Source organism: Tamandua tetradactyla, chromosome 2 (genome assembly GCF_023851605.1).
Source record: "Tamandua tetradactyla isolate mTamTet1 chromosome 2, mTamTet1.pri, whole genome shotgun sequence".
In the NCBI taxonomy this organism is placed as follows: domain Eukaryota; kingdom Metazoa; phylum Chordata; class Mammalia; order Pilosa; family Myrmecophagidae; genus Tamandua; species Tamandua tetradactyla.
Window position 1 is genome coordinate 216,479,561 of NC_135328.1, and position 1,153,433 is coordinate 217,632,993.

The window sequence follows — 1,153,433 nt, forward strand, 5'->3', positions numbered from 1 at the left end:
AAGCTTAGCCCACCTATAAGTATGCCTAAGAGTCACCTCTGGAGGATCTCTTCTGTTGCTCAGATGTGGTCTCACTCTAAGACTAACTCTGCAAGTGAAATCACATGGGACATGACATCAGGAGTTGAAAGTCTCCCTGGCAGTGTGGGAGATGACTCCCAGGGTTGAGCCCAGCCCTGGCACCATGGGATCAACAATGCCATCTTGACCAAAAGGGGGGAAAGAGGTATAACTAATGAAGTATCAGTGGCTGAGAGAGTTCAAATAGAGTCCAGAGACTGCTCTGAAATCACTGTTATGCAAGCTTCAGTTAGGCATTGCTACCTATCATAACTTACTAAACCCCAAGCAAAACCATTCCAGCCAATCCTAAAGAACACCTAGGGCATTATATAAGATTCCACAAGGGTTTCATGCACTAGAATAACTTTCCAGAAACTTACAGCCTCCAAATGGGTCCCCAGACTAAGTCCTGAAATGCAGAAGGCCTAGCCTCTCCAGAACATTGGCTAGTTTCATCTCCCTACCCCCATATTATTGACAGCCCCTTCCCCAACATGAAAAAGTTAGAATGGCCATAGCCCAAATACCCCTAAGGAGTGGAACAGAAAGACAAAGGTGATGGTGGAATTATTCAGAGATGGTAGGATTTAACAAACGCATATGATTGCTGAATCATTAAATTGATATTTCTTTTAGTCTCCAGTATCTTAGAGCAGCTAGAAGTAAAAACCTAAAATTGTGGAATTGCAACCCATACCAAACTCTGAAATCTGTTCTACAGCTAATTGTTGTACTGTGCTTTGAAATTATTGGGGTTTTTTGTATATATGTTATTTTTCACACACACAAAAATCTATTGTGATGATAAATATATATATTTTTCTATCCACCTATGTTCTGGAGAAGCAAGAAGGAAAAATCTGAGATGATGGTATGGTAGCCCATGACAAACTCTGGGACTTGTCCTGTAACTATTTGTTGAAGAGTGTTTTGAAAACCATTGCTTTTTTCTTTCTTGATTTTGTATATATGTTATATTATATGATTTTTTTTAAAGTTTATATAAAAGTGGAAAAATTATGTTCGACATATATTCCTACGAAAAAATTAAAAATCTAATAAAAAGTTACAGATAGTAAAAAGTGCTCCAGGGAAAATAAAGCAGGGAAGACAGATAGAGCATGTCAGAGTGGGGGTGCAAACGTCACAGGAGCTGACTGGAGAGGTGTCTGAAGTAGGTCTCACGGGTTGGGAAAGACATGGCAGTTGCTGATGAGAAGGTCCTGTAGAAAAGGGGGCTTCTTCCAGTCACGTGACCACAGGAATGTTTGTGCTACAACCGCCTTGCAATCCTTGCTAAATTAGCCTGGAAAACAAGCTTAAATGTAGAGGACGCACATACCAGCTGGTACATTTACAGTGAAGGACACAGAGAGGCAACCAGACTGGAAGAGAGATGTAGATTTGCCTTAAAAGGCCATTTGTTGGGGGAAAGTGCATTTGTAGGTTATTTTCACTTAGATCATGTTTTGGAGATGGGGGAGATGCTCCTGGAGATTACGGGGAGTTAAAGACCCTCGGTTGGGGCCCCTCCGGAAGGTATGTCCAAAAGCTGCAGAGAAATCAATACCTTTCCTTCCTATTCAATTTCCCAACCCGCGAAGTGCTGGGAGGAATGTCTCAAGAAAAAGTGGGAAAGGGGCACATCCTCAGAGCAACCAAGGCTCCAGGCATCCCCTGCCATTCTTTCATTTCAAAACAAGTCAAGGAGATGCTGAGTACAATAAGTTTTACAACTTGCTCCACTTGCTTTCACTGACATGATATTTGGAACATAAATGCTGTGTAAATTGCTGATTAAAGGAGAAAAACCTTGTCCAAACAGCATGCCAGTGTCAATGCTTGTATATCACGGATGCTTAGCTAATGTTGCCTCGGGCAGCTTGCTGAGTCTCTAACCGTTTTCATTCCCTGGTCTCAGGGGGAAGCCTTGGCAGATCCAGCTGAGCCTCAGGAAGGCCTGGGGGTCTATTGTGATCCCTACAACATGCCCACTGGGAAGGGGGATTTGGGTGCCTGTGCTGGGTCTGCTTCTCCCTCAGAATCTCACAGGTGCCTGTGGATTCCTGAAGGAGGTAATACCACAGCCCAGCATTGCCAAACAAGGACAAGGTGAGGAATCTGAGACTCCGAAGGTGGCCTGGAGGGAGCTAGAAAATTAAGTCCCACATCCCTGATGCACTTCATGTATTCCACAAAAGTTCATCAAGCACCAGCTTCCTGTTAGACTAAAGCGGTGAATATGAAGGGTCCCAGCCTGGGGCTCTCAGTCTGATGTCAGAGGGACAGCTGTGGGGTGTGGCACTACAGTCTGGGGGTATCTGGCAGTATAGAATCTGGGACGATAAGGAAGAGGTAGTTGGTTTCTAACTGTAACCTCCTCCAAACAACTTGGGGACCATCTAAAGACCACCGTGAAGGCGGTGGTTGATGTTTTCTGTTGTTTATCTGTCATTGAAGAGGATCTGCATCCCAGGTGGAAGGAGCCCACAAACAGAAACACAGATAGTTGGTTCCTCTCCCCATACATGTCTCCTGACCCTAAGGAACTCCACAAGGAATGACAGAGAGCACATGGGGTCAGGGCCAACGTGCTTCTTTGTCCTTGATTCTCAGGCTGGGATTTCACATCTCCAGGTATCATATTCCTGGGTTAAATGAAACCAGTCATCTCATCCCATATCTGTCTGTCAACTCTTTCCATGAAGTTAAAGACACATGTATTAATGCCACAAATTCCTTGACTTTGTAGTGTGTTTCTTACTTTCCAATCCATGCTTTGGGTTTGAGAATTGAAATCATCTACCCACATGCTCAACCTGGACACTGAAAACAGGAACCACACCTGTCTAAGCTAAGGACACTTTGTGTCTCTCTGTCTTCCTTGGCATGACTTTATTCTCCTGGAGTCTCCTGCTCAGGCAATGGCTGGATTGTTCATTAGGGAACTTCTAAAAGACCCATCAACTCTTAAGCAGAAAGCATCAACAGACAGTTTGCATCCTAAAATTTTTCAATCCCTTGTCTCAATATCTCTTGTCTTGCTGTTTCCACCAATTCTGGGTTGTTGTTTCATGACACTTACCAAACCAAATCAAGACACCCTCTTAAGCTCCAATTCTCAATAAATTCTGATCTTACTTTTGTCTTGTCAAGCTCTGTCTTACCAACAGGTTGTGTTGTGATATTTGGGGAACCAGCTTTCAACAGTTTCTTCCTGTGCCAGCCTTCTGATTTAAGTACAGTAGGTGTCCACCCCATCCCCACCCCATTTAACGAATGAGAAAACTGAGGTATGGGAAGTCACAAGTGTGCTCCCAGCGAGGCCAGGACCACAGCCCCATCTCAGGGCTCATCCCTTGACGACCAGTTCCCAGAAAGTCAAGTTGTCAAGCTGAGGGTGGCTCAAAAGGCCAGAATCCAGGTACCCATGGCCCCCACAGAGTTCTGTAGAAACCAGACACATGGGGAACACAGGTGGAAATGTCACTCAGGTGGATCACCCAAGAGCTGTGTTAGTTCACCTGGGCACAGGCAGGAGCATCTGGTGGGGATGAGGATGGGAGTGGTTCCCATCGTGGGAAATCAAGGCACAGGCATGCAGAGCAGATGCTCATACAAGACTGTGCAGAATGTTCCTCTCGGCCCCACGTACAGCAATGCCCCAAAGCAGGAACCAAACCGGGTAAGTAGCTCTAATCACGAGTAGACCAGAAACATCAAGCTGGATGATTTCTATTGTCCCATGAAAACGAAAGGCTTAGGACCACACACAAGCTCCAGGATGAATCCCAGTTTTTAATGACTATGACTGCCAAGTGTAGGGGCAGGCGTGGAGTCAAGAGAAAACCGAGACTATAATTCTATTTTTAGAAGGTCCAAAAACGTGGCCACTAAATTATATATTATTTAGGGATACAAGCATATGGAATAAAACTTGGAAGAAAAGCAAGAGAACAATAAACATAATTCAGGAGAGCGGGCACCTGGGAGGGCAGCAAGGGCAGATGGAAGCGGACTGGGCTCAGGGGATTTGTAGAAAGGGCCACGTCCCTCAGCTGGGTGGTGGTACCCCACTGGGGCAGCTCAGACAGGCTGGTTCTTAAGTATGTGTCCCGTGCTACACCCGCATCAGTGAGTTTTGTCTTTAACAGTTTTTCATCCCAGAACTTCATTTTATGTACATTTTATGTACTTGGCATTAGATCTTGTAAAAACTGAACTAAAAAATTCCTAAAGCCTCATTCAGGAAGTCGGCTCTGCTGCCAGTTCAGGACCCTAGACCACAGGCAAAGGTCAAACGCACAGAAGGTCACTAGGCAGCAGAAGACAAAGCCTGGAGCCCCGAGTGAAAACCCCACAAAGGGCTGCCGGTCCCCCCCGCTGGCCACACAGCGGCCCGCCCCCTGCTCCTCCCTCCTGCCCTCGCTGGGGAAGGAATCCCTCTAAGGCAGGAAAACGCTCAGTACCTGGGGCTGGAGGAATCCAGAAGGAGATGAGTGGTCCAGATGCCAAGTTATAAGGACCATTTGTTTGTTGTTTGATTTTATTATGAAAATAATAGTGGGGGTGCCTAGGGGACTTGTCCACTATTCCACCCCGTAAATACCATTTTCCAGGCTTAGCTGTATTTCATTGAAAACACTCATTTGTTTTCAAGATGACAGGTTAGAGACGTTTAATGACATGAAAAGATGTTCGAGATATATTTTTAAGTGGGGGGGGGGGGGAAGCAAGCTACTCAACAGTATATACGTAATAATCCTATTTGTAAAAAAATAATAATAATAACTATATAATTGTTAGATTTAAAGAAGGCCTGGAGACAGACTGACCACAGGCGAAGGAATTTATTCAGGCCATGGCAAGGTGGGGGTGTGAAGTCAGAGACTTCAGGAGAGCAAATTAGAGGATCTTTCTACCTGAGGGCTTGAGAGGGGTGAAAAGTTAACGCCCCGCAGCCGTGCAGGGCTGTAATTGCTGGAGGGCGGACGCAGCTGTGGAGGGTGGGTCCAGGAGCAGCTGCAGAACTGCCGTGGGAATATCCCCTAGGGGCTAGTCACATCGTGGGGAAAGGAGTCTTACCTGCAATAATATACAAGCATAGAAAAAAATGAGTATCACCCAGCAATGCCACCCCAGAACATATACTCAAAAGAAACGAAACGTACAAAACCTTGTACGCAAACGTTTATAGCACAACTATTCAGAACAGTCAAAAAGTGGAAACAACTCAAGATTTCATCAGCAGATGAACGGATAAACAAAATGTGATATATCCATGCAGGGGCTATCTATTATTCAGCAATAAAATAAAATGAGCTTCTGATACATGCTGCAACGTGATGAATCTTGAAGATATTATGTGGCAAGAAAAAAACCAGACGCTAAAGGCCATACATTTTATGATTCCAAATATATGGAATGTCCAGAATAGGCAAATTTATAGAGACAGAAAACAGATTAGTGGGTGACAAGGCTGGGTCGGGTAGAGGGAAATGGAACTTGACCGCTAGTGAGTAGAGCATTTCTTTTAGGGGGACAAAAATATTCAAAAATTGGTTATGGGGATGACTGCACAATCTTGTAAATATACTAAAAACAGAATTGTACACTATAAATGGGTGAATAGCACGGTATGTGGATTATACCTCAATAAAGGGCCGTTTTTTTTTTAAAGACAAGATGGATACACTCCAAATTGTTTATAGGATTATTTGTGGCATTGTGAATGGGTTTTATTTACTTCTTTTTTTACATTTCTGCGTTTTCTAAAATTTGGACTACTTTTGTAAAAGGAAAAGGGTTGTTTTGTTTTTTGTAAAGATTATACTTGCCAGTGGTCATATATATTAGTGCTCTGCTTTTCCCTTTTGCTCCAAACTCGGTTCAAAAAACTTTAGGCTTTTAGAAAACAAAGGGAATTTTTTTTCATGTAATGCCAGCCAATAAATACTTATTAAGGTTCTACTCAGTCCTAATAGATACTCTATTTGCCACGAATTCTCATTTCCACTTATCATAAGATTCACAATCCACCTCCATTGTAGTTTGAGAACTGAAGGGCACAAATACATTTTCCTTATCAAACCATCATCTGCAGGTACCGCCTTAAAGACACAGATTTACATGGGCAGGCACCGGGAAACGAACCCGGGTCCTCTGGCATGGCAGGCAAGCATTCTTTCCTGCTGAGCCACCGTGGCCCAAAGACACAGATTTAAAGGCTTAATGGCTTGATGGTTGTCAGTTGAGTCTGAGATTTACACGACATTACATAGCTGACTGGAGAAGTGCACCCATGGGCTCAAAGTTGCCCACAGATGATGACCTGTTAAATTGGTTGCGCTTGGGTTTTTTTTTTCTTTTAAATGTAGATGACAGTCTATTTCCTACGGTATCTGTTTGCATTTTCAAACTCATCTCAATTAACAAGCAAAAGAATCCTCCAGCCTGCGAAAATCAAAGCTGTCCTGCGGAGACAGAACTCCTGGCTTCCTTGGGCCAAATGAAAAGTAAACCTCAAATTCCTGCATCTTCCTTACCACCCTCCCCCCACTCCACCCCCACTTCCTCCGCTTGGGATGCTAGAGAGGCCAAGGGATAACCCTACGAAAAGAAGTTCCATTTAGTCAACGATCAAAGAAATACAGTCATGAATAGCCAAAACAATTTTTAAAAGGAAAAAATTGGAGGAGTCACACTTCTGCATTTCAAAATTACTACAAAGCTACGGTGATCATATCAGAGGGGGCACTGGCCTAGGAGTAGGCAAATGTACTTATGCAAAGAACTGAAATTCCAGAAATAGACCCACGCATCAGTGGTAAAGTGACTATCCAAATATTTACTTATTGTATGACTTCCACCGCAGAGTGTAAAGCACCCCGTGAGAACACAGCAAAAACACTTTGTCTTTTGCCCTGTTTACTCCCCAGCATATAGTACAGTAGGCACTCAATAAATATCTGTTGAATAAATGTGTGAACTTTGACTCTCAGAGGGATAGCAACTTAAGCTAAGACTTCCTAGCATGCATCGTGTTTCAACACAGATCTGAAACCAGAGGCCTTGCGGCTTCAGTTATGACATTAATTTTGCATCATAGTGCTGTATAAGTGGAAGGTTTTAAATAAATGTTGCTGCATACGGAGCTTTGCAGCTTTAGCTCAAGCAGAAAGTAAACAAAAAGAAGACACTGTCTCCCCTACTGACATCCAAGGACACCCCCGAGCTCTATGTGAGCGTCCCAGAACGTACATTTTTTTTCCATTGGAGGGAGCCCCAAATTCCAACTCAGAAAGGTTAAAACTGCCAGTGTGGGTAGGAATGGATATTTCCTGTCCCTTTTCACTAGCCTCCCCACGCACATTTCTCATAGAAAAGTGCCCCAAGGCCCTACCCCAGTTAGGGTGGTAGGGGGCGGCGCGGCTGGCTGGGGACGTGACCCCCGCCCCTCCCGCCCACAAGGGGCCGAGCCGGGCTCCCGCTTTGTTTTTCCGGAGAGTAAAATCCCAGGATCAAAGAGGTTCTGCTGAAGGGGAGGGTACCGGGAGCGGGAGGGAGCCACGTTCCTTTGACTTTGAAGGAGCTTCACAAGAAAGGGCCGGGGGCGGGCGCGACCCCGTGAGGGCACCCCCCGCAGTGGGTCCCCGGAGCCAAGGGGAGCAGCCGGGGCCTCCTCCCCGGTCCCGAGCTTAACCTGGAAAGCTGCGATCTTGGGAAGCACAGTGACGCTTTGAGGAATGTATAGAAAAGTAAAATAACTGCACTCGCGCCGGTGACACAGAAGAGCGAACACCGGGGTACCCAGGGCGCCCTCTGGGGCGCAGACCCCTTCCGGTATGTGACCGCAATAGAGCCCGTCGCTACGGAGAACGCGCGCCGCCTGCATTGGCCACGCTTTCAGGCATCCCTTGGGCTTCCTGGGGCTCCTGCCCAGATTAAGAAACTGCTTTCCGGTCAATTGGACTTCCTCTATGGACTCCTGCCATGAATGAGAATAAATAAACTCCCAATGTAAAAAGCACTGGCAAAGATAAATCCTGAAACCCAGAGGGACCAGCCTCTCCAAGATGATCAATTCATTCCATCCCCCCATCCTTTCGTGTGGACACTTCCTCTCAACATGAAAAAGCCAGAACAGCCATTGCCCAAAGATCCCTAGACATTGCGAGAAGGATAAAAGGAGGAGGAGGTGTAAAGAGAAAATAGGTTTTAACAAACGAGTGTGGCTGCTGAACCACTATATTAATATTCCTTCTAGCCTCGGGTGTTTGGAAACAGCTAGAAGGAAAAAGTTGAAAAAGCTGAATCTTAACAGACTCTGGGATCTGTTCTGTAACTGCTTGTTGACGTGTGCTTTGTAAACGATTGCTTTTTCTTCCTTTTTTTTGTATATATATGTTATATTTTTACAGTTAAAAAAAAAAGTCCTGGCAAGAGAAAAGGCAGGCGAGCTGGGTCTGCAGTCCCAGCAGTAGGAGAAAGAGCTCCCGTCTGGGGGGAGCCCTGGGACAGCCTTAGGATGGGGACAGGAAAGGGTCCTTGGCGCAGGAGGGACCCTTCGGGCTGGTTGTCTCCCCCTGGGCACTGCCATCGCTGGGCTAGGACTGGTCCAAACAGAGCAGGCTGTGGCTGGGAGGTGACAGAAGCATCTTTGTCTTTGCTGAACTCCCGGGTCCAAAAATCTCTTCGTGATGATTGGAATAAGAGGTGGGAGCTGGGATGCTGGTTGCCAGCTTTTATTTTTAATCTCGGGGTTTCACAAATGATCTTAAAGCTATTTTTAAAATCTCAAACTGAAACTAAATTATATATATATTTTACAAATGTACATAGCAGCTTTATTCATAATGGCCAAAATGTGGAAACAACCCAGATGTCCTTCAAAGGGTGGTTAAATAAACTGTGGAACAGCCATGCCATGGAATACTATTTAGCAATAAAAAAGAATTATTGACACAGGAAACAACTTGGAGAAATCTCAAGAGAGCGATGCTGAGTGAAAAAGAACAGTCTGTAAAGGTTATATATTACATGATTTCACTTACCTAATATCCTTGAAATGACAAGCAGAGAACAGTTTAGTGGATTCCAAAGGTTTAGTATGGCAGGAGAGAGGAGGAGATGTGCCCATAAAGTCAATATGGGGGATAATTGTGGTGATGGAATTCTTCTGATTCTTGACTATATCAATTTTGCAAGATATTACCATTGGAGGAAACTGAGTAAAAGGTACGAGGAATCTCTGTATTAACTCTTAAAACTGCATGTGACTCTACAATGACCTCAAAATAAAAAGTTTAATAAAAAATATAGGACTCCCAGTTAAACGTGATTTTCAGTTAAATAGCAAATCATTTTTAGTACAAGTATATCCCAAATATTGCTCGTGACGTACTTAAACTCATTGTTTATCTGAAATTCAAATTTAACTAGGAGTCCTTTAAATTTAACTGGGAGCCCTTTAAATTTAAATTTATCTGGCAACCCTACTCTTGGGTTTAGCCTACCAAGTCAAAGTATTTATTATAAAAATAAAACGACATTTATAGGTTGGCTGAGAGAAAATGTGCCCTGATCCCAGAAGCCTCTGAATCCTCAAACTCGGCAGCTGGTACCTCCTGTGACTCACAACAAACGTGTGACTGCCACTACCACTAGTGAGAAAAGACAGGGTATAAAATCCTTCCCTTTTCACACTGGAGTGAAAATTATCCAGGTAATCTCCGTTTCCCAATTTCACAGTTAAAATGTCTATCCCATCCAAAAATGATCATGAAAAAATAACAAACAGAATAATCAGGAAGCATTTTCTAGAAACAGTTTAGGGTCTCCAATGTAATCAAATCATACTGTAAAACACACTTAAGAGAAAAAAACAATAAAGCATAACAAACACACTATCATAATAATTAAAATTTTCTGGTCACAGTAAAAATATAAAATGAAAATATAGTTCTGAAACTCTGACAAGGATCATTTATTTAATACTGTACCATTCCCAGTGCACAGAGCTTAAGAAGGGCCTAAAACGAGCAATTTGGCTTATTTATTTACTTACTTTTTATTGAGGAAACTGAAACTAAATTAATTTCAATTCATTTAAATATATATATATATACATACGGAAAGCCCTTTTGATAGAGAGGGAGCATGTGCCACCTTCCAACCTCAACGTTCCCAGCCTCTCCCTGGAGATTTCCCAAGGATGGGAACCCAGTGTCCTTTGGAAATGATCCATCTGATATTTCACTTACACCGAGCTGCTGTCACCTCCCTAGGATTCGTCTCTGTACTCATTATCCTCACCACGGGAGTCACAGAAACAAGCCACATAATCCTTTAAAAACTGGAATCTGGCTCTCAGGTTCCCTTTCATCACCTCTCCTTCTTGGGGCTTGGTCATCCGGTGTCCCCCACCTCCTGCCCTTTCCTGGAGGGATCCGTGCAGGATTGATACTCAGAACTTAGCACCCCTTCCCTGGGCGTGCAATTCTTCTTTTAGTTTCCTAGGCTGCTCAAGGAAATCCCATGGAATGGGCTGGCTCAAACAATGGGAATTTATTACCTCATGGTTTTGATACTAAAAGTCCAAATCAAAGCATCATCAAGACAAGGCTTTCTCCCCAAAGACCGTGGCCTTGGGTGACTGGCTGCCGGCATCCCTGGCTCCTCGGTCCCATGATAAGGCACATGGCAGCCCCCCTGGTCTCTCCCGTCTCTTCTGGGGTCCGTCCCTGTCCAACCTCTTGCTTTCTGTAGTTTTTTCCCCCTCTGTCTGAATTTCACTCCACTTAGAAAGGACTCAAGTAATAGGATTCAGACCCATTCTGATTGAGGTGGGCCACACCTTCTTAATTGAAGTAACCTCAACAAAAGGTCCTATCTACAACGGGTTCACATCCATAGAAATGGATTAAATTTAAAACCATGCTTTTGTGGGGTACACACAGCTCCAAACCACCACACAGCTTGAGTGTGAATAGGACTGGAATCAGGCAGAGGCAAGTGAGGCATATGCCAGGGACACAAAATTCAAGGGACATCAAAAACCTCAATAATTGAGAGAAGTCACACTTTAATACAATGTTTGCAGAACTCAGAATTAATGTTAAAAATTCATGATAATCAAAACGTCAAACATTTAAATAAAAGGACCCATAATATTGGACCCCAACACAAAAGGAAAGATGTGTGCCCCAATACCTGATTGTACATGTTTTTTTTTAAGTTTCGTTTTTCCAGGACATAAAGTGGTTGAAACAATATCTAAAATTTTTTAATAATTATTTTTTAATATTTTAAAAATCTACTCTAATATGCTCAATATTATTCTGACCAATCACACCCCTCCCCCGCACCACCTAGGGTATAGTAAGTATCCAAGCAGGGACCACTGCATACATAGAAAAGGAAGCCACCTGCAACGACCACCATTCCCATCACAGGCATCTTTGTTATTTTAAAATATTTGTATTTTTAGTGTTAACTGTATTGGCTCCTAAAATGGAAGCAAAATGTCCCAAGGAGCAAGTATCTTTTTCTAAACCTCACATAAGTGCCCTGTTCCTAAGGCTTTTTCCCTCCCACCTGGGCTCTTTCTCCCTTTATCACTTGGTGCTTTCTAGTCTTGATTTTATATATATATATATATATATCGATTTTATTGCACTCAACTTTCTGCAAGAAGCCTCAGATTCTTTTTGGAGGTAGATGGGGTATAAATAAATAATTGAGTGTTTTGCCCAAATCCAGTCTATCAGCAAAAACTGCTTTGCTTTCAACTACAGTTGATTCTCATTATTTGAGGCAGTTAGGATTTCAAAAGTCTACTGAATTAGCAAATACTGTACCGTTGTCTCTAGGAGACACACAGGTTAGGTTGCCATGAGCCTCTGCTCACAACATTTTCATCAACCAGTAAATACATAATTTTGTTTTGTGTACGTTGCTGTTAAAAGACGTCCTATTTAATACGTATTGTTGATTCATGAGCACTGAGTTCACAGCCAGCAGCACTATAACCTGGGCCTGAAAACAGTTTATGTAACACACCACTTCTTTGTAAGGCACGTCACAGCCTTCTGGTGCTGAGGGACACTTGACAGCACATCAGCGCTACACTGGAGGGCCATTTTAAACAACAGAACCACCAAAACATAAAGCACACAAAATGTGGAAAATGTGGCACTAAAAATACTGCAAATAAAGGATTCCTGGAACAAGAAGGCAGAACGTTGCCTTGCTCAGCCCCAGCTGGAAAGGTACGTGATGGGAGACTCAAATTTTTCACCATCTGCTCATGTCTGTGAATGAGCCTGAAAGTGCAGTGAATATTGATTTGGGTGACAAATAAATTTTAATGAGCAGTGAATTTGCAAATACAGAATCTACAAATAATGAGGATCAAGTATTGTGCCGTTTTGAATCTTTATGCAGCCCAGAAAAGACTGTCCTTTTAATCATTTTTGTGGGGGTAGAACTGTGGTTGGGTGGGACCTTTTGATTAGGTTGTTTCCGTGGAGACGTGGCCCAGCCCATTCAAGGTGGGTCTTAATCCCCTTGCTGGGGTCCTTATGAGAGGATAAAACACAGAAACATCAAGAGACAGGGGGTTAGAGAGAAAATGCCCTAGTTGAAACAAGCAAGGACCCACAGGAGCTGAGAGGGAAAGCCATTGAAACGAGAACCAGGGGAGAAGGAGCAGCAGACATCACCACGTGCCTTCCCATATGACACAGGAACGCTGGATGCCAACAGTCCACTGTGACGTGCCCCTGCCGGGCAGAGGTCTGGAGTCCAGGCCCCTCCTTAGCCACCTTTGATGTTGATCCTTGGCCCTGCCAGCTGCATTCAGAGGGCAAAAGCCCGCTTAGGCTAAGAAGTCCTTCCGAAGGGGCTCTGGGCCTGGCCAGCGCTCAGAAGGCCCTCAAAAGGGGGCAGTTGATCTGCAGGCCCCTGCCTGACCTGATTAGTCCAAATTCTGAACCAGCCATTCACTAGTGGAGCTGCCCCGCCTGCCCTTGCTGAGCTGAAACACTGGGCAGGCAGTCGCCCGGCTCCCCAGGACAAGGCAATGGCCCCTCACCGAGCCCCTTCTGACCCGCTGTGAATCTACCCAATGGCTCTTCAGGTCAGTCTGCATTTTCCTTCCAGCCACATGCTGGGCTGAAATCTATTCTCCCCTTGCATTTTCCTGACCAGATGGAGAAAACAGAAGAAGGGAAAAAAAAAGAGATTAGAGAATTCCAATGCAGGAGGTCTAAGAACCTCACATCAAGGAAACTGTCAGGGGTTGGGGAAAATTAGGGTTTCTCCCCCTTTGTTTAGGAAAGGCAGAAAATGTCATCTTGAGTGTGGGACTGGGGACATTTTGTCATAGGAACACAATACAATGTATCTAACTCTCTGATCTGTGCAAGTAGCTTTATCCTTCCAGCTACAAGTTTGTTCTTGAAAGAATACAGATATGAAGGCCATATGATGATGTTTCTCAAATCCTGAAGCTGCTGCAGATGAATTCTATTTTGGGTTGTATTCAAGGGGAAGCTGTTCAAATTAAGGGAAGGCTCCTTGGACTCCATTCAGTTTTGCAGCCTCTTACCCACATCTTTCATCTTAGAGGAACAGGAGGCTGAACGGTTGGGGCTAAGTCTGCCTCGGCTGGTCCCCCAGCACCTCCACCCTCCAACTGCAGACTTAGCAAGCCAGGCAACCTCTCTGAGCTTTGAAAAGTGGAGATGATCAGAGTGGAATCCGGTCATGAACTCGGTGAAGGGATGTAATGGCTAATGCACATATGAGCCTCTGCTCGCTGGATGCCTGCTTCTTGTGTTCCCCATCCCTCTGCACCTCTGTTGCCAGGCTTCCTTACTTTCATCTCCTCCCTGGGGCACTGTGCTCCCCATCTGTCTCCCTAAATGTACACTGGGTTTCTAGGGTAGGTTTGGCCAGTCCCTGATTCCCACAGTTGACTGGTGAAGTCAGCCTTGAAGAAGGCACGGGAGGAGGCTGAGGATGGCAGAAAGCCCTAATATGTACTTCAAAACCACCTACGGTTGAGTATTGACAGCAGTCTACAGAGAGAAAACATGGGCTTCTTTTTTAAGTGAAGGACTTGAAAGGGTGTCAGATTAAGAATGCAAGGAGATTTAATTCCTTAAAAAAAAAAAAAAAAGAAAAAGAGAAGAACCGAATTTGATTTTATTTTACCAAACTGAATCAGAACGCATACATACAGAGGTATAAACACTTTAGATAAGAAAGCTGAGATGTGTACATCCTACCACCCAGCAATTTCACATCCAGGTGTGCTTCCTAGAAACTCTTGCACATTTGCTCAGCTATAACAAAGTTCATAGCAGCATTGTTTATATTAGCAAGGATAATAACTGCAACCAACCTAAAGGTACATTGACAGGAGCATATGTGACCTTTACGCAGAGGAATGCCATATAGCACTGAAAATGAGCCGTCCACAGCTACACTGATGGATCTCACCAACATCAAGGTGAACAACAACAACAACAAAAAAAACAGTAGAAAAAGGCTTCCAACAGTAAAATTCTATCAAGTTTCTATCAAGTTCAAAAATTATTTTAAACCCTAAATAAAACTAAGGCCAAGGAGGAACAGATACCCAAGGGACTTGAATGAAATTGCAGATGTTCCATTTCTTAAACAGGTAGCGGGTACATAAATGTTCAGGTATTTTATCATATAAATCGTATACAGTCTTTGATACGTTTTTAATATTTAAGGATAAGCAAACAAACACAAAAACCCTCTATCTGTTATGAGGGTTCATCTGCCGCCATTAGCTGAGGACCTCCTGCAGGCCCCTCATCATACCGTAAAGTTTCCCATCTGCCTGGACACCCACCTTCAGAACAGCTGTATCACTTTTTCAGTAGACCAGTGTTGCACAAAACACAGATGAAATCAGTAATCCAGGTGTGTTGTCAATTGCTGGAGATTCACTTTCCCTTAAACCTCGTGTCCTTTAGATGGCCTTCAAGCACCACCTGCAAGGCTTCGCCAGGTGGTCTGCTCATAATACCTTGGACACTTCCTCCCCATCAGGTCCATGCCCCTGTGCTGCCCTGCAGGCAAAGATTAGCCCCATGGCCTATTAACAGAGCATCAGGAACCATGAAGATGGACAGGACATTTTGGCAGCCTGTGGATTTTTAGAGATTTGAGGGCATCTCCACTAATCATTAATGTTTCAGCTACAATTTGAGGTCGAAGTGCTAGCTCAGAGCACGGGGGTGGCTTCCAAGAATCTTGCAACAGCAGCTGTCTCATGTCATGATGCACTACATTTGATTTCCTGCTAGATGCACTGGTTCTGGCCAGAGAACTATTTTAAGAGCCATGTCTATCGTTATCTCTTTAACAATTCTAATGTAAAATTAAAGGGATTGTTTGGCATCCTTTCAGGACCACACCTTAAAATTGCTCTGAAAATAAAAGCTTTAAGGGTCTGATTTCCTTGGCGTTCTTACAAGGCTTGAGAGACGTTCGCTGTTGATTTAGCTGCTGAGTCATGGGGCTGGGATATTGGTTTTAAGCAGCCAGAAATGGCAGTGTACAGTTGGTGAAATCATAACCTCTGCTTGCAAAATCCATATCAATCTTTACTGAAATAGTTTACGATTTCCCTGTTTCTTTTCTTTTTTTTTCCTGAATTCAATCATAAAGTTCTTGCTTAGTTGTTGGAAAACAAATACGTGGACTCAGGAGGCCTTCTTAACCCTGTGCTTTGGAAACCTAAGCCAGCAGCTTGGGGGCAAAAAAAAGCTAATCATAAGAAATAAAGTAAATTATTTATTTAATATCTTTATGCACGGCAGTGTGTTAAATATAAAGACCATGCTGTTTTAGATCTCAGACTTAGAAATCAGGAGGGAGGGCCGTTAAGTAAATACAAAAATAAATGTATCGGAAAATAAAGCGATCATCTCAGGCCTTCTTTGGGGAGGCGCGTGTGTGTCTGTGTGTGCGCGAGTTGATTTTAAATGGACTATCCGTTTTTTTCTTGATCAGAAAATCAAAACCATTCCGCCCACCTCTTCTTGGTTTTCTTTTGCTAGACCAACGGGAATTACTACCTGCTTCGAGCAGTCCCCTCAGGGGGTATGTGAAATTCCATCCCTAAAGTCAGTCTTTGCTGTAGTTCAGGAGAACCTAGGCAGATCTCATCAGGGCCTACAAAGAGTAAAGGTGTGTGTGTGAAGTCTTCTGTCCTCAATGAAACAACACGAGAGAAGAATGAAATCCGCGCGGGGTGCACGCGGGCGTGCGGCACGCCGGAAGCGTGAGCTACAATGAAAAGTGAATCTGTCCTTCGGCTCCGTGCGTGGGATCCTCCACGCCCGCCCGACGCCGCGAGGTGAAGGAAACCCAGGTCACCTTGGCGGCGGCGCGCGCGTGGGGCCCGGCCGGAGCGCAGCGCGCAGGCGCGGACGAGCGCACGTGGACGCGGGCACGCGGCGCTGCGGCTCCCCCACCCCCTCCTCGCAGGCCCCCTCCCCACCCCAGGGTCGCGGCCGCTCAACGTCTCCACGCCGCCGGGGGCTCTCGGGCACCGCGCTCCGGGCCGGGCCGGGCAAGGGGGCGCCGCGAAGGTCATCAGCAAGGGCGTGCGGCGGCGCGGCTACGCCGAGTGCGTGCGGGACTCGGAGTACGTGCCGGAGCCCTCAGCCCTCATGCCCGCCGCCCCGCCCCGCCCCGCCCCGGCGCCACAGACCCCCGCCCCCCTTAGGGGCCCCGGCGGGAGGCGGAAAGGGAGGGCCGCGGAGGTCGGGGGCCCTTCTTGGGGTTTGAGTCTCCCGAGTCCCCAGCCTAGGCCCAAGTCCCCAGGCCTCCCGACCCCCTTCCCCCCTTTCTCAGCCTCAGCGCAGGCCATAGTCCCGCCCCTCTCCCCGAGGAGGGGGCAGAGGGCACGATTGACGGAGCACTTGGCCAATGGCGAGGCGGCGCGTAGGGGGCAGGCCCGGGAAGGCGGGAAGTGGGCGGAGCTCCGGGCTGGCAGGAAGTCGGGGCGGCGGCGGGGAGAGGACCCCGGGCAGTCGGCGCGTGCAGATCTCGCCTGCTGACCCTGCTGCGGTGTTTGCAGCCCTCTCGGCTTCTCCCTCGGCATCGTCCCTCGTTCACGAGACCCGGCGGCCAGGTAAGGACCCCGGGGAAGGCCGCGGGCGAGCGCTCGGCAGGTGGAGCGTGGGTTTCTTCGCCAGGTCCCCTCCGCGGCGTGCCCGTGGGCGCGGGCGTGGACCGGAGGGCTGGACGGTTCCCGGGCAGGCGAGAGGTGCGGGCCGACGCGTGAAGATGAGTTGCTTGGAGGGTCGGGGGAGAACAGGCGACCGTCTAGTCCAGCGGGCTGGGGAGGAAAGGGAGCCTCTCTGTCAGGAGCCAAGTAAAGGGGTTAGTTAGAGGGGAGAAATGCAGGCTTCGCCAGGATTTTTAATTAAATAATTAAAGCCAGGCCCTGCCTAAAACGGGGGAGGGGTCTGGGAAACAGATGACCCGCTAGCTGCGGCCCCCTCCCCCACCAGCAGCCTCTGTCCCCCGCTGGTGGCTCCCGGCCTGTAGGTCAGCGGCGTGCTGTCCAGCCCATCGCTGCTCCGAAATCAGACAGCTCGTGTAGCTTAAGAGGGTACTTTTTTTTTTTACAGTAATTGATTTTCTTCTGTCGAAAGAAGCCCCCATTTTTAAGAATCCCTGCCTACCTAGGATAAATCCCACTTGATCATGGTGCATAATTATTATTTTTTTTTTTTAATTTTTTAAGAAGTTATAGGTTTGCAGAAAAATCCTGCAGAGCTGCCATCTGTAGCCCCAGTCAGTAACACCAAGAAGGGGCTTCTTTATTTTTTATTTATTTATTTATTTTTAATCAAAGGGCCGAAGAGCCGTTGAGTCATTGAGGAACCGGCCAGGAGACTCTGCCTAAGTCAGGCAGGATCTGCTTCCCACCTCTCTGCCGGCCACCCCCACTCCGGTACTGGCTGACATAAAAAGGAAGTATTTTGAAAACGCTTCCTGTTGGCTTCTCCCCGGCCATGTGGTCGCCTGGTTGCCTTGCCTCAGGCCCCTCGGGACCCCTCCTCCCCGTTAAGTTCAAACCAAGCCCCGTGAAGAGCGATCCTGGGAGGCGGTGTAATCAGATCAACCCTCTCCCAGTCTGTGCTCCCTAAAGTTTCATTACTTTTAAAAAATAGCTATCTACCAATTTTTTTTGTGGGGTGCTTGGGCACAGCAGGCGAGCATTCTACAGTTAGCTATCAAATTTAAAGACACACTTGAGTTGATTATGTTTTATGTCACTAAATGAAACGAAAAATTAGACCTTAGATCTGTGTGCTGTGCCACTGTGTTAAGGATGTATTTAAAAGTATGATTAAAATCTACAGTAGCAAAGGAAATTAGTAGTTGCCTGGGAATGGACTGCAAACCATTAAAGCTGTATAGTTTGTCAAAACTCATCAAACTACACACTTGAAGTGGGTGCACTTTATGGTATGTGAATTATTTCTGAAAGTTGGTTTAAAACAATATGTTTTAACAAATGGGCCTTTTTGGAAGCCAGTGGATAAAAGCTAGATGCCTTTTAATTGACTAATGAATAAACTCCATTATTACATAGAAAGGAAAGCCACAGAAGTGAGTTCAGTGTCTAATTTTGAAACTCAAAATTAAAAAATAAAGATAGGATGCCATGTGCTGCTTCAGAACATTCCAGAGAAGATGTTGGAGGGTAGCCGAGGGAAATAATGGTTTCTGAATGCTAATTTATTTCCTCTCATTCACTTAAATGTCATAACTTGCTGAATTACTTTTTTCTTTGGAGACCCCCTGGGGAAAAAAGTGAGAAAACGGCTTTCTTTGGGCACTTGCTGCAAATCTCTGTTTTTTTTTTTCTTTTAGGTGTTATTTCTCTCAGAATGTTGTAGCAGAAGATAGAATTTTCTATTTACAAATCCCAATAGTTTATAATTAGGTTTTTTTTATTATTATTTTTTTATTAATTAAAGAAAAAAGAAATTAACACAACATTTAGAAATCATTCCATTCTACATATGCAATCAGTAATTCTTAACATCATCACATAGATGGATGATCATCATTTCTTAGTACATTTGCATCAATTTAGGAAAAGAACTAGCAAAACAACAGAAAAAGATATAGAATGTTAATATAGAGAAAAAATAATAATAATAATTTTAAAAGACACAAACATACAAACAAACAAAAAAACTATAGCTCAGATGCAGCTTCATTCAGTGTTTTAAAATAATTACATTACAATTAGGTATTATTGTGCTGTCCATTTTTGAGTTTTTGTATCTAGTCCTGTTGCACAGTAATTAGGTTTTTTAAATGGGCAAAATGGCCTTCGGAAGAAAGGGCCGTGTGTCCCACTACAGGCCGAATGCTGCGGCATTCAAGAGCCCCCAAGCCTGTCACTTCTGAGCTCCAAGCTCAGAATTTCTAACTGAATATCTAACTGCTCCCAACTGAACAGCCTGCTGCTACTTCAAACATAATGAATTAAAAAATTAAGATGAAATTCACAGAACCTAAAATGAGAGACTTTTGAAGTAAACGTTCGGTGGCGTTTAGTACAAGTACAATATCTATCCAAGTCCAAGTGTCAAATTTTTCAATTCACACTATTCAGACACATAAACCAGAGTTTCTCCTGTCCTCTCTGCCCCCTTTCTTCTGCCGTGTCCTAGATGGTTTCTGTTCAGCCTTCATGTCCAGCCTTTGCCTTCAGGGCTTGACTAAGTCCCTTTCTGTTGCCATGGCAACCTTGTTAACTAACGACAACCCGGTTTAGAAGTCCTTCCTTCAGTCGTGCTGCATGCTGTCACCACCCTTGTCTTTCTGTTTGGATTTGGTTTCTCCTTGGCACCCCGATCTTTATGCTTTCTCTGCTCTGGTTAGAGGATGACACCTTACATGGGGTTTAAGGTCTTTTGAAGCTGGGGCCAACCTATTTTTAGAATCAGTTCCCACTGCTTTTCAGCAGACTTATTTTCCACTCCAGCCGGTCTTCATACGCCCCATACTGAGTCCAGGACAGATTCCTTCTAGTCCAGGCAGACTTGCACGTCATCTGTCAATGAACGAGTCGAGGGAACGTTACGGTTTATGGAAAATATAAACTGTATTTTCCCCACAGAAGTTCATCATGTCTATTCTCAAGATCATCGCCAGAGAGATCTTTGACTCTCGTGGAAATCCCACCGTCGAGGTTGATCTCTTCACCTCAAAAGGTATGTGCCGTCCGTGTTTCTGTTGTTCTATCTACCACATTCCTTTTTGAAAACCTTGTTAAAATGGTAGACCTTAAGCAAAAAAATAAGTGCTGATAAAAAACTTTCCTTTTCCATCTAACGTGCTGGTACGTTGTGGTTTCTGCCATGAGTGGGAGTTTGTAAGACGTGGAGCCCTTGACTGGCTGCTGCTTGGTATTTAAACAGAGCCCACGTTGGCCCCTGGGCCCCTGAAGCAGGGAGAGAAGTTGAGACCTTGCTCCTAAAAGGTCCCATCACTGGTCAGTTGCTTCACACTTGTGCCCAAGTAAGCAGATATGCTGTGACAAAATGATCTCCTTTGATAAGGACAGAGATGAGGGAAATCTGAACAAGTGTAAATATAACACAGCACTCTTAACCTTTATTTCCAGAAATCAGTCTTAGGCCAAGGCCAAGAAGCAGAGACAATTTTTACTTTTGGGTATTGGGAAAACCACAGACTCACTCATAATTTTGCTGACTGAGAAAAGAAGAGGATGGAGACTGTTAAAATCTCCTCCCCTTTTTATTACTTTTAAGAAGAAAATTGGGTCCCTGTGTAGCTCTGTGTTGTCTCAGCCGTTTTAAATTGGGCATGGTGGGTGAGGGTGGAAAGGAGCTGCAGGAGAAATCACCCAGGCCTGCCCGTCAGAGCTGAGTCACAGTGAGTCACAAGCCTCCAGCCCGTCCTGCTGTCCCTTCCCTATTCTAGAGGGATCCTAAACTTTATGGGCACTGTGCGTCCGCCAGGCTGTTGTGCCCCTGGCTGCAGCTGCAGCGAGCACACCCAGCATACGCCTCACGGCTAGTATTGGAGGTTCTCATAGGGTGCTGCTTAGTCAGAGGGTGGAACTCTTCGCTTGGAAATTAGTAGAACTTTAAACAAAAGCCTGAAGCTAAAAGGTTTTGGGGAGGCGATCACAGTTAAATTAAATATTTTATTTGAAACAGTTTAAATCACTAAAATTAGCAGTATTTTAAAATTCAACTTAATGGAACTTCCTCTTGTCTGTCTTGATCCTCTTTAAAAACTTGAAGTGATGGGATGCTTAAGCTCTTTCATCACATCTTCGCCAGCCCCATGCCTGATGGGAACATGACAAGCTGGTGCATGTTTCAGGAAGAATGTCCCACGTAACACATACAGTCACTGCATGATGGCATGGGTGCACGAGCGGGTCACCTAACTGAAATGCCTGGTTGGCTTCTTTCCCTGCCCATTCACCTTCACATCCCCACACTCACCAGTTGTTCACATAGCTGAGCTGGAGGAAATTCCTTGCAATTTAGAGTAGGCTGCCCAAACTTCAACTCCCTTAAACCTGTCTGTAACCAGAGCACTGCAGCACCTTTCTCAGTCTCACCTGTCCTTGTGCCTTCTCCAAGGGTCACCATTTTTATGGTCCACATTTATAGGTTTAGCCTGATGGCTGGTTTCTGCATAACTGCATGATTTACTGTTTCCCAGTGTTATTAAACTTTACTTTTTTTATTGTCTTTATTCCTTTTCCCCTTACCCTATCCTGTTTTCAGTCTTCTTATTGTGTGGGGAACCCCCAAAATAACATTTCACACTGTCCCAGTTGAAGGAAATGAGCTGCAGAGACGTGTTTAGGACTGGAAACTTTTAGTACATGTGGTGTAGACACATTCAGGACTGGAAAACTGGCAGTCTCGTTTTTGTTTTTATTTTTAAAACATTTATATTGTGAAGTACAGCATGTGTGCAGAAAACTGATCAATTCCAAGATACAGTTTTCAAGTAGTTAATAGAGCAAATTTCGAAGTATAATATGGGTTATGGTTCCACAATTTCAGGTATTTCCTTCTAGCTATTCTGATACACTAGAGACTTAATGAGAAATATCAATATTGTGATTAAGTAGTCATACTCATTTGTTAAGTACTATCTTCTCTGTTATAACTCCTCCCTCTCATTTGAACCTTTTCCCATTCTTCAGGGGTATTTGGGCAATGAACCTTCTTTTTCCTGTTGAAAAGGGATATCGACATTATGGAGTAATGGAATGCAACTAGTTGCTGTTCTTGGAGAGACTGGTGCCTCTGGGTTACAAGGCTTTTCTGGCAAAGGAACAAGCTGGAGGTTTTAAATTTCTAAAAAATAAACTTGTGAAAATTTTATAGACCCTGACAGCGTAGGTATTTTAGGGTTTTTAGGAATGCTCTTGGTTGGGGTTTGGCAGACTGGCAATTTGCAATATCTAGCTGAAATTTGCATGTGAGTAGCCTCCAAAATAGCCTCTTGACTCTGTTTAAAGTCTCTTAGCCACAGATACCCTTTTTTATTACATTTCTTTTCCCCCTTTTGGTCACAAGGCCACTGTCAGTCCCACGATGTGGCAGTCTCATTTCAAAGGTCTTTCAGGGTGACCTGGAACCTCACATTCTGAACTGACTGTCCCAGCCACACGTAGTTATTAGTCCCTTGAAATGTGCTATGTCCAGGTTAAGATGTGCTGTAGCTATAAAATATACATTGAATTTTGAAGATAATGTATCTTCAAATTGAAAAATGCAATGAAAAGTGTCTCATAATATGTGTTGAAAGGTAATATTTTAGATGAATTGGGTTAAATACAGTAATTTCCCCTGTTCGTTTTAAAACTTAGCTGTTGGAAGCACTACTCTGGCATGGCTGGCCTCGTAAATCCCCCCAGTGGCTCTCGTATTTCTGTTCAGCGGCACTACTCAAGTGGCCAACGGGCTGGGCCAGATGCAAGCACCAGCTGTGAGCTTGCTAGGGATGCAGACTCCCAGGCCACGTGTGTCAGGGTCTGCGTTTTAACAAGAACCTCAGTGACATGTCCAACAGTCTAGTTTGGAAAGCGCTGCTCTTGAAGCATTTTCTCTAAGCTAGAGAAATTCATCAGCTTTGTAAGGTGGTCTGCATTGAGAAAGCAGAATGAGAAACACGGCAAAGGCTGAACAAACAGATGGCGAACATTTGAGTCCCCTGTTTGGTAGAAGGAAGTGAGGGTGTTTCCTAAGGGTGGAACCATGTGTGAGTGGGCGAGGGACAGGCGTGCACTAGAGCTGACTTTCCTTCTCCTCCTCCCCATCCAGGGCTCTTCAGAGCTGCTGTGCCCAGTGGTGCCTCCACTGGTATCTATGAGGCCCTCGAGCTCCGGGACAACGACAAGACACGCTACATGGGGAAAGGTAGAGGCGCCCACAGTCCACCTCCACGGCGGCAGTGCAACGTACTCCATGCCTCCTGCCCGTTCTCCTGGCCTTCCCCGGCCCGCGTCCCTCTCAGGGTGTGGGTGGGGGCTGTTCCTTGGTCCAAAAGGGCGGTGGAGAGCACGGGCGCCAGCACACAAGCGAGCCGGGAAAGTTGGCTGAACGTGTCCAGCGTTCTGAGCCGCTCACCTCAGGGCTGAGGAGCTCATACTGTCGCAGTGTGTCTCCACTCGCCTTCGTGTTGGCTTCACGATCAGACCAGCAACCTAAGAATGAGAGGAGGTCCTGCAGCTAATACTCAAGAAAGGCCCTCCCTCCCCACCCCCCGGGGGTCCATGGGTGTTCAGACCATCAGCCCTCTTGGAGGATCTAGTCTGAAAGTAAAGTAACTAAGGAGGGTCTCAGGAATGGCCACCCATGGATCTGTCCATTTGGTTTGATCTTTCTGTGGACCGCTTCCCAGAAGCAGTACTCTGACAAAGCTGGCCTCTTCCTATATTCTAATTGACTCTTTCGTGTGTTTGCAATTTTCACCTTTCTCTAGATAGAGCCTGTATGTCTGAAATACAGAAAAGCAGACAGGGCTGGAGCTGCTTTCCCGATGGGGCACTGTCACTCCCAGGGGGAGAAAATTGGTTCTTAATAGGCAGAGGCAAAATATCTTACATGTAATGTGCCTGTGGGAGCGAGTACGAAGAAAGTTTGAAAAGGCTGGGGGAGAGGTTGGCAGTGCTAAAGAGTGAGGAACACTGGGCTGGGGTCAGTGTGTATGTGCACGGAAGGCGACGGAAGAAGAGCACCCAGGTGTGGGCTCGCCCCTCCTGCAGCGTGTGTAACCGGACGCTGTCTCAGTGGGACCATGCTGTGCCTTGGTTGTGATCCGTGCTCGGGAAATAACTCTTATCAAGGGTTGAACTCGTGGTCCCCGAACTATTCGCCCCTGCCGTCCTGTTACCTTTCTTTCTCTCCCTTAGTCTCCTTCCTAACCAGTTCTCTTCTGAGTCTTTCTTTTTTTCTCCTGTCAATCTCGGCTGGTCAGGTGTCTCCAGGCCTGTTAAGTATATTAGTGAGTTCCTGGCACCAGCCTTGTGCACCCAGGTAATGCCTTGGGCATCGTGCAGCCCTGCAGCTGGGGCTTCCAGTGCATGGTCCTGCAAACTAACCTTCCTCTAGACACTGTGAGGTGGTTGCTCTGTGCTTGGCTCTAACCCTTTGGGGTCCTTGGTAAGAGCGCTCAGACTGGGCCAGAAAAGTCCTCGATTCTGGAGGGAAGAGGGGATGGGGATTGTAGGAGGGGTCCCTGGAAGTCTGCTGGTGGGCTTCTGCATATCTAGGTTAACTTCTCAGTTCTCTCCAGCAATGCTGCTCAAGCCTTGTTATTTAATTCATGTCAGTAATTTGATTTGATTGTTCCTTCTAGGTGTCTCAAAGGCTGTTGAGCACATCAATAAAACTATTGCGCCTGCCCTGGTTAGCAAGGTAGGAGCCTTCCTGGTAACCCTGTAGACCAGTGCCGTCCCAGCATCGCCCAGCTCAGTGGGCTTTCTCCTTTACTGAAGAGCTTATTCTGAGAGCTAAAGAAGTCGATGGGATTCCCTGACAAATGCATGAGAACAACCTCACCTTTCCTAACCCACCCTCTGCCTGCATGTCCAGGTCTAATAATGCATGGAGTCGGGTTGGGGTCAGGGAGGCTGTCTCAGAGCCCCGAGTCACACCTCCCACCATCTTGCCCTTTGGGAAATTAAGAGTGAAAAGGTTTTAAGCACAAACCTCTTAAGGGAGATGGAGTTAAGTATCCAGGGTGACTGATTCTCAGTCTTGATGAGCTGTAGAGTTATTTACTGTATTCTTACTGACTTTTAAAAAGTCTTAATTGGACCATCAGCATGTCAAACAATTAAAAGTGAAGCTGGTGTCCTTGAAGTAGGGCTGGGAGACCTGCCAACCCTCCCTGCTTAGCGGTTTTTAGGGCCGCCATTATTCCCTTTGGCCCCACCCTCCGTCGCTCCTGTGGCGCTTCCCCAGAGGGGACCAATTCTAAAACCCTTGCTTAGAGAAGCTCACTCAGGTTCCAGTCACAGCACATCCTCCACCTCTGTGTTCATATCTGGTTCCGCCACCTCCTGGAGTCACTGATGGTGGATGAGAGCCTCAGCCCTCCCCTCCCCGGCTTATCTTACCCTGGCCTGGAGCTGTGTGATTGACCCCGGCCCCAGTCGTCTCCAGGACAGATTCTTCCTTAGCCACAAGCCCTCTCAGCCATCCTCCTGGGGCTGGTGCACACTGCTGCCTTGTGCCGCTGGACCTTACACGCGTGACTAGTGGAGTGAGTTGGTTCCCCTTGCCTTTTTTTCCCCTTGGGGCAACAGACTTCACCGCAACTCTTGGTGAGGCTTGGCCTCTGGAGTCACCTACTCTGGTGACTGCTTACCCTTTCCAGTGATTCCTTATCAAAAAGGCAAAGACACCAAATTGTTAACATGGGACAGTAGGGGTTATGGAGCATTTTCTTTACACATTTTCATTTTTCTGTAAAACAGTATATAAAAAATAAGGCAGTGTTAGGATTAGATTATAAAATTCTAAAAGTAATGCTTATTTTTATTTAAAAATTCACTTTTTGAGCCTGTTTTCAAGACTGATAACACCAGTGTTATAGTCTCACCAAAAATACTCATTTTTATCAGTCATCAAACACTGCTAATTGATTTTTGACCACTTGGAAAAATCACATCTTCCATCAGAGATGAAGGTTTGCTGTCATTAAGGACGGCCGAGAAAGTCAGTGGCATTGCCTGTTGTGAGAGGTACAGCTTATGTTTATTGCCACAGAAGTCACATTACTTAGGGGAATGTTTTATCTAGGATGTGCCACAAGTTTTGTTTTCTTATAGGGAAACTTTGGACTCCCACCTTAAACTAATCTCCTTTGTGACCGAAGGAGCATTTCATCCATATAATTTTGTGGTTGGCTTCCTGGTACTGGAACAAATGCCTGATACCATCACAGCAGATAAAGGCAGTTTTCCCTTTTTTGTCTGTAAAACAGTCATATACCCAGAGCTGACTTTGACCTCCCAAAGATGACAGTTTTCTAGATTTCAGGACAGATGTGCAAAGGTTATGCATGGAGTGACTGTTTCCCTCCCAAGAAGCTTATCTTCTCTCTCCCTTGCAGAAACTGAACGTCGTGGAACAGGAGAAGATTGACAAACTGATGATAGAGATGGACGGAACTGAAAATAAATGTGAGTGACCTGAGAGGGGGGTTTGCCAGGGAAGACTCTCCTGAAGGCTTTTAAAAAATTAATTTAGGAAGAGGATATGTATTCCTTAGAGGTGAACTAAATGGCAGCCTGTGGACATCAGTTCCTTTGCTTTACCTTAACAAATCACGTTTTTTAATGTCAGGAACATAACCAAGTGACAGCAGCATGTCTGTGGGGTTACGCAAAACAAGTTTACTCTTTGTACCAGCCAGTTTCTGGAACGTGTGATAGTTCCATTGACCATATGGCTTTCCTGGAGGAGTTAAAAACAGGCTGGGCTCAAGCGGAATCCTGTTGCATTTGTGATTTGAACAACGAAAGTGAAATATATGAAGAGAGGAAAGGTTCAGAATAGAATCAAAGAGTAGTGCCACTTATGGGAGGAAAGGCTGACAAGAGAAAGGATGGTATGTATGTAACATCTGAATTTGACTCTCCAATTCTATTCTAGCAAAATTTGGTGCAAACGCCATTCTGGGTGTGTCACTTGCTGTCTGCAAGGCAGGAGCTGCGGAGAAGGGGGTCCCCCTGTACCGTCACATTGCTGACCTGGCTGGCAATTCGGAAGTCATCCTGCCAGTTCCCGTGAGTTGCTTATTGTAACTTTAAAGTGAAGAAGAGTGGGAGATGTTAGGGGGAACCTGAGACCTCCTGGGCCTTCCTTTCTTTAATGTAGCACTCACCCAGCTCAGTAGTAAAAAGTGGGCTCTGGAGGGCCCGGCCTGAAACAGGTCTCCTGTCCTTCTGAAAGAGCCCAGAGGTTAGCAGGTGACTTGACTTACCCAGACCCCAGGCCCTTCTTTGGTCATGGGGAATGATGAGCATCAGGGGACCCATGAGCTTGCCAGCACCAGCCGAGATAATGGCCGATGCTCAGAGCAGTGAGCACTTATGATGATTATTACAGCTGTCAAGAGAGACTTGGGGGATGCCTACTGGCCACACCTGGGTTCACCGGCACACCTGTGACAACTTGGGACCTGGGGCCTGGCTGTTGAGTGGGGCTCTGGTGACCGGGCTGTATCTCCTCCTCTGCTCCCCAGGCTTTCAATGTAATCAACGGAGGCTCTCACGCGGGGAATAAGCTTGCCATGCAGGAGTTCATGATCCTCCCAGTCGGCGCAGCCAACTTCCGGGAGGCCATGCGCATCGGGGCGGAGGTTTACCACAACCTGAAGAACGTCATCAAGGAGAAGTACGGGAAGGACGCCACCAACGTGGGGGACGAAGGCGGGTTCGCGCCTAACATCCTGGAGAATAAGGAAGGTACTGTTCTAGCTGGGGTCCCCGCGTCCTGCCAGCCTGTGGCTCTGTCGACCACTCTGTGGGTGCTTCTTCCACAAGACACTGCAAACAGGAACGTGGGGAGTGCAGTGGGAGCCTTGGCTTCATTTTAAACAGTAATGGATTTGGCTTCTGAACAGCCTGATTTGTTTAAACTGGGCGGGTTGGTGTATAGAGAGGTGATTTATTCCTCTCGCCATTCCTGCTTCACCTTGAGAAAGGGAGAGTTTTGAGATCTGCTCAGTAAAGAGAGATAGAGGTTTGGGCTGTGACCGGTAACTGTTTTGGTTAATTCAACTACAGCAGCACTTACGCAGGCTTTTGTTTTGCTTTGTTTCCCTTTGAAACCTTAAGCATAGAGTTAAATGTGAGAGTTGAGTAGAAAGGATAGAAAGTCATGGGGCAGTAATTCACTGCTGAGGTTTTTGTTTCAGAAAAAAAAGTGCTCAAGTGTATTTGTTGCTCTAAAGGGCAACTAGTGAAAGAAAGAAAACCTCTGTCCTCTAGGGGTCAACCGTAAGGAATTGGCCCATGGAAATACTTTCTCGTGGTTCGGCCCCTGGCTTGGGACACTGCGGTCTGGAACAGGAGGCAGGTGACAGGAAGACAGTCCCCATGGGCTGGGCCCTCGCCGACCAAGGTGTCCGTTCTTGGGTCCCGGCCTCAGCTCTCATTAGAACAGCTGGTCCCAGTTGGTCACAGATGGTGTCCTGCCCAGCACAGCTGTTCTCAGGTGCTAAATTGGAGCAACTTGTCAGCCAGGAAACCTTTCCCACTTGGTGTTGCCCGAGGGCCATGAATAGTACTTTCTTGCCTCAGAGGAGAAAATACTGCTTGGAGTTTTGTCAGAACTGCTGGTTTTGACAAAAGGATGATGCCGGACCATCTCTTGTTCTTCCTGTCAGTACTCCACCTGGCAGCCAGGAAAGGGAACTCTTCTCCTTACTACCTGTTTCTAAACTTGTGGCCGCCATGTCTTTACAGCCCTGGAGCTGCTCAAGAACGCCATCGGGAAGGCTGGTTACAGCGACAAGGTTGTGATCGGCATGGACGTTGCCGCCTCCGAGTTCTTCAGGTCTGGGAAGTATGACCTGGACTTTAAGTCTCCTGACGACCCCAGCAGGTACATCTCACCGGACAAACTGGCAGACCTGTACAAGTCCTTCATCAAGGACTACCCAGGTGAGTGCTGCAGAGGCGCCCACCCTTTCCCAGGCCCTGACTTCGGTCTGCACCCTCTGCCTTCCGTGGGAGAGTTTCTGAGGAGTCTCAGGGTTGTTTTCTAGGTGTCAGCACTAGCGTTATGGGGCACGTTGTTGACAGAGCGCCTGCACCTTTTGGTCACTGCTGCAGCCTAGTGGGATGCAGTCTTAGCTCCGCCGTGTGGGGGTGGAACCAGGCCTTGAGAAGCGCGGCCAGTCCCCAGCTGCCCTGACTGCTGTTGCTGAGAGCTGGGTGCTGTGCCTGTGTCAGCGCTCTCAGAGGGACTGTCCCTGCCATTTCGTGAAAGAGCAAATGGAGGCACAGAACATTTTAATACCTTGCCTGACGTATGCTAAATAACTTGGTCCAAGTGTAGCTGATGCTCGGGGCTTCACGCTGCTGAGTTTATAGCTCTCCACATTCTCTCCGGTGCAGAACTCACAACCACCCCGGAGAGCCACGTGTCTCCTGTAACAAAGGCGAGGGTCACAGCCCCACGGGTGCCTTTTGTGCTGTATAGCAGAGTGGGTCTCTAGGGTGCTGTTGTCCAGGGAGAGGAGTCCCGCAGGCAAGGGGGTGAGCCCCTCTGGGCTCTGGTGTTCCTCAGGCCTGAGGGCCGCGCTGATGACACGCGGCTCTCCCTCCAGTGGTGTCTATTGAAGACCCCTTCGACCAGGATGACTGGGAAGCTTGGAAGAATTTCACAGCCAGTGCCGGAATCCAGGTGGTGGGGGATGATCTCACGGTGACCAACCCGAAGCGAATTGCCAAGGCCGTGAGTGAGAAGTCCTGCAACTGCCTCCTGCTCAAAGTGAACCAGATCGGCTCGGTCACCGAGTCCCTTCAGGCGTAAGTCCTGCTCGGAAGAGCTGTTGTCCCCACACCAGAGAGTGTGAATGCACACGAGGTTGGCAGGTATGGGGAGGTCCTGCCGACGCGGGCCCAGAGAGCCCTGGGCTGGCAGGGGCGTTGTGGGGTTGAGCGCCAGGCTTTCAGAGTGACCAGCAGCACCCGGGGGCCCAGCTGCGAGGGAAGACAGGCCCACTTTTACTGGGGAATGTCATTTTCTGAGTGAGTTCTGTGGCCTCATCTGTCAGGCCAGGCTGTCTTCTCAAGGGAGACTGCCCCCACCTTTTAAAACTAGACTAGATCTACAACTACCTTGCTTTGAAATATATTGCTTTTTTGTATGTATGGTATTTTTCACACACACAAAAACTTCTAGCCTCCAGTGTTTTGAAGCAGCTAGAAGGAAAACTCTGGAATAGTGGAGTGGTAGCCCATAACAAATTGAAATCCGTTCTGTAACTACTTGTTGAAGTGTACTTTGAAAATCATTGCTTTTTCCTTCTTTTCTCTGTATATATGTTATAATTAACAATTTAAAAAAAGTTTTTGTTTTTTAAAGAAACAGGGCTGGAGGGCTGAGAAGGTCCTCAGAGGAGGGGTGACTTGTGGCCTGGCCCTTCCCAGCAGTTTTCCCCGAGCCCAGGCGGGTTAGCTGCTGTTGCCTGCCCTGGCTTTGGCTCTCAGCCACTCCCAGGCCTTCCCCACCTGGTGTGCAGCGGCTGCAGGGGGCTTCTCGGGCCTCCATGTCAACAGCCTGGGTCCAGGTCCTTGGTACAAGAAGCTGCTGTCTGTGGCCATGCAGTCATTTGGGCTTGTCCTGCTTCCAGGTGCAAGCTGGCCCAGTCCAACGGGTGGGGCGTCATGGTGTCTCATCGCTCCGGAGAGACCGAAGACACCTTCATCGCCGACCTGGTGGTGGGGCTCTGCACTGGGCAGGTAAAGTGCTGCTTGGTGTCCCTGTGTCTCCTCTCAACCTCCTGGGAAAACAAGCCAGTGTAGCTGGAGGTGGGCCTTCAGCTCCGTCAAGCACTTGGAGGTGGGGGTTGTGCTTGTCTATCCTCTCTCCTTGCTCACCCCCACCCCCACCCCTGCCCAAAAGATTCTGAGTCCATTCTACTAAAAATGTGACCGTTTGTCCTTGCAGATCAAGACAGGTGCACCTTGCCGATCTGAGCGCTTGGCCAAGTACAACCAGCTCCTCAGGTAAAGAGACCCACTTGGTAATGTGGGACCTTAAGTTCAGCTGGGGCAGGTGGGGGTGCCTGGTCCAGCTCCCCAAACCTCCCTAAACCTCCTGCAGGGCAGGGCGGCCTCTGTGCTGCACCATGCTGCCACCTCCTGGTGGGAGAGATGAAAGGGGGCCCCTTGGAACAGTTTAACCATTAACCCTCAGAGCCAGAAGAAGCTTAGTGGGTGTCAAGCAGCGCTCTTGTTTTGTGGATAGAGAAGCTTGCCAAAGAGCTGACGCCAGGGTCTACCCTGCTGGGTGCTGGGAGTGTCCTCCCCCTTTCCCTTCTGGGGTGTCCTCGGGAAGCCCCCAGACACAGTAGACACGCCCTGTGTTAGCTGCTTTTCAAGTCTTTCAGGGAAAAGTAACATCCATTTTTTTTTTAGTTCTCCTACCTTGCCCGTCCTTTTAAACTCTTCTGGGAGTTTTCAGGCATACAAAAAGAAGAAACAGAATGAATCCTTTGTATCTGGAGATGCCAGTTACCAGCATTCCTTCATTGTTTATCTTTATGCCCTCTGGTCTTTTTTTTTTTTTTTGCGGGAGAATTTTTAACTAAATTTCTAGGCAGCTCGTGCTTTTACCTGCAAGTGCTCAGTGTGTATCTTTTCACGTGAAGACTCACCTGGCCACCCCACCTTCCCAGTGCCCAGGATTAGCAGTAATTCTGTAATGCTGACACCACATCAGTTCAGTCCCCCATTGTCTCAAAATGCTCTTGGGACCCAACCATGCATCACATCTTTTTACTCCAGTGAAAAACTCTCCGAGAACTTCCAGTCCTGACATTTCCTGTTTTGTCCTTCAGAAACGTTGGGAGCGGGGGGCACTGTTGGGTGACAGGTTGCAGGGTGAATTGGGTGTGGAGACTGAGAGCTGCTCTGTCCTTGGCAGCTCAGAGACCAGGTGTGGGGGGACAAACTGCAGAGTTCTGGGTTCACTGCTTCTAGGGCGGGGTTGGCCAAGCCTCTGACCAGGGATGTGGACAGGAGAAACCTACTGTGTTGAGATTTGACTGCTCTCTTTTTTTTCTCCCCCTTCCCTTCATCTATCTGCTTCCCAAGAATTGAAGAGGAGCTGGGCAACAAGGCCAAGTTTGCAGGCAGGCAGTTCCGAAACCCCCTAGCCAAGTAAGGGCTGGGCCAATGAGTCCTGCACCCTTCTCACTAGTGAGCTAATTACCCTCCCCCCACCATGTGACACAGGCAGCTGAGGCTTCTCACGGGCGCCTCTGGTTACCTCCCCCTCCCGCCCCGTGGGGTTCTCACTGCTTCCTTAGAACCACTGCAGAAGCCAACCCTGACCGTCTGGAACCTGTTGGAAACCCTGGCTTTGTAGTCATGTCATTGGCCCAAATTGTCATCTTACTCACTTGCTTCCCATTGGGTGTCTGGGCCGTGTGCGCGCGCAGTGTCCTCCCGAGCCCTCCACAAGTAGGCCCCTGGGATTTCGCGTGCAAAATAAAAAGCTTCAGTAACCGTAACATACTGTGTGTGCTTGTCTGTAGTAATAGTCACTGCCAGGAGTCCTTCCGTCTATATCAGTTGTGGTCATGTGGCATTGCAGGAGGGAGCCCACCTGCCAGTCCTGGAGGCTTTGTGTTATGACAAGAATCTTTGGATAAGTCCCTGGAGGGTTAGTTTAAGCAGAAGATGAAGGGTTTATATGGGGGTGGGGCTTGTCAGCAGAGGTTGGTTCAGAACACAGAGGGTCTGAGCTGGCAGCAGGGCCTAGCTTCAGATTCTTAACATCTTCTTTGGGAGAAAGCAATGCAGTGCCACTACAGATTATCTCAAGGAGTGTGGCCCGGTGACCATAGAATTGCCCAAACAAGAGGGGTAAGGGAATAGAGGTGCTGCCTGGGCTAGAAGAGGTCTCCTGTGCCAAAGCAAGTGTATGAAAGGCTGAGGAGAATGTGACTGGGGAGGTGGAAAGGTGCCTTGGAACCCTGATTAAATTCAGTTCCTCTCTCCCACTAGCTCAGGGATAAATGCTCAGGGTCTACATGGTCACTCAGTTGAGTAGCACAGTTACAGACCTTGCATGGCAGGGGGCACAGTTTGAAGAATGCCGAGCATCGGGTGTGAGGCCATCCTTTGATTTAAAAGCAAGAGGTAAAATATTATGGTTACTATCTGCCCCTTAAAAGTTTTTCTCCTCCCTGATGTAATTCAATTTAAATCTCTTGAATTGTTTTGCCTATAATATGGTTTAGGAACCATAAGGTCCTGTTGTGAACATTCTTGTTCATTGTTGCTTATGTCCTGGGATTTTGTTTTGTTCTTAGAGAGATGTGGATTTACAGAAAAATGTAGAAAAGAGAGCCCATGTACCACCCTATTAATACTTTCTATCGATGTGGCACATTTGTTAACAATTGAAGAATATATTACTATAACTGTACTGTTATTGTCTATGGTTAGGCATTCACTGTTTAATCAAAGAAGCAGAACCAGTAAAATTATGTTTGAATGCCCTTATGATTAAGAGATTTATCTTAAGAGGTTGGCTTGTGTGACTAGAGGTTGCCTAAGCAAGTCTGGTATCCATGGGGTACCCAGTCAAGGGAATATGACAAGCAGCAGGATGGAATTCCCCAGGCAGAGCAAAGCTGTCTGGGATGGAATTTATTCTCTTGGGGGAAACCTCAGCCCTGCTTTTAAGACTTTCCAACTGATTCAGTCAGGCCCACCATGGTTATCCAGGATAATCCCTTTGTTTGAAGTCAGCTGATGAGTGGCTTTAATTACATCTGCAAAAGAGCTTCACAGTAATACCAAGATGAGTATATGACTAACGGGACTATAATCAAATTGACATCATAAAGCCTTCATTGTCTACGTCTTGTCAGCTTTTGGTACCCATACACTTTGCCTTAGACCATGCTTTAATCTCAAAAAAACAGTATCAAGGTCTTGCTTTGATTTAACATGATACAACTATCCCATGTATAACAACACACACACTAACCCTTTCCTGGGTTTAATGATTTTCTATCTGAAAATTGATTCTAATGTGGGCCTGGCATTTTAAACATACTTTGGACTACAAATCTGTTTTTTTTTAAATTTTTTTTATTAATTAAAAAAATTAACAGAACATTAAGATACCATTCCATTCTACATATACAATCAGTAATCAATATCATCACATAGTTGCATATTCTTCATTTCTTAGAACATTTGCATCGATTTAGAAAAAGAAATAAAAAGACAACAGAAAAAGAAAGAAAACGATAACAAAAAAAAAGATTATACATACCATACCCCTTACCCCTCGCTTTCATTTACCACTAGCATTTCAAACTGATTATTTTAACATTTGTTCCCCCTATTATTTATTTTTATTCCATATGTTCTACTCTTCTGTTGATATAGTAGCTAAAAGGAGCATCAGACACAAGGTTTTCACAATCACAGAGTCTCATTGTGAAAGCTATATCATTGTTCAATCATCATCAAGAAACATGGCTACTGGAACACAGCACTGCATTTTCAGGCAATTCCCTCCAGCCTCTCCACTACATCTTGAACAACAAGGTGATATCTACTTAATGTGTAAGAATAACCTGCAGGATAACCTCTCAACTCTGTTTGGAATCTCTCAGCCATTGACACTTAGTCTCTTCACTCTTCCCCCTTTTGGTTGAGAAGGTTCTCTCAATGCCTTGATGTTAATTCTCAGCTCATTCTAGGGTTTTCCTCAGTCCCTTGATGCTGAGTCTCAACTTATTCCAAGATCTATGTTCCACGTTGCCAGGAAGGTCCACACCACTGGGAGTCATGTCCCACGCAGAGAGGGGGAGGGTGGTGAGACGGCTCGTTGGGTTGGCTGGAGAGAGAGGCCACATCTGAGCAACAAAAGAGGCTCTCTTGGGGGTGACTCTTAGGCCTAAATTTTAAGTAGACTTGACCTATCCTTTGTTGGGTTAAGTTTCATATGAACAAACCCCAAGACTGGGGGCTCAGCCTGTAGCTTTAGTAATCCACACTGCTTGTGAGAATATCAAGAATTCGACTTGGGGAAGTTGAATTTCTCCCCGCTCTCACCATTCCCCGAAGGGGCTTGCAAATACTTTTCCACTCACTGATCAAATCACTCTGGGATTCATCGGGGCATTACTCTGGACAAACCAACAAAATCTCATGTCCTACCTGAGATTCCAAGTACTTATGACGTTCAAACTATCTACATAAGTTATATTAGGAAATGCTCTAGTCAAAATACAAATTTTGTAACAAACATTTTTTTCTTTAGTCTCACACATAAGGTGACATTTTAAAATATTAATTACCATCTATTTTCAGCACCCTGCAATAATGACATTCCTTTGTTGTTTCTCATGCAAAAACATTTTTAAAATTTGTACATTGTACATTTCACTATTATTGTACACTCTAGGCATTCCTAGATTATACCATCTCGATCTTTAACATCTGTCTTTCTGCAAATTTGTTTTTTAAACAGCTTTGTTGGCACATTAATAATCCAGGCTTTCTATGTCTTCTATCCTTTAATAAAAAAACTAACTTTGTTATTGTAAATGCTTTTCCATGTTACATGCATTTCTCATCTGTAGTGTCTTCCATTCTCCGAATTCCTGGACCTCTGACAGAACAAAAATCAGTTGGTGAAAGCCTTCCCCTGAGGCCAGGAACAAGATAAGGATGCCTGCTTTCACTGCTCCTATTCAACATTGTATTGGAAATCCTGGCCAGAGCAATTAAGCAAGAAAAAAAATAAAAGGCATCCAAATTGAAATGCCTCATGACATGATCCTATATGAGAAAATCCCGAAGAACCCACAAAGAAACTAGAACCAATAAATGAATCTAGCAGAGCTGCAGGCTGCAAGGTTGTACTCCAAAATCAGTTTTGTCTCTATGTGCCAAATGGAAAATTAAAAACGGAAATTTTTAATGGAAATTAAAAAAACAATTTCATTCACAGTATCTTGTGAAAGAATAAAATACCCAGGAATAAATTTAAACAAGGAAATGAAGGATTATACATGGAAAACTATAAAGCATTGCTGAAAGAAATAAAAGGCAAGACATCCCATGTTCACAGGTAGGAAGATTTAATATTAATGTGATGTCAATATTACCCAAAGCAGTCGATCCACAGACTCAATATAATACCTACAAAAATCCCAGCAGCCTTTTTTTGCAGGAATGGAAAAGTTGATCCTCAAATTTATGTGGGATCACAAGGGGCCCTAAATAGCCAAATCAGTTTTGCAAAGGAAGAAGAAAATTAGAGGAATCCCATTTCCTGATTTCAAAACTACAAAGCCAAAGTATTCAAATCAGTGTGGTGTTGGCCTTAAGAAAGACATACAGACCGATGGAATGGAATCAAGAGTTCAGAAATAAACCCACACATCCATGGCCAACTGATTTTTGACATGCATGCCAAATCCACTCAGTGGGGAAAGAACAATCTCTTCAACAAATAATGTTGGGAAAACTGGATATCCAGTTGCAAAGAGTGCTGTTGGGCCTCTACCTCACACCACATACAAAAATGAACTTGAAATGGATCAAAGACCTAAAGGTAAGGGCAGAAACCATAAAACTAGAAGAAAATATGGGGGTGGAGATGGGGGAACCTTCCTAACTTTGGATTTGGTATTGATTTCTTAGATGACACCAAAAGTATGAGCCAGAAAAAATAGATAAATTGACTTTGTCAAAATTAAAAACTAGTACTTCAAAGGACACTATTAAACAAATTCAGAGAACCCACAGAATGGAGGGAAAAATTGCAAACCATATATCTAACTAAGGATTTAATGTTCAAAATATATAAAGAACTGTTCAAATTCAACAATAAAAAAACAGCCCCCTCCCCCCCCAAAATGGGCAAAGGACTTTAGTATAGACATTTCTCTAAAGAAAATATATGAATGGCAGAAAAACACATGAAAAGATGCTCAACATCTTTTGGGTCACCAGGGAAATGCTAGTCAAAACCACAGTGAGATACCACCTCAAGTTCATTAGGATTCGTTAAAATGGCTATTATTTAAAAAACAGAATATAATAAGTGTTGGTGAGGATGTGGAGAAAAAGGAACACTCACTGTTGTTGGTGGCACTGTAGAGGGGTATACAGCCACTGTTGGAAATCAGTTTGGCGGTTCCTCAGAAAATTGAAAATAGAATTACCATGCGGCCCAGTAGTCCCATGGTAACTCCTTGGTATAAACTCAAAAGCAGGAACTCGAACAGATCCTTTCACACCAATGATCTTAGTGGCATTATTCACAACAGCCAAAAAGTGGAAGCAACCCAACTGTCCATCAGTGGATGAATGAATACAGAAAATGGGGTATATCCATGCAGTGGAATATTATTCAGCCGTCAAAAGGAATGAAGTTCTGATATATGCTACAACATGGATGAATCTTAGAAACATTATATTGAGTGAAATAAGCCATACACAAAAGGACAAATATGGTATCATCTTGTTTAAATGAATTATTTAGAAGAAGCAAACTTCACAGGGACAGATGGCAGTTCATAGGTTACCAGAGGCCGGGGTGAGGGGGCAGGGCAGGATGAGGGAGTTTTAGCTTCGTGGTGATAGTAACACAAGTTAATGTTTGAAGTGATGAAAAAGTAGGGTTAATGGATATCAGTGATGGTAGCACAATATTGTAAATATTATTAATATTACTGAGTTGTACCCTTGAATGTAGTTAAAATGAGAAATTTCGTGCTATGTATTTGTTGCTTCAGTAGAAATTTAAAATGAAATATATATATATCAGTTGAAAGTTTGAAGCAGGGGTTCTCAAACTTGGCCATACACCAACATTAGAATCTCCTGGGCAGATTTTTAAACTCGCATTGCCCAGGCCTCACTCCAAATCAATTAAATCAGAATCTCTTGGGTTGGTCCCCCCAAATCAGTATTTATTAAAGCCCCGCTGCTGACTCCATTAAGCAGCTGAGCTTGAGAACTGAATGAATTGGAGGGTTGTGTGGCCCAGGCAGGGCTAGAATGCCAGGTTTTCAAGAAGACAGTGGGAAGCAGCCAGGCTGCCCTGGAAAGACCCCAAGCCCTGCTAATTTTCTTTTTTAGGAATGCATCTGGCAGCTGAATGCTGTCCACGCAGTCCCCAGAGCTGCTCCGTGTCGCAAGGAGGGGCCTGCTGCTTGGCTGTGAGTTCAGGCTGGAGCCCGTGGCTGGTGGATGCAGCCAGGTCTGCTTTCCTTCTGAAAGCAGCAGGGAGCTGCATGCCTGTCTCAGCTCGCCCCAACTGCAGGCAGAGCCGTGTAGTGGCCAAGAGCACAACAGACCACCTGGGTTCGAATTCCCACCCTCCCACTTACCAGCTGGGCTTCGGTTTCTCCATCTCTAAAACTGGGAACGTAATATGATAGCACTGCTTCATATTTTTGTTTTTGTTTTAGTTAGAGAATTTGTAGGTTTACAGAAGAATCATGCAGAAAACACAGTTTCCATATACTCCCTTGCATTAGTGTGGTACATTTGTTACAAATGATGAAAGAACATTATTATAATTATCCTATTAACTGTAGTCCATGGTTTACATTAGGGTTCGCTGTTTTGTGTTGTAGTCCGATGGGCTTTTTTGTTTGTTATTCTGTAACATATACAACATAAATAGAGCCTTTAAACCACGTTCAAGCATATAATTCAAGCTGTTAGTTATGATGGCAACCGTGTGCTCCCATCACCACTATCTGGTACCAAAACTGTATAATTTAAGCACTAACGCCCCATTCCCTACCCCCACGTCAGGCCGCAGTAATCTGTTTTCCACTTTGCTGACTATGAATTTGCATATTCTAATTATTTCCTATCAGTGTCATCAGACAATATCCGTCCTTTTATGTCTGGTTTATTTCATGCGACAGGATGTCTTCGGGTTCTCCCATGCTGACACATGACCTAGCAGGGGCTCCTTCGGCTGGACCACCCCCAGTGGTTACCGGTGGGCACTTGTGTTAGCACCCTAGCCCAGGCTCCGGAACTGAGTGGAGTGGAGTAAATCCAGATTCAGGTGCTGGCGAGAGGCAGCCGGGGACCAGGGAAAGGAAGGGTGGCAGCCAGAGCACACAGAGCCCCTGTGGTCCTGGTAAAACGCTGCCAGGTCCCAGCTCTTCCACTGGGCTGCCACGAGCTGCCCATGCCCGTCTCCTTCCCCTCTCTGCGGATCAGCTTTATTGAGGTGTCATTTACATTCCGTCAAAGGCACCCATTTTAAATATGCAGTCCGATGTATTTTAACAAATATTTACCCCTATGTAACCAGCACCCCAATGTTGACGTAGAACAAGTCCCCTTGTGTCCCTTCCCAGTTTATCCCCATCCCACCCCGGACCCCAGGCATCCTGCAGTGTTTTTTTTTTTAATTCCAATTAGTTGCCAACATTTTTTAAAAACCTGACTTCATGAAACAAATTCCAATTTCCAGGTCCTAAAGGATGGGAAAATGGACAATCTGTATTCCCGTATTCCTAGAAGGTGACAAATGCTGTTTACATCTGATTGATGGCAGCTGCGCCCTCCAATTTGCCGCAGGCCCACCTGGCTGCTTCCCTTGGGCACACACCTGCCTGGGCTGTGGACGCAGCCCCTGGTGTCTGGGCTGCAGGCTGACAGCTTCCCAGTTCTTTCCTTTTCTATAAAAATCCTCTATCCCCAAGGAATCCATGTGAGTCCAGGCCCCCTAGGGCTTCTCTGCCATCCATAACTGGTCTCCCAGCGCCTTGGAGAAGCAAGGACTCCCCACCCCAGCCTTGAACCCTGCAGCTCAGCTAGTCCCAGAACAGGTGGACGGGCCCCACCTGTAACTTCATTGCCCAGTTTGGCAGGGGTCCTGGGGGCCAGCCTGCCCGGGGCTTCTCCCAGCCAGTCTTGGTGCCAAGTGTGGGGCTTTGCAATCAGGACTGTGTCCACTGGGACCAGGGAAGAGGGCAGACGTGTTTGCACGCGCAACTTCAGACAGTAATTAAACCCAGGCGGCCCAGGGGTGAGAAGGAAGCACATTAATTCAGGAGTAATTAAAAACCCTCTAGCGGCCGCCAACCCCCGGTCACCACTGCTGAGCTGGCTCTGGCTGATGACAGTCACCGTCGGGCTCCCACTGCGGCCCCTACACTGCCACGGGGACTGCTGGTTTAGGGGGCTAAGGAGTAGCAACTTGCCCAGAGACTCAGTCCTTCCCCAGCTGGGTGTGTAGTCACCTGCAAAAGGACACTCCGAGCGCTCCTGCTGACAGACCGAAGTGTGAGTTCTGGTGTTTGTACCTGGAAAAAACAACCTCCAAAGCAATACCAGCTGATGGCTTGCCAGCCGCACCCCGCCGGCCCCCACCCCCCGCCCCACCAGCAATCAGGAAAGCAGCATCGGGCTCTCCAGGGGGAAGAGGCCACCCCCCCACCCCCCAGTGACTCTGATCCAACTGAGAGCAAGAAGGTCCTTCCCCAAAAGGCCATGGGCACCTCCTTCCAGAGGCAGGGGCCTGCAAACTCCCTTTCCTCAGGGGCTGAAGCTGCCTTCTGCAGGTCCCAGCTAAAATTGACTTTAAAAGAAGGAGCGAAGAGATTCAGAGAGAGCAGAGCAGAACGACATAGCCACGAGAAGCAGAGTCCACCAGCCAGCGACATTTGGAGATGAAGAAAGAAAACGCCTCCAGGGGAGCTTCATGAAACCAGAAGCCAGAAGAAGAAGCAGCTAGCAGATGACGCCGTGTTCGCCATGTGCCCTTCCAGATGAGAGAGGAACCCTGACCGTGTTCATTATGTGCCTTTCCAGATGAGAGAGAAACTCTGTTCGCCATGTGCCCTTCCACTTGAGAAAGAAACTCTGAACATCAGCCTTTTTGAACCAAGGTATCTTTTTTCCCTGGATGCCTTAGACTGGACATTTCTACAGATTTGCTTTAATTGGGACATTTTCTCGGCTTTAGAACTGTAAACCAGCAACTTATTAAATTCCTCATTTTAAAAGCCAAAAAAAAATAGGAGTGCGCAGGCTATTTGGGTTTGACTCTGGCTCTGGCCACCATGCTGGGGAGGGCCGGGAAGGAAGGTTCCCGCTGACCTGCTCTGCAGCCTGGGCATATTTGCACTGTGGACAGCCGGGCTCTGAAGCTTCAGGAAACTCTCAAGGCAAGAGGCATGGGGGTGTCTTAGTCTCCTGGGTGGGCTCTAACAAAGTACCAGAAACTGAGTGGCTTGAAACAGAAATGTATTCTGTCATAGTTCTGGGGGCCGGAAGTCCAAAACAAAGAGGTCACAGTGCCCCGCTGCCTCTGAAGTCGGTAACGGAGACTCTTTCCTTGCCCCTCTCAGGGCTTCTGGGGCGGCCAGCAGCCTAGCTTTCTGCCTCCGCCATCACACACCCTTCTTCTCTCATGTCTGCCCCAGGTCCAGATTTCCCTCTTTTAAGGACACCAGTCACATTGGGCCGGGTCCCACCCTATCCTAGTTTGGCCTCATCTCAACCAATCAAATCTTCAAAAACCCTATTTCCAAAGACAGTCATAACCACAGGATCAGGGCTTAGGACTTGAACATGTCTTTTGGGGGTATTATAGTTGGCCAGCTGCTGGAATACAACACATCAGAGATGGATTGGCTTTCAATAAAAGGGGATTTATCTAATTAATGCGAAGTTCTTCAGAGGGAAGGCAGCTAACTTTCATCTGAGGTTCTTTCTTACGTGGGGAGGCACAGGGCAATCTCTTCTGGCCTTCTCTCCAGGCCTCTGGGTTCCAACAACTTTCCCCAGGGTGATTCCTTTCTGCATCTCCAAAAGCCTGGGCTGAGCTGCTTGGGTTGTGCTACGTGGAGCTCTCTCATTTAAGCACCAGCCAATTCAGTCACACATTACTCATTGCAGCAGGCACACCTCCTAGCCAACTGCAGATGTAATGAGCAACAGATGAGGTTCACATGCCATTGGCTCATGTCCACAGCAACAGAACAAGGCACCTTCACCTGGTCAAGTTGACACCTGAACCTAACTACCACAGGGGGACATAATTCAACCCATACAAAGGTGCTGCTGTCTCCCTGAAATATCACATGCACACACATTTTACCCTGTACCCCCCCTCCAAACCCTACCCCAGTACGGCATGCAATCTCCCTACCTTGTTTGATTTTTCTTCAAAGCACTTAACACCACCTGAAATGATGTTCCTGCTTTTTACTATTCTTCATTAGAAAGTGAGTGCCATGAGGGTGGGACTCAATTCTGCAGGTTATCCTGACACATAGAGGTGCCCCAGGAATGAATGCGCCAAAGGGCGAGCCCCCCATCTACCCTGGGTGCCTGTGGTGCCACACAGCAGGTGCATAGGGACCCTGCTGGGAGGGCCTTGAGCTTTGCAATGATTCTTAAGTGTTGGTGCTTAAGGTGAAGGAGAGTGAACCTTTATTTTTTTTAATTGATATATCTTCACGTACCATACAGTCCATCCAAAGTATACAATCAGTGGCTCACAATATCATCATATAGCCATGTATTCATCACCATGATCATTTTCAGAACCTTTGTATCACTCCAGAAAAAGAAATAAAAAGAAAAAAGAAAAAAACCTCTATATCCCATACCTTACCCCTCCCTCTCATTGACTACTAGTATTTCAGTCTACCCAACTTTTTACCCTTTATCCCCCTATTATGTATTTACTTATTGTCCTTATTTTTCTGCTTATCTGTCCATACCCTGGATAAAGGGAGCGTCAACCACATGGTTTTCACAATCATATTGTAAAAGCTCTATCGTTATATAATCATCTTCAAGTATCAAAGCTACTGGCATACAGTTCTACAGCTTCAGGTACTTGAAGGGGGAGCCTTTTAAACAATTGCAAAAATGAATTTTTAAAGGGTGATGTTTGAAAAAAAAAAAAGGGTTGTGTTTGAAGCCCAAAGGCCTAGCTCTCAGAGGTAGTGAACTGAATGAAGGAGGAGCAAAAGCCTGAAGAGTAGGGCGAACCCAGCCTCCCACCTTTACAAAAGGTGGATCTGGAGGTCATGAGGAGGTAGTGCCCTGGGGACGCCAAGTCAGTTCTTGGCGGCTCCCAGTCTGGACTGCCCTGAACTGTGAGGCTGGGAAGGCTGGCCTGGGGCTGCTGGGGCCCTGCGGACCTGGGGAGGCTAGAGTCTTCCCAGACCAGGAGAACCTGGTCAGCACAAACAAGGACAGGAACAATTAGAGGGCAGGCCACGGCGGCTCAGTGGCAGAGTTCTCACCTGCCATGCTGGGAGACCTGGCCCAGCGCCTGCCCATGTAATTAAAAAATAATAATAGTAACGATTAGCGACACAATGACAACCAAATGCAATGCATGAACCTGGGCTGGACCTAATCACAGAGGAGAAAGGGCCCAAAAGGACATTTTGGGGACACATGAAAAAATTCTCATATAGACTGTAAGGTTTATATCAATGTTAAATTTCTTGAACTCAGTAACCATTAAGGTGGTTACATAAGTGAATATCCTGTTCTTAAGAAATGTACGTGGAGGCATTATGCATTCAAGGACATTGATATACACAACCTATTCTCAAGTAGATATAGATAAACAGTTCGATAGGTGATATAGACTGATACAGATAGAGGTAGATGATAGATACACAATAGACGGATAATAGAGCAAATATGATCAACTGTTGAAATTGGTGGCTCTTGGTATCTGGGTATGTTGACATTCTCTGTAAGGCCAAAGTCAGGGCCAAGGTCAGAGGTGGGCTGTGGCAAGAGAGGCCCCAGGTAGGGACGTCTCGCTCGGCGGGTCCTGGCTTGGCCAGACACCCCTCCTGGCCACCGCTTGATTGGGCAATAGGACAGCTGGTGGTCTGGGGACCAGGGCTTGCAGGAGCCCCCCTTTCGCAGCCAGGGGGCACTGTGTGCTCTACCCCGAGCCTTGTGGCCGGCTGTGCCTGGTCAGTTCTGCCCGGGCTTCCTGTCCAGCTCCAAAACAGCCGCTGGCGCGGGTTTGCCATCCCACTGCCTGTTCCCCGGGGTGCTCGGGGGCCGGGGCGGGAGCCAACCCAGAGATCCTGGCACAGCTTGGTCAGGCGAACGGAGCTGTCACTGGGCAAAGGGAATTCCTGGACAAGGAGTCCTTAGTACCCTCTCTCCTTGTTACCCACAGGCGCTGCAGAGAGGCAGGGTGGACCTTGCCACCAGAGGCAGCCCAGCATCGGGGGGATGGGTGCAAGGATCCCCGGCGGTTTTGATTTCTGGGCCTTTTAGGAAGCACCTCCCTCCCTCAATTTTCTTGCATGCTGAGGACGCTTGTTCAGTCTTTCAAGGAACAATGGAAAAGAAAGGGAAACAGATGCAAAAGAGGGAACCCCATGCCCCCTGCCCTCGTGTGCGCCCGGTGTTTCTGCCCTCCCCATGCTTTCTGTGCTGCCCCTGACACCAAACCCTGAGGTCTAGAGCTGTGAGTCTCATCTCTCTGCCCCCAGGCTCCTGTGGAAATAATGTCATGTGGCAGGTGCTAAGCTACAACCCCGGCCCTTCCCTCAGCACAGCTGTGTTTGGCGTTGCCAGCCACATGCCAGAAAAACAAACACGGGCCGGGACTGGTACTTCCTGGGAGCAGCTGGTGTGTGCTCTGGAAACGAGTCAAGCTGAGGCAGTGACCTCGTAAGTTCACAAGGCCAGGTGCAGCTGCTCGAAGAAACCAGAGTTCCATGCAAAAGAGGAGATTGGGAGGGCCACTGTGGGCAAACCGGTTGAGATTTTCCCACGGGCACCTGTACTGGTCCCTGTCACCACCTGAGTTCCTGTTTCCAGGGGTACTCTGGGGAGGGGTCTCTTGGCCTTGCAGTTGGGCCCTGCCCTGGTGCTATTCTCTGTTCTATCCCATCCCATTCAGGGAGAATCAGTGAGTCAAGAAAGAGCAGGGCTCCTGAACACCTGTGACGTCTCGGCGCTATGTACCCCAGAGAAACATGCTCTTAGTCCATTCCTGTGCGTGTGAACTTCAGATGAGGTTATTTCCATTAAGGTGTGGCCCAACTGAATCAAGATGGGTCTTAATCCTATTACTGAAGGCTTTAAGGAAGACCACACACAGAGAGAAAGCCAGAGAGAGCTTTCTGAGAGAGCAGCCAGAAGCTGAAAGTTAATGGAACCCAGAAGAGAAAGGAGAAGCCAGGAGAGGCAGCCACGTGCATGATCATGCAACAGAAAAGCAAGGGCCAAGGATCGCCAGCAGCCAGCCCAGAATGCCACAGTCTTCTGGGAGAAAGTATTGCCATGAAGACGCTTTGATTTTGGACTCCTCCTAGCCTCAAAACCGAGAGCCAATAAATTCCTTTAAAAAAATTTTTTTTATTAATTAAAAAATTAACAATAAACAAAAACTTTAACATATTCCATTCCACATATATAATCAGTAATTCTTAATATCATCTAAATTCCCATTTTTTAAAACCAACTCATTGCATGGTATTTGTGTTAAAACAGCAACCACGAAGTGAAAACACCTGATCTTTGGGCCAACCCCGTAGGAGGAAAGACAGTCAGAGTTAGGAGTAGGGCGTTATCAGAACTTTACCTCTTTTTTCTTGGTCTGTTCTTTCCCTGCTTTTATGGAATATTTGGCCTCCTCTATCCACCAATATCAAATCATTCTAGTCAGCAGCCAGAGAAAAGGGGCTAAAGAATTTGGCAGAAAGATCCTGTGATGTTAAAAGGCACATGTAAATCTCTGGCAAGGGCTGCTATATCAGCACGGGAGAAATAATCCTGGAGCAGATACGGAGACAAAGTCTGGAAAACAGAGCTTTTTACTGACTCTTGTCTGACCTCATGGGAGAAAGTGTAAGTGGGAGCTCTCAGCATGGGTGGGCCCCTCCTCCTGAAAGAAGGCAACTCTATCAGTAATAGATCACTTTGACGAACACAGCACTGATGTGTCTATTCTCAAGTGACCCCTATAAAAGGTCCCCAGAAATATAGAGACAGTACAGAAATTCACTACCAACCTCAACTGTTTGAGTCCCTCCCAATTTTATACATATCTATGTGGATGTCCTTTGTCCGGACCAATCCCTTCAAAATAACAGTGGTTACTCTGCATTTACTAATTTTTGCAACAATCTAAATCCCATTCACAGGGCAGGAGTGTGGCAGGTACTTTGTAGGACTTTATGTTGGCCTATGAGGTTTGCAGAGCAAAACGCCTCAAGGAACCAAACCCAGGCATGGGGAGTGATGTGTCATCAGACAGTACTTGAGATCCCTGGATGTGGTTCTTGCCAAAAACAATTTCTGTCACACATTAACTTGCAGCAGAGCAGACAGACATGCTCCCTGCCTTGATTTCCTTTTCCTCATAAGGGATTTTTTTTTTTATCCTCGATACCATTAGGAAATATTTGTGGGATAACAAAAAATAACATATGTGCAAGATACATAGTTTACAAAGTTTTACATAAGAGTATCTATCCATGGTTCTGCCTCCTTTGAGACGATAGATGGAAGTCTTATCTCTAATTATCTGCTTCCTAGAAGGATGAAGAACCAACGGGGTGACTGGAAATGATGCAGAAGGAAATGCATGGAAAGCATCCTGGGCACTAGGTGGTTGCCAGACTCCCTAGAGCTAATTTGAGCCAAAGGAGAAGACAGCAGCAAAACAGTACCTGCTTATTCATCTGTTCCCCCTTCATTCTTTAGTTATTGGGCACCAATTCTGTGCCAGGACCTTGTCAGGGGCCAGATCTTAAAGGTGGCACAGCTTTAGAGAGGAGAGGTCAGCTGTGGCTATGTCACTGTGGAGTAGGAGCCCCAGGGAAGACCAGAATGGGGTCTTGGGGCATGAGGGACCAGGGCTGATGGCAGTGGTGTCAGCAGAGGGCATGGTTTTGGGGTCCATGTGATTCAGGATCTTGTACCTGACAATAGTGATGACCAATTCAAAGTGACTTGAACATAAAAGGAGATTTTTTGGTGTATGCCTTCAGGCTCTCTGGGGTCCAGAGGCTGAAACAATGTCATCAGGATGCAGTCTCTCTCCCACTCAGCTCTGCTGTCCTCTATTTTGGTTTTACCCCAGGCAGCTGCTACAGGCTTGGTGGACCCCAACATCTCCCTAGATTAGCTTAGCGGTCCTCGCTCCCTACCCCCAAATTGTCCCGGTAAAAATCCCGAAACTCACTCTCATTGGCTGATATTGGGTTATGTGCTGGTCCTTAAACCAGTGGCCAAGGTTCACTGTGACCAAGAGGATGAAATCACTGATTGTCTAGGTCTGGGTCACATGTGTGTCCCTGGATTCTGGGGACAGGTTAGCCACAGCTAACAATATGGACCGAGATTGGGAAAGGGGCGTTCCCTGAAGGAAAAACAGGCTGTTACTACTAGAAAAAAAGTTAACGATGAAAGGCAGGCACAGCCATCAGAGGCCTCCTCTGTCAGAGTTGGGATTCTTGCCACCCACTAATTGTGTGTCTTTGGCCAGGTCACTTTACTTACGTAAGACTCAGCTGGAAACAAAATTATGTTTTGGTCTTAATGACCCTTTTCTTTATAGGAACACAAAGGGATGTGAGGTGTCATGGGTTTCTACTGTATTTGAAGCTTCATTTAGAACAGATTACAAGGTGATTTATTAAGAATTTAACTGCTTTGGCCCTTGTACACAGAGACTGAAGAAGAAGGATGGAAACCAAGCATTCTGGCAATGATAAACTCTCGGGGTTTGCATTCCCTTTTGAGCATGGGGCTCCAGGAGAGAGGAATAGTACAAGAGCACAGGCAGGTGCAGGGGGCCATGTGAAGTCCTGGCTTGTCTTAGTTTGTGTTGGAGCCACAAGTTCTCCCTCTAGGACCTCGGAGTAGTTGGCACTGAAGGCCAGTGACAGTTCAGCACCTCCATTTGACCCTCTGTCCTTGCTGCATTGGTGTGAGTGAACGGGTCCGTACATTTTTTTTGGGGGGGGGGGGGCAGCATCTGGACAAAGTGGCATGTTGATTTGAGGGACCCAATCACAGCTGAGGCCCAAGCACAGCTCTTTCCCTTGGTACTCTGAGTTCTTGCATGCTAGCCTGTGTGTAGTTGTTAGCTGAGCAGTTTATGGATGACCTTCCTCTAGCAACCTCTGCCAGCCATCCAGCTGGTTTCACTTATGTTCCAACAGAGCTGGGGGTATGACTCCTTGCACTTTCCTGGGGACGCAAAGCTGGTTTGCTTAAAGCAATGAAAAATGTCCCATGTCCCTCCCACCACCCTTCTTAACCTCGCCCTTTTCTTCCTGGCAATACTTACAGGAGGGTTGCTTAGCCATTAGATTTAGTTTGGTTTCTTACAGAGCTTTAGACTCAAATTCTAAAAAGTGATCTTTCGTGCTGAGTCATGAGTCATGAGTTTCCTAGCTGCTAAAACAAATACCAATGTAATAGTTGGCTTAAACAGTGGGAATTTATTGGCTCATGTTGCTGAGACTAGGAGGAGTCAAAAATCAAGACATCATCAAGGTGATGTGTTCTCCCAGAAGACTGTGGTCTTCTGGGGCTGGCTTCCAGTGAGCCCTGGCTCTTGGCTTTCCTGTCACATGGGGATGCACATGGTGGCCTCACCTTTTGCTTCTGAGTTGACTTCCAATTTCTGGCTGCTTCCTCTGGGTTTCTCTCTGTGGTCTTTCCTGTAAGACCTTCGGTAACAGGATTAAGACCCATTCTGATTCATTTGGGCCACACCTGAACCAAAGCGACCTCATCAAAAGGTTCTATTAATAAGGGTTCACACACAGGAATTGTGGAGTGAGTTTCTATGTGGTCTGTCTTGGGAATACAGGCGCAGGCACAATAGAAACTTTTAGCAACAGACCACTTTACTACCTACACAGTACAAAGGGTCCGGAAGAGCAGAGGAACAGATCCCATCACAGCTGGTCTCCCAGGGATTGGTGGATAGCAGCTTCACATGCCCTCCTTTGTGTTGGAGAGGACAGATGCCTGTACTGCCTGAGAGTGGGTATTCGTACTCAAGTGAAAGGGGCCCTGATACTGGGCAAAAAGCATGTATCAAGCAACCTTTGCCCAGATTTCCTGCCTTCAAGAGCAGCTGAGGCTGCTGTTCCCAGTTTGGGGTTCAAGGCATAGTCAGGCCATTCCATTAGACTTAACATCTCTCTTGGATGTTATGGAAACATATTGAAACGTCCACATACAAAGAAAAGGAGGGGGAAGGCAAGGTCTGGGAGACAGTGACTGAGCATATCCATGACTTCCCCAGCAGGATGGATGAAGTTTAAAAACATGTTTTTCTGGGGTATACAGCTCAAGCCACCATTGTCTGACCCCTGGACCCCCAAAAGACATGCTCTTTCCACATACAAAATATATTCCTTCCATCATAACATCCTGAAAGCATTAAATCATTTCAGTAACAATGCTAAGTACAATGTCTCATCAAAATCAGTTATGGGTGTGGTCTGTCCTTTGTCTGAGGATCTGTGAAATCTAGAAAACAAGTTATTTGCTTCCAATAAACAATGGAGGGACAGGCATAGAATAAACATTCCCATTTTAGAACGGAAAAATTGGAAGGAAAAGGGGTCACAGCATCCAAACTATTCGGAAACCTAGCAGGGCATTAGATTTCAGGGTCTGAGAATCAGCTATAGATCAATGTTTTGTCCTCCAAAAAGGACAGCCCCGCCCTCTCTGAGCATTGAGAAGGGCAACCCCACCCCTTCCAAGCACTAGTGCAGTGGCCATGCCCTCACTGAACACTGAGGTGAAGACCCCATCCTCTCCAAGCATTAGGATGGTGGCTAGTCTTTCTGGGAAAGCCAGGACCCATTAGGATGGTGGCTAGTCTTTCTGGGAAAGCCAGGACACATTAGGATGGTGGCTAGTCTTTCTGGGAAAGCCAGGACACATTAGGATGGTGGCTAGTCTTTCTGAGAAAGGCCTCTTTGAGCATTGGGGTGGTGGTACTCTACCTGAACAAAAGGGGGCAATGCCTGCCTCCACGGAGTGTCAGGACAGATGGCCTGCCCCCTGCAAACATAGGGGTGAACCTACCCTTTCCACATACATGGGTGGACCCGCTCTCTTGGCCCAAGGAAATCTTTTGATCCAGACCTCAGTCCATGATTCTGTCCTTGAAATCATTCTTCCTTCAATTCATCCCTTCTCTTTTCCTTTCAGTTCAAGCTGGTAGTGGTTCTGTTCACAAAAATTTCATAAAAATCTTGTTGGCTCTGTGTGCAATTCACAGGGATCCAAACCATCAGACAGAAGGATTTTCCATAAATCTTTCCTGGAAAACTGCACATCCAATCCTAATTTCCATTAAAATGGCTGACTGGATCCAAGCTGAGTTAAATCCTCATAGGTGCCCACTTCTCCAGGGACTCACTTTCTGGGGGCTCAAGGAGGTCTCTAATGGAGCAGCTTCTGGTTTTGTCTCAGAGCACACTCTCTAGGTAGGCTCAGATTTTCCCAAACGCTCAATTCCTGATTTCTTGATGCTGAGAATTCAGTTCTCAGCTTATCCCTTTCCTCTCACATTTTACCATACACTGCAAGGAGAAGCCAGGCTGTGCCTTCTTCCCTTAACTTAAAAATTTCCTTGGCTAAATATCAAAGTTCATCATGTAAAAGTACTACTTTTAATCTGACCTCAGAATATAATTTTGCAAAGTTCTCTACCACTTTATAACAAGGGTCACCTTTCTTCCAGTTTCTAGTAATACATTCATCATTTCCTTCTAATACCTCATTGGAAGTACCTTTAGTGTCCATATTCCGACCAACATTCTCATCAAAGCAAACTGGGCTTTTTCTATCAAGCACCTCACAATTCTCTTGCCTCTACGCATTGTCCAATTACAAAGCCATTTCCACATTTTAGGTATTTGTAATAGTAGCACCCCACTTTCTTGTACCAAAAACTGTTTCCATTTCCTGGCTACTAAAACAAATACCAGGAGATGCAAGGGTGGTTCAGTGATAGAATTCTCACCTGCCATGCAAGAGACCTGGGTTTGATTCCCAGACCATGCACTTCCTAAAAAGAAACAAACAAAAATTCAACAAATGGTGTTGCAATAACAGGATACTCACGTGGAAAAAGAATGAAATATGACCCCCATACAGCATACCCCCGCAAAAAAAATTACAAGAAATACCATGTAATGGATTGGCCTACAGAATGGGAATTTATTGGTTCATGGTTCTGTTTTGTTTTTTGCATGGGCAGGCTCTGGGAATCAAACACGGGTCTCCAGTACAGCAGAAGAGAATTCTGCCAGTGAGCCACCACTACCCGCCTGGTTTGTGGTTTTGAGGTTAGGAGGAGCCTAAAATCAAAGTGGCTTTTCTCTCATGTGTTGTGGTAGCTTGAAGCTACCCCAAAAAGATGTCTTACTAAAGTTAATCCATTCCTGTCGATGTGAACCCTTGTAAGTAAGATCTTTTGTTGAGTTTACTTCAGTTAAGGTGTGGCCCAAATCAATCAGATGGTCTTAATCTATTACTGTAGCTCTTTATAGGTAGGATGAAATTCAGACAGAGAGAAAGCCAGGACAAGCAGCCAGAAGCTGAAAGAGAAAGGAGAAGCCAGGAGCAGTCGCCATGTGCAAAAGCCAAGGGCCAAGGATCACTGGCAGTCAGCCCCTGAGTGCCTCTTGGGAAGAAAGCATTTGCCCTGAAGATGACTTGGTTTGCACTTCTCCTAGACTCAAAACTATGAACCAGTAAATTCCCATTGTTTAATTCAACCCATTGCATGGTATTTGCTTTGGCAACAAAGAAATTAAAACACATGGCAATGCACATCGCAGTTCTCCCTTCTCCTCCAGGTTCTGTTGACTTTCCATTGCTGGTTGTTCTTGTGGGTTTCTCTCTCTGAAGCTTTCTCTATAAAGTCTCCAGTAATAGGATTAAGACCCATCCGGATTCAGGTGAGCCACACCTTAACTAAAGTAACCTCACCAACAGGTTATATTTACAAGGGTTCACACCCACAGGAATGGATTAAGTTTGAGAACATGTTTTTCTGGAGTACACAGCTCCAATCCACCACAGTAATATTAACCATTTTTCAATAAAATAAAATTTAAAAACTGACCATCTTTTATGGATTGAATCATGTTCTCCACAAAGACATGTTCAAGTCCTAATCCCCAATTCTGTAGATGAGAACTCTATTTATAAATAGGACCTTTGAAGACATCATTAATCAAGAGGTGGCCCACATGAATCAGGGTGGGTCTTAGGGCAATTTAACTGGAGTCTTTATAAGTAGAGGAAATTTGGATACGGGAGGATGCAGGTGGAGAGACGTCATGAGATGGAGGCAGACGTTGGGTTATGGATTGCCAGAGAGTCACCACCACAATGCTATAGATTTCAGAGAAAGCCCGGCCCTGCCGACACCTTGAATTTGGACCACGAGACAATAAATTCTGCTGTTTAAGCCCACCAGTCTGCGGTGCTCTGTTGCACAGCCCTGACAAATGAAGACACCATCCTTCTCTTTCCTGGCAGTGAGAGGGTCCTCCCTCCGCTGAGCTCTCTATGTTGGTTCCTGGAACACATCCCATGAGAAGATGCGCCCCTCAGCCCCTCCGACTCTTGGTTGTTGTAGTCATCTTCACAGACTTCCACATGCTGCCTCCTACCAGCCCTCACTATCTGAGTCATCAGCCCACGGAGGGGGTGGGGTGGGTAGGGAGGTGAGCCACAGCTGCTCCATCCCAGTAACATCAATGTGTGACCTTCAGAGCTGGGACCCTGGGGTTGGGGGCCCATTAGAGCAACCAGGATGCCTTACATTAGTTCAGATCTTCGCCGGGCAAAAAGGCCATTGTATTACTCTTCCCTACTTATCCCCTGGTTATCATGAGTTCCCATCCTTCTTGCTTCTTTTTCATGGAGGATTGGACTGAAGGAATTGTATATAGAAGATAGGAGAGAGGAGATGGGTTAAGGTCAGGTTCTCTCTAGCATTGCTCTGGGGGGACCTGACTCATCCATGAGTTATAAAGCAAGGTAATATCTCGAACTATCAATATTTTTGTTTCCCACACACACACACACTTCCTCTGGGACTCCTCTCCCTAATAAGAAGCATCTACATTGCTTCAAAAGTAAAACTACAGGAAAAATGTAAAGGTCAAGAAGCAATCAGTATCCACTGTTTTTGTGACTCAACAGGAAAAAGCAGCATTTATGTCACACAGGGAGAAGTAGAAAGAGAATAAGGGAAGAAGAAATTACCTTCCACTTGTGTGCTGTTTGAAAGGATGTATAGACCCTAGAAAAGCCATGTTTTAATCAAAATCCCATTTTGTAAAGGCAGAATGATCCCTATTCAATACTGTTATGTTTGAATCTGTAATTAGATCATCCCCCTGGAGATGTAACCCAGTCAAGAGTGGTTGTTAAACTGGATTAGGGGAGATGTGTCTCCACCCATGTAGGTGGGTCTTGATTGGTTTACTGGAGTCCTATAAAAGAGGAAACATTTTGGAGAAGGGGAGATTCAGAGAGAGCAGAGCAGAACGACACAGTCACGAGAAGCAGAGTCCAGCCAGCGACCTTTGGAGATGAAGAAGGAAAATGCTTCCCAGGGAGCTTCATGAAACAGAAAGCCAGGAGAGAAGAAGCTAGCAGAGGATGCCGTGTTTGCCATGTGCCCTTCCAGATGAGAGAGGAACCCTGACCGTGTTCACCACGTGCCTTCTCACCTGAGAGAGAAACCCTGAACTTCATTGGCCTTCTTGAACCAAGTTATCTTTCCCTGATTGCATTTGACTGGACATTTCCATAGATTTGTTTTAATTGAGACTTTTTCTCAGCCTTAGAACTCTAAACTAGCAACTTATTAAATCCCCCTTTTTAGAAGTGATTTCATTTCTGGTATATCGCATTCTGGCAGCTAGCAAACTAGAACAACCTGTGTTGAAGGCTAAGGGAGTTTCCTGGGCTGGGGCAGGAGAGGAAGAATGGGGCTGGGGCACCTGGGAAAAGGTCAATTAGGCCACTTTCAATTCGTTTCATTATGAACACAAAATACTTTATTAAGAAAAATATCTTTCCCTATTTTTCCATTTCCTCCTTTTTTATACGAAGACTTTTTCTGGTGGGCATTAATAACAGGGAGATACAATTTAGATGACTGATTTCTGAGATTTATAATGAGGGGAAAATGATTTAAATATCAAGTTATCTGGCTGAAAGGCATAAGAAAAGATGGTCAACCTCACTGGCTATTAGGGAAATACAAATCAAAACCACAGTGATATCATTTGACATCCACTAGAATGGCCATTATCAAAAAAACAGAAAACGACAAGTGGTGGAGAGGATGTGGAGAAAGAGGCACACTTATCCACTATGGGATAGAGGGAAAAGGGCTATGGGTACTTGTTTTAGTTTGCTAGCTGCCGGAATGCAATATACCAGAAACAGAATGGTTTTTAAAAAGGGGAATTTAATAAGTTGCTAGTTTACAGTTCTAAGGCTGAGAAAATGTTCCAATTAAAGCAAGTCTACAGAAATGTCCAATCAAAGGCATCCAGGGATTAGTTCAAGAAGGCTGACTGTTCTAGTTTGCTAGCTGCTGGAATGCAATATACCAGAAACGGAATGGCTTTTAAAGGGGGAATTTCATGAGTTGCTAGTTTATAGTTCCAAGGCCTAGAAAATGTCCCAATTAAAACAAGTCTATGGAAATGTCCAATCAAAGGCATCCAGGGAAAGATACCTTGGTTCAAGAAGGCCAATGAAGTTCAGGGTTTCTCTCTCAAATGAGAAGGCACATGGTAAACACAGTCAGGGCTTCTCTCTCAGCTGGAAGGGCACGTGGCGAACATGGCGCCGTCATCTGCTAGCTTTCTCTCCTGGCTTCCGGTTTCATAAAGCTCCCCCGTAGGTGTTTTCCTTCTTCATCTCCAAAAGTCGCTGGCTGGTGGACTCTCTGCTTTGTGGTGCTGCTCTCTCTGAATCTCTCATTCTCCAAAATGTTTCCTCTTTTATAGGACTTCAGAAACTAATCAAGACCCACTCAAATGGGTGGAGACATGTCATCCCCTAATCCAGTTTAACAACCATTCTTAACTAAATCACATCAACCAGGGAGATGATCTCATTACAGTTTCAAATATACAGTATTGAATAGAGATTATTCTACTTTAAAGAAATGGGATTTATATTAAAACATGGCTTTTCTTAGGGGGCATACTTCCTTTCAAACCAGCACACCGATGAAGTTCAGGGTTTCTCTCTCATCTGAGAAGGCACATGGTGAACACAGTCATAGTTTCTCCCTCATCTGGAAAGGCACATGGTGAACATAGTCAGGGTTCCTCTCTCGTCTGGAAGGGCACATGGCAAACATGGTGTCATCTGATAGCTTCTTCTCTCCTGGCTTCCTGTTTCATGAAGCTTCCCAGGAGGATTTTCCTTCTTCATCTCCAAAGGTCACTGGCTGGCTGGACTCTGCTTCTCGTGGCTATGTCGTTCTGCTCTGCTGTCTCTGAATCTTCTTTTTTCATTCTCCAGAAACTTATCAAGACCTACCCAAATGGGTGGAGACATATATCATCGCCTAATCCAGCTTAACAACCACTTTTGATTAAATCACATCTCCAGGGAGATGATCGGATTACAGTTTCAAACATACAGTATTGAATAGGGATTATCTGCATTTACAAAATGGGATTTAGATTAAAACATGGCTTTTCTAGGGGACATACATTCTTTCAAACTAGCACATTCAACCCTCTGGACCCTAAAAAAGACATGCTTTCCCCATATACAAAATATATTCATTCAATAACAATATCAGAGAACCTTAAACCATTGCAGTAGCAATATACATGAAATACAAAGTTAGAAACGTACAAACTCCTATCAAAGTTAGTTACAGGCATGGTGTGTTCTATGGCAAAATTATCCTCTGGATTTGGACCTTTGAAAACTCATAACAAGTTATTTGCTGCCAACATACAAAGGAAGAACAGTCATGGGATACATAAACGAATTTCCATAGGGAAGAAAGAAAGAAGGGGACACTGGACCCACACAGTTTCGAAAACCTGCAGGGCAAAGTCCATTAGATTTCAAAGTCTGAGAGTCATTCATCCTTGGGGCTTTAGAAAGCTGCAGCTCCACCCTTTCCAAGGTCCTATGCAGAGGCCTGCTTCTCTCCGAATACAACCTTGGGGGACACTGGGGAGACTACCTTTTTCTCGGCTCCACCCTCTCCAAGCCTTGGGTCTTGCACCCAGGCTCTCTGCCATCTCTGGGGCACACGCTCAACCCCTCCATATGGTGGCAGCCAGGCTCTCCCCAAACCCCAAGGAATGTACTTCACTCTTTCCAAGGCCTGAGGTGGCATGACTCTTCCATTGCAATGAGGTTGAAGGCCCAGCCTCTGCTTTTGGGGCAAACTCACCTTATCCATGGGCTTGGGTGGGTCCACTCTCCTGGCCCGAGGCTTCTTGACTTTAGACCTCAACTTACATGGTTTTGCCTCTGAAATTATTTTTCCTCTAATGTGTCCCTTCTCTGAACCCTCCAGTCTAGATGGCAGCAGCTCTGTTTATACAGATCCCAAAGCACTCTCATCGGCTTTCTATGCAGTACAGTTGGATCATGTCCATCTGACTAAAGGAGTTTCCACAAATCCTTCCTGGATAACTCCATGTCCGAACTTAACTTTCTCTGAAATGGCTGGCTGGTTCCACATTTGGTTAAAGCTTCACATGGGGCACTTTTCTCTGGGGTCTCCCTTTCTGGAGGCCCAGAATTTTCTAGAACTTCAATTTCTGGTTTCTTTGTACCCAAGAGTTCCATCCTCAGCTTATCTCTTTCCTGCCACATTTCACTATAAGCTGCGAGGAGAAACCAGGCTACGCTTTCCACATTCAATTTGGAAATCTCTTCTGCTAAATATCCAAGTTCATGGCTTTTAAAATCTGCCTTCTAGCCAAAGCCACTAGTCAATTTTGCTAGATTATCTGCTATTTTAAAACAAGGATCACTTTCCTTCCAGTTTGCAATAACACGTGACTCATTTCTGTCTAAGGCCTCGTCAGAGGTTTCTTTAGAGTCCACATTTCTACCAACAGTCTCTTCAAAGCATTCTAGGCCTTCTCTATCAAGGTTCTCACAACTCTTTCAGAAACTTGCCCTTATCCATTTAAAAAGCTGTTCCAACATGTTTAGTATTTGCAAACAGCAGCAGCACCCCACTCTTGGTACCAAGTTGTATTAGTTAGGGTTCTCTAGAGAAATAGAATCAATAGGAAACACTCGCAAATATAAAATTTATAGAAGTGTCTCATGTAACCGTGGGAATGCAGAGTCCAAAATCTGCGGGGCAGGTTGTGAAGCTGACGATTCCAATGGAGGGTCTAGACGAACTCCACAGGAGAGGCTCACTGGCCAAAGCAGGAAGAGAGCCTGTTTCTTCTGAATCCTCCTTAAAAGGCTTCCCATGATTAGATTAAGCATTACTCATTGTAGAAGATACTCCCCTTGGCTGATTACAAATGGAATCAGCTGTGGAGGTAGCTGACATGATCATGATTTGATTCTATGAAATGTCCATCACAACAGACAGGCCAGCACTTGCCCAACCAGACAAACAGGTACCATCACTTGGCCAAGTTGGCACATGAACCTGACCATGACGGTACTTACGAAACCAGAAGGAAAGATAGAGGATAAAGACTTGAGACAGTGTAACTTAGGAATGCCTAAAGTGGGCAATGATGGTAATTAAATGTGTAGCTATACAAACGTTTTTGCATGAGGGAGAACAAATGAATGTCCACATTGCAAGGGGTTAAAAATGGGATGGGAGAAAGGAAAAAATACAATCAATGCAAGCTAGGGTCTATAGTTACCAGTCACGTTGTTAATACGCTTCCACTGAATATAACAAAGACATTGTGCCAAAAGTAAATGTCAACAAGTGGGGGATATGGGGGGGGGTTTGTTATTGATTCTTGCTGACGAAAAGAAAATGTTCTCATATAGACTGTGGTGATGAAGGCATGGCTACGTGATTATATCAGGAACCATTAATTTTTTACTCAGATTGGATTGTATGTGTGAATAAAACTGTTCAAAAGTGAAAAAAAAATCAATTTATCAGGTTACAAAAGTGACCTCTATATTACCAAGTGACAGTATGAGGCCCTCTAGAAGGAGATGGGTTATGGATTGAATTCTGTACCCCGAAAAAGACATATTCTTAATCTTAATCCATGCATCCTGTTGGGTGTGAATCCATTTGCAAGTAGGGCTGCTTGAAGTTGTGTGGTCAGTTAAGGTGTGGGACTTACTGAATCAGGGTGGGTTGGTGGGTTTTAATTAATATTACTAGAGTCTGTATAAAGAGCCAGAAGTCAGAGAAAAATGCAAGAGGAGGTAAAGGCCATCGCCATGTGATGGGGGGGTGCAGAGATGAAAGCCAAGGAACCCCAGGGATTGCAGCAGGCCAGCACCAACATGCTGCAGACTTGGGGGAGAAGGCATGGCTTTGTTGATGTCCCTAAAACTGTGAGTCAATAAATGCTTGTTGTTTAAGCCAACCCCACGTGTGGTATTTGTCATAGCAGCCTGGCAGACAAAGACAGCGCTGTTTGACTTTCAGGCAGAGGGTGGCGAGTAGCAATACCCTGTGGTGGGAGCAGGGCAGGGGTGGCTCAGTAACAACCTTGAGGCCAACGGGGCTGAAGCAAAATGGGTCAAGGGTAGAATAGTGGGGAATTAATTTGGAGGAAAATCACATAGGATGTTTGTTGGTCCCTGGCAAAGTCTCTGGGTTTGCTCTGAAGGAGATGGCAGCTGGTGGATTGGTTCAAGGGGGAGGAAAGCAAAACCTAACTTTAAGTTTTAAAATGATCACTGAGGATGAGCCGTGAGAGGGAGAGGTGAGTTGTGAGAAAGTGAGTGGCACCAGCAGGTGAGAGGTGATGGCATTTTGGACCAGGGCAGTAGCAATGGAGGTGGTTAGAAGTGGTCAGACCTGGGATCTATCTGGCAGGTAGAGCCAGTGGATTGGGTGTGCAAAAGATGGGGACCAAGGATGATTGTGAAGTTCTTGGAAGGATGGAGTTGCCATCAACAGAGATGGGGAGCCCTGTGTAATCTGAGGGAGGGAAGTTTGGTCTTATACCTGATAAGGTTACAGACATCCATTAGATGTCCATGTAGGCATTTAGACTATGGGCCTGGAGATTGGGGAAGAGATCTGGGCTGGAGATACATTTGGGAGTTGTCAGCATCGTGAGCAAAGACCGGGTGTGCAGTGAGTGCAGAGAAAAGAGGAAGCTGAGGTCTGAGCCAACACTTGGAGGTTGGAAGACTGAAAAGGTAAGCACTTACTTTTTTCCATCTCTTTAAATAGCTCTTTGTGTTGTATTTGGTGCTATAAGTAATTGAAGATTTATTTCGTGTATAGTGAGAAGTGAGGTTATACAGGGATTCCCGCCCCCTCCTCCCAGGCCCCCCCACGGGTGGTCTCAGTAGATAGCTACTTTATCTGGAGGAACCCTTCCTGATCTGATCCCCTGCTTGATCAATATTCGTTAACCTTCTGCCATGCTTTCACGTCCTCACATGCAAAATGGCAGTACTAGACTGATGTAATTCAAGGTGACCTATACAAATCTGTTCTCAGAAATCATAGCTTACTTAACAACCTCAAAGGAATATTATGAAATTAATGAAATGTAAAATATTAGGGAGGCTTGCTAAATTCAAAGTGATACAGAACTCCCAGGACAAAATCTTGCATAGGAAGGGAACAAATATTTGTGTGATGGCTTAATCATTATGCCTAACTTTGATATTCTGATTCATTAATAAATGAAAAAGCTTAAATTCTAATTTCATGTATAAATGAGAGAATAACTTTGTTGTTTTCAATGAAAATCGCTTTATGTTCATCGACAAGGGATAGGTTGACAGAGGGTCTTCCAGCCAGAATCTCAAAGACCTGGCTATCATGCCCCCTAGTGAAGGGAACAGCCCTATAAATATTAAATGCATTTTAATCTTTAGAATAATTTATTTGCATTTATATAATCCCTTTGGAACTTTTATGCTTTCAATTACTTTCATTAGAAACATAAAATATTTTACTATGACATCTTTTAATAATTTTTCCATTTCTTCACCTTTCCTTTTTTATATCAACACATATTAATGTACATCAATGGCAAGGAGATGCAATTTAGATTACTGGTTTCTCAGATTTCTAATGAAGGCAAAGTGATTTTAAAAATCAGTTTACCACGTGACAAATGTATATCACATTTATTTTGACAAGATGGTAATCATTTGATGTCAAGAAATGCTGACAGGTATCTGGTTTAAGTAGCAAAGTATTTGTAATCAAAAGACTCCATACCCTTAATCAGCTCTTTGTAGACAAATAACAGTGACACGAAGGTATTTGTGAAATTATTTGTAAATTAGCCAAGTTAAGAATCAGCCAAATTATCCTATAAAGACTTTAACCTTTTAGATGAGCACAATTAAATAATGAACTGTAAAATATAGTTGGACATAATACATGGATGTATAGTGATCCTAATAATGTAGAGTTTTAATAGTCTTGGCATCCATCAAGAAACCTATAACTTCTATGACATTGAGAAGAGACTGTTTTGGACTCAGACCAAAATAACTTAATTAAACTGTAATATTTTACCAGCTAAAAATGAACTACATTTTATTGTTCCAAGTTATAAACAGAATACCTAAGGATGGATCTTGGGGAGTATGCAATTAAATCCCACTGGGTGGGGGGGACTTCCATTGGCAGTGTCAGCATTTGTGAATTTGAGGTGAACAAATACACCTCTAAGAAGATACAATTCCTTTCTCATAAGTGGACATTCTATCTTTATATTATAACACAAAATATACATAAATGCTCAACGAGTTATTTCAAACATTGATTCAACTGAAGTTTTTTTTTGAAGTTTTTTTTATTGTTCTTTTATGTTGCGTAGTTTTAGTGTTTTGAAGAGAATTCAGTCTGCTAATTTTCTCTACTCAGACTCCTCCAAAAATAATGTGATTTTGGAGGAGCAGTTGATTAATCAACATGAACATGCAAAGACAAATAACTTAAGAATCTGGCTATCATGAAATTGAATTTTAGATAGTTGGAGGAATAAAAAGAGCAGATTTTATTTTTCTCAAATATAATTTTTTTTCTTTTTTACTATGTTAGTCCTAATGGGAAAAAAAGATCTTACTTTAATTTCCTGGAGCTGAATTTGGTGGCTCAAGATCCAGCCAATATATATTCAAGTGCAAAAATATTTAGTATTTTTATTGTCATATACATAGGGGTCATATTTATATGAACATTTTCTCCTTTTAGGCCAAAGTGAGAGACTGAAAAGATGAACAATGTCTGTCCATGGTTGCATGGCCTCCCCGCTCCTCCACCCCCGAGTTATTCTTCTTTGAAGGCCATTGATGGCTAAAGGTAGAGGCCATTCTTGGCACGACTTTTAAAGGACTGGCTGTTTCGTGCACATCTGTTTTCATGTCATGAGACAGGGAAGGACAGGCTCCAGGCTGGTCCCCGTCCCCGCGCCTGTGGGGAGCAGCAGCTCTGCAGAAGGGCTCAGGCCTTGGGCAGAGAACGGGGAAGCCAAAAGCAGCACAATTTCAAAGCCCACACACAGAACTCTAGAGGGCAAGCTGCTAAGGTGCCATTCCTTGGACCACATCACCCTTAGAACAGTGGTTCATACCCTTTTGAGTCATGGACCCCATTTGAAAACTTGGTAAGAGCTGTGGCTCCTCCTCCCTGCAAAAAATGTGTGTTTGTCAGGTTCTCACGCACATGTGCGTGCACACACAAACACACACACACACACCACACTCCTATGTTTTCTTCATACAATTTTGGAGGGCTTCGTGGGTACCCTGGGACCCCCTGGGATCAGATTAACAACCTTTGTCTTAGAAGTTTGGGAAAAGAGGTTATTCTATTCTCATAAAATTTGAACGACTCTCTATAAATCACTTTTAAAAATAAATGCATGCTGGGGGTGCTAGGGTAGTTCAGTGGTAGAATTCTTGCCTGCCATGCCGGAGACCCGGGTTCGATTCCCGGTCCATGTACTTCCCAAACAAACAAACAACAATTCACCAAATGGTTACGCAATATTGGGACACTCACATGGAAAAATAATGAAATGTAACCCTGCCATACAGCTTACAAATAAATAAATAAACAAGTGAGTGCTGTGTACAAGGTAGTTAAAGGACACTGAGTGACATAACGAAGTCTCAAGTAGTAACTGATCTTGAGTAACCAGCTTGCTCACACCAGCTGCTTGTCTCTTCCCTTCTCCTAAACATTCCTTCTGTGGCTCTGGGATTCTTGGAACTCCCTACAAGAGAGTCAAAAAGCAGGCTAGTTGCTCCATGACTGGGGGGCCCACTTTCCCCCACTGGGCCTCAGTTTCCTCACCTGTGAAAGGAGGGATTTGCAGATGCTTATACTTGCAGATATTTGTATATCTTCAGAATCAAAATATCAGTTGAAAATAAGCATCAGCTCCATCCAGAGCTGATCAGAAGCACTGATACTGAAACCTTTTTCTTGGGGATTGAAGGTGGATGAAAATTTTCTCAATGTTGAACAGAGGTGTATTTTAAAGAGGTGTTTGCTAATCTGGATCTCAAATCCCATTAAATTCAGATTTGACAATATGAGGTCCTATGCAAAGCAAATGGAACCTTTGTTTACTGGGTAAAGGGCACTTGTCACTTCTCTAATGTTGCTGAGCTTATCTCTGCTGGTGAAAAATTCTTTGTAAATTGAGTGCCAGGGATTTGTCTAAAAACATATGGAAGAGAAAGATAAAGTGCCTTTTTTTTTTTTTGTAATATTATAAGGATCCTGCCTCTACTATTTACTTTCTTGAGTATTAAAATCTTTTTTCATTAACAAGTATGGAAAAAAATAGACAAATAGACTTTGGAAATGTTCTTTCATATTTGCTTCAGATTTTTTTTAAAGAAATAAAGTATACAACTATAGCTAAAGCTCTTCTCATGTAGCATTTGTGCCACGTGCCCTAGAAGGAACCTATTCTATAGTTGACTTGACTAATTTTGTTTTTAAATAATAACCTTTATTTTTGGAGCAGTTTTAGGTTTACAGAAAAATTATATGGAAAGTAGAAAAGTTCCTATATACTTCCTCCCTCCCCATACATAGTTTTCCCTATTATTAACATCTTGCATTAGTGTGGTACTTTTGTTATAATTATAAACCAATATTGACAAATTAGCAGTAATTAAAGTCCATAGTTTATATTAGGGTTCATCCTTTGAGTTTACAATTCTATGGGTTTTGATAAATCTGTAATGTCAAGTATCCATCAGCACAGTATCATACAGAGCAGTTGTGTTGCCCTATAAGTGCCATGTGCTCTACCTCATCATCCCTTTCCTCCACCACACCCCCAACCCAATGGTGACCACTGATCTTTAATGGTCTGATTTCTTTCACTTAACAAGAGGATTCCTTTTTTTTTTTAATCCTGATTCAACATTGTAGGGTGAAACTTTTGATTTGATTATCTCCACAGAGACATGGCATGCCCAATTGTGGGTGTGACCTTTTGATTAGATAGAGATCTGATGCCACCCATTCAAGATGAGTCATGATTAGTTTACTACAGTCCTTTAAAAGCAGAAACATTTTGGAGAAACCTCAGATGCAGATGCTTGGAGAACAGCTGCTTCAGAGCTGACAGAGACACCAGATATTTGGAGATGCTTGGAGTGCCGACAGAGAAAACAGAAGCTTAGAATGGGCAGAACCCAGCAGATGTCACCATGTGCCTTCCCATGAGATGCTTAGCAAGCCAGAACCCAGAGCTGTGTCCTGGAGGAACTAAGTGAAAGCCCACAGATGTTTAGAAAGGAAACCCCTGCATCAGAAGCTGGAAGCAATGGAACCAGGAACAAGGACCAGCAGATGCCAGTCACATGCCTTCCCAGATGATAGAGGGGTTCCAGACAGCATCAGCCTTTCTTGAGTGAAGAAAACCTTTTGTTGGTGCCTTAATTTGGACACTTTCACAGCCTTAGAGCTGTAAACCTGTAACATAATAAACTCCCTTTATAAAAGCCATTCCATTTCTGGTATACTGCATTCCAGCAGCTTTAGCAAACTAAAGCTGGCACTGGCACTCAAGGAAATCTCTGTCATGTCACTAGCTGGAAACAAACTTAAGGAACAGACAGCCAGAGACTAAATACAAAAGTTAACCCATTAAAAAGTATAATGTATAGTTTGCAAGAAAAGATTACAAGTCTTACAAAACAAATAAACAAGAAATGATGGCCCATCCAAAGAACAGTGAAGAGGCCCAGACTTTGGATAAAAAAGGTTTTTTTTTTTTTTTGCATATTCATCATCATGATCATTTCTTAGAACACTTGCATCAATTCAGAAAAAGAAATAAAAAGACAACAGAAAAAGAAATAAAATGAAAACAGAAAAAAAAATTATACATACCATACCCCTTACCCCTCCCTCTCATTGATCGCTAGCATTTCAAACTAAATTTATTTTAACATTTGTTCCCCCTATTATTTATTTTCATTTCATATGTTCTACTCATCTGTTGACAAGGTAGATAAAAAGAGCATCAGACACAAGGTTTTCACAATCACACAGTCACACTGTGAAAGCTATATCATTATACAATCGTCATTCAGAAACATGGCTACTGGAACACAGCTCTACGTTTTCAGGCAGTTTCCTCCAGCCTCTCCATTACATCTTGAATAACAAGGTGATATCTACTTAATGCATAAGAATAACCTCCAGTATAACCTCTTGACTCTGTTTGGAATCTCTCAGCCATTGACACTTTACTTTGTCTCATTTCACTCTTCCCCCTTTTGGTCAAGAAGGTTTTCTCAATCCCTTGATGCTGAGTCTCAGCTCATTCTAGGGTTTTTCTCAATCCTTTGATGCTGAGTCTTAGCTCATTCTAGGATTTCTGTCCCACGTTGCTAGGGAGGTCCACACCCCTGGGAGTCATGTCTCACGTAGACAGGCGGAGGGTGGTGAGTTTGCTTGTTGTGTTGGCTGGAGAGAGAGGTCATATATGAGCAACAAAAGAGGTTCTCTTGGGGGTGACTCTTAGGCCTAATTTTAAGTAGGCTTGACTTATCCTTTGTGGGGTTAAGTTTCATATGAACAAACCCCAAGACTGGGGGCTCAGCCTATAGCTTTGGTTGTCCACACTGCTTGTGAGAATATCAAGAATTCAACTTGGGGAGGTTGAATTTCCCCCCGTTCTCACCATTCCCTGAAGGGGACTTTGCAAATACTTTTTTATTCACTGATCAAATCCCTCTGGTGTTTATTGGGGCATCACTCTGGACAAAGCAACAAAATCTCATGTCCTACTCAAGGTTCCATGTACTTATGGTGTTCAATTAAGCTATCTACATAAGTTATATTAAGAAATACACTAGTCAAAATATAAATTTGGACAAGGGCTTTTTAAAAAAACAATCTTCAATATGCTCAAAAAGATAAAGGGAAACACAGAGAAAGAACTAAAAGATATCCATGCATTGGAGAAGGTACAATGTGAGAACCTCAATAAAGAGATAGCAATTTTAAAAATGAATCAAACAGAAATACTGGGGTTGAAGACCACAATTAATGAAATAACAAATTCCCTACAAGGTTTTAACAGAAGATTGGAACTGGCAGAAGACAGAATCAGTGAACTCAAAAACAAGCTACTTGAAATGATTCATAAGGAAAATCATGAAAAAAAAAGTGGAAAGAGCCTAAGAGACCCATATGGATACCATCAAGCATACTGATAGAGATAGAAAGTCCCAAAAGGAAAAGAAAGAGAGAAAGGGGCAGAAGGAATATTCAAAGAACTAATGGCAGAAAATGTCCCCAATTTAATGCAAGACATGAATACACACATTTAAGAATCCTAAGAAGCCCCAAACAGGGTAAACTTGAAAAGAACCATACCTAGAAAATAGTAGCCAAACTGTTGAATGCCAAGGTCAAGAAAAGAGTTTTGAAAGCTGCAAAAGAAAAGCAATATGTTGCATACAAGGGAGTCCCGATACAATTAAGTACCTTTTTCTCATTGGAAAATATGGAGGCAAGACAGCAGTGAGACAAAATATTTAAAGAGCTGAAAGAAAATAATTGCCAACCATGAATTTTATACATCTGGCAAGACTATCTTTCAAAAATGAGGGAGAGATTAAAACATTCCCAGATTTAAAAAAAAATTGAGGGGGTTCTTCACTACAAGACCTTCTAAGTAATAGCTAAAGGAAGTTCTTCAGACTGAAAGGAAAGGACACTAGGCATTGGATCAAAGCGGCAAGAAGAAATAAAAACCTCCACTAGGGTAACTCTCCACAACCTACAACCTTCAGATGTGTCCCTGGACCAGCTGAGTCCTGAAATGCAGAGGGGCAAGCCTTTTCAGTACATCAAATAGTTCCATCCCCCTAGCCCATATTATCAATAGCCACCTCCAACAATTAAAAAAAAGAAAAAGAAAAAAGGAAGACATATGGATAAATGTCAGTATAGTAGTATTATATTTTTTGGTATGTAACTCCTTACATTTTAATTCTTACAGGTTCTAAAAGGAAAATGCATAAAAAATAATGATAAATCTATGGTTTGGGACATAAAATGTTTAAAGATATAATTTGTAACAAGTACAACAAAAAGGTGGGGGATGGAGGTGTAGAGGAACAGTGTTCATGTATGCTATTAAAATCAAGTTGTTATCAAATCAAGCATGCATGTTATAGATTTAGGATGTTAAACTTAAGCCTCAGGTAACCATAAAGAAAATACGTCGAAAATATACACAGAAGGAAATGAGAAGGTACTCAAAATGGTACACCACAAAAAAAATCAAATGAGTAGGAAAGTAAGCATTCACTGAAGAATTGAGGGACAAAACAGCATTACAATTATAAAGAACAAATAGCAAAATGGCAGAAGAAAGTCCTGTATTATCAGTAATGGAATGTAAATGGATTAAACTCTCCAGTCAAAAGGCAGAGATTGGGAGAATGGATTTAAAAAAGCATGACATAACTATATACTGGTTACAAGAAGCTCACCTTAAATTCAACAACAGAAGTAAGTTGAGAGTAAAAACTTACTTTCATGCACAGAAACCAAAAGGTAGCAAAGATAGCTATACCAATATAAAATAGACTTGTAGTAAAAAAAAAAATTATAATGAACAAAGAAGGCCACTACATACTGATAAAGGAGTCAATCCAATAAGATGATGTGACAATTATAAATACACATGCACCTAATGGCAGAGCCCCAAAATATATAAAGCAAATATCAATAAATTTGAAAGAAATAATTGATGACTCTACATTAATAGTAGGAGACTACAATATACCATTTTCAATAATGGATAGAATATTTAGACAGAAGATCAATAAAGAAATAAAAGACTTGAATGATACTATAAACCAACTAAATGAATGGACATATGTAGATCACTTTTGTTTACCTGGGAATGTCTTCACCCAAAAGCAGCAGAATACACATTCTTCTCTAGCACAAGGATAATTTTCCAGGATAGACAACATGTTAGGTCACAAAACAAGGCTCCGTAAATTTAAAAATGTTGAAATCATACAATATATCTTTCCAGTTTACAATGGAATGAAGCTAAAAATCAATAACAAAGGGGTGTTGGGTGTTAGTGATTGAATTGTGTCCCCTACAAAAGGTATGGTCAGGTTCCAATTCTTGGTCCTGTGAACACTTTGTAAATAGGACCTTTGCAGATATTATTAGTTTGGTGTGCCCAAATTGAATGAGGGTAGGCATTAATCCAATAAGGTTGAAGTCTTTATAAGCAAAGGAAACTGAATGTGGAAGGAACCGTGGGGAGCAGCCAAAAGCTGGATGTTAACAAAACTGGAAGAGAAATGAGGTCACCACAATGTACATTGCCATGTGATGGAAAAGCCAGTGAATCCCAAAGATTGTCAACCATCCAGAAGATACTGGCTCCCAGAGGAAGTAATCCTTCTAGTCTTTGAAATCAGGAGCCAATAAATTCTTTTGTTAAGCAAATCCATTGAACAGTATTTGTATTAACAGGCGAGAAACAAAAAGAGAGGGAGAACTGGAAAATTCATAAGTGTGGTAGTCAGGTTCAGGTGTCAACTTGGCCAGATGAAGGTGCCTAATTCTATTGCTGTGGACAGTAGCCAATAGCATGTGAACCTCATCTGTAGTCGGCTAGGAGGCGTGCTTGCTGCAATGAATGATGTTTGATTTAATTGGCTGGAAGCTTAAATGAGAGAGCTCAATGTAGCACAGCCCAAGCAGCTCAGCATACCTCATCTCAGCACTCAACCCAGGCTTTTGGAGATGCAGAGAGGAATCAACCTGGGGAAAGTTATTGGGACCCAGAGGCCTGGAGAGAAGGCCAGCAGAGATCGCCCTGTGCCTTCCCATGTAAGAAAGAACCTCAGTTGAAAGTTAGCTGCCTTTCCTCTGAAGAACTATACATTATCTAAATAAAACCCCTTTTATTGAAAGCCAATCCATCTCTGGCTTGTTGCATTCTGGCAGCTAGCAAACTAGAACAGTCAGTATGCAGAAATTAAACAGTACACTTTTAGCCAATGTGTCAAAGAAGAAATCGCAATGAAAATTAGAAAACACCTTGAGCAAATGAAAATTAAAAACAGAACATACCAAAACTAATGGAATGCAACAAAAGCAGTGCTGAGAGGGAAATTTATAGCTCTAAATGCTTACATTAGAAAAAGAAGAAAGCTCTCAAATCAGGGACTTAGCCTCACAACTGGAGGATCTAGAAAATGAAGGGCAAACTAAACCCAAAGTGAACAGAAGGAAGGAAATTAAGACTAGAGTGGAGATAAATGAAATAGACAACTAAAAGACAATAGTGAGAACCAATGAAACCTAAAGCTGGCTCTTTGAAAAGATCAATAAAATAACAAACATATAGCTAGACTGACAAAGGAAAAAAAAAGAGAGGACATAACCAAAATCAGAAATGAAAAGGGGGCCATTGCTACTGAATATTATGAACAACTGTACACCAAAAAATTAGATAACCTAGATGAAATGGACAAATTCCTAGAAACACACAAACTACTTACACTAATTCAAGGAGAAACAGATCTCAACAGACCAATAACAAGTAAAGAGATTGAATCAGCAATCAAAAACTTCAACTTCCCAACAAAGAAAATCCCAGGTCCAGATCATTCCACCTGTGAATTTTACTAAACATTCCAAGAATTAACACTAATCCTGCTCAAACTCTTCCAAACACCTGAAAAGGAGGGAAAACTCCCTAACTCATTCTATGAGGCCAACATCACCATCATACCAAAGGCAGATAAAGTTAACATAAGAAAAGAAAATTACAGACCAACATCTCTTATTAACATAGATGCAAAAATTCTCCACAAAATACCAGCAAACTGAATCCAACAGCACATTAAAAGAATTATACACCATGATCAAGTGGGGAGCTATCCCAGGCATGTAAGGATGTTTCAACAAAAGAAAATCAATTAATTTAATATACCACATTCATAGAATGATGTGGAAAGACCCACATGATCCTCTCAATTATTGGAAAAAAGGTATTTGACAAAATTCACAACTCTTCTTGATAAAAACACTTAGAAAACTAGGAATAGAAGGAAACTTCGTCAACATGATAAAGGGCATATATGAAAATCCCACAGATAACATCATACTAAATGATGAAAGACTCTAGGCTTTCCTTCTAGGATCAGAAACAAGACTGAGATGCCCACCGTCATCACTGTTATTCCACATTGCACTGGCAGTTCTAGCCAGAACAATTCCACAAACAAACAAAAAAATAGAAATAAGTCATCCAAATTGGAAGGGCAAAACTTGCCCTATTTGTAGATGATATAGTTCTTTATATAGAAAAATCCTTAAAATTTCATAACAAAGCTACTAGACCTAATAAACAAATTCAGCATAGTGGCAGGGTACAAGATCAACATGCAAAAAATCATTAGTGTTTCTATACATTAGTAATGAACGATCTGAAAAGGAAATCAAGAAAAAGTTCCATTTACAATAGCAACTGAAAAGAATAAAATATTTAGGAATAAATTTTACCAGGGATGTAAATGACCTGCAGACAGAAACTACAAAACATTGCTAAAACAAATCAAAGAAGACTTAAATAAAGTAATGGACATTCAAGTTCATGGATTGGAAGAGTAAATATTGCTAAGATGTCAATTCTACTCATAGTGATTTACAGATTCAAGGTAGTCCCAATAAAAATTCCAACAGCATTTTTTTTTTTTTTTTTGCTGAAATGGGAAAGCAATCATCAAATTTACATGAAAGGTAAGGGACTCAAACAGCCAAACCACCTTGAAAAAAAAGAATGAAGTTGGTGAACCCACACTTCTCAACTTTAAAATTTATTACAATGCTACAGAAATCAAAATAACATGGTAGAATGTTTGCCTTCCATGCGGAGACCTGGGTTTGATTCCTGGACCATTCACCCCCCTCCCCCCCCAAAAAACCAACGAAACAAAAAAACAACAACATGGTACCAGCACAAGGACTGATATATAGACCAATGGAATAAAATTGAGAGTTCAGAAATAAACCCTCACATGTATGGCCAACTGATTTTTGACAAGGAGGCCAATTCCACTCCATAGGGACAGAATAATCTCTTCAACAAACAGTGCTGAGAAATCTGGGTATTCATATGCAAAAGAATGAACATGGACCCCTATCTCATATCATATATAAAAATTATCTCAGAGTGGATCCAAACTATAAAGCTCCTAGAAGAAAATATGTCAAGAAACATCTTTAGGACCTTGTGCTATGCAAAAGCTTATATATCAAAAGCACAAGCAACAAAAGAAAAAATAGATAAATGAGATTCATCACATTAAAAACTTTTGATTAACACTACTGAACTACATATAGGAATGTGGTTAAAAGGGAGAAACTTTGGATCATATATATGTAACTAGAATAAAAATTAAAAGAAAAATCCTAGCACTGTACAACACAGTGAACCCTACTGTAAATGATGGAGAATAGTTAATAAACAATTACAATAATTTTCTTTCATGAATTATAACACATGTATCACACTAATGCAAAGTGCTAATAATAGGGTGGTATATGAGTACTCTGTATTTTATATATTTTATGCATGATATTTTTATAAACCTACAACTTCTCTACCAAAAAACATTAATAAAAAATAATAGGCTAGCAGATGGCTGAGATGGGCTGGTCCCCCCCCCAAAAAAATATCTATCAAACAATATAAGTATGATGGAAGCACACCCTTGTGAATGTAGGTCACAGCATTGAATTATATATCTGAATGTGGTTTAAAGGGACATTTCAGGTTGTATGTATGTTATTAGAATAAAAAATTAAAAAAAAAAAACTTAAGACTGTACACCCCAAACAATGAACTCTATTGTAAATGATGGACTATATTTAATAGTACAGTTATAAAAATGTTCCTTCTTGAATTTTAACAAATGTACCACACCAATTCAAGGGGTTAATTAGAGAGTGGTGTATGGGAACTCTTGATTTTATGCATGATTTTTCTGAAAACCTACAACTTCTGTATCTAAAAAGGCATTAAAATAAAAAGGTAGCTGGGGGTGGTGTGGAGTGAAATATTTTGTACATCGAAGCACTGCATCATGAAAGTAAAAAGTCAACCTATAGGATGGGAGAAAGCATTTGGAAACCGCACGTCTGATAGGGATTTAATATCCAGAATATATAAAGAAATCCTGCAACCAAACAACAGAAAAGACAAACAACCCCATTAAAAATGAGTAAGAGACTCTAGTAGAGCTTCCTCTAAAGAAATTATACAAATGGCCCATAAGCACAGGAAAGGAAGGACATGTAAATCAAGACCACTATGAGATACCATTTCACACCCATTAGAATGGCTACCATTTAAACAAAACAAAAAACCCAGAAAATAAACACGTGTTGGAGAGGATGTGAAGGAATAGGAATACATATTCATTGTTGGTGTGAATGTAAAATGGTGCAACCACTGTGGAAAACATTTTGGCGGTTCCTCAGAAAGTTAAGTATAGAATTACCATAGGACCTGGCAACTCCACTTCTAGGTATATACCCAAGAGAATTTAGAGCAGTGACTCATCTGCACACTGATGTTCATAGTGGTATTATTTGCAATTGCCACAATTAGAAGAAACCCAAGTAACCGTCAACAGATGAATGGATAAATAAGATGTGGATGCAATGTGATATTATTCAGCCATAAAAAGGAATAACGCTCTGATACACGAGACAGTATGGATAAGCCATGAAGACATCATGTTGAGTGAAATAAGTCAGAACCAAATGGACAAATACTGTCTGAGCTCACTGATGTAAAATAATTATAATAAGCAAATTCAGAGTCAGAAACTAGAATAAAGGGCTGGAGTGGGGTCGGGAATGAGGAATTATTGCTTAATTGGTGCAAAATTTCTGTTTCTAGTGATGGAAAAGTTTTGGTTGGAACATGGTGTTGGGTAGCACAATACTGTGAATGCACTTAACCACACTGGATTATATATTTACATGTGACTAAAAGGGGAAGTTTTAGATTATACATTTATATGCTACTAGCAGAAAAAAATTTTAAATCTATAGGACTATACAACACAGATAATGAGCCCTAATGTAAATTATGGGCTGTAGTTAATAGTATAATTATAAGGTTCTTTCATCAGTTGTAACACAGGTACTACACTAATGCAAATTGTTTAATAACAAGGAAAATTAAGTGAGTGTAAGGGGGTTTGATGGTTAGATTCATGGGTCAATTTGGCCATAAGGCTAAACTTCTCCACCACGTATATAAGCTTCAAAAGAGCAAGCCTCAAGATCAAGGGCTTGGCCTATTGATTTGGGTGTCCCTAATGTTTGACACAGTATCAGGGGTTCCTCCAGTGATAAAACTTTAATAGTTTGATATTTTTTCTCCCATCCCTCAAGGGACTTTGAGGCGCCACTTTTTTGTTGCTATTGCTGTTTTCGTTTTTAATTTTTTTATCGTATGGTATAATATATATACAAAGCAGAGAAATAAAAAAGCAGTAGTTTTCAAAGCACTCTTCGACGAAAGTTACAGGACAGATCCCAGAGTTTGTCATGGGCTACCATACCATTTAAGGCTAGAAGGCTTAAATATTTTTTTTTATCATCACAATCGACTTTTTTTCTTCTTTTTTTTTTTTTGTGAAAAATAACATATATACTAAAAAGCTATAAATTTCAAAGCACAGCACCACAGTTAGTTGTAGAACATATTTCAGAGTTTGACGTGGATTACAATCCCACAATTTCAGGTTTTTACTTTTAGCAGCTCTAAAATACTGGAGACTAAAAGAGATATCAATTTAATGATTCAGCATTCATATTCATTTGTTAAATCCTATCTTCTCTGTATAACTCCACCATTCTCTTTGATCGTTCCATCCTTCTCTTTAGGGGTGTTTGGGCTATGGCCATTTTAAATTTTTCATATTGGAAGGGTCTGTCACTAATACGGGGTAGGGAGATGGAACTATCTGATGTTCTGGAGAGACTGGCAGCCTTGTTTCTTGAATATAATTGTATGCAAATATAACATTTACAATGTGACTGTGCGGTTGTGAAAATCTTTTGTCTGATGCTTGCTTTATCTAGGGTATGGACAGATGAGTAAAAAATATGGATTAAGAATATATAAACTGGGCCGCGGTGGCTCAGCGGGCAAAGTGCTTGCCTGCTATGCCGGAGGACCTCGGTTCGATTCCCGGCCCCAGCCCATGTAACAAAAACGGAGAAACAGAATACAATAAAACAAGAAAATGTTTAAAAGATGTTTCCCTTTCTTCCTTCCTTCCTTCCTTCTATCCTTCCTTCCTTCTCTCTAAAAAAAAAAAAAAAAAAAAAAAAAAGAATATATAAACAAATAATGGGGGAATCAAAGGTTAAAATATATTGGGTAGATGGAAATGCAAGTGGTCAATGAGAGAGAGGGGTAAGGGGTATTGGATGTATGAGTTTTTCTTTTTTCTTTTTATTTCTTTTTCCGGAGTGATGCAAATGTTCTAAGAAACCATCATGGTGATGAATATACAACTATGTGATTATATTGTGAGCCACTGATTGTATACCATGTATGGAATGTTTGTATGTTAAGAATGTTTGTGTTTGTACGTTGTTTTGTCAATAAAAATTTTTTTTAAAAAAAGAACGTGTTTGTATGTTATTTATCAATCAAAATTAAAAAACATTTTATGGGAATAAAGCTGAATCTTAGCAACTAAGCATTTATTTTTTTATTTTAATTATTTTAGTTATTTTTTATAATTACCTTTTCCATGGACATTTGGCTTTTCTTATAGAGGAAGTACAAAAGAAAGAGCAGTCCCCAAGTTATAGAACCTTCGTTTTCTCTGGGTCAGTGGGAATTCTACCTGAATGACCCCTAAAATGCACCCCCTGCCTCCTGCAAAAAGCCTTCTGACCAACCTCCAAAAGAGTCCCATAGTTTTTAAAACGATAGCATATCCTCGCTACACCCAGGGAAAGTAAGGAAAAAGTCAAGAAAAAGTAGGATGAATATTGCTTTACACCGAAACCATCTAACCTAGAAATCTGGGACTCCAGTTTTAATGCCCGAGTGAAAGAAATTGCCTAGAGCTTGTGAACAGGGAGAGGTGTGACAAAATGACTTTATTCTAGACATAAAGATTTCATTTATATCAATTTCCACAAATTAAGGAAATGAATTTCAGTCTCTCTACTTAATAAAATGGAGGAATTAAAAAAACTAGTAAAAGCAACATAGATCCTCATAGATCCTGGCAATGAGAAGTAAAGACATATAAATTGGCACATCCCTAGAATGAGGTACTATGATAGACAAAATCAAAGGTTGTAGTCATAGGGTCATGTTTTACAAAACCTCGCAGAATTTTTTCAAAACTTATTTTAGGAGCCTGTGTTACTATACTAAAGAAAATACACTCACAAACCCAATGTAGAAAACTGAGAGTATGGATTAAAGAGTCAAATGTGAAATGAAAAACTAAAGAAACTTTAGAATAAAATATGTAAGTAGTTGTTGAACAAGACCCCAAAATGCACACAGTGTTCAAGGACACAGTGTTCGAGTTTGACTAAAATCAAATTAAATATTTCTTATGAAAACTTTTATCATAGTAAGTGAAAGCCACAGATTGGAAAAAGATCACTGTCGTTTCCATAACCATGAAAGAACTAGTGATCAGAATACATAAGGAAAGCTTGCAAATCTCTAAGAGAAAGGCAAATAACCAAACAGAAAAGTGAGCAAAGGATAAGAGCAGACAATCCACAGAAGATTAGTAAGTCCAATAAACATGAAAAGATACTCATCCTACTCCTGCCTTAATTCTCGACAGTTTCGATATACACACCAACGCTTCATCTCATAACCTAGGTTCATAGATCCTTGAACTTCTCTCCTCCAAACCTTAGTCTCTACCTTTTCCCCCTAACCTCATGTTACCCAAAACTGCAAGCCCTATCCAATTTCACTGTCATGCATCCCATCCTTCAACCCTCCTTCTTTCAGCTATGTAGTTACTCCTCTTGTATCTTGACTCCAATACTGTTTTAGTTTGCATGGCTGCCAAAGTGCAATATATCAGAAATGGGTTGGCTTTTTAACACTGGGAATTTATTAGTTTTCAAGCTTACAGTTCTGAGATTGTGAAAATGTCCAAATCAAGGCATCATCAAGATGATATCTTCTCCCTGAAGACAGCCTGCCAACGTCTTTTCTTCCTCCTGGGTTTTGTTTGAATTTCATTTTCTTATAAAGGACTCCAGTAAAAGGATTAAGACCCACCTTGAATGAGGTGGGTCACATCTAAAGATCCTACTCACCAAAAGATCCTACTGACAATGGGTCCACACCCACAGGAATGGATTAACTTTGAGAACATGCTTTCCTGGGGTACATACAGCTTCCAACCATCACAAATATTTTGACCCCATTGGGATCAAACCTACCACCTTTTCACTGTTCCGCCTTGATATCCTTGTTCCGCCTTGATATCCTCTTTCCTCTTCCTCCCTGTTCATATTCCATAGTCAGTCATCGTATGCTTTCCCTTGCATACTCTCCTCTTCTCACTTCCTGATATATAAAGCCACAACCCTGGTGATAATTCCAACTCCCTGCCTATGGGCACCTGCACCTATTCAGCTAAGTGAAGTTAAAATCACACCAACTTTAAATACATAACCACAAACCTCAGGTGGATCCTCAATGCCTTTGGCAACCATACAACACTTACGCAGGTTAATTTATTAATTTCCCAGCCAATTATTTCACATACTCTCCTTTCTCTTCAGACCTCTAACTTCTGCCCCTGCCCCCATCCACTCTCAGCCAATCGCTTTCTTTCCTAGTTCACTGAGAATACTGATGCAAACAGCAGAGAAATTCTATCTCTAAACCCTACACTCTGGCTTCCTATCTGTTGTTATACATGAACCATCTCTGCTCCTATCTGAACCCCAGCCATCCGCCTGGGTCCTTGATCCTGTTTCCTCTCAAGGATTTCACTCAGCAATTCTCTTCTTTCTCTACTACATCAAGTTTTTGCTCTTTGATAAAAAATCATTCTCAATAGAATACAAATAAGTTGTTTTTTCTTCATCAAATAAATTTTTCTCTTTCCCCTTAATTCTTTTCTTGATGATATTTTACACATTAGCTACTACCCCATTTCTTTTCTTCCGTTTATAGCCAAAGACCTACGTTTGCTGTCTCCAATTCCTCTTTTCCTATTCTCTTTTAAATCCCTCCCCATCTCAATTTTGACTCCACTTCTCCACCCAAAGTTTTCTTTCAAGGTTTCCAGTGAACACCATTGCTATGAGTAAAAACCAATTCTGAAGCTGCCACTATCTCGATGTCTTGGCAGCATTTGGTACAATTGATCACTGCCTCTTCCTTTACGTGCTCTTTACTTGGCTCCCAGGAAAGTATATCCTCACTTGTGACTCCTTCTCAGTCTCTCTCTCTCTCTCTCTTTTTAATTAGAAAAATTGTAGGTTACAGAAAAGTCATGCAGAAAATTCAGAGTTCCCATATACCCCCTGTATTAGTCAAGGCTCTCTAGGGAAAAAGAATCAACAGGAAATATCTGTGAATATGAGATTTTGTAAAAGTGTCCCACCCAACTGTGGGGATGCACAAGTTCAAATTCCGTAGGGCAGGCCACGGACCGGCAACAACGAGGAAGGTCGATGAATTCCCAGGAGACGCTGGCTGGCTGAAGTAGAGACAAAAGTTCTCTCTTCTGACAGCTGAAATTGCCACCTTCCCTTAAAGGCTTCAACTGACTGGATTATCTCATTGCGGAAGATACTCCCCTTAGTGGATTGTTGATGCAATCAGCTCACTTGATCTTAGGGTTTGCCCCCATGAAACTTAACCCTGCAAAGGATAGGCTAAGCCTACTTAAAATTAGGCCTAATAGTCACCCCCAGAGAACCTCTTTTGTTGCTCAGATGTGGCCTCTCTCTCTCAGCCAACACGACAAGCAAACTCACTGTCCTTCCCCTCTCTACATGGGACATGACTCCCAGGGGTGTGGACCTTCCTGGCAATGTCGGACAGAAATTCTAGAATGATCTGGGACTCAGCACCAAGGGATTGAGAAAACCTTCTTGATCAAAAGGGGGAAGAGAGAAATGAGACAAGATAGTGTCAATGGCTGAGAGATTCCAAACAGAATCGAGAAGTTATCCTGTAGGTTATTCTTACACATTATATAGATATCACCTTTTTAGTTAAGGTGTAATAGAGAGGCTGGAGGGAACTGCCTGAAAATGTAGAGCTGTGTTCCAGTAGCCATGTTTCTTGAAGATGATTGTATAACAATATAGCTTTCACAATGTGACTGTGTGATTGTGAAAACCTTATGGACAGATGAGTAAAACATATGGATTAAAAATAAATAATAGGGGGAACAAATATTAAAATAAATTTAGTAGATTGAAATGCTAGTGATCAAAGAAAGGGAGGGGAAAGGAGTATGCTATGTATGAATTTTTTTCTGTTTTCTTTTTATTTCTTTTTCTGAATTGATGCAAATGTTCTACGAAATGATCATGATGATGAACATACAACTATGTGATAAAAAGAATGTTCATATTGTATGCTGTTTTTATTAATAAAAATTAAAAAAAAGAGAGAGAAATGAGACAAAATAAAGTGTCAGTGGCTGAGAGATTTCAAACAGAGTCGAGAGGTTATCCTGGAGGTTATTCTTACACATTATATAGATATCCCCTTTATAGTTTATGGTGTATTAGAGTGGCTTGAAGAAAGTGCCTAAAACTGTTGAGCTATGTTCCAGTACCCATGTTTCTTGAAGATGATTGTATAATGATTTAGCTTTTGCAATGTGATTGGGTGATTTTGAAAACCTTGTGTCTGATGCTCCTTTCACTTTTTTTTTTTTTTTTGCATGGGCAGGCACCAGGAAACAAACTTTGGTCTCCAGCATGGCAGGTGAGAACTCTGCCTGCTGAGCCACCATGTCCCGCCCCTGATGCTCCTTTTATCTACGGTACAGCCAGATAAGTTAGAAATATGGATAAAAAATGAACAAATAACAGGGGGAACAAAGGTTAAAATTAATTAAGTAGATTGAAATACTAGTGGTCAATGAAAGGAAGTGGTAAGGGTATGGTATGTATGAATTTTTTCTTTTTTCTCCCTTTTTCTGGAGAGATGCAAATGTTCAAAAAAATGATCAGGGTGATGAATACACAACTATGTGATGATATTGTGAGTCATTCATTGTAACCATGTCAAGAATGTTCGTATGTCAAGAATGATTACATGTCAAGAATGTTGGTATGTTGGTTCATTGTTTATAATAAAAATATTAAAAAAAGAAAGTGAATGTAACAGAGTTTATTCTGGGAGTTTGAGTATTAGAAGGAGACATTTGGGGTTGAGGGAACTGTTACGTGGATGTTTGAGATGAATGTGCCTCGGGCACTGGTCTCAGTTTCCCAGGGCTGCCGTATGGTACCCGAGCACCACACACTGGGGTGCTTTAAACAACAGCAATTTACTTTCTCCCAGTTCTGGAGGCCTGAAGCCTGAAATCAGGGTGTCGGCAGGGCCAGGCTCCCCCGAGACCTATAGGGGAGGCTCTTTCCTTGCCTCTTCCCTCTTCTGACTGTGCTTCAGGCCACATGGTATTCTCCTTTCTGGGTATGTTTCAAGATCTGTCCAAATTTCCTCTTATAAGGACGCCAGTCATATTGAATTAAGGGCCCATCCTACTGTGGAATGACCCAATTTAGCTTAACGAATTCCATTTGTAATGACCCTATTTCCAAATAACGCCACATTTATAGCTATGTGTATGTGTGGGGAGGGGAGGGAGGAGGTGAGGACTTCACCCCATGTTTTTTTTTTACGAGGGGACAAAACTCAGCCCTAACAGTGTTGAATGAAAAGGAGGAAAGCATCCAAGATGTGTGTCTGAGACATGCTTGGCACAGCGATGGCGGCTTAGGTGGCAGAGGGCAGACTCTGCAGTTTCTTCTAGAATAGAGTTACCTGCCTGTCTGCTGTGCTTGTAAAAGGGAGCACTTTGGTGTTTACCTGCCACATCAATGCTATAAGTTTAAACTCTGGGTCCCCAAATTAAAAATTTAGAATCTAAAATATATTATCAAATATAAAGGAAAATGAAAACCAAAAATAAAATATATTCTTTTTGGTGAGGAGGGTCCTCCTTTCTAGGGGGACCTTCTGTGAGCAATAGGAGTCTTGTTTGTTCACCATTTAGACAATGTAAGTTTTGTGGATAATTTTTTAACTCCCCATTTCTATGCTCTTACTATCCCTAGAAAGCGACACCTTTCCTCCAAGTTAAACTTAATTTACCAAGACATGGGGAAGAAATGCTTATCTTGAAATGCAGCTTTCCTCTGGGTGGGATTCACTAGCTCTTCGGAATTGCTTGCTTAGCAGCGGACAGCTGTTTACAGCAGGAGCAGTGTGAGAGCACGCCTGTCTCAGGAAAACGGCAGGAAGACTGAGGGAGGGGGGCTGCTAATTAGCAAAGTTGGAATTGAGCCAGGCCAATGAACATCAGCATCTCCTCCCCTCCATTCTTTCAGGAAGCCCTTTGAGACTCTGAAAACCACAGGTGTTCAGGAGACAGATGTAGGGTTGAGATCCTTTCCCAAAGGCGTCAGTGCCTTGGCCTTGGCTGAGTGCGCCTCCAAGGGAAGACCGTCCACGCCGCGGAATCATGGGTGTGGATTTGAGCATGCTCCAGGAATCTCCAATCCTGCAGATTCGCCTGTGTGTTGGTAAGCGACCCACTCCCCCACTGGGTGAAATAAGACACACCAGAGTCTGGAGAGTGATCTTGAGGACCTTAATTGCTGCCCATGATCAGACACGTCCAAGCAAAGGAAATATTTTTCTCATTTGATCCTTTCTTGGAATGCCTGTTCAGCTCTGATGTGTGTTTTTGCACATGCAGGATAATTGCCCTCTGTAATACATCCAGTAATCACTGATTTCTCTATTCCAGTACAGGGCAAGGACTTCCAAAGTCTACCAGTTGTTACCGCCCTGGCCCGAGGGAAAAGCCTGGTGAGGGAGCAATTCCTGATTTACAAATTATGAAGTACAAATCTATGATGGGTCAATGCAAGCTGAGTGCTGGCAGAGCCCCCAGCTGGGAATCGTAGGCTGGAAAAGTAGTTGGAGCTCCTTATTGGCTTGGATTTGCAATCCAAGAATTTGAAAGTCAATTTCAAAGAAAATGCACAGAAACAAGCTTCAGCCTGTTGCAAGGCTTGCTAGAGCACTCTAGTTCTGCTTAAGGCATTTTAGGGGAAAATAATCTATTTGTTCTAAAGCTTGAGTATTTCTGGTGAATTATTGAGGCTAGTTACTAGCCCTATGTCCAAAATAGCTTGAATCCTTATTTTTTATGTGTAAAAATTATACAAATTTCTTGATATGAAAAGAAAAAGAAACAAACAGAACCAAGCTGAAGTCTAAGGTCAGTTTCCTTTCTCTTCTGTACTCTCCATGCCACACCTAATGGATTCATGGTGAGCAGTTTGGTGTATGTTTCTTGACATTTTGGGAGCATATGTGAATTTATCCTTTTTTTCTTTTTACACAAATAGAATTATACTTTACATCATTGTTCTATGATTTGCTGTTTTTATTTAACTCTGAATCGTGGCTGTAATTTTAGATCAATTCAGACTTACCTTATTCATTTTCAAGGCTGTAAGGAATCCCATTATATTTTTGTACCACATTTTATTGAAACATTCTTCATTGATGGACATTTAGGTTTTTCCAGGTTTTCACTATTGTATATATTGTTGCAAGAGTTTTGAATACATCTTTGTATACTTGTGCAAGATGATTTATAGAACGGCTATCTAGCAGTAGACTTGCTGGGTCAAAGGGTATGGACAGTAAACATTTGATAGATAATGCCAAATACAGTCTAAAAAACGGCCCAATTACATTCTTATTGACAGTACATTCGAGTTCCTGTTTTCCCACATCCTTATCAATACTGGATATCAAGAAGTAAAAACAAATTAGAGATGATTTTAATTAGCATTTATTTCATTATGGCCATACCATATGTTTATTGAACATATTTTTCATATATTTTGTCCATTTCTCTGTTGATTTTTTTCTTACAAGTTGTTTGTAAGAACTTTCACGAGTTGTTTGTATTAAAGATGTTAGTTCTTTATTACAGGTATTGAAAATATTTTCTCCTGGTTTGCTTGTTCCTTGTATTGTTGTGTTTTGTGTCATACAGAGATGCAAAATATTTGCGCAGTAAAATTTACTGATGTTTTTCCTTTATGGCTTATAGGTTTCCTGTCATGCTTGCAAAGAGCTTTCTGATTCCATGGTTTGAAAAACATTTAGTGTTCTTCTGATACTCGTATAATTTCATCAAAAAAGTTAATCATAAAATATCTGACATACAGGGTGGGCCATGGTGGCTCAGCAGGCAGAGTTCTCGTCTGTCATGCTGGAGACTTGGGTTTGATTCCCAGTGCCTGCTCATGCAAAATAAATAAATAAATCGGACATACAAAATACACGTCATCTGACATGCATATGACATATGCATAATGTATATGTAGGTTACAGAGGACATTAAAAAATAAATGCAGGCAAATGTGACACACAACCCAAGAAATAGAATTTTCATTTTTACATTAAAAAAATCCACCTGTAATTTGCTTTTTTTTTCTGTGTTGCTTTTGTTTTTCTATATAGCTATTAGTATCAGATTGTCACAACATTATCTATTGAATAATCCCTCTTTTCCACTGACTTCTTTTTTTTTTTTGCATGGGCAGGCACTCGGAATCCAACCCGGGTCTCTGGCATGGCAGGCGAGAATTCTGCCACTGAGCCACCATAGCTCTGCCCTCCACTGACTTCTTTTAGTCTTTTTTTTTTTTTTTGTATGCGCTATGGCAGGGGTCACATTTTATTCTTTTTCTGTGTGAGTATCCTGTTATTGTAGTACCATTTGTTGAACTTTTTTTATGGTTTGTTAGTATAAAACAACTGTCTAATTTTTTAAAACTTTTAAAATTGTATTATATAACATATGTACAAAGCAAAGAAAGAAATAAGCAATAGTTTTCTAAGTACTCTTTAACAAACAGTTACAGGACAGATCCCAGAGTTTGTCATGGGCTACCATATGAGCCTCTCAGACTTTTCCTTCTAGCTGTTCTAGAATACAGGAGGGAGAAGGAATAAATATTTTTTTATCATCACAATCAACTTTTTTTCCTTTTTTGTGAAAAATAACATACATACAAAAAAGCAATAAATTTCAAAGCACAGCACCACAATTAGTTGTAGAACAGATTTCAGAGTTTGACATAGGCGACAATTCTGGTTTTAAGTTTTTACTTCTTGTTGCTCTAAGATACTGCAGACTAAAAGATATATCAATTTAATGATTCAGCAATCATATTCATTTGTTAAATCCTATCTTCTCTGTATAACTCCACCATAATTTTTTTTATCTTTCTATCCCTCTCTTTAGGGGTATTTGGGCTATGGCCATTCTAACTTTTTCATGTTGGAAGGGACTGTCAATAATATGGGGTAGGGAGATGAAACTAGCTGATGTTCTGGAGAGGCTGGGCCCTCGTTTCAGGACCCATCTGGAAGTTGTAGATTTCTGGAAAGTTACTCTAGTGCATGGGACCTTTGTAGACTCTTATATATTGCCCTAGGTGTTCTTTAGGATTGGCTGAAATGATTTTGCTTGGGGTTTGGCAGGTTATGATAGGTAGCAATGTCTAACTCAAGCTTGTGTAAGAGCAACGTCCAGAGTAATCCTTCGGCTCTATTTTAACTCTGCCACTGATATTTCATTAGTTACACTTCTTTTCTGCCGCTGATAGCTTCAGCCGGGCCGCGCGACCGGTACACTGGGTGGGTTTGGGGCGAGCTCGCAGGGAATTAACCTGGGTAAGCTGAAGCCGGCGCCTATCCCCTGCCGGCGGTCACGCGAATGATGTCCTCACACAGGCCGAATGTGGGTTCAAGCGTTTATTGTTACAGCCGGGATGGGTCACCCGGGGAACCCGAGAGGTGGGACATGGGACAACGTGCAGGCTGCACGACGACCCCGCGAAGACCCGGGGCTGAGGGAGCGCTGGGCTTAAGTACACTCGGGGGAGAGGCGGGGTTAAGGGCTCACACGTCAAGTGGAGGCAGCCACTCACACAAGCTTAGCGGCAGTTGCTAGGCAGAAGGGTATGTTTCGGGGATAGGGAAGTATAGAGAATAACAGGAAGGCCTGTTGTTTTGTGGTGGGCTATGGAAATGGGCGGTTTACGACAAGAGGGGGAAGGGGGGAACAGTGAGCTAGGTTACAGATATGGGGGGCAGAGAGTGAACCTAGAGAGGGAGAGAAACATTAAAAAATTTTAAGCATGGCTAGGCTCCAGTCCCTGAGAAATATGCCACACTTTTCCCCATTTTGATCAGGATGGAATTGTTGATCCCACGGTGCCAGGGACGGACTCATCCCTGGGAGACATCTCCCACGCCACCAGGGAGACTTTCACTCCTGGATGTCATGTCCCATGTCAGGTGGAGGGCAATGATTTCAGTTGCAGGGTTGGCCTTAGAGAGAGAAAGGCCACATCTGAGCAACAAAAGAGTTTCTCCAGAAGTAACTCTTAGGCATACCTATAGTAAGGCTAAGCTTCTCTGCTACCTATATAAGCTTCACAAGAGTAAGCCTCAAGATCAAGGGCTTGGCCTATTGATTTGGGTGTCCCTAAAGTCTGACACAGTATCAGGGGATTCCCCAATGGTAAAGTTTAATAGTTCCATATTTTTCTCCCATCCCTCAAGGGACTTTGCCAATACTTTTTGATTATCTGCTTAATATTTTCTTGGATGTATACAGGTACTACATTTGTTGAATTTTTGTTTGTTTTTCTGTTTTTGTTGTTTGCTTCTTTTGTTTATTTTTGGGAAGTGAATGTGCCAGGAATCAAACCTGGGTCTCTAGCAGGGCAGACGAGAATTCTACCACTGAACTACCCTTGCACCCTCCATCCACTGAATTCTTTTAAAAATGATATTAAATTTCTAATGTGACTTCTCTTATTTGTGCTACACAAAATAAGATAATTTCTTACCCATGGCAAGATATATAAAGAAACTAACAAAAGTCTCAAATGTTCCTTCTTGATGATTTCAGAGTCAATGACCAAAATAATCCCCATTTCTAAAGCTTGCTGTAAAGAGAATAAGGAAACATTTTCTAATTTCACAGGGGAAAAAAAACCACTAGATATCTGACCTCTTTAACCGTAAACAAATTATCTAACTTGTTTCCCTAATTTCCTGACCTTTAAAATGGAGATAATAATAATAATACACTTCATTGGCTGTTGTGAGGTCTAAGTGGGCTGAAAATGTAATGCGCTAAGTGTGGTGCTTGAGATGTAGTAAGTGTTCAATCAATGGTTAAATAATTGTTCTTATGATGATTGTTATTGTTATTACACTACCAGCTTCTACAACCTTGGAAGGAAGCTCCTACTGCCTGGCTTTATGGCTGAGCCGCATTCTTACCTGGGATTATTATAGATAAATAGATTTAGTGTGCTACATGTATGGTCCTGATACTACAACATTATGCTTTGCAAATCTGTGGAATTTCAAGACTCCTCTTATTTTCATACATAAATGAAAATGATGCCAATCCCCAATACTGCAGATGTTGTTTTTAATCTTGAGAGCCTCTCTCCTCCATGCTGAATGGCAGAGCTATATCCACAGGCATCCTCTTAGAATAGTGTCCATTCACCCAGCACAGAGCTGAACCTTTATTAGGAATAACGCTTCTGTAAATGTAGATTTTGATGGAAAGTGAAGCCATTTAACTAATGCAATTTACAACTCACTATATCCAAACTGATGTCAGAGTTCCGCTCATACCTTGAAAGTAGTTTATTGAATTTAGCATGTTGTGAAATTCAGTTCTTATATGATAAGATACATAGGGAGCTATTAATTAGTTCCCCCATTTCATTGCTAAAGAATCGTAGCAGAGGATTTTTCTTGCTGCAAGTTACTCAGAGGTCTAACAGCCAGACTGTTTGTTTTTAGATCTCTAAACTCACAGTCCAAAAATACCTGCTCGTCCAAATCATTCTTAAAAGAAGCTTTTGAATGTGGAAATGATAATCTGAATAGATATTCCAAAAATAAAATTATCATTTTTATTTGAAATAGAGAAGTGGATTATTTTGAGCTACTGCTCTATCAATTATTTCATTATACACAGCTCTTAACTCCTTTAGGAAGAGTGCATGGTTTAAAGACCAAGGCACCAATAAGCATTTACAGTATATTAATAAACCAACAATACGTTGATGATTCACCCTGGATTCATGCCAGTATCTGTGCATGAACTCCACAAACATGATATGCATTTCAAAAACTGCTAATCATAATTAAAATCAACCAACCCTTCAATCCTAGAAATTATATAGAATATAAGCACTTGGCCTATTTCCTCCCTTTCTCCTCCCCAACGGAATCGTAGACCTGTAATTATCAGTCTTTTTGGAAGTGGGACGCAATATTATATTCTTCAAAGAAAAAAAGGTGATGCTTGGCTTTTTTTTTTTTTTTTTTGTAGATTTTTTCAAATTTACAGCATAGATAGAGTTCTCCACTGCGCTCTCTTTAAAATCCCTCCTTTATTCCTTGGTGAGACTTTTCAGATTTTCCTACTTCATTATTATTTTCAGATAAGCAATTTTGCTTTTCTCTTTCTTCATTAATATTTCATCAAATATTTATTTTTAAAATGTCATAGCTACGCATCGCATCAGAATTTCGAAAGCGTCCTTAACTACACGGCTCCCCAGGGTTAGGAGTCGCGACTTAGGTGACCGAAAAGGCAAATTGTGACCATGGCCCAAAACAAGAGCAACTTGACTCTCGACAGCCCTGCCCCCTCGGAGTGGCCCGCTCTGGGCCGCCCGCGCGGGCCGGGGGTCTCCGGGGTGCCTGGGGAAGGCGCAGCCGGCGGCTCTGGCCGGCAGCCAGGGCGACCCGCAGGCTCGGCCTCTCCTCCTCCCTCTCTTCGGCTCATTTTATTAAAAAGGTAAAAAAAAAAAAAAAAGAAAAAGAAAAAGAAAAAAAAAAGGACACAAAAGTCCCTCCCCCTTTGCCCAGCCTCCACCCCCGATTGGCTCGGCCCCCCAACAGGTCACGCCGGGATGCGCCAATGGGGAGGTATGATACTGCGAGGTGGGCCGGGCCCGAGCGGGGAGTGGGCGGCCGGTCGGCGCAGTAGCTCCGCCGCAAGTCAGCCACCATCGCCGAGGCGCCGCTGCTCCCACAGACGCTCGCGAGCCGCCCCCCGCGCTCCCAGCCTCCTCTTCCTCTCGCACGGCCTGACACGCTCGCCTCGCTCGGCTCCCCGTCCCCGCCTCCTCCTTCCATCCCTCCATTCCCGGCTTTTGCGCCCCACATTGTCTCCGCCTGATTTTCTCTCCCAGTTGAGGAAAAAAAATCACCATCATCCTCAGGGAGCCCCCGCGCCCTCAGAAAAACAAAACCAGACATGCTCCTGGGCTGCTGTTTCTGAGGTATCTGCCCGACCGAGGAGAAGGAGGGACCCTAGTTCAGAGCCGCATTAAAGGTCACGGGAGGGACGCCCCTGCAGCCCCGCGTCCCCGTCCCAGCGGGCCGGCCCCTTCTCGGCCCTGAGCCCGGCGGCCCCGCAGCTCTCCTCGCGGGCCTCCCGCCCCGCGCGGTCCACTTCCCGAGCGGCTGGGCCACAAACACATCTCTATTGATGGTGTAGCGCATTAGGGGAAGGTAAGTCTCCAACTTGCCTGCGCCGTGTGGTGTGGTTTATTTTTTCCGTCCCTCATCCTGGCTATGTGTTGTTGGGCGGGGAAAGAGGGTCGGTCGTGAAATCACTCGTCCACTGTGAGCCTGAAAGAATAGGGCGAAGAACCAACTGAAGTCGAGGGGACCGCGGCGAGGGCTGGGAAGGGGGTTGGGTTTGGGGCAATAAAAAAGGGCCAGGGGCTCTCCCGGGCCGGTAACTGTCCAACTTGCCCTCTGACCCCGGTTCTTTGCGTCTTGTTCAAGCTCTCGTTGTACTTGCCTGAGGTTAAATTATTTTATTGTGTGGGCTAAATTATTGGCTGAACTGTGGGAGGTAAGGAAGTCAGGGATTGAAACTAAATTTCTTGGATGTTTGTGGATTCGGGGGTCTTGGGGGAGGACTACTTTTAGACTATCATTTGCACATTATGGGAAGAGTCCTCTTTGTATTCTAAATCTCTAGTTCTCTGCTCCATGTGATTACAAAATTAGGAAACCAAAAACCAGTTGCTGCCGTCTAGAATTCTTACTATCTAGCTTTAAGTTCTGCTCTCTGAAGGCTTCTTCTTTTTTTTTCTTTTTTTATTCAGGTTAAGGAAAGAAGTAGTTTTACATAGAATTGTGTGTGTCTGTGTGTGTGTGTGTGTGTGTGTGTGTGTGTGTATAGAGAGAGAGTATTGCAGGTTTCCTTTGAAACTGGTTGCTTGAGAAGTTGCTGAAAGGAAAACAAAATGATTCATTGTTGAATTGTCATTTGCCTCTGCTGCTTTTCCAGGGTTTGCTTACAATTTCTCTGGATTACAGACTTCCAACATTGATTTAAGCAAAATATGTCCTTGAGAGACTGGGTGCCTTAAATGTTTCAGTATGTGGTGCTATTTTAAGGAACATTTAGAAAGTAGGTTTGTATGAATCCTGAAATAGCTTTCTCCAAAGCAATTTTTTTAGCACAAAAAGTAAAAGGAAACTTAGTGAATTGCAAAACAGATATTTTAATGTAACACAAATTAATGCATCCTCTGTTTAGATTTGAAAGAGTTTTAGTAATTGCTCTACATTTAAAGAGAGACCTTTTTGTTTGGTGTACACTGGTTTCTTCAGGCTTAGTCTGTTGGGGGAGGGGAGAGAGGATGGCTCTATACAATAATAAAATCGTCTTTGGTTAGGTATTTCCTCCCGTGGATTTCCTTGCTGAGTTAATTCCACTTTAAATTATAAAGCAGTTTTGATTTTGGTGGCCGGGGCTGGGTGGAAAACGGGCTTCCAGTTCTCCCTGTTATTGAGGTCGAAGGGAAAAGAGACAAGCACACACACACACACACACACACACACAGACACACACATACAATACCAGGCTGAGGGCTCATTGTTCTTCTGTACACACATTCATTCTCTCTCTCCCATATTTGGGACTAGGTTTGCACAGACAAACACAGCTCTTTTTGGGAGGGAGAGGAGAGAAGATGGGGGGAGGGTGCTTTTCTTTCTCAGCTTTTTTTCACCCATCTCATGCCTGGCTTTTTTTTACAACCTTGCAAGAGCTGCAGAAGAGTACATTAGAAACTAAAACGCACTCGGAAAACGTCTTTAGAGACTCCTCTTTTACACCTTCCTTTCTTTCCTTTGCAGCCCTGGTTTCTGCTGTTCTGTCTTTTTCTATATGTAAAGGTAAAACCCCACCTTCTGTGTTGTCGCCTTTCATTTAGCTTTCATTGCTTTTCTATTCTTCATTGCACTAGACTTTGTTGGAGGCAGTGATTTGTTCACTTGACTGTTACTGTAGTCAGTGTGACCAGTGTCATCTTTTCTAGGTAGAAATAGACTGTTGCAGTTATCCGGGGAGTTAAGATTATCAAGACATATTTGAGGTTACTCTATGGCAAAATGATGTGTGCATGTGTTTTGAGTTAGTAGTTTGATGGTAAGATATGCTGCCTATTGAGTTGTCATTGTTGGGTTTTGTTTTGCAAATATTTATAAGAAAATGTCTGTTTTTCTGTTTTGGGGGCTAGTGTAGAGGATCCTTTGATAACCAGACAGGGTTTAATGGATGTCTCTTTATGATTTTCTTTTGAACACACTTGTAATGCCTTTCTGCAAATGCCACTTCCCTGAGCTGCTAGTACAGATGCACTTTGACAGGCACAGTTGCATCAAGGCTTTATTATATTATTGACTGTGTCCTGACAATTTGTTCAGTTGTCAGAAGTATTTACACATTGTGACTCATTTGAATTGATACTCTTCCATGTTTAATGAGAAATATAGTTTGTCTTGAAATATTAAACAAAATAAGGGGAGTTGTTGTCATTTGAGGTGTTGGAAACCGAACATGCACAAGCAGTGTTTAAAAAGAGGTTTTAGTATCATTTGTAAACAGTAAATAGACCCACACAATATAAAAGAAAATCCTAGCACTGGACAGAGAAATTTTCCTCAGAGATTTAACCCGGAAGAGGTGGGCGTGGGATGAGGTCGAGGTGCAGAAATCTCATTAAAATAAGCAGTTTTGCGTACATAATATTGGTGCATTGTAATACTGTTGTTTTCAATAGTCCTGAAAAAGTGTAAATAAAATTAAGTTTGATAGGATGACTTAATCTATGTATTAATGTATTTTTCTTTTTTTTAATAACATTGGAGGCGAGAGAAAATGTGAAATGAGTGTGTACAACAGATGTAACATAGAAGAGGTCCATATTCTTGCTTAGAGCCTTCTAAATCAAGCTGCAGTTTCATAGATAATCTGCTGGATAAACACCTAGGAGGATTTCATACTAACCCATCTCATTTGTCTTTATGAAGTGAACTGTTTGAGGGGGTGGGATTTGCAGTGGTAAGGAGAACTCTGTAGGATAAACATCTGTTTTAGATGGGCTACTCCTAGGAATGTGATTTCAGATTACCTTTGTTTTCACAATTTAAAGTGTTATCTTTAAGGTTGTATATCTTTTACAGTGAAGTGTGAACAGTTTGAACAATTATTTATTCAGTGAAATAAAGTCAGGTAATTTCTTTATGTGTGTTTTTTAAAAAAATTTTATTGATAAAACAACGTACAAGCACATACATTCTTTAACATGCAAACATCTCATACATGGTGTACAGTCAGTGGCTCACAATATCATCACATAATTGTAAATTCATCACCATGATCATTTTTTAGAACATTTGCATCACTCCAGAAAAAGAAATAAAAAGAAAAAAGTAAAAACTGATACATACTATACCCCTTACCCCTCCCTCTCATTAACCCACTAGTATGTCCATCTATCCAATATATGTATATTTTTTAAATTTGAACATTTGTTCCCCCTATTGTTTATTTATTTTTAATCTATATGTTTTAGAGCCAGGTAATTTCAGTCCACTATATCCTCTGCCAGTGTTTCGTTGCAGGGAAACTAGAGTGACTGCGAACAAATTCAGAGCAAAAACGTAATTCAAATCAAGGAATAAAATACATCTGTTAGTTTTCAATTTTAATTTGTTGGTCAGTCAGAAACATTTTTAAAAAGTGGGACAGGACTGTCAGGTCTGGCAATAATTGTACATAATATTGAACTGAAATATGCAAGTTGCTGTAAACCCAGTCCCCATACATATACACACAGGATACTCTTTTAAAAAGCTGTGTGTGTTGAATATTATTATGAATTTAGTAGGTACCCATTGCTTTTAAAATTAATTTTGAATCTTTAACATCTTGTTCAAATCTCAGTAATCATAAAAACATTCAAACAGTAAAATAAGTTGAATATAGCAATTTCTTTGGGAAATAGTATGCTTTCCTACACACTACTTTTGGCGACCTCTTTTGCAGTTGAGTTAAAGGTTAAGATAGCAGAAAATTCAGGTAAACTGTTTAAGTGAGTCCTTAGTGAAACTGAGCTGTGAACTTTATTACACACACATGTATACACCTTGAAACAATACTTTAGTGACTTACATAATTTCTGACAGAGTTGTGCTTCAGTTAATTCTAGGGTTTTTCAACAACCAGCATTTCTTCTTGAATCATATTTAAGTGATTGTTAATTATTGTTATCCTGATAATTATTCCTAAGTTGTAACTTTGCTTGTTCTGTTTAAGTTCGATTTTGGTGAGCCTTTTAACTTTTGCTTGGCTTCTTTTTTTTTTAAATGTGAAGTCTTATATTTTATTCACCACTCAGGCAGTTTGAAATTGCCATCTCCTCCCATTAATTCCAAGGTGATGTAGAATTGGTGATAAATTTAATCTGCTTAATTTCTTAAATGTCACGTTACAGACCACCATCACCAAAAAGAAAATACAAAGCCATTTATCTATTGAAGAAAACTGAGGTCATATCATGTGATGTCTCTTGTCGACCCCATATTTGCTAGGTGGTTTCAGTGCAACCTCTGTAAAAGGAGAGTCTTCCTGTGTAAGTAGTTAAGTCATTCCAGTACAGATTCTTCTCAAGAAAGCTCTGCCGGCCAGTACCATACTGGTCCTCTTATTGGTACCCCTTCTAGGTATTTGGTGCACTGACCAGCTGTCAGCTGGTACTAACCTGGGGGCTTATTGTTAGGAGCCCTCTGATTAGGATTCCTGATACTATTTTTTTTAAGAACTGCTGTTCCAGAGACATCCACCTTAAACAATGAGATCCCCAAATGTGCATTCCTCCTCACTGGCGAGGCTGTAATATGTGCCCTTCTCATCTTTATAGGTGCTAGTGATGATCCTCATCCAGCCTCTATCGCCTCATGGTTTGCCCCATGAATTCTGTACAGTCCAGTACTCGGTCCCATTGCTGACACACCAACCAGACACAGACTACATGGCTTACTTATGAAGGACTTCTCTTTGTATTCATATAAATGCCATCAGTGTATTTATCCAGCTTTTCTGTTGCCATTGTACCACAGCTGATAGGGCCATTCGTGTAGATTTCTACCATCATCTTCTCCCTCCTGGAGAGGGCCCCATAGTTGCCCCCTTTCCAGAGGTTGTAAAGAGGGTGTGACATGGCACATTTTGAATTTGGTGCATGTCCCACACTGGTTGAACTTGTCACACACCTAGTCCTTGGCCTGGTAGTTGTTGTAGGTTTCATCGGGATGCCATAGAGGTGGGTGTACTCCCACACCCCCAGTTGTTGCCCCCCTTGCAGAAGCTGGCGCTGCCACAGTTGATGATGTTCTACATGGACAGCAGGGCAGAAGGCCATGATCCCTTCCTCTTGATGTTGATTCCATCTGCCATGGTGCTGGTGCGGGTGCTGCTGTGGGCCCAGCAGGGGCTGCAGTACTAGGGGATGTAATTGACACCGTTCATGTTGCACCAGTTCCAGCTCTTGGGCAGTTCCGACAGGGACATACGGGGTCGGGGATAGGTCCTCAGTCATAGGGTGACCCCAACAGCTCTAGGAGACCAGAGCAGTCTCAGAATGTGAAGGGGGCAGGGAGCTCCCAAAATGAGGGAGACAGAGGGTCTCCCAAAGGCCCGGGGGTGTGTGGCTGGCCCCAGGGACCTTGCTTTCTGAAGAGGGTGACTTGTCCAACCCTGCCTGTGAAAGAGTAGTGATTCCCCCCAAAATGAAGAGGCTGGATCTGACCCTCCAAAGTCAAGAGCAGCAGATGCCTTGGTTCCTTCAACCCCAAGGAGGCAGGGTCCCCAAAAAGGTGGGAACACAAGAGCTTGGAATGGGGCCAGCCCGCCCTTTCCCTTGCCCTCCCACCCTGCTGGGGCCCACCTGTGCCCCAGCCAGCCGCAACCTTGACTTCTTTTTTTTAAAACTTTTTTTGTTGTATAACATATATACGAAATAAGGAAATAAAAAAGCAGTAGGTTTCAAAGTACTCTTTAAAAAGTGGTTACAGGGTAGATCCCAGAGTTTTGTCATGGGCTGTCATATGATCCTCTCATATTTTTCCTTCTAGCTGCTCCAAAATATAGGAGGCTAGAGGGCTTAAATATTTTATCATCACAATGTACTTTTTTTTCCTTCTTTTTTTGTGAACATAACGTATATACAAAAAAGCTATAAATTTCCAAGCACAACACCACAATTAGTTGTAGAACATATTTCAGACTTTGTCATGGGTTACAATTTCAAAATTTTAGGTTTTTAAAACCTTTTCTAGCTGCTCTAAAATACTGGAGATTAAAAGAGATGTCAATCTAATGATTCAGCATTCATATTCATTTGTTAAGTCCTATCTTCCATGTATAATTCCACCATCATCTTTGATCTTTCCATACCTCTCATTGGGGTTGTTTGGGCTATGGCAATTCTAAATTTTTGCTACTGGAAGGTTCTATCACTAATATGGGGTAGGAAGATGGAACTATCTGATATTCTGGAGAGGCTGGGCTATGTTTCAGGAATTATCTGGACCAGGGACCCATCTGGAGGTTGTAGGTTTGTTTCTGGCAACTTACTCTAGTGCCTGGAACTCTTGTGGAATCTTATTAATTGCCCTAGGTGTTCTTTAGGATTGGCTGGAATGGTCCTGGTTGGGGGTTGGCAGGTTATGATATGTAGCAAGGTCTACCTGAAGCTTGCGTAAGAGCAACCTCCAGAGTAGCCTCTCGACTCTATTTGAACTCTCTCTGCCACTGATGCTTTATTAATTATGCTTCTTTTCCCCCATTTGATCAAGTTGTAATTGTTGATCCCACGGTGCCAGGTCTGGATTCATCCCTGGGAGTCCTCTCCCACGTCACCAGGGAGACTTTTACCGCTGGATGTCATTTCCCACATAGAGGGGAGGGCAATGATTTCACTTGCACAGTTGGTCTTAGAGAGACTGAGTCCACATCTGAGCAACAACAGAGGTCCTCCAGAAGTAACTCTTAGGAATGCCTATAGGTAGTCTAAGCTTCTATACTACCTGCATAAGCTTCACAGGAGTAAGGCTTATGATCAAGGGCATGGCCTATTGATTTGGTGTCCCTAAAGTTTGACACAGTATCAGGCGATTCCCTGATGGTAAGGATTAATAGTTCCATAGTCTTTCCCCTCCTCCCTCAGGGGACTTTGCTAGTACTTTTTGATTATCTGGTTAACATTCTCTAGGATGTTTCCAGGAATTACAATAATCTATACAGGATTAAAGGACCTCTTTCTCATTCTGTGCTCTGTGTTTCAGTTGTTCAAATGAGTTATACAGATAGGTTGAATTAGAGTATTCACTACAGAAGATTTCATTTCCAGATCAAGTAAACCTTTCTTCCATTGGTGTCAAAGAGTATGTGTGATTCTAAAATATAGACACTGTCTTCCTTACCCTGTGTGCTGAATTACTTTAACCCCAATCTGTTCATTTGGCTTCATTCTTATCTCTAAATATCAGGTTATATATCTATATATATAAAACAGCCTCTCAGAATCAGAAATAATAATCATCACTCCAGACTTAATGTGTCTGCTCTAAAAGCTTATAATCTAGACCCTTGTTTTCTTATAAGCATTTTTTAAAGGTGACAGTACCATTGTTGTTTTTTTGTTTCTGGCTTATTTTGTCTCACTGAATGTCCCACGTGTTCATTCACATCATTGCATGCCTCACTACATTGTTCCTTTTTGTAACTGCACAGCCTTCATTCATAAGTATACACTATCATTCGCCATTCTACTTCTCTGTCAGTGCATCCTTCAGCCACCTGCATTCATCAGGCATCATGTAGAGGGCCCAAAGTCCACAGTACATCAACATTCTCAATTTTAGATAATGTCATTGTTCCCAAGAGACAGAAAACCAATAAACACACCCCAAATAGGAAATCTAAACCTCCTCTTAACTCTTGTCCCTCATCCCATTATTTACTTCTGCTGTTGCTGTGGTAGTGCTGATGGTTTCCTTTTGAACATAGCTCATAGCGTGCAATAGCAGTTTTCCCCCTGTACCCTGGACTTAAACACTGTTTATACAAGAATTATATCTTTGAAGTAATTCTTACAAGAATTCATTCATATTTCTAGTGTGAGTCAGTGGGACACGTAGGTCTTTACAGCCCCTTTCAATCTTGTTCATCTTCAATATGGTAATATTACTTCTAGACCCACTAGAGAGTCACCTTTGCTTCTGTCTATTCCCTTACACTGGAGTTCAACCTCATTAGCTAACGGTTCACCCATCTCTACCTTCTTTGTATCTCTAAGTCCCCTTTATTCTGTATTATAAGTCTCTGATTATATCTTTATGCTGGTCATAAAAGTGGAATCATACAGTATCTGTCCTTTTGTATCTGGCTAATTTCATTCAGCATTATGTCCTCAAGGCTCATCCATCTTGTCATGTACTTCAGGACATCATTTTGTCTTACTGCTGCATGGTATAAACTTGACTTCTTTTTAAACAAATTCTAGTGTTTTTTAAAATAATGAGAAGTGAACATTTACATATATGTTTTAAATTGTTAAGATTGCTTAAACCATTCCTGGTCCATGCACTTCCCCCAAAACAAAAAACAAACAAAAAACAAATAAAAATTCAACAAATGGTGCTGCAATAATGGGATGCTCACATGGAAAAATAATGAAATGTGACCCCACTCTGCAGCATACAAAAGTAAATAAATAAAAAAATAAAAGGATTGCTTAAACCATTTTAATGTATTTGGAGTTTTGGTTGGGATTGCAAATTTGTATAACTTATTGGTGTGTCAGGTAATGTAAGATGTAGTACGTGTCCATGCATTAGGTAAGTAGGCCATATTATATTAGGTAGTACTCCTAATATAGGAGATCTTTTGGGTTAGGCCCTGTTTCTGCCAGTATAAAACTGTTGTTTTGAACTGGCAAAATATACCAATATATCAACAGCCATAAGCAATGTGTTCATAAATTTTTCTCCTTGTATTGTTAAACTACAAAATGATGGGTTGATGTCCAATTCACAGGCTACTTGGTATTCGAGGAATTCTCATAACTTTTTTGCCCTGGGTTTTTGCTTCAGAAGTTGAAGTCATGGGACATCCTCAGTTTTAAAGTAGCTATAGTAATGACTTGTAAGGGCTTTAGTTAGGCTTCCAAGCCACCTCAAGTATTAGTAAAATATGCAACAGAAATTTAAACCTTAAAATCAGACCTCTCGAAAGAACAAGAACACCAGATTTAGCTGGGCCTCATGGAGACTGGAGTGTTATTAGGGATATAGATTCTGCCCAGCTTTAGCGACCAGATTCCCTGTGGCCTTAACAGCTGCAGGGATTTGTTGAGCCATACCCTAATGCCAGAGCTCTGTGTGGTTATTTAGACTGTGTTGCATAAAGGCACCACATCTAAAGGGGACTGTGTTTACATTGTGGGCCTAGTCTAACCTGAAAGAAAATGTATGCGCAAGCAAAGCAAGCAGTGTCTCTAGACAGAGTTCTATAATGGCAGGTACGAACCCCCTGCCAGACCCCACTCCAACATACATGGCCACCCACGCACATGTTCAGGACATGCGTGTACACATTCATTGACATATATATGTGCCCATCAGGCTCCCAGAGGTCTGATTCCTGTCCCCCATACTACTAGTAGGGGTGGGGAGCAGAGAAGTGGGGTGGTTGTGGCACTCACCGTGTATGAGGTGAACGTGGTTTGGTGTCTGGGGGAAGTGTGAGTAGGCAAGAATATGGGCACCTGTGTGCATAAATCCAGAGATGCTGCCTGGGAAGGCTTTGGAAACCTGACCCTCCCTGGGTGGTACCACGCTAGGCCTGGGAGGCAGATTAACTAAAGAGCAGCGTTATTGCTTCCTGATGGGATGCATAAGCTCTGGCCACCAGTTTAAAAAGAAGTTTGATATATGAAAACATCATTCAGGTGAGTTTAAACTGAAACTTCTTATTAAATCCCCAGCCCCCACATTCTTCTTCCTTTATGCAAGGGTCACCGAAATGTGACTAAAGTGGACAGTAGTCCACAATCCTGCTCTTCTCTGGAAGAGTCACCACATAAATTTGTTCAGGCTGGGTAATAAATATACTAACTTAAATTTTTTTACTGAAGAAAGATGTGCTTTTCTGGTATAAAGGCACTAAACACCAGTGCTGACCCACCTTGTTCTTTACTATTAACTTAGCTGTTTCATCTGTGTTTCTTTGCATCTTTATGCTTCTGCTTCCACTTGCACTACTAAGAGCTCATTGTATCTTTAATTAAAATTTCTCTAGTGAGAAGATCTGATAGGTCATTTGTTATTTGCACCATCGAACAGTTTATATTGCTTTAAGAAACTGTACATTCTTTTTTTTAACTTTTTTATTAAAAAAATTAACAAACAAAACATTAAGATATCATTCCATTCTACATATACAATCAGCAATTCTTAATATCATCACATAGTTGCATATTCATCATTTCTTAGAACATTTGCATCGATTTAGAAAAAGAAATAAAAATACAACAGAAAAAGAAATAAAACGATAACAGAGAAAAAAAATTATACATACCATACTCCTTACCCCTCGCTTTCATTTACCACTAGCATTTCAAACTAAATTTATTTTAACATTTGTTCCCCCTATTATTTATTTTTATTCCATATGTTCTACTCTTCTGTTGATATAGTAGCTAAAAGGAGCATCAGACACAAGGTTTTCATATTCACAGAGTCTCATTGTGAAAGTTATATCATTGTTCAGTCATCATCAAGAAACATGACTACTGGAATACAGCTCTACATTTTCAGGCATTTCCCTCCAGCCTCTCGTACATCTTGAACAACAAGGTGATATCTACTTAATGCATAAGAATAACCTCCAGGATAACCTCTCAACTCTGTTTGGAATCTCTCAGCCATTGACACTTAGTCTCATTTCACTCTTCCCCCTTTGGTCGAGAAGGTTCTCTCAATCCCTTGATGTTAATTCTCAGCTCATTCTAGGGTTTTTCTCAGTCCCTTGATGCTGAGTCTCAGCTCATTCCAGGATCTCTGTCCCACATTGCCAGGAAGGTCCACACCCCTGGGAGTCATGTCCCACGCAGAGAGGGGAAGGGTGGTGAGACTGCTCGTTGTGTTGGCTGGAGAGAGAGGCCACATCTGAGCAACAAAAGAGGCTCTCTTGGGGGTGACTCTTAGGCCTAAATTTTAAGTAGACCTGACCTATCCTTTGTGGGGTTAAGTTTCATATGAACAAACCCCAAGACTGGGGGCTCAGCCTATAGCTTTGGTTGTCCACACTGCTTGTGAGAATATCAAGAATTCAACTTGGGGAAGTTGAATTTCTCCCCACTCTCACCATTCCCCTAAGGGGGCTTGCAAATACTTTTCCAGTCACTGATCAAATCACTCTGGGATTCATCGGGGCATCACTCTGGACAAACCAACAAAATCCCATGTCCTACCTGAGATTCCAAGTACTTATGACATTCAGTCAAACTATCTACATGAGTTATATTAGGATATGCTCTAGTCAAAATCTAAATTTTGTAATAAATAAACATTTTTTGCTTTAGTCTCACACATAAGGTGACATATTAAAGTATTAATTATCATCTATTTTCAGCACCCTGCAATAATGACATTCCTTTGTTCTTCCTCATGCAAAAACATTTTTAAAATTTGTACATTGTACATTTCATATTGTTATACGCTCTAGGCCTTCCTAGATTATACCATCTCGATCCTTACCATCCATCCTTCCTCCTGATCCCACCTATGCCCCAGCCCTCCTCCCTCTATCACTCTCATATGCAGCTTCATTTAGTGTTTTAACATAATTACATTACAGTTAGGTAGTATTGTGCTGTCCATTTCTGAGTTTTTATATTCAGTCCTGTTGCACAATCTGTATCCCTTCAGCTTCAATTACCCAATATCTCACCCTATTTCTATCTCCTGATGGTCTCTGTTACCAAGGAAATATTCCAAGTTTATTTACTAATGTCAGTTCATATCAGTGAGACCATACAGTATTTGTCCTTTTGTTTCGTTTCTGGATAATCACACTCAGCATAATGGCCTTAAGGTCCATTCATGTTGTTACGTACTTCATAACTTTATTCTTACAGCTGCATAATATTCCATCTTATGTAAATGTCACAGTTTGTTTAGCCAACTGTCTGTTGATGGACATTTTGGCTGTTTCCATCTCTTGGTAATTGTTAATAATGCTGCTATAAACATTGGTGTGTAAATGTCCGTTTGTGTCCTTGGCCTCGTGTCCTTTGAGTAGAGACAACATATAGATGGGTCCTGTTTTTTAATCCATTCTGCCACACTATGTCTTTTGATTGGAGAGTTTAATCCATTAACATTCAATTTTATTACTGCATGGGTAGTAGTTTCTTCTATTTTGCCTTCTGGATTTTATATGTCATATCTAATTTTCCTTCTTTTTACCTTTACTCATAGTCTTCCTTTCTACATTCTTCTTCACACCTCTCTCCTGTCTTTGTATCTGTCTCTAGTGTTCCCTTTAGTATTTCTTGCAGAGCTGGTCTCTTGGTCACAAATTCTCTCAGTGATTTTTTTTTTTGTCTGAAAATGTTTTCATTTCTCCCTCATTTTTGAAGGACAATTTTGCTGGATATACAATTCTTGGTTGGCAGTTTTTCTCTTTTAATAATTTAAATATATTATCCCACTGTCTTCTCGCCTCCATGGTTTCTGCTGAGAGATCTGCGCATAGTCTTCTTGGGCTTCCCTTGTATGTGATGGTTTGCTTTTCTCTTGCTGCTTTCAAGATCCTCTCTTTCTATTTGACCTCTGACATTCTGATTATTAAATGTCTTGGAGTATGTCTATTTGGATCTATTCTCTTTGGGGTATGCTGCGCTTCTTGGATCTGTAATTTTAAGTCTTTCCTAAGAGTTGGGAAATTTTCAGTGATAATTTCCTCCATTAGTTTTTCTCCTCCTTTTCCCTTCTCTTCTCCTTCTGGGACACCCACAACACGTATATTCGTGTGCTTCATATTGTCTTTCAATTCCCTGAGTCCCTGCTCATATTTTTCCATTTTTTTCACTATAGTTTTTGTTTCTTGTTGGATTTCAGATGTTCCGTCCTCCAGTTTTGAAATCCTATGTTCTGTCTCTTGAAATCTACCATTGTAGGCTTCCATTGTTTTTTTCATCTCTTCTACTGTGTCTTTCATTCCCATAAGTTCTGTGATTTGTTTTTTCAGACTTTCAGTTTTTTCTTTTTGTTCTTTCCTTGCCTTAATTCATTGATTTGGTTTTTGATGAGGTTTTCCATGTCAGTTCGTACATTCTGAATTAATTGTTTCAGCTCCTGTATGTCATTTGAATTGTTGGTTTGTTCCTTTGAATGGGCCATATCTTCAATTTTCCTAGTGTGATTTGTTATTTTTTGCTGGTGTCTAGGCATTTAAATACCTTAACTAGTTTATTCTGGAGATTGCTTTCACTTTTTTTATCTGGGGTTTTCTTGCTGGATGAATTTGTTGCCTATCGATTCTTTGACATTCTGTTTAGCTTTATCTGGACCTTTAGCTTAAGTTTTGTTTAACAGAGGAGAATTTTTCAGTTCTTTTTTTCTTGTTTCTTGCCCTGCTTGTGTGGTGCCCCCCACCCCCCGCACACACTTAGAAGAGTCTACTTAGATATTATATACCCCAGCCAGATTTTCCCAGACCAAACTGTCCTCCTATCAGGAGGAAAGAGTCACCTGCATTGGTTTTACCTGAGGATGAGACCCAGCAGGTTGAAAGACTTTCCTGTGAAGTCTCTGGACCTTGTTTTTCTTATCCTACCCTGTGTGTGGCGCTTGTCTGACTGCAGGTCCCACCAGCATAAGATGATGCGGTACCTTTAACTTTGGCTGGGAGTTTGTTGGAGACAGAGGAGAGGTTGTAGGCTGGTTTTAATGGCTTCAAATTACCAAGCCCTGGTGTCTGAATTCCTTGATGGAGGGATTCCACCTGAGTTGGGCTTCACGCCTCCCCTGGGGAAGGCACAGGCTCCAGATAAGCCCCCAAAAGAGCTCACTTCTGCCTATGCCTGGGGCAGTTGCAGCCTGAAAAGTCCTGCAGCTGTATCCAGAGGCGGCAGTCAAGCCTTTGTAGATACACAGCCACAAAAACCTCTGTTTCCTTCTTTTTTTTTTTTCCCCCTTTTTCTGTCAGTTCTGCCCCCTTGGCGCCGGGGCAAAAATGAGCAACTTCCACTTTGATCAGGTTCACCTAAGCTGGGGTCCTATTTTTAGTAGTCAGAATTTGTTAATTAGTTCCACAATTGGGGTTTGATTGTGCCCAGTCCCTGCTGCTGGTAAAGTCCTTTCCTTTCCCCCTGGGAAGCGGCCTGTGGGGGAGGGGCACTGGCTGCTGCAGCTTTGGGAACTCACGGTTTGGGGGGTTCTCACAGCCGGTCCAGCTGGTCCAGACTGGGGTACGCTGTGTGTCTGGTCACTGACGTGGCCCCAGGAGCTGTTCTGTACTGTTTCTGGTTATTTAGTAGTTGTTCTGGAGGATGAACTAAAACACGCAAGTTGTTAAGCCGCCATCTTGACCCGGAAGTCTCTGAAACTTTACATTCTTAACTGCTAGTTATAATCCCTTGTTTAGGTGAAATCATTTTATTGGATTTGTCTTTTTCTCCTCTATTTTCTGTTAGTCTACTCATCTGCCTATCTACCTGCCTATGCACATCAGTGTTCCCAAACTATTCATAGAATAATTGTATTGCAAGTATTTTGCATGTTCTGAGGTCAGATGAGTTAGAATGCACATTAACACCTTGAGGGCTCAGAAATGTCCTTATAGTTTAGACATGCAAGGTTTTTTTTTCTTTCAAAGAATACCTATGACCTTCTTGAGGTAGACTAATCTGTATAACGCGGTTTTGAAAAGCACATGTAAAATTAATCCTTTCTTAACGTAATAGTTTGTTCTTTTTCTTCTTTGTAATGAAGAAGTTAGGTTCTTCTTCAGAAAAATGCTTTGTAACTCTACTATTTTTCCTGAAGCAGCTCTTGTACTCCAGTACTTCAAATGGTACAAGATTACTGCTTTTTCCACCTTTTACATATGTCATTCTGGAATCATCATTGATTCTTGTATCTATCAGTCGAGTATATATTTCTTTTTTACCCCACTCCAGTAGCTCTGTTCTTATTCAGGGTTTGAGTACTTCATTTTTGAATAACTACAGTCAAATGTATAAACACTGCCAAGAATCTTTCATCAAATAATAAACAAAAACAAGTATTTACTCTGTGCAGTGCACTGGGCTAAGCCTTACAGGAATATAAAGATAAGCAGGGCAGCTTTTTACAAGATTATTCTCTATTCCAGCTAGTAGTATACATATAACTGTTAGAAGAGTCTTTTAGAGACACAGACTACCATGGGGTTGTATTTTTTATTCAGTGCTGTGTAACAGATTACCCCAAAACTTAGTGACTTAATATAGCAAACATTATCTCACAGTTTCTGTGGGTCAGGGGTTTGGGAGTGGCTTAGCTGGGTGGTTCTGGCTCAGGGTCTCTCATGAGGTTGCAGTCAGAATGTTATCCAGGGCTCAGTCATCTGTAGGCTTGACTGGAGCTGGAGAATCTGCTTCCAAGATGGTATAGTCACATGGCTGCTGAGGGCAGAAGTCCTCAGTTCCAAACTGGCCATTGGCAGGAGGCATTAGTTCCTTGCCATGTAGACTTTTCCAAATGGTTATTTGAGTGACTTTGCAGCTTGGCATTTGGCTTCCCCAGGAACAAAGGGTCATAGAGTGAGTGAGTGGCAAAAAGCTCAAGAAGGAAAGCCTTGATGCTCTTTATGATCTAGTTTCAGAAGTCACACACCATTACTTCCACCATATTCTGTTTGTCAAAATGAAGTTGTTAAGTCCAGCCTGAATTCAAAAGAAGGAAACTTAGGCTCTATCTCTTGAAGGAGTGCCAAAGTAATTGTGGACTTATTTTAAAGCTACACAGGTTGAAAGGAGAGAGAGCAGATTAGAAAAAAACTTTCTCCTTGATTGGTTGTCATCAGGCAGTCCTTTATTTTGACTGGAGGGGTAGTTACTGGTTCTTAGAGGAGAGTGACATGATCAGAACCGCACATTATTTAGCTTTTCTTCTTCCTTTGTTGATCTGTCACTTATTTCCTACCTTCTTCCTGTTATTACATTAGACCATAATCTTTTCCAGTTAAAACTGTGCTTAGGACACCTTGCCTTAAGCTATTTTGGGTTGGCCACTCCTGTTTCCAGTCAGTGTACCTTTTCTTCAGCCTTTTAACCTTCTTGCTCACTTTGTGACTTGTCTTACAAATGAACACATATCTTGTGTTACTGTCTATTAGTTGCACTGCTATCTCAGTGTTATGGTTGTCTATTAAACTGTAAACTCCTTGAACATGGAGTTTTACTGTAACAATACCAGTATGTGTGCTTGGAATTAATGGATTCTGAAAAGCATAAATTTAATTGAATCTAAAATACCATTGGTTTTAAGATTCCCCATTATTTTATGTACTGCTGAGAAAGAGAAATTCTGCCAGTTACACTTTATAAGACTCATCTCACTTCCAATGATGTACAGATTTACGATTGTACATCTTAGAATCATTGAAATATGATTGCTCTGTTTCAGAAGTGTTTTTCTCCCATAGGAACATGTTTAGACAAAAGCTGTGTTTTGCCTAAGGATTTAGCATAAAAAAATGTTAGCTGTGGGGTGGTGCAATGGTGGCTCAGTGGCAGAATTCTTGCCTTCTATGCCGGAGACCTGGGTTGGATTCCTGGTGCCTGCCCATGCAGAATACATGCTAACAGTGCCATAAAAACAAAAATGCTACCCTAAACGTATAATCACTATAGTTAAATTATGTTCTGGTTCCCACAGAGTAGGTATAATCATAATGTATTTTGATTTGTCATATATACATTGTACATATAATGCACAAAATGCTTTTTTTTTTTGTATTGCATCGTCATTTTGACCTTTTAAATAGTGGTGTTCCTCAGTGTTCTGTCCAGTAACTTCTTTCTCAGCACCATTCTCCAGGGTAACTTCATTACCATGGCTTCCTTTAACACCTATTTTCTTCCAGCCTCCAAATTTACAAATACAGTCTTGTTCCCTCTCCTGAGATCTAGACCCACGCTGCCCTCTGCTTCCTAGCCATTGCTACTTGGATGTTGTTTGGACACTGAGCCTCAGACTGTGTATGTGGTAGTTAGATTCAGGTGTTAACTTGGCTAGGTGAAGGTGCCTAGTTCTGTTGCTGTGGACATGAGCCAATGGCATGTGAACCTTATCTATTCCTGATTACATCTGCAGTTGGCTAAGAGGCATGCCTGCTGCAATGAATGATGTTTGATTTAATTGACTGATGCTTAAATGAGAGTGCTCACTATAGCACAGCCCAAGCAGCTCAGCATACCTCATTTCAGCACTCCCAGCTCAGCTCAGGCCTTTGGAGATGCAGAAAGGAATCACCCCAGGGAAAGTTGTTGGAACCCAGAGACCTGGAAAGAAGGCCAGCAGAGATTGCCCTGTGCCTTCCTATGTAAGAAAGAATCTCAGTTGTAAGTTAGCTACCTTTCATCTGAAGAACTATATGTTAACTAAATAAATCCTCTTTTATTGAAAGCCAGTCCATCTCTGGTGTGTTGCATTCCGGCAGCTAGCAAACTAGAACAATTACATATAACATTGTGTTATTGTAACAAAGTAGTTAAGAGCTCTGCCCAGTACTCAGCCTGATGCTTGCTAACTCTGTGATTTTAGACAAAATTACTTAAACTGTTCTGTGTCTAGTTTCATTTTCTGTAAAATGGAGATGATAATAGTAGTTACCTCAGAAATTTGTTATGAGGACCAAAGTAATCAATACATATAAAGTACTTAAAATGTGCCTGGCAAATACTAAGTGTTTGATGAGTTTTAGTCTGTTTTTGTCATTATTACTGTTACTTGTGTCATCCAGAAATCTAGCCTTCCACATGTGTTCCCTTTCTTTGTTGTCTACATCATTCAGCAATTGAGACATTTGTAGGAGCTGTGTATCAATTCTAGAAATTTCCAATAAGTTCTCTCTAAGGTATAAACTCTAATATTTTCCTTTCCCTTTAATATAGAAAATGCTACAAAAACAGTGCATCATTCCAAGTGAATGGCATAGACCAGAGAGTAATGGTGGTCTTAATAAATAATCAGAATGTCATGATGTAGCTGTGCCTTTTCAGGGTGATGTTCCTGAAGGAGACTTATATAAGTAGAACAATGGCAAGTAGGGAATTCAGAGTACTACTTTATTTTTTTTATCAGGCTTTTGCCAAAATACAAGTACAAAGCAACTAATAAACTGGGTTGGAGCATGTGCATAAACTTAAGACCTGGGTAGAGGATCTTCTTCTCTCCTAAATCTCACTGTTCTACACAGAATCCAAACCTTTGTCTTTTAGAGTAAGTGTGAGAGAAATGATAGAGAGCAAGATATATATAATGTGCTACTTAAATCCATGGTGAATCTTCTTACTTATAAAGAGGGTCCAATCAGTATTTTGGACTGTAACTCAATGAGATTAGGATTCCTTCTTAGAGAGATTCAAGAGGGCAGGAGATGGAGAAAGAGTATGACATCTTGTTGGTCTAGCTTTGTCTCTCTGGTGGTCTTGGTTTAATGGCCTGTGAGGAATAACTAAAAACATTTGGTTCTCTCTCTAGTAGCCCTATATTCTGACTTTTTTTGGGGGGTGGGGATGGGACCTGGGAGGAACTGCAAAGTAATTTTCAAATTTAAGGATAAGGTTACTCTGAGGATGAAATTAAGAAATAATAATATGATAAATAGGATTTGCCATATGGGAAAGTGGCCCACCATTAGTGATGGTTGCTGTGGTGTTTCGGAATCAGCCTATTTCCGAAACATAGGCTGATTCTAATTTTGGCGTGTGGGATGTAATCTTTGGAAAATATGGTTATATATGATTGTGTTAGCAGAGCAAAGCTAGAGGCCAACCATATTATATTCAGTCTGAAGCAAGCATATGACAACAGAAGGATTCAAGCTGGAAAAGATGATTCCAGAATATTGCACTCAGGTTATACACCCTTGGCTACATTGCTGGCTTGTCAAATTCAGGAGGGAAAAAGGCCATGTTGACTTTGGTCATGTCAGTGTATCTTGCACCTAGCATGTGAGTAATGCGGGTAGGTGTGCATTTGTCTAATGAATGAATAATATTATGTAATATTGTCAAGATATATGATAAAGGAGATTTGGCTTAATATGCTGACCCCAAGGCATACTTCGGAAGCTGTTTAAAAATATATATTTTTTTATTGACAAATCTTCACACACATGTAGTCCATACACAGTGTACAGTCAATGGCTCACAGTATCATCGCATAGTTCAATATTTATCACCATGATCATTTTTAGAACATTTTCATCACTCCAGAAAAAGAAATAAAAGAGAAAAGAAGAAAACTCATACATCACATATTCCTTACCCCTCCCTCTCATTGATCTTTAGTATTTCAGTCCACCCAGTTTATTCTACCCTTTATCCCCCTTGTTATTTATTTTTTATCCATATTTTTTATGCCCATACCCTGGATAAAAGGAGCATCAAACACAAGGCTTTCATGATCACCCAGTCATATTGTAAAAGTTACATCATGATACAGTTGTCTTCAAGAGTCAAGGCTACTGGAAAACAACTCAGCAGTTTCAAGTACTTCCCTCCAGCCACTCCAATACATCATAAACTAAAAAGGGATATCTATTTAAAGCATAAGAATAACCTTCAGGATATTTGAACTCAACTCTATTTGAAATCTCTCAGCCACTGAAACTTTATTTTGTTTCATTTTTCTCTTCCCTTTTTGGTCAGGAAAGCTTCCTCAATCCCTGGATCCCAGCTCATCCCTGGAAGTTCTGTTCCACATTGCCAGGGAGATTTACACCCCTGGGAGTCATGTTCCACGTGGTGGTGGGGAGGGCAGTGTGTTCACCTGTTGAATTGGCTTAGAGAGAGAGGCTACATCTGAGTAACAAAAGAGGTTCTTTGGGGTGACTCAGGCCTAATTTGAGGTAGGCTTAGCCTATCCATTTCAGGAATAAGTTTCATAGGGGCAAACCCGAAGATTGAGGGCTCGTCCTATTGATTTGGTTGTACCCACTGCTTGTGACAGTATCAGAAATTCTTTAAATGGGGAACTTGAATATTTCCTCCTTTCTCCCCATTCCCCCAAGGGGACTTTGCAAATACTTCTTTATTCACTGCCCATATTACTCTGGAATATATTGGGATGTCACACTAACCTGGACAAGCCAACAAGATCTCATGCTATATTCAAGATTCCAACTACTTATGGTGTTCAACTAAACTGACCATACAACTTAAATTAGGTAACGTGTACCCAAGATATTAATTTTGCACGAACTAAACATCTTTCTCGTTGCTCTCACACAGAGGTTGAAATTTTAAAATATGGATAATATCATCCTTTACCCTGCATTCTGATCTACCCCGTCTTACGCGTTTAACTTCATTCATATCTTTAGTCAAAGTGTGATCCCTTTTCAACTTTTTAAGCAGTTCCTGTAGTGGGTATTGCTGACTTTCATAGCTTCAGAGCTCTAAGTCTTAGGTGTCACATAAATACCTGAAGTTTCTGGGAACGACTAAACAAGGAAGCTGATTTTTTGACAAATTATTTTTTAAATTTATTTTAACATTTATTCCCCCTATTATTTATTTTTATTCCATATGTTCTACTCTTTTGTTGATATGGTAGATAAAAGGAGTATCAGACACAAGGTTTTCACATTCACAGAGTCTCATTGTGAAAGCTATACCATTGTTCAGTCATCATCAAGAAACATGGCTACTGGAACACAGCACTACATTTTCAGGCAATTCCCTCCAGCCTCTCCACTACATCTTGAACAACAAGGTGATATCTACTTAATGCGTAAGAATAACCTCCAGGATAACCTCTCGACTCTGTTTGGAATCTCTCAGCCATTGACACTTTGCCTCATTTTACTCTTCCGCCTTTTGGGAGAGAAGGTTCTCTCAGTCCCTTGATGTTAATTCTCAGCTCATTCTAGGGTTTTTCTCAGTCCTTTGATGCTGAGTCTCAGCTCATTCCAGGATCTTTGTCCCACGTTGCCAGGAAGGTCCACACCCCTGGGTGTCATATCCCACGCAGAGATGGGGAGGGTGGTGAGACTGCTCATCATATTGGCTGGAGAGAGAGGCCACATCTGAGCAACAAAAGAGGCTCTCTTGGGGGTGACTCGTAGGCCTAAATTTTAAGTAGACTTGACCTGTCTTTTGTGGGGTTAAGTTTCATGTGAACACACCCCAAGACTGGGGGCTCAGCCTGTAGCTTTGGTAGTCCATACTGCTTGTGAGAATATCAAGAATTCGACTTGGGGAAGTTGAATTTCTCCCCACTCTCACCATTCCCCGAAGGGGGCTTGCAAATACTTTTCCACTCACTGATCAAATCACTCTGGGATTTATCGGGTCATCATTCTGGACAAACCAACAAAATCTCATGTCCTACCCAATATTCCAAGTACTTATGACGTTCAATAGAACTATCTATACGTTATTATTAGGAAATGCTCTAGTCAAATTATAAATTTTGTAACAAATAAACATTTTTTTTGCTTTAGCCTCACACATAAGGTGACATTTTAGAATATTAATTATCATCTATTTTCAGCACCCTGCAATAATGACATTCCTTTGTTCTTCCTCATGCCAAAACATTTTTAAAATTTTGTTCATTGTACATTTCATTATTGTTATACACTCTAGGAATTCCCAGATTATACCATCTCAATCTTTAACATCTCTCTTTCTTTCTGATTTCATTTATGCCCCCAGCCCTCCTCCCTCTGTCATTCTCACATGCAGCTTCATTTAGTGTTTTAACATAATTGTATTACAGTTAGGTAGTATTGTGCTGTCCATTTCTGGGTTTTTGTATCTAGTCCTGTTGCACAGTCTGTATCCCTTCAGCTCCAATTACCCAGTATCTTACCCTATTTCTATCTGTTGGTGATCTCTGTTACCAATGACATATTCCAAGTTTATTCACTAATGTCAGTTCCTATCAGTGAGACCATACAGTATTTGTCCTTTAGTTTTTGGCTAGTTTCTCTCAGCATAATATTCTCAAGGTCCATCCATGTTGTTACATACTTCGTAAGTTTGTTCTGTCTTAAAGCTGCATAATATTCCATCATATGTATATACCACAGTTTGTTTAGCCACTCGTCAGTTGATGAACATTTTGGCTGTTTCCATCTCTTTGCAATTGTAAATAATGGTGCTATAAACATTGGTGTGCAAGTGTCCGTTTGTGTCTTTGCCCTTAAGTTCTCTGAGTAGATACCTAGCGGTGGTATTGTTGGGTCATATGGCAATTCTATATTCAGCTTTTTGAGGAACCGCCAAACTGCCTTCCACAGCGGTTGCACCATTTGACATTCCCACCAACAGTAGATAAGTGTGCCTCTTTCTCCACATCCTCTCCAGCACTTGTCATTTTCTGTTTTGTTGGTAATGGCCATTGTGGGTGTGAGATGATATCTCATTGTGGTTTTGATTTGCATTTCTCCAATGGCCAGGGACGTTGAGCATCTCTTCATGTGCCTTTTGGCCATTTGTATTTCCTCTTCTGATAGGTGTCTGTTCAAGTCTTTTTCCCATTTTGTAATTGGGTTGGCTGTCTTTTTGTTGTTGAGTTGAACAATCTCTTTATAAATTCTGGATACTAGACCTTTATCTGATATGTCGTTTCCAAATATTGTCTCCCATTGTGTAGGCTGTCTTTTTTACTTTCCTGATGAAGTTCTTTGATGCACAAAAATGTTTAATTTTGAGGAGTTCCCATTTCTTTCTTTCTTCAGTGCTCTTGCTTTAGGTGTAAGGTCTATAAAACCACCTCCAATTATAAGATTTATAAGATATCTCCCTACATTTTCCTCTAACTGTTTTATGGTCTTAGACCTAATGTTTAGGTCTTTGATCCATTTTGAGTTAACTTTTGTATAGGATGTGAGTTATGGGTCCTCTTTCATTCTTTTGCATATGGATATCCAGTTCTCTAGGCACCATTTATTTATTTATTTATTTTTATTAATTAACGGAAATAAGAAAAAAAAGAAATTAACCCAACATTTAGAAATCATACCATTCTACATATGCAATCAGTAATTCTTAACATCATCACATAGATGCATGATCATTATTTCTTAGTACATTTGCATCGATTTAGAAGAACTAGCAACACAACAGAAAAAGATATAGAATGTTAATATAGAGAAAAAAATAAAAGTAATAATAATAGTAAAAACAAACAAAAAAAACACACACAAAAAACAACCAGACAGACAAAAACAAACAAAAAACAAAACAACAACAACAACAAAAAAAAAACCTATAGCTCAGATGCAGCTTCATTCAGTGTTTTAACATGATTACTTTACAATTAGGTATTATTGTGTTGTCCATTTTAGAGTTTTTGTATCTAGTCCTGCTGCACAGTCTGTATCCCTTCAGCTCCAGTTATCCATTATCTTACCCTGTTTCTAACTCCTGCTGGACTATGTTACCAATGACATATTCCAAGTTTATTCTCGAATGTCGGTTCACATCAGTGGGACCATACAGTATTTGTCTTTTAGTTTTTGGCTAGACTCACTCAGCATAATGTTCTCTAGGTCCATCCATGTTATTACATGCTTCATAAGTTTATCCTGTCTTAAAGCTGCATAATATTCCATCGTATGTATATACTACAGTTTGTTTAGCCACTCGTCTGTTGATGGACATTTTGGCTGTTTCCATCTCTTTGCAATTGTAAATAACGCTGCTATGAACATTGGTGTGCAAATGTCCGTTTGTGTCTTTGCCCTTAAGTCCTTTGAGTAGATTCCCAGCAATGGTATTGCTGGGTCGTATGGCAATTCTATATTCAGCTTTTTGAGGAACCGCCAAACTGCCTTCCACAGTGGTTGCACCATTTGACATTCCCACCAACAGTGGATAAGTGTGCCTCTTTCTCCACATCCTCTCCAGCACTTGCCATTTTCTGTTTTGTTGATAATGGCCATTCTGGTGGGTGTGAGATGATATCTCCTTGTGGTTTTGATTTGCATTTCTCTAATGGCCAGGGACATTGAGCATCTCTTCATGTGCCTTTTGGCCATTTGTATTTCCTCTTCTGATAGGTGTCTGTTCAAGTCTTTTTCCCATTTTGTAATTGGGTTGGCTGTCTTTTTGTTGTTGAGTTGAACAATCTCTTTATAAATTCTGGATACTAGACCTTTATCTGATATGTCGTTTCCAAATATTGTCTCCCATTGTGTAGGCTGTCTTTCTACTTTCTTGATGAAGTTCATTGATGCACAAAAGTGTTTAATTTTGAGGAGCTCCTATTTATTTATTTCCTTCTTCAGTGCTCTTGCTTTAGGTTTAAGGTCCATAAAACGGCCTCCAATTGTAAGTTTCATAAGATATCTCCCAACATTTTCCTCTAACTGTTTTATGGTCTTAGACCTAATGTTTAGATCTTTAATCCATTTTGAGTTAACTTTTGTATAGGGTGTGAGATATGGGTCCTCTTTCATTCTTTTGCATATGGATATCCAGTTCTCTAGGCACCATTTATTGAAGAGACTGTTCTGTCCCAGGTCAGTGGGCTTGACTGCCTTATCAAAGATCAAATGTCCATAGATGAGAGGGTCTATATCTGAGCACTCTATTCGATTCCATTGGTCGATATATCTATCTTTATGCCAATACCATGCTGTTTTGACCACTGTGGCTTCATAATATGCCTTAAAGTCAGGCAGCGCGAGACCTCCAGCTTCGTTTTTTTTCCTCAAGATGTTTTTAGCAATTCGGGGCACCCTGCCCTTCCAGATAAATTTGCTTATTGGTTTTTCTGTTTCTGAAAAGTAAGTTGTTGGGATTTTGATTGGTATTGCATTGAATCTGTAAATCAGTTTAGGTAGAATTGACATCTTAATTATATTTAGTCTTCCAATCCATGAATATGGTATGCCCTTGCATCTATTTAGGTCTTCTGTGATTTCTTTTAACAGTTTCTTGTAGTTTTCTTTGTACAGATGTTTTGTCTCTTTAGTTAAATTTATTCCTATGTATTTTATTCTTTTAGTTGCAATTGTAAATGGAATTCATTTCTTGATTTCCCCCGCAGCTTGTTCATTACTAGTGTATAGAAACACTACAGATTTTTGAATGTTGATCTTGTAACCTGCCACTTTGCTGTATTCGTTTATTAACTCTAGTAGTTTTGCTGTGGATTTTTCAGGGTTTTCGACATATAGTATCATATCATCTGTAAACAGTGAGAGTTTTACTTCTTCCTTTCCAATTTTGATGCCTTGTATTTCTTTTTCTTGTCTAATTGCTCTGGCTAGAACTTCCAACACAATGTTGAATAAAGTGATGATGGTGGACATCCTTGTCTTGTTCCTGATCTTAGGGGGAAAGTTTTCAGTTTTTCCCCATTGAGGACGATATTAGCTGTGGGTTTTTCATATATTCCCTTTATCATTTTAAGGAAATTCCCTTGTGTTCCTATCCTTTGAAGTGTTTTCAACAGGAAAGAATGTTGAATTTTGTCAAATGCCTTCTCTGCATCAATTGAGATGATCATATGATTTTTCTGCTCTGATTTGTTGATATGGTGTGTTACATTAATTGATTTTCTTATGTTGAGCCATCCTTGCATACCTGGGATGAATCCTACTTGGTCATGATGTATAATTCTTTTAATGTGTTGCTGGATTCGATTTGCTAGAAGTTTGTTGAGGAATTTGCATCTGTATTCATTAGAGAGATTCGTCTGTAGGTTTTTTTTTTTTTTATATCTTTGGTTTTGGTATGAGGGTGATGTTGGCTTCATAGAATGAATTAGGTAGCTTTCCCTCCACTTCAGTTTTTTTGAAGAGTTTGAGCAGGGTTGGTACTAATTCTTTGTGGAATGTTTGGTAGAATTCACATGTGGAGCTGTCTGGAGATATTTACTGATTTCTCTTGTAATTTCTTCCTTGATCCACTGGTTGTTTAAGAGTGTGTTGTTGAGCCTCCACATATTTGTGAATTTTCTGGTCCTCTGCCTATTATTGATTTCCAACTTCATTCCTTTATGATCTGAGAAAGTGTTGTGTGTGATTTCAATCTTTTTAAATTTGTTGAGACTTGCTTTGTGACCCAGCATATGGTCTATCTTTGAGAATGATCCATGAGCACTTGAGAAAAAGGCGTATCCTACTGTTGTGGGGTGTAATGTCCTATAAATGCCTATTAAGTCTAGCTCATTTATTATAATATTCACATTCTCTGTTTCTTTATTGATCCTCTGTCTAGATGTTCTGTCCATTGATGAGAGTGGGGAGTTGAAGTCTCCAACTATTGTGGTAGATGTGTCTATTTCCCTTTTCAGTGTTCGCAGTGTTTGTCTCACATATTTTGGAGCATTCTGGTTCGGTGCATAAATATTTATGATTGTTATGTCTTCTTGTTTAATTGTTCCTTTTATTAGTAGATAGTGTCCTTCTTTGTCTCTTTTAACTGTTTTACATTTGAAGTCTAATTTGTTGGATATTAGTTTAGCTACTCCTGCTCTTTTCTAGTTGTTATTTGCCTGGAATATCTTTCCCCAACTTTTCACTTTCAACCTGTGTTTATCTTTGGGTCTAAGATGTGTTTCCTGTAGACAGCATATACATGTGTCCTGTTTTTTAATCCATTCTGCCAGTCTATGTCTTTTGATTGGGGAGTTCAATCCATTAACATTTAGTGTCATTACTGTGTGGGTAGTACTTTCTTCTACCATTTTGCCTTTTGTATTTATATGTCATATCTAATTTTCCTTTTTTCTACATTCTTCTCCACACCTCTCTCTTCTGTCTTTTCGTATCTGTCTCTAGTGCTCCCTTTAATATTTCTTGCAGAGCTTGTCTCTTGGTCACAAATTCTCTCAGTGATTTGTTATCTGAAAATGTTATCTGAAAATGTTTTTAATTTCTCCCTCATTTTGAAGGAAAGTTTTGCTGGATATAGAATTCTTGGTTGGCAGTTTTTCTCTTTTAGTAATTTAAATATATCATCTCACTGTCTTCTCGCCTCCATGGTTTCTGCTGAGAAATCTACACATAGTCTTATTGGGTTTCCCTTGTATGTCATGGATTGCTTTTCTCTTGCTGTTTTCAAGATCCTCTCTTTCTCTTTGACCTGTGACATTTTGACTAGTAAGTATCTTGGAGAACGTCTGTTTGGACGTATTCTCTTTGGGGTGCGCTGCACTTCTTGGATCTGTCATTTTAGGTCTCATAAGTTTTGGGAAATTTTCAGTGATAATTTCTTCCATTAGTTTTTCTCCTCTTTTTCCCTTCTCTTCTCCTTCTGGGACACCCACAGCACGTATATTTGTGTGCTTCTTATTATCATTCAATTCCCTAAGCCCTTGCTCATAGTTTTCCATTCTTTTCCCTATGGTTTCTGTTTCTTTTTGGATTTTAGATGTTCCATCCTCCAGTTCACTAAGCCTAACCTCTGTCTCTTGAAATCTACCATTGTAGGTTTCCATTGTTTTTTTCATCTTGTCTACTGTACCTTTCATTCCCATAAATTCTGTGATTTGTTTTTTCAGACTTTCCATTTCTTCTTTTTGTTCATTCCTCCTTCATGTCCTCCCTCAATTCATTGATTTGGTTTTTGATGATGTTTTCCATGTCTGTTCGTATATTCTGAATTAATTGTTTCTGCTCCTGTATCTCATTTGAACTATTGGTTTGTTCCTTTGACTGGGCCATATCTTCAATTTTCCTGGTGTGATTTGTTATTTTTCCTGGTGTCTAGACATTTAATTACCTTAATTAGTTTATTCTGGTGATTGTTTTCACTTATCTTACCTAGGGTTTTCTTGCTAGATGAGTTTGTTGTCGATCTGTTCTTTGACCTTCATTTCAGCTTTTTCTGAATTTTATTTAACAGAGGATAGTTTTTCAGTTCCATTTTTCTTGTTTCTTGTCCTGCTTGTAAGGTGCCTTTTCCGTCCCCACCGTTAGGAGGGTCTATATAGGTAATATAGACTCCAGCCAGGTTTTCCCAGACTAAACTGGATTCCTGTCAGGGGGAAGGAGTCACGTTCGTCAGTTTTCCCTGAGCGTGAGACCCAGCAGGTTGAAAGACTTTCCTGTGAAGTCTCTGGGCTCTGTTTTTCTTATCCTGCCCAGTATGTGGCGCTTGTTTGCCTGTGGGTCCCACCAGCAAAAGATGTTGTTGCACCTTTAAGTTTGGAAGGCTCTCCCTGCTGGGGGTGTGGTGGACCCTGTGGTTTCTGTTTCTTGTAGGAGAGGTTGTAGGCTGGTTTTAATGGCTTCAAATTGCTGAGCCCTGGGTTCTGAATTCCTGAGAGAGGGATTCCACCTTAGTTGGGCTTCGCCCCTCCCCTGGGGAAGGCACAGGCGGGAGACAGCCCTGAAAGCAGTCCGTTTCTGCCTATGCCTGTGGCAGTTGCAGCCTGTGTAGTCCCGCCGCTGAATCCAGAGGCAGCCAAGCCTCCATAGAGACGGCCACGAAAACCTCCGTTTCGTCCCCTTTCCTGTTTTTCGGTTAGCCCAATAAACGACCTCTGCCTTGACCAGGTTCTCCTGGTTGGGAGCCTATTTTTAGTAGTCAGAATTTGTTAATTAATGCCAGAATTGGTGTTTGGTTGGACTCAGTCCCTGCTACTGTTAGAGTGTCTTTCCTTTCCCTCTGGGAAGCTGCCTGTCGGGGAGGGGTGCTGGGCGCCGGCCACCGTGGCTTCGGGAACTCACTGTTCTGGGGAGACTTGCAGCCGGTCCAGCTGGTCCAGACTGGGGTATGTTGTGTGTTTGGTCACTGTTGTGGCTCCGGGAGGTGTTCTGTACTGTTTTTGGTTATTTAGTAGTTGTTCTGGAGGACGAAGTAAAACGTGCACCTTGCTAAGCCGCCATCTTGCCCCCTCCTCCTTTTGACAAGTTTTTGATAATAACATTTTTATATCTCAAAATATAGTTTGAAAAAAACCATTTTAGAGTTGTTTAATTCTTTGAATAATCAAAAATGAGTTTTAATTTTAATCCTAGTAAGTTTAAAATACATACTAAAAATAGTTTAATGGATTGGTACTTAATACATATGGTACTCTTTCTGTATAATTTTGCCTTATTTTAGGTAGGATTAGGCTCAGCAGTGAGTGGCAGGAACCCAGCATAACAGTGGCTTGAAAAAGATAGTAGTTTACTTTCTTTTGTGTAAATTAGGTTATCCTGAGGTGGTGTGATACTCAGCTTTCACTTCCTTCAACGTGTACCTTTTTGTTTTTGGTCAGGGTAGCTTCTGCAGTTCTAGCCATCAGTTCTGCTTTCTTACCAGCAGGAATGGGGAAAGGTGGGCACATTCCCATCCTCTGAGGATACTTCCCAGAAGTTGCACATATCAGTCCTGTTTATGTCCCTTCAATTATAGCTGAATCACAGGGTGATAGATAGCTGCAAGGAAAGCTAGAAAATGTAGTTTTTCCTGGAGATGGCTGTGTACCTAGTCAGAGAGCAGGAATTCTATTATTTTGAAAGAAGGAAAATAATCAGTATTGCAGTACATCTGGCAATCTGTGGTATAAATTTCAAAGGATAATTTATTAGCACATTTGCTAATTTGTCCTTCAATATTGTTTCTCAGAATACCATATAACTACAATGAATTCAAAATTCAGTATAGAATTTTCACTAAGCTTTTTCTTGATGAGTGGTAGCTTCAAATTTTAATCACTAGGTAAATATTTTAATAATACAAATTAATTTCCTTTTGATTTGAATATTCTGATCTTAATAGCATATCTGTCCTGTATATTTTCTTCATGTGATTCATTATTATAGGAATATTTACTGAAATTTCCTGTTTTTATACATTAAGCATACATATGATTAAAGACTTCTTAGAAACATTTAATTCTTTCAATTTGTAAACTAGTAAATTGTGCAAATACCTTGTTGCTATTATTCTGATATTGAGAAAATGCTGTTTTAAAAAATATTTTATTAATATTCCTTAAGAAATTTATAGAACATTTGTATGCTTTAATGCTTCATTTGTTATGCCTTAGCACCTTTATTTTCTTAGCTTAGTAAGAATTTTAGGGTCTTCATGGAATCCTTAAGCAATTTTGACACTATAAAAATCTTTAATAACTTGGATTTGAAAGAACCTGTAATTTTCCCAGTAATAAACAATGTCTTTTCTTCTCAGGTAGACTTTTAGTTTTGCAAGTTAAAGCACAGTTGTATGATATAATTGTCATAAGTAAATTTACTTTAAATGTTATTTATAAATTATTTCTGTTAATGTAACCCCAAAGTTATGAATGTCTTATAAAGTTATAGTGTCCAAGGATTTCATAAAATCCTGTATTAAGAAATTGGTCATGGCAGTTGCCATTTTACAAAGGCACTTGTCAGGGGTACAGAGAGGGAGGCATTCTTACCTTTTATACTCTTACATATTTTATCATATATAACATTACCTAATTAAAGTAAATATATAGTAAAAGCCTGTGAGTTTTAATTTTTAGAGGCTTGCCATTATCTTTTTATTATATACTTTCATGAAATGTAAATTTGATTTTTGTTTTAAATAGGGCTTACAAAATGACCAAGACACAGATTGTACCCTTGATGAATTTTCTTACTAGTAGTACTGGTAAGACATGTACACAACTGAATATTAAGTAGAAGGAAGTGGTCAGTTCCTCAAGAGATGATGGTACTGTGGAATAAGAAAGCAAATTAGACTCTCCGGCTGGGGGCATTTGGGAAGATTTGTTTAGGGAGTGGTTCTTAATCTGTATTTTGAAGGATTGGCAGGATTTGGACATGTAGTAAATTGCTAAGAGGATTTTAGGTAGGAAATTGCATGGAGCAAAGGCATAGAGGCTGGAAAGTGTGGGAAATGGTGAGTTTTATTTTATTCTTCTATGATGAGGATAATTAATTGTATTTCAATCCCCCCCGTTTTTTTAGTTTAATTTTTAAAATTTTTTCTGTAGCAGATATAGGCAGACATAGTTCTTTAGACTCAGACAATTTATATTGGAAACTGTTGCTGTGAGCTGTTTAAGCCAAATCGTAAGAGCAGTTTGGAGGAGTCCTTCAGACTTATTGTCAAAGGAAAACCAGCTGGTTTGGCTGGTCTAATAGAGCACTGGAAAGACAGGTGGGGTCTTAGCATGGGGAGATTTAATACCAGGGTAAGACTTTATTTGATAGCTTCATACTTTCAAATTAAACACTACTTATAATATGAAAATTCTATGCATATATAAACACATGTGCACGCTATCCATAGTATCCTGAATTTGGTTTTGTTATTTAATATATCAAGCACCTATTTTTCAAATCAATACCTGTAATTATGTCTCATGTTTTTTCTTGAGATGTTTGCATATTAAGATATTGTGTGGATGATACATACTTTAATTTCTTAATTTCATAATAATGGACACTTAAATTCGTTAATTTTTTTAATATACTATGTTTTTGCTCTACTTTTGTACATGTATGTCTTTAGGATGAATTCTTAGAAGTGGAATTGCACAATCAATGAATATATGCATTTTAGCTTTGAAAGCTGTCAACAAATTGCACTCTAAGATGTGCCGGGTGTATAAGGTTTTGATTTGCTTCTCTTCTCACTAACTCTGGATGTTATGAAATCTGATAGGTGAAAAATTGTAGTATTATTTTAATTTGTATTTCTTTGATTATGAGTGAAGTTGAGGTTTTTTTAATATCAGAATTAAAACACTTTTTGTGAACTCTCAATAATTTTATATAGAATATTTCCTTCTGAGTATGATTTATTTTTTATTTGAAACATTTTTAATAGTTTTTGAGATATATAATTTGCATACCATAAGATTTACCCTTTTAAAGTATACAATTTAGTTATTTTAAAATTGAGTGGTAGCCATTGCTTTATTATTTGAGGTAAATAACAATTAGATTGAGGACCAGGTCTTTTCTTTCGCTCTAAAATAATCAGCACATTAGGCCCAAAATATAAAATGGGAAAGTGCAACTTTTCCTGTTGTTTTTCAAGTCTGTAGACCTCTCTTACCTGAGAGTGCACTTAGGCGATCTGGGTTCTGAAATGGAATGATGCATGACAACTGCTTTGGAATCTCAGTGCTTTGGGACGCAGTTTCTTTTAAATAACTTGTAGTTGAAACTGATTTCCAACTGCTACATATGATACAAATTTTCAGTTTTTTTCTTCAAGTGCTTTAAACTTGAAATGAGAAGTGGAAAGGCTTTTGAGGTAAAAATATTTTTAAAATTTAGTAAATGTTTTAAGTTAGTAAGTTAGTTTTTTTTAGAAGCGTGATTGAACTCCTTTGTAGTTACTTTTGGTTGTTTTTTTATTTCAGAGATTCCTTAATAATTCTAATAGAGTGTGTATATGTGTGTGATGAGGATAAGTTGTGTCACTTGAAGAACCTCAATGATCTGGCCTATGCATGTTTCTGTTTTGATTAACACAGATAGTTTAGTGTGGAGAAAACCGAACCAGTAATTTGTTTGACTGGTATTGGTGAGTAAACTATTTTTGTCCTCTGGCATTGGTTCCCATCTAAGAGGGTCCTCTGGCAGCTCCTGTCAATTGGCCAATGACAGTTTACAGAATGGCAGCTCCTGTTACAGACTAAGTTTGGGACCCTCATATGTATTGTTGTGCCACTTGGGAAAAGATGCCAGCAGAAGCCGGTAGTAGATGATTTTATATTGATTTTGTTAGAACCAAATGTATCATCCCCTTTCCTTTTGATTTTATAAAGTAATATTAAGACATTTTGTTTTCTATTTTTTTCTTAATAAAGGATCCTGCATTTTAACCCCCTCATCTTCCATTATTTTTCCATATTTTTATGCTGTTTGTTTGGAAAATTATTTTTTGTTTGGTTTTAGTCATTTAAATTAAAATATCTCTTTTCCCTCTTGACATTCCTTTTCTTGTTTCCATTTTTTTCACGTCTTTGAGTTTATTCCTACCTTAATGTCCTTATGTTTTTGCTTTGTAGTTTTGATTAAAGTGGATTTTTTCTTGGGCTTTTAATTAGATTTTCTTGTCCTTTAGATCTTTGTAGGGAGTTACAAGATGATGCTGACAGACACTTGGGTCAGTGGCATGATTACTTAGAATGAGACTAATGTGAACATTATGTGACTCTAATACAGCATTTAGCTTAGCATATGGATGTTTCCTTTTCCACTGGTAGGCTGTTTACTGACTTAGAGGCATTTTCCTAAAAAATAAAATAAAATTCTTATGTAATATGTGTATTCAAGTCAAGGTGAGATATGAGCACTGGGTGACTTGTAGGGTAATGGTGTATATAACTCCAGAAACTATTTTGGTAAGACATGTAATGCTGATTTGATTGGAAAGAATAACGGGGTCTTTTAAGCAGACTGTGCATATATTGTATAATTCATGTGTTTTCTTGCTTCACTAAAATTTACTTAACCATTATAGCCTATAGCATTATACTTAAGTTTGATATGCCTCCTAGTGAGTGTGAGAAGACTTGAATTCTGGTCCAACCTTTACCATGGACTTTAAGTATGAGTAAGTACCCTTCTTCCTTAGCTTTCATATGGGGACAGTCATATAAAAACTGAAATGATATGGAAAAAATAGTTGTGGAAATAACTTTGAAGATATAAAAATACTCTACAAATCTGAAATATTTTATCCTATTCTTAATAAGGAACTTAGTGCTATAGCAGCCCCTCCACCCTTACTTGATCTAAAGCAATATTTATCCTTTCTAATGTTGTATAGAAAAAGCCATCCTTTTCTTTACACATTTCATATATATGCAGATGTTTGTTCTGAACATTTTTATGCAGATATTACTTAAATAGTGCTTACCAATTTTTAGGTATGGTAGAGAACTCTTGTTTTGTTCTTAGGTGTTCTAGTTTGCAAACTGCTGGAATGGGATATACCAGAAATGGATTGACTTTTAAGAAGAGGAATTTATCAAGTTGCAAGTTTACATGTTCCAAGGTTGTAAAAATGTCCAAATAAAGCAAGGCTATAGAAATGTCCAATCTAAGGCATCCAGGGAAAGGCATCCAGGAAGGCCAGTGACCTTTAGGGTTTCTTTCTCATCTGGAGAGATACTTGGTGAACGTGGCAATGTCTGCTAGCTTTCTCTCCAGGCTTCTCATTTAATGACGCTCCCTGGGGGCATTTTCCTTCTTCATCTCCAAAGATCTCTGGCTCTGTGGGCTCTAAAGCCTTTTCCAAAATAGTTCCCTCTTAAAGAGCTCCAGTAAGCAACCCCACTTTGAATTGCTGGAAGCACAGCTCCATGGAAACCATCTAATCAAAAGTTACCACCCACAATTGGGTGGGTCACATCTCCATGGGAACAGTCAAAAAGCTCCCACCCAGCAATTTTGAATGGCGATTAAAGGCCGTGGCTTTTCTGGGATATACCAGAGATTCAAACCAGCACAGGTTTTTTTCCTTTAAAACTTTTAAATTTTATGACAAAAGACATCAAAAAGGCATTTTGTGAGAGTGAATATTGCCTTGCTTTTTTCTTCTCTTTTAATAAAATCAGCAATTTTCAATCCTAGAAATCTGTTAAAACATTGTTCATGGAAAAATATACTGGGAATGGTATAGATAGGTGGTTGTTTGAGTTAGGAGTGGGATCAGGTAGCGATTTTTCTTACCTCCTCAGTCACAAACCCAGGACCCTTTATTCTAAAAATATAGAAAATGCTGAAGTTAGCTTGTAGCCCCTGAAATGATTTAAGATGCCTTCTCTTTCCCACCTCCAGCTTATTTTATTCTAAAAATTCAGGAAGGAAGCTCTGAAGTGTTTTTGTTTTCTAGGAATCAAAGATTAATTTGTGACAAAAACAGTTGATAATGGGTCCTCTTTTTTAGAAACACACAGCACAAACTCTTTTGAATGGGGGGGGGGAATTTCTTTGATTAAGTGACTTTCCATAACGTACTCATAAAATTTGTTTTCTTATATTTGGTTTGGATAGTTGGGTGTAGTTTCTCTTAAAAATCAAGTTCTATAAGAAATTGCTATATTTTCATCACTCCCCTAGAGAAATACTGGTACTGACAAATTCTTTGCATCTCCACTGTCTGGTTTGCTTAGATCTTGCCCTTCTTGTAGTTTGTTAGAATGTCAGATTATCAGCCTTGCTAATATGGGGCTGTCTTGGAAATCCAAGGCGTCTTTTGAGCGTTATCGAAAGACTGTAGAAATGGAAATTTTAAGGTTGCAAAATGTTGCATAGTACCACAAGCTGTTGATGATTTAAATCACTGTGGTGATTTATGATCCTTGGAAATTTAAGCCTTTGAATATAGCTGCCATCAAGGTGGGTCTCAGCCCCATTTATGCATCTCTCCACAGTGATTCACCCTAAGTTCCCAGTATAAAAATAGACTTGTGCTTCTTTGATGCCGTTCTCCCTTGCCTGCCTTTCACAGCTTCTTTAAACCTTCTTAAAGTTGAGAAAAAAATACTTGTTTGTAAGACAGCACTAAAAAGAAACTAACATCTGGGGGAAATGACAGAGAATTGAATGTTGCTGGTGTACCATGGAGAGGGGCATTTACCTATTGAGGTCATCTGTAACACTTGTTTCATTTAGAAAACTCTCATGACACTGAGATGGCATAGCGATATTTTTTAGATTTGATTCCATTTTAGACATGGTGACAATCATTTATCTTCTTTTAGGTGGTGATGAACTATATGTGTACTTTTAACACTGTGTCAGATCACTGTGGGATCCACATACAAAGTTGATTGGTAGAGGACCTTAGCCTCCTTGCTCATGGTGTTAGACTCAAAAAGGGAATGTGGCCATTTGATGTAATTATGGCAGAAGACATGTTTGTATTACATTGAATTAGAGGTCAATATTTGAAATTTTCTGTTTCAGTGGATATTATAAGAGGGTTCTGTAAAAATAATGGATTCCTATGAAATTAGCCAAATAAATAGTTAACATATTTCAGAGATGTATTAAATCTGCTGTATTTGAGACTGCCTAGTTTCTGTTATGAATTACTGAACTGACCTTTGTGTTTACATGCATAGAAAAAGTTACACACTCAGCATACTTTGAATTATAAACTTAATGGGTTACGAAGAGATATCATGGACTTCATTAAGTGAAGAAGGCACCCTTCTAATTTCTCTTACTTGGTGAAGCTTTTCCTTTTCTGTTAATGATAAATTCTGTGAGATGATTGTTCTAGGATTTTAAAGATGATATACTGTATTTGTCCTTAAACAGTTTCTGTCAAGGTTTTTTTTTAATATGTAAATACTACATATTACTACATATTTTGTTTTGGTCGATTTTTAGAGAATTATAGGCCTGAAAGTAATGTCTTTTTTTTTTTCTCAAATACAGTATACACTCTTTTCTTTTCCTATGGTTCTAGTGGGTACCCAGAGTTGTGTGTTTAATTTGCAAAAAAGAGTTTTCAGAAGACCCATTCTTCCCATGTACCTATACTAATTGTGAAAAACAAAGCACAGTCCTGTTTTTCTGCAAGTTTAAACTAGGTGATTTAACAAGTGAAACTTGAAACTATTGTTATAGAAATGATCTGGAATATCAGTCTACATCTCCTGTGAGACATACTCATCTAAATCTTCTTTTCTTTGGGCAGTGGCCATTATAAGGGAGTAACTAAGTGATAACACTGGGTTTGTCCACTCAGTAATTAAAAAAAATTTTTTTTTTTTGCTGTGGTAACATATATACAGCATAAAATTTTCCATTTCCACCACTTTCAAGTATGCAAATAGGTGATATTAATTAAATTTATGATGTTATGCTCCCATCACCACTATCAATTACCAAAATTTTTCTGTCCCCCCAAACAGAAACTACACTTATTAAGCATTAACTTCCCATTCCCCCTCCCCAATGCCCTAGGTAATCTTTACCTACTTTCTGTTTTTATGAATTTGTGTAATCTAGTTATTTCATATTAGTGGAATCATACAATATCTGTCTTTTTCTGTTTGGCTTATTTTATTCAACATGATATCTTCAAGGTTCATCCACATTGTAGCATGTATCAAAACTTCAGGCAATAATTTTTTTTGGTGTCCCTTGTGAGGCACTGTGGATACAAAGATGAGTAAGACATGTCCCTGCCCTACCATAGTTTGTGACCAAAACAGGGTAACGTACTTGATTAAACAGACTTGCCTTTTTGTTCCTAGGCAAGATCTATAATATAAGTAGATACATCATGTTATGTGTTAGCCCAGAGAGTGTGAGACATACATATCCCCGGACATTGGTGTAGCACTTAAGGAGTTAAAACAACAGACAGACGTCCTTACTTGTTAATCAACAGATAGTTTATTTAAAGTCCAACTTTAGGTAGCTAGCTACATTTATTGTGGATTTGTAGCCTGATGTAACTTGGGTGGAATAAATGTGTAGAGTTTCTAGGGAGTAGAGTAAATCTTCCTCTTGGAAGAAATTGGTCACCCTAATCCTGTATTATACGGACATGAAATACCTTTCTATATTTCTGTTGACTTTTAAGAACATTCTTTTAGAGCTTATGTAGAAATAATTTTGCTCAGTTTTCCTGAGCCCCTTCTTTGGAAAAATAATTATTTCCAAATTAAAAGGAGAGAGCCCTACACCAGAAGGATTTAACTTTGTCCTTGAGTGTTTCCACTGCTTTGTGAACTTGTGAACATTTTTTTTGTGCATACATGATACAAATAAAGTGCTGATCTGATTAACATTTTTCTTCTTTTTAGGGGGTTGTGGTGGTGCAAGATTTAGTCTTTGAATTCATTCTCCTTGCCAAACTTCCTCCCTAAGTGACAAGTAGTGTTTGACCTTTTTTCTTTCTGGAAAATGGCTTACTTAGTTTTCAGAAAAAATTAAGTTATCTCTGTGTGCAGGATTTAAAACATTTAAAATTAAATTCATTAGCATGTTCTTTTTAACAACATAAAAGTTACAGTGGGGTTTTATTAATTAAACTCTAAGCTGTTAGTCATACCTAATACCTCCTTATTTCTGTTACTGGTGTTAAATCCATTCATTAACCCAATAGATTTATTGCATTACTTATATGGATTATGATGTATTATTTACCAAATAATACAGAAGGTGCTGGACAGACTTGCAGTAGGTGATGTTTGACCACGTTAGGAATGAATATCTTTTTTCTTTTGTTTAGTTTTTTTGAAGGGAGGGTCCTTTAATTATCTTGTAATATCAATATATATGCTTCTTCCTATTCAAAAGAGCGATTTAGACCAGTTCTAATCTTGGTGCTTAACCCTGTCATTACAGAGAGAAACAGTTGGCACTGAACGCTGCTTTGCTTAATTTTCTGCCCAGGATCTGTCAGCCAGCCAGCAGATATTGAGTGTGTTTTCTAAGTTTGATGTTGACAGAAATTGGGATATGGAATAAATAAAAGTTACCATATTTAGTCTCACAACTTAGGAGGCAGGGCCTCCAAGAGTACAACATTTAGAGATTTTAGAACAAAAGTGGGATATAACCAAATATTTAATCATTTCACATAAAAAATAACTATAAGCAGAATTCAAATTAACTAGAGGCTATTGTGGTTAAAGAAATCGACTAAGGATTCATAAAGAAGATGAGTGGACCCTTGAAGAATTGATACTGCTTGAATAGGCGACTGGGAGAGTAGGTTAGGATAGTCTAAGCATGAGTCAGCCTGAGGCAAGGAAGAGATTGCTAGGTAGGGGGTCAGGTAGAGAGCCTAGTTGGCTTAGAGAATCTGTAGGGAGCGAGAGACTGAGAGTTGTTAGATAGATCCAGTGATAGAAGCTTGGAATGCTGAGCACAGAGAGTTACTGCTGGGTTTTGAAAGGAATCCGGGGAAAGGTAATAAAGTAGTAAGGCAGCTGTGACTGTGGAGGTAAGTTTGCCTTAGGACTTTTGGTCCTAAATTTGTGACGTGGGCATAAGAAGTGCTCTGGGCTGTCCTTGTAAAGAGTGCTCTGCATGCTAGTGTGGTGTGTTAAATATACTTTCTGATTCTGACCCTTCTGGATTGACTGAAGGAAGGAGGAACAGGCACAGGATCAAATGGACTTTTTGAAACCTCAGCAGTTGTTAAAGGATCACTGAGTGCTTTTATTCAGTATCATATTTTATAAAAAAATAAATTTTACCAAAAAATGCTTCCACTCAAATATAGACATTATTTTGTGTTTTTTTAATAATCATAAATCATAATGTATATATGGTTCAGTCCCATCTCTTCTCTTGCTGTTCACCCCAAACACTCACTTTGTTTTCTACCTGTCTCTTTTCTCCCATTTTCTTCTGTCTCTTTCCTTCTTCCCTTCTTCCTACCTCTTTTTTCTTCAGGTCTCCCTTTAGCATAAGTTCACTTTTGTTAAAACTTTCACTAAAGCTTTTCTTCAGGCAGGGTCAGATTGCGTGCAGTGTTCTTCCCTGGCCCCTGCACAGCCCCATGACATCTCTTACTACACTGTCTTGCCAGCTCACTCGACTGGCCTCTGCTGCCCTCTGAGCTCAAAATGTACAGGGACAAGTCTCGTTTGCTATTGAGTCCACATCTGCCAGGGGATATCAGGCAGTGCTGTGTGGTCTGTAAATATTTGTGCAGTGCAAATGTTCGACTTTTTTGTGGTCATAATTATAGTTTTAAACTTATCTTCTTAACACTTTTCTGCTTCTTGGCCTCGTTATTATTATTATTATGGTTGTGTTATATTATTTAATATACGATTCCTTATTTCCCTCTTATGGGGCTTTTAGTTTTACAAAAAACTTTCTATTTTGAAATAATCTCGAACTTATAGGACAGTTGCAGAAATAATACAAACCCCATACAGATAACTCCAGAATACCCCTATCCTTCCATATACCCAGATCTACCATTTAATGGGGATTCCAGATACTCAGATTCACCTTTTATTTTGCCACCTTTGCCATATCATTATATCGATGTATCTATTTTCTGAACATTTGAGGCCAGGTTGCATACATCATATTCCTTGAACGCATGATACTTCCATGTACATTTGCAGTGAACAGAGAATTCACTTACGCAGCCACCTTAAGTGCAGTTATGAAATTCAAGAATTTTAACATTGAATTAAAGGTTATATTCTATATTCCAATTTTTCTTATGTCCCCGTTATGTCCTTTTGAGCTTATTCTCCTCCATTCTTAGATCTCATCCACTGTCATGCATTGCATTTAATTGTCATTATCTCTTTAGATTATCTTCCCTTTTTTTAAAATTGTGGAAATATTTATACAGTTTAAATCTTTCCATCTTAACCTGTCTCAAGCACTCCATGCAGTCAGATTAATCACATACATGATGTTGCAGTACCCTCATTATTATTCATCACTAGAATTTTCCCTTCACCCCAAACAGAAACCCTATACTCATTTTGCATTACTTCCCATTGCTTCTGTCCCCCCAGTAACCTGAAATCTACTTTCTGTCTGAGTTTGCATATTCACTGGTATTTTCCTTATGGTTACAATGTAACCATAAATCTACTTTCCGTCTCTGAGTTTGCATATTCACTGTTATTTTCTTTATGGTTACAATGGGGCTTAAATTTAACATCCTGGCCGCCCACCGTGGCTCAGTGGCAGAGTTCTTGCCTGCCATGCCCGAGACCCGAGTTTGATTCCTGGTGCCTGCCCATGCAAAAAAAAAAAAAAAAAAAAAAAAAAATTTAACATCCTTAATTTCTAGCAGTCTGGTTTACTTTAGTAGCAGCTTAACTTCAATAGTATACATAGACTATGTTCTTTTACCCATCTGTTCCCCCACCTTTATGTAGCTTTTGTCATAATATATATAAAATTATGTATTTATATGTTATGAATTCCAAACCATTGATTTATCATTACATTTTATGCATTTGCCTTTTAGATGCTGTGGGAAGTAAAAAGTGGAGTTACAAATAAAAATATATTAGTATTATTATACTGGTATTTATACTTACCTGTCTTATATTTACTGTAGACCTTTGTTTCTTCATGTGGCTTTAGTCAATTTTCTAGTTGCTTTCCTTTTAACCTTCAGAACTTCCTTTAGCATCTCTTTCAGGGCTAGTCTAGCGGTGAATTCCCTCAGCTTTTTTTTATCTGGGAATGTCAAAATTCCTCATTCATTTTTGAAAGAAAGGTTTACCAATGCAGAATTCTATATGTTTGCCAATATAAATATAGTTGGCAATTTTTGCTTTCAGCACTCTAAATATGTTATCCTACTGCCTTACTTCTGTTCTCGTTTCAGATTAAGCAAAACATAATGAGGCAACTGTGATGCTTAAACAAGGGAACAGACACTGATGGGGGTATATGGGAGGTACTGTGTGATGGTTAGGTTCTGGTGTCAGCTTGGCCAAATGATTATGCCAGTTGTTTGGTCAGGCAAGCACTGGCCTGACCATTGCTGCAAGGTATTTTGTGGCTGGCTGATTAAATCATCAGCCAGTTAATTGCACCTATGGCCAATTACATTTGTGATGAACTAAGTAAGGCGAGCCTCCCACATTGAGATAATCCAATCAGTTGAAGGCTTTAAGGGAGAAGAGAGACTCTTTCACTGCTTCTTCAGCCAGCGAGCCTCTCCTCTGGAGTTCGTCCAGATCCTTCATTAGAGCCACTTCACAGCCTGCCCTAAGGATTTTCAACTCTCATTCCCACAGTTGCATGAGACACCTTTATAAACCTCATATTTATGGATCTCTTCTGTTGGTTCTGTTTTTCTAGTGAACGCTGAGTAACACATACTGTTTTAAGTAGGGTATTTTGGGAAGGTTTGTCTGAGGAAGTGATGTTTTAGCAAGGCATTGAACAGAGTAAGGATTTAGCCATGGAAGATCTGGGAATAGAGTATTCCAGGCAGAAGGAACACTAAGTGTAAAGGTTGCAAGGTGGATGCATGTTGGTATGGTCAAAGGACTGCAGAATAGCTTGAGGAGAGCAGGAGGAGGTGAGGTCTGAATGAGGCAGGGACTTAGTTGGATGGTCTTGGCAAACCCTGGCCGTGCCTCTTCCTTTTATTATAAATGTGATGTGATGTCATTTGAGGATTTTGATTAGGGCTGCAGGATCTGATTTCCTTTTTAAAAAGCCCCCTTCTGGCTGCTGTGAAAAAGTTAGACTGGTGACGGAGTGGAAGTGGGTAGACCAACTAGTTACGAGGCTACTGCAGTAGAGGTGAGAGATGATAGGGCTTGGGTTAGCATAGTAACTGAAGAGTTGGTGAGAAGTGGCTAGGTTTGAGATTTGGTGAAAAGACGTATCCTGAGAGCTGAAAGTCTTACCCTAGTTAAAAAACAGCTCAGCGCAAACTGATGTTGAACATTAGTAGCATTCAAAATGCCTTTCTTAAAGAATTCGATAGGTTCCTTATCCTTGAAATTCCTGAACTGGTGAAGTGGGGAAAGGCACTGGGAAAGGCAGGGACTGGGGCTTCTTCCTTTATTAATCCATTTGCTTATGGAACCGGAAACAATAGATGAGCAAATTCTCTTTGGTAGTGGTCACTTTTGTAACATAAAAGGTTTATCTGAAGAATATATGCTTAGATGAATAATATGCTGAATTCTGTTTAGTGTGATTATGTTAAACTAGTCCTGTTTAGTGTTAACTGTGAAATACGTTGCAGCAAAATAAGGAATGCAATAGGTACCTTTCTGCTGTTACCAAAATCCGTTAGCTAAGTTTTGCTGTGCTTGAATGCCTTTCATTGTTACGCTTTGTGGTTCATACTTAAGCTGTAGATGTAAATGACAGCCATTTGACAACAGTTCCTCAAGGCCTTACACAGAATAATGTATTTTGAGTAGACATCTGTTTACTGCATAGTAATGATAGATGCTAGACAGATTATGGTTTGCTTTGGTTCACCTCCCCTACTTTGGATAGTATTTTGGCTAGGAAGAGAAAAGTATATGGTGATGTTCTTGAGCTTTGTAAAAACTACAATGACTATGTGAGTGCTTCGCTCTGATGGCAACTTTTTTTTCTTTTAATTGCTTTAGCTATAGAGAAATGTTTGCTCAGCCCAAGTACATCCTTTAGTGTACACGGTCCTGTGAAAAGTGGTTGAAAGTACTTCTCAAGTCACTGGAGAGTTTCTTTTTCAAAATTTGGTTCTGGAGAGTCTCTTTTTCAAAATTTGGTTTTGGGATTGTGAAATTTAAACTTATATCTGCTGTTTGCAAGATAATAAGTAATGGTGTTGGGTTTTTTTTTTTTTTTCCCTTTTTTCTTAAGGTATGTTCTTTAGCATATACTTTAATAATCCTGTTTTCTCTAGCCATTCAAGATTTAGAACAAAGATCTAGAAACCTGTTATGGGTAACAGGTCCCTTTGTTAATCTGATGAAAACTGGATTCTCTTCCCAGAAAAAGATGTGCACACATTTATTTAGCAGATACATTTAGCATATATTTATTGAACAGCCACCATCTGCCAGGCATAGTTACTGATACTTAGGACACACCAGCAAACAAAATAGAAAACAAACTAACCAGCTTGCCCCTGTGGAGCTTATATTCTAGTGCTAAGCAATAAGCATAATAAACAAGAGCATTGTATAATAGGTTACAGTGTGATAAGTGCTATGGGAAAAATAGAATAAGTAAGGAAGTTTGAGAGAAGGGAAAGAATGATGTGGTTGCAGTTTAAATAGGGGAGTCATTTTAGGTCTCCTGGAATGATATTTGAGCAGAAGCTTAAAGATGGTGAGAAGTTGGTTATGTGAAGTTCTGGGGTTTGAGCATTCGAGTGCAAAGATCCTAAAGGGGAGCAAGGAGGACAATGATTAGAGAAGAATGAGCAAGAGAAGAGTAGTAAATTAGTTTCCTAGGGCTGCTGTAACAAGTTACCGTGAACTTGGTGGCTTAAAACAAGACATTTGTCTCTCTAAATTGTGAAGACCAGAAGTCTGAAATCAGGGTGTTGGCAGGGTTGATTACCTCTGGAGCCTGTGAGGTAAATCTGTCCCAAGCCTTTCCTCTAGCTTCTGATGGCTGCCAGCAGTCCTTTGTGTTCCTTGGTATGTAGGTATGTCCCTCCAATCTGCCTGTCTTCGCATTTGTCTCTGTCTCTGTCTCATCTTCCTTTGCCTCACTTTTTTTTAAAAATTTTTTTATTGTATAAAATAATATATATACAAAGCAAAGAAAGAAAAAAGCAATAGTTTTGAAAGCACTCTTCAACAAGTAGTTACAGGACAGATCCCATAGTTTGTCATGGGCCACCATACCTTCATCTCAGATTTTTCCTTCTAGTTACTCCAGAATATAGGTCCCTTTGCCTCACTCTTATAAGGGTCACTCTTGTAAGGGTAATGTCATAGGATTTAGGCTATAGCTTAATTCCAGGATGATGCCATCTCAAGATACTTAATTGAATCTGCTAAGATCCTTTTTTCAAATAAGGCACATTCACAGTTACCACTTAGGTTAGGACTTAGACATATCTTTTTGGTGGCCACCACTCAGCTCTCAACCACTATACTGACTCCCAAGATGGAAACAAAGTGTAGTGTAGACTCTCCTTCGCAGTAGCTGCCAGACTCACTTCTCAGACTTTCATCCTTCTAGAAGCTACTGCCGCTTGGTTGTGATGCCGCGTGGAAGCCGAAGCCGTACCTCATACATGGCCCCTCCGGCCAGCCAGGCGCCTCAGATGAGAGCTGCGCCCAGGCCAGGGTCTGATGGTCCAGATGGCAACCACTGCAGCTGGCGTGGCTGTGGGCTCTGCTGTTGGGCATACTCTGGGTCATGCCATCACTGGGGGCCTTGGTGCTGGGAGCAATGCTGAACCCTCAAGTCCTGACATCACTTACCAGAAGCCTCAGGGAGCCCAGCCAGCAAACCAGAAGCAGCAGGAGTATGGCTCTTGCCTCTTTGAGATCAAGCAGTTTTTGGAGTGTGCCCAGAACCAGCCTGATGCTAAGCTTTGTGAGGGTTTCAGTGAGGTACTGAAGCAGTGCAGAATTGCAAATGGATTAATGTAATCTGAAGTTGAAAATGAAGAAATGGAAAATCTAATCTAATGACCAAGTTAATTTAGCATAAGACTGTAATTGATAGTGAGAGTATAAAGTGTAAAACCACCAGTTAAACCCCTCTATCAGTAGCTTCTTTGCTTCAGAATCACAAAAGGAGAGGGTGTTCTCAAAGAAGAATTCACTGAGATGTGTTGAGTTGGGGCTGGACACATGTTTGTGTTACCTCCTTAAACCAGCTGCTGTAATGTTATTATCTGTGACTAATTAGAATAAAATGATTTTCTTCCAAGGTATGGTGTCTTTTAAGTGAAAGGTCATCAATTGGATAAGGTATATGAATGCATACTGAAAATAATCGTTTCACAAATTTGTAATGTCTTTGAAACTCATTTAGTCTACTGTCATTGGATGTTAAATTAGCATCCACCCAGAGGATCTGACAGAGCTCCCTGAGGAACTTTTGTAGAGAAATAGTTGTATAAGGGATGGCTCAGTAGCAAACATGCTGCTCATTAAAAAGGATCCAGGGGTTTCAGGACTTTGGGAACCAGCAGGAACAGAAAACTTTATTTAGAATGCTAGGTGTTTGTAATCAAGTGGCTCATAAGTGGAAGGTGGGATTAGACCCCATTACATGGGTGGGTTCCCTGTAGCCAGGCCAGGACTACATATTACTGCTTCCCTGTATTTAATTGGATGGAAATAAAAATTATTCTCTGAATCAAAAAAAAAAAAAAGTAGTGTGTAGTTGTGAAGTAGGGGGGTGGGGTGGAGAATAGACCACTGGTGCCCTTTGGGGCTCCTTTTAAGGAACTTGACTTAAATTGAAATGGGGAGGTATTTAAAATGGATCACAATAACTGTTGTATTACCAATTTACTGGGGTGACAGGGTAGAAATAGAGAGACCTTGAGGCTGTTGTAAAAATATCCATAAGAGAAATGATGGTGGCTTATACCAGTATCGTGGTAGTTTAGAGACTGGTGAGAAGTTTTTGGCTTCTGGATGTATTTTGAAGGTAGAACCAACAATATTTTCTGATAAATTTCAGTGTAGGGTAGGAGTGTGTAAGAGAGGAGTCAAGATAATTCCAACAGTTGTAGGCTGAGCACTGGAAAAATGGGGTTGCCATCAGCTGACATAAGAAGGCTGCTATTAGTACAGGGTTCTGGGGAGGATTGAAAGTTTAGTTTTTGGACATAAAGAATTTAGGCTAAGTAAGAGACAGCCAAGTGGAGATGTCAAGTAGACAGTTAGATATGAGTCTGGAATTTCCTGTGAAACCTGTTGTGAGTCCTTAGCAAAGTGTGCTAATTAAAGCTGGGAAATTGGAAGAGATCACCAAAGAAATATAGAGAAGAGAAAAGGTCTGAGAACTAAGCTCTGAGACATTAAAAGTTCTGAGAGAAGAACTGTCAGGCAGTGGAAATTGAAAAGAGATCAGGAAAAAAGGAGGAAAACCAAGAGACTTAAAGGTTCTTTAGGTATCCTGGAAGCCAAGTGAGAAAAATGTATCAAGCAGGAGAAGGAGATGAACTGTGTCAAACCTGCTAAATAAGATCAGAAGAGGAATGAGAATTGATCATTGAATTTAGCAATATGGAGGTCAGAGGTGATTTTGACAAGGTTAATTTCATTGGAGTGGGTCAGGAGCCTTACTGGAGTGGGTTTAAGAAAGAATAGAAGGAAAATTTGAGAAAGTGAATATAGCTTCCATTTTGAGGTTATTTGCTGTAAAGGGGAATAGAGAAATACGATTGTAGAATGGAAATTTAATGAAGTTTTTTTTTATATAGTAGAAATAACAGCGTAGAAGTATTGCAGTATCTTCACATTTTATATACTTTCAAGGGATTCATGGGCCCCTGAATCCCTCTGTGAATGTGAAATTTAAAACCCCTAGCTTCTAGTTCTTCAGCAAAACCATGGTGTAATAATTTCACTACCCACCTTGCGATTTCTCAGTATATTTAGAGGTAGTGATCACATGGCATGGTAATTGATCACAAGGGATGAAAATTCCTAAGTGTGCTCAATTGTTTTTATAAGGGATAGGCCTTGGTACAAATCACTTGCCTTACATTTCTTTTTTTTAAGATTTTCTTCCATTTTTTTAAACTTTTTTTTTATTGTGAAATACTACGTATACAAAAAAGCAATAAATTTTCAAGTATATTTTAACAGGTAGTTATAGAACAGATTTTAAAATTTGATATGGGTTACAATTCCACAATTTTTTGTTTTTTTTCTTCTAGCTTCTCCAAGATACTAGAGACCAACAGAAATATCAATATGATGATTTAGCAGTCATACTCATTTGTTAAATCCTATCTTCTCTGTTACACCCCTCCTCTTTAAATAACATATATACATAAAAGCAATAAAATTCAAAGTACATCACAACAGTTAGTTGTAGAACAGATTTCAGAGTTTAGTATGGTTTACAGTTTCACAATTTTAGATTTTTATTTCTAGCATCTCTAAGGTACTGGAGGCTAAAAGAAATATTAGTGTAACGATTCAGCATTCATACTCATTTGTTAAACCTGACCTCTGTGTAACCACCAACACTTTGATCTTTCTCCTACTCTTTAAGGGTATTTGGGTTATGACCTTTCTAACTTTTTCATGCTGAAAGAGGCTGTCGACAGGGGAATGAAACTAGTTGATATGCTGGAACGGCTGGCCCCTCTGCATTTCAGAACCTATCTGGTCCAGGGACCCATCTGGAGGTTGTAGGTTTTGGAGAATTACCCTAGTGCATGAACCTTGGTAGAATTTTATGTAATGCCCTAGGTATTCTTTAGGATTAGCAGGAATGGTTATAGTTGGGGGTTGGCATGTTATAATAGGTAGCAATGTCTAGATGAAACAAGCATAAGAGTGACTTCCAGTATGGCCTCTGAACTCTACTTCAGTAGAGCTCAATAGAGTTCATCAGCCACTGATACTTTATTTGTTACACTTCTTTTCCCCCTTTTGGTCAGGATCGCATTGTTGATCCCACAGTGCCAGGGCCAGGCTCATCCCTGGGGGTCATCTCCCTTGCTGCCAGGGAGACTTTCATCCCTGGATGTCATGTCCCATGTTGGGTGGAGGGCAGTGATTTCACTTGAAGAGTTGGGCTTTGAGAGAGAAAGGCCCCATCTGAGCAACAAAAGAGATCCTCTGGAGGTGACTCTTGGGCATACCTATAGGTAGGCTAAGCTTCTCAGCTACCTACATAAACTTCACAAGAGCAAGCATCAAGATCAAGGGCTTGGCATATTGATTGGGGTATCCCTAATGTTCGGCACAGTATCTGGGGTTTCCCCTGTGATAAAGTTTAATAGTTCCATAATTTTTCTCCTATCCCTCAAGGATAGGACGTGTGTTCAGTCATTTATAAGGGATAGGCCTTGGTACAAATCACTTGCCTTACATTTCTCTTTTTAAGATTTTCTTCTGAAAGTCATTTATCCTTTGGCTTTAGAAGGTGGCAGCCCCACCCTTTCCAAGGGCCTATGCAGTGGCCCGCCTCTTTTCAAATCAACCTCAGGGGACACTGAGGAGACCACCTTTTTCTCGGCTCCACTCTCTCCAGGCATCAAGGCCACCCCTGGGCTATCTGCTATTTCCGGGGCACATACTCAACCCCTCCATGTGGTGGCAGCCAGGCTCTCCACTGTCCCCCACGGAGCATGCTGTACCTTCTCCAAGGCCTGAGGCTTCACGACTCTTCTACTGCGATGAGGTGGGAAACTCATCCTCGCCCTTCAAGGTAAACTCACCCTCTCCATGTGTATAGGTGGGTCCACTCTCCTGGCCAAGGTTTCTTGGCTTCAGACCCGAGCTTCCATGGTTCTCACTCTTCAAACTCCAATTTTTCCCTTTTGTGTCCACCTTTGTCCAGGTTGGCAGTGGTTCCGTTTACACCAACAGTCTCTTCAAGCACTCCAGGACTTCTCCATCATTCTCTTCACAGTTCCTCCAAAATCTTCCCCCTAGCCATCTAAAAAACCGTTCCAACATATCTGATATTTGCAAACTGCAGCAGTACCCCACTCTCCAGTACCAAGATGTATTAGTTAGGGTTCTCTAGAGAAACAGAATGAACAGGGAACACTTGCAAATATAAAATTTATAAAAGTGTCTCACATGACCGCGGAAACGCAGAGTCCAAAATCCACAGGGCAGGCTGTGAAACCAGTGATTCCTATGGAGGGTCTGGACATACTCCACAGGAGAGACTTGCCGGCTGAAGCAGAAAGAGAGCCTGTCTCTTCTGAATCCTCCTTAAAAGGCTTCCAGTGATTAGATTGAGCATCAGTCAATGCAGAACACACGCCCCTTGGCTGATTACAAATAGAATCAGCTGTGGATGTAGTTGATGTGATCATGATCTAATTCTCTGAAATGGCCTCATTGCAACAGACAGGCCAGCACTTGCCCAACCAGATAGATAGGTACCACCACTTGCCAAGTTGACACATGAAGCTGACCATGACAAACTCATATTAAGAGACTCAGTATATTGAGTCTCCTAGAGAAAAGTTGAGGCTTTCTCTATATCATTTCTCCATCCAAATCATCCCGATCACTTTAAATATACCTTTGAATGTGTTATTCCTCTGACTGTGATGGCTTCTTGCTTGGTTTTTAAGTCTTTGATTTGAACCTTTGGCACTGGCCTTATTTCCCTTTCTTCTCTATCATGTCCCTAATTGTGTGATTCTCTTTCTGTAGGATTCTCATCTTGGAATGCTGCCTTTGTTTAGCCAGTTTTTGTCACCTTGGGTGGACAGTCCTATGTCTTCATGCAGCCTGCCCAGATCTTACCTCATTGTCAAGGTTCAGCTTTCCCAGCCATAGACAATAAACTGTTCTCTAAATTTTATTTTGTGTTAATTTGTCTGCCCTCCAGTGTCTAGGTCGTTATTGGCCCTGCATGGTCTTGCCTGAATTCTTTGAATGAGGCTACACAATCTCTTGCCTCCTCCTTGTGTCTCTTTTATATTTCACAGACTTTTTTGTGGCATTTTCATGTGCAAAGTTGTAAGCATGATCTATGAGAAATTCTTTATTTATTTATTTATTTATTTTATTTAAATTTTTTTTATTAATTAAAAAAAATTAACAAAACATTTAGAAATCATTCCATTCTACATGTACAATCAGTAATTCTTAATATCATCACATAGTTGCATATTCATCATTTCTTAGTACATTTGCATCGATTTAGAAAAAGAAATAAAAAGACAACAGAATAAGAATTAAAACGATAATAGAGAGAAAAAAAAAACCTATACCTCACATGCAGCTTCATTCAATGTTTTAACATAATTGCATTACAATTAGGTAGTATTGTGCTGTCCATTTCTGAGTTTTTATATTCAGTCCTGTTGCACAGTCTGTATCCCTTCAGCTCCAATTACCTCTTCTCTTTTTTTTTTTTTTTTAATTAACGGAAAAAATGAAATTAACCCAACATTTAGAAATCATACCATTCTACATATGCAATCAGTAATTCTTAACATCATCACATAGATGCATGATCATCGTTTCTTAGTACATTTGCATTGGTTTAGAAGAACTAGCAACACAACAGAAAAAGATATAGAATGTTAATATAGAGAAAAAAATAAAAGTAATAATAGTAAAAACAAAACAAAACAAAAACCTATAGCTCAGATGCAGCTTCATTCAGTGTTTTAACATGATTACTTTACAATTAGGTATTATTGTGCTGTCCATTTTTGAGTTTTTGTATCTAGTCCTGTTGCACAGTCTGTATCCCTTCAGCTCCAATTGCCCATCATCTTACCCTGTTTCTACCTCCTGCTGGACTCTGTTACCAATGACATATTCCAAATTTATTCTCGAATGTCCGTTCACATCAGTGGGACCATATAGTATTTGTCCTTTAGTTTTTGGCTAGACTCACTCAGCATAATGTTCTCTAGGTCCATCCATGTTATTACATGCTTCATAAGTTTATCTTGTCTTAAAGCTGCATAATATTCCATCGTATGTATGTACCACAGTTTGTTTAGCCATTCTTCTGTTGATGGAGATTTCGGCTGTTTCCATCTCTTTGCAATTGTAAATAACGCTGCTATAAACATTGGTGTGCAAATGTCCGTTTGTGTCTTTGCCCTTAAGTCCTTTGAGTAGATTCCCAGCAATGGTATTGCTGGGTCATATGGCAATTCTATATTCAGCTTTTTGAGGAACCGCCAAACTGTCTTCCACAGTGGTTGCACCATTTGACATTCCCACCAACAGTGGATAAGTGTGCCTCTTTCTCCACATCCTCTCCAGCACTTGTCATTTTCTGTTTTGTTGATAATGGCCATTCTGGTGGGTGTGAGATGATATCTCCTTGTGGTTTTGATTTGCATTTCTCTAATGGCCAGGGACATTGAGCATCTCTTCATGTGCCTTTTGGCCATTTGTATTTCCTCTTCTGATAGGTGTCTGTTCAAGTCTTTTCCCCATTTTGTAATTGGGTTGGCTGTCTTTTTGTTGTTGAGTTGAACAATCTCTTTATAAATTCTGGATACTAGACCTTTATCTGATATGTCATTTCCAAATATTGTCTCCCATTGTGTAGGCTGTCTTTCTACTTTCTTGATGAAGTTCTTTGATGCACAAAAGTGTTTAATTTTGAGGAGCTCCCATTTATTTATTTCCTTCTTCAGTGCTCTTGCTTTAGGTTTAAGGTCCATAAAACCACCTCCAATTGTAAGATTCATAAGATATCTCCCTACATTTTCCTCTGTTTTATGGTCTTAGACCTAATGTTTAGATCTTTGATCCATTTTGAGTTAACTTTTGTATAGGGTGTGAGACATGGGTCTTCTTTCATTCTTTTGCATATGGATAGCCAGTTCTCTAGGCACCATTTATTGAAGAGACTGTTCTGTCCCAGGTGAGTTGGCTTGACTGCCTTATCAAAGATCAAATGTCCATAGATGAGCGGGTCTATATCTGAGCACTCTATTCGATTCCATTGGTCGATCTATCTATCTTTATGCCAATTCCATGCTGTTTTGACCACTGTGGCTTCATAATATGCCTTAAAGTCAGGCAGCACGAGACCTCCAGCTTCGGTTTTTTTCCTCAAGATGTTTTTAGCAATTCGGGGCACCCTGCCCTTCCAGATAAATTTGCTTATTGGTTTTTCTATTTCTGAAAAATAAGTTGTTGGGATTTTGATTGGTATTGCATTGAATCTGTAAATCAACTTAGGTAGAATTGACATCTTAATTATATTTAGTCTTCCAATCCATGAACACGGTATGCCCTTGCATCTATTTAGGTCTTCTGTGATTTCTTTGAACAGTTTTTTGTAGTTTTCTTTATATAGGTTTTTTGTCTCTTTAGTTAAATTTATTCCTATGTATTTTATTCTTTTAGTTGCAATTGTAAATGGGATTCGTTTCTTGATTTCCCCCTCCGCTTGTTCATTGCTAGTGTATAGAAATGCTACAGATTTTTGAATGTTGATCTTGTAACCTGCTACTTTGCTGTGCTCATTTATTAGCTATAGTAGTTTTGTTGTGGATTTTTCCCGGTTTTCGTTTGCAAACAGTGATAGTTTTACTTCTTCCTTTCCTATTTTGATGCCCTATGAGAAATTCTTGGTGTTAGTGAACTTTAATTTGGAAAATAGTAGAGTGGCAGTTTATATAGAAGAAAATGCTCAGAAATATAAATTGGATGCCACCACCATCCAACATTTCTATTTATCCTTTGTATTTTCCCAAATTCTTTCAGAGCCATTGTTCACTTTGATTTCAAAACAATCTTATGAAATATGTAGGGGAAAAAGTAGTATGCATGAGCATACTGGAACCCAGGTAGGTCATTTACCCCTCAAGACAAATCAAATTCGGGATGGAACTGGGATAAAAATCCAATTTTCTTAATGCTTAGATTAATGTTTTTTTTTTAAAATACATGAATGAGTTGTATTAAAAAGTTTAAATATTTCCATGCTGTTATAAAATTTTCATTATTATTATAATGAATGCACAGTGTTTTATAATTATTTTTCTTTTTTTACTATTGTAACACTGCATGAATCTTTTTTTTTTAATTTAACAAATATTTTTTGAATGTTTACCATGTGTTAGACACTGCCCAGTGTTCTAGACACTGGGGATGCATAATGAATAATAATAATAATAATAATATAATAATAATAATAATAATAATAAAAGTCATGGCTCTTAGAGCTTATGTTCTAACAGATAAGTGTCTTCTGATATTAGAAATAAAAATGTTCAGTAATTGCATTTTTAAACATCAACCAATTTTCTTTTAAACTACATATCAAAAATAGGAAGTTTTCTACTGTATTTATTTCGTTTGGTTAAAATGTATAGTTTTTGACCACTCACACACAAGTGCTGTCAAAAATTAAAGTGAATGGAGACTCTGAAAGAAAGTTTTAACTATTAACAGGTTTTGATAATTAAAAAAATTAATTAATTGCTTTTTTCCACTAAATGGTTTTATGATTTTTTGGCATGGCTGAGAAATTTTTCATTCAATTTATTGTTAAATTTAACTGATAAGATCATATTAAAATCCAATTTCAGGTTTTGAAGTTGGATAAAAATTTATCACCTTGTTTCCCATGATTTTCTCTTCTTACTGTTTCATTCCTAGAAATTCTTTAGGCACTTGGCAATATCTAATAAAACTAGATGACGTAGGTGAATAGTAGTAGATGAGATCTGATCTGCTTTCAGATGCCCAGTTTGAACTTTCACTCAGAATGAAGTGTGCCCGTATTTAGTATCAAAGAAACATTCCTTTAAAAACGTTATAGGCAAATCTAAGATTGAAAGAAATGTAAAATCAGATGGCCTGTTAAAATTATGCATTAAGAAACAGCTCCCTGTAGCTGAATGCAGTCTGTGCAAGGCTGTCACATTGAGAATTATTTTAATATTTTAACTCCTGTTTAATAGTGTATATATTAAATAAATTTATATAATGGCTCATACTTGGGTTGAGTCAGTTCTTGCTGTTTGCTTAGTGTGGTGAACTTAAGGAAATATTGGAGAAAGAGGAATGACCTAGCCATGTACTCCCATTAATTATTCTTCTTTGAGGTAGGTCTTTGTAATAATTTCCAGGTAAGGATATGGAAGCTGAGCGAGGTTAATTTGTTCAAAGTTTCACCACTAGTAATATTAGATTTGGGGTTGAAATGCAAGTCTGTGAAGCTCTTTTTTCTATCACACCGTTACACACATTTCCTTAAAAGTATGCCGTATTTTGTTTTCAAGGTAACCAGTCTAAAAATACTATTTTTCTTTTATTTCATTTAGAAAATAAAATTCTCTTTCTTTTATTTTCTCACTTTATCCATATTTTCCTTCAAGAAGTGCTAAAACTTGAACCTAAGGTGAGTCCTTCTCATTTCCTTTCATAGTTAGCTCCACTATTACATTTTAATGGTGTAAAACAAAGGAAAAGCATTGGGTGACACTTGATAGTATGTGTTTTCGATTAAGGGCAAGGAGAAAATCTGGATTCTCAGATAATCCAATACTTCCAGGAATTGAAACAGCCATATGACTTACTGTTTTAAGTAGGTTGCAAATGTAAATGTTAGTACATAAAATATTAATAACTTTATTGCTCCACTTAATATGCATTCATAGATCATAGGTAGTATTGGCTTCATTCAGAATAAGTAGTTCTAATTTTTAATTTTGTTGTTATTTAGTTTATTTTTTCATAATTTTTTTTATTTTTTAAATATCAAAAAACACAAAGCAAATGCAGACGTTCCTATTTTGATCATTCCATTCAACATATATAATCAGTAATTCACAATATCATCACATAGTTGCTTATTCATCATCATAAACATTTCTTGGAACATTTGCATCTATTCAGAAAAAGAAATAAAGCAAAAACAGAGAAAAAAAATTTATGCATACCATACCCCTTACCCATCCCTTTCATTGATCACTAGCGTTTCAAACTAAATTTAACACTTGTTCCCCCTATTATTTACTTTTATTCCATATGTTCTACTTGTCTGTTGACAAGGTAGATAAAAGGATCATCAGACACAAGGTTTTCACAATCACACAGTTACATTGTGAAAGTTATATCATTATTCAATCATCATCAAGAAACGTGGCTACTGGAACACAGTTCTACATTTTCAGCCAGTTCCGTCCAGCCTCTCCATTACATCTTGAATAACAAGGTGATATCTACTTAATGTGTAAGAATAACCTCCAGGATAACCTCTCAACTCTGTTTGGAATCTCTCAGCCATTGACACTTTATCTCATTTCACTCTTCCCCCTTTTGGTCGAGAAGATTTTCTCAATCCCTTGATGCTGAGTCTGAGCGTATTCTAGGGTTTTTCTCTACCCTTGATGCTGAGTCTCAGCTCATTCTAGGATTTCTGTCCTGCATTGCCAGGAAGGTCTACACCCCTGGAAGTCATGTCCCACATAGACGGGGGGAGGGTGGTGAATTTGCTTGTTGTATTGGCTGGAGAGAGAGGCCACATGTGAGCAACAAAAGAGGCTCTCTTGGAGGTGACTCTTAGGCCTAATTTTAAGTAGGCTTGACCTGTCCTTTGTTGGGTTAAGTTTCATATGAACAAACCCCAAGACTGGAGGCTCAACCTATAGCTTTGGTTGTCCACACCGCTTGTGAGAATATCAAGAATTCAACTTAGGAAGGTTGAATTTCTCCCTGTTCTCACCATTCCCCCAAGGGGACGTTAGAAATACTTTTCCAGTCACTGATCAAATCACTCTGGGATTCATTGGGGCATCACTCTGGATAACCAGCAAAATCACATGTCCTACCCAAGGTTCTAAGTACTTATGGTGTTCAATCTATCTATCTAAATAAGTTATATTAGGAAAAGTACGAGTTAAAATATAAATTTTGTACCAAATAAACATTTTTTGCTTTAGTCTCACACGTAAGTTTGAAATTTTAAAATATTGATTACCATCTATTTTCAGCACTCTGCAGTAATGACATTCCTTGTGTTCTTCCTCATGCAAAAACATTTTTTAAATTTGTACATTTAGTCACTATTATTATACACTCTAGGCATTCCTAGATTATACCATGTCAGTCTTTACCATCTTTCCTTCTGATTTCATTTATGCCCCCAGCCCTCCTCCCTCTATCCTCACATTCAGCTTCATTCAGTGTTTTAACATAATTGTATTACAGTTAGGTAGTATTGTGCTGTCCATTTATGAGTTTTTATATTCAGTCCTGATGCACAATCTGTATCCCTTCAGCTCCATTACCCAATATCTTACCCTATTTCTATCTCCTAATGGTCTCTGTTACCAACGAAATATTCCAAGTTTATTCACTAATGCCAGTTCATATCCGTGAGACCATACAGTATTTGTCCTTTTGTTTTTGGCTAATCTCACTCAGCATAATGTCCTCAAGGTCCATCCATGTTGTTACATATTTTATAACTTTATTCTGTTTTACAGCTGCATAATATTCACCATATGTATATACCACAGTTTGTTTAGCTGCTCGTCTGTTGATGGACATTTTGGCTGTTTCCATCTCTTGGTAATTGTAAATAATGCTGCTATAAATATTGGTGTGCAAATGTACGTTTGTGTGCTTGCCCTTATGTCCTTTGAGTAGATACCGAGCAATGATATTGCTGGGTCATATGGCAATTCTGTATTCAGCTTTTTGAGGAAACACCAAACTGCCTTCCACAGCGGTTGCACCATTTGACATTCCCACCAACAGTGGATAAGTGTGCCTCTTTCTCCACATCCTGTCCAGCACTTGTCATTTTGTGTTTTATTGATAATGTACATTCTGGTGGGTGTGAGATAATATCTCATTGTGGTTTTGATTTGCATTTCTCCAATGGCCAGGAAAGTTGAGCATCTCTTCATGTGCCTTTTGGCCATTTGCATTTCTTCTTCTGAGAAGTGTCTGTTCAAGTCTTTTTCCCATTTTGTAATTGGATTGGCTGTCTTTTTGTTGTTGAGTTGAACAATCTCTTTATAAATTCTGGACACTAGACCTTTATTTGATATGTTGTTTCCAAATATTGTCTCCCATTGTGTAGGCTGTCTTTTTACTTTCTTTTTTTTTTTTTTTAATTTTTTTTATTAATCAAAAAAAAGAAAAGAAATTAACACAACATTTAGAAATCATTCCATTCTACACATGCACTCCGTAATTCTTAGTATCATCACATAGATGTATGATCATCATTTCTTAGTACATTTGCATCGATTTAGGAAAAGAACTAGCAAAACAGTAGAAAAAGATATAGAATGCTAATACAGAGAAGAGAATTAAAATAATAATACTAATAAAAAATATATATATAAAAAGGAAAAAGAAAAAAAATAAAAACAAAAGATACAAACACACAAACAAACAAAAAACCATATTTCAGGTGCAGCTTCATTCAGTGTTCCAACCTAGTTACATTACACTTAGGTATTATTGTGCTGTCCATTTTTGAGTTTTTGTATCTAGTCCTGTTGCACAGTCTGTATCCCTTCAGCTCCAATTACCCATTATCTTACCCTGTTTCTAACTCCTGCTGGTCTCTGTTACCAATGATATATTCCAAGCTGATTCTCGAATGTCGGTTCACATCAGTGGGACCATACAGTATTTGTCCTTTAGTTTTGGGCTAGACTCACTCAGCATAATGTTCTCTAGGTCCATCCATGTTGTTACATGCTTCATAAGTTTAGTCTGTTTTAAAGCTGCTTAATATTCCATCGTAGGTATATGCCAGTTTGTTTAGCCACTCGTCTGTTGATGGACATTTTGGCTGTTTCCATCTCTTTGCAATTGTAGAGAATGCTGCTATAAACACTGGTGTGCAAATGTCCGTCTGTGTCTTTGCCCTTAAGTCCTTTGAGTAGATACCTAGCAGTGGTATTGCTGGGTCGTAATCCATTCTGCCATTCTATGTCTTTTGATTGGGAAATTCAGTCCATTAACTTTTAGTGTTATTACTGTTAGGATAATATTTTCCTCTACCATTTTGGCTTTTGTATTATATATATCATATCTGATTTTCCTTCTTTCTACACTTTACTCCATACCTCTCTCTTCTGTCTTTTCGTATCTGACTCTAGTGCTCCCTTTAGTATTTCTTGCAGAGCTGGTCTCTTGGTCACAAATTCTCTCAGTGACTTTTTGTCTATAAATGTTTTAATTTCTCCTTCATTTTTGAAGGACAATTTTGCTGGATATAGGAGTCTTGGTTGGCAGTTTTTCTCTTTTAGTAATTTAAATATATCATCCCACTGTCTTCTAGCTTCCATGGTTTCTGCTGAGAAATCTACACATAGTCTTATTGGGTTTCCCTTGTATGTGACAGATTGTTTTTCTCTTGCTGCTTTCAAGATCCTCTCTTTCTCTTTGACCTCTGACATTCTAACTAGTAAATGTCTTGGAGAACGCCTATTTGGGTCTATTCTCTTTGGGGTGCGCTGCACTTCTTGGATCTGTAATTTTAGGTCTTTCGTAAGAGTTGGGAAATTTTCAGTGATAATTTCTTCCATTAGTTTTTCTCCTCCTTTTCCCTTCTCTTCTCCTTCTGGGACACCCACAACACGTATATTTGTGCGCTTCATATTGTCATTCAGTTCCCTGATTCCCTGCTCAAGTTTTTCCATTCTTTTCCCTATAGTTTCTGTTTCTTTTTGGAATTCAGATGTTCCATCCTCCAGTTCACTAATTTTAGCTTCTGTCTCTTTAGATCTACCATTGTAGGTATCCATTGTTTTTTCCATTTTTCTTCCTTGTCCTTCACTCCCATAAGTTCTGTGATTTGTTTTGTCAGATTTTCTATTTCTTCTTTTTGTTCAGCCCATGTCTTCTTCATGTCCTCCCTCAATTTATTGATTTGGTTTTTGAAGAGTTTTTCCATTTCTGTTCGTATATTCAGCATTAGTTGTCTCAGCTCCTGTATCTCATTTGAACTATTGGTTTGTTCCTTTGACTGGGCCATATCTTCAATTTTCCGAGCGTCATCCATTATTTTCTGCTGGTGTCTGGGCATTTGATCAGATTTCCCTGGGTGTGGGACCCAGCTGGTTGAAAGGTTTTTCTGTGGAATCTCTGGGCTCTGTTTTTCTTTTCCTGCCCAGTAGGTGGCGCTCGTGGCGGTCGTCTGTCTGCGGGGCAGTCGGCCCGGAAAACCGCGCGTGGAGGCTGGGGTCGCTGGCCGCTGCGGCTTGGGGGAGTGCCGGTCCAAATTGCCCAGCTGGCCCGAGATGCCAAGCCTGACGGGAGGGCCCTGCAGACCGGGGAGCCACGTGCGTGGAGGGGACCCCAGTCGCCAGCCGCCCCGGCCAGGAAAACGTGCGCCCCTCGGGTATCTCACCGCAGTGGATTCTCCCTGCCCGTTCAGCCGTTCCAGAATGGGGTACGCTGTCTTTTTGGTCTCTGTCGTGACTCCGGGAGCTGTTTCGTATTGTTTCTCTTTCTTTAGTTATTTTTCTGGAGGAGGAACTAAGACCCGCGCGTCTTACTAAGCCGCCATCTTCTCCGGAACTCTTTTTACTTTCTTGATGAAGTTCTTTGATGCACAAAAATGTTTAATTTTGAGGAGTTCCCATTTATTTCTTCCTTTCTTCAGTACTCTTGCTTTGGGTGTAAGGTCTATAAAACCACCTCCAAGTATAAGATTTAAAGATATTTCCCTACATTTTCTTTTAACAGTTTTATGATCTTAGACCTAATGTTTATGTCTGATCCATTTTGAGTTAACTTTTGTATAGGGTATGAGATATGGGTCCTCTTTCATTCTTTTGCATATGGATATCCAGTTCTCTAGGCATCACTTATTGAAGAGACTGTTCTGTCCCAGGTGAATTGGCTTGACTGCCTTATCAAAGATCAATTGTCCATAGATGAGAGGGTCTATATCTGAGCACTCTATTCGATTCCATTGGTCAGTATATCTATCTTTATGCCAGTACTATGCTGTTTTGACCACTGTAGCTTCATAATATGCCTTTAAGTCAAGTAGCATGAGACCTCCGAATTCATTTTTATTTTCAGGATACTTTTTTTTTTTTTTTTTTTTTTTTAAAGAGAGAGGGAGGAAAGGAAGGAAAGAGAGAGAAGGAAGGAAGGGAGGAAGAAAGGGAAACATTTTTAAACATTTTCTTGTTTTATTATATTTTGTTTGTTTGTTTGTTTTTTACATGGGCTGGGGCCGGGAATCGAACCGGGGTCCTCCGGCACGGCAGGCAAGCACTCTTGCCCGCTGAGCCACCGCGGCCCGCCCTTTCAGGATACTTTTAACTATTCGGTGTACCCTGGCCTTCCAGATAAATTTTGTTATTGGTTTTTCTATTTCTGAAAAATAAGTTGTTGGGATTTTGGTTGGTATTGCATTGAATCTGTAAATCATTTTAGGTAGAATTGACATCTTAACTATATTTAGTCTTCCAGTCTATGAACACGGTATGCCCTTCCATCTGTTTAGGTCTTCTGTGATTTCTTTTAATAATTTCTTGTAGTTTTCTTTGTATAGGTCTGTTGTCTCTTTAGTTAAATTTATTCCTAAATATTTTATTCTTTTGATTGCAATTGTAACTGGAATTCATTTCTTGATTTACCCCTCAGATTGTTTCTTACTAGTGTCTAGAAACACGACAAATTTTCGAGTGTTGTCTTGTAACCTGCCGCTTTACTGTACTCATTTATTAGCTCTAGTAGTTTTCCTGTGGATTTTTTGGGGTTTTCGACATATAGTATATCATCTGCAAACAGTGAGAGTTTTACTTCTTCCTTTCCAATTTTGATGCCTTGTATTTCTTTTTCTTGTCTAATTGCTCTGGCTAGAATTTCCAACACAGTGTTGGATCACAGTGGTGTTAGTGGACCTTCTTGTCTTGTTCCTGACCTTAGGGGGAAAGTTTTCAGTTTTTCCCCATTGAGGATGATATTAGCTGTGGGTTTTTCATATATTCCCTCTATCATTTTAAGGAAGTTCCCTTGTATTCCTATCTTTTGAAGTGTTTTCAACAGGAAAGGATGTTGAATCTTGTCAAATGCCTTCTCTGCATCAATTGAGATGATCATGTGATTTTTCTGCTTTGATTTGTTGATATGGTGTATTAACATTAATTGATTTTCTTATGTTGAACCATCCTTGCATACCTGGGATGAATCCTACTTGGTCATGATGTATAATTCTTTTAATGTGTTGCTGGATTCAATTTGCTAGAATTTTGTTGAGGATTTTTGCATCTATATTCATTAGAGAGATTGGTCTGTAGTTTTCTTTTTTTGTAATATCTTTGTCTGGCTTTGGTATGAGGGTGATGTTGGCTCCATAGAATGAGTTAGGTAGCTTTCCCTCCTTCAACTTTTTTGAAGATTTTGAGCAGGATTGGTATTAATTCTTTCTGAAATGTTTGGTAGAATTCAAATGTGAAGCTGTCTGGTCCTGGACTTTTCTTTTTGGGGAACTTCTTAATGACTGTTTCAGTTTCTTTACTTGCCATTGGTTTGTTGAGGTCCTCAATTTCTTCTTGAGTCAAAATTGATTTTTCATGCCTTTCTAGGAAGTTGTACATTTCATCTACATTGTTGTATTTATTAGCATAAAGTTGTTCATAGTATCCTGTCATTACTTCCTTTATTTCTGTGGGGTCAGTGGTTATGTCTCATCTTCCATTTCTGATCTTATTTATTTGCATCTTCTTTCTTCTTCTTTTTGTCAGTCTTGCTAAGGGTCCATCAATCTTATTGATTTTCTCATAAAACCAGCTTCTGATTTTATTGATTTTCTCAGTTGTTTTCATGGTCTCAATTTCATTTATTTCTGTTCTAATCTTCATTATTTCTGTCCTTTTGCTTGCTTTGGGGTTTGTTTGCTATTCCTTCTCTACTTCTTCCAAGTGGACAGTTAATTCCACGATTTTTGCCCTCTCTTCTCCTTTGGTATAAACATTTAGGGCAATAAATTTCCCTCTTAGAATTGCCTTTGCCGTGTCCCATAAGTTTTGATATGTTGTGTTTTCATTTTCATTTACCTTGAGATACTTACTGATTTCTCTTGTAATTTCTTCCTTGACCCACTGGTTGTTTAAGAGTGTGTTGTTGAGCCTCTACATATTTGTGAATTTTCTGGCACTCTACCTATTATTGATTTCCAGCTTCATTCCTTTATGATGTGAGTAAGTGTTGTGTATGATTTCAATCTTTTTAAATTTGTTGAGACTTGCTTTGTGACCCAGCATATGGTCTATCTTTGAGAATGATCCATGAGCACTTGAGAAAAAGGTGTATCCTGCTGTTGTGGGGTGTAATGTTATAAATGTCTGCTAAGTCTAGCTCATTTATTGTAATATTCAAATTCTCTGTTTCTTTATTGATCCTCTGTCTAGATGTTCTGTTTCATTGATGAGAGTGGGGAATTAAGTCTCCAGCTATTATGGTAGATGTGTCTGTTTCTCTTTTCCGTATTTGCCACATGTATTTTGGAGCATTCTGGTTCGGTGCATAAATATTTATGATATGTCTTCGTGCTGAATTTTAGTACCCTTCTTTGTCTCTTTTAACTGTTTTGCATTAGAAGTCTAATTTGTTGGATATTGGTATAGCTACTCCTGCTGTTTTCTGATATTTGTATGAAATATCTTTCCCAACCTTTCACTTTTTACCTATGTTTATCTTTGGGTCTAAGATGTGTTTCCTGTAGACAGCATATCCATGGGTCCTGTTTTTAAATCCATTCTGCCAGTCTATGTCTTTTGATTGGGGAGTTTAATCCATTAACATTTAGTATTGTTACTGCATGGGTAGTAGTACTTCTACCATTTTGTCTTTAGGATTTTATATGTCATATCTAGTTTTCCTTCTTTTTACCTTTACTCATAGTGTTCCTTTCTGCACTCTTCTCCACACCTCTCTCTTCTGTCTTTTCATATCTGTCTCCAGTGCTCCCTTTAGTATTTCTTGCAGAGCTGGTCTCTTGGTCATAAATTCTCTAGTGATTTTTTTTGTCTGAAAATGTCTTAATTTCTCCCTCATTTTTGAAGGACGATTTTGGTGGATATGGAATTCTTTGTTGGTAGTTTTTCTCTTTTAGTAATTAAACATATCCATCCCACTGTCTTCTCGTCTCCATGGTTTCTGCTGGGAAATCTACGTGTGGTCTTATTGGGCTTCCCTTGTAGATGATGTATTGCTTTTCTCTTGCTGCTTTCAAGATTCTCTCTTTCTCTTTGACCTCTGACATTCTAATTATTAAGTGTTTTGGAGTATGTCTGTTTGGATCTGTTTTCTTTGGGGTGTGCTGTACCTCTTGGATCTGTAATTTTAAGTCTTTCATAAGAGTTGGGAAATTTTCAGTGATAATTTCCTCCATTAGTTTTTCTTCTCCTTTTCCCTTCTCTTCTCCTTCTGGGACACCCACAACACATATATTCATGCGCTTCATATTGTCATTCAATTCCCTGAGTCCCTGCTCATATTTTTCCATTTTTTTCCCTATATTTTCTTTTTCTTGTTGGATTTCAGATGTTCCATCCTCCAGTTCACTATCCTATCTTTTGCCTCTAGAAATCTACCATTGTAGGCTTCCATTATTTTTTTCATCTCTTCTGCTGTTACTTTCATTCCCATAAGTTCTGTGATTTGTTTTTTCAGACTTTCAGTTTTTTCTTTTTGTTCATTCCTTGCCTTCTTTATATCCTCCCTCCATTCATTGATCTGGTTTTTGATGAGGTTTTCCATGTCTGTTTGTATATTCTGAATTAATTGTTTCAGCTCCTGTGTCATTTGAATTGTTGGTTTGTTCCTTTGACTGGGCCGTATCTTCAATTTTCCTAGTGTGATTTGTTTTTTTTTTGCTGGCTTCTAGGCATTCAGTTACCTTAATTAGTTTATTCTGGAGATTGCTTTCAGTTTTTTTACCTAGGGTTTTCTTGCTGGATGACTTCATTGTCTATCTGTTGTTTGACATTCAGTTCAGCTTTTTCTGGACCTCTGGCTTAGGTTTTGTTTAACAGAGGAGAATTTTTCAGTTCCTGTTTTCTTGTTTCTTGCCCTGCCTGTATGGTACCTCCCCCCCCCCCCGCCCCCACCCGTAGGAGAGTCTGCGTAGGTATCATAGACCCCAGCTGGATTTTCCCAGGCCACAATGGCCTCCTATCAGGAGGAAAGAGTCACCTGTGTTGGTTTTCCCTGAGGGTGAGACCCAGCAGGTTGAAAGATTTTCCTGTGAAGTGTCTGGAATGTGCTTTTCTTTTCCTGCCCAGTATGTGGCGCCTGTGTGCCTGCAGGTCCCACCAGCATAAGATGATGTGGTGCCTTTAACTTCGGCAGACTCTCCCTGCTGGAGGCGTGGTGGAGACAGAGGAGAGGTTGTAGGATGGTTTTAATGGCTTCAAATTACCAAGCCCTGGTGTCTGAATTCCTTGAGGGAGGGATTCCACCTGAGTTGGGCTTCACCCCTCCCCTGGGGAAGGCACAGGTTCCAGACAAGCCCTGAAACGAGCTTCTTTCTGCCTGTGCCTGGGGCAGTTACAGCCTGAGAAGTCCTGTCGCTGTATCCAAAGGCAGTCAAGCCTTTGTAGAAACACAGCCTCAAAAACCTGTTTTTTTTTTGTTTGTTTGTTTCTTTTTCTGTCAGCCCTGCCCCTTGGTGCTGGGGCAAAAATGAGCGACCTCCACTTTGACCAGGTTCACCTGAGCTGGGGGCCTATTTTTAGTAGTCAGAATTTGTTAATTAATTCCACAACTGGGGTTTGGTTGAGCTCAGTCCCTGCTGCTGATAAAGTCCCTTTTCTTTCCCCTCTGGGAAGCAGCCTGTGGGGGAGGGGCGCTGGCTGCTGCAGCTTTGGGAACTCTTGGTTCTGGGGGGGCTCGCAGCCCGTCCAGCTGGTCCAGACTGGGGCACGCTGTGTGTCTGATCACTGACGTGGCCCCAGGAGCTGTTTAGTACTGTTTCTGGTTATTTAGTAGTTGTTCTGGGGGACGAACTGAAACGTGCACATTGCTAAGCTGCCATCTTGGCCAATTTTGTTCTTATTTTAACATTTAGTGAAAGAGAAAGTGTTTAAAGGGAAGCTCAAATATTGATGGCTTTTTAACGGAAGGAAGAGGAAAACTCATTTTTAAAAATCTAACAAATTGTGCATTACATCCTTTAAATAGAATGAGATAAACTTTGGTGGGGAAGAAAGTACCTCATAATTTCAGGTGAATGAAAAAATTTAGAAAGTCCTTAAAAAGTGAAATCATTTTAGAAAGTTTCTATAAGAAAAAGGTCATGAAGAGAGAAAGAATGTATCATTGTATTATGAATGATAAGCAGATGCTAAGAAGTTTGGGATTATTACAGTTGGTGTGAAAACTGTACCCATGTGATGTTTGCTTAAATCATATGTTGAAATCAGTAAATTAATAACCATGCTTTCAATGTAAAGATCTCTAAGTTAAGCAAACGTTTAGCTTTGGTTTGAGAGTCATTGTGGCATGATGGTTAAGACCACAGACTTCGAAGTCAGCTCTCACACATGGTGGCTTTGTATTAATGATAACATTTACTTGACTTCTTTGGGCTTTGGTTTTCTCATGTATGAAATGGGAATAATATTAGCAGCTACGTCAGAGGGTTGTTGTGAGAATTAGATGAATTAGTATACACAAAGCACAAGTGATGAACACCCAGCATGTGTGTTTCACATGAACAATTAAGAGATGAGTATTGTGGGAAGACCTATGAGAATTAGGTAGAGAAGTCATGTTATTGAATTCTGCTGCTAGGATAATGGAATAACTTTGAGGAGATGAAGGTTGGATCATTTACGAGTTAAAATGTATGCCAATGGCTGAGCAGTTCTGTGATTAGCTCTTTGAAAGGAGAAGGTAAAGCAGACTCCTGGCTTTTAGATGGGTCTTCTTTTGTTGCTGTCACCCTGGATTATGGCAGGATCTGAGGGAGAAGGAAGACAGAGTCAGTAAATAAACTTTTAGGATTTTTTTTTTTTTATGGCTTAACAGGACTTTATTGGTTTGTAATTTAGAGGCTAAAAGGCTTGCTTCTTTTTGAGGTTTGAGGCATTCTGGCTGGCCAGCAGTCCTTGGTTTGTTGGCTTTCCTGTCACATGGCAATATCCTTTCCTTTTTCTTCCTGTTCCTACTGACTTCCAACTTCTGGCTCCTGCTCCCTCCCCCATGTGCTGTTATGTTATTCACTTGTGTTGTTATGGCCACACACATTGACATTTATAATATTAACCTTATATCTTAATTTGAATTAGCACATTTAGAGTCCTCAGTGACCACAGGTGATTGGTGTCTACTATATTGGACAGTGCAGATCTACGTTTTCTCTCACTCTGGCTTCTCATTTCTTCCTCTTATAAGGTATTCAGGATTATTTTTAATAACTGTGCAGTGTTCTGTAATATTAATTTTCTTAGTTTACTAATCAAATCCAAATATGTTTAAACATTTCTGATATCTGCTTTTTTCCTCAACAGGTTGTGTATTATATCTTTAAATTATGGTTAATAATGGTTGCATAGTGTTTTGGTGCATGATAAGTCAAATCAACAGTAGTGAAGGGTCTTTTAACCATTGATCTTAGTGACACATCATTTATAGAAGCCAAATCAACTGTGCTGTTATGGCCATACACATTAACATTTATAATAATACTAACAGATGTAATATAAATTTCCATGAATTTTTTTCTTAATTTTTTTTAAATACCAAAAAACACCAAACAAATGCAAACATTCTTAACTGTTAATTATTCCATTCTCCCTGTATAATCAGTAATTCACAATATCATCACATAGTTGCATATTCATCATCATGGTCATTTCTTGGAACATTTGCATCTATTCAGAAAAAGAAATAAAAAGAAAAACAGAAAAAAATTCATACCTACCATACCCCTTGCCCCTCCCTTTCATTGATTTTTAGAGATTGTTGTGTTTTATTTTTGGCAGAAGTTGACCATATCAACTGGGTCTTTATGCCATTTCCTGGACCAAGAAGATTTATGTTGAAGGTAGTGGGTGCTTAAGAATTTGGGATTTATTTTGCCATGTTTATAGGAAGATTTCCTCATTTGCCTTTCTTCAGTGAAAAAGAGTTAACCATCAAGGACTCTTTTTTTCCCCCTTAATTAACCATTAAAAGCCGAATTGGGCATTTAAGTGTTATGAAAATCATTACAATAACACATAAATTTCCTTGCTTTATCTTGTGTGATATCCTTGGGGATAGTGCATGTTTTTTGCAGAATATGCTGATGGAAAATGTTTACACAGAAAATGAGCTTGTAGTGTGAACACACTGAAATAACTAATTTATCATCCCTAAAATAAATCTCACTCTCTGCAGCATCCAAGGACTCCTAAAAGCTTATTCTAAATATAAATTGGGCTTAAAAGACTTACTTTTTTTCACATGACTTCTTCCAAGTACTTTTCTGAAATATTTTTTCGTTTATTTGTTAACTTACTTGTTGTTTGCATATGCTGTTCCCCCTCAAGCCAGAAAGTGAGCCACAGTCTCAGTCATCACTGCATCTCCAGTGCCCAGTTTATAAACATTCTTAAATTGAATTGTATTAGATCTGTTTTCAATCCATTCACTGACTAAAGAATTGATTTCTTTAGGAGAGTAACTTGCCAGATAACACATACATAAAATGAAATGAAGTAAAGAGGTTTTATCAGGGGTGTTCTGTTGCTATATAAAGATAATAGTCTGAGAGTCCTCCTTTTTCCTAAATAGCATTTTTCATTCCAAATTGCCTAGGTAAAAACTTCAGCACAATTTTGACCATCTCAACCTTTGCATGCTTTTAAAAGTCTTAATGCTCAATTGTAGCTCTTATTCTGTTGCTATTTTGATGTACCTAGAATAGCAGGTGCCATGGAAATACAATGTGAGCCTTAAATATAAGCCACATATGTAATTTAAAATTTTGTCATAACCACATTTAAAAAGTTAAAAAGAAATAGATGAAATTAATTTTAATAATATTTTATTTAACCTATTATGTCCAAAATATTTCAACATGCAAGTAATATAAAAATTATTGAAATCTTTTTACATTCTTGATTTCATACTAGGTATTTGAAATCCTGTGTGTATTTAACCTTGTATCTTAATTTAAATTAGCACATTTTGAGTCTTCAGTGACCACATGTGATTGGTGTCTACTCTATTGGATGGTGTAGGTCTAGGAGATCATAAAAACAAAACCATGAGCCAGAATGCTAAAGTTTAGGTGAGGGCGAAGATATCTATTTTATAGTCTTTCTTAGGATAGCTTTAATAGTTTTAATTTTTTTCCTTAGGTTATTGACATAGAAAGATTTATATGATGATAGGAAGTTATTGCTGCAGACTGGGATTTAGACATTGAATTGGTGAACAATTTAACCAGAATAATAGTATTTTAGAATTTAAAAAATTCAGGAACCCCAAAGTTTGGTTATATCTAGTTCTTCTTTCAAAGTGTTTAAAAAAAAAAAAAGCAAAGAATAGTGGATGTAGAGGCTCTGACTAGAGCTGTAATATTTTAATTGTTTTAGGGGAAAAAAGATCTGAAGCTTATATGGCAAAATGTTGAACATATATCTGGATGGTGGGCACATGGCATTCTTTATATTATTTTCTAATACTTGTTTCTATGTTTTGAATATATCATGAAGAAATGTGAAGAGTTAAAAAACTTAACAGAAGTGAAATGTGAATGAGAACATTATTTGATGTATTAAAAATCTGGAGGTGATAACCATGCTTTTACTTTTCCATATTGACAATAAATATTCTTTCTTTTACCTGCAGTTAATATGAACTGCAGAAAAATAGCAACCCATTTTCAGTAACTGCTTTTCTTTGGATGAGACTTATGAAAGATGTACTGTCTGGATTTAATATAATTTCACATTGTGACTATAATATTCAAAGAATGGGATATATTGTAGAATTTGTGTCTTAGACATATGTTTGATTTGTAGATCTTTAATTTGAGAGACCAGGTTGTAGAGACATTTTTGGAGTTTAACATTTTCAAACCCTTTTTTTTTTTTTTTTTGGTAACTCAATCAACAAAGTTCTTTATTTTTAATTTATTCAATATTGTATTAAAGATACAGACCAGATGTCCACTTTTTCAGTGGAATACGTTTTTTTCCTTTTCTTTTTTCTTTAACGAAGTACATTTCTTTTCCTTAGAAATAATTGATTTTTCCTGCTGAGTTATACAAGGTCAAAAATATAGATTTTATCAAAGCAAGATTTGTGATCTTACTCCTTTCCTTGATGGAATCCTGACTTTACTTGGTAAAATTTCATTTGGAATGATACTTCAAGAGGATAAGTTATAACAGAGTGAATAACAAAATTTTTGAAGTAGTTGCAAATTTCACTCAATATAGAAAAAATTTATGTCTGCAAATATGCTTTCATTCAACAAATATTTGTTAGTTACTGGTATATATTTCCACAAATATTAAAATAGTTGAAGCCTCTACTTTCATAGAATTTATAGAGATAATAGCTGTTTGCATTTTGGTGTCTTTTCCTCCAGTCTCTTTCCAGCAATAGGTATTAGAAAATTGGGATCATATTATTAAAATAATGTTGTATATCTTAAGCAGCATTTGTAGCATAAATAATTTCTCACAATGTTAAAGTCTTTGAAAAACATCTTTTAAAGGGTTTCCTACTATTATCTTTCTTTTTTCTGATTACAAAAGTAATATATGCTGTGCCCTTCTGGGGTACATATGTACACCAGAAAAACCATGTCCTTTAATCCTCATTCAGTATTCCTGGGTGGAATCTTTTTTATTGTTTCCATGGAGATGTGACCCACCCAGTTGTGGGCAGAAACATTTGATTAAATGGTTTCCTTGGAGATGTGTCTCCACCCATTTAAGATGGGGGTTACTTATGGAGCCTTTTAAGAGGGAACCATTTTGCAAAAAGCTTAAGAGCAGCCAGAGACCTCTGGAGATGAAGAAGTTAAGTGCCCCTGGGAGAGCCTCATGAAACAGGAAGCTGGGAGAGAAAGCTAGCAGGTGTTTCCGTGTGCCTTTCCAGCTAAGAAAGAAACTCCGAACTTCGATGGCCTTTCTTGAGTGAAGGTAACATCTTGTTAGTGCCTTAATTTGGACATTTTCATGACTTTACAACTGTGAACTTGCAACTTAATAAATTCCCCTTTTAAAAAGCCATTCCATTTCTGGTATATCACATTCTGGCAGCTTACTAACTAGAACAGAATTTTCCTAACTAATATATATGCTAAATATAAACATTTATATAAAGCAAAAATGTATAATTTAGCAAATAAAATTCCCTAATAATTCTGACCTCCAAAATGATAGATGTTAATAGTTTAGTGTGCATGCTCTCTAACTTTTTCTATAAAAAGCATATATATACTATACACGTTTTCATTCTTTTTTTTTTAAGTTTACAAAAATGTGTTTTCTTCTCTGTACTGTACTATAACTTACTTTTTTCATTATCCACATATTTTGGGCATTTTTTCTTATCAGTAACTGCGCAGTCTATCTCATTTTTAATGATCACATGGTATTCCATAGTAAAGTTTATTAGAGTAATAATTTAGCCAGTGTCCTAATGATTGATGTTTGGGTTGTGTCCAGTTTTTTGCTGTTATGAGTGGTGCTGTAGTTAATGTCCTTGTCAGTATCTTTACATAAGACTTTGAATATTTTTGTTGGATAAATTCCTAAATATAGAGTTACTGAGTCAAAACTTAGGCCATTTAAATTTTAATATAAATAACTGAATTAGCCTTCAAAAAGATTGTACCAGTTTACATTCCTGCAGACAATACAGTAGCCAGACGTCTTTTAAATACAGCATTTATTGTGCTTACAGCATGTCAGTACTGTTCTGCGTCACTGTTATCCTCCCCACATCCTTCATGAAGTAGAGACTGTTATTTCCTTGGATGGGGAAATTGAGGACACTGCATAGTAAGTGCTAAGGTTGCATGTAAACTGAGGTAGCCATTTCCAAAACCTGTAGTATTGATTACTAGGTGACATTTCCTCTTAGATCTAAGTTTCACCAAAATGTTTAGTTTTACAACAATGTTGTAAATGTAGTTTTGTGTTCTTGAGAAAATAAAGCCTTAATTATCCATAATGTATTGGGAGTGCCTTTCCAGTTAATTTTAGTTTTTTTTATTGTATAAATATCATATATACAAAGCAAAGAAAGAAAAAAGCAATAGTTTTTAAAGAACTCTTTAACAAGTGGTTAGAGGACAGATCCCAGAGTTCGTTATGGGCTACCATACCATCATCTAAGATTTTTCCTTCTAGCTGCTCCAGAATATAGGAGGCTAGAAGGCATAAATATGTTATTATCACAATCGACTTTTTTTTTCTTTTTTGTGAACAGTGTTTTTGGTTGGAGTTTGGCAAGTTATGATAGGTAGCAATATCTAACTGAAGCTTGCATAAGAGTGACCTCTAGAGTAGCTTTTCGATTCTATTTGAACTCTCTCTGCCACTGATACTTTATTAGTTACACTTTCCCCCCTTTTGGTCAGGTTGGAATTGTTGATTCCACAGTGCCAGGGACGTTGTTCATCCCTGGGAGTCTTTCACTCCTGGATGTCATGTCCTCTTTAGTGGGGAAGACAGTGATTTACTTTCAGAGTTGGGCATAGAGAGAGTGAGACCACATCTGAACAACGAAAGAGGTCCTCCAGAATCACTCTTAGGCTTACCTACAGGTAGGCTAAACTTTGCTATCTATATAAGCTTCACAAGAGTAAGCCTCAAGATCAGGGGCTTGACCTATTGATTTGAGTGTCCCTAATGTTTGACACAGTGTCAGTAGATATCCTGAAAGTAAAGTTTTATAGTTCCACAGTGAATAAAAAAGTATTTGCAAAGTTACCTTGGGGAATAGTGGGAAAAGGGGAAAAGTCAACTTCCCTAAGTGGAGAATTCTTGATACTCTCACAAGTAGTGGGGACAACCAGAGTGTGGGGTAGCTGATGGCTGGTTAGCTGATGGCTGCGGGTAAGCGGCCGTACTGAGTCAGTCACACAGACACAGAGCACACAGCACACGACTCAGGAGACCACCCTCAGGGGAAAATGGAAGGCGTCTGCTTTATTCAGGAAGTGCACAGACTTATATAGGCTGGGAAGCATGCAGGGACACGTCGGGCTGGGATTGGTGGTTGTTGTTGCTAGGCTGGAGGGCAGATTTCCGGGATTGGTCACCGTTGTTGCTAGGGCGAAGGGCAGATTTCAGGTCAGCCATTTCGTGTTGCCTTGCATCAGCCACGGCAGCCATGTTAGCAATATTGTATGGCTTCTCCAACACAGAGCAATAGGCTGAGCACCCAATCTTGGGGTTTGTTCATATGAAACTTAGTCCCGCAGACATAGACTAAGCCTACTTAAAATTAGGCCTAAGAGTCACCCCCAAGAGAACCTCTTTTGTTGCTCAAATGTGGCCTCTCAGCCAACAGGACAAGCAAACTCACTGCCCTCCCCCTCTCTACATGGAACATGACTTCTAGGGGTGTGGACCTTCCTGGCAACATGGGGCAGAAATTCTAGAATGAGCTGGGACTCAGCACCAAGGGGTTGAGAAAACCTTCTTAACCAAGAGGAAGGAAGAGAGAAATGAGACAAAATAAAGTGTCAATGGCTGAGAGATTCCAAACAGAGTCAAGAGGTTATCCTGGAGGTTATTCTTACGCATTAAATAGATATCACCCAGTTATTCAAGATGTAATGGAGAGGCTGAGGGAAGTACCTGAAAATGTAGAGCTGTGTTCTAGTAGCCATGTTTCTTGAAGGTGATTGTATGATACAGCTTTCGCAATGTGACTGTGTGATTGTGAAAACTTTGTGTCTGATGCTTCTTTTATGTACCTTATGGACATATGAGTAAAACATTGGGATTAAAAATAATTAAACAATAGGGGGAACAAATGTTAATATTGAAATTCTAGTGATCAGTGAAAAGGAAGGGTAAAGGGTATGGTATGTATGACTTTTTTTCTGTTTTCTTTTTATTTCTTTTTCTGAATTGATGCAAATGTTCTAAGAAATGATCATGATGATGAATATATAACTGTGATGAAAAAAGAATGTTCATATTGTATGTTGATTTTATTAATAAAAATTAGAAAAAAGTTTAATAGTTTCGTATTTTTTCTTCCATCCCTCAAGGACCTTGCCAATACTTTTTGATTATCTGCTTAGTGTATTCTAGGATGTATCTAGGCATTACCTTAAGCTATACAGGATTAAAGCCTGTCATTCTTATTGTGGACTCTCTGTGTTTCAGTTGTTCAAATGAGCTCTCCAGACAGGTTGAGTTAGATTATGTGCTACAGAAAATTTAGGTTCTGGACAAAATTTCTTCTTTTGGTCTCAAAGAATAGATGTGGTTCTAAAATATAGACAGTGTCTTCCTTATCCCTGGCTTCCAGAACTATTTCAGCCAATCCTAAAAAACACCTAGGACAATATATAAGATTCTACAAAATTTCCATGCAGTAGGGTAACTTTCCCAGAAACCTACAACATACAGATGGGTCCCTGGACCAGATAAGTCCTGAAACCTGGGGGACCCAGCCTCTCCAGAACATCAGCTAGTTCCATCTCCCTACTCCATATTACTTATAACCCCTTCCAACATGAAAAAGTTAGAATGACCATAGCTCAAATACCCCTAAAGAGTGGGATAGAGGGATCAAGGGTGTGGAGATGTACAGAGAGGGTAGGGTTTAACTAACAAATATGATTGCTGAATCATTAAATGGTTATTTCTTTTAGTCTCCAGTATCTTAGAGCAGCTAGAAGTAAAAACCTACAGTTGTGGAATTGTAACCCATGCCGAACTCTAAAATCTTTTCTACAATTAGTTGTTGAAATGTGCTTTGAAATTTATTGCTTTTGATTTTTTCACAAAAAAGGAAAAAAACTGATTGTGATGATAAATGCACAGCTAATATGATGATATTGTGAACCATTGAAGGTACACATTGATGATTACATTGTATGTGAATACATAATATATCAATTTAAAAAAGTATACTTAATAGCACTCAGTTGGCTCATAAAAGCATATATTTAATGAACTAGTAACAAAATTAGTGGAAGGGAGGCAGAGAAACTTTGTTTTATAAGAACTAGAATCGAGGGGTTCCATAATCATCTGGCATCCATTTGATGTTGTACCTATGGTTAGAAATGTACATGATAGGAACTCTGGGCATCTTTTGGATTCTTTGCTTAAGGTTACAGTCAACTGTGACCACAATATAACACTTGGCTTGAGTTACTCTGTGTACTAAGCAGTCATCTGCATAGATTCTTTTGTGCGAGCATGGTAGCTGTTCAAATTTTGGATCCTTAGCAATCCTTTGAGCCACTAGATACTTTTGTCCCAGTTTCTCATTTTTCAGCCATTATACAGTCAGTTATACAAATAATACGCTTGATGTAACAAACTGTCCATCATTGACTGCAATAAATCCAATTTGGCTTTAATGGAAAAGTTGATAAAGTTGGTATTGACCAGGATGTGGTAAGATGGACCCAGCTGTGTATTATATTGGAAAAATAAGCAAGGAGTGTATTGGGCCACTTTTGTCTCCTTGAGTGCTCTGGGATCTTTCTTTTCAAGTTTTAATCTGCACCTTTTCTTTAAGCATCTGATTGCTGAGACTAAGCATTTGCTTCATGGTTGCATACTTCCTTGTTTTCTTGTGTGTCCTCATGTTCCATGCCACACTCTCGTTCTTATTTCTGAAATCACCAGTGGTATGGCCCTTTTACATCATCCTCAAGGTACATTCATTTTTATTGCTGAGTAATAGTCCATTCATTGTATGGAAATACCACATTTTATTATCCATTCATTTTTTGATGGACATTTGGGTTTCAATTCCCTGGCTATTATAAATAATGTAACTTTGAACATTCATGTACAAGTTTTTGTGTGGATGTGTATTTTCAATTCTGTTAGGTATATATACTGAGGAGTGGAATTACTGGGTCATATGGTGAATCTTGGTTAAGTTTTTGAGGAACTGCCAAACGTTTTCCTAAAGTGGCTGCACGACTTTACAATCCTACCAGCAATGTATAGAGGTTCTAGTTTCTTCACATTCTTACCAACTCTTGTTATTTGTCTTTTTGATGATAGTGATCCTGGTGGATATGAAGTGATTTCCATCTCATTGTTGTTTTGATTTGTTGAGTATCTTTTTTTGTGTGTGTGCTTATTAGTGCTTTGCTGTCTTCTTTGGTGCCTTTTGATCTTAAAAAAAAATAAAATCTAATTGTATTAGTTCCCCTAGGTAACACCTTCCAGTAGTTCCTGTAAATTGGAACATTTTTCTCTTCCACTTTGCCTTGCAGTACTGATTTATTTAATTCTTTGGGCCTCAGTTTAGATGTAATTTCCTTCAGGAAACCATCTCTGGTCCATTCCCTACCACCTCATTACTAGCACTTAAACTGGGATTGTTTATCTAGGCTTACTTCCCTAGCCAGGTAGTAAGCTTTCTCAGCAGGGTTTGTGTCTGACTGAATGACTGAATAATTGGATGTGTAGCAGTTCTTTTGTTTTTTAACATTAAACATTTTATTTATTTATTTTCAATGTTGTCTTGGAATTTTAATTGGATCTGAGCCAGTATTTCATAATTTTTGTGCATGCTTTGCTTCCTCTCATGTTTTTACAGATAACGCTAGGGTTAGATTGTGCTGAGAGTGATTGCTTTTGCCATTCAGGGCACGGAGTGCTCCCAGAGACAAGGTTTAGGTTCTGGAAAACCTCTAATCGCTTTCACTTCTGCCGATTGAGTATGGATACAGAAAGTGCAGATGCATCCTGCCTTGGGGGTGCTCCTTGACCTTGAGGCAGAGAGATAAAACGTACTACAGACAGAGTTGACGAGAGGCATGTGGGGCTTTGAGTAACAACAGTCTCCTAGGACTGGTGCACCACAGATGGTGACAGTTCTGTTTGACCTGAGATATCTTTTTGCATGGGAATAAATATTCAGACAACTGGTGCCCTAGTTCTGGCTCTAGTTCTTGAACTATAGACTAGATATTCATTTTTAACATCATATGGAAAATTTGGTCATAAAGATAAATTTTTTTCTCCTTCTAGTTTTTAAGAGGGAACTCTTATTTCTGAACTGTAAAGTGGATCACAGTTTGCTTTTAGTGTTGTTCAGACCAGTTAACACAGAATCTGAATTTATTTCTATGATTTTGGCTTTACAGAGGTAAATATTACCATTCTCATCGGGGTTTCTAAATCTACTGCGGTTTGCAGATAGGAAATTTCACAGATTCGTATGTTTCCCTTTCTTAGCTCACTTTGCTTAACTTATTTTACACCTTTGCCCAAGGGTGTAATTTTACGTGGAGGACACATAATTAATTTTCCATGATCCCATGTTGTTCAGGCATTTTAAACCTGTAGTCTTCATTTATGTGGCTTAGTTTCTCCATAAGCCATGTCACTAGGACTTTGCCACAAGGAGGAAAAGAGGAATTTCTTATGGAGAGACATCTGAATATTTGGAAAAGAGGTTTTGGGTAAATGAGGGGGTTGTTTTAAATGCAGTAGTCATTGCGATTCCTTTAGTGCATTTTCACAAGAAAGCCCTCTTGAAGCTTTATCTAAAAGCACCAAAATGAGGCCCCTTGTAGTGATGGTTCCTGACCTCAGTGCATGGTAGGATTGATTCTGCTTGAACTAGCTGACTAATGCTACCTTTTTTTTCAGTCTTCAAGTAAAATAAGCACCTTTCCTGGCTATTTTAGAAACTAAATAAGAAATTTTAAAGAGCTGGTTCCATGGGAATTACAGGTTTCCATACGTTTGTTTATTAATACCTTATAGAGGGTTGTTGTATGAATCAGTAGGATAATGTATGAAAATAATTGAGGCTGGTACTTGGAACATAGTGCTAAACAATTGCTGGCTCCATAGCTTCTGATCCTAAAGTATTATGCTGCTCTCCTTTGAAATCTTAGGCTAAATTTATACAAATTCTGTTCTTTATTTTCACTCAGCATAACCAAGACAAGCTTGATTTTCACAAAGAATTAGTATTAATAGAGTATAAAAATACAGAAAGCCATAGAAGCAGTTGGGCACCTAGTTCCCAAAACCCGGTACAACTTTAGGTTACCAGTTCCTGGGCTTCCTGCTTCCCTCTCCCATGACCTCTGGACCTCCACATTGTGACTACCTACTTATTTCCACATTGTGAGTGTGCTCTCTCTCATACCTCTATCATGCACTCACCAAATACACCATAACAGAACTTTCCTACTGACCCAGTTTCTTTTTCATTCAACTTGGGTTTTGTTCCTCATCTTATCCAAGACTGACTTTTCTGGTCTGTGGTGATTTAAATGATTTATATCATTTGAGTATAGATGATTTATAAATGATCATCTAGTTGCTGTTGGTTTAGGTCTATGCTCTAGTTTGCTAGCTGCTGGAATGTAATATACCAGAAATGAAAGTCTTTTAAAAAGGAGAATTTAATAAGTTGTAAGTTAACAGTTTTTAAGCCAAGAAAATGTCCCAATTAAAACAAGTCTATAGAAATGTCCAGTCAGAGGCATCCAGGGAAAGGTACCATGGTTCAAGAAGGCCGATGAAGTTCAGGGTTTCTCTCTCAAGTGCGAAGGCACATGGCGAACACAGTCAGGGTTTCTCTCTTGGCTGGAAGAATACATGGTGAGCACGGCGTCATCTCCTGGCTTCCGGTTTCACGAAGCTCCCCAGGTGACATTTTCCTTCTTCATCTCCAAAGGTTGCTGGCTGGTGGACTTTCTGCTTCTCGTGGCTATGTCATTCTTCTCTGTTCTCTCTGATCTCCTACAAAATGTGTCCTCTTTTATAGGATTCCAGTCTGAATGGGTGGAGACATATCTCCACCTGATCCAGTTTATCAGCCATTCTTGAATGAGTCACATCTCCAGGGACATGATCTAATTAATGTTTCAAACATAGGGTACTGAATAGAGTTTAGAAGAAATGGCTGCCTTTACAAAATGGGATTAGGATTAAAACATCGCTTTTCTAGGGTACATACATCCTTTCAAGCCTGCACAGTCTATTTACTGGTTGATAATTTATTTAAAATCATTTCTCAGATAAATCCTTCTCATTCTATATGGCAATTTGACCTTGATAAAATAAAAGTTACACCATGTATAATAGTATACTAATCATCAATAAATATGTATATCTAATAAGAATCGTGGTACATGTGTTAGCAGGAAGATTGTGCCTCATATTTAAATGTTGTAAAGTCCTGAGTTCTTTATGATTGTCTTGCACTGAGCCTGATGGGAGTATAATTGCACATAAGCAGCAATCATAGTAGTAGAGTGACTTAGTAAGTTATTGGGATAGCATTGGCAATCCAGTTCTCCAAATGGTAGGATAAAGATTTTACATTTTCCATTCTAGTTTTGCTTTCCTTATCTTAAGAAAAAATTGCTTTAAAAATTTTAACTCTTCTGTAAACTAACTGCAAAAGTCTTTCATCTTCCTTTTAGAACACAGTGTGTCTACAAACAACGGCAGAAGGGGCCATGGCTTATTTTTAGTTGGGATCTTTTGAGCTTTTCATTTTAATTGGTGAAAATGTTTTTCATCCTTGACCTTTTCAAGGGATGATGCTTCTTTCTAGGTTATGTCTGAGGAATTCTGAGGTGGAGAACTTGCTTTAATAATTTTCTCACATAATAGGATTCTGTATTTAAATTAATGTTTCAGAAAGAGGTAATAATTGATAGTAAAAATACTAATTTTTCATTTTTCTGAGGAAATAAATAACTTTCCTGTGATTTAATAGTTCTAATTGCTTTCTTTGACAATTTCTTCTGTATATCTTCCTACACAGTACCTCAGAAGTTGAGGTGAGAGAATGATCCCATTTTGTGTCCTTATAGGAGTATTAAGTATTCGACATCTTTAGGATGGAGAATATGGGTATCTTTGAATAGAATTAGTATGTTTGCTATTTTAGTTTAATTAATACTTCAGAATGAAAAAAAAGCTGAAGTCCAATTAAAGAAAAAATATTAGAGAAGTATATTCTCTCAGATCTCTTAACCTACCTACAAAATTTGATCTGCTGTAGGGAGAGTTGAGAAAAAGAATACATAAACCAGCAACAATGAGCTTATTGTGTTTTCCTTCCCATTGTCTTACTTTTGTTCCTCTGATAAGATTATGTAAAAATCTGTTAAATCTTGGTCATACTTGACTGAGCATCACATTTAGTATTAGATTAATGATATATAAGAGAATATGATTTTGAAAGGCCATGTAGGTGTGTCGTTCATTGACTTAGATGTACGTGGAGGATGAGAGCGCTACAGTGATATACGTCCAGTGTTAAAGTTTAGAAAAAATGGATTATTTAGTGAAGAAGAAATTGAGCAATTACTTGCTAACTAGGGTAAGTTCATATAGGACAGGGGTCATTGGAAATAAATTTTGCTTAATAAGAAAAGGGAGTTGTTTACTTTGTGGTATATGCCAGTTTTTGACACCTTTGTTTTAGTGTGCATTTTTTTGGTTGTTGAATGGCAGGTATCTTCATTACCTTTCACCTTCATTAATGGCATTGGAAGCAGTGAGAAATAATAAGTAGCTTTCTGTCGAGGGAATAATTTTCAAAATTTTATGCCTGCTAAAACAAAAGAGATTATTTTCAGTGCCAAAATAATACAACTGCCCATTTTCTTCCTAATGTTAAAATGATCCTGATCTACAAAGAGAACTTTCAAAAAGATACAGCAAAGCAGACTAATACTTTAGGAAGAGCATTACCAGTAATAAAAAGTACAGAATTATGGTAGTTTGCATTAATTTTAACAACTTTTTTTTTAACAGCTTCTGAGTCAAGCTGAAAAAAGATAAGCAGAAATAATGGTTTTCATTTTGATTGTATTGAATTTATTATGTGGAGTGCTATCTTCCTTTCAGATGCAGAATCAAGATTTAGGTCCTATTTTTTTTTTTGAAGGGAAGGAAAATGATTTTATTAAATCAGTTCATAGGGGAAAAAACAAAGGAAACAAAAAACATTTGATATCCACTCGCTACAATAAATCCACGCAGCTACCTAGCTGAGGTGGTACTTCTATTCTTTTTTTTTTTTTAATTTAAAAAATATATATATAACAACAGACAGACTCAAACATTCTGAACAAATGATCATTCCATTCTACATATATAATCAGTAATTCACAATATCATCACATAGTTGCATATTCATCATCATGATCATTTCTTAGAACATTTGCATGAATTCAGAAAAAGAAATAAAAAGAAAACAAAATTCATATATGTCATGCCCCTTACCCCCTCTCTTTCATTGATCACTAGCATTTCAGTCTACTAAATTTACTTTAACATTTGTTCCCCCTATTGTTTATTTTTATGCCATATGTTTTACTTGTCTGTTGATAAGGTAGATAAAAGGAGCATCAGACACAAGGTCTTCATAACCACACAGTCACATTGTGAAAGCTCTATCATTATACAATCATCTTTAAGAAACATGGCTACTGGAACACAGCTCTGCATTTTCAGACACTTTCCTCCAGCCTCTCCATTACATCTTGACAAAGTAGGTGATATCAGTTTAATGCAGTAAGTATAACCTCCAGGATAACCTCTTGACTCTGTTTGGAATCTCTCAGCCACTGACACTTTACTTTGTCTCATTTCCTTCTTCCCACTTTTGGTCAAGAAGGTTTTCTCAATCCCTTAATGCTGAGTCCCAGCTCATTCTAGGATTTCTGCCCTATGTTGCCAGGAAGGTCCACACCTCTGGGAGTCATGTCCCATGTAGAGAGAGGGAGGGCAGTGAGTTTGCTTGTCATATTGACTGAGAGAGAGAGGTCACATCTGAGCAAAAGAAGAGGTTCTCTTGGGGGTGACTCTTAGGCCTAATTTTAAGTAGGTTTGACTTATCCTGTGTGGGTTCAAGCTTCACATGAACAAACCCCAAGATTGGGGACTCAGCCTGTTACTTTGGTTGTTCCCTCTGCTTGTGAGAATATCAAGAATTCTCTACTTGGGGAAGTTGAATTTTCCCCCTTTCTCACCATCCCCCTAAGGGGACTTTGCAAATACTTTTAACTTACTGTTCAAATCACTCTGGGATTTATTGGAGCATCACTCTGGACAAACCTACAAAATCTTATACCCTACTCAAGTTTTCGTGTATTTACAGTGTTCAATTAAGCTGTCCACATAAGTTATATTAGGAACTGCACTAGTCAAAATGTAAATTTCGTATTGGGTCCTTTTTTGTTTGAGTATGGGTGATGCCAATTTTTTATCTCAGCAGAACAAAAAAAAAATCTGTTCACTGAAATAATTCAAAATAATATAGTAAAAAATGGAATAATCTGAGTATAGCAGACTAGATTGTAGTTATTTCAGTTACAAGTGGTCTTCTGCCTTTTTAAAAATATTTTTATCAATAAAACAACATACTAACGCAAATATTCCTTTTTTAAAAAATATTTTTATTGACGAAACAAAACATACAAACATGAACATTCTTAAACTATGAACATTCCATACTTGGTGTACAGTCGATGGCTCACAATATCATCACATAGTTGTATATTCATCACCATAATCATTTCTCAGAACATTTGCATCATCCAGAAAAAGAAATAAAAAGAAAAAAGAAAAATGTCATACATACCATAACCCTTACCCCTCCCTCTCATTGATCGCTAGTATATATCTACCCAATATATTTTAACCTTTGTTCTCCCCTATTTTTTTCCCTATACCTGTTATTATTCCCTTCATTGATCACTAGTATTTCAATCCTCAGTTTATTTTAACACTTGTTCCTCTATTATTTGTTTGTTTTTTAATCCATATTTTTTAACCCATCTGTCCATACTGCAGATAAAAGGAGCATCAGCCACAAAGTAGTCACAATCACACAGTCACATTGCAAAAGCTATAGTATTATACAATCATCTTCAAGAAATATGGCTACTGGAACACAGCTCTGCATTTTCAGGCACTTCCCTCTAGCCATTCTAATATATCTTAAACTAAAAGCGGGGTATCTATATAATGTGTAAGAATAACCTCCAGTATAACCTCTCGACTCTGTTTGAAACCTCTCAACCACTGATACTTTATTTTGTCCCATTTCTCTCTTCTCCCTTTTGGTTGAGAAGGTTTTCCTCAATCCTTTGATGCCGAGTCCCAGCTCATTCTAGGATTTCTGTCCCACATTGCCAGGGAGGGTCACACCCCTGGGTGTCCTGTCCCATCTAGAGAACTGGAGGGCAGTGAGTTTGCTTGCTCTGTTGGTTGAGAGAGAGATAGGCCACATGTGAGCAACAAAAGAGGTACTCTGGGAGAGACTGTTAGGCCTAATTTTAAACAGGCTTTGCCTATCCTTTGAGAGGATAAATTTCATATGAGCAAACCCCAAGATTGTGGGCTTGGCCCGCATTGGTTTAGTTGTCCCCACTGCTTGTGAGAATATCAGGAATTCTCCAAATAGGGAAGTTGAATTTCCCCTCCTTTCTCACTGTTCCCCCAAGGGGACTTTGCAAATACTTCTTTGTTCACTGTTCCAGTCACTCTGGGATTTATCGTGGCATCACACTAATCTGTACAAACGTATAAAATCTCATGCCCTATTCAAGGTTCCATGTACTAATAGTATTCAATTAAACTGTCAGTATAACTTATATTAGGAAATGCACTAGTCAAAATAAAAGTTTTTACCAAATAAACATTTTTTGCTTTAGTGTCACACATAAAGTTTTAAAATGTGAATGACCATGTATTTTCAACACCCAGCAATATTGACTATCCTTTGTTCTTCCTCATGGAAAAGCATTTTTTCTTTTCTTTTCTTTTCTTTTTTTTTTACATTTAGTCACTATCGTTGTACACTCTAGGCATTCCTAGATTATACCATTCTAGTCTTTATTGTCTGTCTTTCCTTCTGGTTTCATATGTACCCTGTGCTGGTTTGAAATGATGTATGTATTCTAGAAAAGCCATGTTTTAATCCTAATCCCATTTTGTAAAGGCAGCCATTTCTTCTAATCCCTATTCAGTATTATACATTTGAAACATTAATTACATCACCTCCCTGGAGATTTGATTTAATCAAGAGTGGTTGTTAAGCTGGATTAGGTAGAGGGATGTCTCCACCCGTTTAGGTCTTAATTAGTTTCTGAAGTCCCATAAAAGAGGAAACATTTTGTAGAATGAGAGATTCAGGAGAGCAGAGAAGAACGACATAGCCACAAGAAGCAGAGAGCCTACAAGCCAGTGACCTTTGGAGATGAAGAAGGAAAATGCCTCCCGAGGAGCTTCATGACACTGGAAGCCAGGAGAGAAAGCTAGCAGATGACGCCGTGTTCGCCATGTACCCTTCCAGCTGAGAGAGAAACTGTGACTGTGTTTGTCATGTGCCTTGTCACTTGAGAGAGAAACCCTGAACTTCATCGGCCTTCTTGAACCAAGGTATCTTTTCCTGGATTCCTTTGATTGGACATTTCTATAGACGTTGTAATTGGGACATTTTCCAGGCCTTAGAACTGTAAACTAGCAACTTATTAAATTACCCTTTTAAAAGCCATTCTGTTTCTGGTATATTGCATTCTGGCAGCTAGCAAACTAGAACATGCCCCCTCCCTCTAACATTATCTCATTCAGCTTTATTCATTGTACTTACATTATTGTGCCACAATCAGCTAGTATTCTGTTATCCGTTTCTGTATTTTTACAGTTAGTCCTGTTGCACAGTCTGTATTGTTTCAGCTCCAATTACCTAATCTTTACCCTATTTCTATCTCCTGATGGTCTCTGTTCTTAACTGAAATTCTCCAAGTTCCTTTACTCATATTACTTCATATCAATGAGACCATACAGTATTTGTCCTTTTCTTTCTGACTAATCTCACTCAGCATAATGTCCTCAAGGTCATCCATGTTGTTACATGCTTCATAACTTTATTGTATCTTACAGCTGCATAACATTTCATCGTATGTATATGCCACAGCTTGTTTAGCCACTTATCTGTTGATGGACATTTGGGCTGTTTCCATCTCTTGGTAATTGTAAATAATGCTGCTATAAACATTGGTGTGCAAATGTCCGCTTGTGTCCTTGCCCTCATGTCCTCTGAATAGATAACCTCGCAGTGGTATTATTGGATCATATGGCAATTCTATACTTAGTTTCCTGAGGAACCACCAGCTTGCCTTCCACAGCGGTTGTACTATTTTACATTCCCACTAACAGTGGATAAGTGTGCCTCTTTCTCCACATCCTCTCCAGCACTTGTTGTTTTCTGTTTTATTCATAATGGCCATTCTGATTGGTGAGAGATGATATTTCATTGTGGTTTTGATTCGCATTTCCCTCATAGCCAGAGAAGTTGAGCATCTTTTCATGTGCCTTTTAGCCGTTTGTATTTCCTCTTCTGAGAAGTGTCTGTTCATGTCTTTTGCCCATTTTGTAAATGGGTTATTTGTCTTTTTGTTTTTGAGTTGAAGAACTCTTTATATAGTCTAGATACTAGACCCTTATCTGATATGTCATTTGCAAATATTGTCTCCGATTGTGTAAGGTGCCTTTTAACTTTGACAGAATTCTTTGATGCACGAAAGTGTTTAATTTTGAGGAGTTCCTGTTTATCTATTTTTTTCTTCAGTGCTTGTGCTAGGAGTGTAAGATCTAGGAAACCGCCTCCTATTACAAGTTTTATAAGATATTTCACTACATTTTCTTCGAAAAGTTTCATGGTTTTAGCTCTAATGTTTTCATCTTTGATCCATTTTGAGTTAATTTTTGTATAGGGTTTGAGATATGGATCATCTTTCATTCTTTTGCATGTGATATCTTTTTCTCCAGGCACCATTTACTGAGGAGACTGTTTTGTCCCAGGTGAGTTGCCTTGACTGCCTTATCAAAGATCAGTTGCCCATAGATGAGAGGGTCTATATCTGAACATTTTAATCTGTTCCATTGGTTAGTATATCTTTATGCCAGTTCCATGCTGTTTTGACCACTGTAGCTTCGGAATATGCCTTAAAGTCAGGTAGTGTAAGACCTTCAACTTCATTTTTCTTTCTCAAGATATTTTTAGTAATTTGGTACACCTTGCCATTCCAGATAAATTTGGCTATTGTGTTTTCTGTTTCTGCAAAGTAAGTTTTTGGGATTTTAATTGGTATTGCATTGAATCTATAAATCAGTTTAGGTAGAATTGACATCCGTACTACATTTAGTCTTCCAATCCATGAACACGGTATGCCCTTCCATTAATTTAGTTCTTCTGTGATTTCTTTTAGCATTTTCTTGTAGTTTTCTTTGTATCGTCCTTTGTACCCTTAGTTAAATTTATTCCTAAATATTTTATTATTATTTTGGTTACAATTGTAAATGGAATTTTTTTCTTGATTTCCCCCTCAGATTGCTCATTACTGGTGTATAGAAACACTACAGGGTGTTTGAGTGTTGATGTTGTAACCTGCCACTTTGCTGTTCTCATTTATTAGCTCTAGTAGTTTTGCTGTGAATTTTTGGGGACATACAGTATCATATCATCTGTAAACAGTGAAAGTTTTACTTCTTCCTTTCCAGTTTTGATGCCTTGTATTTCTTTTTCTTGTCTAATTGCCCTGGCTAGAACTTTCAACACAGTGTTGAATAACAGTGGTGACAGTGCACATTCTTGTCTTGTTCCTGATCTTAGCGGGAAAGCTTTCAGTCTTCCCCCATTGAGGATGATGTTAGATATGGGTTTTTTTTATATATTCCCTTTATCATGTTGAGTAAGTTCCCTTCTATTCCTGCCCTTTGAAGTGTATCAACAAGAAAGAATGTTGAATTTTGTCAAATGCCTTTTCTGATCAGTCAAGATAATCCTGTGGTATTTTTTGCTTTGATTTGTTGATACGATGTAATACATTAATTGATTTTGTTATGTGGAACCATCCTTGCATACCTGTGGTGAATCCAACTTGGTCCTGGTGTGTAATTCTTTTAATGTGCTGCTGGATCCGATTTGCAAGAATTTTTTGAGGATTTTTTGCATCTATGTTCATTAGAGAGATTGGTCTGTAATTTTCTTTTCTTGTAGTATCTTTGTCTGGCTTTGATGTGAGGGTGATGTTGGCTTCATAGAATAGTTAGGTAGCCTTCCCTCCTCCTTAGTTTTTTTGAAGAGTTTGAGCAGGATTGGTACTAATTCTTTCTTGAATGTTTGGTTGAATTTACATGTGATGCCATCTGGTCCTGGAGTTTTGTTTTTGGGGAGTTTCTTTATGACTGATTCAATTTCTTTACTTATGATTGGTTTGTTGAGGTCGTTTATTTCTTCTTGAGTCAATGTTGGTTGTTCATTCCTTTCTTGGAAATTGTCCATTTCATCTCCATTGTCTTGTTTATTAGCATAAAGTTGTTCATAGTATCCTCTCATCCCTTCCTTTATTTCTTTGGGGTCAGTGATTATGTCTCCTTTTCCATTTCTGACTTTATTTATTTGCAACCTCTCTCCTTGTTTTTGCCAACCTTGCTAATGGACCCTCAGCAGTCCATTTCCCTCTTAGCACTGCCTTGCTGCATACCATAAATTTTGATATGTTGTGTTTTCATTTTCATTTGCCTTGAGATATATACTGATTTCTCTCGTAGTTTCTTCCTTGACCCACTTGTTGTTTAGGAGTGTGTTGTTGAGCCTCCATGTATTTGTGAATTTTCTTGCCCTTTACCTATTATTGATTTCCAACTTCATTCCTTTATGATCTGAGAAAGTGTTTTGCATGATTTCAATCTTTTTAAATTTATTGAGACTTGCACTGTGACCCAGTGTGTGGTCTATCCTTGAGAATGATCCACGAGCACTTGAGAAAAAGGTGTATCCTGCTGTTGTGGGGTGTAATGTTCTATAAATGTCTGTTGAGTCTAGTTTATTTATTGTATTATTCAAATTCTCTGTTTCTTTATTGATCCTCTGTCTAGATATTCTGTCCATTGATTAGAGTGTGGAATTGAAGTCTCCAACTATTATGATAGGTGTGTTTATTTCTCTTTTCAGTGTTTGCCTCATATATTTTGGAACATTCTGGCTTGGTGCATAAATATTTATGATTGTTATGTCTTCTTGATTGTTATGTCTTCTTGTTGAATTGTTCCTTTTATTAATATTTAGTGTCCTTCTTTGTCTCTTTTACCATTTGAAGTCTAATTTGCTGGCTACTAGTATAGCTACTCCTGCTCTTTTCTGATTGTTGTTTGCTTGAAATATCTTTTCCCAACCTTTCACTTTCAACCTATGTTTGTCCTTAGGTCTAAAATGTGTCTCCTGTGGACAGCGTATAGATGGGTCCTGTTTTTTAATCCATTTTGCCAGTCTATGTCTTTTGATTGGGAAGTTTAATCCATTAACATTTAGTGTTATTACTGTAAGGGCAGTACTTCTATCATTTTGCCTTTCGGATTTTATATGTCACATCTAATTTTTTCCTTTTCTTACCTTTACTGATAGTTTTCATTTCTACACTCTTCTCCAAACATCTCTCTCCTGTTTTTTCCTATCTGTCTCTAGTGCTCCTTTTAGTATTTCTTGCAGAGCTGGTCTCTTGGTCACAAATTCTGTCAGTGATTTTTCATCTTAAAATGTTTTAATTTCCCCCTCATTTTTGAGGGACAGTTTTGCTGGATATAGAATTCTTTTTCTCTTTTAGAATCTTAAATATATCATGCCACTATCTTTTGGCCTCCATGATTTTTTGCTGAGAAATTGTGTCTTATTGGGCTTCCCTTGTATGTGATGGATTGTTTTTCTCTTACTGCTTTCCAAATTCTCTTTTTCTCCTTGACATGTAACATTCTGATTAGTAAGTGTCTTGGAGTATGTCTTTTTGGATCTATTCTGTTTGGGGTGTGCTGCACTTCTTGAATCTGTAATTTTAAGTCTTTCATAGGAGTTGGGAAATTTTCAGTGATAATTTCCTCCATCAGTCTTTTTCCTCCTTTTCCCTTTTGTTCTCCTCTGGGACACCCACAACATGTATTTTCATGCGCTTCATGTTGTCATTCAGTTCTCTTAGTCCCTGCTCATGTTTTTTCCATTCTTTTCCCTATATTTTCTTTTGGTTGTCGGATTTCAGATGTCCCGTCCTCCAGTCGCTTATACTTTCTTCTTCCTCTTGAAATCTAATGTTGTAGCTTTCCATTGTTTTTTTTTTTTTATCTCTTCTGCTGTGTCTTTGATTCCCTTAAGTTCTGTGATTTGTTTTTTCAGACTTCTGATTTCTTCTTTTTGTTTGCCATTGCATTCTTATATCCTGCCTCAGTTTGTTGATTTAATTTTTTATGAGATTTTTCATGTCTCTTGGAACATCCTGAATTAATTTCAACTCCTGCTTGTTCCTTTGCCTGGGCCATATCTTCAGTTTTCCTAGCATGACTCTTATATTTTGCTGGCATCTAGGCATTTAATTTCCTTATTTTATTCTGGAGACTGTTTTCACTCTTTTGCCTAGAATTTTCTTTGTGAGTGGCTTTGTTCTCTGTCTGTTCTTTGACATTCATAGTTCAGCTCATTCTAATCCTCTAGTATAGATTTTGTTTAATGGATCAGAATTTTTCAGTTCTTGTTTTCTTATTTCTTTCCCTGTGTGTATGGAGCCTTTTTTTTTTTCTCCTTTGGAGGGTCTGCTTACATATTTTAGATGCCAGTCAGATTTTCCCAGACCAGACTCGCCTCCTCTCAGGAGGAAAGAGTCACCTGCATCAGTTTTTCCTGAGGGTGAGACCCAGCAGGTAGACAAACTTTACTATGAAGCCTCTGGACTCTGTGTTTTTCCTGTCTTGCCCAGTATGTGGCGCTTGTCTACCTGCGGGCCCCACCAGCAAAAAGAGATGCAGTGCCTTTAATTTTAGCAGAGTCTGCCTGCTGAGGGCGTGGTTGAGATAGAGGAGAGGTTTTAAGATGGCTTTATTTGCTTCAGTTTTCCAGTCCTTGGGGTCTGTATTCCTTGAAGGAGGGATTCCACCTGAACCCCACCCCTTTCCTGGGAAAGGCACAGCCTCCAGGGAATTAACTCCTTTCACCTGACCAACCTCTTTGTCTCTCAGATGAGCTTAATTTCCGGGCTTGCCTGGGGCAGTTGGAACCTGAGGAGCCTTGCAGTTGTATCTAGGGAGCAGTTAAGCAGTAGAAACAAAGCAAAAAAAAAAAAAAAATCCTTTTTGGAGCAGGACCCCCATTCCCTGGTTTGCCAAACAAGAGCTTAAGTTGGTCTGTTACTATATATATCTCCAGGTCCTATGTGCCCCCTCTTTTATTTAGGGTCCAGACCTTTTCGAGTATTTTGTGCTATCCGGTCCAAAAAATGTCTGTTTTTTTCCCCCGGTCACCCCTGCCACCTCTGCGCCTTGGCAAAAGTAGTAATTTTTGCTTTTTTTCGAAGTTTATCTGGGGGCCTATTTTTAGTAGTCAGAATCTGTTAATTCCACAATTAGAGCTTGGTTGAACTCAGCCCCTTGCTGCTAGTCAAGTCTCTTTCCTTTCCCCTCTGGGAACCAGCCTGTGGTGAAGGGGCACCGGCCTCTCTGGTTTAGGGGACTCACAGTTCTGGGTGCGATCGTAGCTGATCAGGCTTGTCCAGACTGGTGCACGCTGTGTGTCCGGTCACTTTATGTGACCTCAGCAGTTGTTCTGTAATGTTCCTGGTCATTTACTAGCTGCTCCAGAGGATGAACTAAATTCTACACCTCACTAAAATGCCATCTTGGAACGTCACTCTTCTGCCTTCTTTTTATAACAAATTTTCGGAGATGATGTAATTCTGCTTTGTAAAATTGTTGCTTATTGTGCCAGTTTGAAATTGTTTTGTACCTCAAAAAAGCCATGTTCTTTAATCCTGATTCAATATTGTAGGGTGATTACTGATTGCATATGTAGAATGGAATGATTTCTAAATGTTGTGTTAGTTAATTTTTTTTTAATTAATAAAAAAAATATTGTAGGGTGAGATCTCTTGATTAGGTTGTTTCAGTGGAGATGTGACACCCAGTTTTGGGTGTGACCTTTTGATTAGGTTATTTCTATGGAGATATGGCACACTTAATTGTGGATGTAACCTTTGATTAGATGGAGATGTGACTCCTTTCATTCAAGGTGGGTCATAATTAGTTTACTAGAGTCCTTAAAAGGGGGAAACATTTTGGGGAAAGTTCAGAGCTGACATTGAAAGGGACGTTTGGAGATGCAGAAAGACAATGACCCCCAGGGAGTCTGAGTCCAGAAGCTAAAGGACCAGAAGATGTGAGCCACGTGCCTTCCCAGCTGCCAGAGATGTTCTGGACCCATTGACCTTTTTTGAGTCAAGGTATCTTTCCTTGGATGCCTTAGTTTGAACATTTTTAAGGTCTTAGAACTGTAAAATTGTACCTTAATAAATCCCCTTTGTAAAAACCTTTTCATTTCTAGTATAAGCATTCTAGCAGCCTTTAGTAAACTAAAACACTTATGAACATTATGCTTGTTCCTTGTCCTATAAAATTGATAATTTGGTTCTTTCCCCTTTATAATATCTTGTTCTAGTAGTCTGCCACAGATTTGGGGTTCTACATTTAAAAAGATGTGTTATAAATTCATTCTAAGAATGTAGTTAATATTTGCTGCCTAGAAAGTCTTTTTTTTCCTCTTCAGGTTGTTAGTTAAATTGTTCGCTTTTTTATTGTTGCATTCCTGTACCAACTCATCACTTGGTGTACTGTTCATACTTCACCTTCTACAGCCTTTCCTCATGTGGGTTGCCCAAGGAGCCAATGAGGCTTAAGCTACAGGGACCCGCACTGGGACCCTTGTGAGGGTCCCTCAGAATTATATAAAACATTTTTCTTAGTAAGGGTCCCCCATGTTGTATGAATATAAGATCCCAAACTTGCCGTTTCTAAAATAAGTATTATCTGTTGATGTTAAAGGAGAGGAAAAACAAAGGTAAATGTAGTTAGCTTTGTGTTTTAGATAAAAAAAGATATAAATATAGTATTGAATGGGTTCCTGTGTGATGTCACATTTATCATTATAACCATCAGCAGTGCACCAGATATTTTGACTGTATTTAGCTTCAAATTAAATTAAGCCTATCTAGTGGCCTCCAGAGTCCATCTGTGCTGCTGCTGAAGGTAGCACTGGAGATGGCTGCCTTTTATGTCCGTTACCACTTTTGGTTACTCTTTCCCTCTTGCCATATTTAGGCTTTGAAATTACTAATGCAAAAGGCAAATTTTGAATTAAATTGAAATTTGTTTTCTGTAAATCTGTAGTACTAAATGAAGAAGCTTGCGTTTTCTTTTCCTTCCGGTATGTTATCAGACAAAGGCATTGGATTCTTTTTGCCCAGTGTGCTCAGTGACCAATTCCTGAGACACTGAGATTTCAAAAAAGAGTTTATTGCTAGACACGAAGCGGGAGATCACATGGCCTATTGGCCCTAAGATCTGTCTCCCCGAAGTACTATGCAGTACTTCTGATAGTTTTATAGTGTCAAAAGATGGGCATGTTTTAGGATAATGTGCACAATAGCCCCAAATCATATTATTGGGGGTGATCCAGTGATTGAGCATATGCAGATTGATTACATGCTTAGTCATAGAATATTTGTAAGAAAATGGCAGCCTTAATATGATGATGGGCTGATTTTTATTATCATAATGAGGTATAGGTGACTTATAAGTTGAAGTCTAAGCTATTGCACATGTCAGGTGGGCCCATTTTGGTTAGATCCAGCTTCGGTTCTCAAGATAGTTTAGGAATTGAAGTGGGTTAGTTCTGGGCTGACCAAAGGCCCTTTACTAATAAATATTAGGAGCTGTCTTTAGTGATCACAAGACTCAAGTTGAAAAATTGGATAAAATGGGTACAAGTGATACTCAAGTCACAAGGTTTTTACAATTGGAAGGACACAAGACAAAGGTTGTATGATCATTATTAGAGATCAAGGCAGTTGGATTATAGTCTAAATGATTTCAGATATTTCCCTCTTTCTACTCCAATATACCAGAAAGCAAAAAGGATATCTATCTGTTAATTCAATAATCATAATCACCCCTCAAATACTAATTTGTTGGTTACAAGTAGGTAGTCAGTTTTTATTTTTTGCTTACCTATAAACAATTTAGATACGTATGACTAGTCAGGGATTTACTGAGGCCCGAAGCCTAGAGAGAGGGAAACTATTGTATGAAAATGGCAGTTCAACACATAGAAGCTTTTTCTATATCTCCTACTAATCATGGAAAAAACAGTTAACATTGATTTTGCCATATAAACACATCAAGACCTGCAAATCCTAGTATTTTTATTTATGCTCAGACAGACAAGTATTAAAACCACTCAAATCTTTATAAGTATTTAAATAAATGCACCTTTACTTTCTTTGATTCCTACGATAAACAGAGAATGCGTGGATTATTTCCCCATGAGTGAACATAAAACATACATCTGCTGTGTTGTGAAGATCATTAAGATGGCAGACCTTGCAGATCAGTTTCCTCCCACACATGCTCTCTCTCTCACCTAGAAAATCGTTTAGACATCTCTGAAATTAGACCTGTAAAGTGTGTGTTAAGGCCAGCAGAAATATCATGAAAATTTATTATAATGTTGCTTTTTAATGTTCTAAATGTCCTCTGTTTAAATTAAATTCCTTTGTATTAACCTTTTTCATATGCTATCTTATACCAGACTGTAGAATTGCCTGATTTGACTTTTTAATGTAACTGTAATGAATCTTCAGGGAAGCCAAATGATTGAACATGGGTCCTCTCCAACTCCATTGTAAAATATTCAGTCGGCATTGTCGACGTTGCTGATTAAAAAAGAGGTGGGGGAGAAAAATGAGAAAAAAAAAGAAAACCCTAAAGTATATTAAGGCTTAAAACCAAACATATTCTCTCAGGGATTTCAAACTTTACTGACATCAGGATGTGCAACAATATCTTGATTAAATATGTTCAAGAATACCTTAATAAAAACATCAAGTTATTGGAGATAAAGACGCATTGGATAGCCAGAATTAGGGCATGTGATTACTTCAGTTTTAAAACATCTATTCTGAAAAATCACTTGGAAAAAAATAGACCATTTGTACCAGCAGACAAATTACTCCGTGTGTTATGCTTGAGTACCCAGCAGAGTAAAATATTTACTAACCAATAAGACAGCATCTATGTAGGCCAGAGCCCAAATGTTTGATGGTGGTCTTTCAAATATGTGTTCCTTATAAACATGTGGTCCTATTTAACAACCGGGAAGTCAAGAGATAGGCTTTTCCATGGTATGTTGTAATTCATTTGTCCTAGGTATTTATAATTGTACAATATATTGTGTTTGGCTTATCAGTGTGTAAGAAATTGCACATCAGAGTTTAATAGTTAAGGATTTATTAGTTAGAACTGAATGTTATAATGAGCCAGATGCTGCAGCATTGAAATAGCCATTGTCATTAGCATTTTTAAATGGAAGAGGATTGAATTTAAATTTGCAGTGCCTTGACTTTGATGAGTTAACAGTTTAAGATCTTTTAAAATCCAGCAAGTAAAAGGTAAATTTCCTTTATTTCACTGAGAGACAACAGCACCCACACTGAAATATTAGATAGGGAAGTGAAGTAAAACCTTCTGACTTTTTAAAATACAGAATTCTGTTTTTGAAAATTTAAAATCCTCTTAAAATGCTTGCAAAAAGAAATGATTTAAAAAATGTGTGGAATGTGAAGATTTAATTTTACTTTTGATTGTAAAAGATAGAAATCACTAAACTGGAAGAGGCAGTGGTGAATGGGAATGGGATTGTGTATTTTGATTGTTTTCTTTTATCACAGGGAAACATTTTAAATAATAGCTTGAATGGTTAGATGAAGCATCCAAAGGATACTCCCAGGAGAGGAAGATTATACTGGAGAGGGATCTCTCTATGAATCATTTACGTTAACCTTTTACTGAAGCACAGCTTACATTTTTAATGAAGGATGATTGCATTTCATAAATAAACCTTTACGAATTAAAATAATATTGATCCTTCCTCATTTAGACCTATTAAATTAAAATGCTATACATCTCTTTCTAATAGCTCAGGACAGATTATTATATTTTAACAATATATGCACATTTTAATGATTTCCAGTCAAAAGTTTCTTTAAATAGGACTTTGAGTAAAATATTTTTAGAATTTACAACTGTCTGTGGAAACAATCTTCAAAAGTTACAAGATGGTTTAAAGTTTGACACTTTTATGTTATTTTCAACATAAATTGTTTCTGGTTAGTTTTATTTATTTCTTTTGATCATCTTATTTTCCTACAAAGGAAATAGGCTTATTACATTGAAACTTAATGTAGCATAGGAAATGGGATTGGCTAGGTATCAAGAAACCTGGGTCCGTTTAAAATTTTATGACTGGGACAATCCATGTTATCTGTCAGTATGGTAGTGTTCTTACTTTTAAAATATATCCTTCTGTAAAATAAAATGTGTTATTTTCAAAATTTCTGAATTAACACTTTCCAGTTCTTTCTCATTTTAATAGTACCTTCTCTAAACCTGAATTTCTCTTGTAGGGATCATGGGAAACATAACTTTAGTGCTGTCTGTAGCTCATAGGATTAGATGATGATACTGATAGTGTTCCTTTCCTTTCCTTTTTTTTTTTTTTAATGAAAAGGTTCTTAAGCTAAGATTTAGTACAATAATATAAAACTAGTTGCAAAGGAAATGCTTTTCTTAGGTAGAAGGATTGGAAGTACTCAGCCTCATGACTGAATTTTTTTTTGAAAGGCAGCGCAATGTGTAGTAGATAAGAGCATATACTCAGAAGGCAGAATATTGTCTTCATTATCATAGGTTATTTTATTTGGAAATAAAATAACTACACTATTTTTTATAAGTTTTTCTTTTTTAATATTACATCTGATTAGGCTGAGTTCTCATGATTGTTCTTTAAAGTGCTGGGATGTTAATTTTTGATGCAGTGCTTTGAGAGACCTGCTGCTGGGCAAAACTCCCAGTACAGGGAGTGTGACTTCCATAGATACTGGGTAAGATAATTATTTGTTTTTGTTTTTTACTTTTTCATGGTGTCTGAGGAGAGGATACTATATACTATAAGAAATCAAAGAATATAATTCTAGTTGAACCCATAGTAGTTTATTAAACAGTCTCCTTCACCCCCAATATATCTGTCTGATGATCTTTTTTTGTCTGGAGAAGTATTCCAGAAGAGTTTGCATAATTAGGAAATGGAAAAAGTTTGGTTTGGGGATCCTCCCATCTTCTTTTATATGATCTTTGTACTTCCTCCCCTTGCACAAAAACCAACCCTTTTGGTGCCTGTAGCTTGTTGCCTCATAGTTGTGCTACCCCTCAGGTGCTTTAGCAGTTCTTTACTACTGACTTCTGCTTCTAACGACTGAAGACTTTTGACACTCAGTGTTCCTGCTCTTGAGTGTTCATGCTTTCAGTCATCTGATCGAACCATTTTACATTAAGGTGTTTTACCCATAATTTTTCCAGAAATTGTTTGCATTTGTTTGTTTATTTATTTATTTTTATTTTTGCGTGCTGTGTGGCGCGGTCACAGTTCATTATTTTTCCATGTGAATATCCTGTTACTGCAGCACCATTTGTTGAATCTTTGTTTTTCTTTTGCCTGCTTGTTTGTTTTTCAGAAAATGCATGGACTGGGAATCGAACCCAGGTCTCCCACATGACAGGCGAGAATTCTACCACTGACCTACCCTTGCACCCCTGCTTGCGTTTTTAAAAAAGGCACATGTAAATCATAAGTGGCCTTTATTGCATGCCACCTATGCAATAAATGTGCCAGGCACTGTCCCAAACTTCTTTACATTATGTTAAGGAAATTTATCTTTGCAAAACACTATGAAGTAGATACTATTATCTCTCCATTTTACCAATGAGAGAATCAAAGCAGAGATAGTAATTGAAACAGAGTTACACCTAGAGCAGGGAGTCAGATCCTGGTAGTCAGTGTTCAAAGCCCAAGTGCTGAATCACTATGTGGAACTACGTCTCTGTTGATGTATGGATTCCCACTTGGTAGGGTTCCAGATAGTCCTGATTGGAAGTTGGCAAGGCAGGTGTAGACATTTTTGCCTTCAGGCCGACCAGCCTTGCCTCAAGATCAGCTTTCTCACAATTTGCCTGCTTTTCCTGGTTTCTTTCTTGCCTGTTCTTTTAAATGTGTGGTTAAGAGTATTGGTTCTGCAGATAGGGGTGGGTTTAAATCCTGACTTTGTGTAATTTTGAGCAAGATACTTAATTTCTCCAAGTCATAGTTAACCTATCTTTAAAATGAGGATAACACTAATAAATACCTACTCCTTAATACCTATGTAGAAAAGAGCAAATGAGGTAAAAAAAGTACTTGGCTCAATTCCTGGCATGTAATTGTTTTCCCAGTGGCTCCACTGGCAGGGTGGACAGAGATGGGGCTGGTAAGGATTTCTGAACAGGGACTGCTTGGATAAATGTTTTCTAGTGTTAATGAGATATTGTCCTGATGGGCAACAGAGAAACACCTGTTTCAGGAAGTGTGCCTCAGACATGTTAAATACTTTGAAACAGCTTGTATTGGAGACAGTCGAGGTTAATAATTGCTTTTGAAATGAAATGTTCAGTGATATAGTAGTTTGAAGCTGTAAAAGACAGACTGTGACTGAAAATCTCATTAACTTGAAAGTTTTCCATAGCTGATAAATAGTAGAGATTAATTTCAGAGCGAATTTTAAGAAGGCAGATGGATTTTGCATATAGAAATATGTATTTATTTAAAATCATAGAAGGTGGTTCAGAATATGAAAGAAAAATTATTTTTATGTGATGATAGCACCAGTTTTTCTGGTTTCAAGTCAAATATTTAAAGTCTTTGCCAGAAATCTTAAAATTGCAATATAACGTTTGAGTGGGAAAGCACCTATTTAGCTAAAGCAATTTTGTAAACTATGTCTATTGTAAGAGTCAAGTGCTTGAATATTATTTTTTCTAATTAATTAATTGTAAAAAAGGGAATCTATAAAAAAGGCAAGATTTAACTTCTTAGGTTGTGTTAAAATCAGAGCTAATATTTGTGACACCATTTTGTTTCATTTACTAGGTGGTATTTAAAAACCTGATCAGTTGAGATCTTAAAATCCTAATTGTTCAGAATTCTCAAATATACAGTAAGATTGTTCTTTGACAGTGAATATCTCTATTTTCCCTGCTAATGTAACTATTGATTTAAAAAGTTTTTAAATTGTATAATATAACAGATATAGAAAGAAAAAAAAGAAAGAAAAAAGCAATAGTTTTCAAAGCTCTCTTTAACAAGTAGTTACAGGACAGATCCCAGAGTTTGTCATGGGCTGCCATACCATCATCTCAGATTTTTTCTTCTAGCTGCTCCAGAACACTGGAGGCTAGAAGGAATAAATACTTTTTATCATCACAAGTGACTTTTTTTGTGTGAAAAATGGCATATATACAAAAAAGCAATAAGTTTCAAAGCACAGTGCAACACTTAGCTGTAGAACAAATTTCAGCATTTGGTATGGGTTCCACAATTTTATGTTTTTACTTCTAGCTGCTCTAAGATACTGTAGGCTAAAAGAAATATAATGATTTAGCAGTCATACTCATTTGTTAAACCTTCCCTTCTCTGTATAACTCATGATCAATTTTGATCTTTCTCCCACTGTTTAAGGGTATTTGGGCTATGTCCATTCTAACTTTTTCATGTTGGAAGGGGCTGTCAGTAGTATGGGGTAGAGAAATGGAACTAGCTAATGTTCTGAAGAGACTGGCCCCTCTAGGTTTCAGGACTTATCTGGTCTAGGGACCCATCTGGAAGTTGTAGGTTTCTGGAAAATTACCCTAGTGCATGGAATCTTTGTAGAATCTTATATATTGCCCTAGGTTTTCTTTAGGATTGACTGGAATGGTTTTGGTTGGGGTTTGGCAAGTTATGATAGGTAAGCAATGTCTATCTAAAACAAGCATAAGAGCAATCTCCATATTAGCCTCCCAACTCTATTTGAAATCTCTTTGCTACTGATTCCTTATTTGTTACACTTCTTTCCCCCTTTTTGGTCAGGATAGCATTGTTGATCCCGTGGTGCCAGGGCCAGACTCATCCCTGGGAGTCATGTCCCTATGCCAACTTTCACCCCTGGATGTCATACCTCGTGTAGGGAGGAGGACAGTAATTTCACTTTCATAGTTGGGTTTAGAGAGAGTGAGGCCACAACTGAGCAGTAGAGGAGGTCCTTTAGACGTCACTCTCAGGCATGCCTATAGGTAGGCTAAGCTTCTCCGCTACTTACATAAGCTTCATAAGAGCAAGCCTCAAGATCAAGGGCTTGGCCTGCTGATTTGGGTGTCACTAATATTTGACACATTATAAGGGGTTTCCCTGGTGGTAAAGTTTAATAGTTCCATTACTCCCAAAAAAATTAAAATAAAAATAAAAAAGTATCCCCTATCCCTTATCCCCTTCTACTCTTTATTTATTTTTTGTCTTTATTTTTTTACTCATCTGTCCATACACTGGATAAAGGTTGTGCCAACTGCAAAGTTTTCACAATCACCTGGACACACTGTAAAAGCTCTGTAGTTAAACAATCATCTTCAAGATTCAAGACTGTTGGATTACAATTCAACAGTTTCAGGTATTTCATTCTACTATTCTAAAACACTAAAACTAAAGAGGGATATCTATATAATGCATAAGAATAACCTCCAGAATGACTTCTTGACTCTGTTTGAAATCTCTCAGCCACTGAAACTTGATTTTTTAAATTTCTCTTTCACCTTGTGGTCAAGAAGTCTTACCTACCTGATGCCAGCTATGTTGAGGCTCATACCTTGGAGTCATGTCTCATGTTGCCAGGGAGATTGACATTGCTGGGAATCACGTCCCATTTAGGAGTTGGCTTAGAGAGAGGCCACATCTGAGCAACAAAAGAAGTTCTCTGGAGTTGACTTTTAGGCATAATTATAAGTAGAATTAGCTTTTCCTTTGCAGGAATAAGTTTCATAAGGGCATGCCCCAAGATTGAGGCTTGGCCTATTAAATTGGTTGTCCCTAATGCTTGAGAGAATATTGAGAATTCCTTAGGTGGGAAAGTTTAATATTTCTATATTTTCCCTGGTACTTCAAAGGGTCTTTGCAAATGCTTTTTTTATTCTCTGCCCAAATTACTTTGGGATGTATTGGGGCATCATACTAACCTGTACAAACCAACAAGATTTCATTCCCTATTCAAGGTTCCATGTAATCATATTGTCCAAATAAACTGGCTGTACAAGTTAAATTCAATAGTGTGCTACAGAAAATACAGATTTTGTACCAATTAAACATCTCTTCCTTTGTTCTCATGCAGAATTGAAGTTTTAAAACACAGTCAAGATCATCCTTTACTCTTCAGTCTGATTTACCTTAGTCCTAAAGAGATCTGTTTTATTCATGTCTCTAAAAGTCTCACCTTCTTTTCAGCTATTTAAACAGTTGCTGTATGGGGTAATACTGACTTTCATAGTTGCAGAACTCTAGCTGTGAGTCTCAGGTGATGCACAGATTCCTGAAGTTCCAGGATCTCAGAATTTGGAAATGACCATTGCAACTTTTTAGATGTGGTTGCTGTAAGAGTTTACAGTCTAGGAACCTTTACAATACACCTTCTGCTGTTATTCTGTGTTCCCAGATACAGTTCTTAAAGTTTGCAGATTATAATTAGTCCGTATTAGTGAGATATTATAATGTTTGTCTTTTTGTTTTTGGGTTATTTTACTCAACACACTATCCTCAAGGTCTGTTCACCTAGTTGCATGTCTCATAACTACATTCCTTCTTGCAGCAGCTCAATATTCCATTGTATCTATACAGCATAGTTTGCCCTTTTATTAATCAGTTGATGTACCCTTAGGCCACCTCCATCCATTACAAATTGTGAATACTTCCACTGTAAATACCATTATGCAAACGTATATTCCTGTCTCTTCAGCCTTTTTTTTTTAAGCTTTTTTTGTGTATAATTTAGCGCGCGTGCACATACACACACACACACACATATACACACAAAGCAAAGGAAGAAAAAAGCAATAGTTTTCATAGCACTCTTCAATGAGTAGTTATAGGACAGGTCTCAGAGTTTGTCATGGGCTACCATACCATCCTCTCAGATTTTCCCGTCTAGCTGCTCCAAATATACGAGGCTGGAAGGCATAAATGTCTTTTTATCATCACAATTGGCTTTTTTCCCCCCTTTTTTTGTGAAAAATAACGTGTACAAAAAAAGCAATAAATTTCAAAGTATAGCACCACAATTAGTTGTAGAACAGATTTCAGAGTTTGGCATGAGTTACAAGTCCATGATTTTAGGTTTTTACTTCTAGCTGCCCTAAGATACTGGAGACTAAAGAAGATGTCTATTTGATGATTCAAAAGTCATATTCATTTGTTAAATCCTGTCTTTTATGTATAACTCCACTAACACTTTTGATCTTTCTGTCCTCTCTTTAGGGATGTTTGGCTATGGCCGTTCTAAGTTTTTCATATTGGAATGGGCTGTCAGTAATATAGGGTAGGGAGATGGAGTTAGGTGATGTTCTGGAGAGGCTGGGCCTTCTAGGTTTCAGGACTTATCTGGTCCAGGGACTGATCTGGAGGTTGTAGGTTTCTAGAAATTTACTCTAGTGCATGGAACCCTTGTTGAATCTTGTATTTTGCCCTGGGTGTTCTTGAGGATTGGCGGGAATGGTCCTGGTTGGGGTTTGGCAGGTTATAGTAGGTAGCAGTTGTCTAACTGAAGCTTGCGTAAGAGCTACCTCCAGCATAGCCTCTCGACTCTATTTGAAGTCTCTCTGCTATTGATACTTCTTTCCCCTTTTGGTCAAGACGGAATTGTTGATACCATGGTGTCAGGGCCGGTCTCGTCCCTGGGATTCATCTCCCGCACCACGAAGGAGACTTTTACCCCCGACTGTCATGTCCCACATAGGGGGCAGGGCAATTGCTCTAGTTTGCTAGCTGCTGGAATGCAAAACACCAGAGACGGATTGGCTTTCAATAAAAGGGGATTTATTTAGTTAATGTATAGTTCTTCAGAGGAAAGGCAACTAACTTTCAACTGAGGTTCTTTCTTACATGAGAAGGCATAGGGTGATCTCTGCTGGCCCTCTCTCCAGGCCTCTGGGTTCCAACAGCTTTTCCCAGGGTGATTCCTTTCTGCATCTCCAAAGGCCTGGGCTGAGCTAGGAGTGCTGAGATGAGATATGCTGAGCTGCTTGGGCTGTGCTACGTTGAGCGCTCTCATTTAAGCACCAGCCAATTAAATCAAACATCATTCATTGCAGCAGGCACACCTCCTAGCCAACTGCAGATGTAATCAGCAACAGATCAGCTTCATATACTATTGGTTCATGTCTACAGTAACAGAACTAGACACCTTCACTTAGCCAAGTTGACACTTGAATCTAACTACCACAGCAGTGATTTCACTTTCATAGTTGGGCTTAGAGAGAATGAGACCACATCTGAGCAACAATAGAGGTCTTCCAGAAGTAACTCTTACAACCTGGGTATTTAATCCTGACATAATTTGCTAATGTTTGACCCGTTGGACATGTTCCTTCTCCAAAAATTAGGTAATCCTTCATGGGGCTGTTGATGTTAATCATTATTATTATTACTATCAATATCTTTTATGCCTATAATGTGCCAGATATAGTGACCTCTTCTAGTTTGCTAACTGCCAGAATACAAAATACCAGAAGTGGAATGGCTTTAAAAGAGAAATTTAGGGCAGGCTACAATGGCTCAGCAGACAGAGTTCTTGCCTGTCATGCCAGAGACCTGGGTTCAATTACTGGTGCTTGCCCATGTTAAAAGAAAAAAGTGGGGGGGGGGTCATTTAATAAGCAATTCCACCTTCAATGGGTGGAGACATACCTCCATGGAAATCATGTAATCAAAAATTACCACCCATAATTGAGTGGGTCACAATGATTCCACCTACCCCAAGTCTCCTGGGGCCCTCCCTCTCTGGTATGATGACAGCACTCCATATGGGAGCCCCCTCCATGATGCTGGTGACGGGCCCTTCTCCTCCTGGGAATATGCCAGTGGGACCTGCTCCTGGAATGAGGCCACCCATGGGAGGCCACAAGCCAGTGATGCTTGGACCCCCAATGATGAGACCTTCTGCCCTCCTGTGATGGTGCCCACTCAGGCAGGAAGGACCTGACCAGACAGATAAGGATAGGGAGCCTTTTTGAATCAGTTGTATATTACCTGTTTCATCAGAATTACTATTATCATCAGAAAGTATGGTGCTGTGACTTTGGGTATTTTCTAACAGCATGACAAGGAAGACTTGTTCCCCCTTTCTTGATATCAAAGAGAGCAATAGTTTTAGAGGGGAGTAGTGGGACAAAAAAAAGAAGGTAGTTTTCATTTGTATTATGAAATGTGAAAATAAACTTGTCAACTCTTATAGTTAAAAAAAAGAATAACTGGACATGCTGAGGTATCAGTATTAGTAAGTACTGTATCAGTAGATGGGGGAAATGAAAGTAATTAAAATGACCTGGGATGAAGTGTCAAGAATGGTCGTATATATCTCAAAAGATTATTGGGCATTGTGGCGGTTGGCTCAGTGGCAGAATTCTTGCCTGCCATGCTGGAGACCTGGGTTTGAGTCCTAGTGCCTGCCATGTAAAAAAAAAAAAAAAAAATAGTATTCATTGACCTACTTTAGTGGAGTGGGATAAATTGCCTCAACAGAGCTGTCAATGTCAAAGAAAAGTCAGTTTGTTCTTATATATGATTTCTGTTGTTTTGTTTTCTTGGGTCAAGGGGATTTTAATGTTTTCCATTCTAGGTTATGGGTATTTTTCTCCATTAAGCTGCAATTTGCGCACAACCAGATATTTAATGTCTTTTGAGACCATTCATATATTTTATTTCTTTTGTCTTTTACCACAAAATTCAGTATAACTGTGCACACTATGTCTCATTATTTCTTAACTGACTCAGTAATACATCTACCTTTGTTTCTTATTTTACTTTATTTTTGCTTCACCAAAATCTGAAGATGACCTGATTAAAAAAAAAAACTGAATTACTTAGATCAGTTCTGTATTTCTTCTGTTTTAATGGCCAAATGACAGACGCAGTTCTTTAATTTTCTCCATCAAGAGTTAACGTGATTCAGAATTTGCCCATCAGTCACATTGCTATGTCAGAATTTTTAGGTAGTGAGAGAGTTTCAAGAACACAACTGCAATGTCTTACTGTAGTAACTGTGAAGGATTATACTAGCCAAAGGATTATATCTAGAGAAGATTCTTTACAAGCAAATGTAAAACCAAAATCTATCTGTAGTTCATTTGGACCTCCTAAAGTTCGAAAGGTGTGCTCATATATGTGTTAATTCCTTTTAAGTAATTTACATTTTCCACAGCAGGATTTTCTCTGTTGCTACAGTAGGACATAGAATTCTTTGCTTTTGCTAAAATGCATTTGAACGGTTACTCGAGTGCAGCCTTAGTGATATTTGGGTGCAGTTTGTGTAGCACTTAAATTCTGTGAAGGCTTTCAGGCTTAAGTTGAATTAGATATTAACTCTTAAATATATGTCCACTCCCACTTGTAAAGCTTTTCATTTCACAACCTCAATTTTAAGATCAATTTCTAGGATTCTGTTTTCATTCATTCAGCCAATTTTTATTGAGTACCTCCTGTATTCCACTCAAGCCAGAACATCCCTTTATTCATGGAGCTTACATAGTGGGATAAAACAGAAAATAAATAAATAAAGACTTGTAGATTGTGGTAAATGCTTTGGATTACAATACAACAGGAAAGGAGGAAAGGGAATTCCAGGATTTAGCTGAGGAAGTGGGAACTGAGTGGTTGGGGAAGTAGGCATTTGACAAAGTGAGGGAGTCATGGATATGTCTGAGGAAGAACCATTCTTGGTAGAGAGAATAGCCCCGAGGCTTATTTTGAGTTTCATTTTATTGCTTGGTTTTCCTTGATTAGAATATAGGTATATGTATGAAGGAACTTTATGGAAAATGAAATACACAACAGATAAAATAAAAACAGTAAAAGGATTTCTGAGGAAAAAAAACACATGAACATATTAGGTACTTTAATTTTTTTCTTGACTTTTGACTAGTATTAAAAATATTTGCATGTGGCGTGTATACATGTGTATCCCTGTGTGAAAGTTTTACCATGGCAGCCCAAGTACTTACATTGCAGGATGTTCTTAGAGAGGTGGTAGTTAGTAATTCTAGCTCGGCAGTCAGCCTGTGTTCATTAAGCTTCTGGTTATTAGCTCAGTACTCTGCTGGGTGTTACGGAGGACAGAAAATATTAGGTATTATCTGATCAGATTGGCCAGATTATTGTTAGTAAATTAAACCAGCATATTTGAATGGAGCAGTATTGGATTAGCAGTCAGAAGATATGTAAGTTTTAGTTCTAGTTCTATTTTGTGATCTTGAGAGGCATATAAAATTATTGGTTAAAAACGTGCCCACTATTGCCCATTTTCCAGGGCTTTAATCCAGGCTCCACCACTTATTAACTCTGTCACCTTGCGTTTTATTCCAAAGCTGGTATTTTCTATTCTTTTCCCTGTTATCCCAAAAGATTTAGCATACTATTTAATTTCTCATACCTTTTGACCTTGAGAACCCAGGAAATAAAAGCCTAGAATTATTTTATTAAATTATTTAGAGGAGTATGTGGTTTATAGAATAGGGCCTTAGACCTTTTGGAAGGAAACTCTATAATGCTGTTTGTCATGAGTATTCCCTCTACCTCCACCCCCTTTTATATATTTGAGTGAATATGCATTGATAAAAGATTATTTAAATGTCCACTACCTCCACCCCCTTTTATGTATTTGAGTGAATATGCGTTGATAAAAGATTATTTAAATGTCCGTTGTAAAAAGCCACCGGGATATTCAGTGTTGTATTAATAATGAGATGCTTAGGAGCCTCTTTATGCACTAAAATCCAGTGATTTCTGTGAATGTGTCATAGCGCTGTGATGTCCATATGCTTGTGTACTGTTAGTCTTGTATTAAGAACTTCTTACTCTTAGTAGAGGTCATAAAGTATTTCTGATCCAATTTGGAAATAAGTTTTATTTGATGCTGTATACAAAAAAGAACATATATGTATTATGTATGTTTTCTTTAGATGATTGATGCTTTATTTTCAGTTATGTAAAGAACTCATTATGTAAAGAACTGCTGTACATTTTAAAATCTTTTTTTGAAAAAATTGTCTGAATATATTTACACACATTTAAGTTATATAATACGTTCATTAGCAAGTTATGTCTTGAGGAACCGGCATTATGGCAAAAGGGAAAGATAAATGAAACAAAATAAAGTTTCAGTGGCTAAGAGATTTCAAACAGACTCTGGAGGTTATTCTTATACATTATATAGCAGTCCCTTTTAGTTTATGGTGTTTAGGGATGGCTTAGAGAAAAGTATCTGAAACTGTTGAAGTGTTTTCCAGTAGCTTTGATTCTTGAAGATGATTGTGTAACTATATAGCTTTTATAGTGTGACCATGTGATTGTAAAAACCTTGTGGCTGATGTTCTCTTTATCTAGGGTATGGTTAGATGAGTAAAAACATAAGGACAAAAAGTAAATAAATAATAGGGGTGCAGGATAAGAAGTAAAAAAAAAATTGGGAAAATTGCAATACCTAGTGGTCAATGAGGGGGAGGGCTAAGGAGTATGGGATGTATGGGGTTTTTCTTTTTTCTTTTTATTTCTTTTTCTGAAGTGATGCAAATGTTCTGATAATGATCATGGTGATGAATGCACAGCTATGTGATGATATTGTGAGCCATTGATTTTATGCTTTGGATGGACTGGTGTGTAAATATATCTCAATTGAAAAAAAAAAAAAGATTCTCCCAAAGCGGCAGAGTAACTTTACATACCAATTCAGCTATCCAGGTTTTGCTCCATATAGCTGTGAACAAATTCCTGGTGACTAAGGGAGAGATTTCCCTTTCTGCTTTTTTATGTGTCAGAAAGGGTCTAGTTTTGATTTCAGATGGGTTCATAGTGCTTGAGAAGACTGTTTGCATTGCATAATCATTCTGGAAATATGGTTAGTTAAACAAGTTACTGAAAATGAATATGATGTATTGATTTTTCTGCTGAGGGAAGTACGGTGTTCTTTGGAATGTTCTGTTGTAATATTTGATTTTCATTATTGGGTGTAAATAATCTGAATCCTTTGATTATTGGGTGTGAGTAATCTGAATCCTTTGATATACATGCTCCATTAAGATGACACTGTTCACCTTGAAAACTAACAATCTTTTTGCTTATCTTTAGTGCAATATAATAATACAAATTCATATTACCAACTGGTTAAATTAGTTTTTTTCTTCAAGGAATAACATTTTGTATTTTACTTTGTCTTAGTTGTTAATCATGGAACGAAGACATTTTCTCATCCTTAGAATGCATCTGTACTCATCAACATGTCAAATATAATGTTAAAGCCACAATCTTTGCTTTTTTATGCTGTTAACGTCATAAAGTCTTTCCCCCCTTCATTCATCATTCATTAGTTTAATTGTTATTTACCGAATATTTACTTGGTTCGAGACACCTTGTTAAGTGTTTAAAATTCAGTGATGAAAAATGTATTTTTCTTGCCCTCATAGAGGTAAAAAATATGGGAGATACAGACAACAGGAAATTATAGAAATATGTGATATGTTATAACTGTGGAAGAAGAGGGTTTTATTGGGAGCCCATAATGGGGATATCTGACTTGGAGTTAGATACATTTAAGGTGAGAGAAGAATGATGAAGAGTCAACTGCAAAGTGAGCGTGGCAGTGTGGAAAGGAAGGGAGGGCATTCTGGGCACAGGAAACCTGTATGTGCAGTGGCAAAACAGAACAACAAAAAGCAAGCAAGCAAATAAAGAAATAGCATGGAAAAGGACATACGATAAATTCCAGATGTCTGGATTATAAATTGAGGAGGGTCTATGCAAGGAACTTTCAAAGCTGTTAAGAATTTTGGATTATATCCTAAGGACACTTGAGAAATCCCTGAAAATTTTATTTATTTTTCAGTGTTTCTGTGGGGTGTGGAACCCTGGAACCTTAGAGCTTCTTATTCACCATCTCACTGGCATCCTTTTTTCAAAAAACATTTCTTTTTTATTGTGGTAAAATATGCATAACATAAATTTTACCATTTTATCTGTTTTTGTGTTTACAATTCATTTGGATTAAGTACGTTCTCGGTGTTGCATAATCATCACCACTGACTGTTTCCAGAATGTTTTCATCATCCTAAATAGAAATTTCATATCCTTTAGGCAATAACCTCATTCTCTCCACTCAGTTCTAGATAACCACTGTTCTACCTACTGACCCAGTGAATTTTCTTTAGGTGTAGATGACTCATTGAAGTGCACTCGTGGAATATATGTCCTTTTGTGCCTGGTTTATTTCATTCAACTTCCAGGTTCCATCATGTTGATGCTTGTATCAGAACTTCATTGTATAGCTGAATAATATTCCATGGTATTTCCATGGTATGAGTATGCCATATTTTGTTTATCCATTTATCTGTTGATGTACATTTGCGTTGCATCTACCTTTTGGCTGGAGTGAATAATTCTGCTTTTAATATTGGCGTAAATTATTTGTTAAAGTCCCTGCTTTCAAATCTTTATATATCTAGAAGTGGAATTACTTGGTCATATGGTAATTCTGTATTTAAAGTTTTGAGGATCTACCATATTGATTCTCACAGCTGCACCTTGTTATATTCCCACCAGCAGTGCTTGAGAATTTTCTTTGTTTCATAACCTCACTAGCACTTGTTATATTCTGTTTATTTGAAATAGCCATCTTGGTGTGAAATGACATCTCATTATGGTTTTGACGTACATTTCGTAATGATTAAGAATGTCGGGCATGTTTTCATGATACAAATGTTGACCATTTGTATAACTTCTTTGGAGAAATGCCTATTCTTATCCTTTGCCCATTTGAGTATCTTTTTGTTGTTGAGTTGTAGGAATTCTCTATGTATTATGGACATTAAACCCTTATCAGATACGGACTTCCAAATATTTCCTCCTATTCCATAGGCTGACTTTTCACTTTCTTAATAATATCATTTGATGTACAAAAGTTTTAAATTTTGATTAAGTCCAAATTTTATTTTTTCTTTTCTTGCTCATTCTTCGGGTTTCATATTTAAGAATCCATTGCCAAATATAAAGTGTTGACGATTTACCCATTTTCTTCCAAGAGTTTTATGGTTTTAATGCTTATACTTAGGTCATTGATCATTTTGAATTAATTTTTGTATATGGTGAGATATATGGGTCCAGTTTCATTCTTTTGCATGTGGATATAGTTATCCCAATGCTATTTGTAAGAGACGTGACTGAAGGGTTTTAAGCAGTGGATTGCTGGGATTTGATTTGCTGTTAGAAAGATCACTGTGTTTGCAGTTGAATCAGAAAAGAATGTGACAATACTTGTAAGAGATGCTGTGGGCTTGGGCTGGGGCAGTCATAGGGATGGAGAGAAGTGGATGGATTCATGAAATACTAAGGAGGTTAAAATTACAGGATTTGTGTTTGAATCATCAGAGATACTTCTAGATAATGGGTAACTGGTAGGTGATGGTGCTTATAACAGTTATCAATAATTTATTGCCTATCCGCTCCAAATTTTTACCCTTCTCTGCCTGCTATGTGAAAATGTTATAGACCCTTTAAATACTTCTCTTCTTCTAGCTTTCCCAGTAGAGGGCACTCTAGAGACATTGTAGGTCAAAAGAGCTTTACCTGCTAATTCCAGTATACTTCCTGGGAGGGAGGCCCTTGAAGCATGTGCCACTTACACAGCTCTCATAGGCCTGTAGCTTCTCCTGAACCCCCCCCTCCCCAGCATTTTCTAGCAGAGTGCCTCCATAACACACCTCCCACAAAGAGCTTTTCTGACACACTAGAGGGTAAATTTCCATCAAGTTCTGTTGGGCGATCCCTTTCCAGCATGAGTTGGGGGCCAGCCTAAGGACCCAGCTTTTCCATGGGTCACCAAGCAGAGGAAGGATTGAGGAAATGCCTGAGTTTCCTTGTGTCATCCATGGATGTGGTGGAGTGGGGAGGAGGAGGAAGGAGCCTTATTGGCAGGTGAAGGAGAAAATCCTCTGGTCAGCCTTACTTTGTGCTGGTCTGGGAAGGAGTGAAGTGGTCTCTGGGCCAGACTGCTCCATTTTGGAGGAAGGAGTTCACAACCACTGCCACTCTGAGGGCTGGAGTTTAGGAACTGGAGTATGAGGGATGGGGCTCTCTGTGATCACTGCTTAAAAACCTTATGGTTGGCCTCTTATCACAATTTGTAGCTTCGGAGTCCATCTGAAGAGGTATTCTGTACCTCCCCTTAACCAGCTGTGGATGGGTCCCTGGAGTGGGGCTGGTTTGGGAAGACCCCTGTATCAGGGTCAGGAAGGGTTAGACCATCTGCTATCTTTTTGTCCAGAGGGATAGGTGGGGAGCTCAAGAGTGAGTAAGCCCTGCATTACTTCTTCCCCTTTTCTCACCTGTGTCAGGGCTAGCATAACTGTGGCTAGTGGTGTCTGTACTCTGCCAGCCTCAGGGCCCCGGTTGAAGTGGAGGTGGTTGGATGAGAGACCCCAGCTTCAATTCCAGTCCACCAGGGAGGATTTAATTTGGAGATGAAGCTTAAAGCTCCTTTTCTGTTCTTATTCTAAATAAATACTTTTGAATAATATTGGAATTATTTTAAAAGAGGGTTCTAAAACTGAATAAGGTTCAGGCCCCATAGATCCTGACTCTGCCCCTCCTGCGTTGAAGGAGCTCATGTCAGACGCCCAAGTACCAGGGAGCCTGGACCACGGCCCACGCTCTTGTGGAAAGAGGGATAAGGTTGTGAAGCCCCAACTACCAAGGGAATTTGAGCTAGGGGGTGAGGATAGGGACCTGGCAAAATCGAAGGGGCCAGGAGTAGCAGGGGCTACCCTCACAAAACCCAGGTCCTCAGTCTGGATTTCAGCCCTCAAAGATTGGGAAACTCTTCCTTGGGTTATATGTCTCAGCCCTAGGGGTGGTGATGAAAATATCTTATATAACATCATATTTGCTATTATTTATTATATTGTATTGAGTACTTTGATGGGTGATAGGGACAGAAGGATAACTAGGACTGTAGGCTTCACTCAAAGGAGAGAGGGAGAAGAAAAAGACTCATTATATAATTCAGTGAGGGCTAGGTTTCACAGAAAGACATGAGGAAAAGTTTTCCAGAGATTTTGCCTCAAGGATCCTGATCAGGAGTCTTAGGGAAGGTAATGACTGAGCTGGATCTTGGAGGGTGGGTTTTTTTTTTGTTTTTGTTTTTTTAAACATAACAACATACAAACACGAACATTCTTACCATGTGATCATTCCATTCTTGGTATATAATCAATAGCTCACAATATCATCATATAGTTGTATATTCATCACCATAATCATTTCTTAGAACATTTGCATCAATTCAGGAAAAGAAATTTTAAAAAAAAGTAAGAAAAAAACTAATACATATCATACCCATTACCCACCCCTCTTATTGACTGCTAGTATTTCCATCTACCCAATATATTTTAGCCTTTGTTTCCCCTATTTTTTTCTATACCCCTTACCACTCCCTTTCATTGATCACTAGCATTTCAATCTACTAAATTTACTTTAACATCTCTTTCCCCATTATTTATTTTTAATCTATATGTTTTACTCATCTGTCCATGCCCTAGATAAAAGGAGCATCAGACACAAGGTTTTCACAATCACATAGTCACATTGTGAAATCTATGTCAGATCTTCAAGAAACATGTTTACTGGAACACAGCTCTACAGTTTCAGGCACTCTACAGTTTCTCACCACGTAGTCATGGCTCACCCCTTGAGTAGCGATGGGGCGATAACAGAGGTATGGATAAATTGGACAAACACTTGGAATAGATGCCCACTCCTTATCTCTGTGTTCTCATTTCTAGATTTATTGCTTTAATGGCTTAAAAAAATATCTGCAGAACTGTTGCTAGTTAACAGCAATCTAAAACTATTTAAAACTTTATTTAGTGCTATCATTTTTCTTAAGTTTTCATTGAAATTGAGCTTTGCATGTGGTAGGTTGAGTGAGTTACTGTCATTAGTGCTACTTTGTTTCACCCTCAGGACTGCTGTGTTCCTTGGATGTTGATAAATCTCAGAACTAGTTCAAGTTTACGTGAGTTGTCTTCAACTTGCAATTCTTTTTGAAGAGTTCAACAACCTTAGAAATGAAAATTCTTCAAAATGATGTTACTGTTCTTCCAACCCATATATTTTGGGATTTAGGAAATAAAAGTGTAATTAACTTTTGATTTCTTGGAAGAAAAAATGCAGTGCTTCAGTTGTAAATCTCCCTGCTTTCTTTCCTGTTACTGGAATGCTCTTTCCTCTTTCTTTTTTTCTGGTTGGCAAACTCCTACACTTCTTTGAATCCCTAGCTCAATTGTCAATTTTCTGTGAAGTCTTTTCCTTTTTTGGGGGGAGGGGGAGGAGATCAAACCCTGGTCTTACCATCAGCATTCTACCACTTGAACCACTTTTCCTTTGGTTTTTCCAAAGCACTGTCCTAAAATAAGCCTGCTGTGATGCTGATAGGCTTTCACTAAGACCCTCAGGTTGCAGAAAAAGAAAACAATCATTCATTTACATTTTTTATCTTAATATATTTAGTCTGGTTGAGGATGGCCCTTGGCTGGATTGGCACTATAATCCAGAAAGTCTCCTAAGGCTCTACTTTTGAATCTTTAGAGGAATGATGAATTTATTCTCTCAAGGAGGATTAGAGGAGTAATCATTGATCAGCCCCTGCTGCCCCCCTGCGAAAGTAGAGTGAAAACAGCCTTTATCGGCTGGGACTTCTTAGAATTATACAGGAAGGAAACTAAGAAGAAAGATATCAAACTGTTATCCCCTACAGGCTTTGTTTTAGTTTTTTCCCCTTCTTCTATTAGATGTAACGGTACCTATAGGAAACTCTTTGTTTTTGGTGAAGACCAAGTGTTTATGTAAAAGTGCTACGAGACCTAAGAAAATAAGACATTTGGGGCAATTTTACTTGAATATACCTTGGGTAAAATGGCAAAAGGTGTGATTCTGTGAATAAATATAAATGTTGAACAACTGAATCCTTTTGATAATTGTCTCTTCTGTTTGTTTGGGTTACAAACCAAGGACAAGAGCCATGTCCAGATTATTATATTTTTGGAATTTTTTTTTTTTTTTTTACTGTTTTGAAGGTTGTTTAAATATTTCATATTAGGAATTTTTTAAAAAGGTGAGAGAAAAACAGTATGTTCACTTAAGAACAAAGTATGAATTTGGTAGTTCACTGAAGAACAAAGTATAAATTTGGTAGTTCACTTAAGAACAAAGTATAAATTTGGTAGTTTACATTCAGGAATATACAAAGAATTATACATTTTACTATATTTGTTTTTATACTATATTTACTACATTATCTATGATCATATAGCTATCCATCTCTGTATTTCTATCCATCCCTCTATTTCTGTATAAAGATTTTCTTTGCAGCATTTTATATTATGGCAAAAGATTGCAAATAGCTTAGCGGACTGGTTAAGTAAATGTGGTATGCCACACAGTGAAATTATGTGCAATTAAAAACAATGAGGCACTTTGTACACATTGACATGGAACAATTTTGAAGATAAATTATGTAAAACAAAGCGGAGTATGGAAGAATAAAGTATACTACTTTTTAGATAAGAAGAAAGTTATTTATTCATGTATACTGTATATACATAAAATACCTCCAGATAGCTTAATTAAGAAGTTGATAAAGGTATTGTGGACTGGCAACCCCCTATATATCACAAATTTTAATAACTACTGAGTGCTTATATTAATTACTGAAAATTCTAAGTGTCACTGAAACTTTCAGGATGCAGGATATCAAAATTAAGGGTTAAAGAGCACGAATTACAGCTAGACAGCTAACATTTGAATTCCTGTTCTGGTGTTTACATGCAGTATGAATTTTACTATTATTTAAGGATAATAATAATACTTACAGAGCTATGAGGCAGGTTAAGTTAAGATAGTCCATGTGAAGTGCCTAAAATAAGCCCAGTGCCTGGCATACAGTGCTTGACACTCAATAAATATTAGGTATTATCAAGAAACATGTAGTTTTGTGCTTTTATTTTTTCAGTAATTAAAAATTGAAGTATTTTCTATGGGCATTTATATGGGAATCATATGTAGAAGGATAATCAGAGAATGCTGTATAAAGACAGGACCTTTGAAAAACTTTGGAAGGATGAGTGAGAAATAAATAAAGGAAGTTCATACCAACTGGACAAATTCCCTCTTATAAGGCCCAAAAATATGAGACATTGTGGGCAGTTTTGAAAACTGATAGTTCATTGTGGCTAGAACCAATCTAACTTATAAGAGTAGGAATGACAGATGATGATAATAGTTAACATTGATTGAGCACTTAGGTAAGGCCCTGTTCTAGTGTTCATGTTTTGATTTGCTAAATCCTTACAGTAACCATGATATTGATACTGTTTTCATCTTCATTCTACAGATGAGGAGCCTAAAGCTTTGAGGTTAACTAATTTATCCCAGAAATCATACAGGGTAAACCCAGGTTCTTATGCACCCGTTATGCTGCCTGATGTGAGACTAGTAGGTAGGAATAGGGCAGACCTTGAACAATTGTGCCTGGATTTGTTTCCATAATTTATGGACACCATGATGAAAGTCTTGCTCCCTCTTTTCTTTCCTTCTCCTTCCACTCCATAGCTTTTATGTCCTAATAGAATTGTCAGTGAACTGTGATACTTTGAGAATAGTGATCTTGTTTTTTAGTGAATATGGAAATATTTTTAGGGCGTCTCTATTAGAATAAAGGCAGGCGTCAACAACACGACCCTATTTTTTGCTTGTTTTATATTAAGCACGTATAATTTTTTATTGATGTATAACAAATTACCCCAAAACTTAGTGGTTTAAAACATTTAGCATTTATTATCTCAGGTAGGTTTTTTGGAACTTGGGAGCACCTTGGTTTGGTGGTTCTGGTTTGGTGTCTCTTCTGAAGACTTGAATGGAGCTGAAGGATCCAGTTCCAAGATGGCCAAGTCATGTGGCCATCTGTGCTGGCTGTTGGCTGGAGGCCTTGGTTCCTTGCCACATGGTCTTACTTCTCCATAAGACTGTTTGAATGGCAACTGGCTTTTTGGGAAAGGTTTCCAAGAAGGTGCAAGGTTGGAGCTTTACTATCTTTTGTGACCTAGCCTTGCAAGTCACACATTGTGATTTCTATAATATCTTATTGTGACAGAACCATACAAAAGTTTAAATACCATGAGGTGGCGATCATTGGGGGCCATCTTGGATATTGGCTGTCACAGCTCCCATAACATTTAAAACTGGAAGAAGCCCTGGCCCAGTAGTTCTCTAAACGTATGGAACGTGAACCAGCATCGTCACTTGGTAACTTCTTAAAAATGCAAATTATTGGCCATAATGGGTCAAAACTATGGGGGTGGCATCCAACAAGCTCTCTCAAGCATGCTTTCTCTGACTCACTCTTTCTTGACTTTGTTTTACAACAGTTTTATATTTAAAGAAAAATTAAACAGACATTATAGTGTATATATAGTCCCACCCTCCATGGTTGTCCCTATTGGCATCTTGCTTTAGTGTGGTACATTTGTTACTATTAATGAACTAAGATTGGTATGTTATTATTAACTAAAGTTTTTGGTATACATTAAGGTTCACTCTTTGTATAGTACTGTGGATTTTATCAAATGTGTAAAAGTCATTATCTATCATTATAATATCACACAGAATAGTTTCGCTGCCCGAAAAATCCTCTCCCTAAAAATCCTCTGTGCTTCACCCATTCATTTCTCTCCCTCTCCTCCCCTAATCTTTGGCATCCTGTTTCTATAGTTTTGTCTTTTCCATAATGACATGTTGTTAGAATTATATAGTATGTAACCTTTTCAGACTGGCTTCTTTCACTTAGCAATGATAGGCATTTTAAGGGGGTTCTTCCTTTTTTTTTCTTGGTAGCTTATTGCTTTTAATCACTGATTGACATTTCATTGTATTGGTGTACCAGTTTATCCATTCAGCCATTAAAGGACATTTTGGTTGCTTCTGTTTATTGGTGATTATGAATAAAGCTGCTATGAAAATTTGTGTGCAGGTTTATATGTCCATAGATTAAAAATTTTTTCATTGTGAAATATATATGCAAAAAAGCAATGATTTCTAAATACATTGTAACAAGTACTTATTGAACAGATTTTGAAGTTTGATATGGGTTGCAGTTCTACAATTTCATGTTTTTCCTTTTGTTTTTTAAACTTTTTTATTAATTAAAAAAATTAACAAACAAAACATTTAGATATCATTCCATTCGACATATACAATCAGTAATTCTTAATATCATCACATAGTTGCATTTCATCATTTCTTAGTACATTTGCATCGATTTAGAAAAAGAAATAAAGACAACAGAAAAAGAAATAAAATGAAAATAGAGAAAAAAGACTATACATACCATACCCCTTACCCCTCGCTTTCATTTACCACTAGCATTTCAAACTAAATTTATTTTAACATTTGTTCCCCCTATTATTTATTTTTATTCCATATGTTCTACTCTTCTGTTGATATAGTAGTTAAAAGGAGCATCAGACATGCGGTTTTCACATTCACAGAGTCTCATTGTGAAAGCTATATCATTGTTCAATCATCATCAAGAAACATGGCTACTGGAACACAGCACTGCATTTTCAGGCAATTCCCTCCAGCCTCTCCAGTACATCTTGAATAACAAGGTGATATCTACTTAATGCGTAAGAATAAACTCTAGGATAACCTCTGAACTCTGTTTGGAATCTCTCAGCCATTGACACTTAGTCTCATTTCACTCTTCCCCCTTTTGGTTGAGAAGATTCTCTCAATCCCTTTTGATGTTAATTCTCAGCTCATTCTAGGGTTTTTATCAGTCCCTTGATGCTGAGTCTCAACTCATTCCAGGATCTCTGTCCCATGTTGCCAGGAAGGTCCACACCCCTGGGAGTCATGTCCCACGCAGAGAGGGGGAGGGTGGTGAGACTGCTCGTCATGTTGGCTGGAGAGAGAGGCCACATCTGAGCAACAGAAGAGACTGTCTTGGGGGTGACTCTTTGGCCCAGATTTTAAGTAGACTTGACCTATCCTTTGTGGGGTTACGTTTCATATGAACAAACCCCCAAGACTGGGGCCTCAGCCTATAGCTTTGGCTGTCCACACTGCTTGTGAGAATATCAAGAATTCAACTTGGGGAAGTTGAATTTCTCCCCACTCTCACCATTCCCCGAAGAGGGCTTGCAAAACTTTTCCAATCACTGATCAAATCATTCTGGGATTCATTGGGGGATCACTCTGGACAAACCAACAAAATCTCATGTGCTACCTGAGATTCCAAGTACTTATGACATTCAATCAAACTATCTACATGAGTTATATTAGGAAATGCTCTAGTCAAAATCTAAATTTTGTAACAAATAAACATTTTTTGCTTTAGTCTCACACATAAGGTGACATATTAAAGTAGTAATTATCATCTATTTTCAGCACCCTGCAATGACATTCCTATGTTCCTTCTCATGCCAAAACATTTTTAAAATTTGTGCATTGTACATTTCGCTATTATTATACACTCTAGGCATTCCTAGATTATACCATCTCGATCTTTAACATCTATCTTTCTTTCTGATTTCATTTATGTCCCCAGCCCTCCTCCCTCTATCATTCTCACATGCAGCTTCATTCAGTGTTTTAACATAATTACATTACAGTTAGGTAGTATTGTGTTGTCCATTTCTGAGTTTTTGTATCCAGTCCTGTTGCACAGTCTGTATCCCTTCAGCTCCAGTTACCCACTATCTTACCCTATTTCTATCTCCTGATGGTCTCTGTTACCAATGACATATTCCAAGTTTATTCACTAATGTCAGTTCATATCAGTGAGACCATACAGTATTTGTCCTTTAGTTTTTGGCTAGTCTCACTCAGCATAATGTTCTCAAGGTCCATCCATGTTGTTACATACTTCATAAGTTTATTCTGTCTTAAAGCTGCATAATATTCCATCATATGTATATACCACAGTTTGTTTAGCCACTCGCCTGTTGATGGACATTTTGGCTCTTTCCATCTCCTTGTAATTGTAAATAATGCTGCTATAAACATTGGTGTGCAAATGTCCGTTTGTGTCTTTGCCTTTAAGTCCTCTGAGTAGATACCTAGCAATGGGATTGCTGGGTCATATGGCAATTCTATATTCATATTTTTGAGGAACCGCCAAACTGCCTTCCACAGTGGTTGCACCATTTGACATTGCCACCAACAGTGAATAAGTGTGCCTCTTTCTCCACATCCTCTCCAGCACTTGTCATTTTCTGTTTTGTTGATAATGGCCATTCTGGTGGGTGTGAGATGGTATCTCATTGTGGTTTTGATTTGCATTTCTCTAATGGCCAGGGACATTGAGCATCTCTTCATGTGCCTTTTGGCCATTTGTATTTCCTCTTCTGAGAAGTGTCTGTTCAAGTCTTTTTCCCATTTTGTAATTGGGTTGGCTGTCTTTTTGTTGTTGAGTAGAACAATCTCCTTATAAATTCTGGATACTAGACCTTTATCTGATATGTCGTTTCCAAATATTGTCTCCCATTGTGTAGGCTGTCTTTCTACTTTCTTGATAAAGTTCTTTGATGCACAAAAGTGTTTAATTTTGAGGAACTCCCATTTCTTTCTTTCTTTCTTCAGTGCTCTTGCTTTAGATGTAAGGTCCATAAAACCGCCTCCAATTATAAGATTTTTAAGATATCTCCTTACATTTTCCTCTAACCGTTTTATGGTCGTAGACCTAATGTTTAGATCTTTGATCCATTTTGAGTTAACTTTTGTATAGGGTGTGAGATACGGGTCCTCTTTCATTTTTTGCATATGGATATCCAGTTCTCTAGGCACCGTTTATTGAAGAGACTGTTCTGTCCCAGGTGAGTGGGCTTGACTGCCTTATCAAAGATCAAATGTCCATAGATGAGAGGGTCTATATCTAAGCACTCTATTCCATTCCATTGGTTGATATATCTATCTTTATGCCAGTACCATGCTGTTTTGACCACTGTGGCTTCATAATATGCCTTAAAGTCAGGCAGTGTGAGACCTCCAGCTTGGTTTTTTTTCCTCAAGATACTTTTAGCAATTCGGGGCACCCTGCCCTTCCAGATAAATTTGCTTATTGGTTTTTCTGTTTCTGAAAAGTAAGTTGTTGGGATTTTGATTGGTATTGCATTGAATCTGTAAATCAATTTAGGTAGAATTGACATCTTAGCTATATTTGGTCTTCCAGTCCATGCATATGGTATGCCCTTCCATCTATTTAGGTCTTCTGTGATTTCTTTTAACAGTTTCTTGTAGTTTTCTTTGTATAGGTCTTTTGTCTCTTTAGTTAAATTTATTCCTAAGTATTTTATTCTTTTAGTTGCAATTCTAAATGGAATTAGTTTCTTGATTTCCCCCTCAGCTTGTTCATTACTAGGGTATAGAAACACTACAGATTTTTGAATGTTGATCTTGTAACCTGCCACTTTGCTGTACTCGTTTATTAGCTCTAGTAGTTTTGCTGTGGATTTTTCAGGGTTTTTGACATTTAGTATCATATCATCTGCAAACAGTGATAGTTTTACTTCTTCTTTTCCAATTTTCATGCCTTGTCTTTCTTTTTCTTGTCTAATTGCTCTGGCTAGAACTTCCAACATGATGTTGAATAACAGTGGTGATAGTGGACATCCTTGTCTTGTTCCTGATCTTAGGGGGAAAGTTTTCAATTTTTCCCCATTGAGGATGATATTAGCTGTGGGTTTTTCATATATTCCCTCTATCATTTTAAGGAAGTTCCCTTGTATTCCTATCTTTTGAAGTGTTTCCAACACTCAATTGAGATGATCATGTGATTTTTCTGCTTTGATTTGTTGATATGGTGTATTACATTAATTGATTTTCTTATGTTGAACCTTCCTTGCATTCCTGGGATGAATCCTACTTGGTCATGATGTATAATTCTTTTAATGTGTTGCTGGATTCGATTTGCTAGAAGTTTGTTGAGGATTTTTGCATCTATATTCATTAGAGAGATTGGTCTGTAGTTTTCTTTTTTTGTAATATCTTTGCCTGGTTTTGGTATGAGGGTGATGTTGGCTTCATAGAATGAATTAGGTAGCTTTCCCTCACTTCAATTTTTTTGAAGAGTTTGAGCAGGGTTGGTACTAATTCTTTCTGGACTGTTTGGTAGAATTCACATGTGAAGCCATCTGTTCCTGGACTTTTCTTTTGGGGAAGCTTTTGAATGACTGATTCAATTTCTTTACTTGTGATTGGTTTGTTGAGGTCATCTATTTCTTCTTAAGTCAAATTTGGTTGTTCATGCCTTTCTAGGAACTTGTCCATTTCATCTACACTGTCGTATTTATTAGCATGAAGTTGTTCATAGTATCCCGTTATTACCTCCTTTATTTCTGTGAGGTCAGTGGTTATGTCTCCTCTTCCATTTCTGATCTTATTTATTTGTGTCCTCTCTCTTCTTCTTTTTGTCAATCTTGCTAAGGACCCATCAATCTTATTGATTTTCTCATAGAACCAACTTCTGGTTTTATTGATTTTCTCAATTGTTTTCGTGTTCTCAATTTCATTTATTTTTGTTCTAATCTTTGTTATTTCTTTCCTTTTGCTTACTTTGGGGTTAGTTTGCTGTTCTTTCTCCAGTTCTTCCAAGTGAACAGTTAATTCCCAAATTTTTGCCCTTTCTTCTTTTTTGATATAGGCATTTAGGGCCATAAATTTCCCTCTTAGCACTGCCTTTGCTGTGTCCCATAAGTTTTGATATGTTGTGTTTTCATTTTCATTAGCCTTGAGATATTTACTAATTTCTCTTGTAATTTCTTCCTTGACCCACTGGTTGTTTAAGAGTGTGTTGTTGAGCCTCCACGTATTTGTGAATTTTCTGGCACTCTGCCTATTATTGATTTCCAACTTCATTCCTTTATGATCTGAGAAAGTGTGTGTATGATTTCAATCTTTTTAAATTTGTTGAGACTTGCTTTGTGACCCAGCATATGGTCTATCTTTGAGAATGATCCATGAGCACTTGAGAAAAAGGTGTATCCTGCTGTTGTGGTGTGTAATGTCCTATAAATGTCTGTTAAGTCTAGCTCATTTATGGTCATATTCAAAATCTCTGTTTCTTTATTGATCCTCTGTCTAGATGTTCTGTCCATCGATGAGAGTGGGGAATTGAAGTCTCCAACTATTATGGTAGATGTGTCTATTTCCTTTTTCAGTATTTGCAGTGTTTGCCTCATGTATTTTGGGGCATTCTGGTTCGGTGCATAAATATTTATGTTTGTTATGTCTTCTTGTTGAATTGTTCCTTTTATTAATAGATAGTATCCTTCTTTATCTCTTTTAACTGTTTTACATTTGAAGTCTAATTTGTTGGATATTGGTATAGCTACTCCTGCTCTTTTCTGGTTGTTATTTGCCTGGAATATCTTTTCCCAACCTTTCACTTTCAGCCTATGTTTATCTTTGGGTCTAAGATGTGTTTCCTGTCAACAGCATATACATGGGTCCTGTTTTTTAATCCATTTTGCCAGTCTATGTCTTTTGATTGGAAAGTTCAGTCCATTAACGTTCAGTGTTATTGCTGTGTGGGTAGTACTTTCCTCTACCATTTTGCCTTTTGTATTTTTTATGTCATATCTAATTTTCCTTCTTTCTACACTCTTCTCCACACCTCTCTCTTCTGTCTTTTCGTATCTGTCTCTAATGTTCCCTTTAGTATTTCTTGCAGAGCTGGTCTCTTGGTCACAAATTCTCTCAGTGACTTTTTTTCTGAAAATATTTTAATTTCTCCCTCATTTTTGAAGGACAATTTTGCTGGATATAGAATTCTTGGTTGGCAGTTTTTCTCTTTTAGTAATTTAAATATATCATCCCACTCTCTTCTTGCCTCCATGGTTTCTGCTGAGAAATCTACATATAATCTTATTGGGTTTCCCTTGTATGTGATGGATTGCTGTTCTCTTGCTGCTTTCAAGATCCTCTCTTTCTCTTTGACCTCTGACATTCTGACTAGTAAGTGTCTTGGAGAACGTCTATTTGGATCTATTCTCTTTGGGGTGCGCTGCACTTCTTGGATCTGTCATTTTAGGTCTTTCATAAGAGTTGGGAAATTTTCAGTGATAATTTCTTCCATTAGTTTTTCTCCTCCTTTTCCCTTTTCTTCTCCTTCTGGGACACCCACAACACGTATATTTGTGCGCTTCATATTATCATTCAGTTCCCTGAGTCCTTGCTCATATTTTTCCATTCTTTTCCCTATAGTTTCTGTTTCTTTTTGGATTTCAGATGTTCCATCCTCCAGTTCACTAATCCTAACCTCTGTCTCTTGAAATCTACCATTGTAGGTTTCCATTGTTTTTTTCATCTCGTCTACTGTACGTTTCATTCCCATAAGTTCTGTGATTTGTTTTTTCAGACTTTCCATTTCTTCTTTTTGTTCATTCCTTGCCTTCTTCATATCCTCCCTCAATTCATTGATTTGGTTTTTGATGAGGTTTTCCATTTCTGTTCGTATATTCTGAATTAATTGTTTCAGCTCCTATATCTCATTTGAACTATTGGTTCGTTCCTTTGACTGGGCCATATCTTCAATTTTCCTGGTGTGATTTGTTATTTTTTGCTGGCGTCTAGACATTTAATTACCTTAATTAGTTTATTCTGGAGATTGCTTTCACTTATCTTACCTAGGGTTTTCTTGCTAGATGAGTTTGTTGTATATCTGTTCTTTGACCTTCAGTTCAGCTTTTTCTGGGCCTCTAGGTTAAGTTTTGTTTAACAGAGGGTAATTTTTCAGTTCTTGTTTTCTTGTTTCTTGTTCTGTTTGTAAGATCTTTTTCCCTTCTCCAGGCGGAGGTCGCTTATTGGGCTAACTGAAAAAGAGGAAAGGGGACGAAACAGGTTTTTGTGGCTGTTTCTACGGAGGCTTGGCTGCCCCTGGATTCAGCGCTGGAACTACTCGGGCTGCAACTGCCCCAAGAATAGGTAGAAACAGACTGCTTTCAGGGCTATCACCCACGTGTGCCTTCCCCAGGGGAGGGGTGAAGCCCAACTTAGGTGGAATCCCTCTCTCAAGGAATTCAGACACCAGAGCTCGGCAATTTGAAGCCATTAAAACCAGCCTACAACCACTCCTCTTATCTCCACCACGCCCCCAGCAGGGTGAGCCTTCCAAAGTTAAAGGAGCCATAACATCTTTGCTGGTGGGACCCGCAGACAAACAAGCACCACATACTGGGCAGGATAAGAAAAACAGAGCCCAGAGACTTCACAAGAAAGTCTTTCAACCTGCTGGGTCTACCCTCAGGGAAAACTGACGCAGGTGACTCCTTCCCCCTGATAGGAGGCCAGTTTAGTCTGGGAAAACCCGGCTGGAGTCTGTAATACCTATGTAACTTGTCTTTCTCCTTTGTTCTTTCTCCCAGTCTTTCGGGATGTTTGTGCTAAGCCCATTATAACTTTTTCATGTGAAAAGGAGTGTCAATAATATAGGATAAAGGATAAAACTAGTTGATGTTCTTGGAGAGGCTGGCCCTTCTGGATTTCAGGACTTTTCTGCTCTAGGAACTATCTGGAGGTTTGTAGATTACTTGAAAGTAAATGTAGTATGTGAAATTTGTAGAATCTCAGTTAGCGCCTAGGTGTTCTTTAAGGATAGTGGGAATGATGTTGGTTAGAGTTTGGCAAACCATGACGATTAGCAATATTTAGCTGAAGCTTGCATAAGAATTGCCTTCAGAATAGCCTCTTGACTCTATTAGCCACTGAAACCGTATTTTCTTACATTTCTTTTCCCATTTTGGTCAAGAAGGCATTTTTCAATCCCACGGTGCCAGGACAGACTCATCCCTGGAAGTCCTGTTCCATATTGAGACGGAAACTTTCACCTTTGGATGTCATGTTCCAAGTAGGAAAGAGGGTAATGATTTTCCTTGTAGAATTAGGCTTAAAGAGAGAGGTGTCTGAGCAATGAAAGAGGTTTTCTAGAAGTAACTCCTAGGCATAATTATAGGTAGGCTTAGCTTCTCTGCTATTGAAATAAGTTTCATAAGAGCAAGCCTCAAGATCAAGGGTTTGGCCTCCTGACTTGGGGAGTCCCTAATATAGAGTTTGTTTTGTTTTTTTAAAAACTCAGTGTGACATTAATCTGGGAGCACAGTTGTTGGAGTGTATAGTGAAATATACTTTTGTATGGATGTTGTGAAAATTCCCAGACTTTCAACTTATGCATTCCCATAAGTCTCGGATGAATGAGACTTCTTGATCTGCACCTTTTCAGCATTTGGTTAGTGTTAAGTTTAGAGATGTTTAGCCATTCTAATAGATGTGTGGTGGCATCTCATTGTTGAATTTGTATTTCCCTAATGACAAGAGATTTGAATATCTTTTCGTATGTTTATTTGCCACCTGTATATCTTTTTTGATGAAGTGCCTGTCAGGATATTTTGTCCATTTTTAATTGGCTTGTTTGCTTTCTAATTGTTTTTAAGAGTTCTTTGTATGCCTTGGATACAAATTCTTTATTAGATATATGTTTTGCAGATACTCTCTCCTAGTCTGTGTCTTTTCGTTCTTTTAACAGTGTCTTTTTACAGAGCAGTAGTTTTTATTTTCAATTTCAATAAGTTCACCTTTCCAATTTTTCTTTCTATGGATCTTACTTTTGGTGTTTATATCTTAAAACTTAACACCCAACCCAGGGTCACCTAGACTTTTTTATGTATTATCTTCTAGAATTTTTATAGTTTTGTGTTTTATATTTAGCTCTGTGATCTACTTTCTTTTCTTTTCTTTCTTTTTTTTTTTTTTTTGCATGAGCAGGCACCGGGAATCAAACCTGGGTCTCCAGCATGGCAGGTGAGAACTCTGCCTGCTGAGCCACCATGGCCTACCCTGTCGATTTATTTTTGAATGTTGAACCAGCCTAGCATACCTGGAATAAATTCCACTTGGTTGTGATACATAGTTCTTTTTAAATATTGTTGGATTTCATTTACTAGTAGTTTGTTGAAGATTTTTGTATCCATGTTCATGAGAGCTGTTAGTCTGTGGCTTTCATTTCTTGTATTGTCTTTATCTGGTTTTGATATTTTTGGTAATTGCAGACCTCATAGAAGGAGTTAGGAAGTGTCCCCTCTGCCACTATATATGTGTCATTGCTATCAGTATCATTTCATCCTTAAATGTTTGGTAACAATTACTAAAATCCATCTGTGCCTGGTGCTTTCTATTTAGAAAAGGTGGTTATTTATTGTTTAATTTCTTTAATAGATAACTGGCCTATTCTGATTGTCTGTTTCTTTGTGTTAGTTTTTGTAGTTTGTGTTTTTAAAGAAAATGGTTGATTTCATATGTTATCAAAGTTATGGGAAGAGAATTGTTGATATTCCATTATCATCCTTTCAGTATTCATGGGATCAGTGGTGATGGATCCCTCTTTCAGTTTTGATAGTGGTACTTTATGTTTTCTCTCTCTCTGTTTTTCTGTTTATCCTGGCTAAGAGTTTATTGATTTTATTGCTCTTTGAAAGAACCAGTTTTTGTCTTTGTTGAGGATTTTCTTTATTGATTTCCTATTTTTTCAGTTTCATTGATTTCTGCTCTAATTTTATTTCTTTTTGCTTGCTTTAGGTTTATGTTGTTTTTTTTCTAAAATGGAGGCTTAGATTATTGAATTTGGATCTTTCTTCTCTTCTAATTTATTAATACAGTATTATAAACTTCCCTCTATGCACTACTTTCACTGCATCCCACAGATTGTTTTTAAATTCTTGATTTCAGGAATTTATTTTATTTTATATTACTATAACTGCCTACAGTTTTTTTTTTTTTAGTTGTATATATAAGGAAGGCTAAGAGACCTCGAATAACCAAAGAAATCCTAAAAAATAAGAATGAACTGGGAGGTCTGTCACTTTCTGACTTTAAAGCATAAAGCCACAGTGGTCAAAACAGCATGGTGCTGGCACAGAGGACTGACCAGTGGAAAAGAATCAAGAGTACAGATATTGACCACCAGATTTATAGATGAGATCTTCAGTAAGGCCTCCAAATCCACATTCAGGGCAGAATAGTCTTTTCAATAGATGTGAATGAAAAAACTGGATTTCAATAGCCCAAAGAATGAAAGAGGACCCCTACCTTACATCCTATACAAAAATTAATTCAAAATGGATCAAAGACCTAAACGTAAGAGCCAGTACCATAAAACTCCTTGAAAAAAAATGTAGGGAAACACTTTCACGAACTAATAATAGGAAGTATCTTCTTAAACTTTACACCTAAAGATTTCTTGTTTGACCTAGGTGTTGTAGAGAAATGTGTTGTATAATCTCCAAATGTTTTGATATTTTCCACCTGTCTTTTTGTTATGGATTTCAAGTTTAATTCCATTGTGGCCTGAGAGCATGTATGATCTCTATCTTTTAAAATTTGTTAAGATGTGTTTTATGGCCCAGAATGTGGTATATGTTTGGTTTATATTCCATGTGAGCTTGAGAAGAATGTGTGCATTCTGCTTTTGTGTGTATTCTGCTTTTATTGGATGAAGTGTTTATAAATGTCAGTTAGATTCAGTTGATTGATGGTGTTACTCATTTCAGCTATATCCTCAGTGATTTTTAGCCTGCTGGATCTGTCAGTTACTGACAGACGAATGTTGAGGTCTTCTAATAGTTGATTTGTTTGTTTCTTCATGCCTTTTGTCAGTTTTTGCCTCATGTATTTTGATGGTCTCTAATGCACAAGTATTTGCATTAAAGATTATTATGTCTTCTTGGAGAATAGAACATTTTAATTGTGAAACATAACATATATACGAAAAAGCAGTAAATTTCAATGTACATTGTAACAAGTAGTTATAGAACAGATTTCAGAGTTTGTTATGGGTTACAATTCTACAATTTTACGTTTTTCCTTTTAACTGCTCCAAGACACTGGAGACTAAAAGAAATATTGATATAATGATTCAGCAGTCATACTCATTTGTTAAATCCTATCTTCTCTGTTATAACTCCTCCTCCTCCTTTGGTATTTCTCTCAATCTTTAGGGGTATTTGGACTCTGTTCATTCTAACTTTTTCATGTTGGAAAGGGCTGTCTGTTATTAATATGGGATGATAGGGGAATGGAACTAATTGTTAAACTGGAGAGGCTCACCCCTCTGAATTTTAGGGCTTAACTGGCCTAGGAACCCATCTGAAGGGTATAGGTTTATGGAAAGTAATCATAGTGCATGAAATGAAAGTAAATTTTTTTTTTTAGCTTTTATAATGTTAGATTTTTCTTTGTAGCTCTTATTGGTGCCAAATGTTGCTTTTTTTCCTCACTAGGATGGAAGCTCCTTAAGAATAATTTTGTTTTCTGCTATGTGCCAGGTACCTAGAAAAATACCTGCTCCATAGTGGGTATTCCTTAAATATTTAATGAATTGGTTTCACTAACTTATATCTGGAAAACAGTATAAAGTACATGTTTAATAGTCTGGATTATGTTTAGAAATGTGATTCTAGGGTTTGATTTAAGATATGAGCAATATCTGGTTTTTACTGATTACTGATCTTCTTTCAATTAGTGGCTATTGAGCTGTCAGTTATTTTTTTAAGCATTTTTTTTTTCATGGGCAGGCACTGGGAATCAAACCTGGGTCTCCGGTATGGCAGACGAGAACTCTGTCTGCTGAGACACTATGGCCCGCCCTAAACATTTTTTTTTTACTGTTGAATATAACATATGTACAAAGAAAAGAAAGAAAAAGCAGTGATTTTCAAAGTATTCTCAACCGGTAGTTAAAGAACAGATTTCAGAGTGTGTTACGGGTTATCATTCCACTATTTCACATTTTTCCTTGTAGCTGCTCCAAAACACTGGAGACTAGAAGAAATATATATTTTTTCTTTTTTTTCGTGAAAAATAACAAATATACACAAAAGCAATTAATTTCAAAGCACGTTGCAGCAGTGAGTTGTAGAACAGATTTCAGAGTTTGGTATGGGTTACAATTTCACAATTTTAGGTTTTTAACTTCTGGCTGCTCAAAGATACCGGAGACCAAAATACGTATCAATATAATAATTCAGCAGTCATACTTGTTTGTTAAAACCTGCCTTCTCTGTATAATTCCACCATCACCTTTGATCTTTCTCCTACTCTTTAGGGGTATTTTTCATGTTGGAAGTAGCTCTCGAAAATATGGGATAGGGGGATGGTTCTAGTTGGTGTTCTACAGTGTCTTTTAAATTCTTGTATTTAGGTCATCCACGTTTCCATTGTTGATATTGATAATGTTGGCTTACCATGTTTGTAATTGTTTTCTGTTCATTGCCCTTGTTTGTCGTCCCACCTCCTGCCCCCATCTTCCTTTCTTTTTTCCTACCTGTTCTGGTTTAATAGAACATTTTGTATGATATGATTTTCTCTCCTATTAGTATTTCAATTATACTTTTTTGTTTTTTTGACTGATTGCCCTAGAGTTTGCAATATACATTTACAACAAATCTAAGCCCACTTTCAAATAACTTTATACTGCTTCAGGGATGGTGCATTTATTCGACATTTATCTGTCAAATAAAAAGCAAATCAAGACTTGCTAAGGAGAGACTTTATTTTAAAGGATCATTGCAGAGGGGGATAGGGGTGATTATAATATAGGGAGTGACTATATAGGGAGAATGTTCTTGACAGTAAGATAAGCGAGCATCTCACGAGTTAGGTGAAAGGGTATTTCTTTTATAGAGAGGAAAGAGCTGGGTATAGAGAAGTGGGCTGAATGGTTGTCATGATTAGAAAATAGATTTGTAAATATTTTATGCTGAAGTGGTCTATTTTCTGGGAGGTGCCCTTAAAGTTCAGAGGTCTGGAGGAAGTAGAGGAGCTTAAACAAATGATGCTTTTCTTCTGGGTTATTTCACAGTTTTCTCTTTGTTTCTGGTTTTCTGCAGTTTGAATATAAAATGCCTCGGTGTAATTATGAAAGTGTTTATTCATAGTTGGTGTTCTCTGAGTTTCCTGGATCCATAGTTTGGTGTGTCATTAATTTTGGCAAATTCTCAGCTTCAAATTGTTACTTCAAATATTTCTTCTGCTCTTTTTTCTCTTCTCTTTCTGGGATTTCCATTACGTGTATGTTATACCTTTTGTAGTCATCTCCTAGTTATTGAATATTTTGTTCTAATTTTTTTACATCCTTTATTATTCTCTGCATTTCTGTTTGGGAGTTTCTCTTGACATAGCTTCAAGTGTACTGATTCTTTGCTCAGCCATGTTCAGTTTATTGATGAACCTATCAAACGCATTTGTCATTTCTGTTACTTTATTTCATTTCTAGCATTTCATTTTGATTCTTTTTTAGAGTTTCCATCTCTCTGCTTACATTACCCATCTCTTCTTACATTACCCATCTACTTTTTCCATTAGAGCCATTACATTTTTTTTTTGAGCCCCATTACATTTTATTCTTAATTATTTTAAATCCCTGTCTCTTTCCAGGAGCTGAGCTACGTGTAATTTTTGCTGTATCTGTAGGTACCAGAGGCTTCCATTTCCTCTAGTTTTCTTTTGTCTCCCCCTTCCCTTCCCTGTTGTCCATTAATTTCCTAAGAAGTCCTTAAAATAGAGCCATTTTACAGCTCTTTACACTGTTGTTATGCTTGAGCTCTGTTGAATTGGTGGTAAACTGGTGGGGATGGGCAAGTGTTCTATAATCTTATTAAATCTTATTAAACTTCAAATTTTTAGTGACCCTAATCTCTGGGCTATTACCTTCAAAAATATTTCTCCGATTCCCCCCTTCCCCACCCCTCTTCTTACCTTATATGAGCTAGAGGTCTAGATGGGAGCTGGAATCGACTAACTGTCCTTTCCTCAGGTCATGTAAGGCTCTGACAAAGTAGTTTCCCTTAGAGGATAGGCCTTTGAAGGCATTGGCTCTGAGCTGTTTAAAAATGGCTACTTTTAGCAATAGACAAAGCTCTCGGTATTGGGGTTTGTTTATATGAAACTTATCCCTGCAAAGGATAGGCTAAGTCTACTTAAAATTAGGCCTAAGAGTCAACCCCAAGAGAATCTCTTTTGTTGCTCAGATGTGGCCTCTTTTTCTCAGCCAACACGGCAAGCAAACTAACTGCCCTCCCCCTCTCTACATGGGACATGATTCCCAGGGGTGTAAACTTCCCTGGCAACATGGGACAGAAATCCTAGAATGAGCTGTAACTCAGCATCAAGGGGTTGAGAAAACTTCTCGACCAAAAGGTGGAAGAGAGAAATGAGACAGTGTCAGTGACAGAGATTCCAAACAGAGTGGAGAGGTTATCCTGGAGGTTATTCTTATGCGTTAAATAGGTATCACCTTTTTAGTTAAGGTGTAATGGAGAGGCTGGGGGGAAGTGCCTGAATATGTAGAGCTGTGTTCCAGTAGACATGTTTCTTAAAGATGACTGTATAATGATATAGCTTTCACAATGTGACTTTGTGATTGTGAAAACCTTGTACTGTTGCTCATTTTATCTATGGTATGGACAGATGAGTAAAGCATATGGATTAAAAATAAATAATAGGGGGAACAAATGTTAAAATAAATTTATTAGATTGAAATGCTAGTGATCTAATCTAGGAAGGGGTAAGGAGTATAGAAAAAAATAGGGGAAACAAAGACTAAAATATATTCGGTAGAAGGAAATACTAGCAGTCAGTGAGAGGGAGAGGTAAGGGATATGGTATGTATGAGTTTTTTTCTCTTTATTTCTTCTAAATTGATGCAAATGTTCTAAGAAATGATCATGGTGATGAATGTTAAAAAAAAAAAAAAGAATCAGTGACTTCAAACGAAAATCAAACAAATAAGAGAAGGTTATTTTTGCCTTCCCCTTTCCTAAAACTGTGGGATATTTTTCTCTGTTGTTTGCATGAGAACGTGTGGGGCTCCTGGAGGTAAAATCTAGTTAGTGGGATGATGTTAATGATGATGGGCCTGAACTCTCCTGAAATTGGGTCTTTTTTAACTCTCAGGCTAGTCTGTATTTAGCCTTCAGGATTGTATTGAAATTACCACTTAAGTTTTTCCACCAGTTGCTTTTGCCAGCAACTTCTGTTTCATGTAAGCAGATCATAGCTGCGATTTTTTTCTGTATCTTCAGATTTCAGGATCATGGTTTGTCCTGTCCCCCCACTTCTCTGATGGGTCTAAGAAAAGTCTTTGATTTTCTTCAGCTTTTTCCTTGCCCTGAGGAAAGGATAGATGACTTGCAAAAACTCCTTTGCATCTTGGAACTCATGCTGAGAAAATCCAGTGTTCTACAGTTTTTAACAAATCCCTCCAAGTGATTGTGATGCATGCTAAAGATTGAGAACCACTGATCCATTTTACAAATGATGATGTTAAAGACCAAAGAGGGGATGTGGCTTTCCTAAGATTATGTAATGAGAGTAAGAACCTAAACTGTAATCTGGGTTCCTTGCCTAAATCATCTTAGCATTGCTTTTTGTACTTCTATATGGGTGTTTTCAAAGGGCTCATTAGCATTTCATATTGTAGGTTGTGGAGAGTATATTTTAATGCGTTGTGATTTAAATCTGTGCTAATTACTCCAAATTCATTCTGGGATCTGGTTATATTCATATGTCTTGTTGTAGCTAATCTTGAGCCCACTTGAAATGTTCTCTTTTGCATAAATAGTAAACTCTTAGGTGTGAGCTCTTAAGATAATACCTCTGTGAGTAAAATTGTATGTAATGTAGAAATGTTATTTTCCCCATTCTTTTTCTAAACTTTTTTTTTTAATTGTGAAATACATATGTATAAGGAAAAAGTGCAATAATTTTCAAAGTATACTTCAATAAGTAGTTACAGAACAAATTTCACAGTTATGGGTTACCATTCCAGTATTTCAGATTTTTCCTTTTAGCTGCTCCAAAATACTGGAGGCCAGAAAAAATATCAATATAGTGATTCAGCAGTCACACTTGTTTATTAAATCCTACCTTCTCTGATATAGCTCCTTCTTCTCCTTTGATCCTTGTCCTAATTTATAGAGATCTTTAGGCAATGCCTGTTCTGACTTTTTCCATGTTGAGAAGGGGTATTAATACTAAAGAATAAGGGGATGTAATTCATTGATAGTCTCAGAGAGACTAGTCCCTCTGGGTTTCAGGATTTATTTGGCCTAGGATCCTTCTGGAAATTATTGGTTCCAGGAAAGCAAACCTAGTACATGAAATTTTTATAGTCTTGGCTCAAGCTTAGGTGTTCCTTTTATAAAGAATATGCTTACTGAGATAGCTTCACTTACTAAACAGTCTATCCAAAGTACATAATCAGTAGCTGAAAATATCATTACATAGTTGTAGATTCATTACCATGATCATTTTTAGAACATTTGCATTACTCCAGAAAAAGAAATAAAAAGAAAAAAGAAAGACCCCATATATCTCATGCCCCTTACCCCCTCCCCTCCATTGATCACTCGTATTGCAATCTACCCAATTTTTTTTTCACCCCTTCTCCCCCCATTATTATTATTATTATTATTTGGGGGCACATGGTCCAGGAATCAAACCTGGGTCTCCTGTATGAAAGGCGAGCATTCTACTACTGAACCACCTGTGCACCCCACTCCCCTATCCCAGATGGGAAAATTAAATAGTTCCATTTTTTTTTTCCTTTGGCCCCTCAAGGGACTCTACCAATACTTTTTTATTTTTTTAGGCATAAATATTTTTTTATCATCACAATCAACTTTTTTTCTTTTGTGTGTGTGAAAAATAACATATATACACAAAAGCAATAAATTTCAAAACACAGCACCACAATTAGTTGTAGAACATATTTCAGAGTTTGGCATGGGTTGCAATTCCACAATTTTTTTTTTTCACTTCTAGCTGCTCTGAAATACTGGAGACTAAAAGATATCAATTTAATGATTCAGCAATCATATTCATTTGTTAAATTCTATCTTCTCTGTACCAATACTTTTTAATTATCAGCCCACTGTGGTATGAGATGTATCCTGGTATTACATTAAGCTATACAGAATTACAAGGCCTTGTTCCCATTCTAGACTCCAAGAGTTTGGGTTGTTTAAATGAACTATCCAGACAGGTTTATTTACATTATGTGCTAATAGAATATTTACTATGTGTTACAGAAAATAATAACCTCTCTGCCTTTGGTCTTACACAGTAGGTGAAGTTCTAGAGTACATATACTATCATCTTTTACCCTGTATTTTGATTTACCTTAGACCCAACCAGATTGGCTCCATTTTTATCTCTAGTTGACATCTGATCTCTTTTTTTCAGTTACTTTAACTGTTATTGTGTGTAGCTATGTAGAGTTTCAGGGCTGCCACACTCCATTTCTGGGTCTTAGGTGTTACAGAGTTACACCTAAATGTTCCCCTGCATTTAAATTCAACCTCATTGAGTAGTCTTTCTTGTCTCTAATTTCTGTTACCTCAGTGTCTGCTATATTCTACAGTGTAACCTCTGAGATTACCTTTATGAGAGTTATAACAGCAAAATCTTAAGTTTGTCCTTTTGTGTCTGACTTACTTCATTCAGCATTATGTCCTGGAGTTTATCCATATTGTCTTATGCTTTGTGACCTCATTTTGTCTTATTGCTGCATAATATTCCATTGTATATATACCCGCATTTGGTTTATCTCCTTGTCTGTTGATGGGCACTTGGATTGTTTCCATCTTTTGGCAATTGTGAATAGTACTGCTATGAACATTGGTGTTTAAATATTTGTGTCACTGCTTTCAGCTCTTCTGGGTATATACCAAGTATTGGTATTGCCGGTTCATAGGGCAGCTCCATATTTTGTTTTCTGAGGAATCACCGAACTATTTTGCAAAGTGGCTGCATTATTATACATTCTTACCAACAGTGAATAAGTGTCCCAGTTTCTCTGCATCCTCTCCAACATTTGTAGTTTTGTGTTTGTTTAGTAGCAGCCATTCTTATAGATATGAGGTGATAACTCATTGTCATCTTGATTTGCATTTTCCTTATAGACAATGAAAGTGAACATCTCTTCATGTGCTTTTTAGCTACCTGTATTTGCTCTTCAGAAAAGCATCTATTCATATCCTCTCCCCATTTTATAATTGGGTGGTTCTTTTGTTGTTGAGCTGTAAAATTACTTATAGTACACAGGATATCAAACCTTTATCTGATATGTGGTTTCCAAAAATTTTCTCCTATTGAACTGGCTGCCTCTTCACCTTTTTGACAAAGTTCTTTCCTGTGCAGAACCCCTTGATTTTAAGGAGTTCCCAGTTACCTGTTTTTTCTTTTGCTGCTTGTGTTTTAGGTGTAAAGTGCAAGAAGCTACCTCTTAGTGCTACATTTAGAAGATGTTTCCCTACATTTTCTACTAGAAGCTTTATGGTGCTGGTACTTGCATTTAGTTCTTTAATCCATTTTGAATTAATTTTTGCATTGGGTGTAAGGTAGGGGTCGTCTTTCATTCTTTGGGTATTGATATCAAATTGTCGTATTCCGACACATTTGTGCCAGTAACATGCTGTTTTGACCAGTGTAGCTTTTTGGGGGTACATTTTAAAATTAATTTTTTAATTAAAAAAAAAACAAGAAAGAAACACAAACATTCTTAACGTATGTTCATTCTGTTATACATTTATAAGCAGTAATTCACAATATCATCACATAGTTGCATATTCATCATCATGATCATTTCTTAGAACATTTATGTCGATTCAGAAAAAGTAATAAAAGACAACAGAAAATAAAATGAAAACAAAGAAAAAATTATACATACCATACCCATTACCCCTCTCTTTCATTGATCACTAGCGTTTAAACTAAATTTATTTTAACATTTGTTTCCCCCTGCTATTTATTTTTATTCCATATGTTCTACTCATCTGTTGACAAGGTAGATAAAAGGAGCATCAGACACAAGGTTTTCACAATCACACAGTCACATTGTGAAAGCTATATCATTATTCAATCATCATCAAGAAACATAGCTCCTGGAACACAGCTCTGCATTTTCAGGCAGTTCACTCCAGTCTCTCCATTACATCTTGAATAACAAGGTGATATCTACTTAATGTGTAAGAATAACCTCCAGGATAGCCTCTCGACTCTATTTGGAATCTCTCAGCCATTGACACTTTGTCTCATTTCACTCTTCCCCCTTTTAGTTGAGAAGGTTTTCTCAATCCCTTGATGCTGAGTCTCAGCTCATTCTAGGATTTCTGTACCATGTTGCCAGGAAGGTCCACACCCCTGGGAGTCATGTCCCATGTAGACGGGGGAGGGTGGTGAGTTTGCTTGTTGTGTCAGCTGACAGAGAGAGACCACATTGAGAACAAAAGAGGTTCTCTCAGGGGTGACTCTTAGGCCTAATTTTAAGTAGGCTTGGCCTATCCTTTGTGGGGTTATGTTTCATTGAACAAACTCCAAGACTGGGGGCTCAGCCTATACCTTTGGTTGTCCCCACACTTCACCTTGGGGAGGTTGAATTTTCCCCTGTTCTCAGCATTCCCCAAAGGGGACTTTGCAAATACTTTTGCACTCACTGATCAAATCACTCTGGGATTCTTCGGGGCATCACTAGACAAACCAACAAAATCTCATGTCCTACCCAGGTTCCATGTACCTTCGTTGTTCAACCAACGATCTACAAGTTATATTAGGAGATGTACTAGTCAAAATATAAATTTTGTACCAAATAAACGTTTTTTGTTTTAGTCTCACATGTAAGTTGAAATTTTAAAATATTAATTTCCATCTATTTTCAGCACACTGCAGCAATGACATTCCTTTGTTCTTCCTCATGCAAAAACATTTTTAAATTTGTACATTTAGTCATTATCATTATACACTCTGGTATTCCTAGATTATACCATCTCAATCTTTATCGTCTGTCTTTCTTTGTGATTTCATTTATGTCCCCAGCCCTCCTCCCTCTATCATTCTCACATTCAGCTTCATTCAGTGTTTTAACATAATTATATTACAGTTAGGTAGTATTGTGCTGCCCATTTCTGAGTTTTTATATTCAGTCCTGTTGCACAATCTGTATCCCTTCAGCTCCAGTTAGTCAATCTCTTACCCTATTTCTATGTCCTGATGGTCTCTGTTACCAATGAAATATTCCAAATTTATTCACTAATATCAGTTCGTATCAGTGAGACCATACACTATTTGTCCTTTTGTTTTTGGCTAATCACACTCAGCATATTGTCCTTAAGGTCCATCCATGTTGTTGTATACTTCATAAGTCTATTCTGTCTTACAGCTGCATAATATTCCATCGTATGTATATTCCAGTTTGTTTAGCCACCCATCTTTTGATGGACATTTTGGCTGTTTCCATCTCTTGGTAATTGTTAATAATGCTGCTGTAAACATTGGTGTGCAAATGTCCGTTTGTGTCCTTGCTCTCTTGTCCTTTGCGTAGAGATAGCATATAGATGGGTCTTGTTTTTTAATCCATTCTGCCAGTCTATGTCTTTTGATTGGGGAGTTTAATCCATTAACATTTAGTGTTATTTCTGTACGGGTAGTACTTTCTTCTCCCATTTTGCCTTTTGGATTTTATCTGTCATATCTAATTTTCCTTCTTTTTACCTTTACTCATAGTCTTCCTTTCTACACCCTTCTCCACACCTCTCTCTTCTGTCTTTCGTATCTGTCTCTAGTGCTCTCTTTAGTATTTCTTACAGAGCTGGTCTCTTGGTCACAGATTCTCTCAGAGATTTTTTTGTCTGAAAATGTTTTAATTTCTCCCTCATTTTTGAAGGACAGTTTTACTGGATATAGAGTTCTTGGTTGGCAGTTTTTCTCTTTTAATAATTTAAATATATCATCCCACTCTCTTCTTGCCTCTGTGGTTTCTCTGAGAAATCTACGCATAGTCTCATTGGGCTTCCCTTGTAGGTGATGCATTGCTTTTCTCTTGCTGCTTTCAGGATCCTCTCTTTCTCTTTGACCTCTGACATTCTGATTAGTGTCTTGGAGTACGTCTGTTTGTATCTGTTCTCTATGGGGTACGCTGCACTTCTTGGATCTGTAATTTTAAGTCTTTCATAAGAGTTGGGAAATTTTCAGTGATAATTTCCTCCATTAGTTTTTCTCCTCCTTTTCCCTTCTCTTCTCCTTCTGGGACACCCGCAACACGTATATTTGTGCGCTTCATATTGTCATTCAATTCCCTGAGTCCCTGCTCGTATTTTTCCATTTTTTTCCCTGTATTTTCTTTTTTGTTGTTGGATTTCAGATGTTCCATTCTCCAGTTCACTAATCCTATGTTCTGCCTCTCGAAATCTACCATTGTAGGTTTCCGTTGTTTTTTCATCTCTTCTACTGTGCCTTTCATTTCCATAAGTTCTGTGATTTGTGTTTTCAGACTTTCAGTTTCTTCTTTTTGTTCATTCCTTGCCTTCTTCATATCCTTCCTCAATTCATTGATCTGGTTTTTGATGAGTCTGTTCGTATATTCTGAATTAATTGTTTCAGCTCCTGTATCTCATTTGAATTGTTGGTTTGTTCCTTTGACTGGGCCTTGTCTTCAATTTTCCTAGTGTGATTTGTTATTTTTTGCTGGCATCTAGGCATTCAGTTACCTTAATTAGTTTATTCTGGAGATTGCTTTCCCTTCTTTTACCTAGGGTTTTCTCGCTGGATGAATTTGTTGTCTATCTGTTCTTTGACATTCAGTTCAGCTTTATCTGGACCTCTAGCTTAAGTTTTGTTTAATAGAGGAGAATTTTTCAGTTCTTGTTTCTTGCCCTGCGTGTATGGTACCTCCCCTCCCCCCCTCTTAGGAGGGTCTACATAGATATTGTAGACCCCAGCAGGATTTTCCCAGACCAAACTGACCTCCTGTCAGAAGAAAAGAGTCACCTGCGTCGGTTTTCCCTGAGGGTGAGACCCAGCAGGTTGGAAGATTTTCCTGTGAAGTCTCTTGACTCTGCTTTTCTTATCCTGCCCAGTATGTGGTGCCTGTCTGCCTGCAGACAGATGCGGTACCTTTAACTTCGGCAGACTCTCCCTGCTAGGGATGTGGTGGAGACAGAGGAGAGGTTGTAGGCTGGTTTTAATGGCTTCAAATTACCAAGCCCTGGTGTCTGAATTCCTTGAGGGAGGGATTCCACCTGAGTTGAGCTTCACCCCTCCCCTGGCGAAGGCCCAGGCTCCAGACAAGCCCTCAAATAAGCTTGCTTCTGCCTATGCCTGGGGTAGTTGCAGCCTGAGAAGTCCTGCCTCTGAATCCAGAGGCAGTCAAGCCTTTGTAGAAACACAGCCACAAAAACCTCTGTTTCTTTTTCCATCAGCTCGGCCCCTTGACGCTGGGGCAAAAATGAGTGACACCCCCCCCCCAGCTTTGACTAGGTTCACCTGAGCCTGGAGCCTATAGTTTAGTAGTCTGAATTTGTTAATTAATTCCACAATTGGCGTTTGATTGGGCTCAGCCCCTGCTGGTGGTAAAGTCCCTTTCCTTTCCCCTCTGGGAAGCAGCCTGTCGGGGGAGGGGCGCCGGCCACCTGGGCTTGGGGAACTCTCAGTTCTGGGGGGGCTTTCAGCCAGTCCAGCTGGTCCAGACTAGGGTACGCTGTGTGTCTGGTCACTGATGTGGCCCCAGGAGGTGTTCTGTAGTGTTTCTGGTTCTTTAGAGTTGTTCTGGAGGACGAACTAAAACGCGCACATTGCTAATCCACCATCTTGGTTCAGAAGTCTTTATGTTAAGCCTTAAAGTCAGGAAGTGTTAGTCCTCCCACTTTACTCTTCTTTATTAGGATATCTTAACTATTTGGGTCTCTCCCTTCCAAATAAACTTAATAGCTAGTTTTTCCACATCTTCAAAGTAGATTGTTGGGATTTATAAAGAAACAAAACACCCCTTAGCAATAGTATATATAGAAGATACCCCATTGTATATTGGGGATGACTTCAGACTGATTCCCCAAGAAGAGAGAGAAATCAAAATAAATACAAAATAAAAGTAAGTATTAAAAAATTTATATATAGATAAAAATAAAAATATTAATAGTAAAGTACAGAAATATATGAAAAACAACAACTCGGCAGATAGGGAGTTTGCCAGTCTGTGCTTACCACTTCACCCCAGCAGGTAGTGCCCCTGAGGCATCTGCTCCCCTCAGGCCTGCCCCTCCCTAACTGCAGCAGCTGGCTAGGAAGGTGACTTGTCAGGCAGGACAGCTGATCCTGACACATAGAACGGGTGTTCATAGTGCTCACAGTGATCCAACTTCCGGTGCCTGATGGGACACTGGGTCTGATTGATCTCAGTGCCCAGGAGCATGACTTTTCTTAGTATACGGCTCTGTGTGCCTCTGGGTTCCCCATGGGTGCTGCCATTTGTGGAGTCGCACAGGGAGCTGTCCCTAGCTAGCTGCTGGGGCAGGTTGGATTGGAGGGATGGCTCATTTCCTTGGATCTGCACTTATGAGTGCACCACCACCTGCTTCCAGTGGGTGTCAGAGTCGATCATCCCCACCCTTCTCTAGCTCTCCCAATCCCCCCTCCTCTCTCCTCACTAAGAAATATTGAAGACCCTCTTCAATCATTTACCCCTCATGGGACTGCAGTTCTAGTCATTTTTCCCCTATCCACTATCTTGTTCTATGGAGTAGAGGTGAGTCCAGCCTACCCTGCTCAGCTGTCCTCCCCATTCTTTTTTTTTTTTTTTTTTAATTTTAATGCAATTTTATTGATACATGTTCACATATCATGTAACTATCCAAAGTGTATAGTCAGTAGTTCACAGTATCATCATTTATGATCACAATATACTTTTTTTTTCTTTTTTGTGAAAAAAGCCCACTGTAACACCCATTCTTTATAGGAGTTTGAAAACATGCCTAAGATAGATCCTAGTGTTCTTTATTCAGTGTTTTGGAAAGCCTGATGTGGACCACCCATGGGATGAATTAGCTGCATCTTGATTCTTCTGTACTCTGAGGTCCCATCATTTCATTTCCTTAATTTTTAGAGTAGAGTCGATATTAGCTGTGATTCCCTTTCTACTCTCCATGCTAAGCCTTCCTCCCCACGTCATGCTCTTGTATATGACATCCTTTAAATTTGGAAATGACTGGGAATATTTGTTCTCAAAGAGAGGTTGACAAACTTTTTCTTTATAGAATGGCCGGATAGTCAATATTTTTAGGCTTTCTGGGCCATATTATCTTTGTTGTGATTACCCAACTCTGCCAATAGCAGGAGAGCAGCCAGCCATAGATAATATGTAAACCAATGGGTATGGCTGTGTCAAAAAAAAAAAAACCTGTTATCTACAAAAACAGGCTGTGAGCATTTATACCGTGGGCCTTAGGGAAGCTCCTTTCTAGATCCTATTTTGCTATGTCCTGAAGATCACTTTTGTTTGGTTGCTTTTAAAAGTAATGATAGATGTTTGGATGTGGAATGTTGTGTCTTAGTTTTGTTTTTTGTTTGTTGAGACATGCTGTTTTAGTGTTGAAGGAATATAGATTTTTTTTTCTGTAAACAAAGTTGGAGTAGGGGTGGTTAATTTATGGTCTCATGTGTGTCTAGATTAAAATAAATAAGAGAAAAAACCCAGCTCTGATCGTTTTATTATAATAACTGAGGCAAGTTATATTCCTGATTGGTATAAGGTAGACAGTGTCTTCTAATTAGTTTTCAAATATAAACAATAAAAAAATTCAAGTTATGGTATTGAATACCTGTAGAGTTATTAGGTTAAAGGGATTATTTAAATTTATTTTGAGTCCTTAACAGGTTGTTTATTCCAATGCCTAGTAAAAATGGAATTCTAGTGTTTGTTCTTTGCAGCTACCACTACGATACTTTTAAATACCTGATTGCACAGCAGGAGCAAGGTGGACCAGAGAACTGCTGGGAACTGAGAGAAAAGATGAAAGCTACAGTAATAGTTTCTGGGCAGCCTAGCTCCCTTGGTACCTGAGATTTGTTATGTGTGGTCAAGTGTACAAACCTGGATTTTTTTCCTAGAAACTCCTGGCCACATGGGTTAATATATGCTACTAAATGCTCTCTGTTTTAGAGATCTATGCAATTTTTTCGAACTATTCAGAACTTTTTTTTTAGAAATGCGAATTAAATAGTAGGATTATATTGAATGGAAGTATATGATGGGAGGAAAATAATTTTCTAGGTAGAAGACCTTAGTTTTGGCACTCTACCCTGCAACCACCCATATGGGAAGCCAGTTACCATGCATGATCTTAATTAATCTAATCTGTAAAATGAAGATAACATTTCTCTTGACAAATTTGTAGATAGGAAAATTAAAGTGTCTTTTAAGACTTTAAAAAATAAGCAAATTAGAAGGTGCTGTTTTGGGTGCTTTCATTTGGGGAGGTTCTGCTGACCTTTAATAATGGTGGGTAATTGAAGTATTTAGAAGTTTTAGTACCACTAAGATGTCAGTCTGTAATATTAGAATACTGAAAGCTTGCTTAAATTAGATGGGCTTTATGATAAAAGTATTTCAAGCTAAGAAGAATATGAGTAAGAGACTCTAGAGGGCACTGTAACTCTGCAAATTCATTCTTTTCCTAGAACCTAAGGTTTTGCTTTGAGAAAAATATTCCAGGTATTCTGAAATCATTCCCTTCCACATGGCATCCCAGTTTCGTAGAAATTTGAATTTTGGAAGGAACTGTTTGGTTCGTCTTGGAAAAGTTATTTAAATAACATCATAATTATTTGATACTGGGGAATATCTTTGTTGGTTTTAAACATATTGGCTTGGAAAAAATAGAATTTGCTTATTGATTCACCTAAATTGAATTGTGTTTGTGTTTCAAGCATCTGTGGAAAGTGAAGCAAAAGGAATGTTACATATTGTGTTTTTTCACATCTTTTTGGTGGGAAGTAAATTAATACTTAATTAGAGAGTTCAAACAAATGGGGAGAGTTTAACTTACTGTAGTGGAAAGGTTGTAACCAGATCCATTAATGGTGATTGACTGCATTGATTTTGAACGTTCCAAACTTTTCACATGTTCCCATTAGCAAAGCCCAAAGTATAGTATGCCAAACACTTCTTCCTCTAATTTTTTAAACTTCAGGAAAATTCAATATGTTTTTTACTCATTTACACGTAAGTCATCAAATGTGACTTGGAAAGAACTGTTTTGAAATCTGAGGAACTTCGAGAACCTTTAAATGTCTCTACCTTAAAAGCAGAAAGTGGGGATTAGAAAGGTCCAAGTTAGTGAATATCATAGAATTTTAGGTTTATTTTAAGATTTTAAACTATTAATGTTGAATTTGGGAAACAGAATTTTTGGAACTATATTTTCTTTTGTTATTCCAGTGTGGGAAATGGGTACAGCCAATGATTAGCTACGACATTTAACCTTGAGATTTTGAGCTTTAGTCTAATTTTGGCCTATTAGAATGAACTCAAGCTTAATTTTTCATGGTATCCCTGATTTTCTTTAATTGATCTAGGTATTCAAGTTTGCTGTTTTATGTTTGAAAGGAATGTGTTAAAACACTTTGAAGTTTTTGGATGAAAGATCTTATATGAGTGCAAGTAGTGCATATTTAAGAAATATGTATTATGGGAAGTCTGTTCCTGATGTGTGTTCACATTGGTTTATGGAAACCAACCAAAGTGAACAAAGTGAATGAATGATATCTTTTTGTTTTGTCTAGTTATTTAAGTGAGTTGCACACACACACACACACACACACACACACACACACACACACGGATGAAATAGTTATTTTTACCTAGCTGCAGCTATTTCTGCTTTGGAAAGAAACAGATCAGGATTTTTTTTTTTAAGTGAATGTTTCATTTTTAGGTGATGTTAAAACTAAAGGGCATGGGGGACAGGAATGAGTATTGGGTGTTAGCTTTGATTACTGGGTAGCCTAGCCTCTCGCTCCACCTTTGTGTACATAAATGCTTTTTCTCCATTCTTACAGAAGAGAATAATATATTTCATGCACACAAATAGATACTTTCTACAAAACATATCAGAACTTTCACATGAAATTATGTGCTTTTAAAATTTGTACAGAATTGGTGTGGTGTGTGAATGTTCTTTTTTTCTTTCTTTCAAAGAAAAAATATATGAAATTAACTAGAGAGAGTCTGATTTTTTTGAGAAGCAGCTCCAGGGTTGAGTAGTTGTTCATACCATATCTAGAAATATAAGGTAAAGATTTTTAAGGAAATATAATTTGTGGAGAGAACAATGAACTACATGGTTTTACAAAGGACTGGGAGGTAGGTGCTTGTTAATTCTCAAATTCGAAATTAACAAATTCAAATTAAAAATTTTTTTTATAGGTAATGATATAGAAAGTATTAGGTGTTGTTTTCTTTCCAATTACATTGGCCAGGTTTCCTGGTATTTTGAAATATATGATTAAAATTGTTAGATTTAAATACCATTTAAATTTATTTAATTCATTCCATTCAATTTATTTTTCATACTTTTAAAAACTTCCTCATGTATAACAACACCTCATCCCAGCCATTAGGAGAAACTTTTAGATTAGCATTGTTAGGGTTACTATTTCTCCCTCAACAGAACCCAAAATGGCATGCCATTTTGTTAATTTTGTTGTTTGGGTTGGTTTGCTTGTTGGTGGCAGTAGCTCCTTTTGCTTTAGACAACAGATTTTCTCAAGTTCTGATTATAAAATATCTCCAATTGTGTGTCTAAATAAGTTCTTGTTTTATACAGGCACACACCTTTAGATGTTACTTAAGAGAAGTACATGTTCTGGTTTTATGGCAGTTTCAGAGCTAAGATAATTCATGTAACAAATGTCAGCTTATCAACACTAGCAGAAATTTTCAGTTCCAGATGTGTCCATTAGACATGTGTTCAGTAATTATATTACTATTGGTCATGTTGCTATCCATTGCTCCTTAATAACATGTGTTGTAACTCTCTCAAAATAGAGAGAAAGGGGTTCAGCAAGGTTTTCTGTAAAGAGCCAGATAATAAATATTTTACGTTTTCTGGGTCATACAGTCACTATTGCAACCCTCAACCCTGCATTTTGAATTTGAATTTCATATACTTTGGTATGTGTCACAAAATACTACTCTTCTGATTTTTTCCCAGCCATTTAAAAATATAAAATCATTCTTCACTTGTGGGTTTTGATTCATGGGCAATATTTTGCCAACCTTGAGCAGAAAGGCCAAAGAAGGCAGCACATAGAAGTGTGGTGACTTAGGATAACTTTAATTTTTACAACTGCCTGTCCAAGGCTCTTTTTGTTACTATCAAAAAATTAGAAATAAGTATTTCTTAATGTGATAGATAATATAATTTATGTAATTTGTAATGATAACTTAAAGGCCTAGTGATAGAATACTTTTGCCAGATAGAAGATTAAAACTGATTTTCTTTGTCACATATTAAATGTAGAACATTGCTGAGGGCTGTGGAAGAAAATCTTTGATTTACAAGTTGGTGAAAGGCTAGAATACTCAGGAACTGTATAAGATTTGCTTAAGTTTACTATATAAGATTTAAGCAAATGTTTCTTAAGGGAAAGAACTGCCTTCAAGGTTATTTCATTGAGTTAGTTCTATTTTGGTATATTCTCTCTCTCTCCACTTAATGATTTGTGTAATGTAATGATGGTAATTCAGAACTGGAAGGTAGGTTGTCTCTAATTTTGATACTTAGTAGTTCAGATTTTTATCTGAAATTCTGAAAGAGCCAAGTTGTCTTCTGTTGAGGTAGGATTACTTTCCTTCTCCTTAAAGTTAAAAATATAGCCTGTTTGTATGCTTTTTTTAATACCATATATTTCACAGCAGGTATCTTTTATTCTACTTAACTTTATGAGCAGTTGCTTAATTGAAGAGCTGTTACTTCTGTTGATCCATGCTATGATGAAATCAGTGTACACAGCACAGTCTGAATTAATAGGGCTCAAGCTCATTAGGCCATGGAAATGGTTTAATCAACAGTGAATCCTTTAAAGACCTTCTCACATAGAATCCTAAAACAGATTCAAGGGGAAAAAAAAGGTTAGTGCTTAAAAATATTTTTGCTTCAAAGTACTCTTCCTTTTTAGTCTCTTTGAATAATTTATGGGGTTGCTCCTAAATTTTATTTAGGGGGTAACCTACATGTATACAGTTTAAATTGAATCACAGCCATTCAGAATTTAACTACTAATCTCTTCTTGGTTAGAATCTTTTCAGACACTCAAAGATGCTTTGCTTATCCATTCTCTTTTCTATCCTGAGGGTATATTCATGCTCAGTTATTAGATTTTCTTCCTGTTGTTTCTCTGCAGTTTCATTCTCTTTCTGTGAAGTATTCAGGATTTGATAGCTGTGTAAATACTGATCAACATTGCCTGTTACGTACCCTCACTTTTCTCTAATGAAAGTTCTAACTGAATTATGCTGTGGATAGTTTGTGACGTGCAGGTAAAGGGTCAAAAGGGAAAAGCTATAGTCAAAGGTCAGTTGAATATCCCTGTGAGATAGCTTTTTAAAAACCTTTTTTTGTTATTAAATATAACATCTGTACAAAGAAAAGAAAGAAAAAGCAATTGTTTTCAATGTACACTTCAACGAAAAGTCACAGAACAGGTTTCAGGGTTTGCTATGGTAACCATTCCACTATTTCAGATTTTTCCTTCTAGCTACTCCAAAACACTGGAGGCTGGAAGAAAATTTTTTTCCTCTTTTTTGTGAAAAATAACATACATACAGAAGAGCAATGCATTTCAAAGCACGTTGCAGCAATTAGTTGTAGAACAGATTTCAGAGTTTGGTATGGGTTGCAGTTCCACAATTTTAGGTTTTTACTTCCAGCTACTCTAAGATGCTGGAGACTAAAAGAAGTACCAAACAGTGATTCAACAACCATACTCATTTGTTAAACGCTACCTTTTCTGTATAATTCTGTATTAGTTAGGGTTCTCTAGAGAAACAGAATCAACAGGGAACACTCGCAAATATAAAATTTATAAAAGTGTCTCATGTGACGGTGGGAATACAGAGTCCAGAATCCACACGGCAGTTTGTGAATCTGATGATTCCAATGGAGGGTCTGGATGAACTCCATAAGAGAGGCTCGCCAGCCGAAGGAGAGAGAGAATCTGTCTCTTCTGAATCTTCCTTAAAAGGCTTCTAGTGATTACATTAAACATCACTCATTGCAGAAGACATTCCCCTTTGGCTGATTACAAATGGAATCAGCTGTGGATGCAGCAGACATGATCATGATTTAATTCTATGAGATGTCCTCATCACAACAGACAGGCCAGTACTTGCCCAACCAGACAAACAGATACCGCCACTTGGCCAAGTTGACACATGAACCTGGCCATGACAAATTCCATCATCACCTTTGATCTTTCTCCCCCCTTTTAGGGATATTTGGGCTATGCCCATTCTAACTTTCTCATGTTGGAAGGGGCTGGTCAAAAATATGGGATAGGGGGATGGAGCTAGATGATGTTCTGGAGAGGCCGGTCCCTCTGAATTTCAGGACTTATCTGGTCCAGTGGCCCATCTGGAGGTTGTAAGTTTCTAGAACCTTTGTAGAATCTTATATAATGTCCTAGGTGTTCTTCAGGATTGGCTGGAATGGTTTTGGTTGGGGTTTGGCAAGTTATGGTAGGTAACATTGTTTAACTGAAGCTTATGTGAGAGTGACCTACAGTGTAGCCTCTAGAACTATTTGAACTCTCCCATCCACTGATACCTTACTTGTTACACTTCTTTCTCCCCCTTTTGATAAGGATGGTATTGTTGATCCTACAGTGCCAGGGCCAGACTCATCCTAGAGTCATCTCTTTACCGCCAAGGAGACTTTCAACCCTTAGATGTCATGTCCCATGTAGGAGGGAGGGCAGTGATTTCACTTGCAGAGTTGGGCTTGGAGAGAGTGAGGCCACAATCTGAGCAATGAAAGAGGTCCTCCAGAAGTAACTCTTAGGCATACCTATAGATAGGCTAAACTTCTCCGTTACCTACATAAGCTTCACAAAAGCAAGCCTCAAGATCAAGGGCTTGGCATATTGATGTGGGTATCCCTAATGTTTGGCACAGTATAAGGGACTTCCCCAGTGGTAAAGTTCAGTAGTTCCGTATTTTTTCTCCCATCCCTCAAGGGACTTTGCTATTACTTTTTTTTTCCATTTTGCACAGCATTTATTACTGTCTCTATCCTCTCCCCCAAGACCACCCCATTGTTTTTTTTTTTAAACTTTTTATTGTATATTATAACATGTATACACAATGCAAAGAAATAAAACAGCAATAGTTTTCAAAGCACTCTTCAACAAATGGTTACAGGACAGATCCCAGAGTTTGTCATGGGCTACCATACAATCCTCTCATATTTTTCCTCCTAGTTGCTCTAGTATATAGGAGCCTCAAGGGCTTAAATACTTCATCATCACAATTGTTCTTGTTTGCTAACTGCTGGAATGCAATATACCAGAAATGGAATGGTTTTTAAAAAGGGAAATTTAATAAGTTGCTAGTTTACAGTTCTGAGGCCGAGAAAATGTCCCAATTGGAACAAGTCTATAGTAATATCCAATCAAAGGCATCCATCTAGGGAAAGATACCTTGGTTCAGGAAGGCCGATGAAGTTCAGGGCTTCTCTCTCAGCTGGAAGGGCACACAGCGAACACGGTGTCATCTGCTAGCTTTCTCTCCTGGCTTCTGGTCTCATGAAGCTCCCTGGAAGGTGTTTTCCTTCTTCATCTCCAAAGGTCGCTGGCTCGTGGACTCTCTACTTTGTGGTGCTGCAGCATTCTCTGCTCTCTCTGAATCTCCAGCTTTCTCCAAAATGTTTCCTCTTTTATAGGACTCCAGAAACTTATCAAGACCCACCCAAAATGCGTGGAGACATGTTGTCACCTAATCCAGTTTAACAGCCACTCTTGATTAAATCACATCTCCAGGGAGATGATCTGATTACAGTTTCAAACATACAGTATTGAATAGGGATTATTCTGCCTTTATGAAATGGGATTTAGATTAAAACTTGCTTTTCTAGGGGACATATATCCTTTCAAACCAGCACAATAATCGACTTTTTTTTTTCCTGAAAAATAACATAAATACAAAAAAGCTATAAATTTCCAAGCATAGCACCACAATTAGTTGTAGAACATATTTAAGACTTTGACATGGGTTACAGTTTCACAATTTTAGGTTTTTACTTCTAGCTGCTCTAAGATACTGGAGCCTAAAAGAGATCAATTTAATGATTCAGCTTTCATATTCATTTGTTAAGTCCTGTATTCTATGTATAATTCCACCATTATCTTTGATCTTTCCATACCTCTGTTTAAGGTTGTATGTGCTTTGGCAATTCTAAATTTTTGATATTGGAAGAGTCTGTCACTACTATGGGATAGGGAGATGAAACTATCTGATGTTCTGGAGAGGTTGGGCAAAGTTTCAGGACTTATCTGGACCAGGAACCCATCTGGAGGTTGTAGGTTTCTGGAAAGTTACTCTAGTGTCTGGAACCCTTGTGGAATTTTATATATTGCCATAGGTGTTCTTTAGGATTGGCTGGAATGGTCATGGTTGAGGGTTGGCAGCTTATGATAGGTAGCAAGGTCCACCTGAAGCTTGTGTAAGAGCAACCTCCATAGTAGCTTCCCGACTCTGTTTGAACTATTTGTGTTTCCTCTTAAGTTACTGTTTGTATTGTGATTCCCCCCCCCCCCCCCCCCCCGTTTCTAACAGGTTATGTTAGTATTTAGAAAAGCAACTGCATTTTTAAAGTTGTGTAAGTTACATTACTAAACTCTAATGCTTTTTCAAAATTTATTTTTTTAGACTTTCCCAGATAGGCAGTTGTGTCATCTATAAATAATGTCTCATCCCTGTGTGTTTTAACTTTTTCTTTTCTTACTGCAATGCAATGTTAAATAAAAGTGGCAATAGTGTACTTTCTTGACTTATTCATGATACCTCTAATATTTCACCATTCGTAATTATTTTGGGTATTTATTGGTTTGGAGTGTATTATTTATATCATGTTAAGGAAATAATGTATTTTTTATGAAGAATTTTATCACTTGCCTTTTTGGTAAGGCTTCCTTAAACATAAATATATTGACTTGTATGGAGCTCTTAGCTGAATTAAAGATGGGGTTTTGAATATTTCCTGAGGGAGAAGGTCCCCAATTAGTCAATTCTCTGGTTGCTGCAGCTGTGTTATTTAATTCCATAACAAGTTAAACTCATGTTAACATCTTCTCTTGATCTTGATTGTAATGGAATCTCTGAGGAAGGATGGAATGACTCTCTAGGAGTTTATTTGGGTGAAGTTGGCCAAATCCTTCCAAATCTGATAGGTCTATAAAATTTTAACAAAAGCTAGCCAAATTCTCTGATATGGGACTATTGTTGTGACCCATAATCAAGGGTTTCCAGTACTAACTGGTCTCCTGGACCCTTCACAATCAAGTCAGTACCTAGAGGCTTGGGGAATGAGAGGAGGACTGTCCTTTTCCTGGGGCCATTGTGACCACCATGGCTCCTAACCATGGGAACATTTGGCACAAACTGTCCTGATTCCCCCAAATTTTATTTCATTCCACTGTGGGCATGGGCACATTTATGTAAGTATATAGTGATTGAGTGAGAAGCCACTCATGGCTCAGTCTTGTGCGCACCCATTTCCTGAAGCAAGTACATCTGGCTATGCCTGTTTATAAATGTTTATGTTCATGATGAAGAATTGCATTGAGAAACACTTGCCCTGCTCATTGGCTTTGTGTAAGAAGGAAGGAAGGAAGAGAATAAATTTTAGCAAGTATCCCATTTGATAAACTTTCTTTTCTAGTAGAGAGTATTCCCTACAATTGTAGGATTTTGGATTTTGTTTTCTTTTGTATGTTGTAGTTCAGTTGTAATAAACTATAGGCTGTGAGCCAGATAAATGTGCAAATGTGTGGGAACCCTTACCATTTGCATTTTTGGCAGGAACTTGTCACTGAGAATAGCAAGTATGAAATGATCACTTTTGAAAGAATTTATGATTTGCATACTGAGTTGTAGAATTTGTTTCCTTTCAATCAATCTCAAGAATAGTGGATGAGAAAGTTGTATGTCAGTTTTCTTTTTGATTTCCACTTAAATTGAGATTTTCTGTTAACATGCATTGTGTTTAGTCAGTTAACGCATAAAAAAATGCCTTATAACTGACATAGTGCAGTATAAATGTAGAGTTAAAAATAATAAGGGGTGGACCATGGTGGCTCAGCAGTTAGAGTTCTCGCCTGCCATTCCGGAGACCTGGGTTTGATTCCTGGTGCCAGCCTATGTTAAAAAAAAATAAAAAAATAAGGGTTCCAGTTTGTTGTCTAATGGTTGTTGGTGCATGAGGCCTTCTGGTGTAATGGAAACAGCACTCAGTTCAGTTGAAATTTAGTTCTGCCTCTTGTCACTGGCTTTGTCTTTCCGAACTTCCATTTTTTCATCTTTTAAGTGAGAAGATTGAATCTGCTTTATATGATCTTAAGTCCTTATCTCACTTAGGAATTCACTTTTTCTTTAGGCATTTACACCAAATCTAATCTTATAGTAGCCTTATAATCATACCTTGTTTGGGAAAGTTTAGTTTGGAATAACATGTTATGACATGGAGTAAACTATTCTCTCGCGAGGTCAGGTGATTTTTAAAAGTTGCTTAGATAATTTCAATTTCCTACCCTTTTTCTACCCATCCAGTTTTTCTGCCCATCTAGTTTTTCTTCCACTCTTTTTCTCTATCAGTTGTCCCCAAAGCTTTCCACCATGAATTTAGTAAGGGAAAACATCAATAGGAATGATCTCACTCATCCAACAAACATTTTTCTTTTGAAACTAAACTTCTCTAAAACAGAATGGCACTCAGTTTTTCAACTTTTTATCATTCTCAATTCTTTGCTATTATAAAAATAGTAGTGCAATGGAAAATAAAGATTCTTTAGTTCTTGAGAATAATTTTGAGAAAGCAAAGGTACCCTTTTTTTTGAGGGTACAAATGGAGTTAGCTTTGAGAAAGAGTGGGATAATTTCTTCCTCAGAGATGGAAAGGAATAAAGAGTGAAAATGTGAAGAAATGTGAGGCGAGCAGGAGTTTGTGAAATGTTTTTGTCTTTTAAAGTAAGATAAGAGGTGAAAATCAATAGGAGAGTGAGAAAAGTGAGGTGGTGTGTGGAAGTTAGGTAAGAAGGCAGATTAGAAAGGACTTGGAAATAGACAGTGAGAAAATAGGATAGTCAGCTAGAGATGAGTGAAGAGGCCTGCAAAGACTTCAGAAAGGCTCATCTAAGATTTGATTGAATGATTTTGGAATAACAGCGGTTGATGTACTTTTTTTTTTTTTTTTTACTATTTTTTAGCAGCATTCTAGTTTGGGAGCATGAGTGGAGAAAATAGATTTTAGGATTTGTCTAGAATTGGGCTTAGGCAGACCAATGCCACAGAAAGAGAAGGAGATGAAACAATTGATTGCCCTGGGGAGACTATTACAGAAATATTCGATATTTCCAGACCTTTGCTGGATATGGAGTCAATTTAGGCCATTAGTGGGTGTGATGGCAGAAAAAGAGTAAGGAGTTGGCTGTCAGTAGGTGTAACTGGGAAAGTGTCCTGCATATGGGATGGATCTCAAAAAACAAGGGCTGTTGAGACTTAAGGGCTTAGAATCTGTCTACCTCTTGTCCTTTCCCTCTTAGCTGCACACTCTTGGCTAATTATGTCTTGCAGCGTGCCCCTTCTGTCATCTCTGTCGTGAGCCCTAGAGAAAGCCTTTAGGAGTAATTTTATCTTCCCCACACCACTCCCTCTCTTTGACCCATGCTAGATTTGACACTTCCTTTTTTGGAGGTGGGGGTGGATTACTTCCTTTCCTTCAGTCTTTTCTTATTCCTGTCTTTCCACCTCAGGAAGTTTAATTTCCATCCTTTCTGTTTTTACTTTCAGTTCTTTCTTGTTTGCCTCTAAAATATATTTATTTCAAAAAATTAAACTGATTATGGCTGGTTACGTATACAGAGTGGAGCCAGTGATACCTTCACTAAGCAAAGAGAAAGCTGTACATTTTAAAAGTAAAAGCAAATATTGTATAAAACCTCTGCATAGCTCTTGAAAATACCAAGACTCATTTAAACCCTCTGCAGGTATCACCTTCTTCATCAGTTACATCTGTTTTTGCCATAACTACCAATATTCAAATGAAATAGAAAATTATTCCTAGTTATTGAAATTTTTAAATAGATAATTAGCAATATTGTTTCTATAATTTGTCATTGGAAACTTGTCAGTCTCTTAATAGATTTAGTGTATTTGTGACCTAGCCTGGAAATGTAACTATAATTTTAAAAATTGTGTTTGTTTTTTTTTTTGAAATGGGTATTTTAAATAATCCATGCATGAACTTCTAGGATATACTGATGTTATAATTGGGAACAGCCTGTATTTTATAAGTCACATGTAAAAACTAGTCATTTTTTACTTCCTTCTCTGATATACCCCCATATTTAATCATTATCTAGTCCTTTGATTCTGCCTCTTAAATATCTCTTGATCATCTTCACTACTATATACAATCAACTCAAGGCCTCCATAATCTCTTTGCTTAGAATACAGGTTGGCTAATTTCTTCTCAGTCTTTCAGTCAGTTAATTGTCCCTAGGGCTTTTAGACTATTTTAAGCCTGGCTCTAGGTGTTGTACTTAGCCCAGCATAACACTTGTCACACATGACTACCTTACTTGTTTAATTAAGGAGGTATGGTATTGTGCAGTGGTGTGCAACTGTGATTGCACATTTGAATCACCTGCGGAGCTTTCTGTGTACTGTTGGCCCCTATCCTTTGATCCAGGCAGTACATTTCTAAAAAGCTCTCCAGCTATGCACTGTGTAGCTATGATAGAAAGATTCAGGTTCAATTCTGGCTCTACCACTTTATTATATTCAGCAGATATTTGTGGAAATACTGTATACCAGGCACTGTGCCAGGTATTAGGGGTATGGACAGGGAATGAGACAGGACATATGTACCTTGTGATGCCCACAACTTAGTGCTTCCACCAGAGCATTGTTTCTTCCACCAGTAATTTACTGTATACACCGTCATTATTTTACTCCTTCTGTACATACCATGGCACTGCTATTTAATATTAAAAAAAAAATTACTCAAAGTGAAATATAGAGCAATTTATAATTATTTAATAATGAGTGACTGTTTGGCTCCATGTTACTGATAGTAAGACAGAGATGAGGGTTTTACATTAATAAAATGATTTGTAGTTTTGAGTTTTGATATTAGTTAGCACTTAGAGTTTCACTTCATGTGTTTAAGCAGTCAGAAAAGATAGCATATTTGCTAGATTATAATTGAAATTTCTAATACAGGCCAGCTGCCCTTCCAGCCGGAGAAAACCAGGAATGAGGCAAGAATCCAAGTTGCCAGTTCCTATTGGCCCAAGTGAGGTGCTTGCCTTCAGCCACACTTTAATTCTCACCCCAGGAGAAGAGCTTTTAAGAAACTATTGGTTGAACTATTGCCTTCCAATCCATCCCTTTTCAAATCACAGGACCTTCTGCTAAGGCCTACAGGGAAGTCCAAGGACCGTGTTGAAGCGTCTAGGAAAAACATACTCATTCCATTGCTCGTAGCTGTAGAATAACAGTGTTAACTGTCCAAGTTAGTACAGGTCAGGGTTCTCTAGGGAAACAGAACCAACAGGAATTATCTGTAAATATGAGATTTTATAAAAGTGTCACACACAACTGTGGGAATACACGAGTCGAAATTCTGTGGGGCAGGCCGCAAGCTGGTAATTCTAGTGAATTCTCTAGGAGAGGCTGTCTGTCTGAAGTAGAGATAAATGTTGTCTTTTCTCATTGCTGAAGTGGTCACCTCTTCTTTATAAGCCTTCAACTGATTGGATTAAATGTCTCTCATTGTGGAAGATGCTCCCCTTAGATGATCATAGATGTAATCAGCCATAGATGCAATCAGCTGACTGATTGAAGTCCACAAAATGTCCATGCAGTAATGGTAAGGCCAGTGCTTGCTTGACCAGACAACTGGGCACCATCATCACCTGGCCAAATTAACATATGAACCTAACCATTACAGACAGCATAGGGCATTGGTATTCAAAGTGGGATGCTCCTTTTCCGAGGAGCAGTATGTGTAAGATGAAATATTGAAGCTTCTGTGTCAAAATTTTAGTAGGGCCTGGTTATACTTTATACACAATTATATATATTTTGCATGTGCACACCTGGAAATGTACTACTCTTTGGTTTACACAGTTAAAGAAACACCCCTATAATAACCTGTGACCTTATCTCCTATTATTCATGCCTTCCCAGTCCCTACCCCTTTATTCTATTCTAGCCCCTCTGGCCTTCTTGCTGTTTACTTAACAAACTGAGCATGCTCAGAGCCTTTGCCCTTTAGCCCTTGTGGTTCCTCTGCTTTGAATGATTTTCCCGAGATTTACTTTAACAAAGACGAAGTGAGTCAAAAGCATAAAGGGTTTGCTTAAATGTCATTTCTCAGTGAGCCCTACTTTGAGCCCAATTTAAATCTGCAGCTGGGGCCCTACCCGTAATCTAATTTTTCCGAAGCACTTACTTCCTTTGGCCATGTTGTGTAACGTATTTGTTATATCTGCTGGTTATTGTTTATTTCCTTCTGCTGAATGTAAGCTCCATGAGGCCAGAAATCGGTTTCTACTTCGTTCACAGGTGTATCCAAATGTTTAGAACAGTTCCTGTTCAATACATTTTTGTTGAATGAATAAAATATTTGGTACATAGAGGGCTCAGTAGTTATTTTTTAATGTATACATCCATTTTTAAGTAGATTTGAAGATACGAAAGTGAAAAAAATGTTCCCCATGCCCTGAAGGGGCTTCATGCAGCAGTGGAGACCAAATTGTGAGAAGATAATTTTGAATTGTGACCACTGTTGCAGGAGTTTTATGTGGATGGCAGAAAGTTGGCATTGAGGAAATGATGAACTCTCTGTGAGTGGTTGTATACCCAGTGAACATTTAAATGAATTGTTTTGGGAAAAAAATGGCAGTTTTTAATTTATTAAGTACTTTTAATATTCCAGAGAAAATAGAAATGAGGAAAGTTATTTTCATTTCAGTACTTGCGACTATATGAACTGTCTTTGATAAGACATATGCCTCCTCTAACTTGATTAAACTGGATAGAAAATCTCCATCATTTGTTTCTGTGTTAATGTTCTATAAATTGGTGTTATTTAAATAATTTCTTTAGTTATGCTATGTGCTGGTTTGAAAGAATGTATGCACCCTAGAAAAGCCATGTTTTAATCCTAATCCTATTTTGTAAAAGCATCTGTTTCTTCTAATCCCTATTCAGTATTGTATATTTGAAACTTTAATTAGATCATCTCTTTGGATATGTGATTTAATCAAGAGTGGTTTTTAAATTGAATTAGGTAGAGCTTTGTCTCCACTCATTTGGGTGGGTCTTGATTTGTTTACTGGAATCCTATAAAAGAGGAAACATTTCGGAGAAGTAGAGATTCAGAAAGAGCAGAGAAGAACGACATAACCACGGAAAGCAGAGAGCCCACAAGCCAGCAACCTTTGGAGATGAAGAAGGAAAATACCTCCTGGGGAACTTCATGAAACAGGAAGCCAGGAGAAGAAACTAGCAGATGATGCCGTGTTTGCCATGTACCCTTCCAGATGAGAGAGGAACCCTGACTGTGTTCATCATGTGCCTTTCCAGATGAGAGAGAAACTCTATGTTCACCATGTGCCCATCCACTTGAGAGAGAAACCCTGAACTTTGTCAGCCTTCTTGAACCAAGGTATCTTTCCCTGGATGCCTTAGATTGGACATTTCTGTTGACTTGTTTAATTGGGACGTTTTCTCGGCTGTAAACTAGCAGCTTATTAAATTCCCCTTTTAAAAGCCATTCTGTTTCTGGTATATTGCATTCTGGCAGCTAACAAACTAGAACATGCTATATTAAATATATACCAGGGTGCCTAGTGGAAATATGCCTGTGTTCTCTTCCCTCTCTTCTTTTTTTTTTTTTTGTGTGTGTGTATGTGTGTGCCTCTAATATTCTTTGAGTCTCTTTGGATATTTAATAATATTTTAAGAATGTAAAGGGGAAATAAAAAGAATGATTTAGTGATGGATTACTTCATTTAATAAAAAATTTCAGCCAGAATGCATAGATGGACAGTAGCATTTTGACATTGCCTGGCCCTGTGCAGTTCTACTGTACCCTCTCAGTGGGAGTGAATGGTGAAGGACAGAGTCAAGGCAGAGAGGGAGTTTGTAGTGGAGACAGGCATTGTCTGTCATGATAGACACTGTGCAGGCTAGAGCCAACTGAGCATCTGCCCAGACATACTCCTCCTCCTTTCATATAAATAATGCAGCAGGGGTGGTTACAATAATGAAAAGCAAAATGCTAATTTCGCTGCTTCCCTTTGCCTCCACTTTTTATTTTTAATTTTTACAGTGATGTGCTGTGTAGATAAGTAATGAATTACTAACCTCACTGATGGAGCGATTTAGGCCTTGGTTGATTGTTTTAATCAGGTTCTCATAATGAATCCATGAAAGAGTCTGTGATTACCTTACTTACAGTACCTAACATACACTGTATACTTCCTGTAAGTCAGGCATTATTTGAACTATTTTATTTCATCTTTCTGGTAACCTTATATAGTAGCAACTATTATTAATTACATTTTACAGATGAGCATATGGCGGCTTGCCCAAGGTTACAAAGTTAGTAAATTATAAGATTTAACCCCACCCATCTGACTCTAGAGCTGGAGCCCCTTAGCCCGCTTGGCTAAATTTCCCAGGGACTGGGGAGCTTATTTAGAGCTAGGAATGAAATGATACCATCTGCTCCTAAGGAACCAGATGAGGAGAACATTCCACACCACTTAAAATGATCTGGAAAATCAAAGACTAAACCACGTTATGGGTAAAAACGGAAAGTTTTATCTCCAGAACTAAAAAAATAAAAAATTCACCTGACAAGTGCCTTGTTTAAGGACAGAGATAATTGAGTTTTATCTTTGCACCATTTTTTTCCCCTCCTCGAAATAATACATTTCTGCCTTTGCTCGTCTATTTTGATTTTAATTGTCTTTAGGCACTGCCTCAGGCTGGTGGGTACTACATAAGTAGCAAGGGGAGTGTCTGATTCTCATCTGACATTGTTTTTTGTTTTTTTTTTATCTTTTTTCAATTTTATTAATTAAAAAAAATACAAGACACAAACATTCCCAACACATACACTCAGCAATTCACAATATCATCACATAGTTGCATATTCATCATCATGATCATTTCCCAGAACATTAGCATCAATTCAGAAAATGAAAAAAAAAAACAGCAGAAAAATATAACAAACAGAAAAAAAAAATTTTACAGGCCATACCCCTTACTGATCCCTTTCATTGATCACTAGCATTTCAAACTAAATCTATTTTAACATTTGTTCCCCCTATTATTTATTTTTATTCCATATGTTCCTCTCTTCTGTTGACCAAATAGATAAAAGGAGCATCAGACACAAGGTTTTCACAATCACACAGTCACATTATGAAAGCTGTATCATTATACAATCATCATCAAGAAACATGGCTACTGGAACACAGCTGTACATTTTCAGGCAGTTCCCTCTAGCCTCTCCCTTACATCTTGGATAACAAGGTGATATCTACTTAATGCATAAGAATAACCTCCAGGATAACCTCTCAACTCTGTTTGGAATCTCTCAGCCATTGACACTTTACTTTGTCTCATTTCACTCTTCCCCCTTTTGGTCGAGAAGGTTTTCTCAATCCCTTGATGCTGGGTCTCAGCTCATTCTGGGATTTCTGTCCCACGCTGCCAGGAAGATCCACACCCCTGGGACTCATGTCCCACATAGACAGAGGGAGGGTGGTGAGTCTGCTTGCTGTGTTGGCTGGAGAGAGAGGCCACATCTGAGCAACAAAAGAGGTTCTCTTGGGGGTGACTCTTAGGCTTAATTTTAAGTAGGCTTGACCTATCCCCTGTGGGGTTAAGTTTCATATGAACAAACCCCAAGACTGGGGGCTTAGCCTATAGCTTTGGTTGTCCACACTGCTTGTGAGAATATCAAGAATTCAACTTGGGGAAGTTGAGTTTTCCCCCGTTCTCACCATTCCCCGAAGGGGACTTTGCAAATACTTTTCCACTCACTGATCAAATCACTTTGGGATTCATCAGGGCATCACCTGGACAAACCAACAAAATCTCATGTCCTATACAAAGTTCCATGTACTTAAGGTGTTCAATCAACTATCTACGTAAGTTATATTAGGAGATGCACTAGTCAAAGTATAGTTGTACCAAAGAAACATTTTTTGCTTTAGTCTCACACATTAGTTGAAATTTTTAAATATTAAGTACCATCTGTTTTCAGCACACTGCAGTAATGACACTCTTTTGTTCTTCCTCATGCAAAAACATTTTTTAAATTTGTACATTTAGTCACTATCATTATACACTCAAGGCATTCCTAGATTACAGCATCTCAATCTTTATCATCTATCTTTCTTTGTGACTCATTTATGCCCCAGCCCTCCTCCCTCTATCATTCTCATATGCAGCTTCATTCAGTGTTTTAACATAATTGTATTACAGTTAGGTAATATTGTGCTGTCCATTTCTGAGTTTTGATATTCAGTCCTGTTGCACAATCTGTATCCCTTCAGCTCCAATTAATTACCCAATATCTTACCCTATTTCTATCTCCTGATGGTCTCTGTTACCAAGGAAATATTCCAAGTTTATTCACTAATGTCAGTTCATATCAGTGAGACCATACAGTATTTGTCCTTTTGTTTCTGGCTAATCACACTCAGCATAATGTCCTTAAGGTCCATTCATGTTGTTACATACTTCATAACTTTATTCTTTCTTAGAGCTGCATAATATTCCATCTTATGTAAATGTCACAGTTTGTTTAGCCAGCTATCTGTTGATGGACATTTTGGCTGTTTCCATCTCTTGGTAATTGTTAATAATGCTGCTATAAACATTGGTGTGTAAATGTCCATTTGTGTCCTTGGCCTCGTGTCCTTTGAGTAGAGACAGCATATAGATGGGTCCTGTTTTTTAATCCATTCTGCCAGACTATGTCTTTTGATTGGAGAGTTTAATCCATTAGCATTCAGTGTTATTACTGCATGGGTAGTACTTTCTTCTACTATTTTACCTTCTGGGTTTTATGTGTCATATCTAATTTTCCTTCTTTTTTACCTTTGCTCATAGTCTTCCTTTCTACACTCTTCTCCACACCTCTCTCTTCTGTCTTGGTACCTGTCTCTAGTCTTCCCTTTAGTATTTCTTGCAGAGCTGGTCTCTTGGTCACAAATTAGTTCAGTGATTTTTTGTCTGAAAATGTTTTAATTTCTCCCTCATTTTTGAAGGACAATTTTGCTGGATATAGAATTCTTGGTTGGCAGTTTTTCTCTTTTAATAATTTAAATATATTATCCCACTGTCTTCTCGCCTCCATGGTTTCTGCTGAGAGATCTGCGCATAGTCTTCTTGGGCTTCCCTTGTATGTGATGGACTGCTTTTCTCTTGCTGCTTTCGAGATCCTCTCTTTCTCTTTGACCTCTGACATTCTGATTATTAAATGTCTTGGAGTATGTCTATTTGAATCTATTCTCTTTGGGGTATGCTGCGCTTCTTGGATCTGTAATTTTAAGTCTTTCCTAAGAGTTGGGAAATTTTCAGTGATAATTTCCTCCATTAGTTTTTCTCCTCCTTTTCCCTTCTCTTCTCCTTCTCGGACACCCACAACACGTATATTCGTGTGCTTCATATTGTCTTTCAATTCCCTGAGTCCCTGCTCATATTTTTCCATTTTTTTCCCTATAGTTTCTGTTTCTTGTCGGATTTTGGATGTTCCGTCCTCCCGTTCAGAAATCCTATATTCTGTCTCTCGAAATCTACCATTGTAGGTTTCCATTGTTTTTTTCATCTCTTCTACTGTGTCTTTCATTCCCATAAGTTCTGTGATTTGTTTTTTCAGACTTTCAGTTTCCTCTTTTTGTTCTTTCCTTGCCTTCTTTATATCCTCCCTCAATTCTTTGATTTGGTTTTTGTTGAGGTTTTCCATGTCAGTTCGTACATTCTGAATTAATTGTTTCAGCTCCTGTATGTCATTTGAATTGTTGGTTTGTTCCTTTGACTGGGCCATATCTTCAATTTTCCTAGTGTGATTTGTTTTTTTTTGCTGGCGTCTAGGCATTTAATTACCTTAATTAGTTTATTCTGGAGATTGCTTTCACTTCTTTCACCTAGGGTTTTCTTGCTGGGTGAATTTGTTATCTATCTGTTCTTTGACATTCCATTCAACTTTATCTGGACCTTTAGCTTAAGTTTTGTTTAACAGAGGAGAATTTTTCAGTTCTTGTTTTCTTGTTTCTTGCCCTGCTTGTGTGGTGCCTTTCCCCCCCACACACACTTAGGAGGGTCCACTTAGATATTATAGACCCCAGCCAGATTTTCCCAGACCAAACTGGCCTCCTATCAGGAGGAAAGAGTCACCTGCGTCGGTTTTCCCCGAGGGTGAGACCCAGCAGGTTGACAGACTTTCCTGTGAAGTCTCTGGGTTCTGTTTTTCTTATCCTGCCCTGTGTGTGGCGCTTGTCTGCCTGCAGGTCCCACCAGCATAAGATGATGCGGTACCTTTAACTTTGGCAGACTCTCCCTGCTGGGGGCATGGTGGAGACAGATGAGAGGTTGCAGGCTGGTTTCAATGGCTTCAAATTACCAAGCCCTGCTGTCTGAATTCCTTGATGAAGGGATTCCACCTGGGTGTGGCTTCACCCCTCTCCTGGGGAAGGCACAAGCTCCAGATAAGCCCGCAAAAGAGCTCACTTCTGCCTATGCTGGGGCAGTTGCAGCCTGAAAAGTCCTGCCGCTGTATCCAGAGGCAGTCAAGTCTTTGTAGATACACAGCCACAAAAACCTCTGTTTCCTCCTTTTTTTTCCCCCCTTTTTCTGTCAGTCCTGCCTTCTTGGCGCCGGGGCAAAAATGAACAACCTCCACTTTGATCAGGTTCACCTAAGCTGGGGGCCTATTTTTAGTAGTCAGAATTTGTTAATTAGTTCCACAGTTGGCATTTGATTGTGCCCAGTCCCTGCTGCAGGTAAAGTCCTTTCCTTTCCCCTCTGGGAAGCAGCCTGTGGGGGAGGGGCGCTGGCCACCACAGCTTTGGGAACTCATGGTCCTGGGGGGTGCTCTCAGCCTGTCCAGCTGGTCCAGACTGGGGTACGCTGTGTGTCTGTTCACTATGGTGGCTCTGGGAGTTGTTCCGTACTGTTTCTGTTTATTTAGTAGTTGTTCTGGAGGACGAACAAAAATGCGCACATTGTTAAGCTGCCATCTTTACCGGGAAGCTCCTGACATTGTTTTTAATGTATTTTTTTTTAACTTAAAAAGCTTTATTTTTAGAGCAGTTAGGTCTTCAGAAAAATTGCACAGAAAAGCATAGAGAGTTCCCTCCCCACCCACCCCTACCCCCACCCCCACAGTTTTCCCTGCTCTTGACATCCTGCATTAGTGTGATATATTCATTATAATTGATGGACCAATATTGATACATTGTTATTAGCTAAACTCTACGGCTTATGTTAGGGTTCAAACCTTGGATTATAAATTCCTTGAGTATTAACAAATGCATAATATCACGTATCTACCTTTGCAGTAGCATATGAAATAGTTTCATGACATCTATTAAAGAAAATCTATAAAATTCTAGAAATCTAACAGTGTTAGAATATGTAATTGTATCTAACAGTGTTAGAATATATAATTGTAACAGTTTATACAAAAGGCTCAATAATATTCCCTAAGGTAAATTCACTGTTTTCTTTCTTTCGTGCACATTTCCCTGAGCAAAGAAATTGAAGATATAACAAGGATATTATTGGTAAAACAGACGTTTCTTACATGATATTGCATGCACTTATGGCCTTGTGTGCTAACCACTATTAAGTGTATTTACTATTGGAACTCGAAATACAGACTGATTATCGATTAGCCAGTTTTTCTTGTATTGCTGTCTTATAAATAGGTTATTTTTAGTTTAAATTTTTGCTGAAAGCCCTTTCCCAATTCTTGACTCTTAGATCACGACTTGCAGTACATATGTCAGTATTGCCATGGATGCTACAACACACACATTGTTGGCATAGTGGCAGTTTCTCTGTATTATTGGACCCTTTTTATAACTTATAATGCTGAAAGTGGGATCCATTTTGGTCTTCTAATGGAAATCTCTAGTGAGTATACATCTCCTTTCAAAATTTATCCTAGTAGCTCTTGGTGGTCATCGTGAAATTATTCATCTGAAATTTAACAAAAATTGCACATGAAATAAGTATGCCAGTATTTTGTTTTGTCACTCCCCTGACCGTACCTATGTGTGAGTCATTTAATACTTTCAAAGTGTAACCTTTAAAGTGTTTTTCCACATCTTAATTTCCACATTTGGTTTTAACATCTAGAAGCAAATTTTCTTTCATGAGAAATTGCTTACCAAGCTTTAATTTAGGTCTTCTTAGGAAATTATTAATGAACTTGTGAAGTGTATAAGAATACTTTTTATTGACAAAATTGTGGTGTTAAAATTCAGCAGTATTCTTAATCATAAGCATTGTGTTTGAGAAGTACTGAAAGATACCGCTGTTAATCTAATGATTAGCTTGTAATTTTGCCTCTAACTAGTATTTGAAAACATCCTGGACTTCCTTTTATCTATCTTATTTTCAAAAAAAAAAAAAAAAAGACTGCTTTAGCTGATTATGGAACTTAACTGAATAAACAATTAAGTAAAATGCTAAAAATTGCTTTAAACTTCCTGTTAAGTTGTTTGAAGCAGGATGATATGTTTGTACTTTTGCTTTATAGCTTTAACTTTAATAGCTGTTACTTCAGTTAGTAGAAAATCTGGCAGTTAGACATACTAAAATTATAGTGATTGAGCTTGGTTGTTAAATCACTTATTTTTTATTTCTTGAATTGGGTTGTTGTATCACTTATTTTCCTATTTCTTGTGATTGTTTCTATGGTTTTTCACTCTCTTTTTATTTGATATTAATATTATGGAGTGGCTAAATTTCAAGAGGCTTGCCAGCATGTGGCAAAATGAGGTGCAACCTGTCCTGTGAAGAAAAATGAGTATCATTTCTGATGCTTGAAATGATTGACTGCTTCTTCTGTATAACACTAGAGTTTTTCTTCTTTCTTTAAATTCTAAAATTTAGCAACCCTCTTCTCCAGGTGACCAAAGCACTCCATAAAATGCTAATAGTGTGTGTCAATGAATTTTTCAAAAGCAGCAATGAAGGTCTTTCTGCAATCTTTTTGTTATTTTTAAATTTTATTTATGTCATATATGTGCATGGACTTAAAAAATCAATTGGTGCTTTTTTAAAAAATAATGGTTTCTTGTTTCATTGTTTCCATCCTTGAGTGTTACTTTCCAGAGGTAAACAGTTTTAACTTTTGAAGCCATTCTTTTGTTTTTTATCTCAAGAATGTGCATGTATTTATCTCAAGAATGTTCATGAATTCAAGAATGTGCATGTATTTTTATTTTCTATTTTAGACTTTATTTGTGGACTTCATCCAATGATAGATGAGGAGTTATCCTTTTTTATATCACCTGCCTTCTCCTTCAATGTTTTCCCCATGTAGTTAATCATGGTTTGTGGTTAAATTAATATTGACTGTTTATATTAATGTGGCAGTTTATAATGTCATAGCCAAGCCACATCTTTTATTATGACTTATTTTCCTTACTTTTTCAACGTCTTTGGTTTCCTTCTTGGAGTAAATAATTGTCTCTATGTTTGTTTGCTTAGTTTTGTATGGTTCCTATCTCTAAATCAGCTTCACATTCTTCAGCAGAACTATATGAAACTGCTCTCAATGTTGTGGTAAAATATCAGTAATCTATTAATCACTCTTGGTAGTTTCCTTCCTGGAAGCAATTGTCTTGAGTTAATTCTGGACCTGCCACTTACCTGTTGGAGTAAGTCTTCTTTCTCATGTCGCTCTGGGTATCCATCCTCTCAGCCTCTGTCTTTGCTAGAGGTCATTTTTCATGGATTCTTGTTTGGGATCCTCTTTAATTTGTGGTGTAACTTCCTGAGAAAGGTTCCTTGGGAAGAAAATTTGAGGCTGTGCATGTCTGGGAATGTCTTTATTTTTCAGTCATATTTGATTCCAAGTTTGGCTAGGTATAGAATTTTAGGTCGGACACTATTTTTCCTAAAAACTTATGAACCTAATTTATAGTGTACACTAAACTATAAACCAGTAGGAGCTTTTAGGATTAGCTGTTATTAGAACAATGCCTTCTGAAAGATAAGAACACCTACTTGGTTGCTGGAATGTCGTTTTTCTTCCCTATGTTAAAGAAAATGAAATCTCTTGAAGGAATATTGAGAGGAAAACTAAAATAGTATCATACAGTGGTTGGCTTATTGGGAATTTATTGGCTCACGGTTTTGAGGGTAAAAGAAGTCTAAAATTGAGGTATCAGCAAAGTAATGTTTTTTCCCTAAAGACAACGGCATTTTGAGTTTGGCTGTTGGTGACTCTTGGTCCTTGACTTTACTGTCACATGGCAAAGTATTGGCAGTATCTTCTCATTTTCTCCTCTGGATACTGGATTCTGTTGAGTTAACTTGCGGCTGCTCCCTGGGCCTTTCTTTCAATATATGAGAATTTCATTCTATTTACAGTGGGTCCATACCCATCAGAATGTGGACCAAGACCGAGAACATGTTTAATCTGGGGCATACATTCAATACACCATATAAACACTATAAATTTTAAAGACAACTATATGACTGTAAATAAAAGTCATTTGGATTTGCTTCTCTTCTTGACACACTTTGGGTTAAAAAACACACTTTTGTGGTATTTGTCTTTTAGAGCACTTTATTTTGATGTTATGATTTTCCAAATAGTACTTAGAAGCCAAATGGATTTTAAATTGATGTGATATCTGTATTATAATGTTTGGACTTTTTGACTTGAAGTTTTCATAATTTAGCATGCAAAATGGAGTCCACAAATGATAAAGCCATTATTTTAATTGCCTATGTAAGCAAATGATAAATAGGTTAAGAATAGAATCATCAAATTGAATTTTTTGAAATAAAATTGTTACCTTTAATGTTAAATATGATAGAAATTTATTTTGTACTCTAGCAGAATTTTAAATTATGTTTAAAAATATTCTTAAAAGCAAAAATCAACCATTTTGTTGGGGACAAATTTATTTTTGTTTTTCTGCATTGATTTGGTTAATAAGACTTTGCATTCAAGAGTTAGATTGTCATTCTAACATTTGATTGTAATGATTGATATTAGTATAATGATTTTAAATGAGGTAGTCAATAGAAAACATATGTAAAGTGGCCAGAATCAATTCTTAATCCAATTGCTAATTGTTGCTAGGAGGCTGTTTAGCATTGGTTACTATGGCTTTTCTTTTGCTTTTATAAATTATCACAAAAGATAAACTGTTCCTCCTTCTACACTTTTAACACACACTAAATTAGCCTCTATTTAATGGTGAAGGGAATCTTAGAAGATTTATAATTCGTATTTTATAACAATTTTTTAACGCAATTTTCTTTCTTAATTGTTTGGACATCTCCTTGGCTGCGCCCTCAGTGCCTGCATGAATCTTTGGCTGGAAAGAATAGACTCCAGTTTTCCATAACACCTAACTGCACACTGCAACCATAAAGCCTCTGACTGTTAAAACAAACATTTCCTCAACCTTATAGCACTGACTTCCTGTTTTTAAAGCTTTTCTGACTTTCCTGAGAAAAAGACCAATATAGCTATTGTAACATCCGGTGGTTATTATCATTAAAAAGGCACATATAAGAAAACTGTTGAATTTTTCTAAAGCCCTTGAGTGTAAAAGTGATTAATGCACCAAAAAATGTAAATAGCACTGAGTTCATGTGTGATCTTTGGTAAGCCTCCAAGGTAATAGAACCAGGTTAGCTTTTTTGCATCTCTTCTGCTACAACGGGAATGTCAGAAAAATCTCACATTAAAAGACCTACCCTATTCTGGGAAGATTGTAAAGGAGGCATTTGGCAGTCATTTCCTTTTACTTGTGAGACATGCTTTACATTATAATCGTTTGAACATACCACAGAGCCTGCTTTAGGGCTGTCATATTTGTCATTGTAGAGTTAGCTTGTTGTGAAGATTGGAGGGGATGGTCAGTGTTTAGATTTTATGGTTAGAACTAGTTAGTAGATGTGAACATTAGAAGTTAACCCATGTCTTCTTTTGTACTAAGTTGTGTTTCCTGTAGCCCAGATATTTGCTTTTTCTAGTCAGTTAAAATCCAGAATGTATGTTCAGCATTTGTCTTCATGACAACCTCACTTACTCTCTAGTCCCTTTTCCCCAAAGAAAAGATACACACCCTGTGTTGGAAATTGTGCTTTTGATTTTTGTTTAGCCAGTGTATTCTGTGTTTTTTTTTATGGACCCTAGAAGAGGGAATGAGATCTTGTTATTCTGTACAGGTTAATGCAATAATACCCTAATACATCCCAGAGTTTTTTCATCAGAAAATTAAAAATTATTTGCAAAATCCCCTTGAGGGACTGGGTAAAATGTAGAAATATTTAACTTCCCTACCTGGGGAATTCCTGTTATTTCTCAAGCATTAGGGACTCCCAATTTAATAAGTCAAACCCTTGATCTTGGGCCTGCCCTTATGAAACTTCTTCTTGCAAAGGAAAAATTAAGCCTTCTCATAATTATGCCTAAGAGAACCTCTATTGTTGCTCAGATGTGGTATCTCTCTCTCTCTCTCTAAGCCAACTTTGCTGATAAAATCACTACTCCTAGGTGGGCCATGGTAGCTCAGCAGGCAAAGTTCTCGCCTGCCATGCTGGAGACCTGGGTTCAATTCCTGGTGCCTGCCCCTGTAAAAAAAAAATATCACTACCCTTCCCCCTCCCTTGAGACAAGACTCCCTGGCAACATGGGACCTGACTCTCAAGGGTAAGCCTGGACCTGGTATCACGCAATTAAGAATGATTTCTTTTTTTTTTTTTTTTTTAAATTTTTTTTATTAATCAAAAAAAAGAAAAGAAATTAACACAACATTTAGAAATCATTCCATTCTACAAATGCACTCAGTAATTCTTAGTATCATCACATAGATGTATGATCATCATTTCTTAGTACATTTGCATCGATTTAGGAAAAGAACTAGCAAAACAGCAGAAAAAGATATAGAATGTAAATATAGAGAAGAGAATTAAAATAATAATACTAATAAAATATATATATATATAAAAAGGAAAAAAAAAAACAAAAGATACAAACACACAAACAAAAAAACATATTTCAGGTGCAGCTTCATTCAGTGTTCCAACCTAGTTACATTACACTTAGGTATTATTGTGCTGTCCATTTTTGAGTTTTTGTATCTAGTCCTGTTGCACAGTCTGTATCCCTTCAGCTCCAATTACCCATTATCTTACCCTGTTTCTAACTCCTGCTGGTCTCTGTTACCAATGATATATTCCAAGCTGATTCTCGAATGTCGGTTCACATCAGTGGGACCTTACAGTATTTGTCCTTTAGTTTTGGGCTAGACTCACTCAGCATAATGTTCTCTAGGTCCATCCATGTTACTACATGCTTCATAAGTTTAGTCTGTCTTAAAGCTGCATAATATTCCATCGTAGGTATATGCCACAGTTTGTTTAGCCACTTGTCTGTTGATGAACATTTTGGCTGTTTCCATCTCTTTGCAATTGTAGATAATGCTGCTATAAACACTGGTATGTTTTTGCCCTTTTGTCTTTGCCCTTAAGTCCTTTGAGTAGATACCTAGCAGTGGTATTGCTGGGTCGTAATCCATTCTGCCATTCTATGTCTTTTGATTGGGAAATTCAGTCCATTAACTTTTAGTATTATTACTGTTTGGATAATATTTTCCTCTACCATTTTGGCTTTTGTATTATATATACCATATCTGATTTTCCTTCTTTCTACACTTTACTCCATACCTCTCTCTTCTGTCTTTTCGTATCTGACTCTAGTGCTCCCTTTAGTATTTCTTGCAGAGCTGGTCTCTTGGTCACAAATTCTCTCAGTGACTTTTTGTCTATAAATGTTTTAATTTCTCCTTCATTTTTGAAGGACAATTTTGCTGGATATAGGAGTCTTGGTTGGCAGTTTTTCTCTTTTAGTAATTTAAATATATCATCCCACTGTCTTCTAGCTTCCATGGTTTCTGCTGAGAAATCTACACATAGTCTTATTGGGTTTCCCTTGTATGTGACAGATTGTTTTTCTCTTGCTGCTTTCAAGATCCTCTCTTTCTCTTTGACCTCTGACATTCTAACTAGTAAGTGTCTTGGAGAATGCCTATTTGGGTCTATTCTCTTTGGGGTGCGCTGCACTTCTTGGATCTGTAATTTAGGTCTTTCATAAGAGTTGGGAAATTTTCAGTGATAATTTCTTCCATTAGTTTTTCTCCTCCTTTTCCCTTCTCTTCTCCTTCTGGGACACCCACAACACGTATATTTGTGCGCTTCATATTGTCATTCAGTTCCCTGATCCCCTGCTCAAGTTTTTCCATTCTTTTCCCTATAGTTTCTGTTTCTTTTTGGAATTCAGATGTTCCATCCTCCAGTTCACTAATTGTAGCTTCTGTCTCTTTAGATCTACCATTGTAGGTATCCATTGTTTTTTCCATTTTTCTTCCTTGTCCTTCACTCCCATAAGTTCTGTGATTTGTTTTGTCAGATTTTCTATTTCTTCTTTTTGTTCAGCCCATGTCTTCTTCATGTCCTCCCTCAATTTATTGATTTGGTTTTTGAAGAGTTTTTCCATTTCTGATCGTATATTCAGCATTAGTTGTCTCAGCTCCTGTATCTCATTTGAACTATTGGTTTGTTCCTTTGACTGGGCCATATCTTCAATTTTCCGAGCGTCATCCATTATTTTCTGCTGGTGTCTGGGCATTTGATCAGATTTCCCTGGGTGTGGGACCCAGCTGGTTGAAAGGTTTTTCTGTGAAATCTCTGGGCTCTGTTTTTCTTTTCCTGCCCAGTAGGTGGCGCTCCTGGCGCTCGTCTGTCTGCACGGCAGTCGGCCCGGGAAACCGCGCGTGGAGGCGGGAGTCGCTGGCCGCTGCGGCTTGGGAGAGTGCCGGTCCTAATTGCCCAGCTGGCCCGAATCGCCAAGCATGACGGGAGGGCCCCGCTATCCAATGTTCCCAGTCAGACCAGGGAGCCACGTTCGTGGAGGGGACCCCAGTCGCCAGCCGCCCCGGCCGGGAAAACGCGCGCCCCTCGGGTATCTCACCGCAGCAGATTTTCCCTGCCCGTTCAGCTGTTCCAGAATGGGGTACGCTGTCTTTTTCGTCTCTGTCGTGACTCCAGGAGCTGTTTCGTATTGTTTCTGTTTCTTTAGTTGCTTTTCTGGAGGAGGAACTAAGACCCGCGCGTCTTACTAAGCCGCCATCTTCTCCGGACTGTATTCTGTGTTTTAGGGCATATTTTGAACTAGATTCTTCTGAAGTAAAACCACATTGTTCTGTAGAGAAGTGATAGGTTTTCAGATAGAAATTTACTGGATCACTAGTGCTATCTGTGATGTTGAACCTGCCACATCATACTCATTTAGTTTTTCAAAATATCTAAATTTGTATTTGTCCTGAAATAGATGTGTGTGGTTAAAAAAAAAATTTAGTTTCCTGGAGTCGTATTATCAAAAAAAACATACTTTGGGATAAAAAAATAAAAGGCAAAGCAATGTTTTAGATTTGTATGCATTATTTTAGTTGTATAGATATCTAGTTGCCTAATATTTTGAATTCTTGGTATAATAGTTCCACTTGGGCTATTGAATTATCTTACAAAGCTTCCTTCCAGTAAACTTGGCTGAATCTCCTCAGTTATTTTGTCGTATATTGTATTGTCAACTCAGAATACCTGAGGGGCCTCATTCTAAACATCCCATCAGGGTCTGGAGTCTCCAAACTCCTTCTACAAAACTCTGATTTTTAAATTTTATTTTATTTTTTTCATTAATTTTAAAAATTAACAAAAATATTAGCATATCATTCCATTCTACATATACAATCAGCAGTTCTCAATATCATCATATAGTTGCATATTCATCATTTCTTAGAACATTTGCATCGATTTAGAAAAAGAAATAAAAAGACAACAGAAAAAGAAATAAAACGATAACAAAAAAAGATTATACATACCATACCCCTTACCCCTCGCTTTCATTTACCACTAGCATTTCAAACTAAATTTATTTTAACATTTGTTCCCCCTATTATTTATTTTTATTCCATATGTTCTACTCTTCTGTTGATATAGTAGCTAAAAGGAGCATCAGACACAAGGTTTTCACAATCACAGAGTCTCATTGTGAAAGCTATATCATTGTTCAATCATCATCAAGAAACATGGCTACTGGAACACAGCTCTACATTTTCAGGCAGTTCCCTCCACCCTCTCTACTACATCTTGAATAACAAGGTGATATCTACTTAATGCGTAAGAAAAACCTCCAGGATAACCTCTTGACTCTGTTTGGAATCTCTCAGCCATTGACACCTTGTCTCATTTCACTCTTCCCCCTTTTGGTCGAGAAAGTTCTCTCAATCTCTTGATGTTAATTCTCAGCTCATTCTAGTGTTTTCCTCAGTCCCTTGATGCTGAGTCTCAACTCATTCCAGGATCTCTGTCCCATGTTGCCGGGAAGGTCCACACCCCTGGGACTCAATGTTCCACACAGAGATGGGGAGGGTGGTGAGACTGCTCGTCATGTTGGCTGGAGAGAGAGGCCACATCTGAGCAACAAAAGAGGCTGTCTTGGGGGTGACTCTTTGGCCTAGATGTTGAGTAGACTTGACCTATCCTTTGTGGGGTTACGTTTCATATGAACAAACCCCAAGACTGGGGCCTCAGCCTATAGCTTTGGTTGTCCACACTGCTTGTGAGAATATCAAGAATTCGACTTGGGGAAGTTGAATTTCTCTCCGTTCTCACCATTCCCTGAAGGGGGCTTTGCAAATACTTTTCCACTCATTGATTGAATCACTCTGGGATTCATTGGGGCATCACTCTGGACAAACCAACAAAATCTCATGTCCTACCTGAGATTCCAAGTACTTACGGTGCAAAACTCTGATTTTTAACCCTTAATATTTTCCAGGTGAGAAATCTCTCTTAACTGTATTTTTGCCCTTTCAAAGTATCGTTTTACTGGAACTCAATTATTATAATCTGACATTTCTAGTGAGTTCTGAAATAGAGATGAAAATGTGTTTAAGGTTTAAAGCAGTTTCATCTTAGGTAAGGTTTCTTTCTCTCTCTCTTTTTCCCTCTCCTGCCCCTTTCTACCCCTACTCTTTCAGTGCCTTTAAGTCTTATTTCACCTCCTGTGTCCATGAGGGGGTTGCACACTAAAAAATCTAAAATCTCCAGTGACCTCTGATGGGCTTTTTATGTAAGGACTTTTGCTTTTAAGTGCTTTTTAGTGCTTGCTTCTCCTGTCCCTGTAAAAGTAAGATTTGATGCTGCAAGTTGTATTATTTTCTATCATTAATACCAGTTTGAATACCTCTTAGCAGTTTATTACTCTTAGATATATGTTTAAGATGTCAAACAAAATTCATATGGTTGTAATTAGTCGAACAAAATTCATGGTTGTAATTAGTGCCTAACCTTGTTGTACTTTCATATTTAATTTTGAAGCATATGCTGTTTATAGTTTTACAAAAGGTTATATTGGCCTTATTTTTGAATCTGATGTTATTTCTAGTTATTTTTCAAGAGTATATATTATGTGGATTTCAACAGTCTGCATTTAGGTTGAAATTAACTCAGGTTTCATTGCTTAATATAAAAGAGTAAATATTTTAAGATTCTGTCACCAAAGGGAATAAAAACTCACTTCTACCCTAATACAATATTTGTCTAATTATTGTAATATATATGTTCATTGTTCTCCATGTATGTCTTTTTCTGTGGATGAAATTATTATTACCAGCCTAATTGACTTTAAGATTTTATCTTTTTGTCCTTTGGCACTTTACCTACAAAAAAAACAAGTGTTAGCAGACCATTAAATGTTGACTGAATAGAAATTGATATGACAAACAAATGGATAGGCAATTAGGAAAGTTATTTTCTTAATTCGTATTAGTATAAGTGACCTTGATTTGCATTTAAGATTTGTGGAACTATGGATTACAAGTTTAATGATAACTGACTATTACTAAAATAAAATACAAGAAATCATTCAATAGTGATAAAAGCCAAGAAATATTTTGGTATACTTTATGTTACCTCTGCTGGGTCTGATTTCATCCACATTTTAGGATATACATTATGATTTTTTTTAAGAAAGAAAAGGCCTTCTATTAATACTTAAACCAGGGCAACCAGAGTATCTTGGGATTGTGTTGTGGAAACCAGGACATGTGAAAAAAAGAGTATTTTGATTGTTTTAGGATGATTTGAGAATGTCTGTGGACTACCTTTGTGGTGGAACCCAGAGAACATTTGAAAATGTGAGCCTGTTGGAAGCAAAGCTCAGGGCTGGAAAAATAAAATTTTGGAATCAGTTGCACAGAAGCTTGAGAGCTTCCAGTGTGATAAAAAAGAGGCTAGACATTGATCACCTGTATTTAAGAGGAGTTATTGAAAGAAAATAGCGAATGGACAGAAACGTAAATGGAGGGTTAGTAATCCAAAATCTTATAAGCAACCAGAGGGAGAATGTGGGGAGGGCATGCATACTGTTTGTAAAAATGTAAATTGGTCTAGTGTTTTGAAGGGTAACTTGACTGCGTCTCTCTAACCGAAAAGTGCATAATCCGTTGAACTAGACATTCCTACAATATTTATAGAAATAGTCACATATATGCATAAATACACATAAGAAGTTTGGTGCAACAATGTTTATAAGAGCAAAAAATATATAACAGCCTCAATTAGGATCTTGCTAATTATGGTATTCCCACAGCGTAGAAGTCTGTGCAGCTATAAAAAGGAATTAAGGAATTAGATGTTAGTGGTCTGCTATAAAACAGGAGAAGCAAGTTGTCATATAGCATGAGTAGTAGGATTTCATTTTTATGAATTAAAAATCAACAGAATGAACACCCGCACAAATGAACGAACATGTTCTTATGTATGTGTGTATGTTTGCATATGTGTATTCTAGAAGAAAGTATGGATAGATTGATACATTTTAATATATTGTGGAATTGTTTGGATTTTCTATAGAGACACACATAACTAAATAATAATAATTAACATTTTAATAATAAAGATCCAGAAGGGCTTCAAAAAGAAGTATATATTTTTCTTTTTCATTTAGAAAATTCTAGAATTTTTGTTGTGACATTTTGGTGAGTTGGTACAGGGAAAGAAGCAGATGGATTGCTTAAAGTTATAACTCCATATTCCATGTAGTTATATAAAACCTCCCCACCTTAGCATATAATGCAAATAAAGCTAACCAGTACTATTATTTATTCTTTAGTTTTCTTTTGCCATTTTGACGCTGGGGTGAGTTATTTTGACACTTGGGGTAAGTTACTTGACCTGAGTGATGGTACTAGATAATGGCATAGGAAGAAATATTGATTGTCTCAACTTGGTAGTTGTAATTTTGGCAGATCTCAGTAGTTATTATTATTGGATGAATGCTACTGTTTAAACTGTCATGTAAAAATGTACACCCCTCTTCCTTTAGTGTCTTGAGAAGTGATCCAGAACTGCCATGTTTAGATGATGTGGTTTTGGAAGAGTCCTCCTTGCTGTGATAGAAACAGAGTGGTGGAGAGTAAACTCAAAGTCGTTTTTTGTTGTTAAGTGTCTGGAAAAACCCGCGCCCCATTCAACTAGTGCTGTGATTACACTTTACATTTCCCCCGTGTACTGTTCCTGGTCATAGCTTTAATGTTAGTTTAACCAGACTTTCTGTTTAATTATAACTGTTAGGGTAAAGTCAGATGTCAGCTCACTTGGCTGCATGCTTAGGCCTGTAGAATATGGAGTGCTTTGCTTCTAACCGCATCTGTTGTCTGGTCTCATTATCTGTTAATGGTACTCAACTTGACAGGGTTGTTTTGATAAATGAAGGGTGTTATGAAACCAGGAGCTGGAATTTATGTGGAATGGAGTTGAGGATAAAAGGAAGCAGTGACAAAGACAAGGGGAGAAAGATCAAGAGGCATCCAAGCATTGCTCCTGGAATGCTCATGATAATGAAGCTTAATATCTTTGTAGGGGAGAAGATAAATTAGTATTTTTTCATTTAGCTCAATTATTCTTTTACTATTTCATATGTTCATTAAAAAAATCTGAGAACTTCTGAGAAATTGTTGGTCTTGTTTTCAAGGCTCCCCTTTCTCTTCTATAGTTTTCTTATTTACAAATTCACACTAACGCAGTTCAAATAAAACTCTACTTCCTTCGAAGAGTTGCAGGGGTAGGCGGGGGTGGGGGTGGGGTGTTTGGCAATTTCAGGATGGTCTTTCTCCATTGACTGGGAGTCCAGAGGTCAAAAGAGCTCTTGTGCAGGTTTCCATGTGAGGGGAATAGAGGTATTTTATTTAGAGAGGGAAAAGCTGGAAATAAAAAGTTAAGTGTAAAAGGAGATGAGGATTATCCCCCCCCCACCCTAACAGCAAGGATTTTCTATTACATTTGTATTTGGAGAAACTTTGAAGACAGACTAGTGTACAATATGCTTTCAGATTTTAATGTTGTTTATAGTTTATATTGCTGTATGTATGTACAAGGTTTAATAAACTATCTACATTACCTGCTGCTGTTTGCACATTGTGTAAATGCCAGGTAAGTAGGAAGAGCTTAAATAAATTAACAATAACTTCTGTTCCTCATAACTCTTTAAAAAAAGAGTATAGCTTGTGAGTAGGATCCTGGCTAGGATCCTGAATTACTGCCCGGCATTTATTTACATGTCTATAAAGTAAAAATCTTCCTTTTACCAGAATATTTAAATTTTTTTTTAATATGAAACCAAAACAACAACAAAATGAACATTCTTAACATACAGACATTCCGTGCATGGTGTAAATCAGTGTCTCATAGTATCATCACATAGTAGTATATTCATCACCATGATCATTTTTTTAGAACATCTGCATCACTCCAGAAAAAGAAATAAAAAGAAAAAAGGAAAAACTCATGCATATCATACCTGTTACCCCTCCCTCACATTGACCACTAGTATTTCCATCTACTTAATGTATTTTAACCTTTGTTCCCCCTATTTTTTTCTGTACGTATGCTTTACCACTCCCTTTCATTGTTCACTAGTATTTCAATCTACTCAATTTAACATTTGTTCCCTCTATTTATTTATTTTTAATCCATAATTTTTACTCATCTGTCAATATTGTAGATAAAAGGAGCATCAGACACAAGGTTTTAACATTCAGAGTCACATTGTGAAAGCTATTACCATTATACATTCATCTTAAAGAAACATGGCTACTCATTTTACTAGACTTTAGAAGTAAATTAAAGATAGGCTATTTATTTGCATATATGCAGTTTATTTGAGAGAGGCTTCTTTGTGCCAAGAACTGTGCAGAGAATACAAAGATGAGTATAACAGGGCTGTTGTCCTGAATTCACTTGTTCATTCCACAGATTTAGGTGTTTTAAACCCAGTATTTGATGATGAACAAATGTATACAACCTTTTCCAACGAACTTACTGTTTTGAGGGGACTATGGGCATTAATCAGGAAATCACAGCAGTGAATTACAGACTGAGATGAATGCTTTTAAGGAAAGGAACACAGTGCTGTGAGACCTTATAACAAATGAACGTGACCTAGAATGGGGCCTCAGGGGAGGCTTCTCTGAAGAACTGATACTTGATCTGAGATCTGATGGAGTGGGCTTTATGTGTGTGTGGCGGGGGTGGGGAGTGTGGGAAGGAGGAGTGGGAGGAACGTGGAGGCAGCAAAATTATTTCTACTATAGTGGGAATAAGCAGTGAGTGCTGGAGGCCTGTGGTAGAAATCAGGGTAACTGAAAGATGGGGGAGGGGTGCATGTGATTAACAGAGAGTGCAAGACAAGAATGAAAGAATATGTTGTAAGAGAATTACAAGCAAAATGTTGTTAACGCAATTAGAAACCCTGAGACCCGAGGTACATTGTGAATTCAGACCAGAGCAGTTTGGTTATTCTCATCAGCCTTTTCCAACTCATTGTAAAGCAGCACTTTTTAAATTGTCTGCAGGAAAAACAAAATCCTCTTCAGGCTGTGCCATGACTGGATATCGCTGGTTAGAAAATCGGAAGTGTATCCAAATACAGGGCTAGGCTTTGGAATTTATTTCATCCCTGATATATGGAGTGATTTTCAGAGCCACTTGGTTTCATAAAACAGATTTTCAGGATGCAGTATGGTCTCATTGAGAAATGGTGTTTAGTGGAGCTTATAGCAAAGCTGGACTTTCAGTATAGACCACCTCCAATTTGTATCGATTATAGAAGCCTTTCAGGGTGGCAAAGGCCTTCTGTACTTCATCAGCTCTGATTCACAGTACATGTGCTGTGTTAGTAGTTTTTAGGTATATATTTCTATCTTTTGTAAGATAACTTGATTTTTCTTTAAAAAATCAGAATGATCTTTAAAGAGCAAAATGTTTATGTCATTTTGGTTATCTGTGCCAGCAAGGGAGGACTTCCCTGGGTTCTCACCAATTCCCCCTCTACTGCCATTCCCCACCCCTTCTCCAGTTCTTGTTGAGAGACTTTGGGCAAGTCACTTAATGTGTCTCAGTCTCAGCTGCCTATTGGTAAGGGGGTACCTGATAATTCAGCAACTTTATGGGATCTTGGAAGGTCTACTTAACATTTATAAAGCTATCTGAAAGTTCCATGAATCTTCCTGGAAAGTGAAAGATGTAATATTAAAGATACTAGAAGAGATCATTTAAATTTTGTGCTTGTACTTTCCAATTTGGGTCGACACTGAGTGACAATACTTTGAATTCCTATTCTGTACGGATATGTATTTTAAAATTCCTGTAGAGTGTGTTATTTAATAGGACAAACTACCGTGGTTAACACTCGAGAATGAATACGTGGTAGCCATATAGCTTAAATTGTAATAAATTTCAGCAAAGATATGTTTTGCCAGACTTCATTGGGGATGGGGAAGAAAGTAATTTGAAATCAACAATTTGGTAATTCTGTTTCAATGCACATAAAAATTTAATTCATCAGGGAGTCTGGAATCTGGTAGCCTGTGTAGTATATGTTTATTTAAAACCACTTGGTATGGAATGTGCATTTGTTTTATTTCGTTTTATTAGATAAATTTCAGTTAAGCCCAGTTTAAACTATGCCTTGTTTTGCAGATGGATCTTTATTTTCTGGTGGAAACGGGATTGATTTTAAAACAAATGTCTTACACAGAATTTTTAAATTGTAAAGAAAATTGGGTTCAGAAATGTTTGACACTGAAGAATGCTTCTTTCTCTTGCGCATCTTTGAAACAAATGTTCAGCGAGTCTCATTGTTGGTTATTTTGTCTCCACTTGTTAGACGTCAGATATGGTTGGGATTAATATTCCTGGTAGAAACAGCGGCAGCTTTAGGATGTGTGAACTGCTGATCACTCACGGGGATGCGCTGCTTCTTAATATCTTGCTTGCAGATGCATTTTCTAGCTGACCACGCTATTAAGAGCTGCCATCGATCACTCAGCCTCCCGATTCCGGCTTTCGGGAGGGGAGGGAAGCTTGGGGAGAACGGAGGCTGGCCAAGGAAGGAGATAAAATTGCAGCTGGCTTTGTACGCGCACGGGTGCGCGCGCTTGTGTTCACAAGTTCACGCGCAGAGAGGGCCGGGCTCCAGCCCGGGTTTTGCCGGCCGCCGTCGCCGTCGCAGGGAGGCTGCTCTTTCTCTCCGGGCGTCTGGGTCACAGGCATGTGGCGGTGTCGGCCCCTCCGCCCTGGCTGAAGGAGTGGGAGTAGAGCGCGGCGGCCGCGGGTAGCAGGCGCGGGCAGAAGCGGCCGCACCCCCCCGCAGCCGCGCGCCAGGTCCCGCGCGGCCACCGCCTTCCGGAGCCGCTGAGCCGTGAGAGATGCGCCCGCGCCGCGCTGTCCTGCCACCGCCGGGGCCTCCTTTTGTTTAGCAAGTGCGTTTCACTCTGGGAACCCTGGCCGGCCCGCGCGTCCCGTCCCTGCCCGCGGGGCCCGGAGTTTGCTGGGGCTCTACGCGACCACGAACCTCTCCCCTTGGTGGGCGCCGGAGAAAGAGGAGGAGGACCTGGCCAGTGGGGACAGCCCCCGCCACCGACCAGCCTTAGGCAAGTGGCGAGGAGAACGCGGTCGGCTGCTTGATGCTGCGAGGAGGGTGCAAGGCGTGGACTGGGAAGTTGGTTAGGTGTGGGCGCAGGGGCTTTCGGAGCGGGGTGTGCCTGCAGTGTTCACGCTAACCCTAGAAAGATGAACTTGGGCATTTTTAAGAATGATAATGGCTTTCCAGGAATAAGGAGTCGGTATATTTTGTGTTCATTGCATTTTTGCTAGTCTTACTAGTTTTTTAATTGCTGTAACTCTGGAATCTCAGTTTAATAAACTGAAGAGGAAACATTTTGGGGGTAGAGAAAGCACTATTTAAAAATATATGTGCATACACATGTTTTTTTTCTTCTCCGAAAGGAAAGTTAGTGAAGATGAACAATGTATATAATACAAAAGTCGCTGTCTCATCAAGAAGTGTATTGCTTACTGTGGAGTAAATGTAAATTAGAAGTGTATAATGAGTCTGATAGATTTGATTATAACGTGATTCTGAACTACTTAAGTGACAAATATAATTGACTTGATGGACCAAGATACTGTGTTTTTTCTTTTCGGGCAGTGTAGTTAAAATGCAGGCACAGTCTTTTGAGTATTGCTTTAAGTTTAAATTATTTTGGTGTAAGGTGATGGCTTACCCGCAGAACTCCTTGTTTAGTCAAGTCGGGTTTTCTGTTGAAGGGACTGGGAGACCTGCTTGACCACTTTCTCCTTACTTAGAAAGAAATGCATGTAGTAGGTTACTTTGTTTTACTCTCAGCTTTTAAGCCCCTCTCCTGGTGCACATGTGCCACTGCTCCATTGGGCATTGTTTAGCTGGAGGCCTTGTCTCAACCATATGGAGAAATGTTTTAATGGTTTGTGAATGAAGGCGGCAGTCAAAGGAGATGAATTTTTGTCTTTGAAATCCTGTGTTTGCTTTAAGATCAAGATACTGAGTAAATGTGGAGGACGGAGTTGACAAAGTCCTTAAAACCTGCGCAGAATTACTGTATCGATTCTGACTTTTTTTTTTAATGCTGAGAACTCCAAATTTGAAGTTGATATGATTAAAACTCTGCAAACGACAACAGTATCTCATATAAGCCAGTTGATCTGTGGGCATTTACTTCCAGACATACAACTAACTGTATATTTTTATGTGTGTTAGGTTTGGGTTCTAAGAAGCAATTGGTTTTCTGAATATTTACATTGTCTAGTAAAATAACACGACAGACATTTTAGATGTTTCAACTTCAAAATAATGCAGGAGTGGGAGTTAGGAGCTTGTACCCCCTCCCCCATTCTAATTTAGCAGTTTAAAGATCTCTGAGATCAGTGAAAGGTGGTTTTGAGTCCAGAGCACTTGAATGATCATTGTATTCTGCCAAGCCCTGGTGCTTGGCAGGCTGTTTGAAATGTTATTTGATCTGTTGTATGATAGAATTGACTAAGATTGTCCCCTTCCCCTGGCTTGTTGAAAGTGATCAAGGACAATATATGTAAAAACTTAACCTACATTCATTCATTCTAAGCAGGGTTCCAGAAAAAGGCTGTTTAGTTTGTTTTGTGTTTTTTGCATTTATGAATTGAGGGGAGAGCTGACGTAATGTAGCAGTACCACTTCCTTTGTGTGTTTTTATAGCTTATAGGATATGTTCTAGTCTACATGGCTGTGATCGTATCTGAATTATTTCTGAAATGCTTGAATGCGTATAGATGTATGTGTATACATATACATTTATGTATATATCTATCTATCTATAAGCCCAGGTACCTTCAGTTATGTGCCAAGATATTTTTTACCTTGTAGGTTTAGGGAGGAAAGAGTGTAATGTGATGGTTAACTCCCTCAACTTGTCAGTGAGGTTCACTGAATTGCCTGTGACTAAAGCAGACTAGCTTTTCATTTTAATTAGTGCAACTGTGTACAGCTGTTTGGTCAGAATGCATTGGCTGTTCCTGCAGGGTCGCTTTATCTATTACATTGGAGGTTTTATGGACTTGGCTGGCTGTGTTTCTTAATCCCTCTCCTACCACTGTGCTTGCTTCAGAGCAAATGACAGAACAAGAGAGGCTTTTGTTTACTCATGTAATAGTTTACTTGTGAGAGATTTATTTTTGGTTTTGAGGAAATTGGTAAACCATGTAATTAATAGGTATTGCACTTAACATGCTTTTCCAAAGTTCAGAGGGTTTTGTTTGCTTTTGTGTGTATAGTCTTGAGGAACCATCTGTTTTATAATGACATAGGAAGCGGTTATATATTTTTAAAGGCTCTTTGTTTACTATGCTAGGATTAGTTTGTTAAGCTCAAAACAAAAAGAAATGTTAGCATCATCCAAGATAACATGGCTAGAATGAGTGTTTCCCTCTTGTCTCTAGCAGAGGGACTGAGAGAACCACTGACTTAACAGCGATTTGGCCATAGACTGGATGATAAATTGAAGGGTTTAAGAGATGTTTGCCCTGGTGCATGTGTGGCCAGCTTTAAATTTTTGTGTTTTTGGCTCCAAGTTATCAGATAGTTTTTATCTTAAGATTGAATAGATTTGAAACTTTGAATATTGGCCTGTAACAAAGCAAGCTCATCAGACTGTAAAATGGATTGTGACGTGAATGATACATTTCCTCAATGGTTCACTCTCCTTACTGTCTGCTTTCTTATTGTAGAGAAACTGTCCAGAGCTGTTACCACTGCCAGAGGCTTCTAAGACCTTTTTAAAAAGGGAACAAGGCGGTATGATGGTGGCTTAGTGGCAGAATTCTCGCCTGCCATGCCAGAGACCTGGGTTCGATTCCCCGTGCCTGCCCATGCAAAAAGATAAAAAAAGAGAGGAAAAAAGGAGTAAAAGTCATAAAAGCAAAATTGATTGAAATTTGTTTAAACTTAAACTAATTTGATGCCTTTTCGAGAGGTACACTTTGGATGGGTTGGTGGAAGGGGTGTGTGGGGCAGAGTGGTGTGTTGTTAGGGGGTGGTGGAGCGGATTGATGCTGTTGGGAGAGAAAGGCAGCTGGCTCAGGTTGAAATAGTCTTTTTTGTTTATTTTAAAGAGGTGGATTCTTCTTAAAATGACTTGGAATGAGGAAAAACTGCTACATTTTCTGGAAAATGCTAGTTTCAATGTAACATAAAGAAAATGGTTTTGCTAATTAAAAGAAATGAAAGCATTTAGATTGGCAGCAGAGACTTAAAATCTGAGGGAAAAATAGAAAGCATCCTGGATTCAAACAGGTTGTTTAAAACGTTCATATATATATATCTTTTATTTTTTTTTTAAATAGAGACCATATTTTCCCATTCTAAATATTAATGGCTTTTAGGGTCTTAGACTTGCCCTGCAAATCTATTTAATCTGTGATACAGTTGACATACACACACACACACACACACACATATATATATGTAATGAAAATCAGTAAGACAATAACGTTGACATTTAACTACCAAGAAAAATCAGCATACACCTACTTGTTTTTAAACACTATCACTTGGAACCATGCTGATGAAATTAATCAGTGCATTCAGTATAGCTTGCTGCTTAATAGTGAGCTTGCTTGAGTTCTAGTCTTAGTTCTATTCCTTACTCGCTCTGACATCTCTTTTGTGATTGTTTCTTCCAAGTGAGGTGGGGGAAATGCTTGCCCTGTCTCAGAAGGTAATGCTTACCCTGTCTCATGGTACTTACATTCCAATGGAGGAAGAAAGTAAAAGAGCGTGAAGATTCGTGAAGCTTCAAAAGACAACTTCTGGGCATTTCAGTGATTTAAAAAAATTTAACATGGGAAGTTTTACAAAACTCTTTAAGCCATTATTTTTCACTTCCTTGATAAAAAATTTATTTTTTCACACTACTTTAGTAAGATTTATTAGCCATTGTTAATAGTTTTGGCTTACAGAATAGAGAAGGGGTAAGAAAATTTTTCTGGAGAAAAAAAGCAAAAACCGAAACAGAACAGAATTTAAAGAGTGACATGAATTTAAATGCCCAACAGTAGTAGGATAACATTTTAATCATGGCTCATCCATCAAAGGAAATATTATGCAGCCACTGGAAATTATCATGTTAAAATTATCATGATGTAAATATAAAGCTAAGTGGAAAAAACTGTAGATGTCATACTATGCAGCCTGATTCCAGGCTACATATCCATATTTACTTGCACAGGCTCAGGAAAAAGATTAGAAAGAGAATTTTTTCTTATGAAATTAGTTTAGTAATTCAACGAATACCTATTGATAGTCTTTTTTTTTGTTAATGTTTTTTAAAAAGCCATTGTAGGTTTATAGGAAGATTATGTAGGAAGTACAGGAGTTCCCATTACCTCCCCCCACCCCATTTTCCCTATAATATTTTGCGTTAGTGTGGAACCTGTGATGCAGTTGATGAAACAATATTATTATAAGATTAGCTTCCATAGTCCGTGGTGTACATTAGGGTTTGCCCTTGGTGTTGTACAGCTCTGTGGTTTTTTTAAGGTTTTTATTGTGGTAGCATATATACAACCTAAAATTAATCATTTTAGGCTTTTCAAATATCATTTAGTGATACTAATTACAATGTGGTGTTGCCATCACCAGGATCCATTACCCAAACTTTTCCATCACCCCAAACAAAAACTTTGTACCAATTAAGTGTTAACTCCTGGTTAACTTGTATTCTGATTTCTGACAATAAATTTGTGTAGTCTTAATTAATTCATATAAGTGAGATCATGCAATATTTGTCTTTTTGTGTCTGGATTATTTCATTCAACATGATCACATCTTTAAAGTTGAGCCGGACCTGGGAATATGGAAATAAACAAGACAGATATTGTACCTATTCTTATAGATAGGAGTAGGAGTACCACAAATACATATATAAGAGGAGCAGCAGGAACAGGATTTGAGAGAAAAAGGTCTGAAAGTTACTGCAATAAAAAGGGATGAAAGGAGAGAAGGGGATAAAAGGAGAAGATGGCTTGTCACTAGAGTTACTTGTTGTGCTAGGTTCTAACCTACAGAGTGAGAACAAAAAAGCACTATTGAATAAACACTGTTTATTTAATTAGGAGTCAGTGGAATCTCTGAGAATTTGATGAGAGCAGAGTAGCCTAGGAGGTGAAAGATGGCCAGGGATGTGTAGAAGCTAGTTTGCAAATGGTAAGAAAATGGTGAGTTTGTAGCTGGGAGAGGCTGCAGGGTTAATGGCAGTGGCATTCTGTAGCAAGGATTTTATAATCAGTCTGTCAGCTATGTTCATAGTTTTATAATAAGATGAGGTAGTGAATATGAATCACTTTTGGGGTAAAAATAAAGTTAATATTAGGGTATCAATTAGAAGTTACCTCTGAAGATTTTTTTTTTTTAAGAATATGGAAGGTATATAGGACATCCTTTATAAAATTATAGTATTTCTGCCACGAAAAATTTGGAAAAATCGTTGAGTTCTAAAGACAAATAATTGGATCTGTGTTTTTCATGTCTTATTTCCACAAAGTATATTAACTTTTATAGTTGTTTTTTTAAAGGTTTATATGTAACTGTTGAACTTCAAATAGAAACAAAATAGAGTCAGTGTACTATGCATTTGTAAAATTGCTTAATTCAAAAATCTCCAGATGGTGTGGGCTGCTGTGTTCACAGCTGTATTCACTGCTAGCTCACCAGATTATCTACTAATAGTTTAAAAATAGCTGGTTAGAAACAGTGGTGTATTCAGGTCTCTGCTGATTTTAAACCTCAATGGCAGTAGTGACTTGCATACCTTCTAGAAAAATGCCAATTCGAATTACTTTATTTTGCATTGCTTTCAGGATTTCTTAGTTGGGACAATTTATGTTTTCCACAAACAACCAGAATGCTTACATACAGAAGCAGACAACTAGGTTCTTTTCATGTTATGTTCTGTCAGGAATACAATTAGAGAAAGGCTATTGATTTGACTTGCCTTTTAAAAATGTTTTTGTTGTTTTACTCACTGACATTTTATCATTTTAAACATTTAAAAATATTAAATATATGTAGTTGACACCTTAACGCTTACTATGTATAGTGAGCCTTCTGTAACTGTATTTTTTGGCATTACCCAATAACAAAAACAAGACAAAAGCTTGTCAATACCATTCTCCGTTCTATATGCTTTTGTTTCTGTTACAAATATTTAATAAGATTTTTAGAATGATTTGAATTACGAAACCTTAATTTGTTTTTACAACGTATGCTACTGCATATTTGCTTAATAAAACGAGCAGTGTATATTAAATATAAAACATAGGGAAACAGTTTGAAACATTATCCATGAATTTTAAAAATGTGTGTTTTGGGGGGTATATGGGCATTTATTTATTTGTTAACAGACTAAAATTATATAGAAAAACCTATAATTTGATTGTACATTTTGAACAATTATTTTGTTTTAGTTGTTTAGTTCTTACTGTGTTGTCTTTGTATTCTGATCATTAGGAAAATTATACAGAAGAGTTTTCATCCTATGTGTTTATTCTTTAACCACCTACCTTCACAATTTCTTTTCTTTCATAGGCTATGCTCTTTTCACAGAACATACTCTTTTATTGAATAGGTAAGAGGGATTGTTCAGTATTGTAACTTTCACCTTTCTCAACCAGGTAATAGCAGTGATAATAAAATGTTAGATGTTCATGGAAGAAACTGTAGCAATTAATATTCGCTCTTAAGTGTTTGTGGGCTTAGGAACAGTTTGAATTTTCATCTTTGAATGGAAAATGTTCTGGTTTGAAAGAATGTATGTACCTTAGAAAAGCCACGTTTTGGCCCTAATCCCATTTTGCAAAGGGTGGCTGTTTCTTCTGGTCCCTATTCAGTACTGTATGTTTGAATCTGTAATTAGATCATCTCCCTGGAGATGTGACTCAATCAAGAGTGGTTGTTGGGTTGGATTTAGGTGGAGACCTGTCTCTACCCATTCAGGTGGGTCTTGATTAGTTTACTGGACTCCTCCTATAAAAGAGGAAACGTTTTGGAGAAAGCTGGAGATTCAGAGAGAGCAGAGAATGCTGCAGCACCACTAAGCAGAGACTCCACCAGCTAGTGCTTTGGAGATGAAGAAGGAAAATGCCCCCGTGGAGCTTCATGAAACAGGAAGCCAGGAGAGGAAACTAGCAGATGATGCTGTGTTCGCCATGTGCACTTTCAGCTGAGACAGAAACCCTGACTGTGTTCACCATGTGCCTTCTCACTTGAGAGAGAAACCCTGAACTTCATCGGCCTTCTTGAACCAAGGTATCCTTCCCTGGATGCCTTTGGTTGGACATTTCTATAGACTTGTTTTAGTTGGGACATTTTCTCGGTTTTCGAACTGTAAACTAGCAACTAATTAAATTCCCCCTTTTAAAAGCCATTCCGTTTCTGGTATATTGTATTCCGGCAGCTAGCACCCACTATAGAAAAGAACAACAGAGTGTTGGAAATTCAATGACTAAATCAGTCTGGCTTTTTTGGGGGAAAGTTTGCCTCAGTTTTTCCAACAGGCTTAAGTTGATTGCATAAACATTTATTAAACGACAAGTAATATTTTATTATATGTGGCCATTTTAATTTTTTTATAACTACTCATTTCTGGTGTCAGCTGTGTTGCAATTTTGATTTTCCCTGTCATTTGCCATAGAGTGGGAGAAATGAGGACCATAAATTTTATGTATTACATGTGCCTCATCATCTATCCCATAGGAGAGGGCATAAAGATATAAATTTAAAAGGAATAATAAAATCCAATTAGACTAAAGAAAATTTTAGACATAATTCTGGTGCAGTAATGTAATGTTATAGTTCATGTGAAATATAGTAGTATTAATTTTTCAGTGGTTTTATGTAAATTTTATTTTCTCTCAGTTTCCCTATGTTCATTTAATAAAAGATTTCATTTTGTAAAGGAATGGAGGGTTCCTTTGAATTTTTAGAAATATACTTATTCTGCCAAGATCCTTATTTTCTAGATATTTATAGATATGTATTAATTAATTTATTGAGGAGCCATTTATTGAATGATCAGGGCACTCAGAAATGAGGAAGACTTGATCTTAGCCTGAGTGCTTATTGTGTATATAATAATTACAGCAGTGAATATCCAAGGGCATAGAATGCACCAGATGTGGTGCACTTTGAAAACAAGGTTAGATCTACTTCCCAGCTGTATCTCTTTAGAGCATCTTGATTCTGCATTTATCTAGTACTAGTTAACACCTTCCTTACTACCACTGCTCTATACCCACCCAAACCCTGGTTTATGAAGAGGATTTGGATATGCTTTCCTAATACTTAGGCAATTCAGTAATTATTCTGTCATGGGTTCTTAACTTTACTTTTTATCAGGGCCTCCTTTGAATATTGATGCAAGCTATGTTCCCACTCCCCAGAATAGAGTTTGTGAACATTTGGGCTCATACCTACAATACACAGTTGTGGGTGGTTGGTTTGTGGGATCCCTGAAGCCTATCCATGGATTTCTTGTTAAGGCTCCCTGTTCTCGTAGGTCTTAAAGCTACTTTTCAGTTACCAGCAAGGTTTGCATTTCTTATTTTGAACAGAGTTGCTTTACTTGAATTGTATTGGTCTGAGGCCATTGCTCTATATGGAGCCTTGTGGAAAGTACTGTTGAGTGTATTGAGTGGTTTGTAAAGGGATTCTAAGGTTGCTGTTTTCCAGGTTGGACTGCTGTCTATAAGGCTCCAGAGGAGAAACTTTTATTACGTTTTATTACCAAAAGAGAGCTGACCTTTTGAGCATGTAGTTTGCTTTTAACTTATGATTTTAGAATTATGTAACTGATCACATTTCCTTTGAACTAACAAAACATATGAAATAAACTTAGATGTATGCAATTATGTTTATATAGCACCTTACTCATAGTTTCGCCTTCTTCATTCCTTTTCCTCCAGTTATTTTCCTTTGTCCCAAGGAAAAGAGAACAATGTGGAGTAGTTGAGTCAGGCTTTGCATCAGACTAGGTGTGTGACTTGAGGAGACATTTCACCCTGGGTGCCCAGGGTCTTTTCTGCAAATGATTCCAAATTCTTGTGGTAGCTGTGAGGGCAAAATGGATAGCTTTTAGAGTAGTACCCAGTACAGACAAAAGCTGAATAAATCTTTTTTTAAAAAACATTTGTATTGTAAAATATAACATATATACAAGGCAAAGAAAGAAAAAAGCATTAATTTTCAAACACATTTCAACAAGTAGTTACAGAACAGATCCCAGAGTTTGTCATGGGCTACCATTCCATCATCTCAGATTTTTCCTTCTATCTGCTTCAAAACACTGGAAGCTAGAAGAAATATTAATATAGTGAATCAGCAGCCATACTCATTTGTTAAATCCCAATTTCTTTGGTATACCTCCTTCTTCTACTTTAATCCTTCTCCCATTCTATAGGGTTCTTGGGTAATGCCTGGTCTGACTTTTTCATATTGAGAAGGGGTGTCCACACTGAATGATAGTAATTAACTGATAGTCCGGGAGAGGCTGATGTCTCTGGGTTGCAGGATTTATCTGACCTTGTATGTTCCAGGAAGGCAAACCTAGTGCTAGAAATCTTTATAGAATGTCAGTTTGAGCCCCAGGTGTTCTTAAGAGACAGCAGGAGTGCTTTTGATTAGGGCTCAGAAAACCATGACACTTATTACTGTCTAACTGAGGCTTCCATAAGAGCAGCCTCCAGAATAACCTCTAGACTCCATTTGATCTCTCTTGGCCACTGATGCCTTGTTTTGGTCAGGAAAACATTATTGATCCCGCAGTGCCAGAGTCAGACTTACGACTTAGAGTCACACCCTGTGTTTTCAGAGACATTTTCACTCCTGAATGGCTTGTATTTTGCAGTGGGGAGGGCAATGATTATCCTTGCATAATTGGGCTTAGAGAGGCCACATCTGAGCAAAAAAAGAGGCTTCCCAGAAGCAACTCTTTTTTAAAAAAAAATTTTATTAATGAAACCAATCAACATATAATATGAACATTTTTTATCACATAGTTGTATATTCATCATCATGATCATCACTTAGAACATTTGCATCAATTCAGGAAAAGAAATAAAAAGAAAAGAAAACAAAAAAATCATACATACCATACCCCTTACTGTTCCCTTTCATTGAGCACTAGCATTTCAATCTACTAAATTTATTTTAACATTTGTTCCCCCTATTATTCATTTATTTTTGATCCATATGTTTTACTCATCTGACCATAAAGCAAATAAAAGAAGCACCAGACACAGGGTTTTCACAATCACACAGTCACATTGTGAAAGCTGTGTCGTTATGCAATCATCTTCAAGAAACATGGCTACTGAAACACAGCTCTACATTTTCAGGCACTTGCCTCCAGCCTCTCTGTTAGGCCTTAATTAAAAAGGTGATATCTATTTAATGCATAAGAATAAACTCCAGGGTAACCCCTTGACTCTGTTTGGAGTCTCTCAGCCATTGACACTTTATTTTGTCTCATTTTGCTCTTCTCCCTTTTGGTCAAGAAGGTTTTCTGAATCCCTTGATGCTGAGTCCCAGCTCATTCTAGGATTTCTGTCCCACATTGCCAGGAAGGTCCACACCCCTGGAAGTCATGTCCCACATAGAGAGGGGGAGGACAGTGAGTTTGCTTGTCGTGTTGGCTGAGAGAGAGAGGCCACATCTGAGCAACAAAAGAGGTTCTCTGGGGGTTGACTCTTAGGCCTAATTTTAAGTAGGCTTAGCCTGTTCTTTACAGTGTTAAGTTTCATATGAGCAGACCCCAAGATTGGGGGCTCAAGCTGAATAAATCTTAGTTGTTATTATCCCAGTTCCCTCATCTGTTTTAAATTTTATTTTATATGGTACGTATCTCAATAAGCTGTATTGACCCTTTTATTAAGTAAATAATTAAAAAAAAATCTCTCTGTTTTAAATAAAGGTTTATTTTCTATATAAAGACAGTCATTAAAGAAATTATTGAGGAGAGTAAATTTTGTATAAGCAGAGTAGAAGATGACCAGTAGATTAATAGGGAGAGCTTTTGGAGAGTGAAGTGGTGATTATGCTTCTGTTTGCAGAAGGCTTTACAAATACCTAACAGCCCTCACTAAGCTCATATTTGGTCCTCACAAAGCAGACTACAGTAGTACAACTGTAGGTCCCTGGTTTCCTAACTGGCTCTGAAAGAGTTAATAGACAACTGCAGGTCCCTGGTTTCCTATCCAACTCTAAAACAGTTAATAAACAACTGCAAATCCTTAGTCTCTTATCTAGCTCCAAAGGAATTGATATAAACTGCAAACTTCATGAGATAAAAAATTTCCCTAAAGCCCTGAAATCTCCCCAAATCATCAAAACATCCCCAAATCATAAAAACTTATAAAGTCATGGGCTCAAAGCAAACTCTTAGTTAATATAACAAAAAGTCTTTGGTCATAAAAATTGTTAAACATCTGCCCAGAAATAAATTTTGTTATGTATCAGGGGGCCACAGAGTGTCAGTAGTTTTCTCTTCCTGAAACAATGCAAACCATGTAAGAACCTGGTTAATACAAACCATGTAAAGCCCTGGTGTTCAAAGGTTGCTATGGAAACCTACCACCAGTAAAACTTTCCTATAAAGCAAGCTAACTCATTCCACTCAGTGCGTGTTTCTCCCTTGAACACATCCGTGTTAACTTCTTTGTATTCTCCCTCCCTCTCTCTCTAATAAACTTTATTTCTTATTCCTACTGAACTTACCATTATGTGAATTCTTTCAACAAAGAGATCCCGAACCTAACAGAGCTCAACTGGCATTATTGCCAGCAGGGCACTGGTTACATATTTCCACCACTACCTTTTTTAAAATGCAATTTTATAGAGATATACTATACATTCATTTATATACTCATCCAAATTGTACACTCAGTGGTTCACAGTATCATCATAGAGCTGTGCATTCATCATCACAATTGATTTTTGAACATTTTTGTTACTCAAAAAAAAAAAAGAATAAAAAAGAATAGAAGTAAAGAAGAGCATCAAAATATCCCATATCCAACCTCTTTTATTTATTAGTTTTTGTCTTCTTTTTTTTAAAAATTCAACTCTCCATACATTGGATAAAGGAAGGAGTGTCAGTCACAAAATTCTTGCAGTTAAACGGTTATACCTTAAAAACTCTATGGTTTTTTATGGTTATTCAGTCATCACCACTACCTTTTGAAGGAGGCAGAACACTTGCCAGCTTCTCTGGTTATAAAATGAGAGAACCAAGTCTAGAGAAGTTAAAATTGACTTGCCCATGTTCATATTTTGCACCTGGGAAATGGCTACGCTTCTTGGAAGCTGTATTTTCTGACATCTATCCATTGTTCCATCCATGAACACCTTAATTTTGTCAGTTCATTCTTCTTATCCCTTTGGTTAGAAGAACATAATGTTTATTTCTAATCTTTGTGAGGATATAATTTTCAGGGTGGAGAAATGTCCCATTTCTTACATTTTGACATGGAAGCTAAAACTTCCGTGGTGAAATTGTTGAATTTATCTTTCCTGTCTTGGGGGAAAAAATCAGAACTATAAATTCTTCGGCCTGCTGGTTAGATTTGAAGTATAAAATTTCTGTGAAGTAGCATAACTAACTCTAATAAATATGATATCACCTGAATTAGTATTTCAGACGTTTTATCTTTTATCTTTGGTCCTGTTATTGATTTGCCATTTAGTTTTGCTGATGAGTATCTATATGATGGAATGTAGGGATTATTTGTAACTTTTTACAGTCAACCGATTGCTTTTCATTTTGGTCAAGGTGATTTGAGTATGTCTTTGTCAAAGGGATGAAACAGGAATATAAACTTTAAGCGTATAAACGGAAAAAAAAACACCAAACAAAACAAAATCCCAAAACCTAACCTAAGTTCTAATCTTTAATATGAAAGAGTTCCAGAACTCTACAGAGTTTGTATTTATAAGCTATCAAAAGAAATGTATTTGCTGCTTCTCCTATTGAAATTTTATTTTATTTTTTTTACATGGGCAGGGAATTGAACCTGGGTTATCTGGCATCACAGGCAAGCATTCCTGCCTGCTGAGCCACCGTGGCCTGCCCTCCTATTGAAATTTTAACAGAGTCTGAAAAGAAAAATCAGGTTTTGCTTCCTGATAATAAAAACTATTCCTTTGAAATTAAGAACTTGGAATAGATTTTTTAAAGAAGATTTATTGAGGTAGATTTCCCATACTCTACAACTCACCCATTTAAAGTGTGCAGGCCAATGGTTTTTGCTATATTCACAGACTTGTACAAAACAATACCACAAAATAATTAGGAGTAGATTTTTATATTGAAGTTCCTGTTGATTTAATTGAATGTTCCTAAATAATATTTTATATGTACACTTAGACTTTTATGAATAATAATATGATAAAACTTCCCCATTACAATGTAGTAATTGTCTTAAGGCATTCAAAACCCAGTATAATATAAGGGAACTAACTTCAACCCAAGGTTATTAAATCCTTCAGAGACAGATGACTCCTTCAAGGTATAATAAAGCAGTTACGAATATGGTATGAACATGGGATGTAATCTCTTTCAACATATCACATGGAGAAATTGCAGCTTTCCCAGAGCATTGCTTTTACATTTTACGTACTCGAAATATATTCAGCACTTGCAATTTTAAGCAGTTTGTATTAAATGATTTATGTTGAGCATTTACAGGAGAATGCCTGGACACTGTAGGCAGACTTGTTATGTGGAAAAGGTAGTACTGATTTATTTTATTTGGAGCCAGTAAACTAGCAGAACAATCCTGTTTAGCCTAATTTATGAGGTAGTGTTGTAAAGGGAATCAGTTTGTGACCAAACCATACCAAGACAGCCTAGTTGATTAGTGAAAAAGTTGGTTGATATTTGGGAGGTGGGGGGAAAAAGTCATTTTAATATTGGTGAATCATGGTAAGAACTTTAGAATCCTATTCATCTGTGGGTCCCCCTTCCCATTTGATTTTGCTTTGTTTTAAGGTGAAGAAACTGAGGCAAAGGACGATAGCTAGAGCCCAATTTCTGATTGAGGGGTTGTGCTGATTTGAATCTGTGGTGGACTCCAGAAAAGCCGTCATTTAATCCTCATTCAGTATTGCTGGCTGGTAACATTTTGATTGATCTTATGGAGATGTGACCTTCCCAATTGTGGTGTTAAGTTTTGATCATATAGCTTACATGGAGTTGTGACTCCACCCATTAATCCTTTAAAAGAGGAAACATTTTAGAGAGAGTCCCTTTTTTAGAGTCAGGAGAAAGCCACAGCAGAGCTAAGCAGAGCCACAAGGCTGAGAGAACCACAGAATCCACCAGCCAGCAACCTTTGGAGATGAAGGAGAACGCCCCCATGGAAGCTTCATGAAACAAGAAGCTGGGAGAAAAAGTTAGCAGACTGTCGCCATGTTCCCCATGTGCTTGGGAAGAAACACTGAACCCATCGGCCTTTCTTAAGTGAAGGTAACCTCTTCTTGGGTGCCTTAATTTGGACATTTTTATAGTCTTGCTTTAATTGGGACACTTCCTTGGCCTTAAAACTATAAACAAGCAACTTATTAAATTCCCCTTTTTAAAAGCCATTCTGTTTCTGGCATATTGCATTCTGGCAGCTAGCAAACTAGAACAGGGGTCTTTGGTCTTCAAACCAATGTTCACTTTTTCACATCTAGCATTAAGTAGTTTTATTTCCTACTTGTGAATCTGTTGCCTTCCTGAGACTAAGATTTTTTATTGTTTTTTAGATTCAGTTTAAAGCATGCAAGGAATCATTGTCATTTCTAGTAAAGACCTGGTTGAAAAACCTTATTGAGGCTGAAGTACTTGTGAAATATGTCATTACTTGATTGTCTGATTTTTATTCTAGGGTGTAGTACTAGAGGCAGTATTTTTCCTTAAATAATTATTACATGTTTTACAGTTCTGGGTATAGTCAGTGAATTAACATAGTTATTTTTATTTTGTAGATAACATTACTTTTCACTATTCATACATTGAAAGGCTTTGACCATATTGTCAGTACATAGCGGACATTTTGCCTTGAAAGAAACTAGGAAATCATACCGTATGTAACAATACATGGTCACCAATCATTTTGAGAGTTTATTGTGGGTAATAACAATAAAAGTGGACCTTGGGGCGGGCCGCGGTGGCTCAGCGGGCAAGAGTGCTTGCCTGCCATGCTGGAGGACCCCGGTTCGATTCCCGGCCCCAGCCCATGTAAAAAACAAACAAACAAACAAAATATAATAAAAACAAGAAAATGTTTAAAGATGTTTCCCTTTCTTCCTTCCTTCCTTCCTTCCATCCTTCCTTCCTTCTCTCTGTCTTTCCTTCCCTTCCTCCCTCTAAAAAAAAAAAAAAAAAAGTGGACCTTGGAACTGTTCACTTAAAAACAACTAAAAGTAACCACCCACTTCGTATAATGTTTTCATAGCACCTCAGGACAGAAACTGGTTGTGTAGCTTAAGAAGCACATTCATAGGCTGTACTGTTGATAGCAAGATTTCTATTGAAATGTGTAGAATTTATTGTATCATGTTCCATAAAGGGTATAAAGCAAGTGAGGTGCAATTTATTTGCAATTATTAGTTATGATATTATGAAAAATATAGAACCCTGCTCTTTTGTAATATGCGTATACATATACATATAGTAGAAGGAAAAGAACAAGTCCCCATTTCACGCATGAATACACAGACCTAATCTCAAGAAATAACAGATTCACAGTACAGGGAAAGTGCCTGGGGGTGAGGAATGCAAAAATCCTTGTCACTTATCTAAAGTAGGCTAAAATTCAGAGTAAAGGAGACCTAAGATCAAAATAAGCTCTAAATCTCGTTAGGGGCTGTTCTTTGTGTGGTTATGCTGAAATGGTAATAGAATATATAAAATTCTTTTTGACATGCAGTTTATTGAGCTTAAGTGCCTACTTCTCAAACCTGAAGTATAGTATGAAATTGTTACCTCATTTGACCCAATATCAAAATAAAAAATATTAGAATATAAAAGAAACTGTTTCAGTTTCTTCTCTCATTCTTATCCTGCTTCCTTAATGCTGCCATTAAAAATCCCAGCGAGGACTGCATTTCTTTATCTTTACTGGCATCCATGGTGATTATATGCATATTTCAAATCATTTCTGTCTGTGCTACTTTGGAGTATTAAGGATAAATTTCATTTTATTATTTTATTTAATAGACGACCTATGATGTAGAACTTAAAGAAAAGTGTTGCCCAACCTCAGATTTTGTCAAGATATTTAATGGCACATTTTAATCTGGGGCCAGAGTTAGGCCGTATGATTTTAATTTCATCTCACATTGTGTATTTACAGGGGAAGTAGAATAATATATAGAGAATGATTAAGCTAAGCAAACATTTGCACTTTTGCCACAGTGTTTAGTAGTTCTAATGTCAAATATTTACCATAAAAATTAAAAGCTTAAATAAACTGAAGATCGAGCTTTTAAGATGAACAGGTAGAAGATAAGACTTCCAAAACATTTTCAAAGCACTTGACAAAATATTAGAAGACTCCCTGGTTACTATAAATAATTTAGTATATCAACAGCAGTCCTGTAATTTATTTCTTTTATATAAAATCCATGTATCGTATGGTTTGGAAGCGCCTCTGCTGCTCACATAAGAGCTGTTTGATAAGAGTATAGTTTATTGTAGATTATTGCTCTCTTCTTAGCTCCCCATCCCCCACTCCCCCAATATCTTTTTCTTTCTGGGTGGTTTTTCTTACCTTTGTTGTAAGTTAGAAGAAACAATCATTTTAAAAGCCCAGGAAATTAGTTTCTAAGGTCTCCCACCCCTATCCCACTTAGCATTACTTATAATTGTTTTAAGGAAGAATTTTCAAATTTTTTTTTTCTTTTGTTTTATGTTCTTTTCTGCTTCTCTGGCTCCCCACCCATGTGGTTGAGCCACTGGAAATTTTGACCTGCATTTAATTTAGCATTTGTAGAAAACACATGATGATGTTTTCTTAACATGTAATCCTGCAGGATTGACCTGTATTATTGGAAAGCAATTTTCTTCTGCTTTTGTTTACCTGTCTCCTTTTTCTGGATTATAGTATACTCAGTTTGCAATTCCTCATCTGAGGTGGGTGTGAACAGTGTAAGGGGTGCTTTCTTATTTCTAAATTGTTAAAATTTTTCAAAGGGGGGACTATTGAAGAGTCCTATTAAGTCCTCAGTGGGGACTAAGGTGATGTAATTCTTTTCCTTTTATCCTGACTGAATAATTTCTTTTCTTCTAAGGATCCATTAAATATAGATGTTATATTTCACAGCCTCTCTTTCCTTTTTTTTCACCTTGAAGCTCATAATTCTGATTATCTTGCCTCAAGATCTAAGAGTTTCTTTTTCCTACTCTTCCTCCATCCTCCTCTTTACCTCCTCTCTCTTTTCCCCGTCCATGTGACTTTATGTTCTTGTTATTGAATAGCTCCTTCCTATTCCTGTCAAAGTCCTTCTGGAAACATTTTCTGTGGTATCCTTTGCATTCAAACTGGAATTACCTAGGGAGAATTTGCATTATAGAACACTGCCCTACTTTTGCTTGCGTTCTTAGATTTGAAAGCTCTTCCAGTGGAAGGGAATAGTTATGTTTTGGTCCTTTCCTGTGGCAGAGATTATTGGCAACTGAAACTTGCAGGTCCAGAGAAATGCAACTCATGCATACATTCATGCTCCCACTCCCTTCCCCACTTCTTGTAAGAAATAAGAGCCAAAAAGTTAGAATGGTAGTTGCTGAACAAGTTTATCTGCCTTTCCCCATGTTGCTCCAAGTCTGTATGGAAATAGTATTGGTGTGATGTGACCACCATTCTTCCAAGCCAGTAAATTGCTTGCCATATGTCCCTAAGATAATTCTCCACCCTCACCATACATCACACAGAATACAGGTCTTCCCTGAATGTTGTTTTCAAGCCAGAACTGCATTGTTGCACTGTAGAAAAAAATTTGTTTCAAGTTTTAGAGAGGAATTTTGTAAATTATCCCTGCCCCAAATCATGAATCTCCTTGCCTCTCTTTCTGTATCTAAGAAGCCTGTGTAAGTGGCAGGTAAAACTAGCGAAGTGCTCAGGGAAGGCTTTGAGATATTTCAATCACTCTTGAGAAATAACTGATAGAAAACGTGCTCCTAAAAGTCCCAGTTTTGTAGAAAACCAGAACTTTTGTGTGATAAAGAGATAACTTATCAACTTTGCAGAAATTGGGGTTTTGTTTTTATTATGAAGAAAAAACATGCAACCTCCTACAAACCCATACAACAATCGCATAGAAATGTTAAAATCCTCTGAGCGGGGATAGACTCGTGATTTTAACTAGACTGTCATTACGTACTGCCAGAGTCTTAGACCATGATTTTAGAATGATGACAAAATATGTTGAGTTTGTCAGAGGAGATCAGGATGAAAAGGAAGAGTACTGACAGCGTAAGATAATGGAACCTGTGATTTTTAAACTTGAAAGAGGTGACTGTGTATAAAAGGCATAATGGGGAAAACAAATATTTTTTTGCTCTTTTTTTCCTCAGGTCAGATTTCATACATTGCTGAAAGAATGGAAGATTAAAGCCTTAGATTGCTATAGTACCCTCTCACCCTATTTTTCCTAAGAATTGTAATCTTTTGTCTTTGTGAGCATCAAAGATGAGGTCCCTGAGTTCATGTTTATGCATTTTCTCATTCTTGAAGCTATTAGAGTTGATTAAAAGGGAGTGGCTTGTTTATGACATTAGAAAAATGGATTCTTAATATTTTACTGACCACATGTGGTTGTTGAGTGCTTGAAATGTGGCTAGGGTGACTGAGGAACTGCTTTTTTTTTTAATGCAATTTTATTGATATATATTAAATAGTCACATACCATAAAATCATCCAGTGTACAGTTAGTTGTTCACAGTATCGTCACATAGCTGTGCAGTTCATCATCACAAAAAATTTTTGAACATTTTAATTATGCCAAAAAATTAAAATAAGGATAAAAACAATCCCCACTCTTAGCTCCTCCAATTATATACCTTAGCAGCAGGGTTGCAGGATTATATGGCAACCTTACCCTAGCCTCCTGTGGAAGTACCACACTGCCCTCTGGAGAGGCTGTGCCTCTCAGCTTCCCTGCCAACAATGAATAGGGACGACTCTTTCTCCACATTTTCTCTAGCACTTGTTTCTGTTCTTTTTTAAAAAAAATTATTTTTAATGATACATCTTAACATACAAGCAGTCCATACATGGTATACAATCAGTGGCTGACAGTATCATCACATAGTTGTATATTCATCACCATGATCATTTTTTTTTAGAACATTTGCATCACTCCAGAAAAAGAAAGAAAAAGAAAAAACTCATACGTACCATACCCCTTATCCTTCCCTTTCATTGACTACTAGTATTTCCATCTACCCAATTTATTTTAACCTTTGTCCCCCCATTTAAAAAAAAAATGCTTATTTTTTATCCACATTTTTCATTCATCTATCCGTACCCTAGATAAAAGGAACATCAGATGGAAGGTTTTCATAATCACACATTCATTTTTAAAGCTATATTGTTCCACAGTCATATTCAAGTATCAAGGTTATTGGAACACAACTCAACAGTTTGAGGTACTTCTCCGCTAGCCACTCCAAAACACCATAAACTAAAAAGAGATATCAATATAATGGGTAAGATTAAGCTCCAGGATAACCTCTCCACTCTGTTTGAAATCTCTCAGCCACTGAAACTTCATTTTGTCTCATTTCTTTCTTCTCCTTTTTGGTCGAAAAGGCTTTCTTAGTCCCTTGATGCTGGGTCCCAGCTATCCCAGGATTTCTGCCCCTCATTGCCAGGGAAAGTTACACCCCTGGGAGTCATGTCCCACTGAGGTGAGGGGTGGAGGTGGGGAGGGAAATGAGTTCCCTTTCCACATTGGCTTAGAGAGGGAGGTTTCTCTGTTCATTTTTGAAGAGTTTTATTCACACATCATACAGTCCAACCTAAGAAATAGCCATACCTTTGCCACCATAATCTAAATGAAGACATTTCCTTTTCTTTTGGGGAAGAATCCATACCCCTTTCCCATATCCCCGGCTTGTGGACATAATACCTTTGTCACATTCAATGGAAGCAAATTACAATGTTACTGTTGACCATAGACCCTAGCTTGAATTGATTGTATTTTTTTCCTGTTTACCGTCCCATTTTCAACACCTTGCAATGTTAGACATTCATTTGTTCTCCCCCATGCAAAAACGTTTTTGTATTTGTACATTTAATCACCTTCATTATCCACTCTAGACATTCCTAAGTTATACTGTCTCAGCCTTTATCCAGTATCTTTTGTTCTTGTGTCATATGCGCCACCAGCCCTTCTCCCCCAACCACATTCGCATTCAGCTTCATTCAGTGTACTTACATTATTGTGCTACAATCAGGTAATATTATGCTATCCATTTTTGAAGTTTTACAATCAGTCCTGTTGTGCAACCTGTATTCCTTCAGCACCAAATGCCCAATCTCTACCCTCTATCTCCTGTTAACCTCTGTTCTTAACTTTAACTCTCCAAGTTCACTCATTAATGTTAGCGCGTATTAGTGAGACTGTACACTATTTGTCCCTTTGTTTCAGCTAATTTCACTCAGCATAATGTCCTCAAGGTTCGTATATGTTGTTACATGCTTCATGACTTCATTTTGTCTTATAGCTGCGTAATATTCTGTCATATGTAAATACCACAGCTTGTTTAACCACTTGTCTGTTCATGGATATTTGGGCTGTGTTCTAGTTTGCCAGCTGCCAGAATGCAATATACTTGAAACAGAATAACTTTTTAAAAGGGGGATTTATTAAGTTGCTAATTTACAGTTCTAAGGCCATGAAAATATCCCAATTAAAGCAAGTCTATAAAAATGTCCAAATTGAGTCACCAACAGGAAGTTACCTTCACTCAAGAAAGGCTGATGAAGTTCAGGGTTTCTCTCTTCACTAGAAAGGCACATGGTGAACATGGCGATATCTCCTAGTTTACTCTCTAGGCCTCTTGCTCCACAAAGCTCCCCGGGGGGTGGGATGGGGGGCTGCTCTCCTTCTTAATCTCCAAAGGTCTCTGGCGGTGTAAGCTCTCTGCCTCATGGCTCTGCTATTATGGCTAGCTCCTTGTTCTCAAGCTTTCTCCAAAATGTTTCCTCCTTTAAAGGATTCTAGTAAAGTAATCAAGATCCACCTGGAATGAGAGTCACATTTACTTCTATTCAAGAGTTCATACCCACAATTGGGCGAGCCACAGCTCCACGGAGATAACCTAATCAAGTTTCCAACATAGAGTGCTGAATAGGGTTTAAGAGAAGTGGTCGCTCCCACAAGATTCAATTAGGATTAAGGTATGGCTTTTCTAGGGTGTACAAATCCTTTCAAACCAGCACAGGCTGTTTCCATCTTTTGGCAGCCATAAATAATGCTGCTATAAACATCGGCATGCAAATGTGTTTGTGTTCTTGCCTTCAATTCCTCTGAATATGTGCCTAGTAATGGGTTTTCCAAATTATGTGGCAATTCTATACTTACCTTCCTGAGGAACTGCCAAACTGCCTTCCAAGTGGTTGCATCATTTTATGTCCCCATCAATAGTGGGTAAGCATGCCTCTTTCTCACATCATATCTAGCACTTGTCATTTTCTTTTTTTTTTTGATATGGCCATTCTAGTGGGTGTGGGATAATATCTTGCTGTTTTTTTTTTTTTTTCTCATTTGCATTTCTCTAATAGCTGGTGAAGTTGAACATCTTTTCATGTGCCTTTTAGCTATTTGTATTTCTTCTTCTGAAAAGTGCCTGTTCATGTCTTTCGCCCATTTTTTAATTGGGTTGTTTCTCTTTTTGTTGTTGAGTTATAGAATCTCTTTATAGATTTTCCAAGGATTTTAAACCCTTATCTGATATGTGGTTTTTGGATGTTGTCTCCTGTTGCATAGGCTGCCTTTTTACTTTCCTGACAAAGTTCTTTGACATGCAAAAGTGTTTAATTTTGAGAAGCTGCCATTTATCTATTTCTTTTTTCATTGCTCATGCTTTGAATGTAAAGTCTAAGGAACCACCTCCTATCATAAGCTTTATAAGATACTTCACTACATTTTCTTTTTTTAAATAACTTTTTATTTTCAAATAATTTCAAACTTACAAGACAGTTGCAAAAATAATTAAAAAAAACCCTTTCAGAGAACTCCAACATACCCTGATACCCAGATGCACCAACTTTTAACATTTTGCCACATTTCCATATCATTCTATCTATTCATCCATCCACACATCTTGTATAATCTATCAGTTTATCTAATTTCTAAACATGCTTTTTGAACCCTTAATACGTCCATGTATTTTTCCTACAAATAAGGACATTCACTTATGTAACCAACTTAAGTACAATTATCAAGTTCAGAAAATTTAATATTGCTATAAAAGTCCATATTCCAGTTTTTTCATGTTCTAATAATGTCCTTTTTAAAAAAAAATTTTTTTAATTGAGAAATGTCTATACATTTACAGTCCAACCATGTTATACAATCAAAGGCTCACAATATCATCAGTAGTTTTGTATTCTTCACCATGATCATTTTTAGAACATTTGCATCACTCCAGAAAAACAAATGAAAATGAAAAGAAACAACAAATACACCCCATACCCCTTATCCTTCCCTGTCATTGAAAGATTGGTTGTTTTAGTCTACCCAGTTTTTACCCTTTATCTCCTCCTATTAGAATGATTAGAGAGAAATACTCAAAAGTGTTGAACTGTGTTTCAGTAGCTTTGATTTTTGAAGATGATTGTATAACAGTACGGCTTTTACAGTGTAACTGTGTGATTGTGAAAACCTTGTGTTTGTGGCTCCTTTTATCCAGCGTATGAATGGACAAGTCAAAAACATGGATAATGAATAAATAATATGGGGGGTAAGGGGTAAAATAAATTGTATAGATTGAAATACTAATGGTCAGTGAGAGGGAGTGTTAAGGGGTATAGTATGTATGAGTTTTTTGGTGTGTGTGTGCTTGGTAAAATTCATATGTGAAGCCATCTGGTCTTTGACTTTTCTTTTTTGGGAGCTTTTTTTTTCTTTCTATGAATTTTGTTTTTTAATTAAACATAAGATACAAACATTCTTACCATATTCCATTCTTATATCATCACATGGTTATATATTTGTCATCATGATCATTTCTTAGAACATTGCATTAATTCAGAAAAAGGAAATAAAAAAATTTGTACATACTATACCCCTTACCCCTCCCTTTCATTGATCACTAGCATTTCATTTAGTATTTCTGCTAACTTTAACATTTGTTTCCCCTATTATTTACTTTTAATCCATATGTTTTACCTGTCTCTCGATAAGGTAATGAGGTAGATAAAAGCATCAGACACAAAGTTTTCACAATCACGCATTCGCATTGCGAAAGCTGTATCATTATACAATCATCTCAAAGAAACATGGCTAGGGAACACAGCTCTGCATTTTCAGGCAGTTCCCTCCAGCCTCTCCATTACACCTTAACTAAAAAGGTAATGTCTATTTAATGCATAAGAATAAACTCCAGGATAACCTCTCGACTCTGTTTGGAATCTCTCAGCCATTGACACTTTATTTTGTCTCATTTCGCTCTTCCCCTTTTGGTCTAAAACGTTTTCTCAATCCCTTGATGCTGAGTCCCAGCTCATTCTAGGATTTCTGTCCCACATTGCCAGGAAGGTCCACACCCCTGGAAGTCATGTCCCACGTAGAGAGGGGGAGGACAGTGAGTTTGCTTGTTGTGTTGGCTGAGAGAGAGAGGCCACATCTGAGCAACAAAAGAGGTTCTCTGGGGGTTGACTCTTAGGCCTAATTTTAAGTAGACTTAGCCTGTCCTTTGCAGGGTTAAGTTTCATATGAACAAACCCCAAGATTGGGGGCTGAGCCTTTTGCTTTGGTTAGTCCCCACTGCTTGTGAGAAATTAAGAATTGTCCACTTGCGGAAGTTGGATTTTCCCACTTTCTCACCATTCCCCCAAGGGGACTTTGCAAATACTTTTTTGTACACTGTTCAAATCACTCTGGGATTTATCTTATCAGGGCATCACTCTGGACAACCCTACAAAATCTCATGCCCTACTCAAGGTTTCATGTTCTGTGGTGTTCAGTTAAGCTGTCCACATAAGTTATATTAGGAAATGCAGTAGTCAAAGTATAAATAGTGTACCAAATAAACATTTTTTGCTTTAGTCTCACACATAAGTTAAAGTTTTAAAGTATTAATTACCACCTATTTTCAACACCCTGCAGTATTGACATTCCTTTGTTCTTCCTCATGCAAAAACATTTTTAAATTTGTACATTTAGTCACTATCATTATATGCTGTAGGCATTGATTGGGAGCTTCTTGATGACTGATTCAGTCTGTTTACTTGTGATTGGTTTGAGGTCATCTATTTCTTCTAGAGTCAGTGTGAGTTGTTCATGCCTTTCTAGGAAGTTAACTGTTTCATCTGCTTAAAAATCTCTTCTTTACTATTGGCCACTTCTGTGGGTTTTCCTTGGGGACACCAGTTGCCCTTTTATTATTACTACCTTTTCCATAGATCTCTAAAATTTTATAAAAGTTTAGAAATCCTTCCCACCTTTTCTATATTATGTCATTTGTTTAAAAGATATCAAAAGTGACTGACAGAAGGGACGCAGGTCATATCCAGCTAGTTAAAAAATTACCAGTTGCTGACAATAGTACACATGTATGTAGGTAGTTAGTAATATCAGTTGTTTTGCAAATTACAAGGTAAAGCAGAGAGGAGAGCAAAAAAGGGGATCTATATTTCCCCCATGTCCCATGGATTTGATCCAATTAACCAGAAGTATCAGGTTTCGATTGAAAGCTTTTGAGAAAAAGTTCATCTGTTTGCCAAAATGCAAAGATATCTTTTGAAAGTATTAATTATAACCCTATGCTCCATTTACATTTCAACGTTCTAGTTTCTAATTTGAATTTGTAAGTTGCTTTTGGAATATATGCTCTCTAGTGTTGAATATTGTCTTGCTTGCATTTTCCTAGGTAGAGCTGTTTAATATATGTTTACATTTGGCCATAACCTGAGCTTCTAATATTGGTTTTGGAGTGTGTGCTGAGTGTTTTGTTTTTTGGTTTAATATTTCCTTGACAACAGTATTGAGGAAGTTTATAAAGGGAACTTGAGTTTGACATTTGGGATACATACTTCTTTTTCCTTGATTATTACTCTCTTGTCTTTTTATTTTGTAGTATGTGAAATGAAACTTAGAAAAAATAGCTGTGTAGTATTAATTAAGCCTGCCAACACACATGATCTCTTGGTTGTTGTAGAAAGATCTACTTGCTTGCCAAAGAAATGTATCTTCTGCCTCATTCAACTCTACTCAGTGTTATCATAGTTTTTGTTCATGGGTATGATCCTCTTCTCATTTACTTTCAAATTAAAAAAAAAAAAAAAGCTTGGTAAGGCTCTAAAAATTTAGCTGTATTCTCCTGAAAAAAAACAAAACGCTGTAATTTTTTCCCCCTATATATAGAGAACTCACAGTTTAGTCTTATTCAAAGCAAAGAAAAAAGAAACTTTTGATCATACTAGAAGAAACTCAGATGTAGGATTGGAATCTCTACTCAAATTACACATGCCGTGAGGACAGTATTGTGCTGATACTATTGATTTGCTGCTGCATTTGTCTGATTTTAACAGAGCAGTGTAATTAGTATTTGGAATGATCCTTTACAGTGTTACAGTGTCAGGCACAAGGCTTCACTTCTTTTCACACCACTCGTTCTTTTTGTGAACCTGGACTTTCTCTTCTTTAGTAAAGTTGTTTTTGATATTGAAGGTCTTGGAAGTCTCCTCAGGAGTTCTCCCTTAGATCATATTGGCAACAGTCTTGAATGCAATATCAAGCAAACCATTGATTCTCTTAAGCAGTTTGCAGCCAGAATAAGTTCAAAAAGTGTTCCCTAGTCAACTTTCAGAAATTCTTGGTCCCAAACAGGAATATCATCTGTTTGGTTTTCTTTGTTCTCATCATCCTCAGGAGGAGGACTGTCATCTTTGTGATGGGTGCACCACTGAATGACTTTTTTAAGTATTGCTGCATTAACATTTGGTAGAGGAACTGGGTCATCATCTCCTCCATCAGCCATTCCCAGATCTTCTAATCTGGTCTTGATAGTCACATATTGTTTGGCAATGTTCGTATGAACTTCAAATATCCCTCCATCAGAACTCTTCAACTTAGTTGAAGGCCTGGTGTTTTATCTCAAAGAGATGGCGGGCGGAAGACTGAGGAGAGCTGGACAGTGTAAGTACAATAAGAAGGAAAAGTCGGAGCACAAGTCCACTCAGTAATAATTTGTTTTTTTTTTTGTTTTGTTTTTTTTTATTAATTAAAAAAAGAATTAACAAAACAATTAGAAATCATTCCAATCTACATGTACAATCAGTAATTCTTAATAACATCACATAGTTGCATATTCATCATTTCTTAGTACATTTGCATCGATTTAGAAAAAGAAATAAAAAGACAACAGAATAAGAATTAAAACAATAATAGAAAGAAAAAAAAACAAAAAAAACAAAAACAAAAAACCTATACCTCACATGCAGCTTCATTCAGTGTTTTAACATAATTGCATTACAATTGGGTAGTATTGTGCTGTCCATTTCTGAGTTTTTATATCCAGTCCCGTTGTACAGTCTGTATCCCTTCAGCTCCAATTATCCCTTCTCTTTTTTTTTTTTTTTTTAATTAACGGAAAAAAAGAAATTAACCCAACATTTAGAGATCATACCATTCTACACGTGCAATCATTAATTCTTAACATCATCACATAGATGCATGATCATCATTTCTTAGTACATTTGCATTGGTTTAGAAGAACTAGCAACATAACCGAAAAAGATATAGAATGTTAATATAGAGAAAAAAATAAAAGTAATAATAGTAAAATCAAAACAAAACAAAACAAAAACCTATAGCTCAGATGCAGCTTCATTCAGTGTTTTAACATGATTACTTTACAATTAGGTATTATTGTGCTGTCCATTTTTGAGTTTTTGTATCTAGTCCTGTTGCACAGTCTGAATCCCTTCAGCTTCAATTACCCATTGTCTTACCCTGTTTCTAACTCCTGCTGAACTCTGTTACCAATGACATATTTCAAGTTTATTCTCGAATGTCCGTTCACATCAGTGGGACCATACAGTATTTGTCCTTTAGTTTTTGGCTGGATTCACTCAGCATAATATTCTCTAGGTCCATCCATGTTATTACATGGTTCATAAGTTTATCTTGTCTTAAAGCTGCATAATATTCCATCGTATGTATATACCACAGTTTGTTTAGCCACTCTTCTGTTGATGGAGATTTTGGCTGTTTCCATCTCTTTGCAATTGTAAATAATGCTGCTGTAAACATTGGTGTGCAAATGTCCGTTTGTGTCTTTGCCCTTAAGTCCTTTGAGTAGATACCTAGCAATGGTATTGCTGGGTCGTATGGCAATTCTATATTCAGCTTTTTGAGGAACCGCCAAACTGCCTTCCACAGTGGTTGCACCCTTTGACATTCCCACCAACAGTGGATAAGTGTGCCTCTTTCTCCGCATCCTCTCCAGCACTTGTCATTTTCTGTTTTGTTGATAATGGCCATTCTGGTGGGTGTGAGATGATATCTCATTGTGGTTTTGATTTGCATTTCTCTAATGGCCAGGGACATTGAGCATCTCTTCATGTGCCTCTTGGCCATCCGTATTTCCTCTTCTGAGAGGTGTCTGTTCAAGTCTTTTTCCCATTTTGTAATTGGGTTGGCTGTCTTTTTGTTGTTGAGATGAACAATCTCTTTATAAATTCTGGATACTAGACCTTTATCTGATATATCATTTCCAAATATTGTCTCCCTTTGTGAAGGCTGTCTTTCTACTTTCTTGATGAAGTTCTTTGATGCACAAAAGTGTTTAATTTTGAGGAGTTCCCATTTATTTATTTCCTTCTTCAGTGCTCTTGCTTTAGGTTTAAGGTCCATAAAACCGCCTCCAGTTGTAAGATCCATAAGATATCTCCCAACATTTTCCTCTAACTGTTTTATGGTCTTAGACCTAATGTTTAGATCTTTGATCCATTTTGAGTTAACTTTTGTATAGGGTGTGAGAGATGGGTCTTCTTTCATTCTTTTGCATATGGATATCCAGTTCTCTAGGCACCATTTATTGAAGAGACTGCTCTGTCCCAGGTGAGTTGGTTTGACTGCCTTATCAGAGATCAAATGTCCATAGATGAGCGGGTCTATATCTGAGCACTCTATTCGATTCCATTGGTCGATCTATCTATCTTTATGCCAATACCATGCTGTTTTGACCACTGTGGCTTCATAATATGCCTTAAAGTCAGGCAGCGCGAGACCTCCAGCTTCGTTTTTTTTCCTCAAGATGTTTTTAGCAATTCGGGGCACCCTGCCCTTCCAGATAAATTTGCTTATTGGTTTTTCTATTTCTGAAAAATAAGTTGTTGGGATTTTGATTGGTATTGCATTGAATCTGTAAATCAATTTAGGTAGGATTGACATCTTAACTATATTTAGTCTTCCAATCCATGAACACGGTATGCCCTTCCATCTATTTAGGTCTTCTGTGATTTCTTTTAGCAGTTTTTTGTAGTTTTCTTTATATAGGTTTTTTGTCTCTTTAGTTAAATTTATTCCTAGGTATTTTATTCTTTTAGTTGCAATTGTAAATGGGATTCGTTTCTTGATTTCCCCCTCAGCTTGTTCATTACTAGTGTATAGAAATGCCACAGATTTTTGAATGTTGATCTTGTAACCTGCTACTTTGCTGTACTCATTTATTAGCTCTAGTAGTTTAGTTGTGGATTTTTCCGGGTTTTCGACGTATAGTATCATATCGTCTGCAAACAGTGATAGTTTTACTTCTTCCTTTCCAATTTTGATGCCTTGTATTTCTTTTTCAATAATTTGTTTTTAATGATAGTGTTCAAGTCTGTGAATCAAAAGGTTCTCTTTTAGCCTAGTGCTAGTTACAGGGTTGGGCTAATAGTTTAAAAGTGTCAAGATGAGGCCTCTTTAGGCCACTGATCTATGGAAAAAGTTGCAACTTTGCCATGTTATTTAAGAAAAGTTTGTGTTTTAAATTGTGATTTAACCTTGGTATGTTTTAATATAAAAATATTTATAGCATTAAACTTCCCCTTCGCATTCTTTAAAGGAAGGCAGTTTAGTTTTTCTTATTTTGGCACTTATTTTTTGGAGTCCTTTGTTTTACACATTAATAGTTTTGTTAGTAATTACTTTCTTTCCAAGATCTTGACAGATACATGCTTTAGAGAAGAGCTGTATTTATGTTTGAAACCCGGGATGTTACTTGCTGAATGGGACTAGGGCAAATGATCTGTGATGGGATGGCAGAGGGAAGAGGATGGTGTACTCCTCTAAAGCTTGCCATAGTAAACAAATTAAGTTCCTATATAATGATAGGCACTATTTTGTTCTTAAATGTGTGGCTGCTTCCCTTTTTGAAAGAGTGGAAGTGAATATTTATTTCCCTCACTGTATTTTACTGTATTTCCTCATTGCAGTTCTTCCCTATGATTGAGTTTATTATAGTTATTGCTGATATGAATTCAAGTTTTTTTTGTGTGTGTGAATGGAATTTGTATTTTACCCTGAGCAACTGATAATAGGTTATATGAGTGTGTATAGGCACCTGATAGAATGGTACTGACATAGTCTTAAGAGTTGTTTTATTTTGAGAGAGGACTCTTTGAAAACTGCAGAGATACAGTGGGGTTGACATATTGGGACCAGAAACTGGGTAGACCTGAGACCGAATAACCAGAGAGAACTTTTTTGGGAGCTTTCCAACACCTGTGGTGGGATAGATGACACTCTAGATGACTCTGCTCTCCCCAGCTTCCTTTCATAGTTTCATTCTTTTCACTTGTAGTGTATTTTCTTATTTTCATGTTCCAAAGTAGAAAATATCTGCTTGGCTTAGTAGTGTCTACAGGTTTGCCAGTTGTGCTTTTTGCTGTATGTTTCATATATCACATGGCTGCTTTGGCTGTCTTGGGTGTACTGTTCCTAGTCATGAAGAGAACTTCATTGCTCAGGAAAACAACAGAGCTACCCTATTGCAGGTAGATAACAAGAGCTAGATCATTGCACGTAAGAATCCTTGTTTAGAAATCTGCACTTTATTGGGCAATGACTCCCCACTTCCCCTTTTAAAATGGCTTTTCCTAGACTGAACGTTGTCCTTTTGTCCCATCAAATACAGGGAATCTAAATAGTCAACAGCCAGTTGTAGAACTGTGCTTGCACTAACAAGATTACCTGGAATCAGTGTTTCCTACCTTTGCACATTGTACCAGATGGGATAATGACTTTTGTAGTGCATACTGGGGTAATCTGGAAATATTTTGGGTGTGTTTATATGAGGCTTTTTGAAAAATTAATTCCATATTCTCTAATATTGTAAGATAGAAAATATAATGAAGAAAGAGAAATAAATACTGGATTAATATAAACTGTTCAAATAAAATGACTTCAGAACTTCTAATGGAAATTTTGCTTCCATGAACCAGGCATTTTCATACCACATTTTAGATGTGAAATGACTACATATAATTTCTGATGAAGAATTTTTGATGAAGATTTATTTAAATTCTTAAAGATAACCATTAATCAAAAATTTGTTCATGTAGAAGGAAGTGGGGTAACAAGTGGAAGAATTATTGCATTTTTTCCCTAGTTTCTAGAAACATCGTTGTCATTAATCAGAATTTGGTAATTTGATATGTTTAAATTGTGTTTCAAGAGTATTATTATTATTCTTTAAATGTAGCAGCCTTTTTTTTTTTTTTCTTTCATTGACCAATGCCACCTTAAATTTCTTGTGGTAATTCACATAGTTTTTGAGTCCAGTTAAACTTTTTAATATCAACTATTTAAAAATAATAAACTTTTGTGAAGTGTATGTAGAAGTTTCTCTATTCAACTTAACAGTTCTTTAGATTTCAGATGTTGGCACTGACCAGAACTCACTAGGGAACTTTTTTTTTTTTTTTTGCATGGGCAGGCACTCGGAATCGAACCTTGGTCCCTGGCAGTTGAGAGCTCTGCCACTGAGCCACCATGGCCCACACTTCCTAGGGAACCTTTTAAAATCTCATTTTGAATTCATACACTTAGTCACTATGTGGGTAACCCCCCCCCCCCTTTCATGGGAACCCTTCAGTTTTGGTGTAGTTCATTCAAGCCCTCAAGAATGTTAGTTAAAGGAGGTTATTTTTTTTAATCTAACAACTCTTTTTTATTAATTTGCAAGGTAAGAGTCTTTCAAACAGATTTTTTAAAACAATTTTTTATTAATTAAAAAAATTACAAGAAGGAAACACAAACATCCATAATATATGCTCATTCCATTCTACATATATAATCAGTAATTCACAATATCATCACATAGTTGCAAATTCATCATCATGATCATTTCTTAGAACATTTGCATCAATTCAGAAGAGGAAATAGAGGACAACAGAAAAATAAAACAAAAACAGAAAAAGAAAAAAAGAATTTTACATACCATATCCTTTACCCCTCCCTTGCATTGATCGCTAGAATTTCAAACTGAATTAATTTTAACATTTGTTCCCCCTATTATTTAGTTTTATTCCATATGTTCTACTCATCTGTCGACAAGGTAGATAAAAGGAGCATCAGAAACAAGGTTTTCACAATCACACAGTCACATTGTGAAAGCTATATCATTATTCAATCATCCCCAAGAAACATGGCTACTGGAACACAGCTCTACATTTTCAGGCAATTCCCTCCAGCCTTTCCATTACATCTTGAATAACAAGGTGATATCTACTTAGTGTGTATGAATAACCTCCAGGATAACCTCTCGACTCTGTTTGGAATCTCTCAGCCATTGACACTTTGTCTCATTTCACTCTTTCCCCTTTTGTTCGAGAAGATTTTCTCAATCCCTTGATACTGAGTCTCAGCTCATTCTAGGATTTCTGTCCCATGTTGCCAGGAAGGTCTACACCCCTTGGAGTCATGTCCCACATGACTAAGTAGACAGGGGGAGAGTGGTGAGTTTGCTTATTGTATTGGCTGGAGACAGAGGCCACATTGAGCAACAAAAGAGGTTCTCTTGGGGGTGACTCTTAGGCCTAATTTTAAGTAGGCTTGACCTGTCCTTTGTGGGGTTAAGTTTCATGTGAACAAACCCCAAGACTGGGGGTGAAGCCTGTCGCTTTGGTTGTCTGCACTGCTTGTGAGACTATCAGTAATTCAACTTGGGGAGCTTGAATTTTCCCCCATTCTCACCATTGCCCAAAGGGGACTTTGCAAATACATTTTCACGCACTGATCAAATCACTCTGGGATTCATCGGGGCATCACTCTGGAGAAACCAATAAAATTCAATGTCCTACCCAAGGTTTCATGTACTTATGTTGTTCAACCAACTATCTATAAGTTATATTAGGAGATGCACTAGTCAAAGTATAAATTTTGTACCAAATAGACATTTTTTGATTTAGTCTTAAGCAGAAGTTAAAATTTTTAAATATTAATTACCATCTATTTTCAGCACCCTGCAGTAATGACATTCCTTTGTTCTTCCTCATGCAAAAACGTTTTTAAATTTGTACATTTAGTCATTATCATTATACACTCTAGGTATTCCTAGATTATACCATCTCAGTCTTTGTGATTTCATTTATGCCCCCAGCCCTCCTCCCTCTATCATTCTCACATTCAGCTTCATTCAGTGTTTTAACATAATTGTATTGCAGTTAGGTAATATTGTGCTGTCCATATCTGAGTTTTTATATTCAGTCCTGTTGCACAATCTGTATCCCTTCAGCTGCAGTTACCCAGTATCTTACCCTGTTTCTGTCTCCTGATGGTCTCTGTTACCAAAGAAATATTCCAAGTTTATTCACTAATGTCAGTTCATATCAGTGAGACCATATAGTATTTGTCCTTTTGTTTTTGGCTAATCATACTCAGCATAATGTCCTTAAGGTCCATCATGTTGTTATATACTTCATAAGTTTATTCTATCTTACAGCTGCATAATATTCCATCGTATGTATATGCCACAGTTTGTTTAGCCACCCGTCCGTTGATGGACATTTTGACTGTTTCCATCTTTTGGTAATTGTTAATAATGCTGCTTTAAACATTGGCGTGCAAATGTCCATTTGTGTTCTTGCTCTCATGTCCTTTGAGTAGAGATAGCATATAGATGGGTCTTGTTTTTTAATCCATTCTGCCAGTCTATGTCTTTTGATTGGGGAGTTTCATCCATTAACATTTAGTGTTATTACTGCACGGGTCGTACTTTCTTCTACCATTTTGCCTTTTGGATTTTATCTGTCATATCTAATTTTCCTTTTTTTTTTTTTACCTTTACTCATAGTCTTCCTTTCTACACTGTTCTCCACACCTCTCTCTTCTGTCTTTGCATATCTGTCTCTAGTGCTCCCTTTAGTATTTCTTGCAGAGCTGGTCTCTTGACCAGAAATTCTCTCAGTGATATTTTGTCTGAAAATGTTTTAATTTCTCCCTCATTTTTGAAGGACAATTTTGCTGGATATAGAATTCTTGGTTGGCAGTTTTTCTCTTTTAATAATTTAAATATATCATCCCATGTCTTCTTGCCTCCATGGTTTTTGCTGAGAAAGCTACACATAGTCTTATCAGCCCCCCCCCTTGTATGTGATGGATTGCTTTTCTCTTGCTGCTTTCAAGATTCTCTCTCTCTTTTTGACCTCTGACATTCTGGTTAGTAAATGTCTTGGAGTGCGTGTATTTGGATCTATTCTCTTTGGGGTACACTGCATTTCTTGGATCTGTAATTTTAAGTCTTTCATAAGAGTTGGGAAATTTTCAGTGATAATTTCCTCCATTAGTTTTTCTCCTCCTTTTCCCTTCTCTTCTCCTTCTAGGACACCCACAACATGTATATTCGTGCACTTCATATTGTCTTTCAGTTCCCTGAGTCCCTGCTCACGTTTTTCCTTTTTTTCCCTATATTTTCTTTTTCTTGCGAGATTTCAGATGTTCCATCCTCCAGTTCAGAAGTCCTATGTTCTGTCTCTCGAAATTTACCATTGTAGGTTCCTATTGTTTTTTTCATGTCTTCTACCGTGCCTTTCATTACCATAAGTTCTGTGATTTGTTTTTTCAGACTTTCAGTTTCTTCTTTTTGTTCATTCCTTGCCTTCTTCATATCCTCCCTCAATTCATTGATTTGATTTTTGATGAGGATTTCCATGTCTGTTCATATATTCTGAATTAAATGTTTCAGCTCCTGTATCTCATTTGAATTGTTGGTTTGTTCCTTTGACTGGGCCATATCTTCAGTTTTCCTAGTGTGATTTGTTATTTTTTGCTGGTGTCTAGGTATTTAATTACCTTAATTAGTTTGTTTTGGAGATTGCTTGCACTTCTTTTACCTAGGATTTTCTTGCTGGTTGAATTTGTTGTCTATCTGTTCTTTGTCATTCAGTTCAGTTCTGTCTGGACCTCTAGCTTAAGTTTTGTTTAACAGAGAATTTTTCAGTTCTTGTTTTCTTGTTTCTTGCCCTGATGTTGGTGCCTTTTTCCCCCCACACTTAGGAAGTCTACTTAAATATTATAAACCGCAGGCAGATTTTCCCAGACCAAACTGGCCTCCTATCAGGAGGAAAGAGTCACTTGCGTTGGTTTTCCCTGAGGGTGAGACCCAGCAGGTGGAAAGACTTTCCTGTGAAGTCTCTGGACTCTGCTTTTCTTATCCTGCCCAGTATGTGGTACTTGTCTGCCTGCAGGTCCCACCAGCAAAGAGATGTGGTACCTTTAACTTTGGCTGGGTGCATGGTGGAGACAGAGGAGAGGTTGTAGGCTGGTTTTAATGGCTTCAAAGTACCAAGCCCTGGTGTCTGAATTCCTTGAGAGAGGGATTCCACCTGAGTTTGGCTTCACCCCTCCCCTGGGGAAGGCCCAGGCTCCAGACAATCCCTGAAAGGAGCTTATTTCTTCCTATGCCTGGGGCAGTTGCAGCCTGAGGAGCCCTGCTGCTGGATCCAAAGGCAGTCAAGCCTTTGTAGAAACACAGCCACAAAAACCTCTGTTTCCTTTTTTTTTTTTTCTTTTTCTGTCAGCCCTGCCCCCTTTGCTGGGGCAAAAATGAGCAACCTCCGCTTTGACCAGGTTAACCTGAGCTGGGGGCCTATTTTTAGTAGTCAGAATTTGTTAGTTAATGCCACAATTGGTGTTTTGTTGGGCTCAGCCCCTGCTACTGGTAAAGTCCCTCTCCTTTCCTCTCTGGGAAGCAGCCTGTCGGGGAGGGGCGCCAGTCACCGGGGCTTGGGGAGCTCACAGTTCTAGGGGGGCTTGCAGCCAGTCCAGCTGGTCCAGACAAGGGTATGCTGTGTGTCTGGTCACTGACATGGCCCCAGGAGCTGTTCTGTTATTTAGTAGTTTAGTAGTACTGTTTCTGGTTATTTAGTAGTTTTTCTGGAGGACCAACTAAAATGCGCACATTGTTAAGCCGCCATCTTGGCCCGGAAGTTCAGACAGATTTTTTATTTTTAGCCTTGAAACACTTGACAAAAGCCTTCATTTGTACAGGCATTTCCTATTTCTCTTTCAAACAGCAGGGGGAGGCATACCCATTCTTATGTCTCCTCCTAAAGCAGAAACCCACCAGGACTGTAGCAGCTTGGATTATATTAGATGCAGTACTTGACAACATCATTAATAAGGAATTAGTCCACAGGTAAGGTTTACATTTGTAGAGGGTTTGCTTCAAAGTATTCTGTTGTCACTTTGAATGTTGAATCTTCAGTCATTTGATAGCACCTAGTCTCTTGTTTTTCTGAGCTCCCTGTATGCTGGGAGTTTCTTTTTTGATTTGTATCCTTCGTAGATTAGTTTATTAAGCAGTTGGAATGCAATGTACCAGAAATGGAACAGCTTTTAAAAAGGGGATTTAATAAGTTACAAGTTTACAGTTGTAGTGCTGAGTAAATTCCAAACTGAGGCACCAAGGATAGGTTACCTTCACCCAAGAAAGTCTGATGCTCTCTGTAACACCTTTGTCAGCTGGGAAGGCACATGGCTGACGTCTATTAAAGCCCTGTTCCTGGGCTCCATTGCTTTCAGCCTCTGTTTCTGTGAGAGGCCCTCATTTGGTGTCTGTGGGTCTTCACTTAGCTCCTCCGGTAATGGGTTCTGGCTTGCTTATCATCTCATGGCAGTATCTGCTGGGCCCTGAATGTCCAAACATCTGAATCTCATTTTGGTTCTGTCTGCTCTGAAGCAGCTGTTCTCCAAGCATCTGCATTTGCTCTGAACTTTCTTCAAAATATTTCTTCTTTTAAAGGACTACAGTAAAGTAATAAAGACCCACCTTGAATGGGTAGTCAATTCTCCATGTAATCAAAAGTTCACGCCCACAGGTGGGCGTGTAATATCTCCATGGAGGTAATTTATTTAAAAGGGTTTCCACTCTACAATAATTGAATCAGGATTAAAGGACATGGCTTTTCTGGGGTATATGCCTTTTATATTTTTGCTTGAATTTCTACTAGGTACCTCAAATTTAGCATGTTCACGACAGAATTCCCAGTTTTCCTTCCCATTCCAGTGTCAGTAGATAACAGCTTTCTGTTCTTCTAATTGTTGAGGCCCAAACTTTGGCGTCTTGACTCTTCTTTTTCTCACACTACATGCAGTCTGTCAGCAAATTTTGGATGGCTCTACTTTCAGAGTGTGTCCACATATTGATCACTTCTTAACAACTGCACTGCCACTGTCTTGCCTAAATTAATAGTTTCCTAACCCTACAGGAGATAGAGGGCATCTATTAAAGTGTAACTTAGATCATTAACTCTCTATGCATAACCCTGCAGAGGTTTTTCTCTTATTCTAATAAATGTCAAAAGCCCCTCAGCTATTTCTCAGACTTTACTTCAGCTTTCTTTTTTACCTTTAGCTTCAGCCACCTCAGTCTTTTGCTTTGCTTTAAAACCTCCAGTTCAGGGAGGTTTCTGCTTCAGGTCTTTGTACTTGTTTCGCTCTCTGCCTTGATCCTCCCCCCACCCCACCCCCATCACCCCCCAGATAATCACATGACTTGCTCCCTTCCTTTACATCTCTGTTCAAATGACCCTTTATTAGTGATTTAGGGATCACCTTAAATAACATCCATCCCCTTCATCCAGCTTAATTTTACTTCCAAGTACTTATCTCCATTTATACTAGGTGTTTATTTTGTTGTCTATACTCTCCCCCACTGGACTGTAAGCTCTCTCCATGTGTTCTCCTTGGATGTGTGTACACCTCTTACAACGGTCCTCGACACCTAATAAGTAGGTGCTCAGTAAATATTTGCTCAATGAATGAAGGAATTGACAGAGACTCTGTTCTGGAGATGGATGTTTACTTGATGATCAGTGGCACAGTAACAACATTTAAGTGTTGTTGTCCAGGCTCTAGGATTTGTGTTTGCAGGCCCTCCCCTTCACTTCCCTCGTCACTAACTAGCTGTTGTCATCTGGAATTGAGTAGTTCTGATGGCTCTTCTCCTCTTCTCTTTGAATGACATCAGGTTAGCAGATGACAGGGCAATACATTTGGTCAGCCTAGAGATTACATCCAGCTGGAATAGCTCAGACACAGAAAATGGCAAATTGAGTTTTGGCCAGGACTTCTGCTTTTAGTCAGAGCTACTTTGCCTTTCGCTCTGAGACTTACATTCTGGGTTTTTAGAAGGACTGCTCCAGGGAATTTTATGGTTCCATTTTTACCTTGTTATAATTTGTACCAACGGATTAGAAGTGCATTATGAGTGCTTTTGATTTTTTTTCATATGTATGTGAAGTATAATTATATTAAATTAGGTGTAAAATTCACTCTGTCATTTCCTTTCATCAAATGCTGAGAGTTTATTGTGAGGTTGTAAATTACTTTGAATCTTAGAACTCTCCAAACTGAAAGAAACTCTAGCTTACCAACTTTTGAACATGTTGTGTTTAGTGGTAATAAGCCTGACCAAGAATTTTTGCATATTAATGATTGAGGTCCAATCTCAGTATTACATGAAGTAAAATTAATCCCTCTACTTATTTAAACTATACTTTTGCAGTTTTAAAAGGTGATTTTTCTGAAATGTGGAGTTAGAGCTCATCCTTCTGAACTTTTATAGCCAGATGCTTCTTCTTTTGGGCTGTAGCAAAGCCTAAGTTTTTTCTTATTGTAACGTTGCTGCATGTGTGTTTTTTTAAAAACAGCTTTATTGAGCTATAGTTCACCTTCTGTATAATTCACCCATTTCAGATGTACAGTTTAATGGCTTTTATTGTATTCATAGATTTGTGCAGGCATTGCCACAGTCAATTTTAAAACATTTCATTGTCCCCAAAGAAGCCCTGTAGGCCTTAGCCATTAACTTGCCAAACCATCCACGCCCTCTAGCCCTAGCAACTACTAGCCCTACTTTCTGTTTCTATGGATTTGCTTGTTTTGAACATTTAATAAATTGTGTCATATAATATGTGGTCTTTGTTACTGCCTTTTTTTTTTTACTTTGCTTAAGTGGTTTCCAGATTCATCCACATAGTAGCATATGGCAGAACTTCCTTTGTTTTTATTGCTGAGTAATATTCCATTATATGGTGCTACCACATTTTGTTTATCCATCTGCTTGGCTTTTGTTTTTTGTTTTTTTTTGCATAGGCAGGCATCGGAAATCAAACCTGGATCTCTGGCATGACAGTTGAGAATTCTGCCACTGAGCCACCATTGCACTGCACCATCTGCTTGGCTTTTATTTTCTCTTTTCCACTCCTGGTTTTGTCTTTACTGCCATGCGTTGGGAAAGTGAATTTAGGAACTCTTTCCTCTTTTCAGATCAGGGATTTGATTTCACAGGCATTGTTTCCCTCACCTTTGTTTGGCATTATGGGCACCAGGTTTTCCTTTTCCTCATTTGACAGCAGAAGCCTCCAAGACATAACAGGTCACCCTTGCCAGGAAGCACCAAGATTTTTGGGGTATTTACTTCTGCTTTCATAATCCAGGTTCCAACATGTGTGTAATTACTGTTTTGGGCACTGCTTTAAATTGGTTCAATTTATTTTCAGAGAACAAACTTTACATGGCATATTACAGTTTTTGTAATAGTTTTAGGTTTATGGATTCCATATTAGCTAAGCATAATTTCAAATCACTACAAATGCTTAACCTTTTGAAATAGCCACAGTAGACAAATAACTGTTTATTTAAAGCAGTGGTTCTAAGCAAGGGATGATTTGCTCCCCAAGGAATGTTTGGCAATATCTGGAGGTGCTTTTGTTTGTCTTGGTTGGGGTAGTAGGTTGTTCTACTGGAAAATACATGGGTAGAAGCCAAGGATGCTGCTAAACATCCTGAATTGCTGAGGAGAGCCCCCACAACAGAGAATTAATTATCTGACCCAGAATGTCAATCATATCCCAATGGAGAAGTCCTGGTTTTAGAGGTAACAAGCTGTATGTTTCCCTTAACCCACTGAGTAGAAGAGACACAACTCTAGCAATGGGCAAGGTAAAAATTATGCGTATAATTGGTAAAAACTTTACTGTTAACAGTATAGTAAAGTATGTGCTTATGTGAATGGGTTTGCGTGTTATTTGAATAAAAGGAGGATTTTAAATTTTTATGGGAAACCTCCTGGGCACCTTACCTTGTCTTTGGGATTTTCTTACTTCTACTTCGAATAATAAAGCTTATTATATCTCATTTGCTATTTAATTTTAATTGAGTTATTAATTGTAACCTGAAGTTTTGCTTTTCTGGGTAATTTTTCCATTCTTTGCAGTGGTCCTATCTTTTATTATTTTAAAAAATATTTTTATTGACAAATCTTCACACACATACAGTCCAAATATGTTGTACAATCATGATGGGTGACTTCTAGGCATAATTTTAAGTAGGCTTAGTCTATCCATTGTAGAAATAAGTTTCAGAGGGGCAAACCCTAAGATCCCGAGCTCACCTTACTGATTTCGTTGTCCCCAACGCTTGCGAAAGTATCAGGAATTCTCCAAATGGGGAAGTTCCTTTTTTCCCCCCATTCTCCCAGGGGAACTTTGCAATAGTTCTTTATTCATTGCCCAGGTTACTCTGGAATATATCGGGGCATCACACTAACCTGATAACCTGGACAGCCCAACAAGATCTCATGCCCTATTCAAGATTCCATGTACCTTAACAGTGTTCAACCAACATACAAGTTAAATTAGGTAATGCGCTACCCAAAATATAAATATTGGATAATAAACATCTCTCCGTTTGGTCTCACACAGAAGTTGATGTTTTAAAATATGGACCATTTCATCTTTTACCCTGTATTCTGATCTACCCCAATCTATCCAGATCAGCTTCATTCATATCTCTAGTTGAAGTCTGATCTCCTTTTCAACTTTTTAAACAGTTCGTTCCTGTGTGGAGTACTGCAGACTTTCATAGCTTCAGAGCTCTGAGTCTCAGATGTCACATAAATACCTGAAGTTTCTGGAAACAATCAGGTTGTATACAAACAGTTCAGTGTCTCAGAATTTAGAAATAACAGTTACAGTTCCTAAATATATGTGATTGCTGTAAGAGCTTACAATCTAGGACCCTTTACAATAGTCCCCAGTTGTGATAACCCATACTCTGGACTCTTGTTCACCAAGTTTTTGTATTATAGTTAGTCCATATGATTGAGTCATGATAATATTTGTCTTTTTGTTTCTGACATTTCATTCAACTTCTAGTCCTTAAGGTTCATTCTCCTAGTTGCATGTGTCACAACTTCATTCCTTCTTGTGGCAGCTCAGTAGTCTGTTTTATGTATACAGCACAGTTCCTTCCTCCATGTCTCAGTTGTACCCTTAGGCCGTACCCTTAGGTCACCTCTGTCCATTGTTAGTCAGAAACACTGCCACCATAAACACCAGTATGCAAATGTCCACTCAGTTCCTCCAGGTATATACTGAGCAATGGGGTTGCAGGATCATATGGCAGCCCTACCCCTATCCTTCTGTGGAACCACCACACTGCCGTCCAAAGGTCTGCACATCTCAGTTTCCCTACGACAGTGAATAGGTATTTCGCTTGCTCTGCATTTTCTCTATCACTTGTTTCTCACTGTTCATTTGAAACAGTTTTATTCGCATATCACGCAGTCTAACCTAAATAAATAGACATGCCTTTGCCACCAAAATCTTCATGAAAACATTCTCTTTTCTTTCACAAAGAATCAACGCTTCCCCCCCCCCCCCCCCCCCCGTGTTTGTTGACATTTACTTTTGGCATAATGCCTTTGTTACATTCAGTGGAAGCATATTACAATCTTACTATTGACTATAGACTCTAGCCTTCGTTGATTGTATTTTTTCCTGGCTACCATCCCATTTTCAACACCTTACAATGTTGACATTTGTTCTCCCTCATGCAAAAACATTTTTATATCTGTACATTTATTCACCATCATTGTCCACTTTAGGCATTCCAAAGTTATACCGTTTCAGTCTTTATCCTCTATCTTTCCTTCTGATTTCATAGGTGCCCCCAGCCCTCCTCCCTCTATCATACTCACATTCAGCTTCATTCAGCGTGCTTATATTATTGTGCTACAATCCAGTCGTATTGTGCTACCCATTTCTGAACTTTTACAGTCAGTCCTGTTGCACAGTCTGTATTCCTTTAGCACAAAATGCCTGATCTCTATCCTGTTTCTATCTCCTGATTGCCTGTGTTCTTAATGTGAACTCTCCAAGTTCACTTGTTAATGTTAGTTCATATTAGTGAGACCATACACTATTTGTCCTTTTCTTTTTGGCTAATTTCAGCATAAAAATGTCTTACTCATTAAATTATATTAATAACTTTTGTATGTGTTATCTTTTCCTTACTTGTTTTAAGCTATGCTTCATAACTGTTTAATTAAAATTATTTTAAAGGATTCTTACTCTTTTGGTAAAAGCACCAGTTTTTCTTTTTTTCTCAAGTATTTGTTTTTAGAAGAATTATCTTTCCCTCTCACCCCCTTTACCTGATTACCTGTCTGGCAGTCTGCCAGTATGTTCAATATTAATACCTTCACCCTATCGCCAATACCTGATTGTCTTCTGGTAAAGAAAATATCGTTGGAATTGCAGTTTGTTTCAAGTATCGGATACCCCAACTGATGTCAAGAGAGTCAGGAGTAAAGTGGTAACTACATAGAAACGGGTATTTACTGGGAACCCAAGAATCACGTTTCATATTCTTTAGCCATTTTTCAAGTCTTTCTTTGCCATGCAGAGGAAACGGGTAAAAACTTGGCTTCTGATCTTTATTGTTTCATTCCTGGCAATTCTTACAGCAAATTGCCATGCAGTAGTGGGTATCGCTTAGCTCAGGTGAAGCCCTGGGAAAGAGGGGTTCTGCAAGAGATGCAGTCCAGCCCTTCTTGTGTTTTGTTAATATGTCTTTTTAGAGGAAATTAAGAACCCATTTCTGATGAAGGGGGATTTCATTCTGTGCCTCTTTTCGATACCATAAAGGTTTCTCTCAGCTCTGGTCAGTGCATCCCATGGCAGTTATTTAGGTTCCTCTGATATGCCATATGTTTGGGGAGTGAGTATATAAACTTCTAGGAGAAATGATTGAGTTTAAGTATTTATTAAACCCAAATGTAGAGAAACGTGTGAGGGCACATGTAGACTGAATTCAGAGACTTAAACAAGTCCTTTGCCTAGATGGTCAGATTTGTTCAAGTGGAGGAACTTCACAGCCCATTTATTTTATTATTATTTTTTTTTATTTTCAGGGCTCAGCAACAGCTCCCAGCTGCCCTCGGTGGAGCCTGCTTCAAAATCCACCTTATTTTCCTATTCAACACACTCTTTTTTTTTTTTTTTTTTTTATGATCCATAAGCACATACAAACACATTCTTACTATATGATCATTCCGTCCTTTATATAATCAGTAACTCACAATATCATCACGTAGTTGTATATTCATCATCATGATCATTTCTTAGAACATTTGCATCAATTCAGAAAAAGAAATAAAAAGAAAATAGAAAAAAATTCATACATACCCCTTACCCCACCCTTTCATTGATCACTAGCATTTCAATCTACTAAATTTATTTTAACATTTGTTCCCCCGTTACTTATTTGTAATCCATGTGTTTTACTTATCTATCGATAAGGTAGATAAAAGGAGCATCGGACACAAGGTTTTCACAATTACACAGTCACATTGTGTAAACTATATGATTATACAATCATCTTCAAGACAACCCATTTATTTTTACATAGAAAAACTATTCTCAATGTAACACCAGTTTCAGAGTTAAAAACAGTCTTACCTTTGCATGAGTTTAAAGATCAGCTGCCTATATATTTTACTGTTGCCTCTCAGTGATTCTCTGGCATATTTGAGATATTCTTCACAGCCTGTCGCTGTTTACAAGAATGCCTGATTTCTTATCCAGTGAGTACAAGTGTTAGAGTGACATTGCCCTTTTCAGAGCAAGAGTCATTACATTTTCTTTCTTGGTCATGTTGATATGAAAGGGAATAAGAAAAATGATTTCCTTTGAAAAACAAGTTACCCAGCTGAATAGTGTTGCTTTGGTTTTCTGTTGCCTGCAGCTGCTACTCTTGGAGGCAAGACCCAGCAGAGTTGGCAGTCCAGTTAATTCTTCCACACAGGACCATCTGGTTTTGTTTCTAAAGGAGGATTGAAGCATTTATTTAGACACAGTAAATGCAGAAATGGCAAAGGCAGAAGTAATTAAGGTGCTTTGGTTCCTGATTTAGGCTTTCAGAGATAGTAGATTTGAAAGTAAGCTTGTTTGGATGGTGCTAAAAACTCTTGATGAAAAATAGCTCCTACTGCCAGACAAGGTGAATGTTACCAAAATGCAATTTTATCTCAAGAGCCTTCATCTCAACAGTACCCTGTTGCTTAACCTATTGTAATGATTAGCTTAGCTTTTTTTTTTTTTTTAAGTTTTTAAATTGTTTAAAAAATAAAATTTGGTGTAGAGTGTGGGCTCTCAAGGACACTTATGGACATTTGCACACCAGTGTTTGTAGCCAGCATTATTTGTGATTGTCAAGAGATGGATAAATGTCCATCAATGGATGAGTGGCTAAACAAGCTGTGGTATATACATACAATGGAATATTATGCAGATATAAGACCGAATAAAGTCATGAAGCATATAACAATGTGGATGGACCTTGAGGACATCATACTGAGTGAAATTAGCCAGAAAAAAAAGGACAAATACTGTATGGTCTCACAAATATGCACTGACATTAATAAGTGAATTTCAAGAATTGAAGTTAATACAGGTTATCAGGAGATAGAAATAGGATAGAGATTGGGCTGTTGGTACTAAAGGAGAACAGATTGTGCATCAGGACTGATTGTAAAAATTCAGGAATGAACAGCACAATACTACCTGATTGTAGCACAATACTATAAGTACACTGAATGAAGCTGAATGTGAATATGATAGAGGAAGAAGGACTGGGGACATGTATGAAACTAGAAAGAAAGATAGAGGATAAAGACTGACACGGTATTGAGGTAGTTCATAAGAGTGGCCCCAGTATCATTGCCATATTCCTTACTAAAATGGCTTTATGAATTTGTGTACTCTCAAGAATGTGTAAAAACATGGCTTTCTGAAAGAGGTAGTGAAACAGAACGTCTGCTGCATCTGCCAGGCAAACCCAGGCCTGCCTACATTCCAGACAGGAGAAATCAGCTACAAACTGGAGCTTTTATAACACCATCCCTGTCTGTTCCCATAGTAACTCCTGCCCTGCTTGCTTTCCTATATAATCTAGAGACAAAGGGTATTTGGGGCTCAGACTTTGGACAGTAGTCCTCTGAGCCTGCTGGCAGTGAAAAGCTTGTCCAGTTCTCAGAGGCTCTAGTGCTTTCTTGTGTGGTGTTTGGCATTCTTCCTTACTTCAGTATAATTTAGGAATGCCTAAAGTGGACAATGATGGTGATTAAATATACAAATTAAAAAAATGTTTTTGTGTGCTCATTTTGGCAGCATATACACTAAAGTTGGAATGATACAGAGAAGATTAGCATGGCCCCTGCACAAGGATGACACGCAAATTTGTTACGAGTTCTATATTAAAAAAAAAAGTTTTTGCATGAGGTAGAACAAATGTCAGTATTGCATAGTGTTGAAAGCATGGTATATGGGAAAAAGTACAGTCAATGTAAGCTAGGGTCTATAGTCAACAGTAACATTGTAATATACTTCCACGGATTGTAACAAAGGCATTATGCCAAAACTAAATGTCAGCAGGTGAGGGGGTTGGGAAAGGGGTATGGATTCTGTGTGGAAGAAAAGAAAATGTCTTCAAATAGAGTGTGGAGGTGAAGGCATGTCTGTACGTTTAGGCTGGACTACATGGTATGTGAATAAAACCCTTTAAAAATGAACAGAGAGAAACATCCTAGAGAGAAATACGGAGTGAGAGATGTACCTTTTCACTGAGGGTAGAGAAATGAGAGGTCTAGCCCCTTGAAGACAGTGTGGTGGTTCCATAGGAGGCTGGGTGTGGGTATGCCATATGATCCAGAAACCCAGTTGCTCAGTATACACCTGGAGGAACTGCGTGTGAGGACAGGAATGGACATTTGCACACTGGTGTTTATAGTGGCAGTGTTCCTGATCTGCAGTGAATGGAGGTGGCCTAAGGGTACAAGGATTGAAGAACTGAAAGGGAAACTATGGTGCCTACATATAATGGCTGCAAGAAGAATGAAGTTGTGAGGCATGCAATTAGGTGAGTGAACCTGAAGAACTGTATGTTGAATGAAATGTCAGAAACAAAAAGACAAATACCACCATGCCTCAATCATATGGAATAACTAATACAGAAGTTTGGTGAACTGAAGTCAAGAGCATGGGTTATTGGTTGGGGCTTATTGTAAAGGGTCTTAGATTGTAAGCTCTTACAGCAGTCACATATATTCAAAAGGTGTAACTGTTAATTCTAAATTCTTAGGTACTGAGCTGTTTGTATATAACATGGTCTTTGAAACTTTGGGTACTTATATGACACCTGAGACTCAGAGCTCTGAACCTGTGAAAGTCTGCAGTACCCCATACAGGAACTGTTTAAAAAGTTGAAAAAGGTACCAGACTTCAACTGGAGATATAAATGAAGCTGATATGGATAGCACTAAAGTATACTAGAAGACTGGGTAAAAGATAATAGGGTCTGTATTTTAAAGCCTCAACTTCTGGGTGAGACTAAGGGATGAGATGTTTGTTTGGTGTGTAATTTGTATTTTGGGTAGTACATTTTTAATTTCATGGTCAGTTTAGTTGAACACCATCAGTACATGGAATCTTGAATACAGCTCGAGATCCTGTTGGTTTGTTCAGGTGTATGATTACCCGATAAATTCCGGAACGATTTGGGCAGTGAATAAAGAAGTATTTGTGGGGTGCCCTTGGGGGAATGGGGATAAGGGGGAGGTGTTTAACTTCCCCACTTGGAGAATTTCTGATATTCTTGCAAGCAGTGGGGACAACCATATCAGTAGGCTTAGCCCTTGATCTTGGGGTTTGCCCCTATGAAACCTATGAAACTTATTCCTGAAAAGGATAGGCCAAGCCTACTTAAAATTATGCTTAAGAGTCACCCCCAGAGAACCTCTTTTGTTGCTCAGATGTGGCCTCTCTCTCTAAGTCAACTCAGCATGTGAACTCACTGCCTTCTCTCCTACATGGAGAGTCTCCTACATGACTCCCAGGGGTGTAAATCTCCCTGGCAATGTGGGACAGAAAGCCCTGGGATAAGCGAAGACCCAGCATCAAGAGATTGAGAAAGCCTTCTTGACCAAAGGGGGAAAGAGAGAAATGAGAAAAAATAAAGTTTCGGTGGCTGAGAGATTTCAAACAGAGTTGAGAGGTTATCCTGGAGGTTATTCTTATGCGTTATATATATATATATATCCCTTATTAATTTATGTTGTGTTGGATTGTCTAGAGGGAATTAACCTGAAACTGTTGAGCTGTGTTCCAGAAGCCTGGATTCCTGAAGATGATTGTTTAATGATGTAACATTTACTTTGCGTGACTGTGTGATTGTGAGAACCTTTTGTCTGATGCTCCTCATATTCAGTTATGGACAGATGAGTAAAACAAAGGGATATAAATGAATAAATAATGGGGGGAGGGGTAAAATAAATTGGGTAGATGGAAGCACTAGTGGTCAGTGAGAGGGCGCTGTAAGGTGTATGGTATATATGAGTTTTTGAGTTTTTTCTTTTTCTGGAGTGATGCAAATGTTCTACAAAATGATCATGGTGATGAATACACAACTATGTGATGATATTGTGAGCCAATGATTGTGACCATGTATAGAAAATATGTGTGTGAAGATTTTTCTCAAAAATATATAAATAAATTAAAAAGAATGTGGGCTCTGAAGTTAGCTGCCTAGGTTCTGACTCTTGGTGTAATGCATAGCTGTGTGTCCTTGATCAGTTTACTTAGTCTTTCTGCACACTTTTGCATTGGTAAAGTGTGCGTAGCAATAGTATCTACTGAATAGGGTTATACTTAGACTGACCATATGACCTGGTGTACAGACTTTTATCCTTTATAATTATTAATCATGCTTCCTTTCATTCTCAGATATGTCCTAGTTCGTCTGGTAAATCATATGTGTCATACTTGGTATAGTGAAAAGTAAATGAGTTAACTTGTGCAAAATTCTTAGTGTGTGTTAACTGCTCAGTGAGTTTTAACTACCTTGTTTTAAAATCTTCCATCATCTGTTCTGTCTTTTCTACTTAAACTTACTTTCTGCTGCTTTTCCCTGTCTCTGCCATCAAGTAGGCTATTTAATCTAAGCTCTTTTTAATGAACTACTTCTCACCTGGAATTTTTTTTATTCCCTCTTGATTAGTCCAGCTTATGTGTGAGAAGAAACAAAGGGAGAAAATAGAATTTATTTATCTTCTTTACGTATCAAGCAGTGAATTAGGACCTGAGAATATAACAGAGGGCAAAAACAGTCAATGGTCAATGTCCTCACACAGTTTCTAGCTTGGAGGCAGAGACAGATATTAATCACACAAATATATGTAAAATTACAATTGTGCAAAGTGCTCTGAAGGGGATTTGACCTAGTCATACTGAACAAGAAAGGATCTCCTTAGAAACCTACTGTTGAGCTGTGACTTGAAGGGAAGAGTAGGAGATACCTAGGCCAGAAGAGAACTTCTCAAACAGAGCAAAGGTCGTGAACAAAGGGCTCAGTAGGGGGGAGAGAGGTATGCTCAAGGACCTGAAGAAAGTAGTGTGGTTGGGTTTAGAACTCAGGAGAGTGGTATGAGATGAGACCAGGTGGTAAAAAGATAAGCGCTAGGCTATAGAAAGGTAAAGGCTTTATAACATTTCTAGTAAGGCTTAGGTTTTAATCTAGCAAAGGAGGGAGGTAACACAAATATTTCAAGGTGGGGATTGACATAATCAATAAGAACCCTTCTGAAAAGATCATCCTGGCTACAGAGGAGAAAGAAAATTGTAGAGGTTCAAAGATTTGAAGAAACCATTCAAGAAGCCAATTGAAGTGGTCCAGGAAAGCCATACTAATGTAGTGTGAACTAAGATTGTGGTGTGGCTGGTATTAGGAAATGAATTAATTTGAGAGAAATTTATAAGGTAACAATGACAGGATTTGTTGATAGGATATGGGATGAGAGAGGAAAAGTGCTAAAGATGCTGCTAGGTGTCCAGTTTATGTTAGAGGATGGATGGTGCACCAGTCACCAAAAGACTGTCTAGAGGATGACTAATTTGGGGCAGAGTATGTGTTTGATTTGATCGTGTTATGGTGCTTTTGTGATGTCCGAGAGGAGACCTCAGTAGGCAATTGTCACATGAATCTGAAGCTAAAAGAAAGGTCTGGTAGATACGTACAGTTATGGGTACATGGACCTGAGGACTAATGGGCAGGTATGAGGTTGAGTAGGTAGAAAGTAAAGGGGGAGAAAAGAGGAGGTTGGACAGGTTGACACTGTAGAGAAAGTGGAGGAATACTTAGACCTATAGGAGGACCATGTCAGAAAAGCCAAAGTAAAAGGGTCTTAGCAGAAGGAGGGTGTGTGATCAACCCTGCCAGATGATGCTTAATGTTATATGATAAGAATACGAGAACTGTAGTGAATTTCAGAGAGGAAATTACTATGGTGAAGTAGATGTGATAGACCTGGTGCTTGTCTTCGTGGACTTTGCAGTTAGTGGAGAACTGGAACAAGATAGCAATCAATAGCAATTGTAGGGTCAATGAGGGCCAGTTTACAGGTAGAATGGGGCACAATGAGAGAGGGTCCACTTCGGGTGGGTGGGTGAGTTTTCCTGGAGTTGAGAATGTACATGTCTGAGACCCTGAGGAGAAGGAGAGGTTAGGTAAGCAAGGGTGGGGAGGGAAGATTGTTCAGGAAAGGTGGGCCCCAAGAACTGAAGAAGGTGGTGAGAGCAGGAGGGCACAGGCAGGAGCAGTAGAGGAAACTGGAGAGGAGGAATGATAGCCAGGATGTAAAGGACGTAAAGGTCTCTGTAGTCTTTCAAAAGAAGTGATGGGCATGCAGTTGTATACTTAAAAGGGTTAATTGTATGATATTTAAATGATACCTCAATAAAACATCTACAAGAAAAAAGTGGTGGGTTATCAAATATACTGGCTGGCTGCATTGGAGGACAAATTGGAAGAAAGGCAAAAAACAAATTTGTAGTAACAGTTTTGAGGCAGTTGTGTTAATCTGTTTGAGAGATGGTGGGGGCTTGAAATGAACAGGTTATGATTCAGTTAGAGCAGTGGATGACTACATTCAGAATTTGCTAGGTCGAAAAGATGAGCAAAAGGCCTGGTGTGTGCTCGGATTTTGACAAACATAAATATTTGAGGAAGAATTCATTGGACTTTCTGCCTTTATTTGGTGTGAGAGTCGGATCTTACGAAGAGTCTGGCTTGTGCAACTGAGATGATTATAACTCAGGGATTGAGAATTTAGTGGGAGGACTAAGTTTCATGAGAAAGCAAGTTTTACAGGATCCAAGAGGAGATAATCTAGAATTTTTACTTTATTTGTAGTTAATATTTTGAATTTTTACTTTATTTGTAGTTAATATGACAGGCTTTCCCCAGACTAGATAAGTTTCTTCTTCTTCTTTTTTTTTTTTTTACTATCTTTTTATCTCATAGCACAATACAGTATTGAGTATACAATAGATAAGTTATGACTGATTTAAATATATGTTATTTCTGGTTTACAGTGGTAAAGTACTTTGCTATGTTATTCCTAGTTACAGTGGTAAAGTATTTTGCCATTTAAAGTGCCTTTACATATGCTGTACTTATCACAGTAGCTCTGTGAAGTAGCCAGACAGTGTCCCCATTTTATCCACATTTCACAATAACTCAGAAGTAAAGTGATTTGCCCTAGGCAGTGCCAAGAACTCAGATCTTGACTTCTAAAAGGGTCAGTATTCCTGCAGTTCTGTCAGTGAAGTCAGGCTTGTTGGACAACAGTGAGAGGAATATGTATTTGGTTGTGAGTCTGGGAGTACTCCTTTTGGAAATGTACGCTTTGTAAGTATTTTTTTTTTTGAGTATTTTCTCTACCCAAGCATGAATAATAAATGTTTTGCAAATTTAAACATTTTTATTTTAAAAATGAAAGAAAAAAATAAAGGACAGACCATAGTGGTTCAGTGGCAGAGTTCTCATCTGCCATGCCAGAGACCCGGGTTCAGTTTCTGGTGCCTGCCCATTTAAAAAAAAAATGCATTCACATTTTCTTGAGGATTTCATTCAGTTTCATGGCTTTAAAACCCAAATTAAAAACTAAATTCTTTATCTCCAGGCTGTAACTCTCCCCCTGACCTGCCTATTCAAAATCTCTAATGTTTTTTATTGGGTTCTGAAACTTAACATGATCATACCTGAGCTTCTGATATTCTTCCCAAAATTCAGATAATTGTAATTTTATCTGTCCAGTTGTTCAGGCCAAAAGCCCGCTGGCCATTTTTTAATTCTTTCACTCACACTTCATCTCTGAGTTTATTAGCACATCCTATTTAGCTCTTGTCTTAAAAGTATAAAAAAAAAATAATGGAGGGTGGTGCAAGAGTGGCTTAGTGGCAGAATTTTCACCTGCCATGCCAGAGACCCGGGTTTGATTCCCAGTGCCTGCCCATGCCAAAATAATGATGATGATGATGATGATGATAATGATAATAATAATAATAATAATAATAATAATAATAATAATAATAATAGAGTGATGCAGATGTTCTAAAAAGTAATCATGGTGATGAATACACAACTATGTGATGATATTGTGATCCATTGATTGTACACCATGTATGGAATGTATGTGTGTGAAGATTTATCAATAAAAATGTATTTTTTAATTAAAAATATATATAAAAAATCAGTCTACTTCTACCACCCCAGTCTATCCCAACTACCTTCAACTCTTGCCTGGATTATTGCAATAAACTCCTTCACCAGACTTCCTACTACAGCCTCTATATCCATTCAGGGTTTTCTTGATGACCAGAGTAATCAGAAACCACATTGTGTCTTTCTCTGCTACTCAGTTCCCTACAGTGGGTGGAGTGCCACCTGCTACTTCTTGTCACTCCATGTCATTCAGGTAAAAAAAGGCCAAAGTCCATATACTGGTCTATAAGGCCTGACAGTATCCAGTCCTTCCTCTGCTGCTCTTTAACCTCTCTGAACTTATTGTGGCCCCCTCTCCCTCTTCCTTGAGTTTATCCAGTGCTCCTGAACTCCTGTATTTTGAATGTGCCTTACTCTCTCTTACTTTTAGATTTTAAAACACTTGTGGTTCCCTCTGCTTGCAATGCTCTCCTTCATTTGTCCTGTGTCTTCAGGGTTTCTTTTCTAATGCTGTTTTTCAAGGTCATTAACACCTTAGTGAAGCCTTTCTTGACCATTATGTTAAAAAATTATAATCTATTCCCACTCCCAGTCCCCATTTAAGATCTTGACCATTTGTATATGATAAGGAAGGCAGCCACTTACATTCCTTTGCATGTGTCTGTTTAGTTTACCAGCATCATTTGTTAAAGAGACTCTTCTTTCAGTGGACTTGGCACCCTTGTCAAAAACCAATTGTCTGAGGATGTGGCGGTTTATTTCTGCACTCCCAACTTGACTCTCTGGGTCTAATATGTCCATGTCCTAGTATCATACTGTTTTGATTACTATAGTTTTCTAAAAAGCTTTAAAATTGTGAAGTGTGAGTCCTACAGATTTGTTCTTTTTCAAGACACTTTTGGCTCTTTGGGGCCCCTTACCTGTCCATATGAATTTGATTATTGGCTTTCCCAATTCTGTAAATAAGGCTGTTGGAATTTTTATTATTTCTTTTATTTTTTTAAAGGAAAAAAATAAAGCATTAGAAAACATTAGTGAGGAAGACTAGACCTGGGACTTTGGAAAAACGATCTTCAGTATACTCAAAGCATATACAAAATAGATCAAAGACCTAAATATAAGAGCCAGAACTTTAGAAAAATATATAGGAAAACATCTTTAGGAACTTGTTTTAGGCAGGAATTTCTTAGACTTTCACCAAAAGCACAAACAACAAAAGAAAGAACAGATAGATACATTGGCTTTGTCAAGCTTAAAAATTCAAAACTTGTGTCCAAAAGACTTATCAATAAAATGAAAAGACAGCCAGCAAAATGGGAGAAAATATTTGCAAAAAACCGTATATCTGATAAGGGTTTACTATCCAGAATATGTAAAGAACTCCTTTGGCTCAACAACAAAAAAAGATGAACAACCAGTCTAAAAGTGGGCAAATTTGATTCTTGAAGATCATTGTATAAAGAAAGATATAACTTATACAGTGTGGCTGTGATTGTGAAAACCTAGTGTCTGCTTATTTTATCCAGGATATGAACAGATGAGTAAAATGTATGGATAAAAAAATAAATGAACAATACGGGGAATAAGGAGTAAAATAAATTAGGTAGGTGGAAATACTAGTGGTCAATGAGAGAGAGAGGTAAAGATGTGTGGTATATATGAGTTTTTTCTTTTTATTTCTTTTTCTGGAGTGATGCAAATGTTCTAAAAATGATAATGGTGATAAAAATACAACTATGTATGATATTATGAGCCATTGATTGTACTTCATGTGTGAACTGTGTATGTGTGTGAAGATTTGTCAATAAAAATATTAAAAAGCAATAAAAATGGGCAAAGGATTTGAGTAGACAGTTCTCTAAAGAAGATATACAAATGGCCAATAAACACATGAAAAGATGCTCAACATTAGCTGTTAGGGAAATAATGAAATAATTTCAAACTTATAGGACAGTTGGAAAAATAATACAAACTGCATACAGAGAGGACTCCCAACATATCCCTATACCTCTAAAACTTAGTTCTACCACATTTGCCGAATCATTCTGCCAATCCATCCACTTATCTGTATCTATCCATCTGTCTTTCAGTCTGTTTTCTGAACATTTGAGAGTTGGTTGTATATGCCATGCTCCTTGAACACATAATATTTCCATAGACATTTCCTAAGAAAAAAGGATATTTAGTTATGTAATTACCTTGAGCACATTTCTCAGGTTTAAGTGCATCAATGTTTTTCTTAGGTCCCGGTGATGTCCTTTTGAGCCTTAACATGCTGTTTTTAGATCCTGTCCAGAATCACACATTGCATTTGCCATTGTCTTTCTAGGTTCTCATTCTTTTTTTTTCATTGTGGGAAAATACATACAACATAAACTTTTCCATCTCAACCATTCTAAAGTATAGCATTCAGTGAGATTAATCACATTCAGTGTTTTATCTTCACCACCTTCTATTATTAGAACTTTCCCATTACCCCAAAAAGAAACCCTATACATATTATTATATATTATTCATTAATTCCTTATTGCCCCTGTCCCCCGTCTTTGTAACCTGTACTCTGCTTTCCCTGTGAGTTTGCATATTATCTAATATTTTCTTTGTAGTTACTGTAGAGCTTTAATTTAACTTCCTAAATCTCTAACAGTCTTATTTGCTGTATCATCAGTCTAACTTCAGTAGCATACGCAAACTGTACCCCTCTATTCCCTACCTTTGCGTGTAGTTCTTGTCACAAATTGCATACTTACACATTCTGAGTCTAGAACCACTGATTTATCATTACAGTTTTTGGTTTTTTTGCATTTGCTTTTTAGATTTTATAGGAAGTAAAAAGTAGAGTTAAAAACCAAAACTACTTTAGGTCTTTTTTTCTTGTGGCTTCAATCCATTTTCTGGTGTCCTTCCCTTTCTCCCCCCACAGGAGGTCCTTTAACATTTCTTGTGGTGCCATTCAAATGCTGATGAACTCCCTCAGCTTTCATTCATCTGCGAATATTGAACTTGCTTCCTCATTTTCAAGAGACAGTTTTGCCAGGTACAGAATTTTTAGTTAGGGATTTTTAGTTTTCAATACTTTAAATGTTTTGTCCCACTGTATTCTTGCTTTCATGGTCTCTGATGAGAAATCGGCATTTGCAGTCTTACAGAGTTTCCCTTGTATGTGGCATGTTGCTTCTCTCTTCTGACTTTAATTCTCTCTTTACCTTTGGCATTTGACAGTTAGATTATAATATATTGCATTGTGGGTCTTTTTAGATTTATCCAGTTTGAAGTTCATTGTGTTACTGGACAAAGCCTGTGGATTCTTTTGCCCAATGTGCTCATTAATCAATTCCTGAGACACTGGGGTTTCAAAGAGAGAAGGAGTTTATTACTAGGCGCGTAGTAAGAGAGCCTTCCCAAAACCTGTTTCCCTGAGTTTAGGGGGTTTAAGGTTTTTAAGGAATAGGGACCAGAATGGGGAACACAGGCTGGCTCAGTGCCAAGCCAATGAGGGGTGGGGATGTGGGCCAGCAAGGGCGCCAAGGAAGCCTAACATTTTTAAGTGGCCTTTTTCTTGCATTGGCACTTGCCCTATTACTGCAATCCTTTATATGTTTTCTAGAGCTTCGAGAAAGCAATTTTTGCTGATTCTTACTAGTTGTTGAACATTTCTCAGCCTGCGCTCTTGATCAGGGCAGGACCTTTGTTTGCTTTTTAAAGTATCTTTTGTGGTATTTCCTGCTTCACTGGATTAAACACGGATTGGCAGAGACATTTTTCAAAACTGTTTATTTTCTTATCAGAAAAATATGTCCCTTTTGGAAGCCAAGGATACAGAGTGAGTGTGTTTCCTGCATCTTTTTGTGTGAATTAGCAGCCTGGCTCTGTGCCGTGTAGTATAACAAGGTAGCCATGCAGAACTGGTGGCTCTGGCAGTACAGGTAGCAACAGGGTTATAGTCAGGTCAGATAGGTTTTCGCTTTGTGAGGACTGCTTTCAAATCCTGGCCTTGCCCTGAGAACTGTGAGGCCTTTTCCCAATAGTCTCATCCCAGTTTCAGTTTTGCAGTGTGTTGTAAAGTGGGGGTAATGACCCGTGTCTGATTTACTTCATTATGTTGTTAGAAGCAAAATAATGACAGGGAGCTGCTTTGTAAAACCTATGTTGCTACAAAGACATTGTTGTATAGTGTATTTTATAGATTATTTGTAGGCTTTAGAAGAGACAAAACCCCTTTTCAGTGCCATCTGGTTAGTTTCTGGATCCTCTTGCTCCAGTGCCCTATCGTTGGTATGTAATGGTCAGTGTATAATGAGATTCGGAAAATTGGATTAGTAGGGTAATTGCAAAGGACTGATCTTTATTCTGGAGCCAATGTAAATGTTTACTGGGTTGAAAAAATTTTTTCAATCTGTATGCCTTTTATTTATTTTCTTTGCCTTATTGCACCGGCTAGAACTTCAAGAACAATGTCGAATAGAAATTGTGAGAGCAAACATCTTCTTTTTTGCTATTATTAGGGGGGAGCATTTAATTTTTCATCATTATTATATATGATGTTAGTTATAGCTTTTTCAGATGATTTTTATTATATTAAGTAAGTTCCCTTCTTTCTTTGCTGAGTTTTAAAAAAATAAGTGGTGGTTTAATTTTGTCCTGCTTTTTTTGCATCTACTGAAATGATTCATAATGGTTTTCTATTTTAGTCTGTTGACATATTGAATTATATTGATTACTTTTTTCCAAGTGAACATTATTCTAAGTTTTAATTTAAAAATTAAATTTTTTGAGGCAAAGTGGTCTAAATGGGAGCAAAAACTGACTTTCTTATGAAGTAAACTAGGTAAAAATTAAGAATAGGTGCAAAAGATGGATTCCATAAATAAGTCTCTCTTTCCTATCCTTTTTATTTAAAAAGTAGTTTCCCCTTTATTAATCCCTTGCATTAGTATGGCAATGTTATAACAACATTATTATAATTGTATTATTACCAGTAGCTGTTTGTTTTTAAGCTGTGCATTTATTGTCACAATCAACTTTTTTTTTTCTTTTTTATGAAAATAACATACTCATTTGTTAAACCCTACCTTCTCTGTATAACTCCACCATCACCTTTGATTTTTCTCCCACTCTTTAGGGATATTTGGGTTATGCCCAATTTGACTTTTTCATGTTGGAAAGCACAGCTGTTGATAATATGGGATAAAGAGATGGAACCAGTTGATATTCTGGAGAGGTTGGCCCTTCTGCATTTCAGGTCTTATCTAGTGTGGGACCCATCTGGAGGTGTAGGTTCCTGAAAAGTTACCCTGGTGCATAGAACTTTTGTAGACTCTTATATATTGTACTGAGTGTTCTTTAGGATTGTGAGGAATTGTTTTATTTGAGGGTTGGCAAGCTATTGGTAGGTCGCAATGTCTCACTGAAGCTTGCATAAGAGTGACATCCAGAATAGCCTCTCGAGTCTATTTGGACTCTCTCAACCACTGATACCTTATTTGTTACACTTCTTTTCCTCCTTTTGGTTAGGGTGGCATTGTTGATCCCACGCCGCCAGGGAGACTTTCAGCCCTGTATGTCATGTCCCACATAGGAAGGGATACTTGGTTGAATTTTGTCTTGGATTGTCAGAGTTCTTAGTTATCTGAAAGTTGTCCATTTATATAGTCTCCTGGATTTCATTTTGTGGATGTCTTCTCTTTTCTTTCCTGAATTTTTATTTCTTGCTTACTCTTGGCAAAAACAACTCTACCTCCATAAGGAGTAATGTTAAATGTACCATTTCAACTTAATGTTTAAAATAACATTTTTACACAATTTTCTGGATATCATATTGTTCTAGGGAGAATGATCTTTTCTTCAACTTATCAGAAGTGTTTTTTCCTGAACTGCAACTGAGAGCAGGTATTTACCCTAAGTTCCTTATTCTTCATAGACTCCCAGTTGACCTTGATATGTTTTACATTTCGATTGTTATCTGGATTGTTATCTGACATTTTTCTTTCTTACATGATGGATTTGTTCATGCTCTAAATTTAAGCCTAGAGGAAAAAGTCATTTATCTTTTTGTGCATTTTCATTTGCTAATGTAGTGGCCTGCAAGGATTTGGGAGTTGATTATTATCTGTTCAGCAGATGTACATCAAGGAAAACTTTTGTAGGCCCTGGAATAATTTTTCCTGTTCTTGAAATAAGTTTAGAAAATTGAAATCCTTTCTGGAAACATATATCCTTTGGAGATGGAAGTAAGCTAGGCTTGTGCCGTATGCTTTCAGTGAAACTTTCTGTGTTTGCTTATAGGTTGTCAGCATTATCATTCATCTGCCTACCTCACAGAGTTTGTTGTCTATATTTATATTTTCTGTAAATGTCTAGGGATTTTTAATGTCCTTATGGGAAGATCTTTTCTGGAATCAGGTTTGACTTAAAAGCTTTGGAGAGAGTTTATGATAATTTTTATGATTTTGGTATGTATCAAATTTGAGGCATATAATTGGAAAACAAAATGATTTGTTTGCTATCTAAAGGCAATCAATTTTTTGTTTGTTTGCATGCATTCTTTCCTATCTGTCCCATTAACATGAGAAACAGATGGTTGTCAAATTATTTTCTGCCTTTTGCATTGCGGACCAGGACCATGAGTTTACCCTCTTTGTTTCTTTAGTTCCTAACACTGAGTATTTATAAAGTATTTAGTAGAGATTGTTGATTGAATACAGTGAGATATTGGGAAGATGATAGAAAAACTGCAAATGGGAAATGATTGGTTATTATGACTGTTCCAAAACTGATTTATTAACAAAGCAAGTTTTTTCTCTATTAAAATTTTATAAGAATTAGGTTGGATTGGAGTTTGAGATTCAGTTTTCTGATGGTAATCTCTTAAAAAGTTGAGATTTTCCTGTTGTGTTTAGTTCTGTGGAGGAACTTATTAGGGAAGCTTTTAACAGTGGAAATTTAGAAGAATGTAAAAAATATGTAATTGTTAAACTTTGGTGCATCTGGTTGTCTGGGTGAGTGGAGAGTATGTTGGAGTTCTGTGTGTGGATTTTGTTTTATTTTTGCAACTGTCCTATTAAACTTATTTTTTTTTCTTACTTTGTCCTATTAAAATTTAAAATAAAAGTTTAAACAAACCATGCCAAAAAGCCCACCTAGTATTTTTCAAAGATGAAAGGTTGTTCTGGAAGCTATTATGTTTTGTTAAAGCAGAAACATTATATATCTCTAGAGAAACCACTTTTATTTGAAAATAACTAAGATGGTAGACTTAGATGATATGTAAAATGTAATTGAAGGCAAAAGAATCTTGCTTTGATGTTGTCACTTTCATTTGAGTTAAATCTTATGTTTTTTTCTTTTCCTTGAGAGGAGTTTTGAGAGTTGGAACAGTCTTCAGCTGGAAGTTTGATGTAGGTGGAATGCATGAGTCGTATGATATTGCATTTGCGACATCCTGAGACATTTTCAGAGGCTGACCAGATTATTTTGTTTTTCAGGTGGAAATAATTTTTATTACAGGTTCTTTCCTCTTTAAATTAATATTGTGGGTTATGAAGTTCCTTTTGTATAGGTGTACATATTATATGTTGTCCACCAGAGTACGATATAGTACTCTATATGTTAATGTTAAACATAGAATGTTAAACCAAAATCAATTTCTCTCTCTCTTTTCTGTCCTAAATAGCATTTTTGAAACGTTAGGGTTGTTGGAGTGGTTGGATTTTCCCTGGGATTGAGTGAGAAATTCAGAAGACTGAAGCCCAGGCTTACTGTCTACCTTTCACGGAGGCCTAGCCGTGAGAGGACAGAAGAAGGCACGTGGCGAATCATGACAGCTGACAAAGACAAAGACAAAGACAAAGAGAAGGACAGAGACCGAGATCGGGACCGAGAAAGAGATAAAAGAGACAAAGCAAGAGAGAGTGAGAATTCAAGACCTCGCCGCAGCTGTACCTTGGAAGGAGGAGCCAAAAATTATGCCGAGAGTGATCACAGTGAAGATGAGGACAATGACAACAATAGTGCCACCACCACAGAGGAGTCCACGAAGAAGAACAAAAAGAAACCACCAAAAAAAAAATCCCGTTATGAAAGGACAGATACTGGCGAGATAACGTCCTATATTACTGAGGATGATGTTGTCTATAGACCAGGAGGTAAGACGGGGCATTACATTTCGGGCTTTACCATGTTTGTGGTTGAAAAATGGGATCTACATTTAAATGAAACAAATACGTCTTTTACATGTGACAAAAGGAAGCTTGGAGCTCAGAGCCTAGAATGCAGTTTGGTGTGGGAAAACTTGACGTTGTAAATACTTGGTCCATGCTTAGTCAGTTGGGTTGTGCTTACCTTATCTAGGTCTTCTGTCCTGGTTTTGCGTTTTTCAGTTCTACCCTTGTTTTCTCATGCTGCTTATTCTCTCATTTGCCATCTGCTTAGTGATTTTAATCTTTTCAGCTTCATCCTTGTTTTTTATCTTCTACCACAAAACAGGTTGTGGTGACCCTGCAAAATGAAATACATGATGGTGACAGGATTTGTGGAAATGAAAATTTATATTGTAGAATTGACAAGAAGCATTTTAATTAGCCTTCACACCAGTTTATTGCTCTTGTTAACCTTCTTTTCCGAAATATTGAGCTTTAACCTCTCTAATCAGTGGTAATAGTTGAAGCCAACTTCCCTGCTTGATTTTCCAGAAATTGTAATATGGCCATGTTGAGGTTTATAGGATTACTGAAAAAGAGACAGAGTAATCTTTCAGATGAGATGCTGGTAACAGATCACTCAAACCTGTTGGATACTGGAAAAGCTCTCCCTTTTAACTTAATGTATTGTGTATTAAGATGTTTTTCTTACAGAAACCAGTACAACTAGCTAAAATCAGTTTGTTCCGATTACTTATGTTGCTTAGGAGTAACATGTAATTTCATATGAGATATAATTAACAGATTATAAGCAGCACAGTTTGCTGCTTTCCTAGGATGGGAGATAAAAGAGACTATGCTAATTTATACCATTAATCAGGTACATTCATTTTACTGAGAAGTGCTGTCACTATTCTGAACATCACATAAAGTTATGGATTATTTCCCCATGTAGATGTTAGTTGAGAATTTCAAAAGATGTTCAGAAGGGTGGGCAATGGTGGCTCAGTGGCATAGTTCTCATCTGCCATGCCGGAGACCCGGGTTTGATTCCCAGTGCCTGCCATTGTTAAAAATAAGTATATATTCAGTATTAAAATTTTTACAAATTGGTATTCACAAGTCTTGTATTATATCATATCAACTATAATTTTTCCTGTGACTCTCTCATTTACCCTAGATATATCCTTCACAATTTCTGAGGAGATACTTATGTGGTATAATCAAAGTTAATATTTTAGAGAAGTTAGAGCTCTGCTATAGAGATTTAGTAATGTGTAGATTGCAGTACTATCAGTATTTATCTTTGACTTAGACTTAGATAGTAAAAATGAATTTCTTAATAACTGAAGAATCTCTAATATAGAATTACCAAACTGCTTGTAATCTGTCCATTTAGTTCTTGATCATGAGAAAGGAAAGGAATGTGTTAATTCCTTTAGGTATAGATTATTTGATAATAATTTAAAAACAAGGAAAGAAAGATGTAGTTGTCATTCCTATCTCTGTAAATATAGCAGTTTAGTAAAAATATCAGTGGCTAATGTGATCACTTGGATTATTGCCGAAAACCAGCTAGCTGCCTTGTACAGTATTAAGCAGCAGTCTTTCTTAAAGTGTATCATATGGAACATCACTCCTAATAAATGACAATAGGGATTCTTCTTCCAGGAGTTTGTAGTGAAGAATGTGGGGGGAATGCACATATTCTCCCCCTCTGAAAATTCCTTCAGTTAAGCAAACCTTGTTAACATTAGAACTTATTGTTTTTCCCATTTATGTGACAGTAGCACCCTAAATCTGCTATCTGAATAAAACAGAGCAAAGCACAGTTTGATAAGCATTGCACATTCATTTTGTACTGCCTATAGAATAATAGAAAATCCTGTTTATATTCTCTCATATGAACTGATATTTCCATTTCAGAAGAATGTGTGGAGGAAGATTGCTAAGAGTTTATTCATAAAACAGTAAGTTCCTAATAAAGTTTGTTTATTTATTGTGAAGAATAACATATATACAGAAAAGCGATAAATTTCAAAGCACACCACAGTGATTAGTTATAGAACAGATTTCAAAGTTTGGTATGGGTTATAGTTCTACAATTTTAGGTTTTTCCTTTTGGCTGCTCTAAGACACTGGAGGCTAAAAGAAATATTAATAAAATGACTCAGGAGTCATACGCATTTGTTAAGTCCTATCTTCTCTTTTATATCTCCACGTTCTCTTTTGATCTTTTTTTTTTTAATTATTTTTTATTGGTATGTTATATATTCACATACCATGTAATGATCCGAAGTATACAGTCAATGATTCACGATATCATCATACAATATCGTCATACAGCTGTGCATTTATCATCACAGTCAACTCGTTTTTTACTTTTTGTGAAAAATAACATATATACAAAGAAGCAGTAAATTTCAAAGCATAAGGCAACAATTAGTTTTCAGAGTTTAACATAGGTTGCAATGCCACAAGTTTGGGTTTTTACTTCTAGCAGCTCTAAGATACTGGAGGCTAAAAGAAATATCAGTATGACGATTCAGGAATCATACTTGTTTGTTAAACCTTACCTTCTCTGTATAACTTCATCATTACCATCTTTCCCCTACTCTTTAGGGGTATTTGGACTATGTCCATTCTAACTTCTTCACTTTGGAAGGAAGGGGCTGTTGATAATATGGGATGGGGGATGGAACTAGTTGATGTTCTGGAGAGGCCGGCCTCTCTGCATTTCGGAACATCTCTCGTCCAGGGACCCATCTGAAGGGTGTATGTTTCTGGAAAGTTACAGTAGTGCATGGCCACTCTTATGCTTACTTCAGTTAGACATTGCTACTTGTAACTTGCCAAGCCCCAACCAAAACCATTGGCCTGTCACAGTATTCTGGTTTCTACTACAATATGTATAGTGTGTATGTCATAATACATGTTGAATGAGTAAGTCTCTAAAAGCCTCTGAAAACATTACTAATTAATGACGTGGAAGTTAGAGTACTTCTGAAATTCCAGCTTGAATCATTCATTTCCCAATGACTGATATATTCCTTAAACAAACCAAGAAAAAATATTGTATTTTGCCCTTGTATCTAATCTGACTTCTATGTTTTCTGTTAACCCTTACTCTACTTTTGAGATGACTGTCCAAGTATTAAATTAAGTGATTATAACGAGTTGTGTGCAGTCATAGTTCTCGTATAGACTTCTTTAGCATGGGTTATTGATTTCTAAATTCTTCTGTGGTTAGCATATTAATTTTTTGGATTTTCATTTGGATGATATGAAGTTTGATTCTTTCATTCCTGATCTAGGAATAGGTCAAAAAATTAAATGAAATTACTGGGAGTTTTCTTTTCCTTCATTTTGACATACGAGTGTTGCTTGCTGTTAGTATACAGTAACATGTTCTTTATAAATTACCTGTTAAGGTGATTCTCTATTTCATGTATTGTTGTAGCAACTGATACTTTTTCCTCTGACTCTTGTTTACTCTAGATATGTTCCCAGAATAACAGAAATCTTTTGCCATATACATGAGGAGAAAGAAAAAAATCAAGTCTGGATTTTCAAGTCTATTAGATCTGTATCCCTTTTATTTTTTGTGAACTAGGTGTAGAAATCAAGTTTACATAAAGATAATTTTTTTGGGGGTGGTGGTGCATGGTCTGTGAATCGAACCTGGGTCTCCCACATGGAAGGTGAGCATTCTACCACTGAACTACTCATGCACCCAAAGATACATTTTTGTATATAAAAAACAAAGAACTTTTGAGTTTGTGGTTTATGGCATATTAGGGAGAAATAACCCCTCCTCTCTGTTTTCTCAATATTGTTAGGAATTGGGGACTTGAACTGAAAAATAACTTGGATATTAGAATCGGTTAAACAGTAAACACTAAGTGTTAAAATTTGTTGATTCAAGTGGAAATTAAGCTTGAAAAACTCCAAGCTAAGCCAAATGAAATCTGGAGATCTATTTTGAAACAAAATGGAATATTTTTTTTTTCTAAAAGTAGACACAAATGTAATGTTGAGTAAATGAAACCAGACACAAAAGGATATAATACTGCATGATTACATTTATTTAAAGCTAAAAATTAGATAAGACAAATCCTTATTGTTTCAAGTTAGCATGGGGTTTATGGACACTGGTGCTTGGAGGAAGGCCTTTAGGGAACCTCATGAGTTCTGGCTATGGCTTTTTTTTTTTTTTCTTCATTGGCAGGCACCAGGAACCAAACCCAGGTCTCTGGCATGCAGGCGAGAACTCTGCCATTGAGCCACTGTTCCCTGCCCTCTGGTCATGTTTTGTCTTTCGATGATGGTTCTGGTTTGCTCACTTTGTGAAGATTTATCATATACTTTTTTGTATGTATGTTGTACTTAAGTGAAAAATTTACTTAAATAGAAAAGTAAAGTTAATATTATAGTATTTTCTTAAGGGATAATCTTCCTTTAATTCAAGATCCTATTTAAGAAAAGTGAGTCACCAGTGTTTTAACATCCTAACATTTGGCTACTGGTTCTTTGCTGAGGTGTTGGGCTATAATACTTAAGCAGTTGAATTTGGTTTTAAACTCTTGATTCTCTGAATCACGGCAAGTTTATTTAAGATAGTCACTCAGACACACAAAGATTCCCATGCCCAAGTAAAGCAAAACATTGACATTTGGTGTTCTGGGACATAAATTTTTTGGCAGGTAAAGCTCATTTAAATTTAAGTTTTTATCTATGTTTCTTATATTTAGAAGAATTTGACATATATGTGATGTGTTATTAAATGTATCTTGAGACATTCATATTTTGGGGCAAGGATGAAGTTTTTCTGATTATTGCAAGGATATTTTCCATAGCAAGAATTGTGAATTCTACCATAAAGGCACTTTTTGGGCAACCTTCAGTGATGGTGGTTTGACGCCTATTACAAGCTCATTTGCATTTAATAGGCTTAATATTAATCTGCTCAGAGTCTTTCAATAGATTTCTGTTGCCTGTAGTATCAAGTCCAAAATCTTTGCTTGGCACATTCGATCTTCTGTGATCTGAAATTGTGTATGTATGTGTGCGTTTATATTTATTTAATTTTTTTAAAAAGAGATGTTGCAGGGTAGTGCAATGTAAAAAAAAATGGAGCGAGAGAGAGATGTTGTGGAACAATCATGAATTAAATACAGGATTCCCATATGCCACCAACACCTTCCATTGTTTGTTACAATTTATGATAGCACATTTTAATAATTGTACTATTAACCAAAGTCTGTGGTTTAACTAGGATTCATTGTCTATGTAGTATAGTTCCATGGCCTTTTCTTAAAAATCTTTATTTTGTAACCATATCTAACATTTCCCATTTAATTACATTCAGATGTGTGTTTCATTACTGTTAATTGCATTTGTAATGTGATACCATTACTAAAACATTCCCATCATGGTAGATAGGAACCATGTACTTTTTTTTTTTATGCTTTATGGTGGGGGTCTCATTTCATTCTTTTTCCTTGTGAGTATTCCATTATTGTAGCACCATTTGATGAATTTTTGTTTGTTTGTTTGCTTGTTTATTTTGTTTTGGGGAAGTACATGGGCTGGAAATTGAACCTGGGTCTCCTGTATGGCAAGAATTCTACCACTGAACTATTCTTGCATCCCCCAGAACCCTGTGCATTTTAAAGCCTTAGCTTCTCATTCCTTATCCCCACACTGTTCCCTCATAACCTATAATGTAGATTCTGACTCTGTGAGTTAGCTTTCTCTAATTGTTTCAAAACAGTGAGATCACTGCCCTTTTGTGCCTGGCTTTTTTCACTCAACATGATGTCTTCAGTGTTTATGCATGTTTCATGTGTCAGGATTTCTTTCCTTTTTACAGCTGAATATTCCATTGTATGTATATAATATATTTTGTTTATCCAGTCATCAGTTGATGAATACTTGGGTTGTTTCCATCTTTTAGCAATTGTGAATAATGCTTCCATTAACATCAGTGTGCAAATGTTTGAGTCCCTGTTTTCAGTTGTTTGGGGTATATACTTACTTGTGGGATAGCTGAATCGTATTTGCATTTCCCTGATGGTTAATGAGATTGAGCATCTTTTCATGTACTTTCTGCCCATTTGTGTATCTTCTTGGGGGAGATGGCTGTTCAGATCTTTTGTCCATTTTTAAATTGGGTTGTTTGTCTTTTCATTGTTTATTTCTTTATATATATTAGATATTAGTCCTTTATTGGATATGTGATTTTCAAATATTTTCTCTTTGTATAGATTTTCATTTTACTTTAATGATAAAATCCTTTGATGAACAGAAGTTTTTAATTTTGATGAAGTGCCATTTATCTTTTTTTTTTCTTTTGTTTCAAGTACTTTGGGTATAAAATCAAAGAAACTATTCCCTAACACAAGGTCCTGAAGATGCTTCCTTATGTGTTCTTCTAGGAGTTTGATAGTTCTAGCTCTTATATTTAGGTTTTTGATCCATTTTGAGCTGATTTTTGTATATGGTGTGAAGTACAGGCTCTCCTTTTTCTTCCTTTCTTTTTTTTTCTCACAAATTTAGATCCAGTTTTCCTAGCACCATTTGTTGAATGCACTATTCTTTTCTCAATTTAGTAATCTTTGCCACTATTATAGTCAGGGTAGGGAAACAGAACCGACAGAAGATATATGTAAATAGGAGTCTCTATAAAGTGTCCCATGCAACCATATGGATGCACAAGTCCAAACTCTGCAGGGCAGGCCTTGAGCAGCCAACTCCTATGAAGATCTATAAATTTCCCAGGAGAGGCTGGCAGGCTGAAGCAGAGAGGGAAACATTCTCTTCTCTTTTCTGACTCTTCCTGTTAAACCTCTGACTGATTAAATTAAAATTTCACTCATTGCAGAAGATACCCCCACCTTAGCTGACCTCGGGTATAATCAGCCATAGATGAAATCCATGTGCTAATGATTTATACCCACAGCAGCAAAACAGCTGGGCACTATCATCTGGGCAAGTTGACAACTGAACCTAATTATCAAAGCCACCTTATCAAAAATCAGTTGGTGGGTTGATTTCTGAGCTCTTGATTCTATTCCATTGGTGTGTATGTCTGTTCTTGTGCCAGCACCATGCCAGTACCATGCTGTTTTGATTCATGAGGCTTTGAAATAAGTTTCAAGATCAGGAAGTGTGAGAATCCTCCAACTCATTCTACTTTTTCAAGATGGCTTTAGCTATTTGGGGCCCCTTATCCTTCCATATGAATTTTATGGTTGGCCCTCCCGTTTCTTCAAAGAAGGCTGTTAGAATTTTTATTAGGATTATGTTGTATCTGTAAATTGCTTTGGGTGAAATTGACATCTTAATAATACTGAGTCTTCTAATTCATGAACATGGAATGTCCGTCCATTTATTAAAGTCTTTGATTTCTTTTAGCAAATGTTTTATGTTTTTCTGTGTACAAGTCCTTTATCCCCTTGGCTAGATTTATTCCTGGATATTTGATTTTTTTAGTTGCGATTGTAAATGGCATTTAAAAAAAATCTTCTTCTGAGTGTTCACTTACTATTGTATAGAGACACTTGATTTTGGGATGTTGATCTACCCTGTCACATTTCCAAATTCATTTATTAGCCCTAGGAGCTTTGTTGTGGATTTTTCACTATTTTCAGTATATAGGATCATATCATTTGCAAATACAGAAAGTTTTACTTCTTCCTTTACAATTTGGATGGCTTTTATTTATTTTTCTTGCCTAATTGCTCTGGCTGAAACTTCCAGTATAATGTTAAATAACAGTGGTGACAGTGGGCATCACATCCTTTTATTGTTCCTGGCCTTAGTTGTTCATTGTTTAGTAGGATGTTAACACTGGGCTTTTCATATATGCCTTTTATCATGTTGAAGAAGTTTCCTTCTATTCCTAGTATTTGAAGTGTTTTTATCAAGAAAGGGTCCCATATTTTGTCAGAATGCTTTTTCTGAATTGGGATGATCATTTTTTTTTTAAACTTCATTCTTTTAAGTGTATTTATTTGTGCAATCATCGGTAGACCTTACTGTTAGTGGGAGGCAGCAGTGAGACAGGAAGAGCTTTCTTACTAGGTAAACTTGAGTTTGAGCAACTGCTTTAGCACTTGTGGTTGGTATCCTTGGAACAGTTAATGTTTCTGAGCTACAGTTTCTCATCAATAAAATGGAAAAATTTATGTAGTTTAATTACGTTGTAGCATACTATTAATTGTAGGTTATGTTAATTAGGTTTTAACGTACTGTTTCTATTGAATTTTTAATTTGAGATCATCTTTTTCTAAGCCCCAAAAAATGATTGCCTAGTATTCAAATTCCGCTTCTGTAAATAAGAATTCTTTGGCACATTAAAAATTATTGCGTTACGTTATCTCTGTGAAGTTAGGTGAAACAAGAGAAAATGAAATTCTAAAATAATTCTAACCATAGATGAAGGTAATGGGAATATGAAGAATAATTAACCATGTGTTTTTAGATTTCACAATGGTGGGATTATTAAGCATAGTTTCAGCATGTACCCTAGCCAGTTGCAGCTTTCTTTTTGACCTCAGCTTGACATCCTTTTGGAGTCTTTTAGACATACAGCATCTCACGTTCTGCTCCACATCTACTGAATTAGAATCTGCATTTTCATAAGAATTCATATAATTTAAATATACATTAAAGTTTAAGAATCACTGATGTACATCATTGCTTCCCAGTCTTTTTCAAGTCAAGGCACAACTAGAAAATCAGTTCATTGCCTTAAGGGCTGAGAGGAACAGGGTATCTCAGCACACCTGTCATGCATTTGGGAAAGATTGGTTAGGAAGGTCTGCCTCTAATTTAGGCAGCTCAAACATCTTTTTTAAAGGGAAAGAAAGATAAGATCTCATGGCTTAGGTTTTGAAGTGAAATGCAATACGTACAGTTCAAGAGGAACAGAGGTGGCTTCAGAACTAAATTCTTACCAGTCACCTGGAAACGATTTAATTCTTCTAAAAAAAAATAAGTATCTGATTACAGAAGGAACCATGAACCTGAGTGCAGATAGACATGAGAGAGTGAGGGAACTATAACTGTAAGTAAAACTACCCAGCATTTTTTAAGCACTTGGTATTTTCCAGTACTGGGCTTGCTTTACATGTATTGTTTTTAAAACTTAAAAATATCCCAGTATAACTTAGCCATTGTTTCTCATACAGAAATGAGGAAAGGAGCCATACCAGTAGTTTGTAAAAGTGAGAAAAACTTCTAAGAATTGGTGAAGGCCAAGAATGATCGGACATGTGAAATACCGAAGATCATAGTAAAAACAAGCTACTGAAGAAAAAGAAGTGCTGTACTCACTTCTTGGAAAATAAAAATATCATTACCTTGCTCTTTTTTTTGTTTTTTAACTTTTTTTATTAATTAAAAAAAAAACAAAAAAAACATTAAGATATCATTCCATTCTACATATACAATCAGTAATTCTTAATATCATAACATAGTTGCATATTCATCATTTCTTAGAACATTTGCATCGATTTAGAAAGAGAAATAAAAAGACAACAGAAAAAGAAATAAAACGATAACAGAGAAAAAAAAAGATTATACATACCATACCCCTTACCCCTCACCTTCATTTACCACTAGCATTTCAAACTAAATTTATTTCAACATTTGTTCCCCTTATTATTTATTTATTTATTTTATTAATTAAAAAAAAAGATTAGCTAATACAACATTTAGAAATTATTCCATTCTACATATGCAATCAGTAATTCTTAATATCATCACATGGATGTATGATCATCATTTCTTAGTACATTTGCATCGATTTAGAAAAATAGCAAGACAACAGAAAAAGAAATAAAATGATAATATAGAGAAAAAAATAAAAAATATACATATGAAAAAAACACACAAACAAACAAAAAAACTATAGCTCAGATGCAGCTTCATTCAGTGTTTTAACATAATTACATTACAATTAGGTAGTATTGTGCCATCCATTTTTGAGTTTTTGTATCTAGTCCTGTTGCACAGTCTGTATCCCTTCAGCTCCAATTACCCATTATCTTACCCTGTTTCTAATTCCTGCTGGACTCTGTTACCAATGACATATTCCAAGTTTATTCTCGAATGTCGGTTCACATCAGTGGGACCGTACAGTATTTGTCCTTTAGTTTTTGGCTAGACTCACTCAGCATAATGTTCTCTAGGTCCATCCATGTTATTACATGCTTCATAAGTTTATTCTGTCTTAAAGCTGCATAATATTCCTTTGTATGTATATATCACAGTTTGTTTAGCCACTCGTCTGTTGATGGACATTTTGGCTGTTTCCATCTCTTTGCAATTGTAAATAATGCTGCTATAAACATTGGTGTGCAAATGTTCGTTTGTGTCTTTGCCCTTAAGTCCTCTGAGTAGACACCTAGCAATGGTATTGCTGGGTCGTATGGCAATTCTATATTCAATTTTTTGAGGAACCGCCAAACTGCCTTCCACAGTGGTTGCACCATTTGACATTCCCACCAGCAGTGGATAAGTGTGCCTCTTTCTTCGCATCCTCTCCAGCACTTGTCATTTTTTGTTTTGTTGATAATGGCCATTCTGGTGGGTGTGAGATGATATCTCCTTGTGGTTTTGATTTGCATTTCTCTAATGGCCAGGGACATTGAGCATTTCTTCATGTGCCTTTTGGCCGTTTGTATTTCCTCTTCTGAGAGGTGTCTGTTCAAGTCTTTTTCCCATTTTGTAATTGGATATTACCTTGCTCTTTAACTCTTTTTTTTTTTTGGAATTTATTTTTATTTTTTTGTTGTGAAAAATAACATGTATGTAAAACAGCAATAAATCAAAGCACACCATAACAATTAGTTATAGAGCAAATTTCAGTGTTTGGTATAGGCTATATTTCCATAATTTTAGGTTTTTCCTTCTGACTGCTCCAAGGCACTAGAGACTAAAAAGCGTATCAACATAATGATTCAGCAGTCATACTCATTTTTTAAATCTCATCTTCTCTGTTATAACTCCACCTGCTCCTTTGATCTTTCTCCAAATATTTAGGAGTATTTGGGATATGCCCGTTCTAATTTTTTCATGTTGGAAAGGGCTCTCGATAAGGGAATTGGCCTAGTTGATGTCTAGAGAAGCTGGCCCCTCTGGGTTTCAGCATTTATCTGGCCTAGGAACCTATCTGAAGGTTGTAGGTTCATCAAAGTCATCGTACTACATGGAACCTTTGTAGAATCTCAGAGCCCTAGGTGTTCTTTAGGGTTGATAGGAATGGTTTTGATTGGGGCTTGGAAAACCATGATAAATAGCAATATCTAGCTGATGCTTGCATAAGAGTAGCCTCTCAACTCTACTTGAAGTCTCTCAGCCACTGATACCTTATTTGTTACATTTCTTTTCCCCTTTTTGATCAGGAAGGCATTGTTGATCTCATAGTGCCAGGGCCAAACTCCTTGGGAATCATATCACATATTGCCAGGGAGACTTTCATCCCTGAATGTCATGTCCCATGTAACAGGGAGGGTAATGATTTTTCTTGCACAGTTGAGCATAAGAGAGGCCACATCTGAGCAACAGAAGAGGCCCTCTGGAAGTGACTTGTAGGCATAACTGCAGGTAGGTTTAGCTTTTCCACCTACATAAATAAGCTTCACAAGAGTAAGCATCAAGTTGAAGGGCTTGACCTATTGACTTAAAAGTCCCTAATGTTTGAGACTGTATAATGGGTTTCTCTGGTGGTAAAATTAATTAAAATTAATTATATCTTACCTGCTTTCAAAAGCGGTTTCTTTCTTACATGCTAGATATATTCCAGAATGATGTTTAAGAAAATGAATGCGTAACAGCTATGTAAGTAACAGGAAAGTAAGCTAGAGGAGTGGGAAAGAGGTCATTTGTAGTAGATTAGAATATTCAAGCTAATACCAGTAACTAGATTTGAATCATTAATTCACCAGCTGAAAGAGAAATACATAGTAAAATACATGAAATATATAATAAGAGGGAGTGTATATTATACATTGAAAGGTTTTTTAATTCAATTTGGGAAACACCATATTACGTGAAAAGATAGTTTGTTGTTGGGTGAACTCACTGGGAGTAGTAGGGGAGGAAGAGTTGCAGCTGGAGAAAAACCTCTGAAATGTACCTTTCATTAGGGCAGTTCTGGTTTTTTAATACCAGGAACTACTGAACATTCCTTCTGGATGTTACCACTGGAATAGGTATCCTTCATGATTCTCCTGTGCTTGCTGTCACATAGCTCAAGAGTTTCGGGTCCAGAAGAGGAAATTTAGTTGGTCAAGCTTGAATCATATGTTTGTGGATTTATTGCTGCTTCTTAAGAATGCATGTGAGATATATGACCCTAGATGGTGGTTTAGTGAGAAGTTGGATTTAGTTCATCAACAAGAGCAGCTAGTAAATAGCCAGGAATTCCTGGGGCCACACCAGTGACTGGATACACAGCATAGTCCAGTCTGGATGAGTTGGACCGGCTATGAGACTAACCAGAACCATGAGTACCAGAAGCCGCAGAAGCCAGCACTCCTCCCCTGCAGGCTGCTTCCCAGAGGGAAAAGGAAAGAGATTTTATTAGCAGTGAGGGCTGAGTGCAACCAAGCTCCAATTGTGGAATTAATTAACAAATTCTGATTACTAAAAATAGACCCCTAACCCAGCTGAACCTCGAATAAAAGCTTGGTTAGCTTGTTTTTGCCCCACTGCAGAGGGGGCAGGGCTGATGGAAAAAGGAAAGAAACAAAACAAAACAAAGTGAAACCGGAGGTTTATTGGATCAGACAGCACAAAATACTTGAAAGGGTCTGGGTCCTGAAGGAAAAGAGGGAATACATAGGACCTGGAGATACACAGAGCAGTGTATCAGCTTAAAACTCTTGATTGGCAAACCTGAGGAACAGTGGTCCTGCTCTGAAAAGGATTTTTTTTCTTCTCTCTTTTGTGGCTGTGTTTCTACAGCTTGATTGGTCTTTAGATACAGCTGCAGGGCTTCTCAGGTTCCAACTGCCCCAGGCATGGGCAGAATAAAGCTTATTTGAGAGTTTGTCTGGAGGCTGTACCTTCCCCAGGAGAGGGGTGGGGCCCAGCTAAGGTGGAATTCCTCCCTCAAGGAATTCAGACCCCAGGGTCCGGAAAACTGAAGTGATTAAAGCCAGCCTACAATCTCTCCTCTGCTTCAAACATGCCTCCAGCAGAGAGAGTCTGCTGAAGGTAAAGGTACCACATCCCCTTATGCTGGTGGGACCCGCAGGCAGACAAAGTATGTGACATACCAGACAGGATAGGAAAAACAGAGTCCAGAGGCTCCATGGGAAAGTCTTTCAACCTGCTGAGTCTCACGCTCAAGTAAAACTGGTACAAATGACTCTTTTCTTCTGAGATGAAGCCAGTTTGGTATGGAAATATCTGGCTGGAGTCTGTAATACATAAGTGGACCCTCCTAAGGGGGAAAAAAGGGCTCCATACAAGCAGGGCAAGAACCAAGAAAACAAGAACTGAAAAATTTTTATCTGTTACGCAAAACCTAAGCTAGAGGTCTAGGATAAGCTGAACTGAATGTCAAAGAACAAATAGGTAACGAAGTCATCCAGCAAGAAAATCCCAGGTAAAAAAAGTGAAAACAGTCTCCATAATAAACTAATTAAGGAAATTAAATGCCTAGACACCAGCAAAAAATAACTAATCATACTAGGAAAATTGAAGATATGACCCAGTCAAAGGAACAAACCATCAATTCAAATAACATACACGAATGGAAACAATTAATTCAGAATATTTGAACAGACATGGAAAACCTCATCAAAAATCAAATCAGTGAATTGAGGAAGGTTATAAAGAAGGCAAGGAACAAGCAAAAAGGAGAAATTGAAAGTCTGCAAAAACAAATCACAGAATTTAGGGGAATGAAAGGCATAGAAGAAGAGATGGAAAAAACAATGGAAACCTACAGTGTCAGATTTCAGGAAGCAGAAGATAGGATTAGTGAGCTGGAGGATGGGACATCTGAAATCTGACAAGCAAAAGAAAATAGAGGGAAAAGAATGGGAAAATATGAGCAGGGACTCGGGGAGTTGAATGACAACAGGAAGCGCACAAATATATGTGTTGTGAGTGTTCCAGAAGGCAAAGATAAGGGAAAACGAGGAGAAAAACTAATGGAAGAAATAATTACTGAAAATTTCCCAACTCTTATGAAAGACTTAAAATTACAAATTCAAGAAGTGCAGCATACCCCAAACAGAATAGATCCAAATAGATGATCGCCAAAACACTTACTAATCAGGATGTCAAGGAGAAAGAGAGAATCTTGAAAGCAGCAAGAGAAAAACAACCCATCACCTACAAGGGAAGCCCAATAAGACTATGCATCGATTTCTCAGCAGAAACCATGGAGGTGAGAAGACAGTGGTATGATATATTTAAGATACTAAAAGAGAAAAACTGCCAACCAAGAATTCTATATCCAGCAAAATTGTCCTTCAAAACTGAGGGGGAAATTAAAACATTTTCCAACAAAATAATCACTGAGAGAATTTTTGACCAAGAGACCAGCTCTGCAAGAAATACTAAAGGGAGCACTAGAGACAGGTAGGAAAAGACAGGAGAGAGAGGTGTGGAGAACAGTATAGAAATGAAGACTATCAGTAAAAGTAAAAAGAAGAAAAATTAGATATGACATATAAAATCCAAAAGGCAAAATGATAGAATAAAGTACTGCTTGTACAGTAATAACTCTAAATGTTAGCGGATTAAACTCACCAATCAAAAGACATAGATTGAAAGAATGGATTTAAAAATGGGACCCATCTATATGCTGTCTACAAGAGACGTTTCGTAGACACTAGGATAAATGTTAGATTGAAAGTGGAAGGTTGGGAAAAAGATATTTCATGCAAACAGCAATCAGAAAAGAGCACGATTAGTTATACTAATATCCAGCAAATTAGACTTCAAATGTAAAACAGTTAAAAGCGACAAAGAAGGACACTATATATTAATAAAAGGAAAAATTTAACTAGAAGACATAACAGTCATAAATATTTATACACAGAGCCAGAGTGCTCCAACACACATGAGGCAAATACTGAAAAGAGAAATAGACACATGTACCATAATAATTGGAGACTTCAATTCCCCCTCTCATCTATGAATAGAACATCTAGACAGAGGATCAATAAAGAAACGGAGAATTTGAAGAATACAATAAACCAGCTAGACTTAACAGACATTTGTAGAATATTTCTACCCCACAACAGCAGGATACTCCTTTTTCTTAAGTGCTCATGGATCATTCTCAAGGATAGACCATATGCTGGGTCACAAAGCAAGTCTCAATAAATTTAAAAAGTTTGGAAACATACAAAACACTTTCTCAAATCATAAAGGAATGAAGTTGGAAATCAGTAACAGGCAGAGTGCCAGAAAATTCACAAATGTATGGAGGCTCAATAACACACTCTTAAGCAAGCACTGGATCAAGGTTAGAGATTATAAGAGAAATCAGTGAATATCTTGAGGCAAATGAAAATGAAAGCACAACATATCAAAATGTTTTCGGATGCAGTAAAGGCAGTGCTGAGGGAAATTTATTGCCATAAATGCTTGTATCAAAAATGAAGAAAGGGCAAAAATGGAGGAATTAACTGCCCACTTCTAAGAACTAGAGAAAGAACACCAAACTAACTCCAAAGCAAGAGAAAGGAAAGAAATAACAAAGGTTAGGGCAGAAATAAATGAAAATGAGAACATGGAAACAGTCGAGAAAATCAGCAAAACCAGAAATTGGTTCTATGAGAAAATCGATAAGATTGATGGACCCTTAATGAGGTTGACAAAAAGAAGAAGAGAGGATGCAAATAAATAAAAGGAGAAATGGAAGAGGAGGCGTAAACACTGACCCTACAGAAATATAGGAGGGGGTGAGAGGATACTATGCACAGCTTTATGCTAATGAACTAGACAATGTATATGAAATGGACAACTTCCTAGATAGGTATGAACAACCAACTTTGATTCGAAAAGAAATAGACGACCTCAACAAACAAATCACAAGTAAAGAAATTGAATTAGTCATTAAGAAGCTACCAAAAAAGAAAAGTCCAGGATCAGATGGTTTCACATGTAAATTCTGCCAAACATTCAAGAAAGAATTAGTACCAGTCTTGCTCAAACTCTTCAAAAAAATTGAAGAGGAGGGAAGGCTACTTAACTCATTCTATGGAGCCAACATCACCCTCATACCAACACCAGACAAAGATATTAGAAGAAAAGAAAACTACACACCAATCTCTCTAGTGAGAATAGATGCAGAAATCCTCAACAAAATTCTAGCAAATCAAATCCAACACCACATTAAAAAAATTATATACCGTGACCAAGTAGGATTCATCCCAAGTATGCAAGCATGGTTCAACATAAGAAAATCAATTAATGTAATATACCATATCAACAAATCAAAGTAGAAAAACCACATGATCATCTGTCTATCTTGATTGATGCAGAAAAGGCATCTGATAAAATTCAATATCCTTTTTGTTGAAAACACTTCAAAGAATAGGAATAGAAGGGAACTTCCTCAACATGATAAAGGGGGAATATATGAAAAACCCAAAGCTGACATCATCCTCACTGGGGAAAAACTGCAAACTTTCCCCCTAAGATGATGAACAAGAACAAAGAATGTCCACTATCACTATTGTTGTTCAACATTGTGTTGGAAGTTCTAGCCAGAGCAGTTAAACGAGAAAAAAGAAATACGAGGCATCAAAATTGGAAAGGAAGAAGTAAAACTCTCTGTTTGCAGAATATATGATACTATTTATATCAAAAACCCCGAAAAATCCACAGCAAAACTACCAGAGCTAATCAATGAGTACAGCAAAGTGGCAGGTTACAACATCAACACTCAAAAATCTGTAGTGTTTCTATACACTAGTAATGAGTAATCTGAGGGGAAAATCAAGAAAAAGTTCCATTTAGAGTTTCAACCTAAAGAATAAAATACTTAGGAATAAATTTAAGGATAAAAAAGACGTCTAAAGAGAACACTATAAGAAATTGCTAAAAGAAATTACAGAAGACTTAAATAAATGAAAGGACATACTGTATTCACGCGTTGAAAGATTTAATATAGTTAAGATGTCAATTCTACCTAAATTGATTTACAGATTCAATGCAATACCAATCAAAATCCCAACAACTTACTTTTCAGAAATAGAAAAACCAATAACCAAATTTATCTGAAGGGCAGGGTGCCCCGAATAGCTAAATATATCCTGAGGAAGAAAAATGATGTCGAAGGCCTCACACTACCTAACTTTAAGACGTATTATGAAACTACACTTGTCAAAACAGCATGGTACTGGCATAAAGATAGATATACTGCCCAATGGAATGGAATGGATTGTTCAGATGTAGACCCAATCATTCATGGACAATTGACCTTTGATAAGTAAGTCAGGCAAACTCACCTGGGACAGAACAGTCTCTTCAATAAATAGTGCCTAGAGAATTGGACATCTACATGCAGAAGAATGAAAGAGGATTCATATCTCACACCCTATACAAAAATTAACTCAAAATGCACCAAAGACCTAAATATTAGTTCTACGACCGTAAAACTTTTAGAGGAAAATGTAGGAAGATATCTTATAAATCTTATAATAGGAGGTGGTTTCCTAGACCTTACACCCAAAGCACGAGCATTGAAGAAAGAAAGAAAGAAACAAATGGGAATTCCTCAAAATTAAACGCTTTTGTGCATTGAATAACTTTATCAGGAAAGTAAAAAGGTAGCCTACACAATGGGAGACAATATTTGGAAATGGTATATCACGTAAAGGTCTAGTATCCAGAATATATAAAGAGATTGTTCAGTTCAACAACAAAAAGACAAACAACCCAATTATAAAATGGGCAAAAGACATGAACAGACACTTCACAGAAGAGGAAATACAATTGGCCAAAAGGCACATGAAAAGATGCTCAACTTCCCTGGCCATTAGGGAAATGCAAATCAAAACCACGATGAGATATCATCTCACACCCACCAGAATGGTCATTATCAATAAAACAGAAAATGACAAGTGCTGGAGAGGATGTGGAGAAAGAGGCACACTTATCCACTGTTGGTGGGAATGTCAGATGGTATAACTGCTGTGAAAGGAAATTTGTTGGTTCTTCAGCAAGCTAAGTATAGAATTGCCATATGATCCAGCAATACCATTGCTAGATATGTACTCAGAGGCCATGAGGTCAAGGACACAAGTGGACATTTGCACACCAATGTTTATAGCAGCATTATTTACAATTGCCAAGAGATGGAAACAGTTCAGATGTCCATCGACAGATTAGTGGTTGAACAAGCTGTGGTATATACATACGATGCAATATTATTCAGGTGTAAGACAAAATGAAGACATGAACGATGTAACAGCATGGAAGGTCTTTGAGGACATTATGCTGAGTGAGATTAGCCAGAAAGAAAAGGACAAATACTGTATGGTCTCACTAATATGAAGTAACATGAGTGAAGGAACTTGGAGAATTTCAGTTAAGAACAGAGACCATCAGGAGATAGAAATAGGTAGATGTTTGGTAATTGGAACTGAAAGAATACAGACTGTCCAACATTATCGATTGTAAAAATTCAGAAATGGATAGCACAATACTACCTAACTATAATACAATAGTGTTAGTACACTGAATGAAGCTGAGTGTGAGAATGATAGGGCAAAAAGGGCTGGGGGCACTAATGAAATCAGAAGGAAAGATAAATGATAAAGACTAAGATGATGCCTAGAGTGTATAATGTTTGTGACTAAATGTACAAATTTAAAAATGTTTTTGTATGAGGAAGAACAAAAGAATGTCAATATTGTAGGATGTTAAAAATAGATGGTAATTCATATTTTAAAACTTTAATTCATGGGTAAAACTAAAAATGTTTTTTTGGTACAAAATTTATAATTTCACTAGTGTATTTCCTAATAAAACTTGTGTGGACCGTCTAATTGAACACCATAAGTACATACATCCTTGAGTAGTGCATGAGATTTTCTAGGTTTATCCAGAGTGATGCCCCAATAAATCTCAGAGGGATTTGAACAGTGAATAAAAAAGTATTTACAGTGTCCCTTTAGGGAATTAGTGAGAAAGGGGGAAAATTCAAATTCCCCAAGTGGAGAATTCTTGATATACTCATAAGCAGTGGGGACAAGGAAGGCAATAGGGTGAGCCCCCGATCTTGGGGTTTGTTCATATGAAACTTAACCCCACAAAAGATAGTCTAAGCCTACTTAAAATTACGCTTGAGAGTCAAGCCCAAGAGAACCTCTTTTGTTGCTCAGATGTGGCCTCTTGCACTCAGCTAACAGGACAAGCAAACTCGCTGCCCTCCCCCTCTCTACATGGGACATGACTTCCAGGGGTATGGACCTTCCTGGCAACGTGGAACAGAAATCCTAGAGTGAATGGGGACTCAGCAGCAAGGGATTGAGAAAGCCTTCTCGACCAAAAAGGGAAAGAGAGAAATGAGACAAAATAAAGTGTCAATGGCTGAGAGATTCCAAACAGAGTCGATAGGTTATCTTGTAGGTTATTCTTATGGATTAAATAGCTATCGCCTTTTTAGTTAAGGTATAACAGGGATGCTGGAGGGAAGTGCCTGAAAATGTAGAGTTGTGTTCCGGTAGCCATGTTTCTTGAAGATGATTGTATAATGATACAGCTTTTGCAGTGTGACTGTGTGATTGTGAAAACCTTGTGTATGATGCTTCTTTTATTTACCTTATCAAGAGATAAGTAAAACATATGGATTAAAAACAAATAAATACTAGGGAGAACAAATGTTAAAATAAATTTCGTAGATTGAATGGTAGTGATCAATGTAAGGGGGGTTAGGGGCATGATATGTATGAATTTTTTCTGTTTTCTTTTAATTTCTTTTTCTGAATTGATGCAAATGTTCTAAGAAATGATCATGATGATGAATATACAGCTATGGTGATATTGTGAATTACTGATTATATATGTAGAATGGTATGATCATATGTTAAGAATGTTTGTGTTGTCATATTTTTAAAAAATTTAAAAATCAATCAATGAAAAAAGATTGAAATAAAAAAGAAAAAAACATGATAAAGCTTCTGAAGTTAATAAATGAGTTTAGCAATGTGGAGGTACAAGGTGAACTTGCAAAAATCGGTACTGTTTCTAAACTCTAGTGATGAGCTATCCAAGGAGGAAATGAAGAAAAAAATTCCATTTACAATAACAACTAAAAGGATCACATACCTCGCAATAATTTTAACCCAGGTTCAGAAAACAACAAAAACATTGCTAGAAGAAATCAAAGAACACCGAAATAAATGGAATGACATTCTTTGTTCATTGACTGGAAGGTGAAATGTTAAGATGTCCATTCTACCCAGGTTGGTTACAGATTCAATGCAATAGCAATGAAAATTCCAACAGTATACTTTGCAGAGGTGGAAAAGCTAATTGTCAGATTTATTTGGAAGGATAAGGGCCTCAAATAGCAAAGAATCTTGAAGAAGTTGGAGGACTCCCACTTCCTGACGTTAAAGCATATTATCAAGTAATGGTGGTTAAAACAGCACGATACCAGCAAAGAATACAGATCAGTGAGATCAAGTGGAGAGTTCAAAAATAGACCTCAGGTCAATGGTCGATTGATTTTTGACAAAGATGCCAATTTCATTCAGCAGGTACAGAGCAGGCTCTTCAGTAAATGGTGCTGAGAGAGCTGAATATCTATATTGATAATAGTGAAGAAGGATCCTCATTTCACACCCTATACAAAACAACTCAATGTCTTTCAAAGACCTAAATATAAAAGCCAGTACCATAAAACTCCTCGAAAAAAAATGTAGGTTAGCATTTTCACGATCTTTTTATAGGTGGTAGTTTCTTAGACCTTATACCCAGAGCATAGGCAGGCAGTGAAAGAAAAAAAATAGGTAAATAGAACCACCACAAAACTGAGAATTTCTGAGTTTCAAAAGACTTTGTGAGATGGGTGACAAGACAGCTGACTCAATGGGAGGAAATATTTGCAAACCATGTTATCTAATAAGGGTTTGATATCCAAAGTATTTAAAGAAATCCAACAACTAAACAATGAAAAACAACCCAATGACAATATGGGCAAAAAGCATGAATAGACATTTTTCAAAGAGGAAACAGAAATAGCCAAAAAGCACAATAAAAGATGCTCATTTTTGCTAAGGGTAAGGGAAAAATGCAAACCATAATGAGATATTCCGTACCTGCTAGAATGACCACGATTAAATAAACAGGGAGTTGTTTGTTGGAGATGATGTGGAGAAAAAGGAACATTTAAATTCATTGCTGGTGGTAGTGTATAGTGGTGCATCCACTGTGGAAAATGGTTTGGCAGTTCCCCAGGAAGCTAAATATAGAGTTGTCATATGATCCTGTTATCCTATCACTAGGTATATACTGTGAAGATCAGAAAGCAGGGGCTCAAACAGAAATTTGCACAACTGATGTCCATTAATTATTCATGGTTGACCACATTTGGAAACCATCCAAGTGTCCATCAATTGATGAACGGGTAAATAAAATGTGGTATATATACGAGCTAATATTATTCAGCAGATAAGAAGGAGTGAAGTCCTGTAGCATGCAGCAACATGGATGAATCTTGAGGACGTTATATTGAATGAAACAAGTCAGACACAAAAAGACAAACATAACATGATCTCACTAATATGAATTAATTATAATATGTAAACTCATAGAGGTGAAACGTAGACCATAGGTTCCCAGAGGTAAAATGAGGCTAGAGAATGGGGAGTGGATGCTTCATATGTGTAGCTTTTTTTAAGTAGATTGAATTGGAATGTTTAGAAATTGATGTGATGGTAGCATATTATTGTGAGTGCAGTTAACAGCAGTTAATTATGTATGTGATTGTAGTTTAAAGGGGATGCATGTCACTAGAACAAAGCTAGAGGATAAAGCATAGGACTATATAAAGTAGTACCCTTGTGGTAGACCATGACTGTGACTGATACAAAAATACATATATATAAAACTTCTTTCATAAACTAGAAGAAATGTATATCATGTAACAAAGGAGTTAATGATAGAGTGGTATATGGGAAAAATGCATCTCTTACAACTTATGCACTTATATTTAACAGCACTATCTTCACATAGTTTCTTCAACAGTAACTTCCATACCAGTGCTTAGGGGTCAGTATTACTGGTGGATAAAGCATATGTGATATTTTCAACTGTTTTCCTTTTTATTTTTTATTTTTTGAGTCATGAATATGTTCCAAAATTATTTTGGTGATGAATGCAGATTATACTGTGAGCCACTGATTATATACTTTGTGTAGATAGTACGGTGTGTGACTGTATCTCAATAAAACTACATTTAAAATGACTTCCGGAAAAGAGGGCGGCTTAGTAAGATGCGCAGGTCTTAGTTCCTCCTCCAGAACAGCTACTAAAGAAATAGAAACGGTACAGAACAGCTCCCGGAGCCACGGCAGAGACCAGAAAGACACCGTAACCCATTCTGGAACGGCTGAACCGGCAGGGAGAATCCGCTGCGGTGAGTTCACCGAGGGGCGCGCGCTTCCCCGGGACGGCTGGCGGCCGGAGTCCCTCCCTCCTTCCTTCCCCGGCCAGCTGGGAGAATTGGACAGGCGGTCTCCTCAAGCCGCGGCGGCTGGCGCCCCCCCCCACGTGTGGCCCCCCAGACTGGCTGGGAGAATTGGATCGGAGGTCCCCCAAGCTGCGGAGACCGGTGACCGGGGTCCCTTCCACACACGTGGCTTCCCGGTCTGGCTGGGAACGTTGGATAGGCACTCTCCCAAGCCACGGCGGCTGGCGCCCCCCCCACACACTTGGCGTCCCGGGCCGGCTGGGCGATTTGGACCCGCACTCCCTCAAGCTGCGGAGGCAGGCAACCCTCCCCACGCGTGGATTCCTGGGCCGGCTGGGAGATTCGGATCGGCACTCCCCCAAGCCGCTTCGGCTGGTGACCCTCCCCCACAGCGAGAGTTTTCCAAAGTTAAAGGAGCCACAGCATCTTTTACTGGTGGGACCCTCAGACAGATGAGTGCCACGAGCGCCACCTACTGGGCAGGATAAGAAAAACAAGGCCCAGAGATTTCACAGAAAAATCTTTCAACCTGCTGGATTCCACACCCAGGGAAATCTGATCAAATGCCCAGACTCCAGCAGAAAATAAAGGATCACGCTCGGAAAATTGAAGATATGGCCCAGTCAAAGGAACAAACCAATAGTTCAAATGAAATACAGGAGCTGTGACAACTAATGCTGAATATACGAACAGAAATGGAAAACCTCTTCAAAAACCAAATCAATAAATTGAGGGAGGATATGAAGAAGACATGGGCTGAACATAAAGAAGAAATAGAAAATCTGAAAAAAACAAATTACAGAGCTTATAGAATTGAAGGACAAAGTAGAAAAGATGGAAAAAACAATGGATACCTACAATGGTAGATTTAATGAGACAGAAGCTAGAATTAGTGAACTGGAGGATGGAACATCTGAATTCCAAAAAGAAACAGAAACTATATGGAAAAGAATGGAAAAATTTGAGCAGGGGATCAGGGAACTGAATGACAATATGAAGCGCACAAGTATACGTGTTGTGGGCGTCCCAGAAGGAGAAGAGAAGGGAAAAGGAGGAGAAAAACTAATGGAAGAAATTATCACTGAAAATTTCCCAACTCCTATGAAAGACCTGAAATTACAGATCCAAGAAGTACAGCACACGCCAAAGAGAATACACCCAAATAGGTGTTCTCCAAGACACTTACTAGTTAGAATGTCAGAGGTCAAAGAGAAAGAGAGGACCTTGAAAGCAGCAAGAGAAAAACAATCCATCACATACAAGGGAAACCCAATAAGACTATGTGTAGATTTCTCAGCAGAAACCATGGAAGATAGAAGACAGTGGGATGACATATTTAAATTACTAAAAGAGAAAAACTGCCAACCAAGACTCTATATCCAGCAAAATTGTCCTTCAAAAATGAGGGAAAAATTAAAACATTTTCAGACAAAAAGTCACTGAGAGAATTTGTGACCAATAGACCAGCTCTGCAAGAAATGCTAAAGGGAGCACTAGAGTCAGAAGCGAAAAGACAGAAGAGAGAGGTATGGAGAAGAGTGTAGAAAGAAGGAAAATCAGATATGATATATATAATACAAAAGGCAAAATGGTAGAGGAAAATATTATCCAAACAGTAATAACACTAAATGTTAATGGAATGAATTGCCCAATCAAAAGACAAAGACTGGCAGAATGGATTAAAAAACAGGATCCTTCTATATGCTGTCTACAGGAAACATATCTTAGACCCAAAGATAAACATAGGTTGAAAGTGAAAGGTTGGGAAAAGATATTTCATGCAAATAATAACCACAAAAGAGGAGGAGTAGCTATACTAATATCCAACAAATTAGACTTCAAATGTAAAACAGTTAAAAGAGACAAAGAAGGACACTATCTACTAATAAAAGGAACAATTAAACAAGAAGACATAACAATCATAAATATTTATGCACCGAACCAGAATGCCCCAAAATACGTGAGGAATACACTGCAAACACTGAAAAGGGAAATAGACACATTTACCATAATAGTTGGAGACTTCAGTTCGCCACTCTCATCAATGGATAGAACATCTAGACAGAGGATCAATAAAGAAACAGAGAATTTGAATATTACAAGAAATGAGCTAGACTTAATAGACATTTATAGGACATTACATCCCACAACAGCAGGATACACCTTTTTCTCAAGTGCTCATGGATCATTCTCAAAGATATACCATATGCTGGGTCACAAAGCAAGTCTTAACAAACTTAAAAAGATTGAAATCATACACAACACTTTCTCGGATCATAAAGGAATGAAGTTGGAAATCAATAATAGGCAGAGTGCCAGAAAATTCACAAATACGTGGAGGCTCAACAACACACTGTTAAACAACCAGTGGGTCACGGAAGAAATTGCAAGAGAGGTTAGTAAATGTCTTGAGGCGAATAAAAACGAAAACACAACATATCAAAACCTATGGGATGCAGCAAAGGCAGTGCTTAGAGGGAAATTTGTTGCCCTAAATGCCTATATCAGAAAAAAAGAAAAGGCAAAAATTCAGGAAGAACTGGAGAAAGAACAGCAAACTAACCCCAAAGCAAGCAAAAGGAAAGAAATCACAAAGATTAGAGCAGAAATAAATGAAATTGAAAACATGAAAACAATAGAGAAAATCAATAAGACCAGAAGTTGGTTCTATGAGAAAATCAATAAGATTGATGGGCCTTTAGCAAGATTGACAAAAAGAAGAAGAGAGAGGATGCAAATAAATAAGATCAGAAATGGAAGAGGAGACATAACCACTGACCTCACAGAAATAAAGGAGGTAATAACAGGATACTATGAACAACTTTACGCTAATAAATACAACAATTTAGATGAAATGGACGGGTTCCTGGAAAGGCATGAACAACCAGCTTTGACTCAAGAAGAAATAGATGACCTCAACAAACCAATCACAAGTAAAGAAATTGAATCAGTCATTCAAAAGCTTCCGAAAAAGAAAAGTCCAGGACCAGATGGCTTCACATGTGAATTCTACCAGATATTCCAGAAAGAATTAGTACCAACTCTGCTCAAACTCTTCCAAAAAATTGAAGAGGAGGGAAAGCTACCTAATTCATTCTATGAAGCCAACATCACCCTCATACCAAAACCAGGCAAAGATATTACAAAAAAAGAAAACTACAGACCAATCTCTCTAATGAATATAGATGCAAAAATCCTCAACAAAATTCTAGCAAATCGAATCCAGCAACACATTAAAAGAATTATACATCATGACCAAGTAGGATTCATCCCAGGAATGCAAGGATGCTTCAACATAAGAAAATCAATTAATGTAATACACCATATCAACAAATCAAAGCAGAAAAGTCACATGATCATCTCAATTGATGCGGAGAAGGCATTTGACAAGACTCAACATCCTTTCCTGTTGGAAACACTTCAAAAGATAGGAATACAAAGGAACTTCCTTAAAATGATAGAGGGAATATATGAAAAACCCACAGCTAATATCATCCTCAATGGGGAAAAATTGAAAACCTTCCCCCTAAGATCAGGAACAAGACAAGGATGTCCACTATCACCACTGTTATTCAACATCGTGTTGGAAGTTCTAGCCAGAGCAATTAGACAAGAAAAAGAAATACAAGGCATCAAAATTGGAAAGGAAGAAGTAAAACTCTCACTGTTTGCAGAAGATATGATACTAAATGTCGAAAACCCTGAAAAATCCACAGCAAAACTGCTAGAGCTAATAAATGAGTACAGCAAAGTGACAGGTTACAAGATCAACATTCAAAAATCTGTAGTGTTTCTATACACTAGTAATGAACAATCTGAGGGAAAAATCAAGAAATGAATTCCATTTGCAATTGCAACTAAAAGAATAAAATACTTAGGAATAAATTTAACTAAAGAGACAAAAGACCTATACAAAGAAAACTACAAAAAACTGTTAAAAGAAATCACAGAAGACCTAAAGAGATGGAAGGGCATACCGTGTTCATGAATTGGAAGACTAAATATAATTAAGATGTCAATTCTACCTAAGTTGATTTACAGATTCAATGCAATACCAATCAAAATCCCAACAACTTATTTTTCAGAAATAGAAAAACTAATAAGTAATTTTATCTGGAAGGGCAGTGTGCCCTGAATTGCTAAAAGTATCTTGAGGAAAAACAACGACGCTGGAGGTCTCACGCTGCCGGACTTTAAAGCATATTATGAAGCCACAGTGGTCAAAACAGCCTGGTACTGGCATAAAGATAGATATATCGACCAATGGAATGGAATAGAGTGCTCAGATATAGACCCGCTCATCTATGGACATTTGATCTTTGATAAGGCAGTCAAGCCAATTCACCTGGGACAGAACAGTCTCTTCAATAAATGGTGCCTAGAGAACTGGATATGCATATGCAAAAGAATGAAAGAGGACCCGTATCTCACACCCTATACAAAAGTTAACTCAAAATGGATCAAAGATCTAAACATTAGGTCTAAGACCATAAAACAGTTAGAGGAAAATGTAGGGAGATATCTTATGAAACTTACAATTGGAAGCGGTTTTATGGACCTTAAACCTAAAGCAAGAGCACTGAAGAAAGAAAGAAATAAATGGGAGCTTCTTAAAATTAATTTTGAGGAGTTTAATTTTGTGCATCAAAGAACTTCCTCAAGAAAGTAGAAAGACAGCCCACACAATGGGAGACAATATTTAGAAACGACATATCAGATAAAGGTCTAGTATCCAGAATTTATAAGGAGATTGTTCAACTCAACAACAAAAAGACAGCCAACCCAATTACAAAATGGGAAAAAGACTTTAACAGACACCTATCAGAAGAGGAAATAGAAATGGCCAAAAAGCACATGAAGAGATGCTCAATGTCCCTGGCCATTAGAGAAATGCAAATCAAAACCACAATGAGATATCATCTCACACCCACCAGAATGGCCATTATCAACAAAACAGAAAATGACAAGTGCTGGAGAGGATGCGGAGAAAGAGGCACACTTATCCACTGTTGGTGGGAATGTCAAATGGTGCAACCACTGTGGAAGGCAGTTTGGCGGTTCCTCAAAAAACTGAATATAGAATTGCCATACGACCCAGCAATACCATTGCTAGGTATCTACTCAAAGGACTTAAGGGCATAGACACAAATGGACATTTGCACACCAATGTTTATAGCAGCATTATTTACAATTGCAAAGAGATGGAAACAGCCAAAATGTCCATCAACAGATGAGTGGCTAAACAAACTGTGGTATATACATACGATGGAATATTATGCAGCTTTAAGACAGAATAAACTTATGAAGCATGTAATAACATGGATGGACCTAGAGAACATTATGCTGAGTGAGTCTAGCCAAAAACTAAAGAACAAATACTTATGGTCCCACTGATGTGAACCGACACTCGAGAATAAACTTGGAATATGTCATTGGTAACACAGACCAGCAGGAGTTAGAAACAGGGTAACATAATGTGTAATTGGAGCTGAAGGGATACAGACTGTACAACAGGACTAGATACAAAAACTCAAAAATGGACAGCACAATACTACCTAATTGTAATGTAATTATGTTAATACACTGAATGAAGCTGCATCTGAGCTATAGTTTTTTTTGTTTGTTTCTTTGTTTGTTTGTCTTTTGTTTTTTTTCTTTTTCCTTTTTTATATATATTTTTATTTTTTATTATTATTATTTTTATTTTTTTCTCTATATTAACATTCTATATCTTTTTCTGTTGTTTTGCTAGTTCTTTTCCTAAATCAATGCAAATGTGCTAAGAAATGATGATCATACATCTATGTGATGATTTTAAGAATTACTGATTGCATATGTAGAATGGAATGATTTCTAAATGTTGTGTTAATTTCTTTTTTTTTTAATTAATAAAATAAAATACTACATTTAAAAAAGGAAATGTATTCCAAAACTGTATGTTCTAAAACAAGTATAAATGTACTTTAAGTGGCTGTTTAGAAATCACTCTTTTGTTTTGTTTTGTTTTGTTTGTTTCTGTCTTTAGATTTAAACTGACCCATGATTAAAAATCACTCTTGGTAGTTGGCAAGAGTATGTCAGATGATAATTCTTCTAAGTCATTTTTATTAGCACCTAATAGTTCAATGAAATTCAGAGATGTTAACGTTCTGATGAACTAAATCTCAAATTTATGGCTCCACACTTCAACCTTTTAGCCTTTTGGCTTTCTCTGCCCATTGTTCTGAGTTCAACATTTTTTTGGCCCCTATTAGGACCATTGATCCAACTGCCTTTCATAGTTCCTTACCCCTTTGTCCTCACACCTGGTTGCAACATTTCTGTCAATAATTTAATGATTGCCTTTTTCCTGTTCCCATTTCCCTGTCTTTGATCTCCCTGCTGGTCTGCTCCAGGAGTGCAGTTACCTTTTTCCTTTTAGTTCATCCATGTACTTCATGTACGGAGAAAAGTATTTAGGAAGTAATAGGCACTTATTCATTCCACAAATATTAACTTGGGCAGAGTTAGCAAAGATTGACATTGTTTTAGATTTGTGTGTCTTAGTTGACTTCTCTTGAATAACATTGTCTTAGAGGTGCTTCTCTTAGGAGTTTGGCAGTAATCATATGTGCAGAGCCACTAATAAGCCTCTTTTTTAGGAATCCTCAAGGCTGATATTTATATGCAGAAAGACTATTCAGAAGCTTACTTTGGTTTAAGAATTTTCTGTTCAATTTGTAAAATTCATGTTAAAAAAAGAAAGCGGGTCTTCCTTAAAGTTCAATTTACAAATCTTATGCCATTTATAAGTTAAGTTAAACAGTGACTTTTAAAGGGTTTTCAAATTATAAGTGGTCCTGCTTAAAATTCAGTTAATTAAATATCGCCAACATTTAATGTGCCTTTTACAATTTAACATTTGTTATTTATTTTTTAGGCGCATATTAATGCAAAACCTCCCTAAGTATTTAACTCTGTATAAATTGAGTAATTTAGATCTATAAATGAAATGGACCTAAAGAAATTCTCTTAGATGTTTTAGTGTTTTGTATAAACTTTGCTTTTTATTTTAACCATTGGTTTGAATTAGTTAAAGAATGGCAGTGTAGCGTAATCTAATTCTACCAGTTTTCTTAGAGTTACCTGGGGCAGGGCTGTCCTCTCTTCCTTGACTTCATCAGCACAGTGGGACCATCAGCACAGTAGGGCTAAGATTACTAGTACCTACCTCATGGGCTACGATGGGAGACAAATGAGTATTCAATAAAAAGAAGCATGCAGGGTTTAGAAAGGGCCAGGTGTATAAATAAAGTGCTAGGTGGATGTTACTATTAACAAGATTTTTGTTCTAACTGTCCTAATTTTGTAAACTACAACACATTAAAATATCAAATATATCCTGATTTCTTCTGCCAAATGTTAATACATACATTTTTGGTCCAGGTGCTGGGAATTGAATCCAGGGTCACAAGCCCAATCATGACTCTACCACTGAGCTATACTCCTTAAATATATACTTTTGATTCTCTTTAATCTTTCTATACTTCATTCTAACCTTCTCAGGAATAAAAGATGCCTATCAATTTTAAAAAAGATAACCTCAATTAATTGGGATGGTAGTTACTTAATTCTTAGTCCTACTAGGTTTAAAAAATATGTGCTACTAAAGGAAGATATTTAAAGACACTAAGTCTCTACTTTCAAAACCCCCAAAGAGATGACCTCTTTGACCTTACACGTTATCTAATTTTTTAGTCACTAAAGTTTGTAACTCTCATAGGTTGCTTGCTTGATATATATATATTTTATTTATTAATTAAAGAAAATTTAACAACAAACGAACTAAAACACATGATCATTCTGTTCTACACATATAATCAGTAATTCAGAATATCATCACATAGTTGTATATTCATCATTTCTTAGAACATTTGCATCAATTCAGAAAAAGAAATAAAAAGACAACAGAAAAAGAAATAAAATGAAAACAGAAAAAAAAAAGATCATACATACCATACCCATTACCCCTCGCTTTCATTGATCACTAGCATTTCAAACTAAATTTATTTTAACATTTGTTCCCCCTATTATTTATTTTTATTCCATATGTTCTACTCGTCTGTTGACAAGGTCGATAAAAGGAGCTTCAGACACAAGGTTTTCACCATCACACATTCACATTGTGAAAACTATATCATTATTTAATCATCTTCAAGAAACATGGCTATTGGAACACAGCTCTCAGACAGTTCCCTCCAGCCTCTCCATTACATCTTGAATAGCAACGTGATATCTACTTAATGTGTAAGAATAATCTCCAGGATAACCTCTCGAATCTGTTGGATTCTCTCAATAATTGACACTTTATTTATTCTCATTTCACTCTTCCCCCTTTTGGTCGGGAAGGTTTTCTCAATCCCTTGATGCTGAGTCTCAGCTCATTCTAGGGTTTTTCTCAATCCCTTCATTCTGAGTCTCAGCTCATTCTAGGATATCTGTCCCATGTTGCCAGGAAGGTCCACACTCCTGGGAGTCATGTCCCACGTAGGCAGGGGGAGGGTGGTGAGTTTGTTGTGTTGGCTGGAGAGAGAGGCCACATCTGAGTAACAAAAGAGGTTCTCTCAGAGGTGACTCTTACGCCTAATTTTAAGTAGGCTTGACCTATTCTTTGTTGGGTTAAGTTTCATGTGAACAAACCCCAAGACTGGGGGCTCAGCCTATAGCTTTGGTTGTCCCCACTACTTGAGAGAATATCAATAATTCAACTTGGGGAGGTTGAATTTTCCCCTGTTCTCACCATTTCCCGAAGGGGATGCTGGAAATACTTTTCCACTCATTGATCAAATCATTCTGGGATTCATCAGGGCATCACTCTGGACAAACCAACAAAATCTCATGTCCTACCCAAGGTTCCATGTACTTACGTTGTTCAGCCAGTTATCTACATAAGTTATATTAGGAGATGCACTTGTCAAAATATAAATTTTGTACCAAATAAACATTTTTGCTTTAGTCTCACACATCAGTTGAAATTTTAAAATATTAATTGCCATCTATTCTCAGCACCCTGCAGTAATTACATTCATTTGTTCTTCCTCATGCAAAAGCATTTTTAAAATTTGTACATTTAGTCACTATCATTATACACTCTCGGCATTCCTAGGTTATACCATCTCAATCTTTATTGTCTATCTTTCTTTCTGATTTCATTTATGCCCCCAGTCCTCCTCCCTCTGTCATTCTCAATTCAGCTTCATTCAGTGTTCTAACATAATTGTATTATAGTTAGGTAGTATTGTGCTGTCCATTTCTGAGTTTTTGTATCCAGTCCTGTTGCACAGTCTGTATCCCTTCAGCTCCAGTTACCCAATATCATACCCTATTTCTGTCTCCTGATGGTCTCTGTTAGCAACGAAACATTCCAAGTTTATTCACTAATGTCAGTTCACATCAGTGAGACCATACAGTATTTGTCCTTTTATTTTTGGCTATCTCACTCAGCATAATGTCCGTAGGGTCCATCCATGTTGTTACATATGCCATAACTTTATTCTGTCTTACAACTGCATAATATTCCATTATATGTATATACCACAGTTTGTTTAGCCACCCATCTGTTGATGGACATTTGGGCTGTTTCCATCTCTTTGCAATTGTAAATAATGCCGCTGTAAACATTGGTGTGCAAATGTCCGTTTGTGTCCTTGCCCTCATGTCCTTTGAGGTGATACCTAGCAATGGTATTGCCGAGTCATACGGCAATTGTATATTCAGCTTTTTGAGGAACTGCTGAACTGCCTTCCACAGCGGTTGTACCATTTGACGTTCCCACCAACAGTGGATAAGTGTGCCTCTTTCTCCACATCCTGTCTAGCACTTATCATTTTCTGTTTTATTGATAATGTACATTCTGGTGGGTGTGAGATGATACCTCATTGTGGTTTTGATTTGCGTTTCTCTAATGGCCAGGAAAGTTGAGCATCTGTTCGTGTGTCTTTTGGCCATTTGTATTTCCTCTTCTGAGAAGTGTCTGTTCAAGTATTTTGCCCATTTTGTAATTGGATTGGCTGTCTTTTTGTTGTTGAGTTGAACAATCTCTTTATAAGTTCTGGATACTAGACCTTTATGATATGTTGTTTCCAAATATTGTCTCCCATTGTGCAGGCTGTCTTTTTACTTTCTTGATGAAGTTCTTTGATACGCAAAAGTGTTTAATTTTGAGGAGTTCCCATTTATTAATTTCTTTCTTTAGCGTTCTTGCATTGGGTGTAAGGTCTATAAAACAGCTTCCAAGTATAAGATTTATAAGATATTTCCCTACATTTTCTTCTAACAGTTTTATGATCTTAGATCTAATCTTTAGGTCTTTGATCCATTTTGAGTTAACTTTTGTATAGGGTGTGAGATGTGGGTTCTCTTTCATTCTTTTGCTTATGGATATTGAGTTCTCTAGGCAGCATTTATTGAAGAGACTGTTCTGTCCCAGTGAGTTGGCTTGACTGCCTTTTGAAAGACCAATTATCCATAGATGAGAGGGTCTATATCTGAACACTCTATTTGATTCCATTGGTCAATGTATCTGTTTTTATGCTAGTACCATGCTGTTTTGACCACTATAGCTTCATAATATGCCTTAAATTCAGGTGATGTGAAACCTCCGACTTCATTTTTTTTTTTTTTTTCAGGTTACTTTTAGTTATTCAGGGCACCCTGCCCTTCCAGATAAGTTTGGTTATTCGCTTTTCTATTTCTCAAAATTAAGTTCTTGGGATTTTAGTTGGTATTGCATTGAATTTGTAAAGCAATTTAGGAAGAATTGACATCTGAACTATAGTTAGTCTTCCAATCCGTGAACATGGTATGCCCTTCCATCTATTTAGGTCTCCTGTGATTTCTTTTAACAATTCCTTTTAGTTTTCTTTTCATAGGTCTTTTGTCTCTTTAGTTCAATTTATTCCTAAATATTTTATTCTTTTTGTTGCAATTATAAATGGAATTCATGTCTTGATTTCCCCCTCAGATTGCTCATTACTAATATGTAGAAACTCTACAGATTTTTGAATGTTGAACTTGTAACCTGCCACTTTGCAGTACTCATTTAGTAGCTCTACCAGTTTTACTCTGGATTTTTCGGGTTTTTCGACATATATCATCTGCAAACAGTGATAGTTTTACTTCTTCCTTTCCAATTTTGATGCCTTGTATTTCTTTTTCTTGTCTAATTGCTCTGGCTAGGACTTCCAACGCAATGTTGAATAAGAATGGTGATAGTGGACATCCTTGTCTTCTTCTTGTTCTTAGGGGGAAAGTTTTCAGTTTTTCCCTATGAAGGATGATACTAGTTGTGGGTTTTTCATATATTCCCTTTATCATTTTAAGGAAGTTCCCTTCTATTCTTATCCTTTGACGTGTTTTCAACAGGAAAGATGTTTAATTTTGTCAAATGCCTTTTCTGCATCAATTGAGATGATCATGTGATTTTTCTGCTTTGATTTGTTGATATGGTATATTACATTAATTGATTTTCTTACACTAAACCATCCTTGCATACCTGAGATGTATCCTACTTGGTCATGATGTATAATTGCTTTAATGTGTTGCTGGATTCGATTTGCTAGAATTTTGTTAGGGATTTTTGCATCATATTCATTAGAGAGATTGGGCTGTGGTTTTATTTTTTGTAATAAGTTTGGCTTTGGTATGAAGGTAATGTTGGCTTCGTAGAATGAGTTAGGTAGCTTTCCCTCCAGTTCAGTTTTTTTGAAGAGTTTGAGCAGGGTTGGTACTAATTCTTTCTGGAATGTTTGGTAGAATTCACATGTGAAGTCATTTGATCCTGGACTTTTCTTTTGGGGGAGCTTCTTAATAACTGATTCAAGTTCTTTACTTGTGATTGGTTTGTTGAAGTTGTCTATTTCTTCTTGAGTCAAAGTTGGTTGTTCATGCCTTTCTATTAAGTTGTCCATTTCATCTACATTGTTGTATTTATTAGCATAAAGTTGTTCATAGTATCCTGTCATTATTACTCCGTTTATTTCTGTGGGGTCAGTGATTATGTCTCCTCTTTCATTTCTTATCTTTTTTATTTGCATTCTCTCTTTTCTTGTTTTTGTCAGTCTTGTTAAGGGTTCATCAGTCTTATTGATTTTCTCATAAAACCAGCTTCTGATTTTATTGATTTTCTCAATTGTTTTCATGTTCTGAATTTCATTTATTTCTTTCCTTTTGCTTACTTTGGGTTTGGTTTGCTGTTCTTTCTCTGCTTCTTCCAAGTGAAGAGGTAATTCCTTAATTTTTGCCCTTTCTTCTTTCTTGATATAGGCATTTAAGGCAATAAATTTCCCTTTTAGCACTGCCTTTGCTGTGTCCTGTATGTTTTGATATGTTGTATTTTCAGTTTCATTTGCTTCGAGATATTTACTGATTTCTCTTGTAATTTCTGCCTTGACCCACTGGTTGTTTAAGAGTATGTTGTTGAGCCTCCATATATGTTGATTTTCTGGCGCTCTGCCTATTATTAATTTCCAACTTCATTCCTTTATGATCTGAGAAAGTGTCATGTATGATTTCAATCTTTTAAATTTGTTGAGACTTGCCTTATGACCCAGCATATGGTCTATCCTTGAGAATGAACCATGAGTACTTGAGAAAAAGGTGTATCCTCCTGCTGTGGGGTGTAATGTCCTATAAATGTCCGTTAAGTCTTGCTCATTTATTGTATTATTCAAATTCTCTGTTTCTTTATTGATTCTCTGTCTAGATGTTCTGTCCATTGATGAGAGTGGTGAAATCTCCAACTATTGTGGTAGATGTGTCTGTTCCCCTTTTCAGTGTTTTTGGTGTTTGCAGCATGTATTTTGCAACATTCTGGTTTGGTGCATAAATATTTATGATAGGTATGTCTTCATTCTAATTTGTTCCTTTTGTTAATACATAGTTTCCTTCTTTGTTGCTTTTAACTGTTTTACATTTGAAGTCTAATTTGTTGGATATTAGTGTAACTGCTCCTGCTCTTTTCTGATTGTTATTTGCATAAAATATCTTTACCAAACCTTTCACTTTCAACCTGTGTTTATCCTTTAGTCTAGCATGTGTTTCCTGTAGGCAGCATATAGATGGGTCCTGTTTTTTAATCTGTTCTGCTAGTCTGTGTCTTTTGATTGGGGAGTTTAATCCATTAACATTTAGTGTTGTCGTATGGGTCGTACTTTCTTCTACCGTTTTGCCTTCTGTATTTTATATGTCATATCTGATTTTCCTTGTTTTTATCTTCACTCATAGTCTTCCTTTCTACTCTCTTCTTCACACCTCTCCTGTCTTTTCCTATCTGTCTCTAGTTTTTAGTGTTTCTTGCAGAGGTGGTCTCTTGGCCACAAATTCTCTCAGTGATTTTTTGTCTGAAAATGTTTTAATTTCCCCCACATTTTTGAAGAACAATTTTGCTGGTTATAGAATTCTAAGTTGGCAGTTTTTCTCTTTTAATAATTTAAATATATCATCCCACTCTCTTCTCACCTCCATGGTTTTCTCTGAGAAATCTCCGCGTAGTCTCATTGGGCTTCCCTTGTAGGTGACGGATTGTTTCTATCTTGCTGCTTTCAAGATCCTCTCTCTTTCTCTTTGACCTCTGTCATTCTGATTAGTAAATGTCTTGGAGTAGCTCTATTTAGATCTATTCTCTTTGGGGTACACTGCACTTCTTGGATCTGTAATTTTAAATCTTTCATAAGAGTTGGGAAATTTTCAGTATTAATTTCCTCCATTAGTTTTTCTCCTCCTTTTCCCTTCTCTTCTTCTCAGGCACCTACAAGATGTATATTCGTGTGCTTCATATTGTCCTTCAATTCCCTGAGTCCTTGCTCATATTTTTCCCTTTATTTTCTTTTTCTTGTTGGGTTTCAGATGTTCCATCCTCCAGTTCACTAATCCTATGTTCTGCCTCTCGAAATCTTCCATTGTTGGTTTCCATTGGTTTTTTTCATCTCCTACTGTGCCTATAAGTTCTGTGATTTGTTTTTTCAGACTTTCAATTTCTTCCTTTTGTTCCACCTGAGTTTGGCTTCACCCCTCCCTTGGGGAAGGCCCAGGCTCCAGACAAGCCCTCATACAAGCTTGTTTCTGCCTATTCCTGGGGCCATTGCAGCCTGAGAAGTCCTGGCGCTGTATCCAAAGGCCATGAAGCCTTTGTAGAAACATAGCTACAAAAACCTCTGCTTTGTCCAGGTTAACCTGAGCTGTGGGCCTATTTTTCGTAGTCAGAATTTGTTCATTAATTCCGGAATTGGGGGTTGGTTGGGCACAGCCGCTGCTGCTGGTCAAGTACCTTTCTTTTCTCCTCTGGGAAGAACCTATGGGGTAGGAGTTCTGGCTCCTGCGCCTTGGGAAACTCACAGTTATGGGGAGTCTCCCAGCTGGTGCAGGTGGTCCACACTGGGTTACGCTGTGTGTCCGGTCTCTGACGTGGCCCCAGGAGTTGTTCTGTAGTGTTTCTGGTTATTTAGTAGTTGTTCTGGAGGACGAACTTTAAAGTGCACATTGCTAAGCCGCTATCTTTACCCGAGTCCTCATTATGGAGGATTTTAAGGGAGTAACCTCTAGTAGAACTTGTTGTTTAAACAATCAGTAAAGAAGTACTTATATTGCATATTGTTTTTTCTTATCTAGTTATAATTTTTTCAGTACAATTCATTTTCCTTGTAATCTTGTGTATTTTATTTTATGCATTTGAGAACTTTTTTTTTTTTTGCTTTTTTGGGTAATTTGTATGCGAGTTTCACCAGATTGCTAAAACCATCCATGGCACAAAAATATTAGGCACTCTTACATTAATAATTATAAGCTGTATTTTAAGTAGTACTATGTCTTTAGACTTTAGTTGTTGCCATATATTTTCAGTTATAAACAAAGTTGATGATCTTTTATGAATTCATATGTGCTCACTTTACTTTGCAGGTGAATTGCTGAATTTCTGGAATTTTACATATTTTTAAAATGGATGCCATTATTCTTATTTCTAACTGTTTCTTTGTGCATCATAGGACTTTGGAATCTGCAAGTGACTGAATTTATGGCTTTGAAATTAGAGAAGCATTGTCTTAGGTAGAGGGTGACTTCAGTTTTGAATGGTAAATACTCAACTAGTTGAATGGAATTGCCAACATAATTGTTGGCCTCTTTTCCATCCCAATTTAATTGTGTGAAAGGGAGAAGATGAAAAAGTTGTAACAACAGAGAGGATGACTTCTTCCCAGGATGAAATAGAATATGGAGTGTGTTCAGAGAGCTTCATAGTGCATGGATTCTTGTTATCTTTAACTTTTGTAAGTAATAATGTTCCAGAAAGTTTGTTTTTTTATCAGTCATCCCAATTTTTTGTGGGAGAAGTTGCCACACAATCCCATTTAAGTCCTGAAACCAGCCCTAACCGAAGTGTAAATAGAAAGGGGGAATCTCAATGGTACTAATGAGCACCAGCAACCTGGACCCCACACAAAAAATGTATCTTTAGGGGTAGATTCTTAATCTTATTGAAAGTAATAATTCATCATTTCTGATCAAACTGTTTTAGTCGTTCTAAATCAAGATTGCTCTCCCCCTCTTCCTCTTTTTTTTTTTTTTTGTTAAATGTACTTGCTAGGTTGTATGCTACTAGATTTCTTATTTTAAAAAATTAGAATATTTTCCCCAAATCAGCATGCTTAATGTCTCCCTGTTCATGTATATAATTTTAGTATTTGTCACTGTTTTAAAAATAATTCAAGGATAAATTTGAGGATAATGACTCCCAATATGCGATATACCAGAACTGGAATGGCTTTTAAAATGGGGAATTTAGTAATTATAAGTTTACAGTTCAAAGCCTGTGGAAATGTCCAAAGTAAGGCATCAAGGGAAAGATACCTTATTAATTCAAGGAAGGCTGATTCATATGTAACACCTCCGTCTGTTGGGAAGACATACTGGTCCCTTGCCTGATCCCTTGCTCCTGGGCTCCGTGTTTTCAGCCTCTGTTTCTTTGTGGGTTCCTCAGTATTCTTCTCCAGCACTGACTTTCATGTTTTGGCTTCCCTTAGCTCTCTCTCTCCACATTTTGACTTGCTTAACATCTCATAGTGATGTCTGTTGGACTCCAAACATCTTCATATGTCTATATCTCTGTTCTCCAGATGTCGGCATTTGTGTCAGCTCTGCTCTGAAGTTTCTGTCATCTCTTAGGGATCTGTCATTTCTGTCTTTTATCCAAAATGCCTCCCCCCCACCTTTTTTTGAATTTATTTATTAATTAAAAAACTAAGAAACAAAATAAAACATCAACATACATAATCAGTAATTCACAATATCATCACTTAGTTGCATATTCATCATTTCTTAGAACATTTGCACAAAATGCCTCCCCTTTTAAAGACCCTAATAATATAATCAAGACCTACATATAATGGGTGAGTCATATCTTCATCTAATAAAACGATTACTCCCACAATTGAATGCATCACATCTCCATGGAGATAATCTAATAAAAAATTTCCTACCTAGTGTTTGATCAGGATTAAAACATGGTTTTTCTGGGGCACATTATATTTTCAAACCAGAACAGTGGCCCAGAATGCTGAATTGTGAATCAGGAGATGTGAATTCTTGTCCTGGCTATTTAGGTACAGTAGAAGGTTTTGTTATTCCATTGTTTGTCCATCGAGTGCTCCACCTCCATTCAGAACATTTTCCTTCAGACTAGCAGAAGGATAACCAGGACAGGGCCTCACCTTTTAAAGATTCAGGTCTCAGAAGTTGAAATGCTGTGTCTGTTTATAATCTCATGACCAGAATTTAGTTACACGACCAAACGAACTGTAAAGGAGGCTGGGAAATGTCTTTCTTTTGAGAAGCCATGTGACCAGCTGCATATCAGATGTTCTGATTTTTAAGAAGAAGGGGAGAATATCTCACTCAACTGGCAGTCTCTGTTGCAGAGACTGAAAATCAAGTACAGTTAAAATGATTGAAGACATGAAGTTAATTGTTTCTGTGTCTAGCTCTTATTTGATTGTGAACTTGTCAAGGGAAGGATGATATTTTTATTCATCTCAGTATCTCTTGCTGTTAGCTCAGACATAGGTGATGTCTGATAAGTTTGTGTTTTAAATGTTTTATGAATTTATGATTCTGTTCCTTGTAGAATGTTTTCTTTTCACTTTTTGTCTTTAATGTCATCTTCAGAAGAGTTACCTATTACCATTTTTGTTTAAACAGAGAAGTCTTAAATTTTTTTCCATAGTTCTGATTCGTTTTGTCTAAGCAGATGTTCAAAACATGCTTTTTCCAGGGTACAAATTACAAAAGAAGCATGCTGAAGCAAAACTCTCATTAAGTCTTACTGTGGGCCAGAGCAGCTGTACACATTTGTTGGAGTGTGTTGAGTACAGTTTTCTATAGAAAGCATCCTTAAGCTTGTATTGTCCAAACAATAGATTGAATCTCTCTCTCTCTCTCTCTTTTTTTTTTTTTTTTAGGACACGAGGCATTTACATTCTTTAAATACTACTACCTTTCTCAAATCTGTATTAATTTTTATTGTAAATCTGACAGGTGCATGACACCTAACCTTCTGTCTGCTCAGCCAATGAAATACTCTTCAGCCTGAGGGTGTTGTGTATTTTATAAAGCAAAATTGCTATCTGTAGAATCCTAAGGAGACAGATGGTTGGAAATCACTGTTAGGGTGGAATTCCCCACCTCAAATATTAACTGAATACTTATCAAAAATGACATTTATAATTCATGATGGGTTAGAACATCTTTAATGAAAAATCTAGACCTCTTTCACACATGTGAAAATTTTTAGTCTTTGATTTCAGTTACAAAAGAAACTAGTGACCAAACAACAAATGTAACAAATCCAAATGAAGAGCAAAAATAAATGATTTAAGGAGAGAAGAAAATATGGGTAGAATAAGAGAGTTGAGAGTTAGGGAACAGGTTTCATTTCCCTTTCCAAGTTTATGTGAATTAAAGCAAATGATTAAATTTGCAGCCCACTGAAACTATAACAGGCTTTTGAGCAAGCTAGTAGAATGTGATGGGGTATGTATGTTCATTGTGAGCTATAGTATTAAGTAGTGTTGTATCAGTCAGCCGGTAAAATAAGAACCTTATCTTCTATGCCTGTAACTTTGTGGAAGGTGTGTTTTCGGAAATGGGATTTAATAAATAGGATTCTGTTTGTGAGCTCCCATTCTATGGGGAGAAATTTTGCCCAGCCAAGTAAAGTTTTATGTCAGTAATGACAGTAAATGGATAAAAACCAAGTAAATAGAACTGAATATAAGCTGGTGGCATTTGAAGTGACATTAAGGGACATGGAGAACTTGATTTAGGTCCTGGATGTTGGACAGCATTTAGGTTGATCTAAGTAGGGGGAAAGTATGAACAAAGCAATAGAGTCGAGCATGATTGGAATGTGGTGATAGGAAAATGAGAAACACACTGAGCAGGTGTAGAGTATTCAAACTGAGAAGAGGAATGAAAATGAAAGTAGTATCTTGAGTGTCGTTCTCCCCCCCCCCCCCCCCCCCCCCCCTTATTTGCCAGTAGGATTTGTGTAAACTTCAGTCTCTCAGTCTGTGACCTGGGTTGTTACAGTTTTGGGGCAGGAAATTCTGGGTGTTGACCTTATTAAAGTATTATGTGGGAAATTTATTTTAAAGTGCTTCTTTGCATACCTGTCTTTTTCTCCTTTAAGCATGTTTACATAGCTGTGTAGATGCTTAAGTGAAAGGCTTGTTATGCAAGAAGAAAGTTCACTCGAATTGTTTTGTTGTTTGGTAAGTAAAACTCAGAAATTCTGTTTAATTTCTGTTAAGTAGGATATCAGTTTCAAAAGCAATTCAGTATACATTAATGTGTGTCATGTGCCTTGTTTGAATATCTCAATCCATATGATATGCCTAACCTACTTTAAAAAGTCATTGTGACTGATTTGAAATATATGAGAAAATCATCCAAAAGTAAAAATAGTGATATGGCAAGGCAGAAAATTATAATCTTCAGTTTTGCTAATTGAAAAAAAATAAAGCAGTACCATCACCTATAATAATAGAACATCTCTCTGTGCAGCTGATTTTGTTCTGCTGTCTTTAGTTATATTTAAGTCCTAAGTCTTTCTGGAAAGTTGATTATAAATATTTGAAGGGAAGGAAATGTTAAGTGTATATATTCATTAGCCTTATAAGGAAGGCTTACATGATACAGAGGCCTAGAAAGTATAGAAAAAAATAATTGGTATGGGGCAGTGCAATGGTGGTGCAGTGGCAGAAATCTCTCCTGCCATGCAGAGATCTGGGTTCTATTCCCAGAGCATGCCCATGCCAAAATAATAATAATAATAATAATAATTGGTGTGGGAAATTTTGTGGCTTGATGCTTGAACTGTGAAAAAGTTGCTTGTATAAAATTGAGAACTGCAGACTACAATTAGCTGCCATTAATTTCATTGAACAGGAATGTGTTCCATTTCCTGTACAGTGAGGAGCCAAATTTGAATGAGTTTAAATACATGAAGTCTTAATTATACTGACAGGCCATTAAACAGGTAGCAGAAAACTTGTAAAGAAAATGGATTCACTGTGAACCCAGTTTATAATAAAATCATTTGCCAAATAAGAATTATAGTCTAGGCATTGTGAATAGTCGTCTGTTTCAAGTGATCATTGCAGATTGTTTGAGCCATTTATTGTAAAACCTAGGCTCCCAGTGCATTATTTTCTGAAAAGAGGCAAGCAGTGTTGCTTGAAAATCTGCTCTGCATGATGTGACAGCCGATCAGATGAGCTGTTTGTTTGTTGTCAGCCATTATGGGTGAGAAGAGCCTTCCCATCAGCCTACCTGTGACTGATTATTTTTCTAGTGAATACTGTTCTTAGAAGTGTTTGGATTTGCTCCCCTTTGGTTTCTTAAATATACATTATTCCAACCAGGTTCTAGTTATAATCTTTGAGTTAAGGGTCTGTCAGCATTTAATTTAATAGTAGTGATCCTCTGCTTCATAGGGATTTGATAGCAGAACTGTTTTTTGTTTTGTTTTGTTTTAAGAAGATAAAATTCACTAAGTGAGGGGTGGGGCTGTTAGCTGCACTTTTAAGCTTTAGACAGGAAAGTTGAGTAGGATGGCAAAAGGGTAGAAAGACCTGAGAGCAGCTTAGAAATGCCCTTCCCTTATCTAAGACAGTAAAATGCTTTGCTTCTTAGGTTAGATGACCCTTGCTAATTTTTAAAGTAGATTTTTCCTTGGATTACCTGCATTCTCTTTTGGCACATAAACTGCACAAATACAGTAACTGTAACTATAATTTTAAGATTATAGTTTGGGTGTTTGGGATGTTAAACTGGCTAGGATGTTTTTCATAATAGAGATTCTATATGGGTTGCAAATAGCGGGTGTTAGGAAATGTTTTCAGAATAAAATGTGATGATGAAAATGCTTAGAATGTTCTTTGCTTAAGTAACGTAAGTGTCACACCATGAATAATATTTTGCATCTCAGTATAACTAATAAAATTGTTGCTGATGGCAGGATGATCTTGCTTCCTCTTGTTTTACACCGTTCTCAAGTCCATGAAGCTTATCATTGATTTGGGAAGGGGGTTGTGCTGCATAGTTAGTCCAAATATCAGTATCCCTTCTTAAAGTTAGAAAGGTACTTGTCTTAGTTCATTGTTTTGATTCTTTTGATGCATTCAACGATTTCCTAACCCCTGGAGGAGAAAAGAGAAATGTGTGAAATTTAAACAAATCCCTTTAGTTTGACTTGTCCTCCCCACCCCTACCATGAGGATATCTTTCTTACACAGAATTTAGATTATTTAAAAGGATGTTACTGGCAAATTTTGCTAACAGTTTTCAAGGCCAAGCATGGGTTTCTACAGACAGGATTAGGGTAAGGTTTCACTTAATAAGGTGCTGTTTTCCCAGTTGTTTCCTTTCCCTTTTAAATTCTCTACTATTCCCAAGCAATGAGAGCATCCGTTCTCGTGAAAGCATCCAGCAGAAAACTAAGAGTAGGCAACCTGCAATTGAGTTATTTCTTGAAGAAGTGTTGACTAGAAATGCAGCATTCTTTTTATCTTGATAGAGCATAGCAACTTTCTTGTCAGGTTCCTATATATTTTTCTGCTTTTATAACATCTTTCTTGAATTCATTTGAGTGCTTACTATGTAGGCTGGAGAATATCATTTAGAATTGTAATGGGGTGACCACTTTACAAATGGGGAGACTATTAAAGAGCGGACTGGTTGGATGCTGCGCATGTGCCACTGCCTCTAGGCATTTGGGGGTCAGGATTCCAGTGTGTTTCTAACGCACACACCCTTTCTTTGCGTCGGAAATTTGGAAACATACTTTTTCATTAGTGGACTTTTTATTCTGCAATGTTATACCAACCTACTTTTATCTCTTTGAATGGTTTAAAACATTGGTAGAGGAATGTAAGTGAAATGGAAAACTGAATATCACAGCAGTCCTGAGGGTAGCTTTCCATGTCGCTACTGTGTCCTGGTTGTTGTTAAAACTTCCCCATATCTCTGGGGAATTTGCTTGTGAGAATTTTTGTTCGTATGTACTTTTTACAAGTGAGGTTTTTTTTTTATTAGAAATTGCTGTGTATTAGGAAATTAAAATGGCGTGCCCTGCTTTGTGAAGGGGCTAGATGGTATTTCAAAGGTTAAAGAGGGAAACGCAATAATGGGGAAGTAGATTCCTTAAAGAGCAAAGCAGTGGCCGAATGTTGCTTTTGTGTTGTGAACACAAGCTCTGATGCTCAGGCCAACAGCGCTGCTTGCTCAAAGAGGGGGTGAAGTGGGTGTCCACTGTGCGTGAGGAGCCTGTCAGGAAAGATGCTGACAGGTTTTTTGTGTTTTATGATGACAAACTAATGCTGCAGGCTGTGATCTTTTTACCCTTGAGAGGAATGTGTTCTTGCTCTGTTGACATCAACCTGCTGATTTGCTGAGGGTGGAAAAACCAGAGGGGGATTTCTTTTGCCTTGAGATTCTGCCTTTACTTTTTGGCCAGCTTCCTTCCTGAGCTTAGTAAATGTTCTGTTGTTTGTAGATAGCACAATAGATTCTTGGACTCAAATCTATATGGCTGTGAGAAACAGCCAGAAATGCCCCCATCTAGTATTCTTTTCCAAATCATAGATTTTATTCCTTCCTGTTCTCAAGGATTAGGCAGAGGCTAGGTGTTAGAGAAAAAGTCTAAACCTAGGGTGATGATTTCAATTTCCAGATATCCTTAGTGAAGAACAAATTAGTTATCAGGAGTTGTTTAGAATAGTTTATATTGATGGTAGTAGCCTCATTCATTTTTCTGGCCCATTTCAGGCATGCTGAATTTAAGATTTTATATATTTATATGCCCCGTCTGGTAAATATGTTTTCAATATGGGCAATTCTGAAAGTGTGCATTATATACTTAATGGATCACATCAGCTTTGCTGAGTTCTTTTAGAACTCCTAGTTCTAATAAAAAAAGAGAAGGTTCTTTTTCTTTAAAAAAAAAAAAAAAGTGCCAGCAGTGTTCATGCTGGCCATGAGAGATTCTTAGGTTGAGGATCATTGATCCAACAAAGTAAAACCAATTTTATAATCAACTTCAGACAGCCTGTGCACTGTGTGAAATTGTGTGAAAGTCTCTACAAATTATTTTGACTTTAAAAGATTACTGGGCATATATATATCACAACTGAGGTTTAACATTGTTCTTAACTCACGTTCTTATCTTTTCCTTTTTGAATGAATGACTTTATTTTTGTGCTAAATAAAACAATTATATAGAGTTATTTTTGTAAATAGCTTTAATTAATTACACAAGGGAGAAACAACTATTTGGCCATAGCCTTGTTTTGAAAATCATTAAGAGTGAAAAAACTCTTTTTCTGTGAGACTTGAACTCCAAATTGTTTGTCAGATTGTGTTCTCTTTTAGCTGGATCACCCTACTTTTGGCAGGAGCATTGTAAAGAAAAGTTTGACGCTACAATAGTTTTTCATGCTTTTATTTTACAATAAATCAGAAAAGCCAAATCAAAACAATATATTTTTTCCCCATTCATTCCTATGACAAATTTGACATGATTGGAAATTTGTAATTCATATTACCCCTGATCTTAGTCATTCTTTGTTGGAGACTATATAAAGTAACCTCTTTAATTTGTCACTTAATTTTTCAGTGAGCTTATCAGACGTTTTCAAAAATAAGTTTCTCAATACTGATAGTTCAAAATCACTTGATACTACCTACTGTAGCTTGTTTTACACATTACTAGTCTTGTTTGTTGGGGGCTCATGTATTAATTCATAGCTCTGGGATTGGTTTGGGTTGTCATGGTAACTTTTTTTTTTGATTATATAATATAGCATATACAAAGCACAGAAATAAAAAAGCAGTAGCTTTCAGAGCACTCTTCAACAAATAGTTACAGGACAGATCCCAGAGTTTGTCATGGGTTACCATACTATCCCCTCAGATTTTTCCTTCTAGCTGTTCCAGCATATAGGAGGCTAGAAGGCATAAACATTTTTTTATTATAACAATCGACTTTTTTCCTTTTTTTGTGAAAAAATAAGATATATACAAAAAAGCAATAAATTTCAAAGCATGGCACCACAATTAGTTGTAGAATGTATTTGACATGGGTTACAATTCCACAATTTTATGTTTTTATTTTTAGCTTCTCTAAGATACTGGAGACTAAAAGAGATATCAAAAAATATGTAGCCCCCCCCCCCCCCCAAAAAAAATATGGAAAGTTTCACGAATTTGCGCATTGTCCTTGAGCAGGGGCCATACTAATCTTCTCTGTATTGTTCCAATTTTGGTATATATGCTGCTGAAGGGCGTATCATGGTACCTTTTTTAAAAGAAAAAAGTGGCTTTTAAAAATTTAGTTAATAAGTAACTATAGTAGTTTCATAATTCAGGTGTGAGGGTCTGCTCTTAAACTTCGTGTCCCTTGTGTTAGCTTTCAGCAGGCCAGGCGTGAGGTGGCTTCTGTTAAGACTTCTGAGTGATGTTTAGATGAATGGGATGTCTGTGGCTGCCCTTGACATACCAAGATACTCTTTTCCTCCCTTCTCTAATAGTTACTTTCTAGTATATTTACAGATCACCATTTTCCTGTAGTTAGAAATGAGAGAGCATAGATTTTCTCTCCTGTTTCTGGCAAGTTTTTTTTTATATCCAAGTTAATAGATGCTTTATGTCTCAGAATAGGAAGAGTCAGGAATAACAATGATTCTGTTGATTATGAAAAGTGTATATAAAGCTCTTCTTCGTGTAAAAGAACAAAGCTGTACCTAGTCCTTATTCTCTAAGCATCTATCATTTGATTGACTTCTGTCTTATTTTACAAGCACTAATGCCAGATGCTGTCCTCCTGGGTGCAGCAAATGCAGAAAGAAGCTGTGCACAAGGAACCTCATAATTTGGCCCCTAAGATTGATAGTAATGTAGACAACACAGACCTTCTGACAGCCAGACAGCAACTGAACAAACCAGGAAATATAAATTGTTAGTTTTATGTAAAGGAAGGGAGGTCTTGCCATTTTTTACAGAGGAACCATGAGAATTTACTGCCTCTAGAGCTAATTCATAATAGGAATGGTATGATCAGAAGTTGGTGAAATGAAGGAGTAAAGAGAGTTTGGCATGGAGCAGGGTAGGGTACGTTGGTGTGTCTTTTGGAGAATGCAGTCGGAGAGAATGTGGTATGGTGGGACCAGGCTCTTGAATGCAGCAAATTTTCTGTCAGATGACAGCTTTGAAAGTCATTTGTTAGGAAGTGATCTATTTTGAATCCGGTGAATAGTAGCTAGACAATGATGGTGTTATATGATGAGATGCGAAAAATATGGCTTTCTTTAAGAGGTACTAGGGAAAAGAGGGCTAATAGATTTTACATTCAGGTTCAGGTTGAGGGAAGATGAATAAATAATTGATGGCTAGTGATTGGAAGTACTCATAGTAGGTATGACCAGGATTGGAACACAAAAATTAAGAAACCAGTCTCAGAGGCCACTGGTGCCGTGCTTCCATCCCTTCCAAGGGCTCACCCTCTGCTTTGGGGCCTGAGGGATCCACATTGGGTTCTCAGGGAAGGCCAAGCACTGTGTTTATGGTCCGGAGGCTCGGATAGGACTCTTTAGAGTGCCAGATCTGATGGGGCCTGTCGCTTGCACAGCCGTAATGTGGAGGACAGCCTTCTGCAGGCCTTCCTGAGAAGGTGCCCCGTCGCATGGAGAGCAGTTTCAGTGGGGTGGCTGGCTGGTGTGTGGCAAGATCACCATGGATTGTATATTAAAGACCAGGAAGTCTCGACAGGCAGTGCCCATGACTTTTCTAAGAAGCCTCATTCTCTCTTCTGGGAGGATCGGAATAGGATAGGCTGAGTACCCCTGTTCCAAAGAAAAATGACCGAGGCTGCAGTTCCAGCAGAGGATCTTCTGTGCTATTTAGGGAGATCCTGGATGAGAAAGTGGAGAAATTGGAACAGAGAGAATGGGGTGAGTGTGCCTGGTTGTGACCCCACTGGGACGAGCTCCGATATGCAGAGAAGGGTGGACCTGAAGGAGTGGAGTGCCCCTACACTCCAGCCTACCCCTGCAGCTAGCTTGGGGGATCTTCCCTCACAACTCTGCAGCTGATAGCTGCCGTGGGGGACCCTGAAGCCAGCAGACTTGTTTTCCCTGCACACAGAGACCATTTATCCAGTACACAGTGCCTGCTCCTGACCCCTGAGACAGACTGCTGTGGGCGCCTGTTTTTCCTTTTTTGGCGGAGACTGAGGGGCCTTCCGAAGGCACCTTCCTTGCGAAGGAGGGTGGCTTACAGAGTGGAGCAGTCTGGCAACTGGCCGGCAAAAGAGACTTGTTGAGTTCGGATACCACTCCTAATTTCCCCACGGCGATCTGGAGACCTCAGGCGTACAGTGACTGAGAGGTGGTGATGATGAAGCATGCCAGACATATTTGGATTGACTGTGGGCAGGAGCAGTTGAGATACCCAGCCACCCAGCTCAAAGTCATTCCAAGTAGAAGCCCTGAGGCCCATCAGGCCCATGAGCAGAGTCTCTAGCAAGGAGCACATTGCTCATCCCTGAGCCCCAGGGTTAGCGGCTTTCACTGAGGACTGAGACCAACAGCCCTGGCTGGAATTGTACTGGGTCTCCATCCTGCTCGGCAGGCTGTTGCAGTCATAGACATGAAGGAAAGAGGTGGCTCTGAAACCCATACCAACCTTTTAAATCCGTTCTATAAGTACTTGTTAAAAGTGTACTTGGAAATGTATTGCTTTTTTTGTATATATGGTATATTTCACAATAAAAAAAATTAAACAAAAACAAACCAAGCGTCATTCTAAAAATTTTGTGTTGGAGCTGCAGTTTTTATTCTGGAGAATTGGTTTCTTGCTAGTTTTTCTTGAAATAGTCCACTAGATGAATGACTCACAGCCACTCCCCCTTTGCTCCTGGCTTTTAAAGTGTATGAGAAATGAAGCAGTAGAGGAGTCTACTTGTGTTTCTAAGCACCTGAGTTACTCTAAGGTGTATTCGTTCTTAAGGATCCTGAGGAAAGATAATATGAATGGCATTTTAAATGTGGGTATTATGACCACTCTCCCTAGAAGATATGATTGACTCTGCAGTCAGTGGTCTTTACTTCTCAGTAAATGATGGATACGTTTTCCTGGCCTTAACATTATGGTGATCTTGGGTTGTAATTTAGAGAGCTTTTCTACCTCTTTATAAAGCCACTGCTTTCCTTAAAATTGTTTTTTATTTTAATGTATCTTAACAGACCATTTATAAGAGCAATCTTTTAGATGCCAGTTGTTGAGAGCAACAAAAATAATTATTCAACCACTGCCTCGTCAAATGTAATTTCACTAAGCACTTTTCTTCCCTAAGGAAATGCAATTTGATTTTCTTTATTCCAGCTCTGATTGGCCACCTTGATTTCTTCACAGTTAGAAAAGAAAATATATTTAAATTAAATTTAATAGCAAGCTATCCACAAGACATTAAATCAGTTTTCTTTTTTTTTCTTAGTTAATGTGGAAAGGTTATTGTAGTGGCATGTTCAAGCTTTTCTTCTTTGCATATTTCATCACAAAATATTTATTGAAAACAAAATAGCACTTGATAAAACTGTTTTTCTTTGTGAAGACACAGGGTATCTATCTGAATATGATATTCAAGATTATGCCTTATTTTGTAACACTGAGCAAGGAATTTCCCTTTATGTAAGTTTCCTCATGTGAATATGAATAATCCCATGTGATTCTTTCCCCTCCCCCCTTCTTTAGGGACTGAAAAAATTGATACTTATCAAGTTCTTTAAATTATCAGAAAAATGATCAAAAAGGCTTGTTTTCTTATAGCATAAAGTTACTTGTAATTTAATATCAACTTGAAAAAATTTACTTATAAAAGATATGTGCTTTGTCATTTGTGTATGCAGTGGCTTTATGGGCCCTGTTTGTCCTCTTACAAAAAATACCATTATTTTAAAATTTCTTTTTCTTTTAAAGACTGTGTGTATATCGAAAGTCGGAGGCCAAACACACCGTATTTCATCTGTAGCATTCAAGACTTCAAGCTGGTAAGCATTTTTTTTAATGCTGTTGATTGTATTCTGTACTTTTTCTTTTCCCAGTTGTATTCGCTGTCTACTTTGATTGCTGTCCATCACTGTTGATGTGATAACCAACCAGTTCAATAACGTGGCTACGAGTTATATTATTTAAGTTTTCTAACACCGTTATAATGCTTGTATTGTAAATAATGTTTCTGAAGTTTTTACTCCTTTAGTAGCTGTTTTGACAACTAATTTCACTGGTTCTCTTGAGTTTCTGAAGTAGAATGTTTTATTCTCAGCCATTGTTAAGAGCCTGAAGTAAAGTAAATTTAGGAATTGACACTGAGGAGAAAAAATATTTATAAATGAGCCAAAGACTCATTGTAGGTGTGAACTGTAATTTCTTAGATATTTTGACAGGTATGGAGTATATATTGAATCTTTTGAGTTTCTGTGGGGTGGAGGTTGGAGGAAGAAAGTCTGGCTTGGCGATGCTATAGCTACTGTACTTTGCTCATCAGAAAGTTTTCCCATATACATAAATGTTAGTATCTGTCACCCATTATGAACTCTGTTTTAAATCAGTGGTTCCCACACCTTGGGCTTTAGATCATTGAATGTCGGTAGAGGTTTGGCAAAGGTCTGCAAATAAACATGCTCAGTTTTAAATTAATGTACCCTGCATATGTTTGTACAACTATTTTTCACATGTATGAATATGCTGTTGATGATTTTAAAAGTTCAATAATTTAAGAGCAATATGAAGCTAATATTATCATTTATTATGTATGAGTGTATTTCCTCAAGCAGTTGATATATGAAATACTATCATGACTATCTTTTGGAGATCTTTAGAGACATTTTGATGTTAAAAAGTGATCCTTCTACTTGAAAGATATGAACCACTGTTCTACATTCTTAGGTGTAATGAAGTCCTAATTCTTTATAGATGTTTATTGGTATCTCTGAAGTGCCCTTACTTCTAAAACCCTTTCTAACTTCTGACAGTATTTGTGTTCTGGCCCATATTATATGAGGTGTTTCAGTTTAAAGAAAAATGTAGTCTAAAAAGATCTTTAACTCTGCATTTCCTTTGTTTCTTTTAATGCCTCCAAACATCCAATTAATATATTCTAGAATAGCTTGTTAAAAAAGTGCATGTCATTTGTTTTCCTCTATTAAAGTTATTTTAATAAACTTTTAAAAAGAGGAAGTCAAATATGCTTTTCACTTCTAACATTTATTTATTCTTGGTAGACTGGTTGTTTTGCAAGGTGACCTTGCAGTTTACTCATGTCACATCTAAAACTTTCTGTTCAGTTATGTCAGTATGAATTTTCACCATATTTAGAGGTCTTTGTTATTTATTATATGTTTCCTTTCAAAGATGCTTTTAACGATACTGCACTGACATCTGAAAATTGGTGTGGTGGCCTTGTTTCCTAACGAGTTTTTATTTTGGTAGTGGCTGCTGTTACTGCTCTTTTCCCTGCTCATTGTTTTGGGTGGGATTTCTTTACCAAATCTAAAACCTAGGCACATAAAAAACTTATAGCTATGAAATAAAATTGCAAACATTTTTCTTTTACCTACTGGATTCTGAGCCCCTTTTGTACTATTTTTGTACGTTACCAGATGCTTTCATGTTTGAACAGCATCTCTTATGAAATACTGATTACAGTGTGATAGTGCCATTCTGTGCAGAGGTTCCTGCTGAGTTACAGTAATTGCTCAGGGTATTAACTGCAATAAAAGCTAAAGCTTCTGTCGTCAGTATTAGTCTACTATACACATTAAAGCTGTCTGCAAAAACTGTGGAAAGTAGGTTACACTATGTTTAAATACCTTCTATATCACACACTGCCATTTTTTCAGTTGTTCTATAAGAACAGCAGAGATGATGAAATATTTGCTCTTAAAAGGAGCATAGTTATTCTCTGGATACTTGCTTTCTTCTTTTTTGGTTCTCTGTACTGTGTATGGGAAGATAACCAAAAAGATGAGAACAGTAATACATTTTCCCCCCCTCCAGCTTACCTATACTCAAAGGGAAAGGATACGCAGAAGGAAGTATGCTTAGTTTGTCTGCAAGATTAAAAAAACCCAGGAGTTAGAGTTGGTTTTGCCCACAGCAAATAACATGGCAAGTCGAGCAATAAAAAACAAAAAGCCCAGTAGCTTTGAAATGTTGATTAGTTACTTTATCTTTTTAGCTATCATAAAATAAAAAGTTAGTTTAGGGTTATAACTGAGAGATATGTTTCTTTGCTCACCCTGTAAATTACAATTAATCATTTTACAAGTGAGTTTTTTGGGTATAAGGAATGTTTTAGGACTTTAAAAAGAATTGGATGAATGCCCTTTATGTACATATTAAGTAAGATTATAATGTTAAATACAATACAAGTAGTGGATTGGATGGTGGGACTAAGGCATCTAGTACCAGTCACCAATTCGAGCATAATGCCAATTCATTGAACTGAGGATCCTGGGCAACATTTCATGAACTGGTCCTGTTCTAGTTTGCTAGCTGCCAGAATACGATATACCAGAAACAGAATGGCTTTTAAAAAGGGGAATTTCATAAGCTGCTTGTTTACAGTTCTAAGTAAGGCCAAGAAAATGTCCCAGTTAAAGCACATCTATAAAAATGTCCAAGCTAAGGCATCCAGGAGGAGATACCTTGGTTCCAAAAGGCTGATGACATGATGTTCAGCGATTTTTTTCTCAGCTGGAAGTCACATGGCGAACATGATGGCATCTGCTAGCTTTCTCTCCAGGCCTCTTGCTTCATGAAGCTCCCTGGAGGGTGTTTTCCTTCTTTATCTCCAAAGTTCACTAGCTTGTAGAAGGACGTGGTTCTGTGGCTCTCCCCTTATTCTCAAAAGGAACTCTTTCCAAACTGTCTCCTCTTTTATAGGATTCCAGTAAATTAATCAAGACCAACGTAGAATGGGTAGAGACACGTCTCCATTTAATCAAGTTTTATATCCATGATCAATTGAGTCACATCTCTGTGGAGATAACCTAATCAAGTTTCCGCCCTATAGTGTGAATAGGGATTAGAAGAAACCGTTGTTTTCACACGATTGGTTAGGATTAAAGATGGCTCTTCTAGGGTACATAAATCCTTTCATACCAGCACAAGTCCTATCTGAGATCAGGAGAAAGGTCCTTGGATTTTATGAGGGGACCTGAATATTGTCATCTAGGCTTCACTACTCCAACCTTTTAGAGTTTGAGTCTAGTGATTATAGAATATAGCCAACTGTATGTCCTGGTTTATGTGTGTTGTCCTGCCAAACTATTAAATATGCCTCTGTTTTGATGATAGTTTATATAGCCATTTTTGCCTATGGGAATGGGATCTAGGGTTTCTGGTTTATGAACACTTAACCTTCAAAACACATCAAGCCACTACCATCCCACACAGATATATTTAGAACACAACGTTTCATGGAGGTAGGTAGAAGCTGTTCTATTGCAAAGTAATTAAGTTCCTAACTAAGCTAAATTTTTAAAAAGGTAACATTTTAAGGTATGTAAATTATGTGTTCTATTAGGAAGTTTTCATTTGTTTACATTTATTTACAAACTGGGAGATCTGGATTTGTTTGAATACAACGACAAAAGTATCTCTGAAACAAATAAAAGCAACGACTGGAGTGAGAGGTATGGTGAAATTACAGACATTGTTTGCTTAGAAGCATGACGAGGAAACATCAGTTAAATAAGGCAGCTTTGCACCTTGTAAATTAGCTGGCAAAATATTCAGCACTCTGAGAGAATTATAAGATGACATGGCAGTCTATCTTTCTAGGTTTGCTAGAAAAGAATAGGTGAGACAAATTTCTTAGAATTTGGAATCATGGAACTGAGAGACTGAGGCAGTTTGCAAAGGATGAAAACTGAAGAGACTGAGGCAGTTTGCAAAGGATGAAAACTGAAAGAATGAATCAAGAATTGCCTCAGCGTAGTGGGCTGGGGCAGCCATAAAGAAGTCCTAGGCAAACTGACATTATAGGTTGAAGAATCAGGAAAAGCAGAAAAATGGAGCACCTGGGCAGAGAGCAGTAAAAGGGCTGAAGGGAATGGAAGCGAATGCACAGCCATCCTTTCCTTGAGTTCTTCTGAGGCCTGCTTCACTATACGCTTATTCCCCTTCGTGTCTTCAGTTATCCTGTTGTTTCTTCTCAGTAAAGGCCACTGAAGGGTTTAATCTAGTATAACATCTTGAGCCCTTTCTTCTCTTGCTGTTCCATAGCTTTTCTGTGTCACTGTGTGACCTAGTCTGTTTTGAGAACTTTGCTCCTGAATGAGTAGGTATCATCAGGGAGCCTTAAAATCCCTGAGGGCAATTAGGAATGTTTTTGGGTATAATAAATGCCTTCGACAGGCATTTATTAAAAACCTCTTTGTGTTTTCTGTTGAACTCAGTGCCATTAAGGGGAACAGAAGAAAGTGTAAGATATAATTCCTTCCCTCAGTGATTTTACATTCTAATTGGACAGACTACTTGTAGCATTTTTCTTGGCCATCATCCCCTTTGGAGAACACTTTGAAGAGGATTGGTGTGGAGGAAGTCAATCCGCTCTGTCCTAAAAGGAAGATTTCTTACTTAAAACAATAAAATTGCATTTTTTTTTTACAGAAATTTCAGGCCTTAAGAGTATTATAACAATAATTTGCTATCTAGAAATATCTGTGGCATCTGAGAATATTAAGATCACTAAGATTAATAATTTCCATTTACTATAACACTGAGGAGCTCCTTGTCTGATTCTAATAGTAGTAGTTCCACCTAGTTCTTTATTTGTAGATAAATAATCTAAAGCCATTTATTCTACAAGGGCTCTCTGTGTGGACTGCTAGTGAGTTACTATCACTATGCAATAGAAGAAAGTATGGTTTTGGTCCAGCTATTATTTAACCAAACGAGTTTCCAGAAAGTATATGTGATTATTACAAATATTATTCCATATAAGTATCAGTGATTCATTTTGGTTGCTGTTTGGTTTATTAAAAGTGGGGAAATTTCCTTAAAAATAAATCTGGTCTAGGGCAGTGCAACGGTGGCTTAGTGGCAGAATTCTTTCCTGCCATGCCAGAGACCTGGGTTCGATTCTCGGCGCCTGCCCGTGCCAAAAAATAAAAAATAAAAATCAGTTAATCATTCAAATTGGTCTAGAGCATCTTTAGAACCTGAAATTAGTCGTTTGGGAAAAATTGGTGTTTTTGGTTGATTTTTACCTGGACTCAAGGTATTGTTATGTCTTTGTATGGATGAGCTTGCTGTGCTATTGTGTCATCAGTGTCTCTCCCAGCACTCATTCTAAGTGCCAGTTCTGAAGTGGAATAGCTAAGAATGTATCCCATGAATTACCTTAGAGAAGGTATGTCTACATTATTGCAGTGAATGTGGGGGCCAAATTTTTTTGGATTTAATACCACATCCTTCTCTTTGTTCCATTGTCAGAAATGAGCAGCTACGGGGAATAACATTTGAAATTTTTTTTCTGTACCTTTTCTCTCTCCTTAACCCATAATCTATATCCAGAAGCTGACCATCACCCATCAGTTTTTATTCTTGTCCTTCCCTGATAGTATGTCAGAAGAAGGGCTACAGAGAATTAGCTTTGGCTTATCTTCCACCTACCATTAAAAGCAATGAGAAACTGTTTTTTCCTTCTTTAAAATGAAAACTTATTGAGGATAGGTAGGTATATACACTCTCTACACAAACTGAGTTAATGGTCAGATTTATGCCTTATCCACCATAATTATTTAATCCCAGCTTTGCTGTTGTGACCACTGGGCACAAAATATATGGTGTATGGGCATTGTTTTTATATTAGGCTAATCAAAGCATGATTTGTTAAATCTTGTATTAAAAGCATTGGGGCTGAGGGAGATAAGGAAATCCACATTAATTTGAATTTGGCTTATTCAGAATTTGGGATATGTTATTCTCAACTAAGATGAGACACTATAGAGTGCACAGGTTGAGAACTTGGATTTTGTCATAAGGTTTTCTGAGTTCACATCCCTGTTCAGTAATTAGTTATCTTGCGTGGCCTTGGGCAAGGCACTTTAACCTTTTTAACATCACTTTCTTTGCCTCTGAATTTGGGGTTTAAATCATTAACCTCAACAGTTAAGCTTGAAAAAAAATCAAGCCTACAAAGTGTGTAACCCAGTGCTCAAACCATAGGATGGTAATGATGATTTTGATAAGTTTTAAACTTTGTAGGTCAGAACCCATGTTTTAGTTTTATTCATCAATATATATTGTATATTTAGAACACATTGTTTGGCCCATATAAGATCTACAAAATATATTTATTATTATTGGATGAAGTAATGTTTCAGTGGAAAAAATTCACTGGATTATGTTTTAAAAAACTTTTAACAGTAGTTGTCTGCTTCAGTGTATTCATTAACTACAAATAAATCTTAGGACTATTAAATTAGCCAGAGAGATGTGCTAACTTACCTTTGATAATATAATATTTTATGTTTTTAAATAATAGAACTCCATTCCTTTTTGAATACTTCAAAAGTTACTTACTTTTTTCAGCACATTTAAATAAATATAGCCAAAGTCGTATAAAATTTTTTTAGTGTAATTCTGTTTTGAATTTTCTGAATGACTTACCTTTAACAAAGATAAATGAGAGTTTAGACATCCCAGAGAACACCAACTGTTGACGAGAAACACCATAACCATTGATGATTTATTTCTGTGTGAAACAGTAGTCTCGTCTGCTGTTTGCCCCTTCACAGTCTCTCAAGTTAGGCTTACTGAATTGAGTTCTGTATAGTTCTTTCTTCCCTTTACCCTCTTAATTCTTTCCCTCATAAGGTCAGTCCTGCCCAGGACTTCAGTTATGGTGTGGAATAACAAAGTGAAAACTTTAATGTTTGTTTTTAAATGTTTTTTGGTTTGTAGAATGAGGACTTAAGTATTACATAAAAACATAATTGAATGTACAGCTGAGATAATTCTTTATAAGGAGTTATTTCTGTAAGTTTGGTTGTTTTCCTCTGTTAGGAGCATATCAGCATTATAGTGCTTTTCATATATGGTTGATTTCTAATCAAGAAGTGGTATGCATTACTGATTTAATGCAAGAATATTCTTCTGGAGGCCATGCCACCCACCCCCCTTTAAATAAAGACAGCCATTGCTATCTATAAGCATTTTAATAGGTGGCGATAGAGCATTAAGTTTATTTTGTTGTTTAATTTCTTAGGATTAAATTTCCTTTTTACATGTACATTTGAAGTTTATAATTTTATTCAGTCCTTTAAAAGGCAAGAGTAGGGTGAAATCCCTTAGCCCTAAGTTTGATGTGATGTTGTTAGGTATCATTCCCTTCTCTGCCCTAGAAATGGAGTAATGATACTGACTTTTTCTTTTTTTTTTTTGACCATTGCTTCCTTTCTGTCTTATGTGATGTCAGTTTATAAGTGGAGGAGTTGGTATCCTCATTAATAGAAATCAGAATGAGGCCTTGGGAATAAATTCTCTCAGAGCATTTTATTGGCCACATTTATTCACCTTCTTGGCAGTCTGTTTCTACTCATGGCTGACAGTCATGATAGCACTGTGGGATTTAAAGTTTTAATGGTTCACAATTACTGTGAAGTTAGTTAATTTATTTTAGTCTAATTTGATTGGATTTTAGGACTCTATTTAAGAAATCACTCAAAAGAAGTCTTAATTATATTTATTTACATAAAATATTCATCTACAGTTTATTTACTAAAACTGTTCTCTATATGAGAAATTTTTTCAATGCAGAAAACTGAGCGTTCTAATTTTTTTCTAAGGAGTTTTAAAAAAGAAAGTTTGAGGCAATTTGATATTTTGCAGAGATCTGCCATGCAAGAATGTTAGTGAAGTTGTCTCATTCAAATTTGATTCCTTAGTACTGGAAATTTGTCATTTGTATGTATATGTGGATGTTTGTGTTAAAAACCCAACACCAACTCAAAATAGTTCAAGAAAAACCCACCAGAAGAACTTAAAGAAAATGAAGGAATCGGAGATACTGTCAAAATATTTTCTGATTCATAAGAACAATGACATGCTTTGTAATGATGCCTTTTAAAATTATTTTAAAAATTACTTGAACTATTTACATTTTAAAAATAATGTCAAGGTGCTTAGAAATGCTTTACTAGGTGTTTTTATTTTAAAACTCTTGGTTTGAGTGAATGTTTAAAAATTTGAGTGGGCTGATTAATTAAATTATTTCAAGAGATTAACCAGAAATTCATTTTTATTTTAATGCTTGTCATTAAAAAGATTGAGTATACTGTACATTCCAGTACACAGTTGAATCTTTGATTTGGAATTTGCAGTGCTGGAAGAAGGAGAGAGATGTGTAGTAGTGACAGTTATGGCTCTGAACACTTATTACCATATACTGTCACTGAAGCTGTGGGAGTCAGAAATTGACTATACAGAAAACTTCCCATATAGACCGATGTACTCTAGAAAGTGATCTTTAGAGAAAGAAAAAAGAAAACAACTATGATAAAGATATTGCCAATATTAGTTTTTTTTGTGTGTGGGGGGGTGTCTTTATTTTTGGCCCTAAAAAAATAAATTCCCAATCAAATTTTGACTTAATCGGGCATATCAGATCTTTAGTGTACATATGGTTCTTAGGAAGTGGACCCCTTAAAAATGAATTAATATTGAAATATTTGCTTACCTGTAATTTTTAAATAACTTTAAGAACAGAGATTATGTAAGTATTTAGATTTTATGGTCATTTTAGTTTTTTAAAATCACATGAAATTGGATTGGTGAGGTTTTTAAAAAATGTGTCATTCTAGAATAGTTGAACGCGAACTTATTTGAACTTTAATCTTGTGGCATCTTTTGTCATAAGGACTGTGCTGGCTTTTAGTAGTTGCTCTCTAATCTTTGGTTTGCTGGTATTAAAGTTTTCAAGGGTTCTTTTTTTTAATAAGACATGTGATACTTGGTGTTTTTTTGTTTGTTTTTTTACCCCTAAAAGAAATAGTATCTTTCTTGACTTCGTACTCTGTCATGTTCATTATACTTACTTTGTAGGCACTGTGAGAAAATTAAATCACATTAGTCCAGTTCGTTCACTTGTGGTTCATTTTACAGTTGTGTTTATCCAACACCATTGACTTTTTGCTTTTATTATAAACAAAGCATGCCACTATTTCTGTGCTTTGGCGTTGTGTCACAATTTAACTTGGTTATTTTGAGGGGCACACACCATACTGCTTTATGATAGGACCCAGATTAAAGTGTGGACTCAGAAGGGTTGCATGTTTGTTCACACTGAAATAAGGAAATGGTTTTGATTAATGCAGAAAGGTTAATGTTAGTGGTAGAATGTATTATTAGTTACCTGAGATTTCAGAGGCCATCTGTTAAAGGATTTTTGCAGATACCTATTTGTGTGCTGAGTGCCCCTAATAACCAGGGTATGAGGTGGCATTGGGCACTTTAACTTAAAACTTTTTTCTTTTTTTAGGTCCACAACTCCCAGGCCTGTTGCAGATCTCCAACTCCTGCTTTGTGTGACCCCCCAGCATGCTCTCTGCCGGTGGCATCACAGCCACCACAACATCTTTCTGAAGCCGGGAGAGGGCCTGTAGGGGTAAGGAGAATCCCGTTTTTAAAAGCTATCAATATTTTATATCCCATAGGGTATAAAATAGGAATATTACCTCCCTCCCCAGAGTCCCTTTTAAAATGTGCTGTATTGTATGTGTTTTTAAAGGAGTAACAAGTACATACTTGCACAAAGGAAGGAAAATACGGGACTTGCCTTACCCCTCTAGGACAGTTCCAGAAGTTAGTGGGGTTTGGTGGTAGGGAATTTTTGGCACCAGCAGAGAGCATGCTGGGCTGCTGCAAGGAGCAGGAGCTGGCAATCAGCAGCGAGTATGGATGTTGGCAACTGAAATGGGGGGAAAAAGGGGGTAAGTTTGAGTCCAAGTGTGGAATGTTCATTTCCCCAGACTCATGGAATATTCATTTCTCCAGACTCATATGGACTATGGCCCATGAATCTAAACTGTTTTGGGTGATGTCCTTTCAGGTGATGTTTTATAGAGTATTGTTCAGAAAATAGCAAGGCTTTTCTGTAATTCTTGATATAAAATAAACATTTCAAAAGCCTTAGATTGGGGTATAGACATATTTCTCACAGCTGTATTCTAAGTCCTCTGTTACTTGGTGATAAGGTAGGAGGTATGAGATTCAGCAAGATGAACTGACTTGAATGCTCTACCCCTTAGAACACAGAAACATGTGTCTGGTGTTGGTGATTCGTAATATGGGCTGTTTAGTATATTTCATTTTTTATGACAGCTCTGTATGCCTTTTATGAAATACACTTGCCTTCCTTTCCTTTCTTTAGGAAGATTTAATGGTAAAGTTTCCTGAAAGATACATATTTACTGTGTACCTAACACTGCCAATAATTACTAAAGAAGTTTAAAACCTGTCCCTTTCTTGTTGTATGTACTCTGGTTGTGGGGTTCAAACTTGTACTCAGGAGCAATTTAGAAAATAATGCAAGATAATAGCCATACCCCTCCAAATGTGTTTAAAATACAAAATACTGTCAATAGCTAGTGAATTGTTATATTGCAGTGTAGAATGTTAATATTTTGGAACTAAGAAAAGAAAATGCTTCAGATGGGCTGTAGCAGTTGGGACGTTTTGTGACAGTAGGCTTTGACGAATTGGGTATGTTTTTGACATATCGGTAAGATGTGAATTGGCCGAGTGGAGGAGCTTTCCAGGTGTACGTGTCTACCTGTCCTGTAAGCATCCTAGGCTGTGAGCTTGGCAAGTTGTGAGAAGATGACCTGTAGGATGGCAATGAAGAGCACAGGTCAGTGGATCTTGGGAGACAGAAGTGAAGTAAAGTGGGGCCAGATCAGAGAGGATTATAAAGGTTAGACAAGTAAAGATTTCATATGGATATAAGAAGTTTGTAGGTGTGTATTTCCTTTCTACCCCATCCGTCACCCCCAAGCAAACTTGCAAACCACTGCTTATGAATGAATATTCACTGAAAACATTATGCAGTGTGGAATGGGAAAAGACTGGGAAAAGTCTAGATAGCAGGTTAGGACCACCATACAAGTATAAGATGAAGAGGACCAAGATCATGAAGATGAAATATTAATAATTATAGCAGAATCAGGAATGATTGTAACAACAATAATACCATGTTTAGATAGTTATGTCTCTGTATTTATCAAGGATTAGACCATTAAAAAGGTTCATGGTGTGGAAGTCTTTAAATTCTTGAAATACCATTTACAATGGAAGATAAAAACCAGGGCAGGCGATTAAAAAGTCTAGTTTCAGTACCTGGAGAGGTAGATTGATATCTTAAGGGGCAAATAGCAGAATACCAACTCTAATAGTGCTACCTGCTTCTAAAGTTTTAGCTTTTAATGGGAACAAGTTACCAACTTGTTTCTCTGTATGTATCAAAGAAATTGGTTTTATCTTTCAGGTTGATATTTTCTTCCTTTATTCTCTAATCTAGTCGGTATGAATGTCATTGTTAGGCTGTTTCCTTTACCTCAAACCCACTAAGCAGGATTTACTACATGGATTTTAAATTTTACCCATAATAGCGTTGATTTTTTTTTTTTTTAGTAAACTTTATATTAGCATTAGTGATGACCAGTATTTATTTTTTTAACAGTAAAAATATTTGGGTTCCATTGTATATGAGTTTGAAAGGATTCTACAGTAAGATGATGAATCTTCTTTCAGTCAAGATCATGCTGCATAAAGCTAACTTTATTGATAGTTCTTCAAAGACACTTTGTACTGCTAGAATCATTTTAGCTTATCTGAATCAAATCCAGTTGGCACAGACCCCCATGTGTATCACTCTCATAAATCCTCCTGACACACAGATCTAATACAGTGTAATGAGAGAGCTGCTAGGGGGGAAATTGATTTCAGGGTTGCAGACAATATCATTAATGCATCTTGCCATGTTATACCAGATGCCTTCCTTAATGAACTATTTTTGTTAATTTAGTTTTCAATAGTATTGCACTGATTGCATCATAATTTAGCTTTCTTTGTATTTTCAGGTATGTATTTGTGGTCTGTTTCTGTACCAGTAATGGCATACATTCATAAGATTAAATTTTGAATTTTAACTTATCTGTTCATTTTATTTATTTATTTATTTTTACCTGTTCATTTAAAAAAATATCTTTGGGAAGGTATCATTTTTACTTATTACTGGGAATCTGTTGGCTTGGATATTTTCTAGCTCACTGGTGGTGTGGGGGGTGGTAAGAGGCATAGAAAATATTGCCCAGATTCGGCCTAGACTGGGCACCATCAGGTTGTTTAATGCAAACTTCATGGCAGTATACCAGCAGCTATCCAAAACAGCAGAGATGTAACCATTTAAAGGGACTTAAAACACTGATTTATTTCTGTTGTAAAGGCTGTGGCTCTGCTGCTGGCTCTGGTGCTCCTTGTCGCTCTGTCTGTACTCCTCCTCACTGGGAAGTCAAGGGCTAGTTGGTGGTAGTTAGTTGCTTAGGGTTTTGTGTCTTTTTGTATGTTATAAGATTGTATAAGACCTCTGTTGAGTGGCTAACACACATAAATCAGACAGTACTATAGTAGGGGATTGAGCTACTTTACTTCAGTAACTTTTTTTTTAACCACTAGTTTTATTTTTGGTACATTATCCTTTATGAAACATTTTTTTTTTCTCTTGTTTCCGTGTTTAACAGACAAATTAATTAACCTTTTGTAACCCCTTAGTTTTTTCGCTTGTTGAATGAGTATTTGTTGTATCACTACCTTACCTCAGAGGGTTATTGCGAAGATTAAATGAAATAATTTATTAAATTGTTTAGCCCAATACTTAGCATGTAGTAATTATTCATTAAGCATAATCTATTATTATTGCATAAGACTTGAATTATACAAACATTGGTTTTAAATAATTTGTTAGGTTTCTAAACATTCTTAATGCAGTTCATAGGCCCCTAGGTAGTCTCTGAGTTTAAGAGAGTCTGTGAACTTCCTGAAATGGTTTGCAAAGTCCTATATATGTATGCATTTTTCTGGGGAAGAGCTATAATTTTCAGCCAGGGATGTTAATCAATAAAGGTTTTGAATACTTTTAAAAATTATTTAAATTTAAATTAAAAACTGCTCTGTAAAGAATTTGAGTTATTTTGTTTTTATTGTCTCTGCAGTAAGTTATTGAAAACCCAATCAGCTAGCTGTTTATTAAGTCAGCTAATGTGGAACATTAGTTTGTGTTTATGCATACTACTTCTTCTAACTCATTTAATCTCCACAAAAATCTGTGATGTTTATTCCATTTTGTTGAAGAGAGAACCTTAGATCCACATTTGCATTTGCCTTAACAAGGGTGTGAACCTTGCCTTTGTTAAGCAGTAGGACTAAGGTTTAAATCAAGGGAACCTACTCTGATTTTAGATAATCTTCATTGTTCTCATGGTTGTACTGCTTGGGTGGTCCCTGCAGTGGCACCTACCCTTATCTCCGCTTTCCTAGGGAGCTTCATGAGCTAACAGGTTCCTCATTCACTTTACAGAGTAGATAATGTCTTCTGCCGCTGAGAGTCTTGCTGGCTGGCCCTTTCCCTGAGTAAACTGGCATTTGGTGTCCCCCCACCCCCCTTTTTAAAAAACTTTTAGTGTAGTAACAAATATATGACTCAGAATTTCCCATTTTAACCACGTCCACATATACAATTCAGTAATATTTTTACGTTGACTATATTGTGCTCTGATAACCCAGTCTGTTACCCCTACTTTTTCATCACCTCAAATAGAAGCTCTTCACCTGGAGAACACGTTTTAAGTGTCAGTTAATTTAGTTTTCCTGCTTAATGTCCTTTTATTTTGTTTAAAAAAATACATGATCACCAGCTACTATGAACTCCCATTTTATTCATCGTAACAACATTTTCGTACACTTGAAAAGTAATTTCCTGTACTGCTCTTCTTTGTTTTTTATTTGTCTGCTTGCTTTTTGTGTCCTCACGTAAATCTTCCTGCATTTAAGAATTTGGACTTCTTATTTCCCTTGGAGTAAGTCTGTTCCACCAACGTAAACCAGCTGCAGAGATTGCCTTCCCCACAAGTCCATGCTTAGTGAGGGATGGTGCTAGGCTCAGAAGCCTGGACTCGGGTCTCAGCTCAGTGCTCTTCCCACTACTCCATGCTACCTTCCTTGACCAGTGAGCTAGCCCATATTCTTGGTACTCATTAGATACCAAGAATGCTTTGCATAATGTCCAGTTAAAACTTTTGTGACTGTGTCTCAAACCATTATTAAAACAGTATTTTTTTTCTCACAGAATACACCTTTTGCTATTAAATATTCTAAATAATAGTACTCTTCGTACTTGGAACTTCTGTACCATTTAGAATAATTAAAAGCAAGAAAATTTATTTTAAAATGATATGTCAGAAGTTAGGCTATTTCTTAACAACTTGTTACAGAAGAAGATTTCTAATCAGGTTGCTTCTTTAGCTCTTCAGGAGTTTCTGAGAATACAGTGCTTTATCAGTATTTACTTTGGGCTTTCTAACTGACACCGAGATATGCCAGAAATAACCATTGAGAGTTATCATGACAGATAATGCCTGCCCTTTATATTTGATTGTAGTGAAAGGTGGAAGAATTGCTAATCCAAATGCTGAAATTAATCTAACTAATCTAAATAAAAGATGATTAATAGATATTGAATTTTAATATAGTGAATTTAAGAAATTCTTAAAACATCCTGCCTACCTCCATTGGAAAGCCCCACACTAGCATTAGTGAGCCCATCCCCTGCTGCCAACGTCGATTCTTTTACCTGGAACAGTTGTTTCTATACTTTTCTCTCCCTTGAAAGCTAATTGTCAACAACTTTTTATTATTAAGGCTGTCTTTCCACCATATTCATCTACTCCTTTTTTTCCAAAAGGGGGCATCAGTCCACATTTTCAGAAAACATCTTAATAATTCTTTTATAATAATTAATAATTTTATAACTGTGATTTAGGCAGTCTTTTTGTTAACAAAGATCTATATGGTCCTTTTAAAGCTTTTATTGAGCTTCCTCTTCTTTCAGGGGTAGTGCATTGCCCTTTATTACTCACAGGTAATATTCTGTCTTTCAGTCCTGCCTTCATCAGCATGCTTCATAATGTTTGATTGAAAAATATATAAGCAAATATGTGGACCTTCCAGGTTTTACAAGTTCACCAGAATTAGTTTTACAAAATATAAATTGCCAAGGACATTTAAGTCCCTGAAAGTTGAGATTGTTGTTTTATTTTAGCCTAACTTTGTTTTGTGGTCCTAAAGGTTTTTAGTGTTACCTCCCTGGCTTTAGGACATTATAGTTCTTACAGAGACGATGTCTGTTTAAAACATCAGAGTTTTGAAAGGAAGAGGAGATGACAGTCTTTGCGATGGTTACCAAAGTTTTGTTAGGAACTAGAGGGAAGTTTAATTAAACTAAATTTGATCAAAGCTTTTTCATAGTGGAAATGATTATGCTTCAGGCCTGAAAGTTATTTTCTGTTATTTTTGATCTCATACGGTACAAATTAGATAGGATGTTGGGTAGTTGTCATTTTTTCCCTTCTTTAAAATGAGTGCATGTTTCCCCCTTTCACCCAGAATGTATTCTCTTCTTGAATATGAGAATAGAAAATCTTAGATTTTTAGACTATGCATAGCTTTTATATCCATTTTCAGGAACTAGTACCATGGTTTCAAGAAACTTGCTGTCTCAAAGGAAGAGAAGTTTGCCTATTTCCAACCTTTTTTGTAGAGTTACTTTGTTGTTTTTTCCCTCTTATCCCATTGAAACGTATATAATGTATATATGGTGGAAGGAAAAAGGCCTATTTGTCAGCTTTATTACTTAATGCCTAAAGTAATCAAAAGGTTTGCAAAAAAAAAGGAATTGCTCTATTTTTTATTTGTGAATTTTGCATTTAAATAAAGATTTAATTGTTCTCCTGGATATTCCCAATTTTTATTCCTTAGTAATTAAAAAAAATGTGTTTTGGTACTTATCCTACCTAAATTTCAGTAATAATGTTTGTCTCTTTCCGCTTAATTACTTGAAAGTAGATTGGAAAATTTTTTTAATTTAGAGTCTATTATGATTTTTTCAAAGTAAGGCCAGGTATATATTTTAAAGCAGTCAGAATTATAATGAAAATTTAGGTTGATTAATTAAGATTGGTAAAATCACATCACCCATTCCTGGGCACACTGAATAGGCCACTTGGGGCCATGATTGCATCAGATTTTGTAGGACAAAGACTAGACATAACTTTTCCTTTATCTTGATTCTTGGAAAGACATCTTGGCATAGCCAAGACAGCAGATACTGCTGAATTACCTTGTCTCCGATTCCAATCATATTAAATTGTGTTTTATTGGGAGGTAGCTGGATATTGACTTCACCTATATAATTATTACTTAGTAAGCTGCTGGAATGTGATATACCAATACTGGAATGCCTTTTAAAAAGGGGAATTTAATAAGTTACAGGTTTACAGTTCTAAGGCAATGAAAACATCCAAATTAAGGCACCAACAAGATTCAGGGAATGTCCATGGGTCAGGAACACTCTGCCAGCTGGGTAATCACGTGGCTGGCATCTTTTGGTCCCTTGCTCCTGGGATCCATGCTTTCAGCCTCTGTTCCTGTGGGGGTTCCTCACTTTGCTTCTTTAGGGCTGGCTTTCATCTCTTGGCTTCCCTTGGCTCTATCCAGGTTCTGGCTTGATTAACATCTCATGGTGGTGTCTACTGGGCTCCAAGCATCTCCAAACATCTGTGTGTCTGTTCTCTGAAGCAGCTGTTCTCCAGGCATCTGCATCTGCTCTCTCTGTCTGCTCTGAGGCTTCTATCCTTTCTGGTTCTCTCGAAAATGTTTCCCTTTAAAGGATCCCAGTAAACTAATTAAATTAAAATCCACCAGGAAAGGGTGGAGTCACATCTCTAGCTAATCAAAAGATCACACCCGCAGTTGGGCATGTCACATCTCCATGGAGATAACCTATTCAGAGGTTTCTGTCCTATAGTATTGAATTAGGATTAAAAGAAACAGCTGTCTCCACAAGATTAAATCAGGAATAAAACATGGCTTTTCTGAGGTATGTAATACTTGCAAACCAGTGCAATAATGTAGAAGTGTATAGTATTTAATACTTATGACAAGTTTATATCCTGTCTCCAATTTTATGGATCAATTTAATGCCTATTTAAAATAAGTGGAAAGGCATTTATCTATGATGCTTTTAAAAAGAATAGCAGATTTTACTTACTGAAATTAATTAAGATATAATTATGTTGGCTGATGATATTAAAAGGAAGTCTGTGGGAAAAAAATCTTAGATTTTCTGTGACAATTTCGTGTTGATTAGTTAGAATTACAGAACTGTTCACCAGGTACATTTGTTACAGGATGAAGGTTGTTGATTCTTTTGCCTGACTGCTCAATAACCAATTTCTGAGACACTGGGGTTTCAAAGAGAGAAAGTTTATTATTAGGTGCGTTGTAGAAGAGCAGATGGCCCAGCGGCTCAGATCTGTCTCCCTGAACTGCAGAAATTCAGATAGTTTTATTAGAAAAAATATGGGCAGGATGATGTAATTAGGGTTGATCTGATTATTGAGCATGTGCAGATTGAGTACATCCTTAGTCACAGAATATATGAAAGAAAATGGCAGAATGAAGTATAGGTGACTTGTAGGATAAAGTCTAAACTGCTTTGCCTGTCCAGTGGGGGTCCACTTTGGTTAGATTCAACCTCAGTCATCAAGGTAACTTTGGACTTGGGGTGGGTTAGTTCTGGGCGGACCCAAGCCCCTTCATTAACAAACGTTAGAGACTATCTTTAGTGATTACAAGACTCTAAAGTTGAAAAACTGGATAAATGAAGGTTAATCACAAGGTATTTATAATCAAAGAGGCAGATGATAAGGGCTGTACAACCATTAAGAGATTAGAGATTTCAGGTACTTCCCTCTGTCTACTCCAATACACTAGAAAGCAAAAAGGAATATGTATATAATGATTCTGTAATCAAAAGCATCCCTTAGATTATCGGTTACACATGGGGTGCCAGACACCTTTCTTGAGCCTTTTTAGTCATTAAATGTAAGGAAAACCTCAGTTCAGAGCTTCATGCTTTTTGGAACCCTGACAGAACTCTGTTCCACAGTTTGGCACAAAAATGAGTGTTCCGTTCATAATCGAAAAGAATTTAGAAGTTGTGTATAACCAGTTTTTTGGACTTCACGATGATTTTCTCCATAAGCATAAATAGGTATCCCGGCAAGTCCATAATTGAATTTGAGTTTATAATGTGGCAAAATACAGAAAAACCCTGACTTCTATTTCCCCATTTACATATGTATAGACAGCTTCCTTCCTTTGGATAATTGGAAATTTCTCTTGTCTTTACCTCTTAGTTGTTATGACCTAGGATCCCCTCCACCCCTCTCATAAAAGATTGAAAACCCACAGCCCTCTCTCCTCTGAGGAGATGGCAGGTGATACCTCTCTACCATCTCCTTCAGAGGCCTAGTTTCAGGTATTTTTGGTGTCTCATTCTTTTCCACTTTTTGTCCCTACTTCCAGCTCACACACTCATCTTAGACATTCTTTTTGGGTTTCTTTTTTAGCTTTTTATTTGAAAATAATTTGAGACTTACAGATAAGTTAAAAGAATAATACAAAGAGCTATCCCTTGCATATCCTTCCCCTAGATTCACTTTTTTTTTTTTTTTTTTTACATGGGCAGGCACCAGGAATCGAACCTGAGTCCTTGGGCATGGCAGGCAAGCACTCTTACCTGCTGAGTCACCATGGCCTGCCCAGATTCACCTATTTTAACATTTGTTACATTTGTTTTATTCTCTGTATGTGTATATATTTGGATATTATTAATTTTTTTCTGAATTAAGAGTAAAATGCAAACATGTTACCCCTTTACCCCTAAATACTTGTGTGTATTTTATGTAAGAACAGGGACTTTTTATATAGCTATCATTTACTTATCAAAATCAGGAAATTTAATGGTGACACAATACTGACCTAATCTACAGACATTCACATTTTGCCTTAAGTGCCAGTAAAGCCCTCTTTAGCAATTTGTTTTTCTGGCTTAAGATCCATTGCAGGGGTGGTGCAACGGTGGCACAGTGGCAGAATTCTCACCTGTCCTGCTGGAGGCCTGGAATTGATTCCTGGAGCCTGCTCATGCCAAAAAAGAAAGATACATTGAAGGATCACACTTATATCTAGTTTTCAAGTTATACAGTCTCCTTTTACCTGGAAGTTTCTCAGCATTTCTTTGATTTTCATGACATTGACATTCTTTAAGGGAATATAAACTAGTTTTTTTCCTCCTTTTCCTCTCTTTTTCTTTCTTTGTGGTTTGTCTGCTGTTTTCTTATGATTAAATTTAGATTTTGTATTTATGGGGCAATCATGGTGTTGTGTCCTAAGTGCATTACATTAGACGGCATATGATGTCAGTGTGTCATAATATTGGTGATATTAACTTGCTTAGGGAAGGTATTACTTGCTTAGGGAGGGTGTTGGCCAGATGTCTCCACTATAAAGTTACTGTGTTTCCTTTTTGTAAGTAATGAATAATTTGAAGGGAGAAACTTTGGGAACCTGTAAATACCTGCTCTTCATCAAACTTTACTTAGCATCTGTTGATTATTTTTGACTGATGTACTATGGCGATTGCAAAATGTTGCTTATTTTTTAACCCAAACTAAACTGCTTCTGTCTTTGAAAAATAGATCAGAATCACCTACCATTAATTCAAAGGTGAGATTTTTGTCTTTGTCTGCTGAGTTAAGTGAAACAAAATAGAAGAGAACCTTTGAACCGTCAAGGTGTTTCTCATCATTAGCACGAAATTCTGATTTTCTGTAGGAAAGAGGAAAAAACTGTGATGGCGTTTTGTTCCATTTTTTTAGGTTCAGGAGGAAAGAACCATTGATTAGAAGTAATAATAGTTAGTGGAGGTGGTAAAACACACATACACACTTTCTCATTGTTGAAATCATGGTGTTGGTTTGAATCATGTTAGCAACATTTACGAATTATGGGATCAAGTTACTTAATTTCTTTGAGTCTCAGATTCTTCAGCTGTGAAACCAGAGTACTGATTCAGAAGTTTTGGAGAGAGGCTCAGGAGATTTTTTCTAAAAAAAAAAAAAAAAATGTATTTATCTATCTATCTATGTATATACAATATTATATATTATAATATATGAATTATGAAATATATATATATGTATATATATAATGAAAACGCTCCCCAGGAGATTCTGATGTGTGAATGGAAATGTTCTAAATGCAGACCTAGTTATATTCTTTACAGGATGTAGAACTTTGATGGGGTTCCAAGACCTCTTGTGTTTCTCAAATCTAAGTATCATATGGAATTCAGCATTTTTTTGCATGGTTCTCCTCTATTACTTAATTTTAATTTCCTACCTCCCCCAACACACAAATTACTTATAATTTTTATGCTTATAATCCTACTATAGCTATACAAGATCATCTTTAAATTAATTTCACACCTAACTACAAAAGCAATTGTTTTGGTTTGCTAAAGCTGTTGGAATGCAGTATACCAGAAATGGATTAGCTTTTGCAATGGGGATTTATTAGTTTATAGATTTACAATACTTAGGCCATGAAAATATCCAGACTAAGGCATCACAAGGAAGATGCCTTCTCTGAAAAAGGCTGTTGGCATCTAGGATTCCTCTGCCTTTGGAAATGCACATCACCTGCATCTGCTGGTCCTTCACTCCTGCGTTCCCATGCTTTCGGCTTCTGATTTCTCTCTGAGTGCCTCTAGGTCCTCTCTTAGCACTTCCAGGGCCTTTCTCTCTCCAAATGTCTCTGTCTTTTATCCTCTCAAAAAAGTCTCCAGTAAAGGATTAAGTCCCACCCTGAATGGGCTGGGTCACATCTCATTTGAAACAACCTGATCAAAAGGTCCCACCCACAATAGGTCTGCCCCCACATGGATGGATTAAAAGAACATGGCCTTTTCTGGGGTACATAACAGCACACTGATCGAATTCTAAGTACCAACATTGATTTAGTAAGATTGGTGATGATGTTTTGATGAAATAAAAAACCTATTTGTGACATAAATTTGTTACTTATTGTGGGGGTCCATGTTATTTGGGAAGGCAAGTTGATGTCTAGCATAGGAGTCTAAAGGGTTCCTTGATTACTCAGTTTTTTATTGCTCTTCCTTATTTTTTTCCCCTAAGTATTATTGGAGTTCTTAGGGTTTTGTGTAGCCTATAAAACCTTATATATTATATACATGTGCATGTTAAATTTTCAGCTAACAAAGCATGAGGCTGCTTTATGTCTTCATTTATTTTATGTCTAGTCTACAATGTTAATTGTTGGCCTTTTGATTCTTTATCAGAGAGATGTTTACTGTTCTTTTAAAATAGAAAAGTGGTTGGTTGCCACACAGTGCACAGTAGGAACATGTTGTGAGTTGTGAGGCTGCTGCCCTTAATTGCAGCTTCTTGACAGGGAAGATTCTTCTTAAAGCAGATTGGAATGGAGCATGCTGTTGTACTGCCACAGGGCCTTGTGACAATTTATAGTTTGGATGGAAAGGTGGAAGGACCTAAAAGGGCAGCAGTAAAATGTCCTAGGTTCTCCGTAATAGATGATGTATGTCTGGTGACCTTGGCCATTGTATTAGTCAGGTTTCTCTAGAGAACAGAATCAACAGGAAATATTCATAAATATAAAATTTATAAAATGTCTCACATAACCGTGGGAATGTAGAGTCCAAAATCTGTAGGGCAGGCTGTGAAGCTGATGATTCTGAGTGTCTGGATGAACGCCACAGGAGAGGCTTGCTGGCCAAAGTAGAAAGAGAACCTGTCTCTTCTGAATCCTTCTTCAAAGGTTTCTGGTGATTAGATTAAGCATCATCATTAGAGAGAAACGCCCCTTGGCTGATTCAAATAGGATCAGCTGTGGATGTAACTGATGTGATCATGATTTAATTCTATGAAATGTCCTCATAGCAAAAGACAGAGAGCACTTGCCTAACCAGACAAACAGGTACCACCACCTGGCCAAGTTGACACATGAACGTGACCATAACAGCCATGAAGGATTGTGGTACCTTGATCCAAAGGAATTGGAAAGAATGCACTGAAATAAAATCTGAAGGCAAATTAGAAACAGAAATGGGTGCCTGCATCTCCCATCCCAGGCACTTGTTGGTGGGCGGGGCCAAATTGCCCACAGCAGCCAAGTGGAAATCTAGTGACATCAGTGGGGTTTTAGAGTAGTGTAACTAGAGTACAAAGCATTCTGTCAGGGATAAGGAGCAGTTTAAGTTGTGCTTGAGTAAGAATTTACTGGCTTGTTTTCACTCTTAAAAAAAAATTGGATTGAGTAGTTTGCTAGTATTTAGAGATACAGGGATATTTTTAAATTAGAATTACTGCCAAATTTAATATTCTGTTATTTTACCCTGAAAGTTGGAGGACTTTTCTGACCTTCCCGTGTTACAGTGGGGAAAATAGTGGTTGATTATAAATACTCCTCCCTGAGTTTTCCTTTTGTTAGTAGCATCTTCTTGGATAGATTAAAAATATCCACAGATGTTCAGGGATTGGCACATTACCATTACATATGTGACTGAGCATAAATCTGCTCTTGAGATATTGAGATTTGTTAACAAGATAGAATGCACAAAGATATTTGATGCATGGTTAAATTATTTTTTAAAACTAAGTTGCAAATGATAATTGACAGATATGTTTAATCTCCAGAACTTGAAATGCTGCATTATTACTATAGGATAAATAGGGAAGACACATTCATGACCCAGGGAATCTTTAGAGTTGGATGTGGAATGACAAAGAATCCAAGGTGACAGTTTAAGGATTGCATGGCAGGAAAGGATCTGTGATTAAATTCCCAGATGTTGTCAAGAGCTGTATGGCTGAAGATAACACTCTGTCCTACTGAAAACAAGAATCAATACTCACTCCTTGATGGACTAAATTATTAAAAAGAGACCTTCTTACAATGTTTCATTATCTGGGATTTGCCTCAGCTGGTGGTTTCTCTGCAGCATAGGAAGATTTGCTGGGCATTTTGTATTACAGTTGTTTAGTCTGCCTCTGAATTTCTTAGGATAATTCCCTTTCATTTTACATTGTCCTTGAATAGATTTACTATTTGCTTTTGCCTAAGTGGCTTTGTATTTTCTGGAGTTATTAAACAGAGAATGGAGCACATATACTTCTATTTTTTAACTTTGCTGTTTTTTGTTTACTCAGTCTTTTGTAGTTGTGGACAGATGATTAACAGATTACTTTATAATAGCCTTAGCAAACACCAGATGCATTTGGTATATTACGTCAACCTGACATATTGATCAATATAGTCTGAGCTTTATATTCTTCCCTTATGAAGAAAAGTATGCAAGAAGTTGGGCTTTGTTTTAAAGTTTTTAATCTGGGGGTTGCTTTGTTCGGTGGCTGGTAGGATTTTAGCCTACAGATTGACAAAGAAAGCAATCCCATTTTGCCAGCCTCAGGGAGGGAGAAAAGAAACTACCACTGTGCTGTTTCAGTGCTGGTAGCCTAACTTGACTGGGTATTATATGAAGGCTAGGGAAGTAAAAGCCTTTGTAGATGATCCTTTCCCATTATCTACCAGGCTGGGAGAAGTTATGCAGGACGCATTGTCATGTGGAAGCATAATTGGACTTGTCAGTTGGACCGGCATGCAATTGAAATCTTCTAGTTGAAGTTTGAAGGCTTCTGCCTTCCTACCGAGTCTGTATGGGGAGAGAGAAGACTCTCTGTCAATGTTTCAAATTGGTGATGTGCTAAATTTATAGGCTTTGGGTAGACTTGGAGTATTTATGAAAGGATTATTATTATTGTTATTATAGATTCCATTTTAGGAAGAGCATGGTGATCTGGACACAGCCATGTTAAGAGATGCTGTCTCTGTAGCCGAATCATGAGGCGAGGCTAAGGAACAGTGTAAAATCAAATTTCGTTTCCCTGGAAAAATGATCAGATTTTAAAATCTTTTTCTCTATTGTGTGTGGGAAAAGAGAGTTGAAAACGAAAACACATTAATGAAGAAAAGGCAGAGAGAGGGTCTTTGAAAATGTTGTGGCTGATTTCCAGTAATAAAAGCTAAACGTGGTTTACATGCATGGAATCTAGCCATGGTGGGGGCACACCTGTCACAGAGGTTCTGGTGCTAGAGAAGGGAACCCCACCCCAGGTTGCATTGTGAAAAAAATCGATGGAAGATTGTGCTACTTCTGCATATTACATTCTTCCCTTCTCCATCCTCAGCTCCAGGATTCCTTCTGTAGGCAGCCTCATGCAGATAATTATTTTCCCTTATGTGCTTCATTTCTGCTTAACCCATTCTTTTGTTGTGCTGCTTTTTGCAGAGTATTGTGAATTGTTTGTTTCCTATATCCCCTGCCAGATTCACAGCTCCTATATTCCTGTCTCTGGTCCATTTTGGTTGAATGAATAGGTATAGGACACAGGTTTTGGTATTTCTAGGAGCAAAAGAGAGGTGGCCTTGCAGCAGGCTGATTCATTGTACATTTTACTCCCAGTGGGGAAGTCTTTAGAGTACAAATTAGTATCCTGTCACTAATTTGGTAAACACAATTTAAGTTTTTCAGTTTGTTTTATTAAGTTGTCTTGACAGCAGTTGGAATTCTGAAAGTAGGAGACATTGATAGTTTATGTTTTGGGAATAAAGGCAGAAGGGCTGAGACTGAGACAACCTTTGGTCTTATTTCCTGTTTGGATGAAATAACACCTTCCTGCTGTTTGTTGAGGACATGTAATTTTCCTCACAGTGACCACTGAGTACCAAACAGTTAATTGAGCAGATATGGGTTCTTCTGGAAGCTGGACTGGAAAGCTGTCAACAAGATTGACCATTAAAGAAAAAAATCCAGTGAAATATTTCATTTAAAAAATTACAGTGAGGGTGGGCCACGGTGCTCAGCAAACAGAGCTCTTGCCTGCCATGCCCGAGACCTGGGTTCGATTTCCGATGCATACCCATGCAAAAAAGAAAGAAAAAATTACAGTGACACTCCCTTGCTTTATAGTAATGAGTATAGTCCACATCAAATCATGTGCCCCCATGTACACTTTAAAATGTACTGTGGCTCAGAATCTGAATGGGAGCCTGTGCTATAGACATGATTTGTTTCTCATGACATAACCATGTGACTGTTTTCTCTAGCTACAGTGGGGTAAATTCCTTTGTATCTAAATCTTTTAGTCATGGAATTTTAGCACACTGATTTTTACTCTCACTGTTTTCAAATCTTATGTTTGTTTCTATATTGTCCACTAGTAGAGAGATATTCCTGGCAAGAACTCATTCTCACTAATAATGATCCTTGAGGGTTTTTACGATAAGTTTATATTCTAGGAGGAATTAAATGTGTGTTTTCTACTTGGTTTTTCTTTGGCAGTATGAAAATTTAAAAAATTAAATATGCATTATAAAATACATTGAATTTATTTCCTAATACTTCTTAAGTGTGTTTTGTGTTAATGAATGTAGCAGTAAAATATTCAGGATAGCAGAGGAGCCTTTTCTAGAGTTTGTTGATGATGAAATAAAATGTTTGGTACCCACATAGGCAAAGAAAGTTTGCTCAAAGAAAAATTAGCCCCCAGCCACAGCCACAGTTGGTAGGGTTAACCCTAACCCTTACCTGTGGTTTTCAATAACATGCCTTTGTGTGCACAAGGGCATCTTAGGATGTGAGTTGGGGAGGCTCCATGCCAACCTGATTCATCATTGAAAGAACAGTGCTTAATTCATTTGATTGACAGTGGTTTACAGAAGCCTTACTTCTTTGAAAGGGTAGTATATTGTTATTTTAAATTGTTTGGATAATGCTATAATTGTAATAATAATGCTGTTTGTACCCAGTGTTTCAGGTTTTGAGACTACAATTTGAGGATTTGTGTCATTGTCTAATATAATATGTATTATTTGCTCTTCAGTTGCTGTATTCCTGGCTAAATTATTATAAAATTTGTCCGTGATTTCTGCCCCTCCATCTCTCTTCATACATGCTTTGTTGCCACTCTAAATGCAGTCCACATTCACTGTGCCCATTAAATCTGATCTTTGTCTTGACTAGGTAACTGTGGTAGTTTGTTATATTTTTTCTACCCAGTGACATGCACACTTTGTGTTATGTGTGGTGAGTACACATCCTTGATCATTTCCATTGTATTTTGTGTATGCTCTTGACAAACTGAGGGGTATATTCTTCTTGTGGAAAGAGATCCAGCTGGTTTCTGTTTTTAATTTAGTACTTCCTAGCTTGTGTATTTTAGGCAAGCTATTTAATCTTTTAGGACATTAGTTTCTCTATCTGTCAAATCTGGATAATACTTACATCGCTTATACCACAGAGTTAGTCTCATGAAAATAAAGAGAGGTTATAATATAGTGCTTTGAAAATTTTACAGTGGTGTACAAAGGTAGGAACATCAGTTATCAGGATTGGATGTATGTAATAAAAATCCAGATAACAGTGGCTTAAGGTAAATGTCTCATATGAAACAAGTTTGCTATCCCAGGTTGATAGGATGACATGGTCCTTATGTATCTGGTCTCTCCTGTCTGCTCCATGTTCTTAGTGCTTAGCTTTCATTCTCAGTGTCAGCTCATGGGCACAGACGGCCATTGTAGCTTCAACCATAAGTCCATGTTCTAGGCCACTCCTATTCAAATTGTGGCCCATGAACTGTATTTATTACCAGTCTACCATGAGATAAGTACAGAAACTGAAATATGTGTCTGCGAAAGATTGGGGGCTGATTGGGAGGGTGGGAATGAGTCCTCTGGCACAGATAGTTTGAGAATCATTGTTCTAGAAAGCTGAAAGGAGGAAGACATATAGGCAAAAGCTGATTTAGGCTTGGTCCAGAGTTTTTCCATTAGCCCTCCTTACAAGTTCTTTTTTACATCTCTTGTCTTTGGTTTCTGGGCTGCTATGACAGATTCCACACAGTGGGTTGGCTTTAATCAAAGGGATTTATTGGCTCATGGTTTTGAGGCTAGGAGGAGTATGAAATTGAGGTGTCAACAAGTCAGTGCTTTTTCCCAGTGTCTCTAACTTTCTGGTATTGGTTGCTGGTGATCCTTGGGATTACTTGACTTGTATCCCTGCTTGCAGCACAATGGTATTGTGCTCTCCTTTCTTTTAGGTTCTGTTGACTTCCAGCTCCTATCTCTTCCTGGTGATTTTTCCTGACTCTAGCTTTTACTTTCTTTCCCTTTATAAGGTCTCCAGTAATCTGGATAATACCCAACCTCATTCTTTTGGGTCACACCTTATTTCATTTAATTTTTTTGCTTGGGCAGGCATCAGGAATTGAACCTGGATCTCCGGCATGGCAGATGAGAACTCTGCTTCTGAGCCACCGTTGCCTGTCCTGACACACCTTAATTTTAAATAGCATGTTCAAGAGATCCTATTTATTATATCCCACAGCAATGTGATTAAGATTGAGTATGTTTAAATTGGGGTATATAATTCAATCTTCCACCTACCCTCCTTCAAGGAAGACTGAAAAGTTGTGTTTGTGGCCATGCTCCAGTAATGTGAGAGCTCTGTGATTAAGGAAAAGGGGGAGAATAAAACTGAGGCAGTTGGCAGTCTCTGCCATAGGTGGACAAGTGTGAAACCAGTCAGTGCCCATTAAGCACATCAGATCCACAAAAGCAGCCTGGTCCCTGGGTTGTAATGACCTGAGGGGCTGTAGCCCTTTCTGGGCATTAGGATAAGTACCATATATCTGAAATAGAAAATATTCTAAGAACACCAAAAGCAGAGTAGAATGATGTAAGAAATCAGCTGGTTATCATTTCTAGAAGAGAAACACTTTCAACAGATTTTAAATTTTTAAATTTTCATAACTTAGAACTAAGTTTGTGAATTGAATTACGGTTTACTTAAACCATGGATTATCCTCACATAGATATGATTAAGTTTGTTTCTCCTGTGTTGAACTGTTTACAGGGATGATTTTAGAAAGGTGGTAACTTACTGGTTTTGAATTGGCTTGAGCCTCTTTAGTATGTTGTATACAACTGCATACAGGGCCTAAGTTGTAGGGTGGTTTTTAAAGTTAAGTTCATATGAATTAAATGCCTTGTGATTTAATCTAAGTTTGTTTGTGTTTTCCATTCTTTGTTTCATTGTCCTTTTTCATTGAGAAGGGAAGGTACTGTAAAATGTCTTCACTCTGAATACAGTACTTTACATTGACATTACAGTAATTTTTCCTACTGTATAAAAGTTCTTGTTTCTTTCATGTGTGTTAAAGCCAATGTGCATTAAACTCTTAAATTATTGTAGCCATTGGTATTGGGCACTTTTAGAGGAAGGTATTTTGAAGGAGTGATAGCTGCAGATACCTTTAAGAGAAAAATCAAGATCCTTAACTCTTGGTATACTAATGTTTTGCTAATGTACAGGACATCAAGAAATGTCTTAAAAGTGGCTATGAAGCAGTGTATTTGCTGTAGTAGGTGTACATTGTGGAGGAGGTACAAAATGCTGTAGCTCCAGTGCCTGGAACAGTGTTTAGTAGGAGCTTAACAAGTATTTTTTGGATGAAAAAATATGAATAAGATATGGCCCCTGTACTCAGTGGTTTGAGATTTGAGTAGGAGAGATAAGGCATGCATGTCAGGGCCCACCACACACTCTGCACAGACTGGGGTGTTGCTTAGAGAAGTGTGAGAATGGTTTCCCAGTGTGGAACTTGCCCTAACATGGTAGTCTTTGAGCTGGAACTTAAAAGGTTGGAAGGATTTTCACTGGTGAACAGAAAACCTTTTTGGGTAAAGGAGAATATTAGAGTTAGCTTGTCTTTGTAAAGGGAATGTTGGAAGATAGATCTGGAATGGCATGTTGAAGTTTGAAAGCCGTGCTGTGAAACTAGATTTTATTTGTTGGTCACTAGTGACCCACTGGTGTTTTTTTTTTAAGCAGAGGAGCACATACTCCAAACTGTGCTTTAAAAAGGTGTGTTAGTTTGCCAGGTGCTGGAATGCAGTATACCAGAACTAGAATGGTTTTTAAAAAGGGTAATTTAATAAGTTACAAGTTTACAGTTCTAAGCCTATAGAATTGTCCAAACTAAGGCATCCAGGGAAAAATACCTTAATTCAAGGAAGGTAGATGGGTCAGGATGGGTCAGGAACACCTCTGTCAGCTGGTAGTCACGTGGCTGATGTCTGCTGATCCCATGCTTCTGGGCTGCATTTCTTTCAGTTTCTGTCCAAAGTGTCCTCACTTTGCTTCTCCAGGTTTGGCTTTCATCCCTTGGCTTCCCTTGGCTCTCTCCAGGTTCTCTGGCTTGCTTAACATGTCATGGTGATGTCTGCTAAGCTCCAAGTATCTCCAAATGTCCATGTTTCTCTTCTCCAAGTGTCGGCATCTGTGCCTACTCTGGGCCCTGTCAACTCTGTTGTTTCTAATTTTTCCAAAATATTTCCTCTTTTGAAAAGGATTCCAGTGAACTAATGAAGACCCACCTGGATGGGTGGAGTCACATCTCCATTTATTCAAAAGTCCACACCACAATTGGCTATGCCACATCTCTATGGAGGTAATCTAATTAAAAGTTCCATAGCATAATATTGAATCAGGGTTAAGAGAAATGGCTGCCCCCAAAAGATTGGATTAGGCTTAAAACATGGCTTTCTTGGGAATATAATATTTTCAAACAGACAGAAAAGATTAGATTAGAGATGGAAGAAAATAACCTACCTAAATAATACATATGAATCAAAACAAGAGCCTGGTCCAGGATGCTATTAGTGAGAGTTGAGGGTCAAAGGAGAAACTTAAAAACTTAACTTTATGGACCAACATTGATTTGCTCTGCAGTAAAGAAAAACAGGACCCTGTGCCATTGGATTTATATTCTAAATTTGTAACAGTTGTAAACCAGTGAAATAAATGAAGGTAGATAAATGCACTGAGAATGGAAGATAGTGTTCCTTGTAAGGGCAAGTAGAAAGTATTCTGCTTTTGCAGATTACAGGTGGAACCTCAGTGATGTTAAGTAATTTGCCTAAATTCATATAGATTACTGAGAGCCAGATTTTGAGCCTAGATTTCTAATTTTAAACCTGTACATTTTTCTGAGCTGTATTCTTAATCCACGGGTGTCATTCTGATTAATACAGACTGTCTGGATTAATTGAAATTGTTTGTTATGTGCTAAGCAACGATCCCTTTTATAAACTCCTGTGGCAGTTCCACTAGATTTCTTATAGTGTGTCTCTCTTTTCTTACATACGTTTTTTAATACAGTAATTTTGGTTTGGATGCTGTGATGTCTTTTAAGTAGAAACCGTGTTTTAGTTTGTAAGCTGCTGGAATGCTATATACCAGAAATGGAATGGCTTTTAAAAAGAGGAATTTATTAAGTTGCAAGTTTACAGTTCTAAGGCTGTGAAAATGTCCAAGTGAAGGCATCCATTGAAACCTTGGTTCAAGAAGGCTGATGATGTTCAGGATTTCTCAGGTGGAAAGGCACATGGTGATGTTTGCTAGCTTTCTCTCCTTGTTTCCCACTGAAGTGTTTTCCTTCTGCACCAAAGGTCTCTGGCTGCATGGGCTTTGTTAGTTCTGGTGGCTCTAAAGCTTTTTCCAAAATGGTTCCCTTTAAAGGGCTCCAGTAAGAACCCCACCTTGAATGGATGGGAACATACCTCCATGGAAACCATCTAGCCAAAAGTTATCACCCACGTTGGGTGAGTCATATCTCCACGGAAACAATCAGAAAAGTCCCACCCAGAAGTATTCAGTGTACCTAACGCATCTACTTTATCTGGTCTCCAGCTGAAATCCGTGTAAGGCATGAAGTTCACCTTTCTCCTGAAATGACTTGTCCTTTAGGTGTGTCTGTGTTAGTTAGATTCAGTTATCACCTTAACCAGGTGAGCATACCTAATCTTGTTGCTGTGGACATAAGCCAATGGTACGTGAACTTCATCTGTTGCTGATTACATCTGCAGTCGGCTAGGAGGCGTGCCTGCTGCAAAGAGTGACGTTTGACTTAATTGGCTGGTGCTTAAAGGAGAGAGCCCAACGTAGCACAGCCTAAGTAGCTCCGCATTCCTCATCTCAGCATTTGCAGCTCAGCCCAGGCCTTTGGAGATGTAGAAAGAAGTCACCCTGGGGAAAGTTGTTGGAACCCAGGGGCCTGGAGAGAAGACCAGCAGAGACCATCCTGTGCCTTCCACGTAAGAAAGAACCTCAGTGGAAAGTTTGCTGCCTTTCCTCTGAAGAACTAACAAAATAAATCCCCTTTTATTAAAAGCCAGTCCGTCTCTGGTGTGTTGCATTCCGGCAGCTAGCAGACTAGAACAGTGTCCCTTCTCCTGAGTTTCTTTCTCTTGTTACTAAGAGCTTTAGCTGGTGCCTTTTCTGTGCAGAATAGGTGAGGTATGTTATTATTGTTTTTTGTTTGTTTTTTTTTTTAATTTTTATTTGTAAAGCACAGATACAAACAACCGCACAAAGCATATATGTGTTACTTTGTCAATTATAACATGTAACCACCTCCCAGGTCAAGAAATGCAAGAAATGGGACTTTACCAGCCATCTCAGAGCTCTTCCACAATGACAGATCCCTTCTTCCCTACAAAATTATCCCCTGTCCTGACTTTTATAGTAATCATTCCTTTATATTCCTTTATATGTTTATACCCAAGTGTGGATTCCTAGACACAATATTGTCTTGCCCATGATACATCTCTTACGTTTCTTATGAGCTACATATTGTTCCTCTCTGTCCCTTTATTTTTTTAATACTTTTGAAAAACTAAGCCATTTGGCCTGGAGAGTTTCCCAGAATTTGAATTTTACGATTGCACGGCACAGTTAAAGATATTTTCTCTCTCCTCTGTGTTTCCTGCATACTGGTACCTAGATCTAGAGGTTTGTTCAAACTCAGGTCTTAGCCCTTTGGGCATAATTACAGGTGCTTTAATATACTTTTATCAGGAGTCATAATGCCTGGGTTTTGCTCTTTTTTTTTTGATGTGACTAGGCTAAATCCATTAATTCCTTGGGAGTTGCAAGATTGTTATATTCTATTATTTTCATTTATTAGCAGGAATAATTTTATATAGCAGTGCTTCCTGCTATCTATTCTTTGATTACCCACTTGTACAGTTAAGAAAGGAAAGGCAGAATAAAGACCTAATTTTTCCCCTTGTTCTCCTAGTTTTCAAATAGTACAGTGGTACCCTGTTATCCTCAGATGACCGATGTATTAATAAATAATATATCGTTATGAACTCAACATATTTGATGGGTTTCATTTAATTGCAGTTCTTATCCTTATGTAGCTCAGATTGCTCCATTGTTGACTAGCATGAACCTCTTTAAGCTGGCTCCTGAGTCCTTTTGACATGAACCTAGTAATCTTTGATAGTTTCTAGGACATCTCTATGTCAGGAAGTTCTGTCCTCATCTTGTGCATTTCCTGTAACAAATATAGAATTCATATTTCTTCTCGAGTCCCTGATATCTTTTAGTGGAAAATAATATTTCAGGAATACATTCTGGGCCGTTTGCATCTCATTGCTACTTTGTTGGTCATTGTTTTTAGCATTTTGATTTATATATTAATTGCGGTTTGGCCCAACCGCTAAACTATTGGGGACCCTCTACTCCTCAGCTTCTCACTGCTTGCTAGACGACACTGCCGCACGCAGAAAAGGGGCTGGAGCCGGGGGTCTGGGTCCAAGGGGCACGCGCAGGAGACCTCGCTGCGGGTCTAAAGGACTGGAGGCCGAGTCAATTAAGGCATGAAGCGAGGTAGCTTTATTGTTGGTAGATGCTTATGCCAGGGCCGCCAGAAGCTAAAGACCACGAGGCTTGAGGAGCCCTGGATTATATACAGTTTGAGGAGAGGTGGAGTTAGGGCGTGGCCTCCAGGGGAGGGTAGCCAATCACACAGGGAGGACGGATGAGTGACTGTGACCATAGAGATGCTGTTCCTGAGTATACCCGTAGCAGAGGATGTTGGGTAGGTGGAGGACTAAGGAGAAGGCCAATAGGGTTAGAGAGACAAGGCTGCATCATCACTAGTCGCTGGTGAGGCTTGTAATTCAGAGGCTTAGAAGAACCGGCCGTGCCAAAATGGCGAGGGAGGGAGAGAAAGAGACTAAGCCACCAGGCCAAGAATAAAATTATGCCACAATTAATTACGTGAAAATACATTTCTTTGATTTCGTTGGTCCGGGCTAGGAAATATACCGTATAAATCATACTGATAGACTGATAGTTCTAATTCAGTTTCTGGATTATGGGATTTTTACTTAACTTCATCTATATTCCAACTATATCTCCTTACAGAGATTCTGAGTTTTCAAGGACAGAAACAGTAAAAAAAAAAGTTTTGTTTGCATATGCTCTCCTTGTTCTCCCCCGTGTTTTAAATGATGCAACTATGGCTACATTGCCAAATTATATGAGCCATTACATATTACAGTCTCTCCTTTCTAACCCTCATTTAGTCTTAATTCTTCAAGTAACTGTGTATTTCTGTTCACCACCAGTGCTTATATGGATGCCTCTCTAGTAATTTTGTTTGTCTGAAATTTATTCTCTAGTTGATTCTTGAGAAAGGAACACTATTCCCTGACTCTTGAATATTTTTAACAGATTGTCTGTTCTCTTATACTTGAAGGTCAGTTTTGCTGGCTCATGTTTTCTTTCCTTAAGTGCCATTGCTGCCAAAGTCTGTTGACATCAACTTTTCTTTCTCTTATAATTCACATATTCTTTTTGTCTAGATGTTTGAAGTATTTTTTTCTTTAAGTCCAGTAATTTTAGTAGAATAAGTGTTGATGTTGGTGTTCTGGATCAGTATATTAAAGTATACATTGTACTCCTGAAGTTTGTAGTTTCAAAACTTTATTTCCTGAATTGTTTTAGTATTCTCTTCTTTCAGTTTGGTTTTCTTTTTCAGGAGCTCTTGCCTATCTTTATGGGTTAATATCTCCTGATCTTTTAAGATCTTTTTGACTTCACAAGTTTTCTTGTTTTCACTTTGTCATTCTCTTAAGGCATTGTCAGCTGTGTTTATTCAATTTTCTGTTCCTCCTAGTTTAGTAAGATAGTTCAAATCTGAATTTTCCTGTTTCTAATTTATGTTGCTCTCTGTGTTATATCATATATTTAATAATTTTTTTTAACTTTTTTTGAAAGCTGTGATCAGTTTTGATGTGCCTTTTTTTGTTTTTTGTTTTTTTTGGATGGGCAGGCATCAGAAATTGAACCCGGGTCTCCTGAATGGCAGGCGAGAATTCTGCCATTGAGCCACCACCCTGCTCTGCTTTTTGAATGTATTTTTTTGGTGTACGTTCATTGTCTGTAGGGATGTTATGTCATTCTGCTCTTTATTCTCTCTCTTTTTTTAATAGTAACACTATATGAAATTCAAGCCTCAATACTTTTTTTTTTTTTTTTTTTACATGTCCTTGCTTTGTTCCTGGTCGTGAAAGAACACATTAACTCTTTCACTCTTAAATATAATGTTGTTAGTAGGGTTTTTTTGTAGCTACTCTTTATCAAGTTAAAAATGTTCCCCAATATTTCTATTTTTCTGAGATATTTTGTTGTGAATGTGTGTTGAAAGTATTCAACGTCCACTGATGCAGATGTGTGATTTTTTTTTTCTTCAGTCATTAATAATGGTGGGTTACAGTTGTTGATTTTTGAATATTAAACCACCCTTTCATCCCTGGAGTTATATTTGCTAAAACTTCATTAAGGACTTTTACGTCCATATTCATGAGAGATACTGATCTGTAGTTTTCTTTTTTGGTACACTCTCTGGTAATTAGGATAATACTAACTTCATGAAATGGCTTGTTGATCTTCTGTTCCTGAGGCCCTTATCCAGTCTGCCTTCTCTGTTTCTTTCAGAGTCTTAAGTTTGTTTTACATAATGTCCAGGGCTTTTAGTTGTATTTAGAGGAAGTACTAAAGAAAAGTATATCTGCTCAAGCTTGCTGGAAGTGGAAGTCTGCTAAGAGTTTTTCCCTCCTAAATTCCATTCCATGATAATTATTTGAAGTTTTTCTCGCTCAGTCAAGATAATGCTGCTTTGCTTATCTTTATCTTAGAGTATTACTACTTTACTTATTTAATTTTCTGAACTTTTAGAAGGTGTGACTCAGAGTAGTTTTTTTTTTCTTTTAACTTCTCAGAGCTCCCTCCTGTATTGTTTTCAAGTAGTGTTAAAAAATATGGTGGAGGCTGTGCCATGATGGCTTAGTGGCAGACTTCTTAGCTGAAGACTCGGGTTGGGTTCCTAGAGCCTATCCATGCAGGGAAAATAAATGTGGCTTGCTTGCTGTGATTTCCTTAACTATGTTCCCTGCCTTTGCAGTCATCTAGTTCTTCTTTTACCTTCATTCTGTTGTCTCTCTTCCATTCTATTTATATTCCATTCCCTGTAGTTTCCCCTCTGTATGGGGCCCTGTCCCAGAAGTGAACTGTGGTGGGCCAGTTGTTTAGAGTTCACATGTGGCTAGGGTGTTGCAGACCCTTACCTTTGTCTCTGTGAGCTCATCTGTTATCAGCATGGTCAAAACCCATTCTCCTCCTGACTTTAGGGATATCAGATAACCCATTGCTTCTTTGTTTTCACCTTTGCAGACACTGCTAACCACGGGTTTTATAGTTAGCGGTTTATACCCTACCACCTGCTTGTATTTTGGGGTTTGTCTTATTACTTAATTTTGTTGTGTTGTCAGCAAGAATTTGGTTTGACTGTGTAGTTGTATGTGGAGATTACAAAGATCCATAAACTTGGCTGCCTTTGATGCCGTCTTCCGAGAATTCCTGCCATCCTCAGAATGTCAGTCACTTGAATTCTTAAGTCTTGACCTGCTGTCCATCCTGGCTACCATCATTTGTGTATAAACCCTGAGGGAGGAATAGATATAGACAAGACCAAGCAAAGGAACATTTTGATTACTTAGTTTTGTCTGCTAACCCCATTGAGCTTCTTTACTTAACAGTCCACCCATGTCAAACAAACACATCCTCAATTTTTTTTCCTGGCCAGGTTCAGGAATACAGGAAGCTTTCCTAGTCTTGTCTTCCTAAATTTGTACCCAGATTAGTTTGAAATCTCACCACTAATGTGAGACTACGCTGCTCCTTCAAATCTCCCCCACCCCTCCATCCTTACAAAGTAAATGTCTGAGGGGGTTGACAACTGTTTTCTCTGTTGGTGGGACTGTATCTCTTATGAGGTAACTACCTGTTAAATTTTCAAGAAAATTGTACTTTGAGCCAAAGAAACAACCAAGTTGGGTGTGTGTATGTTGTGGGGAAAGGGTTGCTTGTGGAGATTTGAGGAAATGTGTTGCCTTTTTATGAGAATATTTCTGATGTATAAATTTATCTGATGTAGTATATCAATGGGCAATTAGCTAATAGCTAAAATTTTACGTTTCACAAATATAAACATTAGCCATTACAGGTTTCACAACAGTTTGTTTGTATGTATACATATGTAAATATATATTTATGGACTATAATTGCATAATTCAAAGAAGAAAAAAATCACAAAATGTAGAGCCAAAATGGATCCTCAAAATGAATCAATGTTGCTATATATTTTATGTAGGTATAAAGTATGTTAACAGTTGGAAATGATACTTTCCAGCATTGGTATTACCATACAAAGTGAGATTAAAATGTCTATGATACCATGGACTAAGGTATACCTTTTATTTTTTTTTAATTCAAAATTAAGTGAAGCACACATATACTGTCATATTATGTTCAGTGGGCAAAGGAAAGTCTTTTCAACAACCAGTTGAAACAACTGCATAGGCATAAGGAAAAAACAAAACACAGCCATACTCTATACTATTCACAAAAATTAATTTTGGGGTCATTGACCTAAATATGAGCTCAGAACCAAAAAGCTACTGGAGGAACACAGGAGAAAATCTTTTCAACCTTGATGTAAGTGGAGATTTTTTAAAGAAGACACAGAAAGTACTAGCCATAAAAGGAAAAAAAAAAAAAAAGAGAGAGAGAGAGGCATTCTTCAAGACGCTGTTAAGAAAATGAATAGAAAGAGCACAGGTTGTAAGAAAATATTTGCAATGCTACATGTACTTGAGAAAGGAATCCAGAACATGTCAGGAAAATTCTTGCAACTCAACAAGAAGGCAATCAATTCAGAAAAATATATACACTTCACAAAAAAAGATACATGAATAAGCTGATAAACCCCTGAAAAAGTGTTCATTATCTTTAGTCATGGGGAAATGTAAATTGAAACTATGATAAAATTCCACTTAACCACTAGAATGGCTACAGGGAAAAGACTGTTAACCTTGAATGTCAGCAGTAGTAACTCTTACACATTGCTGGTAGGAATGAAAATGGTATAACCACTTGAACAGTTTGATGCTTTCTTAAAAAGTTAAATATAAATCTACACTGAATAATAGGACAGAAATCAGAAGAGTGGTTCCTTCTAAGATTGTAGTGTAGTTTAACTGAAAAGTGCTTGAGAGAACTTTCTGGAGTGGCAGAAATGTTTTGAGTTTGGGTTATAAAAGGATGTACACCTTTATGAAAACTGATGAGGACGATACAACTAAAATCTCAGCATTTTCCTGTATTTTATATCTCAATTTTTAAAATCCAGCATAGATCAGAAGACATTTTATACAGTTTAATGTGTAAATCTTACAATGCTATTTCTTAAGTTTCTGTTTTTGAATTTAATCCAAATCTAGTTGTATATATTCTTAAATGTTATTATATAATACATTGGAGTAGGACTTAAATGAAAGGTTTTACATTTGTTTTACTCACAGTCTTACTCGTTTTTACTTTAGTGCATGAGTTTAGTTCCAATGGAATGGTTATATGGTAAATATGATTTATTTGGTTGTGCCATGAACTATTTTGATCACCTCATTTGTTATTCATGATTTTTCCCCTAGTTGGTTATATATTTAATAATAGCTTATAATAATGAAATTCTATTTTCATGTAACCTTACCTGCTATTATCCCCACAAGGAATCTGTTTCACATAGGGTCCTTTGATGGAATGTTGAACTTCAAAGTGAAGATTAGGCCAAATTACTTGACATCATCTAACTTGTCAATTTTGGAAATATACCTCTGTTTCACTACCTATGTTTGGTTAGTTTTTAACATCCTTTATCTTGTTTTATTATAGTTACTGGCTCCCACAAGACAACCTAGTTTGAATTCCCTCTGTATCTTTTTTTTATATCCTAGCTGCTTTTTGGATGTTGATATAAAATTCACTGGTGTTTGACAAGTACATTATTGATAAATTTTTATATTTATCATACAGCCCATTTTATGAATGTGTCATTTTTATTAGAAGGAAATTGAAAATTATATCTAGATAATATTGTTTTACGTGTTGATTGGAAAGACTTTATTTTATGGAGAGCTCCTGAGGTAATATTTTATGCACAATGCATTTTTGTTGACTGCTTTGTAGAAGATCACACAAAAATGCTCTTAAGAGTCTGTTCAAATATATTTACAAGAAAATTTCATGACATTGTTTACTTTGCCAGATGCTAGGGGTTAGGAACTTATAAAGTGATCTGCCTGGCACATTTCCCTTTTGCTGTTTTATACCTGCCTCCCTCAGGGAAAATGCAGCATGAATGCAGCCAGAATTTTAGAAGTCAGTGAATTTCTGCTGTGTGAGAAGCTTTCATTTTGTTGATATTTGAATATAAGATGATAATTTTGATGAAATAATTAAAATATGATTCTGCCTGCATTTTTTTTCTTCAAATATACTTCCGGTCACCTTTCTTACCTCATTTGTGGCTCTTTCATTTCTCTATAGGGGTACAGGGTTAGTTCAGTGGTAGAATTCTTGTCTGCCATGTGGGAGATCTGGGTTCGATTCCCGATACGTGCACTCACCCCCCCCCAAACAAACAAGCAAACAGGAATTCAACAAATGATGCTGCAATAATGGGGTACTCACATGGAAAAATAATGAAATGCGACCCTGCCATACAGCATACCAAAAAAAAAAGGAATGTAATTTCTGTATGATATAAGATGTAGACTACATATTGGAATATCATGACTGTATGAACTGAAAATATATTATAGACTCTGTTTGTAATACTTTTGGGAAAAGGGGCCAAGAAGGGCAGCCTTGGTATTTTCTGCTTCTAATCATAGAGCATATAAGAGAGATTTATTATTTCTTTGTCTCTATTAAATAATGTAGGCACAATAATGAATTTTTACAGAATAACTGAATCTGGGTTAGTCATGTCGTAGACTGAGAGATTTACACATAATATACACAAATAAAAAACATTAAATGGAATACTTTTGTTTAGAAACCATGATTTAATGTAAATTACTAGTTTATTTAGCATTAGCTTTTAGAAGCCAACATGTCTTTAATGAATTGTCTAGGGATAATCTACCCTTAGCATGATTTGGTAAAGGATTTGGACCTTGTATTGATAGGATAACACTAAAGCAATGTTCCTCTTACTCAGGTGGTATAACAAATGGGCTTAGGAGCTGGCTTTAGTTAATATGCAGGAGCTTAGATCTGTTTTTCATTGGGTTAGGGCCAGGTGAAGGTGCTATAATTTCATGTCATAAGTAGTCTCTTTAGAGTAGGACCAATCAGTGTTTTGTTGCTTGGATAATTATATCATATCGCCATTCAATTACTCATTTCCTTTTAGTTGAATATCTGCTATGAGCAAGGCACTGTTTTAGTTATTGGCAATAAATGGGAACAAAAGCAGTGATATCACTGCCCTTGTGGTGGGTGACCACAAGATTCATGTATGCAGATACATACAGTAAATAAAAAGTATAGGCAGGTGGTGCTAAGTAGTAGTTCTTAAACTGGGAACCTTTGAACGTTCATTTTATTTAATAGTCTGAGTGACATGCACATTTTCTCCAGAGAGAAGGTCTTAGCAAAGGTTAAGAACTTTTGTTCTAGAGCCTGATTTGAGGTGTAGTTACCCAATATTGATTTCTATATAAATGCAAAGAGTACTGCCTTCTATAAATTCCCCAGGCAATTGATTCCACTATCTTCTCTTTTGTGTGTTCAGATTAAATTTTCTTTGGCATTGTTTCATTTTATGTCTCAATAATTATTTACTGCCAATTAGAACTCTTGACAGTTTCTCTTGTTAGCTTATCTGACATAACATTGATGGTTAGCGCTAGAAAATTATTTCCTACAATTCCCTCTTTGGTCTTACCTTCAAATTATAGAATATGGCAATATTGTTAATAGGTAAGTGGTGGCTGTATTATCTGTTAATTGCTGAGAGTCAGCTATCAAAGTTTTCTTTTGACACTAAAAGCTTTTCTGAACGTAGAGGATTAGGGATAAGGAAGTTATCTTTAGAACATATCTTGATTTATGTTCTAAAGATCACCATTTGATGGTGGAAGGCGGTGGTAGAGCTAGAATGTCTATTTCTAAGAAACTGTGAGATTGAGTATGCACTAATCTTGGTGGCTGTGCATAAATACCAGTAATGCAGTTGCCAGCACAGATAGACAGTGGAGCATGGAGGGAGGATCATAGCTTTGGGGCTCTAAGCAAGAACTGCAGACAAGGTTTCTTTGTTCTTAAAACCTGGAAAGTTAATAGATGAGGAAGCAGAAGAGCTCCCTCATTTCTGTGGGACACTTTCTGAAAACAACAAGAACTCTTTATGGATTAATATAACTTTGATTCTTTTTTAATAGGCTTGACAGAAGTTCCCTTTTTATGTGTATTTATTTTTCTTAAAGGGTCTTTACCTATTTTGTATTTTAGCACAAGGGGCAGATGTCTTCATCTCTGAGCTGGGCAAACTTTACCACATGTCTTGCCTTTTGAATGTTTTTTTCAACTTGGGTAGCTCTCTTTGTTAAAAGGCCCGACCCCCTTAGTGAGATGTTCTGGAAAGGCGGATCCCTTGATATTTGAAAGGTGAGAAATCCATTTAAACCATGTATAGCTTCCAGCAGGCCCACTGCTGGGTTCTGCTTGTTTTAATGTAAGTGATACATGCTGTGGCTGGTTGTGTTCAGTAATTGGATATGGACTAATAAGTGACATTTCATGGTGAATGTAAGGGTGCTGTAGATGGTACTCAGTTTCAGTGTTATCTGCCTTTAGGTTTAAAGGTAAAAATCACAATGGAATTTAATTATCAGAGCATATATTCAACGATTAGTTCAGTGCATTTGTAATAACCACAGTTGTTAGATAACTATTTGTTTTTTGTGTGTGACACTGAATGCATGTGATTTATAATGCCTGTGTGTGCAGTGCATCAATAGATATGCTAATAAGGCTGTGTGTAAGGAGGACTACCATCAGTACTTTGTCAGCAGCTTGCTGCCAAATATTCTTCTTGGAAAAATGTAATCTGTAATCAAAGAGGAGTTTGTGGAAATAACAAAGAAAAAATGTTATGATAAAAAATAGCCCTCGTTGCTTTCTTTCAAGGAAGATTTCAAATACTTCTTATTACTGACATCTTTCCTCTTTTAAGTGTGTTACAGTCTCCAAGGTCTATCACAGGACTTGTTAATGCTATATTTTCATTTCAGGACTGCTTTATAAGGTAGCATTGAGTAGAATACCTTTATACCCAATAAGGGTCACTAAATTCCATATCTAAAGGGCTGTATGCCTCTTTAAATTGTATAAAAATGTGACTGTTTTCTAGGTAGGCTTATCTGTATAAACACTCATGTCTAGAGGGCAAAGGAATATATGGCTTTTGTCTACAAGCAATTGAGAACATATGGCTGCTTCATATTTATTTGCCTTAATATTCTTAGAAGTTTGAAGTATAGAAGATAGATAGCCTGACTTTGGCAAGGACAGCAGTAATTAAATAGGCTCGTTCCTATTCAGTTCTATTCTCTAACAGCATGGTTGGTACATGCTTTCACTTTGTCAGACACCATCTATCTTCTGCTGGAAAGCAGAAAGGAAACTGCAGAAATGTACCAGGGTGGAAAGAAAGAAGAGAGAAAAGCAGATTTATGACATAAACCAAACAATCTGTGATTTAAAAAAAGAAGAAGCTGTTTTTAAATATGTAATTCATTCGGTTCAAAAGTCAAAAAATTTTAAAAGATACATTGAAAAGTCCAGTTAAATTATGCACACCATTCTGCACCTTGCTTTACGTGTTGATCCTTGCATAACAATACATAGAATGTTTCTTTTTTCCCTTACCTTTTAAAAAGTATACCTGTTTGGATACCTATGATGTGAATGTTTCATAATTTATTAAATTAGTCCTTGCTTAATGGACATTTGGTTATTGAAGTGAGTAAACTTGTTTATGTTATTTTGTATACATAAAATGCCAATATAGTTTTAGGGTACATTGCCATAAATGGTACTGCTGGGGGAAAAAAGGGTATATATTTTTGTGATTATGAAAGAAATTGCCAAATTGCCTCCTTTAGAGTTGTACCGATTTATACTTATGTAAAAAGTGCATGAGAATTTGTTTCCCCATAACCTGTCCAAGCAGAAGAGTTATCAACTTGGATTTTTGCCAGTCTGAACAGTATCTGATTGGTACAATCTAATTTACATTTTTCTCATCATAGTTTCATTTTTCACATTTCAATCTTTGGGCTGTTTATTTGGAATTAATTTTGGTATAAATTGTGAGATGTGGATATAATTTCTTTTCATGACTTCTTAGTGATCTCAACACAGTTTTTAAAATAGTTCTTCTTTCTCCACTAGTTTGAATTGCCATCTTTATCATGGAATTAGTCCTGAAAGAAATTTTCAGTTGTCAGTAAAATGCTTTTATCCTTAAAATTACATGTCACTTTCTTCTGTATTTTCATACCCAACTTTAAGTCTAATTATTTACATATTCCAGAGGATTGAAATCATATGGAACGTGTCTGACCGAAGTGGAGCTAGTTAGGAATCAGAAACAAAAAGATAACCTGGAAACTCTATACATGTGTGAAATTAAGCAGTATACTTCTAAATAGTCTTGGGGGTCAAATAAAAAATCAGAGCTGAAATTAGAATATATTTTGCAACAAATAGTTAATGAAAAGATGACATATCACAGTTGTGGGATAAAGCTAAAGCTTTGCTTAGAGATAGATTTTTAGCCTTAAAAAATATATGAGAGGGCGGGCAGTGGTGACACTGTGGCAGAGTTCTCGCCTGCCATACCGGAGCCTGGGTTTGATTCCTGGTGCCTGCCTGTGCAATCAGTCACTCAATCAATCAGTCAGTCAGTCAATGAGAAAAGAAACAAGACTGAAACATTCAATAATCTAAATATTTATAACAAGAAATTTTTTTTTAAAGCTACAACTTGAACTCAAAGAAAAGGAATAATGAAGATAAGAGCACAGATTAAAGAATTAATAAATTTAAAAGTATTAATAAAGCCAAAAGTTGCTCCATTAATAGATAAACCCCTATTAAGACTCATAAAGGAAAAAGAAAAAGGCAACAAGTTACCAATATGAAGTATAAACAAAGGTCAACACTGCTGTAGATTCTATAGACATTAAAAAGATAATAAGAGGACACTGTGAACAACTTTGTACTAGTACACTTGAAAATTTCATGGTAGCACCAAACATTGAGTAACTTTAAGTAATTTGAAAAGTGCCTTAGACAGACTTGCACAAAGAAACAGGGATAGGAATGCTCATAGCAAGGTTTATTTTAATAGTGAAAAACTGGAAGCGACCCATATGTCTTTCAGCAGGAAATTTTATGAACACATGATAATCAAGGTAATTTGTATTATTTAAAATGAATGAACTAATAACATGGCTGAATCAGTCCATCTGTCTATCTCTGTGAAGTAAAAGCATAAAGAGCTGCATGGGAAAGAAAAACAGTAAATTCAAGGTATAGTAGTTTCCTCTTGGGGAAGAAGAGTGATTCTGTTAAGGAGGGGGTGTCCTTCCAGTTTCGGTAAGGGTTCATTCCTTACAATGTGTTTAGTACATAGTTACATTATTTTAATTCTTTTTTTCTATCCTGGAGATTGTTCTTTTTTTATTTTTTTAAATTAATTTTTAAATTAAAAAAATATATATAACAACAAGCAGACACAAATATTCTTAACATGATCATTCTGTTGTACAAACATAATCAGTAATTCACATCATCACATAGTTGCGTATTCATCATCATGATCATTTCTTAGAACGTTTGCATGAATTCAGAAAAAGAAATAAAAAAAAGACAACAGAAAAAAATTCATGCATACCATATCCCTTACCCCTCCCTTTCATTGATCACTAGCATTTCAATCTACTAAATTTATTTTAACATTTGTTCCCCCTATTATTTATTTATTTATTTATTTATTTATTTATTTATTTATTTTTTTTTAAAGGAAAGACAGAGAGAAGGAAGGAAGGATAGAAGGAAGGAAGGAAGGAAGAAAGGGAAACATTTTTAAACATTTTCTTGTTTTATTGTATTCTGTTTCTCCGTTTTTGTTACATGGGCTGGGGCCGGGAATCGAACCGAGGTCCTCCGGCATAGCAGGCAAGCACTTTGCCCGCTGAGCCACCGCGGCCCGCCCCCTATTATTTATTTTTAATTCTTTTTTGCATGTAAAATTTTCTTGATAATTTTTTTGTGTGAAAAATAACATATTCAAAACAAATTTCAAAGTACACCGCAACGATTAGTTGTAGAACAGAATCCAGAGTTTGCTATGGATTACAATTCCAGTATTTCTGGTTTTGCATTCTAGCTGCTCCAAGACACTAGAGACTAAAAGAAATATCAGTATGATGAATCAGCAGTCATACTCATTTGTTCAATCCTATCTTCTCGGTTATAGCTCCACCTTCTCCTTTGATCTTTCTCCCATTCTTTAGAGGTATTTGGACTATGCGCATTCTAATTTTTTCATGTTGGAAAGGGCTCAGTAATATAAGATGGGGGATGGGACTAGATATTCTGGAGAGGCTGGCCTGTCTGGATTTCGGGATTTATCTGGCCTAGGAACCCATCTAGAGGTTGTAGGTTTCTGAAAATAAATCCTATAGTGCATGGAACTTTGTAGAATCTCAGAAAGAGCTCTGGATGTTCTTAAGGGTTGGCAGGAATGGTTTTGGTTGGGATTTGGCAAACCATGGTAAATAGCAATATCTAGCTGAACCTTGGGTAAGAGTAGCCTCCAGAATAGCCTCTTGACTCTTTTTTAACTCTCTCAGCCACTGATTGGTACCTTATTTGTTACAATTCTTTCCCCCCTTTTGACCAGGAAGTCATGTTGATCCCACTGTGCCAGGGCCAGGGTCATCCCTGGGAGTCATCATCATGATAAGTTTTTTAAAAGAAAAATAATAAAATTAGAAAACAAAGGTTAGAGGAGCATTAGGGAATTGTCATGAATAAGTTCAACTTTTGCTGAGAGAAGTTATAGGCATGCACAGGTTAGGGTTTTGTGTTGTCCTTATTTTGGTAGAGAAATTGGGGTATAGATTAATCAAGGTTTTTTGATTCTTCTGTCTTGATGAAGCAGTCAAGTCACAATATACCTTTCCCTGGATATCCTCATGTATTTGGGGGGGAAATCTGGTAATTTTAAGGAAAATAATACACGTAGAGATTAGATAGCGTAAATAAATGTTACTTATCTAGCTTGCGCAGTTACTAAATGACAGATTTGGTTTGTCTTGACTCTTTTTTTAAGCACTTGCTTTTATCTGACTTTTTTTGTGGTCTGTCCTTCCATTCAAATGTAAGCTCTACCTGGACTGGGCCTTTATTTGTTTATTTCCCCTGCTGTATCGTCAGTATCTATCTCTAAAGCTATGTCTGAGTCCTAACCATATGTTCAATAAAAATTTGTTATTTAATTTGAGGAAAATAATTAGAAATTATTTCTGCTTATTTATTTTCATTATTATTGCTATTATTACTGTATCTTTTACTTTATGTTCTAAGGATGTGAAGTTCAGGAGACCATATTAAATCTGAGAAATTTTATCTAGCGAATTATTTGGTTTTAAAGAGCATGGGGCAGTTGCTCCATAGTGGTCTTTGGTGTAGGTAGAAGTGTTAATAGCTAACTGCGAGAATTGTTTTTCACCACATTCACTTCTTTTTTGGATTAAAATGCAGAAAGGAACTTAGAATGTTGTTTTCCTAGAAGTAACTGGGACTTAGCAGATTTGTCAATTCTAAAAGAAGTTCATCTTTGTGTGATATTAGAAAAGTTCCCTGTATTGATTTTGGTGGTGGTTAAACATCTGAAATGTTTCAAAATTAGCGAAACTGTAAATAGGTAAATTTTATTGTGTGTAAATTATAACCTTTTATTTTAAAAATAAAAGACACAGAGCGGTGGAACGGTGGCTCAGTATCAGAATATTTGCCTGCCGTACCAGAGACTTGGGTTCGATTTCCAGTGCCTGCCCATACAAATAAATAAATAAATAAATAAATAAATAAATAAATAAATACCCAACAATAAAAACCTCAAAAGATAAAATGTTTTTCTGAAAAGGATAGAGAACACAGGATTTAGAAGAAAAAGGCTGTATTTCAAAAGATATTAACATTTATCTATTTTGGTATTGCTGCTGGAACATGATGGATTATCTTTTTTGACAAAAAGTATCCAATTTAAAAATGAATCCTAGCTGGAGTGATAATGCTGTTTGCTTTTCTTTTTCTTTTTCTTTTTCAAACAGCATTTTCACAGCTCTACTCACACTTGACTGAATACACTGATCGATTATCTGGGGATTACTAAACTTCTCATTTCCGGCTTTCCATTTTTCCTCTTCAGCCGGCCAATGGGCCTTTGTTATCTGGCTGTGGACTGAGATAAGCTATCAAGGGGTGTTTGTATTAGAAAAATGGTTGATCTTGGAACAGTTATAAATACACTGACAAGTATTAACGATTAGGGTCTTTGTTTTGGTTTAAATTAAAGAAGAGAAAAAAATAAAGACATTTTAAAGAGACAGACCAAAAAAAAAAAAGATAAAATTAAAAAGATAGACTGTTTATATAAATTGATAAGGGAAAATGTAATTTTTAGAGTTCTTAAAAGTACAAATACTGGGCGGGCCGCGGTGGCTCAGTGGGCAAGAGTGCTTGCCTGCCGTGCCGGAGGACCCCGGTTCGATTCCCGGCCCCAGCCCATGTAAAAAACAAACAAACAAACAAAATATAATAAAACAAGAAAATGTTTAAAAATGTTTCCCTTTCTTCCTCCCTTCCTTCCTTCTCTGTCTTTCCTTCCTTTCCTCCCTCTCTCTTTAAAAAAAAAAAAAAAAAAAAAAAAAAGTACAAATACTTATTCAGTTCTAAAAGCCTTTGTACTACTAAAAGTTATTTTATTTTACTATATTACCAGCGTTTCAGATTTGCAGTTTATTTTAAAAAGCAGCAGTACACAGAGGGAGGGAGAGAAGAGAGATTGCTAGATTCACATGCATAGATATATTCATCTTTATAAAAGATAACTCAGTTTAGTATTTTAGGTTAAATGTCTTTGTTTCTTAAGAGTTGATTTTGCCAGCTTTTTCCATTAGGAAGTGGTACCATTTTTGAAAGAGCCACAAAGTTTGCTGTAATTACAGATTGCTGAATAAAGTTTTTTTCTGCATTCTTTCAGCTAAATAGTACTAAAAGAAAAACTTTCCATGCATTTTAGGATTGCACAGCTTTATTGAGCGATTCATGAATCAGGCAACATCCCATACAGAAAATAGAGAGAATCACTCCCAATAGGATGGGTTGGAGGTGGGATGAAAAGGAGAAGCTCATATGGGGTACTGTGGGAGCAAGTGAGGCAGTGTTTTGATTGGTTGACATTAAGTTAATTAAGGGGCAGGTGGTTGCTTAGGAATGAAGTTAGCAGTTGATAATTAATGAAGATCTGGCTGTGTTTAAATTTGGTCTTCTGGGCTAGTGGGCCATTTATAGGAAACAGAAACTTGCCATGGGGCTTAGCACAGGTGCCTCCATGTTGGGCCTACTAGATTTTATTTATGAATAGATTCACCGTTGTTTTAAAGTATGCCTTTTTAGTATAGTCCAATAGTACTTCTTTGAATCAAGCTTTAAATATTTATTGATAGCATGATTTCAAATTTTATAAATACCTTATTTTAGAAATTTTATATTTATATTTTATACCTTATTTTGTGCATCCCCACCCCAATCCTCCCTCTAGACCCATAGAGATTTGTGTGACCAAATCATTTGAAATGAGAGGCTGCTTATCTAGATTTTCTTCCCTTTCTTGCTCACTTTAACTTCTTGCTCACTTAGAACATCTGATTGCCTAAATAATAAAAAGTATTATCTATCTATCTATCTATCTACCTACCTACCTACCATCTACCTACCTACCTACCTATGTACCTATCTATCTATCTAATCTAGCTAATCTATCTTTTTGTTTTGCATGGGCAGGCCCCGGAAATCTAACCTGGGTCTCCAGCTCTGCAGGCAAGAATTCTAGTCACTGAGCCACTATTGCACTGCCATATTATTTGTTAATACTGTTCACTTTTAAATGAATTTGAACTTTAAAATCTCCAGTCATAATTCTGTCCAGGAATGTCTCCATTGTTTTAATCCTGCCAAAGCCAGAGAGGGTGGGGGAGCATTAGCATCACTGGCTGCTCTTGACTTTACCCCTAGAGTAGCAGTTTTAAATGTAAGACCCTAGGGTCTATGGGGGTCTTACAGTTTTCATAAGAATACCAAGACGAAGACATCAACTTTTCTTTTTCACACTTATTCTCTCATGAGTGTGCAGTTGAGTTTTCCAGAGGCTAAAATGGTGTGATATGTCTCATTAGGTTTCCTAAGCCACACGTAAGAGATTTACAAAGGTATATAAGTGTTTTGTTTCTTTAATTGTTTTGTTTTTTAAATTATATTTATTATGTTAACATGATTAAGTGGGTTTATTATTATTTGTAAGTGAATCAATAAATCTTTAAATTTTTTCTTATTTTTATTTTCTAATAGTTAATATTGACGATGTAAACAATACATCCACATAAACAAAAGCTCTTTAAAGTCAGTAAATTTTTAAGAGTGTAAGGAATCCTAAGACTAGAATGTTTGAAAGCCTTCTATAAAAGCATTTGTTAACTCAAGTGAAATTGTCTCAAGATGTTTGGCATTAGTTTTGTTGTTGTTGTTTTTAATTAATTTGTTTTTTATTTATGATACATAACTACATACAAACACAAACATTCTTATCATTTGATCATTCTGTTCGTGTTATATAATCAATAACTCACACTGTCATCACATGGTTGTATATTCATCCTCATGATCATTTCTTAGACCATCTGGATCAATTCAGAAAAAGCTATAAAAAGAAAACAGAAAAAAATTCATGCATCCTATACCCCTAACCCCTCCCCTTCACTGATCACCAGCATTTCAATCTACTAAATTTATTTTAACATTTGTTCCCCCTATTATTTATTTATTTTTAATCCGTATGTTTTACTTGTCTGTTGTTAAGGTAGACAAAAGGAGCATCAGACACAAGGTTCTCACAACCACACAGTCACACTGTGACAGCCATATCATCATACAGTTACTTTCAAGAAACATGGCCACCAGGGGGGACATTCAGGCAGTTCCCTCCAGCCTTTCTATTACACCTTAACAGAGCAGGTGATATCTATTTAATGTGTAAGAATAACCTCCAGGATAACCTCTCGACTCTGTTTGGAATCTCTCAGCCATTGATACTTTATTTTGTCTCATTTCTCTTTTCCCCCTTTCGGTCGAGAAGATTTTCTCAATCCCTTGATGCTGAGTCCCACCTAATTCTAGGATTTCTCTCCTGCTTTGCCAGGAAGGTCCACACCCCTGGGAGTCATGTCCCACGTAGAGAGGGTCGGAGCAGTGAGTTTGCTTGTCATGTTGGCTGAGAGAGAGAGGCCACATCTGAGCAACAAAAGAGATTCTCTTGGGGGTCACTCTTAGGCCTAATTTTAAGTAGGCTTAGCCTATCCTTTGCGGGGTTAAGTTTCATATGAACAAACCCCAAGATTGAAGGCTCGGACTATTGTTTTGGCTGTCCCCACTGCCTGTGAGAATATCAAGAATTCTCCACTTGGGGAAGTTGAATTTTCCCCCTTTCTCACCATTCCCCTTAGGGGACTCTACAAATACTTCCCTATTCATTGTTTAAATTGCTCTGGGATTTATCTGGGCATCACTCTGTACAAACCTACAAAATCTCATGCCTACGCAAGGTTCCAAGTACTATGGTGTTCGATTAAGCTGTCCATATAAATTATAATAGGAAATGTACTAGTCAAAATATAAATTTTGTACCAGCATTTTTTGCTTGTCTCTCACATATGTTAAAGTTTTAAAATATTAATTATCATCTATTTCCAACACCCTGCAGTAATGACATTCCTTTGTTCTTCCTCATGCAGAAATATTTTTAAATTTGCATGTTTAGTCACTATCATTACACACTCTAGGCATCCCTAGATTATACCATATCAGTCTTTATTGTCTATCTTTCTTTCTGATTTCATTTGTGCCCCCAGGCCGCCTCCCTCTATCATTTTCACATTCAGCTTCATTCAGTGTTCTAACATTATTGTATTAGTTAGGTACTATTGTGCTATCCATTTCTGAATTTTTACAATCAGTCCTGTTGCACAATCTGTATCCTTTCAGCTCCAATCACACAATATCTACCCTATTTCTATCTCCTGATGGTCTCTGTTACCAACTGAAATTCTCCAAGTTCATTTGCTAATGTCAGTTCATATCAATGAAACCATGCAGTATTTGTCCTTTTGTTTTTTGCTGATCTCACTCAGCATAATGTCCTCAGGGTCCTTCCATGTTGTTACATACTTCATAACTTTATTCTGTTTTACAAGCTGCATAATATTCCACTGTATGTATATACCACAGCTTGCTTAGCCACTTGTCTGTTGATGGACATTTGGACTATTTCCATCTCTTGACAATTGTAAATAATGCTGCTTTTATAAACATTGGTGTGCAAATGTCTCTTTTTGTTCTTGCCCTCATGTCCTCTGAGTAGATACCTAGCAATGGTATTGCCGGGTCATATGGCAGTTCTATACTTAGCTTCCTGAGGAACTGCCATACTGCCTTCTACAGAGATTGTACCATTTGACATTCCAGCACCAGTGAATAAGTGTGCCTCTTTCTCCACATCCTCTCTAGCACTAGTCATTTTCTGTTGTATTGATAATGGCCATTCTGGTGGGTGTGAGATGATATCTCATTGTGGTTTTGATTATTAGCATTTCCCTAATAGCCAGGGAAGTTGAGCCTCTTTTCATGTGCCTTTTGGCCATTTGTGTTTCCTCTTCTGAGAAGTGTCTGTTCATGTCTTTTGCCCATTTTGTAATTGGATTGTCTGTCTTTTTGTTGTTGAGTTGAATAGTCTCTTTATATATTCTGGATACTAGACCTTTATCTGATACATTATTTCCAAATATTGTCTCCCATTGTGTAGACTCTCTTTTTACTTTCTTGATGAAGATCTTTGATGCACAAAAGTGTTTAATTTTGAGGCGTTCCCATTTATTTATTTATTTCTTCAATGCTCATGCTTTGGGTATAAGGTCCAGGAAACCACCTCCTATTATGAGATTGATATTTCCCTGCATTTTCTTCTAACGGTGTGGTTTTGTGGTCTTAGATCCAATGTTTAGGTCTTTGATTCATTTTGAGTTAATTTTTATATTGAGTATGAGATATGGATCCTCTTTCATTCTTTTGCATATGGATATCCAGTTTTCTAGGCACCATTTATTGAAGAGACTGTTCTGTCCCAGGTGAGTTCACTTGACTGCCTTATCAAAGATCAATTGTCCATAGATGAGAGAGTCTGTATCTAAACACTCTATTTGATTCTGTTGGTCAGTATATCTATATGCCAGTACCATGCTGTTTTGATCACTGTAGCTTCATAATATGCCTTAAAGTCAGGTAGCGTGAGCCCTCCAACTTCGTTTTTCTTTCTCAGGATATTTTTAGCTATTTGGGCCACACTGCCCCTTGGCATTAATTTTTAATAGCAAAATTTCTGTGACAGATCTTTAATCATAAGTTAGTGATTTTTATTTTTATAAAAATGTGATGATTTAAATTGAATTTGAGAAGCTTCTGGAAAATTTCAGTAACCTACAGCCCAGATTTTCCTTCCATTTCTTTAACTTCCTGTTGAACACTTTGGCATCTTCCCCTAGAATTTACATGTGGTAGAGCTCTGTAACTCTTGCTACATCATTTATCCTTTAAAACCAATAAATCTGCCACTACTTGCACCACCACTGTCATCACCAAACAACAACCAAAACTATTGTAAAGGTGTTAAAATTTTGTATATTTAGGCTTGATTTTGTGGTTTAAAGAAATCAGTGGAATGTTTAAAGTTTTATGAAGGATCATGTAGGATTTGGCAATTTCTTACTGTGTTATGGACTCTTACTTTCTCTTTCTTTAATGGAGGAAATCCTTCGGGCCAAAGAGAAAGTTTCCAGTTACATATTTATCTGACATAATCATAGTTGTTGTAAAGATTATTGGCTTTTAGAAAGGGACTCATTTTGGGTTTAAACAGCCAAGTTTGGTATCCAAGTATATAGAAGCTTAATTTATCTCTGTTAAATTCTGTTTTGCTAACTTGGTTCTTCAGTCCAAACTCAGGAGACCTTTTGAAGTCCCATTTCTGAAACTGATGTTTTTGTCAGGATGACATACATCGTGGGATCATATGAGAAGTTACAGGAATAGTCTATTTTGGTATATTGGTACCTATGATAAGTTCTTCTATAAATATATATAACTTATCTGTGTATGTGATATAACTTGTTATTAGGTATAGAAGGACAAGGATAGCCATGGTTACCTAGTAACCCAGCCTCCTGTTTTACAGAACTACCAAGAGGGTAGGAATTTTCCCAAGGCTGTACCTGTGCTCAGTTTTTTTTATCTCTCCATTGCACACAATTAGAGGATTCACTCATTATCTCAGCATTCTTATCATAATAAGTTTTTACTTCATATACATAAAGTTATTGATAGATGATTAAGGATTTATGCACCATTTTTGCCCTACCAGAATATTCAGATTGACTTTTGTCCTGATTAAATTGTAGACATAATTAAATCATGGGAAAAGGTTTCTTTTAACAAACAAGATACCATCAAGATGGAGTGATTTTAAAAAGTTTTGATCATTGAAGCCTGTTTCAGCACATTTTAATGGCATCATCTTTGTTATTTAACCAGTCATTTGCATATCATGGTTGTAAACACTATAAAAAAGCATCTGCCCTCTCAGAGTTTTACCTTTATGTTTCACCATTTTATAAAAGGCGATTTAAATTTGCTCTTACATAGACCTATATGCTGATGCAATCTCTTGTAGACAGTATTCAGGATTGAGTGCCACTCCTAGGTTTCGAGAATGAGTTTATAATCTTCATGCTAGTGCATGAAGGCAATAAACAGCTTAATCAAATGGATGTGTTCTGTTTCTGTGCTTTTTGTTGTTGTTTAAATTTTTTATTCCTATGTTTTTCCCCCTGCCTATTTATCTTTATAGGATTCATTGTGCTAGTTCTGAGCAGATCCCTGGGGAGTTCCAGTTTTATGTCCATTTGAAAATGCCAACAAATATTAAGTAGTTGAACAGGATCTGTGTCTCATTTATTTTGTTTAAGGAATATTTAAAGCTCGAATGATATGGGCACCAGAAAGAAGATATGACATGTACCAACACGATTGTAGCTCCTCCACAAGTCAGTTCAGTCAGCATTGGACAGGGGATGTCAGGGATAACTCCTGAAGGGGATCGATCCTTTCAGGCCCACTTGCACACATACATATACTTAGGAAAATTGAAGAAGGGTGTTTCAGGACAAAACAAGACTGGTTACTTTGTTTATTCATTGACGGTAGGAAATTTGCGTATTTTCACTCTGCTGTCCGCCTGCGCTAAATAAAAGGAAGCAAGCCAAATGTTTAGTCAATTTCTAAGTAAGTACATTGGGGAAATAAGTACATGATAGTGTGATTATTTGTAGGAGATAATCAGAGCCCTTTCTTCTCTGAGGACTGTGGAGTCAGTGTTCAAGTCTTTTTCCATGATCTCTTGGTCCCCTTGCCAGAGTAGAACTCTGGGATAGGCAGACTTTAATAGCCTGAACCCTGGTGGCGCTTTTGTTTTCCTATAATCTTTCAAGACATTTTAAGCTGTAATGACTATATAGATATTAGATATATAAAACGTTTTTAGTGGCTTATGTTAGGGTAGAATAGTGGCTTGACATTTTCCAGATGCTTCCTACCTGATTGCATTTTGATTGATCTCAGTCCTAATGTTTATCCACAAAATTGGCTAAATATGATCTGACTGACAGGGAAAGCTTATCTTTAGATTTGTTTGGACTTTGCCCATAGTACTATGCCTAGAGTTAATTATCTTTCCCCTCTGAAGAATAGTGATCTGTGACTCCATTGTCTCTTCCTACCTCCCCAACCCCTACTGCTCCACCCTTGAGTCAGGAATGATTGAAGCCAGTAAACTGCATCCCCAAGGTCTTAGTGTGAGGGCAGTATACCCAGCCGGGCATTGCTCTGTATGTGTGTAAATGAACTCAGCAGAATTGAAATGCCACTTAAAATGACTGATGCAGTACACTTGAGGGAAGACTGTAATATCTCTGGAAGACACATTTTTCTCCTGTCTGTACACTAGCAATTAAGTTTGTGTAGATATATCTGAAGTATAAAACCATGCCCCTGATATCCTTGTAACTTTTAACTTTAGTATCACCATGTTGTGGAAACACGCATGAAAAAGTTTTTCAAAATGTATCTTCTTCAGCCATACTGTATATACAAATGTTAGCCACTCCTGCTTCACGAATTTCTGAAAAAATTTGTTGGCTACTTTGGCTTATAAAAGAAAAGTTTTGGTCTTACTCAATCTAGAACTGAATCTGTATCTTTCATTATCTGTAGTTTGTACTCCCAGTAACTAAGCAGTTAAAATTGTGAAGGGAATTCCCCTGTTACCTCTAGCAGGTTATTTTAACTTTGCAAAGCTGTTTATTTGACTTGTCCATCTTTATATCCTGGTCAGGTTGTCTTTGGCCTTGATTCTTCTGTCACATTTGATAGCAGAGTGGAGGGGCTGGAGCAGCCTGCTCCGGAGGTCTTTGGGGGCTCTGATGGTATCTGCCAAGGGCTAGAAGGTGATTGATGGGTCAGAGAAGGTATTTGCTTATTCTATAGGTTAATGTAAAGTTTTGCTCACTTTCTTGCTTGCAGACTTCCATATTGTGTAAAGGAATCCCTGCACTTGTCTTATTGGTTATTTATGAACTTTCCTCCCAAGCCTGCTGTCATTATTACTGTTTTCTTTTTTTTTTTTTTTTTTTAAGAGAGAGGGAGGAAAGGAAGGAAAGACAGAGAAGGAAGGAAGGATGGAAGGAAGGAAGGGAGGAAGAAAGGGAAACATTTTTAAACATTTTCTTGTTTTATTATATTTTGTTTGTTTGTTTGTTTTTTTACATGGGCTGGGGCCGGGAATCGAACCGGGGTCCTCCGGCACGGCAGGCAAGCACTCTTGCCCGCTGAGCCACCGCGGCCCGCCTATTACTGTTTTCTTATGATTGTGATAAAACACTGTTCAGGGGATAAAATTAAGACTGGTCTTGCAAAAAAACTCAAGTTGGAAAAAAAAAGATCCCAGACTTCCTGGAAGATGGCGGCTTAGTAAGACGCGCGGATCTTAGTTTCTTCTCCAGGACACCTACTAGGGGAGTAGAAACGATACAGAAAGCGCCCAAAGCCACAACAGAGATAAAAAAGACAGCGTACCCCATCCTGGAACGGCTGGCTGGCTGAGAGAAGCAGCTCGGGTGAGATCGGCGAGGCACGCGGGCCTTACCGGGCGGGGTGGCAAGCCGCCGGAGTTACTCCCTTCCCCCTTCCCGGGCCGGCTGGGAGAATTGGAGAGGCGGTCCCCTGAAACAAAGAGGGCTGGCGCCCACACCACGCACAGCCCCCGGACCAACTGAGAGAATTGGATCGGAAACCCCCAGGCCGCGGAGAACGGTGACGGGTGGGGGAGGCCCCTTCCAAACCCGTGACTCCCGGGGAACGTGCACTCTCTCGGGCGGGCCGCTGCCGCTGGCGCCCTCCCGCCACGCTTGTTGCCCAGGGCCGACTAGGAAATTCGGACGGGCTCTTTCCCTGGCTGCGGCGACCAGCAACCCTCCCTGCGTTCGGACCCCGGGCCGGCTCAAGCCGTTTCGGCTAGCGAACCCCCAGGACTAGTGAACCCCCAGGACGGCGAGAGTTTTCCAAAGTTTAAGGTCCCACAGCACCTTTTACTGGTGGGACCCGCAGACAAACAGGTGCCACGAGCGCCACCTACTGGGCAGGATAAGAAAAACAGAACCCAGAGATTTCACAGAAAAATATTACAACCTAGCTGAGTCCAACACCAAGAGAAATCTGAATAAATGCCCAGACGCCAGCAGCAGAAGATAACTGTCCACGCTCAAAAGATTGAGAATATGGCTCAGTCAAAGGAACAAACCAATAGCTCAAATGAGACACAAGAGCTGAGACAACTAATGCTGAATATACGAACAGAAATGGAAAACCTCTTCAAAAATGAAATCGATAAATTGAGGGAGGACATGAAGAGGACATGGGCTGAACATAAAGAAGAAATAGAAAAACTGAAAAAACAAATCGCAGAACTTATGGAAGTGAAGGATAAAGTAGCAAACATAGAAAAAATAATGGATAGCTACAATGATAGATTTAAAGAGACAGAAGATAGAATTAGTGATTTGGAGGATGGAACATCTGAATTCCAAAAAGAAACAGAAACTATAGGGAAAAGAATGGAAAAATTTGAACAGGGTATCAGGGAACTCAAGGACAATATGAACCGCACAAATATACGTGTTGTGGGTGTCCCAGAAGGAGAAGAGAAGGGAAAAGGAGGAGAAAAACTAATGGAAGAAATTATCACTGAAAATTTCCCAACTCTTATGAAAGACCTAAAATTACAGATCCAAGAAGTGCAGCGCACCCCAAAGAGATTAGACCCAAATAGGCGTTCTCCAAGACACTTACTAGTTAGAATGTCAGAGGTCAAAGAGAAAGAGAAGATCTTGAAAGCAGCAAGAGAAAAACAATCCATTACATACAAGGGAAACCCAATAAGATTTTGTGTAGATTTCTCAGCAGAAACCATGGAAGCTAGAAGACAGTGGGATGATATATTTAAAATACTAAAAGAGAAAAACTGCCAACCAAGACTCCTATATCCAGCAAAATTATCCTTCAAAAATGAGGGAGAAATTAAAACATTCTCAGACAAAAAGTCACTGAAAGAATTTGTGACCAAGAGACCAGCTCTGCAAGAAATACTAAAGGGAGCACTAGAGTCAGATACAAAAAGACAGAAGAGAGAGATATGGAAAAGAGTGTAGAAAGAAGGAAAATCAGATATGATATATATAATACAAAAGGCAAAATGGTAGAGGAAAATATTATCCAAACAGTAATAACACTAAATGTCAATGGACTGAATTCCCCAGTCAAAAGACATAGATTGGCAGAATGGATTAAAAAACAGGATCCTTCGATATGCTGTCTACAGGAAACACATCTTAGACCCAAAGATAAACATAGGTTGAAAGTGAAAGGTTGGGAAAAGATATTTCATGCAAATAACAACCAGAAAAGAGCAGGAGTGGCTATACTAATATCCAACAAGTTAGACTTCAAATGTAAAACAGTTAAAAGAGACAAAGAAGGACACTATATACTAATAAAAGGAACAATTAAACAAGAAGACATAACAATCATAAATATTTACGCACCGAATCAGAATGCCCCAAAATACGTGAGGAATATACTGCAAACACTGAAAAGGGAAATAGACTCATATACCATAATAGTTGGAGACTTCAACTCACCACTCTCATCAAGGGACAGAACATCTAGACAGAGGATCAACAAAGAAATAGAGAATCTGAATATTACTATAAATGAACTAGACTTAATAGACATTTATAGGACATTACATCCCACAACAGCAGGATACACCTTTTTCTCAAGTGCTCATGGATCATTCTCAAAGATAGACCATATGCTGGGTCACAAAGCAAGTCTCAACAAATTTAAAAAGATTGAAATCTTACACAACACTTTCTCGGACCATAAAGGAATGATGTTGGAAATCAATAATAGGCAGAGTGCCAGAAAATTCACAAATACGTGGAGGCTCAACAACACACTCCTAAACAACGACTGGGTCAAAGAAGAAATTGCAAGGGAAATTAGCAAATACCTCGAGGCGAATGAAAATGAAAACACAACATATCAAAACTTATGGGACGCAGCAAAGGCAGTGCTAAGAGGGAAATTTATTGCTCTAAATGCCTATATCAGAAAAGAAGAAAAGGCAAAAATTCAGGAATTAACTATCCATTTGGAAGAACTGGAGAAAGAACAGCAAGCTAACCCCAAAGCAAGCAAAAGGAAAGAAATAACAAAGATTAGAGCACAAATAAATGAAATTGAAAACATGAAAACAATAGAGAATATCAATAAGGCCAGAAGTTGGTTCTATGAGAAAATCAATAAGATTGATGGGCCCTTAGCAAGATTGACAAAAAGAAGAAGAGAGAGGATGCAAATAAATAAGATCAGAAATGGAAGAGGAGACATAACTACTGACCTCACAGAAATAAAGGAGGTAATAACAGGATACTATGAACAACTTTACGCTAATAAATACAACAATTTAGAGGAAATGGACGGGTTCCTGGAAAGACATGAACAACCAACTTTGACTCAAGAAGACATAGATGACCTCAACAAACCAATCACAAGTAAAGAAATTGAATTAGTCATTCAAAAGCTTCCTAAAAAGAAAAGTCCAGGACCAGATGGCTTCACATGTGAATTCTACCAAACGTTCCAGAAAGAATTAGTACCAATTCTTTTCAAACTCTTCAAAAAAATCGAAGTGGAGGGAAAACTACCTAATTCATTCTATAAAGCCAACATCACCCTCATACCAAAACCAGGCAAAGATATTACAAAAAAAGAAAACTACAGACCAATCTCTCTAATGAATACAGATGCAAAAATCCTCAATAAAATTCTAGCAAATCGTATCCAACAGCACATTAAAAGAATTATACATCATGACCAAGTAGGATTCATCCCAGGTATGCAAGGATGGTTCAACATAAGAAAATCAATTAATGTAATACACCATATCAACAAATCAAAGCAGAAAAATCACATGATCATCTCAATTGATGCAGAGAAGGCATTCGACAAGATTCAACATCCTTTCCTGTTGAAAACACTTCAAAAGATAGGAATACAAGGGAACTTCCTTAAAATGATAGAGGGAATATATGATAAACCCACAGCTAATATCATCCTCAATGGGGAAAAATTGAAAACTTTCCCCCTAAGATCAGGAACAAGACAAGGATGTCCACTATCACCACTATTATTCAACATTGTGTTGGAGGTTCTAGCCAGAGCAATTAGACAAGAAAAAGAAATACAAGGCATCAAAATTGGAAAGGAAGAAGTAAAACTATCACTGTTTGCAGACGATATGATACTATACGTCGAAAACCCGGAAAAATCCACAACAAAACTACTAGAGCTAATAAATGAGTACAGCAAAGTAGCAGGTTACAAGATCAACATTCAAAAATCTGTAGCATTTCTATACACTAGTAATGAACAAGCTGAGGGGGAAATCAAGAAGCGAATCCCATTTACAATTGCAACTAAAAGAATAAAATACCTAGGAATAAATTTAACTAAAGAGACAAAAAACCTATATAAAGAAAACTACAAAAAACTGCTAAAAGAAATCACAGAAGACCTAAATAGATGGAAGGGCATACCATGTTCATGGATTGGAAGACTAAATATAGTTAAGATGTCAATCCTACCTAAATTGATTTACAGATTCAATGCAATACCAATCAAAATCCCAACAACTTATTTTTCAGAAATAGAAAAACCAATAAGCAAATTTATCTGGAAGGGCAGGGTGCCCCGAATTGCTAAAAACATCTTGAGGAAAAAAAACGAAGCTGGAGGTCTCGCGCTGCCTGACTTTAAGGCATATTATGAAGCCACAGTGGTCAAAACAGCATGGTATTGGCATAAAGATAGATATATCGACCAATGGAATCGAATAGAGTGCTCAGATATAGACCCTCTCATCTATGGACATTTGATCTTTGATAAGGCAGTCAAGCCAACTCACCTGGGACAGAACAGTCTCTTCAATAAATGGTGCCTAGAGAACTGGATATCCATATGCAAAAGAATGAAAGAAGACCCATCTCTCACACCCTATACAAAAGTTAACTCAAAATGGATCAAAGATCTAAACATTAGGTCTAAGACCATAAAACAGTTAGAGGAAAATGTTGGGAGATATCTTATGGATCTTACAACTGGAGGCGGTTTTATGGACCTTAAACCTAAAGCAAGAGCACTGAAGAAGGAAATAAATAAATGGGAACTCCTCAAAATTAAACACTTTTGTGCATCAAAGAACTTCATCAAGAAAGTAGAAAGACAGCCTTCACAATGGGAGACAATATTTGGAAATGACATATCAGATAAAGGTCTAGTATCCAGAATTTATAAAGAGATTGTTCATCTCAACAACAAAAAGACAGCCAACCCAATTACAAAATGGGAAAAAGACTTGAACAGACACCTCTCAGAAGAGGAAATACGGATGGCCAAGAGGCACATGAAGAGATGCTCAATGTCCCTGGCCATTAGAGAAATGCAAATCAAAACCACAATGAGATATCATCTCACACCCACCAGAATGGCCATTATCAACAAAACAGAAAATGACAAGTGCTGGAGAGGATGCGGAGAAAGAGGCACACTTATCCACTGTTGGTGGGAATGTCAAAGGGTGCAACCACTGTGGAAGGCAGTTTGGCGGTTCCTCAAAAAGCTGAATATAGAACTGCCATACGACCCAGCAATACCATTGCTAGGTATCTACTCAAAGGACTTAAGGGCAAAGACACAAACGAACATTTGCACACCAATGTTTATAGCAGCATTATTTACAATTGCAAAGAGATGGAAACAGCCAAAATCTCCATCAACAGAAGAGTGGCTAAACAAACTGTGGTATATACATACGATGGAATATTATGCAGCTTTAAGACAAGATAAACTTATGAACCATGTAATAACATGGATGGACCTAGAGAATATTATGCTGAGTGAATCCAGCCAAAAACTAAAGGACAAATACTGTATGGTCCCACTGATGTGAACGGACATTCGAGAATAAACTTGAAATATGTCATTGGTAATAGAGTTCAGCAGGAGTTAGAAACAGGGTAAGACAATGGGTAATTGAAGCTGAAGGGATACGGACTGTGCAACAGGACTAGATACAAAAACTCAAAAATGGACAGCACAATAATACCTAATTGTAAAGTAATCATGTTAAAACACTGAATGAAGCTGCATCTGAGCTATAGGTTTTTGTTTTGTTTTGTGTTGTTTTGTTTTGATTTTACTATTATTACTTTTATTTTTTTCTCTATATTAACATTCTATATCTTTTTCGGTTATGTTGCTAGTTCTTCTAAACCAATGCAAATGTACTAAGAAATGATGATCATGCATCTATGTGATGATGTTAAGAATTAATGATTGCATGTGTAGAATGGTATGATCTCTAAATGTTGGGTTAATTTCTTTTTTTCCGTTAATTAAAAAAAAAAAAAAAAAAGAGAAGGGATAATTGGAGATGAAGGGATACAGACTGTACAACGGGACTGGATATAAAAACTCAGAAATGGACAGCACAATACTACCCAATTGTAATGCAATTATGTTAAAACACTGAATGAAGCTGCATGTGAGGTATAGGTTTTTTGTTTTTGTTTTTTTTTGTTTTTTTTCTTTCTATTATTGTTCTAATTCTTATTCTGTTGTCTTTTTATTTCTTTTTCTAAATCGATGCAAATGTACTAAGAAATGATGAATATGCAACTATGTGATGTTATTAAGAATTACTGATTGTACATGTAGATTGGAATGATTTCTAATTGTTTTGTTAATTCTTTTTTTAATTAATAAAAAAAAAAGAAAAAAAAAAAACTCAAGTTGGAGGTGGGCATTTAACAAAAAGTATTCTGTTAATACTCATAAAAAGTCTCTAGAAAGGGAAGCTTACTCCTTGACCTTGGGTTGGGTTTTTTTTAAATATTTTTATTGAGATATCTTCACATCCCATAATGTCCATCCAAAGTATATGATCAGTGGTTCACAGTATCATCACATAGTTCTATATGTATCACCATGATAATTTTTAGAACATTTGTATCACTCCAGAAGGAGAAGACAAAAGAAAAAAATCCATACATCCCATACCCCTAATCTCTCCCTCTCATTGACCACTAGTATTGTAATCTACCCCAATTTTTTTTTTTACCCCGTATCTCCTACCCCCCCATTATTTACTGATTTTTGTCCATATTTTTTTATTCATCTGTCCATACCCTGGATAAAAGGAGCATCAGATACAAGACTTTCACAATCACACTATGAAAGCTATATAGTTATATAGTTGTCTTCCAGAATTAAGGCTACTGGAATACAGTTCAGTGGTTTCACATACTTCCTTCTAGCCACTGTCATATGCCATAAATTGAAAAGGAATATCTATATAATGCATAGAATAACCTCCAGGATAACCTCTTGACTCTGTTTGAAACTTCTTAGCCACTGAAATTTATTCTGTCTTATTTCTCATTCTCCCCCTTTTTGGCTTTTGGTTTTAATTTGCGTTTATATTTAGGATGGTTGAGTTGTGTGGTGTTGATGAGGTGAGCACTGTTACCTGTAAACAGCAGCCGCCTGTTTGGCTTTCCAACATTGCCTTCCTTTTTCTCAAATCTACCCTTGTCAGTTATCTAATACTGAATGTTAATTTCTGGCTTTTTAATTCATTAATTCACAAAACTGTTTTCTTACATTAAAGGCTCTCCAGAAATCTCTTCTCTTTTCTGATCCCATACACCTACCATTAGGCTGTTTGTCTTTTTTTCTGAACCCAGCTGGGGGTACAAGCTTTGTCAAACTCTATTAAATTTCTCATTTTTTAAAATTTACACACATCTTTCATTTCTGAAGAAACCTAAGCCGGCTATATGGACGAGTGGACGAATTCATCATTTAACCCAGAAATAGCTCCTCCCTTTTAGCTCAGAGACACTTATGTGAAATCTTGCTGTTAGTGGATGTATGTGTTTGGTGGTTTTCTCTTAGCCCTGGTACTGTCCCCCACCCCCCAAGCTTTCTTATATCCTCGGTCAATCTTCCTAGTCCTTTATTATTCTCCTTTTGGTACACTGATGATTCTTACATTTATGCGTTTTGTTTTAACCATCATTTCCCTGAGATCCAATTCAAAATTTTCTATCTTTTTTTGCATTTGCTCTTTTGTATGTTCGATTTCAGTTGTCCTATCCTCTAGTTTGCTTATTCTTTCCTCTGCCTCTTCAGCTCTGCTGGTGTGTATCTTTAGTATATTTTTTATTTGGTCTATAGCATCTTTAATTTCTGTGATTTCTGCTCTGTTTTTCTATTTTTTCTTTCAAATTCCTCTTTATGTTCTTCTGGTATCTTCTAGATCTCCTTTATGTCATTAGCCATCCCACTGATTTTATTTAGTAGAGTTACATGAACATCTTTGATTAGTTGTTCCAAAGTCTCTGTCTCCTTCTGTGTTTTAATTTGGTCATTAGGCTGGGCTATGCTGTCTGCATCTTCATATGCTCAGTGCTCTTCTGTTTCCTTTGAGCCATGTAAGTATCTTGATAGGGTTACTTTGGAAGTTGATTTTCTTCAGTAGTGTAAAGCTTTGTGTTTGTGGGGTGGGTGTGGAGCAGGATGTGGAGTGTAGGGCAGGGTACAACAGTGCAGTGACAGGTTGTGGTGCAGGTGTAGGCACACGTTGGGGACACAGTGCTGGTGCCTATGAGTGTGGTGTGCAGATTGTGGAGGTGCGGTGCAGGGGCTGTGGGGGAGGGGTGCAGCCCAGGCAGGCCTTGGAGCACGGGAGCAGGGTATGTCGTGGGGGACAGAGATTGGGCCTGGTGGGAGGCAGATTGGCAGGGAGGAGCTGTGTGGATGCACAGGGTCTGCTCTGCGGGCAGGATGTGGGTGGGCTTGTGGAATATGGAGGTCATGGGTATCTGGGTGTGGGGTATGGGACACAGAGTTTGGGGCCCAGGGAGAGCAGGTATGGGTGTGTACTTGCACAGGGGGAGGGGTCCACAGGGATTGGGATATGGATGCGTGATTGTGCAGGGACAGGGCACAGGTTGCATGGGATTGTGGGAAGTGGGTCAGGGATGAGTGATGTTGGGTGAGTCAGGCCCTGGTGCAGGGGGGTTGGGGTTAGATGAGGGACAGAGCAAGGGTGGATGCGTTGTGTAGGGTGGGGGTTATATGGCACAGATACATACTTGAGCACCTGCCTGGGTTGGGGCAAGAGTGTGTACCTGTTCAGGGCAGTGGGGATGGGGTACAGGGGTCAAGAGTTTGGTGCACAGATGCATGGGTGCTCGTCAGGGAGGATGTGTCTGTGTGCATGCGCCAGATTGTTGGGGTCAGACACTGAATGAAGTATGTGTATGCAGATCTCAGGGGGTGCGGTGCAGGATTATATTACTATACAGGCTGGAGGTGGGTGTTATCTGGGGCCTGAAGGTGAGTGCCTGCAGCCTGGATGCACAAGTGACAGGGAGGTGAAGTTGGGGGTCAAAGGGCTGGTGCTGGTGTACAGGTCTGTAGAGGGGCAAGGTGAGACTGCTTTTGCACAGGAGAGGTGAATTCAGCTGGGGCAGCCACACAACAGGTTGGAGATGTGGGGAGGAATGCACAGAGTGGGGAGGGCGGGAGATGGGGTTCAGGTGTGTTGGGTGTGGGGTGGGTTGTGGGGCGGGGCAGTACGTGTGAGTGTTGCATGTTTAACGTGGTTTGGCTTACTTCCTAGTCCCCGTCTCCCTGTCTTGTGCACTTCTAAGGGCTCCAGGCTTTAGTTTGGAAAGGGATAGATTAGGCTATTTGTACTAGCTGGATTGTGTCCTGTTCTCTGCATCTCAGTTCTTCAGCTTTTGCAACCAGGACCTCCATATGTGGCGTAGAAGACCCTTTCACGTCACTTACACGCTGGAATCACTGTCCCAGTTGTTTTTCTGTCACTTCTCTAGCTGTTCCTTGGAGCAGGGGTAAACATGAGCTATCCTATTAAACCGTCTTCCCAAAGCCCCCCAATCTTTAAAAAAGAGAAAGAGAAAATGGTGGGAAATTATTTACTGTTTAGTGGGCCCCTCTTCTCTGTATTCAGAAATCTATTAGGGGGCTTTCATGTAGGTAGCTACTCACCACTTTTCTTTTCATTCAGTATTCTATTTAACATGTTATTTATAACACTTTGGCTCTTATGCAACCATACATTTATATCTAGTAAAAAATGAGGCATATTTGTTAGAAATACTTGACATGTTTCTAGAATTATGGCAGAAGTTAAGGTACTCTCCCCACATTGCAATATGGGTTTTTTTGTTTGTTTGTGTTTTGATTGTATTGCTTTTAGTAGCATGATTTTGAATCTGAGAAAAGCAATACCTAAAGAGAACCACTTTTTGACTTTTCTCTTCATCTATGAAAGAATGAATGGTACTAATATCCATCATTTATTGAGAGCTAGTCCACTCTACTTACATTAGTTTATTTAATCCACACAACCTATTGAGGTGGAGACTATTATCTTTTTCCTATTTTGTATGTGAGAATTGAGGCTTAGAGAAGTTTAAGTAATTCGTGCATGGTCACACAACTTAGAAAATTGCAAACTCGGGATTTAAACCCAGAGACTTGGAATTAAATCAATCTCTAAGTTTCTTTTTGGTTTTGTTTTCTATGATTTTGAGCAAAAGTCTTTAACTGCTGTGTAGTAGGGAGGAAGATAAAGATTTTCTGTTGTTAATGTCTGTGGAGCACTTGAATGTCTTTGGTGGATTTGGGAGTGTTTACTGGGAGAGGGAATGTTGTCAATTCCCTTGAATTGTTCCTTAACAGTGATCAGCTAATAACTCAAGATGCACCTTTGTTTCCCCTCTAGAAGATGACATTTAAAGCTTTAAACTTCTTTAGGATAGTAATGTTAGCCAGTGCTGTTGTGTTGATAATTAGAAATCATGAGCTTTTCCTGCCCCCCCCGTTTTATCTGTCCAGTTTTGTCAATCTAGACATAAACACATAATAATTGAAAGAGACCATAGAAATCTCATCTATCCACTTTTCAGATGGTTAAATAACTTGCCTAGAAGGTCAACTAGTGGTTTCAGATGTGACTAAAACACTAGATTATCTTAGCTAGTATCCTCAATAACAACAGACTGCCTTCCTTTACAGATACTTAATCTTTAAGCTCCTGGCCTATTTAGGAAGTTTGTATTATTATGACTGCTTTAATGTATTCAAAACTTTTGCTTTGGGGCAGGCGATGGTATGGTGGCACAGTGGCAGAGTTCTCATGCTGGAGATCCGGGTTCGATTCCTGGTGCCTGTCCATGCAAGAAATAAAACAAAAGAAAAACAAGAAAGCACTTTTGCTTTGAATTTTATCTATGGAATTGATTCCGGAGGCTTTTTTAATGCAATACTGCCATTCCCTGGTTAATGTATGGTACTGCATAAAGAATCCAGTAATCCTTTAAATACCTTGGCAGTCTATTAGGAGTCATAAATCTGAACATCTAAGTACAGATAAACCAGAGCAGTATTTTGCATGTGTGTAATAATCAATAAGGGCACCTGGGTTAGAGAACACAGATACTATACTTCAAAAAGTTGCCCGAGTCCCTGGCTTGATGCTGAAAAGTAGACATCGTACGATTTCTGGTTAGTGCATCTAAAAGGTGTATCTCTTGCCGTTCAGGTATTCTGACATCTTATGTGCTGCAGAAACACATAGAAGTATATATTTTAGGACATTGTTGCTGGGACTGCTAGTAGAATTCCTATGGGCTCCAGCAAGTTAACTTTTTACTGTGTGCTTGAGACAGCCAGTGTAGCACAGTGAGTACTGTCATCTCTCAAAAGAAAACATGTTCTGATAAAGAAATAGCTTCTACAATTCTCAGCTAAGTTCTTGAAAGTTTTCTGTGACATAATAGCTGTAATTACTTACTTACAGAGAAAATGATCCATATGTTTGAGTACTTACTCGGTTCCAGATTTTTTGTGTGTGTGGAGGAAACTCATACTTTTTAAAAAGTAGTTTTATTGAGATATATTCATACACCATACAGTCTATTCAAAGTACATAATCAGTGTCTCTCAGGAAAATGACAGTAATGCCATCTTCCCCACAATCGATTTTAGAATATCTTCTTTTTTCACTCCAAGAAGAAAATTTCCATATCCCTTATAACCCCCGTTACTGACTATTAGCATTGATGTGATGGTAACTTTGTTACAGTTGATGACAGATGTGTTTAAGTTTTTAAATTCTTCCAGTTATCCTTTTAGGCAAGTTTCATTTTTCCCTTTTTATAGAAAAAGATCCTAAGGCTCAGAGAACCTTAGTCACTTGCCCAGAGTTACCTAGCTCACAGGTGGCAGAGATGGGTTTTGAATGCCAGGCCTTTCCATATTCTTTTCAGTAGCCTGTTGTCCCTATAGTGTAGTGCTCGAATCAGATTATACTTTTTTTTTTCCTTTTTTTTCTTTATTGCATAGGCACCGGGAATCAAACCTGGGTCTCCAGCATGGCAAGTGAGAGCTCTGCCTGCTGAGCCATCAGGGCCCACCCCAAATTTTATTTGATTTTCACTTTTGGCAGTCTTTTCCCATAGGGGACAAGTGGTGATGTTTGGAAACATTTTTTGCTTGTTAAGAACTGGAAGGTGGGGTTTGCTGCTGACATCTAGTGAGTCAAGGCCAGAGATGGTGCTGAACATCCTACCGTATACAGGATAGCCCCCACAGCACAGAATGATCTGAGTCAAATACAATGTGTATTAAACAGTGTATTTTGTTTGTGTCTGTCCCTGAGTAACGCAGGGTCTCCTCCTTTCCTTGCTATGTGTATTTCTTTCCTTGAGAGCATTCTGTTGTGGCCCTGCTGTTTATCAGGAAAGAAATTATAGCCTTCTAGCTACTTTCTCATGCACTGTTCTTTTTTTTTTTTTAGTATCTCATTGTCTGTCTGCATATTCTCAGAAGTGGAGTTAAAAGATCACAGTTGTCCCTTAAGCTCCCTAAAGGCCGAATTATAGGTTCTTCTCAGTACTGTCTCAGTATATTTTCCTGCGCTGCATGCCGCTGGACCTGTGGGTCTCTGGATGTCTTATACTTTGTCTATCTTTACGTCTTTGAAAGTCTCCTCCTTTGCCTAGAAAGATTCTATTGAAATATTTCCCATTTTTCTTTTCAAATCCTATGTCACATCTTACCTCCTTCATATAAGCCCTAGCTGTAAGCATATTTGCTCTTTTGTCTAAACTCCTACACAAAACATTTGTTCTATTTATTTAATATACTGGTTTGTCCTCCTTTCCCCACCTGCAGTATAAACCATTGTAAATTATTTTTTGTTAAAATTTGTATTATAATTATAAAATTGCAAAATGGATAAAAAATAGAGTACCATTCATGTAGGATTTTTCTTTGTACATGATCAGTTTCCTTCAAACCAGTAATGATACCCTATTTTTGTAGGCCTGTCTTATTTGACAGTTATTGCAAAAGTAAGAATCTTAATGTTTGTGACATTTGTTTGTACATTTGAGTTCAATTAAAAACTATGGTAGTTGCTTTCTTTTCTTTCTGGTTCTTTAAATGGATTAAGTTTTTCGTTAAGACTTGGCAAGGGTATTTTGCTCCTTTCTCGCCTTTTAGTGAAGATTGTATTTAAGACCTCTCATTAAAGCAGGATGTGTCCTCCTTCATTAACAAAGATTTTTACATATTTTAGTAGTTAGCCATCTCCTTTATAAATATGAGGGATTTAAAAAAATTTTAGTTCTCATCCTTTTGTGACCTTTGATGTGAAGGTAGAGGCTGCTGAGAGGAGTGGTATGGCATTTACCTTGAGGTAATCTGTTGAGCCCCCCATCTGAGTTGGAAAGTATTTTATGAAGCCTTGGGGAACTTTAGAGCCTTGCCACATTGAACCATTTCATAATTAGGTACACAGAGATGATATAAATCAGAGTGGTAGCGTCATAGCCTGCAAATGGAAAAGCAATATTTGATCCCTTCCATCTTTGAATGTACTGGAACCAGAGGTAACTTTTAGGGGCTAAAATGGTTAAGTGTCCCATGAACAGGTAATCTCAGAATTCTTCATTCGCAAATGTTTATGTACACATGTTTTAAACTCTGGAGATTCAAAGATACCTAAGGCAGGGACTTTCCTCTAGGACTCAGAATACCGTCCTCACCACCATAGTTTACTATGCTTAGTTTGTCACAGTAGCAATAACTGCAAAGTTCTGTGGCATTAAAATGGAAGAAGACTCTAATTCACTGTGGATAAGCAACAAACCTTGGAGAGGAGGTGACTTTGTGCCAGGCCTTAGTGGGTAAGTTCTTTCTAGCTTATAGATCTTAATGAACAATAGGAATAACGGATAGTGTATTAATACAGTTTATATACTTACCAAAATGATTAAGATAGAGGAGAATGTATTCAGATAAGACTATGGAGTTAATGTTAAATTAAAGAATACGAGTGAATCACGTCAGTTATTCACACTGGGGAAATGAACAGATTCAAATTTGGTGCACTTTGTTTCCTGAAATAAGCAACTTTGAGTGGCAGGATCAGAGGGATGCTATAGCTTGGATTTTTACTTTAATAAAATTTGTCCATGTAATTAATTTATGTATTATTGTGATCCTAGTGGTAATTATATGTCTCCCTCTCTTCCTATCCACCTCTTTCCAGGGGCTTTTGATCATGGGTATGGTATGTACCTGTGGGCACCTAAAATCCTTTTCCTAATGCTGTTAGATTTTTCTTTTCAGAGTAAGAGGGACCATCTGCTCATGAACGTCAAATGGTACTACCGTCAATCTGAAGTTCCAGATTCTGTGTATCAGCATTTGGTTCAGGATCGACATAATGAAAATGGTAAATATTCCCTTCTGGTCTGACTCATACACTTTCTTAGTTTGGGGCAAAAACAGGTATTCATTAAATGAAGATAAACCACTATGATAAATTTTCTCTGACAAAGCTTTTTATAATGAGGACATTTCTAGCCTGTTCATTCAGTTTTCCTTCCCTGAGTTCTTTCCTTATTTTTACTTTGACATGATTGCTTCTGGACATGCATTGATAGTGCCTTCCCTTAACTTGATTTAGAGATGGGTCTTCTATGGGAATAACAGTAATTTCACTTTTCATCCCATTTTTATTCATCTAAATGGCAAACACATAACCTTTTAAACTCTGTAGGTTTGTATTTTATTTCTTTCTTTCCTTTTCAGTAATCTGAGAAAACTGAAGTGCCTCAGTTTTTTAGGTTGTGAACTTCAGCTTTCAAAGTAAATCTCTCTGAATTATGTTTTAGGAATTCAGCTTCAGAACAACTGGAAAGTCATTCAGAACAACTGATTTTTTTTTCTCGCTCTGTCATTGTAGTTTCTACTCACTAACTTTATTAACACACATTCTGCTTATACAGATGTATAACTTACTCCTTTTAGTGAACTCTTGAGAGGTACTAGGCCTCGGTTGTTACCTCCTAATGATATGAGTTGGGTTTGGTGTAGTCCCTTGTTCCAGATGAGGAAATGGAGACTTAGAGAGAGAGGCTCTGGGATTTGTCGAGACTACACATCTTCTAAATAGCAGTACTAGAGCTGGGCTCAAGCTCTGTCTGGCCTGGGTGCCTGTTCACTTTTCACTCTCCTGCAGTGCTTTTGGTGCAACGTACCAGTAGTCAAGTTTTTTTTCCTTCCTCAAAACCATCAAAAATTCTGTTAAAGCAGTTAAATTACTGCTTTAATTTAGCATTTTTAATATGGAATAATAATTTGGTTATTCTCTTTAATTGAAGCTGTGCTTTTACAGTTCTACAATATTTAATAATAGAATAAAAGGTAGAACCACAAAATATTTTAGTAGCCAACAAGCTGTGAAAATGTGATAGTTATTTCTTCTCTTTACTTCTTATTTCTTTTTGTTTAATGCATTTCTGCAAATTGGTTTAGATCCTGTTAGAATTCTGTTTTAAGGGACCTTTATGGGTCAGAAGATACTGTTGGGAGATAAGTTATAAAACGTATCATTTTATTTTTTTGGCATTCAAACCACAATATATGATTACAGTTAAGAAGTAATGGTATGTTTTAAAACTGATGTATCCCACACTCAACATACTCATCTTTTTCTTCTCTATTTCTCTTCTTTTAAGCGTAGAGTATAAAACACACCCTATAAGATGTTTTATCACTTGAAAGCAAAATATCCCCTTTATTCCTGTTATTCCTGTTAACGCCATTCCTCTTTTCTGTTTTGCACACTTGTTTATTGTGCTTTCTTTAGTGGGATGTATATACCTAAAAGAAAACTTGCAAAATTTTCCTTTGTTGTTTTAGCGAACTCAATTTTAATTTCTTCTTCATTAATTAATTGTTTTTTGACAGACTCTGGAAGAGAACTTGTCATTACTGATCCAGTTATCAAGAACCGAGAGCTCTTCATTTCTGATTATGTTGACACTTACCATGCTGCTGCTCTTAGGTAAGTCAGAGGCATGGTCTTTTGTGTGAAGAAGTCATTGAATGTGGGAGGTAAATAGTCTAATCCCTCTAGATCTCTTCTAATAGCCATTATATTAATCAGCCTGTTCTTACTGTCTGAGGTATGTGAACACTCCAGAGTTACCTCTGGATTTTGGGATTTCAGAAGTTGCCTGTATTTTAACTAATCTGTGTGGGCTTTAATACCCTTTCTATGTTATTTTGTCTTTATTTCCTGGTATTGTTTGTTGAAGTTTATAAGATGATGTGTTATGGTCTGCAATTTATTCTCTAAAGAGTCAGCTACTACCACCAGAAGAGAGAGGTGAAGAACTGGATGAAGCAATTCTGGCAACATGTAAATAATCAAGAATTTAGGCAGAGTTTTTGGGGATTTTTGTTAAATTATTCTTTCAGTTTTCTGAATATATGACAGATTTTCTACCCCAAAGCCTTAGGATGGGGTGGGAAGAATAATATACTGAAGATTTTATTCTGAAGTAAAACATAACATTACAACTTTTTTAATGTCTTAGGTAATTATGCCCCAAAGTAGTAGCACCATGACTACTTCTTACCAGCCAGCATTTTCTGCCCTTCTCAAAAAAAAAAAAAACAAACACCATTACATTCTGGCTGTTTTTTTGTGAATAAGTGGGACACTTTGGGCCTCTTAGTTGCTAGGGTTAGTAAGACAACTGATGTTCTTCCTGTGTTAATGAATATAGTTTTTAAAACATACATGTACCATCAATGAAATAATTTCACTATTACAGTGCTCAGAAAGATATTCAGCAAAGACATCTGGAATCTCTTGTGCAAGCCTACATAACTAAAGTCAGTTATCCGAGGCAAATTAGTAGTAATTTTTACTGTAAGGCAGGTTTTGGCAAACTCTTTGGGCCAAATAATAAATATTTTCAGCACCATAGGCTGTACCATCTTTGTTGCAGTTATCCAACACAGTATGCATTTGTTGATGGATTCCTATTTCCCTGCTTTTCATGCTGGTGTGGTGTGATTCTTACTGTTGCTTGCTTAGTAACCTGGCCTTGTTCCCAGCAGCAGTGTGTTTACTAGGAAAGTAGCTCTGCATTACCTATAAAATCACTTCTGATATTAACACAATTGAATGGCAGTACCCCAGGAATCTTTATTTAGTCCTTTTGTCTTTATCCAAACCAGATTACTTTAATTTAAAAATATTTGTTGGTGGTAGGGGCAGGATTAAGCTATAGCTTTTTCTTCCATCTTTCCCTTTTACTTTATGCGCCGAAACATAAACCAGTACTGCCAAAAATAAATTCAGTTTTGAGAAAGAGACAAATAATATAGTCCATATGCACACATGAAAGGGGGTCAAACAGATATAATGAAAAAAATGGAGGGCAAAAAAAAAGATTAGAAAAGACTAAATAATGTTAGTGTTTAGCACCATTCTTCTAAAAGATCAGAGGGCTCAGTTACAGGAATTCATTGTTGCTCACTGTGATTCCGAGGGGACTCTTGCCCGTTTCATTCATTTAGAAGGAAACTGATATATTTCTCTTTCAAGCTGGAGAGTTGGGCTAAGGAGGAGGAGAGAGTGCTTTGTCCTGTAACCTACCGTGAATCAAAAGGAAAATTAAATGTGCCTGTTGCTTATTGTGTCTAAGTTGTGAGAGTGTAGCATTTTCCTATCAAAACCAAGTTTATCCCCAGAAGAGACAGTGGGGCCTTCACAGTTGTGGAAATCTGCGTTAAGCTCCAATATTATTGCTTTGCTGCTATTTTTTTATTTTATTTTTTTAAATACCAAAAAACACCAAACAAACGTCAACATTCCTATTTTGATCATTCTGTTCTACATATATAATCAGTAATTCACAATATCATCACATAGTTGCATATTCATCATCATGATCATTTCTTGGAACATTTGCATCTATTCAGACAAATAAAACGAAAACTGAAAAAAATTTATACGTACCATACCCCTTACCCCTCCCTTTCATTGACTAGCATTTCAAACTAAATTTATTTTAACGTTTGTTCCCCCTATTATTTGTTTTTATTCCATGTGTTCTACTCATCTGTTGACAAGGTAGATAAAAGGAGCATCAGACACAAGGTTTTCACAATCACACAGTCACATTGTGAAAGCTCTATCATTATACAATCGTCTTCAAGAAACATGGCTACTAGAACACAGCTCTACATTTTCAGGCAGTTCCCTCCAGCTTCTCCACTACATCTTGAATAACAAGGTGATATCTACTTAATGTGTAAGAATAACCTCCAGGATAAACTCTTGACTCTGGAATCTCACAGCCATTGACAGTGTCTCATTTCACTCTTCCCCCTTTTGGTCGAGAAGGTTCTCTCAATCCCTTGATGTTAATTCTCAGCTTATTCTAGGGTTTTTATCAGTCCCTTGATGCTGAGTCTCAGCTCATTCCAGGATTTCTGTCCCACGTTACCAGGAAGGTCCACACCCCTGGGTTTGCTGCTATTTTTAAATCCTTGCCTTGTTTCTTCCTCATCCCTACTTTTCAAACCAAGTTTCTACAATTGCTTATTTTTTTAATTTCATTGCATTTATCAGTATAACTATTTGGTAAAGTTAGTAGCATTGATAGAGAATTTTTCAATTCTTCTTTTTCTGAGTTAATTATTTTTGGCTGATGCAGTGATAAAATAGAAAGAGTACTGGATTGACATTAGACACTTCATTGTGCATCCTGGCTCTACTACATATCTTTAAATTTGTTAACCTTTGAACCCTTCTTTAATAGGGTTATTCAAGATCACATGACAGAACCTACATCAGTAAGATAAGGTATAGAAAAGTGCTTTGCAAAAGTGTCTTGCATTTAGTGCTGAGTCATACTTAGTATCAGAGTAGTTCTTTCTTTGTTCATTGAATTTGAATTAAGTTCTTAAAAATGCAAAAGAAGAAGAGAAAAAGTGAAATTAAGTTTAATTCTGAGCTTAGTTTTTGACAGTATGATTACTCAGTATCCACCCATTTTATTTCTTTGTGGACTATTGAATTGGGTGGATGGGTTATTGGGGTACTCAGATTACTTCTGGTATGGGGAGAAAAGTTTAGCTCAGGGAGCCATTTATTAAGTGCTCTGAGAGTTAGCAAATATACCTGGAATTTGCAATTTGTTAGCTATGTTATTTGTTCCCTAGAGTGGAGGGTAATGCTTTATTGATGATAAAACCACCTAGAGTTAATGCTTTGTGGCTGGACTGAGAACATACAATGTAAGCAGACGTGTTCGAGTTTAGTACACTCGTAACAGATTATTATCGAATATTTATTGTGGGCTTGAATCTGTGGAGGGCAACACATGAAATCATAAAAGCCTTGATCAAATAATCACTTGGATATAAAATATCCTAGGGTAAGTCAGGTTACCAGCTATCATCTTACCTAGTAATTCATATTATAGGAAGATGTTTTAAGTGAATTTCCTGGAAGGCCAGGGCCAGGAAGCCATGATTTAGCTTTTCAGAACTTTCCATCCTGACTTACTTGATATCCTTACCTTGTTACAGGTAGTTAGAATCGTATGTGTGTTAGGGAAACATGTTAATTACATCTGTGTACAATTCCCCAAACATTCCTTAGTGTTTAAAATATGCCTTAATTCCTACCAGTTCCCTAAAGAGTTTATTGATGCTTCATAGATCTTACTTTTGTGGCTTAAGAGTCATTTCTTGGTTCTAATCTATAATTGTTTATATATGTGAAATAACTTTGACTTACAGCATTTTTGTTTTGCTTATACATGGTTAGTATTTCATTGGGTACATGTCAATTCATTTATTTATTTGGTCATCATTTAACACATTATTGAGCTACTAGCAGGTAAAGGGCTCTGTATTAAACTGCTAGGAACACCTACTTGGATAAGATACCTTGTCTGCCCTCGAATACGACATAGGCCCTTTTCGTTAGCTTTTTATTTGGAGCTTACTTTTTTTTGCATGGGCAGGCTCCAGGAATCAAACCCGGGTCCCCGCATGGCAGACAAAAATTCTGCCGTTATTGGTATAATACCATTGGACTAAAAAACACTAACTGAATTTCACTTACATCCTTTTTTTGTTCCCAGTTTCCATTTGGGATCCCACATTACATTTAGTTGTGATTTCTCTTTGATCTCCTGCAATGTTTAACACTTTCTCAGTATTTTAACTTGTCTGTCATGACCTTGACACTTTTAAAGATTATTGATCAATTATTTTGCCAAATGTCTCACATTTTAGGCTTGCCTGGTGTTTCCACATGATTGGATTGAAGTTATGCATTTGGGGCAAGAATACCACAGAAATTATGTAACGATGAGTACTTAATATCAGGTTCATGATGTTGACATGTCTTATTTCTGGTGATGTTGACCATGACCTCTTGGTTAAAACTGTTTCTTCCATGTTTCTCCACTGTAAAGTATCTTTTCTCCCATAGTTATTCATTAATTATGGAGAGATTAAGTTGAGATTATGCAAAATTGTGTTTCACTGACTAATTTTAGCTTTAGCTTCCCTCAGTGGATCTCATCTGCAACAGTTGTATCCTTGGTGCTTACCTACTGGGAATTTTATCTAATATTTTCATTTGTGTTGTTCTAATTGCTCCGGCTTTGGCCATTAGGAGAAAGTTCAGGTGGGTTTAACCTCTTTTGACCAGGCTCCACCTTTTTTTTTTTTTAGCACTTATTGTTGGGCTCTACAAATTGCTGTAGGCTCATCTTGTATTTTCCCTGCCTTATCCCTGGAATCAGCCATTCTTCAAGGAGACTTGGCTTCTTTTAATGAAAAGTGGTGTTTAAAAACTGTGATGGTTACGTACACATGTCAGCTTGGCAAGGTGGTGCCCGGTTGACTGGTAAGAAGCAGAGCCTTAATCATCACTGCATGGAGATTTCATGACTTGTTAATAAACCAGAAGGCTGGTTTATTAAATCATCAATTAGCTGATTGCATCTGCGGCTGATTACATCTACAGTCAATTGGGCAATGAGAAAATCATATTAGTTGAAGACTTTTATGGGAGAAGAGAGATTGTTCTTCTTCAACCAGTTAGCCTCTCCTAGAGAGTTCACAGTGACCTTCATCAGAGGTAGCGGTCTGCCCTATGGAGTTTGGACTCATGCATCCCCACAGTTGCATGAGACACTTTTATAAAATCTCATATTTACAGATATCTTTGGTTGATTCTGTTTCTCTAGAGAACCCTTACTAATACAGAAACCAAGATCTGGATATTAGATGTGGTTGTTACTACTGGATATATATTTGTATACACATACACTAACCTAAGTTATATGAACATCTCTCTGTCGTTTTTTTGTCTATCAAAAACAGTGAGGTAATACTGATAACTCAGATTCCAGTGTAACACCACAAGGTTCATTTTATTCTTCCCCTACCCTTATTTGTAATTTTTTCTCCAACAGTGAGAAATTAAATTCTAATTGTTTAAAATATATTGTTTTTGTTTGTTCAGTTCTAGAATATACGAATATTAGTTTCAGAATTTGTAACCCATATCCTTTTGAGAAATACTTTTATCAGTTGTATTTTTGTCTTTTGTGGTATTTAGGCAAGATACTGTTTTCTAAATTCCTGTTCTTTGACACACCCCCTAAGTATGATTGCTTATTTGCTAGCGTTTTGTATTCCATTTCTGATTCTTCCTTTGTCGATTATGACCTCTTTATTTTTGAGATTTCTGAGGCTTTGTGGAGTGTTGCTGTGACTCTGAGGGTCAGAGCTATACAGAAGATATTCTCTTCAACCTTACTATCATGTTCTTCCCATTTCCCCATGTTCCCTCCTCTCACCTACCCGCCTCTTATAGGAAACTGACCATTTGACTTCCTGGTTTAGCCTTCCTGTACATTCTTTTCACACATGAGCAAATACAGGTATATTTTTCTAATAACCTTCCTATTTTATGTGAAGCGTAGCATATTGCGCTTTGGTACTTTGCTTATTAACTTACTGGTTATGTTTTAGAATTGTTCCATATTAATTCTCCAGATCCCAGCGGAATCTTCTTCATTGTTTTATATAGCTACATTATACTCTGTTGTGTAGATGTATCATAATTTATTCAACTACCCTCTCGTTTATGGATATTTAGATAGTTTCTAGGATGTTAGAGTTATAAATCATGCTGTGATGACTATCCTTGTGCATATGTATTTTCCTATTATTGGGTGTGTGTTTTCAGGGTGTGGGAGTAAGATTGCTGGAGTAAAAGGTTTATGTGTTTGTAGTTTGTTAGCTATTGTCAGATTTCCCTTCAGAAGGCACATGTCAATTTGCATTACCTCCAACAATGTATGAGACTGCCTGTTTCCCCAGTAGAATATATTCTTATTTAATTTTTGCCAATCTGACAGGTGAGAAATGGTGTTTCAGGGTTATTTTAATTTATTTTGCTAACATTGAGTGAGTTTGAGCAGTCTTTCATTTGTTCAAGGGACATTATTGTGTCTCTCTTTGTAAATTGTCCTTTCCCCATTTTTCTGTTGGGTTTTTATCTTTTCCTCTCTCTTTCTGAAAGTTTTTTTTTATCATGTAAGACTTTTTTTACTTTTCTTTATCAATCTTTCTGTCATTGCCTCTGGATTTTAAGTCATAATAAAAGGTTTTGCCCTATAGGACATCTTAAGAGGAACTCTGCCCACTTGATCCTTTATTACTTCAGTGAGTTAAATGCCATATTTATCACATACTATTTTCCATGTGTATTTTGGGACTAATTCTGAGCTTTCTGTTCCCTTTTTTGGGTCTGTTTGCCTATATATATGTCAGTACCACATTTCTAATTATAGAGACTTCATACTAAGTTTTAATATCTGATGAAGCTAGTTCTCTCCCCTTTTCAGTTGTTTTTCCAAGTGAACCTAAGTATTAGCTGTTAACCTTAGTACTGACTTTTCCACAGAACCTTTGGTATTTTTATTAACTGTTAATGTTCCATAAAATAGTTTGTTGATATTTTTGTTGGAATTGCAGTGAATTTATAAATTAGCCTATGGAGACATTACAGGTTGAGTATTTCTGTCCAGTAACAGGGATGTTTTCCCACGTGTTCAAGTTAGCGTTTGTGTCTTTCAGGAGTGTTCTGAAATTCTTACCAGTTTTGTAGACTTTTATTTTTACATTCAAATTATAAATGTAAATTTAAAACCTGAAAGTTTAAAATTTCCTAACAACTCCTGGATCTAAGAGGACATACGAGCTGAAATTTTTAAGGAATTTTTTTAAATGACAGTAAAAATACTGTATAGTAGAATACTGTATAGCATGCCTTTAAATCAGTGATCAAAGGAAAATTAATTGTGCTAAATACATCAATAAAATGAAAAAATAAAATTAAGTGGATTAAATACCCAACTCAAAGTAGAAAAGGAACAACAAATGAAAAAAAGCACAAAGAAGGTAATAAGAGACATAGAAGAAGCTAATGATGAGAAAAAATATTAGCTGTAGTTAATCAAAATCTATTTTTTAAATTCTACCACCACATTAAAAAAAAAAAACACATTATGATCAAGTGGAATTTATTCCAGGAATGTGAGGTTGGTTAAATATTAGAGACTCTCTATTAATATTATATACCGTATCAATAAATCTAAGTGGAAAAACATAATATTATCTCTGTGAAAGTCTTGACAAAAATCAGCACCTGTTAATGATTTTTCTAAAAACCCTTAAGAAAATAAGAGTTGAGAAGCACATTCTTTTTTTGATAAATAGAAACATTTAATAATTAATAAATAACACAGAATGCATATAATCAGCAAAATACTCAGATAATTAAAGTTACATTTTAAAAAGCAATATTTGATTATGTAAAATTTAATGTAGGAGAAGTAGCATAACTGAACTTAAGAATCCATAGGAACAAAATTTTTTATTTAATAAAAGGTACAAAGCACAATGTCCAAAATGCAGGAATATTTAAAAATTTCTGTAAAAAGAGAAGCACATTTTCAGACAGATACAGTAAGTTATTTAAAAAGAAAGCTGTCTCAGACTACAGAAAGATTCTTGATGCCATACCTAGGTTATCTATGTCCCCAAATGATGACATTTATGCTAACTTAGGCAAATCCTTATACCTTAATGGGTATATAATGTGAGCACACCAATCAAAGTCAGTGACCACACTGCTTAAATGGCAATAATTTAAAGCTGTTGGATTTTTAAAAAATTTGTTTATTAATTAAAAAAAAAGAAACAAAATAAAACAGCATACATAATCAGTAATTCACAATATCATCACCTAGTTGCATATTCATCATTTCTTAGAACATTTGCATTAATTCAGAAAAAGAAATAAAACGAACACAGGAAAGAAAAAAAAAGATTATACCTATCATACCCCTTACCCCTTGCCTTCATTGATCACTAGCATTTCAAACTAAATTTATTTTAACATTTGTTCCCCGTATTATTTATTTTTATTTCATATGTTCTACTCATCTGTTGACAAGGTAGATAAAAGGAGCATCAGACACAAGGTTTTCACAATCACACAGTCACATTGTTACAGCTGTATCATTATTCAGTCATCCTCAAGAAACATGGCTACTGGAACACAGCTCTGCATTTTCAGGCAGTTCCCTCCAGCCTCTCCATTACATCTTGAATAACAAGATGATATCTACTTGATGCATAAGAATAACCTCCAGGATAACCTCTCGACTCTGTTTGGAATCTCTCAGCCACTGACACTTTGTCTCATTTCCCTCTTCCCCCTTTTGGTCGAGAAGGTTTTCTCAATCCCTTGATGCTAGGTCTCAGCTCATTCTAGGGTTTTTCTTAATCCCTTGATGCTGCGTCTCCGCTCATCCCAAGATCTCTGTCCCATGTTGCCGGGAAGGCCCACACCCCTGGGAGTCATGTCCCACGTACAGAGGGGTAGGGTGGTGAGACTGCTCGTTGTGTTGCCTGGAGAGAGGGGCCACATCTGAGCAACAAAAGAGGCTCTCTTGGGGGTGACTCATAGGCCTAAATTTTAAGTAGACTTGACCTATCCTTTGTGGGGTTAAGTTTCATATGAACAAACCCCAAGACTGGGCGCTCTGCCTATAGCTTTGGTTGTCCACACTGTTTGTGAGAATATCAAGAATTCAACTTGGGGAAGTTGAATTTCTCCCCGTTCTCACCACTCCCCGAAGGGGGCTTTGCAGGTACTTTTCCACTCACTGATCAAATAACTCTGGGATTCATTGGGGCATCACTCTGGACAAACCAACAAAATCTCATGTCCTACCTGAGATTCCAAGTACTTATGGCGTTCAGTCAAACTAACTACACAAGTTATATTAGGAAATGCAGTAGTCAAAATATAAATTTTGTAACAAATAAACATTTTTTGCTTTAGTCTCACACAGAAGGTGACATTTTAAAATATTAATTACCATCTATTTTCAGTACCCTGCAATAATGACATTCCTTTGTTCTTCCTCATGCAAAAACATTTTTTAAATTATACCTTGTACATTTCACTATTATTATACACTCTAGGCATCCCTAGATTATACCATCTCAATCTTTAACATCTATCTTTCTGATTTCAATATGTCCCCAGCCCTCCTCCCTCTATCATTCTCACATGCAGCTTCATTCAGTGTTTAAACATAATTATATTACAGTTAGGTAGTATTGTGCTGTCCATTTCTGAATTTTTGTATCCAGTCCTGTTGCACAGTCTGTATCCCTTCAGCTCCAATTGCCCATTATCTTACCCTATTTCTATCTCCTGATGGTCTCTGTTACAAACAAAATATTCCAAGTTTATTCACTAATGTCAGTTCATATCAGTGAGACCATACAGTATTTGTCCTTTAGTTTTGGCTACTCTCACTCAGCATAATGTTCTCAAGGTCCATCCATGTTGGAAGTTATGAACATACTTCATAAGTTTATTCTGTCTTTTTTTTAAACATGGGCAGGCACTGGGAAATCGAACCTGGGTCCTCTGGCATGGCAGGCAAGCATTCTTGCCTGCTGAGCCACCATGGCCCGCCCTATTCTGTCTTCAAGTTGCATAATATTCCATCATATGTATGTACCACAGTTTGTTTAGCCACTCCTCTGTTGATGGACATTTTGGCTGCTTCCATCTCCTGGCAATTGTAAATAATGCTGGATAAACATTGGTGTGCAAATGTCCGTTTGTGTCTTTGCCCTTAAGTCCTCTGAGTAGATACCTAGCAATGGTATTGCTGGGTCATATGGCAATTCTATATTCAGCTTTTTGAGGAACCGCCAAACTGCCTTCCACAGTCGTTGCACCATTTGACATTCCCACCAACAGTGAATAAGTGTGCCTCTTTCTCCACATTCTCTTCAGCACTTCTCATTTTCTGTTTTGTTGATAATGGCCATTCAGGTGGGTGTGAGATGATATCTCATTGAGGTTTTGATTTGCATTTCTCTAATGGCCAGGGACATTGAGGATCTCTTCATGTGCTTTTTGGCCATTTGTATTTCCTCTTCTGAGAAGTGTCTGTTCAACTCTTTTTCCCATTTTGTAATTGGATTGGCTGTCTTTTTGTTGCTGAGTTGAACAATCTCTTTATAAATTCTGGATACTAGACCTTTATCTGATATGTCGTTTCCAAATATTGTCTCCCATTGTGTAGGCTGTCTTTCTACTTTCTTGATGAAGTTCTTTGATGCACAAAAGTGTTTAATTTTGAGGAGCTCCCATTTATTTATTTATTTCTTCAGTGCTCTTGCTTTAGGTATAAGGTCTATAAAATCACCTCCAATTATAAGATTTATAAGATATTTCCCTACATTTTCCTCTAACTGTTTTGTGGTCTTAGACCTGATGTTTAGATCTTTGATCCACTTAGAGTTAACTTTTGTATAGGGTGTGAGATATGGGTCCTCTTTCATTCTTTTGCATATGGATATCCAGTTCTCTAGGCACCATTTATTGAAGAGACTGTTCTGTCCCAGGTGAGTTGGCTTGACTGCCTTATCAAAGATCAAATGTCCATAGATGAGAGGGTCTATATCTGAACACTCTATTCCATTCCGTTGGTCAATATATCTGTGTTTATGCCAGTACCATGCTGTTTTGACCACTGTGGCTTCATAATATGCCTTAAAGTCAGGGAGCGTGAGACCTCCAGCTTCATTTTTTTTGCCTCAAGATACTTTTAGCAGTTCAGGGCACCCTGCCCTTCCAGATAAATTTGCTTATTGGTTTTTCTATTTCTGAAAAGTAAGTTGTTGGGATTTTGATTGGTATTGCGTTGAATCTGTGAATCAATTTAGGTATAATTGACATCTTAACTATATTTAGTCTTCTAATCCATGAACACGGTATGCCCTTCCATCTATTTAGGTCTTCTGTGGTTTCTTTTAACAGTTCCTTGTAGTTTTCTTTGTATAGGTCTTTTGTCTCTTTAGTTAAATTTATTCCTAAGTATTTTATTCTTTTAGTTGCAATTGTAAATGGAATTCGTTTCTTGATTTTTCCCTCAGATTGTTCATTACTAGTGTATAGAAACACTACAGATTTTTGAATGTTGATCTTGTAACCTGCCACTTTGCTGTACTCATTTATTAGCTCTAGTAGTTTTGCTGTGGATTTTTCAGGGTTTTCGACATTTAGTATCATATCTTCTGCAAACAGTGAGAGTTTTACTTCTTCCTTTCCAATTTTGATGCCTTGTATTTCTTTTTCTTGTCTAATTGCTCTGGCTAGAACCTCCAACACGATGTTGAATAACAGTGGTGATAGTGGACATCCTTGTCTTGTTCCTGATCTTAGGGGGAAAGTTTTCAGTTTTTCCCCATTGAGGACGATATTAGCTGTGGGTTTTTCATATATTCCCTTTATCATTTTAAGGAAGTTCCCTTCTATTCGTATCATTTGAAGTGTTTTCAACAGGAAAGGATGTTGAATTTTGTCAAATGCCTTCTCTGCATCAAATGAGATGATCTTGTGATTCTTCTTCTTTGATTTGTTGATATGCTGTATTACAGTAATTGATTTTCTTATGTTGAACTATCCTTGCATACCTGGGATGAATCCTACTTGGTCATGATGTATAATTCTTTTAATGTGTTGCTGGATTCGATTTGCTAGAATTTTGTTGAGGATTTTTGCATCTATATTCATTAGAGAGATTGGTCTGTAGTTTTCTTTTTTTGTAATATCTTTGCCTGGTTTTGGTATGAGGGTGATGCTGGCTTCATAGAATGAATTATGTAGCTTTCCCTCCACTTCAGTTTTTTTGGAGAGTTTGAGCAGGATTGGTACTAATTCTTTCTGGAATGTTTGGTAGAATTCACATGTGAAGCCGTCTGGTCCTGGACTTTTCTTTTTCGGAAGCTTTTGAATGACTGATTCAATTTCTTTACTTGTGATTGGTTTGTTGAGGTCATCTATTTCTTCTTGAGTCAAAGTTGGTTGTTCATGCTTTTCTATTAAGTTGTTCATTTCATTTACATTGATGTATTTATTAGCATAAAGTTGTTCATAGTATCCTGTCATTACTCTCTTTATTTCTGTGGGGTCAGTGATTATGTCTCCTCTTCCATTTTTGATATTATTTATTTGCATTCTCTCTCTCCTTGTTTTTGTCAGTCTTGTTAAGGGTCCATCAATCTTACTGATTTTCTCATAAAACCAGCTTCTGATTTTATTGATTTTCTCAATTGTTTTCATGTTCTCAATTTCATTTATTTCTGTTCTAATCTTCATTATTTCTTTCCTTTTGCTCACTTTGGGTTTAGTTTGCTGTTCTTTCTCTGCTTCTTCCAAGTGAAGAGGTAATTTCTTAATTTTTGCCCTTTCTTCTTTCTTGATATAGGCATTTAAGGCAATAAATTTCCCTTTTAGCACTGCCTTTGCTGCATCCTATAAGTTTTGATATGTTGTGTTTTCCTTTTCATTTGCCCCGAGATATTTACTGATTTCTCTTGTAATTTCTTCCTTGACCTACTCGTTGTTTAAGAGTGTGTTGTTCAGCCTCTACATATTTGTGAATTTTCTGGCGCTTTGCCTATTATTGATTTCCAACTTCATTCCCTTATGATCTGAGAAAGTGTTTTGTATGATTTCAATCTTTTTAAATTTGTTGAGGCTTGCTTTGTGACCCAGCATATGGTCTATCTTTGAGAATGATCCATGAGCACTTGAGAAAAAGGTGTATCCTGCTGTTGTGGGTGTAATGTCCTATAAATGTCTGTTAAGTCTAGCTCATTTCTTGTAATATTCAAATTCTCTGTTTCTTTATTGATCCTCTGTCTAGATGTTCTGTCCATTGATGAGGGTGGGGAATTGAAGTCTCCAACTATTATTGTAGATGTGTCTATTTCCCTTTTCAGTGTTTGCAGTGTTTGCCTCATGTATTTTGGGGCTTTCTGGTTCTGTGCATAAATATTTATGATTGTTATGTCTTCATGTTGAATTATTCCTTTTATTAGTACATACTATCCTTTGTCTCTTTTAATTGTTTTAAATTTGAAGTCTAATATGTTGAATATTAGTATAGCTACTCCTGCTCTTTTCTGGTTGTTATTTGCAGGAAATATCTTTTCCCAGCCTTTCACTTTCAACCTATGTTTATCTTTGGGTCTAAGATATGTTTCCTGTAGACAGTATGTAGAAGGATCTTGTTTTTTTTAATCCATTCTGCCAGTCTGTGTCTTTTGATTGGGGAGTTCAATCCATTTACATTTAGTGTTATTACTGTTTGGGTAGTACTTTCCTCTACCATTTTGCCTTTTGTATTTTGTATGTCATATGTAGTTTTCCTTCTTTCTACACTCTTCTCCATACCTCTCTCTCTGTCTTTTCGTTTCTGTCTCTAGTGCTCCCTTTAGTATTTCTTGCAGAGCTGGTCTCTTGGTCACAAATTCTCTCAGTGACTTTTTGTCTGAAAATGTTTTAATTTCTCCCTCATTTTTGAAGGACAATTTTGCTGGATATAGCATTCTTGATTGGCAGTTTTTCTCTTTTAGTAATTTAAATATATCATCCCACTGTCTTCTCGCCTCTATGGTTTCTGCTGAGAAATCTACACATAGTCGTATTGGGTTTCCCTTGTGGATTGCTTTTCTCTTGCTGCTTTCAAGATCCTCTCTTTCTCCTTGAGCTCTGACATTCTGACTAGTAAGTGTGTTGAAGAACATCTGTTTGAATCTATTCTCTTTTGGGTGCTCTGCACTTCTTGTATCTGTCATTTTAGTTCTTTCATAAGAGTTGGAAAATTTTCAGTGATAATTTCTGCCATTAGTTTTTCTCTTCCTTTTTCCTTCTCTTCTCCTTCCGGGACCCCCACAACACGTATATTTGTGTGCTTCATATTATCATTCAGTTCCTTGAGTCCCTGCTCATATTTTTCCATTTTTTTTCCTATAGTTTCTGTATCTTGTTGGATTTTAGATGTTCCATCCTCCAGTTTACTAATTCTAACCTCTGTCTCTTGAAATCTACCATTGTAGGTTTCCATTGTTTTTTTTTTCATCTCTTCTACTGTATCTTTCATCTCCATAAGTTCCGTGATTTGTTTTTGCAGACTTTCCATTTCTTCTTTTTTTTCGTTCCTTGCCTTCTTCATATCTTCCCTGAATTCATTGATTTGGTTTTCCATGTCTGTTCGTATATTCTGAATTAATTGTTTCAGCTCTTCTGTCTCATTTGAACTGGTTTGTTCCTTTGACTGGGCCATATTTTCAATTTTCCTAGTGTGATTTGTTATTTTTTGCTGGAGTTTAGACATTTAATTACCTTAATTAGTTTATTCTGGTGATTGCTTTCACTTCTCTTACCTAGGGTTTTCATGCTAGATGAATTTGTTTTCTATCTGTTCTTTGACCTTCAGTTCAGCTTTTTCTGGACCTCTAGCTTAGGTTTGTTTAACGGAGAATAATTTTTCAGTTCTTGTTTTCTTGTTTCTTGCCCTGCTTGTATGGTGCCTTTTCCCTCCCCACCCTTAGGAGGATCTACGTAGGTATTATAGACTCGACCTGGGTTTTCATGGACTAAACTGGCCTCCTGTCAGGGGCAAGGAGTCACCTGCGTCAGTTTTCCCTGAGGTTGAGACCCAGCAGGTTAAAACACTTTCCTGTGAAGTCTCTGGGCTCTGTTTTTCTTATCCTGCCCAGTATGTGGCGCGTCTGCCTGTGGGTCGCACCAGCAAAAGATGTTGCTGCACTTTTAACTTGGAAACACTCTTCCTGCTGGGGACTTGTTGGAGAGGGAGGAGAGGTTGTAGGCTGGTTTTAATGGCTTCAAATTGCCAAGCCCTGTGGTCTGAATTCTTTGAGGGAGGGATTCCACCTGAGTTGGGCTCCACCCCTCTCCTGGGGAAGGCACAGGTGGGAGACAGCCCTGAAAACAGCCCGTTTCTGCCTATGCCTGGGGCAGTTGCAGCCTGAGAAATCCCGCCGCTGAATCCAGAGGCTGCCAAGTCTCTGTAGAGACACAGCCACTAAAGCCTCTGTTTCCTCCCCTTTCCTCTTTTTCCATGAGCCCAATGAGCGACCTCTGCCTTGACCAGGTTTAGAGTCTCTTTCCTTTTCCTCTAGGGAGCCGCCTGTGGGAAAGGGGTGCTGGACGCCGGCCGCCACAGCTTGGGGAACTCACGGTTTTGCGGAGGCTTGCAGCCAGTCCAGCTGGTCCAGACTGGGGTACTCTGTGTGTTTGGTCACTGACGTGGCTCCGGGAGCTGTTCGGAACTGTATTTAGTAGTTGTTCTGGGGGACAAACTAAAACGCGCACATTGCTAAGCCGCCGTCTTGGTCCCTGCCCCCCAAAGCTGTTGGATTTTATCTAGTGGTAGGGTTCTTGTTAGGGGGACTATTCTAAAATATAATAAAAACTTGAGAAATACTTCTAACTGAAGGCACAAAAGTGGCTGAATTACAAAAGTTTAATGAAATGAGAATTGCTTACTTCCCTGACCATGGCTCGTGTAAAACTAAGGAAAAGCACAATCAGATATAGATTCCAACAGATCACATGCTTATAAATGTGTAAGATAAAGCACAACTTATTCCTACAAGATACTTAAAGTACCTCACAATTCACATGGATACAGTACTAACTTTCTTCCCTGTTTTGGTCACACTTTCCTATTTTCCTAAGAAGATCATTTCCTTTGTTTGGCTAAATGATAAATACTAGTTTATAATAGGAATGGGAACATCTACTATTCTACATCTAAAATTCTGCTGAATTAAAAAATAATAATTCTTTCTTAGGAGTGGTTTCTAGACGCCTATGGGCCACCCCTCTATATTTCTAAGTAAAGGTTAATTTATCTGACATATTATATTTCAGGGCAATTTATAGATTGCAGGAATGCCATTGCTAGTCTCTGGAAAACTGAACTGGAAGTTCATACATGCCACCAAGTTTGCTTGCACATGGTTTACTCTGCCTCTTTGCTCTCTCAGAACCAGCTCCAGGTAGATTTTCTGCCTTAGACTTTCTTCCATCACAGCTCTCCTCACAAATTTGGCTTGTGGAATCCATACATGCTCAGATGCGACCTCCTGGCTGGTATTACTGCATAGTTGGATGATCTTTTCCTTGAGCTCCTTCAGTGAGATTTCTAAGGGTTTGGATTTTTTGACTGTACAGCAAGGAAATTTTTCCCATTTTCCATCTCCAATATCATTTTCCACTCCTCTTTCTTTTGGTTTCTCTGTAGTTGGTTCCTCTCCCTTTTTGGATTTCTTATAGAGGCTTGATTTTTCTTTCTTTCTCAACAATTTTGTTTTGTTTCTCTGCCTCTTTTCTCTTACATCTTTCTTCTTCTCTTCTTTTTTTCTGTTCTTGCAAACATTTCTTTTCTATCTCCCTCCTCCTTCCTTCTCTTCTCGAATTCTCTGCTTTTATAATTTTCTATTTTTAATATATTCCAGAAGAGGTGTGGTGCTTCTAGCAGTGAGTTCTCTTGTCTTTGCCTCAATCTCTCCCAGAAGAGTTTCAGGATTAGCACAAGTTTTCTTTTCTTCTAGGCAGTTAAGTTTCTAAAAACTTACTGTATTCTGGATTATCTTCATTGCTTCCGGCTTTAATATCTTTTTTCTTTAGCTTCTTTTTGGATTTCTTTTGGAAAGGAGCAAATTCTACTACTGCAGGATATTCTAGGCCTTTACTGTCAATGAAGATATATTCATCAAAATGATCTCTAAAAAGAAGGACATCATCAGGATTTCTAAAATTAATGTATGCTCTTGAGTAGAGATGAGGATAAAGACAAAGGTCGGCAGTACAGAATTCAATATAATCGTGTGCAGGAAGTGGATGTAGCTACTTCTCCAACTGCTCCTTGGCGAAGTTGGGTGGAAGCCACTGGATGACCACCTTGTTTCGACTCGCCCTCTTCTCCTCGCGCGATTTTCCCGCGCCGCCCCACCATCCCCACAGCCGAAGGCGGAGGGTGGCGTCTCGGCCTGCAGCGGTGGTGACTCTCGGCGGAACTGAATCTCTGTCGCGGGTCCCCGACGTGGGGGCAAGTACCGGTGGCTTCTCCGTTCCCCTGGAGCTCCGAGCAGCAGCAGCTGCCCCGGAGCCTCCGGCACCACCGGCCACCTCTTTCTCCGATTGCATCTCACATTCACTTCCGAGCCGCCCCCTCCTCCCCCCAACTGAGAAATATATTCTTAATATGATAAATGGTATATATACCTTAGCCCTAAAGCTAGTATCCTATTTAATGGAGAACCACTAGCATTGCCATTGAAATTAGAAACAAGGATGCGTTATACTTCCACATTGTACGACCCAGTGCAATTAGAGGCATAAGAAAGAGTAAAAGAAGCTTTCTCTTTTTGTAGATAATAGATTGTGTGCCTGGAAAATCTCAGAGAATCAATTATAAAACAACGCAACAATGAAATAATTCAATGCAGTAACAGGATATAAAATTAACGTGAAAATCGGGCAGTGCAGTGGTGGCTCAGTGGTAGAATTTTCTCGACTGCCATGCCAGAGACCCAGGTTCAATTCCCGGTGTCTGCCCATGCAAAATGAACAAACAAAATTAATGTGAAAATCATATGTACAATCAGTAGCTAGATGACATAATGCTAGAGAAAATTCCATTTACTATAGCTTTGTAGTAAGTTATCAGATCATGTGCTTCAGTTTCTACTGCTTTTGGCTTTCTCTAAATCGATTTTTCCCTCCCCAGTGGACATTGGCAATGTCTGGAGGCATTTTTGATTGTCATAACAGTGTGTGTGTGTGTGTGTGTGTGTGTGTGTGTGTGTGTGTGTGTGTGTGTGTGTGTGTAAGTGTAATGCTACTGGATGGTCAGGGAAGCTACTAAATGTTGTCCAATACACAGGATCAATCAGTTCCTTAAAGAAAGGAATCATTTGGTCTGGAATGTTAATAGTACTGAGAAAAGAAACCCTGCCCTAAGCTGGTTTCCAGTGCCTGTGTTTGAGTTAAGAAACATTCAGAATTGAGGCTTACTAGGCTTCTGTATCTTTAATTAATACATTAAACACTCAAGTTTAAGGTGATATAGACTAACATTTATTATTATCATTTTCTTTTTAGTAATGGATAACAATGGATACTGTTTTATGTAGCAGTGAATGTACAAAGTTTTATAGACTTGTTTTATTTGATCTTAATAGACTTAGGGGTATTATTATCCCTGTTTAATAGATAAAGGAACCTACCTCTTTCTTTTGGATTCCAGTTACATATATCTCAGAGGATGGGTAAATCAGCTGCAGAGCGAAAGTTTTGTTACTTTTTAAAAGTGCTTTTACATTCTTTTTAGTTTCCAGAAGCTCATTTTAGTTTGGTTAAATACTGAAGGGATAGGTCTTGGGCCTAGAAAGCTGATACCTAGTCTCTTTTTTCCTTTGATTAGATCTTATTACTCCAAATCAGTGCTTCCAGTATAACTTTAAGTGATGATAGAAATGTTCTCTAAATTCTACTGTCCAATATAGTAGCCACAAGCCACATGCGGCTATTTACATTTGAATTTAGGATAAAATTTAAAATTCAGTTCTCCCCAGTTGCACCAACCATGTGTTAAGCACTCGGTAGCCCTGGATTATCTTCTGATTTCTGCCTTCCAAAGGGATTTAAATAAAATCAGCAGCATTGTTATTTAATTTAAAATGTAGAAATGGTCTGAAGCCCATCTTAGCTTTTGCCTGTTATTGCAGCTTTAGTTAGTTACTTAAGCTGTTGGGAAAAAAGAAGACGTTGTTTTTAATTTCTTGGTAGAAAGTGAATGAATGTTAACCACCTTATAACCTTCAGTCAATTCCTGCCACTTTAACACCTTGCCTGCTACCTGGTGTGCGTGTTGTTAACGTGCACACTCACGTTATCCTTCTGTAAATGGAAAATCTGCTCAAGCAGTGGGAAATCACGTCTCTGGAAGCATTTTTACATGTGCTATTGATGTGAGCAGTGGCTTTTGCCTTTGGTTTCCACTTGGCACTAAAGTTACTTGCTCTGACTGCTGAGGGAGCTTGAGTTCTAAATAACCCTGCGTCCTTGGGAGCGTTGGAAATTCTTCTGTCACCCATGTATATGTTTTTGTCTGTAGCGGGAAGGTGGGCACTACTACATAGTGTTATATTTCTGGCATTTACATTTGGTATTGGAATACGTGGAAACACTGTTTTAGGAGTTCTGTGGTATTTTAGAGTTTTTAACTAGATATGGTTTAACTTTTATTGGTAGGTGGAGCTGGAAACCGTACTGCACTTTATTGCAATATTCTTGTGGAAAAGTGTTTTCCGACGTAGATCATTTAATGTTGCCTGAAATTTTTGAAACTTTTTTATACATGGAAGTCCATGTATCTCTCCATTTATCTACCTATCTATTTATCTAAATTAAAATTTCCCTGAAAAACAGTTCCAGATCAGATTATTTCTTGCTTGTTAAAAAGAAGAAAAATATTTATGGGCCAGAAGCTGAATGCTAAAGAAATATCAAATGATAACAGTTTTTCGTTTTTTATACTTTCTGCCTTATCTCCAGGTAGGAGGAAGAAAAAGCCCATTTTGTTTTGATGACTTAGAAGAATTTTAGACTAAATTTTTAAAAGGCTATTTAATTATGGTTTCGCTTTTTTCCTTTCATTTCTAGTAATTTTAATATCTTTTTCATCATATTTCTGCCCACTGCCACCCATTTATCTTCTTGGTTTAATTAATTTTACTCTGTGACTAAAATGGTGAGATAAAAGATGTTAAGTTATAAAGTTGTATAGTAAAACAGTAATGGGCATGGGAATTATCTTAACACTTTTGGGGGCTGCCCATTTTCTGATAGGTTACCAAGCAGTGGTTTGTTAGCTGTATTGTACATGCACTTTAGAGGAGCATGGAGTTATTTACTTGCTTCCCCCCATCCCTCCTCCTCCCATAGTATTTTAGTTTACAAAGAATTGAAGATATTACTAATTTTTGTTGTTGTTCATTTTCAGAGGGAAGTGTAACATCTCCCATTTTTCCGACATATTTGCTGCTAGAGAGTTTAAAGCCCGAGTGGATTCATTTTTCTACATATTAGGCTACAACCCTGAGACAAGGTAAGTGAGTCACTTGGGCCCACTTAGAGTTCCTTTGTTTTTCTCACTTGTGTATGTGCCTGCGTATGTGCATGTGTAAGCATCTAGACACTTTCTCTCCTTTCTTCTTGTCTCTGTCTCTGTCACTCTGTCTTTTCTCTATATCTGTCTCTCACTCAACTCTTAAACAGTTACTGTAGAGCTAGTAATATAATGCTCACCTTTTTTGGATACCTCTAAGAGTACTTTTTTTTTTTCAAGTTAAGCTTGAGCTTTTATGTTCTTTTTCAAAAATATGCTGTGGTCCAATAGCAAAGAAGCTGGTTGGTGGTAATATTTCAAAAGCATCTTATATTTTGAAATGTTTGTTTTGATGTATGCATTTATTGATGCCCTTATCATATCTTCCCGTTGTGCAGATGAAGTGTAGAGTCTTGAACTTGGATTTTTATGTAGGTACAATGGAGCCTACTTATTTAACTACATGATAAATAGTGGTCATATTGTACATATTAAGTTGAATTAGTGTATTGGCAAAATAGCTCTTGTGTTGTAAATGTTCAGGTCTCAGGTTCATAACAACTGACAAAATTTATTTTTGTTAATTTTGGTTATACATCTGTTTTTACTGAATGGTTAATTTAAAATGATAGATAACTTACCTCTGTAAGCTAGAGAGGCATACAAGTTTCTGTCTCATTTTTCATTATGTATTGCTGGAAATCATCCAAGGTGATACTTCCCATCAGTTTTGTTTTAAACATTTGTTAGGTATGCAAAAGAAGAGTATTATTTGTCTCCAGTTTGACAAAAAGTAGAACAAAGACATGCGAATAATGTTACATTTACAGTATCTGCATCCTGAATCACTTCTGTTAGTGCCTTGACCTTTCTAGTCACCATTTGTTCACTTCTACTCTTGGGTTCCCTGTATCCAAGTTGTTCCTGATAAATTATAACTGCTTAAGGAATGTGAGATGAATTAAATTGAACAAATATCTGAGTGTATATTTGTCTGTACAGTTTGAGACAGATCTCAAGCTTCACATAGTTATAGGCCAGTTGTAAAACATTTGCAATAGCAGAGCCAGTGACGACTCAGAAATTGAACCCAAAGTTGTGTGTGGCCTACTGTTTTAGCTCATTGTTCTCACTCTGGGAGCCTCTTTATGTTAAGTGTCAGGTTGGGTATGTAGTTCCAACAGCTACTCAAATTAATGAGAATAGGGAGAGTGTGTGATTTAAAAGAGGATAGAAAAACAGTTTTCTGGACATTTGCACACCAGTGTTTATAGCAGCATTATTTACAATTACTAAGAGATGGAAATAGCCAAAATGTCCATCAACAGATGAGTGGCTAAACAAGCTGTGGAATATACATACGATGGAGTATTATGCAGCTGTAAGACAGAATATAGTTATGAAGCATGTAACAACACTGATGGACCTTAAGGACATTATGCTGAATGAGATTAGCCAGAAACAAAAGGACAAGTACTGTATGGTCTCACTGATATGAACTAATATTAGTGAATGAACTTGGAGTATTTCAGTTAAGAACAAAGACCATAGGAGATAGAAATAGGGTAGATAGTGGGTAATTGGAGCTAAAGGGATACAGATTGTGCAATGGAACTGATTGGAAAAATTCAGAGATGGATAGTACAATACTACCTAACTGTAATACAATAATATTAGAACACTGAATGAAGCTGAATATGAGAATGATAGAGGGTGGAGGCCTAGGGGCACAAATGAAATCAGAAAGAAAGACGATGAAGACTGAGATTGTATAATCTAGGCATGCCTAGAGAGTATAATGATAGTGACTAAATGTACAAATTTAAAAATGTTTTTGCATGAGGAAGAATAAAGGAATGTCAGTACTGCAGGGTGTTGAAAATAAATGGTAATTCATATTTTAAAACTTTAACTTTTATGTGAGACTAAAGCAAAAAAATGTTTGGTACAAAATTTATACTTTGACTAGTGCATTTCCTAATATAATTTATGTGGACAGCTTAATTGAACACCCATAAGTACACGGAAATTTGAGTAGGGCATGAGATTTTGTAGATTTGTCCAGAGTGATGCCCTGATAAATCCCAGAGTGATTTGAACAGTGGATAAAAGTATTTGCAAGGTCCTCTTGGGGGAATGGTGAGAAAGGGGGAAAATTCATCTTCTCCAAGTGAACAATTCCTGATATTCTCACAAGCAATGGGGACAACCAAAGCAATAGGCTGAGCCCTCAATCTTAGGGTTTGTTCATATGAAACTTAACCCCGCAAAGGATAGGCTAAGCCTACTTAAATTAGGCCTAAGAGTCACCCCCAAGAGAACCTCTTATGTTGCTCAGATGTGGCCTCTCTCTGTCAGCCAACATGACAAGCAAACTCACTGCCCTCCCCGTCACTATGTGGGACATGACTCCCAGGGGTGTGAACCTTCCTGGCAATGTGGGACAGAAATCCTAGACTGAGCTGGGAGTCAGCATCAAGGAATTGAGAAAACCTTCTCGACCAAAAGGGGAAAGAGCGAAATGAGACAAAATAAAGTGTCAGTGGCTGAGAGATTCCAAACAGAGTTGAGAGATTATCCTGGAGGTTGTTCTTACGCATTATATAGATAATCACCTTTTGAAGGTGTAATGGAGAGGCTGAAGGGAAGTGCCTGAAAATGTAGAGCTGTATTCCAGTAGCCATGTTTCTTGAAGATGATTGTATAATGATATAGCTTTCACAGTGTGACTGTGTGATTGTGAAAACCTTGTATGTGTTGCTCCTTTTATCTGCCTTATAGGCAGACGAGTAAAACATATGAATTAAAAATAAATAAATAATGGGGGAACAAAGGTCGAAGTAATTTTAGTAGATTGAAATGCTGGTAATCGGTGAGGGGTAGGGGTAGGGGGTATGGTATATACAGATTTTTTTCATTTTATTTCTTTTTCTGGATTGATACAAATGTTCTGAGAGGTGATCATGATAATGAATGCACAACTATGTGATGATATTGTGAGTTATTGATTATATACCAAGAATGGAATGACTGTATAGTATGAATGAAAAATTAAAAAAAAAAACAGTTTTCATTTTCTTCATCTAGTTTATGTACAATGTGATCCTTGGAATGTTCAGAGTGCATAACCGTGCAGAATTTACCTTTTTCCCTCTTTCTTTCAAGTTTGGAGGGAATGGAGCTGAGTAAATGGGCTGGTTTTTGGTATGGTTCTTCCCATTTTAATGTGTAAGACTAGTATATGATCATGACTGCTTAGTGCTGTATGCTGCCACTTAGTACCCTGAGACACTTAAGTAAAATATAAGTTAACTTAGGAAACAAGCAAACTGACTTTCTGAGATCAATTTCTAAGATATTGCATAGGTCAATATAAGAACACAGGAAGTTAAGAAGTGGTGATTTGTGATTATTCATTTTGACAACCATTCCCTTCCCTTAACATAATGCAGGAACTTTACTCTGAGCAATTGAAAGTGAAACCTAAGATGGAATTCGTTTTTTCCTCCTAGCAAATTTTCTGACAACAGTTGAAAGTTGATTCATGTATTTTTCCATACTTTACTTAGCGTATCACCCAGCACTAAAAGCTTGAAGCTTGTTTTTTCGTATTTATTTGCATAGATCCTTTTTAAACCCTGGTGCTGGACAACTTTTTTATTTTCTCAGCATAACCTGGTCATTATTTTTTTGAATGTTGTGTTTAGTCAAGGTCCTGGTTGCCCAGAACTTTTTGGTTCTGCAGGTACTACTATTTTACTGAACATATGTATGAAAGTAGGAAGCACACTTTTCTATAATCTTCGGTTGATTGTCTTAAGAATTTAAAGGAAGAGGGTTTCTTAGTATTTGGCATAGAATTACTTTGGTATTATTAGGTCTAAGTTTATATTTTATTCATTTTTTTTTACATAGAGAACTGATCATGAGTAGTAGCAAGCATTCACAAAAATACAGATCCACAATTGCTTTCAATTCTGAAATCTGAAAAAAAAAAAAATTATGTTAAGTTTGGAACTCATTTAGTGGCCAAACCTGACCTGAACTGATGTGAGGCTATTTGTTTTCTTTTTTTTTTTTTCTTTTTCTTTTTCTTTTTCTTTTTACATGGACAGGCACCGGCAATCAAACCCGGGTCTCTGTCATGGCAGGTAAGAGCTCTGCCTGTTGAGCCTCCGTGGCCTGCCCTATTTGTTTTCTTAATTGAGTTCCCTTTGCATGACTTTGAACACTTTTTACTGCTAAAACAATAATGTGATAGAATATGGGTTATTTCAGATACTGTTGGGCTATAAAATATTATAGTCACTGTAATATTTTTCTAAAATCCAAATAATTCAGAATTCTATAGAACTTCTGTCCCTCATGATTGTGGGTCTGTAAAAGTGATAGTCATGGCATTTAAGGAACAAAACTTATCTGGGCAAAAATTAGTTCAGGCAGATACTTCTTGCTATACACAGGACACAAACTACAAGGGGCTGACACAGAGGTTTGAATCTAATGTGGGTCTAAACTTTGAGCCCATAGGAATTGAGCTGTGCGTTTGGAAGTTTATTTTGGCATTTTTGCTCTCAGGGAGGGTTAACTTTTACTATGTGAACAAGATCCATTCCAAATTTACTTGTCCTGTCAGGATAATCTGCAAGATAATGTTATGTGCTTTCATTTATTTGAAGAGTCTGATCCAAAATCTGCATAGAAACTTAATAAAGTCAGTGAATTTCAGCTCAGATGACTTAACATATATAACCAATTAGACTGTACATTCGTTTAACCCAAGCACCAGTGTCCTCTGTTGAATTAAAATAAGTGGGCCTTAGCTTGTAGAAAGAATTGAGCATAGGGGCATGACTAAGTACATCCCTTTGCTATCTATCCTTTGTTGCTTTTGTATTGTCTGATACCTCATTGCCATTTAATCTGTCTACTTGGTTCTTTTGTAAGAACCACTATCTGGAAAGACAGAGCATACTGGGCTCTACTGTTATGCTGCCACTTCATCTTTGTGGGTTTTTGGTCCATGGGTAAGGCATAAAGCACTTCCTGGACTCTGTTTCCATTTCGGTAAAATGGAAATGGTAAAAGCTATTAAAAATTTTTTTTTTAAGAAAATGTTGGAATGTCAAGGCCCCCCTCCCTAAATCCTGTAAAAATGTTATTTGCAGAAGCAAAACATAAAACTGTTTCCCAAGATGTCTTGATCTTCTACCAGGTAGCCCACCTAACTATCTGGTTGACTGTGTTAACAAATGGAAATGTTAGTAGTGTGGATTCTTTGCTTGAAATTTTGATTAACAGTTTTTGAAATGATACATTTGCTAAGCAGATAAGATAGCTTCTTCATTGACCATAACGAAACGGATCCAACAGTGTTCAATGAATAAAGAAGTGGTATTCATGTGAAACGTGACCTTTCTATGGGCAGAATATTTCAGTGAAAAATCTGAAGGATCTAAATGGGAAAATATATATTTTTTGAGAAGTGGGTTTGGGCTTTTTATCACAAAATGTACCTGTCTCCTATATAGCAATTAGAGTTTGCTGAATTCTTGGTTGTTCCTTCTCCACTTTCCATCCCCTACCTCAGCAAATTTAGTATATTGGACAGTGCCTTTTAAAAATGATACTCCTGACCCCTTCTACATCTATACCCTTTCATTGCTCCCGTTCTCCTTACTTTCCTGTCTCAGGCCATTGAGTTACTGGAGGAAGAAAATAAGGGTAAGTGGAATCCTAGTAAGAATAAAATATTTAATAGTGGTCATTTGAGAGGAGATGGCTTTATCTTCTTTAAATGATTAAGCATTAATTTTCCTGGGGACTAGTTCATTTGCTTCCCCTTGCCAAAAGAATAGTATAATAGTTTTCAGGCTTCTAAAGGAACAGTGAAGAAAGCTTATTGTTTAAAATGTAAAATTTTGTATTGATGTATTGAGAATCTGTCTCTCTGTATGTCTGTCTGTCTCTCTTAGAGCTATGGGATATGGGTGTGTATATGTATCCATTAGTTCCTATGAAATTCTCCTATTTATTCCATTTCTACAGGGTTCCTTCTAATTCTTTCCCTTAGTTTGTAATTCTTTTCTTTAACAGTGAGAAATCTTTTCCATTATCCTTAATCTCTTCCTCCTCCTATTACTGTCCTTGCTTGCTCCCTCACATGGATGCACTTTGACCTCTGTGCCTGGACATCCTCCTACAGGGAAGCCCTCTTCACCCAGCTTGAACTCTGATACTCCATAAGTGAAATTCTTTTTCACCCCACTTATGGACTCCAGCTTCCCAGGCTGGCTGCCGTCTTATGTTGATGCTCTTTACGTTAGTTTGGAAGCTGCAATATACCAGAAACAGAATGGCTTTTAAAATGGGAAATTTAGTAAGGTTACAAGTTTACAATTCTAAATTGTCCGTCCAGGAAAAGATACCTTAATTCAAGAAAGGCTGATGGATCAGGAACACCTCTGTCAGTTGGATAGTCACATGGCTAGATCTGCTGATCCCTTGCTCTTGGGCTCTGATGCCTTCAGCCTGTCTGTTGGGGTTCCTCACTTTGCTTCTGTGGAACTGGCTTTCATCTCTTAGCTTCCCTTGGTTCTCTCCAGGTTCTGGCTTGCTTAACATCTCATGGTGGTGTCTACTGGGCTCCAAGCATCTCCAAAATCCCTATCTCTATTCTCCACATGTCCACATCTATGTCAGCTCTGCTATGAAGTTTTTGTGGACTCTGAGGTTTCTGTGGTTTCTGACTCTTGCCAAAATGTTTCCCCTTTTAAAGGAGTCCAGTAAGCTAATCAAGATCCACCTGGAGTGGGTGGAGCCACATCTCTATCTAATCAAAGGTCACACCCACAGTTGGATGTTTCGCGTCTCTGTGGAGATGATCTGATTAAAAGTTTCCAGGGCGGGCCATGGTGCTCAGCAGGTAAGAATGCTTGCCTGCCATGCCCGAGGACTCAGGTTCGATTCCCGGTGCCTGCCCATGTATTAAAAAAAAAAAAAAAGTTTCCACCAACAGTATCGAGTTAGGATTAAAATATGGCTTTTCTGGTACACATAATACTTTCAAACCGACACACTCTTCTTACCTCTCTCGGGCTTTTTGCACCCCTGCCTCCCATGGGTATCTTCATCATCCTGCCTGAACTTTGATATTTTGTGCTATGTCAGCCTACTACCTATACACCCTTCTAATGCCACTCAGGCTCTGAAACCACATGTGAAGCTGCCATCACGTATGGACACTCTTCTTCCTCTCCTTCCTATCTGACTCCTCATGCTTTTCCCTCCCACCATCCTTGTACCTAAGTCAGTCCCTTATACTGTCTCTAGGATTGAATTGTTCAAGAAGGGAACATGGGGATAAGGTGAAAGGTAATCTTATTTAACTCTCAAAGTGTCCCTGTGTTTAATGCTGTTATTATTCCAATTTTGAAAATATGTAATATTAGGCTTGGAGAAATCCAGAATTTGCCCATGATTGCGCAACTGGCAGGGGCAAGGCTAGAGTTCAATCTCTGATCTTACTCCAGAGGACATGCTTTTTCACTTGTTATTTCATAGACATTCAATATAACTAAAATAGTCAAATTTAGTACATCCAAACCAGTTTTAAGATTTTCAGAACCAGGCTTTCGTAGACTTAGCATTTAATACTTTTGAGTATGAGCATTTAACGCTTTTGAGTATGACCTTGAGGAATCAAATTTGTATGTGTAAAAGGTACATATGTTAAATTTATAATAGCCTGGTATACGGTTATGAATATCCCATAATTTATTCTTACCATTGGACATTTAGGGTTTGCCTAAATTTTTGGGTGTTGTAAATAAATTGTGATAATCTGTTTTACGTAAATCTTTATTCTTCAGCTGAAAAGTTGACAACTTAGAACGCCTTTATTTCAGTTAGTTTGGTTTTGAGATATTTCAAAATTCACTTCTGTTTTCGTGAAATCACGTTTTTTGCTCACCACAGCTCGTGATTGTTGCATAGCTTTTAAGGATGAGCAGTTAGAATTGGAAGTATTTTTGTTTGCTTTTCCTCTGCCATTCATATCTGAACTCTCATACATTTACCTCATATGGCAAATATAGGAGACAGTTGAGAGAGAGTACATGTATATTTGGAAGCAGTCTACGAAAGTTTTAAGAACTTTAATATATTAAGACAGTGAGATTTGATAATTTCAAAAACATCTTGCCAGAAAACATCTACAAATGTCAACTAAAATATAATAAAGCAGCTTTTAAATATAGAGCTGAACTTGTAAGAATTAAGAGAAACTCTAAACTGAAACAGCTGATTCTGCAGCAGCCCATGGTGAGGGGATTGGGTTGGCTTCTGGTCTCATGGTGAGGGGATTGGGTTGGCTCAGAGAAATCCAGAGAAAGAAAGAAAGAAAGAAAGGGTCTTTGGCTTTAACCTCCTGGTACTAGAGGTGTTACATTAATATGAAGGGTTAAAGTGTTGAACTGAGCATCTTATCGAAAGTCATGACCATCAGAGGGCTATTTCCTTGGTAAAAGGGTAAACTGGATAATTTTTCCCTAACTAAAAGGAAGTGACTGGGAAATCGGTCTGTCAGGGTTAGGGGGTCTAGGCCCAAAATAAAGATAAGGAAGAGAGAGGATTCCCTTTACAATTCATAACTTTGGGCCTTCTCCCCATAACAATTGGAGTTTGACTTTACACTCTTGGAAAATATGAGAACTTCTGCATGAGACGATAACAAAAAAAGGGGGTTGAGATCCCAGAACACCTGTAAAATTTCTTTGGTGGGACACACCCTCAGTCAAGACCCCTCAGGATCACCCCAGATAAAAAATACCGGTGAATGCTCAGCTCACAGTAAAAAATCCATATACCATCAACTCAAATCAGATAAAACAAATGGCAGGGTAACATACCTAAAAACTTTAAATACTGAAACTGTCAGAACAGTACTATATAAAGCACTTAAAATATGACTTTTCTTTCCCTCATGTAAACAAGGGAAGCTATCTTAGGCTAATTTGATGGCTCCACAATCATCAGTCCTTGTCTCTGCTATCTTTACCTGTAACTTTTATCTTGTGGCTCACAGTGGCACTTGATTGTCCCTCATCACATCCAGATTTTAGCCTGGAAGAAACAGAAAGAGAGTGAAAAAGGACATACATACCTTCTCTCTTTAAAGACAGTTTTTGTAATTTGCATAGGTTACTTCCTTTTCATCTCATTAGACTAAAAAGAGGGGGGAAACTGGACTGAACACTTTATATGTGAATTCTACCAATATTCCAGAGAACAGAAAAAGATGGTAGGTTCACTGAGTCATTTTAAGAAGATAGTAAAACTTTCATGGCCAAACTATATAAAGATATTATGAAAAAGTAAAATTTATAGATTGTTCTGTTACCAGATTTTGGCTTCGTAGGTTCTTGGCCATGCTGCGAGAAAGAATTTAAGGGCACCGCCCAAAGAGTAATGAGAAAATTTATTGAGGACATGCAGACACACTCTCTCACAAAGACAGGGTAGGAAGGCATAAGGCCATAGACAGTGTGGGCCATTTGCCTTTGTAGATTAGCTTTACTTTCCCCTCCTCCCCCTTCCTTGTTAGTAGATACAGTGCATTTGTGTTGTTTCCACCCTTCTCAGTAGATGACTCACTCAGATGGGGGGTCCTTTGTTTTCATATGGGTCCCACTGTGCCCTCTGTTTGCTCTAAGTGGATAACCCCAGGCAGATTGTCCAGGAAGAACAACCTGCCTGGGGCTAACTAATAAAGTATCAGAGGCAGAGAGAGTTCAAATAGAGTTGAGAGGCTACTCGAGAGGTTGCTGTTAGGCGAGCTTCAAGTTAACCTGCCAACCTCCAACGAAGACCATTCCAGCCAATCCGCAAGAACACCTAGGGCAATATATAAGATTCCACAAGGATTCCATGAACTAGAGTAGCTTTCCAGAAACCTATAACCTCCAGATGGGTCCCTGGTCCAGATAAGTCCTGAAACCTAGCCCAGCCTCTCCAAAACATCAAATAGTTCCATCTCCCTAGCCCATATTAGTGACAGACCCTTCAAATATCAAAAATATAGAACTTCCATAGCCCAAACAACCCTAAAGAAAGGTATGGCAAGAGAATATCATTAGTGCGGGGTGCTGAAAATAGATGGTAATTAATATTTTGAATTTTCAACTTATGTGTGAGACTAAAGCAAAAAATGTTTATTTCGTACAAAATTTATATTTTGACTTGTGTATTTCCTAATATAACTTATGTAAATAGCTTGGTTGAACAACATAAGTACATGGGACCTTGGGTAAGACATGAGATTTTGTTGGTTTGTCCAGAGTGATGCCCCAGTGAATCCCAGAATGATTTGATCAGTGAGCAGAAAAGTATTTGAAAAGTCCCCTTTGGGGAATGGTGAGAACAGGGGAAAATTCAACCTCCCCAAGTTGAATTCTTGATATTCTCACAAGCAGTGTGGACAACTAAAGCTATAGGCTGAGCCCCCAGTCTTTGGGTTTGTTCATATGAAACTTAACCCCACAAAGGATAGGCCTACTTAAAATTAGGCCTAAGTGTCACCCCTAAGAGAACCTCTTTTGTTGCTCAGATGTGGCCTCTCTCTCCAGCCAACACAACAAGCAAACTCACCATCCTCCCCCTGTCTACGTGGGACATGACTCCCAGGGGTGTGGACCTTCCTGGCACCGTGGGACTGAAATCCGAGCATGAACTCGGACTCAGCATCAAGGGATTGAGAGAACCTTCTCAACCAAAAGGGGGAAGAGTGAAATGAGACAAAGTGTCAATGGCTGGAGATTCCAAACAGAGTCCAGAGGTTATCCTGGAGGGTATTCTTATGCATTAAGTAGATAACACCTTGTTATCTAAGAGGAAATGGAGAGGCTGGAGGGAACTGCCTGAAAATGTAGAGCTGTATTCCAGTAGCCATGTTTCTTGAAGATGATTGTATAATGTGTAGCTTTCACAGTGTGACTGTGTGATTGTGAAAACCTTGTGTCTTATGCTCCTTTTATCTACCTTGTCAACAGATGAGTAGAACATACGGAATAAAAATAAATAATAGGGGGAACAAATGCTAAAATAAATTTAGTTTGAAATGCTAGTGATCAATGAAAGGGAGGAGTGAGGGGTATGGTGTATATGAGTTTTTCTTTTCTGTTTTCACTTTATTTTTTCTGTTGTCTTTTTGTTTCTTTTTCTGAATTGAGGCAAATGTTCTGAGAAATGATCAGGATGATGAATCTGCAGCTATGTGATGATATTGTGAATTACTGATTATATATGTAGAATGGAATGATCACATATTGGAAATGTTTGTGTTTCTTTCTGTAATTTTTTTTAATTAATAAAAAATTAAAAAAAAGAAAGGTGTGGCAAGATCAAAGGTGATAGTAAAATTATGCAGTGAAGATAGGACTTTAATGCTGAATCATTAAATTGATATCTGTTTTAGTCTCCAGTATTTTAGAGCAGCTAGAAGTAAAAACCTAATATTGTGAAATAGAAACTCATGTCAAAGTCTGAAATATGTTCTACAACTAATTGTGGTACTGTGTTTTTGAAATGTATAGCTTTTTTGTATATATATATTATTTTTCACACACAAAAAAAGGAAAAAAGGTGATTGTAATGAAAAAAAAATTTAAGCCCTCTAGCTTCCTATATTCTGGAGTAGCTAGAAGGAAAAGTATGAAAGGATCGTATGGTAGCCTGTGACAAACTCTGGGTGGGATCTATCCTGTAACCACTTGTTGAAGAGTACTTTGGGAACTATTGCTTTTTTATTTCTTTGCTTTGTATATATGTTATATTGTACAATAAAAAAAGTTAATAATTTTAAAAATGTCCAATCTAAGGCTTCCAAGGAAAGACACCTTGGTTCAGGAAGGCCGGTGATGTTCAGGGTTTCTCTCTTAGCTGGGAAGGTACATGACAAAACCTGTAGCTTTCTTTTCAGTGGCTTTCCAGGGTCTCTGTCCGTTTCTGTCAGTTTTGGTGTCTCTGGTCGTTCTGAGCGTTTCCCAAAATGGTTCCCTCTTAATGGGCTCCAGTAAGCAACCCTGCCTTGAATGGATGGAGACTATCTCGATGGAAACTATCAGAAAGGTCATACCCAACAATACTGAATGAGGATAAAGAGCATGGCTCTTCTGGGGTATATAGTAGCTTCAAACTGGCATACCATGTGACAGAGGAGCAGAATCAGAAAGTGTCACCTTGAATTGCACATTTTCATGGCCTCAGAACTGTAACTTTGTAAGCTAATAAATTCCTCCCCCCCCCCCTTTTTTTCAAAGAATGCATGTGAGAGAAGGACATGTAGGCACTGTGGCAAGAAAAGAGGGATGAGAGATGAGAGGCCCTGACACTGTGGAGCATCTACTTTCATAGATATTTGTTCCTTTTATAATTTTTATTGACTATTTTACTGCCCTTCCTGTTTCCCTTATCTGTGGAAGGACAACTTTTGGCAATTAATGAATAAAGCTGCTATAAACACTCATGTGCAGGTTTTTGTGTGAACGTAAGTTTTTGCTACCTTTGGTCAAAACCTAGGGGCATGTTTCCTGACTCATATAGGTAGGCCTATGCTTTGCTTTATAAGAAACAGCCATACCATCTTTTGTAAAAAATTTCCAAATCGAGAAAGAGCTAGAAGATGGCGGCTTAGTAAGGCACTTCGTCTTAGTTCCTCCTCCAGAACAACTACTGAAGAACTAGAAACAGTACAGAACAGCTCCTGGAGCCACGACAGAGACCAGACACACAGTGTACCCCATTCTGGAATGGCTGGACCGGCTAAGAGACTCCGCTGCGGTGAGGTCCCCGAGAGGCGCGCGCTTCCCCGGGCCGCGGTGGCTGGCGGCCGGAGACCCTCCCTCCTTCCCGGGCCGGCTGGGAGCTTCGGTTTGGCGGTTCCCCAAGCCGTGGTGGCCGGCGCCCCTCCCCCACGTGCGGTTTCCCAGGCCAGCTGGGAGCCTCGGATTGGCGGTTCCCCAAGCCGCGGTGGCCGGCAACCGGAGCCCCTCCCACACACTCAGCTTCCCGGGCCGGCTGGGAGCCTCGGATCGGCAGTTCCCCAAGCCGCGGCGGCCGGCGACCGGAGCCCTTCCCACACACGTGGCTTCCCGGGCCGGCTGGGAGCCTCGGATCGGCGGTTCCCCAAGCCGCGGTGACCGGAGCCCCTCCCACACACGTGGCTTCCTGGGCCAGCTGGGAACCTCGGATCGGCGGTTTCCCAAGCCGCGGCGGCCGGCAACCAGAGCCCCTCCTACACACTCGGCTTCCCGGCCGGCTGGGAACCTAGGATCAGCAGTTCCCCAAGCCGCGGCGGCCGGCAACTGTAGCCCCTCCCGTGCCGCAGCTTCCCGGGCCGGCTGGGAGCCTCGGCTCGGCGGTTCCCCAAGCCGCGGCGGCCCTCCCACACGTGGCTTCCCAGGCCGGCTGGGAGCCTCAGATCGGCGGTTCCCCAAGCCGCGGCTACCGGAGCCCCTCCCACAAACGTGGCTTCCCGGGCCGGCTGGGAGACTCGGATCTGTGGTCCCCCAACCCACGGTGGCCGGTGCCCCTCCCCCACAGGTGACTTCCCGGAGGGAAAGGAAAGAGTCTCCAACAGTAGTAGCGACTGAATCCAACCTAACACCAATAATGGCATTAATGAACAACTTCTGACTACTAAAAATAGGCCCTCAGCTCAGGTGAAACTGATCAAGGTGGAAGTCGCTGATTGGGCTAACTGAAAAAGAGGAAAGGGGGCAAAACAGAGCCTTCTGCGGCTGTTTCTACGGAGGCTTGGTTGCCTCTGGGCTCAGCGCTGGGATTACACAGTTGCAACTGCACCGAACACAGAAAGAGGCTGCTTTCAGGGCTCTCTACCACCTAAACCTTCCCTGCAGGAGGGGTGAAACACACTCAGGTGGAATCCCTATCTCAAGGAATTCAGATCCCAGGACTTCACAATTTGAAGCCATTAAAACCAACCTACAACCTTTCCTCTGTCTCCACCACACACCCAGCAGCGAGAGTCTTCCAAAGTTAAAGGAGCCACAACATCTTTTGATGGTGGGACCCGCAGACAGACAAGCACCACATACTGGGCAGGATAAGAAAAACAGAGCCCAGAGACTTCACAGGAAAGTCTTTAAACCTGCTGGGTCCCACACTCAGGGAAATCTGATTAAATGCCCAGAAACCAGCAAAAAATAACATATCACACCAGGAAAATTGAAGATATGGCACAGTCAAAGGAACAAACCAATAGCTCAAATGAGATACATGAGCTGAGAAAACTAATTCTGAATATACGAACAGAAATGGAAAACCTCTTCAAAAACCAAATCAATAAATTGAGGAAGGACACGAAGAAGGCATGGGATGAACAAAAAGAAGAAATGGAAAGTCTGAAAAAACAAATTACAGAACTTACGGGAATGAAAGATACAGTTGAAGAGATAAAAAACAATGGAAACCTACAATGGTAGATTTAAAGAGACAGAGGCTAGAATTAGTGAACTGGAGGATGGAACATCTGAAATTCAAAAAGAAACAGAAACTATAGGGAAAAGAATGGAAAAATTTCAGCAGGGGCTCAGGGAACTGAATGATAATATGAAGCGCACAGATATACGTGTTGTGGGTGTCCCGGAAGGAGAAGAGAAGGGAAAAGGAGGAGAAAAACTAATGGAAGATATTATCACTGAAAATTTCCCAACTCTTATGAAAGACCTAAAATTACAGATCCAAGAAGTGCAGCACACCCAAAGAGAATAGACCCAAATAGGCGTTCTCCAAGACACTTACTAGTTAGAATGTCAGAGGTCAAAGAGAAAGAGAGGATCTTGAAAGCAGCAAGAGAAAAACAATCCATCACATACAAGGGAAACCCAATAAGACTATGTGTAGATTTCTCAGCAGAAACCATGGAGGCTAGAAGACAGTGGGATGATATATTTAAATTACTAAAAGAGAAAAACTGCCAACCAAGACTTCTATATCCAGTAAAATTGTCCTTCAAAAATGGGGGAGAAATTAAAGCATTTTGAGACAAAAAGTCACTGAGAGAATTTGTGACCAAGAGACCAGCTCTGCAAGAAATACTAAAGGGAGCACTAGAGTCAGATACGAAAAGACAGAAGAGAAAGGTATGGAGAAGAGTGTAGAAAGAAGGAAAATCAGATATGATATATATAATACAAAAGACAAAATGGTAGAGGAAAGTACCAAACAGTAATAACACTAAATGTTAATGGACTGAATTCCCCAATCAAAAGACATAGACTGGCAGAATGGATTAAAAACAGGATCCTTCTATATGCTGTCTACAGGAAACACATCTTAGACCCAAAGATAAACATAGGTTGAAAGTGAAAGGTTGGGAAAAGATATTTCATGCAAATAATAACCAGAAAAGAGGAGGAGTAGCTATACTAATATCCAACAAATTAGACTTCAAATGTATAACAGTTAAAAGAGGCAAAGAAGGGTACTATCTACTAATAAAAGGAACAATTAAACAAGAAGACATAACAATCATAAATATTTACTCACCAAATCAGAATGCCCCAAAATACGTGAGGAATACACTGCAAACACTGAAAAGGGAAATAGACACATCTACCATAATAGTTGGAGACTTCAATTCCCCACTCTCATCAACGGACAGAACATCTAGACAGAGGATCAATAAAAAAACAGAGAATTTGAATATTACAATAAATGAGCTAGACTTAACAGACATTTATAGGACATTACACCCCACAACAGCAGGATACACCTTTTTCTCAAGTGCTCATGGATCATTCTCAAAGATAGACCATATGCTGGGTCACAAAGCAAGTCTCAACAAATTTTAAAAGATTGAAATCATACAAAACACTTTCTCAGATCATAAGGGAATGAAGTTGGAAATCAATAATAGGCAGAGTGCCAGAAAATTCACAAATATGTGGAGGCTCAACAACACACTCTTCAACAACCAGTGGGTCAAGGAAGAAATTACAAGAGAAATTAGTAAATATCTCGAGGCGAATGAAAATGAAAACACAACATATCAAAACCTGTGGGATGCAGCAAAGGCAGTGCTAAGAGGGAAATTTATTGCCCTAAATGCCTATATCAGAAGAGAAGAAAAGGCAAAAATTCAGGAATTAACTGTCCACTTGGAAGAACTGGAGAAAGAACAGCAAACTAACCCCAAAGCAAGCAAAAGGAAAGAAATCACAAAGATTAGAGCAGAAATAAATGAAATTGAGAACGTGAAAACAATAGAGAAAATCAATAAGACCAGAAGTTGGTTCTATGAGAAAATCAATAAGATTGATGGGCCCTTAGCAAGATTTACAAAAAGAAGAAGAGAGAGAACGCAAATAAATAAGATCAGAAATGGAAGAGGATACATAACTACTGACCTCACAGAAATAAAGGAGGTAATAACAGGATACTATGAACAACTTTACGCTAATAAATACAACAATGTAGATTAAATGGACAAGTTCCTAGAAAGGCATGAACAACCAACTTTGACTCAAGAAGAAATAGGTGACCGCAACAAACCAATCACAAGTAAAGAAATTGAATCAGTCATTCAAAAGCTTCCCAAAAAGAAAAGTCCAGGACCAGACGGCTTCACATGTGAATTCTACCAAGCATTCCGAAAGAATTAGTACCAACTCTGCTCAAACTCTTCAAAAAAATTGAAGAGGAGGGAAAGCTACCTAATTCATTCTATGAAGCCAGCATCACCCTCATACCAAAACCAGGCAAAGATATTACAAAAAAAGAAAACTACAGACCAATCTCTCTAATGAATATAGATGCAAAAATCCTCAACAAACTTCTAGCAAATCGAATCCAGCAACACATTAAAAGAATTATACATCATGACCAAGTAGGATTCATCCCAGGTATGCAAGGATGGTTCAACATAAGAAAATCAATTAATGTAATACACCATATCAACAAATCAAAGCAGAAAAATCACATGATCATCTCCATTGATGCAGAGAAGGCATTTGACAAGATTCAACATCCTTTCCTGTTGTAAACACTTCAAATATAGGAATACAAGAGAACTTCCTTAAAATGATAGAGGGAATATATGAAAAACCCACAGCTAATATCCTCAATGGGGAAAAATTGAAAACTTTCCCCCTAAGATCAGGAACAAGACAAGGATGTCCATTATCACTACTATTATTCAACATTGTGTTGGAGGTTCTAGCCAGAGCAATTAGACAAGTAAAAGAAATACAAGGCATCAAAATTGGAAAGGAAGAAGTAAAACTATCACTGTTTGCAGATGATATGATACTATACGTAGAAAACCCTGAAAAATCCACAGCTAAACTACTAGAGCTAATAAATGAGTACAGCAAAGTAGCAGGTCACAAGATCAACATTCAAAAATCTGTAGTGTTTCTATACCCTAGTAATGAACAAGCTGAGGGGGAAATCAAGAAACGAATTCTATTTACAATTTCAACTAAAAGAATAAAATACCTAGGAATAAATTTAACTAAAGAGACAAAAGACCTATACAAAGAAAACTACAAAAAGCTGTTAAAAGAAATCACAGAAGACCTAAATAGATGGAAGGGCATACCGTGTTCATGGATTGGAAGACAAAATATAATTAAGATATCAATCCTACCTAAATTGATTTACAGATTCAATGCAATACCAATCAAAATCTCAACAATTTATTTTTCAGAAACAGAAAAACCAATAAGCAAATTGGCATAAAGATATATATATCAACCAATGGAATCGAATAGAGTGCTCAGATATAGACCCTCTCATCTATGGACATTTGATCTTTGATAAGGCAGTCAAGCCAACTCACCTGGGACAGAACAGTCTCTTCAATAAATGGTGCCTAGAGAACTGGATATCCATAAGTAAAAGAATGAAAGAAGACCCGTATCTCGTATCTCAAAAATTAACTCAAAATGGATCAAAGATCTAAACATTAGGTCTAAGACCATAAAACAGTTAGAGGAAAATGTAGGGAGATATCTTACGAATCTTACAACTGGAGGCAGTTTTATGGACCTTAAACCTAAAGCAAGAGCACTGAAGAAAGAAATAAATAAATGGGAGCTCCTCAAAATTAAACACTTTTGTGCATCAAAGAACTTCATCAAGAAAGTAGAAAGACAGCCTACACATGGGAGACAATATTTGGAAACGACATATCAGATAAAGGTCTAGTATCCAGAATTTATAAAGAGATTGTTCAACTCAACAACAAAAAGACAGCCAACCCAATTACAAAATGGGATAAAGACTTGAACAGACACCTACCAGAAGAAGAAATACGGATGGCCAAGAGGCACATGAAGAGATGCTCAATGTCCCTGGCCATTAGAGAAATGCAAATCAAAACCACAATGAGATATCATCTCACACCCACCAGAATGGCCATTATCAACAAAACAGAAAATGACAAGTGCTGGAGAGGATGCGGAGAAAGAGGCACACTTATCCACTGTTGGTGGGAATCTCAAATGGTGCAACCACTGTGGAAGGCAGTTTGGCGGTTCCTCAAAATGCTGAGTATAGAATTGCCATATGACCCAGCAATACCATTGCTAGGTATCTACTCAGAGGACTTAAAGGCAAAGACACAAATGGACATTTGCACACCAGTGTTTATAGCAGCGTTATTTACAATTGCAAAGAGATGGAAACAGCCAAAATGTCCATCAACAGGCGAGTGGCTAAACAAACTGTGGTATATACATACGATGGAATGTTATGCAGCTTTAAGACAGAATAAACTTATGAAGCATGTAATAATATGGATGGACCTAGAGAACATTATGCTGAGTGAGACTAGCCACAAACTAAAGGACAAATACTGTATGGTCCCACTGATGTGAACTGACATTCGAGAATAAACTTGGAATATGTCATTGGTTACAGAGACCATCAGGAGTTAGAAATAGGGTAAGATATTGGGTAATTGGAGCTGAAGGGATACAGACTGTGCAACAGGACTGGATACAAAATCTCAAAAATGGACAGCACAATACTACCTAATTGTAATGTAATTATGTTAAAACACTGAATGAAGCTGCATCTGAGCTATAGTTTTGTTTTGTTTTTTATATATATATTTTTTGTATTTTTTATTTTCATTTTTTCTCTATATTATCATTTTATTTCCTTTTCTGTTGCCTTGCTCTTTCTTTTTCTAAATCGATGCAAATGTACTAAGAAATGATGATCATACATCTATGTGATGATATTAAGAATTACTGATTGAATATGTAGAATGGAATGATTTCTAAATGTCGTGTTAGTTAATTTTTTTTAATTAATAAAAAAAAAATTGCCAAACCATCTTCTAAAGTGGCTAAACCATTTTTCATTCCCACTAGCAATAAGTGAGAATTTTTTTTTTTTTTTAAGTGAGAATTTTTGTTGTACCACTTCATGGTCTGCATTTGATATTGTCAGTCTTTTGGATTTTAGCCATTCTAATAAGTGTATAGTGGTGTGTCATGTTTGTCTTAATTGGCATTTCCCTAATGAGATATGATATTGAGTGTCTTTTCATTTCATTTGTCTTCTGTGTAACTTTCTTGTTTGGTGAGGTGTCTTTTCAGCTCTGCCCATTTTTCATTCAGGTTGTTTGTTTTCTTGTTATGTTTTAAATGTTCTTTGTGCATTTTGGATACAAGTTCTTAGATGTCTGTTTTGCAAATATTTTCTCCCAGTTTGTGGTTTTTCTCTTCATTCTTTTAACAGTGTCTTTACCAGAACAGAAGTTTTAAATTTTAATGATGTCCAACTGATCGAGGATGTTTTTTTTTGTCAGTTTTGCTTTAATTTTCTTTTTTGTAAATAAAGCATTTTAAATATTTTTCTATTTCTGGTACGTAGAACACTACAAAATCAAACCTCAGAAACTTCCATTTTACAGCTCTTGTTTTTTCCCTTGTCAGGCTGTAAGGACCCAGCACCTAGGCCCTGTCCCCTCCTCCATTTTGAGAACAGGTCACATAGCTACCTACATGACTGGGACAGACATTAGAGGTCAAGAAATGTAAAACCTCTCTCCCCTAATAATCAAATCTCACGAGAGTCTGCTGAAACTCCATTGTAACCAAGTCTTAATGAGACTGTTAAACTTTATGAGTTGTTCCTAGGCATTCCTCTTTCTCTTTACTTTGGGCAGAGTGCAGACTTTCATTTCCCAACTGGCTGCCTTTGGGAAAGTCTTCCTCCTGACTGTACGCTCCTAGTTAAATTCACGGATAGTCTTCTGTCTATTGTGTTCTTTGTTCTTGGGGTTGTGTTGGCTGGAACATTTGGCGAGCCAGCCAAGAGACCAAAGAACTGCTGGCTGTGGAGAGCATGGGTCTGGGGAAGGAGGTCTCTGTGGGGGTAATCCCGGATTGGTGTTCTTCCTTGTTCACCCGCTTGCTTGACCATGCTGCAGGTTGTTGGCCATTGTGTGCAGTGCAGCCAGCTATGGCCGCCCATCTCAAGGAAGACAAATGTAGAAGCTGTTGCAGTGGACTATTTCAGAAAGAAATCAGCACATTTGGAGGATGCATTGAATAAGGGACTGCCTTGTAGATAAGAGTTTAGAGATATTAGCATGGCAGTATACTAAAGTAAAAGGTTGTGTTCTGACTTCCCCTGAGTGGGACCTGTAGATACTTACCTGATAATGGAAAGGAGAAGAAAAGAAATTTGAGAGGCATACACCTTTGTATCCCACATTTCCAAAGCTTGCCTCTTGACTACGAGAAATTAACACTCAGTTCTTTAGTATTCCTTAAATAGAGCCAGTTAACCCATTTGCGCTCTCACTTGGGAAGGAGCACTAAGGATTTTCTTCAACTCTCATGAAGTTATTCACATAGCCTCACCATCTGCCATGAACTCGTAGGAATGGATTTGGCTAAAGGGAAACATGTAATTCTATTTTATGTTGATGATGTCATGTTAACCACTAACTATTTTCCAGAACTAGGGAAAAAAACCTCAGACTTGTTGCTATTTCATTTTAACAGTCGGGGATGGAGTATTGATCATGATGGACTGCATTGCCTTGGGTGCCCTGTCAAATTTTTGATATTGTGTGGTTGAAAAAGGCAAAATTTATTCTTTTTATAGTAATTGGTGAGATACTGTAATAGTTAGGCTTAGGTGTCATGTTGACCAGGTGATGGTGCCCAGTTCTGTTGCTGTGGACTTTAGTCATCAGCATGTGAAATTCATCTGTGGCTGATTATATCTGCAGTCGGCTAAGGCAAGTGGCTTCTGCAATGAGTTGCATTTAATTTGATCAGCTGGATGCTTAAAAGGAAATTTCAGAAGAAAAAGAAGCTCAGAACCAGACATTTGGAGATGCAGAAGGGAAGTACCCCAAAGAAGGCCATTTGAACCCAGAAGCCAAGAGGGAAGGCCAACAGGTGTCGCTGTGTGCCTTCCCATGTGACAAGAGAAACCTAGAGAAAAGCCAGCTGCCTTTCCTCCAAAGAACTGTAAATTTGTAACTAAATAAATCCTCTTTATAAAAGCCATTCATTTCTGATGTATTATATAACTGCTGCATTAGCAAACTAAAATAGTACAGGGTTTTCCTATGTTGCACATGTCAAAACACCTAATGGTTTTCTTGGGATTGTTGGGATATTGGAAACCTTTTCCATTCTTCTGTCAACCAAACTGTTAAAACCTGTGCATGTTTTGATTAGGAAAAGCTATCCCTGGAATAGCCTCCCAGCAGGCTGCCTTTAAAAAAGCCAAATGGATCAATACACTGGCTCAGACTTTGTGGGGGGTGGACATAGATATGCCTTGTGAATTAGATATGGTCAGTACCAGTACTGGCTTTGGGCTATGCTTGTGGCAGAGGCAACAGGCAAAATAAGTTAAAAGAGCTGAATGGCAGTGCAGTCCCTTAGGAAAACAACTGTATGCTGCCTATAATGCCTTACTACAAGTTATAAAATTAACTCAGAAATGTCCTATGAAATTAAGAACCGCCATCCCTATGCATGGGTATATACAGGACCCTTCACTAAGCCTCACTCTGGTACTGCACATTTGAGCACATTAATGAAATGGAAAGCTTATCTGATACAGCACAGCATTTTGAACAACAGCCCCATAAGTGCAAAAATGCATGATATCCTGAGACCAGGGACAGTATCCTCACCAGACAACCGCTGAAGGAAGCCGTGGATGCCTACCCCTCCTTTCCACTGTGATGTTCAAGAATATATCATGTTGGCAGCAAGCAGATATTCTGAGACGAGTTTCCGATGTGGAAGAACATTTGCCCCTCCCTGATGATCCTCCTGAGGTGTAGCTGTCTCTGTACCCACCATTGATGGATGTGGCAGTATAATTAAGTCTGCCTGGTATACTGATGGATCAGCACATGGGCAGCTTGTCTCCTGGATGGCAGTAGCCGTGCAAGCTAGTATGAACACTCTATGGTCGGAATCTGGACTAAGCAAAGCACCCAGTGGGTTGAATTAAGGGATGTGTGGGTGGTCATTGTTCACGAACCAGAAGATGCGTTAACTATTTGTGCTGACAGTTGGGTAATGTATGGGGACCTGACAATGTGGATGGGCATGTGGAAATAAGAGCAGTGGATTGTGATTGGCTGCCCCTTATGGGGAAAAGAGATATGAGAAGACATCTGGACTACCTGTCACAATCAAAAGGTAACTGTTTCATGTCTCTGCCTTTAACATTGATTCTTTACCTGGCAGTATTGAAGCAGCTACTTGAGCAAAAAATTTGTAGCCTCGTTGCATGAGGCTGTTGAATGGTTGCATAAAAAGACAAGACACCAAGGATACCACACTCTATGGAGACTGGCACAGCAACTCCAGCTGCCCATAACCAGACTGCAATTGAAGGAAGTCATGCATGCCTACCCCTCCTGTCTGCTGTGATGCACAAGAATGCTTTATATCAGCTGTGAGCAGATTCCAATCACCACTTGGCAGGTAGATTATACTTTGACCCCTTTCCTTATCTGGAAGTGCAAAATATACTTTTTTAGCCATAGATATGAGCACTGGACTGATGTTGGCTTTCCCAGAAGGGAAACTAACCAGAGAGCTACAGTACTTAGCTTAGAAAAGCTCAGTGCGTTCTTTGGAGTCTCCACACATGTGGACTATGATGGGGACCCCCTTTATAGGACAACTAACCCAAGCCTGAGCTACTGAATATGACATCTTATACACATTTCATTTGCTTGTAACCCTACAGCAGCTGGGTTAATTGAAACGATGAATGGGCTTTTAATAGAGCAATTAAAAGGTAATAAGCAGTCTCTGCAGCAGGGTGGGCATGCTATATGTATCTGGCCCTCACCAGCCTCAGTTCATGGCCCCAAGCATCTGCTCCTGCCCTGCTGATGGTAGGGCCCATGCAGGCACTATAAATTCAGGTAAAAGGACCAGCAAGACTACAGCCAAAATGAGGTAATGAATGTAACTTGCTCTTGCCTGTGCCACAAGTATTTGAAATTGGGGAAAATAAGGTTGATTGGCTGTGATCCTGGCCAATGCAGCTGTGCTGGTTGGAATTCTTAGGTCCCTTGGGTATTGGGCTTGTGCAAAATTTAAATATTAGACCACAATTTATACACAGAATACCTGAACTTATATATGTAACTCACCCAGGACCCCCCATACCCCAAGGCACAGTATGTATGTCTCTCTGGATATTTATTGTGCCCAGGCTAACTGTGGATTTGACCCCAAGTAAACTCACTGTAATTGCAGAAGAGAAAAGCATGGTATCTGTATATGGATGGAAATTTAGCTTGTATTCTCTTTGTCGTTAACTTCGTAGCAAATACCTTTCTGCAATAGGTTTCTGAAGTAAACTGCATGTACAGTAGATCTCACTGTTAATTGTGCACTGAACTGGCACTGTTGCTTGTTACCAGCCTTCCTTGGACGGTGACCCCTGTGAATTGCACTCTTTAGAATACCCTACTGGCCTGGCAGAATTCAGCATATCAGAAACATCTGGAAGAGAATGTTCTTAGGACTGAAATTACTGGTTTATCAGTAGTCTCACTTTGTGTAGTTATCTCTGTGTAGGAAACTCCTAATGTTCTGCTGTCTCTTATAATGTTAATGCAATGTCTGTTTTCTGGTCAATGTAGTCTGTTGTGTGGGTTGAATTATAAGTACCCAGGGCCTGGACCCCACCCCCACCTCCTTTTTGAGAGCAAGTCACAGCCACCTACATGACTGGGACAGACTTTAAAGATCAAAGAATGTAAACCTCCCTTCTCCTAATAACCTGATCTCATGAGAGTCAGCTGAAACTTCATTATAACCAAGTCTCATGAAACTGTTAAACTTTATAAGCCATTCTTGGACACACCTCTCTCTCTTTTTCTCTCTCAGTTTTGGTTTTCGGCTTCAGATTTGCTAGCTGCCAGAATGCAACATACCAGAAAAGGAATGTGGTTTTTAAAAATGGGAATTTAAAGAAGTTGCTAGTTACAGTTCTAAGGCCAAGAAAATGTCCCAATTAAAGCAAGTCTATAAAAATGTCCAAATTAAGGCATCCAGGAAAGAGATACCTGGTTCAAATAGGCCAATGAAGTTCAGGGTTTCTTTCTCCATTGGAAAGTCATGTGGCAAATGTGGCAACGTCGACTAGCTTCCTCTCCAGGCCTCTTGCTTCATGAAATTCCCTGGTGGTGTTCTCTTTCTTCACCTCCAGAGGTTGCTGGCTGGTGGACTCTGTGGTTCTCTCATCATTCTGTTCATTCTGTTGTGGTTCTGTAACTCTCTCCTCATTCTCAAAATGTCTCCTCTTTTATAGGATTCCAAATCAAGACCCACGTAAAATGAGTGGGGACACATCTCCATCTAATCAAGTTTAGTACCCACAGTTGATTAAGTCACATCTCCGTGGAGATAACCTAATCAAGTTTCCAGCTTATAGTGCTGAATAAGGATTAGAAGAAACCATTGCTTCCACAAGATTGATTAGGATCAAAACGTGGCTTTTCTAGGGTACTTAAGTCCTTTCAGACTGGCACAGGTTCATCTCCCAACTGACTACCATTGGGAAAATCTTCCTTCTGTCTGTAAGCCCTTAATTAAACTGAGGGGTAATCTTCTGTCTAGTGTGTTCTTTGATCTCAGGGTTGTGCTGGACTGGAACATAGACATAAATCTCAGCTTGCAAAAATTAAGGTTTATTTTTAATTTTGGAAAGAATCCATTAGTTTAATATTAAAGGTATATTCATTTCACTTTTCATCTCTCCTTTAAGCAATTCTGAAGTATCCCTTATCTGTTGTTAACTAGATTCAAATTTTATTTACAAAAAACAAAAAAGACTTAATAATTTTGTTGTAGCCTTTATATAAAAGGTAGATTATAACCAGTACCCAGTTAAGGGATCAACATGAGAAGAAAGGAAAGGCTAGGATCCAGAGATAAATCCAGTGTCCGGGGATCTTCTGGGAAGACCCTAGCAGTATGCCACAGGTGGAAGCGCTAGGGCAACTCAACTGTGTTGGTTTCTGTGCATATCCTGGCAGAAGTGCAGGCTGTAGGTTAGTGAAATGTGGTAAGTAAAATGTGGTGTCAGGATGAGGTCCAGGGTGGCTATCAGCCTCAGTGTTCAAGAGGACATGGAGGAAACAGGTCATGGAAACTTTAAGTGCTGAATAGAGTACCAGCATATACAATTATCCTTTCCACATGACAGCTTTCCCATTGTGTTTTCAATATATCATAGGTTGGTATAAGAAATTAAATGGGAATTTGGAGGCAGTTTTGCAGAAGCTGAAGATGACATGAAGGTCAGCACATGACATAGAAAAAGTTTAGAACCTCAGAAATGCATAAAATACATGTATAATATTGAATAATATCAACTTATTTTTATTTTAATACCATAAATATACATAATTTCTTTTTTAAAGTTAAAATAAAAAGTTTAAAGTTTACAAAAAGAACGTGAAAGCTACCAGATGACACAAAGGCTAAGAATGTAGAGATATCTTAAAAAGTTTAGGAACTCATAAATGCATAAAATGTATATACTGTTAGGTATAATATTACCTGTACAATATGTGTTCTACTGTTTAGTAACATAAATGAGCAGCTACCCATTATTTTTTTTTGATTTGTTGTAAAAGAAATACCATTCTATGCACTGGCTTGGGGATGCCAAGCATGTTTATGGCAATTTCTCAGATGACATCTTCTGGTGATCTCACAGTGATCTTTGCACTTTGAGTTTGTATCTTGTGTCATTTAAATGCCATAAACTCTCTTAAAATCATGATCCCACCACCCAAATCAATAGGCCAAGCCCTTGATCTTGAGGCTTGCTCTTGTGAAGCTTATGTAGATAGTGGAGAAGCTTAGCCTATAGGGGTGCCTAAGAATGACTTCCTAGAGGACCTCTTTTCTTGCTCAAATGTGGCCTCACTCTCTCTAAACCCAACTCTGCAAGTGAAATCATTGCCCCCCCTACCCCCAACGTGGGACATGACATCCTAGGGTGAAACTCCCCAGCAGTGTGGGAGATGACTCCCAGGATGAGTCCGGTCCTGCCATTGTGGGATCAACAGTTCTATCCTGACTAAAAGGGAAAAAAGAAATGTCATTAATAAAGTATCAGTGTTAGACTGATCATTTTAAACATGTATAGCTGGTATAAATCTCAGACCATAAATTAAGAGTTGAAAGAAATAATGATTAGTTTTTTCTTTTATTATTATTAATTTTCCTTTAGGAAAACTTATAGGTAAACGAAACAATCCTGAATAAAATGCAGGGTTTCCACATACCACCCATCACAAACACCCTTATTCGTATAAAATATTTGTTACAATTGAAGATAGCACATTTTTATTATTGTACTATTAAAGTTCGTGGTTTAAGGTTCACCATATGTATTGTAGTTATATGGAGTTTTAAAAAAATTAATTCTGTTATTGTATATACCATCTAATATTTCCTCTTCCAATCATACTCAGTTATATTATTTTAGTGCTATTAATTGCATTCATAATGTTGTGCTATCATCACCACCATACATTCCCAAAACATTCCCATCATTCCAAATAGGAACCCTGTACATTTTAAGCCTTAACTTCTCAATTCCCTATCCCTGCCCTGTTTTGTGGCAACCTATATTCTAGTTTCTGACTCTGAGTTTTCTTATTCTGATGTTTCAAATCAATGATATCATAAAATATTTGTCCTTATGTGTCTAGCTTATTTCACTCATCATAATGTCTTCAGGGTTCATCCATGTTGTTGCATGTATTGGGACTTCATTCCATTTTACAGCCGAATAATAGTCCATTGTGTATGTGTGTGTGTATGTGTATGTGTATACACACACCATGTTTTGTTTATCCATTCATCAGCTGATGGACACTCAGGTTGTTTCCATCTTTTGGCAGTTGTGAACAATGCCACTATGAGTATCAGTGTGCAAATATCTGTTCAAGCCTGTACTTTCAATTCTTGTGGTAAATATATAGTTTATACCAAAATATATGGATCATATGGTGGTTCTATATTTAGCTTTCTGGCAGCTCAGCAAACTACCTTCCACAGCAACTGCAGCATTTTATATTACCACCAGCGATGAATGAATGTTCTTATTTCTCTACATTCTCTCCAACACGTTATTTTCTGGTTTTTTGTTTTTTTTTTAATAGTAGCCTTTCTAATGGGCTTGAAATGGTATCTCATGGTTTTGATTTGCATTTCCCTGATGATTAATGATGTTGAATATCTTTTCATTTGCTTTCTGGTCATTTGTATATTTTCTTTGGCGAAATATTTGTTCAAGTCTTTTGCCCATTAAAAATTTTGCTTGTTTAAAAAAAAAAAAAAGATAAAGTATCAGTGGCTGAGAGAGTTCAGATAGAGTCCAGAGGCTAATCTGGAGGTTGCTTTTATGCAAGCTTCAGCTAGCCATTGCTCCCTATCATGACCTGCCAAACCCCACCCAGGACCATTCCAGCCAGTCCTAAAGAACACCTAGGGCAAAATATAAGATTCCACAAGGGTTCCATGCACTAGAGTCACTTTCCAGAAACCTACAACCTCCAGATGACTCCCTGGACCAGATAAATCCTGATACCTGGATGGCCCAGTCTCTCCAGAACATCAGCTAGTTCCATCTCCCTACCCCATATAATTGACAGACTCTTCCAACATGAAAAAATTAGAGTTTGGGCCACAGCCCAAATACCCCTAAAGAGAGGGATACAAAGATCAAAGGTGATGGTGGCGTTATACAAAGAAGATAGGATTTAACAAATGAACATGATTGCTGAATCACTGAATTCATATCTCTTTTAGTTCCAGTATCTTAGAGCAGCTGTATGTAAAAACCTAAAATTATATGGAATTGTAACCCATGCCAAACTTTGAAATCTGTTCTCCAACCAATTTGTGGTGCTGTGCTTTGAAATGTATTGCTTTTATGTATATATGTTATTTTTCACAAAAAAGGAAAAAAAGTCAATTGTGATATTAAAAAATATTTATTCCTTCTAGCCTCCTATATTCTGGAGCAGCTAGACAGAAAAATCTAAAATGATGGTATAGTAGTCCATGACAAACTTTGGGATCTGCCCGGTAACAGTTTTTGAAGAGTGCTTTGAAAACTATTGCTTTTTTGTTTCCTTGCTTTGTATATATGTTATATTATACAACAGAAAAGTTTAAAAAAAATAAGAAAAAGAAACCAACTCAGGAGAGAGGGGCCAGCAGACATTGCCATGTGCCTCCCCATATGACAGAGAAACCCCTGACAAGATAGGCCTTTCTTAAGTGAAGAAATCCTCTTGTTGGTACCTTAATTTGAGCATTTCACAGCCTTAGAACTGTAAATTTGTAACCTAATAAATTCCCTTTTTAAAAGCCAAAAAAAAAAAAAATCATGGTCCCAAGCATAGTGTTCTAGTGGTTCAGAAAGTACTTCCATGAAACAGGAAAGTGATGAACTTGAAAGAAGAAAACATAAAAGAATGTTAGACATGCTTCTTCAGGCAAAATGGCTGCCTGGTTGGCCACCATTATCATGTTAATGAGTCTTCTATAAGGCATATCAAGAAAAGAGAGGAAGGAAAATTTTCCTGTTGCTGCAACTGTACCAAAACCTCCAAAACATTTGCATAAACCAGTGCTGATAGAACTGCCATATTGGGGGGGGGGGGGCACAGACATCAGATGACATGCACCAGTCAAGAAGAGTAATGGTCACCAGATTTTAAAGCCACAAGGGATAGTGTAATTCTGCACTTTTGTGCCAGTGTTGTAGGGTTCATAGTAAAGTTAGCCATGCTTGATAAATTTGATAACCCTCGAGCTCTGAAAGGAAAGAGCAAGTACCAGCTATTTCATTAAAAAAAAAAAATTTCCTATTTCATTTTATTTCTTTTGTGTGCAGTATTTTTACTTAATATTGACCTACATATAGCCTATAACCAAATACCTAAATAAAATTTTACAATAAGATACTATAAACAACCCAGAAAAGAAAAAGAAAAAAAAAATTCAGACGTCTTTTCTGCTGCAAAAGGACAGCCAATAAATTTTATGTCGATTTTCCAAATTGCAGGAGCTCTGTTCCCCCAAGCCCCTGCAATGTCTTAGGGGGTAACTGTACTCAGGTAATATAAGGTAAGACTTGGTCAATGCAAACAGAGCTCCATTTCTAGAATTTGAATTTATGGTCCGAAAAGTGGCCCAGTGGCTCACTTAATTACCAAGCCACTAAGCTTCAGAGCTCTTTGATTTTCTCTGACTAGGAGCAGGACTGGACTGATCTGTATTCTGAGGTTAGATTGATTTGAAGCTAAATGTTAATGTGACTCCAGTTTGGGATATTAGAGCACAATGGAAACAGGTAGCCAGACAGATTACTGTCTGCTCTGTAGCTTCTCCTAGAAATAAATGGTCTGGAGAAACTGTACAGGTAGATTTTGTTTTTGTTTTACATATTTTTAAACTTTTAGTTTGGAATTATATACACACACATATACAACTTAAAAACAGTTATGATCATACAAAGAACTCATCTATTTTTTTACCCACATTCACCAATTGTTAATATTTTGTCATGTTTACTTTTATTTTTATTGATTTTGTTTTTACAGTTCTGCTTTAATATCTCTTTTTGCCATATTACTCTCTATATTTGCTGTCTTTACATCATTATTTTCCTTTCCTGAACCGTTTGGTAATGAATTACAAACATGAACCATCTTTGCACCTAAATATTTCATTGTGTAATTCCCCCAGACAAGAACATTCTCTGCATAAGCATGGTATGAAGAACTGTAATGATGATAAATAGTGTATAGTTGAGTTTAGTCCATATTCAGATTTTGCGGGTTTTCCCAATAGTGGCTGCTTTGGTTTGCTTAAGCTGCCGAAATGTAATATATCAGAAGTGGGTTGGGTTTTAACAATGGAAATTCATTAACTTGCAATTTACAGTTCTGAGGCCATGAAAATGTCCAGTTAAGGTATCAACAAGATGATACTTGGACTCTGAAGAAAGGCTTCCAGCATCTGGGACACTTCTATCAAATGGGAAGGCATACAGCCGGCATCTGCTGGTCCTTCACTCCTGGGTTCCATCGCTTTCAGCTTCTGAGTCCAGTGGCTTTCTCCTCAGTATCTGTTGGGTCCTCTCTTAGCATCTCTGGGGCTTCTCTCCCTTTGTGAACTCTTTGTGTGGATATCTGTCTCTGTGTTTCTCCCGAGCTCTCTCTGGGTGTTTCTTTGCCTTTTCTCCTTTCATAAAGGACTCCAGTAAAGGATTAAGACCCACCTTGAATTGGGTGGGTCACATCTCAGTTGAAACATCCTATCAAAAAGTCCTGCCAAAAATAGGTCTCTGTACCTACAAGAATGGATTTAAAAAGAGCATGGCCTTCCCCTGGGTACATAACAGCTTCAGACCAGCACAGTCGTCTTCATAGCAATTTTTCCCTACAATCGTGTATTGCATTTAGTTGTCATCTCTTCAGAATCCTTTGTGTTTCTTAATTTTTTATTATATTTCTTAGTCTTTTTTTGTTTTCTTGCCATTAACATTTTTGAAGACTATGACCAGTTTTGCCAGTGTTCCTTAATTTTCGTTTGTTCGCTGTTTACTCATGATTAATTCAGGCTACGTAATTTTTGTTAGTAAATGTGCCCTTTCAATGCATCGGATTTTTTTTTTAAGGTGCAAAATAAAGAGTTGGGTAGTCCTGATAAAAGCGATTTTGATACTGTCCTTGTCTTCAGGAGACTAAAATTGAAGTGAGGCAGCCCTTACAAAGCCATAACAAGTTGTGATGTGTTAGGGATAGCAAGAGGAGTCGAATGTGCTTTGAGGTTTCCAGGAGGAGGGATGTCACTTTCAGTAAGGAAATTGTTGGTTTTGGGGTGCAGTGGGTAAAATGTCTAAGGGAGAGAGTGTGAAAGAGAAGAGGTGTCGTGAGTGACCGTAGTATGTGCTGCCATTGAGGAGTGGTAGGAAAAAGATGAGTCTTTGCCAAAGCAGCATTTGTAGAACAACTTTGAGATTACAGTGTCAGGCAAGATGAAGAGGATTTTAAAGTAGGGTGAAGTCATTACTGAGATACAGTATTGCAGAGAAAAGGCCATTAAATTTTGGTATCTTGCTGTTCTTGTCATCTAGTGGAACCCATATCATAATTCGCATTTCCTGACTTGCTAGTACAATAACCATTTTTTATACTGTGTTCCATGTAGCAGTTCCCATGACTTTTCAGAGTAATAATGGATTCATAAACTTGTCATCTTACTTTGTTTTTCCAAGTGAATAGTTTCCATGTCAGAGAGGTTTTTGTTTGTTTTTTACTGCATCTTTGAGAGGGAATACTTTGGTGGTTCTATTCCTGTTATTTGGTACTAGGTTTTAAACTTTTGCTTTTGTTTTTAGAAACTTCTTTTTTCTGGGCTGTTTCCTTGTCTTAACAGTTCTGGAAAACATGTTGTCTTAGACAGCAAGAAGGGAAAACTTTGTTCGAACCTGTTGCTACTTGTTAAAACTTAAATGTATTTGGCCTTTCTTGTGTTTTGTAAATTTCATTTTCAGCAGGATATGAATTTTTTATTTTATTTGTAGTCTTAGAATGTAGTAAACAAGTACTAAGGGACTGGAATAGCTTCAGAATTTTCTTAGGAATCTTGAGGATACTTGAGTATTCTTTAAACAGATTTTAATTCCTTCACACTTCATTGCATCTTTCGCAAAGTTGGCAGTGCCCTTTCCTATCCTATTTTGTTCTTTATTATTTTGCAGAGATTCATCATTTCTTCTTTCTTTTTAAATTGTAGCTAAATAATAATCTATAAAATTTTCTCTTAGGTCACAAATGGAAACTAAGCCTACAGATCCAGAAGTAGAGTTTCTTGTGTGGCTTACAGCCCAGTTTGCCTTTTGTTGAATATGGTGGGGGTGGGTGGGTAGGGGGGTAGGGTGAGAGGGCATAAAATGTATTTTAAAGGTTTTATCAGAAAAAATCTTGGTTGGCAAATGAACACCCCACCAGGCTAAGTAAGACTGGGTGGTGTGGCTTAGTTTGCAGGGCTTTAGAAATCTTTTCCGATTAAGTTTTAAATGAATTTATCTTCCTGGGTAATATTATAAAGAGTTACCTAGGATTTTAATCAGGAGACCTCAAAATTAACGTTCAGGTGCTCAGTAATTTGTGGCAGGGTATCCTGAATGCTTGATTTAAACCTCCCTGCCTTGTCATTGTTAAAACCCAGACATACCTGATTGGGTTAGTATTATTTTAGGAAATAGGTTTTATTTATTATTTGGAAGATTGTAGAATTTCTTATTTAAAGAAGATCCCCATTGATCCCTTTGCATAAAATACAGTGGTCTATATATATACCCCACATGCTATACCTTCTATACTGTTTGCACCTATTTGACAATACCAATCTCCCCATAGCTTTGCTGCCAGGATTGTTTGTGTGTTTTTTTTGCCAAATTTTTAATGTTTTCAGAAAGAAATTTTCAGATTTGTCCCCCCTTAAGTAACTACTAATATGATTTTAAATGTGCTGCAGTATTTCTGTTAATCTTGTGTAGTCATTCATATCTGTTCTTTTGATTAAATTCTTTCTTGGAGATCTTGCTGTTTAAAACCACCATTTATTACAAAACAAACAGAACAAAATCCCAAGCATTTGCTTGTTTTCTTTGCAGAGCAGGGCTTTTAACTCTCGGTGGCTGGACTTGCCGTGTTTCCTGATGTTGGCTGTCTCGGATCCCCTTTCTAAGGCCCCACTTCCCTGCACACTAGCTTGGTATGCAGGGAGAAGCTGCAGAGTCTGTTGGCTGGGTTTTATTTACGGAAACAGCAGGGTTGAGATTGATTGCGTTGAGAGACAGTGTATGGATGAGAGAGGGTCACAGCACATGCTCAGTCCTGTCAGTGTGAGGGGGAAGTTTCTGCGTTCTACGTGAAGGCTTAGGTCATAGCACAAGCTCAGTGAAAGCTCTGTGAGGTCTCTCAGAACTGCATGTGCCTCCATTTTGAGTTGTTAGAGTAGAAAAGGGCAGAGTTTTTACAGTAAGTAGAGGTTCAGGAATACAGCTAGAATCACCAGAGCCTCTGTTAGTCATGGATGATCCATTCAGCCCCTGCAGGTAGGCTATCTTCTCGGTCCTCACCGAAACAGTGATGGCTTCTGCTGCTCTTTTTCACTTCTGAAAATGTTTATGAATCATTTCATCTTTCATAGTGCATGTTCCTGAGAACCTTTAATTCAGCCTTGGCTGGCCATGTTGGTGGTGCTGTGAAGCATGAAAGCAGTGCTAAGAGAATGGAATCTAATTGGAGACACATTAAGCAAATATAGAAAGAACTGTTTTGTGGCCCTCTCTGACCCTGTCCTCTTCCCCCTTTTCCTCACTTCTCCCTCTCCTGGTATAGTTTTAACCTGAGTTATGCTGGGTGCATGTTGCGGAGCTGGTTTGCCTTCAAGGATCTGCAGAGCAGACCTGCAGGCTGCCCGGTTGTCTGTGTGACTGGTAGGGAATGACTGGGCCCATGAGCTACTCTGTTTGGATGTTTTAGGAAGAGTGGTAGGTGGGCAGCTATTGGTTGCTTTAAAGGTGGGTGGAACTTGTTTTGACTGAGAGCCTGTTTGTCAGAGCAAATTATAATTTTCATGATATTTTTCTAAAGTCCGGATATGAAAGAGTGTGCATGTTTTGACATATGCAGAGAACAGTTTTGACTTAAGCTGCAACAGCATCACCTTGAAATAAAATTTTATTTTTTTTCAATGAAAGCTTACTGTCTGTTGCTTCTAAAGAAAGCAATCTTCTCTTCCTTTTGGAGCTTATAGAAAATTTTCTGACCATTTTTTGAAACTGTTTCCTACTGACATTTGTATTAGAGGTTAAGGTTCCAGGTTTTTTGTTTTTTTGTGAGATTTGTTTTTTCATTAGCAGAGAATGATTTTTGTTACTTGTGCATATTTTGTTGTGTAGTTTATGAATTCTGTAGATAAGGAGTAAAAAAGGGTAGTTGATGCTTGAGAAGGTAGAGGCATTGACATGGCCAGCTTTTGTGCCCACTGCATGATAGCCCTGATACGAGTCTTTTCCACTGAGGAAAAGTTGTGCTTTTGTTGGTCAGGCTTGCAGAGAGGGGCCCAGACAGATGGCTTTCACCATGGTTAACTCAGGGAGCCAGTCAGAACAAACAGATTTAGGACATGTTGAGTTCTTACCTAAGTAGATGGTATGTGAAGTTTTTGAATTATATTAGTTTCTCTTTTTTTCTTTCCCCTCCCCTTTTTTCTTTTGATAAAGGCTGAAAAAAAATCTTTGAAGTGATACTTAAGTTCTATGCATTGGGAAGATGGAAGAAAACATGTGATATAGAAGAAATGCAACCGAAAACTTTCATTGGAGAGGGAAAAAATTTACTGTGTTGATGATACAAGGAGAAATTTTTCTTATAAGCTTCTAGTTGTATAATATAATTATGGAGCTGTGCATAATGAACTCTTATCAGAGGAGGCCCCTGATTTTGGTGGAAACCTTTTTAGCATGGGTAATGTTGATGAATTCCATTCACTGCAAATATTGGTAAAGTATATAATATGGCTTCTAGCAGATTCAGTTTAATGATTGTGATCCAGAAGAAGCGTTACACAAGGAGAATTTAAGATTCGTACATTTATTGTTTGTTTTAACTTATTTTTCCAATCATTTGAGATTTCTTCTGTTGATGAGTATATTTATTTGAACATTGCATTTGGAAATTTGGACAGATATCTTCTGTATCCCATTCCATGCAATTGTTACTTCTGAAACTTGTCTTAATTTACTCTAGTTCAAAGCACCATTTGTTCTTCCTTTTGCTTCTCTCTTTTAAATCTAGAATTATCCTTTCAGTAGACTAGAGGAACTGGATCCTGCAGCACTTAAACCAGTGCTTCTCAAAGTGTGGAACTCGAGTTTCAGACCCCAGGGAAAAAGCCGGGGTTAGGAGAATACTTGTTGGGAAGACACCTGTGGAGCTTCCTTTCCGTTCTAGGGTCTTTAATAATTATTATACTTTTTTTACATTCAGCACAAATAAAATATGAACCATAGCATGGAATTTCTGTCAGAGCAGTAAGCTGTATAGATGAGCCATCTCTGGTTCAGGTTCCTCCTGCTTGTTTGGTTGGCCTGGCCTAGCTTGGCCTAATAGAAATCTGGGTTTACAGAGTTGATTGTTGTCACCTGTTTTGATAGCGAGGGCTTATACTTACTAACAGTGATTTGTGGGCACTCTTTGTTAAAGTTTGCTGTTTCAAATCCAATAAAGTAACGCTAGAGCTGTGTCTTGCGTTGTATGCATTTGTTCTATATTTTCCTGTCCTGGGAAAATATTTTTAGAAGGTTATTTGCTGACTAACTATCTCCTATTTTCGGGCTTCTATACTTCTCCGGTGCTGGAGCGGGTGAAGGGACAACAAATGGGAAGAAGTGCTGTTGGTTGGTGAAGGTACCACCTAGGCTCAATGTAGCTTAGATATAAAAAAAATACGAGTTGGTATCATTTTTGCTTATTGCTCCCCTCCTGTTATGCTTTAGAAGATCAGGAAATGTTAATAAATAAAGGAAATTTATGTTTCAAAAATTTTTGTAAAGGTAAAAGTTCAGAAAATTATTATCCTGTATTAGTTTTTTCTTGTTATTTTATTTGAATCTTGAATCAGAACCAGAGATCAGACCTTATATTTAAAATGTTCTGTTTCAGCATAAATTCTGCAGCTTGTTAATGGTCAAAATCTGGAATGAACTTGGTTGTGTTTAATTTTTTTTTTAATTTTTGTTCTGGTAACATATATACAATAATACATTTCCAATTTTAGCCACTTTAATTAGTTTCACAGTGTTTTGTTATCCTCAACATCATTGATTAACAAGACTTTTCCAGCACCCCAAACAATTTCCTGCACCCATTAAGCAGTAACTCCCCATTCTGGATCCCCATTCCCACACCTGGTACCCTGTAATCTTCTTTCTGTCTGTCTGAATTTGCATGCATTATTTGGCTCTGTTTGTATTTCACACTTCATTATTAACCTGCTTATAACAAAGCTCTGCTTTTGACAGCTTCCTGAACTCTTAACTATGGTGTGCTAGCTTATGAATTGGAAGACTGTGGTGCACCTAAGACCTGAGGTTAACTGCGTCTGTGATTCTCCAGTTGTTCATTGTTCCTGATCCTTTTTCCTTCAAATTTGTTTCTCCTTTTCCATTTTACTTTTTGGTCATTACTGAGCATTTCTAGAAAAGCTATAGAACAAATAAATGTCAGACAGGGTGAGAAAGATAGATATTACTGATTAAATGAAGATTTGAAATTGTGTGCATTCAAGGTTCTCCTCCTAAATAAGCACAGGTAATTGATAATCATCTGTAATTAGGAGTTTCTGATACGAGAGGATACAGGTGCTTGGACCGAAATTACAACAAGTCTGATCTTATATACTCTGTGATTCTTTGGGATAATTAGACATTATTTCTATCAAAGTTTTTTATTTATTTATTTTTAATTTTTTGCATAGGCAGTCACTGGGAATCAAACCCAGGTCTCCAGCATGGCAGGCGAGAACTCTGCCTGCTGAGCCATCGTGGCCCACCCTCTATCAAAGTTGTTTGAACTGTGTATTTGTGATTATTTGACTGTCTTCCCTGTTGGACTTTGAGCTCCTGGGGCAGGAGCCATATCTTATACCCTCAGTTCCCAGGCTGTATGTCCAGGAAATGAACCTTTGTCATAAATATGTTGAATAAATGATTGGCCTCTTTGGCAAGAGAAAAGGCAAGATTTGGAGCCAGATGGTACGGTTCAAATTCCACCTAATAAGTGACATTGGACTAGTTTCTTCCCTCCTCTGAATCTCAGTTTTCTCCTGAGTCATGTGGAGATAGATAGTACTTCTCACAGTTGTTAAGATTAGATGAAAACACTATGAAGATGCTTGGTACATAATTTTTCAATACATGATTGCTAGTACTTCCCAGACCAAATCTACCATCTCATGGAGTTATGAGCACCTGAGTGACGTGTAGTTTTTATTGTATAGATCTGTTGAATTAAGGCAGAGTTAGAAATTGTTTTAGGGATTGTTTTGTGGCCAACATGTCTAACTACCATTTACTTATGTTCCTCCTTTTTTTGTACTTTTGGACTGTTTATATTTTTCTTTACATTTCTTGAAATATTTTCTTTTCTCTTCAAGAAGCTCTGCTTCTATATCTTGTAACGTCGTATGGCGTGTTCAGCATTAGACATTTTTTTTCTTTCTTTCTCCACTGGAGTTATGCACATTTGGGCAGAAGTGCATGTATATGCTAGTGTTAATGCCTGTCTTTGCCTTCTCCTCCTCTTCCTCCCCTCCCATATTTACACCACTGCAGAGAAGAGTTGTGAAGCCATGTTCATATTTTTATTGCATTTTTCAGAGACTTTTCAAGTGTGAATAAAGGGAACAAAGAAACTTTTAGAGATGCAGTATAAATGTGCTTCCTTAGTACAGAGTCCATTTGGGGTTGCTCCATTCCTTTTTGTTATGTAGTTCAATTTCAGTGTTCAGAAAGCTAGTCTAATTTTTGTCACATGTTTGGCTTAATCTTCAAAGATTGCTGCTTTCTAAATTGTTTTCATTTGTGGTAGGTTTTTTTTTAAAGGTTTGTTTACTAAAGTTTCGTATATTTATGCATCGGCTTTGAGTTAGAATGTGACTCTTAAAGTCATTTCCATCTCGGCAGCAGGCAGTAACAGCAAAGCCCATAAGGAGCATGATGTGAAATACAATTGCATGTTAGTGCCACATGTATTATATGTCACTACCTAATGGAAGAGAAGATAAGTAAGACATTTAGACAGTGGTACAAGGTAATGGTAACACTTTGAAACTAGGTGCTTCTCTCCTGTTGTTTTAAAAAATTTTACCCATTTTTTCCCTGAAATTACATGTTGTGTGTGGAAGCGATATTTACTACTTCTTAATGTCAGCCGTAGAAATTCTTAATATTCCTCAGCCAATACCTAAATTTTTAGTTCTGAACTGAGATTATGTTTAGGAGAGCTACTTCTGTGGACTCCTTCTCTGTAACTATCTGTGACTTCTTGAAAGAGTCCCTGTATCTCCTCAGGCCTCAGTTTCTTTTTTTAAGCTTGAAAATTGGATCAGATGGCTTCTTAGGAACTTTCCATCAGAGAACATTTAGAATTTTGTGGACAAGATCCTGGACTGACCTTTGTATTTGTGTATGAAGTTGGAACATTAACACTTTCAGTTGTTGACTGATTCTTTGTCCTTTGGTTGTCTTGAATAAATGCTGAAGTTCATTCTTGCTGGCAATTTATCAAGCCTCTTTTCAGATCAATATACTCGAGCTATATTCTTCTGTCACAGGTGACTTAGGTATTTAATTTTGCAGCAAAACCCTTAGTTGCTCTCTATAGCTAATTAATAATTGAGTTAGAATATTGGATTCGTTTATTCATTTAAAATATATTTAGTGCCAGTAGGCTCTGGGATATGGTTGTGAGCCAAAAACAGACTTAGTTTGCTATACCTAGTTGGCATATGGCATATCACATGGTGCTTTCACTCTAGAGGGCAAGACGCCCATTGAAGGAAATAATTACATGAAATAATGTAAAATCATGACTGTGATAAAGACTGAAGGAGAAGTAGGTGGTATTATGAGAATATACAGTAGGGGGATTAGCTCCTGGTTACACTTACTGCCCAGTGCTTAGAGCTAATAATAGTAACTCTGCAACAGGCACTCTTGCCTCATTCTTTCCAGAGGTCATCTTTTTATTCCTATACTTACCCCTGCATCTAGAAACTTCATTTTAAAGATGAAGAAACTAAGCCTAAGAGAAATTAATTCATGTCTCCCAAATCGTTCTTAGAGCTAATAAGACCTTGCTACTATAATTTTAATCCAGGTTTATTTTGCACTGAAGTCTGCGCTCTTTTTCATCCGTGTGTGCATCTCTACTCAAGTGTACATAACGGCTCTTCCTTCCTTATATCGGGGTGCCTAAGTCCAGGGACATCCTAATTGGAAGCAGAAATCAAAGTAATTTTACTCAAATACAGGGAAATTTTTTGTATGATAAAATGAATGGAAATATATTTTGAAATAGAATACAAAATTTGCATGAGTTTTTAAGATACTATGCCAGGCTTTGAAGAAATTTCAAGCCTCCTAAAGAGTGCTTTGGAAGCATGTGTTCATGCTGGAAAATTTTGAGAAACCCCACTATGTTGTCCTAGTCTTCTTTCTTGTCAGCCTTATTTTCAGTCCTGCCTCGCATGCCTTCTCAAAAGAAGTGATTCTGATGAAATGTGTTTTGAGTTTCTAAAACTTTTGATATATTTGGTTCTGGACCCACCAGCTTCCTGTGGTTTCCTTCTGTATGTGAGCTAGTAAGTAGAATTTCTAGTCTTCTTTCTGTTGATGTCATATCAGTCTTCCTGCTCAACTTAACACCCTTTGGAAAAGGTAACAATTATCTATAGTCCAAGCAGTAAGATCTGAGGGGATGGGAAAGGGGAAGATTGCACAATGATCTCATCCACACATGACACCAGCCACAGAGCAGTAATGTCTAACTCATGAGTTGTCAATCTGAGTGCTTTGGGAGTGGGCCACAAGCTACTCCGCTGTTATGTCCGTATCTGCTAGCTTGGGAAAGGAGCCAGTTGTGGGTTGTTTAGACTAGCTTATGATGGGAAGTCATGCCAGCTCCTTGTAAAAGCCCTCCCTTCCTTCCAGCTCTTGCCCTAAGTTGTTTCTTGGCAAGACTGTCTGATCATCCCCTTTGCCCTATGTCTTTGTCCTTTTCCTTCCATGGCAATTCACATCCTTTTCTTAAGCGATCAGCATGATCTCATAGCAATATATTTGGGTGTCCTGAGTAAACATTAGGTGGACTGTGGCCTTCCTGGCACCTTCCCTTCTCTTGGGGTCGAAAAGTGCTTTTGTCAGGTTCCTGGGAAAGCCCATGTGGCAAGGCAGTTTCCAGCCACCATTCTCCTCCCCAGGAGCCCTTCCTGTATCTGTTTGGTGGCCTTCTCATCTTCCTTGCATAGATACTTCTCCCTTTTTGATATTCAGCTGCAGGCGTCCTGCTCCTTTCTGTCCAGTCCCTGTTTACTTCTTAGACTAAATTGTTTCCATGGTAACAGGTTACTTTTCAAAGGGAACATCTTGTCATTTTATTTAACCACTGCAGCTGAAGAGGACTGAAATATTAAATTGTAGTTGCTATGGATACTGCTTTGTTGCATCCATTTCTTTTGTATCAGATTTCTCATGACTTTTTTTTTTAAATACTCAAGGAATAAACGTAATGACTTACAGCTATTGTAATATAGCTTCTGGGGATGTTTTTTCAGATAGGAGAGCAAAGGTTTGTAGTATAATGGGGACTGAACCTCAGCTGTTTTTTAAAAGCATGTATTCTTTACTTTAGTTGCACAGAGAAATTTTGCTGTTTAGGGTAGTGATGAGTCTTACTTTTTTGTGTGGTATGATCACAATATAAAGGTGTGTCCAGAATGATGAACCCATACCAAAGATTCTTGGTAAACATAGGGACAAAAGAGATATATGACTTAGAGTTAATTCTTTGAATTTCATTTTTAATTCTCTGGCATTATTTTCCTTCTTGTTCATCTGTCTACAATATATTCTAGGGAAATCTGTTTGTCATTTAGTCAGCTCTTCTCATCTCTGAACTTCTTTCTTAACCCCCATTCTGTTTGTAGTATATCACTCAGCTAACCTCTTCTTTGACTTTTTAAAAAAACATTTCATTTTTAAATGATTGTAGATTCACAGGAGGTTGCAGGGGACTACAGAGAGGTCCCACGTACCCTTTCTTTACTCACTATCCTGCAATGGTTACATCCAAGAAATTGCCATTGTGTGTGTATAGTTGTATGCCATTTTTATCACGTGTGTAGCTCTGTATACTCACCACTGCAATCAAGATACAGAATTACTCCATCATTACAAAGAGATCCTTCCTGCTACCCCTTTGGAGTCAAAGCCACTCCTACTCCCACCGCTCCCCATCTCTAACCCCTGGCAACTATAATCTGTTCTCTATCACTATGATATTATGTTTGGAGAATGTTATATAAATTGGCCTTTAATTTTTATAGGTTTTCTTTATGGTTTACTCTTTGAATGTGATTTTCAAACTTTTTTTTTTTTTTTTTTTTTTTTTAGCATGGGCAGTCTCAATTTTCAAACTTCTAAAAACTCTTTTTTGGATTAATCTCTCTTACCTTGATCCTTGAAATGAATATATAACTGAAATAGAGTAAAGGAAACAGATTCTCTTACTGATTCTGCTTAATTAATTCTGTAGTTTTGGTTTAGTCACTTAATAGCTCTGCCATATGGGACTGTGGTTGGGAGCAAGTCAGCTAAACTTGAGGTCGAATTCTTTTTTTCCACTTGTTAACTGTTATCTTGGGCAATTGTATAACTATTTTTGTTTTATTTTCCTCATCTGTAACGGTAGGGGTTATAATAGCACCTTCTTGTATGGTTGTCTATAAGATTAGATAAGAAAATGTATGAAAATTGCTTGGTGGGCTATATCTGGTACATAGTAAATGTTCAGTGTATATATTAGTTGCATTATTAATGTTACAAATGGTATTATTATTGTCTACAGAATAGAGATAGCACTTCATAGGGTTGTCATGGGAATAATGAAAAATATACATGCCTGGTATGGAAACACTCGGTGACCTCAGTATTACTATTTTCTTTATGTTTGTTACAATACCTGGATTTAAGGTAATAAACACAAAAACCCTGTTCTAGTTTGCTACCTGCCGGAATGCAGTATATCAGAAATGGAATGGCTTTTAAAAAGGGAAATTTAATAAGTTAGTAATTTACAGTTCTGAGGCCGGGAAAGTGTCACAATTACAACAAGTCTATAGAAATGTCCAATCTAAGACATCCAGGGAAAGATACCTTGGTTCAGGAAGGTCGATGAAGTTCAGAGTTTCTTTCTCAAGTGAGAAGGCTCGTGGTGAACACAGTCACAGTTTCTCTCTCATTCGGAAAGGCTCATGGCAAGCACAGCGTCATCTGCTCTTTCTCTCCTGGCTTTCTGTTTCATGAACCTCCCCAGGAGGCATTTTCCTTCTTCATCTCCAAAGTGCTGGCTGATGGACTCTCTGCTTCATGGTGCTGCAGCATTCTCTGCTCTCTCTGAATCTCCTTTCCTCTTTTATAGGACTTCAGAAACTTATCAGGACCCACCCAAATGGGTGGAGACATGTCATCACCTAATCCGGCTTAACAGCCACTCTTGATTAAATCACAACCCCAGAAAGATAATCTAATTACAGATTCAAACATACAGTATTGAATAGGGATTATTCTGCCTTTATGAAATGGGATTTTGATTAAAACATGGCTTTTCTAGGGGACATACATCCTTTCAAACCAGCACAAACCCTGAGGCAAGGGTTAAAGATATAAACATATGTGTCCTATATTATCCTGGGATATGTCTTCCACTTTTAGTTTCTTATTTCATAGAATAGTATTCTTCATCTGCCTTGGCTGGGGATTTATGCTGTCTTAATCAACGGCCACCTGGGCTTTGCCTGGATCTACTGTATTCATTAAGCAGCATGCTACATCCCACAGGAACCTTTAGTGGCTATGTTGTTTTGAACACAGGATAAAATGAAAGCTAAATTTTTGTGAATATCGCTATTAATGCTTTCATTAGTATCAAAACATGAATTAAAAGATTTGAAACATATTCGTTTCCCAGAGCCTGCCCATGCCAAAGGAAAAAAAAAAGTGTAATACATAGAAATGAATACTACTGTAGTAGTGTTCTAATACTACTACTGTAGTATTCTACAGTAATACTACTAGAGAACAGATGGTAAGTATTCAAATGTCAGCTGCTGTTGTTAATAGTTGAAGGGTAAACGCAGCATCATCTTGACTAGGAATCTTTTGAATTTTAGACTCCAATATTTCCTAAAGTTAAAAATGTATCAGAATGAGTGGTTTTCAAAGTGTGGTCTTTAGACCCATTATTAAATTTATCAGTTCTAAGTCTGTGACTTCATGTCTTTTTAATATGCTGTGTGACAAAATGGGAAGTGACATAAAGGACCTTTGCCATGGACCAAAGGACAGTGACTGCTTGAGGAAAGACCCTTGTTATAGTGGTTTGAGTTAGAAGTTGAAAGGTACTTTTTCATAGAAAACTTCAGCTGACAGACAAACTGTCGTCATTCAGACTTGGGAATTTAGTAGGCATTTTCTTAAAAATTGTTGAAGTGAGCCTGTCATTTCATGGAAAACAATTGAGAGTATTTGTCAATGTGTTTTAATTTGTGCCCTCATATAAAAATTAGAATTTTGAAAATCTTATACCCACCAGTCTGAGCTTAACAGCTTCCCTATACTTAAAAACTTTTCCTATGAAATAGGTAGTGATATTTATGAATGTGACTTTAAAAAAAATTATGTAATGAGCTGTGTCAATATTTGGAAAATCTACATAATTTGGTGAACCAGTATTTTCCAAATGACCAGTGCATGATGTTACAAGATCATGCCTGGGCTGAAGAGTCATTAAAAGGGCAAGACAGACCAGTGGATTTTAATGCAACAGAGCACAAAAAGTTCATTAGTAAGGTTTTAGATTCTACATTGGAACAACCATTCTGAAACTTTCACTTGTTGAGTGTTGATGTGATATCACAAAGAATGTCCATAATTATCAGAAAAGGATATTAAAATATTCTCCTCTTTTCCAGTTACTTATGTTTGTAAGACTAGATTTTTCTCCTATACTTTAACCAATAAAACAAATTGTGACAGATTGAATGCATAAACAGATAGAAGAATCCATCTGTCATTCTGTTAAGTCAGGCATTAAAGAGATTCACAAAAATGTAAAATATTGCCTCTGTTTTTTTTGTTTGTTTAAATAGTTATTCATAAAAATATTTTGTATGTGTTAACCTGAAATGAGTTTATTGTTATTTATCTTAAATCAACAAAGTACTTTAAAATTTCTCGTAAGCACAAACTCCTTGAGATACTCAATAATTTTTGTAAAGGGGTCCTGGGACCAAGAACTGAGAATTGCTGAGTTGAGTAAGAAGAAAATTGTAGCAATTTCATGTGATTATTAAGAGTGTTTTTTTTTTTTACCAGTTGTTTATATTGTATTGAAATCATACTTTCTGATATTTTTATCAAGTTTTGCTTCTTAATGGTCTGGAAATACTCATGCAGCCACGAAACTCTTTATTAATCCTAAGTACATAGATTATGTCAGGCAGATAGTGTATTAGATTCTGGAGTTTACAGAAGATGTATTAAAACTCAGTACTGTACTTTAGGAGCTTATAGTCCTAGAATGGATGGAGGTCAGAGATGAGCAAATTAGGGTAGCATGTTGTTACAGTTTGCTAGCTGCTGGAATGCAACACACCAGAGATGGATTGGCTTTTAATAAAAGGGGATTTATTTTGTTGGTTCTTCAGAGAAAAGGCAGCTAACTTTCCACTGAGGCTCTTTCTTACGTGGAAGGCACAGGATGGTCTCTGCTGGTCTTTTCTCCAGGCCCCTGGGTTCCAACAACTTTCCCCCGGGTGACTTCTTCCTGCAGCTCCAAAGGCCTGGGCTGAGCTGCTAGTGCTGTGATGAGGAATGCCAAGCTGCTTAGGCTGTGCTACATTGCGTTCTCTCATTTAAGCACCAGTCAATTAAGTCAAACGTCACTCATTGCAGCAGACACGCCTCCTAGCTGACTGCAGATGTAGTTAGCAACAGTTGAGGTTCATGTACCATTGGCTTATGTCCACAGCAACAAGGCTAGGTATGCTCACCTGGCCAAGTTGACAACTGAATCTAACTAACACGTGTCATCTTGAAATAGTGAAGTATGAACTACAAAAAGTACATTTAAGGAGGGGAGTATGTGGGGATAGGGAAAGAACATTTAATGTCGAGTTTGATGATGTCAGAAGCGGGAAGGATTATTATTGCTCCAAGGACTCCAGATAGGGCTGGACACTGGCAATATCCCGTGAAAAAGCCTACTTCTTCCATCTTTAGTTCATATTCAGATAGTTTTCCTATAGGATGTGTCCAGTTCTCTATAATGGGGTGTTTGCTGTCTATCTCTTTTTATCTTAGACCTAAAAAAAAATTTCTATTTATTCTCTGTTTGATAGTTCCTGGTATGGTAAGCTAATGCCATTGTTTACTCACCTCAGACCCTAATCCTTACTTTTACTAATACTTTTACTGAAAGAAGTGATTTTTAAATAAACTTTTAAGAGGGTTCTTTGCTTTACATATGTTTTGGGTTTTGTAGCCTCCTTACCTTATTAATATCCTTCATTGATGTAAACTTAAAGAAAGACACAATTGCCAATTTAGGCTCTTAAGATACCCCAAATATAGTTTAATTTGCAGCCCATACACTACCCCCCACACACACACATACAGAAAAGATACTCCAACATACTTGTTCTAGTTTGCTAGCTGCTGGAATGCAATATACCAGAAACGGAACGGCTTTTAAAAAGGGGAATTTAATGATTTGCTAGTTTACAGTTCTAAGGCCAAGAAAATGTCCCAATTACAACAAGTCTATAGAAATGTCCAATCAAAGGCATCTAGGGAAAGATACCTTGGTTCAAGAAGGCCGAAGAAGTTCAGGGTTTCTCTCTCAAGTGAGAAGGCACATGGCGAACACAGTCAGGGCTTCTCTCTCAGCTGGAAGGGCACATGGCGAATACGGTGTCATCTGCTAGCTTCTTCTCCTGGCTTCCTGTTTCATGAAGCTCCCTGGGAGGCGTCTTCCTTCTTTATCTCCAAAGGTCACTGGCTGATGGACTCTCTGCTTCATAGTGTCACTCTCTCTGAATCTCTCATTCTCCTTTTATAGGACTTCAGAAACTAATCAAGACCCACTCAAATGGGTGGAGATATGTCATCCCCTAATCCAGTTTAACAACCATTCTTAACTAAATCACATCAACCAGGGAGATGATCTCATTACAGTTTCAAATATACAGTATTGAATAGGGATTATTCTACCTTTATGAAATGGGATTTAAATTAAAACATGGCTTTTTTAGGGGGCATACTTCCTTTCAAACCAGCACAATACTGTTTTGTCTCACTTGTGTTATTATTAGCAGTATTAATACTAACTTCTTTTTGGAAATAAATGGGATATAAGTAGTTCTATTTAACAAGGTATTGGGGTATTTTATTACTATGGCACATTATTTTTTGAACTAAATGTGGTGATAGAATTAGCTTATTAAAATAAAGATGAACTGGGAATATTGGTTCTGAAATTGTCAAGAGCTAGCTGTATATGTAGCAGTTGTTAGGGAAATGGTCTCATAACTAACTGCTTAAGGAACCCTGGAATATAACATACAACCTATAGAAGAACCTGAAAATTAAGCTCTAGGCAAGTTTACCTGAAGAGCTGTGGCTGAAGCTTTCTGAGATAATACTTTTTTGGCTAGACTTACTTGTAGACAAGAAAGCATTTGGAAAGTATTTAGAAACAAAAGATGGAGCTTTTGGCAACTTGTTTTGCTCATGACTGGTTAGAGAACAGAAAGAGACAGGTTGGAAGGGAAATTTAGTGGTAACACAAACTGCTTGTTTTTCTTAAAGAAACACTCATGATTTAAAAACCCTCCTGGCTGATTTAATCTAAATCCTCTATATATGTCCTAAAACAGCTTCTTCTGATTCCTACATAAGTTTTCTGAACAATTATCTTCTAGCTTCTTACTTTCAACCTGCCAGTCCCAAATTAAAGAATGTAGATGACTTGTATTTTAAAATCTAATCTTCCTGCAAGCTTTGTCCTACAACCGGCACTCCTTATAGCCTATCACCTCTTCGTTCTGTATGGTTTTATCTCCACTTGGAAAGTCCTCATTTTTGTTTTTCCCTGTTGTTGTACTGATTGTCTTCTTCAGAATTCTGTTTAGAAGTTAGCAGCTTCAGAGAGTGTTTGCTTTTGAAGCCCACTTTAATTTGAGCACTCCCCTTAGCATTTATTTCTCCTGAGATTTTTTATGACTCTTCTTTTGGTGTTTTAGGGGTGGGTGCTACTTCCCTACATAGAGGGATTGTAAGCATCTTCATATATGTATGTATGTATGCATGTTTGTTTACATTATCTTTTTTCAAATTAAAGAAGCTATGGTTTTACAGAAAAATCATGTATAAAATAGAGTTTCCATATACCACCCTATTAACACCTTGTGCTAGTGTGGTACATTTGTTTACAATTTATGAAAGAACATTTTTATAATTTGTACTATTAACTATAGTCCATTGTTTACAATAGGATTCACAATTTTTCTTGTACAAACCTGTGTATTTTGTTTTGTTTTAAAGTTTTTATGCTAGTAACATATATGCAATCTGAAATTTCCTTTTAACTACATTGGGATTGTAAGCCTCTTACAGCCTGGATCCAGGTTTTTTCTTTTTGTTATTCTTCTTTCTTCCTTTGTCATATCTTTTCCTCTCTTTTCAAATTTCATTTTATTAATTAGACCTTTTCTGACTGTTCTGTATAAATGACTGCAAAAATTTTCATCATTTACCGTCTATTTAATTCCTTAGTACTTTTTATTATCTGACTGTTTCTTTGTTTACAGCCCCTACCACCAACCCTCATTGAAATATAAGTTCCAAGAAAGCAGGGTACCCTGAAATGTTTGGAATAGAAAAAACATTTGATTGAGATTGTACTACAGGAATGTGTGTCTCTATGAGCTGTCATAGGAAGGTACTAGAGACAGGAAACTACAGAAATCAGGTTTTCAGAAGGAAAAAAATTTTAGAAAAGTGTGCATATAAAGGTATATGAGTAAGACACCATAAGAAATAGTGATGAAGTTAAGTCTTCCTGAATTATCCCTCATTTATTTGCAATGAATTATTCTTATTGAAGAATGTGTGGATATATATATCAGAACAGGTTTGTGCTAACGAAATCTGTTCTTTTCATGACAGGAGGCTGAACAGTACCCAGGGGGAAATTCGAGTTGGTCCTAGCCATCAGGTAAAGCAAGTTTTAGTAGCTTCTTTAATAGGTTTTTATTTCTTATTATTCTGTTTACCCTTTATTATATTGAACTGCGTCTTTGCTATAGGGAATATTGTATCAATGTAGAGATTTCTTTTTTCAGGTCACCACATACTTTTTAAAAAATATGTTTTTATTGATAGAGCTTAACATAGAAACATGCAATTGTTCTTCTTCTTCTTCTTTTTTTAACATGGACAGGCACCGGGTAAAGAACCTGGGTCTCTGGCCTGGCAGACAAGAACTCTGTCTGCTGAGTCACCATCATACCACCCAACCATTCTTAGCATACACATATTTCATAGTGCAGTCAAGGGCTCACAATATCATCACGTAGCACCATGGCATATGGTGTATTCACAGCACCATGGTAGGTTTTTTTTTTTGGACATTTGTATCACTCCAGAAAAAGAAAGAAAAAAGAAAAAACTCATACATACCAAATCCCTTTTCCCCTTGCTCTCATTGACCACTAGTATTTCCATGTACCCAATTTATTTTAACCTTTGTCCCCCCCATTATTTTTTCATTTTATCCATTTTTTTACTCATCTGTTCATATCCTAGATGAAAGCATCAGGCACAAGGTTTTCACAGTCATACAGTCACATTGTAAAAGCTGTATCATTATACAATCATCTTCAAGAAACAAGGCTACTGGAACACAGCTCTAGAGTTTCAGGTACTTCCCTCCAGCCACTCCAGTACATCATAAACTAAGAAGGGATGTCTATATATTCAGGACCTGGCCTATTTATTTGGTTGTCCCTACTGCTTGCGAGAGTATCAGAAATTCTCCGATTGGGAAAGTTGAATATTTCCCCCTTTCTCCCCATTCCCCCAAAGGGACTTTGCAAATACTTCTTTATTCACTGCCCACATCATTCTGGGATTTATCTGGACATCACACTAACCTGCACAAACCAACAAAATCTCATGCCCTATTTAAGATTCCATGTACTTAAGGGGTTCAGCTAAACTGGCCATACAGGTTAGATTAGGAAATGCACTATCCAAAATATAAATTTTGCAACAAATAAACATCTTTCTCTTTAGTCCCACACAGAAGTTGAAGTTTTAAAATATGGATATTATCCTTTACCCAGTCTTCTACCTTAGTCCTGCCCAGAACTGCTTCATTCATATCTCTCCTTGATGTCTGCTCACTTTTTCAACTTTTTAAACAGTTTCTCTGTGTGGTACTGCTGATTTTCATAGCTTCAGAACTCTAATGAGTCTCAGGTGTCACATAAATACCTGACGTTTCTGGGAAAGACCATGTTATATACAAACAGCTCAGTATTGCAGAATTTAGAATTAATAGTTACACTTCCTGAATATATGTGACTGCTGTAAGAGCTTACAATCTAGGATCCCTACAATAAGCCCCAAACTGATAGCCCATGCTCTTGATTTCAGTTCACCAAGTTTTTATATTACGATATTGAGGCCTGATAATATTTGTCTTTTTGTTCCTGACGTTTCATTCAACATATAGCTTCTAAGGTTCATTCATCTAGTTGTATGCCTCACAACTTCATTCCTTCTTTTGGCAGCTCAGTAGTTCAGTTTCTTTATACACCGCAGTTCCCGCTTCCATTTCTCAGTCGTTGTACCCTTAGGCCACCTCCATCCATTGTGAATCAGAAGCACTGCCACCATAAATACCAGTATGCAAATGTCCACTCATGTCCCCACACTCAGTTCTTCCAGGTATATAGTGAGCAGTGGGGTTGAAGGATCATATGGTAACCCCATCCCTATCCTCCTGTAGAATCTCCACACTGCCCTCCAAGGGTCTGCACCTCTCATTTCCCTACCAACAACAAGTACATCTCTTTCTCCGTTTTCTCTGGCACTTGTTTCTCTCTGTTTCATCACATACTTATATTTTAAAATTTTAACAACAGCTTTTCTTCAAAAGAGTTGAGATGGTTGAGATCATTTTTGGTTGGAAGCCTGTTATACTGTGACCTGTGCCTCTCATGTTTTATTCAGTCGGCTAGGACTCCATCCCCACGTCTGTCATTACGTTTTTTGATCTGTCAGTTAGGATGTTTCAGACTGGCAGAAACAGAAAACTGGCTCACAACATCTTTACTGTCTCAGTGATATTGATCAGTATGTCTATGGCAGGCTGAATCAGGGCTCTGCTGTCCTCTCTACGATTCTCTTGGGACTCAGTTGTCCTCCATGGGTTCGCTTCATTCTTAGGCTAGTAGCTAAATTTTACTGATGCTAAAATGCTCTTTTCCCCCTCACATTTTATTATCTCTGAAGTCAAACTTGTGCATTCTGTGGTATGATTATAATTTAATTGGCAGGATTTCTCATTTCTTAAAGGCACATAATACAATGAATGAAATACAGCAAGTGTTCAGAGGAAGCAAGAAATCTTCCTTTTCTTCCCCTTAGGAGCAAGGAAAATTTTTGCAGAAGTTCCTCAGAATCATCACACTTTTCATTGGCATGAATTGGACAGGCCATGTGTTCCTTTTTAAGCCCTGAGGAAAATGTGTTTATCATGACCGACCATTGACCATATGAGCACCATATGGCCCGCTCATACTAGAGAACTGAGATATGGGCAGCAGAGATACTGGCAACTCCATGTCAGAACCTGTAGGTTTTAGTTGTCTCTAGATTTTAAGCATTTATTATATGTCAGTTTCCCAGTTTTCATTCACTTTTTATAGAACCCACTTTAACCCTGTAATGAGAAAGAAAAGGTGACTATTAAAGCCAAACCACTGAAACCACCAGAGGCGTATCATTTCTAGAAGATATTTCTCATCTCAGAACAAGGATTATAATTGATAAAGGCATAAAGAAGGTGCCCTGAATGTCTTCCTTGTTCAGGTTTACCCTTTCCTTGTGCAAGTGTCAGAAAGCACGCCATACCTGAAAGAGAATAAACACTCGCCCGATTGTGGAGAAGAAAATAATTTATTCACGATTTTGCAAGTACGGGCGCCTAGCCAAAAAATGATGGCCGGCGCACCAAACAATAGAATGCCACAGGTATTTATATCCTAGGCTTAGCACGCAGGCCCCTCCCTGTTTCTCCACTGATTGGATACTCCAAAGGTTACAGCCTATCCGGATAGTCTAACTAATTCAAATTTCCCATGGAAGTTTCGTGCTTTTGATTATACTTTACATTTCGGTGACCCTGGCCATTACGTATTTAAATTCGTTTCTACCTATTTGGCACCAATTCTAGGCTTATGTCAGAGGCCCTCTCCTTCCCTTCCTGCAAGACCAATTTGAGCTGTCCTGCAGCCCTTTCCTGCACCATCTTGTGAGAGAGCTAAACTTAATTTTCTCACACAAGGGATTGCATATGCTGTGCTTTTAAGCCTCTGGACACTGTACTTACCTGATGTCACGTGAACACATTTTTTCTCTACCCTCTCTTGCACCATGATATCCCTTGCATTTTCCCCCCTCAGTGTGTTTTCTGTGTCTTGAGATCTTTGTACTACATTTTTATTTTACAGATTCCCCCCTCCCATAACAGAAAAAGCAGTTCTAAGTAAAAGATGCTTAAACTCTTAGAAAGGAAGCGTTCATTATGTCTTGCTTTTTGAATTTTTTCATTTAAAATTAGGTATTTATATTGTATCAAAATTTATATATGTTTTACATGCTTTATTTTATTTATTTTTTTTCTTTTGGTGCATGGTTCAGGAATTGAATCCTGGTCTCCCACATGGAAGTTCTACCATTAAACTACCCATGCACACTTACAAGCTTTATTTTTGTAAAAAGAATTGGACTTTTTTCCTTTAATGAATTGGTAACATTTACCGTCTTAAAATTGTTAACTTTATAATTAGAGAAAATTTTCCTATAAAAGCAGGGGAAAAGATAGTACAGTAAACCCCCATATCCTCATTATTCAGCTTTCACAATATCTAATTAATTTCATTTTTTAATTAATTAATACACATACGCATCCATTATTTTGAAACGAATGTCAAATATATCAGTTTAGTTGTAAATATTCCAAAGAGCAGAGCTCATCTAAAATAACACAACTACGATATATCAAACCTAATAAAAATGAGCAATTTCTTAATATTTATATGTCCGCTTATGTCTTAATTTCCCAGAGAGTCTCATAATTCTTTTATACTCCAAGGCATTATCTAAATACTGCATTTGCAGTTGTTTGATATCTCTTTTTTTTAACCTCCGAATTTTTTTTTTTATGAACAATGATACCGATATACATTTTTTTTTAAACTTCTGGTGATCGTTTTTTTTAAAATTTATTTATTTATTAATTAAAAAACATTAAGAACCAACAAACATAAACATTAACATATCATTCTGTTCTACATATATAATCAGTAATTTTCAAAATCATCACACAGTTGCATATACATCATTTCTTAGAACGTTTACATCAATTCAGAAAAAGAAATAAAAAGACAACAAAAAAGAAATGAAACAATAAAAGAAGAAAAAAGATTATACATACCATACCCCTTACCCCTCACTTTCATTTATCACTAGCATTTCAAACTAAATTTATTTTAACATTTGTTCCCCCTATTATTTATTTTTATTCCATATGTTCTACTCGTCTGTTGACATGGTAGATAAAAGAAGCATCAGACACAAGGTTTTCACAATCACACAGTCACATTGGGGAAGCTGTATCATTATTCAATCATCATAAAGAAACATGACTACTGGAACTCAGCTCTGCATTTCAGGCAGTTCCCTCCAGCCTCTCCACTACATCTTGAGTAACAAGGTGATATCTACTTAATGCGTATGAATAACCTCCAGAATAACCTGTCGACTCTGTCTGGAATCTAAGCTATTTACACTTTGTCTCATTTCAGTCTTCCCCATTTCGGTTGAGAAGGTTTTCTCAATCCCTTGATGCTGAGTCTCAGCTCATTCCAGGATGTCTGTCCCACGTTGCCAGGAAAGTCTACACCCCTGAGAGTCATGTCCCATGTAGACAAGGGGAGGGTGGTGAGTTTGCTTGTTGTGTTGGCTGGAGAGAGAGGCCACATCTGAGCGACAAAAGAGGATCTCTTGGGGGTGACTCTTAGGCCTAAATTTTAAGTAGACTTGACCTATCCTTTGGGGGGCGTTAAGTTTCATATGAACAAACCCCAAGACTGGGGGCTCAGCCTATCGCTTTGGTTGTCCACCTGCTTGTGAGAATATCAAGAATTCAACTTGGGGAAATTGAATTTCTCCCCGTTCTCACCATTCCCCAAAGGGGACTTTGCAAATACTTTTCCACTCACTGATGAATCACTCTGAGATTCGTCGGGGCATCACTCTGGACAAACCAACAAAATCTCATGTCCTACCTGAGATTCCAAGTACTTATGGTGTTCAATCAAACTATCTACATAAGTTATATTAGGAGAGGCACTAGTCAAAATATAAATTTTGTACCAAATAAACATTTTTTGCTTTAGTCTCACACATAAGGGGAGATTTTAAAATGTTAATTACCATCTGTTTTCGGCACCCTGCAGTAATGACATTCTTTGTTCTTCCTCATGCAAAACATTTTTAAAATTTGTACATTTAGTCACTATTATTATACACTCTAGACATTCCTAGATTATATCATCTCAATCTTTAATGTCTATCTTTCTTTCTGATTTCATTTATGCCCCCAGCCCTCCTTCCTCTATTGTTCTCACATTCAGGTTCATTCAGTGTTTTAACATAATTGTATTACAGTTAGGTAGTATTGTGCTGTCCATTTCTGAGTTTTTATATTCAGTCCTGTTGCACAATCTGTATCCCTTCAGCTCCAGTTACCCAATATCTTACCCTGTTTCTATCTCCTGATGGTCTCTGTTACCAACAAAATGTTCCAAGTTTATTCGCTAATGTCAGTTCATATCAGTGAAACCATACAGTATTTATCCTTTTGTTTTTGGCTAATCTCACTCAGCATAATGTCCTCAAGGTCCATCCATGTTGTTACATACTTCATAACTTTTATCGTCCTACAGCTGCATAATATTCCATTGTTTGTATAAGCCACAGTTTGTTTAGCCACTGTTCTGTTGATGGACAATTTGACTGTTTCCATCTTTTCGCAATTGTAAATAATGCTGCTATAAACATTGGTGTGCAAATGTCCGTTTGTGTCTTTGCCCTTATGTACTTTGAGTAGATACATGGCAATGGTATTGCCGGGTCCTATGGCAATTCTATATTCAGCTTTTTGAGGAACCACCAAACGGCCTTCCACAGCGGTTGCACCATTGACATTCCCACCAACAGTGGATGTGTGCCTCTTTCTCCACATCCTCTCCAGCACTTGTCATTTTCTGTTTTGTTGATAATGGCCATTCTGGTGGGTGTGAGATGATATCTCATTGTGGCTTTCATTTGTTTTTCTCTAATGGCCAGGGACGTTGAGCATCTCTTCATGTGCCTTTTGGCCATTTGTATTTCCTCTTCTGAGAAGTGTCTGTTCAACTCTTTTTCCCATTTTGTAATTGGATTGGCTGTCTTTTTGTGGCTGAGTTGAACAATCTCTTTATAAATTCTGGATACTAGACCTTTATCTGATATGTTGTTCCCAAATATTGTCTCCCATTGTGTAGGCTGTCTTTTTACTTTGTTGATGAAGTTCTATGATGTGCAAGAGTGTTTAATTTTGAGGAGTTCCCATTTATTTCTTTCTTCAGTGCTGTTGCTGTGGGTGTAAGGTCTATAAAACCACCTCCAAGTATAAGATTTATAAGATATTTCCCTACATTTTCCTCTAACTGTTTTATGGTCTTAGACCTAATGTTTAGGTCTTTGATCCATTTTAAGTTAACTTTTGTATAGGGTGTGAGATATGGGTCCTCTTTCATTCTTTTGCATATGGATATCCAGTTCTCTAGGCACCATTTATTGAAGAGACTGTTCTGTCACAGCTGAGTTGGCTTGACTGCCTTATCAAAGATCAGTTGTCCATAGATGAGAGGGTCTATATCTGAACACTCTATTCGATTCCATTGGTCAATATATCTGTGTTTATGCCAGTACCATGCTGTTTTGACCACTGTGGCTTCATAATATGCCTTAAAGTCCGGCAGTGTGAGACCTCCAGCTTGGTTTTTTTTTCCTCAAGATACTTTTAGCAATTCGGGGCACCCTGCCCTTCCAGATAAATTTGCTTATTGGTTTATCTATTTCTGAAAATAAGTTGTTGGGATTTTGATTGGTATTGCATTGAATCTGTGAATCAATTTAGGTAGAATTTACATCTTAACTATATTTAGTCTTCCAAACCATGAACACGGTATGCCCTTACATCTATTTAGGTCTGTGATTTCTTTTAACAGTTTCTTGTAGTTTACTTTGTATAGGTCTTTTGAATCTTTAGTTAAATTTATTCCTAAATATTTTATTCTTTTGGTTGCAGTTGTAAATGGAATGCGTTTCTTGATTTCCCCCTCAGATTGTTCATTGCTAGTGTATAGAAACACTACAGATTTTTGAGTGTTGATCTTGTAACCTGCCACTTTGCTGTACTCGTTTATAAGCTCTAGTAGTTTTGCTGTGGATTTTTCAGGGTTTTTGACATATAGTATCATATCATCTGCCAACAGTGAGAGTTTTACTTCTTCCTTTCCAATTTTGATGCCTTGTATTTCTTTTTCTTGTCTAATTGCTCTGGCTAGAACTTCCAACACAATGTTGAATAACAGTGGTGATAGTGGACATCCTTGTCTTGTTCCTGATCTTAGGCAGAAAGTTTTCAGTTTTTCCCCATTGAGGATGATATTAGCTGTGGGTTTTTCATATATTCCCTTTATCATTTTATGGAAGTTCCCTTCTATTCCTATTCTTTGAAGTGTTTTCAACAGGAAAGGATGTTGAATTTTGTCAAATACCTTCTCTGCATCAATCGAGATGATTATGTGATTTTTCTTCTTTGATTTATTGATATAGTGTATTACATTAATTGATTTTCTTATGTTGAACCATCCTTGCACACCTGGGATGAATTCTACTTGTTCATGATGTATAATTCTTTTAATATGTTGCTGGATTTGATTTGCTAGAATTTTGTTGAGGATTTTTGCATCTATATTCATTAGAGAGATTGGTCTGTAGTTTTCTTTTTTTGTAATATCTTTGTCTGGCTTTGGTACGAGGGTGATATTGGCTTTGTAGAATGAATTGGGTAGCTTTCCTTCCTCTTCAATGTTTTTGTAGAGTTTGAGCAGAATTGGTACAAATTCTTTCTGGAATGTTTGGTAGAATTCACATGTGAAGCCATCTGGTCCTGGACTTTTCTTTTTGGGAAGCTTCTTAATGACTGATTCAGTTTCTTTACTTGTGATTGGTTTGTTGAGGTTGTCTGTTTCTTCTCGAGTCAAACTTGGTTGTTCATGCCTTTCTAGGAAGTTGTCCATTTCATCTACGTTGTTTTATTTATTAGCATAAAGTTGTTCATAGTATCCTGTTATTACTTCCTTTAATTCTGTGGGGTCAGTGGTTATGTCTCCTCTTCCATTTCTGATCTTGTTTATTTGCATCCTCTCTCTTCTTTTTTTTTGTCAATCTTGCTAAGGGTCTATCAATCTTATTTATTTTCTCATAGAACCAGCTTCTGGTTTTATTGATTTTCTCAATTGTTTTCATGTTCTCAATTTCATTTATTTCTGCTCTGATCTTTGTTATTTCTTTCCTTTTGCTCTCTTTGGGGTTAGTTTGCTGTTCTTTCTCTACTTCTTCCAAGTGGACAGTTAATTCCTCAATTTTTGCCCTTTCTTCTTTTTTGATATAGGCATTTAGGGCAATAAATTTCCCTCTTAGCACTGCCTTTGCTGCATCCCATAAATTTTGATATGTTGTGTTTCCATTTTCATTTGCCTTGAGATATTTACTGATTTCTCTTGTAATTTCTTCCTTGACCCACTGGTTGTTTAAGAGTGTGTTGTTGAGCCTCCACATATTTTTGAATTTTCTGGCGCTCTGCCTATTATTGATTTCTAACTTCATTCCTTCATGATACAAGAAAGTGTTTTGAATAATTTCAGTCTTTTTAAATTTGTTGAGACTTGCTTTGTGACCCAGCACATGGTCTATCTTTGAGAATGATCCATGAGCACTTGAGAAAAAGGTGTATCCTGCTGTTGTGTGGTGTAATGTTCTATAAATGTCTGTTAAGTCTAGCTCATTTATTGTAATATTCAAATTCTCTGTTTCTTTATTGATCCTCTGTCTAGCTGTTCTGTCCATTGATGAGAGTGTGGAATTGAAGTCTCCAACTATTAGCGTAGATGTGTCTTATTTCTCTTTTCAGTGTTTGCGACATGTATTTTGAGCATTCTGGTTCGGTGCATAAATATTTATGATTGTTATGTTTTCATGCTGAATTGTTCCTTTTATTAGTACACAGTATCCTTCTTTTTCTCTTTTAACTGTTTTACATTTGAAGTCTAATTTGTTGGATATTATTATAGCTACTCCTTCTCTTTCTGGTTGTTATTTGCATGAAATATCTTTTCCCAACCTTTCACTTTCAAGCTATGATTATTTGGGTCTAAGATGTGTTTCCTGTAGAGAGAATGTAGATGGGTCCTGTTTTTTAATCCATTCTGCCAGTCTATGTCTTATGATTGGGGAGTTCAATCCATTAACATTTAGTATTATTACTGTACAGGTAGTACTTTCTTCTACCATTTTGCCTTCTGGATTTTATGTGTCATATCCAATTTTCCTTCTTTTTACCTTTACTCTTAGTCTTCCTTTCTACACTCTTCTCCACACCTCTCTCATTTGTCTTTTTTTTATCTGTCTCTAGTGCTCTCTTTAGTATTTCTTGCAGAGCTGGTCTCTTGGTCATAAATTCTCTCAGTGATTTTTTGTCTGAAAATGTTTTAATTTCTCCCTCATTTTTGAATGACAATTTTGTTGGATATAGAATTCTTGGTTGGCAGTTTTTCTCTTTTAATAATTTAAATATATCACCCCACTGTCTTCTCACCTCCATGGTTTCTGCTGAGAAAGCTACACAGTCTTATTGGGACCCCCTTGTATGTGATGGATTGCTTTTCTCTTGCTGCTTTCAAGATCCTCTCTTTCTCTTTGACCTCTGATTCTGATTAGTAAGTGTCTTTGAATACGTGTATTTGGATCTATTCTCTTTGGGGTTATGCTGCACTTCTTGGATCTGTAATTTTAAGCCTTTCATAAGAGTTGGGAAATTTTCAGTGATAATTTCCTCCATTAGTTTTTTTCCTCCTTTTCCCTTCTCTTCTCCTTCTGGAATACGCACAACATGTATATTCGCATGCTTCATGTTGTCATTCAATTCCCTGAGTCCTTGCTCATATTTTTCCATTTTTTTCCCTATAGTTTCTGTTTCTTGTCAGATTTCAGATGTTCTGTCCTCCAGTTCACTAATCCTATGTTCTGCTTCTTGAAATCTGCCATTGTAGGTTTCCATTGTTTTTTCATATCTTCTGCTGTGCCTTTCATTCTCATAAGTTCTGTGATTTGTTTTTTCAGACTTTCGATTTCTTCCTTTTGTTCATTCCTTGCCTTCTTGCTATCCTCCTTCAATTCATTGATTTGATTTTCGATGCGGTTTTCCATGTCTGTTCGTATATTCTGAATTAATTGTTTCAGCTCCTGTATCTCATTTGAATTGGTTTGTTCCTTTGACTGGGCCATATCTTCAATTTTTCTAGTATGATTTGTTATTTTTTGCTAGACATTTAATTACCTTAACTAGTTTATTCTGGAGATTGTTTTCACTTCTTTTACCTAGAGTTTTCTTGCTGGATGAATTTGTTGTCTGTCTGTTCTTTGACATTCAGTTCAGCTTTTTCTGCTCCTCTAGCTTAAGTTTTGTTTAGTAGAGGAAAATTTTTCAATTCTTGTTTTCTTGTTTCTTGCCCTGCTTGTATGATGCCTTTCTCCTCCCACCCTTAGGAGGTTCTATCAAGGTATTATAGACCCCAACTTTGTTTTCCCGGACCAAACTGGCTTCCTATCAGGGGGAAGGAGTCACGACCTGAGTCGGTTTTCCCTGAGGGTGAGACCCAGCAGATTGAAAGACTTTCTTGTGAAGTCTCTGGACTCTGCTTTTCTTATCCTGCTCAGTATGTGGTGCTTATCTGCCTGCAGGTCCCACCAGCATAAGATGATGAGGTACCTTTAACTTTGGCAGACTCTCCCTCCTGGGGATGTGGTGGAGACAGAGGAGAGGTTGTAGGCTGGTTTTAATGGCTTCAAATTACCAAGCTCTGGTGTCTGAATTCCTTGAAGGAGGGGTTCCACCTGAGTTGGGCTTCACCCCTCCCCTGGGGAAGACAAAGGCTCAAGACAAATCCTGAAACGTGCTTGTTTCTGTCTATTCCTGGGGCAGTTGCAGCTTGAGAAGTCCTGCCACTGAATCCAGGGACAGTCAAGCCTTTGTGGAAACACAGCCACAAATACCTCTGTTTCTTTTCTTTTCTTCTTTTTCTGTTAGCCCAATGAGCGAGCTCATCTTTAACCAGGTTCACCTGTGCTGGGGGCCTATTTTTAGTAGTCAGAATTTGTTAATTAATACCACAATTGGTGTTGGTCAGGCTCAGCCCCTCCTGCTGGTAAAGTCCCTTTCCTTTCCCTTCTGGGAAGCAGCCGGTGGGGGAGGGGTGCTTGTCGCCACACCTTGGGAAACTCACGGTTCTGGGGAGGCTTGCAGCCAGTCCAGCTGTTCCAGATGAGGGTACACTGTGTGTCCGGTCACTGATGTGGCTCCAGCTCAGTGTTCTGTACTGTTTCTGGTTATTTAGTAGTTGTTCTGGGGGATGAACTAAAATGCACACATTGCTAAGCCGCCATCTTGGTTCTGAGTGTATACCAGTATTCTTGACATACAATCATTCTTGGCATGTACACATTCTTGACATGATTACAATCAGTGGCTCACAACATCATCACATAGTTGTGTATTCGTTACCATGACCATGTTTTGAACATTTGGATCTCTCCATCAAAAGAAAGAAAAATGAAAAAACTCATACATGCCATACCCCTTACGGTTCCCTTTCATTGGCCACTAGTATTTCAGTCTACTCAATTTATTTTAACCTTTATTCCCCGTTATTTATTTTTTAACCATATTTTTTACTTATCTTTCTATACCGTAGATAGGCATCAGAAACAAGGTTTTCACATTCACACAGTCACATTGTGAAAACTATGTATGTCTCTTAAATCTCTTTTAGTCTATAGATTTCTTCTATAGATTTTTTCCCCCTCTTAATGTATATGTGAAAGAAGGTGAGTGCTTTGTCCTATATGGTTTTTGCAGTCTGGATTTTGCTGATTGCATCTGTATATATCATTAAACCTTATTCCCTTGACCTCCACATTTCTTCAAAATTAGTGGTTAAATGTAGAGGTTTAATCAAATTCCATTTTGGTTCCCTACTCTCCCTGCCCCCTCTGCAAGATTATTTCATGGATGGTGTAATGTACTTCCTCTACAAGGGACACAGACTCTTTTTTTTTTTTTAATTGAGAAATAACCACACACAGAGTCCAACCATATTATACAATGAATGGCTTACAGTATCATCACATAGCTGTGCATTCTTCACCATGCCCATCCTCAGAACATATTTATTACTCTAGAAAAAGAAAGAAAAAGAACTCATACATCTCCATACCCCTTACCCCTCTCTCATTGACCCACAGTATTTCAGTCTTACCAATTTTTGTCCTTTATACCCCCCCATTATTTATTTATTTTTTTATCCTTATCTTTTTTAAACTATTCTGTCCATACTCTGGACAAAAGGAGCATCAGACGTAAGGTTTCCAAGATTACACAGTCATATTGTTAACGCTGTATAGTTATACAGTCTTCTGCAAGAATCAAGGGTACAAGAACATAGCACAACAGTTTCCGGTACTTCCCTCTAGCCAATCCAATATGTCATTAACTAAAAAGGGATATCTATATAATGCGTTAGGAATAACCTCCAGGATAACCTCTCTCAACTTTTTGAAATCTCTCAGCCACTGAGACTTTATTTTGTCTCATTTTTCTCTTCCCCCTTTCGGTCAAGAAGGCTCTCCCATTCCCATGATACTGAGTCCTGGCTCATTCCCGGGAGTCAGGTCACATGTTGCCAGGGAGGTTTACACCCCTGGGAGTCATGTCCCATGCATTGGAGGAGAGCAGTGTGTTTACGTGCCAAGTTGGCTTCTGAGCAACAAAAGAGGTTCTCTGGGGGTGACTCTTAATTAGGTATGATTATCAGTAGGCTTAGCTTCTCCTTTGCAGATAGAAGCTTCATAGGGGCAAGCCCCAAGATTGAGGACCCAGTCTATTGAATTGGTTGCCCTCACTTCTTGTGAGTATATTAGGAATTCCCCAGATGGTGAAGTTGAATACTTCATTCTTTCTCTCCCATTCTTTCTCTCCAGCCCCCTAAGGAGACTTTGCAGATACTTTTTTATTCTTTGCCCATTTTATTCTGCGTTATATCAGGGCATCATACTAACCTGTACAAAGTAACAAGATCTCACACCCTATTCAAGATTCCATGTAATTGCAGTGTTCAAGTAAACTGACCAGACAAGTTAAATTAGGTATGTGCTACTTAAAATATAAATTTGTCTGAATAAACATCTTCCCCTTTAGTTTTGCACAGAGGTGGAAGTTTGAAAATATGGGCCATATATCATCCTTTACCCAGTATTCCGATTTACCCCAGTCCTGTCCACATCAGCTTCATTCATATCTCTAGATGAAGTCTGATCACTTTTTTCAGATTTTTTTTTTTTTTTTTTACCAGTTCTTGTATGAGGTACTGCCAACTTTTATAGCTTCAGAGCTCTGAGTCTCAGGTATCACATCAATACCCTTAGTTTCAGGGAATGACCGTATTAGACATGTGCTCTTCTAATGATGCCTAGTGGCCACTGATTATCATTACATGATTCCATTATTTCATTAAGGATTTCAAAATGATCATATTCTTATTCTATCATTCCTTCGTTTTATTAGCTGAAGAAGGTTCCCTGAAAGTACAAATCACATAGAAAAGGCAAGATCAGTTTTCAAAATTTTAATTATCAGTCCTCATAATTTTGAATTGGTTGCCTAACATCTCCAAGTGATGACTAATGAGGTGTTTTTTTTTTTAAAGTATTATTATAAACTCATGGATTTAAAATCATTTGTTGGGCGGTGCGATGGTGGCTCAGTGGCAGAATTCTCGTCTGCTGTGCTAGAGACGCGGGTTCGATTCCTGGTGCCTCCCCATGCAAAAACAAAAAACTTCTATAAAATCATTTGTTATTTTTTAATCCATTGTAATAATTCTTATTGATGATTAAATTATCTTGTCTTTGGCCAATGAGAGCCTTTTCCTGCTGGTTTTTGCATCCTTTTAATTTGACCTCAGTAGTCTTTGGTAGGTTCCTTTTATTTAGTATGACATGATTTTAATGTTTCATCTTGTGTATTTTCTGCCCTACAAATTAAACTTTTCTCTTAGGAGCTCTCATTTGTTTTAGGGGTAAGTGGCATTTAGAGCCTAGATGCTAGGGTGTTCATTGTTAAAAGATTGGGTACTGTTTTTTGTTTTTGTTTTTTTTTTTAATTGTATAATATAACATATATACAAAGCAAAGAAAGAAAAAAAGCAGTAGTTTTCAAACAGGTAGTTAGAGGACAGTTCCCAGAGTTTGTCATGGGCTACCATACCATCATCCCAGATTTTTTCATCTAGTTGCCCCAGAACATTGGAAGCCAGAAGGAATAAATATTTTTTTATCATCACAATCGACTTTTATTTTTCCTCTTTTGTGAAAAATAATGTATATACAAAAAAAACTATAAATTTCAAAGGACGCCACAACAATTAGTTGTAGAACAGGTTTCAGAGTTTAGTATGCATTACAGTTTCACAATTTTATATTTTTACTTCTAGCTGTTCTAAGATATTGGAGACTAAAAGAAGTATCAATATAATGATTCAGCAATCCTACATATGAGTATGTGTAACACCAGAAGTTATGCCTTCTCCGTTTAACTCTACCATTACCTTTGATCTTTCTCTACTCTTTCGGGGTATTTGGGCTATGCCCATTCTAACTTTTTCATGTTGCAAGGTGCTGTCAGGGAGATGGATCTAGCTGATGTTCTGGAGAGATTGGCCCCTCTGCATGGGGGTCTAGGGACCCATCTAGAGGTATAGGTCTCTGGAAAGTTACTCTAGTGCATGGAATCTTTGTAGAACCTTATGTGTTGCACTAAGCTGTTTTTTATTACTGGCTGGAATGGTTTTGGTTGGAGTTTGACAAGATATGATAGGTAGCAGTGTCTAACTGAAGCTTACATAAGAGTGACCTCCAGAGTAGCCCCTCAACTCTATTTGAACTCTCTTAATCATTGATACCTACTTTTCCCCCTTTTTGTCAGGATGGCATTGTTGATCCCACTGCGCCAGGGCCAGACTCATCCCTGGGGTCATCTCCCTCACCACCAGGAAGACGTTCACTGCTAGCTGTCATGTCCAATGTAGTGGGGAAGGCAGTGATATCATTTGCAGAGTTGGGCTTAGAGAGAGTGAGGCTTCATCTGAGCAACAAAACAAAAGAGGTCCTCCAGAAGTAACTCTTAGGCATACCTATAGGTAGGCTGAGCTTCTCCACTACATATATAAGCTTCACAAGAGTAAGCCTCAAGATCAAGGGCTTAGCCTGTTGATTTGGGTATCCCTACACAGTATAGGGGTTTCTCCGGTGGTAAAATTTAATAGTTCCATTTTTTTTCTCCCAACCTTCAAGGAACTTTGCCAGTACTTTTTGATTATGTACTTAATATATGCTAGGATGTATCCAGGTGTTACATTAAGCTATATGGGATTAAAGGACCTTATTCTTTTTCTGGGCTCCCTGTATTTCAATTACAGGTTGAGTTAGATTATAGGCTACAGAAAATTTAGTTTCCAAGGAGAATAAACCTTTGTTCCTTTGGTCTCAAAGAGTAGTAAAATCTAGATAATGTCTTCCTTATCCCTGTATTCTTAATTACCTTAATCCTGATCTGATCGGCTTCATTCTTATCTCTGAAGACCAGGTTATACATATATAAAAGAGCCTCTCAAAATCCAGAAATAATAATTACCACCCCAGACTAAATGTGACTGCTATAAGAGCTTACAGTCTAGGCCCCTATTTTCTTATGAGCATTTTCTAAAGGAGACCATTCAATAATTGCTCTTTTGTTTCTGGCTTATTTTGTCCCACCAAATGTCCCACAGGTTTATTCACAATGTTACATACCTCAAAACTTTGTTCCTTTTTTGTCATGGGCTACCATACCATCTTCCCAGATTTTTTCATCTGGTTGCCCAGTATTCCATATGTATTCACCATCTTTCGCCAGTCTACTTCTCAGTCAGTATATTCTTCAGCCACCTGCATTGATTAGGCATCATGTATAATGTCCAAAGTCCACAGGCCATCAAGACTCCAATTTTTGGTAATTTCATTGTTCCCATCAGAAAGATGATGAATAAACACATGCTTTAAGTTTATTTTTTAAACTTAATTTTTTTTATAGTTAATGTAAAATATTTACATGGCTCCGAAGTAAAATCTACAAAGTGTACTTGAAAAAAAAAATCTATGCTCTGTACCTCTTTCCTCTAAATGATCTCTCCCTCTAATATGGTAATCTTTTTTTTTTTTTAAGGTAAGATTTTAACTTATCCTTCTTGTTTTTATTCTCTCTCTTCTTATGTTAATGATAGCATATAATATACACACTTGTTTTTTGTGTTTTTTTTTGGCATGGGCAGGTACTAGAAATTGAACCCAGGTCTCTCACGTGGCAGACAAGAACTCTGCCACTGAGCCACCATGACCTGCCCAGTATACACACTTTTTGACACCTTTCCCTTTTCTTTTAACAATACACTTTGGTGTTTCCTCCATAGCAGTGTATAGTGCTATTCCTTATTTCCTTCTTCGACGTCATGGAACTCCATTGTCTGGATGTATGTTTTTCTTCCAGTCAGTCCCTATTGGTGATGGTCATTTGGGTTGTTTCCATTCATTTGCTCTTGTAAATAATGTGCAATGAATAATCTGTGCATATAGATTTTTATATTTCTACCAGTGTGTCTTTGGGATATATCCCCAGAAGGAGGATGACTGCCTTAGATGTTGTGTATATGTAATTTGAAGGATATTTCCAAATTCCCCTTCGGAGAGATTGTACTACTTTGAATTCACACCAGAAACTCTTATGGCTGTTTTTTTTTTTTTTTTTAATTGTCACAGCCTTGTATGTTGTCAGACTTTGTGATTTGTGTAAGTCTAATAGGTAGGCAGTGCTATTTTACTGTCATTAATTTGCATTTCTCTTATCAGTAAAGTTGGCCATCTTTTCTTGTAATTAAGAGCCATTTGCATTTCTTTTCCTGTACACTGTCTTAATTAGTCCATTTGGCTTTCCCCCTATCTCCCTGACTCCACCCCAACATTAGTACTTTAAAGTGAATGAAACAGGCAGCAAATTGGAGCTTTTAAACTCTAGCTCTTCATTTAAAATATCAGACTAGTGGACACATGCTTATCATTTGATAAAATGAGATAATTGAACATGTGTGTTTTGTGAATCTTTGACTTTTCAGAAGTTTCCAGTGGTTGTGGTAATTACAGTATGTCCTTTCCCTTGCTCTGCACCATGTGAATGAGAAAGAAAATGTCAGAGGTATTTGAGTGAGTCTTCATTGTTAAATAGTTCAGATTTTTAAAAATTCTTTTCATTAAGATATGCTTCACTTAGAGTAAAATGTTCTTATCTTATTAAACTGTTCAGTCAGCTGTTATGAGTGCCAGTTAAGACACAGAACATTTTTGTCATTCCAGGAAATTCCTTCCTGACCCTTCAGAAATAAGTACCCTTTCCTAGGAGAAACCACTGTTTTGTTTTGTTTTTAAGGTGATATTGACTCATATTGTCAATTGATTCTCTTAAGAGGAGCATCCATCTAGTAGGAGAGTTCGTTCTTAAATAGGCTTCGTTATTTGCATATTTATTCTTTTTAAACAGGTTGGAAGTGTGTGTGTGTGCATATTTCTTTGTATCAAGGAGCTATGGCCTGAGATATTTTTTTTAATTATTTTATGCTCTCATATCCATTTGGATTGTGTTGACCCTGTTTTACTTTGGCATAGTTTGCTTTTCCTTTAGATTAAGTAGTCCATTGTTCCATATTCTGTAGTGGAATGATCGTGAATGTGGTGCAGATTAAGTGAAAATGACTCACAATTTTACTGTTATTTCCCTACTGCCTAAGGAAAGAGGCTGTATTAAAGTTATTGCGTCTGTTTCCAAGGGCAGCTTATTGAGACAGGTCTTTATATGTGCCTTAATGGTGACTTTTTCATCCCTGTCTTACAGGCCAAACTTCCAGATTTGCAGCCATTTTCTTCTCCAGACTGTGACACTGTGACACAACATGAGGAACTCGTTTGGATGCCTGGAGTTAATGACTGTGACCTCCTTATGTACTTAAGGGCAGCAAGGTAATAGGAATCCACCCATCATACTTTCTGAATTAAGCCATCTGAATTGATTAGTAGACAATAAACCTTGTCTTTTTGTTTAGAATTTTATTTACATATTGGCCAATCTCTGACATTAAGTTTTATTACACCTTTTATATTTAGGGCCCTGATCCTTCTTATCAGAGAAGAATAGTTTGCCATGGTAAAGTTGTCTTTTTCTGACTTAATTCTTCTTGGTATTTGCCCCATATCACATTTTAGAACTCTTCATCAGAAGGATACTATCTTAAAGCCATACATGAAATTAGCAATACCCCTCAGTCCAGTTGAATAGTTGGGTTATTCACCCATCTTAAATTTCCATTTCCGTTTTCATGTTATTATTCCACTCCATGACTGTTCATCAGTGCCTGGCCTGATCTTGGCATTTTTGTGGCTTACCGATATAAGAACATTTACTTGTGATTATATCATGGAACTTACTTGTCAACATCCAAATACCTAAGCTACAGAACAGAAGTTTTAACATGTATTAGAGTAGGTAGTCAGCCTTATTTTGACTGCAGGGATTTCTGGGACTCACTCACTATAGCATCAATAGTGTGCAACAGATGAAAACACTAAAGCGAAGCTCAAGCATCTGCATTTTAGTCTGGCTCCTTTTTTGTCAGCAATTCTGTGCATGATGGCATAGAGTAGTAATGAAACTGCTGCTTGATGAATAGCTACTAAGAGTTTCTTTTCACTTTTAATTTACCTGAAGAGATAGTTGATGTATATAGTATGGGAGGAATTAAGTGAAGTTTCAGAGATTGTACTTTCATGTTTTCAGATGTTCTAGTTTGCTAGCTGCCAGAATGCAATATATCAGAAACAGGATGACTTTTAAAAAGGGAAATTTAATAAGTTGCTAGGTTACATGTTCTAAGGCTGTGAAAATGTCCAAATTAAAGCAAGTCTATAGAAATGTCCAAATTAAGGCACCAACAAGAGGTTACCTTCACTCAAGAAAGGCTGATGAAGTTCAGGGTTTCTCTCTCAGCTGGAAAGGCACATGGCTGTAAACATGGTAACGTCTGCAAACTTTCTCTCCAGGCTTCTTGCTTCACGAAGCTCTCCCAGGGACATATTCCTTCTTCATCTCCAAAGGTCTCTGGCTATGTGGGCTCTCATAGTTCTCATCATTCTGAAGCTTTCTCTAAAATATTTTCTCTCTTAAAGGATTCCAATAAGCTAATCAAGACCCACATGGAACTGGTAGAGTCACATCTCCCTCTGTTTAAAAGTAAATACTCACAATTGGGCGAGCCACATCTCTTCCAATATACATTGGATTCCAGTATACATTGCTGAATAGGATTCAAGTGAAATGGTTACTCTCATGAGATTGATTAGGATTAAAACATGCTTTTCTAAGGTACATAAATCCTTTCAAACTGGCACATTTCACCCTCTGGACCCTAAAAAAGACATGTTTTCCCATATACAAAATGCATTCATTCCATAACACTATCAGAAAGCCTTAAACCATTTCAGTAACAATACAAATATAATACAAGGTCAGAAACAGTACAAAATCTCAAAGTTAGTTACAGAATGGTATGTCCTAAGGCAGAATTCTCAACGGGCTCTGTACCTGTAAAACTCAGAACAAGTTATTTGCTGCCAGCATATAAAGGACGAACAGTCATAGGATGCATGTTTCCATTTCCATAGGGAGAAATTGGAATGAACAAAGGGGTCACCAGACTCAAAGCAGTTTTGAAAACCTGCAGGGCTAAGTCCATTAGATTTCAGAGTCTGTGAGTCATTTATCTTCAGGGCTTTAGAATGCAGCAGTCCCACCCTTTCCAAGGGCCTGTGCAGTGACCTGCCTTCTCTGAATGCAACCTTGGGGAACACTGGGGAAACCATCTTTTTCTCAGCTCCATCCTTTCCAAGCATGGGGGCCCTCTCTGCCATCTCTGGCAGACATTCTCATCCCCTCCATGTGATGGCAGCCAGGCTCTCCTCAATCCCCAGAGAATATGTTCCACCTTTTCCAATGCCTGAGGTGGCACTACTCTTCCACTGGAAGGAGGTGGAATGCCCATCCTCTACCTATGGGGCAAATTCCTAGCCTCTCCACATGCTTGGGTGGGTTCACTCCCCTGGCCCAAGATTTCTTGACTCTAGACTTTTAGAGTGGCCTTCCTTCCAGTTTACAATAGCACGTGCCTCATTTCTGTCTAGAACTTTTTCAGAGATATCTTTAGAGTCCACATTTCTACCAACAGTTTCTTAAAAGCAGTTTAGTCCTTCTCTGTCAAGCTCCTCACAACTCTTCCAGAATCTTCCCCTTATCCATTTAAAAAACCATTTCAACATGTTTGGTATTTGTAAACCACAGCAGCACCCCACTTCTCTGGTACCAAAATCTATTCTAGTTTGGTAGCTGCTGGAGTGCAATGTACCAGAAACAGAATGCCTTTTAAAAAGGGAATTTATAATAAGTTGCTAATTTACATGTTCTAAGGCCATGAAAATGTCCAAATTAAAGCAAGTCTTTAGAAATATCCAAATTAAGGCACTAACAAGAGGTTACCTTCACTCAAGAGAGGCTGTTGAAGTTCAGGGTTTCTCCCTCAGCTGAAACGGCATATAGTGAACGTAGTGACTTCTGCAAGCTTCCTCTCCAGGCTTCTTGTTTCATGAAACTCCCCCAGGAATGTTTTCCTTCTTTATTTCCAAAGTTCTCTGGCTATATGGGCTCTCATGGTTCTTGTCATTCTGAAGCTGTCTCCAAAATATTTCCTCTTTTAAAGGATTCCAGTAAACTAATCAAGACCCACATGGAATGGGTGGAGTTAGGTCTCCCTCTATTCAAAAGTTAATGTTCTTTTTTGTCACATCATAATTGGTGAGTCACATCTCTGTGCAGATAATCTAATCAAGTTTCCAGTATACTGTGTGTTCTAGTTTACTAGCTGCTGGAATGCAGTATACCAGAAGTAGAATGGCTTTTACAAAGAGAAATTTAATAAATTGCTAGTTTACAGTTCTAAGGCCAAGAAAATGTCCCAGTTACAAGTCTGTAGAAATGTCCAACCTAATGCATCAAGGAAAAGATACCTTGATTCAAGAAGGCCAATGAAGTTCATGGTGAACACAGTCAGGGTTTCTCTCTCATCTGGGAAGGCAGATAGCGAACATAAGTCAAGGTTTATCTCTCATCTAGGAAAGGCACATGGTGAACACAGCAGCATCTCCTGGCTTTCTCTCCAGGCCTCTTGTTTCCTTCTTCATCTCCAAAAGTCGCTAGCTGGTGGACTCTCTCCTTCCTGGTTCTGTGGCGTTCTCTGTTCTCTCAGAATTTCGTGACTTTCTCTCTTGTTATTCTAGAGAACCTTTCCAAAGTGCTTCTTCTTTTTAAAGGATTCCAGTGAAACCAATCAAGACCCACCTGGAATGGGTGGAGACACATCTCCACCTAATCAAATTTAATATCCATACTTGATTGAGTCACATCTCCATGGAAAGAAGCTAATTAAAGTTTCCAACATACAGTACTAAATAGGGATTAGAAGAAACTGTTGCTCCCACAAGGTTGATTAGGATTAAAACATGACTTCAAAATGGTGCAAGTTTTAAATAGGGTTTATGGGAAATGGTTGCTCCCACAAGATTTATTAGGATTAAAATATGCATTTTATGGGGTACATAAATCCTTTCAAAGTGGCACATCGGAGGACCATTCTTCCAGAAGATTGTACTCTAGCCTACTATTAGGGCAAATATAGATTATTAATGCACTCAAAACCAAACTGTGAGTACTAATAAAGCATAGGGAAATATAACACAAATGTACTTAACTGAAGATGACATTTCCCTTTCTGAGTGAGTGAAAGGTTATTGCAGAAGTACCTTTTTTTTCTTCTCTTTTTGCTAAAGGTGAGGCAAAACTGAGACCTTTTAACCTTTTAACCTTTAAAAAGGTTAAAAGCATTTTTAAACGGTTAAATGGTTAAAAATGGTTAAATGGTTAAATGCTTTTTAAATGGTTAAAAAGCAACCATTTCCCATAAACCCTATTTAAAACTTGCACCATTTTGAAGTCATGTTTTAATCCTAATCAACCTTGTGGGAGCAACGGTTTCTTCTAATCCCTATTTAGTACTGTATGTTGGAAACTTTAATTAGCTTCTTTCCATGGAGATGTGACTCAATCAAGTGTGGATATTAAATTTGATTAGGTGGAGATGTGTCTCCACCCAGCATGCATATTTGGGCTGGGTTGAAAATGTACTCTAAAAATTGAGGGTTAAAAATCTATGTACTGACGTTTTTGTCCTTCCTTCCTTCCAAAGGAGCATGGCGGCATTTGCAGGGATGTGTGATGGAGGTTCCACAGAAGATGGTTGTGTTGCAGCATCACGGGATGACACCACTCTCAATGCACTGAACACAGTAAGTTTCTTAAAGTCACACTGGAGGGGAAGAAATTTACTTTATCCCTATGCAAGTTGCAGAGAATATGAGATGAGCGTGGAATTTGAAGTAGCTTGGAATCTCAGGTGTAAGTACCGTGGTGTGGTGCTGTGATTGAAACATGGACTGTGATTTTGGAGAGCTTCTTGCCCTTGGGCCAGTGATGTGGAACCTCCAGGCTCATTTCCTAATCTGCAGGGTTGTGGTAAGCTTCAAATGAGATCTAATAATAGTTGTTAATATTTATTGAGATCTCACAAAGCCAATACTCTACCTACATGATCTTACTTCTACCGACACCCTCTGAAATAAATTCTATTATTATCACTATTTTAGAGATGAGGAAGTAAGTTTAAACAGATTAAGTCACAATCCAAGGTCACACACTCAAGATTTTTTTTTTTAATATCTTCACACACATACAGTTCATCCAAAGTATGCCATCACCATGATCATTTTTAGAACAACTATCTCACTCCAGAAAAAGAAATAAAGAAAACTCATACATCCCATATCCCCTAACCCTCCTTCTTGCTGACTATTAGTATTGCAATCTACCTGATTTTTTTACCCTTTATCCCCCCCCATTATTTATTTATTCATTGTCCTTATTTTTTTACTCATCTGTCCATACCATGTATAAAAGGTATAAAAGGTTTTCACAATCACATGGTCACATTGTAAAAGCTATATAGTTATACATTTGGCTTCAAGAATCAGGGCTACTATTCAACATTTTCATGTACTTTCTCTAGCTACTTCAATACACCATAAATTAAGAGAGATAGCTATATTATGCATAAGAATAACCTTCAGGGTAACCTCCAACTCTGTTTGAAATCTCTCTGCCACTGAGACTTTATTTTGTCTCTTTTCTCTCTTCCCTGTTTTGGACAAAAAGGCTTTCTCAATTCCGTGACAGAGGCCATGCTCTTAACTTTCTTCATTATTTAAAAAACAAGCTTATTTTTTATAAATTTGGATTTGAAACATGAAAGTATTTCATATAATTACAAAACAAAATTAAGTTGAAAAATCCTTAAAAAGTCAAAAGGTGAAACAAATGAATCTAACTTTGGTTGGTTGCATGACAGCCCACTCTTTTGCTTTAATCCTGCAATACATAGTAACAGCTCAGAATAACAACACTCAGCAGCTACAAACAATATGATTTCTTAAACCAGTCTGTTTATTTATTTTTATACTACTTTATGGCTTTAGACTTTATCTCATAGAGCTGTATAGAAAAATCAATGAGTTTTTTCCATTGACATAGAGCAGCTTTCTTTTTTAGTGCCCTTTATTAGGGCATCATTTGTTTTGCATTAGCACATTACAAAGCATATCAAAATCAAAGGCAAAGAATCTTATTTGAGCTTCACTGCTTCACCACTCAGTTATATGATTACATGGTTTAAGGATTGATAAGAATGCCTAAAACTATATAAAGGAGGGGGTGGTATAACAAAAGCTTTCCCACCGAAAGCAACATATTTAGATATAAAACAAAAAATAATGATTCTTTGAAGGCACTGGAAAACACACTGGAGTATAAACAACAAATGTAGTTGAGAATTGAGGGGAGAATACCTAGGGTGAAAAAACATATTCAGATAATTTTTAGTTTCCTAGCCTGCTCAAAGCAAATACCAGGAAATGGGTTGGGAATTTATTATCTCATGGTTGAGTCCAGGAAAATGTCCAGATCATGGCCAGGCACTTAGTGTCATCTGCTGGCCTCTCCCTTCTTTTCTGGGTTTCATTTCATTTAACCTCTTGATTCAATGGCTTTCTCTGTCTTTCATTTATAAAGGCTTCAGTAATAGAATTAACACCCACGCCCATCTTGAATGTAGGTCACGTCTTAACTGAAGTAACCTCCTCAAAAGGATGTACTTAAAGTGGGTTCATAACCCACAGGAATGGATTAACTTTAAGAACATATTTTTCTGGGGAACATGCAACTCCAAACCACCACACTCTATACTTTGGACCTCAGAAGAACATGTTCTTTCCATATACAAAATATATTCTTTCCACCCCAATATCCCAAAAGCCTTAAATCATTTTAGAAATAATGCTTAAATACAAAGTCTCATCAAAATTGGTTGTGGTATGGTCTGTCCTGGGGCACAATGCCCCTCCATCTGTGGACCTCTGAAACCCAAAGAACATGTTATCTACTTTCAGTATACACGGGAGGGACAGACATAGGGTAAACATCCCCACTCCTATAGGATATTGAAAGGAAAACATGTCACTTGACCCAAACAATGCTGAAATCCTGCAGGGCATGCTCCCTTATATTTCACGGTTTCAAAATTATCTATGGAATAGTGTTTTATCCTTCACCCCTAATGAAGTGGCAGCCTCTTCCCTTTCCAAGTGCTTATACAGTAGACATGCTCTCCTCAAACACAGGGGTAAAGGCTCCATCTTTTCCATGTATTGGCATGATGAACAGACTCTCTTCAATGCCCAGGAATAGCTCTGCCTTCTGAGACCATGGGTAGTAGCACTCTTCCTGAATGATGGGACAAAGGCCTGCCTTCTCCAAGCATCAGGGCAGACTCACCCTTTCCACACAAATGGGTGAGCATACCCTGTTGGCCCAAGAAGATGTCTTCATTGCAGAACAAGGGAAATTCCTGCAACATGACACTATGAGATTCTCAGACATTGTAGTTCTTTTACCAGCATACCACTGAATGTTCTTTCCCAGATATCAGTACATGAATCCTTAAATGAATTTTCTTTTACACTCTATGTTGACATACTGTTTTTCCCCTTAATCTTTAGATGTGTAAAACTTTCCTTAATTATATTCCATTACAAAAAAAATGTCTTGAACAGACCATTTTCAGCAGCCTATTTGGTGCTTCTACATTTTTAAATTAATATTACCTTGTTTCAGTAAATCATTTTTAAATGGGGAGGGGGAAGATGTCTTCAGTCCAGACCTAAGCTTCTGTGGTTCTGCCCTTGAAGTGATTTTTTTTCTTCAATCTCTTTTCAGTCCCTTTTAGTCCAGGTCAGCAGTGGTGTTCTGTTCCTACAGAGCTCACCAAATATTTATTGGGTTTGCATGTAGTATACAGAGGTCCAAACCATCGGACAAAAGAACTTTCCATGGAACTTCCTGGATCATTGCATTTCCAATCCTGACTTGCAGTGAAATGGGTGGTCAGGCCTGTGTTTGGTTAAAACTTCACTTGGTACGCTTTTCAGTGGTATTCACTTTCCAGAAGCTCAAAATTTTCCAAACCATTAGTTTCTGTGTGCTTTTGTACTTAGGAGTTAAGTTCTCAGCATATTCCTTTCCTCTCACATTTTTCTGTAAGCTGTGAGGAACATGACTGCACTTTCCACACTTAGCTTGGAATTTTCCTCAGCTAAATATGCAAGTGCATCACTCTTAAATTCTGTCTTCCATCTGACTGAGAACTCAGTTTTGCAAAGTTGTCTGCAAGTTCAAAACTAGGATTGTCTGTCTTTCCTCCTGTTTCCAGTAAAACATTTGTCGTTTTCTTCTGATGCCTCATCATCAAAAGTACCTTTAGCATCATCAGTATTTCTGCAGTCTCTTCAAAGCAATCTAGGCCTTTTCTGTCAAGCACCTTACAATTCATCCAGCTTCTCTCAGTCTCCCAATTCCAAAGCTACTTCCACATTTTTGGTATTTGCAGTATCAGCGCCCCACTCCTGGTACCAAAATCTGTTTTAGTTATCTAGGCTGCTAAAAGGAAATACCAGGGAAATGCGTAAGGTTAAAATGGGAATTTATTCACTTAGAGCTGAGGCTGAGAAAATGTCCACATCAGGGCATCATCAAGGCAGTACTTTCTTCCCAAAGACTGGTTGTCAGCCATCCTTGGCTCTTCTGCTAGGGACTTGGTAGTGTCTGCTGGTCTCTCTTTCTCTTCCAGGTTTCATTGCATTCATCTTCTTGCTTCCTTCGAAAAATCAATAGATTTTAAAGTTAAATTAAATAATTCCTTTCTATATAGTTACTAATGTGTAATTGTAAAGTATGAAAGAATATACCGAATTATTAACAAAGTAATTTCTGATATATTAATGAAGATTTTATATGGCAATGTATTTACATAGGCTGTTGAACATGAGATTGACCAACTGTTCGGACAGTTAGCTACGAGCACTTTTAAATACCTGTTTTTTCTTGAAAAGTCAGTATAAAATTGAAAGGAACTTTTGGAGATCATCTATTCCAGCATCCCTGAATAGATAAAAAGGCTCAGAAAGGCCAGGGTCAATACCAGCGGTCCATTAAGTTCATAACAGGGGATAAAAATAACCCTGATTTCTAATTTAGAGGTCTTTTTAGTACATAGTTTGCTTTTGAGGAAATATATGTAGATATCTGAATGATATGTTTGAATTTTATTCCTGGTCTAATTGCATATTCCTGGGTAGTCCATGATGTTGTAATAGTCCCTTGTATGTGCCAGTGTTGGAGGCTGCGGGATCTTGCTGAGAATATGCTGTGTTCTAAATTACTGAGTGTTCTTTTTCATACTCCCATTCAATGTATTTGCCTACTTTCTTACTTTTTGATACTTTGGTTTTTGTAATGTTCTAAGGAAGTTTTATTCTGAACAATATAATGATAGAGCTGTAAGGGGCCTTTGAGATTATTTTACAGATTAGGAAACAGTCGCAGAGAGTGCATGTAGGCTGTGGAAGATGTGGATGTGAATGTCTGAATTCAGAATACCTTGAAAAATGTGTTTATATTAAAAAATGTTTATGTATTCATATGAGCTTGTTTTCTAGTGATATTTTTTCATATAAAAGGTTTATGAAACAATTCTACTTTTATGACTTCTGATCAATTGAATTTTGAATAATGAAGATTTTGCCATATTTGATTAAATATCTGTTTTGGCACTTTCCTGAATTTGTACATTTCATTCTTACTCAAAATTCCTGAGGATTCTACAGAACATACTTGTTCTAGTTTGCTAGCTGCCAGAATGCAATATACTAGCAATGGAATGGCTTTTAAAAAGGGGAATTTAGTAAGTTGCTAGTTTACAGTTCTAAGGCCAAGAAAATATCCCAGTCAAAACAAGTCTATAGAAATGTCCAATTTAAGGCATCCAGGGAAAGATACCTTGGTTCAAGAAGGCCAACGACATTCATCGTTTCTCTCTCAGGTGAAAAGGCACATGACGAACACAGTCAGTTTCTCTCTCACCTGGAAGGGTACATGGCAGACACAGCATCATCTGCTAGCTTCTTCTCCTGGCTTCCGGTTTCATGAAGCTCCCTGGGAGGCATTTTCCTTCTTCATCTCCAAAAGCCGCTGGCTGGTGGGCTCTGCTTCTCTTGGCTGTGTCGTTCTGCTCTGCTTTCTCTGAATCTCCCATTCTCCAAAATGTTTCCTCTTTTACAGAACTCCAGTAAACCAGTCAAGACCCACCCAAATGGGTGGAGATATGTCGTCACCTAATCCAGTTTAACAACCACTCTTGACTAAATCACAACATCCAGGGAGCTGATCTGATTACAGTTTCAAACATACAGTATTGAATAGGGATTATTCTAACTTTTGAAATGAGATTTTGATCAAAACATGGCTTTTCTAGGGGACATACTTCCCTTCAAACCAGCACAATACTAATGTATGGAAACAATTTTGACTATTTACCTATGGCCCTTTGTGGCATGTTCCTTCTTAAGTTTTCTTTAGCGTTGCCAGAGGGATTTTAGTTTTAAGAGTTTTTATTTCTGTCACACTGCCTTCTGATCACTTGATATTTAACTTGCATAAGTTGACCCAAAATGGCTCAGCTGTCTTGAGTTATACAATACAATTACATTTAGCTACTGAGAAGCTGCCTTGTGTGCTCATTTCATGATGAATGGAAAAGTTTAGTGGCTGTTTTAATTTTGATACTTCATTGTTGTGCAGGATGTGAGAGTTTTAGTCTTAGACATTTTCCTTTAATAAAGTGAAGTGAATGAAGAAAAACTTGTGAGAGTCTATCATTTATCTTTACTTTCTTAGAGTAATTGGAGATTTCAGCTGTATTGAGTAATAAATTTAGAAGATATATATCCATTATCATGTAGAAAGTGTTCATTGTTTTTCTTTCACAGCATATAGCATGGAGTTAAATCGTACCAATTTAGAGAACGTTTAGTTAGTGAGTGGCTAGTATCTTGTTGTTACTTCCCAAAGCAATATAGAGATTTTGAAAAATATATAAAATCTGCCTTATGGCCATATTAGAGTGTGTTGAACAACCGGGTTGAGCTATTTAAACATAAGTATATTTAAATAAATAGATTAATTTTTAGAATTCACAGCCACTAGTACAAAGTTTTGAAACTGTCAATTCTGTATGACAGTTGTATGAACGTATTTTTTAAAGTATGTTCTGGATTACTTATTTTGGTTCTCAGTTTTGTTGTTGTTGTTGCTGTGTTACTCACAAATAAGATTTTTGATGTGCCATTTTAAAAATGAATTTTGGGGATATAATTAATGTACAGTACATTACTCTGATTTAAAGTATGCAATTTGGTAAGTTCTTAACTGATGTATACCTGTGAAATTACTACAATAGTGAAGATACAAAATATTTCCAACACTCTCAAAAGTTGCCTCGTGCCATTTGGTAGTCCTTTTCTGATTCTAGCCTTAGGTAACCATTGATGTATTTTCTGTTATCATGGATTAGTTTGTGTTTTCTAGATATTTTATAAATGGAATCATATAGTATGTATTCTGTTGGGCCAGGCTTTAATCAGTGTAATGATTTTGAAATCCATTCATATTGTTGTTTGCATCAATAATTCATTCCTTTTTGTTGCTCAGTAGTATTTCCTTGTATGGATATTCACAAATCGCTTATTCACCCATTAATGGACATTTGGTTTTTTTTCCAAATTTTTGGCCATTACTAACAAAAGTACTGTGAGCATTGTCGTAAGACTTTCTGGGGATATATATTTTCATTTCTCTTGGGTAAATCCTAGGAGTGGAATGGCTGGATTGTGAGATAAGTGTGCAAGTAACTTTTTAAGAAACTGCCAAAAAGCTTTCCAGAGTGATTGTACCATTTTACATTCCCAACTATAGTGTGTTAGAATTTCAGTACTTCAAAAGCCTCAACAAGAGTTGGTATTGTCAGTCTTAATTTTAACTATTCTAAAAGGTGTGTAGTGGTATTGAAATTTCAATGAGGTTTAAATTTGAATTTCTTTTCATGTCTCATTGCCCATTTATAGATCTTCTCTTGTGAACTCGCTGTTCAAATCTTTTATCCAATTTTAAAAACTGGGTTGCCTTCTTGTAATTTAGTTGTAAGAGTTATTTTTGTGTCATGATACAAGCTCTTTGATATATGTATTGTGAATATTTCTCCCATCCACATTTTTAAAAATTTCTTAATGGTGTCTTTCAAAGAATAAAAGATTTAATATTGATAGAATCTAATGTATTGTTATTTTCTTATTCTGTTTCTTTTTTTCCTTTTTATCCTAAGTACATTTGAGTACCCTAAGATTACAGTGATTTTTCCTGTGTTTTCTTCAGACGTTTTATTTCAGGACTGTGGTTAATTTTGTATATGGTGTAAAATAGGAGGTCAGAGTTCCTTGCTTCCTGAACAGATACCAGTTATTGGAGCAACATTTATTAAAAAGACTTTTCTTTTCTCATTTAATTGTCTGACACTTATTGAAAATAACTTACTGACACTTATTGAAAATAACTGTTTGGTTCTTTTTTTTGGATTCTATTCTGTTTTGTTTGATCTATATGTCTCAGTACCACAGTATCTTGACTATTGTAGGTTTATAGATAGAATTCCTGAATTCAGGTAATGTAAGTCTTCCTTTCTTCTTGCTTTTTAAGATTGCCTTCACTATTTTAGGTCATTTGCATTTCCATATAACTTTTAGAATCAGCTTGACACTTTCTGTTTTTACAAAAGCCTGATGGAATTTTCCATGTCTGTTCGAACATTCCTAATTAACTGTTTCATCTCCTGTATCTCATTTGAATTGTTGGTTTGTTCCTTTGACTGGGCCATATCTTCAGTTTTCCTAGTATGGTTTGTTATTTTTTGCTGGCAGCTGGGCATTTAATTTCCTTAATCAGTTTATTCTGGAGATTGTTTTCACTTTTTTTTACCTAGGATTTTCTTGCTGGATGACTGTGTCTTTTTGTTCTTTGACATTCAGTTCAGCTTATTCTAGACCTCTAGCTTAGGTTTTGTTTAATGGATCAGAGTTTTTCAGTTCTTGTTTCTTGCCCTGCCTATAAGGTGCCTACCCCCCATCCCCCTTAGGAGGGTCTACTTAGGTATTACAGACCCCAGTCAGATTTTCTCAGACCAAACTGGCCTTTTTTTCAGGAGAAAAGAGTCACCTGTGCCAGTTTCCCTGAGGGTGAGATCCAGCAGATTGAAAAACTTTCCTGTGAAATCTCTAGACTGTGTTTTTCCTGTCCTACCCGGTACGTGGCGCTTGTCTGCTTGCAAGTCCCACCAGTATAAGGTGATGTGGTACCTTCAACTTCAGCACACTCTACCTGCTGGGTATGTGGTTGAGACAGCAGGGAGGTTGTAGGCTGGCTTTAATCACTTCAGTTTTCCAGGCCCTGGAGTCTGAATTCCTTGAGGAAGGGATTCCACCTGAGCTGGGCCCCACCCCTCTCCTGGGGAAGGCACAGGCTCCAGACAGATTCTCAAACAAGCTTAATTCTGCCCATGCCTGGGGCATTTGGAGCCTGAGAAGCCCTGTAGCTGTATCCAGAGAGCAGTCAAGTTATAGAAACACAGCCACAAAAAAAGAAAAGAAAAATCCTTTTCAGAGCAGGGCCCCTGTTCCTCAGGTTTGCCAGTCAAGAGCTTAAGTTGGTCCTTTGCTCGGTGTATCTCCAGGTCCTATGTGCCCCCTCTTTTCCTTCAGGGCCCAGACCCTTTCAAGTATTTTGTGCCATCTGAGCCACAAAACCTCTAGTTTTTTTTGTTTTGTTTTGTTTTTTTCTTTTTCCATCAGCCCTGTCCCCTCTGCACTGGGGCAAAACCCAGCAACCTCAGCTTTTATTGAGTTGGGGGACTATTTTTAGTAGTCAGAATTTGTTAATTAAGTCCACAATTTGAGCTTGGTTGGCTCAGCCCCTGCTGCTAGTAAAGTCTCTTTCCTGTCCCCTCTGGGAAGCAGCCTGTGGGGGAGGAGCAGTAGCTGCTGAGGCTTGGAGGACTCACAGTTCTGGGTGAGCTCGCAGCCTGTCCAGCTTGAAGAGACTGGGGTACACTGTGTGCCTGATCACAGACATGGCCCCAGCAGTTGTTCTGTACTACTGTTCCTGGCTATTTACTAACTACTTTGGAGGACGAACTTAAATCCCACTCCTCACTAAGCCTCCATCTTGTCTCCTCCCCCCCAATGAAATTTTGATTGAGATTACACCGAAACTATGACTGACAGCTTAACAGTACTGAATCTTTTAATCCATAACATGGAATATCTCCTTTTTTTTAGATCCTCTGTAATTGCCTTGCATCATATTATATAATTTTCAATTATATATATAATTGTACATATTTCGTTGATCTTATTTGTAAGAGATTCCTTTTGGGGATTCTATGTGAATAAAATTGTATTTTTAAAATTAAATTTGCAAATGTCCATCTATAGGATAGAAATACAGTCAGTGTTATGTATTGACCTTATGTTCTGTGACCTTTCTAAGTGCATTTATTATTTCTAATAGTTTTCTTGTTGATTTGATACCTTAGGATTTTCACTACACATAATCATGTCATCTGCAAATAAGGACAATTTTACTTCTTTCTGCTCTGTATACATTTTATTTCTTTTTCTTGCTTTATTGCACTTGCTTGGACAGCTGGTACAATACTGAATAGAAATGGTAAGAGTGGACATCTTTGCCATCTATCTGATCTTTTGGGGGAAAACATCATCTTTCACTGTTATGTACAATATAGGTATTTTGAAGATACATTTTATCAAGTTTGGGATGTTCATTTTTATATCCTAGTTTATTGAAGTTTTTGGCTTGAATGGGCATTGGATTTTGTTAGATGCTTTTTTTCTCCTTGCATTTCATGAGATCATGTGGTTATTATCCTTTGTTAATGTGGATTTGATTTCAAACATAAAACAGTTACGCATTCTTGGGATAAATCCTGCTTAGTTATAATGTATTATTGGATTCAATTTGCTAGTATTTTGTTAAGGACTGTCACATCTTTGTTCATGAGGGATATTGGTTTGTATGTTTGTTTGTTTTATGTTGTTTTCATCTAGTTTTAGTACCAGAGAAATACTGCTTCTGAAAAATTAGTTGGCAAGGATTTGCTCCTACATAATTTTCCTAAGTGTTTATGTAGTTTGACTTTTTTTTTTTCTTTTTTGAAGTTTGATAGAATTCACAGTGAAGCCATCTGGTTTAAGTTTCATTTTATGGGAAATATTAACCATATAAATAATAATACACCTACATGTGTCAGTTTTTGTAAACTGTTATTCAGTCTTTTTTTTAATTAATTAAAAAAAATTAACTAACACAACATTTAGAAATCATTCCATTCTACATATGCAATCAGTAATTCTTAATATCATCACATAGATGTATGATCATCATTTCTTAGTACATTTGCATCGATTTAGAAAAAGAAATAGCAAGACAACAGAAAAAGAAATAAAATGATAATATAGAGAAAAAAATAAAAATAAAAAATACAAAAAATATATATAAAAAACAGAACAAACAAACAAAAAAAACTATAGTTCAGATGCAGCTTCGTTCAGTGTTTTAACATAATTACATTGCAATTAGGTAGTATTGTGCTGTCCACTTTTGAGTTTTTGTATCTAGTCCTGTTGCACAGTCTGTATCCCTTCAGCTCCAATTACCCATTATCTTACCCTATTTCTAACTCCTGATGGTCTCTGTTACCAATGACATATTCCAAGTTTATTCTCGAATGTTGGTTCACATCAGTGAGACCACAGTATTTGTCCTTTAGTTTTTGGCTAGTCTCACTCAGCATAATGTTCTCTAGGTCCATCCATGTTATTACATGCTTCATAAGTTTATCCTGTCTTAAAGCTGCATACTATTCCATCATATGTATATACCACAGTTTGTTTAGCCACTCGTCTGTTGATGGACATTTTGGCTGTTTCCATCTCTTTGCAATTGTAAATAACGCTGCTATAAACATTGGTGTGCAAATGTCCGTTTGGGTCTTTGCCCTTAAGTCCTTTGAGTAGATACCTGGCAATGGTATTGCTGGGTCGTATGGCAATTCTATACTCAGTTTTTTGAGGAACCACCAAACTGCCTTCCACAGTGGTTGCACCATTTGACATTCCCACCAACAGTGGATAAGTGTGCCTCTTTCTCCGCATCCTCTCCAGCACTTGTCATTTTCTGTTTTGTTGATAATGGCCATTCTGGTGGGTGTGAGATGATATCTCATTGTGGTTTTGATTTGCATTTCTCTAATGGCCAGGGACATTGAGGATCTCTTCATGTGCCTTTTGGCCATTTGTATTTCCTCTTCTGAGAAGTGTCTGTTCAAGTCTTTTTCCCATTTTGTAATTGGGTTGGCTGTCTTTTTGTTGTTGAGTTGAACAATCTCTTTATAAATTCTGGATACTAGACCTTTATCTGATATGTCGTTTCCAAATATTGTCTCCCATGTGTAGGCTGTCTTTCTACTTTCTTGATGAAGTTCTTTGATGCACAAAAGTGTTTAATTTTGAGGAGTTCCCATTTATTTATTTCTTTCTTCAGTGCTCTTGCTTTAGGTTTAAGGTCCATAAAACCACCTCCAATTGTAAGATTCATAAGATATCTCCCTACATTTTCCTCTAATTGTTTTATGGTCTTAGATCTAATGTTTAGATCTTTGATCCATTTTGAGTTAACTTTTGTATAGGGTGTGAGATACGGGTCCTCTTTCATTCTTTTGCATGTGGATATCCAGTTCTCTAGGCACCATTTATTGAAGAGACTGCTCTGTCCCAGGTGAATTGGCTTGACTGCCTTATCAAAGATCAAATGTCCATAGATGAGCGGGTCTATATCTGAGCACTCTATTCGATTCCATTGGTCGATATATCTATCTTTATGCCAATACCATGCTGTTTTGACCACTGTGGCTTCATAATATGCCTTAAAGTCCGGCAGTGTGAGACCTCCAGCTTGGTTTTTTTTCCTCAAGATACTTTTAGCAATTCGGGGCACCCTGCCCTTCCAGATAAATTTGCTTATTGGTTTTTCTATTTCTGAAAAATAAGTTGTTCGGATTTTGATTGGTATTGCATTGAATCTGTAAATCAATTTAGGTAGGATTGACATCTTAACTATATTTAGTCTTCCAATCCATGAACACGGTATGCCCTTCCATCTATTTAGGTCTTCTGTGATTTCTTTTAACAGTTTCTTGTAGTTTTCTTTGTATAGGTCTTTTGTCTCTTTAGTTAAATTTATTCCTAAGTATTTTATTCTTTTAGTTGCAATTGTAAATGGAATTCATTTCTTGATTTCCCCCTCAGCTTGTTCATTGCTAGTGTATAGAAACGCTACAGATTTTTGGATGTTGATCTTGTAACCTGCTACTTTGCTGTACTCATTTATTAGCTCTAGTAGTTTTGTTGTGGATTTTTCCGGGTTTTTGACGTATAGTATCATATCGTCTGCAAACAGTGATAGTTTTGCTTCTTCCTTTCCAATTTTGATGCCTTGTATTTCTTTTTCTTGTCTAATTGCTCTGGCTAGAACCTCCAACACGATGTTGGATAATAGTGGTGATAATGGACATCCTTGTCTTGTTCCTGATCTTAGGGGGAAAATTTTCAATTTTTCCCCATTGAGGATGATATTAACTGTGGGTTTTTCATATATTCCCTCTATCATTTTAAGGAAGTTCCCTTGTATTCCTATCTTTTGAAGTGTTTTCAACAGGAAAGGATGTTGAATCTTGTCAAATGCCTTCTCTGCATCAATTGAGACGATCATGTGATTTTTCTGCTTTGATTTGTTGATATGGTGTATTACATTAATTGATTTTCTTTTGTTGAACCATCCTTGCATACCTGGGATGAATCCTACTTGGTCATGATGTATAATTCTTTTAATGTGTTGCTGGATTCGATTTGCTAGAATTTTGTTGAGGATTTTTGCATCTATATTCATTAGAGAGATTGATCTGTAGTTTTCTTTTTTTGTAATATCTTTGCCTGGTTTTGGTATGAGGGTGATGTTGACTTCATAGAATAAATTAGGTAGCTTTCCCTCTGCTTCGATTTTTTTGAAGAATTTGAGCCGAGTTGGTGCTAATTCTTTCTGGAATGTTTGGTAGAATTTACATGTGAAGCCGTCTGGTCCTGGACTTTTCTTTTTGGAAAGCTTTTCAATGACTGATTCAATTTCTTTATATTCAGTCTCTTTTGAGCATTTCACCCATTTCATCTAAGTTGGGCAAATTTTTTCTGATAAAGTTCAATATACTCCCGTATTTCTTTTAATGTCTGTAGGATCTGTGATGTATACCCTCTTTCGTTCCTAAAACTGAAGATTTGTTTCCTCTTGATAAGTCTGACTAGAGGTTTATTATCAATATTATTAATATTTTCAGGTCACCAAGTTATTTTATTTCATTGATTTTCTCTGTAGTTTGCTTTTGATTTTGTTTTATTCCGTGCTTATCTTTATTTTTTCTTTTCTGCTTATTTTGGGTTTAATTTGCTTATTTTTTTCTAGCTTTCTAAAGTGGGAATTTAGATAACTGATTTTATATACTTTTCTCCTTTTCTAATAAAACCAATGCCATAAGTTTACTCCTGTGTTCCTTAAATTGTGTTCCACAAATTTTGATTTGTTTTTTCATTATTCAGTTCAAAGTACTAAATTTTTGAGTGTGTGGTTTCTTCTCTGATCCATGGATTGTTTAAAATAAGTTGCTTGATTTACAGCAATGTAGGGCTTCTTTAGATTTTTAAAATTTGGAATATTATTCGTTTCTAATTTAATTCTGTTGTAGTCAAAGAATATCCCCTAAGATTTCAGTCTTTTGAAATCTATTGAGACTTGTTTCATGGTTCAAATCAAATCAAAATATGTTGATTCTGTGTATACTTGTATACCTTCTACCATGTGCACGTGAAATAAAGGTATATTCTGCAGTTTTTCATGTACTGTTATTTAATTGTCACTTTCTTAAAGGTGGTTGATTTTATTGTTCAGATATTCTATATCTTACTCATTGTGTTATCACATGTCAGTTACTGAGAGATACCTATTAACGTCTTCAACTATACTTGTGGATTTGGTTTTCTTCTTTTAGTTCTGTTAGGTTTTGCTTCATATATATTTTTTTTTCATCTTTGTCCATTCTTTTTTTTTTATTAATTAAAAAGAGAATTAACAAAACAAGTAGAAATCATTCCAATCTACATGTACAATCAGTAATTCTTAATAACATCACATAGTTGCATATTCATCATTTCTTAGTACATTTGCATCAATTTAGAAAAAGAAATAAAAAGACAACAGAATAAGAATTAAAACAATAGAAAAAAAAAACAAAAACCTATACCTCACATGCAGCTTCATTCAGTGTTTTAACATAATTGCATTGCAATTGGGTAGTATTGTGCTGTCCATTTCTGAGTTTTGATATCCAGTCCCGTTGTACAGTCTGTATCCCTTCAGCTCCAATTATCCCTTCTTCTTTTTTTTTTTTTTTAATTAACGGAAAAAAAGAAATTAACCCAACATTTAGAGATCATACCATTCTACATATGCAATCATTAATTCTTAACATCATCACATAGATGCATGATCATCATTTCTTAGTATATATGCATTGGTTTAGAAGAACTAGCAACATAACCGAAAAAGATATAGAATGTTAATATAGAGAAAAAAATAAAAGTAATAATAGTAAAATCAAAACAAAACAAAACAAAACAAAAACCTATAGCTCAGATGCAGCTTCATTCAGTGTTTTAACATGATTACTTTACAATTAGGTATTATTGTGCTGTCCATTTTTGAGTTTTTGTATCTAGTCCTGTTACACCGTCTGTATCCCTTCAACTCCAATTGGCCATTATCTTACCCTGTTTCTACCTCCTGCTGGACTCTGTTATCAAGGACATATTCCAAATTTATTCTCGAATGTCTGTTCACATCAGTGGGACCATACAGTATTTGTCCTTTAGTTTTTGGCTAGACTCACACAGCATAATGTTCTCTAGGTCCATCCATGTTATTACATGCTTCATAATTTTATCCTGTCTTAAAGCTGCATAGTATTCCATCGTATGTATATACCACAGTTTGTTTAGCCACTCTTCTGTTGATGGAGATTTCGGCTGTTTCCATCTCTTTGCAATTGTAAATAACACTGCTATAAACATTGGTGTGCAAATGTCCGTTTGTGTCTTTGCCCTTAAGTCCTTTGAGTAGATACCCAGCAATGGTATTCCTGGGTCGTATGGCAATTCTATATTCAGCTTTTTGAGGAACCGCCAAACTGCCTTCCACAGTGGTTGCACCATTTGACATTCCCACCAACAGTGGATAAGTGTGCCTCTTTCTCCGCATCCTCTCCAGCACTTGTCATTTTCTGTTTTGTTGATAATGGCCATTCTGGTGGGTGTGAGATGATATCTCATTGTGGTTTTGATTTGCATTTCTCTAATGGCCAGGGACTTTGGGCATCTCTTGATGTGCCTTTTGGCCATTTGTATTTCCTCTTCTGAGAAGTGTCTGTTCAAGTCTTTTTCCCATTTTGTAATTGGGTTGGCTGTCTTTTTGTTGTTGAGATGAACAATCTCTTTATAAATTCTGGATACTAGACCTTTATCTGATATATCATTTCCAAATATTGTCTCCCATTGTGAAGGCTGTCTTTCTACTTTCTTTTTTTTTTTTTTTTTTTTTTTTAAAGGAAAGACAGAGAGAAGGAAGGAAGGATAGAAGGAAGGAAGAAAGGGAAACATTTTTTAAACATTTTCTTGTTTTTATTGTATTCTGTTTCTCCGTTTTTGTTACATGGGCTGGGGCCGGGAATCGAACCGAGGTCCTCCGGCATAGCAGGCAAGCACTTTGCCCGCTGAGCCACCGCGGCCCGCCCTCTTTCTACTTTCTTGATGAAGTTCTTTGATGCACAAAAGTGTTTAATTTTGAGGAGTTCCCATTTATTTATTTCCTTCTTCAGTGCTCTTGCTTTAGGTTTAAGGTCCATAAAACCACCTCCAATTGTAAGATTCATAAGATATCTCCCAACATTTTCCTCTAACTGTTTTATGGTCTTAGACCTAATGTTTAGATCTTTGATCCATTTTGAGTTAACTTTTGTATAGGGTGTGAGAGATGGGTCTTCTTTCATTCTTTTGCATATGGATATCCAGTTCTCTAGGCACCATTTATTGAAGAGACTGCTCTGTCCCAGGTGAGTTGGCCTGACTGCCTTATCAAAGATCAAATGTCCATAGATGAGCGGGTCTATATCTGAGCACTCTATTCGATTCCATTGGTCGATATATCTATCTTTATGCCAATACCATGCTGTTTTGACCACTGTGGCTTCATAATATGCCTTAAAGTCAGGCAGCGCGAGCCCTCCAGCTTCGTTTTTTTTCCTCAAGATGCTTTTAGCAATTCGGGGCACCCTGCCCTTCCAGATAAATTTGCTTATTGGTTTTTCTATTTCTGAAAAATAAGTTGTTGGGATTTTGATTGGTATTGCATTGAATCTGTAAATCAATTTAGGTAGGATTGACATCTTAACTATATTTAGTCTTCCAATCCATGAACACGGTATGCCCTTCCATCTATTTAGGTCTTCTGTGATTTCTTTTAGCAGTTTTTTGTAGTTTTCTTTATATAGGTTTTTTGTCTCTTTAGTTAAATTTATTCCTAGGTATTTTATTCTTTTAGTTGCAATTGTAAATGGGATTCGTTTCTTGATTTCCCCCTCAGCTTGTTCATTACTAGTGTATAGAAATGCTACAGATTTTTGAATGTTGATCTTGTAACCTGCTACTTTGCTGTACTCATTTATTAGCTCTAGTAGTTTTGTTGTGGATTTTTCCGGGTTTTCGACGTATAGTATCATATCATCTGCAAACAGTGATAGTTTTACTTCTTCCTTTCCAATTTTGATGCCTTGTATTTCTTTTTCTTGTCTAATTGCTCTGGCTAGAACCTCCAACACAATGTTGAATAATAGTGGTGATAGTGGACATCCTTGTCTTGTTCCTGATCTTAGGGGGAAAGTTTTCAATTTTTCCCCATTGAGGATGATATTAGCTGTGGGTTTTTCATATATTCCCTCTATCATTTTAAGGAAGTTCCCTTGTATTCCTATCTTTTGAAGTGTTTTCAACAGGAAAGGATGTTGAATCTTGTCAAATGCCTTCTCTGCATCAATTGAGATGATCATGTGATTTTTCTGCTTTGATTTGTTGATATGGTGTATTACATTAATTGATTTTCCTATGTTGAACCATCCTTGCATACCTGGGATGAATCCTACTTGGTCATGATGTATAATTCTTTTAATGTGTTGTTGGATACAATTTGCTAGAATTTTATTGAGGATTTTTGCATCTGTATTCATTAGAGAGATTGGTCTGTAGTTTTCTTTTTTTGTAATACCTTTGCCTGGTTTTGGTATGAGGGTGATGTTGGCTTCATAGAATGAATTAGGCAGTTTTCCCTCCACTTCGATTTTTTTGAAGAGGTTGAGGAGAATTGGTACTAATTCTTTCTGGAACGTTTGGTAGAATTCACATGTGAAGCCATCTGGTCCTGAACTTTTCTTTTTAGGAAGCTTTTGAATGACTAATTCAATTTCTTTACTTGTGATTGGTTTGTTGAAGTCATCTATGTCTTCTTGAGTCAAAGTTGGTTGTTCATGTCTTTCCAGGAACCCGTCCATTTCATCTAAGTTGTTGTATTTATTAGCGTAAAGTTGTTCATAGTATCCTGTTATTACCTCCTTTATTTCTGTGAGGTCAGTAGTTATGTCTCCTCTTCCATTTCTGATCTTATTTATTTGCATCCTCTCTCTTCTTCTTTTTGTCAATCTTGATAGGGGCCCATCAATCTTATTGATTTTCTCATAGAACCAACTTCTGGTCTTATTGATTTTCTCTACTGTTTTCATATTTTCAATTTCGTTTATTTCTGCTCTGATCTTTGTTATTTCTTTCCTTTTGCTTGCTTTGGGATTAGTTTGCTGTTCTTTCTCCAGTTCTTCCAATTGAACAGTTAATTCCTGCATTTTTGCCTTTTCTTCTTTTCTGATATAGGCATTTAGGGCAATAAATTTCCCTCTTAGCACTGCCTTTGTTGCGTCCCATAAGTTTTGATATGTTGTGTTTTCATTTTCATTTGCCTCGAGGTATTTACTGATTTCTCTTGCAATTTCTTCTTTGACCCACTCGTTGTTTAAGAGTGTGTTGTTGAGCCCCCAGGTATTTGTGAATTTTCTGGCATTCCACCTATTATTGATTTCCAACTTCATTCCTTTATGATCCGAGAAAGTGTTGAGTATGATTTCAATCTTTTTAAATTTGTTAAGACTTGCTTTGTGACCCAGCATATGGTCTATCTTTGAGAATGATCCATGAGCACTTGAGAAAAAGGTGTATCCTGCTGTTGTGGGATGTAATGTCCTATAAATGTCTGTTAAGTCTAGCTCCTTTATAGTAATATTCAGATTCTCTATTTCTTTATTGATCCTCTGTCTAGATGTTCTGTCCATTGATGAGAGTGGGGAATTGAAGTCTCCAACTATTATGCTATTTGTGTCTATTTCCCTTTTCAGTGTTTGCAGTGTATTCCTCACGTATTTTGGGGCATTCTGGTTCGGTGCATAAATATTTATGATTGTTATGTCTTCTTGTTTAATTGTTCCTTTTATTAGTATATAGTGTCCTTCTTTGTCTCTTTTAACTGTTTTACATTTGAAGTCTAACTTGTTGGATATTAGTATAGCCACTCCTGCTCTTTTCTGGTTGTTATTTGCATGAAATATCTTTTCCCAACCTTTCACTTTCAACCTATGTTTATCTTTGGGTCTAAGATGTGTTTCCTGTAGACAGCATATAGAAGGATCCTGTTTTTTAATCCATTCTGCCAATCTATGTCTTTTGATTGGGGAGTTCAGTCCATTAACATTTAGTGTTATTACTGTTTGGATAATATTTTCCTCTGCCATTTTGCCTTTTGTATTATATATATCATATCTGACTTTCCTTCTTTCTACACTCTTCTCCATACCTCTCTCTTCTGTCTTTTCGGTTCTGACTCTAGTGCTCCCTTTAGTATTTCTTGCAGAGCTGGTCTCTTGGTCACAAATTCTCTCAGTGACTTTTTGTCTGAGAATGTTTTAATTTCTCCCTCATTTTTGAAGGACAATTTTGCTGGATATAGGAGTCTTGGTTGGCAGTTTTTCTCTTTTAGTAATTTAAATATATCATCCCACTGTCTTCTAGCCTCCATGGTTTCTGCTGAGAAATCTACACATAGTCTTATTGGGTTTCCCTTGTATGTGATGGATTGTTTTTCTCTTGCTGCTTTCAAGATCCTCTCTCTTTGACCTCTGACATTCTAACTAGTAAGTGTCTTGGAGAACGCCTATTTGGGTCTAATCTCTTTGGGGTACGCTGCACTTCTTGGATCTGTAATTTTAGGTCTTTCATAAGAGTTGGGAAATTTTCAGTGAAAATTTCTTCCATTAGTTTTTCTCCTCCTTTTCCTTTCTCTTCTCCTTCTGGGACACCCACAACACGTATATTTGTGCGGTTCATATTGTCCTTGAGTTCCCTGATACCCTGTTCAAATTTTTCCATTCTTTTCCCGATAGTTTCTGTTTGTTTTTGGAATTCAGATGTTCCATCCTCCAAATCACTAATTCTATCTTCTGTCTCTTTGAATCTATCATTGTAGGTATCCATTGTTTTTTCTATCTTTTCTACCTTGTCCTTCACTTCCATAAGTTCTGTGATTTGTTTTTTCAGTTTTTCTATTTCTTCTTTATGTTCAGCCCATGTCTTCTTCATGTCCTCCCTCAATTTATCGATTTCGTTTTTGAAGAGGTTTTCCATTTCTGTTCGTATATTTAGCATTAGTTGTCTCAGCTCCTGTATCTCATTTGAACTATTGGTTTGTTCCTTTGACTGGGCCATATTTTCAATTATTTGAGCGTGTTCCGTTATCTTCTGTTGGCGTCTGCGCATTTAGACAGATTTCCCTGGGTATTGGATCCAAAAGTTTGGAAGATTTTCCTGTGAAATCTCTGGGTTCTGTTTTTCTTATCCTGCCGAGTAGGTGGCTCTCGTGGCACACGTTTCTGCGGGTCCCACCAGTAAAAGGTGCTGTGGGACCTTAAACTTTGGAAAACTCTCGCCGTCCGGGGGGTTCGCTAGCCGAAGCGGCTTAAGCCGGCCCGGGGTCCAAACTCAGGGAGGGTTGCTGGTCGCCGCAGCCAGGGAAAGAGCCCGTCCGAGTTTCCTAGTCGGGCCTGGGCGACAAGCGTGGCGGGAGGGCGGCAGCGGCAGCGGCCCGCCCGAGAGAGTGCACGTTCCCCGGGAGTCACGAGTTTGGAAGGGGCCTCCCCCACCCGTCACCCCGCTCCACGGCCTGGGGAATTCTGATCCAATTCTCTCAGTTGGTCCGGGGGGCCGCGTGTGGTGTGGGCGCCAGCCGCCTTGGTTTCAGGGGACCGCCTCTCCAATTCTCCCAGCCGGCCCGGGAAGGGGAAAGGGAGCGACTCCGGCCGCTTCCTGCCCCGCCCGGTGAGACCCGCGCGCCTCGGCAATCTCACCCGAGCTGCTTCTCTCAGCCAGCCAGCCGTTCCAGAATGGGGTACGCTGTCTTTTTTTTATCTCTGTTGTGGCTTTGGGCGCTTTCTGTATCGTTTCTACTCCCCTAGTAGCTGTCCTGAAGAAGAAACTAAGATCCGCGCGTCTTACTAAGCCGCCATCTTCCAGGAAGTCTCGCTTCATATATTTTTAAGTTTTATTATTTTTCTCCACAGATTGACACGTTATATTTTTGGAGTGACTCTCTCTGTGTCTAGTAATAAACTTTGAAGTCTGGTTTGTCCAGTATTAATAAACCCACTGTAGCTTTCTTATGCTTGTTTGTGGTACCTCTTCTTTCACCGTGTTACCCTGATTCTTTTTTTTTTTTCCTTCTTCTTTATATCCATCTCTTAAGGTCAACATATAGTTGGTTCTTACTTTTTTGCTCAGTCTGGCAAGATCTGCCTTTCCTTTGGAGTGTTAGTTTTTAATTTAATACAGATGGTTCTCAGATTATAATATAATCCTTGAGCCACATGTGCAGGAGAATTCACAATAGAAGAGACCTCATTGAAGAATCATATTAAAAAATCTATATCATGGTCATGTGATTTAATTGGAATTATTTTGACCCAGATTTGAACATGGGTAATAATTTAGTACAGAGTTATTCTTTGGTTGTCATTCATGTTGTCATGAATTTCTCATCATTTAACTTCTTACCTAAGAAACAGTTTTGTAATGATATAGAGACAGAAAACATCAGAAACATACTGGTCTCTTATTGGAAGAAGAAAGTATTCTTAGTGACAAAAGGCATTCCTCTCATGTTTATCAAGAGAGATAAGAAATTCTTGTAGATAGGTACATATAGATAGATATAATTAGAGAAGTAGTAGGTTTACAGAAAATCATGCATAAAATACAGAGTTCCCATATATCACCCTATCATTAACACTTTGTTTAGTGTGATACATTTGTTACCACTAGAATTTCTCCTTTTAACCACATTCAAATATATAATTTAATGTTGTTATTTACATTCATAGTGTTGTACTACCATCACCTCCATCCGTTACCAAAACTTTTCCATCACCCCAAATAGAAACTCTATACAATTTAAGCATTAATTCCCCATCTTTACCCCCACTCAGGCTCCCAGTAACTTATATTCTAGTTTCTCACTCCATAAATTTTCTTATTCTAAGTTTTATTATATTTAAAATTTTTCAATTGTGAACCACCTATACATTAAAAATTATTTTGTTTATAACTTTATATGTTTTGTTAAATAATAGCATTTTATGTTAAAATGTAATAAGCAGTGGTGCTTCTCCTAGAAGATCTTGAGTAGAAATTTTCTGTGTGCTGTTAGCTTTGCATTTCTTTATATGTAGTTTATATTAAGCTCATCTGTACACTTTTTAAATAACATAAAAATTGTAAACTTATCTAATGGGGTTAATTCAACCATTTTTGAGTGCTTACATTTATTTGACCTTTCACAAAATAGAGCTTTATATTCATGCTTAGAAACTGCAGAAGAGCCCATAGGTTGAGATTAAGATTTTCTAGAAGTTATCATACTGACTTAATTTTACCAGTCTGATACTGGGTTTCATTCTTTGGGTTCAGGTATCTTTCCCATTTCCTAGTAAAATTCACATTCTTTTGACTTCTCTTTCTCAGTACTTAGTTGGCATTTTTGTAAGTTTATCATCTCTCACTAACATTAACCATATATATACTCACTATATATAATTAAAACTTATGATTATGTAGGAAACATTATGCCTCCCTATAGACGTTTTACCCTTGATGTATGGGTGGTTATTGTACATTTGGGTGAAGTTTTTTACATATTTATTTGCTAATTTATTCAGGCACACCCATATCTCCTTCAACAAAGTAATCAAGGTTTCTAGTAACTTAATAGTTACTTTTTCATCTTTGATCTATAATATTGAGGCTTGTTAACCATTGAGTGTTAGTCATCTTTGTTTTCTGAGCCATAGATTGATGCCTGGTACATGGTAAAGAGGCAGTAAATGTTTGTTGAATGATTGAATACGTAAATCAGGTTCAAGCCCATATCACATTAGATCACCCATAGCTTAGTGTAACAGAATATGTAGATAAGCCTATGCTGAAAATTGTTTTCATATTTCTCTTATTTGTTCTAAAACATTAAGTTTATAGAATTTCTGCCAGAAATATCCTATATTTCAGCAGTCATACTCATTTGTTAAATCCTATCTTCTCCATTATATTCCTCCTTCTTTTAAAATAATCCATACCTAAAAGCAATAAATTTCAAAGTACAGTGCAACAATTACTTGTAGAACAGATTTCAGTATTTGGTATGGGTTTCAATCAACAATTTTAGGTTTTTATTTCTAGCTGCTCTAAGGTGCTGGAGGCTAAAAGAAATATCACTATAATGATTCAGCATTCATACTCATTTGTTAAACCCTACCTTTTCTGTATAACTCCACCATCACCTTTGATCTTTCTTCCATTCTTTTTAGGGGTATTTAGACTATGCCCATTTTAACTTTTTCATGTTGAAAGGGGCTGTCAGTAATATGGCGTAGGAAGATGAAACTAGCTGATGTTCTAAAGAGACTGGGATCTCTAGGTTTCTGGACTTTTCTGGTCCAGGCACCCATCTGAAGAGTGTAGGTTTCTGTAAAATTATCCTAGCCTATGCTGATTTGAAGCCGTTATGTACCCCAGAAAAGCCATGTTTGTTTAATCCATTCTTATGGGTTGTCCTAGTTTGCAAGCTGCCAAAATGCGATATACCAGAAATGGAATGGCTTTTAAAAAGGGAAATATATTAAGTTGCAAGTTTATAGTTCTAAAGCAATGAAAATGTTCACATTAAGGCATGTAAGGCATTAAGGCTATAAGAGTGTCCAAATTAAGGCATCCAGGGAAAGGAACCTTGGTTCAAGAAGTCCAGTCACATTCAGGGTTTCTCTCTCAGCTGCAAAGGCACATGGTGAGATCTGCTGGCTTTCTCTTCAGCAGCTTCTCTAGGGCTTTGCCTGTTCTGTTGACCCTGTCAGTTCAGGTGGCTCACAAGCTTTTTCTAAAATGGTTCCTCCTTAAAGGGCTCCAGTAAGCAATCCCACCTTGAATGGGTAGAGACACATCTCCATGGAAACCATCTAATCAAAAGTTACCTCCCACAATTGGGTGGTCACATCTCCATGGAAACAATCCAAAAGCTCCCACCCAGCAATATTGAATGAGAATTAAAGAACAAGGCTTTTCTGGGGAATACAAAAATTCAAACCAGCACATTACATCCTTTGGACCCTGAAAAGACATATTCTTTCCAAATGCAAAGTACACCCATTCCATCACAATACCACAAAGCTTTAAGCCATTTCAGTAACAATACAAATATAATACAATGTTAGAAACAGTACAAAATTTCATCAAAGTCAGCTATAGGCATGATCTGTCCTAAGGCAAAATTCTCGTCTAATTCTGGACCTGTAAAACTCAGAACAAGTTATTTGCTGCCAACATACAAAGGAGGCACAGTCACAGGATACATATTCCCATTTCCTTATGGAGGAATTGGAAGGAACACAGGGGTCCCTGATCCCAAGCAGTATGGGACAAACTCCATTAGATTTCAAAGCCTGAGAGTCGTTTATTTTGGGGGCTTTGAAAAACAGCAATCCCACTCTTTCCAAAGACCTATGCAGCAGCCCTCCTCTCTCCAAATGCAACCTCAGGGGACCTTGCAGAGACCACCTTCTTCTGGGCTCCACCTTCTCCAAGCTTCAGGGCCTCACCCGGGCTTTCTGCCATCTCCAGGGCACATGCTTATACTGTCCAGAACAGTGGGGTGGCAGCCAGGCTCTCCCCAATCCCCATGGAATGTACTCCACCCTTTCCAAAGCCTGAGGCTGCACAACTTTTTAACTGCAAGGAGGTGGAAGGCCCACTCTCTGCCTTCAGGGCAAACTCAACCTCTCCAAATGCTTGGCCTGTGGTTTCTTGACTTCAGACATTAGCTCCCATAGTTCTGCCTCTGAAGTTATTTTTCCTCCATTGTGTCCCTTTTTTGCCCTTCTTAGTCTAGACTAGCAGTGGTTCTGTTAATACAGATCCCAGAGGACTCTTGTTGGTTTCTTATGCAATAGGCTGGAATCATGTCCATTAGACAAAAGGACTTTCCCCAAATTCTTCCTGGTCAACTCCATCTCCAATCCTTGCTTGTGTGCTGTAATGGCTGATGGCTTCATGTTTGGTCATATCCTCATGTGGGACACTAGTCTCTGGGGTCTCACCTTCTGGAAGCCCAAAATTTTCCAGACCATCAATTTCTGATTTCTTTATACCTAAGAATTTAGTTCTTAGCTTATCTCTTTCCTGTCACATTTCACTATAAGCTGCGAGAAGAAACTAGGCTGCACTTTCCACATTTTTTTTTTTTTTGGTACTTGAATTTCAATTTTAATAAGTTCTATACAATAAAAGTAGAAAAGTTTAGAAATCAGAAGGCATTCAAACTATACAGTTTTCTTACAAACTAGTGTCAACATAGGATTCTAGGAAGACAATTTATATCACAGAACTCTTAGGGCCTAAGGACCTATAGTCTGTCATAGCATACAGGTTTCACAGCCTGCTTCATAGTGATCCTAAAATTACTAGCCAGAAAGAAAAGTACTAGCCTGACTGTTCTGGCTAAATTGACTCCACATCATAATTAATCCCCATTCTAGCATTCTCAGAAGAAAGCCCTAACTATGGTATAGGGAAAAAGACAGCCACATCTGAACGATTTATTTCTTGATCCATTCTGAACTCTCTCATATCAAGTGCTTGCTAGTTCCCTTTCAAACACATAAGACTGGTTGAGGTAGAAGTATTTCAGCTTTACTGCCATTCTCTGAAGCATTTCTTTTTGATGAGATGTCCCTACTCCACTCCTCTAGTAGGAAAAGTTATTTCTCTTTTCCCCTCTGATCTTTCCTCTATCCTTTTGGAATGGATCTGCTGGTAGAGATTAAAGGAATTGTGTGGCAGGGTGAGAGTCAACTTGCTCAGATTCTTAACATTTCTGAGGAGAAAAGATGAGGGGCTATGGAATGTTTCTGGGAATTTTGTTCAGTAGCCATGTAGGAAGACTTCAGGTTCAAGGTTGGCCAATAGAGAGTTTGTCACATCTTCAAAGTCCTCCTGAGCTTTGAGTCAGATTGGGAGGTTGATGTTCAAGGCCCTTAAATTCCTACAAGGTAGTATAGAAATCCAAGTTGTTTTGGACCAATTTCATACTGGTTTTCTCTTCTTCAGACAGGAGGTATGCAATGTCTGGTTGCAACTTCTTTTCTGATGTTAGTTGATGTTCATAATCAATGCCCAGATCTATTAATTTAAATAGGGTTGCAAAATAGTGATATTTTATTTTTAAAAAAATTATTTTATTCTCACCATACAGTCCATTCACCATGTACAATCAATGGTTCTCAGTGTTAATCAGAGTTGTGCATGCATTACCCCAATCGATTTTAGAATATCTCATTACTCCAGGAAGAAAACCCCATACTCTGCATGCCCCCCCATTATTGCCACTTAGCACTGATGCAGTAACTTTGTAACAGTCGATGCTGGAATATTAAAATATTACTAACAAGTGCCATAGTTTGCATTAGGTCTATTATTTTTTCCCCATATGCCACCCTATTATCAACACTTTGTAACAATGACATGCGTTTTTCTAGTTTATGTAAGTTCAGTCTTCTATTTGTACTATTAACCACATTCATTGTCCTCAACAGGATTCACTGTTTCACAGTCCCATGTTTCATCCTGTAGCTTCCTCTCTAGTGACATATCCAACACATACCTTCCCATTTCAACCATAATCACACACAAGCATTGTTAATTACACTCATGATAATGTGTTACCATCACTTTTATTCATTTCCATTTACAATTAATCTTATTAAAAATTCTGCACAAATTAGGCATCACCTCCCCATTCACTATGCCATCTTATCTCCTGATTACCTATATTCTAGATACTAATTCTGTGAATTTGCTCATTATAATGAGTTCATACTACTAAGGTCATAAATTATTTGTCTGTGTGTCTGGCCTATTTCACTCAACATATCCTCAAGGCTCATCAATGTTGTCACATACCTAAGCATTTCATTTCTCCTTGCAGATGAATATTCCATTGCATGTATATAACACATTTTCTTCATCCACTTCTCTGTGGATGGACACTTGAGTTGTCTCTATCTTTTAGCAATTGTGAATAATGCTGCTATGAACAATGGAGAGCAAGCATCTGTTTCCATCCTTGCTTTCAGTTCTTCTTTGTATACACCTAACAATAGGTTTGCCAGATCATACAGCAGCTCCATACTTAGCTTCCTGAGGAACCACTGTCTTCCAGAGCAGTCATACCATTTTACATTCCCACCAGCAGTGAAAAAGTGTTCCAATTTATCAACCTTGCTGTCACTTCTAGTTTTGTTTGTTTAATAGTGGCCATTGTAGTAGATGGTTTTAATCTGCATTTGTTATCTCATTGTGGTTTTGATCTGTATTTCCCCAATAGCGTGTGGCATTAAGCATCTTTTCATGTGCTTCTTAGCCATTTGTATTTCCTCTTTGGAAAAGTGTCTATTCAAGTCTTGTAACCATTTTGAAATTGTGTTGTCTTTTTATTGTTGAGTTGTAGGACTTCTTTATATATTCTGCACTTTCCACATTTAATTTGGAAATCTCTTCTGCTAAATATCCAAGTTCGTGGATTCTCAAATCTGCTTTCCAGCCAAATTCACTAGTCAGTTTTGCCAGATTATCTGCCATTTTATAATACACATGCCTCATTTCTGTCTAGAGCCCTGTCAGAGATATCTTTAGAGTCCACATTTCTGTCAACAGTCTCTTCAAAGCATTCTTGGCCTTCTCTATCAAACTCTTCACAGTTCTTCCCAAATCTTCCCCTTATCCATTTAAAAAGCTGTTTCAACATGTTTGGTATGTGCAGACTGCAGCAGCACCCTACTTCTAGTACCAAAATCTGTCCTGCTTTGCAAGCAGCTAGAATGTAATATTCCAGAAACAGAATGTTTTTAAAGGGGCAGTGTATTAAATTGCAAGTTTACAGTTCTAAGGCCATGAAAATGTCCAAATTAAGGCAGCCAGAAAAAGGTACCTTGGTTCAAGAAGGCCAATCACATTCAGAGTTTCTCTCAGCTGGAAAGGCACATGGCGAGATCTGCAAGCTGAGAGAGCCATTTTTGAAAACCAGCCCAGGAGAGAAGGGCCAGCAGATGTTGTGATGTGCCTTCCCATGTGACAGAGAAACCCTGGATGTGATCAGTCTTTCTTATGTGAAGGTATCTCTTATTGATGTCTTAATTTGGACATTTTCATGTTCTCAGAACTATAAATTTGTAACCTAGTTATTAGGTTGTAAAAGTCAATGCTTTTCTGGTATCTTGCATTCTGGCAACATGAGCAAACTGAAATACCCCCCAAATTTGAAGGTTGGTACATTCATTTCCTGGGTCTGCTATAACAGTTACCACAAACTTAGTGGTTAGATGAACAGAAATATATTCTTTCATAATTCCAGAGGCCAGAAATCTGAAATCAAGATTTTCAACCAGCCATGTTCCCTCTGGTTCCATAAGATAGAGTCCCTTCCTTGCCTCTTTCAGTTTCTGGTGGCTGCCAGCATTCCTGGGGTTGTAACTGCATCTGCCTTTGCTCACCCTGATATCACTTTCTTCTCTGGGTATCTGTGTCTTCTCTTTTGTCTCTCTCTCTCTTTTATGAATGTTTGTCATCAGGTTTAGGGCCCACCCAGATCATCTAAGGTTATCTCCTCATCTCCAAATCCTTAACTAATCACATGTGCAAAGACCCTTTTCCAAACAAGGTCACTTTCACATGTTGTAGGGATTTGACAGGGATGTCATGTTGATCATTTTTCTGGCTACCAAAAATGTACTTCATTATTATATAAAGTGTTACAAAATAAATTACAGTGGTTTTTATTTTTCATGATAGTTTATTTCTTGTCCTTTTTCATGAGTTTCATTTATTTAGATTTAAGTACGTGCTTTCTGATATTAAGAATTTAGAAATTTGTTTAGTAGTGATAGTGGTATTTCCTTGACATTTGAGGACATTAAATTTATAAAATACTAGAAAGCGTATGTTTGGCTTTCTCTATTTAAACAACATATTTATTTCTCCTGTTTTTGTTTTTTCCCCTTTTTGAGACTATTGAGGATACTAGGAATAAGTAAAAATATGTTTTAGTTTTCACTTGTGACCCAACATAGGTCTTTCTAAACTGACGCATAATTATTCAGAAAAGCAGCATAAAGACTCTAGATTCATTAATCTGTTAGTACATTTTCTGTTTGTGGCCACAGTTGCAGTCATCCTTATCATTAAGCTGAGTTTTATCATCAGTATATTCATTTGCTGAGTTCTAAGGGGTCATCCTCCCATTGGGAACAGTGGCTTAGATCATCAACATCCTTGCCTTCTTTATGTTCTGTGGCAGAACTCACATACAAACAGCAGGAGGAAAGGTTTTGTTTCTTAAGAAGTGAGGCTATATACGTGTTAATTGTATAAATGATTAATTTTCCATAATTTTTTCTGATGACCTAAGTTGTAAATAAATCCTGTGCAGTGGTTGATATATATTAGGCCTGGGAAATTTGGCCTAATTCAGTGGCTATATTGTTTATTTTTAAAATTAATTATATTACTGTTTATTTATTTTGCTTAAGATATCCCTTTGTACTTTGCCTTTAAAAAAAAATGTCTTTATACTGTGGGAAAATGTTAAAAGTTAGGAAGTCCCAAGAGTTACCTACTTCCGCCCCTCTGTTACAGGTAACACAAAGAGAAAACTCTCATTCTCTTCTCCCCAGACTGCTGCTCTTCCTAGAACAATGTGTTACCCTTCTCTACTGATTTGCCTGTTTCCTCTGACTATGAATTCCTGTAGTTTCCTAATAAATTACCAACTTCTCTGTTGTTTCCCTTCTCAGTGCCATTTTTCATTCTCTCGTGAGTAAAACTTGTTCACTTTCTGTGCTGGTTTGAAAGTTTGTATGGACCCTAGAAAAGCCATGTTTTAATCAAAATCCCATTTCATATAGGCAGAATAATCCCTATTCAATACTGTATGTTTGAAACTGTAATCAGATCATCTCCCTGGAGATGTGATTTAATCAAGAGTGGTTGTTAAGCTGGATTAAATGACATATCTCCACCCATTTGGGTGGGTCTTGATAAGTTTCTGGAGTCCTATAAAAGAGGAAACATTTTGGAGAATGAAAGAGATTCAGAGAGAGCAGAGCAGAATGACATAGTCACAAGAAGCAGAGTCCACCAGCCAGCATCCTTTGGCGATGAAGAAGGTAAATGCCTCCCAGGGAGCTTCATGAAACAGAAAGCCAGGAGAAGAGGCTAGCAGATGATGCTGTGTTCACCATGTGCCCTTCCAGATGAGAGAGGAACCCTGAACTTCATCAGCCTTCTTAAACCAAGGTACCTTTCCCTTGATGCCTTAGATTGGACATTTCTGTAGACTTGTTTAATTGGGACATTTTCTCGACCTTAGAACTGTAAACTAGCAACTTATATTGCATTCCAGCAGCTAGCAAACTAGAACACTTTCCTTAGACACCATTTAGGAAGGCAAAGCCTGTTTGTTAATTTAAAAGATAAATGTACTTCCTAGAGTCATCACATGACTTTTGGAGTATGTCTTCTACTTAAAATTCTTATTCCTCAGTTTTTGGGCCTTAACTCTTCTCTCTATGCTATTTCCTCATGACAGTTATCCAATCCCGTGCATTTTTGTTGTTGTTGTTGTTATTTTTAGGGTTTATTCTATTTTTTTAATTTAATTTATTTTATATTATCAAACCAAAACCATGTACAATCATGAACATTCTTAACGTATAAACATTCCATGTATGGTGTACAATCGGTGGCTCACAATATCATCACAATATTCATCACCGTTATCATTCTTTAGAGCATTTATATCACTCCAGAAAGTGAAATAAGAAGAAAAAAGAAAAAACTCACACATAGCATACCCCTTACCTCTCCCTCTCATTGACCACTAGTATTTTCATCTACTCATTTTTTTTTTTTTTACTTTTTTTATTGTATAGTATAAATACACACAAAGCAAAGAAATAAAAAAGCAGCAGTTTTCATAGTACTCTTCAAAAAATAGTTACAGGACAGATCCCAGAGTTTGTCATGGGCTACTATATAATCCTTCATATTTTTCCTTCTATCTGCTCCAAAATATAGGAGGCTGGAGGGCTTAAATATTTTTTTTATCATCACAGTTGCCTTTTTTTTTTCCTTTTTTTTTTTTGTGAAAAATAATATATATACAAAAAGCTATAAATTTCAAAACACAGCACCACAATTAGTTGTAGAACTTATTTCAGACTTTGACATGGGTTAAAATTTTACAATTTTAGGTTTTTACTTCTAGCTGCTCTAAAATACTAGAGACTAAAAGAGGTATCAGTTTAATGATTCAGCTTCATATTCATTTGTTAAATCATGTCTTCACTGTATAACTCCCACCATCATCTTTGATCTTTCTATACCTCTCTTTAGGATTGTTTGGGCTATGGCAATTCTAAATTTTTGATACTGAAAGAGTCTGTCACTAATATGGGGTAGGGAGGTGGAACTATATGATGTTCTGGAGAGGCTGGGCTTGATTTCTGGGGTTATCTGGACCAGGGGCCCATCTAGAAGTTGAAGATTTCTGGAAAGTTACTCTAGTATATGGAACCTTTGTGGAATCTTATATATATTGCCCCAGGTGATCTTTAGGATTGGCTGGAATGGTCTTGGTTGTGGGTAGGCAGGTTATGATAGGTAGCAAGGTCTACGTGAAGCTTGGCTAAAAGCAACCTCACAAGTAGCCTCTTGATTTTATTTGAACTCTCTCTCTGCCACTGATACTTTATTAATTACCCTTCTTTTCCCCCTTTTGGTCAGGATGGAATTGTTGATCCCACAGTGCCAAGTCTGTGTGCATCCCTGGGAGACCTCTCCCACATTGCCAGGGAGACTTTCACCTCTGGATGTCATGTCCCACATAGGGGGGGAGGGCAGTGATTTCACTTGCAGAGCAGGGCTTAGAGAAACTGAGGTCACATCTGAGCAACAGCAACAACAACAGAGGACCTCCAGAAGTAACTCTTAGGCATGCCTATAGGTAGTCTAAGCTTCTCTGCTACCTACATAAGCTTCACAGAAGCAAGCCTCTAAATTGGGCTTAGAGATAGTGAGCAATGAAAGAGTTGCAACAAAAGAAATTCCCTTCTATGCCTATCCTTTGAAGTGTTTTCAACGAGAAACGATGTTGAATTTTGTCAAATGCCTTTTCTGCATCAATCGAGATGATCATATGGTTTTTCTGCTTTGATTTGTTGATATGGTATATTACATTAATTGATTTTCTTACGTTGAACCATCCTTGCATACCTGGGATGAATCCTACTTGGTCATGATGTATAATTCTTTTAATGTGCTGCTGGATTCGATTTGCTAGAATTTTGTTGAGGATTTTTGCATCTGTATTCATTAGAGAGATTGGTCTGTAGTTTTTATTTTTTGTAATATCTTTGCCTGGTTTTGGTATGAGGGTGAGGTTGGCTTCGTAGAATGAGTTAGGTAGCCTTCCCTCCTCTCTCTCCTCTTCAATTTTTTTGAAGAGTTTGAGCAGGATTGGTACTAATCCTTTCTGGAATGTTTGGTAGAATTCACATGTGAAGCCATCTGGTCCTGGACTTTTCTTTTGGGGGAGCTTCTTAATAACTGATTCAATTTCTTTTCTTCTGATTGGTTTGTTGAGGTTGTCTATTTCTTCTTGAGTCAGTGTTGGTTGTTCATGCCTTTGTAGGAAGTTGTCCATTTCATCTACACTGTCTAGTTTATTAGCATGAAGTTGTTCATAGTATCCTCTCATTACCTCCTTTATTTCTGCAGGGTCAGTGGTTATGTCTCCTCTTTCATTTTTTATTTTATTTATTTGCATCCTCTCTCTTCTTTTTCTCAACCTTGCTAAGGGTTCATCTGTCTTACTGATTTTCTCATAGAACCATCTTCTGGTTTTGTTGATTTTCTTGATTGTTTTCATATTCTCAATTTCACTTATTTCTGCTCTAATCTTCGTTATTTCTTTCCTTTTGCTTGCTTTGGGGTTTGTTTGCTGTTCTTTCTCTAGTTCTTCCAAGTGGACAGTTAATTCCTTGATTGTTGCTCTTTCTTCTTTTTAAATATAGGCATTTAGGGCAATAAATTTCCCTCTTAGCACTGCCTTTGCTGCATCCCATAAATTTTGGTATGTTGTATTTTCATTTTCATTTGCCTCCAGATATTTACTGATTTCTCTTGTAGTTTCTTCCTTGACCCACTGGTTGTTTAAGAGTGTAATGTTGATCCTCCATATATCTGTGAATTTTCTGGCACACAGCCTATTATTGATTTCCAACTTCATTCCATTATGATCTGAGAAAGTGTTTTGTATTATTTCAATCTTTTCAAATTTATTGAGACTTGCTTTGTGACCCAGCATATGGTCTGTCCTTGAGAATGATCCATGAGCACTTGAGAAAAAGGTGTATCCTGCTGTTGTGGGGTGTAATGTTCCATAAATGTCTGTTAAGTCTAGCTCATTTTTTGTATTATTCAAATTCTCTGTTTCTTTATTGATCCTCTGTCTAGATATTCTATCCATGGATGAGAGCACGGAATTGAAGTCTCCAACTATTATGATAGATATGCCTAGTTCTCTTTTCAGTGTTTGCCTCATGTATTTTGGAGCACTCTGGCTCCGTGCATAAATATTTATGATAGTTGTATCTTCCCATTGAATTGTTCCTTTTATTAATACATAGTTTCCTTCTTTGTCTGTTTTGATTGTTTTACACTTGAAGTCTAATTTGTTGGATATTAGTATAGCTACTCCTGCTCTTTTCTGATTGTTGTTTGCATGAAATATCTTTTTCCAACCTTTCATATTCAACGTATGGTTGTCCTTGGGTCTAATATGCTCCTGTAGACAACATATAGATGGGTCCTGTGTTTTAATCCATGCTGCCAGTCTATGCGTTTTGATTGAGGAGTTTAATCCATTAACGTGGATTAATACAGTAATAACACTAGTATGGGCAGTACTTTCTTCTACCATTTATTTGCCTTTTGGATTTTATATGTTATATCTAATTTTTCTTCTTTTTACCTTTACTGATAGTCTTCATTTCTATACTTTTCTCCACACCTCTCTCTGCTGTCTTTTCCTATCTGTCTCTAGTGTTCCCTTTAATATTTCTTGCAGAGCTGGTCTCTTGGTCACAAATTCTCTGAGTGATTTTTTTCTCTAAAAATGTTTTAATTTCCTCCTCATTTTTGAAGGACAATTTTGCTGGATATAGAATTCTTGGTTGGCAGTTTTTCTCTTTTACTATCTTAAATATATCATACCACTGTCTTCTTGCCTTCATGGTTTCTGCTGAGAAATCTATGCCTAGTCGTATTGGGCTTGCCTTGTATGTGATAAATTGCTTTTCTCTTGTTGCTTTCAAAATTCTCTCTTTCTCTTTGACATCTGACATCCTGATTAGTAAGTGTCTTGGAGTTTGTCTATTTGAATCTATTCTGTTTGGGGTATGCTATACTTCTTTGATCTGTAATTTTAAGCCTTTCATAGGAGTTGGGAAATTTTCAGTGATAATTTCCTCCATTAGATTTTCTCCTCCTTTTCCTTTCCCTTCTCCTTCTGGGACACCCACAACATGTATATTTGTGTGCTTCATGTTGTCCTTCAGTTTCCTGAGTCCTTGCTCATATTTTTCCTTTCAGTTTCCTGAGTCCTTGCTCATATTTTTCCTTTCTTTTCCCCATATTTTCTTTTGCTTATTGGATTTCAGATATCCCGTCCTCCAGTTCACTAATCCTATCTTCTGCCTCTTGAAATCTAACATTGTAGGTTTCCATTGTTTTTTTTCCATCTCTTCTACTATGCCTTTCATTCACCTAAGTCTGTGATTTGTTTTTTTCAGACTTTTAATTTCTTCCTTTTGTTTGTCCTTTCCCTTCTTTATAGCCTCCCTCAATTCATTGATTTGATTTTTGATGAGATTTTCCATGTCTGTTCAAACATCCTGAATTAATTGTAATTCAATTAATAAAAACCTCTCATTTGAATTGTTGGTTTGTTTCTTTGACTGAGCCATATCTTCAACTTTCCTAGTATGATTCATTCTTTTTCCTGGTGTCTAGACATTTAATCTCCTTAATGAGTTTATTCTGGAGGTTGCTTTCACTTTTGTACCTAAGATTTTCTTGCTGGATGACTTTGTTGTCTATCTGTTCTTTGACATTCAGTTCAGCTTATTCTTGACCTCTATTTAAGTCTAGAATAGACCTATACTTAGGTTTTGTTTAACAGATCAGAATTTTTCAGTTTTTGCTCTTGCCCTACCTGTATGGTGCCTTTTTTTTTTTCACAGAGGCAGGCACCAGGAATTGAACACGATTCTCCAGCATCACAGGCGAGAACTCAGCCTGCAGAGTCACTGAGGCCTGCCACAACCCCTCATTCTTTTTTTCCTTAGGAAGGTCTACTTAGGTATTATAGATGGCAGATAGATTTCCCCAGACCAGACTGGCCTCCTCACAGGAGGAGAGTCACCTGCATCAGTTTTTCCCTGAGCATGCGACCCAGCAGGTTGACAGACTTTCCTGTGAAGCCTCTAGACTCTGTTTTTCCTGTCCTGCCCAGTATGTGGTGCTTGTCTGCCTATAGGTCCCACCAGCATCAAGTGATGTGGTACCTTGAACTTCAGCCAGTTCTCCCTGCTGGGCATGGTCGAGGCAGAGAAATGGTTGTAGGCTGGCTTCAGTTTTCCAGAACCTGGGGTCTTAATTCCTTGAGGGAGGGATTCTACCTGAGCTGGGCCCCACCCCTCTCCTGGGGAAGGCCACAGATCCAGGAAATTACTTTCTTTCAACTGACCAGCCTCTTTGTCTTTCAGACAAGCTTAATTCTGCTCTTGCCTGGGGCAGTTGGAGCCTGAGAAGCCTTGTAGTTGTATCCAAAGAGCAGTCAAGCCAGAAACATATCCACAAAAAAGAAAAGAAAAAAATCCTTTTCAGAACAGGACCCATGTTCCTCGGGTTTGCCACTCAAGAGCTTAAGTTGGTATGTTGCTCCATGTATCTCTAGGTCCTTTGTGCCCCCTCCTTTCCTTCAGGGCCCAGAAAATATTTTTGAAGTATTTCGTTGTGTCCGATCTGGGAAAAAAAAAACTTTTTTTTTTCCTTTTTACATCAGCCCTGCCCCCTCTGCGGCAGGACAAACGGGTAACCTCAGCTTTTGTTCAGAGGCCTATTTTTAGTAGTTGAATTTGTTTAGTAATTCCACAGTTGGAGCTTAGTTGAGCTCAGCCTCTTGCTGAAAGGAAAGTCTCTTTCCTTTCCCCTCTGGAAAGCAGCCTGTGGGGGAGGGGCACCAGCATCTATGGCTTGGGTGACTCAAGGGTCTGGATGGGAGCACAGCTGGAACAACTTGTCCAGACTGGTGTATACTGTGTGTCTGGTCACTGATGTGGCCCCAGAAGTTGTTCTGTACTGTTTCTGGTTATTTACTAGGTGCTCTGGAGAATGAACTAAATTCCACACCTCACTAAGCCACCATCTTGGACCCCCTCCATGCATTTTTAGTCAAGGATCATGCTCATATTTCTTTCCATCCTCAACAGTCCTTCAAAATAGGTACCATACTCTCCCTTTATGCAGCTGAGAAAACTGAGGTTTCAAGAGAACCTCACTTAATAGCACATAGCTAAAACAGATCTAGGATTCAAATCAAAGCCAAAGCCAAGAACCCTGCCTCATTTAGACTTTAACTTTGTGTAACTCCAAACTGTCTTTCCAAGTGTTTGTGTTTGAGCAAATAAAGTAACAGCTTTTAGCCTCAGAATTGCCAAAACATTCAGAGTTTGGTTTGTTCTGTATTTTTAAAATAGTTTACCAGCCACAGTTGAAGTGACAGCATTATTTTATAATCTCCGTGCTGATTGAGGCTCCTTTTTCTATACCTTCAAAAATACTATAGCCAGAAGAAATTGATCATCAAATTTCCAGGTACTTATTGAACATGGGAACTCACTGTGAATGAGAAATATGGCAATGTTATATCAGCCTAGAGAAATTCATTTGTGAGAAATTACCTGGACATATTACCGCCTATTTTTACATGCCCCAGAATATAGGTTGTTTCTTTTTTTTTCGGTGGGGGGGGTGTACAGGTGACTTCTGTTGGCTCTTTTTTTTTTTTCCCGGGGTGTACAGATGACTTCTGTTGGTGATTCTAGACATTTTGCTACATGTCTAGCAGTAGATTCAAGCAGAGCTTCCTTGTCTGTCCTGGCTCTCCTCTTCCCTTTCCTGGGAGTTCCTGACCCACCTTGAGGAGAGTTAGGGGGGTGTCTTAGGGCATAGGTGATAGACAGAGCCAGGATAAAAAATAGAAAGTTGAGATCTGCAAGGGACTCCAACTAACTTAGAATATGGGGTTGGAGGTGGGGGTGGAATATTCCTGGGCCATGCAGAGAAAATGTCCATCTAGGCAGAAGAGAGGCAGTTTCCCAGGAAGGGAAGAGGTCCAGAGGAAGAACTTCCCCTAGAGGGTTCCTACTGTGACTTTCGAGCCATCAAGATCTCCCAGATGTTGTCCTCAGCTTCCTTCACACTCCGTTCAATATAGAATTTTTCCTGTTCCAGATCTTTAATTTTTCCTTCTGCTATATTCTGTTTCTCTAACAACTGGTTGTGAATTACCTCCTTGGACTGAGAGACAAACATTCTTTCTACACCTTCATACATGTTAATCTCATCTACCAAAGTTATAATCTCTCTTCGGTAAGATGTGCATGTTTCTTCATTGTTTAGTCCTTCAGTCTATATGTCCACAAGCTTCACCTTCTGTTGGGTGTCAATAACTTTGGCTGGAAGTTCTGTGAAGGCCTTTTTCAACTCCAGATCCACAGGGGCCTCCATCTTGGTTCACTATTTGTGCCTCAAAATATAGGGGTTTGTGTGTTTGTTTTTGGTTGTTGCTGTTCATTAAGTATAGGCAAGCTTAGTCATATTACGCAAATGTTCATCTTTAAAACCTCCTCTAAGAAGTCATCTTGGATTTTCCAGGCAGAGTAAATGTTACCTCTTTCACTATTCTTTGAACTCTCTATGTTTTTATGATAGCATTTGTTTCATTGTTACTTTGTTTACATGTGTATCTTTCCTCCTTTCTGTTGCTGGTGCTCTTCTTCCTTCTACCAACCCACATCCCACCCCAGTTAAGAAAAGATAATGTGCTTGTTATGTCATTGCAGCTGAAGGACCAGTCCCTCTGCCTGTTGTTGCCATCAGATTTGCCAGCCCTGTGCTCCTCCTGTGTAGACATTTTTAGGGTATACTCTCAGTCTTCCTCCTAGAACATGTTTTTATGGTAAAAACATAGTTCTGCTGCTTACTGTAGATGTGGCCTTGAGCAAGATACTTAACCTCTCATTTCTTCGTCTTTAGTACTTTTGCCACAAAAGGGTGGTGTAGGAATAAGAAGTCATATTTTAAAGCTGTAGCACAGTTCCTAGCACACTATGCACTATGCGATGCTCAGCAAACATGGTACCCCCTCCTTTTTTCCATGAAACTCCACGGGCTGGCAGAATTCGTGGAACATTGCTATTCAAAATGTTGGATGAAAGGAAGGAAAGAGGCCTGGTTCAGGGACTGTGTATTTCCTTCTGAAAATTGACTGGACTCTACTCTCAGCAGTTAAAACATTATCTTTAAAATATGCTCTCATAAAAATATTTAGACTTCCGGAGAAGATGGCGGCTTAGTAAGACGTGCGGATCTTAGTTTCTTCTCCAGGACAGCTACTAGGGGAGTAGAAACGATACAGAACAGCTCCCAAAGCCACAACAGAGATAAAAAATACAGCGTACCCCATCCTGGAACGGCTGGCTGGCTGAGAGAAGCAGCTCGGGTGAGATCGCCGAGGCACGCGGGATTCACCGGGCGGGGCGGCAAGCGGCCGGAGTCGCTCCCTTCCCCCTCCCCGGGCCGGCTGGGAGAATTGGAGAGGCGGTCCCCTGAAACCGCGGCGGCTGGCGCCCACACCACGCGCAGCCCCCCGGAACAACTGAGAGAATTGGATCGGAAATCCCCAGGCCGCGGAGAACGGTGACGGGTGGGGGAGGCCCCTTCCAAACCCGTGACTCCCCGGGAACATGCACTCTCCTGGGCCGGCCGCTGCCGCTAGCGCCCTCCCGCCACGCTTGTTGCCCTGGGCCGACTAGGAAATTCGGACAGGCGCTTTCCCGGGCTGCGGCAGCCAGTGACCCTCCCCACGTTCAGACCCCGGGCCGGCTTGCACTCTTCCAAGCCGCTTCGGCTAGCAAACCTCCCGGACGGCGAGAGTTTTCCAAAGTTAAAGGTCCCACAGCACCTTTTACTGGTGGGACCCGCAGACAAACGTGTGCCACGAGCGCCACCTACTCGGCAGGATAAGAAAAACAGAACCCAGAGATTTCACAGAAAAATCTTCCAAACTTTTGGATCCAATACCCAGGGAAATCTGCCTAAATGTGCAGACGAAACAGAAGATAACGGATCACGCTCAAATAATTGAAAATATGGCCCAGTCAAAGAAACAAACCAATAATTCAAATGAGATACAGGAGCTGAGACAACTAATGCTGAATATACGAACAGAAATGGAAAACCTCTTCAAAAACGAAATCGATAAATTGAGGGAGGACATGAAGAAGACATGGGCTGAACAAAAAGAAGAAATAGAAAAACTGAAAAAACAAATCACAGAACTTATGGAAGTGAAGGACAAAGTAGAAAAGATAGAAAAAGCAATGGATACCTACAATGATAGATTCAAAGAGACAGAAGATAGAATTAGTGATTTGGAGGATGGAACATCTGAATTCCAAAAACAAACAGAAACTATCGGGAAAAGAATGGAAAAATTTGAACAGGGTATCAAGGAACTCAAGGACAATATGAAGCGCACAAATACACGTGATGTGGGTGTCCGAGAAGGAGAAGAGAAGGGAAAAGGAGGAGAAAAACTAATGGAAGAAATTTTCACTGAAAATTTCCCAACTCTTATGAAAGACCTAAAATTACAGATCCAAGAAGTACAGCGCACCCCAAAGAGATTAGACCCAAATAGGCGTTCTCCAAGACACTTACTAGTTAGAATGTCAGAGGTCAAAGAGAAAGAGAGGATCTTGAAAGCAGCAAGAGAAAAACAATTCATCACATACAAGGGAAACCCAGTAAGACTATATGTAGATTTCTCAGCAGAAACCATGGAGGCTAGAAGACAGTGGGATGATATATTTAAATTACTAAAAGAGAAAAACTGCCAACCAAGACTCCTATATCCAGCAAAATTGTCCTTCAAAAATGAGGGAGAAATTAAAACATTCTCAGACAAAAAGTCACTGAGAGAATTTGTGACCAAGAGACCAGCTCTGCAAGAAATACTAAAGGGAGCACTAGAGTCAGAACCGAAAAGAGAGAAGAGAGAGGTATGGAGAAGAGTGTAGAAAGAAGGAAAGTCAGATATGATATATATAATACAAAAGGCAAAATGGTAGAGGAAAATATTATCCAAACAGTAATAACATTAAATGTCAATGGACTGAATTCCCCAATCAAAAGACATAGAATGGCAGAATGGATTAAAAAACAGGATCCTTCTATATGCTGTCTACAGGAAACACATCTTAGACCCAAAGATAAACATAGGTTGAAAGTGAAAGGTTGGGAAAAGATATTTCATGCAAATAACAACCAGAAAATAGCAGGAGTGGCTATACTAATATCCAACAAGTTAGACTTCAAATGTAAAACAGTTAAAAGAGACAAAGAAGGACACTATATACTAATAAAAGGAACAATTAAACAAGAAGACATAACAATCATAAATATTTATGCACCGAACCAGAATGCCCCAAAATACGTGAGGAATACACTGCAAACACTGAAAAGGGAAATAGACACAAATACCATAATAGTTGGAGACTTCAATTCTCCACTCTCATCAATGGACAGAACATCTAGACAGAGGATCAATAAAGAAATAGAGAATCTGAATATTACTATACAGGAGCTAGACTTAACATACATTTATAGGACATTAAATCCCACAACAGCAGGATACACCTTTTTCTCAAGTGCTCATGGATCATTCTCAAAGATAGACCATATGCTGGGTCACAAAGCAAGTTTTAACAAATTTAAAAAGATTGAAATCATACACAACACTTTCTCAGATCATAAAGGAATGAAGTTGGAAATCAATAATAGGCGGAATGCCAGAAAATTCACAAATACGTGGAGGCTCAACAACACACTCTTAAACAACGAGTGGGTCAAAGAAGAAATTGCAAGAGAAATTAGTAAATACCTCGAGGCAAATGAAAATGAAAACACAACATATCAAAACTTATGGGACGCAACAAAGGCAGTGCTAAGAGGGAAATTTATTGCCCTAAATGCCTATATCAGAAAAGAAGAAAAGGCAAAAATGCAGGAATTAACTGTCCACTTGGAAGAACTGGAGAAAGAACAGCAAACTAATCCCAAAGCAAGCAAAAGGAAAGAAATAACAAAGATCAGAGCAGAAATAAATGAAATTGAAAACATGAAAACAATAGAGAAAATCAATAAGACCAGAAGTTGGTTCTATGAGAAAATCAATAAGATTGATGGGCCCTTATCAAGATTGATAAAAAGAAGAAGAGAGAGGATGCAAATAAATAAGATCAGAAATGGAAGAGGAGACATAACTACTGACCTCACAGAAATAAAAGAGGTAATAACAGGATACTATGAACAACTTTACGCTAATAAATACAACAATTTAGATGAAATGGACGGGTTCCTGGAAAGACATGAACAACCAACTTTGACTCAAGAAGACATAGATGACTTCAACAAACCAATCACAAGTAAAGAAATTGAATCAGTCATTCAAAATCTTCCTAAAAAGAAAAGTCCAGGACCAGATGGCTTCACATGTGAATTCTACCAAACATTCCAGAAAGAATTAGTACCAATTCTCCTCAAACTCTTCAAAAAAATCGAAGTGGAGGGAAAACTGCCTAATTCATTCTATGAAGCCAACATCACCCTCATACCAAAACCAGGCAAAGATATTACAAAAAAAGAAAACTACAGACCAATCTCTCTAATGAATATAGATGCAAAAATCCTCAATAAAATTCTAGCAAATCGAATCCAGCAACACATTAAAAGAATTATACATCATGACCAAGTAGGATTCATCCCAGGTATGCAAGGATGGTTCAACATAAGAAAATCAATTAATGTAATACACCATATCAACAAATCAAAGCAGAAAAATCACATGATCATCTCAATTGATGCAGAGAAGGCATTTGACAAGATTCAACATCCTTTCCTGTTGAAAACACTTCAAAAGATAGGAATACAAGGGAACTTCCTTAAAATGAGAGAGGGAATATATGAAAAACCCACAGCTAATATCATCCTCAATGGGGAAAAATTGAAAACTTTCCCCCTAAGATCAGGAACAAGACAAGGATGTCCACTATCACCACTATTATTCAACATTGTGTTGGAGGTTCTAGCCAGAGCAATTAGACAAGAAAAAGAAATACAAGGCATCAAAATTGGAAAGGAAGAAGTAAAACTATCACTGTTTGCAGACGATATGATACTATACGTCAAAAACCCGGAAAAATCCACAACAAAACTACTAGAGCTAATAAATGAGTACAGCAAAGTAGCAGGTTACAAGATCAACATTCAAAAATCTGTAGCATTTCTATACACTAGTAATGAACAAGCTGAGGGGAAAATCAAGAAATGAATCCCATTTACAATTGCAACTAAAGGAATAAAATACCTAGGAATAAATTTAACTGAAGAGACAAAAAACCTATATAAAGAAAACTACAAAAAACTGTTAAAAGAAATCACAGAAGACCTAAATAGATGGAAGGGCATACCGTGTTCATGGATTGGAAGACTAAATATAGTTAAGATGTCAATCCTACCTAAATTGATTTACAGATTCAATGCAATACCAATCAAAATCCCAACAACCTATTTTTCAGAAATAGAAAAACCAATAAGCAAATTTATCTGGAAGGGCAGGGTGCCCCGAATTGCTAAAAACATCTTGAGGAAAAAAAACGAAGCTGGAGGTCTCGCGCTGCCTGACTTTAAGGCATATTATGAAGCCACAGTGGTCAAAACAGCATGGTATTGGCATAAAGATAGATATATCGACCAAAGGAATCGAATGGACTGCTCAGATATAGACCCTCTCATCTATGGACATTTGATCTTTGATAAGGCAGTCAAGCCAACTCAGCTGTGACAGAACAGTCTCTTCAATAAATGGTGCCTAGAGAACTGGATATCCATATGCAAAAGAATGAAAGAAGACCCATCTCTCACACCCTATACAAAAGTTAACTCAAAATGGATCAAAGATCTAAACATTAGGTCTAAGACCATAAAACAGTTAGAGGAAAATGTTGGGAGATATCTTATGGATCTTACAACTGGAGGCGGTTTTATGGACCTTAAACCTAAAGCAAGAACACTGAAGAAGGAAATAAATAAATGGGAGCTCCTCAAAATTAAACACTATTGTGCATCAAAGAACTTCATCAAGAAAGTAGAAAGACAGCCTACACATGGGAGACAATATTTGGAAACGACATATCAGATAAAGGTCTAGTATCCAGAATTTATAAGGAGATTGTTCATCTCAACAACAAAAAGACAGCCAACCCAATTACAAAATGGGAAAAAGACTTGAACAGACACTTCTCAGAAGAGGAAATACAAATGGCCAAAAGGCACATCAAGAGATGCTCAAAGTCCCTGGCCATTAGAGAAATGCAAATCAAAACCACAATGAGATATCATCTCACACCCACCAGAATGGCCATTATCAACAAAACAGAAAATGACAAGTGCTGGAGAGGATGCGGAGAAAGAGGCACACTTATCCACTGTTGGTGGGAATGTCAAATGGTGCAACCACTGTGGAAGGCAGTTTGGCGGTTCCTCAAAAAGCTGAATATAGAATTGCCATACGACCCAGCAATACCATTGCTGGGAATATACTCAAAGGACTTAAGGGCAAAGACACAAACGGACATTTGCACACCAATGTTTATAGCAGTGTTATTTACAATTGCAAAGAGATGGAAACAGCCGAAATCTCCATCAACAGAAGAGTGGCTAAACAAACTGTGGTATATACATACGATGGAATACTATGTAGCTTTAAGACAGGATAAACTTATGAAGCATGTAATAACATGGATGGACCTAGAGAACATTATGCTGAGTGAGTCTAGCCAAAAACTAAAGGACAAATACTGTATGGTCCCACTGATGTGAACAGACATTCGAGAATAAATTTGGAATATGTCATTGGTAACAGAGTCCAGCAGGAGGTAGAAACAGGGTAAGATAATGGCCAATTGGAGTTGAAGGGATACAGACGGTGTAACAGGACTAGATACAAAAACTCAAAAATGGACAGCACGATAATACCTAATTGTAAAGTAATCATGTTAAAACACTAAATGAAGCTGCATCTGAGCTATAGGTTTTTGTTTTGTTTTGTTTCGTTTTATTTTGATTTTACTATTATTACTTTTATTTTTTTCTCTATATTAACATTCTATATCTTTTTTGGTTATGTTGCTAGTTCTTCTAAACTGATGCAAATGTACTAAGAAATGATGATCATGCATCTATGTGATGATGTTAAGAATTACTGATTGCATATGTAGAATGGTATGATTTCTAAATGTTGGGTTAATTTCTTTTTTTCCGTTAATTAAAAAAAAAAAAGAGAGAAGGGGTAATTGGAGCTGAAGGGATACAGACTGTTAACGGGACTGGATATAAAAACTCAGAAATGGACAGCACAATACTACCTAATTGTAATGCAATTATGTTAAAACACTGAATAAAGCTGCATGTGAGGTATAGGTTTTTTGTTTTGTTTTTTTTTTCTTTCTATTATTGTTTTAATTCTTATTCTGTTGTCTTTTTATTTCTTTTTCTAAATTGATGCAAATGTACTAAGAAATGATGAATATGCAACTATGTGATGTTATTAAGAATTACTGATTGTACATGTAGAATGGAATGATTTCTAATTGTTTTGTTAATTCTTTTTTTAATTAATAAATAAAAAAAAAATATTTAGACAAATTTGTCCTCTCCAGTGCTCAAATAGCATTATTTGGAGTAGAAATGGAAAAAAAAAAAAAAAAAAAAAAAAAAAACAAGAATAAATACTGTGGCTGCAGTTTAATTTTTATTTGTTAATGTATGTCTACATCATATTTTTTGCTTGATAGTAGGTCGTTGGTGATGGAGGTATGATTGAAAATTTATTGACATCTGTGAATTATGATTTACGAGGAATTTCTTAAGTTTTGTCTTGAACAGAATTTGACTAGATCTTTTCTATTTATGTTAATAGTTGAATTAATAAAACCACATTAAGAATTTTAAGATTTTTTCTAAATCCTACTTTTTTCCTTTTAAATATTTTAGAAATTTAATGACGTAGATAAACAGCATATTTTGCGTAGAGCGAAAGACTTTGAAATCTATGTTCTGAATGGATTGTGGTTATATAATATTTTGCCTGAATGAAGTCTAACTCAGATAGGATTTTTATAGTTTTTATAATGGCTATAATTGTAAAAAGATGTTTGGGTGGTATAGAAACTGCCAAATGAAGTGCCATTTAATCTCAAAAGGTCACAGCAAAAGGGACATTTAACATAAGATATAAATTACAGTTAAAGAACAATATTTTGATGTCTGAGACCAGAGATGTCAGGGCAGGGAGATGTAATTCATGAGTTCATTATAGAACAGAGGTGCCTGACAGCTGAGCCGTGCCAGAAGAAAAATTTATTGGCAACATCATGCAGATAGAAAATGGCAGCTAAAATGAGAAGCCAGAGTAGAAACTTGAAACCTTGTGCTGATTCTTAGAGTCTATGCTAATAAGATTGCCCAACATGCAGAGATGTTTAATAACTGCTGTAATATAAATGAGGTGTTTTGTCATGTATATATTTTCAGTCTTATTTAAATTGAAATCTCATCCTTTCTCTATAAAATAACACTCTTTATAACCAGGCTTTAAGGTTCTTTGTCTCACTTCTGTCCGATATACAGATTCCCTAAGATTTCAAAATTGTTTAGACAGGAGGGTTAAAGCTTAAAACAAAATTTCCATCCATGCTTGAGGAAGGATATAATTTAATGTTTATAGCAGTCCATGAGAAGTTCAATTATGAGTTAATTAAACTGTGGGCAGTCATTAAGTATTATTTATTCTTTTGAGAGGCTTGCCAGTAAAGCACTTATATATATTAAATTATAGAAAGTAATAAGCAGGGAATGATTTGTCAGACACAGTGAGTGTAGCAGATTTAACTTGGGCTATTATGTGAAATATGTTTTTCTTCTTGTGACACAGCCCATTCTTTCTTCCTGCTATTTCTGGAGAGGTCAGAGGCTGTAACAAGACATCTGTATGGTTAGTCACCAGCATTACTGGCTCTGTTGACCCATACAGATGTTTGAATTATCTTAGATTAGAGACAGGTATCTAAAATATTACTCCCTATGATGATACCATTGTACAGTTTTATAGCTATTTTACATTTCAGAGTATCTTGACACATTGTCTCTCATTTAATGTTTTCCATTAAATGTGTTCTGTGACACAGCTGAGGATTAGTGTTATTATGCCCAGTTGACGAAACCTCAACTCGGCTGGTCTGTGACAAAGCTGATAATAAGAATCTGTCTCCTTCCCCTAATCCTGTGTTTTTTTTCACTGGGCTACAGAAGGCACTTGAAGCTTATGTATTAGGGCTGCTGAGTACCAGCAGTCCTTGAGAGCTTTTTATGCCGTTGGTTAAGTGTGTCCAGTTACATTATGGCACAGTGTCTTTGGTTCTAAGTGATCCACTATAGTGGTTACATTTGTTACAGTGGAGCCAAGCCAGTAGTTTGTTCCTCAGAAGCTATTGTTATTTTTAGAATAAAAATTCCCTACCAAGTTGAATCCTCATCATTCACTCACACAAATCTGTTCTTTGTTTGCTAGCTGCAGGAATGCAATATACCAGAAACAGAATGGCTTTTTAAAGGTGGAATGTAATAAGTTGCTAGTTTACAGTTCTAAGGCTGTAAAATTGTCCAAATTAAAGCAACTCTGTAGAAATGTCCAATGTAAGACATCCAGGGAAAGATACCTTGGTTCAAGAAGGCCAGTGATGTTCAGGGTTTCTCTCTCAACTGGAAAGACACATGGCAAACATGGCGATGTCTACCAACTTCCTCTCCAGGTGTTTTGTTTCATGAAGCTCTCTCAGGGGCGTTTCCCTTCTTCATCTCCAAAGGTCTCTGGCTGGTTGGGCTCTTCTCGTGGCTCTTGTCATTCTAAATGGACTCTCTCCAAATGTTTCCTCTTTTAAAGGATTCTGGTAAGCTAATCAAGACCCACCTGGAATGGTTGGAGTCACATCTCCCTCTAATCCAAGGTTAATACCCACAATTGGGTGAGTTACATCTCCATGGGATCAAGCAAAAAGCTCCCAGCCAGCAACATTGAATGAGGATTAAAGGACGTGACTTTTCTGAGGTCCACCACAGATTCAGTGCACACCATCTTTGCATGCCACTGTATTCCCATTGCTAGTAGCATTGATCTGACATAAGAAGTTGCTTAGGTATTCTTTGTTGAATGCAAGGAAGACGGAGACTGTCATGTGAGCAGCTTACTACTCAGGCTGGGACATTCCACTGGACCTGCCTCCATTTTCTGGATCTCAAGGACATTGAACTTATGATGCAGAAAGTGCGATAAAGGAGGGATGGATACCTAATGTGGAAAGAGTTCATGTTTGTCATTCTTAATGAACAAACCAGAAATAAAGGGAAGAACACACTTTTGAGGATTCTGTGGGGGCAAGCCCTAGGACCAAAGGACAAATTGATGGAAAACAACAAAATGGGAACTGTTCCATGTTGGGAGTGGCTCAGAAGTCAAGTGGGTTGGAGATTCTACATTTGTGATCAAATTATCCAGCTGAAAACCCCAGATCTTGCCCTGTGGTTTCTGGAAAAACAGTTGTTACTCCTGTGGAAATGCAGCCCCATAGTTGATAGTGATATGGACAAGAGGCAGATTTACAAGTAAATGTTCTCTTGAATGCTGGATTTATTTATTTATTATTATTATTATTATTATTGTGTGTGGAGGGAAGTGCATGCATGGGCTGGGAATCAAACCCAGGTCTGCATAGAACAGTGGTTTCTGCTAAATGACACCCTGGTTTAGTGGCTGGTAAGATGATAAGGATTGTGAAAGAGTTAAGTGCTTCTCCCACCAGTTGCTTGTGAAAATTGGGAATTGATTGAGTCAAGATACTATATCTTGGTCCCTGCTTTTTGCAATGATCTTTTTGCAGCAACTCCAGAATATATAATTCTCTACACTCTATATTAATTGCATTAAATCCCACATTTTACCAACCTGGCTTAGTTGTAGAATGGGCCAGAAGGTTTATTTATCTTGTTTTAATTGCTTTTCCATTGCTACAAAGTAAAGCTGTAAGACTTTGAAGGTTTTTTTCTCTCTGTCTTACTATAATTTCTTTTAGACAACCTTCTTTAGGGAAGTGGTAGATAATCTTATTCACAATAAAGCACCCTTTACCTTAGCAATATTGGGAAGACTGTACTGAATTTTATGACTATATAAATGCATCTCTGTGATTGAGATCGGGTTTTAAGATTTGAAACCCACAATGTTTTTCTAAAGATGAAATTATTTTAATCCTTCAGAGCTCAATACTATACTAGAGGAGAAAGTTATTAATGATTTTTTTTTTTAACCTGGGCAGGCACCGTGAATTGAACCCAGTGTCCAGGATGGCAGGCAAGAACTCTGCCACTGAACCACCGTTGCCCACCCTTTAATGACAATTTTTAGAGGCTTAAGATAGCCAGTATTTTGTTAGACATACCACATCAAATTTACATGAGAAATAAATATATCTTTTAGTTCTTTCTTGAATGTTACTTTTACCCCTACCTGAAGAAAGAATATCTTTATAATTATCCAGAAAACCCTTATTACAAAGGGCTTACTTGCGTACACTGTACTGAGCAAAGAAGATAAACTCTGGCTTTTAGGACTCCAGAGATTGGATGTGACATCTAGATAGACATGTCATGCTAGAACCAATTCTCACAGTTCACACCATTCTGAATCACCCAATTTTGGTGTCCAGGCTTTGTTGTTCACAGCTCTGTATGTCCACAGCACCTAGAGTGATGCCTGGCTACACTCAGTGAATACTTGTTGAAGGAATGAACAATGTCCTGAACTCCATTAATCTTCCCAGAGTGTTTTAAAGATAATCTCTACTGTTCTGAAGCTACATGGGCCTACTTTTAATATGGTAAAAGTGTATATTTAATAAAATATCATTAACATATTTCTTTAAGGATATAAAGTTTCTCTCAGGATTTTCTCAAACAAGATTCCTAGAAGGTGGAAATAAATGTTTGTAACATTAAGAAGAGAGTGCCCCTGTAGTATAAAGGTTTCTTTTGGTCCCTTAGGAAGAGGAGTGCCAGAATAGCCCCTTGGCCCAGCTTCATGAATTATTGATGACAGGACAGTAATGTCCAGACTTCATTCATTCAATAAATATTCATCACTTTTAGTAAAGAATCCACATCTACTTCCAAATGTGTGCGGTGTAGAGGTAGAATGGGTGGGCACTCTGAATATATTTTGGGATTATAGCATAGAAAGGTCAGGAACAGGCATATTAAGGGGACAGGCAAGCAGTGGATCAAATGAAAGGAAGGAACTTACTGTTACTTAGAGAACAGGGAGGCTGTAGAGAACCCAGTTTGGCACATTAATTGCAACAGCTTCTTAAGGGGAGAGTGTGATACAAAGATTTGTAAAAGAAGAACAAATGTTGGGATATGTTTAAAGGAGAATGCTTCTTTCTCTAATAAGCAGCTCACTAGAAATTTACCTGAGGGGCATTGTGCAAACAGTAGTCATCTTCTCTAATTGACCAGCCCAGCAGCAACAAGTTCAGGGGTTACTAGAAACATTTCTTCCTGTTACTGTTTAAAACTTTCCTTGATGAACCAAAGACCAGAAGCCTTCTAGGGATTAATGACATTTTCATTTTAATTTGAGTGATTTCCTGTTACCAGCCACATAAGATTTTAAAACTTTTCTGTGCACTGAACCAGAGTTTTAATCAGATTTCATGAAGTATTATACATGAGTAATTATATGAAACACATAGTTTTTGTTTATCTTATAACTTTTCCCTATCTCTGAAAAGGCTCCTTTCTACCTAGAAAATTTCTCTCTCCCTCTCCTATTCTCCCCTTCTCCCCTTTTCCCCTTCCCTCCCTCCATGTGCCAGATACAGTTCTAAGCAATTTAGATATATTTCCTAATGTTCCTACGATAACTTAGAGAGGCAGATGTTATTGTCATACTGGTTTTTAAAAATGAGGAAATTGAGATGCAAAGAGGATAAGTAATTTGCCCAGGGTCACATACCTAATAGGTAATAGAGCTAGAATTTGTTTGTTTGTTTGTTTGCACAGGCAGGCACCAGGAATTGAACCCGGGTCTCTGGCATGGCAGGCCAGAACTCTGTCTGCTGAGCCACCATGGCCCACCCATAAAGCTAGAATTTGAATCCAAGCAGTCTGGCTTCAAAGTCCATAGTTTTTAATCATTCTCCTTATAATTACTCCCAAACTATAATTTCCTCTTATAAAATGCTGTTAATTTGCCATGAGCTTTTTATTAGGAATTTATTATTTGATCAACTTTATTTCAAAATATCACTAAACTGTATGCTTCTAAAAATTAATAGACATACGGTTTTTCTTTTTATTCAGTTCCAATCCATGTTATTAAGCTCTCGTTATATTTTAGAACATGCGAAATATCTGCCTGTTCCAGATATTAGATGAAGTATGGAAATCCAACCTTATTTTAATCTTTTTATACATCTAAAAGGAAGCTAGATTTGACAGTTTTCAGACATTTTTGAGTTATAGTAACATTTCATTTTACAAAGTCTAATGTTGGATTGCCATAAAAATAAATACCTTAATATCCAGCATTTCACATTTGTACTGGTTTGAAAGGATGTATGTCCCCTAGAAAAGCTATGTTTTAATCAAAAACTCATTTGTAAAGAATAATCCCTATTCAATACTGTATGTTTGAATCTGTAATTAGAGCATCTCCCTGGAGATGTGATTTAATCAAGAGTGGTTGTTACACTGGATTAGGTGATGACATGTCTCCATCTATTCGGGTGGGTCTTGATAAGATTTTGGAGTCCTATAAAAGAGGAAACATTTTGGAGAATAAAAGAGATTCGGAGAGAGCAGAGAATGCTGGGGCACCACAAAGCAGAGTCCACAAGGCAGCGACCTTTGGAAATGAAGAAGGAAAACACCTCCCAGGGAGTTTCATGAAACCGGAAGCCAGGAGAGAAAGCTAGCAGATGACACCATGTTCGCCACATGCCCTTTCAGTTGAGAGAGAAACCCTGACTGTGTTCGCCATGTGCCTTCTCACTTGAGAGAGAAGCCTTGAACTTCATCGGTCTTCTTGAACTGCAAGGTATCTTTCTCTGGATGCCTTTGATTGGACATTTCTATAGACTTGTTTTAATTGGGACATTTTCTCGGCTTTAGAACTGAAAACTAGCAACGTACTAAATTCCCCCTTTTTTAAAAGCCATTCATTCTGTTTCTGGTATATTGCATTCAGGCAGCTAGCAAACTATAGAACAACATTCATTACAAACATCCCGCACTGTACCACCACTCCAAAGCAGGATCCAACATTGGTTGTTGTGAGGTGTTTAGTTTTAAGATAGTTGACTTGCTGTTATCGTTAACTTGTAACCTTGATTTCCTTGTTTGGTTCTGATTTAAAATAAATTGATGCCCTCTAAACTGGAAATTTTAATTTTTAATATTTTTAATTTCACCGAATGGGCAATGCAAACAGTTATTTGTGACATCCCTTCCAAAAGCAGTTGAATCATTAGAGAGATGATAAACCTGCTATGTACGTGTCAAATGCTTATTCATTTCATTCAACAAATACCGATTATGGGCTTATTAAGTGCCCTGCCCTGAGGTTACAGCAGTTGCTTGGGAGGCAGTCTATATGTATTTCCCATGAATCTTCTAGAGAGTAAATACAGGGCTTTCCCCTGTGGTTCTTTAGCTCTTTGCCTATACCTAGGTGATAGGAATTATTACAAATTACTTGATCTTGTCATCTTTTATCTGTTGTATCTCTACAAAGCATTCCACCATGTGTGAGTTTCTTGGGAATAGGAACTGTGATTTATTGAGGTTTACATTTACTGGGTGTTCAGTGAATCCTTATGAATTGTTCAAGTTAGGAAGTGAAACCCGGTAAAAAGATCAAGATGTCTACTCCAGAGGGCAGGGATTTCTCTGCCTATTTTGTTCACTACTGTAAACCCTAGTCCTAGTCCATTCCCTGAAACTTAATAGGTGCTCAGTTGACATAAGGCTTATGAGTTAAAATAAACTGAGATTTAGTCTTAGGTTGGTCCTACATAGGGATAGTAGTTGGGTTCATTTATTTATTTGTTCTTTTACTTGTTAATTTAACAAGCATTTCTTAAGTATTACCTTGTGCAGAGATCATCTTAACCAAAACAGATACAGTTTTTTTGTCAGAAGAGTAGATATGTAAAAGAAAGGTAGATTTCCATGAAAATTTTGGAGGGACAGCTATAGTTTTGGGCAGTACATTGAGCAAGAGGACCTTTCCAGGGACGCATCAGTGGTTCAGTGTTAAAATGTTCGCCTGCCATGCCAGAGACCTGGGTTTGATTCCCAGCCCATGCACACACACACACACACATAACACAACACACAAGAGGACCTTACTACCTGCTGCTTCTTTCCATCATCTACAAGTTTTGGACTTGAGAATTAAGAGTGGATGAGACCGCAGAAACCATGGCAAATGTATCTTTGTAAGGTAGAAAGAGGTCAGTGATGCCAAGAACTGCTGGAGGTTGAAAAAGAGATGGAGTGAGAAAAGGTCAACAGATTCAACCAGAGGAGACGTCTGATCCCAAAGAGATGTGTAGATAAACCAGCATTTTCCTTCACGTGAACTGAAAAATTAGCATATTATTATTGCAGTTTTATTTTCTTTCAAGGGCTTTTATATTTTAGGTACTTTAAATTGTTTTCAATAGAAAAACTTAAGAAATTCTGAATGGAAAAAGGCAGTGTAGTATGTCTTTACGCTACTTTGGGGAGAATGGAATAAGAATAGAGATCACACTGAGTTTGAGTCCTCGTTCAACTACCTACTGGCTCAATGTGGTGAGCACCTTTACCTGATCTTTCTATGCCTCAGTTTCCTCATCTGTAAAATGGGGTGACAGTAGTTCCTATCCTGTAGGATTAAATGAGAAAATAACTTCCTCATGTAAGACCGTGAGCACATGGAATTCACTGTGCACTGTACCAGGCCACATGTTCAACAATCCTATTCCTATTCCTATTGTCAGAATGTCCCTGCCTTACCTGTCTCTCTCCCAGACCATCTGGATGTGGGACGATGGTTGGGATGAGAACAAATTACCATTCTGACTAAAATAATTGAGAATCTGTGTGTCCTTCATGATTTTTCTATTAAAGAAAGTAAGTACAGGGCTTGTCTTTATTGATTTTCTTCCAATTCTGTTATTTGGTACAGTTGACTAACTAAGATTGTTGTTGTTTTAGCTACATGAAAGCAGTTATGATGCTGGCAAAGCCCTGCAGCGCCTGGTAAAGAAGCCTGTGCCCAAGCTTATTGAAAAGTGCTGGACCGAGGATGAAGTGGTGAGCATCAATGAGCATTTGCCCTCATGTTCTGGGCTTTCAGGGTTGTTTGCTTGATGGTGTGTGGGCTCCATGCTACTTAGGGAATGAAGTCCATTCAGGAGAATCACCATCCAGGACATCCATCAGTTAAGAGGAGAGAGCCTTGAAGCCTCCTAACTCTACAGAAAGACTTGATTTTAGTACACTTATGTTCCATAACTGATGGGAAAGATTTTCTCAAGTTTCATGGAAAGATAAGAGAAGTTGGTAGTTATTCTTAAAAACAAGTAATTTTGGTTGGATAGTTGGTTTTTTATGCAAGCTGGATTTTGATACCTCACTATCTTAAGACACAGGCATGTTAAAACCAACTGATACATAACATGGTGTACAACTGATGACTTGTTTTATTTTGAGGGCTGGCAGGACTCTTAAGCTACTGAACAATATTAATATTAGTCAAAAGCTGAAACTATAGACTTGAATAAATACATTGAATTTTACATGACCATTCTGTTGCTATGGCACATTAGAAGTAGAGAGGAGAGAGAAAAATGTGCTCACAAATACAGATTTGCAAATTCACAGATTCCTATCCCAGCAGACAAGAGTTTTCGTGAAACTACACCCCCATCTTGTGACATTTCAAAGGTACTGCTGTAAAAGGCTCACAGGTTTCTTCTGTTTTTGAGTTTGCCAGCTTGATATTTGCCCTTCAGATTGAATGAAATTAAGTTGAAGGTCGGCACTGATTCTCACATGGATTGCAAGTTCCTTCCACATTTAAAAATATGTTAAAGAGTGTTGAGAAATTTGGGGTGCTTTACTGAGCCCACTCTCTTTTATTTAGTTAATAATATTCATTGAGTGCCTACTAGGTGCCAGATGCTGTGCTAGGAGCCATGTCCAGAAGAACACAAAGTCCTTCCTCTCATGAGTCTTATGTTTTAAGGGGAAACCATCTGTAAATCAATATATGTCAAGTGATGGTACATATGCTGAGATTGAGTAGAGTAACGAGAATGAGGCATCAGCCATGAGAGGGGGTGCTGGTTTAAGTAAGGATGTCAGGAAAGGTTTGGTAAGTAGCATTTGAACAGACACCTTAGTGAAGTGAGAAGAGAATTGTAGGTCTTAAGGTGAAAGTATGCTTTGCATGCTCAGGAAATAGGTAGGGATGTATTAGGAGTATAGTGAGGAGGAGGTGTAGTAGGAGAGGTGAATGGTGTAATGAGGTGGGATGGGAGCAGATTGGGTCGGGTACAGCCTGTGGAACTAGGGTCAGGACTTAGCAGTGTGCTTTGAATGAGTAGTTTTAGAGCAGAGAAGAGATTTGATCTGACAGTGGGGATCACTGTGGCCTCAGAGCGGAAAGGGGTCTACAGAGGGCTATTGTTATAGCCCTGGCAGAGACTGGTGATACTGTGGTATGGTAGTGGTGGTGGTAAGAAGTGATGAGAGCCTGGATGTATTTTGAAGGTAGAGCCAGGATGGGGGCAGGGTGGTGGGGGGAGTTGAGAGGAATAGAAGAAGGGGGACAGACTAAATGGCAGCAATATATGGACTGAAATGGCCTTTGAAGGTTTGGTAATGGAATGCTGGTTGAATAGTAGTTATAAACCTTTCATTTTATCAGATTTATGATGAAGTTAGTCTTTCATTTTATCAGATTTATGATGAAGTTAGGGTAGCTATTTTGAAATTAAATCTTACCTGATTAGTCAGGAGATGAAAATAATCATTAAACCTTCTTTATTTTTTTCAGACAGTGGCCAAAGTGAAAACATTTTACTCAGCTATTTTGAAAAGTCATACTGATACTGTTTTTCACCTTAAACCTGTTTATGTGGGGAGATAAGAGATTAGATAAAGTATTTTAATTCTACAAAAGATTTTTAAAAATATTTATGAAACAAAGATATAAGAAGATGAAAAGGATGCTTTCCAAGATTTGTTTCACTCTTCTTAGCCTGGCAATATCATGCTGTTTAGACCCTTTTTAGACACCATGTATGTAACATGACAGTTGCTTCTAATCTTTACTCTTCTTTAGTTCTTGAGCATCTCTCCCTTCTGTCTGCATTTCCTATTGGTACCCCTCTCTTTCTCTCACCTCTCTGCCCCTCTGCTTTATTGTTCCTGCCCTGCTGTACCTCCCTATTCCCTCAGACCTCCCCAGCGCCTCCCTAGCCATGACTGTCCTCTCTCACTTTCTTCATTTCTTCCTTGACCAATCATTCCCTCTGGAATTTTGCAAACGTGTAGCACCAAATCCTCTCTTCCTGCTGATTTCCTTTTCCTGCAGCACTTGCTTGTATCAGGTAAGATGTTTACTATGTCCGTTGCTGCTTGGGTATTTCAGCAGACAGTGGAATGGAAAGAGGAGTCTCACACATCAGAAAGAGTCCAGCTTTGTTTTAAAGGAATAAAATATAACTCAAAGATAGTGAATATTCTGAGTACAGAATAATGATCCTTGACTGTGTCAATAAATCTTTATCAGTTTGGGCTCATTTTTATCACGTTTGCTTCTTGTTGCAGGCTGTTTTGAGGAATGTTTTGGCAGTTATTCAGCTCTTGCAGAGCCTAAGGATCAAACTGTTCCCTTATTTACAGGAAATTAAACTTCACTTTCTAAATAGAGAATGATTGAATAATTCATTGATAAGCTAAAAGAAGCTTCTAAAGAATGCCAGCAAATGCATCCAAATAAAATGTTTGAACAGTTTTATGTTGTAACAGTGCAATCTCCTCTTTACTTTAGTCCAGTCTTGGCTACTGTAAAAACACCTGATCTGTACACATGGGTCCCTTTGTTGAAGATATCACATTTCTCACCCCAGGAATCACAGTAATAAGCCAAACAGATGTAGACAAGCTAAAATTAGTACATGTATCTATCTCTCTTCTTTTTTCCTCCCAGTCTTCTGTATACTTGAAACATTCAAGTTATTTTAAGCTTTGTTGCCTCTTCTATTAATTTGATCTGACTACTCAACTCCTGTCTAAAATCATTGAAGTTGTTTTCCTTTGCATTTATATAAATACTTTGAGTAGCTGCCACCTCACCCGTATGATAGGGTTGGTGGACTGAGCACCTAAAGATGTGAAACCCCCTTTCTCCCAGCTATATGTGGACAGACAGGAATCCCTTCCTCCTAATGCTGGTAGGTCCTTTGCTTTGACTCTTACACAGACTACTTCCCTCTTTTGCCTATTCAAACGCTAACTATTCTTCAAGGCTTAGCTCATTTCTTCTGCCCATCCCACAACCATTGCTCCCTCTTCTGACTGCATCTCCCATTTTCATCATTGTTGGCATTTACTCATTTGCCTCTTCTTGCTATCTTTTTGCCCTGATTACCAGCTTGATTGTTCCTCACAATCTTTATTTCGGAGTTGATTGCTTCGTTGCTCTCCTCCCTGTAAACTAGTTAAGGGTAAAGACAGTGTCTCTCCCTTTTAGGGCTACCTCTTTATTCAAGACTATTCTTTTAAAAAACTCTTCACTATGACTAAGATTGTCTTTAATACATCATTGAACACTTGTAATTGTTAATAATTATGAATCAGCATCAAAGAGAAGGCTTTCATATGCATCCAAAGCTGGCCTTGTAAGTTTTACCTCTGGAAAAATTCCCAAGTTAAGAACAACAACAATAATACACCCAACCTCTTTTTCCTCGTTTTTCAAATAATCACCAGTTTTTTGAGATCTAAAAATTACACAGTAGGTGCCCAATTTCAATCTCAGTACTTCATCTGACTGTATATAGGCATGGTGTTTTTAATTGAAATTGCTTTGGGGCTGAGATACTCTAAATCTTGTTGAAATAAAGCAAAAATTGTGCCAATTTCTGTCAAATCCTAGACTTTTTGGAAACAGATGAACTCTGCTTTTGTGGAATGATGGTGAGAAACACATTGGTAGCTAGCCTGTGGAAAAATCTTTCACATTAAATAAACTGGGTCATATCACAGAAGCATTTTTTAAGAAATGGCTAGGGAATTTCATGACACTTATCAAATACCACAGTGTGGGCAAGGGTGGAGCCAAAGTAAATGGTTGCTGGGTATGAGAGTTTTATTAATGGTTAACCACTTTCCTTTACATTAGGCCAAAAGTATTGTTCCTTTACAGGAAGTCATTCAGATAGCAGAATTTATGAAGAGAAAGAGGAGGAAATACAAATCATAACTTAAACAACAAATAAACAAACTCTAGACTATTAGGTTTTTAATTAAACATGATGACCACATTTAAATATAACACAAAGGCCCCAGGCTGAACTGCACCTAATCCATACAGATGAAGTCACCCTTCCATGCTTGGGTAGTTATTAATTCTGTTTGTTTATGCATGCAAGCTGAAGGTAGCATTTGCTCCTGTTGTATTGTTGCTAATTGCACTGGGATTTCATTTCATTGCTGCTTGATACTGTGCTCTTAATTAGCATTCAGCTTTTGATTATGGAAATCCTGGGGATGAATTCTTGAGTCTTTTTAAAATTCAGGGCCTGCATTTAGCTGGTAGAGTAGGGGAGTTTGCAGGGTGTTAAGACTGGATGCTCCACCGAGCCGTGCATTTCACCCTTTGCTTCCCATTTGGCTATGTTTGGTTTTTGAAATTTTCATGTTGAATTAGCTTTCAGCAAAAATCCAGATGTTGCACAAGGTGAAGATTTTGTTACTTACGTTTCCATTTTATCTTGGGTAATTACAGCTTTTATCTTGAAATACACTGCCCTTTAAATATTTTATACCAATTTCCATGTAATGCTTTGAAGTGAACAACCTAGATACACATAACTTCTGCAGTTTTAATCCAAAGATAGCTAATTCTTGGTAGTGATAAAGTTTAATTGGTTATGTGCATGGATTTACAAGTTCATAAATTTTAAAACATGTAAACCTGCCTTCCATTAAAAGCTCAGTTGATCATAAATATAAATGAAAATCCCTCTTTTAAAAATGGCATGTCATGGCAAGCTAAATTTCTGAATATTTGTAATCCAGTGAACCTGTGAGTCTGATCAAGGAATTACTTATACAAAATACACACAGGTATTTGCAAGGCATCTTTCCCCAGAAACATCTTCAAATGTCTTTGTTAGGTGGTTTTTTTTTGAATGTCTGCTAGAGAAAAACCTTGTTTTCATTGTACATCCAGGCATCTGGATGTGCTGGAAGACAGAGCTGCTTAGTGGGGCAGCAATATGATGATTTTTTTTCTAATGCAGTGGATTTTATTTACTATTTGTGTGGTAGCATTTAGAAATGCTGTAATTCACAGCAAAAAAAAAGTTAAGTCCTGTAGTAGCAGGAGGTTGTAGAGGTGAAAGCAGTGTGTGGGGGTGGGGGGGGGGGGTGGGGAATCATGACTAAGGGAAGAGACTTTCCCAGCCTACAGTTACCATCACGTGGGTTTTAAGATATCCATAATATTGGTGTTTAGTTTGTAGATTGTATCTGCAGTATAAGGGGAGGCTTAATTGTATGATGTTTATTTTAGGAATGATAAAACTTTCAGAAAGTTGCTGTTTTATATAGTCATTCAAAGAATGCCAACACTAGAAGGATCATATTAGTCACCAAATATGAATTGGTTCATTTTCCTCTTTTTAAAGTGTTATGTAACTATCCCTATTGTTAGGACATCATAATAAAAAAAATTAATAGGATTTCAAAATTCACCACTACTATACCATCATTGAAATATAACAGTTTCCTGATTTCTCATTATCTTTGGGTCTTTGTTCCTATGCATACATGGTTTCATGTAGGTTTAATATATATATTATTTTGCATGCATGTAAATTGAATCATAACATTGAAATTCATATTTTCAAAAGAAATTTTCACTTAAAAATTTTAAATTCACTTAGAAACTTTGCTAAAACTGAATAAGGACATGCTGTACTTAGTGTAACATATCATAAATACTTAGAAAATTTTAAATTGAATCTAAGTAGATCTTTCTCTGTGCTCTACTGATTAATCTTCCCCCATTTTAAACTTAATTGGTGCTGTTACTCATGAGCAACTTAATTCTTGGATCTGAGAATAGGAAAATAGGAGAAATATGAATGTTTGACATATTACTTACATAAATGTTGATCTTATATCTTATTATAGTCCTTGGTAAAAATCAGTCCTTAATATTAAAAAAGCAAAACAGATTCAGGTGAAATTTGCTAATGTTTCAAATATTAATGAAATTAAGCTATTTTTCCTGTGATTAACTCCCTTTGGCTTTTGAAGTAAACCCTTGTTTATTAAAGAAGTCAATTCTGTGGATAGCCTGGGGTTTATTAGTGGTCCTTACAGAAATGAGATAACAAATAAAAAAAAAATTATATGTGCAGAAAAATTGGTGTAAAGCAATCAGTTTTGCCAATGAGTTTGCAGAAAGGTGATATGTTTAACAAAGTGTAAAGAAAAACATTTTAAAATCCTTTAGTAAATGAGATTGTTCAAGTATGTGAGTGTGTGTATATATACACGTACATGTTTGTGTGTACTTACATATTTGGGCCTTGGTGCTATGGACAACAGAACAGAGGATCTAGAAAATAATTCAAGCAAACCCTGAATTATTTTTTGCTGCTTAAGGTAATCTTTTTAAACCAAAGAGCACTTTTTATGAGGTATTTTTCATTTTTGCTGGGGGAATCTTCAGTTTGAAAGATTAATAAATACTAGAACATTTGGTTATTGAAACCATGTTTTCCATCTCATTTTCGAGGGCATGTAAAAAAATGGCCATTCTTGATCATCTTTTCTCTGCTCATATTAAAAGAACTAACAAAACACGAGGGAACTTGAGAGACTGCATTTGTTCTCCCATAGATAAAGTGATTATTTTATAAAGGAAGAGTCTGAAAATGCTTTCCTTCTGCAGTTTTTTAGCAACAGAGCTGGAGTCCATGTTAATGTATATGCATATGCCATTCTATGTTTAGTGACAGTAGAGCCTTACATTTCACAGGTGAGACGTATTACCGTGGTAACTGGAGTGCTGGTAGATGGAAGAAAGGAGGTAAAAAATGGGTACCCTGCAATGAGAGGCTGCTTATTTAAAACTGTCTCCTTTCTCCTGGCATACTTTCATCTTAAATCTAAAGGCTGTCTGAGGTAGAACTAATAATGGCCTCAGTGGTCCCCTAATTACTATATTCACTAAAGTGATAGCCTGTTTCCTTTTTTTTGCTTTTTATTCCATAGTAGTGTTTTGGTATTCTCCCTCTAACGTTCTGCATGCTGCTCAGTGACACTTGTGGCACTTGCTTTAAGACATTTTCCCAGCATACCTTTATATGGATGGATTCTATATAAAATGTTTTCCACATGCATAAAGCGAAGTATTGAGATATTAGGAAATAGAATACATTTGGTGTTCATAACGAGAGATACAGAATTCTGAAATGGGCCTCAACAACTTAGCATGGGGAGCCAGAGTATCTTTCTAGCTTTGATTTCTCTGCATCTGGTGTTGGGGCTTGGCAGATGGAAAGCCTCCCCTTTCTCCGTAATTGTTAAATCTGTCAGAACGTTAAGATAGGATACCCCCTACACATTCTCCAGTCTTTTAGCAATAACAAAACTTAAAAGGATCATTTTCAGATCATCCTTTGAGACAGCCCAACTTCTTTGTCAACTTATTGTAACTTCCCAAGTTTTTGGCCTCGGAACAGCCTGATCTTGATGGTTTACAGAAAAAGCATGCATAGAATACAGGATTCCCGCACCCCCCCCCCCCAATTGTGAATACCTTATATTAGTGTGATACATTTGTTGTGATTAAGAAACATTTTTATAATCGAACCATTAACTGTAGTCCATGGTTCATTTTACACTTTACTGTGTTGTACAATCCTATGGATTTTTTTAAAAATATATTTTTCTAGTAATTTAAATACAACCTGAAATTCTCCCTTTTAACTGTATTCAAATATATATTTCAGTAGTGGTAAGTACATTCCCAGTGTTGTGCTTCCATCACCATAACCTACTACTAAACTTTTTCCATCAACCCAAGTAGAAACTGTGCAATTTAAGCATTAACTCCCCATTCCATACCCCACACCCCACGCCCTGGTACCCTCTATTCTAGTTTCTGGCAATGAATTTGCTTATTCTAAGTATTTCATATCAGTGAGATCATACGATATTTGTCCTTTCATGTCTGGCATAATTCATACAACATGATGTCTTCAGGATTCATCCATGTTGTCACATGTTCAGAACTTCACTCCCTTTTTTACAGCTGAATAGTATTTCATTGAGTGTATATACCACATTTTGTTGATCCATTCATCAATTGATGGACATTTGTGTTGCTTCCATCTTTTCGCAGTTGTGAATAATGCACCTATGAACATCAGTAGGAAAATATCTGAGTCCTTGTTTTCAGTTCTTTTGGGGATATACCTAGAAATGGGATTGTTGGGTCATGTGATAGTTCTGTACTTAACTTTCTGAGAAACCATCAAACTCTCTTCCATTGTGGCTGCACCATTTTACATACCTAGCAGCAGTATATAAGCATCCCTGTGTTTCTGCATTCTCGCCAACACTAGTTATTTTCTGTTTTTTGTTTTTCTTTAATAGTAGCTGTTCCACTGGTATCTCATACCACTGTGTTATGGTATCTCATTGTGGTTTGTTTTATAACAGCTTTATTGAGATATAATTCACAACTCTAAAATTCATCCTTTTAAAGTGTACAATTCAGTGGTATTTAGAATATTTACAAGGCTGTGTAACCATCACTACTATCTAATTCCAGAACATTTCATTGCTCCAAAGAAACCTATACCCAGTAGTAATCACTTCCCATTCTCACCCATTCCTCCCCCTGCCACTTCCCTAAGCATGTGGCAACCACTAATTTACTTTCTGTCTCTATGAATTTGCCTATTCTGGATATTTCATGTAGATGCACACTATGTGATCCATTGTGACTGGCTTCTTTAACTTAGCATAATGTTTTCAAGGTTCATTCATGTCTTTAGCACATATCAGAACATCAGTCCTTTCTAATGCCATTGATTTTACAGGTCTCTTCCAATACTGAGACCTCATACCCTATGCTTAGGATTTTATTTTCCCTCTTCCTTTCACATTATAAAAAGCTTCCCTAATCTTCTTCACTGGGCAGCATAATTTCAATTTTTTATTATTTCAAATAACGCTATCCTCCCAAATGATAAAATAGAAGGACACAAAAAGCAGCACCTAAACAGCAATTGCTAAACATAATATTTCCATGGCATTTTTGCTCTTCCAATCACTTTTCCATTTCTTAGCTTGTCAAGGCCAGAGAGTGGGTATGTTTATATTTTGTGTTTCAGCAACTAACCATGAGGCCCATGGCAGTGGACTGATGGTTTATTTTTTTATGTTGTCAAATTCAAGGCTAACCTTTATCTGAGGCATGATAAACACCAATAATATGCCTGTTTCAGGTCCAGAGACCTGTCATACTTACATATCACAGATGCAGTTTGCAGTGAAGGAGTGATTTGCCTTATGTCCCAAGGAGGCACAGTACTTGGATACATGGTTGTAGGGCTCAGGTACATCAGTGACAGTTTCTTCGTCGAGGGAGAGAGAGTGCTCTCATTAAAGGCCCAGTCCCTGCTATCACCTCTTGGTGTATAATTTGGACGCCATTATGAAAAGACATAACGGTATTAGGTCCCACTGCTATCTTTGAAAATAGTCCTTCTCCAGCACTGGAAATGAGAGATTCAGCAGCATACACCCTGTCTAATTCATAAGGATCTAAAAGAAGAACATTGGTAGAAATACAAGATGAAGTCAACTTACGAAAATGATACACTGAACTTCCAGGCATCAGTTCAAAATGAAACCTCTCTTCTTCAATGGAAATAAGGGTGGCCAGTTTTCCTTCTATCATCTCTCCATCAATGAATTTTCCATAAAGCACAGTCCTGTCTTCATAGGCTATCTTCTCTTCAGTCATCTCCCTATCTTCATTTACTTCTCCTACAAGACTACCTCCATCTGGGTAATATATCCAGCAAACGCCATGCAGAATGTTATCTTTATATTGCCCCGAGAAGATCAGTCTCCCATTGGTGAATCAGGCTGGACGATTCAGCTCACCGTCCACATAGGTGCCCTGGAGAACTCCCCCATCGTCATAAGTGTAAACTCCCTCACCCTGCAGGGCATCGTCTACATAATACCTTTCCAGGGTGCTGGCATCAAAGAAGAAGAACTTCTTGTGGCTATTCTTTTCTCTGTGAATAAAATTCCCCTCAAATCTGTCTATGGAGAAGTAGGTAACTGTGCAGAATGCGTAAGGTAATCCATCATCATTCAGGTGTCCTTTCTTTACCTCTTCCACCATTGTGCTGTCGCTGTTCATGGTGACTGGGTTCACTGCCCACCTTGGGGTCACATGACTTCTCCTGTCCCTCCCAGCGCTCCCCTCATTGTAGTTTTGATTTGCATTTCCCTAGTGGCTAGTGAGTTAAGCATCTTTTCATGTGCTTATTGGCTGTTTGTATTTCTTCTTTGGAGAAATGTCTATCCAGGTCTTTTGCCCATTTTATAAATAAGGTTGTCTTTTTGTTGTTGAATTATAGGATTCTTTATATATTCTAGATATTAAACCCTTATTAGATATGTGGTTTCCAAATATTTTCTCCCATTGTGTAGTGGTTTTACTTTCATGATAAAATCCTTTCATACCCAAAAGTTTTTAATTTTGATGAGGCCCCATTTATCTATTTTTTTCTTTTGTGGCTAGTGATTTAGATGTGAAGTCTACCTAACACAAAGTCCTGAAGATGCTTCCCTATGGTTTCCTCTAGGAGTTTTATAATTCTGATTTGTCTATTTTTGTCTTTGATCCATTTTGAGTTTATTTTTATATATGGTGTGAGGTAGATATCAATCTTCATCCTTTTGCATGTGAACATCCAGTTTTAGCACCATTTGTTGAAAGACTTTTCTGTCCCACTTGAGTGGGACCTGGCACTCTTATTAAAAATCAGTTGGTTAACCCTGCAAAGGATAGACTAAGCCTACTTAAAATTAGGCCTAAGAGTCAACCCCCAGAGAACCTCTTTTGTTCCTCAGATGTGGCCTCTCTCTCTCTCAGCCAGCATGACAAGCAAACTCACTGCCTTCCCCCTCTCTACGTAGGACATGATTCCCAGGGGTGTGGACCTTCCTGGCAACGTGGGACAGAAATCCTAAAATGAGCTGGAACTCAGCACCAAGGGATTGAGAAAACCTTCTCGACCAAAAGGGGGGAAAGAGAAATGAGACAAAATAAAGTGTCAATCACTAAGAGATTCCAAATATAGTGGAGAAGTTATCCTGGAGGTTATTCTTATGCATTAAATAGGTATCGCCTTTTTAGTTAAGGCATAACAGAGAGGCTGGAGGGAACTGCCTAAAAACGTAGAGCTGTGTTCCAATAGCATTGTTTCTTGAAGATGATTGTATAATGATATAGTTTTCGCAGTGTGACTATGTGATTGTAAAACCTTGTGTCTGATGCTTCTTTTTTCTACCTTATGGGCAGATGATTAAAACATTTGATTAAAAATAAATAAATAATAGGGGGAAGAAGTATTAAAATAAATTTAGTAGATTGAAATGCTAGTGATCAGTGAAAGGGAGGGGTAAGGGTTATGGTATGTATGAGGTTTTTTTCTGTTTTCTTTTTATTTCTTTTTCTGAATTGGTGCAATTGTTCTAAGAAATGAACATGATGATGAATAATCAACTATGTGGTGAAAAAAATTTCATATTGTGTGTTGATTGGTTTCATTAATAAAAATTCTTTTTTAATTTTTAAAAATCAGTTGGTCATAAATGTAAAGGTTGATTTCTGAACTCTGTGTTTGATTCTGTTGATTGATAATGTCTGTCCTTGTGTCAGTCCCAGGCTGTTTTGATTACTGTGGCTTTCAATATTTTAAAATCAGAAAGTATGGTTCCTCCAACTTCATTCTTCTTTTTTCAAGAAGGCTTTGGCTATTTGAGGCCCCTCACCTTCCGTGTGTTTTATGATTGACTTTTCTATTTCTGTAAAGAAAGCTGTTAGAATCTTGATTGTGATCCATGATGTATTTGTAAATTGCTTTGGATTGAATTGGCACCTTAACAATATTTAGTCTTTCAGTCCATGAACATGGAATGTCCTGCCATTTATTTAGGTCTTCTTTGATTTCTTTTAGCAGTGTTTCATAGTTTTCTGTGTACAAGTCTTCTTGGTTAGACTTATTCCTAGATATTTGATTCTTTTAGTTGCTGTTGAAAATGGAATTTTTTCTGTTGATTTCTCCTTTTGATTGTTCATTACTAGTGTGTAGAAACGTTACTGATTTTTGGGTGTTGTTCTTGTACTCTGCCACATTGCTTAAATCATTTACTAGTTTTGGGAGCTTTGTTGTGGATTTTTGATGATTATCTGTATATAGAATCATGTCATCTGCAAATGGGAAAAGTTTTACTCGCCCCCCCCCCCCGCCCCCGGCTAGAACTTCCAGTACAGTTGTTGAATGGCAGCGGTAACAATGGGTATCCTTGTCTTGTTTCTCATATTAGAGGGAAAGCTTTCTGTCTCTTACCATTAAGTATGATGTTAACTGTGGGTTTTTCATATATGCCCTTTATCATGTTCAGGAAACTTGTTTCTTTTCCTAGTTTTCTAAGGGCTTTTAACAAGAAGGAGTGCTGGATTTTGACACATTACTTTCCTATATCAATTGAGATATGGGTTTTTCTTATATTGAAACTAAGTAAAATTAATAATTGACTTTTCCATTCCTGCTGAGTAGGCTGTTGGAATTTTTATTGAGCTAGTGTTGAATCTGTAAATCATTTTGGCTAAAATTGACATCTTAATAATATTTAGCCTTCCAATCCAATGTGATGTCCTTCCATTTATTTCAGTCATCCTTGATCTTTTCTTAGCAATTTTTGTGGTTTTTTGTGTACAAGTTTTTTATCTTCTTGGTTAAATTTACTCCAAGATACTTGGTTCTTTTTTTTTTTTTTTTTTTTTTTTTTTTACATGGGCAGGCACCGGGAATCGAACCCGGGTCCTTGGGCATGGCAGGCAGGCAAGCACTCTTACCTGCTGAGCCACCGTGGCCCGCCCATACTTGGTTCTTTTAGTTACTATGGTAAATGGATTTTTTTTTCTTGATTTCCTCATCACCCTGCTCATTACTAGTGTACAGAAACACTACTGATTTAACATGTTGATCTTGTATCCCACCACTTTGCTGAATTCATTTATTAGCTCTAGTAGCTCTTTTTATCTATTTTTTTCTTTTTTACTTTCTCTATATAGGATCATTTCATCATTTAATAGTGAAAGTTTTACTTCTTCCCTCCCAATTTGGATGCCTTTTATTTCTTTTTCTTGCCTAATTGCTCTGGCTAGAACTTCAGGTACAGTGCTGAATAACGGTGGTGACACTAGGCATTCTTGTTTTGTTTCTGATCCTAGAAGGAAAGCCTAGAGTCCTTCACCATTTAGTATGATGTTAGCTGTGAGTTTTTCATATATGCTCTTTACTGTGTTGAGGAAGTTTCTTTCTATTCCTATTTTTGAAGTGTTTCTATCAAGAAAGGATGCAGAATTTTGTCAAATGCCTTTTCTGTGTCAACTCAGATGATCATTTGTTTTTATCCGTTCATTTTGTTGATTTATAGTGTATTAGGGTTCTTTAGAGAAACAGAATCAATAGGGAACACTAGCAAATATAAAATTTATGAAAGTGTCTCATGTGACCACAGGATTGCAGAGTCCAAAATCCACAGTGCAGGCCATGAAGCCGATGATTCCAATGGAGGGTCGGGATGAACTCCACAGGAAAGGCTTGCCGGTTGAAGAAGGAAGAGAGAGCCTGTCTCTTCTGAATCCTCCTTAAAAGGCTTCCAGTGATTAGATTGAGCATCACTCATTGCAGAAGACATTCCCCTTGGCTGATTACAAATGGAATCAGTTGTGGATGCAGCTGACGTAATCATGATCCAATTCTATGAAATGTCCTCATTGCAACAGACAGGCCAGCACTTGCCCAACCAGACAAACAGGTACCGTCACTTGGCCAAGTTGACACATGGAGCCGATCATGACCTATAGTATTATACATTAATTGATTTTCTTATGTCGAACCACCTTTGCATACCTGGGATAAATCCCACTTGATCCTGATGTATAAATTTTTAATGTGCTGTTGGATTAGGTTTGCTAATATTTTGTTGAGGATTTTTTCATCTATGTTCATAAGATGAACTATACGTATCTATACTCTCCTCATGGTGTCTTTATTTGGCTTTGGTATGAGGTGATATTGACCTCATAGAATTAATTAAGGAGTGTTCCATCCTCTTCAGTTTTTTAGGGGAGAGAGTTTGAGCCGAATTGGTATTTATTCTTCTTTGGATGTTTCATAAAATTCCTCTATGAAGCCATCTTCTCCTGGGCTTTTTCTCTTTGGGGAGATTTTTGATGACTGATTCAATCTCTTTACTTGTTACTGTTTTGTTGAGATCACTGTAGGTAATGTGCTTCTAGGAATTTGTCCATTTAATCTAGGTTGTCTAGTTATTCATGGTGTCCTTTTGCAGTCCTTTTTATTTCTGTAGGATCAGTAGTAATGTACCTTTACAATTTGATTTTAGTTATTTGTGTCCTCCTTGCTTTTTCCTTTATCAGTCTAGCTAAAGATTTGTCCATTTTACTGATCTTTTCAACGAATCAATTTTTGGTTTTGTTGATTCTCTTTTTGTATTTTTTTATTCTCTATGTCATTTATCTCTGCTCTTTATTTTCTTCCTTCAGCTCCCTTTGGGAGTAGTTCACTCTTTATCTAGATCCTCCTGGGTTTTTTGTTTATTTTTAAATTTTTTTTTTTGAGAAATCTTCACACACAGTCCATACATGGTATATGATCAATGGCTCACAATATCATATATGGTTGTGTATTCCTTCCCAAGGTCATTTTTAGAATGTTTGCATCACTCCAGGAAAAGAAATAAAAAGTCATGCATCCCATACCCCTTACCCCTTCCTCTCATTAACCACAAGTAATTCAGTCTACCCAATTTTTTACACTTTATCCCCCACACTTATTTATTTTTTATCCTTATTTTTTTACTCATCTGCCCATACCCTGGATAAAAGAAACATCAGGCACAGGTTTTCACAGTCACACAGTCACATTGTAAAAGCTGTATCATTATACAGTGTTCTTCAAGAATCAAGGCTACTAGAGGACAGTGCAGCAGTTTCAGGTATTTCCCTCCAGCCACTTCAATGCACCATAAAGTAAAAAGGGATATCTATGTAATGCATAAGAATAACTTCCAGGATAACCTCTTGACTCTGTTTGAAATCTCTCAGCCACTGAAACTTTTATTTTGTCTTTCCCCTTTCAGTCAAGAAGGCTTTCTCAAACTCATGATGCCAGGTCCCAGCTCATCCTGGGAGTTCTGTCCCACTTAGCCAAGGAGATTTATACCCCTGGGAATCATGTTCCACATAGAGGGGGGCGGGCAGTGAGTTCACCTGCCAGGTTGGTTTAGAGAAAGAGAGGCCACATCTGAGCAACAGAAGAGGTTCTCAAGGGGTGATTCTTAGGCGTAATTATAAGTAGGCTTAGCTCCTCCTTTGCAGGAATAACTTTCATACGGGCAGATCCCAAGATTGAGGACTCATGGGGCATGACTCCCAGGGATGTAAACCTCCCTGGCAACATTGGACAGAAATCCTAGGATGAGCTGGGACTCAGCATCAAGGGATTGAGAAAACCTTCTCTACTGAACGGGGGAGAAGAGAAATGAGACAAAATAAAGTGAGTGGCTGAGAGTTAACAGAGTCAAGAGGTTATCCTGGAGGTTATTCTTAGGCATTGTATAGATATCCCTTTTTTAGTTTAAGGTGTATTAGAGTGGCTAGATAGAGAGAAGTGCCTGAAACTATAGAGCTGTGTTCCAGTAGCCATGTTTCTTGAAGATGATTGTATAATGATATAGCTTTTGCAGTGTGACTGTGATTGTGAAAGCCTTGTCTGATGCGCCTTTTATCTACAGTATGGACAGATGAGTAAAAAATATGGATACTAAATAAATAAATAACAGGGGGAACAAATGTTAAAATAGAGTATATTGAAATACTAGTGACCAATGAAAGGGAGTGGTAAGGGTATAGGAAAAATAAATAGGGGGAACAAAGGTTTAAATATATTGGGTAGATAGAAATCCTAGTGGTCAATGAAAGGGAGGGGTAAGGGGTATGGTATGTATGAGTCTTTTCTTTTTTCTTTTTCTTTTTTGGAGTGACGCAAATGTTTAAGAAATGATCATGGTGATGAATATACAACTGTGTGATGATACTGTGAGCCATTGATTGTACACAAAATATGGAATGTTCGTATGTTAAGAATGCTCATGTTTGTATTTTGTTTTGTTGATAAAAATATTAAAAAGAAAAAACCCCAAAACCATATGTAAGTGAAAGAAGCCAGTCACAAATGATTCCATTTTTATGAAATGGCCAGTCCCTAGAGACAGAAAATAAATTAGTCATCCCCTAGGGCTGGGGAGTAGATTTTGGGAGTGACTGTTAAGGATGCAAGGTTTCTTGTTGGGGTGTTGAAAATGTTCCAAAATCAATTGTGGTCATTCAAATTTGTAAGTATACTTAAAGCCACTGGTACACTATAAATGAGTTAATTTTATGGTATGTGAATTACATCTCAATAAAGCTATTTAAAAGCAAAAAAAGATTGAGGGCTCAGCTCAGCCTATTGGTTATCCCCACTGCTTGTGGGAATATCAAGAATTCCCCAAATGGGGAAGTTGTATATTTTCTTTCTCCCCAGTATCCCAAGAGGACTTTGTAAATAATTTTAGATTCACCGTCCAAATTACCCTGAGGTATATTGAGACATCATACTAACCTGTACAAACCAACAAGATCTCATACCCTATTCAAGATTCCATGTACTTTCTGTATTCACTTAAACTGACCACACAAGTTAAAATAGGTGATGTGCTACCCACAATATAAATTTTGTACCAAATTAATATCTCTCCCTTTGGTCTCACAGAAAAGTTAAAAGTTTTCAAACATGGACCATATCATCCTTTACCCTGTATTCTGATTTACCCTAGTCCTATCCAGATAAACTGCATTCATACCTCTAGTTGAAGTCTAATTACTTTTTCAACTTTTTTAACAGTTACTGTATGGGACAATGCTAACTTTCATAGCTTCAGAGATCTAACTTAAGTCTCAGGTGTCACATAAGTACCCAAAGTTTCTGGGAATGACCAGGTTTTATACAAACAGCTCAATATCTCAGAATTTAGAAATAACAGTTACAACTCCTGTTATATGTGACTGCTATAAGAGTTTATAATATGCGACCCTTTATAATAGGCTCCAACCTGATATCCCATGCTCCCGACTTCATTTCTCCAAGTTTTGTATATTATAGTTAGTCCATATGAGTGAGACATAATGTTTGTCTTTTTGTTTCTGACATTTCATTCAACATATGGTCCTTAAAGTTCATTCATGTAGTTGCACGCCTCACAACTTTATTCCTTCTTGCAGCTGCTCAGTAGTCTGTTATATGTATATACCACAGTTCGCCCTTCCTTCCCTCAGTCTTTGTATCCTTAAGCCATCCATTGTGAATCTCGAACACTGCCAAGGTAAACACCAGTGTGCGAATGTCCATTCATGTACCCACTCTCAGTTCCTCCAAGTATATAACTAGTAAACAGGTAGCAGGTAGATCTTATGGTTTTGAGGTCGGGTCTCTGATTTGAGATCTTCTTTTTTAGTGTAATCATTTAGAGCATAAATTTCCCTCTCAACACTTTGTTTATTGTCATCCCACAACATGTACTATGTTGTGTTTTTAGTTTTCATTTACTCAAGGTATTTCCTACTTTCCATTGTGATTTCTTCTTTGACCCGTTTGTTGTTTATGAGTATATTGTTTAGTTTCCACATCTGTTACTGATCACTGGCTTCATTCCTTTGTGGTCAGGGAAGATACATTGTATTATTTCAATATTTATTTTATTTATTGAGACTTGTTTTGTGACCTAGCATATGGTCTATCCTCGATAATGATCCGTGTGCACTAGAATAAAATGTATATACTTCTGCTTTTGAGTGAACTGTTCTACATGTTTCTGTTAGGTCTAGTTGATTTAGAATAGTGTTCAAATCTTCTGTTTCCTTATTGATCTTCTGTGTGAATATTCTGTCTGTTATTGAAAGTGTTGTACTGATGTCTGTATTATTAATGTAGAGTCACCTATTTCTCCCTTCAAATCTATCAGTATTTACTTCATCTGTTTTGGGGTTCTGCAGTTAGGAGCATATGTGTTTATTATAATTATGTCTTATTGAATTGGCCCCTTAATCAGTATTTTGTTACCTTCTTTGCCCCTTATAACGGCTTATGATGTAAAGTCTTTTTTATCTTTTATTAGTACAACACCCCCAAGCTCTTATTAGGTTACTACTTGCATGGTGTATTTTTTTCCATTTTCATTTTCAACCTATTTAAGTCTTCAAATTTAAGGTGACCAAATTTAAGGCGAGTCTCTTGTAAATAGCATATAATTGTGTTGCACTTTTTAATCCATTCTGCCAATCTCTGCCTTTTGACTGGAGAGCTTATCCATTTATATTTAAATTAAATTCTAATATTGCAGAACTTTGTTCTTGCATTTTGCTATTTGGTGTTTGTAAGTGTTATATCTTTTTGACCTTCAGTTTTTCCATTAACACCTACTTTCACACTTACTTGATTTTTCATTTTGTGCATATTGAGGCCCTTTTCATTTCTTTTTGGATATAGTTTTCACATATTTTCTTTGTAGTTACCCTTGGGGTTCAAATTTAACATCCTAAATACATAGCTGTAGTGTTTTTTTGATACCAAATTACTTCAATAGCATTATTTTTTTGTTCTTAAAACCCTCTATCTCCCCACCTTTGTTTTATACCAGTTAGAGATTATATCTTTGTGCATTTTATGTCCAAAATCATAGATTTATCATGATTTTTTAGGCATACTCATTCTAGTGCCTGTAAAAAATAATGAGTAGAGTTACATACCAACAAATAAAGTACTGACACTTACAGGTCTTTATTTCTTTATGCTACTTAGATCAGTTGTCTAGTTGTCTAGTTGTCTTTTCTTTCAATTTGAAGAAATCCCTTTTAGCATGGATTGTAGGTTAAGTCTTGTCATAAATGAACTCTAAAATTTTTTTTTTATCTGGGAATGTCTTAATCTCTGCCTTTTATTTGAAAGAAAGTCTCGCTCGTTATAAAATTCTTGGTTGAAAGTTGTTTTCTCTCAGCCCTTTTAAATATTTCACCCACTACCTTTTGTTCCATGGCTTCTTATGCAAAATTGGCACTTAATTTAATTGGTACTCACTCCCATGTCCCTAACACTGTTGCTTTTTCTCTTGCAACTTTCAGAATTCTCTTCTTGTCCTTTGCATTTCAGTGTGACCGCCATGAGTCTGTCCATATTTCTCTTTAAGTTTATTCTATTTGCTGTGTGTTGGGATTCTTGTATGTCAATATTTACATCTTTTGCTAAGTTTGGGAAGTTTTCTGTCATTATTTTTTTGAAGACTCATTCTGCCCCTTTCTTTCTCTTCTTCTTCTTCTGGGACGCCCATTAGGCCATATATATCGGTACATTTGATGACATTTTACATTTGATGGTGTTTCCCAGAAGATGTTTCTTAGGCAATTTTCACTTTTTTTTTCCTTTCTCTTCCTCAGCCTGACTCTGAATTTTCTTGTTTTCAAGTTTACTTATGGTTTCTTCTTCCAGCTCCAATCTGCTGTCTGAACCCTTCTAGGCATTTTTTTTCTTGTTGTTTTCATTTCCAGTAGTTGTTTGGTTCCTGTTTTGTTTTGTTTTGTTTTTTAAATATTCAAAGGTTTATTATAGGAATTGGCTCGCATGACCGTGGGGATTGATAAGTCCAAATTCCATAGCTGGGAACTATGTAGGGGTCAATGACAATGTAGGGGTCAGTGAATTCCCTTAGAGAACTGGCTGGCTGAAGTAGAGATAGAAATTCTTTCTGACTGCTGAAATAATCAGTTTTCTCTCTGTTTGGTTCCCTTTTAATGTTTCTAACTTTTTATTGAGACTCCCATATTGTTCACTTATTGTTTTCCTGATGTCTTTTAGTTTTTTCTCTATATTTTCCTTCATCTCTTTGAACACATTTAAGATCATTTTTAAAAGCCTGTCCAGTATGTCCACAATCTCGTCTTCTTCATTGATATTTTCTGGATTTTAATCCTCTTCCTTTGTTTGGACCATCATTTCCTGTTTTCTTTTTTCTCCCATAATCTTTTGTTGCACACGGTGCATTTTAGTCCCAGAGCAGTTTTTTTCTTGACTTTTATGCAGCTAGTGATATAACAGATTTTCTAGAGTGCCAAGAGCTGACAAAACCAAACAAACAAATTCACAAAACACCTTTCACAGTCTTTGCAAATTGACTGTGGTTTGCAAGTGTGCTCCTTCAGCCCTCCTATCAAGAAGTTCAGCCCTAGGCATATGCAAAGTGCGAGTCCTCCCTGTCTTTTCTGAGGCTGTTTTGGGCCTGTGCTTGCTAGTGGCATTTGAAGTTTTCCCCTGTCTGCAGGAATTTGAATTCCCCTTGTTCTCCTAGGAAACAGATCTTCTCCTTCTTCCTAGTGTTCCCCCCACAGGCTTTAAAACAGGTAAATCCTTGAAGAAGACTCCTGAACTCTACTGTTTCTTACACTACATTTGCTGTCCCAAACTCCTTTTGCCTAGAGGGCAAATTCTGGGCGGGAGAACTTGCTGGAGAAGAGTTTCCCAGGTCAGTCTTTCCTAACAGGAGGCCAGGGATCCACAACGGGGCATTGGCCAGCTCTGTATTGACCCTGAGAAGGAGGAAGGCAAGAGAGAGAGCCGGACAGAAAGAGTGCCAGGACCTTTTTTAGTGACTCTCTGAAGCTGTGTTTTTTGATCTGGCACCTGCCAAGTAAATGCAGGCCCTTAACTGTTTCCTGCAGTTTCCTGTGTTTTAAGGAAAGGTACCTGTAAGGCTTTAAGATTCTTCTCTAGCTTTTGCTTGGTGCAGGTCAGAACAACGGGTACCCTCAGAGCTGGGCCCCCAGCAAGCTGCATTTGTCAGCAGTCAGACCACACACATTTGAATCTTAAGGAGCCTTTATATCCCACCCTGGCACCAGCTAGCTGCAGGGTGGTGGGTGAGGGTTGGGGGTTAAGGGCTTAACTGCTGTGTGCCACAAGGCTTAGGTATGGCTGACATTAGCTGCTGCATGGAGAACGAAATTTACTGTGGTTTACCAACTTATTTTCTCCTGCTCTACCATGGATTTCACACGTTATTCTCCTAGACTCTGTAATTTCAAAATAGTTGGTTCAGACAGTTCCTGCCTGTTTAATAGTTCTGTTGGAGGGACTGGAGGTTCCTGTTCTATCATCTTTCCACAATCCTTTTGGGGGAGGATTTAGTGTGAATGAAAGTATATGTAGAACTGAAATTATAGAGTGTCAGCCCCAGGACAAATTCCTGCTGTTTGTTTTTCTCAGTCACTCAACAAATTCTTATTGTGTGGTAAGTACTCTCTGAGTTCCAGGGATAGATGTAACAGTGGATTGTGCATTCTGATGGGGACAAAGACAAATAAATTAGCATAAATAAATTCGGTCAGGTGCTTTGAAGATAAACCAGATACATAATATAATAGAGCCTCTGAGGAGTGGGGAGGGGTCATACAGTTGTCCAGCTACCTTCTTTAGGGTGGAAGCAGGTTTTCATTCCTTATTACTACTCTCCTTCCAAGTAAGTCTGGCAAAAAGTACCATTGTGATTCAAGTCAGTCAAGAATGATGCTTGTGTTTCTAATAATTAAAATTATTTGACACACACACCCCCATTTCGTCATTTCTCATAACTGCTTATATACTGTTCTTTGTTAAGACTAGAAAAATGCCTTCACGACTCAAGAACTTTCTAGAGCTTAAAACAGACTGAATTTGGCTGAAAGGAGAGATGGGAACTTCGCTATGGAAGTAGAATCATGTTGTCATCTCTGAAGTAAAAGTCCGTTCTCGAGCCTTAGTGTGATAACATTTTTTTTCCAGCATGACAGACACACTAATAGAATATTTTTCAGTGCCAAAAAGAATTAAAAGCTTTTTCATGAATTTTTTGGATTGGGAGAAAGATTAGAAGCATCTGGTTCTTGTTAAAATCTTTGTTGATACTCTTGTGGTAGATTTGGATGAATGTTCCCTATGGCTAAAAGCCAGAGAAGAGAGAATGGGAAAATATTTTCCTTGAACCCAGAAGTGGGGGGCCTGTCTAGCCCATGGAGTTCCCTTTAAATGTCACTGCAGTTTGGTTTTCTCTGATGTTTCTTCAAGGTAATATGTTTTATCAAATAGTCCTAAGTACTTAAAATGGGAAAAAGACATGAAGGAACTTGATGGTGAATGGTTCATTTTTCTCATTATAAGGAATGTTTCTTTCATCCTTTATTAGGCTGCAAGAACACCGCCACCAACGCACGCACCCACACACTAGCCATTCTAGATTGTGTTGAGATGGTCCCACTAATTCCAGCCTGCCTTCAGTCACAGCAGACTGGATCTTCTGCAAGCCTGGGGATAGCACCTCAAAGGCTGATCTCAAGTCTCAGGGCTGCCCCCACAGAGCAGTCAGCCAGTCATTTGAGCTGACAGATGAACCACAGGAAAGCTATCCATGCTGTATGTGAGGTTTCCTCTAGAATGTTTGCTGCCACTATGTTCTGTTATTCTTCCATTTGTGATTTGGTCCAAAACAAGAAATTCCAGTTCCTCCTTCTCTTTCTTTCTACGCCTCTCCCTGCTGCTTCTCCCTTTATCACATAACTCTTTTTCTGTCTGTAGAAAATGACCCACTAGAAATGTAATTATTTTCTTTAGAGTTTTTATTCTGAGTTTTTATTCTAGCAGATAATGTGATGGTTGGAAACAAATGCATTGGCACACCTAATTTCTAGTTGAATCTGTCTGTGCCTTGGACCCGTTGCTATACCTTTGGCAAATCATTTTTCCTCTCTAAGAAATGAGAGTATTAGTTAAATAAGTTCTGATTAAGTCCCTTCCAGCTTTAAAGGTGTCAGTTGATGATAATGGAAACTTTTGTTGAAGAAATATTTATTAAACAGCTGTTACATGGAAAGGACTCTGCCAGGTGACTCCAGGGAGGTCCTCCCTGCCTCAAGGAAGTGAGATTCTAATGGCAGTGATGAACTTGGAATGTGGTAAGTCCCATGGTGGAAGCACTGGGGAAAGCAACATAACCTAGGTATGAGGTGCTGAATAAACTTGCCCAGGGTCTTAGGAACGGAGGCTGCATAGCCTAGCTCAAGAAAGGCTCTGTGGCCATGTTGCACAGGATTCCCAGAAAGAAGTGTCATGTCAGGAGAACACAGGACATGTTCAAGAAATAGCAGGGGCCTGATTTGAGTGGAATCTAGAGCAGGGGTGGCAAATAAGCAGCACAAGTGCCAGCCACCTCCTCTTGCCTCTACTCCTGGCAGACACTGTCTCACAGTCCTTTTCAGCACAACATTCCAGTCCAAATTATTGGATCTGGTGTCAGGTATGATGGGCTTTGAAGCTGGAGTGATACTTAGAAGCTGGAGTGATAGAATGGAGATTGCCCGGCACTTTGGCATGGCAAGGAAATTGAGCACTTCACTCTACTTAACAAGAGAAGAGCCACTCTCAGTTTTGGAGTTCAAATAAATAATGGTTTGTACCTTGGTGGAACAACAATTCTAAAGCACAAGCTCTCTTCCAATGGTTCTAGAAACTACAATGTGATTTTAGTAACCTTAATTTGGTTCTGTTGGGTAAAACCAGAGTCTATTAAATCTAGTTGAGATGTTGAAGCTTGCTTGGTACTCCAAAGAATTTCTGGGTCTTTCTTTAGTAGCTAGAAAGTTTTCAGTTATTCCCCTACCCTCACCCCCACCCCTCAGTGAAACTCCTCCTTAAAGAATGTTGTTTCAATCCATATGCCCCCATCCCAAGTTTACATTGACATGTAAATTCTTTTTATCATAGGGATGTAATTTCTAGCATATTGTAAATATTGGCATTTAAAAATAAAACTGTCCATTTACTCTTTTAAATATATCCTGTGCATTTTAAATACCGTATTGATTTATACACACTGTCATACATACATATATATAATTTTTTTTGCATTGGCAGTCACCAGGAATCAAACCCAGGTCTCTGGCATGGCAGGTGAGAATTCTCCTTGCTGAGCCATTGTGGCCTGCCCATGTCATATATTTTTAAAATACATTGTTAACCTACATTTCATCCTCCTTCCTCCTGGATTTTTTTATTCCTAATTTTGTGATTGATTGTCTCTTGTCTGATAGCCCTTTTGTACTTCCCTAAAACAAAAATTACTGAAATAGGTATACATATTCTTTCCTCTAACAATGAAGCTCTAAGAATTAAAAGAAAAATTCTTTCAGATTGTTATAGTTATTAGCACATAGTTGATCAAAACAATATAAACATGTTAAATTCATTGATATTTAATTTTTGCTTTAAATTACTGTATGGAAACATTTATTGGTGGTAATTGGAGCTTTGGAGACACATTAGTCATTAGTTCTCATATGAGCGTTACTTGTTGGAATGATGCAGTGTTCTGTGTCAGTTTAATCTTTATTCTTCTATATGTAGATGTAAGCTTCTGGAAACCTTGTTCAAATGATTATAGATGGGAATGATACTTTTATTATACTGTCACTAAATTATTTTAATTCCTTTCATAATATTTCCAAAAATAATCATAATTTATCATCAGATGTGATTTTCAACAATCTATCACTAAGATCCTCCTTTAATTTGTTGAAAGCAAAGAATTGGAAAATTACCTTCCTTGTATAAGCCTTGTTGTTCTCCTTGGATTAATTCCTTCTGTCAACACCAGCGTTGGTATTTCAAGTTGACCTTTGAGGGTTGGTGCTTTTTACATTCAGGGGCAGCAGTGGTACACACAGCATTCCAGGTGGGTGTGAATATGCCCTGTTATTGTAAAGTGAGACGAGAGCAATTATGAAAAGGAAGGTGGAAGGGAAGCAGCGGGCACCTCCCTCCCAAGTGTGCCTTCTCAGACAGGTGAGTTAGGACAGAAAACATGGCTGTTCAGGGTCTGCTACTAAATTCCCTTAAATTTTTTTTTTTTTAAACATGGGCAGGCACCAGGAATCGAACCCGGGTCCTCTGGCATGGCAGGCAAGCATTCTTGCCTGCCGAGCCACCGTGGCCCACCCCCTTAAAATTATTTGAGCCCATGAGCCCTTAAAATTATTTGAGCCCATAAACACCTCAGTTTGCAGACTATGGACCTACAAATCATGTATTCCATACCCGACCCTGGGTATTTCGGGAAACCCAGAAAAGGCAGCCACAGGTGGGAGGAATCTGGTCTGTGTTGTGGTAAGGGGCAGCTTGTGCACATTTTAAGTCTTTTCTAGGCCGAGGTCAGCCTTGGGCAGCTAATCAAACTGAACTAGTTTTGGTTATTCAGTGATGAATAAAATACTCACCTTGCCCTCCAGGAGTTTATAATTTGAGCTCAGATGGTAAAACAAAACAATCACAAAACAAAACCAAAAAAAGGCCTCTACATAAAACTAAAACTCTCTGCTAAGTCTTATTTAACACTATAATAAAGAACTTATATTACTCTATCATATATTTTTTAAATGTTTTGTTAACTGAATTTCAAATATAGCTGGTTTCCTTTATGACCCCATATAATTTATGTTATGCATTTTAAAATCTTTTTTGCCTGCCATGCCAAAGACCCAGGTTCGATTTTCGGAGCCTGCCCATGCCAAAAAAAGAAAACTTTTTTGTGAAGAGGTTAGGCTTTACCAGACTGCTGAAGTGGTGCGTGGCACAAAAACAATTAAGAATCGTGCTTCAAGTGCTCACCTTTTCCAAATACCACATAAATAGTCAGTTTCCAAAGAGTCCACGGTGACAGTTTCAATAAAGCAGCATCATGCTGCAGAGAGTTTTGCCGGGTATGCCTGTAGCAAGATGTTATTGAAAATGATGCATTAGACTATTTCAAACTTCAAACCTGGGATTCTCGGGCATTATCCTAAGGATACTAGTGTATCTTCCTTTCTCCAGTAATCCAGTTAACAATCCAACATTGGAGAATCCACCTGGAAACACCAGGGGTTTGACCCTCCTTGCATGCCTAGACCACAACAGGAAGAGGGAGAGGGGAAGAATATGTCATAATCTTCACAATAATTGAGAATGTTCTCAGTTTTATTATTAAGTCATCTTGATCTTTGACTTCTTAGTTATCATTTGGGTTTACATATGTATATTTTATAAAGAAGTGCCTGATTCCTTCTTAGGCAGCTGACATGCTCCCTACACTGGGTCCCCTGAGTTGCAGCCACAGAACTGCATTAGATCAGGTTTCTGGGTGCTGCTGACTATCTCATTTACAGTATTGCATTTCTGTTGCTATACACTGTGTGACCTGGGCTTCCCCGCAGCTTTTTAACAGTTAGTAATTGAGCAGGAAGTGTGTTTTTATTACAGTGGCCTTTTGATTTTGGTTTTACAATCATGTAGTGTTTAGTAGAGAGCAGAGGTGGGGAAGTGGCTCTCTGAAACACATTTTTGACAGAGACAAGTCTGTTGTTTCAGCCACTTGGCTATCTGTCAGCAGTTCTCAGACTTCCCCCTTGTGCAGGTTGCCTGGCAACCTGGGGCTGGAGCAATCAAAGCGTGGCCAGTGCTTTTCCAAACCCAGATTGGAACATGATTTATTGGTAGAACTATAAGCATGGGAAACCAAGCCTCCGAAATGCCCTTTTTTTTTTTATTGTGGTTTAAACTGGGACTTTATAGAAACCCATCAAGGAAAAAAAAATATTTGTGGGGTTTTATTGCAAAAATTTTAAAGAATAAAACCGGGGCCTATAGTAAGCTCGTTGCTATTATATGACTATCCATATAGGTATAGGCTAGTTTTTTACTTAATTGGATTATAATCTTTTTTTTTCTTGAACTATTTTATTGGAACACCCCACATTTAAAAATTGATTACTCCTTGTGATAAATGAGGACACTTGGGATGTTGTCTTTCCCTGAGAAAAGGGGCCTGGCTGAGGTGTGAGGCCTTGGTAGAGTCAGGCACAAAGCCAGAGCCCAGTTTCCCTGCTGCCAGTCCCTGTGTCCTGGCTGTAACCCAGCGAGCAGGAGTGCCAGTTGCTGAACTGAACATCAAAGGCCAGAGCAGTGCTGTAGCCCTGCAGCCAATGACTTATGGAATAATCACTCTTTTTTTCCCTCTACTTTTCAAAATTGGCTGAAAGATACAAAGACCTTGCCTTATTATGTGCTAATTTAATAGGTGTTTTAAACAGGTCTTTCTCTGTGTGTACATCGATGTTTAAAGAAGGAGTTGTCCTTTTAGGACTAGTTAATTCTGAGCTTTCAGATTCTTCCCACTTTCTGCTCCTGTCTGTACTGTACTGCCTTCTCTTGCCTCTTCTTCACCCTCCATTAATAATTAATGTCTTTTAACTGTGAAAATTGTCCTATATTGATTCATTTGTCCTATTAAAGTGATATTTAGTAGCTTTTTGAGATTTCTCCTTCACAGATAAGTCATTTCTCTGAAATTACAAATGAAGATAGTGAACTGTTTTGGGGGTATTCTGAATGTGGGGACAGGAAGGAGTCAGAAGAGTCCCAGCCTGATTTAGTAGCAACCTAAGCATATTTTTGGTAAAATTTTAAGGAAATACTTTGAAACTCAAAATACACTCTGTATGCAGCCCAGTGTATCCAAGTGTGTATGGAAAGCCTCTATTAGTATGTTTGTATTCCTTATAAATATACAGATCTGATCTATGTGTGCAGTTTACACACAGCTGTGTTCATACACCCTGAATACCAATGTTTTTTTTAGCAAGAGTAAGATATCATGGGAGCGCTGTTGTTCAAAGCCAAACAAGAAGAGCAGCCTTGGGGAAAGGCCATTTCTAACCCCTGGTCTTACGACCCTGCCTTAAGGGACTTTTTAAATGTGATGGTCATCCTGCGTGGGGACAGTGTGAGACAAAAAAGGGTGATAGAAAACAGTGACCATCACCAGTAATTAGAATGGGATCTGCTTTCTATTGACATTTGGCTTTTGTAATTGAAATACTGCCACTGAATCTCACCCTTCTTACCCACTCACCCTCAACCCCAACCTCCCCACCATGTTCTCTGAAGGGACCATTGATTTTCCTCCCTTTCTGGAAATCATTCTTTAAGTGAACAAAGTTAAATGAGGAGTCCATGTTTTGTTGTCATGAAGGGGACACCAAGTGTAAGAGCCCCTTTTATGGCAGGAACTAAGGTGAGCCCCTGGCACTTGTCAGAGCTTCAGTCTCTCCTGTTTGGGAAATGGGGCAGAGCATAATGACTTCTGTATTTGGTTAAGTTCTGCTAGAAGACAGGTTTTACTTCATTTGAAATAACAGACCTATATGATACTCTTTCTTTTAGGAATATATGATATCATTACCATCATTCTAAGAGTATAATTATTTTAAATCCCCAACGGAAAATCTCCAGTGCCTTGAATTTTTAATGTTTTTCAAAAAAGAAGTAAGGATCGTTCTAGACCCATGCTTTCCAATACAGTAACCACTAATCACATGTGACTATTGAGTATCTGAAACATGCTAGATCAAGATAAAATGTACTGTAAGTATAAAAGGACAGTTGAATTTCAAAGATTGAGTATGAAAAAAAGAATCTCAACTTTTTGTATTGATTACATGCTGAAATGATAATACTTTGGAAACATTATGTCAAATGTATCATTAAAATTAAATTTACTTGTTTCTTTTTATTTTAAAAGTATGATTACCAGAAAATTAAAAATCATATACTTGGTTCACATTCGTGACTCACACTCAATTTTTGTTGGACAGGCCTTGATCTAGACTTTTAATTACAATTTTTACAAAAGCCTTCCTAGCTAAAAATGTCTAGACAAGACATATTTCTTGTTTTCCACTTTTATTCCTGTTTCCTTCACTACTGAGACCAAGGAGAGAGAAATTTTTAATAACCTGTTTATGAGCCACTTTACCAGGGCATTTGTGTGGAGACTCTACGATGTCACAGGGAGAAAAGGGGCCTCTAATGCCTGGTTTGGATTCTGTTATTAGTGTTGGGTTATTTTTAATTTGGGTGTACTGTGCAGTCATAATTGGCAAGAGGTATTTAACTGGCATTATTTCTACATCTGTTAATGCTCCTGCTTCTTAACTACCCAGTTCTCATTTTACATGAAAGTGCATTGAAACATACTTTCTGATAGTCACCCAGTGGCAGTGCTTTTGTTAGGCCTATAATAATGAAAGGACTTGTATGAGCACAACATAATCATCTCAATTCTGAGAGACATTGACAAAGATATATAAGATATCTCCTTGGCCTTTGCTAGTAGGCCCAGTTGCTGTGTAAAACAACCAACGTGAGGCCTTTTTCCTATTGGTCTTTGAATGAAAAATGAAGTAAGCTTCATTTGGCATTTGGGATCGCCTGGGAAGGGTTTAACACAAAGGTATATTGAAAAAGGGAATGATTGGCTTCACTCTGAGTGCTGAAGGTAGAATGGTGTGGTTTCTCTATGGGATTGAAATTTTGAACTGAGAGGAAATTTGGGTATCTGATTGTTTTATAGGTGGTAGTTAGAAACTTCACAGTGACTGTATGATAGGAGGTGTTAGGTTCTGGAGGGTAGAGAAGGTAAGAGGTAAAGTATCCTTGTGGGAAGATGAAGCCAGCTAACTTCCTGATGCATTCATTTGTTCTTTACCCAGTAATTGTGGGTCAGCTGCACATAGCTTCATGTGCTGTTCTAGGTGCTTGGGATATGGTATTGAACAAAGTCCCTTCCCTTGTATATTCAATATTATATCATATATAGTGACAAGAGCAGTGTATTAAAATAAGCCAGAATAGAGTTATAGAGAGTGATGGGGCATGCAGATTGTCTGAGGAAGTCTAATAGGAAGGTTGTTTAATAGTTCATCTAAATGAAGTTGTTTTATCATGAGTCTTGTATAAGTTGTTCATTGCACATAACAAATTACCCCAAAGCTTAGTGGCTTAAAACAACAAAGACCATTATCTCATGATTTCTGTAGGATAAGAATTTAGGAATGGCTTGGCAGTGTAGTTCTGACTTGGGGGCTTTTGTGAGGGTACAGTCAGATGATGGACAAGATTAGGGTCATCTTGAAGTCTTCTTCACTCATGTGACTGAAATCTGGGCTTGGAAAACACAAACTGCTCGGGCTGAAACAGCTGGAATTTCTGAGGTATCTCTACCCATGTGGTCTCTCCAGCATGGTCCTTTTTGGTGCCTGGATTTCTTAATATGGCATCTCAAGGCTCCAAAGACACATGTCCTGATAGAGCCAAGCAGCTATTTATGCCCTGGCCTCAGAAGTCACCCATTGTAACCTTTGTTACATTCTTTTGGTTAACACAGTTACAGAGGTCCACTCATTTTCAAGGGAGGAAGCAGAAACCCACCTCCTAATGGAGGAGTGTTAAAATCACACTGTGAGAACAGCACATGGATATAGAATATGTATGGATATGTTTATCTCTTGAAAATAAAGTCTGTCACAAATAGCAAGGTTGTGTGTGTGTGTGAATTTGTTTGTTTTAAATAAATAATGTATGGTCCTCATCTATAAAATGAGGGCTTGACCAATTTAGATGCCCCAAAGCTTCATTCCCAACTCAAACACTCTCTGTTTCTACTAATTTTACAGATATGCCAGGAAGTGAGTGTTAAGATGACAACTGCCCAGCTCTTTGACACATTTCTGGGGCATATCAGCTGAGGTGTCAGCTGGGGGAGGGGGGGTAGCTGTGGGGACTCCCTTGCTGACCTCAGACACTGAGGATTTGGCACTCTGGTCTCACTTTGTGTTACTTTTCTATAGCTAATCTTAAATTGGGGCAAGATAAAAACAATGTTGTAAATCAGGAGCTGTCCATTATTGTGATCCTCGTGAATTGAAGAAGGAACAAGAACCAACCAAGGCAGGATCATATTAGACTCACCTTTCTTCAGATCTCATGGTCATGCTTTTTGGCCTTTGGAAAATAAGGAAGGAGAAGGAAAGGATAGGAAATAGGAGAGAGAACGTTTTAGTATTATTCCTCTGGGACAGCTAAAATAGCTGCCATTTGATCCTAGAGATGACTTCTTTAAGAAATGGACAGGCTGTTAATGGGTGACTGGATTTTGGGCTTGTGTTTAAGTGCCATAGACTCTTTTGGAACTAGGGTGGGGAAGCAGGTCATTTCCCCCCCAAAACTAGTATTTATTTCATATAAAAGTTGTCTTTGACTAATTTTCTGAGCTTCTAAGTTAGATTGTTGACCAAATGTATCATGCAAAGCAGGATCTCTTTTTGGGAAGCGTTTAGCAGTACTCTTGACCCCATGTAAGGGAGAGATTACCCTGTTCCACCACTGCTTCTACTGGTGGAGAACGAGATGTAAAGACTGTCATCATACACAGGGTCACTGAAGCCCTGAGAGAGGGCTTGTGACTTAGACAAGAGACATAGTATTTATTTGCAAAGCCATACACTCCAAGTTGTTTTATGGGAGATTTTTAACATGGATACATAATATGCAATCTCTGAAAAAATGCTTTGGTTTCAAGAGTTTAAGTATGTATGTATGTATGTGTGTGTGTATGTATGTATGTATGTATGTGTGGTAGTTAGATTCAGTTGTCAACTTGGCCAGGTGAAGGTACCTAGTTCTGTTGCTGTGGACATGAGCCAGTGGTACGTGAACCTCATCTGTTGCTCATTACATCTGCCGTTGGCTAAGAGGCGTGCCTGCTGTAATGAATGATGTTTGATTTAATTGGCTGCTGCTTAAATGAGAGAGCTCAATGTATCACAGCCAAGCAGCTCAGCATACCTCATCTCAGTACTCAGAGCTCAGCCTCGGCCTTGGAGATGAAAAAAGAAATGACCCCAGGGAAAGCTGTTGGAACCCAGAGGCCTGGAGTGAAGGCCAGCAGAGATCACCCTGTACCTTCCCATGTTAAGAACCTCAGTTGAAAGTTAGCTGCCTTTCCTCTGAAGAACTAACAAAATAAATCCCCTTTTATTAAAAGCCAATCCGTCTCTGGTGTGTTGCATTCCGGCAGCTAGCAAACTGGAACAGTATGTAAAATTTCCTTTTAAGATTTTTTTTTAAGAAGTGTAATATCCTTTAATTTCTCTGATAATGAGTAGCTACAAAAGAATGTTGTGTACATAGATTCCAAGCAGTTAATCCTTTTTTTTGAAATCTCATTTTTCTTCTCTATCCTTCCTGAAAAAAAGGAATATAAATCTAAAATTGTGTCTCTGTCCCACCAAATGAGTATTTGTGTCTGGGGAAAACTCTGGGGCTAAAAGTAATTCAGCCATTTAACAGGTCTCCTGTTGCTTGGTTACTTTTTGCTAGGCATGCTATGAGGATTACAAAAGATATAAAATGCTCAGCTCTTGCTGGAAAGGACTCCACAGTCTGGTGGGAGATATGTAGAAGGATTAATAACAGAAGTGTTAGTAGTTCTAACAGTCAATATGGAATGTTGGGAGAAAGCAAAGTGGACTCAATAGTAGGGGTAAAATTTAAACTGGATCACCCTAGCATAGTGTCTACACTCTTAGAACAGTATTTTCATTTTAATTAGTACTCAATAAATATTAACTGATTTGATTTATTTGAATAAGCAGAGGAGAAAGGAAAAGGCATTCTAGAGGGGCCGGGAGAATAGAATTATGATGTGGGCTATTGCAGTAATTACCTTCGCGGCAAGGTTGAGTAGGAGATTGGAAGCCTCATTGTGAAGCTAGGCCCAGTGACACCTACCTTGGGAAGTGCACTGTGGCAATTAGCACATTTATATTACTACTTCTTTCAATACCACCCTTAGCAAAAAAGCCTGAGGAATCATTGCAGGCTTCCAAAATAAGAGGACATATTGATATGTAGCATGCCAGGGGTGGGAGTGGTAGGGAGTGGAGAGACACTGAGGCCCAAGAATAGACAGGTGTGATAATGGGTGTGGAGTGGCATGGACCCACAATCAGCAGAGACCCCATAGAGACAGAAAGGAGCACACCGAACAAGAAACTCCATGAAGAATGAATACCAAAGGATGTGGTAGTTGATGATGGTAGGAAAAGGAGCACAAACAGGAACAAAGAAGAAGCCAATCATTTTTTTTTTCAGAGAACGCTGATGCAGCTGACAGAAATAGGGATATAGGTTGCTCAGATTATGGCGTTAGATCCATGAGCTTAATGGAGAAATTGTAAATGAAGCTTTAGTGCAAATGGACTTGATCTTATATAAATGCTGGTGGGGAGTTGTGAGGACAGGATCTTGGGCTTTTTCAGCTTTGGGGTGAATGGGACATTTATGGGAAGATTTAGTGCCTAATGGAGACTCCAGTGTATATATTTCAAAAGAACTTAACCCATGAAGTGACCTTTTCTAAATAAAGGGGATGGGGAGTGGGGAGGGACCAGTGGATCCAGGTGTGAAAGTATTTGGAGGAAACGGGATGCCTAGTGTACTCCATTGTAGCACTGGATCACCGCTAGAGCATGTATTAATGTTTCACTAAATGAGTTAACACTTAGAAGCATCTAGCAGCTCCCGTTTGCTGTGCTGGGCAAAACTCTGTTGTTGTCATTGCCTTTGTTAGACTTGGGCCTTTCTAAGCTTTGGTTTCTTCATCCATGGCTAGGCCCAGTGACACCTACCTTGGAAAGTGCACTGTGGCAATTAGCACATTTATATTACTACTTCTTTCAGTACCACTCTTAGCAAAAAAGCCTGAGAGAACGTGCCCCTGGAGAACTTGAGAAACCTTAATTCACTTTTCTGGGTTCCTGATGGGGCTACTTGGAAGAGGATGCAGCCCAGAACCAGCAGTGTCCATGATGAGATGGCAATGCCACAAGACCACTGAAGACTGAACTCTAAATAGATGGTGTAGGTTCAAGGCTGAGCTTGGGTAAAATGTCAGATTTGGAGAAAGAGTTGAGAATTATCAACAAAAGTGTAATTATTCTTTAAAATTATCCCATTTGCTGTGGATAAACTATAACTAGATTCTGGGAAGAATACTAGGAAAGTGTGCAAAGTCTGTTTAAAGTGGAACACCAGACCACTACTATGTTTACGACAAGATTTCCTTCTGCTACTTCCTACCTTTGGAAGAACAGCTGATACATTCCTGTTACTCACTGCCTGGCTTACAGATTTAAAATTTTGTATCTCTGTTGGGGGCAACTGTGTTTTGCTTACTTACAGATCGCTTGCTCTTTAGTCCCCTGAGAATCAATAAGTTATTAACATTAAAGTTGTTGCAGAAGGCAGGGTAGAACAGAAGGAGCTATTTTCACAGTGGGAATTATTTTAATACCTACAGTGTTTTCCAAATAGTTACATAAGAGGACTGAGTAGAAGTCACTTTTTAGAAGTCATGGTGAGCATCTGACTGTGATACACTAGTTAAAATTCACCAGGGAGAGTTAATTTTGAAAGCGCTCAGCCAGGAGTTAATGTACAGTTATCTTTTAGCCATATTTGTAGTTTAGCCTCTCCCTCTCTTGCTTCTCTTTCCCTGCTGCAGACATGGGTCAGATCCAACACTTGAGATGACTCAAGGTATGAGCCTTGGTTAGACATTTTATTTCCTTATAAATGAGGGGAATAGCCACATTTTATTCATCAAAAAGATTTACTTTGAGACCCATACTCTGTGTGCTATCCAGTTGGACATTCTAAATAATTTCCTGTACAATAGGAACATGTTTTATGGCCAGTTTAAAAGATGAATAGTAGAGAAATGATTACAGTTAAGTTATAGGAATAGAGCTTTTGTTTGTCCATTCTGTGTTTCTCTGGTATGACACTGGAGACGTTTTGAGAATGGAGGCTGGCTTTGAAACATCTAAAATCCTGAAAGGCAAACACAGGCAACAGATACCTTGTTGCATCTCTGATCTACACCTGTTCTTTGGGCCTTTCCAAGGCCCCACCCTATCCCTGAGCCTCAGGGATTGTTTACACTTGCCATACTTGACCCTTCCACCCTGGTTCAAGGATTTGATGACCTGTGGTCAACTTTTCCATACGTAAAATGGAGATACCCATAGCCCCTACCTCTTTAATTTGTTGTGATTAAACAAGTATACATGTAATACAGTGCATGGCAGTGTAGGATTTAGCTATTTTTATTGTCTAGGGCAGCACTTCCTGACCTTTTCAATATGGTGGTACATGGACGAATTGATGCTGTTGTATTGAGCAGTAATTAGTAGGGTTAAGGATGAAGCTGCCTGCCCTAGGCCCTCTCTGCCATCCCAAGGGCATAGAAAGTTAGCACATAGATATAGGACTGGGAGGCTCTGACCCAGGGGTGGGCTCAGGAATGGCATGAGGATCTTTTGAACATTTTATAGTAGGAGATAATGATGCTATATTTGGACCTTGATTATTTTGATTCCTTTGAATAAATTTTTTTATTTCTTAAATTTAGTTTATTCCCATTTTCAAAGTGGCTATGTCTAAACAATCATGTCAGACTTTCCTTTATGGAACAGAGAAGTAGACTTTTAAGTTCTTTCTATTCTACCAAAAATGAGAAATAGAGGAGATGTTCAGAGTCTACTAAAACCCAAGTTTAACAATACTGTATTCAGGTAACTCTAATTTTTCAGTAATTTCTAAAAAAGCTGGGAGTTAAATTTTCTCTATTAGGTACTTAAGAGGTAGATGAATCCTGATGGTGATATGAAGTTTTAGCTCGGTAATGGAAAACTGTAACCATTTGTTTAAAAGTTGAATCACAGTCATAATCTAAATTTTAAAGCAAAGAACAGTCTCCTAGCCATAAATAAATTTATATTTATTTTGGGATCTCATCTGGCTATGAGGGTACAGAAATAGAAAAGGACTTGTTTTATGCTCCCAAGAAGCACATAGATTGGTTGGAGAAGAGCAGTGTCAAAGGAAAAGTGCCAGCACCCCAAGACAGCCTTAGATCGTATGTCTGAAAGTAGTGAGACGGCAGCCTTGTTGGAGCATAAAAAGCTAGGGCTGTTTAGCACTGGGAGCAGTGAGAAAGCCAACATTACTTGCTGCCCTTTTAAAAAAAAATCTGAGTAACATATGGTGCTAGTTTGAAAGTATTATATATACCAGAAAAGCCATATTTTAATCCTTATTCAATCTTGTGGGGCAGCCATTTTTTTCATCTTGATTCAATACTGTAGGTTGGAAACTTTTGATTAGATTATCTCCACACTGATGTGATGAGCCCAATTGTGGTTGTGACCTTTTGATTAGATGTGGATGTGACTCCATTCCAGGTGGGTCTTGATGAGTTTACTAGAGTCTTTAAAGAGGGAACATTTTGGAGAAACCATAAAAATCTCAGAACTGACAGAGAGCCGACAGAAACTTCAGAGCAGAGCTGAAACAGATGCTGACACTTTGATAACAGAGAAAAGCATGTTCAGAGATCCTTGAAGCCCAGCATACATCGCCATGAGATGTTAAGCAAGCCAGAACCTGCAGAGAGCCAAGGGAAGCCAAGAAATAAAAACCAGTGCCAGAGAACACAGTGAGGAACCCCCACAGGAACAAAGGCTGGAAACAACAGAGCCCAGGAGCACAGGACCAGCAGATGCCAGCCACGTGACTTTCCAGCTAACAGAGCCGTTCAAGACACAGAGCCATTCCAGACCCGTGAATCTTCCTTGAATTAAGGTATCTTTCCCTGGATGCCTTAGTTTGGGCATTGTTATAGGCCTAGAACTGTAAACTTGTAACTTATTAAATTCCCCTTTTTAAAAGCCCTTCAGTTCTGGTATATCACATTCCAGCAGCTTGCAAACTAACACACATATATACAACATAAAATTTCCTATTTTAATAACTTACCAACATACAATTCAGTGGCATTAATTACATTCACAATGTTGTGCTACATCACCATCAATTCCCAAAATTTTTCCATCACCTCACCTAGAAATTAAGCATTAATTCCCCATTCTCCACCCCACCCTTGTCCCTGAAACTGTATAATCTTATTTCTGTCTTTACAAATTTGCATATACTAGTCATTTCATAAAAGCGAAGTCATACAATATCTGTCCTTTTGTGTTTGTCTTATTTCACTCAACATGATGTCTTCATCATTTACCCATGTTATGGCATGTATCAGAACTTCATTCCTTTTTACAGATGAATAGTATTCCATTGTATGGATATACCACATTTTGTTTATTCATTCATCTGTTGATGGACACTTGAATTGCTTCCAGCTTTTGGCTATTGTGCTGGTTTGAATGATGTATGTACACTAGAAAATCCATGTTTTAATCCTAATCCCATTTTGTAAAGGCAGCCGTTTCTTCTAATCCTTATTCAGCATTGTATGCTTGAAACTGTAATTACATCATCTCCCTGGAGATGTGATTTAATCAAGAGTAATTGTTAGCTGGAATAGCTAGAGGGATCTCTCCACCCATTTAGGAGGGTCTTGATAAGTTTCTGGAGTCCTATAAAAGAAGAACATTTTGGAGAAAGAAGGAGATTTGGAGAGAGCAGAGAATGCTGCAGTACCACGAAGCAGAGTCCACGAGCCAGCAACCTTTGGAAATGAAGAAGGAAAATGCCTCCCAGGGAGCTTCATCAAACCGGAAGCCAGGAGAGAAAACTAGCAGATGACGCGATGTTCGCCATGTGCCCTTCCAGCTAAAAGAGAAACTGTGACTGTGTTCACCATGTGCCTTCTCACTTGAGAGAGAAACCCTGAACTTCATCGGCCTTCTTGAACCAAGGTATATTTCCCTGGATGCCTTAGAACAAGGCACTTATAAACATTGATATACAAATAACTGTTGGGAGTCCCTGTTTCCATTTATTTTAGGTATATACCTAGAAGTGGGATTACCAGGTCACATGGCAATTCAAAACTTAACTTTCTGAGGACCCATCAAAATGTTTTCCATGGCATTGGCACCAGTTTACATTCCCATCAGCAGTGTTTGAGGGTTCCTATTTCTCCACATCCTCGCCAATGCTTGTTATTTTACATTTTTTAAATAGTAGCCATTCTAGTGGATGTGAAGTTGGTATCACATTGTGGTTCTGATTTGTACATCCTTAATGGCTAATGATTTTGAGCCTCTTTTCATGTACTTACTGGCCATTTGTATAGCTTCTTTGCAGAAGTGTCAATTCATATCCTTTGCTGCCCATTTTTAAATTGGGTTATTTGTTGTTCTGTTATTTAGTTATAGGCTATTGAGTTGTTAATGGCTATTAAACTTTTACCAGATATATGATTTCCAATATTTTCTCCCATTCTGTAGGTTGTCTTTTCATTTTCTTGATAATTTCCTTTGTTTTTTTTTTATATTTTTAACTTTTTTTTGTTACTGCTTTTTTTCTTTGATAGTTTCCTTTGATACACACAAAATTTTTAATTTTGATGAAGTCCATTTTATCTAATGTTTTCTTTTATTCCTCTTGCTTTTGGTATAAACTTACCTCTTTTTAAATGAACAAATTCTTTTTCCTTCACCCTTGGCATCCTGGTAGTCTAATATTCTACACACCGTCAGGTATAGAAAATGAATGGATTTGGAAATGATTCATGAGGCCATGAATTTCAGAACTAGAAATGCTGAATTTCAGCAAATTTCTAAAGACTGTTAAACAGACCATATCCATGAACTTTCATTTAGAAGCTTGTAGCACCTATTTATAAGTTGATGTTATTAAAGTCTTAAAAATCTCAGGGTCTTCAATTATAGAGAGTAGACCACCATCTCAGAAGCCTGTTTGACATACTGACCTATCCCAATAGTTGACTGCTGTGCATGGGTTGGTTTTGTTTCATTTTTAAAGACTACTCTAGTATTTTTGGTAAACCACAAGGTAGGAAGGCTGGTCTCAGAGAAGCAGATGTTTTGCCGGTTTCGAAGCCTTGTGGCTTTCCATAGAGAAGTAACAGTATAGGCCACACGAAGTTTTTACTTCCTCTTTTTTTTTTTTTTTCAAGTGGGTCACATGGGGTTTTGGTCTCAGTAGCATAAGCATTGATATACACTAACAGCTGTGGTAGCTCTGTACTTACCACCAGGTGCCAAATTTGTGTTTCTTGAAGTAGTTAGCTTAAGATGTCTATGAGACATTCAGTGAATATTCCCAATAGGCTTTGGAGCATCAATTTAATATTAGAAATACCAGTGAGATGATATTTGGTACCCCCAAGGAAATGGTGGAGGTCATTTGAGTTTGGAGAGTAGAAGGCCTAAACAAAGCCTTAGGAGACTCCAACATTTAGAGCTTCAGTAGAAAATTATGTTGAACAGTATGAGGAAGATCAGGAGAGTTTATGTGTCATGGAGCCAAGAAGGTCAACCCTGTCATCAGAATTCAGAATAGACCCTTTGGCTCTTAACAGCCTATTTCCATTGTGACTATCCTACAACACACCCTCATCAGCTTGGGACTTGTTTCACTTACAGATCAAATACTTGGGGAGCATAGTTACCTAGTGCTGTAAAGAGGCAAAGTGGTATGACATACAGCTCCTGCCCTTTCAGAGCTCCTAGACTCTGTGGGTGAATGAAGAATTATACAAATAAATTAATAAATCTCAAATGAATGGAAAGGAATGATCCAGGAAGCTCCATTTTGAAATAGGAGGGATTTGAGTGCTGGTTTGGGGTAGACCCTGGAATATCTTGAGTAGGCTGTGGAGATAGGTTAAAAAAGACCCCCTAGTGTCTGGAGTTCAAAGGTCTGAGTGTGAACCAGTTTGGTGATACTAGACATCTGGTTGGAAGAGTAGTCAGTGACAGGACAGGGTCTTAAATTCAGGGCTAAGGGTGTAAATACCATCCTGCAGAGGTCAAAGTGCTATTCTTAGGTCAGGGTTGGGAGCAAGACAGTGTGGGACTCATAAGATGAAATCCGTGGTTTTGAAAAATTCTTTAGCAGAGGGCTGTAATATGGCTGGATAGGGGTTAGCTGGTAGGAAAGAGTGTTAAGGGCCTGGCTGGGGTCTTACAGTAGAGTGGACAGGAAAGGAAGGCATTGAGTGACTTTTCTTGGGAAGAATACTAAGGACTGGGTGATTTACTTTTGGGGCCAACAGGAAAGGGCAGAGCCATAGATAATGGTTCCATGACAAAGGTGGTTACCACTGTAGATTCTTATCTCTATTTAACAGAAAATGTGGTAGTGAAGAGCAGGGATTTTGGAACCAGACTGTCTAGATTTAAATTCTGGCTTTGCCTCTGAAGAATTTGATAACTTTCGTTTGATTACTTACTCATCCGTGCCTCAGCTTCCTTGTCTGTAAAATGAGAATAATAGTAGCACTTCCTTCTTCTGTTGTAAGAATCCTAAATTAATATATGGGAGGCTCCTGGCATAAAGTGGGGGCTTAATGTTAGTTGAATAGCTGATGTTCAGAGGATTACATCAAAATAAGTAGAAGAATTGGGGTCTGAAGTCGTTTGTCTGTTACAATGATCTGTTACCATAATGCTCCAGAATCAGCTTTTCTCAGATGCTGTCTTCACCATACCATTCTCTCCTAGTGAACCTGTTATGTATCGCTTGGCATAAAGCTCACATGCAGATGTCATGGCCCTGCCATTCCATTTTACTTATGCTAGATTGACCACCTCTGCTCCATTTAGAGTTGTTCTCTCCCATAACTCACCTCCCATTTTCTGCTTGTGCTCTTTTTGGAGGGCTCTCTTACCTCCCATCTACCCCTGCAAATGCTGTCCATTCTTTGGAGTCTGGTCCATGTCTCACTGCCTTGCTGGACATGTACTGGACTGCTTTAGGTCACTTCATACCATCTCTTTTCTGGTACCTTTGCTGCAGGAATGAGTTTAGTATCTCACCAGCCTCTTTAACTGGTCTCTGCATTGCAGCCAGTCTGTCACTAATCCATGCCCTGTGCCACACTGCCACAGGAACAATCTTTATTCAGCCTTTTCATGTGACACTCATGCTTTAAACTTCTCTACTGACCTACAATTTGGAGGATAACTCTTAAATTTGGCCTAAAAGGCTTTCTACATCCTGATCCTTACCTGTCTCTTCAGTCTTATTGCTAACCCTCCATTTTGCACACCCTGACCTTCTTGCAGTTCCCATAATGTTCTGCATGCCCTCCCTGTTGAAGCTCCTTTGGAGCCCCCCTTGTAGGCTCAGGTTCTTCCTTGTCACTTCCTCTAGGATATCAACAAGAGCACAAATTGCTTCCTCCTTCTAGCTCCACCCACTGTTCTTTGTTCCTTTGCGCTTCTGTTTACCTGTCTGCCTTCTGGACAGACTGGAGAGTTCCTTGAGGGCAGTGGCTATCTCATCTCTGTCAGTATCTGCACCTTGAGATGCTACAGCAGGGCAGCCCAGGATATGTGTTGATCATATGAACGATAATTTTTTCAAGTAACAAAAGGTCACTTCTTCTGACTAGGAGGAGAGTGAGAACTTGCTTTTCTTGTGCCTTGACAGATTTTATCTTTGAACTACATCAATTATATTGAAAATTGACAATAATGAGTCATATCTTAGAAAGGAGTGAAATCCAAATATGCTTAGCTTTCAGGAATGCAGTAGGAGGTTGCAGATCAGTTTTGCCGACCAAGTCTGGCCCCTCACTGAATTTGTCGGGCTGGTTGAAGTCTTCAAACCCGGGGAGTGGGAGGGACTCTCCCTCCGGGTGGGCTGTGATTTATTGGCCTGGAAGCTTCCGCATGGATTTAGTTGTGAAACAGCTCCCAGCGAGGTGCAGGCTAATGTCCGGGGCCGGGCCGGAGGCCAGCATCGCCAAGCCGGAAGGGGTCGTGGGGCCCAAACCCTCATTTCGCCGCCAAGGGCACCGGTCGCGGGGGCGGTGGGAACCCTGCCGTCGCGCTATGTTAGCCCGGAGAGTGGCGTGGAAGCCTGGCGACCCGAGAAGAGCTCTGCGGGAAGGGCCCTGAGTGCCCAACAGAGCGTCCCGCAGCTTGCGGGCTCCTTCTCCTGACACTCATTGCGGTAGGAGGAAGTTCTTGTGCTTTGCTGTCCTTAATTTACTTCTGTACCCAAAGGAGGAAACAGATACTAGCGCTGAAGGCCCAAGAGGCCGGCTGGATCCCAGGGGTGGGGGGTCGTCTGGCTAGGCGCGCCCCCTGGCTGCAACCGACCGGGCACCGAGGGGGCCGGGAGGGGCCGGAAGGCGGCTGATCCAGGCCGCCTTTTGCAGCCGCCCATGGCCGCGCCGGTCTCTGCGCCGCGCTCCAGCCTCCTCCCCCCTCGGCGGCGGCGACAGCCCCGCGCCCCCCGTGCCCGCGCCCGGCGCCCTCCAGCACGGCCCCGCCGCCGTCACACGCTGCCTCCGCCCTCAGCTTTGTAGAGCCGGAGCCCAGTGACAGGCCGGTGGCCTCGCCGGCCTCTGGCCGCCACGGACTCTGTGCGCCGGCAGGGCTTACCTGTGGCTGCTGGGGGCCGCCGCGCCCGCACGTCCGGGAGAAGCGTCGTGGGGGCAGCCGCGTGGGACTCGGCTTGGAGCCCGGAGGTAGAGGTCTGGGAGTCCTGGGAGCCGATCCTCTGGGGCGGGGAATGTCCATAATGGGACAAAGTGAAAGTCTCTGGCTGGGCTTGGGGACGAGTATGTGATTGCTAAGAAAATGGGGGTAGGGAGGAGCATCAGGAGAAAGGACGGGGTGCTGGCCATTCTTTATTTGGTGGCTTAGAGTGGCTTTTACTGAGGGAGATGGTGGGGCAGAGCAGCTGGGATTTGGGCTCCCATTGGGCTTCTGCTATGTGGGTGACTTCGTGGCAAATTCCTTGGATATGTGAAAGGGGCTTTTTAACCCTCTCAGGTGCCCTTCTGGAGAAAAGTCACAAGGTTTGGTTCTGCTTCCCTGCTTCTGGGAAGCTTCGTTCTCAGGTGGAAAGCACTTGTGCTGTCTGTTGAAACAAGAAGCATATTTGTTGTGTATATCTTTGTGGACCAATGCAGAGATGATCTGATGGCACTGATTGTTTTTTAACTTCAGACATGGGGTGCCCTTCTCTTAAATGCAGTGCCCTGTCCAGTGTGCGTGGGATAAGGTTCTGATGAAAAACTATTAGGGCCCTGCTCTGGCCAGAGGTCCCAGCTGTGCTGCTGAAATATTTATCCCAGCTTAGTCAATATTCTCTAACACTAAGACTTTTTTGTGTGTGTGGTTGTTATTCTGCTGATTGCAGATATCTTTGCTTTGCTGACATCCTGTTTTGTTTTTGTTTTTTTATATCCCATTTGTTGTTTCTTTTATCACAGAAACGCTTCGTTAAGGGGCTCAGGCAGTACGGCAAGAACTTCTTCAGAATTAGGAAAGAGCTGCTTCCCAATAAGGAAACAGTGAGTACAATTGGACTTTATGTAACTTGATTTTTTTTCCTTTTTGCTCCTGTTGCTTCTCAGCATTTGATCTTATGAAATGGTTTCCTTTAACCCTGTACTGTGCCCAAACTCAGGCTGGCTTCTAGGATTCTATTCATTTTACTTCCTTCATTTTTAATCTTAGGTCATGATTTTAGATTGTAAAGCCACAGATTATGTTTAACCCCCAGAAGAAGTGGACTTCTGTTGAATCTGTAAGAGCAGAAAGGTCTTTAGGAACAGAAGTTTAGTTGGTAGTGTTTGGGGAAATTAACATCTAATTTTAAATGAGGTGCATGAAATAGGAAATATTATTTAAAACTAGTTTGATTTGATAATTGGCAAAAGCCATCAAGCAGACCAAACAATAGATGTAAGAGGTCTGTAGCCAAATATACTTGGAGTTCTTCTGGAATTTTTCATTTATTCAGCATTGCTATGTTTTGAAGAGGAGTCTTAACTCTTTAATATTCTGGCCCTTACAATTTGTACTTTTCATTGAACAAATACATGAGTGTTTTTAGAAATTGCTTTAAAAAGACTAAAAAAAAATCGTTTGGTATTTCATAAAGCTAAGAGTCAAGTCTGAGGAGTACTTCTGAGAAACTTGGGGTACGGAGGGCTTGCTGAGGAAACTTCAGAGTGAAGTTACATGAAAAGAATGCTAGAAAAGGGATTCAGTCTCATTTACCTATAACTGCTAGCCCTCCCAATCTTGCAGGCAGTAATGAAGGAGAATGGAAAGGTTAAGGAATAAGGATACTGTGGGTGTTAAAGGTCCAGCCACTTGCCAGCCTCTGTAGCTGAAACAGACCCAAAAACCAAAAGTGTTCTTTAGGGCCTTAGGGGATGGGTGAGGAATATTTAATCTGTCTAAAAATAGAGCAACTTTTTTAGAGAGTAGAGGGGGGGAAGATGAAAGAAGAATATACATTATGAAAGTGGTAGTGTGTGTATTTGTCTTGATTTTCTAATTGGATGTTGTTTACTAATTCCCTTTATTTAATTTCAATCTGTTTCTAAAAAAAACTGTTTCTGAGCACTTTTTCTGTTGAATACTTTAAAAGTGATGATATAACAGGGTGAAAAAGGGTTCTGACATTTCAGGTATATGCTTTTATAAATTAGTTGTTTTCACCAAACATGATAATTAGATTAAACAATATTTATTGGGCATGTAAATATTCTAAGACTAGTCATATTGAGAATGGTGAAAAGGGAGGGAACTGTTTAAACATGAAACCAAAATGTATGTTATATAACTAATCTATATAATCAACTTATTTTTTGCTTTTTCTAGAGTAGAAAGAGTATTTATTTAATATGGGACAGTGAAGGAGATATTTTTAACTTTTCTGAGGATTTCAGTTATTCGAAGTTTGATGTGCGTTTTTAAAAATAGAGTACCTTTACCAAGGTGTAGAAATTTTAGTTTAGCTGAGTGAAAATGAGGACTCCATCAGTAGATTTGTCTTGAAGATGAGTTGGGCCAGATTGTAACCTTTGAACTCAAGTTTGCTACCTCTGTGCTCTGCTAAAAGTTGCGTTCCCTCCAGAATTTGATGCAAGACATCTTCTAACAATTATTTTATCTTTCTGTATTAAAAAATAAGCTAATTTATAATGGTAAGATTAAACATTAAATCTAACAACTACTGCTAGCAATTGAGAATGCTAGACAATTTTATCTAGTGGAAATGGTCCTCAGTAACCTTTATCCTAGGTAAGACTCTTCTCATTTGTTTTTCTTTTTGCCCTTAGTTGTCCCTTATTCGTATTGATGAAGTGTGACTTAGTAAATAGTCTTTTCCCTCCTATAAAGAGGTTCTCAGAACATCAACCTTTTGAACTGGCTCTCTGGTCTTCCTAAGACCCTTTCCTATCATTCTTCTGCTGTCCCTGTTTATGCCATACAGCTTCTCTCCACCCTCCACCTCTGGCACACAGGAGCCTTCCTGTTTCCAACCTCTTCATCAGGCTGGTCACTGGAACTAATGGGAGAGGTTTTTCAAACAATAGAGGTTTTATTATGGCCTTTGGCATATGAGGTTTTTAGACATTCATAGTGTCTTTAATGTCTTTTGCATTGACTAGGAGGTTTGGTGGACAGGAGGGTAAATCTGTAAGTAGTCTGATGACCTGGAATAGGCACTTGTCTTACATTTCCTTAATCGTCAGTTAAGGAAATTATGTATAAGCTAATCATTCACAATCCATGGGGAGGGGAGGACAAAGGTTATTTCTCATTTTTGCTGCAGAAGATGGGAAATTTTGCATGTATCTCAGAGTTCTTAGTTTAAAACCACTTTGATAGAGAAATCTTTTATGGTAATACTCTTTTTCTTATAGCAAAATCCTTGTAATCTTTATATTTTCTATATTCTCTTTTGTCTACCAGAATTATGAACTCCTTTTTTGCTATTCTCGAATGACTTGAAACATCAGAAGAGTATTAGCCTCCAGAAGGACGTGCCTAATTGGGCATAGGAGCCAGGGTCAGCAGGCCAACATTCTATTCTTGGTCCAACCCGTAACTATAGACTGGATTGATCTTATAACTGTACAGTCTGTTTTGAGCTGTTCGCTGTGAAGTTCAGGTCAAATCCCAATAAGAAATGAGAAATTATTGCCCGTACAGTGGTGTTTCTCTGCATAAGAATTTTGTGGGTGCTCCAATTTTTATACAATGCTTGGATGTCTTTGGTTATTGTACACGAGAATGAAAAGGTGATTCCTGCTTGTCATCTGGTTCTCATGTATAATACCTTCTCTGCCACCACTTACTTGCTCTGAGACCTTTAGTCATGTTATTCAAGATGCCCTGTTATTTCTGAGTCGTAACATGGGATGGTAATTCCTGTACCCTAGAATTGTTAGAAGTATTTAAATGAGACAGTGTCTATAAAGAGTGTATAGAAACCTTTGAAAATGATTGCTCTTCCCATCTACCTCCAGTGCTACATAAAGTAACTAAATTCTGTAAAAAATGCAGAATTACTTGCCACTTACTCTGAACCTGAATAAAAAAAAATTACCTGCTTTTCACTCATCTATCTTGTTCATACTCTTAATTAGAAGACTAAAAGGGGTGGGTGGGGTGGAAGGCAGTACCTAATTTAAAGAATGTTTTTCCTCGGTCTTGAAGCTTTGTTGAGAAGACTTTCGTCCTTACCAGTTTATTCAGGGCAGTTATGTCAGAGAAGTGTTCCTGGTGGGCTTGGATGTAAGCATAAACAGCTTTCCTGACACTCTTGACTTCTGGCGTTTATTACACAGGAGCTAAATCTGGCTTTTCTGTAAACACTGCTGCCCACTGAAGTGGGAAGACTGGCTTTGCCCAGAAAACCAACATGTTCATAGAGGTTTTGTTGAATGGATAAGGTGTGTTAACCTCATGGTACCCAAGAGAATAAATGCGAGTTAGGTCTTTTAGTATCACGGATATGCAAATATCCTGTAGTTTATTATCTTTCTCCCCATTCTACCTTGCTCTATAACATTTGCGCGCCCCCCCCCAATATCTTTGAAAGATGTATAATTAGTGGGTAAAGTACAGTAAGAAATTAGAGCATCTCAGATTGACCTCGGCCATATACCTCTTCTTTCTCATACATTATTTGGCCTAAACCATATCCAAGTCTTGGGTGTTAGTACATTTGTGTAAATCACAAGTTAGTGTCCTGTAGCTGAACCTCTGAGAAACTGATGAAGAACCAGGCCTATTAAGTTCTGCTTTGAAGTGCTGCCACTTTATCATTGGGTTGATGAATTACATGGCCTATGCTGTTAAATTAACACCTAAAAAGTAGGAAATCTGTTTATCTTAATTATGTGGCTGGGAACCTCTGATATGGATAATTTAAAATAACAGATAATCCAAAAATAATTTTTGATTTTTAAATTCATTGCCATTTTCTTCAAAATCATGAGATAATTATATAAGTATATACCTGTATATACATCTATCCTCTCTCAGGCTGAGAATGTCTGTGTTATTTATTTGAAGACTTTTCACCTGGCTGGTGCTCTTAGATCCTGGCCTTGTGTACTGTTCTATCTGCTGCTCTTCAGACTCCTTCACATAGCATTTGATTCTAGACAGGGGACACTTTATCAGTGACTTGGCACTACCATTCTTGTGTTAGAGTCCAATGCGAGCTTTCAGCATGGAATTTTCTTTGGCCTTAGATTATAACTGTAAACCATTTTCTAGCGTCAATAATGTTATGTAACAAATTATAGATTTCCTAAATAGGTTGATACTATAAAGAACACATTAGGTATGTTACAGCTACATTAACAATGTAGAAGGTCCCTAGTTTTAAACCTAGTGCCTCTACAGCAAATACTGTATATCCTCACAGTAGCCAGAATATGTAAGCCAGTACATCACCATCACTTGGGAGCTTGTTAAAACTGCAAACTCTCAGCCCTGCTCCCACCCCACCTTCATTTTGAACCAGAATCTGCATTTTAATAAGCTCCCCAGGTAACCCAAATACACATCAAAGCTTAGGAAGCATTGCTATTTATAATATTGTAGACTACAAATCCTAAACCTACATGGTATATTCATTCTTAAAATCATGTAAATTGTTTCACTGTTAAGGCTTGGTTTTGTTTTTCCAACTATTACAAAGTGTTTTCAAACATATAGAAAAGTATCTGGGCTTGCTTTCACTATCATTAATAGAATTTCTTAATATATCTTCTTTCTTCCCATCTTTCCCATTTTTTCCTGGAAACGCAGTTTTAACTCTTGTCTTATTTCATACAAAAGCTCTTGTTCTCTTTACCTTTATGACATGCAGCCACAGTATGTGAGTTAGGCTAAGCTAGGCCCTGTCTTAGTTGCTATCATAAATCTTTATTTGAAAGGATGGCCTTCTCTTATTCATATATTGAACTTTACAGATTCTTTAATACTGCAGTTTTCAGGTTTTTCTTTCTTTCGCTGGCACCCCTTCTTTACAAAAGAGATTGTTAGCAAGATGGGCACAAAAAGCGATGTTTATATGCCCTACCTTACCTCTTAACTTGTCCTCCTGTAGATGCAGGCATACCTGAAACTTTCCATTCAAGGCAAAAGTGGGGGGTTGCCAGTGTAAACAGGCACTGCATTTTGGCAGCAAGTACTGTGACTCTATAGAAGTGTAAAGGGTTTATTCCCATTAAAATGAAGCAGAGACTTTAATCTATTAATACTGATAATCTAAACTGCATGCATATTTGACTAGGCAAAGGTCCAGTTTTGATTAGAGAAACCTAAGAGAGTTTGGCTAATCCCCTTGTGTAAGTGAAGCAGTTAAGCAGTTTGCATCCCAGAAACTTTTGGTCCCGACGTTAGAGGAAAAGGGAGGCCTTAAAAAATTAGGTGACTTTTGTAACAAAGAGCCTTGGATATTTGTTGTTCTCAGTGTAAACCTCTAAACCTGTCTTTGACCTTATTCTCTCAGCATCTTGCGATCAGAACTAGCAGGAATGGCATGAGAGTGCTTTAATTATATGAAATTTAGTACCTGTGGAAACTGCATTCAAATGAAGAATGTCAGCTTTTTAAAATGTATTGAACAAAATGCTGTCTACAAGGATCAGAGTTATTTATTTGCTGTTGGTATTTGCTAACATGTATTTCTTATGATTTGGATGGTCTTGGTTACCTGGATAACATTTAGATGAAAGAATTTATGACTTTTAAGCCTAAATAGACTCCACCATTTTATAAGATTACAAAACAAACTGAAGATTTGAAATGGTCTTTAAAAAGACTTGTAAGTTGTGATTATTATATTTATAATCAATGTATGTATCCTCTTGGAACTCACATTTTATATCATTTTATAATATTTTAGGCTTCTAAAATCTGTGAAACTATCCTGACTTTGAAAACCCAGTTTACTGATGTTTAAAAAACACATCTGGAATGTATGATATAGCTCTTGCAATGTGACTATGTGATTGTGAAAACCTTGTTTGTGATGCTCCTTTTATCTATGATATTGACAGATGAATAAAAAATATGGATTAAAGATAAATAATAGGAGCAAATATTAAAATAAATTGAGTAGATTGAAGTACTGGTGAACAATAAAAGGGAGTGATAAGGTATAGAAAAAATATGGGGAACAAAATTTAAAATATATTGAGTAGATGGAAATACTAGTGGTCAATGAAAGGGAGGGGCAAGGGGTATGGTATGTTTTTTCTTTTTTCTTTTTATTTCTTTTTCTGAAGTGATACAAAAGTTCTAAAAAATGATCATGGTGATGAATATACTACTATATGATGATATTGTGAGCCATTGATTATGCCATGCACGGAATGTTTGTATGTTAAGAATGTTCATGTTATATGTTGTTATGGTTTGATAATAAAAAATAAATTTAGAGGGGCGGGCCGCGGTGGCTCAGCGGGCAAAGTGCTTGCCTGCTGTGCCGGAGGACCTCGGTTCGATTCCCGGCCCCAGCCCATGTAACAAAAACGGAGAAACAGAATACAATAAAACAAGAGAATGTTTAAAAATGTTTCCCTTTCTTCCTTCCTTCTATCCTTCCTTCCTTCTCTCTGTCTTTCCTTTAAAAAAAAAAAAAAATAAATTTAGAAAATACATCTGTTAGAAAACTGACATAAAAATAAGTTTTAAAATGGATCTGAAATTACAACCCTTGAATAACTGACCAATTTTCATATTATTTGAAGCTATGCCCTGCAGTAATTCACTTAGAAAAATAGAGTAAAAAGTAATTGTGCTGCTTTGAAAAGTAAAATACAACATTAACTGTAGTCTTTTCATAGCTGTTCACCAGTAGGAGAGACAGTTACTCCTCCCTGCCCCCCCAAACCTTTTCTGTTGTATGTAATTTGAAAACCATTAGTTGTATTATGGAAATAGGAAAAAGCTGAAGAAACCTTTTGGGGGGGACACCAGAGTTCCATTTAGCTAAACTTTGTTTTCAAGATATTTAATTTTCCAAATACATTTCAGTATTAGTGGCCTTTGTTATTTTTTCCATTTTGGAAATAATGATTCTTTGTTTTGCTTACATGTCTGCTTAAATCTTCTTTCTAAATCTTCTAAATCATGGCATCATAATTCCCAGAATTTGACCATTGAGGTGAGGTGTATAAACCATCAGAGTTGTCAGAGTTGGGAGTTTGGGGGGTATCTTTTTTTTTTGAGAATCTTTGATAATGCAGTATCTGTGCTCTGTGGGATGCAATGGGATGTCTGAGTAAGTGAGAGAGCACTTATCCCAGGGGGCTCACAGTCCTGTAAAGGGGCCAGTCAGGCTTGTGTTCTTACTGGGAACTGACTAATGTCACTTTGTTGAGTATGTAGAGCTCATTTATAGAGGTCCCACTTGTGCTGCAGATCCAGAAAGCCAGGAAAGCCCTTTCCTTTCTGGGCCACTTGTGATAACACATAGAGCTCAGTTCCCTCTCTCCGCAAAATTTTATTTTGTTCTGCCTTTTAAAAATTAATAATTATCTATTTTAGTCCTGGGCTTCTTCCATGCATTTCTGTGTATATGTATGTATGTATATGGCACCGGGAGTCAAACCCAGGTTTCCTGCATGGCAGATGAGAACTCTGCCTGCTGAGCCACTATGGCCTGCCCAAGGTCCTCATTTTTAATGCTTCTTAATGTCACTTTTAGTGCCCTGTTTGTTAAAGGCCCTTAATGTTTGTTAAAGATAAAATGTGTATACAATTGCCAAAAGATGGAAACAAACCAAATGCCCATCAACAGACAAGTGGATCAACAAAATGTGATGTATACCTACGATGGAATATTATGCAGCGATAAGACAAAATGACGTCCTGAAGCATACGACAAGATGGATGAGCCTTGAGGACATAAAGCTGAGCGAAATTAGCCAGATACAAAAGGATAGATACTGTATGATTCTTCTTTTATGACCAGCATAAAGGTATCATCAGAGGCTTATAATACAGAATATAGGGGACTTAGAGATACATAGAAACTAGAGATGGGTGAACCGGTAGCTAATAAGGTTGAACTCCAGTGTAAGGGAATAGATAGGAGCGAAGGTGATTCTCTACTGGGTCTAGAAGTAACATTACCATATTGAAGATGAACAAGATTGAAAGGAGTTATATAGACTTACGTCCCTCAGTGTTTCACACTAGAAATATGAATTAGTTTCTCATAAGAATTACTTCAAAGAAATGATCCTTTTTTTTGGCGTGGGCAGGCACTGGAATCGAACCTGGGTCTCCAGCATGGCAGGTAAGAACTCTGCCACTGAACCGCCATGGCCCACTCCAAAGAAATGATTCTTGTATAAAGAATGTTTAAGTCCAGAGTACAGGAGGAAAACTGCTATTGCATGCTATGATCTGTGTTCAAAAGGGAACCATCAGCACTACCACAGCAACAGCAGAGGTAAATAATGGGGGGGGAGGGACAAGATTTAAGAGGAGGTTTAGATTTCCTATTTGGCAAGGGTGTGTTTATTGGTTTTCTTTCTCTTGGGACCAATGAAATTATCTAAAATTGAGAATGTTGATGGACTGTGGACTTTGGGCCTTCTACATGATGCCCGATGAATGCAGGTGGCTGAAGGATGTACCTTTAGAAGTAGATTGGCGAATGGTGGTGTGTACTTTTGAATGATGGTTGTGCTGCTATAAAAAGGACTGGAGTTGTGAGGCATGCAACAATGAGAATAAACATGTGGGACATTGGTAAGACAAACCAGAAACAAAACAACAATGGCATGGCCACCTTTAGAAAATGCTTATAAGGAAACAGAGGCCTATACTGTAAGCTTTTAGAGCAGGCACATTAAGTCCAGAGTGTTGATTAATATTTCTGGATTTTGAGAGGCTGTTTTGTATATATACAACCCGATATTTAGAGACAAGAATGAAGCTGAACAGGTTGGGGTTAAAGTAATTCAGAACATAGGGGTAAGGAAGACAATGTCTATATTTTAGAACCACATATACTCTTTGAGACCAATGGAAGAAAGGTTTATTTGATCTGGAACTGAAATTTTCTGTAGTGCATAATCTAATTCAACCTATCTGTAGAGCTCATTTGAACAATTGAAACACAGGGAGCACAGAATAAAAAAGAGGTCCTTTAATCCTGTATAGATTATTGTAATGCCTGGAAACATCCTAGAGTATATTAAGCAGATAATCAAAAAGTATTGGCAAAGTCCCCTGAGAGAGGGGAGAAAGACTATGAAACTATTAAACCTTACCATCAGGGAATCCCCTGATACAGTGTCAAACTTTAGGGACACCCAAATCAATTGGCCATGCCCTCGATCATGAGGCTTAGTGTTGTGAAGCTTATGTAGGTAACATTTGAAACTTATAGACTACCTATAGGCATGCCTAAGAGTTCCTTGCACTAGAGTAACTTTCCAGAAACCTACAACCTCCAGATGGGTCTCTGGTCCCGAAAAGCCCTGAAACTTAGCCCAGCCGCTCCAGAACATCAGATAGTTCATCTCCCTATCCCATCCATATTAGTGACAGACCCTTCCAATATAAAAAATTTAGAATTGCCATAGCCCAAACAACCCTAAAGAGTACAGTGAAGATAGAATTTAACAAATGAATATGAATGCTGAATCATTAAATTGATACCTCTTAGTCTCCAGTATTTTAAAACAGCTAGAAGTAAAAACCTAAAATTGTGGAAATGTAACCTATGTCAAAGTCTGAAATATGTTCTACATCTAATTGTGGTGTTGTGCTTTGAAATTTATAGCTTTTTTGTATATATGTTATTTTTCACAAAAAAAAAAAAAGAAGGAAAAAAAGGCAATTGTGATGATAAAATATTTAAGCCCTCTAGCCTCCTATATTCTGGAGCAGCTAGAAGGAAAAATATGAGAGGATCGTATGGTAGCCCGTGACAAACTCTGGGATCTGTCCTGTAACCACTTGTTTAAGAGTGCTTTGAAAACTATGGCTTTTTTAATTCTTTGCTTTGTATATGTGTTATACTGTACAATAAAAAGAGTTAGAAAAAGAAAACAAAAAGATAAAATATGTATGTGTGTGTGTTAGCACATGTGGATAATGGAATAGAACTACATGTTCTAATGTAACCACAGGTATATAATTACTGGTCCTAACAGTAGATTAAAATTCCACAACAATTTTAAAGAAAAATTTACTCCATTTTTTTCTTTGTTGGTTCTCATGATCTGCTCTGAATCTGGTCCCAAGACTAGTTGAATTATAGACAGCGTCGGCCTTTGACAAAAAGAGTCTAAAGATAGTCAGATTAGGACTTGAGGTTCCCTGTGCCACACTGGACCTTCCTGTGCTGCTTTTTATGGGCAGTAAATCAGCTCTACTGATTGCATGGGTTCTGTTCTCTAGATTATTTATAAGATTGAAACCCATTGTTTATTTTTCTTGGCAGGTTTATAGAGCAAGTCAACAATAATAAAATATTGTCTCAAGCAATAGAGTATCCATTAGCCAACTGCAGCTTGGCTTCAGAATGATCATTATGATCACCGAAGAGAGAGAGGGAGGTGTGTGTGTGTTAGAGGTAAGAGCCAAAGGAAGTAAAAGATTCACTGTTGCCAGATCTCTGTAGCTTGGGAGGTTCCTACAAGATTTGGATTTTTTTCTTTCCAGTCGATTAGTGAGTCACCATCATATGCCAATTTATTATCTCAAAAAAATTCTGAGGAACTTTTACCCTGTGTCTTTGCTCTTTGAATGAAACATTACTGAGTATGTTCTGAAGAATACTAAGATCAACTAAAATTTTCAGCTGTGATGATGTCTCTTTATTCCCATGTGCAGGAGTTGGATTTTACTGGAGTATGACAAGAAATAGTGACTTTTGTGTGTCTGATTATTTTAGAGAACTAGAGCAGCCTATGTTCAGTGCTTTTGGGATTTGTGATTATTGATTTAGGTACATGCCTGCTGAAGTCAAAACTTTGCTTCTCCTTTCCACAGATGCTCAGTTTTGGAGATGTGTTAACAGGATATATTGAATCAGGTCAGAGAATTGTAGCCTTAAGTTGTCAGGGGAAATGTTTTAGCTTTGGAGAGAGAATCTGGAATTTGTGGGGCAATAAAATGATTAACTACATTTTTAAAGAAATAGGCCCAGTAAATCTGTATACATGGCCAATTTAGGCAAAATAAAGGAGCAGCCAGTGAATTATGGGCAAATTCTGTAGACATTCTGGAGAATGTGGGCTTTTTTCTTGTAAATTCCGATATTGGCTGTATTCTTTTGACTGAATTTACTTATCAAAACTTGAAGTCTTTATTTCTTTTGACTATGTAAAGCCTACCAAGTGACTCAAGAAAAAAATCCACATTCTGCCTCTCTGAGTCGAATTATGTCCACCAGATAATTAGAATTAATATGGTTAAAGGATGATTAATACCTCTTTATATGGCCATTTTGTGTTTATGTTTAGATGTACAAGTTTACAAATAGAAATGCGTACCCATTTATCCAGTGCATTTGTCTTAGGCTCATTCTATACTTCTAATTACTATTTTTGCAAATGCATTTGTTGTACAGTTTTTCTAGAAATCTCTGGTGTAGGTAGGATGTTACACGATATAGTGTAAATGTAAAAAGTTGATAGTTTATTCCTAATACCAGTTGCTCAGCAGGCACATACTGAGCTTATTGAGCATGATGAGAAAGTAAAAGGCGTAGTTCTACTCCCTGGGGATCTCCCCAAATAAGAGAGATCCCAGGACTGTTTGATTACCACAATGTAAGTTAGAGTGAATCTAAGTGCTAAATTGTGTGGTATGGACGTTCCATGTTAAAGAGAGTCTGAGGAACAGAAGATGAGGGCTTGGGGAATCATGCATCCTGGAAGATGTGGAGTTAGAGCCTGAAGATTTTCGAAGAATTGGTGTTTTAAAATGTTAAAACTTATTTGAAATACCTTGCTAAAGAAAGACCATTGAAGCATCCTTGTCTTTTGAAGTGTTTCCTAATGCTTGAATCTCTCTACAGTGTTCTTCACTAAATGGCTACTCATTAGCAGCTGATAATGTGAAACTCATAAAATGCAACCATGGTACCTTAAGACAGTTCTGCTGTTTGAAACACCTTCCTTTTATTAAGCTGGAATCAGAGTCACATGTCCCTGCCCAAGTTTCTGCTCTATACTGTGCAAACAGCTTCTGCACTCCCCACCATCCATTCCAGCAGGTTTCCTTTGGGCCTTTCTCAGAGCACACAATGGGGCATCCATCTCTTGCCCTGGCCTCTGGTCACTTGGCATTAGCACGCACCTGTGTAACAAAGTCATTATAGATTGCATTTATTCTTTTGAGCTGAGCAGCTCAGCTCCTTAAGTTAAGGATTTGTAACCCAGTTCTCATTTCCCACAATAAGAAAATGTTAATATCAGAATTTAGTGAGAGACATTCCCCAGGGACCAGGTCTGTCCATGCTGATAATCTTGGCACCAACTCAATTCCTCAGCCCATTCTTATATGTTTTGGTAAACTGTGGCTGAAGATGAAGACGTCATTCATTTGCCTTCATCTGTTTGCTGCTGTCATTTCAGTTGAAAACAAAGCTTGAATGATACCGTTCTCCTCCTCTTCTCCCCCTTGTACATAAAAACTTAGAAAATGTGCAGTTCATAGACTAAATTGAAAGCCCTGGATTTTAAGGTAAAATCATTGCTCTGGTGATTGTTCTCAGTTTTCCAAATTGGATTTTCTCTTTCACTGATCCGTTCTCTTCCCAGGATCCTTCCCTGTCCCTTTCCAGATTGGTGACAGGAGTACCCCCAAACAATACCATTAATAACAACTATATCCTGATAGAGTGTGTGCAGTTCCACTTTTCTTCCTGCAGCCTCACCTGGTTGTTTTAACAGGCTAATCCAGTCTGAGTAAGTAGTCTAGCATTTGTTCTGTTTACAATTGCGGGATATAACAAGGCAGCAAGGTCAGAAGATATGTAGCTCAGCTTTGCAACCATTGTCTTGGATAAATACAAACACTTAGATAATACAGACTAACCATTTCCTGCTCTCAAGTGCTGTACTCCCTCTGCTGGTTTTGAAACAGCTAATGCTTCCTGAAGAAATGTGCACTTCTGCATTCAAGATGATATGGCTCCCCCACCCTCCACAAATCTTCAGCTGTGTATGTTGAACCAGAAATCTTGCTGGCTGTGGGAAAATATTTCAATTCCCAGGAAAGGATGGCAAGGAGACAGTGTGATAGAACTTGTTTTCTAATACTACTCCCCCACCTTACATCCTACCCTTAAAATATTGCAAGCCTTTTTGACTTGTTCAGGGTGTCCACAATCTGAATTTCTCCATTTGATTTTATGTTCACTTGTACTTGTTTTCTTTCACCAGTCACCTTTACCCACCCCTCTCCTCCCCCACCCCATCCCCCTACTGGCCAGCCTCCAGCTCCTCTAGCACTCAGGCAAGACTGGAGATATCTTTTATAGCACCCATAGCCTTTAAACCAAAATGAAAGCACATTACTTATAATAAAATGAATCTCTTTTTCTGCTTTTATTTTGAAAAGCCCTCCCTCTTGTTAATGTGGAGGATATTGTGATGAAAGCCTCGTCCAAGTAGGCATTTGCGCATCCCAGAGGAACTTTTGATTTATATCTTTAACTCTGCCCTTTTTTCTCTGTGGTTCAGAAACCTTTAATGATCTGTGAAGCTCTGAGACTTCAGTACATAGTGGCAGTGATTTCAAGAACCTCTCCTGCCCAGCTCCACACGCTGGGTTTTTTGACTGTCCAAAAGGCTGACCTCTCACGAATTTTGCTTGTACAGCAGAGCATTCTGGGTTGAAGCCTTGATAATGCTTTTGTGAAATATTTTTTTCTCCTCCTCTTTGAAAAGTTATAATGAAAATTCTGGGCTCTTGGCCAGACTATGGGATGTGATACAGTAGAAATACTTCTGTTGCCCTTTGTCACTGTTTGTCTTTGATTAGGTTTATTTTCTGTAAGCTTAATTTTGCTCCCTCCTTATACCCCTTTCCCCCCTTCTTATGGCAAAGGATGTTAGCTTAACCAAGGTTAAGCATTTTATTATGTAAGCTACTGCAGCCTAGTAGAGTTATTGTGCCAGGCATTTGTGACAGAAAGAGACAAGGGCAAACAACTTTTTCCCAACATATTTTTTCTTCCTAAGGTTGCCTTCTGCTTTTAATGCCAGCTTTCATGGAATTTAATAAATTTTGCACCCCTCCCCCACTGAAGATATTCTAGGAAATCATTGTATAACTTGTCTTGAGGTTTTTTTAGTGCTTTTTATTGTAAAATATAACATATATTCAAAGAAAAGAGAAAAGCAATAATTTTCCTAGCGTACTTCAACAAGTAGTTTCTGAACAGATCCCAGAATTTGTCGTGGGCTACCATTCCACCATCTCAGATTTTTCCTTTTCCTGAGTAAACCTTGGGGTCAATGTGTTGTGCAAAATAAGCCAGGAACAAAAGAATAGATATGCTAAGGTCTCTTTCAGAAAGTACTTACAAAAAAAACTGGAGCCTAGATTGTAAGCCGTTATATAACAGCCACACTTAGTCTGAAGTTGTAAATGTATTTCTAGATTCTGAGACACTGAGCTATATGTTTATCAGCTGGTATTTCCCTGGAACTCTGAATAACTCTGTAACACCTAAGACCTAGAAATGAAGTATGCTACAGCCCTAAAAGTTAGCATAGCTATTTATAATAACAATTAAAGTATTGTTTAATTGAAAAAGAGATCAGGCCTCAGTTAAGGTTTAAACTAAAACCAGTCCAGCCGAGTCTAAGGTGAATCAGAACACAGGGTAAAATGATGATAGTGTATATACTCTAGACCTTCACCTACTGTATAAGATCAAAGGCAGAGAGATTTGTTATGTCTAGAAGTTAAATTTTCTGTAACACATAATCTAAATCAACCTGTCTGAATAGCTCATTTAAACAGCCCAAACTCCTGGAGTACAGAACAGAAACAAGGCCTTGTAAGTCTGTATAGCTTAATGTAATACTAAGATAAGCTCAGAGTATGGTGGGCTGATAGTGAATTAAAAAGTACTGGCAGAGTCCCTTGAGGGTCCAAACTTGGTTGGGGAGGGGGGGGTAGGTGGGGTGGGTGGAGTCTTGGAAACCCCAGGTACCTTCTCAGCCATTGGGGACTCCCAAGAGAAGAGGTCAAGCTCTTGATTTTGAGGCTTCCCCTTATGAAACTTATTCCTGTAATGTAGACACTACAACTACGCGTAACGAGACCTAAGCGTTGCTTCCAGGAAATGGAGATTAAAAATGGTACCCTCACTAGACATCACCAAAGTCAGGGAGTTGGATTGAGCCAGGGACAGGGCCTTCAAGGTAGACTCACCTTCAGAACCTCTCTCTGATTGACTTTGGACATGGTTTGGTTTATTTTTTTAGGAGGAACATGAAATTTTTTTTTATCATAGAAATTCCTTGGCCAGCTTACTGTGATGGAGTGTCAGTATATGTAATCTCTTTGTATCCTAGAGCTGTTAAGACATGGATTCTCATAAGCTACCAAAGGGCACTGAGACTAAAACTTCAGTTTAATCAGTGCCTCAGAATCTGCTCAGTGTCTCTCTTGGGAAAAGTGTGGCCTTACTTCCTTCTGGGTTAGGTCCTAGGAGTTTGTCCCTTTCAGAATGATAGAATTCTGTAATGGCCAACGTAGCTTCATTCTTTCTAGATTCTGTGCTTAAAATGTACAATTCATCAAACAGAAATTGACCGCTGAAAGAACATATGGTGAGCTGTGTTTCCTAATGGTAACTATGATCCTCCCCAAAATGCTGCAGACAGCGCTTTCTGGATATTTTACTCTCATTATTCTTTAACTTTCCTTTGACTTAACAATTCTAACCATTGTTATTCTTGATTGTTTTGATGAAATATATTTTCAAGGCTTAGGTTTTTGTTTTTATTTTTTTAATTTCTTAATGGAGATAATGGAAGGTTCTATAGATCATTTGTAAAACAGTTCTTTTCACCCCTGCTCCCACAAACTGATATGAACTCCGATTCTTGCCTGAGCTGAAAATTTGGTCTAAAACTATATGTATAAGCAGTACCACATAGAGTTTTAAAAAAATCAAGTTGACCTTCATGGAGGAGAAATTGTTACCAGCTATTCTAATTATCTCCAACAGTTCTCTCAGACCGAGACACAGACACAAGACATATCTGCACGTGTAATATACAATCCTGTAATTTCAAGAAACTTGAGTTATTATTCTGTGCACAATTATTTTTTAACCTTTTAGTTCAAAGTAATTTCAGACTTGCCAAAAATTTGCAAGAAGAATGTAATTATTTCCATGTGTCTTTTACCCAGATTCCCCAAATGTTAATATTTCTTTCACACTACTTTGGCACACTCTTTTCATGTGTCTGCCTATGTGTGTATGATTTTTTTTTTCTGAGTCACTTGAGAGTAGGTTGCAGACCTGTTGCCTCTTTATCCCTACATATGCCCCAATATGCACAATTTTTATAGTGGAAGTTGTATTACTGCTGCCCGTCTTTAAAATTTGTCTTTCAAAATCACCCACAACCCTTCCACTGCAGTGAAAATCTCAGTACACTGAAGTTCATTGTTTGTAGGGTATGTGGAAAAGGGAAAGGTGTATATTTAATCATTTTATTCCCCCTTGAAAACACAGGAAAACAGACAGTAAAAAAATAAGAAATCACCACTAATTGCATCTCCAGGAGATGACCCCTAGTCCACATTTTAGGCCATGTTTTCACACTGTTTCTAGGCATATATTTTATCTATTTTCAACAGAAATGGCCTCATTCTGTTCTGTAACCTTTTTATCTTTGTATTCTAACTTTTTAAACTAAATTGTGACCATTCTCATTAAACATGTCTATATTGTTTTATTTGTTGACTGCATTTTTAAAGATATTATTATATTAACCAATTCTCGGTTTCAAACGTTTATTTCCAGTTTCCTGTTTTTCCCTACTGTTAAAAATTTTTTTCTTCAGAAATAGTTTTGTCTTGTTTTGTTCTTGACCATTTATTTCTTCAGATACATTCATAGATGTGTAATGGTTGTTTATTTCCAACTGTTTGTGCATTTTTAAGGCATTGAATACATAGTGCCAAATTGTGCACCAGCAGATTATATTAGATTACAACCCACCAGGAGTGTCTGCTTCCCCACAAACTCCTGACCTTTGATTGTCATTGTTTTCTGTGTTTTAACCTACCCTAAGGTTCTTCTTGTTCTAGGAAAGCTTTATGTTGCTTTGGACAACACCTACCACCCTCCAGAAATCTATCAGTCCTCAGTTTATCTGGAGGCAGATGAACAGTGCAAGTGTCAGAGTCCTTAGCTCCCTGACCCTTATTCATTTTATTCATTGGAACTGATTGCCAGCCTCAGGGAGCCAAGTCTAAGGGGCCACACTTGCTGAACACCTAGCCTTATCCAGAGCAGTCCTACCTCCACCTCTTAAGCAATCAATACCAGTCTGCTGCCGACCAACTGTACATAGCTGGGCAGATTGTCAACCCTGGTTTCTTTTACCTTTGGTTTTTGGTTTATCCATGGACTCCTTCTCCTTTCTTCTCACTCCTACTCCTATTAATCTGGAGTTGATTATATTCAACTAGTGACACTAGTGAATGGTATAGTCTAGTCAATAATTACTATGGAAGGAGGGAATTAAATACTAATAATCTCAGTTCAGAATCTCAAAGACATTTTGGGTACTAGCTCAAGCCTTGATTTTTCCCATTGCCTTAAACTTGAAGTAAAGGCTTACCTGGTTCATAGAAATATTATTCTGTAAAGCTTAAGACTGGGAAATATTTAAAAAAAAATAGAAAGACTGGGAATAAAAAAGTATATATTTTAATAAAGTAGGAAAAAAAAACAAAAACAGAAGACAAATAAATAAGGAAATAAAGTTATGAACAAATATTAAGGACATAGGAGGAAAAAAGATGACCCTCCAAACCAAAAGCTGATTCCTTGAAAATACCAATAAAAAAGACGAAGCAAGACTGATCAAGAAAAAAAAGAAGGCACGAATAAACAATATGAGAAACAAAGGAGTCAGAACACATACTATAGAATTATTTTAAAAGCATTCATGCAAGAAAAAGGAACTACAGTAAAAATTTTTTAAACAAGAAATTTTAAAAGATAGATGCGAAAAAAGAATAGATGCTCTGAATATACTAATCATTAGAGAAATTGAATCACTGGTTTTAACACCCCTTTCCCAGCACCCAGACAGTTTAAATATGAATTTTACCAGATGTTTAATTAACGAGAAATTCTTTTATAAACTATTTCAGAGGCTAGGCAAAGAAGAAAAGCTCTGCAACATATTTTACAAAGTCAGTTTAACCTTAATACCAAAAACTATGTAAGTACAGTCAAAGAAGGTAGAATTATGGACCAGTCTTTTCACTTCACGAACAGAAGCATCAAACACACTATGTGAAATATTACCAAACTGAACCCAACAGTATATAAAAATTAATACATAGTGACCAAGGAGGGTTTATCCCAGAATGCAAGGTAGTTCAACATCAGAGACTGTAGTAAATATATGTTCCAATTATATACTGCTGTGTGACATATCATCCCAGATTAGTGATGTAGGATAACCATTTTGCTGTATCCCTGGTTCTTATGGTTCAGGAATTCCAGACAGGGCAAAGTGGGGGTGACTTGTCTTTGTTTCGTGATTTCTGGGACCTCAGCTGGGAAGACAGAAATGGCCGGGGGTGACATACACAGCTGGGCCTTTCCTCACATGTCTGGCGCTTGGCTGGAATGGCTTGCTAAGGTTGGTCTCCCTGGGATCATCAACTGGAGTATCGGTACAGATATTTGCTTAGGATTCTTATAGTAAAATAACTGGGTTCTGAGTGGGAGTGTTCTGAGAGAGATAGGCAGAAACTTTATGGCCATTTCTTGACCTAACCTTGGCAGCCTTGCTTATTCCACATTCTGTTGGTTAGAGGTGAATCACCAAGGCCAATCCAGATTCAAGGCAAAGGAACTTAGGCTCCATCTTTTGATGTGGAGAGGGGCAAGGTCACATTGAAGAAGAATATGTGGAATGGAAGATGTTGTTACGGCCACCTTTGGAAATGCCATTTGCCTCATAATATGCACTGAGAAGCAAATGTAATCATCAAAATAATTGCTTAAAATGCATTCAGTAAAAAATTTAATTTTTTTATAGTAACATTTTTAACATTAGGAATGATAGTGAGCATCCTTAATCTGATAAGGTGTACTTACCAAGAACGTATATTAAACTTCACACTTAAAAGGTGAAACTTTAGGAGTACTCAGTTTAAAATCAAGAGCAAAAAGAAGGATGCCCATTTTCATCACTACTATTAGACTGTGTATTCAGATTTCTATACACTGTATTGATACTATATATAGAGACAAGACAAATGGAAAGGAAGAAACAAAATTGTGATTTGCAGATGATATGCTTAAATACATAGAAAATCTAGAGACTTAATAGAACAAATGAAAATATAGAAAAGTTGTTCTGGTTGAAAGATTTTTTTAATTAGGGAAAAACAACAGCAAAACTATGGTGTTTCTATGAACCAACATTACATTAACTAAGAGAATATAATAGATTAAAAATACCATTCACAGTGGCAACAGAAAATATAAAATCCCCAGCAGCAGGTGTAACAAATGATGTGTAAAGCCTTTGTTTAAAAAAGGTGTTAAAACACATAAATAAAAAGACCTAAATGAAGAAGAAAAATTACGAATAAATGAAGAGATGATATAATGATAATGTTGATACTCAACATTTAAAAGATATCATTCTTACTACAGTGTAAATTTGATATGATGTCATTTAAAACACAAGATTTCTTATGGTACTAGAAACTGATTATTTATGGGAGAATAAAGATCCAAGAGTAACAAGAGAATTGAATAAAGAACATGAAGATAGACTTTGCCCTGTAAGCTAAAACTTGTAAAACTAGAGTAAGGCACTGTCATAATAATACAAAATAGACAAGTATTGACAGAAAGGAAGCAGACCTTTGTGATATCAGTGGGGAACTAAGAAATTGTTCAATGATGGTTTGAGAACAATTGGCTGAGCATATGGAAAAAATAGATCATAACTTCCAGATTAAAGCTATGTGAAAAATGAGGCTTTCAAACTATAGGAAAATAGAATATTTTAATGCTCTCTGCGTGATAATGTATTTGCCTATATTAAGACTAAAAATGTGCCTTATAGGAAACCATGAACAGAGTTGAAAAAAACAAGTGATAGACTGAGGAAAGAGACATGTAACAGGGGATTAGTATCTGGAATGAACAAAAAACTTCTGTAAGTCTGTAATAGTTGTAACCAGTTCAGGAAGGAAATGGGAAAAAGGTACGAACAGGCAGTTTTATTTGAGAAAATCCGAATAAACAAGAAAAGTCATTCATCCTTACTGAGCAGTCAGAGAAATACAAATTAAAACAACAAATATTATTTCATACCTTCAGATTCGCACAACGTCTATCAGTGTTAACTAAGTATAGGCAAAGTTACTGAGAAACAAGAGTTCCTTTTGTACCCCTAATGAGAATGTAAATTGATGTACCTATTTCTTACTGATACATAGAGTAAAAGTCACAACTATTACAGGAATAGCCAGTTCTTCATAGTATAGCAAGGCTCTGTGCTAGTCGTGGGGCAGAGGATCCCACCCCCAACTGATCAGAGTTACTGGATGAAATCCATTTTTAAGTTCCTTGGTATTTTCTGGTGATCACTCAGATTTAGAACATACGGCACCCCCATACACACTCCTCTAGGGTTATAACGAGCACTTCACTGGGGAGTCAGAATATAACGATTTTTGTTAAATAATAAGAAAAAGGAAAAAATATGTATTTAATTAAGACTGGTAACAGAATTGTTAGAAGCACTACGTGGTCAATTGCCAAATACCTGTAGGAGTTAAAAAAAGGAGTCTTGATTGAGACTGAGGTAATCAAGAAACACTTAAGAAAAAAGGGGAAGTTTGACCTAGGTCTTAAGAAGTGGGTCTACTTATCTTAACTGTGATGGGGAAAATAAAGTTGAAGCCAGAAAGAGCCACAGGGCAGGGAAAGCACCCTAATGAGAAGTGAAGACCTTATGTTTTGAGGGCGTGACTGGGTGCAGCAACCATGTTGGAATGTTAGATAGCTGTCAGATTGTACCTACCCTGGATGTACCAAGAGAGCTGTGGTGATTTGTCTGCCAAATTAAATACTAACCCAAAGCCCGTATTGCAGCCCAAATCAGCTTTTCCAGCCTCATTTTCTGCTTTTTTCCCTTTGTGCACTTCAGGTCCTAGTCAAACACCCAGGCTTCCCATCCTCGTCCTCTTTGCATTTTTCCTGCAGTTTCCTGGCCAGGATACCTAACCCTCTATTACCACAGGTCGAAAACTATATACATTTCCAGACTTAATTTCTTTCTCTAATCCTTTCCTGAACTAAAGGAGATGTAACCTGCCTTTAAACATCCATTAACCATGTACCTTTCTTAGGCCATTTATCTGGCTCTGCTTTGTCTTACAGAATTAGATTTTATGCATCTCATTTGGACTGAACTGAAGGCAGGGACTACTTGCTCATATTTATCTTTACTGTAGTGCCTTGTACACAGTTGCTCAATAAATATTTGCATTAGAGTTGGTAGCTAAACTCAGTCTTTTTGAAGATTATTCTGGCAGCTGTTTATGTTGGAGAAAACGAATCTGGAATCAGAAAGGACAAATAACCAGAAGGTTGTAGAGTCTAGGAATCTGACTGTTAAGTACTAGAAGACAGGTAATAGTACTCAGAGAGAATGGAGAAGACCAGAAGACCAAGAGATTAATGGCATGTGGGAGAAGATAAAGGTAATATGCGTTTCAAAGGAGACTGTATCTTTAAGGCTTAGAGAAAGACCTGAGGAACCAACATCAAACAAAAGAATATCAAATGTTGGGTTAGCTGACATTTTTGTTACAAAATTTTCAACATGTTGATTTTTTTACATTTTCATTTGTGGTTTTGCTTAGTTTGGTAAAATGTGACAAGAAATTTTTTATTCTGTGACAGATTTAACAGCATAGTTGCTAAGCAAACTGAACTTGCCAGTTGGATTCAAAGCCCAGCCTTGCCATTCATTCACTGGAGACTTTTTAAAATTTTTTATTAATAAAACCAATCAGCATACAATATGAACATTCTTTTTTTTATCACATAGTTGTATATTCATCATCATTTCTTAGAAAGAAAACAGAAAAAAGTTCATACATACCATACCCCTTACCTCTCTCTTTCATTGATCACTAGCATTTCAATCTACTAAATTTATTTTAACATTTGTTCCCCCTATTATTTATTTTTAATCCATATGTTTTTCTCATCTGTCCATAAAGTAGATAAAAGAAGCATCAGACACAAGGTTTTCACAATCACACTCACTGAGGACTTTTGATAAGTCTGTTAGATGTTGTAAAATTTTAAGTTCCTCACTGGGGACCTCTTTTGTTCCTCAAATGTGAACTCTCTCCCTCTAAACCCGACTTTGTAAGTGAAATCATTGCCTTCCCCTCTATGTGGGACATGACATCCAGGAGTGAAAGTCTCCCTGGCAGCATGGGAGATGACTCCCAAGGATGAGTCTGACCCTGGCACCATGGGATCAACAATACCATCCTGACCAAAAAAGGGATAGGAAGTGTAACAAATAAGGTATCAGTGGTTGAGAGAGTCCAAATAGAGTTGAGAGGCTACTTTGGAGGGCACTCTTATGCAAGCTTCAGTTAGACATTGCTACCTACGATAGCTTGCCAAACCCCAACTAAATCATTTCTGACAATCCTAAAGAACACCTAGGGCATTATATAAGATTCTGCAAAGTTTCCATATAAAAACTTTCCATATGGTAACTTTCCAGAAACTCACAACCTCCAGATGGTTCCTTGGACCAGATAAGTCCTGAAAGGCAGAGGGGCCAGCCTCTGTAGAAGAGAATAGAATTCTTTAGTTTTAAACTTTTTTTTAATTAAAAATTTTTTATTGGTATAAATTTATTTATTTACTTTTTATTGACATATATTATATATATATTATGTATTCACATACCATGTAATCATCCAAAGTGTGCAATCAGTGGCTCACAATATCATCATATAGCTGTACATTTATCATTACGGTTGACTTTTTTGTGAAAAATTACATATATGCAAAAAAGCAATAAATTTCAAAGCACGTGGCAACAATTAGTTGTAGATCAGATTTCAGAGTTTGGTATGGATTACAATTTAGTTAAAACTAAAGAAAATGTTCCTCACTGGTAAAACAGGACTGTAATTAGAACCTGCCTAAGAGGGTTGTAGTGAAACTTAAATTAGGTGGCAGTGATTACAGGTAGCATTACTTGCCCTCTTAATGCCAGGCACTGTTCAAGCGCTTAAAACTCATTTACTCCTCACAGCTACTCCATGAGATAAGTACTGTTAGAAGTACTGTTGTTATCTTCATATTACATGTGGGTAATGTGAGGTAGAGAGGTTACATTGTTTTGACCGAAGGACACAGCATTCGTGCTGTGTCAGAACATGGACTCAGGGCAGTGTGGCTGCAGAGCTACCAACTGCCCACGCTTAGCCCTGTGTGAAGCTGTGCCAGGTGTGATGTCTGTCACAGTAAGCACTCAGTGAGTGGTAGCTATTGTTATTTCCTCCTACAGAGGACACACTTTGCTCTCCATAACTTTTTTACCAGGTTTATATTAAATCACATGACAGGTTGGAAAGTTTTTATTTCTGAATATTGATTCCCTCTACCCATTGAATTTTCCCTTATCTTTAAAATGAGATGAATTATTAAATATTAAATTATTTAAATAATTTTAAATTATTAAAAGTGAATAAACTGGCACTTCGTGAAGAAAGCATGATACATCAGAATGAGTATTAACTTAAAAAAATCTTAATTTGAACTATTTAATGGGTACTGGGTCTCCTTTGGGAGTGATAAAAATGTTTTGGGACTAGATAGAGGTGATGGTTTTACAACATGGTGAATGTACTGAATGCCACTGAATTGTTCACTTTAAAATGGTTTATGTTATGTGAATTTCATTTCAATAAAATATTTTTTACTTAATTTGTTCTTACCTTCAGGAGTATAATTACATAAAAAAGTAATGGGCAATATTTCATGCTGTTAAAATTAAAGCAGATTTATTAGACTGCTCACTGCATGAATTATTGTCCACAGCTGAAAAGGAGATAGAAATCTGCTTATGATTAAGCAGCCTTTAAAATCTTGTTGCATTCTTCTCAAATTCCATCACTCTAGTCAAGAGTAAGAGGATTTGATAATAGGGGACTGGATTCCCCTTTGGTATTTGATAGTAGGGAACTGATTCCAAAGAGGAGAAAGACTTTTTATGTGAGTTTTCATGTACCTCAAATCATTTTCATGTCACATTATTCTTAAACTTTATCAGCTTTTGAATTTTATGTGGACAGCAAACACCACATTCAATTCAGATCTAGCATCTGGGATTCAAGTTTGTACCTCTCAGAATGCACTTGAAATGATACCATAGCAGCTCTGGCCCATTTGGGCTTCCCACAGACACGGTCCTGCCTTCCTTCCCTTCCACTTTTGCCAGCTGCTGTTATGTAGGAGTTAATGTTGTGTCCTTAAAGGATGGGAATAAGAGAAGTATCATACCTTGCTGTCTTTGTTTCCAACTGCTGAAACAAATACCATACAGTGGGTTACCTTAACAGGAATTTGTTCATGGGTTAGAAGCTAGGGAAAGTTCAAAGTCAAGGTGTCAACAAGGCAGAGCTTTCTACCCATAGAGTGGTTTTCTAGGGCTGGCTGCCAGCCATCTTGTTCCTTGTCTTTTTTGTCACATGGCCATGTCTTCTATCTCCTCTGGGTTCTGTTGACTTCTGGCTTCTTCCCCACGACTTTCTCTCTCTGTCTGAATTTCATTCTGCTTATAAAGGACTCCAGTAGTTGGATTAAAGCCCAATCTGATCTAGTTGGCCATACCTGAACTAAAAATAACATTAGTGTGCCGTTTTGAAGCTATTATATACCCCAGAAAAGCCATGTCCTTTAATCTTCATTCAGTATTGCTGGATGGGATCTTTCTGATTGTTTCCATGGAGATGTGACCCACCCAGTTGTTGGTGGTAACTTTTGATTAGATGGTTTCTATGGAGATGTGTCTCCACCCATTCAAGGTAGTGTTGCTTACTGGCGCCCTTTAAGAGGGAATCATTTTGGAAAAAGCTGTAGAACCAACAGAACAACAAGAAAGAACAGAGTCCACACAGCCAGAGACCTTTGGAGATGAAGAAGGGAAATGCCTCCAGAGAGCTTCATGAAACAGGAAGCCAGGAGAGTAAGCTAATGGACATCACCACGTGCCCTCCCAGCTGAGAGAGAAACCCTGAACTTCATCGGCCTTTCTTGAGTGAAGGTAACCTCTTATTGGTACCTTAATTTGGACATATTCACAGCTTTAGAACTGTAATTTTTTTTTATGGTTGGCTTAGTTTAATGATGGACTGCATCTCTGAACATGTTTAGAAAGAATTTACACCATTCGCGACTCCTAAAAGAAGATACTGAAGTGAATGTGGAAATTTTTGTATATTATGTTCATTTATCTTGGGGAAGAAATTTTTCCCTTATCATTAAACTAAAAAACACATTTCCTAGCACAAATGTAAAAAATATATACATTTTATATATTATATAATGCTATATATAATGTATATTATAGAAGGTATACATAATGTATACATAGATCTAAAGCAGCTGATAGTTCTTTCCAAATTTTGTAAATTGCTCAGTGGATTAGGTTTGCAATACAACAAATAGAACAAATATCCTGATGATCATGTCACATTTCAAAAAGCACACTGATCATTAACAACCCCCCAAATTGCAAACTTAAAGGCATCTTTAAATGTCACAATAAGGGGCATAATACAATTTGGTGACCATATCCAAATAAAGAACTTTCAGTGTTGTTGGTTCATTTTTGTCAGTTAACTTTTACATGTGAAAATAAATATTTTCTGAAGTATCATTCTGCTGTAAGGTTTTACTGGATAAGGTGCTCTCTCTGTCCTCATGATCTAACTCCCAACCGCAGAGTGAACTGTGTACATGCTAAATTAATTAACAGCAGCATGTACCTGCAACAAATGAAAAGAGTAACCTCATAAGAAAGTGCAAGTTATTGCTGTTCGTTTTTTCACTAAAGAGAGAAGTAAAGCGAAAAAAAACAGTTAGAATGGATAGCCATGTGTCTCTGAAATAATGAGAAATTATAGCATTGAGCACAGTTCTGATGTCAGACTTGGATAGTAGTAGACTTGCTGTAGCACTGATATTAAAATTCTGCTTCTGTAAGAAATTAAAAAGGGAGGTCAATAATTACTATTTAATAAGTGTAACTGACCTTTCACTAGTTAAAACACTAAACTATATGAGTTTTACAAAACTGTTTCAAGTATTCATTATCACAGTGAAAATGTAAGCCCAATGTTAGGGTGAATGAAAATTCCTTTGATGAAAAAGGCAAGAGTACTAAATCAAAACATATACAAAATGCTTCAGTGCATTTCTTTGTGATATGAATAGAAAGGTTATCCATAAAAAGTTAGAAAAATTAAGATAATAATGTATTAGTATACTTTCCCAACCACATTTTATATAAAAATTTAGAATAGTGTACTGTTATTTCAATGTACACAATAAAAATGCCTGAACTTGGCAGATATCTTCTATCTCTGCATGTATTTTCTCAGTAGAAGGTTTATTTGTTGCAGTCACTTTTTAAAAGTTTTATTTTGTTAACCTTATTATCAGTAAACCCAACTTATTGGGATCCCTGTGGTTCTATTCTCAGTTTTTCTATGGCAATTTGTGGTTAGAACTGTAAATTTACAACTTACTAAATTCCCCTTTTTAAAAGCTGTTCCAGTTCTGATATACTGCATTCCAGCAGCTTGCAAACTAAAACAAATGGATTCAAAGCCACATGAATGGATTAAAATTAAGAACATGTTTTCCTGGGGTGCATAATTCAGTCTACCACAGTCCACCCTCTGGACTCACAAAACACAGGTTCTTCCCATGTGCAAAATACATTCATTCCATCACAATGTTCCAAAAGCCTTTAAATCACTTAGGTAACGATGATAAGTACAAAGTCTCATCAAAATCAGATTGGATATCCCATCCTGGGGCAAAATTCTTCTATCTGATGGAAACAAAGCTAGAAAACAAACTACTTCCAGTATTCAGTGGGATAGGCATAGGATAAATGTTCCCATTCCAGGAGGGAGAAAATGGAAGGAAAAGGAGTCCTGGGTCCCAAACAAGTCTGAAACCCAGCAGGACAAACTCCATTAGATCTCAAGGACTGTGAGCCATCTGTGGCTAGGTGTTTTGTCCTCCACTCCTCCAAGCACTTGTGCAGAGGCCATGCTCTCCTCACACACTGGGATGTAAGCCTCATCCTCTTGGAACATTAGAATGGTGGCTAGGCTCTCCACAAATACTGTAGGTGCACAGGTTCCCCCTCTTTCTGAACATTGGAATGGTAGCACTCTCTCTGAACAATGGAGCATAAGGCCTCTTTCTCCAAGCACAGGAGCAGACCCTCCCTTTCCACACACGGGTAGGATTGCTCTCTGGGCTGAAGGAAACCTTTGCTTCCATGGTTCTGCCCTTGAAATCATTCTTCCTTAAATTCATCCTTTCTCTGCTCACTGGTTTTATGCCTTCTCATGAGTCACTAATGAGAAGTCATTAATTACCACTTGTTTGAAGGCTTGTGAGAAAGTTTTTTGGAAGGAAAACATTATCCACTTTAGGTAGGTAGTTAATGTATTGACCATCCTTTAAGCATAGAGAGAGGGATCATTGCCCTGTGCCTTATCTCAGAGTATTATTGCTTGAGTGTTCCTTCTCAAATGTGTGTCCTCATTTTCTTTGGACTCTCATCGTCCAATTCTATCCAAACATCTCATCAGCTCAACCAGTTGTCCCTAATATTTCCTGTTACACTGTTACTACGTTCATTCAAGTCTTTTTTTTTTTTTGGTATTGTTTTGTTTTTCCTGTTTAGAAACACAGATGTCCTTCATCCCCACAAGACAATTTAGGAAATTACTCTCTTTAGAAATATTCAGAGAAGTTTTTCATTGTTCACTCGAAGCACCCTGATCAAAGTTAGTTACCAAATACACCACTCTTCTGAATCAGACACCCCTTCTACCTTTTTTCTTCCTCCCCTTGGCTTCACATATCCTCACATGCCTGTACAGTTGTGTGGGAAATAAATTTCCTTTTTTTCTTATGAACTAGTAATCCAGAAAAGGCCAAAGAGGAAATTGTGTATTCTTTGGTATTATTAAGTTTCTTTTTAGCTTCCAAGTACTTGATTTATTTGGGGGGAGGAGCGAGGAAAAATCTAATATTTTATTAAGGGAATTACTGGACACATCTGAAGGTTTAGTGTTAAGTAATAAACTTCCCACATTGAATGCTTTTTGACTGTTTGATCCTTGAAACGTGTTTTTCTTACTATTTTATTTACATGTATTTATTCAGTCAGCCATTCATTCAATAAACATTTGAGTTTCTAAATGACTTTTTTATAAAAGCTGAGGATATAAAAACAAATACAGTATTTTCTCTACCCTTAAATTATTTATGGTCTACTAAAAAAAACACCAAAACAGATGTAACTCCATGTGCTAATTGCCACATGGAGAAAAAATCGGTGCACATGTAGTGTGTTTTATGATATACAGAGCGCTTTAACATTTATCTTATTTCACCTTCATGACAATCTCCTGAAGCAATTATGTAACTATAGCTAAGAATTGAGATTCAGACCTTGTGGTTTGTCATCACATTTTACTTCCTTATTCCTACTCTCAAGCATTGAATGATAGTAAACGTTTTTCTTCCTGATGTGAGAGTCCATGACTGATGTGTTTGTCATCAGTGCAGTAACCTCTTCTTATGTAAAATTGCTGGAAAACAGAAATGTTTGAATGTGTGAAATCTTTTTGCACACTCTGTGTCCTTGGACAGGTTACTTCATCTCTCTGTGCTTTGGTTTCCTCATCTACAAAATGGAGATAATATTTTCTTCCTAGAATAGTTGTGAGGATTAGTTGATAGTCAAAATGCCTGAAAGTAGTTGGCAAACCTAAAGTATATGAGAATATGGAAAACAAAATCTGTGATTTAAATTTGTTCAGTTAGGAATTCCGTGCACTTTTCATCAAGATTTCTGTTCAGCTTTTCAAATAGTAATGGAGAGAGTTCCCTAGAATCAGGTACCCCGATTCTTTGAATTTACATTGGGTTTTGGCTCTGCCATGTTAGTGCAGTTACAGTATCTGAATTAGAAATTGAAATTCGGGATTACAGAATGTCAAGAAATGCAGCTGATTTGGTCTTGCCAAATTGTTAGTCATCATCTGTCCATCTTGCTATCATTAAGCTCTCCCAGGGCCCTTAATAGAGAAATCAAGAGTTATCTTTGGACTGTACTGCAGAGGTATCACTGTAGCATAATCACCACGTGGGGATTGCTGGTGTCAGTCTTCAAGGTGGGCAGATAGTCTGGTTTCTGTTACCTGAAGCTTTGAATTCTCTCCAAATTGTAAATAGAAAAAAATGAAGGATATTTAAAAAGATATTCTTACCTTTTTTTTGATTTTTTTATTAATTAAAGAAAAAAAAGAAATTAACACAACATTTAGAAATCATTCCATTCTGCATATGCAATCAGTAATTCGTAACATCATCACATAGATGCATGATCATCATTTCTTAGTACATTTGCATCGATTTAGAAAAAGAACTAGCAAAACAACAGAAAAAGATATAGAATGTTAATATAGAGAAAAAAATAAAAGTAATAATAATAGTAAAAAAAAAAAAAACCTATAGCTCAGATGCAGCTTCATTCAGTGTTTTAACATGATTACCTTACAATTAGGTATTATTGTGCTGTCCATTTTTGAGTTTTTGTATCTAGTCCTGTTGCACAGTCTGTATCCCTTCAGCTCCAATTACCCGTTATCTTACCCTGTTTCTAACTCCTGCTGGACTCTGTTACCAATGACATATTCCAAGTTTATTCTCGACTGTCGGTTCACATCAGTGGGACCATACAGTATTTGTCCTTTAGTTTTTGGCTAGACTCACTCAGCATAATGTTCTCTAGGTCCATCCATGTTATTACATGCTTCATAAGTTTATCCTGTCTTAAAGCTGCATAATATTCCATCGTATGTATATACCACAGTTTGTTTAGCCATTCGTCTGTTGATGGACATTTTGGCTGTTTCCATCTCTTTGCAATTGTAAATAACACTGCTATAAACATTGGTGTGCAAATGTCCGTTTGTGTCTTTGCCCTTAAGTCCTTTGAGTAGATACCCAGCAATGGTATTGCTGGGTCGTATGGCAATTCTATATTCAGCTTTTTGAGGAACTGCCAAACTGCCTTCCACAGTGGTTGCACCATTTGACATTCCCACCAACAGTGGATAAGTGTGCCTCTTTCTCCGCATCCTCTCCAGCACTTGTCATTTTCTGTTTTGTTGATAATGGCCATTCTGGTGGGTGTGAAATGATATCTCATTGTGGTTTTGATTTGCATTTCTCTAATGGCCAGGGACTTTGAGCATCTCTTCATGTGCCTTTTGGCCATTTGTATTTCCTCTTCTGAGAAGTGTCTGTTCAAGTCTTTTTCCCATTTTGTAATTCGGTTGGCTGTCTTTTTGTTGTTGAGTTGAACAATCTCTTTATAAATTCTGGATACTAGACCTTTATCTGATATGTCATTTCCAAATATTGTCTCCCATTGTATAGGCTGTCTTTCTACTTTCTTGATGAAGTTCTTTGATGCACAAAAGTGTTTAATTTTGAGGAGCTCCCATTTATTTATTTCCTTCTTCAGTGCTCTTGCTTTAGGTTTAAGGTCCATAAAACCGTCTCCAATTCTAAGTTTCATAAGATATCTTCCAACATTTTCCTCTAACTGTTTTATGGTCTTAGACCTAATGTTTAGATCTTTGATCCATTTTGAGTTAACTTTTATATAGGGTGTGAGACATGGGTCTTCTTTCATTCTTTTGCATATGGATATCCAGTTCTCTAGGCACCATTTGTTGAAGAGACTGTTCTGTCCCAGATGAGTTGGCTTGACTGCCTTATCAAAGATCAAATGTCCATAGATGAGAGGGTCTATATCTGAGCACTCTATTCGATTCCATTGGTCGATATATCTATCTTTATGCCAATACCATGCTGTTTTGACCACTGTGGCTTCATAATATGCCTTAAAGTCAGGCAGCGCGAGACCTCCAGCTTCGTTTTTTTTCCTCAAGATGTTTTTAGCAATTTGGGGCACCCTGCCCTTCCAGATAAATTTGCTTATTGGTTTTTCTATTTCTGAAAAATAAGTTGTTGGGATTTTGATTGGTATTGCATTGAATCTGTAAATCAATTTAGGTAGGATTGACATCTTAACTATATTTAGTCTTCCAATCCATGAATACAGTATGCCCTTCCATCTATTTAGGTCTTCTGTGATTTCTTTTAACAGTTTTTTGTAGTTTTCTTTATATAGGTTTTTTGTCTCTTCAGTTAAATTTATTCCTAGGTATTTTATTCCTTTAGTTGCAATTGTAAATGGGATTCGTTTCTTGATTTCTCCCGCAGATTGTTCATTACTAGTGTAAAGAAATGCTACAGATTTTTGAATGTTGATCTTGTAACCTGCTACTTTGCTGTACTCATTTATTAGCTCTAGTAGTTTTGTTGTGGATTTTTCCGGGTTTTCGACGTGTAGTATCATATCGCCTGTCCAATTTTGATGCCTTGTATTTCTTTTTCTTGTCTAATTGCTCTGGCTAGAACCTCCAACACAATGTTGAATAATAGTGGTGATAGTGGACATCCTTGTCTTGTTCCTGATCTTAGGGGGAAAGTTTTCAATTTTTCCCCATTGAGGATGATATTAGCTGTGGGTTTTTCATATTCCCTCTCTCATTTTAAGGAAGTTCCCTTGTATTCCTATCTTTTGAAGTGTTTTCAACAGGAAAGGATGTTGAATCTTGTCAAATGCCTTCTCTGCATCAATGGAGATGATCATGTGATTTTTCTGCTTTGATTTGTTGATATGGTGTATTACATTCATTGATTTTCTTATGTTGAACCATCCTTGCATACCTGGGATGAATCCTACTTGGTCATGATGTATAATTCTTTTAATGTGTTGTTAGATACGATTTGCTAGAATTTTATTGAGGATTTTTGCATCTATATTCATTAGAGAGATTGGTCTGTAGTTTTCTTTTTTTTGTAATATCTTTGCCTGGTTTTGGTATGAGGGTGATGTTGGCTTCATAGAATGAATTAGGTAGTTTTCCCTCCACTTCGATTTTTTTGAAGAGTTTGAGGAGAGTTGGTACTAATTCTTTCTGGAATGTTTGATAGAATTCACATGTGAAGCCGTCTGGTCCTGGACTTTTCTTTTTAGGAAGCTTTTGAATGACTAATTCAATTTCTTTACTTGTGATTGGTTTGTTGAGGTCATCTATTTCTTCCTGAGTCAGAGTTGGTTGTTCATGTCTTTCCAGGAACCCGTCCATTTCATCTAAATTGTTGTATTTATTAGCGTAAAGTTGTTCATAGTATCCTGTTATTACCTCCTTTATTTCTGTGAGGTCAGTAGTTATGTCTCCTCTTCCATTTCTGATCTTATTTATTTGCATCCTCTCTCTTCTTCTTTTTGTCAATCTTGGTAAGGGCCCATCAATCTTATTGATTTTCTCATAGAACCAACTTCTGGTCTTATTGATTTTCTCTATTGTTTTCATGTTTTCAATTTCATTTATTTCTGCTCTAATCTTTGTTATTTCTTTCCTTTTGCTTGCTTTGGGATTAGTTTGCTGTTCTTTCTCCAGTTCTTCCAAGTGGACAGTTAATTCCTGAATTTTTGCCTTTTCTTCTTTTCTGATATAGGCATTTAGGGCAATAAATTTCCCTCTTAGCACTGCCTTTGCTGCATCCCATAAGTTTTGATATGGTGTGTTTTCATTTTCATTCGCCTCGAGGTATTTACTAATTTCTCTTGCAATTTCTTCTTTGACCCACTCGTTGTTTAAGAGTGTGTTGTTGAGCCTCCACGTATTTGTGAATTTTCTGGCACTCCGCCTGTTATTGATTTCCAACTTCATTCCTTTATGATCCGAGAAAGTGTTGTGTATGATTTCAATCTTTTTAAATTTGTTAAGACTTGCTTTGTGACCCAGCATATGGTCTATCTTTGAGAATGATCCATGAGCACTTGAGAAAAAGGTGTATCCTGCTGTTGTGGGATGTAATGTCCTATAAATGTCTGTTAAGTCTAGCTCATTTATAGTAATATTCAGATTCTCTATTTCTTTATTGATCCTCTGTCTAGATGTTCTGTCCATTGATGAGAGTGGTGAATTGAAGTCTCCAACTATTATGGTATATGTGTCTATTTCCCTTTTCAGTGTTTGCAGTGTATTCCTCCTGTATTTAGGGGCATTCCGGTTCACTGCATAAATATTTATGATTGTTATGTCTTCTTGTTTAATTGTTCCTTTTATTAGTAGATAGTGTCCTTCTTTGTCTCTTTTAACTGTTTTGCATTTGAAGTCTAATTTGTTGGATATTAGTATAGCTACGCCTGCTCTTTTCTGGTTGTTATTTGCATGAAATATCTTTTCCCAACCTTTCACTTTCAACCTATGTTTATCTTTGGGTCTAAGATGTGTTTCCTGTAGACAGCGTATAGAAGGATCCTGTTTTTTAATCCATTCTGCCAGTCTATGTCTTTTGATTGGGGAATCCAGTCCATTAACATTTAGTGTTATTACTGTTTGGATAATATTTTCCTCTACCATTTTGCCTTTTGTATTATGTACATCATATCTGATTTTCCTTCTTTCTACACTCTTCTCCATACCTCTCTCTTCTGTCTTTTCGTATCTGACTCTAGTGCTCCCTTTAGTATTTCTTGCAGAGCTGGTCTCTTGGTCACAAATTCTCTCAGTGACTTTTTGTCTGAGAATGTTTTAATTTCTCCCTCATTTTTGAAGGACAATTTTGCTGGATATAGAAGTCTTGGTTGGCAGTTTTTCTCTTTTAGTAATTTAAATATATCATCCCACTGTCTTCTAGCTTCCATGGTTTCTGCTGAGAAATGTACACATAGTCTTATTGGGTTTCCCTTGTATGTGATGGATTGTTTTTCTCTTGCTGCTTTCAAGATCCTCTTTTTCTCTTTGACCTCTGACATTCTAACTAGTAAGTGTCTTGGAGAACGCCTATTTGGGTCTATTCTCTTTGGGGTGCGCTGCACTTCTTGGATCTGTAATTTTAGGTCTTTCATAAGAGTTGGGAAATTTTCAGTGATAATTTCTTCCATTAGTTTTTCTCCTCCTTTTCCCTTCTCTTCTCCTTCTGGGACACCCACAGCACGTATATTTGTGTGCTTCATATTCTCCTTCAGTTTCCTGATCCCCTGCTCAAATTTTTCCATTCTTTTCCCTATTGTTTCTGTTTCTTTTTGGAATTCAGATATTCCATCCTCCAAATCACTAATTCTGTCTTCTGTCTCTTTAAATCTATCACTATAGGTATCCATTGTTTTTTCCATCTTTTCTACTTTGTCCTTCACTTCCATAAGTTCTGTGATTTGTTTTTTTCAGTTTTTCTATTTCTTCTTTTTGTTCAGCCCATGTTTTCTTCATATCCTCCCTCAATTTATCGATTTCGCTTTTTGAAGAGATTTTCCATTTCTGTTCGTATATTCAGCATTAGTTGTCTCAGCTCCTGTATCTCATTTGAGCTATTGGTTTGTTCCTTTGACTGGGCCATATTTTTAATTTTCTGAGCGTAATCCGTTATCTTCTGCTGGCTTCTGGGCATTTAGTCAGATTTCCCTGGGTGTTGGTCCCAACAGGTTGAAAGATTTTTCTGTGAAATCTCTGGATTCTGTTTTTCTAATCCTGCCCAGTAGGTGGCGCTCATGGCACTCGTTTGTCTGCGGGTCCCACCAGTAAAAGGTGGTGTGGGTCCTTTAACTTTGGAAAACTCTCGCCGTGGGGGAGGTTTGCCCGCCGAAGCGGCTTGGAAGAGTGCCAATCCGAATCTCCCAGCTGGCCCGGGGATCCGAACGCGGGGAGGGTCGCTGGCCACCGCAGCCCAGGAGAGCGCCCGTCCGAATCTCCTAGCCGGCCCGGGGCGCCAAGTGTGGCAGGAGGGTGCCAGCCGCCGCGGCCCTGGGGAGTGCACCGTTTCCAGCCGAACCGGGAAGCCACGTGTTTGGAAGGGACCCCGGTCACCGTTCTCCGCGGCCTGGGGATCTCCAATCCAATTCTTCCAGTTGGTCCGGGGAGCCGCGCATGGGGGGAGGCGCCAGCCGCCGCTGCTTGTGTGGACTGCCTGTCCAGTTCTCCCAGCCGGCCCGGGAAGGAGGGAGGGAGGGACTCCGGCCGCCTGCCGCCCCGGCCCGGGGAAGCCCGCACCCCTCAGCAATCTCACCGGAGCGGGTTCTCCCAGCCAGTCAGCCGTTCCAGAATGGGGTACGCTGTCTTCTTGATCTCTGTCGTGGCTCCGGGAGCTGTTCTGTATCGTTTCTACCCCCCAGTAGCTGTTCTGGAAGAGGAACTAAGACCCGCGCGTCTTACTAAGCCTCCATTTTCTCCGGAAGTCCCTTACTTTTTTTTTTAATTTATGTATTTGTTAATTAAAAAAAATTAACAAACGAACTAAAACATTAACATGTGATCGTTCCGTTCTACATATATAATCAGTAATTCACAATATCATCACTTAGTTGCATATTCATCATTTCTTACAACATTTGCATCAATTCAGAAAAAGAAATAAAAAGACAACAGAAAAAGAAATAAAACGAAAACAGAAAAAAAAAAGATTCTACATACCATACCCCTTACCCCTCACTTTCATTTATCACTAGCATTTCAATATAAATTTGTTTTAACATTTCTTCCCCCTGTTATTTATTTTTATTCCATATGTTCTACTCATCTGTTGACAAGGTAGATAAAAGGAGCATCAGACACAAGGTTTTCACAATCGCAGTCACATTGTGAAAGCTATATCATTATTCAATCGTCTTCAAGAAACATGGCTACTGGAACACAGCTGTACATTTTCAACAGTTCCCTCCAGCCTCTCCATTACATCTTGAATAACAAGGTGATATCTACTTAATGTGTAAGAATAACCTCTCGACTCTGTTTGGAATCTCTCAGAAATTTGACACTTTATTTAGTCTCATTTCACTCTTCCCCCTTTTGGTCGAGAAGGTTTTCTCAATCCCTTGATGCTGAGTCTCAGCTCATTCTAGGATGTCTGTCCCACGTTGCCAGGAAGTTCCACACCCCTGGGAGTCATGTCCCACGTAGACAGGGAAAGGGTGGTGAGTTTGTTTGTTGTGTTGGCTGGAGAGAGAGGCCATATCTGAGTAACAAAAGAGGTTCTCTCGGGGGTAACTCTTAGGCCTGATTTTAGCCTATCCTTTGCGGGGTTAAGTTTCATAGGAACAAACCCCAAGAGTAGTGGCTCAGCCTATAGCTTTGCTTGTCTCCACTACTTGAGAGAATATCAAGAATTCAACTTGGGGAGGTTAAATTTTCTCCTGTTCTTGCCATTTCCTGAAGGGGACGTTGGAAATACTTTTCCACTCACTGATCAAATCATTCTGGGATTCATCAGGGCATCACTCTGGACAAACCAACAAAATCTCATGTCCTCCCTAAGGTTCCATGTACTTATGTTGTTCAACCAGCTATCTACATAAGTTATATGAGGAGATGCACTTGTCAAAATATAAATTTTGTACCAAATAAACATTTCTTGCTTTAGTCTCACACATAAGTTGAAATTTTAAAATATTAATTGCCATCTATTTTCAGCACCCTGCAGTAATGACATTCCTTTGTTCTTCCTCATGCACATTTTTAAAATTTGTACATTTAGTCACTATTATTATACAATCTAGGCCTTCCTAGATTATACCATCTCAATCTTTAATGTCTGTCTTTCTTTCCGATTTCATTTATGCCCCCAGCCCTGCTCCCTCTATCATTCTCACATGCAGCTTCATTCAGTGTTTTAACTAATTGTATTACAGTTAGGTAGTATTGTGCTGTCCATTTCTGAGTTTTTATATTCAGTCCTGTTGCACATCCCAATTGTTTTTAACATGCATTTTCATAGTTCATTGTTTAAATCAGGATTCCGTGTGGCAGTTGGTTGTTGTACCTCGAGTCTCTCTCTTAATCTAAGTCAGCCCTTTCCCCCCTCATTTCTGTCCTATTGACATGTGGTGGAAACAGTCAGTTGTCCTGGAAAAAGACCCACATTCCACAGTTTTGATTGTCTGTTTCCTTGTAGTGTTATTCAGCTTGCTTTTCCATTCCATGTATTTCTTGGGGTGTTGACCCCAAGCTGTTATTGCACAGATTTGAATAAAGGTATAGAACTGTGCTGTTCCTTGTAACTACAGGGAGCAAAGAAAATGCCTTCAGAGCATCTGGTTGTGGCCACAGAGGCTTTCTGATCCAGATATGTGACAAGAATTTTCAAGTGAGATTCAGCTGGCCAGTTTTCCTCTTATCTGAGGTTATAGTATACAGCCTCTTTCCTTAAGCTGCTATATATGTTTGCTGCCATATATGAATCACTCTTCATATTAACCATGTGTTAAGCGGTAGATGCTTAATACCCCAGTGCGTCCAGAACAGCTTATTAATTTTCTGGACACATCTGCACAATCTCTTTATTCGTACAGTGTAGGAAGCATTACAGAATTGACTTCATTTTCTGAAGGGAAAACATGGGTAATAACAGAAGGAGGATATATACACATAACTTAAGGCAGAGTTAACTTAGATATGTCTCAGCTCACACATCCTTAGGTACACAGCACAGAGTGGTGAAAGGATAGCCTTCTATGTAAAATAGATCATAGAACCTCCTTTCCCCAAACCACAGGCCAAAGGAGACTTGGTGGTGATATGGCAAATTGTACAATATTTTTTCTACTTTGCTGAGTCATGTTCATCATCAGAAATTTTTTCCAGCTTAAATTCATAGCGTCTATTTTTAACTTGTTTCTACTTAAAGAGTTGTGATCTAAGCCAACAATTTTCAGTCTCTGGGGTTTGTGACACTCTGTGGTTCCTATATTGTCATGAGGGAATATTTTTTAAAGTTTGGTGTAAAGAGAGAATTCATTGTTGTAATTAGGTGTATTAGCTAGGGTTCTCTAGAGAAACAGAATTAGCAGGAGATATCTGTAAATATAAAAATTTATAAAAGTGTCTCATATAACCATGGGGACGTAGAGTCCAAGGTCTCTAGGGCAAGCCACAGCTGGCAGCTCCAATGAAGGTCCTCAGCAAACTCTCAGGAGAGGCTGTCTGGGCAACTGTGGGGATATAAGAATCCAGGATCTGTAGGGCAGGCCACAAACTGGCTGCTGTAATGAAGGTCCTCAACAAACTTTGAGGAGAGGCTTGCTGGCTGAAGCAGGAAGAGTAATTGTCTCTTCTGAATCCTCCTTAAAAGCTTTCCTGTAATTAGATTGTCACTCATTGCAGAAGACACTCCCCTTAGCTGAGTGCAAATGCACCCAACATGATTATGATTTAAGTCTATGAAATGTCCTTATAAACAGGCCAGTGCTTGCTGGACTAGACAACCAGGCACCACCACCTGGCCAAGTTGACACATAGATCTGACCATGACATTAGGCTTAATTTTTAACATAAAAATATGTTATGACACCCAAGAGTAGAATTACAGTGTCATGAAATTAAAAAACAAGATGTTACAGGACCCCCAACCTAAACCTTTCCGATCTGTGCATCAAAATTAACACTGCATTGTTGTTTGGGGATCACTGGTAAACCTTAAATTAGCCTGCTACAGATTAGCAGGTACATTCTCTTGGTTTTATTGTTATTCTTGCTGAAATGTTTAATGGCACTATATATTTTCTTGCTGATTATCTAAAAATCAGATAATTCTCTGGGATTGGACAGAGGCAAGACTTTTTTAAGTTGTATCATGTCATTCATTTTTATCTTTTGAGTGGTTCTGGTTGGCATCTTCAAGAGGAATGCTCATCTCTTTGACCTGTGCTATTTTTCAGATTGTAAACTTGCTCAAAATTCTGTTATCCTCCAATAACTATTATATTCCATTATTCTTTAACCATATAAAGTATCTCTAGTTTTTTGGGAGACATGTTAGAGGAAAGAAATCAGTTGCCTGAGTTCCTATGAGTTCCTCCACAGACAATTCCTTGAAATATTTTTAAGATAGTTCTTTAATTAAACTTAGTTCTAAGCTTTTAGAGCTGAGAATAAAAACAATAGCTATCATTTATTTAGTATGTGTACCAGGCACTCAGTCCTAACTACAACCCAGTCAGGGAGGGAACTGTTGAACCTCACCCCATTTGCAGATAAGGAAGTTGAGTCTCAAAGAGGCTAGTTAACTTTCTCAAGGACACATGGCCAGTAAGTAGAGTACTGGAAAGAACTCAGCACAGGAATTAGGGACACAGATGGGTGAAGTCTTATCTCTTGTGGTACTGTATTCCAGAGGTAGATTCTGGGTCTTTAGTGTTCTGGTCTGTGCTGAAATAGGTTAAAGACCGCAAATGAGAAGCAGAGCTTTGTAGTATAAGGCACTGATCTTGAACATGCTGGATCTTGTTTGACTTTCTGGCATTATCAGAGCTTGCCATGTGTGCCTCTGTCTGATTGGGGACAGGTAGAGACCATACCCAAAATACAGCCAGTTCATCTTCTCCTAGGCCAGTGGAAGCATTATAACTGTTAAGAATCTTGTTTCTTCTTAAATGTAATTTTAGTCCATTTACCTCATTCAGTTTAGTTCAGCTTTTTTGAGTCAGAATTTTTAAAACATTTAATGCTTTTGCTGTTTCTAGGAAAACTTGGGGTTGTCTGCTTAGGACTTTGTGTTTTGTATGTGAAATTAATGCAGTTATTTTCCAGTCAGGCAAAAAAATAAGTATTGCAGGCATCCACACAATGTGGTCCTTCTGGTTTGTTCCAGTGTCATGTAACTCATAGTTTAAGTACTAAAATTTGTGAATCTTTTACAGGATGTCATGTACTGCATTAAGTGTTTTATATGCATTAGCTCTCTGACTATCACAGCTTTGTGAGCTATTCTTTTTCTCCATTTTAAAAATGAAGAAACAGAGGCCTAGAGGGGTTCTTACCCAAGGTTACACAGCCAGTGCCAGCCTTTCTCATTCAGAGTTCTGAATAAGAGTTAAGCCTAATACCCGGAAGCATCCATTGTATGTAATGTATTAGTGTATCTTCTGTACCTTTAGAATGGTGCTAATGTCCCGTTCATAGGAGAATTGTGGAAATAATCACTTTCTGAGTTCTGTGGCTCAGATGAGGAATCCTAGTTGAGAAAGCCTAAGCATTCAGTGACTGTTACTTCTCTTCTCCCTCAGTAGCATGCACACACACACAATTACTATTTGACCAAGATTATCAAGCCAAATTCTAAGCTGGGAAGTGAATGTTCTAATTCATGCAGTGGGAGCTTTGAGAACAACAGGTTCTGCTTACATCAGAACCCTTGTAGGCACAGAGGTGGGCCTAAGATCACTGCAACAAAGCCTGTGAGAAGGATTGACCCTGTTGTGGGCACTGACCTGTCACCCCTGGAACAGGTGCTTCAAGCCCCAGCCCAGCAGGTTTCCCTTTCTTTTTGTTTTTGTTTTTGTTTTTGTTTTTTTGTTGTTTCCTTAAAAATCTGGCAAATCCATCACCAGATGAATGGATAAACAAACTGGAGTATATAGAGACAATGGAGTATTTATTCAGCAGTAAAAAGAATGAAGTCCTAATACATCCTACAACATGGATGAACTTGAAGACATTGACTGAAATAAGCCAAACCACAAAAGACAGGTACTATATGTTTCACTTACATGAAATACTTAGAATAAGCAATTCATACAGATAGAAAATAGATTACAGGTTAGTAGTGGCAGGGTGGGAGTAGGGGATGGGGAGTTACTGCTTAATGAGTGCAGAGATTCTGTTTGGGGTGATGGAAAAGTATTGATATTGGTTGATGATGATGGTAGCAGAACATTATGAATATGGTTAATGCCACTTAATTATACACATGAATTAAAATGGGAAATTTTGTCTTATATATATATTATCACATTTTAAACAAACAGAAAAAAGTCTAGCAAGGCTACCAGTTTGAAAACATAATCCCAGAGCCTCTTGGTATCAGCTCCCCACAAAGCCTATATGTGCCCAAATACTTCTGTTTTTGAGCTTTAGGCTTGTGTGTTCACCTAGCAGATCCCTTCAAAGGAGATTTGACTATAACCACCTTTATGAGTGTACTTAACATAGGTTCAAAAGATTCTTACAGCATGAAATGAGTAAAACAGAAGTTATCCTTTTAGTACCAAAGTATCATTGGGCCAGAATGCAATATCCTCGTAGACCTTTGTTAATTCAAGTTAAGACCCAAGCCCTGGAACTGTGTGAAGCCAAGGCTTGTGTGGGTCATTAAAGATTTGTAAGAAAAATGAAAGCATCTATTCCAGTAAATTCAGAGTATCACATCATTGCATATTTACACCAGCACTGCCTGCTGGACTCTTGTTTTCATTTTACACTTGAGCATCCCTTGGTTTATGGAAACATTTTGTTTTTGTTTTTGAGAGTTACTGTAACTAATTGAATGGATCAAGGAACTTGTTTTTTACTTTAATGCACAAATAGATCAAGTCCTGTGGAAATACTTAATAATTTCGAAGAGTTTTGATACTCATAGCCAATTTCTTATCTACTAGAATATATCTCAGTTTTGAAAAGCCTCAGAGAAAGTTTTCCAAACATCATATCCCTAAAACTAAAATATCATTTTTATGAGTAGTGATGACTTCTGTATTGCATATCACCTGGTAAAGTATAATTCTCTTTTATCTATGGGTCTCTGGTACATCCCGATTCAAAGCATTTATTGAGGCATTTTGTTCATTGTTGCTGGGGATACAGAATTTAGAGTGACCACATTCCCTTCTCTTCGTCTGTTCACATGCAATTTAGAGTTCAGTTGGGAGAAGGTGAAGACAGGAGTCAGGTCATGGACATAATTTACTATTCTGCCAGATTTGGTGACACGAGCCATGAAAGGTTCACAACTAATTTGGAGAGAGTTGGCAAGAAATTCTCAGAAGAAATGCCCCACAGGTCAGGAGAGAGAGCATGTAGGAGATGGCATATGTGACTAGAAGCCCATATTAGTTAGGGTTCTCTAGAGAAACAGAATCAACAGGAAACACTCGCAAATGTAAAATTTATAAAAGTGTCTCATGAACCGTGGGAACACAGAGTTCAAAATCTGCAGGGCAGGCTGTGAAGCCGACGATTCTGATGGAGGGTCTGGGTGAACTCCACAGGAGAGGCTCACCTGCCAGAGCCAGAAGAGAGTCTGTCTCTTCTAAATCCTCCTTAAAAGGCTTCCAGTGATTAGATTAAGCATCACTCATTGCAGAAGACACTCCCCTTGGCTGATTGCAAAAGGAATCAGCTGTGGATGCAGCTCACATGATCATGATTTAATTCTTATGAAATGTCCTCATCGCAACAGACAGGCCAGCACTTGCCCAGACAAACAGGTACCACCACTTGGCCAAGTTGATACATGAACCTGACCATGATAAAGCCCTAAAAGATGACTAGGTTGACGTGTAGTTGGGGGTATGAGGAGTGGATGGTAGCTACCTACAACAAGGAGGAAGTCATTCCAGGAGCCTGCATAGAGAGCGCAGGAGGCAGAAGGCAGGATCATGGAAAAGGCCATCAGTCCCTTTTTTTCTGTGGGAAGGATTCATGAAGCTGAACGTAGTAAGAAACAGGCTGAAAAGTCTGGGCAGACTTCTCAGTAGTCTCAGACTTTGTCAGAACCGGTTTCCTGAGGGGGAAGTCTTGGAAATCCTGTTCTCTGCCTTCATACGTCATTACTACCTTGGTTCCTCCATCGGCAAAATGAGGTTCTTTTGTGGGCTGAAGTCTAATGTTGCCTCATTGGAAAATTTTTGCCTTTCTTTTCTCCTTCATTCAGTGCAGAGCATTTTGACTTCTGTTGGGAAGTGACGCAGAACTTGATAAAGGCCAGTTTCTGAGACTTTTCAGCAGCTAGAAACTTCTAATTTTTTAACGCTCTTGAATTAATGATGCTTATTGACTTTAGAGTTATTTCTGGGATCTCAGGTTTGAGCAGTAAAAATGTAGAGCTCATCCATCAATGTCCCTCCATTGTGCTACTCTTGGTTAGAGATGACTAATTCCCCAGAGTGACTGTTTACCAGTGGGGCATAAAGGAAAAATTACTTCCCAAGAGTAGGCTAAGAAGTCCTTCATGTCTTAAACCAGTCTCCTCGGTATAAGTGCTTGGAGGGAGGGTTATCAGGTACCAGTACCCCTAGGAGATTGTTGGCATTCCTCTTCCTGCCACACCTCAAATAAGACCATGGAGGGTAACAAATGATTTCTTTCCATAACAAGAATTGCAGGACTTTGATGCAAACATAAGTATGCTAATTATAAGTTTAGGCCACACTGCACTGGGGAAAAGGGATCCCACTCAACCCTGGAGCACCTTCCCTATCACCCCAATTCTTTCCAAAATCTAGAGTCATCTAGCTTTTTTGAGGTGTGTATTAAATGGCCAAGGAAGTTTCCAGCTCTTCTCTGCGAAAGTGGTCCCATTGTGGCAGCATAATCTCCCCTAATTCCCTTTGGGGAGGGAGCTTTGCCAGGGGAGCGGCTTACCTAAGCATCTGAGTTAATGTGACATCCTGAGAAAGTTACCTGTGCTGTGCTGTCACAACTCCACACCCCTACCCACCTGCATAGGGTAGCGGTGCTAGCCAATCACATGCTTGCTGGGCCTCTCAGAGGTGAGCCAGCCCCCTGCTAACAAGGCACCTGTGAGCCTAAATCACAAACTGCAGTCAGAAATCCATAAATGGTTTTCATAAACTGGAACCTAAACCCCTCGTGGCCAGTGTTGTGTGTGTGTGTGTTCTAAACTATCGTATGGGTGCCCCAGAGTAAGTTGCTGTGGACAGGGGCCCTTACAGGTTGATGAGTCTCTGAGACGTGGGTTGCACCCTCGGTTCTTCTCTTGGCAAAGCCCCAGGGAATGCAGTGCTGGGGGAGCTTGGTTCTTTACTGTGGGAATTGATGAGAAGAGTTATAAACGTGCAGGAACTCTGGAGGATTCTTCCTTTGTGTTCCCCTGGCAGCTGGTTTGTCCTTAAGGTCCTCCTTCCCTCCCCATGTCTCTCCAGCTAAGCCAACTGACTTAGATGTATTTGAAGAACGGGGCCCAAGGCATCCATGAGTATTCTGAATTGGGCTGGTTCTTCTGGGTTGTATTGGAGCATTGTGAAGAAACCAGGGTGCGGGTGGGGGGGAGCCTAGAATCAACTGGGAGTTGATCAGGTGGGGGCCTAAAAGTGCACACATAGGAGCAGAGCTGTAAGTGGGCAGTTATTTTGCCATTTCCCCACACTGTTTCCGTTTGGTCCCTGTTGTTCTCCCCGGCAAGTAAACTCTGGAAGGAGCAGCGATCTGCCTGTTGGGCCTCTCTGCCTGTGTCTCTGGAAGCCTTTCTCACAACCTAGAGGACTTTGATTTAGTAGGCGTCACCTTGCCTTCCAGCCTCTCCTTCTGAAGTCATGTCTTTTTGATCGTAGACAATCTGGTCCCCTTGCCCACCTTCCTGGAGTTTTGTGCCAGAAGGCTCTGAAACTGCTTCTGCCCCAGGTGTGAGATAGAGCCCAGATGAGCACAGAGTGAGTTCACAAGCCTGTCTGGGTTTTTCTGAGAGCTTTGCCTTAGGTTAAATCCAACTTTCAAGTAGAGAGGAGAGAAGGAGGTGGTACTGTGATTGTGTTTTTGTGCTTTCGGGAGTAATCTTTGCTTCTCCTCCTTTTATAAAACAAATGTGATACAATGACAATATTAAATACTCTTTTCCTTCCTTTATTTATAATGAGAAAGTCTGTCCTTTATTCTGAAATTCAGCTTGCAGAAGCAGATTGTACTTGCTAATTTGCTGTTCATCCATAAAAACAATAAAGTAAAAGAAGCAGTTGCTAGAGTAGCTGTTATCGTTTCCTGGCAGTTATTACGTTTCCAATACAAAAACATTTTTCTCCTCACTATCCTTTCTGAGCGCAAAAATGGATTTCTCTCCAGCCCCTGTCATTCAGTTATCACCTCGGGAAATGTACAGATATAACTGATGATCTCTTTAAAACATCCCACAGCCTGCCACTCTCTCTCATTCTTCATCTTTCTGCCTGCTCCCATCATTAAATATTACATTGTCAATGTATATTTTATAAGGTGACCCTGATGGATGTCACTTTGGTGCTGTGCAAGGATAATAAGATTGCACATATAATGAAGGGCCAATAAACAGAAAATGTTTACTAGGTGGAGACGGGCACTTTTAACAGTTTTAAGGTTTTCTTTTTTTCTTCTCTCTTTTCCTTCTTTGCTAGTAAAACTGTGGTTTTGTTACAGGATCAAGAAAGGTGATGTATGTGGTGATACAGCCATACACAACAGCAGTGAGATCCCATTTGCCCTGTTGCTGAACTGCAATAAAGTCAGTTCAGGAAGTAATGAAGTTTTCAGCTGTGGGAAAGAAAAACTGATTTCAATGAATTAATTCTTGGGGTTTGGGAGACCCTATTGAGAAAACAAGATTCTTGGCATTGGCGTTATTACATTTAAAATGTTGACAATCTTGATTTAAGCAGAGCTCAGAAAAGCCAAAAGTAAATGCCCTGAGTGGACCCTGTACAGGGCCCTGTGCTAAGTGAAGGCTGATTTTGTTGCTGTGTCAGGACTACCCAGGGCTTCTGAGCCAGAGCTGCTTGCAGTGTGGGTGACAAGGGTGTTAGAGGTTCAGGAGCACCACCTGCCTGGTTAGAAGCATAGCTTGAAGCCACTGCTTTAAATAGATGCTTCCAGCTGGAGGGGATTGGGAAAGAAACTTTGTAGCCTGTGGCAAATGCAACAGTCAGTTCTTGGGCAGAGCCCATATCCTCTTAAGGACTTGCCTGGTCTAAGCTCTGAACCTTCCCCAAGAAAGAAAGCAGCCCTGCTTTTATAGCAAGAAGCAGGTGAGGGCCTGCTTACTTGACATCTCTGATGTGTAGACTGAGCCAAAAGTAGACCTTTTGCACAAGCTGATAGAGGCTTTATGAGTAGGTCAGGAGAGGTTGTGTGCCTCCCATATCTGTCTGACGTGGTCCTTGGACTTTATTCTTGGCATAAGAAGTAGAAAACATTTTCCTGATGTACACCTGTGCCTACCAAATATGTTTCTGATCTTTGTACCCCCGAAAATTGCTTCATGCAGTTCTGTAAAAATCAAATATTTCTATTTCTCCTTAGTTTTTTAAACTGGTAGTTGTCAGACATTTTAGAGAAGTAGCATGTTCTAGTTTGCTAGCTGCTGGAATGCAATATACCAGAAACGGAGTGGCTTTTAACAAGGGGAATTTAATAAGTTGCTAGTTTACAGTTCTAAGGCCGAGAAAATGTCCCAATTAAACAAGTCTATAGAAATGTCCAATTTAAGGCATCTGGGGAAAGATACCTTGGTTCAAGAAGGCTGACAACATTCCACGTTTCTCTCTCAGCTGGAAGGGCACATGGCAAACATGGCGGCATCTGCTGGCTTTCATGTGGCTCTACAAAAAGGGACTCTTTCCCAAATGTTTCCTCTTTTAAAGGATTCCAGCAAGCAACTCTACCTTCAGTGGGTGGAGACACACTTCCATGGAAATCATCTAATTAAAAGTTACCACCCACAACTGGGTGGGTCACATCTCCATGGAAACAATCAAAATGCTCCCACCCAGCAATATTGAATGATGATCAAAGGGCACGGCTTTTCTGGAGTCCACCACAGATTCAGACCAGCACATTCCACCCTTTGGACCCCCCAAAAAGACATGTTTTTCCCATATACAAAATACATTAATTTCATAACAATATCAGAAATCCTTTAACCGTTTCAGTAGCAATGCAAATGAAATACAAAATTAGAAACAGTACAAACTCCTATCAAAGTTAGTTACAATCATGGTCTGTTCTAAGGCAAAGTTCTCTGGCTCTGGACCTTTGAAAACTTATAATAAGTTATTTGCTGCCAACATACAAAGGAGGACCAGTCATAGGATACATATACACATTTCCATAGGGAGGAAAGAACACAGGGGTCACGGGACCCATACAGTTTCGAAAACCCACAGGGCAAAGTCCATTAGGTTTCGAAGTCTGAGAGTCATCTATCCTCAGGGCTTTAGAAAGGGGCAGTCCCACCCCTTTCCAAGGGCTACACAAAGTCCTCCTTCTCTCCAAATACAACCTTGGGGGACATTGGGAAGACCACCTTTTTCTCAGCTCTACCCTCTCCAAGCATTGGGGCTGTACCCAGGCTCTCTGCCATCTCCGGGGCACATGCTCAACCCCTCCATGTTTGGCAGCTAGGCTCTCCCCAAACCCCAAGGATTTCACCCTCTCCAAGGCCTGAGGCGGTATGGCTTTTCCACTGTAATGAGGTGGAAGGCCCATCCTCTGCCTTTGGGGCAAACTCACCCTCTCCACGGGTGGGTCTGCTCTCCATGGGTGGGTCTGCTCTCCTGGCCTGAGGCTTCTTGACTTCAGACCTCAGCCTCCATGATTTTGCCTCTGAAGTTATTTTTCCTCCAATGTGTCCCTTCTCTGAACTTCCCAGTCCAGACTGGCAGTGGCTCTGTTTATACAGGTCCCACAGCATTCTCGTTGGCTTTCTATGCAGTAGCCTTGGATCATGCCCATCAGACATAAGGAGTATCCACAAATTCTTCTTGGATAACTCCGTGTCCAATCCTGGCTTTCTCTGAAAAGGCTGACAGGTTCCATCCTCACATGGAGCACTATTCTCTGGGGTCTCCCTTCCTGGAAGCCCACAGTCTTCCAGAACATCAACATCTGGTTTCCTTCTACCCAAGAATTCAGGTCTCAGCTTATCTCTCTCTAGTCGCATTTCATGATAAGCTGTGAGGAGAAACTAGGCTGCACTTTCAACATTGAATTTGGAGATCTCTTCTGCTAAATATCCAAGTTCATGGCTTTTAATATCTGCCTTCCAGCCAAAGCCACTAGTCAACTTTGCCAGATTATCTGCCATTTTAAAACAAGGATTGCCTGCCTTCCAGTTTGCAATAACATGTACCTCAGTTCTGTCTAAGGCCTTGTAGAGGTATCTTCAGAGTCTACATTTCTACCACCAGTCTCTTCAAAACATTCTAGGCCTTCTCTATCAAGCTTCTTACATTCTTACAACTTCTCCAAAATCATCCCCGTATCCATTTAAAAACCTGTTCCAACATGTTTGGTATTGCAGTCCGCAACAGTAGCACCCCACTTTCCAGTACCAAAATCTGTTTTAGTTTGCTAGCTGCCAGAATGCAATATACCAGAAACAGAGTGGCTTTTAACAAGGGGAATTTAATAAGTTGCTAGTTTACAGTTCTAAGGCCGAGAAAATGTCCCGATTAAACAAGTCTATAGAAGTGTCCAATTTAAGGCATCCAGGGAAAGATACCTTGGTTCAAGAAGGCCGACGACATTCCACGTTTCTCTCTCAGCTGGAAGGGCACATGGCGAACATAGCAGTATCTGTTGGCTTTCACTTGGCTCTACGGAAAGGGACTCTCTCCCAAATGTTTCCTCTTTTAAAGGATTCCAGCAAGCAACTCCACCTTCAGTGGGTGGAAACACACCTCCATGGAAATCATGTAATAAAAAGTTACCACCCACAACTGGGTGGGTCACATCTTCATGGAAACAATCAAAATGCTCCCACCTAGCAATATTGAATGAGGATCAAAGGGCATGGCTTTTCTGGGGTCCACCACAGATTCAGACCAGCACATAGCATAACAGAGCAATTAAGAGCATTAGGCTGGAACCAGACTGCCCAGGGCTGCCGCTGAGGCTGTGTGAGTTGGCCATGAGATTTCATCTTTTTGTGCCTCTGTTACCTCATTCTTAAAGCAGGAATAATAAAGGCATTTATCTAATATGGTGCCTGTGAAGGTTAGAAATATTAAGGTGTGGAAAGTGGATTTTTATAGTACTTAGCTAACATCATTTTAGATTCCTTAGCCCAGTAAAAAGTTGTTTGCTTGCTTGTTTGTAAATAAAATCCGTGTGTAAAGAAGTGGTGGCATTGGACTGCTAAGCATGTCCTCCTGCAACCCGTGCCCCCTATTTTCAGAACAGCTGCTCCCTTACCACACATGCAGATTGTTTTCACTGATGCATGGGAAATGAACCCAAAATATCATTAATTATTTATAATATTACAATATAATCAACTTAAAGAACTCATCCTTTTAGAGTTAATTTCAGTTAACATATGCAAGTGAATTTTAATTCTCAGGAAATATACTCATTTCATCAAATGTTTCCTTAACTTTTTTTTTTTTTTTGACTCAAAAACTATTATATTCAAAGGGTGGTGCTACGGTGGCTTAGTGGCAGAATTCTCACCTGCGGAGACCCAAGTTTGATTCCTGGTACCTGCCCATGCAAGAAAAGCAAACAAACAACAACAACAAAAATTATTATATTCAAGATGTTGTAGACCTGTAAGGAACTCAGAGGTGAAATGGACATAGATTTAGGAAATTGGACAAGCTCGTTTCTAGTTACAGCCCAAGGGAGAAACCTGCATGTCTCAGGAGAGAGGCAAAAATTAAACATTATAGTTGTTAAAAAAAAAAAAAAAAAACCCAAAACAGCAGGACGACTGATGGCTTCCACTGTTGGGAACTAGGGAAGAGGCTTCAAGGCAAAAGTGGTATCTGTACAGAATGGTGCATCCAGTGGTAAGGAGCACTTGGGACATGGAACTGAGGAGATGGCGGTGGTGAAGGCTTCTTGCACTGCATGCTGCAGGCACAAGAAGGGTAGTGAGGACCAGTAACCCAGCCTTTGTGTCTGGCATAAGCCACAGGCCAGGAGAGGTGGGGAGGTCTTGTAAGGACAGAGGAGAAGGTCTAGAAGAAGTAATCGGGCCTGTTTTCTGTACACCCTGAGGAGACATCAGTGGTTTGGAGAGGGAGGTGACAAGATTAAGCTGGGCTTTGGAAAGACCCACCAGGTCTCTGTGTGGGACAGGACAGGGCAGCCCAGTCCATAGAAGAACCTCAAGTTCTGATAATAAGTGGAAGTGTGGCCAGGGCATGGGCCATCAGTGACTCAGGTCAACAACCAAACCAATGTAGGGCTTAAGAAATACCATTACAGAGAGACATCCGAGATAGCGGCTTAGTGAGGTGTGGAATTTAGTTTGTCCTTCAGAGCAACTAGTAAATAGCCAGAAACAGTACAGAACAACTGCTGGGGGCCACATCAGTGACTGGACATATAGCATATACCAGTCTGGACAAGCTGGACCTGCTGTGATCCCACCCAGAACTGTGAGTCCCTCAAGCTGCAGAGGCTGCTGCCCTTCCCCCACAGACAGGTTCCCAGAAAGAAAAAGGAAAGAGACCTTTACTAACAGCAAAGGGCTGAGCTCAACCAAGCTCCAATTGTGGAATTAATTAACAAATTCTTACTACTAAAAATAGACCCCCAGCTCAGCTGAACCTCAGGTAAAAGCTGAGGTTGCTGGTTTTTGCCCCAGTGCAGAGGGGGCGGGACTGATGGAAAAAGGGAAAAAAAAAAAAAAAAAGTTTTTTTTCAGATCAGATTGTACAAAATGCTTGAAAAGGTCTGGACCCTGAAGGACAGGAAGGGGCACATAGCACCTGGAGATACATAGAGCAAAGTACCAACTTAAGCTCTTGAATGGCAAACTCGAGGAACAGGGGTCCTGCTCTGAAAAGAATTTTTTTTCTTTTCTTTTTTGTGGTTGTGTTTCTCCGGCTTTACTCCTCTTTGCATACAACTGCAAGGCTTTTCAGACTCCAACTGCCCTAGGCAAGGGCAGAATTAAGCTTGTCTGAGAGGCAAAGAGGCTGGTCAGGTCAAAGGAAGTAATTCCCTGGAGGCTGTGCCTTCCCCAGGAGAGGGATGGGGCCCAATTCAGGTGGAATCCTGCCCTCAAGGAATTCAGGCACCAGGGTCTGGAAAACTGAAGCCATTAAAGCCAGCCTACAACGTCCCCTCTGCCTTGATCATGCCCCAGCAGGGAGAGTCATCTGAAGTTCAAGGCACCCCATCACTTTATGCTGGTGGGACCTGCAGGCAGATGAGTGCCACATACTGGCAGGATAGAAAAAACACAGAGTCTAGAGGCATCATAGGAAAAATCTTTCAATATGCTGGGTTTCATCCTCGGGGAAAATTGATGCAGGTGACTCTTTCCTCCTGAGAGGAGGCCAGTCCCGTCTGGGAAAACCTGGCTGCAGTCTGTAATACCTAAGTAGAACCTCCTAAGAAAAAAAATGCACAATACAGGTAGGGCAAGAAACAAGAAAACAAGAACTGAAAGATTCTATCTGTTAAACAAAACCTAAGCTAGAGGTCTAGAATAAGCTGAACTGAATGTCAGAGGATAGACAGACAACAGAGTCATCCAGCAAAAAACTCTAAGGTAAAAAAGTGAAAACAATCTCCAGAATAAACTAATTAAAGAAATTAAATGTCTAGATGCCAGCAAAAAATAACAATCATACTAGGAAAATTGAAGATATGGCCCAGTCAGAGGAGCAAACCAACAATTCAAATGAGATATAGGAGTTGAAACAATTAATTCAGGATGTTCAAACAGACATGGAAAATCTCATCAAAAATCAAATCAATGAATTGAGGGAGGATATAAAGAAGGCAAGGGACAAACATAAAGAAGAAGTTGAAAGTCTCAAAAACAAATCACAGAACTTAGGGGAATGAAAAAGGCACAGTAGAAGAGATAAAAAAAAAATAGAAACCTACAGTGTTAGATTTCAAGAGGCAGAAGGTAGGATTAGTGAACTGGAGGACAAGATGTCTGAAATCTGACGAGCAAAAGAAAATATAGGAAAAGAATGGAAAAATATGAGCAAGGACTCAGGGAATTGAATGACAACATGAGGCGCATGAATATACGTTTTGTGGGTGTCCCAGAAGAAAAAGAGAAGGGAAAAGGAGGAGAAAAACTAATGGAGGAAATAATCACTTAAAATTTCCCAACTCGTATGAAAGTCTTAAAATTACAGCTCCAAGAAGTGTAGCATACCCCAAACAGAATAGGTCCAAGTAGACAAATTGCAAGACACTTACTATTCAGGATGCCAGATGTCAAAGAGAAAGAGAGAATTTTGAAAGCAGCAAGAGAAAAGCTATCCATTACATATAAGGGAAGCCCAATAAGACTATGCGTAAATTTCTCAGCAGATACCATGGAAGCGAGAAGACAGTGGTATGATATATTTAAGATATTAAAAGAGAAAAACTGCCAACCAAAAATTTTATATACAGCAAAATTGTCCTTTGAAAATGAGGGGGAAATTAAAACATTTTCAGACAAAAAAAATCACAGAGAGAATTTATGACAAAGGGATCAGCTCTGCAAGAAATACTAAAGGGAGCACTAGTGACAGATAGGAAAAGAAGCAGGGAGAGGTTTGGGGAAGAGTGTAGAAATGAAGAATTTCAGTAAAGGTAAAAAGAAGAAAATAGTAGATATGACATATAAAATCCAAAAGGCAAAATGGTAGAAGAAAGTACTGCCTACACAGTAATAACATTAAATGTTAATGAATTAAATTCCCCAATCAAAAGACATAGACTGGCAGAATGGATTAAAAAACAGAACCCAACTGTATGCTCTATACAGGACATGCATTTTAGACCCGAGGATAAACATAGGTTGAAAGTGAAAGGTTGGAAGAAGACATTTTATGCAAGCAACAATCAGAAAAGAGGAGGAGTAGCTATACTGATATCCAACAAATTAGACTTCAAGTGTAGGACTTCCTGGAAGATGGCGGCTTAGTAAGACGCGCGGATCTTAGTTTCTTCTCCAGGACACCTACTAGGGGAGTAGAAACGATACAGAAAGCGCCCAAAGCCACAACAGAGATAAAAAAGACAGCGTACCCCATCCTGGAACGGCTGGCTGGCTGAGAGAAGCAGCTCGGGTGAGATCGCCGAGGCGCGCGTGCCTTACCGGGCGGGGTGGCAAGCGGCCGGAGTTACTCCCTTCCCCCTTCCCGGGCCGGCTGGGAGAGGCAGTCCCCTGAAACCAAGGCGGCTGGCGCCCACACCACGCGCAGCCCCCGGACCAACTGAGAGAATTGGATCGGAAACCCCCAGGCCGCGGAGAACGGTGACGGGTGGGGGAGGCCCCTTCCAAACCCGTGACTCCCGGGGAACGTGCACTCTCTCGGGCGGGCCGCTGCCGCTGGCGCCCTCCCGCCACGCTTGTTGCCCAGGGCCGACTAGGAAATTCGGACGGGCTCTTTCCCTGGCTGCGGCGACCAGCAACCCTCCCTGCGTTCGGACCCCGGCCGGCTCAAGCCGCTTCGGCTAGCGAACCCCCAGGACGGCGAGAGTTTTCCAAAGTTTAAGGTCCCACAGCACCTTTTACTGGTGGGACCCGCAGACAAACGTGTGCCACGAGTGCCACCTACTGGGCAGGATAAGAAAAACAGAACCCAGAGATTTCACAGAAAAATATTACAACCTTGCTGGGTCCAACACCAAGAGAAATCTGAATAAATGCCCAGACGCCAGCAGCAGAAGATAACTGTCCACGCTCAAAAGATTGAGAATATGGCTCAGTCAAAGGAACAAACCAATAGCTCAAATGAGACACAAGAGCTGAGACAACTAATGCTGAATATACGAACAGAAATGGAAAACCTCTTCAAAAATGAAATCGATAAATTGAGGGAGGACATGAAGAGGACATGGGCTGAACATAAAGAAGAAATAGAAAAACTGAAAAAACAAATCGCAGAACTTATGGAAGTGAAGGATAAAGTAGCAAACATAGGAAAAATAATGGATAGCTACAATGATAGATTTAAAGAGACAGAAGATAGAATTAGTGATTTGGAGGATGGAACATCTGAATTCCAAAAAGAAACAGAAACTATAGGGAAAAGAATGGAAAAATTTGAACAGGGTATCAGGGAACTCAAGGACAATATGAACCGCACAAATATACGTGTTGTGGGTGTCCCAGAAGGAGAAGAGAAGGGAAAAGGAGGAGAAAAACTAATGGAAGAAATTATCACTGAAAATTTCCCAACTCTTATGAAAGACCTAAAATTACAGATCCAAGAAGTGCAGCGCACCCCAAAGAGATTAGACCCAAATAGGCGTTCTCCAAGACACTTACTAGTTAGAATGTCAGAGGTCAAAGAGAAAGAGAAGATCTTAAAAGCAGCAAGAGAAAAACAATCCATTACATACAAGGGAAACCCAATAAGACTTTGTGTAGATTTCTCAGCAGAAACCATGGAAGCTAGAAGACAGTGGGATGATATATTTAAAATACTAAAAGAGAAAAACTGCCAACCAAGACTCCTATATCCAGCAAAATTATCCTTCAAAAATGAGGGAGAAATTAAAACATTCTCAGACAAAAAGTCACTGAAAGAATTTGTGACCAAGAGACCAGCTCTGCAAGAAATACTAAAGGGAGCACTAGACTTCAAGTGTAAAACAATCAAAAGAAACAGGGAGAAGGACACTATATATTAATAAAAGAAACAATTCAACAAGAACACATAACAATCATAAATATTTATGCACTGAACCACAGTGCTCCAAATACATGAGGCAAACACTGAAAAAAGAAATAGACGCATCTACCATAATAGCTGGAGACTTCAGTTCCCCACTCTCATCCATGGACAGAACATCTAGACAGAGAATCAATAAAGGAACAGAGAATTTGAATAATAAAATAAATGAACTAGACTTAACAGACATTTATAGAACATTACACCCCACAACAGCAGGATACACCTTTTTCTCGCGTGCTCATGGATCATTCTCAAGGACAGACCATATGCTGGGTCACAAAGCAAATCTCAATAAATTTTAAATGATTGAAATCATACAAAACACTCTCTCAGATCATAAAAGAATGAAGTTGGAAATCAATAATAGACAGAGGGTCAGAAAATTCACAAATATATGGAGGCTCAACAACACACTCTTAAACAATGAGTGAGTCAAGGAAGAAATTACAAGAGAAATCAGTAAATATCTTGAGGCAAATGAAAATGAAAACACAACATATCAAAATTTATGGGATGCAGCAAAGGCAGTGCTAATAGGGAAATTTATTGCCCTAAATGCCTATGTCAGAAAAAAAGATAGAGCAACAGTCAAGTAATTAACTGTCCACTTAGAAGAACTAGAGAAAGAACAGCAAAGTAACCCCAAAGCAAGCAAAAGGAAAGAAATGATGAAGGTTAGAGCAGAAATGAATGAAATTGAGAACATGAAAACAATCGAGAAAATCAACAAAACCAGAAGTTGGTTCTATGAGAAAATCAGTAAGATTGATGGATCCTTAGCAAGGTTGACAAAAAGAAGAGAGAGGATGTAAATAAATAAAATAAACAATGGAAAATGATGAAAAAAAAAAACTAAAATAAACAATGGAAGAGGAGACATAACCATTGACCCCGCAGAAATAAAGGACAGAATGAGAGGGTACTAAGAACAACTTTATGCTAATAAACTAGAGAATGTAGATGAAATGGACAACTTTCTACAAAGGCATGTACAACCAACATTGACTCGAGGAGAAATTAACTACCTCAACAAACTAATCACAAGTAAAGATATTTAGTCGTAAAGAAGCTCCCCAAAAAAGAAAATTCCAGTACCAGATGGCTTCACTTCACATGTGAATTCTAACAAACATTTGAGAAAGAATTAGTACCAATCCTGCTCAAACTCTTCAAAAAAATTGAAGTGGAGGGAAGACTACCTAATACATTCTATGAAGCCAACGTCACCCTCATACCAAAGCCAGACAAAGATATTACAACAAAAGAAAACTACAGACCAGTCTCTCTAATGAATATAGATACAGAAATCCTCAACCAAATTCTTGCAAATCGAATCCAGCACCACATTAAAAGAATTATACACCATAACCAAGCAGGATTAATCCCAGGTATGTAAGGATGGTTCAACATAAGAAAATCAATTAATGTAATACATCATATCTACAAATCAAAGCAGAAAAACCCACGATTATCTCAATTAATGCAGAAAAAGCATTTGACAAAATTCAACATGATAAACCGTAATATATGAAAAACCCACAGCTAGCCTCACCCTCAATGGGTAAAAACTACAAACTTTCCCCCAAGATCAGGAACAAGACAAGGATGTCCACTGTCACCATTGTTATTCAACATTGTGTTGGAAGTTCTAGCCAGAGCAGTTGGACAAGAAAAAGAAAAACAAGGCATCAAAATTGGAAAGGAATTTTGGTATTTGGAGAAAGAAAATTAAACAAGAAAAAGAAAAAAAATTGAAAAGGAAGAAGTAAAACTCCCACTGTTTGCAGATGATATGATACTATATGTCGAAAACCCTGAAAGATACACAGCAAAACTACTAGAGCTAATAAATGAGTACAGCACAGTGGCAGGTTGGTTATAAGATCAACACTCAAAAATCTGTAGTGTTTCTATACACTAGTAATGAACAGTTTGAGGGGGAAATCAAGATAAAAATTCCATTTACAATGGCAACCAAAAGAATAAAATATTTAGGTATAAATTTAAGGATATAAAAGACCCATACAAAGAAAACTACAAGAAATTGCTAAAAGAATTCACTGAAGACCTAAATAAATGGAAGAGAATACCATGTTCATGGATTTGGAGACTAAATATAGTTGAGATATCAGTTGATACACAGATTCAATGCAATACCTGAGAAAAAAAAATGAAGCCAGAGGTCTCACACTGCCTGACTTTAAGGCATATTACGAAGATACAGTGGTCAAAACAGCATGGTACTGGCATAAAGATAGATATACTGATCAATGGAATTGAAGAGATTGTTCAAATGTAGACCCTCTCATCTGTGGACAGTTAATCTTTAATAAGATAGTCGAGCCAACTCACCTGGGACAGAACAGTCTCTTCAATAAATGGTGCCTAGAGAACTGGATATCCATATGCAAAAGAATGAAAGAAGATCCATATCTCATGCCCTACACAAAAATTTACTCAAAATGGATCAAAGACCTAAACATTAGATCTAAGACCATAAAACCGTTAGAAGAAAATATGGGGAAATACCTTATAAATCTTATAATAGGAGGTAGTTTCCTAGATCTTATATCCAAAGTGCGAGCATTGAAGAAAGAAAGAAATGGAAACTCCTCAAAATTAAACACTTTTGTGCATCAAAGAACTTTGTCAAAAAAGTAAAAAGACAGCCTGCACAATGGGAGACAATATTTGGAAACTATATATCAGATAAAGGTCTAGTATCCAGAATATTTAAAGAGATTGTTCAACTCAACAACAAAAAGACAGACAACCCAATTACAAAATGGACAAAGAACATGAACAGATACTTCTCAAAAGAGGAAATACAAATGGACAAAAGGCACATGAAAAGATGCTCAACTTCTCTGGCTATTAGGGAAATGCAAATCAAAACCACAATGAGATATCATCTCATACCCACCAGAATGGCCATTATCAGTAAAACAGAAAATGACAAGTGCTGGAGAGGATGTGGAAAAAGAGGCACACTTATCCACTATTGGTGGGAATGTCTAATGGTACAACCGCCTTGGAAGGCAGTTTGGTGGTTCTTCAGGAAGCTAAGTATATAATTGCCGTATGATCCGGCAGTATTGCTAGGTATCAACTAAGAGGAGATGAGGGCAAGGACACAAATGGACATTTGCACACCAGTGTTTATAGCGGCATTATTTACAATTGCCACGAGATGAAAACAGCCAAAATGTCCATCAACAGACAAGTGGCTAAACAAGCTGTGGTATATACATATGATGAAATATTTTGCAGCTGTAAGACAGAATAAAATCATGAAGGTTGTAACAACACAATGGACCTTGAGGATATTATGCTGAATGATATTAGTCAGACACAAAAGGACAAATACAGTATGTTCTCACTGATACAAACTTAACATTAATGAATGAACCTGGAGAATTTCAGTTAAGGATAGAGGCCATCAGGAGATAGAAATAGGGTAAATTTTGGGTAATAGGAGCTGAGGATACAGATTGTGCAACAGGACTGATTGTAAAAGTTCAGAAATGGATAGTACAGTACTACCTAATTGTAGCACAATAATATGAGTTCCCTGAATGAAGCTGAATGTGAGAATGAGAGGAAGGAGGGCTGGGGGCACTAATGAAACCAGAAGGAAAGATAGATGATAAAGACTGAGATGGTATCATTTAGGAAAACCTAGAGGATACAACGATAGTGGCTAAATGTACAAATTAAAAAATATTTTTGCATGAGGAAGAACAAAGGAATGTCAGTATTGCAGCATGTTGAAAATAGATGGTAGTTCATATTTTAAAACTGTAACTATGTGTGAGACTAAAGCAAAAAATGTTTATTTGGTACAAAATTTTTATTTTGACTAGTGCATTTCCTAATATACCTTTTATGGACAGTTTAATTGAAGACGGTAAGTATATGAAACCTTGAATAAGCATGAAATTTTGTAGGTGTGTTCAGAATGATGCCACAGTAAATCCCAGAGTGATTTGAACAGTGAATAAAAAAGTATTTGTGGAGTCCCCTTGGGGGAATGGTGAGAAGAGGGACAAGTTCAACTTCCCCATTTAGAGAATTCCTGATATTCTCGCAAGCAGTGGGGACAACCAGATCAATAAGCCAAGCCCTCAATCTTGGCGTTTGTTCATATGCAATTTATACCTGCAAAGAATGAGCTAAGTCTACTTAAATGTAGGCCTAAGAGTCACCCCCAGAGAACCTCTTTTATTGCTCAGATGTGGCCTATCTTTCTCTCAGCCAACATGGCAAGCAAACTCACCACCTTCCCCCTCTCTACATGGTACATGACTCCCAGAGGTGTAAACCTCTCTGCCAACGTGGGACAGAAATCCTAGAATGAGCTGGGACTCAGCATCAAGGGATTGAGAAACCTTCTCGACCGAAAGGGGTAAGAGATATGAGACAAAATTAAGTGTCAGTGGCTGAGAGATTTCAAACAGAGTCAAGAGGTTATCCTGGATGTTATTCTTAAGTATTTTATAAATATCTCCTTTTTAGTTTAAGGTCTATTAGAGAGACTAGAAGGAAGTGCCTAAAACTGTAGAGCTGTGTTCCAGTAGCCATATTTCTTGAAGGTGATCGTATAATGATAGAGCTTTCACAATGTGACTACGTGATTGTGAAAACCTTGTGTCTGATGCTCCTTTCATCTACAGTATTGACAGATGAGTATAAAATATGGATTAAAAATAAATAAACAATAAGGGGAACAAATGTTAAAATAAGTAGATTGAAATACTAGTGAACAATGAAAGGGAGTGATAAGGGGTATAGAAAAAAAATAGGGGAAACTAAGGTTAAAAATCTATTGAGTAGTTGGAAATACTAGTGGTCAATGAGAGAGGAGTAAGGGGTATGGTATGTATGAGTTTTTTCTTTTTGTTTCTTTTTCTGAAGTGATACAAGCATTCTAAAAAATGATCATGGTGATGAATATACAACTATGTGATGATATTGTGATCCGTTGATTGTACACCATACAAAGAATGTTTGTATGTTAATGTTCATGTTTGTATATTATTTTGGTTTGATAATATAAAATAAATTCAATAAGAAAATAAAATAAGGTAAAATAAAAATGAAAAAAATACCATTACAATTTTGATAAAACAACAGAACAAGACTCAGTCTGTTTGAGTTCTTTCACACAGTACAAATTTAGTGGTAATGATTTTTAAAAATGATTTTTAACTTAGCCAACTAGATTTTTTTTTAAGTAGAACTGGACCCTGGTTCAGGAACATTTCTCTGGGCATCTTAGCGAGACCTCATCATTATAGCAAATTCAACCTAAATTCCCTTCACATACCTCCAGTTGTTCCTGTCTCCCTTCCCTCCCAGAAGCAATCTGCCACCCACTCATTGCAAGGTTTAGATACAGGTGAATTCATGTTCGGTTTCCCTCGGGGACTGCTTGCATAGCATATGAAATTAGGTGTCCTTCCAGCCACTTCTTCCCTATGTACCTTCAAGCAGATCATCAGCCTGCCACATAGACTCTGAGACAACAGAAGTGGTATTTAACAACTAGCAGCAGAGCTGGCTGACAGGGTTGAGGACTCTTTAAGGGATTAGGAGATTGGTTGGTTAGCAAGAGAAAGAGCCCAGGAGAACACCACATTAATTACCACAGTCCTTGCTGGAAGACAACCAGTTGCCTGCCAGAAAAAGATCTGTAATAGGTGGCTGCTCTTTACACAGCTGATAGTTCTGTCCAGTGCTAGCTTCTTCCCTCTAGTGTTGTACACAGTGGTCAGATCCAGCTTTACTTATTCAAGGGTAAAAGGAAAGAATGGCTTGTATAAGATTCTGTGCCAGGAAATTTTGCTAATTTACTTTTGCTCCCTTTGAATTTGTTTTTGCCATCAAATAAGCTGCTGCAGTTGCTTATTTGCAAATAAGCAAAAGCAAGTCGAGCTTCTCATGGACGTTAGAGGAGCTGAGCTCTGTTGCGGGTTAAGCCTCCAGATGGAGCATTAGAGGGGGCAGTGTCCACCACAGGCTCCCAGGACAGGCTTAGAGCCAGGAGGTGCCTTCCTCGTGGACTTTATCATTCCTCTCCCTTGGTTGGGGTTGAGGTCGAAGAAGCAGCTCTTCACTGTTTTTCCTCCTCTCTACTGCTCCATTCCAGGCCTTTTCATAATTATTTATTGCTTGCTGGAAATTGTCCCTGGAAAATAACAAACCTTAAAAAAAAAGTTTTAGATCACTCTGTCTAGTAAACAAGTGATAGGTTTCTTTGTCCTCTATATCTAGACCACCAAAGAAGAAAGTAGGTGATAATTGTAGGCCAGTTTTTCAAACAAAAGTTTGGAAACAACACATATTCTAATTGCACATTAGTCCTTTGATTAAAGACATTGTATAGAGATCATTTCATGTTGGAATATTTATGTAGCATAGGAAGAGTGTTAATATTTTTAAAAATTGAGGTGATTTTTTTCCTAAATGTTTTGTCTAACCCTTGCAATCCGGGAGTATCAGTTGCAGGCAAAGGTGTGCATTCATTAACCCTACCATATCAAGTCCCTTCCTATCTGCTGTCTGAGCTAGTAGTGGCAGGAGGGCTCAGATGCAAAATTTCTGGAGTTTAAAACTCAGTGAAGGGGCAGGCCATGGTGGCTCAGCAGGCAGAGTTCTTGCCTGCCATGCCGGAGACCCGGGTTCGATTCCCATTGTCTGCCCATGCAAAAAAACCCCACAAACTCAGTGAAGTAGCCTGTCACATAGCTTCAGAAAGAAGCTGCATTTATAATGTCGTTATTCATGAGCAGCTACCAGACCTGCCTCCCTTGCCCTCACCCCCCCATCTACCTTGCTGCCCCCTTTTTTAGTAGGCGGTACTTGAACCAGATAGGACACCTATTGAAACTTTGGTGGTGAGGAAGAAATTAACTGCAGCTTTCCCTCACCCCTGGAGAAGGCATCTGTGGGCAGCACACCCAATGGATACCTCCTGATGATGCAGACTGTGTACCAGCTTCAGTGAAGGACCTGATTGATTCCCTCCCTCCCCCACTCCTCATATTCTTTCAAGTTCATATTTTCTCCCCTCTCCCTCCCATGCTGTACTCCCTCCTCACCCCCATTGATGAGGAAGGAGGAGGGCACTGGATTTCCAGGGCCTTCCTTAAAATAGCTGTAAAACAGCAGTCCTCATCATTCTTTTCTTCTGACCATAGAGAAAGTTAAAGGCTCACTGCTCTCTATGATGTGGGGGTGACAGAGATTGCAAACTTCAGACTGATGCCTGAAGCCTTGTGGAAAAAAGACCTATTCATAGACATATTCTGCACACACCTACAGCTGTACATGCCAGGGTCCCTGGCCTCATCTCCCCCACACTTCAGGGTTCGGAGGATCCAGGCCTATTCGGGTAGTGTGAAAATACTGATCTGTTATAAACACCAAAACAAATTTGGACTCAATGTTGGGTGTACCTTTATACTTATAATTTAGGGCAAAAATAATTGCCTACCTTTTCCTGCCTTACCCCAACCTCCCAGAGACTCTTGTCTGAAGGGTTTTTGCTGGTCTAAGCTTGAGAGAGCCTGGGGGAAGGGAGATTCTTTGCACATAACTCAGCATTGGGGGCAAGCATGCTATGCTAGAATGAAATGCGCTTTGCTACTTGAAATACCTACAGTGCTTTCCCTAGTCAACAGGCAGTCCTGTACTTTCACTCCTCCAGCCCCCTTAACAAAGGGAAGACAAGTAGCTAATCTTACTTAAAAGAAATTATTTTTTAATTGGGCAGGACAAGTTACAGGGTTTAGCATTGCCAGTGCCTGAAGGGAATTGAACAGCAGTTAGGTTTGCAAACAGCATTTTAGTGAACCAAATACCTTCTGGTAAATTCACCTACTTGTAAAACAGGAAGGTCAGGCTGCCCCCTGCCAAAGGGCTGTGAACTCTTCACCTCCACTCACCCATGTCCACACATATACTATAGTCGCATATTAGGATGCCCACTGAGCCCCTGGAATCATCTTGGCAGTCTGTTGTTAATGCAAGGTAAAGCAGAGTGGGACAAGTCACACCAAGAGGACTTATGCCTGAAATTGGTTTTAGACTTGAAAAACTACCTTTAAGCCAAGAAGCTGGCAGGACTGAGCCTCCCCATTCCCTGCTGCTTCAGCCTGCATTGCCCAGTATAATAGTGGGGGGCTTTTAATGAGACCTGCCCTGATACTTTATATTGTGTGCTAGTGAACTTTGATGGATTCACAGCCACAGCTAACATAGAAGAGCACAGAAGTAACCTGGTGACTGAGGGGTAAGGGACAGCCATCCTGTTCATGACAAATGGTCTAAGATCAGGAGGCCTGAGGAATACTGGAGAAAGCTGCCTTGAGCTGTCTTCCTTGGTGCTGGAAACCTTTGCTAGCCTGACTCATCTCTCCATGTCACCTCTTCTCTCTCTCCTCCTGTGCCCCCCACCCCATCCAGATAGAGTGCTGCACTGGCTATTCTTCCTTTCTCCATTCTTCTGTGCATCCTTCCCCCACCACACCCTCCCCTGACCCTCCCTTATTTTTCTTTTTGTGGTAAATCTGAGAAACATAACAGAACTTATTTTTCTCACTGTGTGTATAGCCTGAGGAGAAGACCTGCAATGTGGAAAGCATGCCTCTGGGAGGGAAGTTGGTGTGCAAAGGCAGAAACAAAAATTGTAGAATTGCTAGTGGCTTTTTGCATATGACCTGTTGGGAAGTTCCAGTCCTCTGCCCCAAAAGAAAAAGGAAAAGAGTCAAGGGGAGAGAGGGTTCAGCTGATAAATTTAGACCGAATTTGAGCACTTCTCATGGCAAGAGCTGCAGCCCAAATGCTGTTAGAGATTCTCCCCCTTTATTTTCCTTTTTTGTCCAAAGGCAGTAAACCAGTTTTGTTCATCTTATTGGGTGCTATTATGGTGCTGAGCTACAGGCCTTGTTGACTGGGAGGCCTTGTTGTGAGATGAGGTGAGGCACTGGGAACAAAGTGATCATTACCAGCCATTCGTGTCAACAGCGCTTACCCCTCTGTTTCCTTGCAAGTAGGAGCAAGAACTAATTTGCGAGACTGCCTTTGTAGAGCTGCCTTTTGATCAATGATTGCCTGTGTTAATGTTTCAGTAAGTATTGATTTCTGCAACAGCTTTTGTTCCCCGAATTTATGTGCAGCAGGTCTCTGCAGCACACACTATGCATATTTGATTAAAGTTCAATTGACTGCATTCCTAGTGAGGCCACGAGCAGCTTCACTATTTGTAGAACCAAAGCTTTTCCTGACATGATCTTTGTTTGTGCTCAAGACCTAGCCACCCGTGCAGTCACCAGTATACTGTTTCTAATCCTCCTAGATTCACTCCATTCCAATGTATAATCCCTTAGTAGACATTACAGTGGTTGAGAGGTCACTAATAAAACCTGGCCTGGATGTGTGTGTTTTGGAAGGCCATTTTTGATGTTGCACTATCTCTGTGTCACATCCATGATGACTGTTTATGATATCTCACTATACCTGAGTCATCCTGACTTCCATGTATGCTAATACAGTATATCTGTTGTATCTCATGAAGACAAGGCTTGGATCTTCTCTATGTGCCATTTCTTTGATAAGCATACATGACTCTGTGAGTGTGTACATCATCTCTTTGGGGGCTGTTTACTATGTTAAGCTGTGCCTCATTTCCAGGTAACCACACAAGATGCTATACTGTATCTGCATTAACTTCTTGGTAATCGTGTTTGGTATTATATTATGGGTCATCTACTTGATCATCAAATATGACACTAGAAATATGTCTACATAATCTCCTGATGACCGTGTATGATGCTACATAATGTCTGCACTACCTTCCTGATGATGTGTATAATGCTGCCTCATATCCTTGAAGGTCCTAGAAGGCCTTGTAATATGCTACAGTTGTCTGTGTTATCTTGTTGATGACTACTTAGGATGCTTGATCAGATCCATGTCTGTCACATTTTTTTGATAACTACTAGTGAAGCTCTACTGTGTCTCCATCACTTCCTAGATAAAACATGATATTGTGTCTTCATCATCTCCCTAATAAGCATGTATGATGCTACGTTTGGGTCATTCATTTGCCATCATATGTGATGGCCCACTGTCTGCATCATCAACCGAACAATCATAGGTGGTGCTAGAAGATGTCTGATCTTCCCTTTTATAATCATATATGGTGCTACACTTAGTTTACCAAATCTCCTTGAGAATCCTGCTGTACAATAGTGGCCGCCTTGATTAGCATTCATGATCGTACGCTGGGTCTTAATATTGATAACAATGTCTAGTGATACTATGTGTTTCTCTTTAAACATCATGTATGATTTTATACACTAAACATGCATTATCACCACATATTGCCATACCATGGTTTTGTCATCTCACTATGACACTACATTGTCTGCCCCAGCTCCCTTATAAGCATGTATGAGAATAAACTCTATCTGCCTCTCTTTTTATTTCAGTCAACATTATTAAGATATAATATACATACCATAAAAATGTACCTTCAAGTGCACAGTTCAGTGATTTTTGGCAGCTATATATCACAATCGATTTATAGACTATTTCCATCATGCTGGACATTCTCTAGTCCCTACTCCTGAACCTGGCTGTCACTAATTCAATTTTGTGACTTTTTGTACCTTTTCTAGAGTGGAATCACATAGCATGCACTCTTATTGTGTCTGACTTTTTCATTCAACATAATGTTTTTGAGATTTTTCCATGTTGTTGGGTGTATAAGTTCCTTTTTATTGCTGAGTAAATAGTCTATTGATCACATGGACTGCAGTTTGTTTATCCATTCTTTTGTTGGAGGACATTTGGATTGTTCCCAGTTTGAGGCTGCTAAGAATAAAGTTTCTACAGACATTTGTATAAAAATTTTTGTGGAGACATAGATTTTTTCCTTCTTAAACACTTAGGGGCAGAATTGCTGAGTCATGTGGTAAATGTTTTGTTCAACTTTATAAATTAGAACTGCCAATTTTATAAAGTAGGATGACTACTTTATGTTCCCACCAGCAATGTTAGGAGACTTCCATGCACTCCTATCTTCCCAGTCAGAATTTTGAAATTTGTATTCTTTCATGTTCTCTGCAACTGTAATTTTAGATCTGTAGAAGAAGAGTCTTTTCTTGTTTGGTCAGTTTGATCCTTGGCCCTCAAATAATGAAACCTACTTTGAACTACTTAATCTTTGACTCTTAACTTAAATACTGGCAAAATTGTTGTTTATCTCAGTATTAGATTTCTTTCTTTTGTGTGCTGATTTCCTCATATATTAGAGGAGACGTGCAGGAGTAAGGAAGGGTTTAGAATTTGGAACCTGGATAATTTTCTCAGCATTTGGTCTTTAGACTCTCAGTAGGCTTTGGCTTTTTCCTTTTCTAATATGTAAATTATGCTAACTTCTAAAGCGATTTAAGACTCTTTCAAAACATATTTGAGAAATGGAAATAATCAGTGATAACTGGGTGAGGCAGTGTGTGTGTTACAGACAAATACTATTTAGGATTGTCGGGGTGGCTGCATTTTTGAGGTCTTCAGGTCAGGCAGAGACCCAGGCAGCACCTTCCTACCTTTCTTCTGGTATTTCTCTCCCATCTTTGTTCCCTACTGTCTCTTAAAGCTTCAGTTCCTCCCTCATCCTATGCGTCTATCATCCTTGGCCCCCTAAAATGATTGAGACTAAGAGAGAAAGTGGGAGGAGCCACACTGTATTTTTTTCATTCTTCTTTCAAACTTTGGAACTTGGGCTGTGATTTATTGTGCCAGTTGCCCTTTTGAGCTGAAGAAGCAGGCTACACTGGCAAAGTATTTGAAGGGTAAACATAATGTGCCTTGGCTTCTGTTACATTTTTTTCTTACAGGAAAACTACAACTAGGTCAGCTTTATGTCAGCAGAAGGATCTTAATGCCCTAAAAGATTTATGAGTTTCTCTCTCTAACCAACACTTGGTATTACTGTAGACAAATGGATTTCCGGGTCAGGAAGGGAGAAAGTAAAGTGGCTAGAGTCAGGAGATTCTCAGATCTTGACCTTAGGGGCTCCACAAGCTTCAGTCACCATGGTCTGCATTTGTAGAATTATGGGTGATAGGGAAACAAATCAAAATTCCAAGGTCATTTCCTGTTTTTCTCCTTTACATTCGGTTACCATCTCCTGGAACTGAGAATCAGGGTGTATGTTTGTCTGTGTGTGCCTGAGCACACTCAGTGTATTTATTCTGTAGTGGTTGACTACTTGGCCTCATTGGCCTGGAGTGGTGCTTCCTCTATGAAATCTTGGCCTGTCCCACTTCCTCCAAGACAGTTAACCCTTCTCCCTGGAGTGTGGCCATCAGAGGCCTGGCCACTATCTGGTGACCCCTTATCATTGGTGAGGAATGGGTGGCATTTATTCCTGAATTTATTCCTCCACATTTAAAAAGAAGACCACCCCAAAATAAAAAAACAACTTGAATCCTGGTGTGGGAATAATCTCTCCTAATAAAATGACAATATTGATATTTAATTTTATTTAAGGAAAGAGAAAATGGTCAAAAAAGGAAATTCCAAAAATATCTTTTATTTGCATTCTTTTAGATTGCTTTCTTTTTTTTCTATATTTTTATTGACAATTCTTCACACACATACATTCCAAACATGGTGTACAGTCATTGCCTCACAATATCATCACGTAGTTGTGTATTCATCACCATGATCATTTTTTTGAACATTTGCATCACTCCAGAAAAAGAAATAAAAAGGAAAAACTCATACATACCATACCCCTTACCCCCCTCACTGACCACTAGTATTTCTATCTACACAATTTATTTTACCCTTTGTCCCCCCATTATTTTTTTAATCCACATTTTTTTTACTCTTTTGTCCATTCCCTGGATAAAAGCATTATACACAAGGTTTTTACCATCACGCAGTCACGTTGTAAAAGTTATATCCTTATACAGTCATCTTCAAGAAACAAGTCTACTGGAACACAGCTTAACAGTTCCAGGTACTTCCCTCCAGCCACTCCAATACACCATAAACTAAAAAGAAGATATCTATATAATACATAAGAATTACATCCAGAATAACCTCTTGACTCTGTTTGAAATCTCTCAGCCATTGAAACTTTATTTTGTCTCATTTCTCTCTTTCCCCCTTTTGGTCATGAAGCCTTTCTTAATCCTTGATGCCAGGTCCTGGCTCACTAGGGATTTCTGTCCCACATTGCCAGGGAGATTTACACCCCTGGGAGTCTAAATTACTTTAAGTAATTGTCTAGGATGAGAGACCAGGAAAAGTAGAAACTAGGTGGCCTAGCAAGTGAAGCACTGACAACTGATGAGGATGCTGGGAAAGCAGCCGCCAATTCCCCAGCCACAGCCTCCCCTTCACATAGCCTTGGTTCCCTCCTCTGTGAGACAGTTCGCACTAGATCAGTGGTTTCCAGACCTGGCTGTACATGAGAACTAGTTACGCACAAATTCTCAACTGTAGTCCTTGGGGAAGCTGATTCAGTGGATGGGGGCTCTGTGCTATACCACCTCTTTGGCTTGGTTCTGAGAGCCAGCCAGCTGTGGGACCTCTAACATTTGGTGGAGCAGGTTGAGCAGCTTGGAGAGTTATCTAGGTAGATGTTTTTTTTTCCTCCTTTCCTGAGAGGAAGGAAGGGGGAACTAAAGAGAGTGGGATTAAGGAAGTTAGGTGCCTCAGGATCTGCTGAAGAGGGGCCAGGCCTCTCTCCCCCCCAAACTGAGCTCCTATGTCCAGCTGCCTGGCTAGCTTATCGACTGAGATGCTAGGTAGGCATCGCACAGAGACATGTCTGAAACCAAACTCTTCGTATTTCCGCCTCAAGTCTTCTATTTGCTGACTCCTCCATTTCAGTAATTCAGCAACTCCATCCTTTCCATTGCTCAAGCCAGACACCTTGGAATAATCTTTGATTCTTCTCTTTCTCTCACAGACCACATTAACCCATCAGCAGATTTTGTTAGTTTTAACTTCAGAATATGTCCAGAAATTTCCCACTTTTGCTGCTTCCATTGGCATTGTTTGTTATCTGTTTTGCATAACTGATCTGTTCCCAACATTGAAGCCAGGGTAATCCTTTTGAAATGGGAGTCAAATCACGTCACTCTTCAGCTTAAAACCCTTCAGTGGTTTCTGGTTCCCAACACAAGGGGCCAGCGGTGCAGTGGAGACCTCCCCCACAGCCTCCTGCTAGAAAGGTGGAGCAGGGGCTGGGTAGACTCTGGTACTTCTTCCTTCCTTCTCTCCAGTAGCAGCATCCTGGAGTAGGAAGAGGTATCTGAGTTGATTTTCTTTTTTTGCTAGTTTCTTTGCTCATTTGCCAGTTCTGGACTCAGACACACAGGAAGGAGTGGGATAAGTCTAGACTGGGAAATGCTTTGAGTTCTCGGGGTGAGAGGTTCTGCATATTTACTGCTTTTCTTCTGAGGAGCTTCAAATCATGAGGCACTTCTAGCATCACATCAGCCTGAGTAGGAGGCCAGCTGCTGCTCATATAGAGATCCATATTTTAAGCCAGGATTATAAATAGATACCCTGCTGAGAGAGCTCACCTAGGTTTGAGGGACAGGCTTTAACATGATGGGAAAGCATCTTTCTTTAATTCAGAACCAAAGTAGTTGCCAACATTTTTTCAAGTGGTGCTTGAAAAAATAATCTACTGCTCCAGGGCATTTATGCCGTAGGTTTATGGAAACCAGTCAGAAGTTCTTGAATGATAATCCTCTATTAAGGATCTTCAGGAGCTGTGGTCCTACTTTCTAGAAAAATGCACATATTCTAGTTCTGACATTTTTCCACCTCTCCCAGGGACATGTGCATTTCCTGCTTTTCCCCACCTCAAAAACCTTAGTGTTTTCTTTCTTTTCTTTTTTTTAATAACTTTTTTATTGTATAATATGGCATATATGCAAAGAAATAAAAAAGCAATAGTTTTCAAACACTCTTCAGCAAGTAGTTAGTTACAGGACAGATCCCAGAGTTTGTCATGGGCAACCATACCCATCCTCTCAGATTTTTCCTACTAGCTGCTCCAGATATAGGAGGCTAGAAGGCATAATTTTTTTTTTATCATTACAATTGACTTTTATTTCTTTTTTTGTGAAAAATAGCATATATACAAAAAAACAATAAATTTCAAAGCACAGTACCACAATTAGTTGTAGAACATAGTTCAGAGTTTGACATGGGTTACAATTCCACAATTTTAGGTTTTTACTTTTAGCTGCTCTAAGATACTGGAGTCTAAAAGAGTTATCAGTTTAATGATCCACCAATCGTATTCATTTGTTAAATTCTATCTTCTCTGCATAACTCCACCATCACCTTTGATCTTTCTATCCTTCTTTTTAGGGGTGTTTGGGCTATGGTCATTCCAACTTTTTCATGTTGGTTCACTAGCAGGTATTCTGGAGAGACTGGGCGCTCTAGGTTTCAGGACTTACCTGGTACAGATACCCATCTGGAGGTTGTAGGTTTCTGGACAGTTATACTAGTCTGTGGAATCTTATATATTGCCCTATAGATGCTCTGTAGGATTGGCTAGAATGGTCCTGGTTGGGGTTTGGCAGGTTATGTGATAGGAAGCAATGTCTAACCGAAGCTTGCATAACAACAACCTCCAAAGTCATCTCTAAACTCTATTTGAACTCTCTCTGCCACAGATACTTTGTTACACTTCTTTTCCCACTTTTGGTTAGGATGGAATTGTTGAGCCCCATGGTGTCAGGGCTGGATTCATCCCTGAGAATCATCTCCCACACTGCCAGGGAGACTTTCACCCCTGGATATCATGTCCCATGTAGGGGGGAGGGCAATGATTTCACTTGCAGAGTTGTGCTTAGAGAGAGTGAGGCCATATCTGATTAATAAAAAAGGTCCTCCAGAAGTGTAGGCTGAGCTTCTCCACTACCTTCATAAGCTTCATAGAAATAAGCCTCAAAATCAAGGGCATGGCTTATTGATTTGGGTGTCCCTAAAGTTTGACACAATATCAGGGGATTCCCTGATGGTACGGTTTAATAGTTCCATATTTTTTCTCCCATCCCCACCTTAGTGTTTTCAGTGGAACCTCACCTGATGGGGCGTACTAAGTAATCCATCTGTTCTAGTTTGCTAGCTGCTGGAATGCAACACACCAGAGATGGATTGGCTTTTAATTAAAAGGGATTTGTTTGGTTAAAAGTGTATAGTTCTTCAGAGGAACGGCAGCTAACTTTCAACTGAGGTTCTTTCTTAAATGGAAAGGCACAGGACAATCTCTGCTGGCCTTCTTTCCAGGCCTCTGGGTTCAAGCAGCTTTCCTGGGGGTGATTCCTTTCTGCATCTCCTAAGGCCTGGGTTGAGCTGCGAGTGCTGAGATGAGGTATGCTGAGCTGATTAGGCTGTGCTATGTTGAGCTCTCTCATTTAAGTACCAGCCAGCCAATTAAATCAAACATCATTCATTGCAGCTGGCACGCTTCCTACCAACTGCAGATGTAATCAGCTACAAATGAGCTCCACAAACCATTGAATCGTGTCCACAGCAACAAAACTAGGCACCTTCACCTGGCCAAGTTGATACCTGAATCTAACTACCACACCATCACAAGAGTTTGTTTCATGGGATCTAGGCTTCTTTAGTTTGTCTCTTCCAACTTCAGTCATTGCAACTGGATCTTAGGTCAATAAAGAACAAAATCTTTGCTTTCTCTTTTCTCTTGCCTCCTCAGTTCATAAATCAGCCTTTAGTGTGGCAGGCTCTGGCCAAGGGCCAAAGAAGTTCCCACCTCTGCATACAGATGGCCCCAGAGCCATCACCCAGGGTTAACTAGTTTAACCTGTTCCTTGACTTTCTACAACCTTGATTTAATTAGAAAAGCACATGATCTAGGCTCTTTCACTGCTTTAAGAGGTGCATTAAAAATTCCAGGTCAAGATACTTTGAGATTTATTTTAAGAAATCAGTCTTTTATAAGCCATGTTTAACTGAACATACCATTCAGCAAACTAGTCTACTGAGCCCCGGGAATAGGGGGTGCTCAAAGTGTCTTTTGTTATTGTTGTTAAAGTTGCACTGGGGCTTACTGTATTTTCAAAAAGATGAGTTGCCTCCCTTTCTGCTGGACCATGAAATGAATAGTTCCTTTTCCTTTAAAGGTTGCCCTTGTAATGTGTGACATTTCATCTCTGCATCAGCATCACTGCTAATCTTTCTAACAGTGTTAGATAGCACTCTCTTAGTCTTTCATTACCAAGCCCAGTCATATCCTTCAGGACTTAGTGCTGACATGTCCAGGTGTGGGCTTTCACATTGGGATGGAGGTTGTAGAGCAGTCTTCCTGGATTTGAGGTATCTGTTTTTCCTAACCCTTCTGCTGGGCCCAAATTCCTGGACTTCCTCAATGGTTTTCTTTGTTTCTGGAAAAGTCTAATTGGCCAGATGTTTCTGAAACATCTCACACCTGTGTGATATTTCTAGAATGCTGTGAAGACCACATGCTCTATATACACACACCTGGAATGTAAGCTCTTTAAGGGCAGGAATTTTCTTTCCTTTTTGTCTGTTTATCAGTGTGCCTCAGATGCTTAGAACAACGGTGTATCTGGCACAAAGTAATCCTCCAACAAATGTTTGTTGAATCGCTGAATATTCTCAGTGCCTGGAAGTTATGCTCCTATGAGCCAAGGAGACCAGTCCCATTAGCCCAGCCAAAGGCAACTCAGTGGTATATTCCTTGAACAAACTACACTACCCTTAGAATTCCAGGAGCAAGCACTGTTTGTACTCATCTCCAGTATGGTGGTTATAAACCCAGGTTCTTCTCCTAGAAGAGGGAGCTTTCAGAGAAAGGGGCTTTTCTTCTAAAAGCCAAGCCCCTCTGGACACGGTAATTCACAGCCAGCTCTTCTTTCCTGCAGGGAGAACTGATCACCTTCTATTACTACTGGAAGAAAACCCCTGAAGCAGCCAGCTCCCGAGCGCATCGCAGGCACCGCAGGCAGGCCGTGTTCAGGAGAATTAAGACCCGTACAGCATCCACACCAGTCAATACACCCTCCAGACCCCCCTCCAGTGAATTCTGTAAGTGAAGGTCTTGGCACTGCTATGGGTGATGCGAGACTTCACATACACAGCCACATTCACCTGTGCATGCCTGTGTGTGTGTTGTGTGCATGTGCCTATGTGTGTGAAACATCACCCACTGACAGATGAGGAGTCTAGTATGGAAAGTTTTCAAAATTATTTGTACAGTCGTTGGAGATTGTTTTCACGTAGTAGATAGTGAACTGTTTAAGTTCTCATTCTACTCTTATTTTGATAGTAATAAGATCAGATCAATATTTTTTTCCTTCTGAAAAGAAACAAGTGCTTCACTAAGACCCTTCTCTGGTTCCAGTTTGAAATACAACCTAATATGGCAATGAAGGTCACCTCTGACACCTTCTCACCCACTAGCATCCTAGACTGGAGGAATGGGGCCTGTGATTCTGTCCTGGCCAGAGCACTCCACGACAGGGTCGCTTAGGCTGTGCATGCAAAGAGCCAGAAATAATATAGTAGGATTGGGGTATGGAGGGGTGTGTTAAGTGGAGAAGGGCTTCCTCAAGATGCCTGGGCCAGCTAGAGCAGGCATCATGGATGTACTTGTCCCCCCTGTCAAGTTCAGCCAATTGTGGGCATCAGTGCCAGCACCCCAGATGCAGGTACAACACCAACTGACAGGGCAGGCCAGTGAGCACCGCCTTTCACACAAAAGCTCTTTGTTTTGGTGACTGATCCTTAGGGATTCAAAGCTGTCCTTCACAAATCCTGCCTTTCTCAGCCCATTGAGCCTGTCTGGTTGGTAGTGCAGAAGTAGGGCAGGCCAGAGTTCACAGTGTGGTCCCAGGTCTTGGCCGAGCATAATGACTTCTCTCCCACCCTTGTCTCTGCCTACTATGCCCAGTGGACCTGAGTTCAGCCAGCGAGGATGACTTTGACAGTGAGGACAGTGAGCAGGAGCTGAAGGGGTACGCCTGCCGCCACTGCTTCACCACCAGTAAGTACCTGGCAGCCTTCTGGGGCAGGGAAGGTTGGGCTTGGTGGGCCACAGGGGCAGGCCCACCTCAGGAACTGCTAGGTTTTGAGTGTTTCATGAATCAGGTTGGAGCCCTGCCAGGGGCATCATCAATTTGGCATTTGCATTGTGCCTCAGTGTCAACTTGAAAAAGATGAAAGTCTTTGACACTGTTCTCCTGCTTGGCACTGACCAATGAATAAGAAGGCCCTGCTTAAACTCAGGGGTCTTTGGTTTCTGGGAGATGCTTGCTGTTCCTCCTGGGAAACTAGAGGTGAGGTGGGCACAGAGATAGTCCTGAGACCCTTTCTTGGCCCTAGCACAGAACAAGGTGGCCCTAACTCTTGTGCTGTCCAAGCCCCAGGCCACTTGATTCTCCTGGCAGTAAGACTGATTGGGCTGAGTCCACAGAAGGGCCTCCCTTCTCAGACATCCCCAAGGAGCCAGGCGGCTTCCAAGGCTCTTCCCTCACACAGCCTCCAAAGACTGGCACCACGGGGGCCGGGAGAACATTCTGCTCTGCACAGACTGTCGCATCCACTTCAAGAAGTACGGTGAGCTGCCCCCCATTGAGAAGCCGGTGGACCCCCCACCCTTCATGTTCAAACCTGTGAAAGAGGAAGAGGATGGACTCAGTGGGAAGCACAGCATGAGGACGCGGCGGAGCCGGGGCTCGGTGAGTCCCCCACCCCCTACTCCGAACCCCAGGGGCTTTTGGCATCTGGAAAGAGGACCCCTAAAAATGAAGTGCTTTGCCTAAAGGGCTAAGAAGAACATTCTTCTCTTTCCCTCACATTTTTGAGGAGTTGGTATTTGTACATCTGAGTTTATTTTACAGAGAGATCTTGGCTCTTGGTTTCTGGCTATGGGTGGGCTCTCTAGGCCCTCAGACCTTCCTTTCCCAATGGCCAGTTGTTCCAGTGTAACGTATCATGGTGACTTTAAACTTACAGGCTTTTAAAATTTTTGTTTATTTAATTTTTGATGCAGTTTTGGAAACTTTGGTACATTTTCTAATCAGTGCATAATCCTTTCAGGGAGAGGGTTTTCCAAGTTTGGGACCAAGGACTCTGCCAGGGCCTTTCCCTCCAGCACCAGTCTCCCTACTACCTCACTTTGGCCGAGGCTGGGACTGTCCACCTTCCTTTAGTCCTAGAGTCCTGTCAGCTGGGGTTCTGTTCTGCCATGGGCTCAGAACGGAACAAATGAGTCAGCATTAATCACCATACCATAATCTCTTTTTTTTTTCATTTATTAAGTATATCAACATACAAACACATTCTTACCATATGATCATTCCATTCTACATATATAATCAGTAACTCACAATATCATCACATAGTTTTCTATTCATCATCATGATAATTTCTTAGAACATTTCCATCAATTCAGAAAAAGAAAACAGAAAAAAATTCATACATACCATACCCCTTACCCTCCCTTTCATTGATCACTAGCATTTCATTTAGCATTTCTGCTAAATTTATTTGAACATTTTCCCCCCTGTTATTTATTTTTAATCCGTATGTTTTACTCCTCTACTGATGAGGTAGATAAAAGGAGCATCAGACACAAGGTTTTTTTTTACAATCACACAGTCACATTGCGAAAACTATATCATTTAAGAAACGTGGCTACTGGAACACAGCTCTACGTTTTCAGGCAGTTCCCTCTAGCCTCTCCATTATACCTTAACTGAAAAGGTGATATCTGTATTATGCATAAGAATAACCTCCCAGATAACCTCTCGACTCTGTTTGGAATCTCTCAGCCATTGACACTTTATTTTGTCTCACTTCGCTTTTCCCCCTTTTGGCCGAGAAGATTTTCTCAATCCCTTAATGCTGAGTCCCAGCTCATTTTAGGATTTCTGTCCCACGTTGCCAGGAAGGTCCACACCCCTGGGAATCATGTCCCGTGTAGAGAGGGGTAGGGCAGTGAGTTTGCTTGTTGTGTTGGCTGAGAGAGAGAGGCCACATCTGAGCAACTAAAGAGGTTCTCTTAATGAGCTGAGACTCATTAAGGGATTGAGAAAACCTTCTTGACCAAAAGGGGGAATGTGAAATGAGACAAAGTGTCAATGGCTGAGAGGTTCCAAACAGAGTCGAGAGGTTATCCGGGAGGTTATTCTTACGCATAATATAGATATCACCTTTTCACTTAAGGTATAATGGAGAGGCTAGAGAAAACTGCCTGAAAACATAGAGCTGTGTTCCAGTAACCACGTTTCTTAAATGATATAGCTTTCGCAATGTGACTGTGTGATTGTAAAAACCTTGTGTCTGATGCTCCTTTTATCTACCTCATCAGCAGAGGAGTAAAACATATGGATTAAAAATAAATAACGGGGGAAAATGTTCAAATAAATTTAGCAGAAATGCTAAATGAAATGCTAGTGATCAGTGAAAGGGAGGGTAAGGGGTATGGTATGTATGAATTTTTTTTCTGTTTTCTTTTTCTGAATTGATGGAAGGTCCACACCCCTGGGAGTCATGTCCCGTGTAGAGAGGGGGAGGGTGGTGAGTTTGCTTGTCGTGTTGGCTGAGAGAGAGAGGCCACATCTGAGCAACAAAAGAGGTCCTCTGGGGGTGACTCTTAGGCCTAATTTTAAGTAGGCTTAGCCTAGCCTTTGCGGGGTCAAGTTTCATATGAACAAACCCCAAGATTGGGGGCTCAGCCTATTGCTTTGGTTGTCCCCACAGCTTCCATATCTCTTCAGAGCCCTCATGGCTCTGCAGAAACATGCTGAAGTGGCTTTAAGAGTTGGGCTACATTATTTGACAGCTTCATCTCTTTGGGTTTCTTCCCATCCTGTCAAAAAATCAGCGAGTGTTTGTTTTGTTTGATTTGGTGGGGAGAATGGGCAGTTCCATGGAATACAGAATGGGTAGAATGATTTAAAGATGACTCTGTGGGGTTGTCATTGTGGGGAACTTGGCAGGATACGCTGCCCTAGCTGACTTCCTGCCTCTCAGAAAGCCCTGGTGCTTCCCAGCAGAGATTACACAGGACAGTGCCTTGAGGTGAATGCTTGGGCTTTAAGTTGACAGTTGCCATCTTTTCCATATATTTCTTCGTTCACCTCACCTTTTTTCCCCTTGGCCTCATGGTGACTTCCCATATAGCCAGGGAGAGGCAAAGGGACCTGCTGTTTGCCAGGTTGCTGGGGGAGGTGGTGGGGTCTGCTCTCCAGGCTTTTGTGGGGGGTGGTGGGGAGGCTCATGAGGAGCCACATGGGGACTGGCTCACCTGTCCCTGTTTGGGAGGCAGATGTCTACACTACGCAGTGGTCGGAAGAAGCAGCCAGCCAGCCCTGATGGCCGTGCCTCTCCCATCACTGAAGATATCCGCTCCAGTGGCCGAAACTCACCCAGTGCTGCCAGCACCTCCAGCAATGACAGTAAATCTGAGACAGTGAAGAAGCCTGCCAAGGTGAGGTACTAGGGACTGCTTGGTCCCTCCCTCCTGCCCACCCCTTAAAATCCAGGGTTGCTAGAGCTGGTGCTCAGCTTCCTTCAAAGACAGGGCTGCCACTCAGCAGTGAAGCCTCTCTGGGGCACCAGCAATGTCCTGGCTAGTAACTGCAGAGTAGAGACCTGAACTTAGAGTAGAGATGTCTACCTCAGCTCCCATCACTGGCCTTCAGTTCTTCCCCTTTGGGAGCCACCTCTTATTTTGAGTTTCCTAAGGACTTCCCCTCTACCCCCAAATTATTCCCCTTCCTGCCTACTTATTTCCTTCCTGGATCCACCTGAGCCTTCTGGAGGTCTTTCTGGCTTCTGGAGACAGAACTCAGAATGAGGGAGCACAGGGTCACTGAGCAATCACCATCTCCTTATGGCGGCTAATGGGATATACTCCCTTGGCCTGATGTACTGTTTATGGGCCTTCCTGCTGCAGAAGGTTAAGGAGGAAGCCTCATCACCCCTGAAGAGCACCAAGCGCCAGCGGGAGAAGGTGGCCTCAGATACAGAGGAGGCTGACAGGACCAGTTCCAAGAAAACTAAAACCCAGGTGAGCTTTGCAGCTGAAACCTGTGACCATCACTGGCAGCTAATGGCCATTGAGAAGCCCCTAGCCAAGCTTCTCCTAGGGAATGGCAGTGCCCTGTCTCCCAAGGAGGTAACAAGAACTCATGGCCCAAGAGTGTGGGGTGTGACTAGAGCAGCCCTTGAGATACATTAGGATAGAACCTGTGGTCCTTGAGGCCAAGCTTGTTGCTTCATCTACACAAACCTTTACTGTGGACCAGGAGCCAGCAGTGCAGGGCAGAGCAAGCCCCTGCTCTCCTGGAGTTTCCACCCTCCCTTCTGTCTGGCCTCAGGAAATCAGCCGGCCAAACTCGCCATCCGAAGGTGAGGGAGAGAGTTCGGACAGCCACAGCGTCAACGATGAGGGCAGCAGTGACCCCAAAGACATCGACCAGGACAATCGCAGCACATCCCCCAGCATCCCCAGCCCTCAGGACAACGAGAGTGACTCTGATTCCTCGGCCCAGCAGCAAATGCTGCAGGCCCAGCCCCTGGCCTTGCAGGCTCCCAGTGGGGCTGTCCCAGCTCCCTCTACAGCCCCACCAGGAATCACCCAGCTGCCTCCATCAGGGCCTACAGCCTCTGCCCCTGGATGCCCTCCACAGGGCTCCCCCTCAGCCTCCCAGCCCCCTACCCAGCCACAGGCCTCCACAGCACCTGTCCCCCACACCCACATCCAACAGGCACCTGCCCTGCACCCACAGCGGCTGCCCTCGCCACATCCACCACTGCAGTCCATGACTGGGCCAGCTGGCCAGCCCTCTGCACCATCTCACGCCCAGCCACCTCTACATAGCCAAGGCCCACCCGGCCCTCATAGCCTACAGGCTGGGCCCCTGCTACAGCACCCAGGTCCCTCCCAGCCCTTTGGCCTCCCTCCCCAGGCCTCTCAAGGTCAGGCCCCTCTAGGGACATCACAAGCAGCACATCCTCATGTCCCCCTGCAGCTCCCAGCCTCTCAGGCAGCATTGCAGTCCCAGCAGCCCCCACGGGAGCAGCCCCTGCCACCAGCTCCCTTGGCCATGCCTCATATCAAGCCCCCACCCACCACACCCATCCCCCAGCTGCCTGCACCACAAGCTCATAAGCATCCACCTCACCTCTCAGGGCCCTCTCCCTTTACCATGAATGCCAACTTGCCACCCCCTCCAGCTCTGAAGCCCTTGAGCTCCCTTTCCACACATCATCCTCCCTCAGCCCACCCACCACCCTTGCAGCTTATGCCTCAGAGCCAGCCATTGCCGTCCTCACCTGCCCAGCCACCTGTGCTGACCCAGACCCAGAGCCTCCCCCCTACTGCTGCATCCCATCCCCCAGCAGCCCTCCACCAGGTGTCCTCCCAACCCACATTCACTCAGCACCCCTTTGTCCCTGGAGCCCCTCCACCCATCACTCCCCCAACCTGCCCGTCTATTTCTACCCCACCTGCGGGACCTGGCACCTCAGCCCAGCCACCCTGCTCTGCTGCTGTTGCTTCGGGAGGCAGCATCTCTGGGGGGTCATCCTGCCCTCTCCCCACTGTCCAGATCAAGGAGGAGGCTCTGGATGAAGCTGAGGAGCCTGAGAGTCCCCCTCCCCCACCTAGGAGCCCATCCCCTGAACCCACAGTGGTGGACACCCCCAGCCATGCCAGCCAATCAGCCAGGTACTGTCACAGGAGGCTGGGCAGGGGAGTTTGTGTGGGGCAGTTGGGCAAGGTCAGGCCTTGCAGAGCTCCCATTGAGAGCTGTGGCCTTTTCTAGGTTCTACAAGCACCTGGACCGGGGTTACAACTCATGTGCACGCACTGACCTGTACTTCATACCTCTGACGGGGTCCAAACTGGCCAAGAAGAGGGAGGAGGCCATCGAGAAGGCCAAACGGGAGGCAGAACAAAAAGCCCGAGAGGAGCGGGAGCGGGAGAAGGAGAAAGAAAAGGAGCGGGAACGCGAGCGGGAACGGGAGCGGGAAGCCGAGCGAGTTGCTGTGAGTACTGGTATCAGGCCAGGCACCCTGTCCCCATAGCTGGGGCCTGGGACCACAGGCACGGTCCAGGCTAACTCACAGGCAGGGACTTGGTGTTGGCCTCTATGGGGGTGGGCAGATCATTGGCTGGGGGCCTTCAAGGAAAGGGCCCTGCTTTCTAGCACAGGGCTACATCTGGTATCTTCCATGTAGTATGAAGAACCAAAGATAAACTAAAAGGGAAGACCCAGGAGAAGAACCAGGAGTCTGTAAACAGATTATGTTAGATCCTGCAATGGCCCTGCTTTTGAGGGGGTCATTATAGGCAGGGGTTACCAGCTGTTTGCTTCTGGGGGTGGGGGTAGGGGAGCTAGCATACAAAATGACTCAGTCCTGGTGGGGTTGGGGGAGTGTCTCCATGTGAAGCTCCTAGCCTGTTAGGTTCCTCCCACTCACAGACACTCAGACACCCACATGTCTTATTTTTCTCTCACAGATACACAAACCCATCTAGGGCTTGAGGGAGGCTGGTAGGTACAAGTGAGACTCATGGCAGGGCCTGACCCCAGCTTGTGCTAGACCATAGCCAGGGGCCCATGTCTTAGGTGTTTGTACAGGTAGGAGCAGGGCAGGGTCCATCTCTGTGAGGTGAATCCAGCTCGGGGTGCTTGGCATCCCCACCTCATGCACTCCTTTCCTGCAGCAGAAGGCATCCAGCTCAGTACATGAAGGCCGCCTCAGCGACCCCCAGCTGAGTGGCCCTGGCCACATGCGGCCATCCTTCGAGCCACCACCAACCACCATTGCTGCTGTGCCCCCGTACATCGGGCCTGATACACCTGCCCTCCGGACTCTGAGCGAGTATGCCCGGCCTCACGTCATGTCACCCACCAACCGCAACCACCCCTTCTACATGCCTCTGAACCCCACCGACCCCCTGCTGGCCTACCACATGCCCGGCCTCTACAACGTTGACCCTGCCATCCGCGAGCGGGAGCTGCGGGAGCGTGAGATACGTGAGCGGGAGCTGCGGGAGCGTGAGTTACGTGAGAGGATGAAGCCAGGCTTCGAGGTGAAGCCCCCAGAGCTGGACCCCCTGCACCCAGCCACCAACCCCATGGAGCACTTCGCCCGGCACAGTGCCCTCACCATCCCCCCCACGGCGGGCCCCCACCCCTTTGCTTCTTTCCACCCGGGCTTGAACCCCCTGGAGCGGGAGAGACTAGCCCTGGCGGGCCCCCCACTGCGGCCTGAGATGAGCTACCCTGATAGACTAGCAGCCGAACGGATCCACGCTGAGCGCATGGCATCGCTCACCAGTGACCCCCTGGCCCGGCTGCAGATGTTCAATGTGACGCCACACCACCATCAGCACTCCCACATCCACTCCCACCTCCACCTCCACCAGCAGGACCCCCTCCATCAAGGTGGGTGGCCCTGGATACAGTGCAAACAGGACTGTCCCCTCAGGGGTCTGAGGAGGTGGCATGGGCGAGCACTGGTGTAGAGGCTGCACAGGGTTGGGTAGGGGCAGGAGGAAGCCTGAGCAGCAACGGAGTCACTGTCAGAGGCACAGATTTTTAAATTCCTGGCAAACCTTAGATGTTCAGCATCTACCTAGAAATCATGCCCTCACTTTACTGAAAAGACAGCCTGTCTCTGATAGGTTTCTCAGCTCTCCAAGGCTGTAAGACCCAGATAGCTTCCTTCCCCTGGAGCCTTTTGCTTGCCACCTCTTGGATAAAGCTGTGCTTCTCTGCCTTTTTAGCTCAGGCTGTTGGCCCTGTGCCTACAGTGGCTTATGCCCTGTTGGAAAAGGCAGACGACAGGGCCTGAGGAGCAGGGCAAGGTCTTACGACCTTGCGAGCCAAGGAAGGTATAGCTGGAGGTAACTAGGACAGGCAGGAAAGCTGGGGGTTGCTGTTTAGTGAACACTTGAGAGAACTGTCCTCTGCAAAACAACCGGTGAGCTCAGCCTGGAGGGCACAGTAACGGGGGAGGGGAAGTGCTGGCCTCACTGGCCAGCTCTTTGCCTTCTTTTGGAGCAGCCACTTTAGGTCAGGATGACTGGCAGCCAGGTGGGGCTTCCAGTTCTGGGGGCTAGGAGCTGGCTGTTGTGAGAAGGGAATCACCAGCGAGTCCAGCCAAGGAGGGCAAATACAGAGGGCACCAGAGCTGGGCCCCACCTGCATCTGCTTTCTGCCCTTTCCTTAGGTTCAGCAGGCCCAGTTCACCCACTGGTTGACCCTCTGACTGCTGGCCCTCACCTGGCTCGCTTCCCCTACCCTCCGGGCACCCTACCTAATCCTCTACTTGGGCAGCCACCCCATGAGCATGAGATGCTTCGTCATCCAGTTTTTGGTAAGAATTTACCTGTTAACCACACAAGGGTTGGTTTAGACATGCTGGGCTTGGGCCAGGTGCTCCTGCCTGAGAGTTGGTTAGAGGTCCAGTCTGATGGTCCCCTTCATCCATTCATCCATATACTCAATAAACTGATCTGCACCTCCTGTGTGCCAGGCACCAGCCTGCCCCTGGGAGTATGCCTGTGAACAAGGCCGGCAAACTCCTGCCCTCAGGGCACCTGCCAGTGGGGCTGTGTGAACGCGTAACTGAACTGGGGTGAGTCCCAGGAAGACACATCACGGGGAGCAGGGAAAATACAGGTGCCAGAATCAAGCTGGGTACATCCTGGCTTGGATCTTCTGAAGGAGGAGTCCTTACATCTGAGGCCTGAAGGAGGAAGGGGAGGATCTAGGTGGGGGCCTGAGGGGAAGGCAGTTTGTTCTGCTGAGTTCCTGCTATGGAGCCCCTGCCCCTTACCTTGACCACCCATAGCCAGCAGAGCAGCGGCAGCTGGGCATGCTCTTTCCGGACCTCCCTGCTGATCAGGGTGCCCTGCTACTGCTGTCCTTGTCCTGGCCGTTCCCCTGTAGCAAGGGCCATATTGTCTTTGGCAGGCACCCCTTATCCCCGAGACCTGCCAGGGGCTATTCCGCCCCCCATGTCAGCAGCCCACCAGCTACAGGCTATGCATGCCCAGTCGGCCGAGCTGCAGAGACTGGCCATGGAGCAGCAGTGGCTACACGGACACCCTCACATGCACGGCGGCCATCTCCCAAGTCAGGAAGATTACTACAGGTGAGGGGGGTACTACCCATCGGAGCCCAGGCTCCGTTCCCTGAGGCAGCCACTCCGTGTGTCTGTGGGCCTCTCATGCAGCCTAATGGTGGCTCCCCTGTTCGCTGTCGACCTCGATCGCCCTAGAGAGAGCTTCCAGGCAGCCACATTGGTGGGAGGGAAGCCCCTGAGCTGTCTCCCTGACCCCTCGTCCCTCTCTCCATGGCAGTGAGCCAGCATAACTACTCCGTGACCCAGGCCTGGTGCTGACTGTGGTTTCCTTTTCTTTCCAGTCGACTGAAGAAAGAAGGTGACAAGCAGTTATAAGTTATTTATTTGTTAACGCTGGCTGTGGAAACCCCAATTCTTGGGGCAAAAACAGGACTTTTTACATACAATAGGAGCTACAAAAGCAAAAAAGAATATCTTCTAAAGATTTCTTTATATATTTAAAAAAAAACACAACTAAAAATGTATCAGCATAATAGTGTTTGTTTGTAGAGAGGATTCCTTGAGACTGGTTGGGTCTCCCTGCATGACAGTCCCCCAGAAACTAGTGCATCCTGGACTGGACTGAACATTCAAAAAACTTCCCTTGCAATCTTGGGGTTCAGCTTTAGTTTTCTTTTCCTCCCCTCATTTCTCAGTAGGTGCTAGGACCCAGCCCCTGCCCATCAGTGTGCGCACAGCACACTGGTTGGTGTGCCCCAGGTAGGCAGCATATGCGTTTGGAATCCAAGAGCTGTTAATATTTTTAAAATCTTTTATTTTACTACATTGTAGGAAATCTTCATAATTTGAGAAAGTTCTGCAGCATGGCTTTTTAAGTCTGTAAATAAATAATTTTAGAACAGCCTTTTTTTTCCTTCCACATACTATTCTGATCTCTTTTTTCCAGCCATGTCACTAATTGTGAATTCCTACCAGCTATTGACAGAATACAGAGTTGATTTTTTAATAAAAAGTTATATATAATATTTTCCCTTTAATTAAAGGGAGCAGATGGGCGTTACTAATTACAAACGGTCAAAAGCTTGGGACTAGATTTGGTCGCAGCAGTGAGCATCCAGGGATTTGCAGGGACAATGTTACAGACTGTTTTGCTGCTTTGATTTTCGCTTCTGTCTGTTCCTAGCGTGTGCTTTGCCAGTGGTGCAGACATCTGTCAGATTGAGCCCCTTTTCATTTTGCACCATGAGTGCCGGAGTTATATGTCCATTTTGTTATGCCTGGTGTCACCACTGTTCTCTCTCCCTGCATGGGGAGAAAGCACATATTCATGTGTGTCTGGTTAGAGATTTCCTTGTAGATTTCTATGCACATACATTTGATTGCTCTGGATGAATTACTTTTTTTTTTGTACTCTGAAAATGTCATAAAACAATCTAAAAAACTCAAGAAAATGATTCCATGCAAATCACTGAGTGCATGAAAGGCTAGGACATATGCTTGCCAAAGGACTCTGGTAGAAATGTGCCCTCTAGGGCAATCAATGTGCATCCTTGCTTGGATCTTCTTGTGGTGAGGAGCATACAAGACCCTCCTTGCCACAGATTGAGGCTACTTTTGAGTGAGTTGAAACCTTGAAATTAATGGAGTTGTGGATGGGAGCTTGCCTTTCTACTCCAGGAGCAGGGCCAGGCATGGTGACCCACATCAGACTGGGGAACCATTTGAGTCCCATGCTTCATCCTGGAAGTAGGAACAAGAGTCCCAGCTGCAAACATGAAGTTGGAAAGCAGGCTTCCCCTTGAAAGATGCTGCTTTTTAGGGGGACCAGGTGCTTTAAAGCAAAGCTACCTTAGAGAGAGCATGCCTCTACTTTGAGTTGCAAACACAATGCACTTTCTCCAAAGCATAGGGTGGGGAAATTCTGGGGATGTCTGCATCTCTTGATCAAGCTTTCTACCAGGACATGACTTTTCCGTTCCTTGTCTCAGACTCTTGAGGGCTACTTGTGCCATTTTTGAACCCTTGTATGTGGTGGTCATAGCAAAAAATTGTCAGACCACAAGAGATACACTTGTGGCTCAGTGAATGTGAGGTGAGTCCAGGGCCCAAGCCACAGAGGGGCAGCCAGAAAGGCTGACACTGTGTCCCAGAACTGACAGGCATTAACTCAAATTCAGGTTCTGGAGTCAGACCTTATCAGGGGCGTTAACAACTTGATTATAACCATATTTGGTCTCACTTGGGACAGACAGAGGGCTGTCTTTTGAACATGTTTGTAGTTTTGTTCTTTAATTTTCTCTCATTCCATTTCTGCCTTAACTTTTGCCCCCTGAGAGGAGGCCAGCTCAAATTAGCCCTTTGTCATCAAGCTTCTTGCCACACTGGCGTGAAGTTGTGCATTTTCCCTCTAGAAGGCGGCAGTGTGCCACCAGGATGGTTATCTTCTCCCACACCTCTGAGGGAGCTGCTCCACTCTGGATGGGGAACACCTCCTTCCCTGTGGCATCTAGGCTCTGCCACCATTGTCCTCCACTTCCCTCCCATCTGTTTGGGTTGAGGTTTTTTGGTGTTTTTTGTTGTTGTTGTTTTGGTAGAACACAGTGCCTACCGCTCATCCAACCTGTCTTTATTTCTTCTCTCTCCATCATCCATTTTTCCAAAGAGGAGAGAGAGTGAAGAACTTTACAGTCTGTGCTCAAAAGCGGTCTGGAGGTATTTTCTTGCTGGATTTGGTTTTTTCCCCCATATCCCAAGGTGAAACGCTGAGATTCTTCCATTTAAGAAATCCTAAACCTGAAGTCCTCACCTGATCAGTTACAGTTTGTTTAGGATGGCCCCAGACCTTCATGGTGTCTTTGAAACCCCACCCCCTTTGCTTTCCTTTTAGACTTTGCTTCATTTTGTTTGCATTTTGGGTTGCTTTCCTGTGTTTTGTGTGTATCTTGTTCAGTGTCGTCAGGGTGAGCTTCCAGGCCTGTGGCAGCAGAAGCAGAACGGGGTGCACATTCTCATCTGCTGCTAGGTCTCTCGAAGCTAAATGTAAATAAGAGTAGTTTGCCATGAGGTAACACCATGTGAACAGAGTAGACACCCAGAGATTGTGACTTCTGTGTTCTTTCCATTTGAATATTTTGTAATTTTTTTGAAATATTTGTGGACATAAATAAAACCGAGCTACACTACAACACCTGGGTGTTCACCATGCACTGTGTCTCATTCCTGGAGAGTGGGCAGCAGATTGGCTGTTTCTCCTACTCAGCATCAGCCCGGGTGGGGAAGGGGCAGGGGTTGTCGGGTGTTCCCTGCTGCTGTTGCCTGTATGCTGCTTTTCTCCCAAAGCAACTTCCAGAAAATCCATGTCTGTGAAGTTCGGGAGAAATGGTTTCTCTTGTGAACACACTTGCTCTCTGGTGACCCTCCAACCTGCTGTCTTGATGAGGTGGGCATGGGCAGGGCCCATGATGGACTTCCCAAATGGTAGAATGAGCCAGCATTGGGACCAAGAGCACCTACTCCTCTGCCATCCCTATATTTTTCTTTGTGTTATTCACCCCATGCTTGTAATTTGTGGACTCCGAAGTGTGTAGGTGTGTGGCTCCTTCCTGCTTAGGAGAGGTCTGAGCTACCTCTTGCTCCTGGATGTTCCTCCTGCCTTGCCTTCCTCTCTGCTTTACCATGAGGCCAGCCATTCTCCCCACCGCCTCCTTCCCAATGCTAGCATTAGGTTGCCTCCAGGTTGAGGCTGCATCCTAGCCCCCTGGTACAACAGGCAGCATCTAAGGTGTGAGCATGGCTACAAAGGGGCATCAGTCACCAGAATGGATATCAAAGGCATTTTCCTGAATCTTCAAAATCTCTCTGGAAATTTATTCATGCTCCAAATTTACATGGCTGTATATTTCTAGATGTTTTAGGAAAGGGGCAAGAGCAACCTGGAGAGTTATTATTTGTAAACTGTCCTCAAACCAGGCAGGGTCTGCCACACACTGGTAGAAGCTTGGGGACCAGTGTGTAACAGGCCCTGCCTAGTTCAGGGCAGAAAGAAGCTTTGCCAGAGGGGCCTGAGTGGTGTATGCAGTGACACTCAAGGCTCCTTCTGTGTCCTCAAACAGCACAAGTTCTCAGAAGCTAGAGGACATATGTAGGGCCCTCTTACCATTCTTGAACTTTGTAATCTGCTGTCCAACCTCAGGGTGAGACCCAGCACTAGGTAGAACAAGGACACTGGGGCATGGACTCAGATTTACCACACTTGTCCTTGCCTGGCCAACCCAGTCGGGTGCAGAGACTCTCCTGAACACAGAATAATAGAATCAGAACAGGATCCTGGGCCCCTGAGCAGGTCCTTCCTACTGGCCTCCCACCAACACCACCCTCCCCCAGGAGGGTCAGTCAGGCTAACGAGGCTGCAAGATGAAGCTGGCTCTGTTGGACAACTCTGTTGAGCCAGGGGAGCTGCATCTTGACCTTGGGTGGAACACGTGGGCCTTTTGGGCCCAGGACCTGCTTCCTGCTGACACCCATACTGAGCCCTAGCCGTAGGCTTTTTCCTGGGACCCACATGCTCTTGCTGAATTCTCTGTCCTGACCACATCACTGGCCATCAAAGGTCTCAACACCTGAGCTGTCATTTCCTTCATGGCACTGGATTTCCATTTGCCTCAGGGAGCTTTGGCAGCTCTCATTCTGGGCCACAGTTCTCCACTGGCAGTCTTTGCCAGGAGCATCTTCTGGGTCACCTTTGATTGTGCCGTTGACGTTTCATGTCAGGGACCCAGGTTGCCAGAACTCCTCCTGTGTCCTCTAATCAGTCTGCAGGGGGATCCTGGCTTTTCCACCCTGGGCTTTGGTACCAGACCAGGTCTTACACGGAGTACTTGTTGAATGAATGAATGGGCCCCACGTAGTGCTGTTGAGACGTAGGGTGGATGGCCACATAGCACTTCCCAGAAGCTAGAACCTGTCTCTTCTCACACACCCGCTCCTCCAAACATGTACACATGACTGTGGACTCCTACAGTGATCTTTTCTATTTCTTCTCTGGAATTTTTCATCCTTCCTTCCCCTGGACTAGCTGTGCTTGCCCTAGCGTATCTCACAGCTCCTCGGGCTTTAACCCTGGTTTACACCATTTTTAGAAGTTTGGGGGAAAATCAGCCTAGGCCTCCTGGACAGTTGAGGTGTGGGTGCCCAACAGGGTAAATTAGATTAAGAATGGAACTTTAAGGCCCCAAGAGGAAGCCCCCACTGAACTATTTGAGGACCACTGGTTTATTGATGGCTGACAGTCCATTGTCACTCCCAGTTCCCTGCCAACCCCTGGTTCATTGATAGGGTTCTGCTGCCTTGTTGCATCAAAAAGATTTGAGACTCACTATTGCAACCGTGCTCCACCCTGGCCACCCTGAGTGAGACCCTCCGTCATCAGGGACAAGTCTGGGCACCTTCAGATGATCAGGGGAAAGGCAGGCGTTTTGTGAAAGGTCTGGAGATGTTTCCCGGAGGCAGGAACCCTTGGTGGGAGAGGGGAGTATTCCAGACAATGAGGTAACAAGATCCCAGCAAGAGTAGGGATGTGGAGAAGCCAGTGGAGAGCTGCTAGAGCTGGAGGCCAGGAGTGACCTAGGTGAGCAGGGGGCAGACAGGTGTCAAGGATAGGGGGTTTCTTTTGTTCTCTTCTGTGTCCCCAATTTTTCAGATAAAGAAAGCGATCCTCCCTGTGATGTGGAAATTAAATGGCAAATTAGCAAGTCTTGGGCCTCAAGGTTTGAATTCCATGGCTTGGTTCCCACTGCCATCTTGTGGGAACAGACCTGAAGTTCAAGGGCAGCCCCACTGCACACTGTTCCACCTATTGCTGTTAATGACTCTCATGTGAAAAAGCATTTTTTTTTTTTAAACTTAGAAAATTCTAGGAAGAGGGCCTGGGGTTTGACCACTTCTGGTCAAGAACAGCCCATCCAGCACCACAGTTTTCTACAAAAGGTAAAGTTCTTCTAAGGAGCGTAAGTGTAGAAAGGACAGGTCTGAGAACTCAGTAAAAGCATGGTGCTAAGTGCATGGAGATTGGGTGCAGGGCCCAAAGAGATCAAGAAAGACTTGTGTGACTTTGAAAAGATACTGAATCTGTCTGTGCTTCAGCTATATGATGGGACCAAGGGCTCCTGTCCCACTTAGTTCAAGTCAAAATGACAAGACATGAAGGCACAGGAGAAACATTTGTTGATTCCAACCAGAGCAAGCTGCACACAGAAGGGGGCCTTTTGGGCAGATCTATAGGAATTGGTCAAATATTGATAGACAGAGAAGCTATGGAAAGATACTTTGCTTGTGGGGAGAGCTTGAGCCAAGGCACAGAGTACATCTGGGATCAGCAAGGAGTCTTGTGGCTGCAGTACATGGTATGGGAGACATGGGGAGGGTGCCTTAGTGAGGCAGGCTGGGTCCAAGTAGGATATGAATTGCTTAGATTGGTTCTGTCTATGAGAAGTCATGACAGGTGTTGAGGGAGGGAGGGACATGCTCAGACCTGTATTTTCAGCTCCCCTGGCTGCAGGGTGTAAGATGGTAGGCGAGGATTAGACAGGAGGCAGGTGGACGGGCAGAGACAGGTCCAGAGCTGGGAGCAGAGAGGAGGGGCCTGGGTATCACACAAGCTACTGGGCAGGCAATGGCACTGGAGGGTCCCTGGGGGAGGCCGTGGCCCAGGTAGGTAGGCTATGACTGAGGTAAGGAGTCTGCGGCCTATGTGTGGAGGCCATATAGGCCATGGAAGAGGCAGGAAGGCCAGGTCCAAGTTGGGAGGTGGCTATTGCCTGGCCCTACCTGGGTGCAGAGCTAAACAATGGGATGCGTTCACTGCCATGAATGCTAAGCTATCCTCTGAAGCTGGTGATAGGCCCAGGACACCTGTTGGCTTGCTTTGAACTTGTGGTCGGGATATCCTGTATGTCCCCAAAAAGGGGACCATGGGCAGAGGATACTGGGGGGCACACAACTCCACGCCAGACCCAGCTCTGGTATTGTGGGGACAACAGAGACCCAGTCATGCCCCTGCCTTTACTGCACTCAAGCCCGGTGGGCAGGCTGACCCATCAATCATCACAGTTTGGGAGGACAACCCACCCAGGTACAGCTCAAGCAGACTGATGGGTTATGATCAGAGATCACATGGTGAAGGCCTTGAAATACATGGGAAGTCTGAGCTTTACCCAAGTCCATAAATGGTTGCTGGAAGGGGCATAGACCCATATCTTCTCTCCTGCACACCAGGCCCACCTGGCATCTACACAAACACAGTAGGTGTGTGTTATCCGTCTGCAGAATGAATGATTGGAGGAGGTATGGGCTTTGCCCTGGCCACTCCCTCTAGCAGAACCAACCTTACCTGGGTTCCCGCTTCACAAAGCATCTAGATCCCTGTAATCCCTGGGATGCATCAAGCAACGTTCTTTCAGATGTCCCTCTCTTCATCTTCATCTGGGCACTGCTCAAGTGGCATCTTATCAGAGAAGCTGTCCAAGGCATTCTCCTGGCACAGCCTGCTCCCTGCCCCCACCATCACTCTTGTCCAGCCCTGCTACATCCTTCCCAGAGCTATCTCCATTCTCAGTCATGGCAACGTCAGTGTATCATTTTCTCTCTTTTCATATAAGCTCCATGAGGGCAGAGACTTCTTGCCTCAGCTGGATCCCTGGCCTACCACTGCCTTGTACAACCTGGGCACCTGATGGCTGTAAGATGGATGGATGGATGGACAGATGGATGGATGGACAGCTGATTGTTTGTGTTTCCTGTCCTGTCCATTGTAGAATGCTTAGCATTCCTGGCCAGTAGCACCCGCCCCCAGGATTGTGGCAACCAAAAATATCTGCAGACATTGCCTAATAGCTTCTGGGGGTGCAAATCGCCCCCAATTAAGAACCAGAGTTGGGCTTTTTCTTTCATTGATTCTTAAAACTTTTCCCCCAGTTCCCCGTGGAGAATGGCCCAGTCCTCAGGTGACCTCACGCCCCTCAAGATCCACACTGGGAATGGAAGGCTTTGCTGTTGTCATTTATTTTTGCATCACATATTTACATTCCATGGGAACCCCATCCTGCTGTCCCCCACAGCCGTTCTCCAGACACCCCAGATCCAGGCACAAGTCCAAGTCAAGACCCTGGGGAGATCAGACATTCAACACAAGGGGCCGGTGTTCCTCTTCGGTGGTGTCACTGTGGGGGAGTTCATAGATGACAAAAAGGGAGGAGTACAGGCAGCCCAGGAAAGACATGAGGCTAGAGAAGTACATGACCCCACTGGCACTGCCCACAGCAGAAGTCAGGGGCCCTAGGACAAGGGAGACTAGGATCTGGGCCAGAAAGTACTGGCAGCTCAGCAGAGAGATGTCCACACCCATGCCACGCCTGGTACCATCCGCACTGGACCCTGCAAACTGAATCAGAAGATGCAGTGCATCAGCAAGACCCAGCCGTGTCTTCTGCAGGCCTAGGAGACCCGGGCCCCACCACTACGCAGGCACATTTTCCAGGGCCTGAGGTGGTGCACAGGGAGTTCAATAAGACTTTGAAATATTTGTATTGACTTTGAAATATTTGTATTGAAAGAAATGACAACAAAATAATTTGTGACTAATCAGGGCACAGGGGCTCCTTCCCGTGTGGCTGTAGTAGCACAGGCTACTTTCCCCACCTGGAGCGTCACACAAACCCAGCCAGAGAGCCACCCTGCACGTCAGTGCATCCTCTTTCTTAACCTTTGTGGGCTGTGAGGCCATAAACCCTGCGCCTCCTTGGTCCTGCCTTGAGGTGTCATCACTCTCCCTCCCTCCCACCCCCCACCCTAACTGAGGATGTTGGTGACCTGGAGCCTCGGGAAGGATGGAGGGAGGACTTGGTCTGGTCCCCTTTGCTCTCCTCCCCACCCGGAGCTCCTCAGCATGGCCGCCCTCTCACAGCCACCCTGGTGCCCTGGCTCCTAAGGGACAAGACACGTCCTGGGTACCACCCCTTGACCCCCAGAACCACTGCTGCTGCAAGCCACCTTGCCCTGCACCTAGATAGGTGTGGCCGATGGTGGGTGTCACCTTCTGGGACCAGCACTTTCCACTCTGCCTGGAGAAGGCCAAAGCCACATCCAGCCGGGAGCTATAGGAAACGTGGCATCTGCGAGGTGCTCCGTGGGAGACCCCATGCCTTCCGGCAGCCCTGACCGATTCCAGGCAGTGGCCCGCAGCCTCCAGCATCCCCTCCCGTGAGAGAGGGCAGCCCTTTGCCAAGAACCAGGCACATTCATTGACCGGGGTGAGGGGTCACCAGGATTCCAAGGATCAGAGTGGCGATCCAGGGAGCAAGCTGGACCCACGGAGCGGCCCGTCACTCCCACGCGGCCACGGTCTCAACCCCGCCCTGTCGTCCCGGCGAAGTCCCAGGGTACGCGGGCGTCCTGGGAGGCCGCGGTTAAGTCGCTGGCATGAAGGGGCCGAGAGGGAGTGCACGGCCTCCCTCTTGCGGCTGCACCTGGGAGCGCAGGGCCGTTTTCAGTTATAAAAAGTCGGGCTCAGGCCTGCGCGGCGGAATTTCTCTGTCCCCAGACTCCTTCCTGCACCTCAGGCCGCTGTGCCAGGCGGTCCGGGCGGTCAGTGAGGCATTCACTGGGTCAGAGTTAAAGGAGTGCAAAAACTCAGTATTCAAGATCTTTTTTTTTTTTTTTTTCTTTTTTGGCATGGGCAGGCTCCAGGAAGTGAACCCGGGTCTCAAGCATGACAGGCGAGAACTCTGCCACTGAGCCACCGTGGCCCACCCTGAAGATTATTTTTAAAAAACAATATTTAATGTGATATTTTAAAATATCAAAGCAACTGCAAAAAAAAATCCATGAAAGGATTATTATTTAGCCATAAAAAGGGAAAAAAAGTACAGATTTGGGCTACAGCATGGCTGAACTTGAAAACACTCTCCTGAGTGGAAGAAGCCGGAAATTAGGCCAACTGTTGTCTAGTCCCATTTAGATGAAATGTCAGAATAGGAACTCCCTAGAGACAGAAAGCAGGGCAGTGGCTGCAGGGGCTGGGGCTGTGGCTATCGAGGGGGACTGAGACCCGCCCAGCTCTCCTTCCGGAGTGATGCCATCAGTAAACCAGTGGTGGTGAGGGCTGCACAAAGTTGTGAACATTTTACTGAAAACTACTGGATCTGGATGCTTTAAATGGGTGGACTTCCTGGTGTGTGAATTCTGTCTTAACAAGGCCAGGCAAGAAAAACCTATGCTGCACAAAATGTCACAACGTTAAATGAAGACAGGACCAGTATCCCTGAATGCTCTTTTTGCCCTGGATTCCAAGATGGCACACTACTATCTCTGATCTTGTCTTCATAATTTCATACCTTCATGACTTTGGGGCATTAATCCTGATCTTTAAAGATATTGCATTAACATCACGCTGCTCTTGAAAACTGAGTTTTGGGGCCCAAGATGAGTGCCTCGCTTGCCTCACCCTGGACACAGCCATGAAGGGCCTGGGCCGTGCTCACAGGGGACCCAGAATGTGACCGAGGGGAAGGAAGGGGGCCGGGCTCCCCCCGCCCCAACAAGGCGCTGACCTAGAGCAGCCAGGGGCATCGGCCAGGGCCGCCCTCAGTCTAATGCTCTGTTCCCACCTGCTGGAAGTTCTTAATCACTGTTTAAACAAAGGGCCCCGTGTTTTCATTTTACACTGAGCCCCATGGAATACACAGCAGGTCCTGGGGATGTTTTCTGGTGACATTTCTTCGAGAAGCTGGGCAGAGGCAGCGCGAAAGTTGGCTTTCCCGGACCCAAAACAAGGAGAAGCAGGCACCCACCTCCTTGCTCTGGTAGTAGTCGCAGAGGAGCGAGTAGGGCAGCGTGCACAGCGTGGAAAACAGGATTCCATAGGTGATGCAGAGTGACAGAACCACGTAGAGGTTCCTGGAGAGGGTGGCAAGGCCGGTCCCCAGCCCAAAGGCAAGGTACGCAATGAAGTAGAGGGTACGGACGCTGAGGTGCTCTTCCAGCTTCTCCAGGATGGCTGCAGAGCCAGAAGGAGAGTGAGCTGCCACCCAGCGCCCTGGGGCCCGCCTCCGGCCAAGCCCCCCAGGACCCTGTCCCAGGCCAGGAGAGCTCAGGGCAGCTCCCGAGGGACAGGACAGGGCTGTCGCAATGGACGGCAGAACTGGAGGCATCCTGGGTCCCACTGGCTCCAGCCATCTCCCTGGGGGGCATCTGCAGGCAAAGGAGGCTCAGGGCAAAACCCCAAAGGGACTCAGGTACTTAGGATTTTGAGGTAGACCACCGTGTTCTTGTGCAAATTAGGGAGCATTCAGTGGCTTTCCTAAAATGGGGACACCAGCACCCCACACCTGGCCGGCCATTGCCTCTGCCACTGCTCTCCAGACTCAAGCAAAGTGGGGTCCCCCCACACCCTGAGGCCGCTCCAACTCAGAAGCTCTGAAAACTTCCAACCACCCACCACCCTGGAGGCAAAGCAGTGAGGCTTTAACAAATGCTTTCGTACACTCCAAGGCAATAATTCTGCTGCCCCAAACTCTGGGGCTCAAATGCACTAAAATGGGGGTGCGGGGGCTGGAATCAAATAAAATGGGGCTTGGCAAACTACAGCTCACGGGAACATGTGGGCTGGCAGCCTGTGTTGTATAGCCCACGAGCTAACAAATTACATTTTTCAATGGTTGCCAAAAAAAAAAAAAAGTTTACGACATGTAAATATGAACTTCAAATTTCAGCAAAGATAAAGTTTTATTGAATCACAGCCACGCCCATTCATTCTCTATCATCTGTGGACAGGGTTTGTGGCCCACAAAGCTGAAAAGATTTTCTATCTGACCCTTTATGGAAGGAGTGTGTGGACCCTGAGTTAAAATCTGCCCCTTACACACTCGGGACAGCTTCCCTGGGTGGCTCCTTTGTCCCCCCAGCCTCCAGCTGCCTTGCCCTCCCCCACCACCTCCCCTTCCTTCCCACTTCCCTGGGCACTAGCTGCCACCAGAGACAAGGTGGGAAGGACCCAGGGGTTGGCATGGCACACCTGCCTGGGAGCCGGGCGCTTGGGGTTCCTCCCTGGACCCCACTCCTTACAGCCAGCCCCACCCAACCCTGCAGGGCCGCACCCACTGCCAAGCACCCATGGGCGGCAGAACGGGGTTCTGAGTCTGTGGCCCCCCAGTGACTCGGCCCCGATGGGTCTGCAAAGGCCCTGACCCCCAAGGCCACCTGGACACAAGCAGCCGCAGCCCCGGGGTACCTGAGTAGAAGGCGGCGCTGAAGGCGTAGATGCACATGCCCCAGCAGCCCGCCGTGACGCCGCTGTTGTACTTCCGATATTCCTCCGACGTGTGCGGGGCCTTGGGGTCCCCCTCAAACACCACCTCGCCCACGAAGTCGGTGTAGAAGAGCAGCATCCCCTCAAACGAGAGCCACCCTGCAGGGTCGAATACCCGGGGGGTGGGGGTTTAGAGGCCCAGGCGAGAAGCGCCCAGGGGAGGGGTGGGGGACCCGGGTGGGGGGTGCCCAGGGGTATCAGGGACCAGGTGCAGGGCGCCCAGGGGAGAGTCGGGGCCTGGATAGGTGTCGTCCAGGAGAGGGTTGGGGCTGGATAGGGGGGCGTCTGGGGGAGGGGTGGGGGACCCGGGGGCGGGGTGCCCAGGGAGATGGGGGGCTGTGGGTGGGGCACCCAGGGCAGGGTCGGAGGCCCGGTTCAGGATACCCAGGGGAGGGTCTGGCCACCTGGGTGCTGACACTGCATCTCGATCTGTTCTTTAACCAAAGTGTTTTTACCAATTAGAAAATTAACCAACGATCTTTGTAGATATAAAATATATAAAAAGAAAACTCAAGTAATTGATCTTGCCACCATGGATAACCTGCCAAATTTTGTAGATTTCCTTCCATTCCTTCATGCTCTATTGCATGAAAGTTTCCTATTCTGCTCTTTTTCTGAACATTCCTGCCACAAGGAAAGCTCACCCCAATCCTGCCTCCATCCCTGGCTTCTCTCCAGGGGAGGCAGGACAAGGTTTGTGGTGCTCCATGTATTGGGAGGGGTGGGTTCATTTAACTTGGAGAAACATATTTAAAAGCCCCAATGTCCACACAGACCCAATAGCTTTATCACCAGCAATACTTTAGAGTGCCGCTCTCAGACTCCTCAGTCAATTTCTTCTTTGGTAAAGGAAGAGGGGCTGGTACTTACTGGACCTTTGAACCCCAGTAATTATCAAGAGCAAATCCTGTGCCATTAAATATCTTGAAACAGCCTCATTTTAATGGCTACAAAATATTTCCCAATGAGGATACCCCACAATATATTTCATCCTTCCCCCACTGTTGGGTACTTGAACCCACCCCCAATTCCAGATTTTGTCTGTTATAAATCATGCTGTAATAAATCTTGATAAACTTTGCCCATAAATCCTTGATAACATCTCTGATTATGCCTTGCAGAGACAACCCATCTGGGATCGTCCCTTTGCTGGGCACAGATGTTAACTCAGCCCCTTCTCTAACCAGCATGTGTTTACTGATTACAAATGTAACAAATGATCTTTGTAGATACAAAAATTATGAAACAAAAACATAAATTACCAATGTCACCATTCAGAGATGACCTCTGTTAAAATTTTGGGGGCGGGCAAGGGAGGAGCAGACCAAGGCTGTGAACATTTTTAGGATTCTCACATGTTGTCAAATGACCTCTTTTAAGTTCCACAATGAACTGGAGCCCTAGGTGGTCTCAATTTCTTAATAATCCTCAGACATTGAACAATTCAACAGCAAAGAGATATCAAATGTGAGTTGGGGGTTCCCAATCGCAACTCAAGCACTAAGCCTTCTGAATTTAAGAACTGTAGTATACGTACACGGATGCAAGTGAGCACCTGTACGGGTTGTATCTTAACTCTAAACTAGAGGAAGACAGCAGGCAGGCCCTAACTGGTTTGAGACACTGGTCCCATCAGTGGGAGAGTAAAGTCCACAACACCCTGTGAGCTGACCACGAACCCCTGGTTCAAAGATCTTTTCGTGATGAGAATTTTGGCTTTTGGAGACCCAGGTGTGAGGCCACGGGGAGCTGGCAACCCTCACACCTGAACTCAGGTAGGCACCACCACCACCACCACCCTGCTCCCCAGCCCTACCCAAGATCCGGGTCGCCTGAACGAATGCAGTTCTGGAGGCGTGTCCTTTCCAGAGACGCATCCTGGGAAGTGAGGCTCCGGTCATGCAGGGAGGCAGATGCGGTCAGGGACCCTGTCCCCGTTCCACAGTGCCCAGGACAGGGGCTCACGCACAGGTTTGCTCACCCAGGAAGTGGTTGACACAGAGGTTCCGCAGCGCCTCGGGCATGTTGCAGATGGTAAAGCAGAGGCGCCTCAGAGACAAGGGCTGCTCAGACTGCTCGCTAGAGCCCATGAGCTTGCTCTCATACTTCACACCGTTGAGTAAGATATTGGCCACCTGCAAAGGAAGTCCACACGCACACACACACACACACACACACACACACACACAAATCAAATTCTGGGCATCACTATGGAACCTCAGGCTTTGCTGTGACACCCAAGTGGATGGAGAAACAGAACCAGGAGACGCTGCGGAGCTGTGTCTCCTTAGAGGACAGTGTCAACCAAACATCACACACCACCCTCAGAAGAAAGAAATGACTTGAGGTAATCTCTTCAGAGACTCCTAAGCAGCTAAGAACAGAACTTCATTTCAGGTATGCCGCAATGTGACCACATTTTAGAGGAATTAGGATCTGTCGTGCAGAGAGTATGTTTATACCACGCAAAATTTCAAATGAACTTTAAATAAAAGAAATATGGGTCCATTTAAATCCAGACATTATGAAGTCCCTTCTTTTCCATAAGAGTTCATGAAAGACTTATTTCAAGGTGATAGGGGATGTCTGCACAAAATTCTTTCTTGACAGGTAGAACTCGTGTCTGCATGGAGAATATGGCAGGGACGAAGGCATTTACTGAGGTCCTCAACAAGGGCCAACTGTGGACCCAAGACACTCCCCTTGTCGAGAGAACTGAACCTACAGCAAGTGAGGGTTAGCTACCTTTCTAGGGTTCAAACACAACTTTCTATCGACAAGTACTCTCACCAACACTATGTGCTTAACTCCTCCTGGAATGAGGTTTCATTCCACAAGAACTCTGCTAGGTCAGGAAAACTAACCATTTTGGATGTTACATTTTTTTTTAAATAAGGAAGAAAGGCTGCTCTGGCTCAACTGGGGAGCTTATGAGGATGTCAATACCTAGATATTCCGATAGGAACTGGGAATAAAGACCCAACCATCCTCGCCCTAAGGAGAGGCACTTGGACAGGGCTGGCCACCCATGCCCACCAAAGGGAGACTAAGATACCCCCCACGTCCCTACTGGAACCCATGTGGTTATATTTTTTGAGGGTTTTACTTTCCTCAAAGAACTGAGAATTTAAGAAGACCAATAACACTTTAATAAGAATAGAAATAGATAGGGAAAAAAAAGGATTAAAATAAGATTTTCAATGATGCCTAAAGAACTGTATCTAGAGGTCAGTTTGGATTTTTGGAAATGGGATAGGATGATCCAGCACCGACCAAAGACCCGATTAATGACTGGTGGAAAATAAAATGCCCTGACCTGAGCCACCAGAAAAGCTCTTTCCTTTGACAGTCATGGGACTTCTTAACCCCCCAGGGGTTTTCAGTTCCTCAAACCCTTTGCAAATATGAGCTACTAACCCCTCCTCGACACTTCCCGCAGTGACTAGGGTGCATGCTGAGGGACGTGAGCAGGCTGAACACGGTCTCATAGGACTCATGCTTGAAAATTTCTTGCTGGAATTACTCCTCATCATGTAATGCCCAAGGGCAGGCAGGACATGGCAACTATGAAGTCTATTTTAAAGAAAAACATAACCTCCTGTTAATTTAAAGCAGCCCTTCAAGGTCATGGACTCTGAAAGCTGGCAAAACCACACATATCAGTTCATGGCTCTTCAGCTAATCCAATGCATACTGCGTGCAACCTAAATAGTCTTTTGGAAGTTTCTCTGCCTTTACGGGAGAACATGCTGTTTTTGCCCTTTTGACACCAGAGTTTTTATGGTCTCTAGGATTCAACTCATGTTAGATTCTAGGAGGGATGATATCTGAAAATAGGGAAGGAGAGTCCAGAAGCATCTGCCAGGTTCTGTGTCTTTTTTCATCTTTCAGTAAGACTCCTCTGACACCAGATTTACAAGGCCAAAATGGACTATGGGATAACTTCAGAAGATGGCAGAGTGAGATGCACATGGCCCCATCCTCCCACAGAAGCTTTGAATGACCAGCAATTACTGGCAGAAACACCTTTTCAACTATAACTATATACCTATTACTATAGTTATAGTTACAGGACTATAGTAACGGGAGCGTCAAATCAAGGCAAAGGACATTAATCATGGGAGGCTTTCGTGGCGCCCTGGCCTGCCCCTCCGAACCCCAGCTCAGTGTGGAACCAACCCACGTGCCCAGTGTGGATCCCTGGCACCGGATCTGGAGAAGCAGAGTAACCCTCGTGCACATCCTGGGAGCATGGGCGTCAGGCTCAATCTGTCTGGTGATGGCCTGAGCAACTCACTGTGATAGTACATGCCCTGCTTGTAGAGAATGACTCACAGAGCTCTCCTAAGAACTAGGACACTGTGAGAGAACAGCCAAGTGGCTGCCTGGGGCAAGATAGAGCTGGCTGTAGGAAACTGTTTCCTAAAGAAGAGTCAGGGTAATTTGATTCTATGTAGTCAGGGCAATTCCTAGGGCCACACACACATGCCCAAGACAAGACCCATGGGCTAAAAGGATCAGAGTCCTTTGCTTTGGCCTGGAGCTATTGTCTAAACTCATTGTATGGATAGGCCCTGAAGGTGAGCCCTTGAACAGGCCAATCTGCAAAAACTAGGAAAAGTGTTTTCTTTTTTCCCCTTCTTTACTTTTGTTAGCTCCTGGCATTCAAGGAAAGCTCTGTCAAATTACTAGCTGGATACAATCTTAAGGAACAGACGCCTCAGACTCTAATTTTAATAGCATATTACAGTATCAAAATGCCCAGGTTTCAACAGAAGATCAGAAAACATATAAAGAAACAGGAAGCAATGGCCCAGGCAAAGGAGAAGATTAAAACAACAGAAACCATCAGTGAGGAGGACCACACCTGGGACATACCAGACAAATAATTTTCTTAAATAGTCCTAAATATGGTCAAAGAGCTAAAGGAAAACATGGACAAAGAACTGAAAGAACTCGAGAAAAGGATAGATGAACACAAAAAGAATATCAACAGAGAGATGGAAATTATGAAAAGGAAACAAACAGAGCTGAAGATCATAGTAACAGAAATTACAAATTCCCTGGAGGGGCTCAACAGTGGATTGGAGCCGGTGGAAGAAAGAATAAGAGAACCTGATGATAAGATAATTGAAATCATTTGGCTAAGAAACAGAAAGAAGAAATGAAGAAAAATGGACAGAGATTGAAGAACTTGTGGGACATCAAAAAAACATACCAATTCATACGTCGTGGGGGGTCCCAGAAAGTGAGAAAGATAAAAGAAGGCAAAGAGAATATTCAAAGAAATAATGGCTGAAAACTTCCCAAATTTAACAAAAGACATGAATATACACATCCAAGCTGCTCAACGAACTTCGAACAGAATAAGCCCAACTAGAACCATGCTGTGTCATATTAGAATCAAGCTGTTGTATGCCAAAGAGAGAATTCTGAAAGCCCCAAGAGAGAAGCAACGTGTCATGTACAAGGGAGCATCAGTAAGATTAGTGCCAATTTCTCATTGAAACGATGGAGACAAGAAGGCAGTGGGAAGACATATTCAAAGTGCTGAAAGCAAAAAACTGCCAACCAACAATTCTACATCCAGCAAAACTGAGGGAGAGATCAAGACATGCCCAGGTAAGAAAAGGTGAGGGGGTTCACCACACTAGACCAGCACTGTGAGACAGGCTAAAGAAAGCTCTGCAGAGTAAAAGGAAAAGACAGTCAAAAAACAGATCAAAGTCACATGAAGAAATAAAAGTTTCCAATGAGGGTAACACATCGGTAAATATAAAATGCCAGTACCCTTGTATTTTTGGTCTGTAATTCCACTTTTTACTTCCTACAGGACCTAAAGGCAAATGTGTAAAATATAACAAGAAATCAATGGTTTGGGACTTATCACATATAAACATGTAATTTGTGACAAGAACTACGTAACGGTGGGGGAGCAGAGGGGTACAGGGCCATAGTTTGTGTATACTACTGAAGTTAAGTTGGTATCAAAGAAAACAAAAGTGTTATGAATTTAGGATGTTAAGTTAAAGCCCCACGGCAACTAAAAGGAAAACACTGGAGAACATGCAAACTAACAGAGGCAGAAATCAGAGTACAGGTTGCGAGGGGCAGGGGAAGTGGGGAGTCGGTCCACAACAGGTGGAGGAGTTCTGTTGGGGAGACGGGGGAGTTTTAGTAAGGGGAGGTGGTGAATATTACACAATATTATGAGTGGCTGAGATGGGAAAGTCTGTTGTATATCTGTTCCCACAATTAAAAAAATAATAAAAGGCAGGAATAACTAAATGCAGTGCATGGTCCTGGATCAGATCTAACAAGGGAGGAGAAAAGGCTCAGAGGGACATTACTGGGACACATAGAAACTTGGAATCTAGACTGTAAGCTTTATATCAACGTTAAGTCTCGAACTTGATGAGTGCACCTAAGGGGGTTACATAAGTGAATATCCTTGTTCTTAGGAAGAGGTACATGGTGGTATCAAGTGTTCAAGGAGCAGGCTGTATAGAGTCTACACGCAAGTACTCAGAAGGTGGACTGACAAACAGGCAGACAGAATGAATGAATGATACAGAAAAGGTGGCAGAGTGTTAAAATTGGTGAATCTGGTTATGCGTGGGGTAGGAGCGTGTTGGAGCTCTGTACATGGGGTTTGTATTACTTTTGTAACTGGCCTGTAAGTTTCAAAGGTTTTCAAAATAAAAAGTCAAAATGGACTAGGAACGTTGAGGAGAAATACTAGAAATAAAAGGAAATGCTTCTAAGAAGCTCACTAGACGCCCACTCCTGGCTTTGGGCTTACAGTCCTGTCGATTTAATCTGCAGCCATTTATTAAGGTGCCCGATTTCTCCCCGTAGAGGCCGGGAACTCCCTCATCCCTGGATTCCGGTAGGGAAAAGAGTTTGCTGACTGACTGCCAGGGAAGAAGAAGTGTTTGGACGCTTCTCTGCTCGGATCAATGAAGTTTCGGATCCCCCTGCGACCGGCGGGGCTTTTTCCCAATCGATCCTCCCTCCGTGCATCTAACCCGGGCCCTGGCCGCGCCCCCCGGCCCCTCCGCCCCCGCCCCGGCCCCGGCCCCGGGCCCCGCCTCACCTGCTGGCTGAAGGTCACGTTCCTCCTCCGGCTGCTTTCGGGCCCGGCTCCCGCGGCCGCGTCGGGGATGGCCAAGGTCTGCGGCCGCTTCAGGATGCCGGAGGCGCGCGGCTTGGGGGCGTCCAGGGAGCCCACGCTCGGGAGGTCGCCCTCGGAGCCGGCCGTCAGCGCGCCGGCCCTCCTCTCCGGCGGCCCGCGGTCCCGGCGCAGGAAGGCGGCGGGCGCCCGGGGGAAGCTGACGCTCAGGGCCTGCCTGGGGGCGCCCGCGGCCGGGGGCGCGTCGGGGCCGGTGAAGCAGTCGATGAGGACGCCGTCCAGGTGCGCGGCGCCCAGGGAGGACGCGAACTCGCTGAGGCCGCTGAGGGAGCTGTCCCGGCTGAGGAAGCTGCCGTAGCGCGGCGTGAGCGGGCTGGGCGGCGACGCGGGGCTGGGCGGGGCGCGCGGGCCGGGCGGGGCGGGCGGGCTGGCCGGGGGCGCCGCCTCGAGCAGCGCGGGCGGGGACGGGGGCAGCGCGAGGCTGGGGCTCTTCATGGGCGGCCTCCTGTCGCCCGCGGGCCGCAGCGGCCTCTCGGGGATGCTGAGCAGGGTCAGGACGGTGGAGAGGCTCAGCGCGACGGCGGTGAAGAGGTAAATGACCCGGAGCTGCCCACCCAGGGCTCGCCCGAAGCTGGTTTTGTCCCAGTGGATCCCGCCGACAACGTAGCCAAACCCTCCCCCGAGACCTGCGGAGAGAAACGGGGCTGAAATCCCCACCCTGGGGAGCAGAGGGCACGGCGGGGAGCGAGCTCCCACCCCACCCGCGAGGGAACCTCGGAACAGCCTCTGCCAGCCGGAGCTCAGACGAGGCCAGAATGGGGTTCCGTGGGGACGCCACTCTCCTGCACCCCTGTACAGCCGCCCTGCGGGGCCGCTCCTGGCCTACGGCACAGGGGGCACCTGTCCTAGCTCGTGGGTAACCTTTTAGGAATGCAGCACGTGAATGCCACGACCAAAGTGAAGACTCCCCTCCTGCTGCCAGGACCGGCTCACCTGCAAGATTTCACCTGTAACACACAGCACAGCCACACTTGGTGTCCAGGTGGCCACCTGGCCCTCCCTGTCCAACTCACCTGGTGGTGTCTTCCTCATGCAGGAGCAGCCTCAGGAAAGTCATTCCCAGTGGTTCCCAGCATGGGCCCGGCCCCTCCCCCACCTGACGTGCCCCCACCTGATGGATGGCCAGTCAGCAGTCATGGGGACACGGCGGGCACGGAGGCCTCAGTCGCTACCCCTGGTCCTTACCCACCGAACTGCATCACTGCACACAGCAGCACCTGCACACGGGAGCACCTGCACAAAGCAGCACCTGCGCATGACAGCACTGCACACGGCAGCATTGCACACGGCATCATAGTACGCGGCAGCACCTGCACACAGCATCACTGCATACAGCATCACTGCACATGGCAGCATCTGAACAAGGCATCATTGCACATGGCAGTACCTGCACATGGCATCACCACACACAGCATCGCCTGCACACAGCATCACCTGCACACAGCAGTACCTGAACACAGCATCACCTGCACATAGCAGTACCTGCATACCACAATGCCTGCACACAGCCGCACTGCACACAGTATCAATGACCATGACAGCACCTGCACACGGCATCACCTCTTGCACACAGTATCACCTCCTGCACACAGCATCATCTGCACACGGCAGTACCTGCACACAGCAACACCTGCACATGGCATCACCACACACAGCAGTACCTGAACAGGGCAGTACCTGCACAGGGCAGCACCTGCATGTGGCATCACTGCACACAGCATCACTGCACATGGCAGCATCTGAACACAGCATCATTGCATGTGGTAGCACCTGCATTGCATATGGCATCACCTGCACACAGCAGTACCTGCATACAGGAGTGCCTGCACATGGCAGCACTGTACATGGCATCACTGAACATGACAGCACCTGTACATGGCATCACATCCTGCACACAGCATCACCTCCTGCACACGGCATCATTGAACATGACAGCACCTGTACATGGCATCACATCCTGCACACAGCATCACCTCTCACACACAGCATCACCTGCACACGAGTACCTGCACATAGCAACACCTCCACATGGCATCACTGCACTCAGCAGTACCTGCACAGGGCAGCACCTGCATGTGGCATCACTGCACACGGAAGCACCACATGACAGGTGAGTACAGAAAGGTAACAAACAAAGCTCTCTTCCTACCTTCCATGCCCCAGCACTGGCCAGGACAGAGAGACACAACATTCTCCAGGAGGAGTGAGTGAGGCTTGACGAGGCCAAGGGGTTCGCCCAACGCCCCTCAATTGGTAAGTGGACGCACCAAGAACGGATTCAGGCCATCAGATCTCAAAGCCTGAACTAACCACCAGGCCACTTGCCTCCCTGCACACATCTCCTCACGTCTTTTCCTTGATTCTTAAAAATCTTTTTTTTTGTGCGTGTGTGTGTGTGTGTGAGCAGGCACCAGGAATCGAACTCAGTTCTCTGGCATGGCAGGCAAGAACTCTGCCTGCTGAGCCACTGTGGCCTGCCCTTGAAAATCTTTTTGATTGCTATTTTAGGGTGGGCAATGGTGGCTCAGCAGGCAGAGTTCTTATCTGCCATGCTGGAAACCCGGGTTCGATTCCCAGAGCCTGCCCATGCCAAAAAAAAAAAAAAAAAAAAAAAAAAAGTTTTCGATTGCTATTTTAAATGGGATTTTTTTCTTCCATTTTATTTTATAAGAAGCTAAGTGTTTTATAAAGGAAAGCTAGAAATACTGATTTTTACAGAATTATTTGATAATCAAACCCCCCAAATGAATTCTTTTCTTTCCTACAGCTCATTCCCATGAATTTTCCATACCTACAAGGACAGATGCCAATGATGACATTTGACACTCCATGCCTCTTGTTTATTTCTACATCAGCCCTGCGAAGTTAGGGGTCATTCCTGCCTTCTTCCTGACCTTAATGGAATGTTTCTATTTTTTGCCATTAAGCAGGACATGATCATCTATAAATAAATAAACAAAAAAATGAATATACACATATATGAACAAGTATATATCTACAGTCGATCCTCATTATTTGCAAGTTCCATATTTGCAAATTTGCCCACTTGCAAAATGTATTTGTAGCCCCAAAATCAATATTCACGGTGTTTTCACGGTCATTTGTGGACATGCACAAAGCAGCGACAAATTTGAGCTGCCTGCTGTGTACGCTCCCAGCTGAGAATGAGCAAGGTACATTCTGTCCTTCTGTTTGAGCTTCCCACGCTGTAAACAAGGGTGTATTGAGTGCCATGTTACCACACTTCTGTGCTTTTTGTTGGTCCTTTTGCTGTTTCACATGCCCCAAGTGCAGTGCTGAAGGGCTGTCTAGTGTTCCTAAGTGCAGGAAGGCTGTGCTGTGCCTTACGGAGAAAACGTGTTAGGTATGCTTCGTTCAGGCCTGAGTTAAGAGTGCTGTTGGCACTACAACCCAACACTATGTATTAAAGAACATGTCCTTAAACAGAACACACATAAAATAAGGTTATGCATTGACCAGTGGACAAAAATATTTATGCCCAGAGACTTGTGGGAACCCAGCCCTGTATTTGCCCAGGAGCCAGGGCTCGGTCTCACCGTGACTTTACAGAGTGTAACGACTGCAAATAACAGGGACCAGCTGTACCTATACACACGTGGAGAAGCATCCAAAATTTATAGCATTGTTATATTGAGATACATCTTTTCAATCACTTCAAGATTTATCCGTGTATTTGAATTTCATGAACTTATTAGGTCAGGGAGGAAGGGACCTTCAGAAGGCCACCCGTGGGCGGGGGGGGGGGGGAGGAGGGCGTACCTGCCAGGAGGGCGTGGATGTTGAGGCCGCGGTCCTGGTCGGCGGGGCCGCACACGTCCATCATGTACGCGTGGCTGGGGCTGTCTGCCGAGTCCGCGCTGAAGTCCATGAGCACCACGCCGCAGACGGTAAGGGCGATGCCCCACTTGTGGTCGCCCGCCGTGTCCGCCACAGCCATCCCAATGTCCCTGCCGTTCAGCAAGAGCGACAGGCCCAGCAGCGCCCCTGGACGCAGAGACACAGAGGGTCACCCCGAGACCACGGGGACCAGCACCTCCTCAGTGCTTCACCACTTGAGTCCAAGACCCTTAAGACCCAAGAATTTCTCTCTTAGCCAAACTTGAAGCAGAGCACATTGGAAACACCATCTGTGGACGCATTTCTCTCTCGCTCTCTTTTTTTTCTCACTAGGATCAAGGCTTTTACTCCATCGGGCATGAGATGAACTTTATCGACTTTTTTTTTAAAGAATCAAAATGGCGCACCTCACAGTTAACTCAGCCCCGGTTTTGGGGTGCCTCCCCCCACCACCTGAGTCGAGAGGGAGAGCCCAGGGTTACCAAGTAACTGCCTTGGTCAAGACCTGCAGATATTTTTAAAAGGAAGCAGTTGGGGCTTTATTTATTCTTTTTTTTTTTTTTTTTTCATTTTATTTCAATGCCAACACAACAGACCTATAGCCAGGACAAGAATGAAAGGGCGTCTCCTTCCAAACCTTGAGGTACATCGGTCACTCCAAGCACCCAACAGAGGCTGCAGTAGGAATCCTGAAACAGAGCAGGCCAGGGGTCACTGCAGGCACACGGGGGTGAATACTGAAACTCAGCCTCATCATATTCCTGAAATACCTGCACTCAAATGGCCCCAATGCATCAAAAGAGTAAGATGATGAAACTCAGAGTCAGCTACGGAACCCTAAGCTAGGAAAACAAAGGATAAACAGACTCTTGGAATCCCTCGGCATCCCCCTAAATCTCCTGTTTAGGACCCTTCAATGCCCTAAGCAGCCATGCCTTCCTTGGAATTCCAAGAAGCCCCAGGACCTCTCAGACCCAAACCACATCAAGCTTTATTGCTTGTATCCAGCGATGACAGCTTGGCACAAGATGGCAACCATCCTTGGTGTTGGCAAAATTCCCAACTTAGATGAAATGCCTTAAATGTGGGGTATGGCCAGCCACGGCTGTGTCTTCCTACCGCTCCCTACTAATGGATAGAATTGAACCCTTTCTCCTCCCTTATTCCCTCGGAACCCTAAAGTTGCTTCAACTGAGGCTTCCAGAAGCTTCCAGGGGCTTCAAGAGGCCGTCTGCCACCAGGGCTGAGATGGGGCTCACCAAGGATAGGGCTGATGAACCACACCAGGCTGTAGAGCTGGTCAGGGAGGCCCATCTGCAGGAGCACAGGGGTCACATATGCCGTCTCCATGGCGTAGCTGAACTCGATGCCAAACAGGATGCAGCCATTGAAGAGCAGCTCACGGAAGGACCTCTGGGGGTGCAGGTCCCCGAAGTCCACTAGATCGATCGGACATGGGGTGTTGGGGGGCGGGGGTGGAGAGGGCCGAATGTGCTTCCTCCTCTTGGGGTGTCGTTTGAAGTTGTTAGCCCGGTGGCTGATGTGTCGGGTCACAGAGCCCGAGTAGCCTGAGACCTGAGACCTCCAGAAGTCCTGAGAAGCCAAGGTGGGGAAGTGGGCCTCTCCCGGAGGGGCGCTGCTCGCTGGAGGGATCATCGTAGGGAGGGCTTGAGGGTGTTCCTATGAGGAAAGCCCATTTGGGGGACAATAGTGACTTCACCTGGAGCCTCTACCGTAAGAGCTTATTTTTTCTGAATAAACACCCCACCCCCACCCACCAGCATCCACGGAACTTTTTCAATTTCAAATCCCAATTGTTCACTGCTGGCACATAGGGAAGCAACAGACTTTTATATACTAACCTTGCACCCTGCAACATTGCTACCATTACTTATTAGTTCCAGGATTTTTGTTGTTGTTGATTGTTTGGGGTTTTCTATATAGATAACCATACTATCTGCTAAAAGAGACAATTTATGTCTTCCTTCCCTATCTGTACACCTTTAATTTCCTTTTCTTGTCTTAGTGCATTGGCTAGGACTTCCAGTATGATGTTGAATAGGAGCGAAAGAGACACCCTTGTCTTGTTCCTAATTTTGCTCTCATCCTTTTCACATGGGAAAAATTGAGTTTGCATTGGAGAACCTTAAGGGTCAAACACAATCCACAATCCCCCAAAGTACAGCCTACTGTTCGTGGGTGATGTGGCAAGCCTTCCTTCTCATCTCCCAAGGAGATCAAAGCCTGATGCGCTCTCGCTGCTCGGATCAAGGACCCCAGTTCCGTAAACTCAAAAGGATTGCCCCCAAACCGGGGCTCTGTCAGGAAGGTCTTGCAGAGAGCTCCTAAGGAAGTAAAGACAGCCAACAGCCCAATGGCTGAACTCAGGTCCCAAATGACCCCAGGCCTATTTTGGAACCTGCAGCCCATTTCTGGAGCTAACTCTTCCCTGAAGGGTCCAGGAGACAGAAAGGAGGAGAGGCCCGGCAGGGGACAGGGAGCACCTACAGGCACCCTGAGTGCTCAGGTGGTGACAGCCCTTCTTTCAAGTGAACGGAAAGTCACAGCCACTGGATGAATTTAATAAAAATCCTTTCATATCAGCATTGGTTGAACACGTGGATTTTTAGTCAAGTCAGGAAAACAGAGATTTTTACGGCATTTTAAAATCCTCTCTCTAAAGAAATAAACCAATGGAAATATGGTTTACAAAGTGAAGGACAAGTGAACAGGTAAGGGTGAGAAGTAGATTCGCCTCCATTCACAAATTACATTTTTTGAGCAATTTTCACAATGTCAATGACCTAGGTAGGCCTTCAAAAGCAACACCCCCACCATCCTGTCACCTCCCCCCAACCCACTCACCTCCTTGCAATCTGAACCACTGAAGAACATGCTCTTGGAATAGGTTAAGAGTTTGGGGGATGTTGGAAGAGGGTGAATGCATTTTGCAAATGGGAAAGAGGTGAATTTTGGGTGACCAGAGGGCAGACTGTACCGGGGTGTATAATGTCTCGTACCACCCCCCCACCCCCCCACACACAAAATGCATGTGCACCTAGAACTTTGGAATGTGACCTTATTTGAAAATAGGGTCTTCGCAGATGTAATCAAATTAAAATAAAAAAAATTAAAATAAGGCCATACAGGACAAGGGTGGGTCCTAATCCAATGACTGATGTTCTCATAAGAAGAAGGGACACAGACACACAGAGAGGGAAGACGGCCATATGAAGACAGAGGCGAGACTGGATTGATGCTGCCTCAAATCAAGGAATGCCAAGGATGGTGCCACCACCAGCAGCCGGGAAAGGCAAGGATCGATGCTTCCCCAGAGCCTTTGCAGGGAGCAGGGCCCTGCCTCTGGAACCGTGAGGGAATACAGTTCTTGTTTCAAGCCATCCAGTTTATGACAGCCCTAGAAACTAATACAGCGTCCAGTTGCTTTTCTCTGATTTGGAAATTAATCTAGATTATACATATTAAAGGGATTGATTCCAATATACTAAACTGTGAGTTTTAGCCAATGTCTATTTTACTAAGCTCAGAGAGAAAAAAGCTACCAAGTTCTGAGGGAAGAAGACAAATATAAACATAAGAGAGGGGAGATTCTAGGAATCTGTTCAGTCCCGTGACACAGTCCTCCCCACCCTGCCTCATAAGAAAGCAACTTCCTAAATTTCCTGAGAAGGAGGCCCCAAACCTGAGATAAGTTTCTCAAAGTTGATAGGTTCCCTGGCACAGACACTTGTCATCTACCACTTTCAAAATTAGTTTTAAGCTTTAGAAATTAGGCCCTTACTTCTGACATCAATTTCTCATACCACCTTCCATGACACATGCTATCGCTAATCCAGAACTTCTTCCTGAATCACTAAAATTTGTCACTCCAGATACACGTCCAAACCTCTCCCAACCATCACACCCACTCAGGGATTATTTTACTTCTCTTTAGAAGACACCAGTGATAGAAATGATCAGATCTACAGAGACCCCAGTAGAATTCAGAACATAGTGTTAACCCAACAACCCATCCATCCATCTCTCCACTCACCCACCCATCATCCCACCTACCCAGCCACTCTTTCAAACATCCATCCATCCATCTGTCCATCTACCACGCATCCACCTACCCAGCCTCCCAACTACTCATCTGCTTAACCACCCACCCACCCAGCCAGCCTCCGACCTACCAATCCATCCACCCATCATTCTATCCATCCATCTAGCCATCTACCCATCCACTCATCCATCCTTCCATCCATCTAGTCATCTACCCATCCACTCATCCATCCTTCCATCCATCTAGTCATCTACCCATCCACTCATCCATCCTTCCATCCATCTAGTCATCTACCCATCCACTCATCCATCCTTCCATCCATCTAGTCATCTACCCATCCACTCATCCATCCTTCCATCCATCTAGCCATCTACCCATCCACTCATCCATCCTTCCATCCATCTAGCCATCTACCCATCCACTCATCCATCCTTCCATCCATCTAGCCATCTACCCATCCACTCATCCATCCTTCCATCCATCTAGTCATCTACCCATCCACTCATCCATCCTTCCATCCATCTAGCCATCTACCCATCCACTCATCCATCCTTCCATCCATCTAGTCATCTACCCATCCACTCATCCATCCTTCCATCCATCTAGCCATCTACCCATCCACTCATCCATCCTTCCATCCATCTAGCCATCTACCCATCCACTCATCCATCCTTCCATCCATCTAGTCATCTACCCATCCACTCATCCATCCTTCCATCCTCCATATACCCACTTACCTATTCTTCCATCCATCCATCCACCCATCCATGCTCCCATCTACCTGTCCACTCTTCCATCCATCCATCCACCCAGCCACTCACCCCCTCCCCCAATCTGGCCGAGAACTGAGATCAGAGAGACAGAAAAGAGTCACAGGGTGAAAAGTAGAGGAAATGAGTTCTAAGCTATAGGAACCATAGTGTAGGGAACTTGAATCACTGTTGGGCACGAGGTGGGTGTAGAGAGAGATGAAGTCATCAGGGAAGGATTAACTGACCGAAGGGCTTGACACCTGGCTAAGAGATGGACTTTACATCGAGGTGACCACAGATGTCATGACAGAAACTTAGTCTACTCTCACTTCTCTAAGTGACTTGTTTTGTGACCTTAGACAAGCCCCATGCTTTCCTCTAAAACAAGATCAGATGTACCTAAGAACTATGTAGACATTGCTTCATTAAAAAAACAATTGACTTACAAAGATTTAATCAAAATTGAAAGAGAGAAAAAGCCAAGAGCAACTAAGTTTGTACATAGCAGATACCCAAGAAAAACTTATCAACTGCAGGGAACCAACACTCCCTGGCCTTTTATTCGTTAAGATCATGGGAACAGAGTACCAATTCAGACGCTGTCAAGAGGTGTGCTGGAGGGCTTGACCTGCACACACCTGCCAGGTGACTGGCCATGCTCACCCTCAGTGGGCAGCCCCCTTCCTGCCTCTCTTCCCAGCCCCTCTCCTTCAGGACACAGCACCTCACCGCTTCCCCATCAGCTTTTAACCACCAGTATGAACTGAAGAGAGGGGCTTCATAAACCTTACCTTTAGCTTTGGATGATGAACTATGGACCCAATCGGAAGGAATTTCAGCTTTAAACAACAGATGGTAGAAGTCTATTTTTGAGAAAGCAAACCCTTTGATCCTACTCAAGATGGACTGAGTAGTTTCCTCACTTCTCCACCTGTGATGTGACAATTCCACCATCGCCTCTCCCAGCCTGCGACAGCCTGCCCTAGCAAAAGACAGAACCTCATATCCTCAATTTAAATTCCCTCTAGCATCTAAGCCAGAATTAAACCTGAGCGTGGAAAAGTCTTCACTAAGGGACCGCCTTCAAATCTGGGGCTCAGTATTACCATTTTATAACAAGAAGCTTTTATTAAAAGTTGTCCATGAAAGTTTATTCTAAGAAGTATTGTAAACATTCAATTTTGAATGGTAAAATACAAAACGATGAGAAGTGAAATTAAAAGTAATGAATTTTAATACACTAATGCAAATATTCACCAGAAGACAACATATGACTGTTCACTCAGCCCAAAGAAAATGCATGCAATATCCTTGGACGCCCCCCCCCCCCAAAGTTGTACAGGGACCCACTGTACTTTCAGAATCCCGAGGATGTTTAAAGGAACAAACCCTCAAACTGTGTTGTGGAAAGTTTAAGCGGCAAATGGTTAATGGAAATAAACTACGTCCATGCAATTTAAACGCTTAAATTCATCCCTATCAGCCAAAATCATTTCCTCATTTCTTTCTCCTCTCCTCTTCTCCACACGGAAACAGCGCTTCCCATCATGAGATCAGCTGGGGCCACTTCCCTTCGCCCCTCTTCCTTCTACCCAACTTCAGCCCAAGTCAACACGTCGCGTCCATTTAATAAGCCAGTTACTCAACTGCGGCCCGTCCCTCCCTCTCCATCCCTGGCCACCTGGGTGCTGCCTGGCGGCCGCGGCGCGCGCAGACCGTGGATTCCGCCAGCACCCGACTCGATTCCCCTACAAAAGCTGAAGAGCAGAAGCGTAACGGTCACCCCAGAATTACCGTGAGGACTTACTCCTTGGCGGGGGCAGCGCGGACGGAATCGCTCCTGGCCTCCCGCTCCCCCCGCAGGTGGCTGCAGGAGGCAGAGACCCCGGGGTTCCCTCTCCACCAGCCTGAACCCCGCGCGGCGGGAGGGGCGCCGCGGCCCCGGGCGGGGCGCGGGGTGCCGCCTCAGGCGGGGGTGCCGCGGGGGCGGTGACACCTGCCCAGGGGACCCGGGGACGGGTCTCGGGCTCCGAGACCTCTGCGGACGCCTGCCGCGCGGGGGTGGGGTGGGGGGGCGGGGATTCCCGCTTTGGCCCGCAAAGAGCCAGACGGGCCGCGGGCCCGAGGGCTCGGCGCTCAGGGGCTGCGGGGTAGGGCCGGGGGCGGCTCTTCACGGTCCGATTCCTTACTCGGCGGGGAGGAACAAAGGTCGCGGCCCACCCCGCCGCCGGCGGGCTCCGCGCGGGGCCCAGAGCCGAGGCGCCCGGGGCGCAGGGGGAGGGGGTACCTGTGCTCCCAGGCCCGAGGCATCGCTTCCCCGGCCGCGCTCCTCGAGCCCCGCGCGCGCCCGGGTCCCCGCCCGGCTGCCCCCGGCCCGCGGCGGCGGCTGCAGCATCACCCGGGGCGGGGCCCTGACGTCACGGCCGCAGCCCGAGCCGCCCGCGGGGCCCGGGGACCGCAGCGCCGCCTTCAAGCGGCCTTCAAGCGGCCTTCAAGCGGCCCCGCGCCGCCCCGCGCCCTGCCCGCCTCCGGGGTCAGCCGGGCGGGGCCGAAGCCGCAGGCGCGGGCGGCGGGCGCAGCTGCGGGTCCCGGGCGCGCGGGCTCGGCGGCCCCTCCTCCCCAAACATCACCTTCGCCGCCGGCTGGCGGGACGCTGAGTGTCACAGCCTTGTCTAGGAAAACCTTTTCTTTTACCTAGGGTTCATTTTTTTTTTTTTTTCTGCATTTAAAAAGAAATGGAAACATGCTGGCTGGCCCTAAAAGTGTCGTGTGTCCTAGGCACCGCGCCCCTGGCAGGCGGCGGGCGGCCGGGCTCTGTGCGGGAACAGCAGCCTGCACTCACCCCAAGGCATCCCGGGCGCTCTCGGCGCCCTGCTCGCGGCAGCCGGCGGGGAGGCGCATTAAACCAGACAAATAGAGCGACTCCTCAGAGAAGGGGCTTAGGGAGGGTGGGGCTGGTGCAGCGGGGCGTTGAGAGGTCCTCACATAGCAGGGGACACTTGAGAAAAGGCTCGGATGAGGTGAGGGGCGAGTCTTGCTGCCATCTGAGGGAAAGGAATTCCAGGCAGAGGGAAGAGAAGGTGCAAAGGTCCTGGGGTGGAAGCCAGGACGGTTGGGTCAAATAATAATACAGCAGAGTTATCCGCCTCTAGTGAAATTACAGCTGCAGAGATGCTACCCAGGAGAAACCCTGGTTGTGTGAAGGCATTAAATTTTCCTAAAAAAAATTTTTATTGTGTAACATATATATATATATAGAAATGCAACAAATTTCAAAGTACATTTTAACAAGCAGTTACAGAACAGATTTCAACATTTGGTATGGGTTACTTTCCAAAAGCTTAGCTTTAAATCATGATTTGATCATGGTTCTGCTTCATTTTCTTGTGATTTATTCACTTCTGCCTCCCGTTGTATATAAACTCAATCCTTTTAATGGTTTCCTTTCTTTTTCTCTTTTTTATTGCAGTATATTCACACATGCACACAAACCATCCAAAGTATACAATCACTGGCTCATAGTATCATCACACAGTTGTGCATACATCCCCATTATCATTTTTTTCATCATACAGTTGTTATATTCATCATAATCATTTTTAGAACATTTCCATCAATCCAGAAAAAGAAATAAGAAGACAAAAGAAAAACCCCATACATCCCATGTCCCTCCCTCCCATTGTATTACAATTTACCCAATTTTTTTTGTACACCTTATCTCCTCCTATTATTCATTTATTTTTGTCCTTATTTTTCTACTCATTTGTCCATACCCTGGATAAAGGGAGTATCAAACACAAGGTTTTCATGATCACATGGTCACATTGTAAAAGCTATATTGTTATACAATCATTCTCAAGAATCAGGGCTACTGGAATACAGTTCAACAGTTTCAGCTACTTCCCTCTAGCCACTCCAATACATCATATACTAAAAAGGGATATCTATATAATGCATAAGAATAGACTCCAGAGCAACCTCTCGACTCTGTTTGAAATCTCTCGGCCATTGAAACTTTATTTTGTCTCAGTTTTCTCTTTCCCATTTTGGTCAAGAAGGCTTACTCAATGCCATGATGCCAGGTCCTGGCTCATCCCTGGGAATCATATCCCATGTTGCCAGGGAGATTTATAGCCCTGGGAGTCATGTCTCACGTAGAGCAGGGAGGGCAGTGAGTTCACCTGCCGAGGTGGCCACATCTGAGCAACAAAAGAGGTTCTCTGGGGTTGACTCTTAGGCATGTTTATAAGTAGACTTAACTTTTCCTTTGCCGGAGTAAGTTTCATAGGAGCAAGTCCCAAGATCAAGGGCTCAGCCTATTGAATTGGTTGTCCCCACTGCTTGTGAGAGTATCAGGAATTTCCCAGGTGGTGATGTTTAATATTTTCATCTTTCTCCCCAATCTCCAAGGGGATTGTGTTAGTTGGCAAATTGCTGGAATGCAATATACCAGAACTGCTATGGCTTTTAAAAACAGGAATTTTAAAACTTACAAGTTTACAGGTCTAAGGCAATGAAAACACCCAAATTAAGGCACCCACAAGAGGTTACCTTAATTCAAGGAAGATTCATGGGTTAGGAACATTTTCGTCAGCTGGGTAGTCCCGTGGCTGGCACCTGCCTTTCCAGGTTCTCACTTACTTAACATCTCATGGCCGCATCTGCTGGACTCCAAGCATCTCCAAACATATGTGTCTCTGTTCTCCATATCTGCATCTGTATCAGCTCTGCTCTGAAGTTCCTGTCAGCTGTGAGGCTTCTGTCATTTCTGTAAGCTCTGTCTTCGCTGAGCTCTCTTCAAAATGTTCCCTTCTTTTGAAGGATTCCAGTAAACTAATCAAGACCTGTCTGGAATGGGTGGGGTCACATCTCCCTCTAGTCAAAGGTCACACCCACAACTGGATGTGTCACATCTCCATGGAGTTAATCCAATCAAGCCTCCAACCTACAGTGCTGAATAGGGATTAAAAGAAACACAAGATTGGCTAAAGATTAAAGCACGGCTTTTCTGTGGTACATAATACTTTCAAACCAGCACAGGGACTTTGCAAATATATTTTTACTCTCTGCCCAAATTACTCTGGGATGTATGGGGCATCACACCAACCTGTACAAACCAACAAGATCTCACTCCTTATTCAAAATTCCATGTAATTATGGTGTTCAAAGAAACTGACCATACAAGTTAACTTAGATAATGTATACCCAAAATATAAATTTTGCACGAAATAAATATCTCTTCCTTTGGGCTCACATAGAAGTTGAAGTTTTAAAATATACACCGTATCATCTTTTTTGTATTCTGATTTACCTGTATTCTGATTTACCTTAGTCCTATCCAGATCAGCTTCATTCATATTTCCACTTGAAGTCTGATCACTTTTTCACTTTTTTTTTTTAACAGTTGCTGTACAAATGAAGGTTTATAATAGGGGATTTGACCTAACTGGGAAAGTTGGGGGTTCCTTGAGGAAGTGACACTGGGAGCAGGTGGAAAGTGTGTTGCAGGGAGAGGACCAGCACGGGCAGCGCTCTTGCCATAGGAGAGAACAGGAGAGCACAAGAGCAAGGAAGGCCAGAGGTTCAGAGCCCAGAGCCCAGAGGTCCAGGGCCAGTCTGGGCAGGACAAGCTCGGAGACGCGTGGGGCCCAGCCTGCTGCCTCCTGGGCTGTAGGCTTTTCCTAAGGGCAGTGAGAAGCCCAGACCGATTTTATGGAGGGCAGTGGGCGGCAGATTCTACCCATATTTTAAAGGATCCCATGGCTCAGGGTGGAAAACAGATTGGAGGGGAACAGGAGATACCTGTGGGCACCAGGAAGGGCCTAGGAGGGAGAGGGGGCCCTAGCGTGGAGGGGCAGAGGCCATGGATTAGGTATTTAGGAAGCAAAACCAAGAGGATTTGGGGATAGATTGAAGGTGGGGGAGTGTGGGGGGAAGGGAGGGAGGCGCCAAGGAGTCTCCATTGTGAGCCCCTGCGATAAGGAGGTAGAGTGATGGGAAAGCAGGCTACTGCTCAGCCTGTAGGACACCTTAAATGGGAGGGACCTTTGGGGCGTCCTAGGGGGGACGTACAGCTTTGGGTCTATTTAGTTAGTGCGAAGTTCACAGCTGCAACAGATAACCCGCAACAAGAATGGCCTAACACAACCGCTTATTTCTTGCTCGTGTGACGTCCAAGGGCGGTTTGGTTGTGTGGGGACCTCACGCACCCAGAGACCCAGGCTCCTTCCACCCTGGCCCTGCCTGGTGGGTGCGGAGGGACGCAGAGCCGGCCTGTGGGCGGGGCCAGACCTACCGAGCCCCGCCTGCCCCTCGCATTCCATTGGCTGGAAGTCAGTGACGCGGCCACCCAACCGCAAGGGAGGCTGGGAAACGGGCCCTCGTGCCCCGGAAGGAGTTCCCCAGCTCTGGTCTTGTAGGGGGCGGAAGGAATGCCAAGAAAACAGAAGTTTATATCTAGTATTTGATATTTAAAATAGGATTTTTGCCATATGCGAAAAGCCTTGATAAAGGCATTTTTAGGAAAGAAAGGAATTTGTAATTTTGACGTTTATTTTTTTGCCTTCCAAGGGGTGGCCTGACAGAGCAGACGGTGGAGGGTTTGTCCTTGTGCAGAGCTGTTCTTCCGTGTCCCGGTCCCAGGGCCTGGACCCGAGGCCAGAGTTGAAGGGGGCCTATGGGTCAGGGAGGAAAGCCAAGAGCAGCCCGCCTCCTTGGTCCCTGGGCGAGGGTGGGCCGAGGAGGGCGCTTCTGCAGGGAGGGGGTGGCCCAAGTGCTCCCCCAGCTCCTCTGCCCGCGGCTGGGGCGAGGGGCCCTGTGTTGAGGGGCGCCCGAGGATAAAGGGGCTCGTTGTGGGAGGGGTAGCCTCAGGCCCGCTTGGGGTGGTGGCCGGGCCAGGATGACAGAGCAGCGTGGGGGCCTCCGTGGCCCCTGTGGGTGCACCGATGCGGCTGGAAGCGGCAGTGGCTCCCTTGGGCTGGGGTGTCTAGGTGACCTCAGCCTTCCTGTGGGAAGGACGTCAGGCCAGGAGGCAGGTGGGGACTGTGGCGCCCTCCAGGGCATGGGAGCCCCTGGCCCAGCCCCAGCACACCCTCGAGAGGACCAATACCAGAAAGGCCGAGTTACCCTAAAGGGACTAAGTCAGGTCCAACGGGGCTGTTCAAATGACTAGATTGGACTAGATTTTAAATCCGGTCTGATCAAAGTTAGTAGCTCCCGCCCCATGCACACAGCCTTCCAGGTAGGTGGGTGGCTCAGGAATGAGGTTCAGTCGGTTATAGATAAATAAGTAAACGCATTTCTTTGCACGCCTGGGTATGGTGTGAATAGTTGTGCAAACCTGCGTGGTTCACACAGTATGAAGAAAAGCCAGTGTGGAAACAGACCACAGGTGGGTGTTGGGGACGTCGGGGCCCCGCTCACCTGCCATCCCTGGCCGTCCACAAGGTGGTGGAAGAGTCCCACCTACTTACTGCGCACCGTTCCCGGGGCTGCAGCCGGAGGCGGGATGCCCGCAGGAAACCAGGACCGCTATTTACGTACACGTGTTATTTCTCCAGCACAAAAGGGAAGAGAGGTCCTTTTAAATCATTTTTTGGCCTTGCAGGGATTCACGCTTCTTTAAAATCAGATTTTCTTTTTACTTTTGCTTTACCCTGCAAAGCAAGTACCAAAATAATGAATAATATTATTTTTAATAACAGAGTTTGTGCCAGGGACTGTGTTAAAGTCTTATGTACTTTAACCCCATTTAATCTTCACAGCTTTATGTAATGGACATAGCCCCACCCTATTTTCCATCTCCTGTGCAGAGATTCAAACCCAGGACTGCACAGCTCTGGGGTAGCAGGATACACTAGCCTCTGCCAGTATTTGCATCCCTTCTCTGCGGTCATCACACATTCAGTGGACACAAGCTCTCCGGCGGGCGCTGAGCCAGGCCACAGGGTCCAGCGTGAGCAAAATCAAGCAGAGGCCGCCCAGCCCAGCGCCATTCTCCACATTCCCTCACGTTCTGCCTCCCCCAGGATGGTTACTGCCCTGTCTTCTTAGGCCACCCCTACCCGCTCCCATTTCCTAACTTAAGAATGCTACTGCCTTATCAGGGGAGCTGCTTTTTGCCTCCCAATTTAGAAGATTTGGGTAATTACAGAGCTATCTGTCTGCTCATACATGTATGTGTGAAAAGTGTGTGCTTACACAAATGTAGAGAAAGGTGCTGTGATAGTTTGAAGCTGTTACATACCCCCCAGGAAAGGTCGTGTTCTTTTAACCCATTCCTGTGGGTGTAGACCTGTTTTGGGTGGGAACTTTGATTAGGTTATTTCGATTGAGATGTGACCTGCCTCATTCAGGTCATTCTTTTATAAGAGGATAAAACATACAGAAGCTGAGAGGTGAAATTAAGAACAACTCATGGAGAAGATCCCTAGAGAAGGTAAGAGAGAGCCCACGGAAGCTCTGCGAGGAAACCACTGGGACCAGAAGCTGAAAGGAGTGAAGCCTGGGAGGGACGGACATGCAGACGCCGGCCGTGCGCCTTCCCATGTCACAGAGGTGCCCCAGATGCCAGCAGCCTTTTTTCAGAGAAGTTATCTTTCTCTTGATGCCTAATTTGGACATTTTCATGGCCTTAGAACTGTAAATTTGTAAATTAATAAATCTCTATTGTAAAAGCCAACCCATTTCCGGTACATTACATTCTGGCCCCTTTAGGAAACCAAACTAGGTGTCTTCTCTTACATTGTGTAGAGTTAGCGACTTATTGGTGTCCTCAATCAATACTGCATCCCACTCTTAGGGTGTCTCTCTGGCTCTGTGTATCCTCCTCACGTGCGCGCACACATGGCACGTAGATACACAACAAGCACACACACAGCACAAGTTTGCACACACAGGCACACACGATTCATTCTGCCATGACTCCTGTGGGGGAGCAGCAGCCACCCTGAGGCTCCACATGAGAACCCAGAATGCATATTTTCATGGGAAAAAAGCCACCAAGTCACAGTCTCTCTAATTACACCATCTTGCATACTCTAGGAGGAGAGACCATCCAATTTGATTTTTGTAATTTTTTTTTAGCTGAAAAATAATGTATACAAGAAAGCAATAAATTTCAAAGCACACAGCAACAATCAGTTGTAGAACAGATTTCAGAGTTTGGTATGAATTACAATTCTACTATTTTAGGTTCTTCCTTCCAGCTGCTCCAAGTCACTGGAGACTGCGGAAATATCCATATGATTCACAGTCATATTCATTTGTTAAATCCTATCTTCTCTGTTATAACTCCACTTTTTTCTCTGCTCTTTTTCCCACTCTTTAGGGGTATTTGGGCTATGCCCATTCCAACTTTTTCACTTTGGAAATGGGTGTCGATAATATGGGGAATGGAGCTAGCTGATGTTCTGGAGAGGCTGGCCCCGCTGGGTATCAGGACTTATCTGGCCTAGGAACCCACCTGAAGGTTGTAGGTTTCTAGAAAGTAATCATAGTACACGGTACTATAGTACATCAGACAAAGCCCTAGATGTTCTTTAGGGTTGGCAGGAATGGTTTCGGTAAACCATAATAAGTAGCAATATCTAGCTGGAGCTTGCATAAAAGTAGCCTCCAGAGTAGCCTCTAGACTCTATTTGAACTTTCTCAGCCACTGACACCTTATTATAATTCTTTTCCACTTTTGGTCAGGAGAGCTCCAACTTGATTTTGAATCTCCTGCAACACCTGCAGAGTGCCCAGCATATAGCAGACACTGAAATATATTTATAGAATCTAAATAGAATGGGACCAGTTGAAGTTGGGCTGTTAATAACCCACAGGTACATTATGTGTTAAAACAGATTAGTATTAGCTGGCCTGGGAAGAAAAATCATAATATTTCTGTAGGAAAATGAATTCTGATTTCCAAGCATATTCCCATCTTAAAAAGAAGCTGTGGAAGTAACACCTGGACTCTGGACCATCCAGGGGGCCTGGGGCGAAGGGAATTAGAACTCAGAAGGGTTACGTTTGGGGTCTGGAGGTGAACCAGAGCAGAAACCCCAGGGTCTAGATTTTAGGAAGTGCTAGAGCCAGGGTGTTGGGACTCAGCAGTTCTAGACCCAAGGCAGGGGAGCCCAGGCATGGTTGGCCCCCGGAGGCTGAGGCCCACCTCATTGGGAGGTAGGGTTACCAGATGAAATGCAGGACACCCAGTGCAGTTGGAATTTCAAATAAAAAGCAAATTATTTTTCAGAGTATGTTCCAGGTAATATTTGGCTCCCTGTATTCGAATTTGCTCAGTCTGGCAGCCCTGTTGGAACAGGTCTTGGCACCGAGCCTGGGAAGCCACACTTGGGAGACGAAGCCCTGCATCAGGACCTCTGAGGCTTGGGCTGTGCTTCGGGACCTTTAGCCATCCATCTCCAAAGAGCACCCCGAATTCACAGAGGAACCCCAGCCAACCTCAGGGTGGGGCTTGAGACAAGAAACTCCCAGACAGCACACCACTGAGATCTTTAAAGTCCATGCTTCATTTATTTGTTCAATTTACTGAAAGTCTGAACCCACACAATAGAACCTTCTAAACACTTAACCACCATTTATACCACTAATAAATAAAACCTTAAACAAATTTCAAGTGATTTTAATCTTTCTTTCCTAGTCATTGTCATAAGTTATTAAACCTTTACATCATGGGACATTACCCAGAAAAGTGCTCAAAACGAAATGAACAGCTTGATGATTTATCACAAAGTGAACACCTGTACAAACGTGAGCCAGGTGTAGAATAGGGTGTCTTCCAGCTCCCTCGAAGCCATCCTCACGCTGTCTCCAACACTAACCCCCTTCTCCCATCCCCACCAAGACATCATCACCATTTTAACTTGTATATTTATCACTTCCTGGCTTTTTCCTCTAGCTGTAACACCTATGCATGCGTCTCTGCTTGGGTTTCCCCCAAAGCAGATCCTGAGATGACGGCTGGTTGCTTAGTCCAGAGGTGATCCAAGGATGCAGGAGTAAGGAGAGGGGGATGGAGGAGGGAGAGAAGCTAATATCTGATTCATGGATAACAGGGTCACCACTGTGGGCCCCTGGGGTGCACTTCTGCTGGAGCCCTGAGAAATCATACAGAACAAGCCTTAGGCTCGCCCAGCTGAGGACAGGGGAGCCGGGGCATTTAACTGCCACTTTCCTGTCCCCAGTGGTTAAAGGTTACCCTTGGGGCCTTAACTGCCCTGTACTTGCAGTTACTGTAGGTGGCAGGACGGACACTCAAGGTGCTAGAGAAAGCTCAGTAGGTTGAGGTTGGAAATTGTCAGATTTGGAAACTGTCCAGCGAAGCCACAGGTGAACCCCAGTGGGCCTGGGAGCCCCACAGCAGTGCCACTGCAAGTCCCTGCATGCTGCAAGACATGGAGCGGGCACCTGAATTTAAATCCACACCCTGCTTCCTGCATCTGGAAAGTTATGCTAGTTTGAAAGTATGATGTACCCCAGAAAAGCCATGTTTTAATCCTGATTCAATCTTGTGGAGGCAGCCGTTTCTTTTAATCCTGATTCAATACTGTGGGCGGAATCTTTTGATTATCTCCATGGAGATGTGACGCACTCAGTTGTGGGTGTCACCTTTGATTAGAGGAAGATGTGACTCCACCCATTCCAGGTGGGTCTTGATTAGTTTACTGGAATCCTTTAAAAGAGGAAACAATTTGGAGAGAGTCAGAAACAACAGAAGCCTCAGAGCCAACAGAGAGAGCGGATGTAAAAGCTTGGAGAACACTTGCTTCAGAGAACAGAGACACAGATGTTTGGAGATGCTTAGAGTCCAGTAGACGTCACCATGAGATGTTAAACATCAGATGTTAAACAAAGTGAGGAACCCTCACAAGGAACAGAGGCTGAAAGCAATGGAGCCGAGGAGCAAGGGACCAGCAGATGCCAGCCACGTGACCTCCCAGTTGAGAGATGTTTCAGATGGCATCAGCCTCTCGTGAGTGAAGGTAACCGTTGTGGGTGCCTTAGTTTGGACATTTTCTCGGCACTAGAACTGTAAACTTGTACTTTGTGAAAATCCCTTTTTAAAAGCCATTTCAGTTCTGGTATATTGCTTTCTGGCAGCATTAGCAAACTAATGCACAGATCAAGACTTTTGCCCATATTTCTGCTGGGTTGTCTGTTTTGCTTATTGATTTATAAGCATATGTTATGTATTCTAGATGCAAGCCTTTTGTAAGTTCTTAATTTTGATCAAGTCCAATTAATTGTTTTTATTATGATGTTTTTGGTGTCCTAGTTAACAAATCTTTCCTTACCTCAAGGTTATGAGCGCAATTCTCCTCTGTTATCTTTGAGAAATTTTATTGTTTTACCTTTCAGTTTGAGATCTACAATTTACCTATAATTGATTTTTGTTTTTGGTTTGGGGTTGAGGTCAAGTTTAATTTTTTCTGCATGAATGTCCACTTGACTGAGCACAATTTATGAAAAAGAGTGTCCTCTCCTCACTATTTTACAGTGCTACCTTTCTTCATGTATCATTAAAAGCGTCGTAAAGAATGTTATAAACAAGCTTGAGCCAAAAATAATTTTAAAATTAAGATGAAGTGGACAATTGGATTAAAAATATAGATTGCCAAAATATCACAGAAAGCTTTAGAGTAAGTCTTTATGTCTATGAGCTTTGTAGCAATGTCCCAAGTTTTCATTTTTGATATTGGTTAATTAAATTTTCTTCTCTCTTTTTTTTTTTTTGATCAGTCTTGCCAGGGGCTTATCAATTAGGCTCTTCAAAGAACCAACTTCGTTGAACCTCTGTATTGTATGCTTATTTTCTATTTAATTAATTTCTGCTTTTATCTGTATTATTTCCCCTAATGTTCATTAGGTTTAATTTGCTGTTTGTTTCTTAATTTCTTGATATGAAAGCTTAGATCATTCCTTTCTCCAGGTATTCTTCTTTCTAATACAAGCATTTAGACTTGCATATTTCTCTAAGCAACTTTAGATGCATCCTACAAATTTTAATACCCAGTATTTTCACTTTCATTCAGTTCAAAATATTTTCAATTTTTTACTGAGATTTGATCCATGAATATTTAGAAAACTATATTCTAATGTGGGGATATTCTAGTAGTATTTCTGTTATTGATTCCTAACTTAATTCCACAGTGGTTAGAGAACTTACTTTGTATGATTTTTGTGGGGGGAGGGGAGCAAATAACTTTTTTTTATATATATACAAATACACTAGAGAACTGGACAATGCTACCTGCCGGCATACTACTCTGCAACTGGTTCAGTGATAGAACACACCACCTGTTCTCCACTATAACTTTGTGTTGTCAAATTGCCACTGCTGGATGGACCTTCCTTCTGGATTCGGGTTTGCCCAGCTTGACTCTGACCATTGCCGTTTGCACACCAGCAGCAGGAAGTCTATTCAGCTGTCCCTTGAGCCCCTTCACAGAGACAATATACAGATTTTGGGCTCCTGTGCCATCAGCACAGTTGGTCATGGCTCCTACCGGAAGACCCAGGGAAATTCGGAATTTCCCACCAGAGGACCCACCACATCCTCACTTCGAAATCTTGAACGCCAGAAAAGGACGGAAAAGAAAAAAGTCTATATCATGTTAATCCTTTGATATTTGTTGAAGCTTGCTTTATCACCCAACATAAGGTCATTTGGGGGTGCACACATTTTATGTGTACTTGGAAAAAATGTGTTTTCTGTGACTGCTGATGCAGTGTTCTATATATGTCACTTAAGTCAAATTTGGTAAACATGTTCAAATCTTCTATATCTTTACTGACTTTTCATGTGGTTCTCTAAAAGTTACTGAGATAACTGTGTTAAACTCTCATGTTATGATTGCGCATTGATCTGCTTCTTGTAGTTCAGTTTTTGCTTTTGAGGCTTTGTCTTTAGGTGCACGCAGATTTAGAATTAGTATATGCTGGTGGCAGATGGACTCTTTATCATTCAGAATGTCCCTCGGTATCTCTAACAATCCATTTGGCTTTGAAATCTACTTTGTCTGATATAGGTATAACTACATCAGCTGTCTTTTGGTTAGTATTGGCATGTCTTGTCTTTTTCCACTTTTACGCTTTTAAAAGTATCTGTTATAAGCAAAATAAAATTGGATTTAAAAAAATCCAGCTGTTAATCTGTTTTTATTTAGAGTTTTTAGCCTATTATATTTAACATAATAACTGGTAATTGCATATAAATTCTTTAAATCTTTTGGTCCAATTTGTCTATATTTCTTTTCTTTTTTCTGTTGTATTGATTTTTTAATTTGTTTTCCATTTTTACTCTCTGCTAGCTTGGTAGTAATATATTCTTTTACTATTCTTTTCATGAACATCTTTATGAAAAGATTCATCCTTAAGTAATGAAAGTTAAACATAAATGAGCACTTTTACTTCTTTCAGAGAAGTAAGGACTTGAAAATACTTTATACCACTTACTCGCATCACTTTTGTCATTGTTGTTGTGTTTTATAATTCTATTTATTTTGAAGCCTACAAGATTTGTTATTGTTATCTTGAACAGTCAATTTTCTTTTAGATTTATACATACATTTACCCTTTTCATTGCTCATTCTTTCCCCCTGCATCTCCATTCTTCCATCTGGGACCATTTTTTCTTCCCCTTTGTTTTATAACAGCAGGCCTGTGAGTGATGATTTCTCTTAGTTTTGCTGGTCTGATTATGTAATACTTTTATTTTTATTTTTTTTTTGAGATTATTTTTGCTGGGTATAGAATTCTTGATATTTCTTTCAACTTTGAAGAGATTATTCCATTGTCTTCTGGCTTATATTATTTCAGTTAAGAAGTCAAGTGCCATTCTTAATTGCACTTGATAATTTGTGTTGATAATTTGAAAATAATTTGTCTTTTTTCTCTGATTGATTTTTAGTTGTTTTCTTTCCCCCTTAGTCTTTGGTTTATAGTAGTTTTATTAGGATGCACCTGTTGGCTGTCTTTGCATTTATGGTATCTCTTGAATCTGTGGTCTGGTCTGTTTTGAAAAACACTTATCCATTAGCTCTTCAAATCTTGCTTCTTCTCAATTTTTTCTCTTCTCTCTTTCTAGGATTCTATTTACATGTCTGTCTGATCTTTTCCCTATCTCTTTTATGTCTCTTATATGCTTTCCTGTATTTGCCATCCTTTTTACTGTGCTTTAGTTTGGTAGTTTTCTTCTGACATCTCCCATTTGACTAATTCTCTCTTTTTACACTTCTTATGAACTTTATTTCCCAGTTCTAAAATGTTTTCATTTGGTTCTATCATTTCTAGTTCTCTGCCAAAATTCTTAATCTCATCCTTTATTTCAATGAACAGAGTAAGTATAATGATTTTAAACTCATAATGATTTTAAATTCTGTGTCTGAAAACTACAATATATAGATTCCCAGTGCATATGTTCTATTGTCTTATTGTTTCTCCTCATAGCCTTCTCATAGTGATTTTTGATTGAGTGCTAGACACTGTATATGAAACATTGTAGAGATAATCTGAGGCATACATGATGTTCTCTTTCTCTGGAATGTTTTGGTGTTAATTTTAGCAGGAAGCAGAGGCATAAGCAGTCCTGGATAACCTTAAAACAATTACAGATTGAGATTATTGGCATCTGGGCTTCAGTCCCTGCAAGGGTAGTTCTACTTCGGGTTAACCCTTACTCCAAGGGAACATACTTTAGCATCTAGTTCAAAGTCTGGGGGCTTTACCATGTCCCATTATGGTGAGCCCTGAACTCCAATTTTTGTCCCTCTAGTCCCTGTAAATCTGTTGAGAGCTCTGCTAAGCTTCTCAACTGCCGGCAGGATCAGCCCATACTTCTAGGCAGAAAATAGCCTAAATGTGAAATTTACCTTTCTAAATTATCTTCATCACCTCTTCCTCATCCTCCTCCTTCTTCTGCTTTTCCTCCTCTTCCTCCTCCTTCTCTTTTTCTTCCAGTTCACAGCCCTTTAATATACCTTATTATTTCTCTGAGGTCTTTTAGCTCTTGTAGCAGGAGGATTGGTCAGGAAGACTTTTTAAGCAATTAGTGCTGTGTAACGGAGCGGGTTGTTTTAAGAAGATAGTCACTAAAGATATACAAGCAGAAGTTGAGCAACCAGTTGTCAGGGATATTGGAGCAAGGACTGAAGCAGCCCTGGAAGGCTTGCCTAGATAACCCCTAAAGACACACCCGACTCTGATATGTAGTCATGGGTGGGGGCAGTGGCGATGCAGAAATAGTCGGGGCTGGTGACTGACCACATATGAGCATGAAATATAAAATCCTTCTCCAGGGTTTTAGGCTTAAGCCATCTAAGTTGAACATTTGAGCAAGACATCCAAGTAAAAATGTATAACTGAGAATTAGAGATATGGGCTTGAAATTTAGCCATGTTTAGAGATGTGGACTTCATGTTTACAGTTGGATAATGAGCAATAGAACAGACATTTTCCAAGCTCCACTATGCTGATAACTAACTGAGAGGGTCTCTTGACTCACTAATTGCCATCTAAATGCCATCTACTCACCAATGAGTCCCTTGTTGTTATCTCCAGCCATGACCTTTCTGTGTTCTTGATTTTTATATCCAACTGCTAACTTGACCTGTACACTTAGATGTCTAACAGGCATTTCATGATTATCATGTCCAAAACCAAACTCTTGATTTCTTCCCCCAGATCTGCTCCTTGCTTTGTTCACCAAACAAAGCTTAGATGATACTTAGGGACCCATGGAGATGTGGGATAGAAGCATTTCTTTCTTCTAAATCCCATTAAGTGACTTAAACCCTACCCATTCCTGCTATTTTGAGGTTCAGCCTGCCTTATTTCTCTAACCTTCATTTATTCCCTCTGAACTTGCCTGTCTATGCCACATAATTTGGCACCTAATTATACAATGGTTTATATTGATCAATGCTGTTTCACTTATGTTTGTCTTTTGTCCCCAAATTATTTTGTCAGACCCCCTACAATGCTTAGCACAGACTTAGTTTTCAAAAGACACACCTTACTTGTTTTCTGAAAGGGACTGATATGAAATATCAAAAACGACTTGTTTTGCCATTTCCTCTGCATGGCAGACCTTACCCTGTACTTGATTTCTGCACATCCGTGGTGGTTAGCCAAGGCTATACCGCCGCTTGGATCCTCCCTTCCTGTCATTTGGCTTAAAGGTCTTCTCTGCACAGGGTGGCCTGAAATGAACCCCAGAGAACAAAGACAGGGCTTGACTTCTCCAATGGAGCATGAGGTTGGGTCAAGGTTTCCTCCCGGGCCATGGTTCTCAAACTAAGGGTCAACGGCGAGGGGCAGGGCACTGTTGAAAGTGTGATTCTCCCCCGAGATTCTGATTTAGTTGGTCTGGGATGGTAAGTTTAAACTTACCACTTTGAGTAGCCAAGCTTCTGCCATTTTTTGGATGAGTTTAGAGACTAAATGCTCCTTGGTTCTTGGAACTTCTTTTCATGCACACTCTCTTTTATCCTTCTAGTTTTAAATGAAATCACTGTACTATAGCTTTTTTTTTTGGTTTCCTTCAAAGACCATCAAAAGCTTGACAAATACCCCTGGGCTTATGTCAAGGGATGAATTAAAACCAACGTCCCAAGTCTCCATGGGTTCCCAAATATCACCTTGCATTTCCTTTAAGTGATGGATCCAACTACGAGATTCAACCTAGCTTGGGATTTGGGTTCTGTAACTATGTTCCCCTCAACAAGAGTGGGAGCTGAGTACAGTAAAAACGTGATTCCAGCCCCAGCTCTTGGCATTTTGCGTGGTGGTTTTCTCGGAGGGAAAACTTTCGAGTCTAGGTCATGGTTCAGACTAGCAATTAGTTATCAAAGGTCGCTCAAGAGAAAGGAATGTTTAAATGTTGGTTTTAATTTTGGACCTAGAAGTTTTGAAAAAAAATGAGGCATGTGTTTGTGTGATCTGTGTATACAAAGAAACAGTCTGGAATGGTGCACCCTTAATATCACAGTGCTGGCTGGGCAGGCCACTTTAGCTTTTTAATTCAGGCACTTGCAGTCCTTGCAGTGGTGATTTTTAAAAATGAGCAGGTGCTGCTTTTACAATAAAAACAAGTCAAAGAGGGTGGGCCACAGTGGCTCAGAGGCAAGAATGCTCACCTGCTATGCCAGAGGACCCAGGTTCAATTCCTGGTGCCTGCCCATGTGAACAATAAAAAAATAAAAAATAAAAATGAGTTAAAGAACAAAGAGCCAGCACAGTCTTTTAAAATTAAATAGTCACCATAAATAGTCAATGTTCCGTAGTCAAATAGTGAAGTACGAACTTGAAGGGATCCAATCAAATAGTTGCCATTGTCCGGGAAGGACGCCCCTCAGTAATTTGCAGGGCAGTAGGATCGAACGATTTCTTGGTTATTCTGGGCTCTTATTTCTATTTTTGCACCATTTAAAGCACTGTTTCCTGACTTCTAACTTTCCCAGTAACATCATTCAGGTTCTTTTTGACCTTAAGTGAAGAGAAGTCACAGCTCTCTCCTGCTTTGCCCTCTGCAGCCTTGTACCCCACAAATGGAATTTGAACGTGAAGAGCTTTATATTCGGTTAGACTTGATGAAAAAGGCGAGTGGGGTCCCTCCCCTTCCCATGGATCTCTCCTCCCACCCCCCCGCCACGCTCTCCGTTCTGTAGATGCGGGCTTTGGTGTTAATTAAACTGCTTTGTTTTCTTCTTCAATGAATCTGCCTCCTACAGTGAAACCGCCCTCTTCACTTTCAGTTTCACTTGGGTTCAGCACTTCAGTTGCCAACACACAGACACACACCGCTTTATTCACCACCCTTGAATTGGGGTTATTTTTCTGTTTCTTGGAAACCTCCTTCAAGAGCTCCATAATCCTTTCTCTGATGAAAACAGTTGCTCCTGCTGAGTGAAATGCCGGGTATGGTCCAACACAGCCTACGCTGTTCTCTTTCTTAAAGAGATTTTATTTACTCCATTTAACTTGTTTTTCAACTAAGCTCAATGGCTCAGACTTATCCATTCAGAAGCCACCTGGTCCGCAGCAGTTGTGGCTTTCAAACAGAATGAGATTCCTTTCTCAAGGACCTACCTTCTGGAAACAGCCAATGCAATAACCTTGAGGTTTGCCTTTGGGCCAACTTTGGGACGGTGACATATCCAACCCAGTTCCAACAGGTTATACCCCAAACTGGCCAAATCACCTGCCGCAAGTTTCTCAAAGTAAGTCTGGGCTGCCTCCCGTTGCTCCTCTAAGAAGTACCACTGGAGAAATTTGTAAAATAATCCGCTGGCCCCTTTTTGCACAAAGAAAATGCCAGGGCCTGGGAGAGAGGCCTCTGAAGGTGGGAGAGACTTTTGTTAAACCTGAGGTTCTGAGGTGGGACTCGTCTTTTCAGGCAGAAGGGCAGAGAGGTTCTTAGTTATTGCAGTAACTCAAAGTGACATCCCCTTGCAATTAGAGTGTAATTAGTCTTCAAAAGCTCGGCTCATTTATTTGAAGACTTCTGTTCCAGAAAACAAAGAGCATTTAAGGTGTTTGCTGAAGAATTGCAAACATAAAATTACCAGTCATATATTTTAGGACGCCTAATACATCACATTTAACCTTTGAAATTGCTTTTAAAACTTACTTCCAGACCTGTTTTTAACCATATTTCAATCAGGATCCAGGGCTGTGGTGACTGCAAAGAACTTCACTCGTGTATTACCAAGTCCCAAACGGGAAGGTTTTACGAGATGATGTGGTCAACTTCAACACTTCAAAAACAAGGAAACAGAGGCCTGGGGAGGTTAAGTAAGTTGCCCAAGGTCGTCACGTGGCTTTTAAATAGCAGAGCCAGCCAAAGATCTCCAAGTTTTCATCTTTCTCAAGAGCCCTTTATTTATTTATTTTCGGGGGGTGCATGGTCTGGGAATCAAACCTGGTTCTCCCCCACGGAAGGTGAGCATTTTAGCACGGAACCGCTGTGCCCCCCAGAGCCCTTTGTTTTACTACCCCAGTGACTCTCAGAATCTCAACCCAGAAAGGCCCAATGGCCTTTCACTCTCTTGACAATATTCATAGATAATATAACTTACCTTTGCGCAGAAATTTCAATCACTCAGCCTAATGCCCTGATTATAATATAAAGGAGGAATAAAAAAAAATGCAATGTGTAAGCGGCAATACGTTTTAAGATCTAGGTCTGGAAGCAACCACCGTCATTTCTGCCGTGAGCGTAGAGGGCCACCCTGCCCTCTAAATCTCCACAGAAGTCGGCCCCTCCACCCTGCCAGGAGAGCCGATCCCCATTCAATTCTGAATTAGCTCAGTGGAGAAACAGGAGACTGCTATCCCTGAGCTCAGGATGCCCCCGTGTTAGTTTCCCAGGGCTGAGGTCACAGAGAACCATAAACTAGGTGGCTTAGAACAACAAAAGCGGGTGGTGCCACGGTGGCTCAGTGGCAGAATTCGCACCTGCCATGCCGGAGACCCAGGTTCAATTCCCGGAGCCTGCCCATGCCAAAACAACAATAACAAAATCTTCTTGTCTCACAATTCTGGGATGAGAAGGGCGAAATCCAGGTGTGGGCAGGGCCGTGCTCTCTCTGCAGGCTCTAGGGTGGGACTCTTTCCTGCTTCTTCCCGCTTCTGGTGCACCAGCCATGCTCGGTGTCCCTTGGCATTGGGGACTGAACCCTGCACCCCCCCAAGGCCTGCTTGGGTCCTAATCTGCAGGCCTGTGGGTCTGGGCCCGTTGGGGACAGGACTTTGAAGATGTCATGTTAGTTAAGGTGCGGACCCATTTGTGAATAGGTTTGACTATCCATTTAGACAAGGCCAAACTGAATGAGGTGGACTTGGTCCATATGAGTGGAGAGCCTCAATGCAGAGGAGGTTGGACCTGGGACCCCAAGTCAGAAGCTGGGCACTAGAGGAGCAGGTGCAGGAGAGAGAGACGGGAGGATTGCTGGAGACCACGTAGACTCCAGGAGAAAGCGGGCCTCATGAGGGGCTTTGAGCTTCCAAACTCGTGAGGCCAGAAATTCCTGGTTGTTTAGGCCAACCCATTGTGTGGTAGTTGTCACAGCAGCCCCGGAAAACTAAGGCACTCCGCTCTCTGCCTCCGTGGTCGCATGGCGTTCTCCCTGTGTCGCCTGTTCCTGCTTTCTCGTCTCATAAGGACACCAGTCATCGGATTACGGCCCACCACAAGGCAGCATGAGTCCATCTTGCCGTAACTATTACATATGCAAAATCCTGTTTCCAAATAAGGCCATGTCCTTGAGGTTCTGGGTAGACATGAATTTTAGGGGGATGCTTCTCAATCCAGTACACGCTCTTGAAAACAAGGCAATTGCCTCAACCAGGAAGGTCACTTATTGTAGAGTCACCTGGACCTTCCTCTGCCACCTTTGCCTTCTGAATACCTGGATGCCGCAGGGACAGGGCCACTCCTGGAGCCCTTTCCGTGGTGTCCCCAGGCCCGCTGTGCCCCGCCTAAGCTCACCTTGTTACCGGACAAAGGCCATGGACTTTTCTGCCCAACGCGCTCAATCACCAATTCCTGACACACAGGATTCAAAGAGGGGAAGAATTTACTACCACACGCGTAGCAGGGGAACAGACAGCCTAACCGCCGAAGGTCTGTCTCCCTGAGTTTAGGAGGTTCGAGGTTTTTAAGGATTTTAGCAAGGGGAGATAAGGTCATTTCAGATAGTAAGTTCAAAGCAAAAAAAAAAAGAGGTAAGTGTTATTATTATCATTTTAATAGGAGAACGTAAGTTGAAAAGAGGGGAGGCAGAGCCATCAGTTCTATATTAAAGGTGTAAACCAAAAGGAAGAAGTAGTTAATGGCCAATTTCATCAGCATTCAGACCTCTGCTCTACAGGAGAACGACCAGCTCTTACATCACAAAGGCACAGGATAAGGGCTTTTCACATTCATTTCAGATATCAAGGCAGCTGGGCTGCAATTCAAAGATCTCAGGTATTTCCCTGTCAACTCCAACTTTCCAGAAAGCAAAAAGGAACTTTTATATAATGAGTCGCTAATCAAAATCATCCCTCAAATCTTGATTTCTCAGTTACAACCTCTTCAGGAGACGAGAACTTGGGGGGATTTGTTGTGCTCTGCTACTTCTTTGCTTTAAAGTTTTCCTCCAATAAACCCTGTGGGTTTATGTCATGTGGTGCTGGCCATTTTGCCTCCTTCATATTACAGTGTCCTGAAGACTGCCCCCAAGGGAGAGTGGCAGCCTCAGGCCACCACTGCAGAAACCATGCCCGCTGCCGGGTTACCTCCCCTGAAACTGGGTGGGTCTCTATATGAGTGATTACGAGAGCCTCAGAGCTCAGGATTAACTGACCTACGTTGGCATGACTGGGTCTTTCCTCCAAGCCTCACTTTCTCCTATACCTGCGACTTTATACAGTATGGAAATATTTTGCTGAAAATAAAATCTCTGTATTGGTTTATTCAAATCTCTGGTAACATTTGCCACAAGCCATTTCCTTCCATCAGCTGTGCTTGGAGGTGAGACAGTGAATCACAACCACATGAAAGCTCCTGCTCTCATAAACTCGCCAACCCTTCAACATTACTCACTATGTTTCATGAAGATGAATGTATAACGATACAGCTCTCACAATATGATTGTGTGATTGTGAAACCTTGTGTCTGATGCTCCTTTTATCCAGGGTATGGACAAAGGAGTAAAAGATATGGATTACAAATAAATAAATTATGGGGGAGCAAATGATAAAACAAATTGAGTAGTTTGATATACTAGTGATCAATGAAAGGGAGTGGTAAGGGGTATAGGAAAAAAATAGGGGAAACAAAGGAAATACTCGTGGTCAATGAGAGGGAGGGGTAAGGGGTATGGGATGTAAGAGTTTTTCCTTTTTTCTTTTTATTTCTTTTTCTGGAGTGATGGGAATGTTCTAAAAAATGATCATGGTGATGGATATACAACTATGTGATGATATTGTGAGCTATTGATTGTGCACCATTTACGGAATGTTTGTATGTTAAGAACGTTTGTGTGGTATGTTGCGTGTCAATAAAAATATTTTAACAAAAAAGAAAAAATAACTCAAATATTCTGCAGAGCAACAGCTGCTCCTCCCAACATGTGTCTTAGTTTGTTGGGGCTGCCTTAACAAAGTACCACAAACTAGGGGGACTTAAAACAACAGCCATCTACTGTCTCATTGTTCTGGAAGTCAGAAATCCAAACATCAACGTGTCAGTAGGGCCCTGCTCCTTGAAAACAGCAAAGAAAGACCCTTCTTTGCCTCTTCCAGTTTCTGGTGTTTGCTGGCCATCTGTGGTATTTCTTGTCTTGTGGGGGGTTACTCTGCCGTCTCCATCCTCACCTGGCTCCTCCCCACTGCCTGTCCTCCGTCACCTTAAGGAGCCCTGTCATATTGTACTGGGGCCTAGCTCAGTTTGGCCTCATCTTAACTGATCACATCTTCAAAGACCCTATTTCCAAATATGGTCACATGCATGGGATTGGGAAATTGGAGTTGAACGTGTCTTTTGAGGGGATCATCCCATGAAGGAACAAATGCTTCTACTGCAGGAGTATGTTTTCACGAAGGGTAGCTTTTTATTGTAGGACAGTTGTTTGGGCACTTAAAATAATGATTCAAATTTAAATAATTTTACTTTTTTTACTTTCTACAATGTCCAACTTTCATAGGGCAGCAAATTATGGCAAACCTTCTGCTTCTTTCAGGTGCTGGGAAGCTTCTTGGCCATCCCTATTCCCCATTCCCACAGCCACCAGGTGTTTGTTTATACATGCAAAGATGCAAATTGCGACACTCCCGTTTGTTGCTTGTGGTACTACAAAAACAGTCTTGAGTATTAATTTCTTCCTGTCTGGGACCGAAACTCTTGCTTTGGGTCAGACTTACAAATAGGCCATTGTAGAAGCAGAGAATTAGCTAGAGGGAAACTTTCATCCCTAAAGGACCACGTTTCACCTTGAGCCAAGCCACTTGTCTTCCACTGTCAAAAGTGAGCTGATTTTATGAAGCTTTGAATGTCTCCAGATAGGTGTGAACTTCCTCAGGAGGAAGCCTGAGCTCTGAACTCTGCCCCCTCACTCAGAAAGTGACGTTGTGGACATTCTCGCCTGTCTGTAAGGCATGGACGCTGACCGTGGTTCCTGTCTCGCCAAGCTCCAGAACAATGCTTTCAGGCGCCTGTAGGGCTCTCCTCTCCCCTCTCCCTGAAATAGGGCCAGCTGGAGCCCACCTTCCACCCTTGGAGCCTTTCCTGGATTCTCCAAGCCTGTTTTCTGGCCCTTGCACCCCAGCTCAGTTACTCAGCCACTGTTGAGGGGTCTTTGTTTCCCATCTGTCCCTGGAACCCAGGACAGGGCTTGACATACAATGAACACACAGGGACATGTATGTGAACACACAGGGACATGTATGTGAACAGATGCACCAGCCTCCAACTGATCTGACTCGTTTATATTCTGTCCAGGTATCCTTGCTCCTAGAAGGCAGTTCTAAGGAAAGGGTTTTCCCTCTCTCCTGCCTCACTCTGGCCAGCTTATGTGACATCCCTCTCTCCGTCTTCCTGTTTCATGACGCAGATGGATCAAATCCATTTTACCCATGCTAACAGCTGTCCCCATCTCCCCTTCCAGATCTTTCTGGAAAAGGACAATGCTGGGAGCCTTTGCGTTGGGGGAAGGAGGGGTGGTGATAAAGGGTTCAGGTGTTCTGCGGAAAGCGAGGTAACCAAGTCAGGATGGAATTACAGTACCTGTCCCCACAGGAATGTGACTTCTCCAATCAAACTTCATTCCTTCCCAACCACCGGTACTTGCAGGAAGGGGACAAGCAAGAACTTTGTGACCTGCTATCTATTGGTCTGGTCAGAATTCCAAAGCAGGCCAAGTAAACACAACTCCAGCCCTGCTTCTTTTTATAAACAAACTCATAAACATCCCTCATCTTTAGAAGAGTTAACTTTGGAGGCAGGCACAGACCTTCTTAGTCACCTCCAAACCATGCAGTTGCCAATTTTCCAGTTTGAAAAGAAGGAAACTTCATAAAAGACTTCATTTTCACTTGGCCTGTGGAGGAAGACGGAGTACATGGCAAGCTGGAAGCTATGAACAGAACAAGTGTATAAAAATTCCAAATAAAGAGGTACAGCTGATGACATTAGCCAGCCTCAAAGAGGTGACGATGACAGCCTGGCCTCAGGGTGATGGGACGGGAGCTTCAGAGGGGAAATGGCTTAGCAGGACAGCAAGAGTTGCTGGTGAGACCATCTCACCATGTGAGAGAGGACAGCTCTTATTGCACAGTAAAACAACAGCTCCTCCAAATAAATTATTAAAAACAGAGAAACCAACACCTCAAGAGTTGGGAAGAATCTCAACATGTCATCTATCCCACTTTCCCACCTTCCAGAAACTCAGAAGAGTAGCTACAAAATAGTTGCAAAAATGCCTTAGTGTAGGTCCCATGAAGGGGGTGTGGACAGGGGGTCAGATGGGAGTGGATGCGTGGGGAAGGCCCCATATGGCTGATGGAGGAGTAGACTTTGGAAGAGAGAAGCATTGCAGGCAGGGAGGGGAGGTGATTAAACAGAAGAAAGGAGCAGGGCTTTAGAGGGGGCACTTCCTAATAGGTAATTTTATTATATTTCTTATAAGTGTGTGGAACTTCCCTCTCCTCCAAGTTCCAACCCAAAGTAGACATAGAAGTCAGAAAGATAGAAATTGGCAAATGTATTGGAGAACACATTCATATTTGTGGCCAAAGTGTGCCCTCCACTCTCTCTCTCCCCTTATAATTACCTACAGTTCCAGGCAAGGTCAGATATTCAAAGCCCAATTGGGATGTATGTCCAGTGTTGCCTGAATCAAAGTATGTGGTTGGGCAATCTTTGGGTGTTCATATGAGCAGTAGAGGAATTGAGAAGGAGATGAGTAAGATATCTTATAGTCCAGTATTTTATCCCATGGCTTTATCATAAAAAGAGAGAGTTTTTAGATGAGTGTATCAAGATATTAAATGGACAAAACAACTAAGGATGGGTAAGACTTTGAAGAATATGACCAATAAGCTAGATTTAATAGATACGGAGAATCTTGACTATTGGAGATGGCACATTTCTTTTCAGGTACATATAAAATATTTATAAAAATTGACAAAATTAGGCCATAAAGAGATCTCAGTAAATTACATGGACATGATACAAAACGGACCATATTATAAGACTATAATGTAAATAATTTAAAATTTGTTTAAAGAAAAGCTAAAAAAAACCATATCTGAATTTTATACATGATGGAATTTGAATACAAATGATTAAAATTTAAAATTGAACAGCAGTTTAAAGCACATCATATAAAAGCTTATAGAATACAGTTAAAAGAATACTTATAGGTTAGTTTATTGTTTTAAATGCATGCATTGCAAAGAAAGAAAAGTTGAAAGTCTAATAAAATAGTCAAACTTCTTAGAAGAGTTATCAAGCAAAAAAGAAGACATCATGACAATATTAGGCATTAAAAAGAACCATAACTGCCTGTAACATATAAAAGATCAGAAACTTACAAATAATGATACAAAAAAATTCTAAAGTTACATGAACTGGCAATTTTCTAGAAAAATATGAATTAGCAAAACTGACTCAAGAAGAAATAGAAAACGTGAATCCAGCAGTAATACATAATGAAATTGCAGTGGTAATTAAAGAGCACAAAATCAGCACCATCAAAATTATCAGGTTCAAGTGGATTTATTTTACCAAATGTCCCAGGAATGGATCGTTATTTTATATAAACTGTTCCAGAGAATCAGAAAAGAAAGTTCTTGACCTCATTCTTGTGATAGACTCTTCATGCTGAAGCAGGAAAACAACAATATTTTAACATTATGGGCTGATCTCATTTGTGAATGAATACTCAAAAACCTTAGATAAAATATTAGCTATGGGGTGCACAGGTGGCTTGGTGGGAGAATGCTGGCCTGCCATGTGGGAGACATGGGTTCAAATCCCAGCTCATGCACCCTCTGTTCTAGTTTGTAAGTTGCTGGAATGCTATATGCTAGAACTGGAACAGCTTTTAAAAACAGGAATTTAATAAATTATAAGTTTACAGTTCTAAGGCTGTGAAAATGTCCAAACTAAGGCATCCAAGGAAAGACATCTTAATTCAAGAGAGGTCAATGGCCCAGGAACACCTCTGTCAGCTAGGCAGTCACGTGGCTGGCATCTGCTGGTCCCTTGCTCCTGGGCTCTGTTGCTTTCAACCTCTGTTCATGTGGGGGCTCCTCACTTTGCTTCTCCAGGGCTGGCTTTTATCTCTTGGCTTCCCTTGGCTCCCTCCAGTTTCTAGCTTGCTTAACACCTCATGGAAAGGCACATGACAACGTCTACTGGGCTCCAGGCATCTCTAAACATCCGTGTCTCTGTTCACTGCCTGTCAGATCTGCTCTGAAGCTTCCGTTGGCTCTGTCAGCTCTGGTTTTCTCCACAATGTTTCCTCTTTTAAAGGATTTCAGTAAACTAATCAAGACCCACCTGGAATGGGTGGAGTCACATCTCTGTCTAATCGAAAGTTCGCACCCACAATTGGGTGTGTCGCATCTGCGTGGAGATAATCTAATCAAAACATTCCACCCACAGTATTGAATTCGGATTAAAATAAAGGTTGCCCCCATAAGATTGAACCAGGTTTAAAACATGGCTTTTCTGGGGTACATCAGACTTTCAAACCAGCGCACCCTCCAAAAAACTAAAATAGGTAAAATATTAGATAACTGATAAAATACTGCATTGAAAACATCAAAAGAATACAAGGATTTTTTTTCATTTTTTCATTGGGATATAATTCACATATCATAACACTGGCGATTTTGAAGCATTCAATTCAATGGCTTTCGGTATATGCACATGGGTGTGCAACCATCACCACTCTCTCATTCCACAGCATTTCATCACCCCTAAAATCAACTCCACACCCATTAGCAGTCACCTCCTATTCCTTCCTCCTCCTGCCCCTTGAAATCACTAATCGATTTTCTGTCTCTCTGGATTTGCCTATTCTGGACATTTCATATAAATGGAATTATACAATATGTGGTGGTCTTTTGTATCTGGCTTATTTTACTTAACGTTTTCAAGGTTCAGCCATGTCGTAGGGGTATCAGCACTTCATTTCTTTTGTTGCTGAATAATATTCCATTAGACAGACAAATCATATTTTGTTTATTCATCACTTGATGGTCATTTGGGTTGTTTATACTTTCTGGCTGTTGTAAGTAATGCTGTTAAGAACATCTGTGCAGAAGTTTCTGTGAAGGCATATGTTTTCAATTTTTTTGGATTTATAACTAGGAGTGGATTGCAGAGTCATATGGTAATAATTCTATGTTTAATCTTTTGAGGAATTGCTAAACTGTTTTCCACAGTGGCTGCATCATTTTACATTCCCATCAGCAATGTAGGATGGCTTCTATTTCTCCACATACTGACCAACACTTGTTATTTTCAATTTTTAGATTATTGCATCCTAGCAGGTTCAAAGTAGCGTTTCATGGTTTGTTTACCCCCCGGAGAAGCATTTTATTAATACTTTTTTTTGTCAGAAAAGTTGTAGGTTTACAGAAATATCATGCATAAAATACATATATTTAAAATATCATGTAAAAATACAGATTCCCAAATACACCCTATTATTAACACCTTGTTATAATTCATGAAAGAACATTTTGTAACTGTACTATTAACTGAACTCCATTGTTTACAATAGGGTTCATTGTGCTGTATCGTCCTATGTTTTCTGTTTTAATTTTTCTTCTAGTAACATATATACCACTTAAAAATTTCCATTTTAGATCACAATGTGGTTTTGGTTTGCATTTCCCTAGTGACTAATGATATTCAGCAGCTTTTCATGTGCTGATTTGTACTTCTGCTTTGGAAAAATGTCTCTTCAAATCTTTTGCCCATTTTTAATTGGGCTATTTGTCTTTTTATTGCTGGGTTATAGGAGTTATTCATATATTCTGGATACTAGAACTTTATCAGACATATGATTTTCAAATATTTTTTTCCATTCTGTGGGTTGTTTTCTTACTTTCTTAATAGTGTCTTTTCATGCACATAAGTTTTACATTTTGATGATGCTCAATTTGTCTATTGTTTTTGGTTGCTTGTGCTTTTGGTGTCATATCTAATAAGCAATTGCCTAATCCAAGGTCATGAAGATTTACACTTATGTATCTTTCAAGAATTTTATAATTTCAGCTCTTACATTTAAGCCTTTGATCCATTTTGAGTTAATTTTTCATACATGATGTTTGGTAGGGATCCAAATCCATTCTATAGTACGTGGCTATTCAGTTGTCTGAGCAGCATTTGTTGAAAAGGCTATTCTTTTCATTGAATAGTCTTGTCAAAACTCAACTGGCGACAGATGTTTGGGTTTATTTCTGGGTTCTCAAGCCTATTCCATTGATCTACATGTCTCTCCTTCTGCCAGTTTGGTCTTGATTACTGTAGGTTTTGAAATCAAGAACTGCGAGTCCTCAAACCTTTTTGTTTCTAGATTTTTGGGGGCTATTCTGAGTCCTTTGCAATTCTAAATAATTTTAGAATTAAAATTTCTGTAAAAAAGGTAGCTGTAGGAGTTCCGGCAAGATGGCAGAACAGGAGAGGTCGGTTCATCCCTGCTCTAAGGAACAGCCAGAGAAGGGACAGGAGGGCGACTGAGATGGTGATTCCAGGGTGTAAGTGACCTGGGAGAGTCTTCTGCACCACCTAGGGAGGCCCTGGGTGCAAAAGCTGAGGAACTGAGAAGCAGAGAACTGGGGACCATCCAGCCGGTGCAAACAGCCTAACGTGGAAGCCCAGAGCCCTCAGCAGTGCATGGACGGGGAGACAGGGACCTGGAAGTAAGCCAAGCGCTGTTCCTTGAAAGCGCTTCACTCAGTGGCACAGCCCCACGACCCACCGCACACCCCACACGCCTGAACCTTGTCCCCCACCCCCACCCTCTGCGCCTGCCACCCCCACCCCCACCCCCACCCCCACCCCAAGCACACACACGCATGCCCCACCCCAACCCACCTCTCCTGCGCAAGCGCAGCCTTGCCCCTCCCAAGCCCTACCTCCCGTCCCTGCCCCTGAAGGTGGTCACTAGCGCATAAAGCCTGCAGGCCACTTACCTCCATACCCAAGGTATACCTGCTCCCAGCCCATACAGTTGAGCAACCCCACCCACGGTCCTGAGCGCTGCACACGTGGACATCAGCTTACGGCCCTCTCAGATCTGTGCATGTGCACGGCCCCAGCCACGGCCCCAGCTCTGAGCAAGCACTGACCTGCACAGCTGGGCCACATCAGACCCCAGCCCACGCAGGCACAATGCCGACCTGCTGCCCTGATGCTGGTTAGCTGATGGCTGGGGGTAAGAGGCTGTACTGAGTCAAGCACACAGCACACAGTCACGAAGAAACGACTCAGGAGACAGCCCTCAGGGGTGAGTGGAAGGCATCTGCTTTATTGAGGAAGTGCACAGGCTTATATAGGCTGGGAGCATGCAGGGACACGTGTTGGGCCGGGATTGGTCACCGTTGTTGCTAGGGTGGAGGGCAGATTTAAGGTTAGCGCTTTTGGCCAAACCACCGCCAGTTTCGGGAAGAAAGTTGGTTGCGGGCTAGGCCATTTTGTGTTGCCTTACATCAGCCACGGCAGCCATGTTTGGCAAGATCTTATGACTTCTCCATCACCCTGAGCTTTGCACATGTGCACAAAGTCCCCCCAGAACAACGCACACCAGGGCCTCATCCCCCCAGACCCATGAGCCCACACAGCTACATCCTCCCTGGCTGCTGGGTGCCCACACTCACAGGTGCCAGCATAGCATCCACCTGAGCCTATACCTGTGCCCACCTGAGCCTATACCTGCGTCCACCTGAGCCTACACCTGTGCTGCAGTGCATCCCCTCGCTGTGCTGCTGTGCCTGGCCCCACGCCCTGCGTCCTGCTCCACATCCATCCCGCAAATACAAGGCTTTCAACTACAGAAAGAAATTAACTTCTAAAGCAAACCAATCAAGATTTTACGTGCTGCAAAGACAACAGAAGTTCACTAAGCATATCATCGTGCAGCCAGATAGAGCCCAGCCTAAGGACCAAATCAAAACACCAGAGGAGACACAGATGTAGGAACAAATAATCAAAGATGTTCATATAATTCTACTAAGTAAAATAAGTGGAATGGCTAATGGCATAAAGGACATCAAGAAGACAATAGAAGAGCATAAAGAGGAATTTGGAAGAATAAATAGAAAAATAGCAGGTATCACAGAGATTAAAGATGCTGCAGACCAAATCAAAAACATACTAGAGACACACAACAGCAGGTTTGAAGAGGCAGAAGAAAGAAGAAGCGAACTATAGGACAGGACACTGATTTGGAACACTCAAAACAGCAAATGGCAAAAAAGTTGGAAAAATTTCATTTGGATTTCAGGGAAATGATGGACAAAACAAAGCACACGAATATAAGAATCATTGGTGTCCCAGAGAGAGCAGAGAGGAGTAAAGGGCTAGGAAGAGTATTGAGGATATAATGGGGGAAAACTTCCCAAACCTTATGAAGGACATAAATATGCAAGTCAAAGAAGCTCAATGAACTTCAAATAGAATAAATCCAAATAGTTCTTTTCCAAGACACATACTAATCAGCCTGCCAAATGTTGAAGAGAAGTAAAAAATCCTGAAAGCATCAAGAGAAAAACAATCTACTACATGCAAGGGTAACCATGTAAGACTGACTACTCAGACTACTAACCAGACTACTCAGCTGGCAGTATGGAGGTGAAAAGGCAGTGGTGTGATATATTCAAGATCCTGAAAGATGTGAAATATGCAAATTAAAAGACAAAATTGTCAGACTAAACTTAAAAAACTCAATTATATGCTCCTAACAAGACATACACCATAAATATAAAGATATAGAAAAATTGAAAGTAAAAAGGTTGAAACAGACATATGTAAAAATTAACTGAAGGGTGGGGGAAACTAGCCAAAGAAAGCTGATGTAGTTTTCTTAATAACAAGCTGAATAGACTTTATGCCAAGGAGCATTAATTAAGATACAGAAGGACATTTCAAAATGATAAAACGGCCAATCCATCAGGAAGATAAAATAATATAAAAATGTTAATGCACTTAATAATATATAGAAATATGGTCTCAATACACAGCAAAAATTGACAGAATTATAAACAAACACATTTGCAGTAGATGGTTTTAGCACACCTTTTTCAATAATGAATAGAACAAGAAGATTTATGAATCATTAAAGATACAGAAGATTTTATTAACATAAATAACAAATTTGATTAATTGATACTTTTACAGCTCTATCTCTAATTGCAGAATGCACATTCTTTTCAAGGGTACATGGAATATTGACAAAAATTGACCCAATTTGAAACTCGAAGAAAGTCTCAACACATTTCAAAGGCTTTAAATTGTAGAGAATATGAAAATAATGGAGTTAAACTAGAGATTAACAGCAAAAAGATCAGTAGACAATTCCCCAAAATTTGGAAATTAGTTAACGCTCTTTTAAGTAACTCAGGTCAAATAAGAAAGCATATTAGAAACAAATTAGAAAATATTTTTAACTGAATGAAAATGAACATGTAGCCTATTAGAGCTTATGGGATGAAATTCTGGGCTTAAGAGACGATTTAGAACCTTAAATTCATATGTAGCACAGAGAAGAAAGGATGAAAAATCAATGAGCTGAAATTTATGCAACATTTTAAAAGCAATTCTGCAGCATATGAATTATTACTTCCATAGCAGTGCAATATTTTGTTTTCTTCAATTTGAGAATGCACATACTCAATTTATACATATAATATACTCTCTCTCTCCCTCTCTCTTTCTCTCTATATATGAAGAATCAACAACACTGAAAGCTGAGTCTTTGAAAAGATCAACCTGGAAAGATTTATGAGAGAGAGAGAGAGAGAGAGAGAAAGAGAGAGAGAGAGAGAGAGAGAGAGAATGCCCAAATTAGCAATATCAGGAAAGAAACAGGACATCATAAATATTCTGCAGATGTTAAAAAGGTGATCAAAATATGTTCTGAACAACTTGATGCCAATAAACTGGTAAATTAGGCAAAATGAACATTTTCCTTAAAAAATTATAATATATCAGAAACATATGTAGCTCTATGCCGATTAAAGTCATTGGGTCCAAATTTAAATTCTTCTCCACAAAAACGTCCAGGCCAAGATGGTTTCATATTTTCTTGAACATTTAAGGAAGAGATAGAAATAAAAAAAAAACTTCACAACTCATTTTAGGAGTTTGGCATGACTTCAACAGCAAAACCCGAAAAGGGCATAGTGCTAGTTTGAAAGCGTGTACCCCAGAAAAGTCATGTCCTTTAATCCTGACCCAGTATTGTAGGGTTGAATTTTGATGAGATTATCTCCACGAAGATGTGACTCTCCCCATTCAGGGTGGTTCTTGATTAGTTTACTGGAATCCTTTAAAAGAGGAAATATTTTGGAGAAAACAGATGCAGACACTTGGAGAACAGTTGCTACAGAGCCAACACAAGACCCAGACATTTGGAAATGCAGGACCCAGCAGACATTACCATGTGTCTTCCCACGAAATGCTAAACAAGCCAGGACCCAGAGCTGTGTCCTAGAGGAGCTAAGTGTACGCCCACAGATGTCAAGAGAAACCCCACGATAATCAGGGGCCGAAAGCAGCAAAGCCGAGGAGAAAGGGACGAGTAGATGCCAGTCACATGACTTCCCAGCTGGCAGAGGTGTTCTGGATGGCATTAGCCTTTCTTGAGTGAAGGTAACCTCTTGTTGGTGCCTTAATTTGGATACTTTCATGGCCTTAGAACTGTGAAGTTGTAGCTTATTAAATCCCCTTTTTAAAAGTCGTTACATTTCTGGTATATTGCATTCCAGCAGCTTTAACAAACTAATACAGTCTTTAGAAGAAAAAAAAGTCTCTCATGATTATTAATGATAAAATCTTGAGCAAAAATCTTAGGAAACCAATTTCAGTGATTACGTATAAAGGTTAATATATCATGATCAAATTGAGCTCTTTTCAGGAATTCAAGGTTAGTTTACTATTGAAATATTCCACCTTATCAGAATAAGAACATCATAGGATCCTCTCAATATATTCAGAAAAGTAATTTCATAAAATTCAATCCCCATTCATGATGAACAACTTCAGCCAATGAGCAATAGGAGACAACTTCCTTAATGTTATAAAGTTATATACAAAAATCTTATAGCAAACTTGTACTGGAGGCCTGTTGAGGATCAAATCATGACCCCCAAAAGGCATGTTCAGGTCCCAGCTTCTGCCTTGTGGGTGGGGACCCATTGTAAATAGGACCTTTGAAGATGTCACTTCAGAGAAGGTGCGGTCCAACTGTACCAGTTTGGCCTTTCATCTGGATGACTGGAGTCCTTTATAATCAGAATGAAGTTCAGACAGAGAGAAAAGCCACAAGGGGTAGCCAGAAGCCGGCAGCAATGGAGCCTGGAAGAGAAAGGAGAAGGTGCCACCATGTGCATTGCCAAGGAACTCCGGAGGCTACCAGCCAGCTAGAAAAAACTGACCTGGGAGGAAGCAAGCTTTCTAGCCTCTACAACCGTGAGCCAAAAAATTCCTGTTGTTTAAACCAATCCCTCATATGGTATTTGCCTTATCAGGAGGTAAACTAAAACAAGGTCATAGCCAGTGCAATAAGGCCAGAAAAAGGCATGAGATTTGAAAGCAGAAACCAGAACTGCCATTATTCACAGACCTCATAATTGATTGAGTAGAACATTTTCTAAAATCTACTGTTAAACTATTAGAATTGATACATGAATCAGGCAAGGCCACTAAATCCAAAGTAAATGCAAAAAAAACAAAAACAAAAACAAAGACCCAATCATATTTCTATATACTGGTAACAATTAGAAAATGAAATGTAAAAATAATATACCATTTACAATAGTTTTAAAGAATGTCAAATGCATAGGAATAAATCTGAAAGGTATACAAATCATCTACATAGAAAACTACAAAACACTACTGAGATTAATTAAAGAATTAAATAAATGTTTAAGAGTTAGAATACTCAATTTTTTAAACATACTAATTCTCCCCAGATTGACCTACAGGTCCAATGCAATCCCAACACAAACCTTAGCAAGACTCTGTGTGTGTTTATGTGTGCAAATTGAAAAGCAGACTCGAAATGCATATGGAAATGCAAAGGTCTAAGAATATCCAAGATAATCCTGGGAGAGAGGAGGGGCAAGATGGTGGCATAATGAGGTGTGAAATTTAGTTCATCCTCCAAAGCAGCTAGTATATAGCCAGGAACTGTACAGAACAACTGCAGCGGGGATATCAGTGACCAGACGAACACTGTAAACCAGTCTGAAATGGGTGGAATGGCTGAGCTCCCACACAGAACTGTAAATCTCCCAAGCTGCAGAGGCCTGCATCCCTCCCCAGTGGGCAGGGCAGAATGGTTCCCTGAGGGGAAAGGAAACAGACTTTGCTAATAGCAAGAAGTTAGCTCAACTAAGCACCAAGTGTGGAATTAACATATTCTGAATACTGAAAATAGGCTCTGAACACAGATAAACCAGAAGTAAGCACTAAAAGAATGAGGAGTTTTTGCCCTGACTGAGAGGGGGTGGGGCTGATGAAAACAAAACAAAACAGAGAGTTGTCGAGTTGGACAACATGAAATACTGGAAAAGAGATGGTCCCCAAGAAAAGGGGGCACACAGAGCTTGGGAACACATAGAGTCATATAACAACTCCAGCTTTTGTTTGGCAAACCTGGGGAGCAGGGGTCTGGCTCTGAAAAGCCTTTTTTTTTTCTCTCAACTTCTTAACATGTCATTAGGTAGAACTGTGAGCACTCTCAGGCTTCAGGGCTGCCCCAGGCAAGGGTGTAATTAAGGCGTGTCTGAGAGATAAAGTAAACAGTCAGGTGGACTTTTCCCTAAAGGGTATATCTTTCTCCTAGAAAAGGGGAGCAGGGCTCAGCTCAAGTGAGGATCTTCCTTCAGGGAATTCAAGCTTCAGGAGCTGGAAAACAGAAGCAATCAAAGCCTGCTTACCACTTCAGCCTGGGTCACAACCATGCCCCTGACAGGGAAAGTCTGATGAAATTAAAGCCATGACATCACTTTAGCCTGGTGGAAAGCTGAGGGCAGACAAGTGCCACATGCTGGGAAGGCTAGGAAAAGCGCAGAGTGTAGAGGCTCCATAGGAAAGTCTGACAACCTGCTGGCTCTCACCCTCAAGGAAGCTTAACACTGGCTACCCTGTCGTCCTGAGACATGGGCTTGTCTGGTCTGGGAATATTTGACTGGGGTTGATCCTATCCAAGGAAAATCTTCTTTAAAAAAAAAAAAAAGGCTCCATATAAGCAGGGCAAGAAGCAGAAAAACACGAACTGAAAAATGGGGATCAGTTACACAGAACCTGTGCTAGAGGTCTAGAATAGGCTGAATGAAATTCCAAAGAACAGAAAGACAACAAAACCAACCTACATGAAAACGCTAGGTAAAAGAGTGAAAACAGCCTCCAGAATAAACGAATTAAGGAAATAAAATGCCTAGATGCTAGCAAAAAATAATAAGTCATACTAGGAAAATTGAAAATATGGCCCAGTCAAAGGAACAAACCAACAGTTCAAATGAGGTATAAGAATTGAAACAACTAATTGAGGATGTTTGAACAGACATGGAAAATCTCAAAAAAATCAAATCAACAAGTTGAGGGACTATATAAAGAAGATATTGGGTGAACATAAAGAAGAACTTGAAAGTTTGAAAAAAATAATCACAGAACTTATGGGAATGAAAGGCACAATAGAAGAGATGGAAACCTACAACAATAGATTTGAAGAGGCAGAAGAAAGGATTAGTGAACTAGAGGACAGAACATCTGAAATCTGACACACAAAAGAAAATATAGGAAAAAGAATGGAAAATATGAGCAGGGTCTCAAGGAATTGAATGACAACATGAAGAACATGAATATACATGTTATGGGTGTCCCAGAAGGAGAAGAGAAGAGAAAAAGAGCAGAAAGACTAATGGAAGAAATAATCACTGAAAGTTTCCCATCTCTTATGAAAGACCTAAAATTACAGATCCGGGAAGTGCAGTGTACTCCAGACAAAATAGATCTGAACAGACCTACTCCAAGACACTTAGTAATAGATTGTCAAATGTCAAAGACAAAGAGAGAATATTGAAAGCAGCATGAGAAAAGCAATCTATCACATACACGGGAAGCTTGGTTAGGCTATGTGTGGGTTTCTTAGCAGAAACCATGAAGGTGAGAAGGCAGTAGTATGATATATTTAAGATTCTGAAAGAGAAAAACTGCCAACCAAGAATTCTATATCTAGCAAAACTGTCCTTCAAAATCAAGGGGGAGGGCAGGCAATGGTGGTTCAGTGGCTGAGTTCTCATCTGCCATGCTGGAGACCTGGGTTTGATTCCCGGTGCCTGCCCATGTTGAAAAACGAAAAACAAAAAACAAGGGGGAGATTAAAATATTTTCAGACAAATAGTCGCTGAGAGAATTTGTGACTAAGAGATTGGTGCTACAAAAAATACTAAAGGGAGCACTACAGGCAGATAGGAAAAGATAGGAGAGAGAGGTCCAGAGAACAGTATAGAAATGAAGACTATCAATAAAGGTAAAAAGAAAAAAATTAGATATGACGTATAAAATCTAAAAGACAAAATGGTAAAAGAATGTACTGCCTTTACAGTAATAACATTAAATGTTAATGGATTAAATTCCCAAATCAAAAGACAGAGACTGGCAAATGGATTAAAAAACAGGACCCATCTATATGCTGTCTACAGGAGACTCATTTTAGAACCAAGGACAAAAACAGGTTGAAAGTGAAAGATTGGAAAATGATATTTCATGCAAACAACAATCAGAAAAGAACAGGGGTAGCTGTACTAATATCCAACAAATTAGACCTCAAATGTAAAACAATTAAAAAAGACAAAGAAGGACATTATGTATTAATAAAAGGAACAATTCAACAAGAAGACATAACAATAATAAGTATTTATGCACTGAACCAGAGTGCTCCAAAACACATGAGGCACACACTGACAACACTGAAGGGAGAAGTAGACACCCCTACTATAATAGTTGGGGTCATTAATTCCCCACTCTCATCAATGGATAGAACATCTAGACAGAGGCTCAAAAGAAAACAGAGATTTTAAATAATATGATGAATGAGCTGGACTTAACAGATATTTACAGAAAATTACACCCCACAAAATCAGGATACACATTATTCTCAAGTGTTCATTGATCAATCTCAAGGATAGAACATATGCTGGGTCACAAAACAAGTCTCAGTAAATTTAAAATGATTGAATTATATGAAACATTTTCTCAAATCAAAATGGAATGAAGTTGTAAATCAATAAAAGGCAGAGGGCCAGAAAATTCACAAATAAATGGAGGCTAAACAACACACTCTTAAACAAGGCAAGGAAGAAATTACAAGATAAATCAGTAAGTATCCTGAAGCAAATGAAAATGAAAACACAGCATATAAAAATTTATGGGATGCAGTAAAGATGTTGCTGAGTGGGAAAATTTATTGCCTTAAGTGCCTATATTAAAAAAGAAGAAAGAGCAAAAATCAAGGAATTAATTGTTCACATGGAAGAACTAGAGAAATAACAGCCAACTAACCCCAAAGCAAGCAAAAGGAAAGAAATAACGAAGACTAGAGCAGAAATAAATGAAATTGAGAATATGAAAACAATAGAGAAAATCAACAAAATCAGAAGTTGGTTCTTTGAGAAAATGAATAAAATCGACGGACCCTTAGTTAGGCTGACAAAAAAACTTTTTTTAAAGAGAGAGAGAGGATGAAGATAAATAAAGTCAGAAATGGAAGAGGGCACATAACCACTGACCCCACAGAAATAAAGGATGTAATGAGAGGATACTATGAGCAACTTTATGCTAATAAACTAGACAATGTAGATAAAATGGACAACTTCCTGGAAAAACATGAACAATGAACATTGACTCAAGAAGAAGGAGACGACCTCAACAAACAAATCACAAGTAAAGAGATTAAATTAGTCATCAGGAAGCTCCCAAAAAAGAAAAGCCCAGGACCAGATGGCTTCAAATGTGATTTCTACCAAGCATTCAAGAAAGAATCAGTACCAATCCTGCTCAAACGCTTCCAAAAAACTGAAGAGAAGGGGAAGCTACCTAACTCATTCTGTGAAGCCAACATCACCCTAATATGAAAGCCAGACAAAGATATTACAAGAACAGAAACTTACAGACAATCTCTTTAATGAATATAGATGCAAAAAATCCTCAATAAAATACTTGCACATTGAATCCAGCAGTACATTAAAAGAATTATACACCATGACCAGGTGGGATTTATTCCAGGTATGCAAGGATGGTTCAACATACGAAAATCAATTAATGTAATACACCATATCCATAAGTCAAAGCAGAAAAACCACATGATTATCTTGATTGATACAGAAAAGGTATTTGACACAATTCAAAATCCTTTCTTGATGAAAACACTTCAAAAAGTAGGAATAGAAGGGAACTTCCTCAACATGGTAAAGGGAATCTATGAAAAGCTAAGGTAATCCTGGGAAAGAAAATTGGAGGACTTACTGTACCAGATATCAAGACATTTGAATTGCTTCCAGTCATTTGTGATTATACATAGTTCTGTACTGAATTGATTTTGTAATGCATCTTTCCAGCAAGTTTTACAGAGTATCTCTGGGAGAGATTCCCAGGACTGTGTCTGAGCATCTTTTCAGATGGTTTAAATCTATTTGTATACTGTGCATCCATATCTCTCAAATAATCTTCTATGGGGATATTTTCCACTTTCTTTTTATTTTTAGAAGGTCTTTAATAGTAGATATTGAGTTGAATCATATGAAATTACCATTTTGTTAGGTTGAAAATGGTCAATTTTCAAATGGATCAATCTAATATGTTAATTTTTCTAACTTTGCCATTTGTTTTTTTGTTCAGCTTGTTGTACTTTTTGGCCAAGCAACTTTTATGTTTTTATTTAAGCACATTTATCAAGTATTTTGTAAAATTATTGTTTTTGGAATTTGAGCCAGACTTAGGAAACTTTCTTCACTCCTAGGCTATAAAGGAATTTTCCCTTATTTTCTTTATTTTACAGCTAATATCTGATCCATTTGTTATATATCCTGGTGTATGATATATGGATGAATCCAACTTCATGTTTTTCCATATGCCTTCCAGGTATCTTAACATCTCATATTAAAATTTCCAACTGATTTGAGATGTCACCTTAATCATATATTACATTTCTATAAATATTTGGGTCAATTTCTGGATTTTCTATTGTATTTGATTTGTTTGTCTATATATGCATATATTGAGACTAAACTATTTTATATTTATATTAATATTTTATTAATAGAAGTTTTCCAGTGTGCTTTAATATCTGGATGGCTAGCCACCCCCGTCACCATTACACTTCTGTGTTTTCTTTTCTCTGTTTATTCTTCCAAATAAACTTTATAATCAACTTGTCTGGCTTCAGAAAAAAAAAAACTGTGTTATTCTCATTGGGATTTGCTATACTTATAAATTAACTTAGGACTGGAATTTCTATTCTCATCAGTTTTGACCAGTTATATATTTTTCAAAGTTTTTACCATTTAACCTAAGTTTTCATCTTTCTTGGTATAAAGTCAATTGTAATATTCTCTTGATATATTTTAAATATCTGCTGAATTTTTAATTTTGTCCCTTTTTCATTCTTAATATTTTTTAATCTTTTTTTCCTTGAGCAACCTTTCCCAAAATAGTGTTAAACATCTTTGAATTTTCAAAAGATAAACTTTTTTCTTCTCATGTATGTTTTTTTTCTATGTTGTGTTGGGTGTTTAATTCATTTATTTTCATTTTTACTGATAGAGGTATTTAATTTACAGATTTTCTTCTGAGAATTACTTCAGCTCTATCACACACATCATTTTAAAGATGTTTTGCAATTTCATTTGTATGTTTTCACTAGCCTAAGAGTTGGTTGAGGTTTGCAATTTACAGGTGCAAAGGTCTTTTTTTTTTTTAATGCCATTTATTTCCACTTTTATTGTATTAAGTTCATGTTAAAAATGAGGTGACAGAGACTCAGGTTAGATGACTTGGCCAAGGGCACATATTTAGTAAAGGGAGGGGCTGAACTGGAAACAGGTCATTTGACTCCAAAGTCCATTTCCCTCCCACCACCCTGCCCGTTATGCGTAGAGGGATAGTCATTGAAGCATTAGAGGCAAAATTCCAGCAGATGACGTTATGAGACAGTGAAACGGAATTTGTAAGACCGTAATGGAAATTTAATTTTTGTGGGCAGGACATGAAAATATGGATAGAAGGAAATCATCAAGTGGGATTTTTCTTGAAATAATGTCAAGTTCCTCTTTGCCTGAGCTCTCCCCAAAGTTGAGTCCAAGAATGGCTTGGTGGTGGTAGCTCTCCTGGGAGTGCGAGCCCTACACAAGCGGACCTTGCTGAGGCTGCAGGTTGTTCCATCTGTGGGAGCGGTGGGGCCCAGTCCATCTGGGGAAAGACGAGGGGGCGAGGCGGGGGCGGGGTGGGTTGGCCCCCTCAGCACCTGCCCCACTTGGCTATCAGCGACCCCCGGTGCACCCCCTGGAGTGGCAGGCCACTGATTCCCCGGCATCACCAGCCACTGAGTCAGAGCATCTGGGGCACAGGAAGCGAGAGGGTTTGAGACCCCACAGAGCTGCAGAAGGCTGGAGACCCCCCGCAGAGAGAGGGGAGGCAGAGAGGATGGGCACTTGCTGGCCAAAAATATCTAACACACGTAGATACTTATAAAAAATTCTTTCAATGCATTTTTCAAGCCTACTGAAAAATGTGTACCCCTATTTTGAAAGGAAGAGCCCATTATCATAATGGATATGAGGAGCTGAGAATTTCATATGATGAAGAATATGGCAGATTTGACCACATTTTCTTTGTTCGTACTGGCCTTTGTTTCTATGTGTGCACATCGGGAATGGGAGGTTAAGGCCACTCGCTAAAGCCTAATGGTAAATGAAGGAAGGATAAAATGAAAGGATTAAAACCCATTTGGGGTCCAGTGAGTTGATTTTGAAACGTACCAGATAAGTTGTAACTGTTTTTTTTTTAATAATTTAAATTTTTTTAAAATACCAATAAACACCAAACAAATGCAAACATTCTTAACTTTTGATCGTTCCGTTCTACATATATAATCTGTAATTCACAATATCATTACATAGTTGCATATTCATCATCATGATCATTTCTTGGAACATTTGCATCTATTCAGAAAAAGAAATAAAAAGGAAACAGAAAAAAATTCATGCATACCATACCCTTTACCCCCCCCTTCATCAATCACTAGCATTTCAATCTAAATTTATTTTAACATTTGTGTAACTGTTTTTATAAGCACACTTACTTCCTTCTAAACCAGTTTATCCTTATACCGTAAGAATATGAAATGGTGCCACTTAAACAGAACTTGGTGATGTTCATATACATTTAAAATAGAATCTTTGACTCTGCACTCTATCATAAGCCACGGTTACTCTAACTTTGAAAATTTAGGTTAATACTTGAAAATCGACATATATCTCTATGGCATTTATGGCTCATTTGTGTGTTGATGTAGCCAGTGCAGTAAATAATAGCCAGCAAATACCTTATCGCACTCCACTGACACACATTTTCCATTCTCTGCTCAGAGATTTGTTGCAAACTGCCTAACCCTTCCCAAGAAATAAAGGTTTGTTTCATCCATAATTAAATGAGGAATGTTACATTTTTCCCTGACACAAATATCCCACACTGTGTGGCATGTTGTTCAAAGTTGAAGTTAGTATATAAATGCAGGGAGCTATTACTATCAGCTAAGAACCAAAGAAGAGGGCAGAGCTGGGGAATACACTACATATGCTGTTTTCTCAGAGAGCCCTTAGTCCCTGCAGGGAGTCTGCTGGCCAGTGCTCCAGGGTGTCAGCCATGGGGGCGGAGACTCGCTCTCAGAGTTGGTTTAAACTTGGAAGACTTATGTTCTCCCATGTTTCAGAAGGTAAAAGTTTTTGTCGGACTCAGTCTTTCAGAGAAAAACTCACATATTACAGAATACGGGCTTCAGTTCATAAGCGCATTTCTCCTTCAGAGGGCACTTAAAGGCAGGTGGAAGCTTTTCCTCTCCCCCACGGGTGTCCCTGTGGAAACGTACATACTACCTAATTGGGGACATCACTTTGAGGAAAAAACCTTCTGTCCTTATTGTTACTGGACTAATCACTTCTCCAGCATTTGGTTCTATAAGAAATAGAGTGAGTCAATGAGGTATTGACAAGGGGAGAAATGAAAGCCATTTGGCTACACTTGATCTGTGGGTGATGAACTTGGGTGAGTCTGGGAGGAGAAAACCTAAGGAAGACCCCCTTTCCATCCTTTCCCCGGTCCCTCATTAGCTTCAGCTGGAGACCATCAAAACAGAGTACAACCGACCCGCAAGCACCCTGCCAGTGGAGGCGACTTTCCCAGAACCGAAAGGACACCAGTGCCTCTTTAAGTCCCAGGGTGACACCCACTCGTTGACTCACACGTGTCACAGTTAATATGAATAAGACTTTCCTGGATTAACTCAGATACAACTAAATTGCCCAGTGAGGAAGAGCAATTTTCATTTACTGAAAACTATGATGGACCATAAAACTCTTTACTCACGATGCTTGCTAATTACCAGTGACCCAAGGCAGGTGATTGCTTCTTCCTGGGCTGCCCCACGCAGCGAGTGACACCCTCTCCACCCTGGCACGGAGCGGGCACATTGCCCGCTGCTCACCTTTCCACGTCTTTCTAAACATGCCCAGAAGAGTCCCTTTTGTCTTGCATCCATGAATGATGCTTGCTGTTCAAAAAGACGCATGTTTGTTTAAAAAGCGTAATAAAGAGGGCACATGTGACTTTATGGAAGTGGTGATTCTCGCTGGTTGCCTTCTCCAGACCTACGATTACAAAGTGTGTCCTGTAGAGCATTCAATGACATGGATTGAAATGACGATGTCATCATTCCAATAAAAGCATCCTCATTTTGGGGGTGCAAGGGTAGTTCAGTGGTAGAATTCTTGCCTGCCATGCGGGGGACCTGGGTGTGATTTCTGGCCCATGCACTTCCCCAAAACAAACAAACAAGCAAAAACGAACAAAGGAAAAAGCAAACAACAAAAATTCAACAAATGGTGGGCGGGCCACGGTGGCTCAGCAGGCAGAATTCTCGCCTGCCATGCCGGAGACCCGGGTTCAATTCCCGGTGCCTGCCCATGCAAAAAAAAAAAAAAAAAAAAAAAAGAGTCAACAAATGGTGCTGCAGTAATGGGATACTCACACGGAAAAAGAATAAAATGTGACCTCCATCATACAGCATACAAAAAAAAAATCATCCTCATTTCTTGCCTTGTATAGATTGTGGGTAAACCCAACCATTTGCTTTCTCAAAGACTGCACCTGGACTGTTAAGTGCCACTGATGGAAATCTCCCACCGTGAACAGGGTCATTATAGTCCAGGGTCATCAATCTTACCTGTACCCTGGATCCTGCCAAGGAACTGGCCATTCTCAACAAGGACTATTTCAAACTGTGTCCCCTCTCTCAAACACCCAGCTACCCCCTTCCCACTCAACCTTAGCAGTGGTCACAGGCACCCTCTGATGTTGGCATCTATACCCACAACTCTCCTTGACTTTTTCTCAGTCTTTCTTCCTTCCCTCCTGTTACAGTGTCAGCCAGGGTCTCCGACTGTGTGCTGACTGGAGGGCATCCTCCTTTTCTGAGACCTCCCTCTATTGATTACATCTTATTCTTCTAGCTTCAACATCTCTCTCTGCTGCTCCTTTTGAGCCTAGACCCATTCCCCTGCTAGCTACCTGCCCTCCACCCTCATCTCTCTCCTTCACAACTCAACTCCTTGGCAGAGTTCTCTGTGGTAGCAACTTCATGAGTTATTGATTCACTATTGCCCACTCCCCTTTTTCTTTCAGAAGTAAATCCCCTGGGTTTGGCTGGACACGTGCTGGTAACTGCATTATCAGCTTCTCTCACCAGCAGCCACGGTCATTCCTCTAAGTTCCAGTGAGTCTGAATGGGGAGATCTGGGCAGCTCCCAGGACATGTCTCTCAAAAAAGCTGCTTGCTTTCAGCACCTTCTTTCCTCTTCCTGAGGACTTGAGCATGGGAGTTGGCTTTGGCCATGTGGATGAGACAGTGAGCAACTCTCGGAAGGAGCCCAGTTTGCAGATGACCTTTGGGACAGAGTCACCCACCCCATAGCCCACCTAATGTGTGCTTGGATTTTACACAGGAGAGAAGAAATCTTTCATCTTGTTTAAGCTGCTGTGATTTGATTGATGTGAAAGCAGTCCAACTGATACCTTAATTAAGTTATTGTCTGTACACTCTTCAGCTCACTTCTACTTGTTCCTCAACACTGCAATCAAGCTTTCTTCAACTTGAGGCTGAACCTGCTGTCATCAAGACTGACAGTGACATCCCTACAGTAAGCCCGATGGGCACTCAGCAGCCCTTGGCCTTGCAGTAAATTCTGATCCTGCCGCCCAGTTTCTCCCACTTGTAAACATCTCTTCATGGCTCTCAGTTCACAACTCTCTGGCTTTCCTCCTGCCTCTGGGCTGCCCTTGACAGTCTCACACGTGGTGCCTCGTCCACGACCATCGGCTCCCTTGTCACCACCCCCTATCCCATGTGAGTTGACCTGCCACCATTTCTTTTAATCAGGAGTCTTTGGTTGAACACAGAGACAATGACTCTAAGCTGAAATGGAATTTACTAGAAAAATAGGAAGTAGCTCATAGAACCAAAGTAAAAGGGGAAGAATCGGACTTTAAAGGACACGATCAGGGGTCTAGGTGACATGAACAAAATGACAGCTTCATCAGGATGTTCCTTGGGATGACCCAGCTCTGGCCATTTTAGACTTTTTGTGTGATTCTGTCTGGGAGTCCAATTTCAGGGAGAGAGCCACCTGATTGTCCAGGCGCTGCCAAGGGAAAGAGGGGTGTTTTGACTGACAATTTTATCAAGACAGTATCCGATGGAAGTGGAGTAGATTTCCCAAACCAGTACTGGTGCACTCTAGCAGAAGACAGGAGAAAGATGCTGGACAAGCAAAAATCACACGTTCACTGCAGTCCACCCCTTGACTGCTCATCGACCACACACATTTTGCTTTGTGTATAATAACTTCAGAACTGTCCCCAACAAAACACAAATATTATATATGCAAATGAAAATGAATCTCCTTACTGTCCAATTCCCACTAACTCACACACCACTGCATCCCACTTCAAGTTCGGGATCTTGCCTGTTTTTGTTCTGTCACAATCCTATCTCAATAGTACCCAAACAGTGGATTAAAATGTCAGTTTAGTTACTACAAACATATACCATATACAATAGAGAAGTAAAGAAAGAAAAAGAGGAGGCAAGCCAATTTTGAACACACAAATACAGACATACATATATGTGTACTGTTCTAGTTTGCTAGCTGCCAGCATGCAATACACCAGAAACAGAATGGCTTTTAAAAAGGGGAATTTAATAAGTTGCTCGTTTACAGTTCTAAGGCTGAGAAAATGTCCCAATTAAAGCAAGTCTATAGAAATGTCCAATCAAAGACATCCAGGGAAAGATACCTTGGTTCAAGAAGGCCGATGAAGTTCAGGGTTTCTCTCTCAAGTGAGAAGGCAAATGGCAAACACAGCCAGGGCTTCTCTCTCATCTGGAAGGGCACATGGCGAACACGGCATCATCTGCTAGCTTCTTCTCCTGGCTTCCTGTTTCATGAAGCTCCCCAGGAGGCATTTTCCTTCTTCTTCACCAAAGGTCGCTGGCTGGTGGGCTCTGCTTCTCATGGCTACGTCATTCTGCTCTGCTCTCTCTGAATCTCTCATTCTCCAAAATGTTTCCTCTTTTATAGGACTTCAGAAACTAATCAAGACCCACCCAATTGGGTGGGGACATGTCATCACCTAATCCAGTTTAACAACCACTCTCGATTACATCACATCTCCAGGGAGATGATCTAATTACAGTTTCAAACATACAATGCTGAATAGGGATTAGAAGAAACAGCTGCCTTTATAAAATGGAATTAGGATTAAAACCTGGCTTTTCTAAGGGACAGACATCATTCAGACCAGCACATGTACATACAAAACTGTTGTTCTTTTTGCAGCTGACCAGCACCCATACTTCCAGTCCTGTGCTGGCCGGGGTAACTCAACCAACATCCCCGACAGCTCTGACCCTGTCGTCAAAAGTTGTCTCACCCCGGGTAGTGCGACAGTGGCTCAGTGGCAGAATTCTCACCTGCCATGCCGGAGATTCCCCGTGCCTGCCCATGAAAAAAAAAGTTGTCTTATTCCTGGTGCGCTCTAATCAGAATCCTTGCCGCCTGCTGACATCTCAAGGGACTTGAATATGAGTGAGAGCTGAACGAAACATTGGCTACAAAAAATAAAAGAGAGAGAGAAGACTGAAAATCAAAATTACTAATAATTTCAAAATCAAACCATAAAACGCTTTAAAAATTTAAGAGCGACTTCCGGAGAAGATGGCGGCTTAGTAAGACGCGCGGGTCTTAGTTCCTCCTCCAGAAAAGCAACTAAAGAAACAGAAACAATACGAAACAGCTCCCGGAGCCACGACAGAGACCAAAAAGACAGCGTACCCCATTCTGGAACGGCTGAACGGGCAGGGAGAATCCGCTGAGGTGAGATACCCGAGGGGCGCGCATTTTCCCGGCAGGGACGGCTGGCGACTGGGGTCCCCTCCACGCACGTGACTCCCCGGTCTGACTGGGAACGTTGGATAGCAGGGCCCTCCCACCACGCTTGGCGTCTCGGGCCAGCTGGGCAATTTGGACCGGCACTCCCCCAAGCCGCGGCAGCCGGCGACCCCCCCCTCCACGCGCGGTTTCCCGGGCCGACTGCGAGATTCGGATTGGCAAGTTAAAGGAGCCACAGCATCTTTTACTGGTGGGCCCCGCAGACAGACGAGCGCCACGAGCGCCACCTAGTGGGAAGGAAAAGAAAAACAGAGCCCAGAGATTTCACAGAAAAACCTTTCAACCAGCTGGGTCCCACACCCAGGGAAATCTGATCAAATGCCCAGACACCAGCAGAAAATAATGGATGACGCTCGGAAAATTGAAGATATGGCCCAGTCAAAGGAACAAACCAATAGTTCAAATGAGATACAGGAGCTGAGACAACTAATGCTGAATATACGAACAGAAATGGAAAAACTCTTCAAAAACCAAATCAATAAATTGAGGGAGGACATGAAGAAGACATGGGCTGAACAAAAAGAAGAAATAGAAAATCTGAAAAAACAAATCACAGAACTTATGGGAGTGAAGGACAAAGAAAAAATGGAAAAAACAACGGATACCTACAATGGTAGATCTAAAGAGACAGAAGCTACAATTAGTGAACTGGAGGATGGAACATCTGAATCCCAAAAAGAAACAGAAACTATAGGGAAAAGAATGGAAAAACTTGAGCAGGGGATCAGGGAACTGAATGACAATATGAACCACACAAATATACGTGTAGTGGGTGTCCCAGAAGGAGAAGAGAAGGGAAAAGGAGGAGAAAAACTAATGGAAGAAATTATCACTGAAAATTTCCCAACTTTTATGAAAGACCTAAATTTACAGATCCAAGAAGTGCAGCGCACCCCAAAGAGAATAGACCCAAATAGGCGTTCTCCAAGACACTTACTAGTTAGAATGTCAGAGGTCAAAGAGAAAGAGAGGATCTTGAAAGCAGCAAGAGAAAAACAATCCATCACATACAAGGGAAACCCAATAAGACTATGTGTAGATTCCTCAGCAGGAACCATGGAAGCTAGAAGACAGTGGGATGATATATTTAAAATACTAAAAGAGAAAAACTGCCAACCAAGACTCCTATATCCAGCAAAATTGTCCTTCAAAAATGAAGGAGAAATTAAAACATTTATAGACAAAAAGTCACTGAGAGAATTTGTGACCAAGAGACCAGCTCTGCAAGAAATACTAAAGGGAGCACTCGAGTCAGATACGAAAAGACAGAAGAGAGAGGTATGGAGTAAAGTGTAGAAAGAAGGAAAATCAGATATGATATATATAATACAAAAGCCAAAATGGTAGAGGAAAATATTATCCAAACAGTAATAACACTAAAAGTTAATGGACTGAATTTCCCAATCAAAAGACATATAATGGCAGAATGGATTACGACCCAGCAATACCACTGCTAGGTATCTACTCAAAGGACTTAAGGGCAAAGACACAGACGGACATTTGTACACCAGTGTTTATAGCAGCATTATCTACAATTGCAAAGAGATGGAAACAGCCAAAATGTCCATCAACAGACGAGTGGCTAAACAAACTGTGGCGTATACCTATGATGGAATATTATGCAGCTTTAAGACAGACTAAACTTATGAAGCATGTAATAACATGGATGGACCTAGAGAACATTATGCTGAGTGAGTCTAGCCAAAAACTAAAGGACAAATACTGTATGGTCCCACTGATGTGAACCGACATTCGAGAATCAGCTTGGAATATATCATTGGTAACAGAGACCAGCAGGAGTTAGAAACAGGGTAAGATAATGGGTAATTGGAGCTGAAGGGATACAGACTGTGCAACAGGACAAGATACAAAAACTCAAAAATGGACAGCACAATAATACCTAAGTGTAATGTAATTATGTTGGAACACTGAATGAAGCTGCACCTGAAATATGGTTTTTTGTTTGTTTGTTTGTTTGTTTGTATCTTTTGTTTTTGTTTTTTCTTTTTCCTTTTTATATATATATATTTTTATTAGTATTATTGTTTTAATTCTCTTCCCTATATTAACATTCTATATCTTTTTCTGCTGTTTTGCTAGTTCTTTTCCTAAATCGATGCAAATGTACTAAGAAATGATGATCATACATCTATGTGATGATACTAAGAATTACTGAGTGCATGTGTAGAATGGAATGATTTCTAAATGTTGTGTTAATTTCTTTTCTTTTTTTTTGATTAATAAAAAAAATTAAAAAAAAAAAATTTAAGAGCAAAACCAGGGATGATGGAATAGGAGAGCATTTCAATATAAATGAGATGAAGGGGGCTCCCATTGGATGGGGGTGGTGGTGGTGCCAGGCCTACAGAGCTAGGAGAGCTCCCTGGGTCCAGCTGCAGGGCTCCTTCCCCCAGTGTTTGCTTCTGGACACAGCAGCACAGCAGGGAGACACAGGAGATCCCTCTGCTCCCAGAAGATCCCTCTGCTCCCAGACTTGTGACCCTTGTCCCCAATGAGTATCAGCAACTCTGTTCTCCTTGATTGGATAAATCATTGCAGCCAATGCCGCAAACCCCTCCCTTTGAGGGGGCACTATCCATCCAAAGGTATTCATGCTACAAATAGCCTGGTGGAAGTCTCAGGATGAAATGACCAATGTGTCCCCTGGAGCTGAAACTCTAAACCAGCAGAGCCTAGAGTAGAGGGGACAGGAAAAGGGCATTTTGAAAGAGGGTCATTGGGTGTGAGCAGCAGAGGCCCCACTCTCACCTCCTCCCCTGGTTCCCCCTACTTACATATTTCAGCTACAGGGAAGAGAGCACCAAGTAGAACCTGTGATGGGAGCAAAACACCCTCCTGCAGGACAGTTTCCACCTTCCCAGGGTCTTGGCTCCCGGCTGCCACCATCATGGAAGTCTCTAAGGCCATTTCAGCATCCTATGAAGCCAGTGCCAGAAGTTGGTGCAGGGGACAAGACGAGGGACTCCCAAGATTATGAGGCTGGACTCTCAGTACCGAGAGTCACGCCACATGCATTGTGGCCTGGTCCGGTGGAAGAGCTTTCCCTCCCTCTTTGGACCTCCCCAAGCTGGTGGCTTTGGGGCTCACTCAGTTAATTGGCTGGAAGTGGTCATTCAAATGTCGAGTAGGTTGGCCCCCAAACCCAGCAATCTCCACATTCTTCCTTGGCTAATGATAGTGGACACGAAGCACAGCAGATTGCCCTGCATTTTGGAGGGCAATTCCTGGCATGCTCCAGACCACAGGACCTCCAGAAATGTCCTGGAGGTGGCAGCTCCTGCACCTTCATAAGAGTGAATTTCCCACTCCCAGTCACCCACTTTCATCACCAAGTTTTCTGTACTGCCCGCTACTTCCTACAGTTACTGTTTAAACTGGGAAATGTTTGGGAACCGCTTGAATTCGTTTCCTGTGGCTGCTGTAACAAATTACCACAAACTGGATGGCTTGAAACAGCAGAAATTCATTCTCTCATAATCTTGGAGTTTTGGAGGCAAGAGGACAAAATCAAGGTGTTGGCAGGGCCGCGTTCCCTGTGAGGTCTCTAGGGGAGAATCTCTTCTCTGCCTCTCTCCAGTTTCCAGTGGTTCCTGGAAATCCTTGGCATTCCTTGGCTTGTAGACACATCATCCAATCTCTGTCTCATCTTCACCTGACTTCCTTTTCCTTATGTCCAAGCGACTATGTCCAGATTTCCCTCTTCTTATAAGGACACTGGTCATATGGGATCAGAGCCCACCTTTATCTAGTATGGCCTCATTTTAACTAGTTATATCTCCTAAGGCTGTATTTCCAGATAAGGTCATATTCACAGGAGCTGGGGTTGGGGCTTGAACATACTATTTCCTTGGACACAATTCAACCCAAAACACGCCGTTCACTTCCCCAGCCCCCAAATCCATCACTGAGCACAAGACAGTACTTTGTGATGCACAACACAAGGACGGTATTATAAGGCACAGTTACTAGAAGAGAGAAACTGGGACATACACTGAGAACAAGAAGAGAAATAAGTCTAGTTATTTTATACTCACAGCTTTAAAATATATGTTTCCTGTTTATAAGTCTTTTGAGAAGCTTGGAGCTTTGTGCCATTGACTTTAGCTAACAAGGGTAATGAACTTGGAAACGGAGAAGAATTACTGCCTGAGCAAATCTTCCAGGTTCCCGAAGTTTCTTTTCATGTGGTCCCTTTCCTGGTGGCATCACCATTAGTTTACCTTGAAAACAAGGGAAGACAGTTTTATGGCATAAGGTCTCCATGGTGCATTGGCGCCTCTGCTCACGAAGCTCCGTGCACCCCCTTTCTGCACGGGGCTTGGGGAGATGGTGAAAGCAGCTGACTCCCAACAGAAGCAATATTCAATTAGGAAAAAAAAAAAAAGGGAACAGATTTATTTCTGTCCCACTTGTCCTCCAGAACACTTGTTTAATCAGAATGCAAAGGGTAATACCCCAGAAAAAAAGTGCTTCTGCCGCACTGAATATTTTGTCTGGATTTTGAGGTTCTGAGTTTGGGAACATTAAGTCCTATTTTGCTATTACAGCAGTCGATACACCTGCGTGTTTCAATGTTTAATTTTTTAAGCTACGAATTTATGAACACTGCCCACCCCGTCCCCAGGAATCAAGTTCTCGTGCATGAGCATATGTTAAACATCTTAAATCGTCACGATGAGATTATCCATACCTTTCAAAACAAAACCAATATGTTCTTAAGGGAAAATGGGAAGCAAATTTCATAGGCAGGTTTCATTTCTAAAATCATTTGTACTGACAACGCACAAAACCATCCACTGGAAAGGGCGCCCCTTTCCAGGAGAAACAGTCTCTTCATCAGCAGACAAGTTTGGCTCCTGACTTTAGAAAAAGGTTCTCCTGGGAAGAGTTGAGTGCTGCTAATTTTCTCGCCAAATTTCTTATTTGAATTGTAATAAAACCCAATAGATCTATTAAGGTTTCTGTTTAAATGTGAGGTTTCTGCAGATTCAAGGTCCTTTAGAAGTCGCAGGACTCTGGTTTCTAAGATACTTTGTGTCTGAGACAATGAAGTTTCTCTTATCCAATGCAGGCAAATTTCAAACAGGAACAGATAATGTTGTTAGGAGAGGGACTCGCGGCCTCTTTTTAAGAGCTCAGTGGAAACTCCCTCCCTTCTGACCAGAAACGCGGGCCAGGGACTCTGCCTGCTTGCTAGGCAACACTCACCATAATTCTTCTGATTTTTGGCTACTTTCTCAGGTTGAGAAAAAAGTTCGGGAAGGCCAGAAAGGATAGAAGAGAAAAGCAATGTCTTTTCATTGACTAGCTGGGGGCAGTTTGAGAAGACCATCCTCAGTAAAGAAGAAAAGCGGCTGGCAAACTGAAGAAGCTGCCCGTCGCGAGAGAATCTTCCAGAACCATCCTCGGGAGAGAGAACACGGGTCGAAAACACTCGGTCAAGAGTCAGAGTGGACAAAATTGGTAGAAATGAAGGCTGAAGGTGGGAAAACCAGATTACAAATTTGTTTTAAAAGCTTTTGAAATGATTTGTGAACTTTTTATAATGGAAACCTTCAAACCTACATAAAAACAAGAGAAAAGCCTCACGGCCCTCCTTGTGTTCCCCACCCAGCTTCAAACCCCACCCATTACTGATATCCTAGATATTAATATTACTTCATCAGTAAATTTTAGACTATGCAGCTCTAAAAGATGTCATTTAAAAAAATAATAATCACATTATCCCACCAAAAAAGAAAAAAAAAGGAACAACCATTCCCTATCTGATCGGTGCTCAAATTTTACAGTGTGTTCATTTGTTGATATTTTCACATGAGGTCCAGACATTGCAACTGATGTAGAAATGAGTGGGGTGTCTGAGGGGTGGGGGGAGTGGGGGTTGCTTCGTAACACACGACGTGTCGTCACAGCAGGGACTGGCCTCTGCGTGTGTTCTTGGGTGAATTCCAGAATGGAGAGTCGGGGAGCAGATCCCCTTTCAGGGATCAGGGGTGGCAGAGAGGGGGCTTCAGCAGAGTTTCCCAGGTCCAAGGGCAGCCCTGGAGCTTGTGAAACTGATGATTGGCAGCTGCTGCTGGGGCAGGGGACAGAGGTGGTGCTCAACCTCTGAGGACCAGTGATCGGACACACCTGCACAGAGCCCAGCCCTGAGCGCTGCACCTCATGCAAGGACCCGGCCCACACCTGCCTCACAGGGCGAAGGAGAGCTTGGCCGGAGCCCAGGAGCCCTGCACCAGCTGCTGTGGTCCCCAAGGTGCCTGGTCGTCCCGCCGGCCTGGGTCTCCACGGCCACAGGCGTCACCTTCCGAAGCTCGTCCTCTGGGGGGTCTCGATTGGCCAAGAAGAGTCCCCTCCAGGCCAATGGTCCTCCCACCCGTGTCCAGGTGGTCCAGGCTGGGGACGTGGCCTCTGGCCTCTGCCGCAGGACCAGCCTCATCCACAGGGTGTTTTCTTGGGCAAGAAGGTGGGTGCGTTTTCAAAAAGTTCTTTCGATGACAGTTTGGATGTATGATCCTGGGTTCAGGGTGCTTTGCTGTAACAGGCAGTGTCGTGTCGTGGTAAAAGGTACAGGCCCAGGCCAGGGGACGCTCTTGGGGGACCCTGGAGATGTTGCTTCGCCTCCCAGGGCCGCGGTTTCCTCATCCTGAATTTTGTGAGGCCACAATGGGTTGTGCATGCAGCGTGCTTGGCACTGGTGGCCGGGAGTGCTGGGACCCCTCCTGGGGTGGCTCGGCAGCACCCTCAGCTCCTGCTGGACACAGCTCGCAGCCCTCCCCGTAGAGCTTAGCCTCCCACCCCTTTCCTCCAGGCTGCCCTTCCCTAGCCCCGCCTTGGGGCTTCTCAGTGTCAATGTTCAAATGACAGAGTTCTCTTCCATTCCCCCCTCTCTCTTCCTCCTTTGCTTGGGCTGTTAAACCCCCCAACTGATGCCTCTGCCTTCAGTCTTTTCCCCACCGAGCTCTTTCTCTGTACTGCCTCCTGCCTCTGAGACCTGTCCACTCCCTGTCAGCACCGCCCACCCCACCAACGCCGGTCGCTGCCTTGTTTATTCTGAAATTATTATTTTTTTTCACTTGGAAATTATCTTGTATATGCCTGTGTTTATTGTCTGTCTCCCCACTCTGGATTATAAGCCCCATGAAAGCACTCTCCTAGGGGCGGGGTGGCTGCTAGGCAATTCAGGGAAGTTTCTGCTCTCTAGGAATTTATGTTCTCATCGGAATAGGAGGTGGTTGTGGGGAAAAGGGACAATAAACAGGTACATAAATGAACAAGATGATTTCAAAGAATGGCAATCACTGCAAAGACAGAAAACCCGGATAAAGTCACCGAAGATGGCAGGGGCTTTCCTGGGAGGCCTTTTTCCACAGATGTCTTGCATTTTGGGGATGTCTTGTGAGCAGGGGCACTGGTGGCCTTTGCTCCAGAATCTCTTTTCAGGGAGGTCTGTTCAGTCTGCAGAGTCACAAGATACAGTGTCTCCCTCCAGAGCAGAGGGCAGGTTTGTCTACTATCCAGGATAATAAAAGTAATGCCCATTATGAAAGGTTCAGGTTCCCTCAGCTCAGGGCTCCTCAGCAGCAGACCCACTAGTACGCAGCACCCACCTCAACTGCATGGGGGCAAGGGGGACCGACAGGAATGTGCAGCTCAGCTGGGGTGTGAGCAGCCAAAGCTTTTGTCTCTGACCCAGGAGTCTCGTGTCTTCTGCTAGCAGCCATGGAACTGCAGTAGGGTGGCTTGTAAGCTTGCAAGTAGGCTAAAATCTCAGATTTTCACAGGTCTAGACCAGGTTACTCTCGGCTCTCGGTTGGGCGTCCAGACAAAGCCTCTCTAACAAGAAGTTTGAAGACCTGAAAGATCTCATGGAGGCAGTCCTGGAACAAAATATCATGCAAGGGAATGTTGAGTGCAAAGGTTCAAACAGGAAAAATCTTGATCTGATTTTTCTAAACAGAAAAAAAAAAAAAATCCAATGAGACTGGAGCCTAGTGAGTGAGGGGAATTCATTCATTCATTTGCTCATTCAACATTTGTGCTCCTACTGTGTGGCAGACTCTGTTCTGGGATACACAGCATAGAACAAAACACGCAAATACCCTCCCCTCATGAAGCGTCTACTTTATTGCAAAGAAAGACAAACAATAACCTAACTACCAAAATAATGTATACAATATTATATTATATGATATCACAAAATATATAGTTTGATAAATGAGACAGAAAGAATGAAGCAGGGGTGGGGCCTTTGGAGCCCTGGAGTAGAGAAGAAGGGATGGCTTTACAATTGTAAATGGATATGAGATGAGCTGGGGCCCAGATTTTGCACGGTTTTGTCGGCTAGGGGAGGGTGTTTAGCCTTTATTCTGAGGGTACACATAAACCACTGAAGGGTACGAGCAGGGAAGCGATGAAATCTCATTTGCTTTCTTAAAGCTCACTCTGGCTGCAGTGCAGGGGCTGGGCTGGGGGAAGGAGCCCCAAGAGAGCCAGGGAGACCACCGAGAACAGGGGACACACGATGACAGTCTGGGTGAAGGTGGTGGCAGTGGGGATGGGGCTCACATGTGAGAACTGATGAGCTTGACGCCATCCTGGTGGGGGTGGAAGGGCGGACCTGGGAGTAGCTGCCCTCCATGCTCCATGGAAGCACCTTCAATGGAGATGAAGGTTCTCTTGAGGGACGTTAAATTCAGGAGCCACCATCCACAAAGCTTCAACCCAGTCTGAAGCTCAGGAGCGGGACCAAGCAGGGACGACATGGTGTCTGGGGCCACCAGGCAGCAGCCAAAGCTGTGGGGACCAGGACAGACATGGAGTTTAATAAATATAACGAAGCTCTACGTTTGCACCAGCTGCCTCTGCCTTGCCATCCCAAACGCTGTATTTCTGATCAATTCCCCCAGCCTCCTCTGGCACGGTATTTCATATTAAAGTGTCTAGCACTAAAGTGAGTCCCTATTTCTGTGTTATTAATACACTAGGAGTCTTAGAAAAATTGAGCCATGTGCTAAGATGGCCCTGTGCATGGGCTGTTGGGAATTTCTGGCTATATGTTGTTTGAATGAAGAGGTTTTTGGACTCATACTTAGCTTATGAAGTTCCCAATTAAATGGGATGGGAAAATAAATGTATTATTTATTTATAAGCAAAGAGCCTTTGACAACAAAGCCAGGCACCTCTGTGACCTGTATTGATATGCCCTTTTTTTTTTTTTTTTTTAAGCCTGGGCTTGCAAGGTATGGCAGTAAAGAAATGGAATTCACTGTTTTTACAAACACACCCAAACTGAATGTATTCAAACGAGACTTTTCCTCTTCAGCGCAGGAGGATTATTCAAATAATTATGCCATTGGAAATTACAGTTGAAACTCCCGTTTGGCACAGGGCCGCCCAGCCGGGAGTCTGTGCCTCTTCTCCCGTCAGCATACCCCACCCAACACACCCCAACCACGTCTGTCTTTTCTGCAGCCTGGACCCGGAGCTGTACATTGGCGCCACCCTCTGCACACCCCACCCAAGGGACATCACCTGCTCCTGTTCTCCCTCGTCCCCTCCACCCCCAGGGAACAGCCAGCTTCTCCCGGGGCCCCTCACACTCCCCTGCTGTCTGAGTTTCTGGGGTTGCTGCAGCAGAAACCTTGCACCTGGTGGCTTCAAGCAACGGATGTGCTCCCTTCCGCAGTTCTGGAGGCCACAACGCCCAAAGCAAGGTGTCTGCAGGCCGCGCACCCCTGGAGCCTGTAGGGGTGCTCCCCTGAGTTCTCCTGGAACACCCCTGCCTCTTCCGGCTTCCCGTGGTGGCTGCCTTCTTTGGTGCTCCTTGGTTTGTGGCTGCATCTGCCCAGCTTCAACAACCTTCTCCCCTTTCCTTCTCAAGTCTCTCTCTGCCTTCCTCTTATGAGGACACTTTTTATTGGGTTTAGCACCAACCCTAATCCCAGGTGTCTTAGTTTGCAAGTTGGAAGAATGCTATATACCAGAAATGGAACAGCTTTTAAAAAGGGGAATTTAATAAGTTGCAAGTTTACAGTTCTAAGCCTATAAAAGTGTCCAAACTAAGGCATCCAGGGAAATATACCTTAATTTTAAAAAGGTTGATGGGTCTGGAGCCCCTCTGTCAGTTGGGAAGTCACGTGGCTGGCATCTGCTGGTCCCTTGCTCCTGGGCTCCGTGCTTTCAGCCTCTGTTCCTGTGGGGGCTCCTCACTTTGCTTCTCAGGGGCTGGCTTCCATCTCTTGGCTTCCCTTGGCTCTCTCCAGGTTCTGGCTTGTTTAGCATCTCATGGTGACATCTGCTGGGCTCCAAGCATCCCCAAACATCTGTATGTCTGTTCTCCAAGTGTAAGCATCTGTGTCAGCCCTGGGCTCTGAAGTTTCTGTTGGCTCTATCTCTGTTGGCTCTCTCCAAAATGTTTCCTCTTTTAAAGGATTCAAGGAAATGAATAAAGATCCACCTGGAATGGATGGAATCACATCTCCATCTAATCAAAAGATCACACCCACAATTGGGTGTGTCACATCTTTGTGGAGATAATCTGATTAAAGTTTCCAACCTACAGTATTGAATCAGGATTAAAAGAAATGGCTGCTCCCACAAGAGTGGATCAGGATTAAAACATGGCTTTTCTAGGGTACATAATATTTTCAGACCGCAATACCGGGTGACCTTATCTCAAGATCTTTAACTCAATAACATTTGCAATGACCCTTTTTCCATATAAGGTTATGTTTACAGGCTTCAGGGGCTGGGACCCGGATATATCTTTTGGAGGCCACTGTTCAACCCGCCATACCTAAGCAACACCCCCCACTGACTCCTTACTGCAGTTGCCAACATCCAGAAGTTTCCCAAACTTGCCAGACCCCGCACAGTCTGCTCCAAGGCTCCAGTGGACAGGTAGGGCAGGACCTCATGGGCTTTTTCTCCACTCCTTGAATTTGCCCAGGTTTTGCCTCCCCAGGCCCTTGCAGATATTGCTCCCTCCCACGGGACCCTCCTACTCCATTCTTCACGGGACTGGCTTCCATGCATCCCTGAGTTCCAAGACCAAATGTCCCTTTCTCTGAGATGGTCAAGCTATCCAGGCTGGGCTGTTCATTGTCCGCTCAGCCTTTAGCTGGCTTCACTGAGTGCATCTCTCATTTTAGATAAGCACTTATATGGGTCTGATCTCACTGTACAAGTGAGAAAACTGGGGCCCGAGAAGTAAAGCGATTCCTTTACAATGTCTGCTGCTTGGTGGGAGAGCTGGAATTAGAATCCAGGTCCTTCAGTTTCCAGCTGAATTCCAAGAGGGGGATCCCAAACACGTTTAGGGGACAGGCAGGGAGTGGGCAGCCTCCCAAAATGCTGGCGGGTAGGACGACATTCACCACCCCACCCCTTCCAGGTTGGTGACCTTGAGTGACCTCATAAATGGGTTTACGCGAGGCGGAAGGTGACTTCAGGCATTGCCTGTTCCAGCTGAACCTATTTTTCCAAAGAGACTGCTTGGAAATCTCCAGCCCCAGGCACAAACCTCTACCGCAGGTGCCTCTCGCCAACGTGACACAGAAGCAGCGCTCGCTGAATAGTGACTGAACGGCCGCAGGTGGAATTCAGGTGCGGTTGCACTCGAACGGGGGCGTGGTTCGGAGGCAGGAGAGACCCTTCTGGAATTCCTCAGACCAGTACGCTTCCACGAGGAACCCCCTTTTCTCCGTATGCGTGGATAGCCCCACAAATGTGTTTCAGGGTGGCCAAGGACAAGCTAGTGAATTAGGGGAATTTGGCATTATAATAAAATTAGTTATAATGTATTTATTTTTTACATATAATAAAAATTATTAAGGCTAATAAGTTCCATCATTGCAGTTTTAAGGTAAAAAGAAGACTTTAGCACTTAGAATGGGTCATTCCAGTGAAGACATAGGCTCAAATATATCACTTCAGCTAAAAGCCCATAAAATAGCCAGAGAATTGTGGAAGCAAAGCTAAAAATATGTCCCTACTTTGCAGAAAACCTAGGATACCATATGCACTGTTTTTTCTTTTTCTTTATTAGAGCAGTTGTGGGTTTACAGAACAATCATGAATAAAATGCAGGAGTCTCAAACACACCACCCCACCAGCAATGCCTTGTGTTTATTCCAAAAATTGGAACATTTGTTACAATTGATAACACTTTTTTATAATTTTGTAATTTTTTATAATTGCAATTAAAGACCATGGTTTAACTTAGGTTTTACCATGTAGTGTACTTCATGGATTTTTCTTTTTAATTTTTATCCTCTCACCGTATATATATATATATACAATCCAACATATCCCCCTTTTAATCATATGCATTTTATTATTATCATATGTCAAGAAAATATCTTACATAAGAGTCATTAAAATAATTAGAAGAATGAGAGGCTGACATTGGGAGTAGAATAAAAAGATTAGGATTTTCTTTAACTTACTGAGAGGATGGCTCAGGGGAAAAGTAGCAAATAATGTATATGTGGATTTTCTGTTCATTAGACAAATATTTATCAAGCACCCACTTGGTCCGGGCCGTCTGTGTGCTGGGATCTACAATGGACGAGACAGATGAAATCTTGTCCTCATGGGATCACTGGATATTGATATGAGTTTGTTTACAAAATTTTAGAAAACCGTTTGGAGGGATTAGCTCATGAAACTTAGAAGGGGTCCCTAGAACAAACAAAAGGGCCAGCACAGAGGCTTATTAACTGTTTGCTGATTTTATATAAGAAAAATGTGTCCATATTCTTAATATACTTTATGTAATATCTTCCTATAGAAAATATCCTCCTATAGGAAAAAAAAATGGGCAGAGGATATCAGACAATTCAGAAATGAGAGCTACAAATGGCCACTCCACCTTACAGCAATCAAAGCAATGCAAATTATAACATAATGCACAGTAGCTTAGTCAACTTTTGGAATCAGTAGCACCACAGGTAGAAGAAACTAAAATAAGACAGTCAAAATATATTCTGCTAAATTCAAACAAGATATGTGATCTTGTTAAGAACCAGTCTATTTGAGAGGTATAAAAACCAACACTTGAAAAATAGATTGTTAACGGCGTTTCCCTGCAAATGAGCTCATTTAGTCTGAACTGAGAAGCCCATTCCTTGAGACCACCTTGGGCAGTAGAAATGCTGAGTTGATGTCGGCACAAATCCCAGCTGGGCTTGCTTATGTAACAATTGCCCGAGCTGGTTAGTATGAGACCTTGCAAAAGAAAAGTGTAGGATGGCCAAAATAAATATGTGGCCAGATGAAGGCCAACTTGGTCAATGTTTCTCTAACATTCGAGTTTTATAAACACAGAAAACAGTAATAAAATAGAAGGGTGTGATCCCTCTTCACCCATATCTCTGTTATTTTCATTTTCACCATGAAAAGTTCAACAAGCCATTCCATGAAAGCCATTGAGAGCATTGGCAACTCGAACCCAAACAAGCAAAAAACCAGGCATGGGGAAATGCAAACTTCCCCTTCTCCCGCGGAGGTAGCAGCCATCCTCTCTTTCATAACTGAGGTTGAATCTTTCCAGCCAACACCTGAAACCCCATAAAGCAGGTATTTTGTGGACCAGGTATTGTATTTGTTTAGCATCCAGGGCCTTGATTCCCAGAAGAAAGGCAATGGGTCAGAACATTGTCAAATAAACAATTGCCCAAGGTCTTGGGCAAGAGAAATTGGGACAGGAAGCAGACAGTGGACTCTTTGCCCCAGGTAACTGCCTGATAAGGTAAACAAGCCATGGACAATGAGTTCCTGTCCTCCGCGTGATAAATATTTATATGCTGAGCCTTGTGTTTGGAAGGACTAAACCATTTCTCAGTCTGAACAGTGACCTTTGTATGCAAAACACAAGGCTAATTCTGTAGGTGAGGTAATTAATTTTTGTGACTCAAAGCTCTATTGGGAGCAAGGGAAATTGTCGTTTTGGGGGGTCTGTTTAAAAAATGAATCAGGGGTGGTATGACAGTGGCTCAGTGGCAGAATTCTCACCTGCCATGCCAGAGACCTGGGTTCGATTCCTGGTACCTGCCCGTGCAAAAAAAAAGAATCAGCAAGTGCACACAGCTTTCAGGTAGCAGCTTTCCTGGGTAGGGACAGGAGTGCTTGTCAACTTATAATTGAAAGCTTTTCTTACTTGCACCTGGAATTCAATGATTTTTTTGTAAGATTATGATGTTAGATTTCATCATTAGCAAACTCAGGTTTCCCCTGATGTTAGCAGTGAGAAATTCCGCCCTGAGTTTGGGCAAGTCTTTGAACAATTTCTCTGAGGATACGGAGGTTTTTATTTCTGGGATGTTGGTTCAGTGTGGCCCTAAATTTCTATGACCTAAATGTGTTTTACTTTAAAGTTAATAAACTGTGCCAGCTGTTCTCCTGCGGTGAGCTAAATTAATTCCACCCAAAATAAAAGTTAAAGGCGAATGACAAAGTAGGAAAGAAATTTTTCCACAAAGCGGAACCACCATTTTTCTGGGTGTAGAAGCTGGAAACTCAGATTCATCGCTTCCCCCTCTCCCACCCCCAGCATGCGATGTCTCTAAAATTCTTATCGTTTCAAATCCACACGTTCACCCCATCTGTGTTTCAGCCAGTCTCCTCTGCCTTCTCCAACTCGCTGTTTCCATGGGTGCCTCAACGCACAAGGCCGTGCACCGCACACCCAGGCCTCCAATAAAAGGTGAAAGGAAAGGTCATCGGCGACCTTCTGAGTGTCCTCCCCCCATCTGTCTCCTTGCCCCGTCTCAGCACCCAACCCCTTCTTTACTTCTCATCCTTCCCAGTTCAGCTCAAACTACCTTCCTCTGTCCTTGGACCCGCCCAGCTCCGTCAGGCCCCAGGGCCTTCGCACTGCTCTGAAACTGCCACCCCAGCCCCCAACACCCTCGGGCTGCTCCCCACACATCACCCACGTCTCAGCTCTAATGTCACTTGTGGAACGAACCCCCAGATTAGGCCTCCTTCGTGGTGCCCTGGTCTTTGCCATCATGTCACTTACTCCGATGTGTAATTATGTATTTGGGTAACATTTTCACTATTACATATCCTCCCTACCCGTGAAAGCAGGGTTGGGACTTTTTCCATCTCAACGTTTAGATCAAAATCCATCACAGTCGCTTGGCTAGAGAGGTCCCCGTGACCATCTGGTGATTTTCTGTAAACAAAGGAGATCTGATATTCTTAATATCCCCTCTCGACATGATACTAAAAGTCCTATGAAAAAGTGGACAAAGAGTAGTAGGCAATTCAGAGAGGAGAGTTACAAATGGCCAATCAATCTTATCAGCAACAAAATAATTAAAAATATAGCAAGCTACCATTTTACTCTGCTCATTTGGCTAAGGTTTTAAAAAGCAGTCGTAGCAACGACAAAAATAAGTAGTAGCGCACACTCCCACTCCATAAGTGTTTTACCTGTGTTGAATGATTAGTCTTGGAATAGTAGAATGGCATTATTCTTCCCCATTTTCCCTTTGGGAAAACTCAGGGGCTGGAAACTTTAGCCCATGGTCAAAATCCAGCCTGCACACTGCATTTGTAAATAAAGTTTTATTGGAACACCTCTGTTGCATGTTGCCTCTGGTTGTCTTACCAACTGCCAACAAAGCTAAATGCTTAACCATCTGGCTAGGACAGAGTCTGTGCTCTTGCTGTCCCTGCCTCAATTAGGGGTTTCTGCCCAGGCTTCCAGAAGTATCTGCAACTCCAGTGTCTTCAAAGGCTGCTGGATTTGATACAAAGAGCCACAATCTCCCCCACAGTGCAATCTGGGGAAAATGCATCAGAAGTTAAAAAAAGTCTTCATGATGCAGACTTAGAAGAATAGCATGTCAAAGTGTTCTTCTTAAAAAGGAAGTAGCACATGGCTTACCTAGTAGGATGATAAATTCTGAAAACACATACATTTCAATATAAATAGAGACATAAAGACATGAATGGAGAAAACATCAGAAGGATGCACCAAAACATTAATGGTGGTCATCTTTGAGAGATGGGATTGTGATTTATTTTTATTTTCTTCTTTATAGGTTTATGTTGTTGATGTATTTTTTATCAACATGCATTATCCTTCTAACATTTACTTTTGTTTTTTTTTTTTTTTTGCATGGACAGGCACCGGAAATCGAACCCAGGTCTTGGGCATGGCAGGCGAGAACTCTGCCACTGAGACCCCATAGCCTGCCCATCCTTCAACTCTTAAAAGTGGAAGAACTAAGAGCAGAGAAGCCCTCCCATCACTGTACCTGCAATCTCACCGGATGATCCTCTAGAATGGACAAGAGCCACACAGGCTCCGAGGCCGCAGCTGACCGGTCAGAGGCCACCCTCTCTAGACGGAGCAAGCGGGTGGTGTGATGGGGTGCCCAGCCACGCTCTCCAGGAGGCCCCCGATGTTTCGGCTCTCAGCGCTATCGTGGCGACTGACAAGGGACTGGTCGGCTGCTCTCAGGACACAAAAGAGAATTCCAGCTCCCTGCCCTCCCTCTTGGCTATCAGAGCTGGCCTTTACATCCCAACATGATGAATTAAGTTTTTTAAAATTGTTATTAAGACAAAGACATTTTCTGTTCATTCCAATTCACAAATAGCAGAAACACCTTCAGGGAAGGAAGATGGAGCTAATGGTGCTGCAGCAGCAGCGCTTGTCTGTTCCATGCCCAGCTCAGGTGGGGACCCTGCCAGGGTCATGCCTTAGGGGGCCCCCCTCTCTGGCTGCACCCCTCTCCATGGAGTAAAGAGCTCAGGCCCCCTTTCTAGATTGTACTTTGGTTTGCTCAGACCCCAGGATTCCCTGCCCTTCCGGGGATGTACTGTGCCCCCATGTGAGTGTCTCTGCCACGCAAAGGGAGGTGGAGAGAAGAGCTCGGGGTGCGGGTAGGGCAGTCGTGGCTGGTGGGGGCGGCCCCTCTGGGACACAGCTGGAGGTGGGGGCAGGTGGGGGGTCTGGGAGCAGAGCTCCATTTATAACTCCTGCCCCTGCAGAAGTTACAGGTAGGTCTGTGTGTTTTATTTGATTTACCAGTAGTAAAATTGACGGATAACTTCTAAACATTTAGGTAGCGAGAAGGAGAGCTTCCACGGGTCCTGGGCCTCCCCAGTCAGGTGGGGGCCTGACGGTGGGGGGAGTGGAGGGGGCAGCTTTGGATGGATTCATCGCAGGCCGTATTTTTTTTATAAAGATTTAATAGGTTATTATACCCATTTGAAGGGTTGCACCCAGCGTTTTTAAAAAACTTTTTTATTGTATAATATAACATATAAACAAAGCAAAGAAATAAAAATCAATAGTTTTCACAGCACTCCTCAACAAGTAGTCACAGGATAGACTCCAGAGTTTGTCATGGGCTACCACACAATCCTCTCAGATTTTTCCTTCTAGCTGCTCCAGAATATAGGAGGCTAGAGGGCTTAAATATCTTTTTATCACCACAATTGAATTTCTTCTTTCTTTTTTTTTGTGAAAAATAACATATATACAAAAAAGCAATACATTTCAAAACACAGCAGCACAACTAGTTGTAAAACATATTTCTGAGTTTGACATGGGTTACGATTCCATAGTTTTAGGCTCTTACTTTTAGCTGCTCTAAGATACTGGAGACTAAAAGAGATGTCAATTAAATGATTCAGCATTCATATTCATTTGTTAAATCCTGTCTTCTCTGTATAACTCCACCATCACCTTTGATCTTTCTGTCCCTCACTTTAGGGGTGTTTGGGCTATGACCATTCTAATTTTTTCATGTTGGAAGGTTCTGTCACTAATTTGGGGTAGGGAGATGGAATAAACTGATGTTCTGGAGAGGCTGGGCCCCCTAGGCTTCAGGACTTATCTGCACCAGGGACCCATCTGGAAGTTGTAGGTTTCTGGAAAGTTACACTGCTGCATGGAACCCTTGTGGAATTTTATTTATTGCCCTAGGTGTTCTTTAGGATTGGCTGGAATGGTCCTGGTTGGGGGTTGGCAGGTTATGATCGGTAGCAAGGTCTACCTGAAGCTTGTATAAGAGCAACCTCCACAGTAGCCTCTCGATTCTATTTGAACTCTCTCTGCCTCTGATACTTACACACTTCTTTCCCCCCGTTTTGGTCAGGATGGAATCATTGATCCCATGGTGCCAGGGCCAAATTCATCCCTGGGAGTCATCTTCCACGCTGCCAGGGAGACTTTCACCCCTGGTTGTCGTGTTATATAGAAGGGAGGGCAATGATTTCACTCTCAGAGTTGGACTTAGAGAGAACGAGGCCATATCTGAGCAACAACAGAGGTCCTCCAGAAGTAACTCTTAGGCATGCCTCTAGGTAGTCTAAGCTTCTTCGCTACCTGCATAAGCTTCACAAGAGTAAGCCTCAGGATCAAGGGCATGGCCTATTGATTTGGGTGCCCTTAAAGTCTGTTCTAGTTTGCTAGCTGCTGGAATGCAATATACCAGAAATGGAATGGCTTTTAAAAGGGAGAATTTAATGAGTTGCAAGTTTACAGTTCTAAGGCCAAGAAAATGTCCCAATTAAAACAAGTCTATAGAAATGTCCAATCAAAGGCATCCAAGGAAAGATACCTTGGTTCAAGAAGGCCGATGAAGTTCAGGGTTTCTCTCTCAAGTGAGACGGCACATAGCGAACACAGTCAGGGCTTCTCTCTCAGCTAGAAGGGCACATGGCGGACACGGCGTCATCTGCTAGCTTTCTCTCCTGGCTTCCTGTTTCATGAAGCTCCCCGGGAGGCGTCTTCCTTCTTCCTCTCCAAAGGTTGCTGGCTGGTGGACTCTCTGCTTCGTAGTGTCACTCTCTCTGAATCTCTCTCCAAAATGTTTCCTCTTTTATAGGACTTCAGAAACTAATCAAGACCCACTCAAATGGGTGGAGACATGTCATCCCCTAATCCAGTTTAACAACCATTCTTAACTAAATCACATCAACCAAGGAGATGATCTCATTACAGTTTCAAACATACAGTATTGAATAGAGTTTATTCTACCTTTATGAAATGGGATTTATATTAAAACATGGCTTTTCTTAGGAGGCATACTTCCTTTCAAACCAGCACAAAGTCTGACACAGTATCAGGGGATTCCCTGTAGGGTTTAATAGTTCCATATTTTCCCTCCCATCCCTCAAGGGACTTTGCCAATATTTTTTGATTTTCTGTTTAATATACTCTCGGACATATCCGGGCATTACATCAATCTATACAGGATTAAAGGACCTCTTTCTTATTCTGTGCTCCCTGTGTTTCAGTTGTTCATATGAGCTGTACAGATAGGTTGAATTAGATTATGCACTACAGAACATTTCAGTTCAGACCAAACCTTTTCCCTCTGGTCTCAAAGAGTGTGTGTGGTTCTAAAATATAGACACTGTCTTCCTTACCCTGTGTTCTGGATTACTTTAGAACACAGTAAACCTGGATGAACCTGACTAGCTTCATTCTTATCTCTAAATATCAGGTTATATTTGATTGAAACAGCCTCTCGAAATCCAGAAATAACATTACCACTCTGTACTCAACGTGTCTGCTATAAAAGCTCACAGCGTAGGCCCCTCTTTCCTTTTTTCTTCTCTTTTATACTTATATGGACAGGCACTGGGACGCGAACCCACTGAGCCACCACTGCCCACCCGGCCACTGTTTCCTTATAGGCATTTTCTAAAGGAGACCATACCACTGTTGTTCTTTTGTTTCTGGTTTATTTTGCCTCACCAAATGCCCCCCACGTTCATTCACATGGTTGCATGCCTCATGACCTCGTTCCTTTTTGCAGCAGCGCAACATGTGCTCGTAAGTATACACCATCATTCGCCCATCTACTTCTCAGTCAGTGCATCCTTCAGCCACCTGCCTTCACCAGGCATCATGTACAGTGTCCAAAGTCTATAGTCCATCCACACTCTCCTTTTTAGATAATTTCATTGTGCAACCAGCATTTTTAAAAAAGAAATAAAATAAATGTGGTAAGCAAAAACAAATGCCACCCCCCCAAAAAAATAAATGATACCTATGTTAGATCCCTGGAACCTCTGATTGTGACCGTATTTGGGAAAGCGTCTTTGCAGCTGTGGTTCCATAAAGAACCTTGAGGTGAGGAGATAATCCTGAATTATTCAGTGTCACTGTCATTAAATCCAATAACAAGCGTCCTTGTAAGAGACATGTAGATGTGTTAACTTTCCAGGATCTCGAGCCTGGATGACCTTGGACAAGTCAATGGAACTTTCTGAGCGTCTACGCCATGAAAGCTTGGACCGCTGGAATTCCCAGGGTCTCCCTAATTATAAAATTCTCCAGCTATAACAGAATATACCCATTTGCAACAAAATTTCTATTTCTATTCCGTTCTCCTCCTTCTAGGGAAAGAACAAAGAAGGATATGTCTACCGGGTTAGACAAAGAGATGAAAGCATCAAATCCTAAGAGGAAAAATGGCATTCTTCTCATTTTTGAAGTGCCCTGCCTTTGGCATTTGTGTTTTAATGTTATAACACAGCTTTCTAAGCTTTTGAAATGTGGTTTACCACCTCAACCTACTTTGAAAGTTCTAAGAGAGCTTTCCTAGGTGGGGCTTGTTTTGATGACAAGAGAAAACATGAAGATACCAGTGACTTTAGGTTGATATTGAAGTAAATTTCAAAATCCCACTCACATGGAATTCTGAAAAGGAAACACACAGAGACTTCTTTGAATGTTTTTGTCTAGACTCTTTTGAAATGCCTGAAAGCATGCACGGAATCATTAACTTTTATTATGGACCTATCAGGCTTTATTGCCGAAATAATGTAATTATTTGCCAGCTCTCCATTAGCTCCCATTCCTAGAGGCAGAAAGATCTATCTGCAGCACTTCTAGATTTCGGAAAGAGATTTTCCTCAGGCATTTTCCAGTTATTGCACCGAGAAAGGCCATAAAATTGATAGTCGGCACCGAATCACTTTTACAGTTGGAAACAAATTCACTTGGTTGTGAATCAACCAAAGCTACTGTAAGTCCCATAATAGGATTTGAACTAATCATGAAAAATACACCCATCCCATTGCCACCAGTATTTTCCTTTTTGTTCCCGGCGGTGATGATGGTTGCCAGAGGCAGAATTCTATTTTCCCTTCCTCCAACTGTAGACCCTCCACTCTCTAATTCCCTATCGCATTGCCCCAGGGGAACTCGCTCCAATAACCAAATGTGGTCAACTGGAAAACTCTTCTCAGGTGTAACAGAAGTTGATCACCAACACCTAATTTTTCTATTAGGCTGTCGTTAACGTCTCTAAAAAGTTAACTTGGAAATTTGTTCTAGCTATGACATCAGCTAGCGCTTCACTGCTGCTGCCAAATGAATATTTCATGGGGTGAATACTGGACCACTGGGAAAAATTTTCCAGATAGAACTTTCTTTTGGACAGTTTTATTGATACAATTCACGTTTCATATGCCATACAGTTCATCCATCTAATGTGTACAATTCAGTGGCTTTTAGTATATTCACAGGTTGTGCAACCATCGCTGCAATCAATTTTAGAACATTTTCAACACTCTAAAAAGAAACTTGCACTCTTGGGCTGTCGGCCACCCTGAATCCCTCTATTTCCTCCAGTTGCTGGCAACCACTAATTTACTCTCTGTCTCTATAGATGCTGTGCTGGTTTGAAAGGATACATGTCCCCTAGAAAAGCCATGTTTTAATCTAAATCCCATTTCGTAAAGGCAGAATAATCCCTATTCAACACTGTATGTTTGAAACTGTAATCAGATCATCTCCCTGGATGATGTGGTTTAGTCAAGAGTGGTTGTTAAACTGGATTAGGTGACGACATGTCTCCACCCAATTGGGTGGGTCTTGATTGGTTTACTGGAGTCCTATAAAAGAGGAAACGTTTTGGAGAATGGGAGATTCAGAGAGAGCAGAGCAGAACGACATAGTCACGAGAAGCAGAGTCCAGCAGCCAGCAACCTTTGGAGATGAAGAAGGAAAACGCTTCCCGGGGAGCTTCATGAAAGTGGAAGCCAGGAGAGAAAGCTATCAGATGATGCCGTGTTTGCCATGTGCCCTTCCAGATGAGAGAGGAACCCTGACCATGTTCACCATGTGCCTTCTCACTTGAGAGAGAAACCCTGAACTTCAGCAGCCTTCTTGAACCAAGGTATCTTTCCCTGGATGCCTTTGATTGGACATTTCTATAGACTTGTAATTGGGACATTTTCTCAGCCTTAGAACTGTAAACTAGCAACCTATTAAATTCCCTTTTTTAAAAGCCATTCTGATTCTGGTATACTGCATTCCGGCAGCTAGCAGACTAGAACAGATGCTGATGCGGGACGTTTGTATACATGGATCACACAGTCCTTGGTGACGGCTTATTTCACTTGGTCTGATGCCTACAAAGTTCACTCCTGTAGCAGCGTGCACAGAGGGTCACTCCTTTTTATGGCCACACAACATTCCATGGCACAGATAGGCCACATTTTGTTTATCAGTTCATCCAGTGGTGGGTCACTGAATTTTAAAGTGACCCTGTGATCCTTCAACCCAACTCCCCCAATGTTTCAAGAAGAAAACAGGCACAGAGAGGGGAGGGACTTGTCCACAGTGACACAGCCAGAGTGGGAAACCTGGCACCAGAACTTTGGTTTATTTAAATCATGAAATATTTCCTGCATAAGGAAAAGTACAGAAGAAAAATACAATGAACATGCATGTACCTACCACCCAGTTTTGAAACCATTTTCCATATTTATATCATATGCCATTTAACGGCATAAATTATTAAAGATACTTCCAAAGATTCATATTAAATTTACATATGAACCTCATATATACCCACTCCAGGATCCTTCATCGCTCTCCATCTCTCCTAGAGGGAACTACTTTCCTGAATTTGGTATTTCCATGAACATTTAAATTGTTATTACATATACATATTTCTATAAAAATACCTAATATTTTGTGCATATTTCAAACTTACGATAGGCAGATGTTATCATACTGTATGTATCATTTTGCAATTGGCTTTTTTGTTCAATATTATGTTTTTGAGATTTAACCATGTTGATATATGTAGTTGCGGTTTATTGATTTTTCACAGCTTCTTAATATTTATTTTTTAAGAATATACCTGGATTTATTAGTCTATATTCCACAATGAGTATTTAGATTGGGATTTGGCAAGCTTTTTATTATTTTTTAACTTTTTTTATTGTGAAATATATCATATATCCAAAAAAACAAATTTCCAAGTACATTTTAACAAGTAGTTATAGAACAGATTTTAAAGTTTGGTATGGGTTACAGTTCCACAATTTTTTGCTTTTTCTTCTAGCTGCTCCAAGATACTGGAGACCAACAGAAACATCAACATAATGATTCAGCAGTCATATTCATTTGTTAAATCCTATCTTCTCTGTTATACTCCCCCTTCTCTTTAAATAACATATGTTCTAGTTTGCTAGCTGCCGGAACGCAACACGCCAGAGACGGATTGGCTTTTAATAAAAGGGGATTTATTTTGTTAGTTCTTCAGAGGAAAGGCAGGTAAGTTTCAACTGAGGTTCTTTCTTATGTGCGAAGGCACAGGGTGATCTCTGCTGATCTTCTCTCCAGGCCTCTGGGTTCCAACAACTTCCCCCGGGGTGATTCCTTTCTGCATCTCCAAAGGCCTGGCCTCAGCTGGGAGTGCTGAGATGAGGTATGCCAAGCTGCTTGGGCTGTGCTACATTGAGCTCTCTCATTTAAGCATCAGGCAATTAAGTCAAATGTCATTCATTGCAGCAGGCACGCCTCTTAGCCAACTGCAGATGTAATCAGCAACAGATGAGGTTCACGTACCATTGACTCATGTCCACAGCAACAGAACTAGGTGCCTTCACCTGGCCAAGTTGACAACTGAATCTGACTACCACAACATATATACATAAAAGCAATGAATATCAAAGTACACAGCAACAATTAGTTGTAGAACAGATTCCAGAGTTTGGTATGGTTTACAATTCCACAATTTTAGGTTTTTCTTCTAGCTGCGCTAAGGTACTGGAGGCTACAAGGAATATCTGTATACTGATTCAGCACTCGTGCCCATTTGTTAAGCCCGACCTTCTCCGTATAACTCCACCGTCACCTTTGAGGACTTGACAAGCTTTTACTGTAAAGAGATAGTAAATATTTTGCACCATACAGTTTTGGTTGCATCTACTCAACTCTGCCATTGCAGAGTGAAAGTAAGACATGGTCAGCATGAAGCACACGGCTGTGTTCCAGTAAAACTTCATTTACAGATACAGGGGGCAGACCAGACTTGGACCCAAATCTACTCTGCAGACTCTCGATTTAGGTGATTTTCAAACTTTTGCTAGTACAACTAAAGCTGGGTGGAAAATCGTTGAACCTATCTCTTGTGCACATGCACGAGAGATTCTCTAGCAGGTGGAGTTTCTGGGTTAAAGGGAAGCACATCTTCAACTTGACTGAGTAGCACCAACTTGCTCTCCCAAGTGGTCGCATGGAGTTCGGACATATGACAGCTCAGGCTGTGTGTGGCCTTTTTGACTCTCGCTATTGTCAAAGGTTTCCATTTTTCCCAATCTCACGGGTGGTTTTAATCAGCATTGCTCTATTATTTTGAGGTTGAACACCTTCTCTTGCTTATTGATCATTTAGGATCCCTCCTCCATGAACTTCCTGAGATAGCCTTTGTCCTTCTTTTGGGTTCTGTTTTACCTAATCACATGTAGGCATTCTTTTTAAAGTTTTATTGCTAATCATTTGTTGGTCATAAACATTGCATTTATCTGTTCCTAGTCTGGAGCTTGTATTATCCTTTATTTTTGTTGCTTTTTGATGCACAGAAGGCTTTTTTTTTTTCCTGGTTAATGCTTCTTGTTTATTTGTTTAATGATCATTTATTTATAGGATATGTTGAGCCTGCGGGGCTGAAAGCAAGGGCCCTCTTGCTCCGATCCAGGTGTGAAATAGTTAATACGCATGAGAGCTACTTTTGAAAGCTTGCTTTTCTTTTTGGCTTTAGGAGGAGGGAAGTGTGAACCAGAGCCTCTCTAGAGAGAGGAGAAAAAGGAGGGTGGAGGACAATAGAAGAGATGGTTTGATATTGGTCTCTCACTTGGTCTCACCCCCTGGACGAACTTGCAACTCACATGTAGCAAGGCCCAGTCAGGAGCTGCATGAGCTGTGTTTTGGGGAGATTTTGTGACATATGGGGATCAAGCAGTGCCCCTCTGGGCTCCACTTTGGGCTGGGGAGAGGGACGTTCTTCCCTTTTGTCCTTGTAGGGCTGCCGGACGCATCAAGAAGCGGTAGCTTTGACTGTTCCACACTAGTGACCTTGACCTTTTCCTGGAGGATGCCAGCAGGGGTGGCAGCAAAGAGGTGCTGGCCTTGAATCATCTGTGGATGGCGCTTTCCTTAGGTCGGAGGCTGCAGACAAGTCCCCATCTCAAAGTGCTTCAGGGACTCCAGACATCATGAGGGTTGGCAGTGTTGGGTTCTCAGGGGGAACCTGGAGATCCATTGTGAGTCGTGAGTGGCTGACCAGTGACATTCGAAAGTTAGTTTCAGTATGACTCTCCCTGGACACCCAGGCGGGTGAGGCATTGGAAACCCTTAGATTCAATATTGAGCAGTAGCAGCAGCAGCGGCGGCCTTAAGACTTCCAGCTGGTGCTGTCTGAGGCTCCTCAAGGACGGAGAGACGGGCACACATGCATGTGGAAAGCAGGGTTTTTTCCCTTTGCTGGTGGAGACCCAGGAATGGGGATGTGCACTGGGGTGGAGCTTCCAATGCCTACTTGCAGTCAGAGGTGATTCCTGGAGGTCCAGGGAGATGACATGTCAGATGTGGCTCCACTGGGTGAGAAGAGATGCAGCCGAGTGCCGTGGGGGCAGGCTGTCTGGTGCCTTCCTCACCCATCTGGGTTTCTGTCTTTCCAGGGCCCAGAAAAGTGGAGAAAAGGCTCTTGGCGCATGGAGGCTGTGTCCTCACCCCACCCTCCTTCCTTCTTACTCTCTCTTCCAGTCAGGAAGGGCTTCTGTTTACCCCTGGAACGATCTGGAAGGAACTCCACTGTGACCTATCATCTCTTCTCGTACTTTAACAAAAAAGGGCACTACAGACATCAATTTAATTTAAGCTACATGCTTCAGGTTTTTTCCTAACATCAGAAAAAATAACTGACTGCAAATAGAATACAATGTCCAGAAGTTTTTAGTTTTAATAAATTGTCGATCTTTTTAGTTATGGCGTGTTCCTTCTGTGTCTTGGTTAAAAAATCTGATATCGATCTAATATTCTTCTAAATTTTCTTCCAAATGGTTTCAGACTTTGCTTTTTACTTTTTAATTCACTTGGAATTTATTTTTGTATTTGGTACAAAGTGGGGTCTAATCTAATTTCTCCATATGCCAAACTATTTGTTCAGCACCCATTACTGACCAGCCATCCTCGTACCACTGTCTTCAGTGCCGTCTCCATCATTTACCCAATACCCGCATTTGTGTGGCTTTGTTTCTGGCTCTGTTCCATTTGTCTGTTTGTCTATTTCTGGGCCAAAACCACGTTTTGTCCTATCACTTTATAATAAATCTTGATATCTAATAAGGCAAGTCCCCCCACCTCTACCTTATTCTCCTTTAAAACGGTCTTAACTAGTTTCGGCCTTTTACTTTTCTATCTAAACCTCAGACTACGACTGCTGATTCCACAAAGGTCCTTTTGGCTTTTGCTTGGCATTGCATTGAATTCGTACATTAATATGCTGTGTTCTGACATCTTTATGAGATAGTGAATATTCCTATCCTTGAAGACGGTACATAGCTCTACTTCTTTTACATGTTTCAATGCATACCTTTTAAACAGTTTTATAAATTACACAATTTAGAGCTTGCACATTTTTTTCATTTTTGTCTTTTTACATTTCCTAGGCTGATCAAGCAAATACCATGCAAAGGGATGGCTTAAACAAAGAGAATTTCACGACTCACAGTTTCGGGGCTAGGAAAAAATCCAAATGAAGTCGTCTTCCAGGCAAGGCTTTCTCCCCAAAGACTGCAGTGCTGTGGAGCTGGCTGCGGGGACCTCGGGTCCTGGCTCATCAGTCACGTGGCAAAGCACGCGGCGGCCTGCCAGCCTCTCAGTTTTCTTCCGGGTCCCACTGAATTTCAGTTTTTGGTTCCCGTAGTTTTCTCTCTCCCTGTCTAAGGACTCTAGTAATAGCGTTAAAGCCCTCCCTGATTGGGGTGGGCCACACCTTAACCAGAGCAACTTCATCACAAGATCCTCCTTACATGGGTCCATACCCATGAGAATGGACTGAGTATAAGAACATGTTTTTCTGGGGTGCACACAGCTCCAGGCCACCACAGTCTTATAATTCAATTTTCTCTATAAAAGTCTTACACACAAAAAAATGTCTTATACATCTTTTTGCTATATTTGTTCTCTTCTACATAATTTTTCTTATTCTTGTAAATGTCAGTTTTCTAATTACATTGTTGCTGGTGTAGAGACATAAAATTGAGTTTTGTATATTCATCTGAGATCCAGCAACCCTGGGAAACTCTTGGTCCAAAATGTATTACTTCCAAAATTCGCTTGGCTTTCTATGCAGATGATGATATTATCTGTGAACTGTGACAGTTCTGTTTTGCTCTTATTTTAAATTTCTTTTTCGGATCTTAATGCACAGGTTAGGGCCTGGATGCAGTACACAGTTGAATGGAAGAGGTAAGAGTTGGCCTCGTTGACTTCCAAGGACTGCTTCTCGCTTAATCTTTACGTGTGACACTGGCTGTGGGAAAGCGAGTCTCTGCCTAGTCATGGGAGATCCCTTCTATGTCTGGTTATTTGCATTTTTACCTAGTGTGGTGGTTTGGAGCTGTCTGTGCTTCAGAAAAAAAACATGTTCTTAAATTTAACCTATTCCTGTATGTGGGACCTTTTGATGAGGTTGCTTCAGTTAAGGTGTGACCCACTCAATCAGGATGGGTCTCAATCCTATTCCTGAGTCCTTTATAAGGGGAATGAAACGGAGACAGAGGGAGAGAAAGACACAGGAAGCAGGAGGCTGGGCATTGATGGAAACTAGAAGAGAAGGGAGAGACCCGGAGACGCTGCCAAGGATTACCGGCAGCCAGTAGAATGCCACATCTTCAGACAGAAGGCATCGCCTGGATGATGCCTCAATTTGAACTCCCTTTTAGCCTCAAAATGTGAGCTAATAAACACCCATTGTTTTAGCTCACCCATTTCATATTTGCTTGAGCAGCTCAGGAAAATAAGACACCTTGGTTATTCATATATACATTTTTTATTATTATTATTTTCTAGTATTTTTATTACAAAAGTAAGATAGGTTCCCAGGGCAAGAAATCAGAAAGGTAAAAAGCAGAAATGCTCTTTCCCAGGCCCAGCCCTACCCTTTGGATGCAAACATCACTGACATGCATCTGCCTTTCCAGGAATTTCCAGGGCACATCCAAGGACATATTTTTATACCATCTGTTTTCATTTTTGTTTCCTTACACAAATAACTCACACTACACACACTATTCTACAATTTGCTTTTTTGCAAATAAGGAATCTTGGCCATTATTGTATATTGGTCCTCACAGACTTGCTTCTTCTTTTGGTACAGTACTCCACTGTAAGGATGGTCCATTTCTCTATTAATGTACATTTAGGCTGCTTCCTAATTTGTTTATTAGACTATTTATGTGCTACTACAAATAACTCCTTAATGACCATCCTTGGAGATAAATTTTTGTATATTTGTGCAATTTTACTATTCATTTGTAGGATAAATAGGAAATTTTCCTAGATGTAAGCTTCTAACACCTAAACCCTTTTCAATGAATCATCAAAAAAGGTGCCCCAGGAAGACACTTTACTTGCTTTAATCCAGACCCCCGGACATGTGGGTCTTTGCCAGGTCCCTCCCTCTCCTGGTAAGAGGACAAGGCCAGGGCATGGGGAGCAGACAGCCTGCCTTCAGCTCTTGGCCTGTGGGCCTGGGCTCCTCCTGCCTCGCCCGCTTCCAGAGCCTCCCCCACTTGCTTCAGCTGCTCCCTTGGGTGCCCGGCACCCCTGGTCTCCTCCGTACTTTGGAGGATGCCCGGGATCTCAGGCTTGGCTCTGGGGAATCCCTGCTCTTCCTCACTCAAAAGACTTTGGAGACGCCCACTCTGCATCTCCATGCATCAGGGATAAAAGTTTTCTTCTTCCTTTCATCACCGACCCCTCCCTTCTCTGCTCATAGCCTGCCCACCCCGGCCCCTTACCCTCAGTGGCTATTCCCAGCTCCAGCTCGAGAGCACCCACAAAGCACACTCTGCTAAATGCACTCCCTGACGCATTCTCTACCTTGCAGCGAGGGCAATCTTATAAAATGGAAATCACATCATGTCACTTCTTTCTTTAAAATCCTTCTAGGGCTTCCCAATGCACTTAGAGAAAATCCCAAGCACCATAAAGTGGCCTTTTCTCTGTCTCTCCTCCTTCAGCCACTGGGACATACCAGCAGCAACTCCTTCGGCCCTGTTCTTTCCTGCCCCAGGGCCTTTGCACTTGTTGCTTCCTCTGCTGGGAGGATCCTTTCCTCATCAACAAGGCTGACTCCAGGCCCCGGCTTCATTCCCAACACCTCAGACCAGTACAAGTAGAGACCCGCATGTTATTCTTATCACAGCACCTGGACGTTGCCTTCCTCCTGCCTGCCCCACTAGAATGGAACTGATTTTCCTGGGAGGAATTACCCTTCCCCCACTGTAGGGTGTCAATCAATCATCCCACTTCCTGAGGGGTGTGGCAAAACCTCGGCCAATCTGAACCTCACCTCTGGAATGTGACCTTTGAGATCAGTGGCACTGGAATTCACAACAACAACAAAACAATGGGAGCAGATTTATTTCAACAGAGTTGCCCTTCTGCTCCTCTGACAGCCTCGATCCCCCACTCCCCACCCCCACCGCTCTGACCTGCTTGTTTGGCTTTTCCTTCTGTTCTATGAGCTTCCTGTATCCTTCTCCCAAGCCTCCTTTCCTCATTTAGCTTAGCCGGGTTTGGTTTTCTGTTGTTTGCACTCAGAGACAGACCCCTGCCTGACACTCGGGGTCACCTCTCTCTGCCCCCCCTCCCCAGCCCTCTGCACCCAGATCCCTGCACACAGAAGCCTTCTATAAATATCTGATGAAGGAACAACAAACACATGGCACTCCCTAAAGGAGAGAAGGCAAACTGAAAGGAATAGCAGCAAGACGCTTTTGAGAAGGGGAAAAATAACATTTACTGTCAATTGCATCCTAGACTTGTGTTTTCGTTTATACTTTGGCAGAGACATGCAGCTGAGAGGCCGCTGGGAGGGATGATCAAAGTGTCTGCACGGTAAATCACTCACCATGGAAACAGCCGATGTAACCACCTTCATCATTATCTGTCAGTGGTAAATATATAGATTTTATTATTATTATTATTATTAAAGAGCAAGTTTGACTTTAAGATAAGAGAGTGGAACAGGTATATGTCTATTTAACTTTCCAGTAATTCCTAAGTGCTAGAGACCCTGTGTTTCATCTCTTGACTTAATTCATTGCTCTTTTCAATACTGATCTACAGCCAACAGGAAAGAATGGAAATGAGCAGCAAGAGGCACTTCTAGATAAAAAAACTCACATGCTCACCACAGAGGAGCTTAATGTCTTGTCATTCCATGAGCCGGCAGTTTCGTTTGTGTAATCCCTGTTTCCCAGGACCCAGCACGCTGTAGCTCAGTACACGTGTTGCGTGGCTGAATTTTTGCTACTTATATTTTTATATAAAGAGGCTAGCTCTGACATAAAGCAAATTCTTTTCTCTTTCTCTTAAGCAGGACTTAAGCTTGAACTTGAAAAATGAAATCTCAGGGTCGTAAGAGCATTTCCTCCAAATACCCATCACAGATAAATTCCCTCTGGATCATTTCAACCATCTCTGCACAGTTCTGGCTTTGGGTGCTGTCTTCAGTTTCCTGGAGGTACCGTAACAAAGAACCACAAATTGAGTGGCTTAAATCAAGAGAAATGTATTCTCTCGAGTTCTAGAGAAATTCAAGTCTAAAATCCAGGTGTGGGCCAGGCCACGCTCCCTTTGAAGTCCGCAGGGCCCTGGTGAGTGCTTGCTGGCTCTCCGTGGCCTTTGTCTGGTAGCACGGCTCCATGCCTACCTTTCTCGTGTAATTGTTTCTCTCCGTCTGTGTCCAGACTTCCTCTCCTCATAATCCAGTTTGGCCTCATCTTCACTGATAGACTCTTCAAAGACCCTATTTCCAAATAGGATCATGTTCACAAGACCAGGGGTTAGGACATGGGTATTTCCTGCCAGGGGACACAACTCAACCCGTGACAGGCAACTCTTTCCGATGTTAAGCCCAAGACATATTGCGAGCTTAGATAAAATAAGTCTGTACTCTTAGGTGCTAATTGTCAGATATTGAGAGGCATCTTTTATCCTTTTCTCCAGGAAACTCCGACCCCATCCCAGACTCTTACCCTCTTGGAAATCTCACCCACTCTCTTGCTTCAACTCGCCCCCCTTTGACTGGGAACTCCTCCCCCCATTCTCTAAAATATTGATGCTCCTGGGGCTGAGCCCTGGAGTCTTATCACTCTAAAAGTTCTTTTCCTCTCCATGGCTTTAATCATCATCAGTAAACTGATGTCTCCTAATTCTTTTTCTCTGTGATCCAAGCTGCAGATCCTTGTCTGCAGTCAGCTATTTATATCTCCCACTGGCTGTCTCATGGCATTTCAAACTCAAAGCGCACAAGATGAAACTTGTGTCTCTACCTGCTCCTACCTGGCTCCTTCTCTCAGGAAGCAGCAACGCCCTTCGTCTGCTGCTCAGACAGAAACCCGGGAGTCTTTCCACTTTCTTTCTTCTCCTCATCTCCCAAATCCAATTCATCGTTGAGGCTTATCAATCCTGCCACCCAACTACTCCTCAGACCCAGCCCACTTGCCCATTTCCACTACTATCACCTAGCCCAAGCTATCAGAATCTCTCACCTGAACTATGCTGGAGCCGCCTCTTACTCTCGCATAAAATTCTTGGATGACTTTCCATAGGACCTAGGATAAAATCCAACTATGATCTTCCCTGCTCCACACCCTACAACCCCAGCCCCAATGTCCCCTCTGCGCTCACGACTCCCTGCCACTCTGGCCGTATTCTGGTTCCCTGCGCAGACAGATCCCTTTCCTGCCACAGGAACTTTGCATGTGCTCTTGACGTGATTTCTGGGCCTGGAATATTCTTCCTTTTCCCTTGGCATGGTTGTCTCCTGCTTAACCATCAGACACATTCCCAGGGCCCCCAGTTACTCCCTGACAGCACCTAGAGTAACGTGTCATCACATTTTTACTTACACATGTTTGTTGTGTGTCTGTCTTCCCCACTAGATCCTAATCTGGTCACTTATCTTTCTCCCATGGTATGCCTGGCACTTAGGAAAGTGCCTGGCTTCTATGAGTTGCTCGATAAATATTTGCTAAACGAACATGCTGATGACTTTTCAGATACGCATTTCTGGCCAGTGTCTCTCCCCTCATGTCCCACGGGACCAGGAACCTCTAACTATTCAAAACTGATCTCATTCTCTCTTCCCCGTTTCTCCTTCTGTGACCCAAGCACCACTCACCTCTCACCCAGGTGAGAAACCTGGGATCACCTCTCATCCCCACTACTAAAGAGTCAAACCACGTTTTGTCAATCCTGGCTCCTTCGCACCCTCATCTGTGTCCCCTCGTCTGCACCTTTGCTGTCCTGAAGGGCTCCGTTCAATCCCCTGTGCTCACACCCACTTGTCTTTGTAGCTTCTGACCCTGGGGACAAGCCCCCACCCCCTTCTCAAAACACTGTCTCCTCCAAGTCAGCAAAGCACGACCACCACCCTCCCAGAGAAGACGTCGGCCCCTTCTTTGTCCCCAGCTGGGGAGGAAACACCCCAGTCCTGGACTGGAGGGACCCCAGCGGCCAATCCTTGGCCCTCATTCACTCGTGCCCCGTGGGAGGGAGTGGCTTCCCTGGCCGTGGGTTTGGGAGAATGGCTGGGGCGTGGCTGCTCCTGAGTGCCCAAGTCTGACAGGGACAGGTCTCCATGGGCCGGCTTTCTAATTTAAGGGAGTGAGCAACCCACCTGGCCAGCCAACCTAGCAGGCCTAAGCCATATTCCCAGACATCCTCTTTGTTCAGTGACAATGGGGTCCCCAGCATTGCTCCCTCAATCACGGGGAAACGGGACAGTCGCGGAAGCACCCTCCTAGGGCAGAAGTTATTAAATATATGTTAAATGATGCCAAGCACTCAGAAAAGCGTCTCGCACAGAGAAAGCTCTTCAGAAATGTTAGATCCCATCAACGCTATTGTTATAAACTTAGATGGGGAAAAGAATTTCTTATCAGTCCCGGCCAACCTCAGCGGTCCCCACCCAACCTCTCAGCTCCAAAGGCAGCCTGTGCGTGTGAGCACACATGCGAGCAGCTCAGCCAAAGCCAAATTTTTCCAGTAAGAGCAGCGTTGAATAAGAAAGCCCCGAAAACACCCCATTTTTGCCACCTGAACCGTACCACAAATCCCTCCAAAGCAGTATGACTGCTGCTGATAACGCCGAGAGCCGAGGTTTCTGGAGAAATGGTTTCCCATTTCCTTGAAGCCTTGGAATTCAATCATTTAATCTGCAGTGAAGGTGAAAGAAAGCTGGAGCGCTGACTCAAAGCCCTTGTCATCTTTCTCTTAGTTCCTTCCTGCTCCTCTCTAACTTCTCCACCAAGTCCCAGACAAGCCAGCCCTACTTCTGAATCACCCCAAATTGTCCCCGTCTCCCCTGCCGTGGCCCAGGCTCACTTCCCCTCGTGGAAACCTCAGGGCCCCCACAGCTCACAGAAGAGAGCCTGGCCCCTCGGCATCGGAGGCACCCTCCACAGGCTCCTTTTCCAGCGGCAAGTCTTGCTATCCACACGCAAGCACCCCCAGTGCAGACCCACGCGCCCCCACCCTGCCTCCAGCCCGCTGTGACCCGGCACCTTCCACCCAAGTCCCAACTGCCTGGAACACAAGCCTTTCTACCACTGCAGCCAGTGAAGAGTCTCAGCTACAAATGGCACTCGGGGCTCTGGTTAATTCCAACAGAAAAGCAATTTATGGGAAGGTTATTGGGTGGGGAAGCGACCAACAGGTAGGCGTGGATCCACGCAAATCTGCAGAGATGGGAAGCAGACCCCAGGTGGTTAGGGGATGGGGGGGTGGGGATGCAAGGGGAGACCCGGGTTCTGGGGTCACTCCAGCTCTGTAACCACAGGGCAGGCTGCGTGGAGGGCACACACAATCGCACTGTACAGAAGTTGCAACTTCCTAATTTATAGTTATTTTAAAATAAAGACCTTTAAAAAAGAAAAAGAAAAGAAAAACCGGGCAGGGATGAGGGAAGCCCAGCTCAGGGGGCAGGTCCCACTGGCATGGTGGGTGTGAACACGGTGCTGCGGGCTACACAGCCTCTGCCTGCACCGCTGCACAAACCTCCCAACAGCCCCAGGGCCTCAGGGCCACACCTTGGCTACCTTTCTGGACAGGTGAGGCCTGCCTCCCACCAAGACTCCCGAGGAGGCAGGAGCAGCCAAAATAGATGCTGGGAAGCCAAACAAAGGGCAGACATTTCCTCTGGGGAGAGTCTGCACATTTGCAAATACCTTTATCAGAGCAGCACTGATGTTCATTCATTCATTCATTCATACCACAAACAGTAACAGGTACCAGGCGTGCTGGGGATTCCGCAGCGAGCAATGCAAACGTAAAGCCCTGCCTCCTGGGGTTTCACCCTGGTCATTATGAGAGTCCCTGGGTGGCCTGGCCCTCTTCTGGCCAGGTTTCTGGTTCGTTGATGACATGTCGCCATCTTTCCCTAAAGTTAATCTTCCTGCTAAAACTGCAAAAACAACATAGAGAGAAAGAACCCTCGCCCTGCTTCCTCTACGCCTCCAGCAACGTCGCACCTTCGCCCTGCTGACAGCCCTATGCTTCTCGTTTAGTAAACCACAGAAAGCACTTGTATTGGCCCCACCGTAAGTGTCCATTTATGTTATCCTTTTGTCCTCCTGAGATTATTCTTACAGCCCCCTTATCAGTTTCTTGTTTTTTTCCTGGTTAACTTTCTTCCTTTTTTAGGTACTGTCCGACAAAACTCTCAGTGCCCCGGGGCATGAAACTGATGCCCAAGTCAATGCCCACTGCTCCCGCACCGGAAGGAAAGTCACCTGTGATTGCACAGTCCGCATCGCGAAACCCCCAACTTTTCTGAGTGGCTCTCCCTTTCCGAGATGCCTGACTCTCCTTCAGCTATGCCTTTTGAAATCTCCCATGCTGAAGATGAAAGAGCACCCCTAACCCTGGCCCTCTTATCCTTCCTGGATATCTGGAACCCGCAGATTACATTTTCTTGCAGGTGTCTGTCATCTCTACTCGCCCTGCACCCCACTGTACAGAGGCTACTTCCCTGGAGCAGTTCCTCTGGGAGACGAAACCGTTAGCAAAGCAAGTCAAGAATTTGTCAGAAGCCTCTACAATCTGATTTCCATGTAGCAGAAAATGTGGCCTTCTTAAAACATAAAGCAGATGGTGCCACCTTCCTGCTGAAAATTTTGAAAGCCCCTTCCCTTCCCACCAACCTCATCCTGTACTACTCGCACTTCCTGTTCTTTCTGTTCCTGGAATATGCTCAACTCTTTCCTGCCCCAGGGCCTTTGTACCTGCTGTGTCCACCCCCCACCCCCACCCGCCCTGCACCTTGCTTAGCTAGCTTCTCCTCCTTTAGGTCTCAGGGTATCTTTCACATGCCCCGGGAGGCCTCCTCTGCCTGCTCCTCCCTCCGTAGGACCCCTTGGTTATTCTCCATCTCAGCTCCTTGTTTCTTCACAGCACTTAGGTCAACTTGCCAATTATTCATCTGCCTTCTTGCTTGGTTTTGATTTTGGCTTGCTTCCTGCTACTCCAATGTCAGCTCCGGGAGGACAGAGACCACATCTGTCTTGCTCTCCTCTGTGTCCCAGCACCTATAACAGCCCCTGGCTCATGGATGATGCCCTGCAAACACGGGTGGGCAAGGAATGAATGCTGCCATCTGGCTTTGGTGAGCAGAGGACTTCAGCCGATGCCGGGAAGACTGCCTCGCTCCTTTGCTTTTCCCACGTCGGGAGCTCCTTCTGAAACAGGATGGGGCTTCTCTGTCCAGGTGGCCTCTGGATGGTACGACAACACAGCTTCTGTCCCTCTTACTCTTTACCACGGTCCCTCTTCAACCCCTTGGGCGCATGACCAGCTCTCCCAGTTTGGATGGGGCCTGCTTTTGCACGGCTGTGTCACTCCACAAGTTTCGGGGGGACCTGTGGGATCCTGGCCACTCTCCTTCCTGTTTCTGCACGTGACTCGCTGGCTTCCTGCCCGGTAGTTCTTATCTCAGTTTCTCCCTGCCGTCTTCCACGGCAACCTGATTTATTGACTACTGGCAGCTTTGCTCCCTCCCTCAACATGCAGTCTGAAGCTTGCTCAGTCCCATCAGCCAGTCTTCAGGCAAATACACATTCATTCCTGGATCAGACATCCCTGCTTGTAGCCAGGAGTCTCTTATTCTGTTATCTTAAGATGTGCAAGGCCCAGGAAGTCAAAACCCAAGTGCCTAGCCTATGTTCCCCCACCTTCCCTCTTGCCTGTACCAATGTCAGCAGGAAGAAGTTACAGAAACCCACCTCTGCCTCCTGGGCCTTTGGGCAGGCAGTGTCAGCTGGTGGGCAACCGACCCCCCACGGTGGCGTCAGATCCCATGAACCCACCCCGCCCCGCGGCAGGGAGCACCCAGCTGCCAGGGCTTGTCCCTGCTCCCAGAGACAGCCCCCAGGCCCTGCTTTCCTGCAGGTATGGATTCCCACTGGGCCTCCCTGTAGCACCCCCAGTGAGACGCACCCTCCCAGCCTCTTTTCTTTAGGGGACAGGACCCTGTTTTTGCTGCCCCTCAGCCCTATCCGTCGTTCCAAGAGGCTCAGGCTCTCCACCCCTTGAGCTGCAGGGCCTGCGAAGGTGTCTTCTTTCTTCTCTGGGGGACACTCCCACATTGTCTTTGCCCTTGCCCTAGGCTCTGAATTACCAGGCGTCAGATGCTTGTTTCTTCCATTCTCACCAGGCTGAAGGGGTTCGTTTCATTTCCACCAAACCATCAGACAGAGGACAAGGACACATCTGTCTCATCTGACACATAAAAGCCGAATCTGGACTTGGTAAGGAGAAAATCATTCAAAAGGGAGGGGCTGTGGCAGTGGGCAGAAGCTCTGACCTGAGACCTGCAAGCATTTCAACGGCTAGGCCAAAGGGGGTTTTCTTTTTTAGAGAGGAGTAAAGCAGGCGTGGGGACCGGAGATGAAAGGGTGGTGTGATCAGAGAGCAGATCTGAAAATGCTTCCTGCTGAAGCGGCCTCTTTCCTGGAAAACACCCTCAGAAATTTGGGGGTCTGGAGGAAGAAGTTTGCTCAACAAACATTTCATTCTGACTGATCAATGGGGACAAGCAGTTCAGCTCATCATTTATGGGACAAAGAACGAGGCTGGGGAGGGTCTGTGTCCTGCCCTGTCACAGAGGAACAAGGGGCACCCCTGAGTCTCATCTAAGTCATACAGGGAGAGGGGCCATTTTCCAAAACACAAAGGGAGGTGGGCAGATTTCTTAAACTCCACTGTTTAAGGAACATGGGGCTTGGGTAAAGTTCCACATTGTCGACGAGTCTGTCTCACCCACCCCACAGCCCCAGCCCCTAGCCAGCATCTGCACAGCTCAGGCGCTCAAGGTAGGTGATGAGTGAGTGACCAGCCGTTTCTGGGACGCTTCGTCCTCTCTGAGAAGCCAAACCCCGGAGAGAGAGTTTCCTGGACTGGTCTGTCTCCTTGGACATGGTCACCAGCTTGGGTTCGCTGCTGTCCTCAGACAGGGAGATATGCCTGACCAACATCCTTGCTCATCACTGGAGCTGCCATTTTGTGTCTTGGGGAGGACTCTGATTCTTTCAAGGCTGCGAGAGGTGGGTGTGGATGTCTCCCCTGGCCCGGCGTGGGCAGGGATTCCCGTGCGGGGCAGCGGGGCGATGCCGGTGAGGACAGGTGATGAGGATGATGGTGACTAACATGACGAAGACAGGATGGCTCTCCCAGCTGACTGCTGAGCTCCACTGCAGGCTCAGGTTTGTCCCTGCCCCAGTCCCCTCCCGAGGGAGCTTTAGGCCTCTTCCTGCTTCTCTCTCTTTTTATTTTTGCCTGGGCAGGCACCAGGAACCGAACCCGGGTCTGAGGCATGGCAGGCGAGAACTCTGCCTGCTGAGCCACCGCTGCCCGCCCAGGCCTCTTCCTTCTTACACTGTCACGTTTCCTCCTGCGGGAACGCAGGCTCGGGGAGGAGCAGCACATCGTACCCGCCAGCCGGGCTAGGCCAGCCTCCCGGGGTGAATCATCTGGCAAACGGAAGAAAACCCTCCAAGGAAGAAAAGCAGCCACATTTGTTTTGTTTAAACCTGCGAATCTCTGTAGTGAGGAAAGGACCTGGCCTTTTTGTCTCCAGGCCCAGGAAATGAATATTGTAAGGGCTGCTGGGGAGTACACAACAGGTCTAGAAAGAACTTCCCAAATGATTCCGAGCTATGTTGATGCATTAGATGGTTCCGTCCCCAAATTATTTATCATGTACTAAGTCATAAGATCAACATATTAGCATCATGCATTTTAATTAGGCTAATGATAGAATAGTTTTTAAAAATTTTGGTTTTATTACACTCAAAACTGCATAGAGACTCAAACATGGAGTCTTGCTCTATGGAAACACTGGCAGATTTATTTAGGGAACACAGAAGGATCACTGAAATCAACACGAAATTACTGATATACAAATAAGGACCTCTAAAATTGTGTCAAGCATGGTTTCCTCTTACATGGATTGAATGTTTTCCCTCTGGCATTACTTGCTCTGCAAAAACTTTTTTTTTAACAACATGCATGTCAATCATTACATATACCAAACTAGTGAGGTTGAAATAAATTATGGTTGACGTGACTACCATTATTTAGCAAAGGGTAAATGATTTAGGAGGAAGCTTATCTTAGTTTCAGGTTTCCTAGCCCCCCAGTGAATGGAGGGACAGGGTCCCTGACCCTCCATGCGCCTTCCCTGCCCCTCAGCTAGACAGTCTCCGGAATTCAGCTCCAGGGTGAAGGGCTTCAGCCACGGGGCTGGCTGGTCCTAGCACTAATGCCGGGTTTGGGTTTCCCCTCTTGAACTGTGCATGAGAGATGATGAAGGAGCGCAGCTTCGGGCAGAGAGCGTGAATTCCAAACCTGGCCACCTTCTGCAGTCCAGTCTTCCTCAATTTCAGTTGATCCTAAAACGACACTTGCTCGAGTGTAGGACCGTGATCAATGACTTGAGAACCTTTCCTTCAAAAGGTCCAGTGTTCCATAAAACTGTAACCTTAAACATTCTCTTCCCATCTCCCGAAGTATAAAGGGAACAACAATGTTTAATGTGACCCAAGCCCCATGTTTCTGGAAAACACCAACATTTGAGAAATCCCCCCACCCTCTGTATTCTGGAAAACAGCTCACTGCAAAGAACACCCCCTCCCCGTGTGACTTAGATGCCCCTTGTTTTCCTATGACATAGCAGGTCACAGACCCTCCCCAGCCCCATTCTTTGTCCCTTAAATGATGAGCTGAACTACCTGTCCCCACTAATCAGTTGGAACAAAATGTGTGTTGACCAAACCTTGGTTAAGTTTCTCCTCTTCCTCTAGACCCCTGGAATTTTTAAAGGTGCTTTCCAGAAAAGAGGCTGCTTCAGCAGAAAGCGTTCTCAGATCTGCTATCCCATCACACCACCCTTTCATTCCCCGTCCCCACACCTGCTTTACTCCTTTCTAGAAAAGAAAACCTCCTTTGGCCTACTAATCCTTGAGATGCATAAAATAGAGCTATACCTACTGCGACATTAAAAATACTTTTTGCCTTTTTGCTCTTATGAGCTTTCTAATCTTCAAAGCTACTCAAAACATAACACTTTTAATTAGTAAAATAAAAAGGGATGAAACCAAGGGAAGAAAGTATGATTTTAAATAACTTGAAGTTGAAATTTGATTTTAGAAGGGCTGTTCTGCATACTCTGTTTGGAACGGGACAATATCTCAGAGAATGATCAGTGCACATCTCAGGGACGGGGCATTAGCAAATGTGCAGCCACAGTCACCATTCTCCTCCTACGGGACAGAAAGAAAAAGTGGAGAGAAAGCACTCAACGCTAGACATCTGCCAACAGTGACTGGTCTCCCAGGCAAAGGCACATGAGTTCCAGGACCCAGCAATGCTGCAAGTGCCCAGGTGAGGGTGGTCTTTGAGGGAGGCCCCTGGCCCCCAAGGTAGGTTAGTTTAGTCAGCAAGTCTTTTCTGCTTCAGCTCTCTCTTTTAATGTTTGTCCTTCCCCTGTGCACTCTCTTCTTACCCATAAATAAAGCATACACAAGATGGTCCCAAAGCTGCCTGCTGGGACTCCCCAAGGGCTGGCGAAAGTCTAAAAGGCTTTAGAATCCCTGCCACGTACTGTGGGTCTGCTCCCACCCACGGACCCATTTTCCGGAAAGAGTAAATGCAAAATCAAACAAAAAGGGCATTATCTTCTGTTCTTTCCTTTTGAAGCCAACCGCCAGGCAAATGGAGTTTTACAATCAACGCCCCCTTCCAGCCCCCCATTCTAGAGCTGAAGGAGGGAAGACTTCTGCTCAAAGGGGTGTTTGAGAATAGATGCTAAACAATAACCAAGCTGTTCTACAAAACTGTAAAAAGCACCAAGATGGGGCTTGTTCAGCAGTCAAGTGGTGTGTGCTGCCGGGAACCCCAAAGAGTACCCTCAGAGGCCCCCAACCCCAACAAGCCTACCACAAGGCAAAGCATGGGGCATGCAAGTAAAAACCCAGATGTTGTGCAGAATAGTCTTCCAGGTCCGTGAGTGTGTCCCTCTGGGTGGCCCCGGGAAACTTCTGCAGGGACAGTGATCAGTACATGGGAGGGGCTGCAGGGGGGTGGCTTGAAACCCACCTCTTTAAGCCATGCCTAGTATTTTCACATTTCTTTTGGCAGAGAGAACATCCCATCAAACACTGGGATGGAAGGAGAGGGGGCAGACCCTTGAGGGGCCCCCTTCACCCTACTTGGGGGGACTCGAGGCCACAGTATGAAACTTCCTTCTACCAAGCTATCTCTGTGACACGGGGTTTGGCGGGCTCACATGGGATTTGGGATATGTCTGATCTCGAGGGAGAACCAGAAGCTAAGTTGTCATTCAAGGCTACTTGAATGTGGCTGCTCCTATGTGGATGGGGAACCCCATGTTCGGGGATGAGGGTGACCTGAGCGCCAGATTCCCAAGTTCCATTTTCCTAAATGCAAGTGTCCTTCAGAAAGTGACTGTAGGAAGTGTGGCTAGATGGGGCCAAAGGGGAAACTGAGGTGCAACCGCAAAGTGAAACAGGAGAGCCAATTGGGGGGCTCCCCTGTCTGTGGGAACTGAGGGTCAGCCGGCTGGGTTCACCCAAAGGGGTTGCCACCGCGGGGGCTGGGAACGTGTCTGTGTGGACACATCCTACGTCGCCAATGCGGACATTCCAGAACGTGGCACCACCTCAAAGGTTGGGGCCGCTGCACGTCCAGTCTGGTCCCTTTCCGGCCAGTTTCCTGGGAGACATCCTCAGAGGACAAACCTATTTTCTAAACAAAAAGTCTTGCCCCCTGGAAAAGGGAAACCCATAGGTCAGCTATGGCCCCTCCCAAGTGACCTGCCAGACCCAGGAAAGCCCCTTTTAGAGAGGGGGGTGGGCGGGCCGAGTGCTGGGGGGCGCTGCATTTGCTCAGCTTCCCCCCTCCCTCCTGCCACCGACGCCGTCTTTACACTTTGGTATTCTGTTCGTTGTGAATTGTTTGCACCATTTTTGAGTTTTTAAAACATTGCATTAAAATGTTATCTGGATTTTACTGACCTTTCGGGGTGTCTCCCTTTAAATTTTGCACCCACCTGCGTCACCCTAGACCCAACCCTGTGCCACCCCTGCCGTTCCAGGGTGTCCGGACTCCTGGAATCTCACATCTGGGGTCTGGGGGTGAGGGAGGAGGGTCTGTTTGGGGTTCCTGCAGCATTTTCCCACGGAACCCCCTCGCTTCACAGCAGTGCCCCCTTCTCGGGTCCCCAGGGGCGCCCCCAGGTCACAGAAAGGCAAACGCAACCCGGGAAGAGGCGGTGCGGCAGGAAACCCCGGCTTTGCCGGGGCGGCGCGGCCAAAAGGCCCGGGTCTGCGCGCCGGGTAAGGGCAGCCGTGGGTTATGACTGAGCCCGAACACTGCTCCGAGGCCCGGGCGCGACCAGAGGAAGGTGGCACCGCGCAAGGACGCACCGGAAACCTTCTCAACGCAGAAAAATAACGTCCCCAACAGCGTGAGGACGCCCGGCCCCTGGCAAAGGAACGGGCCCCACGCCGCGCGCCCACTTCCTGCGCGGCCCCGCGCCCCCCGCCCCCGCCCGGTCCCACCCGCGACCGCCGCCCGCACACCCCGCAGGGGCGCGCCGGGGGCCGCGCGGGTCCGCACCCACCCACGTGGGCGGGCGCCGGCTGACTCACCGCCCCGCCGGCCCGCGCCTTAAAAGGGCAACCGCTTCCTGCGGCCCGGGTCTCAGCGCGCCGGGGACAGCGTCACACGCGCGCACACACACACACACACACACACACACGCACGCACACACGCAAAACACGCACACACACACGCACGGGGGTCTGGAATGTTCCCCGGGGTGTGAGGGCGCCCCCCGGCGGACGTTTCCCGGGCCGGCCCGAGCGTGCGCTCCTGTCCCCACCCCCGCAGTGGAGCGCCCACCGGCCACCGCAAAGCAAACGGGCACCCAGGGGGCGTGTCCCCAGCGCCCACCTACCTCGCCCGTCCTCTCACGCTTCTTTCTTCCTTGCTCGGAAGTGGCCCCCGTTCCACTCCCAGGCTGACCTGCGCGTTTGGGGGTTTTCTGCCTCGGAGGGCCCTTTCCCTCCCCACCCCCACTCCTCCCCCTGTCTGGCACAAGGGTTTCAATCTGCAGATATGCTCAAGCACCTACTCCTCCTCCTGTTCCCACCTTCCAAAACCTCAGCCCTCAAATGATCACCCCCTCCTTTCCTTTCCTTTTCCCATCCCATCTAAGGCCTCACCCATGGGTGCCGGCCGCTGTCCCCGCCACTCTTCTAAGCAGACTTTTCAAACAGTGATTTTTATTTTGGTGTACTTTCAAACCTAAAGAAAAGTTGCAAGAACCTAACCAAGAACTGTCCCCAACCCTTCGCCCAGATTCTCTTCTCGTGAACATTTCACCATGCTCGCTTTATGTTCCCTCTTTCTCAATATACATACACGTATACTTTCTTAAATCATTTGTAGGTAAATTGTCATGTCATGTGCCCTGGACAATGCTAAATTTTATCCATGCCCTGTGATCCTGGAAAACAGCAAGGGTTAAGAAATTCCCCCACCCTTTGTGCTTTGGAAAATGGCTCATAGCAAAGAACACCCGCTCCCCATGTGACTTAGATGACACTCAGGGGTGCCCCTTGGTCACCTGTGACAAGGCAGTACATGGACCTCCCCAACCCCATTCTTTGTCCTATAAATGATGAGCTGAAATGCTTGTCCCTACTGATCAGTTACAATGAATTGCTTGTTGACCAAACCTCGTTTAAACTTCTTTTCTACTTCCAGACCCCAGAATTTCTAAGGGTACCTTCCAGAACAGAGGCTGCTTCAGCAGAATGCATTTTCAGATCTGCTCTCTGATCATGCCGCCCTTTCATCCCCCTTTCCCACACCTGCTTTACTCCTCTCTAGAAAAGAACCCCTCCTCGGCCTAACCCATTGAGATGCTTGCAGACCTCAGGTCAGAACTTCTCCTACTGCCACGGCCCCTCCCTCTATCGCAGTAGCCCCTCTCCCCCTCTGCAGTGATCCTTTTGAATGAAGTCTTGCCTTACCAAATCCGGATTTTTTTTTTTTTAATGTGACACACATATCCCTAAATACTTCAGGATTTGTACAGAATTTCCTAAGAATATTCAGTGTTTGGTGAAGACAAGGACGTTCACTTACAAAACCACAACACGGCTACCAAAAGAAAGTGTCCTGTAAGGATCTGGGTGACCTCTGAGCTGCCCAACCCAATGGCTTTTCTCGGGGTCATTTTGCTGGAACTTTCTGCCGCTGGCCACTGTCTCCCACTCTCCTGCTTCTCTCCTTTGGTGGACTCTTGATCCACCCACACTTTGGAGGTAGGTTTCTCCAGGGTCTGGCTTTCTCTCTTCTCGTTTTACAGCCTCTACCTGGAGGAAGCCATGAATCCTACATGAAGTACCTTCACCATACTCAAGAAGCACCTGAATTCCCCTCAGTTTTCCCACTCATCGTTGTAGACTGGATGGGAAAGAACTAAAGCCGTGGTCTTGCATCTCCCCTACCCCCCAACATGCCCCCCTTGCCGTCCCCTGCCCACTGCTCTGGAAACTTCATTCACCTTTGAATTCTGCCCCCCCTCCCCGACTCTTATCCAGGTATTAGTCACCATGACCTGCCCTCCTCCCTCCTGCCTATCTAATCTCTCTCTTCTCTTCCTGTGAACTCCACCTGGCTCAGACCCCTTCCTCACCTCCTTCCTCGCCTCCTTCTCAGGGCCCCGTCAGCTGGCCTTCCTGCCTTGAGCCTCCTGCCTGCCCACGCGACCCCCACACCACTCGGAGGATTGTCCTGTGACCTGATCGGGTCCCAGTCTTGATTGGAATCACCCTCTCCAAGTTCTTACATTGGGGTCCAAAGCATGGATTCTTGGGTCCCTGAAAATGTGTTCAAATGGGCTGGGGGCAGGGGGTGGAGGAAGCATTTTCTGAAGAAAGGGTTTCTGCCTTTCATCACATTTTTGAAAGAATGTATGACCTCTTCCCTCAAGAAAAGATAAGAGTCAGCAGCTGGCCTACGTGATAAAGTTCAAAATTCCTATGGGATCCAAGACCATTTATTTTCGGTTCAATTCAGCTTTCCCAGCCCGGCTCTGGACGTCTGGATGTCCAGCCCAGTGCGGCCCAAACTCACTGGTCATGACCCGAGGCACTGGGCAGAAATTCAGATTCCTCAGCTGCTCTCCTGTGGATTCAGATTAAGAAAGGCTGATGTAGAAACAGAACAGATATGCCAAGGTCTCTTTCAGAAAACCCTTATAAGAAAAGTGGAGCCTAGATTGTAAACTCTTGGAGCATCCACACGTCCTCTGAAGCTGTAAATGTATTTCAGAATTCTGAGACGCTGAGCTCTGTGTGTATCAGCTGGTATTTCCCTGGAACTTTAGGTAACTCTTTGACACGTAAGACCCAGAGATGGAATGTGCAGCCCCGAGAGGTAGCTCAGCTATAGATAATAACAGTTAAAGTAATCTAAGGGGAGAACAGGCCTCTATTAGAGTTAAAAACAAACCTAGCCTGGCTGGGTCTAAGGTAAATCAGAATACAGGGTAAAAGATGGCAGTGTATGTACACTAGAGCTTCACCTACTGTGGGGACCAAAGACAGAGAGGTTTGTTATTATGTCTAGAATCAAAATTTTCTGTAACACATAATCTAAATCAACCTGTCTGGTAACTCATGTCAAACAATCCTGACTCTGGGGTCCAGTATGGGAACGAGGCCTTGTAATTCTGTAGAGCTTAATGAAATATCAGGACACATCTCAGACTTCGGTGGGATGAAAATTTAAAAGTATTGGTAGAGGCCCTTGTGGCTCCAAAGTGGGGAATATATATATGGAACTCTTAAACTATCCCATCTGGGAAACCCCAGATACCCGCTCAACAAGAAAACAAGACAAGTCCTGGATTTTGAGGCTTGCCTTTATGAAACTTATTTCTGTAGAAGAGAATCTAAGACTACTCATAACAAGGCCTAAGAGTTGTTTCCAGGAAACCTCTTGTTACTCAGATGTGGCCTCTGTCTAAGCCCAGCTCTGCAGGGAAAATCATTCCCCTCCCCAATACGTGGGACAGGACATTCAGGTGCATCTCTCCCTGACAGGGTGGGGCATGGCTCCCGGGGATGAGTCTGGCCCTGGCACCGTGGGATGTTCAGCGCCTTCTTGACCAAAAGGGGGAAAAGAAGTTTAATAAAATAAAGCATCAGTGGCCAAAAGAGATCAAATGGAATCAAGAGGCTGTTCTGGATGTTACTCTTGTCCAAGCTTCAGTTAGATAGTGCTAATTGCCATGGTTTACTAAACCCCAACCAATACCACCCCTGTTGATTCTCAAAGAACACCTGGAGCTTGAACTGAGACTCTGTAAAGGATTCATGCACTGGGCAGGCCACGTTGGCTCAGCAGGCAAGGACGCTTGTCTGCCATGCCAGAGGACCCGGGTTCGATTCCTGGTGCCTGCCCATGTAAAAAAAAAAAAAAGAAAAAAGGTTTCATGCACTAAATTTGCTTTTCTGGAACCTGTAATTCCTGGAGGGGTTCCTGAGTCAGATAAATCCTGAAACCCAGATCAATTAATTATATGCCCCTATCCTTTAGTGTTGACTTCCCTTCTCAATAAGAAAAAGGCAGAATGGACATTACTTGAAGATCCCTACAGATTGGGAGAAGGATTAAAGGAGAAGGAGGAGGTATAACAGAGAAAATAGGATTTAACAAATGAGTATGACTGTTTAATCACTCTATCAATATTCCTTCTAGTGCCAGTGTTTTGGAGCAGCTAGATGGAAAAAATCTGACAAGGTGGAATGGTGACATATAACAAACTCTGGGATCTGCCTTGTAACTACTTGTTGAAGATTATTGGGGTTTTTTTCTTTCTTTGCTTTGTATATATTTTATATTTTACAATAAAAATCATTAAAAAGAAACAGAAAGGCTGAGTGGTGGTGGCTGGGTAGGAGAGAACCCCAGGAATCTCTGTGATTCGATAAGTGATTCTTATGGGGAAGGGCAGGGCTGGAATAAACTATGGACCATCATCCCTCCAGACTCTCGCATACAATGTTCCTCCTTCTGCTTGAAATTTGCATCCGCCTCATCCCTTCGCTGACAAATTCCTACTTACCTTCATTGTACACGTCAAACACCAGAACCTTGGCCAAAGCCTTCCCTGACCATTCTTATTAGGCAGGTAAAGGCTAAGCTGCTGTAACAAAAGGGCCCTCGATGCAATGGCTTCCCCATTTCCTGGAACAGCCCTGGTAAGGTTGGTTGGCAAGGAGCCTCTGCTCCAGCAGCTCACCCTTCTGGTGGCTCCATCATTTCGGGGCCTGGAACCACTCTCTATGGTTGAAGCCAGGTCCCTGCCAAGCCTGCTTCCAGTTCAGGGAAGGGGCAAAAGGGAAGGTGAAAGGGGTTGCACCATACAGGGAGGTTGCACACCTTGTTGGTATGTAACTCACATTGGTAAGAACTTGGTGAAACAGTCCTGTTAGCTGCAAGGGAGGCAGGAAAATGTAGATTCCAGTAGGGTGGTCCCATGCTCATCTCCCACAACGGCCCACCCCTGCAGAGATGACTGCTGTCTACATGGAAGGGGGAGGGGAACTGATATTTTCTGGGCATGATCTGACATTTACCGGGCATTATGATGGGCATTTTCCCTCGTCATCCCTCTTAATCTTCAAAAGCATTTTGCCAACGCTGAGATGTAGCAGGGAAAGGGCAAAGGTGCGGTCCAAACCAAGCCTCACTCTAGGCTTCGTCCATGGCCCGTCCTACCGTCCTCTCACTTGTGACACCACTTTAGTTTGTCGTTTCCTTGTCTGCCCCCCCACTGCGTGTGTGCCTCCTAAGTGTTACGCCAGTTGGCAGAACTAGAGTGGAATTACTAGATTAGTTATGTAGTGTTCCCCTCCTGGGGCCAGCCACCTCTCTGGGTCACCAAATCGATATAAAGTAGCACCTGCAGTCTGCACTTTGAAAGGGAGGGTCACGGCACCAAGAGAACATACAGAGGGGGCTCGATCTGTCCGAGAGGCTCAGGAAGGCTTTGAGGAGGCCTGGAGGAGCTGAGACAGGAACTAACAAGGCAAATGAAATGGGTGGGGGTAGAGAGCTGGTCAGCGAAGTGAATAACATGTGCATTGGTCCTCCCGGGTCGGAGGAGCAGGGGACCTTCCAGGAACTTAATTGAGCAGACAGCAAGGAAGATAAAATGGGGACAAGGGTGGGTGGGTTTATTGGCTTGCAGTGGAAAGATAGAGCACCCTTGTGATCTCTGGGTCATCGGTGAAGGTGAGAGAGCAGGCCGGAGGTTGGGAGAATGGAGACAGGCATTTTAAAGGCACTTAAAAGATCACTTCCCAGGCTGCTCCTTGCTTTCGGGAAGGCTACGCAGCTGAAAACGTGCATTGGACTTGGAGAGGGTCAGTGGTTGAGTCTGATAATCCACGTTTTTGAAATCTCTCCACGCCCCCCCGAGTGTTGAAAGCAGTCTAGCATTTATAAGTACCCATACCACTGAGATTCCTTGGAAAGGATTCCTGAAAGAATTCCACAGAGAGAAAGGAATTCCTTATTCAGTTATTTCATTCTGGTGAAAATTCTAAGGCAGTTCAAAGTGTGCCGAAAGCTGTTGAAAAGTCAATTCAAAGGACATTTCCCATATCTCCAGATTCAGATCTCCTACTAAATTATTGTCTTTCTTAAAAAGAGAAAGTGGCTCAATAGGCTAATGAGATTAATGAATTGCCCACTAGAATACAGATGACCTCCTCCTGCAATTTTTTCTTTTACATGTGCCTTGAAGAACCTAGAAGAAATAAGGAAGTGATGGTTAAGGCTGTAGACAAAGGGATATTTAACAGGTAGCTTAAATGTGCATTGGGAGAGGAAGGGAAGAATCTAGAATCACTCCTGGGTTTGGGTGCATGGTGGTGGAACCAGGTAAGATAGGGAATGTAGTTCAGTGAGCTGGGGGCTGTCTAATTGTTTTCAGGCTGGAGGGGGAGTAGCCCACTCTGCTTGGGGCATGCTGAGCTTGAGTGGCCCCTGCAAAATCCAAGTCATGATATCTAGGAGGAGGGCATGGAAACCGTGGGCCTGGGCTCAGAGGAAGTGTGATGGAGACAAATGACAGCAGACATTTTCCATGACAAATGGAAGGTCGTCAACACCCTCCTCCTTCTTCCCCTCCATCCTCATCCTCTTCAGTCTTTCCCAGGCAGCTGACGCCCCTGATTTTGTTCTCAGGAAGGTTCCTCTTGCCTAAGTCCTTGAATTCACGTATTCTTGACCTTTTCTTCCTCTGCATTTGTTTCTTTCCTTTATGTTTTCAAAATTACTTAAAATAAATATTCCACCCCAGTTAGTCCATTTTTGCTGTAGGGGAAAAATACCTAGAAAATCAAGATAATTAAAGAGAAAAATTAAAATCATGAAGCATGTTGGTGTGCATCTTTCCAATTCGCACTCACGCTTAGATTGTCACCTGCTGACTGGGCTGCGGGTCCCCCCTGGAGCTTCGACTTCTCCTAAGAAATATAGATCACAATTAAAAATATATAATGATTTCTCTAAAGCTGAATCCTGTAATGGGTGCATTCACACAAATGGATTTTTAACCAAAATGAGATCAATTGGTAAAGTTTCATATTTTCCTCTTTTATTACTATATCATGAATGATCTTTTTTTGAAAGCTATCATAATTTATGATTAGTAAATAAAGAGGTTATGGTTGATCTCATGAAAGCTCTTAATATGCCCATGTCAATTAGTAGGAATTGCAGGGTACCTTTTGACGCTACCTGCCATTGCATTCAACTGTATGGGCAAGCCAGTATATTTCAATTCCCTTTTATAGGACGTTTAAGGTATTTCTAGTTTTTCTCTAATCTACTGCCATGGTTATTTACAAATCTCTATCAGCTTATTTATCTTCTAAACCTGGAATTGCGGGATCAAAGCACAAGTCAAATTTTCAGCTTTAGATGGATATTGACAAGTTGTCTTCCAAAAAGTTTTGATAACTTTACACTTTACACTTCCACCTTTTTGTTTTATTAAAACTCCTTTTTTTTCTCCCATTACAAAAATAGTGCATATCAACTATAGGTAATTTAGAGAGAGCAGCAAGGCGAACAAAGGAGATGCGGAGCTCCTACAGCTCCAGCCTGCAGCTCTCTCGCCCTGCTGGGGGGAAGCCTTCCTGCACTTCATCTATGCAGGTGTCCCTGGGTGTCACACCTGAGTCTGAGTTCCAGGTTTGCCACTTACTAGCCGTGAGGCCTTAGGCAAGTTATTTAATGTTCCCAAGCTGCTGTTTTCTCCTCTATAAATTGAAGATGACGACAGTATGTTGTCACAAAGGTGCACGTCAAGCGTTCAGCTCAGTGACTAGCACATTCCAAACTCTCAAGCCAGGCTCCCAGAATACTTTTTATGCCTTGCTTTCTTATCTCACCTTCTCATTGCAGCAAGACGGCACTTGCAGCCCCAGTCCTTTATGTGGAACTCGGGCTGTTAGTTCCAATCACAGACTGTCAACACCACCAATGGATGTTTTGCTGGCATCACATTTCCATTTGTTCCAAACCAAACTAAGTCGCAAGTTAGGTCCTCCCCCACCTGCCTGCCCTTGTCTCAGTCACTGTCATCCGTCCTTTGAGGCACCCAGGCAGAAACCAACGTGGAGACCTCCCTCTCCCTTCCACAGTTGCCTGGGTTTCAGGTCACTGTTATTCCATGACAGTCCTGGGTTTAAATCGTCTCCACTGCCTACAAACTATGTGACCATGGGCAGCCTCCTCCCTCTCTGACCCTCAGTTTCTTCCTCTGGAAGGTGGATTGGTAGCAGAGCTACCACTTAGGACCATGGCTCTGATGGTAAAATGAGATAGCCCACGTGGGTGCCCAGCATCACACCTGTCACAAGGTAAGCTCTCAGACAGAAGCCTTGAGTGGGTGATTGTCGTCACTGCTGTAAGCTGGCTCACCCGGCCTTGGCTTCCATCCAGCTGGCCTACAGCACTGAAAACACCGTCCTAACCAGGATGACTTTCCATCACACAGCTCTGGGCACTTCACTCCTCTGCTCCAGACTTCTTGAGGCTCTCCACCACCCCCAAACTAAAGCCCGAATTGGCTTGCACAGTCCCCGAGTCTGGCTCCAGGGTCTCTTCCCACCTGGTCTCCAGCTTCCCATGAGCTCTGCTTCACACTCAGGTCTGGCCTTCCTCTCTGACTGCCCCTTACCCACCACCCTTTGTAATGTTGCCGCCACATGGATGGATGGAGCCTGTTTTCCAGCATTGCAGCAGACTCCCAACCCAGCTCAAGTGCCCCTCCCTGGAGCTCATCTTCACCCTCCTCGGGCAGCATTTGACTCACCCTCCTCTTAATCCAATCCTTGGTGCACCCTTCCTGCCATCACACCATGCCTCCCAGGGGTCCGCCGTGATGCTGTACCCTTCTTGGGGCAGATACACTTTTGTTCACCTTTGCATCACCCACATGCCCCCACCAGAACTGCCGCTTCACCAGCCCTCAATGTTTGTTTGTTAATTTTACTGTTAATAAATAACATTTTTTTCTGGAATTCAGCTATACAAACATTTACCACCAGGCCAAAGGTTTTACAGCAATCACTTACTGTTCCCATGACTTATTTTGAAACGACAAGGCAGAGAATTTTGAAAACGGCAATGCCCATCCTCAGAACAGATTCATACCCCATGTCTCACACTCACGAGTTATAAAGCATAGAAGTCTCAAACATCACCTTCTTATTTTCCATGATTAGGAGATAAGCATACAACTTATATCATGTGTGTCTGTCTTTCTTATGCATGGAAATGCAGGGGAACAACTGCCAGTGCTGCCCACCCACTCTCCCTCTGGGCAGGTGATAGTACCTTACCGTGAAGAGGGGTGAGGTGCCAACCCAGACTCTCGCCTTTCTTCCCTAAAGGCACGTAAGTTTCAAGGCAATTTGTTTAGTCCTGTTCCGAAAGTTGATGCAACATGACTAGAGAGGAAGTGGGGAGTTGACTTACTACTACAAGCTAAGGAATGTCACGTCGCACAAGTATTCTTCACCTTCCCAGAAATACGTCGTGGTTGAAAGGGAGGGGGGATGACTCAGTGCTCCCCTGGCTCTCAACCGGGCTGAGGAGGGCGGGCTGGCGGCAAGTCCAATGAACACATCTGGGGGCTGCTGTGACTAGGTGTGTGTGGACAAACTGAGTGAACACAGAAGGGTTTTCTCCAACTTGGAATAAGAGGCCTGTAGGTCCATGTGGCCTTCATGTGAATTCCTAGCTACCCAGATATCTGTCAAAGGAATGTCGAGGTGAGCAATTGAGGTGGGGTGGCTGAGCCAGAGCTCCGGGCACTCACCTGAGGCTCGGGGGGCTTTCCAGAGGGGGGTTGGGGCTCTGCCCTCCAGAACAGGCTCTACCAATATCAACCATTTCTTCAGAAACCTGGAGCTTTCTTCTAACCTGGTTGTTCCTTCCAGGTCTTCACATTTCCAACCTCATCCTCCAACTTAAATCTTTTTCCAACAGAAAAGACTGGAACTTAATTCAAGGGAAAGAATTTGGCAACTGTCCCTGAAAATGAGGCACATGCTTTGCGGAAGTTTTATGATGTTCCAGAGAGCAGCCACCTGTTCCTTTCTACCCACCTCTGGGCTCTGGGCCACAGGCTTATGAGCCATGAGATACAACAGTCCCCAGCCTGCCTTGCAGAGTCTCCCAGTTTTGCAGAAGCCCCCCACTCCCCATGAACCCCAGGAGAGGGTCTCCTCTGCCTCTGTGTCCTCCAGCTCTGCAGAACTCGTTGGGAGTTGCTGTTTTAGGCCAGGAGCTCCAAACAATGCTTCCTTTCCAAACACATGTCTACTCCCTTGGAAGCGAGAAGACTATTTCCCAAGATTGCTAACGAGAACCTCAAATCCACCAAAGGCAAAAGTGTACGGGACCAGCTCTAAGAAGTCCTGAGAGTCTCACCAAGCAAATAGTCATTGGAGATGAGAAGCAGGAAGAAGGGAGGCGGGCACCAGAGACTTGCACACCCTTGCAGGTTGCTCAGCCTCTCCAGGGACTATCACTGAAGCCATCTGTGCTGTATGACTCAACGTGCTTTGTCCATGTGAAAACTCAACTGATAAAGAGACAGCACTACCTGCACCACCTGCTGCACGGTGGGAAGATACAGCTGCCTCTGTGAGCGCGAGGCATTGCACACAGTGCGAGAGGCCAAGAATGGGGGGCCGGACAAACCGAGCCTGGCTCCCAGCTGACCACTTTTTGGCTGGGAGCGTCCTCACCTCTCTGTCTCCTCACCAGAAGCCTGGGACCAGCCCCTATCACATGGTTGTTAGCAGGACAACATAATCTCGGCTTTTTGTAAATTGCCCGATGTGTCAGGAGCACTTGATAAATGGGCAAACACCCAAGATGCCCTCTCGAGGACCTTTACCAGGTGGTGCTTCACAATCTTGGAAGGACCCTGTGTGCAGCCACTATCATGAACTTCATAGTTGTATCTGTGGAGTTGTGCTTTGGAAGTGAAGTGCGATGGGACAATAGTCCGTGTATGGGGGGACTGAAGGTCCCCAGACCCCCACAGCCCACCCCCTTGGAATGGGCCCTGGGCTGCCTGCTTCTCCGCATTTCTTCCACCCACCCCAGACTCATCCCCTGGTGCCCTGGGGGTCCCAGGGTTGGGCACAGGCACCCTGCACCCTGAGTCACAGGGCTCCAGGCCCCTGGGAGGGTCTGCACTCCCAATGTGGCCAGTGAGTGGCCCCCTGAGAGGAAGCAGGATGTTAAATAGCAAATACAAACCACCAGGACAGCTCAAGAGAGCGTTTCTTTTTCACGTGGGAGAAAAGAAAGTCCCGCATTTAAGTTGTGCGCTAGGCTGCGGCTCTGACCCTAACTCCTTGGGCATGTGTCCTGGCCAGGCCCACGCTTTAAGGGTTGTGTGTTTTGGCGTTTTGTGTGTTACAAGGCAAAGGACAGGGCTCCAGTTCTCCCGGCCGTCACATGGACTGTGGAGGGCTGACTGACACCTGGGTCCTTGTGTTTCAGTGGTCCTGGCCCCTGCCGGTCACTGTCCTGGCCTCCCCATACAAAAAGAGACCAGGCTAAATGGTTTTCACAATCTTTTCTGGCTCAAAAACCACCTTGTTTCCAAAGTACCTGATAAGGCCTGTTTGTTTTATTCTTGTGAAAATCCAGTGCTGGAGATAACACAGGACGTCTCCAGTTCCCTAAAAACAGCCTGTTAAAGGAAGTTGGGCAACCACAACCTTTTAGGATTAATGATGGTGGAAAACAATGAAAAGGAATCTGTGTTTAGAGGGCAGTTCCATGATCCAGATTTATTGTGTGAAAAGTCTCCCATAAGAGATGAGTAGCTATTTCTTCTACCACTGGGTAGTTTAGAAAAAGAAAAGTGATGTATAAATTGGGAGTACGTGAAATTTACTAAAACCCTCTCTGTGACAATGTGCCAACATTTCTGCTCTCTTTAGAAAGCTTCCTTATTGGGGAACGACTTACAAATTTGAGCCCTAATTTAGCATCGCATCCTAAATTAGCTAATAACATGTGCTAATCCTCCTTTTAGGGGTGAGCGGGGGAAGGATGGACTGTTTTGTTTCTGGACTCAGGAAATACTTTTTTTATTTGGAAAACTGGGATGAGAAGCCAGTTGCTGTGAAATCGATGTTGCGAAGGTTCTTACTTCAATTAAAATGTGTTTGTGCGATGAAACCTTTAGCAGGCTCACTTTTATTTGCGAACAAATGGGCAGACTGGTGGTCAGGGAGGGCACAGCCGGGAGGCCTGGGGTTCAGAGCCAGGTCCAGGAAACCAGGACAAAGCTCAGAAGAGAAGGAGGTGCCTCCTGGCATCTCAGGGACCATCAGTGACAGAAGAGGATGGTCCCGCATCTGTCCCTTGAGATTTGGGCTGGAGGCTGATGGTGGAAGAGAAAAGAAGCCATTCCCCACGGAAGGAACAATAAGGCAGGAGCCCCTGGGAGAGTCAGGGTGTCCTGCAAAGAAGTATAAGGGCACGTGGGTGCAGAGGGCATCGAGGGGATGGCGGAGGGGTGGGCGGCTTTGGAGTCGGGTCACCGAGCTGACCTCAATGCACAGGCTGGGGCAGACGTCCATGGAAGCGGGGAGTGGGTCCCAGACCCCCGGAAGAGGGCATGTCAGAGCAGCAGGCACACATCTGGGGAAGCCCCGAGTATAAGAGGCACAAAGTGCTCTTAAAATACAAGTCCCGCTAGAAGGAGGGATCTATGAACAGGAGAAGGGAGGAGGCCACGCAGGGCCATGAGGTGTCCCCTGCTTTCGCTCTGGGCTGCCCCGACGTTCTCTGTGGGCTTTTCGGGGACCCCAGACCCACCTCGGGCTGCTCCATATCCTGGATCTATAAAAACCACCAGCAAGAAGTCCTTTAGATGATCCAGCAGCCCTCAAGCATCTGGGCAAATTCTTTATTACTATGATTTTACTCTTTTCTTCTTTTATCATGGTGACATATATGTATATAATATAAAATTTACCATTTTAACCATTTTTACATATACAATTCTGCAGCATTGATTTCATTCACAAAGTTATCCTTCCATCAATACCTTACATAGACAAACCTTTTCGTCACCTCAAACAAAAACTCTGCACCCATAAAAAAAAAAAAAAAAAGAAAGAAACTGTTTCCCCCTCCCTCCAGCCCTTGGAAATTTCAAATTTACTTTCTGCCTCTATGAATTTGTCTACTCTAGATATTTCATATAAATAGAATCGTATGATATTTGCCCTTTGTATCTGGCTTTTTTTCACTTACCACACTGTTTTTCAGGTTCATTTTGTAGCATGTATCAGAACTTCTTTTCCCATTATGACTAATATTTCGTCGTATGTACACACCATAGTTTTTTTATTCACTCATCTGTTGATGGGTAGTTGGATAGTTTCCACCTTTTGGTTTTGGGACCAAAGCCTTTTCTGGTCTGAAAATGCACTCCTTGGCTCTTTGAGACTGATGGGTTAGGTCTGGAGGCTGTGCCCCCTGTGTAATGTCAGACTCTTCCCTCTACCCAAATCAGTCCCGGGCGACTTTCCACCCATAAGGAGCAGACCCATATTCAAAATTTCCTAAAATGTACTAATTCACTTTTCCTAAAATAAGATACAGATTCTAAGCAGCTGTATTATCATCTCATTAAATCTGTCAGTAAGTTTTTAAATTTGGGGTATAAAGTTAGTAAACACAGGGACCTGCAATACTTGAGATTTCAACATCAGAACAAATATTTCCCACATTTGGAGCTCTTTATTTGTATCATTGGAAAAGGATTTTGATGGGGTCGAGGACAGCAAATTTTCTACCTGGTTTCTTTTTGACTAAATGAACTGTAAACCCATTTTATAAAACTCTTGGAAGGAAAACACAACTAAGGGTAATTCTCACAGCTCAGTGCCCCACAAATGCTGAAGAGAAGGCTGCCTTGCGTAAAGTTGTACCTTTAGGCCAACTTACCTGATTAGGATCAGAGCATTAGAAAATGCCACATCTATGGCCTTCAGGAAATAAAAGCATTAGGAAACCAGAACGTGTGTCTCCACGCCAGAGGCTGAACTTTCCAGCAGTGTGGGAGCTCAAGTATGAGGCCAAGTGCCTCTCCTGCTCTCTTTCTTGGCCCACTACAGAAATATTTTAATTTTATATTTTCCTCCTTCCCTCGGTCAAGATTCAGAACACGCTAGGGCTAGAAGGAGTTTTAGGGATACTCTGCTCATTTCTCATTTTACAAACAAAGAGAATCCTCCAGCTGAGTGGTAACAGAGTTTTCTGACTCAGGCTTGGAGTTCAGAGCAGGGGGCTTCGCTCAGCCCACGGGAGCCCTTTACAATATCCCTGATAGCCCCTGCATGGTTTCCTGTACTGGGCAAACTGACAGGTGGGAGATTTCTTCCTTGGATGTTGTTGGGATGTGTCTTTCTGTCGAAGGCGCCCCAGCCCTGGTTCAGCCATAAGGGTCGAAGGCCGAAGGGCTGAGCTCAGGGTTGGAACCTCCATCTGGACGATGTGGGAAAGCTGGGAAGTCACCCACGGCCTGGGGAGTCTTACTGTGTGCTGGGCAATTTCACGGGTTAGTGTGTGATCATCATCCCTCTGGTCTTAGGAAATAAACGTCTCATTCCCACCCATAGCCGTGGAAAATGGGGATTAGAAATGTAAGCAACTTCTCCAGGGGCTGTAGGTGCAGGCTTCCAGCCCGCATTCCAAGGCTCCCTTTCCTGCCACTTCCCTGTAAGGCAGTATCAGAGACTGTGTCCTGGGCAGATGACCAAAGGGGGACATGGCCTCATGGAAAAGCCTAGGATGGAGTCCTGAAACTGGCGGTTAAGGCTGGGACTTGCTTGAGGGAACAGGTTAATAGAACTGGAGTAAAAGGTGGGGAATGGGGGACAGAGCTGCCGTGGTACGAGCCCATGAGCAATGGACCCCAGGCTCCCGAACTTCACTTGCCCGTGCCCACCAGCCCTTGCCATGCCACCCTAGGCCTTCCTTCCTGAGAGTTCAGCCGCAGCCCCCATTACTCTGACTGATGAGGCCTTAACTCTGAAACCAAGCAGCCCGCCTGGCTTCTTACCCAATGCCTTATGCTGAGTTCTCTGCCATTTAGGCTCCTTTCAGCACAGAGCAGCTGGCTGCTGAGCTCAGCAGTGGTAGCCCCCGGGTTGCAAAGGACAGGGATGACAAGAGAGATGTCTGCAGTCAGTTCCTTCGTCCTGGACCAGCCATGTCACTTGGGCAGGTTGCTAGCCCGCTCTGTGCCTCAATGTTCCCATCCATAAAATGGAGATAATACCAGATAATGAGAGTACTCTTACAGTTGGGTGATTAAATGAGTTATCTCAGAACAGTGCTTGGCTCGCCTCAGGCCTGCAGAAATGGCTGGTTAACAGTGATCTCTGCAGCCGTGGGTCCCACCGCTGGACAGAGCTTCCCTGGAAGGGACCTCGCGAGGACCTGGGCCCAGCTGGGAACGTACTGTCTTCTGAGTCAGGCCATTCCATTTTGGGATTGCCTCTGACTAAGAAAATTCCTCCTTGTGTTCAGCCAAAATCCACCTCTCTACAACTCCCACTCATTGGTCCCTACTCCGCCAGAAGGCAAATGTCAAAAAAATATTCTCGAAAGAGAAGCTGTAGAATGTAAACAGTAAGGATACAGTCGGGTTGAGAAATGACAGCCTTCCTCGGGCAGCCGAGGAAGCTGAGTCCTGAAAGCTCTCAGCCTAGCGCCGAGCTCCAGCTAGAGCAGGTTCAGAGATCTCGGAGTTAAATTTGAAAAATGGTAAAAGTTCTTGGGCTTTTTACAAATGCCTGGAAACAACTTTCTTCACTGTTTTCAGAGCCTGCCACGACCCCGAGTGGAAAGTCACTTCGCGTGGGCAAAGGGGGCAGCCAGTGGCTGCAGAGTCAGTACGTGCCGTCCGGCCTGTGAGCACGGGTCCCTTGGCGGGGTGGGGGTGGGGGTGCCCAGTGAGGTCACAGCTGTGGCGCCTCCTGTTTACAGAGCCGGCGTCAAGTGTAAACAAGCCGGGTGTCAGTGCCCGCCTCTGTGGCGTCGCTGCTTGAAATCGGCGTAGGTGCTGTGACCCAAGGTGAACACACACACACATTTAAAAACATTTTTTTATTGTAGTAACATATTTGCAACCACAAATTTTCCATTTTAACCACCTTCAAGTGTACAGTTCAAGGTGCTGATTACATTCACAGTGTCGTGCTCCGGTCACCTCCATCCACAACCTGAACTCTTCCATCACCCCAAGCAGAAACCCTGCACCCCGTTAAGTGTTCACTTCCCACTCCCCTCCCCCCCACGCCTGGTGAGCTGGACTCTACTTTCTGATTGTCACTTTCTATGTTCTAGTGATTTCATATCAGTCAGATCAGACAATAGCTGTTCCTTTGTGGCTGGTTTATTTTATTCAACATCTTCAAGGGTCTTCGTTCTCATGGCGTGTATTAGAATTTCTTTCCTGTGCATGGCTGAATGATGTTCTGTTGTGTGCATATACCACGTTGTGGTTACACATTTGCAACCAGAAAATATTTGCATACAGAGCGCACAACCATTTGCAGTTCCTCTAAATATGCTTAAGGTTGGTCACAGCAGCTGCAAAACCTGGTCACAAAATAACCAGTTGAAGGACCAATTCATCGATGGCCAAGGGGCGAGTTGAACACCATGTAAATATGTTCTTGAGTAAAAACAAGTCTTGTATTCTCAAAAACTTTTTATCATACTTCTGTAGTTTTTGAAGTATGAAATCTGAGTTTTGTCCATTATGAAATATACATACACGGGCCAATTTCTGAGATCAAGGTTGCAGCAAATTCACGTTTAGCTGCTTCTCCCAGTGTGGGTCTGTGTAAGTCCCATGATATAACAGTGCCTACTGATTCCGTGGGACATCCCACTGTGCCTTACTTGCCTGTTTATCAACCTCCCGTTAGTCCCTTAGTGCTGAGACCACCTTGTTTGCCTGGCCTTTGAGGAATGCCTGTACACCAGTTATTAGCTAAACAAGTAATGAGTAATATTTCTATTCAAATGGCACAAGTACATTTATCCGTCATCAATCATTAACCACCAAATATCCTAAACTAGTCTATAATCTGATTTAAAATCATCAGATTTAACATTATAACAAGGCTTTGTGCTAAATCATTTCTTAAGATTACAGCACTGAGGCACTGCATTATAAAAAGGTAATCCTGTACATACACTGACATGAACTTTAAAAAGCTTTTTTCACCATACACTTCCTTCATCGTTTAGCTTGACCTTCTGGTAAATCTTTAGTTTCATTGTTTTTTGGCTGCTAAATAAGGAGCTCCTGCCCATCTGATGATTCGTCCATGCATCTCCTTTTCTTCCTTTATTGAGAGCAGGGATGTCCCCTGGTATCAATGCCTCTTCCTATTTTGTCATTTGGGGCTCAAACCACCAGGCAGGCCTGCAAAGGTCCCCACACCCAGAGGCCATGGCCACCAGCCCATGCTCCCTCAGAAAGCGCCACCTAAGCACCCACCACTAGGAACAGCCTTGCACCTCTTTCTAAAGACAGATGTGATGGCTCAGCTCTCCCATCATGCTTGTTTAAAAAAATTGTTGGACATTTCAAGTCTAAAACCATTAAAACTGAGCGCCAGTGTCAACTCCACTCAGCGGTTTCAGAGCAGGGCACACAGCCCTGGGACGCGAGGACTGTCACAGGTAACAGAGCTTACATCTCCTACAGGGAAGCCTGGCAGCAATGTCAGCTTTGTCCTCTCGGGTGCTTACCCACAAACCTGGAACAGAAGGAAGAGGTCCCATCCTCGGGCCACAGCCGGGGCCTCCCTTCCCGCCTCTTCTGCTGAGGGGTATGCGGGTCGAGAGCCTCCTACCAGCTCCCTCTTAGTTAAAGGCTTGGCCCCAGGACCCCCAGATGCCCTTCTCAAGGTCAAGTGCTTTCAGAGGTCTGCAGCCCCTCCCTCCCCAGCAAAGGGCTGTGGGGCCTGGCTGTCTCTCCCACTTGGCACCAGCCCCCTGCACCCCTCTCCTCTCATACTGAAGCTTTCTGCCAGGGCAGCGGCCAAACCTGCCTCTTGCACCTTGTTCACCCTTGGTGGGATCCCCTCCCTCATTGCAGGCCACCCAATGCATCTCCCTCAATGGGCCTAAAATGCGAAGGCATCTCCCCCCGCCCCCACCAAGGAGTACTTGTAGGGAGCTCAGTCCTTTCCAAGTTGCCCCATCCCAGGGAAAGGAGACGGCCTGCACAGAACACCAACTCAAACCAAACCCACCCAAGATCTCACCAGGCTTTTCCCATCATCTGCACCAAGTGACGGAGTTTCGTTCAAAGTCAAGATGCTCGGAAATCCGTGTTACTAGATCACCTCTGGGGTCCCAGTGACAATCAGGCTCCCTGAGAGTGTCACTTCCCGGCAGGACAGGGCCACACAAGAGTGAGCGAGACCCCACGAGGAGCCAGAGCCCACCGGCCTGTCCCCCACCCCCACTCCTGCTCCCCGGGGGCGGGCCTGCATCGGCCCTGGTTCCTTACAGCTCAGAAAGACAAAACTGGTTTCATTCAGACGTGTTTGTGTTCCCTGTGTGTCTCAGGTTTCCTCACTCCACGGCAACCCTTCACCCCGAAGCTCCCAGAGCCACCCCCGGCAGCCTCCTCCTGACAGCCCTTGGGGTCACACCCCTGGGGACCCCACTGTGTGACCAGTGCGCCCCGCTTTCTGGGTGGCACTGGCTGTCTGCTTGCACCCCTTGCTGTCACTGCCGTCTCTCTCCTCCCTCCTCCCTGCGTATGGACCTGTCCAAAGGTCCTGGCCTTGGGCCTCCTCCCTCCCGCCGTCGTAACCGCTCCTAGGTGGTGGAAGGCATGAACGCCCTCCTAAGTCAACAAGGGACAATGACTCATGGTGGGGGAGGCCGTCCTGGGCACGCAGACCCTCTCCCACCCCGAGCTTGGGCTCGACTGCCTCCTGCACTCCCCAGTGCCAAGGACCTGTTCCTCAGCCCCTGCCTGCACCACCTGCCCTCAATACCTTCTCCACTCCTGCTACCAAGGCAAAGAAGATTCTGGAAGACGCAGCCCGGTGGGTCCCACCCATCATAGACCCTGGCTGCTCAAGTTGGTCCATTGTTTTGTTTGCCTCTCATTTTCTTCCTACATCACCCCAGTTCTTACATAGGAGGTCTTTTATTGTAATACCTCTCTCCTGCCTTGCGCTACAGAGAAAACTGAACCCATGGTGTAGCCTTCCCAATCCTACCTCATTCATCTCAGCCAATTGCTGCTGCTCCATCACATCTTCTTGCTTCCGGTTTTAGCGGAAGACGGTTTTCATCTCTTCTCCTTAAAGGCTCTGGCCTCCTTTGCTTAATCTCAGGTCCTTTGCTTAATCTCAGTTCTACCACTTGTTACCTATGGGCCCCTAACCTCTCCCAGCCATAGATTCTTCATCCTCAAAGTGGGGATAATTTTACCTTCTCTGAAGATCTATGGTGAGCATAGGAATTGCTAATTCCAAGTGCATGACACGGAAACTTCCAGAGGGCGAGCACCCAGGTCATGGATATGAAGTGATGACAATGACGACGATGGTCATGAACCTGTTCCCAGTGACCAGCCAGGCCAATCTGGAATGTGTCCCCTTTCCCCCAGCAGCACACACAGAGCTCTGCAATGCCAACCATGATATTAGCCACACCCCAGCATCTTCACACACATGAAAGCACGTCAAAGCGCTGACCTCTTCCCCGTTCGTTTGCTTCCACAGCTCTTCTAGTTCTGGGCTCCCTCTTATTTGCTCATGATATGCAGAACAAAGGGGCTTGATAAGATGATCAGTCAGTTCTAGACACTCTGTGGGTTTTCTTCACTCTTTTCTGTGCCCTCTCACCACCCAAGATATTACAAAACATTTTCTCTTCAGCCTAAACTCAGCCACCCAACAAATATTTTAGTGATGCCTACTACACACCAGGCTCTAAGCTGGAGGGTGCTGATGGTGTCAATGCTGCTGCTGATGATAGTGATGATGATGATGGTGAAGATGGTGATGATGATGATGGTGATAGTGATGATGATGTTGAAGATGGTGATGGTGATGATAAAGATGGTGTTGGTGAGGATGGTGATGATGGTGATGGTGATGATGATGATGGTGATGGTGATGGTGATGAGGATGGTGATGTGATGGTGAGGATGGTGTTGATGATGATGAAGGTGATGATGGTGAAGATGGTGATGGTGATGATGATGGTGAAGATGGTGATGGTAAGGATGGTGATGGTGATGGTGATGATGATGATGGTGTTGATGATGATGATGGTGAAGATGGTGATGGTGATGATGGTGAAGATGGTGATGATGGTGATGATGGTGATGATGGTGAAGATGGTGATGATGGTGAAGATGGTGATGGTGATGATGATGATGGTGATGATGGTGATGAAGATGATGATGTCAGTGGTGATGGTGATGATGGGGATGATGGTGATGGTGATGATAATGATGTGATGGTGATTGATAGTGATGATGGTGGTGATGATGATGATGAAAATAAAGAAGGAGAAGGGGGAAGAGGAAATAGATGAGGAAGAAGAAGAATAAAAAGAAGCAGCAGAAGGAAGAAGAGGAAGAGTAGGAGGAGGAGAAGGGCCATTATCACTGAGCATGTATCAAGCACTGTTCTAAATGGCTGACATATAAAGACTCCCTATGTCTCCATGAAGTGGGGCAGGTGACATCTTCACTGTACAGGTGAACATTCTGAGGTCGCAGGCCCAGTGATGGGTAGAGGCAGAACCTGGCCCCAGGTCCCTTGCAGAGCCACACCTGGCAGTGGTGATCCCACACACCAGTGCCCCTGGAGATCAGCTTCAATGGAAGACAAAGATAAACAAGGATGTGGATAAGGAGAGCTTCATGTGTGCCTATGGTGTGGAGAACAAAGTGCTGTAGGAAGGGGTAAGATCCGCTTGAGATGTCGCTTGGGGAGGTGACTTAAAATAATACTTAAGAGATAAGACGGCTCAGTCATACACGGACATGCGTGACTCACTCCACTCTGCCACCCTGGCCTAGATCCCAACTACAAGGGACGTTATTGGACAATTGTTCAAATTCAAAAGCGGACTGTAGATTGGATGATGGCATTATATGAATGTCAAATTTCCTCATTTTGATAGTGGTTCTGTGGTTGTATAAGAGAATGCCTTCGTTCTTAGAAATGACACACATAAGTATTTAGAGGCACAATATTTCCTCTGTATCCTCAAATGATTCAGAAAAGAACTGTGCTTATTATGTATATGTGTGTGTGTGGTTTATGAAGAAAGAGAATGACACAGCAAATGGGGCAAAATGTAAACAATTAGTGAATCTGGGTAAAGGGTATATGCGAGTTCCTTGAACTATCCTTGCAACTTTTCAGTAAATTCGGACTTACATCAAATTAAAAGTTACAAAAAATGTATGCACTTAAACAGCAGTACACAAATTGCAAGATCTTATGAAAACCACACAACACCTATTGACTACATTAGAATGACTGGCTGTGAAAGGAAGGGGTGAGGATGGAAAAGGGAAAGATAAAACAATAAAAAATAGAAGGGGCATTGAAAGAATGAAAAAGAAAGAAAAGAGGGAGGGAAGGTAGGAAAGAAAGAAAGAAGGAGGGAGAGAAGGAGGTGGGTAGAAATACCCTGTTCTCCCATTCCTCTCTTCTTGAGCACAGTTAGCCGATCTGGCTTCAGCTTTTTATTTCCAGGATGGAGACGCCTAAATCTTTATGTTCAGCTCGGTCACGTTCCCCAATCTCATATTTAGAATTGCTTAAGTGGCACCTCTTTCCCCACCATTAACGACGGTTCAATGACCCACGTTCAACTTCCATCTCCCTTCCGGGCTAACCCTTCTCTGGCAGGGCCTTCACCATCCCTCCAGGCTCCCTACCAGAAACTTGAGGAGCTTCACTGACTCTCCTGTGCATTTTCCTCTCTGTCCAGTCTGCAGCCAAGTCTTCCTCTCTTGTCCTCTGGCCTGTGTCTCGTACTCTCCTTTTCTGCCTCCCATTCTAGGGCCTTACCTTAGGATGACTACAAAAACCTGTCTGGCCTCAAATCCTCCAATCTGTGCTTCCTCCAGTCTGTGCTGCTTCAATTCACAACTCGATTGCTGCCATCCTTATTTTCCTATAACACTGCTGTTCTCCTTTTACCCAAGACTAGACTCCAAACCAATCGATTACTTTCTGCAATGTGATTTTTTTTTCCCATGGGTTTTTGTCTTTATCGTCTAGCTTTTGTCAAAGTCCTTGAAAATCTGGCACAATCCTATCTTGGATCTCTTTATATCCTCCTCAGACAGGTGGTGGATGCAGGGCAGCCGGAGTTAAATAAACACCTAATCAATTAATTGGCTTCTCCGGATAATACTAATACCTGAGAGATAAGAAGGGCTGGCCACAGAAAGAAGCGGCATACAAAAAGAGAAATTTCAAAGTCACTTTGCACTAAAAACAGATGCAAATTCACAATCAGCCTCCCCAGGCTGTTTGGAGACGCTTTCGGGAAGCACATATTATATATATACCAGAGGAGGATTCTGGGCAGCTGTTTAGTTTAATGTTTGTCATAGAAAGGATTTTTAAAGGTAGGACAGTGCTTTTAGACTATACATTTATTGCTGTAAATGTTCTAAGCATTGCCCAGCTAAACACATACTTTCAAATCATTAGTTTCTCTTCCCCCAGCCCAAGACACATGTTTTCGCTATCATCGCGCACAGCAAATGATTCTATTTCTAGTTGCCTTGAAAACAACTCTATGGGCGAGTCACTAACCAAACAAGGAAAGGGCTGTCAAGTTGGGTGAGTAAGCTGCCTCCACCATCTTCAGTAAAGTTATCGTAGCAGAACGTCTCACAGGCGCCAGCCCCATATATTTAATTTCTTTTCTTGATATTTCATAATTTCACTTCATAAAAGAGAGAATGAGGTAATGCACAATAAATGCCAAAGTAGACTTTTCCAGAAGCGACACCAAACATGGGCAGAATGCCTAAGCCAAGTTTGCTTAGGCAAATATTCAGATATCTGTCATCATTTAAGTTTTCATCTGAGATGCTGGTTCATAAACAGGTTGCATAGAGGTTTCGGTCTAGTTGAACTTCAAAATGTATACCCCAAGGTCTCCATTTAATTGGGGGAACAGGTACCAAAACATTTATATCCAACCCTAATTACTGTGATATTATCAAGTACCACTTGTTGCGGGCAGATTTTATTTTCTTTTTTACTATAATATAAACTTCCCATTGTGACTTCAACCAATTGCATCTGTTGCTTTCTTAGGGGAGATGGTAACTACTTCATCGTAGTTCTCTGAATCATATTTTAGCTGTTCTATCTGAATTTGACCCTACCGACACTTAAAAAAAATTATTGTTGTAACATATCTATAATGGAATTTCCCATTTCAACCACTTTCATGTGTTCAATTCAGTGATATTAATTGCATTCAAAATGCTATGCTATCATCACCACCACCCATTACCAAAACTTTCTCATAGCCCCAAACAGAAACTCTACTCATTAAGCAATAATTCCCCATTCCCTGCCCAGCTCCCAGCTCCTGGTAATCTGTAATCTACTTTCTCCTGTATGAATTTGCTTATTTTTGGTATTTCATTTAAATGAAATCATACAATGTTTATCCTTTTGTGTCCAACATAATGTCTTCAAGTTTCATCCACATATCATTTCTTTTTATGGCTGAATAATATTTCGTTGTATGGATACACCGTATTTTGTTTATCCATTCATCAGCTGATGGACACTTGGGCTGCTCCCACCTTTTGGCTATTGGGGATAAGCTGCTATAAAAACTGACATACGACTTCCGGAGAAGATGGCGGCTTAGTAAGACGCGCGGGTCTTAGTTCCTCCTCCAGAAAAGCAACTAAAGAAACAGAAACAATACGAAACAGCTCCCGGAGTCACGACAGAGACCAAAAAGACAGTGTACCCCATTCTGGAACAGCTGAACAGGCAGGGAGAATCTGCTGCGGTGAGATACCCGAGGGGCGCGCGTTTTCCCGGCCGGGTCGGCTGGCGACTGGGGTCCCCTCCACGCACGTGGCTCCCCGGTCTGACTGGGAACGTTGGATAGCGGGGCCCTCCCGTCAGGCTTGGTGTTTCGGGCCAGCTGGGCAATTAGGACCGGCACTCCCCCAAGCCGCGGCGGCCAGCGACCCCCGCCTCCACGCGCGGTTTCCCGGGCCGACTGCCGTGCAGACAGACGAGCGCCACGAGCACCACCTACTGGGCAGGAAAAGAAAAACAGAGCCCAGAGATTTCACAGAAAAAGCTTTCAACCAGCTGGGTCCCACACCCAGGGAAATCTGATCAAATGCCCAGACACCAGCAGAAAATAATGGATGACGCTCGGAAAATTGAAGATATGGCCCAGTCAAAGGAACAAACCAATAGTTCAAATGAGATACAGGAGCTGAGACAACTAATGCTGAATATACGAACAGAAATGGAAAAATTCTTCAAAAACCAAATCAATAAATTGAGGGAGGACATGAAGAAGACATGGGCTGAACAAAAAGAAGAAATAGAAAATCTGAAAAAACAAATCACAGAACTTATGGGAGTGAAGGACAAAGAAGAAAAAATGGAAAAAACAATGGATACCTACAATGGTAGATCTAAAGAGACAGAAGCTACAATTAGTGAACTGGAGGATGGAACATCTGAATTTCAAAAAGAAACAGAAACTATAGGGAAAAGAATGGAAAAACTTGAGCAGGGGATCAGGGAACTGAATGACAATATGAAGCGCACAAATATACGTGTTGTGGGTGTCCCAGAAGGAGAAGAGAAGGGAAAAGGAGGAGAAAAACTAATGGAAGAAATTATCACTGAAAATTTCCCAACTCTTATGAAAGACCTAAATTTACAGATCCAAGAAGTGCAGCGCACCCCAAAGAGAATAGACCCAAATAGGCATTCTCCAAGACACTTACTAGTTAGAATGTCAGAGGTCAAAGAGAAAGAGAGGATCTTGAAAGCAGCAAGAGAAAAACAATCTGTCACATACAAGGGAAACCCAATAAGACTATGTGTAGATTTCTCAGCAGAAACCATGGAAGCTAGAAGACAGTGGGATGATATATTTAAATTACTAAAAGAGAAAAACTGCCAACCAAGACTCCTATATCCAGCAAAATTGTCCTTCAAAAATGAAGGAGAAATTAAAACATTTATAGACAAAAAGTCACTGAGAGAATTTGTGACCAAGAGACCAGCTCTGCAAGAAATACTAAAGGGAGCACTAGAGTCAGATATGAAAGACAGAAGAGAGAGGTATGGAGTAAAGTGTAGAAAGAAGGAAAATCAGATATGATATATATAATACAAAAGCCAAAATGGTAGAGGAAAATATTATCCAAACAGTAATAATACTAAAAGTTAATGGACTGAATTTCCCAATCAAAAGACATAGAATGGCAGAATGGATTACGACCCAGCAATACCACTGCTAGGTATCTACTCAAGGGACTTAAGGGCAAAGACACAGACGGACATTTGCACACCAGTGTTTATAGCAGCATTATCTACAATTGCAAAGAGATGGAAACAGCCAAAATGTTCATCAACAGACGAGTGGCTAAACAAACTGTGGCGTATACCTACAATGGAATATTATGCAGCTTTAAGACAGACTAAACTTATGAAGCATGTAATAACATGGATGGACCTAGAGAACATTATGCTGAGTGAGTCTAGCCCAAAACTAAAGGACAAATACTGTAAGGTCCCACTGATGTGAACCGACATTTGAGAATCAGCTTGGAATATATCATTGGTAACAGAGACCAGCAGGAGTTAGAAACAGGGTAAGATAATGGGTAATTGGAGCTGAAGGGATACAGACTGTGCAACAGGACTAGATACAAAAACTCAAAAATGGACAGCACAATAATACCTAAGTGTAATGTAACTAGGTTGGAACACTGAATGAAGCTGCACCTGAAATATGGTTTTTTGTTTGTTTGTGTGTTTGTATCTTTTGTTTTTGTTTTTTTTCTTTTTCCTTTATATATATATATATATATTATTAGTATTATTATTTTAATTCTCTTCTCTATATTAACATTCTATATTTTTTTCTGCTGTTTTGCTAGTTCTTTTCCTAAATCGATGCAAATGTACTAAGAAATGATGATCATACATCTATGTGATGATACTAAGAATTACTGAGTGCATTTGTAGAATGGAATGATTTCTAAATGTTGTGCTAATTTCTTTTCTTTTTTTTGATTAATAAAAAAATTAAAAAAAAAAAAAACTGACATACAAATTGACTGTTTTTATAGGCCATCTGCTTTTTTGTCCAGATATTTGTCCAGAGGCAATGCATTTTTCTTGTTAATTGAAAAGTTCTTCTTTGGCCCCTTTTGAAATCAGGACATATACCAGCTATTCATGGATCTAGAGGAAATAAAAGTGTGTTGGCCATACGAGGATATTTAGACAATGACGTAGGCTCATTAGACACTCTGCCCCAAACAACTGATTTGCTAAGGCTCATGCAATCAGTTTTCAGAATCAATAATCACAGAAGAGGAAGAAAGCTCAGAAGTTCTTGGATCCAGTCTACCCACATGTGGGTTTCCACAGAAGCCCCCCACATACTACAGGTATGGCCTTTGAGAACTTCCAGGATCATACTTGACTCCCTTCTTCTCCTATTTTATGCTAAAACAATCCAACAAATGTACTGGAGACAACACTACACTTTAAACCCCCACCTAGCCCCAGGGACACCTGGAGACTAAGCTGTGCAAGAGGCAGTTCCTGGAGGAGAAGGGCCCACCAGCCCCAGGCAGTCAGGCAGGGGCACCACAGAGATGCATGCAAAGGTGCATCCGCTGAGGCTGCCCCGAGGCAGGGGGGTCCCAGGGGGTCTCATTCCCCCATCCTCTCATCCGCCCTTCCTCTCCTGTGTTTCTCTGGCCCGCTACAGAAAAGTTAAAATGAATTTACTATAAATAAATTTTTAGAGACAGAATTATTAGTTAGGTAAGGCTGGGGAAGGAAGGAGAGATTGAGGGGTGACTGCTTAAGGGAGTGATGAAAATGTTCTAATATTGATTGAGGTGATGAGCGCGTAATTCCGTGATTATATTAAAAGTCATTGATTGTGTACTTTGGATGGACTGTATTTATGTGAATATATCTCAACAAAACTTCTTTTTTTAAAATGAATTTAAAATATACCCCCTTGCCTTTAACTGGGTCTAAATAAATGGAGAATGAGCCATACTAGTGGCTTCCATTCAACTAAAGCCCTACCAGTGTCTTGGATTTTTCTAGGACTAGGGATGGTCACCTGCTCAGTCTAGCACACCTTGGGGAAAAAAAGTTGATTTCTAGAAAAACATACATAAGTATTTGATGGAAGTCATAAGTAAATGTCACAGTGTGGAGATAAGGAAGAACCTTCTATACAAGAGCCAGAAATCATAATGAAGAAATACAGAGATTTGAATACATAATTCTTTATACTTCTCAACGCAAAATAGCATAAACAAAATTAAAAGGCTGATGATAAACATATTTTCTACAAACATGAAGATTGCAGGGTAAATATGTAAAGAGGTCTTATAAATCCAAAAGAAAAGATGAACACTACAAAAGAGAAGCAGACAAAGGCTGTGGCTAGATAGCTGTTTAAAATAACTGATAAGGCTGTGAAAAGATCTCTTACCACATTAGTAATCAAAGACATTTGAATTAAAATGCGATTATTTCAGGTTATATTTAGATAACTTTTAATATAAGAACCAGCATAGATAAGAATATAAAAGGGGAGTAACACTGGTGAAATATTTTTGGAGAGCTCTTTGGCAATATATACCAAAGATCTTAAAGAGTTCAGAGTCTTAACAGACAACAGAAAAAAAGGAGCAAATACACAAAAATAGAAGCAGAAGTATAAAATAGGCCATTGCAGTGCTGTATAAAACAGGAAACACTAAAAACAACTGAAATGTCCAACAATGGGGGTTAATTAAACAAATTATTAGACTTCCTTTTGATGGAATAACATATACAGTGTTTAAATTATGGCACAAGACTTACATTTGCTGGTGTGGAGTTATGTCCACCATACAGTACCACAAGAAAAAGTAATTAACAAATCAATTCACGCTGAACGATCTAGTCTCTTTTTCTGCTCCTCCCCCTTTGTAAAAATATATTTAGGAACCACTTCACATCCACTCTGATGGCTGTAATAGAAAAGACAGATAATAGCAAGTGCTGACAAGGATGTGGAGAAATTGTAATCTTCATACATTGCTGGTGAGAATGAAAAATGGTGCAGCTGCTTTAGGAAACAGTCTGGAAGTCCTTCAAACATGCAATCTTATGACTCAGCAATTCCTCTCCTAGGTATATACCCAAGAGAAAGAAAAACATATGTCCATGCAAAAACTTTACATGAATGTTCATAGCAGCATTATCCGTAATAGCTAACAAGTGCAGATAACCCAAATGTACATCAAGTAATGAATGCGTAAATAAACTGTGGTGTATCCACACAATGGACTATTATCCCGCCCTAAAAGTAATGAAGTACCGATACATGTGACAACATGAGTAAACCTTGAAAACATTACACTAAATGAAAGAAGCGAGTCACAAAAGATAGCATGACTCTACTTATGGGAAATATCTGGAATAAGCAAATCTATAGAGAAAGAAAGTCCTTGCAGGGAAGTCTGGGTGGGGAGAGGGCTGGAGGAAATGGGTATGGGTACAGTTATGGGCTTTCTTTTGGGATGATTGAAAATACTAAAAAATGGATTGTGGTGGTGGTTGCTCTGGGAGAATGCTAAAACCCACTGGAGGATACAGTTTAAAATGGATGACCTGCATGGTGTGTGAATGATACGTCCATAAAACTGCTTTTAAAAATCTATTTATGCTGAAGTCCAGAGCATGGGTTATCAGGTTGGGGCCTGTTGTAAAGGGTCCTAGATTGTAAGCTCTTACAGCAGTCACCTACATTCTGGAGTTATAACTATTATTTCTAAATTCTGAGATACTGAGCTGTTTGCGTACAACCTGGTTGTTCCCAGAAACTTCAGGCATTTACGTGACACCTGAGACTCAGAGGTAGAGCTCTGAAGCTATGAAAGTCAGCAGTAAACCATCAGGAACTGTTTAAGAAGTTGTAAAAGGGATCAGACTTTGACTAGGTAAATCAGAATACAGGGTAAAGGATGATATGGTCCATATTTTAAAACTTCAAATTCTGTGTGAGAACAAAGGGAGAGATGTCTATTTGGTGCAAAACTTATAAATTTTGGGTAGTGCATTACCTAATTTAACTTATATGGTCAGTTTAGTTGAACACCATAAGTACTTGGAATCCTGAATAGGGCGTGAGATCTTGTTGGTTTGTCTAGGTTAGTGTGATGCCCCAAATTATCCCAGAGTAATTTGGACAATGAATAAAGAAGTATTTGAAAAGTCCCCTAGGGGGACTGGGGAGAAAAGAGGAACTATTCAACTTCCTCATTTGGAGAATCCCTGATATTCTTGCAAGCAGTGACGACAACCAAATCAATAGACTGCGCCCTAGATCTTGGGGTTTGCCCCTGTAACTTTTTCCTACAAAGGATAGGCTAAGCCCCCTTATAATTATGCCTAAGAATCACCCCCAGAGAACCTTTTTTGTTGCTAAGATGTGGCCTCTCTCTCTCTCAGCCAACATGGCAAGCAAACTTGCTGCCCTCCCCCTGTCTACGTGGGACATGACTCCCAGGGTTGTGGACCTTCCTGGCAACATGGGACAGGACTCCCGGGATGAGTTGGAATCTGGCATCATGGGATTGAGAAAACCTTCTTGACCAAAAGGGGGAAGAGAGAAATGAGACAAAAAGTGTCAGTGGCTGAGAGATTTCAAACAGAGTCGAGAGATTATTCTGGAGGCTATTCTTATGTATTATATAGATATTCCTTTTTAGTTTATGGTATATTGGAGGGGTTGGAGGGAAGTACCTGAAACTGTTGAGCTATGTTCCAGTCAAGCCTTGGTTCTTGATGACAATTGATTAATATATAGCTTTCACAGTGTGATTGTGTGATTGTGAAAACCTTGGTCTGATGCTCCTTATATCCAGAGTGTAGTAAAAAAATATGGATAAACAATAAACAAATAATAGGGGGCAGAAGGGGTAAATTAAACTATGTAGATGGAAATACTAGTGGTCAAAGAGAAGGAGGGGTAAGGGGTATGGAATGTATGAGTTTTTTCTTTTTATTTCTTTTTCTGGAGTGGTGCAAATGTTCTAAAATGATCATGGTGATGAATACACAACTATGTGATGATATTGTGATCCATTGATTGTACACCTTGTATGGACTGCATGTGCGTGAAGATTTACCAATAAAAATATTTTTAAAAAATAAATGTTTAGGGGTAAAAAATTTGGAAAATATTTTCCACCAAAATATCCACCGCGTTTATCTTTAACTGAGGACTCATTTTAAATTTCCATTTATGTACCTTCTAGTGTCTTGAAGTTTTGCAAAGTTTCGCAGCAAAACAAAACAAAGTGAAAAAAAAATAAACCTCTTATCTATTCCAGGGCTGTTTTAAAATCCTAAATTCAAGGACTTTCACAGGCAGACTCCCATTTCTACAACATATAAAAAATATTAAAATGCACCCAAGTTCCTTATTTCTATGACAATATTTGAAGCAACTTTTATAATTTTGCTTTTAAATTATTTGGCTACAAATAACTACTTTCTTTTATGATTGGCCATGACTTTCTTGGTAATCATCACGCAAACTTGGGAATTTGTGCAAGGGAAAAAATGCCATGTACAGATAACTTTCAAATACAATGAAATGTTTATGAATTATAAACTAACAATTGTTGACACCATGCTAATATTTCATCGATATTTAAATTTAAATATTACTAATTTCATTTTTTTAAGGTTTTCTTCTGTATTTAGTGGCCAATATAATTTTTCAGACCTCCAATATTTTGGTAGACAGGAGACAAGCTCAGAGGTCCTGAGTCCAAAGCGTGGGGCTCCCAGCATCTCCTCTTCCTCGTGAACAGGAGTCATTTGTCCCCAGGTGTAATATGGTAACTGGCAAATAATCTAAGATCACTAAGGACTGATTGATGACCAGGGCTGATTGATTTATGGAGACTCCAAATCTTTACTAAGAAACTTGATTTTATTTAAGTCTTTTGCCGACCTCCATAGATTTGCAGAAATATCTCTTTTTTTGCATTTTTCTATTTAAAAATATGCAAGATACCTTTTAGCCAAGTGTTTTATTGATGAAACAATTCCAATTCATTGCGTTATTCATTAAAAACAATTTTTTATCATTGCTTTCTACACTTTGTCCAGTGTCTATGTGTCATTGCCAACCCCTCTTCATTAAAACATTCCAAAACTGTTTGACGGATGCAAAGCACAGAGGAGGATTTACCCTCCCAAAGCAAAAAAAGCACTTCTTTTTTAATGCCATATGACTTAGCCTGTAGTCATCTCTGATCCCACGCTCTCTTTATCTTCTGACCTTTGGTCTAGAAAGTTTTTCCTCATTCCATATGTGAATTATTACATTTTCTTTCATAACTACTCCCTTGTAATTTTTTACAAAATTTCCTATTTGAATTCCTGATTTAACAGAATTGTAGCAATGAGAAGTTCAGCAAATGCATATGTTGGAAAAATGTTGAGTGTCCAACAATTAAAACTAATATTTGGCCAAAGATGAATATTTCTTATAGAACAAATTTCTGGGATATAATACAATACCTGATATTTTGTTTTAAATATTCGGGTGTTAGAATTTTTTTTTATTTGGTAGTCATATTTTATAAGTTTAAAGGTTTAGCATTATAGGGCAGAAAAAAATTTTTCAGCATTATCAACTCCTCTATCACTATCTAGGGCATGATATTATGATATTAAATAGATGTTAACTTTTGATTGATAACGGAAGAGCAAAAAAGAGATGTTTTGCACTTGTCTCTAACACTTTCTTCATTTCTTCACTCTTTATAAATTCTTTCTTACCTCTGAATAGAAGATGCTTTATCATGAATATGTGAGTTTGGAGACTGCTTCTCTTAATGAAATTTTGAGGTGGTATATTGATACTCTGCTTTTAATTCATCCTCCAAGGTGTAAAGTCTTCCCAAACAGGGCTTTTACTTGAAAGACCCTGTGGTAGTTAGATTCAGATTCAGATTCATCTTGGCCAGATGAAGCTACCTAGTTCTATTGCTGTGGACACAAGCCAATGGCATGTGAACCTCATCTGTTGCCGATTACATCTGCGGTTGGCTAGGAGGCGTGCCTGCTGCAATGAATGACGTTTGATTTAATTGGTTGGTACTTAAATGAGAGCGCTCAACGTAGCACAGCCCAAGCAGCTCAGCATACCTCATCTCAGCACTCACAGCTCAGCCCACGCCTTTGGAGATGCAGAAAGAAATCACCCTGGGGAAAGTTGTTGGAACCCAGAGGCCTGGAGAGAAGGCCAGCAGAGATCGCTCTGTGCCTTCCCACGTAAGAAAGAACCTCAGTTGAAAGTTAGCTGCCTTTCCTCTGAAGAACTATTAACTAAATAAATCCCCCTTTATTGACCAATCCATCTCTGGTGTGTTACATTCCAGCAGCCAGTAACTACAACAGGCCCATAAACTGAATGGGTTTAATTATAAATTAAATATAGTTCTTAATGTTTCATTTAATTTTATTTAATTCAAGGCACAGAGCAATTAGAGTCATGGAACTGCTGGTTTGAAATTGTGATGTACCCCAGAAAAGCTATGCTCTTTTAATTCAATTTTATGGGTGCCGACTTGGTCTTGGTAGGATTTTCTGATTAGGTTGTTTTGATGGAGATGTGAGCCTGCCCATTCAAGGTGAGTCTTAATTAGCTTATTGGAGTCCTTTGGGGGGAACATTCTGGAGAAAGCTCAGACCCAGATGTGTGGAGATGCTGAGAGGGCTGTTTGAACCCAGAAGCCAGGAGAGAAGGACAGCAGGTGTCGCCATGTGCCTGCCCACATGACAGAGAAACCCTGGACTCAATTGGCCTTTCTTAAGTGAAGGTATCTGCTTGTTAATGCCTTAATTTGGACATTTTCACAGGCTTAGAACTATAAATTTGTAACCTAATAATTCCCCTTTGGAAAAGCCAATCCATTTTGGTATACTATATAGCAATAGCAAGCCAAAACAGATTTTGGGACCAGAGGAATAGGTGCTGCTGAGTTTGCAAATACTAAACCTGGTGGAACAGCTTTTTTGCATGGTGTGGTAGTTAGATTCAGGTGTCAACTTGGCAGGTGAAGGCACCTAGTTCTGTTGCTGTGGACATGAGCCAATGGTACGTGAACCTCATCTGTTGCTGATTCCATCTGCAGTCGGGTAGGAGGCGTGCCTGCTGCAATGAATGATGTTTGACTTAATTGGCTGGTGCTTAAATGAGAGAACGCAATGTAGCACAGCCCAAGCAGCTCAGCCTACCTCATCTCAGCACTCGCAGCTCAGCCCACGCCTTTGGAGATGCAGAAAGAAATCACCCTGGGGAAAGTTGTTGGAACCCAGAGGCCTGGAGAGAAGGCCAGCAGAGATAGCCCTGTGCCTTCCCACGTAAGAAAGAACCTCAGATGAAAGTTAGCTGCCTTTCCTCTGAAGAACTAACAAAATAAATCCCCTTTTATTAAAAGCCAATCCGTCTCTCGTGTGTTGCATTCTGGCAGCTAGCAAACTAGAACACATGCATAAGAGGAAGGTTTTGGAAGAATTGTAAAGAGGTGAATAGAAAAGACCTGAATTGCTTTGAATAGACTGTTGGTTGAAATGTTGCCTCTAAAGATACCTCCAATCAGTCCTTAGAAATAATGACTATGTTATTGTCAACTAGAAGAAAGGTGATCCTTCTTTTAAAGTGACAAAGATTTGGCAAAATTGAATCCTGATGTTGGATGGAAGGTAAAATTTGAAAACAAAAAGCTTGGCTATTTAGCTGAGGAAATTTACAAACTAAATGTGGAAAATGCAGCCTGGCTGCTCCTTGCAGCTTATAGTAAAATGCAACAAGAACTGAACTTTTGGGCTCAAAGAAATCAGAAATTGATGGTCTCGAAGATTCTGGGCTTCTTGAAAGTGAGACCCCACAGACTAGTGCCCACATGAGCATTTAACCAAACAGGGAGCCAATGAGCCATGTCAGGACAAGCCAGGATTGGAGATGGAGTTATTCAGAAAGGATTTGTGGAAAGCCCCATTGTCTGATGGTTGTGACCCCTGTGGGCTGCATGGAAAGCCTAGAGAGAGATGTATGAACAGAACCACTGCCAGTCCAGACTAAAAAGGACAGACTGAAGGCAAATTCAAAGGCAGAACCATGGAAGCTAAAGTCTGGGGCCAAGACATCTCGGGCCAAGAGAGCAGATCCATCCATGCATATGGAGAGGGTAGAGTTTGCCCCAGAAGCAGAGGATGGACCTTCCACCTTGTTGCTCAGGAAGAGTGTTGCCCCCTCAGGCCTCAGCAAGGGTAGAGCACATTCTCCAGGGAGTGGTGAGTGCCTGGCCACCACCTTACTGAGCACGTGTCCCAGAAAGGGCAGAGTCTGGGTGCCACCTGGATGCATAAAGAGGGTGGAACCAAGACAAAGGTGGTCTGCCCAATGTTTAGATATGTTGGAAGACTCACCCCAGTGTTTGGAGAGAGCAGAGCTGCTGTGTAAGCCCTTGGAAAGGGTGGGACTACTGTCCTCTCAAGCCCAGAGGATAAATGCTTTTCAGACCTTAAAATCTAATGAACTCCTGGTGCCTGCTCATGCAAAAAAAAAATCTAAGGAAGCTTGCCCTGCTTGTTTTCAAATTATTTGGGTCTGGTGACCCCTGTTTTCCTTTCAATTTTTCCCTATGGAAATGTTTATCCTGTGACTGTCCCTCCTTTGAATATTGTCAGCAGATAACCTGTTTTAAGTTTTGCAGGTCTACAGCAGGTGCCTTAGGACACACAGTGCCTGTAACTGATTTGGATGAGATTCTGTACTGTTTTTGACTTGGTATTGTGTTTGTATTGTTACTGAAATGGTTAAGGCTGTTGTGATATTGTGAAGGGATGAGTGTATTTTGTATATTGGAAAAACATGTCTTTTGTGGTTCAGGGAGTGGGATGTGCTGGTTTGGAACTGTTGCATACCTCAGAACAGCCATGCTTTTTTAAGCCAATCTTGTGGGTACAGATTTATTATGGGGTGGGGGTGGGGGGGGTGGGGATCTTTTGTTTTTCAAAGTTTGAAACAGTTTTATTGAGTAATTTCCTGATAAAATATTTACAAAAGAAATATTTGAAAAGCCTCCTTTAACATATAAACTTTGACAGCACATTTAACTACTGCACTCAAAAACTTAGGAAAACAATGTTGGTTTGATAAGCTACAGCCACAATAAGACAATAAAAAATGAAGATTAAGCATTTGTTCTAAAGTTGTTTTGTCCAAAAATATAATTAAATAAAAAAACTCATTTATGGAAAGTTTTTAAGAATGGATTAGCCTACTTAAAAAATAGGGAAATTTTATCTTTTATTTTTACATTATTTCTCTGAATTTTATTGAGTTTTGTCTAAACTCTAAATAAATATTATGAGATATGAGAAATTGTTATAAAATACCTTGATGAGCTTGAGGACAAATGATGTTATCAGTTTATATTTATAGTCATACATTTTATTGTCAACACAAAAATGTGCATTAAAATATCTTCTTATCAGATTATTTTATATTAGTTATGAAACAGTAGCAAGGAATCCTAAGCAGCCATTCAAGTTTATATGATAGATAGATAAGCGATTTTTAAAAAGTCTTTTGTTCAGTTTTGCCTTCTACTGAAAAGCTCATTTAAGGCCAATAGCACAGTATATTTGTGTATATATATATATTTTTTTTTTAACTTTTTTTCTTGTGTGCTATATGTCAGGTTCACATTTCATTATTTTTCCATGTGAGTATCCCATTATTGCAGCACACTTTGTTGAATTTTTGTTTGTTTATTTGTTTTGCTTGTTTTTTAGGAAGTGCATGGGCCGGGAATCAAACCCAGGTCTCCCGCACGGCAGACGAGAATTCTTCCATTGAAATACCCTTGCACCCCAGCAGTACGGTATTTTGTAGAGAAGATTGGTTTGCCCTATTAAACCATAGGAATAGCAGTGGTCTTCGCCTTATTATACCATAGGAGTAGCAGTGGCCTGTCTCTTGTATGGCTTGTACCATGTAGCAGGGAGGGGAATGATTTTCCTTGCAGAGCTGGGTTTAAAGAGAGAGAGAGAGAGGTCACATCTAAGCAACAAAGAATCTTCCTGGAAGCAATTCTTAGGCCTAATTATGAGTAGTCTTAGCTTCTCCCCTAAAGAAACATGTTTCATAAGAGCAAGCCTCAAAAATCCAGGGCTTGGTCTATTTCCTTGGGAGTCCCCAGTGGTTGGAGGGTACCTGGGGTTTCCCAGATGGGAGAGTTTAATAGTTCCATACATACATATATTTTCCCCCTTCAGGTCCTCAAGGACTCTATAAATACTTTTGAATTATCAGTCCACCATAGTGTGGATGTGTCCTGGCACTCACCAACCATAGAGGATCACGAGGCCACTTCCCCCTTCTGGAGTCTGGGCTGTCTAGATGAGCTATCCAGAGAGGCTGATTCAGACCGAGAGTTATAGAAAATTTAGTTCTAGACAAAATAGACCTCTCTGTTTTTGATCTCATATAGCGGCTGAAGGTCTGGAGTCCATATACTATCCTCTCTTACCTGCGTTCTAATTTACATTAGACCCAGGCAGAGGGGCTTTGTTTCAAACTCTAATTGAGGCCTGATCTCTTTCTTGGTTGCTTCAAAGGTTATTATATACAGCTGTGCTAACTTTCAGGGCTGCAGCATTCCATCTCTGGGTCTTAGGTGTCACAGAGCTACTCAAAGATCCCAGGAAATACCGGTGGATACACACAGAGCTCAGTGTGTCAGAATCTAGAAACACGTTTACAACTTCAGACCAAATCGGCTGCTCTAAGGTCTCACAATCTAGGCTTTCAGTTTTTTTAAAGTGTTTTCTAATAGAGACCTTAGCATATTTGTTTGTTTGTTTCTGGCCCATTCTACACAGCCCATTGTCTCCCTTGTTTGTTGGGTGCCCCTTGACATCCCTCCTTTTTGTAGTTGCACCAAATTCCATCACATAAATGTATCACCAGTAGCCATTGTACTTCTCGGTCATTGTATCCTTCAGCTCCCTCCATCTGTTGGATATGATGGATAATGTCCAAAATAAATCAGGTCTTACAGTATCTTCATTTGGTTGTACAATCAGCAGCACTCTCAATGTTAAACAATTTTCATTGGTCCATAATGACAAAGAACTTGAAAACATAATGTCACCAACTATCGAATCAAAACTACCCCTTATCACTTTTCCCTCCCCCACCCCAGTTAGTTGCCCCGGGTATTGCTGTTGTACTGTTGAGGTCTTCCTGTTAACTGCCAACCACAGCGTGCATCTTTAGTTCTCCCCCTATGTCCCTCTACTATTGACTCTTTGTCCACTATCAAACCTTTGAAATAGTTCATGCAAGAACTTATAATTGTAGATTTAATCGTTGGGATACATGGCACTCTATATTCCCTTTCAATCATATTCACCTTCAATATGGCAATGTTACTTATAAACCTGCAAATTAGCTATAAGCACTTCTATCTGATCCCTTGCATTTAGGTTCAATCTCTTTGGGTAGCCTTTCCCCCATCTCTAGCTTTTGTGTACCTCTAGGTCTGCTATATTCTACAGTGTAACTCATGAGATTACCTTTACCAGAGTCATAATAATGAAATCATACAGCATCTATCCTTGTGTGACTGACATTTAAGTCAGCATTGTATCTTCAAGCTTCATCCATATTGTCATGGATGGGATCTTTTGATTAGGTTGTTTCCAAGGAGATATGACCCTGCCCATTCCAGGCAGGTCTTAATTGGTTTACTGGAGTCCTCTGAGGGGAACATTTTGGAGAAAGCTCAGACACAGATACTTGGAGATGCTGAGAGAGCCATTTGAAACCAGAACCCGGGAGAGAAGGGCAGCATATGTTGCCATGTGCCTTCCAGGTGACAGAAAAACCTTTAGACTTGATCGGCCTTTCTTGAGTGAAGGTATCCTCTTTTTCATGCCTTAATGTGGACATTTTCATGGCCTTAGAACTGTAAGTTTGTAACCTAATAAATCCCCTTTGTAAAAGCCAATCCATTTCTGGCACATTGCATTCTAGGCAGCTTTAGCAAACCAAAACAGATACAATCTAATCTCTCATTCTGTCTCATACAATTATTTGCATTGTTATAAGACTTTGTTGGCACATTCTTAAATTTCTCTGACTAACCCACTCTCACAATTAACTTTACCTTTCAACTTATTTCCCTATATAACTTTTTGAATGTTCTTAATTGTTTTGTTTTGTTGTGTTGTGTTTTTTAACATGGCAGGCACCAGGAATTGAATCCAGATCTCCAGCATGGCAGGCAAGAACTCTGCCACTCGGCCACCATTGCCCGCCCTCTTAATTGTTTTTGTACATCAAATTAGTAGCTTCACAATCACCAATTACCATAACATTTTATTCTTGCAATAATAATTATACATTTATTCTTCAGCCAATAGATAGACTTTCAAGGTATAAAGCATATGGAAGATAGTTCTTCTAAAGAGCATCTAAAACAATTACCTATATGTGAAAGGAAATATATGGATGTTAATACAAGATCCTAGCTATATTTTTATTTATAATTCTCACATTCCTCTGATTATTAGCTATGGTAGTAGTCCTTGCAATCATATGCTCATCAATCACTTGCAACTCAGGGATGATAGAAACGGTGTTGAGGTGGGCATTGGCTCTTCATCCTTCTGAAATACCAGGGTCAAAGCAACCCTGGTATTTGGTGCAACCCTGTAGTGTTCAAGAGCACGGGCTCTAGGGCTATATAGTCTGCATTTGAATCCTGCTCCCCCACCTACTGGCTGTGGGACCTTGGGCGAGTAACTTAATTTCTCTGTGCCTTGGTTTTGGCTGCCTATCCCACTGAATTGTGGAGAGTTTTTATGAGTTAATATTTGCCAAGTGCTTAAAAGAATGTGTGTCTCACAGCCAGGACTGCATGTGTTCGCTGCTGCTATTATTATTAATTTGGTATCAAAGAACCCTAATTCATGATTTATTGTTTTTCATGAATTTATGAATTCTAGCTCAAAGTGGCACAAAGGAAAAATATTGGAGAGCAAGAAACAAGTTATCAGAGCACACAGTTCTTCTGGATTGTCTAGAAAATTTCTTAAGAACATAAACAACAGAATGAATCATAATTCTGTACCATCCTTTGTCCTTTATAAGGGTCTTTTAATTCTCTGAGCATATTTTACAAAAGTCTTAATTATGGAAATTGTCAAACATACAGAAAAGAGGGGAGACTGATGCAAAGACCCCCATGTACTCTCCCCACCTTCCAAAATATTGACATTCTGCTTTTTTATTTAACTGAGCACATTCAGTCCCAACCCCTCATGCCACCAGAGCAATGGCCAAGGCAGCCTGGAGCCAGGCATTGCATCGCATCACACATCTCGCAGGGTGACAACTTTTAACTGGTCTGAGAGGTGGAAGAAGTGGGTGAGAGTATAATCCCAACTATCAAGGTTTAGGCTGAAGAATCATTGTGCACATTTTTCATTCAAATCGTATTTCAACTCTCAAATAGAAGGTGCACAGAGCATACCAGGTGATTTGGGTCTTAGCCATGCTTATGTGTGTCCAATGCATCTACTGCCAACAGATCAAACAGAAACCCGAAAACCTCCGGTGTCCATAATTGGCCTTATCTTGCTGCAGTGATGCATGCAGGCATCAAAACATCCAAACCCTCCACCTCAGAGAGGCAGAAGAGCCGTGCTGTCCAAACTTTGTCATATCTTGGCACTCATGGAAAATGCAAAGCTCAGGCACTGGGGTTAACATACAGTGACGCCCACAGCTGGGTGGCTGGGATCGACACCTCTTCAACCCATTTGAATCCCATCTCCATATCTTGTACATGGGTTGGGAAGCTTGAGAATGCAGCAAATACTTTATATATTCGCCTAATTTAAACCCTACAGCTACCCTGTGAAGAAGGTATCACTGTTCTCTACTCATAAGTGAGAAAATTGAGGCATGGAGAGGTGAAGCGGCTTGCCCAAGACCAGACATTCAGAAAGTGGCAGTTGTTGCTGGTACAAGAATCAGTGCACTCACTCTCTCCATCATCAGCCTCTCTAGTACATCTTTCGTGATTAAGCCATTTTTTCACCTTAGCAAAACTATGACTTGCATGGAAAGCTCAAATTCATGGCCTGGGTTTCCATGTTTCACAAGCAATTTCATATTTCTTCTATCAGTGTTCCTCTTTTGATTCCATTCTAGATTCCAAACTGTTTGCAATCGTGAACAAAATGCTGAGCACAGAGTAGATGCTCAAATACCGACTGGCCAAATAACCAAGCCCAAAAGAACTATTTAACGCTAATGTTTACAGACCCTCAAAATGATGATAAAAATGAGGAAGTCAGACCTGCGAGGGATTATTAGCAATACCAGTTTTAACAGAACCTCATTGGTCAAAAAAGCACACATCTACACAAGATGTGGACTTTGAATGTTTTAACTTTCCTGTGCTTTTCTCCTGTCACACACTGTGAACTTCTTATTCTTTTGGGCACTATTTCAAAGGCTCAGATCTGTGTTTTGATTTCTGTGAAGTGTTGAGAATGCAATCATATTATCTACATCACACTCTTAACGGCCTTAAAACAAATGTGCAAAGAAAGCTCAGTCACCAGTAATTACCTGAAACCAATGCCAGCATGCACTGACATCTCAGCCAGCACAGACTAGGCTGATGAAATGAAACATTCATTGTTCTGCAAAGCTTTTATCAACCAGAACAACACAAAGCTTTCTTTGGGTTGCAATGAATCACCTAAACCAGGAAAAAAAAGTGATTCTAATAAGTAGTAATCACAGTGCCACATCTGATTTCTAATATTTACAAAATGTTCCTGACATCATCGAGGCCAGGCCCCTGGAAAGGGAACGAGGAAGAAGAGGGCATGCACGTTCGCTGAGCACCTGTTCTTTGCTTGGCACTTATACTTACCTGGTAACATTCCCAGGAAGGCAGACATGATTATTCTCAATTTCCATGGAAGAAACTGACCCAAAGAGATTGAGGAATTTTCCCCCAAATCACAAAGGTAGAAAGGAGCATAGTGAAAATGAGAAGCTAGTTCTACCCAGCACTAAAGGCTGTGCTTTTTCTCCAATGCCATGCTGAGGAAAGCTTTGAGAACTTATGTGGAATCATAACTATTTGGTTCCATCCCTATACTTTACATAAAAAATAACATTTTCTCAGGATGCAAAATTGTTAATAAGAGCCCTATTGAGGAATCTGAATGGTCAGATCTGTTTTCACCTTTTCACTCTCAACTTTTCCACGTCTTTTCTTTAGGTGTCTCCCAAACAGCATTATATCAAGATCCAATGTGATGCTTGCCTTTTAACTGGTGGGTTTAACCTGTTTATATTTTGGGGCATTGTGGCTAATCTGACATGTATGTTTCTACCACTTTCATGGAGGGACATAAGAGAAGATGAGTACTAAGTTCACTCATCTTTGCCAGTAAGCAGCCTAGGAAATGAAAACAGATTCTGGTATTGAGAATGGGGTGCTTCTATTGCAAATAATGAAAAGGCGAAAATGGCTTTGGAGTTCAGTAATGGGTAAAGGTTGGAAGAATTGTGAGGTGCTTGCTAGAAAAGTCTAGATGACTTTGAGGAGAATGTTGATAAGAATATGGACACAAAGGTACTTCTGATGAGGGCTTAGAAAGAAATGATGACTGTATTGTCAGAAACTGGAAGAAGGGCAGTCTTTGTTTTAAAGCAGCAGAGAACTTGACAAAATTTGAGTTCTGATGTAGGACAGAAGGCAGAATTTGAGAGCAGTGTATTAGACATTTAGCTGAGAAGATTTCCAAGCTAAGTGTGGAAAGTTCAGCCTGGTTTCTCCTTGAAGCTTATGGTAAAATGTGAGAGGAAAGGGATAAGCTGAGAACTGAAGTCCTGGGCACAAAAAATCCAGAAACTGATGGTTTGGAAAATTCTGAGTTTTGGAACGCAAGTCCCCAGAGAATAGTGCTCCATGTGAGGGTTTAACTGAACATGGAACCAGTCAGCCATTTCAAAACAAGCCAGGATTGGACATGCAATTATCCAGAAAGGATCTGTGGAAAGTTCTTTTGTCTGAGGGATTGGGGCCCTGTGTACTACATGTGAAACTACAAGTTTTTTTGAAAGATCAGTATGAAAGGAACCACTGCCAACCAGGACTAAAAAGCATAGAAAAGGGATGGATGGAAGGAAAAATCACTCCAAGAGCAGAACCATGGAAGTCAAGGTCTGGACCAAACACATCTTCTTGGGCCAAGAGAGCAGCCCACCACGTGAGTGAAAAAGGTGAGTCTGCCCTGGAGCTTAGAGAGGGTGGGACTTCCACTCTTTGTTCAGTAAGAGCTCAGCCTCCCCAGTGTTTTCAGAAATTAGGATCTATTTCCTGGGGATTGTGGAGAGTCTGGTCATCACCTTAGTGTTCTGGAAGGGTGGAGCCTTCACCCCAGTGTACACAGAGAGCATGGCCCCTGGGCAAGTGCTGGAACAGAGTGGAACTCCTGTTCCATCAAGGCCAGAGGACAAAACATCATTCCACAGATGATTTCAGACATTGAAATCTCATGGAGTTTGCCCTGCAGGGTTTTGGAACTGTTTGGGACCCAGACTCCTGTTTTCCTTCTAATTTTTCCCATAGAAATGGAAATGTTTCTCCTATGACTGTCCTTCCATTGAATATCAGAAGCAGATAACTTGTTCTCTAGGTTACTCAGGTTCTCAGATGGAATGGAATTGTGCCCCAGGATAGACAATACCTATAATGAAAAAAAGGTTTTTTTTTTTCATGGGCAGGGTCCAGGAATCAAACCGGAGTCTCTGTCATGGAAGGCTAAAACTCTGCCACTGAGCTACGGTTGCCCACCCAACCACAGTTGTCCATCTAGCCACAGTTGCCCACCCAACCTATAATCAACTTTGATGAGATTCTGTATTTAGCATTGTTACTGAAATAACTTGAGGTTTTAGGGATGTGATGAAATGAATGTATTTTTTGTATAGAAAGAACGTGTCTTTTGGGAGACCTGAAGGTAGATTGTGGTGGTTTTGGAAATGTATGTACCCCAGGAAAACATTCTTAAATCTAATCCATTCCTGTGGGTATAAGCCCTTTGCAAGTTGGACCATTTGACAAGGTTACATTAATTGAGGTATGACCCATCTCGTTCAGAATGGGTTCCTTTATAAACAGAATGAATACAGAGAGAGAAAGAGAAAAACATGGAAGCAAGAAGCTGAAAGCAATAAAACCCAGAGGAGAAGGGAGAGACCAGCAGATGCCACCATGTGCCTTGCCGTGTGCCAAGGATTGCAGGCAGCCTGTCTTTAGGAAGAAAGCATCAACTTGATGATGCCTTGATTTGAAAATTTTTCTGGACTATAAGTGTAAGTGAATAAATTCCCATTGTTTAAGTCTAACCCAATTCATGGTATTTGCTTGGAGCAGCCTAGGAAACTAAGACAGAGGATTTGACAATTTGATTAATAACCTTGACTTAACGGACATACATAAGATCCTGAATGCAACTGTTAAGAGACTATCCATTTTTCTTAAGCACACATGGAACATTTGCAAAATTTAATCAGATATTAGATAATAAAGCACAGCTCAATAAACGTCAAGATTTAAATAGGTAAGTACGTAAATATCACATCTAACACATTCTTTGAACACAATGTAATTAAGTAGAAGACAATAACAAAAAGACAAATTAAGAATTTTTATATATAGGAAATTTAAAAACAGAATTCTAAATAATTCATGTTCAAAAAGATATTACAATGAAAATTTAGAAATACTTAGACCAATATTAAAATGCACTACTTTGTAGTACAGAGAAAGCTAAACATGGAGAGAAATATATAGTCTTAAATATTCATATTTTAAAAGAGTAGAGGCTAAAACTTAATAAGCTAGCTCCAATTAAAAAAGTAAGGGGGAAAACAACATGAATCCAAAGAAAGAGAAGGAAGATGATTGATTGTTGTAGTTGGGTTCAGGTGTCAACTTGGCCAGGTGATGATACCCTATTGTTCTGTTTCTGTTGTCATAAATCATCAGTATGTGAAATTCATTTATGGCTTATTACATTTGCAGTTGACTAAGGGGAGTGCCTTCCACAATTAGTGAGGTTGAATTTAATTAGCTGGAGGCTTAAAAGAGAGAGGTCAGAAGAGAGCTCAGCAGCTCAGCATTACGTCATCGTCATCGTCACCGCAGCACTCGCAGCTCAGCACAGAGGTTTGGAGATGCAGAAAGGAATCGCATCTGGGGAAGGCAGCTGGAACTGAGAAGCCAGAAGAAAAGGCCAGCAGACATCGCCTTTTACCTTCCCATGTGACAGAGAACCTCAGATGAAAGTTAACTGCCTTTCTTCTGAAGAACTATAAATTTTTAATTAAACAAATTCCCTTATTAAAAACCGAGCCATCTCTGGCATGTTGCATTCTGGCAGCTACAGCAATGATCATAAAGAAAAAAGAAATCATCAAGTAATAGAAAAATATAGCTATCATTCAGTAGAAAGAACCAGATGAAGTCAAATGCTGGTGCTTTGAAAAGCCTAATAGAATAGACCAATCTCTGGTGATATTGACCAAGAATAAAGAAAAGGCACAAATAACCAAAGCTATTTAACCACAAATCCAGCAGAAGATATATAAGTACAAATACAACAGAAATGGAAAAGATAAGAGAATGCTATAAACAGTTTTATACTGGTATATGTGAATATTAGATGAAGTAAACAAATTTCTAGAAAAAATATAATTTGCAAATACTGACTCAAGAAGAAATAGATTCCTGACCCATGCACCCCTCCCCCCAAAAGAAATAGAAAGCCTGCATAGTCTTACAATTAGTAAAGAAATTGAAATTCTAAACGACTATTAAATTATTATTTCAAGTATTAAAAGTCTACCATAAGCAGGATGGATGGATAAACAAAATGTATTACACATATACATGCGCACACAATGGAATAGTATTCATTCATAAACAGAACTTCGTTGTTACATACTACAACATGGGTGAAACTTGAAGACTTCATTTTGAGTGAAATAAGCCAAACACAAAAGGTCAGGTATTGAATGATCTCACTTATATGAAATAGCTAGAATATACAAGTTCTTAGAGTCATAAAGTAGATTGGACATCACCAGGGTAGGGGTAGCGGCAGGGGGAATGGGAAGTTATTGCTTAGTGGGCACAGGGATTCTGTTTGGGGTGATGGAAAATGTCTGGTAATGTACTGTAGTGATGGTAGCACAACATAATGAATGCAATTAACTTCACGAACCCTTATGCTTGAAAGTGGTTAAAATGGAAAATTTTAAGTTGCATATATGTTACAACAATATGAAATAAAACAAAACTATATGACATAAAGAGTGAACCTAATGTAAACTGTGGACTTTAATAATATAATTCTAATAATACTGGTTCATCAATTGTAACAAATGTACCACACTAATGTGAAAAATTAATAATGGCAAAAACTGTGTGTGTGATGGGGGTGTTTAATATGGAATCTGTGAAGTTGCTGTGTAATTTTTCTGTAAACCTTAAACGACTCTAAAAAAAAAAAGTCTACCACAACCAAAACACCAGGTTCAGACAGTTTTACAGATGAGTCCTACAAAACTTTCATGAGACAGCTCATTCCAAACCAACAAATCTTCTCCCAATACACAAAAAGAAAGAGACACTCACCAACTCATTCTATGAGCTCAGCATAATCTAAATTGTAAAGTCAAGCAAGAATAGGAGAACGGAAAATTACAAACCAGTCTCAGATGCAAACCCCTTTTAAAATGAGGAAAGTGGATCCAGCAATGTGAAAAATAGATGATGTTCTATTATTCCAGGAATGCAGGGTTAGATTGACATCAGAAACTCTATAAATGTCATTTTCCGTAACAAAAGATTGAATGAGAAAAAAACATTTGATAAACTCAATGGATGCAGAATAAGCATTGATAAAATTTCTTACTCATTATAATTTTTTAAACAAATTAGTAAACCAGGATCAGAAGAAAACTTCCTTAACTTGCTAAAGAGAATTTACATGCACACATACAAACATTCACAAACAAACAATTTAAACATCAAAATGTTGGAAGTTTCCCTTTAAATTTAGGACCAAGACAAGTAGATCCAATATCACTGCTTTTTACCAAAATTTAATGGCAGCCTAGATAATGCAGTATGATATAAAAATAAATTATAGCATAAGGGTTGGAAAGGAATAAAACATGTTTTTTTTGCAGAGGATATACTTTCCTCTATGTAAAACCCCAAAGAACATGTAGATATATTATTTAAAATATTAAGGTAGTTTAGCAAGATGGATTAATCCTGGAAATAAAATGTTAAGTGGAAAAAGAAAGTCCCAAAAGATTATACACAACGAAATGCCATTTCTGTAGTGCTCAAAACAAACAAAACTAAGTAACAGACAAGCATATATATCTGAGATAAAACTACCTCTCTCTCTATATATTTTTTTATTTTCATTTATTTATTTATTTTTACATGGGCAGGCACCGGGAATCAAACCCAGGTCCTCTGGCATGGCAGGCGAGCATTCTTGCCTGTTGAGCCACCATGGCCCACCCTCTCTCTATATATATATATTTTAAATAATGATGTCCACAAAAAAATATTCACTGCAATATTATTCTAAAAAGCCCCAAACTGGAAAAAAAGGCTAAATGCCCATGAACAAACAGATGGGTAAACAAAGTGTAGTAGACCATGGAATGGATGTAGCATGCAATAGTATTCCTACAATAGAATACTGCTCCACAATGAAAAGAAATAATTCACCAAAACCCTAAATATTACAGATTAATCTCCAAAACATTATGGTGAAGAAAAAAAGGTAGGCACAAAAGGGTAAATATTGTATGATTCCATTTTCTGGAAATTCTAAAATGGACAAAACTGGTTTACAGAGAGAAAAATCAGAACAGTGGTCCCTTCTAGCAGGGGAGTGGGGCTTGATGGAAGCGGGTATTTTCTGGACTGATAGAAATATATGTCCATGGGTGAGCACATCTGGCAGAACTCGTCAAACTATATGCTTAAAATGTGTGCATTTTGGCATCTAGACTATATTTCAATTTTAAAAAGAGTATTTAGAAGGAAATTATATAACCTAAAAAAAAAAAGTGCAATAGCATGACAAACATAAAATTTAAGACAGCAGTTACGTCTTAGGGGGGAGACAGATAGGAAAAGAGAAGGAATGCATAGATGGATGCGAGTTATTGGCAACTTTTTAACTCTTGGTTTGGGTTCTGGGCCCAGGATTCACTATACTATTAAAATTTATCATTAACATACATGCTACATTAAATATCAAGTGATATATTTCTAAAGATATTGAAAGCAAAGGAGAGGGGCAAATGATCACTTTGGAATAAGGAAAGAAATAAGAGAATTCACAAAAGAAGTAGCACTTGAAGGAGAGAGAAGTTTCTTTATAGACAGAGAGGGTTGGCAATAGAAATTCTAGGTAGAGAAACTGGCATTGTCAGACTCACCAAGGAAAGGAATTGCACCGCCTTTTTGAATGACTAAAGCACTTGTTTATAGTTAATCTAACATTGTTTTCATTCTAACCTGGAGGCCTGACACTGAACAAGATTCAACTTGTTTAGTATGTGGGCCAGGAAGCATACCATTTTCTGGGATCTCTCAGAGAATCAGACACCTAGGTAGCAGGTGTTTTGTTTTTTTTTTTAATTTTTTAAATTAATTTTTAAATTAAAAAAAAATATGACAAGAGAGAAACACAAACATTCTCCACATAAGGTCATTCCGTTCTACATATATAATCAGTAATTCGCAACATCATCACATAGCTGCATATTCATCATCATGATCATTTCTTAGAACATTTGCATCAATTCAGAAAAAGAAATAAAAAGACAACAGAAAAAAATTCATACATACCATACCCCTTACCCCTCCCTTTCATTGATCACTAGCATTTCAATCTAAGTTTAACATTTGTTCCCCTATTATTTATTTTTATTCCATATTTTTTACTCATCTGTTGACATGGTAGATAAAAGGAGCATCAGACACAAGGTTTTCACAATCACACAGTCACATTGGGAAAGCTATATCATTATACAATCATGTTGAAGAAACATGGCTACTGGAACACAGCTCTACATTTTCAGGCAGTTCCCTCCAGCCTCTCCATTACATCTTGACTAACAAGGTGATATCTATTTAACATGTAAAAATAACCTCCAGGATAACCTCTTGACTCTGTTTGGAATCTCTCAGCCATTGACACTTTATTTTGTATCATTTTGCTCTTCCCCCTTTTGGTCGAGAAGGTTTTCTCAATCCCTTGATGCTGAGTCTCAGTTCATTCTAGGATTTCTGTCCCATGTTGCCAGGAAGGTCCACACCCCTGGGAGTCATGTCCCACGTAGAGAGGGGGAGGGTGGTGAGACTGCTTGTTGTGTTGGCTGGAGAGAGAGGCCACATCTGAGCAACAAAAGAGGTTCTCTTGGGGGTGACTCTTAGGCCTAATTTTAAGTAGGCTTGACCTGTCCTTTGCGGGATTAAGTCTCATATGAACAAACACCAAGATTGGGGGCTCAGCCTGTAGCTTTGGTGGTAGCAGGTGTTTTAATAAATGGACGCTGCATCTGACTGGAGACTCTGTGACTGATTAAGCAGAACTTCTAAACTTAGGTGTGATATTTTCTTTCTCTAATGATCCTATTCAAATTGGTCACTGTTAAATTAAATTTACATGCCAATTCAATGAGGTAGAGCTTTCAGGTAGGTGTGCATGTGCGAGACAGAGGGGAGAGGGAGAGAGGTGTTGGGGACATTTACATGGTATTACCTCTAAAAATATGACCATTTTGACAAGCAGGTGCAAGTATTGAAGGTGACTGTGATTTGAAATAAAATATTTAAGAAAAATAGAAACCCTAAAATCTAATGTGAGTAGGATCCATGGTTGGTTGGATAATTGAAAATTTGGGTTTAAGCGAACAATCATGAACAGTAAAATACACTACTCCATACATTTTTTAATAGCTTAAAAATGTGTAAGTGTATATTCAAATGTGTGAGTGTATATTCAAATGACAAACTTATGCACTGTAGAGCCAAACAAACCTTCTCCTTGCACGCGGGTCTGCTGAGCGGCCACCCAGGTGCTTTCTTGCCTCGCTCTAGGATGCTGCGTCCTTCGCAGCACCCACCGTGGCCGTACATCTGCCATGGGCACGCAACATGACCGCCGAGCTTGCTTTCCTACCCTTCAAGTGGACCTTCCACCCATTCCTTAACCTTGCACACCAGCATGGCTTTAAGTGTGAGCCCAGCTCTTAGTGTGAGCCCAGGCCCAGCAGCTTCAGCATGCCCTGGGGACTTGCTACCCACATAAATCCTCAGGCCCCGACTCAGATCTACCGACCCAGAAACTGGGATTGGAGCTCAGCATTGCACGCTGAAGTCTGAGAACCACCGTTTTGCACTCCTAACTCTCATGTTCAGTAGAAGACCTTGACTCGGGCTTTATCAAAACAACAAAAGTAGAGAAATGCAAATCAAAACCACAATGAGATATCATCTCACACCCACCAGAATGGCCATTATCAACAAAACAGAAAATGACAAGTGCTGGAGAGGATGCGGAGAAAGAGGCACACTTATCCACTGTTGGTGGGAATGTCAAATGGTGCAACCACTGTGGAAGGCAGTTTGGTGGTTCCTCAAAAAGCTGAATATAGAATTGCCATACGACCCAGCAATACCATTGCTAGGTATCTACTCAAAGGACTTAAGGGCAAAGACACAAACGGACATTTGCACACCAATGTTTATAGCAGCGTTATTTACAATTGCAAAGAGATGGAAACAGCCAAAATGTCCATCAACAGAAGAATGGCTAAATAAACTGTAGTATATACATACGATGGAATATTATGCAGCTTTAAGACAAGATAAACTTATGAAGCATGTAATAACATGGATGGACCTAGAGAATATTATGCTGAGTGAGTCCAGCCAAAAACTAAAGGACAAATACTGTATGGTCCCACTGATGTGAACGGACATTCGAGAATAAACTTGGAATATGTCATTGGTAACAGAGTCCAGCAGGAGTTAGAAACAGGGTAAGATAATGGGTAATTGGAGCGGAAGGGATACAGACTGTGCAACAGGACTAGATACAAAAACTCAAAAATGGACAGCACAATAATACCTAATTGTAAAGTAATCATGTTAAAACACTGAATGAAGCTGCATCTGAGCTATAGGGTTTTTTTGTTGTTGTTGTTTTTTACTATTATTACTACTTTTATTTCTTTTCTCTATATTAACATTTTATATCTTTTTCTGTTGTGTTGCTAGTTCCTCTAAACTGATGCAAATGTACCAAGAAACGATGATCATGCATCTATGTGATGATGTTAAGAATTACTGAGTGCATATGTAGAACGGTATGATTTCTAAATGTTGTGTTAATTTCTTTTTTTTTCTTTCTTTCCGTTAATAAAAATAAATAAATAAATAAATAAATAAATAAATAAAAAGTAAACAGACTTCCCACTGCCAGAATTGCCCCCGAGACGTGCCTATCTATATTCAGCTAGCCTAAGAAGCTCCAGGCTAAAAAAACAAAACAATAAAAAACCAACAGAAGGAAACCTCTCTGTGTCTTCCTCCATCCCCTGCTCCATTTCTCTGCTCCCTTTGTTGAAAGAGTTGTCTCTACTCCTCTCTCCACTTCTCCGTCTCAGATTTCCTCCTCAACCCACTCCAATCAGGTTTCTGTCTCCACCCCTCCGCTGAGGCTGCTCTCGGAAAGGTCTGCCTGCCCTCAGAAGACCCGTCTCTGGTTTTACCTCATCCTGCCTTTCAGGGGAATTTGCACACCTGACTGCCCCCACTTGCGACATTTCCTCCTGTTTGCTTTGCTGGCAGCCACTTTCCTGGGTTTCTTTCTACTTTGTAGCCACTCCTTTCCAATTTCCTCACCTGGTTCCCTTACCCTTCTGTTTAACTCAGGAATTTGGAAGCCCCCAATGCTTTGTCGTAGGCACCCCTCTCATGTATATGAGCATTCTCTCTCATCAGCTCCTTCCACATCATGCCAAGGACTTACCTTTCCCTCCGATCCTGACTGCACTCATTTATCCAAATTCCCTTCTTAACATTTCCATGCAGTGGTGCAATAGGCGTCTCACCTTCCACGTTCCAAACCAATCTACACGGCCGCGTGCCTGCTCCCCCTGCAGTGCCCTTCTTCGTGGTAAAAGCATCATTAGCACCTATTGCTTAAGCCTGAAATCTCGATTCCTTTTTCCTTCATTTCCAACCTCCAGTCCTTCAGCAAGTTCTGTCAGTCCAAAGCATGTCCCAAGTCCTGCACCTCTGTCCATCTCCATGACAGCGCACGGTACCTACCACGGAGCCACCGTCATCTCACGCTTGATTCTGCAACAGCCTCCTCCCTAGTTGCCCTCCTCCCACCACCCACACCCCAATCCATTCTCCAGAGGCTCCCAGGATGCTCTTTTAAAAATATAAATCAGATCACACCAGCCCCCTATTCAAGTCTCTTGGTGGCGATCCAACAGTTCTAGAGTTAAAAATCAGACCCTTTATCCAGGTTTAAGAGCCTTTTGTGATCTGAGTCCTGCCAACCTCTCCAAGCCCCCTCATACCCTGCTCTGCTTGTCCCAGCTACACTACCCTTCTCTCCAGAAACATGCCAGGCTCATTTCCACCTCGGGGCCTTTGCACACGCTGTTTCCCCTGTTTAGAAGGCTCCTCCTCACATCTTTGTGTAGCTGGGTCCCTTTTACCGCCCAGATCCCAGTTAAACAACTGCGAGATCCTCCCAGCTTTCTTATCCACCCCCGCCAGCATCTGGAGCTGAGTCCACGGCACACGCTCAGTAAATATTAGTAGAAGATGAATGAATGTTGAGAGGTGAGCTGGGCTGGGCATTTTAGCACGCTTTGTCGTCTGTGTGGCCCTGTACGGCCCTGCCTTGTTGGCCACTCAAGACAGCCTCCGGCACAGCTCTGTTTCTCTCCAAAGCCCTTGAAGTCAGATTTGTGCTTCTTTTCCATGCACTGATATGCTGAGATCGAGTTTATCCAAGTTACACCCCATTTAGAATTTTTATCATCTGGGCAGCTGCTGATCCGCACAGATGTTGACGTGTAAACAGTTCCTCCAAATTCTTATGATCTAATCTTAGGGCTAGTCAGGGTTCTTTCACTTACATGCCCAGAAATTCATGATTATATATTTTTTAAAAAATCCAAATAGCCTTCCAAGCAGATTCCTGCATTCTTCCCCACCCTCTCCTCAATCCACCCCTCTCCTCCGCCATCGCTCCCTTGCCTTGGCGTCCCCAGCACTCTCCTCCAGCGCATCCAACAGCTGATCAGCCTTTTCACGGCCTGCACACAGCTGCCAAAGGACTCCTAAAACCAGATATCTGATCCACTCAATTCCCCACTAAAAATCACCAGTGGCTGCTCTCTTTCATTTGGATAAAGTCCTGGATGCCAAGCTGGGCCATGCACCTTCCCAGCTTCTATTAAACACCCCACCCTCGGCCCCCAACAGCCACGGGGGTCTTCTCGCTGTGCCCTGCTCCTGTTGGGCTCTCGGGGACCTCCCTGCCCTGGCCTGTCCCCTTTCCTTTCACCTCGAGTACAGCCTTCAGCTCGCCATCCAGGACCCCACCTCCCCACTTCTGACCAGGTCGGATCTGGGCAGAATGGAACTTTGGCCTTTGTCCCTTTTTATTTTGCTGTGTTTTTAATTAAATCGCCTGGGTCGTTGACACCCTGGAGAGACTAGGAAAAGCAGCCTTGCCTTTTGTTAATGATACACCAGCTGTTTGTTCACACTGTGCCATCACATGACCTCCACTCTGCAGAGCGTCCTGTCTCTCGGGCGCAGCCGCTCTGCAGGCGAGACGCTCGGACCCGGGCCAGGCGCTCTCCTTTCTTCTCTCCTTCCTTCCTTCCTTCTTCTCTTTCTTGTTTTTTCTTTATTTCTTTCCCTCCCTCCCTTCCTTCCTTTCATTTTAAGATTGGCTGGTGACCCCAAGCCCATCAGGAGAATTTGTGTTAACCGTTTATGACCCTTAATCACCCCATTTTCAAGGTGGTAATTTAGCCTCACCCCTGACAGTGCACCAGTGGAACGAGTGGGTAAGGCGGGGCTCACGGGGGGGGGGGGGGGGGAGGCACGAAATCATCTCTGACCTTCCAGCAGAGGCGGGGTCCCTCCTGCCGAGCGCTGTGCGACTCTTGCTTTCCCTATAAAATCTGTCATGCAATCACACATGGTAATCAGATCAAAATCCCTGAAGAGTTTAGAGTACTTGGCTCTTTTAAATGCTTTGCCATCTTATTCACTTCAGTCAAGATTGGGCCTCAAAAAGGAAAAAAGGAAACACGGGGGGGCGGGGAGGTGCTGACTTTGGGGAGGCTTCCACCCCTCCCCGGAAGGTGGGGGGCCGAAATGGCGCCGACCTCAGGGACCCCGGGACTGGGTGACAGTTGCCTGCAGCCCTCATGCACGCTGTGTAAGGCCTCCAGCTTTCCAAGGGCCTCGAAGCCTCCCCGCACCCTCAGTCCAAAATCCCTCAGTGACCAAAATCTGAGGGGCCGGGCGGGGGCCGGCCACGATGCCCCTGATAAGGCAACATGACCCCTTGGGAAGGGAGTCTGCAGGGGCCTGTGCTGCTGATGCGACCAGGCGGAAGGGTGGGGGGTAAGGGGACGGCTCAGCCCACCGGATTCTAAAAGAGCAAGGGATCTCCCTGCACCGGGGCTGGCGGTACCCCCGGGTGCCCGGGTCCCACCCTTCCTGCCTTCTTTTTATGACAATTGCTTCCTTCACAGCTTTCCCTCCTCTTCCACGGGATTTCACTTTCTGGTTGTAATTTGGAAAAGGGCAGCCCCCACATTATCTGTTTGACCCCACCACTTCCTCAGAGGCCCCGATTACAAGGTTTAAGACTTGGCATGTGTGTGTGTGCATGTTTACATTCATAGATAATTTTTGCACAGAGAAGGCGGCCTGTGCGGATGATTCATCTCTAGGTGTCTCACACTTTGGGCTTATGAAACACTTCTCCAATCAGGCACGAGCCCATGGCCCAGAACCTCTCTTATCAATTTCTGATAACAGTTTGCAGCCCATAAAACCCAGCTTGCAGAGAAAACATCTGCACCTGTGCTTCTTGGCTGAGAAAATGCTATTGTCACTTCATAAGTCAAGGAAAGTCATTGTTCTTCCTTCCTGTTGTCACGGAAAAAACAAACCTGCCTTTAACAGGATGACCAGCTTGCAGTGGACCCCTGCAGACACATGTGTTTCTCTAATTTCCCTTTTAGCCCCTGTAAATGAAATAGCAAGGATGATTTTCCTTGAGACGCCACAAGCCATGTGCTCCTCAGAGTATTTTCCTGAAATAATTTTGGTAAATTATTCTGGTAAATCAACACCTCTCTCCTGAAATAATTTTGGTAAATTAACCCACATGGGTAGGAAAAGAATTCATGTCATTATTTCCAAATAACAAGGCGAATGAAGATGACAGAAAACAGTGATGTGTGATCTACAGCAAGAAAGGACTGTAGGACCCTTTGCACTTATTCTGGTCCAGCTTAATCAGTTAGCATTTGATTTTCACGCATGAAGCAGGTAATATAACTGCCGGATCTCAGGGATGACTCTTTGGACAAAAGCATCATTCACTTCAACAGGCTTTGGCCATTGTAACGCTGGAGTTGCACTGAACACAAACCAGCTGTTCCTTCTTTTCTCTCCTCTGTGCGTCGGAATTGAGTAATCTTGTGATTCAGGGTGAGCAAAAAATATTTTGCTGTTGGATCCACTACAAAGGAAAGCAAGGTCCATGGTGAATGATTGATATACGTTCGCCCAAGAGCTATAATAAAATACTCAGTAATGTCATCTCCTCCTGGGGAGATAAATCGAGGGATGGTTGTTCTTGAAGCAAAGTTTTCCTCTTGGAAGAAAACTGGAGGGAGAATGTGGTCTTTGCAAATAGTGAGCTCAGTTACAGCTTTCCAGGGACCAGCGCCGAGGTTTGTTTGGGGAAGTGGCTTATTCTCTACCCAGATCCTTTCTGGCCCCGCAGCTTCGCTCGATCTCTGTGTACCCCACCCCACCCCCTCGTCAGGACCTGGCTCAACCCCGACTCCCACGCGTGTCTCCCCGCCTTGGGTGAGCTCCTGCACGCCTGTGGTCTGCACCCAACACGATGTTCCAGGCCAAGCTGCCAGGCCAGCCAGCCTCTGCAGCCCCCAGGGCGGGTCCACCCACCCCGGAGGGCACTTCTCAGCAGGGTCACCCACGGGGGAGGGGCCACCTGCCACCCACAACCACAGTCCTGCAGGAGAAACAACAGATGGCACGCCGGCCCTGAAGTGGCACCCATCCCTTCCGCTGACATGCCACTGGTCAGAGCCAGTCCGAGGCCGCCTGGGCCACCGTGGGGTGGGCAAGGGCGATCCTCCCGAGGGCGTAGGAAGAGAAGGCCGCGGGGGCCCCCAAGCAGCCCTGATGCCAGCACGTCCCATGACAGCACTGGAACACGCGGTGCGCGAGGGAGGGGCCAGTGGCCCCATCGCCACCCCCCGCCTGGCCAGCCAAGGCCCCCGGGTCGACCCCCAGCCATCAGGAACGGCCCAGGCTGCGACCGGGTGTTCAGGCCGCGTCCCGGTAGGGAGCGCAGGGCTCCGCGAGTGGGTGCCGCGCACACGCTGATCCCGAGTGGGGGTGGCCCCAGGTCAGCGCGGTCCCGCCGCGCACGCGGGTCTCCCAATTCCACATGAAACGTTCTGACGGCGAAGGAGTTTGTCTTCTCCTTCTGTGCTTTAACTCAGTAAACACGGGAAATAGAAAGTTGGGGGGGAAAGAAAACCAATCTCTGTTCCAAACCGTCTCAGATTCTCGGGATGAAAAAATACATAAACGAGGTGATGGAGTCTATGACCCTATAACAGAACTAGTCACAACCCGCCGTGCAGCGTGGAAATGTGATTGAGTGTGTGGAGGGGATCATCTCCCTAAGGAAATGAGATTTATACTTGGGCTTGAAGGAGGAGGCATTTCATAGGTAGAGAAAGGAAAGTGAGGGATTCAAGCTAGAGAGAACATGGGGGATAAAAGCACAGAACGTCGAAAGCGCTTCTTTCTCTGCATTGGAGAGGTGCAGGGGCCAGCAAACGTTTTTTCTAAAGAGCCAGATAATAAATACTTTGGATGATCAAGTATGTGATCTGTGTCACATATTCTACTTTTCTGTTTGTGTTTGTGTGTGTGTCTGTGTTGTGTGTTTACTCCCCTTTAAAACTGTAAAAACCATTGCAGGACCCACAAAAGCAAAAACAGGCCAAGGCACAACCAGATGGACTATAAAAACAGGACAGATAACAAGCGCTGGTGAGGATGTGAGAAACTGGAAGCCTCATGCACTGCTGGTGGGAAGGGAAAATGGTGCAGCTGCTGTGGAAAACAGTGTGGCAATTCCTTAAAATGTTAAACATCGTGTTACCACATGGCCACGCAATTCCACCCCAGCTATAGAGCCAAGAGAATTGAAAACATATGTCCGTACTAAAATTTGTACACAAGTGTTCATAATGGCATTTTTCCTAATAACCAACATGTGGAAACAGCCCAACTGTTCAACTGGTGAGTGGATAAATAAAACGGGGCATTTCCATACATCAGGATATTATTTGGCCAGAGAAAGGAATGAAGTGCTGACACATGCGACAACATGGGTGAACCTGGAAAACATGGTGCATGCTCAGCGTAAGAAACCAGACACAAAAGACCATACAGTGTATGATTCCACTTACATGAAATGTCCAGAATAGGCAGATCCATAGAGGCAGAAAATAGGTTAGTGGTTCCCTTAGGTTGGAGGGTTGGAGGGAAGTGGAGACTGACTAGGATGGGTGGAGATTTCTATTTTGGGTGATGGAAATGTTCTGGAATTAGATAGCGGTGATGGTTGCACAGTTAAAACCACTGAACTGTACATTTTAACAGGGTGAATTTTATGGGATGTGAAATTGCGTCTTGTTGGGGATTGAATCATGGCCCCATGAACAGACACCAGCCCAGGTCCTGGGAGTGTGGGCCCACTGTAAACAGGATTCGGTTCAAATACAGACGGTATTAGTAAGCTGTGCCCAAGCTCAGTGGGGGGGGCTTCATCCAACGTGGTGAAGTCCTTATAAGCAAAGGAAACTGGACGCAAAGAGAAGCCATGGAAGCAGCCAGAAGCTAAAGTTAGTGGAACTTGGAAGAGAAAGGAGAAGACACAGCCACGTGCAAGGAAATCCAAGGAACCCCAAAGGGAGGAAGCAAGACTTTCAGCTTCTGAAAATGTGAGTCAATAAATCCCCATTGCTAAGGTAACCCACTGCATGGTACTTTTAGCAGCTGGGAAACTAGTATCTCAATTAAAAGCAAAAACAAAAAAACAAAACATAACAATGTAAACCCTTGGCCAGTTTGTCGAGCCCTGGGTTAAGGCACGAAAGGGAGAAGCAGGTGGAAAGTGTGCCCTAGGGATGCCCACGGCTTGTAGATTTCACGAAGGAGCTTGGACTCGATCCCCTGGGCAATGGGGAAGAACCATCAAAGGTCTAAGTGTAGAAGAACACTAGCAGAAGGGCGTTTACAAAGGGCTGGAGGAGGTGGACCGCGGGGCGGCCCTTACAACACCCCAAGACAGACGTGGACACTGATGGAGGGTCGCTGGTGAGGGTGGGTCGCTGGTGAGGGGGGTCACTGGTGAGAGAGGGACACAGAGTGAGCTACTCGAGCTGTGTAGGTGGAGGAATGAGTGGACATGGTGACCAGTTAGCTGTGGGTGTGAAGGAGAGAGAGAGGGTGAAGGTGGCAGCTGACTCTCTTTAGGGCCCAGGTGCAGGCTCAGGGGAGCAGCGCGTCGTGGGACACGCGAGTGACTCAGAGTTCCCTGCGGGACATGGGGTGGGCCCGTCGTTAGCCTGCAGCTGGAGATACATGTCAGGAGCCCCAGAGAGGAGAGAGACAGGGCAGTCCCTGCGTGGGCTGAGTGAAATCATGACAAACTTTAGAGGCTTAAACGTGCACATGCAAGGGGCGAGGAAAGGGAAAAGAAGACATCAGGGCAGTGCGAGGTGGGGGAATGGTCAGGGTCAGGAGAAAGCAGAGGGGAGCTTTCCTACAGGAAGTGGTGTAGGGTATTATCAGGGTGTGGGGTGGGAAGGGGCCAAAAGAAGCCCCCGCCCGGATTTAGAGACCCCAGGCCCCCAGCACAGCTGTGAGAGGCACTTTGGCAGCATGATGGGGCTGGAGGCGGGTAGCAGAGGGTGGGTGGCAGGGGCTGGTGGCAGGGGGCGGCAGGAACCTGCTAAGGGCGCGCCCTTCCCAGTGATTCCCGGCTGCAGGAGGAGCAAGCAGGCGACACCAGGCACGGGCGGGGGGCAGCCAGGGCATTCTGCTGGAATAGGGGGATGTCATGACCTGTTCAAGCCGAGGAACCGACACTACCAAAGACGGCCAGATCGAAGCCATCACCGTCTTTCAAACAAGAAGGAACCGAAACGAGAGGTGGAGAGCCGTCCCCAGAGTCACGTGGCAGGGGTGGTGAGAGGCGCCCCAAGCACCTGCTCTTTTTCTCACCTTGCAGAAAAAACAAAAGAGCAAGACCCAGAAAGAAAAGGGAGGAGTGGGATCAACTGGAGGCGCTCACCTCACACTGGTACCTAGGCGTCAGCTGCCAGGGGTCGGAAAGCGGGATGACAGACACACACTTGCATCAAGGGTGAATTTTGCAGAACCACAAACTTAGATGTGCAACATTTTAATGTCATGTCATCTGTTTCTTTGTGCCGAACTCAACCATTAGCCATTTGGTAACAGAAAACCTAATACTACAATCCAAGGCAACTCCAAAACAAAGTGCAAATTCCGTTCATTTTGTGAAACCGGCTGCTCTGGCCCACCCACCCACACCTCCTCCTCCTTCCCTTCTCCAAGGTGGATTCAGAAGAAGTTTACGCACCATCTCGGTGACAGAGGCAGGGGCAGGCCCATTGCTCCACGGTCCTTGCCCTTTTCTGGACTCTTCTAAGATGTCACTTTTCCCACTAGGTTTTGGATGTTACCCCAACATCCCGTGGCCCTGAGGCTGATGTCTCAGAGTCCATCCATTGCCAAACAATCCTGAGGCTCCTTCACACAGATACCCTCTATAGCTGTTGTTCCAGAAGCTTCTCTGTAAGACTTGCACTCTCCAGTGCCAGACCTGACAAGCCGGACACAGGTTCCTGCTGCTCTGGTTTCTTCCTTCCTCTCCCTGCCCCCAAGTGACACTTGAGGGCTCAGTTCAGGGAGGTAGGACTCTAAGCATCACCCCGGGACCTCTTGTGCCTGATGATTGTCACGACACGTGCAGCCTCCACTTCCTCTCCACCCACTGCTCAAGCATCTCCTTTTTAGCAGGAAGACTGTTTGCCATCCTCACACATTCTTCTCCACTCTGCTGTTTGCTGTCACTCTATGTTCTGAGTTCAGAATTTTTTAGATATTTGGATATAAAGTTTTAGGGATTTTCTTTTCTCTCAAGCTCCAGAGTCTGCAAAGTCAGAGCCCTCAGGACGACGGTCTCTGTCGCAGGGTCATAAGTCTCATCCCGAGCTCAAAGACAGAGACTTTGATATGCACACGTGCACAGTATGCACACGCCATGCTCCCTCACCCTGGAGCAGCACTAGCTGGAAACTGGTGGGAATTTCTATCTGACTGGTGGAAGGGATTGGGGGGACGGCCAAGGACATGGTCCAATCTCAGAACTTTATTCCACTGCATACTTGAAACAGAAAGATTCAAAAATGAAGTGGCTTCATGCCTGGAGATCCTTTCTGCAAGGTTGGAAGGTAGGTTAGCAATTGAGGGTGGGTGGCAGAGGTGGAGAGATTTGGGAAACCTAAGGAGTTTGAAACAGTGAGGATCAAGAAAGGAAGTGGACAAATGACCAGTGACTACTCCGTTTACCAGATGAATTCAACAGCGGTGGAGCAGAGGTGAAGGTGCACACGGGGGCTGGGTTCATGGAAAGAAGGGGAGGGTCCGTCCTGCCACTCCTCCGTGATTTGGGGAGAGTCCCTTAATCATCCTGCGCCTCGCTTTCCAAGCCAACAAAATTAAGTATGGGGTGGGCCATTTGGTTGTCGAGTCTAGAGAATCCTTGGTGAGGATTCAAAGCAGACATTCCAGGATATGATCCACATATGTTCAAAACTCCTTTCCTAGATTGAGTCACATTAATATTAACTCATCAAAAACAAATTGCCAACTAACAAACCAGTATAAATAAAATAATGTAGTTGCCAAGGCTCCCGAAGGTTTTGTCAACCAGTCAGCATCTCCCTTGCCAATAGTGAACCCTAGTCTGGTCCTCCAACCCGACATTGCGTGGTGAGTACAAGAGCAGGGTGAAGACATGGGCTTGTGGAATAGCGTCATCCAGCTGGAATAGCAAAGCGAATCTTCCTCCACTAGAGCTAGGAGAACCTGCCCTCCAGATAAGACTTCTCGGTTATTCAATCCCCCAAAGACAAGACTTCTTTACAGTGAAGTCAACCATGTCTAAAACAAAATAAATCTACAGAAAATGGGTGCTCCGAAGGCCTGGGCAGGAAGGACTGGGGCCCGGCTGCCCAGCAGCAATAATTGCCGATGGAGAGGAAAACCAAGGGGAGGAGGCAGCAGGAATACGAGGAGGCGCGTCTGAAGGCTCTCTGCCCGGCTGTGTTCCAAAGGCTTCCTCCACCTCCTCCCCCTCCTCCTCCTCTCCCTCCTCCCCCTCCCCCCTCTCCCTCCTCCCCCCTCCCCTCCCCCCCTCCTCCCCTCCCCTCCTCCCCTTCCTCACCTCTTCTCTCCTTCCCTCTTCTCCCTCCCTCCCCCTCCCCTCCTCCCCCTCCCCTCCTCCCCTTCCTCCCCTCCTCTCTCCTTCCCTCTTCTCCCTCCTCCCCCTTCCCGTCCTCTCCCTCCTCCTCCCCTCCTCTCCCTCCTCCCCTCCTCTCCCTCCTCCCCTCCTCTCCCTCCTCCCCTCCTCTCCCTCCTCCCCTCCTCTCCCTCCTCCCCTCCTCTCCCTCCTCCCTCTCCTCCCCCTCCCCCTCCTCTCCCCCCTCCCCTTCCTCTCCTTCCTCTCCCACCAAACCACATTCCAAGCAAGGCTGAGAGACTGAGACCCATTGTTCCTACCCAGGATTGGGCAAATGTGGGCCTGGCACCTTCAGTTCCTGGTTCCTCAGGGACTTCCAAGAGCCACAAAGGCAGGAGGGGAGAATGGAGCACATGCAAAGCAGTGAAAGCTACTCATGAATGAATCATGCTTCAATCTCATTGAACAATCCAACTGGCCTTAAAAATTTTTTAAACCACCTGAACATAGTAAATTCCATCGGAAAATGCTGGGGTAGGCTGTTTTGAAGCTGGAAATGGGAGACCCTTTTCAGTGCTTAGGTTAGAGTCCCAGGACAAGTGTCAGAAAGATGAGGAGGTTTTCCCTTTCTAATAAGCAACAATTATGTGATCACTGCTTTCTCCCCCTTTTACTGTTTTCCCTTTTTATTGTCTCACCATTATTTATAAACGATTTCTATTTCTCAGTGAATATATGACTGTGACTGTAACTTTTTCTTTTTAAGAAAACATATCCTTTTCCAAGACAGTACAAGGAAATGTCTCCCTTATCTAAGAAAAGGATTTTTGAGATTAGAAAGAGGAAGAGGATAATTATATCCAACTTTTTTTTAATAATAAAAATACACTTTATATTTCTCAACTCTGACAACAGCGTTTTTGGATGTTTAGCATGGATTTAGCATTTACAAGATGCCACTTGCATTCCTCTTGTGTCTCCCTGGGCTGCCCATCCTAAGACAGATACACGCAAGTAATCATTCCCCGTGGACACGGCTGCGCACGGCTGCAGGCGACCCGCTGTCATTCTCGGCAGCTGAGACCCCCGCCGGCCCCGCCGCTCTGGTGGACAGGTCTCTGCTGCGGCAGTGAAAACAGCCCGGGAGTCTGTCCACTACAGGGCGACGGGTCGCAGACGTGCTGGACATCAGGGTCCGCAACTTTCTCACGCCGCTACTTCCGCTCGGGAAGGTCACGGGTGGAGGATTAAAGCTCCTCGTGAGGGGGATCCTCGGCCTTGCGGCTGGCTTGGGCGCGTCATCTGCCCCGTCTCACGTTTACCAGCAAACGTCGGCGGCGGCCACGCGGCGAGCCCCCAGCTCCCGGCGGCGGGAAGGCGCCTGCGCCCCGCGGTTCCCACGGTGTCCGCGCAGACGGGATTTCAGGGCGCTCTGGGTGTTGCGGTGGCCGGGAGGTGGGGGAGCCTGAGCGGGTCGGGGGGTGGGACTTGCCTAGGACTTTTCACCAAGGACCTGCAATCCTGGGCGCGTCGCCGCGTCCCCAGGTCAGCTGTCCTCGGGCGAGATGCGCAGAGCCAGGCACCCGCGCCTCGGCCCGGCTCCCTGCCGCCCGCGGCGGGTGGAGGCAGGTGGCGGCCAGGCAGGCGGCTCCTGCTGGCCCGAGTCCCTCTACACCACAGCGAGTGCCTTAGAATTTGGCCTGGCCCAGGGCAGTACTTTTATGCCGGGGGAAGGGTCAGGCATAGGGCCCAGCTGATGCCGACCTGAGCCCCGGCCCCAGCCCTGTGCTAGCCAGCCGTGTGCAACCAGCACACAGTTCAGGGTCCTGGGTGAACGAGGGCCTCCCTGATCTTCAGATCCCTTCGGTTCTACCCATCTTTGCTACCTATGGCGATTTCCTTTGCGAATATGCAGAAAGGAGAAAGGGGTGAATTTTAAAACTAGAACACCACGTGTGTATTTATTTTTCAAGCCTCCTTTTAAAAAAAAGCAATCAAGAAATGGATTAGCATGCAGAACACTTCTGATCCAAACTTGAGTCAACTTTGAAGGTGAGGGACAAACAGATATTCATAAAATTAAATCGCGATCAGTGCCAATTCTGAGGAAGAGCCTCGGTCCTCCACTTCATCCCACAGAAGCCCTTCATGGACCACAGCGCAGCTTAGGCCCCCTCTGATTTATTTTTAAACCAAGGCTTATTGATAGAAAATGGGGATATGTAGAACTTGCAGTGAAAGTCCAATCGAGGTCATCGTCCATTATGTCATGTGTCTCTTGGAAATAAAAACTGAGACAAATTCATCTTGGTTGGCTTGTGTCTCCTGAGAAAGTGGCCTGTTTCCCTTTCTGAGACATGCAGTCTGGTCATCGGTCAGCCCTTTGACTTGCTTGGGAGAGAATTCAGCCTGAAGGTGGGTGATCCACCACGCAATGTTTCTTAGCCTAAGTTCTTTAATATAATTGCATTTGTCACTTTGTTTTAATGTTTTTTTATTTTACTCAAGTACTGCTTTAAAAAAAAAGCACACTGATTTTGATTATTAGTAGTATTCTTTTAATTTAACCTGCCTCAAAATTCTTTTGCATTTTGGGACTATACATTAATATTGAAAGAAAAAAAAGGGCAATCAAGTTTAGCACTGTTCTAGCTAACAGAACTGAAAAGGAGCTGTGACGGCTCCGTGGGCGCTGTCTGAGTAGCGTGCTGACCAAGTAAGCACCGTGTGCAGTAAGGAACCCAGCAGCAGCTTACCCAAAAATGTACCCAATTCACAGAAGTCAGAGGAACTGCCTTGCATTCTATCTGGAATCAAACTCAAAGTACATTTCATCAGAAATTAGCAGACAGAATTGCACTTTCTACAATTAATACTACAGAATTTTCAGTATGCAACAAACCATTGTTATTAATAACAGTAAATTCTAGTTACACACTTAGAGGATGCTTAGCTTCATCATATACCAGAGATATAAGGGGGTATTCCTCAAGAGGCCTTTATTGGGTTAAGCTTTCCTTCAATGAGATCTGAGTTGGGAACTGCAAACCAGCTAAGATTGCTGCTAATTTAAATTTTTATCAAGGTATATAAATATCTCTATTTTTTCCACGTAGTGTTTAATATGCTTATTACAAAGCAGAAGCAAAACAAAAAAGCAATCTTCCGTCTCCACTCCCCATCCAATTTTCACCTCGTTGGTGTTTTTTTTTCCCCCTGATATTTACTTCCATATTTTTCCATATAATTTTACCAGTCTGCTTTGATTAGCCCATTTAGGCATGATCTGCTGTCTTCCCACCATGTCAGTCACCATGGTGACTGAGGATTTAGTGCTCTTTCAGCCATCCTATCTTCCTGACATATCATTATTTTCTGTTAAATCAATATTCAATGTTTATACTATTAAAACCATGCAAATATTATTCCCTGCTGAGTTAAATAATAAACCATGATTAGATTTCCTATTTCTACAACTTTTTGTTTGTCTCAGACTTAATAGTTGCCTCATATTTAAATTTACTTGGTTTTCTTTGTGCCTATGCTAAGTCTTCCCACACCCCTTACCCCTTACCAGCCTCTAGTTCCACAGAGCTAAACCCATCTGGTAATCAATGCTTTTGGTTTCCAGGCAACATCTCCCTGAGCCCTGGGGTCCCTAATCTCTGCTGAGCTCTGTTCCCTCTGCCAGCAGCATAACTGTCTGTGGCCTTCCCTTCACCATCATCTTGGAAATTCCCTGTCTTCTCATTCTCAGTTATCTTGGTTACCCCCTCATTCGGTTGGGGCACATCCTGCAGCAGCTTCCTGAGAAAGTACGCAGAGCTAACGAGAGATGGATGGTGGCATCTCAATGAAGAAGATCAAGATATCAGCTCTCTTACTGCCGAGGCCCTTTGGAGAAGGTGGTTTCTGGTCTGCTCACCAAGGAAGCATACTCCCACTGCACCCTAAATTCACCCACTCAGCCATGCCGGAAAATGGCAGCCTCCCCAGATGGGCCAGAGCTGATGGCAACACCTACTCTCTGCAGATCAAAAGGCAGGAGAGGGTGGAATCCAGTTCCTTCTCCTCAAGTCCCCCAGTCAGATAAGCCCTTCCACTGGGGAAGGGCCAGAGTGGAGCGGGAGGCCGGCAGCTTAACCTATTGCTGTGGTTCTCACACCTGCTGCTCTCTGGAACTTGAGGAGAGCCTGGGGTGGGGCCTGGGCATCAGCATTTTAGAAAGCCCCTCAGACATTCCAACTGCACACCCTGCTGTGAGTCTGGCTGAGTTTGTGTTTTTGTTTCTTGTTCTCCTTGTTTTGAGGTTATTTCCAAGAGGAGATGGGGGTTGGTTGTACTCCACCTTACCAAGTTGACCTATGGTGGAGAGCCAAAAACTTTTAGAAATGACACAGAGAGATAGCAGTGGGTCTATAGCTGTGACAATATCTGTTGTTTTGAAAATACAAAATCTTTTGAGATACAGAGAAAGGGCAGCCTTGAGCCAAGAGCAATGTCATGGGGGAGATGACCTTCGGGAGATGACCTCTGGCTCACACTGAGCAAGTGGGAGCCAGACTTGCCTATATTGAGGGGTGGAGGGGAGCACCTACGGGCACTTTCTCCTTTGGAACTCTTTAAAGTGTCTGATATAATTCAGGAGATTATAGTAATCTTCCCAAATACCCCCTTTGGAAGGCACGGCCATCCACACCTTCCAGCGTGAACAGGGCATCCCAGTTCTGGGGCTCGCTCACTCTGTGAGCCCTCTTGGAGCCTCAGTGTCATCATTGCTCACGTAGACATAATATTATCTGTGCTCCATGCCTCAAAGAGTTAATAGGAAACACCAATGTGGCCACACCTGGGAGGGTGCTTGCGAGCTGGGAGGTGCTCATCGGAAGGGTGACCATTATAACCACCTGCCCAATCCTTTTCCCTTCAAGCCATACAGACAATCCCAAATCATTTTCTGGTTCCCCTCTGAATATATCCCTCTGCATGACGAAAAAAAATAGTTTCTTGTCTATATCCAAGTTCAAATGCAATTGATAACAGAGTAAGGAAAAAACAAACATAAAGCCAAACACAGGATAGAAATATCCTATATTTTTAAACCCATGATGCAGCTAAATTCTTATAGAATATCCTGGCAGGGAAGAATTTAGGGAGCACGCTCTAGATTTAAATGGGAAGTGAGCTCAGGGTCACCGTGCCTTCCTCCCATGTGCAGATTTTATCTATCTGAACATTCAAGGTCCTTCTGTATCCACCCACAGCTGCATCTGTGGTACTGGGCATTGTGAGGGCCCAAGAGCTGCTGCAAAAGTTAACAAGAGAAAAGGGGTATCCAAGGTTAAGGGGAAGAGAGGGCAGTTGGAGGAAGATAACTTTAGTGCAGTAAAAATTGGAGAGCCAAGAAGGATGCATGATAGAGGTTGGTGCTTTGGGGCTATGGCAAAAGCTTCGTCTAGACCAGACAGCAAAATCAACTGAACTCACAGAATTAAGGCTATGGATTGAGGCCAGCCTGATCTCCCCTTGGTATAGCTTTCAAGACTCTGGGATGTGAATAAAAACTGCCTCCTACAAACTGCAGTATCTGCTGTACATGTATTAATGATCTTGGATATAGTTCGAACCCTTGTAAACTTGCTACCGCTATTCCGAAGCATAGCTGCTCTCATAAAAATGATTCTGGAAGCATTTTCCTTTGACAACTCATATGAGAAGGATATGGAAAGACTACATTTCTGAAGCTGAAACCACAAGAAGATTTAAGGCTCCGAGTGTTGGCAATGAGGTCAGAGAATCCGCCACAACAGAATTCAACGTTCTTTGTGGTTTGACATAATAGCTACCTATTAAGTTTGCCTTCTGCATGACCTGTGCAATTGCTATTTAGAGAAAGGAAAGCGATCATCTGTCACGTGTCTTTATAAGAACTTCTTTAAACTTTATCTTATGAGACTGTTCTTAATTATTTAGCCTAGCTTGGCTTCCATTGCACTGGACAAGATGTGCAAGTGGGGCAATAACACAGTCATCCAAGAGTAAGCCAGAAATATCTTCCAAACTAACAAGAAGAAAAGGGTTTTGCATCTTTTTTCCTTAAAAAAGACATAAATCATAGTGAAATAAGACGAGCTTCAAGATTGACTTTTCAAAATACAACCCCCACTTACGTCCTGGTATTAGCTTCGTTATTTAGCAGAGAAGGCTCTTCCAATACCTCTGGTCCACACTCCCTACAGGGATCACTGATGCTCAAAATGCTGATTCCAAGGCACAGTAAAACCCTAATCATACTCCATGACTAATTAATTTCCTCTGTAATGCAGAACTGATATCTTGATGACTTTGTCATATAAAGTCATGGTCTTACGCATATCGTTAAATTTTGTCATTATGTAATATGTTGTTAAGGTAAGAAAGACAGCGCATATTTTATTTAACTGTTTGTTAGCTTGACTGATAATTTGAAAAATGTAGGCACAAAATGTCAGGGGCCAGGCTACTTCCACACCATGCCACCCTAACACTCCTATCATTCTTCTCTGCCAACCCTTAGCACAAACTTTCGATTTCCTGTTTTTTTACCTCATGGCCTCAGGCTGGCTGCTCCGGCTCTGGTTTCTGTGTCTATATTCCAAGCAGGAAGATGGAGACGAAGAGAAGGTGGAAAGGGCACTAGATCACAAAAGCACAAGAACTCCCAGAGCCCCCTAGAAGAACCCAAAGGATGTGGGTGTCACATGGTCATCCTCAGCTGGAGGACCTTGGGGAAGGCGGGTATTTTAATGAGCTCAATGCTGCCCGAACAAAATTGGGTTTCTGACAATTAGGGAAAAAGGGAGAAAGTGGTTTTCAGGTAGGCGACTAGCGGCGTTGCCACATGAAAGGACCACGGGCAGTGACTGCTGGGGATGTCTTGTCTCACGGCTAACTGGTCACGAAAGAGATAGAGTAGGTGAAGCTCAGTTATCCAGACTGGGTACCTGTGGTCCGTGCCAGACATAAATGGGAGGCTGAGGCTCTAACAGACCTGTAGGTAGGATCTGGGTAGAGCCAAGGTTACAGCTGAGACACCATCGGGTCTCCCAGCACAGAGCAGCTACAGAAGAAGAGGCAAGAGAAACAAAAGTATAGGGCTCCCAAAACTTTCCTGGAAGCTGTCTGGCAGCTCCCATTAAAAGCTTTGAGAAAATGGGAGCGTCCCCTTGTGAAGCGACCACCCGTTAGTTCCTGGCCCCAGACCCCTGTAGTTATTCTGAGGCTTGGTGGCTCAGCCCTTTCTCCCATTCTTTGAGCTCCACTTATCCTCATACATTCTGTTGTACCTTCGTTGGCCAGAGTCAGATTTAATGGAAGCTCCGAGTTTCTAGGTCCAGGGTCTGAGGGGCAGCTTTGAAAGAGACATAGCAAATGTTGATACACATTTGCAGAGCAGGAATGCTGCTGTTTCCCAATTATGATTTATTTGGATTGTTTGGGAAGGGGGGTGGCCATTTCTGCAGAGAGGAATCTCAGGGGCTAAAACCCTGCCCCATGCAATGGGTTGATTTCTGTGGCATCCAAAAAAATCCAGCTGACATAAACACATTTATTTATTTTAAATAAAATTTTATTTTACTTTAAAAAATAAATTTATCATAAAATTTTATTTAAATTTAAGTTCCTTTAAGTCCATTACATTTTTAAATAGTATGACTTATCAACAAATTTTAGTCATATGTTTTATCAAATATAGATTTGAAGGTAAGTATGTATTAGGGCCTCAGAAATAAATAGAAACTGTTTCTATGTGCTGTTTGGAATTTGGCATTTTGTTTTTTAAAAACTGAGTTTTAATAACTCAAAATTATGACATTTTAAATGTCACATATTAAATATGCCATTTACGAATGTCACAGTTTGCTTCTAAGTAACAAGAGAAGTTTCAGACTGCACATTGCTGAATTCTCCCTAGTAAATAACACTATACCAATGTGGGGAGTTTTTATTCCTAACAAATGGCAGGCAGAATTGCTTTTATATTTTTAGCTTTTGATATTAGGCAAATTTAATTTTGATCAAATGAAAAGAACTGGTAAGGATCACATTGTGGCGAATACGTAGAAATATTGTGCTATTCTCGTTGGTCTTTATTTCCACCATCCGGGCTCCTTAAATGTCCTTTAATTAAAGATTTAATTAAAGGAAACCTAATTAAAGAATTAAACAATGAAAATGATTGTAAATTGTGTATTAACTGCTAGAAGGGGGCAGCTGAAAATCCACAGATAGAGGGACTGGCTCACAAAAAGCTTTTGGCATCATTTGCCACTTAGGGACTCTCAAACCATTCTACTTTGAAGGTTAAAAGAATTTTAATAATTGCTCTCTATATAAAAAATAGAAACAGAAGCCAACACTTTTTCGCCTTTTATGATATGAACCTTCTGGCCTACATGACAAATTTCACGTCCTCCCTAATCCCTTTCTACTAATATCCCAGACCCCCAAATTGAGTGTCGCACGTAGACTGCCACCATTTATGTCGCTGACCGACTCTCCTCCGATCCCCAGCTCTACTCCAATGTACTGAACAAGGAGAGCTGTGATTTCTGCAACCAGAGAGCATCGGCCAGCCGGGCTGTATCTGAGCCAAGATGAACTAAGCCTGTGCATCCTCAGAGGAGCTGGGAAGTCAGCAGCTGTAGAAACACACAGTTCTGTATTTCAAAACGCAAATGACCACATTTCCCTGACCCCGTGTGTTCTCTGAAACATTCCCTAGCAATGACTATAAATCAGCTCTTGGAATGTGGTAGATTGAGAAATTAAACACAAATACCCCAATCCGATAACCTTCCTTTAGGCTTTTAATGGTATTTGTTTACAGAACTAGATTTTAGAAAATGAACTCCCTTATGTTCAAGGTTTTAGACCTACTTGTTTTTAAGCCTAGAAACTGTACAATTTCTCTTAGTAACAGGAAGCTGGTCATGCTCCTCTTACTTTGAATAAAGGAACTATCTCCCAGCTATCTGCTGCTGTGGATTTCTATCAGGTTCATTCTCCCTTCCTAAATACAACCTGGATTTCCTTTTATGGAATTGTCTCTTTCTCTTTGGGGTCCACTTGGTAGAATGGTAAATCCAAGTACCTACCTTCCACTAAGGATTGGAAAAGGACCAAGCTTCTAACTCTGGTCTGCCTTATTTCCAGCCCCTTTCCAATCCCAGTGCCTCAACCCCCATCTGTTCTCCAAGTCCCAGAGCCCCTGCCAATGCATTCCTTTTTGCTCCATTTAGTCTCTAGCTGATGACCCTAGTGTGTCCAAAAGGAGTTTAACCCAACCATCTCTATCTCAGGTCCCTGAGAAGAGCCCTGTTTTATCTCAAATATATCTTCTTCTGTCAAAACACACATGTTAGATGTAGACCAGAGTTCCTCAAATTGTGTGGTGCTCTGATCTGTACATCTGGTCTCAGAGATTCTTGAGTTCTTTACAAAAAAAAACTCTCTATTGCTTTCTTTTCAATGAAAATCTTCAAAGAATTAATACAATCATCTTATGGTGGGATCGTAGCCCTCACCACAAACTCAGTATCAAACATTCACATAAAGGGGTATTTTCAGAGTCAGAGGGTAGATGGCTGCAAGGAAATGGACTTTCTAGGGCATTAGGAATCTGAAGGCAGAGATGGAGTTTGGGGAGACCCAGGCACCAAATCTGGTTTCTCTTCCCTCATGAAGAAGAAGCCTTGCTGAAGATGAGTTTAGTTTGGGAAACAGGAGACCCCAGTGTCAGTAGCCAGTCTCTTGAACAAAAACCATAGACTGCCAGCGCAAGTTCTTCTTCTGGAAGCATGACAATAAGCACAGAATACATAAAAAGTTCAAGTGCATAGCAAAAATCTTACTTTCTCAATCTGGTGAGACCATGTTTTGCGTGGGCAGTGTTGATTAGCCCCATAGGGAACCCATGGGGGAATCCATGGGGAATCCACAGGAATCCACACTTGGTCCCTGGGAAACCACACCAAGACATGTTGCAGGCACTTCTACCCTAGGGGGCAACTCCCTTCCTATAAGCTTCCATATCTTTGCTAAATAAATGGTAAGCTTAATCTAATCTTACAAGGAGGAGGTTGCATGTGGTCTCTTCTATCCAACATTTAATCTGACTGGTGTCAAAAGTGAGATCAGCACCACCATGCTCAGAACATTTGGAAAGAGGAAAGAAGACACGGTGAACTATTGCTAAGTCAGGATGCAGACCAGTCCACGGTGTGAGGCTGGCAGTGGTTGAGGAAATCATAGCAGTGGAATTTATCTGCTGTTTCCCTACATGGACCCATTCAGGCTCAGTGATAAAGAGAGCTGAGCTGAGGACAAGGAAGCCAAGGGGGCTAATCCCTGGTTTCTCCCAACCCCATCAACCTAAAATATGTGGACAACTCAGAAGCTCAAAGGGAATTAAAAAACCTAAGGAAGCGCAGGCATTCTTGCCCAAATAAGACAAAGCAAAAGCAATAGAAAAACTCACAACTTTCTCAACTTTCTTGAGCTACCTACCAGTACTGGCCAAATTCAGGATGTAGGAAAGTTCTACAGGACAAATAGGTTCTCTGACATATAAAAGAATGAGCAGAAAAGGGGCAGGAGACTGTTATAGATGAAAAGAGTAAGTGGCATGGCAATCAAACGTAGTGTGTGGGTCTAGTTTGGGCCCCAGCTAGAACAAAGCAAATGTGAAAACCCATGATGGAGGCACTGGGAGGGATTTGCACATAGCCTGGGTGTTAAATAATTGTGGTGGTTTGCACCATGTCAAGTTGGTTAAGCTTTTTAACCTTCCCCTAAATCCCTCTCCCTGTGTAGTTCCGGTTTGGGGGTTGCCAAAAGAAGAATGCTCATGAGATTTGGGAGGCAGAGGGAAGCAACAGCTGTTATTCTCTGAAGCTTCTTGTGATTCAATGAAGTGACAGACAGACAAAGAGGATTCAGAAAATTCATTTGTCCTCTCTCTCCTCTGTTCACATTCAACTCTTCTCCCCAGCCACTGACTCTGATGAGCAACAGAGGCCTCTGTCAGTGCCCCCTTGCTTGGCCATGGACGCAAAGACACCAGTGTAGGCTTCTCTGCCAGCTTCCCCTTTGTGACAAATCTCACTTTGGCAGCTACATGTACTTGGCTGCTCAGATTGACAGGTTGGTTGGTGAGATGTCGTGTCCCCGTTTTCCAGCCTTTGCTTCCCCTGCTGCTCCCACAGCTGTATAAGGTCTAGCTCTAGAATGAATCCTTTATCCCATAACTCAAAGCGGCTCTGCTCCCATAATGAACTCTTACCAAAACAGATATATTAAAGGACTATTGTCAATTTTTAAGTTGCTGATGCTGTGATGCCTAAGTTAGAAAAAAGAAAAGGACCCCATCGGTACAGGCATGCACTGAAGTGTTTATGGGTAAAATGATATCCTGTCGAGGATTTCCTTTAAAATAGCCGTAAAAAGGAAAGCTGGGGCATGCAGGATGGATAAAACAACGTCTAAGAGGGAGTGCAATGGTGGCTCAGTAGGTTGAATTCTCGCCTGCCATGCTGGAGACCCAGGTTTGAGTCCCGGTGCTTGTCCATGCAAAAAAAAAAAAACAAAACAGAAACAACAACAACGTTGAGGAATGGTTATAATTATTAAAGCTGGGTGATGGGAACATGGAGTTCCATTGTACTACACTCTGTATTTCCAGAATGTTTGAAAATATTCATCAAAAGAAGTGTCGGTGGGGGTGGGGGGAGTGAAGGAAATGAGAGAGATTCTGAAGTCCTTCCTCCAGCCCCCACCAGACGGTCACTGGGCAAAATCCCAAGCAACATTCCAGAACTGTCAAAATGTAAGATAAGAGGCAGGGAAGAGAGCTGAAGAATCCTTTAAGCCAATCCTCCCTGAGGATGTGGCTTAAAAAGAGGGAGGGAAAAGTAAGGGTGGCAGGAGGGCGGTCAATACAGTCATGCAATGGAAGAAAAAAGAGAACAATTAAACCTGAATATTGTTTTTAACCCTGGGTGGTGCTTTCCAACATGGGCAGACTGCTCTTGTTCTCACCACGAAGCTAAAGTATCCGTGACCCTGGAATTCTGCACACTAATTGAGTTTGTAAAAAGGATGTTCAGAGGCCAGGCTTTCAAACCCAAGGATGCACTTTTCAAATAGCACCATCAAAGCTCAAGACTAAATTATGTCACGGAGACGTCAAACTTATTAAAGAAATACATAAAACTTTTCATCATCTCAGGCTTTGTTTTGGTCCGGAGAGGAAACGTCCCCGCGAGAGGGGCCAACGGGGATCCAGGGCTGAGGATGGCAACTGGCCCACAGCCTTGTCCACAAATGGTTCTGTCCCGGCCCAACTTCTTGGAAAGGGATTTATTTTATTTCACTCTCTCTCCACCCCACGTTTGGGTCACGGTAGGATCTCAGCTGGAGGCCACAGCTTGTGAGGCTTTTGAGCCAGAGCCCTCCCTTTGAGCCAAAGCCTTCCTTTCAAAAGAAAAAAGGTTTATTTACTGCTCTAATTGCACAGAGTCTCGGCGTGGGTTGCTCATCCAGGTTTGATAATGGATGGTGGTGATGGCAGCTAATGTGAACGTAACGAAATATCTCATCCTGAGATATATTTGAATGTGGTTAAAAGGGGGAGTTTTAGGTGGTGTATATGTTACCAGAATAAAAACTATGGAAAGGAACAAATGTAAGACTGGTCAACACAAACAGTGAACCCTCTTGTAAATGATGGACTAGAGTTCACGGTACAAGGACAAAAGCATTACATGGATTGTAACAAATCCACCACACTAAAGCCAGGAGTTACTCATAGGGGGTATGTGGGGACTCTGTGTGTCATGCATGATTCTTCTGTAAGCCTCTAACTCCTCTAACGGACAAAAAGAAAAGAAAACAAGGTTTATCGCCAAAGTTTTTAAAGTAGGATATTGTTTTATGGACAATATTAAACAGAAGAAAATATTTCATATTGGAGAAAATAAATTATATCGGTGTTAATAAAAATGTGTAAAGTCAATACATTCAGAAAACATGAGGACCTGCTGGAGAAACAAAAGCAAGAGGCAAAGACTTGCCTGGTGTTTTGAAAAGGTAAAATGTCCTCGAGGCACCCTATCTCAGGGTGAGAGGGCAGCCCAAGGAGGAAGTGGGAAAGTCACATGACATTGCTGGGGACCAGGGGTGAGGGTTTAGGGGAGGGGGGTGGGAGGGGAGGGGGAGGGGGGGGTTGGAGGGGGCGTGGTGGGGCGAGTCCCCAGGCAAGAGCCAGACCCGACTTCCGGACTGAGGCGAGGATTTTGTCCAGCAACCCCGGGAGAGTCCCTTCGGCCCTCCTCAAGGTCAACTGGTATGAAGCCAAGGTCCCAGGCCACAATAAAGGGACAGTAAAGTGGCCTCCCGGGGTCTGGAGGCACCGACTCCCCTCCTAGGTTCTCTGCACGTTGGGCCCAGCTAAACCACCGAATGGGCACCCCTAGATTAGTTACCAGCCCCTGGAGAGGCAAATCATCCCGAGCAATTCCCGCCCTGAGGCCCACCCAGCGCGGTCAGAAAGAAATGGCGCGCCCGGCCCACCCGAGGGCCCAGCGGAGAGCCCCGGGCCCGGTGACCCGCTGCCCGGCCCAGCGCAGCCTCGCCTTCGGGTCTGAGCAACTTCTCCGGGTCGCAGAATAAAACGGGCTCACGATAAACTGCACACTTTGAAGCGCAGGTCTTGGTAAGTTACCAGGGCCTCACCCCCAAAGACAAGCATATCCGTCACCCCTAAAGTTCCCTCACACCCTCTCAGGACCAACGTATTTTTAGGTACCAAAGTAGCGGGGTTCCTGTCGGTGTAGCACCGTCTGGGTTTTTGCGGCGCTTGCTTGCACTTGTCGCCCCTCTTCTATCCCTTTTCCCTGCTGGGTCCCTATCCGCCCCCCCAACGCTGACCCTACCTTCCTGACCACATGCTCCCCCAACCCTCCTCCCACTGACACCGGCAGCTCCCCACCGAATCCTCCTGCCCCGCCCCACCACAAAGGCGGCTGGTGCCTGCGGACAGGGGGGCACCCATCAGGGGCCGTGGGGCCCCAGCTCCAAGGCCCATTGCGTGAGCCCAGCCCTCAGGGAAGCCGGCAGAGGCGGCTCTCACAGGGCTGCGGCTCTTTTGGCTTTGATCTTTAGTTTCACCGTTTCATGAATTCTTTAACTTCCTAAATAAAATGCTGATACTATTAAAAGTGGCATTTAGATATTGCAATAAAGATGAAAATACCAGAATTGTCGCTTTACTCTGCTTTGGGGCAAAACCACATCTCGCTGCAACTTGGCTACCAAGATTACCCTAAAGAAGGCAATTGTGATCTTTGAAAAGTTGGTGTTTTGCTTTCCTCACTGCTCACACATTTACCCCAGAACATAAACCTTGGGGTGGAGACATTTTAATATGCAAGGATCTGGGCTTTTATATTAGAATACTCTGTGGTTGTTCTGACCTTAGTTCTTTTGGAAAAATCTTTAAAATGTCCCCAGTGGGTACAGACACCAATAGCTATAGGGGAGTAGGCAACTGCAATGGAAATGGAAGTATATTATAGCTTCTATTTTTTCTGTAAGTTTCTTTGTTTATTCATTTATTTATGAATTGATTCTACTGGAACCAGACAATACTGGGCAATTTATAGAGCCCTTTTAAAATGTTATACTTACAATAGGCTGAGCCTCCAATCTTGGGTTTTGTTCAATGAAACTTAATCCCGCAAAGGATAGGCTAAGCCTACTTAAAATTAGGTGTAAGAGTCACCCCCAAGAGAACCTCTTTTGTTGCTCAGATGTGGCCTCTCTCTCTCAGCCAACACGACAAAGCAAACTCACTGTCCTCCCCCTTTCTACATGGGACATGACCCCCAGGGATGTGGGACGGAAATCCTAGAATGAGCTGGGACTCAGATCAAGGAATTGAGAAAACCTTCTCGACCAAAAGGGGGAAGAGCAAAATGAGACAAAATAAAGTGTCAATGGCTGAGAGATTCCAAACAGAGTTGAGAGGTTATCCTGGAGGCTATTCTTACGCATTAAATAGATATCACCTTGTTAGTCAAGATGTAATGGAGAGGCTGGAGGGAACTACCTGAAAATGTGGAGCCGTGCTCCAGGGGCCATGTTTCTTGAAGATGATTGTATGATGACATGGCTGTCGCAGTGTGACTGTGTGGTTGTGAGAACCTTGTGTCTGATGCTCTTTCTGTCTACCTTATCAACGGACAAGTAAAACACTTGGATTAAAAATAAATAAATAATAGGAGGAACAAATATTAAAATAAATTAAGTAGATTGAAATGCTGGTGATCAGTGAAGGGGATGGGTAAGGGGTATGGTATATATGAATTGTTTTTCTGTCTTCTTCTTATTGCTTTTTCTGAATTGATGCAGATGTTCTAAGAAATGATCATGATGATGAATATACAACTATGTGATGATAGAGTGAGTTATTGATTATATAAAAAGAATGTGTTTGTATGTGGTTCTGTATCATAAACAAAAAATAAATTAATTAAAAAGAAAAGAAAGGGAGGGGTAAAGGGTATGGTATGTATGAATTTTTTTTCTGTTTTTTTATTTCTTTTTCTGAATTGATGCAAATGTTCTAAGAAATGATCATGATAATGAATATGCAACTATGTGATGATATTGTGAATTACTGATTATATATGTAGAATGGAATGATCATATGTTAAGAATGTTTGCATTTCTTCGTTGTCATATATTTTTTTAATTTTAAATTAATAAAAATTTTTTTTAATGTTATACTTAAACTAGGGGGAGGGGAGTACACTTATACTTTTAAAGTCCCTGATAATTCTTAGAATTAATTTAGTTGCATTTTTCCAACATTCTGTCATTGGCTTTTGGGAAGTTGAATTGATTAATACTGAGGTAATGAGTATCTATATTTATTTAAATGATAAAACTATCTGATTAAAATATCAATAACAATGCTAGTTTCCACTGAAAACTTGGACAAAACCTTGAAAGGATTTATTTATCCATATTTTCCCCATCCGAGACATGACCTCATAATCGCCTGGAGTTTGTCTGAGCCATCAGGTGTCCCGTGTCTGTGCTCTTCGGCCACCCCCGGGAGAGATGTTAACGCTCTCCAGTCCTTTTAGATAACTGGCTCTTGATGAGGCTGATAAACTGGACATCCTGGGTCCATACCCTCTGGAGCCATTTCCGGGATGGCGGAGGCAAGCATGCCTGGATTGCTGGCCGTACATAGGTGGGTAGGCAGAGGACCGGAGAGACGGCCGAAAGAGAGGGGCTGAGGGAAAGATTTACTGATGTAGAGCACCCGTGCAATTTTAACATAAGTTCTGAGGTGGTGGGACTATTATCTGGGACTTCAAAGGTAGAAACAAAAAACTGGGAGCTAAAGACGCTTAAACGGCCCTTCCTGTCCTCCTTCACTCTCCTTTCCCCTGCTCCCTTCCTTTCTTCTTTTCCGTCTTCCTTTTGCCTTTCCTCCTCTCCCTGTCCCCGTCCTTGGTAATTCAGTCCCATGTGCATAAAGGGTGGGGGTGGCGTGAAGAGATGCAGGGGTCCAGAGGGTGGTGGGGGGCAGGGAAGGCTGGTATGGGGTGATGGAGCCCCAGAAGAGGAGAAGGGCAGCCACTATGCAGGGTAAGGGGGGCATCAGGGCCAAGTGGGATGAGGAGGGCGTCTGGACAGGTTGCGGCATGGCATGGGGTGGGGAGCACGTGCCCACAGTGGGAAGACCCACTTGGGATGTCAGAGCTGAAGCAGGGTCAGGCGGGCTCCAGGCAGGAGGGCGGCCCAGCATGGGGAGAAGGGGGTCCCTGTGAGAGTGGCAGGTGTGGGGACTCAGAGGCGGGTAGAGTGAGAAAGGCATTCACACGGGGACAGGGTGGTGGCAGTGATGGGAGACTGACCACTTGATGATGCTGCATCAACCAGGTTTTCTCACTAGGAAGGCAGGGGATTCCTCAAATAAGAAAATATTAGAATAACGGGAGCAGTCAGAGAAAAGAGTTACAAAGATGGAAAAGGAAAAAGAAAACTAGAAGGAACCCTGTGGTATTGGATTGGAACTGAAAGTATTGGTGTGAATTCAAGGAATTCAGTAAAAGTAGAAGTAGAAAAAGATATGTGTATATTTGCACATACAGACATTTTCTAGCTCTGTCTACTGAAAAGTCCTAGGAGCAGCAAGAGCTCACTAGGAATGAGTACACCTAGTGTTTTCGTTTCTAAATCATTCTCTACTCACAGAAGCAAACACTCCTTGGAGAAATGGCTGATTCCAGGGAAGGCAAAGCATAAGATGAGCAGAGAACATCTTGTGTCAGAAAAACAGGAGGCTCTCAAAGAATGACCAGGACATGTTCAAAGCACTCAGAGGTCACTGTGAAGGAGCCAGCATTGGCCAAATATGGGACAACTTGAGCATCAAAATAAAGGTAGCAAAAGATTATAGCCAGCTGGGTAAAATAAGAAACCATGAATCCTTACTGAATAAATTGTTTGATGAGGAATGGGATATTTTTCAGCACCTCCCTCAAAACGTGTGTCAATGACACAGGGAAAAAGAGGGACTTCACAGTGAGAAAGCCTGGTGGACGCCACTTGAGCAAGCGGCCAAAGTGAACATCCCAAGTAACAGGACAAATCAAAATCCCAGACCACTGGCTTAATGCAATGAGAACAACATTTCTGAGCTATTTCTGCTAAAGATGTAGAACTTGAATCTAAAAATGGGAGAACATGGGACAAATGCTAATTGCGGGACATTCTACAAAACTGTCTTGTTTTCTTCAGCGGTAGCTACATCGCAAAGGTCAAGGAAAGACTGAGGAGCCAGTCCACATTTATGGAGACACGGCAGCTCAGTGCAAGGGCTGATGACCAACTAGATCCTTTCCATAAAGGACGTTATTAGGACAAGTGGCACGTCTCGAGTCAGGTCTGCTGCTGATCCCTTGACCTTGAGGTCTGTAAGATGGGTTAGGTAGCAGAATGTCCTTGCTTGTTGGAAACACGTCCCGAAGCACTTGGATGTGATGAGGCATCAGGTGGGAAGTTTTTCCTTCAGTGGGTTCAGGAAAGTTTTTTATATGGTACTTACAACTTTTTATAGGTTTGATATTGTTAATAAAAATACACCAAAAATTAGAGGAATAAAGCACCGTATTATTTTCTTTTAAATATGTACTTTAAATGCGTTTATTCATGACCTCAAGGAGATCAGTCTAGAGGGAGACAAATGGTAAGAAAGACTCTGGTCTGGACGGCTCATTCTCTCCTTCCAACCTTCCTGACCCCAACCAAGTCCAGGTCCCTTCTTAGGGGTTTTCATAGGAGCCACTTCACTTGTCACAGCGCTTATCAAATGGCAATTGTAACTGTCCACTCATACTCAGTGCGGCAGGTGTCAGACAGCATCTGACTTCTTCCCCATCGTGTCCCCAAGGGGTAACCCAATTCCAGGGACACGGTAGACATTGAATAGGCATTTGCTGAATGGATGAAAGAATAGTTAAAGGTGAATCCATAGACGTTTTCCATTGATTTGCAAAGTTTCAAATCAAATCATTAAAATTTGAAGCCCAAGTGGGTCACGCTGAGTGTTGAGCCTGCGTCTCAGTTCTGATGGAGACCCTTTGCCATCCTTCGTGGAACTATTCTAAGACTTATTTGAGTCTTTGCAGAGAAGGCCTGGGCGGGCCTGACATGAGTCACTGCCATATATCAACATGGCATTGTTCTCAGGGCTGACAGTGGGAAAAACCTAAAAAGGAAGAAAATTGGAGGCTCATGAGCAAGGGGCCAAGAACTTCCACCCAGTCATCGAGGTTCCAATTCTTTTTATTAAGATTATAAAGTTACGCAAATCCCTCACCCCTTCTCAAACTACAGAATAACTCTGGGCTTTCTGAAAGATTGAGATTAATGCCCTTTAAAGAGAATTATTCTAAACAACTGAAGGACACATCAGCCTTTACCTTGAAAATGTCTTCAGACTGCCCACAAAGCAAACTTCAATTGCTGTTTCTTGTTTCAAATCTGGACAGCCCAGAAAGCTCAGGACAGGACTTTCTTCTTTTGTTTAGTCTCTTCCTCAGAGCAGTTTGTGTCAAAAAGCCAAAAAGCCAAAAAAACAAAAAACAAAAAAAAAAGCCAGCAACCGTTCCACAATAGGGGCCATTATTCTGAGCTGCCACATTCCATTAAATGTTTACCTTTTTGTTTCACAATCTAACAGGAAATAAGAGGTCAAAGGTTTTTTTTATTCCTCTGCTGCCCCTCTGGTCAAGACTAAAAGAGACCAATTGTTTTTCTGGTTGCTCAGATTAGAAAAGGAGACAGGTAGGAGATGAACGCTTGGTGAAAGACTGGGTGGCAAGCCTGGGCTTCAGCCAAAGCATCCAGCAATGCATGAAACCTTGTCAGAGGAGTGACAGAGGGTTGAGCCTTTGCCACCTTCTGCTACTTTTTTTTTTCATTTTATTCATTCCTTTATTTATTTATTTTTAACTTTTTTCTTATTAATTAAAAAAAATTAACGAACAAAACATTTAGATATCATTCCATTCTACATATACAATCAGTAATTCTTAATATCATCACATAGTTGCATATTCATCATTTCTTAGTACATTTGCATCGATTTAGAAAAAGAAATAAAAAGACAACAGAAAAAGAAACAAAACGATAATAGAGAAAAAAAACTATACGTACCATAGTTTTTTTATGATACGTACCCCTCGCTTTCATTTACTACTATTTCAAACTGAATTTATTTTAACATTTGTTCCCCCTATTATTTATTTTTATTCCATATGTTCTACTCTTCTGTTGATATAGTAGCTAAAAGGAGCATCAGACATAAGGTTTTCACATTCACAGAGTCTCATTGTGAAAGCTATATCATTGTTCAATCATCATCAAGAAACATGGCTACTGGAACACAGCACTACATTTTCAGGCAATTCCCTCCAGCCTCTCCACTACATCTTGAACAACAAGGTGATATCTACTTAATGCATAAGAATAACCTCCAGGATAACCTCTATACTCTGTTTGGAATCTCTCAGCCATTGACACTTTGTCTCATTTTACTCTTCCCCCTTTTGGTCGAGAAGGTTCTCTCAATCCCTTGATGTTAATTCTCAGCTCATTCTAGGGTTTTTCTCAGTCCTTTGATGCTGAGTCTCAGCTCATTCCAGGATCTTTGTCCCACGTTGCCAGGAAGGTCCACACCCCTGGGAGTCATGTCCCACGCAGAGAGGGGGAGGGTGGTGAGACTGCTCGTCATGTTGGCTGGAGAGAGAGGCCACATCTGAGCAACAGAAGAGGCTCTCTTGGGGGTGACTCTTAGGCCTAAATTTTAAGTAGACTCGACCTATCTTTTGTGGAGTTAAGTTTGATGTGAACACACCCCAAGACTGGGGCTCAGCCTGTAGCTTTGGTTGTCCACACTGCTTGTGAGAATATTGAACTTGGGGAAGTTGAATTTCTCCCTATTCTCTCCATTCCCCAAAGGGGGCTTGCAAATACTTTTCCAGTTACTAAACAAATCTTTCTGGGATTCATCAGGGGATCACTCTGGACAAACCAACAAAATCTCATGTGCTACCTGAGATTCCAAGTACTTATGACATTCAATCAAACTATCTACATGAGTTATATTAGGAAATACTCTAGTCAAAATCTAAATTTTGTAACAAATAAACATTTTTTGCTTTAGTCACACATAGGGTGCCACCTTCTCCTACTTTTGAAGTGGCTCAGGGGCGTTGAGCCAAGCGGGGTTGGGCATCTTAACGGTCTTTCTCCTTGTTCTGTTGAACTCTATCGCGATTGGCAAGGCGGGCTGAGAGGCAAGGCGCCTTCCGAGCCAAATGCAAGGTCCATAGGTGACAGCCAAGCTGCCAAGAGCTGAGAAAGCCTGCCGGGAGAACTCAGCCCTCCTCCCTTCACACCCAGGCAATTGGAGAACTTGGCGTTTGGTTAAAGCTCCATTTGCACGCCCTGGGAACGTGGGACAGAAATCCTAGAATGAGCCGGGACTCAGCATCAAGGGGTTGAGAAAACCTTCTCAGTCAAGAGGGGGAAGAGAGAAATGAGACAAAATAAAGAGTCAATGGCTGAGAGATTTCAAATAGAGTCAAGAGGTTATCCTGGAGGTTATTCTTATGCATTATATAGATAACCCCTTTTTAGTTTAAGGTGTATTAGAGAGGCTAGAGGGAAGTGCCTGAAACTGTAGAGCTGTGTTCCAGTAGCCATGTTTCTTGAAGATGATTGTATAACGATGTAGCTTTCGCAAAGTGACCGTGTAATTGTGAAAACGCTGTTCTGGTGCTCCTTTTACCTACGGTACGGACAGATGAGTGAAAAATATGGATTGAAAATAAATAAAAAATAGGGGGAACAAATGTTAAAATAAATTGGGTAGAGGGAAATACTAGTGGTCAGTGAGAGGGAGGTGTAAGGGGTATGGTCTGTATGAGTTTTTTCTTTTTATTTCTTTTTCTGGAGTGATGTAAATGTTCTGAGAAATGATCAAGGTGATGAATATACAAGTATGTGATGATATTGTGAGCCATTAATTGTACACTAAGTATGGAATGTTCATACATTAAGAATGTGTGTGTTGTATGTTGATTGGTTTTATTAATAAACATTAAAAAAAAAAGCTCCATTTGCAGAATTGTCAAGCTGGAATGGAAACCAGAGATGTAACTTATAGAGCCAGCTCTGTCCCCTCCCTGGCCTAGTCTACTGATAGGTAAATTTGAGTCATTAGAGTAGATGGTCAATAGGACATCTCAAGCTTTTTAATTTCCTTACATCTAGCAGAAATTACTTTTTTTAATTACAAATTTATAAAATTAGTGATTTTAAGTACTTCTAAACGTTTCTTTATTCAAGCTGGACTTGGGATTGCCTGGGTTCAGGTCTGTCTCTACCACTTAATAGCCAGGTAACTCTGGAAAAACTGCTCCAACACTGTATGCCTCAGTTTCCACATCTATAAAATGGGGGGAAATCACAATACCTCTTTCTCAGGCTTTTGTGAGGATGAAAAGCATTAATACAAGGTAGGAGATGGTGCATAGTAAACACTCAAGAAGTGTTAAATTTTAAGAAAGAATGTAGTATCTGGGAAAGAAATGAACATGTCAAGTGCCTAAGAAAGGACAAATGTGCACACAGACCAAAGATTTGCACTTTCAAATTTCAAATAGTTTCTTTTGAATGTTAAAGTCTGACCTCCTTCAGACCCCAAGGAGAGTTTCACTATTGCTTTCCTGGTGATGTGTACATTGCACTTCTCAGGCTCTTTGCATTGCAAATGATGCCAATCAAATTCCAACTGGCCGGGGCAGAGAACAGGGTGTGCGGGCTCAGGTGGGCTGCAGGAAGGCCAGGTAGAGCCCGCGCCTGTCCTCCAGGCACCAGAGCCTCTGTTCTTCCACGGCTCTCCGTGTCCCCGGAGAATCACCTGGCGCTCATTCACGAGGGCATCCAACTGGCATCACCGTGCCTGGGTTAGAACCCTCTTCAGTATGCGCCGACTGCAAACTCTCTCCATACAGCAGGAGTCCTGGCCCCCAGCACCTTCCAGGCCCACATCCCAAGGCCAAGACCATGGAGGAAAAGGGACTTTCTCTCTCACACATCCAGGCTGAGAAACCCCAAGGAAGGGCTGCAATTGGGTCCCTTGCAGGAGGCCACATGGACAAAGAAGGACACTGTAGCAGAGCGGGAGAGGGGGCAGCAAACCACTATTCAATTCCACTGCCCACGGAGGAAACCAGGCCCTTGCTTTGTGAATCAGGATGCCAATGGACTACAAGGATTTCACAGGCAGGAAATCACGGTGATGGTGTTTAACATATATTGGGTTTCTCTGGAGCACATAGCTTTTCCTGAATATCCATCCATTCATCACTCACTGAGAGGCACAGGGGCTGCCAGATGTGTTCATTCAAACAGCAAGGCGCCCTTACCATCTGCCAGGCTCTCGACCATGCCCTGGGGGCAGGACAACCAACTGAGTCAGGCCAGCCCGGGCGTGTGTCCAAAGTTGCACTGACACCCCAAGAAGGGAGCAGCCAATGCAGTTCTTAGGGCATGACGTCATCCCTAAACTGGAAATGGATGAAAACAAACAAGCGTCTCACGTCCACTTCAAATTGCTGGGTTTCAATGGACTTTAGGTTTATAATATTTCCATTATCTAAATCAAGTTATAACGTTTGATTAAATATTTTTTTTTGTCCAGTGCTGTAGTCTGACTTCCTCACACTTTCAAGCTCATTTTTAGTCCCTCGGGTCCGTCTGGAAGTTCTAAGAAAGACCTTTTTTATGAATTTTGCTAAACTTTGCAAAGGAACAGTTTGTTTTCATTTGTCATTCACTGACATGGGCCCACCTCCAGGTCTCTGGGGAACCATACGAGGCATTTTCCAGAGTTATTTCCAGAATAAACAAGACTTGAAGGCCAGGCCCTGCTTAATCGCTGCCCATAGCTTCACTTTTCTACTCCAGGTGGAGGAGAAACTCCTTGACCTTCTGTAAATATTTCAACACAACCAGTTCTCCAAGGAATTAGAATTTGTATTTTTGAGTCAACTCTGAAGCATCCACAGAAAAGACACCTTTTTATTGCTGTGTGTACTTTATTGATATTGAAAAGTTCCACTGACATATTTTTATTGCTATTAACAATCAAAGCAATTTCACATTTCAAAACTCTGGGGCAAGAAGAGTACTACTTTGGTTTATTAAATGCTGCCAGAATGCAATATACCAGAAATGGGTTGGCTTTTATAAAGGGAATTTATTAAGTTACAAGTTTACAGTTCTAAGGCCATAAAAATGTCCAAACTAAGGCATCCAGAGAAAGATACTTTGACTCAAGAAAGGCTGATGTCTGTCACATTGGAAGGCATGTGACTGACGTCAGCTGGTCCTTGTTCCCAGTTCCATTGCTTCCAGCTTCTGATGCCAGTGTTTTCCCCTCTAAGCACTGTGGGCTCTCACTCAGCTCCTCTGGGGCAAAACTCTGGGTTCTGGCTTCCTTAGCATCTTATGTGGAGTCTCATGGAAGTGTCTGCTGCACTCTACATCTCCAAACACCCATGTCTAGATGTCTGCTCTCTCTGTTGGTACTCTAAGCATCTCCAGTTGTCTGCATCTATGTCAGCTCTGAAGCAACTGTGCTTTGTCCAAAATGTTTCCCCTTTTAAAGGTTTGGCAAATGAATTAAGACCCACCTTGAATGGGTGGAGTCATATCTCCATCTAATCAAAAGTTCACACCCACAACTGGGTGTTTCACATCTCCATGGAAGAATCCAGTCAAAGTTTCCACCCTAAACAATAGTCCTGCCCCTACAAAATTAGATTAGGAAAAAGAACATGGCTTTTCTAGTGTACATCATTTCAAACCAGCCCAAGCACTAAATAAAAGTCAAAGTAGTCAAACTTTTAGGGTCTGCTTTTACCCAGCCATGGAGATGGCAAGATCTCAGAAAATCTCTGTGTGGTTGAGAAATAACTCTGGCTATTAGTGTGACCTGTTAAATTGGGGAAACCCAATGGCATTGAAATGGAACTTCAAAAATAAAACCATGATGATTGTATCAGGACAGAATGTAACATGTTAAAAGCACCAAAACTAACCCCATTTTTCACTGACATTTACGTATATCAGAAAAGAGGTTCTAGCTTCTGAGGTGTTCTCAAAAAGAGGTTTCTAGATCTTCAACTGCCCACATCCAATCCATGTTCTTAATCTGGATACTCTTGGAAGGAAAACTCAAGGTATTTTGAAACTAGCAGTCATATGTTGCAAGAGATGGGAACTTGGACTCACTTGGATGCTTCTCAGAACACCAACTCAGTGAACCTTTTGGTTATTCTAATTGAAATACCTTCACCTGAAATGGAAATCTTCCAGACCAAGAGTTTTCAGATTCAGAAGTCTATAGGGATTGGTGGTAAATGGCATTAGCTTCCTGGTATCAGGAAGGTAGCCAGGATAGGGGGACAGCGGGGATCTCAAGAGAACACACCTGCCTGAAGAGGCAGCTCCATTCATCTGCAGACAATTGTTGCCAAAGCACCATTTTTCAGGACTTTCTAATTTGCAAAGAGAAACCAGCAAGCTCCAAATTTTTTATATTGACTGTAATTTAAAATTTAAAAACGGTGAGCTAACACTGAAAGAGTATGATGACCAACAAAGTTCTATTCTTCCCAGGATGACATCTTTAGTACTTTTTTCTGAAATCTCAAATATAAATTTCCTTCAAAAAAATACTTTGATGGGGTTCTGTTTGACAAAGATAGCAGCATAAGATGCTCAGGGAGCCATCCCTCCACAAAATCTTTGAACAACTAACAAAGCCTGGCAAAGCCATCTTCCTCAGAATTTCAAAAACTATTTGAAGGGTTGCAGTAACTGGGAAAGTGCCAAATCAAGAAAACACCGCTTTAAAAATTGATAGAAGAAGCTCATGGAGCCCTTGCTGGCCCCTCTCCCTCCCCTCCCCATGCAGTGTGGAGCCAGCCTGCACTCCCACTGTGGGTCCCTGACCCTGTTCAGGCAGAAGCAGAGTAAATTCTATGCATATGCTGTGCTGCCTGTCTGTGCCAGTTGATGTGGTGGCAGCCTGAAAGACTGAACCAGGAAACTCATCTCTGTCTCACCTTCCCAGAATGTGCCCTGCAGGCACCAACAGCTTGCTGACAGTTAAAGTGGTATAAGAAGTAATTAAGCCAAATAACCTGGGGCAAAGGATTGCCTGCTTTAGGTCACTGGGTCATACACCTGGTTGGGGGAGAAAGTCTATTTCATAGGGAGTAGAGGGGGCATTTGAATACCTATAAATGGAATGTTTATACTTATACATGGAATGCCTAAGGCCACAAGCAAGTAGGAGCTCAGGACAAGACTCAGGCTCAGAAAACAGGAAGAGGAAGAGGATACTATACTTTACTTTTGCCTCAGGCTGATCTTCGTGATAGGAGGGCTAAACTCTGAAGGAGAGCACCAACCAACACGGAGCCAGTTTACAAACTTCTAAAAGTATAGGATATTTTATTATGGTGTATTGGAATGGTACAGGGAAGTACCTGAAATTGTTGAGCTGTGTTCCCGTAGCCTTGATTCTTGAAGACAGTTGTATAATAATATAACTTTTACAATGTGGCTGTGTGATTGGGAAAACCTTGTGTCTGATGCTTCTTTTATCCAGGATATGGACAGACTAGTAAAAAAGATATGGATAGATAAATAAATAAGTAAATAAATAAATAATAGGGGGGACAAAGGGTAAAATAAATTGGGCAGATGGATATACTAGTGGTCAATGAGAGGGAGGTGTAAGGGGTATGGTATGTAAGAGTTTTTTCTTTTTTTTCTTATTTATTTTAATAATATATTATTATTAGAGATGCAGATGTTCAAAAAATGATCATGGTGACGAATACACAACTGTGTGATGATATTGTGAGGCATTGATGGTACATCATATTTGGAATGTATGTGTGTGAAGATTTCTCAGCAAAAATATTTCTTAGAAGAACAAAAAATAAAAGTATAGGATATTTTAGATAAAATTTTGTTATTGATTTATAACAATTATATTGTGATAAAAAAGTGGACTGTATGATATCAATTTTTTAAAATTTGCTGAATCTTTCCATATAAATCAGTATGTGGTCACTTTTTGAAGCAGTTCCATATGTACCTGGAAAGAATATGAACACTCCAATTGATGTGTGCAGTTTTCTCTGTGTCCATTAGATGCAGCTTGTTCATTTTATTGTTCAAACCTTTTATATCCTTGCTGAATTTTTGCCTGCTTTACCTGTAAGTTACAAAGATTTACTACTTAAATTTAGATTTAAAATTAGATTTGTTAATCTTTGTATTTCTATAAAATTTCACTTTGTATATTTGAAGTTTTGTTAGTAAATGCATACACATTTAAAATTGCTATATCATCCTGGTGAAGTGAGTGTATTGACTCACTATCTCTAGAAATTCTTTTTCTCTTTGTAGTCTATTTGGTCTGACATTTAACAAAACAACAACTGCTTTCTTTAGATGATGTTTTTTCATCCTTACCCCCAATATTCTGTGTATTTGTTTTAGATAAGTCTCTTGTATACAGTAAATAGATGAGTTTTAATGGAAACCTTTTCTATTTTTGCCTTTTAGCTGGAGAGCTTGGTCCATTTACATTTATTGTGATATTGATACATTTGGATTTTTTCCTACCATTTTCTTTTGTGCTTCCTATTTCTTCCTCTTTTTTTAAGTTATTTTTCTCCTTTCTTGTCTTCTTTTGAATGAGTGAGGGTTGTTCATTTTCCCCCCTCATTTTATTTTGTATCCCTCCTCCTGGTTTAGAACCCACTAAACCCTCTATATTTCTAATCTTTAAAATCTTAAAAAATTTAAGATGCATATTGAATTTAACAAAGTCTAAAGTTAATAAGTATCTTTACTCTCTTTACAAATAATGCAAAAACAGCAGAATGTCTTTACTTGAAGCATGCCCTTAGCAAATTAAATGCTATTCTTTCCCAGCATTTTAGGGATTAAAAAAAAAAATCCCACAAATGAGATATTATTACCATTTTATACAATCAATATTTGTTAGATTTGCCCATACATTTGCTAATTTCTTTGCTAACCATCCTTCTTACATCTCATACATTCTATATGTGATTACTTTTCTTCATCTTGAAGCACATCCTTTTAGAAATTTCTTTCGTACTGGCTTTAAAGTGGTAGACTCAATATTTGCTGCCAGAAGATCATCTTTATTTTACATTCATTCTTGAAAGAAAGCTTCACTAGATATACAATTCTACAATGATTTCAATTCTGCAATGAAAGTTATTTTATTTCAATATACCAAGGACATTATTTTATGTCCTCTGGCTTCATTATTGCTCTTGAGGAGTCAGCAGTCAGACCAAGTGATCTGAATTACAATGATTTATTTTCATGTCAACCTGTTTAGTAGCTATCTTCCCAAATAGCTCCATTAAAGCAGGGATCTTGATCGTTTTATTTACTTCTTTTTTTTAGAGTTTTGATTTTCAAAATAACAGCTTTATTAAGATATGATTTATGTACCACACAATTCACCCATTTAACATATACAATTCAATGGCTCTCATTACATTCCTAGAGATGTGCAAGCATCACTACAATTAACTTTATATTATTTTTGTCACCCCACAAAGAAATCCCATACCCACTAACAGTTACTCCCCATTTCATCCCAACCACTCCAGTCCTGGACCACCACAAATCTACTTTTTTTATTTATAGATTTGCCTATTCTGCCATTTCACATAAGTGAAATCATACATTAGATGGTTTTTTTTTTAACTGACTTCTTTCACTTGGCATCACGTCTTTAAGCTTCATCTATGTCATTGGATGAATTAGTACTTCATTCTTTTTTATGGCTGAACAATATTCTAGTGCCTGAATATACTACATTTTATTTATCCATTTATCAGTTGATAGCCATTTGGATTATTTACACTCTCTGGCTATTATGACTAATTCTGCTATGAACATTCATGCACAAATTTTTGTATGAATGGGTGTGTGTTTTCCTTTCTCCTGGGTGTATGCCTAGGAGTGGAATTGCTGGGTCATATGGTAACTCTATGTTTAACCTTCTGAGGAACTACCCGATTATTTCCTAAAGTGACTGCATCATTTTACAATCCCATTAGCAATGGGTGATGGTTCCAATTTTTCTACATCCTTGCCAACATTTGGTATTATCTGTCATTTTGATTATAATGCTTACTCCTTTTAGCCCATCTTGCACAATGCCTGGCACATGGCATGTACTCAAATATTTAATGAACAAATTATAGATGATCCTACTATTATAGCATGTTTAATTCCCATAGCTATGTTATGGTTATATACATTATGGTTATGTACTATTATATCTGCACCAGTCATTAAATGTCTTATTTTTAGATTATACTGCTGTTTTGACACAAGGTGGGGATGGGGTGAGGGAGTGTCTATGAGTGATGGTCAGAACTGATAATCCAAGCTCCAAAAGGCCAAAGCAGTGACTTTGAAGATGTAGATCAATTCTTGCCACAACACAGACCAAGATCTAATTTCTGAATTTAAAAAATTAGAAAAATATTTCATTTTACTATACATCAACTTTGCCAAGATATTAATACTACAGTTCCATATTTCTCAATGACATTTTATTACTGAATCAAGTGGATAATCCAAATTTTAAAAGTCTATATATTTTCCATGGGTCTCAAATCTATTTTAGTTTTAAATGAGGACAAAAGTGCCAAAGCATTTTATTTTTTCCTGATGCCCTCATGCAAAATAGATTACCACTGGATGATTCACTGATTGTATAACTATGGGCTTCCAATAAAGGTGCCCTGTACTGGAAGCAAAAACAAAAAAGATACACTCTGTGTGGCCTGAGAAAATGTAAAGGATTACATTTTAAATACAAAGGTCATTTGGCATTTGTCCTGAGGGTTAGAACACGTGTAAAAATATCACATATTCATTTAATGGATTGATAACATAATATGTATATCTCTAACATCCCTTCAGATGACCCTCAACATTTTGTTTGCCTTGGTTACTATGATTTATAGATTTCCTTCCTGGGTTTAATCAATACCTTGAACTGCATCTTCCTTCTAAATACAGTTTAGATTATATTTCCTTAAACACATGTACCTTATACTTATCCATATGATGCTCATTTCCTCTTTTTCTATTTACTCATGACATGTACTTAAATGCCCTTGTAATTGGTCTCCATTACTTTGAAATTTCAAATACCCATGGCCACGTTGCTTCTCCATGCTATTCATTTAGTTGGTGATCATAATAAGTGCTTGGCACATTATATTAGGGCTCTTGATAAACACTGAAATAATAACAGATTCCATCCTTGTTAACCACTAAGTACAAGAAATGAATGAAGTAGCTGCCTTTGTGCTTGAAGATGGTCAGTACAAACTATAATTATTTGCTGCCATGAAATCTACCAGTCAATGGCAACATGGCAGTAGATGATTTGGAACGCATGTCTTAGGTGCATGTCAAGCTGTGAATTTGGGCGCCATTCAACATATATCTGGAAAGGTAGAGCAGCTAGGCCCAGAAGGTCCTGTGTCACAGGGCCTGTGTCCTGAGGGTCCCAGGCAATGTCTCAACCTGTTTGACTTTCTTTCTTGCCCTACTGGAAAGACATTTGCTTCCCCCATTCTGTCTACCATGAGTTTCCCTTCCCTAACATGCTCTTTCTCACCTGTCCTTGGACTTCATTATTCTGAAGACAGTTCAGTTACTGGGGGAAAGAGAAAACCTCCCCACTGCAAGGTGGCAAATGTTTAGAACACAGGAGTTATGATGGAGGTACCAAAAAATGGCAGGCATGATAGCTAATATCACAAAAGTGATAACATTGCAGAAATTTGGAAATTATGTAATGAGGGACTGGATCATATGCCAAGAAGGAGGGCTTCCTTGAGCTGTTACATGAAATGACTATGATGATTTCACCAAAAAAGTGTATTTGACAATGCTGAGTGGGTGTGGAGTCTCTGGGGTGATGGAAAAATTCTGGGAATGGATGGTGGTGATGGTAGCACAATATTGTCAGTGTAATTAATTTCACTGAATTGTATGCTTGAAAGTGGTTAAAATGGGAAATTTTATGTTGTATATATGCTACCACAGTTTTGACAAACTGTGTTGGAGAGAATCCTAGGGACTACCTGAGAAAGGGGAAAATATTAAAGATTTTGCTAGTCAGGGCTTCACTCTGAGATCTCTGTGTTGCAGACCCACTAATGCAACCCAGACCCCATCACTTTTCAGGGAAGGTTCACGTGGCCAGAAGAAACTTTCAAAGATATCTTACAAATGAGAAAACTAATATCCAGAATTGTCACTTAATATTTAAGAAGACTTAAATATCAAATATAAATTAGCCGATGCACTCTAGCTGTTCAACCAATTGAATGTACTATCAACATAATCTTGTACGTAGTGTTTAAAATTCAGTATTGCATTCATTGTTAAAATTTTTAAAATTATATTATGGCTATATTTTTAATTAAAATATACATGTATAAATATACGTAATATAAAATCTGGAATAATACACACCAAAATAGGTTGAAAGTGTTTTTCTCTGAGCAGTAAAAATAGGAGGGACGTTTATACTTTGTCACTGTTTATCTGAAATTTCTAATTTTCCTCAGTAAGTGTATAAAGATTTTGCAAGAGAATGAATAAAAAGCTTTAATTCCCAATGTGGCTTCAGTGTGGAGAGAAAAACAAATGGCTTCTGAAATGAGATATACTTCTGCAAGCAAAACTGAGGATTTCCTCTAAGTAATGCAGATGAGTAGGCCTAGAAGAGACAATAAATACCGAGTGACATCATGTTTTAAATAGTTGTTATAGCTCAAGAGTTAATACTTTGATTGTTCTGGGGAAACCATAGCTTAATCTAGAGAGTATAATAATGATACACTTGGTTTTCTGGTCGTAGATTGAAGGAGAATTAGCTCTGAAGTGGGTAAAAAACTGGGGGTTTCTCATCCCTTTTCCTTATACTTATTTCTGTACCTGAAACAGCCCTTTCACTATCACCCTCTCCATGACATTTTTTTTTTTTGGTATGCTGTATGGCAGGCTCACATTTCATTCTTTTTCCATGTGAGTATTCCATTATTGCAGCACCATTTGTTGAATTTTTGTTTGGTTGGTTGTTGTTTTTTTTTTGTTTTGCTTGTTTGCTTTTTGGGAAGTGCATTCCATGACTTTTTAAAATAATAAGAGCAGAAGAAAAGCAATGAGCCTAAATGCTGGCATGAAATCTGGGGAGTTTGCATAAAGATCATTTCAATGGGCCTGTATGTGTGTTTATTTAACCCTCCCCAATTCAAACTCCTGCTATAGGGGCCCTTCTGGCTTCCCTCTTGGGGCAGAGCTTTCAGCCTCAACCTTGCCACTCTGAGACCATTCATGAAACTGAGTCAAATCTCAACCTGACATCTTTGTCAAGCAATTATTTCAGGAGTAAATTCCCCCCTTGAGGTCACTGAAGGAAAACAAAGCTGACTTGTATAATTACCATATTGCATATAATCAATATGATCTAAAACATTGCATATAGTCCAACTTTGATAAATCAAATTCCCTTTAAGATCCTGTCTTTTAGAAATCATTCGTTCATTCAAAAATATTCAGCAAAAATTAAGCATGCAAAAGGATATATACTGTATGATTCCACTTTTATGATGAACATAAAGGTATAATCAGAGGCTTATAATACAGAATACAGGGGACTTAGAGATACATAGAAGCTGGAGATGGGTGAACTGTTAGCTAATGAGGTTGAACTCCAGTGTAAGGGAATAGATAGGAGCAAAGGTGATTCTGTAGCGGGTCTAGAAGTAACATTACCATATCGAAGATGAACAAGATTGAAAGGGGTTGTATAGACCTACATGTCCCACTGATTAACACTAGAAACATGAATTAGAATAAGAATTACTTCAAAGATATGATTCATGTACAAAGAGTGTTGAAGTCCAGGGTACAGGGGGAGAAGTCCAGGGTACAGGGGGAAAACCGCTATTGCATGCTGTGAGCTGTGTTCAGAAGGGAACCATCAGCACTACCACAGCCACAGCAGAGGTGAATAATGGGGGGAGGAACAAGAGTTAAGAGGAGGTTTAGTTTTCCTATTTGGCGAGGGTGTGTTTATTGGTTTTCTTTTTCTTGGGAGCAGTTAAATGATCTAAAATTGAGAATGTTGATGGACTGTGGACTTTGGGCCCTCTACGTGATGCCTGATGAATGTAGGTGGCTGAAGGATGCACTGACAGAGAAGTAGATTGGCGAACAATGGTGTATACTTATGAATGAAGGTTGTGCTACTACAAAAAGGAACAAAGTCGTGAGGCATGCATCGATGTGAATGAACATGTGGGACATTTGGTGAGACAAAATAAGCCAAAAAAAAAAAAAAAAAGAACAACAATGGTATGGTCACCTTTAGAAAATGCTTATAAGAAAATTGGGACCTAGACTGTAAGCTTTTAGAGCAAATACATTAAGTCCGGAATGGTGATTATTATTTCTGAATTTTGAGAGGCAGTTTTAAATACATATATATATATAAAACCTGATATTTAGAGATAAGAATGAAGCCAATCAGGATGGGATTAAAGTAATTCAGAACACGGGGGTAAGGAAGACAGTGTCTATATTTTAGAACCACACATACTCTTTGAGACCAAAGGAAGAAAGATTTATTTGGTCTGGAACTGAAATTTTCTGTAGCGCATAACCTAACTCAACCTATCTGTAGAGCTCATTTAAACAACTGAAACACAGGGACCCCAGAATAAGAGGCCATTTAATTCTGCATAGATTATTGTAATGCCTGGATACATCCTAGAGTATATTAAGCAGATAATCAAAAAGTATTGGCAAACCCCCTTGAGAGATGGGAGGAAGAATATGGAACTATTAAACCCTACCATGAGGGAATCCTCTGCTACTGTGTCAAACTATAGGGACACCCAAATTGATAGGCCATGCCCTTGATACTGAGGCTTACTCTTGTGAAGCTCAAGTAGGTTGAGGAGAAGCTTAGACTACCTATACGCATGCCTGAGAGTTACTTCTGGAGGACCTCTTTTGTTGCTCAGATGTGGTCTCTCTCTCTCTCTCTCTCTCTCTCTAAGCCTAACTCTGCAAGTGAAATCATTGCCCTCCCCCACCACGTGGGATATGACATCCAGGGGTGAAAGTCTCCCTGGTGGTGTGGGAGATGACTCTCAGGGATGAATCTGGCCCTGGCACTGTGGGGTCAACAATTCCATCCTGACCAAAAGGGGGAAAAGAAGTATAACTAATAAAATATCAGTGGCAGAGTGAGTTTAAATAGAGTCAAGAGACTACTCTGGAGGTTGCTCTTATGCAAGCTTCAGTTAGACATTGCTACCTATCATAACCCACCAAACCCCAACCAGGACCATCCCAGCCAATCCTAAAGAAAGCCTAGGGCAATACATAAGATTCCACAAGGGTCCCATGCACTAGAGTAACTTTCCAGGAGCCTACAATCTCCAAATTGGTCCCTGGTTCCGATAAGTCCTGAAACCTAGAGGGCCCAGCCTTTCCAGAACTTCAGATAGTTCCATCTCCCTACCCCATATTAGTGGTAGACCCTTCCAATATGAAAAATTTAGAATGGCCATAGCCCAAACACCCCTAAAGAGAGGGCTGGGAAGATCAAAGGTGATGGTGGAGTTATTCAGTGAAGATAGGATTTAACAAATGAATATGAATGCTGAATCATTAAATTGATATCTCTTTCAGTCTCCAGTGTCTTAGAGCAGCTAAAGGTAAGAACCTAAAATTATGGAATTGTAACCCAGGTCTGAAACATGTTCTACAACTAATTGTGGTGCTGTGCTTTGAAATTTATAGCTTTTTTGTATATATGTTATTTTTCAGAAAAGAAAAGAAGGAAAAAATGTCAAATTGTGACAATAAAAAATATTTAAGCCCTCTAGCCTTCTATATTCTGGAGCAGCTAGAAGGAAAAGTCTGAGAGGATTGTATGGTAGCCCATGACAAACTCTGGCATCTGTCCTGTAACTACTTGTTGAAGAGTGCTTTGAAAACTATCACCCGTTTTATTTCTTTGCTTTGTATATATGTTATGCTATACAATAAAAAAAGTTTTTTAAAAATTAAGCATGATCCATGCCTTCCATGGCCTTACTATCTGTGCTGGTTTGAAAGGATATATGGACCCTAGAAAAGCCATGTTTCAATCAAAATCCCATTTTATAAAGGCAGAATAATCCTTATTCAATATTGCATGTTTGAATCTGTAATTAGATCATCTCCCTAGAGATGTAACCCAATCAAGAGTGGTTTGTTAAGCTGGATTATGGGAGATGTGTCTCCACTCATTTGAGTGGGTCTTGATTAGTTTCTGGAGTCCTATAAAAGCGGGAAAATTTTGGAGACTGAAATAGATTTAGAGAAGAGCAGAGCAGAATGATGTAGCCATGAGAAGCAGAGTCTACCAACCTTCGGAGATGAAGAAGGAAAATGCCTCCCGGGGAACTTCATGAAATCAGAAGCCAGGAGAGAAAGCTAGCAGATGATGCCGTGTTTGCCATGTGCCCTTCCAGCCGAGAGAGAAGCCCTGACTGTGTTCGCCATGTGCCTTCTCACTTGAGAGAGAAACCCTGAACTTCATCGGCCTTCTTGAACCAAGGTATTGTTTCCTGGATGCCTTTGATTGGACATTTCTGTAGACTTGCTTTAATTGGGACATTTTCTCAGCCTTAGAACTGTAAACTAGCAACTTCTTAGATTCCCCTTTTCAAAAACCATTCCGTTTCTGGTATATTGCATTCCAGCAGCTAGCAAATAAGAACTGTATCTGATCAAGCAAAGACACGAGCAAACAACATGAAGTCCCAGCGTGGTCCATACTAACACGGGGAGGCACAGGGTACCTTAAAGACTTAACAATATGGATTTTGGGATAGAATGATGGCTGACTGAGGATCTGAGGCATGATGGGAGCTAACTAGGCAAAGAAAGAAGGAAAATGTGTTCCATTTAGTGGGAAATGGTGGTCAAACTCCTCTGAATCAATTAAGAGGAAAAGGATGGCTCAACGAAAATCCTGAAAGGCCAGTGGCCTACCTAGAGCTGAAGAAGCCATGGTGGTAGTAGTGGTGGGGTTATATTAGGAAGGTGGTGGGGGAAGTAGACAGAGGTAAAACTCATCTCTCTTAAAAATATGATTTTACACATTTGATAGAATTACATCATATCTCTGCCTAAGGCCCTCTAATGCCTCCCCAATGCACTTGAAATATAATCCAAATTCAAGGTTCTTTACTCTCCAGAGCCTCCCTCTGTTTCCAGCCATCTCAGGGTCTGCACTTGCCCTCATTCTCCAGTCTCTTCCAGATTCTCAAAAGCATTAGTCTTCCTCACCTTATAACCTTGCCGTTTGCAGGCTCCTCTCTCTTGAATGCTCTTCCTCCAATCGAGGAAGTAAATTTTTCAACTTTTTATGATGCATGCTCTTGCCCTATTGAATTATCCTGACCACTCTGTCAAAAAAAAAAAAAAAAGGCACATTGTTAGCTGTAGGTTTTTTGTAGATGCCCCTTAGGTTAGGAAGTTTGCTTCTGTTCATGTTTTGCTGAGTGCTCATAAAGAGGTATTAAACTTTACCAAAAGTTCTTTTTTTCATGTGTTTCAATATTGTACTGAAAAGAGACATATAACATAGCAGGCTTGGTCTGCTCTCCTTAGAAAGGCCTGTTTGCAAGATGGGCCCTTGGCCAGCATCTGGGAACTTGGGTTTATGGAGGGCTCCCGCCATTCTTAAAACCGGTAAGAGTGGCTCTCTGTGCCTAAACTATTTACACAAATAGTGTAGTCTACGCCAAAGGCCTGCTTTCCTCTGGGGGTCTGAACTTTTGGGACATGCCAGGCAGAGGATGCCTGTGTGACCAGCCCCCAATAAAAATGCTGGGCACTAAGTCCCCAGGAGCTGCCCTGGTAGACGACATTACACACGCTGTGGTCACAATTCATTGCTGGGGAATTAAGCTCACCCTGTGTGACTCCGCCAGGAGAGGATGCTTGGAGACTTGTGCTGGTTTCCTCCAGACTTCGCCGCATGTGTCTTAGCCGTGTATATGACTGTCGCCTGAGTCCTGTGAGTCCCAGACAATCACTGAATCTGGAGGTGGTCTTGGGCCCCCCCTCAACATGGATATCATACAGTTTTTCTCCTTTATTCTGTGAATTACATTGACTGAATTTGAAAATTAAATCAATCTTGAATTTCTGGAATAAACTCTGCTTGGTACCATCCTTTTTATATATTGTTGGATTCAATTTGCTAACATGTTGTTATGGATTTTGCATCTGTTAATAAGGGATATTGGTCTATAGTTTTGTTTACATATAAGAATTTGTCTGGTTTAGGTATCAGGGTTATGCTGCCTTCATTTTAAATTGAATTTGAAAGTGCTGGCCCTCCCTCTGTCGTCTGAAAATTCGTGCAGGTTTGGTGCTAACCAAACATTTGATAGACTTCTCCAGTGATGCCATTTGGGCCTCGTGTTTTCTGTGTTGGGAACTTCACAGTTACAAATTTAATTTCTTCAATAGACATAGGGATGTTAAAATTTTTAATTTCTTCTTGAGTTAGTATTGGTTATTTATATCTTTCAAGGAATTTTTTTATTTCATTTACATTGACTATTTATTAGGAATAAAGTGCTCAAAACAGCCTCTTATCATCCTTTTCATATTTGTAAGGTCTATGCTGAAATCCCTTATGTATTTACAACACTGGGAATTTCCATTTTCCCTCTCTTTCACTTGATCAGTCTGGTTAGAAGTTTATCAATTTTATTAATTTTTCAAAGAACCAGCTATTGGTTTCATTAATTTCCCAATTGTTCTACCATTTTCTATTTTGTTAGTTTCTACTCTTATCGTCACTATTTCCTTCCTTATGGTTATTTTTGGATGGTTTCATTTGCTTTTCTTTTTATAGTTTCTTAAGGTGGAAGCTTAGATCATCAATGTTGGAACTTTCTTCTTTTCCAATATATATATTCAATGCTATAAACTCCCCTTTAAACACTGCTTGGGCTGAATGCCTAAATTTTGATATATTGTGTTCTCATTTTCATTCAGTTCAAAATATTTCTTAATTTCCATTGTGAGTTTTCTTTAACCTATGGGTTATTTAGAACCCATACTTAGAAATATCTTGTTTGCTTTCTTAACATTTGTAGATTTTTCAGAGCTTTTTGTATTTATTTCTTATTTTTTTAATTTATTTAATCTTAGCTAAGTTCTGGATAGAAGGGAATTGGCAGTAGGTATGGCTGTCCCTTGACCAAGAGCTTTTCAGACACTTAAACTATTTAATTTACTCAGTCAGCAAATTATCTTTATGGGGACTGCAAAAGTAAATCTCAGACATGTTTTGAATTAATGAACTCTTATTAGTTTAACTAGTTAATAGAAGGGCAGAAGTAGCAGTAAAGAGTATATTTTGAACCTTCTGGAAAGCTTATAGTTAGTGAAGATGGATTGTTGTGCTTTTTTAAATTTTGGATTTTAATTCAGGTGTAGATCATATAAGTTGAAACTGGGAAAATGAGGTCTCATGACTTGCTAAATTAATGGTCAGTAATATTTTTATATTTGTTGCTACTAAATTATTTCAGCTTCCATAAGTCTCACATGGTTTCAAGTGTAACTTTTAAAAATCCCCCTTCAACTTTAATGACAGCAAAATTACTTAGCTTAAACTGCACTGTTTTAGAAATGAAGCATTTTGAGGATATAATCAAGTCCCAGGGATGTGAGTCAGCTATTAAACTAACATGATTTTAAGGAAATATGGTCCCTTTCCTACCCACTCATTGCCTACCCTGCTGAGACTCCCCATTAAGATTAGAATTACAAGTGCTGTATAACTGCCCCTCCTATGAATTCAGCAGGAGCTTGGTAAATAATATTAGAACTGAGTCATTTATGGTTGAATGACACAGAATGAAAAATGAAAGCCTTTCAGGCAGTTCCTGTTGCCTAATATGGAATAAGCATCAGACACCTAAACCCACCCCACCGGTGACCCAAATGAACATTTCCCTATAAAGGTGTTGATCTGATTTCCTCATCAAAAAAGGAGTCCAAAAACATTGTAAATGATCTGTCTGGACCTGAAAGAAAGCCTATTTTCTCTTCTCAAAGGCCTTGTCAACAAAAGTCTACCAAATGTATTCCTTAAACAGTTGAGGGTGTTTTGCTTTGTTTTGTTTAGAAGAATTCCAGTTAAGAGGCTCTTTCATCCTAGGAAAAGGCATAGCTCTCAGAAGTCCTACAGATGGCTAGAATTTCTTGCATTAGGAAGCAGGGACAAGGTAACTGAAGGCAGAGAATTTATATCTACAACTTGGAAAACAGGACTGGTATTTATAGGGGCTTTTTCCCCAGTGCAACTATCCATTCTAAAGTGAATTAGATTAGATCAGTGGTATCTCATAGGTTTTATGTCACTAGTCTCCAGGTCTTCTTACCTGAAAAGAGAGTGACATTGGCATATAACATCTTTCTTTAAGAAGCAGAGAAAATGAGGTTTAAAATGACAGCTTTTAGACAAATTAAACTTCAAAAGCCACAAGGAAAGGGAACTCTTTTCTAAGGAAGTGACAACAGATTCATAAATGGAATGACTCATATGCAGCTTTCAAATTGCAAAACTGATTATGAATCATCGAAAAAAACCTTAAAGTCTCCCAAAATCTGAGTCGTCTTTTAGGAATCGGAGAAGGTAGCCTGTTGTTCATTAACTTATTCTTATTCATTGACCTGAAATAACTTCATGGTGATACTAAAATAGGTCAATTCTATAAAACACTGTTCAGAAACGTTTTGCTTAAAAGCCAGATTTGACTCTAAATTTATTTTGAGTGACTCATAAGAATCTGAATGATAAAAAGAATCATATTTAGGGAATTTTTTTTTTTAGAAACAGGCATTAGATAAAAGTCTAGAAATCTCTTTTAGTAGAAATCCGTATTTCTGAGTCTATTTTCACAGGGCAGTTTCCTTGAAAGAAGATTCTATGGCTCAGTGACACACTGATAAGGAGGAAGTGGCCTGGACAATTAGGACTGGTAGTGAGGAGGGGAAGGGCCCTGTTCAAAAGGAGAGAAGTGCCAGATGATAAATTATATAAAAAGTATTCATGATAGGTGGAATTCTCTAGAGATCAGAATCTAGGTTGCATTATGCTGTTCAAGAATGTAAAACTAATGGATGACCCAAGAAGGCTCCCAAGAAATGATGAATAACTTTTACCCAAAGAGGATTTTAGTCACTAACTTCAGAGCAATCTTAGGTTTATGTCCAGGCCCAGGTTCAGGTAATAGAAGGTCAATAGTAACAAAGACAATTTTTTTTTAACCTTCTGGGAAGCTTGTAGGAAGTGAAGGTAGATAAAAATAATGTCTAAGTGTGGGGCATTTCTTTTTCAGGTTCATATAAGGGCAGCTTTACCATCAGTACTTGGAAAATTGAAACATTAAAAATATATCTAGACCATGTAAACATTATGGGTTTTATGATTTGTCTTGACAATCTCCTAATATTTGCTTGCCTGATTATATGTGATAGCCTTGGGGTTGAACGTCAAACTCTAAAATAGGAATGGCGGTTGAGAAGGGATTCTGAAACCAAAATGGCCCTTAGCTCCGAAATCTATTAGTCAAGAAAAAAATTAATTCCCTTGGCTTCAGGGTAGAGATAAGTTTTTTTCCATGGGTCTAGTGATGAGTTGGTTTGAGCTGTTTCTCCTCCTGGGACCCCGTGATATAGAGGAAGAGCGGTGAATTTACAATCAGAAGACTTGGGTTTCCATTTCTAGTCTGCTCACCTAGCTAGTGTGAGATGGGGGGCATTTTCAACATCTCTGAGCCTCAGTTTCTTTATCTCTAGAATGGGGGCAATAGCATCCACCTCCCAAGATCGTGTGGTTGCTAAGGTAAGATACACGAAAGCATGAAGCAGAAACCCCATAAATCTTTAGTTGGCATGACTCTTAAAGCTAATGGGAATTCTTCTTTTATGCATCTTGTGTTTGATGGTTAAAAATATTTTAAAATCACAATTAGTCAGAGAAAAACGACTTCCAGTGCTATTACCAAGGATACTGGTTTCAGAGATTGTATTTGTGAAGACTGATTCATGCCACGTCAACAAACGATTACAAACACTCACCTGCAAGTCCTTCCAAGCATGCTAGAAACTAATAGACCTAAATCTGAAAGGGCAGAAATGATTTCTTCCTTGTGCTTCAAACAATCTTCTAACCACAGTAACTACTCAACAAGTGCTTGTTAAAGTGAGTTGTCTGCCACAAGGAATTTCAAGGGATTCCAATGGCTTCCTGCCTTCTGAACTTAGCTCGTTCCCTTGTGGAAAAACGTCACTTGGGCTGCTCGCAGGATAAACCGGCACCTTCTGATTTACAGCCTTTTCCTGTGCATGGCTTCTCTGAGAGCTAAAAGCAGGAGGTTACATGCGTGTTTGTGTTACATCTCCCCTCCAGCTAGGAGTTTAAATCAACTCAGATCAGGGAACCAAAATCTCCACTACACGTTTTGATCTTTGGCTAAAGTTCAGTGTGTGGACTGCAGCACCCACTCTGCTCGGACACTTTGCCCTTCTCCTGCTTCGATCTGATGATGTGGAGGAGGCCACACCACGGCCAGAAACACAGGAGTGGATACGTGTCCCCGGGAGTCCTTGATGACTGTCATCAAGCCAGTCTGGTCCCCAAACTTTTGGATTCCTTTCAAAAAAAAAAAAGTTAGAATTAAATCTCTCTCTGGTAACTTCTGCCAAGACTTAAAAAGTGAAGTGACTGAAGTGACTTCACATTTGAATGAAAGAGGCAGTTCATTGGGTGGAGTTACTAAGGGCAGAGGTGAGTCACGGAGTCCCGAGTTGTGAATATAAAATTACAGCTCACTTAGAAGTAAGCACGTATATTCATGACCTTTATTCTCCACTGAAGCTGCAGGGACGTCCGCGTCCACGCTGGCACATGGCAAGCCGGGGAGACGAATCCAAACAGGAGCCAAACACCCAATCATGTTGGGAGAAACTGGGTGGCTCTGAGCAGATGCGGCGCCGGGTGCCCAGGCTCTTCTGTCCCACAGCCCGGGGCGCGCCAGGCCCCCCACTGCAGCCGCACCCATGGGTCTCTCCTGAGATTGGGTCCTCATTCCCCAGGCTGAGGATTACAGCCCTGAACTTCTCTCTTCCATGTCATCGTTCTAGCCTCACACAGACTCAGCCCTTTAGTGAAACCTTTGCCTCTTCCTTCCCGTCAATAATCCCTGATATCTGGGTTGGTTTTACAATTCATAGTCCCCAAGTCACGTTTGTTCTGTTCTTCGTTTTTTTTTTTTTTTCTTGCAAATGTCATGCTCGCCTGCTTCTCTGTTCTGTTTCCACCCAGACTGTCTCCTCGCCTCTTAATGTCCTGTTTTACTCGCCTCCTCGTTTCCGGTTCAGTTTCTCCCATGCATCCCTGACAGATTTGGGAACCTAAAGGACCTTTTGCAGATGTCACACCCCGGACAGAAGTCGTGAGTCCCGCTTCCCTGCTGGGCATGGGCCTGGCGTTCCGGTGTAAATCCGGCCCACATCTCCTTCTTGGGGCTTCTCTCCCACAGCGCCCTCCTTCTCGGGCCCTCGGTGGGTGCCCCTCTGCAGCACATCTTCCCGCGCCCGCCCGTGGCCGGTCACTTTCACTCGTGTCCTGGGGCCTCGCAGAGTCGGCCCGGGCTGCAGGTGTGGCCCCTCCTGTGAAACCTGGCCCGTCACCTGGCTTTCCTGCACCCCGTCAACTTAGAATTGACACTCTGACACCAGCTGTTCCTCAAAGCCTTCCTGGGCCCCCACCCAGGGGCTGTTCCCTGCCCTACCTGCTGCAGCGCTGTCACTGCTGCCTTGGCCCCAGCCCCCAGCCACCTGACAGTCTGCTCAGTTCCCTGTTAGATCACGAGCTCCCGAGTGACCGCGGCAGGGACTTACTCATCTTTTTATTCCCTGCAGCACCCAATACAGTCTATTATCAAAAACATGTCCCTTGAGTGAACGAACAAACCAGTCGAGGGGCCTATCAGAGCTGTAGACATTTTGACCCCAATTATTAGATGCCCTTTTGACACTCCTTAGTCAATCCTACGTCATCACCCATCTCACACCAACCCCCCTCGGCCCTTAAGAAAGACCCCCCATGGTTCACCACGTCATCCAGCAGACTGGTGCCGTAGGCCATGAGATTTCCAGCCTTATTGGGTCAATTCATATGTAAGAAGGAAACTAAGTATCATATATTGAAATATGCCTAAAATTACACGTCAGATGTATGTTCCTGTACGTGTTAGAGGTCAACCATGCTAGCCTTTTGAACATGTTCAAAAGATACAAGTTATTAAAGTTGGGCGTACTAACCATTTATTAATAAGGTATAAGTGTGACACATACACTAAGTAGCAGAGGCGGGTCCAGGATGCAGTTTACTGTAACACACGTTCTCCTTTCTCCTCCCCCTGCTGGACTGCCCTCCCTCCATCAGCAGCATTGCAAAATCCCTGTTGACATCCGTCAAGATGTTCTAAAATTAAATGTCACTCTCCTCATCACTCATCTTGTTCCAACTTCACACCCGTCCCCTCCCAGTCGCCCACAGTCTTTCCTGTCCACGAACATTTTGGTGCTAAAAGGCCATGTGTTTTCTATAATGACGACACTGATGTGGTCACTGCCACAGTTCTATGACATGCCTATTTCAAAGACACTTGGAATACTTTATGGGCATCACATTATTACCGTATTATTAATTGAATAATAATTCCATAATGTAATTAGTAATTATTCTCTCTGCTGAGGAAGCCAAGTGACCAGCCCTAAGATATACAAGGTCAAAATCAGGACCCAAATCGGAGACAAGGTCTTTCTAACTCATGTTCTAATTCAGTGCTGTGCTTGGGAGACCGGGCACACATCTTTCCCCATGGCATGCTCCGAAGGATACCACAACAAGAAATCAGTAGCAGGACATCAAAAACAAAACAAAACAAAACAAACAAACAAACAAAAACCACGCTATCATCCACACTTAATCCCCAACTGCTAAAAATAAAGCTTTGTCTCAATTATCTGCACAACTGCCACGCACTCTTCTTTTTCCTTGTCTGGGGAGACCTGGCCTGACTCTCAATTTTGCAAATGGCCTTTCCCCTCTCCAGGAGAACTTCTGTGCTCTGGCCACCGGTCCCTCAGTGCCTCTGACTGAAGTGCTCTGTCTGTTTTTGGGTGTTGAAAACACAAATCGGATCATGCTGTGTCTCAGCTCGAAGCCCTCCAATGGCTTCCCTGTCCCTCAGAGAAAAAGTCAAAGTTCTCACCATGAGGCCTTCTCTGAGGTGACCGCTGTCCCCCACTCCATCCCACCCCACTCCTACTCTCCCCAGCTACGTGGCCATGTCTCCTTGGCACACTGCTGTCTCAGGCCCTTTGCACGTGCTACCCCTTTGCCTGAAGGGTCTTCCCCAGATGTCTGTTTCACCCCCATATACTGCAGGTCTCTACCCATGTCCCTTTCTCAGTGAAAGCTTCCCAGGCCACCCTATCCATAATTTCAACCCCCTCCACTCTGTCCCCAGTTCAAGATCTTGTCCTTCCTTAATTTTGTTTTCCCTAGCACTTCACACTTCTTAAAACATTTTACTTATTTATCATGTTTGTTGTCACCACCAGTGTACACACTGGAATAGAAATGCACGTCTTTTTGTGAGGGGTCCTATGCACAGAAGTGATCGATGTTTTCATACACTGGGCTCATTTGGTTTTTTTTATACTGCTGCTAAAAGCTATTACAAAGTCACTTGTGGTTTGAATTACTTCAAAACTTGGAATACTACTAATTTCCGGTGAATAACTCCAAGAAACATGGTGCTTAGGGAAGAATTAAGATGTTTTAAGAACAGCACAGAAAGCTGTATGATGTGGAGCTACAGAAAAAGACCATCCTGCTGAAGTCATTTTCCGGTGTCCTAAACCACAGCAGGCAGTTCAATGGGTATTCTGAGATTTACTGTACTCTGATTCATTCAAAATGAGACTCCAAGTGATAATATGTTTCTTTAAAATGTTTTGAAGAAAGTCATTTCCATTGCAGTTAATTTTTTTAAAAGCATTTGTCATTTCCAAGTTTAGAGGTTACTGAATTAAACCATAAAGTCTTTTACATATTGCCCAATAAGATTTTTTTAATGAGATTTTAAATGCACACCTCTACAACTAGAGTCAACATTCCAGAGCCTCCCATGTTGTGTCCTTAACCAACTTATTTAGCAATGCTTTGCATTAGTTGGTGCACACATCAAAGATGAAGGAACCTGTCTCCTTACATAAATGCTGAATATTTCCTACCCTCTTCCATGAAATTGAGGTTGGTAAGGGGCTTCCATGATCAGAAAGAGGGGTGTATGAATTGAGGTGGGAACTGTGTGTTTGGGGTGGGGGTGGGGGGACACTCATGCACGCACCCATGCAATCTGCAGCCAATTCTGCACCCAACTCTGCTCCCACCTGCATTTTGGCAGCTGCCCCTGAGGTCGTAGCTGGCACCAAATCTACCGAAAATGTTTCTTGATGCCAAGATCCTTTTTAGCAGCCAACCCTGCGTCTGTGCTATTTCACATTTTGTTCATCCTTATTCCCCATAACAACTTTTCCTTCCCCACAACCCTAAAGTCTGCACTAATGCTACAGAGGCCAGGGCACCATTTTGCTATCAGAACTACTGGTCTTAAACATCACTATATTTCTCACAAGATTGTGAGTACACAGATGAGGTGATGATTGAGATTCTTTCACAGAAAACACTCTCTCTCTAAGGGTGTTCTAATGCATCTAGAATAAACTAAAATGTCCACTAAACAGGCCTCTGTCCTTTTCAGAAATGGCTGAATTCACAAGCACCTAGCCTATAACTTTCATATAATGAATGTGTGGGGAGAAGTTACTGAATTAAAGCTGTTGTTGAATGTATTTTTCAACATTAAATATCTTTAGAGATATTTACCTGAATATATAGAGAAGTTAACAGGGTTTAGAATGAGTTTTTGTTTTGTTTAGTTTTTTTTTAAAGAAAAGCACTAATCAGATATGCAAAAGGTACACAAGGCTGAAGTAGTTAAAATAATGCTGAGGGGAAAGGCTTCACACAAGAAAGTACATATTACATGATTCCATTTATATGAAGTTCTAGAACAGTCAAAACTTATCTCTGGTTAGAAAAAAAATTCAAGTAGCAGTTGCTTGGGGGGCTGAGACAGAGATAAACTGGAGAGGGGCAGGAGGGGAAGTTTCTGAAATTTCATGGCATTGTTGTATAACTCGATAGGGGTTGTGTTACCCAAGTGTGCACATTTAACCAAACTCATCAAGTATACAGTACACTTGAGATGCATTTTATTACATGTGACTTCTACCTCAAAAGAAAAAGAAATAACCATGATTTGAACTCGTTAATGATATGCATGCTTAAGTGCTAGGCATGGAGTGTGCTGATATCTGCAACCTACCGTGAAATGCATCAAAAAATAAGATTCATGTAAGATAGAAAGGGGTGCATGAAAAATGCTCATGGATCTGTTAGTTTGCATAAAAGAAATGTAAGAAGAACCAGAAACAAATGAGATGAGTGGGAGGTAGGGAGTGGGTAGGAATGGAGGAAAGCCTGGGCAGGGGGAGTAAGAGGGGAGCAAAGCTTTGCAGTGTGTTCATTTCTGAGTAGCTCGGCTTTGGAAGCATGGTGCTGTTTCACACACCTTCCCCCCAAAATGTACAAATATTTAAAATCAACCAAGGCATGGAGGAAACCCAAAAGAATGCAAACAGTAACAAATAGACGAACTATATTTACAAATGAATAAAGCCACACTGGAGAGGAAGGGAAGAAAAGGACTAAGTAACTCTGGAAAATGGTCTTTTGGCTATATTCCACAAAGCTAATAATGACAAAACGAACTGTATGCAAATAGTGTACTCAAGTTAGTAAATTTATTTCTCACAAGGGTATGGGTTAGCAATTCTGAAACTACTTTATGTGTATACTAGGGTTGAACGAACAAGTAAATATATTGTAGATAATGAGAGCCAAATCTTTGACTGCTGGAGAAAGAGAAAAAATTCAGACAAACCCCAGATGAGGGACATTCAACAAAATAAATGGTCAGACTGCTTCAAAAGGGCCAAGGTCATGAAAAGCAAAGAAGGAGAAACCATCATAGATCAGAGGGCACTAAGGAAGCATGAGGGCAAATTGCAATGTGGGGTCCTAGATTAGACCCTGGACCAGGAAAAGGACATTAGTGGAAAACATTCAAATAAGATCTGTAGATTAATAGTGTTGTATCAATGCTAATTTCCTGGTTCTGATCATTGCACTACAGTTATATAAGATGCTAACATTCGGGGAGGCTGGGTGAGAGGCATTTGGAAATTCTGTACTGTTTTTGCAACTTTACTGAAAGTCAAAAATGATTTCAGAATAAAAAGTTAAAAATATAACGCAGGTTGATGGGTAGGTAGATGGGTAGATAGACAATAAAGCAAATTTATTGAATATTAATCTGTGGATATATGGGTGTTCACTCTACAGTTCTTTCAACTTTTCTGCATATTTGAACACTGTGATAAGAAAATGTTAGAAAAAATCTAATCAAATTAAATTCTATTGTGGTAGTAACTTATTTATTCCTAATTGAACATAAGGAATTCGTGCGAGCGGCGATTTGGTGTGAGTGAAGTGGAAAAAGTTACTTTTGCTGGAGAGGGTGACACATGGGCACCCACATTCAGGAATTAGGAATCACAGCAATTCATCTAAATAGCAAGGGACCAAGAAAAAATAGCAGGAGGAGAACATTCAAAATCTTAAAAGCACTGGCAAAACAGGTCTGTATTTTTAGGTTCCTTAACACTCAAGATACCAAGAGGATACTGTCGGTGCTGGCCTTCTCTTAGGAGAAGCAGTGGCCGTATTAAGAAGTTCATGCTCCATCCATGTTGGAGCCCGGTGCCTGGCAATACAGATCAACCTTATCAAGCCACTGATTAGAGGAGGGAGGGGGTGGCGGAATCAGCTGGGTCAGGGCTGGTGTAAGTTGATACACTTGCTTTATTTAATTGCTAAATAAACTGATTTAGTGAATCCGCCCCGCAGTAAAATGATGTAACAAGCAATAAATGTGTACTGGTAACCCTTGGTGCGCTGCATGAGTGAACGCTGTAACCACATATTTGTCATTGAACATGGGAAGCTGTGGAGTCATAATGAAATACACACATGTTCCTTGGAGACGGAGAAACAGGGGACGATGAAGGGAAAACCATGATCTTGATGCGCTAAAGATTCACAGATCAGGAAATGTCCTGAGATAATTTCGAAAGCTTCTGGCTCCCAATATAGAACAGGAAACGCCAGAAGTCTAATTCAGCCCTGGGAGGATATACATTTAGGGAAAATTCCAAAACCTCGTTCTCCTGGGAACTCAGAAAGGAATCAGACCCAGAAGGTGGAGATTTCATCTGTCGCTGAACTGAATGGCTGCACACGGCCCTCGAGAGTGCCTGAGAACTTCGCAATCTAGAAATCAGTTGCAGAGGTGGAGTAAGAGAACTAAAAAATACTTTCACAAGGACGAGTGTTCTTCCTTTAACTTGTACAGTATAAAAATAGAATACTTCGTCTAGAACTGAGAGACCATATGAAAGAATGAAGTCTGGTCCATCATCACAATACATTCCAAGAAAGTGTTAGGAACAATTTCTCCTAGCCCTCGTCCTTTTCAGGCATGCCTCAGAATCTTTCGTGTGCCGTATTTTGTTTGTGTGAAAGGAATAGGTAGTGTTTTGAATTGAATTTGGGGAAGCTAAATCTTCTAAATAATAATGACAAAAGAAATAATAATAGCTAAAACTCATTGAACACTTACCTTGTGCCAAGCACGGTGTTAAGCAATTAGATATATTAACTCAATAATAATAATTTCTCTCTGGAGTGTTAACTGATCCTTACCAAGACATAGAGCAGATCCATTGTTAATTGGCAATCCTTAGAGCAATAACTATTGAGGACAGCCCTGGAGCCTTCTCCACAGCTTTTTGCAACCGCTGAATATTTGCCAAGGATTGAAGTGAAAATTATTCCAGCTGTACTTATTTCAAAATTGCCAAGCAGGGTCACTCCTCCAGCCAGGACTGCACTATTCATTATAATTCAATACGGCCCGCTTGTACCACCCTTTTCCCTCTGGTATTCAAAGAAAATGCATCTTATAGAGAAAACTAACTTTGTGACAAACCCGTACTTATACGGCCTGGAAAAGAATAAGAGACATCACACGTTTATCAATTCATGCAGAGATTCTGCAATAAAAATTTCATGTGTCAAAAACACTTACTGTTCCAGAGAATAATCCATTCTAACAGATAGTCCATGACTTCTTTTTCAAAAGGGAATATGAACATTAATCCCTTAACCTCTTTTTTTTTTTCGCATGGGCAGGCACTGGGAACCAAACCTTAACATAATTTTTTAAAAGGCCAATTAGCTCTAATGCTTCTTCTGAATTAGTACTTGAAATAAGCACACTTGGTCTAATAGACCCAACACACGATTTCTCTCTGAGCCTTTCATATCAAACTTAAAAATATGACTCTATTTTTAAAGATGGCTTGGTTTAATTGGTAATCCTACAGTTGGACTAAATTGTTAAAGTGAGATGTAAACTTGACGTGCCATTAGAAATAAGACCAGTGTGGGTCTCCAGACAAAATTAACAAGTGCTCCTAAGTAATAAAGCAAATCTCACTCCTTTTTCCCACCCTACCATAACCACTGAACCGACCCAGATTCCAACAGCAGAGCAAAGCATGTCATGACTCTAGGGAAAAGATTAATTCAATCATGCTTGAGATGTCTGCTGCTTTCTCATTTAGAGATTGAAAACTCTCCAACTCTGTTACCAATTATAAAACTGAAATGCTGTTAGGCAATGTTTGTGCTTGTGCACAAATACCTTATATGTAATATGTACACTATGGTGTGCATTTTTTTTACAATACGCACTCAAATACATTTTAGTCTCCCCCATATTCTAAAGTGACCTGTAGGCAACTCTGTGCCTTCTGGGCAGCATCTCATAGCTTTTCGCCGTCCCTTCCTGGAGCCTGTGCTTAGCCTATTCCCAAGGAAACAGCAGCCTCCTGCCAAGGACACATCTGAGCCTTCAAGTCCTCAAACCTCAGCTTCCCTCCTTTTCACCCATAACTTTACTTGGTCTATCCTTTCTTTCACCTTAAATGATCAGTCTTCCGTTTTCAGTCCCCACATATTCCCTTCTGCTTTTTATTTCCTCAAGCTCTCTCTCTCTCCACCTCTCATACCCCTTCTCTATAAATAAGTTCAACTATTCAGCACCCGAAGAAACAACTTTACCTTCTCCTGACCTCCCTGAACTACCTCTCCCATTTTCGGGTACTCATTTTAGCTCCTAAATAGTCCTTTTTTTTTCTTTAGTTTACAGTTTGTTTTTAATCTTTTATTTGGTCCTTTTGCTCTAAAAATGCATATATATTTAAGATCAACTCTTTTATTTGCTATTAAAATGTTAAATGTAATAAATATGCTACTAGCTTACAGTTGTTTTTTTCTAATCTACCTGCACCCAGATTCTGTCATGATCATACATGGCATCTAATATATGTTGTAAAGTAATGCAGAGAGAAAAATTCCTCCCTGTATTGTACAAATGACCAAAGTCAACATCTGCAATTGTGAATTATCTATCTCAGGTTATTCTAAAAAGCAATAACAGGTATGAAAGTTTTCCCTTTATTTCTGAAATACTTCTTGACTCCATTCATCTCCCTTCATCTTTGATGAAGATCCCTTCATCTTCAGAGAATGAGGGTCTGATCCCTCATTCTCTTTCACCTGTTTTCTTCCAGCTTATTTCAAAATGCAAAATGCCGAACTCTTTGGGTTATTCCAGGTTCCTATTATTCTTAGGCCTAGATCCTTCTGATTTAAGACACCCAGGTTTCACTCTCTCCTTTGCTCTCTCCACATCACTAGGCTTCACACTTGCCTCCCCTTTGTCTGACCTTCCTCTGCTCTTATCTCCCCTCCCCCCAACTCCAACCATTTCGCTCCTATTTGCCCTTGGGTTCTGAGCTCAGAGGTCATTTCCTCTGGGAATCCTCCTTGGGCACCCAGATTAGGTCATGTTTCACTGATGTACATCGTGTTTCTTCCCTTCAAAGCACCTACCCTGTTTGTAAAAATAGGACCTTCCTTGTGTCATCATCTGATGAGTGCCCATGCCCTGAGGTCCATGAGCGCTGGCCATCCTGTCGGACCTTTGTTCACATTTCCCTCTGCAGCAAAAGGCACCTTGTCTGGACCTCCTTAGGAACTTGGTAAGTATTTGCTTTTGTGGTCAAAGGTTGAGCTTCCCAAAAAAGAAGTCTAGACTAGTTATCCATGCTCCCCGATTCCCATTCTGTACTTATTACAGTCCGCCCTCCATCCACACTGTGCTCCTTAAACTGTTCTCAAGAAACTCACTCCTCGTGAGCTTGTGGCCGGTCCACGTGTAGTCTCCACCCTGCCCAGCCTCAACCTCTTAGCCCCGCGGACCACGCTGGCCACCCCTTCCATGTGCTTGGGATTTCTGGGACAGAATTCTGCTCTCTTTAGCTCTTGGATCTCCTTCCGTGACTTTCCTCTGCTTGCTCCTTAAACACTGATTTTTCTCCATGTCCTGACCCTCTTGCACATCTCTTTCCATCCTATGTGTCTGATTTCTGAACCTTATGATACCTCTAAGAATCTGATCAAAGTCATGGAAGCATGCCGTCATAGCATGCCAGGTGGGGATTCACAGAAAATATTGCTAGTAATTTCCGGTGGTGGCAGAGCCCACAACCCCAATTGTCCAGGCCCCTGTGGATCCCAGTTAAGGACTCATCTTCCCTTCCCTCCTTATACACATTTATCTACCTCTTATACCACCTTTGAATACAAAATGTCTGTTTCTAGCTCTGATTCCCTTTGAGCTTTTTTAAGCCTGATTTCAAGTATCTATTCACTCTCTCTTCCCAGAAGTCCCATAAGTACTGTCACCAAGGGAACTTGTTTATTTCAACAAAGCGACTATTTCCCTTGTGGTCCCTATCTCACGCACTTGCCCCAAACTAGATATCTGTTTTTAAAGAGTTCATGTTATTCATCCATAGCAATTCTATAAAGTCATCCGAATTCCTTCCCTTCAAAAAATAAACTGGAAACTTCATTTTCTCATTCTGATTTTCAAATAGTTTTTCAAAATGCACTCAACATCTTTCCTGAAAACAAAGCAATTCCAGAACAACCCTTCAGAGACAAGAATGATGAAATCCTATGAACGGCCCCCACCAACACTCAACACCTCCAAGAATAGACTAGACAGCTAGAGAGTCAATGAGAAATATGACAGTGTCCTTGGTATAAAATAAAGAGAAGGGGTGCTATTAATTTGTTAGACACCCCAATCACAAGCTCCTCTGTACGGCCGCCCCGTGGTATCTAGCCTTATTTCAATTATTCTCCAAAACAAAATCTTGGCTGCTGGCTGACCTCTTTCCTGACCCCAAATTTTGTCAAACACACACCTCGGCAACCTGCCATTTTCCCCACTCAATGTTGATTTCTCATGACTCATCCAGGGGCAATCTGTACCCTCTCCGTTTAAAAGCAAAGCAAGTTCTACCTTGCCAACAAAGCCCTCCCCGGCTCAAATATATCAACAAATGCTCCTGAGGCATTTATCCTGTGTAAGGTACCATGTCCCATGGGGGGATGGGGGAGGGGTGAGTGTACTAGAATAAGAAGGAGATAGAATGATGCAAATAATGCGGCCTCTTAATTCAAGGTGCTTGAGTTCCAGTAAAACAAGTTCAAAACCACAACAACATTAAAGCTAAGTAAAATACTAGGCTGAAAGGCAGAGGCATTAGAGAACAAGCTGAGGCCAAAAGCTATTTCCACTTTCTCTGAAACTGCATTTCATTGGTACTCCTGTGGGTTTCACGTGCTAATCCTGTCATCCTGTGTCCACAACTGGTTTGGAAGCTTTCTGAGGGCAGTGACTATATTCTCCTTTCTCTAGTGAAGGCTTGAGAACCAGTCTTTGAGCAGAGAACAAAAACTGCAGAGAACAGAAACAAAGAGGCAAGAGGTTGCCACATTTTAGGAATAAGTCTTTGTAATAGCAGCTCACCTCAAACGTACCATGAAATGGTAGCTGATAATAACTGAGCCTCAAATTAACCACAACCATTATTCTTTGAGGCACCAAAATATACGGAGCCGAATTTTAAATAATGACCCATTCCATTGCCTTCGCCTCCTGATATCCTAAATTTAAAGTTAGACTACACATCTTCAAAGAGTTTTGAGTAGCAATTGAGAAATATAATTTAAGAAAAATGAATCCAAGTGTCTGTGTCTAAATCCCACTTTCGTTGCCCCGTAAAAGTGAGTGTCATAGCCAGCAGCAAGGCGAGCCAGGTGAAGTGACAGGGACGAACTGGGCTACAAGCAGCGTGGCACCTGGCTAGCTGTCACAGGAGGTGCTTCACTGTCTCCCGTGAGTCACACACGAGGGAAGCTGAAGTTCTGGACTGGGACTGTAGGCGCTGAGATCCGGTATTTGCTCTTCAGCAGTGGGAGCTGAGACTAAGAAGGAACATACACACCAGAACAGCTGAGAAACGTATTCCCTTCAGACCCTGCATTTAAAAACAGAAAAAAACGGGGGGGGGGGGGGCTACTGTCAACTTATTTTCCATCCTGGAGGTAGGGGAGGTCTACCAAGGATAGATGCTTTTCTATTCTTAAAATTCATGTCTTTTTGCTCTCCCTCTAACCTCACTTATCACTTTACATCCCCTGCTAAAAATAATATTAAGCCTTGGCTCTGTTTTGTAACATGAAACAAGACAAAAATAGAGGAATGGACAAGCCACTAAAAAAAGAGTCATTTGAGGGAATTTCTTTTATCCTTTGAAAACTGCACATTCAACAATTTTGAGATTCAGGATGTTGAACATATTGATGTTAGCTCATATGGTGAAATGACTTCCTTTTTCCACAAGGATAATTTCATAATTTCCTACAATCTTGTCTACAGTACAACTGAAATGAAAAGTTTGACCCATCAACCTGTTCTACGTGGAGACAGAATTCTATGAGCCTAAGAGGATGCAAGCTAACAGTGTCTTGATTTCAAAAGAGTGTGAACAACTTCACTGAGGTATACCAGTTCTCCTGGAAAACCACTTGGATTCTAGTAACCACCTTTCAACAGTCAGAGCAAAGCAGCTCCAGGAGAATGCGTGCATCTTGGGAACAATGGTTAAAATTATTCAATCCGTAGTTAAAAGTAATTTTTTGACCAGGCAACATTTTCTTTCCATGTTAGCTTTGTGATAAATCCATTTTCTGGATTAAAATATCTGGCAACATATCTTACTTTACTCACATTAAATTTTATGGCATCCATGGTCTTTTAGTTGCCCTAACACTTTGCCTAAGCTGTGAGATGTTAGTTATCAACAACACGCAATTGGGGTTGCTCTGTAAAGAACACTGCTCTAGTATGGCATGTGCAAACTTCATAATCTGAGGAAAAGTATACAAACTCTCTACAGAAATACATATGCATAAGTAATGAATATATTCTTTTGATTATTTTTATCCCGTCAGCCCTAATCCACTAGTGGCTTTTCAGCATCATTCTAGCCCTTTAGCTTTCTTGACCTATTGGTATGTCAAAATGAGCACAAGGAAATTGGTCAAAGCGAAAAGTAATTTAAAATTGCAGAAGGGAAAACGTGAAGTTAGTAACATCTCACTTATCCAAGATTCACTTTTTTGGCTACCTCAGCTGCTGAAAAGAAAGAAAAAGGAAAACAAAAAGATATTTCACAGGGAGTCAAGATAAAAGAGACAAAGTTAATGTATCACAGTCGTAGAGGGACAGACACGTGGAAAACAAGTGATAATTTCCTGAGAGAAGAAATAAAGCTTTTAATAATAGATAGCATGTGGACTCAAAATACAAATTAATCCAGAGCAGACCAGTGCAGAGGCAAAAAGCCCTAATATCCTTAACAGATCTGTGCTGGTTTGAAAGACCATGTTTTAATCATAGTCCCATTTTGTAAAGGCAGCCATTTCTTATGTGATTTAATCAAGAGTGGTTGTTAAACTGGGTTAGATGGAGGCGTGTCTCCACCCATTTGGGTGGGTCTTGATTTGCTTACTGGAGTCCTATAAAAGAGGAAACATTTTGGAGAAGAGATTGAGAGAGAGCAGAGAAGAACAACATAGCCACGAGAAGCAGAGAGCTCACAAGCCAGCGACCTTTGGAGATGAGGAAGGAAAACACCTCCTGGGGGCTTCATGAAAATGGAAGCCAGGAGAGAAAGCTAGCAGATGACGCCATGTTCGCCATGTGCCCTTCCAGCTTAGAGAGAAGCCCTGACTATGTTCACCATGTGCCTTCTCACTTGAGAGAGAAAACCAGAACTTCATTGGCCTTCCCGAACCAGGTATCTTTCTTTGGATGTCTTAGAGTGGACATTTCTATAGACTTGTTGTAACTGGGACATTTTCTCGGCCTTAGAACTGTAAACCAGCAACTTACTAAATTCCCCTTTTTTAAAGCCATTCCATTTCTGGTATATTGCATTCCAGCACCTAGCAAACTAGAACAAGATCCCAGGCAAACAACTCTACAACAGACTAGAAATGCTATTGACACATAGTGGGCTCTCAGCATACATTCACTGAATACACAGTGGACAACAACTGCTGTTTTATTGATGATCCCAAGTTTTCATAAATAAATAAATGTATTTAATATAATGTTACTTACATATGATTTGAAGTAGAGTAACATTTTACAATTTATTTTTCAAATTGCTTACTAAAATGTAATGAAGCAAATGTCAGACACAGACAACTTAGTTGGGTCTAAAACTGAGTCTCAGTTGGTGTCTACTCAAAGAAGTGGGATTCCACAGAGTTCCAGCAGGAAATGGTCAAATATTGAATTTTATATGAAAGGGCAATTCTATTTTGCTTTCCTTTGGGGCAACATATGATATTTCTTTATTACATACACAGATTAAAGACAATTGAGCTTTTAGATTTAGAGTTACTTTAGAGTTAAAAACAAACTGAACCAGTCTGTTTTTGAATTCTAAACTAAAAAATGAGTTCAACAAAGTGGCAACATACAAGATCAACATGCAAAAATCAGTGGTATTTCTATATACCAGTAATGTACAAATTGAAAAGGAAATCAAGAAAACAATTGCCTAGCAACTAAAAGAATCAAATATCTAGGAATAAATTTAACCAAGGATATAAAGATTTGTATATGGAAAACTACAGAACATTGCTGAAAGAAATTATAGAAGACCTAAATACGTGGAAAGACATTCCATGTTCATGGATTAGAAGACTAAATACTGTTAAGATGTCAACAAAATCCAAAGTAATTAACAGATTCAATGTAATCACAATCAAAATTCCTTCAGCCTTCTTCACAGAAAAAGAAAAGCCAATCATCGATTCATTTGGAAGGACAAGGGTCCCCAAATAGCCAAAATCATCTTGAAGATGAAGAATTAAGTTGGAGAAATCACACTTCCCAATTTCAAAACTTTTTACAAAGCTAAAGTAGTCAAGATGGCGTGGCACTGGCATAAAGGTAGACATATAGACCAATGAAACAGAATTGAGTGTTCACAATTAAACCCTTCTAACCAATAGCAATGGATTTTTTTTTAATTTTTAAATTTTTTATTAAACATAACAACATACAAACATGAACATTCTTACCATATGATCATTCCATTCTTGGTATATAATCAACAACTCACAATATCATCACATAGTTGCATATTCATCATCATGATCATTTCTTAGAACATTTTCATCACTTCAAAAAAAAGAAATAAAAGGAAAAAAATTCATAAATACCATACCCCTTACCCCTCCCTTTCATTGATCACTAGCATTTCAAAATCTGCTAAATTTATTTTAACATTTTCTCCCCCTATTATTTATTTATTCTTAATCCATATATTTTACTCATCTGTCCATAAGGTAGATAAAAGGAGCATCTGACACAAGGTTTTCACAGTCACACAGTCACATTGTGAAAGCTATATCATTATACAATCATCTTCAAGAAACATGACTACTGGAACACAGCTCTATATTTTCAGGCACTTCCCTCCAGCCTCTCCACGACACCTCAACTAAAAAGCTGATATCTATATAATGCATAAGAATAAGCTCCAGGATAACCTCTTGACTCTATTTGAAATCTCTCAGCCATTGACACTTTATTTTGTCTCATTTCTCTCTTCCCCATTTTGGTTGAGAAGGCTTTCTCAGTCCCTTGATGCCAAGTCCCAGCTCATTCTAGGATTCTGTCCCACATTGCCAGAAAGGTTTACACCCCTGGGAGTCATGTCCCACATAGAGAGGGCGAGAGCAGTGAGTTTGCTTGTTGTGTTGGGTGAGAGAGAAAGGCCACATCTGAACAACAAAAGAGGTTCTCTGGGGGTGACTCTTAGGCTTAATTTTAAGTAGACTTAGCCTATTGTGCTGGTTTGAAATGATCTATGTAGAAAAGCCACGTTTTAATCCTTATCCCATTTTGTAAAGGCAGCCATCTCTTCTAATCCCTATTCAGCATTGTATGTTTGAAACTGTAATTAGATCATCTCCCTGGAGATGTGATTTAATCAAGAGTGGTTGTTAAACTGGATTAGGTAGAGACGTGTCTCCACCCATTTAGGTGGGTCTTGATTAGTTTCTGGAGTCCTATAAAAGAGGAAACATTTTTGGAGAATGAAGGAGATTCAGAGAGAGAGCAGAGCAGAACAACATAGCCACGAGAAGCACAGTCCACTAGCCAGAGACCTTTGGAGATGAAGAAGGAAAATGCCTCCCAGGGAGCTTCATGAAACAGGAAGCCAGGAGAAGAAGCTAGCAAATGATGTCATGTGCCCTTCCATATGAGAGAGGAGCCCTGACTGTGTTCACCATGTGCCCTTCAACTTGAGAGAGAAACCCTGAACTTCAGTGGCCTTCTTGAACCAAGGTATCTTTTCCTGGATGCCTTAGATTGGACATTTCTATAGAATTGTTTTAACTGGGACATTTACTCAGCCTTAGAACTGTAAACTAGCAATTTATTAAATTCCCCTTTTTAAAAGCCATTCTGTTTCTCGTATACTGCATTCTGGCAGCTAGCACACTAGAACACCTATCCTTTGTGGGGATAAATTTCATATGAACAAACCCCAAGATTGAGGGCTCGGCCTATTGCTTTAGTTGTCCCCACTGCTTATGAAATATCAGGAATTCTCCACATGGGGAAGTTGAATTTTCCCCCTTTCTCACCATTCTCCCAAGGGGACTTTGAAAATACTTTTTTATTCACTGTTCAAATCACTCTGGGATTTATCGGGACATCACTCTGGACAAAACTACAAAATCTCATGCCCTACTCAAGGTTCCATGTACTTATGGTGTTCAATTACACTTACAGCATAAGTTATATTAGGAAATGCACTAGTCAAAACATAAATTTTGTACCAAATAAACACTTTTTGCTTTGGTCTCTCACATAAGTTAAAGTTTTAAAATATGAATTACCATCTATTTTCAACACCCTGCAGTATTGACATTCCTTCTCATGCAAAAACATTTTTAAATTTGTACATTTAGTCACTATCATTGTACACTCTAGGCATTCCTAGATTATATCATCTCAGTCTTTATCGTCTATCTTTCCTTCTGATTTCATTTGTGCCCCCAGGCCTCCTGCCTCTATCATTCTCACATTCAGTTTCATTCAATTGGTAACATTATTGATACCAATTGATTTTGACAAGGATCCCCAGTCCACAAAATAGGGGAAGAACAGTCTCTTCAACAAATCGTGCTGGGGAAACTGGATGTCCACATACAAAAGGATGAACGTGGACCACTACCTCACACCATATAAAAAATTAATTCAACCTGGATAGAAGACCTAAATATATGAAGTAAAATTATAAAACTCCTCAAAGAAAACATAGGGAAATATCTTTAGAACTTTGTATTAAGCCATGGAGTCTTAGGCTTTACACCAAAAGCAAGCATGAGAAACAAAATAAAAACTAGATACATTGGACTTCATCAAAATTAAAAATGTCTCTATATCAAAGGATATTGTCAGGAAAGTAAAAAGACAATTTACAGAATAAGAGGAAATATTTGGAAACCATATATTTGATAAGTGTTTAATATCAGAACATATAAAGAACTCCTACAATTCAACAAAAAAAGAGACAGGCAACCCATTTCTAAAGTGGACAAGTGATTTGAATAGATATTTCTCCAAAGAAGATATACAAATGGTGTTCTAGTTTGCTAGCTGCCAGAAAGCAATATACCGGAAACAGAATGGCTTTTAAAAGAGGAATTTAATAAGTTGCTAGTTTACAGTTCTAAGGCCGAGAAAATGTCCCAATTAAAACAAGTCTATAGAAATGTCCAATCTAAGGCATCCAGGGAAAGATACCTTGGTTCAAGAAGATCAACAAAGTTCAGGGTTTCTCTCTCAAGTGGAAGGGCACATGGTGAACACAGTCAGAGTTCCTCTCTCATCTAGAAGGGTACGTGGCAAGCATGGCGTCATCTGCTAGCTGTTTCTCCTGGCTTCCTGTTTCATGAAGCTCCCCAGGAGGCATTTTCTTTCTTCATCTCCAAAGGTCGCTGGCTGGTGGATTCTGCTTCTCATGGCTATGTCATTCTGCTCTGCTCTCTCTGAATCTCCTTCATTCTCCAAAATGTTTCCTTTTTTATAGGACTCCAGAAACTTCTCAAGACCCACCCAAATGGGTGGAGACATGTCGTCACCTAATCCAGCTTAACAATCACTCGTGATTGGGTTACATCTCCAGGGAGATGATCTAATTACAGATCCAAACATGTAGTATTGAATAGGGATTATTCTTCCTTTATGAAATGGGATTTTGATTAAAATATGGCTTTTCTAGGGGACATACATCCTTTCAAACCAGCACAAATGGTCAATAAATTACTTGAAAAGATACTCAAAATTATTAACCATTAGGAAAATGCAAATCAAAACTATAATGAGATACCACTTCACCCCCACTAGAATGGCTGTTATTTTTTTAAAATGGAAAATAATAAATGTTGGCGAGGATGTGGAGGAATAGGAATCCTCATGCATTGTTCACAGAAATGTAAAATGGCTCAGCCACTGTGGAAAATAGTTTGGCAATTCCTCAAGAAGTTAAATATAGAATTACCAAGTGACCTGGCAATCCTGTTTCTAGATATATACCCAAAAGAATTGAAAGCAGGGACTTGAACAAATGTCTGTGCACCAATGTTCATAGCAGCATTATTCACAATGGCCAAAAGGTGGAAGCACCCCAAGTGCTCACCGATAAATGAATGGAGAAACTAAATGTGGTCTATGTGGAATATTATTCAGTCATAAAAAGGAATAACATTCTGATAAATGCTATAGCATGGAGGGACCTTGAAGATATCACATTGAATGAATAAACCAGACACATAAGGACAAATATTATATTATCTAACTCATATGAAATAATTAGAATATGCAAATTCATAGAGACAAAAAGATTAGCACAAGTGGGGATAGGGAACAGGGAGTTAAAACTTAATGGGTGTAAGATTTCTGTTTGGGATGAAGGAAGAAGTTTGGTGATGGATGGTGGTAAAAGTAGCACAGCTGTTTGTTAACACCCCTGAACTGTATACTTGAAAGTAGTGAAAAAGGGAAATGCCATGTTATATATATGTTACCACAATAAAAATTAAACAGCAACAAAACCCAGACTGGATCCCTAGATGAACCTCAAGCATGTAGACTCTGAGCTTCTCATGTGCCCCCAAACCTGCTCTCCCAGCATCCCTCTCATCTCGTTACCAGCAGCCCCAGCCTTATGGTCATCAAGGCCAAAAACCTGGGGTCTTCCTTGACTTCCCACTTTCCCCAACATCCTCTCTCCAACCCATCAACAAAACCTGTAGGTCCTTCCTTCAGAAGGGATCTGGAATCAACCCACTTCTCACCACCTCCCTCACTAAACCCCAGGACCCCACCGCTACCATCTCCTGCCTGCAATTCTGCAAAGCTTCTGCACCAGTCTCCCTGCTCTCTGCCAATTCTCCCCACACAAGTCAGAGGGATCCTTCTAAAATGTAAGTCAGACCACACCCTTCCTTCCATTGGCTCCTGTCTCCTACAGAGTTAAGGCCAAAGTCCTAAAAAGAAGCTGCAAGGCCCTCCCTGCACTGCCCTTTCCCCCCTCCCTAGCCCAGCCTCACCATTCCATGAAAACATATCCCTTGCGCTGCCTGCTGCGCCCTCTCCCTGGAATGCTCTCCCCCCAGGACCCCTCTAGCTCACTTCCTCACCTCCTTCAGGTTCTGCCCTGATGGCACTTCAGTTCACTGCCAACATGCTAAAGCCTGGACTGTCCCCACCGCACACACCAGCATCCTGCTTTGTCGTTCTCCCACACTTACTGTTGTCCAACACACTAGACATTTTACTTAAGTTAAACGTCTCCCCCCTGCTAGACTGTAAACTCCAGGGGGTGAGAATTTGGGGCTGTTTTGTTCCCCCAGCTCCCAGAACAGTGCCTGGCACAAATAGGGGCTCAGTAAGTACTGACCGAGTGAATGAATGGAGTAGATTAAATATTACACCTTGGGCTGGGCGGGGATTTCATTTCTATGTAAATCTCACCTGTGGGGGGCACTGTGCCCCTTGGGGATGTGTCAGGGAGCATTTTTTTTTTTTGAGGCTGACCCTGTATTGTGAAAAGTGAATTGGAGGCTTGGAAGCAGGGTTGGTTGGTGAGGACAGGCAGGAGGATCACACTGGGAAGGCAGCGTGGATTTGTATGAAACCATTAGCCTCATCCAGGTCCTCTCATTTCCTCAAACCCCGATTTAAGGCATCCAGCTGCCCGAGCAAAAAGAGAGGTTAGAGTTGTATGTGAGCTAAGACAAAAACGATTCTATTACTAAAATTGTCTCAGTTATTTCAGAAACATATTGCAATTTTTAAAAACTAATCTCTTCCTTATTTTGCAGGAATCGTAGACACAAAATAGTTCAGTCTTTGCCAAATAAAACATGCAATTAACAAATCACACACAGGCAGGGACAAAAAAAAAACCATGTGGCTTCTTAACATTATTGAAGAAGATAAAACCCATGGTGGTGTATGTCTATGCCACTTTACAAATGAGGGAATTGAAGCTCAGAGAGGTTAGACCTCTTCCTAAGCTAACACAGCAAAGAAGTGATAGGGTTGGCCTGCGACCTAGTCATTGTGACACCAAAGCCTGGTTTCAATCCCCCCGCAAAACCATAGAGCATTAAGTGCCAAGCAGACCTGTCTGATTTAATGCCTCATTCAGGATTTTACTTACGAAAAATACTTTTGCCCATTTATCAAGTGCCCACTGTGTGGGCTAGGGATGCGTTGATGTATACGACCATTCCTGACCTTGAGGGGCTTACAGACACCAACACATCATCCTGCAACTGTTACAGGACAGTGGAGGACAGAAGGCTGTGGGTGCAGCTAAGGAGCACGGAGCCTACGCTTGGGTCAGAGAGGGCATCCTTGAGGAAGTCACCTAAATTACCTAAGACTCTTCCCACTCACCACCACCACCTCACTCTAGAGTGAGTTCCTACTTTGGACTCCCATCCTGCCTGACTTGTACAGTCTCTTTCAAACATGACGGCAAGTACATATGACTTTTATGAAGAGATTGAGAGTTTACAAAGTGGTTTTGCCAGCAGAATATCATTTGAGTCCCACAGCCATCCTGTGGAAATAAGCCAGGCAGGAGTTCTAATTCCCATTTTACAATGCAGCAAATAGGGACTGAGAGGGGTTAAATGAAGTTTTGCAGTTTCTCACAACTAGTAGGTAAAGAGCTAAGCTAAGAACCCAAGTTTTTAGACTTTTAGTCTAAAGCCCTTTTTGTTAAATCACAAAATTCTTGTTTAATTTACATTCCAATTGCATCAGTCTTTCTCTCCTTCCTGATCAGTTCCTTCTCTTACCTACTTTCTTCCCTTTATCAATTTGTATAGACTGGAAGATCTGAGAAGCCCACACCCGGCTGGTGAGAGCATGTACAGATATAGAATTCACGACTTTTGCAGAATAAACACAAGGGAGAGGACATTCATTTAGTGCTTAGTAGATAAATGCCTAAGGAATGTGAAAAAGGAACCAATCAATTTCATTCAAAATAAGCCTACAGTGGGCTCACCAGCGATAAAGAACTTTCCAAAGTGAATTGTGATCATAATTTTAAAGAACGGGAAGAGTAAAGAATGGCAGGAGCAAACTGTGCAATTTACCCTTCTATCCGGCCTGGAACTAAACGTGCTGCTAAGTACTAGACATTTACATTGTTCTAAGCTAACCAATTAGTTGCAGGTTAAATGAAACAATCAGGAAAAAAAAAAGGTCTAAGAAGGAATCCACACACAGACGCAGGTCATTAGAACACACAGACGCAGGTCATTAGAAATATAAATGAATAATTGGGTCCCAAAATATGAAAAGTCAAATAAAATAATCTGAAAGTAACAAACGGCAATTTCAATGTTATTTTTCTTTAAGAGCGAATAAATGGCTCTGTGGAAAGAACGGCGAACACCCAGTCTGTTCCCGAGACCAGGCTGGGCTGGAGAGGCTGTGATCATTCATTCACGAGTTTAGGAAATCAGAGACTCCGAGGTCTTGGATTCACTGGGTCTGTTCAGGGGGCCTGCAGGGCCCTCTGCCTCACTTTCTAATGTTCGAAAGTCTAGAATTCTTTTTCTAAAAGTCACGTCTGTCCAAGAGAGCAGCCAGATCTAAAGCTGTTTTTCTCTTGAACAAAAGAGCAGCCATTCCAAAGCCCAGTCCAACCTGAAAGACCAGATTTCCTAATGAGAAGTCAGTCCAGCATTTGCAGTCAGTCCCAGCTCCCTTCGTGAGGACCACGTTTAACCCCTTCCTAACCAGAGGTCCTCAGGTTTCTACTCTACTCTGAACAGAAAATTAAATTAAAAAAAAAAAAGTAATTTCTGGTGGAAATCCTCATGTCTACCTACTTTTTAGAGTTAAGTATGTGTGATATGCCTTCATACCTACATAATCATTCCAAAGAACACCAGATAAGAAAACGACAGGAGGTAATAAATAGTACCACCAATCATTATAAGTTATCTATTAATCTTTCCTAATCATATGTATCTTCTTGGATAAAAAAAGTAGATGGACTTAAATTAATGGTTCTAATTACTTTCCAAAGCATAGCATCATGAAATTTTGAGTTGGTTCACATATAATACATATCAGATGTCTCTCTCAAGTTACTTAAGATGTTAAACTGTGTTACTCAACTCTGCACATTCCCATTCGGTAAATGGAAATAATAGGTTACAAACCAAGTTTCTCTAATTCCAGCTGTTGATATGCCTTTTGTCTTTTTTTTCAAGTTAGTATTTAGATTTGGGAGTTTGCATTCTTTGATTTTTATTAATCATACTCAACATACACATTAGCAGTATCTGATGGGATTTTTCTCCTCTTGTGTTTAATTTATACAGGTTTTTTAAAAAACAAACTTGTTAGATATGAAAACTTTTGGTTGTTAAAAATCCTGTGATCATAAAAATAGCAGAATCTAAAATACACACATTTACTAAAAACAAATAAATTAAATTATCAATAAGAGCAAGGTATACCGTCTTCATTTCTCTTTTTTCTTGCAAAAAAAAGATGATTTAGCAAAGATGAAACAAGAATAACATTCATTGATAGCCAAAACATGGCAGAAATAAACACTTTCATTGCTGTTAACAGTATGTATTAGTAAAACCTTTTTGAAAGGTAATACAGCAATTAGTATCCAAAGACTTTAATCATTTTCTTTGATCCAATAATCCTGCTGATCAATTTATCCTTGAATTATTAAGTTGCATAGAAGTTTTGGGTAAAAGGATGTCCATTTTAGCATTATTTGTAATTGCAGTCAACCATGAGAGAACTGAAGAAATAAATTGCAATTTCCTGAGTAATGTGGTCAATAAGTCTTTATTTTTTGCTAGTGATCAATGAAAGTGAGGGGTAAGGGGTATGGTAGGTATAATCTCTTTTTTTTTCTTTCCTGTGTTCATTTTATTTCTTTTTCTATTGTCTTTTTATTTCTTTTTCTAAATTAATGCAAACGTTCTAAGAAATGATGAATATGCAACTAAGTGATGATATCGTGAATTACTGATTATATACGTTGATGTTTTATTTGGTTTCTTAATTTTTTAATTAATAAATAAATTTTAAAAAATAAGTCTATTTCTCACTTCTGGTTCTGCTGTGTACTTTAAGATAACTTCCTATGAGGCATTTAATCTATGCACTCAATTCTTCAGAAAAAGTAAATTTGTTTTAATAAATTGTAGATAATCTGCCAGTGGAGACTTTTGCAAAAATTACTAAGAATTCAAGAACTGAGTTAAATTTTTCTGCCCAAGAAAATATTTCTTTATTTCAAAAGTTCTTCATTGCCCAGAATAAGAACTCTTAACACTAAATAGCATTACCATGCATTTTAACAGTAATCTATTATTTTACCAATATAATCATAACATATATAAAATTCTTAAAAGTATTTTATCAAATATAATCAGTGCAATTAACATAATGGCTTGTTCATGGTATCATGAAAGTGCCCAGTAAATATTAGCTCCTCCCAGCCAACGCGTCCTAGGAGCTTTACATGTATTGATTCATTTACTCTTCACCATAGCCCGAGGAAGTGGACACTGTCATTATATCCATTTTACAGATGAGTAAATTGGAGTACAGAGAGCTTAAGTAATTTGCTCAGTTGACCCAGCTCGGAAATAGCAAAGCCAGAGCTGGAATCCAGGCATTCAGGCTTCAGAGCTTGAGATGTGTAACCACTTTGCAACACTGTTATTAGAACGTGATAATTAGGTACAAATATAATAACTAAAATTTATGTAACCTAGATTAATATTTATCTATTGAGATTCTGGATGAATGGAAGCAGGGGAGGGAGGGAAGAGATTATCAAGGAAGGCTTCCTGGAGGAGACTGTGATGCCAGCCCCTGGGGGAGGGAAGAGCCTTCTAGACCAGGAGCACAGCTGGAGCCAAAGAACAGCCCCTGGGGCATTTGATTTTCCCCCAAGTCTAAGGCCCCTGCAATAAAGAAGGATGGTAGGCAGGGATTAAAAGACTATGTAACTGGCTGAGGAGTCGGTGTTTTATTTGGTCTTTTTCTTTTGGTCTGGAGAAATAAAGATGAAAGGATAATAAAGGGCAGAGTGGCATGGTCGGATATGTCTCTAAAAGGGCCTCCCTCTGGCCACGGTGTGGGAGGGCGACTGGGTAAGGGGAGAACCTGGGTCCAGAAAACTCCAAGGCGAGAGTGCGGTGGCTGCAGAGCAGCTGGACTGGAGAGGAAGGGACAGATTAAAAGGGCCATTTAGTAGGCAGAAGTCAAGGCTTGGATCACCAATTACATGTGAGGGATTAAAGAAACGGCATGACAGAGGTTAGTGACTGCAGAAAAATTACTTAAGTACATACACCTATACTTTAAACTACTCAGCGGGCCACCTGGACTCCTAAGAGGGGTATTTACTTTTTTCCTTGCCCTCTCCGTCTAGCAGCATCCTGAGTCACAATTGTGCTGCTTTCTGCTTCAATTATCAGATCATCTAAAGGAGGTTAATTTCTTAACCACTTTTCTGTAGTTCGAATTTCATTGAATTTGTTAAGGACTGAAGAATTTAAACTGAACAGACAATTCTTATTTATCTCATTTTAAAAACATAAAAATATATTTTTAAATATAGATCTGATTCTGATTGAGAAACTCAAAAATCATAAAAATGTCCACTTTACCTCTTTCAAACATTATCTTAATTTTTATTTGACAGTCACAATTTACATTTAAAAAAGACAGTCACAATTTACATTTAAAAAGTCCTACCTAGGAACGATTGTTTTAACTGGGATTTGTAGCCTCTGAATACTCAGTTCAGTTTTTAAAAATACATTTAGAGGGATAAAATTATAACTTTATGTTCTGGAGGATAATTAAAAGACCAGGTTAAATATCTTAGTAGATAGTAAATGTGTCTTTATCTTTTCTGAACTGCAATTCTAATTCTAACTCAGCATAGCAAGTTGTTAAAATAATTTTCAAAAGCTGATTAAATTACAAATAAATATATATTCAGATAAAATTATAAAAGCCTTTGAAAGCTACCAAAAACACTAAAAAGCAATTATCCTCAAAGAACCGAAAAGCTGCATCTGAAAACCCTATACCAGAAAGAGGACCAATGATACTGGAGCGTCATGTGACAAGTCTACCATTCTCAAAGGCGGGACACACACTTCTGCTAAAGCTGCATGTCCCAACCTCCACAGCTAGAAGACTGAATTACAGCCCAATTAGACCCAGAGAAGAGGTCTTTGTCTCTTTCTTCTCCCAAGAGATGCGAAGGTAAAGCTGGGATTGTAATTTGCTAGACAGACTAGACTGAGTGCAGCTCTTCCACCACCCTCTGTACTAACAGCTAAGCAGATAAAGGAAAAGCTTTCATGGAAATATAAGACTTTCAAACAATTGCAGAGAAAGCTATTTTAGAAAAATGACAGTGTATGCTTAAAATGTTTTCTAAATCCAGGAACAGTCCCTTTTAGCAATGAATGCTGTTACTAAGTAATAAAAATAATCGAAAGTACACAAACCTCCCCTGCTTTCTAGCTGAGTGACCTTGGGCAAGTTGCTTAACCTCTTCGATATATGATTTTCTTCATCTGTAAAATGGTGATAATTATACCTATGGTGGAAGTTGAATGATGCCTGCCCCCCAAAAAAATGATATGTCTACCTAGAACCTCAGAATGTGCCCTGCTTTGAAATAAGGGTCTTTCGAGGTCATCCTGAATTAGAGTGGGCCCTAAATTCAATGATAAGTGTCCTTATAAGCAGCAGAAAAGAAGACACATATAGAAGAGACACACAGAAGGAATGGCCATATGAAGACAGAGGCAGAGATTGGATGTCAGTGACCACAAGCCAAGGAGCACCGGCCACCAGAAGCTGAAGAGGCGAGGAGAGAACTCCCCTAGAGCTCTCAGAACAAGCCTGGCCCTACTGACTCCTTGATTTTGGACTTCCGGCCTCCTGAGCTGTGAGATGACAAATTTCTGTTGTTTTAAGCCACCCAGTTTGTGGCAATCTGTTACAGTGGCCCTGGGAGACTAATACACCTCTTTTAAGAAATGGTGATTAATTAATTTAGTAATTAAATTAAATGATGTGTGTAAAGGCATCTCGCACTATGCCTGGCATTATAGGCCCAACAAATGGTCATTACCCAAGTGTGCTTGGTGCGTCTTCCTTAGCTTGGGGTTTCTAAATCTTAAGTTATGAGAGATTTTCCCCTTCTAGCATCAAATGAGGCAAAGCTGACCCTTATCCTCCTGCCTGCCCAACTTTCCTCATCTCTTGATTGGTAAGAGAAAAGAAAAGAAAACAGAAGGATGGAAGGAAGGAAGGAAAGAAGGACGGAAGGAAGGAAGTGAACACCTACTGTGTACAGCCAGTCTCTTGCTGAGTGCTCTGGGAAAGGCAAGAGAAGGGGCAGCCCCTGCCCTCATGGTTCCCACAATACAAACAAGACGGTAAGACCTCTGTAGATGGAACAACTAGAATAAGACTGAAAGACAACGAGAAATGTTTACTGTATCAATAAATGCTAGATTATATCCTACAGACTGAATCGGCACAGTGATTCAACAATGGAAAAAAATTAATTTTGTTTATAGAGCATTCAGATGCAGATTCTCAAACTAAACGTGGTGAAGGGGCACTTTTGTCTTGTTTTGCTGTGCTTTGTTTTAATTTCTAATCTCTCCTGGACCAACGAGTGGTCTATGGCCAGGACTATAACAAGCATATGTTACAGGTGATTTCCCAGATGATCTGCACCTTGTGTGTGATGGAATCACGCACCCAACACACAGATCCCCTTAATCTCTATCTATGTCCCTGTGAGTGTGAACCCAGTGCAAATAGGATCTTCAGAAGATGTCATTTTTAGTCAAGGTGTAGGATACTGAAGCAGAGGGAGACTTTATAAAAGATTACCAGAAGCCTTATAAAGAGAACCCAGAAGTCACAGGAACCAGAAAGGAGAGGACATGGTCACGTGACTGGGAGCAGAGACACAAGCCAAGGAACCCTAAGATCTCCAGTGGCTGGCACCAGATCACTACAGATTTGGGGGAGAAAGCATTGCTTTGCAGCTGATTTCAGACATTTCTAGGCTAAAAACATAAGCCAATAAGTTCCCATTGTTTAAGCCAAGCCATTGTGTGGTATTTATCATTGCATTTGGCAAACTAAGATATCCTGTCAACAAGGTTAATGCATTGACCACAGGCTGGGAGGTTGGGGTAAGGCTAAATTGCTAACAAGCTTCCAAATATGTACTCTATTTCTGTACTTATCTTGTCGCTGACTGGTAAGTTTTTGACCCGGCAAGGGACTACTCTCCGCGTTTGTCCTGTACTGGACCCAAAGGGTAAGAATTAGATTAGTAGAGGGACATTCCAGGAAGATCGGTGGAGGACAAACTAAGCCAGAGTCTAGAGCTGGCGAGGGCCCTGCGGGTATGTGGGAAAATCATTCTTATCACAACTTAGTACAAATCACAGGAGTCGCAGTATAGCAAAAACTTCTAGGTCTCACATGGAAAGGGAAACATGAATTCAGCAGGGATCCCAAAAGACTAAAACAGATGGGCCTACATGAAGCTTTTCCAAAACCACCACCTGATGAGCTTATCAGCAATGAGGGACAGAACCCAGAAGGACATGTCATTGTCAGAACAGTCCACATTTCACGTTTATGCTACATCTCGGGACTCCTGTGCGTCAGCAAAGAGGAGACAGAAGTGCGACTTCCAGGTTCTGCTCAAGCCCTGCCTGCTGGGAAGTTAGGGTCTCAGGCTCTAGAGTCACACTGCCTGGGTTCAAATCCTGGCCCTTCCATTTACTAGCCGTGCAATCTTGGGCAAGTTGCTTAATCTCCCTTTGCCACGGTTTCCTCACCTGCAGAGTGGGGATAAAGGTAGCGCCTTCCTCCCAGGGATGCTGTGAGGACAGGATGCGGGCACACACGGAATCCTCAGTGCCCGGCACACGGTGAGCTATTATTACGATATTATCCTATTGGCATCAGTCTTTTCTCTGCAGGTTCACCTCCCTTATGCCTATTCCTGAAACCGGTTCTAGAGCCATCCGAGTCCAATACCCTTGAACTCTGCTGATGAATCCTTAAGGTTCAAAAGCCATAGGTCTGAGCAGGGCATGTAGGAAGCACTCTTTCCCGGGATCCCGTTCCCACACCCCTCAAAGCCCAGCTTAAATGTCACTTCCTCCAATGAGCTCTACCAACAAGCGCTTGCATTCGAATGTATGTAATAGAAACCCATCCACCACTGCTCATTGGGTAGGGCCTCATTGTTATCACCTAACAAGAAACTCCAGGCTGGTGCAACAATCCCTAAATATTATCAGTGCCTCAGACTCTTCTGTCTGCATGACCCTCTTTAGCATGGGACTTCAGTCCTCATGGTCACTACGTGGTCACCTCCTACCAGACAGAAAGTAGAAGAGACAAGGACTCAGAGGCGGGGCTTTGTCCAGAGAGCTCCCCCAGCCCAGCAATGTCCAGCAAACTGCCCTGTCTCTGTGGCTAAGGTTATGTCAGGGGGACACGCCTGGTTGCAAGGAGGGTACAACAATGGAGGTTGGTTTTTTTTTTTTAAGCTGAATATACTGGCAACCAAACAAAATCAGGGTGCAGTTAGTTACTAAAAAGAGAAGAATGATCATTGAGTAAACAACGAGCAAAGAAGCTTTCCTTGACCCTAAGACTAGCTCAGCTTGTACCGTTAGATACTTTCATAGAGGTTTATATTCCTCCTTCATGTATCACTTAGCATAAAGCCTGTAATTCAACAATTTCTTATGTAACTAACTTTTAATACCTGTCTTGCTACACAGCACAAGCCTGGGGAAGGCAGAGGCTGTGTCTGTCCTGCCTCGCTCCCTGCAGGAGCCCCGGGACCCAGCCCAGTAGCTGGTACATGGTGAGCATACAACAAATACAGGCAGAATGTACGGATGAACTACTTAATAAAAGCTTGAGAATGTACTTATTTGCCATAGACAGCTAACATCACTTTTTTCTCTGTTTTTCAAACATTTTGATTTTTTCAAAATCAGAGCAGAAATATTTATATGCCTTATTAGGTGAATGTTATGAAGAATATGTGAAAAGAAAATCAGGAAACACTGGGAAAATATGTTGGCTAGGAATATGATCCATGTAGTAACTGAAACAACAGAACTCGCTATTCACCAGGGCTATGTTTTAAGGTCCTGGGAATAGCGAGATGCCAAATAAGGAAATCCTAGGAAAAATCGCTACATTATTTGGTAATAAAAATGGGAAGGGAGATAATAAAATGAGAGGTAGGGTTATATTTGGATATGACTGCCTTTTGCTTTCCTTCTCCTCTTTCTCTCTCACCAGTGAAAGAGGAATGCATTTTTATAAACTGAATTAAACTACTCAGGGGGAGAGTTAGGGGTAGAAGATTGTCTTGGTTTGTTCCTCACAAACACTTGTAGGAACATGCCTAGTCCCTAGTTCTGTGCTAGGTTCTAGGACCATAGGGACAATCCAACAAACGTGGTCTGGCAGCCTTGGTGTGTATGCAAACAAATTCACAGCTTGTGATAAATGCCATGAGATGCTGCACCACCAAATAATGAGGAAGGGGTGACTCAGGCCACCACCCAAAAATGAAAGACAATCAAGCAGGACACCAAGGTCGACAGGGTATCAAGAGAAAAGGAGGAGACAGCAAACACATGGTGTGTTCTGGGCACTGTGAAAGCGTGTCGGGAGCGAGGGAAGGGGGCCTTCTGTGGCCCACATCTCGGGAGGCCTGACCTACCCCTCGCCCTCGCTCACCAGCCTCACTCGCTGTTCCTTGAGTATCTGAAGCACACGCTTCTCTCAGGCCATTTGCACGGCTGTCCCCAGCTCTTCCTTGAATGCTCTTCCCTACATCTTCTCATTGCTCACCCTCATCCAGCTCTCCTCAGATGTCACCTTATCCTAGAGGCTTTCAATGACCATCCATCTACAGTAGCCTCTCCAGTTCCACTCTGTCCCCCAACCTTGCTGTATTTTTCTTCTTAATTACTTATCATCGATTGGTCTGGTATAAAATACATTAAATTGATGCCTCCTGCACACTACAATGTAAGTTCCTAAGAGCAGGAACTTTGTTCACTGATGTATCTCCAGAAACTACCTGGAACAGAGGAGGCTCTTAATAAATATTTGTGGAATGAACAAATGATTGAATAAATAGAATCAAAGTATAAGAGAAGCTGGAAGGAAACAGAAGCTCATGATAACAGTAAGATTGGCCATCTCTAGATTCACTATTCATCCAGATAAGTTACATCAAATTATTTTAGGATATGAAAGAAAACATACAGCTTCAAAAACAATATCTTTCAAAATAGAAAAAACTGCTAAATCTGTAAATAAAATTTTAAACAGTAGCCCAAAGGTAACTGAAAATAGCAAAATGGATGAAAAGAGCAAACGATTAGCTGTGCTGAACAACTCCAATCTCCTGCCAGGTTAAATAAACAGACAACAATGTGACGAGAGATATTAAAAGTCTTAGAGAACAAATCAAAGAAATTCATCTGTGCAAAACAAACATACCAGAATAATTAGAAAAGGTCAGCACTGAGGAAAATAAGAGCGTAAAAAAATAAACTTATTTTCTAAACGAAATAAAATTCTAATATCATTGGCTAGTAGGTTGCACAGAATTCGTCTCAGAAGCACTCTTAAAAACTAAACAAAGCAAGACATATAAAAAGTAAAGCCCTAAACATCTACACATCCATTTCTTAAGTTTTCAGACCAAAACTTTAAAAAAAAATGAAAACACGTACAAATATGCAAACATTAAAATGACCTCAAACTTCAAATTAAAAGAGATTCCTGGTCCTCTAAATGCAGGGCCCAAACAAGGTGACACTTCTTTTCAAAGGCCCATGGAGACTCTTTTTAGAACTGGAAAGGTGAAATAATCAACAAAGACTAGTGAAACTGTGGTCACAATCAAAATAAAACAGAGACCTAAGAGCATATGAAAGCAAAGAGACAAGACGATCCAATCAACAAAAGGCAAAGCTAGTAATATCCAGTTATTAATCAGAAAATTAGACCACAGAGTGTTAAAAGCTATAAGAAAACATGCATAGAGTTTCAAAAAGAATGACAGACCACTAAACAAAATATTTGGGAGGGGAAAGAGAATTAGAGCAAACCCAGTTTATCTTCCTTGGAAGGAAGGTCAATCTATGTAAATGAAATAGATTAGAAGTAGAAAATGTGAAAACCTGGCACAAAGTAAAAATAAAACTCAAAGTCCATCAAAGAAACATAAGTTAAAAGAAAGCAAAGGATGGTGTTCTAGTTTGCTAGCTGCAGGAATGCAACATACCAGAGACAGATTGGCTTTTAATAAAAGGGGATTTATTTTGTTAGTTCTTCAAAGGAAAGGCAGATAACTTTCAGCTGAGGTTCTTTCTTACGTGGGAAGGCTCAGGGTAATCTCTGCTGCCTTATCTCCAGGCCTCTGGGTTCCAACAACTTTCCCCAGGGTGATTCCTTTCTGCATCTCCAAAGGCCTGAGCTGAGGTGCCAGTGCTGAGATGAGGCATGCTGAGCTGCTTGGGCTGTGCTACATTGAACTCTCTCATTTAAGCACCAACCAATTAAGTCAAACATCATTCACTGCAGCAGGCACACCTCCTAGCAACTCCCCATGTAATCAGCAATAGATGAGGTTCACATGCCATCGGCTCATGGCCACAGCAATAGAACTAGGTGCCTTCACCTGGCCAAGTTGACAACTGACTCTAACTACCACATATGGCAATAAGGTGATGGGGAAATGGATGATGCTACAATTATATTCGGTTTTGCATTAAGTCAGCACACATTAATTGACTGCCTACTGGATACGCTGCACTACTGGGGCCCTGGAGAGGTAATGGTCAGATGCAAGACAGACCGACTTCCTACTATCATGGATTCTACATTCTAGTTGGGGAGACAGAGAATAAACAAACATAAAACGTCAGATAGTGATAAACGTAAGTGAATGCATTTCTATTTTAGAGAAGACAGGCTGAACAGGCTTTTTTGAAGAAGTAAGGTTTGAGTAGAGAAACTGAATGATGTAAGTAAGCCAAGAGGAGATGGGGGGGAAAGAAAATCGAGACAGAGAGCACCACTGCAAAGGCAAAAGCCTGGGGCAAAAATCATCCTTTTAACAAACCAGGAGAAGTCAGGAGCAGTCATGGCAGAGTCAGGTGGGGAGTGAGGGACCAGAGTACGTGATGCCTTGAGGTCCTGGTCAATTTAGATTAGACTCTGATGGGGATGCTACCAAACGGGAATGACATGCTCTTAAAGGACCTCTCTGGCTTCTCCGTGGACAACTGCAAGCCAATTCCTGGCAAGTGCAGAAGCCAGGAAACCAGAGAGCCAGTTCCTTGGTGCTCCAGGCAAAAGGCGGTGGTGCTTTGCCTGAAGGTCAGAGCAATGGAGGGAGTGAAGAGTGGAGAGATTAGAACACATCTTGAAGAGGGGCCAACAAGACTTGCTGATGGATTGGATATGGGGTGTGAGCAAAAGAGCGAAGTCAAAGTTGACTCCTGCCTGGGTGGTGTTCGGCCTGCATGATTCTGGGAATGGTGCCGTCAATTACTGAAATGGGGAAACCCGAGGAAGAAAGGTTATAGGGTAGACTAAATGAAACCTATTTGTCATGTTAAGTGTGAGATGCCTATTAGACATCCAAGGGCTGGAGTTCAGAAGAGAGGTTAGGGCTGAAGAATTAAATTTGGAAATGTAACCGTAACACTATGAGCAAATCAATTGGACCTCACTATACAGCAAAATCCAACAATCTGTTGTCTACGGACATTACATAAACACTAACAGATGTCAATCATTAAAGTCAGGAGACATCGACATTCTAAGATGCCTGTACAAATTTAGGAAAAGCAGAGCCAATTGCCACAGCATCAGACTAAATCAGGCCCACAGCAAGAAGCATTAACAGGTAAAATCACCAAAGAATGGCAGTCCAGTAACAATAAAAACATAACCCTCAATGCGTGAGCCAATAAGTACAATAAAAATGTAGTAAATGGTAGAAATGTGGCATCTAGACCTACATACTGGTAACTGGGGACCTTGATACTTCCCCAAGTGATAGAATTAAATATCAAAGAATCAGACCGAAAAAGTAGGCCAGGATGTGTATACAATAAATAAGACAGAATTAACAGGCATAAATGGAGAAAAGTAATAGTAGGACAATACTTTTGTCCTACTCTGTGAGTACACAAATAAAAAAGTTCACGTATACAAATAAGAAAGTTATCAGATTCTAGAACAGAATTTGGTCATATTCTTAGATCAAAACCACAACAAAACAAAAATAAGCAAAGGAAAAGGTATCTTGAAGTAATTAGAACTTAAAAAGAGTTAAACATCCAGGATGGGATAAATGCAGAGCACAGGAGACATTTTTACAGTGATCAAGATAAATATGATACCTCAACGTATAAAATGCTGCCCTAAATTAGAAACCGTGTCCATTAGGCTCTTGAGCGTGCAGCTGAGCTGTTTAGTAAGAAGCTGATGCAGAAAAGTTTGATGGGTTTTTCTCTTTAAAAAGCCCCTCAAGATGATCACTTTTAAAGAAATCTCATTGCATCTAAAATTCAGGTCCCAACTTTTATTCCAGCAACCTAATTAAATTAAAACTGTGTAGAATCCATTTTCACAAACCCTGACCCTGAGACTCTGGCGGGTTTAAGTGGGTGTTTGGCAGCGGTGGGGATTTCCTGCCTTCTGTTTGATGAAATCTCTAGTTGTAGCATTGTTATGTCACCACCGCTTGCCAAACCTCATCTTAGACATTTATGTGGGTTTTCCCGAATATCCTTCAGCAACTTACATCCTAGACGTTATTGCCAGCTACCAGAGAAATTAAATAAGGAATACAGGAAATATAAAGTGACTAACAGTTAGCAATTGCAAAACTTTTTCTCATGGGCATTTTCCATGGCTGGGAAACAAACTTGAGGGAACAGTGGAACACTGTGAAATGTTCGCAGACATCTTGAGGTTTAGTGTCTACAGACACAAGGAGAAATTTCTGGTTCTGTTCCTGGAAGGACTGAATGCCTTAAGCCTGGGGCTTGTTCACTTACATCTGAGCCATCGTGATTAAAACAATTGAAACCATGTGTTAGCAAAGGTCAACACTGAAAAGTTTTATCAGTATACAACCGTCTTTCTTTCACAGAAATAGTGAATTCATAATCAAGAAGAACTGTCAACAGAAACACATTTTAGATCTTTCTGTTCAAACTTAATTTCCACAATCATTTGAGATTAGATGATACTTTCACGAAAACTAGAAAATCGAAGTAATACAAGCTGATTTGTTGTGCAAGTGCAGAAGTGGGAAACTGTTAAGGGATAACTAAATATGAACAACACTCAACAGGATGAGGAAGCCGGGGGAGGGAATCTAGTTCTTAGGGCAGTAAAGAACATGGAAAATATCAGCTATCTAAGATTGTACTTGAGCGTATGAAAACAGAAAAATGGAAGGTCAGAAGGCATAATATGAAAACATAATATGCACCTGCTTGAAATGCACTACAAAGATAGAATAGATCCCATAAAATGAAAGAAGGAATTTTCTGACCAGGATCCCTTACATTTGGAATCCCCTCTATTTTCAGGTGTAAACGACATTAAAGCCTTTCAGTGAAAGTTTCATTTGCATGATGGGATTATTTTCTCCACGATTTTTCTGTAGGGGTTGAGTTTTGTTATTAATTTCAATATTACCTCGTGAACTCACCCAACATTGGGAAATTTTAAAAGTTGTGTAAGTATGCTTTCTATATAGATGTATGCAAATACACTGAAACTTTAAAAAAGCGTCCTTGCTATTTATGCAAAATGCACTTCTCTAAGGTACAGTTCTGACCCTTATACCCTAGGACAAGGAAATGTTTTCCTGCCTGCCAGATGTGACGTGTCTGCTAATTTCCAATATCTCTAGAAGGCAAAAAAGTTTGCTCTCCCCTCTATTTTGGTGAACTTCTTTCTTGTTTAACTATTTATATTAAGGCATTTAATTGCAAAATAGGTAGCATGCACTTTCTCTGTCCCTATTCATCCTGTAAATAACAAAAAGAAAAAAAATCTGAGACTCTATAAAATCCTGCTTGTGTGAAATGATCTTTATACCTACTGACTCCACCTCACAAACTAATAAACTGTTTAACTCAGACCTAGTTCACCCTCCAGAATACACATTAGAGCCAGATGGAAATTCCACTGACTAAATTAAAACATACTAATTGGGCATCAAATTTCTCCTGAAAATGTTCCTTCCCAGCATCGTGGATGAGGTATCGTGTGGGTGTCGGATGTACGACTAAGAGGAAATTCATTCTTTCTGTACAAATAAATCATTCAGATTCACTTTACTAAATCTTCTTATTGGCTCCTGGAAATGATCAAATGTAGGATGTGGGAAATTTAACTGAGCAAATATTCCAGAGGTTTATTCAATGAGTGGAAACAAGAATCAGTGCCATCAGACAGCTAAATCTTATTCTAGATAAGAAAAGTTTCTTTGCAAAATCAGTTCTAGAAAATCAAAGGTGACCTCTGGGTCACGGGTAGATACAGATGTTCTCACCTCTATATGGATAACACGTGAAAAATCTGGTGGTTCAAATAATATCCTAAATGTTTTAAAGAATAGACCTTAAGGCTTTCTGTTCCAGCGTTAATTCCTTGAACATTGCATCACCAAAAGCGCACTGTGTGAAATCAGCTTTTCACCTGGGGAGTCTCGGTCACAATGTTGCTCAGGACGATGAAGTGCAGTGAATATAGCAGTTTTCTGACTGTTGTACAGTTTTCATGATGATTCAAAGGTCACTCAAACCCCCAAGCCTTTCTGAGCATAGGTGATCTGAGTGCCACTAATTTAAATGTTGATACAGACCTTAAAAGGCTGTGTCTCCTTCCGCCAGGTGGGTCTGGTCGGCATCCTCAGTGTGAAGTCAGGTTCACAGTACGCACCCTTGATATGATGTGATGAAAATGGCACTTAACTCCCCAAAACCATAACTCCAGTTTAACAGGAGAAAAACATCAGACAGAGTCCATTAGTGGAGCATCCTACAAAATACCTGACCACTACTCCTCAAAATTCAAAGTCATCAAAAACAAGAAGAGTCTGAGAAATTCTCACAGCCAAGAGGAGACCAAGAACACACGATGATGAATAAACACAATGTGGACTCTTGGATGGGATCCGGGAAGAGAAAAGAGGCTTTTTTTTTTTTTTTGCTTTTACAACTCTTTGTTAATTTATTCATTTTAATTGATTAATTAATTTTTAAAATTCATGATACATAACCACATACAGACACAAACATTTTTACCATATGATCATTCCGTTCTTGTTATATAATCAATTACTCACACTATCATCACAGTTGCATATTCATCATCATGATCCTTTCGTAGAACATCTGCATCAATTCAGAAAAAGCAACAAAAAGAAAACAGAAAAAAATTTATATACCATACCCCTTACCCCTCCCCTTCACCGATCACCAGCATTTCAATCTACTAAATTTATTTTAACATTTGTTCCCCCTATTATTTATTTATTTTTAATTCATATGTTTTACTTGTCCATCGATAAGGTAGACAAAAGGGGCATCAGACACAAGGCTCTCACAACCACACCGTCTCACTGAGACAGCCATATCATCATACAATTATCTTCAAGAAACATGGCCAGTCATGGGGTTTGTTCACATGAAACTTAAACCCACAAAAGATAGGTCAAGTCTACTTAAAATTTAGGCCTAAGAGTCACCCCCAAGAGAGACTCTTTTGTTGCTCAGATGTGGCCTCTCTCCAGCCAATATGATGAGCAGTCTCACCACCCTCCCCCTCTCTGCGTGGGACATGACTCCCAGGGGTGTGGACCTTCCTAGCAATGTGGGACAGAGATCCTGGAATGAGCTGAGACTCAGCATCAAAGGACGGAGAAAAACCCTAGAATGAGCTGAGAATTAACATCAAGAGACTGAGAGAACCTTCTCGACCAAAAGGGGGAAGAGTAAAATGAGGCAAAGTGTCAATGGCTGAGAGATTCCAAACAGAGTCTAGAGGTTATCCTGGAGGTTATTTTTACGCATTAAGTAGATATCACCTTGTTGTTCAAGATGTAGTGGAGAGGCTGGAGGGAATTGCCTGAAAATGTAGTGTTGTGTTCCAGTAGCCATGTTTCTTGATGATGATTGAACAATGATATAGCTTTCATAATGAGACTCGGTGAATGTGAAAACCTTTTAGCTACTATATCAACAGAAGAATAGAACATATGGAATAAAAATAAATAACAGGGAGAACAGATGTTAAAATAAATTCAGTTTGAAATAGTGGTAGGTGAAGGTGAGGGGTAAGGGGTATGGTACGTATAGTTTTTTTTTTCTCTCTATTATCGTTATATTTCTTTTTCTGTTGTCTTTTTATTTTTTTCTAAATCGATGCAAATGTACTAAGAAATGATGAATATGCAACTATGTGATGATATTAAGAATTACTGATTGTATATGTAGAATGGAATGATTTCTAAATGTTTTGTTAGTTAATTTTTTTTAATTAATAAAAAAAAGAAAGAAAGAAAGAAACATGGCCACCAGAGCACAGCTCCACATTTTCAGGCAGTTCCCTCCAGCCTCTCCATTACACCTTAACTAAACAGGTGATACCTATTTAATGCATAAGAATAACCTCCAGGATAGCCTCTTGACTCTGTTTGGAATCTCTCAGCCATTGACATTTCACTTTGTCTCATTTCACTCTTTCCCCTTTTGGTCGAGAAGGTTTTCTTAATCCCTTGATGCTGAGTTCCAGCTCATTCTAGAATTACTGTCCCATGTTGCCAGGGAAGTTTACACCTCTGGGAGTCATGTCCCATGTAGAGAGGGGGAGGGCAGTGAGTTTGCTTGTTGTGTTGGCTGAGAGAGAGAGAGAGGCCACATCTGAGAAACAAAAGAGGTTCTCTGGGAGTGACTCTTATGCCTAATTTTTATGAAAAAATTCAACTTGTCCATATGGAGAAGGCCTAATATTCTCACAAGCAGTGAGGACAACAAAATCATTAGGCCAAACCCTCAATCAAGGTTTGGTCATATGAAACATATCCCCCCAAAGGATAGACTAAGCCTACATAAAATTAGGCCTAAGAGTCACACCCAAGAGAACCTCTTTTGTTGCTCAGAAGTGGCCTATCTCTCAGCCAACATAGCAAGCAAACTCACTACCCTCCCCCTCTCTACATGGGACATGACTCCCAGGGGTATAAACTTCCCTGGCAACATAGAACAGAAATCCTAGAATGAGCTGGGACTCAGCATCAAGGGATTGAGAAAACCTTCTCAATCAAAAGGGGGAAGAGAGAAATGAGACAAAATAAAGAGTCAGTGGCTGAGAGATTTCAAATAGAGTCAAGAGGTTATCCTGGAGGTTATTCTTATGCATTATATAGATAACCCCTTTTTAGTTTAAGGTGTATTAGAGAGACTAGAGGGAAGTGCCTGAAACTGTAGAGCTGTGTTTCAGTAGCCATATTTCTTAAAGATGATTATAAATGATAGAGCTTTTGCAAGTGACTGTGTGTTTGTAAACACCTTGTTCTGATGCTCCTTTTATCTATGGTATGGACAGATGAGTAAAAAATATGGATTAAAAAAATAAATAATAGGGGGAACAAATGTTAAAGTACATTGTGTAGAGGGAAACACTAGTGGTAACTGAGAGGGAGGGGTAAGGGGTATGGTGTGTACGCGTTTGTTCTTTTTCTTTTTATGTTTTTTCTGGAGTGATGCAGATGTTCTGAGAAATGATCATGGTGATGAATATATTGTGAGCCATTGTTGCACACCAAGTATGGAATGTTCACATGTTAAGAATGTTCGTGCTATATGTTGATTGATTTTATTAATAATTTTTTTTTAAAAACACACACACACACAAAAAGAAGATGGATTTTGGAATGGAAAAAAAATGTACTATACCAGTGTAAGAGGTTATAATAGAGGACACAGTGTAGGGTATATGAGCACTCTGTCCCATCTGCTCAGTTTTCTGTAAATTTAAAACTGTCTAAAAGATAATGCCATATCTTCGTGTCTACAATTCACTTAAAAATTGTTCAAAATAAAAATTACATATACAACAAGATAGAAAGAGAGAACGAAAGAATTAATCAGATATAATAAAATGTTAACATTTGGTAGCATGAGCAACAAAAGAAAAAAAGAGATAAACTGGACTTCACAAAATTAAAGACTTTCCTGCATTTAAAACATTATCAAGAAAGTGAAGTCAACTTTTTCATTTTATAGTAAGAATGGGAGCAAATCCTTTCAAATTTTTTATCTGATAAGGATTTAATATCCAAAATATATAAAGAATTCCTACAACTCAATAACAAAAAGAAAGACAACCTAATTTAAAAATAGGCAAAGGACATGCATAGACATTTCTCCAAAGACACGCAAGTGGCCAATAAGCCCACGAAAAGATGTGCAACATCATTAGTTTTTAGGGAAATGCAAATCAAAGCCACAAGGAGATACCACTTCACACCCACTTTAGGAATGGTTACCAATCAAAAAATGAAAAATAAATGTTGGTAAGAATGTAGAGAAATAGCAACCCTTGTGCATTGTTGGCGGGAATGTAAAATGGTGCGGCCACTGTGGATAAGACTTTGGCAGTTCTCAGAAAGTTAAAGCATTGACTTGCCATATGACATGGCAATTCCACTTCTGGGCAAATATCCAAAAGAGTTGAAAGCAGGGACTCTAACAGATACTTCTATGCCAATGTTCATAGCAGCATTATTCACAATAGCCAAAAGGTGGAAACAACCCAATTGCCCATCAATAGAAGAACAGATAAACAAGATGTGGTATATGTACACAGTGAAACATTATTCAACTGTAAAGTGGAATGGAATTCTGAAAATGCTACGGCATGGATAAACCTTGAAAGCATTATGCTAAGTGAGGAAGACAGATACAAAAGGACAAATTTTGTATGATTCCACTTACATGAAATATCTAGAATAGGCAAATTCATAGAGACAAAAAGTCGAGTAGAGGTTATTAGGGCTGGGGGAGAGGGAGGAGGGAATAGTCATTTTAATGGGTACAGAATTTCAGTTTGGAGTGATAAAAAAGCTTTTGTAATGGATGGCGGTAATGGTAGGCCAGCATTGTGAATGTAATTGTCATTGAATTGTACCCTTAAAAATTATTAAAATGTCAAAAAATAAAAAAAGAGTTAACTTTTGGGGACTCTGGGTAAATGGTATCTGAGAATCTTTTGCACTAATCTTGCAAGTTTTCTGTAAAACTGAAATATGTCCAAAAAATGTTTAAGCTAAAAAAAATTACCATAAACAACAAAGAAGAGACATAGGCTAAAATGGGAAAAATATTTATAACATATATGATGGAAAATGAACTGATTCCTTAATATGTAAAATCACTCTAAAGAGACAAATGCCACAATAAAAACATTTAATGAAAAATAAGTAACAAAACAAGAAGGGTAAGTTCTGATCAACATGTATATATACATACGTATGTGTGTGTATGAACATGCATGGCTGTGTATATGTATGGCTACACATATATTCAACCTCAGTACCAGTAAGAGAAATAAAAAAATTTTAAAGGGTGTGAGAAAATTTTGTCTAATAAAGTTCTCCTTCACAAACAAATACACCAAGAAAAAAATTTTAAACTAACAAAAAATCCAAAGTTGGAGTATGAATCATCATTATGTGGGCACTTCACTGCTGGTAGCATCTTGACTGGTCCAATAATCTGGTTAAACTTGGGCAGCAGAAAGTTTTTAAAGATGTTTAGTCCCCTTGATCCAGCATTTCATTTACTTAGTTGAGTTTATCCTGAAGCTATAAGCAGAGAGGAGCAAACATGTACAAGGAATGCAGTTTGCTATAACATGATTTATAATAATATTGTTAGAAGTCTAACAATGGAGAGCTGGGCAGATATGAGCCATGCTGTAGTTATATGATTGATTACTAAGTAGCTATGAAAAACTCATATTGGGGAAGAGTGTTTACTGACAATGAAAAATGCTAACAATATATACTTTATTAAGAGTAGTTATCTTTGGGTGGAGTGGTGTTATTTTGCTGGCAATAACCTTCTGACACCATGAAAAAAATATTCCACATAGGCTGTAGATTTCATTTCTGAAAGAAGGCAAAGACCATGATGAGTGGTTGATGAATCTAAGGAGAAGTGAAGATGACAATAAAAAGGACAATAAAATACTGAGTTTTACCAAATTAAGAAAAAAAGACTACATACATTCATTTAGCAAGTGTTTAAGTAAGTCTACAAAGTTGAATGAGGGGTGCTCCCTCTTCTCAACGAGCTTGCAATTTAGAAAACAGTTTTACAAATGACTATAATGTAAGGCAGAATACAGAAATAAATGGAGAGAGTACAACCAATTGAGAGTAAAATAAAGGAGATAAAACCTGTTTCTAGTTCCCTAGGGCTGCCATAACAAAATACCACAAACTTGATGGTTTAAAACAACAGGAATTTATTCTCTCACAGGCATGGAGACCAGAAGTCTGAAGTCAAGGTCTCTGTGAGCCACACTCTATCTGAAACCTGGAGGGGAGAACCCTTCCTGGTCTCTTCTAGCATATAGCGATTTGCTGACCATCCTTGGCATTCCTTGCCTGTAGATGCATCTTTCCAATCTGCCTGTCTTCACATGACAATCTTCTCCCTGTGCGTCTCTGCCACTGTATCCAAAGTTCCCTCGTCTTATAAGGACCGCATATAAGGATGGTGGATTTGGGGTCCCCCCTACTCCAGAGAGACCTCATCTCAACTTGATTACATCTGCAATGACCATATTTCCAAATAAGGTCACAACCATAGAGGTTAGAACTTGAACATATCTTTCTGGAAACATGATTCAACCCACAACGAGTATGTGAGATGAGATTTTTCAGATGGAGGCATCACTTAAACCAGTTGTTATTGTCATGGAACACACTGGAGATGAAATATGTAAGGATTACAGGGAACAGCATGAACATGGGAGAGAGGAAGACGAAAAACAAAAGGCTTTTTTAGGAAAGGATAAGTATGGCAGTTTGGCTGAAAATATGATAGATGTAAAAGAATAGATGTGAAATGAACCAAGAATTGGAAAGACAGGTTAAAGTTGGATAATAAAAAGCCTTAAATGCTCAAATGAGAAGTTTGGACTTAGTGTGTCAGGCAAATGCAGTTATTAAAGGTTTCTTAGAGTTTTGAAAGCCTGACGAAAATTTATTCTGGTAAAATGAACTTGACTTCTCTATAGCTGACAATGAAGTGGACTAGATTTCCAGAAAAAATCTCCCCATACAGATCACCTCAGATGCAACCAAAATATTTTAAGTCTTTATAAATACATGGCTGAACTGACAAAATTGATAAGTGAAATTCTCAGAGACCTGAGAAGAAAAAAGTATAAATCTAAATAGACAAGAAAATGATGCAGCTGGCACCTTCCCTGAGGGCATTTGCCAATTCTTGATGGTGTAGAGGAGAGGTCGGCAAACTATAGCCCACAGACCACATCCAGCATGCCATCTGTTTGTGTGAATAAAGCTTTATTTGAACACAACCATATTATGTATTATCTATAGCTGCTTTCAGGCTTCAAAGGCAAAGATGAGTAGTAGCATCAGAGACTCTCTGGCCTACATATCCTAAAATATTTACTGTCTAGCCCTCTACAGAGAAAAATTTCTGACTCCTGAATTAGCACATGAGTTTAATGTGTTGAATTTGTAGGACTTGGGAGATAAAGGCTGATACCTGCATAGAGGCATATGAAATATTCTACATAAAGTTGGGACCCTAAAAGGTGACATTCAGTATAAGAAGGAGAAGGAAGGAATGCTTATATGGTCATTTCCTGGTTTAAGCAGAAAGAAAAAGCTTTCCCCCAAGAATTCCTCATTACAAGCCCACTTTCACATACACCAGAATCCACATTATCTAGGTAGTGGCCCAAAAACAACTCCAAGTCAAAAATTTAGTTTATTCAAGTGATCATGGGCCAGTAGTACCTCCAGGTGATTAGCAGAAACAAAGGTCAAATCTTAAATTCCCACAGATAAAGTTTCAAGGAACATAGGCTTTGAACACAAAAGCATAAGCACATGAAGAAAAAGTTACTAAATTTAAAAGTAAGCAGAAAAAAAAAGCATAGACCCACAAAGACCAAAGATAATGGAATTATTAGATAGGACAAATATAAAATATATTTATTATGATTAAAGAAAGTATCAGAGAAGGAAAAAAGATTATGACCAAGCAAATTTGTAACAGAACCAAATATAATATCCTAAAATTACCAATATGATAATTGGGATTATAAAGTCAATCATTCTTAAGGAGCAGATACAGCTGAAGAAAGTAATACCAAATTGGAAGATAGAGGAGAGAGTGCCAAGATGGTGGCTTAGTGAGGTGTCATATTTAGTTTGTCCTCCAGAACAGCTACTAAATAGTCAGGGACAGTACAGGACAACTGCTGGGGCCACATCAGTGACCAGACACACAGCATACCCCAGTCTGGACCAGCCGGACTAGCTGCAAACACCCCCAGAATCGTGAGTTCCCCAAGTGGCAGCAGCCAGCGTCCCTCCCCTACAGGCTGCTTCCCAGAGGGGAAAGGAAAGAGAGTTTACCAGCAGCAGGGGCTAAGTGCAAATAAGCTTCAACTGTGAAATTAATTCACAAATTCTGACTACCTAAAATACGCCCCCAGCTCAGCTGAACCTGGTCAAAGCAGAGCTTGCTGATTTTTGCCCCAGCATGAGGGGGCAGGGCTGACGGAAAAAGAAAAAAGAAATAGATTTTTTGGCTTGGATAGCACATAATACTTGAAAGGGTCTGGGCTATGGAGGAAAGGAGGGGGCACATAGGATCTGAAGGTACACAAAGAAACATACCAACTTATGCTCTTGATTGGCAAACCTGAGGAACGGGGGTCCTGCTCTGAGAAGGATTTTTCTCTTTCTTTTTGTGGCTGTGTTTCTATGCCTTGACTGCCTTTGGATTCAGTGGCAGGGCTTCTCAGGCTGCAACTGCCCCAGGCATAGGCAGAAACAAGCTTGTTTGAGAACTTGTCTGGAGCCTGTGACTTCCCCAGGGGAGGGGTGGGACTCAGCTCAGGTGTATTCCCTCCCTCAAGGAATTCAGACCCCAGGGTTTGGAAATTTGAAGCAATTAAAGCCAGTCTATAACCTCTCTTCTGCCTCCACCACACCCCCAGCAAGGAGAGTCTGCCAAAGTTAAAGGTACCACATCACCTTATATTGGTGGGACCTGCAGGCAGACAAGCACCACATACTGTGCAGGATAGGAAAAACACAGAGTCCAGAGACTTCACAGGAAAGTCTTTCAACCTGCTGGGTCTCACCCTAAGGGAAAACTGATGCAGGTGATGCTTTCCTCCTGACAGGAGGCCAGTTTGGTCTGGGAAAATCTGGCTGGGGTCTATAATACCTAAGTAGACCCTCCCAAGCATAAGGAGGGAAAGGCACCATACAGGCAGGGCAAGAAACAAGAAAACAAGAACTGAAAACTTCTGCTCTGTTAAACAAAACCTAAGCTAGTGGTCCAGAATTAGCTGAACTGAATGTCAAAGAACAGATAGACAACAAAGTCATCCAGCAAGAAAATCCTAGGTAAAAGAAGTGAAAACAATCTTGAGAACAAACTAAAGTAATTAAATGCCTAGACACCAGCAAAAAATAATAAATCACACCAGGAAAATTGAAGATATGGCCCAGTCAAAGGAACAAACCAACAATTCAAATGAGATACAGGAGTTGAAACAATTAATTCAGAATGTTTGAACAGACATGGAAAACCTCATCAAAAATCAAATCAATGAATTGAGGGAGGATATAAAGAAGGCAAGGAATGAATAAAAAGAAGAAATCGAAAGTATGAAAAAACAAATCACAGAACTTATGGGAATGAAAGGCACAGTAGAAGAGATGGAAAAAAAAACAATGGAAACCTACAATGTCAGATTTCAAGAGGCAGAAGATAGGATTAGTGAACTGGAGGATGGAACATCTGAAATCTGACAAGCAAAAGAAAATATAGGGAAAAGAATGGAAAAATATGAGCAGGAACTCAGGGAATTGAATGACAATACAAAGTACATGAATATAGGTATTTGGGGTGTCCCAGAGGAGAAGAGAAGGGAAAAGGAGGAGAAAAACTAATGGAGGAAATTATCACTGAAAATTTCCCAACTCTTATGAAGAAGACTTAAAATTATAGATCCAAGAAGAGCAGCGTACCCCAAACAGAATAGATCCAAATAGATGTACTCCAAGACACTTACTAATCAAAATGTCAGATGTCAAAGAGAAAGAGAGAATCTTGAAAGCTGCAAGAGAAAAGCAACCCATCACATACAAGGGAAGTGCAGTAAGACTATGCACAGATTTCTCAGCAGAAATCATGGAGGCAAGAAGACAATGGGATGATATATTTAAATTACTGAAAGAGAAAAACTGCCAACCAAGAATTCTATATCCAGCAAAATTGTCCTTCAAAAATGAGGGAGAAATTTAAACTTTTTCAGACAAAAAATCACAGAGAGAATTTGTGACCAAGAGACTGGCTCTGCAAGAAATACTAAAGGGAGCACTAGAGGCAGATACAAAAAGATAGGAGAGAGAGGTGTAGAAAAGAGTATAGAAATGAAGACTTTTAGTAAAGATAAAAAGAAGAAAAAGTAGATAAGACATATAAAATCCAAAAGGCAAAATGGTAGAAGAAAGTACCACCCATACAGTAATAACACTAAATGTTAATGGATTAAACTCCCCAATCAGAAGACATAGACTGGCAGAACAGATTAAAAAATAGGACCCATCTATATGCTGTCTATAGAAAACACATCTTAGACCCAAGGATAAACACAGGTTGAAAGTGAAAGGTTGGGAAAAGATATTTCATGCAAATAACAATCAGAAAAGAGCAGGAGTAGCTGTACTAATAGCCAACAAATAGACTTCAAATGTAAAACAGTTAAAAACGACAAAGAAGGACACTATGTATTAATAAAAGGAAAAATCCAACAAGAAGGCATAATAATCATAAATATTTATGCACCAAGCCGGAATGCTCCAAAATACTGAGGCAAACACTGACAACACTGAAAAGAGAAATAGACACATCTACCATAATAGTTGGAGATTTCAATTCCACACTCTCATCAATGGACAGAACATCTGTTTCAATAAAGAAACAGAGAATTTGAATAATACAATAAATGAGCTAGACTTAACAGACATTTATTGATCATTACACCCCACAACAGCAGGATACACCTTTTTCTCAAGTACTCATGGATCATTCTCAAGGATAGACCATATGCTGCGTCACAAAGCAATCTCAATAAATTTTAAAAGACTGAAATCATACAAAACACTTCCTCGGATTATAAAGGAATGAAGCTGGAAATCAATAATAGGCAGAGGACAGGAAAATTCACAAATATGTGGAGGCTCAACAACACACTCTTAAACAACCAGTGGGTCAAGGAAGAAATTACAAGAGAAATCAGTAAATATCTCGAGGCAAATGAAAATGGAAACACAACATATCAAAATTTATGGGACGCAGCAAAGGCAGTGCTAAGAGGGAAATTTATTGCCCTAAATGCCTGTATCAAAAAAGAAGAAAGGGCAAAACTCGAGGAATTAACTGTCCACTTGGAAGAACTAGAGAAAGAACAGCAAACTAACTCCAAAGCAAGCAAAAGGAAAGAAATAATGAAGGTTAGAGCATAAATAAATGAAATTGAGAACATGAAAACAATCAAGAAAATCAACAAAACCAGAAGCTGGTTCTATGAGAAAATTGATGGACCCTTAGTGAGGTTGACAAGAAGAAGAAGAGAGAGGATGCAAATAAATAAAATCGAAAGTGGAAGAGGAGACATAACCATTGACCCCACAGAAATAAAGGAAGTCATGGGAAGATACTATGAAAAACTTTATGCTAATCAATTCAACAATGTAGATGAAATGGACAACTTTCTAGGAAGGCATGAACAACAAACACTGACTCAAGAAGAAATAGAAGACCTCAACAAAACAACCACAAGTAAAGAAATTGAATCAGTCATTAAGAAGCTCCCCAAAAAGAAAAGTCCAGGACCAGATGGCTTCACATGTGAATTCTACCAAACATTCCAGAAAGAATTAGAACCAATCCTACTCAAACTCTTCAAAAAAATTGAAGAGGAGGGAAAGCTATGTAACTCATTCTACGAAGCCAACATCACCTTCATACCAAAGCCAGAAAAAGAAATTACAAAAAAAGAGAAAACTACAGACCAATCTCTCTAATGAATATAGATGCAAAAATCCTCAACAAAATTCTGGCAAATCGAATCAAGCAGAACATTAAAGGAATTATACACCATGACCAAGTAGGAGTTATCCCAGGTATGCAAGGATGTTTCAACATAAGAAAATCAATTAATGTAATATACCATATCAACAAATCAAAGTAGAAAAACCACATGATCATCTCGATTGATGCAGAAAAGGCATTTGACAAAATTCAACATCCTTTCCTATTGAAAACACTTCAAAGGATAGGAATAGAAGGGAACTTCCTCAAAATGATAAAGGGAACATATGAAAAACCCACAGCTAACATCATCCTCACTGGGGAAAAACTGAAAACTTTCCCCCTAAGAGCAGGAACAAAACAAGGATGTCCACTATCACCACTGTCATTCAACATTGTATTGGAAGTTCTAGCCAGAGCAATTAGACAAGAAAAAGAAATACAAGGCATCAAAATTGGAAAGGACGAAGTAAAACTCTCACTATTTGCAGATGATATGATACTATATGTCGAAAACCCTGAAAAATCCACAGCAAAACTACTAGAGCTAATAAATGAGTACAGCAAAGTGGCAGGTTACAAGATCAACACTCAAAAATCTGTAGTGTTTCTATACACTAGTAATGAACAATCTGAGGGGGAAATCAAGAAAAAAACTCCATTTACAATTGCAACCAAAAGAATAAAATATTTAGGAATAAATTTAACTAAAGAGACAAAAGACCTATACAAAGAAGACTACAAGAAATTGTTAAAAGACATCACAGAAGGCCTAAATAGATGGAAGGGCATACCATGTTCATGGATTAGAAGACTAAATATAGTCAAGATGTCAATTCTGTCTAAATTGATTTACAGATTCAATGCAATACCAACTCAAATCCCAAAAACTTACTTTTCAGAAATAGAAAAACCAATAACCAAATTTATCTGGAAGGGTGGGGTGCCCCGAATAGCTAAAAGTATCCTGTTGGTGGCAATGTCAAATGGTACAACTGCTGTGGAAGGCAGTTTGGTGGTTCCTCAAAATCTAAATATAGAATTGCCATAAAACCCGGCAATACCATTGCTAGGTATCTACTCAGAGGACACAAGGGGCAAGGACACAAATGGACATTTGCACACCAATGTTTATAGCAGCATTATTTACAATTGTGAAGTGATGGAAACAGTCAAAATGTCCATCAACAGAAGAGTGGCTAAACAAACTGTGGTATATACATAAGATGGAATATTATGCAGCTGCAAGACAGAATAAAGTTATGAAGTATGTAACAATATGGATGGACCTTAAGGACATTTTGCTGAGTAAGATTAGCCAGAAACAAAAGGACAAATACTGTATGGTCTCACTGATATGAACTGACATTAGTGAATAAACTTGGAGAATTTCATTGGTAACAGAGACCATCAGGAGATAGAAATAGGGTAAGATATTGGGTAATTGGAGCTGAAGGGATAAAGATTGTGCAACAGGACTCATTGTAAAAACTCAGAAATGGAGAGCACAATTCTACCTAACTGTAATACAATTATGTTAAAACACTGAATGAAGCTGAATATGAGAATGATAGAGGGAGGAGGGCTGGGGGTACAAATGAAATCAGAAAGATAGATGATAAAGACTGAGATGGTATAATCTAGGAACACCTGGAGTGTATAATGATAGCGACTAAATGTACAAGTTTAAGAAATGTTTTTGCATGAGGAATAACAAAGAAATGTCATTATTGCAGGGGGTTGAAAATAGATGGTAATTAATATTTTAAAATTTTAGCTTATGTGTGAGACTAAAGCAAAAAATGTTTATTTGGTACAAAATTTATATTTTGACTAGTGCATATCCTAATATAACTTTGTAGACAGCTTAACTGAAGACCATAAGTACATGGAACCTGGAGTAGGGCATGAGATTTTGTTGGTTTGTCAGAGTGATGTCCCGATAAATCCCAGAGTGATTTGAACTGTGAATAAAAAAGTATTTGCAAAATCCCCTTCAGAGAATGGTGAGAAAGGGGGAAAATTCAACTTTCCCAAGTTGAATTCTTGATATTTTCACAAGCAGTGGGGACAATCAAAGCAATAGGCTGAGCCCCCAATCTTAGTGTTTGTTCATATGAAACTTAACCCCACAAAGGATAGGTCAAGCCTACTTAAAATTAGGCATAAGAGTCACCCCCAAGAGAACCTCTTTTGTTGCTCAGATGTGGCCTCTCTCTCCAGCCAACACAACAAGGAAACTCACTGTCCTCCCCCTGTCTATGTGGGACATGACTCCCAGGGATGTGGACCTTCCTGGCAATGTGGGACAGAAATCCTAGAATGAGCTGAGACTCAGCATCAAGGGATTGAGAAAACCTTCTCGACCAAAGGGGGGAAGAGTGAAATGAAAGAAAATAAAGTGTCAATGGCTGAGAGATTCCAAACAGAGTCAAGAGGTTATCCTGGAGGTTATTCTTACGCATTAAATAAATATCACCTTGTTAGTCAAGATTTAATGGAGAGGCTGGAGGGAACTGCCTGAAAACGTAGAGCTGTGTTCCAGTAGCCATGTTTCTTGATGATGACTGTATAATGATGTAGCTTTCACAATGTGACTGTGTGATTGTGAAAACCTTGTGTCTGACACTCCTTTTATCTACCTTATCAACAGATGAGTAAAACATATGGAATAAAAATAAATAATAAGGGGAACAAATGTTAAAATAAATTTAAATTGAAATGCTAGTGATCAATGAAAGGGGGGGTAAGAGGTATGGTTTGTATGAATTTTTTTCTGTTGTCTTTTTATTTCTTTTTCTCGGAATTTATGTAAATGTTCTAAGAAATGATCATGATGATGAACATACAACTAGGTGATGATACTGTAAATTGCTGATTATATATGTAGAATGAAATGATCATAAGTTAAGAATTTTGTGTTTGTTGTTACATTTTTTTTTAAAATTTAAAAATTAAAAAAAAATTGGCAGATGGATGTGAAGAAATCCCAAAAAAAATCCAGCACAGAGAGACAAAGAAATAGAAAATAAGAAGAGTTAAGAGACATGAAGAACAGAGTACAAAGGTCCATTACTCACATAATCAGGGTTGTAGAAGGGGATAAAAGAATGAAGAGGCAGTAGTGGCCATGGAAACAATTTTGTAGAACCAAAGACAATAATCCTCAGTTATAAATAAAATGAAATCTCTTGGGTCCATGGTAAATAAGCTGCAAAACACCAACAAAGAGAAAGGCTTTGGCGGGCCGCGGTGGCTCAGCGGGCAAGAGTGCTTGCCTGCCATGCCGGAGGACCCCGGTTCGATTCCCGGCCCCAGCCCATGTAAAAAACAAACAAACAAACAAAATATAATAAAACAAGAAAATGTTTAAAGATGTTTCCCTTTCTTCCTTCCTTCCATCCTTCCTTCCTTCTCTCTGTCTTTCCTTCCCTTCCTCCCTCTAAAAAAAAAAAAAAAAAAAAAAAAAAAGAGAAAGGCTTCAAAAACAGAGAGAAAAGATAGAACATCTACAAGAAAACAAAGAGACAACTGATTCTTTTCATCAATAATGATAGTATCAGAAGACAGTAAATACTTTCAAAGTTCTGAAGAAAAAAAAACTGTTAACCTGTATTTTAAGAATGACTGTTTTTTAAAAGAGACATTTCAGGCAAACAAAAACTGATAGAGTTTTCAACCAACAGGTCATCTCTAAAGAAACTTCTAAAAGAAACATACTTGGAAAACAGAACATTAACCCTAAAAGAAGATCAGAGGGGCAAGAAGGAATGTTGAACAAATAAGTAACATGGTCAAATCTGAATAAATTTTGACTATATAAACAATAATAATGATGTCCAATTCGTGGGGATAAAGAAAGAGATTTAAATTCTAGACAAGAATATGAAAACTTGAAATGGTAATATGAATTAGCATGATATAAGTGTTCCTTCTCTTTTTCAGGAGGGTCAAGATATTAGCTTGAGACTTTGCTATACTAAGCATGCATATCAAAATTTCTTGATAACCCTTAGAAAAGAGAAATAGCATGTATAACTTCTAAATTTAGAGGATGGAAGGGAAGAGAAAAAAGTAAAATTCAATGAGTACAAAAAGAAAAAAAGGAACTCTAAAATCAAGACAAATAGAAGGCACAAAATAACAAGGTAGAAATGAATCCAAATTATCAGTAAACATATAAGTAATCACAAGAATTATAAGGGGACCAAACTCTCCAATTAGAAGACAGAGATTACCAGACCAAAGTTTTTAAAACATCCAACTCTGTGCTTTTCACAAGAAAAATGTCTAAAACTTCAGATACCAAAGATGAAAAAGAAAAGTTTGGAAAAAGATAAACCAGGCAAAGCACTAATCAAAAGAAAGCCAGTATGACTATAGTAATATCAAACAAATAGACTTTAAGGCAAAGGTATTACTAGAAAAAGAGGCCCACTACATATTAACAATATGTTCAATTTATTAGGAAGATTTAATAATTCTAAACTGCATACACCTAATAATATAGCCTCAAAATAGCTAAGTTAAAAAAAAAAACAAAAAACTATCAGCAAAACTACCAGGAGAATGGAGTAAAAGGAAATGACTAACAGTAGGGGGAACAAAAGGAAGCCACAATGATAAGGTACCCAGATCCCCCTTGAGGAATGAAAGCCTATTCTACTGGGTGCTAGGACTGCTGACAGAAAATGGCCTTTAGTTGTTAGCCATCATTGAAGATTGTCTTGGCTAAAGAGAACTGCCTTGCCCAAGGTACAGCTCCTTCCAAGAGCAACACACATCTAATGACTGACCAATAGGGTGGGAGAATAAAAGCCCAGCCCCCTTGCCCAATTTGTAAAAACTCTCAAGGGCCTGCTCAATTTGACCCTGTGCCCAATTCTGCTTCCGCCCCTTCCCTTCAACAGGTGTTTATCTTAAGAGCACACTCTAAGAAATACTCTCCACACTAAACTCCATCATAAAGTCTGTTCCCCAAGGAGCTCAGTTTGCACCAACTATCCAGGAGAAGTAAGAAATGGAAGAATTGAGGTTAAAGGTCATGAGAGAAGATGGAGTTACAATTAGATTTTAGTTCCATTCATGTAGAGATGACAATTAAAGCTCAGGAAGTAGAGGAGATTGCCAAGTCAAGGAACAAATCAAGATAACCTCATAGGCTACATCTAAGCATCCAAGGCAAAGAGGAATAGAAATCTGAGGAGTACTGAGAAGTGGCATTCACAACAGTGAGAGCATAGTTTTGAAGTCAAAGAACAGATAATTTCAAGAAATTAACAATGAATAGGTAAGAAAAAGTTTTTATGGGTACTTGATTTATACTAAACCCACTTTCCCTTTCTTCTAATCCATTTTCTACCTCCTCTGCTCTCAGTCTATTGCATTTCAGATGGAGAAGATTCTATTCATGGTTCCAAAGCTGGGCTAAGGCTTAGAGTTGAGCAGTCAAAGTATTACATTTACCAGGGGCTTGACTTTGGGCCAGCAAAAATCAGCTCAGAGTCTTTGCTCACACCATAAAATAAGCTTTGTTCTTTTTTTAAATTCGATGACACTAGGATTTGTTGGCGGCCATACCACTTAGAACTCCTGGCAGCCATCATGCCCTAGGAACCTCAAAATGAAGTCAGTACAAAGGGGACAAGGCCAAAAGTTAGAGAAAGTCCTGATCTGGATGACATCATTTGAACACCTGTAGCCTGCAGTACATACTCTTAGGTTTTTCCACTACTGAACCACTGAATTCATTTTTTTTTTAATTTATCCAACTTGTTATCCTGATAGCATGAGGATATTCCATCTCCAATTTTGTATTCTTTTTTCACTAAGCATAATATTGAAAGTATTTGTAGTAGTTATAAGTAAACTACCTCAGTTTGAATCTACAGTTATTAGCTGTGTAACCTTGGGAATAACTGTAAATTAATTGTTGGTACTTAATCATACCAGTTGTAAACTGGATATGATAATAGCATGTTATCTCGTAAGGCTGGTACAAATGTTAAATTAATTAACATATGTAAAGTCTTAGAACAGTGCCTGGTTCTTAGTAAATGCTATAAAAATGTTAGCTATTATTATTGTTGTTATTATTCCTAATTACAAAGTTTTCATAAGCATCATTTTAAATACTGAATAAGATATTCCATATTTTAGTTGGCCAGCCATCTTATTAACAGGCCAGTTATTCACTATTATGAATTATATTCACTGAACATCATTGGGTATAAAGCTCTCTGTACTTATGATTATTTCCTTAATATAGGATGCTAGTGAAAATACTGGTTCAAGGAGTCTATTTAATTCTTAAAGATTTTAAGGAGGTAGAGTCTTGCTCTAAAGACTCTTCCTGTGTATTTTTATATCATTCACACTGTTTGCATTCTCCCAAACCTTCCTTTCTATAATTGAAGCTTATGTCTACGGCCAAGTTAGTCAACTGGAGTGCTGCGTGCTATAAGATAAATAAACAATTCAGTCTTTACTAGATTCACAGGCTCTAATTCGTGAGACAGGGCAAATGCATATAAAGTATAAAATAAAACTTAAAATAGAAACAACCAGAAAGCTCAAATGATCGGAAATTTTTCTGACTATGAAAAGGTAGAAATTATCAGAAGTTTACATAGCTGATACTCAATAAATAGTTGTTAAATGAATACAATGATTACCCTGGATGTTCTGAAGTCCTTTCTGATGCACCTGGATAGCATGTGTTAATAGCAGGCAGATTTTATTGTATTTCTAAATTAGTGAAAACTGAGTTTTTCACACTTTTTTCGCAAACTACTGTAATTAATCACATACTCTGAGGTTAATGACAAATAAAATCACACTTGTTTTGCAACAAGGCAAATAAGCATAGGAATGGTCATTTGTCTTACACAGTCAAATATGCCTTTTTTAGGAAAAAAAAAATCTGTCACCGTTAGAATAGCAGTCATTACCAATAAATATTTTAAGAAAAGTGTAATATGGAACAATGATGACTTTAATTCCACAGTCTTAGGTTGACTAAGAAGAGATCGAAAAAACTCAAGAGATTATGGTGGCAAATAACTGAGGTACCAATCAACATTCATCTAACCTTTATAATAGATTTGAAGCTCATCCCCTCCCTTATAAAAGGAATACTGAACCCAAAGACTGGATGTCTCCAACCAGTATCTGTAGCTTTTGCAATAATGTAGGGACCAAGGGATTTCTATAAGCAACCATGAATGTCCCCAAAATGAGATTGTCAGACACAGAGATCATTCCCAAGTTACCCTAAGGGCCTAAAGACCAAAGAACCTCTGCCCAAGCTGCTATTAGTCCCTAGAATCCAGATTGCTAACCACAGGGATCTCTGCCCAAACTTTATTGAGCAACATGAAACCAGACTGCCAGCCTTTACCCACATTCTACACAGGACTGCTGAAACTAATCACTCTGAAAACCTTCAACTGGGGAAATATACCATGCTTCATACCTCTCTCCCGTCCTTAGGTCTTCACCTAAATTGTAAGTCCTCTGGTCATCAGGCATGCACCTTCTCCCGTATTCTAATTCCCAAACTACTCTCTTTCTCTCCTGTACCACCATTCACCTACTTGTTTAAGTCAAAAAGTTAGAATCATTTTGGATTTTTCCTTCCCTACACGTCTCACATGCAAGGCATTAAGTTCTGACAATTTTGCCTCTAAATAATTCCTAGAGTCAGTTTTTCTGGTATCATTTTTGCTTTGCTCCATTTCTGCTGCCATCATTCCCTCTCAAATCCTCATCTCCCAACAGCCACAAGACCAGTTTCACACCCAGAGCTCTCCCATCTCCTGGCCTTTATTCACGCAGTTCCTCTATCCAACATGTATTTTCCCCCAGGCTCTCCATTTGGAAGGTTTCTTCTCCGACTTCAGGCCTCAGCATATATATCATCTCCCTAGTGTGGCCTTCCCTGTCACTATCTAAAAAGCCCATCTTCTTCTACACCCTATTGTTTGCTGTCTCAGCACAATGATAGCACATTGACTTGGTAATAATTTGCCTATCTCCTAGTAATTTGTCTTTTTCCCCCACTAAACTGTAAGCTTCACAAGGGCAAGGGTTATATCAGTTTTGTTTACCAATGGACATTCCATGACTGGGATGGTATCTGGCATGCAAAGGGCTGCTTAATAGATACCTGTGGAATAAATGAATGATACTTTGTGATTCCTCTCACCCAGGACCAAACCCTCCAATGCTCTCAAGTCTTCTACTGGGCATTGAGGATGTATCAGTTCATGCTCAACAACTGCAACAAATTCCCCCAGCCTCTTCACTGAATTCTCCTTCCTCCTCCTTGCCCTAACCAAACTTGGTTCTTCTATAAAGATCCAGTTTCCCTGTAGTCTCTCCAGGTGAAACAGTTCTTTCTGCTATTCAGATGTTGGAAGGTAGACTCACCCCGAACCTCTGAACAGAATAAGCACAACAGAAGAGGACCCACTAACTTCTTAAGAGAAAAAAATTAGTGTGACAGTTTTAAGTATGGGAGAACTAACAGAAGTACAGGAATTCGACTACTTTAAAGCCTAATTCACAGCCTCATTATTTTGTGAAATGGTAAAAACAAACACACACACCCCTCCATTTTTTTTCAAATCAAGATAAAAATAAAATAAAAGCAAAGTGAAAATATGTGTAGTATAGTAAAACTCAACACATATTAATACTTTAATAAACTATACTTAGTTTGTGTGGCTCCCCTGCCCAGGAAAAGCTGTTTATGATTATACACAAATTTGCATACCCTGTTTCACAAATGCTTTACTCTCCTTAAACAGTTTAACTGTATTCAGTTGTGGTTTCTTTCTAAATTGATTACTTAAAAATTTGTTTTAAAATTTAAAAAGCCGCTTTTTATACCTAGCACTCTCTCTTTGTGCCTCTCCCAAAATCTGTGCATCTGTCTCTTTCTCTCTGTTCCTTTCCTTGTTTCCTGCCTGCTTCATAATTACTGCCTGAGATTGGTGTAAGACTCTGCATCCTAGAGTTAGGAGAACCGACATCTTCACCAGAAATGATGACTCAAAACTCAGGAAGACAATTTAGGGTGTACACACACACATACTCCCAGTCCCCAAATTATAACTTTTGTTCACACAATGTCTTTGGCTACAAGACTGATTTCTCTAAAATACAAACTTAAACCTTTCACTGCCTGGTTAAACTTTCTCAATGGCTCCCCTACTCTTAGCACAAAGTCCATGCTTCTTAACGTGAATTATAAGGTCAAGTAAAATCTGGCCTCTACTTAACCTCTCCAACCCGATCTCTTGCTTTCTTGTAGTTTATAGTGAACTTGCCTTCTTCAAACATGTCACATTCTGAACATCTGCTGTTTGATCTGACGAGAATATTCTTCCCCCTTAGTTTTACCCCTACTGACTCCCAGCATACTTTGAGTCTCCATATAGATCTCACTTTGTCCAGGAATATTTTCCTAACTTCTCCAGGCCTGGGTCGGTGCCTCTCCTATGTATTCCCTAGGTCCCTGCAGGTCCCAGCACTATCTTAGGACTTCCTATGTTCTTGTTTACCACCCCCGCATCCACTGAAAGTTGCTGAGGACAGCTATTATGTCTCTCTTGCTCACTGCTGCAAACCTAGCACATAGTAGGAGCTGAATAAATATTGAAGAATGGATGAAAAAAGCTAGAAATCCTGAGAAGTGTTGGCATTCATTTCAGTTCTGACCGTATCTAGTCATGGCCATATCCCTTCTTTGTATTCCAGAAAAAATTTAAAGCTGCTCATATTAAAAAGTTCTGACCTTTTCCTAATTCTGTTTTTCTAAAGGAAACATGTCTATGGATGTTTATACGCACAGGCTTACAAGTAACTGCTCATAGACTTAAGGCTGTCAGCTGCCCTTCAGGGATGTTAAGAAGATTCTTCTTTGCCCAGCATATCTCCCAAGGATTGCTGGTACCAAAAATTTAACTATTGCAGATCCCCTTCTTTGGTTGAAGGTTTTATATTTTATAGTCTTTTTAGTGGTAATACTGAAGAGAAAAGTAAGACATCATATCTTACGATTCATTATACTTCAGGGATTTAACAATGAAACAACCTGATGGCCATATTAATCATGAATACTTAATAAACAATAAAGAATCCTGGAATTTTACAATGAAAGGAGTTTACTAATCTTTCAAAGAATACACAATGATAATAATGAGAATCATAGCAATAATAAAAACAGCTGACATTTAATGAATCCTGATTAGAGCCAGGCAATGTTCTAGTACTTCTACATATCATTTATCTTTCCAATAACCATATGAAGTAAGAACTACTATTACCTCCATCTTATAAGACATCAAAAAGTTAAGTAATTTGCCCAGTCATACAGCTAGTGAGTATTAGCGTTGGTATTCAGACCCAAACCTTCTGATTCAACAGCCTATGCCTTCGTCACTACAATATTTTTGTTATTCTTGTTTTATTCAGAATTAAATAAAATGTTACTAAATTATTTTAGAACTAAATCCAAAGGACTGAACATCTCAAGGTTTTTTGTAAAATAACAATATGACTTTCCACATATGCTGTATATATTGGATTATGGGCTCATATCTATATAAACACACCTCATATGTGTGGGTGGCAATGAAGGAGAGAAATTATTTCTGAAATCTCTTAATAAAGAGTTTACATTAATATTTTAAGTTAATTAATTAATTAATTTGGCAAGGGGCTACAGCACACCCTACTGCCAACTAATAGGAAATACAGCATTTACTTGGGAGAAAATCTAAGATTAAAAAACTTCAAGATAAAATCTTTTTAAATCAGATTTAGGTTTAAAAGAAACTTGAGGGCGGTGCAATGGTGACTCCGTGGTAGAATTATCGCCTGCCAGGCCTGAGACTTGGGTTTGATTCCCAGTGCCTGCCCATGCAAAAAAAAAAAGAAAAGAAAAAGAAAACAAAACTTGAAAAATTGTCTTGTAAATATCTGCATATTAAATTAATGTACCTACAGGACACAAAATTTTCTAACAGTTCTAGAAATGGAATAGAGCTAGATATTCAATAATCACCAATAGCATCAAATGCTCTTTGAAGGAGCCTTAGGTAAATGAAAAGTGGCGCAACTAAAATAAACACTTATACAAACAGCCTGTCTAAAAATCATACTAAGAAAAAGCAGTTAAGCTCTGGTCTTAACATGCAAAACAACAAACTGAAAAGCTATAATCAACCCACTCGGCATTTTCATAGGCTAAGTATACTGTATATAAATATTTTTTCTCTTTTTTTTAGGGAGAAAGTTAGAAAGGGAGAGTAGTATCCTAATCACCAAGAGGCTAAAAAAAGAAAGAAAAATGGAAAGTTACGAATAAATTTTTTCAAATGGCTGTTCCCGTTGAAACTTTAATGGAGAAGGCCCCTGTAGTGATCAACTCCTCATGGGTGAACTCAGAGCTCTTGGCAGATGTTTGAAAATAATCTGCAAAGCTTACAGATTATACATATATAGATAGATATACTTGTGCATGGGTATTTCCAAAACGCTATGCAGCATACCAAACAAATGACCCCAAGAAATGCAATTCTTTCATTTTTAAAGTTGCATGCTTATCTACAAATCAATAAAAAACTAAAATATACATTTATTTCATGTATAGACAGAAATAAAGCAAAGAATCGACAACTAGGAGAGCCAGAGAAAAAGTGTCTCATTTTGGAATATTTCTTTGTAAACAAAGTAGAATTAAAACATCTACAATCAAGAAGAATGAACGCCAGCATGCTTATACTCTACTGCAGGATTCAAATATTAAAATGTAAGTTTGGAAAGGTGATAAGGCCCCTGGCCAGCATCTTTATGCCTACGCACCACCTGCTGCTTCTCACTCTGAGAGGAAAGAAAGGAGCAATGTTCTCAGGGAAACGGTGTCTCTGACTCAGGTTTCTGAGCCAGAGCCTTATTCTTGTTCTCACTCCAGGGACACCTCTTCTTACACTAACAGGTGAGTGCAAAAGTGACAACGTGGGTCAAAATTAGTTCATGTTTTTGATGTTATATTTATGAGTTTTTTCATATTCAAAAAATAATCAACTAACCTAACTACCTGGGAAATGGCCTCAAACATTAACTGAACTGTAAGAGACAGAAAATATACTGTCTGACTTTAAATTTCTTTCTTACTTGAGACAACAGTAAAACAAATTAGGTTCAGTGAAAAGAGAATATTTTTCCCAAACTTCCACTCTAGTGTTCTCATTTCTTGAAGGCCAATGAATGTTCGCTTGATAAACACAGTAAGTATTACTTCAAGCTGCTTAGCATTTTCCTTTTGAACCCTTCCCCAAATATTCTACAATATCACTGACATAGCAATGTTATTACAAAATATAATCAATAGACTACTAGATAAAAGATTTGTGTGGGTATGAGTCTTCTCATGTAATTCCTCCACAGCTGAAAAAGCCATATTATTTGAATGTAATTTTAAGCTAAATTCAGTAAGCTATCAGCTACTCAATCTGTTTGGTTCCCCTCTCCCCCAAATGAATAAATCAAGATTTTACTTTGCAAGTTTAAATAGATCAGAAAGAAAAAATAGCATTAATCACATATTACTCATGTGCTTTCAAGATTTGTGATAATTCACCAAAACATTAGGACATCCTACAACTCACAGTTTTATTGTGAGTATCGTGTTGATCTTCTTTCTCTAAAGAAGGGGTGTGTTTGATGGTTGCTGTGGTGATTATCACTGTTTTATGAATAGGGGAATGTAAAATCACGCCAATAAAGCCAAAGCATAAATTACAACCATATTGTAATGACTTCAAATAGCGTAAATAGCGTTCCTTTCTGATGCAACTTGAGCTCATCTATGTCCCCATTCAGTAAATGCTGTACTGTGGGGTCTGAAAAGATGTTCTCTGCAAGTTCTCAGACTGATCCTTTTTATACAATGATAACAGCATATGGGGTAAGCGGTAAACAAAAAGGAAACAAAGGTGTTTTTTTACAGAATGAAACAAAATGGGGGGGGGGGGAACCTGGATAGATTTTTCTGCGAATCAATAAGCCTAATTAGTTCAGTAAGAAAGCCAACAATTAGTTGTGACCGATTTCCATCATCTTAAAATAATGATAAATGAATGGCAGCAAGAAAGAAGATAAATTGGCAGAGAGGTGGAATTACTGAAGTGTTGATAAACTGCCCAGGCATGAAATCCTTCCGTAGCTCGGAAGGAGCCACCAGAAAGGAAGGTCGAGTTCTCTCTCCTGAACATTTCTTTATATTGCAAACTGAGAAGGCAAAGGGATGTGTCAGATTTTTACCCCCTCGCTTAAGACCTTGAATTCAAATTAGGCCTCTGAATGAAAAATTTTTTAAGAAAAAGTAAATAATGGGGGAGAAAAGGCAAATCATTTCATGGGGGTGCAAAGTTAATAGCTAACCTGATAATGAGGTCGGAATCTCATTCCCCATGTTAAACCACCACAATTAGGCAGTGCCAAATGGATAACCCGCGGCATTATTGCTCAAGTGCCCGGAGGGGCTCCAGGGCGGCTGGAGAGGTCAGCAGGGGGCCTCTGGCCTCGACTCCAGGGAGAGGACCGTGCGGGGAATGTGTGCTAGTTAACACTGGAGGGTTTCCGTCTGTTTGCTTTGTTTCTTACTTTAGTTACTCTTGGTTTGTTATCGTTTGTGTTATTTATTTTACGGTTAAACTATAAGCCCAAGTTGCATCATCTGCGGCCTGAGGAGCCTCCTCCCGCCGGGCGGCTGGAGTTTGGGCCTCGGGCATCGCGGCTACCCCGACGGGAACACAGGGACCTCAGTCTAGAAAATTCGGGGGTGGGGGGCAGCCCAGCCTACTCGCGCCTGTCCTCTGAAAATCCCCGGGCCCGTCCTCGCCAGCGCGGCCTCGCCCCGCACCGCTCCTCACGGTCAGCCGCGTCCCCCACCCCCGCCCGCGCGCCCGCCCTCCGCTGCCCCCCCACAGTCCCCCAGACGCGCGGCCGCGGGCCAGGAAGGTGACCCAGACGGCCCACAGGGGGGCAGCCCGCGCGGGCCCCGCTCGCCTTCTCGGGCTTCCCCGGCCTCCTGCTTCCCCGCCACCGGCCGCGGACACATGATCCCCGGGTTGGAAACGGTGGGAAATTCCACGCAGGACGAGGCGCGGCGCCGCCTTTGGTTCGGGTAGGAATCGCGGCCGAGGCCGGGCTGCCCGCGGGCTTCTGAGGAAAAACCGGCACAGAGGGGTTCCCTGGGGGTGGCAGCTGCGGTCCGAGTTTGGCAGAGGCGAGCCTCGGAAGCCAAAGTCGGCCCACAGCCTCTTTCCTGAGACAAAGGCTGCCTCCCGCAACGCCCGCGCGACGCCGCGGTGGACCCCGCGCAGACGCCTCAGCCGGGCATCACCCGTTTAAGTGGCTCGCGGCCCGGATTGGCTGCACGGAGGAGGTGGGGCGCGAGCGGCGACGTCACGGCTCCGGCGATAGGGTATATAGGGGCGGCTGCCGGGGTGGCCGCGGCGACGGCGGCCGAGTGCGAGGCAGCGAGCGCGGTCGAGGCAGCGAGCAAGAGAGCGAGCGAGGCGGGCGGCGAGGCGCCTGCGCGATGTCCGGGCCCCTGAGCCCGCGGCGCTGAGCCAGCCGGGACGGACATGCGCGGGAGGGCGCCGTGGGGAGCTGCGGCTCGGCCGGGGTAAGGAGCCTTGCGGGCCGGGGGAGGTGGGGTGGGCGGCGCCGCGCTGCGCCTCCTCGGGGCCCCCCGCGCCGGGCGCCGGACTTGAAGCGCCGCGGGGCGAACCCCTTCGCGAGGCGGGGGCCCCTGAGGGCGCGGGCCGAGGGTCGCCGCGACGCCGAGTCCCTCGCGGACTGTGGGCGCGAGCGCGGGAGGGGCCGGAGCCTGCGATGCTGAGGGCGGACGCCCCCTTCCGCGGCGCGGACCGGGCCTGGGGGGGCGACCTCGGGCAGGGCGCCGCGGGGCGCCGGCGCCTGCCTTCAGCCCTCGCCGCCCGTGGTCGCCCGTGGTCGCCCGCGGTCCCCGCCCGGCCACGGCCCTGCACCGGGCGCCGGGCACACCTCTCTGCGACCGGAGGATTTGGGCTTTGACTTTTTGGTTGGTTTGTTTTTTCTTCTTTCTTTCCTCCCCTTTATTTTAAATTGGGGCTGCGTGACTGCGTTCACCGCTGCATGCCCTAAACCCACCCTCCAGAGCTTGCGTGGGAGCTCCTGCTCAGCCAGCGACGAACGCAACCCCTGGTCGGGGATTTTTAATTCATCGAGCACTCCGTGCCACCCTTTCCCCCCTCCTTTAAAAACATGCTTCTTTGCTCTGAACGCCTTAAATACTGGTTCAGAAGGAATGAAACTGCAGGATTATGTGTTCAAAGTGTGAACAGTTTATTGGGTCTTTCTCTCATGTATAGGTCATAGGCTTATACAAATTAGATGTCTTCTTACCCGTGATTGGGGCTGTATTGGTGCTTGCTCAGTATTTATTAGGATTTCGTCATTGCTTGAAAGAAACCAGTCTCTTACCTGATAAAAATATGAATAGATTGTTAGTCATAAACTTAAGTGCAGTCAGAATAGAGACTGTAGCTTTAAAAGAGATGTGTTGGTGACTTTAGGTACACCTGCAACACAGGTAGGGCAGGACTGGTTTCTAGGCAACTGTCAGGGGTGAAGAAAGGTGAGTTTAAAATGCTTTTTTTTTTTTTTTTTTAAACTTCTGGAGAACGAGTGTTCTGCTAAGCTTTGAGCTTTATAAATCTGTCTTTGGAATCCAATGGATATATGTATGTTGAAGAGACTGAAATATCTAAGTTCACCATACCTAGTCTTGCTTTTTTAAACTGCATTTCTTTCTTTCTTTTTTCCATTTCTGTAATTATACATTTTTAAGTGATATTTTACTTAAAACAGACCCAAGAAAGGCTAGCTACATATTTCAGCAACTGACTAAAGTTTGCTAAGACCAAAATAGAAAAAGCTGGTTACTTGTTAGCATGCTGTGACTAATTACCAGTATCTTTATCAATCAAGCTCTATCCCAGATTTTAGCATATTTGAAGAGAGATAAATGTAGGTTAGCATGTTCCCAAGATACTATTTTGTCATTTCCCTCATTCACACAGATGTTTCTTTTCAGTTGTATGTTCAGTGAACACTAGCTAATGGGCGACAGAGGTCTTGGGCTAACAAATTTTAACCTCATAGATAGATTGTAAACTCCTCAAGGGCAGGAACTCTGCCTCGAATGGCTTCTATCTTTTGCAGCCTTGCACATAGCTGATGGTTGATAAGTAACTGCACAAAGGCACATTTTATTAAGGCTCAGCAGGATTGGATCACTCACTGATAAGGGTGGGAAAGCAGCTCTCTTTAGATTTTTTATGGCTGTTATGAAATGACTGGGTTATTCATATTTTTGACAGATAGGTAAAATTACTATTTTAATGAGTTGTGTTTTTCCCACTTTGGTTCACAATAGATATTTCTTTTCGCGAGACCTACTTATACCATAGACTTGAGTTTTTTTGTTGGAAAATTACTCTTAACTGCTGCTTCTCAGAAGTTGAACCAGATAATACTTCCTTTCTGCTAATACTAATAGTAGCTTTTAAAAGCAGGTTGCCTAAATTACAGGTACAATCTAACTAACGTGCTTGGAACTGACCTGATTGTCTGCATACCATCAGATTGCTTTAGAAAGGTGAGCAGAGGAGGGAAAAGGTGGTGCCAAGGGTAATTCCAGGAATTTGAATGTCACAGGCTCCCTCTTCCAGAGAAACAACTCTGCTCAGAATTTAAATAAATCTGAATAGATAACCTCATCAGCAGGATTCACTTAGCATCCTTTGGTGCTGGTATTTGGCCATGCTTTATAAAAGCTAATGAATAGCTCAGTAGATAAACACTCTCCAGTTGTAGTATTCTAGCATTATTCACACAATATAAACACATGCTTTGTTTCAGGGTCTTGAATGTAAATTACTAGCTTAATAGAAAATTAGTTTTAAGGTAGGGAAAAGTTAGTGTGAGATTCAGATTTCAGAAGGGGATAAAAAGATTCCAAGACTTGGAGTCTTTGTTGATACTTTAGTGAAATTTCTTTATGCCATAAAAACAGGTAGTATTACTAAAAGACCTTGGGTGAATTCCAGTCTCCCAGGCCTCACTAAATGTCTTTTTTTTTTTTTTACATTTTTTAAATTGTGAAATATAACATACATACAACAAAGCAGTAAATTTTCAAGTACATTTTAACAAGTACTTATAGAACAGATTTTAGTTAGGTGTGGCTTACAGTTCCATGATTTTTTGTTTTCTCTTCTAGCTGCTCCAAGACACTGGAGACCAACAGAAATATCAATATAATGATTCAGCAGTCATATTCATTTGTTAAATCCTATCTTCTCTGCTATTCTAAATATATCTTTTAAATATGGTGCCATGACTGCAAAATTAGGGTCCTTTTCAACTCTAAAATGCCAAGATTCAGCAAAAACAGTACAGTGTTCCAGAAGAAACGTAGGAATATAGGATTAGAAGACATTGTCCAAAAGGTCTTATGAAGTACTCATAGAATATTGAACTCGAAAAGATACAGATTATTAAAAAAATATGTATGGTTCACTCTGCATGGCATGTTCTTCACCTAACTCTTTTCATGGCTCCCTCATTTCCACCCTTTAGATTTCAATTTAAAAAGTCTCCTACTCCAAGAGGCCCCTCTGACCACCTGGGTAAATAGGGCCTCCTCCATCTCTTTATCCTGTCACCATGCTGTTTGTTTCCTTGGAAGTTATACAATTTGAAGTTGTTTGCTTGCTTATTTATTGTCTCTCTCCTTCATTAGCTTAAAGGCTTCAATAGACAGCAACCACAGCTCCTTTCATCACCTAATACAGTATGTAACAAAGAATAAGTATTTGATAAATATTGGTGAAAAGAATAATATAAGCCTTTCCCTTGTAAGAATTTGTGAGCTAAACACTGAGTTGAGTTCCGGTTCCTTTTCTGGACCTGACCAGCCCTTTGGGCTGGAGAAGTCACTTAGCCTCCTCTGCTTCACTCTCCACCCTTATAAACCAGAATGTCAGCAGGAGCCATGAGGTCGTCACCTAAAATGAAAACACTGTAGAAAGGAGAGGTCTTGAAGTGTCCTAGAAGAATTTCTGGACTGTGTGGCAGGAGAGCTGTAACCACCTCTCTGTTCACAGGGAGGAAGACATTTAACCTCCCTTCTGTTTCCGTCTGCAAAGTGGGGATTATAATCCCTGCCTCTTAGAGGGATGTTGTGGGGATCAAGTGAGATAATGTGGAAGAAAGTTCTTTGTAATTTGTAGAGTGCTTCACAAATGTAGAGTATTCTGTCATTAATTTACAGATTTTACAATAGAGCCTGATTATAATGCCACCATTGGGATCCATGCTGTAGGGCTGTGTTAAAAGAAAGCCCTTTGGGGATATGTAGTAACCCCTTTTTACAAGTAAAGGCAGACCTGTGTTATATCAGACATCATGTCGTAAAGGTTCTATTGTGGTGGGGCTTCAGCAGATCATTAAAGATTGAGGGCTTCAAACTAATTGTTTGAAGTGGTCATAGAATGTAAAATTAATACCTAAACTCTCCCTTTTTAAATTACAATAAATAACTCTTACAGGAGATTTTGAAGGAGTTAAAACAGGAGCTTTCACAGGCTAAGGATTACCCAAGTAAAACTATCACCAAGTAGTAAATCCCTAAAAGAGTGTATCTGAGCTACCCTTCTAAATTGAGCATGGTACTAAATCAGATCTTATCCCATCTGTCTAAAGAGACTTGGACTGGAGAAGGCAGTGTGGGGGTGAACTTTGTGGACTTTGAAGCCAGACTTCCTTGTTTCAATCCTGAGCAAGTTACTTAACTCTGTGCCTCGATTTCCTCATCTGTAAGGAGGGTGTTATTAGTAGCCCCTCTCATAGAATTACTGAGAGGATTGAAGAAGTTAATACACAAAAAACACTTAGAATGGTGCCAGGCAAATAAATGTTGATGGATGCTATCTATTTTCTTTATTGGTTTTATATTCATTGTCACCATCATGCCACAGCTATTGGGTGACTCAGATGTTTGTTAAATCAATTTGGAGTTTTAAAGATTCACTTCCCATCCTTTTATACCACCGTACTCATTCATTGTCACTGACAGCATAGAATTCATTAAGAATAAGATAAAATTCTACTTAAGCTTTAATCAATTATGTATATCAGAAAGAAATAAGATTGATCCATCCTCTCTGTGTATTACTTTTGGCTGTACTATATGAAAAGTACAAAAGATGAGAAAATATATAATTCCTGCTTTCACGCTAATAAAAATATGTAGGAGATTAAGTGAATCAGAAGGCCATTGATGACTGTGGTAATTGAACGAGTAGGTTTTTCTTTAACTTGCCATTTCTTAAGATGCTTAACTAGAAAGCATTCGAAAGTATACAACAAACTGCCATTTAGCTTTAATTTGGCAGTCTCGAGAGTTAGCTTCTTTAGTTTGGTGGTAGAATGCTCGCCTGCCACGTGGGAGACCTGGTTTGGTTTCCTGACCCATGCACACTCCCCTACCCTACCTCAAAAAAAATATTTAGCTTCTTAAAGCTCTTTCTCCTACTGGTCTGCTTAGATAAGTTATTTTCCTTGTTGCCTCAATTTTCACCATCTACAAATGGGCCATTATGAATCAGGCATGCTTAAGAGTCTTGGAAAAATGGAGCTACAAACGTGATGAAATATTCCTCCTGACCACATTGAACTATATTGTAATCTTTCTGAAACCATCAAGTTTAGCTTGAATTCATGCAGGAGTATTTTGTACATTTTATTAATGTAAAATGCTTAAAAGTCTTCTATGATTTTAAGGGCTTTTATGCTTTTCATAGTAGTGGGTCCAGTGAAGGAAATTTTCAGCCTATTCAAATGAAATCTGAAAGAAACCCTGAATTGGGGCCTTTATTTTTAAAGAATCTGTGCAAAATTATCCTTTTGTTTTCAGTAAACAAACTCACATTACACATAAGCATCATACACACTGAGTATGTTAGATGAATATCAACAGTTTTCTCAGATTACTAATAAAAATTAAAATGAATTCTATAAAACAGCTAAACTGAATGTTCACTGTGTCAAATATTTGGCTACTAGTGCTTTAGACACTAATCAAAATAAAATTGGTAATTGCTTTTTTTTATTTTCCCAAAGGTGATTGTTTTAGATATTTAAACATAAACATACAAACATTGGTAAATTTGGAGAGATTCTAAAATCTTGAAATTGTCATGTCCCTAAAAGTTTCTGTTTTACAAACTTTAGCTCTAAATGTAGGTACCTTATCTCTCTCTGGGTATGGAAATAGTTATGTAGGTAATTGTTAAATGCAGCTGAAAAGACCATTTATCACTCTGAATAAACAGAAATCAGGTTCTAAAACCAGATTGAAAGAAGGAAATTACATCACACACTTAAATAAGGAAGCGCTGGGCAGAACTGGATGAGTTGTGTGACAAAAATGTGCCCCTCCTCCTCTTGTGGATTGCTCCTGAGATTTATTAATGAGATCTGGTAGCAAGGTAAGCATATCTAGGTTACTGTCTTAAGGTAGCTTGGTTTTTTAAGACAGTTTCAAAGCAACTCCTCAAACTACAGGCATGTGATTTCACCTTAATAAAGGATGTGCAATGCACTTTTTAGTGTAACTTTTTTTTTAAGGAAGGTGACCTTAAATTTAACCACAAAAACACAGTCGGTGCATTGTCAACCAGAAGGAGTAGTGGTAAGTTAAAATTCATTGCTCTCTGAAAACATTCTCTAATTTAATCACTTCAAATACCTAACAGAGTAAGGGAAACCAAACTGGAAAGTTACCTTGTTAACCATTTAAACTTCTAATTTCTACCAAGTTGGCAAACTTTCCACTTTGGAATTTTGGAAATGAGTTTTATAAAAGTTTCCCGCTTGTTTCATATCCTAAACTTGTTGCATTGTTATCGGGCAGTCTGTCACTCCAGTGTGTGAAGTTTGTTCCTTACAAATCTTTGCTTTTTCCCTTAGTTCCTTATTAACTTATGGTATACATGAATCTTTCATGCAATTATGTTTTTTAAAATGAGGCTATTTTCTCAGTGTCCATTTAAGAAGTATAATTATTAGCATTAATGATATTGGGATCTATAGGGGAGAAAAAACAGTAAATCAGATATCACTTCTGTCTTCTAGAAGATTTGGAGGGTGGAAGGAGAATCGAGGCATGGTACAAAATAACTCAAGAGCACAGGACATAGTAACACACTCCTTTGCTTTTTCAAGGAAAGCAGAGGGTTCGTGGAGAAGGCGGTGTAAGAGATGACCTTAAAAAATAAATTGGATTCTGACAGATATTTGGGGAAAGGGAAAGAAAGGCAAAGAGCTAGAAGAAGGAGGATTCGAGCGGTTTTGAGGAGGCCTTGTCTTGTAAGATTTCTGAGCAGTGCAAAGTTTGAGTTTAGAACTGTTGACCTGGTGGGTAAGACATTGGGTATTTTCCAACTCAGAATGGTGCCAGTGAATGGAAAAGAGGATAGATTCGAGAAACTATGTTGAAACAGGCTGTGGAACTTGGTGATTGAGTGTATGTTGACTGAGCCTCACTTGGGAAATGTTGCCTTTAGAAGTGTGATCCTCTTAGACCATGAACTGGTTTAGGGGCGGAGGGTGGGGGGAGTGAGTGAAAGGAGGAGTTTGATTTGTAGTTTGACATGCCAGAGGACCATCCAAGTGGAAAGATGATCACCAGACAATAGAAAATGCAAAGTTGAAGCTTGAGCCAGGCCTAGAGTCAAAGATTCAGGAGCTGCTGCCTGAATATGGTTGAAGCCATCGTGGTGTGGGTTAAACCTCCACAGGAGAATATAGGAGAGAAATAAAAAGATAACTTTAAGAAATAGATAGTCTTTGTGGGGGGGGGGTGGCGATGGGGGGGGGGTCCTTAAATTAAAAGAAAAAAAAATCAAAAGATATTGATGGGAAAAGGTAGTTCTTATTTGAGATTGGTATTTAATTGCATTTTTGATACTGTAAAAAGATTGAAGTTAATAAATTCTCGGACATGTATTGTGCCCACAGTTACTTGGACCCTGGTCTAAGCCATGCTGCCTGGATTAGCTTTTGTCATTTTGCATTTCCTAAAAGAATGCTGTCTTGTACTTTTAGATGCTGATTTTCCCACAGAGGTATATTTTTGCAGTTGTTTCCTAATAAATTGTTAGGCACAGCTTGTTTTTTCAATTGAAAGGGAACAAGTAAAATTTGAAACACTGCAGTATTAGCTAAATTGCGCTTGAGCAGAGTGTGTTTCTTTTAACTTGACACTGACTAAATTGATTCATTTTTCCCCCATGGAATACATCTGTTGAATGCTAAAGGATTTTGAGAAAGATGTACCAGAGTTTCAGGTGACTTCATACCCTTCAGTTTACAACCTAAGGAACACATTTTAAAAGTTTGCCTCCAAACCTGTGGCACCTTGGCTTTTATAAGTGAACAGTTGAAGTTATTTTCCAAAAGGAGAGATCATGCACTTACATTGCCCTCCCCAGCTTCTCCCATGCAAGCAAGTAGGAAGTTCGGACAGTTTCATAACATGGCCCATTCACAATTCCCCATTGAAATTTAGAGGCAGGTCACCTTCTATGAATACACAAAGACACTATTGTGGTCAGAAGTGAGCTGGCTTAGGGAACACAATTCTTTTTATACTAAAAAAATTTTTTTTTCTTGAGAAAGCTAACAAGTAGGTGATGGAAACAATGCTTAAAAAATAACTTTTTCTAGAACATATAAATAATTTTAAGTGACCATTGAAATGTAAGTTTGGAATTCCAAGGCAATTTCAGAAGAGGCGATAGTTACACAATCATTCTGTTGAAAGCTAAGATTTAGATGGCATTAGAAGCTGACACAGTAATTACTGGGAGGACTTGTTGGCTTGCAGACAGGTGGGGGCTGGGCCTCCAGAATCCCCTGCAGCATTTGCCTGTAATCTGACTACTTAAATACCATATTCTTCCTATTTTGCCTTTCATTTTTATGTTACCACAGATACTTTCCCTGTAGTCTTGCCAGTGCTTGTAGAATACTTAGAAAAAGCTCTATAAACCTGTGGGCTAAGTATGCAGAGAAAGCTCAGGAATATTTTTAAAAATCAGTTTTCTAAAATTTTTATACCTTTATTTGATTCAGATAAAGTAAATTTAAAAATGGGAAAATAACATATTTGCTTCATTTCAATAAGAAGCTAAATAAAACTGGCCACAAAAAAAATTCTTAGTGGTTTAAGATTCCTTAAATGATGGATTATTTTTCTCTTCATCATATCTTTGTGAGACTGAATTTTTAAAAATCCCTGAGTAATTTGAAATCATATTCTCAACTGATTTTTAAATCTCTGCCTAATATATCAAAACAGCTGACTTTGGGAGAGTGAAAAACAGAATCAGTAGTTGGGTCCCATCCTCCTTACGTCATCACTGCAGTCTTTGCAGAACAAAACATTATATGCGAAAAAAATGAATACACATTTGCAGGATACTTTTTAGATCTTCACCTAAAAAAACCCCAATGCCTCACACATTGCGTATACTCAGTTGACACGGATAACAATAATTGGATGGTATGATACAGTCATTCAACAATCATTCACTTATTGAGCACCACTAATGCCCCAGGTACTAATGATTAAAATGTGACTGGGACTTAGCCTCCGTTCTTGAGCTCACAGTATAGTAGATTTGAGGAGGTGATAGATTTATTAAAAATAGATTTGAAGTTGCAAAGCCATTCAAAACAAAAACAGAAAATAACCTGTGTCTCCCTCACCCGGTGAGCAAACATAGCGTGTGCATCTTTGCATATCCTCAGGCCTTGGTGGAGTGCTTAGCACCCAGTAGGTGTTCACGGTGTGCACGTGATTACTGGGAGAATGAGAAAATGTTATAAAGTATATGTGCACAAAACCCACAAGTAACAACAACAAAAAAACCCACAAGTTGGCATTATAATATTGACTGTATATAGGAAAATTCTGTCCTAGTGTCCATAAGAAAAAAAAACAACCAAATTTACTGTAAGTAAATATATGAATATCTGAAGAGGATGATATGAATATATTGATGGCCTTTTGGCCGAGAAGAGATCTAACCATTGATGCTTATTAACGCTTATATAAAGAATAGAAAATAAAGTTAAAAAGAGGCTATGGTAAGTAGTCATGTAACATCTGCCAAGGGAGGGAGGGGTTCTAAAGTTTAGGAAATACTAGATTAAGAAAAATGTGCTAGGCATTTCACAAAAGAGGGTGTGAAGAATGCACCTTTCAGTTTATCTTTAAAAGGCAGAGAAGCTGTCTCCAGGATTCTGCTGCAGAATTTGATTTTTACAGGGTACTAGGAATTACTATATTCATAACTATTTCTTTTCTGAACAAGTAATAACTGAAGAATTTGTCTTCCATAGCCAACTCGAGAAATCCAGAATCAAGTCATTGCTGGGCTGTGTAGTAATCAGGAACTGGTACCACAGAATCTCTTTTTAAATTAAGCATCAGGTTTTAGTGAATCTTTGTTCTGCAGCATAAAATAAATAATTTCTGAAATTACGTTTAGAGCTTGGGAAAATAAGTACAGTTCACTTTGTGCTTCATGCCCAACACAGCTTCCATTGGAAGGTTGTTAATAGAAAGTTGTGTTTTGGCAAGTGGTATGGTTTGTTGTGCAGTTGTCAGGTTCTGCAAACAGAGATCTTTTTGGAAATAGACTGTTTCTAACTGCTGAAATATTTGAAGTCTTGGATTAGTATTTGCAAAGGAATTATTTTTAGTGTCTATATTTAAGTACCCTCATAAGAACAAAGATTTACTTAAAATAAAATTCAATGAAATAAATGCAAGCCTGCAACTAAATTTTTCTATCAGTGTCCCCCCAGATGCTCTAATGCTAACCATTTATGCTGTGATTGACAGTATTCTAATGGAAGTGTTTCTGAATTGTTTCCCTTATTCTCTCCTTCTACCCCTCCCACCCCACCTCTTCCCCTAGGGAATGAAAGCTACTGGCTGACTAAAAATCCCTGGGCTTCACAGTTTGGAGTCATCCCAAAATAAGGCACAATGTCAACAGCAGGAGTTGCTGCTCAGGAGATTAGAGTCCCATTAAAAACTGGATTTCTACATAATGGCCAAGCCATGGGGAATATGAAGACCTGCTGGGGCAGTCGCAGTGAGTTTGGAAAGTAAGTAGGGAATATAATACCACCATAATCAGAATAAATTTTGTATATTAAAATGAGATAGATAATATGACCCTACATGTTTATGACCAAGGTGTTTTTCCTTTTAGTAACTTTTTCAGTATTGACCCGATAACCATGGCCTACAAGCTGAACTCCACTGCTGAGGCGCACCTAACATCTCTTGGTATGTATTCTGAAAATCGGAGTAGAAGTTAAACATTAGAAGAGGAAGTTGACAGTCTGGATTAGTATTAGCTTGTCCTCCAGCATTATTTTTTTAAATGAGGAAACGACCTGAACTTTTCCAGCAATAGTCTGACCCCTAGTGGCCACAGATTCTGACGCTCCCATGTTCTTCACAAACGATAGTACCCTTCTACCTTTGACCTGAGTCACTGGTTCCTGACTGGAGCTGCTGGTGGAAGGGTGATCTTTTAAAATCAAGAATTAAGTTCTAATCCCCACTATGGTGTGTACTTCACTTTTATACACCTTGGACAAGATCTCTAATCTTTCTTAATAATATTGAATGCATGTTTGAATGTGTCAGGTGACAGTACTATAAATGATGTTTAAACCTTAGTAAAGTGTGTCTATAGGACTTTTCATGTGAACATTATGTTCCATGGATTTTTGTCAAGAGCTTCTTTTCAGACACATGCAGATTAGTCCACTCACTTGAAATAGTATAAGGGTGCTAGCAGTAAGGACCTTGTCTTATCTCATTCATGCCCTGCGTGCTTTGTATTGTCACATCTCTTAAGTGGCAAGGCGGGTATTGTATGGTATTCATGTAAATTATATGCTGTTCAGCCTCTCTGAGTGTTGCACACGTCACAAACTTGCCTGAGATGTGTGGGTGTGCACCATGCACATGTCCAAGGAAGATAGAAGAGATAATCTGTTCTTTGAACCAGATCATGTGCATGAACAATCTTCTGGTCTCTAATTACACTTGTGGTTGTTGCATGGGTGTTCTCAGGGTTATGGCAGTGAAGTATTTCACCAGTAGTTTAGGCAGAAAGCCCTAGAAGCATAAGTAGCTGAGGCTGTACCTCACTTAGGTGGGGAGAGGCTTGCTGATCTTTTATTCATGTCTCTTAACTCGTTTTCTAGGGCGTACTTCAAAATCTGCTCCAGGGATGGATGGTCACTACTTTGCAGAAAATGGTCCACCACAGAAGTCCAACTTGCCCCCTCTTATTATTCCCCCAAGTGAAAATTTGGGACAGCATGAAGAGGATCAAGTTGCATGTGGTTTTAAGAAACTTTCAGTAAATGGGGTTTGTAATTCTACCCCTCCCCTTACACCCATAAAAAACTCACCTTCCCTTTTCCCCTGTGCAGCTCTTTGTGAACGGGGTTCTAGGCCCCTTCCACCACTGCCCATCTCTGAAGACCTCTCTCTGGATGAGACAGACTGTGAGGTAGAATTCCTAACTAGCTCAGATACAGACTTCCTTTTAGAAGACTGTACACTTTCTGACTTCAAATATGGTGTTCCTGGTAGGCGAAGCTTCCGTGGATGTGGACAGATCAATTATGCATATTTTGATACCCCAGCTGTTTCTGCAGCAGAAGATCTCAACCATGCATGTGACCAAGATGGAAGTGTCCCAACTTCAAATCCCCCTCCACCTCAAACCCACCGAAGATTAAGAAGATCTCATTCAGGACCAGCTGGGTCTTTTAACAAGCCAGCCATAAGGATATCCAGCTATTTACACAGAGCTTCTCCGAATTCTGATGAAGACAAACCTGAGGTTCCCCCCAGGGTTCCCATACCTCCTAGGCCAGTAAAGCCAGATTATAGAAGGTGGTCAGCAGAAGTGACCTCTAGCACCTACAGTGATGAAGACCGGCCTCCCAAAGTACCACCAAGAGAACCTTTATCACGGAGTAACTCCCGCACACCAAGCCCTAAAAGCCTTCCGTCTTACCTCAATGGGGTCATGCCCCCTACTCAGAGCTTTGCCCCTGACCCCAAGTATGTCAGTAGCAAAGCACTGCAAAGACAGAACAGCGAAGGATCTGCCAGCAAGGTTCCCTGCATTCTGCCCATTATGGAGAATGGGAAGAAGGTGAGCTCAACACATTATTACCTACTACCTGAGAGACCACCATACCTGGACAAATACGAAAAGTTTTTTCGGGAAGCAGAAGAACCCAATGCTAGCACCCAAATCCAGCCATTCTCTGCTGACTGCAGTATAGTTTCAGCCCCAGAAAAACTGGACTCCAAAACAAAGATGGACATGGGAGGCAACGTGAAGCGTAAACATTTATCTTATGTAGTTTCTCCTTAGACTTTGGGGTCATAATTCGGCAGAGGTTACATAGGAAGGAATGGTTCTCAAGCAGTTTTCCAATGTGATTGAGTTCACAGAAAAATCTTTTAGATTGCAAAATAAATAGTTGAGCTCTCTGTCTAGAGAGGGAGGTGTAGAGCGGTTGTGAGGTGCTGTTCTGCTGAGAATCCCTGATTTTGTTAACATTGGAGAAAAGCCCATTCAAGTCTATAATTTAAAGATGTGATGATGGGGTGGGGGGAGGGGGAGACGTTTATATATGCATACATCATATACAATATGTAAACTTGTGGTGTAGCCATTGACCATAGTGGCAGGTTAACCAATTAGCTACTATCTTAGAGTAATATATATTCAGAATAATAAAAATTCAAGTTGGAGAAATGACTTTTGATAAGACTGAAAGCTGAGCAAATGGAAGAAAATACAGTATTGGTTAGATCAAAACCATTAAAAATCATTTTTGTTTAGTAAGTTTGAGGATTTCTGGCTCTTAGGCCTGTTATGTTTTGCTGCCTTTATTTTTGCAAATGGTCCTTTCCATTGATGGCAGGGTGTGCATTCTTTACCACAACTGTACCTACCTAGTTGAAAAGCCATCCCGAGGTCTACCACTTCCTGGGTCATTTTTTATTTTGTGGAGGGAATGGTCTAGCAGTTTATTTGGTGACCATATTTTCACCTGTATGTGTCTCACATTTTGAGACATGAAATGATAGAGTTAGTAAATAATTATTCCTTACAATCCCTGCTTTATCCCACCCACTGAAATGGTCCACTGTCATGTGTGCTCATGGAGACAGTGGGACAAGCTGGACTCACAGGGGAAGGCATGCTAGTTGCCAGTGTTGAGGATGCCAGTTTCAAGCAATAATGAAGCAGTTAGCTATGTGATTGAGAGTTTTGCGTGGGGATGTGTGTTGTGTTTTTTGTTTTTGTTTTTTAGACTCCATTAATAAACAAATACAACACAAGCTGGCCTTGTGTTGCTGGTTCCTATTCAGTATTTCCTGGGGATTGTTTGCTTTGTAAGTAAAACACTTCTGACCAATAGCACAGTATGTCTTAATTCCAGAGGTCACATCAGCATCCTTCTGCTTTTAAAACTCTCACAAGTGGCTGCTCCACTGCTTCAGTCCGATCCAGTGAGACCTACAGCTTGTGCACATATTTTCACATGCTTTGATGTATTTATCTTGTACAGATAAGCCCAAAAGAGAAGGTGCTCACTAATGGAGGTGCATTACCACAATGTCCTCTTAGCAGGCAAACAGGCTGCTTACAGTTTAAACTGCTGAATGATATTATTTGAGCTATTTAAAGCTTATTATATTTTAGTATGAACTAAATGAAGGTTAAAACATGCTTTAGAAAAATGCACTGATTTCTGCATTATATGTACAGTATTGGACAAAGGATTTTATTCATTTTGTTGCATTATTTTGAATATGTCTTTTCATTTTAATAAAGTTATAATACTTATTTATGACACCGTTAATAATGTTTCTTGCCTAAACTCTTATAAAATGCCTCCAATAATTTGACAACATTACCATTTTTAAACATAAGGGAAGAATCTTTGTAGTTGTATATTCACTTGAAATTTACTGTCATTCTCTAAAATGAAAAATAGTTCAAGTAACATATTTAAACATTATAAAGCAATGTACAGTGAAAATGGGCTGTTTGTATTTATTGATAACCATTAAGAAAGAGAACTTGAATTAACTCTGGTATGTTACTATCAAAGCACTGATAGTCTGGGGAGGAAGGGCCACCGTGGAAGAAACCAGCAATACCGAGACTCAGTTTGACTCATTTTGAGGTCTAGACCTAGGTCCGCATTGCTCCAGGCCCTCTGGGAGGCTTTGTTTCCTGTTTGATGTGGGACCACTGTTCTAGTTCGCTAGCTGCCAGAATGCAATATACCAGAGATGGATTGGCTTTTAATAAAAGGGGATTTATTTAGTTAAAAATGTATAGTTCTTCAGAGGAAAGGCAGCTAACTTTCAACTGAGGTTCTTTCTTACATGGGAAGGCACAGGGTGATCTCTTCTGGCCTTCTCTCCAGGCGTCTGGGTTCCTACAACCTTCCCAGGGATGATTCCTTTCTGCATCTCCAAAGGCCTGGGCTGTGCTAGTTTGAGCTCTCTCATTTAAGCTTTCAGCCAATTAAATCAAACATCATTCATTGTAGCAGGCACACCTCCTATCTGACTGCATATGTAATCAGCAACAGGTGAGCTTCACATGCCATTGGCTCATGCCCACAGCAACAAAACTAAGCACCTTCACCTGGCCAAGTTGACACCTGAACCTAACTACCACAATCACCAAAGGAATCCCAGCCTGCCCAGGCCTCTTGGAGAGGGTGAGTCACAGTTGCCCAGAATGCTTCTAGCAGCCTTTTAATAGAAGGAGAAAGTGGAATACTGTTTGTGTGCTCTCCAGCGTCCCTTGGTCCTTGTTTTGTTCTCTGTGCCTTTCTCTGCCCTTTTGCTGACCCCTGCTGCCCTCCATAGTGCTTCCGACACTCCTCCCCAGGTTCCTTATTTCACAGGTGATGATGGTGATGGCTGTCAGTGACCCAGCTGAGCACCCCACCTGGTCCTACACGGAGCTTGGTGCTCTGGAGTGAAGAATGAGGACTCCAAAGTCAGACTGATCTGGATTAGAATTCCACCTCTGCCCTTTTCTAATGGTTATCTAAAACCTCTGTACTTCCATTTCCACATTGTAAAATGGCAAGGTAGGGGGTGATGGTTGTCATAAGATCTACTTTGTACCGACTGCATGTAAACCACCACAACAGCTGGTACGCAATAATCGCCAAATTCATAATCCACTTGTTTGTGATCATCTGTTAATCACTCTGAAAACTATGTGTTTCTGGCATTTTACAGATGAAGATACAGGCTTAGTTCATTCAACAGACATTTGTTGAATACCAGCCACATGCGAGGTCCTGGAAAAACAGACACAGCCTCTGCCCTTGTGGACTTTAAAGCAATTGCAATGTATGATGTGTTAGAAAGGTAGTGAACTGTGCAGTGACAGGATGACAAAGGGGATCCTACCTCTCTGGTAATATTCAGTCACGTCCACAGGGATAGAAGCTAGACTGAAGGTAAGGGGGGAATGGAAACGGGACTGTTATTAGCAGAGGAAACAAGTATGTGTACGGCCCTGCAACAGAAAAGCTGGACTTTTCCAGGAGCTGAAAGCTAGTGTGGCTGGTGTAGGATTAGGATAGGGGTGGATAAGGGTAGTGGAGCCACTCAAAATCTCAGCAGATTAGTATCATGATCTGATTTGTTTTAAAAGATGTCTAGCTATTGTGCGGAGAGCAGGTTGGAGAGAATTAAAAGGATGCTGAGGCTCCTGTCAAGAGACGAGAGTGCTAGGCAGTAGAGATGGAGAAAAGGAAGAGGCTTGGAGAGAGTAGAAACAGGTTCGAGACGAACGACAGGTGGCTCTAAAGCCTGCTATATACTCACCAACCTACTGATGGGGTATAAACCTGAGGAGCACAGGGATTCAAGTTCTCTGCCCCCTCTTCCTTGGCGCCTCACTGTGGCCAGCACAGCACAGACAGTAAATCCTTGTTGATTGAATGTCTGAATGAAGCACTTAACACAACTCTTAACTGCATCACATTTTTTGCCTCGTTTCCCCCTCTACTACCTGTTCATATTGTGGTCGATGATGTCTTTCATTAGTTTACATATTTCCTTTACTTTAACCTTTATCTTTTTCTTGATTTTGTAAGAACGTACTTTTCCTGATTTTTCCTGGCCAAGCAAATATGCCTAGCCATAGTCTGTAGCATTTGCCAACTCATTCCTCCAAATCAACACACAGAGCAAACTGAATCTTAACAGTTCTCATGGCACAGATCAGCCCAGGTCCACCTGACACTCTTAGCTGTGGCCCAGACAGGTGCTGATGGGAAGACACCTGTCTGTTAGCTGCCACTTCATGTGCTGTCACGTTTTCTCTATCTTCCAGACCGAGGTATTATCTAGCAGCCAATCTTGGCCTAGGAGTCAGGAAATCTAGGCCCCAGCCACAACCTTTTACTCAAATTCTATATGAACAATTAACTTCCCTGAGCCTTACTTTCCTCAATGAAAAATGAGACCACAGCAGGACACGACATGGACAAACCGAAGGGATTTATAAGTAGTTATTGTTACTTAGGCAGAAGCCAGGGTCAAGAGGGCTCATTTGTAAGTCAATTCAAAGTTTGGATATTTATAAATTTTAAGTGAATTTCTATGCAGCAATTAAACCAAGTATGTGTGGCCTACTCATTACTAAGGAGAGTTTAATGTTTATATTCTGCTTATTTCTCTCTAGATAGCTCAAGCAATGTCTTAACTATTTTATAAAAAGTAAGAACCGTCTTGAGCTAAGAGAACATTTCTTCACCTCGAGGGGCCCCATTACATTGGGGTAATGATGGTTGAGAAACAAGATAAAATTGATGCATGTTAACTTTGATCGGCCAATGTTTTCTGCGAGGTTAATTTGTACCATCTCTAGTAAAGGCAGTACTTTAAACTCGGCTCCTGCCCGTGCACGGTGGCTCCTTTCAAAGGCCTTCCCAAACACACAGCCTTGAGGCTCCATATCTTTGAATCTGCAAAGATTCAAACAAGGAGGCAAAGGGTGAATTTCTAATCCAGGACTAAAGCTTTGAGGCAGTCTTGTCCTGAAGAAAATAAGTTTCATTCAAACTAAAATACACCCGGAGGCTTGTTTCCTTTGCAGACTAGGCCCTTCAACAGAGCCTGGTCCTTTTCCACTCCACATGTGAACTATGTGACTTCTAAGAAGTTTGGCGGTTTTATTTGGGGAAAGTGGAAAAAAAAGAAAGGAGAGGTAGAAAAGGGTAGAAGGTTCAAATATGACCAAACTTGGTTAGCCTCGCCTTATAGTCCCCATAACTAAGTGAAATAATAGGATTTAGACGTATCTAATGCAATTTGATTGTAAGGGTGTGAATTTTCACGCTTTCTTTTCACTTGTTGTATTCAACTTCAAGATCCTTCTGCCTAAGCCACTGAAAATCTATGGCAAGAGCGTGTTTAAACAGCTCACCCCTGCTTTCAAGTTACCTGCTCAGAATTCAGAGGGGCAGAGGCTGTACCTGGTGGACCCAGGGAAATCATTTACATCCGAGCAGCCCTGTACCTCTCATTTGTTCCTCAATGTCAGCTGCCATATGGCAGCAGAGAGGCTTGAGGCGTGGGGAAGGGAGATGAGAATGGGCTGGAAGGATTCTGTTGCAAGTCCCAGTTTTCACTAGACAAGAGAGCTGCTGCCAGGCCACTGCGCCCAGTGTGCCTCTCAAATGCCGTCATCTGTCACCCTGGGACCCCAGAAGCCTCCCAGGAACCCCAAGCAAGGAAACCCAGGGTTAGGAAACGGCATCCAGGAAGGCACACAAACCTGCTCTCTTTTGCACACGGAATTAAAAGGTGAGGGGACGTGGCGCTCTGCTGTGGTCATGGGGGAGCAGCCCTAGGAACGTGAGCACAGTTACCTGGACACGTTCCTACCTAGAAAAGTGGCACCTTTGGATCCTCAACAAATAAACATCTTAATCACATGCTTCGTGCGTTTTTACCTCATTTTACAGTCATGAGGGTTTAGTGCAGTGCCTCCCCTTGAGACCGCGTGACTATACACTCCCCTGTGCTGTGACTGGGGCCGAGTCCTGTCTTCCCGGCCCCAGGCCTGAGCCGGTCCCGGGGCCGTGCTGCGAGCCGCCCGGGCTGGCGTGCAGGAGGCTTTGGGGTGATTTGAATTCCTAGCTGCCCCAGTGTTCTTGGATGGGCTGCTGTTCTCGTACACAGTGTTCCTCCTCAGTCACTGGTGGAGGCTCTGGGCGGGGCGGGAGCCCGGGGCCGTGCAGAACGGGGGCCGAGGGCAGCTGCCCGGGCTGCGGGCTGCAGAGGGAACTCCGGGCGCCCACAGCAGCTCCGCCGCATGACCCGACTTGCCAGCGCCGCCTCGTCCCAGCCCAGGAGCCTCTAATTACAAGTCTGAGTGTTTGGAAGAATGCAGGTGGCCGGCGCTCACATGGCGCGAGAACGGTGAAGACAGCACGGGTGCAGTTCTCACTGCCAGGGCCGAGCTCGGGGGCGGGGAAGCGCCTCAAAGCGCCAGTGCGTCACTTCAGTACAAATTATAACAACCGCATTCCAAAGAAAACAAGAGTCCACTTAATCATGTATGTCTGCTTTCTTTCTGAAAGCAAGCACGGCCATGGTTTCATCTTGCCATAAAATTTCAAGCCCTGGCTTTTTCGGTTTTATGTCTCATCTTTCCAATTGTCCCTCTGATCTGGTCCAGGCAGAGCCCACTTGGCATGGCAGGGGAGTTGGTGTGTGAAAAGGCAAAGCGAGGCGTCTAAATGGCCGTGTGTTTTCCTTCACACAATGTAGCTTTGTCTGTTAGGTGTCTCATGTGATGAGCTGTGGCTTATTGAACTCCTTTGCAGATGTCTTCAGTTGAACAGTATTAACAGTTACCAATTATCAGGAACTTGTCATTTGCCAGGCACTGTCCTGGGGACAGGGAGATCTCTTTGAGGGATGCCACATCAGAAAGAAGCCTTAGAACTGAGACCTGGTTTCAAAGAAAGGACACTTGTACAGAGCAGAGGGAGAAAGCCGCTGTCCCTAGAACCAAAATATGGACCGGCATGTACCAGTCAGTGACTTATTGATGAAAGCTGCTTTGTGGGAGAATGTAACACAACAGTTGCTGGTCCTGCCAATAACATCAGCTGTGTGGGAGGAGCGTGGGGACAGCAGCCAGAAATCTGTTTTTGTTTTTGTTTTTGAAGCTACTTTTTTTCTTCCCCAACTTTAGTGATGCTGAATCAGTTCAATTGTTCCTTCTGCAAGGATCTGCAAACCTTAAACAATAATAAATATATTGTCACTTGTCATCTGGCCATTTATACAACTCTGATACAGAAATGGCTTGACCGAACTGAAATGCTCACTTAGAACTTCTTTCTCTAAACCCTGGAGTATCAGTCTGTTGACAACATCTGTTGAAGGAACTTTTCTTAAGGTGTGTGACTTAAGTCATCCAGTTTAAGAATTCTATGTGTTCATAAATGCAAAAAAGGCCATAGTTTTCTGGGTACAGAGCTTCCACTCAGCAGCCTTGGTATAAAAGCAAAAAGAGATGTCAGCACCCACCCAGCATTGTAATTCTGTCCTTGCTTAATCCCCACCCAAATGCCCATTTCCAACTATACAAACTCATATTATTCTTTCTGAATCATACATAAATGCCACACCCTGAGTTGCACATAAAACTTTGCTGTATTATTTATACATTGGGGTGTACTGGAACAAGTTGTAGCTGATGTAGAAGATGTCCGTTTGTATTCTCTGGAATTGTTTATCACTTCACCTCTCCACGACTGGTTCTGTGGAGGAATTTACTGAAAGGTTTTCTTCTCAAATTCGGTAGCCTAATTTTGAGGGTGTATTTTTAACCCTTTTTCTTGTAACAAATCCTGATGCTGGTAAATCTTTTTTCTGTAAGCTTGAACCTCAAGTAGGAGTAGGTGTGCTGTATTATTCAAAGTGGTAGAGGTCTACTATTTTTTAGGTCGCATCCAGGAGTGTGTTGTAAATGGACAATGGAGGGTTATGGAGATTCAGTCCATACAGGGGCATGGCATGTGTTCTCCGGCCCTCCTGCTGAACTAATGTCTCCTGAAATCACAGGGAAAAAAAAGTATGTGTATACACATCTCCCTGTGCCTCCCTTGGGCTAAAAGGCAGCCATGTGTGTCTCGGTACCAGGGAGCAGAGCGAAGCCCCAGGTGGTGGGAAGTCTCGATTTGGGGTGGACAGCCCCTCCCGATGGGGAGTCTTGCTGGAATCCTGCCCCCATCCTCATCAACAGTCACCAGAACCCGGATCCACAGACAAAAAAAGGGATTTTCAAACTCAAATATGAGCATAAAATTTAAAAATCACCCCACATTGGAGGAAAATTAATATCAAGAAAAGCATAAAAGACAAACACCCATGCAAACATTTCACAAAGCAAAAAATGTTAAAGCAATCCTCAGAGGTTAGACAGTATACTACATCCATGAAACAAGCACAGGCTAGCATGGAAAAAATCTAAGGGATGGAAGGTGTGAAGAAGAGTTAGGACAGATATTTAGGGGAGTCCCAGAAGGAAAAAAAAAAAAAGGAGGTAGCAGAAAGACTATTCAAAGAAATAATGGTTGAAATTTTCTCAAATTTAACTAAAAACATGAAGATACACATTCAAGAAGCCCAATGAACTCCAAGCAGGGTAAGCTCGAAGAGATCCACAGGCAGACACGTTGTAATCAAACTGTCAGATGCCAAAGACAAAGAATCCGGAAAGCCCAAGAGAGAAGCAATGCCTCATGCATAAGGGAGCCTCAATGAGAGGCAAGAAGACAGTGGGACAACATATCCAAAGTATCAAAAGAAAATAATTTCCAGCTGAGAGTTATATATGGCAAAAAATGAGGAAATATTAAGATATTCCTGCATATAAACAAAACTATTGGGGTTGGACATCATGAGACCTGCCTTACAAGCAAGGCTACAGGGAGTTCTTCCAAGTGAAAGGAAAAGACACTAGACAATAGATCCAAACTGTGTTAACAAATAAAGATCTCCGGTAAACGTAACTACATGGGTAATTATAAATGCCAGTAGTATTGTATTTTTTTTTTTATTTGTAACTTTACTTTTTACTTATAACAGGATCTAAAATACAAATGCATTTTAAAAACTAATGATAAATCTATGGTTGGGAGCAAGCAATGTATAGATGTAATTTATGAAAACAACACAAAGGTGAGAAATTGAGTGAAATATAGGAATATAGTTTGTTTGTGCTATTTAAGAAAAGTTGGTATCAACTCAAACAGGATTTTATAGACTGAGGATGTTAAATTTAAATCCCATGATTACTGCAAATAAAATAAATATCCGAAAAATATTCACAAAAGGAAATATGGGATTCTACTTGGTTCCCTATAAAAGATAAACTAAATACAAAAGTAAGTAGTAATGAAGAATTGAGGGACAGAAGGTATAAGACTTACAAAAATGAAATAGCAAAAATGGCAGAAGGAAGTCCTTTATTATCAGTAGTTACTGTAAATACAAGTGGATTAAACTTTCAAGTCAAAAGGCAGAGGTTGGCAGAACAGATAAAAATGCATGACCCAACTATGTTCTTTTTACAAGAGACTCGCCTCAAATTCAAAGACGCGTGTAGGTTAAAAGTGAAAAGATGGAAAAATATGTATTCCGTGCAAATAGTAACCAAAAGAGAATTGAGGTGGCTAATATCAGATAAAATAGACTTTAAGTCTAAAACTGTTACAAGGGGCAAAGAAGGACACTTTATAATGATAAAAGAGTCACTTCATTAAGATTATAACAATTATAAATAATCTGCACCTAATGGCAGAGTCCCAAAATATATGATGCCAAAATGGAGAGATTTGAAGGGAGAAATAGATGGTTCTACATTAATATTAGAAGTTTTCAATATACCACTTTCAATAATGGATAATCTTCCATGCAAAAGATCAGTAAGGAAACAGAAGACGTGAACAATGGTATAATCCATCCGGGCTTTTTTAGGACAGCTCACCCAACAACAGCAGAACACACGTTCTTCTCAAGTGCACAGGCGTATTCTCAAGGACAGACACATATCTTGAGTCACAATACAATTTCTCATTGAATTTAAAAAGGTTGAAGTCATACAAAGTATCTTCTCCAACCGCAATGGAATGAAGCTAGAAATCAATTAACAGACAGAGAACTGGAAAATTCACAAATATGTGGAAATTATATAATACACTCTTAAACAACCGATGGGCCAAGAAGAAACCACAAGGGAAATTAGGAAATATTTTAAGATGAATGAAAAAGAATACCCAGCATAACAGAATTTACGGGATGCAGCAAAGACAGTGCTCAGAGGGAAATTTATAATTCTAAATGCTTAGAGAAAGAAAAAAGATTTCAAATCAGGAACCAAATCTCATACCTGGAGACTAGAAAAAGAAGAGCAAACTAAACTGAAAGTGAGCAGAAGGAAGGAAATAGTAAAGATTAGAGCAGAGATCAATAAAATAGAGAATAGAAAAACAATAGGAAACAAAAGTTAGTCCTCTGAAAAGATCAATAGAATTGACAAACTTAAGACATACTGACAAATAAAAGAGGGCAAAAAAAAAAACTACAATCAGAAATGAAAGGGGGGACATAAGTACTATCCCCACAGAAATATAAAAGATGATAAGAGGATACTGTGAACAATTGTACACCAACAAATGAGATGACTTTGATATGAAAAAATTCCTAGAAACACACAAACTACTAGACTGACTCAAGAGAAAATGAACACACCAATAACAAATAAAGGTATTGAATCAGTAACCAAAACACTCTAACAAAGAAAAGTCTAGAACCAGATGGTTTCACTGATGAATTTTACCAAACATTCCAACAATTAACACCAATCCTGCTCAAACTCTTCTAAAAAATTGAAGAGAGGGAAGACTTCCTAACTCATTCTATGAGGCCAACATTACCTTCATACCTAAGGCAGATAAAGATATCACAAGAAAAGAAAATCACAGACCAATATCCATTAAGAATAAGATGCAAAAATTCTCAACAAAAATACTAGCAAACTGAATCCAACAGTACATTAAAGAAATTATACACCATGATCAAGAGGGATTTAACCCAGGAATGCAAGGGTGGCTCAACATAACAAATCAATTAATGTCATTCACCATATTAATAAAATGGAGGGGGAAAAACTACATGATCAACCCAGGTGCTACAGAAAGGCATTTGAAAAAATCCAGCACCCCTTCTTGATAAAAATTAGGAATAGAAGGAAAGTTTTTCAACATCTTAAAGAGAATGTATCAAAACCACATAGCTAAGATCATCCTCAACAGTGAAAGACTGAAAGTTTTCCTTTTAAGATCAGGAACAAGACAAGAATGCCCCCCAGAACAATTAAGGAAGGAAAAGAATTACAAAGTATGCAAACTGGAAAGGAAGAAGTAAAACTTCCCTTATTCATAGATGACTAGATCCCATATAGAAAATCCTGCAAAATCCACAACAATGCTATTAGAGCTAATAAATCCACCCAAGTGGTGGGATAAAAGGTCAAAACTCAAAAGTCAGTGGTTAGTCTATACACCAAGCAATTAACTATCCAAAAAGGAAATCAAGAAAACAATTCTATTTACAACAGCACTTAAAAGAATCAAATCTCTAGGGGTAAATTTAACCAAGGATGTAAAAGACTTATACATGGAAAACTATCAAATATAGAAAGAAATTTGAAAGAAATTAAGACCTAAATAGATGGAGAGATATTCTGTGTTAGTGGATGGAAGACTAAATATTGATATTATATCATACTACCCAAAGCAATTTACAGATTCAACACAACCCCAATAAAAATTTCACCAACCTTCCTTTATAGAAATGGAAAAGCTAACCATCAAATTCATAGCCAAAGCCATCTTGAAAAAGGAGAACAAAGTTGGAGGACTCACACTTTCTAATTTCAAAACTTTTTACAAAACTCCAGTAACCAAACAACCTGGTACTGGCACAAAGACAGACATCTAGACCAATGGAACAGAACTGAGTTCAGAAATAAGCCGTCAATCTGTGGCCAATTGATTTTCACAAGCATGCCAAAGCCACAAAATGGGGAAAGAATAGCTTCCTCAACAACCACTGGAAAAACTGGATATCCATATGTGAAAGAATGAACATGGACTCCTATCTCACACCGTATACAAAAACTAACTCAAAAGGGAACAGAGAGCTAAACATAGGAACTAAAAATATAAAACTAGAAGAAGAAAACATAGGGAAACATCTTCAGGACTTTGTATTAGGCAATCTTAGACTTTACATCCAAAGCACAAGCAACAAAAGGAAAAATAAATAAACAGGCTTCATCAAAATTAAAACCTTTTGTGCTTCAAAGGATATGAACCTTGAAGACATGTTGAATGGAATAAGCCAGACACTAAAGGGCAAATATTGGATGATCTATTATGAAATGATTAGAATGAACAAATTCATAGAGTCAGAAACTCGAACATAGTTACCAGGGACCAGTGTGGGTGTAGGGACTAGGGATTCAATGTTCAAATTGTAGAGTTTCTATGCGGAGCGATGGAAAGGTCTCGGTAATAGATGGTGGTGACGGTGACACAACGTAGTGGACATAATTAATAGCACTGACCTGGAGGGAGCGCGTGGCGCAGGGGGGTCTGGTGACAGCACAAGAGATGCTAGATTTTGACAACAACGTCACACCATGCTTGACTAAAAGCTAGTCATTCTTGGCTTAGGAGGTGTTGGAAAGTCTGCTGTGACCGTGCAATTTGTTCAAGGAATTTTTATTGAAAAAATATGATCCTCCAATGGAAGATTCTTATAGAAAGCAAGCTGAAGTAGATGCACTACAGTGTATGCTCGAAATCTTGGATGCTGCAGCAATCCAAGATTTTGCACATGAAAAATGAACAAGGATTTGCATTGGTTTATTCCATCACAGAACAGTTCACATTAACTGATTTACGAGATCTGAGAGAACAGATTCTTTGAGGCAGACACTGATGACGTCCCAAGGATTCTGGTTGGTAATAAGTGTGACTTGGAGAATAAAAGAGTTGTAGGAAAGGAGCAAGATCAGAATCTAGCAAGATAATGGAACAACTATGCGTTCTTAGAATCTTCTGCAAAGTCGAAAATAAATATTAATGAGATATTTTATGACCTAGTATGGCAAATTAACAGAAAAACTCCAGAGCTTGGGAAGACCAGCAAAAAGACATCATGTCTGCCACTTTGGTGTTCTAAATGCATTGTAGCTCTGAGCCACCGCTGAAGAACTGCTGCCCAATTCAACAGTGCCAGTTCAAATTCAGTTCCAACTTTGTTAAACCCACCAACATCTGAAATGACTTTCCTGTGGGGGTACCCTTGGAGAGGTGGACGAGAGCCACTACATCAGTTTGCACACTCTAATCACTTCCCAATATCGCAAGAGATTTTTACTTATATAATAGTCCTGGAGCATGCAACTGGTAAAACCAGAGGCTACCTCCAGTATTACTGTTTAAGAGATTCTTCATCCACCAGTGTTGTCCCTGCATGAAAATGGTGTCCTGTACACGTGAACACGCCCCATCAACTTCATATTGGAGGGTACAATAATGAAAATCCTAAAAACATCACTATTTTAGCTTAATAAAAGAAAGTTCAAAGAGTGCCTATATAGACTGCTCCAAATAATTTCACTTCTTTAATACTTGTAGTTTATTGTAATTTTTAAAAAGATTTTCAAGGTCATTATCATTGCATTGTACCAAATAAGCACTTTTGATTAACACAGTTATATAGTTTCTTTAATTTTTGAAAAACTTGTAGAGGCAGTGATCTTGTCTTTAAAATATGATAGTCCTTTCAGTAAAATATCTTAGATTGAAGATATTGCCTTTAATATCTATTGGGAAGGAAATGTCCTGACTTCAAATCTTTTACTATATGTTTCCTTCTTCTATGTATATTTTCTAACAATTTTTTAATGATTTAACAATTTTTGTAGACCATTTTCAGGCTTCTGCAGCTGTAGATTCTCACTGTGAATCCCTTGCTTGCTCATGCATAAGTGCATTTGCATACAAATATACAGGTTAGTATTTTTGTCTGTTAGTGGTTGTTTCACACGTGTCACGTTTTGCTTGAGATGTTAAATGATGGACCAGCATTGTGGATGTGGAAAGTAATTTTAATCATGTGTAATTGGTCACAAGGCCTAATTTGCAGTAACTATTGCTGTTTTATTTAACAGTGCCTTGTTGTTTGGTATGCATTAATGTTTGGGTGTAAAGACTAAGTGCCTATCCAACAGGGAGCCACAGTATTTAAATTGACAAGCCTAATGTTACAACTACTTTGAGTGGCCAAAATAAAATAAAAGCCTTAACTAAAGTGGCGCAATTTTGTTTAAAAAAAAAAAATTATGGGTTTGATTCCTAGACCCTGCACTTGCCAAAAAATAAATAAAAATAAAAATTAATAGCACTGAGTCATATTTGAATGTGGTTAAAAGGGGGAAATTTCAGGTTGTATATATGTTACTAGAATAATACTTTTTAAAAAAGGACTGTACAAAACAAACCGGGAAGCCTAATGTACCATGGTCTATAATTAATAGTATAATGTTATTTTATCCAAATAACAAATGTACCACACTGACGTAAGGTGTTCATAAAGAGGTTGGGGGTATATGGGAACTCTGTATTTTCTGCATGATTTTCCTGTAAATCTACAACTTCTGTAATAAAAAAAAATGGCATTGTCAAGAAAGTGAAAAGACAATCTACAAAATGGGAGAAAATATTTGGAAATCATATAGTTGGTAAAGCTTTAATATCTAGAATATATAAAGAATACCTACAACTCAACCAGGAAAAGACAAATGGCCCAATTTTAAAAATGGGCAAAGAACTTGAATTGACATTTCTCCAAAGAAGAAATGCAAATGGCCAATAAGCATATGTAAACATGCTCAATATCATTATCCATTAGGGAAATGTAGATCAAAACCACAATGAGATACCACCACTTCATACCCATCAGAATGCCTCTTATGAAATATGGAAAATAACAAGTGTTGACAAAGATACAGAGAAATAGGAATCCTCATGCATTGTTGGTGGGGATGTAAAATGATTCAGCCACTGTAGAAAACAGTTTAGTGGTTCCTCAAAAAGTTAACTATAGAGTTACTATATGACCTAGCAACCCCACTTACATACTCAAAAAAATTGAAAGCAGGGACTTTGACAAATATCTGTACGCTATTGTACACGGCAGCAATATTCATAATAACTGAAGCTGGAAGCAACCCAAGTGTCTGTCAATGGAAGAATGGCTAAGCAAATGTGGTATATCCACACACTGGAATATTATGCAGTCATAAAGAATGAAGTTGTGATAGATGCTACAACAGAGATGAATCCTGAAGGTATCATTATGTTAAGTGAAGTAAGCCAGTCACAAAAGGACAAATATTGCATGATATCACTTATATGAAATATAAGCCAGAATATGCAAATTCATGGAAAGACAAAGTAGATTACAGGGCAGGGGTGGTGGTGGGGAATGAGAAATTAATGCTTAATGGGCACACAGTTTAGTTTGGCAGGATGGAAAATTTTGGTAATGGATGGTGTTGATGGTAGCACAACATTGTGAATGTAATTTAATGTCACCGAACTGTATACTTGAAAAGGGTTAAAATGGGAACTATTATATTGTATAGAAGTTACCATGATGAAAGTTAAAAACACAAAACTCCAAGGAACCTAGTAGAAAGCAACTGGAAGACTAAAATAATGGAGAGATTTCAACAGCTGCTCACTTATGGAGACTGAGTTTGGATTTAAGTCCAGTCACATCAGAGTTGCTTGGTAAACACTTTGGGCTTTCCATTCAAGCCTGAGAAGAGCCAGGCTTTGGAAGGGAGAGCCACACTAGACTGGGAACAAATCTAAAATAAACCTGACCTAACAAAACCTAACACCAAGTTTCCACAGCATCTAGGTTATCCGTCAGTAATTTAACAAAATCACTCCCAGAGGAAGATAACAGGAACCACTGTACTTCAATGTATCGTCCATAATGTCCAGTAGATTATCAGAATTTATAAGACATGCAAACAAGTGGGAAGTGCATCCCATTATCAAGAGATGCAGACCCATAAATGACTCAGATACAGGAAATAGCAAAGACTATTATAAATACGTTAAAGTATTTACAGGAAGAAATGGTTATAATGGATGAAGAGATGGGGGAAATTTCAGAAGTAATATGGAAACTCTAAAAAAGAACCAAATGGAAATCCTAGAACTGAAAATACCATATCTGGAAATCGGTTTTTTGTTTTATGGAATTGACAGCAAATTGGACACTGCAAAGGAAAGGATCAGTGAAGCTAAAGATAGAGGAATAGAAATTTTTCACACTACAGTACAAAAAGAAAAATGATTGGAAAAGTGTCCCAGCTGGGATGGCAGAAATGGGATGTACAACTGGTAAACCACTAGAGGATAAAGCAAATGAAATAAAAAAAAAAAAAAAATCAATCCAACAAATGGTTAGGAAGAGGGAAAATTTAACATAACAAGAAAACGTGGTAGAAAGCAAACATAAAATAAGATTGCAAGTATAATAATCAAAAAGTTGGATTAACTAAATTCCCCTTTAAAAAGTCAGGGACTTTTACATTTAAATTAACAAAAACAAAATATATGTGTTATTTACAAAAGACATACTTAAAAAGAAAGTTATTTAATGATTGGTACTTGAGAAACTTGGGTGCAAATAACAAAAACACCAACTATCAGTGGCTTAACAAAGGGGGTTTATTTTCCTTGAATTCAAGTCTGGAACTACTTGGATCCTGGAAGTGATTCAACAGCTCAGGACTATTATTTCAGCAATTCTCTTACCTTTTCTTCATGATCACAGAATGGCTGCCAAGGATCCAGTTATTACATCCACCTTGAAGACAGGAAGAAAGGGAAAAGAGGCAACACATGCCACATTGCTCCATTAAGAAAAAGCAATAGCTTTCCTAGAAGCCCTCAACAGACTAATGCTTTTGCGTTAATCAAAAAATGTGTCACATGGCAAGAGACTGTGGCTGACATAGTAGAGATAGGCAAGAGAGCTGGAAAGTAGAAAGGAGTGTTCAGTTGTCCGTGTATAATGCCTCACACAGGCTGAAAATAAAGGGATGGAAAAAGTACACTAATAAAAATGCATTAATAAATGCTAATAAAAAGCTAACAGCCATAAAGCAGTTACGGAGCACTGTGAATTCTACCTAGTGGTCCTGGGCTGAATCTGATCAGTTGGGACTCTGCCCATTTCCAGCTCCTTCTATGTGCCCTCCTTTACTAGAGAGGCTGAAAAGTAAAATTCTTAACTTCTCAGGCTCTTATGCAGCTAGGGATCTAGACGTGAATTAGGTTCTGCCAAGTGCATGAACCTGCATGAGATTTGGAGGGTAGAACTGAGACAGAGGCAACCTTCCCACAGGCAGGCAAGGTCATGGGGATATGAGTGTAAACGACAACTGCGGCAGGACCTACACTCCACATTTCACTGTGTTTCCAGCAGCTTGGGAGGTATCTAGAGGTAGTTATAGTAGCAGCTGCTGTATTAGCAGAAGCCTCCTAATTCCAGCTCCTTTATCCCTGAATTAAAACTATGGTGATGTATTCTTGAATTCCATAGTCCCAGGGAGGTGCCCTGATTCCTCCCTCAATTTTTCCAGTGATTTTATAAGCACCTAATTCCCTGTATTATACCCCTTTCTGCTTGAAATATACTGAATGGTTTCTGCTTCCTGCACTGAGGCGTGAAACTGATAAAGGTAAAGAGCAAAACAAACCACAACAATAAAACACACAACTGGAGAATTTAATTTGAAATGGTCTTGGAATGATATGGTATCTGCTGACTTTTAGAGGCAAGTTCAAATTCTCTCTGGAAGAACACAATGTCAGTCCAAACCCCAAAGAACTCCTATAAAATAAAAAAATAGAAGGAGATGAGTACTTCCCAAGTGTGCTGATTTGAAACTGTTGTGTATCCCAGAAAAGCCATGTTCTTTAATCTTCATTCAATATTGTTGGGTGGGATCTTTTAGATTACATTTTCCATGTAGATTTGACCCACCCAGTGGTGGGTGGGACCTTTTGATTATAAGGTTTCCATGGACATGTGTCTCTACCCATTCAAGGTGGGGTTGCTTATTGGAGACCTTTAAGAGGGATCCATTTTGGAAAAAGCTTCAGAGTGGACACAGACCTTTGGAGATGCAAAAGGAGAAGGCTCCCGGGGAAGCGTTTTAAAACGAGAAGCCAGGAGAGAAAGCTAGTAGGGGTTGCCATGTGGCTTTCCACCGAACAAACCCCAAAGGTCATTGGCTTTTCTTGAGTCAAGGTATCTTTCTCTGGATGCCTTAGCTGGACATTTTAATGTCCTTAGAAGTGCAAATTTGCAACTTAATAATTTCCCTTTATAAAAGCTGTTCCAGTTCTGGTATATTGCATTCCAGCTGCTTTAACAGACCAAAACACCAAGTGAAAACCACAGAATACACAAGAAAAAAAAGTACCATAAGTTAGAATGTTAGGAACCACAGAGAGGAGAAACAGAACTGGAAAGACTTCAGATTCTAGGATAATCAGATACATAACACACAACAACAGTGTTAATATGTTGTAATAAATAAATATGTGCATAGAACAAAGAGTAAAGTGACATATTTACAAACAAAATGATATATGTGATAATAATTTGATGGATACACTGGGCACAACTAAAGAATTAATGAACTAGATGATGTTTCTGGAGAAATTACACAGAATGCAGTATAAAAACCAAAGGGACTAAAAGTATGAAAAATAGATTAAGAGATACAAAAGAAGACAGAATGAAAAGGTGCCAGTTACACTTCTGGAAGAAGAGACTCGAGAGAATGAGGAAGAAGCGATATTTGAAAAGATAATGGATGAGAATTTTCCAGAATTGTTGATATACAACACAGCTCAAATACAGAAACCCTAATACATACATCCCAGCAGATAAGAAGGCAGGCAGGAAGGCAGGGAGAAAGCCAAAGTCACAGATTTGCAGTGTAACCACAAAACAACTAAGCAGCCAGAGGGGAAAAAAGCAAATCACCCACAGAGAAACAGCAATTAGACTACTGAATTCTCAGTGGCAACAACGAGAGGCGAAAAAACAGATTCTAGAGAAAAGCAAACATTGTCGGGTCAGATTTTAAAATAAGTCAGCTAGATGCTGTTCATTAGATGTGCTTCCAAAACAAGAACTCTAAAATTGGAAAGTCAAAGTATAAAAAATTAATTAATTAACAAAAGATAAACCAGAAAAATGGTAGCCAAAAGAAAGAGTAGTTTATTAACCAGGCAAAACAGAAGTTAAAGCAAAACTAGTTACCAGAGATAAAGAGAATTACATAACGATAAAAAATTCAATTTGCTAGGAAGAGATAATGATTCAAAACTTGCATACATCTAGCAATGCAGCCTCAAAATTCAGAAAGCAAATATTTACAAATCTATGAGAAGAAATTGGCAAATCCACCATTATAATGGGAAAGCTTAACATACTTCTCTTAGTAATTGATAGGTCACGCATCTAAGAAATTAATAAGGCTGGAGAATATTTGACAAGCACAATTAACAAGCTTGATTTAATGAATATACAAACGTTGCAACCAACAATTAAAGAATACACATTCTTTTTTTCAAGTGAACTTTTTATTAAACTATAACATACATACAGAATAGCATGAAAATCAAAAATGCATGGCTCATGGGCAGGCCATGGTGGCTCAGTGGCAGAGTTCTCGCCTGTCATGCCGGAGACCCGGGTTCAATCCCTGGTGCCTGCCCATGCAGGGGAAAAAAAAAAAAATTGCATGGCTCATGTTTCTTGAAGATGAATGTATAATGATATAGCTTTCGCAGTGTGACTATGTGATTGTGAAAACCTTGTGTCTGATGCTCCTTTAACCTATGATATTGACAGATGAGTAAAAAATATGGATTTAAATAAATAAATAATAGGAGGAACAAATGTTAAAATAAATGGAGTAGGGTGCTCGGGTAGTTCAGTGGTTAGAATGCCCGCCTTCCATGTGGGAGACCCGGGTTCAATTCCCGGACCCTGCACCCAAAAATAAATAAATAAATAAAATAATAAATGCAGTAGATTGAAATACTAGTGAACAATGAAAGGGAGTATATAGAAAAGGGTATAGAAAAAAAAATAGGGGAACAAAGGTTAAAATCTATTGAGTAGATGGAAATACTAGTGGTCAGTGTAAGGGGGGGTAAGGGGTATGGTATGTGTGAGTTTTTTCCTTTTATTTCTCTTTCTAGAGTGATGCAAATGTTCTGAAAAATGATCATGGTGATGAATATACAACTATGTGATATATCACATAGATATTGTGAGCCATGGATTGTACACCATACATGGAATGTTGGTATGTTAAGAATGTTCATGTTTGTATGTTGTTTTGGTTTGAGAATACAAAATAAATTAGAAAAAAAAAAAGAGGAAGGCAAGGATTGAAAAAAAAAAGTACATGGGTCAATGCACACACGATAGTGTGAACACACTACAACCGAGATGTGACCAGGAAATTGAACATGATGCCTGCCGCGTGCTCTCCCCGCCCGTAACAATCTGTGCTAAAGTAACCAGCATCCTGACTATTGACACCAGAGAGGAATTGTGCCTGTTTTAAACTTTATATGAACGGAGTCTGGTTTCTTTCACTCAATATTATGTTTGTGAGCTTTGTGTGCGTAGAAAGATTTTTTTCATTCTCAATGCATTATATGAATAAGGATATTGAGCTATTCTGCTGCTGGACGCACGACTGCTGCTTTTTCACGGCTCATACAAGTGATGCCGTGTACGAGACACCTTCTTGTCTGTGACTTTAGGTGATTATATGTACATATTCCTGTTGGGAATGTTTAGCTTATATTTAGTGTTTGCAGATGTGGCTAAACACTGTTTCAAAATGATTGTAGCAATTTATATTCCCCCCAGAAATCTTCCACACCTCACCAATGCTTGGCATTATTCTGTTGGGTGTGAGCATTCTTTTCAGCGCCTAAGACAAAATCCATGAGAATGGTTACCTTTGGGCACCAGGAGGGGGGTATCTTGGGGAACAGCCATACAACCAAGTGCTGGGAAATTTTCTTTCCTTCTCCTGGGCTGTGGGTAAACGGGCATTCATCTTAGTACTGTTCTTTAAATTATAACATCACGTTTTCATACAATCTTTGTAGATAAGCTATTTCAAGATATATATTTTGAAAGAGAAATTTTTTTAATTGATAATAATCAGTATTGTCGAGGGTAATGGGTAACAGGCAAATTAGTGGGTCTCTTGGCCAAATGTCTTTCAAGATTAGTGTGTCTGCTCTATGATCCAAGAAACCCCCTAAAAATGCACTTGCACAAAAGATGCATGCACAAATTTTGTCTCCTGAAACATTTTTCTAAATATTGACTAACTGTTAAAAAAACTAAAAACTAACAGAGGAATGGTTAAATGAGTTACAAGATAGTTATGCTGTAGAATTCTGTTCAGCCATCAGATAAATGATTTCAACCCAACAGGAGCAGATCTCTAAAGCACATTAAGCTTTACAATACATACATACATACACTAAGATCTGTTTATCTGTTTTAAAATAATTTTAAAACTATAATGTACCTCCCTATGCATATGCATCATATATATGATTTGTGTGGGGTTGGCTGTGTATGATTACTCAAATGATGTTCATAGGAAAAAGACTGGAAAAGACCCCCACCTCCTGCCAATGGAAACTTTGGGAAGGGACGTGGGACTGGGGAGAGAAGAGTATGAATGGGGGCCTTCCTGTATGTATCCATGTTTCATTGTAATCGTTTCCAACAAGCAGACACTGACGTATCCACTGTACAATTAACTTTTTTAAAAGTGTTTAAGACCCACGCGGCATGAGCTAGATGCCTCGTGGACTAATCACATAGAATCACCCCACATCCGGAAACAACGTCCTCTGTTGGAAACTTGCTGAGTGGCTGTCCCTCTTGGATAAGGGATGCAGAGGTATAAACCACGTGTTAGGAAAGACGGTGATGTCATGATTGCTTGTGAACTTCGTACCTTTCATTCCAGCAGTGATTTGCTGCTTTGAGTCTGAGGCTGCCAAGATCAGACATGAAAATGTGTGTGACGGCTTATTTATCAGCATCCCTTCACCTGTCCTGGCAGTGACAAGCTATCCACAAGGTTCCCCGCTGGGCGCCCTAGGTCCACAGGGCCAGGCTCTCAGAGCGTGAACGGAACAGATTGTGCATTTTGTGAAACTGACCCCACACCCACTGGGGCCCACGAGGACAGGATCTGCCAGCCACCTTCCTCCACGGCTTACAGCACAAACATCCTCTTCGGTAAACTTGGTGAAACGTTGCTCTCCCTTTGAAAGAAACACCTGAGTCAAGCCCGGTTTTAATGGCATACCTGCCATTGCCAGATGTACAGAAACTGCTCAAGCAGCGACATGGAAGCTGTCCATCCTGGGTGCCCTTCTCCAGCCCACCCCCACCCAACACCGCCCCATTTCATCATCACCAGCCCAGGTCGGTGATGGAGATCAGCCGTCCATGACCCACAGTTTTGGCTTTTCTTTCTTTCTTTTGTCAAAGACAATAATGTTATTTTAAGCCAAGTAAAAAATCTCCAGGAGCAAGCTGAATTAAAAAAATAATTGGAAAAAAAGGAAAGTAAGGACACCTGAGAATTTGCTCACATGTAGAATTTAAAAAGATAAAGAAAGCAGCTCCAGGAGGCAGTCTTGAGGCCGGGCAGCCCCAGCCCCGCAGGGAGAGCCCAGCTGACCTGACAGTCAATCAGAGCTGGCCTGGGACTTGTTTGGGAAACTAATGGTGCTGGTGATGAGTGATCATGTGCATTCTTCCTCTGAGGCAGCACTCAGAGTGCTCAATATTCCTCCCGGGGCCAGGTCGCCTGGGCAGCCCCACAAGAGCCCCTTCTACTACTCCCCTCTGCAGCCCCCTAACTGGCGGCCTTGGGGCTCGAGCTGGGGCCCAGGAGAAGGGCCAACTCCGAAAGCGCTCCACGAAGGGAGCAAGGGACTGTGTCCATCCCACATGCCCTCTGGATTCCAAGAGCCCCTTCCTGCCCACCTCTGATCTCACACGAGTGAAGGGAGATGGAGGGGAGATGCCGTGGCTGGGAAAATGAGCAGATGTGTCTGCAGGTCAGCCCTCGCCCCAGCAGGCACAGAGCCCTGCAGGGCCTCCCCTTGCTAAAAGCAAAGGGAGGGCATCTTCTGAAAAGCCAACAGGTGATTCCACAGGAGAATTTTTTTTTTTTTTACTACATGGGCAGGAAGCAGGAATCGAACCCGGGTCCTCGGGCATGGCAGGCAAGCATTCTTGCCTGCTGAGCCACCGTGGCCCGCCCTCCACAGGAGAATTTAATATTCTCCTCACTTAGGGAACCAACACCCTAGAATATAATAAGCAGACAACATGATACCTCTGACCATCGTTGAAATTGTGCAGTAACTTTTCCAGTTTAAGAAATGTTATTTCCCCCTGTCCTGGTGACAGACATTCCTATGGCACAGGACAACTCTTTGACCTCTAAAGAGACGAGATTTTTCTCTTATTTTTACAATGGAGGACAATGAAGGCTTTATATGGTCGCTGGGAGGGTTGAGTTGAACAATGAATGAGGCGGCTGGCACAGAAGTCTCCACGTGCTGATATAAGGCTCTCTACAGTAAAGTGAAAAAGCAAGGACTGAACCATCCCTTTTGGGTAACGCAGCAGTTCTTGACTCGGAGGTGGGAGCAGTGCTCCCTAGGTGGCTGTCACTAATAAGTGGAAGATGACAAGGGCTGGCAAGGACGTGAAAAGCAGGAACCCTTGTGCACTGTTGGTGGACATGGAAAGTGGTGCCACTGCCCAGGAAGAGTTCGATGGCTGTACTGGTTTGAAATGATGTATGTACCCTAGAAGAGCCATGTTTTAATTCTAATCCCATTTTGTAAAGGCAGACGTTTCTTCTAATCCCTATTCAGTATTGCATGTTTAAAACTGTAATTAGATTAGCTCCCTAGAGATGTGATTTAATCAGAGTGGTTGTTAAACTGGATTAGGTAGAGGTGTGTCTCCATCCATTTGGGTGGGTCTTGATTAGTTTCTGAAGTCCTATAAAAGAGGAAACATTTTGGAGAAAGCTAAAGATTTCTGAGAGAGCAGAGAACAACATAAGCCACAAGAAGCAGAGTTTACCAGCCAGTGACCTTTGGAGATGAAGAAGGAAAACGCCTCCCGCGGAGCTTCATCAAACAGGAAACCAGAAGAAGCTAGCAGGTGACGCCGTGTTCACCACGTGCCCTTACAGATGAGTGAGGAACCTGACCGTGTTCATTATGTGCCTTTCCAGATGAGAGAGAAACTCGGTGTTCGCAATGTGCCCTTCCACTTGAGACTTGAGACAAGAAGGCCCTGAACTTCACTGGCCTTCTTGAACCAAGGTATCTTTCCCTGGATGCCTTTGATTGGACATTTCTATGGACTTGTTTTAATTGGGACATTTTCTTGGCCTTAGAACTGTAAACTAGCAATTTAGCAAATTCCCCTTTTCAAAAGCCATTCCGTTTCTGGTATATTGCATTCCAGCAGCAAACTAGAACAGTGGCTCCACAGATAGGTAAGCAGATAATTACCATATGGCCTGGCAATTCCACTCCCAGGCATACATCAAAAGCACTGAAAGCAGGGGCTCGAACGGATACTTGTGCTCCAACGTTCATAGCATTATTACAGCTGCAGGCATTATTATATTTACCAAGTCTGTGTGAGTAAATACACTCATATAACATATACATTTTATATACCAAGAAGTGGAACCAACCCAAGTGTCCATCAACAGACGGATAAACACAGTGTGGTCCACCCAAACAGTGGGGTATCACTCAGCCATTAGATGGGGTGAAGGCCTGACACATGCTGCACTGTGGAAGAACCCTGAAGACATCATATTGAGTAAAATAAGCCGGACACAAAGGATACTGTATGATTTCAATTATATGAAATATAATAGATAAATAAAAGACTTGAATTGGTAACTTCATAAACAGAAAGCAGAGCAAAGGTTACCAGCAGCCAATGAGAGGGGAACACAGAGGTACTGTTTAGTGGGTGCAGGGTTTCAGTTTGGGGTGACGGGAAAGGTTTGGTAATGAATGGTGGCGATGGTAGGTGCTAGTGATTAATGCCACTGAAATGTATACTTGAAAGCGGTTAAAATGAGAAATATCATCTTGCATATGTGTATTACCACAATACATGTTTAAAAATGCAAGTAGTGAACAAAGTGATCTCAAAAGTCCCCTTGAATTTGCACATTCAGGGACCCAGGCTTAGAGGGAGACACAATCAAATTGGAAAATGAAGCTGGACTACAGTCCAGGTCACTTTGCTAGTGTAGACAGCCCCACTCCCGCTTCAGGCCCCAATTCTTCCCCCCAGCCCCCATCCCTTGCTTCCTAAATGAAAGAGAGCAGGGTTTATTTAGCGTAGGAAAGCAGCAGGAAGACTGAAAGGGTGGAGGCTTTTTAAATGTCGTGGACATGCCTAAAGCTAGGAATTCTTGATCTGGCTAGAAAAGGTCCAAGGTTTAGATAAAGTAGGGGGTTGGGGGTGGGGGCGACAACTCATGACTCACTCCAATTCTCTAGAAATGCTCTAGAATTCCAAGATGATCCATCAATTTGGCAGCCCTAAAGGCACAAAAATTCAAAGGACTAATCTCATTCTTTCCCTCCCAGTAGACAGCCTCTAAAAATTCCAGAGAACTTATTCAGAAGTAGGGGCTGCTGGCAGAACACCTCAGTAACTCGGGAGGACTTACAGATGTCACTGTTAAATAGTTTTCAGATCGGCTATCTTTCAATAGCAACATGTCTTCAGGGTTCGTTTCCCGAATAAAAAATATACGTATATATCTTTATGCTATGACCACAGATGTCTCCAATTTGTTCATTTGAACTCGAAATTTGCTTCTGCTCCCAGCTTCTTCTCCAGTCAGCACAGGGACTATCTGTTCATGTGGGAATTATCCCGACACCTCTCTCTCTCTCACACCCACCCCCAGTGCTTTGGCACCCACCACAGCCATCCCAGTCCAGGCCTCCAGCACCTGCCTGGGCTTGCAGCAACAGCTCCGGGGCAGCCGGGTCTCCTGGTGAAGCAGTGCCCTCAGCTCTCCATCTCAGCCTGCTGTGCTGGAGCCCTTCTCCTGCAGGCTCTCTCACGGTGGCAGGGTGGTGGCCAGTGGCTCCAGGCTTACAGTGTACCCTCTCCCCCTCCCCAGCAGAGAGAAAATACCAGAAGCTTCGACAGGTCCCAGAACCAAACTGGCTAACTGGTCTCATCTGGGTCATGTGTTCACGGGTAAAATGGGTGCCCAGTTGCCTGGGCCTGGGTCACATCCCCATCCCGGGAGCATGTGTCACCCAAACACACTACAAATGTGACAAGGATCTCTGGGGGCTATTACCTGAGGAAGAGAAAACAGACATCGGGTGGGCCCTTCTCCAAACATTTTCAGTTGTACCCGAGGATTCTTTACACCACGGAAAAAGAGAAACCGGTTTATAAAAATATGCCATACAGCTAACTTCATTGATATTCTTTAATATATTCTTTTAATAAGTACATTAAAATATAGTTAATGAATAGGTGAAAAATCACAAGCCTCAAATCTTTGCTTTCAGGCTTTTCTTACTTGCCATGCAAAACACTTTCACTGTTCTCTTATTTCAGTATCTCTAGCAGATTAAGAGCTGCAAATGAAGCTGATAATGAATTTGATTTCACAAAAGAAACAACAATCAGCTTGCTAAATAACTTGTTTATTCTGCATACGAAATTCAGAAATGTATGGACACAAAACGTGTAGGCTGAGACATCTCTGTCTAGCTGTTCCTTCACAAAGACAGTAATGGACTCATCTCCACACATGAACCAACCATTTTTGTTGACATCTAACCGAGTGAGAACAGATTACATACAGCCTCTTTCTCTAACGTACTATTATTTACTTCTGCACTAATCTCTAAGAACGAGTGGTGCCTTCACCTGCTCGGCCACCTCCTTGCCACTCAGAGCCTCGACAATAGCAAGAGCAAACTCAAAGCTGGTTCCAGGACCGCGGCTGGTGAGAATAAGGCCATCCTTCTCCACACGGTTCTCGGAGTAGCTGTAGTGATCTTCAAAGCAAAAATAAAAAAGGGTTTTATCCCAATGAGCTAGGCTGGACAACAATGAATATCACTTAGCAATTTAATTCACTGTTAGGGCATATTATTGTTCTCATATATAAATGTACTCCAAGTTCTTCAAAGCACTGCATGAAGATATTAAAGAAACTGTTCAGCAAGAAACTCATTGTTGAAATGAAACAAATAAATACATGTTAAATTAAATGCAGATGCAGAGGCCCTTAGAGTGAGCACTGAGGGAGATGTTAGGGGGAATGCTGATAATTAACATTCCTACCATACAACAGATGTTCAGGGGTTGATTCTGTAAACTTCTAGGGGCAGGAGGGATGGAAGCACAACAAAGCTGAAGGCAGAAACAACCCAAGTTAGCAGACTAGCAAGCATGCACGCACTCTCCTGCCTCAAACTAAATACAGATACGCAGACAGATAGCCAACCAGATAAACAGATGGCAGGTAGAGAGACAGATGACAGACAGACAGAATACTACACATCTGGAAGGGGAGGGAGGTGGGGGAGATGTGTGGAGATAGAAACTGTATTTGATTTCTCATCCCCCAACCAGAAACTTTTTTGCAAATTTAAGAACAAGTAGTAACACTCCCTCCTGACAAGTCTCAGGCCTCAAAGCTGAGACTCTCTCGCCTAGTCTCACCCTCCATGCCAGGCAGTTATCAGACACCTCCCAACGCACGCAGAGGAATTCTGAGCTCCTCACCTTGCTGCAGAGCCCCACATGCCTGGCCCCTTCCTCCTTCCCTAATCTGTCTCCATCACTCTCCTCCCACTTCTGGACTCCAACCTCACAGATCATCACATACTGGAATACACCAAGTTTTCAGGTCTCGGAAAAGCTGACTGGCTGATCCCTCTTCCCAGCTCTGGCCTTCTGAGCACCAACGTTAGCTCCTCAGGGTATCTCGGACCTTCCTCTTAAGTCAGGTCCCTCTCATTACTCTCTATCTCTATCACAGGGCCTTTTTCTCTTCCTACTCCAGGAGCCAGGCACTAAGTACAAGTTCACTAAGTGAAAATATATTAAAAAATTCACCTAATAACCTCTCTTAAAGTAGAAGCAAATAAACCTCTGCTGTATTATTGAACTTTAGAAACAGCATATTGATGTTGATGTTCTTCCAAAGTGGAATAAAAAGTACCCAAAATGACTTATTTAAGTAAGGGATGATTTTGATTACTGAATCACTACACAGATATTCCTTTCTGCTTTCTGATATATTGGAGTAGACAGACGGAAACTCCTAAAATCTCTAAATTGTAATCCAGCTGCCTTGATCTCTGATAACGGCTGTATAGCCCTTATCTTCTGGCCCTGTGATTGTAAAAACATAGTGACTAACCTTCATTTGTACCCAATTATCCAGTTTTTCAACTTCAGAGTCTGATAATTACTAAAGACAGACCCTAATGTTTATTTATGAAGGGTCTTGGGTCTGCCCAGAACTGACCCACCCCAAATCCAAAGTTATCTTGATAACTGAGACCCACCTGACATGCTCAGTAGCTTAGACCTTATCCTACAAGTCACCTAGACTTCATCCCACCATTTTCTTTCTTACATTCTGTGACTCAGCATGTAATCAGTCTGCGCATGCTCAATAATCAGATACCTCTCATTACATCATCTGGGGTCACTGTGCTCATTATCCTAAACCCTGCTCATCTTTTCTCTAATAAAACTACCCAAATTACTGCATTTTGAGGAGACAGATTTTGGGCCACTAGGCCATCTGCTCTCCTACAACGCACCTAGTAATAAACTCTTTCTCTCTTCAGCGTCTCAGGAATTGGTTATTGAGCAGTCAGGAAAAAGAATCCACAGCCTCTGTCCAGTAACATTATCCTCCTCATTAAAAACAAATTATCCACTGAAATAACTGAATAAGGAACATCAAAAATTTTATATCATTCCATTATAACTTGAGGGAAAAAGGTTTTCACACTCCAACCTCATTTACTGATGGTTAAACCAGGCCATGATAATTTTAAATGTTAAACCAGAAAACCTGCTGGGTGAGGCCTTCCAGCACCGTGAGATGAACAGCCTGGCTGGGCCAACGCAAGGCACAGCTGTAAATGGGTCGTTTGAAAACATCCTGTGGCCAAAACACTATTAATTACAACTAGAACGTAAACTGGAGAAGAAGTTTAAAGGCTCCACTGTTCTCTTGAAAATGTGAAACAGGAAAAGCATACGGTGCGCGTCTACCAACTGCCCCTCGTGGGGACGGTGAGGCGAACAGCACGGTGTGCGCCGGAGCAACGTCGCGACCTGAATCAGCTGGTCTGTATCTGTGAACTTGGGGTGAATTTACAAGCCTTATACCCCACATTTAATCCTGCATAAGGCATTAATTTCCTTTTAACATCAAGCAAAAACCCCAAAGCCAGGAAATCTCTTCAGAGAAATAGCAACTGGGAAGGCAACAGGTACAGGGGCCAGCCAGCTGTAGTCCAGGGCCAAATCCAGCCCACGTTTGTTTTATAGCACATGGGCAGACCTATTTGTTCACATACTGTCTCTGGTTGGTTTCCAGCTACACCTGTTAGTAGTTGCTATGGAAACCTTACATCCCCACAGATCCTAAATATCTGGCCCTGGCAGAAGTTTGCTGACATCTGAGCACAACAGCGGGTCACATCCCATGTAGGAGCAGCCTGGCCTTTCTGAGCCTCACTCTGCTCTGCTGTAAAATAGGGGCGCTGTCTGATACTATCAGGATTTTTGTGAGAACTAACCCAGACCAAACGACAGCACACAATGATGGTGTTACTGGGTTAGCCAGCGATATGGTGAGGGGAGCCTTTTCATCACTGCATTCCCAGGACTCAGCACGGGACAGTGGACAGAAGTGGCAGCAGCAACAGCTTGAACTTGTATAGCAGACTCTGTGCCAGGCAATATTCTCAGCGGTTAAACATTAATTTGCTGAGCCCATCAATGACCATAGGAGGCAGGTGCCACCATTTTTCACATGTGACAGAGGAGGAAACTGAGGCTCAGAGAAGCTCAGGAATTGGCCCACTGCCATGCATGCTGGTGACGACCCAGGCATTCAAATCCTAAAACACGGGATAAATGAGAATTGAAATAAAATATTATACTCATCACTTATGTATGTAAAAAATGGAGAAATTAAAAAGATTTTGCCAGTCAGACTGGACAGGTTTTCTGAGGAAAAAATTTAAACTAATCTACTGAGCTTGTGAGGAGGAAGAAAGAAGGGCCTCGGCCACACTGACACCAGGAAACGGCTATAGCGCCACTTCTCAGAATATTCTCAAGAGGTGGAAATTTCAAATATTTTTTCTCGTAGGACTCAACGCCATTCAGTGCCTGGTAACTTAAGTGCACGCGGGGCCACGCTCACTGTGACACTGCCGGGGGGGGGGGGGGGGGGGGCGGTGCAGAAAGGTAAGACCAGACCGGAGACAGAGGGCTGGCTTGAGTTCTGGCCCACTCCGGACAAGTCACTCCCCTCTCTGAGCCTCAGTTTCCTCACCACCAAGTGAAGATGGTAACACCTGCCTTTCTGGGTAGCGGGGCGGTGCGGTTCCACCCAGATAACGCATGTGAACACACTGCACAAACTCTGAATTCAGGGGAGTCAACAATCGCATCCTTGTCCTCTTCCTGACCAGCCTCAAGGTTTTTGAGGCATTAAAAGAAAACCGATACCCCCTGCAGAGGACGGACCTGTGCGCTCGCCTTTCCATCTGCACATATCCTAACTGCTAAAGAAGCCACATTCTGGCCTTTCTCATTTTTTCCCAACATTCTAAAATCTCTACTTCTCCATTTGCACAACGTAAATTAAATTCTTACACTTAAAGTACCCAGAAGCCTGAGCCTTTTTATGAATTCTCACAGTTTTACTGACAATATCTTTCTAACAACTAAAATTATAGATTTTCAAAAAAACACTGCTTTCAATCAAATGTAAGAACACATAACATAATAAAAAATGTCTCCAGATATGCTCATAAAGACATTTGGGGATGTGTGTCCCTTCAAGGGGAACGTTAAACATATATAACAGATTCACATGCTGCAGTGGCTGGCGGCAGTGAACAGCATGGAGAAGCTGTGCTATGTGTGCTGTGAAAAGATAAAAGAATAGCCAAGTGAAAAAAGCAAGCTGCAGAATAGTAAATTTTGAATGATCTGGTTTGAGGAAAAATATTAAACTTAAAAAGATAATGAATATAGGCAGAGAAAATTCTGGAGAGTTACATAAGAGCCTTTTAACAGAAGTTACCCGAGAAAAAGAAAACAGGTAGGGGAGAAAGAAGAGGGATGTCTCGTTTTCACGTCACCCTCTTCTGTGCTGTTTGACTTTTGGGTCATGAATATAAATTTTTTTTAACATCAATCAACAACAATTTGTCTACCTGATATTTATAAAAGAAATAAACCTGCCACTCAGGCATTCCCTGAACAGAGAAGTGTCACTGGAAAAAGTAACACTCATTTTACTTTGGACTGTGGGTAAAAGGGCACTTTCTGAAATTGCTGTCACAGATGAAAATTTACCCTTAGGTCACTGACAAAATATTTAGTAAAAACACTAGTTAAACTGGCATTTCGTAATCACTTTAAATTCGTGACAATCAGAAATCCAACTTGGTATAAAGACAACACACATCCCTCTCTCAGGGTAGGTACAAACCACGCCCACACTTGCACCCCAAATTGCCCCACCCAGCTTGGGAAACCACTTGCAAACAGCGGGACGCCCACCACACTGAACCTGCACCAGTATAATCTAATATAAAATTAGATATATAATCTATATAATTTTATATATAACCTATATATAATCTACATAATTTTATATATAATATAAAATTAGATTATACTGGTTGGAAAAACAATATTACATTACAGCTTTTTGAAAAGGTATTTTTGCACAAATTATAGCATACACTTACTTCCATTCATCATTTTGTCTTTAGCAAGTGGGTGTGTTGTAACTTTGCTCCCAAAACCTATTTCATGAGCCAACAGAGCCGTAGGACCTAAAAATAAGATGGACAGAAAGACTTACTGCAGATGTAGGAAAAACTCATGTTTTAAAAATTTCAACAGCAGGCAGGCCAGGGTGGCTCAGTGGCAGAGTTCTTGCCTGTCATGCCGGAGACCCAGGTTCGATTCCTGGTGCCTGCCCATGCAGGAAAAAAAAATTTCAATAGCAAGAATAGTTCTCAGAACTAGGAGATTCATACGTGAAATAGTCACAATCATGAAATTAAACATTTCTTTGGATGAGAGGTAAAGTACACTTAAAGTAAATCATTTGCTGAACACGTGTGGCAAAGCTGTACAAAGATAAAAGCCAAAACAGTTAAACAACCATTTAATGAAAAAGGTTGTCCTGGATGCCTATGGAGGCTACATGGATAACAAACCTGGGCGAGTGTCTGGAGAAGCAAAGGAGGAAGAGGGCACTGGGAACAACTTCTCACACTACACTTAGCAAAACCAAAGACTCAATTACAAGTTAAAGGGAACCTGCACTCCCTGAACTTCTCGACTTTACTGCTATTTTACAAACAAATTATCTTTTTGAAATAGGGAAAGTAAGCCATCATTTGTCCACCTATCCATTCAAGTAGAGCTGGTGCTAGGAAGTGAACAGGGCATCGTCCCTGCCCTAAAAGAGAATCCTCTGAGATGCCTACAAGTCTGAGATTTAAGGCACTGGTTTTAATTTAGTCAAACTGCTTAAAAGGAGAACCATGTCAAACATTCATTTTTGATATTCCATCCTTAACTCTGCTTACGATGAAGTTTTTGAAAATATGCAGGTGATAATTAGAGATTTGTATTCAAATGTATTTACCAATAGTGGTCAGCTTTAAATTTTTATATATATATATTTTTTTTACATGGGCAGGCACCAGGAATCGAACCTGGGTCCTCTGGCATGGCAGGGAAGCGTCCTTGCCTGCTGAGCCACCATGGCCCGCCCTAAATTTTTATATTTTTAAGACTTATCTTACTATTTTAAAACTTTAAACGCCATTATTCTATCTTTTTTTTTCCTCTAAGTTACAAAAAAATACTTTCTCAGACCTCATCTCACATCCAAAAAATATGCTTTAAAACAGTACCATATCCTTCTAAAGGCTGGTGTACCGTGGTTGAGAGCTGAAGACAGGTGGTACACCTTAACTTTAGCAAACCTGAAGACTGCTCTGAAGACATGCTCTTACTGAACTTTCCTTTTCAATCTGACTCCTAGGAAAGAGTAGTTATATACCTCCATGTCACTCAGATCACAGCTGTTACAAATGCAAATCCTACAAGAACATCAAACAAATAATCCCCTAATTACATCGGCTCTCCACCCAGGACTTTTTTCTCTCTTAAATCAAAACTCTCAAATATATGTCCTCTCTCCACCTTACTTTAAAAAACATTTTTTTTTGGTATGCTGTATGGCGGGGGTCACATTTCACTCTTTTTCCATGTGAGTGTCCTGTTATTGCAGCACCATTTGTTAAATTTTTGTTTGTTTGTTTTGGGGAAGGGTATGGGCTGGGAAGAATTCTACCACTGAACTACCCTTGCACCCCTTTCACCTTACTTTTATACTATGTAAAAGATACCTACATTAGGTAACAAATTTTCAAAGTCTATAAAAATTGGATAAATATAATCATCACTCAATTTTTATTTGAACGGATTTGTGAGTCACCTTTAACTCTTGTTTTGTTAAGATTTTAAGAAATAACAACCACATTACCTTAATTTTAACGTAAACTTCAACAGATGAGTGTACAATGAAGAGGATTAATAAAATTGAAACTTTTAGGCTGATATCCTTCAGGTGAAAGCTGCTGCCTATAGCAACAGTAATAAATTAATGTTATAGTTGAATTTAGGAATTTACTCATCAAGTTCTGCACGTAATTATTGCTTTCTGGGGCTTAAGAATCCTATTTGGAGAATTAGAAAAGAAATATTTAAATGCTCCTACTGTTTGAAATTCTGAAGAGGAAAGTGCTGTGGCATCTGCACCTTAGGTGCAGCTGTGAGCAGGCCGGCTGTGCAGAGCTCCCTCTGCTCAAGGGCAGGGCAGCCCGGAGAAGGACACAGCACCACCATGTGGCCGCTGACAACGGGCAGGAGAGCACCGCACTCAGCCCTCAAGCAACTCCAGGAATCCACACCAAAGAAAATCTCATTTGCTTTGTTCTCCCTTGCAATTTCTGTCCCTACTCCCTAAAGATTACGAGCTAAGATAAATCTATTTATTCTTTCAACTCAATAAACTGTTCCCAATTGCTAAGTGCAACCCTTAAGAACAGTTCTATTTTCCAGGTGTCAATTTAAAACATCTAAATTTCTCCCATCATTACTTTGTTCCATTTCCATAACTCACATCTAACACCAAGATTACTGTAACTTACTCAACTCGTGAGTGGGCTTTTTCCTATTTTTTTTTAACTCCTCCAAATAGGATATTCAACAAAACGTACATACTGTTAGAATGTCACTCTATTTTACAACGTTTAAGCTCTGTAGCATAGCATTCAAACATAGAAGACAAAACAGTGACCCCAACGTGGCTGACAATTTTGCTACTTTAGCGACACAGAAGAGCAAACTGACATGAGATTTTACCCTGGACAGTCATAAGTGAACAAACTCAGCCCAAACTCCTTTCTTCCTTTGCTCAAAGGACCTAAAACAAAACTGTGGGTGAGGGCTGGGGAACCACTAGGTGAAGTCCTATACGACTGACAGGAGCTATGACTTTCTGCCCAAACAGGGGTGCAGGCTGTTTGGGATGAGTGATGGCAGAGATGAACCCTGGACCCCAAGACGGTCAAGAGGCTCCTTTGGTCTGGCAGCCATGGGCAGGACCTGCTGGGCAGTAGCCTCTTGGACATTCCTGGTCTCTAATGCAGCTGTTCTCAAACTCTGGGGTCTCAGGATACCTTTAGTTTTTATGACACTTACATCAGTCACTAGCTACACCATGTGAGAAATTAAAACTGAGAACATTTTAAGACACAAGAATACACAGGCACACATGCCATGCCAAATGATGGCCTCATCACACTGCAAGGTGCACTCCTGAGAAAAGGGAATGAAAAAGGCAAATAATGTTTCATATTATGTTCTGACCCCACAGATCCTTTGAAAGATCTTTGAAAACCTCTGCTTTAATGCACAGCCCCTGGATCCCGCCCCCCACCTTTTTAAAGTCTATTGATAAGCTAAGCCTACCTAAAATTAGGCCTAAGAGTCACCCCAGAGAACTTCTTTTGTTGCTCAGATGTGGCCTCTCTCTCTCAGCCAACACGACAATGCAAACTCACTGTCCTCCCCCTTTCTACATGGGACATGACCCCCAGGGATGTGGGATGGAAATCCTAGAATGAGCTGGGACTCAGCATCAAGGAATTGAGAAAATCTTCTTGACCAAAAGGGGGAAGAGTGAAATGAGACAATAAAGCGTCAATGGCTGAGAAATTCCAAACAGAGTTGACAGGTTATCCTGGAGGTTATTCTTACACATAATACAGATAGTACCTTTTTAGTTAAGGTGTAATGGAGAGGCTGGAGGGAACTGCCCGAAAACATAGAGCTGTATTCCAGTAGCCCTGTTTCTTAAAGAGGATTGCATAATGATACAGCTTTTGCAATGTGACTGTGTGACTGGGAAAACCTTGTGTCTGATGCTCCTTTTATGTACCTTATCGACAGATGAGTAAAACATATGGATTAAAAATAAACAAATAATAGGGGGGACAAATGTTAAAATAAACTTAGTAGACTGAAATGCTAGTGATCAATGAAAGGGAGGGGTAAGGGGTATGGTATGTATGAATTTTTTTTGTTTTATTTCTTTTTCTGAATTGATGCAAATGTTCTAAGAAATTATGATGATGAATATACAACTATTTGACGATATTGTGAGTTATGGATTATATATGTAAAATGGAATGATCATATGGTAAGAATGTTTGTGTTTGTATGTTGCTATGCTTAATAAATAAAAACAAACAAAAAGTCTATTGAACAGATATTAACATGTCATTTTATCAAATTATTCATTACTGTTTATTCACTCACTCTTTTGAAAACATTTAATAAAGATCCAGAGAAAGAAAGTCCCTGGCAAAAGTTACACTGCAAGTGCAAGAAGGCAGAACATCATCTGATATTAAAGTAATAAAAGTGGATTTTAAATAATATCATAAAACAAAATATTACTGAGTTTTAAAGATGAGGAGCTATCTATGAAGTATCAAATAGTGTTATCCTAAATGATATGGCAAATAAAAGTGTGCCACACCAAGACGTGCACAGAACACTGAGAATCAGAAAACACTCCAGAAGGCAGGAAGGAAAGCCCTGTGATGCTTCTGAATTTAGAGTGAGCATGGGGAAGGGCTGTTAGATTTGTGTCTGACAGATTCTTGCTGACTGTGTATTGGCAGAAACGCTTTCTGGCACAAAGATTTGCTGCAACGAGCTGTTTACTGAATTCCAGTGGGCCTTATTTTCCTCTGAAGTCAACAAAACTTGAAAAATACTTAAGTTTCACAGAACGTGGACCAAAAGTCATGGAAGCAGAAAACAGAACAATTGTACTAATTTCTGAAGTGACACCAACTTCATGCCACCCAAACTAAATGCACCACTGTGGAGGCTGTTCACATTTTATAAAGGGGGAGAATTATTTGGAATATCTTATAATTAAAGGCTACCTATCGTGTATTTTTAAAGAAAACCGACTACACGTTTTAATGCCAGCTGGCTCCGCACACACCTGCACAGATGGCAGCTATGAGACCGTTCCTCTTCTCTTGTTCCTGCAGTATCTCTTTCACAGCCCCAGACTAGACACAGAAAACCAAAAACAGGTCAAATCACCACAGAGTCACCACTGAGCCACTTTGGTAGAATCTGGTTTTAGTTTAAACCACAAGATCTTTCATCTGTTTTGTCAACAGTATTTCTAAATCATTAACATAAAAATTATCAAATTCATGTTTTTTCATTCTTAAACCAACCAAGGAATTTATTACAAGGGAAAGTATCCCTCCACGTTTAAAGATGAGAAGAAAAAAAGCAATTTCCTCGGGTTTATTGGACCCCTGCCATTCTGTACTCCAGAAAGAAAGGGGGAAATGTGGTATTTGGGGTGTTTTTCAGATGATGGGGTCAAGAAGAAACTCTAATGGGAAACGATCCCAAATGTCAAATGCAACCGACTTTGTGAGTTTTCTTTGCCTTCCTTCCCTGACCCAGTGCCTGCTGCCCTGTCCCTTTTTCTCTTCCTATAAGCAGATTCCTCACATATGACTTAAAATGAAGACGGGACCTCTTCTGAAGCCCTTTCTAATCAAGCTCTTGATTGCAGAAGAAAGAGTCATTTTCTAATCTCCCAATGCTTAACCCTTCACAAAACACAAAATTAGAGCATTCTTCTGCTGGGGGAAAAATAAGTACTTGTGGACTGTATTCAATGAATCTGTTCATAAAATGCTATTAGAAATGTTTTAAAATTAAGGGTAGAATACATTTCACTACTTTATTCACATCTCCTTGAAATATGTGAATAATATAAAAATCAACAGAACAAAGCAGATGAATGTTGAAATATTTTCTTTAGAATTTTTACCTCTGACAAATTCTGTGCACCAAGATTCCCTCCTGGCAGAACCACCACATCATATGGTCCCTGTAACAGGTAAAAAAAAATTTTAAAAGAAAACAAAAACATTTCATTTTAAACGTGCTATTAAAGAGACAGTCCAGTAACACTTTCTAAACGTGGAACACAAGCAAAATACAGAAAATAATCTAAACATCTGTCAACAGAAGAACAGTTACATAAATTAAGGTGTATTCAATATGATGGAATTAAGGAAGCTAGCAAAAAAATTCAGAAAAGTATCTGTAAATAGTAGCATAAAAGGAAATCCATATTATAGAATTACTGGCAAAATATGATTTGATTCTTAAATGTATGTTTCCGCATGTGTGGAGATGTATGTATGTATAGAAATATTACATATACACCCCCACACATATACGCAAACACTCATACATAAAGGATACCCCAGCTGCAAATGGGGAGTAATGGGGGTGGAGCAGAGGGGGTGGTGGAAAAATGAGAAAGGGACGCTTAAAATTTTGATTTTGTATATGTCTAGATAACATGAATTCTTTTCAAAAGCATATACTTAGTAATGAAAAATAATTGAAAGAAAAACTAATTTTAAATAAAAGAAAAAATATTTTTTAAACTTTATGAAAAATGGAACTTGGGGGAGAAAAATGACACAACATTTTAGTATCTCACACTCCAAAACATCCATAATTTCATAATGGAAACTGAATTACCAATACTTTGAGATATTAAACATCCTACTGTTGTTTTAAAACCAAGCAAAACTCAACTGAAAAGAAAATATAGTGAAGCACAGAACATTTCATTCCTCTTAGACTCTGAACCAAGCCATAAATCACACAAAAGGTAATCATTATTCTAAAATACCCAGACACCACAGCATTACAAGGAAGGAATTCTCTACTTCTCAATTTTAATGTACTATTTAGAAAGTTTCAACAATTTATATTTGAGCATCACTATTCTAATTCTCTACAATCTATCACTGAAATATATGAATTTATTAGAAAGGAATAAACATTGTTCTATGCATTTTAAAAGGATGGCTAAGGGTGGGTCCTGGTGGCTCAGCAGGTAAGGATGCTTGCCTGCCATGCCAGAGGACCCGGGTTCGATTCCCAGTGCCTGCTCATGTAAAAAAATAAAATAAAATAAAAAAATTAAAAGGATGGCTTAGCATGGGGAATCCTGGCAGGGCTACACATGAGCTGCCTCTGCCTTTTCCACCACATGCCCTCCGCTCCACGCGGGTACAACTATACTCCCATGACTCCTGGACCCGAGGGAAGGGGATGCCAAACTGCCTGTGCCCGTGTGGGCAGGCAAGCTTCTGGGGAAGGGGATGCAGCTCCTGAAAGATTCCCAAAGGTGTCCGTCACCCTCCAAGGTTAAGAACCAAAATTAGAAAGATACTGAAAAAGCCAAACAATTTAAGTAGAACTCTTACTCTGCCCCAATCTAACCATTAACAAAATACGGGCTGCTGCTCATAAATGAGTCCCCCAACTAACTGCAAAAAGGAAAAGTAAAAAGTAGCTCTGGAATAAAGAACGAGAAAAAAATGAGGACTACGGTAATTGATTCTATTAAGTCAAGTAACAAAATTCTAACAGGGGACGAGGCTGCCTATGTAAGGCAGAAGAATGATTATGAAAGAACAATGCTCCCACCCACCCACCATCCATCCATGCATCTGTCTGTCCATCCATCCATCCATCCATCCATCCATCCATCCATATCCGTACATATTTATCCATCTGTCCACCTATCCATTCATTCTCATATTTACTGAGCACATATACTATGCATAAAGGGTGGAAAAGAGGCAAAGTCTTTGCCCTCCCAGAACTTGCTTAGTGGGGAAGACATCCAAACAAAAAAAACTTTTAAAAAGTCTGTTCAACAATAGCCTTAGACGTGGTCAAAAGACATTTCAGGAGACTAATAAAGAAACCATATTAAGGAATAATTTCAAGGATGGTGCACAAACCTCTTTTTTAGCATCTTCAAGACTGGCATCAGGGCAAATGACAACATCTCGGCTACACTGTACTGGATCTTTTCCAGCCAAACCCGCAACGGTGACCTTAATCTAAGAGAAATACAATATCATGATATTTGAGAATGCCGAAACATAAATTTAGAGTGACAGTTTCACAGCTGCCCTGGGTTTTTAAATAACTTGGTAGACAGCACCAGCAAGGGCAGCTACTTGAGAGGCAGGAACAAGTGATAAAGGTAGTTTTGATTTGAAAGTTGGTGACACTGTGTTTGCTGGTTCTTTGTCATTCTGGACCAATGAAAACTGTCTAAAATTGAGAGTGCTGCTGACTGTACTACCAGGCAAGGATACTGTAAGATAAGGTTTGTTTATTTTGGACATTATTCATGATGTCCAATAGATGGCGGGAACAGAAGGGTACAATGACTGAGAATCAGAATGGCAAACTGTGATACATTTATGTGATGCAATGCAGAGTGACTACTAAAAGGAAGGACATCGAGAGGCCCAAAACAAACTAAATAAACCTTGAGGACAATGTATTGTGCAAATAAGTCAGAAACAAAAGAACATGCTGTCTCTTTCAGAAAATACTTATATGAAAATGAGAGCCTAGATTGTAAGCCCCTATAGCTGCCACACTTAGTTTGAAGTTGTAAATGTACTTCTAGATTCTGAGACACTGAGCCATGTATCTATCAGCTAGTGTTTCCCTGGAATTTTGGGTGACCCTGTGACACCTAGGTCCCAGAGGTGCAGTGCTGCAGCCTTGATATTTAGCATAGCTATATATAGTAGCAGTTAAAGTATCTAAAAAAGAGATCAGGCCTCAATTATAGTTTTAAACGAAGCCAATCCAGTTGGATCTGGGATGAGTTAGGATATAGGGTAAAAGATAATGTATGTGCTCTAGCCTTCACCTGCTGTATGAGACAAAACACAGAGAGGTTATTATGTCTAGAATATAAATAACACATAATCTAGATCGGCCTGTATGATGGCTCATTTAAATAATCCAGACTCCTGGAGTCAACTGGGAACGAGGCCTTGTAGTTCTGTGTGGCTTCATGTAATGCCAGGATGCATCTCAGACTATGGTGGGCTGATAACTAAAAAATATTGGTAGAGTCCCTTCAAAGTCTGAAGGGAAAAAAAAATGAAACTATTAAACTTTCAAGTCTGGGAAACCCTAGGTACCTTCTCAACCATTGAGAACTCCCAAGAATACAGGCCAAGCCCCGGATTTTGAGGCTTGCCCTTATGAAATTTATTTCTACAGGGGAAAAGCTAAGACTAACTATAACAAGGCCTAAAAGTTGCTTCCAAGAAATCTATTTTGATGCTCAGAGGTGACCTCTCTCTCTCTGGGCTCAGCTTTGCAAGGAAGATCATTACCGTCCCCCCCTTGTGGGACATGACATTAAGAGGGGAAAAACTCTCTGACAACCTGGGGCACGACTCCTGATGATGAGTCTGGCCCTTGCACCATGGGACAGACAACACATTCCAGACCAAAAGGTGGAAAAGAAGTTTAATAAAATTAGGCATCAGTGACCAAGAGAGATCAAATGGAGTTAGGAGCTATTCTGGAGGCTACTTTTATGCCAGTTTCAGTTAGATAGTGCTATTTGCCATGGTATGCTAAACCCCAACCAACATCACCACTGTTGACTCTTAAAAACACCTAGGGCTCAAACTGAGACTCTATAAAAGTTTCATGCACCAGGAATCTATAATTCCTGGAGGGTTCCTAGGTCAGATAAATCCTGAACCTCAGAGGGACCAGCCTCTCGAAAATCATCAATAATTACATCCCTCTATCCTTCAGTATTGACACCCTTTCTCAACATGAAAAATTGAGAACAGGCATTGCCCAAAGATCCCTATAGACTGGGAGAAGGATCAAAGGAGAAGAAGGAAGTACAACAGAGAAAATAATATTGAACAAACAAGTATGACTGTTTAATCACTATATTAATATTCCTTCTAGCTTCTAGTGTTTTGGAGCAGCTAGAAGAAAAAATCTGTGATGGTGGAATGTTAGCCCATGACAAACTCTAAAATCTGTTCTGTAACTACTTTCAAAGTATGCTTTGAAAATTATTGCTTTTTTCTTTCTTTGCTTTCTATATATTATATTTTACATTTTAAAGTTTTAAAATTTTAAAATTAGAAAAAATAAAATAAAATAACCTAGTAGGAAATACTGCAAAAACAATGCTGAATTTAAGCTAATAAGTTTACTAAATTTTTTATTAACTAGGTCTGTCCCAGTTTGCCTGGGCAGTCCCAATTTAAAGCTGCTGTTCTGGCATCCTGTCTGGTTAAAGCATACTTTCTCTACTATGGTTTGAGCAATAAATTACACAATCATCTTATTAATAACCTACCTTGCAAGGTTACCGCTGCTATAAACCTCATTCATAAGGAAGAAATGCGGTTTAAACAATGAAATACTGTTTTTCAAAAAAATCTGAAAGCTGACAATACCAAGAGCTGGTACTGAGAATATGGTAATTTTCCTACACTACTGGTATACTGGAGAGGAACTGGCAAAATCTAGCAATGCTGACTACAGGCTACCCTTTGGTCTACCACTTCTACTTCTAGGGATATGTTCTGGGAAAACTCTGACACATATGCCCAAGGAAACCTGTACAAGAACATTTTTTACAGGATTGTAATACTGTAATTAGAAACGCTGTAATAGAAGAAAGAAAAAATTGTGGCATATTCACGCAGTGCAATACTAAGCAGCAATTTCAAATGACTAAACTGAATCTATTTTGTGTCTATGTTTTGAGAGCAACAAGGGTATAAATAAGGCTATAAACCCTTGGGCCAGATTGCGTGGGTTTGAGTGCTGGCTCTTTTTACCCTGTAACTACAGGCAGGTCATTTGTGTCTCCATGCCTTAGTTTCCTCAATCTATAAAATGAGGATGTCAATGCCTAACTCAAAGGGTTGTGGTAAGGTTTAAACAAACTTATCTAAGTGCTTAGAATGGCCCCTGACAGACAGCGAGGATTTTAAGCAAGTGTTCACTATCATGTAACAACACAGACAGACATGGAGAATAATTACAGTCTAATGATACTTTAAAGACATGCAAAGGATGTATATACACCAATGGAGGATAGCAGTTGTCTCTGGGGACAGAGAAAGGGAAAGGGATTGGGGAAAGGAAGGGGGAGGGGTCACATATAATTCTTTAAAGCATTTGTTCCTTAAGAAACAGGTCTAAAAAAGATGGCAAAAGGTTAACGAGCATTAAATATCGGCAGTGGATCAGCAGGTATTTTAATGGCTCTGTACTTCAAATATTTCCTAAAGTACTGTGAATATTGTTTCATTCAAAATGACCTTTAAAAAGCTAAAAACAAAACTTTACAAAAGGAGATGAAGGCTTGAAACCAGAGGGGGACTTACTCCAGCTCGTCTCATGATATCCACAGGAATGACCGTTTCCATCTCCTCTGCTCCTTTAGCCAGGATGACCAGAGCTCTTTTGGAAGCCATTTTTTAAAAAGACTTCAGAAAACAACAGATGCTCAAAAAAACTCACTTCAACCCTGGAACAGACAAAATTTTTAAGTTCAGGAATGTTTCCAAGCAGAGTACATAAGTATCTTCTATGGATAAGGTTCTAATGAACAAGCACAACTACAAACATTTTGGGTTAATAGCGGTTTATGTGGTAGAGTTTCAGTTGCTATATTTGGGAAAAGAAAATACAAGTGAGGTTCCCAGATCTCTCAGGAGTCTCAACATAAGCACGTTAATATTTCTTACACTTTCTTTTACTATTACATTTTACCACGTTTTCTTAAATCCAGTTTCTAATAATAGATTGCAAATGAAGTTTTCTAAAACCTAAGGACATGGGTTTGGCATTTTACACACTGCGGGGAGATAAAACGTATTTCTTGTTCTATTACTATATCATAAACAACTAAACTGATCTCATCGTCGTAAAATTACATACCAGATCATTAGCAATTAACTCTTAAGATTTTTGGAGGGGATTTCTATTTTGGTTCCGAAAATCTGCACTAAAAATTTTAAGCAGGAAAGATGTAATAGTGTCAAATGTTTTAACACATATTCTACGAGTGAGAAGGATGGAAATTCCCCTAACTAAAATCTAACCAGCTAGATTCTCTCTCTGCACTTAATTCTCTCACTGTAAATGATGCCAAGTCAAACTAGGTTCTGAATGTTTTAGCCTAACCTTTTCCCGCAGTTTGTTGTCCTTGTAAAACACATGATCAATACAGCTATCTGAACAAACACAGCATTAACCAGGTCCAAACCAGTGAGACCTAAGGTACAAAATTTTGGAAGCTCTCTGCCTCAGAATTGTTACTACGGCTGACAATCAAAAATAGCGGTATGTATTTCCATCAAACACAACAAAACTCAAGGGGTCTGCCGCCGTCTGGGACCGCGCTCTGAGAGCACGGGCTTGGTGGTGCGGGGGTTTCTCCCTTCCTACGGCCTCCTACGGCTCGGCCTCTGGACCCGCCGGGTTCCAGCCAGCGTGGAAACTGCCTAACCGCCAGGTTCGGCTACAGTCAGCCATTGGCCAGGGCTCCACGCCGACCGTAGCGCCACGACCTCCGGGGCCAGCAACCGCGCCGCATCCCCAACCCCAGGCCCTGACCTGAGCCTTGTGTCTCTTCCAACAGACCCTGCGACAGCCCCTCTTCCGCTGGACGCCTGCGCCGGGGAGAGCTGAACCGGAACCAGACCCCCCTTCCTCACTGCGCAGACTCCCGCCGGTCGGTCTTTTCCTCACTGCGCAGACTCGCGCCACTCGGTCTTCCCCCACTGCGCAGACTCGCGCCGCTCGGCCTTCCCCCAGTGCGCAGACTCGCGTTCCCCCGCGTCCATCGTAGCCTTTCTCGGGAGTCTCCCTGGATGCGCGGGAGCGTGAGGAGCCCTATCGTTTCGGGATATTTTCATTACCCTCTAGTGCAACACTAGCGCCACGAGCTCTCTCACACACGCACACATGGCACAGCTCTCCCGGCGCTCTTTGGATTTAACCAGTTTTTTGCCAAAACGGCATACGATCCATCCAAAGTATACAATCAGTGGTTCACAGTATTACCACATAGTTGTGCAGTCACAATTAATTTTAAAGTATTTTTCATTACTCCTTCCCCCCAAAAGGAGAAAACCCAAAATATCCCATACCCCTTCTCTACCCCCCACCCCAATGACCCCTAGCTAGACATGCGTCCTTATAAAGATTTGTTCCTTCACATTTCTTTCTATGCATTTGTCTCCTTTTGCACTGTTGCTCCTTGGACTGCCTTCCCATCTTACCTGGGACCCATTAGGACCCGTTCTTCAAGGTCTCCTCGGTGTCTTGATGGCCTGATCCCAGGTGTTTAGCATTTATTTACACAGGTAATGTCACGTGTATCACTTTATATCTTCAAGTTCTTTTTTTAAGATCCTAATGTGGCTTCTGCATTTATAGGACTAGTGTACAGCTGAGTACATAAATTGAAAAGGTATTTGATTACATTTATTTACACTATAATTCCAGCATTTCTTTTAATTTTTATTGTGGTAACACATATACAATATAAAATTTCCCTTCTAACCACTTTCAGGTATACAATTTTATGGTTAATTATATTCACTATGTTGGGCTACCATCACCACCACCCATTTCCGAAACTTTCCATCACCCCAAACTCAAACTCCCCCTTTCTCCTCCCCCTCGCCCCTGATACCTCACTCTACTTTATGTCTCTATGAATCTGTTTATTCTAGGTATTTGATATAAGTGGAACACAAAATTTGTCCTTTTGTGCCTGGCTTATTTCACTTGACGTTGGTATGTTCACGTTCATCCATACTATAGCATGTATTCTTTTTCTTTTTATGGCTGAGTAATATTCCATTGTGTGTATATACTACATCTTGTTTTTCCATTCATTCTGCCACGGGCCTTTGGGTTGCTTCCAGCTTTGGGCTATGGTGAATAATGCTGATGTGAATAACTCACATAATTCTCCAGAGTCCCTCCTTTTAATTCTTTTGGGTATGTGTGTACAAGTGGGATTGCTGGGCCATATGGTAATTATGTGTTTAATTTTCTGAGGAACTGCCAAACATTTCCACAGCAGCTGCACCACTATATAGGCTCACCAACAAGGCAGAGGGTTCTAGTATCTCTGCATGCTCACCAACACTTATCTTCCATTTTTGAAATAACAGCCGTTCCAGTGGGTGTGGAGTAGTATCTCACTGTGGTTTAAATAAAGTCTATTATCAGTTTTTTTTTTTTTTTTTTGGCATGGGCAGACTCCGGCAATCAAACCAGGTCTCCAGCATGGCAAGTGAGAATTCTGCCAATGAGCCACTGTTGCACTGCCCCTCATTGTGGTTTTGATTTGCATTTCATTCATGGCTAATGATATTGTGCATCTTTTCATGTGCTAACTGGCTATTTGGTATACTTTCTTTGGAGAAATGTCTATTCAGTCCTTTGCCCATGTTATTGGGTTGTCTTTTTGATGTTGCATTGCATTGAGCCAATATTTATTTTTTACAGTTTTTTAATATCTATAACTTTCATGAATTTCAAAAACCAAGATGATAAGGGTCACATTGAAAGACAGGCTCTTATCCCTGTCCCTGTCCAATCCCAGCCCCACCCTCCACAAGTAATCAACGTAGTTTCTTGCAAATTCTTCCAATATTTCTGTATGCAAGTACAAGAAAATATAAATATAAATGTATATTCCCTCTTTCTCACGTAAAAATGTGATAGGCTGAATACATTGTTCAGTGCTTTTTCCCCAATCATATTGTTGATAAGTGAATATCTTGGAGAACTTTCCTGTGGAAAAAAAATCCTCTTTATTTTTCACATAGACAATATGCTATTGTAGGATTGTTCAGACTTTTTTTACCAGTGCCCTACTGAAAAACATTTAGGTTATTTCCAGTAGTTTTCTGTACAGGCAGCGTTGCACTGAATAACCTTATACTGTGTCCTACTTGTGCAGATATAACCAGAGGGTAAATTCCCAGAAGTGTGACATGCATTTGAACAACTCCATAGAAGCTGAACCACTTTGCACTCTCACCCATTATGTATGAGATCAACCAATAAATTAATCCACCACTGTTTTTAAAGTTTCAGTGTCAACATTAAAAACACATTTATTTTCGGTTTATTTTCCTTTGTTAGTTTACACATCACTTTTTGCATGTGATTCTTACCATGGTGATTAAGGGTGTATTTTATCTTATTTTTTAAATCTAAACAGATTCATTTAACTCATACACAATTTTTTAATGTTTTTAAATAATAATTTGACATTTTTAAGAAAAAACTCTGGGGAGTTCTGGAATGACATCATCCATGGCTGTTTGAAAGGAAGCAAGCAAAAGCCACTGTTGCCCTGCTGTGAAGGAACACGGAAAAAAGAAGAGACAGAGTAGGAAGAGAAGCAAATAGATAAGTGCTTCAAGAACCAAGGAGATATTTAGACTGATGGAAGGGAAATCAAAAGAAGATAGGCTATTTTGTAACACTCCTCATAGTGAACCCTGGTAAGGAGATAACCAGGCTGGTGGCCTCCTGCAGCATGAGACAGTTACAAGACAGTAAAAATGGCAAGACAGATGGTTTGGCAGAGTGGGGGAAGGGCGGGAGAAAAGGAACCTAAGCACATGTATTAACACCACTGGGACATCTGCATCACTGTCAAGAGCTGAGATGGACTTGAGCTGACATCAATTTTTGTCAAAACGATACATAGTGCTGGTTTTAAAATTCAAATATTACTTATGGTAGGTTGAGTTATTTTTTTCAGAAGTATTCACTCTTTCGTCATTCACCTGCATGGGTGGAGGATACTTCCTATCCCACGATTTTTTGGTTTGGCCTTGTTTTGGCCAATGGAGTGTTAACAAACATGACCTGAATAAAGGCTTGGAAAGTACTGACTTGGTAATCCAGCTTGCCTCTTGCACTTTCACATTGCCACAAGAGCTCTTCCCCTAGGGAAGTAGCTGGTGCGCTCTCAGACTGGGTTTCAGAATGAGCTCATATGGAACAGAGCTAACCTGTGCAACCCACAACCTGAAGCAGAGACACTACAGCAAACTGGCAGACTGTAATACTCAGGTTTTGTTACACAGCAATAGCCAACTGATACAATATTAAAAGGTTTATAATAAAAGCCAGTAGTCCTCTGATTTGGTCCTCACTCTAGCCCTCTAGAGATGAATACTTCCAGCTCTTCAGACAATTTCCTCTAAACAGTATGTTATTTTTAAACAATATGTTAACAATATTAACCATATGTTAGTACTTATTTCTCATGTATAAATTCTAGATATCATGTATCATCTTCCTGCCAGGCATTTTCATTTCAAAGATGCATTTTCATATCAAAGGTCCAGAGGGGTGAAATGACTGTATGAGGTCCTGCAGCTAATTCATGACTGAGCTTGGCCAAATTCAGATTTTCTAAAGCCAAATCCTATACTCTACCACCATATACTGCCAGGATTACTTAATAAGAAGTCAACAACTCTCATGACATTGTCTTGCCTTTATAGTTCACATGTATTTCTCATCACATTTACAGAACAATGCCAACAAATTAAACTATCTACAAAAATATTGTTCTAGTACTGGCAATGAAGACCCATCCTAGTTCTGGCCCCTGTTTCCCGGCAGCAAGCCTCCTAGTTCAGTTCCGTTTCCAGGCAGGAAGACCCTATCTTATCCACTACCTTGTTTATTCCATTTACGCACTGTGGGAAGTACAAACCAGAAAATTCTCCCTGTTTTGAAGGAGCTCAAAATCGACAGTTTCCTGCACTAAGTGCAATGTTTAACTAATAGATATTGTTCTACCTCATGGTGCTCACAATCCAATAACGGAGAAATGACACTATATTAAGCAACTCTCTCCAGAAGTATCACAATAAATAGCAAAGAAATTGCAAGGTATTATTGTTTCATAGATCACTTACATCTGGCACTTCATCTTACTCCATAAGCACTCCAAAAGAAATCATTCTCTTACGGTTTCCTTTTGTTTTATTTATAGCACTTACTTAAGTACTGTGGCATTTTCTTGTCCTTGTTTAGTTACTTACTATTTCCTCCCACTCCGGTGAACTCCACGAAGGACTTTCCTGTCTTGGTCACCGTGGAATCCCCAGGATCTCTGACACAGATCAAGATACTCCAATATTTGCTACGTATTATCCTCATTTCACTGTTACTTTCCTTATTATTGCTCTACATACCATTTGCAGTAAACTACAGTTTACAAAGCGGTTTTAACCAATTTCCGTCTTCTATTTTAGTCCCATTTCCTAAGACAAATCCATTTCCCGTAGACGATAAATGTGAAATTGAAGCTGGGAAGTTTAACATTATGTTCATCTGTTTTCTAGCTGCACAAGAGGAGTAAATTAAATTGCAGTCACTGGACAGAAAGAAGACGTGGAGCATTAAATAAATGTTTTGGGTATTTTTTTAAAACATCCAATAAAGGGTGCATTTCGGGCACGCTCTAGAGAGGTCTGGCAGAAACTGTGAATTTCCCCTCCGGAGCCCCCGAAAGGTTAGGTTAGTGAGACGGGAGAAGAGTGGGCGTGCCCTGACATTTGAGGGAGCGCGGGCGCAAGGGGGGAAATTCTGACACCGGAGTGTGCGACACGCTCCGCGACCGGCCTCGCCTCTGCTCCCTCCGGGTGCGAATGACACCCCTCCGCAGACCACCGAAGCAACTCCCACCACACGCTGGAGCCGGAAGCCAGCCGGCCGGTCGTCAGTGACGTACGTCCACTTCCGGCGGCGGCGGCGAGCGAGCCCCCGGCCCTCCCCCCGGAGGCGGCTGCGATTGGCCGAGTCGGGCCTCAGGGGCGGGGCGCAGCGGGGCGGAGCGGGGCGGGGCAGAGCGGGTGTTCGAAGCCGCCCGCGCGGTCGCGGCTGGTCTTGAGGCGGTTGCGACGTGGTGCGGGTCACTGCCGTCTGGGCGCGCCGTGTGGGACACGGAATGGAAAGGTCACTGGCTTTTTCGCGGAGAGAAGTGTCTGAATGGCTCAGCCAGCCGCCCCTGGCTCCACACACACCCACCGCCCTGAGGTCGCGGTAGCTGCGCGACCCCCCGCCAACTTCCGGGGGAAGATTGCGGCCTCTGAGTGCGAGGCGGGAAAATCAACGCCATTACACCTCCTCAGCCCAGATTCGGAACGGTGGCCAAAGCTGATGGGTTCCCAAACGAATGCAACATGTAACCAGTTGGCAATCCCCGTAGCCTTTGTGTTTTCACGAATCCGAATCCTATCCGTGTGGCATTCAACGTGTTAAGTCACCTCACTGGTGGCTTCTGGAAGATGTGCAAAGACCTGCGTGGAAACAAGGCCGTGCCTTGGGCAGGGTTTTTTGTTTCACATGAATCCCTAGTTGTCTGTGGAGAACACTACCATGCTTTGTTATTGATGTCTTTTTAGAAGTGAGTAAGACCTGATTACTTGGGTTTTCAATAATGAGTTATCAGAAAGCTTTTTTTTTTCTTCTCACTTTTCATTCGTAAAATAAATAGTATTACCTGCCCGTAGTTGGTGAGGACCTGATAGGATCTTACGTAAAATGCGAAGCTCAACAAATGTAGGGAATCTTCACATTTCATTATGTCTTAGTGTGAATTCTGCCTCAGTAGTGTTTCCAGTAATGTTGGAAACATGATCCAGAAGCCACGCCTGTTTTTCGGTGGGCCGGGTAATCAGTAGTCATATGCATTTGAATTTAACAAAACTTTCTTGACTGCCTCCCTGTTCCCTGCCTTCGAACTGAGTCCTAAGGATCGATCCCTTTCTCTTCTCTCCTACTTACTCGAGGTTCTTAGGCAGTGGCTACACCCAGCATGAGAACAAGATAATTTGGGTGACCCTTTGCAGTGTTAGTAGTTCTGTAGATCTGACTTTGGCTGCGCCTTCAGGAATTAAAATTAATATAGAGTTGGCTGACTTTCAAAGCCCTTCACATTGTGGTCAGAACATCTTTTCTTTATGGTACACGTTCTTCTTACTCTCCTCACTCGTTTTCTCTGTTCTTCAAACATACCCTGTACTTTGCCTCCTTCATGTATTCACCAAACAGTTCCTTCTACCTGTTTCCATATCGCCCTTTCAACGTATTCTCTATTCTTAAAAACCCAACTGTAGTGCCCTTCCTTCTAGGAATATATACTCATAGCACTTCGTCCTGCTATTACAGAATCTATAAGGGATGTGGTTTTTTCAGGCAAACTTTTTCCTCCCTCTCTACGGGCTGCAAAAGCTTTGTGGGCAGTGTCTTATCTATCTGTGTATGCCTCACAAGACAGCAAAATTCATTCAAGAGGGATTTATTGAGCACCGGTCATGTGTCACTGCTCTGGGTGCCAGAGATACAGCAGTGAGCAACGCAAAGTCCTGTCTTGTGGAGCTTTCATTTTAATGGGGGAAACTGAACAATTAAAAAAAAAACAAACATAAATATGTGTGCCACATGATAATATGTATTGTAAAAGAAAGCTTGTTGTGATACTGCTTTGATCACAGCTGTCACTTGCAGGCCAAAAATATTTCTCGTCTTAGTAGAATGTTAGCAGCTATCTCTATCCAGAAGAATTTAAAGATACAGACGCTTTTTATTTTTTGGTTCCATACTCTTAATTTTTTTTTAATTTAATCTAAACCTCGCTCCCTCCAAAAGGCAGCTAACATTAGGCTGTAAATTCCATTCTTCATCACATTTCTCAAAGTTTAAATTGTCGGTTCCTTGGCAATCATTCACGTAGAAGAGATCAAATGTGGTTTCCGACTTGACTTTCAAATCACTGAATTGACAGTATCACTCTTGGTTGCTGAGTCAACACATCATTTTATTCATTCACAGGAACGAAACACACCGAAAAGCATCTGAGTTAGTTATAATTCCTGGTCAAATGTTAACGTAGCGTTGGAATGAGAAGACCTGGGCTGCATCCCTGGTTTCTCCAGTTCTTACATGTGACAATGTGGCAATGAGGATCCCTTGTGCTAGCTGAGCGATCCTGGAAAAGTTACTTACCCTTTTGCCTGAGGTTTCCCATCTATAAAACAGGGATGACAGAGTTTACATATTCCAAAGAGTTATTGTGAGGATTAAATGAGTTAATAAATGGAAAACTAGAACTTGGCCCATAATATGCACTGGAATGCTGCCGTTAATATTTGGCTCAGTTCCTTGAACTCCTTCAGCTTCTGTTTCTTTAACATTAGAATAGTAACAATAGTTCTTATCTCATAGGGTTGATAAGAGGCTAAATGAAATATTTAAGGGGCTTAGCATAACATCTGGAACACAGGACGCAGCCCATAAATATTATTAAGTATTAGAAAACATTTATCTATCAAAAGAACAGTCTGTTTAAAATCATAGGTGAGGGCTCATGGGAGAGGACCACAGAAAGTGATATGCCATAAAAAAGGTGCCAGGTTGGTGAAGAGGGGAAGGGATAGAAATTGTATAGGTAGAAAAAGGTTTTGCCTTACATACATGATGAGGTCTAATGTAAAGATTCTAAAGGAGAAATAAAGTGAAATAGCTTTTCTTGGGGTTAAGAGCAAGTTTCCAGAGCCAGAACTTTTTAAGGATTAAGTATGTGTCTGAAAACATAGCATTTATCTTATTAGGAAAGGCACAGAAGGGATGATCCAGGGGTCCACAGATCCCCAAGGGGACCCGGATAAAATGCAGCATGTCTGTGAACTTGTACGGGGAAAATTACATCCTTATTTTCACTAACCTATAACTGAAAAGTAGCATTCCTTCTATTTTTTTTTTTTTTTTTAACATGGGCAGGCACCCGGGTCTCTGGCATGGCAGGCAAGAACTCTGTCTGCTGAGCCACTGTGGCCCGCCCTCCCTTCAATTTTCTTTTTTTAATTTCCCTTCAATTTTGAACATAAAAATTCGCAAAGCACTGCCGTAGGTGTAGTACTATGGCTTTGCCCTCATAGAAATCATTTGTTGTATCATGTTATAGTCGCACATATCGTGAGATACCATTCACATTCATAATTTGAAAATATGACAGGTTTGTGTTAATGAAGTCTATATATTACCACATCACACATTTTTTTAATATTTAATAACTGTTTTTCACTATAAGTATGGTTGCCTCATAATCCTTTATGTTATATTTTCTGCACCTAAGAACATTATTCTAAGGTTCACGAGCTTAGGCTGATAAAATAAGAGTCCTTGCTAAGACATGTATTTTGGAAACAGGCTGTGGCATTTGAAGCCTGTCTCTCCTGCTTAATGACCAGGGGACACTGGACAGGCCATCCTGCTGCTCAGTACCCTGGTTTCCTTTTCTGTACAACAGGAATGAAGGCCATTGCATGGTACAAATGAGGGAACTTATTAAATATGTAGAATGGTGCCTGGCAGGTAAGAAATGTTAGCCATTATTAGAAAAGAATTTTATGGGAGACCTAGGGAAGGGGAACTCTGCACCTTAGGTTCCTGTATGCCCCAGGGTGACCTCCTGTGGAAGACAGAGAGATAAACGTCAGGTCATGTGAAGGTAGGCACACTCTGGCACTAGAGTTAACAAACTCCTTCCTTCCTTCCTTTTCCTTCATCATTCATTCAGTGTGCCTATCAAGCCTGCCTCTAACTCTTTCAGGTTCATGGAACTAGAATATAAGTGGAGCCCATGCACCAAATGTCTAAACATTTTAAATTAGCTTGGCAAATCAAGCTAAAGAAGTGCTAAATGTGTTCAATTCTCCTACTTTGACAGAGAAAACATCAAAATAAAATTTAAAATTATGTTTTTTATGTGACAAGTTTGACAAAATATCATTTTGCAGATATCTGGATGCTCTTTGATGGCCTGGTAATGTTTGGATGGGTAGTATAAAAAGATGCACAAGCATAAATTATTGCATATTTTTTCCATAAAATTTATTTTTCTTGTTTTTGTTTCAGTTGTTATGTCAAGAATTTCACATAACTGGTATTTTGTTTACAGCAATAATCTAAGGATTAAAAAGTAAAATATAATTGTAATTTTGCAATTTTGCAGAATTTGAACATATTTCATGTAAAACGCAAATTTAAGTAGGTAGAATTTTAAAATCAAAGTATTTTTTGGGTTTGTTTTTAGAAAGCTAATTTTCTTCGGTTAGTTCAAAATTAACTTAAAATGAAAATGAAATAATACACATTACAATGGGGAAGTATGAAATGTTTAATTAAAAATGTAAATATGTAATATCTGAAATTTTTTATTTATTGAGATTTAATTAAAGTCTAATAAATAATTTTATAAAAAATAAAAATGTGCAGAAGTCTAGGACTCACTGGCCTTCTTGATTCTGGCTAAATATCAGTATTATAGTTCATATACGATATACTTCACATATACGTGTTTAAGAGTGCTATGAATTGTTTAATGTTGCAATGCGTTCTTCAGACTTCATGTGCAATGACTTTGAATTCCATGTTAAATCACAGGGACTTCCAGAACAGCTATAGGGATTATTAAGAAACTATATTTCCCATATGATTCTTGCATAATTCAGTTTATGCAACAATCCATTACACTTTTCATATCTGAGAAGGACTCGACAAATAAACTTGTCTTTGCTCTAAGTATTTCCATGGAGGTAGATTGGTCTCCTCACTGGCAGCAGCACAGTCCATGACCTTCACAGCCTGGAATGCTTTTCTTTCAAGACTCAGTCACATAATGCAAAAGCTATGGAGAAATGTTTACTGGGGCTGGAACAGTTCTAGTCCAGAGAGCAGAGGGAGCGAGTTGAGTTGTGTGCCCTTTATGCCGTCACAAAGTCACAGAGGCACCCAAGGGTCCGTTGCGGTGGTGTGTCTGTAATCCATGGGTGCCTGCCCTGGATAGAACATATTTTATTTAACCTGATTTATAACTTCTAAATACTTGGACAACTGTCTCTGTAAGTGCTGCGCGGTGTCAGGGGGGGTCAGGAGTTGGAAGTCGATATTGATGAGTATTAGCATAAGAATGTGGATGTCACACGGAGAAAGTGCAGAACAGGGAGAGGGCAGCAAATCTGTTGATAGGTCACATTCTACTCTTCCTTCTGTTCTTTCTTTTCTCTCCCTTCTCTCCTTTCTTTCTCTTCTCTGATTTCGTACTCATTTTCTTTTTTCCACTTCATTTTCGTTTACTCCTTCTCACACCGCAGAGCTCCATGTGTTGGGGTTACTACTTGAATGGGGAGCTGTTTAGATGGGGGCAAGGACACCAGACCTGAAACATCAGGGTTTCAGGTTACCTTTCAAAGTTACCTTTGGGAAGGTAACTAAGATAAACAGTGAATAATCCACGGATTACATTGCCTCTAAGATATGTCCTGGTAGACAGGAAAATATTTTATAAAAAGCCGATTTTGAGGAGCTACTGTCTTATTTTAATCAGAGTAGTTGAGCCTTCATGCTGTTTAGTCTCAAAGCGCACTCAATTGAGATATTCAATATTAAAGCCACATGCAAGCAAAACAAAACAAAATCCTTTTTTTGTTGTTGTTTAACTTTGACTATACGAAAACAAATATTACTGTTAATACTGTTAAAGTGTTGATGTTTTGTTGGTTATCTCTGATTTGGCTTGGGAAAACTTTATGGAAGAGGTGGATTTTTTGTTGCATTGGAAAGATTAGGAGGCTAAAATGGATAAAGCAATCTGATACACATTTTAAAACAAATGAAAACCATACAAAAAAGAGGTTACACCTTTTGCTAGCTTAGATATTTGTCCATTTGGTTGACTATATAATTTGGCTTGGCTTACTACAATCATTTTATGAAATAATCATACAGTAACATGAACATTATAAAACTCTTTAAAAAGCCTGAATAAAGATGAGCATAACTTTCAGTAGCGTGATTCTGAAGTGGCTGACTTCACTTAACCATAGGCCAGCAAAACTTATCTCGAGAATCTTTTAGCTCAGTAAAGACTTTTATGCCACAGGCTCAGCTTGTGAAAGTGAGCTAATGACTGTGCTGGGAAATGTGACACGTCACTTTTGGAGGTGGGTAATACTTCTGCCCACAGACTACTCAAAATGTAGATTGGCATTTAGTTAAATGAAAATACAATCAAAATGTCATTGCTTCAACACCGAACACATAGTAAGTCACAGAAGGGAAGAGGCCAGTAAGTTAGACTATGACTTTGAAATTACCAGGAGGGCACTGGCAGTGTAATTTTTCTGGTCTAGACCAGACAGTTCTACTGAAGTGAGAGGATGGGTGTCCCCCCATTCAACACATAGAAGATGACTCTAAGTGACGCTCAGAACTTAGGAATAAACTTTGTAGACAGTGCACACGTTTGTCCTTTTCTGTTGCTATTTGCCCTGTGATTGTTTGACTAATGATCAGTGCTTCTTCTGTGAGAGAGTGAGAGGGGAGGGAAGGAAAATTAAAAAAAAAAATGAGTTTCTTAATTACAGTTACTATTTTTTTTTGTTTTTTTGGGAACTATCGTGCCAGACATTGAACCAAATACTTCATTGTCTCATTCAATCCCCACTAAAAGAGGATGAGGTGATACTCTTATCAATTCTGTTTTATGGATGTTGCTGTATTTGGAAGGTAGGTTTAAAAAACATTTGAAACTTTAGAGATGTTAAGAAATTTGCCCAAGGTTACGTGGTCAGTCTGGCAGCAAAGCTTGGGCTCGTAACCACTGTGGAATGTTCTGCCCCTCCCACTATATGGGGTTTGACAAAATTGGGGTAAGAGCAGTAAATCAAAACCACACTAACACTTTCTACCTCCTAGGATGGCTACCATACAAAAAATGGAAAATAATAAGTGTTGGCGAGGATGCAGAGAAATAGGAACGCTTGTGCATTATTGGTGGGAATGTAAAATGGTGCCGCCACCATGGAAAGCAATTTGTCAATTCCTTAAAAAGTTAAACATAGAATTACCATATGATCCGGCAAGTCCATTCCTAGGTATATACCCAAGGGAATTGAAGATATGCCCATGCCAAAACATGTACACAAATATTCATGGCATTAGTCATAATCTCCAAAATGGGTAAACAACTCAAAATGTCCATTAATGGATGAATGCATAAACAAAATGCAGTCTATCCATGCAATGGAATATTATTGAGTCATAAGAAGGAATGAAGTGTCAATACCTGCTATAGCACAGATGAACCTTGGAAACATTATAACTGTAAATGAAGCGAGACACAAAGGGTCACATATTAGATGATTCCATTTATATGAGATGTCTAGCATAGGCAAATCCATAGAAACAGAAAGCAGATTTGTGGTTTCCAAGGATGGGAGGAGGGGAAAGGACTGATTGCTGATAGGTACAAGGTTTCTTTTCGGGGTGATGGAAATATTATGAGATTAGATAGTGGTCATGGTTGCACAAAATAGTGAGTGTAATAAAAAATCAATAAGTTGTATACTTTAAAATGGTGAATTTGATGGTATACGAATTATATCTCAATTAAAAAAAGATGAATACAGGGCCTGAAGGTCCTCCAATAAAGAATTATAGAGCCCAGATTTTATTTTGTAAACAACAGGAACTACTGAAAGTTTCTAAGAGGAGAGGGTCATGGCAGGAGTCTTCTTTAGAAAGACTGCTTATAAGATAGTGGAATGAGGATGGAGAAGACAGGGCACTTATAAGAGGTGGAAAACAGACTTAACAGGCCCCAAGGAATTGATTTGTGTTTATAGAAGGCTTATGATGCTAATGTATTTGTTTGATCTTCAAAGTCTATGAGGACTTCATATAGAGAAACAGAAAAGCAGAGAGGTCAATTAACCTGCCCAAGGTCACACAGCTGTCAGGGGAGAGAGAGAGAGAGAGAGAGAGAGAGAGAGAGAAAGTTCAATCACCCAGAGTTCTAGGCACTCCTTCTGCTTCTATTGGAGACATGGGCAATGGAGAAGCCACACTCAAGTGCATGTGAGAAAGCAACACATATGAGGAGGCTGAAGAGACCAAAGGAAGGAGCAGCCAAATTTCCTAAGAGTTCACATCACTAATACTCAGATAAGTTTAATAAGAAACAATGTGATGAAAATCAAAATCACAGAGGCTGCTTTTTGGTGGCAGTAGGTGGTTTTGGAGTCAAACCAGGGCTTAAATGTTAGCCCCACATCCTTGGATTACCAGTTTCCTTAACCTCTTTGAGCAAAGCTACATGTCTTTGTCTGTAAAATGGTCTTGATGATAATTGAATGGGGACAGCAATAACCATCTTGTCCAGCTGTAACTGGAAGGATTAAATGACAGGTAAAGTGCTCACTCAGCACGGAGGAGACGTTTAGTAATTGTCAGTTCCCTTTTCTTCCCTCGCCCCGCAATTCAGGACCAAGTCTCCATTTCTCCTGCGGAGAAATTGTTCTTTACTGAAAACTCGTCTGTTTTCATCAAAACCGCTCTTGTTATCATCCCTTCCCGCATTCCACCCCCAGCCTGGTTGTCTTCCCGAGGCTTCTAGACCTTCACTGCTGACCAGATGCATATTAGAGTCTCCAGGGCATCGTCTTCTCTCCCTCCTCCTCCTTCTTCTTCTCCTCTTCCCCTCCTCCTCCCTTTCCCCACTCCTTGTCCCTCTTCCTCACCCCCCCCCCCGCCTTCTTTTTCTTCTTTTTCCAAAGAATCATTTTGAAATCACGGTTTCCTAAAAAGCCCTCTTAGATCTCAACTTGACTCAATACCGTCACCCAGACACAGAAATCCCACGCTTCCCACATTTCCATTGCCCACCCTTTCTCCCTCCTTCTCCAGTCTCACTCACGCAGCAAGGGATCCAGCGGACAGGAGCCAGGTGTCCTGGGTTCTGACTCCGGGTCTCCATCCGCTGATTGTCTGACGAGACTCACAGCCTCAACGTCCCCATTTACATAACACTGCCCAGTGGTAGTAATACAACTCGTAGGGTTGTTTTGAGATTTGTGTTAGTCAAAAGTGCTTAGTGGGGGACTTGGTACATCAGTAGCACTCAATAAATCACAGCCACAGCATCGGAATTATTAGAGATAGTGTATGGAAAAATGTTAATCTTCATTTCCAAGTTGGTTTCATCTCTCAGATCTTGAATATTTTAGGGACACGTTAAAAGCTCTGACCTGGAGAACTATTTTAAATGACAAAATCCTTTTCCCAAAGGAAATGTCCTAAAAGGAAAGAGCGGCTTCTAAGAAATGTTCTACAGGGCTGTTAACAAGAGGGGACAGAGTCGAGGGAATTTTGGGGTCAGCAAATATCAAATGAGTTACCCTACGAAGCACAGCGGGATTTCCCGCCAGGCCCCGCCCCCGGCTGAGTCACCGAAGTTGCCGGGGTCTAACGTGCAGCCTCCTCCCGCTGCAGAGCGCTCACGGCCCCGAAGATCAAGGCGTGGAAAGTTCTCCAACAGCCCTGGGATCTCAAGGTTTGTCCATCTGGGGAAGGCAGGTGGGGACTGAGGGGGGCTGAGAATCGAACCTATGTCCCCTAGACTTCTTTCTCCTCTAATTTATAATGCCTGGTCAATAGCCCATTAAATAAAGATCAAAGGAGTGGATGTAAAAATCTTTTTTAATCTTCAGTTTTGTGACCATCTGAGCTTTACATCTCAAAATGGGCAAATCTTTAGGAAAACAGGACATGAATTGGGCAGGGAGGTGTTTCAACCTTTAAGCAATGATGTGTTGAAACTTTCTACATGCAAATTCCAGTCCAGGGGAGAAGAGTAAAAAGGAGATGTCTTCTCATTGAGCTGAACTGTCAGATTCCTCTGAACGGATCTCTTTTTTAGGAGTATATTTCAGAGGCAGCAAGCAACAGGCATTGTTGAAACCAGGGTACTAATTCTAAGGATCTGTGAAAGTCCCCAAAACTTCTTGCTATTGTTATTTCTGCATTTTGGCAGAAAGTGCACTGATAGATTTTGACAAACCTGCGCAAAGCTACATGCTTCGGGGCAGTTGTCTTCTTGTAGAAGATTCTATGTCTATCCAAAGAGAAGAGGCACAATTGAATTTGCTACCTTTTCCATAGTACTCCATTATTAATTATTCCTGGAAAAGCCCCAAGGTTAAAATCTTGTGGAATTGTATAGGTGATGGTTGGAAGGAAGGGATAATGGAAGGAGAAGCCACCTCATTATTTGACATATTTGCTTTTGTAGAGTGGCGTCTGTGGAATCAGTCAATGTGATTAAAATTATTTTGGAATCTGCCTTGCCAGTACCACATCTATGCAAGAATTCACCATGGTAAATGCCTATTACAATGTGGTGGCAACGGTGCTGTTGGTTGTGAATTTTGAGAGGACGCGATCTATGCTAGATTCCTGTAGCAATTGCCCAGCCGGTAAGAACCAAATTAATTCTTTGTGTGCACAGAATCTGTTCTGTTGAGAGCATAGCTCAGTCAGTCTAGCAGTCAAGGCTGATGGGCTCTTTCATTTGTTCATTCACAAATACGCACTGAATGCTGCAAACTAGCTGTGTGAACATAGCCACGTTACTTAACCTTATCACCTGGAGATGATAAGAGAAATTATCCCACGGGACTGCTGGGAAGATCACATGAAAGATTGAGAACAGTCCATGGCACATGGCAAGACCTCATTCAACGTTAGCATGGTGTGCGAGGTCCTGAACTTAACTAGGGGTACAGGAGGGAATAAGCAAGTGGCAAGGGACTTAACCGAGTGGAGAGACTCAGACGCACATAAATTTTAGAGTACCAATCATGAACTTGGCCTCCTCCTGGATCCAGTCCAGCTTCTCATTAGTTAAGGGAAATCAATCTGTTTTATTCAGTGGATAAAGAAAAAATTTCCCAGGAGGTTGATTTATATGTTGTAGCATCGCTATTTTGTTATTTCTAATTCTGTGATTATGCTAAAGGCAATCTTGCAAATGTCCAACTTTAGAAAGTCAACCAAGAAAATAAAGTCTATCACTGTGGCATCTAGAAAACGAATTATTCTTTCACATTCTGGTTGTCTTATAAAACCTCATAATGCTCTGGGTGATGATTGTATACTGTCAAACATGTTCACCTGCTGTCTGCCTTTCTTAGGTACCTTCTGTGGGAAAAGTAAGAGTCAACTTTGCATTCCCTGCCCTCCAAGCAGTTTCTCCAACACAGGTGGACAAGTGGCCTGCAGCATATGTAGGCGGTGTGAAGGTATGATGTCAAGGATATATTCTTCATCAGGATATGTGCTGGGAAGACAAGCTTTTAATCCCTGTAGTACTGACTTCTATTAAAAGTCTTAAGTAGTCATAGCTGCTGGTTCCTATATCAACAGGCCAGTCCAGTAAAACAGTTTACAGTAAGGGCAGTTAATTGTGAATTGAACTTTACACACACTAGAGAGATCGTTCATTCAGGAGGGGAGAAGTGTTTAGTTAGCAAAATACCAGATGCCTGTTATGGAGGTTTAAAAGTAAACATTGTACTCTATGATCATTAGGAACATAATAAATAGGGTGAACACTACTTTGATTGCAGAATTTTCCAATAAAAATATGCTTCCTGAGTTCAGAGGTCAAAATGTAATCTAACATTGGTGGGGGTGGGGGTGGGGTGGATTTGTAGGCGTTTTCAGGACCAAGAAGGCGTGTTCCCCCACAAGCAATGCGGAGTGTGAGTGTGTGCCCGGATTCCACTGCCTGAGGGCAGGATGCACCATGTGTGAGCGGGATTGCAAACAAGGTCAACAATTAACCAAAGAGGGTAGGTTTGCTGTTTTTCAATCTATTATAAGTTTGTTCTCTAGACCTCTGTGTAGGAAACATAGGTAAACCGGATCTGGTCTCTGCCTTCCAACAGCTTTTACTTGAGTGGGAAAAACAAACAAGGAAAGTGGATTGGTGTATATTCGTACAGCTCTTCCATCTACTTCTATCACTTATTGACTCTAATTGTGGATTTGTTTGTTTCTCCAGGCAATTCTGTCTATTTTGTTTCACGTAATTTAAAGCTCTATTATTTGGTATATAAGTGCATAGTATTGTATGTCCTCCTGATGAATTAACCCCTTTATCTATATGAAATGACCTATAAATATAAAGTTAAATAAATAGATTTGTAGAAACTTAGAGTAATAGGTAACAAAATACTGAGTCAAGTTCCGCTTTGAAAGTGGAGCATTGGTTTTTTTATTTCATCAAGATTGTTTTAGTTGGCTAATGTTGCCAGAATGCAATACACCAGAAATGGGTTGACTTTTTAAAAAATTTTTTTTACTGAGAAATCTTTTTCTATCCATAGTGCAACAATCAATGGCTCACAATATCATCACATAGTTGTGTATTCATCATCATGATCATTTTTTAGAACATTTGCATCACTCCAGAAAAAGAAATAAAAATTAAAAAATAAAACTCATACATACCATACACCTTACACCTACCTCCCGTTGACCCCTAGTGTTTCCATCTACCCAATTTATTTTACCCTTTGTGCCCCCTATTATTTATTTATTTATTTATATCCATATTTTTTTACTTATCTTTCAATACCCTGGATATAAGGAGAATCAGACATAAGGTTCTCACAATCACACAGTCACACTGTAAATGTTATACATTTATACAATCGTCTTCAAGAATCTAGGCTACTGGAGCACAGTTCAACAGTTTCCAGGTTGACTTTTATAGCAGGGATTTATTAAGTTACAAGTTTACAGTTGGAAGGCCATAGAAATGACTAAATTAAGGCATCCAGAGAAAGATACTTTGACTCAGGAAAGGCCGATGGCATCTGGTACACCTCTGTCAGCTGGGAAGGCATGTGGCTACCATCTGCTTGTTCCTTGGCTTCTGGTTTCAAACAGCTTCCCCAGGGACATTTTCTTTCTGCATCCCCAAGCATCTTTGTGCTGGCTCTGAGCTTTTTCCAAAATGGTTCCCTTTTAAAGGACTCCAGTAAGCAGATTTAGACCCACCTTGAATGGGTGGAGATACATCTCCATGGAAACCACCTAATCAAAATGTCCCACCACAATGGGGTGGGTGACATCTCCATGGAAACAACTTAATCAAAGGGCTCCACCCTAAACAATAGGTCTGGCCCCACAAGACAGGACCAGGACCTAAAGAATATGGCTTTTCTGGGGTACACAACAGCCTCAAACCAGCACAAAGACCATGTCTTTTCATATATGTTGATACAAATTCAATACTCTGTACAAATAGAATAAACACTTTTTTAATCTTTGGGTTTTGTTTCTATGAGCATCATTGAACAATTTGTGTAGGTTGTGTAAAGTTAACAACCGTACTGTGCTTCTCACAGGAAAAGTTACAAAATGATGGAACTGCTTCCTTTCTAATTGTTCCTTTAATTTTTATGCAAGGTTGTAAAGGCTGTAGCTTTGGAACATTTAACGATCAGATACATGGCATCTGTCGACCTTGGACAGAGTATGTATATGTTAATTTCCTATTGTTTTCAAAGTGAAGAACCTGTGTTAAATCTTTTAAAAGACAAAGACTGTTATCTTTGGAGACATTTTTATACCTATCAAGTGTAGACGCTTAATAGCATACTAATGGGCAGTGTGGGGACGGTGTAAGGCAATGCAATATGGTACACAAAATGGGCATTTTCTCCAGAAAATAATGCCTAAAGTATCTAGATTGAATTTCCCGTGGACCTTGCTTACCGCCTGCTCCAGGTGCTCTTCTCTGCCCTGCCTCCTTCCTGCCTCTCTTTGCTGCCTCTTCCTCCCTCATTAGTCATTTCATCCCCAAGTGCTCAATGCCAGTACTGAGGATGAAATGGGAGAAGGGTAACTTGATGCATACTGAACAAGCCAGACCACCACATGTAGTAGGACAGCCAGCCCCCTGACTGTGACCTCAACCAGAGCAACTCAAAGTGTGGGCAGCAGAGTTGTACATCCATGGCGAGAGCGGAGAGTAAGCATTTAAGAACTTTTAAAGTGAGTTGGCAGGGTGGGCCACGGTGGCTCAGCAGGCAGGAATGCTTGCCTGCGATGCAAGAGGACCCGGGTTTGTTTCCCAGTACCTGCCCATGTAAAAAAAAAAAAAGAGTATAAAGTGAGTTGGCAGAGTAATTTTTGCCTATTGACTCTGATGATAAAAATCTGGGCCTGGGTTTTGTGTGCCTTTGTTCCTTGTTCATTTGGTTCTCTAGTGACTCATTTGTATTGTATTTGACAAAAGTATTGGTTCATAACAGGTTGTTGTTAAAGTTTTTTGATGCGAATAGTTTAGAGTAGTCAGATGAGTCTGCATGGACAAGTGGGGTAGAAAGATGGGTGGGCTTTTGATAGGTAAGGGGGCAAAATGATGAAGAGGATGATAAGCACCGCTCACTGAGAAGGTACCAGGGACGCACAAGTGCACAGCAGGGCTCCTGCATTTTCTCTTTGCTAAAAAACTGGGAGCAAATCCTTATCTTGCAGATGAGAGAACGGAGGCTTAGGGAGTCTTCATTACTTGTCCAAGGTGATTTTGCAAAGCAGCAGAGCAGGGGCTCAAACCCCAGCCTCTCTGCTGCCACGGCTGGCTCCAGCCCTATTCCAAGGTGTCTTCCCTTCATCTGTGCCTGAGATGATCAAATATGACTAGAAGTTGGGGGGCGAGAGAGAAACCAGGAAAAACGGCTTGCCCTAAGCTGCCATGAGACAAGAAGGAGCCTGGCTTGGTTCCCTTGCCCATGAAGAAATAAGAACCCAGTTAGGTGGGCACTGTGGGGTGGATGGTGGAGCACCTAGAACACCGAGAGAAAGCTGAAGGGAGCCAGAAGGCCACGTGGAAGTTTCCAAGATGTTTTGGCACTGCCCATGAACCGAGCCCTGCATGTCTTTATCACTAGCCTCCTTACTGGGTGAAAAATGTCAATATCTTTTAATAAGGACCATCTGTACCTAAACTCATTATTGGAACTCTTTCCTTTGAACTCTTTAAGCTGTTCTTCAGATGGAAGGTCTGTACTTGTGAATGGGACGCAGGAGAGGGATGTGGTGTGTGGACCAGCTTCATCAGAATTTCCTCCAGCGACACCCTCGAGCACAGTTCCAGCTCCTGTGAGAGGGCCAGGTAGCTTCTTTGTTGCTATTAAATCAAAGTGCATGTGTCGTGGCTATCCCCACGGGTATCTAATGTGCTTTGGCACCTTGCTGTCTCACATCTCTGCCTACAGAAGGTTTTCTTCTTTGGCCCTGACTGCAAGGTACCCAGTTGTACTCAGTCATCTTTTGCTTGGTCCAAGATACACCTTAGGAAGTGGGACAAGGTGAGAACTTGTCCCGATCAGTCCCTTTGTTAATGCCAAGCAAGGAGGATAAGACAGGCAGAAGCTCAGAAGAGTCTCCAGATGAGATCCCGAGGCTGCCCCCCAACCTCCTACAGAATTGCAAACCACCCCCACCCCAGTCTCCATTCCCCCCAGGCAAATATATCTTACTCTTAAATATTTCCAGGCAAGAAGAGGCTTTATCACCCGTGATAACATTTTCTATATGTTAGAAAGGCCAAATGCCCTTCACTTGTGTGGGCCTCTAAGGAAATTATTCAATGTTCTGAAAGTTTTCTTAGCACGTGAGAAAGTTTGTGAAGTTGAGGTTGAGATGCCTAAGGCACCAGCCCCCTACTCTTTTTATTTTTTTAAATATATATTTTATTGATAAAACAACATACAAACATTCTTAACGTACAAACATTTCATGCATGGTATACAGTCGATGGCTCACAGTATCATCACATAGTTGTGTACTCATCACCATGATCATTTTTTGGAACATTTGCATCACTTCAGAAAAAGAAATTTAAAAAACAAAAGAAAAAGCCATATATCCCATACTCCTTACCCCTCCTCTCATTGACCACTAGTATTGCACTCTAACCAATTTTTTTTATCCCTTCTCCCCCTGTTTTTTTGTCCTTAGTTTTTCACTCATCTGTCTATACCCTGGATAAAGGAGCATCAGACACAAGGTTTCCACAGTCACATGGTCACATTATAAAAGCTATATAGTTATACACTCATCTTCGAGAATCAAGGCTACTGGCTTTCGCAGTGTGACTGTGTGATTGTGAAAACCTTATTCTGATGCCTCTTTTATCTACGGTGTGGACAGATGAGTAAAACATATGGATTGAAAATAAATAAATAGGGGGAACAAATGTTAAAATAAATTGGGTGGAGAGAGATACTAGCGGTCAATGAGAGGGAGGGGTAAGGGGTATGGTATGTATGAGTTTTTCTTTTTATTTCTCTTTCAGGAGTGATGCAGATGTTCTGGGAAATGATCATGGGATGAATATACAACTATGTGATGATATTGTGAGTCACTGATTATACGCTAAGAATGGAATGTTCATATGTTAAGAATGTTTGTATTTGTATGTTGTTTGATTTTATCAATCAAAAAAAAAGAGAAAAAAAATCAAGCCTACTGGAATACAGTTAACAGTTTCAGGAGTCTTCCTCTAACCACTCCAACACACCATAAACTTAAAAAGGGGATATCTATATAATGCATAAGAATAAACCTCCAGGATAACCTCGTAACTCTGTTTGAAATCTCTCAGTCACTAAAATTTTATTTTGTCTCATTTCTCTCTTCCCCCCTTTGGTCAAGAAGGCTCTGCCCAGTTGGCTTAGAGAGAGAGAGAGGCCACATCTGAGCAACAAAAGAGGTTCTCTGGGGGTGACTCTTAGGCTTTATTTTAAGTAGGCTTAGCCTATCCTTTGCAGGAATAAGTTTCATAGGAGTGAGCCCCAAGCTCGAGGGCTTGGCCTATTGATCTGGTTGTCCCCACTGCCTGTGAGCATATCAGAACCCCCTACTTTTTAGGAGCTTACGAATGTGAATCTGAACATGCATGTGTGTGCATACGTGTTTCTGCATGTGGTTCTCCTTCTGCTCCTTTTTCGGAAGGTTCCAGTTCTGGGCACACCGCCTGCTGGCTCGCGCTGACCCTGGCCGCCGTGCTCTGCCTGCTGGTTTCCGTCGTGCTCCACTTCTCTGTCGCTAAGCGGAGCAGAGAGAAGCTGCTGTATATACTCAAACAACGTAAGATTCACAAACAAGTATGGACAGGAACTCTCCTGAGACAAGGCTTTCTCCAGTCGAAAGGAAAAGCCAACTTTTTTTTTTTAAGTTAATGGAACTAGGTTAGTAGAGCACTGTGGCTCTCAACCCCGGCGATTTTGTCCTCCAGGAGCTATGTGGCAAGTTCGGAGGCACTTTTAGTTGTCATGACTTGAGGGTGGTTACTGGCCCAGGGAGGGTGGCGGCCAGGGATGCCATGGATGCCCCCCAATGCCCAGGACAGCCCCTGCCACACTGACTCACTCAGCCCAAACGTCAGTAGTGCTGAGCTTGAAAACCCAGGGCTCTTGCAAAGCACAAACCAAGAGGTCTAGAAAAAATGACAATTTGTGTGTGCTGCAGGCCTGCATAAGTGTGTGTGTGTGTTTTAAATCTTTTAGTTGTGCGTGCAGGACACTGGCAAAGAAGAGTCACAAAATAATCTTTCTGCCACCCAGCACTGCCTCCACTGGCTAATGAATGGTCTCAGCTAGAGCTTAACCCTCAACGTGAGGAAGGAATAGAGAGCTAGAGAGGAGTTTGAAGTAGGTTTAACGAGAAGCATTATTATAGCACCCAAAAAAATTTTAGTTTGGGATTTAATTCTTTAATTCATTGAACAAGATACTATTTCTCTAAAGCACCCAGTAGGTGCATGGCACAGAGTCAGCATTCATCAAAGGAAAGCTGTTAATATTGACTCAAAAATGTTTACTGATGGGGAAGGCCTGTTCTTTGTCTAAGTAGAGAACAGAATAACAGATAACAGGCTAGGCTTAATAATAGGGACTCACAGATGGGCAGAGCTTTCCAGGAGTAAAATTGTAAAATTTCAGATAGAGTAAGACTGCTGAGTCGCTCTTTGAAGGAAGTTGTTCAGATAGAGGTAGAAAAGCTTTGTTAAGAACTAATCTAATATTGGTGGACATTTGGGCTGCTTTTAGTTTGGGACTGTCGCAGATAATGATGTGGGAATATTTTGCCCACGTATCTCAGTACACATAAGCACACTGCTTTTGTGTTTGTTTGTTTGTTTAATTTTGGGTTTTTTCAACGTATGAATAAAATTGCTGGGACATGAGGAATGTGTATCTTGTTCCTTAACAGAGAAACCAAGCTATTTTCCAGAATGAATGGGCCCCATTTACACTTCCCTAGCAGTACGTGAGAGCTTCTTTTGCTCTAAATCCCTGCTAATACTTGCTACCATCAGACTTCTTAATTTTTATCTACCAGGTGGGTGAATAGTGGCATCTCCTTATGGTTTGAATTTGCATCTCACTGATTATTAGTGAGATTGAACACCTCTAACTGTTTTTATATTGGCCATTTGGATTTCCTCTTTTGTGAAATACCTTATGAGATTTTTGAGCATCTTTCCATTGGGCTATCTGTCTTTTTCTTATGAACTCATAGGAATTCCTTACTCTATTTTTCACCTGCCACAAATATCTTTTCCTGTTCTGTGGTTTGTTCTTTCATTCTCTTTTTGACTTCTAAAGTTTTCAAATAATTTAAACCTTTAAACTTCTCATCTAAGCCTCTGATTTAAAGAACTATCCCTCCCACCCACATCCAAAACTACCACAAAGTTCTTTGTAAAATGCTTTTCAAACATATTTATGAGTAATTAGTAACTTGCAACAGAACTGTAATCCATTTTTAAATGTTTAGGTCATTCTCAAAAACTTCTTATTTTGAAATAATTCTAGCTTCACAGGAAGCTGCAAAGATAGAATGGAGAGTTCCCACACACCCCTCATGGGGTTATAGCATATGTAAATTCAATACAATATCAAAACTAGGAAGTTGGCGTTGGCACGTTGTGCATGTACAGTTCTGTGTCATTTTGTCATATGTGCAGATTTGTGTAATCACCAACACAATAAAATACAGAACTATTCCATCACCACAGATATCCCCCTTGTGCTGCCCTGGTAGTCACACCCACGTCCTCTTCCCCCTCACCATGAATCTGTTTTCCATCTCTATACTTTTATCATTTTGAGAATGTTACATATAAACGGAATCACCCAGTCTGTGACCTTTTGAGATGGCTTTTTTTTTCACTCAGAATAACACCCTTGAGTTCCAGCCAAGTTGTGCATGTCAATAGTGCATTCCTTTTTACTGTTGAATAGTATTCCATAGTTGTGTCACTGTTTTGTCAGTCACCTATCGAGAGACATTCTGGTTGTTTCTAATTCGGGGCTATTACATATAAAGCTGCTATTAATAGTCATGTGCAGGTTTTGTGCAGATGTCGTTTTCATATCTCTAGGATAAATGTCCAAGACTGCAATTGCTGGGCCTGATGATAATTGCATGTTTAGTTGTTTAAAGAAACTGCCAAACTTTTCCAGAGTGGCTGCATCGTTTTCCGTTCCCACCAGCAATGCATGAGATCCAGTTTCTCTGCATCCTTGTCAGCAGCTAGTATCGTCACAAATTTTATTTTAGCTCTTCTAATAGATGCGTGGTACAATGTCACTGTCGTTTTAATTTGCATTTCTCTAATATTTGAACATCTTTTCATGTGTTTATTTGCCATCATTTTATCCTCTTCAGTGCAATGTTCCTTCATGTCCTTTGCCCATTTTCTAGTCAGGCTGTTTGTTATTTTACTGAGTTTGGAGAGTTCTTTATATATTCTTTATGAACCCTATGTCAGAGGTGTTGTTTGCAAATAATTTCTCCCATCCTGCAGCTTGTCTTTTTATCCTCTTCACAGGGTCATCTACAGAAAAGTTTTTCACGTTGATGAAGTCTAATTTATTGAGGTTTTCATTTGTGGATTGTGTTTTTAATGTCAAGTATTTTTTGCCAAGCTCTAGGTCTGAAGGGTTTTCTCCTGTGTCAGCTTCTAAAAGTACTCTAGTTTTATGTTTTATGTTTTATATCTGTGATTCGTTTTTTACTTACTTTTGCGTAAGGTGTGAGGTGTAGATCAATTTTTTGTTTTGTTTTGTCTATGGAGATCCTATTGTTCCAGCACTGTTTACTGAAAGGATGGTCTTTCCTCCATTGAACTATGTTTGTATCTTTGCCAAAAATCAGTTTACTGCTCTCATGTAGGGGCTCTTTCTGGTTTGTCTCTTCTGTTCCACTGATCGCTAAGTCTGTCACCCTGCCAGCACTGCACAGTCATGGTTTCCGTAGCTCTATAGTTGTCTTGAAATTGAGCAGAATGATTCATCTCGCTTTATTCTTTTTCAAAATTGTTGTAGCTATTCTAATTCCTTTGTTTTAATTCCTTTCTAATTCCATGTAAGTTTTTAGATGAAAGGCCTCAAATCTCTTAGCTTCTACCTGAATAGCAAAAGGAAGAGCAAAATAAATCCAAAGTAAGAGGAAAGGAGGAAATGATAAAGAGAAGAAATCAGTGAAAGAACAGAAAAACAATAAAGACAATCAATAAAACAAAGAGCTGTTTCTTTGAAAAGATCAATGAAATTGTCAAACATCTATCAAGAAGGAAAAAGAAAAAAAAGAGGGAAGAGAAACCTCACCAATATCAGTAATGAAACAGAGTATCACTTCAGACCTGAAGACATCTGGAGAAGAAGCGGGGAATGCTACAAAACAACTGACACACGAAAGACATCTGGAGAAGAAGAGGGGAATGCTACAAAACAACTGACACACGACGACTTGGCAACTTAGATGAAATGGACCAATGCCTCAAAATACACAAATCACCACAACTCACCCAATATAAATTAAATAACTTACAACAATAATTATAGTCCTGTGATGATTAAGGAAATTGAATTTTTAATTAAAATGCTCCCTTGAAAAAACTTCCTGATAATTTCACTGGAGAATTCTATCTATACAATCTCTTCCAAAAAATAGAATACGAGAGAACATTTCCCAACTAATTTGATGAAGCCAGTATTACCCTGATACCAAAATTAGACAAAGACAATAAAAAAAAAGAAAACGACAGACCAATATCCCTCATGAGTGTAGATAGAAAGAGTCTTAATAAAATATTATGACATAGACTTCAGCAATGTGTAAAAAGAATTATAAACTAGAGCCATATGGGGTTCATTCTGGGGATATAAGGCAGGTTTAATATTAAAAAATCAACCATAGTTCAGTGGTTAGAATGCCCGCCTTTCATGCAGGAGACCCGGGTTCGATTCCCGGCCCATGCACCCAAAACAACAACAAAAATCAACCAGTGTAACCCACCATCTTAATAGGGTAATAAGAAAAATAACACGATTATATCAACGGATACAGAAAAAGTACTTGAAAAAACTCAGCACCCACTCATGATAAAACAAACATAAAAACCTCAGAAAACAAGAAATAGAGGGAAAATACCCTCAACTTGCTAAAGAAGATCTACCAAAAACCTACACCTCCCAACATACTTGACGGTGAAAGACTGAATGCTTTCCCCATGAAACTGGGAACAAGGCAAGGAGGCCGGCTCTCCCCACTCGTACTCAGCATGGTACCAGAAGTTCTGGCCAGCTCGATAAGGCAAAAGAAGAAATAAATGCATACGAATTGGAGAAGAAAAAATAAAACTGTCTCTTTTTACAGAGGACAGACTTATATGATGGTCTATATATAAAATCTCAAGGAATTGAGGGGATACTTCCAGCAAAGTCACGAGACACAAAATCAGCTTACAAAAATCAATTGTTTCTGTGTACTAGCAATGAACACATGGAAACTGGAATTTAAAATACAATACCATTTACAATTGCTGAAAAATTTTAAACAGTCAGGCATAAATCTAACAAATACAAATCTAAAACTGCAAAATACTGATGAAAGAAATCAAAGAACATATAAATACATGGAGGGCTCATGGACTAAAATAATTAACATAGTAAAGCTGATGATCCTCCTTAACTTGGTATACAGGTTTAACACAATTCCTGCCAGCATGATTTTTTGTAGATACTTCAACCATCAAAAATAATGTAAAAAATTCAAGAAAAGTCTATTGTATTTACCCATATATTTGCTCGTTCTTTGTTCTTTCTTCCTACCCAAGTTTCCAAAATTCCTTCCTTTATCACTTCTGCTTGAGAATTTTCTTTGCCATTCTTTTAGGGTAGGTCTGCCTGTGGCAAATTCTTGTACTTTTCTTTTATCTGAGAATATCTTGATTTCCCTTTTAGCCTGAAATCTACTTTTACTGGGAATAGAAATCTGGGTTGACAGTTCTTTTCTTTCAGCACCTGAAAGATGCTGTTTCTGCTTGGCTTCTGATGAGAAACCCACCGACATTTGAGCTGTTTCCCCCCTTTAAATAATGTATTGTTTCTCCAGCTGCTTCCAAGATTTTTCCCTCTGTCTTTTGTTTCCAGAAGTTTGGCTGTGGTTGTAGTGTTGGTTATTTCTTGGGTTTTATCCTGCATGGGGTTCATTTAGCTTCTTAAAAAGGCATACATTTGGGGGTGCGAGTGTAGTTCAGTCATTAGGATTCTTGCCTGCCCTGTGGGAGACCCAGGTTCGATTCCCAGCCCATGCAGTTCCCAAACAAACAAACAAGCAAAACAAACAAAAATTCAACAAATGGTGCTGCAACAAGGGATACTCACATGGAGAAAGAATGAAATGTGATCTGCCATACAGTTTCCAAAGGGAAAAAAAAGGCATATGTTTATGCCTCTTTACAAATTTGGGAAATTTTCCATTATTTTTTCTGCCAATATTTTTTTCAGCTTTACCCTTTTTCTCTGCTCATTCCGAGGAACCAATGACATGAATATTAGCTCTTTTGTTATAGTTCCACACGTCCCTGAAGCTCTGTCCACTTTTTATTTCAGTCTTTCTGTTCAGACTGAATAATGATGCCTCCTTCATCTCCTCCATCCTGCTGCCAAGCCCACCCATTGATATTTAAAATTTCTATTATTGTAATTTTCAGTACTAAAATTTCCACGTGGCACTTCTTTATGTTTGTTTTTATTTCTTTCTGGAACTTTCTACTTTTTTCATTTGTTCCCATTGTGTTCCTAAGTGCTTGCTGAAGCATTTCAATTTAAAGAGTTGGCCTCTGTTGATTGCCTTTTCTCACTCAGATTGAGGTCTTCCTGGTTCTTAGCATAATGAGTGATCTTTTGGATCTCATCTCATTACTTAGCATCTCCCTGAGCATTTTCTGCCTCCAGGTGTCTGAGGGCCCTCTCTTCGCTTCTCTGGGGAATCTGGACATTTTCAGTATTATATTATGGAACTCTGGATGCAATGTAAACCTTGGAAGGAGGTGCTGCCCTGTTACTGACAGTAGGGGCTGCAAGTTCAGGTTCTTCTCCTGGGGGTGAGGGTCTCCCCGATGCTGTTGGGCAAGCGTGGGAACTCAGGATTTCACACGGCCTCCACTGGCTCCCACCTGGGCTATGGAGGACACCCCATGGGTGCTGCCTGCAGTGGGGGTGGGGAGCTTGCTCTAACCTTTGCAAGTCTCGACGTCCACTAGGCTTCCTCGGATGCTGCCCTGTGAGAGGGGCAGGTGCACCTGTCAGAGCCAGCTGTGGGTGAAAGGCTGTCCTTGTCACTTGGCCTTCACTGGGCGGCTTGGGAGTGGAGCCAGCCATGGCTTCTTCTGTGTTTGGGTGGAGTAGAGTGGTAACTGTCTAAAAATTTTCTGTCTTGCTCAACTGCCCTTTCCTGTCCTTCTGGCTAGAAAGGAGCTTTTGTTTGTTTGTTTGTACCCATTGGCATTTCCAGGTTGCAGGCTCTTCCAGTTCTCAGTCTGAGATGTGTGAGGCAGAAAGAAAACCCAGAAAACTCATCTCTCTGTCATTCCTCGGATCCTGAGAACCTCAGCCGGTCTGTCTGCATCTCTCCACCCTTTAGCATCTTCATATGTTTGTTTTATACATAATGGCCAGAGTGTTTAGCTGTGTTTAGCAGGAAGAATGGGGAAAAGTGCCCACTATTCCATATTTCCAGAAATGGATCTTCAATTTTACATTATTCTTTGATAGTATTTTCAAAAGAAAAGACATATCCCATTAGTATTTCTGAAAGTCTGCCAGTTTTTCATATGTTTTGGTAAGGTAGTTATTAGTATTTTGTTTTATTTTATAGTAGTAAGCATATGAAGTTGGGACAGGGCCTGTTACTTTTTCAGAAATAAAGAAATACTTGCTTAATATTCAAAGTTGCTCAGCAGTAACATAAATACTTCATGTGAACAAGTAAAAGAATACCTGGAAGCTAATGCATGTCTTCATAATGCATAACCAACTTTTTACTTACTAATAGCTGGAAGTAGTGGGAATACCTTTAATATCTTAGTACTATAAGCATTTCATTCTACAGAAATGAATTAATGTCTCATCTAAGTAACCCTGAAAACTAAAATATGTGCTGCTGAATTGAACCTACAGTCACATTTGGGATGTGGCTAATATTTTATGCTGGAGCAATTTATGCTTAAGATTTTTTAGTCATTTGTTAAAAAAAGAAAAAGAAAGAAAAGAATCTTTAAGGACCCATACAAAAATCTTAAAGGAAAGAAAAACTTAAATAATCTTGACTGAAACCTCATATTGACTCTCACCTTTCTTGTTGATGGATTTGTTAAAATTAAAATGGAGACTCTTTGCTCTTAGAGATGTTCTGAGACTGTGTTTGTTGAGAAAAGATGTTAAATGATTAAAGCAAAGAGCAAAAGATAAATATCTTTTAAATTATTTTTTAGCCTTTATAAAACCAGTGCAAACCGTCCAAGAGGAAGATTCCTGCAGTTGCCGATTTCCAGAAGAAGAAGAAGGAGACTGCCAGCTGTGAACTGGAAACCCAAGGAGCCACTGGGACATTCCTGAGAAGAAATCCAAGTTGTCCTTCTAAAATGATAAACACCAACTAGATAATACTCAGGATTGTCCCCCAAAGTTTTTACCCAAATGCCAATAAGTTGGCCATAAAAAAACGTACCATTTTGAAAAAAACATAAGTATGGGCTAGAGCTGGTAGTAAAAGGGGCATTTTCTCATTACGGCATAACAGGCTTGGGCTAGTTGTTTTTGAAATCCAAGGAGAATTATATTTTAAAAGGCATCACATAGGCCCAGTAGATCAGATAAAATTATAATCAAAATCAATTCTTTTTTTGGCGTGTGGCAATAATAAACCATATAACGTAGATAAGCCCTGAGCAAAATTCCTACTGGTTGTGTCCTTGAGCTCAGCGATCTTCTCCCCTGCTGGGAGAGACTGGTGAGAAGGCCCAAGACTGGGGTCAAGGGGAGAAAATCCAAGAGCTCAAGAAAGAGCATCTGAAGGTGCCTAACTTCTTGGCATACACCGTGGGCCTTTCCCCTGTCTCGTCTTCTGCCTTTGCTCCATTCCCCTCTAATCCAGGTCTTAACATTTTTTATTCTCAAACATGTTTTATATGATATTTGATGCCCATCACCCAATACCCGAAACATGTTTCAAAGTGATTAAGCACAATAACAATGAACACCTGTGACCCCATGAGCAGTGCAGGTTGTTAAATTTCACCCATGGACCAAACCTGACCCGCCATCTCTACAGCCCGAATGAGCTAAGAATGGATTGTGCACTTTTTAATGGTTAAAAAAAAAAAGCAAAAGAAGATTAATGCATCATGATGCAAAGAATTATAAGAAATTCAAATTTCAGTGACCATAAATAAAATTTTCTCTGACTAGAACCATACTTTTTTTTTAAAAAAAAAAATACCGCACACAACGCCTACAGTATTACATATCTGGACTTTTCTGGGAAATGTGTGCCAACCCTGGAGCTAGAAATTCCAACTGTAAGCTGCTTCCTTCCCTCATCTTCTCCCCAATTCCCCACCCCACTCCCAGGCAGCTTCTCTTAGGAATTTTGAGTTTATCATTCCCTTACTTTAAAAAGAAATGATGGGCAGGCCACGGTGGCTCAGCAGGCAAGAATGCTCGCCTGCCATGCCAGAGGACCCAGGTTCGATTCCCGGTGCCTGCCCATGTAAAAGCAAAATAAAAATAAAATGAAATAAAGTGATTTAAAAAAAAAAAAAAAAAAAAAGAAATGATAATGTGTCCTATACTTACATGCCTTAAAGATATGTCATTTTGTTTGCTTGTTTTTGAGATTTAAGAAAATGGTATTGTGCTGTATGTAGACTTCTAAGGTTTGCTTTAATGACAAAAGTATATTTATAAGAGTCATTCATATTGTTGCATATAGCTAGAGTGTATTCACTTTGACTGCTGTATACTTTTGCAAATATACCATAATTTATCAATCCATTCTCTACCAAAGGACATTTGGGTTGTTTATAGTTTTTCTTTTTTTTGCAATTATGAGCAATGCAGTTATGACTGTTCTTTTACAGGTTGCGTCTGCACATGTATGAGACTGTCCCCAGGGAAACGGTCCAGGGTGGAACTGCTGGACCTTAGGCCTTGGAATGTTTCATTTTAAAAGATCGTGTGTGTATCAGTCAGAACAGGCTAGGTTATGCAGATGTAACAAATGGTCCCCAAATCTAAACAGATTCCAACAAAACAGTGAAGCAGCATTTCTTGCTCTTGCTACATGCCCACCCTGGGCCTGTCCCTTGATGTTTCTGGAACTTAGACGGGAGCTCAGCCTCTGCTTGGAATCCTGGCCATTCCTTGGCAAAGGGACACACACCATCCTCTGCTCAGATTTCATTGGTTAGAGGCTAACCTTTAAAATAAGCTGCACAGCCAAGCCAGGCATCAAGATGGCAGAAAAATATGGCCTACGCCCGGGGAGGGGCAGTAATTATTTCCAAACAATAAACACAGTGCCAAGTTGTTTTTCAAAGTATTGGCTTTAGTGTATGCCCCTCTCATCAGTGTATAAGTGTCCGTTGGTCTGCATCTTTGCTACCCTCTGGCATTACCAGATGCCAATCTCGTGGGTATAAAATGGCATCTCAGTGTTGTTTGATTTTGCAATTCCTTGATTACCAGTGAGAACTTTTCCCCACGCTTATATGCCATTTATGTTCCTTTTTCGGTGAAATGCTTGCACTTTGTTTTTGTCCATTTCTTTACTTGGTTGTTTGTCTTTTTCTTATTGATTTGTAGAAATTCTCTATATATTCTATAAATTCACTATATATTTGACTAGTTTTATGTGTTATAAATACACATATTTATGCATTCTGGTTTGTAGTTTTATTCTTTCACTTTTGAATGGCGTCTCTCTTTGTCTTCCTAGTGCTAAGGAGAAAAGTTTTAAATGTAATTTAGTTACATGGATAACTTTTCTTATACAATTAGCTTTTTGGGGTCATTATTGTCTATTAAAGAAATCCTTCCCTGCCCCAACACCAGATAGGTATTTCCTCATTTTTCATTCTAAAAGTTTGGAAATTTAGTGTTTTGTATTTAAGTCAAATGTATCAGGAGTTAACTTTGGTGCGTGTTGTGAGACACTGATGCAGTGCTGTGGCTTTCAGGTGGAAAACCATCCCCGCACCCTTTATTCGGTGCACCATCTTTTCCCCGCGGATCTGCACGGCTGCTCTGTTGTCCCCCTGGATCCCATAAACCCTGGGGTCTGTTCCTGGGCTTTCTGTTCTGTTCCCTCAGTCAAACTGTCTCTTCTGGTGCCGATCCTACACTGTCTTTATTATAACAGCTTTATAACAGCGCTTGGTCTCTGGTAAGTCAAGTCTCCCCCTCAAATCTCCCCCTCCTCCTTTTCTACTCCAAGCTCTGCTTGGCTGTTTTTTTTTTTCCATAGGAAGCGTGGAAATTTTTGAATATTTAAATATTCCCAGAGATCTTGGAAAGTCACTGAAACGCCAGATCACTTTAGGGAGGGTTGAGAGTTCCACAATATTGAGTTAATGTACGTAGGTGGCCAGTCTCACCTATGAAGATGACATGGAGATTCCTTTAAGACTCTTCAATAAAATGGATGGCTTTTCTCCAGAAAGAGCGTATTCAGCTTTTGTTAAATTTATTTCTAGATACTTTGCTTTGTTGTTGCTTTTCATATGGTTTTTCTGTTTTTTGCTTGGTATAGGGATGCTGTTGATTTATTTTTATTGATTTATAGCTAGGCTCTGGTTAAACTTCCTTATTTCTAATAGTATTGTGTAGATTCTTTGGGGTTTTCTAAAGAGACAGCCATATTATTTGAAATAATAGTAGTTTCTTCTTTTTCTGGTCTTTTTCTTTTTCTTTCTTTTGTTTCACCTATTGCACTGGCTAGGAGTCCAGCTCAGTGTGACATCTGTTTTAATTTTATAGGGAATACTTTCAGTTTCTTGTAAAGACACTTGATCAAGTTAAAGAAATTCCTTTCTATTCCTGGTTTGTGAAGAGAGTCTGTTTTTATTTTTAAAGCATGAGTAGGTATTGAATTTTATCAAATGATTTTTCTAGAGGAGAAAAAGCATTTGATTGCAGATGGCTCCACGTGTGGTTCTGGCCTCTTTGAGTTAAATGTTGGGTCCAAACATCAGCAATATTCTAAGAAAGTTACTGCCTAAAAGAAATCTATTGCAAAATAATAAGTATTTTCTTCCTCCTTAAGGGGTGGATGTTCTTATGCTTTGGTGTATGCTATAATTATATACCTGTTCAGGAAATATTTGTTGATGGGCAAACTTTTTTTATTTTAATTATTAGGGAAGTTGTAGGTTTACAAATAAAAATCATTCAGAAAATACAGAATTGGTACATAGCAATCCCCATACACACAGTTTTCTCTATTAACACTTTGCATTAGGGTGGTATCTTTGTTACAGTTGATGAAACAATATGATCACAACTATACAACTAACTACAGTCCACAGTTAGCATTAGCGTTCACTGTTTGTGTTGTACAATCCTCTGGTTTTTAAAAAGTTTTTATTCTCGCAACATATATACAATCTAAAATTTCCCCTCTTAACCACATTCAGTTATACAATTCAGTGGCATTAATTACATTCACAGTGTTGGGCTGCCATCACCACTTTCCATTCCCAAAACTTGCCATCACCCCACATAAAAACTCTGTACCAATTAAGCATCAGCTCCCCATTTCCTCCCCCGATCTGAGCCCTTGGTAAGCTGTGTTCTAATTTCTGACTCTATGAATTGACTTACTCTATTTCATATTAGTAAGATCACACAATATTTTCCTTTTGCATCTATCCTATTTCATGCAACATGATTTCTTCAATGTTCACCCATGTAGTTGCATGTATCAGAACTTCATTCTTTTTATAGCTGAACAATATTCCATCATAAGTACGTAACACGTTTTGTCTGTTTGTTCACCAGCCGATGGACACTTGAATTGCTTCCATCTGTGGGCAATTGTGAGTAATGCTGCGATGACTGTTGATGGTGTGCAAATGTTTGTTTGAGTCTCTACTCTCAACTCTTTGGGATATATACCTAGAAGTGGGATTGTGGATCATACAATAATTCTGCACCAACAATGAATGTTTCTATCTCTCCACATCCTCTCCTACACTTGTTATTTTACATTTTTGAAATCATGGCCATTTTAGTGAATGGGAAATGTCATCTCACTATGGTTTTGATTTGCATTTCCCTAATGCTTGATGATGCTGAGCATCTTCTCATGTAGTTTTTGACCATCTGTACGTCTTCTCTGGAGAAATGTCTATCAATTCTTTTGGGATATACTTTTTTTTTGAATGGGAATAGATGTCTTTTATGGATCAGACCAGCATAACTGATGGTAAACTCAAGCAGAGCTTCCCTGGGTATCTGGTTTCCACTCTTCTCTTTTCTGGGAGTCCATGACCCACCTCCATCCAGGGGGGTAGGGGCAGTAGGGTGAGCCAGGACAAAAAATGCAGGGTTGGGATCTGCAAGGGGCTCAGGGTAAAGGTAGAAAATGTGGGTTCCTGGGCCATCCGAGACAGTGTCCATTAGGGCAAAGGAGAGGCTCTTTCTCAGCACAGACGGCTCTACCTGGGGAAGAAGGAGCTGTCCGATACTTTGGGAGTCTGACCAGGAGCAGGAGACCTCAGGCAAATGTCCGGTTGACCTGGTACTCTGGAAAAATACGAAAAAATAGTCGCTGATAGTAAAATCCTTACAAAATAGGAGGCAAAGCAAAGCTGAGGGCATTTACCAGTGCCATTTCATGAGCAGGGTTAGGTGTAATTTTTTTTTTGTCTTCCAATACAGAGGTATCCCCTTGTAGCTTTGGGCAGGGCTGTTTAATTCTCGGTTGTCCATTATCTGCAGACACAAAGTGACCAGCAAAGCCCATAGGCTCGCACTGGGAAGAATCCAAGATAACCTAATTCTCATTTGTCCCAGATTATAAAGTCTGCAGATTCTTCAGCTTATCCAACAGAGGCTGTATTTATTAGGCAGACTATATAATGCTTTTATTGTAATATAGTTTGGTATAATGTGTACACATTATAAATGAGAAACATAGGAATTTGGAATATGAGTCATCTTTTCCTCTAACAGTGAACAAAGAAAGAAAATTGACTCCTCTCAGAGTTAATTTAGGAAATGCAATAATTAGATGTAATAGAAATCAATGCAAATTTTCTATGATAAAAATAAGTGAGGTTGCACAGGTGGCTCAGTGGTAGAATGCTCACCTTTCACGCGGGAGACCCGGGTTCGATTCCCTGACCATGCATCTAAAAAAAAAAAAATTAAAAATAAATGAACATATTTAGGAATATACAAGTTGGAAACAGGTTTCCAAAAGCTTAAAAACAAGCTTGAGTTATTTCTGAAATGAATTTTTATTTTCTTGTCTAGTGGAAGATACCACAGATGGAAATTTTTGATCTGAGGGGCGTTAGACTACTAAAGTGGGTGTCAACCTCCCCCGCTGAGCAGATGTTTCCATTTGTGGGTGGTATGCACCCATGGGCCAGGGTGGGGTCTGTGAAACCTGGGGTGGGGGGGTGTCTAAGAAGGTGATGATACCACCGTTTTTAAAAGGACTCTATAATAAAATGCAAATCTATTCTTTACACAGAAACAAAAGAGTCTCTATGAACAGAGATAACATCTTTTAACTTTTACCTATTTTTTAACTTTATGTTACTATTACAAAATCCATTTATACATAAAGTCTAATGATGAAATAATATGCCATCCTTTGTAAGCAATGGAAACTTGGACTATTTTGGGCCAAGGTGGCTCAAAAGCTTTAGAATGCGGGGTTTCTTTTTCTCATGACAATTGAATTATTAGTCACAAAAATGATGCTGGTTTTTTTTTTAATCAGTCCCGATTCAGATGGCTGTCATTTAGATTAATTAAATCATTGAAGCATTTCAAACAATGTGTCTTTTAGAGATTCATGGAAGAGGCTAATTTGGAAACACAAATGCCCCTTCATTGGACAAACATCCATGAGATGCCTGCTCTCACCAGGCCCCACGGGAGGGAGGAAGGCTTCCAGGAGGTGAGGATGAGGAGGAGATACTCAGGCAGCACGATTCCCACAAGGAACAAAGGGCTCTGGCAAAAGGGAGGGAAGCGGGGTGCCTGGGGGGCCTTGATATGTGAAGGGAGTTGCAGGGCAAGCAAAGACCAGACACCCAGATTTAGTAGGCTAAAAAGAAGCTCAGATTTTACCCTGTGCACACTGGGCAGGCAGGGAAGGGATTTGCATTCTAGAAAGATCTCCCTGATGACAGTGAGAATAAAGGAATAAAGAGAGGCAAGGGTGGGCTCCAAAGCCAGGTTGGGAGGTGCCTGCAGGGAGCTGGGTGCAGAGGCTGCTTACATGGAGAGGAGACCTGGGGGGCGGTGGGCTGTGGGCGAGGAGGAGCTCAGGCAGCCGGGGTAAGGCATGCATGGCCCCGTCTGCAGAGCTGAGACCCCCCGAGAGGAGGAGCTGGGGGAGGGAAGGACAGTCTGCCCAGGGCAGGGGTGGGGGTGGGGCAGAGCAGCCTGCAGCCACAGGGAGCAGGGATGGCAGCTCTGGAATAATGGATGCCAGTGGAGTCAGAGTGGATGTCACCACAGAAGTGACAGCCTGAGTGGACGCTGGGTTTAGTACCAAGGCTGTCACTTGACGAGAACCCTTTCACAGGAGTGTTAGCCATGAGAGCTGACCAGGGGGTGGACCGAAGGACACATGGGAGGTGACAAAATGGTGACAGCATGTGAGCTCAAGCCTTTCAAAAGAAAGAAAGGGGAAGATGGTGTGGGGACTGGAGGGCCACAGGGGGTTGAGGAGAGACTCACCAGATAAAATACAGGATGCCTTGTTAAATATGATCATCAGCTAAATGAATCATTTTTCCATATAAGTATGTCCTATGCAATATTTGGGATATATTTATGCTAAAAAAAATAAATTGCTTATTTGAGATTCAAATTTAATTGGACATCCTGTATTTTTATTTGCTAACTTTTGCAACCCTAATGAAGGGGGAGTATTTGTTTCTCTTGCTGTTGAAAAGACGCGAGCACAGAGTTTCTTAGAGAAGGGGTCAAGGGGAGCTGGGGCCTGAAACAAGGAGGGGCTGAGGTGAAGACCAGGTTCCCATTTTAATAAGAGGGTGGGGGGCAAGGGCAGTGCAGACTCGAGGGCCTGAGCCTTATGGAGGGAAGGAGAGGGAGTTCCTGGCGGAAGGTTCTCTGCTTGGGAACCGTGAGGGCTGAGCAGGGAAGGCTGGGCCCAGCGAGCCCGCTGAGTGGAGGGGAAAGCCGCAGCCTTGCTCATTGGAGGCGACAGCCCTTCACCCTGCAGGGGCGCAGCTCTGCCCCGAAGCTACGCTCCCGCGGGGGGTTTCCAGGACGGTGTGACGAGGAAGAGGAAGTTGAATAAATTGGTAGGAGAGTGGCAAGCTATTCCAACACTGCACTTTACTCGCTAACTAGGTCCTTGTTAAAAAGGCCACTTTACCTCTCTCTCTAAGCCACGTCGGCAGGTGAAGTCACTGCCCTCCCCCTGCATGGGACATGACTCCCAGGGAGGTAAATCTCCCTGGCAACCTGGGACAGAATTCCCAGCATTGGCTGGAACACAGCATCAAGGGAGAAAGCCTTCTTAACCAAAAGGGGGAAGAGGGAAATGAGACAAAGTATAGTTTCAGTGGCTGAGATTTCAAACAGAGTCGAGAGGTTATCCTGGAGGTTATTCTTATGCATTATATAAATATTCCTTTTTAGTTTATGCTGTATGGGAGTGGCTAGAGGGAAGTGCCTGAAACTGTTGAGCTGTGTTCCAGGAGCCTTGATTCACAGAAGACTATTGTATAATGATACAATGTGACTTTGTGACTGTGAAAACCTTGTGTCTGATGCTCCTTTTACCTAGGGTATGGACAGATGAGGCAAAAAAAAATGTGGATAAAAATAAATAATTAATGGGGGGATAAGGGGTAAAATAAATTAGGTAGATTGAAATACTGGTAGCCAATGAGAGGGAAGGGTAACGGGTGTGGAATGTATGAGTTTTTTCTTTTGTCTTTTTATTTCTTTTTCTGGAGTGATGCAAATGTTCTAAAAATGATCATGGTGATGAATACACAACTAAGTGATGTTATTGTAAGCTATTGATTGTACACCATGTATGGACTGTATGTGTATAGAGATTTGACAATAAAAACAAAAATATTTTTTAAAAAATAAAATAAAAATTTAAAAAGGCCATTTTAACAAGCTATCAATCTTTCTGCAGACAAGGCTAATTGGGAAATAAAAACATGTGGGGGAATACATCCCAGGGTCATCTGGACAGAAAATTATAAAGTATTAGCAAAGTCCCCTAGAAGAACTGGGGAAAATGTGGAAATATTAAACTTCCCCACCTGGGGAATTCATGATATACCCACAAGCATTGGGGACTACCAATTCAATAGGACAAGCCCTCAATCTGGGACTTGCCATTATGAAACTTATTCCTGCAAAGGAGAAGATAAGCTTACTTATAATTATGCCTAAGAGTCACCCCCAGAGAACTTCTTTTGTTGCTCAAATGTGGCCTCTCTCTAAGTCAACATGGGAGGTGAACCCACTGCCCTCCCCCTCTACGTGGGACATGACTTCCAGGGTGGTATGTGGTACAGGACTCCTGGGGAGTCATAATCAAAAGGGGGAAGAGAAATAAAGCAAAATAAAGTTTCAGTGCCTAAGAGATTTCTAGTAGAGTCAAGAGGTCATTTTGGAGCTTATTCTTATGCATTATACAGATATCCCTTTTTAGTTTTTAGTGTATTAGAATATCTAGAAGGAAATACCTGAAACTGTTGAACTGTAACCCCGTAGCCTTGATGCTTGAAGATGATTGTGTAACTATATAGCTTTTATGGTATGACTGTATAATTGTGAAAATCTTACAGCGGACACTCCCTTTATCCAGTGTATGGACAGATGAGTAAGAAAATAAACACAACATAAATAAATAAGTAATAGGGGGGATAAGTGATATGTGATATTTTGGGTGTTATTTTTATTTTTATACTTATTTCTCTTTTTTGAAGTAATGAAAATGTTCAAAGATGTGATGATGAATTCACAACTATATGATGATACTGTGAACCACTGATTATATACTTTGGATGATTATATGGTATGTGAATATATCTCAATAAAATTGCATTAGGCTACAATGGTCAAAACAGCATGTGCCGGCACAAAAACAAAAGTATTGACCAGTGGAAATGAACCGAGAGTATGGAGATAGACCACCAAATCTGTGGCCAGTTGATCTTTGATGAGGCCATCAACTCCACTGAATAAGGAATAGTCTTTTCAATAAATGGGCATGGGAGAACTGGGTATCAATAACCAAAAAATGAAGGAGGATGCCTACCTTACAAGCAATACAAACATTAATTCAAAATGGATCAAAGGCCTAAATATAAGAGCCAGTGCCATAAAACTCTTAGAATAAAATATAGTGAACATCTTCAAGACTTCACAATAGGAGGTAACTTCTTAAACTTTACACCTAAAGCACAAGCAATGAAAGAACAAATAGATAAATGGGAACTCCTTAAAATCAAAAGCTTCTGAGCCTCAAAGGACTTTGTTAAAAAGGTGAAGGGGCAGTCCACTCAATGGGAGAAAATATTTGGAAACCACATATTGGATAAGGGTTTGATATCCTGTGTAAATAAATTATGCCACTCAACAACAAAAGAACAAAAAATCCAATTATAAAATGGGCAAAATATATGAATAGATACTTTTCTGAAGAGCAAATACAAATGGCTAAAAAGTACATGAAGAGATGCTTTATCTTCATTAGCTATAAGGGAAATGGAAATCAAGACTACAACCAGATACCACCTCACACCTATAAGAATGGATGCTATTAAACAACAGGAAACTATGGATGTTGGAGAGGATGTGAAGAAATTAGAACATTTATTCAGTGTTACAGTAATGTATAATGATATAGCTGCTGTGGAAAACAGTTTGTCAGTTCCTTAAAAAACAAACTGAGTGGCCCTACCGATACTCAGTATATACCCAGGGGAGCTGAGAGCTGTGACACAAACAGACATTTGCACAACGATGTTCACAGCAGCATCATTCACAATTGCCAAAAAAATGGAAACAATCCAAGTGCCCAACAACAGATGAGTGGATAAATAAAATGTGGTATAGACATACAATGGAATACAATACAGCAGTAAGACAAAAGGTCCCAAAGCATATGAAAACATGAATGAACCTTGAGGACATAATGCTGAGTGAAATGAGTCAGGCACACAAGAATAGTTACTGTACAATTTCACTATTATGACTCTGGCAAAGGTAATCTCAGAGGTTTATACTGTAGAATCTAGCAAACCTAGAGGTACAGAGCAGATAGAGATGGGGAAAAGGCTACCCAATAAGGTGGAACTCAAACGTAAGGGAACGGATAGAAGTGACAGTAACTAATTAGTGGGGTTATGAGTAGTACTGCCAGATTGAAGGTGAACATGACTGAAAGGGGATGTATTCCACTAATTAGCACAGTTATAAATAAGTTCTTATATGAACAACTTCAGAGAACAACTTCAGAGTTCTTATATGAACAACTTCAGAGGTTTGATCTTGTACAGAGAGTGAATAATCGAGGGTGGAAGGTAATATTGCATGCTATGATTGGTAGTTAAGAGGAATACATCAACAGTACTGCAGCAATACCAGGGGAAAATAATTGGGGACAGGGGAGGGACAAGAGATTAGGGGAAGTTTTGGTTTGGTATTGGGTGAGACTGTGCTTATCAGTCCTTTGTCTCTTTGGACCAATGAAACTTTTATAAAGTTGATAGTGTTGCTGATTGTTCAACCAAGTGAGGACACTGTAAGACATGGTTTGTTTTTTGGAAATTATTCATGATGCCCAATGGATGGAGGGAGCCGAAGGGTACAATGACTGAGAAGCCAAAAGGCGAACTGTGATATATATCATAGATGGAATATTGTGCGGTTACAAAAAAGGAAGGGTGTTGTGAGGCACACAACAAATTGAAAGAAACGTGGGGACAATGTTAGGCAAAATAAGCCAGAAACAGAAGAATAAATATGCTATGTTCTTTTTCAGAAAATACTTACGAGAAAATTGGCACCTAAATTGTAAGCTCTTATAACAGTCACACTTCATCTGTAGTTGTAAGTGCATTTCTAGATTGTAAGACAATGAGCTATTTATGTGTCAGCAGGCATTTCCCTGAAATTTTGAGAAACTCTGTGACACCTCAGACTCAGAAATGGGGTTCTGCAACCCTGAAAGTTAGCATTGTCACATACAATGACAATGAAAGTAACCAAAAAAAAAGAGTTCAGGTTGCAATTAGAGATAAAAACGAAGACAACCTGGCTAAGTCTAAGGTGTAGAACGCGTGTACTCGAGAGCTTCACCTACTGTATGAGACCAAAGGCAGAGAGATTTATTGTGTCTAGAATCTAAATTTTCTGTAACACACAATCTAATCAACCTGTCTGGATAGATCATTTAAACAACCCAAAATTCATGAAGCCCAGAATGGGAACAAGGCGTTGTAATTCTGTATAGCTTAATGTGATACCCGGATACATCTCAGACTACGGTGGGCTGATAATTACAAAGTATTGGCAGAGTCCCTTGAAGGACTAAAAATAAAAATATGGAACTGTTGAATTTTCCCATCTGGGAAACCCCTGGTACTCTCTTGAATGGTGGGGACTCCCAAGAAAATAGACCAAGTCCTTGATTTTAAGACTTGCCCTTATGAAACTTATTTCTGTAATGGAGACCCTAAGACTACCTATAATTATGCCTGAGAATTGCTTTCAGGAATCCTTTTTGTTTGCTCAGATATGGCCTCTCTCTCTCTAAACCCAGCTCTGTAAGGGAAATCATTACCCTCCCCACTACATGGGACATGACATCCAGGGGTGAAAGTCTACCTGGCAACGTGGGACATGACTCCCAGGGATGAGGCTGGCCCTGACACTGTGGGATCAACAATGCCATCCTAACCAAAAGGGGGAAAAGAAGTGTTACAAAATAAGGCATCGGTGGCTAAGAGAGTTCAGTGGAGTCCAGAGGTTATTCTGGAGGCTACTCTTATGCAAACTTCAGCTAGGCCTTGCTAATCCCTATGGTTTGTCAACCCCCAACAAATACCATTACTGTTAACTCTTCAGAACACCTGGGCTCTGATTTGCTACAAAAGTTTCCTCCCCAAGCTTACTTTCCTGAAACCTATAACTTCCAGAGGGTTCCTAGGTCAGATAAACCCTGAAACCCAGAGGGACCAGTTTCTCCAAGATCTTCAACTAATTACATCCCCCTATCCTTTAGTGTGGACACTCCTTCTCAACATGAAACAGTCAGAACAGGCATTGCCTAAAGATCCCTATCGATTGTGAGAATGCTCAGAGGAGAAGGAGGAGGTATAATAGAGAAAATAGAATTTAACAAACGTGTATGACTGCTGAATCACTACACCGATATATATTTTTTTAGCTTCTAGCATTTTGGAGCAGCTAGGAAAATTTTGAAATAGTGGAATGGTAGCCCATAACAAATTGAATTCTGCTCTGAAACTGCTTTTTAAAATGTACTTTGAAAATTATTGTTTTTTTCTTGATTTTCTTTGTTTATATATTTTACAATTTAAAAAGCGTTAAAATTTTTTAAATGCATTACAAAAAACAGCGGTAGTGGGGGTTGGGTGTGCAGCAAAAGTACTCTACAAATCAGCCTTCTCGGGTGGAGGAGAATTGGAAGGAAGACACAGTAAGAGCTGAGTTACTTCTGTTGCAGACATCAGGAAGGTAAGATTCCAGCTGAAATGTCCTTCTTCCGTGGCCCTCCCCTCCTTGCTACCCCCACATCTATACAATTAGACCACCTGTGCTGGTTTGAAAGGGTGCATGTCTCCTAGAAAAGCCATGTTTTAATCCTAATCCCATTTCATAAAGGCAGAATAATCCCTATTCAGTACTGTATGTTTGAAACTGTAATCAGATCATCTCCGTGGAGATGTGATTTAATCAAGTGTGGTTGTTAAACTGGATTAGGTGATGCCATGTCTCCACCCATTTGGGTGGGTCTTGATAAGTTTCTGGAGTCCTATAAAAGAGAAAGGAGATATGGAGAGAGCAGAGAATGCTGCAGCACCATGAAGCAGAGAGTCCACAACCAGTGACCTTTGGAGATGAAGAAGGAAAATGCCTCCCGGGGAGCTTCATGAAACAGGAAGCCAGGAGAGAAAGCTAGCAGATGATGCCGTGTTTGCCATGTGCTCTTCCAGCTGAGAGAGAAACCCTGACCGTGTTTCACCACGTGCCTTCTCACTTGAGAGAGAAACCCTGAACTTCATCAGCCTTCTTGAACCAAGGTATCTTTCCCTGGATGCCTTAGATTGGACATTTCTATAGACTTGTTTTAACTGGGACATTTTCTCGGCCTTAGAACTGTAAACGAGTAACTTATTAAATTCCCCCTTTTAAAAGCCATTCCACTTCTGGTATATTGCGTTCCAGCAGCTAGCAAACTAGAACCGCTCCCCCCTTCCAGTGCCTATGATAACAGAAAATGGCCTTGACACAGACAAAGACCAGGGAAAGCGGGGCTGCCTGCATGAAGTCCTGGAGAGAATTCACTGTCTCCAGACAGCCCTCCTGGGGGCCTGAATGTTCATTGCGTATTTATTTGCTTATTGTCTGCTTCCCAGACTAGAACCTCAGCATTACCGACTGCAGGGACGTGGGCTTATTCTCTGCTGCGTTCCCAGCACCTGGTAATAGCCAGGAAATAGGGGTTGGGTGAATGAATGAATGGGGTTAAGAAGGCACATTGGTAGCCATCCACTTATGTTCTAAGTAGCAAGACAATAATTTCTGAACTCTGTTCACTTATTATAATGGGATTTCGCCAGGTTCCCTTCTGCCCCCACCATCTAGTGAAGAGGGAGGTTGGGTGAGCTGACAACTGCTGATGCCTGGCACTGCCAGGGGTCACACCAGGGAGGACTTGCTTAGAAGCGTGAGCACAGAGTAAGTACAGTGTCCCATTTTGGAGTTATTTAGGGAACAGTGAAAGATACTACCTTGCATTCTGGAAGCACATCGTTCACTTTGTGTTCCTGTTACGCTTTCTTTCGGGGGAGCCTAGGGTTGGAGGGAATTCCAGGCTCTGCTCTTGGGGGGGCGGGCAGTCACCTGTGAAATACAGAATTGCACCCCAGTGTGGAAGAGACAACGTAACCTGTCAAGCAGGGATGGGAAAGATGACTTGGCATCCGACGAGCACGCACTGGCAGATTTAAGAAATCCCCAGGATTATGCTTTTTCTCAAAATTTCCTTTTGCTAGCATTATTTATGAAAGGCTGGCCACAAGCCAGAATCCAATGAAAATTCTTCCAACCCAATGCATTAATAAGTTGAAAATTCTTCCAATTCATTCAACACTTTTGCGATTATGTAGTGTCAGGGTTAATTAAGTTCATGGGCTCTGGGTGTCTTCGGCTGGAGCTCTGACACTATCACTCGCGGTTGGTTGCTGAGTTTCCTTAGGCAATTTACATAATCTTCTAAGCCTTGGTTTCCTTCTCTCTAAAATGACCTACAGCTGCTTTCCACAAGCCAAACACTCAAGAAGGACTATTATTGCATTATTATTAAATGAACCAGAATAGCTAGTTTAGCCTTGCTCAGTGCAATTTATGCTCACTGCTATTAAGCAATTAAACATGTTGGATGTGAGAAATGCTTTACAGCTCAGAGCAATTATAACCACACATCCTGCAATTGCGGTGTTTCTAAATATAGACCCTGGCTGGTCTGATTCTTTAGAGGCCAAGCAAATCTGACCTTTGTGGGGACGTCTGCTCACCTCCCCCGGTGCATCTTTGCACAATCACCAACAGCCAGCACGGCCTGCATTCGCCATCCCTCCCTGATCACGGCAAAAAGACAGGAAGCTGACGTTAGCATGGCTTTTCCTTTCATCTAAAACATTCCATGCATTAAACTTTACAAATGAACATAGCACACATGTTGGGCAGTGAAACAATGTTCTTATGCTTTTAGAAGACAAATTCCTGGATCGCTTGTGTACTGTTTACAAATAAATACCTGCTTAGTGAATGAAATTCCTGCACCACAAAAGCAGGGTTTGAAAACATGTTTTGTAAAATAGAATTCTACTTCTGACCCATAGGTCTTAAATATTGAGGCATTCCTAAAATGAATAAACTTGCATGTTGATAAACAAAACTATTGTAAAATAGTGCCTTATTAGAATTTTTAGGTATTGTTGCTTAGCCTTAATATATATATATATTTATATATATATAATTTTATTTTATTTTTTGCATGGGCAGGCACCAGGAATTGAACCTGGGTCTCTGGTATGGCAGGCAAGAATTCTGCCACTGAGCCACCGTTGCACCACCCTATATGTTCTTTTAGTATCCTGTATGGCAGGGTCACATTTCATTATTTTTCCATGTGAGTATCCCGTTATTGCAGCACCATTTGTTGAATTTTGTTTGTTTGCTTTTGTTTGTTATGCTTGTTTGTTGTATTTGGGGAAGGGCATGGACCGGGAATCAAACCCGGGTCTCCTGCATGGCAGGTGATAATTCTACCTCTGAACTACTACCCTTGCACCCCCGCCTTCATAATTCTAAAGACATAAATTGTAGGTGAAGTTATGGAATAAAAGATCCAAAACCGTTTCAAATGATAAAATGCATAAATGGCTGCAGATAATTTGTAAAAAAACAAATTGGTTCTAAATGATACAATATTTTCAATGACAGTTTTAAAAAATTGCATACTCTTATTAACTATAAAACAGAATATTAATATAGCAATGAGTCTCTCCTTACCCACTTGTGAATATTTTTATAGGATAGAATCCCAGAAGTGCAATTGCTGGACTACAGGCTTTGCAAATTTAAAATGTTGACAGGTATTACAAACTTGCCCTTTAAAAAGCCAGAGCAATTCCCACTGCATACAGCAAGGCAGAGCCACAGGATTTGTCAAGTGGAAGGAAAATAAAAGGTGAGGCCGGGAGGAAGGGAGAGGCGTTTTGGCTCTGTAGCTTGGATCTGTCTAACCGGTTGGGATTCTTCTGGCTTCCTGTCCATGATCTTCATTTACCAGCCATAATCCTAAAAGGTAGATGACTATATGTGGACTCGAGGCTTCAAAAGCTGGATATTCTGGAATGAATGACGTTTGTGCACTTCTCCCCGACTCTGAGTTGAGAGCTATTGAGTGAAAGGCCGAGAGAGCTTCAGAAATACACAAGCCTCTGACAGCGCACAGGAAGTCATTGTCCGGTGCCTGTTTGGATGTTTGTTGTTGTTAATATTTTAAAGAAAGCGGGCGCCGGAGGGCCTTTTGCAGGGACAGGCCTGCCAGCGGCACTCTGGGGACGGGAAGGAGGGTCGGGTCCAGTTAGTGCCCCCCCACGTCTGTCCGGGCGGGTGCTGGTCTGGTAGACTCTCCAAGGCTCCCAGTGGCCCGTAAACATTAAAGACCCCTGGATCTTAGTAGACGCTCAGTAAATACACAATGAATGAATGAATGATTGACTCTCCAACAGTCAGCGATGGCCAGTGGGTAAATCAAGTGAATGACCACGTGGGCACTCAATCCTTGGATGTCTGGTCTACTCTCTCATCTACTTAAGTGCCAAGGAGAGAATGATAAAAAGGAGCCAGCTTGACAGAATATATATTTTTCAGGTCTATTATTTAGAATTACTCAAGAAAAACATGTGCTGGCCAGGAACTTGTCTGCTCTCATTTTGTGGGCCTCCTCCTCTTTCTGTAGACTGCCCGCCCCAGCCTCTTCTCCATGTTTCTGCAATTACTCCCCCCGCTGCAGTTCCAGCTGGGCCTGGGGCTACAGGGCCAGCCCTGTGCCCCCCAACACAGCCCCAGAATCACAAATGGGTGTCACTGTACTCAGGGAAGTCTTATTTCACAGCCACAACTCTACTTTTAATTTTTTATTTGATAAATAAATTTGGTAGACAATTGGGAAATACATACACATTTTTTTCTTTTACATGATATCATCCCAACAACACAATGAGGTAATAATATTTTTATCACCCCCATTTTGCAGGTGAGATGATCGAGGCACTGTTAGATAGCCTTTCAGTAGTTGTATGTCTGAGGGCACAAGGCTGCAAGTTGGCCCGGCAGAGACCTGCCCTGGGACGGGCCCCTCTGGGGCCTCTGTTCTGTCTGTCTCACCCCCTGCTGTGACTCTTGCTAAATGCACCTATGTCTCCCCACTTTCCATAGTGAGTGTGTGCAGATTGTACAACCAAGTTTGGTGTGCCAGGGTCATGTATGTGCTGATTTGGGACAACTGACCCTGCCACTGAGCCCCTGGCTGTGTTGAAGCCAAACCCACCCCTGCCAGGACATGTACTTAGAGTCAGACAATGGCCCAGGGGGGCCTTTTTAAAAAATTTTTACTGACAAATCTTCACACAATCAATGACTCACAATATCATCACATAGTTGTGTATTCATCCCCATGATCATTTTTTAGAAATCTGCATCACTCCGGAACAAGAAGTATTTCCATCTACCCAGTTTATTTTACCCTTTGTCCCTCCCTATTATTTATTATCCATATTTTTTTACATCCTGTATAAAAGGAGCACCAGACACATGGTTTTCACAATCCCACAGTCACATTGTTACAGTTATATCTTTATACAATCATCCTCAAGAATCGAGGTTACTGGAACACAGCTCAACATTTTCAGGTACTTCTCTCCAGCCACTCCAATATACCATAAACTAAAAAGGTGTATAATGTAAAAGAATAACCTCCAGGAAAACCTCTTGACTCTGAAATCTCTCAGCCACTGAAACTTTATTTTGTCTCATTCCTCTCTTCCCTCTTTTGGTTTAGGTTTTCTCAGTTCCTTGATGTTGGGTTCTGGCTCATCCCGGGATTTCTGTCCCAGATTGCCAAGGAGATTTACACCCCTGGGAGTCTTCTCCCACACAGGGGATTGGGCAGTGAGTTCACCTACTGAGTTGGCTTGGAGAGAGAGAGAGGTCACACCTGAGCAACAAAAGAGGTTCTCTGGGGGTGACTCTTAGGCATAGCTATAAGTAGGCTTAGCTTCTTCTTTGCAAGAGTAATTTCATAGGGGCAAGCTTCAAGGTCAAGGGCTCAGTCTATGGATTTGTTTGTCCCCACTGCTTGTGAGAATATCAGGAATTTCCCAGATGGGGAAGTTGAGTATTTCCTCTTTTCTCTCCAGGCCCCTAGGGGGACTTTGCAAGTACTTCTTTACTCACTGCCCAAATTACTCTGGAATATAACAGGGCATCACACTAACTTGGACAAACCAACAAAATCTCACGCCCTATTCAAGATTCCATGTACTTATGGTGTTCAACTAAACTGATCATTCAAGTTAAATTAGGAAATGTACTACCCAAAAATATAAATTTTGCACCAAATAAACATCTCTCCCTTTGGTCTCGCACAGAAGTTGAAGTTTTAAAATTCAGACCATGTCATCCTTTACCCTCAGTCTAATTTACCTTAGTCCTTTCCAGATCAGCTTCATTCACATCTCTAGTTGAAGTCTGATCACTTTTTTTTTTTTAGCTTTTTAGATAATTCCTGTCTGGGGTACAGCTGACTTTCATAGCTTCAGAGCTCTAACTTTGAGTCTCAGGTGTCACGCAAATACCTGAACTTTCTGGGAATGAACAAGTCATAAACAAACAGCTCTGTATCTTAGAATTTAGAAATAACAGCTACAGCTCCTGAATATATGTGACTGCTGGCAGACCTTACAATCTAGGACCCTTTACAACAGGCCCCAGCCTGATAACCCATGCTCTCCACCTCAGTTCATCTGGTTTTTATACTATAGTTAGTCTGGGGGCGGGGGGTGTTCTTGAGGGGCAGTTTTCTGACTGACAGACACCCAGTGACAGACTGAGGCCGGGGCAGTGAGAGCTCCCCTGGGGGGACCATCACAGCGGTGAGGGGGGTCAGGGTGGGGGGTGGGCAGCTAGGAGGTCTGAGGGCTGAGCAGTACTTGGGAGAACCCTAGACCCAGCGGGTGGGCCTCTCTTCTTCACCCACCCAGTCCCCACCGCCCGCAGCGTTCCCCTGAGCTCACCGTAACGGCTGCAAAGCCGCCCCAGGCTGGGCCCCTGCTGCCGTGTTCCCGGCATGGGCAGCGCAGCTCCTCCACAGCGCGACCACCAGGAGCGTGGCGCCCCCTGCCCCCAGCTGCGGCCCCCTCCACGGGGGCCTCAGGCCCTCTAACCCCCTCACTGGAGACGACGCTCAAGACGTGGGTTGAGGCCAGCTCTTGGGCTAATGCCACGTTGGACTCGATCCTGGTGGGGAGTGCAGAGGGCGCTGGGGCGTTCTGAGCAGGGAAGCGGCGGGCCACAGCTGCCCTCGGTCAGGATGAATCTCGGAGGCCAGCTGGTGGGAACAGGTGACTCCTCTTGGCACAGGGCACCGCTAAGCCCTCCGGGAAGGCCTGTGGATCAGTGAATGGGGGTGAAAGGAGGGGCGGGGGCAGGGGGAGCCACCGGGAGGGCCTGGGGCGGCGGGGGCTGGAGGTCTGAACCAGCACAACCGCGGGAATAGAACGGAAAGGACGACCTCGGGGGTACGGTGAGCACGCGGGAGGAGCCCCGCATTTGCAGCCCAGCTGATGTGGAGCAAGGCGGAGCCGTTCACGGACAAGGAAGAAAGAGCCCACTTACTTGGTGGGACCTCAAGAATCCTGGGTATCACCCAGGCACTGTCCTTCACCCCCATCTCCCAATCAGTTTACATCCTTGGCATCCTTCCCACCCGCAAGTCCGACCCGGCTCAGCTCCCTGAACGGTTCCACGGCTTCCAGCATCAACAGAATGAAGCTCAAAATCCCAGTGGCCGTCCACGCCTGTCCCCGAGGGGGCCTCCCGCCCGCCCCGCCGGTGACGCACATGCCGGGCTGTTTGGTGACTCTGAGCGCACCCACATGCCTTCTCCTCTGCTTAAAACACCCCCGTCTGCGTTTCAGAATCCTGTTCTTCCTTTAAACGTGTGAGCTGGCCTCCCTCTTGGATGCTTCCTCTGAGCCTCCCACATCTTCTACTACTGCCCTTTCCATGTTCTGCAAATGTATTTGCGTGTCCATCTTACCTGACCATAAGCTCATTGAGGCCAGGAACTGTGGCTTACTCATCTGAGTCTTCAATCCCTAGCCTGGTACCTGGAACAGAGTAGGGACTTACCAAATGCTTCCTAAATGTCCCAATGACTCCTTTAAAACAGAGGAAAGGGGGGGCCATGTGGCTCAGCAGGCAGAGTTCTCGCTTGCCATGCCAGAGACGTAGGTTCGATTCCTGGTGCCTGCCCATGCAAAAAAAATTTTTAAAAACCCTTATGTTCCATCTGAAGGAACACTACAGGAAAACAAAAGCTACGAATGGAATTTCCCTGATTAAACTTTTGGTTATTTTTTTAAATGAGCAGCAGTTTCCTCACATGGAATTAGTGATTTCATGACTACACTAAAGAAAGGAGAAATGATGTGAATACAGAAGTAATTTTTTAAAATGCGTTTTATTGTGAAATATAACATGTATATAAAAAAAAAACCCCAATAATTTTCAAAGTACATTTTAACAAGTAATTATAGAAGACATTTCCAAGTTTGGTAAGAGTTACCGTTCCACAGGCTCAGAATTTTCCTTCCAGCTGCTCCACAACACTGGAGGCTAAAAGAAATACCATTATGGTGATTCAGCAGTCGTTCTTGTTTGCTAAGTCCTATCTTATCTGTGCAGCTCCTCTTTCTCCTGTGATCCTACTGCCAATATGTAGGAGGGTTTGGGTTATGCCCATTCTAACTTTTCATCTTGAAAAGGAATGTGAACAATACAGGACAGGGGGTTGGAATTAATTGATGTTCTCGGAGAAGCTGAGCCCCCTGGGTTACAGGATTTATCTGGCCTAGGAACCCTCTGGGGTTATAGGTTTCAAAAAGTTGAACTTAGTACATGAAGCTTACGTACAGTCTCAGAGCCTAGGTGTTCTTTAGAGTTATCAGGAATGATGTTTATTGGGGTTTGGCAAACCGTGGCAGTTAGCAATATCTAGCTGAAGCTTTCATAACAGTAGCCTCCAGAATAGTCTTTTGACTCCACTTGAACTCTCTTAGCCACTGATACCTTATTTTGTCACATTTCTTTTCCCCCTTTTAGTCCAGAGGCTTTGTCATTCCTTCAGTGCCAGGGCTCAGGCTCATCCCTGAGTCATGTCCCAGGTTGCCGAGGAGACTTCACCCCTGGATGTCATGTCCCAAGACGGGTAGAGGGTAATAATTTACCTTGCAGAGTTGGGCTTTGAGAGATGCCACATCTGAGCAAGCAAAGAGGTTTCCTGGAAACAATTTTTAGGCATAATTATAGGTAGTCTTAGCTTATCTGGTACAGAAATAAGTTTCTTAAGGGCAAGCCTCAAAATCAATGGCTTGACCTATGACTTGGGGTCCCTAATGTTTGAGACAGTATCAGGATTTTCCCAGATGGGAAAATTTAATATTTCCATTTTTTTCCAGTCCCTCAAGGGACTGTACCAATACTTTCAAATTATCAGCCCACCCTAGTCTGAGATATATCTGGTATGACATTAAGCTATACAGAATTACAAGGCCTCTTTCCCGTTCTGGGCTCCTTGAATTTGAGGTGTTTAAATGAGTTGTCCAGACAGGTTGATTAGATTGTGTGTTATGGAAAATTTAGGTTCTAAACTCAATAAACCTCTCTGCCTTTGGTCTCATCCAGTAGGTGAAGGTCTAGAGTACAAACACTATCATCTTTTGCCCTGTATTCTAATTTACCATAGTCCCAACCAGACCAGCTTCATTTTTACCTCTAATTGAAGACTGAGCTCTTTTTAGGTTACTTTTACTGTTGCATAAGTAGCAATGCTGACTTTCAGAGCTATACAGCTCCAGCTCCGAACCTTAGGTGCGACAGAGGTTCTCAGAGTTTCAGAGAAATACCAGCTGATACGCACATAGCTCTGTCTCAGAATCTAGAAATGCTCTTACATCTACAGACTAAATGTGGCTGCTAAGAGAGTTTATAATCTAGGCTTCAATTTTCTTGTCAGTATTTTCTGAAAGAGACCATAGCATATTTGTTCTTTTGTTTCTGGTTTATTTTGCACAACACATTGTCTCCAGTGCCACTTCTTCTGTAGCTACAACATATTCCATCATTCACCTTGCAGCTTCTCAGTCATTGTACCCTTCAGCTCCCTCCAGCCATTGGGCATCACAGATAACGCCCAAAATAAACAAACCATGTCTACAGTGTCCTCACTTGGTTGTACAATCAGCAGCGCTGTCAATTTTAGACAATTTCCATTGGTCCAAAGAACCGATAGACACAGCCTCACCCAGTGGCAAATCAAAACCTCCCCTTATCACTTGTCCCTTCCTTCCAATTATTTACCCCTGGTTTGGCTGTGGTACTGCTGATGTCATCCTGTCAGGCCATAGCATGCATTAGTTTCCCCCTATGCCCTCTATTGTTGACTCTTTGTATAAGATCAAATCTTTGAAGTTGTTCATGCAAGAACTTATTTATAATTATAGAGTTAATCATTAGATATATGGCTCTATACATCCCCTTTCAATCATGTTCACCTTCAATATGGCAATGTTACTTATAACCCCACTACTTAGCTACCATCACTTCTATTTGTTCCATTACATTAAGTTCACCTTCTTAGGGTAGCCTTTTCCCCGTCTCTAGCTTCTGTGTACCTCTAGGTCTGCTATATTCTATAGTAAACTTCTGAGATTACCTTTGCCAGAGTCATAATAGTGAAATCATATAGTATCTGTCCTTTGATCTCTCACTTATTTCCCTCAGCATTATGTCCTCAAGGTTGATCCATGTTGTCATGTGCTTCAGGACCTTATTTCATCTTACTGCTGCATAATACTCCATTGTGTGTATATACCACATTTTGTTTATCCACTCATCTGTGGTTAGGTACTTGGATTGCTTTCATCTTTTGGCAATTGTGAATAATGCTGCTATGAACATTGGTGTGCAAATGTCTGTTCATGTCCCTGCTTTCAGCTCTTCTGGGTATATATGAAGTAGTGCTATTGCTGGGTCAGAGGCAACTTGATACTCAGTTTGCTGAGGAACTGCCAAACTGTCTTCCCGCAGTGGCTGTACCATTATACATTCCCACCAACAGTGAGTAAGTGTTCCAATTCTCCACATCGCCTTCAACATTTGAAGTTCTCTGTTTAATAGCAGCCATTCTTATAGGTGTGAGGTGGTATCTCATTGTTGTCTTGATCTGCATTTCCCTTATAGCTAATGAAAATTAGCATCTCTTCATTTGCTTTTTGACCATTTGCATTTGCTCTTCAGAAAAATGTCTTTTCATATCCTTTGCCCATTTTGTAATTGGGTTGTTTGTTCTTTAGTTGTTGACTTGTATAATTTCTTTATGTACACAGGATATCAAGCCTTTATCCAATATGTGGTCTCCAAATATTTTCCCCCATTGAGTTAGTTCCCTCTTCACCTTTTTGACAGAGAGCTTTGAGGCACAGAAGCTTTCAATTTTAAGGAGTTCCCATTTATCTATTCTTTTTCTTTCATTGCTTGTGCTTTGGGTGTAAGTTTAAGAAACTACCTCCTATTACTAGGTATTGAGGATGTTTCCCTTCTTCTAGGCGTTTTATGGTACTGGCTCTTATATTTACATCTTTAATCCATTTTGAATTAATTTTTGTATTAGGTGTAAGGTAGGAGTCCCCTTTCATTTTTTGGGTATTGATATCCAGTGCTCCCATGCCCATTTGTTGAAAAGACTATCCTGTCCCCGTATACTGGATTCGGGGCCCTTACTGAAGATCAACTGGCCATAGATTTGGTGCTCCATCTCCATACTCTTGGATCAATTCCACTGATCAATAGTTCTATCTTTGTGCCAGTATCATGTAGTTATGACCACTGTGGCTTTATAGTAAGCTTTAAAGTCAGGAACTGATAGTCCTCCCGCTTCACTCTTCTTTTTTAGGATATCTTTAGCTTTTGCCCATCCAAATAAATTAGATAATTAGCTTTTCAAGTCTTCAAAGTAGGTTGTTGGGATTTTGATTGGTTTTGCATCAAATCTGTAGATCAATTTCGATAGAATTGACATTTAACAACATTCTACCTTCCTATGCATGTGCATGGAATGTCTTTCCACCTATTTAGGCCTTCTTTGATTTCTTTTAGCAGTGTTTTATAGTTTTCTGTGTACAGGTGCTTGACATCCCTGGTTAAACTTACTCTAGATATCTGACTCTTTTGATTGATGTTTTGAATGAAATTTTGTCCTCAATTTTCTCCCAATTTAGGTCATTATCTTTGTATAGAAACATACTCATTTTTGTGCATTAATCTTTGAAACCTGCCACTTTGCTGAATTTCTTTATTAGCTAAAGTAGCTTTGTCATAGGTTTCTCAGGGTTTTCCAAGTTTTGGATCATGTATCTGCAAATAATGAAAGTTTTACGCCTTCCTTTCTTATTTGGATGCCTTTTATTTCGTTCTCCTGTCTAATTGCTCAGCTAGGACTTCTAGTACAATGTTGAATAATAGTGGTGACAATGGGCATCCTTGTCTTGTTCCAATCTTGGTGGAATGGTTTCAATCCCTTATCATTAAGTATGATGCTATCTATGGGTTTTTCATATATGCCCTTTATGATATTGAGGAAGTTTCCTTTGATTCTTACCTTTTGAAGTGTTTTTTATCAGAAAAGGCTGTTGAATTTTGTTGAAAGCTTTTTTGGCATCAATTGATATGATCTTACAATTTTCATTTTTTGATTTGTTAATGTGCTGTATTACATTAATTGATTTTCTTATGTTGAAACACCCTTGTAATCCTGGTATAAACCCTACATGGTCATGATATATAATTCTTTCAATATGTTGGATTCGATTTGCTGGTATTTTTGTTGAGAATTTTTGCATCTATGTTCATTGGGAGATTGGTCTGTAGTTTTCCCATCTTGTAGCATCTTTATCCAGTTTTGGTATTAGAGTGATGGTAGCATCATAAAATAAGTTAGGTAGCATTCCTTTTTCCTAGAAATTTTTTTGGAAGAGTTGAGCAGGATTGGTGTTCATTGTTTTTGCAATGTTTGATGAAATTCCCCTGTGAAGCCATCTGGCCCTGGGCTTTTCTTTGTAGGAAGATTTTTGATGACTGATTGAATCCCTTTAAATCCCTTTACTTGTAATTTATTTGTTGAAATCTTTTTCTTCTTGAGTGAGTATAGGTAGTTTGTGTGTTTCTAGGAATTTGTCCTTTTCATCTAAGTTGCCCAGTTTGTGAGCATATAGTTTTTCATAGTATTTTTCTATGATTTTAAAAATTTCTTCAGGATCCATGTTAACAGCAGCCCCCACCCCCAGCCCCTCATTTCTGTTGTTGTTTATTTGTATCTTATCGCTTTCTTTCTTTTTTTTTTTTTTTTTGGTCAGTTTAGCTAAGAGTACATCAATCTTATTGATATTCTCAAAGGATCAACTTTGGTTTTGTTGATTCTTTTTTTTTTTTTAGTTCTCCAGTTCATTTATTTCTGCTTTAATCTTTGTTGTTCCTCTTCATTTATTTGCTTTGGGGTTAGGGTTAGTTTACTGTTCTTTCTCTAATTTCTCCAGGTGAGCAGTTAAGTCCTCAATTTTTGCTTGTTCTTCTTCTTCTTTTTAAAATTTTTTTTTTGCGTGAGCAGGCACCAGGGATTGAACCCGGGTCTCCAGCATGGCTCACTATTATTTTTAAATACAGGTATGTAAGGCAATAAATTTCCCTCTCAGCCACATGCCATAAGTTCTGATATGCTGTATTCTCATTAGCTTCGTCTCCAGATATTTACTGATTTCTCTAGCAATTTCTGCTTTGATACATTGATTATTTAAGAGTGTGTTGTTTAATCTCCATATATTTGTGATAGTTCTGGTTCTTTTGTGATTATTAATTTCCAGCTTCATTCTGTTGTGCTTTGGATAATTTCAACATTATTAAATTTATAAACACATGTTTTGTGTCCCAGCATATGCTCTATCCTGGAGAATGTTCCATGTGCACTAGAGAGGAATGTATATCTTGGTGTTTGGGGGTATTAATGATCTATATATGTCTATTTATTGTTATTTTTTCTAGGTCTATTTATCGCATTGTTTAGCTTCTCTATTTCCTTGTTGATCCCCTGTCTGGTTGTTGCATCTATAGAGGAGAGTGGTGTACTGAAGTCTTCCATTATTATTGTTGAAATAGTCTATAGCTCCCTTCAGTTTTGCCAATGTTTGCCTCATGTATTTTGGAGCTCCTTGATTGGGAGCATAGCTATTTATGATCGTTATTTCCTCCTGGTGAATTCTCCCTTTTATTAATATGCAGTGCCCTTCTTTGATTCTTACGATGTCTTTACATTTAAAGTCTATTTTATGTGTTATTATATAGCTGCTTCTGCTTTATTCTGATTTCAGCTTGCATAGAACATATTTTTCCATCCTTTCATTTTAATCTATTTCTGTGCTTGGGTCTAAGATGCACCTCTTGTAAATAGCATATAAATGGATTTTTAAAATTTATTCTGCCAATCTGTATCTTTTAATTGGTGAGTTTAGACTATTAACGTTCAAAGTTATTACAGATCTTTTAGCTACCATCTTATCCTTTTGTTTTTATTTGTCAGATCCCTCTTTCTCTTTTTATCCTTTGAATGACCATTACTGGTATTCTTCAATTCTGTGCCCTTCTCCAGACCTCCCTCTCCTGTCTTTTTTTTCAACTGACAGGACTCCCTTTAGTATTTCTTGTAGGGCAATTCTCTCATTGACTAGTTCTCTGTTTATCTTTGAAGATTTAAATCTCTCCCTCAGTTTTGAAGGACAACTTGGCTCGATAAAGAATTCTTGGCTAGAACCCTTTCTTGTTCAGGATCTCATATATATCGTACCACTGCCTTCTCACCTCCACGGTGCCTGTTGAGTAGTCCAAATTCAGTCTTATGTGTTTTCCCTTCTATGTAGTGGATCACTTTTCTCGTGCTGCTTTCAGGACTTTCTGTTTCTCTTCAACATTAAATAGTCTGATTAGTGTCTTGAAGTAGGCCTATTTGCATTTATTCTATTTGGTGTTCATTGGGTCTCTTGGATTTGATGTCATTTATAAGGGTTGGGAAGTTTTCTCTGATTATATCTTCAACTAACCTTCCCAGTCCTTTACGTTTCTCTTCTCCTCCTGGGACACCAATGATTCTTATATTTGTGTGCCTCTTGTTGTCCATCATTTCCCTGAGATCCAGCCCCATTTTTTCCATCCTTCTTGCCACTTCTTTTGTGCACTCTATTTCAATTGTTCTGTCTTCTAGCTCACTTATTCTTCCTTCTGCTTCTTCAAATCTGCTGTCATGTGCCTCTAGTATATTTCTAATTTGGTCTACAGTATTGTCAAGGTCAGGTTCATGTGTCAACTTGGCCAGGTGGTGGTATCTGTTTGTCTGGTTGGGCAAGTGTTGGCCTGTCTTTGCTATGAGGACATTTCATACAATTAAATCATGATCATGTCAGCTACATCCAGTTGATTCCATTTGTAATCAGCCAAGGGGAGTGTCTTCTTTATGAGTAATGCTTAATCTAATCACTGGAAGCCTTTTACAGAGGGTTCAGAAGAGACAGGCTCTCTTCCTGCTTGGGCTGGTGAGCCTCTCCTGTGGAGTTGGTCCAGACCCTCCATCAGAGTCATCAGCTTCACAGCCTGCCCCACAGATTTTGGACTCTAAATTTCCACGGTTACATGAGACACTTTTATAAATTCTATATTTACGAATATTTCCTGTTGATTCTGTTTCTCTAGAGAATCCTAACTAATACAAGAATCTTTCATTTCTGTGAGATCTGCTCTTTTTCTATTTAATCTTTCAAATTCTTTTTTATGCTCTTCTTATATCTTCTTGATATCCTTTATTTCTTTATAAATAACCTTAAGTAGTTGTTCCATATTCTGTGTCGTCTCCAGTGTTTTGATTTAGTCATTTGGGTGGGCCATTTCTGCTTGGATCTTATGTGCTTTGTGATCTTCTGTTGTGTTTGGGGCATTTGATTATCTTAATAAGACTATTTTGCAAGTTAGTTTCCTTTACTCATGTAAGGTTTTGTACTTACTTGGGATTGCATTGAATGTCCCCTTTTGCACTTGCTTTGCCAGTAGTTCCCCACCAGAGTAAGGCCTGGATCTCATGTAGGAGGTACAATTCTACTTGAGGGTCTATTAAAAGCTAGGCGGGCAGAAACAAAAGGTCAAATAGTATATGGTCTCACTGATATGAACTGACATTAGTGAATGAACTTGGAGAATTTCAGTTGGGAACAGAGACCATCAGGAGATAGAAATAGGGTAGATATTGGATAATTGGAGCTGAAGGGACACAGATTATGTGATAGGACTGATTGTAAACATTCAGAAATGGATAGCACAATACTCCCTAACTGTAATACAATAATGTTAGAATACTGAATGAAGCTGATAAATGTGAGAGTGATACAGGGAGGAGGCCTGGAGACACAAATGAAATCAGAAGGAAAGATAGACAATAAAGACTGAGATGGTATAATCTAGGAATGCCTTGAGAATATAATGATAGTGACTAAATGTACAAATTTAAAAATGTTTTTGCACGAGGAAGAACAAAGGAATGTCAATACTGCAGGGTGTTGAAAATAGATGGTAATTCATATTTTAAAACTTTAACTTATGTGTGAGACTAAAGCAAAAATATTTATTTGGTACAAAATTTATATTTTGACTAGTGCATTTCCTAATATAACTATGTGAACAGCTTAATTGAATACCATAGTACATGGAACCTTGAGTAGGGCATGAGATTTTGTAAGTTTTTCCAAAGTGATGCCCGTATAAATCCCAGAGTCATTTGAACAGTGAATTAAAAAGTATTTGCAAAGTGAATGGTGAGAAAGTGGGAAAACTCAACTTCCCCAAGTAGAATTCTTGATATTCTCACAAGCAATGGGGACAACCAAAGCAATAGTCTGAGACCCCAATCTTGGGGTTTGTACATATGAAACTTAACACCGCAAAGGAGAAGTTAAGCCTACTTAAAATTAGGCCTAAGAGTCACCCCCAAGAGAACCTCTTTTGTTGCTCAGATGTGGCTTCTCTCTCTCTTGGCCGACACAGCAAGCAAACTCACTGCCCTCCCCCTCTCTGGGGACATGACTCCCAGGGGTGTGGACCTTCCTGTCAACATGGGACAGAAATCCTAGAATGAGCTGGAACTCAGCATCAAGGGATTGAGAAAACCTTCTTGACCAAAAGGGGGAAGAGAGAAATGAGATAAAGCATCAATGGCTGAGAGATTCCAAACAGAGTCGAGAGGTTATCCTGGAGGTTATTCTTACACATTAAATAGATATCACCTTTTTAGTTAAGGTGTAATGGAGAGGCTGGAGGGAACTGCCTGAAAATGTAGAGCTATATTCCAGTAGCCATGTTTCTTGAAGATGACCATATAATGATACAGCTTTTACAATGTGACTGTATGATTGTGAAAACCTTGTATCTGATATTACTTATTGACAGAAGAGTAAAATATATGGATTAAAAATAAATAAATAATAGGGGGAACAAATGTTAAAATAAATTTAGTAGACTGAAATGCTAGTGATCAATGAAAGGGAGGAGAAAGGGGTATGGTATGTATGAATTTTTTTCTGTTTTCTTTTTATTTCTTTTCCTGAATTGATGCAAATGTTCTAAGAAATGATTATGATGATTAATATACAAAAAAAAAAAGCTAGGCAGGGGTATGTGGGTATTTCAGTAGTAGAATGAATGCCTGCTTGCCACATGCCACATCAACTCCTGGCCCACGCACCCCCCCCCAAAAAAAAAAACAATTTAGCAGTAGTAGACCCAAAGGAGACACCCCAAGATATTCTGGAAATGCACTCAGACTGGTGCTCATAGAAGAGAAAGAAAAAAATTTTTTAAGTAAAAATAAAATAATAAGATATTTTTTAAAACCTAGGCAGATAGGGAATTTACCAGACTGCACTTACCACTTCTTCCCAGCAGATGGCACTCCTGATCCACCTCCTCCCCTCGGGCCCATCTTTCCCCCAGCCATGCACAGCCAGCCGGTCCCAGCATGCAGGACAGGGCAGCTGACCACAGTGCCCGGTGGATCTGGCATTCACAGCACCCAACGAGATGGCCAAGCACCGCACCTGGTGGGGCAACTGATCCCAGTGCCTGGCAGGTGGCTAGCCGTGCCTCTGGGCACGCAGGGAGGTCTCCCCAGCTAGCTGCTGCGGCCAGCCGGCTGCAGGGAGGAATGGTCCACTCCCCCGACCTGCACTTCCCGCACGCCGCCGCCTGCCCCGGGGTGGGGGTGGGGGGGCAGCCAAACAGACTCGCCCTGCTCTCCCCATCCCGAACTTCCCACCTCTCTCGTCCAGCACCTGCTCTGAATTCAAGACCCTCTTTGATCACTCGCCCCTCTCAGCTGCAGTCCCAGTCGTTTTTCTGTCCCCTCTCTTGATGCTCCACAGAGCAGGGGCCAATCCAGCCTACCTGCTCCGCCTCCTTCCGGATGTCACGCAGTAATTTATATCTGGGTGACATTTGACCTAGGAAGGCATTTGGTTACAGTTTAAAGCAGATTCACTGTCCTCGTTAGTTTCCTTTATCACATCACGTCGTCTGTGGAAACTCCAGTGTGGAAGTGGCCGAGTCAGCCTGGGGTTTACAGTTCGCCCCAGATAATCCACGTCTGGACTGCCCGGAGTTGGCAGTTGAGAGGTTCAGCTTCCAGAGCTTTAAAGTGCCTCGGTCATAAACTGTTCAGCATAGTTATTAGAAGTTGATTTCAAATGACTGCTTTCATGCCCGAGGACTGACACAGCCTGTTGGGATGGGATGGGCAGGTCTAAGCCCTGCCCTGCCCTACCTTGGGCTCTCTCTGCCCTTCTTCATGCGTGTTCTGTGGGATTTCGTGACTTGCTGGGCAAGTCAGACCACTGTTTAGTGGATAGCCAGACCACTGTTTTCTTTCACATCCTTTCCATTGTTATTTTAGCTTCCTGCCCGAAGGCTAACCATGACCCCACATCTCTCTCTGACTGCATTTGCGGTACGTTTATCAATATTGGACACACCTATTCCTCGATCAGGAATTAAATATTTTGCACAAGCTTCCTGGACTTTGCTCCAGTTATGGTGTTGGCCTCGCCCCGCTATTCTCTCCACAGCCGGCACTCCTGACACCGAGGTCCTAACTGCAAGTCCAAGGTGATGGGAGGAAGGTCAAGGAAGAAGTTCTGACATGACTCACGAAGCAAGACAAACAGCTGAGAGCCTGGAGCTGGAGCCCTGTTTGGGAGGTTTCTGTATCAACACAGGAGAAGGTGTGGTTCAGATATTTCTACCATTACCTCGGTGGAAACATGAAAAGGGGTGTTTAGAAAGGTTGGTGGAACTCTTTTCAAAGTTTGGTATAACTCAGTTGACTTTGCATAGACACTGTTTCACAGAGTTTATGAAAGCAGGCTAAATAAAAGCCCCACTACACCTAATAAAATTTGTGAATTTGGTTGGTGTTGGAAGAAGTACCTGGTGGCCACATAGAAGCCTGGAGGTGGGAAAGCCAAGAATATATCCTTGCAGCAGTTAGTTACTCAAAATGCGGTGTCCATGGAGAAACAGAGCTTCACGTGCTCCTGATGGGGCCCCTCCCCCAACGGCCAGCAAAACAAGGACCCAGTCATCCCACCCCAAGGAGGCTGCCTCACCTTCTCTCTACAAAATGCCCGAAGAAGGGAGCTGAATACTGACTGCTTGCTTTCCCCTAGGAAATCATCAAAAGCAATGCCATGTGCCCACCTCCCTCTTGACCTGGGGAGGAGCACTGAGAGAAAGGAGAGGACACGGCCACATGACAGGAACCCGAGGGACCCAAGCACTGCCTGCAGCCAGCACCCAAATGCCACAGATGCCGGCAGAAAGCACAGCCTCGCTGGCACCTTGATTTCGGACTTGGAGCCTCTAAAATCCTGAGACAGTGAACTCGTGTTGTTAAGCCCAAATCCACTGTGTGGTGTTTGTGACAACAACTCAGCAAACGGAGGCCGTCTGTGCTGCAAACCACGGGGTCTGGTGCGGGCATCGCTGTGCGATCTGCTATTGTTCTATTTAACCTTCTGAATTCTTCTTTATGCTCTTCTAGTGTCTCCCCGACAGCCTGTATTTTTTTTTTGTAGCTATGCTTGAGTAGTTGTTCTGTGTTCCCTCTGGAATTTTGATTTGCTCATTTGGCTGGGTCATTTCTGTTTGGATCTCTGTGTGCTTTGTGACTTTTTGTTGTTTGGGGTTAATCTGATTATCTTGATAGGATTGTTTTGCAAGTTGGTTTCCTTCGTGCTTCTCAAGTTCTGTATTTACTTAGTTTTTGCTAAATGTTTCCTTCTGCACTTTGTTGGTTATTCTCCACCAAATCAAGGTCTGGATCTCATGTAGGGGATACAATTCAACTTAAGGGTCTGTTATAAGCTAAGCCCAGGTGCACGGGTGCTCCAGCAGCAGAAGGGTTGCCCACCACGTGGGAGACCCGGGGTCAACTCCCAGCCTAAACACACACACACACACACACGCACGCACACACACACACCCACGCGCACACACCCACACCCATGCATACATGCGTGCACACACACACACACACACACACAGAATGAGAAAAGAAAAGAGATAATAACAATAATAAATTAAAATAATAATATAAGAAAAATATGAAATACATAAAGAAGAACCACAACAAAACACATCTCAAAAGTTGTAGGCACCAGGACTGAAAGGACACACCCCAGGACACCCTGGGAGTGAAGTCAGGTTGGTGCTCACTAGAAGGAGAGAAAATGTAAGCAAAACTATTAATACTAATAATAAAAATAAATGAAAAGGAATAATAAAAATAATACGTTGAAATAAAAATAGAAAATAAAGAATAAATGTATAGTAATATAAAACATCTATAGGCAATTTAAGAAATAATAATGAAAAGAACGATATATTAGTAATAAAAACGTATAGAAAGAATATATTTTAAAAGGGGGAAAAGAAAAAAGAGTATCAAGAAAAAAATAAAATTAAATAAAAATTAAAAATAAAGACCTAGGCAGATAGGGAGTTAGCTTGTCTGCCCTTACCCCTTCTGCCCAGCAGGTGGCGATGGTGAGGCTCCTCCTCCCTCAAGCAGTCCCCTCAGTGTCTTGCGCGGCCGACCTGCACTTACCGCATCTGGCCAGCAGACGGCGTGCTTAAGCGTCTCTCTCAGCGACCCCTCTGCTGGCCAAAGCCACTTGAAGTTGACCGGTTCAGCAGGGGGCAGCTCCGCCAGGGATAGCCCGCCAGTAGGTTTCTGCCAGCTGGTTGGCTGATTTATGCAGCACTGGCAGGCCTACCAGACACCATGACTGCGGGTCAGCTATTTCCACACTTGACCAGGTGAGCACGCCCCCTGCCCGAGGCTGGTCCCACAGTGGACAATCAGCCCACCTCCAGGCTCCCTGTGGGCGCTGCCCATTGCAACCACATGGAGTGGTTTCCCCAGCCGGCAGCTGTGCAGGCTGGAGCTGAGGAGGGTCAGTTCCCTCCTATCGCACCTCCCTGGTGCACCAGAGCCCACCCTCTGAGGATCCCCGTCACCCGATCCACCAATGCTCTCCTCCCCAAAACTGCCTAAAAACCCTCCTAGTTTACTCGCACCTGGGAACTGCAGTCCTGGGCATTTTCTCCTCACCTCCCATCTTGTTTCACTCCACTCCACTCTGCCATCTTCCTGGAAGTCCCAATCCTACTTATTTGTTAAACCCTACCTTCTCTGCATAACTCCACCATCACCTTTGATCTTTCTATCCTACTCTTTAGGGGTATTTGGGCTATGCCCATTCTAACTTTTTCATGTTGGAAGGGGCTGTCAGTAATATGAGGTAGGGAGATGGATCTAGCTGGTGTTCTGGAGAGGCTGGGCCATCTGCATTTCAGGACTTACCTGTTCCTTACCAGGGACCCATCAGGAGGTTGTAGGTTTCTAGGAAAGTTACTCTAGTGCATGGAACCTTTGTAGAGTCTTATATAATGCCCTAGGTGTTCTTTAGGATTGTCAGGAGTGGTTTTGGTTGGGGTTTGGCAAGTTATGATAGGAGAAATGTCTATCTGAAGCTTGCGTAAGAGTGCCCTCCAGAGTAGCCTCTCGACTCTATCTGCACTCTCTGAGCCACAGATACCTTATTTGTTACACTTCTTTCCCCCCTTTTGGTCAGGATGGCATTGTTGATCCCATGGAAAGCACTTAATTTTGCCAAATTCTCTGCCACTAGAAAACAAGGGTTGCCCTCCTTCTAGTTTGCAATAACATGTTTATCATTTTTGTCTCAAACCTCATCAGAGGTATCTTTAGAGTTCACATTTCTACCAACAGTCTGTCTAAAGCAATTCAGGCCTTCTCTATCAAGCTCTCTTCAACTCTTCCAGAATCTTCCCCTTATGCATTTAAAAAGCTGTTCAATATTTTTGGTATTTCAAACCGCAGTACCTCACTTCTCTGGTACCAAAATCTGTTTTAGTTTGTTAAAGCTGCTGGAATGCAATATACCAGAAATGGAACAGCTTTTGTTTTCTTTAATTGATTTTTAAAATAATTGATTTTTAAAATATTTTTGTTAACAAAACAACATACAAACACAAACATTCTTAACATACAAACATTCCATACATGGTGTACAATCAATGGCTCACAATATCATAGCATAGTTGTGGATTCATCAACATGATCATTTTTTAGAACATTTGTATCACTCCAGAAAAATAAAAAGAAAAAAGAGAAAACTCATATATACCATACTCCTTCCCCCTCCCTCTCACTGACCACTAGTATTTCCATCTACCCAATATACTTTAACCTTTGTTCCCCCATTACTTATTTATTTTTTATCCATTATTAAACTCATCTGTCTATACCCTAGATGAAGGGAACATCAGACACAAGGTTTTCACAATCACACAGTCACACTGTAAATGCAGAGCAGGTTGTTAAAAGGAGGATATATTGGTGCTGGTTTGAATCTGTGGTGGACCCCAGAAAAGCCATGTCCTTTAATCCTCATTCAATATTGCTGGGTGGGGGCATTTTGATTGTTTCCATGGAGATGTGACCCACCCAATTGTGGGTGGTAACTTCTGATCAGATGATTTCCGTGGAGGTGTGTCTCCACCCACTGAAGGTGGAGTTGCTTACCAGAATCTTTTAAAAGAGGAAACATTTTAGAGAGAGTCCCTTTTTTTTGGTAGAGACAGGAGAAAGTCAGCAGACACTGCCATGTTTGCCACGTGCCTTTCCAGCTGAGAAACATTGAACTTCATTGGCCTTCTTGAACCAAGGTATCTTTCCCTGGATGCCTTAAATTGGACATTTCTATAGACTTGTTTTAATTGGGACATTTTCTCAGCCTTAGAACTGTAAAGTAGCAACTTTTTAAATTCCCCCTTTTAAAAGCCTTTCCGTTTCTGGTATATAGCATTCAGGCAGCTAGCAAACTAGAACGGTATTGTTATAAATTTACATTTCTAAGGCCATCAAAGTATCCAAACTAAGGCATCCAGATAAAGACGGCTTGACCCAAGAAGGGTCCACACAAGAAGGACATGGCTGGCCTCTGCTTTTCCTTTGGCTTCTGCTTTCCAACTGCTTTGCAGGGGCCACTTTGTTTCTGCATCTCCAGATGTCTCTCTCTGTGTCAGCTCTGAAGCTTTTTCCAAATTGGTTCCCTCTTAAAGAATCAAGTAAGTGACGGCACCTTGAATGGGTGGAGACCCATCTCTATGGAAACAACTTAATAAAAAAGATCTCACACAGCTATATTGAATTAGGATTAAAGCAAGTAGCTTTTCTGGGTCACACAACAGTTTCAAACTGGCACAGGGCTTTATTTTAAGTTACAAGTTACAATTCTAAGGCCATGAAAATGTCCAGAGTAAGGCACCAAATTAAGAGGATACCTTTTTGGAAAGGGTGATTGCATTTGAGGTTTCTCTGTCATAGGGGAAGGCACTTGGTGATGTGTGCTGATCTTCTCCTCCTGGCTTCTGGTTCAAACGGCTTTTTCAGCTCCTGTATCTCCAGACATCTGTGTCGCCTTTCCAAGCATCTGTGTTCACTCCAAAATGTCTTCCTCTTAAAGTACTCTAGTAAGTGGATTAAGACCCACCTTGAATGTGTGGGGTCATATCTCCACGGCAACAACCTAATCAGAAGGTCCCACCCAATAATGGGTCTGCTCCCACAGGACTGGATTAAAAGAACATGGCTTTTCTGGAGTAACTAACATTTTCAGACCAGCACACCCACATATCCCTGCCCCCAGGGCCTCCTCCCAGACCTTACCTGAAGCCAAAGCATTCTAACTTACCCTCCTTCTAAGACCACAGGTCAACTAAGAGGATTTAGGTCTTGCAGGATATTGTAGAAATTGGATTCCTCATTTTTCTTTGATGCTCAATCTTTACATGCCTTGCTTAATGTTGAACAAATTGAGCCCCTTATTTGGGATGAAACTAGTCAAAATTCCTTTAAGGAAATAAAGCATGGTTTGTTCAGCACTACTGCTCTGGGACACCCTAATTAAAAAATTTTTCTCTTTGTCTATGAACAAGAAGTAAACACCTTCAGTTTCCTTACACAAAAACCCAGCAACTGGGCGGTGCAATGGTGGCTCAGTGGCAGGGTTCTTGCCTGCCATGCCAGAGACCCGGGTTCGACTCCCAGTGCCTGCCCATGCAAAACAAAACAAAACACAGCGACCATCATGGACCTGTAGGATATTACAGCCAGGACCCGGAACTCTCCCTGTGTGTGTCCACTGCTGCAAGGGCAGAACCTGTAGAATCAATCTGAGAATTAATTATGGGATCAGCCCTCTCTTCCGACACATTAACTTCTTACAAAATTCTCTTATAATTTCCCCTCCCAATGTCTCTTTTGTTCGTTGTCACAGCCTTAATCTTGCCGCTTTACTTCCTACTATTTCTGATGTAACTCCTCATGATGGCACAGCTTTAACTGACCAGTTATTAACCACAGGAACAGATTTAAAAGAAAGCTCAACTGATAATGCAGATGTTATCTGGTATACAGATAGTTCTCACCGTAAAGATAACTTGGGAAATCCATCACTGGATATGATATTACCTCTAACCAGAGATCAGAGAAGCACATTCCTTATCTTCTGTCACTTCTTGCCCTCACAGGAGCCTATATACTTACAGAAGGAAAAACAGAAAATACATACACTGAGAGTCCAAATGCCTTTGGAGCTGTTCACGATTTTGGAATGTTATGGTAACAGAGAGGCTTTTTAACCTCTTGGAGGTTAAATAAATGGAGGAAAAATAAAAACAGCTTTTATGGCAAGGAATTGCTTGATACTATATTATTACCAAAGGCTTTGGCTATAATTAAAATTCCTGATCTTTCTTGGGCAAATGCGAAGGAAAACACTGGCAACCACATGGCAGATACAGCTGCAAAAAGCAGTGATAAATTCTAATCCTATTCCTGCTTCAATAATGACCTTTGAACCAAAGAACTCTATTGGAAACATAGAAAAATTATGTTTTGGGAATTATTCATAATATGTCTTACTGGAATACTGATAAAATGGTAAACTGAGGAAAGCAATATTTCTGGAAGCCATCTCCTATAGTAGCTATGAAAATAGATCACAATTGTTTAATTTGTTCCAATCATACACAGGAAAACCTTTCCATAGCTCTCAAGGACATTTTCTCTTACCAACTGGACTTTTAAAATTTTGGCAATTGAACTTTCATAACACCTACCCCAAGAACATATATATAATTTTTTTTGCATGGGCAGGTCCTGGGAATCAAACCCGGGTCTCTGGCATGCGAGGTGAGAATTCTGCCACTGAGTCACCGTCGCACCACCCTATAAATATGTATTCATAATGATTCTGATAAACTCCCATTTGGCTGAATCCCTGCAGACAAGCTACTGCTATCACCATCACAAAGGTATTACTATTAAAGCAAATCCAAATTGGGGAATTCCCTTGGAACCTCACAGTGATTTAGGAACCCACTTTACAAGACAAATTATAAAAACAATATGCAAAATGGCCTATTTTGCAACATTTTCATTATGCCTATCACCCCCACAATCTCCAGGTTTAATAAAAAGAACAAATAATCTAATTAAAACTCAATTAGCTAAATGCATGGGATCCCTCAAACTACCATGGCCAAAAAGCCTTACTTATAACCTTATTAAATCTAAGATCCATTCCATTTAAAAAACATGTTATCCCCATTTAAAATTATAAAAGGGAGACCTATGAAAATAAACGCTGGAATATATGAGCTGTGCCTTATCAAAGGAAATACACTAACCTATTGTCAGAAACTAATCAAAACCTAAGAAAAGAAATCTTGGTAGAACAATCCTTTTATCCAGTGTGCTCCCAGATGAAGACATTTGAACCCAGCATTTTCAGCCTGGCAAATCTGTATATTGGAAAAGATACCTTCATAAAGATGCATCCCAGTCTCACTGGAAAGGTCCCTACTGGGTACTTTTAATTAACTCATGTGCAGCTAAATTAGAAGGTACTGATTCTTGGATTCATATTTCTCATTTAGAGAAAACTCCCAGCCCTGCCTGGAAATCCCTTCCTACTGGGAACTTAAAGCTCAAAATTATCAAGGATCAAAAGTAGACAGCATCTGAGGCAGTCAGCTATTCCAAGGCATGGGACTAGGCCTGTATAATTAATACTTACAGGTGATCTTAGGCTTAAGTCACTCAGAAATAGAGGCTTGTGATGGAGACAGCTAAGCCAGGAACTAGGACCAGACCTGATTTTCATCAGACTGAAATAAACTCAATAATAATTTTCATTATTATACTAGTTCTCTTATTCATATTTTGTATTCCTCCCTCACCCATTCTTTTGTACCCCAGTTCATTTCTGTCCTTCCGTAATGAACCCTACACCTTTTTAAACTTCTCTATTCTCGCCGTTGTCCTCTGTTCCTGGTTTCTTGCTATTCACCATTCTTTCTCCCCAGCCATACAAAAAACTGATGACTTCTGCAAACTATCAAATTGCTGGACGTATGCTAATTTAGAGTCCATGGAAGGGCCACGGTTGTTGGCCGCACCCTGGGCACTTATTTAGTTGGCTAAATCTTGGCCCTGGGGAGACTGGATTTGCAGCATATTTCAAACTTTGCTAATCCTTTTTCTAATCGCATCTCCAGAGTAACAGCTGCAGCTACCTTCCAAGTCATGCTAACGCGCCAAGCCCCTGATCTTAAAGCTTGCACTTATGAAACTTATTTCTGTAATAATAATATTAAGCTAATTATAATTAATGCCAAAGAGCCAGGCCCTGAATACCTTCTTGTTGCTCAAATGTTGCACTTTTCTAAGCCCCACTCTACAACTGCACCCACTATCTTCCCCCTACATGGGATGTGACTCCCAGGGAAGACCCTCCTTGGTGCTGAGGGATTAATACCAAACATGGATCAACTATACTTTTGGAGAAAGAGCTTGATCAAAAGAAGAAAGGTAAGTAGAAAATAAAACAGAGTTACTATGGCTAAGAGACTCAGAATGGAATCAGGAGGTAAATATCAGCCAGATGTCACAAACTGCCAAAGTATGCAAAGGCTCAACATTCACGTTCCTCAAAACCCCAAGATCATCAGACCGGAAAACAAAATGAAAAGATAAAGAATTCAGTTAATGATTAACCTAAGGAACAACTGGAGTACCCCAAATATCCACCAACCACAAACAACTTATCTAATCTTTTTTTTGTTAAAAACCCTTGCCTGGAAATGTCAAGATGGTGTTACTGGACAGAGGATGTGGATTCCTCTGCCCAGTGCATGCAATAACCAATTCCTGAGACACCAGGGTTTCAAAGAGAGAAAGAGGTTATTACTAAATGTGTAATAGGACAGCAGAGGGCCTATCAGCCCAGAACCCGTCTCCCTGAACTGCAGTGATTCTGATAGTTTTATTAGAGAAAAAAGACAGGCAAGGTTTAGGATAATGAGCACAGTGGCCCCAGATGATGTAATTAGAGGTGATCTAATGAGCATGAGCAGACTGATGACATGCTTAGTCCCAGAACATATATAAGAAAATGGTGACCTTAGCATGATGATGGGCATGATTTTTAGTGTTATAGTGAGGGACAGGTCACTTATAGGTTAAAGTCTAAGCTACTGCGCATGTCAGGTGGGCCCACTTTGGTTAGATCCAGTCTTGGTTATCAAGATAACTTTGGACTTGGGGTGGGTTAGCTCTGGGTGGGCCCAGGACCCTTAACTAATAAACATTAGGGACTGTCTTTAGTGATCACAAGACTCTCAAGTTGAAAAACTGAAAAACAGTGCAAATGAAGGTCACTCCCAAGGTTTTTACAACCACAGAGATAAGGAGATAAGGACTACACAATCATTATCAGAGATTCAGGCAGCTGGATTGCAATGTAGAGATTTCAGGTATTTCCCTTCGTCTACTTCAATACACCAGGAAAAAAATTATATAAATATTATATATATTCAGTAATCAAAATCATCCCTTAAATCCTAATTTCTCAGTTACAACGGGACACCATTTGGGTTGCTGAGTCTGCATCCCAAAATTGCAATTCTGACATGCCAAACAAATGCCTGTGTTGCCTTGCAGTTGGGTTTGTTAGCTCTCAGCTGACTATACGAAAAGAAGAAAATTTGCATACAAACCACATGAATCCTTTATGAAATGACAAATAAAATCTAGGCTCTTCGAAAATTAATCAACATTAAGGAAATAATCAAGGTCCTCTCATAAATTAGTTTCTGAAGACAAGGTTTGCAAAGTTATCTTCTTCAACTTGTTTCAGCTTTGTGGCTGAGCTTCCCCAAGTCTTCACAAGGCTTGAAAGCATGCAGCTGCTGGCACAACCTGGGTCATCAGCAGGTAGCTGACCTCCCTGCACGCCTGGTCGATGTATGTAAGAGGCCAGACCAGACCCTTCTCAGTGAAGGACGTTAATCTACACCTTATCTCCTTCCTGAAGCCCTTGTGACATCATGTTTGCTGTTATCTACAAAGCAACTGGTAATCCTTCCCCTGTGCACACAAACTATAATCAATCCTACCCTTGTGTCAGGAGACCCCTCTGCTGCACACGCTCTCATACTCAACAGAATGTCCTTTCCTTGGGCCCCTATAACCGGCCCTGCTGATTCCCGCCTATTAGGTGCATATATATATATATATTGGGGGGGATGGGCAGGCTCCAGGAATTGAACCGGGTCTTCAGTATGGCAGACGAGAATTCTGCCACGATACATATTTCTTTTTAATTCACTACAGGTCAGCTCTTGTTATAACACTATCATAAGGAAGTTAAGAGAGAAAGTAAAGATTTATGAACCTCAGCCCTGAGCCCACTGTCTTGGTCCGCCAGGCTGCTATGACAAATGCCGCACAACGAGCTGCGTGAACCATGGGAAGGTACTGGCTCACCGTGAGAGGCTAAAAGGAGCCCCCGGTGAAGGCGCTGGCAAGGCTCGCTTTCCGCCGGAGCTGCAGCGCCTGGGCCTGCCGCCGGCAGTCCTCGGGGGCCTCAGCTTCTCCCTCTGCTCCCAGCCGCTGCCACGACCTCTCCTTTCTGCTCTTGGATTTCCTCTGACCTCTGGTCCAGGAGTCCAGCAGTGTGACCAGGGCCGGCCCGCTTCCGCCGGCCACACCTTAGCTGAAAAGGATGCCGGCAGCAGGTCCTATGCACCAGGGCTGACCATGAGGCTTAAGAACAGGGACACGTCTGCTGGGGTAGTTCAGCCCCCCACCCTCTTTCTGAGTCACTCACATCTCCGAAGAACAGGGCTTGGGCAGGCTGCTGGCGCTGCACCCCCCGGGCTCTGCCTCCACATGGGACCCACCTTCTCCCGTGGGGTGGGCACCCTGCTCAGGTCCCCAGCGAGCGGCTGCAGGGGGCTGGTCTCTCCTGAGCTGTCCCGCCAGCCCGCCTCCTTGCACCCGAACCTGGGCGTGTTAAGCGCGGTCACAACAAGCGTGGGCCCACACCCCGCTCCATCCCTTCCCTTAGCCTCTCTGCCTCCTGCTCCGCAGCTGCAGAATGCGCGAGGGACGGGGCTGACGTCACATTACAGGGTTGCCATCACATCACGGACTGATACGAGGCTGACGGCCCCCCCCACAGGCCGACGTCACAGGGCTGACGTCACATCACAGACTGACGTCACAGGGCTGACATCACGTCACGGGCTGGTGTCACCGGGCTGGGTCCAGGATGGGATAAGTCATTTGTCAAGATCTTGGAACAGTGTCTGGTGCCTACTGAGGGCTACTCTAAATGTTTATTAGCCAAACGTATCATTTTAACATTTGCAAAATGCAAAAATAAAGGGATGTAAATGACCGAGGTCACTTCTGTTCTCTGAGAGCCTTCATTTGGTCCCAGCACGCCTAGGCATTCCCACAACTTGCTTTGGTTAACGACCTGTTCTGCCTCCCAGCTGCATGGTGGTTGTTTTTTTCATGATTCCTATTAATGTGATATTTGCTTTATCGCAGTGGTGTGGAACAAATCCACAATACCTCTGAAATATGCCAGAATTTAGAATATTGTTATATTAGAAGACAGCTGGTCTAGTTTGCTAGTTGCTGGAATGCAACACACCAGAGACGGATTGGCTTTTAATAAAAGGGAATTTATTTTGTTGGTTCTTCAGAGGAAAGGCAGCTAACTTTCAGCTGAGGTTCTTTCTTACGTGGAAGGCACAGGATGGTCTCTGCTGGTCTTCTCTCCAGGCCCCTGGGTTCTAACAACTTTCCCCGGGGTGACTTCTTTCTGCATCTCCAAAGGCCTGGGCTGAGCTGCTAGTGCTGAGATGAGGAATGCTGAGCTGCTTGGGCTGTGCTACATTGCGTTCTCTCATTTAAGCACCAGCCAATTAAGTCAAACGTCATTCATTGCAGCAGGCACGCCTCCTAGCTGACTGCAGATGTAATTAGCAACAGATGAGGTTTACATACCGTTGGCTCATGTCCGCAGCAACAAGACTAGGTATGCTCACCTGGCCAAGTTGACAACTGAATCTAACTAACACAACAGCTTAATAACATTTATCAAGAGATAGCTAAATGCCTCAAGTAGATGAGTCCTTTTTTCATTAATTTTTTAAGAAAACAAGTAATACACTTAGAACCACCAAAAATGGATAACCTAGTTAGCTTAACCACAGGCATATTTAGATAAAAGTATCCATACAATCATTGTAAAGCCTGTGTTTGCACAGTAAGTTTCATAAACCAATTAAAATTGAGGCAACAAAGAAAAATCTACATATTCAGATAGTAAAGTCCTTAAATTATAAGTATTAAACACTAACTTAGATACCACTTGATCAGCTGCCAAAACTGTGAATGTCCTCAAAATATCAAGTAGAAAGTCTTACAAATATCTGCATTACTATAGTAATGGCCTATGTTGCTAAATATTTTCCTTATTTCAGGAAAATATGAAGATACAAGTATTTTAAAAATTAACATATGGAAATCTTAACCACCTAAAATGGATATGTTAGCTTATGCTCAGGCAAATTAAAAAAAAAAAATCTAAGTAATCACTGTACTCCTTATTATGCCTAAATTCCAGTTATTAAACATTTTGTCAGATCTGTATATTATTTCCTTCTCTCTCTCTTTTCCTTTAAATTACCTTTACTCATATTCTTCAATTCTGTGCCCTCCTCCAGACATCCCTCTCCTGTCTTTTTTTATTAGCTCACAGGGCTCCCTTTAGTACTTCTAGTAGGGCTGGTCTCTTGTTGACCCTCTCTCAATTTTTCTTTGTCTTTGAAGATTTTAATCTGTCCTTCAATTTTTTTTCTTTGCATGGGCAGCCACTGGGTTTCTGGCATGGCAGGCGAGAACTCTGCCTGCTGAGCCACCATGGCCCACCCCATCTCTCCCTCAATTTTGAAGAATAACTTGGCTGGATAAAGAATTCTTGGTTGAAAGCCTTTCTCATTTAGGATCTTAAAAATATCATACCACTGGCTTCTTGCTTCCATGGTACCTGCTAAATAGTCTGAAGTCAGTCTTATGTGTTTTCTTGATTGCTTTTCTTATGCTGCTTTCAGGACTTTCTGTTTCTCTCCAACACCTGATAATCAGATTAGTATGTGTCTTGGAGTGTGTCTATTCAGATTTATTCTGTTTGGAGTTTGCTGGGCTTCTTTGATTTGCATATTCATGCCTTTTAAAAGGGTTGGGAAGTTTTCTTTGATTATATCTTCAACTAACTGGTGCCCACCAGAGGGAGAGAAAATTTAAGAGAAAAAAAAATAGTAATAATAAAAGCAAAGAAAATGGAGTAATAAAAAATAATATGTGAAATAAAAACTAGAAAATGAATAAAAATATAAAATATCTATAAAAATTTTTTAAATAATGAAAAGTGCAATTATATTACTAATAAGATGAATAAAAAGAATGTTTTAAAAGGGGGGAAATAGAAAAAGAATATTAAGAAAAGGGAAAAAAACCCTAGGGAGTTCGCTTGCCTGCACTTACCCCTCCTCCCCAGCAGGAGGCGACCGTGAGGCGCCTCCTCCCTCAAGCTCTCCCCTTCCTGCCTGGTGCAACAAACCTGCATTTACCGCCTCTGGTCAGAAGACGGCGAGCTTGAGTCTCCTCCTCCCTCAGTCCTGCCCACGCTGTAAAATTGCTGGCCACCAGGCTCCCTATCTCTCGACTCTGTTTGGAATCTCTCAGCCACTGAAATTTTATTTTCCACCTTTTGGTCAAGAAGGCTTTTTCAATCCCTTGATGCTGGGTCCCAGATCATTTCCGGATCTGTGCCCCACGTTGCCAGAGAGATTTACACCCCGGGGAGTCATGTCCTACATAGCAGCGGAGAGCGGTGAGTTCACCTGCCAAGGCTTAGAGAGAGAGGCCACACCTGAGCAACAAAAGAGGTTCTCTGGGGGTGACACTTAGGCCTAAGTTTAAGTAGGCTTAGCCTATCCTTTGCAGGAATAAGTTTTATAGGAGGAAACAGTAGATTGAGGCCTCAGTCTACTGATTTGGTTGTCCCCACTACTGGCGAGAATATCAGAAATTCCCCAGACGGAGAAACTGAGTATTTCTCCCTTTCTTCCCAGCGCCCCTAGGAGACCTTGCAAATATTTCTTTATTCACTGCCCAAATTACTCTGGGTTATACTGGGGCATCACACTAACTTTGACAAACCAAAAAAGGCTCACCATCTATTCAAAATTCCATGTACTTATGGTGTTCAACTAAACTGACCATGCAAATGAAATTAAGAAATGTGCTACCCAAAATATAAATTTTGCACCAAATAAACATCTCTCCTTTCGGTCTCACACAGAAGTTGAAGTTTTAAAATATGGACGATACCATCCTTCACCCTGTATTCTGATCTACCTTAGTCCTATCCAAACCAGCTTCCTTCACAGCCCTAGTTGAAGTCTGATCCCTTTTTCAACTTTGAAACAGTTCCTAATGGGGTACTGCTGACTTTCATGGCTTCAGAGCTCTGACTCTGTGTCTCCAGGTGTCACGTAAATACCTGAAATTTCTGGGAAAGACCAGGTTATAAATAAACAGCTCAGTGTCTCAGAATTTAGAAATAATAGTTAAAACTCCTGAATGTATGTGACTGCTGTAAGTGCTTACAATCTAGGACCCTTTACAATAGGCTCCAACCTGATAATCCATGCCCTTGACTTCATTTCTTTTGAGTTGTGTACATTATAGTTAGTCCATATGAGCAAGGCATGATAATATTTGCCTTTTTGTTCTTGATATTTCATTCAACATACAGCTCTTAAGGTTCATTCACCTAGTTGTATGTCTCACAACTTCATTCCTTTTTGCAGCCGCTCAGTAGTCCACTGAACGTGTTCACCACAGTTCCCCCTTCCATTCCTCAGTTGTTGTACCCTTAGGCCACCTCCATCCATTGTGAATCACAAATACTGCTGCTCTAAACACCAGTGTGCAAATGTCCATTCGTGTCCCCACACTCAGTTCCTCCAGGTATATACTGGGCAATGGGGATGCAGGATCATATGGCAATCCTACCCCTAAAGCCTCCTGTGGAACCACTACACTGCCCTTCAAGGGGCTGCACCTTTCAGATTCCCTACGACAGTGAATAGGTACATCTCCTTCTCTGCATTTTCCACGTGTTTCTCTCTGTCCATTTTTAAACAGTTTTATTCACACATTATACAACCCAACCTAAGCAAATAGACACGCCTTCGCCACCATAATCTATCTAAAGACATTTTCTTTTCTTGCACAGAGAAGCCATACCCTCTCCCAATCCCCCTGCCTGTTGACATTTAGTTTCAGTGTAATACCTTTGTTACATTCCGTGGAAGCATGTTACAATGTTACCGTGGACTACAGACCCTAGCTTGCATTGATTGTACTTTTTCCCATATACCATCTATTTTTAACATTCTGCAACACTATTCATTTGTTCTCTCATGCAAAAACGTTTTTTTAAACTTATTTTATTGTTAAATATAATATATATAAAAAGAAAAGAAAAAGAAGCAATGATTTTCAAAGTATACTTCAATATGTAGATATAGCACAGATTTCAGATTTTAATGGTTACCATTCCACTATTTCAGATTTTTCCTTCTAGTTGCTCCAGAACACTGGAGGCTAGAAGAAATATTTGTTTCTTTTTTTGTGTAAAATGACATATATACTAAAAAGCAATAAATTTCAAAGCACATTGCAACATTTAGTTGTAGAACAGATTTAAGAGTTTGGTATGGGTTACAATTCCACAATTTTAGGTTTTTACTACTAGCTGCTCTAAGGTACTAGAGACTAAGAGAAATATCAATATAATGATTCAGTAATCTTACTCACTTGTTAAGCTCTACCTTCTTTGTATAACTCCAACATCACCTTTGATCTTTCTCCCACTCTTTAGGGGTATTTGGGCTACATACATTCTAACTTATTCATGTTGGAGGGAGCTGTTGATAATATGGGAGAGGGGGATGAAACTAGTTGATGTTCTGGAGAGGCTGGGCCCTCTGCACTTCAGGACCCATTCGATCCAGGGGCATATCTGGAGGTTGTAGGTTTTTGGAAAGTTATCCTAGTGCATGTAACCTTTGGAGAATCTTACATAATGCCCTAGATATTCTTTAGGCTTGGCAGGAATGGTTTTGGTTGGAGTCTGGCAAGCTATGATAGGTAGCAATGTCTAACTGAAGCTTGCTTAAGAGTGACCTCCAGAGTAGCCTCTCGACTCTATTTGAACTTTCTCAGCCACTGATACCTTATTTGTTACACTTCTTTTCTCCCTTTTGGTCAGGATAGCATTGTTGATCCCACAGTGCCAGGGCCAGATCCATCCCTGGGAGTCATCTCCCACGCCTCCAGGGAGATTTTCACCCAAGGATGTCATATCCCAAGTAGAGGGGAAGGGCAGAGTTGGCTTTAGAGAGAGAATGGCCACATCTGAGCAGCAGAAGAGGTTCTCCAGAAGTAATTCTTAGGTATACCTATAGGTTGGCTAAGCTTTTCCACTATTTACAAGAGCAAACCTCAAGATTAAGGGCTTGGCCAATTAATTTGGGTGTCCCTAATGTTTGACACAGTATCAGGGGTTTCCCTGGTGGTAAAGTTTAATAGCACCATATTTGTTCACCCAACTCTCAAGGGACTTTGCCAATACTTTTTGATTATCTGCTTAATATACTCTGGGATGCATCCAGGCATGACATTAAGCTACACAGGATTAAAGCCTCTCATTCTTATTCTGGGCTCCCTGTGTTTGGATTTTTAAATGATCTATCCAGACAGGTTAAGTCAGATTATGTGCTGTGGAAAATTTAGGCTCTGGAAAAAATAAACCTTTTTTCCTTGGTCTCAAAGAGTAAATAGGTTCTAAAATATACACAATGTCTTTCTGACTCCTGCATCTTGAATTACTTTATCCCAACCTGATCGGGTTCATTTTTTTTTTTAAACATAACAACATACAAACATGAACATTCTTATCATATGATCATTCCATTCTTGGTATGTAAACAAAAACTCACAATATCATCACATAGTTTTATATTCATCACCACAATCACCTCTCAGAACATTTGCATCAATCCAGAAAAAGAAATAAAAAGAAAAAAGAAAAAAATTCATACATACCATACCCTCTCTCCCTCCCCCTCACCGATCACCAGCATTTCAATCTACTGAATTTATTTTTTTTTTATTTTTTTTTTTTTTTAAAGACAGAGAAGGAAGGAAGGATAGAAGGAAGGAAGAAAGGGAAACATCTTTATTTTTATTATATTTTTTGTTTGTTTGTTTGTTTTTCTTTACATGGGCTGGGGCCGGGAATCGAACCGGGGTCCTCCGGCATGGCAGGCAAGCACTCTTGCCCGCTGAGCCACCGCGGCCCGCCCTCAATCTACTGAATTTATTTTAACATCTGTTCCCCCATTGTTTGTTTTTAATCCATATGTTTTACTCATCTATCGGCAAGGTACATAAAAGGAGCATCAGACACAAGGTTTTTACAACCACACAGTCACATTGTGAAAGCTGTATCGTTATACAATCATCTTCAAGAAACATGGCTCCTGGGACACAGCTCTACATTTTCAGGCAATTCCCTCCAGCCTCTCCATTACACCTTAACTAAAAAAGTGATATCTATATTATGCATAAGAATAACCTCCAGGATAACCTCTCAACTCTGTTTGGAATCTCTTAGCCATTGACACTTTATTTTGTCTCATTTTGCTCTTCCCCCTTTTGGTTGAGAAGGTTTCTCAATCTCTTGATGCTGAGTCCCAGCTCATTCTAGGATTTCTGTCCCACATTGCCAGGAAGGTCCACACCCCTGGGAGTCATGTCCCACGTAGAGAGGGGGAGGGCAGTAAGTTTGCTTGTCATGTTCACTGAGAGAGAGGCCACAACTGAGCAACAAAAGAGGTTCTCTTGGGGGTGACTCTTAGGCCTAATTTTAAGTAGGCTTAGCCTATCCTTTGCAGGGTCAAGTTTCATATGAACAAACCCCAAGATTGGGGGCTCAGCCTATTGCTTTGGTTGTCCCCACTGCTTGTGCGAATATCAGGAATTCTCCACTTGGGGAAGTTGAATTTTCCCCCTTTCTCGCCATTCCCCCAAGGGGACTTTGCAAATACTTTTTATTCACTGTTCAAATTCTTCTGGAATTTATTGGGGCATCACTCTGGACAAACCTACAAAATTTCATGCCCTACTCAAGGTTCCATGTACTTATGGAACTGTCCACATAAGTCAGTTAAGCTGTCCACATAAGTTATATTAGGAAATGCATGAGTCAAAATATAAATTTTGTATCAAATAAATATTTTTTGCTTCAGTCTCACACATAAGTTTTTATTATTATTATTTCTACTAATATAGTTCATAAGAACAAGAAGATTCATTTAAAACATTTTTTTTGCATTGGTGATGCTTTTAATTAAAAAAAAATTCCATATTTTCCTAAAAATAATTTTAGTTTGCTATTACCCAAACTAGCTCTTTGAAAAACTAAGATGGACTAGAAGATTTTCTTTCATGTTCCCACCAAATCCTCCCCAGGAAATGGCATGCTCACTCAGGGCCTCTCATTATGCTTGAGAAGACGGCAGTAGAGGGGTGCAAGCTAGTGCAGTTTGTACATCTGGGCGACATTTGTCAATCACCCATTGCTGAATCAGTTTTCAGAAAACTTGTGACTGACAGAAACATTTCACATAACTGGAGGACACACATTTCTACAACATCCACATATGGGATAGGAAACTCTCTTGATTTTTGAAAGCAAAATTGCATGAAGAAACTTAATATTCCTAAGAATTACATTGCCTGGAAGGTTACTAAAGAAGAATTGCCACGTTTGATTTTATACTGTTGTTCTAGTTTGCCAGCTGCTGGAATGCAACACACCAGAGATGGATTGGCTTTAAATAAAAGGGGATTTATTTCATTAGTTCTTCAGAGGAAAGGCAGCTAACTTTCAGCTGAGGTTCTTTCTTACATGGGAAGGCACAGGGCGATCTCCGCTGGCCTTCTCTCCAGGCCTCTGGGTCCCAACAACTTTCCCCGGGGTGATTCCTTTCTGCATCTCCAAAGGCCTGGGCTGAGCTGCGAGTGCTGAGATGAGGTATGCTGAGCTGCCTAGGCTGTGCTACTTTGAGCTCTCTCATTTAAGCACCAGCCAATTAAGTCAAACGTCATTCATTGCAGCAGGCATGCCTCTTAGCCAACTGCAGATGTAAATAAGGAACAGATGAGGTTCACGTATCATTGGCTCATGTCCACAGCAACAAAACTAGGGCCTTCACCTGGCCAAGCTGACAACTGAATCTAATTGCCACAACTGTGCATGGACGAACAGAATCTGAGAGATTTGAATAGAAGATGTAATGAAGTTAAAAACTGAAAGCTAAGATTGAACTGCTTGGGAGTCATGAACAACCAAAACATCTGAATGAAGATGCCTATTATAGAAATGATTCCTACTCTGAGACTGTACCTGAAGTATGTTAGGTGCAGCAGGCACTTTTGGAGAAGGCACCATAAGACTGCTTTACTGCTGAATGCTAACAATGAGTTTGCATGTTGACTTTTGTGTTAACATGCTTTTTATCAAACAACTACTAAAAACTCAGCCTCATAAATTTGTGCCATCCTCAAAAGGAATATACTGTAATGTAACATTGAAACTGCAAAATACCACAAGCTAGCAGTTTCTGCTGGATTTCAAAGTAGAATGGTTGTCTTGAGGAAAAGCACTTTATGATGGCTTGGGTTGCAGGCTGAACAGCCCCATTTCTCACAGAACTACTTCTATTTGAAGATCAACTGGCTGCTACAAACAACAGCTGCTCAGGCTTGTGTACTTGGCAGATATTTACTCCAAAATGAATGAAATGAACATGTTACATGAAGGACAGAATTCTTTCCCAGTGATGAAGGTCAAGCTTTCAGGAAAATACTGGGATTTGTAAAACCTGTGTGTGCAGCCATAAGCTTGATAGAAAGAAATGTGATTTTTAAAATATTGCATACTTGTGTCAATATTTTGAGCATCTCTATAACTCGTTAAGTAATATTTTTCAAATGACTAGTGTTACAAAAAAGATGTATGAGTTAAATACCCATTCAAAGAACAAGGTCAAAAATAGGTTTCAATGTATTGGATTATGAAAAGTCCAATTCCACATTGAATCCAGCCTTTCCAACCACATGTTTGGTGAGGCCAGGTTTTCTTCATGTCCTTCAAACAAAGGAACATGTGCAGTTGATGAAATGCTGAAGCAGACATAAGAATTTAGGTGTTTTCCATTGTCAGGCACTAAAGACATTTCCAAAAATGTAAAATAATGCCACTTTCCTAGTTAATATTTTGCAGTCTTCTCATTAAAATGCTAAGACGTCATCTAATCCCAGCAGCAATGGGAACTGCTTGATGAGGGTGAAGAGGAGAGGAGAGGCAGTTGTGTGCAACGGCGAGGGGCGGGGTGCAGACCTGCTCACAGGGGACTGGAAGGTCCCGTGGCAACTTCTGGAAAGTCCTGGTTGAGTCCTCCTGGGCCCAGGATCTGGGTCCCCATCTCGGGGGAGTCTGCGGCGGAGAAGGATCCAGGATGAGAGGTGGAGATGGGTCTCAGGGCTGTGGAGCAACTGAAACTCTCCACAGTGGACTTGGAGGCCAGCCAGAAGCTGAAGGCACCGAAGACAAAGCAGGAAACCTTCTCGAATCGCTGATCAATGATTTGTGGTGCTGTTGTTGTCTTGGAAAACGTCCTGGTTGAAGCAGTCAAAGAGTTTCTTTTCTAACTGGAGCATAGCCTTACTGTCGTTGTGGCACTCGTGGAAGACCAGCTTCGTGACTTCGTTGGTGCCTGCAGCCCGGACAGTCTGCATGGTGGCTTTTGTGCAGGGCGTCGTGAAGTGTTCCTGGGACTGGTACTTCTCATACAAGTAGACACGAGTCCTGCTGAACTCTGTCATCTGTCATGGACAGGAGCTCTTCTTATGGTTGATATGGAACACACACCCACGGACAGCAAGCCTGGGACTCAACCTCTTGACAAACTTGTCCACGTGCACCACAGAGGCTTCATATTCTTCCCCCGAACTCCTGAGAGTACAAGGCCAGGAAGTGTCGCTTGTGCGTGTGAACGACGTGGTGGAACAGCGAGCCCATGGTGGTGGCACCCAGCAGGACCGTGGCGCCCAGGGCCGCTGCCCACCCCACCGAGGCTCCTCGGCTTGGCCCTGCCGGTCTCAGCAGCTGTTGTGGGGCATCAGCCACGCCAGGGGGCAGCCCTGGGGCACATGGCGATGGGTGGAGGGCCGGGCCTGGCTGGCGGTGCAGCCTCGGCTCGCTGCTGTGCTACTGGCCTCCCCATGCTGCTCGCTCGCTGCTGCAGACCCTCAGCCCGGCCCCTGCACAGCCATTAGCAGGTGAAATTTTAAAATAGGAATGATCATCTATTTTCAACACCCTGCAATATTGACTTTTCTTTGTTCTTTCTCATGCAAAAACATTTTTAAATTTGTACATTTAGTCACTATCATTATACACTCTAGGCATTCCTAGATTATACCATCTCAGTCTTTATCATCTATCTTTCCTTCTGATTTTATTTGTGCCCCCAGCCCTCCTCCCTCTAGCATTCTCACATTCAGCTTCATTCAGTGTTCTAACATAATTGTATTAGTTAGGTATTATTGTGCTATCCATTTCTGAATTTTTACAATCAGTCCTGTTGCACAATCTGTATCCCTTCAGGTCCAATTACCCAATATCCACCCTATTTCTATCTCCTGATGGTCTCTGTTCCCAATTGAAATTCTCCAAGTTCATTCACTAAAGTCAGTTCATATCATACAGTATTTGTCATTTTGCTTCTGGCTAGTCTCACTCAGCATAATGTCCTCAAGGTCCATCCATGTGGTTACATACTTTATAACTTTATTCTGTCTTACAGCTGCATGATATTCCATCGTATGTATATACCACAGCTTGTTTAGCCACTCGTCTGTTGATGGACATTTTGGCTGTTTCTATCTCTTCGCAATTGTCAATAATGCTGCTATAAACACTGGTGTGCAAATGTCCGTTTGTGTCCTTGCCCTCATGTCCTCTGAGTAGATACCCAGCAATGGTATTGCTGGATCATATGGCAATTCTATACTTAGTTCCTGAGGAACTGCCAAACTGCCTACCACAGCAGTTTTATCATTTGACATTCCCACCAACAGTGGATAATTGTGCCTCTTTCTCCACATCCTCTCCAGCACTTGTCATTTTCTGTTTTATTGATAATGGCCATTCTGGTAGGTATGAGATGATATTTCATTGTGGTTTTGATTTGCATTTCCCTAATAGCCAGGGAAGGTGAGCATCTTTTCATGTGCTTTTGGCCATTTGTATTTCCTCTTCTGAGAAGTGTCTGTTCAATGTCTTTTCCCCATTTTGCAATTGGGTTGTCTTTTTGTTGTCGAGTTGTACAATCTCTTTATATATTCTGGATACTAGAGCCTTATCTGATATATTGTTTCGAAACATTCACTCCCATTGTGTAGGGTGTCTTTTTACTTTCTTGACAAAGTTCTTTGATGCACAACAGTGTTTAATTTTGAGGAGTTCCCATTTATCTATTTCTTTCTTCAATGCTCATGCTTTGGGTATAAGATCTAGGAAACTGCCTCCTATTATAAGATTTATAAGATATTTCCCTACATTTTCTTCTAACAGTTTTATGGTCTTAGATCTAATGTTTAGGTCTTTGACCCATTTGAGTTAAATTTTGTATAAGGTGTGAGATATGAATTCTCTTTCATTCTTTTGCATATGAATATCCAGTTCTCTAGGCATCATTTATTGAAGAGTCTGTTCTTTCCCAGGTGAGTTGGCTTGACTGCCTTATCAAAGATCAATTGTCCATAGATGAGAGGTCTATATCTGAACACTCTATTCGGTTCCATTGGTCAGTATATCTACCTTTATGCCAGTACCATGCTGTTTTGACCACGGTAGCTTTGTAATATGCCTTAAAGTCAGGTAGCGTGAAACCTCCGACATCATTCTTCTTTCTCAGGATATCTTTAGCTATTCAGGGCACCCTGCCCTTCCAGATAAATTTGGTCATTGGTTTTTCTATTTCTGAAAGGTAAGTTTTTGGGATTTTAATTGGAATTGCATTAAATCTGCAAATTAATTTAGGTAGAATTGTCATCTTAACTATATTTAGTCTTCCAATCCAGGAACACGGTATGCCCTTCCATTTATTTAGGTCTTCTGTGATTTCTTTCAGCAATTTCTTGTAGTTTTCTTTGTATAGGACTTTTGTATTAGTTAAATATATTCCTAAATATTTTATTCTTTTGGTTGCAATTGTAAATGGAAATTTTTTCTTGATTTCCCTCTCAGATTGTTCATTACTAGTGTATAGAAACACTACAGATTTTTGAGTACTGATCTTCTAAACTGCCACTTTGCTGTACTCATTTATTGGCTCTAGTAGTTTTGCTGTGGATTTTTTTGGGTTTTCAACATATATTATCATATCACCTGTAAACAATAAGGGTTTTACTTCTTCCTTTCCAATTCTGATGCCTTGTATTTCTTTTTCTTGTCTAATTGCTCTGGCTAGAACTTCCAACACAATGTTGAATAACAATGGTGATAGCAGACATCCTTGTCTTGTTCCTGATCTTAGGGGGAAAGTTTTCAGTTTTTCTCCATTGAGGATGATGGTAGCTGTGGGTTTTTCATATATTCCCTTTATCATTTTGAGGAAGTTCCCTTCTATTCCTGTTCTATGAAGTGTTTTCAACAAGAAAAGATCTTGAATTTCATCAAGTGCTTTTTCTGCATCAATAGAGATGATCATGCGGTTTTTCTGCTTTGATTTGCTGATATCGTGTATTACATTAATTGACTTTCTTATGTTGAATCAACCTTGCATACCTGGGATGAATCCTATTTGATCCTGCTGTATAATTCTTTCAATGTGCTGCTGGATTCGCTTTGTAAAAATTTTGTTAAGGATTTTTGCATCTATATTCTTTAGAGAGATTGGTCTATAATTTTCTTTTCTTGTAGTATCTTTGTCTGGCTTTGGTATGAGGGTAATGTTGGCTTCATAGAATGAGTTAGGTAGCCTTCCCTCCTCCTCAATTTTTTTGAAGAGTTTGAGCAGGATTGGTACTAATTCTTTCTTGAATGTTTGATAGAATTCACATGTGTAGCCATCTGGCACTGGACTTTTCTTTTTTGGGAGCTTCTTAATGACTAATTCAATTTCTTTACTTGTGATTGGTTTGTTGGGGTCATCTGTTTCTTCTCTAGTCAGTGCTGGTTGTTCATGACTTTCTAGGAAGTTGTCCATTTCATCTACATTGTCTAGTTTATTAGCATAAAGTTGTTCACAGTATCCTCTCATTACCTCCTTTATTTATGCAGGGCCATTTCTGATTTTATTTATTTGCATTCTCTCTCTTCTTCTTTTTGTCACCCTTGCTAAGGGTCCATCAATTTTATTGATTTTCTCACAGAACCAACTTGTGGTTTACTTGATTTTATCGATTGTTTTCATGTTCTCAATTTCATTTAGTTCTGCTCTAATCTTCATTCTTTCTTTCCTTTTGCTTGCTTTGGGACTAATTTGCTGTTCTTTCCCTAGTTCTTCCAAGTAAACAGTTAATTCCTCTATTTGTGCTCTTTCTTCTTTTATGACATAGGCATTTAGGGCAATAAATTTTCCTCTTGACACTGCCTTTGCTGCATCCCATAAATTTTGATATGTTGTGTTTTCATTTTCATTTGCATCAAGCTAATTACTGATTTCTTTTGTAATTTCTTCCTTGACCCACTGGTTGTTTAATAGTGTGTTGTTGAGCCTCCCCATGTTTGTGAATTTTGCTGGTACTCTGCCTGTTATTGATTCCCAACTTAATTCCTTTATTATCTGAGGAAGTGTATTGCATGATTTCAATCTTTTTAAATTTAAGACTTGCTTTGTGACCCAGCATATGGTCTATCTTTGAGAATGACCTATGAGCACTTGTGAAAAAGATGTATTCTTGCTGTTGTGGGGTGTAATGTTCTATAAATGTCTGTTAAGTCTAGTTTGCTTACTTTATTATTCAAATTCTCCATTTCTTTATCCATCCTCTGTCTAGATGTTCTGTCCATTGATGAGAGTGGGAAATTGAAGTCTCCAACTATTATGGTAGATGTATCTATTTCTCTTTTCAGTGTTTGCCTCATGTATTTTGGAGTACTCTGGCTCAGTGCATAAATATTTATGATTATGTCTTCTTATTGAATTGTTCCTTTTATTAATATATAGTGTCCTTCTTTGTCTCTTTTAATCATTTTACATTTGAAGTCTTATTTGCTGGATATTAGAATAGCTGCTCCTGCTCTTTTCTGATTTTTATTTGCATGAAATACCTTTCCCCAACCTTTACTTTCAACTTATGTGTATCCTTGGGTCTAAAATATGTCTCCTGTAGACAGCATATAGATGGGTCCTGTATTTTAGTCCATTCTGCCAGTCCATGTCTTTTGATTGGGAGTTTAATCCATTAACATTTATTGCTATTACTGTATGGGCAATACTTTCTTCTACCATTTTGTCTTTTGGATTTTATATGTCGTATCTAATTTTTCTTCTTTTTGCCTTTACTGATAGTCTTCATTTCTACACTCTTCTCCACAACTCTCTCTCCTGTCTTTTCCTATCTGTCTCTAGTGCTCTCCTTTGTATTTCTTGCAGAGCCAGTAGTCTCTTGGTCACAAATTCTCTCAGTGATTTTTTTGTCTGAAAATGTTTTAATTTTTCCGCATTTTTGAAGGACAATTTTGCTGGATATAGAATTCTTGGTTGGCAATTTTTCTCTTCTATATCTTAAATATATCATACCACTGTCTTCTCACCTCCATGATTTCTGCTGAGAAATCTGTGCATAGACTTATTGGGCTTCCCTTGTACATGATGGATTGCTTTTCTCTTGCTGCTTTCAAAATTCTCTCATTCTCTTTGATATCAGATATTCTGATTATTAAGTATCTCGGAGTACATCTATTTGGATCTATTCTATTTGGGGTATGCTGCACTTCTTGGATGTGTAGTTTAAGTTTTTCCTAAGAGTTGGGAAATTTTCAGTGATAATTTCCTCCATTGGTTTTTCTCCTCCTTTTCCCTTTCTTCCCCTTCTGAGACACCCACAATACATATATTCATGTGCTTCATGTTGTCATTCAATTCCCTGAGTCCCTGCTCATATTTTTCTATTCTTTTCCTTAAATTTTCTTATGCTTGTCAGATTTCAGATGTCTCTCCCATCCTCCAGCTCACTAATCCTATCTTCTGCCTTTTGAAATCTAACATTGTAGTTTTCCATTGTTGTTTTTTTTTTTCATCTCTTCTACTGTGGCTTTCATTCCCATAAGTTCTTTGTTTTTTCAGACTTTCAATTTCTTCTTGTTTGTCCCTTGCCTTCTTTATATCCTCCCTCAATTCAATGAATTGATTTTTGATGAAATTTTCCATGTCTTTTTTAACATCTTGAATTAATTGTTTCAACTCCAAATAATCTCATTTGAATTATTGGTTTGTTCCTTTGACTGGGCCATATCTTCAATTTTCCTAGTATGAGTTGTTATTTTTTGCTGGCATCTAGACATTTAATATCCTTAATTAGTTTATTCTGGAGATAGTTTTCACTTTTTTTTTACCTAGGATTTTCTTGCCGGATGACTTTGTTGTCTGTTCTTTGACATTCAGTTCAGCTTATTCTAGACCTCTAGCATAGGTTTTGTTGAACAGATCAGAATTTTTCAGTTCTTGTTTTCCTGTTTCTTGCCCTGCCTGTATGGTGCCTTTTTCTCCCCCACTTAGGAAGGTATTATAGACCCCAGTCAGATTTTCCCAGAGCAGACTGGCCTCCTCTCAGGAGAAAAGAGTCACCTGCATCAGGCTTTCCTGAGGGTGAGACCCAGCAGGTTGAAAGACTTTCTTATGAAACCTCTAGACTCGGTGTTTTTCCTATCCTGCTCAGTACATGGCTTTTGTTGGCCTGTGGGTCCCTCCAGCATAAAGTGATGTGGTACTTTTAACTTCAGCAGACTCTCCCTGCTGGGGGCGTGTTGTAATCTGGTTTAAATTGCCTGAGTTTTCCAGACCCTAGGGTCTGAATTCCTTGAGAGGGATTCTACCTGAGCTGGGCCCCACCCCTCTCCTGGGGAAGGCACAGCCTCCAGGGAATTTCTTCCTTTCACATGACCAGCTTCTTCATCTTCAGACAAGCTTAATTCCGCCCTTTCCTGGGGTGGTTGGAGACTGAGAAGCGGTTCTGGGTGGAATCGAAGTTGGTCTATCTTGTTCAGACCAGCGTACACTGTGTGTCTGGTCACTGATGTGGCCTCAGCACTTGTTCTGTACTGTTCCTGGCTATTTACTAGCTGCTCTGGAGAATGAACTAAATTGCACACCTCACTAAGCCATCTTGGACCTCCCTGTTAAGTTTTTATTTTAAATGAACTGGTTGAATGTAGAATTTGTTGTTCCAACTGTAGCTTAATAATACATTTATTTTATCTTACATTATTTTAGATTAAAAAATAACCAGCTGATATGTGATATATGAAATAAAAAATGTTTATTAATTTTTTTTTAATGACAAGCTGGAGCTAGGGATGTCATAGATTTCCTAGCACATTTACCTTTTCCTTTGATTTATGTTTCATTCAGTTCAAGTCTCAGTTGAATTTTTTAATGTATCAAACAAATACTTATTTTGCTATTACCTCTTAATTTCATTTAATAAATTAAAAGGCTGAAGACTGGGTATTAGGTTTCATAAAAATATATAACTAGACCTCATCCTGTCTTTCAATTTGGGGTATTTTTAGACTTTTTTAAAAATGAAAGACAAAAGAGAAACTCCTAAGCCACTGGTTTTACAGATTTTCATCTAAACATTTTCCCAAGTAGGAGCTCTGATAATTTTCAAGCACTGTGAATCACTCACGCACCATCAATCAACTTCTAGAGTCACTGGGCCCACAACTGAAAGTCATATTACTGGTCAAGAACATGCATTAATGTTACTGAATCCAAGCTATTATTTAAAAAAAGGAATGATGAAAAGCTCAAGACAAAAAATCAAGAATGAGTATTCAGATGTTATTGTCATCTTTAAAAACTTATATATCATTGCTATGATTT

At 40.0% G+C, this 1,153,433-nt stretch overlaps 6 protein-coding genes, 1 long non-coding RNA gene, 2 other non-coding genes and 8 pseudogenes across 24 annotated transcripts; 7 read left to right on the forward strand and 10 right to left on the reverse strand.

Moving 5' to 3' along the window:
• Positions 1-16,619: 16,619 nt before the first annotated feature.
• Positions 16,620-32,892, forward strand: ENO1 (enolase 1). Of its 3 annotated transcripts, XM_077151405.1 has the most exons (13): positions 16,620-16,753; positions 17,189-17,242; positions 20,258-20,351; positions 23,457-23,552; positions 24,994-25,052; positions 26,755-26,824; positions 27,297-27,430; positions 27,889-28,111; positions 29,114-29,311; positions 29,980-30,181; positions 31,009-31,117; positions 31,326-31,384; positions 32,474-32,892. In XM_077151405.1, exons 3-13 carry the CDS (start codon positions 20,267-20,269, stop codon positions 32,541-32,543), a joined length of 1,305 nt encoding a protein of 434 aa, XP_077007520.1. In that variant the 5' UTR covers positions 16,620-16,753; positions 17,189-17,242; positions 20,258-20,266; the 3' UTR covers positions 32,544-32,892. The 3 variants fall into 3 exon arrangements, with proteins under 3 accessions (XP_077007520.1, XP_077007521.1, XP_077007522.1); XM_077151406.1 differs by lacking the exons at positions 16,620-16,753; positions 24,994-25,052 and adding an exon at positions 24,613-24,671 and having other exon boundaries at positions 17,084-17,242; XM_077151407.1 differs by lacking the exons at positions 16,620-16,753; positions 17,189-17,242 and adding an exon at positions 22,334-22,476 and having other exon boundaries at positions 20,271-20,351.
• Positions 32,893-87,452: 54,560 nt separating this feature from the next.
• RERE (arginine-glutamic acid dipeptide repeats) lies at positions 87,453-724,191 on the forward strand. 9 transcript variants are annotated; one of them, XM_077151416.1, is made up of 25 exons: positions 152,124-202,779; positions 320,344-320,457; positions 323,248-323,309; positions 325,093-325,564; positions 375,798-375,868; positions 385,369-385,494; positions 446,233-446,338; positions 447,859-447,955; positions 468,417-468,521; positions 517,173-517,221; positions 535,663-535,787; positions 540,116-540,215; positions 594,120-594,218; positions 637,770-637,850; positions 710,819-710,981; positions 711,847-711,939; positions 712,434-712,633; positions 715,228-715,389; positions 715,858-715,971; positions 716,282-717,633; positions 717,731-717,953; positions 718,636-719,359; positions 720,147-720,293; positions 720,893-721,073; positions 721,346-724,191. In XM_077151416.1, the coding sequence occupies exons 4-25, from the start codon at positions 325,237-325,239 to the stop codon at positions 721,377-721,379; spliced, it is 4,680 nt and encodes a 1,559-aa protein (XP_077007531.1). In that variant the 5' UTR covers positions 152,124-202,779; positions 320,344-320,457; positions 323,248-323,309; positions 325,093-325,236; the 3' UTR covers positions 721,380-724,191. The 9 variants fall into 9 exon arrangements, with proteins under 9 accessions (XP_077007530.1, XP_077007534.1, XP_077007531.1 ...); XM_077151414.1 differs by lacking the exon at positions 323,248-323,309; XM_077151415.1 differs by lacking the exons at positions 152,124-202,779; positions 320,344-320,457; positions 323,248-323,309 and adding an exon at positions 87,453-87,978.
• Positions 87,985-140,231, forward strand: LOC143674975 (coiled-coil-helix-coiled-coil-helix domain-containing protein 2 pseudogene; annotated as a pseudogene). Its single transcript, XR_013171301.1, has 2 exons — positions 87,985-120,263; positions 132,632-140,231. The product of XR_013171301.1 is annotated as a coiled-coil-helix-coiled-coil-helix domain-containing protein 2 pseudogene (transcript).
• LOC143658701 (cathepsin Z-like) lies at positions 92,615-123,664 on the reverse strand (annotated as a pseudogene).
• On the reverse strand, positions 162,229-162,819 carry LOC143674974 (rRNA-processing protein FCF1 homolog pseudogene; annotated as a pseudogene).
• LOC143658711 (S-phase kinase-associated protein 1 pseudogene) lies at positions 291,599-302,545 on the reverse strand (annotated as a pseudogene).
• On the forward strand, positions 311,017-311,123 carry LOC143675208 (U6 spliceosomal RNA). Its single transcript, XR_013171451.1, has one exon. It is a non-coding gene; the product is annotated as a U6 spliceosomal RNA (small nuclear RNA).
• LOC143675238 (U6 spliceosomal RNA) lies at positions 372,006-372,110 on the reverse strand. The gene has a single exon (XR_013171480.1). It is a non-coding gene; the product is annotated as a U6 spliceosomal RNA (small nuclear RNA).
• LOC143655192 (regulator of nonsense transcripts 3A pseudogene) lies at positions 464,275-465,556 on the reverse strand (annotated as a pseudogene).
• LOC143674976 (uncharacterized) lies at positions 542,090-637,101 on the reverse strand. Its single transcript, XR_013171302.1, has 3 exons — positions 636,934-637,101; positions 619,213-619,363; positions 542,090-544,189 (listed from the first exon to the last, which is right to left on the reverse strand). It is a non-coding gene; the product is annotated as an uncharacterized LOC143674976 (long non-coding RNA).
• Positions 576,617-578,691, reverse strand: LOC143674964 (prefoldin subunit 1 pseudogene; annotated as a pseudogene).
• LOC143674972 (histone-lysine N-methyltransferase SETD7 pseudogene) lies at positions 603,024-606,691 on the reverse strand (annotated as a pseudogene).
• Positions 724,192-729,015: 4,824 nt separating the features above from the next.
• On the reverse strand, positions 729,016-751,598 carry SLC45A1 (solute carrier family 45 member 1). Of its 3 annotated transcripts, none has more exons than XM_077151435.1 (9): positions 751,518-751,598; positions 745,675-746,095; positions 745,012-745,104; positions 744,338-744,562; positions 740,462-741,183; positions 735,347-735,500; positions 733,288-733,464; positions 731,849-732,054; positions 729,016-729,441 (listed from the first exon to the last, which is right to left on the reverse strand). In XM_077151435.1, exons 2-9 carry the CDS (start codon positions 746,069-746,071, stop codon positions 729,175-729,177), a joined length of 2,241 nt encoding a protein of 746 aa, XP_077007550.1. In that variant the 5' UTR covers positions 746,072-746,095; positions 751,518-751,598; the 3' UTR covers positions 729,016-729,174. The 3 variants fall into 3 exon arrangements, with proteins under 3 accessions (XP_077007550.1, XP_077007551.1, XP_077007552.1); XM_077151436.1 differs by lacking the exon at positions 751,518-751,598 and adding an exon at positions 751,038-751,132; XM_077151437.1 differs by lacking the exon at positions 751,518-751,598 and having other exon boundaries at positions 745,053-745,104; positions 745,675-745,726.
• Positions 751,599-1,005,178: 253,580 nt separating this feature from the next.
• ERRFI1 (ERBB receptor feedback inhibitor 1) lies at positions 1,005,179-1,024,352 on the forward strand. Of its 2 annotated transcripts, none has more exons than XM_077151409.1 (4): positions 1,005,179-1,005,312; positions 1,016,228-1,016,420; positions 1,016,528-1,016,604; positions 1,017,537-1,024,352. In XM_077151409.1, the coding sequence occupies exons 2-4, from the start codon at positions 1,016,299-1,016,301 to the stop codon at positions 1,018,724-1,018,726; spliced, it is 1,389 nt and encodes a 462-aa protein (XP_077007524.1). In that variant the 5' UTR covers positions 1,005,179-1,005,312; positions 1,016,228-1,016,298; the 3' UTR covers positions 1,018,727-1,024,352. The 2 variants fall into 2 exon arrangements, with proteins under 2 accessions (XP_077007524.1, XP_077007523.1); XM_077151408.1 differs by lacking the exon at positions 1,005,179-1,005,312 and adding an exon at positions 1,005,659-1,005,816.
• Positions 1,024,353-1,031,131: 6,779 nt separating this feature from the next.
• LOC143664704 (ras-related protein Rap-1b pseudogene) lies at positions 1,031,132-1,031,710 on the forward strand (annotated as a pseudogene).
• Positions 1,031,711-1,045,150: 13,440 nt separating this feature from the next.
• Positions 1,045,151-1,063,238, reverse strand: PARK7 (Parkinsonism associated deglycase). Its single transcript, XM_077151410.1, has 7 exons — positions 1,063,099-1,063,238; positions 1,061,865-1,062,007; positions 1,058,424-1,058,525; positions 1,056,422-1,056,481; positions 1,055,567-1,055,636; positions 1,050,711-1,050,797; positions 1,045,151-1,045,745 (listed from the first exon to the last, which is right to left on the reverse strand). Exons 2-7 carry the CDS (start codon positions 1,061,952-1,061,954, stop codon positions 1,045,585-1,045,587), a joined length of 570 nt encoding a protein of 189 aa, XP_077007525.1. The 5' UTR covers positions 1,061,955-1,062,007; positions 1,063,099-1,063,238; the 3' UTR covers positions 1,045,151-1,045,584.
• A 14,587-nt stretch (positions 1,063,239-1,077,825) lies between these two features.
• On the forward strand, positions 1,077,826-1,094,428 carry TNFRSF9 (TNF receptor superfamily member 9). Of its 2 annotated transcripts, XM_077151411.1 has the most exons (8): positions 1,077,826-1,077,928; positions 1,078,667-1,078,850; positions 1,079,568-1,079,675; positions 1,080,090-1,080,227; positions 1,081,852-1,081,918; positions 1,083,432-1,083,562; positions 1,085,407-1,085,541; positions 1,093,241-1,094,428. In XM_077151411.1, exons 2-8 carry the CDS (start codon positions 1,078,736-1,078,738, stop codon positions 1,093,327-1,093,329), a joined length of 783 nt encoding a protein of 260 aa, XP_077007526.1. In that variant the 5' UTR covers positions 1,077,826-1,077,928; positions 1,078,667-1,078,735; the 3' UTR covers positions 1,093,330-1,094,428. The 2 variants fall into 2 exon arrangements, with proteins under 2 accessions (XP_077007526.1, XP_077007527.1); XM_077151412.1 differs by lacking the exon at positions 1,080,090-1,080,227.
• The last annotated feature ends 59,005 nt before the right edge of the window (positions 1,094,429-1,153,433 follow it).

Coding starts and splice junctions, on each gene's coding strand:
- ENO1 (XM_077151405.1), top strand. CDS start 20,267: ATGTCTATTCTCAAGATCATCGCCAGAGAGATCTTTGACTCTCGTGGA. Junction 25,053..26,754: donor CGCCTGCCCTGGTTAGCAAG/GTAGGAGCCTTC, acceptor TCTCCCTTGCAG/AAACTGAACGTCGTGGAACA. Junction 28,112..29,113: donor CATCCTGGAGAATAAGGAAG/GTACTGTTCTAG, acceptor ATGTCTTTACAG/CCCTGGAGCTGCTCAAGAAC.
- PARK7 (XM_077151410.1), bottom strand. CDS start 1,061,954: ATGGCTTCCAAAAGAGCTCTGGTCATCCTGGCTAAAGGAGCAGAGGAG. Junction 1,055,637..1,056,421: donor GTGCACAGAATTTGTCAGAG/GTAAAAATTCTA, acceptor TTCTGTGTCTAG/TCTGGGGCTGTGAAAGAGAT. Junction 1,045,746..1,050,710: donor AGACAAAATGATGAATGGAA/GTAAGTGTATGC, acceptor TTTGCTTTGAAG/ATCACTACAGCTACTCCGAG.
- SLC45A1 (XM_077151435.1), bottom strand. CDS start 746,071: ATGATCCCTCCAGCGAGCAGCGCCCCTCCGGGAGAGGCCCACTTCCCC. Junction 735,501..740,461: donor ACGTGACCTTCAGCCAGCAG/GTGAGGCGGGGC, acceptor CTTCCTTTGCAG/GTGGCCAATATCTTACTCAA. Junction 729,442..731,848: donor ACTACTACCAGAGCAAGGAG/GTGGGTGCCTGC, acceptor CTTCTGATTCAG/TTTGCAGGGTCCAGTGCGGA.
- RERE (XM_077151415.1), top strand. CDS start 325,237: ATGACAGCTGACAAAGACAAAGACAAAGACAAAGAGAAGGACAGAGAC. Junction 375,869..385,368: donor GCATTCAAGACTTCAAGCTG/GTAAGCATTTTT, acceptor TTCTTTTTTTAG/GTCCACAACTCCCAGGCCTG. Junction 711,940..712,433: donor CCGCCACTGCTTCACCACCA/GTAAGTACCTGG, acceptor TCCCTCACACAG/CCTCCAAAGACTGGCACCAC.
- ERRFI1 (XM_077151409.1), top strand. CDS start 1,016,299: ATGTCAACAGCAGGAGTTGCTGCTCAGGAGATTAGAGTCCCATTAAAA. Junction 1,016,421..1,016,527: donor AGTCGCAGTGAGTTTGGAAA/GTAAGTAGGGAA, acceptor TTTTCCTTTTAG/TAACTTTTTCAGTATTGACC. Junction 1,016,605..1,017,536: donor GGCGCACCTAACATCTCTTG/GTATGTATTCTG, acceptor CTCGTTTTCTAG/GGCGTACTTCAAAATCTGCT.
- TNFRSF9 (XM_077151411.1), top strand. CDS start 1,078,736: ATGCAAGAATTCACCATGGTAAATGCCTATTACAATGTGGTGGCAACG. Junction 1,078,851..1,079,567: donor CTGTAGCAATTGCCCAGCCG/GTAAGAACCAAA, acceptor TGCCTTTCTTAG/GTACCTTCTGTGGGAAAAGT. Junction 1,079,676..1,080,089: donor CATATGTAGGCGGTGTGAAG/GTATGATGTCAA, acceptor GTGGATTTGTAG/GCGTTTTCAGGACCAAGAAG.